The 1,025,817-nt window shown below is 38.6% G+C and overlaps 7 protein-coding genes and 1 long non-coding RNA gene across 14 annotated transcripts in view; 4 read left to right on the forward strand and 4 right to left on the reverse strand.

Moving 5' to 3' along the window:
• Nucleotides 1-207,290: 207,290 nt before the first annotated feature.
• LOC131679370 (uncharacterized) lies at nt 207,291-209,417 on the forward strand. Its single transcript, XM_058960081.1, has one exon. It carries the CDS (start codon nt 207,291-207,293, stop codon nt 209,415-209,417), a length of 2,127 nt encoding a protein of 708 aa, XP_058816064.1.
• Nucleotides 209,418-210,201: 784 nt separating this feature from the next.
• On the forward strand, nt 210,202-210,687 carry LOC131679371 (uncharacterized). The gene has a single exon (XM_058960082.1). The coding sequence runs from the start codon at nt 210,202-210,204 to the stop codon at nt 210,685-210,687; it is 486 nt and encodes a 161-aa protein (XP_058816065.1).
• Nucleotides 210,688-210,741: 54 nt separating this feature from the next.
• On the forward strand, nt 210,742-211,443 carry LOC131679372 (uncharacterized). Its single transcript, XM_058960084.1, has one exon. The coding sequence runs from the start codon at nt 210,742-210,744 to the stop codon at nt 211,441-211,443; it is 702 nt and encodes a 233-aa protein (XP_058816067.1).
• A 48,225-nt stretch (nt 211,444-259,668) lies between these two features.
• LOC131679373 (uncharacterized) lies at nt 259,669-266,040 on the reverse strand. Its single transcript, XM_058960085.1, has one exon. It carries the CDS (start codon nt 266,038-266,040, stop codon nt 259,669-259,671), a length of 6,372 nt encoding a protein of 2,123 aa, XP_058816068.1.
• A 35,155-nt stretch (nt 266,041-301,195) lies between these two features.
• LOC131678982 (probable G-protein coupled receptor Mth-like 1) lies at nt 301,196-815,263 on the reverse strand. 7 transcript variants are annotated; one of them, XR_009303781.1, is made up of 10 exons: nt 814,794-815,263; nt 786,434-787,854; nt 770,009-770,225; nt 493,454-493,532; nt 368,516-368,691; nt 347,726-347,864; nt 347,212-347,226; nt 337,536-337,737; nt 324,007-325,864; nt 301,196-301,758 (listed from the first exon to the last, which is right to left on the reverse strand). XR_009303781.1 is itself a non-coding variant. In XM_058959486.1 (9 exons), the coding sequence occupies exons 2-9, from the start codon at nt 787,250-787,252 to the stop codon at nt 325,667-325,669; spliced, it is 1,815 nt and encodes a 604-aa protein (XP_058815469.1). In that variant the 5' UTR covers nt 787,253-787,854; nt 814,794-815,263; the 3' UTR covers nt 323,835-325,666. The 7 variants fall into 7 exon arrangements, 6 of the variants coding, with proteins under 6 accessions (XP_058815469.1, XP_058815465.1, XP_058815466.1 ...); XM_058959486.1 differs by lacking the exon at nt 301,196-301,758 and having other exon boundaries at nt 323,835-325,864; nt 337,536-337,707; XM_058959482.1 differs by lacking the exon at nt 301,196-301,758 and having other exon boundaries at nt 323,835-325,864.
• A 68,287-nt stretch (nt 815,264-883,550) lies between these two features.
• On the reverse strand, nt 883,551-884,196 carry LOC131679011 (uncharacterized). Its single transcript, XR_009303785.1, has 2 exons — nt 884,107-884,196; nt 883,551-884,014 (listed from the first exon to the last, which is right to left on the reverse strand). It is a non-coding gene; the product is annotated as an uncharacterized LOC131679011 (long non-coding RNA).
• On the forward strand, nt 884,014-913,303 carry LOC131679002 (rhomboid-related protein 2). Its single transcript, XM_058959511.1, has 5 exons — nt 884,014-884,925; nt 911,789-911,860; nt 911,945-912,016; nt 912,086-912,262; nt 912,826-913,303. The coding sequence occupies exons 1-5, from the start codon at nt 884,416-884,418 to the stop codon at nt 913,111-913,113; spliced, it is 1,119 nt and encodes a 372-aa protein (XP_058815494.1). The 5' UTR covers nt 884,014-884,415; the 3' UTR covers nt 913,114-913,303.
• A 9-nt stretch (nt 913,304-913,312) lies between these two features.
• LOC131678994 (uncharacterized) overlaps nt 913,313-1,025,817 on the reverse strand; it is a 114,822-nt gene continuing 2,317 nt past the window's right edge. Inside the window, exons 2-7 of the mRNA XM_058959500.1 lie at nt 941,944-942,066; nt 928,816-929,037; nt 928,279-928,758; nt 925,815-928,214; nt 915,089-915,226; nt 913,313-915,029 (exon numbers count right to left, since the gene is read on the reverse strand). Of these exons, the coding sequence (XP_058815483.1) occupies nt 913,978-915,029; nt 915,089-915,226; nt 925,815-928,214; nt 928,279-928,758; nt 928,816-929,037; nt 941,944-942,066 (4,415 nt within the window). The 3' untranslated portion in view covers nt 913,313-913,977. The remainder of the gene's footprint in view (nt 915,030-915,088; nt 915,227-925,814; nt 928,215-928,278; nt 928,759-928,815; nt 929,038-941,943; nt 942,067-1,025,817) is intronic.

Here is a 1,025,817-nt window from a genome sequence, read left to right on the forward strand (position 1 = left end):
ATGGAATCTAGTTGAACGCGATGAAGTACAGGGAAGAGTAGATATTTCGAACCACATTTTTTTTTGCTAAGAATGACTGAAGGTAAAAATTTATTCAAGCTTTGAGCTGAGTTTTCTTGATATCAATGTTCAGTATCAAACCAATAATAATCTGTTGTATACACACTTCAGTAAAACTATTTCTATATAACAACATGTAAATAACTACATCTAACATTTGTACAACAAATTTCAACGTAAAGGGCATTCAAAAGATTGCATTGAAAAATTTATTGTTTCAGTACGTTGTACTCAAAACTAGCAAAATATTTGTTACTTTAATTGCTATAACTTTGGCTGAATGTGAATGCTTATTTTAAAGCGTGATGTAATGTAAAACAAATAACTTGTAACGTGACGGACCGAAAATTCGAAAATGGTTTCGGTATCACACCAACAGCTTGCATAGAATATCTAACCTATATATTTTTTTTAACTATTTTCAGTTTTCTTTTGAAACAGTATAGTGAAAACCTTAAACATTCAAAGGTTTTTAGGAACATGTCCAATGAAAAACAGAGAATGAAAGAATGACCCATATATATAAAATTTTTAATTAATTTTTTATAAAACACATTTAAACTTATGTAACGTGACAGAATTTTTCTGCTTTAGAGCAATTCCATCAAGATTGATCCAACTACGTCAAAAACGGTGATAATCTTCGATTCTGATGAAGCTTTTTACGTTTCATCTGTATGCGCGACTAAGTAGTTTCCACAGGCAAACAAACCATTTTTAATCAAGAGTGATATTTTAAAAGATCGTATGATATCTTGAATGCACTACTTTCAAAAAATATTGTTTAAAAGGCGCCATTTATACAGTAAATTTCAAATAATTTGTTTTTTGAAATTTGGTGCATTTTTTCAAAAAACAAATGAAAGTTTTGTTAAAAAATAAATTTGCGAAGAACTGTTTTATAAATTTTTTTGTATACACACAGAAAAAAATATTGGTAAAAGTAAGAGTGTTCCGCTCTTAGCAAAAAACAACCAACGCCAACTATTAGGTTGAAAGTAAAACTTTTAAATTAATCAAGAATAATAATCAAAGTAAAAGTTTTCCTTTTAAGCAAACGAAGAATAGTACTCAAAATAAAAGTTTTATTTTTAATCTAAGACTATACGTTGGTTGTTTTTTGCTAAGAGTGAAAAACTCTTATTTTTACCAACATTTTTTTTCTGTGGTAAAAAAGTATTTTTAACAATAACTTCAAGTATGCTTTTTAATTTCATAGTACTTGCCAGACAAACATATTTTGTTCTTATACAATATGATACTAAATGTCATTTCAAAGCAAAACAACTTTAAAATATATAATTGCCAAATTTGTTTAATTTGAAACATCTTTTACTTATTTGACTTATAGAATGTTATTTCAATTCGAAATGCTCGTGAAAAATGGTCCTTCAAAATGCAGCCGTTTTCAAATTATTTTAGATTTTCTTTTGACATAATGTGGTACTTCGTGGAATTAAGGCCTTTTCACAAACTATTCACTGTTCTTTATAAAGGACAATAACCAAATAAATATTTTTCCTATAAATACTATGTTCTCAGATCAAGAATGTTTTGTGTACGACTGTGCTGATATCATTCCTTCAATAAAAATACACAACTGTATCGTGACAGATTGTGGTTGTAACGTAACTGATCGTTAAGAATACTCCATAAAATGGAAAAAAAATTCAAGAAAACTATATTTTAAATGCTTGTTAGTTTTCCAGACTTCAACCAAGAACCTCGTTCACGCAAAATTAGGAGCCAACGGATCAGCCTCAAAAGTCACTGCGAAAATTGCGTAATGTGGCAGACCTAATAAAATGTCAGTAAAGCGATAATCGTTCATGATAGGAAAAAACTCTGTAGATAAAAATCAATCAATGAACATTTGTAGTTCGAATTTGTTGAATTCGACGAGCTATATGTTGACAAATCTAACAGACATATCACAGATATGTCTTAGATTTGTCAACATAATGATAATAAGAGTGTGCTTGCTGAATTCCTAGAATCGCGTGAAACACTCACATGAACAGGAACATCACGATTCAAGCGACGTAGTCCTGTTGTTTTAACATTGCGCCGAACAGTTGAATACCACAAGGCGAATACTGAAGAAAAAAGGAAAGTAAAGGAAGAGAAACAAAGAAAAACTGAGCTTAGAAAGAATAACAAGAAACCACCTCGTAACAAAAGAATTAAAAATTAATATTTAATACAAGAAGATTCCTGACGAACTTTGAACCTTGATTTATTATCCACTTGAGGATGTTACTCCATAATACTGCTACAGATGATTTGTTACACGAAATATATTATTGTTAACTTTATTGCATAACATTTAATGCTGCTTTGTTAAGTCTGCAGTAACCTAATTGTACCGAATGTTTTTCTATTTCTCAAAATGATTGAACAAAAAAACTAATACTTCATGCAGTCAGCCTTCTATATAAAATTAATGTACCATTTTTGATTGACAGTCACTGATTTGCTTATGTTCTTCTTTCATGCATTAAATATACTGCAAAGAGAACGAGTCAGTAGGTCAGTTTAGTAGAAAAAACTTCACTGCTTCCAAAATATATTCAGTCGCATTCAGTGTGTCCAAAATATGCTTGGAACACTGTCCAAATTAGTGTGGAAGGGTTCGAAATGTAAAAAATTCATAATGTGTAGAAATGTCATTTTCGAGTTTATGTCAATGTATAAAACATCCATTGGCAGTTTTCTTTCGAGAACAGTAATTTTGGAGCAGACTCGTGCATGTATTGCATTAAAAAACATAGGCAAACAACATTTCACTTCTTCTAGTTGTCCAAAATTGGTTGGTTACCCTAGTATGTTCTTATTTAAAACCAAAAGCGATGCGTAAAAAACAAAACGATTTTCACTCAGTGCTTCATAACATCAACAGCTTTCATCAGATTTCCGTGATCTTAGGCTTAAAATTCACGTGAGTAGTTTGTCTGTCACATACGATTTCAACCCTCAAAAAGGTAAGGGGTCTCAGAGGCCCGGCTAGTTACAGTTCTCTAGTTTGAATGAACATGTAATTTGAAATACAAATGATAGAGCATTTTCGATCTTTGGATTATCTCCCTAATAAAACGACAAAAAAGGCTTATGATTTCATTGAGTCTTGGGGGCGATGCTTCTTGAAGTCACAATTTTAGCTTGCCTTCTTTTAAGATTTTTTAATTCTAGAGATTTTTAAAAAAAAATTGAATAAAACGACGTATCTACAATGAGTGACTCTCTTTGCTTACTGTCTCCTCTGATAATAATTCTGTCGATTTAACATTTATCCCTTAACGTTTTCCATAATATGCTAGTCGAAACCACCGTCTTTCAATCTATACTGTAAAATAGGGTGACCATACGTCCTGGTTTCCCAGGACATGTCCTGGTTTTTCACTGACTGTCCTGGTGTCCTGGGAAGTCAAGGAAAACGCTTGATTTGTCCTGGTTTTTGCCCTGTAAGCCTAAAATATTTTTCTTTACTGAGTCTTCGCTTTATTTTCTCTGGTTCAGATCGCTGTTATGACCGATCGCAACCATATTTGCCACGTAAATTCACCCTCAAGCAAAACACGACAAACAAAATTTTAAATACTCGAATCCCTCAATTGTACAATCCGATGTCTTTTTTAATCTCTCAACTTTCTTCTCTCACGTGGAAAATGAAAAGAAAAACATGAGGCGTTCGTACATAACATGTGAATGACCTGTACTGCCGTGATAAGCATAACAGTCCCATATGTATAGAAAATCGATAGTAAATGGGACTCTTATGCGTATCACGGCAGTGTGATCCGTTTTCAAGAAAATTTGGCAGCCGAACAAATCGAAATGGTTCCAGTTGTGGACCAATTTCTGGCCGATGAAACAATGATAACTAGAGTTTCTTCCCGGCTTAAATTGCCTTTCAATCCAGGATCTCAAACTGATATTATTTACACCAACCAATCCGCTATTTTCATATAACAATTGATAAACTGGAGGAATTTCTAATCAATGGTAGTTCTTGCAGCTGTTTCGATCATAGTTCTCAGATCGAGAGATAATGATTGTCATTGGAGATTGATAGCTACTTAACTTAAAATCAAGAATGAAGTAGGGAAGTTACTTTGGACCGTTGATGTTTCTACTTTACTTCAATGACCCCTCGCCGGTGCTGCACAGATGATTTCAGAATATTTCGTATCATCCGTTAAATTGATGATAGCCGATGTATCCAACAACATCATGTTACATTTGCTGATGGTAATGTAACAAGAACTGCGTGTGTGTAAATCCGAAAAAAGAGCTCGGTGATCGAATTCTCATGCAAGACTTTTTGGCTGAGCTTTGCCTGTAAGACCCCAGAACTGTTTTACTGCCGAATAGAACGTTTTAAGCTGCCGAACACATGGGGAGAAGGCACAATCGATTAAGAGGTGATGGAGGGTGGTAGTCCTTTTTGGACTGTCCTGGTTTTTCCCTCGCTTGATATGGTCACCCTACTGTAAAATAAGTGAAAATCGAAAGAAAAAGTAAACAAAGAGAGTCACTCCTTGTAGATATGTCGTTTTGAATAAAAGCTCTAGAATTATTATTTTTTATGAAAGATCAACTAAAAATGAATAATTTTTCCAAAAAATACTTTTTGACTTTGGATCCTAAATTGTTGATATTTTATTTAAACATGCTATACATTTTTAGATGCGCAATACCTTTCGAATGGTAAGCCGATTATATTGACCGGATTATTTATTCTTGAGATATTGACCAATAACTGCAAAAAGTGCTCAAAACACGTTTTTAGAAAATTCTCAAAAAAATATTCTTTGATAAGGAAAATGGATATGATTTTCGTGTTCAGCGAACCCAAATTGACTTAGAAAATACCTTTTTTCTTAACTTCATGCATTCACCCGAAAATTTGTAAACTAATAACTATTACTTAAAGATTTTGAAAGCCTAAAATTTGAATTCATCCGGAAATCCTAGTCATGCCCCATTGTTGGGATCGGGTTATGATAATGATCGAATCCACCATATAATTTCAAAACATCACGAAAATGTTCAAATCCTGCTGATTCATTCAAAAGTCATGCAAATGAACACTGCTCGAATGAGCTCTTGAATGAACCCCTCCGCACGGGGTGAATTTTGTGCAAAATCTCGTTTACTCAAAGTTGTTGCTACAGCACTTCGTCTCTCTCACCCACACAACTCACCATCTCTCCCACGTCGTTCTAATCTATGCTCGCGATCCTCCCCGCCCAACCAGTGCCTAATGCATGCTTCTCTTGCCGCTCTCACTGCAATTATGCTGTCGGGCGGTTGTGTGGGTTACCGATGGATGTGCAAAAAAAAACTGCATCTCATGTTGTTTTGTGATTCTTCTTTCGCCGAAATGTGGTGGCGTAGAGCGCACAGCTGCTGCTGGAACAGCTACGTGTCTGGATCCTCTTTGCGTGATCTATTCCAAGCTTCCACCAGGAGGATCAAGGTTATTTATGCAGTTTTGTTAGCAAAAAGGGGAAAAACTGCACAATGTTCACCGACCGCCGTCTGCCGAAGGATGAGTGTAAGCGCCTTTATGTTTTTATGGTTGTGTTTCCTTTATTGCTCTCTACATTCCGAGGAAGATCGAGAAGCGTTCGTAGAGACATATAGGTACATAAGCAGAGATAGAGAAAGCGGTTTAGGAGTTTTTCTTTCCTATGCGGATTGTTTGTTGGTTGTCGCTAAGTGCGGATGAGAAACGGATTGCAGTCTAGGTTTTTTTTCGTCGAGGTCGTTTTAAAGACGGCTTACTCTTTTTTTTAACAGCGCATGGAACATAGCGGATTTCGTTGTTTAGGGTTCGAGGGTGGATCAGGTAAAGCAGTATTTCATTGTATTTTTTTTTGCTAAGGCCTGTCGGTACTGCTGAACAGAAAAACTGAGGTTTCTAATGTAAGATAAATCTGTTCCTGTAATCCTTTTTGCCACTTGAGCTGCTGGTGATTTGTGCAAATTTGGGCTGAAATCTCTTCCCGGAACTTGGAAAAAATGAATAGAAATTAATGAGGTTTTTCAAGAACTCTGAATTGTCTTAAATTAGTAAAATATAAATAACGTCTAATGATTGATTGGGCAGTAAGCAGCTTATCCATCATCAACTATCCCTTGCTTCATTTCATCAGCCCTCTGACATATATGGACAAAATTGACATTGATAGCCGTGTAGTCACCACGGATATGACGAATGCTTCACAACTTTACGCAAAGATGAAGCATGAATGTCAAACCCCAATGAGGATGTGCTATCATAACGAAGACGGAGAATAAGTGGGCGAAGGCCCATTAGGTACGGTTTGTTTACAGTTCGGTTTAATTCAGATGGATTTTACCTTGTGCTGTCGATGGCATTGGCCGTAATGGACCGAACCAATAAATTGCCTCAATAGAGCAAATATCCGGCTGAAACGTCTAATCAAACTTATCAACGCAGATGAACGGAATTAGTGACGAATGTTATTCGAGCTGAGCGAAGGCATGGGGGATGCGATATATAAACAGGGTCTGTGTGGATCTGTGCATAAAATATCTGCGGGTTAAAATTATTAAAGGTGGTTTCAATATTGAAACTATAAGTTGATCCTTTAGTATTCAGGTTTGTTAACTACTCCATGCGACAATTGGAATATGTAGCTTCCAAAAATTCTAAATATCTCTATTCCGAAATGAAAATTGTAAGTTTAAAATAATTATCCTTCTGGTCAATGAAATTTGCAAACCATTACCATTATATCTCCAACCATGTGATCACTCTTTCTCGGGCGATGTCTATCTGTCTCCATGCAGCGTCCATTACCTTGGCGTTGTACCACTACTGCTCACACACATAGGTGCATATTATGCAACGCGTGCCGGCATTCCACGACGTTGCCAATTCCGCTCTCAGTGCAAGTGTACTATAAACCCAGCGACAGCGTTTGACTGGCACGGTGCGCTAGATTCGATAGCATATAACTTTTCAAACATAAATCAACCAAACGTGATCTGAATACTGCCAAGGCAGGGGCGATGCTAGCCGTGGGACGAGGAATATTTGATGGACAAAATGCTTCAATTGTTCAAGAACCCGATAATGATCTTATTGGTAATAATCTAATTACGTAGTTGTCTCTTTCACGTTCATAGTCTTTCAGGACAGTGAAAATTTTAAAACTTATTTCTTATGAAGCAAGGCCGTTCTCACGTAGGGTTTTTGAAAATCGACGAATCTTAAAAACCCAGTAGTTTCGGTATTGGAGATGAAAAATCGAGTTGATAATGGTATTTAATAAAAAATAAATATTTAAAAATGCGTGGTATTAAATCTCTTCTTGTCTATTATAAAAAAACAGTGTTTTTGCACAGTTATCTCTTCTTATTAAGGAAAGATTTTTTTCACAACAAAAAGTATAGCTGGGAATATTACCTTTCATTTAAGCACTAACAGTTACTAATAGTATCAGTAGAACTGAAGTTATTGCTGTTAGTCTGGTTGGATTCCGCAGAGGCAGTGTTGCCAGGCACAGTATCATCGAACTGTGAAAAATGATATTTTGGTTTATCTTTGTCGTTCTAAAATATTTTCGAAAATCAATAAAATCAATCAATTTAGACTGCCTTCGACTACCTTTTGTGTGGAATTGAACTGCTCTAAATATTCTAGGATAATTGTACTGTGGGATTCCGTTTTTGGCAACAATTTTATTTTTTTCAGTTGCCAAAACCGGAACCGTGCTAAAAATGGGAGCTTATTATTAAAGTTTAGATGTTCAATTTACGATTTAAAAAATGTTTCAAGGGTTTTTAATCATATGTGAAATGGAATGAAATGAAAGAAAAATATAAGCAAATTCAATTTTATTCATGTTTTTATAAAATTCAGGCGTCGCACAGAGGAGTAACTAGAACAAATTCTTGGCCAAAAACCAAAATATTTTTTTTCGATTTTTTTGTTTCGTTATATTTTTTTACATACTTAAGAACCTACTGTATAACGTGGCAAAATTAGGAGTATATCAAAAATTGTTAAAGAATTTTTGCATGTATGTCCAATGGTGATATTTTAAGGGATGTTTTAATCGTTTTCGTTATATATTCAGCAAAATCGCTTTCTAGTGATGATGACTGTATTAAATAAGACAATATTATTACAAACGTAGTTCAACACAACCGTTTGTTTAACTTGCTAGACTTGCTGAGTATTGCACCAACTTTAAAAAATACCTTTTTTAAACATTTTATTCCAAATTTGAATGATAAAAAGTTACATTATACGGCTAGATCCGGTAAAGTTGCTGAAACAGTATTACAAAACAAGATTTCAGATATACAAAAAACATTGGAACTCTTCCGATCTTGTCCGACGCACCAATCCCAAGCGATTTGAAAATATTGAATTTTTTACTAATTTGAGGTACACCGAAATGCTGTAGGGCCAAATGTCATGTTTGCCAAAATGTATCTCTATGAAAATAGGCACAGGCGTCCCTTTTCTTCTCCCTTTCCCAGTGATCAAACGTTTATGCAACTAGAAAAACAAATGTATTCACAAAGATTACCTAGAAATTACTAGTATTCGAAAGGATATAGAAAATTGACCTCTGCACTGGTAGGTGGGTAGAAATTCTTCCAAAAACTAGTAATTGTCTATTTTTAGTTAATATTAAGGCATAATAACAACAATTGCAGCAGCAAATAATTTTGGCCAGGATTCGACCCCAATTACTCCTCTGTGCGTCGTACGGTGGGGTAGAATGCTACTTTCGAAGCTCAAAACCTCTAGCGTCCTGAGTATATCTCGTGGAGGATTAGTGTCTTTAGCACAGTATCTTAAATGGAAATGATAATTATTTTGCCAACTTTGGTTTTGATCTAGATAGGTAAAAACTGGTCTAGATTAGTTCTATCTTTTGACAGAGGTGTTCTATCAAAAAACTTTCTTCGGAAAATTTGTTTGTTTGATATTTTTAACGCATGTACGCATGACATTTATACTTTCTAACTTATGTAGATGGCGCTAGATGACATTTAACAAAAATACTCGAGAAAATTAATTTTAACATTTTTTTATGAAAAATATATCTAGAAATATTTTTTTTACTCCTAAATCTTCGAAAAAAGTTTCGAAGTGTGATAAATGTTATCATGATATTCGCTCCTGGGATTGTTATCTTTTCTTTCGTGAATATTAATGAACAATTTTGTTTGAAAACCATAGCTTTTTAAAAAATAAATGAGTTTTGTCCTCTATAACTAACCAATCGTTGATCTTCCAGATTGAAAATCAAATTGCAATGTTTGAAGATAGTTAAGTTAGAAGTAAACCTGTGAAAATCACTTGCAACTGTCCAAACATAAGGAATTAAAAGTTCCCAAAATCTCTAGAACAATGCATTTGCTAGAAATTAACACATAGAAAGATAATATAAGCAACTCTATTTGTTAAGAGCCACCCTACCTTAAATCTTAAAAAAATCATAGCAAATTAACCATTATAGATAGCCGTGTTTATTAAGCGAACTTGCTTCAACTCATTTGTGTTATTATATTGCAGGGCATTGCACAGGAAAACTTCACACATATAAACAGTCGATACTCAACTACAAGGACCACCCTAATTTCATTCATTTGAAAAAAATCGCAAAAAAAACTAACAAATTTGTCAAAGACATAATAAAGCTAAACCAAACCATTTGGGGGCTATCAGTTTAGTATTCCTAAATACGGCTTTGGGACGCACCATGGTCAGCAGGGTGTCCCAAAATGACATCATGTTAAAAAAGTCATCGGGCTCACTTCTTAAATGAAAGGTTAGGGTATCAGGACCACTTTCTTCTTCGGAGTGAATTTGCTAAAACATTCCCTACTGGTGGCGAATTTTGATTTTTTGAAAAATGGACCGATTTTGGGTAAAATTTCAAATTCATACCTGTGGAAGTGCTTCTGAACTGTCTTAGATTTTTATCAGCATTTTTTAATTTTTCTGGGGATTAAAATGGAGAAGTTTGGTTAGTTAGTTTATACAAATTTTGAAGTATAGGGGCGGCAGAGCCATTAAAACATAGTAAAAAGTGTAATTTTTGGTGTTTTTCATATTTTTTCTTCAAAACTGGGTATCTACAAATTTTTAAAAGTATAGAGAACGCTTCAAATAGTTTAGCCGAATAAAGGGGCATAATTTTGTTAAAAAATGTGTATAGCCACGGTAAAAGGGGTATGAGTTATATAAGTTTTTGTTATATAATCTTCGACATTTTTAGTAATTCATCAAAAATAATATTGTTCCAAAAAATAAAACAATTCAAATGTACTTAGACCACATATTGTTTTTTGGAAAATAGAAGGAAATGATTTAAAACGGCGTTTTATGTTTGTCTTTAGTGTGTCAAGATCGGGTTTAATGAGAATTTGATGATTTTTATACCATCAGCTATAAAAATAATGAGAACTTTATTAATGATGCCAAGTCTCTAATTATTTTTAGAAAAGTCAATTCTTCATAATTACTACTTGGAGGCTTTTTCACCAAAATTATTGTACTAGAAGATACGCTGTATTCTGTTGTAAAACATTTTTGAAAATACAAAGCCTTCAAAATTGACTATTTCGGAATTTTGTGATCTAAAACGTAAAGATAAGTTTTTCAACATTCACCTCACCTTTCTGCATTTTTCTTCACTCTAATGTACCTAACATGGGAATGAGACTTCATATACAAAATCTGAATACGTTCATCAATTTGGCATACAAATATACGCCATAACTTACCACCAACTCGACATATTTGTTTAATTTTTATGATTTTCAACCCCACTAGGTGGTTATTAATATACTAAATAATTTTTAAAAAATCGTCAAATGCTCAGAAAAACCGATTCTGATGTAGTGGAGACAAGAAAAAAACGCAATTTTTCATTATTTTCCTCCTATTTCATGAAAAACAAAATGCGGACTAAGCACATTGAAATTGTTTTATTTTGTAGAACACTGTAATTTTTTATGAATAAAATGTCAAAAGGTTATCTAGCAAAAACTTAAATAACTCGTACCTCACTAGCCGTAGCTATACACTTTCTTCAGCAAAAATAGGCCCCTATATTTGGATCAACTACTTGAAGTGTTTCCTATACTTTTAAAATTTTGTAGTTTTCAAGGCTCTGTCGCTCTTATAATCCACAATTGGTACTTACTAACTATCCAAACTTCCCTTTTTGGATCTCCAGAAAAATAAAAAAATGCTGAAAAAAATTTAAGACAGTTCAGGAGCACTTCAACAACCATGAATTTGACATTTTACCCAAAATCGGCCTATTTTTCGAAGAATCAAAACTCGCCACCAGTAGGGAGCGTTTTAACGAATTCACTCCGAAGAAGAAAGTGGTCCTGATACCCTAACCTTTCATTTAAGTGAGTCCGATGACTTTTTTTTGACATGGTGTCATTTTGGGACACCCTAATGGTCAGCTTTTGATATGTGCTGAAAATTTAGTGCCAAGTTTTGTATTGACGTCGTAATAATCCAAAGATAAAGAGGCTCGCAATGTTACTAAGGTTCTATTGCAAATTTTCTCCAAAACTAGTCTTATTATGCAGTGTAGAGCATTCCTCTGTTCTTGACTCTTAAAGTGCATAGGCTCTGGGTTTTACTATAAAAATTGATTCCATCAGACACTAGTTACACAGTTACCAGTTATAATATACATAAATAATACATTTCTATACTTATTATGATCATTAAATACAAGTTAAGACAATAGTTGACCCTCAAATGCATACCGCTGTTTTAAAACAACATTGCGAAAAACATCTCAAAATTATCACAGTAATGTATTGAAATTATGAGACAATTTTAACAAAATTTAAAAAAAAAATAATTTACCCCTTTGAGGGTAAATAGGACTCCCATGTTTGGAAATAAAGTCAAATGTGATGTTTCCTGCAATATTAGTTTTGGTAACAATCTGTCTTTGCTCAACATTTTCGTTCATTAAAGTATCTTTCTGGAATTGCAGATACGCACTCTTCAAAGCACAGGGCAAATTTTTTTTTTCGGTTTTATTTAAATTTGTTCGATGTCTTGTCATCATCAACTGAGTTATAGCATTTCATGTTGTTCGCAGGAGCGGATACAGAAGAAAAATTTGGAGGGGGTCCAAAATTTCGATTTTGAAATGTTCATTGTACAATACGTAATATGTAATACTCTCATTCAATTAAAATCAGTTTTGGTGGTCGTATAAGGCTTAGAATGATTTTGAATTAAACATGAATATAAAATTGAAATTATTTTAAATTTTCTCAAGAAGTTAAAGAATTTCGTGGGGAGGGTCCGGACCGCCAGCACCCCCCCCCCCCTGAATCCGCCACTGGTTGTTCGTTTCTAAGGTAGGCTAGTTGATTTTGAGCGTAAACATATTCCAGAAAGTCTAGAGTATTTTTAACAACAATTATAATTTGCAGTAGAAGTCCTTCGTATTTTTTGGTTTAACAATATTCATATTCCGTGTTTTTGAAACCATATTTTTTTGACTCAGTGTATTTTCACCGATGAGTTGTTTACATTGATCGCTCCAGTTATTTTTTTAATATTTGACGTAATTTGTGCCGTTTAATAGTCGTTTAACGCATCCAGCCTGGGGACAACTTGACAGCTCCCATATATTGAACTCATAAGCAAATTTTATGGTGATTTGGTGATGTCATGGCGGCTCGAATGGAGCAAAATTTGAAAAAGGCGCATCCCATTTATTATTTTCCATATCTGTAAAAAATAAACAATTCAAGCATTTCTATCATCAAATTTATTTCACTGTTCTCATTCCGCCATACCTAAACAGAAACATAGATTCCATTTTAAATTTAAAAAATACAAAATAAAATAAATTCAATTCGGAAATTCAAGATCACTTTCAAAATCGAGCCACTTCCACTTGTACAGTCGTGATTCGCTGGTTAGACACATTTTAACTGGACCGCTTTTTAGTTGGACCGTTTAGTCAAAATCTTATGTCAAATATACTTTGACAATCAACCTGGTAATTAATAGAGATGTGAAAAGATGCAATTACACTACTAACGTCTCCTTTGGTGTGTTTTGTTTATTTTTATGCATTTCGAAGTACTAACGTAAATCCAATTTGTCTTCAAATGCTCTACCTAATCATACTAATAATAAAGTGTCAAGATTAAATGAATAAAAATCTGATTTCTAGGGAAAGTTGTGAGGTGTCGGTTTTACTCATAATTCCCCTACTGATACCGGATGTGTTATTGCTGGTAGCGGAATTACCCAACCCACCCAAGCACGTTAAGTCATTCTGTCGCAGACGGGCTTTTGATGATATGCTTACTTGTCGGTAGCGCCGAAGGCGATGTTTTTGCACGCATAAAATCAAGCCAACTTCACACCTTTGCGTAAACCTACGGAAAAGAAAGTGGTTTGCGCAAGCACTGACGTCAATGTGAGGTAGCTCCGTACTTGAAGGTTAAATTATGATGATTATTATGCCGAAATTTTTAATGTAAGAACTTAAACTAGAATTTTGAAAAGCTAACACTGTGGCTAAAATTGTATTGTGTGAGCCGTATAGACAGTACACATTGGTGAAATGCCTATGGTATTCATGCAATAGAGAAACTACGCAAAATTCGCTAATGCAGAGTGGTCCGGAATGTTCATTTAGTATAAATTTTCATTTTCTGATAAACCCCTAACAAATTAGCCTTAGTGTGCCTTTGGGGAAGCTATTGTAATTTGAAAAAGCTAGGGTGGTTTTAGTTTTACGTCGTAAAATCTGAAACTGATTTTTTTCAAGATAGAGCTATGCTACCTTCAATGAAGTTGTAGAACAACTAATTTTAGAGCAAATGCAGAAAAATATATTAAATGCCATAACTAGTAGCACTCATAAAATTACAATGTATGCCTTTTCTTGAAAAACAAATTCTTAGTATTTTAATGTAAGTATTTTTCTTTCCCAAAAAATGCGGAAGTGGGAGTTTTGGGGAATTTTGTTAAAAAAATCACCATTCTTCATAACCATTCTGCTTTAAATATTAGAAATCGAACGGTACCTTTGCGAACTTTGTTATAATACTAGAAGTGGGCGTTTTCTTGTGCCTATATGTGTTTTTATTATTCTTCAAATTTTTTTTTATAATAAGTACCTTGTTGAACGTAGAAAATACTCAGAAACAAAATGGAAATTGATTCGTCGCCAATAAATTTTTTTTTCATCAAATTCCCCAATATCCCAATTTCCCGTATTTTTTGTGACATGAAATATTTACCATGTAATTCCTATACATTTTTCGCACTGAATGTAGTAAAATAAATAGTAATTTATTTTTAAATGGAGTTGATATGTGCTATTTAATGATTAAATGTGGAATCGAGACTAAATGTCAAAAAATCTAACGCATTTGAATTTTATCGATGGCAAATTTTGTCCTTAGGATTTTTCACGTACAACAAGGTACATTTAATAAAATATAATTTACGAATATTAGAGATATATGCAGAAGAAAATATTAAAACTTATGAGTGACAAAATCCCTAGAACCCCAACTTCTCGTATTCTGACAAAGGTCGCCAAAGTTTGCAGCATTGAGCAGAATAATTACACGGTACTACAAAATAAAAAAAATTGAATGTACTTTTAAAGTGGTCTATTAAAGGTTCTAGATCTTGGCAAATACAACACAAAACCACGTTTGATCAATTTAACATACCCTCAAAATCTTGATTTATAGCAAAAAAAACATTTTTCAGGATTTTCAGCACGAAATTTTTTTTTACGCTGTCATTTTAAATTTAAATTTTTTTAAGTGTTTTGGAAATTTGAAGAAATGACCTTTCCAACGGTATGCTATGTTATGTTCTTTTGTTAAAAGTACTATGCTGTTTAGGGACAACAATATGAAAGAAACCAAAATGTTTCGATTTTTTCATTAAAAATATGAAAATTACTCTCCACTACGTGTCTTTGATCAAATGGAAATTTAGAGAGAACATTTAATTCCGCATCCAACGACCTATTTATGATCAATATCGGTCGAAAAATGGCAGAGTTATTAATTTTTTCTTGCTTGCATAAACTTTTAAGTCTCATATAAAATTTTCAAAAAATTGTTTTTTTGCTCGATTATATATACTCAAAAGTTAGTGTGTGAACTTTGAGCTTGAAATTGAAAAAAAATAACGGAAGATACAATTTTAGCATCTTATAGTGCGAGACAATACCTTACTAACCCCTTAAGAGTTCATGCGAGCAAATTTCTAATTTGGAAAAAAATTAATAACTCTGCCATTTTTCAACCTATTTTGATGATAAATAGGTCGTTGGATGCAAAATTGAATTCTCTCTGTAAAATTTAATTAAAACGAAGACGCTTCTTTAGAATAATGTTGAGCAATTTTCATAATTTTCATGGAAAAATCGCAAAATTATGGTTGTTGGCATATTGTCGACCCAAAACCGCAACGCATTTTTGACAAAAGAACATGACATAGCACACCGTTGGAAAGGTCTTTCTTCTTCTTTTCAGAACACTCAAGAAATTTAAAATTGGTTGAAAAATGAGCGCGTAAAAAAATAGTACTACCGAAACTTCCGAAAAATTTATTTTTACCATAAATCAAGATTTTGAGGGTATACATTTTTCAAACATTGTCTTGTGTTGCATTTGGCGAGATCTACAACCTTTACTAGGTCACAAAAGTATAAAATCAGTATAGCACCGTGTAATAAGGAATAGGAGATTTTTGGGATAAATGTCTCAAAACTTGTGAAACAAGAATATTTTTATTGAAATACTAAGAATGTTTCCTTTATAAAAGGTATAAACTGTAATTTTCCGAGAACTACTTCAAAAGTACCAACATTTATTATATTTTTCGCTCATATTTTTCAATGGTAGCAATGTCAAAAACTTCGAGCGAAGTGGGCGGGGGGTTTAAAATTGTCCAAATGATGTTAAATTTGGCATCTGCGGAAAAAAATGTTCCCAAAATCGTTAATAAAGTGCCATAAAGTCTGGAATAATCACGTTTTTACTTTACGAAAACTGGACCAATTTTCCTTCAGTAACGCCCGCGTAACGCTTTTATTAGGTGGAAATATTTGTTTTTGTTTTGTGATAAGTTGATTTCCTCAATGTCATTACCAAATCGATTTTCTGTACGTGAACTAGTACACAACTTGAAAAACATTATTCATAAAACCAAAGGTTGATTTATGATGTTATTCATAGGTTTAGGAACATTAGTTCACAAAATCAAAACAGTTTGGTTACTTTCTCGTGAACTATTTTACGAACTCGGAATATGATTCATGAATCCCTACAATCCTCGTGAACTAATTCATGATTCTTAATATATTAGTCACGATCCATCACGATATCCGTACTCGAGAAATAGTCCACAAAATCACCATATATTATTCAAGCATTCGTCAATTCGTTATGATTATGATTCTTAGTATAATAGCCCATTCGTGGTCGGGAAATAGTTCACGAAATCATAGAATATTATTCATGTATTCATGAACAGAAAGTAACGACTTACTATTCGTGCTCGTGAAATAGTTCGCGAAATCATAAAACATAATTCATGTATTCGTGAACTGGCTCATGATTCCTAGTACTCGACCTAGGATCTATCTTGATTGCTTGTGATATTTAGAAGATATCTCTAATCATTTTCAATTTCATGCAGCATGATCACGAAATTTTCACGGGCACTATTTCACAAAATCATTGGAATCATTTTTGTTCCATGCACTATTCCATGAAATGTAATGTATAATCAGCTGCTAGTGACTAGCTAGAGGCACGAGCAGTAGATACAAGAAAACTATTAAGACATAGAACATAGTTATTCATTTGATAAGGTTCAGTGTGATGTCTCGACAGAAAAAGAAAACTGCACTGAGCACCAAAAACACATTATAAAACCACAAACTGTGTTCATGATATAGTTTATGCAACAAGATCCCGCTTATTAGTCACACATTTATTGTGATTGTTTATGTTGTCGCGATATTCCGAGTACAAAAGCCGATAATAATCAAAAAATAACAGATCTGGATGAGGCGAAGAGAAATTACGAATATCATAATAAAAGTGCTGATGTCATGAACACCAGTCACACTATTCCACGTGTCCAATTCGAAAGTATGCCCTAGAATAGAATATCATGATACCGTGCTAATATATTAAAGACCCTAAAAGCAAGAGCATAAATCATACTATTCGTGACAAAAATATCAAAAATCGTGACAAATTCCTGCAATCATGAATATAAATCACTTTACTCGTGACTAAAATCTTGACTAAAATCCTGAATATAAAACACATTACTCGAGATTTAAATATCAAAAATCGTGACTAAGATTCTGAATTTATGAACATAAATGACTTTATTCGTGAATAAAATATTACGATAACATGAATAGAAATTATGAAAATCGTGACAAAGATCGTGAAATCATGAATATAAATCACATCACTCACACAAAAATCGTGAAATCATGAGCATAAATCACTTTACTAATGACTGCGGTACCATGAAAAAGAAATAGAATCGTGACTAACATCCTGCAATCATAAATATAAATCACGCTACTCTGATGGAAAAAATCCGATAGCAAACTCATGAATAAAATATCACGGTAACTTGATGAGAAATCACGAAAATCGCGAATAGGTTGCTGCAATCATGCACATCGTTTAACTGTCGTCTATGTATTTCCAAAATGTGAACAAGGACCACAACACAAACTAAACATGTCCAGGGATCAATCACAGTAACTCTACCAAACATTCGAATGTAACACCATGCATATATTCGACGCGAACTAGTTTTTTGGCAACACAAATAGTTTCATGAATACGAGGTTTATTATTTATAATTTCAGAAACTTGGTCACAGTTTTCGTAAATCCTTCAGTTCAGGCATGGGTGCCAAACACTGTTGATACAAAGTCGGAACGCTAATCGATGATTTACTCATGTGGAATGTTGTACGCTACACGCACAAAATGGTTTTTCACAATCAAATATGTTTTTCTTGTGGAGTATCTTGTTTCAATTTCGCTATTATCTCATAAGCAATCAGAACATCTATGCTGGTGAGTGTTTCCATTTTGGATTTAGCGTCTATCCGTTGACTAAGTCGGCCTGCCATATACTGATGAGATGAAATCGAAGCGCAAATTCTTCACTGGACAAAACATACTTATTTTATGACATATCACAAAAACCTGTTTTAATCCACCTAGTGGTGCAATTGTGCATTTCTCGTTTGTCCAAACTGCGATTCCATGGCTCATCATGTTCAATACAATGGTGGAAATGTATATTACATATTCAGTACGATTTGCACATAGTACATATAATGGATCGACAGCCAGGATTTTGAGATACTATGTGTCGAAACTGAAACATCGCTTGAAACCTGCGGCGAATCAAGGAGGAATATCCGTTAAGAAATTTTAAACTAGTTATAATTTTAAAGTAACAACCCCTTACCGTACACTCCTACCTATGCTTATAGAAGCCAAAAAATTAGGTTGACGATTTTTAGAGCGATGGCATAACCTTTCTATATTAGAAAGGCAAAAATTTACCAAAGTCAATCATCGTCAAAAAATTTTTTACGAGGTTACATCAAATCTCAACGTTTCATGCATTTTAAAGTCATTTGGCATCCAAAATACAAATTTGATTTTCAAATTTTCCCTTACTCCCCGCTTTGAGAATTTTTCATTTCAGTTTATATGGGAATTTGCTGTGTGGTCGCACTCTTCAACCCGTAACTTCGGAACCAGAAGTCCAATCAACAAAAAAATCAAAAGCAGCCGATGGGAATGTTGTACCTTTCATTTGTTTTTTGAAAATCGGTCCAGCCATCTCTGAGAAACAGATGTGACATTTTTTCCACATACACATATCCACGCACACATACATACATAAACACAGACATTATCCGATCTCGACGAACTGAGTCGAATGGCATATGACATTAGGCCCTCCGGGCCGGGATTAGGTTGCCGATTTTTAGAGCGATTGCACAACCTTTCTATATGACAAAGGCAAAAATATTTTCTTGTAAAATATATTACATCGCATATTCATTATGTGAAAAAAAAGTTACTTTGAATTCAAAACTCTATCGAATTAATTAAAGAATTTGGAGCCAAACGTATTCTTACATATTGCTAAATGAAAAATAGTGCGATCTGCTAGGCAACATTCAAATTCAGAACTTATGAATTCAGCAAATTGCTTAAACAACGAAAAGTAATAACAATGTAATGAATTCGTGTTTATAAACTATCGATTGTTTTATTATCAACTATAGCAAAGAAAATATAGTCAAATATTGTTTTTGTCATCTATTATTTCATAACAATCGTAATTACATCCATCCGTATCAGAGCCGTCGATGAATCGGCAAAATTTTCACCCGAATGGCAATAAAAAAGATGTTTAATTAGTTGTAATTGTAATTGCTTCGCAATGTTCAGCTGTCACTTGATAAATAATTGCAATTGAATCAAGTGGAAAAACGCAAGAATGAAGCAAAACCGATGTTCTACAACGGAGACCTCGCTGGGTGGAAAATTCACCCACTGCATCCCATCACGGAACTGCTCAAGCGAGAAAAGCACCTTCCAATACTCAACTACGGTACAAGTCGATGTACAAGGATCCTGCCGGCGACAGAGAACACCCGAGAACCGGAAGGAGAAAATTAAGTGGGAAATAAATTTTCGACTCTGTTTCCTGTTTCGACAATCTCCCGTACCCCCTGCATTCGGCACGTCGAACGAACCGTCGAACCGTTCAATTCTGGGAGTTGTCGGTTTCGTTTCTCAATCCCGGGAAAACCTTCAGCGGTGTATTTATACCGGCCACGGAGCAGTTGGTTTCTTTCCCTTCATTTTCCACTATTTTCCAATTAATTTCAAGATGCCTCTCAACTGTTCGTCACTTCAGTGAAAACATTCATTATTCCTCGGAGCCGTTTAGGTGCGCTCGGTGTGGAAAATCGCCCGGCCATCGTCGTAGTGCAACAAGAAATGGCACGACGCCTCTTGAAGTATAACTACATTCAGTTGATAGAAGACAAATCGAACGGATTGAAGCGAAAACTTTGCTGGGACAAATTGGGTTTGGATGTATATTGGTATTTGTTTGAGTTCAGTTTGCTGCACTTCATCCTAAATAGGAAGTTTAATTAGTTTCTGGGTGGTATGCTTTGTGGTTGCTGGTGACTGATGGAAGAACTGGGTTCGAATTTCATACGACCAGACATATTTTCATAATTTGTTTGATCAAACTGAATTGAAACTATAATAATAATAATATCTAATGAAATATTTGTTCATATGATGGTTCAGTTTTTTTGGAAATGTTAATCTGTGGAAGAAGAAGAAATATCACTTGAAGATTGTAGACTATTGCTGCTGTCCCAAGTGACATCGAATCCGTTTATATTTATGCTTAATCAATTTTAAATCAATTATGATACGATAGTTCGATTGGACGAGGGGAGATTGTCAAGATTGCAAAATTACATTCAACCAATTAGTCGTTTCCTTTGATTTACGTAAGGAAAAGAACATAAGTATAGAGTGAGAACATTTGAAGACGTAGAAATACTTCAGTTTCTTCATCGTGCTTTACTGGCTTACGGTCTACGGTTTCTACGGTTGGAAATTAAAAAAAAAAAAAACGAAAATCCCGATTTTCAAAAGATTGCTTAACTGTCTTTTAATTCATGTCAATTCTAGCCGCCAATCTTGAGCTGTAGATATGTGAAATCAGGAGAGGCTAGGTGTTTCAAGGCAACGGATAAAGCATATTCTCAGTAGACTTCATATCAAGACCAGTATACTCATGCTTTAAGATAAGATAGATGACAACATTTTTGCATAGGTGTCACACAGTTTTCTATTATAATTCTGACTACACAGAAACAAATTTTTATGTCTTCCTTCCAGATTTGTACAGATTTTTACATAGGCTGCGTACAGATTGCACAAAATATTCTCTGCAGGAAGATGACACCAAGGTGCTTGGAGTTCTAAGATGATTCGTATTCGGCAGTAACTTGGTGAGGAGTGAGGCAAGCATGTTGCAGACTGCGAGGAAGAAAAATGACAGCGAACAACTTTGTTTACCCACTGAAATCAAAGCAAACATATGGAGAGAACTAGTAAACAATGTTGTTAGCTGTCGTTTCTAAAACCAACATGGCTGATCAGCGTTTTTGAGGATCTAATCACCTCAGAATAAAATCTCCTTGGATGACAATGCTGAGGATAAGTATTTTATAAAAATTTTTGTATTTACATTCCCGCCCACAAAGTAGAGATCGACGGCGTGATCGACGACTAGATTTAAATTCTATTAAAAGTAATTTTAGATAATGCAGCTGCAGAAATTTTTTACACAAAAAATTCAGTGATGTGATCGATCCGATAAGAAATTAATTTAATTAGCTTAATCGATCTGATCGAATTGTTGAATTCGGCGGAGGAATCGCAATAGCGGTTAATCGCAGAATCAAACGTCACGTTTGCGAAGAGATGCTTGCGGACAAACTGGGTGCAGTTGGATTTTCAGAAAATTTCACTGTCACGAGTGCAATTTCGCCCGAGGTTATTGGCGGTAGCGCTTTTTGGTTCGACAAGTGATTATAGACTGAAAGTAAGGCAACGTGCGGTTTTTTTTTTATTTCGATTATAGAGGTTTTAATCTTAAGCTCATTCGTCTCTTCGGGTTAGAAAAATCTCTTATGAAAAATTTCGAACCCTATGTGCGGGGTCGGGACTCGAACCCAGGTGCGCTGCGTACAAGGCAATCGATTTACCAATTACGCTACGCCCACCCCCTGAGGTACGAGCTAAAATGGTAGTGAAAAAGTGGTCCAATCAATTAGTCATTAAAAGTGTCCACAGGAACGTGTAAACACTTGCGCTTTAAACCGGGGCTACGCCATTCGGCCGTTCAAGATTTGAATGCAACATTGGGTGCAAGTCAAATTGGCGTCGCTAGACACTTACATTACCTAGTGGATAATAGTGAAAACAAGTGCAATTTTCTACTTTGGTAGAGATGCATATTAAATAGTTGACATGGAAAATCATTCAATTCAGTTTTTCATTCAATTCAAATTTTCATACAAGTATATCGCCATTATTGAGCAATAGTAGTAACACTCGTTGCGATCTCAAGGAGGAAGGAAAGCAACATTTCAAAAAAGGACTGAATAGTGTAAAAACTACACACGGCAAGTTCGCTTATTTTTTTTATTTTTAGTTGCTCAAATTTACCCTAATATTTAGATTTTACTAAATACGTGCCAGAATTAAAAATGTAAAGTTTTATTCTAGAAGTGTGAATGCATTGTATGTATCCAATTGACACGGCAAGAAACATCTGAAATGCAAATAATATACTACTTTACAGTAAATACTAATGCTTGGTGGTTACCCTGGTTAGGAATGCTGAAAAACGTGCCTTGTGGGAAACGTCCACATGATCTTTTACCATGCTTCGCGCACAAACAGTGCCCGGAGAATCCGAAGCGTTTTGAAGACGTTCTATGCACTTTATATATATTGATCTCTTGGTTCAGGAAGGAGGCGACTCTGACATCCCCTTGATACTACTTCTAAAAACTATAGGTATATAAGATTCCTTGGAAAGGTACATAGGATTCCTTGAAAAGGTTAATTTTTTTCTATTGAAGGACCACCAAATACAACAGCTTGAAGAAGTGCTGATACACACCCTAAGCAAACCCGATCAGAAACACATAACAAAAATATTTCAAAATTAAATCTCGAGTTGTTACTTGTTATAAATTTCTAACGAGACCTAATTTATAACACAATATATTTTGAAAATTGCACTCTGTTATAATCTTGTTATTTCATTCTGATCGGTTAACCGCCCCTGATCTTAGTAATTCGAGATCAAATGAGAAGTTTTTGGGGCTTCCAGGAGCACCAAAAATCTCAAGTGGCTCAACATTTCAACTAGAGATTCTACTTAGCGCAGGACTGGATGGGCTTAGGTTGAACACTGGCTACTTTGTGTTACTGCGGAACTCCTATTTTATTCGGCGTGACAGCCAGTGCCGTTATGTACCACGGTGTTCAACAAAACAAATACACGGGCTGCTATGATAGTTATTTAACTGCACTTTGTTGACTGTTGTTGAGTTGACAGAAGTGTGCCTCAGTGTTTCACACATTGTGTTAACGAATTAAATGATTGTGTATTTCCGTGACTCGTATTTATATATTTGTCATCGTAGCTGATATAGTGTGTATAGCAAATTGTTCTAAGCGATTCACTCATTGGATCATTCACCTTTTTGTTCGGGTTAAAAAAAATCTCTGTAGAAAAATCTTCAACACTCCACGATGCATTTTTTTATCCTGATAAGGAAAAAAGCTATCCGACCTAACTTAAAGTTGATTTTTTGTGTTTTGTGTTCTACTAGTCAGTAACTGACACCAACTTGCTGTCAGTTACACGTTTTGTGTCTAACTGGTGCCAATTTGGTGTCGGTTTGGATTTCTGGTCTAACTGACAGCAAATTGGTGTCAGTTAGAGACGAGTAGAATACGAAACACATAAAAAATATCTTTTTCATCCAACGCTCTTTGCTAACTGGTCTGTCCCATTTATGTTTCTAGGATATTGAGAAAACGTGTGTTAAAGTTTGCAATACTTTTCGCTATTTTTCAATTTTCAGACTTTACATTTGAAATTTTCATGCCACACAACTCAAACTCGTACATTATTTATTTTTGTATACGCTTTACATTTGAAAATAACACCATTTATTGTAGCGTGGTTTTCTGGAGCCATTGGTGGAGTCTTAGTTTTACACCCCTTAGTGTTTACATTGGCTTCCCATTTCAGTTCGATTTGCGAACAATAACTTAGTGTGTACCTGGAAGTGACACACTGATTTTGACTTATTTTATGACTTATTCAATGATTTTATAAAATAGGTAAAGATTTCAGCACCTCTTGTGTCACCATGTGAAGCGGCTCCCCTGTATATGAAGTTCATAACGAACTGCTTCTGAATTAGTTTTCGTTCATTTATACAAAAAGATTTAACATCAAACTGAATAAACGAGAGGATAATGCCACAAACTAATTCTGTCAGAACACAGCGTCGCACTCGAACATACTTGTGTAAACATTGGAACGAATATCTGGAAAAACACTAGCACCGTCATACTGTCCTATTCCAACTAGAGGCATAGCTATGTCGGCCATTTCGAAATCGATTTTTATATATCCTAGGAGTTCCGAATCCCGGGAAATCACGCTTTCTCATTTTTTAAAAAAATTTCCAAAACATTTCTGTTCTGCCAAATAAACAGTAGGATGTAGCTCCACCGTCAAAGAATTGGAGTGGGTAGTAATTGCTAATACTTTTTCAACTGGCTTCTAGATCAATGGGTTAAATATCTTTAAACTCGGTAAAATACTGATTTTTTTCATTTTTTAGGTATATAGTCCAAGTCTTATTCAAGTGACTACTGAAGAGCATCCATGTTTCATGCCAGCATGATTAAAATAGCCGAGTGTTGCCTCCAAATATTTTTGATATCTCCTCAACCGATGAACTGATTAACCTGATTTTGTCGTGGCTTACGACTTACATTCCAATATAGGGGCTCCTTTTCAAAATTCACGAAGAAAAGTTGTGTAAGGTTTGAAAGGTTTATATCTTTTGTTGTGCTGCATAGAATCAATCAATTTCTTCGCCACTTTGTCGAAAATATGCTCAGCAATGTTTTATTAAAATTTGGAGTCATCGTGGTCAGAGCCGTCAATATGGTGCACCTACCGAACAGTTAAAAGATGAAAAGTTCCGGGTCCGCTACAGATTTGTTTCTATTACCATTCGCATTTGGTTGCCTGGGAGCTGTACAATACCGAGATGGAAATATTTGTAAGCTGAAAACGGCTGGTGGATGAATCAGTTTGTGTCGTTACGTGCTACTAGCAGGGGCCATCATATTAATTTCCGATAGGCAAAAGGTAGCATACACACGGAAAACCCGATTTTAAATCATCTGCCCGAAGTCCGCTCGTTATTGCTTCCCGCCAATGTTATGCACCGATCCGCAAATCTTGAATAGAAAGCATTGTGATTTCAGTCAGTTTCAGCAAGTTAAGCAATATTTCAGATGATCGGAGACTGAATGTCAACACCGGGAGAGAAGGTGATTATTTTGCTTCGTCTCCGTGGATTAGTTTGTGCACCCTCTCACCCAGAGAATATTTTATTTGGCAAACAAATTAGCCTATATCAGCGGTATCAAACCACTCTAAAGATTTAAATTTGAAAATCTTCTTCCATTCCGAATGAAATCATTTTACCTCCATCGTCAAAGAGGTGGAACTTCGACCGTAAATTGTTTAAGATTGTATATGCATGTATGTGCTCAAGGTGCATGAAAAAACCAATCAGCAATGTGCTTCAGTCAGATTATTTCAAATCGGTTTTTTTCTGTGTGTGTATGCTGTTTTCGTACCTTCTGAAATAAAAATTGGTGAAGGAAAAGATGTTCAAATTTAATTCTTGGTTAATTGTTTGAAAGTGCTGATAAGGGCTAATTTAATTTCACAGTGACATTTTTGTTCCAATTGGCCCCCGTTAGTAGCACGGAGCTGTACAAACTAATTATTACAGTTAGGCCGCGGAAACTATTGAATCCATCTATCCGGATATTGAAATGTGTTGTGTCATGCCATCCAATTAGTTTGACTAGTAGAAATCGACTAAAATCACAAATCTTTCTGTTTAAGATTTGCGGCTCGGTGCATGAAATACATATATTAACAGCTAATTCATGAACTGATTTCATGCAGGTGTTTTATTAAAATCCGGGTTTTCGTTGTTTTGTTACTTTATAACCATCAGAAATGAGAATAATTGCCTCTGATAGTAGCAAGTAACGACACACACTGATTCATCCATCAGCCGTGTACACTAGTTCACAAATATTTTCTTCTCGGTATTGTACAGCAATTTGAAGAGACGCTCCGTTCGCTCTAAACAACTCAATGCGAATGATATTGAAACAAATCTGTAGCGGACTTACATTTAAATTTTTTTGTCATTTAAGGTTCAACTGAGAAAGCCTCAATAAGCGGCCATCTTGGAAAGCGAAAAAAGCAGTTTTTTCTCAAACCGTTGCAAAAATCTTCATGAAACTAAATCAGTAATACTCTACCAATGCCCCGAACACATAGATTCATTTTCATGAAGATTTTTCCAACGGCTCACAGTGGCGTAACTATATCAAATCCATGGCCAAAATTATTTCACATGTTTTTTAGCTTTTTTATACGATAACAAGAGATGAAAAATGGTTTTTCATGGTTTTAGACAATTTATGACCAAAATATGAAAATATTAAACCTCCTTGCAGTGTGATGCAAAGCCGAAAATAAACGAATTCAACGAGCATTATTATTTTTCAATGTAAACGTGTTTTTAGTGTAATCTATCAGTTTGAGGAAACCTCGCTTGAGATTTAGTCTGTTTCAACTGTTTTCATAAATTAAAACATTTTGTTTCAAGTTCATATGTTTATTTTGCTTTTCTGGTTTTCTTATAGTAGAGAAAAATATTCAAGTTTTTGTAAATTCGGCAAGAGAAATCTATCCAAGTGATTATCGTATTCAATCAGGATTATTCACGTTAACACTTGCAATCGGCAGACAAGGAACTGGAATGAGAAGATTGCATAACTTGTGTGATGCTTCGCTTACGTTTCCAAGGCAACTTGTGTACGTTACCTTTCATATAGCAAGGTTAGTGGAAGTTATATTTCTTTTATATGGCTATCGTGGTCATAATAGCTCAATTTGGTTAATGGACGCAATCTAACAAAAAAAATATATGGGGGACTCAATCCAATCATTCTTGTCATATAAGCTTGAGCTTGAGCTTCTGCGACCACCCCTGGCCGCTACTCCGTTGTCGATCTGGACTAGCTGAAGTTGCACAGGGAATAAGTAGATAATTAGTAAGTATAGAAGTTGGATACTACTTCTTCTTTACCGACGCCAGAGAGGTGACTTCATTTCTGGACTAGATATCGATCCATCAACTCATGGACCGGGGACCAACGGCTTTACTACCCTTCCGAGGGAAGACGTCACCACAATTTTTTTATCTCAGGAAAATCTCAATGACCTCGGCTGGAATTGAACCCAGGCCAGCTGGAATCAGTGGCGGTCACGCTTACCACTCAACCACCGGCGCCGTCTGAAATTATTCTTTTCCTATAAGATCTTTTAAATAGCCCCAATACTGATTTTTTAATTATATTCTCTTAAATTTGAGCAAAAAACACGACATTTTCAAACAGCTGTAAAAAATCGAATGGGATCAATTGGGAATGTTTTCTTCACGGAACAGTGAGAGGAGACTCCAAATAATCTTGTCCTTTTAACAGATTTACCCGACATTGACCGACAAGGTACTTTTTTTACTAACGAATATGTGGAAAAAAAACTAAAATTGACCCCAATTGATTGTAGTTGCTGGAGTTTGCTATGAAAAGCACGATTTTGATTTATATATTGACATTGGGTAATTAGTTTTTGGGCAATCTGAAAAATTGAGGGATAATGGCTTTCAACCTAATAAAATGTGTAAAAAAATCACTGATTTCAAATAACTGCATACAAAAATTATCAAACGAAAACGCTTTTCTTTTTAAGCGAATCGATAGAGTAGATAGAGTAAACGAAGAACAGTTTAAGCTGAAAATATGGACAAATAAACAAAAACAATATTTTTTTCTATTGTGGCCAGGATTTGAAGTTAGTTACGCCTCTGTGCGGCTTGAGAAAAAAACTGCTTTATTCGTTTTCCAAGATGGCCGCTTTTTTAGGCTTTCTCAGTTGAACCTTAACCTTCCGGCAGTCGCGCTAGTGCACTGAGTGCACGCTGCTCTGAAAATCTAGCGTAGTCATCTTAGGGCACCAGCGGCTGCTTGTTCAGCGGGCCATAAACGCGACTTCCGGAGGGTTAACTGTTCGGTTGGTGACGGCTCTGACCGAGATGAGCAGAAAATTTTCACCATTTTCGAGTAGTTTTCGTTTCAGTTTTTTCAAAATCGCTTTTCATTATTAATGCATGCCATACATACTCTAAAATCTAATATTTTGTTCAGGGTAGATTTCCATAATCGTTGTTTGCGGGCGAGTTCTGAGACCCTAGTCGATTGCAATGAAAATAGAGCAGTATTTGTTCAGTATCGACGGCGAAAAAGAGTTATACCTATGGTGAACTATGGCTTCCAAAACTCTCGGCGAATGTTTATAAACCTAAATCGGATTAAACCGAATTTGAACGACAATATCTCTTCGGGGGTGTTGTTGTTCTGTTATCTCAATAGCCCCTCGGGGGTGTTGATATATCCGGTCATCGAGAAGTGTCTTTATTCCCTTGGGAGTGAAGAATATTTGCGTATTGCCCATGTTCTCTGTGTCGTTATTTTCCTTATTCTTAACCTTACCATTTCCCCAGTCCTTCCCATCAGGGGAATGATGAAAAGACAAATCATGGTAAGGCACAAATTTCCGATCAACATGGGGAACGTGCAATTTGAGCCAATCGGTACTGATGCCGGATCCCTATAGACCCCATTGATCCACCTTGATTATGTCACAATTTTTACGTTCTTATTTTATTGCAAATAAGTAGTAGTCTTCATTTTAATATTTTCAAAATTGCCCGCATGTAATTTTAAATGTTCGTTGATTTGATGGCGTTGTAAGGTAACAGTTATCCGCCGGGTGATACCAATCGAGCTGACATTTCGTTGGACTGAGCAAACTAATTTCTGCTTGTTTAGTATTTATTTAACCAACTCAGGAACTAATCCACTGAGTATTAAATATGCATGGGGAAAACGCATGGTCTTGGCTAAGTGGAACGATGACATCAATCCGACAGGTGCAGCTCGCGTTAAGAGATTCGTCACGCCCAAATTCGTTTTCCGCCAAATGTAAGGATTTGTGAAGCCAGAACCGAACCACTTCCAATTTTAAATTATTTACGGCTAATGAGAAAAAAGCTCCGAATATTTTTTTTACATATTTTTACACCAAGAATATTGTTTGCAACCGATAGCGATGTTGACCGGCATTAAATAATGCAATCGATGAATGAATTATATAATTTAATAAATAATCCGCCCCGAGCGAGCGACAGCTAACAGCCAACTGTGAGACTGGCTACAATCCTACCGACAAATACTGGAAGCTGGCGCAGCAATAAGCTAACATTATAAATTTTTAATTTGAAAAATAACAATTATTTCGTGACCGTGAGGCGTTACCGCCCGTCGTCGGTCTACTGGTAGCACTTGATCAGCGGCATCATCATCTTCCGCATATGAAACCAGCCAACTGCAGTGGCGGTAAGTTGCTTCACTGCGTTTTCCTTTCGATCGAAAGCAGGAAGAAAACTCGGCAATGCTTAGGATTTTTTTTTGTTAGGAGGCGGAACCGCAGAATGATTGAAGTTGACGACGACAAAGAAGTTTTGGGTGTGAAGGTTGAAGGTTCAATGTAAAGTGTGCTATTGATAAAAATGTGACACTTAACTTCCAGCCATGCTTGAAAGTAGGGAATGAACATTTGAGTGAAAGTTTGCATGCAATGTTTATATTTGCTGCATATTGTTACAATTCAGCAAGTACTTAATACTAACACATCGAAGTTAGAAGAGCGCGTGATATTTTTTTGTAATAGAACCAAAAATGCTAGTTTAATAGCTGTATCATATTGTGTTGCTTGCGGATTGCGTTTCGATTTGCTGCCAAATCAGTGTTAGATATTGATGAGACGGTATCGAAATGCAATGCGTGGCCTACTACATTGAATCTTATATAGAATGAAAAGATATGCGAATTACAATCTAGAGTTAAAAAACAACTACAACAGCTCACCGATCGCATTCTAAGTTGTTGTTTAATTTTATTCGCACAAAAATGACGATATCTAACAAGCTCCACCTGCATCGATGGACACTGTACTAGTTCACCAGTGTGCTCGCAGAATCGGAATAGTGACCAACTTGAAAAGTATACATTATATGGAAAGCACCGGCAAACTAGCCGGAGAAAGCCGACACCGGAAGATGGGCGGGTTTCGAAACACGAGTTGTCATAAATTTTTATTTATTTCTTTATAATATGTTAAAAGCGATTGCTGCACCGTATCCGATCCATTAATATATGTATGTTTCGATGATCGCTATCATGATCCCCATGCTGTCGCCACTTTGCTGGGCGGCTAATCGCGGCTATTCCACCAGCAAGAGGCACTCCTGGCAAGACAAGCGGAGAACCGATCTTCGCGGGAAATAAATTTTGCCTGTTGTGATCGGTTGATTTAGTTTGGATATTCATAATAAATCCAATTAATATGATACTGTTGATATATTGTGCGTTTCGTGAGCCGCCCAACTCGTTCAATGAGGGCCCCTTTCTGTGGATTCCCCTGTGAGTGCCAGGGTGAAGCTCCGCTGTAGGTCTCACAGTAGGGATGCGCCGTAAATTCCAAAGAAAAACACTAATTTGTTTGTTCATATTCGTGCTTTCATTTTTTATGTTTAGGCTTTTAGCAATGTTGTAGATCTTTCTAATAATTTGTTTTATGATACGGTTTACCTCGTGATGCTGGACGATGGTGTAACCCGAAGCATGTTTTAAAATACTCAAATTTAAATTAAATCCCACTGATTATTTGCCAAAAATTATAGATTACCCTATGTTGCAGCAATTCTATCTTAAGTCAGCCAATAGTGGAGAAAGTAGATTTTCCAACTTGCGGAGTAAAAAGGCATTGACAAAAAAGTGATTGGTAAAATCGCAGATCTATCAATCTACAAAAATAATAACACTTCTTAAAATAAAAAAAAATAATGCGTCAATTTTTCAACAAAGCAAAATGTGTAGTCCTTTTGGAAGCTTTCACAAAAAGTACAGGTGATTCTACACTCGAAAATGTTTCATTTGCAAAGTTTACTATACTTTCTGTCAATCTTGAGCTACGCTAAATGTTTAAACGCTATCGTTGAAATAATCTCTTCCTGATAACGAATATTTGCAAACTAATTTAACTCGATTTTAGTATGCCTTAAAAATTGTTCGTAGCCAAGCTTCCTGTGTTATGATATCAAACAATTAACATATCAATGATTTCAGCTCCACTATCTTCTATTCTTTCAAAAGACAGAACGTCGAAAACCTGTTTCCTTCCCACGATACAAGAGTGAAAACGCGACCAGGCATAAGCGAGCCTCATTTTGCGACGCCACTCACGTTATGTTTACCTTCCACGATTCTCCCAATTCGTCTGATGGAACCCCCTTCGATTGCAGGGTGCAAAATAGGAAGCATGACACGTGCACGAATTTCAGGTTATTCATGGGAAAATGGCTCTTGAGTGTGGATTGTTTGTTTCTACTTCAAATTTAAGTGTCGGAGAATGAGCGTCCTTCAAAGTTCGTATAAGTACTTTTAAATATTTTACATTGTCGAGTCTAAAGCCACCCTTTTAGCTGAGCGCGCAAAATCGGAATGGATACAGTACAACTTTCTCAAATTCTTGAGGTACTAAAAATCGACAACGATCAAACCTCGGACAAAATATCGCAAACGTGCTTTCTCAAAATCTATCAATCATTGGCTCATGATTTGCTTTTCTATAATTGATAGTGGGTAAGAAGAATAAAATGTCTCGGTTTTCAGCTAACCTTACAACAAGATCACTGATTACCTTTCCGTGATTTGGGTTGTAGAAATTAGCAATCTGTCGAGCGTTTGTTGTCGTGTTCCAAAACATGGAAGGATCCATGTGTATCATTTTGGAAATTTAGAAATATTTATTATTAAACAAAAAATTTGATATGAACCAACTATCATCAAGTGCAAATGGATCGAGCTAGAACACGAACGGCAAACTGTGTCCACACAAATGCGTGCGAAATGAAATCGTTCGATCACGCCAACGGCGATATGCGAAGATGAATAGCAGCAAATAGATTTATTTAGCAGTTTGCTGCTGAGTAACCCACCTAAACGATTCAAAAAGTTTGAATTTCATTGCTCCGATCACCTTTTCGTCAGTAAATATAACTAAGCAGCAAAAAGAATTCAGACCCAGTGACTCCAGTTCGAGCTCGTCGCTTCCCAAGAAGCAAAATTTGTTTCCGCAACTAGTTCATAACCAGTTAACAACAAAAATGTATATCGGCGACTTGTATTCCGTTTAGTTTGAACAAATTGATGAGAAATTGTTGAAGAAGATTGCTATTTCCAACCACCAAACACAATGGTCAAGATACTCAGTGTGCTTTCTGCTTTTGCTCGAGTCAGCGCGAAGCGAACGACAAAAACAGTTGCTTTTATATTGTTTATGGTTTACGTTAATAAAGTTCAATCCACAGTCTCCAATACAAGGATGCCAGGTACTTTTGTGTCATATCAGAAGTGAAATTTTAAAATGACGGAAAATATTTTCAAATTTCAAAAAAAAATGTGAATGGAGAAAATGGTACTCCAATAAAGTTTGATTCAATATACGGTATTACTTTGTCAATAGATTTATGTTTTGTAACGAACTTATGTTGTAACAAGAACAATATACAAGAAAGAGATTATGCGAAATAGAAAAATCATAATTATTTAATGATTGCTTGAGCTGCTCAAAAACTTCTGTTGTTACTCTCCTGCTGCAAACCACGGTCCAAGCTACTGATCGCATGCCGAACCCAAATCGAAGAACTAAGCATTGTCAACACTATCTACCTTGTCCGCGTGCCCGAACATTCCGGTATTACTGAAACTGAATAGGCTGACGAATTGGCCAGGGCAGATTCAGCAATTGACTTCGTTGGTCCTGAGCTCGCCCTGCCAATTCCAACAAGTTGGATAAGAGATAAAATACGGTCCAGGGCTTCGTCCGAGCACCGCAATTATTGGAGAAATCTACAAAAGTGTCGCCAAACAAAGGCGTTCCCAGAACAACCGTGCCCAGTGATATCGAAAAATATTCTACATTTTTCGAAGTTGCACTGCGGCATACTGACCAGAACTATAACAGGCCACTGCAAACTCAATTATAACATAACAACTATTCAGCGCGTAGAGTCTTTTTCATGTGATCTTTGTGAATCCGACTACGGAACCTCATAACAGCTGATAAGTAACTGACCAGCAGTAGGGCAAGTGCGATTTCGAGTTTTCGGCCGTCCTTACATGGGCGACACCATGTTTGGACGACTGAAACTCGGAGACATACTAAAGTTTTTTATGGTAAAGAGCTTTAGGCTTATTCGCAGGCGAGTTGAACTACTTGTAAGTTTGTTATTGTTTTTGTGCTGTTATTTTTCCCACCCTTCCAATTCTACTTCCTCCCGCATCCTTTTCCTTTCCTTGCGCTCAGGCAAGGCACACATTCCCGGCATACGGGGAACGTGCCATTTGAGACAATATATTCTGATTCCTGATTACTGAAGATGGCACTAGTATTCGATCAGCCTCTAAACAAATCAAAGTCCCGCTCTAAATATTACGTGCGCGTGTGAAAGGAAAGTGCTCGTCATAAATGAAAGTGCGTCAGATATTTCGCGTGAGTTAACAATATAATAATGTGAGGTGTTGTTGAAGTAAAAAAACATGATTGAAATACAGAAGGAAAAAGAATACAAAAAAATGCTCCGAATTGCAAACTTGATCGTCGCACAGCTAACCAACCATGTTAGCCGGAATGCACAACTTCAATTCCACACTCTGGCGACGACGAGGAAATCGAAGAAGTCATTTGCAAGTACAAAACCAGACTCAGCTGCTGAAAAAAAACATGTTTTTTCAACATTTCTTTCCGTGGTTTCATGATTTTCTATCTCATTAGCCACTTCCTCATTTTCTTATCTGAATGAAGTCACTGGATTGCATTTATTATTTGCGTTATTAATTTTTAAATGATCTGCAGTATTACAGTCTTTAAATGAAAGTTGAACCGCCGGTTCTGTAGGTGTGTACATTGTTTTATTTATCCTCGAATATCATACCCCCACGATTTTAAAAACCTCGAAAAAAGAACCTTCGCCTTACTGTATTTAGCTTGAAAAATATTTAGCCATGCATAAAATCATTATTGCCGAAACGTTGCCAGATGTATTTTCAACGAGGGCTTGTTTGACAAAATCAGTGCAAAAATTCCATCGTACGAGCTCGCCAAAAAAACTGACCTACTTGAGCCCAGTCTATTTTTTTATTCGGTTCGTTTATTTAATAGGCAGAAATGCGTTAGCTTGGCAGTGCCAAAGGACCCCAGTCTACTCTATAGATGGGGATAGTACGTTGAATATTGCATGCACGTGCGAAATTGTACTATACCAGGTCCGTAGTCTAAAGAGGACTGTTTCTTCCAGTCCTATCGGTCTACCCATTTGACGGGGAGTCCCACAATCTTCTGCAGGTGATCCCGGGATGATGTTTGCGGCTGGTACTACATTGGTGAGGGCTCTTCTGGCTCCCTGGCCGCGCGCTGCCAGGGAGTCTGCTTCAGCGTTCCCCTGTATGCCACAGTGTCCGGGAATCCAATAATGTGTGGTGAGGAAATTAGTTTCGATCTCTATTGCCTTGATGAAGGGGTATCGGAACTGGCCAACTTCGAGCGCGCGAAGTACCGAGAGGGAATCTGTGAATATTGTGGTTTGCAGCTTTTTCTGGCTTCTGAGACAGGGCCGGAGCGATGTCTGCGGTTTCGGCGAAAAATACCGAGCACTCTGGAGCTGACTCCGACTCATACTGCACCGTCCTTCCTCGAGCTTTGCTGCACCGTGCAATTTCGGGGGCTCCTTCGGCCCGGAGGATCTGGGACAGGGATATGTCAATGTGGGGATGTTGGGCGTTCCAAGGACGGGACCATATCCGGTGTGAGTGGAGATATCCGGATCCTGCAAATTCTGCGTATAATTCTCGAGCTGTTTTCATCGTTACAGAATCGTGATCTCCGTGCGTTCGAGGATGTTCAGTGCGAGCCTGAGGGTGATTTTCCAGCGGAATGGTAGGATGCCGGCCCCTACACAGGCGCTTTCTGCTGGTGTGCTGGGCAGTATCTTCGATGCGGTTCAGATGGACCAGTGGTAGAGTGGGGCCAGGATGTGGTTAATCCCTTCTACGTTTTTTATCCGGTGATCTCGATTCCATAATATATCCAGCTAAGGATAAGTGCTTCATTTATTTGGAGTGCGGTGTTCCTATTGCACTTTGGGTGCCGGGAACATATAGTTTGTACCAGTCTTGTGCGCTTGGTGCATTCGGTCTTCACCCTCCGAAAGTTGGGGCGTAAAAGAAGTTTTCTGGTCCAGTGTGACTCAAAGGATGATCGGGTCCTTTTTGAAAGTTATTGGAGAATCGGCTATTTGGATCGGCCGGTTGCTCGATGGAATATGGAGCAAAGGTGCTTTTAGAGGTGGAAAGCCGGAAGCCGACTGAGGTTGCCTACTTGAAGATGGCGTGGATTGCGGTTTGTAGCTTGATGCGACTTCGGTCCTTGGTCCTGCCCGTCATTACCACTACTATGTCGTCGGCGTAGACGCAGATGACTATACCCTTGGTGAGGGTTGAAAATATGGAGTTCATGCAGATGAGGAAAAGGGTGAATGTCAGGAATCGACGGTTTTGTTGCGCTGTATTTAGAGGCTAAGGTTTCCTCGGATTCCCCAAAGGTCGAGCTACCGAAGTATGCTCTCTCGCCATACGGTGTTGTATGCCTTGTCAATATCAAGGGCGGCAATATCGATGTTTAGGTCATCCCTTTTGGTCTGGTCAAGATTTCCTCCAGGGATGCCAGGTACGATCCGGTACCCTTCCCTTTCCGGAAGGCTTGTTGCCGGCTGTCCAGCAGCTGGCGTTGTTTGAGTATGGTGGCTAACTTTCAATTGACCATTCGCTCAAAGGTTTTATCAATGCAAGGAAGAAAACTGATGGGCCGGAAGTCTTTGGCCGTGCAAGTACCCTGAACCTCTGTGGGTTTCGGGTTTGCCACGAATCCGGGAAGAGCCCGCCTTCCCAGATTTGGATGTAGCAATGAAGGAGACCTCTTATTCCTGGGATGGCAGGTTCCTGACCAGCGGGTATCCGATGTTGTCAATCCCAGTAGCTTTTCTTGCCGCTGGCTGAGCGCGTCGGTGAGTTCTGATCCGGAGAAGGGCAGATTCCACTCTGCCGACGAGTGGGGGAGAATGTCACAGGGGCAGCCTGCAGTAGGCTGTTTTTGGCCTGGAATTTGGTGGGGGGGAGGTAATCGGTCGCAGAGAGCGAGAAGAAGTATCGTCCCAATTCGCATTCTTGCGCCATCAATTACGCTAACAAAACTGTCTTCGTTCTTATAACTTTTCACGTAGTTTTTTGCTGAAAGAATACCGTGCATAGTGGTTGTAAGAAGTTTGCTGCGTCTTAGCCAGATTGTATGTGGAAAATTTTAGCTCTACTACAGCTGATGAAGTGACGTTGAAATAGATGCTGGTGAGCGGTAGGCTATTGAAACGTAGATTACTCGCGCTGAACTTGCCGTCTATTCTAAATATAGTGTAAGTGGACGAAGATCCATCGGGGGATCTAACATCCGGAGGTACGAGAACGAGTAGATAGCAACTCACCCGTACTCAGTCTTCGAAACCTGTTCTAGTATCCCAATTTAAACATATTACTTCCCAAAATTCATCATCTATATCATGAAGTCTACAAAAATCTGCAAAGACATATCTGCAAACCTGATCTATCCCTGCTCAAAAACCACAAACGGTTGCCAGTTGTTCAGATGATATTTACATCTGCAAAAGTTGTGTCAAGTACCTCAAAATCAACCGCAAGTACCGTCATTAAGGAAGTTCACACTCGTGACCCGTAAGGGCAAGAAGGAACGCCTGATCGCGAACACGGTGCCGATACGGAAGAGTACAATAGCGACATAGTAATGGACGAATCTTAAACCGCAGCTAATGAGGCAAAAAATATATCCCAGCCTCGTAAATAGGTCTCCACGCGTAATGGCTCGTCGCTCCCATGAGATCTGCTATGTAGGTAACCTATGTCTGTCGAAAATCGACACAGCAGCGATCGATTTCGAAAGCCTTCCTTTAGATAGATTGAGAAGTTGGTAATGTTGACACTTCAGGTTTGTTCCAGTACCAGGAGAAACTGGAAGTACTCCGGAGAAAATCGTTTCTGTACTCTCTTCTTCTCTTTTTTCTTGTTCTGGTAGCAAACCGAAGTAAACAGGAGCAAGTATTTTTTGCTTCTTTTTGCTCCGAAGAAACTTCCGTGTACTGGAACAAACCTTTTATTTGTCATTTGTCAATCATATGGTCGGTGTTAAGTCAGACCGGACTAAGTCGCAAAATATCAAAAAATGAGATAATGATAACACTGGATAAAGAATTTCGTCAGTTACATTCGACTTTTGCCAGATTTGAAAATATGTAACAATAAACAAGAATTATGGCAAAAATTAATTTCCAATCATAATGTAACGGATGCTGCGATTCAAACTTTAAACTCGTTTTTCTCGAAATCAATATTTTGTCACTTAGTCCGGTCTGACTTAACACCGACCATATATCGTATCGTGTAATTAATATTTAAGGGACTTCAATTCCTCACATTCAATTAAGACTTCAATACCTCACCGACCGATCCAAACGTAGGGAAAGACACTCATCATTTATCACTGCTTTGTGCTATCTTATTTCCATTCAACCTTTTACTTTCTGCGAACAAACTAACGGGCATCGACGCAAAACCAGAAACAAAGATCACGGCCTTGAAAGCAATTTTTCAGCATTTTTCTCCAAACTGTGGACTAGGTCTGTCTGTCTCCTCCGAGCAGTTTAGCACGTTTGATTTCAGTTTCGCGTCCACCGGGACAAAGTAGGAACAGAGAAACCGGTTCGACTTAGCCGCAATGAGTCGATTCCTCTGCGGCAGATTGGTTGATTGTTCACATTCCAAGAATCGGTGAGGTGAAATTGACTGATACTATTGAAATGGTCCATTTGAACTGAAGCTCGTCGCCAAAAGGGTAGCGGCGGCGATTGGTATGTGGAGTGAGTGTACCGTTATTTTAAAATTATTCGATTTGTCTTTGTATTCAAATATGATAACGTTTAGACTAGAACTAAATTTATTTAAAAATCTTTAAATCACGTTGGAAAGCAGTGGCTCATAACTGTTGACGATACGTAGTTTGACAATTGCGCTTCAGCTGCTCTACATCGATCATTGCGCCACCTTGAACGTTTGTGTGATATGTTCTAGTCGTTCGCTATATTTGCAACGGCATTTACAGCTGTTTACGCACATTTCGAATACGTCTATTTACATCTATTATCTGTGGTAACAGCAAATTAGTTGGACTGAACTTTATCAACTTTATTTAGATTTTGTATTTCACATGAAACATCATCTTGGTGTTATTATTTGATGACCGACCCTGCACATAAAAATGGAGAAAACAATTCGGCAGAAAAATGTTTTTATTGAAGCAGATGAAGCGATGAAATATAGCTCCCAGCCTGCCTGTAGGTTCAAATGCCTCCAGTGGCTCTTTTACTCTCTGTGAAAGTAAATGTCATAAATCTATGTTTTTGTGTGCCTTTCAACTCGCTCGAGTCGATCGTCAATATAACAATATGGTGAAATGTCATCCAGAACTAGTAGGCCGGTTATTTAGTTGGATGTAATTTTTTCATAGTGAATGGACCACGTCGATATAGAGCTGCTGCTTTTCCTTGCTAGTTTCGGAAAAAAAGAATAGTTTTCGATTAATTCTATGATTATTTGAATTTTAAAGTAAAATCTTTATACATCGTCATTGGAATGTTCCCAAACAGTAATTGTTTCCGAGTGTTTATTGTGTAAAAGTTACTGATTTATTCTGATGTAGAGTTGTATTTTTCATCTGCTGCACAACTGAATTTTACCGCTGGAATAGAGATAGAAATAGACAATTTGAAATGGAATACTCAGGTAAAAAGTACAGTAAATTTTGGAAGGATATCGTATATTTTAGCCATTGGAAGATCGCATGCAAATTGTATGGAATGGCATTATTTTTTTAAAATCAGTTTATTATGATAAGTTGAATTTGAATGTTTCGTGTTTCACTCGTCAGTAACGGACTCCAAACCGTTCACACAACATATGTGAACGCCTAAAGAAACTGGCTGGTATCGATTGATGTCTCGGTTAGCCAAACACAAGGGACCATTCATAAATTACGTAACGCTTTTAGGGGGCGGAGGGGGTGCGACAAGTTGTGACATAGGGGGGAGGGGGTGTTAACTAGATCGTTACGTAACATGTTTTCATCGAAGAAAAAAAATTTTTTTCTTGGAATTTGTTACGTAACAGGGGAGGGGGGGATGGAAAAATTTGTGACAATTTGTTTCATAGGGGGAGGGGGGGGGGTCAATTTTGGGAAATTTTTGCGTTACGTAATTTATGAATGGTCCCCAAGCTCTGGGTCGCTGACGAGTATAATTGCAGTTAACTATGATTCAATTTTCCATAAAGCATCTTTTATTTTCGGGATGTACTGGCAAGCCGCGATCTCCACTATTTATCCCTTCCTAAAAACTATCAATATTGGACCATTCATAAATTACGCAACGCTTTCAGGGGGAGGGGGACGACAAATTGTGACATGTTGTGACATATCGGGGAGGAGGAACAATCAGAACGTTAAGTAAGATGTTTTTACTGAAAAAAAATCCTTAAGAATGTTACGTAATAGATGAGGGGGGATAGATAAATTTGTGATAATTTGTTACTTAGGGGGAGCGGAGTCAATTTTGCGTTACGTAATTTATGAATGATACCTATACAGATTTAACTGCCCCTTTTATTTTTCTCATCATTCTCAGTAGTACTCTTCACCATCTGTACTGCACACCAGCGATGGTTTGATCCGACACGAAACCTATCTCTCGGGGTGGGGTGGTGGCCTGAGGAGGGTGTATTAAGGGGTGATCTAAGGGGTTTAAAGGGAGGCGGAGTGTTCACCTCTAGTTACGCCTCTTTTAGAAGCCAGAAACTGTATGTCAGTTAGGGCATTGACAAATTGTGACAAATGTCAAAGTAAGCTCAGATGCCAACTTTCACATCATTTGGACAATTCTAGCCTCCCGCCCACTCCGCTGGAAATTTTTTAAATTGGTCCTATGGGAAAATATGGAAGAAAAATATATTAAATACTATAACTTTTGAAGGAGCAATCAGAAAATTATAATTTATACCTCTTTTAAAAGGAAATAACCTTGAATGGAATTATTTTTGTTTCAAGAAAAATACGGGAAAGTGGAGTACTGGGTAATTTTGTCCCTAAAATCCCCTATTTTTAATAATTTTTCCATTTTTATATCACAGAGGTACACCTTTATGTATAAAATTGCTGAGTGGCTCATAAACTCGTAACACCGGAACCGGAATTCCGATCCACACAAAATTTTATAGCAGCCGATGGGAAGGTTGTACCTTTCATTTGAGACTAAGTTTGTGCAAATCGATATGGCCATCTCTGAGAAAAATGAGTGACATTTTTGACAGATACACACATATATGCACACACATACAGACTTTTTCTGATCTCGACGAACTGAGTCGAATGGGACACAACACCCGGCCGGGATTAGTTTAGCAGCTTTCATAACGAACTAAGCCGAATGGTATAAGAATTTCAGCCCACCGAGCCTCTGTTAAAAATAGATTTTCAGAATGATTGCATAACCTTTCTTTGGGAGAAAGGCAAAAAGGTTTATATGGGGAAAATTGACATGTGATCGGATTCTTTTACTTATAACTCAGGCACCAATACTTTAATTGAAATTCGGTGGGTATATCATACATTCCACCTGAGACCTAAATTGTGATAATCGGCTCAGCAATCTCTGACAAACAGGTGTGAATTTAATTTCGGAACTTGGACACCTCCTCAGATCTTTCGAAACCCTCTATAATGGTCAATTCAGTCAAAGAGACTGTGGTGTGCAATTAATGATCTGGACCAACAATTTCAAGCAATTTAGAACATATTTCAACTGGTTTTTTATCATTTAAATATAATGGTTATTTCGTTTATTTGGGAATTTCGTATGTGACCGCATACTTCAACTTATAACACAGGAACCAAAGCTTCAATTAACATGCATTTTTATAACAGTTAATAGGAATGCTCAGGCTTTCATTTGAGACTCAAGTTGTGGAAATCGAATTGGTCATTTCAAATGCTTCCAAAGTGAGTTTGGTTGGGCATCAATGAGCTGAAGTTATAACTTCAAGTAATTTAGAACATATTCCATTAAGTTTTGCGTCGTTTAGATAACATGCTGATTCTGAATAATATGGGAATTTCAAGTGTGAAGGTATTCTTCAACCCGTAACCCCGGAACCAGAACTCCAATCCAAATAAAATTCTATAGCAGCCCATGCCAACATTGCACCTTCTATTTGAGTCTATCATTGTACATATCACACCAGACATCTCTGAGAAAGTTGAGTGAGTTAATTTGACACATACATACATACACATACGGAACAGGGGCAGCGAATCTGTTTGCGAGAGAAAGAAGTATGACACGGCAACGCTGAGGGCTGATGTAGCTGAGCGAGCATTGGTTTCGGCTAAAGCTATTCCCTTCTGACCGGTTAAGCAGGGTAAGGAGAAGCTGATCGGAGTGGAGAATATGACAGTTGCCGTGACATCAAAGCGAGCCAAAAACCTCACTAGGAATCGGAAGATCAGGCGGGCGAGGACGCTCTTACTACCGAAGGCACGGACGTCACTCATCCGGGAGAAACTTGAAGAACCGTCGTAGATTGGAAGGAGAAACACGAGAAACAGCAAAAGTGGAAGGAAGATAGAAAAGTGGAGCAGAAGGGGAAAAGAAAACCTTCGGTTCGTCAAAAGGCACCAAAGGAAGAAATCGTACTCATCAAAACCAATAACACGACGTCGTATGCAGTGCTCCTCAAGAAGATCAGAGAGGATACGGAGCTCTGGCATCTGAGAGGAAACATGATAAGAACTAGGCGTACACAAAAAGATGCTCCTTCAGTTGAAGGTGGATCCCATGATAAACTGCTCGAATATGCAGGAGATTATTGCCAAATTACTGGGTGAAAGGCAGAAGTTAAAGTCATAAACCCGGAGACGTTGTACAAGGACCTGGATGAGAGCGCGACGGAAGACGAGCTGAGAGGTGCACTGACGATCCGGCTAAAGAAGGGGTACGGAGGAGCACAGACAGCAATGATTCGTTTATCGGTAACCGTTGTTGGCAATACGCTGGAGGTAGGCAAAGTAACGCTTGGATGGTCGAGATGCCCATTGAGAACCGCCCCTCGAACGAATAAACAAGCGGAGAAATGCTTCATGTGTTAGGGCTTTGAATATTTGGCAGGAGTTTGCAAAGATCCGGATAGATTCAGGATTTCCTGGTAATTCGGGGAGACGGATTATCTTTTGAGAGATTGAACTCAAAGACCGAAGTGCATGCTTTGCACTCCAGCGGACAAAAACGGACTCAGACCAAGACCAAGAGGGCGACTGCAGGCCACCATTAATGGATATAACCCAGGTAAATCTGAATCACTGTGACATCGCACATCAACTTTTGTGGCAGTCTAAGACAGAAATAATGTGTAACGTCGCTTTGATTACAGAGTCGCATCAAGTCCCCCTTGATAACAGTAACTAGGTGGTGGATAGATCGGGAACGGCTGTGATACAAGTTATGTTCAGATTTTCTATTGAAGAAATGGTAGAACACTCATATGAAGGCTTCGTAATCGCCAAAATCAATGGTGTCTTCGTGTGCAGCTGTTACGCTCCTCCAAGGTCAGTGGGGTAGTTCCGTCTAATGCTGGAGCAGTTAACCGAGCAGTTGATCGGTCGGAAGCTGGCGCTGTGGAGTGGGGTAGTAGAGTACACAACACAAGAGGGTGTATCCTACAGGAAGCTCTTGCGAAGTTAGACGTACGATTTTGCAATCAAGGTTCAGTTAGCACACAGGAGTCTACCGTCGACGTCACGTTCTTCAGTCCTTCATTGGCGGTGAACGTGGACTAGAAGGTATGCGAAAAGTATGCGCATGGCGAGCACCAGGTGATACGCTACCTTATCGGCCAACGGAACCCTGTTGCAGCAGGGAGAAGGATGACAGGCGAGCGAAAGTAGAAGACGAAAGCTGCTAACAAAGAACTCTTCGTCGAGGCATTTCAGCCGGACGGCGGGACCGAGAGCGTAGATGCGACTGACCTAACAAGAAGGATTGTGACGGTTTGTAACGCCACGCGAAAACTGAAGCCGCGCAGTAGACGGCGTCCAGAAAACTGATGGAGCGAAACACTCAGTACGCTATGCGTTGTGGTATCGAAGCCAGATAGAGAAGAGCGCAAAGCAGCGTTTCGGAAAGCTAGGGCCGATTTAAAACGGGAGATCAGACTTAGAAAGTCAGATTGCCACAGAGAGCTGTGCAGAGAAGTAGACGCCAATCTCTGGGGCGACGCATACCGAGTCGTGATAGCGAAAATGAAGGGCCCGATGACGCCAGCCGAAATGTGGCCGAGCAAGCTAAAGATAATCGTCGAGGGTCTTTTCCCAAGGCACGATCCAACTATATGGTCACCGACACCGTACGGCGAAGATGAAGGAGCAAACACGGATGAGCGGCAAGTGACCAACGATTAAGTTCACCGAAGCATCAAAGCACCTGAAATCAAAGAGAGCCCCCGATCCGGATGGAATACCAAACGTGGTGCTGAAATCTGCGATCTGGGCATACCCGGACATGTTCAGGATGGTGCTGTGGAAATGTTTAGATAAAGGCAATTTCACCGAACTGTGGAAGGTACAGAAGCTGGTGTTACTGCCAAGGCCAGGGAAGCCACCTGGCGGCGATCCGGTGAGCAGGACAGTCCGGCTGATGGCCATACGAGTCGCGAGTGCTTACAGAACAATATCGTCGGAGGCAGTATGCGTTATCGCTGGGATGAACCCCATCTGCATTACTCTGGCTGAGGACGTAGAATGCTACCAGCGGAGAAAAGTACGTAATGCAAGGAGACTGGCCCGAGTGGACTCGTTGGCTACGTGGCAGCAGGAGCGGAACAACGCGGAGAAATTAAGGTGGACCCACCGACTCATCCCAAACGTGTCGGTTTGGGTGCATAGGCAGCATGGAGAGGTCAGTAACCGCCAAAACAGTGGTCAATTACCCGGTGACCATCGACTGGAACAGATGTGAAAGTTGAAGTTATAAAAAGTTTAAAAGTTTTAAAGAAGGAGAAACAAAGATAAAGTGGATTGCTGAGAGAAGAATCTAGACTTCCAGGTAATTGACCGTAGTCCTTCAACACAATTTAAGCCTCGACCGTTCCCCAAGCCAAATCGCCATTTTGACATCCCCCATTGTGTTCGCTGGACCCTGTGGTTTATACCTTGAAGCCGTGGTTTGTAATTCGAAGCCGTCGTTTGATAATACCTTTGAGGCCTAGTGAAGCCCTACCGTGTCCGCTCGTCGATTAACTACGCATAACCGACGAAACGAATCCATCGTCGAAGCTCGAGTCCGTCAAAATACTCGAGGGCCGCGTAGAGGACCGGTAGCGAGAAACATAGCCGTACCAAAGCCGTGTGGAGTTGCGGAGTCGGAGGACGAAAACCAGCGGTATTGGTGGTGGAGTGGAAGAACAGCGATCGAGAGTGAAGCCCCGAAGAAGAGAAGAAAGAGAAGTGCTAAGGTAGGAGGTAGCCAGTAAGAAAGTGGGAAAGGAAGGAATAAAAGTGTCGACAGAATCGAATAAAAGGAATAAAAGAGGTGTTTGCTTGAAGATACGTACCAGGTGTTTTCTTGACCGCGATTAGCCACGAGCGTATGCCGACCCTGAGGCATTGGGAAAGGGAGTCTCACAGGCCACTGGTGCTCTAACGACCCACTGCTAGCTATTCGACGCAGTTTACCCGGTCTAATCCCCGGCAGTGTATATTGCATGCTGACGAGCTATCCGGTAGGGTGTCAAGGTAGGTCCGGCGATTCCGATGAAGCCTGACGTCCGGTTCACTGACGCCCTAACGATTCGAACCCGGTGCTACGTTGCATACTACTCAACTGGTCAACGGCGGTGGACCTAATCTACGCCGACGGAGAGTTCTACTGTGGCTGAATTTCTCTCGAATCCCGATTTGTGGTTTCACGGCGACTTTCTAGGAAATGCCGCTACTTTGTTGGTGTCTTGACCACTTCCTATGCAACTCGGATAGTGTACTCGTAACCACTCCATAGATAGCCGGAAGAAATCCAACCAAAAACGTATTAAATTGGAAGTCGCTGAAAAAGTATAACACCAAAAGTTGTGGAATTTTTTGTGAAACAAAATGCAATTACATATGTTCACCGCACGCAACTATGTTCATAGATATAAAGCTTTGAAAATCCAGAACATTACCGTTTTTTATCAAATCGGACTGCTTCTGGATCACGCCTCTGATTTGATGAAAACCGGTAATCATCTTCAAAGCCCCATATATCCGGCGACAGTTGCATGCGGTGAACATATGTGATGTACATTTTGTTTCCCAACAAATTCCGCAACTTTTGGTGTATATATACTATTTCAGCGGCTACCAATGCCTTTTTGGTCGGATTCCTTCCACTGTGCACTCATTGGCAGCGCCCAGATATACTCGTCGTAGCCCATCTTTTCCACGGTATTGTCAATTATCACACCAGGCATACCCCTTCGTACTTCTTCGGACCTAGGGCATTCGAAGACCACGTGTTCTGGTGTCACTAGCATGTTCACACACTCCGGGCAAAGGGGTGACGAAGCATGTCCAAACCGATGCAGGTACTTCCGGAAGCACCCGTGCCCGGAAAAAAACTGCGTCAAATGGAAGTTCAAGTTTTGGCGGTTACTGACCTCTTGCCTTCGACCGTTGACCTTTTAAGTCGTCTCAGAAACCCGCTACCATTAAAATCGTTATCGCCACCCCCAATGGCCGTCCGTTTGTCGATCTTGGCTCCTGGTGGTGGGTTCATAGGCCTTCTGACGGTGTTCCACTTTTAGACAAATCACAGACACTTTCTTGACATATTCACACTCGATAAACTAATCGCGACAATCTCACAAATCTTGGACAGAAACAAATACACTGGTTACAGAAGCGAACATCGATATCGGGAGAAATCTACCGCTCGGTTTCGGGAGAACTTCTCTCGCCGGAAAATTCTTCATCGGAGTAGGCCAGGTCCATCGTCGGGGACTAGACCGAGTAGTTCGCGAACAAGTCGGGAGCTCAACGAGTAAGTGGCGCTGAATGGTTCGAGAATGGAGTTGCGGTGCTGAATGGCACAACGTAATCATAACCTAATCAACCGAGCACAGCACTTTTTTGGTTCCATTTGAGGTCCCAAACAACTGTGCACAATTTGGGGTCGATTGGATTTGACCCGGCGTAGCGGATTGCGTTTGAAATTTGTATGGAAATTAGCATGGGAAACCCTACTTTTTTGCATTTTCAATTTTACGGATAAAAATGTAGTCCAGGATATGCTGAACAACTTTGCCGAAGGATGCACGGTGCTATAATGTCTCTACAACAAGTTATAGCTGTTCAAAGTTCGATAGATCGAATTAATTGCCAAAAATCATTTTTTTTGCCAACACTGCGGGTGTACCAATGATATTTCATATAGCATACCAAAACAACATCATATACTTTAGATTTACAACATTGGTATGTTTGGATGAATTATTCAAAATTTATATTTAACAATTTACGTCCATCTGACAATGAGTCTTAATGAACTAAATTACAAATAATTAACCTAAAGTGATAACAAACGATTTCTAAACTGTGCAGAACTAATGACGAAGTCGAAGTTGTTGGTAAAATCGTTGAAGCGACGGACCATTGCTAGTATCGGGCTGTTGGCAGCGTAGTTAGTGTTACGCATTTCAGTCTGCAGCAGTGTTCGAGGACGAAGGACACGGGTTGGTGCGTAGAGGTTAATTTGTGATAGGAGATCGGGAACATCATATTCGGCGAGAAGAAGGTTAGATACGAAGGTAGCTTGCGACGCGTGTCTACGATCTTCTAAAGTGTGCAGTCCTAGTAATCGACAACGGTCTTCGTATGGCGGCAAGTTCAGCGGATCATTTCAAGGCAATTGACGTAACGCATATCTTATGAATCTGCGCTGGACGGCTTCAATTCTTTGGCTGCAAGTTGCATGGTAGGGGCACCAGACGACGTTTGCGAATTCCCACTGTGAGCGCACCAGCGAACAATACAACGCTTTGAAGCACAAAGGGTCCCGGAATTCGTTGGATATTTTGAACATAAAACCTAGTAGACGATTAGCTTTGTCAATGATCGTTGAGAAGTGATGGGTGTACGTTAGCCTTTCATCAAGGATGACGCCCAAACCTTTTACATGATCAACGCGTTGCAGCTGAGTTCCAGCGATGTTGTAGTTGAAAGTAAACATGTTCCTCGTTCGATGAAAGCTGATAACAAAGCATTTAGCAACACTAAGAACCATCATGTTTCTTTTACACCAACTATAAAAGGTATCAACGAGATACTGTAGCTCACGGCAATCGGCTTCTTTCCTTATATTTAGAAATATTTTCAAGTCATCGGCAAAGAACAGTTTCCCTCCACGCATTAAGACGAAAGCCACATCATTCACGAACAGTGGAAACCGTAGCGGACCAAGTGTGCTACCTTGAGGAATTCCAGAATGGTTGGAAAAGGACTCAGATTCATTGTCACCAATTTGAACAACGATTTTACGGTGAACAAGGTATGATCGAAGCCAACGGCAGAATCGGGCAGTGCATCCAAGTTTATCAAGCTTCGTTAGCAGTATCTCATGGTTAACAGTGTCGAAAGCAGCCTTAAGATCTGTGTTGATCGTGTCCACCTGCAGTTGTTTGGACATTTGTTCTGTACAAAAGGATGTGAAGGAGACCAGGTTCGTCTCCACCGATCGACCGGGAAAGAATCCGTGCTGACAAGTGCTTATGTAATGTTTACTAGCAGAGAACAGCACCTCGTTGACAAGTGATTCGAAAATTTTTGACTCGACTCTCAGCGAAGTGATTCCCCGGTAGTTCTCGATGTTGCCTTTGTCACCTTTCTTGTGTACCGGAAACATGACTGAACACTTCCAATCATCGGGGAATTTTTGCTGCTGAAATGACACATTGAAAAGGTGCGTCAGTGGAATCGCTAAAATATCCGAACATTTTTTCAGAACAGCTGAGGGCATTGCACTTAGTCCTGGAGCATACGACGATTTCGTTTTTTGTATTGCAGAGAGAACCGATTGTTCTGAAATGGTGAATACATCCATATCCACCGCACCAACGGGAACATCACGGGACTAATATAAAAAGAAAAGAAAAAGAAGAAATATAAAAATATCTCACGAATGTTGCACCGATATACTCTTCTAAATGTTTATTCGACTGTAATCTGCCTCGAGTAGTAGACACAAGTCTTTTTAAAAAGGTATGCTCGAAATGATATATGGCGAGTGAATTTTGAAATTGGTCAAGGTTGCCTTGAAAAATCTAATTGATGGATGTGTGGCTAATATTTATAAACTGTTGAAATCCTTTCTTGATACAACTCCGTCTTTGCTACACCGGATTTGAATAGAAATCCATCATTTGTATAGATATAGTTTGAGAATGATCCATCAACATTTCTGCAATGCGATAACAGCCCCGCGCATGAATGAATCATAATTGAACTGCATTAGCAGTTTGAAATGAAAACAACTTTATTCTTCGAACCACATGCGATCATATATATATTTTTTTATTCACGAAAGTGATTACTTTGTTATTATTTTTAGATCGCAGTTTCGTTTGTGACTATCAAAAACTATTTGTTTGAGGGAGCGGCCTTTCTGACGGAAATGATAGATTTACGTTCTTTATATCTGTTATCACTGATTTGGAAGACGTGGGGAAAAAGGCATTCGATTAAAAAACGATTTAAAACGCTAGAGATTATGCATTGATTTCAGCAGTCGGTACCAATTCCCACCCGGATCTGGACGTAACTGAAAGTGTTCGCCGTAAAACCCGCCAAACGAAACATGAAGCTTGTTGTCAGCCTATTCGGATTACTGCTGTTGGTTGCTTGCACCGTTGCAAATCCAATCGTTGCTACTCAAGGATTGCTACCGGTAACCGATTTGCCCCCGGAGGTGATTAACAACCCGAAAGCCGAAATCAATGTTAACGCGGAAACCATTAACACAATGTGGGTGATAGTAGCCGATGTGGTCAACATTAACGGTAACGGAACGATCGACGAGGAGAATCCCGTAACTACGGAACCACCAATAATCGAAACAACGACGCCCACCACCGAATTGACGGTGCCACCGACCGACTTGACGACGACCACATCGATTCTTTCAACAACGGTTGCGAGCACAACTGACGGGCCTATCATCACACCACCTACCACACGTGGAGTAATGTGGTAATACTGAAAAATATATGTTAAAGTGATGTGAAAGAAAATATAGTGTTTCGGACCCTCTATTCAATGATAATTCCTGCATAAGTCGTGTTCCATTTATTAACAATGGCATCGTATGATTTGTTAAGAAATTCAAATTTAGTTTTCCTTTTACCGATGTAATAAGGCTGACTACTACATTTCCGGCATTGCCTTCTTTAGTCACACAGCCAGTCAAGCCTCGAAATCGAAAGAAAATACCTGAAGACCATGTCCCGATGGGAATGTGCATGCTACAGAAAAAAAAGAAAACTGGAACTTTTCCTTTAAAGTGGAAGCTATCACCAGCAAGTGGAAAATTGACTATTTTCCAGTTCCAGAGCATGCCTTATTCTATCAAGTCTAGACTACCTTCAACGGTTGAACTAGTTCTGAGTTCGGCAAATGCGAAAAAAAACTTTGTCTTTCACGGGAGCGATTCGTTCAAGTGTTGATTTCTTTCTATCGCCTTACGTGTAGGTATGTAGAATCTGCAGCAGCAGGAAGCAGGCGTTTTACCTCTCCTTCCATTGGGCGTCAAGTAGGAGGCGGCGAAATACCTACATGTGAACGAGTGAAAATTTTTAGAAAATGCAGTTTTCACTGCATACTACACGTGAGTGGTTCTGGTTGTCGGTGTGGTACTTGGCGGAAGTTGTGGGTGGTCTGTATTAACGTCGGTGTTCTTTCGGGGTGGTGCACAGTGGTACTTAAAAAGTTGACCAAAACTTGAATACGATTTCTGATTTCGATAACCGAATTTTTAAGAACGAAAAAGATTTTTTTTGTAATTTACCACAAACGTGTGCTAAAACTTTTAGTGACAGTTGTTAAAAACTGTTAAAACATGTTTGTGGTAAATTATAAAAAAATCTTCGTTTTTAAAAATTCGGATATGTGTGGTTAACTGATATTTTATCTGTACAAAAAAATATTTGATAAACCAGTTTACAAAAAATATTTTCTATGCGAATTTTGGACCGGGAAAACGGACACTTTTTTCGTGTTTATTGACGGTAAATTGATTTAGAAAACGTCTTTTTCTAAGCTCAACGAGATTACCCCAAAATTTGTAATCTAGCGATAATCATCCATATAGATAAAGATAAACACTGTGATTAACTTTTGGCCAAGTTTTTAGAGAAATCCACCACTGTGCGGTAGCATGCGAGTGTGATGAGAACTTTACTCCAACATGGGCTTGGAATGGAGCTCTGGGAAAATCAAGAACGTCGTCGGCTGGTGACAAATATAGGACGGAGGTGAAATTTCTTAATTTGAAATTCCCGTCGCTGATAAAATGTAAATATTTGGGATAGTAGCTTGCTTTCCAAAAGGTGTTAAAACATGAGAAAATGTAAAAAAATGATCAAAGCAAAGAGCAAAAATTTTGCGATTCCTATTGGAATTAAACAGGTAAATGTGTTGATCGAAGCGGAGTATTTTTGCAGTTGGAAAAAATGGACAGCTGGTATAGAAAGAAGAAAAACCCATTCAGGTAAAGATTGGCACACGGTAGGGGTTTGGTATTAATAAGTTTTGTTTTCTTTGAATCACAATGTTGGTACAATGGAAAATCAGATTATGTAATTTTGATGGTATTCTACTTATTGTTATTAAAAATCTATCGGTACTTACTTTGCTCTACTGTGTCGATATGACTCAATAAGATACCAACCAAATTTATAAAGTATTCATATCTACATAGTTTTTAAATATAGTTTCAGGTTTAGTCAAGTGTTATACTACGTTCACACTACGAGTTAAAACGTGTTTTAACGCTATCTTGATGACATTTTTCTTGTTGCTAATTATTATAACGTGTTTTAACTCTGTAGTGTAAACGTAGTATTAAATGAGCTTATCACAACGGTACTTCTCAGAAGTATTTTAAATCTGGCAGAAAAGTTAAGACATCATTCATTTTTATACTGATTGTTGCAGTTTTTGAGATACTAAAATTGTTTATCTTTCCTATAATATCCAATAGCAACGCACTTGCTTTTATAAAGTACTGTGATGATTCCATCGTATCATGGAAACTTGCAAAACCAGGTTAGTCCGAAGCATAATCTAACAAATACACATTTTCATACAGAAGGTAATGTTTGACTTCCCTTTATCGAATGGTTACCCCCGAATGCTTCTTAAATCATCCTAAGTTTTGCTGATTATCATATATATGAATGGCCAAGTACTGGTTTTATTTTCAGTCCGCGCAGTGTAGCGCTATAAAACAAAACTGGCTAATCCGCATTCAAGGTTATCTTGAGCACTCTCCGCTTCTTCGAGGTTTTAGAATTTTTCTTGCTTATGTTAACCGTTATTCGACCAGCTGAGTCATAGATTCTTTTGGTATGAGTTGACTGGATTCCGTTATACAAATTTGGTTATACAGGCCCGTGCAAAAATGACTTCCCCTGATAATGATTTGCCTCAAGGCGATATGGATGTCGTAATAAAATCGACTGCTCGACCAAAATTATACCCATCCTCCTCAACCGGGCCCGTCGTGAACTTCTTTCGGGTCAAAGACAGAAAAGTTTTTGAATTTATTGCAGATTTCTCGAGTTCTGATGGAACGATAGATGGCCGTGACAAATTCGACCTGATAAGCTTCGGCTGGTGGTAAATAGTGCTAAACAGGCAACTGATATTGCTGGGTACGTGCTTTTCACGAAGGAGTGCAAAGTATATGCACCAGCTAATCGGGTTGAAATTGACGGGGTCGTTTCCATTTCGAGTTTGGCTGCTTTAAAGAGCCCATGCTTCAACCACTGAAGATACTGGAGTGCAAACGTTTGCATTCAGTAGGGTGACCATACGTCCTGGTTTCCCAGGACATGTCCTGGCTTTTCATTGACTGTCCTGGTGTCCTGGGAAGTCGAGGCAAAAGCTTGATTTGTCCTGGTTTTTCTCCTGTAAGCCTAATAACAGGTTTTTCAGTCATGTATAGTGGAAAAACAAAAAAAAATCTTCAACCAATTAAGATTTTTTTATTAAAAACAATGTTTATTCTTCAAAAAAACGTCAATTAATATTAAAGAAGGGGCCATGGTCAACCGTACGACGCAACTAAGTCGCGATGCTCTCACAAGAGCACTGGACGGCACTGACGTTCTTCTTCCGGATACAATTCCGGATCCTGGTGGTAAACTGCTTCGTATCCTTGACTCGCCAATTATTTTTATACACTAAAGCATTGAGGGAGCCGAAAAAAACTCCAATGGGACGGCACTGGGGCAAGTTAGTCGGGTTTCTTTCTTTCGGCACGTACGGAATTTTTTTCTGCTCAGTGTCTTCTTGGCGTAATGGGAAGACGTCTTGTCCGGCTAGAAGACGTACTTCCCAACCGCATGATGCCCTTTTAAGAACGGCAGAAGAATTTTCTCAAGATACTCCTCCTGGTACACTTGTTGATTGATGGCCAGACCGCGCGGCTTGAACCACGGTTTTGAAATCCCTCGGTCCGATATGGCGATGTACAGCATGACATTTCTTTTAAATTTATGCTTAAGGCTCAAGTTACCAAGTTAGAATTGAACGCTTGGTAGTATTCGTAGGAAAAAATGTGTTCAGTTTTGCCGCCGATTTATCCTTATAAAGCATTTATTAAACGCTAAAAGAAGGATATCATTCGATTTATTAGATTATCCCGATTCAAATCATGCAAAATAGTTGGTGGAAAAATAATTGACCGGGCGGGATGGTGCTCGACTGATATTCTTCTTTTAGCGTTTAATAAATGCTTTATAAAGATAAATCAGTGACAAAGTTGAACGCATTTTTTCCAACACATACTATCAAGCGTTCAATTCGTGTAGACGATCACCGAAAGTTATTTGAACCTTAAAGTTATATTTTACTTACGGGTGTGTGGCCGACTTGTCGCTGGAATAGTAGCTGTCATTTCCTGGAATGTGGGTGTTCGAGAACAGCACGAACGACGTCTCGCGGTAGTTGTTCGTCATCCACCGGCACTGCGATTTCACGATCGTTATCTGCTCGTCCGGGGGGCTCGGTGAATCAAGGCCGGCATCACGCAAACTCGTTTCGTCCTTGTTGTGGAACAGCGTTTTCAACGCGTCCTTCTTCTTCTTCGTCATTATCTTCGCCGGCGGCCGCTACCGGCCTTCCGCGCCACGCTCAGGGATGCCAGGATCTGGTAAACTGTACTCACGGGCACGTTTTCGTCTCGAAAGTGGTCTACCGTAAACTTTTTTCCACGATGGCCAAGTGTTTCGTAAAACCGCACAACACGCTCACGGAGTACTTATTGATTCGACGCCATCTTCGATTGAACTGACAGCACCCGAGCGAAAAGAAACATGTCTCCCATTTATAGGGAGTCCAGAAAGCAATTCTCTTGGAGAGAAAAGAATTTACGCTCTTTTCTAGAAAGGTATTGAACTCATTCCCATTTTTTATTGAACACCCGTTAAATTTCTAATTATTAAGTTTTCGCTAAATTCTCTCTGCTCCAAAGTACGACAAACAAAACTTAACACACTCGAATCTCTCAATTGTACTATCCGATGCCTTTCTTAATCTCTCGATAGTATCTCATTATTTCTTTTTCCAACCTACTTTTTTACATGCAAACTGAAAAGAGAAAGAGGCGTTCGTATGTACGTACCATATGAATGAGCTGTAGTCTGTTTGCAACGACATTTGGCAATCGAACAAATCGAACTGATTCCAGTTGTGGACCAAACTCTGGCCGCTATCAATGTCGATGAAACAAAGATTCCGGGATCCGAAAAATTTCCTTTAGTACCTACCTCTAAGAAGACACTATGAAGCTTTGGCGATTCTGCTTCTTCTAGAGTTTTCTTGCAAGTGGCAGTTCTTCGTTTTATTGGAAATCCATTTCATAAAAAGGAAAATAGCAAAACAACAATAACTGTCGTGAAATAACCTTATTGAGCGCTCTCTCGAGCTGGTAGTTATGGAACCTCTTAAGGATCAATACCAGTTCTTAATCAGTCTACTTTTCCATCTCAATCGGATCGGAAGCTATAATCGCGCTGCTTGTTAACAGTGCAGTGAATCAAACGAACATTTATACATACAGTCTGCTGTCTATATGTAACGCGCCAGCAAAGCAATCGAAAAATAACAGTTGTCCCAAGCCAGTGTGGAAAATAATGCACCGTTATTTTCATTGATGCGGTATCGATCGTTTATTTAAAAATGATTGAAACTCAGCAGCAAAATTTGAACAATCTTCGATACAATACAGTGGTCGTTTGTCCAATCAAGATAACCGTTTAGATTGACGATGATAAGACTGGTGTGCGTCTGCACGATCTATCCCCACGTACAACCAATACATTCACTATTGATGTCGAAGTACGTTTCGTTGAAAGTTTGAAACCTGGAGAAACTTTTTTCCAGGTATATCCAATGGTGTTCGTATCGTGAGAATGCGAGTTACGTAACCTATTCCGTCATACCAGAACATTCAATACGAAATAGAAGATGTAAGCAAATCTCAAATCACGCTCTGCACATATGAATGACAGATCCCTACGTGCTAAGCCATGTGCGAAAGCCTCTAATGAAACAACATCAACTGCGAGCAAACCCAACAACATTAACTAAATCACCAACAACCAGAGTTGCAACTCAGCCACCAACGAATGCTTGAACAGCAGAATCTACACACAGCGTGTCCGATCATTGTGATGCTACTTACCAATCAACTGCAAGCACCCCCGACAATAAAGTAAATGACAAAAAATACGGATACACGATCGTTACCCGTTGGTCCCACAAACGATTCAAACCTGGTAATCGTGAAAACCCATACAACATCAAGAGGACAGCATGGACGAAAACGATAAACCAAGTGAAAGCGGACTAAGTGATTTACATGGCTTCGCGCATGTACATGGCTACTTGGGACCGTTGATGTTTCTGCTTTGCTTCAAAGACGTGTATTTAGTGCTGAAAACTTCTCGCCTGTTCCTGCACAGACAATCTCGTAATAATTCGTCTCATTTGCTCAATTCAGGATTTCCGATTTCTCCAACAACAGCATGAAACTTTCGCTTGTTTCTTTTTTGCCGCAGAGCATGAACAGTTCTAAATGCAAACAACAGTTGCCCATTGTAGCAATAAGTTTCGATGTGGGAATTGCGGTGGGCTTCATGTGGATGGCTCCTGCGATGACTGAACTCCATATCATCTCCCGACATGTCCCGCGTGCAAACAGTGCAAGAAGAAAATTGAGTGTTCCCCATAGGGACGCTCCAAGCTATCTTTTTCAGAAAATGGGTAGAAGTAAATGGTTTACTGTCAGATACACAATTTGGTTTCCGCAAAGGTAAAGGGACGAACGATTCTGTTGCGTTGCTCTTAACAGAAATTCAATTGGTGCCAGCAACGAGTAGATGCCATAAACTTTCTTAGATGTTAGGGGACTTTTGAATCGGTTTCGACTAAAATTCTTTCTGAGAAGCTGCATCAGCATGGTCGTTCGCCGATTTTAAACACTTGTTTTCTGAATAACATTAAACACATACATACATTTGAGCTACCGAAAATAAAAGTCGCAAGGGCCGAACCGTATAACCCGTTTCAAATATATTAGAATATAAAAATCGGAAATAAACTTCAAGCTTAAAAATCGGACAGAGGTCCTGCAGCATAAGAATCGCCTTAAAAAATGTTCACCCATAAAACTCGGAAAGGATGATCCTCCAGTATAAAAACGGGTTAAAAATTAAAAAAAATCGTTCACAAAAGCATCCGTATATCGTGATATTCGAAATAAAAAAATTCGGCTAAAAAAAATACTTTGTAAAAATCGGATAAATTTTTTCGGGTTTTTATACTGAAGGTTTTTTTATCCGACTCTTACAAAGGAAAATCTCACTCCGATTTTTATATCTGAAGTTTATATCCGGTTTTTTATATTCTAACATATTTGAAGCTGGTTTTACCAACCATGTTGTGTCCTTGCGATTTTTATTTTCGGTCGCTCATTTCATCAAACTACCGGGTGTTCAATAAGAAATGAGAATTATTTCAATACCTTTCTGTAATTAAATTAAAGAGCGTATTTTTTTCTCTCCAAGAGAATTGCACTCTGGATTCTCATGGCTGGGGGGCATGTTTCTTTTCGCTCGGGTGCTGTCAGTTCAATCGAAGATGGCGTCGAAACAGCAAGCACTCCGTGAGCGTGTTGTACGGTTTTACGAAACGCATGGTCATCGCGGAAAAAGTTTTCGGTAGACCACTTTCGAGAAGAAATCGTACCCGTGATTACAGGTTACCGGATCCTGGCATCCCTGATCCTGCCCCAGTGTCGTCCCATTGGGAATATTTTCGGCTCCCTCAGTGCCCTAGTGTACAAAAGTAGTTGGCGGGCCAAGGATACGAAGCAGTTGACCACCAGGATCCGGAATTGTATCCGGAAGATAGACGTCAGTGCCGTCCAGCGCTCTTGTGAGAGCATCGCCACTAAGTTGTGTCGTACGGCTGACCAGGGCTCGTTCTCCCATATTCATTGACGTTTTATTGAAGTTTGTGAGAAAACTAACGACTGTTGGTGGAGTTCTTTTTGTAGGGGTTATGTTCGGCTTCCAGTCTTTGAAATATTTAACAAACGGAATATTTACTAATCATCCATAATATAAGTAAATATTCCGTTTGTTAAATATATCAAAGACTGGAAGCTGAACATAACCCCTATAAAAAGTTTTATTGAAGAATAAACATTATGTTTTCAATAACAAATACTGAATTTGCTGATTTTTTTTTTGTTTTTAAACTACACGACTGAAAAAATTCCCCTTTTTGTATTGAACACCCGTTAGAGCGAATCCAGTATTGTTGTTTGCGTATTGCTTTGGGTTGCATGCATTCGGCTCATACGATGAGCCTAGAAGTGCTGGCGGGCGTCCTTCCGTTGAAAAATCGATTTTAGGACCTCTCATATCGTTTGCTCATCCGATGCGATATCTTGAATCCATTAGTGACTGCAAATTTCGAGAGGCTTGTCGAGCTCAATTCTAAAACACGATTTATGTCCTTGTACTTCGATTACATGGCACAAAATATCAACTCTTTTTCATACTAGCCCAACCTGTCAATCTCCGTCATGCTTCTGATTCAACTGTATTCTTTGATATATCCATAAAAGATGAGATTCGTGGAATCGCGGATCACATTCGTCCGCAAGTGATCCCAAGCACCTTTTATAGTAAATTTCGAGAAGTCAATTCATGTTTTAAACATTTGGCACCAAAAATGAAAATTTTGAAATTTTCCTTTACCCCTTTCTTTGAGCATTTTCCAGTTCCTTCTTACATGGAATCAAGAGCTCTCGTAGGTGACCAATGTTGTTAGTCATTATTAATCAAGGCAAGTCAAAGCAATTTTGCACCCATTTTAATAAGTTTTGCATTATTTTGATATCATGGTGGTATCCGTTATATGGGAATTTGCTGCAACCCGTAACTCCGAAACCGGAAGTCCAGTAAATAAAAAAAATCAATGGATCGGATCGGGAAGCTTGTACCTTTCATTTGGGATTAAGTTTATACAACTCGGTCCAGCCGTCTTTGTGAAACAAAGGTGACATTTTTTGCTACATACACACGTACACACATTCACACCTGCACACATACACACAGAGACATGTTCCGATCTCGACGAACTGAGTTGAATGGTATATGACACTCGGCCATCCAATTTTTTTGACTTATATAGGTTTTCTGTATTTCAACAGGGGCGTAGCTAAGGGTATGCGGTACCACCCCATTAAAACACTCCCCCCATTAACCCATCTCCCCTCATAGCTCCTAAACAGATACTCCTCAAACGACCGTTTCATGCACCCTCTTCAGACCCACCCATCTCTCATCCCAATCACCTTCACCCAGTAGGCATACTAGGATAGGTTGGGGTTGGGACGTGGGTTATTCATCCCCTTCACTTACACATTAGGGTGGGACAAAAATTATATTCCAGCTCCGAGCAACATTTTAGGTACCATTTTGGTCCTAGAATAACTGTGCAAATTCTTCGATCGGTGAAACTATATTTTTGCGCCCACTGTTTAAAGTTTACATGGGATTTTGCATGGGAAAATTAACTTTTACAAAATAATTTCTTCCTACAAATAAATCATTACATGGCTTTTATAGGAAATTTAACAAAGAAACAAAGTCTCGAAAACCACGAAACGATCTGATGCTTGAGTAAAAAGTTATTAAGCTGAAACCGATTGATGATCTCACGATTGATAAAATATTCAATCATTTATCTATACTGTTTGGCCTCTTTGCAAGGATTTTATTAAAAGAAAGTTAAAAATTTCATATATAATTCGACCGTCAGCAGCAGCAGAGCTATGAAAAGTGAAATTTTCATCAATCTTCAGGGCATCAAACGGTTTTAGCTTAATAACTTTTTTCACAAGTATCAGATCGTTTTGCAGTCTTCTAGACTTTGTTTCCTTGACAAATTTCCTATAAAAATCAAGCATCTATTTATTTTTAGGAAGTAACGGGCGACTCTTGGAAGAATTAATTTGCAAAAGACAATTGAGGGATTCCATGAGAAACCGACAGATCGCAAAATATGACCATCGTCGATTCGAACGAAACTTTACATTTGTGTTCGGTTTATGAATCTTCATGATTTTCTCTGGTAATTGCAGTATTCTAATACAAGGGCAATTTTTCAAAAGGGCGTAGACGTTTCTACGAGCAATAATTTCAATTTTTTTGTTCGATTACACTATTTTATTCAGTAACACTATCTGAGAACGAGTTACAAGGAATGAATACTTCGGCACGAAAAAATATGCACTGAAAAAAATTGTGTCATCTATATCATATTTAATCATCAGATCCTATGGTTCAATTATATTTTGGTTGTTTTCATGAAGATTTCAAATGGTTAACAACATCGCCTTGATGTCAATGGGAAAGTTACAGGAAATGTTATGGGCCTTACGAAAAACTAATTGTCGTAGATGGAGAAACGCGAATAACTTCTGAAAAGGTCGCAGCAAAACAAAACAATGGGGTTGTTTAAACAACATTTAAAATATCTCGAGAACTACTACATTTCAGAAAATTTTTGTTATAAGAATTTCGATTTAAAATGGCGTTAGGGATCATATTTAAAAATAAAGCTCTACTTTTGACTGCAAATAGTAGGGGAGCCCGGGGCTAGTTGGCGGTTGGGGTAAGTTGGCGGAATCCCTTTTTCTCTGTTTCTATTAGACATATTGCGCTGCCTCTTCTGGTGTAGCTCAAGTTATGTGAAACCCATTATGCAATGTGTTTTTGTTGCAAAATGATTTGTTTGGTGGAAGTTGTGGGTGATATTGTGTTTTCGAGCATACCAAGTTTTTTTTTTTAAATTTTAAATACTTTGCGTACTTAGGGTGATTTTTAATCTATTTCCCGAATGATTATATTTTTTGATAGCGCGTGAAAAGAGCTTTCAGAATCCGTATAGATATTACATCTATCCACAAACAAAAGTCATTTTTTAAATAGTTTTTAATAAAATATGCGGTTGGGGTAAGTTGGCGGTGCTGCACGCGGGGCAAGTTGGCGGTACTATTTACAATGCAAAAGAGTCATCAAAAAATTCACGAAGTAAGAAAATCTTTTTCTTGTGTATCTCGTCAATGCAGGAGACATATTTTCCGGCCAATCGCATAAAGAATTTCGAAAAAGTCAAGTCAAAATACCAGGGTATTGAAACTGAAATATAATAACAAATGTCGGTTAATATACAGATTTCTTGAAAAGACATTGAGCACGTTCCAATACGACCCTTGAGGTAATTGAATCTCCATTTAATTGCTTAGTTTTTGGCGTATCCACACATTCCGCCAACTTACCCCGGGGCCGGGGTAAGTTGGCGGGTTTTCCGCATCACATATTTTTGTCTCTAAAAATGGAGACAATGCATAAAACACTTCATAAAAATCAGAGATGTTGCCAACGGTCTGCTCTTTCATGCCGCGTGTTCTATTTTGCAAGATCTACCTACATCAAAGCGGTAAAAATTTAAAGCTGAAAACATCGCCAACTAGCCCCGGTCTCCCCTATAAATTAAGAAAATTCATCAAAAGTTGTTAGGAAAACTTTTTTATTTAAAGCTTCTCCATGATCCAAATACACTGAAAAAGCTTCTTTTATGTCTGTATAACGATAAACATTAGACTTTTGACAATTTATGATAGGTTAACGCGAATAATTTTTAAAATGGACTTAATTACATAAATTAATTGTTCTTGTTGGAGAAAAATTCCAAATATCTCGAAAACTATTGCATTCTGCAAGATATTTGTTAAATGCATTTTGATTTAAAATGATATTTAGAATTATATTCTGTAATAAAATTACAGTTTTGTATGTCAATTAGTATGAAATTTAAAAACATGTATAAAGTTATTGTTAGAAAAACTTTTTGGTGATATTTTTTCCATCATGAAATCACATTCAAAATGTTTCTTTTCTCTTTAGGTTTTTGTTGTTAACAAAATATAAAATATAAAAAATTAGAAAAAATGGGTTTTATTGCAATTTAAAATTTTATCATGAATTTTTGTTTTTGTGAAAAATGACACACAGAACAGAAGTATTCATTCCCTGTAACTCGTTCTCAGATAGTTTTACTGTATAAAATAGTGTAAACGAACAAAAACATTTGAAATTATTGTACGTAGAAACGTCTACGCCCTTTTAAAAATTACGCTTGAGTCAAAATAATCTAATTGACTGTGGAAAATGTTTAGTCTTCCATGCCGGTTTAACCTGTAAAGTTTTATCGGAATCTAAGATGGTCGGTCACGATTTCAGAGATTTTCGGACGGATCTTTGTGGAATTCCTCAATTTTCCCATACGAAATCCCATGTAAACTGTGGGCGCAAAAATATAGTTTCACCAATCGAGTTTAAAATTTGCAGAGTTGTTCTGGGAGCTAAATGGGACCCAAAAAGTTACTCGGAGCCAAATTTTGTTTTTTTCTTATAATCATGTGTCACTCTAATACACATATGATAAAATAATTTAGCCGAAAGACAACATTAAGCTAATGCTGATTAAGCTAATTAAATATTATATATTTTTGTTTCAAACAGGGATGGATTCAGAATAAAATTTCCTAGTGGGTCTGAAATTTTGAAATAAACAAATTATGTAATATGCAATATCTGAATACACCGAAGACTCGTTTTTATCAGCCCCATTGGTGTATCTTTGATTGACAAAATGGGAACAATAACAAAACATATTTATTTATTTTCTTTTATAAACCGAAGTTGTTAAAATATTCAACATTAGTCCGTATATATTTCCTCATAATCCTAGCTGGTTAACGAAATCGGGGCGAAAAGCTGCCAAAATAGGGGGCTGATAAAAAAGGGTATAACAAAAACCAGTGAAAAATTTGGTTTGAAATGATTTTGAGTTTGAAACAACTTTAAAAATAAAACTAATTTAAAATTTTATAACAAGTTGAAACGGACCTGATCGCGCCAGCGATTAGTCCCTACGTTGTGTTTTGTACGGCAGTTGGGAGAAGTGACACCAGACATATATTCACCATTTCACATATCGATGAACACGTAAGTACACGGCGAATTTGCGGTTCACATTCAAATATGGATGCAAAGCCGATTGTCGGGAAATTAATAAAAAAAACTTCGCGATTGCCGAACCAACGGTCCGTGGCGATGGTCTTTCTTGCACTGAATATTGATTTTATTCTGAGAACCATTTACATTACATCCACCAATTTTCTTACTTCTACACATACATTACAACCAGCTGTCTATGCCTGAAAATCCAATATACGTTCAATAGGAATTGTAGTTGAAGGGGAGAGGAGCGTACAATAAAAACGTTGCGCCGCAACAGGACCCTCTGGACCCTTCTCCTGGATTCGCCGCTGGTTTGAAGTGTTTCAGTGTCGACACATAGCATCTCAAGTTCGAGGCTGTCGATGCATTGTATGTATGTGAAAGTCGTACTGAATATGTAATATACATTTTCACCATTATCTACCTTCATACCTTGATACCTTGTTGGCTACAGCATCATGTCGCCAATGCCGGGCGTATCGTAGAGCTCCATCTTTGTCAGTCTTGGGCGGCATCCTTCAAGTTCCCCCGCACGTTCAGAGATCTCAGTATAGCCAACGTGTTCCTGGCTTACCACGAAGTAAGCGTCCTCTTCCTGGTTCCCTGCTGAATATTGTTTTTGCAATTCTTTCTACCGACATTCCTACCACATGACCATGTTTTGTATACTTGATACAACTCATGATTCATGTGTCTGTGCCACACTCCATTTTCGCATATCCCACCGAGTATTGTCTGCAGCACTTTACGTTCGAAAACTCTGAATGCTCTCCTATCTGCCTCTCTCAACGTCCACCCTTCGTGGCCACAAAGAGCGACAGGGAGGATCAGTGTCTTGTATAAGGCGAATTTTAGTGACGTTTGCAGGTTGCGGGACCTAAACTCATTACGTCGAGCGTAAAAGGCCCTGTTGGAAGCTGTACAGGAAACATCGTTGTCGCAAGTCACGAGTGTACCAAGATAAACGAATTTTTCGACCACTTCAAACGCGTCACCATCAAGCACTACCTCGAAACCAACACCACTAGACCTGCCTCTCTCCGTTATATTGAACATAACCAGCCATGAAATCGTAGTTTGGACAAATGAGAAAGGCACAAATGCACTACTAGGAGGACTAAAACAGGTTTTGAAGCGCCGTGTTACATTGGAGTGAATGGAACACTTGTTGAAGGACAAATGAACACAAACAGAATTATGGATTAACATGCTAGAGGAAGTATAACATGATATTCGGGAGCTACTCGTGATTATAGATGAAAAAATCGCATAATTGGTTCCGAAAAGACGAACGACGAGCCATTACCCTACGACAATACTATCTGTCGTTATGTTGTCGACGTTTGCTTCTTTGTTGGTGTTGCTGGTTGTTGCTTTGGAGGTGTTGGGTGCAATCGTGGTTTCTGCTCAACTCACAATACATACAAAATGTTTCAGTTATTGGGCGGCCTTTTGATTGCGTTTTCGCAGCGTATGTCGGAGGCTGTTTGTTGGTGTTGATTGTAGTAGATTGATTTTTGTTCTCCGTTTCGGTGCATGGCTTTCCGTAATGTGCCATCTGGTTACAGAGCTTGCACGTAGGAATCTGACCAGAGTAGGGGCCCAGCGTTATTTGCTTATAGTTAATGTTAGTCATGGCTAATAAAGACAGTTAGAAAGAGATAGTTTTGGTCAGGCTAATACCAATCACATAGACGGCGTTGTGAATGCTAGTGGAAAGGTTTCTCCAAGTATCGTTCGTAACGGGCGCCATTTCTTCATATTCCATACTGAATTTTTAATGTAGTTTGATTTGGTACGCATTTTGATTTCAATGTCATCGATGTACGCAAGAATTTGGATTTTAACGATGTCATTGTTCACTTTCGAGTTCTCAACATTACCAATACGCGATTACGGACGTGGTGTAGCTGTATGTATGCTTGAAATTTAATTCCAGTAACTATTTCGCTTCGATTTTTGTAATTGTTCCTCCTCGTAGGCTGCTGGTCTAACAAGAGTAAATCTAAATTATATTAAAAATATTAATTAGTCAAATTTCGCTAAAAGGAAGGGTCAAACACTAGATAATTTAATAGGCTTTTAAAAAAGTGATAGGGTAAAGCTAATACGGTTCTTGAGATATTCATGGTACCAAAGAAATGGTTCCGAGAAAGACGTTTGTAAAGTTTTCTATACGATTGCTTACAGATTGAAATCGGTTCAGTTCAATGCTTTTAGCTACATGAATAATATCCCAATCTGTTTGAAATTTTCAGAATAACAGTTTGAAAAATTTCATAGTTAGAAAATGTAGAATAATCGATTTTTTCAAATTCGACGACGGTTTGCACACTCCGTCCTACTTGTCTACGCGGAGCTTGATAACTGAGCTGAAACTTTGTCGATCGTTCAAACTTTGTCGACGCCGGTGATTCAGCGCTAAGCGTGGCCGCTTTTTATTCCAGTGGGTCTTGGTTCAATCCTAACCAAGATCGTTGACATTTTTTGGGGTGAAAAATCTGTGTTCACGTCTTCCTCCGGTTAGGGAAGTAAAGCCGTTGGTCCCGGTCTATGTATTGATAGGTCGATATCTAGGGTCCACATAGTGAAGTCACCTCTCTGGCGTCCGTGATAGGCACTCAGAACGGACAGAGACCGACGGAAAATAAAATAGAAAAAAAAAGTAATATAACTGTTTTGGTGTCGAAGCCGCGACCAAAAATCTAACTGATAATGGACTGGCTTGACAAAACTGAAAGTATTTGAGTTGTTAGCCCTCCTCCCTAATGGGAAAAGCTGTGTGCCCATGGGTACAGCATATTGAGCTTATAATGATACTCACCAAAAAACTCCGTAGCTTGACATATGCTACCCACTCGTAGCCAGAGCCGTAGCGTGTGTTAGCCAGGTTAAGACAGAAAATAAGTCAAGATAGGAGTATCATTCCCAGGTACACACAAAATTATTGTTTGAAACTGATAAAGAAAGCCAAAGCAGACAGCAAAAAGGCGCATAACCGAGACTCTATTAAAGGCACCAGAAGACTACGCTATGGTCCTGTTAGTCCAGAATAAACAATAAACAAGACAAAGACTTCAAATTTCAACAAAAATAACAAAAATTATTGTAAACTTGCTCGTTTTCTCAGTTTCATAGGAACAAGGGGAACGGACATGTGGTCGTGGGCAGTAAAGCAGGCCGCCTTTATAAAGCTGTAGCAGACAATCCCGTTCTTCAGTAGATCCACGCATGCCAAGTTCGAATCGATAACTACACCATCGATCTCAACTTAGTGAGCGGGCATGTAAACGCGTTAGTTCTTCATGAAAATCTTATCACCAGTAACGTAATTTGTTTGCTTTACAGAAAATATATTCCCAGGTACACACAAAGCAGACAGTAAAAAGATGTTCTGAACTTATCTAGGAGAATTTTCGAGATATCTGGCACAGCTGAATATTTCTGCGCCTTGCGAAATGTTAAACTACTTCGCGGATTATATTTGATCCGAAAGAAGATCGGATTCGGAAGCTCGGAGTCTTATTCGACATCCATTTTCGGATCATTTGGGTAAATTCAGGAGAGTTTCTTTCCTAAATTCTCTCCTCAGTATACTTGACATACGGTCGAGTGCCAACATTTATGGTCTTCGCAAAATTTCAAATCAGACACGCCCCAAAAGTATTAGTGCCTCGAAAAACAGTCCCCATGCAAAAATTGAGCACAATCGTAAAACAATGTCATGAAGCATCGAGAGCTGGTGTAATGTTGAAAAAAGTGTCTTTGTGGTACAAGGATAATTCTTGAATTAAGATGGGACTTGGCAAATGTTTTAAAATTCAATGAAATGTCGAAATTTGGTGTCAATTCGAAAACAAAAACAATATTTTTGATTTTTATTTAAAAATTTCAGTTTAAAAATTGAAAATACCAGAGAGGAAACTTAGCCAAAACAATTTTTATGAAAAGAAAGAAGTCATTTTGTAGACATTTGGCATAGAAAATAAATTACAAGCAGCCTTTTCAAACTCCAGTATCAACTCAAATCCAGAATTTTCCAAGTTTCATGAAGGCTATCTTCAAAAAAAATCAGGGTGGCAGTAGATCTCGACGTTTCATTACATCCTAAGCCATTTAGCATCAAAAATTCGAATTCAATTTTTGAATTTTCTATGGGTCCTTTTGTGTTTTTTTTTCACGTATGAAAATTTTTGCACTTTGGCCGTTTTTCACAATCCCTTAATCGTTTCCGATTGAGTTAAACTTTGGCAACGCGACTTTTTTCGAAGTGCTAAAGCTGTTGAGGTGCGTCTGATTATTAAATTCTATGATCACCTGTGTTCCATACAGTTTAATGTACAGTCTTCTGAATATAGGCTCCCTCCGTCGCCTTCAAGTACCTAGTGTTAACTGATTTCATAAATATACAGTAAAAGATTTGTGACTAGAGTTTACATGAAATGAACGACAGTCAAACATAAATTATTATTTGAAGTTCGAACTGAAAAAGAAAGCCAAAGTAAACACCAAACCCACAACTGAGACTCCGCCAAGGGCACCAGAAGACCACGCTACGGCTCTGCTCCTACCCACTACCTTCAAAAATTATCAGTTATAGGTTCGTATTCATGTATAACGTTGGCTGCGAGTGGTCGGAACTAATCTGATTGGCAAAGCTTGTTGCAATGACAAGCCAAACAGCTATTGAATGAGTATTTCTGGACAATGCTGACATGACATAGATTGTAACGGGAAACATACCAACTAAACAGAGCTTGGTACTGTTGATCCCACACTATCCATATTATCCACATCAATACAGAAAGGAGGAAACACAATCACACTGCTGTAGGGGAACAGTGTCTGAGGCGGACACTTTAACGTTTGCAATCTTTTTCTTTGTGTTTCAAAGTGTTTTAATAATGATGAAGTTATAGATCTTTTTGGGTTCCTTAAAAATAAGTTAGGTTCCTTAGCAGTGTCCACAAAGAGAGTACCATGGTGCGCCTTTCGATTACAGAGCTGGCACTGAGAAACCTGGATGCATAGCATGGTTTTTGAAATTTTACATTTCCCACGTATTTTAAATTATGTAGTCAGACAGGAAGAAATAAGCCTTTAAAGGAACATCCCAACCATAAGAGCACCGATAGGAATACCCGAGAAGGAGTTTCTCCAAGTATCAATTTTAACGAAGTCCACATCTCCGTATTGCGCCATGTATTCTTTTAATGAATTTTTGACAAGTACGCGCTGTTAGATCGTACCGCCGTACCTCTATTTTTTCATCTTTCATATACATGTCAACCCACATATTCTAGATTGCTCTGCTGAACGCAACTTTCTATTTGGGCAAATGCATTTCATCATATCAGCAGTGATTGCTGTAGATGACTTCGTAAAGCCCATGTTCCATTTTCACCATCGGTAAATTTCCTTCCTCGCGAATAACCGGTCGAATAGCGCAACGTTTGAAATCCACTACCGTGATCGCGGTTCGCAGCAGCGCTTGTGCGTAAAATCACTCACAGTGTCAAAATTGGATCGCGGTCCCGAGCGACTGATTGTTGATCTTTTTGCTTACTTGCAGTAGTAGGAAGTAGGATGTGATGTAAACTGTGTCAGCCAAATTTTTTAGAAAATATGTCTTATACCAAAACCCTTTCTCGGAGTATCCGTCTTCGACGCAATTCCCCTACGTTATGTTGTCTAAATATCGTCAGCGTGGACAAATGTTGAGGTTACACTGTATTTGGTTTTCAGAACCATCATCGGCTAGGTTAGTGCTCGAATTTTCATTGACGAGGATAACACAACCGATGAAAATTTTATACGGTATTATTGTTTTAGCTTGTTGCAGGATTGAGCCCTGCCGGATACACGAGAAAATGCATTCACAGCCCAAATCCACTGCATCACGATTCAGCACAAAAATGATAATTGAAGCAATGACAGGCACATTCCCAAACAGGATGTGCAGTTGATAAATTTAATTATCTCGCTGAGTTTGCTCGAGTGGGGCTAAATGGATTTGACAGAAAATCAATATGTTCGACTAAATCGATGCTACATTGAGAGTAGATTGCATAATTTCCGTGTATCGAGTACATGCAAGTATCGATCACGGTTGCAAACCATTTGCAAAATAGCATTATCGTTCAATTCGATTTATGAATTATTTGCGCAATCGGATTGGTGTTTCGGATGGTTTGGTTTATGATTTGTTATTCTGTTATGATTTAGTTCGAGAATGCACAGCACATAATCCCAGCATCTCAGTAAAAAATCTATAAAAATAATCCGCTGCATTGAACACACCTACATATCTCATCAAAATCAAGTTAATCCAATATCGCTCTTTGCAAATTGATTTTAACTTGACGCTAACGTCAAAGCTTTGAAAGCTGTAAAATAGCACCAACAGACGACGACAAAGCTTTTCGAAGTAAAGCAGTCGATACTGGGATCCTTTTGAAGTGCTGCAAACTGCATTGAGCTCTCACTCCCAGCACTTGGCTTCACTTTTCACATCGCAAAACCCATTTGATGTCAGTAATCAACTCTTATTACGTTAGTTCATTTTATGCTGCTGCTGCTGGGTCCGTCCGTCAACGGTAAGACATGGATGATGATGATGATGGCATCAAACAAAGTGCCATCCATGGTCCCATCCTGCCTTCAGAGAGAGAGAGAGAGAGAGAGTGTGTGGCTCAAAGTTTGATCTTCTCTTGCTTCCTTTGGTGGCTGACGGTTGACGGGGCGATGATGATAGCGATGGTCCTACCCTCTGTCGCTCGGTTGCACTTTTCATCGTACCTACCGAAAGAAATGAGTCGGAAATGGTAGCGTATACGGAATCGCTAAAATATTTACATAAACGTTTTCTCGGCTTTAGCGTCACATTACGGAGAGCATCAGTGGTACCAAAATCAAGTCCGGGAGGTCTTCTGTGTTATGTTGGGTAGATTGTATCCACTGATTATAAATCGTTGAGACAGCCGACGGGAACGTGTTTGGACAAATGATGCGTGTAATGTGAGAAGATATTTTTACTGGTTGACACATAGATGGTGTGAAGAGAAGGTGAAGGGTGCTCATGAGTGTTATTTTAACGAATAATCATTTCAATATTAATTCGTCAAAAGGGCGAAACTGTTTTTTGTAAACAAACTTGTTTCGCTCATTAGTCTGCTGCAGAGTGGAATTTCATGAAAAATATGCGTTAATGTAAATTTTTACCCTTCGTAGAAGTAATTTCGATTGTTTTCTGCTTTGAAATTATAGTAAATTAAGAGAAACCATCAAAATAAAAGTTTGTTTACAAATCTTATTCGCCCTTTTGCAAATTTAATATGGATTTGTGTAATAGTAGGGTAAGTGGGCAAATCTTGTACTAAGTAGTGATTGTTCACTCTAGCGAAACATGCGTGAATATAAAACAAAATATAAGGAATGCAAGGTTGTTCGAGATCGAATATAGAATTTGTCATTTTTAGCAACGGTATACCTAACATTTCACAATATATACTTTCCCAAATTAGTAATTTTTCTAACCGTGCGAAATACTATCCTTTACATGTTATAATTTGACAGCTTTCCAACCCATTAAATATATAGGAGAGTTGAAATATGAAAATCTGTTGTCGGACTAAATTACTCCCACAGTCGAATGTTTGAAGTGCGAATTTCATTTGTTTAGAAAACATAGGTTACTTTCGATAGCCCAGAGATAAAAAAAACTCGAAAACTTTTTCGAGCAACGGTATGCTCGAAGACTAACTAAATAACCAGAATCAGCAATTTTCAACTTGGGGTCCGAGGACTGTTAAAGAGCCGTGAAGTAGTTTCTGGGGGTCTGTGAAGTAGAACATCACTTCCATCAAGCTATTTATCATAACCGACTGAAAATAATATATTGATAGCATACAGTATCGATGTTGAACCGTGAAGCGGATTTCGAAGGTGTCCTTAGTACGAAAAAGATGACGAGCTGCTGAGCTAGATAACAAACTATGCTTTACTGGTCGCCTTGCTTGTTTTGGAGAGAATCTCTTAGACCTAGTGCCATTATAATTTTCCAAGGCCGCGACACCTATGTATTAGACTGTTGAATCGTTATCCTTCGTTAAGTAACTGAAGCATCTCCATTTTTGACCTATCATGTCTTTATCCTTCCCCGTGTACGGTTGTCGATGATGGCTATCATGCTTAACTTTTCTCTAGCGCATATAGGATTCCCAAATTATTTCAAAACTGTTCCACCCAGACAAGATTAGGGTCGTTTTATCTAACTCAAAGCAGGGAAATAATATTGCTTGCTGCGAGCACTTCACTTTTATAATGTGTATATTCCATCTGTTAGGGTAGTAATTGAAGGCGTCGTCAACGAAGGGAGTTTGACATGCGACGATTTGCTGCAATACGATGTTGGCTGTCTTAGAGACCACTTACGGGAGATAGGAGTGCTTTATCTGACAAATCGTTATGGCAAGCCAAGATCTTCTCTATATGTCCCTCATCTTTCTCTTACTAAAGAAATCCAATATATGAATTTAGCTATTCTTCTTCTCTTATTCTTATTCTCCAGAGTTCAACTACCACCAGAGTTCAACTACCTGATCGTATTCACAGTGGTAATCTGTGCTTGCAGAAACCAAAACTGAAGCCGAAAATTACCTCAAGTTTTGACCCATCTTGGCGGATTTCCTATTGATCCGACGAGGAGCGCCCGACATCCCGCTGCATGCTATCTTGGCAGTCCAAGGCTGACATAACTGTCCACAATCTAAATACTGCGAATTTAATGTCATCCTTGTCCACTCTCTCTTTCCTGTACCTGATATTGCTGCCCCGATGTTGAAATCAACTCCCCACCTGGAAAATGTCTTTCTCGAGTAAATAGGCCATTTCTTTAAAAAAGAGAATTTTAATCTCTTTCCTTGTCTTGAAATTACAATCTCTAAAAACCTGTTTTAATCCACCTAGCGGTGTAATTGTGCCTTTCTCAATTCTTCAAACTATGACTCCATGACCGATTATGTTCAATATAATTGTGGAAATGTCTATTACAATCTTTAGATTTTTAAATTTTTATATTCAGTTCCTACTTCTATGAACTCAGGAACCGTCGTAGGTGCACACCAAAAAATATGAATTTTATTGTTGACGTAATTGCAAGCATGACAGAATTTAACAAACCGTAATTCACGAAATGTGGAAATATAACCATACTCCGTTTAATTTTACATGAAACATATACATTACATTACAAACATATAGGGGACCGCGGGGCAAGTCCGACACCTTAAGTGCAATAATTTTTCTAAAACTCCACAAAGCTCCTAAAATTTTATATTCTGTGCTTAATCCTTGTTTAGGTGGTTCCTAACAAAATATAATTTTTTCAGCATTTCAAAAAAATTTTCATTACAGATTATTGGTTGCCAAAAAATGGAGAAAAATGACATTTTAAAAACGCTGCGGGTAAGACCGACCCCCCAAAGGGGCAAGAGCGACCCCCTTTTGAATTTTCTTTTTGTCCATTTTTTCCATTAAAAATGTATTGTGTATGTGTGATAAAGTGTAATTATGCGTATATGAGTATGTGTGATGCAAACGCAAGCTTTCTGTAGTTTTATCGCGTAGCAAGAGGAAGAGCATTCGAATGCGTGGTGTTGTAAATAATGTTTAACGCATGGTTTATATTATGGTACGGGTTTTCTCAAGTAATTCTTTCGGCCTTTATAGCCATTCTAACGAGGAAGAGCTGTTCTGCAAGCAGATTAAAAACGCTGTTACTAGGGCTCATTCACTTAGAAGTGACGCACGTTTCGTAGTGATTCATAGTTATATTACTAACAGAAACGAAAAGTATAATCTAATATGAGATTTTGAAATGATATTGATGAAAAATTTTCATTGACCGCCGGATTATTGATCAACAGTGTTCCGAAAAATCACAACACGAACCGGATAGCTTCGGTTCGTGTTGTGATTTTTCGGAACACTGTTGATCAATAATCCGGCGGTCAATGAAAATTTTTCATCAATATCATTTCAAAATCTCATATTAGATTATACTTTTCGTTTCTGTTAGTAATATAACTATGAATCACGTTCAATTTAATTCTTAATTTTTTTGGTCGGCTTTTGGACACTACTGATAAATAAAGACAAAAAAAACATAGTTTCCGTGTATTTCAATTATTAACATGACGTAATTATAGTATAATTGAACACAACAAACATACCCAGTCGTTTGTATCGATTCAAAAACGAACCCAATCAACTAAACACCGTGTCGGTCTTACCCCAACAGCGCTCATTTTTGTTAAATGCTCATTTAACAGTATTGAAATACTCAAACTTATCTTCAATTCACACAAATAACGAGATGGAGAGTAGAATAGAATGTGTGACACAAAAGCTGGTCATTTTCAAAGCTTTTGTGTTATTGAAACCTTAAAATGTATCAACTAAATATAACATCCAAACGCGCATCAACTTTGCTTTCGCTTGTTTTGTTTATTTCGTTGGCGTTTAATGAACCCATATGGCATCGATGTGTATCGAAATGCCTAAAATAATCGTACTAATAATATCCTGTCATTATTGTATGATTCAAAAATTTTATATCTGGGAAAAGTCGTGTGGTGTCGGGATTACCCCCAGTTCCCCTACATTACATGCGCATTGACATAAAATTACACTTACTGCCATTCAGAACAAACGATATATGTGGAGTAAAATTACGTGATTTACGAAATTCAACGTCATATAAAATTAAAATCAAACTTAAAAGTCACTCATTTTTGATGCTCGTATATGTCAGAGTCAGGAGACGTAAATTTACACGATTTTTTCAAGGTGTGTGGCCAATGTCAAAGCGACTTTGGGGTGTCATTAGTGATCTAGACCTAAGACAAAACGTGACATTCAGCTTCTTATTTTTCCTTCGGCATTGTTATTTTTGCACATTTTCACCCTGCCGAAATCTTCCGAACAGTGTTGCTATTTTTATTAATGAAAATGGAATTTTGTTTATTTTACACCGGCAATATTTTGTGTCTTGAATTCACTATATTCATGAAGGGCGCCGTTTTTTCATGTCATGGATGTTTAGTAAGGTTTGATGAAGCCATTTTCTGAATAATTTTAGATCATAGTGTATTTTTTATTCATTTCGTTTATTTGATAGGCACAAATGCGTTAGCTTGGCGGTGCCAAATTCTTTTGTTTTTACATTTTGGATATCTTAAAACTAGGAGGTTACAATGTTGAAATATTTTTTTTTATAAAAGAGAAAAAAAATTACAGCTATCTTAAGACTAGAAATAAGATTCTATATACAAGATGATAAATACTTGTTTCACTTTGCCGCACAATTTCAGTTCAATTTAGTCATTTTTACTTTTTTAGCGATAATAATTTTATTTGTCAAAAGTAATGACAATCTTTTCCGATAAATAGCTGGACCATTCTGACGTAAAATTGGAACAAAAAACGGCCCCTATATTGTCACAGCTTGTCTTAGATCTAGACTGTTATAGTGGTATCAGTTTATATGTGTGGTCGCACTCTTAACCCTCAAAAAGGCAAGCTATAAGAAGCATCACTCCTAACCCAACTAAATCGTAAACCTCTTTTTTGTCGTTTTATCAGTGAGAGAATCGTAGCCCCGAAAACATTCAATCATTTGTATTTCAAATTACAAGTTAATTGAAACTAGAGAACAGTAACTAGCCGGGTCTCTGAGATTCCTTGTCTTTTTGAGAGTTAAAGCCGTAACTCCGGAATCGGATTCAGATCAATATAAAATTTAAGAGCAGCCAAAAACTTTTTTGACATAGGATAAAATCTAGTCGTTTCATGTATTTTGGAGATATTTGGCATCGAAAGTACGAATTCTATTTGGGATCATCTATAAATGACGTAGCATTTTTTAGTGATTTTAACACCCTCCTCCCCCATTGTAGCATTTCGTCACAAAACTCTAAATACCCCTCTGGCAATCATTTAGCTTGACGGTAAACTTAAAAAATTTATAAAAAATAAAAAACGATGTTAGTTAGATGAAACGGGTAAGATTGTCGTGACATCAGGTCAACCCCTATTCCCCTTTAAAAAAGCTACGTAGCATGACATGACTCCCTACCCACTGTCGTCACACATCATCACAAAATATAAAACTCCCCCGCCCCCATATAATGCTACGTCATTTAAGGATGGTCCCTTTCTGAAATTACATGTGGTCCCCTTAAGAAAAAAAATGTTCCGGCTTATGTGGGAATTTCATATGTGACCGGAAGGTTCGGCCTATATTTCCGGAACCATATAACCGAACCGTACGAAATTTTATAGTCATTTATGGTCATGCTTCATCTGAACATTCCTACTCGACAACATTTCAGTTCGAATTTCTACATATTAAAGTCTCCCCCCACCCCTCACTACGCCCTATTGCTCGACTACCTCATAAAATTGAGCTAAGGCTTTTGAATAATTAATCCAAACATACCAATGTGGAAAATCTAAAATATATAATGTTATTTTGGAATTTTATATGAAATTCCATTGGTACACCCGCAGTGTTGGCAACAAAAATGATTTTTGGCATTTAATTCGATGTATTGAACTTTGAACAGCTATAACTTGGCTTAGAGACATTCTAAAACCATACATCCTTCGGCAAAGTTGTTTAGCATATCCTGGACTATACTTCTATCTATTTGTTGGCATACTACAGGAAGAATTGTAGTCTGTAGAATTAAAAATGCAAAAATGTAGGTTTTCCCATACTAATCTCCATACAAATTTCAAACGCAATGCGCCACGCCGGGTCAACACCAATCGACCCCAAATTTTGCACAGTTGTTTGGGACCCCAAAAGGTACCAAAAAGTACTGTGCTCGGTTGGTGTGTACATACACACATACATACACACAGACATTTTCCGATCTCGACGAACTGAGTCGAATTGTATATGACACTCGGCCTTCCGGGCCTCGGTTAGAAAGTCAGTTTTTGGAGCAATTGCATAACCTTTCTATATGAGAAAGGCAAAAACAAAAAGTAAAGGGTATTTTTAGTATTTATTTTCAATTACCAACCCTCCAATACATTAAACTGTATTCCTAATTTAAGGTGGTCCAAAATTGACTTTTCAAATGTAGTTTTAAAATATTGTTGGAATGTTATGGATGAAAATCTGAAAATGCAAGTGTGGCAGCACTTGTCGCTGGATGGAGGGGAAAGATGCATATTCGTTTTGGTTATACTAGTGATAGTACCAGAAATGAATGGAAAGGCAAATGACACGAAAACGAGCGAGATTCGTGTGAGCAGGCCATACAACGGGCGGTTTTTGTCATCATTCATTTGACCGTCATTGTGCTACCGGCCAGCATCGGCAGTGGCAGAGCAGAATTGTTCATGCTATGGGCCGTACCAAACAGACAGTCTGCAAGTTCATCGGATGGAAAGTTCTTCGAAAGCAGTTTTAAACAAAGACCGTCTGCAAAAGTATACTCGGTACCGGACAGGATATGTCATCCTGTGAGAAATTCGCCGCTATCAGAAGTCAACAGAGCTACCAATTCGAAAGCTGCCGTTCCAGCGTCTGGTTCGTGAGATTGCACAGGACTTCAAAATCGATCTACGCTTCCAGAGCTCACGAGTCAAGCTAGTAACCATCATGCCGAAAGACATCAAAATGGTTCGCCAGATCCGCCGTTAGCGGACATAAATTGTGTCTCCCACAATTAACAAACCAATGGTTTTTTTCACGACCAATGATTTGTATTGTAGTCAGAGCCTTAAAAATTGACATCCCTGCGTGAACTTGAAAGAGAAACGAAATTCAATTCTTGCCCGTCACGATGAATGAAATGTTTGGCTCGTTTCCCTCATCATTCGTTCTCCCGTCACAGCGCATTCTGGTTCACACAAGTTCGGTTTCAGAAGCAAATTGAATTTTGTTTCTATGCTAGCTCAGCGAGAGATTAATGAGCAAAAGCGCACTAGATATTAGGTTTTTTGCTGACACAGTTAACCTCACTTTTCTTAACATTTCACTAGTACTGTTTAAATGGACTTTGAAAACTTTTGGGGACGACTAGATACGCTTGAAGCAAGCCGTAAAGAATTTTTCTAAGTCCATGTAAACAGTACAAAAATGAATACTCGAGTTCATGATGTAAGTGACAAGTATTCAATTGCTTCGAAAGCTAGTGAATGAGGGAGGCGTTGAATGTGAATGCCGGGTTAGGTAAATACAAGCAGAAATAAGTAACTGATTTTGAAATTTCATAGCACTTTATAGTTATAGTTTTACATTGCATTACAAAACAAACTCCACCCGCCATTCTCTTCTGCCGACTTGGATTTTTTTTTCAATCTTGATACAATAATAACACGTTGAAAAATGTAAAAGCGTGCGCGTTTTCCGCTTCTTAGGTGTGTATGGTTTTAAAGGAAGTTTAATTTAAATATTATTCGCCAACGAAGGTGTGAGAAGGAATATCAAATCAAAACTCTTCATGCAAATACAATATTCACCCCGGAAAAGGACAGGCTCGGTCTTTTTTTGGCATCGTTTCATCTGCCAACAAAGAAAAACTTAATTCTTTTCGGTTTGCTTTGGCAGCAGAATAGTGCGGATGTTAGGCAACACACTATCCTGGGAATTGGTCATGCCGTAGAGCAATTTGTTCAGTTCTTCATCATTTTGAATGGTTGGGCTGCGTTTCCCGACAGTTCCAATATTTTGGCGGTGAGATATTCCATTACGGCCGCCAACTAGACGGATGCTTCGGCACAGAAACGCTCGGCGTAGTAGCCATATCTCAGCAAACGGTTGATTCGGCCGGCAGGAAACTGAAGACCGGCACGGATCGAGCGAGACGAGTGGTGCAGCCAGCACGAATGTATCACACGAATGATGCCGCACGTCCCCCGGTTTTGTATTTGGTTCAGTTTGCGTTCGAAGCCAAATGGGCTGGACATTGAATGAAATCTGTTTACATCCATCGTCAAAGAGGAGGAGCTTCGAACAAAACCTATTCAAGATCTGCGGCTCGGTGCGGAGATTAGGAAATGCTCATTCCTATCAGATGATTTAAAGTTGGATTTTAATGTGTGTATGCTGATTTCGACCGAACGGAAATAAAAATAATAGTTGATGAAGGAAAGGCATTTCAAATTTAATTTTATGGTTGATAGTTGATAGCGCAGATAAGGGCTAATTTGTTTTCCAAAGTAACTGTTTTATGGGTGGTGTTGCCAGCGCTGGTCGATCCCTAACAATCGTGCAGTTTATGCGCCACTTCTCTTAGGAAGACTGCACACCAAGATGAGACTCTCCTTAGGGCGAGTCCCCGAAGAAGATCCGCATATATATATATATATATATATATATATATATATATATATATATATATATATATATATATATATATATATATATATATATATATATATATATATATATATATATATATGTATATATATATATATATATATATATATATATATATATATATATATATATATATATATATATATATATATATATATATATATATATATATATATATATATATATATATATATATATATATATATATATATATATATATATATATATACAAGAATCTTGAATTTTATATATGGACTTAGATGCGCTTTTGCAACGGTTTTTCGAGTGGCAGTGTATTCATCCATAAATAGCTATTAGCAGAATCAAAATAGGCTACAAATTAGATATACCTACCTAATAGAGTAATGCAAAAAATATTTTTTTTTGAATTCTCAAAGGCCCCCTCTCTCATATTGCGACAAATGTCAAAGTAAGCTCAGATGCCAAATTTCACATCATTTGGACAATTTTAGACTCCCGCCCATTTCGCTTGAAATTTTTGAAATTGGTAATATAGGAAAATATATTAAATGATATAACTTTTGAAGTAGCAATCAGAAAATTATAATTTATACCTCTTTTTAAAGTAAATACCCTTAATATTTGAAAAAAGACATTCCTGTTTCTAGACAAATAAGGAAAAGTGGGGTACTGGGCCATTTTGGCCCCAAAATCTCCTATTTTTCATAATTTTTCTGCTTTCTGATGCAAATCATACATATTTTGGAGTTTTTCTTATGTGAAAAAATCTCTGAAATCGAACGGAATCTTTTTGATCTTTGTTCGAATACGGGAACTTGGGGTTATAGGGCCTTTTGTCATGAATCTTAAATTTTATCATTTTCTCGTGCATACATCGCTATTATTCTTCAATCAATTCTCATAAAATGTACTTTGTTAAACGTGAAAAATCCTTAGGAACACAATGAAAATAGATTCGTTATCGGTAAAATTCAGAAGCATCAAATTATCTGATATATAGTCTCGATTTCACATTTTTATCATAAAATTGCACATATTAACTCCATTTAACAACAAAATTCTTATTAAATTTACTACTTTTAGTGTAAAATACGCTTGAGTATCGCATGAGAAAAGTTTCCTTCCTGGAAGTTGAGGTATTAGGACATTTAACGAAAAAAATGTGATTTGTAGAGTTAATGTCCAAAATTTTTATGTTTTTGAATTTTACCGCTAACGATTTCTTTTTTGTTGTATTCATAAGAATTCTGCGTTCAACAAGCTACATTCCATGAAAATTGATTGAAGAAACATAGAGATATATGCACGAGAAAATTAAAAAATTTAATAATAATAACAACAGGACCTATAACCCCAACTTCCCGTATTTGAACAAAAGTAAAAAAGGTTCCGTTCGATTTCTGAGATTTGTTCACATTAGAAAAACTCCAAAATATGTATTATTTGCATCACAAAGCAGAAAAATTAATAAAAATAGGGGATTTTGGGGCCAAAATGACCCAGTACCCCAATTTCCCCTATTTTTCTAGATAGAGGAATATCTCTTTTCAAAGACTTAGGTCATTTCCTTTAAAAAGAGGTATAAATTGTAATTTTCTGATTGCTACTTCAAAAATTATAGCATTTAGTATATTTTTCCTCTATTTTTCCCATAGTACCAATTTCAAAAATTTCAAGCGAAGTGGGCGGAAGTCTAAAATTGTCCAAATGATTTGAAATTTGACATCTAAGCTTACTTTGACATTTGTCACAATATGGGAGGGGGAGCCTTTGAGAATTAAAAAAAAGTTTTTTTGCAATGCCCTACAACCTACACATTCGCCTTAAACATTGAACCCAGCCCCAAGCGCACAACGTAAAATGAGTGAACGCTGATGATGGTGGGTAGAGCGAAAGAGTACTAGTACCACGACACTATGTTAACCGTGTTTGCAAATGGAGCTCGAATGTACAAGCGATTTTGTGTAGGAATAGTTGTGTTCGAGATTGAACATAAAAGTGTGCTGGAAACGAGCTCACCACAAAAGAAAGTATAGTGTTTGAACGGACAAGCTCAGTCGCGTCTTTGGCGACACTGGGTAGCGTACCTCCACAGCCAGTGTAACGGACTTCTAACTCAGCTACACTGGCTATGAAAACACACAGCACAGTGATTTGCTCCGCCTGCCGTTCAACAGGCAACTGAGCTTGTCTGGCCAAATCCGTTCTTTAAATAGTCGATGATGACGTCATTCATAGAAGCGTAGCGCGCTGCGTACACAAATCTGTCGTGCCGGACTTGGATATCTTCTGTGTGTAAATGCGCGATATTTTGACTAGGTTGTACATTATTTAAAATTTTAATGCCATGATAATGAAAATCTTTGTGTTTATCTATTGGAATCAATTCTTAGGAATCTTTCGGGGCGATATGCGCAAAAAAATTGAAAATTTATCGTGAGATGATTGAATTATATTCGTTTAAAATTGGACCACTTTTCGTTACATACTATTTTTGTAGATTTGCAAAGTGCACCCCTATATCGAAAACAAAGACGTAGTACTACGTCAAAACTTCAAGCAAAGTGGGCGGAGGTCTAAAATTGTCCAAATGATATGAAATTTGGCCTCTAAGTTTACTTTGCTATTTGTCACAATAGGAGGCCCTTGAGAATGAGTGTTTTTTTTTGCAATGCTCTAATGCGGGTGAGAGGGTGGCCAAGGGGGGGGGGGGGCTGATGAAAGGTGGAGGTGTTAGGGCAAGTGGGGGCGATAATAGACCAAATTGCATATTATACCTTCCATTTGAGACCTGTTTTGAGAAAATCGGTTCGATCATCTCCTAGTAACCGATGCGCAATTGACATCAGACAAACACACATACGAATACACACGTTTTTCTAACTCAACGAAGTGAGTCGAATGGTATAGGAGTATCGGCCAACAATTTCAAGCAATTTGTAACTCATTTTAATTATTTTTGCATGATTCATACATATATTGATTACCAGTTTATGTGAAAATTTCGCATGTGGCCGCATACTTCAACCCGTAACGCAGAAACCAGAACTCCGATTCAATGAAAATTTAATTGCATTCAATAGGATTATTCTAGCTGTCTTTTGAGACTGACTTTGTGAAAATCGAGTCAGACATTTCTGAGAAGCAGATGTGAATTTAACTCAGGAACCACGTTCCTGAAGCTTCCAGTTCCGCCGAAGTTGTCCAATGTGGTCAACGTGAGTTTGATTGGGCATCAGTGAGCTGAAACTATAAATCCAAACATCGAACACATTTTATGAAGTTTTGCATATTTTATATACAATGCTGGTTCCGATTTATATGAATATTTCATGCGTGATAACACTCTTCAACCTGTAACACAGGAACCGGAAGTCTGAATTGAATGAAATTCTATAGCAGCCTATGGGAACGTAGTATCATTCATTTGAGACTGATCGAAAACTAATGAAAAAATCGGTTCAGCGGTGCTTATTTTTTGTCACATACATACATACACACATACGCATACACGCACAGACATTTGCCTAACTCGACGAACTGAGTCGAATGGTATCAGAGATTCAGCCCTCCGGGCCTCGGTTAAAACGTCGGTTTTCAGAGTGATTGCATAGCCTTTCTACCTTTGTTAATTGGGCAAGATATATGAATCGACAGTTTCTTTTAGTACTGTCATCCACGGAAGTACGATGGGCAAAGTGTTAAAAATAAATGTTACACCAGACGATAATAAAAACTCCGACCTTGGAATCTAACGGAAAAATTAAATAGATCAAATGTGTGTTAGTTAGCCAGCGGCAGTATTGTTGCTTTTGGGACTCAGCAACAGGTGGAACGTCATCAGCCCAGGGATCGCATAAAGGCTAGTGTATTGATCCGGAGTCCCAGCAGGTTCGAATCCAGGCCGAGGGGTGATTTTTCTTCTTATATTGTTTCCGTTTATCTCACCATTTCGATCTGTTTTCCCCGTTAGATACCACCAAAAATGCCTTAAATTCGTGGAAGCGTGAGTTTTTTCTTTATTCTGATTTTCGACAGATAGCAAATATATGCAAAACATTTGTAAAATGAAATTTAGTCCACCAGCTACTTTTTTGTGTAAAATTCATGCTCTTAAATCTGTGCCATATGCACAAACAGATCGTCGCTTTGGGAATTAAGCTGTTAATTTTTCAAAACGCCAATTTCCTTTTTTGCAGACAAACTTCAGACAGCACACCCCCACACCGTTTCCCGTTCGCCTGCATAGGGAATGCTGATTTATGATCAGCTTACGGTGTGCCATAAATTTCCCTTCGTCCGGGACAGACAAAACCCAGGGGGCTTTTCCATGCACACGCACGGCAGCACATTCTCACTCACTTTCACGGGGTGGAGCAGCACTCCACTCAGGCAGACACCAAGCAGACCGTTTTGTAGGAAGGTTGACCCGAGATTGCAACATTTGCATTGGTTGCATTTTTCTGAACTTCTTCATCCCTCATGGAAGCAACATGATATGGGAAATCAGATTCAACACCCACGAATGAAATATAGTCGATGAAATTGCGCTAATATTGACATTCAGGATCAACAGTTTTTTCAGGAAGAGACGAAATAAAAGGTTTGTGGACGGATGACAAATTCACCAGGTGATGGCAAGCCGTGTGGTGTCCGGCGGGCTGAAATCTTTTTGCACTATTTCAACCAAGAATAGAACCTTTTTTTTTTTTTTTTTTTTATTTCAATTATAGAGGTTTTAACCTTAAGGTCATTCGCCTCTTCGGGTTAGAAAAATCTCTTAGGAAAAATTTCTAACCCTATGTGCGGGGTCGGGACCCGAACCCAGGTGCGCTGCGTACAAGGCAATCGATTTACCAATACGCTACGCCCACTCCCCAAGAATAGAACCTCTGGGAACTGCTCCCATGTCGTAAGAGGCGACTAACAACATGCTAGGAGTTCCTAGGCCGAGGTTTTGTTCCGTACCGAAGACTTAATCTGGGCGGACCTTAAGGTTTTCCATATTACCCTCTTTCCAGTCTGTATTTAGTGAATCACTGACATATACCTTTTCTGATTCGCCTTTCTTGATTGTGTACCAACGTTTTAAGTTTCTTCTGGCGGTTGTATATTAGCCGTAAATGACGAAATCTAATTCTACACTAAGTAACAGAATATATTAATATACCGGCACTTCCACGCCAAGGTTTAACTTCCAAAGCTTTGGCTTAAAAACCGTTTTTAAAAAATGGAAACTTTCATGCAGGAAATTTATTGAATTGGCCTAAGATGGAGCTGTCGAATTTCACAAAAAGCTTTTTATGTTGCAAGTGATCTGTAGTTGTGTTAAATTAGGTATTTTTCTATTATATTTGGAACCGTCTACCGACAAATCTACATTTACGAATACCTCCAAAAGTGACTTCTTGAGGTCTCATGAAGGCCTGACACTAGCTTTATGATACTTTTGCTTTTCTAAACAGTAATAAAAATCTCAACATTCAAGAACTTCACTTTGTCAGAAAATGTAGGGCCATCGGAAGCTAAAACTTCGTAAAATCGCACTCCTGGTCCTTTTTTCAGTGCAGTACTCTACGTCACTCGTTCAAATTTGCACCGCTCTTATGGTAGTCGGTATTTGCTAGTATTACTGTTCTCCCATCCATTCTGGTAGTCAAACGGTGGGATAGCAAAATTCTTACAAGTTTCCTATCTCATGCCTCCACGCGATTCTAAGTCTATTGATGACATTTGGTCCTTAGACCGCAGAATGAGAGGGTGCGAACAGAATGAGAGGGTGCGAACAGATCTAGTCGAGAAAACATTGCCGTAAAAATGAATAGTTGATCGGAAATTAGCCCCAATACGACTAATCTGACTAGTATCTATGAACACGGCTCAATACGTATTGCAAATTCGCCGCGTCTGTTTTTATGAACCTAATTTAAAGCTCCGTTATTGCTAACAAGCCCGTGCATCAGATTAACAATCCTTTATATTTCCCTTCAGTGTTCGGTATTATCGCTCGTATACTTGTATTCCACAAACAATCCGATATGGAAAATAAGAAATACTTTCCTTGATTTATAACATCTCGCGCTATTTTTGCCAGTATAATATGCTGTCACTTGGTAGTTTTCAAGCCAATAAATATATCGTAGAGAAGAAGTAGCGAGTTCTGTCCAAATACTGTTGCAATAAATAGTGATCCGGCCCATTACGCAGATAAGATTAGCTTTTCCAGGCAATACTCCCACGATCGGCTGTGTGGAGTTCAAATTGTTTTTGTTTAGGGAACATAGTATACTCTCGGTAGCCGGCTGCCCAGAGTTTAAAAATAACCAAAAACTAAACAAGATCATCTCTTTTTCGAGTGATCGTGCACTCGAAGACTAACTAAACAACTACCTAATAAAATATGCTTTACAGGTCGCATCGTTTGCTTGGAGCGAATCCTAGACCTGATACCCTTCCAAACCACCAACTCCGCGACACCTATGGAAGAGTCTGATGAATCGTCGTCCTTCCGTTAAGTAGGTGGAGCATCAACACTTCCTGTCTACCTTATCCTTTATCCTTCCCCGTGAACGATGGAGATGGGGGCGGCCGGCAATGATGGCTATCATGCTGTTGAGGTTTTAATATGGGTCGGATTGGTATGAATTCCTACTTACCACTTCCTAAGCAACTCTTATTAGATAATCAGCAGTCAAACATGATGAAGTCAGTGTGCAATCCGCCAAAATCATCGTCACAACGCAACGCAACGCAACGCAACGGATGACAAATTCACCAGGTGATGGCCAACCAAACACCTCCACAATGAATTTCACTTGTTGTTGTTGTTGTCCTTGCCTCGTAAATCATCGTTGATTACAGTGATTTCGAAACATGAAGTGAATATTAATCCGATAATGTTGAAGCCCTCGGAAAGCGATCCGCGTGTGCGGTGCTATAAATCTTCTTCATTTCCATCTCATTTGTTTCCTCTTCAAACCGATATGGATTGTATTAAATGATTAATTAGTGTCCCTAGCGCCTATACATTCGGGAAAATTGATGATAAATGTGGCGTTAATAGAAGAATCCCTCCCACACTTTCGCTGTTTGAAAGCTGTTGAGTCCCACTGGCAGCTGCAGCAGCAATATACATATATCAATATTGCAATTCAATTCAATTAAAATTATAATTAATTGTCCATTCCAGGTTTTCATGTTGAATGTAGCGAACACCGTTCACCAGAGATATGCAGCTGGGGGGACGCGAACCACTTGAAAACTACAACTACGTTCATGTATCAGCTAAATAGATAAACTACCACACTATTTAGTCACTCCTCCTTCGCTTCCCGTGGTCCTCGAGAGCTTCAACGTCGATAACTGCGGCGGCTTATCTTTCCAGCTACGCGCCAGGCTCTCTCCGCAGCTTGCCACATTTGAGCAATTTATCCGATATCGCCCCCCCCCCCCCCCCTGGCACGTGTGATGCATGAACGCATAAAAACTTGAAACAACGTAGCCGTTCAATTGAAAGAGAATATCACAAATTATAAATTGTATTTTATAACCATTTCGTATCGACTGTGTCGTCGTTTATCCTATACCCGTCAGACCACCGCCGACGGTGGTTTTTGGTTTCTATCTCTAGTAAATGTTAATCCTCGGAACGATTTACAACGACTCCGTCTTGTCTACGGTTTAACTAGCTTTCCGACAAGGTGTACTGGAGGGATTATTTTTTTACAACTTTACTTTCGAACGAAGATTCAAAGTGTAACCTTAAATGCCGTTAGAGAGCAATCGATTGAATGGGCTGTTGATAACTAATAACTGTCATAAAGTTTTTTCAACGCTGCTTATTTGTATTTCGGAAATCCAAACTTAAATTGTACACCAAACTTGCCGAAAGAAACATTAAAATTATATCGGAACAAATACACACCGGCTGCGATGAATCCACCTACTCTTTAAGTGTTTATCGATCATAATTTTGATTATTACTTATAGTTGACTGGTCATGAGTGTGTATTGTGAAACCGCATATCAAGAATACACTGCCCGAGTCAATATTGGCTGATGCACGCATCGAGGAACTTGATAATGATCCGGTCCGGGGAGTGGGCCATTAACTCGATTGACCTGCAAACCGCAGCCTATTGATCCGGGGAAGTGGGTGGACAATTTGTTTACGGTGAAAGGTGATAATAGATGGAAGTGCATCCATCTGTGAGTATTACCTTTCAATAATGCTATCGTAGTAGTCCAAATAATATGATAATTGAACAGGAATCTGACATATGCTGGAGGGTTCAAAAAGTTGGATTTGAATATTTTGTGTTCTACTCGTCAGTAACTGACACCAACTTGCTGCTAGTTAGACAAGTATTAGGAGTATTAGGGCTACTTTTTTCTTCGGAGTGAATTTGCTAAAACGTTTCCTACTAGTGGCGACTTATGATTTTTTGAAAAAATGGACAGATTTTGTATACAATTTCAAATTTGAGCCTGTTGAAGTGCTCCTAAACTGATTTTTTTCGACATTTCTTTTAAATTTTTCTGGAGATGGATCCATTCTGCAAATGGAAAAGTTTGGTCAGGTAGTTTTAGATAATAAGAGCTGAAGTCAGTACGGTTTCTCATCTAGCTCAGTTCAGACGCTAGCAATCGCTCCGCTGCTGTAGCAGGGCAAGTAATCAAATTTACGCACGCGCAGCTTGTTCTATTTGCAAAAGAAAAAATTGATTCCTTCTACCTAGTGTGTGAAACGTGAACAAACAATGAGTGAAAATACAAACCAAGAGTATATCCCATTGCGGGCAAACTGTGTTGCTGTTGACTTCTCGAAATGTCCGGTAAGACCATCGATTCGTGAAGTGGAGCAATTGTTGAAGGTGAACATGAAGCTCAACGTAGCAGAAGTTAATGCGGTGCAATTCCATCATTTATGTCATGTGGTACTGATTATGTTCAAAAACATTAGTCAAGCAGAATCATTCGCTTCGCAGAACAACATGAAACACGTCGTCAAATGTAATGACATTTTATACAATATCCCAACGTATATAGATGTTGACAGTATTGAAATAAAGATACATGACCTGGCACCACGTACTAGTTCCTCCGTTATCAAAAAATCATGTCAAAATACGGAGAAGTGAGTAGTATTACAAAAGATACTTGGAGGAACTTCTTCCCAGGACTGCGCAATGGCATTCATGTGGTGAGAATGCGTCCGACAAAACATATTCCTTCTTACTTGAGCTTCTCAGGCAAATGCCCTCATGGTATTACACATTCTCAGCGAACACTAGTCACGTATCCAGAGCAGATTCCTACGTGCCAATATTACGATCAGCCGTTACACCGCGGAAAACCTTGCGCAGAGACTTCTAAGGAAATTCCACGTGATACGACCAAACCCGGTATACATGATATAGTCTTCGTATGGTAAACCACAACCGGTTGGTAAAACAACGACTGCGGACCGGGCATGCACAAACACCAGCTCTCAACAACGATCGAGCTCAGTACCACTAAACCAACTGCCATTACCAACATCGAAGTAACAACAATTACAGCAAATGTTTTCAAACCAACACCACCAATAAGGAATCAAATACCGATGAAGAAGAATTTACAATAGCGACCCGTAAGCACAAACAACAAATAAGAACATCCGACCGCGAGCAATATGAATGTAGTACCGATGACGACATGGACATAAACGAAAACGAGAAAGAAGACGGACCGAATGACCCCCAAGGTGCGGAAAAAACGCACCTAATATTTCACCACCAAGGAAGAGGATCTCAACACGCAGCAGTAAGATGCGTCAACAAGACCCGACGAACAGGCTGTAACGATAATTTCTTTTTATTTTTACAAATTGTAAAAGCACGAAAGATCCACGGCTCAGTTGTGCTAACGCATTGAGCCATGTCAAATAAATTTAAAGTTAAAAAAATAAGAGCCGAACAGCCGTTCGAAGTTAATAAACAGTATTTGGTGTTTTTCCTTAATTTATCTTCAAAATTTGGTATCCACAAAATTTTAAAAGTATGCATATAGTTGAGCCAAACTTAGGAGCGTAATTTTGTTGAAGAAAGTTCTGCAAAATACAACAATTTTAGTGTTCTTTGTCCGCATTTGGTTCTTCAGAAAATAGAAGGAAAATTATGAAAAATTGCAGCCATAAATTTGAAATTTTACTTAAAATCCATCCTTTTTAAATCAAAGGACGCCACCAGTAAGAAGTGTGTTAACAAATTCAGTCCGAAGAAGAAAGTGGTCCTATTACAATAGGATTCCGTTTTTGGCAACAATTTTATTTTTTTCAGTTGCCAAAATCGGAACCGCGCCAAAAATGGAACCTTATTTTTAAAGTTTGGATTTTCAATTTTCGATTTCAAAAATATTTCAGATTTTTAAACATATGTGAAATAGAATGAGATGAAAGAAAAAAATAAGCAAATTCAATTTTATTCATGTTTTTATCAAATTCAGACGTCGCACGGTGGGGCAGAATGCTACTATCGACGCTCAAAACCTTAAGCGCCTTTGGTATATATCCTGGAGGATTAGTGTCTTTAGCAAAGTATCTTAGATGGAAATGATAATTATTTTGACAACTTTGGTTTTGATCTAGATAAGATGAAAGTGATTTAGATCAGTTCTATCTTTTGACAGAGGTGTTCTATCAAAAAACTTTCTTCGGCAAAGTTGTTTGTGTGATATTTTCAACACATGTACTGAAGACATTTATACTTTGTAACTTATGTAGATAACGCTACATGACATTTAACAAAATACTCGAGAAAATGAATTTTAAAGCTTTTTATGAAAATACATCTAGAAATAAATGTTTTATTCCTAAATCTTCGAAAATATGCAATAATAAAAAAAAGCTTCAAAATGTGATAAATGTTATCATGACATTCGCTGCTGGGATTTTTATCTTTTCTTTCGTGAATATTAATGAACAATTTTGTTTAAAAAACATAGCTCTTTTAAAAAATAAATAAATTTTGTTCTCTATAGCTAACCAATCGTCGATCTTCGAGATGGAATTGATAGATTGAAAATCAAATTGCAATGTTTGAAGATAGTTTGGTTTGAAGAAAACCTGTATAAATCACTTGCAACTATCCAAACAAAAGGAATTGAAACATCAGTCCTACGGTGAAAATATGCTCCAATAAATTTCCAAAAATCTCTAGAACAATGCATTTGCGAGAAATTATCACATCAAAAGATAATATAAGCAACCCTACTTTCCAGAGTCACCCTACCTTAAATCAATCATAAATCATAACGAATTAACCATTATAGATACACACCAAAAAATTATGAATTTTATCATTGACGTAATTGCAAACATGACACAATTTAGCAACCCGTAATTCTCGAAATGACGAAACATTACCGTGTTCCATTTAATTTTACATGAAACATATACTTTACATGCACAATGACATAAAATTACACTTACTGCCACTGAAAACAAACGCAATATGTGGAGTAAAATTACACGATTTACGAAAATCAACGTCAAGTAAAATTAAAACCAAACGTAAAACTAAGTCATTTTTGATGCTTGTATATGTCAGGGTCAGGAGACGTAAATTTACACGATTTTTTCTAGGTGTGTAGCCTTGTTTATTCAGCAAACTTGTTTCAATTCATTTGTGTTATTATATTGTAGGGCATTGCGCAGGTAAAATTCACACTTCTAAACAGTCGATACTTTGAATACTTTGTGGAGTTTCGCCATTATGCCACATCAATTGTCTGGCAAAACGGGGAAAGGGCACGGAGCTTTGCACCAAACACAACTTACCTATTCGACGGCACGTAGACGAAAGAGGCAGATTCTCTCCCTAGTTTTATTACGATAGCAGAAGCAGTGTTGGCAAACCTTCCAAACCCTTTTTGTATTGTCAACGTCAGTTGATGGCTCGCCGAGGGGTGTACTACAGCCCATGTATACCGAAACCATAGTGTGTATCCCACATCAACCACAAGGACGGACCACCCTAATTCCATTCATTTGAAGAAAAAAATCACCAAAAAAAACTAACAAATTTGCCAAAGACATCATAAACCAAACTATTTGGGAGCCATCAGTTTTGTATTCCTAAATACGGCTTTGGGACGCACCATGGTCAGCTTTCGATATGTATGGAAAATAGGGCATTGCAAAAATTTTTTTTTTTTGAATTCTCAAAGGCCCCCCCTCTCATATTGTGACAAATGTCAAAGTAACCTCAGATGCCAAATTTCACATCATTTGGACAATTTTAGACCCCCGCCCACCTCGCTTGAAATTTTTTGAAATTGGTACTATGGGAAAATATGGAGGAAATATACATTAAATGCAATAACTTTTGAAGTAGCAATCAGAAAATTAAAATTTATACCTCTTTTGGAAGGAAATAATCTTAGTATTTGAATGGAGATATATTTGTTTCTAGAAAAATACGGGAAAGTGGGGTACTGGGTCATTTTGGCCCCAAAATCCCCTATTTTTAATGATTTTTCTGCTCCGTGATGCAATTCATACATATTTTGTAGTTTTTCTAATGTGAAAAAATCTCAGAAATCGAACGGAACCCTTTTGACCTTAGTCCGAATACGAGAAGTTGGGGTTATAGGGCTTTTCGTCAGTCATATTAAATTTTATCATTTTCTCATGCATATATCTCTATTATTCTTCAATCAATTTTCATAAAATGTATCTTATTGAACGTGTAAAATTCAGAGGAATAAAACAAAAACAAAAACGTTAAAGGTAAAATTCAGAAACATTAAACTTTTTGATATTTACTCTACAAATCTCATTTTTTTCATTATTTGTCCTAATACCTCAACTTCCCCTATTTTTCCAGGAGTGAAACTTTTCTCATGTGATCCCTAAGCATATTTTACACTAAAAGTAGTAAATTAAATAAGAATTTTGTTGTTAAATGGAGTTAATATGTGCGATTTTATGATAAAAATGTGAAATTGACACTCTATGTCAGATAATTTGATGTTCCTGAATTTTACCGGTAACGAATCTATTTTTGTTATAATCCTAAGGATTCGTCCACGTTCAACAAGGTATAGTTTATGAAAATTGAGCGAAGAATAATAGAGATATATTCACGAGAAAATGATGAAGTTTAATATGAATGACAAAAGGCCATTTAACCCCAACTTCTCGTATTCGGACTAAAGTCAAAAGGGTTCCGTTCGATTTCTGAGATTTTTTCACATTAAAAAAACTACAAAATATGTATGAATTGCATCACGGTGCAGAAAAATCATTAAAAATAGGGGATTTTGGGGCCAAAATGACCCAGTACCCCACTTTCCCGTATTTTTCTAGAAAAGATATATCTCCATTCAAATACTAAGATTATTTCCTTCCAAAAGAGGTATAAATTTTAATTTTCTGATTGCTACTTCAAAAGTTATTGCATTTAATGTATATTTCCTCCATATTTTCCCATAGTACCAATTTCAAAAAATTTCAAGCGAGGTGGGCGGGGGTCTAAAATTGTCCAAATGATGTGAAATTTGGCATCTGAGCTTACTTTGACATTTGTCACAATATGAGAGGGGGTGCCATTGAGAATTCAAAAAAAAATTTTTTTGCAATGCCCTAATGGAAAATTTAGTGCCAAGTTTTGTATTGACGTCGTAATAATCCAAAGCGAAAGAGGCTCGCAATGTTTATTTCTTATTATACAGTGTAGCGCATTCCTCTGTACTTGACTCTTAAAGTGCACATGCTCTGGGTCTTACTACAAAAAAAGATTCCGTCGGACACTAGTTCCACTGTTACCAGTTATATTATACATAAATCATACATTTCTATACTTTTTGTGATCATTAAATGCAACACGTATAGTGTAAAATATAGTTAATCCTTAAATGCGTAACATTGTTTTAAAACAATACTGCGAAAAACATCTCAAAATTATCACAGTAATGTATGTATTGAAACTATGAGACAATTTTAACAAAATTTGAAAAAAAAAAAAAAAAGATTTACCCCTTTGAAGGTTAATATGACTCCCATGTGTGAAAATAAAGTCAAATGTGATGTAAATTGATCCAAAAAAGATCTTCTGCACAGTTTTAAAAGACTTATTATGTACAACAAGAATATTGCCAAAAACGGAACCCATTTGTTGCCAAAATCGGAGTGTGCCAAAATGGGAGCATGCCAAAAACGGAACGTGCCAAAAACGGATTCTTACTGTACCTCAAACTTTTATTTAAGAAGTGAGCCCGATGACTTTTTTGGCATGATGCCATTTCGGGACGTCCTAGTGCCAATATCTTTTTAAGGACTTTTTAGTGGTATCCAACGTTAAAAACAGATCGAAATGGTGAGTTAAACGAAAGCAATTATGTGTAAAAAAATCCCCACAAAGAAAAAATTTGAACCGGCAACCATTGGGAATCCGGTGCAATGCACGAGCTTTGTGCAATGCGTCTAGAGAGAGACCACACACAACCGCAGCTGGCACCCAACACATTTTATCTATTTGATTTTCTCGCTAGATACCAATGCCGGGGTTTTTATTATCGTCTGATGTCTAAATTTAGTTCATCATCCATCGTACTTCGGTGGGTGTCAGAGCTAATGAAAACAGTCGATTTATGGTCCCTTGTCCAGTGTTTGTGCATTGGGCCGGAGTCCCAAGGGCTGCAGGTTCGAATCCTGCCTCTGGGGGGAATATTTTTACATAATTTGTTTCATTTAACTCACCATTTGGATCTGTTTTCACCGTTGGATACCACTAAAACGTCTTAAGGGGGCGTCTGGTGTAGAGGCCAAAAATAATCAACGTCGTTTTTATCCGCTTAATTGTTAGTATTGAACGTCTGGAAAGGTCTCCCGCTGTCTCGGTGGCCACGCTGAACTTCTTTTGGTTTAAACAGCCATGCATTCCACGTGCGTATTTGCTATAACACACGCAGATTTCAATCTATCGGCAACAATTTTCGAAAAACTGACAGCGATACAAATACAGTGTATACAATACACTCTAAACTACTTCTACCCAAATTTTCAAGAGAAAATACCCAATACGTCATTTTCTACGGCGATTTTCCCGTGAGGCAATTTGATGTGGGACTCCCTTTAATAGCGTTTTTCGCAAAACCGCGTTTTTCAAATTGGCGACCACAATAGCTCAAAAACTAATCAGCGAATTGACTTTTTTATGAGGATGCCCAATATGCGTAGCCTGTCGATGAACCAAAGAAAATAGAATAAAAATTTTTTCTCCCTATTATTTTGAAGAAAAATGAGCGAATTTTACAATAAAATATGAGATTTTTCAGTTTTCATGAAGCCATTTTGCGGACTTCGAACTTTTTTTGTGGGTCATCGACTAACTACTAAGTCTAAGCTTTACACCACTTATTGAATTTCCTGTGTCAGACAATTTTAACGTTAGTTATCGTGTTCGCCGCGGCGCTCCGCGGCTTGGAAATGGTTGGACGTCTACTCTTGGAACGCTCGTATGTGTGGCTCTGTGTGACTGAAAATATTTTTTGCCTTTCTCATATAAAAAAGATATGAAATCACTATAAAAATCGTCAACCTAATATTTTTTCGATTGACATAAGGTTTCTGGGTTTTAACAGGGAAGGGTTACGTCCCCCTCCCCCTCTCTGGTCACCATCAGTTTAAATTCCCCTTAGATCACTCCTCATTGCACCCCCCCTCACACCTACACTCCATCCATCTCTCATACCACTCCCCCTCTCAACCCCATCATCTTTATACCACTGCTATAACACTAGGCATCTCAAATTAAGCTGGGGAGTGGTTCGTTCGTAGGTTTATTACCCTCCTCACACACCCACCCTGGCATGACAAAATTAGCAGGAAGACAACATTGAACTAATGCTGATTAGGCTAATAAAGTATGATATTTTTTTATTTCAAGTGTGTCACCGTCGACACCTAGCTCATCAGGTTCGTGGTTGGCGAACTATTGTGTGTAGGTGTAAAGTGAACTAAGAATGTATTAGATATTTCCATATTTGAAACGAACATAACCAGCCATAGACTCATAGTTTAAAGAAATGAGAAAGTCACAATTGCACCACTAGGTGGATTAAAACAGGTTTTTTCATACACAATGAATGTATAAAGCATTCCTAACATTACACAAAAGATCTATTGTTGCCTTGCTTTAAAAATCGTCAATCAAAATAACTTTCGTTTTGAGCAGTGGCGTAGCCAAAAATTTGGTTTTGGTTTTGACTAAAATCGTTAATTTCACAAAAATACCTCAATATTATGTAAATTTGATAAAATATTGAAAGTTCAGAAGCAAAAACTGTTGATCAACTTTTCAAAAAAGTAGTAAGAGACTTGGTGTCTTCAGCAAAGTTGTTGGGAATTTCATTTAAAACAACTTTATTGAAGATATGAAAGCTCTATGTATGTAGCATATCGAGATATAAAACGATATTTAAGAAATTATTTTTAATTTTTTCTTCAATATTATTGTAAGGTTCAGAGACACATGGCTTGGATAAAATGTTATTTTAATGTTTATTAACAGCAGAATAGACTGATTATATAGGGATTATCCATAAATGACGTAGCATTATATGGGGGAGGGGGGAGTTTTGTATTTTGTGATGATGTGTGACGACGGAGGGGTAGGGGGTCATGTCATGCTATATAGCTTTTTAAGGGTGAATAACTAACATAGCTTTAATTTTACGATAACAAGGGGGAGAGTTACCGTCAAGCTACGCAATTACCAGGGGGTATTTGGAGGTTTGTGACGAAATACTACGAAGGGGGAGGGGGTGTTAAAAATCACTCAAAAAATGCTACGTCATTTATGGATGGTCCCCAGTAATATCAGAATAACTTGTTTTGAAGGTTCACTTTCGCAAATAGTCTAATATATCTCGATACCCTGAATATATGGAGCATTCATGTCTGCAGCCTTGTTATTCATAATACAATTCTCGAAAACTTTACTGAAGACACCAAGTTCTTCGAGACTAAATTTGTTTGAAGAATGGATGCATCTATCTGGGAGGATTATTCACCAAAATTATTTTACCAGAAGATATTCTACGTTGCCAAATTTTTCCAAAATACCAAACCTCCAAAGCTGACGGTTTCGAAGCTATGTGATATTGACCGCAAAAACTGTTTTCGAGCTAATAATTCATTTTTTTAATCTTTTGACTTAAGTGCCAATACCTTATTTAGGACTGGTGGTATCCAACGGGGAAAACGATCGGAAATGGTGAGTGAAGCTAAGCAATCATGTGAAAAAAATTCCCCCAGAGGCGAGACTCGAAGTCGCAACCTTTGAGACTCCGGCCCAATGCACTAACCCTTATGCTATCCCTGGGTATGGTGACATCCCAGAAATAACATATGGTTATCCCACTGGCAACAGTGATCGTACCCTGCCTGCAAAGCGAGAATCACACACAACGGCAGCTGATCACCACAACACATTTGATCTATTTAATTTCCCCGCTAGATACCAAGGCCCGGGTTTTTATTATCGTGTGATGTCTAATTTTTAGTTCATTACATATCGTACTTCGGTGGGTGACAGAGCTAATGAGACTGTCGATTTCTGGTCCCTTGCCCAGTGAACAGAGGTATGACGGGAGCGAACCCGCCCGTTCGAATTAAACTAATAATTCAATTTTTTGGTCTTTTGACTTAAGTGCCAATACCTTATTTAGGACTGGTGGTATCCATATGTTATTTCTGGGATGTCACCATACCCAGGGATAGCATAAGGGTTAGTGCATTGGGCCGGAGTCTCAAAGGTTGCGAGTTCGAGTCTCGCCTCTGGGGTGAATTTTTTTCACATGATTGCTTAGCTTCACTCACCATTTCCGATCGTTTTTCCCCGTTGGATACCACCAGTCCTGTTTTCGAGCATTTATTTTATTTTTTTCGCTACTTCGCTACTAAAGCTCACTTAAGAACGAGTCCTTGTATACGAAATTGTATTACGACATTTGGATTAACTTGACAATTTAAAAAAAAAATATTTCCAATCTTACTTAGTGGCTATTCAAATAATTGATAATACAAAAGAAAATCAAATGCTCATAAAAACTGATCTTGATCTACTAGAGGCCAACGAAAAACACGATTTTTCATCAGTTTCTATGTGGATGTTTCCGTGCACATATTTTATTTATTTTAGTTGATATTGACATGATTTGTCAACTATAAGATCCTCACTAAGAGATCAGTTCCAAGATCACATTCCCACAATTTACCAAAAGTTTCCATGGCGTTTAAAACATTATGTTCTCAATGTAATGATCGGATAATCATCTTCCAAAATTATTATTAAAATATTAAGTATTATTTTTTTTAATTCAATTAAATTTGGTTTGGAGGGGTTTAACCCTCTCCCCCCTTCCTGGCTACGCCACTGGTTTTGAGCACTTTACACCAGACGCTACCTTCAAGTCAGACCGGACTTAGTGACAATATATTGATTCCGAGAAAAACAAGTTTAAAGTTAAAATCGCAGCGTACTCATTATAATTGGAAATTAATTTTTGCAATAACTTGTTTATTGCTACATTTATCATATCTGGTAAAAGTCGAATGTAGCTGAAGAAATTCTTTATCCAATCTCATTATCTCATTTTTTTGATATTTTGCTGCTTAGTCCGGTCAGACTTAATACTGACCATATATTCTATAGTAACAGCTTGGTATGAATTTCTACCCTTCAGTACAACCAAAAATAAGATCCTAAGATTCTTAGCTACAACAACAAATTAATTTATTACTCTGACAATTGATGCATCCCAGTATGACATTAGGTATCAAAGTGCTGCACAATTTTATCCATTAAAATTCAAAGCGTTTTATATGTTTGTGCTACTCTGGACGACAACCAAATACAGCATTGTGCGAAACAACTGACAAAATGCTAGAGGAAAGGAAAATCACAAATCCATGCAAAAGCACCAGACCACACAGCTCATCAATTTGGGATCTATATTCTGCTTACAGTACTGAATAATGTGAGGACTCGGTTTCGTTCATATCACTGCAGGATCCAATGACTGAAGTGTAAAGGAATCCTTCTGAATGCACTCGACAGTTAGTCATTATTTAAATATGAATTCATCCGGAAGACAAACTGAGCTCTAATGGCTTCCGATATCACTTGAAAAGCCTTCCGGTATCGTCCACAACATCAGTCCTTTGGCAGCACACTGAGTCGAAGAAAAGGCATCAAAGAGATTTGTGTTGGTATATCTTGGGGTTGAAATCAATTTTCGATCCATCATTTATGCTTAGGTAATGTTGTTAACTATGCACATCAGCTCAACTCTAAGCTCCAATACATCTGAACAAATTGCATGGATTAACGTGCATCCTTTTCAATCAGGGAGTGTGCATTTTCTAAAATGCAAGCCTTATTCAATTGTTTATATTGGAAGCATAAACTCATGTGTGCTGACAAGCGGTAGATGCATTTCATTTACGCCTCAAGTATACATTTGCTTCGTTTTACTAATTGCTAATCGTTGCACAACTTGAGCCACCTGGTTCCTGCTCCAATAGAGGCTATAGTCAGCATACACCACCTACTCTAGTCATCGCATGCAATCTATCATCAACTATTTAATTGTCGTTCAATATTTGCCATCAAAGTTTACTTGCTTGCTTACGGTACACTTCCGGAAGGTGCCATTATCTATCCGGGCACTAATTTGCATATCACTTCGAGTGTACTGTAAATTATAGCCATATGGAAATTTTCCTTCGAAATTGTAAACGTTTAATCGTTGTGCATAGTTTTCTATCAAAATAGAAGCAGCGTCTGATTATCAGAGTTAGATTAAATTGCATGCACATTTATATGCAGCTTTTGTAGACAGGATTTAGCAACGATCCCAATTCAATTTAGTGTGTAATTCAAGGAAGAAGATAATCGCACCATATAGTGTCTATTCAAAGCAAATAGAAAACAGCGTACCATAATCTTCCTTCAGAAGCATCGTTTGAGCTAATGCGTGCATGGCATATCTGAAAAGGTGTTAGTTATCCCGTACGATCCAATCGCGTCTCGCAGCCACCAAACGTGAATATACCAAACAGGAATGAATAGATGGATGAGGTTCTCAACCCTTCAACCGATATGATTTATTTTGTCGCATCAACTGGGAAGATGGTACCGACCGAGTACCAATAACGACAGATGATTTTCCTCGCCCCCGTCGAAACATAATCCCAAGATAAACATTGTAGATGTAGAAAATTAGTATTCCATCGGTAGTATGTTATTTCCGGCCCCAGGATTTTGGGGGTACCGTATGGAGAATGGAAATAAATTCATACTAAAGCCTGCATTCAAAAACCGGACACGCTCAATTGTTTCTAAATTTTTAGAACGTGAGTAAAAATGGCAGAAATTTGAATTAAAAGTAATTTATACTGCACTGTCAATATAGGCAGGGTTTAATTAATATTCGAACGCCACTTATCGATGGATCACAAGTAGAGCAGCTCGGGATCGCACATTGATCCGTGTCCTATGTGAGCAAGACATTCAAAAAGCAGCTGACAACCAAGCAGAACGATGTTAGTGGCATTTATTTTAAACACTTTCGCAGTCAACCGTCAAAATAGATCCCACATGTTTCTTGGCCTTCGCGAACAACATCGACATAATTGGCGTTGATCGCGGAGCAGTGGAAGAGGCATCCATTTCTTTCAAGAGGGAGAACGTGAGAATCGGACCGACTATAAACGTTGACAAAACCAAGTACATGGTAGCTGGTAGAGAACGAGGCTGCACGATCGGTGTTGGCTTCGAGGAAAAAAATTTATAGGATACGGTACGAAATTATCGAAGAAATAAATTTTCTCGGAACACTCATGATGTGTAATTAAAATGTTAACCGCGTGGCAAAAACGCATTTTGTGGCTGTAAATAGGATTTTATGAGGTTTACGTAGTCAGATAAAGTACGGTAGCCAGACAGACTTACTGTACAGAAATCGTTGATACTCCCTGTTTCTCTATACTGCCATGAGGCATGGGCATTAGAGTGGGACATGGTTATATGAAAAAAATAAAATTTCGCTCCGAGTAACTTTTTGGGTCCTATTTGGCTCCCAAAACAACTCTGCAAATTTTTAGTTCGATCGATGAAACTATATTTTTGCGCCCACGGTTTAAAGTTTACATGGGATTTCATATGGGGAAAACGTGTTTTACAAATTAATTCTTCCACAAGTCGCCCATTACCTTCTAAAAATAAATAGATGTCTGATTTGTATAGGAAATTTGTCAAGGGAACAAAGTCTAGAAGACCATGAAACGATCTGATACTTGTGGAAAAAGTTATTAAGCAAAAACCGATTGATGCCCTGAAGATTAATGAAAATTTCACTTTTCATAGCACCACTGCTGCTGACGGTCGAATTATATACAAAATCTTTAATTTTGTCTTATTATGTACAAAAGAAGACTCAATTTATCCCTCAAAACACTTGCGAAGTGGCTAAAGAGTATAGATAAATGATTTAGACACATTAAGAGAAGATCAAAACAAGATTGCATATAAATGGATAACCAACAGCAGTGGTGCTAGAAAAAATGAATATTTTATCAATCGTCAGAGCATCAATTGGTTTCAGCTTAATAACTTTTTTCTCAAGCATCAGATCGTTTCGTAGTTTTCGAGACTTTGTTTCTTTGTTAAATTTGCTACAGAAGCCATATAACGGTTTATTTTTAGGAAGCAATGGGCGACTCCTGGAGGAATTATTTTGTGAAAGTTAGTTTTCCCATATATAATCCCATGTTAATTTTAAACAGTGGGCGCGAAAATATAGTTTCAGGGATCGAGCTAAAAATTTGCACACATTTTCTAGGACCCAAATAGTACCCAAAAAGTTGCTCGGAGCTGGAATCTATTTTTTGTCCCACCCTAATGGGCATTGAAGGAAGCAGATTATTGATTTCTCGGTGTGTTTGAGAATATAATTCAGTGCCAAATATTTAAACATGTTGACATTGAAAGGCTGACAAAATACAGCAGACTGCTGTGGACTGGACATGTAGCCCGAATGCCGGAAGAGAGGCCAGCCAAAGTTATGCTCAGCAGAGAACCTGCAAGAGGTCGTCGATATCGGGACAAACCCCGCACTCGCTGCAATTACTGGAGACTGGCGCTCCAAGATCGAGTAATTCGAAAATCTAAAATATATTCGGTCATGATTCGAAGTACCCGTATTGTTCGGTTACTGTGATGATGATTATTTGCGCAAACTCAGGCAAAGGAAATCCATCGTAGTAGTAGTAGTAGTAGTAGTAGTAGTAGTAGTAGTAGTAGTAGTAGTAGTAGTAGTAGTAGTAGTAGTAGTAGTAGTAGTAGTAGTAGTAGTAGTAGTAGTAGTAGTAGTAGTAGTAGTAGTAGTAGTAGTAGTAGTAGTAGTAGTAGTAGTAGTAGTAGTAGTAGTAGTAGTAGTAGTAGTAGTAGTAGTAGTAGTAGTAGTAGTAGTAGTAGTAGTAGTAGTAGTAGTAGTAGTAGTAGTAGTAGTAGTAGTAGTAGTAGTAGTAGTAGTAGTAGTAGTAGTAGTAGTAGTAGTAGTAGTAGTAGTAGTAGTAGTAGTAGTAGTAGTAGTAGTAGTAGTAGTAGTAGTAGTAGTAGTAGTAGTAGTAGTAGTAGTAGTAGTAGTAGTAGTAGTAGTAGTAGTAGTAGTAGTAGTAGTAGTAGTAGTAGTAGTAGTAGTAGTAGTAGTAGTAGTAGTAGTAGTAGTAGTAGTAGTAGTAGTAGTAGTAGTAGTAGTAGTAGTAGTAGTAGTAGTAGTAGTAGTAGTAGTAGTAGTAGTAGTAGTAGTAGTAGTAGTAGTAGTAGTAGTAGTAGTAGTAGTAGTAGTAGTAGTAGTAGTAGTAGTAGTAGTAGTAGTAGTAGTAGTAGTAGTAGTAGTAGTAGTAGTAGTAGTAGTAGTAGTAGTAGTAGTAGTAGTAGTAGTAGTAGTAGTAGTAGTAGTAGTAGTAGTAGTAGTAGTAGTAGTAGTAGTAGTAGTAGTAGTAGTAGTAGTAGTAGTAGTAGTAGTAGTAGTAGTAGTAGTAGTAGTAGTAGTAGTAGTAGTAGTAGTAGTAGTAGTAGTAGTAGTAGTAGTAGTAGTAGTAGTAGTAGTAGTAGTAGTAGTAGTAGTAGTAGTAGTAGTAGTAGTAGTAGTAGTAGTAGTAGTAGTAGTAGTAGTAGTAGTAGTAGTAGTAGTAGTAGTAGTAGTAGTAGTAGTAGTAGTAGTAGTAGTAGTAGTAGTAGTAGTAGTAGTAGTAGTAGTAGTAGTAGTAGTAGTAGTAGTAGTAGTAGTAGTAGTAGTAGTAGTAGTAGTAGTAGTAGTAGTAGTAGTAGTAGTAGTAGTAGTAGTAGTAGTAGTAGTAGTAGTAGTAGTAGTAGTAGTAGTAGTAGTAGTAGTAGTAGTAGTAGTAGTAGTAGTAGTAGTAGTAGTAGTAGTAGTAGTAGTAGTAGTAGTAGTAGTAGTAGTAGTAGTAGTAGTAGTAGTAGTAGTAGTAGTAGTAGTAGTAGTAGTAGTAGTAGTAGTAGTAGTAGTAGTAGTAGTAGTAGTAGTAGTAGTAGTAGTAGTAGTAGTAGTAGTAGTAGTAGTAGTAGTAGTAGTAGTAGTAGTAGTAGTAGTAGTAGTAGTAGTAGTAGTAGTAGTAGTAGTAGTAGTAGTAGTAGTAGTAGTAGTAGTAGTAGTAGTAGTAGTAGTAGTAGTAGTAGTAGTAGTAGTAGTAGTAGTAGTAGTAGTAGTAGTAGTAGTAGTAGTAGTAGTAGTAGTAGTAGTAGTAGTAGTAGTAGTAGTAGTAGTAGTAGTAGTAGTAGTAGTAGTAGTAGTAGTAGTAGTAGTAGTAGTAGTAGTAGTAGTAGTAGTAGTAGTAGTAGTAGTAGTAGTAGTAGTAGTAGTAGTAGTAGTAGTAGTAGTAGTAGTAGTAGTAGTAGTAGTAGTAGTAGTAGTAGTAGTAGTAGTAGTAGTAGTAGTAGTAGTAGTAGTAGTAGTAGTAGTAGTAGTAGTAGTAGTAGTAGTAGTAGTAGTAGTAGTAGTAGTAGTAGTAGTAGTAGTAGTAGTAGTAGTAGTAGTAGTAGTAGTAGTAGTAGTAGTAGTAGTAGTAGTAGTAGTAGTAGTAGTAGTAGTAGTAGTAGTAGTAGTAGTAGTAGTAGTAGTAGTAGTAGTAGTAGTAGTAGTAGTAGTAGTAGTAGTAGTAGTAGTAGTAGTAGTAGTAGTAGTAGTAGTAGTAGTAGTAGTAGTAGTAGTAGTAGTAGTAGTAGTAGTAGTAGTAGTAGTAGTAGTAGTAGTAGTAGTAGTAGTAGTAGTAGTAGTAGTAGTAGTAGTAGTAGTAGTAGTAGTAGTAGTAGTAGTAGTAGTAGTAGTAGTAGTAGTAGTAGTAGTAGTAGTAGTAGTAGTAGTAGTAGTAGTAGTAGTAGTAGTAGTAGTAGTAGTAGTAGTAGTAGTAGTAGTAGTAGTAGTAGTAGTAGTAGTAGTAGTAGTAGTAGTAGTAGTAGTAGTAGTAGTAGTAGTAGTAGTAGTAGTAGTAGTAGTAGTAGTAGTAGTAGTAGTAGTAGTAGTAGTAGTAGTAGTAGTAGTAGTAGTAGTAGTAGTAGTAGTAGTAGTAGTAGTAGTAGTAGTAGTAGTAGTAGTAGTAGTAGTAGTAGTAGTAGTAGTAGTAGTAGTAGTAGTAGTAGTAGTAGTAGTAGTAGTAGTAGTAGTAGTAGTAGTAGTAGTAGTAGTAGTAGTAGTAGTAGTAGTAGTAGTAGTAGTAGTAGTAGTAGTAGTAGTAGTAGTAGTAGTAGTAGTAGTAGTAGTAGTAGTAGTAGTAGTAGTAGTAGTAGTAGTAGTAGTAGTAGTAGTAGTAGTAGTAGTAGTAGTAGTAGTAGTAGTAGTAGTAGTAGTAGTAGTAGTAGTAGTAGTAGTAGTAGTAGTAGTAGTAGTAGTAGTAGTAGTAGTAGTAGTAGTAGTAGTAGTAGTAGTAGTAGTAGTAGTAGTAGTAGTAGTAGTAGTAGTAGTAGTAGTAGTAGTAGTAGTAGTAGTAGTAGTAGTAGTAGTAGTAGTAGTAGTAGTAGTAGTAGTAGTAGTAGTAGTAGTAGTAGTAGTAGTAGTAGTAGTAGTAGTAGTAGTAGTAGTAGTAGTAGTAGTAGTAGTAGTAGTAGTAGTAGTAGTAGTAGTAGTAGTAGTAGTAGTAGTAGTAGTAGTAGTAGTAGTAGTAGTAGTAGTAGTAGTAGTAGTAGTAGTAGTAGTAGTAGTAGTAGTAGTAGTAGTAGTAGTAGTAGTAGTAGTAGTAGTAGTAGTAGTAGTAGTAGTAGTAGTAGTAGTAGTAGTAGTAGTAGTAGTAGTAGTAGTAGTAGTAGTAGTAGTAGTAGTAGTAGTAGTAGTAGTAGTAGTAGTAGTAGTAGTAGTAGTAGTAGTAGTAGTAGTAGTAGTAGTAGTAGTAGTAGTAGTAGTAGTAGTAGTAGTAGTAGTAGTAGTAGTAGTAGTAGTAGTAGTAGTAGTAGTAGTAGTAGTAGTAGTAGTAGTAGTAGTAGTAGTAGTAGTAGTAGTAGTAGTAGTAGTAGTAGTAGTAGTAGTAGTAGTAGTAGTAGTAGTAGTAGTAGTAGTAGTAGTAGTAGTAGTAGTAGTAGTAGTAGTAGTAGTAGTAGTAGTAGTAGTAGTAGTAGTAGTAGTAGTAGTAGTAGTAGTAGTAGTAGTAGTAGTAGTAGTAGTAGTAGTAGTAGTAGTAGTAGTAGTAGTAGTAGTAGTAGTAGTAGTAGTAGTAGTAGTAGTAGTAGTAGTAGTAGTAGTAGTAGTAGTAGTAGTAGTAGTAGTAGTAGTAGTAGTAGTAGTAGTAGTAGTAGTAGTAGTAGTAGTAGTAGTAGTAGTAGTAGTAGTAGTAGTAGTAGTAGTAGTAGTAGTAGTAGTAGTAGTAGTAGTAGTAGTAGTAGTAGTAGTAGTAGTAGTAGTAGTAGTAGTAGTAGTAGTAGTAGTAGTAGTAGTAGTAGTAGTAGTAGTAGTAGTAGTAGTAGTAGTAGTAGTAGTAGTAGTAGTAGTAGTAGTAGTAGTAGTAGTAGTAGTAGTAGTAGTAGTAGTAGTAGTAGTAGTAGTAGTAGTAGTAGTAGTAGTAGTAGTAGTAGTAGTAGTAGTAGTAGTAGTAGTAGTAGTAGTAGTAGTAGTAGTAGTAGTAGTAGTAGTAGTAGTAGTAGTAGTAGTAGTAGTAGTAGTAGTAGTAGTAGTAGTAGTAGTAGTAGTAGTAGTAGTAGTAGTAGTAGTAGTAGTAGAAAAAGCTATTGATCATAAAATCTGTATCTGGCAAGCGATTTGCGAATGTGACAAAATTATTCACATCTTGGACCAACACATTGATTTATCTGCAAGAATAAATCTCTCGAAAATAACTTTGGTATTATTGAGGTTTCATGAAGCCCTGATAATGCCGGCTGGATGGTAAATCTTCAACTTTGCCCGGGCCGTTTTGGATTGCTACAGATCCAATAATGTTCGCGGAATTTTGGTAGTTCGCTTTGAAAGCAATGTTAAGCAAACTTTACGTATCCGGAGAAGAATGGCCCTTAGGGTTAAATTCTCTATAATAAAAAAAATCAACATCCAAATTTGCGTGGGTCAGAATGCAAATTTAGCAAAAATTTTAAGTTTTTGCTAGAACTAATCAACTTTGCCTTAGTTTTCGTAGTTTGTGAACCCGTTTTATGTTAAAATAATGGTAAGAATGGTTCTAATTTGATCAAAATCAAGAATTAACTAACATTCTATACAGGTGGTTTAAAACAATTTTCTCCTTAGTCTAGTCTAGTCTAGTCTACACATACACAGCCAATACATGTAGCGATCTTGGAAAATTGAAGACGTTCGCCTACAATTTTCTTATGATTTTTAATGTTTGTGGCACATATGGTATGTGACACAATTATTAAAGCAGCCAGGATAACTGTGCAGCGTACAAAATAAAGATGATCCAAAATTATACGGCAGTCAAATTATTCATTTAATGAAGAATTTAATCAACGAATTATTTTGAACCTTGAATAAGGAAGAAACCTGGACAACCGTACCGACCGTTTCGATTGGATAGGGGTTTGATGAATCGTTGGGAATGATTTGGCTAAGAGTGTTAATCTCACTCCTTTGGTCCTCCTGGCATGGGACAGAGGTATTTAAAATTCTTACTCACGACGTCAACAATGAATCTAGCTAGAGCTTAAATAATTTACCGGCTTCTGCGTCCGCCTACGGCTATCTGATTTGGCACTTGTTGCAAAGTTAGTGAACCATTCGTAACCAAAGGCACCATAAGCATGCCGTTCTTTTAAACAGTGCGATCGAAAGTGTCGTGTTTGCCCGATTTAGCTTTACGACACTATTCAAAAACGTACAAGGTGATGTGTGGCTAATTTTGTAGATTTTGTGCTGAAAGACATGAACCCAGTAAACTGCTTTGAACTCCATCCGATCGAAACCTATTGAACCATGGTAAAGCACGAACTTCGGAAAACCAAAAAAGAGGCTAAGGAAGAGAAAGAATAGCATCAATTGCAAATATTGAGTGTTTTACACAAACTCATCATTAACATTTATCCGACATATATAAGCTGAAATAAATGCAGATACAGAATTACTATAAAACTTTGATTTCATTCCGATAGCTATAACCGATTTACCAATCAATCTAAAGTGTCGCCATCGACTAACTCTATAAGGCCTGTTCGAACTGTTGTTGAAAATTGAATATCACATATACCAAAATAAAGACCCCGCCCGACCCCCTCTCCATTCAATTTCGGAATCCGACACTGAGTCCATTCCACATCATTTCGCTTTAATGTTCTCGTTAATTTTCTGTCAAACCGAATAGAACAATTTCATTTATGTATGTGTCATCAAGCAGAATTAAACATCTGCTTATAATCCAACCATCTTTTGTCAAAATTTTCAACAAAAGAATCCATTGAATCATTACGAGCCATGCAACAGTCACTAGCCGAAGTCGTCATTGAGGGACGTACGAATAAATCTCGAAATCTTGTCTCAGATTTCAATTCTGCTTTCACTCTACATCATCCCATTCATCACTGGCTGAAGTAATTCTTAACAAACGCAGTAACAGTACCTCTCAAATGACAAATGAATCCGTCCGGCTTTCAGCCAGAGCATCACGATTTTGGCTGTAACTTCTAGCTAGGCGGTCTGTATCGAAACAGGAGAAAAAAGGTGTAAACCCCCTCCCGAAAAGCGCTAGCAAGTTATGGTGCGCACAAATGACACCTTTCGGTTCCCGCCTTGCTTTTCAGTAAAACGTGTCGTTCACGCCTCAAACCGGATTATGAAAACCGACGGTGGGTACTTCCGGTAGGAAAGCAACTGAAATTAATTCGTTGTTAAAAGTGGTTCAGTAGCATTCGAAAGGAAAACAAAAAAACTCATCCCGTCTGATTTAACTAAAGTTTGCTGAAATTGATGGAACGACAGTATACTTAAAGTGATCGCGATTTCGCCATGTTTCTATTATGAAATTTCCAATTAAAAGCTGTGAGTGATGCTTGGAATTTTGTTTCGAACAATTTAACCAACAATTAACTCGGTCAAATTCATTGGTTGTATTTAAACTGAGTGATTCAACAGTGTGGCACCCGTTCCAATGAATCCAAAATAAGTAATTAAAATCTGTGTTTAGCCAAATAGTAAACCGGAGATGGGCAATAAAATGTTCTGAACGAGCATAATTAATTTAATGTTGTTTTAGTTCACATTAGCCACGCTTTTATTCCACATTCGTATAATTTAACATCGCGACAAAACGTCCTGATCAACTTTCAACACTTCGTGTAGGCGTCAAGTGGTTGAATGAATCTTCACATCACATCAATCTTCAAGATTCAACTTACTTAATCAAACGAGCGAAACCCCTTTCTCTATAAACTAATGAACGGACGTGGTCAATTTGCTGGTGTGCGCACTACTCACTCAGTCGTGTATAATAATCCCGGAGGCTTAATTTCATTGTCTCGAAGCAAAAGGCTGGAAATAATTTAATTGTCAGTTCCTGTGTCTCTCTTTCTTTATTTCTGTTCTGTTCGGATGGTGAATTAATTTCTGCCTCTTTGTGTGTTCTTAAATTGGGACCAATTCTCCGTGCTCCGTGCGAACCTGAGACGGGAGGATGTGAACAACCCACTCGGTTTCTGGCAGCCGGTCATCGAATCGGCTTAATTTCTCCGGTCGGTGGTCGACCCTTCTGCAGCGAACAGCCGGTACAAGATCCGTGCCAGTCCCCGGGAATGAAATAATCACTTGTCTGAGTCGGAGTGAAATGCCAGTGGGATTAGGACTGGATTTAAAACCAACTTGTTGCATACCATAACTAGCGAGGTGCAGGATATTACACATCCATTGGAGCCCGGATTGCAAACCTTAAGACGGGGGTGGACCACTTTACTGCCAGCGTTAGCTTTGCCAAATTTATTACTAACCGATATGGGTTTCTGATCGAAAAATAATTTGCATAAGACCAGAATCTCCCACAGTGGAACTAGAAGCAGCACCAAAAGACGTGACGATGACGCCAAACTGTGGTTCAATGAATTTTTAATGCGGCTAGATTCCATACATGGTTTGGTGGTCATTCTGACTACTATTCCCCGTTGTGACTGTCCAAGCCAATTGGATCGATACTACACTGTAAAAGAAATATTTATTGTTGCTCTTGTGAATCGAAGCTATCGAATAAGTCCAGATAAAACCTGTTGTATAACACAGATAAAGCTTAACTCGAATAAGGGGCTCACCTAACTAATTGTCTCAGTACAGTACAAATATGGCTACCAAGGAAAAATAGTTCACGAAATATTTCTTCGACAATAAACAAATTATGCATACTTGTAAACTTTTATCGAAATTTATCAAGCATTTAGTGCAACATGAACAGTGACCGTTCTTTCGAAATTCGCCAACAAAGAATTCCGCCAATTGAGGCTGTCTGCTAAACAGAACACGGGAGAGTATGTTCTATGCATTATTGACGATCATAGGTCATTCCTGTATAGAGAAACCTGTTCTAGTCCACCTAGTGGTTCAATTGTGCCTTTCTAATTTCTCCAAACTATGACTAATAATTAATATACACTACCGGTCAAAAGTTTCTACTATTTTCAATATAAAAATTTTTCTACTTACTTCTTAATAAAGAAAAATATAAAAAACAATTTGGAATATAATTTTTGGAGTGAACTCTCGCAGCACTAAGATGTTACATGTATTATGTACTCGCCGCATCGAAAGAATACAACCTGTCATAACAAGTTGGTTTGTGATCTACGCATCACCCAAAGGCGTCAAACCCCCTCCTACACTCTGCCCAAGAGCGTGTAGCAACATGATATAGTCAAGACGCACGTGCTTGACAAAGTCTACTGAGCAACCTACTCAATTATGTACAATTCAAAATAAAAGCATGTGAACTTAAATTTTTGACCTGTAGTATATCATACTTAGTTAGCCTAATCAGCATCAGTTCAATGTTGTCTTCCTGCTAACTAATTTTGTCATGCGGTGGTGGGTGTGTAAGGAGAGTGAAACCCCCGCGAACGAACCACTCTCCAGCTTAATTTGGTATGCCTTGTGAGATAGTAGTGGTATAAAGATGATGTGGTTGAGGGGGGGGGGGGGGTGTTGTGAGGGATGGATGGGGTGGTGGGCCGAGGGGGCGGGGGTGATGAGTAGTGATATAAGTGGGGTTTAAGTGGGGGGAGATTATCAGCGAAAAGAGGGGACTCCTCTCCGTAACCCGAGACAGTTGGAGCTGGAGCGTAAATCAATATTTAGCGGATGGCTTCAGCGCCACTCCCGAAGGAGACCATTCGCCTTGTTCGGTTTGCCCAGCTATTGAGACCCCTCCTACGGGCGGGTACCATTTGTTTCTGAGTTCTGGCTCCAGAATGGTCCAACGGGACTCAGGTACCTTGATTGCCAGTCTGAAAACATTCGCTAGAAATCAACAACAGTATACAAAGAAGGCCTCAGACCGGTATAATTAATTAGCTCTAACGCTTTTTATCATCACGGGCAAAGATCTACTCAAACACAAGGTCCCCAATCGTGGCCGATTTAGAAAAGGTTGAGTCGAAGGAAAAAGGAGTCAACTCTGCTCGCTAAAAACGGAACGATCGAAAATCGTGAAACTGCCTACACCAGAAAATACCAAAAAAATAGTTTACTGCAAAAAAAACTGTTTAATCACTTCAACTCATAATTCGCTTACAAAAAAATATTTATTTCACATTTCGGGTCTCGAACCCAGGCCTTCCAACTTGCTAACTAATTTCCTCGCAGCGCGCTAACCAACATGGTCACTGCCTATCCTGCCTCTCTCTCTCCCTTCCCAAAGCATATCAAAAATCTAACTACCTAACGTGGTGTTCATCCGAAAATGAGTGGCTCAACTTACGGTGCGTGCATATACAGTCGGCGTGTTTGCGTGTAATACATTTTATCGCTGACATAGGATTTTCACGGGGTGGGAAAAATATAACCGCCGAACAAAAAAACTGATAATCGGGTTTCGAACCCGGGCTTTTTGAGCTTGTCACAAAAACGCTGTCACTTAGCTCACTGAACCGGCATTTGCGGTTTTAAACAAAATTGATCATGCGCATGTCAAAAAAAGGAAATGACCATGGTTTTACGTGGGTCGCTCGAAAATCCAGTCCGCTGGAGATGCTGATCCGGTTGCCACAAACGATTTGCCCGGACGTTTACTGGCAGAGTCTGACCTGATGGAGGTCACTGCATTACATGTTTCCCACGTGGGTTGTTCGATAGTCGGTGCCCAGCAACTGGACGTATGCTGGCAACGACGCTGCTCCCTAGCTAGCGCGAATTTGACGGTCGTCGCTCTTCCGGATGGTTCACCGGGAACTTTGTAGCTAGATGGCGGGGTCAGAAGCCGTTGATGACGGATGATGATCGGTGTGACTGGATGCTGCAGCTTCAAACCTGCACGAAAAACACGCATCCAACGATAAGTTGGAATTAGGGCACGCACTGCACTGGCCACCATTTGCACCTTACCTTAATTCGGGAATACCGACTCTAAACTACTGCTTCGATATGCGGGAAGCCACTTAACTTGTACGAGTTAGAACTGGGAAGGGAAAACTAATTACTGGCAAAACTGATATAGAGAATCTCACGATTTTTATCTTTACCTATAAAACCACACCGAGGTGCGAGAAAAAAAACTAAACCACTCCTGCCGCTTCCACGATCCAGAACAAAGTGAAAAATCAGATCTTTGGAGTCCTCAGTTTAAAGCATGAGTCATATCTTCGTGACCGGAACTACGCAATCGTTCACGAAATTACGCAAGTTTCCCCGAAGCCTTTTTTGTATACGGCTTCAATTTCTTTTGAATATCCCCAGACCTCGATCCTCTACCACCAAATCCCAGGTGCTGCCGAATGGCTTTCAAAACCCAGAGACAAATAGTTTCCCCTCCACTATAGCTTATTCTGCGGTTAAAGGTCGCAGAAAGGGTTATCTCAAAGCGGGGCGACGCCTGCGTCGCGACCACCCGCCAAAAGTAACTCGGCTCCAACCACGACTGGATCCGGTGGGTGCTCAACCACTCATCTGACAGTTCATTCGAAGGAACTCCAACCAACCACTCACTCTCATTCACATTTCGGGAGAAATTACAGAAGCTTTTACCCATGCTGAGCGGACCAGTTATCTGAGGGGCCGCTCGATATTATTTACATTCATATCGTAGTACTACAGTGATGAGTAGTGATATAAGTGGGGGGAGATTATCAGCGAAAAGAGGGGACTCCTCTCCGTACAACTCCCCTGTTAAACTCCAAAAACCCTATACCAACAGAGAAAAATTTTGGCCGGGATTAGGTTGACGATTTTCAGAGTGATTGCATAACCTTTCTATATGAGAAAGGCAAAAATGTGCCAAAATCCAAAAAAGTCAATCTTTATCAATTTTTTTTTTAATTTTGCATCCATTTTGCAAAGTTTTGCATCACTTTGATATCAAAATGGTACCAGTTTATATGGGAAATTTCTGTGTGAACGCACTCTTAAACCCGTTACTCCAGAACGGGAACTCAGATCGACACAAAGTTCAATAGCAGCCGTTAGGAAGGTTATACCTTTCATTGGAGACGTGACATTTTGGACACATACACACAGACATACACACATACACAGACACAAATGGGGGCAGAATATCGTCGAATGGATGTGTCATGACGAGCATATCTGGGACGCTGTTAATAGAGTAGTTGCGAGTATACTCTTCGAGCTTCAGAGGAAGTGGCGAAGGGACCAACAAAGTAACTAATGGCGCATTAGCTAGAACGCCACCGGGAAACCACAAATCGGGTTTCGGGAGAAATTCCGCCGCCGGGGAACTCTCCGACGGTGTAGACTAGATCTATCACCGGGGACAAGTTAAATATTACGCGACATAGCATCGGGCTTGGATCGTCGGAACGCCAGTGAACCGGACGTCAGGTTTCACCGGAATCGTCGGACCGACCTCGATACCCTACCGGGTAGCTCGAGAGTAGGCTGGGTCCACCGCCGGGGACTAGACCGAGTAGACGGAGCGGGGAGCTAAATGGCTCACAGAAAGGTACAACGGTATCGGGAGCAATCTACCACCTGGGAATTCACGGTAGGGTAGATTCGCCGCCGTGGACTACCCGACAGTATGGTGACGAAAAGGGGAGCTAATTGGCTCACGAAGCAAACACCTGTTCCGAGAGAAATTCCGTTGGCGGAGAACTCTCAGTCGGAGTAGGATAATATCCGAGTTGATCTCGATAAGCGTGGGAGCTAAATGGCTCAAGGAAACGGGTGTCGGTCGGGTAATTCCTCCGAGAACTATCGGTCGGAGTAGGGAGAGTTCACCTTTGGGCACTATCCAGCCGGGAGCTGAGTGACTCACGGAAACACGAGCTAAATGTCTCAAGGAATCAGCACCTAAACGGCTTAGGGGGACGAGCGCTAAACGGGGACGTAATAGATGGAGACAAAAAATAAGCGAAGAATCGAGAGTTAAATAATAGCTAATAGCCATTCCATAAACCGGGTCCAAGATAAAGCAGAAGAAAGAGGTGCGACGAAAGCACAACGATCCCCCTCACCAGAGTTCAAAATAATCGAAGCTCTTTGTTGACGGCTGCAAATGAACCTGTTGCGACTCGCGGTGAATAGAAGAAATATTCATTCAACTATCCATCTTATTCAATCAGTTGAATATCGTACAATATATTCATTACACTAATTATCTAGGAAAATGTTTTCAAATGTCGATGAAGCATATGAAGCAACAATCATCATCGCTTACATTGTGCCAGGGTCTAGTTTGATGCGTTTGATTCGTTGCTGCACGGTCGCTTCGTGTAATAATCGGAGCCGAATGAAAATCTGCATGGATGAATGGGCGGTTTGTTCGTTTGACATTTTCAGCTGCGTCACTGAATATTGAAAATGAATGCAGCTGAATATGATCAATTTTCATTCAATGAATTTGAATATTTTTAGCTCTGCCCCCCACGAAGTAGTTGACGTAGTTCCATGGGGAAGAAGGGTGTGAAAAATAAAAATTGTTTTCGGCGGTTAGGGACGAACGTGAGTCGTGAGTCCCACACCACAGCCCAGGCTTTTGAAGCTTTTTAAACCTTACTATAAAAATACACACATACGCACACACAGACATTTGCCGAGTTCGACGAACTGAGTCGAATGGCATATGACACTCGGCCTTCCGAGCCGGGATTAGGTTGACAATGTTCAGAGTGATTGCATAACCTTTCTATATGAGAAAGGTAAAAAGCGTGCATAACCTTCGGGTAGCGCAGACTAACTTTTGGAAAGACCTGGGGTCGCGAACCCAAATACATATCTCGACAAACATATGATTACGGCTTAAAAGCCAACTGTTAAAATTCTCTTTGAAAGGAAATTCCGGACAAACCGTTACTGGCTAAACACAGTTCAAAGCAGTTAATGAAAGAGAAAACTTCTGGCAAGAAAAAATACTACATGAAGAATAACTTGGAAGAAAACCACCTGAGTAATATAAGAGAACGACACATTACTGCGTGCCTACTTGATCGTTGAGATTTCTTTAAATCCCATACATTGGCTTCAGAGGAGCGATATGAAGCCTGCTGGTGTGTACTGTCGTAACATGAGATAGGAACAGTCTCACTCGCTAGATAGATACTGTGTACTGTATTCCAAGTAGAACTCTTCCCGATTATGGGCGGGGTAAAATCAGCCCTTCAACATAGCTTGCCCGGGTAACTCCTGCTCCAATAGTCGAGCTGCAATCAAGGCCCTTAGCTCGGACAAATCACGGTCCAAACTGATGAATAGCAGAGCTTAGTATTGATATTACCATCAACCTCGTTTAGGTGCCCGGACATTCCAATTTTTTTCAACCCGAACCCGACCCGAACCCGAGAACTTGAAAAACCCGAACCCAACCCGAGCCCGAAATTTTAAAATTTTAAAAACCCCAACTCGATTTGAGACCGTACATTTCAAAATTGCAAAACCCGAACCCGAGAATGAAAATTTTATAAAGCCCGAACCCGATAATTTCAAAATTTAAATATCGACCTGAACCAGAAAATTTATAATTTGAGAAACCCGATCTTAACGAGACTTGTTAATACGGAGAATCAACAAAAGATCCCGAAGATTTTTAATTTTAGGCATCCGAGCTGGATCCAAGGCTTATCTAAAAGAATTATAGAATCACTCGAACTTGAAGTAGCACTATATGCGAATTTATTATGTTTTGAGAAATTCATAAATCGTTGATATCTTAACCGGAAAGTAGGATAAATCGGTGGATAACGCATGGGTAAAGAAGAGGCATAATAATTACAAATCAAAATTTCTATTTTTTTACCGAAAACCATTCCTGCAAGAGTAATTTTATATAATTTATTACATGTATCAAATTAAGCTATGCCAATTGGCAATTCGTATTCGACAGTTCACACGACGTTACCCGCGTTACTGGTTGGTACGGTCAAACTTGTGTCGAAGGGTGCCAATCAAGATTCCCTGACGCGCTCTTGATGTCACATCATTAGCTAGTACAGTATGCGTGCCAGTGGAGATGCTTCGACATCTCCAATGGTGTTCTCGAAACGACTCCAAACTTCCACAAATCCACTAATGGTTTGAACAGAACACACCATATTTTTACGATCAATTCCTTAAAATCGTGGAAATTCAAGTATTTTCATGAAGGAATTCGGATCATGCAATGGCCCAGCCTGATGACAACCTGACAGAAAGTGCTTGTTTCATACATGTACGACTGATTTGATGATGTCGCTAGTATACCATTACCATACGAGTGCCATCGTTAATAGATTGTCTCTACTTCCCGTAAATTTCTACTCGCTTGAAGTAATATTTTCCCATAAATTTACTTTGACTTGGTTTATTGACGAATATGTTGAAAAATAAATCGCAAAGAGATTTGAGACGTGAAACACTAGTTTAAAAAATAAAATAATTCGAGCAGTTTGCGTATCTGAAGAGAAGAAATACATGAATAAAAATAAATACAATACTTGAGAATCAGAAAATATAACAAATTCTAGCTATTCAAAGGTGGTTAAATTTAGTACGGTTACATGTGTCCTCCATTTGGATCACGAAGTAGACTTAAATACTACAAAAAGAGACTGGGTGTTGTATATAGACGTAAACAGCGTTCAGAAATGGTTGGGTATGATCTGTTCAAAATTCAAATCCGACCCGAATCCGAAAATTCCAAATTCGGAAAACCCGAACCCGACCCGAACCCAAAAGTTTGAAATTTCAAAAGCTCGGACCTGACTCGAACCCGAGAAGTTTAAATTTACAGAACCCGAACACGACCCGAAACCAGAGGGGTGGGCGTAGCGTAGTTGGTAAATCGATTGCCTTGTACGCAGCGCACCTGGGTTCGAGTCCCGAGCCCCGCACATAGGGTTAGAAATTTTTCATAAGAGATTTTTCTAACCCGAAGAGGCGAATGACCTTAAGGTTAAAACCTCTATAATCGAAATAAAAAAAAAACGACCCGAAACCCGTCGAGTCCGGGTTTAGGGGCCAAAAACCCGAACCCGACCATCTCTAATTCCAATATTGCTGTTCAGAAATGGGCCAACGACTTGGCCAAAGCAAGCGCAGAATTTAACTTTATTGGTCCCGAGTGCTTTGCCAATTTCAGCAAGTTGGATAAACGAAATGATCCGGGTTTGGGCCTCAACTGAGCACTGCAGCTATCTACAAACACCAAATACTACGCGTGGTTTTCCAATTAGGTTCTACGGAACACTAGGTGTGAAATATGCACATTCTCATTTCAACAGTTCCTTTTTACGATCAGTTTCCATACCACCTGAAAACGGTGTGAATGCTATCAGGAGAACAGTAGATGTAGAATGCTTCGACGTGAAATTTAGTGAGTTGATAATTGATAAGAAAACTATTTACCAACGTGCTTCACGTCGTGTGTTAGTCATTAGAAGTTTAATGTAAAGGTCAACGAACGAATCTAAGTCTAGCCGTCCCCGGCAGGCAATCAGTTCTACCTCTCGCTGTTTTATTGCGCTCCGAAGTTGATTTCATAAAATGGTCCGATAATTATTGACCCTAAACAAAACCGAGGGATATTAATTTCCCTGATGTCGTCTGTCCAAGAATAACAACACTTTTATGAATCATAAAACCCACTTAAAGCGGAATGAACGCGCGCACACAAATCCGCGGTTCTACGGCGACCGACGGACGGTGTTTTCGATTCCGCGTCAACACATTGATCGGTTCGGGTATCTGACAATCGTAGTCTCCGCATCGACGCGACGACACCGTTGTTGACCGTTCGAAAGTGGGAAGATTCGATCGGTTCACTTTCCTTCAAGCTCACACGTGTCCCCCGGTCGTTCACTTTGGGAAAGCAGTTCACTTATCGGAAGACAAACAAAACCAATTCGATGCGTTTGCTCCTAATTCCGTTGCTTGGATGGGCGACGAAGGTAGCGACAGCAGCCACCATGGTCGGGAGCAGTCGGTAGTGGCTAAAGCGACATTCTTTGTTTGGTTTACAACCGTCACCTACTTTCGAGCAGCAAAATGCAGTTAGGTACCTATTTACTGATGATGCGCACCGGTTTTGAGTGGGACCAAAGAGAAAGGATTTTATTTAACCGTGCTATTTCACAATATGTACAATGATTATAGGGATTTTAACGGTTGTTCAACTGCGACAGGGAATATTTCGCTTTAAAATGTATAAAAAATGACATTAATCATAATAGTTGACAATGAGAGCAGTTGAACCGAACAAAGCATGTTTCTAATCTCACACTATAAAACATGATTATCATAATTCAACTCGCTTGCATTCTGCATTGACCAGACTAGACTGAACTAACCACATAATCCCAAGGAAAAGGCAACAGTTTCCTGGAGACGGTGTGGTTCGTACCACACAGTTTCTTGTATCTGACACCCTTCGGAAACACGGGATAAGAATAGCAATGGGGACTGTCTGCCTACACAACTCCCGTCAACGGAAACGGAAGACCTACCCCGGAGGGTTCAAATGCCGTGTGTACGTGTCATGGCAAAGATTCACGCACTGGCCATAAATCAGAGCGCTTTCGATATACGTTAACACATGATATTCAGTGTTTGGCTGCAAAATGGATTAAATCTGTTCCGCTCCGAGCTAAACTCCATCGGTTCCGTGGGTCTGTGATGTATCGAAAAGGGTTGTAATGCGGCTGCATGCAATGGAATTCAACTTCTAATAGAGAGTGCATCTCAAATAAAATTCTTCATGGCTGGTGCTAAAAGATTCAACCCTTTATAAGACGCTCCTGCACACGAAGGATGTTCTGGTAGGTGTAACCCGCAATTCGTCTTTTTGGCACAGCATACATTACGGCTATGTGGCCCAGCTGTGATTACTACCCATCAGATACGACCCGGTCGGCATACCGTCAGACAGAGCAAATACAACATTCTAGACCTTATGGCTGAACCCGATGATCCTTAGAGACGACCACCGACCGGTTCCAAAGGAAAATACTAGCGTTCTGAATAAATAATGTTGTGAGCATGCATTACTTTTACTTGCCCCAACATCCGCATCATCAAATCAAAGTAAAACTGCGGTAACGGTGTCAGTTTTTGGTTTCGCTAGATTCACTGAAGCTTTCACCGCTCACTACAGACATTTGAAAAATGGTGCAGTCAATGTGGGTTCCAACATCCGGCCAAATTGATGTTCCGGAAAGCAGTTTTCCAGTTGGGCATAGTCGGAAGCGGAACATCATGTTAGAACAAAAATAGCTTATCAGAGGAGCAACATTATGTTTGCGAATATTTGTTTTAGAGTTTCTGAAGATGTGATATAGCCCCTTATCTCTCACTAATGTTCATGAAAAGAAAAATGTATTGGAGAACAGTAACAATCAGGAGTTTCCTTGGAGAGTACTTACAAATATAAAGTATAATTTGATTAGTTCATTAGATTTTAGGATGACCGACCAAAAAGGCATTGTAAATTGAATTAAATACTGACAGCTTCCAAATCCGACTAAATAGAATTGAAACCAATAATTCTTAGTTTGGCCTGATCTAAACTATGCTAGAAACGTGTTGGAATGATAGTTTTATCGGAGCCTCGCCGAGTCGAAAATTGTTGGAACACAACAACTGGTCCCGGGTGAAGTCCAGCAAGCTAAGAAGTTCTGATAGCTAATAAAAGAGTGAAATCCCGAAATTGCTCAAGAGAACATTGCGAAAGCATTCTGATTGATTATGCGTACATAACTGTAACACTAAATAGTTTTTGTGCTTGTGAACTAGTTCAGTACACTAGGAATACTAATCATGAACAAAATGTTGACTAGTGAGTTTATCCATAAATTCAGGAACATTGTTTACGTAAACTTTCATGATTTATTTATTTATTTACTTATTTAATTAATTAAATAATTTATTTCGCCAAACAGATGCAGGCTATAAAAATGCTTTTAAAATGGTTATTTACATGCTTTCTACGGTTCAGAGATAATTTTAATATATTGGTGAACATGGTAAGGTATTCTTTCTTATAATTTTAATTGTAATGGTGCATCATTCGATTGCCCGGGCCGTTTTTTTTTGCATCATTAGTTTTATAAGGTTTTATGAAAATAGTTGATTTTTTCGAAATTGCTAAAATTTAATTTACGTTTGGTAAATCATTGGAAGTTTAGAAACACAACCATCAACTGGTTTAACAACTTCGAAGAAATTTTCCAATATCAATATGGCACATCTTTTGATATAATAATTTTAGTAATTAATTCTCCAAAGAGTAAATATGGAGAATTGATCTTAAAGATTGTAGAGACTTTATGTCTTCAGCAAAATTATTGATACTGTCTGTTTAAACAACTTTGTTGAAATATGAACGCTACAAGAATGCCACATATCGAGATATAAAACGATAATTTCCTTTCTTAAAGTCAGTTCTCTTCAATATATAAAAGGACCCGGGGCAATTAAGACAGTGGGGGTATTTAGGACTCCCAGTTTCTCAGAAAACCGTAAACGGTTGCACATATTCGTGGCACCGCTATTCTAAAACATTAATTTTGACAGCTGAATCGAGTTCTTTGGTTTTTTTAGAAAAGAGATACGTGTTGCATTTTTTCCATTCTCATTATAATGGTAAAACTGTTTAAGTTTGTATGGAAAAATAAATATGAATAAATCGGCAATGGAAACAATAAATGCAGTAAGAAATGTCAGTATCATCTTATTTGGCCTAAAATCCTCAGGTGTATAACTGAAGATGAAAGGATGAACATTGCAGAAGGCTGAACATTCATTGTGGTAAAAAGATTTTGTAATATAATGTTAAATGCTGCCTCTCTTTTTCGCACGTGCTAGGAATAGGACATTTGCAAACATTCTTCTTATCTTCGAAGTTAAATAACTTTGTCCGGTAACCTCAAATCATTATGCAACTTTCAACAAAGTTGTTCGTTATTAAAAAAGCTACACCACCTGAAGTTTTGAGGTATGCAGAGTAACTGTGAGAATTTTTATTGAATTTTGATTTCTTGTTTTCGATTTTCCATATGTCAACATAAAACTTCAAAACTTTTGTGAGTGAACTAGATCTATAGGAAAAAGGTCATAAGTGACATATGGTTTGTAGAGCTTATTAACACTTGATTTAGCAGTGTTCCAAAAAAGAAATTACGGTAATTATTTTTCGGTAAACATGGTTTATTTGACAGAATATATATCAAACTTTACTGAACGTTCTGTTGTATATAAATGGTTTTGCCAAAATCTGTAATTAAAAGCACAATTCGTATCCGGTAAAAAATACCTAATGAATGGTAAAAATTACTATTCATTACTGAATTTCTTTATTGGCCGCCGTTAAAAAAACTTTCAGATGCTTTCCCCTTTCATTTTTTCACTACCGGATAACTGCGCTACTTTTTTAATGCAATGAAAGCGCCAAAGATTATAGCCACAACAAAAGTTATCCATTAGTTTTTTTATAATCCGAAATATTTTTATATAATTGATTTGCATTAAAAAAAACTGATAGCCGTAAGCTCAAACGCGTACTATTTTTAAACTAGACTAAACCGGCCTAAACTATTTGGTAAGCTTTAACCAAACGATGCTGTCATTTATATGGCTGCGTTCTGATCTGCGATACACGACAATGTTAAAAAACAACAAATTCAAGTTAAAGAAAATGAGTAAATTAGACAACATGGAGAATTGTTTTCATTTCGATATTTTCTTGCAGTAAAATAGCTTTTCTTCGTCATATGTCTCGTTCCACAGCGTGTGAGAACTATTTTGTTAACTTGTAGCCGATATGTTTCTGAACTTAGAACTTTAACATGGTGGGTAGTTTATAGTTGGCCGATGATGTATTGATTGATCACCGTTGCGTTCGCAATCAATTTTAAAATATTTCTGTTTGGATTTTTTATGTGTGTTTATTTATATAGGAAAAATGCGTATATTTAAAATCTTTTATTCAATCTTTGCTTAGGGTATTTATGGAGTTACTTTGTAAGCAGATAACATTCTAATTCTATTTGTGAACTGGGAGTGAAGATAAGAAAATTTATAAAATAGTGCATTTTACGATCTACATCCGATTGTCATTTATTTGGATTTATCCAATGAAAAAAACTATTTTTTTCATTATTCACTTTCTTTGATGCGATATACGACAGATATATGGGCGATGATTCGTGATAACATGTTATTGATTTATATTAAGGAATTAAATGATCCAACTTATTCTCATAGTAATAGCCCAAATCCCTCTCCTCCCGTTATCCTTCCTTCCTTCTGCGGCTGTTCGCCCATCTAAATATGGAAGCTGTTCTTCAATGTCAGCTTCTTTCACCGAACAGCCGTGTAGTGTCGGTAGTGGTTGTTTCAACCGGCTAAGAATTACACTACGGACTACCTGTTTCAGTGGTAAAAATCTACCAAACAGGGAACCCCAATTCCACAGTGTCATGCGACCCGTGCTATGGGTAAAATTGTTGAGGGGGTTTAAAACATTCTCAATGGCGAACGGAGCCTGGGAAGAGTCGGGCGAACTCCCCAGTATGCTGCATTACGCAGCGGAACGTTCACTCTACACAACGATTTTTTTCACCAATGATCCACTTAATTTTGCCGAATTTTTGTTGGCTGGGGGTTTGCTTGAGCCACTGGAGTCTTGCTGCCATATCGTAGGAGGCGACTGAAAGTAGGAGACCCTAAGTCAAGGTGTAGTTCCGTGCCGAGGACTTAATGACTGGAGGGTCTAAAATATGCCAGTCGCGCACGGAGCATTTTGGGTTTTGCCCTTGCTATGTTATGCGAATCTCTGACACAGTGGACCATTATTTTCTTCGCAAATCGTGGGAATCAAATGATCATGTCCCATTTAAACCTGATATGGCTCGCTAAATGCGTTAACATCCCAACTCGCTTGGTGTCCTCTAGTTGTTGTGCAATTTGTGTTGGAGATGAAATGTACAGTTCTCTAATCAACAATGGTTAGAATAGCACAGGTCAATCTCCAACATAAACGTACAGCAGCTATGAATTTATCTCGACTCATGCAGGAAGGTAAAGCTTCCATAGCATTGGTTCAAGAACCGTATTTCCATAAAGGAAACTTCTATTTTGGAAAGTTACTTAACGCTGCCTTCATTGCTTACAACAAGACAGGCATGACTAACCCACGTGAAATGCCTCGTGCTTGCATTCTTGCAAATAAGGCTATTGACGCGTGTCTCATATCGGAGCTCACAACTCGCGATATCTGTGTTGTCACAGTTACATTGACTGTCGGAAACGTAGAAAAAAAATATATATATTGTTCAGCATACCTACCGCATAACGAATCATCTCCTTCTGATGATTTCAAAAGCGTTGTATCATATTGTAGCAGAAATGGGCTTCCGCTCATTATCGGCTGTGATGCGAATGCTCATCACATCATTTGGGGCAGCTCAGACATCAATCTGAGAGGCTCTGAACTGATGGAGTACATAAGTAGTACAAATCTTCATATTCTGAATGTGGGAAACCGACCAACTTTTGCGAGGTCTGGGAGGGAGGAGGTGTTAGACATAACACTTTGCTGTGATAGAATTGTTCATGAACTGGGAAATTGGCAGGTTCCAAATGAAACTGAACCGTCTCTATCCGATCATAAATATATATTTTTCGATCATTTTGATGTCACCTTCAATGTGGTGACATATCGTAATCCTAAATCTACAAACTGGGACCTCTTTTTGGAAAACTTGGCGACTAAATTTCATGGATATTTTCCAACAATTAGTCAACTAGACGACTTAGATGACGTCGTGGATACGACAAACTCATTCATATTAGCATCCTACGAAGAAGCTTGTCCACTTCGTACTGTTAAATCGACTAGGGGAACCCCTTGGTGGAGGGCTGAGCTTGAAAGAATGAAGAAAGTTATGAGAAGAGCTTGGAACCGGCGTCAGCGTGATGACTCCAGGGCTTTCAGGTCAGCTCGTAGTGCATATAAGAAATGTCTTAGATCTGCAGAACGGGCTGGCTGGCAAAGCCTATGCACTAATGTCTTTAGTCTGAACGAGGCAAACAGATTAAATAAAATTCTCTCCAAATCGAATGATTTTCAGATGAACTCCTTGAAAACCAGAGATGGTGTTTATGTGACGGACGAAAAAGATGTTCTTAATTGTCTCTTCGACACACACTTTCCAGGTTGTATCGATCCGGAGTTGAACAATGTTCACAGATCTCATTCTGGTGATTCGGACTCGTGGGCGTTAGCACGCACATTGATTTCCACTGAATCGGTCAAGTGGGCAGTTGACAGCTTTGCTCCATACAAATCACCCGGAAAAGATGGAATACTTCCCGTGCTACTGCAAAAGGGATTTGATATTCTTAAACATGTCTTGAAAAAGATTTTGCTTTCCAGTCTTGCTACCGGGTATATCCCGAAAGCATGGCGAGAAATAACTGTTAGATTTATTCCCAAAGGGGGGCGCTCAAGCTATGAAGAAGCCAAGAGTTTTAGGCCTATCAGCTTAAGTTCTTTTCTTCTGAAAGCTTTGGAACGGATAATCGATCATCACATCAGGAACGTTAGTTTAGTTGAATATCCACTGCACAAAATGCAACATGCATATCAGTGTGGGAAATCCACGATCACTCTGCTTCACGATGTTGTTTACAACATTGAGAAAGCCTTCTCGCTCAAGCAATCTAGCTTGGGTGTATTCCTAGATATTGAGGGTGCTTTTGACAATGTGTCCTTCCAGTCTATTCTGGAAGCGACGCGCGGTCATGGGATACCTGCATGTATCTCAGGTTGGATAAACGCAATGCTTAGTAACCGCATGCTTTGCTCGTCACTGCGACAGGCTGAGATACGGAAGTTGAGTATTTGCGGTTGTCCTCAGGGCGGCGTTCTGTCACCTTTGTTATGGAACTTAGTAGCTGACGGCTTGTTGAAGAAACTCAATGAGCTTGGATTTCCAACCTACGGGTTTGCTGACGATTACCAAATACTAATTACTGGATTTTGCATCGGAACAATCTTTGACTTAATGCAACAGGCATTAAGAGCTGTCGAACAGTGGTGTCGACAAGTTAAACTATCAGTTAACCCAAGCAAAACTTCAATGGTTCTTTTCATGAAGAAGCGAATAACAACCGGGTTTCGTCCCTTGCAGTTCTTTGATTCTGAGCTACTGTGTGCAGATCAAGTCAAATACGTTGGAGTCATATTGGATTCCAAACTAAATTGGTCTGCTCACATTGAGTTCAGAGTCAAGAAAGCGTGCATGGCCTTCGGGCAGTGCAGACGAACTTTTGGAAAGACCTGGGGTCTCAAACCTAAATACATCTATTGGATTTACACGACAATTGTACGTCCAATACTGTCTACGGATGCCTTGTGTGGTGGCAGAGGGGAGAGGTGGTGACAGTCCAGTCAAAGCTAAACCATCTGCAAAGAATGGCGCTCATGGCGTTGACTGGTGCTTTCGCCACGACTCCGACTGCTGCTCTTGAGGCACTTCTAAATATCAAACCATTACACATACACTTAAAACAAAAAGCACTATCATGTGCATACAGACTGCAGGTTACTGGGCTTTGGAACAGTAATCATGTTGATCTTGCTACCAGTCATACACGATTGTGGTCACAAATGGTTACATGGGGTGAAGATATTCTTGCTCCCAGTGATATTACACTCACATGTAGTTTTCCTTACAGGACATTCCATGTGAAGATTCCCTCTCGAGAGGAGTGGTTGTCTGGCTTTATGGAAAGACAACAACAAACGCAAGTGGTTTATTATACTGACGGTTCTCTGATGGAGGGACGTGCCGGTGCTGGTGTCTACTGTCGTGAAATGAGATTGGAACAATCTCACTCACTAGGTAGATACTGTACTGTATTCCAAGCAGAAATCTTTGCGATTATGTGCGGGGTGCAATCGGCCCTTCAACTGAGTTTGTCCGGCAGAGTTATAAACTTCTGCTCCGATAGTCAGGCTGCAATCAAGGCCCTTAGCTCAGACAAATCCCGGTCCAAGCTAGTGATCGCGTGCCGAACCCAAATCGAAGAACTAAGCATTGTCAATACTATCTACCTTGTCTGGGTGCCCGGACATTGCGGTATTACTGGAAATGAATGGGCTGACGAACTGGCCAGGGCAGGTTCAGCGATTGACTTCGTTGGTCCTGAGCCCGCGCTGCCAATTTCGACAAGTTGGATAAGGGAAAAAATACGGTCCTGGGCTTCGTCCGAGCACCGAAATTATTGGAGAAATCTACAAACGTGTCGCCAAACAAAGGCGTTTCTAGAACAACCATGCCCAGTGGTTTCGAAAAATCTCTTACATTTTTCGAAGCTCCACTGCGGCATGCTGACCAGGGCTTTAACCGGCACTGCAAACTCAATTATCACATGGCAACTATTCAGCGCGCTGAGTCTTTTTCATGTGATCTTTGTGAATCCGACTACGGAACCTCATATCATCTGATATGCAACTGTCCAGCGGTAGCGCAATTGCGATTTCGAGTCTTCAGCCGTCCTTATATAGACGAAACCATGTTTGGTCGACTGAAACTCAGAGACATACTAAAGTTTCTTATCCAATGTGGTAAAGAGCTTTAGGCTTATTCGCAGGCAAGTTGAACTACTTGTGAGTTTAACTTACCTGTTGTTTATTTTTGTTTTGTGCTGTTATTTTTCCCTCCCTTCCAATTCTACTTCCCCACACCTCCTTGTCCTTTCCTTCCGCTCAGGAAATGATGAAAACACACGGCAAGGCACAAATCCCCGACTACGTCCGGGGAACGTGCCATTTGAGCCAATATATTCTGATTCCTGATTCCTGATTATTTATATAGGAAAAATGCGTATATTTAAAATCTTTTATTCAATCTTTGCTTAGGGTATTTATGGAGTTACTTTGTAAGCAGATAACATTCTAATTCTATTTGTGAACTGGGAGTGAAGATAAGAAAATTTATATAATAGTGCATTTTACGATCTACATCCGATTGTCATTTATTTGGATTTATCCAATGAAAAAAACTATTTTTTTCATTATTCACTTTCTTTGATGCGATATACGACAGATATATGGGCGATGATTCGTGATAACATGTTATTGATTTATATTAAGGAATTAAATGATCCAACTTATTCTCATAGTAATATGTAAAAGAAAATAATCAAAACAATTCTTATTGCAGTTTTGATACTAATTCGCAAAACAACTTTGATCTGAATATGCGACAATCGATTCGATTTATCCAAATGTATATAATATAATATATAATCCAACTCTTCGATGAGCAATTGGAATCAAGCGTGTAGAGAGAAGGAAAGAACAGAGAAATCAAAAATACAGGTAAATATAGTTCGACGGTGCTTGTCTTTCCTACCTGATAAACTGGCTTATTTATTGCCATCTTTATTGCGAGCAAAGAGAGCCATATTTATCCAGAAGAAAGCCGAAGAGAGGATTGAAGAGAGTATGCGCAAGAGGAGCATGACATATTTTTGTCTTCATCCGGTAACATGATGCTGGCATTTGCATTACTGCGTTCCGATCGGCAATACACGGCAATTTTAAAATTCCTACAATGAGGTTAATTGAAAATTCACTGTTTATGCCATTTATTAGTCTGATGTATTTATATTTTTAAAACAATTTTGGAATCCTCGATTTAGCTTAAACAAAGTAACATTAGAATTATTTAAGATCCAAGTGGTTAATACTACGTTCACGCAACGAGCTAAAACGTTTTTAACGCTATCTTGGTGACATTTTTCTTGTTGCTAATTATTATTGAATGCAACATGAAGGACAATCCAAAGCAGTTTTGGTCTTACCTGCGGAGCAAAACGTGCTCCAGTGGAATTCCGGAATGCGTCAACTATCATCAACTATCATCGACATCAACGTCACCAGCGGAGTCAGCAAATCTATTCTCGTCATTCTTTCAAAACGTGCTAAGTAATAACTCACCACCTTTGTCTGAATTGTACTTGACTAGTTTGCCAATGTTCACTCTGAATTTGTCTGCAACATCATTCACCGAACATCAGGTACATATTGATCTTCGGGGGATTGACAGTTCCAAGGGCTCGGGGTCCGACGGGCTACAACCATCGTTCATCAAGAATTGCTCTTCATCTTTGGCGCTACCAGCATCTCTATTATTCAATCGCTCTCTTGCTGAAAATGTTTTCGCCACGAAGTGGAAGAAAGCTTTGATAACTCCAATGCACAAAACAGGCAACGTTCATGATGTCACCAATTATAGAGGAATTTCAATCTTAAGCTGCATCCCTAAAATCTTCTAGAGTATGTTGTTAGATGTTATCTACCCCGCGTTAAAACACATCATTACTTTGGACCAGCATGGTTTTGTAAAAAAGCGCTCGACAACTACAAATCTGATGAGCTACGTGTCGTCGCTAATTGATAAATTGGAAAAATGACAGCAGATCGATGCATCGACTTCTCGAAAGCTTTCGACCGTGTTCCTCATCAGCTTGCTGTGGAAAAGCTAAGACGGACTGGACTGCCGGACTGGCTGACTAATTGGATCTCCTCGTATCTTGCGAACCGTAGCGCCTCGGTGCGACTTGGAACTACACTCTCGGATCCTTTCCACATTTCATCGGGCGTTCCTCAAGGGAGTCAGCTCGGACCTCTTCTATTTGTACTCTTTGTGAACGACCTCTGCAGTGAATTATCGTCTTCTGAAGTCATGTATACTGATGATCTGAAAATTTACCGTGTCATAACAACTATGGTAGACTGTTGTGCATTGCAAATGGACGTCGATAGGATCATTGACTGGAGCGACAAAAACGGAATGAGTGTGAATATTCAAAAATGCAGTGCAATCACTTTTACACGAGTACATACTCCAATTAAGTTAATACTCAATGTGTTCTGCTCCCGTAGAACGAGTTGTATCCGTCAAGGACCTTGCTGTCATTCTCGACTGTAAGCTACGCTTTACCGCACATTACTCTTGCGTTATAGCAAAGGCCTACGCTGTACTTGGACTCATCAACCACAACACTCGTGATTTCAATGATGTGTATTGTCTAAAAACACTATACATTACACTGGTACGCAGTATTCTAGAATATGGCGTCACTATTTGGGGTCCGTATCACACCATACACATTGATCGTATCGAACGGGTACAGAAGAACTTTATCAGGTTTGCACATCGTCGGTTACCCTGGCAAAACCGTTTCCAGCTTCCTCCATGTGAAGATCGCTGTATCCTCATCAATCTCCCTACACTGCGAAACAGACGGATCTTTCTGCAATGACTTTTCATTTTCGACCTTCTGACGGACAACATTTCGATTTCAAGTTAGTCTCTATCTGCTTGGCACGCGCGTGGCTCAGACTTTTGTAGACATCTCATTATTTTTTAATAACTTTAATAAACAAGTAACAAAAATCCATCATCATCATCATAGCGAATATTATTAGAAGTGAAAAAAATACAATCTTCGTGGTATTACATAGTTATTCAAATAACTCCAAAATATAAAAATCCAAAAAATCTGTCTACAAAGCAGATTTTACGTGTGAAATACATAGTGTTTTGAACTCCGCCAATGTTGCTGCACGTTTAATATTGAAAAAACTTATTCCTTTGTATAACAAGGAGTTCTGTGATCTACTAAATAAAAAGTTTGGTGTTCTTGCATCCGACGCGTTTCTAGTGTTGTACATATGCACATCACTTCCTCTTTCAATTCGATCACACAAATATCGAGGCAGCATTCCATTAATAATTTTAAAAATGAAAATATCGTGTTCTGATCGTCGGTGGACACTAATATCGTTTGAGAATTCAGATAAAAAAAACGTCGCAGTCAGGGTCAGTTTCGATAATATTGTGAAAATTTCACTACTAGTATTTCCCATATGCCCATCAAGCTGCATTTGTGGAATAGAATTTTGTAAGTTCAAGCGATTGTATAACTTTCCTCCAGCAAAAGAGATGAATAAATTAAAATCATTACACGAACACTTACTCCCCTCCCTGCTCCAGCGACAGCAAGTCTGCGCCTCAAGTGTTGTTTTCCGAACAAACAGAAAGTCTCAAGCATTTTACCAATTAAAATTTCTTCCAGCGCGAAGGTAAACAGTAGGCGAAACTTTTAATTAATGATAAAAACTATTCGTTTGAGTTTGTTGCAATCCGAGAAACACGACACAGACACTGTTTTAGAAAAGCAATCACCGTTCGTTTTCGTTGTGATGGCTGCGCCACTTCCCCTGTTCAAACAAGATCCATTTCACTGCAGATCTGCTCTGAATTGGATCAACTTCTCGTTCACACTAATTTAATCGCAGTCGGGCTTCAATCAATCATCATTAGCAACCATTCGACAGTATAGCTTAATTCGATTAAAATTTTGGAATTTCAAATGTCTACACCATAACACATAAAAGCCATCAGCCTACAGCCAGAAACCAGTTCGATTTCCCAGTACGTTGATCTTGACCTAACGGAATCACTCGTAAAGGTATAAATCGACTTCTCTTTTCTCTGACTGTGATTGCATACTTCGAAAAGTATCTTCGACTATATCTCATCTTTCCTTCTCGAAGGGAAAAAAACTTGATACGGAGGTTATTCAAATTTCTCTCTGCCTGTCTGTATCTTTAAATCCCTTCCTTTCCACATTCGAAATGCCCTTCTTTATGCTTCCTGATTACTATAATCAGCGTCATCAAGAAACACTTTCGTTCTTTCTTATACGCGTGTTTTTTTATGGTTTATGTTTTTATTACACCCTTATTCCGATCCGGTTCTGCTGAATACATAACGGAACTTATAGAATTTGAACGAGAAATAAAGTCGGAAAGTGAAGAAAACTTTCTCTTTCTGTGGGCTTTGGTAAAGTTCTTTATTCATTTTTTCTTCTTCGGGTCAAAAACTGAGCTACAACGAGATATAGTTTTGCCACTTTAAAAAACAAAAGTTGGCCGAAATCTTTAAAGCTATCGATATTAGGATAGGTACTAGGTAATTCTAGTACTTTGAACTCAATTCTGGCATGTGGAATTCAACCATAGGGTCTTATGATTAAACTACTTAGTTCGATCATATTTTGGTTGTTTTCGTATACATAGCTTTTAAATGGTTTACAATTCGTATGGGCCTTTTGAAAAACTTATTATTGTTGATGGAGAAACGCGAATAATTTCTGAAAAGGTCGTAAACAAAAGAATTATGTTGTTAAAACGAAATTTGAAATATCTCGAGAACTACCACTTTTCGGAAAAGTTTTGTTATTAGCATTTTGATTTAAAATAGCGTTTAGAATCATATTCAAAAAGAAAATTGTATTTTTGACTGCAAATAGTATGAATTATAAAAATAAGTCAGAAGTTATTGTTAGAAAACCTTTTTTATTGAATGCTTCTCTATGATCCAAATACACTGAAAAAGTTTCTTTTACGGCTTTAAAACGATAAACATTAGATTTTTGACATTTTATGATGGGGTGACTCGAATAACTTTTAAAAAGAGCATATTCACACGAAATAACTGTTTTTGTTGAAAGAAAATTCCAAATATCTCGAAAACTATCGCATTTTGGAAGATTTTTGTTAAATACATTTTGATTTAAAATAAGACTAAGAATTATATTCTGTAATAAAATTACAGTATTGTATGTCAATCAGTATGAAATTTAAAAACATGTATAAAGTTATTGTTAGAAAAACTTTTTTACCGATAAGTTCTCCATCATACAATCACATTCAAAATGTTTCTTTTCTTTTGAGGTTTTTATTGACAAAGTTAAAAAAAATAGAAAATATGTTTTTTTTTTGCAATTTAAATTTTAATTTTTTTTTGTTTTTATTAAAAATATTTTTTTAGAGTATGTATATTTTCGTACATAAATATTCATTACCTGAAACTCGTTCTCAGAAAGTTTTGCTGTAAAAAATACAGTAATCGAACATAAAAATTTGAAATCAATGCACGTAGAAATGTTTACGCCCTTTTGCAAAATTGCTCTTGTATCAAAATATTGCAATTGTCAGAGAAAATAATGGAGATTCATAAACCGAGCCCAACTTCAATGTTCGAATCGACGATGGTCATATTTTGTGGTCGGCCGGTTTCTCATGAAATCCCTCTTTTGTATGCTATTTGTAAACCATGGTGTTTTAGGATGGTTTGAACGGGGTTAGTAATTTTGGGTAAAACAGCTAGCAGATTCTCGATTTCTGTTTTTTATTCGGCTCTAACGTTGTCGCGTTTTGTCTGTGCGTTTTCCTTGGATTTTGTAACAAATTTCTCTTTATACTCTTTCAATTCAGCGGCTTTGTATATTTTATCGCGCTCGGCCTTAGAGTCTTCATTTTCCGGTCTACAAAAAAGTTATTAAAAATAAAAAAAAAAATTTATAGTCAGTAAATGTCCTGTCTCGCGTCGCGTTTAGGAGAGTGAGAATCGAGTCCTTACGATGGCACAGCCCCAAAATCAAGTGTAATGAAGGTTACAACCTCAAAGTGCTTCCAACAATGGTTTAATGCGACTGCAAGCTGACAAGAAACATCTCTGTCGACTGAGCTAACAAACACGGGACCTACAGCACAAACATCACACACGCTACGCGGTGTGTTGCCGATTCGCATCCTAGCCGAACTACGAAATCGTCTGGACTTCTGACTCGAGGAAGACCGTCCGGCGTCCCAGTACATGATGCTTCCTGATGAAAACCGTCCGAGTCTGTAATCCTTACTGCTGATCTCCCGATGCCGGTCTTTTCTAGTTTTAGTTGTCCAATATATACTCTCGTTAAGAAATGCAAAACAGTACTACTAGTCACATAAACGCCCTAATTAACCCCCCCCCCACTAATCTTAACAAAATTGAATCACTCCCTCTAGTTAGTCCTAGTTTTAATACGGTTTTAAAATGTTCCGCTTAGTTAATAATTAATTCTCCAATAATCTCTCTGTTAATAATCTTAAAGTGCATTACTATACAAACGACACACAAAATGATTCCTCCTAATCTTACGAATATTATATTATCCCCTCTTGTATATTTATAAGTCAGCTGTAAAATTTCTTTAGTTTCATTATATAAAAACAAAATAATATTTAAACCCCCTAGTTTTAAGAAATTCAAAATGTAAAACAATGAAAAAATGGCTGGACTGTATGTCGACATGGCCCAGTTAGCAAAGAAACGCGCTTGCCGGTTGGAGTTCCATGTATTGTCAGTAATTTTCTTCTAATGACGCTTTGGTCATGTAATTATAATATCGCACGTAACATCGCTTTATATTTGATGGATGATGATGCAGCCAACTGAATGGAATTTTACAGGCTTCTTTCATATTGTGCCCTCAGAATCTCAGAAAACTATGTTGTTACTTGTCTGTGGAAATAAAATCTAGCACGCAGTCTATCACATGATTATTTGAATCACAAACTGTAGCCAAATTTATGATAACTGCAAAATACGCTACCAGTATCTCCAAATCAACAGCCAGCCCCATCCGCGAGTAAGCTAATATCAAAAACGATGGATTTATATTTGTGAACCGTATGTTGCAGAACCAAGGAAGATTTGCAATAACGATGACGACAACGGCAACGAGGTACAGTAAGCGAAAATGTACATATTTCTCCTCGATGGTGAAAGAGCGTGTAGGGAGACTTGCCCAAGCGCGAGATTCTAGTGTTGAGTATGATGTGTTCTATTAGGTTCTTATTTTTTTTTCAAAAATATTTTTATACTTGTTTTGATCCGATAAAGTAACTTTAATAGTTTGGAATGAAAAATCTTTTCGATATAGAAAATTTCCGTAATTAATCAATTTGCTTTAAGTGATAAAATTTTTTATCAAGGTTTGTATGAACATATCTAATCGACTAATAATTACTTTTAAAGCACTCACACATTATTTTATTCTTTATGAACCAGTAAAATGATCAAAATTCTCTTGGTGACGTCTCCCCAGGCCTCGGTCAAGTCTCCCCGCGGTGGGGAGACTAGGCAAAAAAAATGATCACAGAAAAATTTGTATAACTTTGGAAAAAGTAAATTAAAAATTCTGCAAAAAATCATGGACACGCACAATACCTTTGCACATTATATCTCAATGACTTTGGAAGTACTGAAAACTTTTTTCGAGATTTATGCTGGTTTAGCTAAAAACCTGGTCAAGTGACCCCATGTTCCCCTATAAGCGCAATAGCCAGTTGTGTCTGCGTGATGTGTCAGACACCCGCTAATATTTACTTTTAGGTCATGTCAAATAAACGAATAACAAAAAAGAAACTAAAAATTAGTTCTAGTTGGAGATATGATGCAGGCAGACGTACATGATCGGACTCAGTTCAACTAATGAGATGTAACAACTAATGTTGTTGTTGATCTTAAGATTAGTACGAGCTGCAAATTAAAACCAATATGATTGTTTCAATTAGTTGTGTTTTTAATTTTATTTCCAATCAATTGCAATAGCTAAAAAGTTCGTTAGTTCAAAATGGATTATTTAGTAAAATTATAATTAAACTTGCTTATTACTCGATGAATATAATGCATGATGATGATCAATGAAAATATCAATTAGGGTTCGGCACGGTTTCGGTAATTTCCCTAACCGCGCGGTATTTACTGCACCCTCACCGCAAAAAACTGCGGTGCGGTGAGATACTTTTTCCCGCGGAAGCGATGCGAAAAATGTGCTATTACCGCGCGGTATTACGGCAACCGCACTTCAAAAAATAATTGACAAAGTCTGTAGTCTGCATTAAAAAGTGAATTAAAACTATGACTTTTACCATTTGAGAAGGACATAACTAGATTTATTTTCTCAACGAATGATTAGCAATGTTATTATTAGGAAAATCCCTCTGTCAGAACGTTCGAGTTTTACTTATTACCCTACAATAGGGAAACATAATAAACATTTAATTTCTCTAATTTCCATAGACTTGACAATGATTTGGAAAGAAATCCGAATATAATCTGTATTCGACCTATCGCTACTTGATTTTTTACATTTTGGTTATCCCAATATGATAAAACATACTGTTACTAAGAAATAAAACCTATAAGCTGTGTCCAATATAATTTAGCACTATTATTTTTAAGACAAATTTTGATCACTATTTAATTTATACTTCAAAGTAAAAAATAACAAACGAACCTTTTTAAATACATAAAACGTACAATCCAATTATTTTAAAACAATTAAAAAACAATCCCATTTAAAAATACATCATTTCTCCCGATTCCTCTTGGTAATCGTGGAATTATGAATCGTTTTCGATAACATTTTCTCAACTATGAATTTTGATTAATTTGGAGAACTTAAAGATAAACTAATAATATTGAGACTTAAAAACAACGCAAAGAATGTAATTATCATCATCAAACCAAACGAATTTGGAGGAATTGGTGGTAAAGGAGACAGATTTATAAAAGCTTCCAAAACCTTAGGGGTCCAAATTAGGCTGATTACCTTGTCATTCGTTCTACATCATTTCATTAAACATATCTATCTCTTTTGATTTCTGTGTAAATTCGCAATGAATTTTTCTGAAGTTCATTTTATAAGACTCCTCCTCAAAAAGTATTCTACATAACTTTTTTTCGCGTACGTTCATTGTTCGTCCAACTTGGAATATTTTCTACTAAATTAACAACTAACATTTTTCAGTTAGGAGTATTTTGTAACTTTTTGCAAGTAAAACTTTCGAAGTTAGTGTAGCATATTGCGATTTTTTATGTGTTTCTCAAAGCCTTCCTTCATATTGTGACAAGTGCCAAAGTTAGCCCAGATGCCAAATTTTGCACAATTTTTGACCCCTGCCAACATCAATTGAAGGTTTTGCCATTGGTATTATAGAAAATATTAGAAAAAACTACAAGGGGCAGCCTTATGGGGTTACACGAACTGTAGACGTAGGACTATACTACTTAATGTAAAATATTTATTTTCTTATTACATTTAGAGCAATAATAAATCAAATATCTTTCTTACGTATAGTTTAAGCACATCCAATCAACATCGAATACTACATATTGAACCAAACCTTCTTGGTTATCAGGTCATTTCATTTATAGTAGGTGATCAAATCCGATTAAATTTACTTGAGAAGATCTGCTGAAGAAAGAAGACAGAAAACCGTGGCCAGGCAAATATCTGGAAATACATATTTATAGCACAAGATCAGCTTTTAAAAATTGTAAAAGCTTTTGAGTTCGAGATTGTAAATAAAAATGTGCTGGAAACGAGCACAACACAAAAGAAAGCATAGTGTTTGAACGGACAAGCTCAGTCGTGTCTTTGAGGACACTGGGTAGCATACCTCCACAGCCAGTGTAACGGACTTCTAACTCAGCTACACTGGCTGTGAAAACAGACAGCGCAGTGATCTGCTCCGCCTGCCGTTCAACAGGCAACTGAGCTTGTCCGGCCAAATCCGTTCTTTAAATAGTCGATGATGACGTCATTCATAGAAGCGTAGCGCGCTAGGTACACAAATCTGTTGTGCCGGATTTGGGAAGCGCTATCTTCTGTGTGTAAATGCGCGATATTTTGACTAGGTTGCACATTATTCAAATTTTTAATGCCATGATATTAAGAATCTTTGGAGTTATCTATTGGAATCAATTCTTAGAAGTATTTCGGGGCGATATGCGCAAAAAATTTGAAAATTTGTCGTGAGATTGATGAATTATAAAAAAAATTAAAATTGGACCACTTTTCGTTACATACCATTTTTGAAGAATTTGCAAAGTGCACCCCCATATCAAAAACAAAGACGTAGTCCTACGTCAAAAATACATAAAATGCTAAAACTTTCGAACTAGCCATTAGAAAACTACTCATACATTTTTAAGAGAGCAATCTTAGTATTTGAATAAGCATACATCCGTTCCTTGAAAAATACGAAGTTAGAGTTTTGGGGTATTTTGTTCCTAAAATCCCCTATTTGTAATAAAATTTCTGCTGTATGCTGTAAATCATACATCTTTTGCAGTTTTTCAAATGTATATACTGGTGTTTTTCCTTTAATTTTTTTTGTGAATTTCCTTTAAGGATTAAAGGTGATTTTAACTATGTAAATGCGAAAAACGTCCAATTCAAAGTCAAAGTCATTGCAAATATGAAAATTGAATGAAAAAAATATACAATTTCATTATTCAATTTTTTCAATTAACGAAAGTATAATTAAATTAAAAGTGTTCCTATCATTTGCTGTGGAAGAACTTTTTTGTATGTATAATGATGAAATACAGCTACATTTCATAGGACTTCAGTGCTCTGCTAATATTTAGAGGAATGACAATATTTTACTTTTTGATTTTTTTCATTCTGAGGAGTCCGTCAAAGTCAATTTTCATGTTAATGAGAATAACATTTTATTATATATGGTTATACAAAGTAAATGAATAATTTTTAATACGATTTTTAAAAATTCATGAATTTTACCCCATTACCGCGAGGTGCGGTGCGGTAAAGACAGTGCGGATGCGGGAAGCGGTGCGGTTATATTATTTTTTTGAAGTTGCGGTGCGGACTATCCATTTACCGCCCACATCCGCACCGCGACGAACCCTAATATCAATCATGGGCAGGGCCAACGCAAATTTTTGTATTATTGGATAAAGACATTACGAACACGTAACCTTGGAATACGCGTGCATCTATGGGTAAATTCAAATAATCACATCACAGCCAGAGATGCAGGAACCCAATTCTAGAATATTGCTCTGAAGTTTGAAGTCCAAACTACAATAATGAGATAATAGAGTCCGTTCAGCGTCGCTTTTTGCGTTTCGCGCTTCGTAGATTGCCGCTGAGAGATCCTTCCCGACTACCTCGCTATGAAAACCGGTGTCAGCTAATTCAACTAGAGCCCCTATATGTTCGAAGGAATACTGCAAGAGCCTTGTTCATCGCTGACACTCTGCAAGGTCGTATAGATGCCACAGCTATTTTGGAACAAATCAACATAAACGTCGCACCTCGAACTACGCAATAACATTATGTTCAGATTACCATTCCGACGCACTAACTATAGTATGTATGGAGCCATCACTGGTCTGTAACAAATTTTTAACCAGGCAGCTTCGGCATTCGATTTCAACGTTTCTCGACAAACTCTGCGTATATGTTTTTCCAGACTATTTAATCAAATAGCTAACAACACTTGACCTTTTTATTCTTTGTTTTTAATTATTATATGACTATTGTTTTTGTGTACTTGATTGTTAGAAATTAGATTAGTAGTAAGACCAACATCATTGGGGCTTTGATATGCATTAACAGGTATTGAATAAATAAACCCAAAGATCCAAGCATCCGAACATCATTAATTCAAACTTACATTTATATTTTACCACCCACACTCGAATGTTGCATGATATTCGATCCTCATTATCTGGATTCCAAGTCACAGATAGCCAAATTGGAGCTAAGTAGCACCCGAAAGCCATGTCCGCGGGGCAGTGATAATAAATCTTTTTTTTTCATTTCATTTCCCACTGACCGATCTTTCAATCCGGATATACGAATAAAGCAGTTCGCTTCATTAACTCACTCAAAGAAAGATGCAAATATAATTCGATCTGACTTTCGAATAGTCAATGTCGAGCAATTTATAAACCGAAATTGTTGCTACATTATTCAAAACTGTGATCTTATGATCTTTCTAAAACATGGTGCGTAATTAAATTGCATTCAGTTTGTCAACCTAATCGTTCAGGATCATGCTATTTGGAAAATATTTTAGTTGAACGAAATACAACGTTAAATCCAGAGTAACAGATGTTACAGACGATGATGGCGTGAGCCAGCCTGGTTGTATTCTAATTGAGAATCCTATGTCATACTGGTATAGGTAAACAACTCAGGGGGAAAGTGCAAGTGCAAATCAGTGGCACACTTCCTTCATTCGTTTAAAGTGCGCAAATTTGATTGTACAACACTTACATACATTTGCCAGCCATCTGTCGGCGTCGGCGCAGTTTTGATGGATAAATTGAAGCCGTCTACTTGACATAATTTAATTCAATTTAGTGTTATTACAGCTGGCTCGCTTTGTTGTCAGTCAGCAATTGTTGCGAGAGAGTCTTTTCGCCAGCGCTTGTATTTAGTAGAAAATGTTTTATGATTTTTTTTTCTTATCAAGTGAATTATTATAAATTTTTTTCGACTGATTTGTCAAAATACCGAAACATCGTTCTTGAGTTCAAAAATTAATACTGAAAGCGGTATAGTTTTGTAATTTTCGTATCGAGTCTACACACGTTAAACTGCGAACGAAGAAGTTTTCATTTTCATAATTTCTTGATTCGAAGTGGTAGCCCAGAATGAGATACCTATGCGCAACTCAGATTAGCAAATTGGTTTTATTTTATTTTATTCATCAGAATATATACGAATCGGAATAGTAAAGGTAAACAACTTTATATCTTTCGATCGGTGCAATTAATTGAATAATTATTTAATTATCTATAAAAACAGAATTTTCCCAGCGATATTAATTCCAAGGACGAGTTTTTTACGCAAATGCTCAACTTTAGCTATCGTAAGCCAAAATCAACCGTGACGAAAGGTTCGCCGAGATAGTTGCAACCAATTTGTTCGCGCTAATCGGTCCCAGCCATTGATGCTTGGCTACCAGCTGAGATCGCAAACCTTTGTCCGAGTACCGCCAACCGGCAGAACTTCTTTTTGCGCTCGATTAGCCGCTGCCGCCACCATAATTACTTCCTGTCGGGGTAGAGCGGGATCGGCCTCGCAGAAACCGTGCGTGCGAGGTAGTTTTAAGTCACCGTCATTCATACAGAGAATCGCAGAACTTCGTCGGTGTTCTAAATCCGCTTACGACAAGCCGTCGCCGTCGACGTTGTCGTCGGTGCTGCTGCTGAGGTTCTTATCATGGCCGTGCAATCTTCACATCGCCTAGCAGCAATTAAACGGCCAAGCGAGAAGTCGTCTCCAGTTTCGTCGTCATACGTATCATGTTCTTAGTGGCGAAAACGACGGCTGATCTGATTCTCTCCGGTCTTGTTTTTGTTTTGAATTTTGTATAAAACACAATTGAGTTGAGTTGAGTTTGGGTTTTTTGCTGATACGCTGCGATTGTGAGACGTCTGGCTCATGTCCGTAAAATCATAAAACAGTGGCATAACTGACGTGACAGTGACGGCCAAAATGTTGAGACTTAATGAGAAACTGTTGAGAATACACATACCAGAACCACACCTAATATAGTCTAAAATCCTAAATGTGATTATTCAAAACGGTTTATATATGAATGTTGATTTATTTGATAAGACGATTGTATACCCTATTTGTGATGGACTGTCTGATAACATGTTAAACATGTTAAAAATGTTTAAAAGAATTTCCTGGAAGAAGGTGTGCAATTAAACATAGTGTTATTGATGAATCGATTAGCTTGTACGCAGATCTCTTAGGTTCGGTTCCCAACATAAAGTTAAAACCTTCATATTTGAAATTCGAAAAAATCTTAAAATTACATATCGTTTTATTCATCACTGTATTTCTTCATCTGAGCTGCGTTCTGGGAAGTTTGTCGTCACTAGCTGGAACGTGCCATACACCATGACAATGCTTTTTGAATAAGTGAAAGGGAGAAGAATTATAAGAAGAAATTCGTCACATCTTGTCTCCAAATTTAATGGTTATTTTACTGGGTATTTGGTCCAAGTGATTGAAGCAAGAAAAAACGAAGACCTCCTAAGCAAAACAACGAATTTTAACGTAGAACTACGTCTTTGTTTTCAAAAAGGGTTAGGCTTGGAACACTAATTGTTCCACCTTTTAATACTAAGTTTGCGAAATTTTTACGCATTTCGCTCAGAAATAAGTAACATAGAAATAATTTAAGACAAATAAAAAATCCTCCAATGTTGAACTTTACATTACATTGCATTGGATTTATTTATACATCTTGATGCCGTGTGATAACCGCTAAATCTCTCGCAGTATTTCAGCAAAGAATCGACCCATTGGGTTCCTACTACCATGCCCTATGAGGCGACTGAAAACAGGAATCCTCCTTTTCTGCACATACTAGATGTAAGAAGTCGCCCAACATTTGCATGAGCTAGCAGAGAAGAGGTGTTAGATGTAATTCTCTCAGTCAAGGTGTGCCGAGGACTGAATGGCTGGCAGGAATAAAATATGCCACGCACCCACTGAGTGTCGTGGGTCTTACTCTTTCCGTGTTACACGAATCTCTGACACAGTGAACGTTGGTTTCTTCGCAAGTCGTGCTGCTGTTCGAGTCGCAAGACAAGAATAGGAAGGATACGTCAAGAGGGTAGAGAAGGCCGACAGAGGAACCCAGACAGGGGTCTTCCCCTTCCCTTTCTAAGGAGCAGCCAAGTCGGCCAAAGCGGCGGCTGATTTCACCTCGAAGGTCAGGGGCAAGGGCAAGACGGCGCCGAACCCGAAGCGACCTAGGCAGTCACCAGGCGAGGGTACAAAAAGCAACGCCAAACGGCGTGCAACCGCGACGGCCAAACGCCGTTTGGGCGATGTAAAACAAGAAGATTTTAGTAAGTGCAAATGACCCCGCCGGGCAGTAAAAAGATACCAGCAATCCGGCACAACCGGGACAGGGGGCGAAAACGTCTGGAAGTTGGTCAGTAGGAAGCGGACGCCGAACACACCTCGACCCGCAAAGAAGGTCAAGGACAGAGGCGAGGTCTTGTGGGTAAAGACCGAGGAGGACAAATATGCTGACGTCCTTAAGTCAATGCGGGCGGCCGGAAGCCTCTTGGCCCTCGGGCAGGACGTGCGCAGCGTGAGACGCACCAAGACCGGCGAAATGCTCTTGGTGCTGAAGCGAGGCGCACAATCCAGTGCGGCGTATAAGACCTTGGCCCAAGAGGTCCTGGGTAAAGGCGCCCAGGTGAGATCATTAGGTGCGGAAGTGACTCTCCAGTGCAAGCAACTGGACGCGTTCACGACCGCAGACGATGTCGTCGCTGCCGTCACAGAGCAATGTGGCGCAGTAATCGAGCGGGCCTCTGTGCGCTTGAGAGCGTGATTCTCTGGCACACCTACTTCAGGCTACTGACTGCGGAAGCTAAAAAGGTTACCGAGAAAGGAAAACTGAAGAACAGTATGTCCAGTTAGCATACCCAAGCCGCCTTCAGTGAATAGGTGCTATCGGTGCCTTGAGTCCGGCCACAAGTCGAACGAATGCAAGGGAATAGACAGGAGCAAATTATGTCGTCGCTGCGGCGAGGAGGGTCATAAAGAGCGAGACTGCAGTACGGCGCTTAAATCCTTTTCTGCACCGGCAAGAAGCAAGCCCGTAACCATGCTATGGGTGGACCTTCGTGACCCAATAAGGCCAACAAGAGGAAGCCGTGAACGTCACACAGCTAAATCTTAACCATTGTGCAGCTGCCCAACAGCTGTTGTGGCAGTCGGTCTCGGAGTCGAGGACAAATGTCGCCCTCCTATCGGATCCGTACAACATCCCTGCCGGCAACGGCAATTGGGTGTCGTACGGGTCTGGGATGGCGGCAATCTGTACAACGGGACGGTTTCCGGTTCAAGAGGTAATACCGTGCCGAGGGTGTTGCTAGCACATTCCGTAGAAACGAGGTGGAGGCATGAATTCACGTAACGTTTGCCAGCATGAGTCTGATTCCAGGCATGGAATGGAGGGTAGACGAGGGCTACACCCATAGCGATCACTTAGCAATTCGCTTTAGGATCAACTATGGTGTGCAGCATCCGAGGGCGGGTGATCCCTGTCAGGTACGCGGGTTGAATTTCAATTCACTTCGACATCGAAGTTTTCACTGTTTTCATGTATGACGGGGTTCTGAGACTAAAGTCCCCTCCGGGGTAAAGATCGACGACGTAACCTTGGAGGTATATGGGGAATCACTCCCCAAGGCAGAACTAACCGCAGAACACGCGATCAACACGGTGGCGAAATGGATGAGCGCGAGAGGCCTGGAGCTCGCTCAGCATAAGACGGAGGTGGTTATCGTCAACAACCGCAAGTCGGCACAACATGCAGTTATCCATGTGGGAGAAGTTGCGATCACTTCACAGCGGAGTCTGAAGTCTCTCGGAGTCATCATACAAGCTGACCTTCGGCAGCCAATGTCGACTATACCTGCAAGAGAGCTTCGACTGCTTTTACGGCATTATCGAGGACGATGTCCAACAACTCAAAGGTGTGCGCCAGTAGACGCAGGCTACTGGCAGGCGTTGCCGTATCTATCCTCAGGTACGGCGGCCCGTCATGGTCAAGAGCACTGAGGGTAAACAGTTACCTGCAGAAACTGGAGATCACCTACCGCGTGATGTGCCTCAGAGTGATATCTGCTTACCGCACGGTATCACACGATGCATCCTGCGTGATAGCGAGCATGATGCCAGTCGGGCTGGGCATCCGGGAAGATGAGGAGTGCTTCGAGCTACGTGGAAATAGAGGAGCCCGCGAGTGCACCAGGGTGGCTTCGGTCGCCAGATGGCAGCGTGAGTGGGATAACTCCTCGAAAGGTAGGTGGACCCGCCGGCTGATACCTAACATATCGAGCTGGGTGGGTAGACCCCATGGGGAAGTTCACTTCCATCTGACACAATTCCTGTCAGGCCATCGCTGCTTTCGACAGTACCCCCACAGGTTCGGACACGCGGAGGTCCCCGTCTGCCCTGACTGCCCAGGTGTCGACAAAGCTGCCGAGCACATACTGTTCGTATGTCCTCGCTTCGACGTCGAAAGAAGAGCAATGCTTGACGTCTTTGGCTGGGACACAACCCCTCATACCCTTATTCAGCGGATGTGTCAAGCGGTGGAGAAGTGGAACGCAGTCTCGACTGCAACCACCCAGATTGCCTGCAGGCTACAGGGAATCTGGCGCACCGAGCAGAATCAGAATCAGTAAGCCTCATACAGGATGTATGAACGTGTACACTCCATGTGGTAGCTTGGCATCTACTAATGCACGTGTTACTGGGTCAGTGCGTAAATTGCATTCTCCATTGTAAAAATCGTGGGATTCAAATAATGGCCATGTCCCAAATACTTATTTCGGAGTTCGCTATAGGCGATTATAGACCAACGTGTTTGGTTTATTCTGGTTGCTGATGATGAAATGTGTAGTGCTGTGATCGAGTATGGTTAGAGTAGCACAAATTTTTCTTCAGCATAAACATACGGCAAATGTGAATCTATCCCGCCTTGTGCAGGAAGGATTAACTTTCATTGCTTTGGTTCAAGAACCGTATTTCCATGAAGGAAACTTCTATGTTGGAAAGCTACTTAACCCCATCTTCGTAGTTCTCAATAAAAATATTATGACAAATCCACGTGAAATGCTTCGTGCGAATAGTGATATTGACGTATGTCTTACATCCAAACTCAAAACTCGCGATATTTGTGCTATCACGGTCAATTTGACGCCTGATAACATAAAAAAGAAATACGTCTACTGTTCGTCATATTTGCCGCGCTATGAACCACCGTTTTCTTATGGTTTCAAAAGAGTTGTATCATACTGTGACAGAAATGGGTTTCCCCTCATGATCGGCAGTGATGCGAATACCTTCCACATAATTTAGGGCGAATTGCGGGAATACGTAAGTAGTACAAATCTGCACATTCTTGATGTAGGAAGTCGCCCAACATTTGCATGAGCTAGCAGAGAAGAGGTGTTAGATGCTACTCTTTGCTCTGACGGTACGTCACTTATGAGTAGGTAAACTGGCTCGTACCAAACGAGTTTGAACCGTCGTTATCTGATCATATGAACATCGTCTTTGATCATTTAAACGTCTCGCTAGATATCGTCACGTATCGTAATTCCAAATCTACGAACTGGGAACTCTACGGAGAGGGCTTGGCGACTAGGTTTTATGTATATCTTCGTACGATTGAATCTCTTAGTGATTTGGATGAGGTCAGGGATAAAACAAACTCATTCATAGTAGCAACATACTAAGAGACTTGTCCGCTTGGCGTTATGCGGGCTTCTAGAGGAACCCCTTGGTAGAATACCGAACTTGTTCGACTCAAAAAGTTATGTAGAAGAGCTTAGAATCACAGACGCAGGAACGGGTCGGTTTTATGTTGTCCCGCAAAGCTTACAGAAATTTCCTTCGAATCTTCTGAGCGGAATGGTTGGAAAAGCATATGCACAAATGTCTCAAGTCTCAACGAGACTAGAAGATTAAATAAGTTACTTTCGAAATCGAAAGACTCATGTAAGTTCGATTAGAGCTGCTGCTGTCTTGCGACGATGTAGTAATCAACTGCCTTTTTGACATACAGTTTTCAGGCTGTACGGAACCATTACCAACGACTGCTCCTGAGTTCTTTTCAGGTAATTCTGATTCTTGGGCGTTTGCTCGTAGAATTGTGACAAACGAATCAATCAAATGGGCGATTGAAAATTGTGCTCCGCATAAGTCCCTGGGAAAAGATAGAATCATTCCAGTTCTACTACAAAGAGATAATTTTGTCGCCGATGGCTTGTTGAGAAAACTTGATGAGCTTGAATTTCCGACATATGGTTTCGTCGATGATTATCATATAATGATCATCGGTATTTGAATTAACAAAATTTGAAATTTGATGCAACAAGCCTAATGTGTTGTTGAGCAATGGTGTCTTCATGCTGGACTATCAGTTAATCCAATTAAACATCAATTGTGCTTTTCACGCAACGAATGATTACAACCAGAACTCGTCCATTGCAGTTCTTTGACTGTGAAATTATTACCGCAGATCAAGTAAAGTACGGCCTTCGGCCAATATAGAAGCACTTTCGGCGAATATTGGGGACTCAAACCCAAGTACATTCAGTGGATCTACAAAAACAATTGTTGGACCAATACTCGTTTTCGAGCACTCGTTCGAGATAGAAGTGTTTATTGCCAGTCCGAGTGGTGTACAGCGATAAAGAATAGTGCTAATCCGCGTTCAAGGTTATCTTGCGCACTCTCCGCCTCGACGAGGTTTCAGTATTTTTTCCTTTCTTTTGTGTATCTGGGTCTGAGTACCCTTACCCGGCCAGTGACCAGTGAAGCAGTGTTCTTCTAGTAAACCGTCTGGATACCGTTATACACACAGTTAAGTATAGTTATTTTATACGTTTCCCCTTCATGGTTCTCATACTAACTTGCAAAAATGACTTCCCCTGACGGCGGTTCATCTCAAGGTGAGATGGATGTCGAAACAAAATCGGCTCCCCGGCTCAAAGTATAACCGAGCTCGGCCACCGAGCGATTTGTGATCTTCTTTCGAACTAAAGAAAAAAAAGTGTTTGAATCTGTTGCAGATTTCTCGGGTTCTGGTGGATCGGTATTCGGCCGTGACAGAAATATCGAAAATTCGCCCGGATAAGCTTCGGGTGGTTGTAAACAGTTTAACTCAGGCAAACGATATTGCTGGCTACGGGCCCTTTACGAAGGAGTACAGGGTGCATATTCCAGCTAGCAGGGTTGAAGTCAGTGGGGTCGTTTCCGATTCGAGTCTGAATTGCGAGGACCTGCTAAAATATGGGACTGGCTGTTTCAAAGACCCCATGCTTAAGCCAGGGAAGATACTTGAGTGCAAACATTTGCATTCAGCATCAGTCGCAGCTGGATGGAAAAAATATACGTCAACTCCGACTCTTATCTTCGCTGGTTCTGCTCTACCCAACTACTTCCTCTTTGACAATATTCGTCTACCTGTTCGCCTCTTTGCGCCTCGGGTAATGAACTGTATTAATTGTAACACACAGCTTCCCATTGTAGCAATAAAGCCCGCTGTGGGAAATGCGGTGGGAATCATGTGGATGATTACTGTGCAAGGGATGTCGAAAAGAGTCTCTACCAGAGGTTAAAATATTCGCTCATTCTCACGACAAGTAGTTTATTGCACAGCTTTTTCATCCTTAGTAGGCACGGACCCAACTTTTCACCTTTCAAGAAATTGCGAGAATTTGCAGAGAACGCAGTATGGAAGCGTGATAATTTCGCAGCTTCGAACCTCGTGATAAATTAAGTTCAAGAAAAACAATTAATATATTGCATTATAGAATTTATTTCCCCACATTATTGCAGTATTTTCATTCTAAAGATCTGTATCTACTCATTTTTGTGATTTTTTGCGAAACCATTAGTTATTCGGCAGTTTTACATTAGGCGCAAAAATATCATCTCATATTATACCGCGAAAAGATGAGATCCAATGCTGTCTTGTCGAGAAAAGTTGGAGAGCAAACAATGTTACATCGTATGTTTGCTATTTTATTGCTGGTCAAAGTAGGTGAAATATCGCCTTATTCTGTTCACGAATGCGAAAATTGCAAACTCTGGTCTCTACTGTGGGGAAACCCACATGTTCTCCCTTCATGTCCCGCGTACAAACAGCGCGAGGAGAATCTTAAGCGTTCCCTTAAGGGACGCTCTAAGCGATCTTTTGCAGAAAAACTTAAGATAGCTACGCCACCTGTCTCTACGAACATCTATACCAACTTGTATACTGACGAAGGCGACTGTGATGAACCCCAGGAGGGAACATCTTCTGCTGTGCCTAGAAGCAATAGAAAAAGGAGGAACATTTCTTCTCCCAAGCTTCGTCGTAAAGGTCAGAAGGTGTCTCTTCATGGCCCCCTAAAATAACTATACAAGGAAGTACTGGTGCGAAACCGAAGCAAGTCGCTCCCGGTCTCAGAAACCTGATCTTAGAAAAGGAGTTCCCAGCACTTCCAGGAACATCAAAAACTCTAAGTGTTCCCATATTTCAACCAGAGAAACAAAGCAGCGCTGGTTTAATAAATTTCTATTAAATTGTGGACCACATCTTTACAGCACTAAATATTTCTGACCCTTTCAAAAGCATCTTGATAAGCTTTCTCCCCGCAGTTAAAAATTTTCTGGTGCAGTTCACTGCGAAATGGCCCCTTCTTTCAGCGATTGTATCCTTCGATGGCTAATTCATCGAGCGAGACCATGGATTTAATCACTGTTCTACAGTGGAATTGCAGAAGCATTATCCCGAAAATCGATTCCTTTAAAATCTTACTAAATAATTTGAAATGCAATTCATTTGCACTATGCGAGACATGGCTTGCTTTAGAAATAGACCTACAATCAATGTCTCGTATGACCTCACACGAAATATTGACTGGAAAAGCTACGCGTCCGCGATAGCCAAAAAAGTAGAATCGACACAAGAGCTTCCAGCGGAGGAGGAGTACGGGTTCCTGGCTGACTTGATTCTCGATACCGCGTTTCAAGCTCAGATTAAACGCATACCAGACGCGAACTCTCGCGAGCGTCTTCCTAATCCATGGTGAGACAAAGAGTCCTCAGACGTGTACGCGGAGAAGGCCGCCGCGTATAGGACCCGCTGGTTATCGACAATTGGTGACGTTGGACAGGCGAATAAAGAGTTTGATTGAAGCCAAGGAACGGCCAAGCGTGGCCAGGCGTATGCGAAACCAAAACAGTACTAACAAGAGTTCGGAATATTCAAACCGTTGGATATTCGATTTTGTCAGGAAGGTTTGTCCGGATTCCGCCCCGGAACAGAAGATCGACCGCATCACGTCCCATCACGATAGTGCGAGCGAAACACCTTTTTGGTAGAGTTCTCATTTGCTTTCTTTTCATGTATCCCCATCCCCAGGGCCAGACAGAATCAAATTTCACTTGATAAAGAATCTGCCAAAAGACTCTTGTTGAATTTATTTAATAAGTTTATTGAGGGTAACATTTTTAACTGGATGCAAGTGAAGGTCATCGCCATCCAAAAATCAGGAAAATCAGCCTCCGACCACAACTCGTATCGACCGATTGCAATGCTGTCCTGTATCCGAAAGTTGTTCGAGAAAATGATCTTGTTTCGCCTCGACAATTGGGTTGAAGCAAATAGCTTACTGTCAGATACACAATTTGGTTTCCGCAAAGGCAAAGGCACGAACGACTGTCTTGCGTTGCGCTCAACAGAAATTCAAATGGCTTATGCTAGCAAAGAGCAGATGGCGTCAGTTTTCCTAGATATAAAGAGGACTTTTGATTCAGTTTCAATCACAATTCTTTCTGAGAAGCTGCACCAGCATGGTCTTTCACCGACTCTAAACAACTTTTTGCTAAACTAGCTGTCTGAAAAACACATGCATTTTTCGCATGGTTATTTATCGACATCACGATCCCCAGGGCTCATGTGTAAGCCTCCTTTTCTATAACTTTTACGTAATTGACATTGACAAAGGGATTCGAGTGTGTATCTTCGTCGCGAGCGGTTGACTCTCGTAGCGCTCCCTTCGCGTCGGTTAATTTTAATTATTTACGGCACAGTTTACTGCCTTTTGGTTATCGAAAATGTGAATTACGGTGCAATTTAACGATAAAACAAAGTGAAGTGGCTTATAAAAGCATTTTTCGACTGACGCGAGGTGTGACAGTCTGTGAAAATCTAATTTCGGCAAATGAAAAAAATCTTTTCCTCGCATTACGGGCCGTCGATTCCCGATGCAAGGACAGTAAAAGTGCACAGAAAACATCTAAAAACACAGTGTACTTTCTAAAAATAGTGAAAAATGGTTTTTCAGAAAATAAAATTCGATCCGAAAAGTGAAAAAATACGGCGATAAGGAAATTTGACATATTCAAATAATTGGTGTTTCACCAGCGACTAGCGACTACCAGGTGTCGCCCCAAAATTCTTCACCTGAAAAATAGGTGGCAAACCAGCCGATCGGTGCTCATTTAATTTCGTCCGCGTCCCTTGTCACCTATTTTTATTGTGTGTTTCATGGGCGGTGCTATCTTTGAAAGCCGCCTTGGATATTCAACTGTTTTTATTGCTTTCTTATTTTATTGCAAATGAGTAGAGGTTTTGATTCTTTTATATTCCGGATTGCAGATATTTTGTCGCATGCAGGCATTGTAATTCTCTCTCACTCACGCGAGAAGAAGCTTATCCGAGGTCCAACTTTTCCGAGATAAGATGAGTCGCAAAATTCTCCGTCTCCACAAATAGCGTGAGAATGATTTTCCGGATAAAATTTATTTGACTTTTTCCTTCTCACCGGAGAAGGTGATAAAATTTTAATTTTGTGGAAATCAATTAAAACTTCAAAAAAATACACTTAATTACAAAGAAAAGCGGCGAAGAAATATGATAGACTTGTTTTTTCGTGTTTTGGAATAACGACAGGAAAGCAGCGAGCGAATGAAGAATACCGTGACAAACTCATTCTCTCATTCTCCGGCTGTTTTATTTATCCGGAGAAATAATACGTTGTATTTATCCGGAGAAGTTGTGTGAGTGCCAATAACTTTTCGTGTGAAAATGTGAGTTTTTATTGTCGCAGTAGCAAGCTATCCGGGCGCATTTACTCATATGAGCGATAAATGCAATGCCTGGTCGCATGTAAATTTTGGGCGTTCGTTGATGTGATGGCACTGTAAAAATCCGCCGGTCGGCTAACTTTTCTTTGGACTGAGCAAACTAATTTCTATGTTTGTTTGGGGTTAGTTTTACCAACGGGGGAACAGATCCACAGAACATTCAATGTGCTTAGGGAAAACACATGGCCTTATTTGAGTGGAATGATGACTTCAATCATGTATAATGTTTGAGAATTGATAATTCGCGAGAGGGAACGGGGACCGGTTGGCAATTACCTTCAGTTATGTCCGCACGAAGAATAAGTGTTTTTCTGTCATGTTCATTGGTTAGCGTTCAATTCTATCTCATGCCTCCACGCGAGTCTGGGTCTATTGATGACATTTGGTCCTTGGACAGGCGACGACTGGGTGCTGTTGGCCTTCTGCCGGTGATGGCAGAGTGAGGGGGTGCGAGCGGATCTGGCCGGGAAGACAATACCGTAAAGACGAATTTTTGCTCGGGGGTTGGCTCCAATGGGACTTTTATTTGACTGGTGTAGATGATCGCGGGTCGATGCGTACTGAAGGTTCGCCGCATCTGTTTTGGTGATCTTGCAAGTCTAATTTCAAGTTCCGTTATTGGTAACAGGCCCGTGCATTCGATATAATCGTTCGTATACGTGTTCACAAACAATCCAATAAGGAAAATAGGAAATACTTTCGTTGATTTATAACATCTCGAACTATCATAACTCTTTGTCTGTATAACGTGTTATCACTCGGTAGTTTGCAACCCAAAAATATATCGTAGAGACGGAATAGCAAAATTAGTCCAAATAATGTCGCAATAAATAGTGATTTGGCCCATTACGCAGATAAGATTAGCTTTTCTAGGCAATACTCCCACGGTCGGCTGTGTGGGGTAGGAAGCGAATCCTAGACCCTATTCCCTTCCAAACCACTAATTCCGCGACACCTATGGAAGAGTCTGATGAACCTTCTGTATAAGATTCCGCATTTTATTCAAACGATCGCCGGTTAAAATCAGCACCGACACGATAGAAACCACGAACAAATTCGTCGCGTGATTTAGTATTATTAAAAAAAATATAAGCAGTGCTCCTTATAGACGGCTATCCGGAGTTCAAGGTGCTCATTTTGCTAATCGTATTAATACAACAAATGATAAATTTCCCAAATTCTCGGCAGCCGGCTGCCCAGAGCAATTATTACATGATAACGCTACTGACACATTTACTAACAACTCTCCCCTTCCCGTGATACATGTGGAGATGCAGAGGATTCCTCGGTCTCTAGTAGCAACATGTATCGGACTAACATTCCTTCCTTTCCCAGAAGATCTGCATTCGGACGTAGCCGGCGTCGGTATTGATCAGCATGCAGGGATCAGAATAGATTGTACAATGTGGCTCATCATGTTATTCCCAAGCATGTTGTTCCAATGAACATTTTGCAACCTAATTTGGTTCTGGTCAATAACGGAGTAGCAACTACGGGCGATCTCTTATGCTTATGCTTATGCTTTTACGTAATTGACATTGACAAATTTCTTGTCAATTCCTGCACGCTAAGACAGCTTGCAGATGACGATGTGGTCTCTATTACAGGACCCAAAGCCGTTGATCTGCAAGGGCCATTGCAAGATACCTTGGACAATTTGTCTGCTTGGGCCCTCCAGCTAGGTATCGAGTTCTCCACGAAGAAAACTTTTCAAAGAAGTGTGAACCAGCACAACTACAGCTTCAACTAGTGGGTCAAACTATTGCTCAGATTTCAACTTTCAAATATCTCCGGGTCTGGTTCGACTCTAAATGTACCAGGGGATGTCAAATTGGGTATCTGAAACAGAAGTGCCAACAAACGATCTACTTTCTCCGTACAATAATACGTATTGCTCCATTCCAGGTAATGTAGAAGCGGACTCTTTAGCTAAGGCGGGCGCTTCAGAAAGTGAAATCTACGAAAGAATTCAATGAATTTTTTCCATATCTCTCATCAGAGGACGCTAGAAAGTTGATAGACATCATGGAGTTAAGGCGGTGGCTACTTTCTATTACCCCAAAAGTATCAACGAAACCTTAGTTCAGATGAATGGATGTGGGTAAGGCTTTCATTCATGTGATGTCTCGTCTCATGTCTAATCACTACCCGTTAGACGCTCATCTCTGACCTATTGGGCTCGCGAATGGCGGTATCTGCGTATGTGGCAACGGTTATCACGATATCGAACATATTGTCTAGACATTCGCTGAGTATTGTTCCGCCAGATCTTAGCTATTGAATTCCTTTAGAGGCCGAGGAATATCACTCAATACCCTGGTTCGGGATGTACTGGTAAGCCTCGATCTCCTCTACATGCCCTCATATACACCTTCTTAAAAACTATCAATATATAGATTTGATTGCTCTTTTTATTTCTCTTATCATTCTCAGATATTCCGCCTGTGCCGTACACCATCGATGGTTTGTTGCGTCTTCAAGGTGTAGCGAAATATCTCTGTCGTATGAGTTAACAAATGCGGGATCTAAAATCCATGTCGCTGATCTTCCATTGTTTTAAACTAAAAGTTAACATTTTTCCCCCTCTTGCTATCACTGTTCACACTCTCTCCCCTGTCGTTGAAACCCAGATGAAGGAATTCATCTTCTCGCCTGAACATCTCCCCGAAGCATAATTGCCGTGCCTGTCTTTTTCTAGCTTTGATTGTTAAACTACAAAAATTTCGTTAAGCACTGCTCAACTGTGCTACTACTCATACAATAGCTCCAATTGACCCCCTAATCTGAATAAAATTCAATCTTTCTTTCTAGTTATTCCTAATTATAAGATGGTTGTAAAATTGTTCGTTTTAATTTAATAAATAATTGGTGCAATAATCTGCTTGCTAAAATATCCCAAAATGTATCATTGATCATAAAAATGACTTGTCATTGACCCTTAAAAAATATATTGCTCTCTCTTTAATATCGAAATTTAGCCCTATATAAATCACTGCAAAATTTGCTTAATTTTATTATCAATAAAATATTTCTCTGTGTAACTTTCTAGTTTTAAGAAATTTAAAATGTAAAACATAGAAATTGGCACCTTTAAGCTAACGCAAACGAATTGAATAAAGAAAAGTATAGTCTGTACGTAAGCCTTCAACAAGAGCAGTTAAATCATCCCACCAGAATAAAAACTATTCTTTCCTATGCCGTATACCATCGAAGCTAGCAATTGCTGAGGCAAGTAAATATTTCTACCAATCTACTTACCGAATAAATTTTTATAAACCCTTCTTCAAAGTTTAAGGTGCACCAACTACTAAACACCGCACAACCACTGACGGCGCTTCTGCTGGGCTAGGGAGACGAAAGTGCCACTCACCGACGACTTCCGAAGCGTGGCAAGTGCCTGTCTAGCAGCATGCAACCAGCCAAGCGTCCATCAACATCAATCTACCTCGAAAATTAACTTTTAGTTTCTTGCGCCTTCCACGCCTGCCGAGGAAAGCAACGGGAACAAAATATTCGTAGATAGGTATAGTCTTCCATTGCGCCTAGGAAAGATAGTTGAATAACAGAACGATGGTTTCTATGGACGACTTTTTCCATGGAATGTCTGGCAAAAGTCGAGTGAAACTTTGCGTCTTCAACCTGCATAATCAAATTGCCATTTACAAGATTTTACCAGGCTGATAGGTCCGATTTCGAAACTGTTAGTACTCTGCCTACGAATGAAACTTTACCCTTTCACTGGGGAAAAATATCAGACCGGACGAACTGACACTTGTTTAGTGATGGTATCGGCGAGGGTGGTACGAACGAAAAACGTGACAAGTTTGCGATGGTCTCGTGATGATTGCGAAAAAACTGTCTCGCGGAAAGCTATTCCGGCTCGTGATTTCTGCGGATTTGTTGTCTGTTTCGCACTGACGATGGCTTGTTGATGTTATCAACTCGAAAGAGAACCAGGCAAAGTTACCCTTCCAGCAGCGGTGGGAGAAAGCTTTCAGCGTGCATGTGTAAGCTGTGGGTGAAGTTCGGTGTAGCCTGGAATGGTAATGAGTTGACACTATCGTGGGGGATGGTTGGGTGGGTCTTCACAGTTTAGAATACAATTTACTGCATTAGTAAAGTTTACAATATGGTTTTATCGTGCAAATTTATTTATCACTGTGCACAATTAGTAAACCAGATAAAATCAGGATAAAATAAACTTTTCCTTTCAAGTAACAAATTATTATTCACACGTATAGCAGCTTACCGGCAATTACTGAACCTCTGTTGGGAATGCATTTTGATTTTCACTTTTCACAAAGGCACCCTCTCAGCATGAACCATTGCTAACCGTCGTCGATATGCGTATATGAGTGGCACGCACGCTTCAAGCAGCGATTAAATATTGCATGGAGATTTATGATCACCCAAGATCTGTGCAAGATCGAACGACAAGCAGGCGAAAGCCAGCAGCATCCATCATTCGTATGTATTTGCAAACCTGGGAATGAAAAATTATCGTCCGGCGCCAGACAGGCTTTCGGTTGGAATCGGCGGGCAATGAGCAGCACGGATTGCGTGTAGTACCTAAACTACAGACACACACGACTACGGCCGGCGTTGTCAGCCGCGGAAATCGAAAGTGCATCCCGGTCCGCAGGGCAGCGATTCAACTGGAAGCTTATGGTGCAAAGATTTATCTGCTACTAAATGAGCCATTTAGATGGTCATAAATCTGCGGCTCGGGTGATTGCCAATAGCAGGATTTGGTACATGACTTATTTAATTGTTACATGGCAGTCACGGAAATACATTTTTTCGCATTTACCTAGTGGAATGATAATGTATCTCTTATTTTATCATCTTGAAACTTTGTCATTATCGGCACACGGAAGCATTATTCACCTAGAAATCAACTAGAAAAATGTGTTTGATCTTGCATTTTGGTTTGAAACTTTCTTTTTATACGTTGTTGAAGTTAACATTCTCAATTTTCTGTTCTCTACAGGGAAAAACTTATTGCTTAAACTTTTATCATAGTAAGCCATGCTGATCTTTAAAAGATCTTTAATTATATAGGGTTACAACCTCTAGTTTGGCTTTGGTGCGGAGATTTTTTTCATTCAAAAGACTATATTTTAAACAATAGTCTAACTCAATTATTAGTTACCTTTTAAGCGTGTGGGTAACATAAGATCAGTAGCAGCTCGGAATCGCACATTGCACCGCATTCAATGTTATCAAGATGTATCAGAGCGGCAACAACGAGGCATTACATGACTATTGAACCAATTCAAACGACGTTTGGCACACCACGTATTTAATGTTTCGAACGAACCGGACCTCAGCCAATCAAGCGAACTGCGAATGTGGCGAAATATTTATTTCTTAATCGCATCTTGATTTTTCAACGGACAAATCCACATGGAAGCGTTCAAAAGTAACTTCTTGAGTCTTACGAGGACTCGACACTTTTTGGCTGTATTTCACATGTTTCACTCTGCCCGGTCTATTTTAGACGGGTGTACCCCATTAGGCATACGGACGTTTAGCATACATACGTTAGGCATAAAGACGTTAGGCATAATGGACGATTGGCATAATGGACATTAGGCATAAATTATTATGTATCACTTAGAGGGATTTATTTTTCGGCGGTGATGGCATCGAGTGGTACGAGCCTGTATGTATGATTTTTAGTAGAATTACACTCCATAAATAAATCACTCTGATTTTAAGTGATTATTCACGTAAATGAATAAATTTCCACTTTCGAAACATCACGTGGTTCCTGTAAACTACATCTGACATACTGTAGAACCTATGTGATTTATACATATCCTTTAAGTGATGCGACAGTGAATCATGAAGAAATGAAATCAATTCCAATCTGATGAATTTTCCAACGTAAGTTTTTTTATTTCGATTATAGAGGTTTTAACGTTAAGGTCATTCGCCTCTTCAGGTTAGAAAAATCTCTTAAGAAAAATCTCTAACCTTATGTGCGGGTTGGGATACGAACCAAGGTGCGCTGTGTACAAGGCAATCGATTTACCAACTACGAACGTAAGTTTTGCTTTTTGTTCAATTACACGGTGGAAATTAATATTTTTTAATATTTCAAGGCCTTTTACTAGTGTGGACTTGGTGAAGTAGACAACATCAGGGGCAGCAGCAATACTATAAATTTTAATGTGTAAAGTTCCATATAAGTTAATATCTTTACAGAGCACCTTGAGCGTTAAATTTAGCATATTAATAAATTGAAAAAATCAGAATAACCCGTTTTATATTTGGAACGTAAAATATTTGAAAATAATTAAATTAACCTAAAATCTATATGGGGTATCATGTGGTTGTTACGTTTAGGTTAACATATTTGTCATATTCTGCTTCATATAATTTTTACGTGAATTTATGATAGTAGCTATGTTAAAAACACATAACTTTTACCGGGAGAGTCACTACGTATATTTTACGGGGCCGGTATTAATTAATTGAAAAGTGGGGTGGATTAAATCTATGTATGTTTTCACGTAGAAATAACATGATTTATGTTGTGCGTGTACTGTGGAAGCTGATCAAACTCAATCAACATTTTATCCTGCTGCATTGCTTGAAGAAATCTTTGCTCCAATAAAAGAAGCAGCCTGAATGCTTAGTATGCGAAAACTCAGCACGCGTTGATTTCTCGACATACAACCAATAAAATGCAGATGACTAAAATAGGCTCAACACTCTTGTTTAAGGTCGATCTTATTTTTAATAGGGTATGAATAACTTAGATTAGTTCTTGTAATGTGTAATTGTCTAATAAAAAAATATATGCTCCGAAGAACAGCTCATGAAAGAATGATGCATTTTATCATTCATTCAACGAATATACGAATCTTGCTGCTTCTATATCGATTATCTCCCAGATTATTCAGTTCAATGATTATATTCTTGAGGCCATCAAAGATAGAACTACGAAAACTGTCTGATACGAGGGAGAGCTTTTTCGTACACCGTGACGAGTTACCGAAACAAATAAACATTCCTAGCCTAATGGTGATACTGTCCACAAACTTGCAGTAAGTTTCCATAGGTAATTTTTGTTCATTATTTTGCTTTAGTTTTCAATATTTGGATGCATTTGTATTGGTAATACATCTAATAGTCTTGATATGAGCTTGAACCAAAACTGTTCACTTAAATGAAGATAGCATCCAGCACGGAAAAGGTAAAACAATATTTTTATTCTCAAAAAATTTGCGAAATCTCAAAAAATAAAGAAGTTTAAACGAGTTCTTGTGAAAGTGTCTCCACGTATCTAATCAAGCTTCACCTTAGATTTGATAAAATTAGTCATGAGAAATGGTTGTGCATTTTAAGGATATTTATAGAGACTCGGCCATTTTGTAGAGGAAATAATTTTAAATTCTTTGCTAAATTTAAAACCTCAATTTATGAACCAACGATGAAATCTAAGGCACATAATGCGTCGCAGATAAGTGCAAACGACATCTCTTATATTCCGACTGTTTCACATTACTGGTATAAAAACGAATGAGACCAACCAGACCAATATTGATAGATTCGAGTAATTGTTATGACTCGATTTGAAAGTAATATTAAACGAACTTTACCCGACAATTAAGGTATTGACCTTTTCTAATATCGAATAGTGAACAAGTTAATGGCTGTTGTCTACACAACAATTTGTTGAATAGGGATACAGTTATATTAATAATTAAAATGCACCAGAACAAAGTGAACAAATTTCAAGGTGACTCACGCGCTTGGGCGTTGAAATTTTTGCTACTTTGGACAACCCACTAACATTTCTAACATTTTCTTTTTTTATTCTTACATTTCTTCTTCTTGATGAGGCACTCTCAATCCTTAAGAAACTTATAACTATGTAGGTCAGATTACACCGTCTGGGAAGACCATAGCGAAGTTAATAAGTCAGCTACACTGTACGCAGCTCACCTGAGTTCGAATTCCCAACGTCGCATATAGTGTGTTAGGCCGTTTATCACTACCGGTCAAATCGGTCAGGAAAACAAATAATTTTTTAAGATGTACTCAGATCATCTTGCGATTTTCGACGATATTTGAACATCAGTAACGACACCTGGTTGTGGAAAACAGGAGTCGTCTTTGTTCTCCACATATTTTGAATCCCACTTTATCTGTTAAAATAATTTCGACACAGTTGGCTGATTTGGCCCAAATATGAATGAGTCTCAGCATCGCATGGAGTAGAAATGGTTCCGTAATGCTGGAATTCATTTTTTTGATAATACTCATTCTCGACAGCTATTTATACCTGTTCAGCCCCAGCTTAATAGTGCCCAGGGGCCCCGAAGTAGTCTTCAGAAATTTGATAAGAATGAGCTCATTCGCTCCTTCTGTAACTCGGCAAGATATCAATTTGGCACTGGTTTGAAAATTACCATAACTGACTTACATTTACCGAAGAGTGCTTTGTTCTGATAAAGCCTAATATGCATTACTGCTTACATTTAGCTATAAACTATTCGCGTTTGTGAACAGTTTTGTTGGTTTTGGTAGTATAGAACTTTACTTCTTTGGTTAATCGCAAATAAACTTAAGGCACCAGCTCGCTGTGGAGCATAACCCGAGCGAGCGTTTCTCTCCTCCACAGCTAACAGGAGAAGGCTAGTGCAGCCAACGCGCAGCAGGCAAGATAGTGGCATCGTATGGGAAGCACATTACGATATTGTCGTCGCCGCTGTTGAACACAGGAGCAGTGTTGGAATAGCAAGGAATGCAGACGCTCGAGGAGTGATCGCCCGTCTAGCGGTGGAGAGTGAAGGATAGTACGAGTGAATGGATGATGTGTGATATAAGTTGATGCGTCCGACGATGGCTGAAGGACGGTAAGTCGAAACGTTACATGTAATAATGGGAAAATTTGTTGTTTCATTTTCACCGAGAAAAGTCAACAAGTCCACGAAATATAAAGTAAAGCGCCTTTCCATAGCCAACCATTAAGGACTGATACAAGAACAGCAAACCTTAACACCAGACAAACTCGTTTGATGTTGACACGACTGGTTGGATTAGACTAAAGCAGCTGCTGCAGATAAGCACAAGCAATAGTGAGATGACTGGGGAGATTGATGGAAGTTAAGTTTTTAATCGACTTAGTGGAATGTAAAATTGAATTGAATAATAGGTGTATATTGAAAATTCGTCAAAAACACTTCTAACACTTCTAATAGGGACCATACATAAATTACGTAACGCAAACTTCGTGCTGATATAACTGCTGCAAATTGGTAACTGGCTTCTGATTCTTCTCGCAAACTGTCAATTCTCAACCCTCATATATGATTCAGCAGTCATTATTTCACTCAGACAAGATCATGCGTATTCCTTACACACAATGCCCCGTCGAATTAATTTCCTGGTTGGACAAATAAACACTAAACAAACAAATAAATTAGTTTGTTCAGTCCAAAGAAATGTTAGCTCGATTGGGATTGATGAAAATTGTTCATTGTTAGTTTCATCGGTTATTGAAAATTCAGAAACTTAAGTAGTCTAACAGATGCCATTCCAGTCTACCAACAAGGTGAACCAATATGGAACATTATTCAAACCTCTACAGATTACCCAAGTTAGCACTAGTTAGACACAAAAACGTTTCAAGCAGTTCACACGACATATGTGAACGTCTATGCAACTGGCATATTCTGAGTGATGTCCCGTGAAGCAAAAACAGAAGCTCTGGTTTGCTGACGTGAAAGGGAAAACGAACTCTTGTCTTATAGATAGGGAGTCAAATGGTTTAATACAATTTTCTCTCTGTAGATTATTTTCTTGTACAATATGTCAATGAAGTCAATGGATATAAACTTCTAAAGTGGGACAAATTTTTGAAAACTTTTTTTTTTTATTTTGATTATAGAGGTTTTAACCTTAAGGTCATTCGCCTCTTCGGGTTAGAAATATCTCTTATGAAAAATTTCTAACCCTATGTGCGGGGTCGGGACTCGAACCCAAGTGCGCTGCGTACTAGGCAATCGATTTACCAATACGCTACGCCCACCCCCATTTTTTTTTTGAAAACTTTCTTAACAGTCAAGATTACATAATTTTGAAATAATTAATTTTGAAGGTTTAAAAACTTCCAAGAAGTTTTCCAACATAAAACAGCGCATCTTTTGACTTACAAATTCTAGTGATTAATTCTCCTAGAAGTAATTGCGGAAAATGACTTCTTCAAAAATGGTAGGTAACTTTGTGCCTTCAGCAAAGTTGTTGATAATATCATCTTAAACAATTTTGTCGAAAATATGAAGGCTGCCTGAATGCAGCATATGGAGATATAAAACAATATTTAGGAAAAAAATTAAGGCCAGCTCTCTTCAATATAACTTTTTTTGAAAACTTCAGAGACTCCTTGAATGCAATGTGAATTTTATTGTTTGTAAACCGCAGAAAAGATTGATCAAATACAGTATTATCAGACTAACTTGTTTAAAAGGGTTTCTTTTACATATAGTCTACTATATTTTGATACTCTGAATATACAGGGTGTTTGGTTCATGGTTAAGAACCTCTCGAGGGGTGATTGACTGCCATATTTGGAGAAAAAAATCGTTCTACACATACCATCAAATCTCAACCATTACAAAGTTATTGAGGTTTTTGTGTTAAAAACTCATTTGTCTTAAAATACCTCTAACTCAAAAAGTATACTTTGTATTTCAAATATTTTAGGTCCATTGGGAAGGTGAGAAAATTTTCCATTGAGTGACGCCCTCACATGTTTCAGTTAATGGGTTTAAGTAACCTTTTCAAAGTAATTTATTGAAAATTGAACAATTTTAATCGATTTTTCGTTCGTTTCGTGAAAATCTTAATAGTTAACCTCATCATTTTAATAATCCAGATTGTTAGTCTTGAAGAGCTGTATAATTCGTTCTTTGACATGATACACTGACCTGTTCTTATTTTCATGAGTTTGGGTTATTTAACTTTGATATTTTTATCTCATATTCACTAATACCAGCTCTAATTGAAAAAGTATGGAACTTATTGTACTTTTTTTTCTTTTTGTTCGAAAGCCAGGAAAATTTTACAGAGAAAAAAGTATTAATAACTTGCAGTTAAGTGAATTTAGTATTCTCTTAGAAGTAAATTAGTTTAAAGTTAGTGCTATTATTAGCATTTTCGTTAGCTTTCTTAAAATAGTAAATAATAAACATAACTATTATTATCATGGAAATAATGCATCTCAGCAAGTTCTACAGTTCTTTCTTTGACTCCATTCAATTATTTCTTTTGGTTTCGACGCAAAATCGTTTTATCACATTTTTTCATATGCAAAAATAATGATTTCGAACCCACTACAATTGTGGCGAGGTCATGCTGTGTTAACTATTAAATAGCTGCAAAATGAAAAGAGATATAGACAAAGTGTCAAATAAAAAGTTATAGAGAACATTAAGGGGTGTCAAATGAACAGTAGTAACGATAAATTTTGTTGAATAATAATTAGAATAATTACAAAACTCTCTAAAAAACGCAAAATTTGAGTTATTTCGTTAGTAAAAAATCATTTAGTACCCTTAACTAAAGGATATTTGTACATACACTGATAGGACATTTTCTCAGCTTTCCAATGAAATCTTGTAAATAACGATATAAAGTATATTTTTTAGAGTAGAGTCTTTTAAGCACTTGCAAGTCGGTTACAGGAAAAGTATAGTAATGAAATTACGAAGAAATGAGAAGAGATAGGAATATGATGTCCAAGAACAAATTATGAATTGTCCTAAAAACTAACTTTCGGATAATGTATATTGCTATAATCATACTGCATTATTTCGAGAAAATTAGCAAAAACCTCCTCAAAAACACTAACTTTTAACGACTTTGCAGCTAAACGGCAATTATAACTAATTAAAAAAAAGATATGAAAACACCATTCAATAGGAAATGTTCTCACCTTTCGAATGGAACAAAAAGATTTAAAATACAAAGTATACTTTTAAAGTTAGAGGTATTTTAAGACAAATAAGTTTTTTACACAAAAAGTTCAATAACTCGGTAACGGTTGAGATTTGATGGTATGTGTGAAATAATTTTTTTCTCCAAATATGACAGTCGATCACCCCACGAGAGGTTCTTAACCATGAACCAAGCACCCTGTATAAGGTATTCATGTCTTCAACAAAATTGTTGGAAATAGCATTTTCTAAAACTTTACTGAGGACATTAAGTCTCGAGCTAAATTTTCTTGAAAATTAAATTCGCTATAATTGCTTCTTGAAGGATTAATCACTTAAATTATTATATCAGAAGAGGTGCTGTTTTACCTAGTAAAATTCTTCAATGATACACCATTAATAGCTTGAAATATTGAGACATTCTACTAAAGACCACTCTAAGGTAGCCAGTAAGTTTTTGGTGTAACTAGTACTTGTATTTGCTAATAATGGTAGTATTAAGCCTCCCATTTTGATTAAAACGCAAGGAGAATTTTAAAGCAGAATTTAATTGATAAGTGTAGCTCATTAAACCAATTTTATCAATTCTGTGATCCGAAAAGAATTTTTGAATTTCACTGAATGTTGTGAATTTGGCACCACTTGCATCTGATATAATCAACCTGCACAAAACGTTGCATAACACGCAGTTCTGATTTTTTGTGTTTTCATTCAGCCCTTCGTTATGCAAATTTGCGATATTATGACAAATCGACTAAGCGCTATATTTCATGAAGCGCGGACGTTCCTTTCGAACGGAGAAGTCCGCGTGGAATTTTTTAGTAAATGCGCAAATATATTGAACTTTGAATCTTGCTTAGCGGCTATACATATAATTGATAACTTTTTTTATCGTAACTAACGACTTACCTTTCAATATATATTTCAATTTCGGAAGAAAAATGATGTAAGATTTTGAACGCTTATATCATTTGTTGTACTGAATGGATTTAATCCATTTCTTCAGCATTTTGTCGAAAATATTTGTACCAATGTTGTATTAAATTTTGGAATATGTAGAACATTCATTATCAACAGAAAATAGTGTTTTGAAAAATCTTTCGAAAATGACTCGGAAAAGTGAAAATTTTCAGCCCATCCCGCACAGAGCCGTCAATATGGTGCACCAACCGAACAATAAAATAATGAAAAGTTTATATATAGGTTTGTTCCTATGATTATTCGTATTGGGTTGCTTGACGAGAGCAGTTGGTGGGGGAAAGCCAGCATATTAGTTTTGGTTATGCCATCGCACGAGAACGAGCGAGAAAGCGATAGTAGTGCAAATTTGCGAAAGCGTTACGTGCATTTTGAACCTTAATAACTTTCCTTCTACTAAACGGATTGCTAATCTTGTTTCATAAATCGGAAGGAAAACGTTCAACGCTTGCTACCGATGTTTGCTATATAAAATTTGTTTAAATTGTTCAAAAACTACTTTAAATGAGAATCAACATTAATGATAAAACCTATAAATAGGGGTGTCGCAGCTTTTCTCAGAGCCAGACGTGTGTAAGACGCAGTGCATAACGGACGTGCGTGCTAGGTGTTATGTCGTCCATTGAAAAGAAGAAAAACGTTGGTGGAGGTGGTGGCGATGAGAAGGCCAAAAAGCCAAAGGCTAAGAAACGCAGTCACTGAAAAGGCGGTAGCAACTGCCACTAAAAATGCCACCAAAATATCGAAGGCTGCAACGAACAAGCCGAAGACCGCAAAGCCAAAGAAGGCCGCCAAACCTGCCAAGAAAGCTGTCCGAAGAAGATAAGTAAATTCACGCGTCTCTAATGTTGCGAACAGTCCTTTTCAGGACTAACAAAATACTTGTAAAGAATTAGTGGTGCTTATTTTCCGTTAGCGCTGTTAATTGTAGGTGGATTTGTGTCATAGTTATATGCAAACCGTCCTTAGGATGAATATATAATGGAAAAAGAATTTTATCAGGAAGTTCCTTTTATTAATTTGTATAATTAAAAATAATTATTTAAGAAAATATTTTTCAAATTAATCTACAAACCCGAAGATTTTTGCAATTCATTCCAAGAAAATCAGTGAATGTGACAATTCTGCCACTAAGCGAAAGCTACATCAAAACGAATGATGAAAATATTTTCATTTATCGCACAAAGGATGGCCTTCCTTCTGCAACGAAAAATTAATAAATAAGAACGCCTTGATGCAAAGCGTACTCATTCGGTGTGAGCTGCGAAAAGGGGAATGTTCCTATGTATGTACGCAGTAGAAACAAATCGTCGGCAAGGTTTGAATCGTTTCAAAAGATTCTCGTCTTGTATCACCATAGTTATCTACAAACCGTCCTTATTAGGACGAATGGAAAAAGATGGGTTGGTAATGTATATGACATAACAGGGGTGTCGTGACCACAACAAGTTATTTCAAATCTTGCAAAGCATAAATTGATATAATTTCAATGATTGTTCCTATATGAATGAAATGACCAATTTTCAGGTTAACACGGCTATAACTTTGCAATTTATAGAACAATTTTATATTTTTTGTTATCATATAATAACTGTCATCTCTTCCAAACAACTTAACCCTCTGCAGCCAACCCCGTGGTTTTGCGGGGTTAAGTAGAATCATTGAAAATTGTCCAATACACGATTTTATGTTGTTACCTCCACTAAAACCACTTCTAAACACTCCCACCTGTCATAAAATACATTGTGTGCTTGTTGAAATCATATGAAATTATTGACGAGTATTCAATGCGTAGAACTCGGTAATAAAATTGTTTTACTGAATAGATTAACGAACGGGATCCTCAGGAAAATTTCGCTCAGCCCGGTGCATCGAACTTAATGCGTAAAATTTAGCCATTTGAAAAAGATACAAGCAGAGTTTTAAGAATGTGATCATCGCGGTTATGGCCCGGACATTACCCGCCCCTAGTTTTTCGCTAAGCGTGATTCATTTCTGTACGCTAGGAAAAAGATTCCGATGGGTGTTTCGAGAGATTTTAACACTGATATTTTAAAGCAAGAAAATATGAAATTTGTCATTTCATGAATGAATGTCTCAACGAGCTTAGAATCCAGTGCATCCCGTATCAACGCAGACGCCAACAACAAAGGTTCTTTTCAGAACCACCATAATTATTATAAAAAATAACTTGAAACATTCCCACATATTTCATTGAGTATCATTCGATTTGAATTACAAGTCAAACGAGTAGTCACGACACTCCGATTATGTCCTAGACATTACCCACCCATCTTTTTGTTTCGATTATAGAGGTTTTAACCTTAAGATCATTCGCTTCTTCGAGTTAGAAAAATCTCTTATGAAATTTTTTTAACCCTATGTGCGGGGTCGGGACTCGAACCCAGGTGTGCTGCATATAAAGCAATCGATTTACCAACTACGCTACGCCCACCCCTAATTGATAATACAATAACAATCAAATGCTCATAAAACTGATCCTGATCTGCTAGAGACAAACTGTAAACGTCATTTTTCATCATCTTCCATCTACTTTCCGAAACGTTATTCTTGTTCTTAATCATACTGAGTTTTTGTCTCAACTCTACGTAATAAAAAAATACATTTTCAGCAAATGTTGAAATGTATGCACGTTTTTGGTGAGCAAGTTTATGTTTTATAGACAATCAATCTATTCAAACTTGTTCCTTATTGTCCCTTATCATTTGGAACGTCTTTTTATAGAACGCTCATAATAATTCGGGTAATTATTTTATTTTATATTGATGTAATTTGACAATTTTGGAATCTCGGCTAAGAGATATGTTACAAGATTACCTTCCCACAATTTTCCAAAAGTCGTCGTGATGCTTAAAACAATAGGTTCTCAATGTAGTAATCAGACAATATTCTTCCAAAAATATTTTATACAATGCTTAATTAAATTAGTCAGCATCATTTTTTTCAATCCGATTACTTTTGGTTTGGGGGGGGGGTTAGCTTCAGACATAGATTTTCGTCATGCATTCGTCATCCCCATCCCAAAAATACCCATATTGTTGAGGTTATAGAGAATTTTCCTAAACCGGAAGACGCCATCTTGGATTGCAAAATGTCTCAAGGTATCGATTTCCGTCATGCAATCGTCAACCCCATTCCGAAATTACCCACCTTTTATTAGTAACAGTCAGTTAAGAATATGTTAAATTGTATACAACTTCATACTGTGCTGTACGAACTCAAACTTGGTTCGTTATGTCGAATTTAGTTCTTAAAAAAAAATAACATAAATCGAATATTACGTAAAAAAGAAAGTTAGTAAATGGATGTTTCAGTGTATCCCCTTTTACAGGATCCCGATTCATCTCTTATTCGCATCAAGAAAAATATCCGAAATATGCCTATTTTCTTGCTCTACTCTCCCTTTAAGAAAACCTCACATAACAAAGAAATGGCTGTAGTCAAAAATTTGGTATCTCCATCTGAATTGCTTAACATTTCATTTTCTACTACTTGCTGAAGACTCAAACTGTCTATCTACTCCCACTAAAAAGTTATATTACAGAAATATCTTTACACTTTATCTTGGAACATGGCTGTATACTTTTGATAACCCTCGAACAACTTTTCTGGACTCATTAAAATTGAAAGCTTTATGGATTAGCCAGTAAATAATAAAAGAAATTAATTAGCGTATTTGAACACTGTGCACTAGGGTGGGACAAAAAATAGATTCCAGCTCCGAGCAACTTTTTGGGTACCATTTGGGTCCTAGAACATCTGTGCAAATTCCTAGCTTAATCCCTGAAACTATATTTTTGCGCCCACTATTTAAAGTTTACATGGGATTTTATATGGGAAAATTAACTTTCACACAATAATTCCTCCAGGAGTCGCCCATTGCTTCCTAAAAATAAACCGTTATGTGGCTTTTGTAGGAAATTTAACACAGAAACAAAGTCTCGAAAACTACGAAACGATCTGACGTCTGAGAAAAACGTTATTAAGCTGAAACCAATTGATGCTCTGACGATTGATAAAATATTCATTGTTTCTAGCACCACTGTTGTTGGTTGTCCAATTATATGCAATTTTGTTTTGATCTTCTCTTAATGTCTCCAAATCATTTTTCTATACTATCTGGCCACTTCGCAAGAGTTTTCAGGGATAAATTGAGTCTTCTTTTGTACATAATAAGAGAAAATTAAAGATTTTGTATATAATTCGACCGTCAGCAGCAGTGATGCTATGAAAAGTAAAATTTTCATTAATCTTCAGGGCATCGATCGGTTTTTGCTTAATAACTTTTTCCACAAGCATCAGATCGTTTCGTGGTCTTCTAGACTTTGTTTCCTTGACAAATTTCCTATAAAAATTATACATCTATTTATTTTTAGGAGGTAACGGGTGACTCTTGGAAGAATTAATTTGCAAAAGACGTTTTCCCCATACGAAATCCCATGTAAACTTTAAACAGTGAGCGCAAAAATATAGTTTCACTGATCGAACTAAAAATTTGCAGAGTTGTTCTGGGAGCTAAATGGGACCCAAAAAGTTACTCGGAGCGAAATTTTATTTTTTTCATATAACCATGTCCCACTCTACTGTGCACCCTAATGATTACTATTCTTTATTTTTCACAGCATATTTTTTCCAAAATAAACTAATAGTCCCAAAATTACCAGTAAACGACTGGTAGATACTAATGTAACATATTGCGCACCACATTGACATGTTAAACCAAACCAAATTTCGATTTCGCCAGACTTATCAGAAAATCCGAGCTTCTGTTCTTGCGGGACATCAATTTTGCCAATCATTTGCTTTAGAATACAAGTAGTGTTTTCGTTTTGCATCTAGCGTCGATATAGTTGTAAGTCAGTGCCAGATTCTGATGAGACGAAGTCGAAAAGCAATCCATAATTTACGGACTCATTTGATTTATACCCAACGCATTTATACCGATTGAAAGTTATCAAGTAGCATTACTATAGCGGGGAGCTAACAAAATCTTTCTGCCCGAAAGTAGAGTCATTCGAATGACAGTTGAGTTGATAAATGGCATGAAAGAAAGGTGTTATCTAAAAGTTCATCTAGAATGAAGTGAAACAATGGTTTTCTCTTTTTTTTACTATGCAGAGAAGCACAAATTTGCGTTTGACGTTACAAATTGCAATTTTGAATCAACCGCTAATAAGCTTTTCCCAAATTTGAAAGTAGAGCGTCGCGTCAGTGATAAAACTACCAGCCTTACCCCTACCCTACATTTGAAATATTCTTCCAACTAAACCAAACACACAGTACCATCTCTCGGCAGCAGGCAGCAAACGGAAACAGAACAAATCGATCTAATTTCCCTGCAAATAAAATTTACTTTCCTTTCCCGATTGGACCTTTTGATGGCCGAGATTTCCGCTTGAAGTACGATTGCCATCGAAGGCACCAAAGGATAATGGTTTTCATCCGGTTCATGGCACTGACCATTGGGAGGGCGGGACGCCATGGCAATTGAAATCGAATAGAGACGTTGGTGCAGTGTGGATGTGGGGACATAGTCCTGCAAGATTGTCCAACTAAGCTGATTATTATTCAGCTGTGTTTGCAGAATGACTGTGGAATCAATTTAATAGTTCAAGAGGCAGGAGGTACATTTTTCTACGTACTGTTGAGCTTTTCAAGGAGTGATTAGATGGGATGAAGGAGATGTCGGAAAATAATTGTCATCATAAATGCATCGAACGGTGCAGCGGTAATTGATAAATCGATAAGCAGATTAGCTTGTACATATATTGTATGAACGAATGGTATATTTAAGATCGTAGAAATTAATACCTGGCAACTAATTGATTAGCAATACTTGGAAGGATTAGTGGCAAACGGGAAAGGAAAAAAAACACATTAAGTCTAATTGCAGTTGGTGAGCTGGATGAATCATCATGACAGAATATATGTATGGACTGCAATCAAACATTAATTTTCTGGCTGAGTTAAACTAGAACACTCACCTACTAACCAATTTAATAGACTTCATACTCTGATGAATTTTTGGTTGATTAAAGCTGTCTGCAGACGAGGACACACGCCACAAAAATTATTCACGATGGATTTTGTTCTAGGTTTTATAATACGGCAACAGCAACAGGGTGTGAATTCTTTAAAAAAAATCCTGTGTCCTGTTGCTTCGTCGGTGGACAGCTTAAATTGTACCTCCATTGAAGTGCAACTGTCCACCCTCACATAAGCTAGACAGCAAACGGAAAAAAGCGAATGAATTCCAATTTTCTTGTCGACCGACGGATGTTTCAGCTAGGGGCCAAACAAAACACATCACAAACGACAGAATCGAAGAATATCACTGTCACTGTCATTGTGTTTCCGTTTCAGTGGGTTTCGATATCGGAAATGCGAGTTCAATAGAGCAAATCCTCTCCAGTTCGAAACAGCTCTGACAGGTGTCGAGTGCCAATTTGTCGCAGAAAAAGAATAATTTCACCCCAGTTGAACAACGATCCGTGGGCAGTGGTGGAAGAATGAAAAAAAAGATGGCAACAGTAGCGTTTCGCCTGTATCGATACGTTTATGGAGCAAGAAAAAGTATTTAAAAAAAGCTTGAAATTCAGGTGAAAATTAACAAAAATATGTAAAGATTGAATATCTTCCGAAAAATGAACCAGACATTAACTTCGTTACGATTCTTGTTCCTATGATATTAAAAACATAATTAAACCAGCGTTTTTTTTAAACTATTTAAATAATTTATCAATTATAATTGGCTTCACTGTATTGCAATATAACCCATCACTAACTGACAGCTCGCTTTTGTTCTTGTAAATTGACACGCACAATGTATAAAAATGTGATGTCTTTCCCCTTTTCGGCGTAAATTTCACATTTTTCCTCGTCTGATTCAACTTTTTCTTTTTTATGCAGCAACGATAGAAAACCTTCCCATCAATGAAACAAACAACAGCCCCTCTTTCGACCTCGCACAGCAGGTATGTTGTGTATGCGAGATTATCAGGCGTAGATCACAGCAGGCGTCCTTGAAAAAAATAAAACGCACTCAACCGCGAGCATCGAACTCTTTCCGTATATTCGAACGAATGCACCGGAGACGGCAGCAACGCAACATAGTCACCCCCATCGGACTGTAGGTAGCTAGCCACAGATGGCAGTAAATTACTGTTTTACCATAATCTTCGCTCCCAAACAAGTTTCCTTCCATTCGCCTTCTTGGATCGCGCGATCAAGGCAGTCTGCGCGACCTTGAATCGAAATAAAAATAACCTCTTATTTGCTCATCTTCTTTGGTTTCCCCTCGCCCACGCCATCCACCTTCAACCGGGATGCTATTGAGGCGGAATCCGAAAAAGAACCGATCTGGTTTCCGTCTCTCGACGGAGTGCGCGCGGGTAGAAACCGTTGAACCCCAGCACGGAAGAAATTGAAACTTGCGATGGACTCTACCGGTGCGCTGTGCGTGCGTGTGTGTATGTGGTGAGCGGCGAGGGAGTGAATGGGTTATTTGCTTACAAACACGCTGCTATTTACATCTCAAGTCAGAGGTCGTTGATTTATTTCCTTGTTTGTACTTTGAAACTTCCAGTCGTAGCGAAGAAAGTGATAGGAAAATAAACAAGATGCTTTGCAGATTGAAAACAAAATTGAATCCTGACGAACTACGCGTTGGTTGTTTTATCAATTTCTATTTTTTGTAGTTGTTCGTTCTTCTTTGTTCTCTCTACGATGTTCTTTCTTTTCCTTAAATTCTTTCCCTTTCAATGATAATCTTTGGTTTACATTTTCCCTCTCTTTATTCGGATAATGTTTTCATGTTTGATTTCGTTACTGATGTTGCTATGTGGTTATGCTTTCGCCCTCATGTTTGGCATTCGTTTTCAGTTTAAGTTATTTTTTATAACGTTTGCGTTTAAATTTTGAAACATGGATTTTAATTTGGGTTCCCTACATTTTGTATTTTAATTTTTCTTTTTTATTCTTTGATTTGCTTATTCGTTTTGAAGCTTTTGAAGTACTTTTGTATTTCGTTTTCATTTTATCGGCTTGGGTTTTCATTATAGGTCTTTCTTATTTATTTACGGTAAACTTTTGGTTTTCAATTTTCGTTTTAATTTAGGGGTTTCGTTTTATTTTCATTTTTTATCTAAGCATTCATTAATCCTTTTAAGAAAATGTCTTCCGTTTAATTCACTTCCTTGAGCTGATTCAAAGTCTGTACTAACAGATTATCGTGCGCAATAAAATTACAAAATCACTATAATAATTATGAAAAACAGTTGTTATTTACCATCAAACAATAGACAGTAGTATTTCGACTACGACGTATAACAACTGTTTGTTCATTATTATTATAGTAGAATTAAACGGAAGACATCCATCTTAAGAGGATTAATTGTAACATTTCACTAAGTCGCTCGAAAAGTTTCGATATAAAGAAAAATGTAATAAACATGTTATGTTTTCATTTTTAAATTTTGTTTCTACTGATTTCTGTGTGCATTTTTTGTGTTCTTATTAATTTTTTTGTTTTTGTCCTGTTTCTTTTGGTATTCGTTTTCATTCTTATTTATAGTTTGTCTGTTCACTCTGTCAGGTTTTCATTTTTGCTTTTAATTTTCTGTTTCTGATAAATACGCTATTTTCATAATTACTTCTAGGCTTCTGTTTTTGTTTCAATCTTTGTTTTTTTGTTTCATTGCGTTTCGTTCTTGGACTCCGTTTCGGTTTTAATTTTTGCTTTTCGTATCCGATTTTATTTTTGATTTTCGTTTTTGGGTTTAGTTTTAGATTAAGTATCTATGTACTTCGTATTCGATTGTATTGTAGGTACCCCTCTTATTTTTGTTTATGAATCTCGTTTTCTAATGTACTCCTCATTTCAATTTTCTTCTCTTACATCTTTTGGTTTAAGATTTTTTTTTCTGATTTTCATTTCCATGATTTTCTGATTTTCATTTCCATGTTTAGATGTTTCGTTTTCATAAGAAATTTTTATTTCTTGTTTACTGTTTTCAAATTGAAAGTTTTTGAATCTGCTCTCCTTGCATGTCTTTTCACTTTCTGTTTTTATTTCCCTTTCTTTTCTTATTCTTTTTCCTTTTTTCTATTTTCCCCGATGTTTGACTTACCGATTTTCGATTTACCGATTATTGATTTACCAATTTTCAATTTACCGATTTTCTACTTATCGCTTTACGGATTTTTGATTTATCAATTTTCAATTAACCGATTTCCAATTCGCCAATTTTCGATTTACTAATTTCCGATTTACTGATTTTCGATTTACCGATTCTTGATTTACCGATTTTCGATTCACCGATTCCCAATTAACCGATTTTCGATTTACTAATTCAAGATTTACCGATTTTTAATTTACCGATTTACGATTTACCGGTTTTCGTTAACTGAATTCCTAATTTTCGATTTATCGATTCTCGGTTTACCGATTCTTGATTTTCGATTTACCGATTCTCGACTTACCGAATTACCTATTTTGACTTTATCGATATTCAGCTTAACGATTTTCATTTCTCCATTTTTAATTATCGATTTTTGGATTCAGGATTCTCGATTCTCGATTCTCGATTCTCGATTCTCGATTCTCGATTCTCGATTCTCGATTTTCGATTCTCGATTTTCGATTCTCGATTTTCGATTCTCGATTCTCGATTCTCGATTCTCGATTCTCGATTCTCGATTCTCGATTCTCGATTCTTGATTCTCGATTCTCGATTCTCGATTCTCGATTCTCGATTCTCGATTCTCGATTCTCGATTCTCGATTCTCGATTCTCGATTCTCGATTCTCGATTCTCGATTCTCGATTCTCGATTCTCGATTCTCGATTCTCGATTCTCGATTCTCGATTCTCGATTCTCGATTCTCGATTCTCGATTCTCGATTCTCGATTCTCGATTCTCGATTCTCGATTCTCGATTCTCGATTCTCGATTCTCGATTCTCGATTCTCGATTCTCGATTCTCGATTCTCGATTCTCGATTCTCGATTCTCGATTCTCGATTCTCGATTCTCGATTCTCGATTCTCGATTCTCGATTCTCGATTCTCGATTCTCGATTCTCGATTCTCGATTCTCGATTCTCGATTCTCGATTCTCGATTCTCGATTCTCGATTCTCGATTCTCGATTCTCGATTCTCGATTCTCGATTCTCGATTCTCGATTCTCGATTCTCGATTCTCGATTCTCGATTCTCGATTCTCGATTCTCGATTCTCGATTCTCGATTCTCGATTCTCGATTCTCGATTCTCGATTCTCGATTCTCGATTCTCGATTCTCGATTCTCGATTCTCGATTCTCGATTCTCGATTCTCGATTCTCGATTCTCGATTCTCGATTCTCGATTCTCGATTCTCGATTCTCGATTCTCGATTCTCGATTCTCGATTCTCGATTCTCGATTCTCGATTCTCGATTCTCGATTCTCGATTCTCGATTCTCGATTCTCGATTCTCGATTCTCGATTCTCGATTCTCGATTCTCGATTCTCGATTCTCGATTCTCGATTCTCGATTCTCGATTCTCGATTCTCGATTCTCGATTCTCGATTCTCGATTCTCGATTCTCGATTCTCGATTCTCGATTCTCGATTCTCGATTCTCGATTCTCGATTCTCGATTCTCGATTCTCGATTCTCGATTCTCGATTCTCGATTCTCGATTCTCGATTCTCGATTCTCGATTCTCGATTCTCGATTCTCGATTCTCGATTCTCGATTCTCGATTCTCGATTCTCGATTCTCGATTCTCGATTCTCGATTCTCGATTCTCGATTCTCGATTCTCGATTCTCGATTCTCGATTCTCGATTCTCGATTCTCGATTCTCGATTCTCGATTCTCGATTCTCGATTCTCGATTCTCGATTCTCGATTCTCGATTCTCGATTCTCGATTCTCGATTCTCGATTCTCGATTCTCGATTCTCGATTCTCGATTCTCGATTCTCGATTCTCGATTCTCGATTCTCGATTCTCGATTCTCGATTCTCGATTCTCGATTCTCGATTCTCGATTCTCGATTCTCGATTCTCGATTCTCGATTCTCGATTCTCGATTCTCGATTCTCGATTCTCGATTCTCGATTCTCGATTCTCGATTCTCGATTCTCGATTCTCGATTCTCGATTCTCGATTCTCGATTCTCGATTCTCGATTCTCGATTCTCGATTCTCGATTCTCGATTCTCGATTCTCGATTCTCGATTCTCGATTCTCGATTCTCGATTCTCGATTCTCGATTCTCGATTCTCGATTCTCGATTCTCGATTCTCGATTCTCGATTCTCGATTCTCGATTCTCGATTCTCGATTCTCGATTCTCGATTCTCGATTCTCGATTCTCGATTCTCGATTCTCGATTCTCGATTCTCGATTCTCGATTCTCGATTCTCGATTCTCGATTCTCGATTCTCGATTCTCGATTCTCGATTCTCGATTCTCGATTCTCGATTCTCGATTCTCGATTCTCGATTCTCGATTCTCGATTCTCGATTCTCGATTCTCGATTCTCGATTCTCGATTCTCGATTCTCGATTCTCGATTCTCGATTCTCGATTCTCGATTCTCGATTCTCGATTCTCGATTCTCGATTCTCGATTCTCGATTCTCGATTCTCGATTCTCGATTCTCGATTCTCGATTCTCGATTCTCGATTCTCGATTCTCGATTCTCGATTCTCGATTCTCGATTCTCGATTCTCGATTCTCGATTCTCGATTCTCGATTCTCGATTCTCGATTCTCGATTCTCGATTCTCGATTCTCGATTCTCGATTCTCGATTCTCGATTCTCGATTCTCGATTCTCGATTCTCGATTCTCGATTCTCGATTCTCGATTCTCGATTCTCGATTCTCGATTCTCGATTCTCGATTCTCGATTCTCGATTCTCGATTCTCGATTCTCGATTCTCGATTCTCGATTCTCGATTCTCGATTCTCGATTCTCGATTCTCGATTCTCGATTCTCGATTCTCGATTCTCGATTCTCGATTCTCGATTCTCGATTCTCGATTCTCGATTCTCGATTCTCGATTCTCGATTCTCGATTCTCGATTCTCGATTCTCGATTCTCGATTCTCGATTCTCGATTCTCGATTCTCGATTCTCGATTCTCGATTCTCGATTCTCGATTCTCGATTCTCGATTCTCGATTCTCGATTCTCGATTCTCGATTCTCGATTCTCGATTCTCGATTCTCGATTCTCGATTCTCGATTCTCGATTCTCGATTCTCGATTCTCGATTCTCGATTCTCGATTCTCGATTCTCGATTCTCGATTCTCGATTCTCGATTCTCGATTCTCGATTCTCGATTCTCGATTCTCGATTCTCGATTCTCGATTCTCGATTCTCGATTCTCGATTCTCGATTCTCGATTCTCGATTCTCGATTCTCGATTCTCGATTCTCGATTCTCGATTCTCGATTCTCGATTCTCGATTCTCGATTCTCGATTCTCGATTCTCGATTCTCGATTCTCGATTCTCGATTCTCGATTCTCGATTCTCGATTCTCGATTCTCGATTCTCGATTCTCGATTCTCGATTCTCGATTCTCGATTCTCGATTCTCGATTCTCGATTCTCGATTCTCGATTCTCGATTCTCGATTCTCGATTCTCGATTCTCGATTCTCGATTCTCGATTCTCGATTCTCGATTCTCGATTCTCGATTCTCGATTCTCGATTCTCGATTCTCGATTCTCGATTCTCGATTCTCGATTCTCGATTCTCGATTCTCGATTCTCGATTCTCGATTCTCGATTCTCGATTCTCGATTCTCGATTCTCGATTCTCGATTCTCGATTCTCGATTCTCGATTCTCGATTCTCGATTCTCGATTCTCGATTCTCGATTCTCGATTCTCGATTCTCGATTCTCGATTCTCGATTCTCGATTCTCGATTCTCGATTCTCGATTCTCGATTCTCGATTCTCGATTCTCGATTCTCGATTCTCGATTCTCGATTCTCGATTCTCGATTCTCGATTCTCGATTCTCGATTCTCGATTCTCGATTCTCGATTCTCGATTCTCGATTCTCGATTCTCGATTCTCGATTCTCGATTCTCGATTCTCGATTCTCGATTCTCGATTCTCGATTCTCGATTCTCGATTCTCGATTCTCGATTCTCGATTCTCGATTCTCGATTCTCGATTCTCGATTCTCGATTCTCGATTCTCGATTCTCGATTCTCGATTCTCGATTCTCGATTCTCGATTCTCGATTCTCGATTCTCGATTCTCGATTCTCGATTCTCGATTCTCGATTCTCGATTCTCGATTCTCGATTCTCGATTCTCGATTCTCGATTCTCGATTCTCGATTCTCGATTCTCGATTCTCGATTCTCGATTCTCGATTCTCGATTCTCGATTCTCGATTCTCGATTCTCGATTCTCGATTCTCGATTCTCGATTCTCGATTCTCGATTCTCGATTCTCGATTCTCGATTCTCGATTCTCGATTCTCGATTCTCGATTCTCGATTCTCGATTCTCGATTCTCGATTCTCGATTCTCGATTCTCGATTCTCGATTCTCGATTCTCGATTCTCGATTCTCGATTCTCGATTCTCGATTCTCGATTCTCGATTCTCGATTCTCGATTCTCGATTCTCGATTCTCGATTCTCGATTCTCGATTCTCGATTCTCGATTCTCGATTCTCGATTCTCGATTCTCGATTCTCGATTCTCGATTCTCGATTCTCGATTCTCGATTCTCGATTCTCGATTCTCGATTCTCGATTCTCGATTCTCGATTCTCGATTCTCGATTCTCGATTCTCGATTCTCGATTCTCGATTCTCGATTCTCGATTCTCGATTCTCGATTCTCGATTCTCGATTCTCGATTCTCGATTCTCGATTCTCGATTCTCGATTCTCGATTCTCGATTCTCGATTCTCGATTCTCGATTCTCGATTCTCGATTCTCGATTCTCGATTCTCGATTCTCGATTCTCGATTCTCGATTCTCGATTCTCGATTCTCGATTCTCGATTCTCGATTCTCGATTCTCGATTCTCGATTCTCGATTCTCGATTCTCGATTCTCGATTCTCGATTCTCGATTCTCGATTCTCGATTCTCGATTCTCGATTCTCGATTCTCGATTCTCGATTCTCGATTCTCGATTCTCGATTCTCGATTCTCGATTCTCGATTCTCGATTCTCGATTCTCGATTCTCGATTCTCGATTCTCGATTCTCGATTCTCGATTCTCGATTCTCGATTCTCGATTCTCGATTCTCGATTCTCGATTCTCGATTCTCGATTCTCGATTCTCGATTCTCGATTCTCGATTCTCGATTCTCGATTCTCGATTCTCGATTCTCGATTCTCGATTCTCGATTCTCGATTCTCGATTCTCGATTCTCGATTCTCGATTCTCGATTCTCGATTCTCGATTCTCGATTCTCGATTCTCGATTCTCGATTCTCGATTCTCGATTCTCGATTCTCGATTCTCGATTCTCGATTCTCGATTCTCGATTCTCGATTCTCGATTCTCGATTCTCGATTCTCGATTCTCGATTCTCGATTCTCGATTCTCGATTCTCGATTCTCGATTCTCGATTCTCGATTCTCGATTCTCGATTCTCGATTCTCGATTCTCGATTCTCGATTCTCGATTCTCGATTCTCGATTCTCGATTCTCGATTCTCGATTCTCGATTCTCGATTCTCGATTCTCGATTCTCGATTCTCGATTCTCGATTCTCGATTCTCGATTCTCGATTCTCGATTCTCGATTCTCGATTCTCGATTCTCGATTCTCGATTCTCGATTCTCGATTCTCGATTCTCGATTCTCGATTCTCGATTCTCGATTCTCGATTCTCGATTCTCGATTCTCGATTCTCGATTCTCGATTCTCGATTCTCGATTCTCGATTCTCGATTCTCGATTCTCGATTCTCGATTCTCGATTCTCGATTCTCGATTCTCGATTCTCGATTCTCGATTCTCGATTCTCGATTCTCGATTCTCGATTCTCGATTCTCGATTCTCGATTCTCGATTCTCGATTCTCGATTCTCGATTCTCGATTCTCGATTCTCAATTCTCGATTCTCGATTCTCGATTCTCGATTCTCGATTCTCGATTCTCGATTCTCGATTCTCAATTCTCGATTCTCGATTCTCAATTCTCAATTCTCAATTCTCGATTCTCGATTCTCGATTCTCGATTCTCGATTCTCGATTCTCGATTCTCGATTCTCGATTCTCGATTCTCGATTCTCGATTCTCGATTCTCGATTCTCGATTCTCGATTCTCGATTCTCGATTCTCAATTCTCGATTCTCGATTCTCGATTCTCGATTCTCGATTCTCGATTCTCGATTCTCGATTCTCGATTCTCGATTCTCAATTCTCGATTCTCGATTCTCGATTTTCAAATCTCGATTTTCAAATCTCGAATCTCGAATCTCGAATCTCGATTTTCGATTTTCGATTTTCGATTTTCGATTTTCGATATTCGATATTCGATATTCGATATTCGATATTGGATATTCGATATTCGATATTCGATATTCGATATTCGATATTCGATATTCGATATTCGATATTCGACATTCGATATTCGATATTCGATATTCGATATTCGATATTCGATATTCGATTTTCGATTTTCGATTTTCGATATTCGATTTTCGATTTTCGATTTTCGATTTTCGATTTTCGATTTTCGATTTTCGATTTTCGTTTCTCGATTTTCGATTCTCGATTCTCGATTCTCGATTCTCGATTCTCGATTCTCGATTCTCGATTCTCGATTCTCGATTCTCGATTCTCGATTCTCGATTCTCGATTCTCGATTCTCGATTCTCGATTCTCGATTCTCGATTCTCGATTCTCGATTCTCGATTCTCGATTCTCGATTCTCGATTCTCGATTCTCGATTCTCGATTCTCGATTCTCGATTCTCGATTCTCGATTCTCGATTCTCGATTCTCGATTCTCGATTCTCGATTCTCGATTCTCGATTCTCGATTCTCGATTCTCGATTCTCGATTCTCGATTCTCGATTCTCGATTCTCGATTCTCGATTCTCGATTCTCGATTCTCGATTCTCGATTCTCGATTCTCGATTCTCGATTATCGATTCTCGATTATCGATTCTCGATTATCGATTCTCGATTATCGATTCTCGATTCTCGATTATCGATTATCGATTATCGATTATCGATTCTCGATTCTCGATTCTCGATTATCGATTATCGATTATCGATTATCGATTCTCGATTCTCGATTCTCGATTCTCGATTCTCGATTATCGATTATCGATTATCGATTATCGATTATCGATTATCGATTATCGATTATCGATTATCGTTTCTCGTTTCTCGATTCTCGATTCTCGATTCTCGATTCTCGATTCTCGATTCTCGATTCTCGATTCTCGATTCTCGATTCTCGATTCTCGATTCTCGATTCTCGATTCTCGATTCTCGATTCTCGATTCTCGATTCTCGATTCTCGATTCTCGATTCTCGATTCTCGATTCTCGATTCTCGATTCTCGATTCTCGATTCTCGATTCTCGATTCTCGATTCTCGATTCTCGATTCTCGATTCTCGATTCTCGATTCTCGATTCTCGATTCTCGATTCTCGATTCTCGATTCTCGATTCTCGATTCTCGATTCTCGATTCTCGATTCTCGATTCTCGATTCTCGATTCTCGATTCTCGATTCTCGATTCTCGATTCTCGATTCTCGATTCTCGATTCTCGATTCTCGATTCTCGATTCTCGATTCTCGATTCTCGATTCTCGATTCTCGATTCTCGATTCTCGATTCTCGATTCTCGATTCTCGATTCTCGATTCTCGATTCTCGATTCTCGATTCTCGATTCTCGATTCTCGATTCTCGATTCTCGATTCTCGATTCTCGATTCTCGATTCTCGATTCTCGATTCTCGATTCTCGATTCTCGATTCTCGATTCTCGATTCTCGATTCTCGATTCTCGATTCTCGATTCTCGATTCTCGATTCTCGATTCTCGATTCTCGATTCTCGATTCTCGATTCTCGATTCTCGATTCTCGATTCTCGATTCTCGATTCTCGATTCTCGATTCTCGATTCTCGATTCTCGATTCTCGATTCTCGATTCTCGATTCTCGATTCTCGATTCTCGATTCTCGATTCTCGATTCTCGATTCTCGATTCTCGATTCTCGATTCTCGATTCTCGATTCTCGATTCTCGATTCTCGATTCTCGATTCTCGATTCTCGATTCTCGATTCTCGATTCTCGATTCTCGATTCTCGATTCTCGATTCTCGATTCTCGATTCTCGATTCTCGATTCTCGATTCTCGATTCTCGATTCTCGATTCTCGATTCTCGATTCTCGATTCTCGATTCTCGATTCTCGATTCTCGATTCTCGATTCTCGATTCTCGATTCTCGATTCTCGATTCTCGATTCTCGATTCTCGATTCTCGATTCTCGATTCTCGATTCTCGATTCTCGATTCTCGATTCTCGATTCTCGATTCTCGATTCTCGATTCTCGATTCTCGATTCTCGATTCTCGATTCTCGATTCTCGATTCTCGATTCTCGATTCTCGATTCTCGATTCTCGATTCTCGATTCTCGATTCTCGATTCTCGATTCTCGATTCTCGATTCTCGATTCTCGATTCTCGATTCTCGATTCTCGATTCTCGATTCTCGATTCTCGATTCTCGATTCTCGATTCTCGATTCTCGATTCTCGATTCTCGATTCTCGATTCTCGATTCTCGATTCTCGATTCTCGATTCTCGATTCTCGATTCTCGATTCTCGATTCTCGATTCTCGATTCTCGATTCTCGTTTCTCGATTCTCGATTCTGGATTCTCGATTCTGGATTCTCGATTCTCGATTCTCGATTCTCGATTCTCGATTTTCGATTCTTGATTCTTGATTCTTGATTCTTGATTCTTGATTCTTGATTCTTGATTCTCGATTCTCGATTCTCGATTCTCGATTCTCGTTTCTCGATTCTCGACTCTCGATTCTCGATTCTCGATTCTCGATTCTCGATTCTCGATTCTCGATTCTCGATTCTCGATTCTCGATTCTCGATTCTCGATTCTCGATTCTCGATTCTCGATTCTCGATTCTCGATTCTCGATTCTCGATTCTCGATTCTCGATTCTCGATTCTCGATTCTCGATTCTCGATTCTCGATTCTCGATTCTCGATTCTCGATTCTCGATTCTCGATTCTCGATTCTCGATTCTCGATTCTCGATTCTCGATTCTCGATTCTCGATTCTCGATTCTCGATTCTCGATTCTCGATTCTCGATTCTCGATTCTCGATTCTCGATTCTCGATTCTCGATTCTCGATTCTCGATTCTCGATTCTCGATTCTCGATTCTCGATTCTCGATTCTCGATTCTCGATTCTCGATTCTCGATTCTCGATTCTCGATTCTCGATTCTCGATTCTCGATTCTCGATTCTCGATTCTCGATTCTCGATTCTCGATTCTCGATTCTCGATTCTCGATTCTCGATTCTCGATTCTCGATTCTCGATTCTCGATTCTCGATTCTCGATTCTCGATTCTCGATTCTCGATTCTCGATTCTCGATTCTCGATTCTCGATTCTCGATTCTCGATTCTCGATTCTCGATTCTCGATTCTCGATTCTCGATTCTCGATTCTCGATTCTCGATTCTCGATTCTCGATTCTCGATTCTCGATTCTCGATTCTCGATTCTCGATTCTCGATTCTCAATTCTCGATTCTCGATTCTCGATTCTCGATTCTCGATTCTCGATTCTCGATTCTCGATTCTCGATTCTCGATTCTCGATTCTCGATTCTCGATTCTCGATTTTCGATTTTCGATTTTCAATGTTCGATTTTTGATTTTCGATTTTCGATTTTCGATTTTCGTTTCTTCGTTTTTCGTTTTTCGTTTTTCGTTTTTCGTTTTTCGTTTTTCGTTTTTCGTTTTTCGTTTTTCGTTTTTCGTTTTTCGTTTTTCGTTTTTCGTTTTTCGTTTTTCGTTTTTCGTTTTTCGTTTTTCGTTTTTCGTTTTTCGTTTTTCGTTTTTCGTTTTTCGTTTTTCGTTTTTCGTTTTTCGTTTTTCGTTTTTCGTTTTTCGTTTTTCGTTTTTCGTTTTTCGTTTTTCGTTTTTCGTTTTTCGTTTTTCGTTTTTCGTTTTTCGTTTTTCGTTTTTCGTTTTTCGTTTTTCGTTTTTCGTTTTTCGTTTTTCGTTTTTCGTTTTTCGTTTTTCGTTTTTCGTTTTTCGTTTTTCGTTTTTCGTTTTTCGTTTTTCGTTTTTCGTTTTTCGTTTTTCGTTTTTCGTTTTTCGTTTTTCGTTTTTCGTTTTTCGTTTTTCGTTTTTCGTTTTTCGTTTTTCGTTTTTCGATTTTTGTTTGTCGTTTTTTTTGGTTTCTTGTTTTTCGTTCTTTTGTTTTTGGGTTTTCGCTTATTCACCTTTTTTCTTTGATTTTTTTTACATGTTTAATTTTTTCCTTTTTCGGTTTGTTGTTTTTTGATTTTTCGTTGTTCATCGTTCTTTGTCCGTTTTCGTCAGTTATAAACTAAACTAAACAGTCATCAATAAAAACGATACAAACGATAGTTTGTATAAATACGATATAAATTCAAATACCAATAATTTATTATTATACAATGTACTCGCCGGGTTGAGGAAAGGAACTTCAACCGCAAACTATGTCTTTCGAATACATCGAAACAAACCGAACGACTATTGTGTGTTTATTGCACTGGCAGCTTGACTACCAGTTTACTGCAGGTTTCGCGAATTTCCGATTTCCCTTATCTTAGCTATTGTGGGGGGAAGTGGAGAGGGTTTCTTTGTTGGCTCGCTTCTGTTTATTGCTTAGTCCACAGTACCGATCGGCACTTGTTCGTTGGTCGTGTTTAGGATCCGCGCGTTACGTCGTCTCTATCTGGCGAGATGCGAGTTTAGAGATGCATGCGTCCTTCTTGCCGAACTGCGGTTGGGATGGGAACTTATTCAATACCGGACCGGGTCTATTCGGCCTCTTTTGTAATCGAGTATCCTATCGCAAACGACGACGCACGGATGAAACTTTGCGCCAGTGTCATAAAACAGTGATATTTCAAAAGAACGCGATTTCAATGGCTTTGTTGGCTGATGTTTGACATTCATAAATTTAAATTGGGTGTGCGTATGGAAGCCAATAGGAAAACACACTTGGGCGGCCCATGTCGGAGAGTGTGTTTCTTTTGAATTCCTCATATTCGATGGTAGCACCGCTGCCGTCAGAGTGTTCCGACCGGATGGTGACGCTTTTGTGGACTACCTGCCGGTTTCCTACATCTACAACTACAAGAACGGCTTGCATTGTTGGTGGATTTTGCAAACGAGATAACCGATTCGTTGCTTGTTTCGACCGAACTCGAGTCTGCAATATTTTGTACATCAGCAAACTCATTGACAGGCAAGCTTTCCGATAGTGTAAAGTGAATGAGAGAAGCCTTTTTTGAATTATTTTCTGGCTTTTCATGATGGAGAGAAGGTGACTGGAATGGCATAATTTCATCGAATCTTTTCGTCACTCCTCTGTATCTTGATTCACCAGTGCTTCAATCATTCATGAAATTCGTAATAATATAACGAATTTTGTTGTTAGAGTTTACTGTACTTTAAATTATATTTACCTTCTATTAGAAAATTCTCAGTATATTTATTATTAATGTTGTAGCAAATTTCTAAACTCTATTATAATCATATCATTGGAATATTCTGCTTATCTGAGATTTATTTAAATTTTCCCGAGAAGTGAGACTATTCAATTTCACCGCTAAAAGGTATCGCTACAAACTCAAATGAATGTTCGTTACTCGCGAAAGCTACATTTCCTACGTTCACCACCTGCGGTGCAATTTTATAGCTCTTTAAAGCCCACATCGGCTGCTTTACAACCCACGCACCAGCTTTCAAAGTTCGAATAGAATAGCTTAATGCACCTGAATGCACTCAGGGCGATGATGTTTTTACGTCTGTTTCAAAGAGCCTATAATAGAGGCTCAAAATCCCCCGGAGGTTACAGCTTCTTGGTTATAATACTTTCCTTTGCTGCGCGGTGTTTCCTAAGTAGGTGGGTGGTACTGGGAATGGTGCTCATACCGGCTTGTAGCAACCTTTGTGTGGAGGCACTAATGAGAAAGTATCCCATGAAAATTAATGCTAATGCTACGATTCACACATTAAACACGCATTTTACATGTTGGAGCGCTGCAGGAGTGTTTATTGGATATAGGGAAAGAAGACAACAGGTCACTAGTTGACCTCTATCCGCAGGGCGATTGTCGAGTTATGATTCGTGTGGGGTTGAGACTACGTGGAGAGTGAAAAGTGCTATTAGTTTTGTTTATCATTCGATGTATATCAAATCTAGAAAAAATCCACCAATAGAATAAAAACAAGCTATTAAATGAAACGAAAACAGCATGAGCATGAGCATGTCTTAACATAGTTAAAATTTATATTTTATTTATATTATTGACGTACAATTCGTAGTCCTCGAGATAAATTTGTGATATAAAATGATGCCGTCACTCCAAAGTTGGATTTTAAACCAAAGATGATTCAGTTTGCCGTTTGGTTGACAATATCTGTATGTCTGAGAATGTGTACGTCAACATGTACGTCCTGAATAATGACACTTTTTTCTCATTCACGGCTGAGCCGACCGTAATCATTTTAAGCTAACATAACGGGTTTATGAAATCGCTATAAGCAGCTATTGAATACCATCTCGAATCGTAGCAGGGCCGGCGGAAAGCATGGGTAGTATGGGTAGTACTACCCACTCGAAAATTACCGAGGGGGGTATTACCCACTCGCAAGTTTGGAACAAACCCAAAACTTGAGATTAACCATGTATGTATGTAAGTGTTTCGCGCATAAAATGCATGCGTCTGCAATTCACGATGTACAACAATTTCATAGTTTTATTTAGATACAAATTGCATTGCTTTATAATTCTTGAAAATACGGGATAATTAATAGGACTTTTTGTAATTTGAAGTTTTTTTATATCAATACTAAAGGGAAAACATTTTTATACATCCTAAAATAAGAAATTCAAATCGATATGCCAAAAACTGTTGATGCAATTTTATTCAGACTAAGGGATGCAGATTGAAATACAATTTCTATTTTTTTCACAAGAACTATTTGATTTGATTAAAAATTGAAACAAAGAGAAACACTCTTAAACTTTTTATAAGGAAGATAAAAATCACACACAAGAGGGATTGATTCCAACATAAGAGTAGCAGATATCGTATCAGAAAAAGTGAATAGAGAGCGGACAACAATGCCAGGGAAAAGAAATTAAACTTGCAGCTTTTTGGTAAACAGAAGATCACTGTCAGGATATCATGAACCGGATCGCAAACAGGCCTCCTTGAATCCGCTGGGAACTCTTTTGGGATCAGATTTACAGGTAGCTATTAGCATGTTAACCAAAAGAGAAGAGATAACTAAATTTGGATATTTATCGTGTTTAAAAATATGTACATGAGAGATATATAGGGGAGATCGACGATAGTCAGCACCAGAGATGGAGAATCCGATTCAGTTTAGTGGGTGAATCGTGTCCGATTCATTTACAAAAAAGAATCAACTCTTGATCGATTCAATAATTCATTTGGGAAGATTAAAGGAATGTCTGTTTGATTTTGATCTGGAGTATATTTTTGATTATATATCTATATATATATATATATACAAATAAGTGCTCGTATGTTGATCGCGCTTATTTATTTTTATGTGTTTCATGCCCACAGCAAGTTGCCCAACTAACTCATTCCATTTGGTACCATCTTGTTAGGATTTTCGTCCTTCATTAGTTCGGTGGAGCGCATTCATTCAGTTATTCTCAGTTTAAATTCAATTTCAGTTTCAAACTGAATTTTGTTTCTATGTTTGCTCTGAGTAGGATTATCGAGCAAAAATTCACCATACAGCTCAGTTATGCTCTAAAATGTAAAATATGGACCTTTCTACCTTCAATTTGTTCATATATAACAAATAAATGCTTTTTTGGTAAATGAACTTCTATTTAATCTGAACTGAAGGCATTCAATTCTGCGTTGAACTTTAGTCAGCTTGGAAGTGAATGAATGAGGGAGACGTGGCAATGCTGGTTTCGTTAAATTCACTTTCTCAGAAATAGGCAACTTTTACAATAAAGTATTCCCTTCTAAATGCTAGAATTAAACATTCCACTAAGTCGTTCAACCGCAGATTTTTTTAAAGAATCGTGACTAATTCACTATTTTTCAAGAGTCCATTCTTTTGATTGTTTCGCGATTCACTCGCCCATCTCTAGTCAGCACATCTCGGTCTGGAACGAGGTCGAGCGATTTGTTTAATGGATATTTGGCGCTAGAACACTACGCGCACGACCAGACAACATGTTTAATGTCGCGATATTCGTCACCACATACGCAGAGACCACTCTCTACGACCCAAATACGGCGGAGATACATATTCAACGTATAAAAATTAGACATGATCCGAAATATCACAGGGAAGAAGTCACGATTTTCATCCATCACCTTTAACCAAGGTTTGTTGATACCTTTGGGATTCTTAAATTTCCATTGTCTCACGAAATTTACCAATTTTTAAGCGTCCTCTTACAAGCAATAATGAAAAATTCACTGAAGCCTCGCGATCTTTCATAATGCCTAAGTTTCTGCCATTTTATTACCATCCTAATCTAAATATCTCCTTTCTCATTACCCGGAATGGAGCAATGCGAAACAACTCAATCTAATATATTTATCTGGAAATCCGGTACGCTTTTTCAGATAAAGCACTTAGAAACTCCCATATTGTCCCTAGAAAACACAAGGAGTGCTTTTATTGCTTCATTGAAAAGAGAGCCTCCATGAAACTGTAACGATGTGGGCATGGTCGTCGATAGATAAATATAAAACCATAAGTTTTGTGAGGAGAATTTTTGCAGCACGGTCTCTTTTATAATACCTCTCGGAGAATACACCATTAATCTCTACTTCCCAGGCGGGTAAGTAGACAAAATACTTCTTTGTACATGGCCGAGTCTTGATTAGTGAAACGTTTGTAGTGTCGGTAATCAACAAACACATTTTCGCTGAGCCGTCGGTCGTACAGCCCATTAACAAAGGGCGTTTCCAAATGGCCACCAGCTATTATCAGGGAATTTTCATTTTGACTTACACACGACATGTCGAATTATTCGCCAGTACGGGTATAAATCACTACGAATTTTACTACCCACTTGGGAAACACTTTTTTCCCGAGTGGGTAGTAAGATTTGGACCCGTGCTGACGAAAGTGCAGACATGACGTGTGTAAGTGAAAATGAAAATTCCCTCATAGCAGCTGGTGACCATTTGGAAACACCCTTCATTAACGGGCTGTATGAGCGACGGCTATTCTTTTGAATTTCATTAGTTATTAGTTTCATTCGTTCCCAGCGATAAAACCTACCTTTCGTGGGTACTGAAGCCCGCATGATAGTGTTTACTAATGGGAAGGTATCTCCGACGACCGGGTCGATTCTTCGATGGCAAAAAATAATGTCGATAAGTCTCCTTTTCCATAAGAATTATATCCATCTAATACAACCGGCCCCTTGATGAACTACTTCCGAACCAAAGACACGCCATTTAACATCGTCCATCGATATATCGCGTGATCTAACTAAACAACACCCGGGCGTGTGCGAAGAAGAATTTTGCCTACTTACCCGCCCAGGAAGTAGAGATTGATGGTGTAGTCTCCGATAGGGGCCTTTTTGCGAAATATGTCAGTGGAAATTCTAGTATGCAAGCAATTGCGTTCAGCAAAAATCGAGGAGTATAAGAAAACAACTTATTTTCCATCAACCTCATTTCGAGCCTTTCGCCAGTTCTGTCCATTCAAAAATTCCACCGGTGGAAGCGTGCGATTAAAGGTCACACGAAACGAGTACCCAGCGCGAACAAGCATGGACGATCTCCCACTCCGTAGTAGGCAAAGAATGCTCAGAATTGTACGCGAAACGGTCTTATTAGGACTTCTTCAACGTCTGATCGCCCGAGTTAGTAATGAAAAGGCGGAAGCTTTGGCTTTTGAAGGTGATATTTATGAAAAATTAGCTTCAACGAGTAATTCAGTATTTCTTGTCAGAGGACGCTCGCAATTGGCAAATTTCGAGGTAATGGAAGTTTAGGAATCCCAAAGATATCAAAAAAAAACTTGGTTAAAGGGGATTGATGAAGGTCGTTAATTACTAGTGATGTCTTGGGTCATGTCCAATTATTATACGTTGAATCTCCAGCGTATTGGGGTCGTGGAGAGCGCTCTTTGCGCTTGTTGTGACGGTTATCGCCACATTAAGCCTACTGTCTGGTCATGCGCCTAGTCCCTCGTGTGCTGGCTATCCTCGATCTCCCCTATATGTCTCATATACACATTTTTAAACACTATAGATATCCAAATTTAGGAATCTCTTTTTGTGGACATGCGGACAGGAAATCTGATCCCAAGAGCTCGCCGCATATCCAAGGAGTCCAGTCGGCGAACCGGTTCATGGTGTCTTGACAGTGAACTTCCATTTGCCAAAAAGCTGCAAGTTTGATTTCTTTTGTTTTCATGTCATCATTGTACGCCCTCTCCTCACTTTCCCTGATGCGGTCTCTGCTACTGATGTTGGGTTTAATCTCTACTGTGTATGTTTTTTGTCTTTCTTATAAAAAGCCTACTAGTGTTTCTCCTTGTTTCAAGTTTTAATCAAATAATACCAACAAACATTTGTCTACCACGGAACTTGAGGGACATGAAAGCGACCTTTTCCGGTCAGTTAACAACGCTCTAAACAATTCAGACAAATTCGAAGAACATGAAACTCCTGTATCCGTTTGCTCAAGTAAATACAACACAGATGCTGCCTCCGTTGAAAATTCACCGCAATTACAGGCGTTTGCTTTTATCACCACTCCATCTACCACCGTTCAACCGTCAGGAGGCAACTTGCAGGGACATCTTAAAATCTACTATCAGAACGTGACGGACTACGCACAAAAATTGATGAGCAGTTCGTCGCTGCGTCAGATGTTGACCATGATGTTATTGTTCTGATCGAAACGTGGTTGAACGATTGCGATCCTGATAGTGCAGGGAAGAATCGTTGTGGTGGTTTGCTCATTGCAGTCCTCAACTGGCTCTCATCCAAACAAAAAAAAATGGTACTCACAATGTCAAACAACTCTGAATACATATTCGTTGCCACTATACTAATTTCTGTGTGGGTGTAGTATATATTCCCTCCGATTGCTATGATGTAGAAATTATTCAGAAGCACATAGGCTCCGCACTTGATATCGAAACTTCCATTGAACCCAACACGACACTTATACTATTTGGTTATTATAACCAACCTGGACCTCTTTGGAAGAGTACCCCCTCCGGGTATGCCTTCCCAGACACTACTGAATCAATCTTTTGGAGGCCGAGTGATATCTTACTGGACAGAATGTCTGTACTGAACATGCGACAGATGTCTACAGTGAATAATAGGCGAAATCGAATCCTGGACCTGCTGTTTATAAATGAAGAAGCTTCAATGAACTGCACCATTTCAAAAGCACTTAAGCCGTTAGTTGCTGTAGACGTACATCATCCTCCGCTTCTAGGAACGCAGATTTGTCCGCAGCTGACGAGACGAAGGATGTCTGGGAATTCAAATTTTCGAAGACATCATAATTCACTACAGGCAATCGACTGGAAAACTTTCTTGAGTTTCGCGATCGATGTGGGTGTAGCAGTGGAAAACTTTCACAGTTGCTGAAACAGCTTTTCAAAATACATGTGCCCGGCATGTAACATGTTACCAAAAACTGAATCGAGTTCAAATTCAACATCATTATTGACTCAAATGGCCGTTGTTTCGATTGGAATATACCAAACTAAGACCTGAACGTAAAAAGCCTCATAGCGATGCGCAGGGATTCTGGAGTAATGGTATTCGGTGTTATACGTCCATTGGAAATTTCGGTTTCATTGATGAAATGATGAATTATTTCAATACGAGAATCCTAAAATAAATTGTAAAACAAGGTGCCGATATAACGGTACTTTTGCTTGAACATAGGTGATATGAGAAATTCATTCAGAAACATGGTTCGCTTATTATAATTGCTTATAAGCTATTGACAATTCAAGTGCCTGTTAATAACCTATTAGAAAATTTATGGGAGTATTCCAATTTCACCTAGGTGATTAATCTCACTTAAGACAACTTCGTCTATAAATGTAAACATTATTTTAAATTAATTAGCACAAATGATGAAAAGATATCTGTATACTGGGTCACTAAAAAAATAACATTTTAGCCATCGACAATTTCCCCAAAATAAGGATCATTTTCATCATCATCATATGGGAGTATTTTGATAAAAAAGTTCGAAACCATTCGATTTCTAGCGATTGCATGCTTTTTGCAATTTCAAACGTTTCGTATAAGTAGCTCGTATCATTTCATAGATATTTTGTACTTCTGCAATTACCATTACACATATATCGAGGCTTCTAGTGCAACCTGAAGATGGCTAACAGATCGCAAGGAGATAGAATAGTTTTTAATATCCATATTTTCAACTTTTTAACGGAACACATAGCAAAATCATAATCTAATTTAAATTTGAAATTATCCCTCGAAAATTTGAAATGCTATTAGATTAATATATATTTTTAATTGTGAAGTAATTGAAATCAAATAACTTGTAACATAACAGATCGAAAATTCGTAAAAGTTTCCTGAACCACACCTATCGCTTTCATAAAATGTATGACCTAAATCTCTCTGCATCTACTTTGCGAAACGATATGTTGAAAACAAAAAAACTTTGATTAATTGTCGAGAGAAAACATAATTAAACATATTCAACGTAACAAATATATTTGTGCTGCAGTCCTTGATACATTTCACTGATGAAGTAAATTCGTAAATAGAACGAAAATTAATAAGCAATGCACAAATTCATTCGTCGTTTTTGCAACGAAGCATTTTCGTGCACTTAAAATAGTTGGTTTCGTTCATTTCACGAACGGTAACATAGCGACTTGGTGAACGAAAATATTGGTAATTTTAAACATTCAGTCTACACTGCATTGCAGAAAACGAAACTAGTTTTCGTGATTGAAACGAAATGTTTCGTTATTTTACTAAATGTTTTTTATATATTACGACTATTTCGTTAGTCGCACGATTTCATGTCATTGATTTTATTATAGTCCACCAAACAAAATTTTCGCACATTTTTTCCGATCTTTTAAGATGTTTGACAACTTCGATTTTTTTATTTGAAGAAGATCGATCTGGAAAAATCGATTTCTTGAGTACTCGAATGATTGTTATGCACCATTTTTCCAAAAGGAAAAACATTGGATAAACCAATTTGCGCATGAAGGCATAAGACCTAACTTAGAAAAGTCGGATCTGAATGTTCACACATGTTGTGTGAACTGTTTGGATTTAGTGTCTAACTGGTGCCAATTTTGGTGTTAGTTTGGATTTATTGTCTAACTGTCAGCAAGTTGGTGTTAGTTACTGACGAGCGGAACATGAAATGTTCAAATGATTGTGATTTAACCTTTTAACCTGAGGGCATTGCGGGTTAAAGAAATCTCTTTTTGAAAAATCTCTAACCCTTACGTCGTCATTACAACACTTTGTACTAATTTTCCAGTACATATCGAAAGCCGACGGTATTTACTACAATATTATGCAAAGAGTAGAGTAGTAAATGTTTAAAAAGGCCGAGTAATGAACAGAAGAGAAAGATCTCAAAGAGAATCTCTCATTGTTACTTACGTCCTATTGAAAATTTTCTCTAGAAATTATCGCTGACGTTGGCAAGTTGGTTTCTTCCTACATTTTAATATTACTGCTCTTCCTGGTCATTGGATATTTTTGTTATCTATTTAAGCTACTTATTAAAGTTTGAAACTCCGTATTTCGCTTATCAGACTCTTCTTTTGTTGCTATTCATTATTGAAGTTCTTCAGAATATGCAGATTTTTGAATAGCAGCTTTAGAATATCTGCCTGGAAAATAGTAAGCTCATGATTATTTCGATTGTTAGAAATATTCTAAAGCGTTTCTAGAGTAGAAAATTGGTCTTCAAAGAAGATCATCTCATTTTGGGATTTTAAGCTAAAATAAATAAAACAAATAATGCTCGCACGGATGGTAAAATACACGTCTACATAGAATTAATTCCTACCCATGCTCGTTTTAAAAGCAAATCACAACGGACACACTCATAAATTAGCATACCTAAATTGATTTGTTTCCACTATGGCACACCCGTCCATGTGCTAACAAACACAAAGACCTTGAGATCTCGCACGACCCCGTCGTCAATGTTGCAGCAGCGATGCAGCCGGGAAGGGCCCACTTAATGCACGTGATGGTCTGTTAGATTGTTTGTCCCTAGGCAAACAATTTCTTCGACCTTCTCCTATGTGCGTCCTGCTTATAAGTAGTGATGAAGTATCTTCCTATTCGACATTCGATCGCTTTGGTCCGGCCGCATACCGCCGCTCCACATTCACTCAGAAATCGAGACGAACGATTAATTTATGCTAATGGACTGAAGCAAGATTTTGTTTGAGTTTGGTGAGAAAAATAAACAACAAGTAATTACCCACACCCACAATGCTTCCTGGCTTCGTTTGGCATGGGAAATACTGACGGTCGGTCGGATGTATTATCAATTTCGCTGAACGGTTGGTAGATAAAAATTGATGGCAATACATAAAAGATATAATTTCAACTCGTTTTAAAATTTTAGTTGATTTTGGCATGTACCCAAGGCTATTAGAAAATTACAAAAAAAAATCGATTGTAACATACAAAGACCGCTTAAGAGTTAAGAACTTTCTTCGTTTCAGCTACCACTGATTCGTATAATGATTGGCCGTCGTCTATATCGCTTCCTGAATTGGCCGTAAAAGATTTTTTTCCGACTCGACTACGATATGCAACAAACTAAAGGAATAAGTTTCCGAAAGCAAGGAAGACGACAACGACGACACTGACGTGGGGTTACAATAATGATGCCTGAGTAATGTTTATGGAGAAAGATGGCCACGACTCGTTTGCTGGCATCGTTTGTTTCATTATTTATTGTAGCTTTATAGTTTCTACTTGATCCACTGCAATTTTGCCCCGTTGACCAGCAGTGCTATTCATAAAGTTCAGCAAAAGCAAGGTTAGCCAAACACGTGTCTTGAACAGAGTTCGAAATGACTTGTATTAAAAATAAACGTTTTAAAAGCGGGAAAACATCCTCTTCCGTTCAACGAGAATTTGTTTGCTCCATAATCCATCTTCGGACAGGCAGACGAAAAACGAAGAAACATCATCGTTGGAATTGGAATACGAGAAAAAATATTGATCTCATTTCACGAAAGATTTACTTCCCTAATGTGTTGTGATCTTGTGCGTTTTTCTCCGAGTTCAGTTTGCTTCGAGTAAATATTCTGTAGAGTAAATGGAACTATCTCAAACATCCAATGTGCTAATGAATGAGCTAATCAATTTGCGTAGAGGGGCAATGCATGATTTCACCAGTGAAATTGTCTTTTTGGTAACAAGATTTAACCTTAGTATTTTCGATTTACATACATGGAACGATTACGATATATTTCACCTGGCGCAATATTTATATTTTTTTAAATAGGAATGGTGTTTAGAAATTATAATGCTTTATCATCGAAAATTGTGCCGTATGAGTCACATTTACAGCGACCCTCGCAACGGTTTATTCTTTGGTTTAGAGTTGTTACCGTAAAACGGGATATCTTTGATCACCGGGGTAAGTTTGATCAAATGAGACTTTTTTAGTAACGTAAGATAGGATGATTCCCTCTAACAAAATCATCAAAACAAAATATAAACCATATTCTACACACGTTCAGCATCTACCAGCAACGATTATTTCGTCATTTAGTGTATCTTTTATGAATAAAAATTCAAATTGAAAATGATACAACTTTCATTCATCGTTTCAATCTATTCAAACAATTCTTTGTATATAAATGAAATCAACAAACTTCAACTGAACTGATCACTTTTTTAGAAACCGTAAATATTTTTATCCAATAATTTATTTAACAAATCCGAGATTTTTAATGCTAACTATTTTATTTAGACTATTTTCCTGAAAAAGTGCGGTAAAAGTTGGCCGTATCCTTCCAGGTAATTTTGGTTTCTTATGAGACGACACAATAACGGGTCGAAAAATCGTCTGCCGATATGCAATCTACACAGCATTTGGAGCATTATTTCTTTTTTCGATACACATATTTTGCTGATCAAAGTTACCCTGAAAACAACGAATGAAAATTTAGAACAAATTTATTTTATTTTAATAGTAAAACGAAATAAATTACCAAACAATTTGGACGTTTTCAATCTATGGGTACCAGTACTTGTTTTAAAAATGCGATCAGTTACATCATACAATGTTCCTCCGTTTTACGGTACTAGCTTGTTGTTCACGATCTTCAGAGTTACTGTATTTATCCAGCGACGGATTTTCTACTGAAATCGATATCCTCTGTTGGGAGACATTCTGGTCTTAGCATCGGATCAGGACGGTGCGCAGAAAATTCTCAGGGGGGGGGGGCTTTGATTTTTTAGCGTTAATTTTAAAAGAAACGTATAGAAACCCTCAAACTTTTAAGAATTTTTCAGAGGCCTAGTCTAGTGAACCAAACGACTCTGCTCAACAAGTTGGGTAAATGTTTGTTATCGAGAAGGAGTCATCAAAAGACACCGCTGCATAGTGGTCGGCAACCCCAAAAACGTGAACTTAATTCACTAGAGACCAAACCATCGAATATATTCACAGGGTATCTTTGGACGAATTGTTCGTAAGAATATTCCCCACAACCTTTTTAAAAATTAAAATTAGGCATGGCTTACTACGATCAAATTAAAAAAAAAAAAAACTTTTTATGCTGACGTGGTAGAAAGTTGGTGTCTTCGACAAAGTTTTAGAAATCCTCATAATAAAGAATTTTGTTGAACTAATTGAACTTGTAGGATTTAATGTTATCGATTTGTAAAGCGTTTTCTATGGCAACACCCTCAAATTTAGTTTTTTTAAAATAAATATTTCCACTGTGACTTTTCATGCAAACCGTGCTCCAGACAAATGTGGAGGCATTAAAATCACATTATATTGTTGAAGATTGTAAGTAAAAATACCCAAGTAAAAAAACATTCTTACCTTTATTATGCGTATTCCGAACAATGAAAATAGTGCCTGCACGTCCATTTTGGTTTGCACCTTTCTCTCTTATACGCAGTTAAACTTGGTGTAAAAATATTTAAAATTATTCAATAACTCTAAAACGAATGAGTATTTTTACAAAAGATGTGCGCCGCGCCGCCGACTTCAGGTATAATTTTTATATGCAGTGTTCAATAATATTTTTACATGCAGTCTTCAACAATAATTTAATTTTCAGAGAATCGACAATCGTACCATCTTCAAGGCTAGATTGAAACAGTACTTTAAACATAGGCTTAACGTAATATTTTATTAATAATATTGTTTTGTAATCTAATGTAAACATGCGTCAGCAGTATTTAACTTTAATTTAATTTATAATGTGGATCCCTTAACAGGAAATCTATTTCCACTGGGATTCCACCTTAGTTAATTATCTTAACTAATTGCACATCAATAAATGTCTGTCTCAGCTCAGTTTGTTTTATTTGTTTTGTTTGTTTTTGTTGCCATTGTTCATGGGCTGAGACAAGTTTCGTCCACTACCACGGGGCTCTTGTATGAGTTCTTTGGTGTGGGGGAGTGTGGTGGGCAATAAAAAAAATTACATGTAGTCTTCAACAATATAATGTGGTTTTAATACCTCAACGTTTGTCTGGAATATTTTTTTCACGAAAAGTCACAGCGAAAAAAAGCTATATTTAAAGGCTAAATTTAAGCGGTTCGCCTTTGAAAACGTTTTATAAATCGATAACATTAAGTCCTACAAGCTCAAGTTGTTCAACAAAATTCTTCATTATGAGCATTCCTAAAACTTTGTCGAAGCCATGGTGTCTTGCTGTCTTTCTACCTCGTCAGTATAAACAATTCTAGTTCAATCATAGTAAGCCATGCCTCAATTTATTTTTTATCAGATTGTGGGGAATATTCTTACGAACAATTCCTCCAAAGATACCCTATGAATATATTGAATTGTATGGCCTCTAGTGACGTTTTTGGCATTTCCGACCACTGTACGTTGCCTGCTGGCTCGTGGTGGATTCGGATTGGTTTGTATTAGTTGTTAAGTCAACCGGCTAAACTTAAACGTCTTGTATCTCGTAATCCTCATCCATCCGGGGCAAACGTTAAGTACTGCTTTAGTAAGGATTGTGTTCTTGCTTATTTTGTTTTGTGTTAATCGTCATGTTTTTATCCATAGCTACTTTTCCTTACTTGCTGTCAAACCTTCACGATACATCTCACCTGCTCAGATCTGCTGCAAATATCGTACCCTGTTGAGACATGAACCGGTCCGGGGGTGTCGACCATAAGGATTTACATCTGTTTACAACCACCTTCGCTGGATTTTTTATCCTTCTTGATGCTAGTCGTTCCTATTTATCTGCTAGCTGGTGCTGAGAACTTCTTGGCGGCAGTATTTCACCCTATACCGATGCCCATTTTCGCGATCCATTTCGCTGCCACTCTAACGGAATAATCATCGGCGGTAAAATTTCTCTAGACAACGATATCCCGATTTTCTCCAACTTAGTGTTTGTCCTCCTTAACTGCCGTTGCTAGCCCACTGACCGACATCTGCTGTATACTCACTACTTTTGCTAATATAGAAGCTTGTCGAAACGTTAACCGATACTTCAGAGTAGCCGTCCAACTTGACATACATTCCTTTCCAGGCACCCTCGCAAAGTTTCGTACTTGGTTTCTTCATTGACTTGTTTCTAGAGAGACCAAACTCAAATGACATTTTATGTGTCCAAACGGTTTGCAGTATATTTTTTCCTGGAAAGGAAGTTAATAAATTTTTAAAAGTAATTCAAAACGCTCATGGGGGGGGGGGTTGAACCCCCAAAACCCCCCCGTGCGCACGGGCCTGCATCGGATAGTCCCCTGTGACGAATTTATACAAACTTCTTTCATACTAAGACGGAGAGTTGGCAGATATTCTGCAGATACCGAGGTGTCATTTCTCTTCGACTTTGTGTAGCTCGTTGTCTATTTTTTTAACCTGACCAACTAAGCCAATTTAATACTACCCATCTATAGTTTTTCGTTAATTAGCAATGTTATCTGTTGATTACGCTTGCGTTCCGACAGTATACGTGTATCTCATTCGCGTTGCTGCGAATCTAAGGCAGAAAAGGGCCTTGTGATCTGCTCTTTTTCGACATTTCCCTGAAGTAATATTCGGGAAATTACAGTTTAACCTATTTTCAACGAAACATTCTTAGCATTTCAAAGGAAATATATTCGTTTCTCGAAAATGCAAGAAGTTGGGCTTTTTTGTATATTATTTTCTATTTGATTACATTGTTTTGTTTGCATTACATTTCAAATTTAGGATATTGCGTGTTCAGTCACAAGTGGTGACTTTTCATCCCTGTTGTTTACGTGATTCAGTTAATTATTATTTAGATATAATATGCTTTCGCAGTTAAGTATTTTTTTCAGTAGGATGTTTTAAACCTACTTGTCTTCTGAATAACGAGCTAAACAAATCTTATAAACTAACTTATAAACTATAAAGAGAGCAAATCGTTGCAATTGAAAATTGCAACGTTTTTTTTGTCAGAAGTTGCTTATAATACTGTTCGTCATAATTTCTAATGTTTCTATGTTTGCGAGTCTGTGCAACTCATTTGTGCTAAACCGGGGAGGACGCTTCAAAATCATTTCCAGAATTTTATTCTGAATCCTTTGAAGCGTTTTCTTCCTAGTAGCACAACAACTTGCCCAGATTGGAACTGCATATAGCATTGCCGGTCTAAATATTTGTTTATAAATTAATAGTTTGTTCTTTAGGCAGAGCCTAGAATTCCTATTTATAAGAGGGTATAAACATTTTATATATTTGTTGCATTTTGTTTGGATTACTTCAATGTGATCCTTAAAAGTGAGTTTTTTATCGTAAATCAAACCCAACTATTTAACTTTATCTGACCACGTTAAATTCAAACCATTAAATTTAATAATATGGTTATTATTTGGTTTAAGAGAAGAAGCTCTTGGCTTATTCGGAAACACAATCAATTGTGTTTTTGCCGCATTAGTGGAAATTTTCCATTTTTTCAGGTAATCATTGAAAATATTCAAGCTTCGTTGCAGTCGACTGCAGATAATACGAAGACTCCTCCCAGTGGCTGAGATGCTAGTATCATCACAGAAAAGTGACTTTTTACAGCCTGTAGGTAGATTTGGAAGATCAGAGGTAAAAATATTGTATAGGATTGGTGCGACGCTTGATCCTTGAGGGACGCCTGCTTTAACGGGTAGCTTATTAGATTTACAATTCTGATAAGATGCCTGTAGGGTACGGTTAGTAAGATAATTTTTAATTATCTTTATTATGTAAATTGGAAAATTGAAATCCCACATCATTCTAGTTAGGATAATTTTTTCAAATAATTTACTAATAGAAGAGAGTAAACTAATCGGTCGATAGCTAGATGCTTCTGCTGGGTTTTTATCTGGCTTCAAAATAGGAATAATCTTGGCATTTTTCCATCTTTTAGGGAAAAATGCTAATTCAAAACATTTGTTGAATATTTTGACCAAGTATCTCATGGTGATTTCGGGAAGGTTTTTAAGAAGAATGTTGAAAATTCCATCATAACCTGGAACTTTCATATTTTTCACCTTTTTTGTGATGGATTTGATCTCATAATTTTTTTTATAATTTATAATTTATTTATAATTTATAATTAATTAATATCAACAGACATTGTGTGGTCCTAATGATAATTTCTTAATCTATTCAAAAAGTCAAATTGTAATCTGCTACGTGGAATGTGAAGATCGAACTCGGATGACACTCTGTTGAAGGTCCGCTGCAAACCAATGATGGCACCGTTTACTCCATAGTTAGTCCGGCGAAGAGGTAATCGGAGGAATAAATTATTGCGAAGAGCGCGAGGGCGAATGTTCATGTTTATCGCACTGAGAAGCTCGGGGCAGTCAATTCGATCTTGCAAAATATCCGAAATCGTCATAGCACGGAATAGATCCCGTCGCACTTGCAATGTATCGGTCCAATAAGCAAACCCCGGCTTTCATAACTTGGCAGCTGGTGAGGGTTGCTCCAAGGCAATCGACGAAGGGCAAACAGAACAAAACTGCGCTGTACTGTCTCAATTCGATGGACACCGTTGAGATAATGAGGGTTCCACACAACTGAACAATATTCCAGAGTTGATCGAACGAGTGAGCAGTAGAGAGATTTCAAGCAGTAAATATCTGAAAAGTGCTTAGATATTCTCATTATGAACCCCAAACAGCGTGATGCCTTTGCGACAATATAGCTGATATGCTGTTTAAACGTCAGTTGCTCATCGAGAAAAACTCCCAGGATCTTTGACGCAATTCGCTCTGTCAATTGTTGATTCAGCTAGACAGTAATCGAATCAAATTGGCGTTTTTTTCCTCGAGAACGTAATGACCGTACATTTCTTGGGATTTAGGGTCATTCGGTTGATCTCGCACCATTCCGCAAAGGTTTCCAGTTGGCGTTGAAGGAAAGCTGCATCATCAGTATTCCGGATTCTATGGTATAACTTGAGGTCGTCGGCGAAAGACAACCGTGGTCCTTCTAAACAAAAGTTGACGTCGTTGAAATACAGAAGAAAAATCAATGACCGAGATGGCTGCCTTGTGGAATACCAGATGAAGCAAAGAACTCTTCGGATACACAATCACCTATCTTGACTGCTAGACGACGATCACTGAGATACGATTGCATCCAACGGAGAATATTAGTACCAAAGCCAAGTCTATCCAATTTACCCCCGCAACTTCGATATCGTGGCGCTGCAGGAACTTTGCTGGACGGGACAGAAGGTGTGGAAAAGCGGGCATCGAGCGGATACCTTCTACCAGAGCTGTGGTACAACTAACGAGCTGGGAACCGGCTTCATAGTGCTGGGCAAGATGCGCCAACGTGTGATCGGGTGGCAGCCGATCAACGCAAGGATGTGCAAGTTGAGGATCAAAGGCCGTTTCTTCAACTACAGCATCATCAACGTGCACTGCCCACACGAAGGGAGACCCGACGACGAGAAAGAAGCGTTCTACATGCAGCTGGAGCAGACATACGACGGTTGCCCTCTGCGAGACGTGAAAATTGTCATCGGCGACATGAACGCACAGATAGGAAGGGAGGCAATGTACAGACCGATGATCGGGCCTAACAGCCTGCATCCCGTATCAAATGACAACGGCCAACGATGTGTGAACTTCGCAACCTCCCGTGGAATGGTAATCCGAAGCACCTTCTTCCCTTGCAAAGATATCCACAAAGTCACCTGGAGATCACCGGACCAAGTAACAAAAAATCAAATCGACCACGTTCTAATCGACGGTAGATTCTTCTCGGACATCACAAACGTCCGCACTTATCGCAGTGCGAATATAGATTCGGACTACCACCTGGTTGCAGTATGCTTACGCACAAAACTTTCGACAGTGCATAGCTCTCGTCGAAGCCGAACGCCGCGGCTAAACATCGAGCGGCTACAAGATGGCAGAGTGGCTCAAGAATACGCGCAACAGCTGGAAGTGGCACTACCAACGGAAGAGCAGCTAGGCGCAGTTGCCCTTGAAGATGGCTGGAGAGATATCCGATCCGCCATAGGTAGCACCGCAGCCACTGCACTAGGTACGGTGGGCCCCGACCGAAGAAGCGACTGGTACGACGGCGAATGCGAGCAGTTAGTCGAAGAGAAGAATGCAGCATAGGCGAGAATGCTGCAACACCGCACGAGGGCGAAAGAGGCGCGATATAAACAGGCACGGAACAGGCAGAACTCGGTTTTCCGGACCAAAAAGCGCCAGCAGGAAGACCGAGATCGCGAAGCGATGGAGCAGCTAGCGGAAATTCTACGAGAAGTTGAACCGCTCGCGCAGGGGCCTCGTACCACAGGCCGACATGTGCAGAGATACAAACGGGAATCTTCTCATGGACCAGTGTGAGGTGATCCAGAGGTGGCGGCAGCACTACGAAGAACACCTGAACGGCGATGCAGCAGACGACGAGGATGGCACGGTAACGCACCTGGGACCACGCGCGGAAGACATTACACTACCGGCTCCGGATCTCCAAGAAATACAGGAGGAGATCAGCCGGCTCAAAAATAATAAAGCCGCTGGGGTTGACCAAATACCAAGCGAGTTACTAAAACACGGTGGCGAGCCACTGGCTAAAGCGCTGCACTGGGTGATTACCAAGATTTGGGAGGAGGAGATTTTACCGGAGGAGTGGATGGAAGGTGTCGTGTGTCCTATCTACAAAAAGGCTAATTACCGAGCAATCACCCTGCTGAACGCCGCCTACAAGGTACTCTCCCAAATACTATGCCGTCGACTATCACCAATTGCAAGAGAGTTCGTGGTGCAGTACCAGGCGGGTTTCATGAGCGAACGATCTACCACGGACCAGGTGTTCGCTCTTCGTCAAGTACTGCAGAAATGCCGCGAGTACAATGTGCCCACACATCATTTGTTCATCGACTTCAAAGCCGCATACGACACTATCGATCGAGATCAGCTATGGCAGATTATGCACGAGTACGGATTCCCGGACAAACTGACGCGATTAGTGAAGGCGACGATGGATCGGGTGATGTGCGTAGTACGTGTCTCAGGAACACTCTCGAGTCCCTTCGAATCACGCAGAGGGTTACGGCAAGGTGATGGCCTCTCGTGTCTGTTATTCAACATCGCGCTGGAAGGTGTAATAAGAAGAGCAGGGATCGACACGAGTGGTACGATTTTCACAAAGTCCGTTCAGCTACTTGGCTTCGCCGATGACGTTGATATTATTGCACGAAACTTTGAGAAGATGGAGGAAGCCTACATCAGCCTGAAAAGAGAAGCCAAGCGCGTCGGACTTGCCATCAACACTTCGAAGACAAAGTACATGATAGGAAGAGGTTCACGAGAAGAGAATGAGAACCGCCCGCTTCGAGTTTGCATCGGTGGCGACGAAATCGAGGTGGTTGAAGAGTTCGTGTACTTGGGCTCACTGGTGACCGGCGACAATGATACCAGCAGAGAGATTCGTAGACGCATCGTGGCAGGAAATCGTGCTTACTTTGGCCTCCGCAAGACACTTTGGTCGAACAGAGTTCGCCGTCGTACGAAGTTGACCATCTACAAGACGCTGATTAGACCGGTAGTTCTCTACGAGCACGAGACCTGGACCATGCTCGTGGAGGACCAACGCGCACTTGGTGTCTTCGAACGGAAAGTGCTTGCGTACCATCTACGGTGGAGTGCAGATGGAAGACGGCACATGGAGACGGAAAATGAACCATGAGTTGCATCAGCTGTTGGGGGAGCCGCCCATCTGTCATACCGCGAAAATCGGACGACTACGGTGGGCCGGGCACGTAGCCAGAATGTCGGACAATAGCCCGGTGAAAACGGTTCTCAATTGCAATCCGACCGGTACAAGAAGACGTGGCGCGCAGCGAGCACGATGGATCGACCAGGTGGAAGACGATTTGCGGACCCTTCGCAGACTGTGTGGCTGGCGACGCGCGGCCATGGACCGAGTGGAATGGAGGAATCTTTTGTATACGGCACAGGCCACTTCGGCCGTAATCTGTTAATAAATAAATAAAAAAGTCTATCCAATTTTGCCACTGCAATAGCGTGATTTATCTTGTCAAAAGCAGCTGAAAGGTCCGTGTAGATAACGTCAGTTTGAAGGCCGTCCGACATAGCATCTGTAACATATGTTGTGAACGACAGAAGATTCGTAGATGTTGAACGTTTCGGCATAAATCCATGCTGAGTCTCGGAGATATACTGTTTGCAGTGGCTGGAGATGGCTTCCAACACAGCCATTTCAAACAGCTTAGGAACTGCGCTTAGCGTTGTAAAAACACGGTAATTGTCAACTACCTTTTTATCATCTTTTTTGTGAACTGTAAACATGAAGGAGGATTTCCAGAGTTCGGGAAATACTCCGGTTGTTAGCGACAATTGAAACAGATGACAAAGAGGTTCAATTAGACCGGCAGAGCATTTTTTTAGAATAATAGTTGGTATATCATCTGGGCCTGCCGAGGATGAAGCCTTCATTTTGATAATCGCCAGTTGTACCATATTATTGTCGATATTGATAGAGTTCAAAGACTGGTATGATTGAGGTACATTGAGAGCCGTGCGTGAAGCCTGGGTCGGTGTCAGTTTCTCGTTGGAGAAAACACTCGCGAACTTTTCAGAGAATAGTTGGCAGATCTCCTGTAAACTAGAGCTCATACGTCCTCCATAGCTCATCGTTGAAGGCAACCCGGATTCCTTTCTTTGCTCGTTTACATGCTTCCAGAATGTTTTAGGTTCGGACTTCAACTTACGTTGCACGTTTCGCAAGTAATCGGCATGGCAACGCTTCGATGTCTTTTTATAGACTTGGTTAACATGAACGTAGTGTTGTCGCAGCACGTAGCCCCCAAACTTGGTGTACTTCTTCAGAGCGGCTCTTTTAGTCGCTTTCAACCGTCTCAGCTCGGCAGTGTGCCACGCTGGGTGCTTAGATTGAAGGCCACTTCTTTTGGGTACATAGCGATCGATAGCATAGCTCATAACATTGGAGAAGGTCTGCACTGCAACGTTGACATCATCATTGTCGAGAATTTCAGTCCAGTGGATATTCGACAGGAAGTCAATAATGCCATTATAGTTGGCTTTTCTAAAATTATAGCTGACGGTGTCAGAAGCATTGCAGTCATGCTTCACTCGAATCGCTTCAAGCAATATATGCTGGGGAGGGTGGTGTCTAACAGTCTTTACCAGGGGGAACGGTGCTGCGGTAACTTTTGGCGCGTAGTCAGATTTGCTCGAAAAACAGAGATCAAGGATTCTGTTGTTCTCGTTCACCACATTATTCGTTTGGCGCAGCAGATTTAGACTGTAGCAGTCAAGCAAACTGGTGATACCAGCATGAAAAGATGACAGTTCGGGATCAGCGAACATAAATCCGTCAGAAGCAGAGCGCCATATTAATCCGGAGAAATTGAAATCACCAACAATCAGGATCTCATCAACCGGGCTTGCTTGAGCGGAAATCCGTTCCAGTGACTCAGTATGTGAATCAATCAATGACGAATCGCGAGTGCGGACCGGTGGAAGATAAACCACGCAAAGAAAAAGTGCGTAGCCATAGCTTGTTTCAACAATATCGTCTAGAGACAATAGTTGATTTGAAACGTTTTCATATTTTTGTAAGACTTCTGAGGTGAGGTTTCTTAAGAACATTAGAAAGTTTCCAGAAAGGTTTATTTGGCTTGATTTGTTCTTAAGAGTGTGAATCTATACTTAATTTCTTTTTACTGTATCGATTTTGTTGGCTATTTTCGGCAAATTTGAGACTAAGAGAAACGAAAGCAATGAAATTGAAAGACGAAAGCAATGAAATTGAAAGACGGATAGGTATTCTAGAGTGAATCAGTTATAAACTTAGAACGGAAAACTAGAACCGGCCGGCGTCGGCGGTAAAACATGATGATGAGTTATGTTCTACCATAGACCATGCGGTAGACTTGGGTGCAACGCCCAACTCCTACTCTGCATAAGGCAAAGAATTCTTCACATTTCCTTTCGATCATGCCCATATGAGCCTGCCTAGTTCTAGTTTTCCGTTCTAAGTTTATAACTGATTCACTCTAGAATACCTATCCGTCTTTCAATTTCATTGCTTTCGTCTTTCAATTTCATTGCTTCCGGTTCGAACGAAGGTTCAAGCCGGTATGAAACTTACCAATCATTTTACAGTATATATTGGAATACGCGATTTTTAAAATACTGCATTCGATCTATAGACAAAATATTTATCATGTTGCTTGAAATTGTGGAACTTGCTGCCAACCAGTTCAAGTATTCTCCAAGACTAGGCATAATTAATCTCCAACAACTAACGGCTCGTTAAGTGACCGTCGTCACTGATCAATCATCGGTCACAGATATGTAGGTAAAGTGGATGTTTTTTATGGTTCATACCAAGAACACAAGTATCGGTAGCCTGCAGCACCTGTTTCCCAGAATGTGACTTCGAAATGGTATGAACCGACAGCTATCAGCTTCTAACGCTAATGCACAATTTATTTCCACCGGCATATATGTAGTTACCGGTTTCACCATAGATGAGTGCTGTTTTTTAGCCGCAACTGCACACTGTACACTGCACAGATATAGTATACATACATAGTCTCCGGTACGAACAGAACGGGAGGTATTATTTGCAATAAATTTCCGAGCAAGCTTTTTGCAGTTTGAATTTGCATACAGATTCGATTTTGCTATTCTGCACTGCACTGGTATAGTAGCATTGCACGACCAAAGTATACTAGGCAGTACGGTAGCGTAGTAAGGGATCGTCTATGGTAGCTTCGAATGGGTAAATAAAACAAGCTATAAGAAATAGCATATCTTGCTACCTCCCTGTAATACACACATAGCTGCTACATAGGCTGAACCGTTCCTCTCCGATGCATCCCATAAATATTCAAGCTGGTCTTAAAATTGCAATCTACAAGTTTGAGCTAAACGTTGTGTAAGGTTTTGTCGCACCGAAGCCCCTTTCGAAGTGCACTTTAACCACGTTCCTTGTGTGGATGCCAGCCTACGTACTTCTGCACGCGTTTATAGAGTTACATCTCCTTCAGTCAACACATTTTCAGGGTCTCTATGGATGCAAAGCAGGAAATGAAGAGAATTTCTTGTAACCCTTTCCCGCATTCACTGTTCACGCAAAACGAAATTTATGAACATGAAGACATCATCCATCCCGGAGCCAAGGTTGACATTCAATACATTTCACCCCCGGCATTTCTTTCCATTGCTACGTTGGGTTAGGTTAGCAGCTCCAGTCGGTACGGGAGATTTATTTGCGTAGAAATCTTTATTGAATTTCATCGGTGCGTTGCGTACTGACTGCCAGGAAATGTTATTTCCAGTCGAAGAATGAACAATTGTTTAGCATGATACTGCCCGTAAACCTACTGGATATCTGAAAAGAAAGGTTTAAATCTACACTAGACAGTATTCGGTTTGTCTAGCAAAGCAACTCCTAGCTAATTAAGTGTGTACGTAATCTCATATCACAGTATTCCAGCTGGAGCTAAGGTTTCCAGTGAAATAGACAGTAGTGACGAATCTAAATTAGGACAGGCTGACAGCTGAGAATTTTAATCACATTAGAGAAGTGATTTAATTCTATGAATAAAAATCACTCAAAATTTACCTTGTTTAGGTGTTAACTTTTTTTTAAAGAATAAGGTGTTGGCGGGTCATATTTACCCGAATTTCTAACGCAGTTTAAAAACACATTTTCAGCCAAATCTTTATGAACTTGTACTCAAATCGTTTGTTAGAGTTTCAATATAACCGTTTTTGATCTAGTTGTCCAGTGGAGATCGGTGCCGAATGGGGTCATGTTTGGCATACATAGCTGTATGCAGAACCATCATCCTAAATCACAGGTTTATTGGCAGAATACTTATAATAAACACAAACAAAACACATCAGTTTTGTACACGATTCGACCGATCTCGGAAATTGCAGATTACGATTCCGCGGTATGATAGTATTTCTTTTAATAGTGATCAAGCGACAATGTGATCAATCAATGAAACTGATTCCAAAGTTTTGTTAATAGATTATATAAAATCCCATCCAAAACGATATTGATACTCTGATTCAAATACTGACCCTGGATTCTACGTTAAAATCATCCAGAAGATCCGGAACACCCGTAAAACTGGCTGTTTGAATTCGTTTATTTTATAGCATGGGTGCCGAACCCTCAAAGGGAAAATTATAATTTTCGCATACATGCATACAAACTAATAAGACGGTAGCCAACGAATGCTGTACTGAAAGGGAAGTTAGTAGTTTGAAATATATCGCCATCGTGAACGGATCGTTTGATTGAAATATAACCAGTTATTCGAGCTAGAATTGTTTCAATAAAGTATAGTAGTGCGGATTCCCCGACTTATTTGAATTGATTTCCGGATCCTTGTACACCTGATCTTTTCGTGCAATTATTCCGGCAATCTCTGGTAGCCGCTATTTAGATTCGTTCGATTGACTTTTACTTACCGACTCGTCGCACGACGAACCTGGAAATCGTCAGACCTAAGAAACCAACACAACAGGGTCCAACAAAAATTTGGTGCCGTGACCAGGATTGTGCAGCCGAATTGTACCGGAAACATAGCCATTGTGCCGTCATAGTAGACGCTACGAACCCAAGCCGCGAAAGCTGCCATCCCCGCCCTAGGAAACCAAGCCACGCTTGGGCGCCATTGCTGATTATTGAAAGAGCACAATACAATACAAGGCCTATTTGAGGTAGGCGTCAGGTAATTGCGACTCCAACGCCTTCCGTATTACCACCAGGTGCCCTCTAGATTCCTGTCATTTCTTTTCGAGATCCTCTGCCGCTAACTTGCCGTTGCGATACCTCCAGTACCGTGAAGTTGTACTACATTAACTAAAGCAGGAAAGCTTACCCATCTGTTTCCGCACCAAACCTGAAGTTCATCTAGCCGCACTTAACAACGTGTTATACAAGGCATAATTTGCCTTGGTAAAGACTACGATGGATGCCAATGCGAGGAAGCATCGTGCTACGGTACGCCGTAATATACTGTTAACATCCTTGGATCGAGCATTGGAGTTTCTGGATGAATACAACGAGGAGCGAGATAAATTTTGAGGTAGCCCTGCGTTTGGAGGATCTGACTGAAATACGACGTGCACTTGAGGAAGTTCAATCTACGCTGGAGGAACTGGAAACTAGCGAAGAAGGTATGGGCACGAATCAAGAGCACAGGTCCTCGTTCGAGAGGCAATTCTATAGAATAAAGGCTGGCCTTATTTCCAAATTACCTGTTCCTGTTATTCCTAACGATCAGATACCTCAACCTATCCTCCCTCGGGGTCCTTCTGCTATTAGGGGTCTAAAATTGCCGTCGATTTCTCTGCCAGAATTCTCAGGAGACTACCAGGACTGGCGTGTGTTTTTTGACACATTCCATGCGCTCATTCACACAAACCCTGACCTTCCCGACATTCAAAAGTTTCACTATCTGAGGGCATCGGTGAAGGGTGAAGCAGCTCAGCTAATCGAGTCGGTTGATATTAGTGCTGCAGACTATGCATCCACTTGGGATATGCTAGTAAACCGATATTCAAACGAATATCTAATGAAAAAAGACGTTTACAAGCGTTATTCGATATTCCTCGAATGGAATGTGAAACCGCAACTTCGCTCCACAAGATCGTCGACGTTTTCGAAAGGCATGTGAAAGGGCTGAATCAAATGGGGGAGCCAACTGATCAATGGAGCACCATTTTGGAACATTTGCTGTGTACACGTTTACATGATGACACGCTTAAGGCTTGGGAGGATCACGCATCTATTCTGAGGCAACCTACTTATAAAAATCTCGTCGAGTTTCTGCATCGAAGAAATCGTGTATTGGAATCCATCTCAGTAAACCACCAGTTTATCGCATCGCAACCAGTTGTATGTTCACATGTGTCCACTTCAAAATTCGCCGCTCGAAATAATCAGCCAAGCTACGCTTCAAACAATGTTCTGAAATGTCATGCCTGCGAGCAGCGACACCCGCTGTTGAAATGTTTCAAGTTTTCTAAAATGTCCCCTGTCGACCGGTTGAACGTTATCAACTCGAAACGTTTATGCTTGAACTGCTTTCGTGCAACCCATATCGTCCGTGATTGTCCGTCCCAAGACAGCTGCAGAGTATATGGTAAACGACACCACACTATGATTCATCCTGGTTATGATGAGAGTCAACCTCGATCCACGTACACTGATTCAAGATCAGCCAGAACACCAACACATGCTTCTGTGAACGTAACCCAGTATGAAGAAGACCAGGCTGAAACTGTTATATCCGCTACGACCGCTGTCAGTCAACCCGACGCGTTATGCTGTGTGTCTTTAAGAGCGAGAGAGAAGAACGTATGTATGCCTACCGCAGTGGTATCGGTGGTCGATTGTTATGGAAAGGAACACTTTGCACGCGCAATTTTGGACAGCGCATCACAGGCTAATCTGATGACGGAAAGAATGGCTCAACTACTCAGGTTAAGACGGAGCAAAGTAAACCTGCTCGTGAATGGAGTTGGGGGACATCCAAAACTGGCAACAGAGTCTGTCACAACACAGATCCGTTCCAGAAGGAAACAATTCACAACCAACATTGACTTTATTATTCTCGAGAAAATTACCCCGAAACTGCCGGCGCAAACCTTTTCCATTGAAAATTGGAAGATTCCCGACGACGTCCTTTTGGCTGACCCTGAATTCAACCGTAGCAGTGAGGTTGATTTGCTGATCAGCAATGAGCACTTCTTCACATTTTTCACATCCTCCGCCAGAATTGAGTTGTCCAAATCATTACCATTTCTTGTTGACAGTGTTTTTGGGTGGCTCGTGTCCGGTGCCCTAAACGCCGAGCCAGCAGTGAGCAATGCCATCTCTTGCAATATTACGACGGTCTCATTGAATTCGCTTCACGAAAACCTGGAAAAATTCTGGAAAATAGAAGAGTTACCTATCAGATCGGATCGATCGCCCCATGAGAAAAAATGTGAGGAGTTTTATATCAAAACTGTTTCGAGAATGCCCGATGGACGATACATAGTCCGCCTTCCACGTCACACAAACTTTGAGACTATGACAGGCGAGACAGAGGCGATTGCTAGAAGACGATTCGAACTGCTGGAAAGACGACTAGAAAAATCTCCGGAGCTAAAGGGCGAATACCATCGTTTTATGTCGGAATATCTTGCTTTGGGCTATATGCGACCTGTTCAAAACAAAGATTCTGCTCCAATAGCATGTTACCTCCCACATCACCCTGTCGTCAAGCACTCGAGTACAACCACCAAGGTCCGCGTTGTGTTTGATGCATCAGTGAAGACAAACTCGGGGTTTAGCTTAAATGATGCACTGCTTGTAGGCCCTGTCGTACAAGATGACCTTCTCTCGATTATATTGCGCTTTCGAACCTACCCTGTCGCCCTCGTCGCGGATATAGAGAAAATGTACCGCCAGGTTATGATGCACCCCGAAGATACCCCTACGCAACGAATTCTTTGGCGTTTCAGTCCTGATCAGCCTGTGCAGATTTATGAGCTATTAACCGTTACGTACGGAATGGCCCCCTCTTCATTTTTAGCCACACGTACACTTCAACAGCTTTCCAGTGATGAAGGTAACGCTTACCCCAGGGGCGGGCCGGCATTGCGAAAAGGTTTTTATGTTGATGATTTTATTGGAGGCGCATCAACCATACAAGAAGCGATACACATGCGAGACGAGCTCATTGAGTTACTGGCGAAAGGAGGATTCCCCCTGCGAAAATGGTCATCAAATAAGCTACAAGTACTAGAAGATTTAGCCACCGATCAGACTGCCGTGCGAGATTCACATCGTTTTGATGCTGACGAAACAGTGAAAACTTTAGGAGTATGTTGGGAACCAGAAAAGGATACGCTGCGCTTTGATACTGAAATGCAATTGGGAAGTGGAAAGCCAACAAAACGGTCGATACTTTCCACCATTTCTCGATTGTTTGATCCACTCGGCTTAGTTTCACCTGTTGTTATCCGTGGTAAAATGATTATTCAACAATTATGGTCACTTCCTTGCGGATGGGATGATAAAATTCCTGAAACTGTAGAGAAAAATTGGATGAAATATGTTCAGCAGCTCCAAGAGTTGTTTCAGTTTCGCATAGACCGCTATGCCTTACTACCAGACGCCAGTATACAGTTGCATATATTTTCCGATGCCTCAGAGAAGGCCTACGGTTGCTGCATTTACGCACGGTCCATCAATGCAACTGGCAACATTCGTGTGGAGCTACTCGCGTTGCCCCTTTGAGAAGGGTGACGCTTCCTCGCCTTGAGTTATGCGCAGCAGATTTAGCTGCCAAGCTTTACAGTTGTGTACGTCAAGCCCTCAACATCGATGTGTTTGGAACACACTTCTGGTCCGATTCCATGGTTACCCTTCAGTGGCTTAGAGCACCGCCAAACACATGGAAAACTTTCGTCGCCAATCGAGTTTCGGAAATACAGACAACGACGCAGGGAGCACAATGGAACCACGTAGCTGGCAAAGAAAATCCTGCAGATTTGATTTCGAGGGGAATGGATGTGAGAGAGTTCATAACCAGTATACTGTGGAAACACGGATCAGATTGGCTATCTGTACCAGAGGATCGATGGCCAAAATCTCAAATTCCAGATTATCCCGAACATGGATCCGAGCGCAGAAGGCATCATATGGTAGCAGTTGTCAGGTCACACCCAGCGCACCATCCCTTTTTTGAACTGTGTTCCAGCTACAGTCGTTTGGTTCACATTATCGCATATTGCCTCAAGTTCGTGCACAATGTCAGATCTAAAGCACGCACACAACCAGGTCCCATAGTTAGTCTCCCACCCAGCCACATACTAACCGTAAAGCAAACAGCAGCCGCGAAATGCTCTCCTCGTACGACTGGCCCAGGCAGATGCCTTTAAAGAAGAGATTCGCGATTTAAAATCCGGCAAACCCCTTTCCAGAAGGTACCATCCGAGTGGGAGGGAGGCTACGTTTATCGGAACAGCCATACATTTCCAAGCATCCAGCCCTCCTACCGAACTTCCATCCCTATGCTCTCATGATTGCCAAGGCCTATCACCTAATGTTAATTCACGGTGGGGGTCGGGCCACGCTTGCTACGATAAGGCAAACCTACTGGCCCGTCAACGGAAGGAGATTAGTCCGGAGTGTGCTGCGAAACTGCTTACGTTGTGTTCGAGCCAGTCCTGTTCCAGCAGCTCAACAGATGGGGCAACTACCAGCTCATCGTGTCACCGCTAGCAGACCATTTACCATTACCGGCGTCGACTTTGCGGGTCCAGTGTACCTGAAACCTCCATACAAACGTGCAGCCGCGATTAAGGCGTACATCTGCATATTTATTTGTTTTTGTACAAAGGCCGTCCATATCGAGCTGGTCGGCGATCTATCGACTCAAATGTTTCTTTGTGCACTTCGTCGGTTCATCGCCCGTCGCGGTCGGCCAAGTGACATGTACTCCGACAACGGTAAAAACTTTGAAGGAGCAAAAAATGAACTCGATGAGATACGACGAATGCTTTAGGACAAGCGAAGTGTAATCGAACAAACCTGTACGAGGGAATCCATTACCTTGCACATGAATCCACCAAAAGCTCCCCACTTCGGTGGTCTGTGGGAGGCGGCGGTAAAGGTGGCCAAGAAGCAGATGTATCGACAACTGGGAAATACTCGACTCAATTTCGAGGATATGACGACGCTACTGTCACAAATTGAAACCAGCATGAATTCACGTCCGCTGGTCCCTATGACGGAAGATTCAAGCGATCTATCATGCTTAACGCCTGCGCATTTCCTAATAGGAGCAAGTCTTCAAGTTCTACCAGAGCCCGATATACGGCATATAGCTCTAAGGAGATTAGATCACTACCAGCACCTGCAACAATTGAATCAACAGTTTTGGCATCATTGGAGAACGGAATACTTACAAGAACTACAGCGCACCACGAAAATGTGTAACCCGAACACCGATTTTCTACCCGGAAAGATGGTTGTAATTGTCGACGAACATCAAATTCCAGTTAAGTGGCCGCTTGCAAGAATCGTCGCGTTGCATCCAGGTGAAGATTCCCTCAGCCGTGTTGTGTCGCTCAGAACCAGCAGAGGTATCGTTAGGCGTCCAATAACAAAAATATGCCTGCTTCCAGTCGAAAATGCCGAGCAGTCGACGAAGGAAGGACAGTCAACCCACAACCAGTCCATCGAAGAAGAGGAGACAGCAAGAACCATGGAGGAACCAACCTCAGAAGATAATTTTATTGTAGCACGTGGAATGATGTAAACACAACTTTGTAGTTTTAGAATGATTTTTTATATGAACTGTCATTGAATTGTAAATCATAGTGTTAGTGATAGTGCGGTGGTAGCAGTCATAGCAAAAGGGAAATTATTATTATAGCAATCAGTGCATAGTTCACTTATGGAATAAGGTAGCCTGTAGAAATAATTTTGAAATATTGTATTTCAAGGTGGGGTGGATGTTTGAATTCGTTTATTTTATAGCATGGGTGCCGAACGCTCAAAGCGAAAATTATAATTTTCGCATACATGCATACAAACTAATAAGACGGTAGCCAACGAATGCTGTACTGAAAGGGAAGTTAGTAGTTTGAAATATATCGCCATCGTGAACGAATCGTTTGATTGAAATATAACCAGTTATTCGAGCTAGAATTGTTTCAATAAAGTATAGTAGTGCGGATTCCCCGACTTATTTGAATTGATTTCCGGATCCTTGTACACCTGATCATTTCGTGCAATTATTCCGGCAATCTCTGGTAGCTGCTATTTAGATTCGTTCGATTGACTTTTACTTACCGACTCGTCGCACGACGAACCTGGAAATCGTCAGACCTAAGAAACCAACACAACAGGGTCCAATATATAGGGTAGACGAGCTTTTATTCGTCTCATTAGTCAGGATGTCAACAGCCTTGCTTCGTTTCTAAGTAACAGTGACATAAAAAATCTGGTTTGAAAAATGTAAAATACTCGCTTTTAAGCTTAATAAAAACTTAAGTACAACGCACCCTCATTCATCCTACCATTTGACCTAATGTGTTGAATAGAGATAGCAGACACTGCTCTAACTAATGTACTTAAATGAGTGGAATTAATACAGGAGCTAAAATATATACATATACAGTAACGCTCAAAAGTATTGTGTAGGTACTTCATTTTCTGTATTTTCTTAGAAATGACGTACAAAAGTATTTTTTCCTTAACATTCGTTTTCGTTTTATGGTGCCTTTGGCAAAGTTGTTACATGGCATCTAGCGCTTTTATTTCATCATTTCATATTATTTCGGAATTCAGTCGCTAGGGCGGCGCTGTTATCAACTTTTTAATGGAACGAGATAGAAAGCTGGTGTCTTCGACAAAGACGTATGCCAGGTAATTATAAATATATTTTCTAAAGATACTAACTTTGTAGGTCCTACGAGTTTTGAAATATGGTGCATTTTTGAAAACATGATCTGTAAGTAAAATTTTTAATTAAATTATAGGGGAGACCGGGGCTACTTGGCGGTGTTTTCAGTTTCCATTTTTTACCGCTTGGATGTAGGTAGATCTTGCAAAATAGAACATGTGGCATGAAAGGGTAGACTGTTGGCAACACCTCCGAATTTTATCAAAGTGTTTGTTGCATTGTCTTTGTTTTTACAGAGAAAAATGTATCACGCTGAAAACCTGCCAACTTACCCCGCCTCCGGGGTAAGTTGGCGGTATGCATGGATACGCCAGCAAATAAGCAATCAAATGGAGATTCAATTACATCAAGAGTCTTTAGGAAAGGTGCTGAATGTCTTTTCAAAAAAACTGTGTATTACCCTACAATTGCCAATATATTTCACTATCAGTACCCCAGCATTTTGACTTTGACGCGTATTCTACATTCAAATGCCATATTTTCGAAATAGTTCAGGCGATTGGCAGAAGTAAATATACCCTGCATTGACGAGATATATAAGAAAACGATTTGCTGACTTTGCAGTGTTTTAAAACGTCGTTTTGGTGCTCAAGATTAATAGCGTCTAAACCGTTAACTTTAGAAGTATAGTTTGTTCGGAGAAGTTGTTGTTCTTATGATTGCGCATCCACAGAAGTTCAGTGATTAATTCACCTATAAATGATATACGAAATTTATTTTTCGAGCTAATTAAAATAAAGACTTAGTGTCTTCGGAAAAGTTGTAGCAAATGTTACTACAAAAGAAATTTCTCAAGCCACCATGTATCTAGCTTTAATAGTTTACAAGTTATGGAACATATTATATGGAAGACCCCTTAAAATTAGTTTTTTCCTGATAACTTTTTTGGACATTCTTCTATCATTTTGGAATCTTCCACAAAGTTGTTTGCGGTATCGAAACACATATTTTTGCCGAACATAGTTACTTTCTATCTGTTGAATTTAAAAAGATATTCCAAATTTTACGATATTTTTGGGGTAACTTCCACCCTACATAACTCGTTAAGGAACAAAAAGGAGCAAACAACATTATAACATACTGAAAGTACTAGTTTTTTACTTTTATATAGTCGCCCGATTGTTAGTCAACGCGATTCTCCCCGCGTGTTATGTTAAAAAAAAATTTCCCATTGCAGTGGTTTAAAATGAAATGTTCAAGCGCACTGCGATAAGCATTTTCATGGTAAATTGCATAAAACATATTCATCGATGTCCAACAAAACGGAAAAGGGAACTTTGACCACAATCAAGATCAAAGTACGAAACGTAGCACATCGTGCGATCGAGAAGTGTGTCAAGTGAAATTTAAACAATCAGTGGATACTGGTCAGCTTGAACAAATGATGGAAATCCCACGAGAAGGTTTGTTGATGTCTTTCGTGACATTTATAATGGAGCTTGATAAATGTCACCTGTTCACAATGTGGATCCTGTCGTGACTGAAGCTCAGGGATGGCTAAAAAAAGTATAAAACGATTTTTAGAAGACGCCAATACTCTTCTAGCGGAAGAAGAAAGCTTTGAAGATGAGGATTATTTAAAATAAACTTCTTTATTTAATTTATAATGAAAATATCGACATTATTAAACACATCCAAATCTACACTTCGATTTTTGAAAGGCAAACCATATGCATTGCATGTTATAGGCGAACGTGTTCTATGCATTTTACCATAAAAGCATAAAGCTGTGTGTTGCAGTGCGCTTGAATGTGGGTCATTCCACGCGCAGTGATAAAAAATCAAACTTGAAATCGACCTTCTCGGATTTGAACCAAATTTGGTGAAATTGTTCATCTAGGGCCAATATATAAAAATCCAAATTTTTGTGTCAATTGAACCACCCCTCGGGTCGTGGGAGCACCCCCGTTTTGACAAATTGCCAGAACCCTTGATTTTCTTTTGATCATATCTTCGGTTCTTTTGACTCTAGAATCAAACCGCTAGATGGTTTTTGAAGAAAATTATTCAAGGAGTCTAAAACAATAATAATTTTTGGCGGCAGTGCTACCAACTATGCGATTTTTCCAGTTAAATATTAAAAATTATTTTTAATTTTTTCCCTTCAAAACGGTGTATCTCAGGATCCGCTCAAATTATATTGTAATTATAAGTGTTTCTTTTGTAAAAATGTCTGAGGAATACAAAGGCATTAGAATTTTCAAAATTAAAATATATGTATGTATTGAGAGAAAAATTAATTTTTAATATTTAACTGAAAAAATCGCATAGTTGGCAGCACTGCCGCCAAAAATTAATATAGACTCCTTGAATAATTTTCTTCCAAAGCCATCTAGCGGTTTGATTCTAGAGTAAATAGAACCAGAGATATGATCATAAGAAAATCAAGGGTTTTTGGCAATTTGTCAAAACGGGTAGTGCTCCCATGATCCGAAGGGTGGTTCAATTGACACAAAAAATTGGGTTTTTATATATTGGTCCTAGATGAACAATTCCTCCAAATTTAGTTCAAATCCGTGAAGGTCGATTACACATGCCTTGATCACTTCGCGTGGAATGATCCATATTTCATTTTATACCACTGCGATGGCATATTGTATTAAACATAACACTCGGGGAGAATCGCGTCGACTAACAAACGGGCGACTATATAAAAGTAAAAAAGCTAGAACTTTCATAGCGGTAAGCTTGAAGCTAGTTGGTACCGCCGCACGGTACTATCTTTGATTTTAGGCCTCAGTTTAGTCCGGTCTAAGACGTTAGTACCTGTCATCGCAGAAATGGCTGCATCCTGAAGCCAAATGAAAACAGTGTAAAGGGGCGCCATATTCCTCTTGCATACATCTCAATAATTTGAATCAACTTTTCGACTTTTATGTGCAATATTATGGCCTATGTTGTACACAAACCATATGAGGGCAAGTAAGCAAGTTTTATCCCGTACGAAAAACAGGTATAATCGAGTTTTAAATGTCATTTTTTGATATTCTTTATCGTCCTATCCATAAGGTGCTGCACGCTCATTTGCAAATGCCATGTCGAAGAGTTATATTGCAAGTTAGCAGAAGTCGAATAATTTTGAAACAAACCGTAGAACGAAAATTTAAAATTGGATGCAAAGCTGCATTAAAAAAATTGTTTTCGTTTGTTAGTTTACTTATGGCTATCGAAATGAGTGAAGCAGTTTAATATACCCACAATTTTTAAGTTAGTTTAACTAGAGGAAAAGAAAAGAATATATAATCACACTGTGTACTCTTTTCTACTTATATCTTCTCACAAAGAACACAATAAGCAAGTGGAAGTTTTCTTATAATTTACTGCTTTCGAAAGAATCCAAACTAAGATTAAATAAAAGATTGTAAATAAAGCCATGTCATACAACCTAAGTAACACTATGACGGCAAACAATCTGCTACAAATATTCTCATTTTGATCGTTATTTAAATAACATCGATGATTGCTTATATTGTTTCACTATTTATAATTTTCCATCAGATCTTGGACGATTAGCATTTCCACTGTAGACCAATGATGTGAAGAATAAAAACTGCAACATTCAGTACGATTGGTCCAGGAAATATTGAGTTACGGTTAACATGCATTTTGTCGAGGTGCCTTCTGAAGATTCACTGTCTGCATCAAGTGTCAGGTTCAATTTGTTAAGTTATATCTGTCAATTGATTATCAGACAGATTGCAGACTATAGGAAGTAATTAATTGTAATTTATTATTTTGTAACCGGGACTTGAAGCTTTCTCAATTTTTGCACGACGTCGCAAAATTTCGTTGAACTCATCGTTTTAGCAATACAAGATGTTGAAAGCTCAGCAATTTGTATTTAACCCATTTGACAGATTTACGTCGTTGAAAATCAGCTTTTGAAGTTGTCAGATATATAGAATGCTCTATATTTACCTGTATTTTTGATTTTTCTATTCTTTCCTTCTCTCTACACGCTTGATTCCAATTGCTCATCGAAGAGTTACAGGAGAGCATTTGTATAAATCGAATCGATTATCGCATATTCAGATCAAAGCTGTTTTTTGCGAATTAGAATCAAAACAGCAATAAGAATTGTTTTGATTATTTTCTTTTACATATCGCTGTGAGATTAAGTGGGATCATTTTATTCCGTAATATAAATCAATAACATGTAATCACGAATTATTGCCCATATATCTGTCGTTCACACATCAAAGAAAGTGAATAACGAAAAAAAATAGTTTTTCTTTATTGGATAGATCCAAATAAATGACAATCGGATGTAGATCGAAGAATGCACTATTTTATAAATTTTCTTATTTTCACTACCAGTTCTCAAATTGAATCAGAATGTCAACTGCTTACAAAGTAACTCCATTAATACCCTAAGCAAAGATTAAATAAAAGATTTTAAATATACGCATTTTTCCTATATGAATAAACTCACATAAAACATCCAAATAAAAATATTTTAAAATTGATTGCGAACGCAACGGCGATCAATATATTTGTTCGTAAAAATATATTGCTAGGATGCTCAAAACATTCATTCCTGTTTATTTATAAAATCGTAGAAATTTTCTTAGCAAATAAAATCGTTCCAATCTACATTGGTGCATTGCAGAAATAGGCAATCAACAATATGAAATATAACACTTGTGAATTTAAAATGATCATTCTGTCAATTTTTTGTTTGGCCTTTGTTTACTTTTTATTTAAGCTTCGCTGAAAAAAACGTGCACAATTTTAATTCGCAGAGTGTGATCTAACCTTTATTTATAATTGATATTTATTCCAACCTTGTGAAAATTAGCCTGAAATGAATATAAATATTCTCCCCCCCCCCCCGTGTCGACAGGTATCGTGTTCAATTAGAATTATATTCACAGTTCATTTTGAATTCAATTTGAAATATTTCAACCAATTTTTTAATCAAAGTTTAAAATAACTATCATGGCACGATGGTTCAACCACTTCAAACTTATTTTCTTTTGTGCATTAAATATGATGTCACTACAAAATGCTGTACATCATCGGCCAACTATAAACTATCCACCAAGTTAAAGTTCTAAGGTCAGAAACACATCAGTTACATGTTGACCAAATTGTTCTCACACGCTATGGAACGAGACATATGACGAAGAAAAGCTATTTTACTGCAAGAAAATATCGGCATGAAAAACAATTCTCCGTGTTGTCTAATTTACTTATTTTTTTTAACATGAATTTGTTGTTTTTTAACATTGTCGTGTATCGCCGATCAGAACGCAGCCATATAAATGACAGCATCGTTGGGTTAAAGCTTACCAAATAGTTTAGGCCGGTTTAAAAGTTAGTCCGGTTTAAAAATAGTTAGTACGCGTTTGAGCTTACGGCTATCAGTAAGTTATGATGTTGTTTGCTCCTTTTTGCTCCTTAACGAATTAGTGCTTTCAACCTTTTTGAGGTTCTTAAGGCGTTTGCCACCAATACAACCATGCATACACCTTATACAGATTATTTTGAATCTGTTTTGCGTCTGTCAAATCTGCGACTCTTCGTTTTCTTATGCGGATACATTTACCCTTCTTTCCATTGAGGCAGACCCTCGGTAAATAGTACCGCCAACTTACCCCGCGTGTGTCACCGACAACTTACCCCAACCGCATATTTAAAAAAAAACTATTCAAAAAATAACTTTAATTCATGGATAGATGTAATATCTATACTGATACTGAAAGTTCTTCTCACGCACTATCGAAAAATATAATCAATCGGAAAATAGATTGAAAATCACCATAAATAACACAAAGTGTTTAAAATTTAGAAAATTTACTAGCTATGCTCGAAAACACAATATCGCCCACAACTTCTACAAAACAAAATGTTTTTCAACAAAAACACATTGGACAATGGGTTTCACATAACTTGAGGTATACTACGAGAGGCAGCGCTATATGTCTAATAGAATCGGAGAAAAAGGGATTCCGCCAACTTACCCCTACCACCAACTAGCCCCGGACTCCTCCACTCTATCACGAAACATGCAAAAGGGCTGTCTTCAAGTCTAGTGAGTATTCTTTGCGTGTAGACATGATAAAATATCTGCAAATGAACTTAATTTTGATTGTGAACAACGATTTTAGTAAAAACAAACATAACCTGAATTGTAAATAACGCTGTTGCCATTAAATATGAGCAAGTGACAACTAGAAAGAACCTACAAAACACTTATGAGCCACCTGTTTTAGGACGGATTTTTTATTTTTTTATTCAATTCGTTTATTTGATAAGGTACGTTTGCGATAGTTTAAAGGTGCTATTTTTTTCTTTGTTTTACATTATGAATTTCTTAAAACTAGAGGGTTTAAATATTATTTTACGTTTATGTAATGAAATTAAAGAAATTTTACAGCTATCTCAAGCATACTAAAACTAGAAGGGAGTGCTTCCATTTTATTAACATAAGGGGGGATTAATTAGGTCTATTTTTAAGTAGTGGTACTGTTGGGAATTTATTAAAGAGATTATACATTGATCAACTAAAACTAGAAAACAGGGGCACATAAGTTTTGGGAAGATATTCAAGAGAGGGGGGGGGGGGGCTGAAGTCCGAAATCTGTGTATCAGAGACAGTGGAGAAAGGGTGGACAAGGCTGACAGGGGGGGGAGGGGTCAAAATATTAACTTTCAGTTTCCGGCATCGGGAATCAACGGTAAGGATTACAGATTCGGACGGATGCATCATGTATTGGAATTGTCTTCCTCGAGCCGGCAGGGGTTCCTCCAGATGATTTCGTAGTACGGTTCAGATGCGGGTCGGCAACACACCGCATTGCGCGTGTGATGTTATACTGTGCGGCTCGTGCTTGTTGGGTCATTCGACAGAGATGTTTTGTGTCGTCTTGGAGTTGCATCAAACCATAGTTGGGGTACGGTAGGGCCCGAAGGGAATCCAATAGTTGAGATCTGACAGAACAGAGCTCCCAATACGTCGGAGATGAGCGTCCAACGTGTAGTAATTGGACATGAGCCGAGACATCACGCGAATGAAATCCCGACCCACATCCATCCCTCTGAACCAAGGTTTCGTCGATACCTTAGGGATTATCGAAAGTAGCCACCTTCCTAGTTCACCATTGCTCCATGAAGTTTGCCAACTTTCGAGGGTTCTCTGATGAGTAATACTGAAAAATTCGCTGAAGCAAATTGGTCTTTCATATATGTCTAAAGTGCCCACCTTAGCTAAATAGTTCGCTTCTTCATTACTTGGAATGGAGCAATGCGAGGGAACTCAAACTAAGGTAATCTTGTACGATCTTACAGACAAAGTACGCAGGCGCTCCCTGATTTTCCCCAGAAAATATGGAATGTGCTTTTTAGGTTTCATTGAACGGAGAGCCTCGATTGAGCTGAGGCTATCCGAGACAATAAAGTAATGATCGGTGTGCAAAGTATCAATGATTCCAAGGGTATACTGAATAGCAGCAAGTTCTGCCACGTAAACTAAAGCAGGATCATTGAGTTTGAATGAGGCGGTGAGGTTTTGATTGAATATACCGAAACCAGTGGAGCCGTCGAGGCTTGACCCGTCGGTGTAAAACATCTTGTTGCAGTCGACTTCTCGAAATTTACTATGCTTGGGATCACTTGCGGACGTATGTGATCTGGGATTCCACGAATCTCGTCTTTCATGGATGTGTCGAAGAATACAGTTGAATCAGAAGCATGAAGGAGATTGACACGGTTGGGATACTATGAAGAAGGATTGATATTTTGTGCCATGTAATGAAGTACAAGGGCATAAATCGGGTTTGAGAATTCAGCTCGACAAGCCTTTCGAAATTTGCAATTACAAGATATCGTATCGGATGAGTAATCGATATGAGAAGTCCCAAAATCGATTTTTTAGCGGAAGGACGCCCGCCAGCACTTCTAAACTCATCGTATGTGTCGAGTGCATGCAACCCAAAGCAATACGCAAACAACAATATTGGATTCGCTCTAGTTCGATGAAATGTATGTTCGCAGCGGAGCGGAAACAGAAACTCCCGTACTCCATCACCGACAATATCGTTGTTTGGTACAGCCTGATTAGGTCTCCTGGGTGGGCACCCCACTATGTTCCGGTTAGTGTACTGAAACAGTTGATCCTTTGTTGGCACTTCTGTTTCAGATACCTAATGTGACATCCCCAGGTTCCTTTAGAGTCGAACCAGATTTCGAGATATTTGAAAGTTGAAACCTCGGCAATAGTTTGACCCATTGATTGAAGCTGTAGTTGCGCTGGTTCAGGCTTCCTTGAAAATACAACTAGCTCAGTGTTCTCCGTGGAGAACTCGATACCAAGCTGAAGGGCCCAAGCAGACAAATTGTCCAAGGTATCTTGCAATGGTCCTTGCAGATCGACGGCTTTGGGTCCTGTAATAGAGACCACACCGTCATCTTCAAGCTGCCTTAGCGTGCAGGAATTGACAAGATATTCGTCAATGTCATTCACGTAAAAGTTATAGAGAAGGGGGCTTAGACATGAGCCCTGGGGAAGACCCATGTAGCTAATTCGTGATGTCGATAAATCACCATGCGAAAAATGCATATGTTTTTCAGACAGCAAGTTTAGCCAAAAGTTGTTTAGAGTCGGTGAAAGATCATGCTGGTGCAGTTTCTCAGAAAGAATTTTGATAGAAACTGAATCAAAAGCCCCCTTTACATATAGGAAAACTGATGCCATCTGCTTTTTGCTAGCATAAGTTATTTGAATTTCGGTTGATAGCAACGCAAAACAGTCGTTCGTGCCTTTGCGGAAACCAAATTGTGTATCTGACAGTAGGCCATTTGCTTCAACCCACACACCTAGAAAAAATAGTGTAAATTTGCGTCTCCTGACCATGACATATACGAGCATCAAAAATGATTTAGTTTTACGTTTGATTTTAATTTTACATGACGTTTAATTTCGTAAATCATGTAATTTTACTCCACATACAGCGTTTGTTCTGAATGGTAGGAAGTGTAATTTTAAGTCATTGCGCATGTAAAGTATATGTTTCATGTAAAATTAAATGGAACACGGTAATGTTCTGTCATTTCGTAAATTACGGTTTGTTGAATTGTGTCATGTTTGCAATTACGTCAACGATAAAATTCAGATTTTTTTGGTGTGCAATTGTCGAGACGAAACAAGATCATTTTCTCGAACAACTTTCGGATACAGGACAGCATCGTAATCGGTCAATACGAGTTGTGGTCGAAAGCTGGTTTTCCTGGTTTTTGAATGGCCTTGCCTCCAGTCATGAGGGACAATATTACCCTCAAGAAACTTATTAAATAAATTCAACAAGCGTCTCTTGGCAGTGTCTGGCAGATTTTTTAACAAGTTAAATTTGATTCTGTCTGCCGCTGGGGCTTCATAGTTACATGATAAGAGAGCAAGTGAGAACTCCACCATCGAAAACGGTGTTTCGTTCGCGTTATTGTGAGGGGACGCGGCGCGGTAGATCTTCTGCGCAAGGGCGGAATCCGGACAAACCTTCTTGGCAGTGGCGTAGCAAGGGGGGGCGGGGTTAAAACCCCCCCAAATCAAAATTAATTGGATTGAAAAAAAATTGATACTAACGAATTTAATTTAATATTCCACAAAATATGTTTGGAAAAATATTCTCTGATCACTACATTGAGAGCTGTGTTTAAAGCGTCATGAGAACTTTTGGAAAATTGTGGGAAGGGGATCTTGTAACTTATCTCTTAGCCAAAATCCCATAGTTATCAAATTACTTCAATGTAAAATAAAATAACTGTCTGAATTATTATGAGCTTTTTTTATTTTTGGAAAGATGCTTCAAAATATGGATTAGAGACAATTTTTCGAATGGGAATCTAAATTTGAATAGGTTGATTGCATATAAAACATAAGCTTGTTTACCGAAAACTTACATACATTTCAACATTTGCTGAAAATGTATTTTTTAGATTGTGTAGAGTTTAGACAACAATTCAATATGGTTAACAACAAGAATAACATTTCAGACTCTTGTTGAAAGCTGATGTAATTTTGTCTCTAGCAGGTCAGGATCGGTTTTATGAGCATTGGATTTTTGTTGTATTATCAACTATATGAATAGCCTCTTTGCAGGATGCAATAAATGGCGTACTAGAATTTTGTGTGCTACGTACTAGTACTGCAAGTTGTGAGGTTGACTAATGAAGAAAAGTAAAATTAATGCTCGATAAATTTTTAACGGTCACGATCACATTCATTCGAAACTGCCAAATTTCGATGTTAAGTAACATTGAAGAATTTCAAAACGTAAAACTGTTCATCTGCTGATAGAATAATTTTGTCGGTTAATCCTCCTAGAAGTAATTATAGAGAAGAATTACTCTTCAAACAAATTTGGGTCTAGACTTAATGTCTCCAGCAAAGTTTTCGAAAGTGCTATTTCAAACAACTTTGTCAAAGACATAAATATCCCACATATTCAGAGTATCGAAATATAGTAGTAGAAAATCTTTACAACAAGCTATTCTGAAATTACTGTATTTGATAAATCTCTTCTGCGGTAATTAAATAATAAATTCATATTGAGTTCAAGGTGCCTTTGAAGCTTACAAAAAAAAATAAGGGAACTGGATTTAAAACAAATAATTCCCAGATATTAAAAGGACTCAAAAACACAAAGAGTGATTCCATTTTCAGAAGCTAGCATCAATCCGGCGCTAGCTTAGTCCGCCCACCAAGTTAGTGTCGAATTCTGATGAGATGAAGTCGAAACGCAAGTTTCAGTTCCATCCATCCATAATTTAGTTATAGGTTTTGTGTTCTCACCTCGCAATGATTGTTTCAAACAATTTTATCCGTAGCGCAGAAAAAAATAGTTTTCACCAAAATTTTTCTTCACTAAGAAGAAATATAGCAGGCCCAGTCCATTTAAATCCCTATATGTTGAATTCATGTAGCCTTCATATTTTCAACAAAATTGTTTGAAATGACATTATCAAAAACTTTGCTGAAGGCATCATGTCTCTTAATATTTTTGAAAAATTAATTCACCATAATTACCTATATGAGAGTTAATCACTAAAATTTCTATATCAAAGCAGGCGCTGTTTTATGTTGATAACTTCCCGAAGTTGTCAAACCTTCAAAGTCAAGGATTATTATATTAGGTGATCTTGAACGTTGAAATTTTTTTAGATCATTTATCCCACTTTAAAAGATCGCAATTTTTGACTTCATTGATATATTATACAAGAAAATAATCTATAGAGGTTTGAAAACTGTTCCATGTTGATCCTTCTTGTTTGTAGACTGGAATGACATCTGTTAGACTACTTATGTTTTTGAGTTTTCAATAATTTATCAAACTCATATTAAATTTTAGCATTTTTCAAAAAAATTGCGATTTTCATCAAAAACCCCTCCAAAACAAATTTCTGGCTACGCCACTGCTTCTTGGCAAAATCGAATATTCAACGGTTTGAATATTCCATACTCTCGTTAGTACTATTTCGGTTTCGCAGGCGCTGGGCCGTACCCCAAAGAGTGCTCATCGATGTTTCTCTCGTTAGCCCGTCGATAAACCGGCGCCAGTAGCTATGTATTTTGGTGATGAATCTTGAACTCTTCATGCGCGTTTCTGCCATTGCGTACTGTCGGTTGCTAGCTGGCAGCCCGTCGTCCCGGAAAGTCTTATACGTGGCGGCCTTCTTCGCATACATGTCTGAGCACTCTATGTCCCACCATGGGTTGGGAGGACGCGCGCGAGAGTTCGCGTCTGGTACGCGTTTAATCTGAGCTTGAATCGCGGTATCGAAAATCAAGACAGCCAGAAACCCGTACTCTTCCTCCGGAGGAAGCTCTTGAATGGACTCGGTTTTGTCGGATATCGCGGACGCGTAGCTCTGCCAATCAATTTTTCGTGTGAGGTCATACGAAACATTGATTGTATTCGGTGGTCCTGAACCGTTAGCAATATTAATTACGATTGGTAGATGGTCGCTGCCGTGGAGATCAGAGAGTACCTTCCACATGCAATCTAACCACAGCGTCCGAGCGTCTTAGACCTGTCCCTCTGCTGTGCCATTTCACCCGTATTCAAAGTGGTCATATTGAAGTTGTCGCAAAGCGGAGTGGGGTAAATCGATTATCGTCATGAAGGCAACCCCATGTCGTACTGTCACCTAAAACTAGCCTCGGTGCGGTGAGGAGCTCCGCAATATCGCAAAGCCGTCGGTGGCTATCTGTGGCTCTAGGAGGGATGTAGGTGGAAGCAATGCAAGACCTTTGATTATGGTTTGGCAAGTGACAGCTCCAATGCCTGGTGTCGAGGAGAGGTCGATTCGATTGAAAGAATAGCACTTTTTGATCCCCAAAAGTACTCCTCCGTAAGAGTCTTCTCGATCCAAGCGAATAATATTAAAATCGTGGAAGTGTAGGATTATTGCTGAAGTGAGCCATGTCTCGCATAGGGCAAATGCATCGCATTTCAAATTATTTAGTAACATTTTAAACGAATCGATTTTCGGGATAATGCTTCTGCAATTCCACTGTAGAACAGTGATTAAATCCGTGACCTCGTTCGATGAATTAGCCGTCGAAGAATACAACCGCTGAAAGGAGGGACCATTTCACAGTGAACTGCATCAAGAATGTTTTTACTGCGGGGAGAAAACTTATCAAGATGCTTTTAAGAAGGTCAGAAATATTTAGTGCAAAGCCGCGAAGGTCACGCGATAAGAGTCCAAGAAGGGGAAACGTATAAAATAACTGTATTTAACTGTGTGTATAACGGTATTCAGACGGCTTACTAGAAGAACACTGCTTCACTGGTCACTGGCCGGCTAACGGTACTCAGAAACAAAAACACAAAAGTAGGGAAAAATACTGAAACCTCGACGAGGCGGAGAGTACGCAAGATAACCTTGAACGTGGATTAGCACTATTCTTTATCGCTATACACTGCATGGACTATGCAACAAAACACTTGTGTCTCGAAAACGAATGACTGAACACATTTTGTGAATCCACCGTTTGTTAAATTGTGTCACGCTTGGAATTACGTGAACGATACAATTAATATTTTTTGGTGTGTAGAATTTGTCGCGGCTTCCTGAAGGTTGACCACTAGCACAAGTAAATCTAAAACACTTGTTTGAAAATTTCCATTGACAGGGTTGGATCCAGAAAAATGGTCTGAAATTTCGATTTTAAAATGAATATTGCACTATTTGAAATATGTAATAACCTTATTTAATGAATATCAGTTATGTTGGACGAATTTGGTTTGGAATGATTTTAAAACAGAAATTTATAGGGTAAGGTGGGGCAAATCCGACCTAGTAAATGGTTTTGGCTGTAAAATGCTCATTTTACATCGGATCAAGTCGTTAGAACTTTTATATACCAAATTAAAGGTTAGACTCCTGGGCAACTTTCTGTATATAGAATATTATTTGGATCTTGGGAATATCTTGTGATATAAGCGTTTTACAAAAATGTTCATTTTTGCTGTTTTCGAAAATGGTGGGGTAAACCCGACCCCCTATATTTTTGGTTGATTTAGTGCAGATATTTTCCAAATTTTATGGTTTTTCAATGATAAATCAATGAATGTTGTGTTATTGAATTGTAACATGCAGAAAATGGAGTTCAATGTCAATCTTGGAATGCTAAAATCACGAGCAGTAGTACGTTATGACATTCCCATTTGTATCGGAGCAATACTATAATCATCACGTTTTTGTGTCTTTCGTTTGTAATTATGAGCCATTTTGCATAAAAATAATAAATAATAACAATAAAAATATGTTTCACGTGAAAAATAAAAATTTTCTTAGCAAAAAAGCGGTCGGACTTACCCCAATATTTAGTGGTCGGATTTGCCCCACCGCGTCATTTTTCATTACGATGCAATTAAAAAAAATATGAAAAAGGTTGAATTGAATTCTTCTATGAACTTTGTAGTACTTTAATCAAAGAATTTAAATCCATTTACATTTATTATGCAATCGCTTTAACAATCAGAAGTATCCTGTAGTCAATGATGCATAAAAGTCAAATCAAAAGTTGTAAAAACACACTTTTTGACGTATGAGCATCTCAATGTAGAGTAATAAAATGCTGTTATACCACCATTATGATTATTTTCGATGCTTTACACGACAACATTAACATTAGTTCGCGTAGTGCTTCTGATTTTCGGTAACAGAGGGGGGTCGGGTTTACCCAACAATCGGATTTGCCCCACCTTACCCTATAGAATTGAAACTAATTTGAAAATTGTCAACAAGTAAAAATATTTCGGAGGGGTCCGGATTCCCAAGACCCTCTCCCTGGATCCGCCACTGTCCATTGACTATGGTATATTTCGATGTTTGTTTGAGATGTTTGAGCGAACACGAAATTATTGCGACACCGAAAATGTCATGCCAATTTTCTTATAATGTTTGAAATCAAACCAAAATTTTAGGGTAGTTTTATACATATATTTACTTCAAAAATCAAAAGAAAAGTTAATCGATGGAGCCTTGAGTGTAAAATTGAACGCATTTTCGATTGATGCCCTCCATCAAAGTCTTTACAGTGTCATCCGGTACCAGTTTCTCAGTTTTTTCCATTTTCTTAACATATCCTTCTCGTCTTTGACTGTCTTCTTGCTCTTCCGAAGCTCCCGCTTCATCATTGCCCAGTACTGCTCCACCGGGCGCAGCTCCGGACAGTTTGGCGGATACATGTCCTTTGGAACAAAATGGACAGAATTGGCCTCATACCACTCCAGGACACTTTTAGAATAGTGGCATAATGCCAAATCTGGCCAAAATAGCGGAGCTTCGTCGTGCTGCTGCAAGAACGGCAAGAGGCGCTTCTCGAGGCACTCAGATTTGTAGATCTCGTCATTTACTGTGCCCTTTGTCATGAAAGGCTCACTCCTCAGTCCGCAAGATCAGATGGCCTGCCAAATAAGATATTTGGAGGCGAACTTCGACTTTTTCTTTTTCTTTAATTTGTCGTCCACATAGAACTTGCTCTTGCCGGTGAAAAACTCCAACCCCGGAATTTGCTTAAAATCGGCTTTTATATACGTTTCGTCGTCCATCACACAGCAGCCATATTTTGTCAGCATCTTCTCGTAGAGCTTCCGTGCCCGAGTTTTAGCCGTCGATTGTTGCCGCTCATCGCAGTTTTGGAAGTTGTATGTATGTAGTCCAGCTCTCTTCTTTGCATTCTGGACGTAGCTCTGCCATATGCCGATCTTTTTAGCCAAATCACGGTTTGAGACGTTGGGATTTGCTTTAATCATCGGCTTCACCCTTCCCTCCGTCTTTTTGTTCTCCGGTCCCGGTTTTCTTCTAGCGCCTTTGCCGTGGTCCAACGTCAACCGCTCCTGGAACCGCTTCAACACTCTGGAGACGGTTGAATGGTGAATGTTCTACAGCATGTAAACAATACACATCAATGAGAAAATGTGCAAAATTTGGTTGATTTTTACCCAATGGTAAAAAAGTTATGCCCTGTTGAATGTGTCGCAATAATTTCGTGTTTGCCCTTTAGATCATACAGTTTTGCAGTGAAAATTGTCGCAAATGCTATCATCGCAAGCAAATCTATGCGAAAGCCCCCCATAAATCAATCCAAAGTAAAACTCTGGAGTTTCTATGGAAAATATTCATCATCGGGCAGGGTAAGGTTGCTAAGGAAAATGCACCAAGGTGGACGCAATATGTGCAAATGCATTCACTTTAGCGCAAGCGATCTATTCCGTTGTCATCGCAAAGCATTAGAAGTGCGCATATAAATATCAGATTTATCTCCCCTGCTGTCGCCGTTCGTCCTCGCGTCTGTCGGTTGGGATCGGTTGGTCACCACCGCCCGTACCGCTTCAATCACAACGGGGTCGGTTGCAATCGAACGGACAGCCACCCGGTTGCTCGGTCGATCTGTCGGTCGGTCGGTCGGTCGGTGATAGTGATTGATGGCAGCTGGCTTGCCCCATCGGTTGTGGCGGTTGATATTAGGTTCCGTCCGTAGTGGTTGTTGAAAACAGGTTGATTTCCTTCGTCTTGACTTATCTGATGAAATCGAGTAGATACGGTATGAGAAAATGAAAGTGAAAATAGTGTTTGCAGTTTAGCTAAGGTATAATTAATATTCAATATAGGTATCCGGCAGGAAAAAAAATTGAATGGATTTGGAAACAATTGATCGAGAAAAGAGATTAGATACAAGCTATTTTAGCATCCATGCTTCTTTTTATTTACAGATTTATACATTCAGACGACCGCCTAGTGCTCTTAGACAAGTTCACTAGAATTTTAGACCGTGATGCACTCAGTGCACTATGCGACTACCGGGATGTTTCGCTATCCCACTCGTAATGCACAGTATGAGACAAACACAAAACAACACAAGGAACTGATCTAAAAGACAATTGCAAGTAGCGGAAACATGTCGATTTAAATTCTTCCACGGTTAACCATTGTTAATGTGTTGCATCCTAATTGGATTTTAGCACCCCTCGCGAAAGTGGCAATCACCAAATAGGGAAAACAATAAGACGCGCGAACTCTGTCCGTGTAACTGGTCGGCTGGGACCTGTTTTGGTAGGATTGAATTTAATTAAACGGACATCAGCCGGATCCGGCGGGCCATTACGCGACGAGTTAGTACAGACGTCAGGTTACACGCCGAGATGAACGTGCCAATCTCACACGGACACCGAACAATCCTTTCTCCGTGTACCACGACGATACGCACGCTGAAAATCGTGATTCAATTTCAATTTAGTTGAAATTATGCTGTCATTAGGCACTGCACGCACGTATCTATCAGCTTAATTAGAATTCCCGACAGTCGCTCGCTACCCTGTCTGGATGGCAGCCTGGGGCAATCGGCAATGGACCAGGCGAGAAAATGCGTTTGCATCCTTGCATCGCCTCGTATTGGCCAAGAATGACCGAGAAGGACCAACGCAAAAATATTTATCTGCCAGCAGCAGAATGCTTTATCAAATCACTTTTAAAACGTAGAATAAAACTTTAATTGGATTTACCGTCTGCTGGCAGCAATAATAATTAGTGATATCTTCGTCAACACAACGTCCTGATCAACTGGCTGGTTGGCCGGTTGCAAGTATCTCGTGGGATGCATTAATGAGCGTACGGAAGACTATCACAATTAACGTGGAACGAAGGAGGCTGGTAATCATTTTAGCAAGTTCAAACGTTCCATTTGAATGAAGCACTAATGGACAATTCGTGTATAATGCTCACCCACAATTTTTATCCTATATTTGAAGATGAATCAATCGCAGCCATAGTTCGATAAAGTCGCATCGATATAGATATTATAAAGTTTGTCTAAGATTTTTTTTTCGTGTTAGGAAGATTACATGCTAGCGAACAGATTGCTCAAACAAGGTTTCCCTGAATTGGTCCGTATATATCCAAGTAAAAGAATTCCTAATAATTTAGAATGAACAGGCGAGAAAACAATAATCACGGAGCGAGTCAAGTACAGCATTCCGCCCAGATAAAGCCCTCTGATCCCCTGGTTCAGTATGTAATTATAAATATTGATTCCATGTTCGTGGTCGGCTGCTGGACACACCTTCTAGACTCCGGTGGGAAACAAACCATCATCGGAACCAGACGGGAAAATCACATCCACAAAAAGCGACCAGCCAACCGAACCGTTGTTGGTGCCGGCTACCGGCGGCATACTGATGAGTGATAGCGCTTCTAGATGCTTTCAATTAATCCACCATCTGATTGCGAGTTTGTTTGTCTCTTCGATGCGGTTACAGCACCGGACCGATCCGGTTCCAGAGGTGAGAAAAAAAAATAATTGGAAGCTTTTCCGCTCATCCCGGAGGAAAATCCGGGTTCGATAGCATGCGACAGTGCCCTGCGGAAGATTCTCTATCCAGTCTGCAGTCGGTCACGTTTCCAAATCGTTATGAGAAAAATTAATTAAAGCTTTGTCCAGAGGTAATCACTCTTTCCACCAGCTTGAGGCACGTGACGAATGGAAATGCTGCAGATTGGAACGGCTTTTGCCATGAGTACAAAAATTTGCAAATTCAACAATACTTCGTTGTTTCGGTGAGACCTACTTCCCACAGTTAGTAGATTCCGAAAAACTTGTATATATTCGTCTGCACAATATTTAAATCCTCTCTTAACGATCAAGTGTTAATCTTATTTTTGTTATTCATTAGATAAGTGCTGTCTTTCAGATTTTTGTTGCCTGTGGCACAAGCAACATCGTTGAATAGAAAAAACAACTACCCGTAAATAGGGGTGGTCGATTTCTTCAATTAAGCGATTAGTTTCAAACCGATTATTTTTTACTTCGCTAGTAATCGTATTGGATTAATTAAAACAATCGATTGGTTTAAAAATTTTGAACGAGTAAAGGCGCTATAACCTCGGCATTAGCCAGGACAGGACGAAATAACTCTGTCACATCCCAGGAACATAGGACCAAAGGTGTATCATCAACCCATTTATCAAACCCCTATCAAATTGAAACGGTTGGTACGGTTGTCCACTTTTCTTCCTTATTCAAGGTTCAAAATAATTCGTTTATTAAACTCTTCATTAAATGAATAATTTTATTGCCGTATAATTTTGAATAATCTTCATTTTGTATACTGCACAGTTCACCTGGCCACTTTAATGATTGTGTCACGTACGCAAACACTAATATTGACAAGAAAAATTGTAAGCGAACGTCTGCATCCCTATATGTGTGGGCTGTGTATGTGTAGACTAGACTGGATTAGACTAAATAATAGATTGGTTTAAAATTTTGTTAAGCGTAGTTTTTGCTTAGGTTGTTGAATTACATCAATGTGCATTTCGATATACAGAATACTTATTGTGACAATGATTCGTATGTCAAAAAAAATCCAAACCTACACCACCTGCGCCGTTGCAAATCATGAAAAAATGACACTGTCCAAGTTTGGGCGAAATCGGTTAAGGTAGGAGGGGCGACTTAGTCCGGTCTGATTTAACATCGACCAAATTCAGGTGAAGTGAATCAATCCAAAGTTTTGTATCATTTCAATAACATTCTGTATCTTTTTCATGCAAAAAAATATCGATTAATTTCAAACTTTGCATACACATTCTATGTAAAATATACCTAACCCCTACGTCGAGTTTTCGAGATAATTTTTCGATTAGGGGTTTTATTTTACTCATAAAATGGCGGAATTTTTCGTGAAAGATAGCAATTTTAATTTCAAATGAGTTAAAAGTACCCTTAATTGAAATATTACCTAAAAAAGTCGACTTAGGGTTAGATATTTTTACATAGAATAAGTATGCAAAATGAATGGCAATTAACACCGTAAATCGTGTTTTATTCAGAGACGTTCTATAAAAAGATTCGCCACCGAGTCGCTTGTCGATATTTTCGTATGAAAAAATTACATAATGTTATTGAGATGATAAAGTTTTAATCAGTTGTAAAAAAGTTCTAAAAAATCGCAAAAAAGTGTTTTTTTCTTGCTGAAACCCTTACCCCCTTTCCTTAACCCTGACCACGCCCCTTAAAAGCTTAAAGTTAGTATGGGATTTTATCGTTGTAAACATCCGGACGCGGACCTAGGAAGAAGTTAAACTTTCGAAGATATGCCGAATAAGTTTGTCGAAGACTGTATGACGATCCAATAAACCGTTACAGAGTTATTAACGTTTGAAGTTGGATACTACTGCTTGATATTCGCAAAGGGCGTACTTCGCTTTTCTCGAGTATGTGAACCACGTGCAAGAGTGGGGCAAAGTTAGGGAAATATCTCTGAATCGACGAGAGATAGAGAGTTAGGATGTCCCAAAAAGTTGTAGCGGAATAAATGGAGTAGGAAATCGAGGAAATGATAGAGTGCTAAAAATTACTTTCTTTTCCCATTTCAAAAATGCACAATTTGGCTACTTGGTGACGCCAGTGAGCAAAGTAAGGTACGCCTATGTGTACAATGCACAGTGGTTTTTTTTGCCAAAAACACGCGATTAATTATTCACACAATAGATCAATAATGTCTTCTGAAAGTTTTATCAGTATTTCAAGACCTTTCTTCTGGTTTAGTACATTGAGTGATTAATCTCCCTAAAAGTGAGATATTTTTCTTATTTTTTTTAAATGTATAGATAATGAGATCATATGTTCTGCAATGTTGTAGAGCTACTTTTTGCGAACAACTTTGCTTAAGAGTCCAAAACTGTATATTCAATACTTGTGAAGTTATAGTGCCCTGTTTGTGGATGACCCCTTAAAATCAGTTTTTTTTAATATAACTTTTTTGGTATCGTACCTATGAATTTAGAATGTTCTACAAAGTTATGCCACCCGCAACTATTTAGAAGAACGTTTTGTTCTAGCTCTTCTATCTTCGAAGTTATTTAGCAATTTTTGAAAAAAATAGTGCTATTTCCAATAGCAATAATTTTTGAACGGGCAAAAACGGGCAACCAGCTATAGTTATAAATATTAGTACAGCAAATGAACTACAAAATCCAATTTATTTCATTTGTCTACTGTTGTCTCCGGTGCTGTTATGGATGGTTTAGAAAGTGCTTTCCGCTGCTTAGTATGCATTTTCCAGTAAGTCGAATTGTTCATCTGTTCCTCGCTGGATTATCTTTTTACGTATGCGTGTGCAGGAAAGAAATTGAGAGAGAGAAAGAGAAATAGAGAGAGAACAAGAGAGAGAGAGAGAAAGAAAGAGAGAGAAAAAGAGAGATTGGAGAGGACCGCTAAGCGCATAAGTTCTACGAAATCGTTTTTAAGAAAATCAGTGTTACACAGCTCCGAGATGTAGCAATCCTTGACTGTTACTAAGGGTAACGCTCAAAATTGGAAGATTCCCGAACTTCGACGCGGTCACGTGTGCGGGAGAGTGTCTGTTTTTTCGTACATTCAATGATACGAAACGTTTTAGGCAATACTAATTTAAAGGGATTTTCATCAAAATGTGTACAATTGGAATGCAAGGTAATTGATTGAAGCATATTTTTTTATATACTTAGTATTCTTGTTTATTGAAAAGTACACTCGGTATACTATTTAGGTTCCCTTGATAAACGTCACTTGTTTTCCCTTTGGGTTTCCGCGACAGAAGGTATGAAAATAGGTTCTGCAGCTCAACAAGTCTTTCAATATTATAACGTTGACGAACATAATATGCCCGATGTTGCCGCTGGAATAATGCAAATAGTCAAGAAGTCTTGTATTAATTTCAAAAGACTGTGGATCAAGCATAATCGCACATTAACTAATGTTTTTAGTATGAATGCTGAGTATTTCAACTCCCCGTTCAGTGTGCCGGAACATATTATGACCAACGTTCAATCTGCGCGTGTTGAAGTAGGGGAATTGTGGGAAAAACCGACACTGTGGGTAAAACCGACACCCCACAACTTTTCCTAGAAATCAAATTTTTATTCATTTCATAATGATACATTATTATTAGTACGTTTATGTAGAGCATTTGAAGAAAAATTGGATTTACGTTAGTACGCCGAATGTCATAAAAATAAACAAAACATACGACAGCAGCGTTCATACTCGACTGGATGTAAAATTTCGTTGGTAGATCTTAAGGTTTTAACCGAACAAAAGCTTTTCAAATCACCCCATTTTTCAGTACCTATTATTATCGGCCTTTCCTATGATCAACTAGGTGCATTGAAGACGAGTTTGAGAAATTCAATATTTTTAATTGCTTTTATAAAAAAATGTACGCTGTTGGGGTAAAACCGACACCATTTGGTTAGGGTAAAACCGACACACTGTTAAGATGGTTGTGTTTACTTGCGATTCATTACAAAAGGCTGGGGATCTTTGTGACACTTCAGTTACACTATTAGCACACTATAGTAATAGCTGAAATACACAGAAATACTTTTATTGTGTTTATTTCTTATAAGTCTCCTTAAAAATAAAAAATTGGAATTTTTGTTTATCTGATTTTATCGAAGCTTTTGCTATTTCTGCAAAAAGCTCATCAAACCGAATTTCTAGTGTTCTCTTGGTTTGTCATAGACGAACTTTATCACAATGAGACAATGATATTATGTATGATCGTTGATAATCAGAGTCCGAAAAATCAAATCTGAAAAAGATAGTTTTACTAAAAAGTGTGTGTGTGTCACTTATAAGTGAATGAATCCAATTAGCAGAACGTAGAACGCTTGCAAATCTTCTCTTACGAAATAAAATGACACTGGAGGTTGCAATGATGTGCGCAAGGATTATTTGGAAATACTCATATCAATAAATAATCCTATAGCATAAAATACTCTTATTTATAGTACTACGCTTTCGAACTTTCTTCCCCTCACTACATGATGAAGCAATAAAAAGCACATATTTTGCATCATACATACTCACACTTTATTAATCACGCATATATCTAATTTTTCATAACGATAAAGATTTTAATAAAGTGTAGAGAAAATAAATTAAAGGGGGTGTCGATCTTACCCCTATAGGGTGTCGGTTTTACCCGCAGTGCCTACAAAAAGTCACTTTGTTTTCCAAGTTTTACAACCAATAATTTTTAATGAAATTAATTTTTCTAAGAGCTGAAAAAATAAAATCTTGTTAAGAATTTTTTGAAGAAGAATTGTGCATTAAAAATATAATTTTATTGGTTTTGTGGCAACTTACAAAAAGTGTTAAGCTTAAGGTGTCGGTTTTAACCATAATTCCCCTACGTAGAGGAAGAAAATCGTTGAATTTTGCGGAAAGTGGGGAAACTTCAAAGAGAAAGAAAACCGTTGGCCTGCGTTGCGATCACGATGCCGATGAATTAAGTTTTGCCGCACAGATGAAGTATCGTAAAGTAGGTAGGAAAGAAGAAGCTGACGTCATAAAAGAAGCAACTCAAACTACTCCTTCCAGAGCTAAACGCATGCTTTCCACGTGGAAAGTGTCAACAAAATCTAAAATGATTCCTTATAGTGATGATGAAGCTCTTGCAATGATACTAGATTCAAATTTAACGAAATCACAATATTTGAAAATGCAGAGTGGGGCAAAGAAACGAAATGCTAATATTTATCCGACCTTCACAAGAATCTTAGATGCAAAAAAGGAATGCTATCCGGAAAGTACGTCCATAATCATAACTGAAACTTTCGTCGAGGTGAAACTACAAGCGCTTCTTGATCACACAGCGACTCGGCTGATCAAAGCATGTTCAGCGTCTTTAGTTAACTTTTCGGATGAAGAATTGTTGGATGTTTCACTGACGGTTAAATGGGGATTTGATGGAAGCTCGGGACATAACGAATTCAAGCAAAAATTTATCGCTGATGGTGATGAAATAAAGTCGGATTCTAATATGTTCATCACTTCAATAGTTCCGATCGTGGCATCTACAAATGGAAGGAAGCTCTTTGAAAACCCAAGACCATCTTCAACGCGGTTTTGTCGTCCTTTGAGAATCCAATACTTGGCCGAAAACACGGAAGTTTCCCTGATGGAGAAGGATTATGTGGAAACCAATATCAAGGGGCTTAGACCAACTCGGATTAATTTCAGTGGTCGTACAGTTAGAGTTAGATACGAGTTGTTGCTCACGATGGTAGACGGAAAAGTGTGTGACGCCATTACGTCTACCACATCATCACAACGTTGCTATATCTGCGGAGCCGTTCCTTCTCAAATGAACGATGTTGCTCGGGTTAAAGAACGTGTTACAATGAAGGATACGTACCAATTTGGCTTATCAACACTTCACGCTCGAATTCGGTGCATGGAATATATTCTCCATATAGCATATCGTCTGGACTTCAAGAAATGGCAAGCACGAGGAGGAGACAATAAACAGCTCTCTGCGAGGAAGAAAATGATTCAGCGTAAGTTTAAGACAGAGATGGGACTTTTAATCGCCGAAATTACCGGAGTTGACGCACAAGTGGTATATCGGTTGAAAATATTAACCGAAGTGCTATCGTCAGGCTGCAAAATAAATCCACAAAAATTTGATGAATTTGGAATACAGACTGCACACATGTTGGTCCAATGTTATCCATGGTATTATATGCCTGCATCAGTCCACAAAATATTAATCCATGGATCTGATGTAATTTCATATTGTCTGGTTCCAATCGGCCAGTTGTCCGAGGAAGCCCAAGAATCCAGAACCAAAGATGTGAAAAGATACAGGATGGAACACACCAGAAAAATCTCGAGAATTTCAACCAACATTGATCTACTTCATCGGCTCTTAGAGTCGTCTGATCCATACATATCAAGTATAAGAGCCTGGCCGCGGAAAAAGAAGACTCCATTATCAGATGAAGCTGTGCAGCTTATGGTTTTTGATGATGACACTAGCAGTGATGACGATGACGATGGCGATGACACTAGCAGCGATGAGATGTTTAAATAAACTGCAATAAATATATTTAACTTAAATGTGGTTTTTTATTTTTCTATAAGAAATATAAAAAATGCATAAAATATTTCATTCTGCTAACTTATAATAAAACTTTGGGTGCTCATAACTCAAGTACACAGAATATTCTTAAAGGTGATTTTGCGCGATTTCGTAGAAGTTATGCGCTTAGCGGTCCTCTCCAATCTCTCTTTTTTCTCTCTTTCTTTCTCTCTTTCTTTCTCTCTCTCCTTTTCTCTCTCTCTCAATTTCTTTCCTGCACACGCATACGTAAAAAGAGAATCCAGCGAGGAACAGATGAAACACTTAATGAAAAATGCATACTAAGCAGCGGAAAGCACTTTCTAAACCGTCCATAACAGCACCGGAGACAACAGTAGACAAATGAAATAAATTGGATTTTGTAGTTCATTTGCTGTACTAATACTTATAACTATAGCTGGTTGCCCGTTTTTGCCCCTTCAAAAGTTATTGCTATTGGAAATAGCACTATTTTTTTTTCAAAAAATGCTAAATAGCTTCGAAGATAGAAGGGCTAGAACAAAACGTTCTTCTAAAGAGTTGCGGGTGGCATTGACGCAAATAACTTTGTAGAACATTCTAAATTCATAGGTACGATACCAAAAGAGTTATATTAAAAAAAATGATTTAAGGGGTCATCCACAAACAAGGCACGATAACTTCACAAGTATTGAATATACAGTTTTGGACTCTTAAGTAAAGTTGTTCGCAAAAAGTAGCTCTACAACATTGCAGAACATATGATCTCATTATCTATACATTTTAAAAAAATAAGAAAAATATCTCACTTTTAGGGAGATTAATCACTCAATGTACTAAACCAGAAGAAAGGTTTTGAAATACTGATAAAACTTTCAGAAGACATTATTGATCTAAACTTGACCGTTTTTGTGTGAATAATTAATCGCGTGTTTTTGGTAAAAAAAACCACTGTGCAATGGTAAGAGATAGCGCAATCTCATGTTCTACAAAGTTGTTGATTATATAAAGTTATAAAAATAAGAATTCTGTCACATAGTGGTGCTATTAGCATAGTATTAATATATGAACACGTCAGTCAGGCCCATAGCCAGGATTTTGTTTCAGGAGGGGCTTTAAAAATGATTACATAAACCTTTGAATTCTGATGACTTGATATAGTCAATAGAAACTAAATGAAATTTTGAAAAGTTCTTAATGAAAACAGTTCCAAATCTAAGACAATCCCAAAAACGCTTTTAATCCACCTAACAGTGTGATGATACATTTCTTATAACTTTTATCGCTTTCTTCGGGTATTATATCGATTGAGAAAAATTTTAACTTGATGCTTTGTGATGTTTGTGATAACACATCTTACATGGGATAGTGGCTGGCTCAGAGAATCGCTCAAATTAGTGTAGGACAATATCAGTGCCAGAAATCTCAAAGGTTAAGCCAATTTAATGGAAAAGCGGAAAATGGCCCATAAACTAGAAATACAAACGAATTATTGCTAATGCTCCGTTAATAGCATATATAAATTCTTCAATTAATGCATTGTGTAGGGAAAACTGATTTTTCCTAAAGGGTTTATATATGGCGTACTGAGTCAAAAAAATCGAAAAACAAATTTTCGAATGGATTTGTTACTCAATAGCGTTTACTCAAATTCCCAACACGGCTGAGAACTAAGCACTGAAATTTCAGCTCTTGATATCACGCTACCTCTGAAGTGCATGCGTGCATAGTTCAAACTTTACTTCGATATCGACTTTTTCTAAAAATGACTTCCCAGTAGTATCTTTGATCTGAATTATTATCCCTAATCCTGATGTCAAAGAACAAATGAAAAACTCTCGAAACCCGTAAGAGAATATCATTATCATTACTGGAATTTTCTTTTTCACGAAACTTTTCGATAACCTTCCGTCACTTATATTAAAAAATTTCAAATACTTTATAATTTACATAATTTTATTAGGAACAGTTGTTTAAGAAGCTTTTGTAATATTGTGTAGGAACAGCTGAACATATATTTTTCTCTATCTGCAACATATAAACCGTTAAGTATACCAATTAACCCTTTTAACATAAACTATCGCACGAATGAGAATAAGGGCGCCGAATTTTGGAAGAAGTCGATAAAATAACCCCTTGAAAACTGCCTGGTGTAGTTCGATGCAATTGAAAGAAAATATTCTCAGAAAATGGTGTATTTTAGGCTGACAAAATGGGGGCATTGACTAAACCGCGACATTTTTTTTTTCTTCATTGTAAACTGAAGCTGTTGTTCCCTTGATGTAGTCTAATAACTATTTCTGATTATTTAATATAGTCTTCTAGTGCAAAAATTTAAAAAATGATTTTTTTTTATTTTTGCATATTTGCATCTTTAAGATAAGATGGTCAAGAATTTTTTTTTCTCAAATTCAGCCTTGTTTGTCTGCTAGAGCCCATCAAACATATTTTCATATGAGGCTGATAAAATTGGGGGCTGATCAAATCGGGTCTTCAATGTATTATAATATATAGGCAGTATTCGAAGAAGTTTCTTGTGGACGAGTGTAGAACGACTTTGTCCCTACTTACTTGGAGTCAGCGGCGTAGTCAGAAATTCGGTTTGGTGGGGATTTGGTGAAAATCTAACTTACTGTTCAAATTGCATAATTACGAAACCGCCATCTTTGAAGTTTTAAAATAATGGAGAAACAGTTTTTCAAAAAATTGTAACAGAGTTCCTGTCTTTAGCGAATTTGTTGTGACTTTCATTTAAAACAACTTTATTGTAGGCATGAATACTACGTATATGAAGTATATTGAGTTATAAAATGATATTTACGAAGTGTTCCTTAATCTAGTTTTTTCTTTCTATTGATAGCATCACAAATTCAAGCTTTGGATCAAAAGTAAATTTTATCGTTTATAAACAATAGAAGAGATTTATCATAAACAGTAAAATCATAATAATTTAATTTAAAATTAAATAGAAATAGCCTATAATATGTTAATACCTTAAACACATGGAGCATTCATGTCTTCAACAAAGTGGTTTGTAATAGCATTCCCCAAAATTTTACTGAAGTCATTATGACTGGAACTAAATTTGTTTGAAGAGTAAATTTGCCATAAATACTTCTTGGAGAACTTTTCCGAGATATGTTTGAGTTCGATCCGATGGTTATAAGCCAGAAGGTTTGCGCAAATGAAAATATTTGCACCGATAAGTGATCAAGTTCCATCTAGACAACTTGGAATTGTTCGGTGGTTATTCTAGCGGTTGTAGATACCAAAACGAAATTCGTTTTATCGAAATAATATTTGGCTCATTTAAATGGATTATTACTATATTGAACAATAAATAGGCGACAAAGGGTAAACCATAAACAACAAGGCATAACTTTTAAAGTATTCGAAATATGTATTTGATGTCTTCAGTAAAGTTATTTGCAAAAGTTACAGAGAGCTACAAATTTGCTGAAGGCATTATTTCAATACAATCACTTCCAAGAAAATTTATGAAAATATCTTTCTTTTATGGGGATTAATCAGTAAAATCACAATACCAAAGAAAGGGCATATTTTATCCTTTAAATTCTCCGAAGATACTATTGACCTAAAATTATCCGTTTTGGCGCTAATAATACATTGAATGTTTTTGGTCTTATTTCTGGCTATAAGAAATGATAAAAATCTTTCGTCAGTATTTTATGTTAAATATCACTTTTGAGAGTAGTCCGATTTCAACAATCTATAGTTCGTTCGTTATTCGTATAAGCTTTCTAAAAATATATGAATTGTTTAATTACGTCGTCAATTTTCGCAGCAAATTTAAAAAAAAATCGGCGAAAAACTCGATTTTTGCACCTTTAAACATTCATATCTTGGAAACTAAACCTCAGAATCAAAAACCATTTAATAGCCTTTTATTTAAATCTGGTTTGGATAAGATCGGTTCAGCCATTGTTGAGAAACACGAATGAGAGTTTGTCCGTTACATACACACAGACACACCACAGACCTTGTCCCAAATCGTCGATTGGTATATAAGACTCGGCCCTCCGGGCCTTGGAAAAATCTTGAAAGTTTGAGCGAATTCTATACATTTCTTTCCTAAGAAATGTAAAACATGTTCTTTGGCACAAGATAGGCTATAGAACATCAACGAATTATTGATGCTGAATTTACTCTCGTTACAACAATTGATACAATTCATTGTATTTATGCGCTAACCGAATATGACAATCCTTGACGGTACTGAACGGTACAAGGTGTTCTAAGCTACATGTTTAAAAGGTGTAGAAGACGCTAAGTCGAATTCATTACAAAGAATCGAAATTTTTTGGATGAAAATGGAACCGTTCAAGTACACGAGAATGTAAATACAAACAAATCAAAAAAAGTTTTTGAAAATCGGATGACTAGGTTTTGTTACAGTAGAACCTTGCGGCAATTAAAACATACTAACATAAAAATACTTTTGTACGCCATTTTTCAGTTTTGGACCACGGTATGGTATCTCTCCCGTATTGACCTTTGTTTTTAAAATGTTCGTGAAAATTTTATGAATTTTTTATCATGACAAAAACCATTTCAGTGTATTTTAGACACTTGCCGAAATTTATAAAAACGATTTCATCAAATATTGAATAGCTTACTTTGATGCAGGATTCATTTTTTGAAATGTGTGGCTGCTCTCCCAAAATTACCCTATTATTGGATTATTATTAAGAACTTGAACGCATACAACGATGGTGTTACAGCAAGTGTTACACTTTTTCACAATTATTTTTGAACACTATGACGGTAAACTTTGAATGATCGTTACATTGCACAACAGACCATCTATTTGCTAATACACTGAAGTTTTTTATGCGGTTTTGTTTAGCTTTTTGAAGCGAAGTTCCTAAGTTTTTTTAGATTTTCTAATTTAAGCGTTTACCATGTAAAGTTTCGCGGTTTGGGCATGGACAATTTCTAAATGTTTTAGATGAATTGGTCGGAACATTTGTTGGTAAGGAGTTTGACTCCAAGTATACTTTTATGGATAAAAAGTGTTGGAATCATGAAGTTATCGAATAGCTTTTCTGAAAATTATTACTTTCCTAAAACATTTTTTTCGAGGAAGATGTAGGAAGTACTAAGCAGTTAAGATGTAATTACAAATAAACAACAAATAAGCAAGATGTAATAAAGAAACGTGAATTTAAATCAAAAAGCATTTTTCGAACTATATTTTCCGATTTTGTCAAATAAATAAATTGTTGCGCTATGCGAAATTAGTTTATGCTACATTACAGTTGAAAGAAAATATTCGAGATAGTTTATTTTCTGTAGATTGTACAATTACTGAAATTAATAGAGATAATGGATTTCGTGAAAGCAGTTATTATCTTCGCCATGATTGGTTCGTACCATTCAATTACAAGCGAGCCAGACTAGCTTTCATTCAAAACTCCGCCTCTTTGACAATGGAAGAAACTATGTTTGTTCGATGGCCGGCCCCTTTGGCTTTGAACGTAAACTGAACCAAGTACAAAACCGGGAATCGTATGCAAGTGCAGTGTCATTCGTGTGTTACGTGCTGGTGTAACCTGTCGACCGAATCCTTCGTTTGCTGAGAAAGGATTACTACGCCGAGCGTGTCGATACCGGAGCACCCATATACCTGGAGGCAGTGAATATTTTGCCGCCAAAGTATTGGAGCTCGCAGTAGGGGAACATGGGGAGACTTGACCAGGTTTTCAGCTAAAACTGCATAAATCTCTAAAAAAGCCTTCAATCCCCCAAAAATCATTCAGATATAATGCACAAAGTTATTGCGCGTCTTCATGATTTTTTGCAGAATTTTTAATTTAATTTTTGAAAAGTTACAAAAGTTTTTCTGTGATCGTTTTTTCTGGTCAAGTCTCCCCATTGCGGGGAGACTTGACCAAGGCGTTGGGAGACTTGACCAAGAGAATTTTGAAAAATCATAACAAAAAATAATGACATATAACATACTGTAATTATTTTTTCCCTATTGTCAAGATCCTTAGGTAGCAGTAAAAAATATAAAAGGGTTGCATTTGATAAATTTTGATTTTTTTAAATGCATTTCTTTTTAAGGATTAACTGTACTGCTTGCATTGCATGTTCACACGTCACGAAATCAGTCCTACTATTGCTAACTTTGTTTACTAATACTAAAATATAACGACTTATGTTTTAGGTGGGATTTTTTTATGGCGTGATTAACATTAACAGTAGATACCAAAGCATAATAAATATTGAAAATTTTGTATCTTTCTTCAGCTGATCGCCACTTGGTCAAGTCTCCCCATAAAATCTTGGTCAAGTCTCCCCAACATTAGTTATTGCGTTCAATTTCATGCGAATTCTAGTAATAACTATTCCAATGTTCCAGTTTATGTAAAATCATTTCACTGCTTCACAAGGATTAAGATGGTATATTAGTCCTTTAATAGTAATTAGTAGTCGAGTAGATATGTCCATACAAAGTTTGATAAAAAATTACATCATTTAATGCAAATTTATTAATCACGTAATATTTTCTGCAAGGAAAGGATTTTTTACTCCAAGCTTTCAAAATTACCTTAAGGGATCGAAACAAGCATAAAAATATTTTTGAAAAAAAATTAGGAATCGAATAGAAGACACCATAGCCGAAATTAGAATTTTGCGGTTGGTCAAGTCTCCCCATGTTCCCCTAAACACTGGCCATTAGGGCATTGCAAAAAAAAATTTTTTTTGAGTTCTCAAAGGCCCCTCCCCTCTCATATTGTGACAAATATCAAAGTAAGCTCAGATGCCAAATTTCACATCATTTGGACAATTTTAGACTCCCTCCCACCTAGGTTGAAATTTTTGAAATTGGTAATATGGAAAAATATGGAGGAAAAATATATTAAATGCTATGAGTTTTGAAGTAGCAATCAGAAAATTACAATTCATGCCCCTTTTTTAAAGTAAATAACCTTAGTATTTGAAGGAAGACATTTCTGTTTTTAGACAAATAAGGGAAAGTGGGGTACTGGGTCATTTTGGCCCCAAAATCCCCTATTTTTAATAATTTTTCTGCTCCGTGATGCAAATCATACATATTTTGGAGTTTTTATAATGTTAAAAAAATCTCAGAAATCAAACGGAACCTTTTTGACCCTTGTCAGAATACGGGAAGTTGGGGTTATAGGGTCTTTTGTCATTAATATTAAATTTTGTCATTTTCTTGTGCATATATCTCTATTATTCTTCAATCAATTCTCATAAAATGTACCTTGTTAAACGTAAAAAATCCTTAGGAACACAATAAAAATAGATTCGTTATCTGTAAAATTCAGAAACATCAAATTATCTAATATATAGTCTCGATTTCACATTTTTATCATAAAATTGCACATATTAACTCCATTGAACAACAAAATTCTTATTAAATTTACTACTTTTAGTGTAAAATTCGCTTGAGGATCGCATGAGAAAAGTTTCCATGCTGGAAAAATAGGGGAAGTTGAGATATTAGGACATTTAACGAAAAAAATGTGATTTGTAGAGTTAATGTCTAAAAATTTGATGTTTCTGAATTTTACCGATAACAAATTCATTTTTGTTGTATTCATAAGAATTTTCCGCGTTCAACAAGCTACATTTCATGAAAATTGATTGAAGAAACATATACCGAAGAGATATACGCACGAGAAAATGATAAAATTTAATATTAATGACAAAAGGCCTTATAACCCCAACTTCCAGTATTCGCACAAAGGTCAAAAAGGTTCCGTTCGATTTCTGAAATTTTTTCACATTAGAAAAATTCCAAAATATGTATGATTTGCATCACAAAGCAGAAAAATTATGAAAAATAGGGGATTTTGGGGCAAATGAGGAATGTCTCCCTTCAAAGACTTAGGTCATTTTATTTAAAAGGAGGTAGAAATTGTAATTTTCTGATTGCTACTTCAAAAATTATAGCATTTAGTATATTTTTCCTCCATATTTTCCCACAGTACCAATTTCAAAAATTTCAAGCGAAGTGGGTGGGAGTCTAAAATTGGCCAAATGATCTGAAATTTGGCATCTAAGCTTCTGTCACAATATGGGAGGGGGTGGGTGGTTCTTTGAGAATTAAAAAAAAAGTTTTTTTTGCAATGCCCTACTGGCCATTCGAAATGATGGTGTGACTATTTACCAGGGTGGTGTGTTGCCTAATATCCAGACCATTTTGCTGCCAAAGGAGACCAAAAAGAGGACAGCGAATTAAAGCTTTCATAGTTGGCAGGTGAAACGATGCAGAGAAAAAAAGATGAGTGGGTAATGTCAGAAACATAACCGATGTAAACACTTTTGGATGTTAATACGAATGCTGCAAGCGGCTATCGTAGAAAACAAAAAAAAGCAGATTTTTCTCACACTGTTGCAAAAATTTGATAAAAATTAATCGGTAGTACACTACCAATTCCCCTTCTATGAAGATACCTTTTCCGTTTTCAAATATGGCCACATTTTGAGGCGTTCTCAGTTGAACCTTAATGAACTACAGATTTGAAGAAGTATTTACGACTTAATCATGCTGTCTAGTTTTTTGATCGAAAATTATAACCCGTCCTAAATTCCACCGATAAATTTCTGAGGGTCGAAATAACGATTGAATTGTGCGACGCAAGCAATTTTGCTAATGAATACAGTGCTAAGATTGTTACACATTCTTTTCGAAACCAAGCATATATTTTTCAAAAAAGTTACTTGGCATACCTGACCTTTTTCCCTAAACCGACGAAATCGTCGCAATTAGAAGTCAATCAAAATACATATTGTCATTTCCTGTCCGACTGTGATGCACACCACCGGGGAGAATGCCGAATGCATATTCAGCATTCAATTAAAAATGCACTACTGGATGCGTACGAGAAAGATGCAATTAAAGTTTCAGTTTAATTGCGCAGTGGCTCTTCGGGTGGGCAATACTTTTCATTAGGCAACTTTGAAAACTCTTTGAAGCTCCCTCTCGGCAATTGGTCAATCACCGCAAGTGCCAATTAAAAGTGGTGCTCGGTTGGGGTAAGTTTTGCACGTTAAGGTTAAACTGAGAACATGTCAATCACTATCATTCATCTTAGAAATTCGAAAATTCATGGAAATCAATGGGGTTATTCAGACTACCCGATGGAGTGTTGCTGGTTGAGTTGAATGAAGAAGACTTTTTTTTACCATTTTCAAAGATGGTCGATTTCCAAGCAATCCTCAGTAGAACCTTAAGCCGATACTTTAGCTTACGAGGGAAGTGAAAAGAAAGAAAGAAAGCAAGAGGATGAGCGATTAAGTGGCGGATCGCTAATGAATGATAATCGTGGGATAAAAAGACCCTGCCGACAAGGTATGTGCATTTACTGACCACCACTTACAATTTCACTTGCAGTAATGATCACAATTATGTGACAATGTAAATGACGGGGCGTAGGGCAACTCTTGTGACTGTATCTGCTATCGGCGAGTACGAAGAAAATTCACATCAACATTGGAAGTACAATTGAAAGTTTAATGTTGTGTTAACAGAAGGGTGCTCTGACGAGTTACGTGCTCAACCACTTTTATCTAAGAAACAATTAATAACAAGACATTCAAAAGCTAATAAATGCTAAAACCCTGCAAATTTCTTCCTGATTTTGATCCTACACATTTATTTCTGAAAACTATACGCAAACGTAATAAATTTCAGAACGTCAAAGTTACGAGAAGCAATTTGAAAAGATTCTGAACATTCTGCAATAGCCAAACCAATAAAATCGTGGCCTGGAATCAATTCCTAGAAGACGGTAGCCATCATTAAAATGTACTTGTCAGCAGAGTGATTCACAACCAGTTTGCTGGAATTTAATGTTCACGGATTATCGCAATTCACTGGGTCGTTCTCGATTGAAAAAAAAAAAAAGCATTTTAAACTTGATCCATTTCGATTACGCTAGCTCCCCTCCCATCAATACCACGAAGAGGTAGCACAACCTGTTGACGCAATTGCTGATGCATTCTCTTCTGAACCGAAAACTCATAAATCATTACCGAAGTGATTGGCCGGTGCGGCACTCGGCGCAGTCGCGGCAGCAGAAAAATGCATCCGCATGCTTACCGAACAGTTCAAGCTGTCGCCGGTCCGACAATGGTCCACGGGGTAGAGTTCTGAGAATAAATCGCGCAAAAGCAATTGCTACTGTTACAAAAAATCTTTTAATTGAATCAACATCGTTGAAATGTTACATGCAGCCTGGGGTATAGACGTTAGTTCTAAGCCAGGTATTGGTACTAACCATACAATGTAGTGCTTCTAGGTTAAATAAATAAAATAAATATAAATTTATTCGATATCATTAAGGACCCTCCGAGAATCGAACGTTAACGCTTACCGTTATTTGGTGGCATGAATGATTCGTGCAAGACTGTTCAGCATTGCCGTCGGAGAAACGTTGCCGAAAATGCAACGCAATATGTTCAGAAGCTAGACGAACGAATTGAAGAATGGTCAACCAGCTGGACCATCAGTCGGTCAGTAAAATGGTCATTGGTTAAGTGACAAAGACGGGACGTCGTACCTGGGTATACGTCAAGCAATATCCCAGTCGTATCTCAGTTGATTGAAAGTATATATCTTGCTGGAAGAATGAATTTATTAGCTTGGCTCAATCTTACTTGATATACCCGTTGGTTTGACTGAAGGAATTCACCTACTACTACTGATCTTCAGTTAATACATCAACGATCTCTCTAAACGCATCATGTCGGCAGAATTGCTCCAGGATAATAGCATGAGAGTGTTTAGTTTACTTTGTATCATTTCGATTCTGCAGATGTTCACGTTGATATCGTCAATAGTATTAGTACGATTTGAATTTTTTAAAAGGCATGCATCATTTTTTCAATTGAAATAAAATGCACAAACAAATGTTGACAATCATTGTTGTTTGGTTATTTTGGCAGCATATTTAATGTTTTGAAATAATTTGAGATGAATGTCCACCGTGACTACGCTTTAAAGAATTCCATTAAATCGGTCAACTTTGGTAATTTTTCCAGAACAACTGGATAAATTTTGTGAATTCAATGTTGGTCTCTAGCTTATCAGTTGCTTGTGGTATATGGGTGTAGGCGAAGCTGACGTAGCACAATGAAAAAATCAGGCATGTCAAATCGCGAGAACAAGGCAGCTATTCGACAGTACCGTTTTTCACTAGAATTCTCCTATCGAACATCATCTTCAATAAATCGATGGTGACGACGCTCGTATAATTTGCTGCCCTATCTTATTTGGACAAAAGTTCTTCTAAATTAATTATTCAAAACATAGAAGCAACCAGTCCTCAATCATGTCTCGATATTGCTTCGCAAGTGATGTTGACGTTGGCTCCTGCATCATTTTTGAAAAAATGGACCCAGCATATAATTCGTGTACAAACTGCACCACACAGTCGCTTTATTCAGATAAAACGGGGTTTCTAGGCTCTTCTCTAATTCAAAATCAGAAAACAGTAGCGAGTTGTTCAAATGGCACATTCTTCATGTTGATCGAAGATTTGTGCTTTGCTGTGATTTGTCTTTGCATCATTTTCCAGATGTAAAAGATTGGAGAAATGACATGGTTGGGGATAAGGAAAATAACGACACAGAGAATATAGACAATACGCAAGTATTCTTCACTCACAAGCGAATAAAAGACACTTCTCGATGATGGGATATATCAAATCCCTCGAGGTGATATTGAGATAACAGAACGACAACACCCCCAAAAAGATATTGTCATTCAAATTAGGCTTAAACTATAGCTCTTTACCACACTGGATTAGGAACAATGCTAAATCCTTGAGTTTTAGTTCTCTTTACATAGGTTCATCTATGTATTGAGAACCAAAAATCCGGATACGCAATAGCATTACTGCATTATTGCAGTTACATATCAAATTATTCGAAGTTCCGTAATTGGATTCACAAAGATCACACGAATAATACTCATCGCGCTGAATAGTAGCCATGTGATAATTTAGTTTGCAATGTCCAGTCGGTGCTTTGACTAGAATACTGCAATTGTGCTTGGAGCAGTGCAACAAATTCTTTTCGGACTCACAACCGGCAGAAAAGTTTGAGTTTGAACGTAAGTTTGCAAGCAACGCCAACGCCAAGTGCGAATCTTGTGCTTTATCCAACTTATCTACAGTGATAGAACTGGTTCTGGACCAACGAAATCAGTCGCAGTTTTCGCTCTAGCCAATGTGTCCAGTAATTTCCAGTAATACCGGAATGACCGAAATTTTCTAAACATACTATTCAGCTAAACCTGATCATTTTTATCATAAAAATGTGTAGTTGGTGAGAATCGAATACTGCTACACAACCATGCGCTATTAGGCCCCATGCAAAACTGACTCAGCCATTTACCATTTAAAAGTTTAATAACTTCTTCCAACAAAACCGAATTGACTAGCTGTCGTCGACAATGTTGTAGATAATTAAATTATCTTTCTTATTTTCACTTATAGTGATATTCTGTTGTATATTGTTGTATTCAATTAGCTAGAGATTACTGGGTAGGGAAAGTTATGAAACTTAGAGCCATAGTACTCAAGTGAGAGCAAGATCGGAAAACCTGAAGTGGCAGGGTCATTAAAACAGGCTTAATATCGTACGGGCTTAAGAAAATGTGACTAACATAGTCGAAATAAAAAAGGAAAAAAGTTCCACCTTGCGGTAAAAATTCAACCTAGTGGGTTTTGCTAGAAAAACTCTAGAAAGAGAACTGCGGAGACTCCATTTTGGATCGATTGGATTCGCGTTTAGCTGTCAAAAAACGAATCCAATCGAACATTGCCTATCCTTATACCATTGGACGTGTTGCCATACAATGCCGGGGCATCCGTTGCCAAAAATGCTGTTTTTCTCTCCGCTGTTCTCTTTCTAGAGTTTTTCTAGGTTTTGCCCAAGTAAATAGTCGAAAAATGTCGCACAAACACGTTCAGACACGTTGGTCTGGTAGCTAGATGTTGCGATATGGATTGACGCGTTGACATCTTTCATGATGACATCTCTGTCACCTGATGAGCCCAGTGGTTGAATCGGTTAGCGGAGGTACTCCCAACACTAGACTTGTCCGATTTGCGTCAAATTTTGAGCAAGCACTTCTGGTGGGACAAGGAATCAACTCAGGGCTGAGCTGATTGAGTTTTCATAAATTTCTTATTTTTCTGAGCCTAGTGCTCATATCCTCTTCGAAGTAGAATTGGAATGATTTCATCTGTTCCCGGAGACTGATACGGAGCAAAACTTTCAATCGTCCTTATGATTGGTTGTCACAATTCTTCGTGCAAATATCAAAGAATCTGAACTACCTGAAAAGAGCAGTCCTAATCGAGCTGACATGAAAGTTTTTCGATTTCGAAAGTACCTTCTTTAATTTACTAGTCTCGTTGAGACTGGAGGCTTTTCCAACCCCTTCGAAGAACATTTCTGTATGCTTTGCGAGCCAACTTAAATGCCTCCGAACCGTCCCTGCGTCTGCGATTTCAAGCTCTTCTACATAACTTTTTGAGCCGAACAAGTTCGGTACTTCACCAAAGTGTTCCTCCTAAAGCACGCGTAACTCGAAGCGGACAAGCCTCTTGGTATGCTGCTACTATAAGTGAGCTTGTTTTATCCACGACCTCATCCAAGTCACTTGGAAATTAAATCGTGGGAAGATAACTAAGAAACCTAGTCGCCAAGCTCTCTTCGTAGAGGACCCAGCTCGTAGATTTGGGATTACGAAATGTGACGATAACTAGCGAGACGTTTAAATGATCAAGGACGATGTACTTATGATCAAATAACAATGGTGCGTGCTTGTTAGGTACGAGTTAGTTAGCCAACTCATGCTTAATACCATCAGAGCAGAGAGTTACATCTAACACCTCTTCCCTGCCAGATCGTGCAAATATTGGGTGATTTCCTACATAAAATATGTGCAGATACTTAAATACTTAAATAATCCAAGGTTAGTTTCGGCAGTACAGTTGCGTCGATTATTTCGCCATCTTCTCCAACGTTTTGACCCGTGGTATGGGCCTTCTTCAGGGCCTATTTATTAAGGGAACAATATAAACATAAAACATAAATAACATAAAAACATTAAACCGAAAATCCTAATGGAAATTATTGTTGAGGTGGTTTGAACTTACGGAGCTTACTCATCGAGATTTTAATTTTTTTTAACCATTTACTATGGGTGTGTAAGTGGTGTCTGGTTTTGAAGAGCGGTGGAAGTTGAGTCTTTTCTTATTCTCAATTCATGGTGGACGCAAGAATATAAGAGTAGGCACTATTTAGATTGTCCGGGAGTTCAACATGTGAGAAGCGGTGGTGATATGGCACATTTCCAAGATGGGAAGATCACTGGATTTGTAGCTATAGTCGACAATCTGTGGAGCTTTTAGAGCGAATCGGTGTTGATGTGAGAAACTATGTGCAATTGGAGCTGTCTTCTCTTCGAGATCTTGTATCACACTACCATCATAATCGTGACCCTCTGCTAGTCTCTGATCCAAACAAACTACAAGTGATTGATGTCCATACATGCGAGTTTTTAGTTGTGTAGTAGTCATTCCTAAATAGTAATAGCCATATCTCGAACAGGCCACCTTGTAGGTGAGTTGTTTTTCTGCATATTATGTAGAGGGTCTTTGAATGTATGTGGATCTGACGTATTTATTGCTCGGTCCTGTTTTTAGGTTTGGGATATGGGGATTATTTTTTTTTTTATAATTAATAAATTTATTTAGTCCCAAATGCGGTAGATCGACGAGGCCGATTGTTCGTTTTTTACAATAAATAAAAAAAACAACTAAGTTACATTTTTTGTCTCGTTCGGACGCAGCTTTCTGCTGCGTGTTGAGATCCTTTTTCTAGGGGGCGAAATATCGCCAGTGTTGTCCACTGCAATTTGAGGTTCGATCCGTTTGTCTTCTTTCGCGTTGTCGTTCATGTCCATGTCCTCATCCGTACTACTTTCCTGCTGCTCGCGGTCAGATGTTCCAGTTTGTGTCTTACTCTTATCGGTCGTTATTGTTTGTTCGTATTTTTCGGCATTCGTTTCGTTGTTGTTGTTGCTGGTTGTTGGTGCTTGATCCGGAGATGTTGGTTTTGCAGCTGTTAGTGGTTTAGCATAAGATGGTTCTGGGCTGATTTCAGTTGGATTGGTTAAGTTTCCCTTAACAGTTTCTACGCAAGGTTTTCCGAGGTGCAGCTTCTTCGTGCTGAACTGGCACGTAGGAATTTGCCCTGGGTACGTGACTAGTGATGTCTGTTGAATGAGAGCATCGTCCCTTCCTAACACTGTGAAGCTTATGTATGAGGGAATTGGCTTGGTCACACGCATTCTCACCACACGAACACCGTTAGGGATGCCCGGGAAAAAAATCCTCCATGTATCATGTGTAACGGAGTTTACTTCTCCGTATTTTTGCAAGCATTCGTTAATCACGCTGTCAGGGGTACGCGTAGCCAAATCATGGACACGAACTTCTACTGCGCCGTTCTCGATGTATATGGGAATGCTATATTTAACGCTGCCGAATTCGGCGGTGTGCTGCATGTTGTTTCGCGAGGCGAATGACTCAGCTTGGTTAATGTTCTTGAACGAAATCAGCACGCAATGTTTGATATGATGCATTTGTAGGGTTTTCACTTCATTCAGATTGAGTTCCATCTGCACTTTTAATAACTGTTCCACTTCTCGAATGGCTGGTCTTACGGGGCATTTCGAAAAATCAACAGCAACACAGTTCGGCCGCATCTGGGTTGCTTTTTGCTGGGCACCGACACTCATCACTAAATCGCACAGTAGGTATAGGATATTGTTATATGGACTGCTTGTGCGATAGGCACCGATTGATTTTTAGGTAGAATTGACTGTTTCACTTGCGCGGGACGATTTTTGCTTCTGCTCAGGGCGAGATGTGAAGACAAACTGATGGTGATTAATGATTTCGTTGATCGATTAAATGCACCGTCAAATCCAAGCTGCAAACAACTCATTTGACGACCTCGATGAGTAAGCTCCGTAAGTACAAACCACCTCAACAATAGTTTGAACTATCGCACCACCCAGTTCATCACCTACCTATCTATATCTTCCAATGTGATATCAGATGTTAACCCCATCGAAACTGACTGTTATCTGTATACCAAACGTTTTGTCAATTTGTCGATTAATGTCGAGTAAGTAGGATTTTCGGTTTTATGTTTTTATGTTATTTATGTATTATGTTTATATTGTTCCTTTAATAAATAGGCCCTGAGAAATACCCTTCTTCTCTCTTCTATAAAAATTTAGTGTTGGTTCCCTCTATGCGGTCACAGGTGGAACTAAAATTTTCATATTGGGCTTACGATTATTGGTATCTGCGCTTTTCACTATACCAAACATATTGTCTGGGCATACGCCTAGTATTATTCTACCAGATCTCCACTATTGGATCCCTCCGGGCCCGAGGAAAATCACCCATGTCCCGGTTCGGGATGTACTGGCAAGCCATGATCTCCCTTATATGTCCCTCGTATACATATTCTTGATAACCTTGAATATTCAGATTTAATTACCCGTTTTCCTTTTTCTCATTCTCAGAAGTGCTCTCCTGCATGTACCGTAAACCATCCATGGTTTAATGCGGCTTCAAGGCGAAACAAAACATCTCTGTCATTAACAAACACTAGACCTACAGCACAACTCAGTGTGTTGCCGCTCCGCATCGGAGCCGTACCACAAGATCGCCTGAAGGATCGCCTGCCGTCTGGAGAAGGACCACCTGGCATCCTAGTTCATGATGTCTCCTGATAATGGTTGCCCGAGTCTGTAATCAATGCCGTTGATCTCCCGCTTGCCTAAAACTGAGTGTAATTATTTTTCTCATTGTCAGCTCTCTTTTCCCCGTCTCTGATACCCGAGTGTAGGAATTCCCTCTCCTGAATATCTTTCCTGAGCATATTTGCTTCCCCAACCCTTCTTCTGTGTTTTTCTGGTTTCGGCGGCTGAATTCAATAATGCCGTTGCGACAAAAAATCCCAACTATACAACTCAAAAAACAGTTCTAATTGACCCCCTAATCTTAATAAAATAAATCATCCCCTCTAGTATATTAAACGGTACTACTAGTTTTAAAAATATTACAATATTGGTCCCCTTCGTTTAATATAATTAATTGCCTCAAAATTGCCTTGCTTAAAAAAAATTCATCATCTTAAATTAATTCAGCAATGTTTGAATTATATCTAACGAACAAAGAATGCAATTTTGTTGGTCAAACAGGACACTGATCTCACGAAACTCAACTTCGTTTCTTTCCGAGTTGAGCTCCCGAGCGAACTAAAGACACTGCTCTCAAAGCGTCTGCTTGACCCACTAGAGTACTTGTTCGTGAATTAAATTTCGACCAGCCAAAGTAGGTTAGATTTCGTTAATGGGATACCGGGATGCACCGCTGCTTGTATTATGGAAGCCCTCGACCCCCCGCCAATGTCTAGCTACTAAAGCCAACGTTCACCAGTCATCCCGGTCCTGTGTGCGGGACTGGAGAAAGGGTCTTCCAAACTTCCTACTGCGGCAAGTATCCATCCTTTCTGAATAATTCATTCCCCGATTTCAGTTCATCGTTAGTTACTTCATATCAGCATCAGTTGCCGTATTTCCTGCTAGCGACCCACAGTTGTTTACAGGAGGCACATAGTCCAGCTGTATTCCACGAAATATCGTCTCTTCGGTCACCGGAACGCACCTTTGCCACAAGTCATGAGAAAGTCCTTAGTCTTCCCATCACAGTCGAACCCTTTTCTGTCAGCGATCAGCAGCCGTCCCGGTCCTGTGGTGGAGTTGGGACAAGGGGTCTTCCGGAAATCTACCTCAGGCAAGTACAATGCATATGTGAGCTCTTCTTTGCCTCAAAGCTCTTCGATTTCCAGCCTCGGTCAACAACGGGATAAGCTGCTGCTATACTACCAATATATTGATGATATCAACTCGATCGTTCAGCAACACCGCTTTGCAGGCTCCGATAAGAGTTTGGATATTGTCTTCGTCGAAACATGGTTGAACGATGACACGAGGTGTTTCGTTGCGACCGGAGCCCTAGCAGTAGCCGAAAATCCACTGGAGGTGGCGTATTAATAGCAGTTAATACCAATTTAAAGGGAAGAATTGTCAAGAATCTCTTGACAATTCCTAAACGTTTCTGGAAATATGTAAACGAGCAGCGCAAGGTATGTGGACTGCTGTCATCTATGACTTTCAATGGGAACGCATCCACCACATCTCGAGACACATGTGCACTTTTTCGAAAAAATCACGAATGTATTCACAGATGAGGCACTATTAAGCAAATCGAGCTCGCTGCTAGCAAAGCTCCACTTGTAGGTCAAGCTTTGGGTGCTATCGATGTTAATGCAACGATGAAGCCATCTTTCAATCCGGGACTCGACGTGACAATCAACACGGCATCACGTCCAGATAGTCAATGGCGTCTAACCTGCTGTGTATAACATCCTACATACTAGAGAGTATGTAACATCACGCTCAAACCGACGTTGTTTACACCGACTTGTTTACACCGCTTTCGATAAGATAAATCACGATATCGCAATCGCAAAAATGAAGAGATTTGGAATAAATAGTAGTGTTTTACAGTGGTTTAAATTCTACCTCACAGACCGCGAGGTTGCGGTTGTCATAGGAGATCGCCAGGCCCCCACCTTCACTTCTACGTCAGAAATAACTCAAGGAATCCACTTGGGACCGTTGATGTTGCTACACTTCAATAACGAACATCTAGTACTGAAGACTCCACGATTGTCCTGCGCGGATGATCTCAAGATTTTTTGTCTCATTCGTTCAATTGAAGATTGCAGATTTATCCAACAACAGCTTCATGTCTTTGCTGATTGGTGCAACATGAAGCGCATGTGTGTAAACCCGAAGAAGTGTTCGGAAATATCATTTTCACGGAAGAAGGAACCGATTTGTTTTAACTACCGTCTACTAGAAAAAAACATTGAACGCTTCAGTCATGTTAAAGATCTTGAAGTGATTCTGGATTCTCAACTTACGACTCCTATGCAGTTAGTAAAGCGTCTGGAGCACTGGGACGCATCTTCAGAATAGCCAAAAATTTTACGGATATCTACGGTCTCAAATCGCTCTACTGCTCTTCATTGTGATCAATCCTAGAATATTGCTCTGAAGTGTGGAGCCCAAACTACAACAACGGCGTTGAGGGAATAGAGTCCGTTCAGCGTCGCTTTTTACGTTTCGCGTAGATTGCCGTCGAGAGATCCCACCTGACTAACTAGTTATGAAAACCGATGTCAGCCGATTCAACTGGAGCCCCTATATGTTTGAAGGAATACCGCACGAGCTGTGTTCATCGCTGACACTTTGCAAGGTTGTAAAGATGCCCCAGCTATGTTGGAATAAATCAGCATAAGCGTCGTACCTCGAGCATTACGCAATAACATTATCCAGACTTTTTCATCAATTCGTTAACAGCACCTTTTTATTTTTTGTTTTTAATTATTGTTTGACTATTGTTTTGTGTACGATTTGATTGTTAGAAATAAGATTAGATTAGTATTAAGGTCAACATAATATGCCCGTTGATGTATAAAACAAATAAACAAATTTCATGCGCCTTGTTTGACCACACACAGGCAACATGACGAATGACTTCAATGCTATTCTGTCAGATCGCAGATGTCACTCATCAGGCATAAGCAATCAGCAGCTCTGCCACAAAAATATTAAGATATTGTTAGGTATAACTGTCTTCATTTTTTCTTCCAATGTGTACAGCGTACATGTGCATGTCATCAAAAATCCTATCCCATTTCATATATCGTATCGGTTTCACACCCTCGTACGCGACGATGTGAGTAAATACAGATTTTCGGCTAGTGTCGGACACGCGTTGATTCTTCCTGTCAAGTTGTCATCGGTTTACGCCGCAAAGAAATGTTGTTTGAAATAGATATGACAAAATGATCTGGCACAAACCTACCGATCATTTGTAGCCGTTGCTTTGGGTTACAATATTAAAATATTTATTTATATAGCATTTTTGGCGCAGTTTTCGTGAATTATTTCGATGTTTTTAGGAGGTTTTTTAAACTAAAAGGAGATTTTTAAAGTAACGCATATAAACAATAAAATTACGATATAGAGCGTTAATTCGATGATCATCGACTTTTCAAACACCTAAAATACCCTCCTGGCAACCCGTAGGACCCGTAGCTAAATCAGCGATTCTCAACACGATACGAGATGCAACGTTGAAATGAATTAATATTTCCCTGTAGTTCACTGTATCATACATATACGTCTCCGGTTATTGGTGAAAACATATGTACATAACGAATGCACAAAAAATCGATTACGAATTATTCCACAAATATGGCTATTAAAGCGCACTACAGTGAATCGATACAGCAATGTTTGAACGTTAAATTTTAAATTACAGTAATTTATTACTTTTCGGTGAAGTTATCTTCCCATTCGAAAACAGAGGTAGAAGATGTGGTGGACCATATTGGCATTAGGTGGTTCGAATACTGTCCAAAAGTAAGACAAGATAATGGCTATAAAAATGATTATATATTTTTTGATCGTTCGATTTTTGTTCCCATAGCACCTAACCTTGAAGATAGAATTGAAAATTTAATTGATTATCAAGCTTCTTACGAAAATTTTGTTTGTGTTCTTCAGAAATTCCATTGTTTGAGCAGCATCATTCAGTGTTCGAGAAAGAAAACTTTGCAATCAATTCGATGCACATACGAAAACGAATATTGCCACAATTAACCACGTAGCTTTCGAAACCGATGGCCACGTCCGTGTACATCGCATAAAAACAGACACTAATGGATCCAGAATGGTGACATGAGGGATCATCGTTAACTACATCTGTTCCCAAATTTGTGACGCGATGCTGCACTTGGAACATTTTAACATTTAATTATTATCATCATAATTGCGGGATCCCACACCATAAATCAGTTGCTACACACTCTCAACTGTTTCCGGAGATGTTCCCGATTGTCGTTTTGATTATTTTTTTTCTATTTGTATCAGGGCATCCTTTTACAAAAAGGAAATCAGTAGTTCTTTACAAACATTAAAATTAAATTTGATATGCATGAACGCTACTAGGGATCTTAGTACCGAACCTTTTCAGAGAGTCCTTTCAGCGCCTCTATTTAGTACCGGTAAAAACTGGTTGTTTAAATTTTTTTTTAAAAAAAAGGGGCTAGAAAAACTGTAAAATCAAATGGAAAGTTCAATGTTATATTTTTGTTAGATAATTTTGATCAATGCATCTTCTGCAGACATTACAGACACATGTTAGTAACTTTTTCGTGTTTATAGGTGTACGGACTTCTTTCTATATTTTTTAAAATTCACATGTGACATACGTAATTCGGTGTTGCTCTTCACACCAAACTGAACCAATTGACCATTAGATAAGGCCAAATTTGCAATACTTTCTAGTCCCGTCGTGCGTAGTTTGATTGCTAGAATATCGCACGTTCGAAAACCCGACACAACCATTGTCATTCACATGTCATTTTCGTTTGATTGCATCTGTAATTAAAATGCATCATGGGAAAAAGCAGATTCCGATGGCGGCATTCATTGCTCAAACCCGGTCCCAGCTGCTGTTGATCACCATCCATCGGTGGCGAGCGGAGTGGCACGTGCTTTTTTCCTCCTACATCATTCACTCTTTCTCCGGATTTGTTAGACGCCGGCGACGTGCGACGCCCAATGAAGCATTGGCGACGAGATGAATGCCGATGATGCTTTTTGAAGGTTTTCCGGGCTTTCATCGCATCCGTCGTCGTCGTCAGCGCTGTCCGTCATAACAAATGTGGCGCACGGTGGCGACTATTATTTCAAGAGTGCCGGTCGAGGATAACCGGCTGTCGCCTGGCTGAATGGATTTTCGCGTTGTGATATGAACGATGCGATGGCTGGGTTAACTGACGGGATGATGGAATTGACGGCTAACCAGAGCAGGGTGGACAAACGGTTGGAAATCCTGTTTGCATAAATTCTTGAGTGGATTGGTCCATTATTAACTGGAGAAAGGGTTTAATTATTCATATTGGGAAAACTTCGCTGCCAATAAATTTGGCTTAGTTTAATGATTGATTCTAATACCGAAGACAAACACATATCGCATATTTAGAACAATTTCTCTAGTTTATAGTGTCCATAAGGAGCAGTTCTTGTACCACGTAGACAAAAATTTGATACTTTTGGCGCTCTCTCTTCCGTCAAAGACTATTACTCGCAAGAAGCTTGTTGGTTAAATTCAACAAACGCAGACTCTTTCCCCAAAAAGAGTTGTTATAAAACTTTCCGAAGTTCGGTTTTCCGCAACTCGAAAATTAGTTTCCTAACTTTTAAATAAATCCAACGAGGTTACAATTTAGGCAGGTTAGGTTTCCCTACTCAGTAGATAGTAGACAACCGTTTAATTAGGCTTAAATATAATAATTCCTTTCCGATGATATTATCGCCTATAAAATGTGGCTCTATTAGATCCAAGCTGATTATCTATATAGCATATAGCACAGTCACTGAGTGTCATTTATATGCCAGTGTGAAGTTAACTAACGCGCCGCGTCAATAGTCTTCGGCGCCGACTCAAGAAGAGCCGATCGAAAGGGCCTAATACCCGCATTTCGCAACACCCCGACCCGTAATACCTTCATCTTGAATGGTCTTACTCTCAATGATGTCCAGCAAGGCTACTTTGATCGTTGGTGTTTGAAGCACTCCAGACGACGTTTGGACGTCAACCTTCCTCACCTGACCGTCCTTCGCGAGGTAGATTTTAGTGATTCGACCTCGTAACCATCCGTTACGGACCGTCTCGTCTACAATGACCACTGGATCTCCATTTTGAAGCGGACGAACGTCGCTAAACCACTTGGTCCTGCGAGCTATGGTTGGAAGGTAAGCTTGAATCCACCGCTTCCAAAATTGGTTTAAAAGCTGTTGCATCATCTTCCAATTGACTCTCAATGGAAAGTCCTCATTCACCGATATTCTTGAAGTGGTGTTAGCGCCGCTCGAACTCATGAGAATGAAATTGTTCGGTGTTATGGCCTCGTCAGATGAATGCTCCAAGGGTATGAATGTCAGAGGATGGGAATTGACAATTATCTCCGCTTCTGCCATAAAGGTCATCAATTCCTCATCGTTCAGGTGACGAGCATGGTGAAGGGATTTAAATGCATCTTTGATTGAACGCACCTTTCGCTCCCACACACCGCCCATGTGTGGAGCAGAAGGAGGATTAAAAACCCACTCAGTTTCTGCATTGGTGAACGTGGACGCTAATTTTCGATTGATAGTCTTGATTTCGACTGCAAGTTCGCGAGCTGCCCCTCGAAAATTGGTCCCGTTATCGCTGTATATTTGCTGAGGAGCGCCTCTCCGCGCAACGAATCGGCGAATTGCCATTTTACAGGAATCTGCCGACAGTGAGTGGACTACCTCTACATGCACAGCGCGTATAGTTAAGCATGTGAAAAGTGCCACCCAGCGTTTTTCAATAGTTCGTCCTCGCTTCACGGTCAATGGTCCAAAATAATCTAGACCCGTAAATGTGAATGGTCTTACGTACGGCCTAACTCTTGGGTGCGGTAACATAGCCATCCTGGGCGCGATTGGTTTAGCTCGGTAGACTTTACACCACACGCATTGCTTCACTACATTCTTCACCATGCAACGATTTTTGGGTATGTAGTATCGTTGACGCAACTCGTTGACGACGGTTTCTACATTGGCATGTCCGTAACGTTGATGGTATTTGTGTATCAGCAGATTGGTGACGTGTGTTTTTCTAGGAACTATCACTGGACTCACGAAATCGAAAGAGTAATAGGCCACACCGGTGTTGATTCGACTTTGCATTCGCAGTACCCCTTTATCGTCCAAATATGCCGACAATTTTCCGATTTCACTGCTTCTTTTCAAGGACTTCTTGTTCTCCTCTGATAACTCGGAGTTCTTGCGAATGACATCGATTTCGTAGGCAAACGCCTGTCTTTGAACTAATCGCCACACACTTGCTTCAGCGGCTTCGAAGTCTCGTTGTTCTAATATAACAATTCTACATCCCGTTGACTTTCTTCTTCGCTTTTGACAACAATGAACGAAGTGATACACATAGGCTAACCTTTTCAGTAGATCTTCCCAGCGAGAAAAATTCGTGAAATCTATTGTCGAGTCACAAACTACTGCGTGATGATGAATCGCTTTGACTTCCTGCTGCGGATCGGTAAATGTAGTAGGTTGACGTGGCCACTCATGCTTCAGCCGATGTAGGAATGTTGATCCAGTGAACCATGAATTTTCCGGATCAAAGCAAGGGCCGTTTCCCCACTTGGTACCCTTATCGGCGGGATTTAGATTAGACGGAACATGAGCCCACTCGTCAATGCTTGTTTCCGACTGAATTTCTGCAACTCGGAAGGCAACAAATTGCTGATACTTTCGTGGATCTGATCGCAACCAAGCCAGAACGGTTGTTGAGTCTGTCCACATGTAGCGCTTCTGGATTGGAATTGAATGATTCTCCTGAATGCTTTTAAGAAGCCTCACTCCGATCACACCCGCGCACAGCTCGCTACGTGGAATCGATTGAGGTTTCAAGGGAGTCACCTTCGTTTTGGCAGCTACTAGAGCACAGCGAGGTGTACCGTTGTCAATGATTCGGAAGTAAGCTACAGCACAATAGGCCATCAAGCTAGCATCGACAAAAACATGGAGCTCGAGAGTGTCGTAGCTTCCTAGGTTGTACTTCGGGAAGTAGCATCTCGGCATTTGAATTTCCATCAGATTAGGAATCAATTTCACCCAACGTTGCCAACTCTCAAAATTTTGTACTGTTATCGGATCGTCCCATTTTATGCCGGATCTCCACACGTCTTGGATTAATATTTTTCCGTGAACTGTATAGAAAGCTACGATCCCGAGTGGATCAAAATGACTCATTACCACACGAAGAACTTGTCTCTTGGTTGGAACGATGTTCCCCGTTAATAATGGTTGAAGATCTTCACGGAACTGCGTAGAAAATACGAAAGAATCAACCTTGGGAATCCATACCATCCCAAGCACTCGTTCTGCCACCGTCGATTTCTCCGCCGCAAAACGTTTCGTTGTTTCCATAAAGTCGACCCCGACCCGTCGAAGAACTTCCTCAGAATTGGACTGCCAGTTGCGAATCTCGAACCCAGCTTTGTCGAAAATCAGTCGCACCTCTTCTACTATCCGCACTGTTTCATCTACCGTATCCTTGCTATCCAGAAAATCATCAACGTAAGTGTTATTAATAATCGCCAATGTAGCTTCTGGATACAATTCCTCGAATTCCCTTGCGTTCGTGTTTTTTACATATTGCGCAAGACACGGTGAGCATGATGCGCCAAAGATTACGACATCCATGACGTATACAGTCGGCGCTTGTTCCGGTTCCGATCGAAACAAGAATCTTTGAACTTGTCGGTCTGTTTGCCTAACCAGCAACTGGTGAAACATTTGACGTACATCTCCTACTGCAACGTACTGCCGTTGTCGAAATTGGAACATAACCTTCAGGAGCGGAGTCAACAGATCTGGCCCCGACAGCAACATAGAGTTAAGGGATACGTCTCCCACACGTGCTGCTGCATCCCACACAATGCGCACTTTCTCAGGTTTGCGAGGATTCCGAACAATACCCAAGGGAAGGTACCAGACGCGAAGTTGATCAGAATTACGAAGCTCCTCTTCAGTTGCTTTGTGTGCATAGCCGCGCTCAAGATACTCTTCAATCTGCTCTACGACTTTCCTTTTCAGCTCTTGATCCTTGCCTAGTTTCTTTTCCAAGCAAACTAGGCGACGCTCGGCCATTGCGTAGCTTTCAGGAAACTCGATTGTGTCGCTCTTCCACAACAGCCCACATTCGAACCTCCCTGACTCAGTTCGCCGGGTAGTTTGCATTAAAATTTGCCTGGCGCGTTGATCTTCGGGAGATTCTAAAGATGTGACCGGTTTTGTTCCCATGTTTTCAACATCGAAATAGTTGTTAACGAGACGGTGCAGCGTGTCATCTGCAGTGCAATCGCACATATGAAACATTACGCGATCGGATTGTTTTACTCCCCTCTGTCCGCCGCCAAAAATCGTCCACCCAAGGCGCGTTTTGGCTGCAACCGGTTCGCTACTGCGTCTCTCGCGTTTGTCTAAGGTCAACTTCAGTGTTGCGTTATCCAATCCAATGAGAATCCGTGGCACAGCATTGGAAAAGCTGCTCACAGGAAGTCCTTTCAAGTGGGGGAACTGTTTGGAAAGTTCCGCATAGTCCAGGTTCTGTTGCGGTAGGTCAAGACGAGGAACCGTTTGGACTTCTGAGATAGTGTACTCCCGCCCACCATGCGCGTTAGAAATGCGCAATTCTACCTGCCGTGATGTAGATTCATTCCTGGTTACACTTCCTGTCCACTGAATGCATAACGGACTGATATTCCCATTCAATCCAAGTTCTTCAGCGACTTCCTCTTCCATTAACGTGAGGTTGGATCCGTCGTCTAAAAATGCGTAAGTTGAAACAGACTTGCCATGATTTGACAGAACGACTGGAAGCACCTTGAATAAAACACCAGCTTGGCGAGAACAATGAGCAGAAATAACTCCCGACGAGCCTGTTGGCAGAACTGGGCTTGCCTGCTTCGGATTTGGTGAATGGAGAAGGCTATGATGAAACTCATTGCAACCATCGACTTCACAGGATTGTTTCGTTCGGCAAGGCCATTTACCGTGACTTCCCAAGCAACGTTGACATAGTTTCGACTGTTCAACAATACGCTTTCGTTGGTCCATATTGAAACCTTTGAATTTACCGCAGTTCCGCAGTTTGTGATCATTCCTGTTACACGCGGGGCATGGTTTGGGAGCGATGTTCTCGAATTTGGCTTGATACTCTTTTTTTGAGCTCGAAGCGATCGTAGACTTCTCCTCAACAGAATGTGCATTCACGAAACCACCTTTCTCCTTCCTACCTCGTCGATTTTCTTCCTGAAAACAGTCTGAAGGTAACGAGACTTTGCAAGCAGCACTTTTGATGGCTGTGACGTAATCACTAAATGCTTTTAGCGTTATTTGAGGAACTTTCTGCGTATGAAGCCCCCATTCTAACCGTAGGCTTGGGGGTAGCTTTCCAACCAGCTCTGACAGCAACATCGGATTCGATAAATGGTCTTGTAGTCTGGCGCCTTCGATAAAAATCACTAAATTTTTGACCTCCCTACCGAAATTTATAAGAGTGTCAAGTTTGTTTACGTTTGGCGGAGCAGCATGACGAATCTTTTCCAGTAAACAATGAACTAGCTGTTCAGGTCGTCCGCATTCATCCCGCAGAGTTTGAATGATCTCGGGAATCGCTGCAGGAAGAGTTAATATGCTCTGAACTTTCTCCCGGGCGCCCCCTACCAAGCTTTTTTGCAACCTAGCCAAATTTTCATCTGGCTGTATACCGCACATCGCCGTAGTGGACTCAAACGCGTTGATAAACATTGGCAACTCGAGAGGATCACCTGAAAACTTAGGCAATTCGCGTGATACAACTTGACGTGCTGCCAGTTGCTGTGCACTCAAGACTCCTTCAGTAGCTGGTGTAAAGTAGATACCCGAAGCTTGGCCAGGAAGTGGCTGCTGGATATTTTGCTGGATATTTTGCTGCATATTTTGCTGGCGATCATGCTGCGCTGTCGCCGCATATACTTGAGGCACAGCTTCATTAGCTTCAGTCGCACCCGACAGCTGGTTCGCGGTGTGTTGGTGCATCCAAGCTGGCGACACACCTGTACTCATTCCGGTGTAATACTGCGGTGGGTAGAAATTCATCGGATAGAAGGTATTGATCGATGGTGCAATGGGGTTCTGATTAATTTTATGGAACTGCTGCTGACTATGCATGGAACTTATATTAGCGCTTGAGTGCCACTGGGCAGGGGGCAATGGAGCATTCAGCGACGTGGCATTGTGGTTCCCTGCTGGCTGCAAAGAATAGCTTTTTAATTGACCGTCGCGCTGATTATACAGATGGGTTTGTTGATGCCTATCTAACGCTTTCTCTTGTTTTCGATCTTCTAAATGAGATGCGGCAGGAACTGACTTTCCCACCGTAAGATTCATGCCTGGTAGCGCTACCTCTAATTGACCTGACTGGCTTGTCGGTGGAAGTGCTTGCTTAGGCGGACCTGGAGGATGTTGTTTCTGCTGATCTCGGCGTAAAGTATCGTGATGCGGTGCCGGAATTGGCTGCTTAGGCGGGTAAATAGCGTTGGTTATAATAGGAGCAACACTTGTTTTCAATTCAGTTCCTAGTGGAACAGCTATAGTGGTATGTACGATATTCGTGTTGGTAGGCGGAGGTGGGACGACGATTTTCTGAACAACCTCCTGATGATTCCCCTGGGGGATTGACTGAACTGGCTGGGTCAATCGCATGTCTTTTACTGCTTGAATGACGTTCCCGGAGGACCCAACGGGAGTTGATGTTGACGCACCAGCTTGTTGTGTTACGACCGTCGGTGGAGTTTCCATCGATTGATTGATCCAGGTTCTAATCTCGCTCCGATGACTGCGACGACTGAGCCGGCTTCTAAAACTCGATGTGCTTCCTTTCAGTTGCCGTTCGCACTGAATTTCAGTCTCCAACCGGTGCTTTTCAGCTAAAAAAGCTCGCTCTTTTTCTGCTTGTTGTAGTAGCAAACGATCATCCAGTGCTTTGGACTCTTCTAGCTGCCTCAAACGTAAACGAGCACTAGAGCTACCTGAGCCGACAGATATCGCTGAGCTGCTTTGATTGTCGCCTTGAGTCGAACAATAGCCGCAGTACCATGGCTTGTTGCAGATGGAAGCCTGCACTCCCGCACAAGTGAAATGAAACCAGGTTCCACAGCCGTCGCACGCGACCATATCTTCGGCTTGATCCGACCGATTGCATGTCTTGCAGCTACCTGCCGATGGTATTCCGGAAGCATTCATGCTGCTGTACCTCCTCGGATTATAATTTTCGAGAATGTTATAAAACTTTCCGAAGTTCGGTTTTCCGCAACTCGAAAATTAGTTTCCTAACTTTTAAATAAATCCAACGAGGTTACAATTTAGGCAGGTTAGGTTTCCCTACTCAGTAGATAGTAGACAACCGTTTAATTAGGCTTAAATATAATAATTCCTTTCCGATGATATTATCGCCTATAAAATGTGGCTCTATTAGATCCAAGCTGATTATCTATATAGCATATAGCACAGTCACTGAGTGTCATTTATATGCCAGTGTGAAGTTAACTAACGCGCCGCGTCAATAGTCTTCGGCGCCGACTCAAGAAGAGCCGATCGAAAGGGCCTAATACCCGCATTTCGCAACAAGAGTTTATCGATGTTCCTCTCGTTAACCCGTGGAAGAACCGATTCCAATAGCCACGTTTTTAACTTCCATCAAACTCTTAGTTCACGTTTCCAATGTAGCGACCTTCCCGAAATTGTCTGAAGTTCCACTTCTTGTTACTTCAGTTACTCGGTAACCGTTACTGAATTTAAGACGAAATTCTCACGAAAAACCATCCGAATTCAAATACGGCCTGATTTGACAACAAGCTGTGCTGAAACTCGATTTCACATCGCCACTTCAATTGTAGAGCCAGCTCCCACAGTCATCTTTAAAAAGATAATTGGATGAGTTAACGAACAAAACACAATGCAAGGTGACACTACCTATAATTGCCAACGACAACGTGGTTTTTCCAATGACATTTTTCCCTGTCAGCAGACACCTTTACCTATATCTTCCTACCATTACTAAACCGAACACGGCAATAACTCATGGAGGTTTTGTTCGCGTTAATAGGAACCAAGGCCACCTTCGATGCTCTTTTCTCCATCCTTGTAAAACATCAAAGCCAGTCAAAGGTTACTCATGAAAGATAGCAAGGTATCGCTTTTATCTGCTCCATGATGGACTTGACGCCTTGCTTTTATGACCATAATTTGAATATCAATCTCCGGCAATGGTCTGGCAGGGCTCTACACTGTCACACAGTGAAACTTCGATTCTTGACTTTATGCGCTTTTTGAAAGCTGATACCATGGTCTGTGCTTATTGACATTTACCTTCGTATGCGATGGATAATATGTAAAGAAACGCTCGAACAAATTAAACTAAGATGAAAGGTTTTTCTGTGATCGTCACCCTTTTCTGCTACGGGCAGTAACTTGCTATATGGGTTGTGGAATTCTATACCACCTCCATGGAGAAACAGTGCCGCGTGACCTGTGGTCCGACCGTTCAGCTGTTGAAGTTGTCCGATGCAGCAATCTCAAGGGCCACCGAAGAAAGTCGTGAGCAAAATGCGTTTCATCATTGTTTTGTTGCGGCGGCGGCGGCGCGGCATTGCTTTGGCTGACAGGCGTGCGCAGACTGAAAAAGTTTATTTGGTTTGAACCGTTCCCGGGGCGGTGTGCGGGATGCGGCAAGGCAGTAAAGGGCAAAAGATCGAAAGTGTTTATTTGTGCCGTAAATTGGCGCGATGCGAATGCATGCGTACGAGGAAAGTGACGTATTCAGGTCAGCTAGTGGGGGAAGAGAACACACGTACTTTCTCCAGCTGGACGCGAAGTAATTGAATCCATTCTCTTTGTAGAAAGGGTGACTTAGGATGAAAAGGAAAAAGATATTGAGTTCAATAAGGCGACTTTAATTAAAAATGTCTTTGGAAAAGTTCTCAAGGTTTTGGAAAAAATGTTTTCGAATCCGCTGTAGGGTAGGTACAATTTTTGTCTTAAGGGGGAGTAAGGTTAATTCGGTAAAAATTACACATTTAAAAAAAAGTTGTGGCGATACAGAGAGTGTTAGTATTTCCATGCAATTTTCTCATAATAATGCTAAATTTGAATAATATTTGCTCAAATTATGACAACATATTGAAAATTGAGCAAGTCGCAGTGAATTTCCGGAGGCGCTTTGTTTAAAATTTTATTTTGCGGTGTACATCATAACTCAAAATCTACTGGAACAATTGTTTTGATATTTTCCACAGCTCTTCTTCACATCATTCCCCGGTAATGATGAGCTTTTGTTTTTTCTCGTTTTTTTTTTTTGGATTTTTCGTAGCACTCTAAAACCAAAAATTTGATTTTCACCAAAAAATCGGTTAACATATTATTGTAAGAATAAAAGTATTAAAAATTTTATAAAACGCCCCTGTGAGTATGTAGTCAGGCCGGTTTATTTTTTCGCCAAATTATGCACATTCTCCGCACACCCGGCGAGCCAGATGAATGTATTTCGGCATAATGGTCACTCGTTTGGCATGAATGGTGTACAGATTTGCGTTTTCGAACTAACCAACCAGGTAGGTCTCGCTGGCTTCTTGGAAGAGCATTACCGCTGAACTCTGGAAGCGCAGATCCGTTTTGAAATCCTGGCATCTATTTTACGTGTTTTGAACATCCATTGACAGAAAATAGGCGTGTCTAACAATGTAATAATATTTTCGCTCATTGTTTGTTCAGTAAACAATGAATTAGGGAACACATAATAAATGCTTTCTTAAAATCATTTTTGGTGTTACTAATACACTACTAAAATATATTCGTAAATCGCTAGGCATTAGTTTCGCACAGAAAATTTTCATAAAATATACGAATTTTTCGTACATATCATGAATCGTTCGTAGTTCTATTGAAACACATTTATTTTTTGTTGCTAATTTTTCGTGAAAACCACGAAACGACTTTTATTGGCTTATTACGAAACAGCTTTGTTCGGCAAACGAATTGTTCGCTGTTATATACGAATATCTTTATAAATTTAAAAATATTCAAAAAGCTTCAATATGGAGTTATTGTTGCTATACGTCAGATAATTGTTGATCATAACGACGGTCTCGGTTTGACTATTTAGTAGCCGTATCCGTGTTCGTCGGTTTCAGGAAAATTTCCTGAACCTCTTTCGCTTCCAGTTGTTCCAGGATCCGGAGCAGTACGGATTCAGTCGAGCCATCGCGAACTGCTCGTTTGTTTTGTATGAATTAGTTTGAGCTTTCTCTGTCGGAGCAAAGCCAAAATAATATGCTACTTAATACTGAAATTTCTTTTAGATGAACGAAATAAATTCGTGCGACCAACGAGATTGTTCGTAATATACACGTTTATTAAAATAAACAAAACATTTCGTTTCATTCACGAAAAATAATGTCGTTTTCAACGACAACATTCGTGCGATGTACACTAAATAAGTAAAATTTATGAAAACTTTCGTTTATCAACCGGCCATTTCTCCATACCACAATAAAATCGATTTTGCCAGATCTGTTTTTTAAATATAAAAAATCGGTGTAGTCAAACATCGATCCCAAAAGATCGAATGCAAAATGAGAGGATAATAAATACGAAACCTTTTCTAAGATGAACGAAATGAGTTCGTGCGACTAACGAAGTCGTCGTAATATACGCAAACATTTATTGAAATAAACGAATCATTTCGTTTTATTCACGAAAAATAATGTCGTTATCAACGATAACATTCGTGCCTTGTACACTAGATAAGTAAAATTTACTAAAACATTTGTTCATCAAGCGTCCATTTCTTCACACCATAATCTTTCTAGTCCTCAATAATGATGAACAGGTTGAAATAGAATCGAATTTACCAGATCGATCCTTTTAATTAGTTAAAAAAATCGTCGTTGTCAAACATTGATCCTAAAAGATCGAATGCGACCAACGAAATCGTTTGTAATATACATAAACGTTTATTAAAATAAACGAAACATTTCGTTTCATTCACCAAAAATAATGCCGCTATCAACGATTACATTTGTGCAATGTACACTGAATAAATAAAACTTACGAAAACTTTCGTTCATCAAGCGGTCATTTCTTCATACCACAGAAAAAGCTATTTGGCCACATCGATTTTTTTAAATAAAAAAAATCAATGTTGTCAAACATCAATCCCAAATGATCGACTGAAAACAATAAAAGGCTAATAAATACGAAAACTTTTCTAAGTTAAATTAAATGAATTCGTGCGACCAACGAAATCGTTCATCATATACATAAACATTTAATGAAATAAACGAATCATTTTGTTTCATTCACAAAAAATAAAGTCGTTATCAGCGTCGTACTGCAATGTACATCAAATATGTAAAATTTACGAAAACTTTCATTCATCAAGCGGCCATATCTTCAAAACACAATCTTTCTAGTCGTCAATGGAGGTGAGTAGGCTAAAATAAAATCGATTTTGCCAGATCGATCCTTTTAATTAGTTAAAAAAATCGTTGTTGTCAAACATCGATCCAAAAATATCGATTGAAAAAATAATATGCTAATGAATACGAAAAGTTTCCTAAGATGAACGAAATAAATTCGTGAGAGCAATGAAATAATTCGATATACATAAACGTTTATTAGAATAAACGAAACATTTCGTTTCATTCACGAAAAATAATGTCGTTATCAACGATAACATTCGCGCAAATTAAACTAAATAAGTAAAATTTACGAAAACTTTCGTTCATCAAGCGGCCATTTCTTCGTACACAATCAAATCGATTTGGCCTCATAGATTTTTTTAAATTAAAAAAATCGATGTTGTCAAAGATCGATCCCAAAAGATCGACTGAAAACAATAAGAGGATAACAAATACGAAAACTAGATAAACGAAATGAATTCGTGCGACCAACGAAATCGTTCGTAATATACAGACACGTTTATTAAAATAAACGAAAAAATCGTTTCATTCAAGAAAAATAATGTCGTTATCAACGATAACACTAGTTTACAAAACAAAAATAAAAAGCTGAACATCAATATTCGAACACTATTTCTGATGTAAAATTGCGTGCTGAATCCGAAAATGAGGTCCAAAAAAATTACAGTAGAACAGTTTTCGAGTTACAGTGAATAAATGACTTTCACCTTTATAATTAAAAGTACGTACAGTAAAATCCAAATATCTTCGGTTATAGTGCATCGATATGAAATATTATTATATTGAATTAAAAGTAATTGAATCCACTTTCGATCGTTAGAACATTTTGTTTTAAAGCGACGACTGGTTCTGACGTCATTTACGAATCTATTGAACTTTTTCTTAATTTTTCGTCATTTTTTGTAGAAAAATGAGCGTGTGGTCAATATTTTCGGCAAGATAAAGCATTCCTAAAAATTGTATTTTTATGGGGAATTAAAGCCTGCTAATAACCAATGAAAATAAGTGCTTGTTAGTTTGAATCCGATGAAAATTGCGAAAGTTAATAAATTTTTTGTAAAATGGCAATTTTTGTGTTTCTCTGGGTCAACTGATTGAACACTCTCGATTCCAATTTTTTCTAGGGCTTGTTTAATAATATATAAGAGACTCTGTCGGAATTCTATTAGACAAGTAAATGGAAGAATTTTGAAAAAAATTCAATGTGGGGTAATATTCGAACTTGGTTATCCAAATGATTAAAGACTTCTGATAACAATAATTTCAGGCTCAATGAAATTATAAGTCATCGAATGATTGGTATGCAAAACTGCGTGTAATATTTAAAAGTGTATTACATAAAATAACACTCTAATGATACAAAATTCGTTGTAAACTAAACCCACACACGTTATAAAATTCGTATTTTGAAACGCTAGCTGCTCAATTGGGTTTTGTACAATGTTAATATAAACTACATATACGAATTCGAATTCATAAAACTAATAATTTGTAAAACTTTTAATTTGTGTTCCTTCATAGAACATCTAGCAGTTCGTGTTTTGAAATTATGTAGGACATCGAACAAGTCTTATTTTAGGTGTAAAATCTCAAAATCTGAACTTAAGAATGAAGAACGTAGAATATTTTGTAACTGCACTTGGATGTTTTACGCAATATATTGCGTAAAACATCCAAGTGCAGTTATTTTTTTTTGTGAACCAGTACAGCAAAATCGGTACATCGTAGAAGCCAATGTGAATCCAATATAATTTCAAATTATACACTTCTAGACGTTCTAATAACGTAAAATAAATTGTTAGTACAATAAAACGTGACGAAATAGGTGAACATATCATCATTCGTGAAGCTAGTGCCGCAATTTAGCATTTTGCACAGTCATAAGCTTCCGATGTGTGTATCAAGGCATTGTGGAGCGTGCAGTTTTCAACGTATTTTGTACATATACGATTCTGTATGACACATGTAAATATTATGCGTATTTTTAATGCCAAATTTTTTAGGACATTACTCCACTGAACCTGAAATTATTGTTATCAGAAGTCTTTAATCATTTGGATAAACGAGTTCGAATATTACCCCACATAAAACTCTTTCAAAATTCTTCCATTTACTTGTTTAACATAATTCGGACAGAGAGTCCTTCATATATTTTTAAACAAGCCCCAGAAAAAATTGGAATCGAGAGGGTTCAATAAGTTGATCCAGAGAAACACAAAAATTGCCATTTTACAATACAAACAAAATTGAATAACTTTCGCAATTTTCATCGGCTTTAAACTAACAAGTGCTTATTTTCATTGGTTATTATCAGGCTTCAATTTCCTATAAAAATATATTTTTTAGGATTGCTTTAAGCCGAAAACATTGACCACACGCTCATTTTTCTTCAAAAAGCGACGAAAAATTAAGAAAAAGTTCAATAGATTCGTAAATAACGTCAGAACCAACAGTCACACTGAAACAACATGTTCTAACGATCGAAAGTGCATTTAGTTACCTTTAATTCAACATAATGATATTTCATATCTATGCACTACAACCGAAGATATTTGGATTTTACTAAACGTATTTTTAATTTTAAAGATTAAAATCCTTTTTCACCGTAACTCGAAAACTGTTCTACTGTAAATTTTTTGGACCTCATTTTCGGATTCAACACACGATTTTACATTCAAAATGACCACTAGCTTATTTATTTCAGAAATGCTGTAAACTAGTGTAACATTCGTACAGTGTACATTAAATGTGTAAAATTTACGCAAGCTTTCGTTCACCAAGCGACCCTTCTTGTTTATGAAATGAACGAAACCTACTATTTAGAAAGCACGAAAATACTTCGTTGCAGAAAACGACGAATGAATTCGTGCATTGCATGATCGATTTTATTATATTTACGAATATATATTATCAGTGTAGTAATTGCACATTTGAGTGGCCATTTTTGCAACATCACACGATCTCGAAGAGCGCCGGGCTGTAAAAGTTTCCTTTTGACCTAACTAAAACACCTGTAAAATTTGAAGCCGATCCAAGAAATATCAATGGACCCGAAAATGGTTTGAAGAAAATGCATTTTTATTGAAAATTTACAGTTTTTCGTTATTTTCCTCATATAACCTATTTTAAAAATATTAAAATTGATATGAAATTGCATATATAATGTTTTTATTGATGCGAAAAACAAATCGCAAAATTCAAATTTCGCGTGGGGTCGATCATTTCTAACCTATGTTGATGTACGCGGGCTTGAAGATCCAGACGTCCGAGGATTGTAAGACAATTCACCCTGGCAAACAGTAAGTCCGAGACGAACAGGACTCGAGAGCAGTTCCTCCGGATGCCTAGAGTGAGCTGTAAACGGTTTTTGTAGCTCTGCAGATAAAATCTGCGTTGGACGGCCTCGATTCTGTCAACAGCATTCTGGTAGTACGGATTCCAAACAGCAGAACATTACTCTAGTGTTGAGCAAACCAGCGCGCAATAGAGTGATTTTAAACTTATCCACAATGTAAGAAGTGTGTGGTGCTGAATCCATGATGACTCAACCACCCTTGACGTGGGAGTGTCTTGGAATGCTCGAGTCGAATAAATGGTAGGTAAACTGAATATCACACCACGTACTAAAGCTCTCCAGTTCACCTGGAGAATTTCGGCATTGGCATTTTCATGTCGTCGGCGAAAGAAAGGCAGGATCCTTGTAATTTGATATTGATGGCATTAAAGTAGAGAAAGAGTATTACTGGACTGAGATGACTTCCTTGTGGGATGCCGGGTGTAGTGAAGAATGGTGCAGATAGACAGTCCTTAATGCTGATTTGGAATTGCCCTCCATCGAGCTAGGAACGAAACCAGTACAGGAGTTGTCCATGAATACCGAGTTTGACCAGCTTCGCTATTACGATATCATGGTTGATTTTGTCGAAGGCCGCAGATAGATCCAGGTAAATAGCATCGGTTTGCAATCCGTCAGCGAGTACGTATGATGTGAACGAAAGCAAGTTGGTCGTAGTCGATCGTTTAGGCATAAAACCGTGTTGTTGCAATGTAGTGTTTTCAGTTAAAGAAAATAGGATCTAAAACAACCAGCTCGAATAGTTTTGATACGGTACTTAAGCACGAGATTCCCAGATAATTATCAATTTGTGTCGATTTGTTTCACTTTTTGTGAGCAAAAATGCAAAATTTCAATAAAATTGCCTTGAATTTTCTTCTAACAAATCGCGGCCAGGCTATTGCACATTCTACGAAATCAGTTTCAAAATTGTTGTGTATATTCCCATTCAGATAGCGCCAACATCTAGTTATTTCATTCCGCACAAAGTACAGTATAAAATACAAATCAGTGGAAGTTATGGAACACGGTCTCTATATTGGAGCGTTAGGTTCGTATTCTACTTCAAAAGATCTTGCCCGGTCGTGGGAGTCTCGCATAGGAAAGCTAATCTGATCTAAGTAGTTGACCAGATCTGTATTTATTGCATTAGTAATTTGACGATAAATTTATTGGGTGAGAAGTCACCGAATGATAACATGCAGCATGGACAAATAGTTATTATATCTCGAATTATTCTATATCAAAGAAAGTATTTCCTATTCTTAACCCTTTCATGCCCAACTTTTTTCTAATGCAGGTGGCGTTTCAAAACTATTTTTTTTTGAAAACGGTGCGATCTAGAAACACGAAAAGCTTTTTTTCATAAAGATAGGTGCTATCCTCGCAGTGCTAGAAGTTGCTCAATTTTTACCTTCCAATGCTCAATACAATTCTCCTACAATATTTACAATAGTCACCTTGCGTGGATAACGTAGCCAAATACAGCCTAAATTGATAAGTTTTATCAGTTTTCAATAATATTGCAACATAACGAAGATATATAAAAAAATCATTTTCCGTTATCAATGTAAACTGTCCCTGGCAGCACTGCTCCATCGGAATCCAATCAGACAAATTGCAATAACTTTAGTTCTAGAGCTGATCCTTGTAACTGTTAATACTCAAATGGAAGGTAATAGTCACATTTATTAGCCTTACTTGTTTTTGTGAGCAAATCTTGGTTCAATCAAAAGTAATTGCCCTTTAAAAACGTTGTTGTCCACAAACAACATGGGCATGAATGGGTTAATATCGGGTTGTTAGTATATATAACATATACGAGCGATAATAACGACCATCGAATGGCATTACAAAGTATTGATAACCTAAAGCATGGATTTATTATTTGAATTTAGATTCACAAATGCAGACGCGGTTGATTTTCAGAGCCTTTTGACTCGTGATCATCAACACTAATCCGATTAAAATCGCATTGAGACTGATCCTCGATCAACCAATCGCACAAATCAAAGTAATGATCTGCCAGGCCCGTAGCCAGGATTTTGTTTCGGCAGCGGCTTAAAAATATTGCATAAATGTATTAACTCATGACAAAAGACACGAAATATCGTAAAATTAAGTTATCTGTCTCTAGAAAGGTTATAGTACATCGACAAATTTTTGATCTTGAACGTGATTTTTATTATGACATTAGTTACAATTTCCTCTAATTACAAAAATTTAAAATTCAAGAGTTCACATTACTTGAAAAGTAAACGAATGAGTAATCCCTGATGCGCAAACACTTTATCATTGCACGTAGATACCTGTTTACGAGGCGGGGAAATATGTTTCTTTACCAATTGTGTCTAGGGAGTCTTTCATTTCTATTCAAGTATTGTCCAATTCTGTGTCATCATCATAATTACTGCCCTTATGTTCGCAAACATTTCTTCCTTACTTCTTACCCTTACGAGTGTAAACTTCCCAACGATGGCACTGGCTGTAGATTTCGAGGTACTTGACGCAGTTTTTGACGTTATAAAGAAAAGGCCACGTATTCTAGATTACACGTCTACGAGGTGTAGAAGATGCTAAATTGGAATGTGTAGAAAAATATTATCCAAAAAACCCATCACGCGAAACTTTACACGCATTCGCTATTCAAATCGGGTTCGGCCGTAATGGAGGACGAATCCTACGTCAAGGTTGTTATCTCTATGGATAGGAATATTTCGTTCAATCCAAATTCCCTGCTGCATAGAATTTTCGAATAAAAAGAACGAAAAAATTTGCCCTAAATCTTCTGATCTGGTAGACAATTTGTTGAAGCGGAGAAATGGTTTAGTTCCTATTTTCTTGATGAGGCATGTTGACTCGCCGGTCAACGAGATGGAGTGAAGGAAGACACAGGTTTCCGACTTAACAACATGTATTGCAAGACGTTAAAAATCCTAAATGTTCACCATTCTTTAGTTTTCTTCCTTATTTTTATAATTAATTTACTTAGGTTTAATCTATTCCTGTATTTCTTCTTGCTCCTTTGCTGTCTTACTTCTTCTGCTTTTGCACACTGGACTTATTTATAATTGCCCTGAACCCAACTTCTACTGACACAGCAAATTATCTATTTATCGAAGAATTTAGGTCAGGCATAAATACGATGAGTGATCGCTATAGCTATAGTCGAAGACTGCTAGTCGATCCGGCTTTGATGAAAGAAGTTATTGATTATTAGTCAGTTTTGCATGGGGCCTAGCAGTGCATGGTTATGTATCAGTTCTCGATTTCCACGAATTAGGGGAAGATGGGGTAAAACGCACCCCCGGGGTAAAATGCACTCCTTGTTTATATCGAAAACTGCTGAAAATTTCTAGAAAATGGTAACACCAGTCGGAAGTCCGCCAGAGTAAACATACACTGCCAAAGTTTGATAACCGTACATCATTAACAGCTAGAGAAATAAACAATAAACAATAACGTGGTCGTCTCATGTAATTGTTGTGGCTCGTGCAGTAAGGATTTTCAGCTCTTATAATTGCTGTTTTACTATTATATCAGTGCAATTCAGTTCTATTTATACCGTAGCTCATTATTCTGTAGCACTAAAAAATCTACCTACTCTTTGATTTTGCTGATTTTTTAATCGAAAATAGAAAAATCATTCTGAAAACCTACTAATTGCATAACCTAAGGCTATTTAATGATACACTTTTGTGAAAGCCCGTCGGAAAACAAAACTATTTGCTTGTTCACCGAGCATTATGCCGCATTGTTGTGGTGAATTTAACCCCCGCACAGGTGCATTTTGCTCCGCTTATTTTTGAAAAGATAATTTTGAATGATTTTAAAGAAATTAATATTTTTCATGTTTTTTTTTTTATTATTTTGCAAAATGATTATGATATAATGATATAATTGTGATTACAGAGGAAAATGTTGGCTAAACGGTATCATTAATTCAATTCTACCAATTGATGTTCTATAGCTGAGTTATGAGTCCTTAGGGGGTGCGTTTTACCCCATCCCCTAAACATTTTTGTGAAATAACGGCTAGGTTTAGCTCAATAGCATGTTCAGAAGAATAATAGTAAATAATACGAGACATGTTTCGGTTTGAACATTTTAGTTCCACATGTGACCACATAGAGGGCGCCAACACTAACATTTCAAAGGAGTGAGATAGAAATTAGGTGTTTTCTACAAAGTTGTAGAACAGTCATTTTTCAGTAATTCTTCCGAACATTCCGACATTCTATCACTCTTCTATGCAAAGTTAGTTTTGGCGCCCTCTATGCGGCCACAGGTGGAACTAAAATTTTCTAACCAAAACATAACTCGTATCATGTGCTACAATTATTCAGAACATAATATTCAGCTAAATCTAACCATTATTTCACAAAAATGAATAGTTCGTGGGAATCGAGTACTAATACATAACCATGCAATGCTAGGCCCCATGCAAACAAAACTGGCTCAGACATCACTTCATTAAAAGTTTTATAACTTCTTTCAACAAAGCCGAATTGATTAGCAGTCTTGGACAAAGTTGAAGACAATTAAATTATCTTTCTTATTTTCACTTACAGTGACGATACGATGCATACAATACCACCTAGCGGCGAAAATGCGGGCTAATGGGTTATCTTCATGTAAATTGTCGAAAAATCCCATATAAACTTCAGGCACGTTGGTCCGGTAGCTAGACTTGTCCGATTTGCTTCAAATTTGGTACAAATACTCCTGGTGGGACTAGGAATAGACTCAGGGATGGGTTGATTGAGTTTTCAAAAATTCCTACTTTTTCTGGGCAGTCTAAATTGCTGAATTCCAGCAATGTGTACAGTAATGTTCCACAATTGATTCATTGCATGAGTGCTGATTTGTTGCCAAACTGAGAAGATACGCAAATAGCAGCTACCATTTGTCCGAACAAATGCTTTTCATTAAAATTTTCGGATGGTCTACTAGACCACCTTTAAATTGATATTCTTTGGCTTTCACTAAATAAGGTAAATTCCTCGTTTCATTAAATGCAGCTCACCCCTGTAGACCATCTCAGCTTCCCCGTTGGAATCGGTATTTTCAGCAAAAAATCATCACAAAAAGAATTAAGAGGAAAACTAGCATAAGTCCAAGTAGACGTTAACATTGAAGATCAACCTGTTGATATGCGACAACATGATGTGTTTCCCAGTCGTTGGTCAGTTGGTTGAGATCCGATATTTTACGATATAGCGTTGACTCAATCTGGATATTATATCTACCGGTTTCACTCAGGGAAGTCACATAGGACAATTGATCTTTGATGCATTCGAAATATGCCGTTACGTTTGTAAAATTGCTGTATGGTGCCATCGTAATGACCCTCAAATATTTAGTTCTGAAGACTAGATCATTAAAAAAAAGAAACTTAAATTAGGCGATAGCAGCATTCCCAGTGGTCGAATATGAAAGCATTTTAAAGCATTTTATTGTTTATAAACAATTCCGCTCGGTGTATTAATTTTACAATAGTTTCGTAACGTAGTTTCGAGATATTTTTCACGTGAAAAGAGAAAAGAAAAATAATGCACAGTTACTCAAAAATGCATCAGCATAAACTCGGGAGCTTATTTGAACCAATATATTCTGATTCCTGATTCCCTATATGGATCATAGTCAGTAATTGATAAATCTTTGGATAAGTTATTGGTAGAATAATTAGAATAATGAGTGATTCCATGAGAAAACGGCCGACCACAAAATATGACCATCGTCGATTCGAACGAAACTTTGCAGCTGTGTTCGGAATCTCCATGATTTTCTCTGATGATTGCAATTTTTTTACTCAAGAGCAATTTTTTAAAATGGCGTGCACATTTCTACGTACCACAATTTAAATTTTTTTGTACGATTACTATATTTTACACAGCAAAACTTTCTGAGAATGAGTTGCAGGGAATGAACATTTCTGTATGAAAAAATATGCACTGAAAAAAATGTTGTGTCATTTTTCACAAAGACAAAAAATTGTGTTAACAATTTAAATTGCGAAAAAACCCATTTTTTCTAGTTTTTTTATATTTTGTCAACAAAAGCTTAAAGAGAAAAGAAACATTTTGAATGTGATTGTATGATGAAGAACTTATCGATATAAAAGTTTTTTATTACGAAATATAATTCTAAGAAATGTTAAATCAAAATGCATTTAACAAAAAAAATCCAAAATGCGACAGTATTCGAGTTATTTGGAACTTTGTTCCAACAAAAAAGTTAATTCGACTGATTATGCCCTTTTTAAAAGTTATTCGCGTTACCTCATCATAAAATGTCAAAAAACTAATGTTTATCAATGATTTGGATCATGGAGAAGCTTACAATAAAAAAGTTTTTCTAACCACAACTGCTGACAAATTTTCATAATTCATACCATTTGCAGTCAAAAATACAATCTTCTTTTTGAATATGATTCTAAACGTAATTTTAAATCAAAATGCTCATAACAAAATGTACAGCTCTCCAGATATTTTAAATTTTATTACAATATAGCTGATTGATGTCAAAGGAGAAGTTATAGGAAATGTTATGGGTCTTTTGAAAAACCTATTGTTGTTGATGGAGAAACGTGAAAAACTTATGTAAATGTCGTAATCAAATAAAATAATTGTGTTGTTAAAACAAAATTTAAAATATCTCAAGAAAGTTTTTGTTAGGAGCATTTTGATTTTAAATGGCGTTTAGAATCATATTCGAAAAGAAAATTGTAGTTTTGACTGCAGTATTAACATTTTTCCACTTTACAAAAATATATTCCAAGCAAAATTTGGCTCAATTTTTTTTTTGCCCGGATCTATTTTTTTCTCGGTTTAGTAGTCAAAAATATTCGCCACGTATTTTTTTATTTCAACATAGTAGGCGAGACTTTCGAGATTTTTTGTGTTGAATTTCACCATTTGAAAAAAAAACTACTTTTTCAATCGCACGTACTGTCAAAAGTAAAGAAGATACCAAAAAGTGCCCAAGACACGAAATGTCCGCCTTTTTCACCGCTTTCGGATTATGTATATTAAGACTTACTCACCATATTGGTTTCATGGAAAATATTGAAAAGTTTAAAACAAATCGGTTTTTTCAAACTTGGACATGACGCCACGCGCTGCCCTCGTACTCAGACTTGGCTGTATGAAGTTTTACACACCAGCGCGTTGTGTAAAACACACTTGCGATTAACTTTACTATTTATTGCATTTAGATGTATGTTTAATTTTAGATTTATATTGACTTAATCATTTAAAAGTGTCACTGGAAGAAAAGATCTTCAGTTTTAATTTGAAGTCCACGTTCGTCTTAACATAGTGAAATGATTGTGTTCCAGGTATAGTTTGGATTTTTCCCTGCTCTTGCATCAGAATAAATTGGTTCGATTGACACGTTTCCTATGTTATTCTGAGATTTGAACTTGAAACATTGCGTAACAAAGAAGCTTTCCTTGCCACCTCGTACGACTCAGTTGCGGTCGAAATTTGATCATCATTGATCATTTGTAAACTTGCTCGACAAATAATGGCTTCGTCGTAAGCATCTTTTCCATGGGCTGTTGCGCGGAAATGCTACTGTGTGGGGTGAATGCAGTCAGATTTGTAGTGAAAAAATTAGTACAACGTTTGACATTTTTAAAATGTTGATGAGCACCATCAGAAAAATAAATGCAAACATTCAAGGTTTTCAAAAAGAATGGAGTTAAGAGTACGACGTACAAACGATACGTAACTAAGCTGAAAACAAGATTTAAAAAGCGTCGGAAACTTAAAAAGCATGTCCAACATTTTTGCGGAACTGCAAGAATCTCTCTTCAGCAATCATTTACCGCCAGAATACAAATATCACAAATTAATCATTTTTAAAATTATCTCATACAACGACCCAACAACAATATTCTCAATCGTTTTTTTATTACAAAATCAACTACATAATTGAGTATAAAACAATAATAATCTTGAACAAACATAACGCATAAGCTGTGCATGTTTTCCTTCGGGGGGACGTCAGGTGTAAATTGCTTTAACCGAAAGTGATTTTGGTTTACGATTTTGAAGGTAAGGCAACAATGGACCTCTTGTGTAATGTTAAGGTTTATTTATACATTCATTATGTACGAGAAAAAATTGCAGTCACACAGAACCACACGAGCGTTCCAAGAGTAGACGTCCAACCATTTCCACGACGAGGAGCGCCATGGCGGATATGATAGCTCTTGATAAAATTGTCTGAAACAGGAAATTCAATTAGATTTTAAAATTTGGACTAGTAGTTACTCGATGAACCAAAAAAAATATAAAATGGTTTGAATTTTGGGAAATAGCCTTATAAAATCCGAAAAATCTGATATTTTTAAGCAAAATTCTCTCATTTTTCTTAAAAATAATGAGAGAAAAATTTTTTATCCTGTTTTCCGTGGTTCATCGACTGGCTACACATATTATGTATCATCATAAAAAAATCAAGTCAATCCGTTGAATAATAATTATTAATTATTTTTATTTATTTCTAATAAAGAATGAAGTTAGTGCAAGTGTGTTTTACACAACGTGGTAATGTGTAAAATCTTATACAGTCAAGCCTGAGTACGAACGAAGGGCGTGGCGGTATGCTTTTCGCGCGCAAGGCGCGATTGAAAAATTCATATCTCCGTAAGTATTAAATTGCCCACTCCCAAATTTTTATGGCATCAATAGAAATGATTTTACTACTTTATACTATAAAAAAAGAAAAAAAAATCATGTCCAAGTTTAAAAAAATCCTATTTGTTCTAAACTTATCAATATTTTCCATGAAACTAATTTGTTGATTAAGTCTTAAGATACATCATCCGAAAGCTGTAAAAAAGGCGCACATTTCATGTCATGAATCTTCTTTAGTTTTGACAGGACGAGCGATTGAAAAAAGTAGGTTTTTTTCAAATGGTGAAATTCAACACAAAAAATCTTGAAAGTCTCACCTACTATGTTGAAATAAAAAAATACGTGGCGAATATTTTTGACTACTAAACCGAGAAAAAAATTGATCTGGGCAAAAAAATTGTGGCAAATTTTGCGTGGAATGCCCCGTATATTTTAGTTCAGTGATAAAAAGTATTTTTTTTTTGTCAAAATCAATTCTCGTCAAATAGACACACTGATTGCCCTACGTGTGAACTCTTCCGATTTGGTCTCTCTACGATATACAAAATTGCAACCCACGCCAATAAAACAATGTTTACATAGTCCCCCATAACTCCCGTACATCTTTTGCCGAAAGTGCATAGTTGGGACGTATATCCACGGAGGCACATTTTCCCCTCGATTAGCCTTCCACGAATGATTGTTTCCACCATGCAGTGTAACGCGACGAGTTTCACGGGGAAAAAATATCCACGAGCAAAACTAGCAAACAGTGGACAATGTTACTAAAAATTTGACTAAACTGGCAATTGCACCATGCAAATAATCGTGCTTGAACAACGCCTCAAAACTTTAATTGAATCATTTTCCGAAATAATTTCTTCAAAATTTTTTTTGAAATGTTCATTGTACAATTCGTAATAAGTAATGACCTTAGTTTAAAAAAATCAGTTTTGGTGGTTGAATCTGGTCTGGAATGATTTTGAGTTTAGAACGAATTAAAATAGAAACTATTTTAAAAGTTCTCAACAAGTTGAAAAATTTCGGAGGGGGTCCGAACCCCCAAGACCCTTCCTCTAGTCTATTGAACATTTGATTCAACGGAATTTATCTAAAACTTTTATACTAGAACAATAACGTTCTAGCTTTCTTATAAAACATAGGTACAGAAACCACTATAAACGATGATGTAGCTAAATAGCCTTTTCTGGACCGATTGAACATTGCAATTTCACAGTTTTTGCCACAGCGAAACTCCACTGTGTGGTGCCGGTGCCGCTTCCCCCAAACGAGCAACTTTTCCTTTTCACTATAGAATAAATCGAAACAAAGTGTATACCAACTAAATGCGATACAATTTCGCCGTTCCCACTGAAAGCATGCCGGGACAAAAAGGGTAGTTTTATGTTCTTTTTGGAAAAGCACACGAAGAAACGCTTTCGAAAACTATTGTTTTCGGTGCCCGTGCCTGGCAGTCGCGGCGGTTGTGTTTATATATGAGGTCGGAATAGAACCGAAGCGAGCGGCACTTTGAAGCTAACAATGGATTTTCCTCCGGATAGGAAGCAATAAACGTTAAAATACTGTGCACTTACTAACTTTCTGTGAATGGAGCAGCAGCCAATTCGCGAGTGATAAGCATTTTCGCTGATGCAAGCGTTTACAGCGTAAGAGAAAATAATATCGATCTTCCTGTGTTCTGATGGAAATGAAATGAATAGGAATGGGGTGAGATATGCATCATTTTTGGCAACAGCCAGCCAACAATATTCAGTCCTACTCAGCTTTCGGTTGATATTAACGGGGAAAAGGTACCGATGCATAAACCATAAAGATAAACAACAACAAAAGTTTGTTGGCGGAACGTGTTTTGCAGCATGCCTCAAGGAATACGGAATCAAATTTGCTTCACATCTATCATATCGAACATCATCGTCTACTCTAGAAGGTAAAATGGACTTGAGACTAGACCCTGTGCGTTGCACACCACACCACTGGTAATTTACTTTTCACACACACAGAAATAATCATATAAGACTAAGTATTTTTCGCTGCGCTGCAAAAATCTATTATCCTAAATGTTCAACCCCACAGCATCGTACCACATTAGCATGATTTCGTTTGATGTGGTAAACTGTTATTTTAATAAAGCGCACAATTTCCACCACTCGCGCACACTGCTTTGTCTGTATCGAGAACAGAAGCCAACCTTTTAATAGTTAATGAGAATTTATGTTTTAGTCATGTTGCAGGATCAACAAGCGGGAAGGTATATAGTACAAAACAGGTCCCTTCCTGCACCTCGTAGTGCCGTTTTGTATCTGAGTGTTAAATATTTAATCGAAAATCTCGATCAATGGTTTTTCCCCTCTCCGAACTGTTGCCAAAATTAGAACGAAACAGGGCAGCATCACAATTGAAAATTAATGGTAAAAGTGACCACTTTGCAGACTAACTGGTAAATTGGTCTGTTGCTTCATGGCTCGCACGTGCAATTTCTCTGTTTCAATTATGTAGGTATCACTATAAATATTCACTGGGAGATTTCGTTTTTGTTTCTAAATATTAATCCTACCCAAAAGATTACTTTAGTACAAAGATGCAGATATCAAAATATTGAATATTTTAGGTTCAGAAATACCGAGATTTCTTAACTTTTTCACAAAATCTTACGGTATAAACATTTTAACAATTCAAGTGAATAAAAGTGTTGGTCGGAATGAGATTAATACACCGGTTATTAAGTTTAGTTATAGGTTATACAATTTCTCTTACGTATCATTAGCTTACACTTTCGGTGTTTTCGCCGGATGTGATCTTTCTAGTTTAATTCAACACCCCACACGATCAGTTTATTTCTGTGATAGCAAACGTGATAATTATCTATAGGCATATTAGATTATAGTAATATATTCTTACTTTAGGCTAGGTTAATCAATTTCACACTTTTTATGTTATACCGCAGGATATATCCAATCTTATAGTTCCGAAACTCTAATAAATATTTGTGTTTAATTAGGACAAACCAATTCAGTCAACTACTCACGATTTTAATTAGGATAACCAATTCAGTTATTAATTATCATTAACCTTTCCGTAGGCTTAATCAATTATGTTCAGCACTAACCACGTTTAGATTTCCGTCGAAATATTGCGTCTTTTTTCTTGCTGACGTTTGACATTTCTCCGCAGGTCTACACGCTAAACGCGCATACCCCAGATTTTAGGCAGTGCACCTAGCAGCAACATGCTCCCCCGTAACACTGGTCACCGGTCTCAGTTTTACCATCACCCTTTATCTCTAGGACTGCAAGTTTAGCGACAGATCTATGCAGCAAACCCCCCGCAGTTCTCACAATGGCTTACCGGATCTGTCCATCGCTCCAGGTACGCATTCCAACACACGCCCCCTGATTCAACTATTACTCTTTCCATCATCCACGACTAGTACCAGGTCTCCAACTGCTACCACCTTCACCTCATCGAACCACTTCGTCCTTTTCGTCAATATCGGCCACATTTCCCTGATCCACCGCTTCCAGAAACAATCCAGCTCGTGCTTGGTCATGTGCCAAGAACTTCTCACAGCTTGCACAGTACCAGTATTCTCAACAGCAGAGTTATGTATACCGCTTGAGCACCCCAACAGAAAGTGGTTCGCGGTCGGCTGTTGACGATACTTTCGGCTTCTGTGACGAACGTAAGAAGTGATTCGTCGTCTATGCGTTCCCACGCTCCGTCCATGTGGGGCGACGCAGGGCCGTCGAGAGCCGCGTCGGGCCCCAAGGCTTGTATTACTGCCGGGCCCTTTTAAACCTAAGTCGTCTAGTGCAGTATGATTTAGTATCTCTTCAGCCATGGGAAACTCGTGAGTCCGTGGTTTCTATTAGACTCCGGTTGACTCATATTGCCACATCTACAGACAGGCGAATTTCGACAGCTTCTTATTCCGCGGTATTCAAATAGGGTAAAATTGCCGCATAGTTACAAGTTTATAAATTTGTGGGTATTCAGGAATCAGTAGCGTCTGGCTCAAATGGCACATTCCCCATGTAGATCGGAGATCTGTACCTTGCTATGAATCGTTTTTTCATCATTTAGCTGATGGGAAGGATTGGGGAAGTGGTAATGTTAGGGGTAAGGAAAATAGGATCTGCAGGTGCTACAATAGCAGGAATAATACTTCCAACCCACGGTGTCGCGGCTCACCCTCAAAATCCCTATCCGAAACATACATAGAAAAAAAAACCGCGAAAACCTGCCCTGAAAGCATGCCATACTCACCCTCCGGATCAGCATCACTTCTTCTCCACGCAAAGGTCGATCATACACTAAAGGCATTCAATCCAAGCCTTCGATATTTGGCACCACAAATGAACACAAGACGGTTGCCATAAAATTCATCCAACCTAGTGCACACGAGAACGAAGGCGATAGCAATAGACAGGTAGAAGGAAAGAAAGGGCAATAGGAACGACACCAATAGCTTTGTGTGCACTGCTACGGCAAATACAACTGGACTTTGTTATCCAGTGCGCACGGCACCAATAAATTAACAATGCCCATTTTTGAGCATTGTCAGAGGATTAGGCTGTTTATCATACACAATAGGGCGACACAATTTGCACACCGCACTCAACTGCTTGCGGAGAGTATAAATAGAGAACAGTAAAGAAAGAAATTTTCAGTACGAATCAATAAATCATTTAAAGAACACACCCGCAACTTTTAATCTTCGGAACAGTAGTTCCCCGCGAAACGAAATACCCATAAACGGAACAAGTAGTTCCCCGCGAAAACACACGGAGATATTTAGAATTTGTATTTTAACAGTGAAGAAGGATATATTTCGTTTCGCGAAACAAACGCTTCTATTCCATTGATGGTCTGATACATAATCAGCACGCTATGTCTAACATGGTGAAATTGTATGGTGTAAACATTGGCCATCTTTAGCTCCATTTGTACTCTTAACAATAGGTCTCAAGGAATGCCTCGAAAAGTAAATAGGAATATATTTTGACCGCAAAAGGCCACTTTCTGCTTGTAATCGTCACTCATTTTTTTCGACACAGTAGCTCGGAACATAATAATTTGCTTCTACTGTGCAGACAAAGCGACACATGGATTGATTTATTTGCTGGTAGCGTTGGAGCAGTTTTTGGCTTTTGTTGCTAACAAAATGAGAAGGTAGCAGATGCAGCTCAAAATTCTCGTTTAAAATTATCAAATGAAAAAGATTTTCTATTTACATACATAAGCTGTGAGAATATGTGGAACGCGACAACAATTTAGACAACAGAAATAGAACACAGTAATCAGACGCAAATAAAACAACTGTGAGTACAGTATGCAATTGATTTCTTTATTTCGCACATTATAATTGGGTTCTTATAGACATCACACGCATCTTTGGTGAGACCCAAAATCACCGTTCTATCTCAACACAATGCATTTTTAGAGGGAAAATACTAGTACGTGCTATATCAATACACAAATATAAAAATTAATCATTTTATTCAACGGTTAGTTAAGCTCAGTCTATCTTCTCATCTAGCCCAGAGTAGAAACTAAAAATCGTTCCGCTATAGATACACAGTAAAAACGACTACAGACGAATTGTATTGCTATTGATTTTTGGAAATGTCCTGTAAGATCAGCTACTCGAGAAGTGAAACAATTACTAAACGTGCAGAGATACGCTTACATGAATTATCTCCACATACCCCTGACATCGTAATTAACAAATTTATGTCAAGATACGGAAAAGTGCTTTTTATAACAGCTAAAACTTCACATTTTCCCGGATGTCCCTAACGTTGTTCTTATGGTGAGTACAAACCAACTCCTTGATTCGTAACCATTTTATGCGGATCAACCGAAAAAGGGACGTTTCATCAGACAACACTGATTAATGATTATGCGCCCATGGAAGATTCCTATGCACGAATTCTGCAAAAATACACTACACCATGGAAAACTTTGTGCATAAGAACAAAAAGCCCACCTGCTATAACCGTAAACAGTACACCGTTATCTTATGCCAAACCACAAACGGCTACAAAATCAATATGTACGGCTCTGACAGGAACAAATATTCACTCAACAACAATCACGCCCAGTATCTCCACGCCAACAACCAGCACAACCAGCAAAGAAGAGAACGTAGAAGAGGACGGATGCGTTTGTCCGTGCGCTCGCATTCCTGTTTGACGCTCTATAGCTTTCTGTTCTTCGAACATACTTTGAATTGGCTTCTCAATATTTTGCAGTGTATTCCTCGATTCAAGTAATAAAACTCACTTTTTTTAACTTGTACACAAAGTAGACAATTCCCTTAAGAACGTTTGTTTTAACAACCCCCCCCCCCCCCCCCACCGAAATATTTTGGAGAAATTTGAAAAAAATGAATATGTTAAACAAAAATATGCCTAATATTTTAAATGAAATTCTCAAAGTTTCATTTGCAAAAGTTATCTTGTGCAAATATTTCCTTGCAGTGAAAATTCGCTGCAGACTCGACACCTACCTGTCGGCACGTTGTGGAGGCCAGCTCAACCTCCGAGGATTATAACAAGTAGATCGCGGCGAAGCGAGGAGCTAGGAGCTTAATGGTTCACGAAACAGATATCGGTACCGAGAAAAATTTCGCCACATTCTGTAGTCCTTGACTGACGGCGAACATGGACTGGAGAGTGTGAGAGAAGTATCCCCATAGAGACCACCAGGCGATTCGTTACCGCATCGGCCAATGGAACCCTGCTGCAGCACGAAGAAGGACGGGCGGCAAGCTAAAGTGGAAGACGAAAGCCTTTAACGAAAACCTCTTTGTTGAGTTACTTCGGCAAACAACGGAATCAAGTACGTTGATAGGCTGATCTAACAAGACAATGTTACGAAAACTAGGGCCATGCAGTAGACGGCGCGTGCGTTAACTAGGCTGAAAACCTGGACAAAATTATTTTCTGCTGTTCTATATATTATTTTGCAATTATAATTCAAGAGAAGCTTAAATATTTGATCTTGAGCACATTTTTCATAAAAATTCACTTAACAGTGTGAAATTTGTTTTCTTCTAATATTTCTTCAAAAACTCAACCTAAATGAAACCATTGTGAATGGTAGCTATAGTAACATTAGTAGGACGATTTTCTAACAAATATAATTTTCTAAATTATATTTGTACATTGGAGACAATATATACATTACCTTGATTTTATTGATGATCATTCCAAAACTTGTTATGTTATTTTGCTCAAAGCAAAAAGTAATATTTTTAAAGGAGACGATATTTAACTGATTACTACAGAAACTGCTGCTTTGTATGCATGCATTCAATAATACAGTAACAATACTGCTGTTCGTCATTGTGTATGTATGTTTTATTCTAAGATTGAGGTGTGGATGTAAATGACCGCCAAAAAAAAAAATTGTGTCGGCATAAATGAAAAATTACTAGGAGAATCTCATTCTCTTGGTAAATATTAGATTCAAGAAAAAAACACGTTCAGTTTATCAACTATGAACAAAAGTAATAAAAAACTTTTTTCGGAAGTGCTATAAAGATTAAAGAAAAGTGTGTAACGTTAACATTCCTCGATGACTCTTTGTTCCTCATCGACAAGTTCTACCGCTGGTTTGAAAAGTTGAGGAGGGAGGGAGGTGCGGGTTTTTCATCGAAAATTTATGACTATTATACAAACGGTAAACAATTTACGAAACTGATAAGAAATCTTAGCAGGCGATTTAGTTAAATAAGACTTATAGTTTCATATAATGTTTTATAAAATGCGCCAAAATTATGTAAAAACTACAATTTTCAAATTGCTCTCAAACCAACGGTCGGACACGGTCAGATAAGTATCCACCGGCGATGGACTGAAAATAGCCGATTGTTTCGAATGCTTTCAACCTTTTATCTTAATTTGACTTAATTTGATAACTTTTTCAATTGCGAAATAGTACTAAAATCATAAAACAAACAATTACCTTTATTTGTCAAAACAAAATAGTTTGATTTTTTTTATTTCGATATATCCAGCATTAGAGTAGTTAGAATAGGTCATTAGCAGGCGGGTTCAGAGCGCAAGATCGAAGAGTGAGAAAGGAGCGCAAGCGACGTATCTAGAACAGGTAACTGGCATCCCTATCTCTACATACAGAGTTTTTTTTTTATATTCATTTCGTTTATTTGATAGGCACAAATGCGTTAGCTTGGCGGTGCCAAATTCTTTTGTTTTTACATTTTGTATATTTTAAAACTAGGAGGTTACAATGTTGAAATATTTTTTTAAAAAAGAAAAATTTTACAGCTATCTTAAGACTAGAAATAAGATTCTATATACAAGAGAGGGGGCGAAAGATTTTTTTTATGAAAAAATTTTAAAACAAGGAATTCAATAGTAATAATTTTTAGGAAATATTTACAGTTATCTTAAAACTAACAATATAGTTTGGTACACAAAAGGGGGAACAAATATTTTTGAGAAAATTCGCAGGTTTTAAGACTAGGGATACAATTCTATTTACAAGAGGGGGGACAATAGTTTTAACAAAGAGGTAAAATTACAACTATCTTAAAACTAGGAATACAGAATACAAATTTGAACTTTTTTAGCGGAGACTTATGCTTGGTCAAGATATTCAGAGGGGGGCTGTAGAAGCAGTTGTATCAAGGACAGGGGAGAGAAAGCGTAGATGGTGACCGGGAGAGAAGAGCAAAACTTGCAACTTTCGCTCAAACGGGAGATCAGCGAAAGATTACCGCCTCAGTCTAGTAGGTAGGATTGGCGGATGGTATTCTTCGGACCCGCGGGGAATCCTTCAAAAGTCATCGGACCTTGAGTCGCTCTCGCTTCAGTTTCCGTAGTGGTAAGTGCGACGGCGGTTACATAGTTGCAGTCTGGAGCTGATCGGTCCCACAAGGCAAGAGAAAGCTTCTAAAACGAGAAATAAAAAGAGAGGGGCTAAATTGGGATATTTGTCGTTTTTATGAAAGTATAAATAAGGGACATATAGGGGAAATCACGATTTGCCAGTATATCTCGGACTGGGACATTGGGTGGTCTACCTCGGGCCCGAAGGGAATCCTTTAACTGAGACCTGGCGTCCAAGTACCCGGCGCATACCCAGACAACGTGCTCGATGTCGTGATAGCCCTCGTCACAAGCGCACAGACTACTCTCCGCAAGCCCAATACGCCGCAGATGCGCATCCAAGGTGTAGTGGTTGGACATAAGTCGGGACATTACACGAATAAAATCCCGACCCACATCCATCCCCCTGAACCAAGGCTTCGTTGATACCTTTGGGATAATGGAATGTAGCCATCGTCCAAGTTCACCATTGCTCCACGAGGTTTGCCAACTGTTGAGTGTCCTCTGACGACAAATACTAAAAAATTCGTTGAAGCAGATTGGTCTTTCGTATATGTCACCATTTAATGCGCCCACCTTTGCTAATGAGTCGGCCTTTTCATTGCCCGGGATAGAGCAATGAGAGGGGACCCAAACAAAGGTAATTTGATAAGATTTTTCAGATAACGTACACAAGGACTCCCGTATCTTCCCCAGGAAATATGGGAATTGCTTTTTGGGCTTCATCGCACGAAGAGCCTCGATGGAGCTGAGGCTGTCCGAAATGATGAAGTAGTGATCTGTGGGCAGAGTGTCGATGATCCCAAGGGTGTACTGAATTGCAGCTAACTCTGCGACGTAAACTGAAGCGGGATCATTGAGCTTGAATGAAGCGGTGATAGTATTGTTGAAGATACCGAAGCCAGTGGACCCATCGAGATTTGATCCGTCAGTGTAGAACATTTTGTCACAGTCGACTTCTCGGAATTTATTATAAAATATATTGGGGATCACTTGCGGGCGTATATGGTCCGGGATTCCACGAATCTCTTCCTTCATGGATGTGTCGAAGAATACAGTAGAATCAGAAGTATCTAGGAAACGAACACGGCTGGGAGTATATGAAGAAGGATTAATGCTCTGTGCCATGTAGTCGAAGTACAAGGCCATAAATCGGGTTTGAGAATTAAGCTCGACGAGCCTCTCGAAGTTTTCAATCACCAACGGGTTCAGAATGTCGCATCGGATGATCAATCGATATGAGAGTTCCCAAAATCGATTTTTTAGCGGAAGAACGCCCGCCAGCACTTCGAGACTCATCGTATGGGTCGAGTGCATGCAACCCAAGGCAATGCGCAAGCAACGATACTGGATTCTCTCCAGTTTGATGAAGTGTATGTTCGCAGCGGAGCGGAAACAGAAACACCCGTACTCCATCACCGACAATATCGTTGTTTGGTACAACCTGATCAGGTCTCCTGGGTGAGCACCCCACCATGTTCCAGTTATTGTTCGGAGAAAATTGATCCTTTGTTGGCATTTCTGTTTCAGATACCTAATGTGACATCCCCAGGTACCTTTAGAGTCGAACCAGACCCCGAGATATTTAAATGTGAAAACCTGGTTGATCGTTGCACCCATTAATAGAAGCTGGAGTTGCGCCGGCTCACGCTTCCTAGAAAAAACAACCAACTCAGTTTTCTCCGTGGAGAACTCAATACCCAGCTGAAGAGCCCAAGCAGACAAATTGTCCAAGGTATTTTGTAATGGTCCTTGCAAGTCGGCAGCTTTGGGCCCTGTAACAGAGACCACCCCGTCGTCTGCAAGTTGCCTTAGCGTGCATGAATTGGCAAGACAATCGTCAATGTCATTCACGTAGAAATTGTAGAGCAGGGGACTTAGACATGAGCCCTGGGGAAGACCCATGTAGCTAAATCGCGATGTTGTTAAATCGCCATGCGAAAAGTGCATGTGCTTTTCAGACAACAGGTTTAGCAAAAAGTTATTTAAAATTGGCGAAAGACCATGCTGGTGCAGCTTCTCTGACAGAATGTTGATAGAAACTGAGTCAAAAGCCCCCTTAATATCCAAGAAGACTGATGCCATCTGCTCTTTGTTAGCATAGGCCATTTGGATTTCTGTAGAAAGCAACGCAAGGCAATCGTTCGTCCCTTTGCCTTTGCGGAAGCCAAATTGTGTATCTGACAGTAAGCCATTTGCTTCAACCCAATTGTCGAGGCGAAACAAGATCATTTTCTCGAACAACTTCCGAATACAGGACAGCATTGCAATCGGCCGATATGAGTTGTGGTCGGAGGCTGGTTTTCCTGGTTTTTGGATGGCGATGACCTTCACTTGCCTCCAGTCATGAGGGACAATGTTACCCTCAAGAAACTTGTTAAATAAATTCAACAAGCGCCTTTTTGCAGTGTCAGGTAGATTCTTCAGCAAGTTGAATTTGATTCTGTCTAACCCTGGGGCGTTATTGTTGCATGATAAGAGAGCAAGTGAGAACTCCACCATCGAAAACGGTGTTTCGTTCGCGGTATCGTGAGGAGACGCGGCGCGGTACGTTTTCTGTACCGGGACAGAGTCCGGACAGATCTTCTTGGCGAAAGCAAATATCCAACGGTTTGAATATTCCACGTTCTCGTTGGTACTATTACGGTTACGCATACGTCGAGCCGTACCCCAAAGAGTGCTCATCGCTGTTTCTCTCGTTAATCCGTCGACGAACCGGCGCCAATAACTACGTTTTTTGGCTTTCATTAGACTCTTCATTCGCCTTTCTAACGACGCGTACTGTAGATAGCTAGCGGGTAACCCGTCTTCCCGGAAGGCCTTATATGCAGTGGACTTTTCCGCGTACAGCTCTGAGCACTCTTTATCCCACCACAGGGTGGGAGACCGTCCATGGGTATTCGCGCTGGGTACTGGTTTAGTCTGAGCTTGATTCGCACTGTCGAGAATCAAGCCAGCCAAAAACCTGTACTCTTCCTCCGGAGGAAGTTCTTGAGTGGATTCGATTTTAACGGATATCGCGGTCGCGTAACTCTTCCAATCAATGTTCCGTGTGAGGTCATACGATACATTGATTGTTTCCGATGGTCTTGAACCGTTAGCAATTGAAATCACGATAGGCAAATGGTCGCTACCGTGGGGATCAGGGATCACCTTCCACATGCAATCTAACTGTAGCGAAGTCGAGCATAGAGATAAATCCAACGCGCTTGCGCGTGCTGGTGGTGTAGGAATCCGCGTCATTTCTCCCGTGTTTAAGATGGTCATGTTGAAATTGTCGCAAAGATCTTGGATTAATGTTGATCTATTATCATCATGAAGACAACCCCATACCGTACCGTGCGAGTTAAAGTCTCCCAGAACTAGCCGCGGTGCCGGTAAGGATTCCGTGATATTACAAAGCGTTCGGTGCCCTACCGAGGCTCTAGGAGGAATGTAGATGGAAGCAATGCAAAGGTCTTTACCTTTGATTAAAACTTGACAAGCGACAATTTCAATGCCTGGTGTTGAAGGGAGGTTAATTCGGTTGAAAGAATAGCACTTTTTGATCCCCAAAAGTACTCCTCCATAGGGGTTTTCTCGATCCAGACGAATTATATTAAAGTCGTGGAAGTTGAGATTTATATCGGAAGTTAACCAAGTTTCACATAATGCGAAAGCATCACATTTTAAACTATTTAGTAAAAATTTAAAGGAATCGATTTTCGGGAGGATACTTCTGCTGTTCCACTGTAGAACAGTGATCGAATCGGTGACCTCGTTCGATGACTTAGCCATCGAAGGATACGATCGCTGCAAGGAGGGGCCATTTAGTAGTCAACTGCTTCAAAAATGTTTGCACTATAGGGAGAAAACGTATCAGAAGACTTTTAAGAGGATCAGTAACATTGAAAGCTGTGAAAATTAAGTCCACTATGTCAGAAAATTTCATTAGTCCGCTACTGGACTGAGTATCTGTTTGAAAAAAGGGGACACTTGGGGTTTTTGGATGTCCCTGGAAGTGGTGGGTACTCCTTGTTAGAATTAATATTTCCAAGTCCTGGAGCAAATTGCTTCGGCTTTTGTGCATCACTTCCGTTGGATTTATTGATTGCGGTTGGCGCACTCTGAGTGGACGACACCTTGGCACCCTTACGAGGCAATGTAGGGGAGGCTAGATTTCTCCTCTTCCTGGATTCCCCTGGGTTAACCAATGATGTTCCCTCTTGTGGGTCGTCAGATTCTTGCTCAACGCCAGCCAAAAGAGCAAAGGAATTTTCGGAAGGGACAGATGGCGAAGCATTCTTTAGCATTTCTGCATAAGAGTGCCTCGAGCGATCCTTAAGGGAGCGCTTAATTTTATCCCCGCGCTGCTTGTACGCCGGGCATGACTTAAGAGCATGCGGAGGGCCCCCGCAGTAAATACACTTCTCAGTTTCTCCACCGCAAGCGTCATCCTCATGCTCTCCCTCGCATTTGCCGCACCGTTTTTTATTGCCACAATAAGTGGCTGTGTGGCCCAGTTGCTTGCAATTGCTGCAGTTCATTACCCGCGGTACAAATAGGCGAACAGGTAGGCGAACCTTATCCAGGAGGACATAGTTGGGAAGAGCAGATCCGGAGAAAGTCACCCGAATCGAGTCTGACGGAGAATAAGTTGTCTTATCATCTTCAGTTTTTGCGGAATACAATTGCTTGCATTCCAGAATTTTCACCTTTTGAAGTGAAGGGTCCTTAAAGCAGCCAACCCCGTACTTCAACAGGTCTTCGCACTTTAGACCCGGTTCGGCGACGACCCCATCGATCTCCACAACTCTACAAGGCACATACACTTTGAATTGCTTCGTAAAACGCTCGCTGCGAGCAATCTGGTTTGCCTGGTCGAGGTCATTTACTATAACGCGTATCTTATTAGCTCGAACACGTGTTATCTGAGCCACGGACGGGTAGTTGGCAGTCAGCTCCCGTGAGATTTCTAGAATATTGGGCGATTTCGTGTTGGGCCGGAAATACACCACCCAGGGTCCAGTCGAACTGGCTGGGTATGTTTTGATACGGGGAGGACTGGGGGAATCAGGGGAGGGAGTAATTTCGGGTTTATCCGGTATATCCATGGGAATATCATTCCCATCCAATGTTACTTCGCCCTCGGCCATTTAGGCACGAGGATAACACGTGGTGTAAACGAGAGATGAAACTTATATTCAGGGGAAAGGGCAGAAGTAGAGACCGATCGGGGAAAGGGAAATGAAAGAAAAAAAAATACTTAGCTTATATAGCGGCGATTCCGGCTATTCTGGTATTCACTTCACCAGCCTGGGCACCGGCGAACAAAGACTGCCTCGAACAATGGTTGACCTTCACTGACAATTTATTCTTGTTCACTTTATGCACAGCACCAGAAAACGAACTGCTTCGATCGAGAGCTCGGAGAGTTATGACATACAGAGTTTGACAATAGGCATCATCGTTTTTCCACCGATCGATGGGGGTCAGTTTGACAACGTCAAAATCGCTTAAAATGTCATCAACAAACAATAGTAGCAGTAAACAATAGAAAACAATGAGCACTTTAACTGATTTGATGTAAACTAAAGTGCTTCTCGTTCGTATTTAGAATTAATTTCGTTCATTTTGTTACAAGCAAAGTTCTTATGTTGGCTACGAAAATATGACGTCACGTCACCCTCTTGATCTAGAAGGTAGGGACTCTTTAAAACGGGAGATCAAGCTTAGCAAGCCAATTGCCATAAGTAGCTGTGCTGAGAAACAAACGCCAATCCCTGGGGGACGCGTACTGAGTCGTCATGACGAAGACGAGGGTCCGTCGACACCAGCTGAAATATGTCCGGGTAAGCTAAAGATACTCGTTGAGGGTCTCTTCCCGAATCACGATTCAACTACCTGGTCACCGACACCGTACGGCGAAGACGAAGGAGGCAACACAGTCAAGTGGCAAGTGACTAACGACGAGCTTAAAGACGCGTCGATCCTGAAGAGCTTCTTCCAGAGTAGAGCACTGCTGTACCAGACGAGCAAAAGGGCAGAAGGCAATACGAGTCGCAGCGGGCGTTACTCAGGGCTCCATTCTCTGTCCAACACTTTGGAATGGGATGTACGATGCACTGATAATATCAATTCATAAATATAATGAAATCGATCATGCAATGCACGAATTCATTCGTCGTTTTCTGCAACGAAGTATTTTCGTGCATTGTAAATAGTAAGGTTCGTTCATTTCATGAACAAGAATGGCCGAATGGTGAACGAAAGCTTTCGTAAATTTTACACATTTAATGTACACTGCACGAATGTTATCGTTGATAACTACATTATTTTTCGTGAATGAAATGAAATGTTTTGTTTATTTTAATAATCGTATATACAAACGATTACGAACGATTTCGTTGGTCGCACGAAATCTTTTCGTTTATCTTAGAAAAGTTATCGTATTTATTAGCCTCTTATTGTTTTCAGTCGATCTTTTGGGATCGAAGTTTGACAATATCGTTTTTTTATTTAAAAAAATCGATGTGGTCAAATCGATTTTATTGTGGTACGAAGAAATGGCCGCTTGATGAACGAAAGTTTTCGTAAATTTTACTTATTTAGTTTACATTACACGAAAGTTATCGACATTATTTTTCGTGAAAGAAACGAAATGTTTCGTTTATTTTAATAAACGTTTATGTATATTACAAACGATTTCGTTGGTCGCATTCGATCTTTTAGGATCGATGTTTGACAGCACCGATATTGCTCTGGCAGAGAAAAATTCAAAATTATTCATACAAAATCAACGAGCAGTTCGCGACGGCTCAACTGATTCTGTACTGCTCCAGATTCTGAATCAACTGGAAGCGAAAGATGTTCAGGAAATCTTCCTGCAACCGGCGGACACGGATACGACTACTAAATAGTCAGACAATAACAATTATCTGACGTATAGCAACAATTGCTCCATATTGCTCTTTTGACGTGGACGGTTTGATGAATGGTGCTCGTAAATATTATAAAGATATTCGTATATAACAGCGAACGACTCGTTTGCTGAATGAAGCTGTTTCGTAATAAGCCAACGAAAGTCATTTCGTGGTTTTCACGAAAAACTCGCAATAAAAAATAAAAGTGTTTCGATAGAACTACGAACGATTCATCATATGTAGGAAAAATTCGTATATTTTATGAAAGTTGTTTGTACGAAATTAATTCCTAGCGATTTACGAATATATTCTATCAGTGTGGGGTCTTAATACTGTGGCCGCCCAAGAAAGTGAAAATCGTTGGTTTCCTGGACGATGTGTCACTAACGGCGAGACACTTGAAGAAATGGAGGTGTCGGTGACGGGGACACTAGATGCAATCGAGAGCTGGATGAACGGGTCAAGCTGCAAATAGCTCACTACAAGACGGATTTGTTGTTGGACAGCAACTGCAAAGCGGTTCAGCGGAAACAGATCACCATCGAAGGGGATGTCAATGAATCGAATCGTGCACTGAAGCAATTGGGAGTGATAATCGACGACTGATTGAGCTTAAACAACCACGTTGATTACACATGCGAAATGTCGGGTCTTTATCTAGTGTTTCGTCATCCAAGTGAAACCGCGAAAAGCTGAACAGGACGCTTCGACTGCTGGTCGTACGAGTTGCGATTGCGTACCGGAGGCAGTATACCTTGACGCCGAGATGATCTCCATCTGCATTACTCTGACGGTATCAAGTGCTACAATCAATGAAACGTCATAAACGTGAGGAAGATGATGAGAATCGATTCGATGGTGACGTAGCAGCAGGAATGGGATAATACCGAGAAAGGAAAGTGGACCTACCGGCTCATCCAAACCTGTCGACGTGAAACAGCTCCTACCGAGCCACGGCTGCTTAAGGAGTATCTTCATTGGTATGGGTACGCAACGTCAACACTGTGCCTGGAGTGTGAGAACGTCGAGGAGACACCGGAGCGTCTTTGAATGTCCGAGGTTTGAAGTCTTTGAATGTCCGAGGAGAGTCTTTGTATGTCCGAGGTTTGAAGTGACGTGCAGGGAGCTACTTAAAACGGGAGGATCGGACATAAACCCGGATAATGTAGCCTACAGAATGACAAGCGACGTAAAGACGTGGAACGCAGTAAACAGAGATATGATGTAGATCAGTGATTCTCAACCTGGGGTCCGAGGGCCCCTAGGGGGCCGCGAAGTCATTGCTGGGAGTTCGCGAAGAAAAATATGTTTTACGAGTGCATGTTGAAATTTCAAATCTTGTTTCCTAACAAATTGAAAATAACATATTGATAGCATACAAAATTGATGTTGATCTGTGGGGGTCCACAGCAACCCAGTGTGATATCTAAGGGGTCCGTGGTACGAAAAAGGTTGAGAACCGCTGAGGTAGATCATGACCGTCTTACAACGGAATGGACATCGAACAACGGTTTCGGGAGAGCAATCACCGCCAGGGAACTCTCCGCAGGTATAAGCTAGATACACCGCCGAGGCTAGTCGAGTAGACTGCAACAGAGCAACGAGTATGAGTCGTCGAAACGCCAGCGAACCGGACGTCATGCTCCATTCGGAATGAATCGCCAGAACGACCACGGCACCCTACCAGTTGTTCCGATAGAAAAATAGCGAAAACCAAAGAAGAATCGATATTGGGAAAACTTTTTTCGCCAGGAAACTCTCCGTTAGCGTAGATTCACCGCTGGGGACTAGACTGAGTAGACAGCGACGAAACACCACTAGTCGCGAGTCATCGGCGCACCAGTGCACCGAACACCCTGCTTCACCAAAATCGCTGAACTGACCTCGGCACCTAGCTGATTGGCTCGATCTCGGGAGAACTTCTCTCGCCGGGGAATTCTCTGTCGGAGTAGGTCAGGTCCATCGTCGGGGACTAAACCGAGTTGTTCGCGAACAAATCGAGGACTGAATGGACCATCAAGGAAGTAGTGCTAAATGGCCCAAGAAGAGAACTAAATGGCTTTAAGGAGTTGCGGTGCTAAATGGCACCGGTTACGGAGTCAAAGGGCTCAAGAAGTTGTGGTACTGAAACCAAATAAGAATCGGTATCGGGAGAACATTTTTCGTCTGGGACCTCTCCGTCAGCTTACAGTCAGATTCACCGCCGGGAACGAGACCGCGTAGACCGCGACGATACACCACCAGTCGCGCCGGGGCTCCAGCAAACCGGATACCCTACTCTACCGGAATCGCCGAACTGACCGCATCACTTGGCTGGTTGGCTCGAACTTCTCTCCGCCATTTTAAAACCGCCATTTTGAACATTCGAAAAAAAAAATTATGATTATCGATGAATAACGAATAAAAGATCAAAAGCAGATGTTCGTATTTCTTCTCATTTTTCTGCAAAAAATTCACAAATATTGCTTGATTTTCCACCAAATCTAGGAGAAGGTCTGCTCAAGAGTGGTAACATGTTTAGTTTGTGTAAATCTCGTCTCATATAGGGTGATGTGCCTATTATGGCAGTAGAGCCTATTGTGACCCTATTTCGTACCCCTTTGGTTTCGAACCAAGCATATGAGATAATGACACTATCGATTTGGCTAAAACAGGTGAGAAAAAATAAGCTCAAGTTATATTCTTTATTTGTTGTGCACATATGTATTTAGAACTATCCTCTAAATCCAACTTTTAATTAAAACAAAATCACCTTATTGAAATATCTACTAATCCGCCTCACTCACGTAGTGAACCGAAACTGGATGCAACGGCGCTTAGCAAAATAAACACTTACGAGCCAGCATTTACCGCCTCATATCTCGTTATTCCAGCACAAATATACTAAACATTGCACTGATACATACCTTTATTTTAGCTGGAGAACCTTTTTGCGATAATTTCACTTTAAAATCACTCGTCAAACACTAGAATAGGCCTAGTGTTATAATAGGATAAAACTAAATACGGGGGTTCCTATTATTGGCATGTTTTGCTGATACACTACCACAAACAAAACCAACTTTTTGTATCCATCATACAGAAAAGAATTACCAGTGCGGCCAAACCAAAACATGAACTTGTAAATATAATGTAATGCTATTTCAGGTATAAGTAATCAATTACTTCAAGTTATTCAACTAATTGTTGATTGCAGATATTTTATTTTCATCTGCACATACAATTCGGATTGGGAGAAAGCAATTCTTGTCATTCCAGTTGCTAACCTTCGAATGATTTTTTTCTGCGTGCGCAATTCTGGGCGCTCTTCTACTAACAGCTGATGAGTTTCATTGATGTGCGTGATGTTTACGTTTGTTTTGATCGGTTGAAAAAAGCAGAATGATTCGTTTTACAAATCACACGTTAGCGTCCATGATCTGGATACCCAGTTAGAATCGACGCAAATGGAATATGAGGCATTGCGTTTCAACTAGATTGTTTTTCGATGAGGTGGAAATTGGCACACCCATGAGGCGATAATTGGATCGTTGAGGTGGGAATAGATGCACAGAATGGAACATTTATTTTCATTTATGCTGAAAATTGAGGCAATTCTGCTAAATAAGCATTATATAGATGTTTAAGTAACAGTACACTGATACTTTATTCTGAGAAAGGTTATAGATAATATGGCTTCTTTTAAAGTTGTTCAAAAAATAGTGCGACCCTCTCCCTAATGGTACCAAAATAGGCTCATCACCCTATCTCTGTCCCCTGAAATAATTATCTCGAAGCAACCAACTGAATAACTGTCTCAAGAGGTAATTCCCAAGAAGCATTACCCCTAACAACACGAATTCGCTTACTTGGATTCAACTGATATCTATCCCTTTACGTATCAAATGCCGACTGCCAGCATGTTTTGGCTTTCATTGCACCGGATAAAGTACAGAAACGTGATTTTTATTAGACTTTCCCCCTCCCCGACTGCTCGTTGTTTTTGCCGGCTGCCGGAGATGACTCACGGAAAGCGTTACACTTTGTGTTCCTCTGATTGCTAATGAGATTCTAAATGGAATGTTTGTTCGCACGAGTGGCTTCCCGTTAGTCTGTCTGGAGTCTGCTGCCTATACGAAAAAAACACGAAAAAAATGCGGATATGAGACTCTAACTGCAGGGCCATAAAGCACGTTCTGCCAGTCAGCTGTCGTGTGGCTGTAGACCGGCTTTTGGCATAGGTTAAGTGGGGAAGGGGCGGCTGATGGGCGATCAGAATTGAGCTTTCTTTTATTCTCTTTAATCCTACGATGTGGTAGCGGAAGGGGAACGGACGTAGAAAAATGTCAGATGCAGCCTTTGCTGTACGAGGAAAGGTTGTTTCATCTAGAATAACAAAGACTGATTGTAAGTGCTGTAAAAGGTAGAGGAAGGCTTGAACAAGTCAGTGCCTTAACAACAATGGAGAAGATGGCTGAAGTGATGTAAACTAGTTACTTTCTTGAAAATCATGTTGCAATTTCTAGAGTCTGTATTTTATATTGTTGAAAATCGTAGAACATTCAACATAATTGGACCAATATTGATTCACATACTTGACATTAATCATATGTTCTTAATATGGATTCATATTCCGAATCCGTGGATTTTAACATAGTCTAACATTCAAAATGTAATTACTGTAACCTAGGCCAGGATTCCCAAAGCAAAATTATTCCCTGTCAAACATTTTCGAACAAATTAAATATCTGCAGTCTACCGGTATGCACTGACGTTTAACCGTATCACATGGCTAGGCCATTCCACATACGACATTTCAACCTACGAGACCTTTTTTATGCACTAGACAAACACCTTCGGGCGGTAGCAACTCTGTTTTTTGTTCTGCATCACGCGCCCCATTGCTTTTGATATTGCCCCGTTGTGATGTTTATATTATGTTTATTATGCATTTAATGAAAATAAAAAGCTTGGGCGTAAAATTCCATAAACTATTCGGGGGCCATATGCGAAAACATTCGAAATTGAAAATGAGTGGAAAAAAGTAGCACCCAGCAAGCGGCGAACAAACGCGCTCCGACCAACCGACACGTGGATATTCGCGAAATGAGTTGCCATAGTGCAGTGCAGACACACGATCAGCGCCACAGCAGTCGACTGGGAGCGCGGGACACGAATTTTAATAAATTTCTCGTCACCGGAATTTAATTTTTTTTAAATACTGTGCGGTATTTTCAGCATTTGGACCAAGGCCTACACGATACCGTATGTGTGTGTGGTTTTTTTCATCCTCTACTTTTCACCGCATGTACTGGCGGATGTACTACGGATTGTCACTATGAGGTATATTGAATGAAAATATGTTAACGTCGCTTTAAACTTTGGGGTATAACGTTTCAAAAGGATATTGAAATCTAAATGAAGTATATTTTAACAATCGCAAAAATTTGTGGAACCATAACTGTTTGCCGTTTTGTCCACTGACTAGATCGACTTTCTCATAGTGAAAATTGCATTTCATGGCATGCTACTGCATATGTCACCGCTCTTCTGTTTTGCCAATGCTCATGTTTATGAATGTTTAATTTACTTCATCTTGTCGGATACGAGCTTTAAAAATCCAAACAACTTGTAATCCCTCTCAAAAAAATAATTCAGAATTTCGTCAAACATTCCATAAAATATCTTCTAACTTTAGTGGTTCAATGCACAGCAATGCAAGGTTCAACATCCAAAAAAACCACATCGTCTCCCATCCCCCGAAAAGAGCCTGTGGTAATGTCTGCCGATGATGGACGGTCCTGCCGAGGTAATTGCGCTAGCCAGGCCAGGCTGTTTGCTGAACACTCCACCCCAGCAAATTGACGAAGCTGATGTGTGCCGGGCACAGCCGAACGCGGTCGGACCACTCTTTCGGATGGCTAATATCCTATCTCCCACAGAGAACCGTTTGCTTCCGATGTCATCTCAACAAACAACGAACACGGATGTGTACCCATTCTTCGATTCTCTGATTGTGCTCGGACATTCTCGGAACAAATCGTTCGGACATAAATAACCTATTATTACCTCAAACTCTATTTTCGAAGGAATTTTCCCTCGAATACGTTTCTATTTTTTAGAATTGGTTGCCCGTAGATAGCAAGTTCTATCTCAATGGCGATTTCGTACCAATCGAACGCAAAAACCACGGGATAAATAAATTGATTCTCGGAAACGGGAACGGTGCAGCAGAATGTGTGAATGTGTATCTTTTGTCCACATAACATCAAGACCCGAATGGAACCGCAGCGCTGCAATTGACAGTTATTCTATTAACTTTTAAATCCAGAGATGGGGTACGGTTTTTCTGTCGCCGCATTCGTGTTTTTGACGGGAATGCGCTGAATTTAAACAAACCGCCGCTCTAGGAACATGGAGAATATGGCAGAATTTTAGAATGTTTTTTACGATACATGATTGCTTTTTTAAGCCTGAAATTTCAGTGATATGAGAATTACGTTCTTTAGAAAAAAACCGATTTATTCCACCTAACAATGAAATTAAATCAGACTCCTTAATAAAAACTAATAAAAAAATTAAAATTTATAATATGTAAAAATAAACTATATAAAATTAAAAAAAATTGCGTGTATCCGTCTACCTTTTTATCTAGCACAGAGCGAACAATTTATCTATCGCTTTGTTCTTTATCCAGTGCACAGACAGTATTGTGTCGTCGCCTTCGTCTGCGCAGATCAACCATTGTTGTAATATAGAAAGTTGTCCATTTTGAACATTCGAACCATTTTACGGAACATACCAAGTTGTCAGGAAGATATTTAAAAAGTTATATTATTGAATTGGCTTTTGAGAGGTCATCCACAAACAGCAAGCAATAATGTTGAAAATAATAAAGGCGAAGACTTTGTGTCTTCAGCAAAGTTATTGACAAAAAGTTGCTCAACAATTTTGCTAAAGACACATTCTTAATATATGCACTTGCAAGAAAGTTAATAAATATATCTCCATAAATTCCGCGGAGACATCATTGACCCAAATTTAACGATTTTGGCACCAAAAAAAACACTGTGCAATTAGTTGCGGAAATTCGCGATTAAAGAAATGAAAAAGACACGCTGGGGAGCAAGAAAATAAACAAAAAACCAAAAAGCGACGGACTTAGGCAAAAAAGCAACATTGGTTGGCTCACTCTTCTAATCCACAAGTCAAAGTCGAAATGCAGAGGGAGATGCCGAAGCCTAATTGGGAGAAGATAAAGGGCGATACACAAAGGAGTAACTAGAACAAAATCCTGGCTAATAACCAAAATATTTTTAGTCGATATTTTATTTTGTTATATTTTTTACATACTGCATAATGTGACAGAATAAGGAGTATGTCAAAAATTGCTAAAGAAATTTTGCCAGGATGCAAAATGGTGATATTTTAAGGCGTTTTCAATCGTTTTTCATAACACATCCAGCAATATAGCTTGCTAGTAATGATAACTGTATTAAATAATACGCTATTATAACAAACGTAGTTGAACACAACTGTTTGTATAACCTCACCTTAAAAATAACTAAAAATAGTAATGTTGCTGTGTATTGCACCAGCTTTAAAATACCTTTTTTTAAACATTTTATACCTAATTTGTATCATAAAAAATAACATTATACGGCGAGATCCAGCAAAGCTACTGAAGCAGTATCACAAAACAAGCTTTCGACTATCCAAAAATCTTCCCATCTTATCAGGGCCGTAGATTGAAAATACGGGCCCGGGTGGTCCAACGTACGGGCCCCCACCACTGTATATTGCCCGTGCATCACAAAGTTAAAGTTTGAAATCCATTTTGAATACGTCTTCGTACGTTTTGGTGACTTTGAAGAGGAATTTTTCGTCAATAGTATTAGTAAAAGTAAAGAAATGGAAAGATTAAAAATGTAGTACATAATTGCAAAAATTATAAACATTATCTAAACAAAAAAACCTATTTTAATCCACCTAGCGGTGCAATTGTGCCTTTCTCAATCATGAATCACGAGAATGTGTCCGTTGTTTATATTCATTAAAAACTTTTAAATGCATATATTACATTTTATTATTATACATCACATGACAACTATATACAGGAAAATAAATCATTATTCGAGTTCTAAATTTTTGAAAAAGAAAAAACAGCCACGGTAATATTGAACTGAAAAACCTGTTTTAATCCACCTAGAGGTGCAATTGTGCCTTTCTCATTTCTCCAAACTATGATTTAATAGCTGGTTCGTACAATATAACATTACGGAAATATCTTTCATTCTTATTACACTTGGTAAGTATATATAAGAGCACCTTTTTGCATTCATCGCGGTATCGGTTTGAATCGGAGTTTTCTATGTGATCGCACTTCACAACCCGTAACTCCGGAGCCGGAAGTCGGATGGAGATGGAATTTAATATCAGTTTCCGGGGACGCAACACCTTTAATTTGAGACTAAGTTGATCAAATCGGTCTAGCTATTTTCGAGAAACCAATATAACCGTTATTCTGAATTTGGATGCTTCCGGATCCGTCGATGGTGGACAGGGTGGCCAAAGAGACTTTGAATGACTGTTGGTGACCTAGATCTACAAATTCAACAGTTCTGTTTACATTTTGGAAAAAACTTCACCTTTTTACATTCATCGCAGAATTCGTTAGAATCGGGATTTGCTGCGTGATCGTACGTATCACCCTGTAATTCAGGAACCAGAACTCGGATCCACATAAAATTCAACAGCAGCTGATCGACCTTTCATTTAAAATCAAGTTTGTCAAAATCGGTTCAGAAAATTCCGAGAAACCAATGTGGACAAATCAACAAATTTTGTTTTGTAACCATACTCTTCAACTCGTAATCCGGAACAAGATGTCGGTTGAAAATGAAATTCAATAGCAACCTATGGGAATATTATATCTTTTATTTTAATCTTAGTTTGTAAAAATCGGTTCAGCCATCTCCGAGAAACCGATGTGGACATTTTGTTAACAAATCCGCACATACACACACATACATACATACATACATACATACATACATACATACATACATACATACACACATACATACATACATACATACATACACACATACATACACACAGATATTTTGCGATCTCGGCAAACTCGACTAATGTTATATGAGACTCGGCCCTCCGGGCCTCGGTTAGAAAATCGGTTTTTGAAGCAATTGCATAACCTTTCTATATGAGAAAGGCAAAAGAATAATATTTAATTAGCTTAATAAGCATGAGTTCAATGTTATCTTCATGTGATTATAATTTGGAAAGGTTGGTGGAATGGGTTTGAACGTGTAGGGAATGGGGGGTTAGTAGAGTGGGAGTGGAGGATGCGTCAGAAATCCTTCATCTTATTTCGGTATACGGGATGGATGAAGGAAATGCGGGCGTGAGGGTGGTCAAAGAGGAGGGGAGTGATGAAGGAGGGAGGTGTAAGGGCAAGACGGGGGGGCAGCGACGCAATACTCAACTGCATATTTTGCCTTCCATTTGAGACTTGGTTTGAGAAAATCGGTTCAGTCATCACCGAAGAACCGATTTGACTTTAATTGTGGAATATGCCCGGAATTCCGGACTTCCGGAATCGTCGATAGTGGACAATATATTCAAAGAATGTTTGATTGGCAATCAGTGATCTAGATCTGCGATTAGAAGTTATTTGGTGACCATTTCAATAGTTTTTAGCCTCTGAGGTATTACGATTGTACCGATTTATATGGGAAATTCCAGTGTATCCTTACTAACACCCCTGTAACTCCGGAAGCAAGAGTCAGAACCGAATGAAATTCAGCAGCAGTCAATGGCATTACTGTATCTTTCATTTGAAATCAAGTTTGTAAAAATCGGTAGAGAATTCGTTGGGGAATGGGTGTGATATTAGTTTAGGAACTTGGCGGGTTCCCCGGGGGCGTCATGAACCGTCATAGGTGGCCAATGTGGTCAAAGCTACTTTGATTGATCATTAGTGATCCAGACCCGCAAACTAGAGTAATGTTACATCAATTTTAATATGTTTTACATCATTTGAACATCATGGTGGTACCAGTTTATATGGGAATTTGCTGTGTGACCGCACTCTTCAACCCGTAACTCCGGAACCGGAAGTCGGATCAACTAAAAATTCAATAGCAGCTTATGGGAGCGTTATACCTTTCAGATGAAACTAAGTTTGCGAAAATCGGTTCAGCCATCTCTGAGAAAATTGTGTGAGTTTAAATGACACACTCACACACATACACACACATACATACACACACACATACATACACACAGACATTTGCCGATCTCGACGAACTGAATCGAATGGTGTATGACACTCGGCCCTCCGGGCCTCGGTTAAAAAGTCGATTTTTACAGTGATTGCATAGCCTTTCTTTATATGAGAAAGGCAAAAAGGTGCGAAATCGGCAGTCCCAAAAAGTGGATTTTCATAAAAAAAAAAATTTTCGAGATAACATAAAATCTCGACGTTTCATGCATTTTAAAGATGTTTGGCATCAAAAACGAATTTGATTTCTGAAATTTCATGGGGTCCCCCTTTGAAAAAAAAAAATTTGAGTTCCGGCTTATATGGGAATTTCATATGTGACCGGATGGATTAGTCTATATTTCCGGACGCATCCAAGCGATCCGTACGAAATTTTATAGACATCTGTGGGGATACTATAGCTATCATTTGGGACAGTGTTTGTGAAAGTCTGCCCAACCATTTCCGGGAAACTGATGTGAGTACGTCAATTTTGAAAGATGGCCGCTTTTACCGGGCACTTCCGGAACCGTCTATGGTGGTCAATGTAGTCAACGAAAGTTTGGTTGGCCGTCGATGACCTAGAACAGCAAATTTAAGTTGTTTGAGAGACATTTTAGCGAAATTTTTACCTTTTTTGCTTTCATCGGAGTATCGGTTTGAATCGCAATTTGCTATGTGATCGCACGCCACAACCTGTAACTCCGGAACCGGAAGTCAGATCGGGATGAAATTAAATAACCATTTACGAAGGCGCAACACCTTTCATTTGAGACTAAGTTTGGTTGAATCGGTCTAGCCATCTCCGGGAAACCGATGTGACTGTTATTCTGAATTTGGATACTTCCGCCGGGGCTTCCAGAACCGATGATGGTGGCCAATGGGGCCAAAAAGACTTTGAATGGATGTTAGTGACCTAATACTACAAATCGAAGCAGTTGTGGTCATATTTTGGAAAAATTTTCACCTTTATACATTCATTGCAGAATTTATTAAAATCGACATTTTCTGCGTGCTCGTGCTCACCACCCTGTAATTCCGGAACCGGAAGTCGGATTCGTCAGAAATTCAATAGCAGCCTATGGGAACGTTGCATCTTTCATTTGAGACTAAGTTTGTCAAAATCGGTTCAGCCAGCTCTGAGAAAAATGAGTGACATTTTTGGTCACATACACACACAGACGCACATACACACATACATACATACACACATACATACACACGCTCAGACATTTGCCGAACTCGACGAACTGAATCGAATGGTATATGCCACTCGGCCCTCCGGGCCTCCGTTAAAAAGTCGGTTTTCAGAGCAATTGCAATACCTTTCTATTGAGAAAGGCAAAAATTTTACCTTTTTACATTCATCGCAGAATTCGTTAGAATCGAGATTTGCTGCGTGATCGTACGTATCACCCTGTAATTCAGGAACCAGAACTCGGATCCACACAAAATTCAACAGCAGCTGATGGACCTTCCATTTAAAATCAAGTTTGTCAAAATCGGTTCAGAAAATTCCGAGAAACCGATGTGGACAAATCAACAAATTTTGTTTTGTAACCATACTCTTCAACTCGTAATCCGGAACAAGATGTCGGTTGAAAATGAAATTCAATAGCAACCTATGAGAATAGTATACCTTTCATTTGAATCTTAGTTTCTAAAAATCGGTTCAACCATCTCCGAGAAACCGATGTGGACATTTTGTTAACAAATCCGCACATACACACACATACATACATACATACATACATACATACATACATACATACATACACACATACATACATACATACATACATACACACATACATACACACAGATATTTTGCGATCTCGGCGAACTGAGTCGAATGTTATATGAGACTCGGCCCTCCGGTTCTCGGTTAGAAAGTCGGTTTTTGGAGCAATTGCATAACCTTTCTATATGAGAAAGGCAAAAGAATAGTATTTAATTACCTTAATCAGCATGAGTTCAATGTTATCTTCATGTAATTATATTTTGAAATGTTGGTGGAATGGGTTTGAAAGTGGAGGGAATGGGGGGTTAGTAGAGTGAGAGTGGAGGATGCGTCAGAAATCCTTCATCTTATTTCGGTATACGGGGTGGATGAAGGAAATGCGGGCGTGAGGGTGGTCCAAGGGGAGGGGAGTGATGAAGGAGGGAGGTGTAAGGGCAAGGCGGGGGTAGGAGGGGCGGCGATGTAATACTCAACTGCATATTTTGCCTTCCATTTGAGACTTGGTTTGAGAAAATCGGTTCAGTCATCACCGAAGAACCGATTTGACTTTAATTGTGGAATATGCCCGGAATTCCGGACTTCCGGAATCGTCGATAGTGGACAATATATTCAAAGAATGTTTGATTGGCAATCAGTGATCTAGATCTGCGATTAGAAGTTATTTGGTGACCATTTCAATAGTTTCTAGCCTCTGAGGTATTACGATTGTACCGATTTATATGGGAAATTCCAGTGTATCCTTACTAAAACCCCTGTAACTCCGGAAGCAAGAGTCAGAACAGAATGAAATTCAGCAGCAGTCAATGGCATTACTGTATCTTTCATTTGAAATCAAGTTTGTAAAAATCGGTAGAGAATTCGTTGGGGAATGGGTGTGATATTAGCTTAGGAACTTGGCGGGTTCCCCGGGGGCGTCATGAACCGTCATAGGTGGCCAATGTGGTCAAAGCTGCTTTGATTGATCATTAGTGATCCAGACCCGCAAACTAGAGTAATGTTACATCAATTTTAATATGTTTTACATCATTTGAACATTATGGTGGTACCAGTTTATATGGGAATTTGCTGTGTGACCGCACTCTTCAACCCGTAACTCCGGAACCGGAAGTCGGATCAACTAAAAATTCAATAGCAGCTTATGGGAGCGTTATACCTTTCAGATGAAACTAAGTTTGCGAAAATCGGTTCAGCCACCTCTGAGAAAATTGTGTGAGTTTAAATGACACACACACACATACACACACACATACACACACACATACATACACACACACAGACATTTGCCGATCTCGACGAACTGAATCGAATGGTGTATGACACTCGGCCCTCCGGGCCTCGGTTAAAAAGTCGATTTTTACAGTGATTGCATAGCCTTTCTTTATATGAGAAAGGCAAAAAGTCAAAAATTCCCTTTGTTCAATTGTACAAAAACAAAATAAAGGGAAAACTTTACATTGAATGTGTGTTGCGTTGCGTTGTGACGATGAATTTGGCGGATTGCACACTGACTTCATCATGTATGACTGCTGATTATCTAATAAGAGTTGCTTGGGAAGTGGTAAGTAGGAATTCATACCAATCCAAGCCAAATTAAAACCTCAACACATGATAGCCATCATTGCCGGCCGCCCCCAGCTGCATCGTTCACGGGGAAGGATAAAGGATAAGGTAGACGGGAAGTGTTGATGCTTCACCTACTTAACGGAAACACGACGATGCATCAGACTCTTCTATAGGTATCGTGGAGTTGGTGGTTTGGAAGGGTATAAGGTCTAGGATTCACTCCAAGCAAGCGATGTGACTTGTAAAGAATATTTTATTACGTAGTTGTTTAGTTAGTCTTCGAGTACACGATGACTCGAAAAAGAAAAGATCTTGTTCAGTTTTTGATTCTCTTTAAACTCTGGGCAACCGGTTACCGAGAGTATCCTATGTTTCCTAAACACAAGCAATTTGAACTCCACACAGCCGACCGTGGGAGTATTGCCTAGAAAAGCTAATCTTATCGGATGCGCCACGTTCGGCATAAATACGTTAGGCATAATGGACGTTGGGCATACATACGTTAGGCATAAGTATGTTAGGCATAATGAACGTTAGGCATAATGGACGAATGGCATAATGGACGTTAGGCATAATGGACGATAGGCATAATTCATAAAAACATAAAATTAATCGCAAGCCTTTATTTATTGTAGATATTTCAACCTTACCCCCGTTTTTCGGGTTAGAAAAAAACTACACTTTGCAATACCATACCATCGTATGACTTTATCGAGACACCGTGATATGAAAAATATAATGCGAGATATTTGTCCCTTACTAGTGTCGATTTTTTTCTATTTTTTTACGTAGATTAGCTGGATGCTTTCCTCATTTAAGTCAACAGTTTTGGTTGAAATACATTTCAAGTTTATTGGATGTATTACCAATATAACTGTAATAAAGTATTGCAAAATAAGTCAGAATAATTACCAAAAATTACGCTTTGGAGCTATGGAACCTTGCAGTATTATGGACGCATTAGGCTAAGGTTGTTACGTTTGTGACGATACCTTTTTTATTTCGGTGACTTTTCACAGCACACGAAAAAAATCTCTCGTATCAGACAGTTTCTGTAGTTCTACCTTTGATGACCTGATGAATATAGTCATTGAACTGTATCCCTGATTATACAGTTCAATGAATATATGAATATGGCTGCTTCTATATTATCTCCCATATTGGATAATATAAAAACAGCAATATGAATATGTTCGTTGAATGAATAATAAAATGTATCATTCTTTCTTTCATGAGCTTTTCTTATATACGAAGACTTTTTTCCCAATAGGTCCAATTTGCAAATGAGAGCCCTTTTTTCGCTTTCTCTTTCGCTTATTACTGCAAAACCATTAAAACTTTTTAAACATTTATCGGTATGTTTCGAAAGATCAAGGTTTTCACGCAAATAGTTGAAGGGAAATCAGAAAGGTGACCGAGTAATTCGCGGAAGAGAAAGAAAACAAAGAGAGGCTCTCTTTTGTAGATTGAACCTATTGAAAAAGAAGTCTTCATATTTTCTTCTTGAATAATTGCACCATGCATGAATAGGAACTTAAGAATTAATCTAAGTTATTATGCATTATTCATGCCTTAATGCAAATGAGATTGTTTTTAAACAAGCGTGTTGAGACTATTTTAGTCATATGCTGTTAATCGGTTGTATGTCGAGAAATTAATGCAATCTGAGGTAGTTTCAACTTTTAGTATACCGCAATACCGCTTTTGCCGCAACGCACTCATTATGGGATGCCAAATGTATTCCCATGCACTGTAAATTTTCACAAGCCGCTATGCCGCTGTCATTGTATATGGGCCTTATCAATGGAATCTTTGCAATTCTATTTTACTTTCCGTATGCCAAGCATTCGATCTGCTTCCTTTATTTGAGCAAGTATTTCTTCAAGCATATACAGCAGAATAAAATATTGATAAAGTTGGATCAGTTTCCAGAGTATTTCTATAACATCAAAAAAGTTCAAATATTCACGCAATCACCCGAGGCCAACACTTTAAAAAATAAGTTTCTTGAAGTGATACTTCGACTAGATAATTTATGCCTAACGTCCATTATGCCTAACGTATTTATGCCTAATGGGGTACACCCTAATCTTGCGTAATGGGCCGGATCACTATCTATTGTAACGGTATTTAGACAGTATTCGCTACTTCTTCTCTACGATATATTTATTTGGTTGAAAACTACCGAGTAATAACACGTTATACAGACAAAGAGTTATGATAGCGCAAGATGTTTTAAATCAAGGTATGCATTTCCTATTTTGGATGATTTGTAAAATACACGTGTACGAGCGATAATAACGACCATTGAAGAGAAATACAAAGTATTGTTAACCTGATACACGGGATGGTTAGCAATAACGGAACTTGAAATTAGATTTATAAAAACAGACGCGGCGAATTTTCAGTACGTATTCACCCGCGATCATCGATTCTAGTCAGTTTAAAATCTTGTTGCGGCTGATTTCCGATCAGATGCACATTTTTACGGTAGTGTTTCCTTGATTATATCTGTTCGCACACTCTCATTCTTCTACTATCGGCAGAAGGTTGATAGCACCCAGTCGTCGCCGGTCTATGGACCAAATGTCATCAATAGACTTAGACTCGCGTGGAGGCATGAGATAGGAAACTTGTGAGAATTTTGTTATCCAACCGTTTGACGACCCATTTTTGTTATTAAATTGGTTCTTATGAACAAAGCAAGAATACTGATGTCAATTTATGCGCATTTCATCGATTGTAGACTGCGTAATTAAAAGAATAGTGCGGCACCCTCCCTAATGGGGCCAAAATTAGGTCTTTATCCTATACCGTGACATGCCCCAATACCGTGAGGTTAAGAACGTCTCAAGTGAAAAATGAGTCTAAAAATTCAAATTGTCGACTATCGCGTTAGCTGATCTTCACATTAAATATATCTGATATGAAAAATAAACGTTATACTGTTCATTGCTCTAAACTGTTGGGAAAAATGATTGACGAACGACATACACCTAAATACTGCTCACCTCAGGGGGATAATTCCAAATTCCGCGCAAAATAATTCCTAATACCGAGTACCATAAAATGAGCTAAATACTGGTGTAAATAATGAAATTTCAGTGAACACTTATAGAATCCAGCTTGAAGTTTTCCCTTGATTTATGGTTCAGGTTTCTTTCCTTTTCCTTGAACTCAGTCATTTTAAGAACTTCTTTATCCAGTGCTATCATTATCTTATTTTTTGATGTTTTGCGACTTAGTCCGGTCCGACTTAACACCGACCATATGCAAAGTTTGGAGTCGATCCGTTCAGTGTTTAACCCATTCATGACCATGTTGTTTGTGGACAACAATGTTTTTAAACAGCCATAACTTTTGATTGAGGCAAGCTTTGCTCACAAAAACAAGTAAGACTAATACATAATAGACTTTCATTTGAGTATTAACAGTTACAAGAATCATCTCTAGAACTGAAGTTATTTTAATTAGTCTGATTGGATTCCGATGGAGCAGTGCTGCCGGGGGCAGTTTACGTTGATGACGGAAAATTAATTTTTCATATATCTTCGTTATGTTGCAATATTATCGAATACTGATAAAACCCATCAATTTAGACTGTTTTTGGCTACATTTTCCACGCAAGTGGACCCTTGTAAATATTCTAGAAAAATTGTATTGAGCATTGGAGGTAAAATTGAATAGATTCTAGCACTGCTAGGGTAGCACCTCCCAAGCAACATATTTTGTAGTAAAAGAATATTAACAACTAATAATGAAACCAAATCACGTGTAATAATCTAGCCGGGGTGAACATGATCTCAACTGTTTCACCACCAAAAAAGTCCCAAGGCGGAGTCTATTTGTAACATGTCATGGAAACGTACGCTGTATTGCAAATCAATTTTGCCACCTAGTTTCAAATCGAGTTCAATTATGTTTGGAAAATTTTCGGTGTTGGAATAATGCGATGTTATTTTGGCAAGATAATTTGGAATATTTGAAAGCAAATATTTGGCTCTTCTATACTTAAATTTCACCGGTGCTTCTAGATTTACTGTCAATTACGCAGTTTTACGTTTATATTTTCAATGCGCCTTCAAATAAAATCAGGAATGGATGAAAATATAACAATAAGATATAGCGCTCCAGGCAAATGACGCAGTTTGCGATTGCGCCTAACAATATGCAATTCGAATATGGTGCAAAAATTTATAAAAGCATCATGGCCGCCTTCTCGTTGTGGCTGATTCTTTGACAGAAGAAAATCAACGGATTCAGATGCATCGATGACGCCCTCTCTCTGTTGCAAATTTGTTTTGTTAAAGTATCGGCAAGTATTTCACAAGTTTGCAAGTATTTTGTTCTTTATATGATACTTATTGCAAATAAACACTGACAGCTGCTATCCACTATAGCATTCAGTTACTTTTAACAAACAGTTATCAAACATTATAGGCTCCACCTACTGAATATCGTTTAGAATCGGAGCGGTAAGATGGAAAATAATTCTTTTAGTCAACAAATTCACTTTTTACGGTTTGATTAGTAGCAACAAACTTGTTTGTGGTCTATTAGCAACAAACCACTATCTGAAAAAATGCTTTTATACTTTTTTACAACTGATATTCAACCAAATAGGCTAAATTTTTTGTAGACTTGTTACATATGTTGCTAGGGTTTTCTTTATGAAAAAAGGCTTTTCGAGTTTCTTAACCTTACCGTTTTCAAGGAAAAATAGTTTTGAAACCCTATCTGGACTAGAAAAAAGTTGGCCTGAAAGAATTAGGGCGTGATGCTCGTTCATCGCAAAAACACTTTCATTTTTATATATTGTTTATTTTTTTATAGTTTTACATTTATTACTAAAGAATGTACAAAATTCACTCAAACTTTGAAAACTTTTTCCGAGGCCCGGAGGGCCGAGTCTCATATACCAATCGACTCAGCTCGACAAATTGAGACAATGTCGGTATGTGTGTGTATGTATGTATGTACAAAATGTCATGTAATTATCTCTGCAATGGCTGAACCTGCAACCGTTTTTGTCAAAAAACAGCCAGCTTTTAGCAAATAATTTTCGATCAATGCAATGTTGGCCTGCAACATATACATAAATAGAAAGCTTGTATAAATACCTTTCTAACAAGCTATAGATTGTCAAAATTCGTTCACGAGCAGCGGAGATATTAAACATTTTGTAATTGCATTTCCCGCCTAGCAATTTTCACTAATTAAAAAGGAGCCCTTTTCATACAGAGTATTGCTTTACTAGTATTTTAAGGGTAAAACTAAACCGATTTTGAATGTCAGGGTATGAAAACACATCTACGTGCTGCGAGGAACTCGATTTTGAAAATATTTTGATAATTACCTCTATAATGAATGAACTATTTCTCAAAAACCAATATGCTCACTTCAAAGACAAAATAATGTTGAAATTTTTTCTAGAGTTCTTGTATTTATTCCTTGGATTAGGCGTTGCGTTCAATCGTGAGATAAATGTTGGATGGTATATTAATACACAGATCATGAAGTAATTCACCTAGTAGTGAGATAAAAGATTGCTCATATAATTATACTCGTGGCATCACCGAAAACAACCGTATTTTTTAATCCCAAAACTGTAGCGAAATTTTTGCTCTTTTTGTCATCCTGATAGTTTGAACCATTTCTTTTTCACAGTATGTGTTCGTATAGGACTTATTTATATCTATTTCCTGAACGAAAATTACGAACGAAACAATATGCAAGTTATAAGAATGACTGGAAAGAGAGTGCATAATAATCAACGGAATGCACGCCTTTATGCTATCAACATAGCCTAGACACATTACACTATTTATTTTAATGGAAATGAAAACTTTGAAATATCTACCTGTCTTTTTCATCGCATTCTCCCTCTGTCGCTCTCTGTTCAAGGGGCTTGAAAGCCTTAGAAAGTCCATTGTATATTAATTAGCCTATTCTCAGAAGCTGGGATTTTCAAAAACATTTCATAACTTTCTGATGCAATGGTTCTAAAATTCGTACAATTCGGTTTATTCATTTTCATTATACAAAAAAGTTTTTTAACTTCAAATATATGATCATTGCATTTCATTCAGCATCATTACATTCTTTGGATTCACTCTGATCAGTTTATTCTTTTCGCGCATTTTACTCATATAATTCATTTAACTTATTTTATTCACTGTTTTCATTCTATGCATTCTATTCATTTTTTACAGTTCATACATTTTGTTCAGTTTCTTCATTTTAATAATCTGAGTATTTTTTTCAGTTTTATTCCTTTCATCCAAATAATTTATTGGACACAATTTTTTTTTCTATTAGTTCATAACCTTTTAACATCTTTAATTTTTCATTTTAATCAATGTATTTTATTCTGCTCATTTTCTTTTTTTATTCATTTTATCAATTCAGTTCAGTTTGTTTATTTGATTCGTTTGTTTTATTTATTCATTTCATTTATTTTTTATTTTGTTCATTTGATCCATTTCATTATATTCACTGGATTCATTAAATTATTCCTTGGTTTGTATAGGACTTAATCAAATTGATTCATTTGATTTATTTGAATCATTTGATTCATTTAATTCGTTTTGTTTTTATCTTTAATTTTATTCGTTTCATGTTCAGCCATTCTTTTATTTATTTCATTCAATTTGTTAGTTTGAGTCAATTTATTCTACAGTTTCGACTCGTTTTTATGCACCCCCGATTTTATGAACTTTTTGTACCCGATTTTATCAACCTTCCGTTAATTCATTCTTTTATGCCAGCAATTCAGGCCCACAGTCTTACATTTATATTCAATCAAGGTAGTTGGTCCTGCACTGTTAGATAGTAGTCAAAATGTAGGGTAGTTTACCCAATTTTGATGCTATTTAAGGTAATTGATGAACTAGTATCGCATGTTCCTCAAATTTTCCAAAAAAGCAAAATTTTTATAATAAACTAACAAATTGTCTCATATTATCCATGGAAAACATAACAATTGAAAGTGACGTTGTATGCAATACGAATTGAATACTTAATAATATTGTTTTTATGTTGTGAGCATGCCAAACTGCAAACAAAATTTATTTTTGCGAACTGTCTATAAACACCGGTCCGGAAGATACAATTTAGCGCATATTAGTTTTTAAGATTGTGATATCTGTTCTCTACTTTATCTACCCCTTTAAAACGATCTCCTGCCAACGCGCTTGAATCTTCACTAAACAAACTTCGAATTGAATCAGCTAATAAGATTCCTGTTCTCGTTTGTTATCTTCTATGTCATCGAAGCGTATTAATCTATTCACTTGTAAGTAGGAACACACCAACCTGTCCGAACCAATGAGAACGAGCGAAGCCTGTCGAAAGCCACAGAACCAGGCTTAAACCGCCTATCTCTATAAAAATACGTGTGCCTGTTTCAAACTCTTTGAAATCTGATACGGAATATTGTTTCATGACGAAAAACCCTAAAAAATAGAGAACCTGTATATCCCATTGTTGAAATTCTTCGTATAACTTTCCAACTAATAAAATAACTAAAAAAGTAAATAGTAAGTTTGTGGAAAGAGAAAGTTTCATTGACTTAGACATGGATATGATATTAATAACTAGAATAGTGAGATCGATCCTGTAAAACTATTCATCACTGTCGTTGCTTACAAAACCTTAAAACATGGCAAATACATCCATTTCCAATTTTAGTAAAACTAAAAGTCGCCCGCTCAACAAGAAAACTATCAGCCTACACGTTCGTAAACAAAATGAATAGACAGCATCGTGAACCGTGGCTAGACCAACAGGCTCAGAATTTTCTGATTTTTAGCAGATTTTATCAGTGAAAATTTTTCGTCGAATATTTTGTAAATTAAATTTTTCCGAAGGAGGAACTGGACTAATTACATTAGAAACGTTGGATATGAACGTAATTTTAGAATGTTAAGCTTTAATTGATGTAGCGTTTCTCTCCAGATCGCTTATTTAATTTTCAACTTCAATCGCGTTTTTCTTAATTGTCATTTTTGGAACATGGGCGTAGAATAGTTGCGAACTACCAACGCCCTGTGTCTAGTTAATTAAAGAATAAATTCTGCATTGCACTTTTAAGGAGATTAACTATTAAATTTCGTTGGCAGATTACATTGTCATTCATAATGAGTCTATCTGCAAAATTTCCGATCGATCTTATGCTTGGAAGTTGGATTAGACAACTGTCGGACGGTTCAGTTAAATACAACTTGTTGCACGGATAGGACATTAGGTTTGATTTTTCTGCTAACTAACAACTTGAGATAGTTCTCTGGTTGCTTCTAATTATGTAGGATGATAAAATGAAGATAAAAAAAATTCCCGATTTTATCAACTTCCACGTTTTATCAACCAAAATTTTTCGGCTGGTTGATAAAAACGGGTCATTACTGTATTAGTCTTATAACGGGTGCGCGACGTTAGGTATAAGTACGTTAGGCATAACTACTATAGGCATAATGGACGATTGGCATAACATATAAAAATAATCGCTAGGTTTTCTTTATTGCAGAGATTTCAACCTTATGCTCATTTTGTGGGTTAGAAGCTTTGGTGTATAAAATTGCATACCTTCGAGAGACAGCAAAATGAAAAACACCAAGCGAGATATTTATATCTTACAAGTGTAGAATTTGTTTTATATTTTTTCCATAGATGAACTGAAAGCTTTCTTCATTTGAGTGAACAGCTTAGATTCAAGCCCATTTCAAGTTTGTTGGATGTATTATCAATATTATTATATCCAAATATTAAACAATAGAGAGTAATAATGAACAGCCATGATGTTATGTAAACCTGCAGTGTTATGGACAGCTTCAGCATTAGCGTACGGATGTTACGTTTATACCGAAACCTTTATTGTTTCGTTATCTCTGCACAGTACACGGAAAAGATCTGCTTCGTATCTGACAATTTCCGTAGTTTTATCTTTGATGGTCTCAAGAATATAACCAATGGACTGAATAATATGGGAAATAATCAATATAAAAGCAACAAATTCATCATTCTTTCTTTCATGAACTGTTCTTCAAGATATATATTTTCTTCTTGGACAATTGCACCATGCATGTATGTAAGAACTAATCAAAGTTAAGGTTCAAGTTACCTTTTTTGAGCATGTGTTAGATTTGAACGCTGGGTAGTATGGGTAAGAAAAATTGTGTTCAGCTTTGCCACCGTATTATCCATTTAAACCTTTTCAAAACTCTAAAAGAAGAATATCAGCCGATTTATTAGATCACAACGATTCAAATCATACAAAATAGCTGCTGGAAAAACTATCGGTTTCGCTAAATGGTGCTTTTGAAAAAGTGGCTGTGATTTTTTGTCACACTACCACACCGTGCTGGGGTACGCAACACAACTGCGCAATGAAAAAACCACAGCCACTTTTTCAAAAGCACCATTTAGCTAAGCCGATGGTTTTTCCAGCAGGTATTTTGCATGAATTGAATCGTGATGATCTAATAAATCGACTGATATTCTTCTTTTAGAGTTTTGAAAAGATTTAAATGAATAAGCTGGTGGCAAAACTGAACACAATTTTTCTTACGCACACTACCAAGCCTTGAGGTAACTTGAGCCTTAATGTGCGTTAATCATACCTTAACACAAATGAGATTGATTTTATTATTTTGTTTTATACATTTATTTGAAGCAGGTAAAAGCCTCCTGGAGCTAGGTTTCATTCAAAATCTTTCTCCAACAGGCATAAAACCTCCTTATCTTTACAAACAGATTGAATCTAATTTAGTTAGGCGCATTTTATCGGTTGTGCGTCGAGTAATACACACAGGCTGTACATCCGTATGCCAAGCATTCGGTTTGCTTCCATAATTTGAGCAAAGATTTCTTCAAGTATTATGATCGAGTTGGTTCAGCTTCTGTTAAATTCTGTTCAGTCATACTTCAATATGGTAATTTATGCCTAACGACCATTATGCCAATCGTCCATTATGCCTAACGTCCATTATGCCTAACGTACGTATGCCAAACGTACTTATGCCTAATGGGGTACACCCTCTTATAACTATTTCTAAATGTAGTTTAAATTTTCATTTAATGAGCTAATCTAATTTGATTCGTGTATTTTATAATTATGATTTACATTAATCATTCTACTCATTTTATGAATTTGAACACATTTTATTTCATGTTTTGCTTTATTTTTTATTTCGTTCGTTCTATTGATTTTCTATAAATTATTCATTTATTCGAGATTTTATTCGTTCAGGACTAGAAACTGTTTTCATTCCACCTCTAGTTGAGTGCCTATTTCGCATGAGTTCTGCAAACTAACGAATGGTCCAACAGTGATATGTGTAATAAATGTCTCATCTCACAGCTAGGTCGATTAAATAAGTTTTTTCAAAACAATGACTCGCAACTATAATTTGCGCACAGTAACTGATGTAACAATAACGTTGCGTATTACCAATGTATTACAGGTCAGAAATATTTTTTTCATTATAATTTCCACCCCATTTCGTGGAATTTTCCAAAACTTGATTTTTAATCTTTCGCTCTTCCAAATAATTGTACTTTTTCAAAAATATCGAAATTTCATTTGAGCCATTTCTAGACCATTTCTTTGAAATCGGTTGAAAATTCGCAAAGTTATAGTATTTTTTGTGAAAAAAGTCAAAGCCGCGATTTTTTCACTTTTTTTGATCAAACAAATTTATGTATCGTTGATTTAATAAATTCCGTATTTTCACTTACTCAGCTGTTTTCGCAATTAAAAATCGAAGAAAATGATGTATCATACATTTCTTTTGTTTGCATCTTTACCTGCGGAAAGTTGCTATCAAACGCGTGGGGTACGTTTGTACCCAGGAACGTTCTAGGATTAATCCAAATCGTATAAGAGTTGGGATCTCCTATTTCCAGGTTCCTTTTTCATGTCCCAGTCAATCGTGCAATAAGAAATCCGATCTTTATCTATTGGAATCTTTGTTTATATGTACCTCTGAGCGACATACGCAAAAATTTCGAAAATTTATCGCGGAATTGCTGAATTATTTGTAAGCATTCTACACCTAGCCTAACAAATCGTATTATATCATTTTTGCTACATTTGAAAACTCCCACATCGAAAACAAAGACGTCAAAAATACGGTGAGCAGGTTTTCACATATACTTTTAACATAGATTTTGCAAAAAGTGATCTGGCATTCCTGATTTAGATATAAAACTTTAGGCTATCCACTGGTCTAACCATATTGCGTTACCTTAAATTAATAGAAACTGAGATTTTTATTCTAAAGATCTCTGAAGTTTGAATAACTCAAACTAGTATTACTTCTTTTGTTACAAAAAACAGTCTTCCTCTTTCCTTCAGTTTCTCTGTATTCGGTAAACATTCCATCAACATAACCATCAGAACAAATTCCATAAACCCTTAGTATTTACTGTCTGCTGTTTTGCGGCGGACTGCATAACCTCAAACATTTAACTTACACTCGGTAAATATACACCTTTCGGTTCACTACACGTTGTACAGCCCAGTTTGTCTCTTACTACTACTGCAGCCGCTGCTGGGGAGTTTCTTTCATCGAATTCCGACCCGAGAACGCCCCGATACAACACACAAAGCCACCCAACTAGCATCATTCGTATGTAGGTACCTCCTACACCGCACACCTTTGGCTCAGAGCTCAGAGCAAACCACAACTCATCAGTCAGAACCGAAGGTGTCTGCTTCCGGAAACCACAACCACAGCGCCTACTCATCTCATTTACTTGCTGCTCCGTTCGGAATGCATTGCACACCGTAATTTGAGGTTAGGGTTTAGAAGTCATACACGCTGAAAACGTTCTTTTGATTGGTCAGCAAATAAAATCTGGACGCGGTGAGATTTTTTATTGGACCATTTTATGGTTAGAGTTAACTATTAAAAGTGGGAAAAAGTTATGGAATACATAGTTGAAAAGCTTGTCTGCAGGGCCCTTGAATTGCACCTGGGCGAGAGTTTTCACCTAAGCATCAACGTCATCGGCATTATGTTTCAGCCAGCAGACGGCGGCCATTAGCGTTTATGACTTACTAATGATGGAGCCCATCAACGTCCATCAGCTTAGAATCGGTCCGAAGCTTTGAAAGGAGGGTGCTAAATGAATTTAAATCGGAGATGAACTTTGCACCTTTCGCTTCTTGGCTGGGGTTCGCGGAGATGCAGTAGGCGGGTTGTGACTTGTGACGGTCGTTGGACTTTCGGATGCGACGTGAAACGAAATTGAAACCAGTTTACTTGCATTTTTTTTTATTACACAGTCAAGTTACTCGGTTATTATTGTTCACTTGTTGTCGCTTTTCCAAGACTTGCTTCGTTTTGGTCTACTGCTTGCTATCTTAATCTTACTGTTATTATCCGTTTTGTGCTATAGACTAAGAATTATATGCAAAAACTTCTGATACTTGTTTTCTGCGGTCATGCAGCTGCACTTCAGCGGTTGTATAGATGTTAATCATAGCGCGTTTTACGAATTACGAATTAATCAGTATACATTTTTTACACAAGTAGTCACAAAAGTGTTATTTTTGTTTCGTTTATTTATCAGCTATTTCTGGTTCGTGAAGATTCTCTATGCATCAGTTTTATATCTAATTTGTAGTAGTTTAGAAGAAATTACATTTTACTAAATATGTAAAACGCTTTAAACTGCAAATACTGATTGCCGACTTAGCGTTTATCCTTAGTACGGCTGGTTGCTAACTCCTAAGAATCGGATACTACAAACATTTGAATGTGAATTGATGATGGTTCCTATGAATGGATTCGTTAGAGCATTGATTAACTGGAAGCGAAAGTTATAGATTTGTAACTAGTAATGAAGTTAACAGGATGAAGATGAATGTTAGTAAAGTTGAATATCTAACGGGAAAGTATCCCTAAAGCTGCGATTCGTGATACATTTTATACTGATAGAAAGTTGCTTTTCGACTAGCAATTCCGAGTGGTGTTCTGTTACAGTTCAGAGTAGAATTTTTTTCCAGGTTGGATTGGACAGAAATGTGTGATTATGTTTCTTTTTATCTATACTTCAATGTTAAACATGGTTGTTATTTTTTTCGCTCACGTCACCGGTGGGACTTTTTCAATGCCTACTACGGTTATTGGTTATTAATCGATTAATTCTACCGGAAATTTTGACAGTAAACATTCTAAAACATCTTAAAAACTCGAAATAACTGCTGTTTAAAATGTCTCCAAAACACGTCAAAATGTTTATTGTTATCTACGGTTTGTGCTTACTGCGATCTATGTATGTTTAGCGTACAAAGTTGTGAACCAGCTCGAGTTGGTGGGCAATTTTGTGCTTGTTCTCAGTTGCCGTCAAAAGGGTAATACTTAAATTAAAATACAGTTCAATAAATATTACAGTATTTACACGAAGTAAACAATGTGGTTATTAAAATCTGACACAAAATCTTGCTCGGTTAGTCGGTGCATCTAAAACAAAATACCACAAATCTGTATGAATGGTGGGTGCACTTACTTATTAAAGCTCAACATCTTACCGAAAGAAAGAAAAACGAGAAAGAATACATTTTTCAACTTGCCGATTTCTTGAAGTAATTGCACAAGATAAGGCAGTTTCGTTACAAAAATATACAGAAATAAAGCAGAAAATGTCGCGGGAGCAAACCAATATTTACATGAAACCAAAAAAAAATCAACTAACTTTAGCCTTCTATTTTGTTCAGCAGCGGCAACAATTCAACTGTAATTTGACGCAAAATTCTTCTCTATTTGAATTACACTGTAGTTTGTTAGCCTTTTGGTTCTCTCACTTACGGTCTAACCATTCTCAAATTGGCAGTATTGCTGTAAATGCGGTTTAAATTTTTCGAAAAAACGACGAAAAGTATGAAACCCTACAGCCTAAACAGTCAGCGGTCTCTTCCCTCCTGTTGCTAATGAACAACAAAAAAACCAAACGCCTACTAGATATACTGTCCAGTCTCTAGTTCGGGCGACGAAGGAAGAGCCGACACACGCAACGAAAGGGAGAGGAGAACAAAAAATATCTTAGGTATCCTTCGTAGATTTGTTAGTGGTGTGCGGTTTAAAATTCTAGCAGACCGTTTCCATGGGCACCCGGTTCTGGGAGTTGGTCGTCGTGGTCGTATTGTTGGTGCAGGTGTTGTTCGTAACGGACTCACCCATCGAGGGTAGACCGTGGGAGGAACTCGAGTGCTGCGGACCGTGCGTCGTGTTGGTGAAGGTGCGGCCCGTTTTCGAGTTCCACAGGCGTTTCATCGCGGACCAGACCTGCAGGAGAGGGAGAAGAAAAACAAAAAAATTCAAGGATGAGATTTTGGGGTAATACATTTTAATCTTGTTGCTCCGGCGTCGACTTACGCGGGAGCAACACTGGCTTGTTATTGTATGTATTATGAACCTGGAAATAGCTTATTCGTGTGGGCAGAAATTAGTGTAATTGAAACGGATTGTACTTTGGTTGACGGTTAGGTGGACCAGCACCGAACTTTGCGAGGCAAAGGATTAAGTTCCGTGTCGTGAGTATCACATGAATTATTAATCCGTGAGAATGCGTTGAATGCATGTTGCAGCCCGTAGAGTAATAGTTTTTTGATGTAGATTTTTCGGGATTCGAAAAAATAGCTGTTGAGCGATATCAAACAATTAAATTGGTGCATTACGTAGCTCCAACCAAGGAGTTTTTATTCTATGGTGATATGATCCTCAACAACGCCGATCAGCCATGTTGGTTTTAGAAACGACAGCTAACAACATTGTTTACTAGTTCTCTTCATATGTTATATGTTATAGTTACTGCTGAAGACGAATCACCTTAGAACTCTAAGCACCTTGGCTCCAACAGTCGGCAAAATTTAATAAATTTGTGGTATTTTGACCCAACGGAGTCAGTTTCTATTACTTGTAGATGTGCTACTATGACCATTTCGACAATACCGAAAAAGCCATAAACTTGTTATACATAGTATGTAGGGCAAGTCAGTCAATGCCGTCAAAGCGATCGAAGAAAAATCGGCCTAGGAGCTGGAAGCTTGCAGCGGTTACACGTCTGAACAGGGTAAGAGGTAGTAAGTGAAGATAGGACGAGAAAAAACATCACTGGTGTAAAAGATGTGCGACTACAGTATTAAATAACAGATATCGGTATTTCAACTATTACTATTGTAGTCTTAACACAGAGTACAGACATATAGGCTAGAACAAACTTCCGAAAAACCTGTGTAAGCATTTAAATGAAAATACGTTGAAAATCACCATCGCATACAGGTTCGCATGCATGAATCACTATAGTATCCAAGTTTGCACGCAACGTCCGTATGGCGTTTGCTGGCCTCGTGGCGAGTATTCATGCATGAGCACACTGGGCTAATGCAAGGGGCCCGGATATCAAATCGTACTAGTAATCTGCAATGGTGGAGCAAACAAAGCTATAAAAAATGAGCGACCCTTTTTTTCTGCTATTGGGAATAGTCGAATATATTAGTGCAAATGTTCAAGAATGCTTATTTCTGGAAAAATTTTAGTATTAAAGCTGCTTTATACATCGGATTTTTAATACAGTTTATGACAATCAAAAATGTCCAACCATATTCTTTAGATTCTCGTTTGCTGGTCATGGAAGAACCTTTTCTTGTATGGGATGGAATTGGCTTTCTTTGATTGTAGAAATAGCAGTTTGTTTGGCTATCCCCATATCGTTTTAACGGGTGTTCAATAAAAAATGAGAATGATTTCAATACCGTTCAGTAATTAAAGTAAAGAGCGTAATTTTTTTTCTCCAAGAGAATTGCTGTGGCTGGGTGGCATGTTTATTTTCGCTCGGGTGCTGTTAGTTCAATTCAGCGATGCCAATCTTCCAGTTTAAGCTGGATTCTTCCAGTTTTTTTGTACAACATCCAGTCAAACAGACAATCGGATAAATCTTCCAGTTTTGACGTAGGACTACGTCTTTGTTTTCGATATAGGGGTGCACGTTGCAAATTCTACAAAAATGGTATTTAACGAAAAGTGGTCCAATTTTAAACGCATATAATTCAGCCATCTCACTATAAATTTTCAATTTTTTTGCGCTTGTCGCCCCGAAATACTTCTAAGAATAGATTCCAATAGATAAACCCAAAGATTTTTGATATCATGGCATTAAAAATTTAAATAATGAATAACCTAGTCAAAATATCGCGCATTTACACACAGAAGATAGCGCTTCCCTAGGCCAGCACGACAGATTTGTGTACCTAGCGCACTACGCTTCTATGAATGACGTCATCATCGACTATTTAAACGGACGGATTTCGCCGAAGCAGCTCAGTCGCCTGTTGAGCGGCAGGCGAAGCAGATAACTGCGCTGTGTGCTTTTACAGCCAGTGTAGCTGAGTTAGAAGTCCGTATGCTATCTTTTGTGTTGTGCTCGTTTCCAGCACACTTATGTATAATTCGTACACAAAATAGTTTGTACATGCGAGCTCCATTTGCAAACACGGTTTGCAGTGCAGTGTCGTGATATTAGTTGTCTCTTTCACTCTACCCATCATCATCAGCGTTGATTCATTTTGCTTTGTGCGCTTGGGTTTAATGTTTGAGGCGAATGTGTAGGTAGATAGATCTAATTTGTTACTAAATTGCACAACGAAAGTTTATTATTTACGTTCGATCAATTCATTTCCACTCAGCCTATAGTACTTTGATTCTAGTAATAGGTACATACTACAAAGCCTATTTATGAATGAATACACTGCCACTTGAAAAACCGTTGCAAAAACGCATCTTGTGCATATATAAAATTGTTTTCGATTCTTATATATTTATAGTTTCGATATATGATTAAGACCACTGCATTCGCTATATTTGTATACGTACTTTAGGAAAGTTATAATAATGGCAAAATATAACTAGAATGCTTGGTCTATACATGAAATGTAATTATATTGTCTAAAATATGATTTTTATCACTGGTCCGGGTTTTTTACCACACACAATCGAAAAGGTTTTACAAGCTAATCTTATTCTATAAAGATTTAGTTTCAGATATTAGCTCATTCGCAGTTTTCTGTCTTCTTTCTTCAGATCTTCTTAAATAAGTTTAATCGGATTCGATCACCTGCTACAAATGAAATGACCTGATAACCAAGAAGGTTTGGTTCAATATGTAATATTCGATGTTGATTGGTTGTGATTAAACCATACGTAAGAAAAATGTTTGATTTATTATTACTAAAAATGTGCTAAGAAAATAAATATTTTACATTAAGTAGTATAGTCCTACGTCTACAGCTCGTGCAACCCCATAGGGCTGCCCCTTGTAGTTTTTTTTAAATTTTAGCCAGTTTTATTCAGTTTTTTTTTGTTCAGGTGGCAGTACATTGCGTCAAATAGTTTGGTAAATTCTCAGCTAGTTGCTATAGAGGTATCGTAAGAAAAGTTTAAGCGCATCCTCAAGTTTAGCAAATAGTCTTAATTTAGCATTTTATGGATGTGTAGATTGAAACCTTCAAACAGGAAAATTCGAATGTATTGATATTTCTTTTTAAATTGGACAACAATATCAAAAAACCGACTCAAATTATCAGTAGAAGGTATAGAACATACGTGTTTACGTGATTGCAACGATTTTTGTCGGAAGTTGCCTATAATACTGTTCGTCATAATTTCTAATGTTTCTATGTTTGCGAGTCTGTGCAACTCGTTTGTGCTAAACCAGGGAGAACGTTTCAAAATCATTTTCAGAATTTTATTCTGAATCGTTTGAAGCGTTTTCTTCCTAATAGCACAACAACTTGCCCAGATTGGCACTGCATATAGCATTGCTGGTCTAAATATTTGTTTATAAATTAATAGTTTGTTCTTTAGGCAGAGCCTAGAATTCCTATTTATAAGAGGGTATAAACATTTTGTATATTTGTTGCATTTTGTTTGGATTACTTCAATGTGATCCTTAAAAGTGAGTTTTTTTTATCGTAAATCAAACCCAAGTATTTAACTTTATCTGACCACGTTAAATTCAAACCATTAAATTTAATAATATGGTTATTATTTGGTTTAAGAGAAGAAGCTCTTGGCTTATTCGGAAACACAATCAATTGTGTTTTTGCCGCATTAGTGGAAATTTTCCATTTTTTCAGGTAATCATTGAAAATATTCAAGCTTCGTTGCAGTCGACTGCAGATAATACGAAGACTCCTACCAGTGGCTGACATGCTAGTATCATCACATAAAAGTGACTTTTTACAGACTGTAGGTAGATTTGGAAGATCAGAGGTAAACATATTGTATAGGATTGGTGCGACGCTTGATCCTTGAGGGACGCCTGCTTTAACGGGTAGCTTATTAGATTTACAATTCTGATAAGAAACCTGTAGGGTACGGTTAGCAAGATAATTTTTAATTATCTTTATTATGTAAATTGGAAAATTAAAATCCCACATTTTGGCAATTAATCCTTTGTGCCAAACACTGTCGAAAGCTTTTTCGATGTCTAGAAGAGCAACTCCAGTGGAATAGCCCTCTGAGATATTTGCCTTTATCATGTTAGTTACTCTCACAAGTTGATGAGTAGTTTAATGTCCAATACGAAATCCAAACTGCTCAGGAAGAAAAATAGAATTCTCATTTCAAATAATTTACTAATAGAAGAGAGTAAGCTAACTGGACGATAGCTAGATGCTTCTGCTGGATTTTTATCTGGCTTCAAATAGAAATAACCTTGGCATTTTTCCATTTTTCAGGGAAGTATGCTAATTCAAAACATTTGTTGAATATTTTGACTAAGTATCTCATGGTGATTTCGGGAAGGTTTTTAAGAAGAATGTTGAAAATTCCATCATAACCTGGAGCTTTCATATTTTTTAACTTTTTCATGATGGATTTGATCTCATCATCTCATTTGTTTCAATAATATCGTCTAGAAAAAATACTTGATTTGAAATGTTTTCAAATTTTTGTAAGACTTCCTTTTCAATAGCACTCACAACATTGAGAATAAAATTATGGATGATTTCAAACTGCTGAGCAAGTTTTTGAACTTTTTTTCGCTTGTAAGAAGTATGTGGTCACCTTCCTTCAAAGCTGAAATTGGTTTCTGAGGTTTCTTAAGAACCTTAGAAAGTTTCCAGAAAGGTTTAGAATTTGGCATGATTTGTTCAACCTCTTTCGCGAAATTTTCATTTCTTAAGAGTGTGAATCTATGCTTAATTTCTTTTTGTAGATCCTGATAGATACATTTCATAGCAGGATCACGAGAACGTTGATATTGACGTCTTCGAACATTCTTCAGGCGAATCAGAAGTTGAAGATCGTCGTCAATAATAGGAGTATTAAATTTTTTCTGTGTTGTTGGTACTGATAAATTTCTAGCATCAACTATAGAATTACTTAAATTTTGTAATGCCGTATCAATGTCAGCTTTATTTTGTAAATCAAGGTCATGATTAAAATTATTCTCAATATAAGTTTTGTACCTTTCCTAATTCGCTTTGTGATAATTGAACACTGAGCTAATGGGATTGGAAACAGCTTCTTGATAAAGTGAAAAAGTTACTGGAAGATGATCAGAATCAAAGTTAGCGTGTGTAATCATTTCGCTACAAATGTAACTTTGATCTGTCAAAACCAAATCAATTGTTGATGGATTCCTTACAGACGAATAGCACGTAGGACCATTCGGGAACAAAATTGAATTATAACCAGCAGAGCAATCATTAAAAAGTGGTTTACCGTTGGAATTGCTTTGAGCATTATTCCAGGCTCGGTATTTGGCGTTAAAATCACCGATTATGAAGAATTTCGACCGATTTCTTGTAAGTTTTTGTAAGTCTCCTTTCAAGAAATTCATTTGCTCGCCAGTGCACTGAAAAGGCAAATAGGCTGCAGCAATAAAAATGATACCAAGATCAGTTTCAACTTCGATACCCAAACTCTCGATCACCTTGGTGTCAAGAGACGGCGTAACGGAATGTTTGATCCTGCGATTAACCGCTATTGCGATTTCTCCGCCGAATCCAACAATTCGATCAAATCGATGAATAACAAAATTAGAGTCACTCTTCAATTTAATATTTGGTTTTAAAAAAGTTTCGGTCACAACGGCTATATGCACATTATGTCTCCTCAAGAAGTTGAAAAATTCGTCTTCGCACGTTTATAATGAGCGAGCATTCCAATTTAATAAATTTGAATGATTATTTAAAGTCATTGTTAAACTTTATCGTCATTGCAGTTTTGTTAGCAAATTCCCACTCAGCTTGAAAGCTTCAAACATGGAGGTAGAATTTAACATAGCAATCATCATATGTAACATAGATTCTTGCAAGAATTTAATTTTTTTCTGCCGTTACACTACATAGATCCATTGGACTAAAGGAAGCGTTGGTTGCAAACGAGTTATTAATCTATTTTGAAGCGGATTAACACGTTTAGACTTGTTTTGAATTATACCTGAAGAAGTAGGTAAATTGTTTATTTGTTGTTTTTGTTGCCTAGAACGAGAATTTATATTTTTTCTCGAACAAAGTCTTGTCAGCCCAGAAATTCGATATATGGTTATCGCTACAATTGGCGCATTTGAAACTTTTTTTGGTTGTTTGAACCGAACAAGGCTAGAGCATTTGTTCATTACATCGTATCTAATAGAAACGTGGAACGGAGAAAATCGTGTGCAAAAATTTTCTTGTACCTTTTAAATTTATTTAACAATTAAATCACGCAGAAGGCTATTAATTCTTCTATCGCCTCTGCATTTACTCATTGCAGGATCGTATAAGCACATGTTTTTCGCGAAGATAATAGGGAGATAATTTACAACTATTATTTTATTGCATTTTGCCGATCACTTTTGCTATTATGCTCTTTTACATATGAGGTCTTGGCAACACCGTTTGTAGATGGCACATTTTACTGTGACGTTTTGTAGTTGTGATATATTTCATGTGCTGTATTACAACCGAGAGTGTAGATATGCGGTTTGGCATTGGAAAAAGATGCTAACCGCAGTCGACTTGGAAAAACATCACAGCGCAAAACATCACATCTACAAAATATTAGCAAAACTTTGGTATACTATATGTGACATTTTGACTTAAGATTAAATTAACATGTAAAGAGTTATTATTTTTGTCTTGTATTTGTGGACGGTAAAGTGGCAATGCTTAGCTTTTATTTGACAATTCCCAAAGCCTTGGCATCTACGACACTGGGTCAGATTTTGAATTCTGCCCCCATATCGTCTATAATGTTCCCACTTTACTCGCACGTGTAACAAAAAACGTGCTTTTTCTAATATTTTCAAATATTAACCTCAGTACGGTTAAAATGAATTAAATAAAGCTCCTGGATAATTTCAGAGCGTACTGGCGTATTATCGCCGCTAGCCTTTCTCTTCATAAGAATAACTTGTGAAAGAGAAAGGCCAAGTAAATTTTTCAATTCGTTGGATATTTCATCTAAACTTTGACCTTACAACAATAATATTTATTATTAAATTTATCCCCATATTAGTGATAATCCGTTCTGGGTATTTAATTTTAGAAAAATGGTTTCTTACAACCGGAATGGTTGGAAATGGCATGTAAAAGCATTCGTATAAAATATTTCGAATTTGTAATAAAAACCGAAATCAATAAGACGCCCCTGAATATTGCAGGATCTCCAAAAGTTTCTGATAAATTCGTCGGATTTGGTAGCATTTCCTTGCGTGCGATGTCATTAACAGTTCTTCTCCGACCAGGATTACATTTTTTTCTATTCCTTATATTTTTGGTCGATAAACGAATATTTAAATATATTTACAAAGACGATTTGATTTCAAACATAAATTACGACAACATATGAGCTTATATAAACCATTGTTCCGTGTCACACCTTAATCCTTGAACCACGTCAATGTGTTGAATGCCTTTTTCAATCACTAGCACAATATTCACAAAAGAGGTGTGGAGAAAAAACGCTGCGATTGTCTATATCTGTATGTCATACGAGCCTCCATCGAAGCCGCTAGACGTGCTTGATCTGAATCTCATCCATTCCATTCAAAATATTGTGTCTCTTAGAATGTACTTTATCCAACTTATCGACAATACCATTGCAATGGCAGAACCGGTTCTGTACCAACGAAGTCAGCCGCGGTGCCAGCTCAACCCAATTTATTTCCAGTAATACCGGAATAACCGGGTACCCATAGAAGGTAGAAAGCATTTGAAAGACTAAGTTCTTCGATTTGAGTTCGACATGCGATTGCTAATTTCTATCTCGAATCTACCGAACTAAGTACATTTAGGGTAGCCTGACTGTCCGAGCAAAAATAGTTTCTTTTACCACAAAATTCCCTGTTGAAGTGCCGATTGTGCGCCACACAGAATCGCGAAGATTTCTGCTTGGAATCCGGTACAGTATCTACCAAGCGAATGAGTCTGGTTTAATCTGATTTCACGACAATAGACTCCAGCACCGGCCCTCCAACAAAGAATCGTCAGTATAACAAACTACATATTCTTCAAATTGTCGCTCCATCCATCCAGACAGCCATTCCTCGCGAAGAGGTATTCACACATTGAAAGTTTTAAAAGAAATACTACGTGTGAGTGTAAGATCACTGGGAGCAAGTGTATACTCATCCCAAGTATCTATTTGGGACCACAGTGTACAGTGTATGGCTATCGGGTTAATGTCCCAGAGCCCAGAAAACTTTAGACGGGATGCACAAGAAAGTGCGATATGATCTTATGATCAGATAGCGACAGCTCGAGCTCGTTTGGTACGAGTCAGTTTGCCAAATTATGCGTAATACTGTCAAAGCAGCGAGTTACATCTAACACCTCTTCTCTGCCAGCTCGTGCAAATGTTGGGCGACTTCCTTGATTTGTACTGCTTAAGTATTCCATCAATTCGGTGCCTCTCAAGTTGATATCTGAGCTGCTCCAAATTATGTGGTGAGCATTTGTAATACTACCGATTATACGGTGGTACAAAAAGACAAAAATTGATTGAACTTCTTTTCATCTTCGAAAAATTCGGTCGAAAAATGGCGGAGTTATTCAATTTTTCCCAAATTAAGATTTGTTTCCCACGACTCTTAAGGGATGTAGGCGGCATTGCTGCTAGGATCAGCATTACACCACAGCGGTTATTTCTTCATAAGTGCATTTATTGCTTTAACAGTTCATAAACAAGATTACCTTATTTCGGAAAAACTGAATAAATCCGGCATTTTTCAAACGATTTTTTTTATCAAAATGTCGTTGGACGCGGAATTGAATGCTCTTTTGATTTATTATTAGAACGTCCATTATATCAGAGATTCTCTTAATACAGTAAGGGTAAGCCTCACGACACTCCGTGCGCGACTGGCTTATTTTAGTCTCGCCAGTCATTTAGTCCTTGGCACGGAGAAACACCTTGACTATTTGGAGAGACAACCACAAAGCAAGTGGCCTGTTGCACTAACGGCTCTCTGAGGGAGGGCCTTGCTGGTGCTGGTGTTTACTGTCGTGAAATGAGATTTGAACAGTCTCACTCGCTAGGTAGATACTGTACTGTATTCCAAGCAAAAATCTTCGCGATTATGTACCGGGTACAATTGGCCCTTGAACGGAGCTTGTCCGGCAAAGCTATAAACTTCTGCTTTGATAGTCAGGCTGCAATCAGCGTCCACGCTAGTAATTGCGCGCCGAATTCAAATCGAAGAACTTAGCATTGACAATACTTCGTTTTGGTGCAAGAACATTCCGTTATTACTGACAATGCATGTGCCGAACAATTGACCAGAACAGGCGCAGAGATTGACTGTGTGTGTGTCTTTAGCCTGCTTTGCCTATTTCAACAAATTGGATAAAAGCAAAGATCCGGTCTTGAGCTTCGACTGAGCACTGCAAATATTGAGGCAATCTACAAGCTTGTGTCGTCAAACAGTGATTTCGAAATATCTCTTACACTTTTCGAAACTATACTGTGACATGCTGATCAGGGGTTCAACCGGCCTCTGCAAACTTAATTATCACATCGCTACTATTCAGTGCGCTGAGTCATTTTCATGTAATCTTTGTAAATCCGACTACGCAACCTCATATCATCTGCTATGCAGCTACCCAACGGCAGCAACGAAATTGCGCTTTCGGAGTTTTCTATGTAAGAACATATTCGAAAATGTATTTGAGCGACTGAAATTTAGCAACATACTAAAGCTTTAGGCTTTCTCGCAGGCGATTTGGATTGCTTGTGAGTTATCTTACCACCTACGACAATATACAAATCTTCGACTACATACGGGAGACTTGCAATTTGAGCCAATATATTCTGATTCATGATATTTTGAAGGTAATCTTACTTTGAGTTGTTTGACTTTCGATCGAGTTTTCTTGATATTTTTCTCTGCGCGCGCATCAAAAAAAGAGTCCACCAATCTTTTGTAAAATTTTGCACAAATCACTTTTTTCGTGATATATGTAAGTACTCTACAATAGATGCAAATTGATGAACAGTTTTTCGAACACTTAAAATTCTGCACATTTTTTTCTGTTGAGTCCACTAAATATTGAACCGTTAGAAAAAGTATTGAAATATGGAAAAGCAGCAAGGATAAATGTTCTTAGCAAACGTTTTATTATATAACTATTTTTTCTACTTTTCGGATTTTCAAATCAGTACGGTTTTGTATACTCCCATACGTTTCAGCCACTGGTTTGGCCTTTTGCAAAAGAAATATATTAGCGTTCTACTCTATAAGTTCTTTATCAACGTTGGGAAGGTCTTCATATTTTGCTTCATATGCAACTGTTTGGTCTTAAACTGATTGGTGTCGGTAGTGCACAGTGGTAAAAAAGTGGATAGGTAAATTAACCAGTTTCACTTCCCAAACCGTTGCATATGAAGCAAAATATGAAAACCCAACGTTGACAAATGACGCATAGACGCTAATATATATTTCCCTTGAAGAAGGTCTAACCCAGTTGCCGAAACGTCGGACAGTATACAATAGCCGTTCTAATTTCAATGATTTAAAACCCGAAAAATTTGTTATACAATAGGAATAATATGGTCGTATTTACATGCCTCAAACGTTTTATTTAAATATTATTCACATGTGTAGCATTCCTTTTTCAGGGAGCACTGGTAGACTGGACTCACGACAATTAACGATACATTGTTTCGTGGTAGATTATGTGACATAGTTAATTTATGCTTTTCTCGTTACTGAATCACTTTATACCAACAACGATGAGTATTTCAGTGCTGCACCCAAAAAAAAAAAAAATACTCAGAATGTGGTCCATCATTCCAACGTGGTTAAATATGATTCTGCGGTTATGGTTATAATAAAAGAAACTGTTTTTACACCAAACCCCGCAGAGGAAGGCTCGAGGTAGGAAAATAAATTTCCACAGTAGCTTGTTTGCGAGCGATAAGAGTTCTCCATGCATATTTGAGCAATTCCCCATGCGGAGTGCTGATGAGGGGAGGATGTGCCAAAAAGGTACACACATAGCACACTCGGCACATAAAATCAGACAGACTTTGCGGAGTTAATTATAATATGTCCTCGGGGAACCATTTGGCAATTCGAGTCCTGCTCTCGTTGGTAGCATATTTTGCAGTGAATTGTCATCACTATTTGGGGAATAAGTCTTCCCGTACGGTAATTTGCTAGTTGTTGTTGTTACTGATAACTGGATGATAGCAGAAATTAGTGCTCTTACGACTTGTTTTGCGGTTAAACTTTAGTGGCAATTTAAACTGTGTTGCGAAATTTTGGAGAACATTCTTGTTTAAATTAATAAGTTCAACAAAATTAATTTGTTAGCACTGATTGCTTTACTTGATTACATAGTACAGCTTCTGGAGGCTAATCTTCGCCATCTGACGTCCCTCGAAACGAAGCAACTGAATCTTGGACTACAATAACGAAAATCGGTAACTTAACAATTGTTTATTGACTAACTATTATTTGAGAACTCACCTGCGGTTGACAGCCGACGACGATGAAGATGAACACTCCCTGCAGCGCGTTGATCAGATCCGTCACCAGCCAGATGTAGTCGGGGCCACCAAATACCCAGGAGGCCACGTCGGCGACCCAGGTGACGCCCATCACCACCACCAGCTTCATGCAGACTCGGCCCAGGGCGGCACTGTAAGAGGGAGAAGAAACCAGACCGCGGCTAGAGTTGAGGTGCGATGCGAGAAGTTGTTGTTGTTGTTTGTGGTTTCGGGTTCAGGGTTGTGTCGTATTGTGGTTCACACACACCACAGGGTTGCAGGAAGAAAAACAGAACGAGACAGAGAAAGAAAGAAAGAACGCAACAGAACAGAACAGCATTAGTAGCAAAGCACATGCACAGCATCATGCGGAATGGGTTGGGAGGGGTAAGAGATAGGAATAGCGGGTAGGTGGTGGAATTACGGGATGGGTTAAGGGGTTGATTTTGATCATTCATAAATCAGCGTTAATGGTGTGAAAATTGCATGCAAATCGCGGTTATTATTTAGGTGCATGTTAACTGAAGTTTTACTTATCGCAATTTTAGCTACATAAACACAAAAAATGATGGTTTTCATTCAGTCCAGATTGAACAACTTCGAATCAAAATCATCAAAATATGATAAATCGGTATAAAGCCACAGTGCTTTTGTCTTGTTAACGGTATCTTTTATGTACTGTACTGACAAAAATGTTATAGCTAGCTAAAACAATGATGGCGAACGTGAGTCCACAGTCAAGGTAACAGTCGCTTGTTTCTTCGCTGTAGGTTCAGGTTGCTACGAAACTTCGACTGGTTTTACCGCAACTGCAAATGGCTTGCCGCACTAAATATTTTTTTCGTAAAGTTCGACTTTCTTCTCGTACCGAAATACTCAGCTGCCTTCTTTTTGAATGATAGTGTAAACGCTTGGGCCCGATAGCTGTTTGATGTTTTCAACATCATAGGTTTCATCATCAATTACATATTATTACAATTACATTCATATTTTGGCATAAAATCATGATACGGTTCAACAACTCGTGCTTTGGTCATTGTGTATTGCTTGTTTGTGTTGTATAGGGCTGTACTTCTTGTCTAGCTTTGATGTATACGAGAATGGGATATCAAATTGCAAGCGTCGGTGCAAACAGAAAGGTTTTAAATTTCAGTAAATATGCGCGCTTTAACCGGTACCAATACCGGTAAAAATGTCTTTGAGTGTCATTCGTAATAGATTCCGCTTCTTCGTATTTCGTCTGAATTTTTATGTAGTTTACTTCAGTGCGCGGTGCTAAATCATGACTACGAACATCATCCTTGTCATCTTCCATGTACTTGATCTTGGTTCCAATATTGTTGTATTTGTTATCATGTTGCATGTTGTTCTTCGCGATAAAGTTTTTTGCCTGGACCAAATTTCTAAAAGTTATCAAACGTTTCACGAGGTGAAACTAAATGTAGGTCATTTCCGCGACATTAAGCTCCATAATAACTTTTACTAGTTGTTCCACCTCCTGAACTGTAGGTCTAACGCAAGTTTTCTTAAAGTCAATCGAAATTATGTTATCCCACAGTACGGGAACTTTCATTTCTTGTGGCTGTCTCATATCACTGAAGAAAGATTCAGTACTGTTTGTGAACTGGATAAAATCCAAAGCGATAGGCAAAATTTAGTGTTTTCATCACTAATATCTATAGCGAAGAGGTTTCTTTGCTTCTGTTCTGTGTGAGATAAGAAGGTAAACCGTAGTCCTTATTCTTGATTATTCGTCTTAGTTCCTTTTATAAAGATTGTCCCAGATTGTTTGGAGGTAATCAGATATCGCAACAATTTCACAATTAATTTGTTAATTTTGTTGGCTACATTCAGTTATTTACCTTTATCTACTAGTACTTATACAACAGATTGTTTCAAAACGCGTGGACTTTCAGCAGAACTGCATCGAAATATTGAGCAAAATTGCGAACAGAACCCGGAAGGTCGCTGAGAAAGTTGACAAAAATGCGAACAACGATAACGAAATTCTGTGAGGATATCACGCCTGAAGACAATCCAAAAACAGGTGGTCGAGAAAAGTTCTTAGTAAACCTCGTTAGATCAACGAACACTTCAGGTGTTCGAAGGAGGTGTCAGCTCGAAATACGACTAAAAATATTAGTACTCCTAAGTCAAATATTTAACGTGCTAAATACGCTGGAATATTCGATCATATAAGATTCAGAAGCAGCCGAAACACAGCCCGAAACAAGAAGCATCGATTAGACTCAGAGTGCGAAAGCTGTACGATACGATGATTGCTGGGAACTCGAACTATGAACGACGAGACCTACGTGAAATTCGATTATGAATCGAGACCACAATATTAACCGGTGCGAGAAGGGTAAGTATTAAATCAGACGGAGACATTTATTCAAATCGAAAAAAAATGGTAAGAAAGCAATGACCCGGCAAGCTATTTGTAGCTGCGGTAAGATTTTGCAACCCTTTATTACAACAGCTTTGATGAACAGTGAAACATACGTCAAGAAATGTGTACAAAAACGAATTCTTCCCATGATTCGAAACCACAAAGACCCTTAGGGGGAATTATAGTACAGTGCATCTAGCATTGGCTTGTTAAACCGAACCAAGTTTCGATTTTTTTGGTTCTCATCAGCGTAACAAAACTCCTTTTCTTGCGGGACATCACTCTTAATTGGGGATTTTCTCTAGAACACAAATCCGAGCATAGTCCTGGTTAGTGTTGGATTCTGATAAGACGAAGTCGAAACGCAAATTCCGTAACCTTTTTTGAAACTTTCTGCACATTTTACTTAATTTCTTTCTTCTGTAAATAGTTCTCATATTATAACATCATAAAATTCCTTGTTTTACTTATGTCTTCTCCTTTTTGCTATTCTTGTGAATCTTTCAAAAATATTCCATTCCATAAAAGAATTAATTATATTTCGCTTTTTTGATCTCGCTCTTTATATTTGTTACTTAGCTTTGGTTTCCGCATTTCGTTTTCAGTTTCCAACCAAGCAGAATAATTAGAACGCATAGGACAAACAAAACATATATACATATGTTTATTACAAATATTACAACACACAACTAATAAAACAAGTATAGCAAATGGAACACAAATAGAACGAATATGAAACATTGAAAATATAATTTAGTCAAGTATCAGCGATTCTTCTTCTTCATTTTTTTTTTGGATTTTTAACATTTTTTGTGTAATTAATCCTTCGCGTCATTTCTTCTGTTTTTTAATGCATTTTCTCACTTTTACTCCAGAACTCTCTTCCATTCTACCTACTAGCTTGTGTTTTTTTTTATCACACTTCAATCTTCTGTTTTTATCTCATATCAACTGTCTTCCATCTTTCGTCTTCTGTCCTTCTCTTTGTGTTTTTACAGTCCTTATTCAGAATTCTATCATCTGTCTTCTGTCTACTGCCTTCTGTCTTTTATATTTAATTTTCCTGCATCTGTTTTATGACCATTTTTATTTGTCTTGTTTTCTTTGTGCTGTTTTCTATTTTCTAGCATATTTTATCAATTTCCTTTTTACTGTCTACTGTTTTCAGCCGTCTGTTTTCGGTCTCCTATAGTCATTCTTTAGTCATATATCTACTACTTCCAATTTTCTGTCTTCATTTTTCTGACTTGTTTTCCGTCTATTATCTATGTTCAGTGCCTGCTGCCTTTGGTCTTCAGTGTTCTGTCTTCCGCCTTTTTTATACTATATTTCGTCTTAGGTATATCGTCTTCTTTCTTTTTTATTGTGTTCTAATTTTTTTCTTTTTGTATATCGTTTGGCGTTCATCGTTTCGCTTCTGTATTTTTCTTTTCTTTGTTCTGTGTATCGGTATTTCATTTTCGGTTCTAAGTTTTGTCATTTTTTCTATTTCATGTTTCTTAATTTTTTGTGTTTTTCTGTTTTATATTTTCATATTTTTATATTTTTATACTTTTATATTATTATATTTTTATATTTTTATATTTTTATATTTTTATATTTTTATATTTTTATATTTTTATATTTTTATATTTTTATATTTTTATATTTTTATATTTTTATATTTTTATATTTTTATATTTTTATATTTTTATATTTTTATATTTTTATATTTTTATATTTTTATATTCTTATATTTTTATATTTTTATATCTTAATTTTTTTTATATTTTTATATATTTATATTTTCATATTCTCATATTCTTATATTCTTATATTTTTATACCATTATATTTTTATGATTTTATATTTTTCAGTTTTTTTGTTTTTCTGTTTTAATTTTTATTATATATCTGCTTTTCTATTTTTGTGTTGATCTGTTTTTTTCTGATTCAGTTTTTCTGCTTCTCTATTTTTTTGTTTTTCTGTATTCCTGTTTTTCAGTTTTTCTATTTTTCAGTTCTTCAGTTTTTCAGTTTTCAGTTTTTCAGTTTTTCAGTTTTGCAGTTTTTCAGATTTTCAATTTTTCTGTTCTTCTGTTCCTCTGTTCCTCTGTTCTCTTCTGTTCTCTTCTGTTCTCTTCTGTTCTCTTCTGTTCTCTTCTGTTCTCTTCTGTTCTCTTCTGTTCTCTTCTGTTCTCTTCTGTTCTCTTCTGTTCTCTTCTGTTCTCTTCTGTTCTCTTCTGTTCTCTTCTGTTCTCTTCTGTTCTCTTCTGTTCTCTTCTGTTCTCTTCTGTTCTCTTCTGTTCTCTTCTGTTCTCTTCTGTTCTCTTCTGTTCTCTTCTGTTCTCTTCTGTTCTCTTCTGTTCTCTTCTGTTCTCTTCTGTTCTCTTCTGTTCTCTTCTGTTCTCTTCTGTTCTCTTCTGTTCTCTTCTGTTCTCTTCTGTTCTCTTCTGTTCTCTTCTGTTCTCTTCTGTTCTCTTCTGTTCTCTTCTGTTCTCTTCTGTTCTCTTCTGTTCTCTTCTGTTCTCTTCTGTTCTCTTCTGTTCTCTTCTGTTCTCTTCTGTTCTCTTCTGTTCTCTTCTGTTCTCTTCTGTTCTCTTCTGTTCTCTTCTGTTCTCTTCTGTTCTCTTCTGTTCTCTTCTGTTCTCTTCTGTTCTCTTCTGTTCTCTTCTGTTCTCTTCTGTTCTCTTCTGTTCTCTTCTGTTCTCTTCTGTTCTCTTCTGTTGTTCTCTTCTGTTCTCTTCTGTTCTTCTGTCCTTCCGTTCTTCCGTTCTTCCGTTCTTCCGTTCTTCCGTTCTTCCGTTCTTCCGTTCTTCCGTTCTTCCGTTCTTCCGTTCTTCTGTTCTTCTGTTCTTCTGTTCTTCTGTTCTTCTGTTCTTCTGTTCTTCTGTTCTTCTGTTCTTCTGTCCTTCCGTTCTTCCGTTCTTCCGTTCTTCTGTTCTTCTGTTCTTCTGTTCTTCTGTTCTTCTGTTCTTCTGTTCTTCTGTTCTTCTGTTCTTCTGTTCTTCTGTTCTTCTGTTCTTCTGTTCTTCTGTTCTTCTGTTCTTCTGTTCTTCTGTTCTTCTGTTCTTCTGTTCTTCTGTTCTTCTGTTCTTCTGTTCTTCTGTTCTTCTGTTCTTCTGTTCTTCTGTTCTTCTGTTCTTCTGTTCTTCTGTTCTTCTGTCCTTCTGTCCTTCCGTTCTTCCGTTCTTCCGTTCTTCTGTTCTTCTGTTCTTCTGTTCTTCTGTTCCTCTGTTCTTCCGTTCTTCTGTTCTTCTGTTCTTCTGTTCTTCTGTTCTTCTGTTCTTCTGTTCTTCTGTTCTTCTGTTCTTCTGTTCTTCTGTTCTTCTGTTCTTCTGTTCTTCTGTTCTTCTGTTCTTCTGTTCTTCTGTTCTTCTGTTCTTCTGTTCTTCTGTTCTTCTGTTCTTCTGTTCTTCTGTTCTTCTGTTCTTCTGTTCTTCTGTTCTTCTGTTCTTCTGTTCTTCTGTTCTTCTGTTCTTCTGTTCTTCTGTTCTTCTGTTCTTCTGTTCTTCTGTTCTTCTGTTCTTCTGTTCTTCTGTTCTTCTGTTCTTCTGTTCTTCTGTTCTTCTGTTCTTCTGTTCTTCTGTTCTTCTGTTCTTCTGTTCTTCTGTTCTTCTGTTCTTCTGTTCTTCTGTTCTTCTGTTCTTCTGTTCTTCTGTTCTTCTGTTCTTCTGTTCTTCTGTTCTTCTGTTCTTCTGTTCTTCTGTTCTTCTGTTCTTCTGTTCTTCTGTTCTTCTGTTCTTCTGTTCTTCTGTTCTTCTGTTCTTCTGTTCTTCTGTTCTTCTGTTCTTCTGTTCTTCTGTTCTTCTGTTCTTCTGTTCTTCTGTTCTTCTGTTCTTCTGTTCTTCTGTTCTTCTGTTCTTCTGTTCTTCTGTTCTTCTGTTCTTCTGTTCTTCTGTTCTTCTGTTCTTCTGTTCTTCTGTTCTTCTGTTCTTCTGTTCTTCTGTTCTTCTGTTCTTCTGTTCTTCTGTTCTTCTGTTCTTCTGTTCTTCTGTTCTTCTGTTCTTCTGTTCTTCTGTTCTTCTGTTCTTCTGTTCTTCTGTTTTTCTGTTCTTCTGTTCTTCTGTTCTTCTGTTCTTCTGTTCTTCTGTTCTTCTGTTCTTCTGTTCTTCTGTTCTTCTGTTCTTCTGTTCTTCTGTTCTTCTGTTCTTCTGTTCTTCTGTTCTTCTGTTCTTCTGTTCTTCTGTTCTTCTGTTCTTCTGTTCTTCTGTTCTTCTGTTCTTCTGTTCTTCTGTTCTTCTGTTCTTCTGTCCTTCCGTTCTTCCGTTCTTCCGTTCTTCTGTTTTTCTGTTCTTCTGTTCTTCTGTTCTTCTGTTCTTCTGTTCTTCTGTTCTTCTGTTCTTCTGTTCTTCTGTTCTTCTGTTCTTCTGTTCTTCTGTTCTTCTGTTCTTCTGTTCTTCTGTTCTTCTGTTCTTCTGTTCTTCTGTTCTTCTGTTCTTCTGTTCTTCTGTTCTTCTGTTCTTCTGTTCTTCTGTTCTTCTGTTCTTCTGTTCTTCTGTTCTTCTGTTCTTCTGTTCTTCTGTTCTTCTGTTCTTCTGTTCTTCTGTTCTTCTGTTCTTCTGTTCTTCTGTTCTTCTGTTCTTCTGTTCTTCTGTTCTTCTGTTCTTCTGTTCTTCTGTTCTTCTGTTCTTCTGTTCTTCTGTTCTTCTGTTCTTCTGTTCTTCTGTTCTTCTGTTCTTCTGTTCTTCTGTTCTTCTGTTCTTCTGTTCTTCTGTTCTTCTGTTCTTCTGTTCTTCTGTTCTTCTGTTCTTCTGTTCTTCTGTTCTTCTGTTCTTCTGTTCTTCTGTTCTTCTGTTCTTCTGTTCTTCTGTTCTTCTGTTCTTCTGTTCTTCTGTTCTTCTGTTCTTCTGTTCTTCTGTTCTTCTGTTCTTCTGTTCTTCTGTTCTTCTGTTCTTCTGTTCTTCTGTTCTTCTGTTCTTCTGTTCTTCTGTTCTTCTGTTCTTCTGTTCTTCTGTTCTTCTGTTTTTCTGTTCTTCTGTTCTTCTGTTCTTCTGTTCTTCTGTTCTTCTGTTCTTCTGTTCTTCTGTTCTTCTGTTCTTCTGTTCTTCTGTTCTTCTGTTCTTCTGTTCTTCTGTTCTTCTGTTCTTCTGTTCTTCTGTTCTTCTGTTCTTCTGTTCTTCTGTTCTTCTGTTCTTCTGTTCTTCTGTTCTTCTGTTCTTCTGTTCTTCTGTTCTTCTGTCCTTCCGTTCTTCCGTTCTTCCGTTCTTCTGTTTTTCTGTTCTTCTGTTCTTCTGTTCTTCTGTTCTTCTGTTCTTCTGTTCTTCTGTTCTTCTGTTCTTCTGTTCTTCTGTTCTTCTGTTCTTCTGTTCTTCTGTTCTTCTGTTCTTCTGTTCTTCTGTTCTTCTGTTCTTCTGTTCTTCTGTTCTTCTGTTCTTCTGTTCTTCTGTTCTTCTGTTCTTCTGTTCTTCTGTTCTTCTGTTCTTCTGTTCTTCTGTTCTTCTGTTCTTCTGTTCTTCTGTTCTTCTGTTCTTCTGTTCTTCTGTTCTTCTGTTCTTCTGTTCTTCTGTTCTTCTGTTCTTCTGTTCTTCTGTTCTTCTGTTCTTCTGTTCTTCTGTTCTTCTGTTCTTCTGTTCTTCTGTTCTTCTGTTCTTCTGTTCTTCTGTTCTCTTCTGTTCTCTTCTGTTCTCTTCTGTTCCTCTGTTCTTCTGTTCTTCTGTTCTTCTGTTCTTCTGTTCTTCTGTTCTTCTGTTCTTCTGTTCTTCTGTTCTTCTGTTCTTCTGTTCTTCTGTTCTTCTGTTCTTCATTCTTCATTCTTCATTCTTCATTCTTCATTCTTCATTCTTCATTCTTCATTCTTCATTCTTCATTCTTCATTCTTCATTCTTCATTCCTGTGATGTTTAATTTGCAATTCGTAATTTGTAATTGGTAATTGGTAATTGGTAATTGGTAATTGGTAATTGGTAATTGGTAATTGGTAATTGGTAATTGGTAATTGGTAATTGGTAATTGGTAATTGGTAATTGGTAATTGGTAATTGGTAATTGGTAATTGGTAATTGGTAATTGGTAATTGGTAATTGGTAATTGGTAATTGTTAATTGGTAATTGGTAATTGGTAATTGGTAATTGGTAATTGGTAATTGGTAATTGGTAATTTGTAATTTGTAATTTGTAATTTGTAATTTGTAATTTGTAATTTGTAATTTGTAATTTGTAATTTGTAATTTGTAATTTGTAATTTGTAATTTGTAATTTGTAATTTGTAATTTGTAATTTGTAATTTGTAATTTGTAATTTGTAATTTGTAATTTGTAATTTGTAATTTGTAATTTGCAATTTGTAATTTGTAATTTGTAATTTGTAATTTTTAATAATGATTGTTCGGGTTTTTATTTGAATTTGGTTTTTGATTTTTGTTTCCTGATTTCTGATTTTTCTTTACTGATTTTTACTTTCTGCCTTCTGTTTTCTGTTCTCTGATTCATGATTCCTGATTTTTGACGTTTGATTTATGATTTTGATTTTTAGAAATTTGAATTTTGTTTCTTGTATTTTAAGTTTTGAAGTTTGGATTTTTGATCTCTGATTTTGGTTTCTGGATTTTTGATTCTTGATTTCTGATATCTGATTTCAGATTTCAGCTTTCTGATTTCTAATTTCTGATTTATGATTCCTTATTTTTGATTTTAATTATTGATTCTTGATGTATTTGGGTATGTTGCATTTTGAATTTAGAGTTTTAAAGTTTGTATGTTTGATTCTGATCCTTGATTCTTAATTCTTGATTTTTAATTCTTGATTCTTGATTTTTGGTTTTCAATTTTTGATTTTTAATTTTTGATTTTCGATTTTTGATTGTTCATTGTTGATTGTAGATGGCAGATTTTTAATTTTTGTTTTTCGATTTTTGATGTTTGATTTTGTAGCTTCAATTATTATTCTTAAATTTTTTGTGATCTTCTATAGTTGAGTTTTTATTTTCTTTATTCATGTTACATCTTCTGACTTTGATTTTTCAGCTTTTACCTAATATTTTACTTTCTTTTTTCATTTTTTGTTTCTTCTTCATTCAAATTATAATGTTTGTTCTTCATTTAAATTATAATTTAAAAGTTGCACTGATGATGTACAATGAGATGAAAAAGCATTTAAATAATCGGCTATCGAACTTGATGGTTCGAGACTGAGCAAGCGTAGAAACAGAGTGTCAAATGTGGATGAAAATTTGCGTTTATGTACATTCGCGCTTATATTTGACAGGAATTTTTGACATTCTTTATTCTTAATCTATTTAAGTGTATTATTATGTACAATACAATCATCAAAATAAATTTCCACTCACTATTTTTTGGTCGTGCTTTAAACCGTACAGAAAGCGTTTTAATGTATCCAGGGAATTTCATTTGGCAAAAAACGAAAATTTGTTCGCACATACATGGAAACAGAAAAAATAAAAAATACAATCAATGGCCAGCATTTAACTAGCAAACAAACTGATAATCTAAACTAAATAAATCAACACTGTGGTGCAAATTACAAAAAAAAACTATTTTAGTGCATACAAGCAACATTATTCGGAATATTGAAATATCATTATGAAACGTTATTAAACGTTAAACGTTATAAAATTATTATTGAATTATACTATTTTTAAGTTTGATAGAATCATGCAAGTAATTCAACTAGAAAGCATTATACGTTGGTTCAAATCCGAGCCGTATCAAATAAACGAATTCAATGGGAAAACTAGGAAAAATAGGCCGGTTGACAGTTTGGTACAGGAAGGATAAAATTTAATTATTAAGAAACAATATTGCTATGGAAACGAATAAAACCCCAACGCATGCGTCACTTACCGTTCCGTGGTAGATTTAACGTCGTCTCGCTTCCAGAGGCCACAGGTCAGCTGCCGGGCTGTTGACGCGAACAGCAGCAAGTTGATGCACAGCAAAATGCCAACCGGACCGAAGAAGTAGGTCAGTATCTCCATATCACCTGCAAGTGCGATGGGACCAAAACGACAACAATAAGTGTGATAAGTAAAACGGAAGAAATTCAAATGAACGGTAAATATTATCATTAAATTGAAAATGTCATCTATTTGTTCATTTCTCAGGTAGGTTTACTGAAAGATTCATTAATTAAACATCAAATTTATACGAAAGGTTGGGTGGTTTTGCTTTGTTTCACCACCTACGTTGGGCATTACTCAACAATTTCAGCAGTGACATTTAAAAGAATCAGTGGCGTTGCTAGGGTTACTGTGTGACGCAAGATTACATAAATTATTCAAAATGCAAACCACCTGGGCTATTTCTATAATTTAATTCCAATGCTCAAAATATGTATTCCATCTTTTAATTGGAATCCCTCGACCCTCACTGTTCACCTGAGCATAACACAATAGTCAGTGGGTTTGTCCCAGCTCGTAAACCAAAGCTAAACAATAGGTAGTTATTAGACAGCGCCGCGGCGACCTTTTCAAAGCACTCCAAACGATGACCAAACTGAGCGTCCCACAAATTAACGAAATTGAGTTGATTACCTACATCACCGTCTTAAAACGCTGCTGCTGCCAGAGTGCACAGAGAAAAACCGACGCAAAAGTATGATGGAAACATTTTTTTTCTTCGACCGACAAAAAGTTCAAAACAAACAATCAGTACTCAACCCAACCCACTGCGCGGCAGTCAGCTGAACAATTAACTGTCCCGTACCGCCGCGCGTTGTGTACCTACTTTTTTATGACAGCAGAGCTCTGATGGTCAAAAGCATCTTCATAGCAGGCTGGTGCAGGTTTTTTTGTTGGCGTTCGACAGATTCATCCGTCCGAGGAGAAACCTTGGGGTGTCTTACCAACCTACTAACGGACCGTTGGCGTTGGCTGACCGGTAATTGGTGTTTGTTTGCTACACCACCGGCCGCTCGGTCGTTTAGAGCTTTTAATAAATCACTGGGTTTTTGGGTCAGTTAGAGTTGGGAGAATGTTTTTGCGATTAGTACCTGTCAGGGGGGAAAATAAAGTGGAGAAAGCGGTAGTTGTAACTGCTTCCGCTGTTGAAGGGTAGGCTTTGGGGCAATTTTTTAATGACGTTATTTTACGTGTGTGGGTTTATGGGTACGATCCACGTGGGATAGGCATCAAGTAGGTTTCATGGGTGTTTCTTGGCGCTCAAATACTACTACGTACAATGAGTAGGAGACAAAAAGAGCTATGAAACAGTAGGCATGTGCTCCAATGGATTTTTGAAAGGTGACGGTACACAACGATTCCACCCTAGGAAGAAAGTGTCCATTTTTACTAAAATGTCATCACATAACAAAATATTTTTAGTGGATTTAGAGTAATTGAGCTCAAATTTGATATTGAAAAGACCTATTAATCCATCTTGTAGTGATAAATTGATTTTTTACCCATGTTATGATAAAAGTTGTGCCAATAATTGATGATGAAAAAAAATCTCCGTTTGTTTTAAATAACCCAAAAACTTATTGTGTGTCATAAACGAGTTGAAAAATTTATTTTCGCACTGTTTTAGACAACAAGAAAGATAGCACTGAAAGTAGAAGCGTCATGTTAAGCAATAGTTTTATATTAGAGATGATCACGTTCGGGCTCTTATAATTTAAACTTCTCGGGTTCGGGTCGGTTTCCGGTTGCTTATATTTTAATTTGTCGGACTCGACTAAACTTTCGAATTTTAATATAGAGGCACCTTTTCAAAATCAAGGATCAAACTGGCGTGCAAGCTTTTGAACGTTAGTAACTCTCATTATACTGAACGGAATTACACCATGTTTGCACTAATCAATTGGAAAAATGTTCACCAATTTTGCATTAAATTTCTAAGAATATATGATTTCTATGAACAACACAAAATCTTATTTGCAGAAAATCATTCGGAACGAAATCCAGAATTTCTCACTTTATTCCAGGTAAAGCCGTGAAACACATAAGAGACCTAATATTGGGAAGTTAAAGAAGTCCTGCATGTAGTTTGTGATTCATTCATCGTTCGCTAGTCGAACGAGAAGCATGTTGATGCGTGGTCAATAACGACAGCAAAATCAAATTGATGTCCAATTCGAGAGAACTTCTTTCGTTCGTAAAAGCAATCCTCCGTAATGCAAAGTAATGTATATTATGATGATCAAATCCCAACATTTAATGTTTTGTGGAAAGTTCGGTAACACAATTGTTATACTAGGAAGATTGGTTTGCTGTTCATAACCTTACCAATGTTCGTATACCGTTGATTTAGATGCACAGTTCAGTATAAGTTTCAACTCAGGCTCAGCCAGTAATGCTAAAGTTCCGGGTTAAACTGGATTCATTCAGGTTTTTGTATAGAATCGAATCAAACAGACGAACGAATGAATCTTCGAGTTTTTTAAGCTATCGTCCAGTTTTATTTTGTTCTTCTCTAGAATTTTTTTTATTCGCCACCCAATAATGATAATATCTAGTCTGTAACTAGTCAGAAAAAGGACGCCTAATAATGCAACTCCAACACGATTATCCGGACTTTCGATTACATGCGGGTTCCGCAAAAAGTCTCTAAAACAACACTTTAAGGAGGCTTGCTCTTCTCTCTTTAAAACTTTTGGCTCTTCTAAAAACGAGCGCGTGAATTGAAGAACAGAATTCCATAAACTCATTATATTTCAAAGAAATTCTTGCAAATATCACTATATAATAAAGAGGCTCCTGGGACACTATAAGCTCAAGATACACTATTCACGTACGAAAACGTGATCGACACGTGCCAGTACTACACGAAGGTTACTAACAAGGCATCAACTGCAAAAGAGAAAATCTTCTATTTACATTCTCATTGAAAGTTTTTTGTATTCATATTTGTGTTTTGATTTGGAGCAATCCAACCAACGAGCCTTTGAACCATTGACTACAAGAATGATATGATCCTGTTCCTTCTTTAAACCACGCTTATTTCCACGATTTTCAGGAATTGACAAAAAAAATTGTATGATGGCCCTGATGCATTTATGGAGGATTGGAGTCGATCTGAGAGTTCCATTGGAGATGTCGAAGAGTCAGTATAAGAAATCGAAGCAGTTTGCCGATTCTTAGTCGAAACGCTAATAATGGGACCATCAAAAACACGTCAACCAACCTTGATTGACACTCTTTGACTTCAGTTTGGCCGTACCAAACCGTAACGCGGGTGGCGTCGTGAAAACTTCTACTTAAAAGTAGACAACAACCATGCAGATTAATGACAATTGCAGTGCAATAAACTATAACAATCTGCTCTTGCAGGAATGGTTTTCGAGAAAAAATAAGAAAATTGGTTCAGTGCGACGGAAACATTTGTTTGTACCTGAATTCGGGTTGAGTTAGAATATTTCAATTTTTATAATCGGGATTTGGTCTGGTCCGGTGTTCTTTAGTTTTAAAATTCTCGGGTTGGAGTCGGGATTGTGCTCACAAAATATGAAACATCTACTATAGATCATTGACGAGATTGCGGAATTACTTGAAATATATATATGTTGTATTTCCGAAACTCTGTTTCCCACAAAGGTCTGCCATGTGTTCGGAGGGGATCGCAGCCACTGGAGAACGATGGCGGAATCCGACCAGAAAATAGAGGCAGAGACGTCAATGTCGATGGCGTGCTTAACTCGATCGTGGAGATGGGCAGCCAAAACTGCAGCGCAGAGTTCTAGACGTGCGATAGTTAGTCGTTTTAGTGGAGCGACACGTGACTTGGCTGCTAGAAGCTCGACTTTGACGTTTCCCTGTTCGTCTTCGCAACGAGCGTAGATGCATGCACCGTAGGCCAATTCAGAAGCGTCGGCGAAAGTATGCAACTGTATGGTGGAGCATGGGAGAAAAGCATATCGATTTACCCGGTTGGCGGTGATTTTCGACAACTCATCGTGATAGTTCTCCCAGTTGGTTCGAACAGTCTCAGGAACTGGATCATCCCATTCGACAGGTAGCAGCCACAACTGCTGCATGATGATTTTGGCTCTCACAACAACGGGCGCAATAAGACCGATGGGGTCGAATAGTTTGGCGATAGACGATAAAATTGAGCGCTTGGTGGGTGGTAATTTGCCGTCGTGTTGCACTTGCGAGTCGAAGCGAAGAAAATCTCCCTCTAGTTCCCAAATAACTCCTAGGGTTTTCACTGTCTCGTGGGGGGTGAACTCCAGAGGGGATTGGGTACCGATTTTGTTGGCGTCTAGGCCGTGTAGCACTTCGAGCCGATTTGAAGTCCACTTGCGAAGAACGAATCCTCCCTTCTCGAGCAATTTGCTGAGTTCTATGCGTAAGCGTATGGCGCGTTCAACAGATTGCTCCCCGCCAATGAAGTCGTCGACATAGAAACCTTTCCGGAGAGCCCTGCTGCCGATGGAATACGAGCGGCCTTCGTCGTCAGCCAGTTGTAGCAGCGTGCGAGTTGCCAAAAACGACGATGGAGCTAAACCATAAGTAACGGTAAGTAGATCAAAGGATTGTACTGGCATGTCGGAGGAAAATCGCCAGAAAATGCGTTGCAGTGGAACATCATCCGGATGCACGAGAACCTGTCGGTACATTTTCGCTATGTCACCTACTAGAGCGATGGGATACGTCCGAAACCGTAAGATTGTAGTGAGTAGCTCGTCCTGGACGACCGGGCCGACACAGAGGGCATCGTTGAGGGAAAAACCGGTAGACGGTTTTGCCGAACCATCAAATACAACACGAACCTTTGTCGTAGTACTAGCCTCCTTGATAACAGGATGGTGTGGTAGGTAGAATGATTTTGCGCCTTTGGCCTCAGTTAGTTTACTTGGCTGCATATGCCCGAGGTCGATGTATTCCTGCATGAATCTGTGATACTCAACCTTCAGCTCGGAGTTTCGCTCCAAACGTCGCTCCATATACTCAAACCGTCGCAGCGCGTTTGCCTTCGACTCACCTAGCATGTCGTCAAAGTCAGGCTTCCGAGGCAGGCGAACTATGTACCGTCCGTCAGGGTTTCTAGAGACTGTCGATTGGTAAAGTGTTTCACAGCGCCTTTCTTCGACGGAGTAGTTGTCCTTGGTCGTTAGTTCTTCCATTTTACAGAAACGTTCCAGAGTTTCTTCCAAGGAAACCATAGATACACACACGAGACTGCTAGAATTGGACGATGGATTGAGCTTGAGGGACACTAGATCGGCAGAGCCCGCAACGATCCATCCGAAAACGCTATCAACCAGGAGCGGGAGATTGCCATGCAATTGTATTCGTGCGGCATTCGGGAAGAATGAATAAAAGTGCTTGGCCCCCAGCACTACATCGATTGGTTGGCTTTTGTTGAATGTTGGATCTGCTAGAAATAGATCCTTTGGAATTCTCCAGTCGGCTATGGAGACATTTTGCGCTGGAAGATTGGCAGTTAGTTTGTCCATTACGAGGAAATTAACTCCGCAAGAAAAATGCTCCTTTCTGGATGAAACTTGGGCGTAGATGGACTCGTGTATGACTTTGGATAACTGTCCGGCCCCTTAGACGGTAACGTTGACGGGATGCTTCTTCAGGCGGAGGATACGAGCCATGCGGTCGGTTATCAAATTCGGTTGCGATGCGCTATCCAATAAAGCACGAGCGGGGTGATGTTGTCCATAAGCATCGACGATATTTACGATGACGGTTAGCAAGGAGACATTTTCACGAGGATGCTGGAGAGAAACACTCGTCTCGACAATCGAATCATCTTCAACAGCTGCTACCATGGTTTGTTCGGAAACTACAGGAGAAGACGACGACGTAGCCCTGTCAGCAGAATCGACGAAAGACGTTGAACGAGAAACAGCGTCGTTGCTGACCTTCTTAGGACCGGCGGATTGGCTCGTGTGTAATAAAGTGTGGTGACGCTGATTGCACTTCTTGCAATTCAGGTCACATGGGCATTGGCGGACTATGTGATCCCCCCGTAGACAGTTGTGACACAATCGTTTCGTGTTCACAAGCTGTTGTCGGTCGTTCACTGACATGCTGTTGAACTTGCCGCATCTCGCCAACGAATGCTGTTGACTACATATGGGACATCTGAAAGAATAGTTAGCGGTTGATGCGCATGACGAGAGACGAAACTGTGATTGTCTCCGGAAATGACTAGCAGACGCACCATCGTTTGTGTTTGTCGTGCTAGTAGATTGATGATGGTTGACCGAGATCGATTCCAGTACTCCTCTGAAGGAAATCGATCAAACATGCGAAGTTTGGGTTCTCAGTTACGGATGCGTGGTCCTCCCAGGCCTTCATCGTGCAGTCGCGTGCATAATAAGTGTTCTAGAATCGTGCTCCAGGCGTCCGTCGGCTCACCCAAATGATGAATAATCTTCGTATGACGTTCGAATTCGTCCACCAATCCGTGAAGTGTTTCTGCAGACTCCTTCTTCATGCGTGGGATGTCGAAGAGTGCTTGCAAGTGTCGCTTCTTTAGCAGATATTCGTTGGAGTACCGTCCTTCGAGAGCTTGCCAAGCCAGAGAGTAATTAGCAGAACAAATAGCGATGGATTCGATCAGTTGAGCAGCCTCCCCCTTGACGGCTGCCCTTAAGTAGTGAAATTTTTGAATAGGTGGAACATCAGCGTTGTCGTGGATTAAAGCCAAAAAACGTGTCGTGGAAAGTTAGCCATTGCTTATAATCTCCATCGAACTCAGGAAGCGAAATTGTCGGCAGTTTGATGCCAGAGAGAGTGGAAGTAGCATGCAGGGGTTGAGGGTTGCCAGCGTTAACAGAAAGAGGAGGTGAATAGGAAATGAATGCAGCTTTTATTGAGAAAAGACGTGGCTCAAAATCCGCACGTATAGCAGCATGCTCTGCCCTACCTTCCACATCACCGTCCTCCAGTTGAGCCTGCACCTCTTCAAGTGACGTCCACATGCGGTTGAGGTATTCCAGCCTCAATGGCGTCCGTCGCGTTGAGCGTTGAAGTCTCGAAGATGCCTCTGCCCGACCCAGAGCTTCCAGCATCGTTGTTCTCCGCGAGACTAGTAGGTTGATTTGTTGTTCTTCGGCCATCTTGAATGGCTATTGGTGGCAGCAGCAGCAGAAAATCGCCAGAAATCCGAAGCACACTCGATGAAATTAGGCAACTGTCCTCCAAAGGTTGCGAACTAGTCTAGGCAGCAATGGCCGGCGACGGAGTATAAAATGGCGCGGGGTGGCCTGATGATCAATGCTGAAGCGTTTCTATCAATAACAATAGCCGTACGATGAATGCCGGAACGTAGGTCCAGTGATAAATCTGGGTGACCGTAGGCTGACTCCAAAGCTTCCTGTAAACCGTTGCACTCCACAGACTCCGTGAAACCGTGCTTAGAGCGGTAAGAAGTCGGTCGAATCGTCCGCGTTGAGCAGAAGGTCCAAGAATCCACGAATATGGAAAAGAAAAGGCGAATCTAGAGCGCACCAGTAAGGAATTAAATTCACGTTGGACAGAAACTAACCTTCTGCCTGAAAATATCAGGCCTTGTATTATAATTAAAGCGGCTTCTCCAGTCCAAAATTCCCGATGGCGGCGCTCAATTGTTCAGGAGCGTGCAGCGTCAGCAATGGCGAAATTAGCCGCTATCAGCTTTCCTGAACTACAATGGCGTGCTGGATGAAATAAGCGATGATGATGGTACGCAGTGGGCGCAAAATGTTGGCGTGATCGTGTACAGCTGGATCCTGGTCACGGCACCAGCTATGTTGTGACCGATAGAAAGTCGTGGTAGTAAACCTTCCACTCGCGAAGGAACTGGAAAACGGGTGCTAATTCTAGCAGGCAACGGCGACAAGAAGAAAAAGGTATGGTGGAACTTCAATTTTATTTGCAGCGATGTGCACTCTTCAACGGTTCAATTCAACTGTCAGGTCCTTGCGTGTCTGACGTATCGCAGAAGCTGATCACTATCCTAGTGTGGGTGACGAAAACGAATAGAAGACGAAAGTGATACACGGCTAGCGTGCGCGAGTTGGGTTACATAGTAAACCCTACACTCTCATCGGATTTTCTGGGTAACTTTACTCATTCTGTACGGTAATCCTAAACAATATATTATTTCTGAAAAAGATGAATGGCCCTTGTGGTTATCAGATATCAAATCTACACACCTAGAAAAAATCGTGTAAATTCACGTCCCCTTACCATGACATATACGAGCATCAAAAATGACATAGTTTTACGTATGATTTTAATTTTACATGTCGTTGAATTTTGCGAGTCACGTAATTTTACTCCACCTATGGCGTTTGTTTAAAATGTTGAAGAGTTGTAATGTATTTATGACGCTTAGAGCAGAATTGTTTTCTTTCCGGACATCACGTTGAACCTTGTCAAATGAATAACGATGTGCGAGCTCCTAATAGTTTTCTTATATCTGCTGCCCGAACTTGCGACTGGCCGCTAGCAGCTGGGTAAAACAAAATTGAGACTTGGCATTCTAATTATATAGGATGGCGCTAAAGCTGAGTACTTTGGTTGAAGACTATTAGGCGTTTTAATGTGTTAGGTACCTGTTGTGTTGTTATTGTGTTTTTGAGTGGGAAATAAATTATAAATTAAATTGACCCCCACCGGAGCACGTTGCAGAGTGTAATTGTATGACACTGCGCATGGAAAGTACTTCTTTCATGAAAAATTAAACAGAACACGGTTATATTTCCTCAATTACGGCTTATAAGATTGTGGCAAGTTTAGAATTACGTAAACGGTAAAATTCAGATTTTTTTGGTGTGTATCTCGAAATAACGGAAGTCAAATGTGAGACTCACCACTAAATGGCTTAGAATAAGCATACGGAAAATCACTGCAGTGAGAATGTTATTTGTCTCGAATCCACATTGGACACTCAGTTGCAGCATGCAGACATAAAATAATGTTGTGGTCAAACCCATGCCTGTATTCGGTTTGCGGAGTAATCCTTATCTATAAAAGAACGAACACCGATTTAGTACCAAATCATGCTGGGTTTGGTAGAAAAATTAATTTTTATCATCGCGCGAAATGTGATTGGCTGACGAACGAAATGGGCACTAGCTAGGATAAAGAGCTGGTGTACATAAGAAGAAGCAGCAATGATTTCCAAAGGAGAGGAGAGGGGGAGATCATATTGTTGCATTAGGCCACCTTCCAGCGTAGTACTGAATCAAGGCCAAAAGTTGCTAGAAAAAGGAATTCTTCTTAGCGTCTGCACAAAATGTCGTACCAGACCCTGGAATCACAGAGGGCATCAGAAAAACATTTGCTTATATGTGAAATACTTGTCCAAAATAAGTCACACTTTAAACATGGTCGGTTGATCAGAAAATTTGTTAAGCAAGTTGAATATACTGATATATAATTTTCAAATCTGGAATGTTTCTCGCTTAAAAAATATTCGAGTACCGATATTTCACCGGTTCTGCCAGTACTGAGGCCTTCAGTACAGTGGCACCAATTATCGCCAAAAAGCGTCGGTACAATGAATTCTAATGAACATATATTATAGCGTAATGTGCCTATTTTCACCCTACCTATTTGAAGCCGTTGGTTTTAGCAGCGTCTGCCACTTTCGTTTAAGGGGGATAAGGGTTTCAGCGTGAAAAAAGAGAGCTGCTCTGCGGAGGTTTACTAAGTACCGCACAATCCCACTTAGAAATTATTACGCCAGTCTCAACCATGCTCATAAAAGAGCCAGTCAAGATTTTTTCTTTCGATATCAGCAAAACGTTCAGCGCAATCTCAAGTCACACCCTAATAGTTTCTGGGAATATGTGAATGAAAAGCGCAAGGAATCTGGATTGCCGTCGTCTATGACTTTCAATGGCTGCACAGCTCCACCCCATCCCAAGATATATGCAGAATATTTTCGGAGAAATTCGCGTGCTTTCAATGAGTACTTTCAATGTCAACGAAACGATAATTACCAGAGCTTGTTCTCGGCTTAAATCGTCCTTCAATCCGGGACCCGACGGTTTCCGTTCAGTACTTTTGAAAGGGCACACCGACGTTTTAGTGGCTCAGCTTGTTCACATCTTTAGAGCATATATTACCAGTGGCATTTTTCCATCTTGCTGGAAGTCCGCGAACATGTTCCCAGTCCATAGCAAATATCGCGGAATCACTCCATTGAGTGCCGTCTCGAAGTTGTTCGAGTTGGTGATTATGGAACCTCTTCAGGCTCACTGCCATGGAGTCTTTATTCTCAGGTGATTCGATCCTCAAAAATGACGATCAGCCAGTTGGTTTTAGAAACGACAGCTAACAACATTGTTTACTAGTTCTCTCCATATGTTTGCTTGGATTTCAGTTGGTAAACAAAGTTGTTCATTGTCATTTTTCTTCCCGGAGCCTGCTGTACGCTTACCTCACTCCTCACCTACTTACTGCCAAAGACGAATTACCTTAGAACTCTAAGCACCTTGCTCACTGCAAGCAGTACCAAAGTGACGATCAATATGGCTTCACGTCTGGGCGTTCGACTGCGACTAACCTGCTATGCCTAACATCTTACATAACAGCGAGCATGGAACGTCGCGCTCAAACTGATGTTATTTACACAGACCCGTCTACCGCTTTTGACAAAGTGAGCCATGATATAACAATAGCTAAAATGAAACATTATGACATCAACGCTAGTTTGCCGCAGCTGTTTCGATCCTATCTTACAGATCAAGAAATTGTGATTGTCGTTGGAGATTGTCAGGCATCCACATTTATTTCATGATCAGGAATACCTCAGAGAAGTCAATTGGGACCGTTGACGTTACTTCAAAGACGTTCATCTAGTTCTGAAAACTACGCACCTGTCCTTCGCAGACGATCTCAAGATCTTTCTACTCATCCGCTCTACTGAAAATTGCAGATTACTCCAACAAAAGTTTGAAACATTCTCTGATTGGTGTAGCACGAACCGTATGTATGTAAATCCTAAGAAGTGTTCGGTGACCTCATTCTCACGAAAAAAAGACCCGATTTGTTTTAACTACCGTCTACTAGATACAGAAATTGAACGCGTTAGTCACATGAAGGCTTTAGGAATGATATCAGATTCGCAACTTACGTGCAAACAGCACGTCTGCTATACAGTTAGTAAAGCATCCCGAATGCTGGGTTGCATCTTCAAGATAGCCAAAAATTTTACGAATGTTTATTTATTTATACGTTTTGCGCTTCGTAGGCTGCCGTGGAGAGACCTACCCAGTTACGAAAGCCAGTGCCAGCTGATTCATTTGGAACCCCTGCTTGGTCGAAGGAATACGTTAAGGGCTTTGTTCGTTGCTGATGCGAGGTCACCTGGATTGCCCAGCCATTTTGGAACATCTTAACATAAATGTCGCACCTCGAACAACGGGTAACAACCTTATGCTCCGATTACCAAAGGATCTTCAACCGGGTCGCTTCAGACTTCGACTATAATATGTCTCGCCAAAATCTGCGTCTTCGATTTTCCAGAACCTTCAATGGACCCGATAACTTCGACGGATTCCTTCATTATCTGTGATTTCTTTGTTTTTTAGTTCATTCTTATTATTATTATTAAACACTTTTTGTAACTATATGACTTTCAGTAATAAGTTTAGAATTAAGACACCATTGAGGCTTGGAAACGCCTGTTGCCGTAAATAAGACAAATACAAATACAAATTATCAGAAAATTCGTTTGCTTTTCTGAATGCAATTTCGAGTTCCGTAAATGATAAAAAGCTCATGTGCTAGGATATCAAAGACTTGTAATGCCGTTCGATAGCCGCCATAATCGCTCGTGTACGCGTATTCTACTAAAAATTCGATATGAACAAAAAAAACTACCCTTAATTTCTAAAATGTGTCGTCATCAGTTTTCCTACATACTACATATTATCATTTGGTGACTTCCAACCCAATAAATATAAAGTAGAATTGATATAACGAAATCTGCCTAAATACTGCTACAATAAATAGTGACCCGGTTAATTCCGCAGATAAGACTAGCTTTTCTAAACAATACATCCACGGCCGGTTATTTGGAGTTCAAATTGCTTTTGTTTAGAAAAAAAACCTGTTTTAATCCACCTAGCGGTGCAATTGTGCCTTTCTCATTTCTCTAAACTATGGCACGGAGACTTTTTATGTTCAACATAATCGTGGAAATGTCCATTACATTCTTAGTACACTTTGCACTTATACACAATGGCATGCCAGCCACGAACTTGATGAGCTACGTGTCGACGGTGAAACACTTGAAACAAAAAAATATCATACTTCATTAGCCTAATCAGCATTAGATCAATGTTATCTGCTTGCTAACTCATTTTGTCATGCGGGGGTGGGTATGTGAGGAGGGCGAAAGTCCCATGAACGAACGACTCCCCAGCTTAAATTGGTATGCTTTGTAATGTAGTGGTGGTTTAAAGATGATGGGGTTGAAAGGGAGGGGTATGAGGGCTGGTTGGGGTGGTGGTCTGAGGGGTGATTTAAGGAGATTTTTAAAGGAGGGGCGCGAACAGTAGAGGGGGGGTATAACCCCTCTCCGTAAACCATCAACTACGCCCCTGTTAAACTCCAGAAACCCTAAACGAGTCGAAAAAAAAATTTGGCCGGGATTAGGTTGACGTTATTCAGAGTGATTGCATAACCTTTCTATATGAGAAAGGCAAAAACCTGTTTTAATCCACCTAGTCGTGCAATTGTGCCTTTTTCATTTGTCCAAACTACGATTCCATGGCTGATTATATTCAATACAATGATGGAAATGTATATTACATATTCAGTACGATTTGCACATACATACAATGGAACGAACTTGAGATGCTATGTGTCGACGCTGAAACACTTGAAACCAGTGACGGATCCAGGAGGAGAGTTCGAGGGGTTTGGACCCCGCCAAAAATATTCATCTTGTTAAGAAATTTTAAATTAGTTTCAATTTTGAAATAGTTTCAACTCAAAATCATTTCAATCTAATTTTTTTACTGGTTTTTATTAAATCCGGTTATTGCCTATTACGTAATGTGTTCATTTCGAAATTCAAGTTTATTGTAGAGGCACAAGCAAATTTTAACGGGGGCGGCTTGATGAGAGGTGACTTGATGGGGAAAGAGAGGTTTAGGGAAGAGTGGTATGTGATTTGCGGGGGGGGGGGGTGCTAACCCCTCACCGCATACCCCTAGCCACAACTCCGCTAGCGAATGACGGATCTCAATAGTGGCATGTCTGTAATAATATACGTACATGGAACCAGTGGTGCAAATTTTCATTTTCAAATGCAAACTTTCAGTTCAATCAAACCCAACCATGATTCAAATTCAAAGCCTCCCTCAATCATTCACTTTCCATTTGGCGGGATTTTGATAACTGAATCGTACGTCTTCATTTCAAATCGATGCTTTTTCATTCACCAACCAAAGCTGTCATCTGCTCTGTAGAGGCCAGTAGGGGAATTGTGGGAAAAACCGACACCCCACAACTTTTCCTAGAAATCAAATTTTTATTCATTTCATAATGATACATTATTATTAGTACGTTTATTTAGAGCATTTTAAGAAAAATTGGATTAACGTTAGTGCGCCGAATGTCATAAAAATAAACAAAACATACGACAGCAGCGTTCATACTCGTCTGAATGTTAAATTTTGTTGGTAGATTTTAAGGTTTTAACCGAACAAAAGCTTTTCAAATCACCACATTTTTCAGTTCCTATTATTATCGGCCTGTCCTATGATCAACTAGGTGCATTGAAGACGAGTTTGAGAAATTCAATATTTTTAATAGCTTTTATAAAAAAATGTGCGCTGTTGGGGTAAAACCGACACCCTATGGTTAGGGTAAAACCGACACGCTGTTAAGATGGTTGTGTATACTTGCGATTCATTTCAAAATATTGGGGATCTTTGTGACACTTCAATTAGCTTATTAGAACACTATAGTATTAGCAGAAATACACAGAAATACTTTTATTGTGTTTATTTCTTGTAAGTCTCTTTAAAAATCAAAAATTGGAATTTTTGCTTATCTGATTCTATCGAAGCTTTTGATATTTCTGCAAAAAGCTCATCAAACCGAATTTCTAGTGTTCTCTTGGTTTGTCATAGACGAACTTTATCACAATGATCTTTTATATACCCCAAAAGATCGTTGATGATCAGAGTCCGAAAAATCAAATCTGAAAAAGGTAGCTTTACTAAGAAGTGTATGTGTCACTTATAAGTGAATGAATCCAATTAGCAGAACGTAGAACGCTTGCAAATCTTCTCTTACGAAATAAAATGACACTGGAGGTTGCAATATGCGCAAGGATTATTTTGAAATACTCATATCAATAAATAATCCTATAGCATAAAATACTCCTATTTATAGTACTACGTTTTCGAACTTTCTTCCCCTCACTACATGATGAAGCAATAAAAAGCACATAATTGCATCATACATACTCACACTTTATTAATCACCCATATATCTTATTTTTAATAAAGATAAAGATTTTAATAAAGTGGAGAGAAAATAAATTAAAGGGAGTGTCGATCTTACCCCTATGGGGTGTCGCAGTGCCTACAGAAAGTCACTTTGTTCTCCAAGTTTTACAACCAATAATTTTTAATGATATTAATTTTTTGATGTGCTGAAAAAATTAAGTCTTGTTAGGAATTTTCTGAAGAAGAATTCTGCATAAAAATTATAATTTTATTGATTTTGTGGCAACTTAGAAAAAGTGTTAAGCTTAAGGTGTCGGTTTTAACCATAATTCCCCTATAGGTTAAATGTCAACATGTTTTGCGTTTTCAAGCTTACATGGACAGTAAGAACTATGTTCAGAGTAGTTTTGTTGGACAAACCTAGTCAATACCCCAGTAAAGAGATATTCACAGGGTCAATGAAATTGAAAATGAATGGAAAATGATTGAGCCGGTCGCCTGTTTGAATGAATAAATGAAACGAACAACTGCGAGTTGAACATAGTAGGGCATGATTTGAGATTTTTTCCTCCTTCAAGTTCAAAACAAACTGTTGAAAATTTGCAGCTCTGCATGGAACTATTAAGAACCAGAGCTACAGGTCCAAAGCCCTGGTAAAAGAGGATGGTTGTGATGATCTGGGCCGAGGTCTCCACGTAAAGCAAGGTAGGTCATAACCCCAATTCCAAGGCGTGAAGCGACCCGTGCCGAGGGATGAGTGATCGAGGGGGTGAAAAAGATGCTCGATCGTTAACGGAGCCTGTGGGGTACCTGGGCAACCCCCACAGTAAGCGTCCCTTACCACGCTAATGCGGAGCTCTGGCGTGGCGGACATTTATTCTCGCGCTACTCGTGGGATTTGATATGGAGAGCAAAAATAAAAACAACAAACAATCGGAGGTGCCAAACCCCCCCGTGGGGAGAGTGGACCAACGCACCGGACGGGCCACTATCTGCGATGCGCAAAGTGGTGGAGCAGCTCGATTCAATAATCGAGTACACTAGCGCAAAGCAAAATATAAGCAAGAAGTTAAAACAGTCTCCTGGAACTCCGAAAAACTGTTCGTGTCGCAAGACAGAAACAGCAGGCTTATGCCAAGAGGGTGGAATGTCGGGAGAAGTCCGACAGAGAAACCCAGACAGTGGCCTCCAAGAGGGAGGGAAAAGAGAAGGTCGGTACGGGCACTCAGACAGTGGCCTTCACCTTCTATGGAGCAGTCACGTCGCTCGAAGCGGCGGCCGAGTTCCCCTCGAAGGGAAAAGGCAAGGGCAAGGGCAATCGCAAGACGGCGTCGAACGCGAAGCGCCCTAGGAAGTCGCCAGGCGAGGGTGTAAAAAGCGACACCACACGGCGTGCAACCGTTAAGGTCAAACGCCGTCTGGGCGAGGTAAGCGAGGGCGAAAGTGACCTCGCTGAGCAGAGCGTTGGTACCAGCAACCCGGGGCAACCGGGGCAGGGGGGCTCAAACCCCTGGACGCTGGTCACCAAGAAGAAGCCGGCACCGACACCGGAGGTACCGCGGCCCGCGAAGAAGGCCAAGGACAGAGGCGAGGCCTTGTGGTTGAAAACCGACAAGGACAAATATGCCGATGTCCTAAAGTCGATGAAGGCGGCCGAAAGCCTTTCGGCCCTTGGGCAAGATGTGCGTAGCGTGAGATGCACCAACACGGGAGAAATGCTTCTGGTGCTGAAGCGAGGCGCACGCACAATCTAGTGCGGTATACAAGGCCTTGGCGCAAGAGGTCCTTGGTGAGGGCGCCCAAGTCAAGTCGCTAGGGGCGGAAATGACTCTCCAGTGCCCAGTATCTGGACGAGTTCACGACCGCAGAAGACGTCGTCGCAGCCGTTAAGGAACATTGCGACGTCACAATCGAGCGGGCCTCTGTGCGATTGAGAGATAGACCCTCTGGCACCCAAGTAGCCTACCTCAGGCTACTGAAGGCGGATGCCAAAAAGGTAACCGAGAAAGGGAAGCTGAAGATCGGCTGGTCGGTATGCCCTATTAGCATACCCCAGCCGCCTTCAGTGGATAGGTGCTATCGGTGCCTTGTGTCCGGCCACAAATCCTACGAGTGCAAGGGCATAGACAGGAGCAAGCTATGTCGTCGCTGCGGCGAGGAGGGACATAAAGAGCGGGGTTGCACTAAGGCACACAAGTGCCTTATCTGCACCGCTAAGAAGCAAGCCCATAAACATGCTATGGGCGGACCTTCGTGTCCCTTCGGTGAGTTAAATAAGAAGAAGCCGTGAACGTCACACAGCTAAATCTTAACCATTGTGCAGCAGCCCAACAGCTGCTGTGGCAGTCGGTCTCGGAGTCGAGGACAGATGTCGCCCTCTTATCAGACCCGTACCGCATCCCTGCCGGCAACGGCAATTGGGTGTCGGACGGCTCTGGAATGGTGGCAATCTGTACAAAGGGACGGTTCCCGGTTCAAGAGGTAATACACTCCTCCGCCGAGGGTGTGGCGATTGCATAGATCAATAGTGTGTTCTATTGCAGCTGCTACGCCCCACCAAGGTGGCCAATAGAACAGTTCAACCAGATGATCGACAGGCTCTCGTCGGACCTAGTGGGCCGGAAACCGGTAGTCATAGCGGGAGACTTTAACGCTTGGGCAGTGGAGTGGGGCAGCCGCTGTACAAATAGCAGGGGTCAAGCGCTACTGGAGGCGCTTGCGAAACTCGATACTGTGCTAGCTAATAATGGCTCCGCTAGTACATTCCGTAGAAACGGAGTGGAGGCGTGGATTGACCTAACATTTGCCAGCCCGAGTCTAGCTCCAGGCATGGAATGGAGGGTAGACGAAGGCTACACCCATAGCGATCATTTAGCAATCCGCTTTAAGATCAACTATGGTGTGCAGCATCCGAGGGCGGGAGATCCCTGTCAGGTACGCGGGTGGAAGTCCAATCACTTCGACAGCGAAGCTTTCACCGCGGCCCTGGGACTGGAGGCCAACACCGACAGTCTAAGCGGGGATGCGCTGGTAGCTGTTCTATCACGCGCGTGCGACGCCACTATGCCGAGAAAAACACTGCCAAGAAACGGTAGATGCCCGGTATACTGGTGGAGTGCCGAGATCGCAGCTCTACGGTCAGTCTGCCTCAGAGCTAGACGTAGAATGCAAAGAGCTCGCACCGAGGATGCTAGAGAGAACCGCCGTGAAGTGTTTCGAGCTGCGAAATTAGCCCTTAACAAGGCTATTAAAAGCAGCAAGAGAGCGTGTTTCGACAACCTGTGTGAGAGTGCCAACGCGAATCCGTGGGGTGACGCCTACCGGATTGTGATGGCCAAGACCAAAGGGGGCTCCTCACCCCCAGAACGGTCTCCGGACCGGTTGGCAACGATTATCGAAGTACTCTTCCCGTCTCGAGCCACAAGCCCCTGGCCACCTGCACTACGAGACAGTGCGGGCACGGTCGAAATGGTGGCTCCAGTGACGAACGAAGAACTACTCGCAGTGGCTAAATCCCTAGCAATGAACAAAGCTCCAGGGCCGGATGGAGTCCCGAACAACGCTCTCAAGGCAGCGATCATAGCGAACCCGAACATGTTCAGGCTAGCTATGCAGAGATGCCTTGACGAGTGCCGTTTCCCCGATAGATGGAAAAGGCAGAAACTGGTGCTGTTGCCGAAGCCCGGGAAGCCGCCAGGCGACCCATCGGCGTACAGACCAATCTGTCTGATAGACACGACTGGTAAACTGCTTGAGAGGATCATCCTCAACAGGCTCACCCCGTACGCGGAAGGTACGGACGGTCTGTCAAGCAACCAGTTTGGCTTTCGGAAGGGTAAGTCCACAGTGGACGCTCTCAACTCAGTGATAAATACTGCCGAGATAGCGATCCAACGAAAAAGGCGAGGTATTCGATACTGTGCGTTAGTGACTCTCGACGTGAAGAACGCATTCAACAGCGCAAGCTGGGATGCCATCGCGCTCTCGTTACACCGGCTTAGCCTACCGGTGGGTCTGTACCGGATCTTGGAAAGTTACTTCCAGAACCGCGTACTGCTATACGAGACCGATGCCGGTCAGAAAAGGGTTCCGATTACCGCCGGAGTCCCGCAGGGCTTGATCCTAGGCCCGGTGCTATGGAACCTTATGTATGACGGGGTTCTGAGACTGAAGTTCCCTCCTGGAGTCAAGATCGTCGGCTTTGCTGACGACGTAACCTTGGAGGTCTACGGGGAGTCAATTCCTGAGGTAGAACTAATCGCAGAACACGCGATCAGCACGGTGGAGGAATGGATGAGCGCGAGAGGCCTGGAGCTCGCTCATCATAAGACGGAGGTAGTTATCGTCAACAACCGCAAGTCGGCACAACATGCAGTTATCCATGTGGGAGAAGTCGCGATCACTTCACAGCGAAGTCTGAAGTCTCTCGGAGTCATTATAGACGACAAGCTGACCTTCGGCAGCCATGTCGACTATACATGCAAGAGAGCGTCGACTGCTGTTGCGGCTCTATCGAGAATGATGTCCAACAGCTCAAAGGTGTGCGCCAGTAGACGTAGGTTACTGGCAGGCGTTGCCGTATCTATCCTCAGGTACGGCGGTCCGTCATGGTCAAGAGCACTGAGGGTAACCAGTTACCTATAGAAACTGGAGAGCACCTACCGCGTGATGTGCCTCAGAGTGATATCTGCCTACCGCACGGTATCACACGATGTATCCTGCGTGATAGCGAGCATGATGCCAGTCGGGCTGGTCATTCGGGAAGATGAGGAGTGCTTTGAGCTACGTGGAAATAGGGGAGCCCGCGAGCGCACCAGTGAGAGTGAATCAAAGTGCGATTGAGAGAGCACCCAAGTAAGCCTCATACAGGACGTATGAACGCGTGAGTGAGAGTGAATGAGTACATTTAGTACAGCCATCTCCCCAGAAGTAATACCGAGAGGTAGTTCCTGGGAGGAATGATGGCGGAGCCCAATGGAGTTTAGTCGGTATTAATGGCTGGTCACCATTCGAGCCCGACACGCCCCCAGTGCACCCCATGTGGTAGATTGGACCCTACCAATAGCACGTGTACTGGGCTAGGACGTAAAGGTCTTCTCCATTGTAAAAAAATACCCCTAGCCACGCCCCTGTCAAAATACAGAAAACCTATATAAGTAAAAAAATTAAGTTGACGATGTTCAGAATGATTGCATAACCTTTCTATAGGAGAAACGCAAAAATGTGAATTTGCTGTGCGGCTACACTCTTCAACCCATAACTCCGGAACCGGAAGTTGGAAATAAATTAAATTGAATAGCAGCATATGGGAGCATTGTATCTTTCATTTAGGACTACGTTTGAGAAAATCAGTTCGGCCATCTCCGAGTAACCGATGTGCATTTTTTTGGTTACATACATACATACATACATACACACATACACACATACGCACACACGCACGGACATTTGCCGTATTCGACGAACTGAGTCAAATGATATATGACACACGGCCCTCCGGGTCGGGATTAAGTTGACGATGTTCAGAGTGCTTGCATAACCTTTCTATAAGAGAAGGACAAAAAAGGGTAACTCTCGGTAGCCGGCTGCCAAGATTAAAAAAATACTAAAAAATTAAACAGTTGCTTGCTTTACAGGTCGCATCTCAGCAAAGTGACATTTGTTTACTGATTTTTGACGAAAAGTTTTCCGAGGCTCCGCTATCAAATGTTACTTTTACGGAGATCTCAGCAGAAAAAGATGTTTGCTGATATCTGTTGAGGTTTCGACAAAATATGCAAAAAAGCTGAGATTCAATAGAACAAATTAAGTGTGTATGCAAGAGTCTAATGAATTGCCGGCCGTCCATTAAATAGGTGAAGCACCAACAATTCACCTCTATTCTATCCTTTATCCTTCCCCTAAACTATCACGCTCATAAGGTTTTAATATGGGTCGGATTGACATTAATTCTTACGTATATTTTCCTTAGCGCCCTTTTTGAATAAGTTAGGATTTTTCAAATAAAAGATACAAGGACAACATGTAGAACTTCAATCGATTTGAAGTACGTGTTAATATTATCCAATTTCACTTAAATTTTGCACAATTATGGCTTGATTGATTTTATGACCGGTGGCATCGCAAAACAGCTCACAAATTTAATATTTTTTCCAGATCCATACAGAATGAATTCCTATAGAAACAAAGACATTTTTTTGTTTTCTCAGAAAAAAATCAATAACGACAAATGAAAGCGATTTTGAAAAAATCTTTTTCAATTCTAAACCGGTACTCACCATAGAACCAGCACGTCCTTTCACCGAACCTCGGCCGCAGATAAACGGTATCCGGCAGATTGTCCAGAATCGCTGCAACGCCGGCAATCACCAGCGGCACGCCCCAGGCGTACACCTCGTAAATTCGCAGACGACAAATCTCCTGGCTTTTCTCCAGCGACGTCGGGCGTAAATCACTGCAATGGGGAGAAATGAAAATCAGAAAAAAAAAAAAAAAAAAAAAAAAGACACTGTAGTAGGCTTTGGTGGATGAATGATGCCAGCCAGCCAGCCAAAACAGCTTGCTTGCTTGTTTGGCTAAGCGGCGACAGAATCTGAAAAATAAAGATAAGCAACCGGAGGAACAGGACAACATCACATGCATGACTAAATAAATAGTTAAATGGTTGCAGTTTGCAGCATAACTGCCCTTCAGCAGTCGGTAGAATTGTGAAATGTCATTCGAGAATCCCGTCGCAATAGAAAAAGAAAAGGCCCAGTCTAGACAGCTGCTATTTACTGTTTGTTTCGTGCTTCAAGGCTTTAAACTATTGAAACACAGATTAAAAACGAATCATCAAAAACTATTCAATTCACCCCCAAAGAAATATTCTAAGAACGTGCTCACTTGACAGAAGCAGCTGCAATCTGCTTGTTCCGGGTGGACGAACTGAGAAGGACAAGTTTAATTAGTTACAATTTACACGAAGTTGTACCAATCTCATGCTGGCAATTATTTAAACAACCAAGCCGAAGCACGACAATGGTAGCAATCAATCAAACACAAAATTCACTGCAAATTAAGATTGACTTCACAGCTACAAAGAAAAAAATCCTAACAGTGTAGCCAGTTTATTCGATTTACAGCTAAACGCTTTTGAACTTTTAAATAGCTATTGTTCATAAATGTTGGCACCCATTACCACCCGAAAGATTCTAATTACCCATCGTCATCTTCAATCGGGACAACCTTCGCCTGCTTGGTTCGTTGGGAACGACGACAGACAGCACTTCTTCGGCATGTCACTCTGTCTGTCACGAGAGCATAAAATGTAATTTCACTTTCACTTTCATTCCATCATTCCCACACCCGTCTGCTGCCGGCCGACCTTCGGGTCTTACTTCCGCCAGTGTGCCGTGTCATCCCCCCCCCCCATCCGTCCAACCAGACCAGAAGAAATGCAACACTCTTCACTTTTCCTGCCGCTTTGCCACACAAAACAGCTGCTTGAATAAACGAATTAATTAATTTAACTTTTCCCTCAGCCTGCCACTGCCGGTACGCCTCCGGTTGCATCAAACATTGCATCAGGCCGTACGCTTGCTGCTATCTATTTGTTGGTGTAATTGCTTCCATAATCCCACACACCAGTCTGCGCGCTGAGGAGCCTCCTGGGCATGACGACGACATCGCTTGCTGCTAAAAACGGCCCAGCGGAATGATGTTTGTTTCGAAGAGCAAAAGTTTATGCGCTAAAATTACACGCGAATTGAGTGGAATGAAATACATAATATAAAAAAAAAAAAAGACATCGCGAAACGTTGCTCTGCTTCAAGTGCACGCGCGTACGCTTGGGTGGGTGGCTGAGTACCGACTAGCAGCTCTACGAGAGGATGTTTCAAGTTTTCTTCGGAAGATACACCTTTTTGGGGAACCAACGAAGCATGTATAGGCGAAAGTGGAAGTTAAGGAATTTTATCAATTAAAACATTTGAAGAACCGGAGAAGTTTTTAATTAAAAGGAAGAAGAAGATAAAAAACTATTCGCTCGCGATAAAGTAGTAAAAGTTTAAATAGCAATGAGCAAGCGAAAAAGGTCAAAAGCTCTAAGGTCAGAAAGTATATGCTGTGATTGGTAGTAGCTAGAAGTTGAGAGTTGAAAAGTCATACACTTGCTTGGCAGCTATATAAAAATTTTATTCACTACTGGTTGACCTAATAATTTGAAGTGCAGTTGACATACGCTCTTTATTTAATTGAAACTAAATTCGAGAGTATTCTACACTATACACTACATTTGGTAGCTGTTTGAGCAAATAAAACATGGTACTCTTGGTAAAGAGAAATGGTGCCTAATTTATGGGTCTTCTGTTAAAGAATCAAATTACCGTTCGTAGAAACGTTTACACGATACATTAAGATCTGGCAAGCTATTAGCAGCTGCGGTTAATAAAATTAGATCGTAATTTTTCAAAAAGTATGTCCTTTGGCATGCATGTTGGCCCACCGAGGTGACAACAAGTATTAAGATAAAATTCCACTCAATATAGATCAATTTCGCCCATGTGATGAATGTTTGGCAACTACAAGCAAACATTATAGAAGGTTGGAATTATTTATTGTTGCAGTGATGGTTAAGTGGAGCGTCTGGTGTAAAGTGCTCAAACCGAAAGTTATTTTGTTTTACGATTTTGGAGGCAAGGCAACTTTTGTGCAATGTTAAAATCTATTTATACATTCATTGCATAGGAAAAAAATTATTTTCAGTCACGCAGAGCCACACATACGAGCCTTCCAAGAGTAGACGTCCAACCATTTCCACGTCGAGGAGTGCCGCGGCGAACACGATAACTCTTGATAAAATTGTGTGACACATGAAATTCAATAAGATTTGTTAAGCTTAGACTTGTAGTTACTCGATGAATCAAAAAAAAAAAGAAAAAAGTTCAAGTTTCGGAAAATTGCTTCATGAAAACCGAAAAATCTCATATTTGACAGTAAAATTCGCTAATTTTTCGTCAAAATAATAGAGAGAAAAACATGTTATTCAGTTTTCTGTGGTTCATCGACAGGCTACACATATTGTGCATTCCCATAAAAAAATCTAGTCAATTCGATGATTAGTTTTTGAGTTATCGTTTTCGCCAACTTGAAAAACGCAATTTCGAGAAAAATGCTATTAAAGGGAGACCCACATCAAATGGCATCACGGAAAAAAGACTGTAGAAAATAACTCATTGGGCAATTTCTCTTGAAAATTTGGGTAGAAGTAGTTTGGAGTGTATTGTTTACACTGTATTTTTACCAGTTTTTCGAAAATTGTTGCCGATGGTTTAGAATTTGTGCGTGTGTTACAGCCAATACGTGCGAGAAATGCATGGCTGTTCAAAAAAAAAAAGAATTCCAGCGTGACCACCGAGATTGCGGGAGACTATTCTAGAAGCTCAATACTAACAATTAAGCGGATAAAAAGAAGTCGATTTTTTGCCCAATACACCAGACGCCCCCGTTAACGGCTTGAGCTCAATGAACGCTTCTCAATCAGAAGATCACAACAAAAAACTATCAAAACTATATCTCACGTTAAAGCTTGTTTTGACTTTGGTCATTGTAACTACCAACGAGACCTAACTTATAACACAATTTGTTATAAAAATTGCATGGTTATACCAGATAAACCCCATGACTTGCAGTGAACGTTTTACGCGGGGCTCTCGCGTCTACATACCAGCGCGAATAGTGGAGATCGACGGTGTGGTTGTCGAACCGAGCCTGAAGTGCGATGTAAGGGATCGGCTTTGAAAACAATTACATTCAGCAGAAATCGCAGAGAATAAAACTACAACTTACTCGCTTCAAATGACTTTCGCCATTTCTCGTCCCAACTAGGTTCGACTACCTGTTACATGGCTTGTACTGTGGACCAGGCGCTGCATCAATAACAAACAGCTGGGTCACATAGCCGTATTTTGAGGCAATATGAAACTGTGCGGTAAAAACAGGCGCAATTCTTGCCCACATCACTAACATTGTGTTCTGCATACAAGTAGTGCGGAAATAAACTTAAGCACTCCCTTAATAATCACCTTTGCGATAATCCCGTGACTTACAAGAGGAAACATCTCTGGTTAATTGGAGGGCGCCAAGAAAGAGGGGGAATCTTTCATCCACTAGACCGTCTCGTGAGAGTCCCAAGGTGTGCCCCTCTATAGTTACGTTAACTATACCAGATAAAATTAACGGAAAAGCTTCTTTAAAGTCTAAGCAAATTACTCCTGTACTAGAAAATATGAGTACCAACAAGGAAAACCTAGCACTTCCGCGGATATCAAAAACCCAAAATGTCCCCTTTTTGCAAACAAATGCTCAGTCCGGTACTGGACTTTGTATGTTTCCGCTTGAAACCACGTCTATAAAGTCGTTAGTAGTACGACGTAAATTAAATCACCACGGGAGTGTTTTCGTGTTTACGAGATCGCGAACGTAGGTGTGTGTGGTCAATTGCGAATGTATGTTGATGTTTGTGACCAGGTTTGTATTATCGCGAAGGACTCAAGCATTTGTATGACAGCGTATTCTATCGCATGGGAGTTTGAAAGTCGTGTGTACAAGCGTGTATGTAACTTCACATGTATGAATTCGTTGTACAGGCCTGGATTCTAATGTTTGATTTTAATGGTACATTTAAAATGCTATAATAAAGTGAGTTACCTAATATCAGTAGCGCTTAATGTATATGAATTGTTTTTATTGTCATTTTTGAAAATGTTACATCTGAAGACTTAGACCGAGACCATTGGGCAAAAAAGTATAGGCTTTCGGGCTTCTTTTAGGTATAGCTTGCAGTCAGCCTGAAGAAGTTCCATAATCACCAAAGTGAACAACTTCGACGTCATCGGGGTCCTGAATATTTTCCTAACCGAGAACGGGAAAAAGATTTGCAATAGTGCGATGATCAGATTGATGGGAATCGTAGGAAACGGAGACCGACGAAACATTGGAATCGTGCCCCAACGTTCGATTAATTAATGATGTTTTGCTACTGACAAACACAACTGTTCAGTGAGAAAATTATTTTGTTTCAGTTTGAAGTAAAAGCTTTAAGTAAAAATTACTGAGGAGATTTCTTTTGCCACAAATAAAAATATTCCCCTTTTATGAGTCGCCTTGGAAAATTGGCTCCACATTTTCGAGCAAAATTGATAAGCTTTGATATGTTTCAGTCCACCTTCTAGTATTGCTCAGGGCAGAAACAAAAAATTGTTCTGTTATAGCTGTCACTAAAGCAAGCAATCAATTTTTTGCTTCCTTGATTATCCACTTATCATTTTCCGGCTCCGTACTGAAAAAATAAAAGATCCACAGAAATACTACAAGAATTACCATTGCGACAGACTTTAAATGAACTCGTATTAGTCCAAACGAGCGCTAGGTGAAATAGTTACTAAATATGAAAACGGAGTTTATCATCACATAATTGAGTAAATCCTGAGCGAATTGTGGCAATGAAAATATTCAGAAGTATAGCCGGAAGCTAGGAAAATGATTGTGAAGAATGTCATACAACACAACTTCATATACAACAACGCTTGAGCCAAGATGTCCGTTTATATGGATGATAATGAGCTCGAGTTAAGTCGCTGTGTACCACACACTAACTCGAAGTTCCTAAAAAGAATCATGTTGAAATGCGGAAAAGTGTAATTTGTTATTTGAAGAAACTGTTGCCTATGGAATTCCGACAGTTCGTGTTATAAGAATTCAGATGATAAAACATCACTTTGAATGCAAATCACATATAAGCAAACAACGCTGATTACAAACGCAGGTCAGATCCCTACGTGCTCTATTTGGATCGAGGTTACGAATTGAGTCGTCGGTCGTTCGTTTGTATATGCCAGTAAAATTAATTAGACCATAAACTTATTATGTTGGTATATAGTGATTAATGGAAACCAATCCAAATACCGCTTATGGGCGATTTTAACATCTTTGTTTAATCTTCTAAATTTCTTGAAACTATGAGCTAACAATTTGAAATTATTTTTCTATTGTAACGAAGGGGACAAACTTTGCATAGCACCGAAGATACCGGTATTTTTATCTATTCAGTACCGGTATTTCGGTACCAAAATTCCCGGGATTTTCGGTACCGGAACTACCGATCAGTAGTGCAAATTTTCATTTTCAAATGCCAACTTTCAACTCGATCAAACCCAACCAAGATTCAAATTCAAAGCCTCCCTTAATCATTCACTTTCAAGTTGGCGTGATTTTCATAACCAAACCGTACGTCTTCATTTCAAATTGATGCTTTTTCATTCACCAACCAAATTTGTCATCTGCTCTGTAGAGGCCGGTTTAGGCTCCATGATGACATATTTTGCGTTTTCAAGCTTACATGAACAGTAAGAAGTATGCTCAGAGAAGTTTTGCTTGAAAAACCTAGTCAATATCCCAGTACAGAGATATTCACAGGGTCAATGAAATCGAAAATGAGTGGCAAATGATTGAGCAGCTCGGCTGTTTGAATGAATGATGCAAACGAAAAACTGCGAACTGAACATAGTAGGGCATGATTTGAGATTTGTTGTTCCTTCAAGTTCAAGACAACCTGGTGAAAATTTGCAGCTCTGCTACCGATACCACAACCCTAGCGGTAACGCTGTGCCAGGAAGGATATCCAAAGCCAGCAAATAACTGTTGAAGTCAGTTTATTTCCCATTTTGCACAGAACAAAAGCAATAGCGATCAGTAAATTAAGTAAATAATACTTCTTACCACTTTGTTGCTTATTCAGTGCACAAACAATATTCAGTAAATACCCCATTTTATCAAACCCTTGGTTTAGTTTAGGCTCACAAAATGGGGACATACATTTTTTTTTCTTTTTTATAAACCGAAGCTGTTGAAACATTCTTGATTAGTCCCAAAAATAGTTTTATAACCTTTTCTGATTATTTGGTATTAATTTCGCTGAAGTGAATATATCAATGCAAAAAATAGATAATTTTTGCATAAGAAATAAAATTATAATGTGTATTGGTTTCATCCCGAAATACCTGAAACGACTAACTTTCTAAGTCGAATATACAACCGATGCCATGCTCGTTGGATTTTTTTTGCTAATTTCTAGAAGAAAAAGAAATTAATTTGATTTAACACAACAATGTGCCCATTGGATAGAGCAAATGTAAGAAATAAAGAAGAGACTTCTGGTTTGTTATGACAAAATAGGGAATGTACTATCCGAAAGTATATGAAAGTACTCAAGGCAATGAGATTCTCTTTGGGTTCTTTCTCTTTAATTCATTAGTCGGTCGTTTCAACATTTAGGGCCGATTTCTTCACCCTCGCTTAGCGCGTAAGCCAGATTTAAACGTACGTGAATCTAGTTTAAAAGTCAGCGAGAGTGAAGAAATCAGCCCTATTACTCAACTTTTTGCTTAATATTCTAGTAAAAACTATCGGCTTTTGATATATACTGGAAAATTAGCGCAAAGTTTTGTGGAGACGTCATGATAGTCGAAAGAGAAAGTAAACCAAGAGAAGCTCTTAGTGTTACTTACGTCCTATTCTAAACTTTTTTCAAATTTGTTCTCTTCGTGCTGATATGACTGCCGCAAATTGGTAACCGGTTTTCGAGTCATCATTCCCCTCAGACAAGACCATGCGTATTCCCTACGTGCACTAAATACCCAGTGGATTAGTCTTCTAGTTGGCCAAATAAACACTAAGCAAACAAAGAAATTAGTTTGCTCAGTCCAAAGAAATGTCAGCTCGATTAGAAAAAAACATTTAAAAGAATATTTAAAATTACATGCGACAAAATATGTGCTCTTATGAATAAAATTAAATGAAGACTACTTAGTTGTTTGCAATAAAATGTGATGAATCACCCAATAAAAATAGTTGAGAAGGGACGCGGACGAAAATAGCTGACCACCGCTAATTCTAAAACTTTTCTTTATATATGATCTGAAGTTCGAAGTGTGAGTAAATTAGTTGGTTCCTGTACTGAATAATTCATGTTTCGTTGAAGTAATTTTATTTTCTATTTTTTTAAATACCTTTCCATTAATCCTAATTACACTGGAAAATTCTTGAACGATACACCCTCAGCTTAATGGGGGTTGTCGTGAAGATACGTCATTACCGAGGAGGGGGCGATGTACTTTGTGGTTTGTGACGAAATCATGGGGGAAGGAAGCGATTAAATTTATTTTGAACGTGATCTATTTTTTTGTTGGGTGCATATTCCACTGCGGCCAGTGTTTTGATCTATTGTGGCAGGCCCCTTTTTGTTCTATGCCACATCAGGATCTTGTATCACTATTAATTTGAGTGATTCCCACCTGCTGAACGTGATCGATGGAGCTGTAGATTTTGGTTCTTGGAAGATCTCCCCGTCAGAATCACTCACTACAGTTGCATACGAGACAGAAAATGCTACCCACTAGACTGCCTAGAAAAATAATGATTTTTTGAAAACTCAATCTGCCCACCCGTGAGTCCTAGTCCCACCACGAGTGCTTGTACCAAATTTGAAGCAAAGCGGACAAGTCTAGCTACCGAACCAACGTGCCTGAAGTTTGCATGAGATTTTTCGACATTTTGTATGGAGAAAACCCACTAGCTCGCATTTTCGCCGCTAGGTGGCACTGTATGCATCGTATTATCATTGAAAGTGAAAATAAGAAAGATAATTTAATTGTTTACATTTTTGTGAAACAATGGTTAGGTTTAGCTCACTACCATGTTCAGAAGAACTATAGCTCATCATACGAGTTGTTTTAGTTAGAAAATTTTAGTCCCACCTGTGACCGCATAGAGGGAGCCAACACTAACTTTTCATAGAAGAGAGATAGAATATCGAGATGTTCGGAAGAACTATTGCAAAATGCCTGTTCAACAACTTTGTGGAAGACACCTACTTTATATCTCTTTCCGTTGAAAAGTTTGGGTTGGCGCCCTCTATACAGTGAAATGTGGAACTAAAATGTTTAGTGGATAATGCCCACTAAAACACTGCTTAAAGTCTAAAAATTGCAGCGGTCCGTGATTCTGATTATGATATTGAATGAGTGAGGTTCAGACGTGGTGACATGGAGATTTCATGATCGCGTGGAAACGAACGTTTATATGTTCGCGCTGCTTTTATTTATTTGTAAGTGCTAAAACGTTCAGATAATCAACCGGGCGTTGTCGAGATCGAGGGCGTGGACGTGCATGGTGCGTTTGATCGCATGGGCGTGTGTATGTCGTATATGTTTGCGTGTACATAACCTAGCGTGCACAAATTCGATTGTACAGGGTGTTTGGTTCATGGTTAAGAACCTCCCGAAGGATGATTGACTGTCATATTTGGATTAAAAAAATCGTTCTACACATACTATCAAATCTCAACCGTTACTAAGTTATTGAACTTTTTGTGTTAAAACAACAGGGGGTAGGTCCTTCCGGCATGGGAACACACAATTGAATAATCGCACTTGAGATCGCTTTTATAAATTCGTACGTGTTAAAAGTTCATCTGATTACAGAGGAGTTTTTTTTTTATTTTTCCGATATCACGAACGTCGATTTGCGTAGATGATCGCATTCGTTTGTATAACCGTGTAACCTCTTGCATATTTGTGTGAACTTTTGAATGCTCTCGCGATCTGCGATTTTGATTGTATAGTTCATCTGAACTATAGAAGGGTGTAGGTTTCTCAACCTCACCAGAGTATCCAGTCATGATGCCCTAAGACTTATAGTGCAAATGAGTTTGATTTTTTATTTCTGAGATGAAAATAAAGGCTTCCGAACGTGACCGATTCATGATCGCATGTATGTTCGCTTTAGTGATCAGATTTGTATTATCGAGAAGGATACAACCGTTTTTATGTTTAAGTGTGTCGCGTATTTGATTTCGTTTAATTAAACGTGTAGTCACGGGCCGTCATTTTGATGTTTAATTTTGAGTGCACGGTTGAGATGAAGGGAGTAAGTACACTCCTTGTTCTCACTGGTGTCCCCAGTTATGGCGCCCTGAAACTTGTTGTCTAGCGCACACAAGTTCCGTCTAAATTCACTCAAAAATACTACGGAATTTATAGATGTACCCTACAATGTGTAGTATTTTTAACAGAGTTTATGGATATTTTGACTACGTATAATGCAATGTTTTTAGTATTAGGTTTATGCGGAGTTTTTATTATTTTTTAGTTCTTTAGTATATAATTATGTTCGATGAAATGTGATCTATCAACGAAATATTGTGACAAAAGGCTTTTGCACGCATTTGAAGGTGCTCTAAACAGCTGAAAATGGGCTTTTCCTCATTCAACACTTCAAAGCTTTGGTGAAAAAAAATAAACAAAGAAATTACATACTTTCGAATGCAATTGCATAGTTCATCTTTTGTTCGTTGAAAATCACCCCTTTCGTAGACAGACAGTTGATAGCTATTCCAAGCAACAACTTGTTGCAACATGATGTATTAGTTTTCAGTTATAAACTTTTGATAAATTTTTCAACTAGCGAAACATCCAAACTCCGAGCAGTGATGGATGAGACTTTCGCAGTCAACGGGCAGCAAGTATACTTTTTCAACTACGAAACGGTTTGCAGTAGATCATTGTGTATTCTGAAGCTTAGCACCATCTGGAATTGGAAGATAGTTCCCAGGAAAACACTTTGCTTGTATTAAGGAACCTCCATCTAACACTAGGGAAGTTTTTCACCTGGGTAAGTTAGCAACAAATGATGAAACTAATATCAATTTGTTGGGGCTTGTATCATCCTAAATGATATCTCGTCTTCACAAATGAGCACCACACAAACCAGAATGAAAAAAAAAATTGTATCTTCTCGATTACTCAGTGGAATCCATTTGATGACTCAGCGTTAGAACCGAAATGATTCCAACCGAAAGAACACACTCTCACTCGCAGTAAGCGTAGAAAATTCGGTTCGATGATACAAGGGGATTACACAGAACTTTCCCCCACTCATTTCCACCGACCGATAACGATAATGATTCATTTGATGCTAAGCCATACTCAGTTTGTATCTCCGTGCCGCGGTGAGCTTCGACAGACCAGATCCTGAAACAATTTTGATATCTATCGCGAGGTGGTCAGATCCAGGTGTGCATCGCTTTTCAACGAAAAATAGATTCTGATCCGAACTGACCAAACCACCTAACTTTTCCGCCCAGTATGCGGAGCTTCAAAGTGCACAAAGATAAAAGGAAAATCGTGGCGCGTCACTGAATGTGATTAAATTTGCACTCGAATGAATCCGGCGCAACAGGCGGACGACGCTGCCGCAGCTGGTCTATTCCAGAGCGTTTGCCAATAATGAAATTCAAATACAATGATAAGCGAGAGTGCACATTTCGGGGGTGTCATCAGCCAGGCAGAAGTTCCCACTTTTTCAGTTTAATTTAATGTGAGAGCTATCGATTGCAGATTCGTTTCGTTCCGAAGTCTGTGTCGGGTTTTAGAAAATTGCACTTTCAAATTCAAAAGCGATCTTTAATTCATATCAAATTTTAGACACGAAATATTTTCCATCGAGTCATGCAATTGTTTGCATAATTCGATGAAATGGACGACCGCAAAAAAAAATTATTTTTCGATAACTATTCTCAAAGCGATTATACAATTTCGTATTAAAATGGCCAATTCTTCGTAACCACATCTCGATGAATAATCATATTATTCCTGGTACCGCGGGGAAAAAGAATGGCTGGAAACAGAAACCGAGCAGCAATACGTTTGAAATAATTTCCGGCATGCAGCCGTTTGCATTCCCGCGGCACGATGCGCTCGAAATGATAACGATGAAAAACAACACTTAACTCAATTGCGGTACTACGTACATATACAGCAGCTTCACTGACTGGCTTGGCTTGGCTAGGCTGGAAAGCCCACATCAGGAGCACACGTGTTTATTGCCGAAATTGCGAGCGAATTAATTTGTGGCGGCGGTCCGAGTGGACGCGCAAGTGTATTGTAAAAATAATCCAAACAAATCAACCACCGAACCGGACCGGAGCAGTGTACAAGTTGCAACCCGCCCAGAGAACAGGCCACCGATCCCACGGATTTGAGCAGTTTATTTTTGGATTTGAAATATTTGCGGAATGTCAATTGGACTACTAAGGTGGCGACGGAAGCGCTTTCGGCGGGGAGGAATTTTCCGATCAGGTCGGAATTATTGGCGCCACGCTCCGTTGATGATGAGCAGCTGTTTGGCAGTGGGTCAACAGGTTTTTTTTCTTGGTGCTGGTATGGGTAACTGGGACAAAACAACACTCGAACCGAATCGCGTATTTGTTCAAATGTTTCTTGAAATCCACTTCAACGTAATATTTAATTAATCACTAATTGCAAAGTAACTAGACTACGATAGCGAGTTTGACAGAGATGTGCTTATAGCGATCTACTGTTTGCCAACGACCGCCCGGCAATGTCTATAGAACTAATGTTTTGATTGAAGAGTGTTTGTCCAAGTGATGGAGATGAGACGATTGATTATTGTTTCGTGCCATGCTCGACAATTTCTTTGCTAATTTGGATGTCGATGAGACTTGTTAAAATTGGATGGAATCCATATTTATTCAGTTTTTTTATTCGATACTGAGCACGACGTGTGGGCTAGAAGGTGGAAATATATATCCACCAAAACCGCAGTGCCATAACAAAGAAAATTGTGCTGTCAAGTGCCAAAAATAAAGTTGAAAAATTAACAAGCAAATTGACATGAAAATTTGGAAATTTTAATTCAACTACTCTCTGTATTTAAAAAAAACAGCGTAACCGAGCCCCGAAATATACAGCGATACAATCTAAAAAACCACCAATTTGCTACAGTACACTTCACCGTAAACACTGTGAGAATGCAAAATTCATGATTTAGATGATGTATCGTATTTTTCATTTGATGTTAGCAGAAGGAGAAAAAGAATGATCGCATGGTCGTTCTAGGCGAGGATGTGTGAAGAATTTTTTGCCGGCGTCGGTGATAAAACATGATGATGAGTTATGTTCTACCATAGACCATGCGGTAGACTTGGGTGCAACGCCCAACTCCTACTTAGCAGAAGGCAAAGGACTCTTCACATTTCCTTTCGAGCATGTCCATATGAGCCTGCCTAGTCCTAGTTTTCCGTTCTAACTGATTCGCTCTAGAATACCTATCCGTCTTTCAATTTCATTGCTTTTGTTTCTCTCAGTCTTAAATTTGCCGAAAATAGCCATCAAAATCGATACAGTATTTTTCATTTTCGCACCACAAATTAAGTGGAAATGAGAGCTATCAGACTGACGGATGATGCTAAAGACATACTTAGTTGAGCTCGGCATTTTTCCGCACAGCTGATATCTCGGAAAACTGTCAATTGTTTGATGTTTTTCAGCGAAATATTTCCCGAATGTTAGCAAACAATTGGAGCTTTTACTAAGACCTTGGCGAAAACGAATGTACCTAATGCTCGGCGGCAAAAATTACAAAAAAATGCTGAAATTCGGCAGAAAAAATTAAGTGTGTATGCCGTCAAATCGAAATTTGAACCGAAGGCGGTGATGTGGGCAGCCATTTCTGAGAAGAGTGTTTCAGTGCCGTTAACTCATCCTAGCAAAGCTAAAACAGTCGTAGAAGATGGTTCAATCGGTAAATGCTTGTCGAAATTCAAACAATTAAGGTTGTCTAATTTTTTTAGTTATTCAATTAATCAATAATCGAATATTTTTCTCGTATCGGTCACTATTAATCGATTAACCGATCATCGTGATATTTTTGCAACAGTAGAACAGATTGTTAAATAATTAGTAATAGCAACAGGAAAGGGCGCTTTAAAAAATTTCTTTTGATCCTAGAATTCAAATTAGTTCTGCTATATGTATGATACTCATTTGCATACGATTAGTGGAGTAGGATTGCAACGTACTTCTATAAGTGGACTTCAAGTAAAAAACTTCGTTCAAGTTTAGTCCCAAAAACGATTTCTTGTTTTGGGAATTAATTGACTAGTTTTTGATGCGGAGAAAGTCGGATTAGACCATTTTCTGCATGTACGGCATAATGGCTAACATTATCTAATGCTAAACTAGCGCCAGATACTGATGAGACGAAGATGGAAAGTTATTTCCTCCACTTACTAAAGTAAGGTATTGTAATCTTCAAACCAAAATTGTTCACTTTTACTTGTTGCTGGTGAACTATCAAGTTGAGTGGGTCGCAGAAGCAAGAAGTGCAACTCAGGCCAAATAAGGTCTTATCGTAGAAGATCGAATATTCGCGATGTGTCATATATATCCAATTTCATCATATCAGGCACTTAGTATTGATAACCTTCAACAAACTAGTACAATTAAAATGAATCGTTTATGGTTCAAGCTAAACGTATGACATTTGGGATTCAGCCTCTAACTAGTGCCAGTTTTGATGAAATTAAATCCACTACACAACCAGTTGGCTGAATCAGAAAGGCTTGCTAAATTGTGGCTGCTACACAGATAGCAATGACAATGGTGAAAGCTATGACAAAATCAGTCAATACCATTAGCGAGAAAATTAATACCAATGAAGGTAAGTTCACAACCGTTACCCGTTCATTCAAGAAGCAAGGAATAACATCTTGTAAGAAGATCTCGTCGCGCAATGGAAAGTCGAACAGACGAGATCGGACAGGCAGCCTCTAATACTTGTTTTTTTGTTATTTTTTACATCTCGTGAATACGTACGTTGAACTAGTGCATTGAGCTAAATAAAAATTGAGATAATTTAAATAACAATCGTTTTTACAAATCGGCCAGTCACAATTTTTATACAATCAGAAATATAAGAATTTTAAAAATGAATAATAGAGCAATTAAAAAAATTAAATTGGCAAATTGAGAAATGGGCGACTCAAAAAAAAACAAATGTCTGAAAACTGAAACATTGCTGAGTATAAAATTGCAAACTGATAAATTGGAAGATGCAAAATTGAAAAACGGAAAATTGAGAAATGGAGATAGAATAGACATAGACACTAAAAAATGGAAAATAGAATTTCTAAAAATGCAAAAAGAGCTAATAAATGGTAAATCGACAACTGTACAATTGAAAAACGGAAATTAACAGAATGGAGGGAGGTTAAGATTCAACTGAGAAAGCTTGGAAAAGTTGCCATCTTGGAAAACGAAAAAAGCAGCTTTTCTCACAGTATTGGATAGAATCTCCAAGAAAATGAATCAGTAATACTCTACCAGTGCCTCGAATACATTAATTCATTTTCATGAAGATTTTCCCAACCATGTGAGAAAAAACTGCTTTTTTCATTACGCATGATGGCTGCTTATTGAAGCGTTCTCAGTTGAACCATACATTTGATTTTCGAAAATGGGAATTCCATGGGAAAATACAAAATTAAAAATTGTAAATTGAAAACTACAAAATGGGGATTGGAAAAATGAAAAATAGAAAAATGGCAAATTAAAAATAGAAAAAATGGAAATTTGATAAACGAATAATTGAAGCAAATTTCTGTTTGCTGTCATTCAGTTTTTATCTCTTATGCATTCATTAAATTTCAATTCTTTTATTTCTTAAATGGAAAAAATAAGTTCAAAAAAGATAAATTGAGAACTGAAAAACAAGATATGATAAAAAATAATTTTAAAGAATGCAAAATTGAAAAAAATAATCTCGAAAAATGAAAAATTGAAAATTAAAAAAATATAAATAGGCAAATGGGAAAATGGACAATCAATATAAATAACAGATACTTGCAAAATAAAAGATGAACGAAAATTGCAAAATATTAAACTGAAAGATGTAAAATTGAAAAACGGAGAATTGAGAAATAGAGCCCTTGAAAAATTAAAAAAAAATCAAAAATTTAATAATGCTAAGTGAAAAGTTATATAAACCGAACATTATATGAACCGAAAATTGAAAAGTGGAAATTTGAGAAACGATAACTGAAAAATCGGGAATTAAAAACTGGAAATTTGAAAAATGGAAACATGAAACTAAAAAATGATGCATTGGAAAATTGAGAAATGGCAAATGACAACGACAAATTGAAAAATTAGAAATGAAAAACTTAAAACGGAGAATTGTAAAATGCAATATAAAAAATAAAAAACGACAAATGCAAAATGCAGGATTAAAAACTTTAAACACGGCAAATTGAATAATGAAAATTGGTAAATAGAATTTTGAAAATGGGAAATTAAGAGATTGTAAATTGAAAACTTAAAAAATGGAAACTGGAAAAATTAAAAGGAGATGAAAATTTGAACAACGGAAAAATGGAAAAAAAACTGAATGATAGCAAATTGAAAAATGAAAAAAAAGGTTCGAAAAAAGGTATGTTGAAAACAGAAAAATTGGAAATAGCAAAACTGAAACATGAAAATTTAAAACTGGAAAACTGGCAAAAGGAATTAAATTTAAGAACACAATTGAAAAAATGAATTTAGAAAAACGTGAATGTGGAAATTTAAAAATGGAAGATTGAAAAATATAAATCGGCAAAATTGACAATGGGAAATCCAAAAACGAAACAAATACTCAGGATTTTTTTACGCCGGTGATACAGGCCGCGTAAATGAACACCGCGTAAATTTCAAAATCCGCGTAAATGAAGACCACATAAATTTAGGAATCCGCGTTAATGGAAACGTAAATGCACGAAAAAATCCTGAGTGTACCTAAAATATGGAACATGCACGAATATACAATAGCAAAATGTTAAATTAGCAGATACAAAATAGAAAAACGGAGAAGTGAGAAATAGAGCCTTAAAAAATTGAAGAATTGAATAATAATGCAAAGTGAAAAATTGAAAAAAAATATGTATCGCAAATTGAACAGCACGAATTTCAAAAAAAAAAACAAAATGAAAAATGCGGAGCTGAAAGATGGAAATTGAAACTAAAAAATGGTATATTGAAAACTGGAAAATTGAAAAATCAGACATGAAAAGCTAAAAACGAAATATAAAAATAAAAAATTTAAAAATGACAATTAACAAAATGAAAAAAAAATTTGAAAATAAAAAAATTAAAAATGGAAAAATGAAAACTGAAAAATAGAAAATCGGCGAACTGAAAATATTAAATTGAATAATGAAAAAATAAGAAATTGGAAAACAAATACTTGGGAATTAAAAAATTGGAAAATCGTAAAAGTCAAATTGAAGAACAAAAAAAGAGAAAACTTGTATTTTGAAAACTAAAAATTGAGAAATAAAAAAATATGAAAATGGCAAATTGGAAAATGTAAGAGACCTATACTTGAAGATTGCAAAATGAAAAATTGAAAAATTAAAATGGAAAATTGTAAGGCCAAAATTTGAAAACGAGATAATAGAGAAAAAAATGAAATATGAAACTCAAAAACAGCAAATTGAAACATGCAAAATTGAGAAGTGGGAAATCGAAAAACGGAAAATTACAACATGAAATACATAATAAAATACAAAAAATACGGGAAACAGAAAAATGGAAAATTAGAAAAGGCGAATATGAAAATTTCAAAATGATAAATTGAAAACTGGTAAATAGAAAACAAAAAAACAAAAGTTTGAAAAATGAACAACAGAAAAACGGTAAATTGGAAAATGGAAAACCGAAGAAAGATCGCTAGAAAAACAATGAATAGACCACTGTAATAGCGAATAATGAAAAATCGAAAAATTAAGAAATAGAACAATGACACCAAAATTAAAAATTGAATTTTGCAAGTTGATAATGAATGAAGAATTGCAAAAAATAAATAAACTTAAGTGAGAGCAAGTATGTGAAGTATACAGATCGGAAAACTAGAAAAGGCAGGGCCATTGAAACAGGCTTAATACCTTACGGGTTTAACTTTTTTTCTGCTGATGGGGGTCGACCTTAGGCAGCATAACTATGAATCAGTGATTGAAGACCCTATTAGGCCTCGATTTTGTCTACCCTCGATTATATAAGCTTTTGACCAGATTTTTTCAGCTTCTCATGAAAATCCTCCAAGTGGAATACTTGTAGATCCTCTCTTGAGCATATTTTTCCTACTTCAAAGATGGAAAATACTCAAAAATAAAAATTTCAATAGTTTTAAAAATTTTGCACTAGAAGACCCCCATAAGACAAATGTGTGCTAAATAATAAGAAAGGGCTATGAGGCTATGTCTAAGGATCAAAGAAAAGCTTTGGTTTAACAAAAAGAAATAGAAAAATATGTTCCAATTTTTTCAATGCCCCCATTTTGTCAACCTAAAATACACTTAGGGGTACTCGTTAACCATAGATATTTTTTTAAACCGTTTAGAAATCCAAGATGGCGACTTCGGGTTAGGCAAAATTCTTAATAACAATAAGGGGTATTTTTGGAACGGATTTCACGAGTACATGATGGAAATGGTAGCTTGATGCCATTTTAAAATGCAAAGTAGCGACTTCCAGTTGAGCGAAATTCTGTTAAACCGTAACTATAACTATAGGGTGGGTGCGACAATAAAACTGTTATCCTTGAAATTTGCTCAAATAACTATTGAAAAAAATGATTTTCTTAGAATTTTGAGCTCCCTTGCACCTATAGTTGATGTAGTGTACCTATAGTTGCAAGTCCCATAAGAAAGCAATGGGATTTGCAACAATAGGAACCGAAATTGCACCGCGATTGGTACATGTGTTCCTATAGTGGTACAAGCGGTTTTGAATACATAAATTGGTTATTAAGCCATCTTTATATTTTTCCTATGAAGTAGGGACTGAAAGCTTTCGTTTAATGTATTAACATTGCCCATAGGTCTATTAACCGATTTTTTATCAAAAGTTTTCCTTAAGCATGCAACTATTGGTACATCCACCCTATTTTTGAAATGGGCTGAAGGAGTAGATGACGGAAATCGATGAATGTCGTCATTTTAAAAGCCAATGCAGCAACTTCCGGATGAGGAAGATTTTCTATGGCCATATCATCACTAATCACTACATCTATATCCACTCAATAATTGTCCCATTCCGAAAATGCCCAAAATATTGATGATACAGAGAACTTATCTATATCGGAAGTCGCCATCTTGGATTTCTATATGGCTTCAGACACCGATTTCCGGTATGTACTCGTTAACCCCACTCCGAAAATGTCCAATTTTTATTAGTAACACCTTCATACGGTACAGTACGTATTCAAACTTTAACTACATTTCGTTAAAAAAGTTACGTAAATCGAATATTGCGTAAAAAGAGTACGTAACTGGAGGTATCAGTGTACATCGTAGTAAATATAATTGTCCTGAAATTTGGATTGACTCCCTTAAGTTTACTATGCTCTTTCCTAAAGTTCGAGCAACTTTGCTCAGATACATAGTTCATCAGCAAGGTTTGAAAAACTCCGACGAATTTTTCAGAATTTAATAAAGTTTTCCAGATGTTCCAAGAACTTTCCATAATTACGTTGAGAGAGCTACTGAGGTATAGAACTTTCCTAAAATATGCAAATCTTCTCTACAGTTTATAGAGTTTTCTCTAAGGTTGCAGATCATCCATTCATATGTTGTATTACGGCGGATTACTAGTTAGAACGAATGAGATTGGTATTCCCAAAAACGACAATCAAATCAAATAGATAGAATTGAACCACAAAAGCAGTACCAGTTACCGACCAAGTAAACAAACCAACCTAAGCAACAAACAACAAACTGTGGTCAAAAGTCAGGTTCGTGAACTGTATTGACCGAACTCGATAGATGCGTCAACGACGAAATCCTACATATCGAATACGAGAGCTTGAACGTCTGTTATCTGTGCCATTCCTCTACCTTTAATCAAATAGTGAAATCGAAGGCCGGATCGAATGCCCCTCTCTCTCACACGGAAAAAACCGTCGCAACGCTCCCCCGAAGGCTCGAATCATTAACATGGGAACTCCCCAATGGCAAGAATGGCTCATAATAATTTGATTGCACATTTACTGTAGTAATGATACATAATGGGTCGCATTATTATCCCGCCAAAGTAAGCGCAGAAAAAAATCGCCAAACCGTCGCACGACGGCGGGCGGCGTGAGAAAGAAAAAAAAAACTCGAAATGTTGATTGGGGCGCACCTTCCAACCAACCACTTTGTGGATATGTACTAAAGCCAGAACAAAGAATAAAGCACACGCGAATCGCTTTTGATCAGGTTGATCGTTTCGCAACGAATCAAATCGCCGCACATATCTGCGGTCGATACATTACGAGAGATGAATTTACGATTAGCCGTGTAGCATTTAGTTTTCCGTTTATGATGATGCGGCGTTAGGTTCAGGTGGGTTGGGTTAGGTTGGATCGGAACACGTGAGTAAACTTGCCGTCGCCAATTCTTTGCGCGGTTGATCTTTGCATAGTTTTCGAATCTGTGTCAAGCGCGCTGAGCTATAATTTTCCAAATTGCTATAAATTTAATGGCACAATTCCATTGATTACTTTGGGTGTTCGGGAGCATAGGTCACATAAGCGGGGTATCTCGAGCAAACGAAAAAAAAACCGTAATAGCCCCATGGTTAACACCATTACTATGACCCGGTAAAACCCATATAAATACGAGATTTTGGGGTATTTACGGGTTATTGAGACCATTTGATAGTGTTTCGATAGATGTGAAATTTTGCACGGACAATATTTGTATTTTGTATGGAACCCATGAAAAATTGTTCGGGATGGCTGTTGTTCCATGCAGAACAATAGAATTAGTTTCTGATAAGTAACGAAATTCGCTTTTGTAGCAATACATGTGAAAGGGATGCTATTAATCTAATAATTCAATTCTTCTTTTTTTTTTGTCTTTGGACTTAAGTGCCAATATCTTATTTAGGACTGGTGGTATCCAACGGGGAAAAACGATCGGAAATGGTGAGTGAAGCTAAGCAATCATGTGAAAAAATTCCCCCAGAGCACAGTGGCTCAAAACAGCGTTTTGAGGTACTTAATTCATTGGAGTCAAAACTGTTCATATAAGCGATTTTACATATTCTACAATGTTTGTGTGTGTAAAAAGCGCCATCTTTTGGCAACATTGTTGTTTTAAAAAAATGATCATAGTAGGCTATAAAAATTTAACTTTTGAACCGGAAGAGATAGCGCTTGGCCGTCTTCAACAAAGTTGTAGAGGAGAGTATTTTCATAAATTTTGCAGAAGACATGTTGTCTCTGTCACTCACAGTTATTGAGTTATAAGATATTTTCTATGATGAAGTCCTACAATTCTTATTTTTACTTATAACTTTTTGACATTAAAAATGTCTTACTCCACTATCTGGGGCTAGGTGTCATTCTAAAATCTAAACTATCTCCCATGTAACGAAACTATGTAAGGTTTGCACGCTTATAACTCCGATATTACTAGATGGATTTTAATCATTCATACACCAACCGATTCAGAAACACCTAACTTAAATATTGGTAATAATTTAATATCTCCCCAATAAAAGTAGAATTTTGGAAATTGGTAAAATTAAAAAGTTCACAAAAAACGGGAAAAATAGCATTCGTGAGGCAGATTTCTCAAACACAGCCGTCAAAAGAGGGCAGCTTAGTTGCTTAATGAAACACGAAAAGTCATAAATAGAAGCAACGCATGTCCGTTTAAATCAGTTGTTGCTCTTATCCCACACGAGCAACGTCGTCTCCGGGCGATGCAATAAGCGCGATCGATTTTCGGTAACGTTGGCATTTGCACACACTCGCACCTAAGTGACTAAACCATATACCATATTAGTTTATAAATAGAGGTGACGCGTACCCGTTTGAATCAGTTTTTGTTCTTATGTCGAACGGGTAAGATCATGGCTGCAGCGTCTGGGCACTACAATAAGCGGTGGACGCTATGCATTTTCGGCAGCGGTGGCCGTGTTCGGATTTGTCGGGTACCAGCATGGTGTCACAGAATGTTTTGCAAAGTGGGTGGGCGGGGTGGTTTGGATTTAATTCAATACGGTGTGTGCTGCTTAAGAGTGTTGCGTTTGAAAAAAATATATTTATTTATATGCATGCGTGTGCGTTGTAACTTGTTAATCCATGTTTACGGCGCTTTGTAGCTGCGTAGGGTAAAGAGCCAATTGGTTTTCATGTTTCATATTTCGGTTATATGTTTTTTATCAGTAAGGCATCTGACAACGTGCTTCTGTAGTTATTGCACTGTTCAGCAGCGTAGTATTTTATATAGGAGAGCACACTCAGGTTTTTTACGCGGATTTTGAAATTTACGCGGTTTTCATTAACGCGTTTTTTTTTAAATTTACGCGGTTTTCATTTACACGGCCTGTATCCCCTGCGTGAAAAATCTGAGTGTAATTGCATCGGAAACAATCACATTCCCAGCAGAACTTTTTGTTTTCTAATTTCAAACACTTTTGTTTCGTACTGCACACAACGGAAAATTTTAAAACAGAACTTACCGTCCCAGCAGCAGTTTAGGCGGGTGTTCTTTTTCGATTCAAATTCAAGCCATGTCTTAAGCGTTACTGGACTTAAAATTGTTTTCCCAGTTTAACCAGTCAGAATATCTGTCCTACCCTATGTATTTAAAACAGTTCTAATTGCGTTTTAAGGTATACAACAAATACGGTTGGGTATACTAATTTAAATTTTAAAATAAATTTGTTTTAAATTATGAAACAAACCGCTGTACTGAAGATATAATTATGTCAGTCCTATTACCACATAAAACACCTATATAACATAAAACGCTGCAGAATTGGTTTAATAATACAATGTTTACACTACAGAGTTATAACACGTTTTAATAATTAGCAACAAGAAAAATGTCACCAAGATAGCATAAAAACCCGTTTTAACTGGTAGTGCGAACGTTGCATAACAATGTAATTTATCAAATAATTTCATTTTTCCACCACTAATCGATCAAGAAATACTTACACTTAAGATTGTTTACTTAAGTTCATTAGTACATTATTGAAAATTTAAATGGAAAATGAAATTTCATATTTTATGGAGAATCTGTATATTTCCGTTGGCGGGCGTGGGTTTCCTCATCACAGCTCTCAATATGGAACTTTTCTTTTGAATATATTTTCTGGACAGACCAGCCTATTTTTACTAGATGGATCAGCCAAATAATGCCAATCACCTAGTGAGATACTTGATTAATTAATAGATTACCGTTAAAAGACCTTCAATAAATTATGTTTTAATGGGGAGGGTATATAGCAAATTGTAACATATGAAAACAGGCGAGTGAACAAGAACGTGTGTCGATATGTGTGATAGATAAAAAAGCTATATTTTTAATGTCACCGTGGTCGTGTCCTGTACACAACCCTTTAATTTTTGTTTCTGATTTTTCGCGTTAACAATGTTCGAAGGTATTTTTTATCATTAGAAAACACACAACTTTTTCGTAGAAACAAAATAGCTGTGAATGCTGTGTAAAGACTTATGGCTGATTTTGATTTTATTTTAACCTGTTTTCGAACCCGTGTAGCTTTCCTATCGGCAAAAACTGTAATTATGCTATCAATTATTCTAATAGAACTGGGATTCCCCTACAAAACGAAGGCAAAACCGTTTGTCCATAATCATCCGTTCAGAAGTTATACCCTGTTGAAAGCTGTATGTTTGGACCTCTTGAAGTCGCGCGTATGGCTCGCTGAACGAGTAGGCGCTGGTGTTCAAAGACGCTTTCGCTTGTTTTTTCTGAGTGGCGCGCACTATGTGTACTAGCGCGTCCCAGTCCTAGCGCGTCCCAGTCCTATTAGAATAATTGATAGCATAATTACAGTTTTTGCCGATAGGAAAGCTACACGGGTTCGAAAACAGGTTAAAATAAAATCAAAATCAGCCATAAATCTTTACACAGCATTCACAGCTATTTTGTTTCTTCGAAAAAGTTGTGTGTTTTCTAATGATAAAAAATACCTTCGAACATTGTTAACGCGAAAAATCAGAAACAAAAAAGTTATAAGTAAAAATAAGAATTGTAGGACTTCATCATAGAAAATATCTTATAACTCAATAACTGTGAGTGACAGAGACAACATGTCTTCTGCAAAATTTATGAAAATACTCTCCTCTACAACTTTGTTGAAGACGGCCAAGCGCTATCTCTTTTGGTTCAAAAGTTAAATTTTTATAGCCTACTATGATCATTTTTTTAAAACAACAATGTTGCCAAAAGATAGCGCTTTTTACACACACAAACATCGTAGAATATATAAAATCGCTAATATGAACAGTTTTGACTCCAATGAATTAAGTACCTCTAAACGCTGTTTTGAGCCACTGTGCAGAGGCGAGACTCGAACTCGCAACCTTTGAGACTCCGGCCCAATGCACTAACCCTTATGCTATCCCTGGGTATGGCGACATCGCAGAAAGAACATATGATTATCTCACTGGCGACGGTGATCGTACCCAGGGATAGCATAAGGGTTAGTGCATTGGGCCGGAGTCTCAAAGGTTGCGAGTTCGAGTCTCGCCTCTGGGGGGAATTTTTTCACATGATTGCTTAGCTTCACTCACCATTTCCTCGCTCGTTCTCGTGCCGTGTATGAGCTTTTCCTTTCCGTCCGGTTTCTAATGGCATAACCAAAACGAATATGCCGGCTTTCCCCCACCAACTACTCTCGTCAAGCAACCCAATACGAATAATCATAGGAACAAACATGTAGTGGACCTACATTTAAAACTTTTCTTCATTTTATTGTTCGGTTGGTGCACCACGGCTCTGTGCAGGATGGGCTGCAAATTTTCACTTTTTTGTGTCGTTTTCGAAAGATTTTTCAAAACACTATTTTTCCGTTGATAATGAATGTCCTACATATTCCAAAATTTAATACAACATTGGTACAAATATTTTCGACAAAATGCCGAAGAAATTGATTAAATCCATTCAGTACAAGAAAAGATATAAGCGTTCAAAATCTTACATCATTTTTCTTCCGAAATTTTGAAACCGGGCCCCTATATTGAAAGGTAAGTTGTTAGTCACTACAAAAAAGCTGAAGAAAATAACCCATTGGGTATTTTCTCTTGAAAATTTAAGTAAAAGTAGTTTAGAGTGTATTTTGTTACACTGTATATTTAGCGCAATCAATTTTTCGAAAATTTGAAAAAAAAAAAGTGGCGTCACCCCAACAGGCAACGTCGCGAATTTATTTTGTGCAAGCACCTGGAAAATCCTAAACTTTCTCATTGGGACATCGGAAAATAACTAGGAATCGTGCAGTCAGCAGTGAGTAGTGTGATTAAACGTTACTACCAAACTCTGAGCATCGAATTGAAGGAGAAATGCGGTCAGAATGGATGTTCTACTAGTAATCAGACTCCAAATCGGGACGAACGGTGAAATACGGTGGAAAAGTCACGGACTCGGAAACTGTACACCCCGATGCAGACGAAGCCTCATTGTCTAATCAAGGGTGATGAGACCTGCGTGAACCGGACTTCCGGCAGCTTCCGGGACTGCTGTTCTTCACCATCTCTCAGAAGTTTGATGATCCGAAGGAAGTAAGGAAGGAGAAACTTTCAAAGTTTACCAATAAATACATGATTTGGCAAGCGATCTGTTCATGAGGCAAACAGAGTGCGCCGTTCGTGACTACCGGGACTATAAACGGGGAGATCTTTCTGAATGAGTGTCAACAGAAGCGTCTGCTTGCTCTGTTGAAGCAATACGAGGGCCCCAAATTTTTCTGGCTGAATCTACCTTCGTGCCACTATTCAAGTGGTGTCCTGGAGTGGTACGAAGTCAACAGGGTAACTTTCGTACCCAAGAACATGAACCCACCCAACGCACTGGAACTAAGGCCCATCGAAAAATAGTGGGCAATTATGAAGCGGGTACTAAGGAGTTTAAATATAAGGAAGAAATGAAGAAAAAGTGGGCTTACGTACAGAAAAAGCTGCAGCCAGATGTTGTACAAAACCTAATGAGTGGAGTTTAGCGAAAAGTGCGGTCGTACGGTTAAGGCATTGATTTTCAATGAAATAAGTATGCCAAAAGCTTACTAATGGGTTATATTATATTGTCTGAAAGTTTGAAAAGGATTGGTCCCCTAGATAATTTTCAACGGCGTTTTTTCAGTGATGCAATTTCATGTGGGACACCCTTTATAGTTGTACTAAATGCGGCTAGTTAACTATATATTTTATCCAGTTTGCTTGGTCGATACTTGGTTCAATGGTTCTTGAATCAGTCTCCATTGTCTACCGTGCCGCCAAGTATTGAGGGCAGAAATCTGCTCTTCAACAAACTATGCTTCATGGCCGAATAGAGCAGCAGGGAGTATCAGTGATTCGCATAGAGTAAGTTTAGTGCTCGTCTGTAGGCCACAGGAGTTAAGTTGACTACGAAAACTATAGCAAATCTTATTCGTAGCCGCAAAACGTCTTTGTACCTCGCGGCTAACATAGATGCCACATGTTACTAATGATCTAAGATATATGAATTCGTAGATAACTGTGTACCGTAGCTCATCGATCTCCAACTCGGAACCAACACCGTACAGACTGCATCGCCCTCTACTAGCTATCATATACTGTGTCTTGTTGGAGTGTAAAGTCAACCCGATTCTCGTAGTCTCCCTTTTAACACTTCTCCAACCATGCCAGTTTTACTTACACGAACAACCATGCCTCAAAAAAAGTCGGTACGGTATTTTCAAATCGCTATATCTCAGCAGTCGCTTGACCAATTTGGACAATTTTGGTATCAATGGATTTTTTGGACTCTTTAGATTAATTTGAAATAGTTTGAATTTAAATTTGAGCACAATTGACAAAAAAAGTCGGAGCAAGTACTACAAAAAATTGGAAATTTCCAATATTTGTGAAGAACTTAAAATCTAGCGCGTAGGACTCATTTCCTGCCATCCAACTTTCGACACACAAAACTCAAACGTATACGAAAAAGCAGCACAAAAACGGACTGTGATAGAAGTGGAAAGGAAACAATGAACTACAATCAAGCGACCGCCGCCGGCGGTGGCTGGCTTACACTGAACTAATTTTATTTGGTACTTTTGTCGCTGGTAATAATACAGTGGCGAGGGTATCTGCACAGATTGCGCTCTGTCGCAACAATAGGTTTTAATTCAATGAATTACAATATCTTCACAAAATCACGTATTTTACGGAACTATGAATATCGCATTTCATTATATCAAAATGTTCGCATGTATGTGTTAGACGTGTTTTCAGAACATTATTCATAGTTTTAAAATCACTGAACTACAATATCTTCACAAAATCACGTATTCCGTAGAACATTTCTTTATTTTCCATTGTAGCTTGAAATGTTCACAATGAATATTGCATTTTATAATGCTAAAATATTCTTATTTACGAAACAGACAAGTTTCCAAAACATTGTTTATAGTTTTAAATTCAATGAACTACAATATCTTCACAAAATCACGTATTTTACAAAACATTTCTTTATTTTCCATCGTAACTTAAAATTTTCACAATAATTATCTCAATTTATGATGCTGAAATATTCGCATTTACGAAATAGACAAGTTTTTAGAACATTGTTTATAGTTTTTAATTCAATGAACTACAATATCTTCACAAAATCACGTATTTTACAGAACATTTTATTATTTTGAAGACATTGTAGTTCAAATTAAATTAAATTCAATCAACAATGTTCTACAAACTTGGCTATCATATATATACAAACATTTTGGTGTCGTAGCATTATTGATTGTAAAAATTTCAAGCTATTCATGAAAAAAATGTTTTGTAAAATACGTGATGTTGTGCAGATTGTGTATTTCATTGAATTCAAGTATACGGACAATGTTCCACAAACTTGTCTATCACATTCGAACATTTTGATACAAACATGTTGCGATATTCATTGAACAAATTTCAAGTTACAAAGGAAAACAAAAAAAATGTTCTGTGAAATACGTGATTTTGTGAAGATTTTGTAGTTCATTGAATTAAAAACTATAAACAATGTTCTGGAAACTTGTCTAACACAGAAATGCGAACATTCCGGTATCATAAAATGCGATATTCATCGTGAAAATTTTAAGTTACAATAGCAAATAAAGAAATGTTCTCTAAGACACGTGATTTTGTAAAGATATTTAAGTTTATTGAATCAAGCCCTAGGAACAATGTTCCACAAATTAATCTATTAGATAAATGTGAACATTTTGTATTAGAGTTTGCAATATTCCCTGTGAAAATTTAAAGTTGCGATGAAAAATAAAGGAAAATTCAGTATAATTCGCAAATTTGTGAAGATATTGTAGTTAATTGAATTAAGAACTGAACAATATTCTAGGAACTTGTCCATCACATAAATTCGAACATTTTGATATCATATTCATGGCGTAAATTTCAAGTTTCAATGAAAAATAAAGAAATGTTCTGTGAAATACTCGATTTTCTGAAGATAATGTAGTTAATTGAAATAAAAACTATTAACAATGTCCTAGAAACTTGTCTGCTTCATAAATGCGAATATTTTAGCATCATAAAATTGTAACAATTTCAAGTTACAATGGAAAATAAAGAAATGTTCTGTAAAATACGTGATTTTGTGAAGATATTGTAGTTCATTGAATTTAAAACTATAAACAATGTTCCAAAAACTTGTCTATTTCGTAAATGAAAATATTTTAGCATCATAAAATGCGATATTCATCGTAAAAATTTCAAATTACAATGGAAAATAAAGAAATGTTCTGTAAAATACGTGATTTTGTAAAGATATTGTAGTTCATTGAATCAAAACCTATGAACAATGTTCTCGAAACTTGTCTACTTAATAAATGAGACTATTTTGGCATTATAAAATTCGCTATTCATTGTGAAAATTTAAAATTACAATGGAAAATAAAGAAATGTTCTGTAAAATACGTGATTTTGTGAAGATATTGTAGTTCATTGAATTAAAAACTATAATTAATGTTCTTGAAACTTGTCTACTTCGTAAATGCGAATATTTAAGCGCTATAATATGCGATATTCATTGTGAAAATTTCGAGTTACAATGGAAAATAAAGAAATGTTCTGTAAAAGACGTGATTCTGTGAAGATATTGTAGTTCATTGAATTAAAACCTATGAACAATGTTCTTGAAACTTGTCTTCTTAATACATGAGAATGTTTTAGGATCATAAAATGCGATATCCATTGTGAAAATTTCAAGTTACAATGGAAAATAAAGCAATGTTCTGTAAAACACGTGATTCTGTGAAGATATTGTAGTTCATTGAGTTTAAAACTATGAACAATGTTCCAAAAACTTGTCTATTTCGTTAATGTAAATATTTTAGCATCATAAAATGCGATATTCATCGTAAAAATTTCAAGTTGAAATGGAAAATAAAAGAAATGTTCTGTAAAATACGTGATTTTGTGAAGATATTGTAGTTCATTGAATCAAAACCTATGAACAATGTTCTCGAAACTTGTCTACTTAATAAATGAGACTATTTTGGCACTATAAAATTCGCTATTCATTGTGAAAATTTAAAATTACAATGGAAAATAAAGAAATGTTCTGTAAAATACGTGATTTTGTGAAGATATTGTAGTTCATTGAATTAAAAACTATAATTAATGTTCTTGAAACTTGTCTACTTCGTAACTGCAAATATTTAAGCGTTATAATATGCGATATTCATTGTGAAAATTTAAAGTTACAAAGGAAAATATGAAAGGTCCCTTTAAATACGTGATTTTGTGAAGATTTTGTAGTTCATTGAATTAAAAACTGTAAACAATGTTCTAAAAGCTTGCCTATTTCGTAAATGCGAATATTTTAGCATCATAAAATGAGATAATTATTGTGAAAATTTCAAGTTACAATGGAAAATAAACAAATGTTCTGTAAAAAACGTTTTTAATCCACCTAACAGTGTGATGAGACATTTCTTACAACTCTTATCACTCTTCGGATATTATATCGTTTGAGAACATTTAGAACTTGATGCTTCGCGATGCTTTTGATAACACATAGGGTGGATGTACCAATAGTCGCATGCTTAAGGAAAATTTTTGATAAAAAATCGATTAATAGACCTATGGGCAATGTTAATACATTAAACGAAAGCTTTCAGTCCCTACTTCATAGGAAAAATATAAAGATGGCTTAATAACCAAATTTATGTATTCAAAACCGCTTGTACCACTATAGGAACACTTGTACCAATAGTGGTGCCATCGCTAATTTCGGTTCCTATTGTTGCAAATCCCATTGCTTTCTTATGGGACTTGCAACTATAGGTACACTACATCAACTATAGGTGCAAGGGAGCTCAAAATTCTAAGAAAATCATTTTTTTTCAATAGTTATTTGAGCAAATTTCAAGGATAACAGTTTTATTGTCGCATAATTTTAGTGCGATGAATCGATAAAAAAATATTTGTTGATGGTTGGTACCTTAGTTAGGCGTATAACCCACTACTGCAACTATTGGTACACCTCAACTATAGGAGCACCCACCCACCCTACTACATGGGATAGTGGCAAGACTCAGAGAATCACTCAAATCAGCATAGGACAACATCAGTGCTAGAAATCTCAAACCAAATCAATGGGAAAGCGAAAAAATGGCCCATAAAATAGACATACCAACGAATTATTGTTAATGCTCTGTTAATAAAATATCTATATTGTGGTGGGAAAACTGAATTTTCCTAAAGGGGTTATATATTGTACTGTGCCAAAAAAATCGAAATTTTTTTTGAATCGATTTGAAGTTTATACTTTACTCAAATTTCCAACGCGACTGAGAACTATGAAATCAACGCTTTTTCTTGAAAAGGGTGATACTAGCAGTGATACCATTCAAAGAAAATCAACAGTGAATATTTCCAGACTTGGTTTTATTTCTTATTTAAGAACTGTTGTGTTTTTTTACATCCTAGATTCCACGATTCAGTGATCGAAACCCAAAACTTCATAAGGTATTTGAAATTATTAAATTAAAATTTGTTTTTGCTATTGAAATTGACAAAATGATAGTATCGCCCCTTTGGCGATTGTTTACTTTTTCGGTGCCACCTATCAGCATTGAAGTATCGCCCTTACGTTTTTTTACAATTACTACCGTTCTTCACCACCGATTTCGTCCGTGTTTTTTCAATAGCGACATTGATACTATTTACAGCTGGTATCAGCTTGATAATCCTAAAAAACATACGAAAATAACAGTTTCGCCTCTAAACTGCTAGCAAAAAAAGTATCGCCCTGTTTGTTTGCGTGGAGCGTGGAGGGCGAAACTTTGAATAAACCAACAAAAATACAGTTTCGCCCGTTGTATTTTTTGCTGCAGTTTAAGAAAGCAATATCGTAGAATCCAAATTTTTAGGTTAATTTGTTGCGTTTCAAAGCCCTCATTCGCATGTATGAAAAAAGCCCGATGTTTACATTTGTAAGTATCGCCCTTTTCACAAAAAAAGCGTTGAAATGAAATCGCAGCCCCTGATATCACGCTATCTCTGAAGTGCATGCGTGCATAGTTTCAAATTTTTAATTCGACATCGACTTCTTCTAAAGGTGACTTCCCAGTAGTATCCTTGATTTGAATTATTATCGCTAATCCTAATGCCAAAGAACAAATAAAAGCCTCTCAAAAACGAACCGTTTGGGAAAATCATCATCATTACTGGAATTTTCATTTTCACGAAACTTTTCGATAACCTTCCGTCACTTGCGTTAATGCACTGGGCACCAGCGGGTCTAATTCAGAGCTATCTGCGCGGCGAGTTATATCTGTAAAGAACAGTACAAATTAATTTCTATTCCATAATTTTCAGTTCAGCAATTCGAGAAATCGTGCTCACCGCAAGCCATGAAAAATAGACTACGTTGTGAAGCGATGGTCACTATTTATTAAAAAATCACGGTTAAATAAAAAATTAAACTATTAAAAAATTTCAAATAGTTTATAATTTTCACAAACTTATTAGGAAAAATTGTTTAATAAGCTTTCGTAATATTGTGTAGGAAAAAGCTGAAAATTTCAGTATTTTCTCTATCTGCAACATATAAACCCTTAAGTATACCAATTAATTGGTATACGAATTGGAATAGGTTCGCCAAATTTTGGAAGAAGTCTATAAACTACTTAAAAATTGTTGTAGTTCGATGCAATAAAAAAATCTCCAAAAATGAAATGTACGTATTAATGTGAAACACAGTGAATAATACATACCATAAAGACCCATTTTTATCAGTCTCATGGCGTATTTTAGGCTGACAAAATGGGGACATTGACTAAATCGGGAAATTTTTTTTCTTTATAATAAACTGAAGCTGTTAAAATATTCTTCTCGTCCCTTGATGTAGTCTGATAACTATTTCTGATTATGACGAACTTTTTATTTTCGCATATTTCGCATATCTTCATGATAAGGAAAACATGCTCAAGAAAGGATTTACCCGAATTCAGTCTTGTTCGTCTGCTAGAGCCCATCAAACATATGTTCATATTTGGCTGATAAAATCGGGGTTTCAATGTGTTATAATAGATATTCAGCATTCGAAGAAGTTTCTTTTGAACGAGTGTAGAACGACTTTGTTTCTACTTACTTGAAATCAGCGGTGTAACCAGAAATTCGGTTTGGTGAAAATCGATCATACTGTCCAAACGACATAATTCCGAAACCGTGATTTTTGAAGTTTTAAAATTATGCAGAATGAATTTTTCAGAAAATAGTAACAGAGTTCATGAATAAAATTCACCATAAATACTTCTTGGACGATATACCGTCAAAATTATTTTATCAAATGATGCGCTGTTTAACGTTTGTAAAACTCATCGAAGATACTAAACCTCCGAAATTGGCGGTTTCAAAATGATGTTATCTTGACCTTAAATTACTGTTTTTGAACATTTGACCTATATATATAATTGGTCATACAACAAAAATCAAATGCTCATCAAAATCGATCAGAACCTGCTAGAGTCGAATGGAAATCGTCATTTTTCATGAATTTCTCGCTACATTCGGAAAGTGTTATCCTCGTTATTAATCATATTACGTTTTCGTCTCAACTCGACGCATTCCCAAAATATAAACCTGTTTTAATCCACCTAGTAGTGCAATTGTGCTTGTCTCATTTGTCCAGACTACGATTCCATGGCTGGTTATGTTCAATACAATGGTGGAAATTAATATTACATGTTCAGTACGATATGCACATACATACAATTGATCGACAGCCACGATCTTGAGATACTATGTGATACTGAAACATCGCTTGAAACCAGTGGTGGAGGTCCAGGTCCTGCCGAAAATTTTCAACTTGTTAAGATATTTTAAACTAGTTTTAATTTTAAAGTAGCAACCCCTCACTGCATACTCCCTCCGGGCCGGTATGATTGACGATTTTTGGAGTGATTGCATAACCTTTCTATATGAGAAAGGCAAAAATGTACCAAAGTCCAAAGAAGTCAATTTTTGTCAAACATCTCAATGTTTCATGCATTTTAAAGTCATTTGGCATCAAAAATACAAATTTGATTTTGAAAATTTTTCATTTCAGTTTATATGGGAATTTGCTGTGTGATTGCACTCTTCAACTCGTAACTCCGGAACCGGAAGTCCAATCAATAAAATATTCAATTGCAGCCGATGGGAAGGTTGTACCTTTCATTTGAGACCAACTTTGTGCAAATCGATCCAGCCATCTCTGATTAACAGAGGTCATATTTTTTTCCACATACACACATTCACACACATACATACACACACAGACATTTTCCGATCTCGACGAACTGAGTCGATTGGCATATGACACTCGGCCCTCCGGGTCGGGATTAGATTGACGAATTTTAGAGTGAATGAGAAAGGCAAAAACATTTTTAGCAAATTAAATCAATTTTAACTTCGCTTCCTATTAAATAAAGACCTTTATTACAGTACATCTCTACAAAAGCGAGCTCAATTTGAAAAGAAATCTGAGGATTATGATTGATTACAGAACTCTGGAATTTTCTATTGAAATGTTTTTAGGCAGGAATTTGATATTGATGCTATTAGACAACTGTGAAATCAAGACCAATAGATCAGTTACATATCAGGACCTCATTCCGACAATTTATTAAAAGTCCTCATGATGTTTACAACAACAGGTTATCAATCTACGGATCAGATAATTGTTATTGTAATATTGAATTAAATCAGTCTGCATCAATAAATTTTCAACTTCAATCAATTTTTTTTTGGTTGTGGTGGGGGGAGAGGGGGGTTGCATGGTGTTAATCCACAAACAACAAGCCATAACTTTTAAAGTATTCAAAATAGATATTTGAAGTCTTCAGTAAAGTTATTCGCAAAAGTAAGAGCTACAAATTCGCTGAAGTCATCATTTCGGTATAATCACTTCCAAAAAAAATTATAAATATATCTCACTCATAGGGGGATTAATCAGCAAAAGCACAATACCAAAAGAAAGGGCATATTGCCTCCATTAAAGAAGAAGATACTATTGACCTAAAATAAGCCGTTTTGGCGTTAATAATAGATTACATATTTTTGGTCATATTTCTGGCAATGGGAAATGATAAAAATCTTTCGTCCGCATTTAATGTTAAATATCTCTTTTGATAATAGTCCGATTTCAACAATCTATAGCTTGTTCGAAAGGTATTCGTTAAAGCTGTCTAAAAACATATAAATTGTTAATCTACATTGTCAATTTCGGCAGATAATTCAAAAAAAATAACAAAAAGCACCATTTTTACGCATTCAAACATTCATATCTTGGAAACTAAACATCAGAATCAAAAACAAATTAATAGCGTTCTGTCTGTTTTTTAGTTCTTTCATTTAAAATTGGTTTGGATAAGATCGGTTCAGCCATTGCTGAGAAACACGAATGAGAATTTGTCCGTTACATACACACACACACACACACACAGACACACACACACACAGACATTGTCCCAAATCGTCGAGCTGAGTCGATTGGTATATAAGACTCGGCCCTCCGGGCCTCGGCAAAAATCTTGAAAGTTTGAGCGAATTCTATACATTTCTTTTATAAGAAATGTAAAACGTGATTTTGTGAAGATATTGTAGTTCAGTGATTTTAAAACTATGAATAATGTTCTGAAAACACGTCTAACACTTAAATGCGAACATTTTGATATAATGAAATACGATATTCATTGTAAAAATTTCAAGTTACAATGGAAAATAAAGATATGTTCTGTAAAATACGTGATTTTGTGAAGATTTTGTAGTTCATTGAATTTAAAACTATAAACAATTCTCTTGAAAATTGTCACTCACATATATACGAACATTTTGACAGTATAATATATGCGTGTCATCGCTATGAAATTTGAAATATTTCCGAAAATTGTCATTTCCTGTATTGTATGCAATTTTGTGAAGATATTGTAGTTCCTCTCATAAGAAATTGTGAACAATCTGCTAGAAATTGGTTGCCTATATCAATCCAAAGAATTTAACATAATAATATGCGTAGGTCATCGCGCTAGATTTTAAGTTCTTCACAAATATTGGAAATTTCCAATTTTTTGTAGTACTTGCTCCGGATCAATCAATTTAAATTCAAACCATTTCAAAGTAATCTAAAGAGTCCATTGATACCAAAATTGTCCGAATTGGTCAAGCGACTGCTGAGATATAGCGATTTGAAAATACCGTACCGACTTTTTTTGAGGCATGGTGGTGGGAGTGTTAAATGACACAAATGGCTCTTTCACTACTCCTCGATCGACGGTACCATCCGCGAAGTCAAGAAGCATGGTTCCACAGCTTTGCGAATCGGATCTTGGTTCCAAAATATCCATAAAATCAAAATATCAGAAAGAAAAAACCGGCAATTGATCAATAGGAAATTCAGTTACGAAACCAGTGTGAAAATTTGAGATTAGTCGGAGGAACCGTTTCCAACAAATCGTGCCATCCACATTTATTACCACAATTTTGAGCAAAATGCGTTCAAAATGTTCTCGCTTGCAAACAATCGGAGACAACTTTAAGAATATACGTGAAATTTAAAAAAAAAATTGACGGATCCTCTGTGTTTTCTAAACACAAAATCCTCAGTCGAGTTTCCAATTGACGTTCCCTGAACCGCTAGACTCCATCACTGTACCCACGAAGGAGATCTCTACGATACGTTCATTCATCTTTTTGCAAACACACATCTGGCTCGGATCGTAACTCATTCCCGCGTACAAGCCAAGTGAAAATAGATTGAAAACATGCTCGCGGCAGCCAGCAGCGATCGGTTCGAGCGTTTACTCTAACTCAATTAGGTTTGATTAATCAAACTGAAGTTATAGGCGAGCGAGTGAGCGAGCACACGCCCGTTTGCGGGGAATTTCGCAGCTGCAGCTACTATCCCTCCACTCTTCTGCATTTTCCAGCACTCCGGCAGCGATGAAAGCTGAACCCGTTTGCTATCAGTTTAATCACTTTCTACACCCGAGATGGGGTGATGTGTTAAGTGTATGGGGGGATTAAACATACGGGGGTCTTGAGAAGATAGCAGACTTATTGGCGGGAAATTTACACACTCGGAGATGGTAAGAAGTGTGATAACCAGCTTCATAATGTGCTGGCAGATTGTAAAACAATCGGATGGGTTCTACAATGAAGCCTTTGTGATGCTAATGATGGCTGTCTGACACGGATAATTCCGCCCGAGTGCAGCTGCAGTCAATTTTCAGTAACAGCTGATGACAGAGTTAAATCGTGTTTGCGGTTTGGCGTACGGTTTTCTGGAACTGTGCAGAGATATGGTTGATAATTGAACAAGTTCACACAAGCATAAAATAGAATCAAGTAATGCGTTTATAACGGTTTGCTTCAAGTCATTGTTCAGTTCAGATTCAATAACGTTAGCGTAAATAAGGGTGCCGGGTTCGAGCCCCGCGTCCGTATACCGCACATAATAATTTGTGTTAAATTTTATCTGCGAAATTCCCTGGATACAATGTAGCCACATCATTTATCTGATCGAACGGAGAAGCAAGGCAGTTCGTGGCAGACGAGTGCACTTGAACTACAAGTACCCCCAAGACTCTGCCTCGACTAATTGCTTTTATATTTAACCAACTGCCGCCGTTTTCGAACAAATACACAAACTCGAAATATAACTCCATAGATCCGACCAAAAGTATAAATATAACTGTGTAGTAGCTTCGTCATCCGTTCGCGGAACGACCGACCGACCGACCAACCGGCACATCGCTGGATAGATGTGATACACGTCCGGATGCTGCGGGTTATGATGGATGATCTTGAGCCAGTTTTTCGAGTGCAATTGAGCCGTTTTTCCGCCCGTCGTCGTCGTCGTCATCGTTGTCGAAGTTTTGTTTGTTGTTTGCTCTGGAATTGAGTTTTCCTCGAATCGGACATTCAAATTGTTCAACCAGTTGGTGAGCGCGAGCACGCGGCTGTCATTCTCGTGCACAGCAACAGTGTTTGCCAGGATTTCAATTAAGTTGCAGTTTGAGTAAAAAGAAGAGAAAAATCTTAGGTCTATAAAATTTGCTGGGTCGTAAAAACGGACGGCCGGGAACTGAACTTTTGATCTAAGTGTATCGAATGAATGGGCGGGTGAAGGTCGTAAAGCGGAATCGTCTTTTATAGAGATTTGATTCCTTGACAGTGTCAACGGGAAGTGCAAACGAAAGAAGCCATTAATCGCGTCTGCGAGGTAAGCAATAAAGTTGCCGGTTGGTGCTCCGTAATTGACACTTTGTAGTGATACTGTGTTGTATCGTTCTTTTGTGCTGGGATAGGTCGCCGGAAAGAAACTGGTTTCTGGAGGATATCAGTGCAATTGTATCATTACAGTCGTTGACAGTTGTCGGCTGTGTTCATATGATTCTTTTTTCTTTACTGATGATTTCACACTCAAAATGATGACTGCAAAAGATTAATAAATAAACTGCACTTCCTTTTGTAAGATTACTACAGATCTTTCAATATGTTTTAGATTTTGCTTTGTTTATTCTGTACGAAAAATCCGTTCGTAAATTCACGAAGAAAATGATCACGATTTCGAAAACTGAACGATTTACGAAAACCGTGACCAAATTCCTGAAACTATGAATAATAAATCTCGTATTCATAAAATGATTTGTGTATCTTGTTTTTGTTCTACCTTTTTATTTTGATTTATGTTCATAATTTTTAAATTTCATACCCTCAACTATCAGGATATTACGTGCAGGAACATTTTAGTATCTACTACCAGAACGTGAGAGGACTACGCACAAAAATTGACGAGTTGTTCGTCGTTGTTTTAGAGGTCGAATGTGATGTATTGATGATTTGATGACAACCGGCTCAAGGTACACAGTTTACCGTAACGATCGCGATTCAGACAGTACAGGGAAAAAACGTGGTGGTGGTGTGCTTATTGCAGTGTTCAACCGGCTCTCGTCCAAACATGAAACGGATAGTAACGATCTCGAACAACTATGGGTAGATATTCGCGGTCGCGATACTAATATTTGTGTGGGTATAGTGTACATTCCCCCGATTCCGCAAGTGATATATATTATTCAAATTCACATATACTCAGCACTTGACATCGCGACTTCCACTCAACCCAACACGGCTCATCTACTGTTTGGTGATTGTAATGAACCTGGTTTTCTTTGGAAGAGTACTCCCTCCGGCTATGCCTTCCCAGATCCTTCTGAATCTATCCTATCGAGAGTGAATATTGCCTGACTGGACGGGATGTCTATATTGAAAATGCTGCAAACGTGTACTGTAAATAACAGATGAAATCGAATCCTGGACTTCCTGTTGGTAAATGAAGAAACTTCTATTAACTGCGTCGTTTCAGAAGCCTTTGAGCCATTAGTTGCCTGTGACGCATGGATGATGTGCGTCACAGGCAACTGTTCTAGTAACGCAGATTTATCCCCAGTTGGTTGTTTATGACGAAATGCTGGATGTTAGGGAGCTCAATTTTTCGAAGACCTGTTGTTCCAAAGTTCACTGCAGGCAATTGATTGGGAGACTTTGTTGAATTTCACGATCGATGTAGATGTTGCCGTAGAAAAACTTTCACTGGTCCTGAGACAGCTTTTAAGAATAACTGTTCCCGCACCCCGTTACCGACAAAAACCAGCAATGTCCAGTCCAATCGTCAGTTACGTAAACTGAAAAGATTGTGAGCAACTGCGCTTTGGCGTTGCACCAGCCGACGAAACCCCATTGCAAAACGAAAGTTTATTATTTAAAACTATTTTTTAATCAATCACTGTCGCAATCAGCGTTTCCTGTGTGTCTAGTTTAGTCTAGTCTACACATACACAGCCAATACATGTAGGGATCCTGGAAAATTGCAAACGTTCGTCCACAATTTTTCTTGTCATTATTAATGTTTGTGGCACATATTGAATATGACACAAGCATTAAAGCGGACAGGCCAACTGTGCAGCGTACAAAATAAAGATGATTCAAAATTATACGGCCATCAAATTATTCATTCAATGAATAATTTAATCAACGGATTATTTTGAACCTTGAATAAGGAAGAAACGTGGACAACCGTACACAACCGTTTCAATTTTATGGGGGCTTGATAAATCGTTGGGAGTGACTTTGCTAAGAGGGTTAATGTCACTCCTTTGGTCTTAGGTTCCTGGGATGGGACAGAAGTGTGTTGGAAATAATCAGTTATGTTGCCCGTTTTTAAATAGGTGATCAGCAAAATGTTGCCGAACTATCTCGACATAACCAACATCAAAGTTATTTGAGATATTGATAGGAAACGTGCTGTTTCGTGAGACCAAAGCTTACATATATCGAAAGATCAACATGGCTTTTTTCAGGCAGATCAACAACTCCTAATCTAGCCCAATTCACTTCGCTCTGTATTAAAAATATTGATGTTGGATCTCATCGCTGTGTACACGAATTTCAAGGCTGCATTCGATCGTGTAGATCACTGGGCACTTCGGCAAAATTTGTAGGATCGCTTAAATCATATATCGTAAATCGTTCACTATCTGTAAAATTAGGAAATAACAAGTTATACAGCTGCATCAACTTGTTGGGAGTGCCTTAAGGGAGCAATCTAGGACCGATGCTTTTTTCGTTGTTCTTCAATGACGATTGTTATGTTATACCTCCAGGGTGTGCGCTGATGATGTCAAACTATTTCACAATGTGCGGTCAATAGAAGATTGCATAGAACTACAGCGTCACATGCTTTTTGTAATTTGTGTAATCGCAACTTGCTGGCTTTCAGCGGGTCAAAGTTTTCCATAATATCATTTACACGCAGAAAAAATCCAATACTCAGGAGCTACGCCATCTCAGGTGATTCGCTAGAGAGAATGACTCACAAATGACGTTCAGACATCATTACTCTCATGTTATAGCACAGGCAAATAGAAATCTCTGTTTGATTATAAGAATCGCCAAAGAGGTCACAGATCCATATTGTTTACGGGCACGCTATTTTTCACTTGTTCGATCTATCCTGGAAGCTTCAGTATCCTTGTGGTGTCTACGGTGTTCTACGAGAATTTGGATCAACCGAATAGAAGCAGTGCAGGCAAGATTGCTCCGTTTTGCTCTTAGAACTTTCCCGTGGCGTAACCCAGCAGAGCTACCAGCGTATGTTGATCGCTGTCGTCTGCTCGATATGGAAACCCTAGCGAAAAGGAGGAACATATTTAGAGCACTATTTGTTGAGAAGATATAAATAAATAAATAAATACAAAAAGTAAAGTGCGACAAATCGCATACGCAAAGACTACCGTGACAACACAAATTCGACGTGTTTTTCACTCTGTCTCGACTGGCGCTTGAATGAGTTGTACCGCCTATATGTATAGGTTCGAGTAATTTCTATGGTTTTCTCTAATAGAAATTATAAACAAGGTATACTAAGCAAAGAAGACATTCGATTAGAGCAAATGTTGAATATAGATATTATAACTGAAGTTCAAGTACTCATTACAACGATGGGGAGAATTTTGATATAAATAACGTTGGCTATGGTATAAATGATCATAAATTGATTTTTTCATTGAGTTTAACTTATTTTTCAAACAATAGGCGAAAGAGAAGCTGCAAGCCGTCCGAGAAATCTGTTGCGAAGAAGACCTGAAAAAAGTAAGGGCAATTGTGAAACGTTCCAAAGCTATAATATTCCGCCCCATATTCAATATTCACTCTGTTCCTGTTCTTGACTGTGAAACAAGGTGGGGTACAACTCCAGTGATGGTAGAGTCTTGCGGTCTCTTAGAACAACTGGAAAAGAAATTAAAAACAGTGGACCCTACTTTCATAATAGAGAGTCGCTTCTGGAAATTCGCGGAACAGTTTTGCGCGGCATTCAATCCAATGGTAAAGCTACTCAAAAATTTGCAAAAGGAGCAACTTATTATAGGAGATCTTTACCGGTACTATTGGATTGAAACCAGATCCAGTCTTGCAAAAATTTAAGAAACTTATATTTATGCTGCCGCTCTGTTGAAAGCCTTAGAAGCTAGAAAAGATATGTTTTTCAAAAACAAGGATTTTCTGGAAGGATTATTTCTTGATCCACGGTTTTAAAGATACTCTTTATTTGAACAACAAGCAAAAACAATCAGCAGCTGTAAGTATATAAAAATAAGAAAATTAACAAATAAATAAATAAACAACGTCTCCATAGCATCATCTGATAAACACATGGCAGATTATGGACCTTAAAGCAGCAATACGGGGTATTAATGGAGAACCTTTATCGAAAACCTCAAACTTGTCCGAGTTGGATATGTTTATCGAGAACGCAAGGATTTAAAAGAAAAGTGTTTTTGGATTTAAAAGAAAATTGATAAGTATGATTATAATGTTGAAGACATATGAGAAATATAAGAAACTTACTGCAAATCTCATTTTCTTTAAGCAAGTTATGTAATCTTAGAACGCTTCGATAAAAGCAAAATTTGGCGCAAGTTCGTTGAAATCAGGAATCTCTATCGATAACAAGATAAGGTTGCTGAGAGGAAGCGGTAACTCCAGCAAAGATTCGGTTACCGACTTAAAAATACAAATGTGCTGGTGATCAATTTCATTTTTTGCTTTTACTAAAATTTATATACTTTTTATTGCAAATGATTAATGCTGTCGGTAAAGGCAAATATGGCGATTTCTGGAGGCATTACATGGAAAGCGATAACAAGTGAATCTTTCAACTTTCTTCTAAAAGTAATATTATCATAGAAACACTTTTGGAATTATATAGATGTTATTTGTTTGGATAACAACCTATTCTAGCTCTAACTTTTTTATTTTAACTACATTAAATAAGGTAGAGATTACTAAGTAGGAAAAGTTATAAAAATTTTAGTCATGAAAGGATTTGGAATGTACAGATAGCAAAGCTGTCGGTTCTCATGGAAAAGAGGGGCGACTCTGCTGTTTCCGTGAGACATGTTGGTAGATTTGAGCAATTCATAGTAACTCTGTCTAGCTCGACTCCTATCAGCAGAAGATAAATGATTAGTCCGGAAGATTTTAAGCCTATTCCTAATGTCCGTATCACTTCTGAATTTTCCTATCTGTATATTGTAAATCGTTGCTTTCACTTTAGTACTATGGCTCTAAATTTTCATAATTTTCCCTACTAAGTAATCCTCTAATTGGGTCATTAAGCGATATATAGTTTTCCGTTCCATTCGATAAATTTTTGGTCCAATATACATAATGTAACATTATCTAAAAAAAAAAAAAATTCGTTGTAATACGTAAAAACGATTTCTTTGTTTTTTTAAATAAATCTTATGTAAACTAGCCAACCGTACATAGGAAAACTGCGGTTGTTTACATCTGGCCCATCAAGACAACACCCAGAATGAAAAAAAAAACTATATGCATATGCGGGAAAACCGGGAAAACATATTATTTTTTTCTGACAGGGCATCATTTGTCGTGAAATTCGATATGTTAAATGCTTCTGATAGTGTTAAATTCAGACTGTCAACATATTTCCTTATTTTAAATTTTAATATTATTTTCACGTTTGCTGAGTTGGAAAAAAACATTATTGCAATCACGAAAATCAGCTTTATCGATGTATGTAATAAAAAAAGATTTTTTTCTCATTCAACTACCCAATTTAATGTCGTTAAAAGGAAAACAGAAAATATATTTTTATTTGTATTTCATTTACAGAAAAAATATTGCTTCTGAAACTTCTGAAAAGATTTCGGTGAATACTTTAGGAAACTGATTTTTTTTTATTTAATGAACATGGTTTAATATTAAATACCAAAAAATATATATTTAAATTTCTTATTTCATGGAAAGCATATGATATATAATTCCGTCTTTAGGACAAAAAGTTTCGAGCAGCGACCAACAAGAGATTGCCTGATCACAACGTAACAGCAAGTTCATAAGACGATCAGTGCACCAGTCACATGACTATCGGATAACAGACGGATAACTGGTTCGATGTGGAGTGCCAACGAGCAATATATGAGAAAAATCAGATTAGGAACTTACTGCTCGCACTGGTTATGTGTTGGAACAATGCAGTGAGCTGAGAGCCGATGAAGAAGATAATCATGACAGGTGTGTATAAGGCTTGAGAATTATGAACTAGCATGTTAGAGTCAGGGAAAAATGATAATGATCTGGAGTTGAAAAACGGCACGAATGATTGGATGGCCTCATATGGTTTATCTACAGGCTCGACTGTGATAATTATCGTGACATCATGCGCCTCAATATAGCTCTTCTAAGCTACTCTTCCATGTTCTGTTTAGCAAACAACGCCCATTGACTGAATATTTTGTCAGTGATTACCACAGCGTGCTGCGAGAAGACAAACGACGGACCATTGCCTTATGACAATACAACTTGCGGGCTTTTCAGATTAAAAGATAAATTGAAGCATGGAGATGTACTCGAAAATACGATACGATACAGAGTACTAAGAAACGAAACCATAATCACATGCTTCTTGGCTTCATGGAAGACTTCGGAATTGGCATCGATCATAGATCAGTCTAAGATGACTAAATATAAATTCTTCAAAACTACTACTAAATATTTACCACCCAATACTAAGATGGAAAATGGCTCTGAAGCATGAACAATAAGTTGTATGGATTATACACGCATGCTATTATTTTTTTTCCTACAGAAAGACGATTTTAAATTTTCTACTTGATTCTCGGAGTTTCTCAGAAGTTTTTCTGAAGTTTTTGTTTGTCTTCATTTTGCTTATAAATCCATTAGAGATTCTCCCAATACTATGTATAGAGAATCTTTTATAAATTGAAAAAAATATTTTTTATTGGTGAAGGTCTAGGTCTTCAATGGAAAAAATATATATTACAAATAATAGAAATCCATCGACCGATAGCAAAGGTCATCCAGGTTTTTTAATGCACTATAAATTACGTCATCAGTGGCCGTAAGCCATTACCAAATCTTGGCGAAATAGAAAGAGAAATAATATATTTCGTAAATATTTTGATCTGATTACGCAAATTCAGAAGAAAAACTAATTTTTGTTTTTACAATGAATTTTTATGGATTTTTCCACCTTTCGAGTTCAGTTCATAGTATTTTTTTTATTGATTTTATTTATTTTCATTGAAACATTCTTGAAATTTGGAAAAACTTTATTGGTCTTATAACAACTGAAGCAAGGTAACTTTATAACAGACGGCCGGTTAAAATTGAAATAGTTCGCATGTTGAGATCCAAGCAGATTTTTTTTACCAAATTTTCTCAACACAATTCTAAAATTTTACAAAAAAAAGTCCAAGTTAGAAACATTTGAAGCTCTGCGAATATAGACTCGTAATGCTTCCTCTTTTTGGTACAGTGCTCTTTGTGGTCTAGAATAAATTCTGCACAGAAGAAATGAAAATCCTAGAATTATGATCACAATGGCCAAATCTCCATCTGTGCAGCTCAGATTTTATGTAATGTTTGTCTGCTGTCAAGAAGGTACCATTGTGTCGTCGAAGCGGTGCCAGAAACTACGTCTGGACTTCATGAAGGCTTTGAAATCTAATCCAGGACTTTCGGGCATGGATGTGGAAAGTTTTCTTCAAGTATCAAGCAATCAAATTGGACCGTAAAAGAAAACATTGCCGCTAAAATCTGAACAAATTCAATGAATGCATCCAAAAAGGGTGATGAAAAGTGTGTCAAATTTGAATTGAAACAGCTTCCGGAATAGAAGCTTTATGTTGCCAAAGATCACAGAGATGTTCCCAAGAAGCACAAAATTATTGTTGCAGACAAGTTTGCCGGAAAAAGTGTATGATCTGGCAGTAAATTTGCAGTTATGACCGTAAGACTCCGATTTTCACCACAACCAACAATATGAACCAAGTTATACATCAACAATTGCTTGAAAAGCGTCCAGTGGTTAATTCGGTCTCACTAGGGCTCTCTCAAGTTTTGCCAGCTTTGGCGAAAAACCATTGTATTAAGAATGGGACGGTAGGTTGATAAAATCGGGGATGCATAACATCGGGAGTTTATAAAAACGTGTCAAAACTGCATTCGTAAAAAAATACAAGTTCACGAATTATCTGAGATTAAAAATTAATCAATTTTTCATAAATTTCAAAAAAAATCATATTGCTAAAAACGTAAGGATTAAATAATCACGAGAAATATTTTTCGAGGATGTTGAAAATGTTTAATGTTAATTTTAAGGTCTTATTAAAATGGGATGATAATAAGATACAGAAATACTTTGGTTGCCTTTTTACATTTCTTATAAAATAAATGTATAGAATTCGCTCAAACTTTCAAGATTTTTTCCGAGGGCCGAGTCTTATATACCAATCGACTTAGCTTGACGATTTAGAACAATGTCTGTGTGTGTATGTAACGGACAAACTCTCATTCGTTTTTCTCAGCAATGGCTGAACCGATCTTATCCAAACCAATTTTAAATGAAAGGCCTATCACCCAGACAGGTGGACTGACGGCTATGAAATGGTTTTTGATTCTTATGTTTAGTTTCCAAGATATGAATGTTTGAAGGTGCAAAAATGGCGTTTCTCGCAGTTTCTTTAAGTTAACTGCCGAAATTGACGACGTAACTAAACAATTTATATATTTTTAGAAAGCTTATATGAATACATATATAACCCCTTTAGGAAAATTCAGTTTTCCATACAGAATGCATTGATTGAAGAAATTAGATATTTTATTAACGGATCATTAGCAACAATTCGTTTCTATGTCTATTTTATGGGCCATTTTTCCGTTTTTCTATTAAATTGGTTTAGCCTTTAAGATTTCTTGCACTGATATTGTCCTATGCTAATTTGAGCGATTCTCTGAGTTCTACCACTATCCCATGTAGTAGGTGTTATCAAAAACATCGCGAAGCATCAAGTTCGAAATCGATATAAATTCAAAATTTCAATAGCAAAATAAAATAACTGTTTTACAATCAAACCTATACCATAAATCAAACTGATAATGAAAGCTTAACATAACTGAAAGTTTTCGAGCTGTTAGCCCCCCCCCCCCCCCTAATGGAAAAGGCTGCGCACACCTATGATCGAGAATGAAGTTGGTGTTTCGGTATCATCGCCAACTGTAGGAGAAGACGAACTGAGATTGAAATTACATAGTCTTTCATCTATGCCACGCGCTTTAATTGACACGAATACTCTTTTGTACTGGAGTAAACAAGAATATATCGTGTCGATGTTGTATGACCTTTCAAAAGTAGCGTTATCTGCAGCTCCAACTTCAGTATCTGTAGAGAGATTAGTGCACGAGATAACAGCTTTTCGAAATAAGCTAAGCGGAATTAACCTCGATAATATTATGATTATACGTATAAATCGTGATTTTCTAGAAAATGTGTTCAAACGATAGATTTAAAAATCCTGTTATACCCCATAAGATATATACCAATAAATAAATGCTAGATAAAACATACGTTTTAATGAATAAATTTGTTGCATGCAGTTTTTTTTCTAATATTTCCTTATGGTCTTTATATGAAAAACACGAACCATATTTTTTCAAGAAACGTTTTTAAACGGCATTTGCAAAAGGTTTTTTTTGACGGAGTTTCCTTTTTTACATAATATGTTACGAAAAGAACACAAAGCGTATTGGTAAATTTGATGTGTTTCACATAATTATGCGTGTTTAAACATTTGGAAAATATCGAATAGAATTGTTATAGCTAAACCAAAATTTTAAAACGCGCATGTTCATAGACATTCAAATGTTGAAATGAAGTTTCGGGCACAAGTTTTCCCTTCCATTTTTTAGCAAGATCCTTGGACACCAAAAATAAGATAAGCCTTGAGCAACGCGGAGTTTTGACCAGGTGATTCAACAGAAATCGCTGCCGCCAATGCTAATAGTATAACTGCACTGTTTTAGAATAAATTAAAGCATGCTGGTTACTCGCGAGCGCTCTTCTGCCCAATGTTTCTTCTGCGAGCGCGAGTGATGGTGAACGCTTGGCATGCTATTCGCGCACACTCGCGAACGAACGGACGTACTGTGTTTCTCGCTCGAATCGCAACACTGATGCCTCATTGTAACGAGACATTGATGCCAAAAATTTCAAATAGAAAAAGGGCCAAAGCTTCAGAAAAAATTCTTGTTCGGCAGGTAATGTGTGATTACGGTCTCAGAAGCGATATGTTCATCACAACCGGAATACTAAACACGCAAATAAACTTGGCAGACTGTTTGAATAAACGATTGTTACACTTAATCCGGAAGCATGAGGGTTCGGTTCTTTTCTGATCTGACTTAGTGTCTAGCCATTACGAAAAAAAATAGCTCAAGAGTGATACGCAACGCATAATGTCAATAACGTCCCAAAGAATACCAACCTGTCAAATTTACCAGAGCTTCGTCTGATTGAAAGTTACTGACCATGGTTTAAAGGAATCTTCCAAAAACGGACGGTACAGTGCATAATGAGAATAATTTAGAGTGAAAGTGGCACGAAGCAAGAAAACTAGTTTCAGAAGATACTGTCCAAAAGCTGATAGAAGATATGGGCATTTTGATGCAACACATCTGAATAATACAGCTGATGTCGTACATTCTGTTTTGGATACACTACAAAATAAAGTACTATCATAAATTAATGACCACTTTTTACGATGTACATTATTTAGACTATATTTCAAAAATTTAGTGAAAAGCTCCCCACTATTTGAATTATACTCATCAATTGCAGGACTAAATATGCCTCACACTGTACAAATCTCGCTGCACCAAAGCTAACTTGTTTACCACCTTCAACGAAGCTATTCGCCCCCTATTCGAATGTGTCGACGCCGGACAGCTTCTCAGTGCAATAAGGATGAAACCTATTAGCATGTTACCATAATTGGAAATTTAAATGGCCAGCACAAGCAGTGCAAGCGCCTTCAAGAGGTCGCCATGCCGCCCGGGATCGCTCGTGTTGACAACATATACCAGGCAGGATTTATGATACCGCAATTATTGAAATATAAATTTCTTCGACTGCATCCCAGGGGCGATGAAATCATTTTGCAAGTCTAGTTGAAAAAAAATGTGCATCTTGTTGTAGGATTGAATTAATGAAACGTACGGCTGAAGTCGTTTGATGAAAGATTGCCGGCAATTACACGTTCGCACGTTGTAGGACTTGATTGCCTTGTGCGAGAGAGAGTAACGAGGATCTATACCATCAACAACGGTAGCAGAGCTGTATGAACCAATTGATTCACATGTTTAACCAATCGCGTTCGAATCACCCGCAACAATTTCAATACTTCAGACGTCAATCACGGTACGGTGATGGGTTGTTCTTATAATTGGAACAACATTTCAAGCTATCTATCAATCCCGTCCCTTGAACCCCTATCCATCCCATTATGACAGCCATCGCCAATTTGCACACACTTCCATCCTTGTCACCTCGAATTATTCACTCCACTTCATAACACGAACCAAAATCTAGGGGAACAACTCGACACCACCGACCACCGAAGCGAGGAGCAGCTCAAAACAGATTTTGCTGATGAAATATAGCCCTTCTCACCACGAGCGCTGTAGTATTCGCGACGTTGGAAGGGAAGTGTGTGGGGTTAGCACATGATTTGTAATATTATATCAACTCGAAATGCTCGACTTCCTGGGGAGGTAATAGGCATTCGGTTCGGTCGAGGTGTATGTACCTTCAGGTTGGTTCAACCAGCTGAGTTCCACTGTAATAATAAATCAAAGCGCAAAATGTCGGATGAAGTTTCGTCTTGCCTGATTTTCCACACGTGTCAGTGTGAAGTGTAGCTTTCATGCCGTGCTTAAATTGAAATTTACTGGTAGAAAAATAGCGAGGCCAGTGCAGTGACCGAACCGACGGCTATTTGTTCCAAGGCTTGTTGCGGTTTATTCAAGAAAGACTTATAACTTGTAATAAAAAGTTAGTTTTCTAACTTTCTGTTAGATTTACTTCCCCGTTTCGAATAAAAGCAGATGGTATCAACATTCCTTGCGAAAGATACTGTGTCTTTTCGGTCGAGGAAATAATGAACTATGAACTTCGTACAAGGTACGGTAATTAAATACACACTATCACCATCTCCATATTACAGGTCTCTCAGACTCTATGAATTAAGCAAAGTGATCTTCTTGAACATGACAATGCATTGATAAACCGAGTTCAGGAATGTTAAAAATAGAGTAAAACACCGAATTTATGCAATTGGTGCACAAACCAACTGAAAGTTAGGTTTAATATTTTATGTTTCGGATTCTCCTCGTCAGTAGCTAACAGCTGACTTGGCAAAAATCCTAAAAATGATGCGCTACTTATGTGTACAATGAAACAACTAAGTGGGACTGATATCCCGGTGGTACAGAAGTTCGTTTTTTTACTGAAGAGGACTAAAGTGAACCGAAACGTCAGTCCCGATCAGTTATTTCATTGTACAAGTAAATTGCGAGTCATTTTTTTGGATTTAGTGTCTAGCTAACCGTTAAGTCAGCTGTTAGCTACTGACGAGGAGAGTCCGAAATACAAAACATATATGATTTTTTCCGTTGATTTATGGACTGCCGTCTTTCCTACCTATGAGACTTACGACCTGAACTCTTGAAATCTCCTGGATGTTCACTATTATTTCGATTATCTGCGGAAATTAGGTAAACATAGTTTAAACTCGATTTTCCGTATAAAATTTCCATCGCACACGATCAGTGTACACGGAAAAAAATCCGTTCATAAATTCATGAAAAAAGATCACGATTTCGTGAGCTGAACGATTTACGAAAATCGTGAACAAGTTCTTGAATTTATGAATAATAAACCTCGCATTCATGAAACGATTTGTATTCCCAAAAAACTAGCTCGCCCCGAATTCATACATGGCGTTACAGTCGAACAGGGCCGCCGAGAGGGGGTGGGGACGGGGTGTTTCCCCCGGGCCCGAAGTTTTGAAGGGGGCCTTGATTTTTTACGGAAATTAAAATTTTGGTCAATACTTTAAAAAAACCTGTTTTAATCCACCTAGAGGTGCAATTGTGCCTTTCTCATTTCTCCAAACTATGATTTAATAGCTGGTTCGTACAATATAACTTTATGGAAGTGTCTTTCATTCTTATTACACTTGGTAAGTATATATAAGAGCACCTTTTTGCATTCATCGCGGTATCGGTTTGAATCGGAGTTTTCTATGTGATCGACCTCCACAACCCGTAACTCCGGTGCTGGAAGTCGGATGGAGATGGAATTTAATATCAGTTTCTGGGACGCAACACCTTTCATTTGAGACTAAGTTGAGCAAATCTAGCCATTTTCGAGAAACCAATATAACCGTTATTCTGACTTTGGATGCTTCCGGATTCGTCGATGGTGGCCAGTATGGCCAAAGAGACTTTGAATGACTGTTGGTGACCTACAAATTCAACAAATGTGTTTACACTTTGGAAAAAAATTCACCTTTTTACATTCATCGCAGAATTCGTTAGAATCGGGATTTGCTGCGTGATCGTACGTATCACCCTGTAATTCAGGAACCAGAACTCGGATCCACACAAAATTCAACAGCAGCTGATGGACCTTTCATTTAAAATTAAGTTTGTCAAAATCGGTTCAGAAAATTCCGAGAAACCGATTTGGAAAAATCAACAAATTTTGTTTTGTAACCATACTCTTCAACTCGTAATTCGGAACAAGATGTCGGTTGAAAATGAAATTCAATAGCAACCTATGGGAATATTATACCTTTCATTTGAATCTTAGTTTGTAAAAATCGGTTCAGCCATCTCCGAGTAACCGATGTGCACATTTTGTTAACAAATCCGCACATACACACACATACATACACACATACACATACACACATACATACACACAGATATTTTGCGATCTCGGCGAACTGAGTCGAATGTTATATGAGACTCGGCCCTCCGGGCCTCGGTTAGAAAGTCGGTTTTTGGAGCAATTGCATAACCTTTCTATATAAGAAAGGCAAAAGAATAATATTTAATTAGCTTAATAAGCATGAGTTCAATGTTATCTTCATGTGATTATAATTTGCAAAGGTTGGTGGAATGCGTTTGAACGTGTAGGGAATGGGGGTTTAGTAGAGTGGGTGTGGAGGATGCGTCAGAAATCCTTCATCTTATTTCGGTATACGGGGTGGATGAAGGAAATCTGGGCGTGAGGGTGATCCAAGAAGAGAGGAGTGATGAAGGAGGGAGGTGTAAGGGCAAGGTAGGGAGGGGAGGGGGGGGGGGGGAAGGTGCGGCTACGCAATACTCAACTGCATATTTTGCCTTCCATTTGAGACTTGGTTTGAGAAAATCGGTTCAGTCATCACCGATGAACCGATGTGACTTTAATTGTGGAATATGCCCGGAATTCCGGACTTCCGGAATCCTCGATAGTGGACAATATATTCAAAGAATGTTTGATTGGCAATCAGTGATCTAGATCTACGATTAGAAGTAATTTGGTGACCATTTCAATAGTTTTTAGCCTCTGAGGTATTACGATTGTACCGATTTATATGGGAAATTCCAGTGTATCCTTACTAACACCCCTGTAACTCCGGAAGCAAGAGTCAGAACCGAATGAAATTCAGCAGCAGTCAATGGCATTACTGTATCTTTCATTTGAAATTAAGTTCGTAAAAATCGGTAAAGAATTCGTTGTGGAATGGGTGTGATATTAGCTTAGGAACTTGGCGGGTTCCCCGAGGGCGTCATGAACCGTCATAGGTGGCCAATGTGGTCAAAGCTGCTTTGATTGATCATTAGTGATCCAGACCCGCAAACTAGAGTAATGTTACATCAATTTTAATATGTTTTACATCATTTGAACATTATGGTGGTACCAGTTTATATGGGAATTTGCTGTGTGACCGCACTCTTCAACCCGTAACTCCGGAACCGGAAGTCGGATCAACTAAAAATTCAATAGCAGCTTATGGGAGCGTTATACCTTTCAGATGAAACTAAGTTTGCGAAAATCGGTTCAGCCATCTCTGAGAAAATTGTGAGTTTAAATGACACACACACACATACACACACACATACACACACACATACATACACACACACAGACATTTGCCGATCTCGACGAACTGAATCGAATGGTGTATGATACTCGGCCCTCCGGGCCTCGGTTAAAAAGTCGATTTTTACAGTGATTGCATAGCCTTTCTTTATATGAGAAAGGCAAAAAACCAATATCTTGTGTATGATTTTAAAAACTACTGCATATTGGATATCAAATATATGTATTTGTACCCAATTAGAAGATTAGACCAGGGCGGGCATAGCATAGTTAGTACATCGACTGTCATGTACGCAGCTCATCTGGGTTCGATTCCTAACCTCGCACATAGGAATGGAGAATATTTTAAAGAAAATTTTCTAACTTGAATGAAGAAGTGAATGGCCCTAAGATTAAAATTTCTATAATCGAAAAAAAATTAAATCAGGTTTGCTAGGGGTTAAAAATTAATGATTTGATTAGAAGTCATGAGATTGTCTTTAAATTTCGTCAATATGAAATCGATTTTTTTGATTTATTGTCATGTCTTGGCAACTGCTGGGTAATTATCAAAAGTAATTAGAAATAATAAGAAAACTTCTCAATCTTCTATTTGCCACATCGGTTTTTTGAGGCAAATTCCGGGTCTTTGTTCATGTTATTCGGATTTCGCCCGGATGAATCCAGTGCATTATTTTGCAATTTTTTCTTCATCAGCAACTCTCAGCATCATTTTATAAATCGTCTAGTACACAGTCATCATAAACATCATTGTCGGGTTGGAGACCCTAATCGATAAGTAGGGCCCCTCTCGGTGTTGGCCAATATATTTAAAAAGTGCTCACCACCATTTGGGTTCAGATTCATTTTACCCCACACGACCTTCACTTCAATGGATCAACGGATTATATGCTCCTCACAAAGATTCTTGAAAGACACTGAAGTGTGATTTTACGCCCTGCGTTTGTTTACTGTAGAGCAGAGCACAGTTCGCTTGGGTTATCCTTCACAGCGAGAGTGGGTGGTGCTTTTTGATTTTTTGCAGATATTCAAGGATGTGAAGTACTGCCCCCACTAAATCAACAAAACTCTTTACAAATGCGAAAAAATACACCTAAATGCTCTACCACAACATTACACTCTGCGGTGAATGTGAAGAATATATGATATATTTTGTGCTACGAACTGCATAAGAAATAAAGCAGAGCCTATTTAGCTTTTATGAATGTTTTCGAAACCAGCATAGCGTAAAATCCAACCACAACCCTTTTTTGTAATTTGATCCATGTTTCGCTATTTTCTCCATTTTTCCATGAATTTTTTAAAATTTTGTTAAAATTTCGTTGATCAATTTATTCAGCACTTTCAAAAGCACTGTTTTTGGGCTACTTATTGGAATGTTATATTAAACATTTTTCTTTTTTGATGTCTTTTTCATATTGATACAAACACTGATGAAGGCTGCAAGTCGTGGTATATCTGCAATTTCAACATTCTGCTTATTTTTATCTATTTCCATTGATACCATATTTTTATTTTATCATGCTTTAACGCTGTTTATTTTTGCATTTTTATTCATATTAATTTATAGTCATTGCTGAGTTTTTCCATTTTTATTTGCAATTTTTCCATTCTACTTTATTTTTTCTGTTGTTTCATATTTTAATACCCTGCTTTTTCATTTGTTTCTTTTGTCATTCCATCAAACTTTTTAAATTAGTCTATTAGTTCCATTCAATCTTATCATTCCCTTTTTCTATTTTCTTTTTTCTTTGTATATTTTTGCATTTTTCCTTTTTTAAATTCATTCCAAAACGTCTTATTGTCCCTTTATCAACATTTCTCGTATTTTGGTATATGTTTTCTAGTTTTTAGCTTTCCGTTTTCCGTAGTTTTATTTTTTTCATTGCTAATTTATTATAATGTTTTTTTTTTATATTTTACACATGTTCCTTAATCTTTCATTTTGTTCATTTTTGTTATTCTTCATTTTTCCATATAACCTATTTTGAAAGTGCTTTTTTCTGTTGGTCATTTTCCAATAGGTTTGTTTTTTCATTTTATTTATTTTTCTAGAAAACATTAGATTTATTTTTTTGTCATTATGCGCATTTTTTCTTCGTTTTACATTTAGACTGTTGTTTGAATTTCTGTCAAGTTTCATTTCTAATGTTGTTTTCCATTCTTTGAATAATCTATTTTTTTATTTTCTTCTTGTTATTTTTTCAATTTTGTGTGTTTCTATGATATACCATTTTAGTTTTATACTATTTTTTGTTTTCCATTTTGTCCGTTTTTTGCTCAATTCATTTTTTTTATTTCTTCATGTTGATTTTATTTATGTCTTTTATATCTATTCCTCTACTTTTATGCATTATTAACGCTTTATTCACTTTTTCTATTGCTTGGAATATTTCTTGTTTTTCATGTTGAATATATTTTATTATTTTCGAGCTTTTAAGTTTTATGACACCTGCCGATTTTTTTTATAATTTTCACCATTCGTTCAACAATGTTCGACTTCTTTTATCTTTGCAATTTGATTTTCTAGTTTCCTGTTTTCTTTTATCTATTCTTACAGGTTTTGTTTTGGTTTTTGTTTTCGATTATACATTTTTTTGACAATTGACTTTAATTTGTTTATGTGGTTGGTTTTGCGATTTTTAGTTTTTCTATTTACACTTTCAATATAAAGTTTTCCCTTTATTTTGTTTTTTGTACAATTGAAAAAAGGGAATTTTTGAATTTTTTTTTGTTTAGATAATGTTTATAATTTTTGCAATTATGTACTACATTTTTAATCTTTTCCTTTCTTTACTTTTACTAATACTATTGACGAAAAATTCATCTTCAAAGTCACCAAAACGTACGAAGACGTATTCAAAATACTATAGAGTATTAACAGCCCTCCGTTTTTACCGTCATTGTCACTACAAAAAACTAGAGCAAAAAACTGGTACATAATATAATTTCAGTGTAATATAGGTGCATAATATCAGTAAGTACAATGGATTTCAAACTTTAACTTTGTGATGCACGGGCAATATACAGTGGTGGAGGCCCGTACGTTGGACCCTCCGGCCCGTATTTTCTATCTACGGCCCTGCAGTCGAATGTTTGGCTGCGTCACTGTTGTTGTTTACTTTTTGTTATGATTCTTATTCATAATTTGGAACTACACAGATGACAGTCAAAAAATGTTTATGATTTCAGCAGCTTGTTCGCGATTTTTATCGTTTCTCATCATGTTACCGTGCTATTTTGGTCATAAGTTTACTATCGCATTTATGTTCATGATTTCAGGATCTTAGTCGCGATCTTCTTATTTTCTATTCACGTTATCGTAATATTTTAGTCATGAGGAGAGTAGCTCATGTATGACTTCAGGATCATAGTCTCGATTTTTGATATTTGAATCACGAATAATGTGATTTGTGTTCATCATTTCAGGAACTTTGTCATGATAGTCATAATTTCTATTCACGTTGTCGTGATATTTTAGCCATGGGTAAAGATTTATGTTTTATTTTTGTTCATGATTCCAGGATCTTAGTCATGATTTTCATAATTTCTATTCACGTTATAGTGATAATTTATTCTAGAGTTCAGAGTAACGTGACAATATGTACTAGATCATACAGGTGTGACTGATTCGCGGTACCTTGTGCAGTGAATTATATTACGAACACGATTCGTGGTGCTCAGCGGAGTTTTCATTTTTTGTCCTGACATCACATTGAACTTTATCAAATGAATAACGATGTTCGAGGTCCTACTAGTTTTCTTACTGGTTGCTAGCAGCTGGATATTTCATGAATATTTCTTCAAATTCTGTGAAATAGTTCAGATGAAAATTTCATTACCTTGTTGAATGAAATTGAAAATGAGAAGAGATATCTTCTATATGTATATGATATACAAGTACGCAAAATAGATCGTAAATTATGTACTAGAAAGCATGAACCAGACCCACGAACAGTATTTCATGATTTTGTGAACTACTTCACGAGAACGAATCGTGTGTATTGTACTAGGAATCATGAATTAGTTCACGAATGCATGAACAATATTTCATGATTCCGTGAAATATTTCACGAGCACGAATGGTTAAGTCGTGACTAGTAGACCAGATATCATGAACCAGTTCTCGAACACATGAATAATATATCAAGATTTTGTGAACTGTTTCACGAGCACGGATATTGGATCGTGACTAATGTATTAGGAATCATGAACCAGCTCACGAATACGTGAACAATATTTAATCTGATGTCGGTGACGGATCGGAGGTCTTCCAGAACATTCTCTCAGGCAAGAACCATCCAGCTAAGGGAGCCACATGCGTTGATCGATTTTCGACTCACAGGATTAATCTACAAAACACCTTTGTTGATTAAGTACACGCTCGCGGCAATGAGGCTCAGGCTCAGTACAATAGCTATAATATACAATATCAATTTACTACTTACTTGGATCACCGGGGACAATCTAGAGCTAATACATGCAATATGCGGGGACCGCGCGGAGCTTTGTATTTAAACTGTCAGGTTCCGTTCCATTTTTTTTTCCAAATTTTTTTCACAAAGAATTATTTGGAAGCCTAAATCCTTGCCATCATTTGGAATTATCTGCTCTAAACCCAAATCGTTCGGAAATTTTGAGGCTCGAACATGTTCATGTTAACACACAAAGCAGATTACAAACATTCTTCGATCTAAATTAGTTATAGAATTTGCGTTTCAACTTCATCTCATCAGAATCCGAAACCAACTTAATGATAGGATTGACGCTAGCTCGAAACAACATAAGCTCTTTTTAAGCTTAAAGATATGGTGATAGGTGATGTCGATTGTACTAGGGGTATTGCGCGGATTGGATTTTGGCCTAGTTAAGTATTTTTGTCTCGTTTCATATGTTCCGGTGGAATGTATCACTTAAATTCTCTAATCCTTTTTTATAGCTGGAACGTCCCAAAAAAAAAAATTCACGCTTTTTCCCACTTCTTTACTTTTGTTTTTCATTTTCAGATCTTACTTTTTTGCTTTGACATCAGATCTCGTTTGCTTAGTGGATATGAGCATTACTTTGGTCCAATGGAATGCATGATTGCTAGGAGTGAGGGGAAGAGTTCCAGACGTGGCCGAATGACGATCGCGCGAGCGTTTGTAGGTTCACGTTTGAGACCGTGTTTGTAAATTTATAAGTGCTAAAATGTTTACTTTATCACGGAGGTATTATCATGTTCGCGAAATCGTGGGCGTTTGGGGTGCGTGGATGATCGCGAATGGCTTAAGCGTTTGTATGTTAACGTGTTTGTCGTGTTATTTTATTAAAACTTGTTAAGGTCTATTTTTTGGCGATTTGGTCCTCGTGCATTGAGAAAGTCTTTAAACATTATTTTTTAGGACATTGCTATAGTGGTTTCAAAATTACCACTAATAGTTTAAGTCCAGGTTAGTAAAAGAGTTTCTGTTCATAGAAGATTTGTTCAAGCAATGAACAAAAGTGATAATAAATTAGGGACCATTCATAAATTACGCAACGCTTTTAGGTGGGGTACAACAAAATGTGACATGTTAAGACATATAGGAAAGGAGGTGAAAGCTAGAACGTTACGTAACATGTTTTCATTGAAGATTTTTTTAACAAATTTATTACGTAATAGGGGAGAGAGGAATAATGAAATTTGTAACAATTCGTTACATGGTGAGGAGGAAAGTAATCTCCTTCACATATTGCGATAACTTTATGTGCTTAGAATGTGATGTGGAGTGGAAATCTCGTATCCCCAAGGATCAAGTGCCCTCTCCTCTATATTAGTTTCTCTAAATTCTGTTAACTGTTACTTAACTCTGCGTTTATCAATCAGTGTTTGACAACATGTTTTATAACCTACCCACTAGAGTAACAGGAAAAAAATGACCCCTATCGGCCCACCTGTGTCGATTCCTAGTCCCACCAGGAGTAATTGCACCAAATTTGAAGCAAATCGAACAAGACCAACGTGCCTGAAGTTTGTATGGGATTTTTCAACAATTTACATGGAGAAAACCCACTAGCGCGCATTTTCGCCGCTAGGTGGCACTGTATGCATCTTATTATCACTGTTAGTGGAAATAAGAAAGATAATTTAATTGCCTACAACTTTGTCGAAGATTGCTAGTAAATCCGGCATTGATAAAAGAAGTTATTAAACTTTTAACGAAGTGATGTCTGAGTCAGTTTTGCATGGGGCCTAACGGTGCATGGTTGTGTATCAGTACTCGATTCACACGAACTAAACATTTTTGTGAAATAATCGTTAGGTTTAGCTCAATGGTATGTTCAGAAGAATTAAAGTAAATAATACGAGTCATGCTTTGATTAGAAAATTTTAGTTCCACATGTTACCTCATAGAGGGCGCCAACGCTACCTTTTCAACGAAGAGAGATAGAAACTTGATGTCTTCTATAAAGTTGTAGGACAGGCATTTTTGAGTATTTCTTCCGAACATCTTGATACTCTATCTCTCTTCTATGAAAAGTTAGTGGTGGCGCCATCTATGCGGTCACAGGTGGAACTAAATTTTTTAACCAAAGCATAACTCGTATTATTTACTACAATACTTAAAAGCATACTATTCAGCTAAATCTAACCCTTGTTTCACAAAAATGTATAGTTCGCAGGACTCGATTACTGATACACAACCATGCACTGCTAGGCCCCATGCAAAACTGACTCAGACAACACTTCGTTAAAAGTTTAATAACTTCTTTTACGAAGCCGGATTTACTAGCAGTCTTCGACAAAGTTGTAGACAATTAAATTATCTTTCATATTTTCACTTACAGTGATAATACGATGCATATAGTCCCACCAAATGACGAAAATACGAACTAGTGAGTTTTCTCCATGTAAATTGTTGAAAAATCCCATACAAACTTCAGGCACGTCGGTCCGGTAGTTAGACTTGTCCGATTTGCTTCAAATTTGGTGCAATTACTCCTGGTGGGACTAGGAATCGACTCAGGGGTGGGCCGATTGAGTTTTCAGTCATTTTTCTGGGCAGTCTACTACCCACACTCTTACTTATTAAGAGCAGGCAAAAAAATTTCGGCAGGAAACGAAACAAAATACCAATTTTCGCAAACTTTGCGGAATGTCTCGGTCTAGTATATATGTATCAAACGACTTAATTTTTGATTATCCGACGTTTCGGCCGTTTTTTGGCGACCTTTTACAAGAAAAAATATCTGTCTGTCGCTATTGTCATGTTGACAGACAGATAATTTTCCTTGAAAAAGGTCGCCAAAAACGGCCGAAACGTCGGATAATCATAAATTAAGTCGTTTGATACATATACACTAGACTGAGAAAGCCAATAACCAAACATAAAACACCCCCAGTCGTTCAAAAAAGTTTGCGGAATGAATTGTTAAAAAATGCGTCAACATACGCATAATTTACCAATAGTTCGCGAAATTTTTTTCATCCGTTTCGCAAAATTGGTAATAATTCTTAATTGCCAAGTGAACTGATTCATCCGGAGATATTTTCAATTTTCAAAGTCTTCTAGGATGACTAAAATGTACCGGTTTTTTAGCAGCTTAGATGCCTAGCTTTCCGTAACATGCCGTTTGGTTACAGAATTGGCACGTAAGCAACTGACCAGGATAGGGACACAGTGTGATTTGATTAAATTTAGTACCTTCCGTTTCTCTGGTTGTAAAACGTGCCAATCGAGCCAATTTATTTTGATTCTTGATTCAAATATAGGAAAATAAATGTTTGATCAACTGCATTTCAACAGCACGATTATCGTTCGGAATGCCAGTTAAAACGTTTTGCATGTATCGTTTGGAACGCATTCCACTTCGTGTTTCGACATGACACTTTTAAGGTGACCTGAACCAATACGCAGTACTAGTTCATGGAAACGCGCTTCGACCTTATCATTATTCATATGTATAAATATTTTAGATTGGATGTTGATATATCTGGTTTTAACTTCAAAGCCGTTATCAGTACACAATTACGGACATGATGAAGCTGTACGTATGGTACTTTCTCGAGATTAAACGCCTTTTTAACGGGTCTACCTCGTGGACTGTAGATCTAATACGAGTTTGTTTAAAGTCAATTTTTCAAATCAATTTTTTTTAGTGGTTTAGTGTTGCATTTGAGTAGACCTACAACCTATACTAGATCACTTGAAAAGTTCGATCAATGGTTGGTCTTTTGTAAAAGCGTGTTTTTTACAAATACTGATAAGTTCAATTTACAGAAGTTTAAAGTGTGTAATTAGAATTTATGTTCGATTCATCCAGTTGTGCTAAAAATACTTATTCCGAATCGTTGCAAGTTAAATATAAAATTGTATTGTCTAACGAGAAAGATATAGTCATTTTTCAAAAAACCAGCCGCAAAAACTAGTGGAACTAAAATTTTGAAGTCAAAATGTGAGGCGATTTCACGCAGTCCCAAAGCACATTTCATAATCAGTTCCTAGAAGTGAAATGCTCGGTTCATTTGAAGCACTGTCATCAGAAACATTCCAAGATTCTTAAGTACAGAAAAAAACTATGAATAGGTGATTTGAAACCATTAAGAGTTAAAACTAAACATGTCTCCAAAGGGCGACCTAACGTACACGCGAGAGGGAAATAAAAAATGTTAACTGTCAGCAATGATAGATGCCTGTCGCGCAGCATCCGAGACCGTCGTCGATTTCGTCGCAGCACTACACAAGAAGACAAACGGGCACACAACTTGCAGGTAGGTGTACCCATCATTTATGCTTATCCACAACTCCGACTGAAGAGCAGAGTCCAATGACTTCGTCGTTCATGTTGTTATTTTTTCATCGTTTTCATTTTCGATTACCCGTTTAAGAGTTGAATAGAACTCGTCATCTCGGGGCTGTATGAAAGGGTTCAAATAAATTTAAATTTTACATTGTTCCAGCACGATTAAATTTTTCGATCTCACGAAGAGCGAAAAAAACACATTCATAATAAAGGCTCCAATTTCGAACTGATATGCCATACCACGAGGTTTACAAACAACACTTGAAATGCCAATCCGAGCAGCGCCGCACGGGGAACAGAAAGTGAAACTTAATACCTCCTGTGTGTGTGAACTGTGATCCTCATCACCGTTTTGGGCCCCCATTTGCATTATTCATTCATAATTTGTACGAGCAGCATTTGGCCTTTAGTTATTTGCCAGGTCACGAACTGGGTAAAGCAAAAAAAAAACTACAGACGACTCCACAAAAAGGAGAAAGGTGCGATTATTCAGAGCATTTTGCATTGTTCGTCATTTACTTCTTTGTAGAGGACGGAAAAACTTTCCCACAAGCACAACAACAGCGCACGGTTGAAGTGGTAGCCGCCATCAGGCAACCAACTACTTCTTCGCGGTAATGGTCCATTCCAAAGAGATAGAGCCGAAGTACGTCGTCGAAGGTGCTGCTGCTGAGGTCTCTTGAACTGTTCGCATGTTGACGATGATGATGCAGCTCGGTGTAGGTACTTACGGTAATGTTGACAAACAACAGCAAACTTAGCGCGTTCGTTGGCTGTGAAGTGAAATTTGTCACTTCAGTGTACTCACCTGGAAAGAAAGAAGAGAAAAGCGATAGCAGTGTTAGTTATTGCGCTGAGGTTTTGATGGGTGTAATTTAATTTTATGGAAATTGAAATGACGAAATATTTAAAGAAAAAGTAGTGATAATTTCACACATTTGATTGGAGAAATTCCATACTTTATGTAGATGCAGTCGAAGCTCAATCAATGACTCGCTAAGTTATAAGCCCTTCAAGCAAAAAAAAATGCTATTCAATCAATTTTCTCCCTATGGAGTAATACAGCATGATTCAAATATAAAAAACTAGGACTGAAAAAAGTTCTAGAAATGCTCATTTATAACTTTACAATATGTCATAGTTTCATATACCTAAACGTTTTATATTGAAAATCAAGAATATTTACTCAACCCAGAAACAAAACAAATATCTTCATTAAAAAATTTTGAAAATTCTAATCCCATCGTATTACTCTGACATTTTTACGTAAAAACCACTTATAATCTCAATATAATTTTAGCGCCTCCTGAGATACACAGTTTTGAAGGGAAAAACTCGCATTTTCTCTTATAAAATTCAATTTTTAATGGCCAAAATTGAAAAAATCTTCAAACGATCATAAAAATCGACCCTGATCTTTTAGAAGCAAACCAAAAACGTAGTTTTCATCATTTCTCGTCTACTTCACGATAAATTATGTGTGAACTCAAAATACTCAAGTTGGTTTTTATTGTTGTGCGCTTACGATTTCAAATGGGAAATTGCGTTTTTTTTTGCTTCAAAACAGAGTATCTCAGGATAGGCTCAAATTATGTTGAGGTTATAAGGGTTTTTTATGTAAAAATGTCTGAAGAACACGATGGAATCAAAACTTTTAAAATTTAAATATATGTGTTGAAAGAAATATTTACTTTTAATATATTTTTTTGTAACTGAAAAAATCACATAGTTGGTAGCACTGCCGCCAAAAGTTAATATTTTTTTCTGGGTTCCTTGAACCATTTTTTTTCAAATCCATATTGCGGTTTGATTCTAGAGTAAATAGAACCGGAGATATGATCAAAAGAAAATCATGGGTTTCGGCAATTTGTCAAAACGGGGGATACTCCAATGGCCCGAGGAGTGATTGAATTGACGCAAAAAATTGAGTTTTTATATATTGGTCCTAGATGAACAATTCCTCTAAATTTGGTGCAAATCCGTGAAGGTTAACTACACGTGCTTTGATCACTTCGCGTGGCACCCATAATAAAATATATAAAATAATACATAAAATAGCGATACATAGTAAGTATGTGAGCGGCACTCATCTTCAGGAACGACTATTTGGGCCGAAACGTCAAAGTACAGCGCAATCCAACTAAAATCAGTATTATATCGGGTTCACCGATATGTGAGCTAAAACATAACATTTACAGATGGTGAATCGATTGACTATTTTTATTTTAAGCTCGGAAAACGGACGAGAAAACTCGAATTTCGATAAGACACAACGTAGGATTGCCTCCTTTTTGACGCCAGCCAGTACTGGAGTACCTCCATGGTCAACTTTGACTGCTAATCGAAAAAAAAAATCAAATAAATATTTTCAAATTTCTTAAATTACTTAGAACTGTTGAAAATGCAAATAAGTCAATTTCGGAAAACATGTGAGTTACCCCCTTTTGGACTCCAGTCATTAAATTCGTGAACGGAATCCAAAAGATCAACCATTTTTTACATTTCTTACAAAAGAAATGTATAGAATTCGCTCAAACTTTGAAAAAAAATTCCGAGACCCGGAGGGCCGAGTCACATATACCAATCGACTCAGCTCGACAAATGGAGACAATGTCTGTATGTGTGTGTGTGTGTGTGGGCATGTATGTATGTGCACTAATGTCATGTAATTATCTCAGCAACCGCTGTACCGAAAATTAGTTTCAAATGAACGGCCTAACGTTGTCATTTGACACTATTATTTTTGTTTTTCGATATGTTGTTTACTTTCTGAGATATGGATAATTTTATCAAAACACAAATGATTTTAAGCAAATAACTTTCAAACAAACCATATATTATAATTAGAAAACCTGTAAAAATATCTTTTGAACAAGCTATAGATTGTCCAAATCGGTTCACGAGCGGCGGAGATATTAATCATTTTGTATTTTTATTCCTGGCTAACCAATTTCCATTAACTAAAAATGAGATCGTTACATACAGAGTATTGCTTTACGGGTGTTTTAGGAGCAAAACTAAACCGATTTTGAATATCGAACTATGAAAACACATCTGCGTGATTCAAGGAATTCGATTCCGAAAACATTTTGTGAATTAACTTAATAATTAATTATTACGCAAGTTCACTTCAAAGCCAAAACAATATGTAAATTCACTTCAAAGTGAAAATTTGTCCAGAGTTGATGTATTTATCCGTTGGATTAAGCATTGCGTTCAGTTGTGAGATAGACGTTGGATAGTATATGAATGCACAGATCACTAAGCAATCCACCTAAAAGTGAGAAAATAGATTTCTAACATAATTCATATTCATATTAAACTCGTAGCATCACCGAGAGCAACTGTGTTAGTGAATAACAAAATTCTAGTAATGCAACTGATAATTGTTGCATTATGCATAATAAAGATGTAAGGAATCAAAATGTCGCCCTATATACAAAAATAATGTCACATGGCATTGTAATTCTCTCTCACTTACGCGGGAAGAAGCTTATCCGATGTCCAACTCCACAAATAGCGTGAGAATAATTTTCCGGATAAAATTTATTTGATTTTTTCCTTCTCACCGGAGAAGATGATAATATTTTAATTTCGTGGAAATCAACAAAAGCGTCAAAATATACACTTAATTTCAAAGAAAAGCAAAGGCAAAGAAATATGATAGACTTGTTTTTTCGTGTTTTGGAATAGCGGCAGCAAGACAGCGAGCGCAAAAAGGATACCGTGATAAACTCATTCGCTCATTCTCCGGCGGTTTTATTTATCTGAAGGAATAACACGTTGTGTTTATCCGGAGAAGTTGTGTGAGTGCAGTGTTATTGTCATGTGAAAATGTGAGTTTTATTGTGGCAGTAGCAAATTATCCGCAAAACTATCATTTATCATTCCTCACTTGTCGCCCCTCTCCACCCCCGATCTCTCCCAATCGTGTTCGTGGCAACTGTCACGACTCAGATCTACCCTGATATTTCCAAATCCATTTCTAAGATGTGTCATAAGATCTTCAACTAATCTGAAATATTTGTTAGTATCCAAGCTAATTTAATCTTGCGTTGAATTTGTTCAGGTTAAAGAAAACAAACCTATATTTGTCCTCTGTTTCCCTATAAATAGTTTTCCATTTTAGTGTAGAACAAAGCCACTTGCGAAAATAAACTAAGTATTACATTCTACTTGAAAAAGAAAATATTTGTGGTCCTGGAAAAATTTGCAAAATATTTTTTTTTATAATTCGTTTATTTGACACGACTCACAGCGGTAGCTTAACGGAGCCGTGGGTCTTTTATATGTTTACAAATGTAAAAATAAAAGCATAAACAAATATTATTATAATATTGAATCTCGTGCGTGCAACTTTTTATTGCGAGCGGAGACCTTCTTTCGCAGGGTTTGCTGGCAATCTGCATCTGGGGGGTCATTTAATTCTTTTTTGTTTTTCACGTCCAGGTCGAAGCCGGCTTGGTGTTCGCGATCAGATGTTTTTCCCTGTTTCTTGCACTTATTGTTGACCAGCGTAAATCCGTCACTGTTATTGTTATCCTTGCCAATGTTGCTTACAGTTGATTTTGCGGTACTGGATGCTTCTTTTGTGGTTGTCATTATGGTCTGTGCAACTGCTGCCACAAATTTGGCCATTGTTTGTGGTTCAGGTATTGGTATTGAAAACTCTGTTTTGGATTGGTTTGCCGTAGATGAGTTGGCAATCGGTTGAGATGCGTCTTCCTCTGCATCTTCCGCGCAAGATTGTCCATGATGAGCTGTCTGATTACAATACTTGCACGTAGGAGTTTGCCCCTCATGGGTGCATAGTGTAGTTTGCATAATTGTAGTTCCGTGAGTTTTGAGTTTTATTGTCAAGTAGGAGGGTATAGGCCTTTCAACCCGCATCCTCACTACAAAAACGCCGTTAGAAATACCCGGGAAGAAGTTTCTCCATGTATCAGGTGTAACGGATTCTACTTCTCCGTATTGCGACATGCATTTTGCAATTAGCTCAGGAGGGGTACGAGATGATAGGTCATATAACCTTACATCTATATAATCATTCTCAATATATACGGGAATCTTAATTCCAACGTTGTCACTTTCAACCACGTGTTTTAAGTTGTTCTTCGAAACGAAACGCTCGGCTTGTGCTAACGTGTTGAATGATATTAACACTGCACTGCGAAGATGATGATACTGAAGGTACAACACTTCCGTAAGTCTAAGTTGCATTTTTACCTTCAGAAGGTATTCCACTTCACTAAAACTCGGTCGTTTTAAACAAAATTTAAAGTCAACGACCGCAGCGTTGCGTCGGAGTAGAACTTTTTCGTCAACTTTACTCATGATGACAAGAATAATCCAATGTTTCCTTTGTTCTCAAGACAATGCACACTAGATCAAGAGGCCTGTTGTTCACTTGGCTCGATTGTACGTCTGACTGCGGCAGAAGTAGAAAGTAGACTGTTGCAAAATATTTGCATTAGTAGAAAACTATAACTAATTTATGTTCAAACCCTGCTTTTCTCTGAAGATGAGAGATTATTCCTTCGAAACGTTGCACTAAGGAGAGTCATATGACCAAAAACCGAAAACTACATCAACTCCAATTTAATTCAATTCTATATTGAGCATTTGTATTACAAATTATTGCAATTACGGAAATCCTTGGGTATTTCAAATTGGGTAATATGGTTGTTTTAAGACAAAAATGTTCAAAAGAGACATCCCACGAGCACTTTTTTCGTATCTCTACTGAATTTTTAATGAAACATATGCTCAAATGTTTCATTTGAAAATAGACAACACCTGTTTCGGGTTGATATTATTGAAAAGGCAGATTCATTGTATTGGAATGCACTTTTATGAAAAATTCCTATCAAAACCAAAAATATCCACGAGTTAGATTATTTGACCTCATTTTATCTATTGTATTTATTTCATTCATTGTATGTATTCCAATCGGTTTATTATCTCATGCATCTTCTTCGTATCATTCATTTAATTTATTTTATTTATTTTTTTGTGTTGTGCAATTTTAAATTATTTTTCGGGTTCCCACATTTTATTCATTTTAATAATCTGACTAATTTTGTTTAGTCAATGATTTCATTCAGTTCATCTATAGCATTAATTAGACACAATTCCATTTATTCTATAAATTAGTATTATTTTTTAATACCGCTGATTTTTTTCATTTTATTGTTAAAAGAAGACAAAATGAAAAAAAATATAAATGATAGAAAGAAAACATTTTTATTCATTTTATCACTTTATTCATTTTGTTTATTTTATTCATTCTATTCATTTTATTGAATAGAATGTTATTTATGAACAACCACGTTTTCAAACAGCTGAAACTTTGGGGTTAGACAAGATTTCCTCCCAAAAAAGTAAAACTAATAATTGTGACTATCACCGATTATTTGAGCGCTAATAGTTACAAGAAATATCCATAAAACTGAAGTTATTGTAATTGTTCTGATTGGATTTCACTGGAGCAGTGCTGCCAGAGACATTTTCAGTTATCGGTGAAAAATTATATTTTGATACATCTTTGTTATCTTCAAATATTGTTGAAAACTGATAAATTGTATCAATGTAGACTGCTTTCGGCTATCTTTTCTGCCGAATTGAAAACTTTGCAGGACGGTCGGTATGTAAAAATTGAGCAGCTACTCACACTGCGAGATAAACATCTATCTTAATCAAAACAGGTTTTTCGTGTTTCTTTACTCTAACGCTTTTAAGAAAAACGGTTTTGGAACCATGTGCTAAAAAAATATTAGTGCAGGACTCGAAACTGTGCTTATCTCACATCTAGTTACTTGCCAACTTTGCGTGTGTTCGGCAAACTAATGAATAATACAACAGTGATACGTGTAAGAAATGTTTAATCTCACTGATAAGTGGATTAAATCGGTTTTATTACTTTAAGTCGCACGGCTCCGTTAAGATTACTTCTAGCGCTGTGTGGAATAAAAGAATAAAAAAACACAACTGAACGATTCCACGAGAAAGTAGTGGATCATAAAACTTGGTTATCCCTGATTTGAACGAAGCAAGTTGTGTTTGGTAAATGAAATGGTAAGTGACAATTAGACTTGATAAAAAATAATGTTCAAGAACCATCAGAGAATAAGGGAATAAATTTTTCTCCACGAACAATTATATACTGACATTTTTTGATAGTTTTTGAAACATGAAAAATTTATGTTGAAAAATAACATTACGAAATAACACACTTTTTAAATGAATACCTTCTCATGGACGATGACACAAGATGACTTTCAGGTAAGTTTCCGAACACAAGTTTTATCAGACCACAGCATGGGCCAAGTTTGTTCTAGCCGAAAAATTTGACCGGAAGCGTATGATCTGGCAAAGAATTCGCAGCTGTGGAGTCAAAACCAAGCTTTTTACATTTCTTAGAAAAGAAATGTATAGAATTCGCTCAAACTTGTAAGATTTTTTCCGGGGCCCAGAGGGCCGAGACTTATATACCAATCGGCTCAGCTCGACGATTTGGGACAATGCCTGTGTGTGTGTATGTAGCGGACAAACTCTCATTCGTGTTTCTCAGCAATGGCTGTACCGATCTTATCCAAACCAATTTTAAATGAGAAGCCCATCACCCAGACAGAACGCTATTAAATGGTTTTAGATTATGATGTTTAGTTTCCAAGATATGAATGTTTGAAGGAGCAAAAATTGTGTTTTTGCAGCTTTTTGAAATTTGCTGCCAAAATTGACGATGTAACTAAACAATTTATATATTTTTAGGAAGCTTATACGAATACCTTTCGAACGAACCATAGATTGTTGACGGACTATCATCAAAAGAGATATTTAACATTTAATGCGGACGAAAGATTTTTATTATTTCTCATTGCCAGAAATAAGACCAAAAACATTCAATGTATTATTAGCGCCAAAACGAATAATTTTAGGTCAATTTTCGAAGAATTTAAAGCATACAATATGCCTTTTCTTTTGGTATTGTGATTTTATTGATTAATCCCTCCAAGAGTGAGATATTTTCATAATTTGTTTTGGAAGTGTTTGTATTGAAATAATGCCTTCAGCAAATTTGTAGCTCTTACTTTTGCGAACAACCTTACTGAAGACATCAAGACATATTTCGAATACTTTAAAAGTTATGGCTTGTTGTTTATGGATTACCCTTTGTCGTCTATTTATTGTTCAATGTAATAATAATCCATTTAAATGAGCCAAATATTATTTCGGTAAAACGAATTTCGTATTTAATTTTTCTATCTACAACCGCTAGAATAACCACCGAACAATTCCAAGTTGTTTAGATGGAACTTGATCACTTATCGGTGCAAAAATTTTCATTTGCGCGAACCTTCTAACTTATAACCATCGGATCGATCTGAAACATATCTCGGAAAATGAATAACTCCAAGCAGTGGTGTAGCCAAGAGGATGCTTTGGGGTTTAACACCCCCCCCCCCACCTCACCTAAAAAAAGTAATTGGATTGAAGTTAAAAATTTATTGAGGCTGACTGATTTAATTCAATATTACAATGATGTTTATCTGGTCAGTACATTGATAACCATTGGCGGTACATTGGCGGTTTCGTAATTATGCCATTTGGAGAGTAAGTTAGATTTTCACCGAAGTCCAACCAAACTCCAAGTAAGTAGAAAGTAGAAACAAAGTCATTCTACACTCGTCCACAAGAAACTTCTTCGAATACTGCCTATCTATTAAAATGCATTGAAGACCCGATTTGATCAGCCCCCAATTTTATTAGCTTCATATGAGAATATGTTTGATGGATCTTTTCTTGACCATGTTTTCCTTATCTTAAAGATGCAAATATGCAAAAAAATCAATTTTTTAAAATAATAGCGCTAGAAGACTATTTTAAATAATCAGAAATAGTTATTAGAGTACATCAAGGGAAGGGAAGAATATTTTAACAGCTTCAGTTTATTATGAAGAAAAAACTGTAGCGATTTAGTTAATGTCTCCATTTTGTCAGCCTAAAATACAATATGGAGATGATAAAAACGGGTCTTTACTGTATTTATTATTCACAGTAATAGGTACATCCTATTTTCTGAGGATATTTTTTTCAATTGCATTGAACTACACCAATTTTTATGTAGTTTTCAAGGGGTTATTTTATCAACTCCTTCCAATATTCGACGAAGCTATTCCCATTCGTGCGATAGTTTATGTTAAAAGGGTATCCTAAATGAATTGGTATACTTAAGGGTTTATCCCAAGTAACAATTGAAGTTTTATAGCACGCTACAAGTGCAATCTAAGATTTATCAGTGGCTATAAAACTATCATAAAACTACAATTGTTACTAGGGATATGTTGCAAATAGAGAAAATTCATAAATGTTCAGCTTTTCCTACACAATATTATAAAAGCTTCTTAAACAACTGTTCCTAATAAGATTATGTAAATAATAAAGAATTTGAAAATTTTTAATAGAAGTGACGGAAGGTTATCGAAAAGTTTCGCGAAAAAGAAAATTCCAGTAATGATAATGATTTTCCCTAACGGGTTTCGAGGGTTTCTTATTTATTCTTTGGCATTGGGATTAGGGATAATTATTCAGATCAAAGATACTACTGGGAACTCATTTTTAGAAAAAGTCGATATCGAAGTAAAGTTTGAACTATGCACGCATGCACTTCAGAGGTAGCGAGATATCAAGAGCTGAAATTTCAGTGCTTAGTTCTCAGCCGCGTTGGGAATTTGAGTAAAAGCTATTGAGTATGAACTTCAAATCCATTCGAAAGTTAGTTCTTCGAATTTTTTTTTTGACTCAGCACAACATACATAACCCCTTTAGGAAAATTCAGTTTTCCTACACAATGAATTTATATATGTTATTAACGGAACATTAGCAATCATTCGTTTTTATTACTATTTTATGGACCATTTTTCCGCTTTTCCACTAAATTGATTTAACCTTTGAGATTTCTTGCATTGATATTGTCCTATGCTAATTTGAGCGATTCTCTGAGTCCCGCCACTATCCCATGTGGCGGGACTCATCATCATGTTCTAAATGTTCTCAATCGATATAATACCCGAAGAAAGCGATAAGAGTTATAACTTATAAGAAATGTATCAGCACACTGTTAGGTGAATTAATAGCTTTTTATTACCAACAAAACGATAAACTTGAAGCAACAGAACCTGCAGTGTAATTCCGGTTATCATTGACAAGCTGCCACTACAGCTGGTAGATGCTACAAGGATATAAATCCACTCAACTTCTCGTAACTCTGCCCAAGTGAAAAATATTGGGTATCTATCAAGCAGAAATTAGAGAAGGCAGAAAAGTCGGCTCGAAGGGCAGCACAGCGCTCGATATTGGAAACATGGCGGGAATTTTAAAGGAAGTCTGCGGCATCATCCGAACACCGTCGAGGTAATTTTGCTTTATGAGTTGTTATGAATGTTTCCCTAAATCAAGGTAAATCTTATGGGTTCGCATTTTAAGTGGACCAGACTTTCTTGAAGCTCAAAAAACTTTGCTACAGTTCATATAACGGCTCAAAGTAGCCAAAAACTTCTGTAAAATTTATAGTAATTCCATAGAAATACGAAGAGCTTCTCTTAAATTGAAATTATTAGAATTTTCGTGAAACCAATCAAACCAATTAAAAAACAAAATATTTGTATTATTGCTTTGTTATTGGCGGGAATCGGTATCACGGTACTGAAGCCTACCGGTAGTATCGGGACTTTTTTTCGAAAAAAAGCAAGAGTCTCCCCCAAGTGAAATACGAAATTCATAATCTTATTTGTCAACTTTTCCAAGATAACAAGTATTCTGAACCACAACAATCGTATGTTTTAAAAATAGCGCAATAAATATTTTCGCTTTTGGAATTTTCAACTGGTAAGGATTTTGGTGAAAATATATTTTGCCGTAGTAAATACATAAGCTAAATTCCTTGTACGAATATTGTTGGGTAACTCGCTACAACACTCAACCAATAAAACTTTTGGACACCCCCAGACGTTGCCAAACGTTACTACAAAAACTTCCCACCTATAAATGTACCCATACTATACGAATTACACACTTGAACTTGAACAACCAATCGAAGTAGGGGAGAGAGGGTAACAATGAAACACATTTTTTCTACAATTTAATTTTGATGATAATACATGTTATTTGTGTAATCAAAAGTGATACATAGTGCCACTATGTTGTTAACTAATACATATATTTTTTCCAGCTGGTAAAATTCACGGGAAATAACATTTTTTGGATAATAAACAGTTGGTGGTAAAATGTATCAGTGTGCCCCATGGGTAGGAACTATGAAACACGATGTCATCTATAGTGAAATATTCTACTTATAAATTTTACTCTTTTGTTTTGACGAAGAATAATCCTAACGCTTTGAATTAAAGTTATATTGAGGCGAAAATCGTTTGTTTACGAAAGAATCCACTATATCATCGCGTAACATCGAACCTCCATATATGCATATTAGCTGCAATCCTGAAATAAGAGACAATTTCTACAAAATTTGGCCAAATTTACTAATTTTGCACTAGATGAGTAGTATTTAGTGTGGAAAATCGGAACCCATTGACATTTTGAGACAGACCACAAAAACAAACAAAAATCACTGTTCCCCATACGCCATCGTTTCACAGTTACCCAATGGGTCTATTCATGAAAATTGTGAAATCACACAGAACCATGAGTAGTTACCAAAAAACTTTGTTCGCGGCAAATGTTGAGCATAAAATTTGCTATAAATAGCAATAGACTAAACATTTATTCAATGAATGGTAATTCATAAAGATGGAATAATGTTTATCATTGCAAATTTACTCTGCCTATCACAAAACAAACAAATATCCATTAAAAGAGATAGAGTTATCAGATCTCTTCCAAAATATAGCAACACGTGTAAAGAATTAGAAATTGTGAAATATGAGGGAATTAGACGATTCCGATCATGCATTGTGATTTTATTGCGAATGTTTCATAGTTCCTGCTGATCCACTGTTACCCTCTCTCCCCTACACGCGTTTCATTTATTATCCCTGTGTGGTGATACCCTTTACGTTCGCTCGTTTCCTCGACTGAAATTACTTTTCGGACGTCGTTGCTCCCGCCAGCTCTACCGACATCGTCGCTGACAAGATTCGTCATCCGTCCCATCGTGAAGCTGCCAGGATCGCCTTCAAATATCGAAGTGGAACTATTTATTAAAGTTGTTGAAAGTTAAAATAATAAACGAGAAAGGCACAATTGCACTGCTAGGTGTAATAAAACAGAAAACATAAAAAACGAAGTGAATGGTACCAGGCCCGTGCACAAGGGGAGGGTTTTAGGGGTTCAAACCCCTCCCATGAGGGTTTTAATTTACTTTTAAAAAGTGATTTACTTCCTGTTCAGAGGAAAAAAAATATACTACGAGTCGTTTTGACACATAAAATGACATTTAAGTTCGTTCACTCTAGAAAATAGTCGTTTAGGAAACCAATCAAGCAAAGTGGCGAGGGTAGCTGGAAAGGGATGTAAATCAAATTGGTCGGCTTCTCTGGATATAGTCACGTTTCGACAAGTTTCGATCTTGGCAACAGTTGTTAGTAGATCAGTTACACAGCAAAGGTCGGTCAGTGGAAGGTAAGAAGGAAATACACGAAATCGAAGAATATCATAGTCTGGAGAAATTATACCGGCGATGACCTCATCGTCGGAGTGGCTAACAGCTGAATGGCTCGCGGAAATGGGCATCGGTATCGGAAGAAATACCGCCTCCAAAGAACTCTCAGCACCAGCTAACAGATAAATAGGAACGTGTAGCGTCAATTGTTTGCAAAATTGCAAAATTCGCCATCTTGTAGTCAATTCGAATTGTAAGAGATATGAATAATGTGTAAATCCGAATAATATGTCTTGTTAGTAATATGAACAGTTTTGAAAATCATGCCAAAACGAGGTAAAAACGTGAGGTAACTTGATCCCCCGCCTACTAGGGCTAAAGAAACAAAGCACCGATAGATACGAAAGTTCAGCTAACCACCTATCCAGACAAGTTAATTAATAAGACTCCCTTTTTAGATGCACGACAAACTTTAACTACAGTAGAAAGTCGAGACACATATTTGCGTTAAATCAATGCTGTTTAACCGGCTTTTTCAACCTTCACTAACTTATACCATCATTTGTTCACGGAAAACACATTTTAGATCAATGAATAGTGCCAGGGACGTTATGAAAATAATGTTTTACTATTTCTATACATTCCGAAAGTGTTTGAGAGAACTAATGATAGGGATCAAGAATACTCAGTGTTACGGGGATCAAAGATACCTGTTGTAAGAGGTGAACAAAATTTAATTTGTGTGTATGTGTAGTGAAATTTTTTATTCGAAAAATATGTTTTTCTAGGCAAAAGCCTGTAGAAAGTAATCGTACTTGAAAATATTCATAAATAATTAGTTCGACGATCCCATACAATAGTTCAAAAAAAATTGTGAAAAGATCTTCGAGATGGATTTAAACACATATTTTCTAAAATAGTATACAACTTTTCCAACCCAATTGTAATACATCAGATTTGTTTTATAAACATCATAAACGACAAAATTGTTTTATAAACATCATAAACGACCAAATAATTCATTTTCTTTTTATATTGTGATAACTTTATACGTATAGATTAGGAGATATGACCAGGGATCACAAATATCCCCAAGGATCAAGTGTCCTCACTCTCCCCTACCCAATTATTGCCCCGTATGGATGAGGACTGAGAGATACAAGAGGTTTAGGTTTAAAGGGTGTCAAATTGCATCACGGAACTTGACCTCCATGGAATGCTTCCGTAGGGCCTGATTCATAATTGTCCAGCATTTTTCGATGAGCCTTAGTACCGGTGCGTTGGGGGCGTCAGAAAATCGTAGGGCGCTCGTGTTGCTTCAACAGAGAAAGCTGACGCTTCTGTAGACACACTTTGAGGTAGATCGCCCCGTTTACAGTCCCAGTAGTCACGAACGGTGCACTCCGTTTGCGACATGAGAAGATAGCTTGCCAAATCATGTATTTATCGGCATACTTTGAAAGTTTCTGCTTCCTTACTTCCCCCAGAAGATTAAACTTGTGCTGGACGGTGAAAAACACTAGCCTTGGAAGCTGTCGGAAGTCATATTTGACGTAAGTCTCATCATGCATGATGAGACAATAAGACTTCGTCAGCATTCGTTATGATTAAGAGCCTTTTGCACTTTGTACGGATGTAGTTCCTCCCGGTCCTTGGCTCTCTGAACGACAGACTTGGATAGATTCAAGATATTTACTCAGTGTGTTGAGCGGAATCGATTGGTACACAAGACTTGGCCTTTGAGGCCTCAGCAAAAATCTTCAAAGTTTGTGGGTTTCTATGCCTTTCTTTTCTGAGATGTGAAAAAATTAATACCCTCCCCTTGACATTTTTCTGCGCACGGGCCTGAATGGTACAGTAGGCAGTACTACTTCGGAATGACACAACGACTTTTCACTGGACTTTCTTACATCATCACAAGAGACAGCTGATTATAGCGTTCCGTAGCTTTTTTTAGATTTCTTTTTTGTCACTTCCGCCTTTGTGTTGGGTGGGACATTATTTGATTTCGCTTCAAACGATAGACCCACGCCCCGCGATTACTACTGGCAGGAATGCTCATTAGGGTGTCCCAAAATGACATCATGTTAAAAAAGTCATCGGGCTCACTTCTTAAATGAAAGGTTAGGGTATTAGGACCACTTGCTTCTTCGGAGTGAGTTTGCTAAAACGCTTCCTACTGGTGGCGAATTTTGATTTTTTGAAAAATGGGCCTATTTTGGATGAAATTTCAAATTTATGCCTGTTTAAGTGGTCCTGAACTGTCTTAGATTTTTTTTTTCAGCATTTTTTATTTTTCTGGAGATCCAAACGGAGAAGTTTGGTTAGTTAGTTTGAACAAATTTTGAATTATAAGAGCGGCAGAGCCATTAAAACTTAGTCAAAAGTGAAATTTTTGGTATTTTTCAGTATTTTTTCTTCAAAACTGGGTATAGAAAACACTTTATATAGTTGAGCCGAATACAGGGGCGTAAGTTTGCTGCAGAAATTGTATAGCTACGACTAATGCGGTATGAGTTGTTTAAGTTTTTGTTAGATAACCTTTGACATTTTTAGCAATTTATCAAAAATAATGCTGTTCCAAAAAGTAAATCAGTTCAAATGTGCTTTGACCACACACTGTTTTTCGAAAAATAGAAGAAACATGATGAAAAATGACGTTTTCTGTACGTCTTTAGTATGTCAGGACGAGGTTTAATGAGCATCTGATGATTTTTTTGTAACTTAAATTATAAAAATAATGATAACTTTGCTAATGACGCCAAGTCTCTAATTATTTTTTGAAGAGTTAATTCTCCATAATTACTTCTAGGAGGCATCTTCAACAAAATAATTGTGTCAGAAGATGCGCTGTATTCTGTTGTAAAACTTTTTCGAGGATATTTGCCCCAAATTTGACTATTTTGGAATTATGTGATCTAAACAGTAAATATCAGTTTTTTAACACTCACCTCACTCTTCTGAATTTTTCTCCGCTTTAAAGTTCCTATCATGAAAATAAGACTTTATATACAAAATGTAAATACGCCAATCAATTCAGCCTTCAAATATACGCCATAACTTGCCATTAGATCGACATATTTGTTTAATTGTAGTGATTTTCGAACCTGCTAGGTGGCTATTAGTATACAAAATAATTTTTCAAAAAATCGTCGAATGCTCATAAAAAATCTAAGGTCGTTCAGGAGCACTTCAAGGGGCATGCATTTGAAATTTTACCCAAAATCAGCCCATTTTTCAAAAAATCAAGATTCGCCACCAGTAGGGAGCCTTTTAGCAAATTCACTCCGAAGAAGAAAGTGGTCCTAATACCCTAACCTTTCATTTAAGAAGTGAGCCCGATGACTTTTTTAACATGATGTCATTTTGGGACACCCTAATGCTCATATGCTAATAGATTTGTTTCCATTTTTTTGTACAGCAAGCCTTTATAAATCATTTTAATGACGGACCAACGAAAACACGGAAATTTGTTTATGCATTCTAATGGCCGATTACAATAGAACACTACCAGTCTGGTCCGGTAAATTTATTAACCTACGAAGCCGGTTCCACCTGTTGGGCGGCACCGAAAACGGCAATCAATTAAAAGATCTAGCCCCTTAGCGAAACCATAAGTCACACGAGAATCCTCTATGGGACACTATGGGCCTTTCCCTTTTTGTGTTTATTTTTTGTTGTTGAATCCGGGAAAGAATCCGGGATCACTAAACGGACACACGTCTCTGAATAGCCGCTAGACACAAGATTTCACCACGCTTCATTTATCATGGGTTGAATGTGGCCATTTTTCTTCGCGCTAATTACATTCATTAATTTTCCTGCTGCTGGCTGTTCGTTTCAATCTACGGGATAAACAGTCGGAACGAGCTAAATTACTTTTACTTTCCCGTATCCCATCTTACTGTCAGGGGACTTTTTTCTTACTATTTTCATGGTGATGATGATTGAACAATCAGGAGGATAGTTACTTTCTGGATTCGGAATGTGTTTGCGAATGGTTTCAGTTCATTAACTCGTCGAATAAAAGAAATTGAACTTTCTAGTTTGCACCGATGAAATGTTGACCTCTTCGGGAAATGTCTCTCAAAAAGCTCAACGACATGGCGCCTACTGTGTAAACCTGTACCGAACTCGCCTGATGTTACGCGTTTCGCTTGAATAAACAGCAAACATTTTCCGTAATCCGCCGACTACGATGCAGGTTCACGGTTGGAAGTTCCTCGCCTAGAGCCCCGGGCGGAACAGACGCACAACTTCGCAGTCAGTTTTACAGCAATCATGTCTCTCACCGACTGCCAACCGAATGTGTGTTCTCCGTCTGCTTGAGCGTTGCCATTCTGTATTGTTTGCTGACACCGACAACTTTGTTTGCTGATTCGCTTCTACGCCTTCTGTCACAATCCGGGCCAGCAGCGACTGGCAGTTTTCAAAACTATGAATTGGTACCTCCTACGCGCTGCCTTCCGATGGATCCAGGCTATTTGGCAGTGTCACTTTCATGTTGCAATGTTTTCCAACTTTCGCTTCCATCTCTCTTGATTCAGTTTGCTGCTCTTGTTTGTCAACTCCCTGTTGTTGCAGAAGGGGGCCGGAATGTTTCCCCGATTTCGATTCGTTTTTTTTTTTTTATTTTCAACTGTTCGGTTCGATATTGCAATTTTACTGACAAGAGATTATTGCTGTTTGATCTTTCTCCCCTGCTGCTGGAAGCTCGGATGTGGCGTTTGCCTGCCGGGAACGGGAATTATTTGAACTGACTGTGGGTGGCAACTCATGCGGAGAACCGTTCCGACTGAACGCTTCTGGTCGATACACAGATCAGTCAGGATGAACAGAGGTGGGAAGGTTTACCTATTTGTGAATTTACAATTTTCAGGATCACTGCCGGAAATTATAATTATCTACGTCCACTGCCGGGAAGCTCCTCTTTGGACATCCAACCATCAGCAGCCAATCAAAGTGGCATTTACTGTCCGGCTGATGTACTCGTCTGGCATGCACCGAAAAAGTCATTAATTATCGTGGCAACGCCGGCCAGAAGTGAACTGCGAAAACCATCCATTGCACGTGTCTAACCATTCCCATCCATCCGCAAAGCTGGATGGATGCTTGTGTTCGGTAGCTCTTTTTTCCGGTACCTACCGATTCAGAGGATAATTAATAGCTTTCAACACCGGTTCGCGAGCTCTCCACTCTTCTAACCGTCACGCAGAGGGTATCGTTTGCTGAATTTTGACCAGAGCGCGACGAGTACGATAAATTACAGACCATCAAAATCAAACAAATACTCCCTCAACTGTCGAGTCAACGGAACGAATTTTTGGGAATGTCCTCGTCCTTTTTCACTTGTTATCCGGGAAACAAATAGACAAGAGCCACAACACCACAAAGCGGGAAGCCACGCACGGTCCCCCACGATGACTGTGAAAAAGTACCTGTCATAGATTTCGCGTTTAGTGACGTGAGAATATGCAAAATAAATCATTGCGTGACTGCCGGGTGTTTGGGGGACATATTTTATGGGATTAAATATTTACTAGGGTTTATAAATTGAACAGAAATAGAGTCCAATAGATTCGCAACGTACTTTGTGTGGGATAAGCTATGTAGCATTTTCGATTCCTCTCCCGTAGGCTGATTGGATTGACCGTACTACAAACATCTTCAAGCAATATTACATGTATCAGTTTGAATAATAAGCTTACTGCACTAATTATTAACAATTAATACAAGTTGGTTAATAAATCTCCATTTAAAGTGTCAACTAGGAGAATAGCTATCTATATTCTATTGAACATAATTGTAGCGTTTCATATTGACAGAAAGTTGCTTTAAGATGTTGCATGCTACTTCCTACTCTAACCGGCCCAAACCAAATCCAGCCATTAGTTAGTCTCACCATGAAGTTCAACTATTTACATGTAACCTTTATTGAATTAATCTCATATTTCTATCTCGGCAACACTCGAAAGCACGCAGGAATATGCAAACAACCACGCGGTTACAGACACGCAGTAGTTTTAGCGAAATTTCGAACGTCTGCGCGATAAATTGAACACGCGCAATAACATACAAACGCCCGAGACTTTCGCGATAATATAAACCCTCTCGCAAACGCGATTGTTCATATTGCTACGTCCACAATCTCCCAAACATATTAACATCCCGGCGATTGATTCAATGTGGAAGCACGTACACTGAGAAACGAAAATGTGCATAGTTAGCATACTTTCTATTCCGGGCTCTTTCGTTCTGCTGTGATTTTTATGCATTTTCATGCATATACTTCTAGCAAGCATTCAATGAGTGGATATACCGAATATATCCAACGCATAAAATTTACAGCAGAAGAAACGAGAGGCAGATAGAAAAGTATGCTATCGATGCATAAATAAAATTCTGCGTGTACGAATTGATAAATGCGGTGTCATGTGCTAACATACAAACGCCAGTTTTAGCGCGATCATGAGTAATACTCGTCCGGGAGCTTTCACTCTAAAATACGGAACTTATATATACTGGACAACAAGTCTCAGGGCGCCATAATGGTAGACCCCAGTGAAATGGGGAAGCAGCTTCTTTTTCCTTAATTTCAACCGTACGCTCAAAATCGAACATCAGAATGACGGTTCGCGCGAACATCCAAGAGCCCACACGAACATGCAAATGGCTCAGGGCTATAAACCAATTCAAACCCGCGAAGTTATAAACATGCTAGCATACGCGACACAAAGCGCCGATGCGATCAAACATGTTTACATTGAAACGCTCGTGTCCTTCACGATAACACAAATCACGCATACGATCATATAATCGCGATCATATGTGCACATCTTCGCCCGCCATCTCGCATACATAGCAAAACCTCTGTGATCAAGTCAATATGTTAGCATTAACGAATATATAAACGTCGTCTCAATTGTGTATACACGAACATGAAACGGGAACGTCTGAAAGCCCCTACCCTAATTCCTTGCACCATAGGTCCATGCCTTCAGTTCTAACATCTGAGCCATACATTCAAAATTAAACATCAGATTTGCGGTTCGTGCGAATATTCCAATGACAATACAGTTATACAATCGAATTTACACACACTATAGCACACAGGGCATACGAAAACGCCCACACGATCAAACACGTTAACATACAATCGCTCGAATCCTTCGCGATCATCGACAGATCGACCGCTAGGGAATCCGTGGAATGTCGGCTATTACATACAACGTTTCCTCGGAAACCACCAATTCCGAGTCGGAGTCGGCGGCAACGAATCCGGATAATTTTCAAAACGGAGTACCGCAGGAATCTGTCCTACCGGTCATCCATTACCATGGAGACGATATACGTCATCCTCCCCAAGGAGATGTAGATCCTAATACTCATTTATGCGGAGGACAACGTGTTGGTCGTGGCCGGGAGGGCCAAAGGCTCTATCCGCCTAAAGTTGCAACCTTCAAGGGCTGCTACACCCACGTATGTCCAACCTACCATCGAGCCACTGACCGGCCGATCTATATAGCGGACACCCAATCTCCTACAAAAACAAGCCGAAGATACTGTAGGTCACAGTGGACAGGAAAGCCTCCTTCGCCCTCCCCCACTTCCAGACACTGAAGGCCGACTGCGTCAACTGTAAAAGTCTGGTGCGCCCGGCACCCGAAGTGCAACCGATATATGACACTCATCATCATCCAAACGCTAATTCATAGTCGGATTGATTGCAGTATCGAGATTTCCGTACGGAACATCGCAGGATCGAACAGCATGTTGGCCCCTATGTACGACGGGTCCATGCGGACTGCATCGGCCAGTATACCAGCCAAAAGCGCCTGCGTCGAGGCCGGCGTCCTTCCATTTCTGTGAAAGATCGCCCTGGTGGCCCTCCGGCGGGCGCTAGAGATCCTCGAGCGCACGTCAGGAGATGACTACTCAGCGATGATGAGAATAGCCAGAGAAGTGTGCGTCGAATTCGTAGGATCCCCTCTGCCACCCCTAGCCCAACTGTACCGGGTATGGCCTCGACCATGGAACACCAGATCTGCCCAGATCGACACAAGACTGTCGCAGACGATCCAGGTCGGAAGAGCCCCTGAAGTCGCCCGTTCAGCCTACAATCAATTGTTGGACCGCGGATCGAATTATACACGAATGTACACCGACGAATTCAGAAAGGATGACGAGGTTAGAGTTGGAGTCTGCGACTGCGGTACAGGCTCATCCCTCTGCCTCCCGACAGAGTGCTCGGTCTTTTCCACCGAAGCCACAGCCATCGCCCTGGTCCTGTCTCGAAAGCCTGAAGACACAGACACCACGATCTTCACCGACTCCCTCTCGGTACTCTGCGCGCTCAAGATGAACGCCGATCCACTCACCACACTATGCTGAATCCCCGGGCACTGCAGTATACAGGGGAACTTCGAAGCAAACCACCACCTGGCAGCACTACTGGGTCAGAGAATCAGAAGGACCCTAACTAAGGAAGTGCCAGTCGCGCACATCAATCGGCAATTTGCCGAAGACCTTAACAATAATCTCGTCGACCACTGGCAAGCGCGTCCCAGGGTCATCTGTAGTAAATTAAAGGGATAATAGTAAATGTACCACCCCCTATCTGCACCACATGTGGGACCAGAACAACAGTGGAACACATCCTCTCCAACTGCCTCGAGCTCTAGGATATACCCGGAGGCGACACGACATCCCGCCCACGAAGCCCTGAACAATGACTCCGTACGGAAAGAAGTCGTCCTAAACTTCATTAAAGGCATACCTGTCCCAAACGGATCCTCAGCTACATTAATAATTCAGAAGAACTCGCAAGTTAGTCAAAAGTGTAACAGTGAAATCCCGAAACAGCTTCGTAAAAATGACCCCGTTATTTTAGTGAGCCCTAAAGAATTGAATAAAGGTGCTAAGAATGAATTGCATATCCAAATTGACCGTGCATCGAAAAAAAAAATCAACAGTTCGAGAAGGTAATGGTGGCTCAATAATCCTCGGTATGAAAAGTTGCCTCCGCACAGAGGAATTCCACGAAGATCCGTGCGAAAATAATTAAAATCCTGACCGACCATCTTATATTCCTATGAAACTTTATACATTTCATCGGCATAGAAGACTAAACATTTTCCACAATCAGTAAGATTATTTTGACTCAAGAGCAATTTTTCAACAGTGCGTAAACATTTCTATGTGCATTAATTTCTAATTTTTTTGTTCGATTACTGTAATTTATACAGAATAACTTTCTGAGAACGAGTTTCAGAGAATGAATATTTTTGTACGAAAAAAATATACACTGAAAAAATGTTGTCATTTTTCACAAAAACAAAAATTTGTGTTAAAAATTTAAATTACAAAAAAAAAACATTTTTTCTAATTTTTTATATTTTGGAAACAAAAATCTAAAGAGAAAAGAAATATTTTGAATGTGATTGCATGATGGAGAACTTATCGGTAAAAAAGTTTTTCTAACAACAACTTTATACATGTTTTTAAATTTCATACAAATAGACATACAAAACTGTAATTTTATTACAGAATATAATTCTAAGTCTCGTTTTAAATCAAAATGTATTTAACAAAAATCTTCCAAAATGCGACAGTTTTCGAGATATTTGGAACAAAAACAGATATTTGGAACAAAAACAGTTAATTCGTGTGATTATGCCCTTTTTAAAAGTTATTCGCGTTACCCCATCATAAAATATCAAAAATCTAATGTTTATCGTTGTAAACACGTAAAAGAAATTTTTTTCAGTGTATTTGGATGATGGAGAAGCTTTCAATAAAAATGTTTTCCTAACAACAACTTTTGACATATTTTTATGATTCATACTATTTGCAGTCAAAAATACATTTTTTTGAATATGATTCTAAACGCTATTTTAAATAAAAATGCTTATAGCAAGAATTTTCTGATATCTTTCGAGATATTTCAAGTTTCGTTTTAACAGCGCAATTCTTTTGTTTTCTTGCGACCTTTCCAGAAGTTATTCGCGTTTCTCCATCCACAATATTGAGTTTTTCAAAAGGCCCATAACATTTCCTGTAACTTTCTCTTTAACATCAAGGTGATTATGTATACCATTTGAAAGCTATACGAAAACAATCAAAATACTAAATAAAATAAATAAAAAAAATAATCAAAATACTAAATAAAATAAATAAGAAATATTATTAACGTCAATTGCTTTCAATTTGTAGTTGATTAGCTTTCAATCAGAGGTATTTCAGATTTTTTTGGTTTTGAATGTAACGTTATTACAAAAAATGATACGTATTGATTGTAGTTTTTTCTTTCTCTTCGAGAGTTGTCCTTCTGGAGCTGTAGAGCTAGGTTCTCGCAAGGGCTCCCCGTCAAAATTACACACTACAATTTGCAGACGAGACAGGCAATGGCGCCCAATAAAATACTGCTTAAGGCCAATTGTAGCGGGCCGTGATTCTGAATGTGATATTCATTGTACTGTTATGATATGGGCGGGTGCAGAGACTTCGCGATCGCGTGTATCATAGCGAATGGCTCGAGCAGTTGTACGTACGTCGCATGTGCTAACGTGTATGTAACTTCGCGTGTATAAATTCTATTTAATAACCGCGTGACTTTCGCATATTCGCTTGTTTTCTTGGATGATCGCACACGGACCGTGAATCTAATACTTAATTTTTGGTGTACGGCTCAGATGCTATAAAAAATGAGATCTTCCATAACACTAGAGTTCCCGGTTATGTCGCCATGGCACGTGTTGTCTAGTGGATTAGTCCTACCAAATGTATGAACCTAAGTTGCTAGGATGGAGGGTAATGGTTTCCGGACGTGATCGATTCATGATCGCGCGAACACGGACGTTTGTAGGTTCGCGCTTGAGACAGCGTTTGAAACTTTGTAAGTGCTAAAACGTTCGCCTTATTACCGGAATGTTATCAAGTTTGCGCAATCGCAGACGTAGATGTGCGTTTTTGATCGCGAAGGGCTTAAGCGTTCGTATGTTAGTGTGTTTGTCACTTGCATGTGACTTCGCGTGTACACAACTGGATTCATATATTCGCGTGCGTTTTTGGATGGTCACGCGGACCTTCATTCTGATATTTAGTTTTCGGTGTACGGTTCACATTCTGACAGGGAGTGAGTTACCCCACATCACTAGAGTTCCCGGTGTTGTCGCCATGGAACGTGTCGTCCAGTGTATATGAGCGTCACTTTTTCGATTGGTTCAACTGAAGGCATTAGGCTAGACTACTAGGACCGATATTAGACTTCCGGACGTGACCGTTTCATGATCGCGCAAGTGGTGGGTTAATGTTTGAGGTCGCGTTTGAAAGTTTATAGGTGCTACGTTTACTTATATGCCGGGGTGTTTTCATATTAGCGAAATCGCGGGCGTAAGTATGTGTAGATGATTGCAATTGCATGGTTGCATTTATGACCAGATTTGTGTTATCGCGAAGGCAACGAGCGTATATAGTATAGATAGGGTAAAGTAGAGATACACTAATAAAAGAAATCGTAATATGCCGAATAAAGAAAAAAAAGTTCCCAAGAGCTTGACTAGAAGTGTGTAAATTGACCGATACTATTTTGGTATACATGAGTATTGTAAAAGTTAACTAATAGATGTACAAAAGAAACAGAATAATGCAGTAGAATGAAAAATCACATATAACATGCAATCAAACTACTTCAACTAGTCTAAATGTAGCAAATACTAAAGTGTTCGGAAAACGTTTGTCGATAGCAGGGAATCAGGAATCAACATATGGCTTAAATGGCACGTTCCCCGTTTGAAGTCGGGGATTTGTACCTTAGCACAGGGAGCAGGAAGGACAGCCCCAAAAATGACGAAAAGAGTGGCCAGCTGTTTCAAGCGGAATCCCAACTTCTCCGTCCTAGATATCGCAAGCAAGCTAGAAGTGTCATCTATAACTGCGCATTGAGTTACAAAACGAGTCCGGCTCACTTACAAGAAATTAGTGACTCCAAATCGTCACGATAAGTAAAACAAGTTGGCCAGTGAACGAGAGAACGATCGCGAAGCTGACGAAGTTTGATTGCGTGGTACAGAATGACGAAACCTACGCCAAGGCAGACTTTAAAGAACTTCCTGGACCGAAATATTCTACGTCGACTGGAAGAGGAAAGGTGGCAGAGATTTTCAAAAACGTTAAACTGTCGAAGTTCGTAAAGAAATATTTTGTGCGGCAGGCCATCTGTTCCTGTGGATTGAAGAGCGACATTTACATCGCATCCGGCCCCAGAAAATATATGTGAAGAAGTGCCTGGAAAAACGTTTGTTGCCTTTCCTCAAGTAACACAATTATTCCGTTCTGTTTTTGGCCGGATTTGGCCTCCTGCGATTACGGAAACAGTCTATTGAGTGGTATGCCACGAACATTTCTCATGGACATGAAGCCTCCCAATACGCCAGAGCTTCACTAATAGAAAAATATTGGGCAACCGTCGAGCGGAATCTCAAGAAGACGCAAAAGACAGATGTCAACGAGATGCAGTTCAAGGCAAAATGGTTTTATGCGGCAAGGAAAGTGACAAAGAAGGCTGTGAAAAACTTGATGAGAGGAGTCAAACGAAAGGCCCGGTTGTTCGCCTTCGCTAATAATGAAACTTGAGTAACACATTCTTGATTGAAGCAATTTTTGATCGTAGCACCCTTTACTAAACAAAATATACTCATGAAAAAAGCATTACTAGTTATTTTGGAAACATCGGCCATGATAGGGTCAGTTTCATATACCCTCGGGGGAACACTAATGCTGGTCATTTACAGACTAATCTATGTATCCCACTTAATCTTTTTTAAAGTCTTGTCCATGAAAGCTTATTCTAGATGGACTTACCGAAAAGGCTCTGAAAATTTGCCAAAGCCCATCTGACCCATCATCCCCCTTAAAATGTTAACACATTTCAAATTGAACTACCCCCAACAAAACTAGCAACTATTCCATCGAAAAGTAGGCGTGAGCCCCACAATCTCCGAACGCGTATGCCTTCGCGCGATCTTTGCTACCGTCCGTCCCTACGATCTTATCGCTCGCTCTGTACCAGCCTTTAAACACGTGTACGGCTTCTTAGCAGTCCAACCGCATAATCAAAGCCGGTCAAGCGAATGCTTGTTACGTAACATCGATCTAAGGCTGGAAAAAGCACGCAAGCACGGACCGATTCTAGAAGACCCGTTTGAAGCAGTTTGAAGGGTCAGCTCGATTGCCGGTGTGGAGTGGATCGGTGGTGTTCAAATGGAAGAAGAGGAGAAAAAAAACACAGCTCTCAATCAATAGCTCCGATAAGTGGGAAGCCACACATAGCCACCGGAGGTCAATAACCGGGTGATGATTGATAGGGATTCTCGCGGGATTTGTGGATAAGTCCGTCTCGAGCTAAAGTAAACAAAAGTAGTTTCGATTTAGCCGAACTGATAGGCCGAAGCTTTGCCTTCGAAATGTAACACACGCTCTCCCGGGCTCGGAATGGGGACAAAATGGACTGAGAAATTCCCGTTAAAACCGATATCGTTTACTCAAGGCCCGGTATTTGTACAAACATTAGCTTCGGTTGGTTTGAACTCTTCCCAATTTTGATATATTTACTACCTGTCTGTGTATGATTTTTGGTCGACCATATAAATATTGATATTCAGGGAACTTATCAACAGTTATTCTCGTTTCTCGTCTCTTTTTCTCATGCCCTGGTCTGTTGTTGAAGGCAGAGAACGCGAAAGATAAATATTTACCAATCAACCGTACAGCACTTGCTAACAAAATTGTAGGTTACGTAAACCTGCATCAGTTTATTACGGTCCAACACGGTTATTTGCCCTGCCCAACCGTATAATTTAGCGAGTGCATGTAATGAACTGAACATCGCTTAGGTCACGACTTTCTTCATGGATGACCAACTTCCGCATTGCACCATGGGCCACAGAACGATTTTTTTGGTCGAAAATCCAGTACTCATAAACCGTAAGTACTAGACATTCAGTGTCTTCAGAGCAATTTCTCCAGAATAGATGCGCTTCATTTTAGTGGCAATATAATTAGGGTGGCCCTTTTAATTTTAGAAATAAAAAAAATATCTCCTGAACCAGAAAAGATAAAGGAAGATGATGTATTAGAAAAATGTAGAGCAGACATTGCTGAGAAACTTTGCTGAAAATATCAAAACTCTATCGTTAACGGTTTTTAAATTACAGCGATTTCCCCTAGTTGGTTTAGGGTGACCCTTAAAAAATCAGTTTTTTCAGTATAGCATCTTCGGTGTTCATTTCTCATAAATTTTGTCTTCAGACAAAATTTAGCTTTTACAAATGCGCATATTTCTTCTTCTGAGTCCAACTTATTATCTTCTATATATTCGGAGATATTGATGATTTTATGTGAAAAAATCAACATTTTCAATAGTAAATACCTCCGAAGGTGGCAAAAAGTGGCAATCAACCTTATTTCTATTCGATAGTACATCAAAAACACTACAAAATGAGGGGTAAACAGTTTGTCTCCTAATGATTCTTCACGATAAATTTCGGCTTGTAAACTCTCACAGCTATGGAAAATACTGGAGTCTCGAATTGAGAGGAGAGTTTAAACACAACCCATTGCTAGCGGAACTATACTGATAGGATGTTGCAATTTTTTTCGCATGTACATACTTCAATGGCATAATAGTTTAATTCAATTCTTTTATTACTAACTCGAATGGCTACATTATTGTATCCTACAGTTAACAGTTTATTTAATTATATTCTCTACCGGTCCAGTTACGATTCTTTGTCATAGACAGAGAAATCAATTTCCAAATCTCGCAATCTTGTGAATAAATCTCGCTGCATAACATGTTTTGATTTTTGACTATTTATAACAGGGTCAGAGGAATCCATAGCTCTATAGAATACATCTTCCATATTTGCTAATCTAGAGCACTTTCGTCCATGGAATAAGCGGTCATACCGATAATATTTGTTCCGTGCTTCGGCTCCTTGTTCACTCATAAATCCAGTTGAAGTGGAAGGGTTGACATTATGGAAGATGAGTGAACTAATATTTTGTGCAAAGTGGCTGACATTGGAAACCATTTGTAAATACTTACGTACAGATTATAGGTATATGCACACAAATTATCAAATTGATTTAAATCGACCTGCTCCAAGCTATTTACAATAAAAATGATAGCGGCCAAATTTTTTACTAGGGTTCTATCCAGGCCCAATGCATCTGCTAATTTGATTGGATTTTCCAGTAATCTTCTACACAACGAGCCAGTTGTTGTCGAGCCCGCCCCACCGTCTTTTGGGAAATCAACTCGCGCATTGAATTCATCAAGCAATATTTTTTGAACTTCCAGTTTCCGATCTGCTAATTGCGATTTGTGCTCTACTGTCCTGGCTTGCCAAACTTTAATATTAATTCTATAGGAAATATGCGAAAGACAATTAAAAATATTAATGGTGGCATGGAGTGGTTGACAACCGTACACCAACAATGAGTGGTTTGCATTAAAATCTTCTCTCTTGAGATTATTAAAAGTCGATGGCCTAGCGTGGCAAATTGGACAAGTTTGTGATGACTTCGTGCCTGTTATGATATTTAACACTTTGCCATCTATAACCGTTTCATGGAACTCGCAAACAACTTCAAGTTTGTTACAATTTTCAGTAAATATAATGGAATTCAATTTTCTTATCTGTTCGTTAAAGTTTCGATGAACATCAAGTACGTAGTGTGGTTCCTCTTTGGCATGTTCCAACATCAGGGGGCGAACGGATTTCACGGATTGAGGTGCCTCGTTCTGCCATAGAATTTCACCACTTTTTGTTTTAAATTGCAACGGCGTCATCGTGACTGCAAACAGTGAATGATCATCTACCACGATCCCTTCGGAACATGCCTGATTGTACCGAGATTGCCCTGTGGAGCCGTGCATTCCCCATGAAAAAATCATTGTTGCTACATAAATAAATTATAGTTATATCAAACCAGTATATAATGTAATGGACAAATATAATATCACCTTCTTCTGCTTTATCGATTAACGAATAATGATCAACAATTCGGCTAACTGTATGCTTAGCAAGCGCAGCAATTGTAGTTATTGCTTTCGTCGATGAAACAGAAATTGATTTTTCATCTGGTCGACACTCTTTTTTAGCATCCCTCACCTAAAATACAATTTCCTGATATATATCCTTAATATCTCATAACGATATGTTACAAAAGCTGATCAACTCTGAATAAAAATAAGTTTGTGAAAATCGGTTCTCTGAGAAAAGTGAGTGAGATTGTGTTCGCGTACACACACAGACGCACATACACACACACATACGTACACACACAGACATTTGTCGAACTCGACGAGCTGAATCGAATGGTATATGTCACTCCGCCCTCCGGGCCTCCGTTAAAAAGTCGGTTTTCAGAGCAATTGAAATACCTTTCTATTGAGAAAGGCAAAACCGTTCACCATTCAACAAGCAAGCGTACTTGTTCACTACGCTCAGACTCACAATTCGCATAGTGTACGAATGTTTTCGTCTGATTTGGCCAGCAAAATCATACCTGATTATAAGATGGAAATATATCTGCGTTTCTCGCTTTTGCCTCTAACCTTACTCTGTTATATGTGGCTTTACTGAGTGATTCATCCAATAACAATCCCAATGCTTCGTTTGGCGTTAATGTATCCGGAGGCACCTGTTCTAACAGTTCCAATATACGACTAAGATTTTCAAAGTTGCCAATAATAATTTTAATTACTTTCCATAACTTGGTATTGCCCTTATTGCTTGCTGCATTTTTCACCGATTTCAGAAGTACCAACTCATGATAATCGGTTTTGATTGCCTGGCGGCTAGAGAACTTATTCTTTCTATTAACGCTTAGCTCTTCTACGCGCTTTTTCGGACGACCTGTATAAAATGTAGTAGTAAGTATTGTTCAGAATGATTGTAACATCGAATTCTACATTCACATTAATTATAGTTACCTCTAGGCAAACTTTTTGGTCGACGTGGAAATTCAGATGTTAATACAAGACGTTCTTTAATATCTTTAGATAGATGAAATGGTTTATCAAAATACTTTGAATTATTTTGAAAAACTTTGGTTTCCGTTCTGTTATGTTTTTTCCACATTTTACCAAAATATTTGCAAATCAAGTTAATGCTCTTGGAAAGCTTTGTGATAACATATGGATCAGTGTTTTCATTTATGTTGTATTTAGTGCAAACTTTGTGATATACACAGTACGATTTCTCATATTGGCTTCCTTTTGCATTTTTCCATGCGGTAAATAATTCACGTTCATCTATAACAAAAACTTAAATGTGGTGAAAGGAAAATTTTTCACACAAATTTGTTTCCAAAACACTCCGGATTATTTGTTGCACTAGGCTGTAACTAACGATAGAAAATCAAAAACTTGTCACCGCATGCTACGATCTACATTACATAAAGGACATCCTAATCAATGAGTAAAAGCTATCAATAGACAAAGACTAGTTACACACACAGAAAAAATCGTGTAAATTTACATCTCCTGATCATGACATATACGAGCATCAAAAATGACGCAGTTTTACGTTTGATTTTAATTTTACATGTCGTTGAATTTTGCGAGTCACGTAATTTTACTCCACATATATCATTGAATTGAATTGTTGAAGGGTTTAATTTTATGGCACTGCGCATGGAAAGTACATCTCCCATGTAAAATTAAATAGCACGGTTATATTTCGTCGTTTCGTCAATTATGGTTTGTTAGATTGTGGCATGTTTGGATTTACGTCAACGATAAAATTCAGATTTTTTTGGTGTGTGCTGAACCATAAATATTGTGTCGACATAGGAAAAATGCAAACAAACCTATACTGGATATATTTTAATAAAATTGACAGATCAAATTTTTTAGCTTTTCTGATAAAATAGACTTCGTGTACACTCCATAAATTAATAGAGGGTACTATTAAATATGATTAGCATTGGAGTCCCGGAGAGTATGAATAACATATATACGACTCTAGTAGAATACCGCATATATTCCCTATAACAGAGGAACTTATAAGCTAAAATTTCTGATGAAGAATCATTAGGAGACAAACTGTTTACCCCTCATTTTGTAGTGTTTTTGGTGTACTATCGAAAGGAAATAAGGTTGATTGCCACTTTTTGCCACCTTCGGAGTTATTTACTATTGAAAATGTTGATTTTTTCACATAAAATCATCAATATCTCCGAATATATAGAAGATAATAAGTTGGACTCAGAAGAAGAAATATGCGCATTTGTAAAAGCTAAATTTTGTCTGAAGACAAAATTTATGAGAAATGAACACCGAAGATGCTATACTGAAAAAACTGTTTTTTTAAGGGTCACCCTAAACCAACTAGGGGAAATCGCTGTAATTTAAAAACCGTTAACGATAGAGTTTTGATATTTTCAGCAAAGTTTCTCAACAATGTCTGCTCTACATTTTTCTAATATATCATGTTCCTTTATCTTTTCTGGTTCAAGAGATAATTTTTTTATTTCTAAAATTAAAAGGGCCACCCTAATTATATTGCCACTAAAATGAAGCGCATCTATTCTGGAGAAATTGATCTGAAGACACTGAATGTCTAGTACTTACGGTTTATGAGTACTGGATTTTCGACCAAAAAAATCGTTCTGTGGCCCATGGTGCATTGGCGAAAATACATCACAGCTTGGTGACCATGCGCCAGAGGAACTCCGCTTGAAAGTCTTGCATAACTTCTTTACGGCTTCCAATTTATAGTAACCCGAAGAAAGTATGTACTATTGTATTTTCTTTCTCCCTGCTGATGCTGGGCGGAAACCGGATTCCCGACGATCCTAAAGTAGTCGGCCGCATAAACGGTTTATCATACATATACGATTAATAACAGAGCAGCAGGGTGAAATTTTGATGGATTGCTGCGATGTCCATTTCGGTGGCAGATTTCGCTCGAATATAGATATAGATGATGCTGTCAGCCTCTTGACGGCTTCGACAGGCGATGTTATTAAAAATAGCCACCCGGCGTGGTCCGGTATGGCGTCCCATTAACTTTGGTTCGGTTAGCGGAAAGTGAATGACCTTCGCTCGGATTGCGGTGCGGTACGCTCACCACAGCTGCCCCAGAGGAACAATAAATAGATTTATGTTTTGATAATCGGCATCTGTTTCTGGTTTTACTTCGTTGGGTTACACGGGTTATGTCGCATTCCGGATCGAACGAGATTATTAAATGAAACCAATAATCATCGGAATTGCGAATGAGCCTAAGCTGGTTGATGCTCGTCTCTAGTAACATTTAGAGCTTTGATATAAGCTATAGGAAGTTCTCATACAATTAACAGGAGAGCCTACGCGAGAAGTAGGCCCATAACATACAGTTGTCCAAGCTTAAGGAGTCGTTGAAATCGTGACTATGTGAGGATAAATCATAAAAAAGTCATGATAGGAGTGCCCTCCATTAAGTTGAATTTCTGGTTGAAACGACACATGAGACTTTTGGAGTTCCTAGAAGCGTTGGCAATTCGTTGTTTCATCTCAAATTACTAGCTTCTCCAAGCTATTTGGCGATCTCTCAAAATTTAAGCCTATGCAAGTAATCTTATCTGCCTATAGTATTGAGAGCAGTAAAAGATGTCCCCACAGGGAGATAATCAAAGTAACACTCCTGAGTCAAGTGAGCATTATGATTGGTCGTCGTGAGTGGTGAAGCTCTGTTTTGTATTTCTGTAAAAGAGTACTAAAAGCGATTTTTAAGTGAATGCTTTACATTCCTTCGACGCATTTATGAAGGACTACCACGTCTACTTTCCCGCTCACAAAGTTGAGATCGACGGTGTACTCACCGATTTGAGTTTGCCATGTAAGGTTGGTTGTTTTAAGGACCACTTGCTCCAGTGAGCTAAGATTTTGATTGGGAATCGCACTGGACGGGACACAAATCCTTTGGCAGAAGATTCCACTTAACCATGGTTAGGTGGAAACTCCTTGCCAAAGGTTATCTGACACGAATTTTGAGAAAACACACCATTTTGTCCGGTCCAGTGCGATTGCCAATCAAAATCCTAGCTCACAGAAGCAAGGAGTCCTTGAAACAACCAAACCTTGTGATTCAGTATATCCATAAATGACAAACACAGATCGGTGACTACACCGTCGATCTCAACTTTGTGAGCGGGCATGTAGATGTGATAGTCCTTCATAAAAGGCTTGTCGCATGTCGTTGTGTTTTTTGAAAAAGCTGGATGAGGTTTACCAGGAAAGGTGTTTTTTTATATGTAAAATGGAACGAAAACTTGATTGCTGCTATTTAGAATGACCGCACGGTACGCTATCATGCCCGTTTTGCCCCAATTCAGCCTTTCGTTTGAGTTTATGTTCAAGACTAAAATATAACTTGGAAGAAAGTTGAATATGACTGACCAAAATTAGTATTTCTTATGCTAAAAAGCCAAGAGAATCGATTGAAGATAATTAGATTAATCTCACGAAACGTATACACCCGTTTTACCCCAATTCTGCCCACAACTAAAATTTGAAGTTACTTCTCGCTTTATATTTCGGTAAAAGGTTCAATGCGGCTGATCATATGTAGGAGTTCTTATGTATTAAAATTCAGGTTATAGTTTGAAAATAGTTGGACTGACCACCCGAAACGTGTGTACTCGTTTTACCCCGATTCCTCCCATAACTCAAGTGGAAAGTTAAACCTGGCTGTGCTTCTCGGAAAGAGACAGAAGCCGGCTTTTCAAAAGTAGCAATTCTTATGCAAAAAACCCAAGAAATCGATTGAAAGATAGTAAGAATGGCCGCACGAAACGTGCATACTTGTTTTACCCTGATTCATTACATAATGTATATGTGAAGTTATACCTTACTTATCATTACAGAAAGAGACTGAAAGCGGCTTACTAAAGTAGTGTTTCTGATGTTTCAGTTCAGGGAATCGATTGAACATAGTTGGAAGGACCGCACAAAACGTTTTTACCCATCTTACCCCAATTCCTTTCCTTATAAAAGTGTGAAATTATACTTACCTCATATAACAGAAAGAGGCTTAAAACGTTTAATGAAAAGTAGCAGTTTTTATGTACAAAAAAATAGAATGGTTAAAAGTGAATTTTTTGACCTTGGTAAATTTAGAACCACCCTAACTATTGTTTGCACAAAAAGAAGGGCCTCACAAACTTTTCCGAAGACATAATAAGGCTAAATTGTTCCATTTTAGTAAAATTTCGAGATTCCCGCTAAATTTGCATTCTGGACCACTGCGCATTATTTTGTTCTACAACATGACTCACGAGTACGGGAACACCCAATTTTGCTAGTAGAAAAAAGTCATGTGAAATGGAGAACTTTTTTACGCCAAAGAGACATTTATTCTAAGGTATTCTGAACGGTGTCTGAGCGGTGAGAATACAGATAAAGTACCCAATTCTTCCTTCTTTATCCTAGAACCTGGATCTGCCTACACTCAGACCAACGTTGTGTACTTATGACAACCAGACTTTCACGTGTCAGTACTGCAAACAAAGATGTTTATTAGTAATCACGAATTTCAGTGTTCTAGCAACTATTCCTGAAAGAAACCAAGAGCACTCTCGTGGAATTATTTTTTTTTTTGCGAAAAAAGAACTATAAAAGAATTATTATGGAAACATTAAAGAAAAGTTTTTTGAGTACCAAAAGGATGTATTCAATTTTGCTTCCAACCTCTATAACATTCACTACTCTTAATAGATTTGTACGAAAACTCGATATGCTGAAAACAAATAAAATTTTGGAGCAAGTAAGTGTGAAACCAGTTGCTAGGATAGAATAAAGTGCTTCTCAGTTTCCAAATTTGGGAACAGTCGGTTCCAGTGCTTACTGGTGTCAAAAACAGACTTCCCAAATGAACATCGAACATCATGTTCGCTCTAGTTCTGTGCTTATCTTAAACCCACATTTCGTGTGCAAACTCGAACACGCTAATGCGTACCAAAACACGTACACATGTTCGTCTGCACAACCGAACCCCATGTACGTACGCGGTGTTCGTACACACATGTTCTTGACATTAGTTTTCTTTTTGTATCACTCATCATCACTAGTGTTGACTCATTCTGTTTTGTGTGTGCCTTTCTTGTGTACGCACACGGTGTACGTACACGGTGTTTAAACCTAAGTTTGCACATCGTTCGCTTGGGTTCGGTGTTCGAGGCGAACCTGTACACAAAGGCAAAGCAAGTTTGAGGTTGAACGCGTGCACGAAATTTTGTACACAGGTGCAAACTTATCGATGTTTATGGGAAGACTGGTCAAAAATTGTGATTAATGTTCGTGATGTGATTTGTAATGTGATTTATGTTCGTGATTTTAGGATCTTAAACACGATTTTCCTATTTTTTTGGACGTTATCTTGATGTTTTATTCTAGAGCTTACTATCGAATTTGATACGTGGAGTGATTCATGACATCAGCAGTTTTCTAATGAAATTCGTAATTTCTCTTCGCCTTATCGTGATCTGGAATTTATTATTCTGGATGTTGGCTATACCGGTTTTTTTTACTCGGAGTAACGTGACAATATGAACAGGAACACAAAACTGTGACTCATTGGCGGTACGTTGCTCTGTGAACTATATTACTAATACGATTTTTGATTCAATAAAGTATTTCAGTGCTCAGCGCAGTTTTCTTTTTCTGTTGAGACATCACACTGAACTTTAGCAAATGAATAGCGATGTTCTAGGCAGGGTTGCCACATTGAAATTTGTGTTTTGTTCAAACAAATCTTTTTACAATCTGTGATAACTAAAAAAGGAAAAAAAATCTGTGAAAATCTGTGATAAATTTCCAAAAAATCTGTGAAAAATCACAATATTTCCAAAAATTTGTAAAAATCGGTGAAAAATACATCAAAATGTCAAAAATCTATCATCTGTGAAAAGAAATCTGTGAATATGGTAGCCCTGATTCTAAGTCCAATTAGTTTTCTTATATTTACTGCTCGTGCCTCTTGCTGGTCGCTAGAAGCTTTGATATTTTATGGAATTGTGCATGGAACAAAAACAATTCTACGAATAATGCTCTAAATTTTGTGAAACAGTTCACAGTTTCATGACCATGTTGCATGAAATTGAAAATGACTAGGGATGTCTTCTAAATATTACAAAAACGCAAAATAGATCGTAATTCAAGTACTCATGAACTAGTTCACGAATCTATTAATAATATTTCATGTTTTGTGAACTATTTCACGTGCACGAAGTGTCAGTCGTGACTATTTTACTAGGAATGATGAACTAGTTGACGAATACATGATTAATATTTTACGATTTCGTGAACAATTTCATGAGCATAAATGGAAAGTCGTGATAATTAGCTAGGAATCATGAACCTGTTCATGAATATATGAATAATTTTTTAATGATTTCGTGAAATATTCTACGAACAAGAATGGTAAATTGTGACTATTATACTAGAGATCATGTACCAGTTTACGAATACATGAATTATATTCCATGATTACGTGAACTATTTCCCGACCACGAATGGTAAGTCGTGACTAATACACTTGGGATCATAACCTAGTTCATGGGTTTATTTGATGATTTTGTGTACTATTTCTAGAGCACGTGGACTAATATATTAGGAACCATGGATTAGTTCATGAGAATTGAATGGATTCATGAATAAAATTCCGAGTTTCGTACAATACTTCACGAGAAAGTATCCAGACTGTTTTGATTTTGTGAACTAATATTCCTAAATCTATTACTAACATCATAAGTCAACCTTTGATTTTATTAATTATGTTCATAAAGTTGTGTGCTAATTCACGTAAAGGAAATCGATTTAGTAAAGGCTTCTCTCCGTTGGTAGTCGATTTTTTCGGTTTCTTCTCGATCTTCTTTGGTTAAAAAATGGCCTGGATATTAGGTCACACCATCCAGGGAAATAGTCACACCGGAGAGCAATTTGTTCAGCTCTTCGTCATTTCGTATGACCAGCTGCAGATGACGGGGAATAATCCTGGTTTACTTGTTACCACGGGTAGCGTTTACTGCCAGTTCCAATGCTTTGGCGGTACTATTGTCAGATAGACGGCGACCGACAAGCTCGGCGTAGTGATCGTTTCTCAGCAAACGATGGATACGACCGAGAGGACGTGCTGGTGTAGGTAGCACGAGTGTGACACACACGCGAATTATGCCGCACTCGTGTACGATCCCCGGTTTTGTACTTGGTTCACTTTAAGTTCAAAGCCAAAGAAGCCGGTCAACGAACAAAAATAGTATACTTCCATCGTCAAAAAGGTGGGGCTAGTCTGGCTCGGCTGTAAGCGAATTGTACGGACCAATCATGGTGCAGAAAACAAATGTTTTCATAAAAACAATTTTATTGCCGCTATTTGAAGTAATTGTACTTCTACAGAAATAGTTACAAAATTCATCAATTTTGTAACTATTTACATATTTCCAATCAGATGGCGCAAAAATTTAATGTTATCATTCAGTACAACAGCAGATATTCACGTTCGAATAGTCGGGTAAGCTACTGGCCGAAAATTTTGAAGCGGGGCCCCTATATTGAAATGTTAGAAGTAATCTATTTCAAAATTTTCAGTTCGAATAGTCTACAACCAAACTTACTATGACCTTTTGATAATATTTCATTAAATTTTTTGATGATTTTCTAGCTTCTAAGGCGGTAATTTATTTCATGGGTATCAAGACTCCCGGAAAGTCATTTTTTCTTACAATTGTCCAACAATAAATATCTCCAATAGCAAACATTTCGACTGTATTACTTTGCTACCTAGGGAGAAAACTGAGTAAAACAATTATTGAACTTGAAGTGTCCAATACCTTTCAGTGTAACATGCGTTTCGACGTAGTCTCATCACTATCTGGCACTCACTTAGCAACTACTAATGAGACAAAAGTAATGGTTAATACGACAGCTTCGCATCTGAATTGTTTTTGATATTGTTACTAATCACTATTGTAATTACTAACATGACAAGCTTTATATCCGAAATAAGGAATTTTTTTTTTTTGGGAGTTGTCCTACTGGAGCTGTAGAGCTAGGGTCTCGACGGTGGTTCCCGACAGAATGCCTCACTACAATTGCAGACGAGACAGGAAACGCCCACTAAAACACTGTTTTAAGGCAAATTGCAGCGGGCAGTGATTCTGAATGTGATATTCATTGTACGGTTCAGATATGTGAGGGCGTAGGGACTTCGCAATTGCAAGTATTATCGATAAGAGCTCAAGCGTTTGTACGTTAACGTGTTCGATGGCGTGTGCGTTTGTATGTCACGTGTGCTAACGTGTACGTAGTTTCGCGTGTAGAAATACTATTTTATAACCGAGTGACTTTCGCATATTCCTGTGTGTTCTTGGATGAACCGTGAATATGCCACTTAATTTTCGGTGCACGGTTCAAATGCTAGAAGAAAGCGAGGTCTTCCATATCATCAGAGTTCCCGGTCATGTCACCATGGAAGATGTTGTCTATTAGATATGAGCTTTATTTTTTTTATTGGTCCAATTGATTGTATGGACCTAAGTTGCTAGTGTTTTTGGAGACCGAGCGCGTCGAATGTCCGCGAAGTTTACTACCAGAACGTTAGTTGGCGGCATGAATATATGGATCGACAGTTACCTATTACCTGCTCGGATGAATGCTACAACGTTATCGCTCTAAACAGAAGCGAAAGTGTTCTACTAAGTGCAAGCTTTCGAGGCTGACTATGAAGTTTTTCGTCCGCAATAGTCCAAAGAAAATAGGTGGCGGAGTGCTTGTTGCAGTTCAGCTTCGTTTGAAAGCGCAACCAAACGTGAGTACTTTAGGAACCAGTGTCAAACAGGCGCGAGTGCAACATCAAATGGCAGAATGTTCCATTTTTTCCTCTGTGTGGTTTATCTTCCACCGGCCCAGATTTGCGATGTAACACTGATAAATGCACACACCAATTCGTTGGATGAAATATCTTCTGCTCATGCTGTTGATGAACTCTTGATTGTCGGCGGCAACTTCACCTTCTCCAATCTAAAATGGAGCGCCAACTTTGGGAAAATTGAAGCCTTTCAAATGGTTCACAATATCGCCTTGATCTGAGAAAAAAAAGTTACAGAAAATCGAGCCACAGTGTTCTACACCAATTTATCTGTTTACATTGGAACCGATGTTTACTAACTGGTTCGAGTCATACCTCTGCAAACCGCCATATATCAGTTAAGATAGGCGATTGTGTTTCCAAAGAGTTCTTCGCCTCATCCGTAAAAACACAAGGCAGCCATCTCGGTCCAATAATTTTTCAACAGTACTTCAATGATGTCAATTTTACCCTGGAAGGTCCTCGGCTATTGTTCGCTGATGATCTTAAGAACAACGAAAAAATTTAGAGTACAGAGGAAGCTGTATTCCTTCAACGATAATTGATAATTTTGACAGAGTGGTGTTAAGTCAACCGAATGACCTTGAACCTCGCAAAATGTTCGACTGTTGCGTTCAAGCGAAAGAAAATGCTCATCAGATTTGACTAACGGCTTGGTGGAGAAGTGATTAACAGAATTACTTGCGTCAACGATCTTGGAGTTCTTATTGCCAAGCGATTGACACTTAACTACACTATCTACAGAGTTAACGGTGCCGATATTGGTCTACGGAGAACGTTCAGCAAAGTATCCTCCTTATTCGACCTTCAGTTACCACTTTTTAAAATACAGTTAAATTTTATTAATATGTTTAGGAACTATTAACAGGACCATATGTGTCGGTTGATTTTTATAATTTTTATGTTTGCCAGTGCTCAGATAAAAAAATCTCCCAAGACCATTTGTGACAGATTCCAAGACAGTTTCAAGTTGAATGAGGATTTTTGTGTTAGCCAGCTTTCTTAATGTGATCGATACCATATTCATTACATGATGAAACTGGATACAGGTATCCGCGGAACTTTACCAATCTTTTTTCTTTCGAGAAATATGCTATTGACGAATTTCGCGCCAACTCGAACAAATGTTGGCAGCACCCTCTCAGATTTCCATGAAATTTTCTGTACATGAGAACTTTGTCACAAAAGCCACTTCGCATACTTTGTTTTTCCAAAAATGATCTGACTGTCTTCTGAAATGGGTCAAACTTTTTACCATTTTTTTCAAATGGCAATAGTTTTAAAATGACAAATCCTACATAAAAAAGTTGTAGGTGTGATTTTCACAAAATTAGTGCAATTTTTGAATAAAATTCTTCATCGACTCCTACACTAAAAAAAATGATTTTAAAAATGTTAGGCCGATTTACAAAAAAACCCTATCCCTGATTTGGTTGAAATTTTGTTCCAAGATAGATAATTATGTTCCCTACCTACCGTCAAAAATTCAAGGCGCTTTCAAGGAAAAAAAAAGCTATTTAAAAAAAGGATCCTTATTCGAACTGAATTTTTTTCTCAGTGTATTTTTAGTGAAAACTAAACCAATGAAAGTTATAATCATCTCAGAATCAAATTTTCCAATTTCTAGTTGCCTGATACAACTTAAATTTCAAAAAGTTTAAAGTTCAGAATTTTAAGTTTTAAGTTTCAAGTTTTAAGTTTCAAGTTTCAAGTTTCAAGTTTCAAGTTTCAAGTTTCAAGTTTCAAGTTTCAAGTTTCAAGTTTCAAGTTTCAAGTTTCAAGTTTCAAGTTTCAAGTTTCAAGTTTCAAGTTTCAAGTTTCAAGTTTCAAGTTTCAAGTTTCAAGTTTCAAGTTTCAAGTTTCAAGTTTCAAGTTTCAAGTTTCAAGTTTCAAGTTTCAAGTTTCAAGTTTCAAGTTTCAAGTTTCAAGTTTCAAGTTTCAAGTTTCAAGTTTCAAGTTTCAAGTTTCAAGTTTCAAGTTTCAAGTTTCAAGTTTCAAGTTTCAAGTTTCAAGTTTCAAGTTTCAAGTTTCAAGTTTCAAGTTTCAAGTTTCAAGTTTCAAGTTTCAAGTTTCAAGTTTCAAGTTTCAAGTTTCAAGTTTCAAGTTTCAAGTTTCAAGTTTCAAGTTTCAAGTTTCAAGTTTCAAGTTTCAAGTTTCAAGTTTCAAGTTTCAAGTTTCAAGTTTCAAGTTTCAAGTTTCAAGTTTCAAGTTTCAAGTTTCAAGTTTCAAGTTTCAAGTTTCAAGTTTCAAGTTTCAAGTTTCAAGTTTCAAGTTTCAAGTTTCAAGTTTCAAGTTTCAAGTTTCAAGTTTCAAGTTTCAAGTTTCAAGTTTCAAGTTTCAAGTTTCAAGTTTCAAGTTTCAAGTTTCAAGTTTCAAGTTTCAAGTTTCAAGTTTCAAGTTTCAAGTTTCAAGTTTCAAGTTTCAAGTTTCAAGTTTCAAGTTTCAAGTTTCAAGTTTCAAGTTTCAAGTTTCAAGTTTCAAGTTTCAAGTTTCAAGTTTCAAGTTTCAAGTTTCAAGTTTCAAGTTTCAAGTTTCAAGTTTCAAGTTTCAAGTTTCAAGTTTCAAGTTTCAAGTTTCAAGTTTCAAGTTTCAAGTTTCAAGTTTCAAGTTTCAAGTTTCAAGTTTCAAGTTTCAAGTTTCAAGTTTCAAGTTTCAAGTTTCAAGTTTCAAGTTTCAAGTTTCAAGTTTCAAGTTTCAAGTTTCAAGTTTCAAGTTTCAAGTTTCAAGTTTCAAGTTTCAAGTTTCAAGTTTCAAGTTTCAAGTTTCAAGTTTCAAGTTTCAAGTTTCAAGTTTCAAGTTTCAAGTTTCAAGTTTCAAGTTTCAAGTTTCAAGTTTCAAGTTTCAAGTTTCAAGTTTCAAGTTTCAAGTTTCAAGTTTCAAGTTTCAAGTTTCAAGTTTCAAGTTTCAAGTTTCAAGTTTCAAGTTTCAAGTTTCAAGTTTCAAGTTTCAAGTTTCAAGTTTCAAGTTTCAAGTTTCAAGTTTCAAGTTTCAAGTTTCAAGTTTCAAGTTTCAAGTTTCAAGTTTCAAGTTTCAAGTTTCAAGTTTCAAGTTTCAAGTTTCAAGTTTCAAGTTTCAAGTTTCAAGTTTCAAGTTTCAAGTTTCAAGTTTCAAGTTTCAAGTTTCAAGTTTCAAGTTTCAAGTTTCAAGTTTCAAGTTTCAAGTTTCAAGTTTCAAGTTTCAAGTTTCAAGTTTCAAGTTTCAAGTTTCAAGTTTCAAGTTTCAAGTTTCAAGTTTCAAGTTTCAAGTTTCAAGTTTCAAGTTTCAAGTTTCAAGTTTCAAGTTTCAAGTTTCAAGTTTCAAGTTTCAAGTTTCAAGTTTCAAGTTTCAAGTTTCAAGTTTCAAGTTTCAAGTTTCAAGTTTCAAGTTTCAAGTTTCAAGTTTCAAGTTTCAAGTTTCAAGTTTCAAGTTTCAAGTTTCAAGTTTCAAGTTTCAAGTTTCAAGTTTCAAGTTTCAAGTTTCAAGTTTCAAGTTTCAAGTTTCAAGTTTCAAGTTTCAAGTTTCAAGTTTCAAGTTTCAAGTTTCAAGTTTCAAGTTTCAAGTTTCAAGTTTCAAGTTTCAAGTTTCAAGTTTCAAGTTTCAAGTTTCAAGTTTCAAGTTTCAAGTTTCAAGTTTCAAGTTTCAAGTTTCAAGTTTCAAGTTTCAAGTTTCAAGTTTCAAGTTTCAAGTTTCAAGTTTCAAGTTTCAAGTTTCAAGTTTCAAGTTTCAAGTTTCAAGTTTCAAGTTTCAAGTTTCAAGTTTCAAGTTTCAAGTTTCAAGTTTCAAGTTTCAAGTTTCAAGTTTCAAGTTTCAAGTTTCAAGTTTCAAGTTTCAAGTTTCAAGTTTCAAGTTTCAAGTTTCAAGTTTCAAGTTTCAAGTTTCAAGTTTCAAGTTTCAAGTTTCAAGTTTCAAGTTTCAAGTTTCAAGTTTCAAGTTTCAAGTTTCAAGTTTCAAGTTTCAAGTTTCAAGTTTCAAGTTTCAAGTTTCAAGTTTCAAGTTTCAAGTTTCAAGTTTCAAGTTTCAAGTTTCAAGTTTCAAGTTTCAAGTTTCAAGTTTCAAGTTTCAAGTTTCAAGTTTCAAGTTTCAAGTTTCAAGTTTCAAGTTTCAAGTTTCAAGTTTCAAGTTTCAAGTTTCAAGTTTCAAGTTTCAAGTTTCAAGTTTCAAGTTTCAAGTTTCAAGTTTCAAGTTTCAAGTTTCAAGTTTCAAGTTTCAAGTTTCAAGTTTCAAGTTTCAAGTTTCAAGTTTCAAGTTTCAAGTTTCAAGTTTCAAGTTTCAAGTTTCAAGTTTCAAGTTTCAAGTTTCAAGTTTCAAGTTTCAAGTTTCAAGTTTCAAGTTTCAAGTTTCAAGTTTCAAGTTTCAAGTTTCAAGTTTCAAGTTTCAAGTTTCAAGTTTCAAGTTTCAAGTTTCAAGTTTCAAGTTTCAAGTTTCAAGTTTCAAGTTTCAAGTTTCAAGTTTCAAGTTTCAAGTTTCAAGTTTCAAGTTTCAAGTTTCAAGTTTCAAGTTTCAAGTTTCAAGTTTCAAGTTTCAAGTTTCAAGTTTCAAGTTTCAAGTTTCAAGTTTCAAGTTTCAAGTTTCAAGTTTCAAGTTTCAAGTTTCAAGTTTCAAGTTTCAAGTTTCAAGTTTCAAGTTTCAAGTTTCAAGTTTCAAGTTTCAAGTTTCAAGTTTCAAGTTTCAAGTTTCAAGTTTCAAGTTTCAAGTTTCAAGTTTCAAGTTTCAAGTTTCAAGTTTCAAGTTTCAAGTTTCAAGTTTCAAGTTTCAAGTTTCAAGTTTCAAGTTTCAAGTTTCAAGTTTCAAGTTTCAAGTTTCAAGTTTCAAGTTTCAAGTTTCAAGTTTCAAGTTTCAAGTTTCAAGTTTCAAGTTTCAAGTTTCAAGTTTCAAGTTTCAAGTTTCAAGTTTCAAGTTTCAAGTTTCAAGTTTCAAGTTTCAAGTTTCAAGTTTCAAGTTTCAAGTTTCAAGTTTCAAGTTTCAAGTTTCAAGTTTCAAGTTTCAAGTTTCAAGTTTCAAGTTTCAAGTTTCAAGTTTCAAGTTTCAAGTTTCAAGTTTCAAGTTTCAAGTTTCAAGTTTCAAGTTTCAAGTTTCAAGTTTCAAGTTTCAAGTTTCAAGTTTCAAGTTTCAAGTTTCAAGTTTCAAGTTTCAAGTTTCAAGTTTCAAGTTTCAAGTTTCAAGTTTCAAGTTTCAAGTTTCAAGTTTCAAGTTTCAAGTTTCAAGTTTCAAGTTTCAAGTTTCAAGTTTCAAGTTTCAAGTTTCAAGTTTCAAGTTTCAAGTTTCAAGTTTCAAGTTTCAAGTTTCAAGTTTCAAGTTTCAAGTTTCAAGTTTCAAGTTTCAAGTTTCAAGTTTCAAGTTTCAAGTTTCAAGTTTCAAGTTTCAAGTTTCAAGTTTCAAGTTTCAAGTTTCAAGTTTCAAGTTTCAAGTTTCAAGTTTCAAGTTTCAAGTTTCAAGTTTCAAGTTTCAAGTTTCAAGTTTCAAGTTTCAAGTTTCAAGTTTCAAGTTTCAAGTTTCAAGTTTCAAGTTTCAAGTTTCAAGTTTCAAGTTTCAAGTTTCAAGTTTCAAGTTTCAAGTTTCAAGTTTCATGTTTCATGTTCGCAAGTTTCAAGTTTCAAGTTTCACGTTTCAAGTTTCACGTTTCAAGTTTCAAGTTTCAAGTTTCAAGTTTCGAGTTTCGAGTTTCGAGTTTCGAGTTTCGAGTTTCGAGTTTCAAGTTTCAAGTTTCAAGTTTCAAGTTTCAAGTTTCAAGTTTCAAGTTTCAAGTTTCAAGTTTCAAGTTTCAAGTTTCAAGTTTTAAGTTTCAAGTTTCAAGTTTCAAGTTTCAAGTTTCAAGTTTCAAGTTTCAAGTTTCAAGTTTCAAGTTTCAAGTTTCAAGTTTCAAGTTTCAAGTTTCAAGTTTCAAGTTTCAAGTTTCAAGTTTCAAGTTTCAAGTTTCAAGTTTCAAGTTTCAAGTTTCAAGTTTCAAGTTTCAAGTTTCAAGTTTCAAGTTTCAAGTTTCAAGTTTCAAGTTTCAAGTTTCAAGTTTCAAGTTTCAAGTTTCAAGTTTCAAGTTTCAAGTTTCAAGTTTCAAGTTTCAAGTTTCAAGTTTCAAGTTTCAAGTTTCAAGTTTCAAGTTTTATGTTCGCAAGTTTCAAGTTTCAAGTTGCAAGTTGCAAGTTGCTACTAATAAAACGGCGGAATTTCTCTTGAAAAATAGCAATTCCGCCATTTTATTAGTAAAATACCCCTTAATTGAAAAATAATCTCAAAAACTCAACGCAGGGGTTAGGTGTTTTTAACATAGAATGTGTATGCAAAGTTTGAAATGAATCGCTCAGAAATTTTTCAATGGCACATAAAAAGCTTCGTCACCGAGTCGCTTGTAGATATAGTTGCATGAAAAAATTACAGGATGTTATTGAAATGGTGTAGTTTAATGTACAAAAGTTTCGATCAATTCGTTTTACCCAACTTTCTAAAAAAATTGACAAAAAAACTGATTTTTTACGCTGAAGCGATACGAAGATCTGATATACAAAGAAACAGAACCCTCATTAGTGGACGACACCGACATCATTGGCGTTGATCGCAGAACAGCGAAAGAGGCATTTTTGTTGGCGACGAGAATCGGACCGACTGTAAACTCTGATAAAACAAAATAAATGGTAAATGATAGAAAACGAGCCTGTCCTAACAGTGGTGATTCCGAGGCTGCTCGAAGGGGAACCAGGAAGAGGTCGTCGACTTCGGGGCAAACCCTACACTCGCTAGCTGTGTGTTATCGAGGAAGATGCGCGTGCAGTGGGCGTCCAAACATATTGGAGATTGGCGGGCCATGATCGAGTAACCTGAAAATCTAAAATACATTCGGTCATGATTCGAAGTACCCGAATTGTTCGAGCACGATGATGATGATGAAGACGAGAACGGTAATAGTATCGTTCTCAAACTTTCAAAACTTTGCTACGCAGTTGACTTCAATAGATAACTCGTAAAAACGTGTCTGTTTGATCACAAATAAAATGCTTTACTCGATAGCTGAAAGATCTAAATTGAAATTCAAGGATCGAGTAAATCGTGTTGCTTGTGGAATCATTATCTGAAGGAGTGATGCCTCAGGTTCTATTCTGAATGCACGGTCACGTCGTTTGCTTCATATAGCTCTCCACCCAAGCTACGACTAACAGATAGCAATCGAACATTCAACTACTTCCAATTACCAACTCTTAAAACGTGCCACTCGAATCAGTTCACCGATCAAAACAGATTGAGTACCCACACTACAACAGGTGTAGGTATTATAATTAATCATCCCCAACAACGGTTCATTTCAGTCAAGTCATCATCGATATCCCCGGACTGCATTCAGCTCAGGCGAACGTCAAGGTCGACCAGTGCCAGTGCCCTCCTGTTTGCTATTCTATTACCACCCGACCGACCGGCCTCCTAGATTGAGGTGATCTTCCTTCGATTAAAATCGTTCAACCCCACCGCCGACCGACCGCCGACCGACCACCAACTAGATGAGAACGGATTGCTGAGACTCCACCCGTTTCCGTGCATTTACAATTTCGTTCCACTTTTTTGCGCTGTCGGAATTTTACCCCCAAGAACCAGTTTCGATTTAAAAGAGCTCGTTCTTTGTGTAGCAGATCGTTTAGTTTTTTTTTCCTCCCCCTTGATTCTATCGACGAAGGGGACCAGGGGTTGGTCTGGCACTTGTTCGGTTCACATCTCAGCTAGGTACTTGTGCACTGTAGGTAGGTATGTTGCCAAGTGGCGCAGCATCCGACGTCAATAGTCAAGAATAAAGACTACTTTTATTTGCATATCTACTTCGCAGTTTCGTGCACCCTCAATCCGACAGACAGTGGTTGCGATGACAATGGAGACAAGCCTTACGAATAGTGGTTCTCTGAGCGATGGAAGGAGTAAGAGCGTGAAAGGTCTTTTGAAAATCGCGACTATTCATAGTCGATAAGTTTTGGCATTGAGTGCGTCAGTGAGGCGTTCTACTGATTTAAATTTGTTGCCATAGAGCTTGGAATGCTATGATTTTATCGTACCGTATTGTACCACGGAAGTAAGAGATACACACTTTCTTGATTTTTCTGACGATCTTACACTTAAAAGTTTGTTTTTAAATAAAACCTTTTTGCGAGTAATCATTGCCAATCCAAGTTTCAACTTTTCCGCATCAAAAATGACTTCGTATTATTTATTTATTCATTCGTTCAAATGTCACTAATTTAAGCTCAATATTACGTCACCTGTTTATCGACAAGTCATTGAACTGGAAATTCTATCCCGCAAAAAAAAATAACAAGGTGCCACTTGATTACCTCTCCAACTTGTCATTCAACGCTCGTTAGAAACCAATTCAGCAATGACTCAATTATTTAGACGTACTTTTTGACATCCGAAGACGTCCCACGACGACGCCTTCCCGAGTAGTTTTTTTTTCTTCTCGCACCGTGAAGAGACCAAATTACCCGAAATTATCTTGTTGCCATTCTTGACTGTCGTTTAGACTGCCACCGATGGGTGTCAGCAGGAATTCCAACACGCGAGCGCGGCCGGCCGCCTACCTGTCCGCCAATTCGGGGTTTATGTGAATCTTAATTTATGACCAACCCTCATCCCGGTTTTAGGTTGCGACAGGTTCCGGAGTGACTATACAACTATTTATTGTTGTTGCCTGCCGGCTTCCTTAAAGGGGAGAGAGCATCGCCTGCCGTTTTTGGTATACGGAATTTTGCGGAAGCGACGGAGTGTCACATTGTGGAATTTCGAGGTGTAGAATTTGACTTGAAAGACTTTCGTTGACAAGTTTACTTGTCAGGGTTTGAGTAAATTTGTTTCACTTGCAATAATAATTGGATAGACACAATCCTTTTGTATAACCGATCAGAAGGAAGTACATAAATTATGCTTTGCCATATTTCTCCCTAAGGAGATAAGTGGATTCAGTCCCCCAAGGTAGTAACATGGGATCAGTGCTGTTTGTACCTTTTTTGAATGATGCTGCTTTGCAGCTTGGTATTGAATGCAAACTATGTACATTGTAGATCACGCTATTGATGGCTGCGCCCGTCTTGAAGGGTTTTTGGGTACACCCAGGTTTTTTTTACGCGGAGGATACGTACCGCGTAAAAAAAACCGCGTTGATTGGAAAATCCGCGTAAAAAAACCGCGTAAATTCGAAAATCCGCGCAAAAAAAACTCTCAGCAAAAGACTTTTTGCTTTTTGGAAGTTTTTTTTTTGCGCGGATTTCGTAATTAACACGGTTTTTGCAAAAAATATTCTAAGTCCTTCTGAATGCAAAAAACTTAGAAGATTTTCGGAAAGATGGAAGAGACGGGTCTGGAAGACTCGCACCCCAACAATATCGGTATTTTCGGAATGGTCTTGAAGAGTAGGTTCCAGAAATTGATTTTTGACGCCATTTTGAAATCAAATATGGCGACTTCCAGTTTAGCGAAATTCGCTATAACTCAATCAATATGGATATTTTTGGAATGGTCTTGACGAGTAGGTGCCAGAAATAAATAAATCTGCACCTTCCCCGCAAAGTTTTTCATGAAAATTGGTTTTTGGCGCCATTTTCAAATCCCAAATGGCGGCTTCCGGTTTCGCGAGATTCTCTACAACTCAATCAACATGAGTATTTTCGGAAACAAACAAACGTCGATGTTTGCCGTCATTTTAAAATTCTAGATGGCGACTTCCGGTTTACCAAAATTCTCGTATGAATAATTTGGGCTATCATCTAAATCACCCTCAAATATAAGATCTAATCATAAACCAGCAAAATGCAAAATATTTTAATTTGTTCATCCAGGAAAGTGTGGTGAGAATGGAAGAGAGAGAAGACAGAGACGTATGTGGTGTGAGTTGGGGGTTCGAATTTATTCAAATTAAACATATTGCTTAAATTTAAGTAAATTCAACTGTTTAATTAAAACTATTTGTACTACAACTTAAACTTCCAAAAATACCAATATTGATTTGGTTATAGCGAATTTCGCGAAATCGGAAATCACCATCTTAAATTTAAAAATGGCGCCAAAAATCAATTTTTGGAACCTGCTCGTTAAGATCATTCCAAAAACACTCATATTGACTGGTTTATAGTGAATGTGGCTAACCCGGAAGTCGCCATCATGGAATTCAAAATAGCGTCAAACATCGATCTTTGTCTACTACTCTTCAAGACCATTCCGAAAATACCCATATTGAGTGGGTTATAGCGAATTTCGCTAAATCGGAAGTCGCCATCTTTGATTTCAAAATTACGTCAAAAATCAATTTCTGGCACCTACTCTTCAAGACCATTTCAAAAATACCCATATTGTTGGGGTGCAGGCTAAAAGGAATCTTCCAGGCCCGTCTCTTCCATATTTCCGAAAATCTTTTGCATTGAAAAGGATTTATTTTTTGCAAAAGCCGTTAATGGCGAAATCCGCGTAAAATAAAAACTGCCAAAATTCTTCTAAGTTCTTTGCATTTAAAAGGACTTAGAAATTTTTTTTAGAAAAAAGTCTAAGTCTTTTGCATTCAAAAGGACTTAGAATATTTTTGCACAAACCGCGTAAAAAAACCTCGTAAAAAACCGCGCAAAAAACCGCGTGAAAAAAACTGTCAGAAGATTAAAAATTTAAAAATTTATTTTTTTTGTGATTAAATTTTTTAACATAAATTTTCGTTTTTGTGAAATATGTCCCAATAATTTGTTCAGTGAATGTTTTTTACGTGCAGAAGCATTCATTCCCTGTAGCTCTTGCTCAGATAGTTTTGCTATATAAAATACGGCAAACAATTTTTTTTGAAAATGCTAAATGCATAAAATTCTTCCATTGCTATTGAGTTAAATTGATCTCATTGACTATGGAAAATGTCTCGTCTTCCATGTCGGTGAATTCCTAATGTGACTTCCCGTGAATATATTCCTCTCCTGTGCACTGATCAAACAATTCTCGCATAAGTTTTTCCCCAGTGTTCTGATTGTTTGCAGTTTGCAGGTTTGAAGCGACATACAAAACAACCAACCCTGAGCTTCAGCAGATCCCCGCTAAACCATCGAATCGGTAATCACACCGTCGATCTTTACTTTGTGAACAGGTATGTAGATACGGTAGTTCTATATAAACGATGTGTCACCAGTAATGTAATTTGCTTGCTTTCGATAGGATATCACAATTCTAAACTTGGGTGATCTTTTGATATATTTGTAATGGCTGAATATATCCGCGTCAGTTCTTTCGAGATCGTGTAGCTGATTATATTTTATCCACAAGAAGAGCAGATATGATCCGATCGAAGTTGGAGTCTTCGATGACGAATCAGGTTCGACACCCATATTATCATCAACTGGGTCTTTTCCAGGCCAGACCAAAAGTGAACTCTGAAAGAATGCACTAAAAGAGACGGAAATTACGGGAGATTGAAAGACAAAGTAGGAAATGGTTAAGCAAACATGGTGTCCCTTCGCTGTATGGCAAACATTTTTACTCGCTGTATGGCTGAATGTTTCGATTTTCGTAACACCGGACACAAAAAATGCGTAAAAATGTTTATCAGAAACAGATCATAGAAGCATCTTTGTTCACACGCATGTGTAAAAGATGGGTGGGTAATATCCTGGGCATATTCAAAATGTCGTAATGGCACTTGGACTGGCAATTCTATTCTAATGATATGCACTGCCATTTTACGTATAACTGTCCCATATTAATTTGAAAAAATAGGACTTCTTCAAGGGCGCCAGAAGACCACGCTACGGCTCTGCTCGTACGCGTTTGACTGGGACGGCATTCTCGATAGCAATGATGTCGAACAAGCAGCGCAGACCTTCACACATGTCATGGCGTATATCATCGATAGATTCATTCCGAAGAAGGTAAACCGCAATGGGGTACATCCGCCGTGGCAATCCGCTGAGTTACGGCGACTCAAAACAGCAAAGCGAGCCGCCTTAAGAAAATTTACAAAATATCGCACTATGCCACTCAGGAACTATTATGTGAGGCTTAACATCGAGTACAAAAAAGTAAGCAAACGTTGTTACTCGCATCATAAACGCAATGTTCAACGCAAATTCAAATCGAATCCAAATTCGTTTTGGAAATATATCAACGAGCAACGCAAAGAGTCTGGTCTCCCGTCGACGATGACTTTGAACGGAGAAATGGGTACCGATAACAATGAAATCTGTCGTCTCTTCTCCATTAAGTTCGCCAGTGTTTTCAATGCTGAAGTTTTACCTCCTGAGCATATTTCCGCCGCCGCCAGAAACATCCCTTTGCAAACACAGACTTTTAGTCAAATGGATGTAGACGATGCAATGATTACCCGAGCAGCCCGCCAATTGAAGTCAACTCATAAACCGGGACCTGATGGAATACCGTCCGTTCTTTTGAAACATCATGTCGATCGTTTGCTGTCTCCACTTCGTCACATTTTCCAACTGTCTTTATCTAAGGGAATTTTCCCCTCATGCTGGAAATACGCACATATGTTTCCTGTATATAAAAAAGGTAAAAGGAATGACATCGACAACTACCGTGGCATCACATCTCTTTGCGCCGTTTCAAAGCTGTTTGAACTTATCGTCATGGAGCCTCTTTTCAGTCACTGCAAACAATACCTGAGCGATGACCAACACGGTTTCATGCCCGGACGCTCGACTACAACGAATTTGCTGTGTCTTACCTCATTCATCACTACGACTATGGCGGAACGGAATCAAACGGATGTTATTTACACTGATCTGTCGGCAGCTTTCGACAGGATTAACCACGCTATAGCCGTTGCCAAGTTGCAGAGACTAGGATAACATGGTTCACTGCTTAAATGGTTAAATTGTTATCTTACCGACCGGTGGATGAATGTCACTATAGGTGATTCACAGTCAGATAAGTTTAAAGCTACTTCCGGTATTCCACAGGGAAGTCATCTTGGACCGATAATTTTTTTATTGTATTTCAACGATGTAAACCATGTTTTGGAAGGAGCTCGTCTGTCCTTTGCGGATGACTTGAAAATGTATGCACAGATTCATTCGATTGCTGATGCCCATTTCCTACAAAAACAACTGGACAGTTTCGCAGCTTGGTGTGATTTAAATGGAATGATCGTCAACCCTAGTAAATGCTCTGTAATCTCCTTTACAAGGAAAAACCAACCTATTCGCTTCAAATACACCTTGGGGGAAGTTGAAATCGATCGCGTCACCCACGTTAAAGATCTTGGAGTTATCCTGGATACCCAACTGACTTTCAAACAGCACGTCTCGTTCATCGTCGGTAAAGCATCACAAACGCTGGGCCTCATCATGCGAATAGCTAGAGACTTCACCGATGTACATTGTTTGAAGTCATTGTACTGTGCATTGGTCCGCCCAACTATTGAGTTCAGCTCCGCAGTGTGGAGTCCTTTCTACTTGAACAGTGCGGAAAGAATAGAATCTATACAACGAAGATTTATTAGATTCGCTTTGCGCAGGCTACCGTGGCTAGATCCGCATCGGTTACCCAGCTACGAAAGTCGTTGTCTACTTATTGACCTGGACACCCTGCGAACCCGGCGGGATCTCTCCAAAGCGCTTTTAGTAGCAGACATTCTGCAGAATAGGATCGACTGCACTGCCCTTTTGCAAGATATCTCGCTCAACGTCCTCCCCAGAGCTCTAAGGAACAGACTCATGCTACGGTTGCCTTTTCGTCGAACCAACTACGGGATGAACACAGCGATCAACGGTATCCAGAGGACCTTCAATAGAGTCGCTTCGGTCTTCGACTACCATCTTCCACGCGCAACGCTCCGTCGTCGGTTTGCGAGTATGCTGTCAGAATCAGAACCATACTGACTAATAGTGTTGTCCATACTCGTTAATATGTTTAACTATGTTATTTGTATGGTATAATGTGTCTTAATTGTGTATTGTAATGATAATCTTTTAATTTGTATTTTATGTTAATTAATTAATTATTTTATCATTGGGGCATAACAACATAGCCTGTTGATATACATAAACAATAAACAATAAACAATAAACACCGCTGAGCATATCTGGGACAAATTACTACAATTCTCCTCCGTCCTTCTCGGAGAAAACTTTACCATACTGCGACATGAAATTTACTATAGCAGCATCGGGTGTTCCCGGAAACAGATCGTGTAGTTTTACTTCGGCTGCTTCATCTTCATTTAGATGGGGCTCTTGACTCTAACTTTCTCCAAAAGGCTTATATTGCCCAGTAACTAACGTATTTTATCAGTATATACAATATTTCGTACATGTTGCAGCTGAATAGTGTCAATTGATATCCCTAAAAAATGTTCCGCATCCCAAATACTCGATCTTATGCGAAAAGACCGGAAGCCAATGGCCACCGTGTTAAGCCAAAGAATCACGTTTTGTTGTATAGACTGAGTCATCTTGATGGATCACCACGCAAGAATAAAAGTGACCTAAAACGGTATAGAAATCACATCGATTAGCCTGTTGGCATTGAACTTCTAAAGAATATAATTCAACCTTCAATTTCGTTTGAACTTTGTCAAACAGCATTTTAGTGCTGATAAGATTCAACAAATCAGCCCAGCTGAAAACAATCACCTTGCAAAATAACTCTATATTTATGGACGATGGGAAGATTAAGGTTCGACTATATGAACTGGCACCACCTACTTGCACAATGGCCGAGATAACTCTATTATTTGTATCTCTTCAGTGTTAGAGATTTAAATGAAATTTCACTCAAAGGGACTTTTCCCTACTTCTAAAAAATTTTAAAAAGTAATAAGTAATAATCTCTTCAGTGCGCAACTAAAATTGGCAGAAATTTGAATTGAAAGTAGTTTGTAGTTCAAAGTTTATATTGATAATGTTTTATCCATAACCCAATGCCTCTTATCGATGATTCGATAGCAAAGCTGTTGGAAATCCCATATTGATTTGTATCCCGTTCCCCCAAGCGTCGCTCAATCCTTTCGATTAAAGCTTCAATTTTATTTAAGAAAAAAATAATATGCTTTGCTCAGTAGCGACAAACAGAAGGCGATGCACAAAAAATCTGTGTCTGGCAAGCATCCTGTAGATGTGGCGAAATGGTTCAGGTCTGCATCAACTTAGAGGACCGTCAACGGACAGATTTACAAAAGCAAACTCTTCCAAATATTGCTTTGTTGAGGTCTCGCTAAGACTTTGCACGGTTATGGCCAGATTTAGTATCTTTCACTATGATCGGAGCCTGTTAAACTGGTACGAAACAAATCATGTCATTTTTTTATCTAAAAGAGGTCAACCTTTAAACATTCTATAGCTTCGTTCTATCGCAAGAAATTGAGCCATCTTGAAGCCGTAAAATCCCAAATCCAAATGCTTAAAAGTGAAGTGGAACAAAATAAAACTGCAAAAAAGCAACGATCCCATGCTTTTTGTCACTACAGCGAAAACCCGTTTTTATCAGCCCGATTTGGTGTATTGTAGGTTGACAAAACGGAAACTATGACAAAACACATTTATTTATTTCTTTTAATAAACCGAAGTTGTAGAAATATTCTTTCAGACGGCGCCGGTGGTTGAGTGGTAAGCGTGACCGCCACTCATTCCAGTTGGCCTGGGTTCAATTCCAGCCGAGGTCGTTGAGATTTTTCCGAGCTTAAAAATCTGTGGTCATGTCTTCCTTCGGAAGGGAAGTAAAGACATTGGTCCCCGGTCCATGAGTCTCTGGATCGATAATCTAGTCCAGATAGTACAGTCATCTCTCTGGCGTCGGTAAAGAAGAAGTAGAATCCAACTTCTATACTTACTAACAAAATCCTCCTCCCGTGATACTTGTGGAGTGCGCAGTAGTATATACGGCCTCTATCAAAAGCAAGTACCGGAATAACATCCCTTCCCTTTCCTTTCGCGATCTACGTTCGGACCTGGCCGGCACCAGTATTGATCAATAAACACTTTAGGATTACCAGGAATTGCACATTGAAAGATGTTTCGCTACTCCCAGGCATAATTATATACTGATTCCCTGTGCATCTTCAGCTAGTCCAGATCGATAACGGAGTAGCAGCCAGGGGTGGTCGTACAAGCTCAAGCCCAAGCTCTTTTCATTGTATTTAGATGCGTTACATCACATTGGATTTTTGTTACTTATATATTTAAAATATAGAACAATGTAAAAAGATGACCACAGAAATCGGAACCACGCGCGCTTCTCATGTCAAAATATTTTTGTAGGTACTTAAGGTGATGTGCATATACAGATACTTACGTTTTATTGGCACACACGTTTTATGTTTCGGATACACGAGATGCGTTTTTTATCACTACGGTATCTGACAACATGCTTCTGTAGGTATTTCTAAAGAACGGGCAGACTCAACTGTGAGCCCACTGAAAGGTGGTGGTCGATTGGAGATTTTGGTGGGTTAGACGATTGAGTTATGTAAGACCAGTTGCAGTTCTGATTTGTTTTCAAAAAATTGCGAAGCTAATCTGAAACGATCCTAGGTAGTCAAACAATAAGTAATGCAATCTGGCCAAAAGAAAGTATCGATTGGTAAAAAAGTTTTATCACAGGTTTGCTAGCATTCATATTTTATATCTGCGAAACTCCTCCGGACATGTTCAGTAGCGTAGTATTTTATATAAGAGTTTCCAAGTACAAATGTTCATATGTTACAATGTTTCAATTGCCGCAAGATTCTACTGTATCGATTTTGTTGGCTATTTTAGGCAAATTTAAGACTAAGAGAAACGAAAGCAATGAAATTGAAAGACGGATAGGTATTTCAGAGCGAATCAGTTATAAACTTAGAGCGGAAAACCAGGACTAGGCAGGTTCATATGGACATGATCGAAAGGAAATGTGGGAGTAGTTGGAGTTAAGTGTAACGCCCAACTCCTACTTAGCAGAAGGCAAAGGACTCTTCACATTTCCTTTCGATCATGTCCATATGAGCCTGCCTAGTTTCTCTGAGTCTTAAATTTGCCGAAAATAGCCAACAAAATGGATACAGAAGTACAAATGTTTCATTGTTTCGAACCGTTTATTTCGAACTTAAAAACTTCTCTCTGTTGCCTCACTTAAACAGGCTTAGAACTGTGTTTTGAGTGAAGAGTACACTCTCAGATTCGCTCGACTAGCGAAAATAATTTCGAGTCAAGTAATGACCTAAGCACAAGTTCACGAGTGGTTCATTTTGACAGTTCGATAACATAAAACTGAAAATACTAGAACTTATTCTCCACAGCAGAAGTTTGAGTGCGTGTTACTGAAAGTTATTGAATGCAAATAAAAATGAGATTGGGATTATTAGGATTTCATAGGGAAATGAAAGTCGCTATGTTTGCTATTCTTAGAATCGAAAGGCTTTTTCATTTAGGTGACTTAAATTTTGTCACGTAAACTGGGGCCAGGGATGTTATGCACCTCAGAGCCAATAAAGAGAAGAATAACAAAGCTCTTTGCACTTTTCATGCGAACCACCGCTCTTCTCTTTCACAATAAACCTCTTCACTCCGAAGTGTGTTGCTCCCACACGTGTATTCTACTCCTTGGCTGCACACCACAAAGAGTAGAAATAAAGAGGCTCTTTAGTGTGCATCTTGGTCCCACGCGCATGTAAGTAGAGAAGGCAACAAAAAACATTTTTAAAACGTTCTTCCGATTAAACTTTATCTGGATTGTAGTTTGATTCGCCTTCCTACCTGCTTTCCAGTGAGGGGAGGCAACAAAAAGGGGCTCTTCAAAGTGACTCTTTGAACGAAATTGTGCAGCTCTTGGTGCACAGATCTTACTCTTTTTCGTTTTCAAGTTTCTCTTTGTGCGGTCGTTCTGCACATCGCAGTGTTTTTGTGCTGTTCTATTTGTAATCGGCGTATTTCGCTCTTTGTGGCACATTGTGTGAACAAGTAACAAGCCTGACTGGGGCTTTGGCTTTATTGTTTTGTTTTGTATGTATTTAGTAACAGTGAAAAGGCGAAGGTGACCCAATCGATTTTCATCGTACTTAAAAAATTTAAAGCCCTTGCTCAGCTGCTTCGTGCAGACAGGAATGACTAGATTCCTCCTTATCTCCACGCGAGACAAACGCAGCTGAGACTGGCGAGCGGCATTGTTAACCTCTCCTCCCACCCTCCCCATAACGAACTTTTAAAACAAAAGGGTATAACTACTTAAACTGTTAGCTTTATTATCTCGCTCTTACACATGATGATCCTATTAGTTTAGGATTTATAAAACTTTGGGTAAGCTATAGATAAGTGTCAGTAACAAAAAATGTATTCGGCTTTGTGACCGGTTTATTTTTTTTTTTTGAGTTGTCTTACTGGGTTCTCGGAAGAGCTCCCTGTCAGAAGCACTCACCACAATTGCAGACGTGATGGGAAATGTCATCAACTGAAACACTACACGGAAAAAAATTGTTCCCAAAATCGTAAATAAAGTGCCATGAATTCTCGAACAATTCGTTTTTACGTTACGAAGACAGGATCACGAACAAAAACCATGTGTTTTATTTAGTTCCCTTCAGTAACATCCGCATAAAGCTTTATTAGTGAAACTATTTGTTTTTGTTTTGTGAACTTCAGTCACGATTTCCGCTGTCGTTTCCAAATCGATTATCTGTACATGAACTAGTTCAAAACTTGATGAATAATATTCATAAAACCAATGGTTTACTCATGATGATATTCATAAAGTTGGGAACATTAGTTCACAAAATCAAAACATTCAGGATATTTTTTCGTGAACTATTTCACGAAACTCGGAATTTTATTCATAAATCCATCCAATCCTCGTGAACTAATTCATGGCTCCTAGTATATTAGTCACGATCCAATATCAGTGCTAGTGAAATAGTTCACAAAATCATGAAATATTTTTCATGTATGTGTGAACTGGTTTATAATACCTAGTACAATAGTCAAGACTCACCACTCGTGATCGTGAAATAGTTCACGAAATTATAAAATCTTACTTATGAACTGGTTTATGATTTCTAATACAATAGTCACGTCTGGCCATTCGTGTTCGTCAAATAGTTCACAGAATCATGAAACATTATTCATGGAATCGCGAACTAGCTCATGATTCCTAGTCCATGATTTACGATTTATTCTGTGCGCCTGTATTTTTTTTAATAATTCGTTTATTTGACACGGCTCATAGCGGTAGCTTAACGGAGCCGTGGATCTTTTATATGTTTACAAATGTAAAAATAAAAATATAAACCAATATAATTATAATACTGGATCTCGTGCGCGCAACTTTTTATTGCGAGCGGAGACCTTCTTTCGCGGGGTTTGCTGGCAATCTGCATCTGGGGGGTCATTTAATTCTTTTTAGTTTTCCACGTCCAGGTCGAAACCGGCTTGGTGTCCGCGATCAGATGTTTTTCCCTGTTTCCTGCACTTATTGTTGACCAGCGTGAATCCGTTACTGTTATTGTTATCCTTGCCAATGTTGCTTACAGTTGATTTTGCGGTACTGGATGCTTCTTTTGTGGTTGTCATTATGGTCTGTGCAACTGCTGCCACAAATTTGGCCATTGTTTGTGGTTCAGGCATTGGTATTGAAAACTCTGTTTTGGGTTGGTTTGCCGTAGATGAGTTGGCAATCGGTTGAGATGTCTTCCTCTGCATCTTCCGCGCAAGGTTGTCCATGATGAACTGTCTGATTACAATACTTGCACGTAGGAGTTTGCCCCTCATGGGTGCATAGCGTAGTTTGCATAATTGTAGTTCCGTGAGTTTTGAGTTTTATTGTCAAGTAGGAGGGTACAGACCTTTCAACCCGCATCCTCACTACAAAAACGCCGTTAGAAGTACCCGGGAAGAAGTTTCTCCATGTATCAGGTGTAACGGATTCTACTTCTCCGTATTGCGACATGCATTTTGCAATTGGCTCAGGAGGGGTACGAGGCGATAGGTCATATAACTTTACATCTATATAATCATTCTCAATGTAAACGGGAATCTTAATTCCAACGTTGTCACTTTCAACCATGTGTTTTAAATTGTTCTTCAAAACGAAACGCTTGGCTTGTGCTAACGTATTAAATGATATTAACACTGCACTGCGAAGATGATGATACTTAAGGTACAACACTTCCGTAAGTCTAAGTTGCATTTTTACCTTCAGAAGGTATTCCACTTCACTATAACTCGGTCGTTTTAAACAAAATTTAAAATCAACGACCGCAGCGTTGGGTCGGAGTAGAGCTTTTTCGTCAACTTTACTCATGATGACAAGAATAGTCCGATGTTTCCTTTGTTCTCGAGACAATGCACACTAGATCGAGAGGCCTGTTGTTCACTTGGCTCGATTGTACGTCTGACTGCGGCAGAAGTAGAAGATAGACTGTGTGCCTGTATTATTTGGAATATATTCCCAATCATTTTCAGTTTGATGCGACATGGTAATGACATTTTCAACTGAACTCTTTCACAAAATTTGGGGTTTTATTCGTGGAATCATTTTTGTTCCATGAACTTTTTCAATATGCTTGCTATCGACCAGTAATAGGTACGACCAGTAGATATAAGAAAACTATTCGGACCTCGAATATTGTTATTCATTTGATATGGTTCAATGTGATGTCTTGACAGAAAGCGAAAGCTGCGTTTAGGAACACAAATGGTGTTCGTGATATAGTTCACAGAATAAAATTGCTGATGATTGAACAAGAACTCCACGTGCCAATTTCTAAAGTAAGCTCTAGAATAAAATGTCATGATAACGTGAACAGGAATTGCGAAAATCGTGACTAAGATCCCGAAATCATGAACATAAATCACTCGACTCGTGACAAAAAAAGCCAAAAAACGTGACTAAGATCCTGAAATCAAGAGCATAAATGACCATAAAACTCTACTCGTGACTAAAATATCACTACAACGTGAATAGAAATTACGAAATTCATGACAAAGTTCTTGAAATTATGAACATGAATCACTCTACTCATGACTAAAATGTGACAATAATGTGAATTGAAGCTACGAAATTCGCGACTAAGATCCTGAAATCATGAACGTAAATCCCGCCATTCTGACAGAAACATCCGATAGTAAATTCATGAATAAAACAGCAAACATTTGAATGTAACGCGATGTATATATTCTACGTCGAACTAGTTTTTTTGGAAACACAAATAGTTTCATGAATACGAGGATCATTATTCACAATTTCAGGAACTTGGTCACGATTTTCGTAAATCGTGCAGTTCACGAAATCGTGGTCTGATGATCGGTATGATATAATACCGGATACTTAAGGTCAATGGTGGCGGGCCGTGATTTGTGATATTGATTGTACGGTTCAAATGTACGATCGCATGGGAAAGAGCGTTTATTTGAGCGCGCTTGAGACCACGTTAATCAGATTATAAATGCTATAGTGTTTCCAAAATCACTGGGGAGGATTTGTGTTTGTGACATCGTGGACGTAGTTGTGTGTTGATGATCACGAGGTGCTCGAGCGTTTGCATGTTAATGTATTCGATCGCGTGGGGTTTTGTGTCTCGCGTGTGTTACCGCGTGACTTCGCGTGTATAAATTCGATTTCATCATCGTGTGGCCATTCGAATATTCGCGTATGTTCTTGAATGATACCTAATTTTCAGTGTTTGGTTCTGATGTTAAAGTAGAGTGAGTTTCCCCGTATCATTAGAGTTGCTGGTCATGTCGCCGTAGAACGGGGTGTCTACCCAAGTAACAATTTATAACACGATACAAGTGCAATCTAAGTTTTATTAGTGGCTATAAAACTATCATAAAACCACAATTGTTACTAGGGTTGTGGATATGAGAGCTTTCTTTTTTTCCTTGGTCCAATTGAAGGCATAGACCTAGACTTATGGCACCGAGGATAGACTTCCGGAACTGACCGATTCATGATCATGCGGGAGTTTGTAGGTTCACGTTTGAAAATTCATAAGTGCTCAGACGTTCACTTTAACAGCGGGATGGTATCACGTTTGCGAGAAAGCGGGTGTAGGTTGCGTGAATAATCACGAAGGGCACGAGCATTTGTATGTTAACATGTATGTCGCGTGTACGTGACACTCGCGTGTGTAAATTCGGTTTTTTTTGTCGCCATGAAACATGCTGTTTAGTGGATATGAGCATCATTTTATTTGTTTGGTCCACCTGTCCTAGACCTACGCTACTAGGGCCGGAGGAACAGAATTCCGGACGTAATCGATTCATGATCGCGCGAACACTGGCGTTTGTAGGTTAACTTTTGACAACCCGTGTTTGTAAATTAATTTGGCAGAGTGTAAGATGCCAGCGTATGTAGTGTTAAATCCATTGCTTGTAGTAGAAGGAATAAATTTAAAAGCTCTTCTAGTGATACTAACACTACACTCAGAAAAGCTTCCCTCACAGACGTTTTGGGCCATGATAATCCAGCTTGAGCTTTACACATCAAATCAATATATTCCAAAACACGGACGTTAAGTAGTGTAGCAGTGACATACAAAAAAAAATAATTCCAATGCAAACTCGTTTTTGTTTTTGCATTCAGCACAAATTTATGCATCCAGAAACATACATCAGACACCGGACGGTCGGACAGCGACTTTTTGACGAAAAACAATAACTTTAGTAAGTTCACAATGTTATACCACGTAATTTTCACGTAGTCATGTTTTTATGTTAATGATTTCCTCTCTAATAAAAAATTATAGTTTCCCTTGAGAAAGGCCATCACCAAAAGGCCGAAACGTCGGGTAATAAGAAACCCTTGTTTTGATTTTTCAAAAGACTGAGACAGCCGACTGCAAAATCTCCGATAAAATGACTTTTTGTGGAAAAGCCCAGACCACCTTGATCAAACTCTAAAAGAAGCTCAGACGATTTGTAAAACAATTATGATTGAAATTATGCAAAATAATTCCTATCAACCTAACTGAATAGTGCTTTCGAAAAAGTGGTTGTGATTTTTTGTCGCACCACCACACTGAACTGGGATACGCAACGTTATTTATTTATATGATATCATGTGATCGTATGTTCAAGTCCAAATCAGAAAAGATGCTTAGTGCGAGTAAGATCATAACACTAGCCATGTAATATAATTATACTAAGGACCGCTACGTACTGACCACACTGTTTTAAATGACAGCCATATTCTCAGTATTTTGTGGTAGTCGCCATCTTGGATTTCAAAATTGCGCTAATCAACAATTCCGGTTCCTTCTTCATCATCCCTTTTCAAACGACACCGATATTGATTATGATTTTCACTATTCTGTGGTAACTGCAAGTCTACTTCTTGAACTTCATAATGGTGTCAATCTTCAATTTGCGATGTCTACCTACCACCCCTTTTCAAAATTGAAGATGGTTTTCATTTATTTGTTATGAATAATTAGTGAAACTATTCTTAGGACAGAAATGGAATATGTCACTTCTCAGGGCAAAAGTGGCATATGGAATTTATGAAAGTGTTGAGTCAGTGAAACATGTACAGTGAGAATGATTTGCTGCTCCCAAGTATATTTTTGGGTCAGGAATAATAGAAAGCTGTTGTTCGTTGAACATTGGCAAAACATTGAAAAAGGATCATTACTTTCGCCAAATTAGTTGCGTTTAAATATCTGGGCCACACCCTATCCACTATATTACGTAAGATAGTAGGTCGTCCGAAACACACAAAATTTATTCCTCGCATCAGCCAAGAATCTGTGCCAATAGGCAAAACTTTTTCCCCAGCTCACACATATCCGCTTGATTGGGGTAGTCACGTCTAGTAGCTGCACTATTTTGCAACCCCAAGACGGCATGATATAATACTGGAAGAAGGGATCCAATCTAATAGACATTCTATTCGACCGAGCACCAAAGCGTCAAACCAAGCCAAAGCAAGCAAAAGTTCAAATTCGAATTCGGATCGAAAGTCAGAGCCTGCCAGAGGAGGATGTAAGTTTTTGAGAATTTTACCAACTCTATCAAAAGTTATGCCGTACGTGACTAGATTCTCGCATTCGGTGGTCCTCGTCAGCACAATTCAGATAGAGTGCGCGATTCTGGTGCTGATGCACGTGTGCCGCGTGATGGTGAAATGTTGCGGAGGTAATTGCATTTGACATAAACATAGCAAATTAAACATTTCTGCTACTAGCTGCAGAATTTCTCGTCAGCACAGCAACTACTAACCCACCGACAAGTGTGGTTTCGTGAGGGGTTTGCCGAACGGGGGATCCTTCGTGGGGAGCCATGTTACTGTCGCTGTTGCTGCTTGTTACACTACTTGTCGCCGCCAGAACTAATGTCAACATTGCATTTGTAAAACAGTTTTGTAACGATTTCATTGCCTAAGCATGCACCAGAGTAGCTACCAGCTGTCGGACAAGGTCCCAGCAGTGCACGCACCAGTGTTGCCAGAGAATGAATTATTGAGTTTCGTTTGACAACCGAAAACATTTAATCTGCACCGGTTAAACAATGAACTGCGGCTACATAAACTGAGGCGTGGTGCTTTGTTATTTGCAAATCGTTTACCGATGCCAACGAAAGCAAATTGTCGTTTCCAACACATACATACACACGAGAGAGGCAATAAACAAGCAACAGCGGTAATAAATTGCACTATATTTGAATCTAAATTGCTGGATAAACATTTCTACCGGCCGGTCCCACTCTCGCTCGAATGGATGGGTGGGCCGAATCCTGTGAACCGATTTTGGTTGACCATCAGGTGGACCACCACACAGTGACAAAACCGCGCTGGCTGGTGCAGACGGTTCGCGGTCAGACTCTCTTTTTCTATAATGACCATGCGGCCGGCAGTGTGTACGTAATTGTTGGACACGGTGAAAAATATGACCAGCCTTCACTCACTCAACCGATGAACGAACCATCGGTTCTAACGGTGGCCACAGTGCATATTGTGCGGTTTTATATTCACCGATCGGTAAGCTGGACCCAGTAAACATAAAAGTGCATTTGTTATTATGCTCGTTCGCATACATTATGCAACGATACAGTTCGGATGGATTCTCTCGCAGGGTTCTGTCTAATGGGTTGCACATTATTATGAGCGAATAAAACGGGCACTTCAATCCTGGCGCATCTGCTACTGGGATTGGATTTCAGCGGTCGAGTGAGCGATGGGTGGGTTGGGGGAGGTATTAGACCAGGGTCCCGAGGATTTCCGTTTAATGTACCATGAAACGATTGCAATCGTTCAGCGATTGGTTTTTCATTCTGGTCAAATATGACCCCACAGTGTCCGACAGAATCACTAACCAGACGCATGTGGGAAACTGCACAAGCAATTGAGTGACCACGCGCACGCTTGTTACGGATGGGTTGTGTACGCATTCGGAACGAACGCAGTGGTAGAATTATGTGAACTGTAAATTGAGCGCGGGTCTATCATCGTATTGCCGTTGCGAGTGTGACTATAGGATAAACATTCATAGTGAATTCGCTTGGACGATCTGCGATGTAGTCAGACATTGTATTTACCCATCCGACAGGTAGGTTGTTTGTCGTATCATTCATAAGAAAAGATCATAAATAATACTTACCGGAATGTCCACCAAATGTTGAAACACATCGTATTCAGCCAGAAAAATGCCGCCAGAAAGAAGAAGTGCATCATAATAGCTGAAAATAAAAAAAGAAATAGTTGTAAATATGTGTTTATGATTAAGTGAGTAATGAATATTGCCAACTTGAATCGGAGCGAATAAGTCGGATAACGATCTTTTAATTTTTCGTGAATTTATACTTGCAACTTTCCAAGTGCTGATGATGAAATGTATAGTTCTGTTATCGAGTATGGATAGAGTAGCACAAATGAATCTTCAGCATAAACGTACAGCAACAAAAGCTTCCATAGCTGTGGTAAGAACCGTATTTTCATGAAGAAAAATTTCTATGCTGAAAACTACTACGTCTACATAGCTTTTAACAAAAATGGTATGACAAACCCACGTGAAATGCCTCGTGCATGTATATTTGCGAACAATGCTATTGACGCATGTCTATATCCGACCTCAAAAATCGAGATATTTGTACTCTCACATTCAATATGACTGTTGATAACATAAACAAGAAATACATCTATTGTTCGGCATATTTGCCGCATAATGAACCATCTGATGATTTCAAATTGATGATTAAAAAATGGTTGTATCATACTTTGACACCTATGGGTTACCCCTCATAATCGGCGGTGATGCAAAAGCCCACCACATAATTTGAGGCAGCTCAGATATCAATTGGAGAGGCATCGAATTGATGAAATGCTTAAGCAGTACAAATCCAGACATTCTTAATGTAGGAAATCGTCCAACATTTGCACGAGCTGGCAGAGAAGAGCTGTTAGATGTAGCTCTCTGCTCTGACAGTATTATGCATGAGCTGGCAAACTGGCTCGTACCAAACGAGCTCGAAGCGTCGTTATCTGATCATGAATACATCGTCACATATCGTAGTCCCAAATCTACGAACTCGAACCTCTACGAAGAGAGCTTGGTGACTAGGTTTCAGGGGTATCTTCTGACGATTGAATCACCAAGTGACTTGGACGAGGTAGGTCGTGGATAAAACAAACTCACTTATAGTAGCACTCAAAGAGGCATGGCCGATTCGAGCTATTCGTGCTTCTAGAGGAACACCTTGGTGGAATACCGAACATATTCGATTAAAAAAAAAGGCTTTTAATCCACCTAATAGTGTGATGATACATTTCTTATAACTCTTATCGCTTTCTTCGGGTATTATATCGATTGAGAACATTTAGAACTTGATGCTTCGCGATATTTTTGATAACACATACTACATGGGATAGTGGTAGGACTCAGAGAATCGCTCAAATTAGCATAGGACAATATCAGTGCAACAAATCTCAAAGGTTAAACCAATTTAATTGAAAAGCGGAAAAATGGCACATAAAATAGAAATAAAAACGAATTATTGCTAATGCTCCGTTAATAACATATATAAATTCTTCAATCAATGCATTGTATAAGTAAAACTGAATTTTCCTAAAGGGGTTAGGGGGTTGTTGTGCTGAGTCAAAAAATTCGAAAAAAAAAATTCGAATGGATTTTAAGTTCATACTCAATAGCGTTTACTCAAATTCCCAACTCGGATGAGAACTAAGCACTGAAATTTCAGCTCTGCGTGCATAGTTCAAACTTTACTTCGAAATCGACTTTTTCTATAAATGATCTTTGATCTGAGTTATTATCCCTAATCCTAATCCCAAAGAACAAATAAAAAACTGTCGAAACCCGTTAGGGAAAATCATTATCATTACTGGAATTTTCTTTTTCACGAAACTTTTCGATAACCTTCCGTCACTTCTATTAAAAAATTTCAAATATTTTATAATTTACATAATCTTATTAGGAACAGTTGTTTAAAAATGGGGACAATAACTAAATCGCGACATTTTTTTTCTTCGTAATAAACTGAAGCCGTTAAAATATTCTTCCCTTCCCTTGATGTAGTCTAATAACTATTTCTGATTATTTAATATAGTCTTCTAGCGCAATAATTATAAAAAAATTATTTTTTTGCAATATTTGCATCTTTAAGATAAGGAAAACATGATTAAGAAAGGATTTACTCAAATTCAGCCTTGTTTGTCTGATAGAGTCCATCAAACATATTTTCATATGAGGCTGATAAAATTGGGGGCTTATCAAATCGGGTCTTCAATGTATGATAAGAGATAGGCAGTATTCGAAGAAGTTTCTTGTGGACGAGTATAGAACGACTTTGTTTCTACTTACATGGAATCAGTCGCGTAGTCAGAAATTCGGCTTGGTAGGGCTTTGGTGAAAATCTAACTTACTGTCCAAATGGCATAATTACGAAAAAGCCATCTTTGAAGTTTTACAATTATGGAGAATCAGTTTTTCAAAAAATTGTAACAGAGTTTCTGTCTCTTGCGAATTTGTTGAGACTTTCATTTAAAACAACTTTATTGTAGGCATGAATACTACGTATATGGAGTACACCGAGTTATTAAATGATATTTACGAAGTGTTCCTTAATCTAGTTTTTGTCTAAAATAACTTTCGATTGTGAGCTTCACAAACTCAATCTTTGGATAAAATGTATATTTTATCGTTTATAAACAATGGAAGAGATTTATCATAAACAGTAAAATCATAATAATTTAATTTCTATTCTATTCTAACCCTTACATAGCCAGTATTGAAAAGCATCCTGGAAAACACTGCAGTTATTCTTTAGTGTCTTTCTTGTCAACATTAATATTTGAAGCATATTATAATATGTCGCAAATATTAAAACGGCCAGGCCTACTGTGCAGAGTTGGGTTTGAAGATGTTTCAATATTATCCGGCAATTGAATTATTTATTTGATGAACAATTTAACCAACGAATCGTTTTTAAACTTGAATGCGGATGAAACGAGGACTCCTTTGGTCCTTTTGGATGGGAAAGAGGTATTTACACCTTGCCTGACTAATGAGCCTAGGTTAAAGCGCCTATTCTCGCTCTCTGAAATAAGTTAAGGAATTAATGAATTTATTCCTTAAAGGCGTCTATTGTTTTTCAAACTTTGTGAAAATCATCTCAGTGTCAATACGTTACTGTGATAATTTTGAGATGGTTTTCGCAATGTTGATTTAAAACAACATTGCGCAGTTAAGGGTTAAAGAAGATACTATTTCATCAGCAAAATAAAGGAAAGATGAAATAATTTTGGTAACTGAAAATTGATGAGTTGGAATACCATTTGTTGATTATGTTATTTTCAATTCGGATCTGACAATTAAGTTTAGGAGTTTTTCTCGACATTGAATTATTCGAAAAACTAGTAAATGACAAAATATTTCAGCAATTCAAATAACAAGCAAGCAGTATGGCTTTTATAAAGGCCGCTCAACAACATCAAACCTTTTAGAATTTGTAACATTTACTGTAAATGCAATGGACAATGGCAACCATGTGGAAACACTCTACACAGACTTTAGTAAAGCATTCAACCGTATTAACATACCTTTATTACTCTTCAAACTGCAAAAATATGCCATAGAAAATAAACTATTGAAATGGCTCCAATCATATTTAACGAAACGTCAACAAACAGTTCGCTTTCAGAATATACTCTCGGAACCAATCTCTGTCATCTCTGATGTACCCCAGGGTTCCCACTTAGGCCCTCTTCTTTTTATTTTGTACGTAAATGACATTACCTTTATACTCAAACATCTTAAAGTGCTTATATATGCAGATGACATGAAACTTTTCATGGAAATTAGAAATGTCAAAGACACTGAAATATTCCAAAACGAAATCAATATATACCACACGTGGTGTAGCAAAACTCCAACTTAATGTAAAGAAATGCAACTCAATAACCCTCAGCAGAAAAATTTCAAATGTTCCCATAGACATACACTTAGGCAACCAACTTGTAGAGAAATGCAAAATTGTACGAGATTTAGGCGTAATCTTAGACTCCAAGCTCACACTTGAGGAACATTTTAATACAATAATAACTAAAGCAAATAGTACGCTGGGCTTTATTAAACGTGTCACCTACAATTCTGAAGACCCTTGCACAATAAATTCATTATACAATACATATGTCAGGCCAATTTTGGAATATTGCAGCATAGTATGGAACCCATACACTGTCCTGTACGAAGAACGCATCGAATCAGTCCAAAAACAATTTATTTTGTACGTAAACTAAACTGGACGACATTTCCTCTTCCATCGTAAAAAGCACGTTGCATGCTCATTAATATACAAACACTCAAAGAACGCCGCGAGTTTGCCATGCCTTGCTTTATCAACGACATTATTTCTCAACGTGTACAATCCGCATCATTACTTTCGCAAATAAAATTTTATGTACCTAGCCGACAACTAAGAACTCGTAATTTATTCCAAGAACAATCTTTTAGGACAAACTGTGCTAAAAATAGCCCCATCAATAGAATGATGCGTCATTATAATGAAAATTGTGTAATAATTGACCATTCCATGTCTAGAAAACAAATCAAATCTGAACTAAACCGTAGAAATAATGTATAGTATATAAGTGAATATTGTAAAACCACTCTATGTAGTCTACATATGCTTAAAGGTGATCTCGACAACGTGTCTTTCGAATCTATTTTGGAAGCAGCACGAGGTCATGGAGTACCTTCATATATTGCGAACTGGATAAACGCAATGCTTAGCAACCGACATCTGTGCGCACCATTAAGACAAGTAGAGATAAGGAAGCTGAGTGTCTGCGGATGTCCTCAAGGTAGTGTGCTGTCACCACTTCTATGAAACCTTGTCGCTGGCAGTCTGTTAAGGGGGGGGGGGGGGGGTGTGAAGGGTTACAGCGTTAAAAAATAACTTTTTTGTGAATTTTTTTCCAACTTTGCGTGGAGCGAATTGATCAGAATTTTGGCACATTATATTGTATCATTTCAATAACATGCTTTAATTTTTCTATGCAAAATTATGCAATTTTGTAGAACGTCTCGGGAAAAAAACATGATTGGCGATGTTAACTTTGCATACACATTCTATATAAAAAATACCTAACCCCTACGTTGAGTTTTCGAGAAAAAATTTCAATTAGGGTTTTCTGTCTCATTTTTAAAAAATTGTCTATTTTTCAAAAAAAAAAATTCCGCCATTTTGTGAGTAAACAACCCCTTAATTGAAAAATTATCTCTCTACTGCTGCTCTAGAGGCACTCTTGAACATAAACCCACTATACCTGTTTCTGAAATAAAAACCATTTCTTGTGCATACCGTCTTAAGGTTGCTGGGCCTGGAACAGTAACCCAATAGATCGTGCAACTAGCCAGACAAGACTATGGCCCCAAATAGTTACCTGCTGCCAGCAACATTACACTCACACGTTGTTTTCCTTTTAAAACTTTCAATGTGGGAATTCCTCTTCGCGAGGAATGGCTGTCTGGAGGAACAGCTTGAAGAATACATAGTTTACATACACTGACGGTTCTGTGTTGGAGGGCCGAGTCGGTACTTGTGTCTATTGTCGTGAAATGAGATTAAAGCAGTCTCATTCACTTGGAAGATACTGTACCGTATTTTAAGCAGAAATTTTCGCGATTCTGTGTGCCGTATAACTGGCATTTCAACAGGGTATTTGTGGTAAAATAATCTATTTTTTACCGTGACAGTCAGCTTGTCCTGAAAGCACTTAGTTCAGCAGATTCGAGATCGAAATTAGTAATCGCATGTCGATTTCAAGTCGACGAATGAATGGGCGGACGAATTGGCTAGAGCGGACGCTACGACTGGCTCCGTTGTACCAGAAACAGTTTTACCACATTCGATTAGTTGGATAAAGCACAAGATTCGCTCTTGGGCACCATCCGAACATGCCAACCAATGTCATAGCTTGCAAACTTGCATTCAAACAAAGGCTTTTCTGCCGGATATAAGTCCGAAAATGTCAAAGAATTTGTTGCATTTTCCAAGCACAACTGCAGTATTCTAATCAGGGCACTGACTGGAAATTGCAAACTCAATTATCGCATGGCTACTATTCAGCGTGCTGAGTATTATTCGTATGATCTTTGTGAATCCGACTACAGAACATCATATCATACATACACCCAAAATCCGACGGGTATGTTTCTATTACTTTTGGGTAAGATTCTTTTGTCTTTTCGGCAACAGACCACGCAATTGCACATTGCGGTATTAAACTCATATTCCCGCAAAGGTAGTAAATGATGGAATGACGAATTTCGGTTGCTGTTCATGTATGCCCATCACACAATCAAACACTTTTTCAGTATGTGTCAACCTCGGCTCTGTTCGGATGTAGGTTAATTCGGTCGATTTCTATGATAGTATTAGTACCGAGTCAAACCAACCGGAATCCTGGCGGATCTCTGACCAAATTCAGGCTGGAATCTGCCACAATGTTGGCAGAAACCAACCGGAATTACGGATTTTTTTACTAGGTAGGTTGGATAGTGGAATAAAAAGTTTAGGCGGTTTCCGGATCCGGCCTAGATCCGGACCAGTCCCCAAATCCGGACCTCCCGGATCCAGAACAGTGCACAGATCTGAACTAGTACCCGGATCCGGACCAGTACCCGGATCCGGACCAGTACCCGGATCTAGTTCATCCCCTTTTCCCCTTACCAAGTCCGGACCCGAACCAGACCTGGTGCTTAGATCCAAACAAGTGTCTGGATCCGGACCTTGGGTTCAGATACGTGCATCCAAACCATAGGTCTTACTTCCCGTACATGACGGGAAGGACTGCTCATGTTTTGTGCAGTCGCTACCTTGCTGTTAACGTCCGTGATAGAAAAGAAATTTCAATTTAACACCAGCCGAAATACCCCACCACTATTCCGAGTCGTTTTTTTTCTGACTGTGCTTTGAAGCTATCCGAGTGTGAGCCGATCTTCAAATACGGAATGTGTCGTGTAGAGAAAATCGAACCTCGTCTTTGTCCACATAGTGTTCACTTCACTTGATGCGCAATACAATGACAAACGAAGTGCTACACACTTCCAGACAATCCGACGCGATAATATTTATTGAATAAGAATTGATGAAACATGAGTGCGACGCAGAGAAGATTTGAATGTGTTGGTATTGCCGTTTGAGGATTTTTTTGTTGTGACCGTTTTAGCATGAAACGTCTTGCTATAAGAGCATTTTGTTCTTATTACCGTAAAGGTATTACGGCCGAATTTTGGGTGTAGATGAACTATTGTACAGAGAGCTGAAACTCAAGGATATGCTATTGTTCCTAACCCAGTGTGGTAAAAAAGCTATAGTTTAAGCCGTATTTGAGTGACAATATCTCTTCGGGGATGTTGAAGTTCTGTTCTGTTGACGTTCTTGTTGATGTTCTAAATCCCTCCGGGGGTTGGAAGTTTTATTCCGGCTATTGTAGAACCTGCAGATCTTTAAACGTCCTTCCGGGAGTGCAGAATGCCCTGTTTTAATTGTTATGTCTCGTTATTTTCCTTACTCCTAATATTACTACTTTCCCAATCCTTCCCATCAGGGAAATGATGAAAACTCCGATCAACATGGGGAACGTACCAATTGAGTCAATCACTACTGATTCCTGATTCAGCTCACCCGGGGAACAAGAGCTTCCGATAAGTTATATTCAAACTCAATGGGATTTTTCTAGAGAACGATATCATTGCACGTTTCGCAGGATTCATAATCATTCCTGCTGAAAGTGTCAAATTGCTGCTGCAAATAAAGTGCGTCCGTTCGGTTCGTAATGCTGTTGAAGATTTTTAGGTCACCTGCATACGACAACCATGGCGCTTTCAGCTGATAGATTACATCGTTGAAATTGAGAGTGAATATGAATGGTTCGAGATGATTTCCTTGCGGCATACCACACGTAATGCAGAACAATTTGGAGTATGCATCACCTATGCTCACACTGAGTTGTCGGCCAACGAGATAGGATTGGAACTATCGGAAGTGTGATCCACTGAAACCAAGTTTTGTCAATTTAGCGATTACGATATCGTGGTTAACTTTGTCGAAAGCTGCAGATAGGTCAGTATCTATAACATCAGCTTGTTGATTCGTGTCAAACCCTTCGAACACAAAAGAGGGATAGCAGATTTGTCGTCGTCGTTGTTGGGTTTTGGAAATATATTCCTTCCAGCGAAAAAACACTGACTCCACCACGACTAACTCTAAGAACTTGGAAACGGCACTGAGCGCAGAAAATCCAAGGTAATTGTCGATGTGTCTCTTATCACTTTTTTGTGGACAGACAACATGTGAAATCTAATATATGTCAAGGGGTGGGGAGGTAGCGTAGTTGGTAAATCAATTGCCTTGTACGCCGATCACGGTACATCAGTAGGGGGTTCAATTCCCAACCCCGCACATAGGGCTAGAGATTATTTAAAGAGATTTTTCTAACCCGACAAAGAGGCGAATAACCCTAAGGTTAAAACCTCTACAATCAAATTATATTATCAAATATATTATATCAAACGCTTCAAAAACAATCCCACCACTAAAGAAACAAATGCCGATGAAGACGGATTGGCGACAGCGAACCGTAAGAATAAGAAACTAATTCAAACTTTCGACCTTGAACAGTCTGAAAGCAGTACCGATGACGACATGGACGTGAACGATAACGCGAGAAAAAGCAGACCGACTTACCCCCCAATCGCAGAGGCTAACACAGCTAATGCATCGCCGCCAAGGAAAAGGATCTCAGCACGCAACAGCAAACTGCGTCGACAGGACCGGTCGGACAAGTTACTGTGTTATTTTCGATTTATTTATACACCTTGTAAAAACATGACAGATCCAGTAGGCAAGTTATGCTAACGCTGCGTAAAAGTGCTTATAATGCTTTCTATAATACGTTTTGGAAGAAAACGCAAATGAAATCTCCGGTTTTGTAACGGAACCACTGTAGCAAACTGGACATTAGTGAGTCTTAAAGAAAGTTAGTATTTATTTCTACAGGCTCTCGTGTTTATGCAGCTCCGAGTCCATTGTTTCGATGGCGATGAAAAGATTGGTTTTAATACGCAGCTGCAAATTCCTTGCCAAATCATCGGTTCGGGGTAATTTGTCGGTGAAACAAGCTACAGCATGGATTGGTGTCCACAGCTAATTTGTGGACACCAATCCGTGCTGTAGCCAGATAAAACTTTTCTTCGGGACCCTGTCTGAAAGCCATCTTGAAATAGATTTTGTCATCCATGAGAAGGCATCCTCTATACTTCGTCATAACCCGAACGAGCAACTTCCGTGTGCATTTTCTGGTCACTAAAATCTGCTAAGAGGCACGAAATGAACGGCTACCTGCTCGGAAACGGATTCATCAAACGGTTTTACGAATGACACCGTATTTTTGCGACATCCTGTTGCGAGAGTCCTGGGTTCCTCTTGATCAACTTCAACACCTTCCAGCTCAGCAACCGATTCAAAATTCGAGCACGACGTTTACTTTCAACCTTTTGAGTCATAGAAACCGGATGTATCAATGCTATTGAAACTCATTATATGAGTTGTTCATTTTTAATTGTAATTGAGTCGGTATTAACTGAAAATTAAATAATATATCAATTCGTTCAAAAGTGTAACAATCTGTTACATGCAGGAAAGGGACATTTAAATTCGTCACATGCTCCATACAATGTTACTGATTGGAAGACAACAATTTTCTGTCGTACCAAAAAAGCATAAAATTATGGTTATTTATATCTTGGAACAGCAGGGTTTCTTTGCGTCTTTTTAACTTATTCCCGATTGGTAGGGGAAACCGGGGCTATTCGGACCTACTTAAGCAAATCGCCCTTCTAGGTGGATAGATGTGAAAAAAATTACCGGTTAAAAGTCCTAATTGTTAGTTTGAAACCCCAGCTACATTTTAATGCCATAAAAAGTTCATTTACACCACTCAATTGCAGCGCTAGGCGATGATTTGCAAACCTCTACGTTTTTTCATCCTTCTACAATTTAGGGGTAATTCGGACCTCCCTACGGGTCAATTCATACCGTCATTTTTCTTTAATTTGTTTACAATGGAATTATGTTTACCTATGAAATATTTATGAGACACTCCTTAAGAAGCAAAAAATAAAATAAATTGCCTTACAAAACCATAATCTGGTATGTCACAGCTGTCGATTGGCGGCCCATGTATTTTCATTGCTGTAGCGTGTGTAATGGTGTGCAAGCCGCTGAACGGTGGTTGACGGAATAGGGGTCCGAATAGCCCCGTACGCTCATTTCTATTCTATTTTATTCTATTCTAACCCTTACACAGCCAGTATTGAAAAGCATCCTGGAAAACACTGCAGTTATTCTGTAGTGTTTTTCTTGTCAATATTAATATTTGAAGCATATTTTCATATGTAGCAAATATTAAAACGGCCAGGCCTACTGTGCAGAGTTGGGTTTTGAGATGTTTCAAAATTAGACGGCAATTAAATTATTCATTCAATGAATAATGTAATTAACGTATTGTTTTGAATCTTAAAGGAGGAAGAAACGAGGACAACCGTACCGACCGTTTCAGTTTAAAGATGATATAATAAATCGTTGGGAGTGACATGGCTAAGAAGGTTAATGCCACTCCTTTGGTCCTTTGGGATGGGACAGAGGTATTTACACCTTGCCCTGGCTAATAAGCCTAGGTTAAAGCGCCGTTACTCGCTAAATTAGCCCCGTACGCTCATTTCGCACAAAAGTGGAGAGCGTCTCGAAAATATCTGTGTTTTCATCTAAACAAAAATCATTCCATAAAATAGGAGCCTCAAGCTTTCCAAAACACTTACTTTTTATTTTTTCACTTTTATTTGTCGCTTTAATCACGGTTTTTCCATTATAATGATTTTTGTTTTGAGAATGGCAAAACAACGAAACACGTTGTATCTCCTTTCTACAACGAACAAAGAATCAAATTCAGCTCTCAAAAATAATGTTTCAGAATATCGGTTCCACGAATATGTACGATAGTCAGAAAGTCTTGCTATTTTCTGAGAAATCGAGGGGGTCCGAATTACCCCCACTGTCTTAATAGCCCCGGGTTCCCTTACTTCAACGTTCAGTGGAAGCGTTCCCTAAAATTCGTATCAACTGCTGCTATTTTCCAAATTATCATACAGAAAACTATACACCTTGATGCAACCAAATCGAAAATGGTCCGCCCAAAGGCTCAGATGAACCCTGATTTAAATCCGGGGAACGCAGCAATGCTGTGCTGCTTGGAAGCAAATGTCGAAAAGATTATTTATCACCCGGATTTTCTAGAGTGGCTCTACGACAACATTATTTTGGATTGGGTGCATGGATACTCGAAGGTTTCTTTCTACGCACTATATCGTCACTATAGCACACTCTGCGCGATGAACTCAAACTAAGATAGACATCCGTTCAATTAAATGAACCGGAATAGTTTTCCATTACCAAGCATGTGCGGCAGAAGAGGATGAAGACATTTTCCAAAAAATGTTTGATCTGGCAAGCAATTTGCACCTGTACTGAAATTGGTGTTTAAATTTGTAAGCTGCGTCAACAAGGCCCGACGAGTAGTTGAAAGTTAATTTTAGTTGTTATATGACCTGTGTTAAGCCAAAGAGAACCAAGCGCCATTTTGAGATCATGTATCGTAAAACGCTATCGCATCCAACGCACTAGCGACGCCGACATCTATTTATTTTAGGGAACACAAATAGTTAACGAAAGCTAATAAGTGTTCATTAATTTGCTATGTTAATGGTAAGTTATCTAAAATGCATTTTAACATGAAAAATACTAGAAAAGAATTATGGCGCTTAGTTCGGTTTGGCTTAACGTAGGCCATATATTATCCAAATCGTACAAGAGCCACGGCTCAGTTATGCTAACGCATTGAGCCGTGTATAATAAACAAGAAGGTGAAAAAACAACAATAGGTTTTATAAAATGCCCATAAAATTTCCTGTAACTTTTTCTTTGACATCAAAGCGATATTATAAACCATTTGAAAAAGCTAAACGAAAGCAACCAAAATATTATTCAACCATAGGGTCTTTTGATTAAACTATTTAGTTGAATTATATTTTGGTTGTTTTTATCTCTAGAACTACCACATTTCAGAATTTTTTTGTTTTGATCATTTTGATTTGAAATGGCATTTAGAATCATATTCAATATGATTGAATATGATGCAAATTGTATTTTTGACAGCAAATAGTATAAGTTGACAAATTTTGCGCTAAATCGTATTCAGAGTTGGCAGCACCCTCTCAGATTTTAATGAAACTTTCTGTACATGGGAACATTGTCACAAAAAGCCACTTTGCATACTTTGTTTTTCCAAAAATGATCTAGACTGTCTTTTGAAAAGGGTCAAACTTTATTTACCAATTTTTTTTTCAAATGGCTATAGTCTAAAAATGACAAAAAAATGTTGCAGGAATGATTTTCACAAAATTAGTCAAATCTTTGAATAAAAATATTGAAAAAAAATTTCATCGACTCCTACACTGAAAAAAATTGATTTTAAAAATTTAAAGTCGATTTACTAAAAAACCCCATCTTTGATTTGTATGAAATTTTGTCCAAGATAGGTAATTATGATAGATAACTTTCAAGGAAAAAAACCTGTTTTAATCCACCTAGCGGTGCAATTATGCTTTTCTCAATCATGAACACGATAATTTTTTAGTGGCTTATATTTATTTAAAGCTTTCAAATGTAGGGGAACCCGGGGCTATTCGGACCTACTTAAGCAAATCACCCTTTTAGGATGTGAAAAAAGTTACCGGTCAAAAGTCCTAATTGATAGTTTGAAACCCCAGTTACATTTTAGTGCCATAAAAGGTTCATTTATACCACTCAATGGCAGCGCTAGGCGACGATTTGCAAACCTCTACGTTTTTCCATCTATTTACAATGTAAGGGTAATTCGGACCCCCCTACGGGGTAATTCAGACCCTCATTTTTCTTTAATTTTTTACAATGGAATTATGTTTACCTATGACTTAGTTACAAGAGACACTCCTTAAGAAGCAAAAAATAAATAAATTGATTTACAAAAACTTAATCTTATATGTCACAGCTGTCGATTGGTGGCCCATGTATTTTCTTTGCTGGTGTGCGCAGCCGCAAGCCGCTGAACTGTGGTTGACGGAATAGGGGGTCAGAATTGCCCCGTACGCTCATATCGCACAAAAGTGGTGAGTGTTTCGAAAATATCTCTGTTTTCACCCAAACAAAAATCATTCCATAAAACAGGAGCCTCAAGCTTTAAAAAGTTATTTTTTTCACTTTTATTTGCTGCATTAATCACGGTTTTTCCATTATAATGATTTATGTTTTGAGAATTGCAGAACAACGAAACACGTTGTATCTCCTTTCTACAAAGAACAAAGAATCAACTTCAGCTCTCAAAATTAATGTTTTAGAATAGCGGCTCCTAGAATATGTACGATAGTCAGAAAATCTTGCTATTTTCTGAGAAATAGAGGGGGTCCGAACTACCTCTACTGTCTTAATAGCCCCGGGTTCCCCTATACATTAAAATTTTATTATACATGACTTGGCAACTATATACAAGAAAAGAAATCATTATTCGAGTTCTAAAGTTTTGCAAAAGAAAAAACAGCCACGGTAATATTGAATTGAAAAAAGGAGCGAAATAGAAAGTCCCGAAAAGTTGATCTTCATAAAAATTTTTTTAGAGATAACATAAAATCTCGACGTTTCATGCATTTTAAAGATGTTTGACATCAAAAATACGAATTCGATTTCTGAAATTTCATGGGGTCCCCCCTTTGAAAAAAAAAGTTGAGTTCCGGCCTATGTCGGAATTTTATATGTGACCAGACGGTTTAGTCTATATTTCCAGAACCATATAAGCGATCCGTACGAAATTTTAAAGACATCTGTGGAGATACTATAGCTATCATTTGGGACTAAGTTTGTGAAAATCGGCCCAACCATTTCCGAGAAACTGGTATGAGTTTGCTAGTTTTGAAAGATAGCCGCTTTTCCCGGGCGTTTCCGGAACCGTCTATGGTGGTCAATGTAGTCAACGAAAGTTTGGTTGGCCGTCGGTAACATAGAATTGCAAATTTAAGTTTTTTGAGAGACATTTTAGCGAAATTTTTACCTTTTTTTTTGCTTTCATCGGAGTATCGGTTTGAATCACAATTTGCTATGTGATCGCACGCCACAACCCGTAACTCCGGAACCGGAAGTCGGATCGGGCTAAAATTTAATAGCCATTTACGGGGACGCAACATCTTTCAATTGAGACTAAGATTGGTTGATTCGGTCTAGCCATCTCCGAGAAACCGATATGACTGTTATTCTGAATTTGAATACTTCCGCCGGGGCTTCCGGAACCGATGATGGTGGCCAATGTGACCAAAATAACTTTGAATGGCTGTTAGAGACCTAGTACTATAAATCGAAGGAGTTGTCATATTTTGGAAAAATTTTCACCATTCTACATTCATTGCAGAATTTATTCAAATCGTAATTCCGGAACCGGAAGTCGGCGGATCCATTAGAAATTCAATAAAAGCCTATGGGAACGTTGCACCTTTCATTTGGGACTAAGTTTGTGAAAATCGGTTCAGCCATCTCAGAGAAAAGTGAGTGAGATTGTGTTCGCGTACACACACAGACGCACATACACACACATTCATACATACACAGACATTTGCCGAACTCGACGAGCTGAACCGAATGGTATATGACACTCGGCCCTCCGGGCCTCCGTTAAAACGTCGGTTTTCAGAGCAATTGCAATACCTTTCTATTGAGAAAGGCAAAAAGTTGTTTGAAAAAACTTTTTCTTGTTCAAACTGAATTTTTTTTAGTGTATTTTTATCGAAAACTAAACCAATGATAGTCATAATCATCTCGGAATCCCATGGACGACAGAAAAGCCATTTTACATTATCGATATCTGGGAGATTTAAGTAAATTCCACTTGGCCGTGTACGAAGAAGTATCTTGCCTATGCACCCGCTCGGGAAGTAGAGATTGATGGTGTAGTCTACGACAGGGGCCTTAATTACGTGTGAGGTTTGCTCCTTCAAGAACCCTTTGCTTCAGCCGACTTTTTGTGCCACGAGGCATGAATTGCTGTCATTGCATACAATTGGGCCTGCAGCGACTTATTGTAGAAACAAGGCACGCTGTGGAAAATGCGGAGAGAATCATGAAAAGTTTTCTTACTGTAAAGAGACTCATGATCTCTCAACATATCCCGCATGTAAATTATGTGGGAACAAAATTAAACATTCTTTTAGGAAACGCTCCGTTAAGAAATGCAAAAGAGAACTACACCACCGACAACGACTAATTTCTACGTTTCCTTGTACAGTGAGAGTTTGACCATCCCATTGAGGGAACATCTTCTAATGTGCCTTTAAATTTTCGAAAGAGGAAAATCAATTTTCTCTCTTAAGTTTCCTCGTAAAGGCCTGAGAGTGTCCCTTGAAGGGTGCTGTTACAAAACCGAAGTAGGGGGTTCTTGGTCTCGGTAATCGCAGAAACTAGCAGGAATTTCCACATGGGAAATAAAAAAAAAACCCACGTGTCCCTATATTTCAGTCCCTACATTTTCCCCCAGGTTTTACACAATGCATTTGCACTACGATTAAAGGTCAGACGAAACGAGTACCTGACGCGAACAACCGTGAACGTGGTGGGCAGAGATTGCTTAGAATTGTACGCCGAAAGGGACTTTTGAACGTCGGATCGCCCGAATTTTTCCCAATGTACGCGACGCTACAAATGCAAATGGAAACTTGATAAAAACTGAAAAACGCGATTATTGGCACCGGTCCGTTGACGGATTAATGGACGGATCGTCAGAGAAACAATGTTTCGTCTGGTGGCTAGGGCCTACGTTGTGTATTCGATTCATCCTGTGATTGGAATAGACGGAACGTTCGTCATATGATGACAGCTATGCATCGCGTTTATGTTAAATGACCCCACAAAACTGATGGTTTTATATTTACCTATCATGCCCACATCATTACAGTTACAAGAGGATCTCCGTTTAATGGAGCATGGAAAGCATCCTTTGTATTTCCTGGAGAAAACATGGGAGTTTTTAAGCACTTTATCTGAAAAATCATAGCATTACCTTAGTTTGAGTTCTTTCACAGTGCTCCATTCCGGGTAATGAGAAGGCGGACACTTGAATTAGAATGATATTGAGATGGTGGACATTTAAGCATTAGTAGGTGATCTTTATGAAAGATCGCGTAGCTTCAACGAGTTTTTAAATATTTATTCTCACAGGACGCTGGAAAATTGGCGAATTTCGTGGAGCGATGGAAGTTCAGGAATCCCAAAGATATCAACAAACCTTGGTCCAAGAGAATGGATGAGGGTCATGGCTTCATTCGGGTGATATCTCGGGTCATGTACAATCATTATACGTAGAATGCCCATCTCCAACGTTTTGGGGTCGTGGGTCGTCTCTGCGGTTGTGGTGGTGGTTATCGCGATATTAAACATGTTGTCTGGTCGTGCGCTAAGTGTTCTAGTACCAGATTTCCGTTAAACGAATCCCTTCGGCCTCGTTTCAGTTATAGTTATTTGAAAAAAAAATGATAAAAAAAAGTTTAACCCTGTTGAACAGACAGTCTAGATCATTTTTGAAAAAATGAAGTATGCAAAGTGGCTTTTTGTGATAAAGTTCTCATGTATATAATCTGAGAAGGTACTGCCAACATTTGTTCGAGTTGGCGCAAAATTCGCCAGTTATAAAAATATATTAAAAGATATTCTTAAGAAAACTTTTTTATTAAAAGCATCTCCATGATCCAAGTACACCAAAAAAGTTTGTTTACGACTGTAAAAATGAGAAACGTTTGATTGTTGACAGTTAATGATGGAGAAACGCAAATAACTTTTAAAAGAGGTATAATTTCACGAATTAATTGTTTTTGTTGGAGCAAAATCCAAATATCTCGACAACTGGCGCACTTTGGAAGATTTTTGTTAAATGCATTTTGATTTGAACTGACACTTTGAAACCTATTCTGTAAAGACATTACAGTTTTGTATGTCAATTAGTATGAAATTTAAGAACAGATATAAAGTTATCATTAGAAAAACTTTTAACTAAACAATTTAAATTTTTAACATATATTTTTGCGAAAAATGACATTTTTTCAGTGTATATTCTTTTCATATAAAAGTATTAATTCCCTGTAATTCGTTCTCAGATAGTTTTGCTGTAGAAAATATGATAATCGAACAAAATTTTTTGAAAAAATGCACGTAAAAATGTCTGCGCCATTTTGAAAAACTGCTCTTGCGTCAAAATGTTGCAGTCAGGGATGCCAGCTACACAGATTAATTTGTGTTTCACAGATTTCTAAAACTGCCCAGATTTCCAGTTTCATTGTAGATTTGTCTGTTGACGTGCAATGATGCAACGAAGAACTGCATCATTTTGCCACACTCACGGATCGCTTGCCAAACAAAGATCGAAAATACGTCGAAAGCTTTACATTCTTTGTGTGGGGCACCCAAAACGCGTGACCAATTTCCCTAGCCCAATGTGCCCATGAGCAGAGATGGTGTACTGCTGTTACTATTTATATAAGGAAGTACCCAGGGCGAGTGACCAATCGAGGTTAAAGTCACAAGTAAACAATACTATACAAGGAAGCACGCCGCTCTAAATATTCTCTATCACCTCTCACTAAATTTGGAATGACAAGTCAAAGATGTTATATTTTCCGGCACAATCTCACACGATAAATAAGGAAGATCTAGTTGAATTTCATACATTTTGCAGATTGCAACGGACAAAACTCACCAGAATAATTTTATTCAGATGCCATTTAAACGACAAAAACTCTGGATTAACCCAAACATCTTCGAAAGTACCTAAAATGAAAATGAATCCTCCAGCAAATGTTAGGAGACATTATTTTAAACTCATCTTTTTCCAACAGAACCAAAGCGCTGCTATTTCTACACGACACTCGACATGACCCCCCCCCCCCTCAGCCCAAACTAAGCTTCATTTTCGGGGATATGTTCACCGGCTGGAAGCACAAACTGTTATTATAACAAAGTGCGCTCCATTCTCCCAGAAATTGCATTAAATCAACCTATCATCATTGACTGCTTGGTTATAAGAGGCAAGCGAAGACCTCTGGTAAAGGGGGACAATGAACGAAGACAAGGATCCAAATTAAATTCATTATTTGCCGAGGAAATATAGTTTCACCACAACTTTCATATGCTTGTCCCCTTTTTGCCCGGACCATTCCGAAGGAAATACCAGCTAACCAGTGTTCAAAGGTCTCAAACACCCACACGTTGCTCGGTCTGGTTCGAGTCACCATTAGACGATGGATGGTGGAAAGCGGAAAGTGGGAGGAAATGAAAGCGAAACTGTCTCCGGCATAAATGTCACCGGGGGGTCGGCAGATGGCAGGAGGCGGAAATACTCCAAATAGATAGCATTTTCCATCCACTGTGGCCGGAGGATATGTTGGGTTTGGGTAGCAAATGTTCAAGCTAGAAAACTTTTTCTTTCCGTTTTTTTCCCAGTTACCTACATGCGAACGACGGAGCTTAGTTCGAATGCCGTCGGAAGCTCCGGACGGTTCCGAACGGCAAACAGAGCCATAACAATACAAACAAATTATTCTCTTCCGGGGTTGGCTTCGTCTCGGTGTGACCCGGAGGCTTTCAGAGCAGAAGGACCTAACCGTGGCCATGTGTCCAGTTAAATATAGGATCCGTTCCTTTTTTTCTCTCTCGATGTGCGAAAGTGGCTGCTCCGTAGATAAGAACGACCGAAAAAGTACCCGGGAAATATCACCCGAAATTAGTCCTGTTTGTGTCTGGCAAGTGGCGGCAATGAATGGGAAATAGGAAGCTCGATCACATACGGCAACGAATGAGTGACCGTATTCGCTAGCATCGATCTTTGCCGGTGTCGTCGGTCCGCATACGGCCGAATAATGAAAGTGAGAAGTGGACAGGAAAAGCTCATAATTGAATCAATTTGCTGGCGCCTTTTGAAGTTTCCGGTTCACGCAATCCCGGTAATGGAGTGGCGGCGACCCTCGGTGACGGTACGTGATGGTGGTTCCATTATTTTCGGGCCTTTGGAATGAGGAACGGTGGAAAAAAATTCCAAGTCTGCGTTTAGGAATTAATTGAATTTCTAGAATGATGAATCGTTGTTGAAAACGGTATGGTTAGGGTCAAATCGTCAACTTTTTCCTAATCCAAAATATGCATGGATACAAACGCAAAACAAACAAGCACTATCGCCGTCTGAGTCACTTCCTGGACATTTACGACCAAACTTAACGAAAATATCGCATCGGGTTTCCCATAACCGCATTATTTATAAACATTTGCACAACGCAGCGTGCCTTGCATAAACACCAGCTTGGCCCAGCTCAGCACTGCTGTTTTGTTTCAAAACAACCCGAAAAACATAACAAAAATAAAGTATTGTTGAACGACGCTGGGTGCTCGCAACGTCGTAACGCGGCCGTTAAATCACCGTCGAAATATACACAAGTTTTGCCAGTTTAGAAAATCCCCCCTCGCCCAAGATTAAGCAACCAACCAACTGCAAACTGTCAGTGATAAAACGAAGGAGAAGTTGCAGCCGAGAAATGGTTGACCAACATCTTTTTCAACATCTTCAACCTACACAATCACACGCATACGGACAGTTTAAGATTTGTGGGCGAAGAAAATTGTTGAGAAGTTCCAAAATTTTTTCTCATAAGTCGAATCAGCCGTTTGTTCCGTTAGCCTATAATTGAAATGTCACAATTTGGTCATTTGTTAACCACGATCGTAGAAGGCGGATCCTATCTTTCGTGGATGCTTCTTTTGAGTTGGTTGTTTTCCAGGTTGCTTCGTTCCATTGTTTATCCTCTGCCTAGAGCAACTTTTCACGGTTTTTTTTTTCTTAGTTTCATCAAAAACAATACGCTAGATAAAGTTTTCATTTTCAGGGAAAAAAGCGGATGCAATTTTTGAAACTAGCCCAAACGGAAGTGAAACAAACTCCACTTCCGGGAGATGCTTTTCCGCAAAAGAACCTGGTTCAAAAATTCCATTACCGTGGTTCGCCTGATGCTAGTGGTGGGTGGAAAAGTTTTTCGGTTGCGTTTTTGTTTTATTTTGATTCTAGCCCGGCAAAGAAAATTCGTTTCAAAGAAGTCGCTTGTAGAAAATCTTCTTGCTTATTTGCCATCACGTGTCTCTTTTGTGTTTTTCGGCGGTTAGTGTGGCGCTTTCGAAAAGGATTTTCCAGCTTCCGGCATGGAAGCATTGTGATGTGTCCTTGTGCGCTTGGGAAATGCGCTTATTCAAATGCAGCCCGCCGGATACTCGTCAATGCGTTTTTTTCGGGCAGGGCTCCGGGGAGAAGGCGGCTTGAATTTTCCGAAATGTGAAGGAAAATTAAAAACGGGTGGGACATATTTTCGTGGCTAGAGGGCTACAGATAAGGAAAGCGGAAACGGGGAAGTACTAATGAAGTTTTTCAATGTAATAAATGATTTTTTTTATTTCGATTACAGAAATTTTAACCCTAGGGTCATTCGCCTCTTTGTTCGGATTAACAATATTTCTTCACGAAAAATCTCCAACCCTACAACTGACAATTGCTTGGCTTTACCCTCTGCTTCTTGCTGATCGTTTCGTCTGCCTTCTCCCTCGCTTGTGTTTGCGTCCATGTCGTCGTCGCTGGAGCTTTGATTTTCGCTGTTAAATGTTTGGTACTTTTTGAGTTTACGAGTGATTCTGGTACAGCTGTCTTCCTTTTTTGATAATTACCTAGGTGTGGGTGTGTGTGTGTGTGTGTTAGTTATTGGTTTGGGAATACTGTGGAATATCTTTGCCGGCATTTGGTTTTTGGTTGACTGTCTGGGGCGTATTGTTATCCGACTACCAGTATTTATGTGTGTTTTGTTTTAGAAAGTAAGCAATTAGATTTAAGTTTTGTTTGTTATCGGCTCCAATATGTTTTTTATTCCGTTCATTCCAATCATTATTTATTATTTGAGAGGCTGAGAGTAAGAGTGGGTTAAAATTTTGCTCAGAGCAAAAGTGGGTTATAATATTCTGTTAGATCAGAAATGGTATATTCATCACAACCTCAGGCAAAAGTGGGTCAAATATTAATTTGCGCAAAAGTGGTTCGACAAAATTTTCAGGGCAATACTGGTATAGAATATTAACCCACTTTTGCGCTAAGCAAAGAATCAGATATTTCTTATTCGGACTTGTGGATAATGAAATTTTGGTCAATGTTTCGATGCCTTAGAAATCATGAGATATAGTATCCATATAGGTTAGCAGACATCGGAAATGGACAATTTTCGCCATTTTGAAATCCAAGATTGCGACTTCCGGTAATTACAAAATAGTGAGAACCAGTATCAATATGGGTGTCATTTGAAAGGGGGTGGTCAGCAGACACCGCAAATTGACAATTACCGCCATTTTAAAATCCAAGATGGCGACTTCCGGTAACCACAAAAATAGGGAGAACAACCATCAATATGGGTGTCACTTGAAAGAGCTTGGTCACGATTACCGCCATTTTGAAATCCATGATGGCGACTTCCGGTAACCACAAAAAAGTGAGAACCAGTATCAATATGGGTGTCATTTGAAAGGGTGTGGTCAGTGGACACCGAAAATTGACGATTACCGCCATGTTGAAATCCAAGATGGCGACTTCTGGTCACCACAAAATAGCGAGAACCGCTATCAATATGGGTGTCATTTGAAAGGGGGTGGTCAGCAGACCCCGAAAATTAACAATTACCTCCATTTTGAAATCCAAGATGGCGACTTCCGGTTACCACAAAATAGTAAGAACCACCATCAATATGGGTGTCATTTGAAAGAGCTTGGTCAGCAGACACCGAAAATCTAAGATTAGCGCTATTTTGAAATCCAAGATGGCGACTTCCGGTTACCACAAAGTGGTAAGAACCACCATCAATATGGGTGTCATTTTAAAGGGGGTGGTCAGTGGACACCGAAAATTGACAATTACCGCCATTTTGAAATCCAAGATGGCGACTTCCGGTAACCACAAAATAGTGAGAACCAGTATCAATATGGGTGTCATTTGAAAGGCGGTGGTCAGCAGACACCGAAAATTGACAATTACCGCCATTTTGAAATCCATGATGGCGACTTCCGGTAACCACAAGAAAGTGAGAACCAGTATCAATATGGGTGTCATTTGAAAGGGTGTGGACACCGAAAATTGACGATTACCGCCATGTTGAAATCCAAGATGGCGACTTCTGGTCACCACAAAATAGCGAGAACCGCTATCAATATGGGTGTCATTTGGAAGGGGGTGGTCAGCAGACCCCGAAAATTAACAATTACCTCCATTTTGAAATCCAAGATGGCGACTTCCGGTTACCACAAAATAGTAAGAACCACCATCAATATGGGTGTCATTTGAAAAAGCTTGGTCAGCAGACACCGAAAATCTAAGATTAGCGCCATTTTGAAATCCAAGATGGCGACTTCCGGTTACCACAAAGTGGTAAGAACCACCATCAATATGGGTATCATTTGAAAGAGCTTGGTCAGCAGACACCGAAAATTGGCGATTAGCGCAACTTTGAAATCCAAGATGGCGACTTCCGGTTATCCCAAAATAGTGAGTATCATCAATATGGATGTCATTTGAAATGGGGTGGTCAGTAGACATCGAAAATTGATGCTAACCACCATTTCAAAATTCAAGGTGGCGTTCTGGTTGCCACAAAATAGTGAGTCATTATCAATATGGATGGATGTCATTTAAAATCCAAGATGGAAACTTCCGGTTTCCACAAAATGGTGAGTGACGTCATCAATGTGAATGTCATTTAAAAGAGGTGGTCATTGGAAAGCGGTTTTATATCTTTAGGTTATTTAAATAACTATATGATACCGTGAGAATTGTAGTTTTTTCTCTACTTTTAATTGCATTTAGGTTAACGTATTGTACTGGATTTGTGATAAATCATCAAAGTTGTTAACAAATGATTTAAATATATCCACAGAAGTTACAGCCACGTCTCCTGTCAAAATATTTTTGCATGCACCTAGGGTGATAAGCCTATATCGCTTCACCGCGTATATAAGTTACACGAACACGCTATAGTGGAACGGCGTGGGTAGTATTTTTTGTTCGCAAGCGGTGTGCTTTTTGACTTCGGTCCTGTACGAGATGAGGAAGCAGACTGAGTGAATTTTATTTTGGTGCCAAACACCATCATACAGACTAACTCCCAGAATTTTTTGAAAAATAAATTAGTGAAAAAAACAGTCGTCTAGTTTGACGATGAGGCGTGTATGGACCCTGAATATTTCGAATATTGTTAATTTTATGACTGAAAAATCGTGTGACATTTAGATGATATGAACAAAGAGATTTTTGTTTGCATCAATCTAGGCAAACGATTCCAACCGATTTAAAACGCATCTTGACGAAATTAAATGGCACTGCTGGAAACAAGATCCATACGATGGAGTTCGATGTTTATCTATCCACCCACAAGGTAGAGATACATGGCGTATTCACCGATTCGAGTTTGCCATGCATGCATCTGCTAGAGGACGGAGTCGGCTGTTTTTTAAAGATCCCTTGCTCCAGCCAGTAAATATTTTGGTTTGCCCACGTTTACACTAAAGATCAGTCACACAGAACGGGCAAAATAACTACGGCATCGGCCATGACAAACTATTGCGCATTATTGGATCAGCTTTAAGAAGTGAGACTTTGATGATTCCCAAGCTGGTACTGATGTACCCAGAAGCTATAACAAGAAGATGAATATTTCCTCATCTGAGATTCCCTGTAAAGGCCAAAAGGTTTCCTTAAGGGGCCACCACGCTTCTCAGGGGACTAAAAGGAACTCAGCACGCATTGGTAACTTGCGTGCGAAGAATTTTATAGAAGCACATTAAGATTTTTATTATTAGTCCTGGCGAAACTATTAATTTTGCACAAAAACTTAAAATATATAGTCATGTGTGACAATACTATTATCAAGATCCTCATATATACGGAAAATGGAACAATCGAGGCTCGACTACAAAATCTTGCATTAGTTACTTGCAAATTCATGTCACATTTAAGGCAAATATACACACATATTACACATTTCAGCACTACTTCGCGGTAATTCAAATGGTATTTTTGTGATGAGAATATGGGTGGACCAACCCATTGCCTTCTAACTGATGCTGCAAAACAAAACAATGCTTAACTACACAGAATTCTTTGCACATATAAACAAACAAACGTGTCAGTTCTGTGAAAAAATCGTGCTCGAGGAAAGCTCATCTAGGGAAGTAAATTCCAATCACACTCAGTTGCCAAATTGTTAAATTTGCGGCAGCTGCATCAAGTACCTCAAAATCGACAGCCAGTACCATCAGTGAGGAAGTTCACACGGATGGATTGATTGGCCACAAACTGCTTCTCCTGTATCTCACGAAGAGGTTAAAATTTATTTATATGACTTCAAGGCAGATAGACCATTCAAGGCTCTTTTGAAAGGGTTACCGCCATGTCAAAAGCGGCAACCCTTACACGTTCAATATTTTTGACAATACTAAAGAGTATTGACAAAAGTATTGTCCGTGTAACGGAAAAAGTTGTATTGACGATGTGGATTTCAAATGGGATTGAAATATTTTTTTTTTCGAGAGTTGTCCTACTGGAGCTGTAGAGCTAGGTTCTCGGAAGGGCTCCCCGTCAGAATCACATACTACAATTTGCAGACGAGACAGGCAATGTCGCCCACTAAAACACTGCATTAGGCCAATTGTAGCGGGCCGTGATTCTGAATGTGATATTCATTGTACGGTTCAGGTATGTGCGGACGTAGGGACCCGCGATCGCATGTATCATCGCGAAGGGTTCGAGCATTTTTACGTTAACGTGTTCGATCGCGTGTGCGTTTGTATGTCGCGTGTGCTAACGTGTATGTAACTTCGCGTGTATAAAATCTATTTTATAACCGTGTGCATTTCGCATATTCGCGTGTGTTCTTTGGATAATCGTGCGCGGACCGTGAATCTAATACTTTATATTTGGTGTACGGCTCAGATGCTGAATGAAAGTGAGATCTTCCATATCACGAGTTCCCGGCGATGTCACCGTAGAGCGTCTGGTCTAGTGGATATGAGCTTTATTTTTTGATTGGTCCAACTGAATGTATGGACCTAAATTACTAGAATGAAGGCTAAAGATTTCCGGACGTGACCGATTCATGATCGCGCGCGTTTGCGGGTTCGCGTTCGTAACTTCGTAAGTACTAAAACGTTCACATAATTACCGGAGTGTTATCAAGTTTGCGCGATCGCGGGCATAGGTGTGCGTAGATGATCGCGAAGGGCTTAACCGTTCGTATGTTGACGTGTTTGTCGCGTATGCTCGCGTGTATGTGACTTCGCGTGTATAAATACGATTTTGAAACCCTGCGGCCATTGATATATTCGCGGACCGTCATTCTGATATTTAGTTCGGTGTACGAATCACATTCTGACAGGGAGTGAGTTATCCCATATCACTATGCTCAAGATCAAATGAGTCCCCGAACAACCGAACCAGCATGTTCCCCCATTTAAAAGTAGAAACATCCATATCAGCCGTCCGCCAAAACACTCGATCGAATGATTATTAGTCATGAGATTCAGAGATCAATGAACCAGCACTCGCTCGGATCTCCCACTCTTATCGACCAAGCAAGAGTACGCGCCCATTAGGCTCATCACCCAAGCCCAGGGGATTTCAAATGGGATTGAAATATTGTAACAATATCGGTAATACTGTGTATTGACAAAAATATTACACGGGCCGCTAAATTTGAACGAAATATCGAACAAATAGAAAAAATTAGTGGGCTTTTCTCCTTCACAAGTTATTAATATGAAGAGAAAAGCTAACGGCCCTACCGCGCAACAACGCTTTGGTATTATCCAGAGGCTTTATTTTAACCACAATGACATGAATAATTTGGAAATATTGCAAAAATCTCGTTTATGCTCATAGACGACATGGTAGCAGAATTCAAAATGCAACCCAGTGTCGTAGATGCCAAAGCTTTGTGAACGACACAAAAAATGTCATTTGGATTCCAAATGTATGATCGGTGGTGATAAATCACACACAAAGGATGCTTGTCCGGTGAAAGAAACCAGAGAAAGTTTCAAATGCGCTAATTGTCGTGGAAACCAGAAATCCATAAATTGGGCAGAAAAAATATAAATTATCGTACAAAGCAACAAAAGCTCCAAAAAAATTATCAACTTCAATGGCTACCTTTCCGTAAAACATACTCCTCATACGTGTTAATCCGCTTCAAAATAGAAAAACAACTTATCCACCTATACAAAGAACTTATATCTCCGTCAAGATGGACCTGTAATAGTGCGTCATCGTATGCTTCAGTGGCAAGTGACGCGACCAAAAGACGCTGCCGCGTCTATAATTCCATTCCCACACCAGGATTCCTTTGCTCCAACCGATTTAAGTAGGATTACGGAAGAAAAATTGATTTTTTGCAACAATCAATGTTTCAATTGATGACTACAATGCTAAATTCTTTCCTCATGTTTGAAGCTTTTCAATCTGGTGCTTTTCTAACAAAATTGTAATGAGTTTAAAGTTCACTTCATTTAAATTTATTAAATTGGAACGTTTGTATATTAAAAACGAATTTCTCAACTTTTTGAGGGTACTAATGTGCATATAGCCATTGTGGCCGAAACTGCTTTAAAAACCAAATATTAAATTGAAGAGTAACTCTAATTTTGTTATTCATCGATTTAATCGAATTGTTGGATTCGGCAGAGGAATCGCAATAGTGGCTAATCGCAGAATCAAACGGCGTGCTTTGCCGTATTTTGGACACCAGGTGATCGAGAGTTTGGGTATCGAAGTTGAAACCTTTCTTGGTACCATGTTTCAGTGCACTGGCGAGCAAAGTAGTTTCTTGAAAGGAGACTTACAAAAACGTACAAGAAATCGATCGAAATTCTTTATAATCTGTGATTTTAACGCTTAACACTGATCCTGGAACAAGTCTAAAAATAATTCCAACGGTAAACTACTTTTTAATTATTTCTCTGCTGCTTATTATTCAGTTTTGTTTCCAAATGAACCTACGTGCAATTCGTCTGTACGGAAGCCATCAATAATTGATTTGCATTTGATAGATCAAAGTCACATTTGTTGTGAATTTGTTTCACATGATGATTTTCATTCGGATCATGAAAACATGATTTGAACCGTTTCTCCATATCTTCACATCGCCTGCCAGATCAGAAATTTTAAGGGAAAATTTCGATATTCTCTTCTCTCGTACATCCTCTGGAGTGGATTTGATGCCGATATATTCGTATCCATGGGGATAACCTTGATGTAAGGTTCGTCCTCCATCAAGGTGGAACAAGATTTGATGATCAACTGTGCGTAAAGTTTCGTGGGACGAGTTTTTCGAATGATATTTTTCTACTCATTCTAATTTGACATCTTCTATACATTATAAACGTACCCAGTCTAGTAGGGGAACTGGGGGGAAGCCCGACACCCTGGGTAAGCCCGACACCCCACGACTTTTCCCTGATATCAAATTTTAAATCGTACAATAATGACAGGATATTATTAGTACGATTATTTTTGGCATTTCGATACATATCGATGCCATATGGGTTCATAAACGTCAACAAAATAAACAAAACAAACGAAAGCAAAGTTGGTGCGCTTTTGGATGTTATTTTTAGTTGATACATTTTAAGGTTTTAATAATACAAAAGCTTTGAAAATGACCAGTTTTTTTTGTCACACATTCTATTCTACTCTCCATATCGTTATTTGTATGTATTGAAGATAAGTTTGAGTACTTCAATACTGTTAATTGAGCATTCAACAAAAATGGGCGCTGTTGGGGTAAGACCGACAGTTTTTGGGTGGGGTAAGACCGACACGGTTTTTAGATAATTGGGTTCGTTTTTGATTCGATACAAACGACTGGGTATATTTGTTGTGTTCAATTATACTATAATTACGTCATGTTAATAATTGAAATACACGGAAACTATGTTTTTTGCATTTATTTATCAGTATTGTCTCAAGTCGACCAAAAAAATTAAAAATTAATTGAACGTGATTCATAATAATATTACAAAAAGAAACGAAAAGTATAATCTAATATGAGATTTTGAAATGATATTGATGAAAAAATTTCATTGACCGTCGGATTGTTGATCAACAGTGTTCCGAAAAATCACAACACGATCCGGATAGCTTACTACGAAGCGTGCGTCACTTCTAAGTGAATGAGTCCTAGTAACAGCGTATATAATCTGCTTGCAGAACAGCTCTTCCTCGTTAGAATGGCTATACAAGTGGCAATAAAGCTCGAATGAATTACTTGAGAAAACCCGTACCATAATATAAACCATGCGTTAAACATTATTTATTCATAACACCACGCATTCGAATGCTCTTCCTCTTGCTACGCGATGAAACTACAGAAAGTATGCGTTTGCATCACACATGCTCATATACACATAATTGCACTTTATCACACATACACAATACATTTTTAATGGAAAAATTTGGACAAAAAGAAAGTTCAAAAGGGGGTCGCTCTTGCCCCTTTGGGGTGTCGGTCTTACCCGCAGCGTTTTTAAAATGACCTTTTTCTCCATTTTTTGGCAACCAATAATTTTTAATGAATTCAATTTTTTGAAACGCTGAAAAAATTATATTTTGTTAAGAAACACCTAAACCAGGATTATCCACAGAATATACAATTTTAGGAACTTTGTGGAATTTTAGAAAAATTATTGCGCTTAAGGTGTCGGACTTGCCCCGCGTTCCCCTATATCTTGCATTTTCTAGCATAATCAAGGATTGTCATTCACCTTTTATACCTTTCACAAGCCATCAGAATTTATACATTTTGTTTCCTCCCAAAATTAAATCCTTTCCTAGTAGCAATACCATTCGTAAAAGTGGAGAGATTTTTTTTTTGCGACGGACACAGTGAACTGAGTATAAATGTGTGGGGGATTGCTAAATAAAATAAGTGCATTTGCTGTGAAATTGGAAACCATTTCTCCATTGAAACAGGCAAATACAAACTCTTGACGACGGAACAATCGTGAATTGTTTTCCTTTTCGTAAGCTGCCAGGAACCGAAAAAAAACTCCTTCAAACTTTTCAGACATTTCATGAATTGGTTGCTAAACAATGCCAAACAGCTATAGTCGTTCGGATCCCGGCAAACAGCTAAAACGGGAAAGTTATCCCAACACCGTACAGAGATTCGGCATCAATGACGAATGAAAAGGAATGCTGCTCAATCGAGTAGTCGAGTTCGAAAACTTTCCGCGAAGCTCACAGCAACGAAGGTTTCTCGGAGCTGGACTGTGCTGCAAATTCCTCAGCTTCAAGATCGCGTGGAAAATTATTTACATAATCCAGCAAACGTTCAACATACTTGGCCCGGGATCCAGGGTCCTATTCCCAGTTTATTCTAATGGACTAGGAAGTTTCCATTTCAAATTGTGTTAAATGCGTAAAATTTCACAATATTAAAATCAGCCATCATGTAACGGTACTCTCACCAAAGAACCAGAATAGGACCACCAACCCTTCCGTCATTTCCTAACCTCACTTGTCCACTTGTAATTACTTGATTGCGACAACGACGATGCCGGCAGCGACATCGACTATGACATTATAGCAGTTGATCTCCGTCCACGGCCCGCCTCGATTTGATACCCGTAGACCGTGGCTACTTGCTCGCCACTTGGAAAGCCGATAGGATTGATGATTCAACGCGGATTTAATTACTATATGTATGTCATTTTGCTACGGCTTCCTACGCGCTGGAGTGTATCGCCTGTATCGAGTGGTGGATTATGAAACAGAGTAGGCTGTTGTTATTGACCCAACGATTTGTCACCAGCAGCCGATGGATTGGTGAAATATGATATATCGACTCGTGATGAAGATGAAGCATGAAGATGCAGTGACGTTTGTATTCTCTGATTGCTACGTCAGGGTCAGTTTGATCGAGCATGCCGGATATTGCCAATACAAAATCGTCGCAGGAACTATATTTGAACCAAAATGATTTTTTTTTCACTTTCGATATGAACGAAACAATGCGATAGCTTAACTGAGCCGTGGGAATATATTTACCTACAATGTGTAAAAACACGGATTTATTTAACCGAAGAAATCTTCTATCGACGGCATTGGGATAGTATTTATTTAATTATTCGTCAAACCACTGACGTGCTGGTTTTAATATGCTCATCGCAGCATGCTGTGCCTTTGATTATCACATTACGTTTGTGTTTTTTGCAAGGTTTGAATTTTACGTTTCCTAATGAAAATTAAAACTGTGGACGCACGGCTAAGTGAAAATGGAGTAAATATGAGAAAATTGACGAAACGCTTCGGAATGCATCACTCGAGTGTACACATTATTCTTTGAATGAACTGCCAAGCAAACGTAGAAAACAACCCGAAGCTGGACCAGAATGTGGTATTTCCAGTTAGGAAGAATAAATCAATATCGATCAGGGATATGGCCTATAAAACTGGAACGAATGATCGATCCAACGTATCAAGTAGCGGAACAACCTGAATATCTATAAAAAAGCAAAAAAATGCAAAACTAAAACAACGTGCTGCAACAAGGGTCCGAAAGCTTTATTTGCGAGTTCTGCAGCTTGATGTCCGACGAGACATTTGTGAAGGAGGAGTCAAAAACACCTATGAGCCCACAATATTACATTGCCGGTGAGGATGTAAGCGATGCGGACAGGTTAATTGACGTGGAGTAATTTGTTCAAAAAGTGTTCGCATAGCAAACAATATGTTCCTGCGCTTTGAAGTTTGCCTTTTTTACACTACCAGAACCATAAATGCGGAAATCTATCGGTTAAGTGACTGCATGAAAACCTGATATTAATTTCATCTGGTCTTGATAATATTCAAACTCAGTTTCGCACTATGAAAAAACATCAAACGATTGAAAGAATAACACTTTTTTATAATATTTGAATTAAAAATATGTGGATAACATTTACATTTATTAAGTAAGAAGTAGTTCTCTGGACACGGTGACTTTTGACTTCCGGGGTTTTCGCTGAACACCGACCACTCATGGTGTAGATCATTTACTGAATGCGAATATGAATCTCAGACTTCCGGACGCCGCCATTGTCCAGTCCAGTCCAGTGCATAGTGGTCCGAATCCACAATTTAGGAAGACAAAAATGTTTGTAGCTAAACCTTATATTTTAGAGCTACGATGTCTTCAGGACAAATAATCAGTATCAACTAGGCCATCTCCAGATGTAAATGGTATTAGGGTGTCTCAAAAATCATTTTCTTAATGTGGGAAGATAGAATATTACAGTCTTAAGCAATATTGTAGAGAAACTTATACCAAGCAACTTTGCCGAAGACGTCATAGGTCTCAAAAGGTTTTCATTTTATAGCTATTTTAATTGAGCAAATTAGGGTGTTCCTAACAAAAACTGTTTTTTTTGCTGCATTTTTTTATTTTTTGTTTCTCGTAAACGGTGTCTTCAGACAACTTTTAAAGCTCATTGAGACCATTTTTTTCATAATGGAATTCAGATATCACTTCCAGAACAGAAGTTATGAGCAATATTAAATAAACTATGGGTCCTTTTAAAATATTTATATCTAAAATTGGGGCAAACGAAAAATAAATTGTCGTCTTGCACTTCAAAGAGAATAGTTTCAGGCATGTTTAGAAAAAAATGGCGAAGATGATATTTCTAAAAAACATTAAATCAAGCTTGAAAATTGAGATTTTACTACTGAAAATGCCCCGTGTAGAGTCGAAATTCTTCAAACAGGCCACCCGAATTAAGTGATATCGCAATTTCGATAGAGGATCCAATTTTTTGGTAGTATGTGGCATTGTAAAACCAAATCTAGATGGCTAGGGCGAAAAAAAATTGTTGGTCATAATATCACAGATTAACAGACATAACACTATGAGGAAATTCCTTTAAAAAAGTTTCGATTCCCGAATTTTACCAGAACACTGGCGCCACCATTTATACACGGTCCCACGGTCAATAATTGTTTCCGAGCCTGATGGATAACCCTTTTACAAATAAGTGGTTGAGACCGTGTATAAATGATGGCGCTAGTGTTCTAGTAAAATTTGCGGATATTCTCGCAGTAGCCATTTAGATTTGGTTTTACAATGCCACATACTACCAAAAAATGGGATCCTCCATCGAAATTGCGACATCAATTAATTCGGGTGGCGAGTTTGAGAAATTTTGATTCTATACGGGGAATTTTCAGTAGTAAAATTACAATTTTCAAACTCGATTTAAATTTTTTGTAGAAATATCACCTTCGCCATTTTTTTTCTAAACGTGCCTGAAAGTATTCTCTTTGAAATGCAAGAAGAACATTTATTTTGCGTTTGCCCCAATTTTAGATATAAATATTTTAAAAGGACCCATATTTTATTTATTATTGCTCATAACTTCGGTTCTGGAAGTGATATCTGAATTATTCTATTATGAAAAAATTTGTCTCAATGAGCTTTAAATGTTGTCTGAAGACACCGTTTACGAGAAACAAAAATTAAAAAAAATACAGCAAAACACAGTTTTTGTTAGGAACACCCTAATTTGCTCATTATTAGCTATAAAATGAAAACTTTTTGAGATACAACTATGACGTCTTCAGCAAAGTTGCTTGGTATAAGTTTCTCTACAACATTGCTGAAGACTGTAATATTTTATCTCCCCACATTCAGAAAATAATTTTTGGGATACCCTAACAATAAGAGCCACCCTTATACCATTTACATCTGGAGATGGCCTATTTGATACTGATTATTTGTCTTGCAGACATCGTAGCTCTAAAATATAAACATTTTTGTCTTCCTAAATTGTGGATTCGAACCACTGTGCAGTGCTGATAATTGTCAATAAATTTGCCAAAGTGAAAAGATTCATTTTGCATAACATCTTAAAACACGTGACTGTGAGCGATTACGCCCAGTTTTAAAATGCCCAATCAACATATGGCAGTTATACAATATTCTATGACACTTTTTTCCTTTATGCGTTTTAGGAACTTTAAATTTATGCATTCATAAATTTTAAATATTTGCAAGAACTTTTAAAAATTTTCGGTCCGCTATATATATTTTGAATGCTAGAATTGATGCCATACAATTCGGAAGTTCTCTTCTATTTAACGTTTGGGGAGTGGTTGCAAGGGTTACGAAACTCGACAGCTTAATGAGACGTCATTACGGTAGCTGCTAAGACTGCATTTGCAGAAATTGACAAACAACGAACGAGGTCTATATTCGAATTGAAGGAGGATATATAAAAAGTAGCTTGTTATCAAAGATTAGATAAAGGCTACGCAAAAAATATTTTAAGAGCGCAGTTATAAATAAAATTTGATTAAATTTCATGATTCTTATTTTTTGCAGATTTGGCTGACTACACTGAACAACAAAGCGCGTATTAACGTTAACTAAGGCAAGTAATGACCACATCAGCATATAAATAGCTCATGTTAAAAAGAAGGAAAGATATCAATTAGAACTACTATCTGTAGCATTTATTTTTTTCCCCGATCGGCTAAGTTTCGATAGATGGTCGATATTTCTCCAAAGTCATTGATATCCGGGTCTTCCGAAAATCGAAAGTCGATTCTGTGCGCTGACAAACTGAAAATAATCGTAAAGGGGCCCTTCCCGAAGCACTACGCAACCGCCTGGCCGCCTACACCGTACGCCGATGCAAATGGTGGAAATGTTGGTGACGATCAGGTCTCACTGTAAGGGGGTTGAAAGCGAAAAAGCTCACGGAACGGACGGTATCCCCAACGTGGCACTGAAAACCGCGATTCTGGCGTTTCCGGACATGGTCATGATAATGCTACAGAAATACTTGAACGAAGGCAACTTCCGGGATAAATGGAAGATCCAGATGTTGGTGTTGCTACCAAAACCAGGGAAGCCACCAGGTGATCCAGCATCGTATCGGTCTATATGCCTGCTGGATACACTTGGTAAACTTCTGGAAACAGATTGACAAACTACGCTGGAAGCGAGAACGGAATGTCGCAGAGGCAGTTCGGGTTCCGGAAAGGGAAGCCATCCGCACAGACATCGCGAGCGCGGAGAATGCATCGAAGTAAAAGAGAAGGAGTTATCGCTACTGCACGGTGGTTACGATCGACATGAAGGACGCGATCAACAGAACCAGCTGGGTGGCGATCCAGCATAAAAAATCCAGCGCGTCGCGATCAATTCCATCGATGCGTGCGCTGAGGCACCTGGTGTCGTCTGTTTTGGGTGGAAAAAGGTTCACTGAAGTAGGTCTTGAGTTCTACGAATGACCTCGCTACCAGTGCAGCAAATCATATCACTGTTAGCAATGCGAGTATGGATTTTTTGGGCTAATTCGTACGAAGGAGAAGGAGATTCTCAGCAGTCTGACCAAGCGGAGAAGCTTACTTCAAACTACGTTTTACGGGGACCTTCCCGGAATCAGTCGAGTGTGCATCTTTCCCCGGAATTCTGGATAAATTCAGGGAATACAACTACCTGATCCAATTTCAAAGCGTCACACGATTCAGTGAAATGAAACGAGCTATGGTAGATTCAGCGTGAACATGGATTTCCTGCAATACTTATTAAGCTGTTGCGTATGAAGTGGGATGGGTTAAAATCAAACGTTTAAATAGACACAAAGCGGTGGCTTTAAACTTTCTTGTCTACTGATAGCAAGCGAAGTAACGATACCACCATCTCGAGATTTGACAGACTTCATGATTTCGCGGATGACATGGACATCATTAGCGTCGGTCGCAGAGCAGTAGAAGAGCTAGTTGTGGTTTATAAAAGAGATGCTGCGATAATCGGACTGACTATAAACTCTTAGCGAAAGCATGGACATGAGCATGATGATCGTCAATTCGTAGGTGCTACTCCGTGATTGGACAGAATAAGCGAATTTGCACAAAAAATCAACGAATGAGACCAGCGAGTAGCCGTGTGGTATCCGGCGGGATGAAATGTGTAGACGAATTTCAGCAAAGAATTGACACTCTGGGTTTCTGTTCTCATGTCGTAAGGGGCGCCCAACAACTGATGTGGCTGTGGTCCACTAGAAGGTTGATAACAGTCTATTATCTTTCTCCGGACAAACCCAGCCTAGAGGCCGCGTGGAATTCGGCGGGTTGAGGTACCTCAGTCAAGAATTTATTCGCTGGGTTCCTGATCCCAAAGGATAAGAGGTGACTAAAAATACGAATCCTCAAGTCGAGGTGTTTCTCCGTGTCAATGACTGAATGGCTAGCAGGATTAAAATATGCCAGTCGCGTACGGAGTGTTATGGGGTTTAATCTTGCTGTGTTAAGCGAATCCCTGACACAGTGGAGGCTTGTTTCTTCGCGGATCGTGGGATTCACATGATAGTCATGTCTCTAATACCCATTTCGGGGTTTGCCTTAGGCGATTATAAGCCGACGTGATCGGTATCTGTGTAATGTGTAGTACTGTGATAGATTATGGTTAGAGTAGCAAAAATTAATCTTCAGCATTTACGTGCAGCAACTATGAATCTATTCAGCTTTGTGTAGGAGGGAAACGCTAACTTTGGTTCAAGAATCGTATTTCCATAAAGAAAACTTCTATGTTGAAAAGCTACTTAATCCCGTCTTCGTAGCTTTCAACAAAAATGGCATGACAAATCCACGTGAAATGCCTCATGCATGTATACTTTTTAATAGTGCTTTTTTGTCTTATATCTGCCCAGATAACACAGTCAATATGACTGCTGATAACATAAAAAGCAAAAGGGATTGGATCATACCGTTGCAGAAATGGGTTTCCACTCATAGTCAGCATTGATGCAAATACCCACCATATAATTTGGGGCAACTCAGATATCAATTCGGGAGGCACCGAATTGATGGACTACTTAAGTAGCACAAATCTGAATATACTTAATGCAGGAAATCGCTAAACATTTGCACGATCGGGCAGAGAAGAAGTGTTAGATGTAACTCTCTGCTCTGACGATATTACGCTTGAGTTGGCAAAACTGACTCGTATCCAACGAGCTCAAACTGTTGTTAGCTGATCATAAGTACATCGTCTTTGATATTTTAAACGACTAGATGTGTCATCCTCTTGCGATTCTACTGTGTAATAATTCAATTTTTAATCAGTGGTAGTACAAAATTGGTTTTATTTGTGTGGACTTTGCTAGAGTATAAATTACCAATATTTTTTATCAAACCGTTGACGCGAGGAGATCATTAGCACTCCTATTCGAATGTTTCGTCAATCGAAAATTGAGACACTTCCCACGATATCAGGTGTCGTGCTCCTTTAATCCCTTAAAAATGGGTAAAATGTTTGATGAAAATCAAGAAAAAAGCACAATCGCAGAGGTGCTCTCTCGTCCAATGCTTCGGTTTATTGTATAGTTTTCGAATTTTCTGTTTTCTGTTAAAAGATCTTCACTGGTCTTATGAAAAGTGATTTCAATTTCTCCTAACTCTTTCATCCCCAGTTTCAGTGGGTTTGGACTGAGGTATGGCATTGTTTGGTTCTATCCGGATAACAAACAAGGATGTACCAGGGGACTTCAGTTTTATTGTCGAATCATATAGCCTTCACCAGAATAAGGTATTCTTGTATATTCCGTGGAATCCCACGCCACGGAATGTTTGAAGAATGTTTTGATGAGGGTAGACTTCTATAATCATTGTTCGCGGGCAGTTTTTCGGGAAGTTCTGTGAATCAAGTCGAGTACAGAAAAAATACCGCAGTATTTTTCCAGTATCGACGAACGATCTTTGGAGTTTCAGGCGAAAAAGGGTTATAAACTTAGTAAGGGCTTCCAAGCCTAAATCGGTTAAAACCGTACTTGAATGACAACAACTTGTCGGACGTGTTGTCGTTATGTTACCTCGATATCCTGTCGGGTGTGTCGAGAAGTGCCATTAATTGCGTTGGAGGTGAAGAATACTTTCGTATTGTAGATGTTCTCTATGTCATTATTTTCCTTATCCCTAACCTTACCAATTCCCCCATCCTTCTCATCAGGAAAATGATGGAAAGACAAACCACGGCAAGGCGCAAATCTCCGATAAGCGCCGGCTACGTTCTTGCAGACATCGAGGAAGTAAAGGAATGTTAGCGTAACAGACGTTGTTATGGAGACCGTGTAAATGGCTTCATCTCCACGTTAGCCACGGAAGGAGTTTTCATTGGTAGGATAATATAAAGAATTGCTAAGTGATATGATCTAAGTAACTCTCCGAAGTGTTATGTGTTTATTGCTCTGGGCAGCCGACTGGCGAGCATGTATGACAAAATTATCATTCATTGAATTAATTCGGAAGTTCTCGGTTTGTAAAAAGTGCTACTCCGGATAGCCAACTATCGTTTGTCAGAAAAGATATGTAAATACTTTGGCCTCGTAATACAAGGACTATTTATCGTGTATAAACTTTGATATTATTATAAGAAGTAAATTGACAATTATGTATTCGTTTCTTTCTCCATGAACGCTTGAATAAGATACCGACTCTTATGTTATCATTATTCGCGCGCTTTGTTATGCTACTTGAAGGCAATTTCAGATGGTATGAAATAAGCGCTATCCAAGTACCTGAAACGACCGACTTTGTAGGTCGAATATCCAAAGTACGAATATGGGAATTAAATATTTGTTCGTCGTGCTGATACAACTGCCGCAAATTAGTAACTGATTTTGTACCTTTCTTGCCAATTGTCAACTCTCAACGAATTGATTCAGCCGTCGTCATTCCACTCAAACATGACCATGCGTATTCCCCACGCACATAGCATGCCATGTGGATTAGTTGCTTAGTTTGTCAAATAAACTCTAAACATGGAAATTAGTTTGCTCAGTCCAAAGAAATGTCAGCTCGATTGGCGACCATCAGTCAAATCAACAAACATTTAAAATTATATACGAACAAAATATGTGCAATTTTGAAATTAATAAAATGAAGGCTACTATTTATTTGCAATGAAATAAGATCTGAATAAAATTACTTTCGTAACCAAGGTGGTTCAACATTGGACCAGACACTACTGGTGGGAATAGGGATCATTTTTCTCTTGAAACTCTAATGTAGAGTGTTTTGGTTTCATTCAAAGGGATTTAATGGCTTTGTAGTTTTTCATTCTGCTACTACTTCATAAAACTGTTCACGATTATAAATCTTCGGTGCTGTTACATCACACAAGACTTACACTAACTAAGACGGCTTCGTTTCCCATTCCAAATAGCACAGTCATAATCTACCCATCTGTCAGTGCAATTGTTTTCCGCTTTCACCATTCCGTTCATTACCGAACCCGTCCAGAACCGAACCCTTTCCACTCGTTCGCGCTTGACTGGATTGCATCACGCGACCTAACGGTGAACTGATTCGCTGATTAGCAGCTTCTTGGTCACTCAACCGACAACCGCGGTGACTGACTTCTAGTTTCTACCTAGTGGGGTAAGCCAGCAATCCAAGCAAACCAAGTCAAACACCGAACCGATGAGTGCTAAGCTGAAAGCCGGTCTAACGATTGATGCCTACTTTTTTTTTAGTTTTCCACACCTAATCCATCATCGAAGGGGCGGTGAACCGAGCAAAACACTTTCGTGGAAATTGGCAATCTTCGCGTCTCCAGACCAGAGACCTGCACCAGTGCTAAACAAACGGAACCATTATGTGGCATACAAACGGGGCATGAATCGTGCAGCGTCGATCGGTTCAATTAGAACCGCTAGTTTTGACCGTTTCACTGCCAACGGACGGTATCCCGCGGTCGGATTAGTACACAAACTATGCACGCTGGGAGTCCAACGGGTTAAAAGCCTATCTCTCTCAGCCTGTCTCTTGCTAACTGCCACTTCACAGAGTAATGATGGTCACGATAGTAATGTCCAGCGCTGGAAGAGGGAGGATCCACTGTAAGTGCCCCTTCATCCAGAATCCCAGACCAGAAGGCCCTCTGTATATCAAACCGTTGATCTAGTTGGCCGCATTTATCGTTTTTATTATTATTTACTCTGTGCTTCCTACTCGATGCATCCAATCAACTTCTCGCAACTTCAGTTAGTTAACCGTTGCCAATCCGGATAGCGATATTTCATACGATTAATGAAGCAGTACGAGGAAGAAAACGCGCAAATGAAGCATTTTTCAGGCAGTTTATTAAATCAAAACAATGATAAGCAATTAGAGCTAATTCAATTCGATGAAATTATCAGTTCTTCTTGCTTCCAACCGGCGTCGTTCGGCTTCTGATGGAAACTCGCTCTGCTGCTCCGCTCTCCTGGGATGTTTTCCTCGCTCGGAGTGCCATCCATTTATGATGATCTGAACGAATTCATTTTAATAGAGTGAAATTGAGTGCGGAAAAAAAGTATTGAAATTCATACCGTCAGTCGGTCGGTTTGGTTGGTTTGTTGGTACAAAAATGATGCCACTCTGCTGACGTTGTTGTTGCGCTTTGTAGCGCAGCTGACGACGCGACGGTGGATGACGATCATGCTGGCAACCGACAGCCACAGCCAGCGAACGTTGTGCGGAATAAATTTGCATTGTAATTTATGGTATTTAGCGTAGAATTTATTTTATAACGGTTTTGCACTTTGCCTCTGCGGCGGCGGTGTGTTGGTGGTTCGTGATCGGTTGGACGAGTTTGCTCCCCGTCGTTTGCACCCGCTCATAGCCGAATCGGTTAGGGTCCAAGGGAACAAGTTCGCCGGTGTCCGTCTCGCGCGTTGGTGGATTTAATTTAGTGAAACATTTTCATTTCACGCGTGAAAAAAATGGATCAGGAATGGTAATTCGCTTGTTTTGGTTCTCCAGCAGCCCAGTTAGTTGAGTAATGAATTATATGAATCTATTACAGCATCTAACCTAATTTTCCGAACACAAACAGCTGACATTTTCCCAGAACCAGTTGCAACATCAACATTGGCAGCGAATATTTTTCTGCGAAATCTTCATCGCTAAACAAGTGTAAGTATACAATGCCGATCAACCCGACAGACTGACCTACTTCACATACAACTGAGTCACAGCATATCGTAGAAAAAGAAACGGGAAGCGATCCAAAAAAAAGGTCAATCGTTTTTTGTTGTAATTTGCACACCCCCGCGCCACCATGCATCGAACCGATTTCGGGGAAATAAACTTCCCAAGAAGCGCCTACTCAGCACTTTTTCTGCAGTTACCGCTTTGTAGGATGGGCTGGCTGACATTGGGGATGTGGATTGGCGTTTTTCTTACTCGCAGTTTCTCATTATATCGTAGCAATCAGACAAGAACCGTGCAGATTGATCTCGAAGGTTGGCTGACCATTTGACGGAAGTGTGGATTTTTATTTGTTTATTAACGACCCGACCATCACCACGTGATCCGCAGCTGCTGGGTGCGTTCGGTCTGGGTCGTTGCTAGGGGGATAAAGGGGAAATCGGAGAAATGAGCAGTGTGAAGTGCCGATGCCGATGGACGATCATTCGTTTTTCGGTTAATGTTAGCGTGGAATGTCGATGTGCCGGATGCTAGCAGATTTGGAGCAGACTGTCTTTATGAACCAGTTAACCTAGACTCTGAGAAGGAGAAGGGTGCAATTGGGTACAAAGATTTTTAATAAAACTTTCTATGAAAGCTCACCTTGATTTCATTAACGATATTTAAAAGGCAAAGCGAATAAGAGATTGCTACAAGTAGTCGCCACTTAATGAAAATGGATCTCATTACCACTAGAAGTACCTAAAGTTCTCCCATACTAAGTTAATGATAAAACAATAATTATATTTTAATCATTAAATTTTGGAGAATGGCCGGACTAGGAAAAATTAACTAAGCCGGATAATACTGGGTAATTGTTTTGCGATGTACATCAACTGACTCAATGTAACTTAAAACATACTGGACCGATCGTTTTGAAATTCTGTACAGTACTGAAGCTTAATATGAACATTATTGTATTTTCGGACAACTTTCGACTCAAGACAAACTTTTTGGACTGGGCGTCATTGCTCATGGTCGTTAACTGGTGCATACTTCATTCGTACGGTGACTCTCGGACCGCTTAGACGCACTTCCCAGTCCGTACAATATAACGCTATATCGTATAGTGTAAAGTTTGCCAAGTCGCTTTCAAGGTTATCTTTTGAGATCCTCATCTCTTACAGATTTGGGCATTTTCGTTTGAGTTATGTCTTTTGTGAGTTTGTGTGAGTGTGAAAGCCCGTTATTCATAGCAGTAGAGCAGTAGAGCAGCAGTGCTTCTTTTCTTCGTGAACCGCCTGGATACCGTTAAACAAAGTTTCGTACCGCTTTCATATTATCTTCCTCATTCTTGTCTCTCCCTATCATCCTGTACTGGATCTAGGTCCGTGCAAAAATGACCTCCGCTGATAAAGATTCACTTCACAATGAAATGGATGTCGAAAGGATATCTACTCCCTCCGGCTGAAACTATTCCCATGATCTCTGAAGACCTGACGAAACGATATTCGATTGTGACAGAAATATCGGAAAATTTGCCCTGATAAGCCTCGGGTGGAGGTAATTGATTTAAAGTAGGCAAATTATATTGCTGGCTAGGGGCTTTTTACGAAGAAGTACAGAATCTATGTACCAGCAAATCAGGTCGAAATAGATGGTGTAGTTTCCGACTCGAGTTTGAATTACGCGTATTTGCTGAAACACGGGGTTGGCTATTTTGAAAAACCCATGCATCAGTCGCTACAGTAGCCAGTGACGATCTGGAATCAGAATATATTGGCTCAAATGGCACGTTCCCGGTATGAATTCGGGGAATTGGCTCTAGCTAGAATGATTAAAAAGTTAATCTTTTGATCTTGGTAAAATTAGAACCACAAAAAGTTTTAACATAAAGAAGGGGTTCACAAACTATGAAAACTTTTTCAAAGACTTAATAAGGCCAAGTTGTTTAGTTTTGGTAAAATCTCAAAATTCCTGCTAAATTTGCATTAGTGCTTCGATTTTGAGTTCTGCACGCGATCACTAGCTGGGATTGTGATTTGTCTAAGCTAAGGACCTTGTTTGCAGTCTGACTTTCATAAGTTTATAACTTTGCTAGACAAGCTCTGTTAAAGAGCCGATTGTCAACCGCATATAAATGTGAACATTTCTGCTTGGAATACAATAAAGGGCGAACACCAAATTATTGCGATACCGACTTAGAATCAAAAAACTGCAAGTGACGAACCCCAATTGTTATTCGCTTCTTCGTCAAAAGAACCAATAAAACGTTGTTTGGATTGACTAAAAATTTAACTTATAGATACTAATGTTCGACAGCTCGAATTATACCGCAAAAAGATGAGGTCGAATGCTATCTTGTCGCGAAAACTTGGAGAGCAAACAATGTTACATCATATGCTTGGTTTTCTATACCTGGTCGAAGTAGGCGAAATGTCGTCTATTTCTATTCACGAATGCGAAAATTTTAACCTCTGATTATTATATTAACTTCCCCATTGTTGTCTCTCCTGAATAAGACCGTGCAAGAATGACTTCCCCTGACAAAGATTCACTTCAAAGTGAGATGAATGTCGAAATAAAATCGACTCCTCGACTGAAACTACATCCATGCTTCTCAACCTGGCCCTTTGTGATCTTTTCCAGGCCAAGAACAAAAATATTTTGAATATATTGGAGATATCTAGAGTCCTAGCGGAACGATATTCAACCATGACAGAAATGTCGAAAAATTCACCCGGATAAGCTACGGGTGGTGGTAAATAGTTTGAAGCAGGCAAATGATGTTGCTGGCTAGAGACCTTTTACGAAGTAGTACAGAGTCTATGTACCAGCAAACCAGGTCGAAATAGATGGTGTAGTTTCCGATTCCGAGTTTGAATTGCGCGAATCTGCTGAGACATGGAGTTGGCTAGTTTAAAGACCTCATACATCAACCAGTGAAGATACCGGACTGTAAACGATTGCATTCAGCATCAGTTACAACTGGCGGGAAGAGGATATACGTCAACTTCGACTTTCATCGGTAGACGTTCACCCCAGAGGCAGGATTCGAAACTGCAACTCTTGGTACTCCGACCCAATGCACTAACCCTTATGTTATCCGTGGGCTATGAACACATCGCATTGGCGATAGCGATCGTACCCTGCCTCTAGAGCGAGATCACACAGAACCGCAGGTGCCACCCAACACATTTGATCTATTTAATTTCCCCGCTAGATACCACGTCCCCGGTTTTTATTATCGTCTGGTGTCAAATTTAATCAAGATGAAGATCAAGATCGTTCGGGAAAGGATTTAGTGCATTCACATCGAAAATTCTGGGTTGTCGAATCGCGCCATAAGAAAACTTATCAATATACGACATTCGACTGTCTCAAAGGTCCTCCAAAGATTCCAGAAATGGATGACAGTGAAGCAAAAGTCAGGAGCTGGACTAAAACCGGAAGCAACGCTTAAAAAATCCGATAGACCACTGAATGCTATTTTCATGTGGAATCTGAACATTTCGTCGCGGGACTTGGCCAAAAACTTGAAGTTTTGCAAAGTTTCGCCCAGCGGACCAAGAAAAGAACCGGATTGAAAACGTCCAAGGTGCAGAATTTTCCGAATGGGGACGAACATCAGCTGACAAATACCGGTGAAGCGTCATCGATTGTGAGACCTACATCAAAGCGGATATCAAGCAGTTGTCGGAACGGGCAAGGAAAAGCTTGCTATGGATGACCGTTTAAAATGGAAGAAGCTGTCGAAATTCGCTTCGAAGTACCTGATTTTGCAGGCCATATGCACTTGTGGCAAATGTAGTGAACCACTCGTGACCCAAAGGTACAATGAACGATAGACTTGGCCCGATTTGGAGTCATGCCACTATTCCGAAATATTTCGATCTCCGGCGGGTTGAAGTATCTCAGATTCACTGAGTTGCTGCTCTCATGTCGAAAGAGGCGTCCGAAAACAGGAGTCCTCAAGTCCATGTGTACCTTCGTTTGCGAATAGTGCTATTGACTCACGTCTTATATCTGACCTCACAACTCGCGATATGTGTGCTGTCGCAGTCAATATGACTTTTGAAACATAAACAAGAAATACTGCTATTTCTCGGCATATTTGCCGCATAATACACCATAACCTTCTGATGATTTCAAAAGGGTGGTATGATACTGTGGCAGAAATGGGTTTTCATTCATAATCGGCAATGATGCAAGTGCCCATCACATTACTTGGAGCACGATCTGCCAAGGAAGAGGTGTTAGAATGAACTCTCTGCTCTGACGGTATTATGTATGAGTTAGAAAACTAGCTGGTACGTAGTGGGATCGAATCGTCGTTATATGTTTTTAATTATTTGAACATTTCGCTGGATATCGTCACATATCGTAATCCCAAAGCTACGAAGAGGGATTGGCGACTAGATTGTATGGGTATCTTCCGACGATTGAATCTCCAAGTGCCTTGGATAACACAAACTCACTCAGTAGCAGCATACTAGAGGCTTGTCCGATTCGAGGTATGTGTGTTTCTAGAGGAACGTCTTTGTGGAATGCCGCTCTTGCTAGACTCAATAAGATATATACAAGAGCTTGAAATCGCAGACTTCGGATGCAATTGAGTTGGCTCGCAAAGCATGCAGAAATGCCCTTCAATCCTCTGAACGAAGCGGAAAAGTATCTGCACAAATGTCTCAAGCCTCAACGAGACTACTAGATTAAATAAGTTTCCGAATGTCTTTCTGAGACATCACTCGGAACTTGCCAGTTGCTTAGTTCATGCAAGACGTATGACTTTTTGGATTTAGGATTGAGCGTTCAACTAGTGCCAGCTTTGGTGCTAGTTTGGATTTATCATCTAACTAGCCCAAAGATTGGTGCTAGTTACTGATGAGGAGAAACCGAAACGCTAAAAACTATTTTTTTATGTTAGGTATTGTGCCCTCCTGCACGAAAAAAAAAACAATTTTTTTTTTGCATAGTGCCAGGCTTTTTGCTTCGCAAGCCAAAAAACTGTTTTGGATTCCGCATTCTCATTACATCACTCGAAACATGATGAGGAGAATCCGAAAAGATAAACACAAATTTCAAATAAGTTACTTTCGGAATCGAAAGACTTTCGTGTCAGTTCGATTAGAACTGCTAATGGTGAATACTTATCTGACGAAGATGTAGTACTCAACTGTCCATTTGAAGCACACATTCCAGGCTCTAACCTGAGTTCTTTTCGGGTAGGGTTGATTCTTGGGCATTTGCTCGTAGAATTGTGACAATCGAATCGATCAAATGGGCGATAAAAAGTTTTGCTCCGTATAAGTCTCCGGGAAAAGATGGGATCATTCCAGTTCTACTACAAACAGGATATGACCACTTCAAGCATATTTTGAAAAAATCTACAAACAACATTCGAGACGTTAGCTTGGGCGAGCAGCCGCTGCACGCGATGTAACATGTATATCAGCGGGAGAAGTCTACTATTATTCAGCAGGAGAAGTCTACTATTAAAAGAAATCAAGTTTAGGAGTTTTTCTCGATATTAAAGGTGCTTTTGACAACGTGTCTTTTGAATCCGTTTTGGAAGCAGCATGAAGTCATGGAGTGCCTTTATATATCACGAACAAGATACACGCAATGCTTAGCAACCGACATCTGTGCCAATCGTTAAGTAGAGATAACGAAACTGAGTGTCCTCAAGGTGGTGTGCTAGCACCACTTCTATGGAAGCTTGTCGTCGATTGCTTGTTGAGGAAACTGAATAAGCTTGGGAATCAAGAAAGCATGCATGACCTTCGTCCGATGGACACAGTTTAAGGTTACTGGTCTCTCGAACAGTAACCCAAAAGATCGTGCAACTAGCCACACAAGACTGTGGCACCAAATGGTTACTTTCTCCTCGCGAGGAATGGCTGTCTGGCTGTATGGAGCGAAAACTTGAAGAATACGTAGTTTGTCACATTGACGATACTTTTTCGGGGGGAATGGCAGAGCTGGAGCCTTTTGTCGTAAAATGAGAATAGACCAATCCTATTCGCTTGCTAGTTAGTGTGCCATATTGCAAGCCTAAATTTTCGCGATTCTGTGTGACGTACAATAGGCACTTCAACAGGGAATTTGCAGTAAAAGAATTTAATTGTGCCATAAATTTAGATTATTCGAGATCAAAATTAGTAATCGTATATCGAAATTAAATCGAAGAACTTAGTACTTCAAATGATATCTACCTTTCATAGGTACCCGGTTATTCCGGTATTACTGGAACGAATTGGCTAGAGCCGGCGCTGCAACTGACTTCGTTGGTCCAGAACCCATTCTACCACAGTCGGTAAATTAGATAAAGCACAAAACTCGCTCTTGGGCCGCATTCGAACATGGTAGCCTTTGGCGTAGCTTGCAAACTTGCGTTCAAACAAAAACTTTTCTGCCGGATGTGAATTCGAAAATGTCGACGAATTTATTGCATTTTTCCAAGCACAATTGCAGTATCTAGACAAGACACTGACTGGAGATTACAAACTCAATTATTGCATGGTCACTATTCAGCGTGCTGAGTATTATTCATTTGATCTTTGTGAATTTGTAGTAATGCAATTGCGTATCACGATTTGAGGTTCTCCATAAATAGATGAACCCAAGTACAGTGAACTAAAACTCATGGATATGTTATTGTTCCTACGGCCGGTGTGGTTAAAAGCTATAGGCTTTATCAGTAGGGTTCTTTATTTTTTCACGAGTGAATAATTCAGGCTATTTATTGATTCGTGTTGTGATTATATTGTGGTTTTATTTTCTATTTCTCTGTCTTCCTTTCCTATCCCATTAGAAAAATTATGAGATAATATGGTAAGGCCTAACTCTTCGAATAACATAGGGAACGTGATAATCGAGCCAAAATTTCCTGTTCCTGATATACAAGCAATGAAAACACACTTAGTCGCCACCAAGAGAAATACGATGGTTGATGCAATGCTGCAAACAAAACTCCCGTGATAAATAATCTGACAGGTGCAGTTTAAACCGAAAATCCAAAGCAAGGGAAAAGAAAGTCACGCCAAGTGAATTGATCCAAATTCTCCATTTCCACACAAGTCGAGTGGAATTACGCCACTGAATGACTATTGCGACTGTGCTTTCCAAAACACCGTATCTTCGTTCCTAAGCAGAGGTCAGTGCTGACTTGCTCACAGCGTTCGCCGAAAGAAAAATCAACTTTTCACTGGCACAGGTTTTGTAATCCCGCCCTAGAGAAAGCGGAAAAAAAACAAACTCAGATTTATGAGCCAAATCTTTCGTCAATTTCACTCCGGTTTCATTCTCACCCAACCACCCCCGCGACCACTTGTCGTTGCTGACGCAGGAAACAGGCCCATGTGACATTAAACAGACGACAGTGATTTACACCAACCTTTCCATGGGCCGAAACAGTTAGTTGCTGTGTTTCCAGTTTCCAACCGAAAATCGCTGCTATTGAGTCGAAAATTTATTGCGATTGCCTTCGACATTGACCCACTTGACGGTCGTCAGGCGGGTAATTGCCGAATGAAAAAAAAAACGTTACTCAATCCAAAACAATTAAATCTCACTCATCAACTTTCACTGCAGCTTGATTCATCGAAGCTCCGTCCAGAAATGAATTTTTTATGACCCAAGAAAAGTCACAACCGTTTATTACCTAACGAGCATCACGTTCACATGTGGCTTCTGTCGCATGACATGACTTCTTTCAGCAGCTTCCTAACTACTTTTCTGTGACAGGCTATCAAATCCCACATCATCATCATCAACCACGGTGGTGGTAACGGATGGTCTTCGTCATGATCAATTACAGCACGAATCCGGCATCGTCACCGTTACGTCGCAAGATAATATGGTGGTTAGGAATGGTGTGCAAATCGGCGTATGCTTTCCGGTTTAGGGAAACACGGACGCAGCGAAGGTGATGTAAGTCAAGGTCGAATATTGTTGCAACTGAGACTGGGATGGCGATTATTATGAATTCTGTTAAATGGATTTATCCAGTTGAAAGGATCCCGGTTTAGGGTTTGCAAGATTGCTTAAACCCCTTCCAACGTATATAGCACTTCACTTGAAAGACAAAAAAAAAAACAAAGAAACAAACTATCGCTTCGAATTGTTTATTTTTCACCAATCCAATAAAAGGAAAGAAAGTTTTCACACCCACCATCCCGTCATTCAACAGTGTCTTGTTCGTTCGCCGTTTCCTTTGGTCTAGACTAAACAATTCTCGATTGCTTTCCCACCAAGTAGGATCGCGGCCAGCGTTGCCATTATTTATTTTGGAAAATCCGCAAATTTGATATCACTGGCTGACGTAAAAATCCGCAAAAATCCGCAAGCAATAATTTTTTTCACCGTTAAGGGCTTTTCAAGTTTTTTACAATCTATTATCGATATGTATGAATAACTTTTATTTTTCAATTTTCAAATGTTTGACTGAAAACTTTTTCCACACTCGCCGCTGAATTTGGGAGAAAATCCACTTTCTCAATGAACTAAAGGAGCTACGGAAATTCGACCAGACGCATATTTAGTTCTGCGCACAAGAAATTTTCAAAAAGGAACATTTAAAAAAATCATGAATTGAAAATATAAAAATTGAAAATTAAATGATCGAAAAATCACAATTAAAACCTAATAAATTCCAAAAATAAAAAATAATGAAGATTAAAAAATAAAAGCATCGAAAAATTAAAAAAGCCTGAACTGAAAAATGACCAAAAAGCACAAAAATTTGAGGATGCGTCAATCAAATTCAAAGGGGCGGGCATAGCGTAGATAATAAATCGTTCGCAGCTCACTTGGATTCAATTATCAATCTCGCACATAGAGTTAGAGAGTTTTCTAAAGAGATTTTTCTATCCTGAAAAAGGAGGCAAATGACCCTAAGGCTAAAACGTCTATAATCGAAATAAAAACAATCTATCTCAGGAACTCACTAATTTAAAAATCAAAATGCCTCAAAATTTCAAGTTAATTGATTTAAAATTTTAGAAATTAAATTTTTTTTAAATCTAAAAACTATGAAATTAAAAAAAACGTTGTTTAAAACTTCAAAAAAAATCTTTTCAATATTCAAAAATTTAAATGTTTAAAGGAATTAAAAATTGAAAATTGAAAGATATAAAAATTTTAAAAAAATATTAAAATCTGAGGATTCAAAAATTTAAAAAGTTGAAAATTTGGAATCCAGAAATTTAAAAAATTGAAGATTTAAAAATCTAATAAGCAATTAAAATATTTTTTTTGTAGGTTCAAAATTGGAAATTTAAAAATTTACAGGCCTAAACATTTAATTTGAAATTTTGAATTTTAAAAGTTGAAATGCATAAAAATTTAAAAATATAATCGTTAAAAAAATTAAATTCAATAGTAAATATATTTAAGAATTCAAGAAGTTAAACATTTAAATATTTATAGATTTTAAAATTTGAAGATATGTTAATCGAAAATTTTGTGATATATAAATTAAATCAAAATTTGGGAATTAAAAAGTTAAAAAACATAAGGTTTAAAGGATTAAACATTAAAAACTTTAAAATTCAAAGATTTTAAAGTTCCATTTCTTCTCAAAATTTAAAAATCGGAAATATAAAAATTTGAGAATCCAAGAATTTTGAAATTTAATAAATTGAAAATCAATAAGAAAAATATTCATAAATTCAAAACAAAAAAATTAAATATTCATAAATTTGATTTTAAAGCATTATGCTTTCAAAATTATAGACTTTGAAATCTGTAAAGTTTTAAAACTTTAGCGTTTTTGAATTTTAATGCTTAAAAATTTAAAGTAATACTTAGCGAATAGTTGAAACAACGAGAAAAGCGGAATCGAAGAAACAATCTCAGTTTATAGTATTTTTTGTCGAACTTCAACACTTGTATTGCCGTCGATTAAAAAAAAGTTACATCGCACACTAACTTAAACCTATTTTTAATTTGAACGATTCTTTACTAATATTAAAATCAAACAAATGATAGACACTGTTGACGAGTTGACAGCAAACATCCAAAGGATTGTACTGCGTGCAATGTGTGGAGCGCAGGAAAAAATCAATTCTTCGGAAAGATCTTCCAGGAACGTTGAGGTCAAGTTTTACTAGAAGCGCAGGAGAGTCTACGTTGTCTGTCAGAAGGTCGAAAATGAAAAGTCGTTTTTGAAAGATCCTTCTGTCTCGTAACGTAGGGAGATTGATGAGGGTACAGCGATCTTCATATGGAGGAAGCTGGAAACGATTTTGCCAGGGTAACCGACGAAGTGCAAACCTGATAAAGTTCTTCTGTACCCGTTCGATACGATTAATATGTATGGTGTGATAAGGAGCCCAAACAGTAACGCCATATTCTGGAATACTGCGTACCAGTGTAATGCATAGTGTTGCGTTTGATGAGTCCAACTCGTGAAAAAGTGATTGTGCTGCATTTTTGAATATTCACACTCATTTCGTTTCTGTCACTCCAGTCAATGATCCTATCGACGTCCATTTGCAATGCACAACAGTCTATCATAGTTGTTATGACACGGTAAATGTTCAGATCAATAGCATACATGACTTTAAAAGACGATAATTCACTGCAGAGGTTGTTCACAATGAGCACAAATAGAAGAGTTCCTCCCTTGAGGAACGCCAGATGAAATGTGGAAAGGATCCGAGAGTATAGATCCAAGTTGCACCGAGGCGCTACGGTTCGTAAGGTACGAGAAGATCCAATTAGTCAGCCAGTCCGGCAGTCTAGTCCGCCTTACCTTTTCCACAGCAAGCTGATAAGGAACACGGTCGAAAATAATCAACACTTAATGTATTTTTATTGAGTTCTCAATGGTTGCTGAAACTATTTCGCTGAGGTTCAGCAACCAAAATTTACTTTGCCGTTTCGAAATCAATTGTTTACTCGTTCCGGAAATTTTATAGCTGAGTTAAGTGAGTAGGGAAACATGGGAGACTTGACCAAGCGCAGAATTCTATTATTGGCTATGACGAAGTCCATTAGGTTCCAAAAAATTTTCAAAAAAAATTCTATGCTTTGTAATTTTAAAAGGTAATTTTAAAAGTTTGGAATAAAAAATCCTTTCCTTATAGAAAATATTCCGTAATTAATACATTTAAGTTAAATTATGTAATTTTTTTTCAAATTTTGTATAGACATATCTACTCGACTAATAATTACATTCAAAGTACTTATATCACATCTTATTCCTTATAGTGAAACGATTTTACATTTATCAGAACATTGGAATTATTATTACTAAAATTTTCACGACATCGAACGTAAGAACCAATGTTGGGGAGACTTGACCAAGTGACAATAATCTGAAGAAGGATACCAAATTTCTGATATTTACTACGCTGTGGTATCTACTACTACTGTTAATGTTAATCACGTCACACAAAAATCCCACCTAAAATACCAGGCTATATAATTTAGTATTAGTAGTCAAGGTTAGCAGTAATATGGATAATTTGGTAACGTGTGAACATGCAATGTAAGCAGTACCGATAATCCTTAAAATGAAATACATTTAAAAATCGAAATTTATGAAACGCAACCCTTTTATATTTTTTACTGTTACCTGAGGATCTGGACAATATGGAAAAAAGGATTACAGTATGTTTTATGTCTATATTTTTTGTCCTGGTTTTTCAATTTTTGCTTGGTCAAGTTTCTCCAGGCCTTGGTCAAGTCTCCCCGCAGTTAACCGGAGAAAACGTTCACCGAAAAACTTTTATATCTTTTGCAAAAATAATTTAAAAATTCTGCAAAAAAATCATAAGCATGCACATTACCTTTCTACATCATATCTCAATGAGTTTTGAAGGATTGAAAACTTTTTAGAGAGTTATGCAGCTTTAGCTGAAAACCTGGTCAAGTCTCCCCATGTTCCCCTATATGTCAAAGTCGGCTACATCCCTGTACGCCAATGATTGCATAATTTAATTTATTAAAATAATATAATGTTCGTATTGTGATTAAACATACAATTTAAAATTGAAAAATTAAGGCCAACCATTTGATTCATTCATGAAAAATCCGCAAAAAATCCGCAAATGCAGAAAATCCGCAGAAAAATCCGCCACTCTATTTCAAATTGCGGAAAATCCGCAAGATTGCGGAAAAATCCGCAACTATGGCAACGCTGATCGCGGCACTGAACTGAACAGTTCTTCGAAACTCAACAGCACTAGTGTCGCGTCGTTCGAGGTGGTGGCATTTTAATCAAGTTGGCACTGGCGACAATCTACTGGTTTTGAATCAACTGTACTCCGTTCAGTTCATTATACTGCACACACGTGTTAAGTGGGGGTGATGCGGTGCCAATTCCCCATCCGATGGCAATAACTAATCCACTCATGTCTGAAATAGATACCGTTCCGAACCAGAATTTCGATACACGCGAATCCCCAATCAAACTGTTATCGACGACAGTTAACCTCAAATTTATTTGACACCTACATAAACATCCACTTTAGGTGATGGTGGGTGGCGTGGCGACGGTAGTAGCACATTATGGTACCGACTGGTCATTGGATGGTGGACGGTCCGATTTCTGCAAATGGTGTGGAATGAAGCCGTCATGGTCTGGATTTACTGTGTGTCATATTATATTGCAGGAGATAGGTGAGGTTAGTTTACGGTGTGCCATTCCAGATTCGGTTGATATCTGATAATGATGGCACTAACGATAGCACTTCACAGCGAGAGTAGCTGTCATAAGCTGCGATGTGTAAATAGTTTGGATTTGGAACGGTACTTGAGGTGGGATGTGCGATACTGGGTGTGTACTTGAGAGTTCAACATGCGAGTGACCGATTGCCAAACGAACTGGTCGACCTGGATACTAGTATTTTTAAAAACAGATAAATCAACATTTGCAAAAATTGCACCACGAAGCACAACCAATGCCAGGACCCAAGTAGCAATTGCAACTTGTTGAAAGTTTTAAATGTTACACAACTGCTACACAATATTTTTTATTGTTGGATATATTTGAAAAGAATTTCCACGGGTTTTTATACTGATTGTGCAACTATGTATCTATAGAGCTGGCCAATAGTGTTAAGTATGCAAACATCAATAACAGTTGTGAAACTAATCAGAAACTTTGCTAACTTTTTTTTTTCGAGAGTTGTCCTACTGGAGCTGTAGAGCTAGGTTCTCGGAAGGGCTCCCCGTCAGAATCACATACTACAATTTGCAGACGAGACAGGCAATGTCGCCCAATAAAACACTGCAATAGGCCAATTATAGCGGGCCGTGATTCTGAATGTGATATTCATTGTACGGTTCAGGCATGTGCGGGCGTAGGGACTCGGAATCGCGTCTATCATCGCGAAGGGCTCGAACATTTGTACGTTAATGTGCTCGATCGCGTGTGCGTTTGTATGTCGCGTGTGCTAACGTGTAACTTCGCGTGCATAAATTCTATTTCATAACCGTGTGCCCTTCGCATATTCGCGTGTGTTCTAGAATGATCGCGCGCGGACCGTGAATCTGATACTTAATTTTTTGTGCACGGTTCAGATTCCAGAAGGAAGTGGGTTCGCTGACGTGATTTTGTAACGTGTGTTCTTGAATGGTTGCGCGAACCGTGAGTCTGATATTAAATTTTCAGTGCGCGGTTTGAATTCTGGCAGAGAGTGGGATCGTTTATATCGATAGGGTTCCCGGTCATGTCGCCATGAGACGTGTTGTCTAATAGGTATGGGCGTATTTTCTTAATTGGTCCAGCTGAAGGCATGGACCTAGGCTTCTAGGATCAAGGATAGACTTTCGGACGTGACCGATTCGTAATCGCGTGCACGATGGCATTTTTGTAGGTTCCCGCTGAGACCGCGTTTGAGAATGTGTGAGTGTTAAGACGTTCACTATCACCATCGTTGTTGATTCAGCTGAAGGCGGGTGTAGAATGGCAGTATAGGACTCGAAAAGAAGAAATAAAAGACAATATATGAGAGACGTAATAGATTAGATAGGTACAAGATACAGCTGAAATTATGATCATCACATGAGACATACATTAGTACTTCAAACACTACTAATACTTGAATAGCCAATCACCACACATAGCACATCCTTTCTCAATTATCTATTTGTTACTGGTTGATTGTTGGTTATGAGCTGGTGAATAGAGGAAAGGTATAGAACAGACAAAAGGCTCATATCAGCCCTCCCGGCCTCCTCGACACACCACTATCGAGGCGTATTGTAATCAACATCTTGAAGCGGGCTTTTTATATAAATCAAATCCTCAGTAGTCATAATGTTTGGTGGATTATTAACATGAGAACTTATTAACCTCTAGTAGTAGAACTTGGTGCAAATAAAAACTAAAAAGAGTGAAGGTCCTTATATTTAGATAACTCTATTGAATATATTGTGGCTTGATGATGTTTACAATACCGTCAATCCCATCAACCTGCGAGAGGGAAATCAGAAACTTTGCTAACTTGCACAAATAGTCTAACAAGTTGCAAATGCCTCTTTGTTTGCCATTCCACCCTAAAACAGAACTGTCCAACTACCCGGTGCTCGATAAATGGCACAGCTATTGTTTTCATTATTTTGTTGCAATTAGGAACATGTTGCACAACATACAAACAAAGTGCGCTTTTTCCATAACATAGTTGTTACCAAGAGAGTTACAAATACTATACAGTAACAAACCGTGCTACTTGGGGAGCGTGTGAAGTGTAGCTTGTAATTGGATTGCTTTGTGCGAAGCTCCCAACCTCGCACATAGAATTAGAAATTTTTCTAATCCGAAAAAAAGCAAAGAGATCGAAGGCTGAAACCCCTATAATCGAGAGCAGGCACGTGATCAGTTGAATCTCCAAATTTTGTAGAAAAAAAAACTACTAAAAATGTATCGCAGCGACTCATTACAAATCTGTTTCATGAAATTTAAACAAGTTTAGGGGAAAAGTTCGAGAAAACATTTTATAGAAGACCGCACAGTAGAATTTTCCAAAAATCAGCACTTTCTCGCTATTGTTTTTCACTTTTAACAAAAGAAGGATAAGTAGTAATTAGATGTTCAATATTTATGGAATTTGCAATTCGACTTCGTCTCATCAGTACTTGGCACCTACATAGATCCGCGAAACAATCTCAGATTATATACGATATCCGCAACTAGTATACGATTCCGGAACTATATACGATTAACACTGATTAGTCGGTAAAGAAGATCAAACTATAAAAACCAGTAATTGGGCACAATCATCCTCAGCATAACAAAATATATAAAACGAGAGGGGCGCTCTGGAAACAATTGCTGATTATGAGCCGTTGTCAAAAACCCAACCGGAGATGAATCTTCATATTAAGATGGGATTCGAACTTGCGACGTTTGGATTGTAGGACATGACTACATGGGACTATTTTAATTATTATAATAATGACAATATTTCGTAATCATATCCTATCTTCAAGTAGAGAAACACTATTCCGATGTACATTCGCCATATATGCAGCTATCTCATTTCAAAGATATGAGATAAGTCCTAAGTAAACTCGCGAAATCAGATTTCTAATATGTTGTGATATATTAAGTCGAATCTAAATTTTTGAGTAATTGTGATGTATATCGAAGTCGTACTGTTACTTACTGACTATTCCCACACATGGGGACGACCACAATGACTTTATTAAATTGTTAATCCGACATTGACCGAAGTAAAATACGATCAAATGTGAGCAAAAATAAATTTTTAATGCATAAATTTTTTGTAGCTACATGAATATAGGTTGTCGTCAGTACTCTACGATTAACTCCGATTGAACACGATTTTATTAGAGCGTTAATGCGACTCTGAATCAAATAAAGTATATAAATCATGTTTCTAGTAATATGCGATTACAAATCAAATTCTACAGACTAAATTCGACTGTTGTAACGATTTTGACTCTTTGTAGACATCATTACGAGTCTTTGTCTACATTGTTATACGATTGATAGTTTGCAGGGTCCGAATTGATGCTAGTCCAAAAACGGAGACACTATTTGCGTTTCTGAGCAAATCCCTGGTCCAGTGAGATGTTCGGCAAAAAAGGATTTCTGATTAAGCTGACTCATCAACTTCTTTACTTGAGGAACATTAAGTTTGAATAGGGGTTTTCTCATATGATTTTCAACACAAATAGTGACTCTGTTTTTGGAGCTAACTTCAATTCGGCACTAGTTTAGTGCTGGCTCTAAATGATTGTCTGATTCTGATGAGACGAAGTCGAAATACAAATTCTATAACCAACTTAGTTTTTGGTTTTGTGTTCTTCCCAGGCTAAAAAGGTTGTGACAAGTTTTCTTCTCAGTTCAACAATGTTTTCATTTTAGCCAGAAAAAGTTTGATGAAATACACAAAATTCGTTGCTTGTATATCAGTGTCAATCAACACAAGAAACGTGCCTGGTAAAAATGAAAATTCTTTTCCGAGAAGTCAGTTTTTGTTTTTCACGATATTTTAATGCAATTCGGGCGGTGGTCAGCTATTTTCGTCCGCGTCTCTTCACCAACTAGGAGACTAATCTACTGGGTATTCAATGCGCGTGGTAAATACGCTTGGTCTTGTCTGAGTGAATGATAACTTTTGAATTTTGCATTAGTATCGAGAATTGACAATTCTCAAGAGAAATTCCGAACAAGTTACCAATTTACCTTTAACGACATATATTTATCGCCAAATGTCTCGAGACACTAAAAGTAATCGCTTTCCATTGATTGATTTTGGAATTTCGTGTTTCGCCGGAATGAAGGAGCAAGGAATAATAAAATCGTTCACCTGCCGTTTGATTCAATTAAACATATGCAGAAGTTGCTTTTTATTACAAAATTTATTCAACACACAGTCAATCCATCATAAATTTTCGGAAACCGGCTGCCCAGAGCAATGAACACATGATAACACTTCTTGGACTTGCATAGATCGTATCACTCATCAAGGTGAATCCAGATTTGTATAACTTTACCCCATCCTTCTAACGAAAACTCCTTCCCGTGCCAAACGTGGAGATGCAGAGGTATAGACGTGTATTACTAACTTTGCTGATAGAAAGTGACGTGTACAGTAGCAATATGATAAACGGTCGTGATCTTTCAATCGAATGCCGATTGCTGCTAATTTCAAATATTATCAAGCAATCACAAAGGTATCTATAATTTATGCTCTCTATTATCGCCATCGCCCATACGAGTGACTTAATTTTACAACCAGCAGCAGTACAATTTATGTCGTTGGGATTGTACACATTTCCGATGTGCGACTAAAATGCTGCAACTGGCTGCATCTTGAAGCAAGGAAGCTGGAATGCTTGAATAAGACAATAGAAATTGTCATGATTCCTTTTCCATTCGTTCAGGGATCGAGAAATATGTCTATCTTAAATTTCTTACTTCTCTGACAATATTACAAAACACATTACAGTTTCATTTTGGAGGTTTTTTCAGATTTGGTCAAAAATACATCAAAGTTCGAATTTTTTGTGGCGTTTACGTTTACGTTTACGCCCTTTTGGAACATTAGTCTTGTATCAAAATATTCCAATTGCCAGAGAATATCACGGAGATTCATACAGCGAACACACCTGCAAAGTTTCGTTCGAATCGACGATGGTCGTATTTTGCGGTCGGCCGCTTTCTCATGGAATCCCTCATATACCTTTCAACGATCTTAGGACGAGTACGAGGTGCCAGATCACGTACTCATATCTTTATGGTGTCAACTTCCAACACGGGCATATTAATTCCAACACTATTATTTTGAACCATGCGTTTTAGATAGTCCTGAAAAGCGAACCTTTCTGTTTGAGTAAACATACTGAGTGATATCAGTACTAAATGACGTAGGTGATGGAACTGAATAAAGGTAACTTTTGCAAGTCCAAGCTCCACTTTCTCCTTCAGAAAAAAATTCTGCTGGCGATCGCATAGCACAAAATTTAAAGTGAATTACCACGATATTGAATCGTAGCAAGGCTTATTTATCAACTTCACTCATGCATGAAGCCAAGAGTAAACACACGGTGTTCTTTGTTTTGAGACAATGTACATTAGATTGTTCACTTCCAGTACTGATTCGGGCAGAGGTAGAAATTAGACTGTAACCCACGATTTATTTGAAATTTTGCGCAGAGTAAAGATGTCATTTCCTGTTTTTCATACTGTTCATATTTGAATACGACTATTTCACAAAAATAGCATTAATAAACTAAACGAATATATGGCCGGAACGGTTTGCTTGATTGGTTTTGAATTTTGCAACATTTACCAGCTTTTATCTTATAGTTGTCGTTCTATGGTTACATACCTGAAAAAAAAGAAAAAAAAATTAATTAGCGAATATAAAATATTTTTTGGGGAATTTTGAACGTTGTTCACAAAGGTTTAAGGCCAATTGGCCGAAAGAATTGTTTGACCGAATACCACCATTATTTTGACATTCAATCGTCAAAATAATGGTGGCGTCACATTGAATAACAATTTGTAATGCTACTAATCTCTTGCTAGACTATTAATTTACACGCAAATAATCTTCAGGTTTGCGTGTAGTTCGTGATCGAAATACACGTATCTGTCGATATAAATGAAGTAACAGTGAAATTAAAAGTTTTTTCTCCCTTCTAATATAACAAAGTTTTATGCTATATTTCTCTTTAGTGAAGAAAAATTTAGGTGAAAACTTTTTTTTCTCTACAAAAGAGAAAATTGTTTAAAATCACATTTGCGCATGGTGGGTACGAAACATACAACTAAATTAGTTATGGAATTTGCAATTTAACTTGGTCCCATCAGAATTCGACACTAACTTAGTAATAGGACTAAGCTAGCGTCGGATTAACGCTAACTCCAAAAACGAAAACATTATTTGTGTTTTTGAATAAACCCCTAGTCCTGCGTGATGTCCCGTAAGAAAAGCAGTTCTGATTAAGCTGAAGAGAATTAATGAAACTGAAACTTGATTTGTTTTAGCAAGCCAATGCAATGTTAGCTATGTATTCGTTATTGGAGCTGTCGTCAATCCGGAGCTAGCTTAGTCCTGTCACTAAGTTAGTGTCGGATTCTGATGAGACCAAGTTGAAATGCAAATTCCATAACTAATTTATAATAGAGTTATCAAAAACCATTCAAATTTTAAAGTTCTTCCGCTTTCATACAATATTATATTTTCCAAAGGTTTTGGCAATTAGAACACACTTAATTGAAAGATATTAGTTGGCCCTATTCCCAGCAAGATTCCAAAATGGCGCTACCTTTCGAATGACTAGTGCATACGTTCATCTTGTGATCACCCGGATCTTTCCTTCCTGCTTTCACCCTATGCCAATTTATGACATTTTCCCAGCGTGCTTCAATTTAGAAAAAAAACGCCTCAAACGCCAATAATCAGAAGAAAAGCAATCTATAGTTTTGAGCCGCATTAAAACAACTTTCAAGTGGGAAACGAATTTACAATCACCGTGTCCAACTGATCTATAGGACCATAAATCATTATTCAAAACACCCATTATTTCCCTTTATTTTCCAACCTCTCACTTTTTCTTCTTCTTTCAATCTAATGACAACCAATTTCTCAGCCAGTGAAACACGGTAGCGGTCGATGGCAGTACAGCAAATTGCGCATGGAATAGTTTGCGATGCACCCCCGCGGGTTCAACCAAACATAACCTACAATGTTGAAAATCGAACCGAAGTATGTATGGGAAAAAAGAAACATCATGGCATCATCGAAAGAGAAAGGGTTTGAAATTGAATTCGCAATCGCTTGCGCCCGTGGCTTGCCGACACTTTTCTCCGTCGTCCATTTCCAATCCGAGTCAAACTCGATCTTTGACTTTTCGCGTGAGTCGTGTTTGATTAGCGCCAGGTGCTGCCCGTTGGGATGCGATCACTCTCGGTAGCTCTGCAGAAGCAACTAAGCAGCAACTGTTCGTCTGTCCGTCCGTCGTTTTGCAATCACAAGGGAATGGCTTCCTTAACTAATTCTTCGATTGATTGGTATTCTGGCGGCGGCGGCAGCGTGCCTGGCATAGTGACACCAATTGTGGGCTTTCTCTCACTCTTCTGCCTATCATCGCATAGTTATGACCTACAGCCAATAGGGGCTCAATTTCATCGATTCTTTCCCTCTGACATTACAAACAAAGCAGCATTCTTTGGCAGAGTGTGAGAATCCAAATGTGAATTGCAACGTGATGAAATGGAATTTTATTTGTGCCTGCGAAATTCTTCGACTAAAGCATTCACGCCTGGAGAGGATTTAAAACAAAATGTGTCATTTTTGCAATTACTGGAACCTTGACGGCAGCACAATAATTATTATTCGCCGTTGCAAGCAGAAAACGAGCCGTCTCCAAACGAGGGCCGGAGGGTTGCGTTGTAATTTGGAGTCTGGTTCCTACAAAGGAAAGATTTTACGACTCCACGACGGATGATGATGACGACGACAGTCGTGGTGTGGGGAAGCGCAAACAGATGAAAAGTCACGTTTCATTGGAATATATATCTTTTCGCAGGCTTGCAATTTGTAGAGGGTGGTTGTGTGCTGCACAAAAGATGTTGACTCAGACATAGCGGAAGAGACGGTCTGTTTGTTGCTATTGTATCGGTTTTTTGGGGTCTTTTTTACTCAGTGACAAATTGTGGGTTTTGGATCTTTGAGTCGAGATTACTTTTTTTTCAGTATTCAGATTACTCCAAGTATAAATATTGTGTTTAATTACAACCTGTTTTGGATCCATTTCAGAAATTTCGAACGATGCTTAAAGTTAAGCATCATCGTTGTCTGAAAGATTTGAAAAACTACGAGGGTGGATCAAATATTAAACGAGCTTTTCTCGCTATAATTAATTTAGTTTCCTGGTCCAAAAGTCATCTTGTGAAAGGTTGACTGAAAGCCTCGGAATCTTTTAAGCACTATAGACTGTTCTTACTTCTCAGTTATTTAGTCTCATTCCCGATGAGTGAATAGAAAATGCGCAACGCATTATTATCTAGTTTCTAGCGGTGGTGTCCAACAAAACAGATCTAAATGGTGAGGTAAGCGGAGGCAATAATTCCTAATGTCTAATGTCAGTCACCGATGCATATTCATGTGTTTTTCCTGGGTCGTCTTAATAGCCCAGGGATAGCAGCACCAAGGCCGACATCACAAGCGAGCGGCAGAAGTATCTGTCCTACTGCGTCTCAATGCACCTGCCCTCGGTGTTCGACATACTGGAAAAATACGCCGAACTGTGCATCACTCGAACCAGCTGCAAGAACGGCATCAGCTTGGTCCATCTACCGGCACCATTCGGTGAAGATTCCCGGCTAGAACAGGCCACTACCGATCTGTTGATCTGCGTTCAGCAAATCTTCTCCTTGGCCCCACTGGACAACATCACATCTCCGGATTTCTTTCAAAGTCTGTTCGTACTATCCCGTTGGAACGATTCCTACAATGATGTGTCGATTTCCGCACTGACCACCATTTCGGAACTGTTCTACCGGTAGAAACCGCTGCCCTACCAACGGTAATTGCCTCCGGTGTGATCGATCTTCTGCAACAGTCCAATCTGAAGCTGTCCAACGAGCTCTACCAGGACAAGCTGACGGAACTGTTGCAACTGTTCACCGGTCAGTAGTGGGCCAAGTGGAGTAAAGATCCACACTTTCCTGCTCTAAACTATCTGAATCCAGTATACTTTTTTCGGGTACGGGGCCCTAGCGTTTACCGAGCGGCTAGTTATTTGGACCCCGATCGTGCAGGGGGCGGCTGCCGGTGAGAATGGTACCGTCAACAAGTACATCGATAAGCTAGTAGCACTGGCCTCCGGAACGGTCAAACGGATGCTATTTGAGTACGATTTCGATCAGCAGTTGGAGATGTTGGATAGTAAGGAGTTGGATGAAGAGAACGAAACAGAGTTGCAAAATTTCTTCAATCAGTACATCGACACAATTGCATTGATAGCAGAGATTGATCCCGTTCGGGTGTACGATGCAGTATTCTTGGAGTTTGCGTCCAGAGCTAGTAGCCCGTATGCCGAGGTCCTGTCGACGGTTGGTTTACTGCAAAATGGGACCAGCCACAGTGTACCGCGAGCATTACTGCTGGACGAGGATGGTCGCACGGGGTTGCGCTGCAAGTTCCGTGACTGCAAGGACCGTGAGTTTCTCTGTGTCAAATCATTACCCGGATCAGTCCCGAACGAAGCGAACGGATCGGTGTTTCATTGGGACTTCTAATTCAGTCGCTGGTCAAACTAGTCGATATAGTTTCCGGTGCACCAGGTGATCCATTGGAATACTTTTTTGCCCACTCGGTTTCGCTAGTCGGCGAGCTGGTAGAGGTATTCGGTCAAACTCTCATCCCACTGCGGAGCCTAGTGCTCGTATCGCACATTCCAATCTGGGAGGAAGAGATGATGCATTTCATGGAAAGCATTCCGAGGTTCCTGTCGCCTCCGCAGAAAGTTAAACGAGACCAGCTGAAAACGTTGACCAGTGCAGCAGCTCAGCTTCTACTCAGTGTTAGTGCCAATCTGCGACCGAAATACCTCGTGCAATGTATCCACAGTGACCTACGCCATCTGGAGCGAACGACGGCTCTTACGGTACGGCGAGCTATTTGCAACTGCTTCGTTCTACCGTGGGTCCAATGCTCCGCGGAAGAGCAAAACTTCGAAAGACGGGGAGCTCTTCTACTGGAATACGTTGCATTTATTGCCGGTGATTTGATTAGGTTAGACTTGGGGCATAGTTTCGGTACTATCAATTCCACGCTGGATTACGGCCAGGAGAAAAAGATCGTTTCGAACACGATGAACACATGAGCTCTGTTTGTCGTACATGGAATAAAATATCAACTCATAACTAATTTAAATTTAATAATAGTTGTAATTTCAAAGGAGAAACCAATCTTGAAAATGACAGATTTTTTTTGTGAAAAATGGCAATTTTTTTTTTCAAATGAGTGCAAAACTGTCTAAATTGAAAAATTATCTCAAAAATTCAACATAGGGGTAAGGTATCTTATACAAAGAATGTGTATGCAAAATTTGAAATAAATCGGTTGAGTAGTTTTTGAATGTCAGTAATACCGCAAATCGTGTATTTCCAGAAACATTCTACAAAAAGTTTCGTAGCCGAGCCGCTTGTCGATATTTATGTTATTGAAATGATACAATATAATGTACCAAAGTTTTGATCTTTTCGCTACACCCAAATTTCAAAAAAAAAAATCAAAAAGCGTTTTTTACGCTGAAAAACGCCCCCCGTACCCATATCGCCTAATAAATATTTTTTTTTCCATTTTTCTCAAACATTTTTCAAAGTACTGAAATGAATCACTGAATCGATTAAAAGAGTCGATCACACGGCAACAGGTGAGATCGTACAGCCGCAGTCGACGCTGGAACACTCGGATCAATTCGGGGGCATTATGAATGGCTACTGGCAAGCGATCCGCATATCACCCGGGCCACGCTCCAGTCGCTGCAGGTACTGAACGAACGCTGGAAACTGTACCGGCGAGAGTTCATCCGCACCAATCTGCTGCAGTCATTCGAGGCGACAATCATCAAGGCGCTGATCGCACCGGAGGGTATTCTGCACTATGAACTGTTCCTGGCAGTTTTGTATAGTATGGGGGAGGTGGAGATAAAGCGACTGCATGAAACCTTTGTCGGGATCGGCTTTCCGGCCGATTCGCAGCAGGTGGAGGAGGTTTGCCTGGCGACGGACTATCCAACATTCGCGCATCGCATGAACCAACTAGTGCAGGATACCAAATGTGGCCAGTTGAATGAGATTGTCTAATAGGACCCCGGTGCAACAAAGTTGCAATGCCATCAACCAGCAGCAGGACTCAGTACTTTTCTCTATCCATCATTTACCTTCTACATTCACTCAAACAACATACACACACCCTTTCTCAAGCTTGCGTTTCGATGCTGCGCAACAGGAGTCGAAAGAAACGCGTGGGGCAGAACTGAAATTCTCGATAATTCCATATTTTACTAACACTAGAACCTAGTAAAACAGAAATTAAGAAACACCCAAAACGTTGAGGTAGGATAATCAATTTTTAAGATTTGTCTCATATCGACGGTGTAGCCCAGTGAGCCCACGAACGATAGTGTTTACTCTCCCCTAATGTAAAACCTCTACCGGTAGACGGTAGGTTAAATTCCGAACCTCGAATTCGGTAATGTTCCGCTTTCCTTTCTTTTTTTCTTCTTTTGTAAGTTTTACGTTTTCGTATTTCGTTTAATTTTGTTATATATTAAACAGGAAAATCAGGTACAACACATTTGATTTACAGCCGAGCGATGATCAACTGAATTGCTGTTACAGCTCCTAATGAATTCTAAGTCGTAACATTATCGTTTAAGGTTTTATTTTATAATCAATTATAAGGGTTTACGAATTGGGCCGGAGTCCCAAGGGTTGCAGGTTCAAATTCTTCCTCTGGGGTCATTTTCTCTCACATAATTGCCTTCGTTTAACTCACCATTTCGATCGGTTTTCCCCGATGGATATCACCAAAAAGTCTTAATAATGTATTGACACTTACGTTAAAATAAAAAATGAATAATTTGTTTTAGTGCAAGAAAAAGTCGGGTCTATCGAGATTTGGAATCGATGAAAATCTTAGTTTGGTTTGACCAGCTTGAGCTTGAGCTTGTGCGACCACCCCTGGCTGCTACTCCGTTATCGATCTGGACTAGCTGAAGTTGCACAGGGAATCAGTAGATGATAATTATGCTTGGGAGTAGCGAAACATCTTTCAATATGCAACTCCTGGTAATCCTAAAGTGTTTATTGATCAATACCGGCGCCGGCCAGGCCCGAACGTAGATCGCGGAAGGAAAGGGAAGGAATTGTTAGTCTGATACTTGCTTTTGCTAGAGGCCGTATATACTACTCCGTTCTCCACAAGTATCACGGGAGTATAGGGGTGCGATTCTTCATGTTCTATTTTTTTCCATCAGCCTATTTTCGCCACGAAGCCAAAAACCGACACCAGAGAGGTGACTCCACTATCTGGACTAAATATCGACCCATCAACTCGTGGACCGGGGACCGACGGCTTTACTTCCCTTCCGAAGAAAGACGTAATCACAGATTATTTCACCTCAGAAAAATCTCAACGACCTCGGCTGGGATTGAACCCAGACCAACTGGCATGGGTGGCGGTCACGTTTACCACTCATTTGACTATCTCAAAAACTCAAGTGAAAGTATGGCACAAAAATCCAGGAAAGCCGAAACAACGTTGAAAACAGTCCCCACCCATGCACAGTAGGACGAGCCCGGACTTAAGTCCAGATATGACGGTCACGCGATATGTCCATCAATATTTTTTTTGCATTGGCTTATGTGCCGAAAACAATTTCGTAAGATTTTAGGCTATTTAGATGAAAAATGAATTTTTCACAGCTTTCAGAAGAATGTAACTTCAGTGTTTTTGTATAATTTGCTCATCGGAACTTTATCCGGTTATTTTCGTTTTGCGAAGAAACAGTTGGTCCTATGGCATAGGTTATTTTAGCAAAATTATCCGTTTGATTAAATTTCATCGTAAAATTACCACAAATGAGTTACTAATTTGCTTATACATTGTTAAAAATAGCTGTTTGTCATGATAATTAATGCAGAACGAACTTCTAAAGCCATAACAACTACGACGCCCGCGAACGCCCGCTTTCGCTCGATACTCACTCGAAAGCTTTTAATTTTCTCTTTCACATGAGCCCATGGTAGTTTTGCGAAAACTTGCGATAAGCAACCAACATTTTAAAAAACTGCTAATGGAGACGCGTGGTATTTATTGATATAAAATTTCAATAATTATTTTATAACTAGAATAAGGACATGAAGACATGCACAGCTTTCAAATAACATTGAGAGGATGATCCGCAAAGTTTCTACAAGTGCACAAACGAGGGGAGCCGAGTGGAAATTACTTAGTAATTACTTAGATGCTGATAGTATCCATTCCATGAAGCAGAAAATATCGGACGAATCATCATCAGAATCGAATGAAGATTAAAATATTTTTTTTTAAATAAATGAATTAACATGAGAATTTTTTATCAACATAAAATCAAACTGCATCTTTTAAAACTATCATTTTCTCAACCTTTTGTAGATGAATCGATTCAGTGTCCTAAAATAACCCAAATAAAATAAAATCTGTTTCAATAAATCACATGTGATGTGCTGAGATCTGAAGCCACAATCATTTCATGGCTTTTCCAGTGAACACGAATAGACTTACGGCAGCCCCGAAATACTTTATCATAAAACATTCATTATGCGTGAACCACTGATTAGTGAAGTTATTTTTGCTTAACAATTTAGGTCAAAAATGAATTCAACGTTCCAAAGCCATTCAAAATCATCTTATTTGAATCGTTAAGACATAACAATCATTTTAAAGTACTTTTATGAGATAAAAGTTAACTCTTTTGAATATCAAACATATATGCGGCGTACCAAAATTAACAAAAAAAATTAAGAAACTTAGTGGCAAAATAATTATTTTTTAGCCTCCCTAATGAGTGTTTCTTTCTAATGTTTTAATATCAAAAAGGAATGCTAAAAAATATTAAGTTTTTCTGACATGGTTTAATATCAAAATCGAAACTAGTGCACAACAGTTAATTTTAAAATATTTTATGAACCGTTTAGGCAAAAAACGATTTTTGAGCCACCCTAATGAACAGTAAATATTTATTTTTAATGTATTTTTATATCAGAAACGAATTGAACGTACCAAAATTAACCAAATTTTGCACACTTTCTCATTGATGTGTATTGTGTACAAGGTACAGAACTTCCCAAACCGCGATGAGCGGCAACAATCGACGGCTAAAACTTGGGCACGGAAGCTCTACGAGAAGATGCTGACAAAATATGGCTGCTGTGTGATGGACGACGAAACGTATATAAAAGCCGATTTTAAGCAAATTCCGGGGTTGGAGTTTTTCACCGGCAAGAGCAAGTTCTATGTGGACGACAAATTTAAGAAGAAGAAAATGTCGAAGTTCGCCTCCAAATATCTCATTTGGCAAGCCATCTGCTCTTGCGGACTGAGGAGTGAGCCTTTCGTGACAAAGGGCACAGTAAATGGCGAGATCTACAAATCAGAGTGCCTCGAGAAGTGCCTTTTGCCGTTCTTGCAGCAGCACGACGAAGCTCCGCTATTTTGGCCAGATTTAGCATCATGCCACTATTCTAAAAGCGTCCTGGAGTGGTATGAGGCCAATTCTGTCCATTTTGTTCCAAAGGACATGAATCCGCCAAACTGTCCGGAGCTGCGCCCGGTGGAGCAGTACTGGGCAATGATGAAGCGGGAACTTCGGAAGAGCAAGAAGACAGTCAAAGACGAGAAGGACATGTTAAGGAAATGGAAAAAAACTGAGAAACTGGTACCGGATGACACTGTAAAGACTTTGATGGAGGGTATCAAGCGAAAATGCGTTCAATTTTACACTCAAGGCTCCATCGATTAACTTTTCTTTTGATTTTTGAAGTAAATATATGTATAAAACTACCCAAAAATTTTGGTTTGATTTTAAACCTTATAAGAAAATTGGCATGACATTTTCGGTGTCGCAATAATTTCGTGTTCGCCCTTTACAGTTTGAACGGAAAACAAATCGTATGATTCGATGAAAAAGCAAACTGTTTATCTTCGTTAAACAGGGTATCAACTCATTTCTGAAGAAAATTCCCCCAATTTTCCAGGTAACGACGCGTTCACAATTCTCACATTGTGTTAACGAGGCGAGAGACACAAATCGACGGTCACTAGTGCTCACCGAAATCCGATGGGTAAAGACCCAATATCGGCGGGCCATTAGACGATATTTAAAACTCGAGTCTACAGTGCCCAGTGTAAAGTTGAAATAGTTGAAATGGCGGCAGGAGACGGTTTTGTGATCTCGCTTTAGAGGTGGGCGAGCATCTCAGTCACCAATGCGATAATTATGTGGTCTTCCTGAAACACTATCATTGTCCAACATAAGCATAAGGGTTAGAGCATATGGGCTGGAGAACATTACTAAAAATACTTGTTTTGTTCCGATTTCGGAGGTTTTAAACTTGGGATAATTCGTCCTTTTTTTGGCTTAAACGAATTTCTAATCCTATGTACGAAGCAGTCTTCCCATATGCACATCGTACACAATGTTCGCTCTGGTTCTGTGCTCATATTAAACCCACACTTCGTGTACGAACTCAAACACGCTATTTCGTACCTAAACACGTGCACATGTTCGCCTGCACAACTGAACCCCATGTACGTACAAATTGGTTCGTGGTACCAGTTTTCTCTTTCTCACTCTCATCGTCACTAGCGCTGACTCTTTTTGCCATGTGCGAATCGTTCTCGTGTACGTACACGGATGTTTGAACTAGTTTGCTTTTATTGCAGAAAAGCTCAAGCTTATGGAAATCACTTTTATACAGTTCTATCATACACGAAATTTCGTGAAAATAGCAGTCAACAGTGTAGCCGACAAAGTAAGCTTTGTCATGTCTAACAACTTGAAACATGTTTTACGATTATACGGGTGAATGACCTGATGGTTAAAACCCCAATAAACAAAAAAAATACGATTATACGTACTATCACCGCGTATTTCCGGTCATTGTCTCTCCTATCTATTCTCCGTTGTACATTTCCCTAAAATCCTCGAAAAAAGGGGGAAAACGTGACTTACGGCAAGATAAGGAAATGTTTTGGGTTTCGCCGACGTCTTTGTTATTGTGGCATGTAATCTTGGGATGATGGTGGAGACATACATTCGACTAAAGGTGGAAGCAAAGCGAATTGCATTTGTCATCAATGTACCAAAGACAAAACACATGATAGCAAGAGGTTCGAAGAAAAAACATTACCGAATATATTAATCTATGGAGGGTTAACGTACTCTAAGCGATTCCGAACGGAAGACGAATGATCTACGGTTGGGCACAGATGGAAGACGGAATGTGGAGACGGCGTATGAAACACGAATTGCAACAGCTGCAGTAAAGGGAGCAGTTTGCATAACGTGTAGGAACTAGAAAGATTTTCACCAATATTTGATCACAAAAGTTTAGTTTTTAGAGTTTCGGATTCTCCGCATCAGTAACTAACACCAACGTAATGCTAGTTAGATAAGTCCAACTTAGCACCAAATTAGCACCAGCCAGTCACTAAAACCCAAAAACTCACACGTCTTGCGTGGAAGCCTAAAAAATTGGCTGGTACAGAGTGATGTCTCGGTAGTAAGCGGAGAAACTCTGGTTTACTGATGAGGAATATTGAATCGAAGCCGTCCTTTCGGTATGAGATTCAATCGTGTGCAAAAATTCCCAAACGAAATAATTTTTTTTGGAATAGACCAAATTTTGTGAACAAGAATAATATCATGTCCCTAATATTCCTTTGAAGGGTGCGCTATGAAGACTAGATCTTTTGGAAATGATGGCAATCGTGGCTTTACTAAGTGGTCGGATGTGTAAGCGATTTGAAGCAACAAATGTTTGGAAAAAGTTACATTGGGTGTATTTTTTCACGGTGGTTATGAGAAGTGTAACATGAAGGAGGTCAAAACTGCTGTATTATTATAAAAGTACTGTGGCTAAAATGCTTAAAGTCCAAATCAAGCATCAGTACGGAAGTGTATACACTCAAGTTTTTTTACGCGGTTTTTTTTTTGCGCTGTATTTTTTTACGCGGTTTTTTTTTACGCGGATTTTGAAATTTACGCGGTTTTCATTTACGCGGATTTTGAAATTTACGCGGTTTTCATTTACGCGGTTTTTGAAATTTACGCGGTTTTCATTTACGCGGTTTTTGAAATTTACGCGGTTTTCATTTACGCGGATTTTGGAATTTACGCGGTATCCATCAATGAGGTTCCCTTTATCGCGGATTCTTAAATTTAAGTGGTCTTCATTTACGCGGATTTTGAAATTTACGCGGTTTTCATTTACGCGGATTTTGAAATTTACGCGGTTTTCATTTACGCGGCTCGTATCCCCCGCGTAAAAAAAAACCTGGGTGTATTGTTGTTGAGTTAGAATCGCTGTTATACAGGTACTGGGTATTTGTAAGATTTTTCGGACAATTTACATTTTATTTATACTTGAAGTGATTGTGGGTGGTGTTGGCCGATTGAGATCATTTTTTTGCATGTCACTCTAGTGTGTATGTTACCTTCCCAATCTCCGGCAGTGGTATGTTACAGCTTTCTGCATGAATTCTGGTGACTTCATGCTAACAACTTGATCTCGGGATCTAGTGGGTGTTAGCTCTACCGATTTTCCATTAAGTCATTTCATAATCACAAAACCAGCGGTACCCATTTAACATCTGCAAGCCCCGCTCAATTATAATACGAGTATCACGTTTATGACAGTATTACAGTCGTAGTTTTATTTCATTGGGTTTTAGGCACCTTTATACTTTATTTTGTTAGGAAAAAAATACGGATAAAAAATGAAGGATGTCTTAATGACTTGTATTACAATATGAATAAACATTTATTTAAAACATTATGCTTATAAATCCGGAATGAATACATACCAACTACACTACTGGTCAAAAGTTTAAGTTCAATCTACAATGTTAATCTAATATTCAAAAAGATATCGTTTTCTTCATTTATTGATATTTATAATTATTTTTCGACCCATTTCTCTACGATAGACACATAATATATGCAGTTTTTTTCACTTTTCAATAATGAGATGATAATCTTCGAATTAGGTAAATTTGAATAGATATTTTTCTTCGGCAGTTATGATTTTCAATATAAAAATCTTTCACTTACCTTTTAGTAAAGAAAAATATAAAAAGCGATTCTAAATATAATTTTTGGAGTAAGCTCTCGCAGCACTAAGATGTTACGCATATTATGTAAAAGCGTCAAACCTCCTCCTACACTCCGACCAGTAGCGTGTAGCAACATGATAAAGCCAAAGTCTGCTGAGAAACCCACTCAATTATGTAAAATTAAAAAAAAAGCAAGTGAGCTTAAACTTTTGACCGGTAGTTTATCAATACTTCTCTCTCTTTCTTTCTTTCTTTGAAAACTGCAGACCTTATTCAGCTCTATGTAGTCTATGGAAAATATTGCCCATATTTCCTGTAGACCAATAAAAACGAAATGTATTGAAAATACAACTCATGTTAAAAAGAAGGAAAATATCCACAGAACGTTCAGATACATAACAATATATAATATAAATACAGGTAGTAAACCCTACAGCGTGATTCTCGTCTTGTCGCAACCGTGCTCGTCTACCTGTGCAGCAGTGCGACTCGTTATCCCAGTTGATCACACTCTCCTCCATCTGGCAGCTGATATACCCGTAGCGAGTATAGAGATCGCAATTGTTTTGGATTTACCCCATTCGATGCTTACTAAGAAAGTTATTGCAAACATTTAGAATTTTTCTACGAATAAACGGTAATGAATGTGGATTTAGCGCAGCTCAGTTTATAATCCGAGATTCGGTGAAACGACAAGAATAAATAAACAGTATTAGTAGTAAATTAACAGTAAATAAACAGTATTAGGTTGAATCTATGTATCTATTATAATTGTTCAGTTAAAAAATACATGATTTTTGTAAATATTTCTTCAGGCACAATAACTCTTGAACCAAAATCAGTAGCACCAATGGCCTTCGTCCAAACAGCAAACATTTGACCAAACGGCATTCTGCCAAACGGGCTTTCGGCCAAACGGGCTTTGGACCAAACTGGCTTTCGGTCAGCCAAACTGGCTTTCAGTCGGCCAAATTGGCTGTCGGTTGGCCAAACTGGCTTTCGGTCGACGAAACTGACTTACGGTCGGCCAAACTGGTTTACGGTCGGCCAAACTGGCTTACGGTCGGCCAAACTGGCTTTCGGTCGGCCAAATTGGCTTTCGGTCGGCCAAACTGTTTTTTTTTTCGACCAAACTGGCTTTCGACCAAACCAGTTTTCGGCCAAACTGGTTTTCGGCCAAACGGGCTGTCGGCCAAACTGGCTTTCGGCCATATCGGCTTTCGAAAAAACTAGCTTTCGGCCAAACTGGCTTTCGGTCGGCCAAACTGGATAACGGTCGTCCAAATTGGCTTTCGGTCGGCCAAACTGGCTTCCGGTCGGCCAAATTGGCGTTCGGTCGGCCAAATTGGCTTTCGGTCGGCAAAACTGGCTTTCGGTCGGTCAAACTGGCTTTCGGTCGGCCAAACTGGCTTTCGGTCGGCCAAACTGGCTTTCGATCAGCCAAACGGGCGTTCTATCGGTCAAACTGGCTTTCGGCCAAACGGGCTTTCGGCCAAACGGGCTTTCGGCCAAACGGGCTTTCGGCCAAACGGGCTTTCGGCCAAACGGGCTTTCGGCCAAACGGACTTTCGCCCAAACGGGTTTTCGGCCAAACGGGCTTTCGGCCAAACGGGCTTTCGGCCAAACTGGCTTTCGGCCAAACTGGCTTTCGGCCAAACGGGCTTTCGGCCAAACGGGCTTTCGGCCAAACGGGCTTTCGGCCAAACGGGCTTTCGGCCAAACGGGCTTTCGGCCAAACGGGCTTTCGGCCAAACGGGCTTTCGGCCAAACGGGCTTTCGGCCAAACGGGCTTTCGGCCAAACGGGCTTTCGGCCAAACGGGCTTTCGGCCAAACGGGCTTTCGGCCAAACGGGCTTTCGGCCAAACGGGCTTTCGGCCAAACGGGCTTTCAGCCAAACGGGCTTTCGGCCTAACGGGCTTTCGGCCAAACGGGCTTTCGGCCAAACGGGCTTTCGGCCAAACGGGCTTTCGGCCAAACGGGCTTTCGGCCAAACGGGCTTTCGGCCAAACGGGCTTTCGGCCAAACGGGCTTTCGGCCAAACGGGCTTTCGGCCAAACGGGCTTTCGGCCAAACGGGCTTTCGGCCAAACGGGCTTTCGGCCAAACGGGCTTTCGGCCAAACGGGCATTCTGCCAAACGGGCTTTCGGCCAAACGGGCTTTCGGTCAAACGGGCTTTCGGTCAAACGGGCTTTCGGTCAAACGGGCTTTCGGCCAAACGGGCTTTCGCCCAAACGGGCTTTCGCCCAAACGGGCTTTCGGCCAAACGGGCTTTCGGCCAAACGGGCTTTCGGCCAAACGGGCTTTCGGCCAAACGGGCTTTCGGCCAAACGGGCTTTCGGCCAAACGGGCTTTCGGCCAAACGGGCTTTCGGCCAAACGGGCTTTCGGCCAAACGGGCTTTCGGCCAAACGGGCTTTCGGCCAAACGGGCTTTCGGCCAAACGGGCTTTCGGCCAAACGGGCTTTCGGCCAAACGGGTTTTCGGCCAAACGGGCTTTCGGCCAAACGGGCTTTCGGCCAAACGGGCTTTCGGCCAAACGGGCTTTCGGCCAAACGGGCTTTCGGCCAAACGGGCTTTCGGCCAAACGGGCTTTCGGCCAAACGGGCTTTCGGCCAAACGGGCTTTCGGCCAAACGGGCTTTCGGCCAAACGGGCTTTCGGCCAAACGGGCTTTCGGCCAAACGGGCTTTCGGCCAAACGGGCTTTCGGCCAAACGGACTTTCGGCCAAACGGGCTTTCGGCCAAACGGGCTTTCGGCCAAACGGGCTTTCGGCCAAACGGGCTTTCGGCCAAACGGGCTTTCGGCCAAACGGGCTTTCGGCCAAACGGGCTTTCGGCCAAACGGGCTTTCGGCCAAACGGGCTTTCGGCCAAACGGGCTTTCGGCCAAACGGGCTTTCGGCCAAACGGGCTTTCGGCCAAACGGGCTTTCGGCCAAACGGGCTTTCGGCCAAACGGGCTTTCGGCCAAACGGGCTTTCGGCCAAACGGGCTTTCGGCCAAACGGGCTTTCGGCCAAACGGGCTTTCGGCCAAACGGGCTTTCGGCCAAACGGGCTTTCGGCCAAACGGGCTTTCGGCCAAACGGGCTTTCGGCCAAACGGGCTTTCGGCCAAACGGGCTTTCGGCCAAACGGGCTTTCGGCCAAACGGGCTTTCGGCCAAACGGGCTTTCGGCCAAACGGGCTTTCGGCCAAACGGGCTTTCGGCCAAACGGGCTTTCGGCCAAACGGGCTTTCGGCCAAACGGGCTTTCGGCCAAACGGGCTTTCGGCCAAACGGGCTTTCGGCCAAACGGGCTTTCGGCCAAACGGGCTTTCGGCCAAACGGGCTTTCGGCCAAACGGGCTTTCGGCCAAACGGGCTTTCGGCCAAACGGGCTTTCGGCCAAACTGGCTTTCGGCCAAACTGGCTTTCGGCCAAACTGGCTTTCGGCCAAACTGGCTTTCGGCCAAACTGGCTTTCGGCCAAACTGGCTTTCGGCCAAACTGGCTTTCGGCCAAATTGGCTTTCGGCCAAACTGGCTTTCGGCCAAACTGGCTTTCGGCCAAACTGGCTTTCGGCCAAACTGGCTTTCGGCCAAACTGGCTTTCGGCCAAACTGGCTTTCGGCCAAACTGGCTTTCGGCCAAACTGGCTTTCGGCCAAACTGGCTTTCGGCCAAACTGGCTTTCGGCCAAACTGGCTTTCGGCCAAACTGGCTTTCGGCCAAACTGGTTTTCGGCCAAACTGGCTTTCGGCCAAACTGGCTTTCGGCCAAACTGGCTTTCGGCCAAACTGGCTTTCGGCCAAACTGGCTTTCGGCCAAACTGGCTTTCGGCCAAACTGGCTTTCGGCCAAACTGGCTTTCGGCCAAACTGGCTTTCGGCCAAACTGGCTTTCGGCCAAACTGGCTTTCGGCCAAACTGGTTTTCGGCCAAACTGGTTTTCGGCCAAACTGGCTTTCGGCCAAACTGGCTTTCGGCCAAACTGGCTTTCGGCCAAACTGGCTTTCGGCCAAACTGGCTTTCGGCCAAACTGGCTTTCGGCCAAACTGGCTTTCGGCCAAACTGGCTTTCGGCCAAACTGGCTTTCGGCCAAACTGGCTTTCGGCCAAACTGGCTTTCGGCCAAACTGGCTTTCGGCCAAACTGGCTTTCGGCCAAACTGGCTTTCGGCCAAACTGGCTTTCGGCCAAACTGGCTTTCGGCCAAACTGGCTTTCGGCCAAACTGGCTTTCGGCCAAACTGGCTTTCGGCCAAACTGGCTTTCGGCCAAACTGGCTTTCGGCCAAACTGGCTTTCGGCCAAACTGGCATTCGGCCAAACTGGCTTGCGGCCAAACTGGCTTGCGGCCAAACTGGCTTTCGGCCAAGCTGGCTTTCGGTCGACCAAACTGGCTTTCGGTCGACCAATCTGGCTTTTGGCCAGACTGAACTGGAATGGTCTTGAAAAGCAGGTGCCAGAAATTGATTTTTGTGGCCATTTTTAAATCCAAGATGGCGATTTCCGATTTAGCGAAATTCGCTATAACTCAAACCGCTAATCCGGAAGTCGCCATCTTTAATTTCAAAATGGCGTCAAAAATCAATTTCTGGCTCCTACTTTTCAAGACCATTCCGAAAATACCCATATTGTTGGGGTGTGGGCCATAAGGAGTCTTGCAGACCCGTCTCTTCCATCTTTCCGAAAATCTTCCAAGTCTTTTGCATTCAAAAGGACTAATATTTTTTGCAAAAACCGTGTTGATTGTGAAATCCGTTCAAAATAAAAACTGCCAAAATTCTACTAAGTTCTTTGCATTTAAAAGGACTTAGAAAAATTTTTCAGAACGAAATCAATTTTTTTTTGCATTCAAAAGGACTTAGAATATTTTTGCAAAAACCGCATTAATTGCGAAATTCGTGCAAAAAAACTTCCAAAAATATTCTAAGTCTTTGCTGAGAGTTGTGTTTACGCGGATTTTCGAATTAACGCTTTTTTGCGCGGTTTTTTTACGTGGTGCGTATCCCCCGCACAAAAAACTGGGTGTATAGCAATAATATGGGTATTTTCGGAACGTTATTTACAAGTAGATGATGAAAATGGATATTAGGAACCGTTTTTAAATCCAAGATGGCAACTTCCGATCGAGCAAGATTATCGATAACCCTATCTATGAGTATTTTTGGAGTGAGCTTGACGAGTAGATGATAGAAAGAGATGTTTGACGCCATTTTTAAAACCATGCTGGCGACTCACGGTTGAGCGAAATTCTCTAACCATAAGTTTTTTTTAAATTGACTTGACGAATAGATGGTAGAAATTTATGAGTGACATCATTTTGAAGGCCAAGCTAGCGACTTCCGGTCAAGCAAAATTTCTTTCAACCATAATATCACTATATCTATATCTATACTCATGCTGGAAATACTCATACTCATCTACTCGTTAATCCAATTCTAAAAATACGGTCGTTGTTGAGGTTATAGCGAATTCATCTAAACCGAAAGTCGCCATTTTGATTTCGAAATGGTTTCCGACATCGCTTTCCGTCATGTACTCGTCAACCCAATTCCGAAAATACTGAACTTTTATTAGCAATAGTTAGTTAAGAATATATTAAATTGTATACAATTTCATATGGTACAGAAACTTTTTACGAACTTGCACAGTAGAAGACCCAACTGTAGTTCTTTAGCTGATGGAAACTGCAACACATCATCATTATTATCCAATGGAGGAATGCATTATTTTATTTTATTTGACATCTATTTATGAAAATCTAGGGGATTTGGTAAAAGTTGATCGTTGGTCACATTTCGGTAGGTAGAACTTTTCAATTTTCAGCTAAACTTGTTTCAAAAAGCCTAGAAAGCCTGCGAAACAAGGTAAGCAAAATTTGACAAACATCACAAAATTTCATTCTGAACGGCTGCTACCAACCGTTGCTAGAGTTGGCACGCGAAATCCGTTCCATAGACCATCAAACCACGGCACAGACAACGCTCGTATTCGCACTCTAACCACCTTTCACTAGTCTACTCTTCCAGTTACAGGTCGAAAGATTCAGGTTGCCATAGTAGCCGAAACTCCATTTCTCAGCCCCGCTTCGCCACATTGCATAGCTTCTAGCTCGGAATCGCTATCTAGTTACCGACGTTTTGCTGCTGCTTCCATATTGCTGTTCATCAAGAGGAGAAATCTTCCGCTTTTCAGTTGTTGAAGTAATTTCGACGAAAGAATTTCCACTCCGACGGAACCAACCTTTGCGGAAAATTGCTTGCATTTTCTGTTAGCTTCTTGCCATCGTCGTCTGCCGCGCCGCCCCGTCCCGGTGGAACACTCGAATTCAAGTGCGCCCTCGATTACTTCTGGTGGATGAAAACTTGGAATTATATTTATTTATATCTATGATGGCGAATTAATGGACGGTGGAATTTCTAAAATTGAGGTTTGTCTAATTGTTCAGAATCAGTTGCTAATATTCCTATATGGTTTTTATTCAAGTTCGTAATAGTATCTACTAAGAAACAATTACACAAACCGGTAGACAATTACGACGGAATCATCGATTGGCAGCAAGCAAACCTCAGGCAACAGAGTAAATACGATCGGAGGTGGACAGCCCACGCCCGCCGCTGCACGACCATGTAAGTTCCGAGCAATATGATTTGATTTATCGCCCTCGACCCAACTTTGCACGATTAAACAGTAATTAATTAGTCCATTATTGTTTCAAATGCCGACGGATTACAGACTCCAGAGCTGGGTAATTATTTACCGAGGTTGTGTGTGCGTGTGCGTGCGTATTTGTGCGTCATTGAGCGTTGGGATGTGATTTTGTCTGGTAAAACGCGTTAATCGTGCTGTTTGACATCGCTCGGTGATGCAGCCCATTGTCGAAAAAGAGTGATTAACGGTTTTACAGTTCGGTGATTGTGCACAATACCCGTGAGTTCAAATTGAATGCAAATAAAATGTCAACCACTCATTATTCTTCTGAACTTTCGATTTTTCATGGGAAAAAAATGGAAAATATTTGTTCCCATGTGTCGTTTTGTTATTATTTCAACGCAATTAATTCGTTCATTTTTCAATTTATTTGTCCACCCGACCACGATGAATTTCTACTTTTTCTGACAACCCATTTTCCACCACCAACTGGACCGGGAACGGAGGCGTGGGCCAAATTTGACAGGTATCGTCGAGATTTTTCATGTTTGTCAAGCAAATAGAGATGAATTATTACCGTACCAATAAATAAAGGCAAACGAAAATAACCGAACGTTTTTTTTCCCACCGACGAGGGGGCGTAAATGGCAGAGAAAAATAATGACCGCTGGATGGAATCGACGAAAATTGGCCAATCGTTTCCTGTGCTGCCAAGCTGCCGGACTGCCCGGTCCATTGCCAGCCAGCTGAGCACTGGCTGGCTGGTTATGCCGCGCTGGTGGGACCCATAAATCAACACCCGACCCTTACATACTACACCAGCGGGCAACGACGACGGTGCGGCAGAACCAGAAGTAAGAATCGGACGTGATTTTTAAAATTTTGGTCAATTTCTGGAACCGGGCACAGAACCAGTCGGTGAGATTTTCCCGGTAAAAAGGCGGGCATATCAAATCCAGGCGCAATGGAGCAGAACTGCTACGGCGCCATCTCTGTCCCCGGTCCCGTACACGGATCCGAATGGCGCGATGAAGGATTCATGCTATTGAAAAATTAAACACACGTGTGTAATATTTTTTTGCCGCATTTGTTATTTGTTTTCCATTATCAAACATGAATAAATCAAACGAGAGCAGACCGAACTGACAGGCCGGAAGCTTCGCGAATCGATGGCCAAAGGCAGATGTAGTGACATTTGTAAACCAGGATTCCACCAATTTTCTCACTTGTATTGTTTGTTTGGAAAGTTGCAATATAGATGTGCATATTGTGTTGAAAAGGATCAAGATGTCGCTTCAATCGCATTTATCTGCGTTGTAACGAAATTAGCAGAGCCACATTGTAGCGAATTTAATCTTTTTCGCATCCAATCAAGTAGGCAATGAATTACACTGAGATAAGTTCAAAGCAACTTTTCCAAACCGACCGTAGAAAAAACATGGACGATTAAAACCCAAAGTTTATAGAGAACGATACCATGAATCTGTGTCCACATCCTCCGAAGCATGTATGTAATTTAATTTTATACCAAGCATAAACAACTATCTCGCATCGCAGCAAAAAAACCCAAGAGAACTAACATTCTGCGAATCGTAACTTCAAACCAAAGATTTAATTAACCTTTTTTCGTTCAATTCCCTCCCGACGCAACACTCTAAATCAGGGCGGACTGTGGCGCGGCCGGTGTTGGTAGAGATAAAGTTCCTCCACACCTTCGAGCAACATAAATTGCACCTCACATCCCGCAAAAAAACAAATCCGTTACCGGGGAGTGCGAGATGTAGAATTCGCATTTTAAAACATGTAACATAAACATACACACACACACGCGAAGAATTGCAAACCGAACCACCTCCCGACTCAAAGAGAATAATAAATGGCGGGAAATCTCGCGGGAGTATCCCAGAGTATTCCGCCCACCATTTACCCATTAGGAATAGGTCCTCCATGGACTGAGATGGAGAAAACCACACGAGCATTCTTTCAAGTTGCGGAGAAAAATCTTTGCTCACTTCCTCAAGTGGGTGCCGGGGTCGGTCGGTTTCTGTCGGGCTGTTGGTTTGGTCGTAAAAAGTGTAAAGTTGTTTATACGCGATTATCGCGTACGCCTAATAACTCTTGCAGGTCGTAAAATTTATATCGAAAACTGCTAGCACTGCCGATAGAATGGTAACAAGCTCCGCTCTGTCTTTTCCTTTGCGCGAGGTGGGTTCGGGTTGGAAGGGAAAGGAACCTAGAGACAAACCAACTTGTGTGCTTATGTCTAGTTTCTTGTGTTTTAACTGTTTTTTTTCTTTTCAGGGAGATCTTTGGCACTTCAAAGGAATCAGTTTTGGGTGAATTTGTGCACTGTGAGAAATAGTCAAATGGGAAATGGTTTGTACAATAAAGATCACAATTTGTGGTGTGAACAACGTACGATTTGTTTAGATTAGCCGATAGAAGTGAACCGAAACTTATCTGATAGATGTAACGCGAAGAGCATATTTTATTTGAGAGGTTCGATAACTGAATCAGTTATAGAATACGTGTTTCGATCTCGTCTCGCCAGTGTGCGACTCTAGCTTAAAGTCAGGAATACGCTAGTTCCAGATTAACCCCCTAGTCAAGTGTGATGACCCGCAACAAAAGGATTTTTAATTAGGCCGTGCGACTTCCTTTCACGCGCAAAAGTAAATTTAGCTAAGATGTAAAAAAAAAAATGGATTTCACCCAATTTTTTTTTTCAAAAAACCTGTTTTAATCCATCTATCAGTGAGATGAGACATTTCTTACACATAACACTGTTGTATTAGTTATTAGATAAGCACAGTTTCGAATCCTGCACGATTGACGTTTCAAATAAACTGAATAAATTAAAGAAAAATAATAAAACAAATAAAAATTTAAAATAATTATGAAGCAAAAAATAAAAAAAGTGATTCATAAAATGGATAAAATGATTAACATAAATCAAATTAATAAAATAAATAAATCAAATTAACTCAAATGAAAATTACACAATATTAAAAAAGTTATGAAATTAAGAGAGTAAATTAAATTGTTTCAAGATAACAAACTGTTATACAACTGAGAACTGACTAAACGGTTTAGGTTATTTGACGGCGGAGTTAGGATTATCTGGATGAGCTTTAATTATTCATCAGGAAATCTAGAAATCAGGAATTTGTTTTGGAATGAAAAGATATCTTTTTGGTCACAAATATCTGAAAAATTATTTTTGTACAGTGTAGAATTTTCAGGTGCATTATTTTAATGCGTAATTCGAAATAGTAAACTGAGATAAGGCAACCTGTAAATAGTATTCATTTGCATTGAAATATCTAGAAAAGTGTGTCAAGTGTCCAGGATAAGTTGACAACTATATTATTGTCGATGGCACAAAAGCCGTTCATTCAGTCGACTACAATGCAGTCTTTTTACTCGCGAATTATTTCGTTCGGAATTCTCGTTCTGGAGATATGGGTGAATAAGTCCTATACAAAACAATACCATTACAAAAAAATGGTTCAAACTACCAGAAGAAGTATTTATTTGAATTCATCGAGAAGCCAGTTAGTAATGAAAGTGCCCCTAGCCTGCTTTGAGACACGAACATTCTTGAAATTACATGTTGTATTTTTTCGCAAATAAATATGCTTTTAGTCACATTGAATATGAAAAATATATATTGGGGTTTTCAGTACAACTCAGTGTTACTGTGTAACTACAGTAATATGTGTGACATAAATTCAGTGAGATCAACTATCTGTCCAATGCATAAACTCTGATTGTAATCCTCGCTAATTTACGTGTAGAATTAGGAGCACTCAAACGAAACGTCCATTGAATTATCCAATACCTCTACTAATTCTGGCATTGAAGCTTCAAGTGAAGCGTTGTCAGCATAAGGCAAATTTGGGCAATTGAAGCCATCGCTATAAGTTAAAAGCATCATTTTACTTGCACTTTGGTCGCCATTTTTTCCCGGATCTAACTTATTTTTTGGGAATTTGATCAGTTAGTTTTCTTAACCCTCCGGCACTCGCGCCGTTGTATTTAGTGCAATACCTTCAGAAACTCTAGCGAAATCTTCTTTCAGCACCAGCGGCTGCTCATTTCGATTCCTTACATCTTTATTATCAATAATGCAACTGGTATTTTTTTAAATAATATTAACCCAAAACCGGCATTCTAAATTTTCAAATGACTTATTTGAACATTGGTTTCATTTAATATTCAGTAGAGAAACAAAAAATTTAAAGAAGTGCTCGTGAGATATCTCTTTTCAAAATTTTTGTCTTCAAACATCCCAAATTTTTGTCTTCCAATATCCAATTTGAAATACCCACGGATTATAGTATATACAAATGCTCGGTATAGAATTGAATTAAATTGGAGTTGATGTAGTTTTCGGTTTTTGGTCACATGACTCTCCTTGGAGCAACGTTTCGAAAGAAATAGCCCTTCATCTTCAGAGCAAAGCAGGGTTTGAACATAAATTAGTTATAGTTTTCTCGTAATACAAATATTTTACAATTTTTGCCAGGACCCCAAATATTTTCTTTTTCATGTAGAATGTAATATTTAGTTTGTTTCCGCAAGTGGCTCTGTTCTACACTGAAATAGAAAACTATTTATAGGGAAACAGAATACAAAAATAGGTTTGTTTTCTTTAACCTGCACAAATACATCGCAAGATATTACCTTGGATACTAATAAATACTTCAAAGTAGTTGAATATCGTATGCACATCTTAGAAATGGATTTGGAGATATCAGGACAGATCTGAGTCGTGACAGTTTTGCCACGAACACGATTGGTGAGAGATCGGCGACAAGTGAGGAATGGTAAATGATGGTTAGAGCTATGACCTTATTTTTGTATATAGGGCGCAATTTCGATTCCTTACATCTTTATTATCAATAATGCAACTGGTAGTTTTCACGCCATAATTAGTATAAATCTTGCAAAGGAAGATAAATTTTCACTAGAATTTTGTTATAAAAAACACAGTTGCTCTCAGTGATACTACGAGTATAATATGAATATGAATTATATTAGAAATGTATTTTCTCACTACTAGGAGAATTACTTGGTGATTTGTGTATTCATATAGCATCCAACGTTTATCTCACGAGATAACAATTATGGGTTCGTTCTGTCCATAATCAGTACCGTAAACCGGGGTGACATTGATCAATTTTCGAAGTAATCATTACGTAATTTTAGGCGCAACACATTTTTTTCAAGGTTCATATTTTAAAACCATGTACTGATGTATGGAGAACATGATTGGATGGTTTAACCTAAAATTGTCCGCTTATAGCTATTTTTTCAAAAATGATTTCAAGTTGAAGTCCGTTTTCGTATTCCGGGGTGACTTTGATAACTTACATTAAGTTATTGATGTCAATGTTTTTCATTCAAATGTTTGTTTAAACTAATTCTGGAAAGATTCTCATTGTTAAATAGATGTTAATTGGTATTATACAAAGTATTTCAATGTACTGTAAAATTCGAGTAACCAAAATTCGTATAATTTGTGTCCAACTAGAATAAAAGATTCTGGAAACCTTTAAATCTGATAAAATTGTTTTATTTCAGTGCTTTATCAATGTTAACACGTTGGAATAATTTGAATAATTTGAAATAATTGCCAACTAGGTTCACAAAAAAAATGTGTTTAAAATAAACAAAGTCCTAAAACTAAATTTGGCACATCCCAATCTAAAGTAAAATAAAAACTGGCTTGTAATTTATTACTCTTGCTCAAATCGGAGATTTGTTTGTTTTATGAAAAATAGACACTTTACGAAGCTTCGTAAAAATAAGGTAAAGGCAAATTTCGGTTTTTCGTAGTTTTTGTACCCAAAAACCGAACAATATACTCAAAAAGTATAACAAATCAGTATTTTATAAGTTTAGAGTAAAAATCATTTCAAATTAAAATGATTCGGTAGACTATTCTGATTTAATAAACGATCTACGAAAAATGTTTCGAGTGCTCAAAGTCACCCCAGTCATCAAAGTCACCCCGGTTTACGGTACTTTGATAGTCAAGTCTTAAAAAATCCCACAATCTTAAACCTAAACCGTTTCTTCGCTTGAATGTGTTATCGCTGGGAAAACGTATGACGTCTGTGCTGAACTAGAGGCCGGTTTATCCAAAAATAACCAACAAATTTCGCGCCTCGCTAGAAAGGTTTCAACAGCTACTCCAGTCCGGCCAAACTCCGGTACCTCTCGTCCACCTCAGAAACGTCGTCGCGAGGATGGCCCTGATCCGTGCAATATTCTTGTTGGTGGTCGAAAGCTAGTCGATAATAGCAACATTGTTACGGTTCCACCTCCCGCGCCATTGTTCTGGATGTATCTTTCCCGCTTTCATCCTAGCCTTAGCAAAGAGACTGTCGAAAAAAATGTCTAAAGAAGGACTAAATTGTAACGAGGAGATTAAGGTTATTACGCTTGTTATAAAAGGCATAGACATCAGTACTTTGAACTTTATATCCTTCAAAGTTGGAGTTCATCCAAAGTACCGTAATGCAGCTCTTAACCCTGACACATGGCCGCAAGGCACACTGTTCAGGGAATTTGAGGACAACCGTAACCAGAACATATGGAGCCCGCCGACTGATTTTCCACCGCCTTCAGAAGAAGCATGTACTTCTCTAATGCAACCTGGCCCATCAATGGTCCTGCAGAGGACTCCGCAAAGATTTGCCATGCCACTATACCAAGCTACACCGCCCTTGTGAAGGAGTATCGATGCCGATCGCATACTGGGATGCAACGCAGTTGGTACTATGGAAGCCCTCGATCCCCCCACTACAGTCGAACCCTTGCCGCCAGCGTTCAGCAGTCGTCCCGGTCCTGTATGTGTGGGTGGAGAAAGGGTCTTCCAAGCCGCCTTTCTCGGCAAATATTATACTAATTGTAACGACACAACGGTTGAACCGATTCACGCTCATCGTACGACTCTCGCCGTAAGCTGCTACCATCCCGTTCCTGCTCTCCGCATAGCGCTATCAGGTTTCAACGTATACTGGGACGCACCGCAGTTTACACTATGGAAGCCCTCAATCCCCCCGCCACCATCGAGCAATTGCAGCCAGCCTTCGTCAGTCTTCCCGGTCCTGTGTGTGTGATGGGTGAAAGGGTCTTCCAACCTGCCGCAAATGGTAAGTCTGTTCCGAACACTTCAAGCGCTCATCTATTCTTCGCTTCCAGTTTTTTGCCTTTTGCTCCGACATCTTGTTATCAGACGTCAACCATTTCTCTCGCCGACGACGATAGTCGTATTTTGGGGCCCGACGCATTTGATTCGGGATGCCTCGAATCCCTCACAACAGTCGACCAAGCGACCGTGAGCCGTTCCGATACTGTTCGTAGGATTAACGAAAGGATCTTCCTACACAGCAACATGGCTTAGCTCTCTGCTGTACCTGATCCGTCCTTCAACATCATCGAGGTTTTCTACCAGAATGTTGGTGGCTTAAATTCATCAACGGACAGCTATTTGCTCGCGACCACGGGTTGCTGTTACGACGTTATCGCCTTGACCGAGACGTGACTCGACAATCGTACTCTGTCCCGCCAGGTCTTTGGTTCAACATTCGATGTCTACCGCTGTGGCCGCAATGCCCTAAACAGCCACAAGACATCAGGCGGTGGTGTGCTTATCGCTGTTCGCGAGCTCCGAGCAAGTGTGGATATCAGTGAAACTTGCCGATCGCAATCGGCATTTGTATGTCGTTTAATGGAGTTTTAAGTTCCAACACTAAAAAAATTTGCCAACTGTTCTCCGACAAATTTTCAAGCACCATCAACCGAATTTGTGTCGATAATACTGCCATTCTTGCAGCAAATTCCAAGCTGTTGACGTTCCCTCGATTTTTGTCAAAAAGTGTATCAGTGGGCTTCTTGAACCACTTCGACGAATCTTCGTGCTATCTGGAACATTTCCTTCCTGCTGAAAAAGAGCGCACATGTTTCCAGTTCATAAAAAAGGAAACAAATCGAACATTGACAATTACCGGGGAATCTTGTGTTTAAGTGCCGTATCAAAAATATTCGAGCTGGTTCATTTAGACCCTATTGTCTTTCACTGCAAACACTACATTGCAGACGACCAACACGGTTTCATGCCTAAACGATCGACAACGACCAACCTGCTCTCGTTCACAATATATGTACTCGATGAATTCGCTGACGGCTTGCAAACCGATGCTATTTATATGGATCTATCTGCGGCCTACGACAAAATCAACCATGATATCGCAATTGCGAAGCTGGACAACCTCGATATACAAGGATAACTTCTGCGCTGGTTTCGTTCCTACCTCGATGGAAGGCAACTCCAAATCAGCATTAAGGACTGTCATTCTTCGCTACATCCGGTATCCCACAAGGAAGCCATCTCGGTCCAGTAATATTCCTCCTCTACTTTAATGACGTCAATATCAAATTACGTGGTCCTTGTTGCCTTTCATTTGCTGACGACATGAACATTTTTCGACAAATACGGGATAAAACCGATGCCGAGTCTCTTCAGAGTAAACTGGAGAGCTTTAGTACGTGGTTTGAACTAAACAGAATGGTTTTAACATAATATTTTATGGTCACCGCAACATATTTATTTCATGGAAAATGAAAACAGCAAACTTTACCATTATTACATGTAACGTTTCGGCTTACTGTTCTTCAGCCATCGTCGGACGCATAATCTTATCTAACACATCCTCCATTCACTCAAAGTCTCGTTCACTCTTCACCGCTAGGCGGGCGATCAACACTAGATTTTATCTGCCGAGCTACGAAATCCATTGTCAGTTAATACAGCTCACTCTACACTCGAGGCATCCGGAGAGACTGCTCTCGAGCCCTGTTCATCTCGGAGTTACTGTCTGCCAGGGTGGATTGCCCCACAATCCTCGGACGTCCGGATCTTTAAGCCCGTGTTCGAGCTCGCAATAACTCTCTTCTGCGAGTTCCCTTCAGGAGAACCAACTATGGTCGCCAGAACGCCGTTATCGGACTCCAACGAATTTTCAACACTGTGGCGATGGCCTTTGATTTCAACCAAACGAGGAATACGATAAAAGCGAAAATATTGACTATTTTGAAATGTAACTAATTTAAGCAATCACCATTGGGGCCAAGGGGTTTGTTGGTGAAGATAATAAACATAAATCATACGAATAGTTATTTAGCATTAACGGACAACAGAAACCATTTGCTCTTAAGAGCGTATGCCAGTTTAATTTTCGTTGAAAGCAGTACAAAACAATTATTCTCACCCTTCCCTTGCGAAAAGCAAATTGAATATTAATAACAAGCTGTTTACCTTCACCCAATTTTCTAGGTGTAGTAGAATACAATCGGCCGAGACGAATTGTGATCGAAAGCTAGTTATCTCGGTTTACGAATAACAATCAATGTTACTTGTTTCCAGTCCAGGGCAACAATGCTTTTCTGCAGAAACCAGTTATAAAAATTCACTTATCAATGAATGTCACTAGTGCACCTGGGAATTCATCGTTAAATGTAAGTGAATTTTGTAGTTTCCTGGCGACACGTCACGCACAATTTTCTGCTCAGAAACGGAGTACTGGCATACCTTTCTTGCACAAACTAAAATATATCGTGTCGAAACCTCTCATTTATAAAAAAAAATATCCGTTAGAAAAAAATCCAATCATCATTTCGTTGGTATGACGATTTCTGCCTAAGGTTTTGTTCTGATTTTGAACGAAAAACCTATTTCTCGTATCGCAAATCGCCTTTTATCTCACGGCTATCTTCGTTATCACATGTCATTAATATCACTAGTCTTGCAAGATACATAAACTCGTCGACAACCTCTTACCGCGATCATTTCCATCACGGAATCAACACCGTGCTGGTGACCTAGTTCTCTATCAACTACCATTTACTTTATTTAGCCAGTGTTTAAACTCAGTCCGATAATGGCAGTCTTTCATTTAAAAGGGCACAACAGCCTCTTCCACTGCTCTACGATCGACTTCAATGCTGTCTAAGTCACGCCTAAGTCTAATCCAAGAAGCATGTAAGCTCTTTTAATGATAGTGTCACTCCTTTACATAACAGATCTTGGCATCACACTTTCAAGAAGTGTTGTTGACTTCTTGAAGGAAGTGCATCGCTCTGCTTAAATACATCTGACGACACAATGTTTATTCTGTGACTTGTTTTGACTCAACCGATTCAGTTTATCGGGAAGCCATGTTCATGCATTATCTGGCACCACAGTTCATTCCATTTCACAGAATCGTGCACTGCCTGGATTACAAATTACAATTAAAAATTAGATGTTGAGTTCGCAAGTTGTGTTCCCAAAATCAAGGATTGGTTTTATAAGAAGCAACTATTGAAATCGAGAGCATCGCATTGGTTCGCATTTGTATAAAAAAGTGGAATATTGAAAACACATTACTGTTGAATTTGCAGTTGTCTGCATTTAGTGGCACTAAATGTTCCAGAATGTTGAACACCCGGTTTAATGTGGACCTGTACTATTCTCAAAAAAGTTGTAGATCGACTCATTCCACGAATTTAAAAAAAAAATATAATTTAACATGAACGCTAAATAAAGGGCGAACACGAAATTATTGCGACACATTCAACAGGGCATAACTTTTTAACCATTGGGTAAAAATCAACCAAATTTAGTACACCTTCTCATTGATGTATTGTTTTCATGCTGTCAAACTCGAAGTCGTGTTTTTCGATTCAACGAAAATGGAGGTGAACCAACGCGAGTCGAGAGAACAAATTCATTCCAAACACCTGGAATTTCCTGACCTGTCGCACCGGCAGTTGGGAAAAATGTTGAACATTCACCATTCAACCGTCTCCAGAGTGTTGAAGCGGTTCCAGGAGCGGTTGACATTGGACCACGGCAAAGGAGCTGGAAGAAAACCGGGACCGGGGAACAAAAAGACGGAGGGAAAGGTGAAACGGATGATTAAAGCAAATCCCAACGTCTCAAGCCGTGATTTGGCTAAAAAGATCGGCATGTCGCAGAGCTACGTCCAGAATGCGAAGAATAGAGCTGGACTACATACATACAAACTACAGAACTTCCCAAATCGCGATGAGCGGCAACAATCGACGGCTAAAACTCGGGCACGGAAGCTCTACGAGAAGATGCTGACAAAATATGGCTGCTGTATGATGGACGACGAAACGTATATAAAAGCCGATTTTAAGCAAATTCCGGGGTTAGAGTTTTTCACCGGCAAGAGCAAGTTCTATGTGGACGACAAATTTAAGAAGAAGAAAATGTCGAAGTTCGTCTCCAAATATCTCATTTGGCAGGCCATCTGCTCTTGCGGACTGAAGAGTGAGTCTTTCGTGACAAAGGGCACAGTAAATGGCGAGATCTACAAATCTAAGTGCCGCGAGAAGCGCCTTTTGCCGTTCTTGCAGCAGCACGACGAAGCTCCGCTATTTTGGCCAGATTTGGCATAATGCCACTATTCTAAAAGTGCCCTGGAGTGGTATGAGGCCAATTCTGTCCATTTTGTTCCAAAGGGCATGAATCCGCGGAGCTGCGCCCGGTGCAGCAGTACTGGGCAATGATGAAGCGGGAACTTCGGAAGAGCAAGAAGACAGTCAAAGACGAGAAGGACATGTTAAGAAAATGGAAAAAAAATTTGAGAAACTGGTACCGGATGACACTGTAAAGACTTTGATGGAAGGCATCAAGCGAAAATGCGTTCAATTTTACACTCAAGGCTCCATCGATTAACTTTTCTTTTGATTTTTGAAGAAAATATATGTATAAAACTACCCTAAAATTTTGGTTTGATTTTAAACATTATAAGGAAATTGGCATGGCATTTTCGGTGTCGCAATAATTTCGTGTTCGCCCTTTATTCACGCTGAACATCCGGAGTTCGATGCCGAAGACATCGACACCTGGTTTATGTGTCTAGAAGCGGCATTCAGTATTAATCAGGTGAAAGTAGACAAGCAAAAATTTAATGCCGTCGTCGTCGCTCTTGGTCCACGCGCTAAGTTCGTTTACAGCACAATAGCGAAGTGCAACGACACGAACAACAATGGGCGCTACGATTCTCTCAAAGCTGCGGTGATCGGCCATTTCCAACCTTCGGAAGCACAAAGGTTGTCCAGCTTGCTTTCTGGCATAACGCTCGTAGACCAAAAGCCAAGTGTCCTTTAGTCCGAAATGCGCCGGCTTGGCGGGACAGGATGCACGGATAGCGTGCTGTCGTACCTATGGTTACGAGCTCTACCTATCACAGTTCGATCCATCATCGCAGCCATACCTACTGCCTCCCCGGGACGAATGAGCAAAGGTTGCCGATAAAATCATGGAAGCCCCATTCATTCATTCATTGTTTTATTTACGTGACTTTAAATAAAATTATTCATTCATCACGTTACTATTAAAAGATATATACATTTCATTTAACAAAGGTTAGAAAAGTCTCATAAGGTTTTCTTCTTTAAGAAAATTGAGCAAGCCATCTTCGTGTTCTGGTCCGAGGATTTCTCCTAGCGTAAGGTTGCTTAAAAATATATCCCTATTCTGCTGGTAACGCTGGAAATCTCTCAGTAGGTGTTCCACCGTCAGGTATGGAAGCCCCGAGGAATGAAATTTCAACCATCCAGTTCCCCAACGTCCCGAAGCACACCGACTTGGAGCAACGCATCGAAGCTTTGTCGCACAGTCTGGAACAAGCCCTTTCTGGAAACTTCTATCACCGTCCGCGGGCCCGAAACCGCTCGCACAGCCGATCGTCTGGACGCCATCATCGACGTCATCGCAGCCGAAGAACCGTCGGTGAATATGTTCGTTCCACTATCGTCATGGCGCCCAGGCAAGGAAATGTGAAAAACAACATGGCGACAATCAAAATGCCGCCTGCATCATCTACGATGAAAAAATTCCTGTATATATGCGCCAAGAAAAAAATTAAAGTGCGTGCAGTCCCCTGATTGCACGAAAAACCACAAACCTCTGTTTGAATCAACTGTACCCGAAGATGCGAATCCCCCCGTATGCATATCCGTCGTATTCATGCCCACGACCAAACATCCACCTAGTTATTCCTCGTCAACACCGGCGCGGACATCTCCGTAATCCCACCCTCGCCTAGAAAAAAATGAAATCGGGACAGCTTCTTACCGCAAATCGAAGTCCAATCCCGACCTACGGAACGTAACGCCTCACCATCAACATTGGTCTTCGTCGCCCCTTTGAGTAGATTTTCACGATCGCTGATGTGTGAAGTTTCTCAAGCACTTTGACCCGCTTGTGGATTTGCGGAACGGCAAGCTCTTGAACAACACCACACGGCTAGAAATCAGCACCGTTGAAGCGGATTCCGAAGCCGACATCATTACCACATTCGACGTGAACGTTCCCTTTGCTGAAATATTGAAGGACTTAGGGGACATAACCGTGCTTAAAATTGGGCATCAGCCAACCGAAGCGAAAACTCTCCACCACATCATCACCACAGGTCCGTCTGGTTTTTTCCGCCCCCGACGACTCCCCATGGGTAAATTAAACGAAGCCGCGCGCTTCGGAGATCCTCTTCGAGAGAAGAATTCCAAGCTTCGTCATCCGAGGCTACCTACGGAACGACACTGGTGCCTGGTGAGTTCTTCATCGAAGCTCCCGCCAAACCACTAACACCAGAGTTGGTTATGGATCTCAAGACGATCATGGCCAAACCTCACCCGACACCCACGAGCAACCACTCCAACATCCAGAAGAAATTAGCTGTTTTTTCACACGTTTTTGTCAGAGTTGGTGCAATCAAACCGAAGTCATTAACACCGGCGTACGAAGGCTCCTACAGAGTACTACGACGGAAGAAGAAGGTGTTGTTCATGGACATCAAGGGCAGGAAACCGGCTATCTCCGTCAATCGTCTCAAAGCAGCACACATCAAAACCACCCAGTCTACAATACAGCCTATAAAGAATGCAGCGTCTCCATCACAAAGACGAGATGTCACCGAACCATCTCCATACAAGACTAGAGCTGGACGTCACGTTAAGATTCCCCGCAGATTTTTTGTAAAAGGAGGATTAGTGTGGCGGCACCCTCACAGGCTACCCTGAGTGTTCGAAACTCAGGAAGTATTATACCATACAGTAGCTACACATATGATCGTTTATTATACCGACAACACGCATTTCTTCTATCGTGAAGTTATTTGGGCAACCCCAAACCCCTTTCGACCAAATGGCCTCTTTCGGTCAAATGACACCTTTCGGCCAAATAAACCCATTCGGTCAAATGGCCCCTTTTAGATGCAAATGACCCCTTTCGGCCAAAAGACCCTTTCGGACAAAAGGCCCCTTCTCGGCCAATTAACCCTTTTCGGCCAAGTAACCCCTTTCGGCCAAAAGACCCCTTTCATCCAAAGGGCCCATTCGATTAAATAGCCCTTTCGGCCAAATAACCCCTTTCGACCAAATGACCCCTTTCTGCCAAATGGCCCCTTTCTGCCAAATGATCCCTTTTGGGCCAAATAACCCCTTTTGTGTCAAATAGCCCCTTTCGGTCAAATGGCTCCTTTCGGCCAAATGGCATTCGACCTAACGGCATTTGGCTAAATGACACATTCCTCAAAACGACATTCGACCAACTGGCCCTTTCGGCCAATTGACCTCGAACGCTCTACGACACCTTTTTATGAGCAACCCTTTACACATCGAGAGTTATTTTTACTTTTAGGAACCTAAACCTCTTGCATCAAATGTAACAGCATTTTTGCAGCATATTGTAACTGTGTAACGGCACAACCAACGTGTTCTTCTGACAAATTCAGAGAATGCAGAGCAAAATTTTTAAACATGTACGATTTTTAACGATCTTCTACCACATATCGAAACGACCTTTAGGCGGACGATGTGGAAGAGCGCGAATTAAAACCAGGATCGCATCATAATCATGGAACGACTCGGCAACGCATATCTACAAGGAATTGCAGCGGGCCGTGATTCTGAATGTGATATTGAGACATTCACCGAAACGTACACGCCGCACCAACAGCTTTGTCTAAAAGCCGCTGCTTTAAGGTTGCCAGCAAGGTTTTGGGGTAACTAGTACTTGTATTTGGCATTTGCGGTAGTAATAAGCCTCCCATTATGGTTTTAAAGCGCAGAAAATTTTTAAAACAGAATTCAATTGATAAGTATAGCTCATTAAACCAATTTTATCAATTCTGTAACTGCTATACTCAAGCTGCACAAAACGTTGCATAAGGGATCATCCATAAATGACGTAGCATTATGTGGGGGAGGGGAGAGTATTGTATTTTGTGATGATGTGTGACGACAGGGGGGTAGGGGGTCATGTCAGGCTACGTAGCTTTTTAAAAGGGGAACAACTAACATCGTTTTTTATTTTTTTATATTTTTCGTCGGCAAGGGGGGGGGGGAGAATTACCGTCAAGCTACGTAATTACCAGGGGGCTATTTAGAGGTTTGTGACGAAATGCTACGATGGGGGAGGGGGGTGTTAAAAATCACTCAAAAAATGCTACGTCATTTATGGATCGTCCCTAAAACATGGCGTATTTTTGGAACAACTTGTGTTCTCATTCAGCCGGTTGCAAAAAATGTTCTTTCATTTAACGCGTTATGCGTTAAATGAAAGAACAGAAATGCGTTATAGAACCTAAACAAAAACATCTTTTGTTTAGGTTCTATAACGCATTTCTGTCGTTTACGAATTGCACCAGAGTTTATTTGGCGACCCACATGAACTCTGGTGCAATTCATAAACTTCGTCGCGTGTGAATTGAAAAACTCTTCCGTAAATTGTTGTCATTTCGGGACGTTTTTCGAGTGTTTATTAGCTGGGAAAAAGTACCAAAGGATCGTCGGACAATATGGGATACGTCGAAGAAAATAGATTCATGACGTGGGACGGCACGAAATATTATGACTAAGCGCGGTGTTTCATGAAGCGCGACCGTTCCATTCAATCGGGAAAGACCGCGTGGGATTTTGGGTAAATACGCTAATATACATTGTACGGTTCAGATATGTGCAGGTGCAGAGACTTCGCGATCGCGTGTATCATCGCTAAGGGCTTAGGCGTTTGTATGTTAACGTTTTCGATCGCGTGGGCTCTTGTAAGTGGCGTCTGCTAACGTGCATGTGATTGCGCGTGTATAAATTCGATTTTATAACCGTGTGGCCATTCGTAAATTCGCGCTTGAGTGTTTGCGGTCCGTGAATCTGATATTTAATTTTGTCCAGATGCTAGAAGAGAAGGAAGCCCGAGGTTATGGACTTCCGGACGAAACCGATTCATGCGTTAACACGGACGTTTGTAAATGAGCTTCTGAGACTGCGTTTATGAGTTTATAAGTGCTAAAACGTTCTTTTAATCACCGAAGCTGTTTAATGTTGGCGAGGTCGCGAGTTTAGGTATGTGAGGACGATCGCGAAGGTTTCAAACGATTGCATGTTAATGATTTTGATCGCGTGGATCTTTGTATGTCGTGCGAGTGTATGTAACTTCGTTTGTATAATTCGATTGTATAATCATACGTTTGATGTTTAGTTTCGAGTGTACGACCCAGATGTTAGAACCGAAGACATTGACCTAGGGTAGGTGTTAAAATCACGTGGATTTTTTTTATACTTGTCCAATCGCGGGCGCATTTACGATGATCGCAATTATATGTTCGAGTTTGTGACCAGGGCTGTATTATCGCGGAAAATTGGAGCGTTTGTATGTCAACTGGTTTGGTCGCGAGGGCATGTGTGTCGCGTGTATGTAACTTCACATATTGCTAACATTTGCCAACAATTGCTTCACATATTGTAACCGCTCACATATTCGCGTTGAATGTTCGCGCGAACCACGCATTTAAGTGTTCGATTCAGCTTTGCAAGAGAGTAAGTTCCTCTATATCGCTGGGCTCTACAACTATGGTGCCCTGAGAGTTTTAATGTAGAATACATTTAAGGTTTCAATATAGGGGTCCCGTTTCAAAATATCGGCTGCGGCGCCGCGTCAGATTTTGAACGTTAATAACTTTTATCATACTAAACAGAATGATTTGATTTTTAGGCCAATTTGTTGCAAATATGTTCCTCTATGCTGTATTAAAATTTGAAGTATGTATAACATGCACTAATAACAAAAAAATGTGTTTTGAAAAATCTTTCGAAAACGACTCGGAAAAGTGAAATTTTTCAGCCCATTCCGCACAGAGCCGTCAAAATCGTGGACCAACCGAGCAATAAAATAATGAAAAGTTTATATATAGGTCCACTACATGTTTGTTTTATGATTATTCGCATTGGGTTGCTTGACGAGAGCAGTTGGTGGGGGAAAGACGGCATATTCCTTTGGTTAGGCCATTAGAAGCCGGACGGAAAGGAAAGGCTCATGCACGGCACGAGAACGAGCGAGAAAGCGATAGTAGTGCATATTAGCGCGATTATATAAATATCTGTCGGTCGGTTTTTCTCATCATTCGTATTCGTTCAAGCACTAGCAAGCAGCCAGTCCACCGAAGGAAAGCAGTTGGCGATGACGACGGCGGAAAAAGTGCCCCAGCTACTGGTGACTCATCGCAACCCGATCAGGAACTGTCGCCCTGCAAGAATTTCGCCCCAACTAAAGGGCAACAGAGAAACTAATCTGTGTTCTAATAAGAGTTAAACGGGCTCACCGTGTCCGCGGGGAGTGCGTCTGAATTATGCTCCCGCAATAAAACAATAAACGGTTCTTTACAGGACCAATTAATTGTGTTGTAATAAGAGTTAAACTGAAATTTACATTTTATGGTGCATAACAAATAATTTTCAGAAAGCTATATAAGAAATATGATGTGTGGAAAGAAAGAAAGAGAATTTAAATTATCCTCTCTCGCTCGTTTTCGTGCACTGCTTTTCCATTCCTTTCTGCTGCTACTACCATCATAACTAAAACGAATGTGCGTGTTCCCCCACAATCTCTTGGCCAGTGTTGCCACAATTGCATGTCGCTATTACAATTTGAATTATTTTATTGATCCTCTCTAGTATTGATAAAATATAGAACGTGCAAAGTACACTAGTCGCATGCTTTTATTCGAACTTTTTGGCAGCCTCCATTGATTAACTGCATAAATCGATTTGTTTGTGCAGCTCCTTGCTAGTAGCAAACTAAATAGCCTTTATCAGCGCTAACAAATAAGACAAAAGAATTTAAATTTGTGAAAATCTTCTCCTTCCTTCTTTTCAAATCTGCAACATTCTTTGAAAATATTGTTGGAATGTTGTTATTGAAAAACTGAACATGCAAGTTTGCTAGCACTGGCCACTGATTGAAGGCGATGGAAAGACAGAATATTCGTTTTGGTTATGCTAGTATTGGTAGCCGAACGGAAAGGAAAGACACAGGAATGGCACGAAAACGAGCGAGAGAGCGATAGTAGTGCTTTCTCGTGTGTTCATATATGAATATTGGTCGGTCGGTTTTTCTCATCATTCGTATTCGTTCAAGCACTAGCAAGCAGCCAGTCCACCGAAGGAAAGAAGTTGGCGATGACGACGGTCGGAAAAAGTGCCCCAGCTACTGGTGACTCATCGCAACCCGATCAGGAACTGTCGCCCTGCAAGAATTTCGCCCCAACTAAAGGGCAACAGAGAAACTAATCTGTGTTCTAATAAGAGTTAAACGGGCTCACCGTGTCCGCGGGGAGTGCGTCTGAATTATGCTCCCGCAATAAAACAATAAACGGTTCTTTACAGGACCAATTAATTGTGTTCTAATAAGTGTTAAACTGAAATTTACATTTTATGGTGTATAACAAATAATTTTCAGAAAGCTATATAAGAAATACGATGTGTGGAAAGAAAGAAAGAGAATTTAAATTATCCTCTCTCGCTCGTTTTCGTGCACTGCTTTTCCATTCCTTTCTGCTGCTACTACCATCATAACTAAAACGAATGTGCGTGTTCCCCCACCATCTCATGGCCAGTGTTGCCACAATTGCATGTCGCTATAACAATGTGAATTATTTTATTGTTCCTCTCTAGTATTGATAAAATATAGAACGTGCAAAGTACACTAGTCGCATGCTTTTATTCGAACTTTTTGGCAGCCTCCGTTGATTAACTGCATAAATCGATTTGTTTGTGCAGCTCCATGCTAGTAGAAAACTAAATAGCCTTTATCAGCGCTAACAAATAAGACAAAAGAATTTAAATTTGCGAAAATCTTCTCCTTCCTTCTTTTCAAATCTGCAACATTCTTTGAAAATATTGTTGGAATGTTGTTATTGAAAAACTGAACATGCAAGTTTGCTAGCACTGGCCACTAGATTGAAGGCGATGGAAAGACAGAATATTCGTTTTGGTTATGCTAGTATTGGTAGCCGAACGGAAAGGAAAGGCACAGGAATGGCACGAAAACGAGCGGGAGAGCGATAGTAGTGCTTTCTCGTGTTTTCATATATGAATATTGGTCGGTCGGTTTTTCTCATCATTCGTATTCGTTCAAGCACTAGCAAGCAGCCAGTCCACCGGAGGAAAACAGTTGGCGATGATGACGGTCCGCAAAAGTGCCCCAGCTGCTGGTGGCCCATCGCAACCAGCTACCGATCAGGAACTGTCGCCATGCTAGTATTTCGCCCCAACTAAAGGGCAACGGAGCAACTAATCCGCTGGCTAACATTCCAGCGTCTGGTTTGTAAGGTTGTGTATTACTTCAAAGTCGAGCTACGCTTACAAAACTCAGCCGTAATGAAGCCAGTGATGCCTACTTGGTCGGTTTGTGGGAGTGGGCGTAAATTACAATAAAAGCAACGGTTCTTTTCAGGACCAATCAATTGTGTTCTAGCGAGAGTTAAACTGAAACTTTCATTTTAAGGTGTGTAGCAAATTTTCAACAAGCAACATAATACGTTGTGTGGAAAGAAGTAGCTTGCACATGGAAAAAAAAATTAAATTATCCTCTCGCTCGTTTCGTGCACTGCTTTTCCATTCCTTTCTACTGTTATTATCAGTATTACCAAAACGAATGTGTTGTTGCATGTGTTTAAGAGAAACGTTGAAGTCGCATGCTTCTATTCAAGCTTTTTGGCAGCCCCCGTGAACTAACTGCATATGATTTTTTTGTGCAGCTCCGTGCTAGTAGCAAACAAAATGGCTCTACTAGTGTCTGATTCGTGAGATTGTGCAGGATTTCAAAGTCGAGCTAAGTTTATAAAGTTCAGCCGTAATGGTACCCGAAGAAGCCAGTCTTGTCGTTTTGTTCGAGGCTACAAAACAGTTCGCTAGGCACGTAACTATCATGCCAAAAATATCCAACGATCCAGCGCATCACCATCAACACCAACGCCGATACCAAAGGTTCTTTTCAGAACCACCATTATTACCATAGAGAATTATTTGAAAATTTCCCATTCAAACGTGATTCTGTTGAATATTATTAGATTTAAATTAACGTCTCGAATTGAAATCACGACGCTCTGGTTATGTGACAGACATTACCCACCCATCTTTTTTTATTGTGACCACGACTAACGGTTTAATATAGACACCCCATTTCAATATTTCTGAAGGAACAGAAGGTCGAGTTTGGAAAGTTTGTAACTTTCATTGTACTTAACCAAATTACACAATGTTCGCACTAATGATTCAGAAATATGATCAGGAATCTTCTGTTAGATTTGTAAGTATGTATAATTTACATGAATAAAGAAAAATTGATTTTCAGGAATCAATTATTATCTGTTCTTCCATTGGCCAGTACTACGCGACTTCCTCATGCTAACAATTAATTTCATCGTTAGCCATCTCCCTCACCAAGGCCAACAACGCCAACAAAACTGGTACCTTTTCAGGACCACCATCATTTTTGTAAAGAATAATTTGAAATATTCCTCGCCCAAATCACCTTTTGTCCGAAAATTCCAATGAGTATCAACATATTTGAAGAACGTGTTCCTTATGTATTCTACATCTCTCCGGTTATGTCGCAGACATTACCCACCCATGTTTTCTTCGAGACCTAGATTAAGGGCATGGTCCAAAGGTACAAGCTTCCAGACGTGACCGATTCATGTTCGCGTGGAAACGAGCGTTGATATAATCGCACTTGAGATGGTGTTTATAAATTCGTAAGTGTTAACATATTGATTTGACCGCCGAAACATTTGTATGTATGCGAGATCGTGCTTCTATGTTAAAGTGTTTATGTCACGCTAGCAGGTTTATAACTTCGTGGATTTAAATTCGTCCATATAATGTTGAGTGAAAGGTTCAAATTAAGGAAGAAAGTGAGCTCCCCATCTCACTGCAATCTATAACTATGACGCCCTGAGACTTGATGCGCAGTGCAAATGAGTACCGTATTTTAGGGTGAGAGCTCACGGATAAGTATGTTTCGTGATCGTAGGTGTTTGTATGTTGGCACATGAGATTGCGTTTATAAACTCGTAGGTGCTATCACGGTGACTTAATTGTTGAGAAGTTTAAATGATTGCGAGATCGTCGGCGTAGGTATGCGTCAATGATCGCGTTTGCTGTATTCAAGCTTGTATTATCGCGAAACGCTTGAGCATTTGTATGTTATTGTGCCTGTTCTTACAATCTCGTGTTCTTTTAAGTGTTGCCGAGAAAGGAACAACACATTATTTAGACATTCATTTTGTAAAGAGTAGATGGGCTTACAACTCGTATTCGGAAATATACGAGAGAAAGACATTAGATATTGTGATAATCATGCTCAGAATGGCAAAAAAATAATTGGAATGACAGGTGAGAAAGGCAAAAACATACAGCACATGAAATAGTAGAACATTAATATTCCGAACACCATAAAAATATTAGAAACACTATCTAAAGGCTGAGATTTGGTTCGGACAGGTGGGAGTAGGAAAAAGAATGGAATATAAAAAAAATACCCAAAAGTCCTACCAGCCTCCTCGATGCATCTTGAAGCAACTTTCTCTTAGAGGTCAATATGAAAAGCTACAATTATGTTTAATAGAATATGAATTTGACACTTTAATGGAGTTTTAGGAATAATACTTGTTGATAATTTATGCACTAAGTTTATTCAAACGGATTCATGTAATACTGCTTGAAGATGTTTGCAATACCGTCAATCCAATCAGCCGATGGCAGGGAATTTTTCGATGTAACATATTGCTTTAAAAAAGTTCAACTACCTTTCTGAACGTGAATCTTACACTGCAACCGGTCGGAAAGATAATGCTGGACAATTGAAATGCAGATATCAAACAGATTTTCCTGAAAAGTTTCTAGCTACAGGTAGGTTGAAATCTAAGATATTCGTAACAACAGGTACCATAAATAGGGAAATTAATAGGCAACAGTATCTCAAAATACAATCAAACTTTGTCATTATTTCAAATTGTGTTTTCGATTAGCTGCTGCTAGCCTGCTAGTATTACAACATATGCTGCTTGGGAAGACAGACAGGGATGGTTTGCTCCTCAGACCAAATTAAGAGAATAAAACACTCCTTGTTGTTGCAAACCGCCGCTCTTCGGTTATATGTTATTTTTCTTTCTTCTATCGCTTTTCATCCACATTTAGGAAGCTCTGGATAATACTCCTTTCGAATGGATTACTGTAATGTTGTGTTTCCGAACTGTGACCATGAGAATCAATAGAGGTTGCCCTCAAGGAGGAATGCTGTCACCTCTTCTGAGGTTCTTTGTAGTGGAAAAACTGTTTAACGAAGTGGAATGTCTGGGAATCGAAGTAACGGGTAACGCAAACGACATTCTATTTTTACCATTTTTTTTGTTAACTATTTTTGTTAACGACCTATTGAGTCAATTTGTCAACAGTTTTTACGGCATTTAATTAGCAAGGGACTGGAAGGTGAAGTATTTTTTTTTCAATATTTAGAGCCAAGGTACTCAAGGGAGAACCTTAGAGTCTGGTTGTATGACTTGTTAGAACTACCTGATAATTTCCAACTTTTTCAGGTAATAATCACCCTGAACACAAACAATTCCAAGTTTCAAAGCAGGTGCAGAAAGAAGCTAAATCAGTTCCAACCTTTGCTACCACAACCGTAACTCGAACTCGTAGTAGATTTGCTCCTGCTTCCACGGCAGCCCAAATTATCGTACCCTCGAGAAGGTAGGTCCACTCCGAGTACCATAAACCATCGGCCGCACTATTTTTCACAGTGCTTTTGTTTATGCTACATTTTATTTACTTTCGACAGCGAGCGCCCAGCCTCGAAGTTTCCCAACAGTGCACAGCAGCCTCAGCAACAGCGGTGGGACCTTGGGATCGAACAGAAAGAGAGAAAGCGAGTTGTGAAAATTATGTTCGAGCTGCCTTTCTTACTTCTGCGTTGTTTATTTGAACATTCTATAATACCACATTATTTATTAATGACGAAAAGGGGAAAGGCGATGAAAATGAATGAACCACAGATCCAAGATCAAGAGCACTGCGGTGAGGAAGGGAAAACCAGAACACCGACACCGACCGAAATCGAATGAAAATCTTCGATGGCAGGCGAAGCGAACCGAAGAAAGCAAGTCGAATTAACATAAACAAAGTGGGCAAAGTGAAGAAAGGGAAAAGTCGAGTGAAAATAAACATTAAATCTCTGAAACATTGTTGTTGGCGGGTTTTTTCTTTTCCAGTGCTCTGTGTTGGGGTTTCGCTGTGCTCTCGCTTGTGATGGGTAATAATGTTGTTTATTTTTCTATGCTGCTCGGAACGGGCCGGGAGGGTGGGGCAACTGTCAGGGGAAAGGGGTTTTGAGCTCAAGAGGTACAACGGGACAGTGCAGAATAAAGAAAATACTCAGCGCTGAAGATGTCTCTAGGCAACTAGAGCACTTCTCAGCCCTAAATGCTTGGAATAACGACAGCCAGTTGTTGTTGTTGATACACTCTAACAGTTTAATCCTCCTGTTACACATTGTGTTGCAACTACTTAGGGATCCTGTTTTTCTTTTGAACTGAAGACGTACGAGGGCTGCAACACCGCGTTTTTTTTCAAGTTCGTTAAGGTGAGTTTGATGTTATTTAAATTGGCATTCAATCACTGTTCGCTGATTAATAATTTTCTGGATTAGTTATGGAATTTGCGATTCGAATTATGAGTCTCATCAGAATCCGACAGTAACTTAGTGACCGGACTAAGCTAGTGGCAGATTGACGCTAGCTCCAAAAAACGGAGACACAATTTGTGTTCCTGAGCAAACCCCTAGTCAAGCGTGATGTCCCGCTGGAAAAGGAGCTCATTTTAAGCTGATAATAACTAAGCTAGTGTCGAATTCTGATGAGACGAAGTCGAAACGCAAATTCCATATCTAATTTAGCTATAAGTTTTGTGCTTTTCACGCGCATAGATGACTTAAACAGTTTTCTCCTTAATTGAGAATAAATAGTTTTTACCAAAATTTCTCACCACTAAAGAGAAATATAGCATAGTGTATAATTTCCTATTTGATATGACAAACGATTGGTGCATCGCTTTATAAAATATGGAAATCGGCAATTGTGGATTTTTCCCCTTTCACAGCAGTTTCGAATGCGGTCTGTCGCTTTATTAATATTTTTCATCGTTTATTTTTAAGGGAAAAGGTATTTCACTCCGTGAGAGTACTTTTCTATGGAAATTTGAAACTAAAACTAAAACCAATTATTTATGCACTCAAGTGAAATTGGCATTATAATTACGCTTTCCTGCAACCTGAGGCAATTCACCTTTTCGATTTCATTTTCATTACGTCAAAATAGCCGCCAATTTCCCTTTCATTCCGCTGCCCACTTCATTGAAGCTCAATCTTCCATCAGATTTTGTTTCTTTTTGTAAGCTTGCGGTATTCCTTTCGCAGAACACTGATATACCAATATAAATACCTACCGCCTCATTCGGCCCTCCTGCTCGGTCAGACCAATGAGTGTGCAAGTTTACGATGGCCTTTGATCGGAACGGGACGATCGGTAATGATTTCACTTTTCCTGTATTAACCCTTTGAAGGCCAGGGCGACCGATCGGATTGCAGTGATGGCTTTCCTGATTGGCACACGGGGGTTGTGCGGAATTCCACGAGTGCAATTTCAGTTGATCTTTTGCAGCATCCAATTTGTACAAACAAATGCAATTGAAACTGTGGCGCGCGCGTGTGTGTGTGTGTGTGTGTGGCGCCGCCGTACGGCAAATGCGATTGCAACATCTAGTCAATCAAAAGGCTTACGACGCGCTTGGCACGGAAGGAATTGTGCGGCTTGGCGGAGCCAGCATGAGACTCGGGAGTCATTTTTTCTCTTGGTCCGGATTAAATCTTGTAATATAGCAACAGCGAACGCTTTAATTGTACATTCATATGCCAGGCGGATGTCTGGCAAAGGGCAACACTTGTTGTCTCGGTCGAACTGGAATCAGCATGAGTAGTTTTGATCCGACTGGAGTCATGATATGTCAGTGGGGACTGGGAAATGTGAATTTCTTCGTGGTTTTAATAAAAGACGGAACAATTTTTTTTAAACGAAAGCTGTTCAAGCATGCATCTTTGGTTCGTAGACTTAACTTCGTAGTCATTGTTGTTCGAATTATTCTGGAAAGGATCATCCAGTGCTGAATCTCAGAAAAATCAAATTCATTATTTCTGCATATTTTTCATCTAGTACGATAGTAAACATGACTAGATGTTGCAATCGCATGAAAAAAGTGAATTTGACACAGTCGACGACTTCTTTAGAGTTCTATATCGAATATAAGCTTAGCTGCTTACATTTTTGGCATTCGCGCTACATGTCCAGCCCACTGTAGTCTGCCGTACGTTATTACCCTGATATCAGCATATTGGTATAGTTCGTTCACCATGAGGTTCTTGAGTCTGCGTCTGTGTTGTCTAAGCCCTATTCGAAGCCACAACATACCGTTTTACTTCGCCCCTATCATCGTTATCACACCTCACTAGTGTTCCAAGATATATTAATTCGTCGACAACCTCGTACCGTCCCTCATCAATTTCCATCTCGGAACAGACACCGTTCGGACTGCCTCACTTTCTTCCCACAAACATGTACTTTGTCTTATCAGAGTTTATATCAGATTGATTCTAGCAGCCGCTCTTTCAAAGTGCAAAAATGCCTCTTCCACTGCTCTGCGATCGACGCCAATTATGTTGATGGCGCTAAGCTTCATGCTCAGACCACTAAAGGTTCGGTTTGTCTAAAGTTGTTTTCTACCCCACATAGTAGCACAAACTAGCATTTAAATCTGTCAAAGCTAAAGTAATCTGTGCTAAACATTAAAACTGTTACAAATTTTGTTGAACTTCAAATACATGTGCAGTCTACTGGCTCCGCTTACTGAAGTAAGCTTATGGTCGATTTTCACGTGTTCAATACAAAACTTTCGGTGTGTTTTAGATTTATTTTTACGACATAGGACATGCTTAAATCCAAGGCATATCCGATGGGGTATTACTCAAACGAACAAAACATTTTTGCCTTTCTCATATAGAAAGGTTATGCAATCACTCTGAAAAACGTCAACCTAATCCCGGCCCGGAGGGCCGAGTGTCATATCCCATTCGACTCAGTTCGTCGAGATCGGAAAAAGTCTGTATGTGTGTATGTATGTGTGTGTATGTGTGTGTATGTGTGTGTGTATGTGTGTGTGTATGTATGTGCGTATGTGTCAAATAATGTCACTCATTTTTCTCAGAGATGGCTGGACCGATTTGCCCAAACTTAGTCTCAAATGAAAGGTGCAACCTTCCCATCGGCTGCTATTGAATTTTGGATCGATCGGAATTCTGGTTCCGGAATTACGGGTTTCAGAGTGCGGCCACACAGAAATTTCTCATAAAAACTATAGGAAAAATTAAAAATAGAATTTTTATTTTTGATGCTAAATGTATTCAAGGTGCATAAAACGTCGAGATTTGATGCAAACACGAAAAAAATTTGACGAAGATTCACTTTTTTGGATTTTGCACATTTTTGCCTTTCTCATATAGAAAGGTTATGCAATCACTCTGAAAAACGTCAACCTAATCCCCTAAATTTTTTTTCGACTCGCATAAGGTTTCTGGATTTTAACAGGGGCGTAGTTGATGGTTTACGGAGAGGGGTTACACCCCCCCTCTACTGTTCACTCCCCTCCTTTAAAAATCTCCTTAAATCACCCCTCAGACCACCACCTCATACCCCTCCCTTTCAACCCCATTATCTTTAAACCACCACTATATTACAAAGCATACCAATTTAAGCTGGGGAGTCGTTCGTTCATGGGACTTTCGCCCTCCTCACATACCCATCCCCGCATGACAAAATGAGTTAGCAAGCAGATAACATTGATCTAATGCTGATTAGGCTAATGGAGTATGATATTTTTTTGTTTCAAGTGTTTCACCGTCGACACGTAGCTCATCAAGTTCGTGGCTGGCATGCCATTGTGTATAAGTGCAAAGTGTACTAAGAATGTAATGGACATTTCCATAATTATGTTGAACATAAAAAGCCTCCGTACCATAGTTTAGAGAAATGAGAAAGGCACAATTGCACCGCTAGGTGGATTAAAACAGGTTTTTTTTTAATTCAATTGAATCAATCTTAGTAGATTCTTAGTGCCACAAGCAATGTCTACCGCAAATATATGTTAAATAGGTAAACTCTGGCTACAAGATAAACGAATATTATTCTGAATAATTGTTTTAATTTTTAAGGATGTTTTGAAGGTAAAGCTTCTTTAAAAAAATCCTCGATATCTGAAGACGTCCCTTAGTTCACTGAATACCATATGAAATATCTGAATTAATCTAATCTTTCACTGCCCATGATCGCATATTTGTCCCGTTTTCTATGGGATTTCCTATCCTTATGGGACTGATATGCGATCATGGGCAGTTCAGTGGTTTTAATACTTTATTTAACTTATCAAAATCTCTGACGCTCGAGTAACTACTCTGTAGAATTATTCTGAACTTCATCGAACCTACCTGAAAATTGTAGATCATATCGTAAGCTTGGAAGGTTCTATTGAATCTTTTCGGACTTTCATGATATTCTGAATAAAGAAATTCGAAATACTAATTGAAAGTTCGAAAACCATCATTACTCACCAGACTACTTTCTACTACTGCCGGTACAGAGCCACAAACGTGCAAAGTGAACGACAAATAACAGCCTTTCGATTTAGCATGCATTGTATCAAGAACTAAAAAGCGCTACTCCGACCCAAAGATCGTTGACTTCAAATTTTGTGTGATGCGACCTAGTCTTCGCGATGTGGAAAATTTTCTGAAGGTGGAAGTCGCTTCAATTCAGTTTCACCACCTGTGTCATTCGGCACTGATATCAATATCCAACACGTTACCCCAAGCAGAATGTTCCACTTTGCTGAATTCTAAGTAATTCACTTGGTCACGTGACAACATTGGAGGTAGGGTTCCCGTTCATATAAAAAAGATATAGAGGTACGCCTACACGATCTGATATTGCATACTCGCCCCAAGTTAATTAAAAATACACATCGCAATAGACGAATTTCGCGCCAACTGGAACAAATGTTAGAAATTCCATCTCAGATTTTAATGAAACTTTCTGTACATGAAGACTTTGTCACAAAAAGCCACTTTGCATACTTTGTTTTTCCAAAAATGATCTAGACTGTCGTTTGAAAGGGGTCTAACTTTTTTTATTATTTTTTTCAAATGGCAATTGTCTAAAAATTACAAATCCTACAAAAAATATTGTAGGAGTGATTTTCACAAAATTTTTGAATAAAGATATTGAAAAAATTCTTCATGGACTGCTACACTGAAAAAAATCGGTATTAAAAATTTAAAGTCGATTTACTAAAAAACTCCATTTTTGATTTGGATGAAATTTTGTTCCCAGATAGGTAATTATGTTCCCTATATACCGTCAAAAATTCAAGTTGGGGACTTTCAAGGAAAAGAAGTTATTTGAAAAAAACTTTTCCTTGTCTAAACTGATTTTTTTCAGTGAATTTTTATCGAAAACAAAACCAATGAAAGTCTGAATCACCTCGGAATCCAATTTCCCAACTGCTAGTTGACTGATACATGCACGAATTATTAGTAATGAATTCGGTATATTTTCATAAAAAACTTGAATGTAAACTTTCAAATGAACACAATAATTAATTAACACTAGCAGGCTTCTACTTTCACATTTTTTTTAAATAATTAGCACGATGATGAAGTCGACCGATAAATCGACAGTCGACCGATTGAATCTCAGCATCCTTTACGTTATGATTTGAAATGAATTTTTGTCAAAATTCTTGCTTTTTGTAACATATTCCAAATATGGAAAAAGTCAAAGGTTGCTAACGAAATTTTTTGTTCAGTCCTATCGGTAACACCGATCAATTGCAGACGAGACGTTGCCCACTAAAACACTGCGATCGCGTGTATCATCGCGAAGGGCTCGAGCATTTGTACGCTAAAGTGTTTAATCGCGTGTGCATTTGTATGTTGCATGTGCTAACGTGTGTGTAACTTCGCGTGTATAAGTTTATATCCGTGTGCTTTTCGCATATTCGCGTGTGTTCTTGGATAATCACGCGCGAACCATGAATCTGATGATTAATTTTCGGGGTACGGTTTAGATGCTAGAAGAAAGCAAGATCCTCCATATCACTGAAGTTCCCGGTCATATCACCATGCTGTCCAGTGGATATGAGAGCTTTTTTTAAATTGGCTTAATTGAAGGCATGGACCTAGTTTGCTGATACCAAAGATAGAAACTTCCGGAAGTGACCGATTCATGATCGTGCGAGCGCGAAAGTTGTTAGGTTCACGCTTGAGATCGCGTTTGACAAATTATAAGCGCTGAGGCGTTCACCTTATCACCGCGATGTTATCATGTTTGAAAGATCACGCGTGTCGGTACCGTGGATGGTCACGAAGGGCTCAAGCATTTGTACGTTAACCGGTTTGTCACGTGATCCTTCATCAGAACTAAATAAGAAAATAAAGAAGTAATAATGGAATATTTGTTTAATGACATAAACTATTTTCTACGGGATTCATGATTAATAAAAATATACTTAGTTGCAAAATTAGACAATATCTTCTCATAAACTGAGTTTTATTGGATTCTAAGATGATTATGACTTTCATTGGTTTAGTTTTCGATAAAAATACTTAAAAAAATTCAGTTTGGACAAGGAAAAGTTTGTTTCAAATAACTTTTTTTCCTTGAAAGTGCCCAATTTGAATTTCTGACGGGAGATGAGGAACACAATAACCTATCTTGGAACAAAATTTCATCCAAATCAAAGATGGGTTTTTTTTTAGTAAATCGACCTTTAAATTTTTAAAATCGATTTTTTTCAGTGTGGGAGTCTATGAAGAATGTTTTCACTTTTTTTAGTATAGTTCGTACACCTTGTGGTTCATGAATCCGGGTCTGTATTGTCTAAACCCTATTCGAAGCCACAACATACCGTCCTACTTCGCCCCTATCATCGTTAGGGAAGATCCATAAATGACGTAGCATTTTTGAGTGATTTTTAACACCCCCTCCCCCACCGTAGCATTTCGTCACAAACCTCTAAATACCCCCCTTGGTAATTACGTAGCTTGACGGTAATTCTCACCCCCCCCCCCTTAGCCCCGTAAAATTAAAAAAAAAATAAAAAACGACGTTAGTTATTCCCATTTATTCCCCAGGGGGTAGGGGGTCATGTCATGCTACGTAGCATGACATGACCCCCTACCCCCTGTCGTCACACATCATCACAAAATACAATACTCCCCCCTCCCCCATATAATACTACGTCATTTATGGGTGATCCCTTATCACACGTTACTAGTGTTTCAAGATATATGAATTCAGCGATGACCTCGTACCGTTTCTCATCAAATTCCACCTCGGAACCGACTCCGTTAGGACCGCCTCGCTTTCTACCAACATAAATGTACTTTGTCTTGTCAGTGTTTATATCGGACAGATTCTCGCAGCCGTTCTTTCGAGGGGGCAAAAATGCCTCTTCCACTGATCTGCGATCAACGCCCATTATGTCGCTTTCGTCCGTTAACCTAAGCTAAGAAAATTTACAAGTAGTTTAGAGTGCATTGTTCGCACTGTATTTTTATCGCTGTCAGTTTTTTTTTTCGAAAATTGGGTAGAAATGGCGTCATCCGAAAAGCAACGCCGCGAAATGATTTTGCACAACGTCTCGGAAAATACTCAACTGAGAGATGTAGTGACGTGAAGCGCGGTGAAAGCGTTTAAGCGGAATCCCAATGCATCGGTCAGGGATGTGGCCAAAATGTTAAGTCTGTCCAAGTCTTTCGTTCAGAGAGCCAATGACCGGGAGGGACTATATACGTGTAAAGTGCAGAAGACTCCAAATCGTGACGAACGCAAAATACGGTGGGAAAATCTCGAGCCTGGAAATTGTATACCCAGATGCTAACGAAGCCCCATTGTCTCATCATGGATGATGAAGCTTACGGACTTCCGGCAGCTTCCGAGATTACTGTCCTTCACTGCTCAGCACAAGTTTGATGTTCCGGAGGAAGTAAGGAAGCAGAAACTTTCGAATTTTGCCAATAAATACATGATTTGGCAAGCGATCTGCTCATGTGGCAAACCCGTTCCGCCGTTCGTGACGACCGGGACTGTAAACAGGGAAACTACTAGCAGAAATAGGCCGACGGAAAACAGCTCGAACATGATGGAGAAGAAGAACAATGGATTGTTGTCTCTTTGGTGGTTGAATGGAAGCTATCCATTTCAATAACTGGACGAAAGAATACATCCCTTCCGGCCTGTGCATTTGAATTTTGCTTAATCGGGTGTGTCTTTTGTAGTCGATCAATCTGTTTACAAATGATTACATAAGGCGCGGAAATTCTTGCTCGCAGCGCTATTACACTCACATGTCCTTTCCCTTACAGGACTTTTCAGGTGAAGATTCCCTCTCGAGAGGAGTGGTTGTGTGGCTATATGGAGAAACAACAACAAACGAAAGTGGCCTGTTACGCTGACGGCTTCCTGATGCTCGAACGTACTGGTGCTGGTAACTACTGTCGCGAAATGGGATTGGAGCCGTCTCACTCGTTCAGTAGATGTCATTTCGTTTTCCAAGCAGATATCTGATATGCGGAGTACAATCGGCTCGTTAACAGAGCTTGTCCCACAAAATTATGAACGTCAATATAAAATGTATCAACGACCACAGATCCGGTTCACAGCATACCATATGAACACACACAAATTCTCGTAAACAGGAATTCCCAGATCCACAGCATATTTTACCTTCGTTATTGTACTATTTTGTGAGATCTTTTGCACTACAAGCGCTCTACAATCTTATTTCTAATAACAATAGAATTGTACCTTGATTTGAGCCAAAACTCATCATCAACACATCACTTTTCTAATGCACAGACAAATCTCCATTTCCGGATTAGCACCTAGCTCACAATGGGAGCGTGAAAATAGCTTCCGAATTGATACATGCTTTAATACCTATTCACAATCAAGGCGTAAAAAGCAATCAAAAACCCGGATGCAGCCTAGAAAAATAAGTCAAAACGAAATTGCACGGTTGCCCGGCAAAATCAGGGGTTGTAAATTGCGACCTCCATCGAAACGGGGCGGATTGTCGTCGTCGTCAAATCACCACATTCATCCGGCCGCGCTGTAGGAGTTCAACTCTAACCAGCAGCCACCCAGGCAAAAAAAAACAGTTCGCATCACACCAAATAAAGAATACGTGAATCAGCGACTCACACATCGTATCGAATCGAAAGCAGGCAGGCAGGTAGGCTTTCACAATTTGCAGCTGATCGATGTCCTGCTGGGAAGTTCGATAAGTGGCTTTTCCCTTTGGCTTTGTGGAGTTCACCTTCGTGTCGTACACAGCACGGACCGCCAACGGAGGTGGCAGTGGTGGTGGTGGTACGTCTGACACTGCATGAGGTGCGAGTGCACATTGTATCCAAACAATATTTAATCGCAAAAAGTGGAAAAAATGACCTCCACAAGCAGCGTGGACAATTTTGCACTTTGCCCCGCAGCAGGATATTCGACCGTGGTTGATGGGGTGAGGGTTGGTCTGATTTAGCTCTCTGTATGTATTCGGTAATAGGTTAGGTGAAAAGAATATAAATGATTTATCTGGGAGGGATCATTTCGTTAATTTGACAACATAATTGTCTAGGAGTGTTTAGCCTAAAACTCCACAAATAAACTGAGTAAGCTTACCAATTTTAAATATTGGCTCAAACTCGTTTCAGGGCAATTAAATTAATCAAATTGATAAAAAAGATGAAACTTAAGGCTCAAGTTACCTCAAGGCTTGGTAGTGTGCGTAAGAAAAATTGTGCTCAGCTTTGCCACCAGATTATCCATTTAAACCTTTTCAAAACTCTAAAAGAAGAATATCAGTTGATTTATTAGATCATCACGATTCAATTCATGCAAAATACCTGCCGGAAAAGCCATCGGCTTAGCTGAATGGTGCTTTTGAAAATGTGGCTGTGGTTTTTTCATTGCGCTGTTGTGTTGCGTGCCCCAGCACGGTGTGGTAGTGTGACAAAAAATCACAGCCACTTTTTCAAAAGCACCATTTAGCGAAACCGATAGTTTTTCCAGCAGCTATTTTGTATGATTTGAATCGTTGTGATCTGATAAATCGGCTGATATTCTTCTTTTAGTGTTTTTAAAAGGTTTAAATGTATAATCCGGTGGCAAAGCTGAACACAATTTTTCCTACCCATACTATCCAGCGTTCAAAACTAACACATGCTCAAAAAAGGTAACTTGAACCTTAATTCAAGCTAAAACGTTAAAACAGCTTAGTTAGCTCGGGTCATTTTCCCATTGCACTGATCATCGGATGCAGTTCACATGTGGCCGCTCTAGCCTCAGTCTTGCTGTATGTAAACAAATGACGGGTTACAGAAAAAAAACCTAGACCCAGTTCTCGTGCGATGTAGGCATATATTATTTTTAGATCGATTGGCGCTTCGCAAAAGAGCACAGCTATAATCTTGTGTAAGTCAAGCAATATCCGGTAGTCATTACAAATAAATGATTATACGATTCTATTCGGTTGATTTAGTTTGCCTGTTTCTTCTTCTACTTCTATTTCATATTGGATGCCTACTTGAACTCTCCCTTCAGTGTAAGTTACATCATATTCACCGTTACTGATTCGAGATTAACTGTAAATTTCTGTTTCATATGGAGAAGGTTCTTCTCCAAACATATTTCTTCTTGAAGCGTGTGTGAATTTTACTACGTGGATTTCAAATCATTTCCAGTTGGTGCAACGTACAGAGCAGTACCAACTTTATCTGTAAGCGACATGCAGATATATCTACCGATTTAATCAGATTATCAAAAAATTACACGTTTCATCACAGACAGTTCTCATTAGATATTTGAAGTATAAGCAACCAAATAGTGCCTTGTGAATGATTCGGCAGCACAAATTTTGATCAGGTGCGGCAATTTTTTTTTTCAAGGGTTGTCCTACTGGAGCTGTAGAGCTAGGTTCTCGGAAGGGCTCCCCGTCAGAATCACATACTACACTTTGCAGAGGAGACAGGCAATGTCGCCCACTAAAATACTGCTTTAGGCCAATTGTAGCGGGCCGTGATTCTGAATGTGATATTCATTGTACGGTTCAGGTATGTACGGGCGTAGGGACTCGCGATCGCGTGTATCATCGCGAAGAGCTCGAGCATTTGTACGATAACGTGTTCGATCGCGTGTGCGTTTATATGTCGCGTATGCTAACGTGTATGTAACTTCGCCTGTATAAATTCTCTTTTATAACCGTGTACTTTTCGCATATTCGCGTGTGTTCTTGGATAATCGCGCGAGGACCGTGAGTCTAATACTTTATTTTTTGGTTCACTGCTAAGATGCAAAAAGAGTGAGATCTTCCATATCACTAGAGTGCCCGGTGATGTCGCTATAGAACGTGTTGTATAGTGGATATGCGCTTTATTTTTTGATTGGTCCTACTGAATGTATGGACCTAAGTTATTAGGACAGAGAGTAATGGTTTCCGGACGTGACCGATTCATGGGCGTGCGAAAACGGACGTTTGTAGATTCGTGTTTGAGACAGTGTTTGAAACTTCGTGAGTGCTAAAACGTTCTCCTTATTACCGGGGTGTTATTAAGTTTGCGCGATCGCGAACGTAGGTATGCATTGTTAATCGCGAAGGGCTTAAGCGTTCGTACGTTAACGTGTTTGTCATGTGTGCTCGCGTTCATGTGACTTCGCGTGTACAAGACTGGATTTTGTAACCGTGTGGCATTTCCTATATACGCGTGCGTTCTTTGATGATCACGCGGACCTTCACTCTGATAGTTAATTTTTCGTAAACAATTCACATTCTGACAGGGAGTAAGTTACCCCATATCACTAGAGTCCTTGGTCATGTCACCATGTAACATGGTGTCCAGTGGATATGAAAGCTTTCTTTTTCTTAATTGATCCAATTGAAGGCATGGACCTGGTCTGCTGATATCAAGGATGGAAACATCCGGAAGTGACCGATTCATGATCGTGCGAGTGCGGGAGTTTTTAGGTTCACGCTTGAGACCGCGTTTGAAAATTTATAGGATCTGAGATATTCACTTTATCATTGGAATGCCATCATGTTTACTAGATCGCGGGTGTAGATACCGGGGATGATCGCGAAGAGCTCAAGCATTTGTATATTAACGTGTTTGTCACGTGTATGTGACTTCGCGTGTATAATTTCGATTTTATAATGACGTAGTGTATATTTTTGTTTGATCGCGCGCGAACCGTGAATCTGATGCTTAATTTTTAGTGTATGGTACAGATGGTAGTCCGTTTGGGGAAACTTGAGTTCCAGGTCATGTCACCATGGAACGTGTTATTTACTGGATATGAGCGTCACTTTTTTGATTGGTTCAACTGAATTAGTCATTAGTCCAGACTGGTAAAACTTTCGGGCGTGACCGTTTCATGATCGCGCGAGTGGTGGGTTAATGTTTGAGACCGCGTTTGGAAGTTTAAAGATGCCACGTTTACTTAACTACCGGGGTGTTTTCATGTAGGCGAAATCGCGGGCGTGAGTATGTGTGGATTGCACATTAAGATTTGTGTTATCGCAAATGCCACGAGCGTTTGTACCTATATGAGTATAGATCGCGTATAGTAGAGATATACTAATAAAAGGAATCATAACATGCCGAATGAAGAAAAAAGATACAAAGAGCTTGACTAGAAGTGTATAAATTGAACAATACTATTTTGGTATACATAAATAATGGAAAAGCAAACTAATAGATGTACAAAAGAAACAGACTAATGAAGTAGAACAGAAAAACATATGTAACATACAATCAAACTCGTCTAAATGTAGCAAATGTTGTATATTTATCATTAACGAGAATTGCATGCTGTTAGACTTTCATCATGCTATGCTGGCCGGGAATGGAAGACTCGCGTGCGTCGGTAAATTTATTTTACCCTAATTTATCCAACCCGATTTTTCCAAATGAATAGAACCAAATGCTCAGATTGATCACCAGAAGTATTAGCCGCTATTCTATCATATACGTCAGTTCTGCATCCATTCCCTGACCCAACTGTCACAAATAGACGAATACATACATAGATAGACATACGACTAGCACATAACAGTTGTATACTAGTACGAAAAACTACGATTATCACAAAGCTATTAGTTGTAGGTTTCTACTTATTCTACTTTATTAAATTAATTTAATTATTAAATTAATTTAACTAGTATATCCATGATGACGAAGTCGACCGATAAATGGATACACAATGACGTGAGCCTCGTCCACGAATACCACAAACCATTGCACTAATAAACAAGAATTATTGATATTTTCTGCTGTTTAATGAAAACACATAACTTTACAAAAAGATTCATCATTGCCGGCAGTTTTTTTTTTGCAATATAAGACCACTCATTGGAGCTGAAGAATAGAAGAAGATTCTCGAAAGGGTTCCCTAACAGAATTACACACTACAATTGCAGACGAGACTTGCTCGACAAACATATGACTACCACAATCGTCTGAGCTCTCGATCGAAGTAGATCGTTTTCTTGTGCTGTGCATAGAGTAAATAAATATATATACATTGTGAAGGTCAACCATTGTTTGAAGCTGGCTTTGTTCGCCGGTGCCTAGGTTGGTGAAGTGAATAGTGGAAAAACCGGACAAGCCGCTATATAAGCTAAGTATCTTTTTTTTCATTTCCCTTTCCCCCGATCGGTCGCTACTTCTTAGATCCCTTTCCCCTGAATATAAGTTTCATCTCTCATTTAGACCATGTGCTATCCTCGTGCCTAAATGGCCGAGGACGAAGTAACATTGGATGGGAATGATATTCCCATGGATTTACCGGATATAAACCCGAAATTACTCCCTCCCCAGATTCCCCCAGTCCTCCTCGTAATAAAACATACCCAGCCAGTTCAAATGGACCCTGGGAGGTGTATTTCTGGCCCAACACGAAATCGCTTAATATTTTAGAGATCTCACGGGAGCTGACTGCTAACTACCCGGCCGTAGCCCATTTAACACGTGTTAGAGCTAATAAAATACGCATATTAGTGTACGACCTCGACCAGGCAAACCAGATTGATCGCAGCGAGCGTTTTACAAAGCAATTGAAGGCGTATGTACCTTGTTTAGCAGTGGAGATCGACGAGGTCGTCGTCGAACCGTGTTTGAAGTGCGAATACGTGTTGAAGTACGGAGTTGGTTGCTTTAAGGACCCCTCACTTCAACATGTGAAGATTCTGGAATGCAAGCAATTGTATTCAGCAAAAACTGAGAATAATAAGACAACTTATTCATTGTCAGACTCGCTTCGGGTGACTTTCTCCGGGTCTTCCCTCCCGAACTATGTCCTCCTGGATAGGGTTCGTCTACCTGTTCGCCTGTTTGTACGGCGGGTAATGAACTGCAGCAATTGCAAGCAACTGGGCCACACAGCCACCTATTGTGGCAATAAGAAAAGGTGCGGCAAATGCGAGGGAGAGCATGAGGATAACGCTTGCGGTAGAGAAACTGAAAAGTGTATTTACTGTGGGGGCCTTCCGCATGATCTTAAATCATTCCCCGCGTACAAACAGCGCGGGGATAAAATTAAGCACTCCATTAAGGAACGCTCGAGGCGCTCTTATGCAGAAATGCTAAAGAATGCTTCGCCTTCTGTCCCTTCCGAAAATTCCTTTGCTCTTTTGGCTCGTGGTGAGCAAGAATCTGACGATCCACAAGAGGGAAAATCTTTTGCTAACCCGGGGGGATCTAGGAAGAGGAGAAAGCTAGCCTCCCCTAGACTGCCTCGTAAGGGTGCCAAGGCGTCCTCCTCAGAGAGTGCGCCAACTACATTTAATAAATCCAGCGAAAGTGGTGCCCAAAAGCCGAAGCAAGTTGCTCCGGGACTTGAAAATTTTAATTCTAACAAGGAGTATCCCCCACTTCCAGGGACACCAAAAACCCCAAGTGTCCCCTTTTTTCAAACAGATACTCAATCCAGTAATGGAGAAATGAAATTTTCTGACATAGTGGACCTAATTTTCACAGCTTTCAATGTTACTGATCCTCTTAAATGCATTCTAATACGTTACGGCTAAGTCATCGAACGAGGTCACCGATTTGATCACTGTTCTACAGTGGAACAGCAGAAGTATCCTCCCGAAAATCGATTCCCTCAATTTTTTACTAAACAGTTTAAAATGTGATGTTTTCGCATTATGTGGAACTGGTTAACTTCCGATAGAAATCTAAACTTCCACGACATTAATATAATTCGTCTGGATCGAGGAAGCCCTTATGGAGGAGTACTTTTGGGGATTAAAAAGTGCTATTCTTTCAACCGAATTAACCTCCCGTCGACACCAGGCATTGAAATTGTCGCTTGTCAAGTTTTAATCAAAGGTAAAGACCTTGGCATTGCTTCCATCTACATTCCTCCTAGAGTTTCGCTAGGGCACCGAACGCTTTGTAATATCACGGAATCCTTACCGGCACCGCGGCTAGTTCTGGGAGACTTTAACTCGCACGGTACGGTATGGTGCTGTCTTCACGATGATAATAGATCAACATTAATCCAATATCTTTGCGACAATTCGGATTCCTTCACCACCAGCACGCGCAAGCGCGTTGGATTTATCTCTATACTCGACATCGCTACAGTTAGATTGCATGTGGAAGGTGATCCCTGATCCCCACGGTAGCGATCATTTGCCTATCGTGATTTCAATTGATAACGGTTCAAGACCATCAGAAAGAATCAATGTCTCGTATGACCTCACACGGAACATTGATTGGAAGAGTTACGCGACCGCGATATCCGTTAAAATCGAATCCACTCAAGAACTTCCTCCGGAGGAAGAGTACAGGTTTTTGGCTGGCTTGATTCTCGACAGTGCGAATCAAGCTCAGACTAAACCAGTACCCAGCACGAATACCCATGGACGGTCTTCCACCCTGTGGTGGTATAAAGAGTACTCAGAGCTGTATGCAAAGAAGTCCACTGCATATAAGGCCTTCCGGGAAGACGGGTTACCCGCTAGCTATCAACAGTACGCGTCGTTTGAAGGGCGAATGAAGAGTCTAATGAAAACCAAAAAACGCGGTTATTGACGCCGGTTCGTCGACGGGTTAACGAGAGAAACAGCGATGAGCACTCTTTGGGGTACGGCTCGACGTATGCGTAACCGAAACAATACCAACGAGAACGTGGAATATTCAAACCGTTGGATATTCGCGTTCGCCAAGAAGATCTGTCCGGACTCTGTCCCGGTACAGAAAACGTACCGCGCCGCGTCTCCTCACGATACCGCGAACGAAACACCGTTTTCGATGGTGGAGTTCTCACTTGCTCTCTTATCATGCAACAATAACGCCCCAGGGTTAGACAGAATCAAATTCAACTTGCTGAAGAATCTGCCTGACGCTGCAAAAAGGCGCTTGTTGAATTTATTTAACAAGTTTCTTGAGGGTAACATTGTCCCTCATGACTGGAGGCAAGTGAAGGTCATGGCCATCCAAAAACCAGGAAAACCAGCCTCCGACCACAACGCGTATCGGCCGATTGCAATGCTGTCCTGAATTAGGAAGTTGTTCGAGAAAATGATCTTGTTTCGCCTCGACAATTGGGTTGAAGCTTACTGTCAGATACACAATTTGGCTTCCGCAAAGGCAAAGGGACGAACGATTGCCTTGCGTTGCTTTCTACAGAAATCCAAATGGCCTATGCTAACAAAGAGCAGATGGCATCAGTCTTCTTGGATATTAAGGGCGCTTTTGACTCAGTTTCTATCAACATTCTGTCAGAGAAGCTGCACCAGCATGGTCTTTCGCCAATTTTAAATAACTTTTTGCTAAACCTGTTGTCTGAAAAGCACATGCACTTTTCGCATGGCGATTTAACAACATCGCGATTTAGCTACATGGGTCTTCCCCAGGGCTCATATCTAAGTCCCCTGGTCTACAATTTTTACGTGAATGACATTGACGATTGTCTTGCCAATTCATGCACGCTAAGGCAACTTGCAGACGACAGAGTGGTCTCTATTACAGGGCCCAAAGCTGGCAGCTTTGGGCCCTGCCTTAGCGTGCATGAATTGGCAAGACAACTTGCAAGGACCATTGCAAGATACCTTGGACAATTTGTCTCCTTGGGCTCTTCAGCTGGGTATCGAGTTCTCCACGGAGAAAACTGAGTTGGTTGTTTTTTCTAGGAAGCGTGAGCAGGCGCAACTCCAGCTTCTATTAATGGGTGTAACGATCAATCAGGTTTAAATATCTCGGGGCCTGGTTCGACTCTAAAGGTACCTGGGGATGTCACATTAGGTATCTGAAACAGAAATGCCAACAAAGGATCTGAACCCGTTGGTGATTGAAAACTTCGAGAGGCTCGTCGAGCTTAATTCTCAAACCCGATTTATGTCCTTATACTTCGACTACATGGCACAGAGCATTAATCCTTCTTCGTATACTCCCAACCGTGTTCGTTTCCTAGATACTTCTGATTTTACTGTATTCTTCGACACATCCATGAAGGAAGAGATTCGTGGAATCCCGGACCATATACGCCCGCAAGTGATCCCCAATATATTTTATAATAAATTCCGAGAAGTCGACTGTGACAAAATATTCTACACTGACGGGTCAAATCTCGCTTCATTCAAGCTCAATGATCCCGCTTCAGTTTACGTCGCAGAGTTAGGTGCAATTCAGTACACCCTTGGGATCATCGACACTCTGCCCACAGATCACTACTTCATCATTTCGGACAGCCTCAGCTCTATCGAGGCTCTTCGTGCGATGAAGCCCAAAAAGCAATTCACATATTTCCTGGGGAAGATAGGGGAGTCCTTGTGTACGTTATCTGAAAAATCTTACCAGATTACTTTTGTTTGGGTCCCCTCTCATTGCTCTATCCCGGGCAATGAAAAGGCCGACTCATTAGCAAAGGTGGGCGCATTAAATGGTGACATATACGAAAGACCAATCTGCTTCAACGATTTTTTTAGTATTTGTCGTCAGAGGACGCTCAACAGTCGGCAAACCTCGTGGAGTAATGGGGAACTTGGACGATGGCTACATTCGATTATCCCAAAGGTATCAACGAAGCCTTGGTTCAGGGGGATGGATGTGGGTCGGGATTTTATTCGTGTAATGTCCCGACTTATGTCCAACCACTACACCTTAGATGCGCATTTACGGCGTCTTGGGCTATTAGTCTATGCGCTTGTGACGAGGGCTATCACGACATCGAGCACGTTGTCTGGGTGTGCGCCGGGTATTTGGACGCCAGGTCTCAGCTAAAGAATTCCCTTCGGGCCCGCATGTGAAAATTCGATTGTTTAACCGTGTGGTCATTTACATGATTGGCGCGGGTTCCCAAATGGTCACGCATACCGTGAGTCTGATGTTTAATTTGAAGTGCACGGTTCATATGCTAGAAGATTGTTGGTACCTCCATATTATTAGAGCTCCCAGCAATGCCGCCCTGAAACTTATTGTAGTGTATAAGAGCGTCATTTTTTTTGGGATAGTCAACTGAAGACATGAAGCTATGCTGCTAGGACCGATGTCAGGGGCTTCCAGACGTGACCGATTCATAGTTTTTATGTTTGCGAGATCACGGGCGCATGATCGCGCGGATGATTGCGGTTGCATGTTCGCATGGGTCTCTAGATTTATATTTTCGCGAAGGGAACAAGCGTTTCAATGTTAACACATGATCGCGTTGGCGTTATTATCTCGCTTATACAAACTTCACGTGCTGGAATTCGTTTATATAACCGTGTACCTGTTTGAAAATTCGCTTGGGTATTGGAATGCTCCCTCAGACCGTCATTATTACGTATAAAACTTTAAGGTCTGGTTCAGATGAAAAAAGTGAGCTCACTGGTGTCTCCAACTGTAAAACCCTGAGACTTTTTGTCTAATGTAAACAAGTTCCGTTGAGTTGAGCTTTTGTATGTTATGGCTTTCTTCCTATTGTATGGGTGTTTGTAATTTCGAGTGTGCTAATGCATTCCTTTAGCAATGTGCTTTCGAGTGTCGCCGGCAATAAAACAACAAATGAAGAATCAACACTATTAATTAGACATACATTCAGTGAGTTAGATGGCCGTATGACTCGTATACTACAATATATTAGAGAAAGACTTCAATCGATGTGGTTTTTCAATTCGGAGTTAGCGAATATCCAATGGAACAAAATTTGTACTGTACTGATTCGGCTGATGATACAGTCACTGTATTTCATAACACACTTTAAGAAATTATGCGATGGATAGTTCCAACTAGAACCCGTGCACGGCGAAGGGAGAATCAGCCAGAGTTTAATGTGGAACTAAAGAATTTAAAAAACTGGGTGAGGACAGCGAGGAGATGTACCTGAAATCTAGGAACACATTGCGCAAAGCTGAACTTTGATGAAAAAGCGTACCTGAGCACTTTGTTGTAGTAACTAGATGCGTCCAAGGCAGGGGCTCTCGATCATTTACCATCATCGTTAATCCAAAAATGTGCGGACTCTCTCGCATTGACAGCTTCCATTATTTGAAATTTTGGTTGACTGACGCATCACACACCTTCACAAGAATGGTAGCGTTCGTGACTTGGAAAACTGTCGTGCGATATCGATCCACAGCTGCCTCCCGAAGGTGTTTGAACGTTTATTATAGGGGCCATACACTAATTACTTAAGGGAATATGGGGGGGAGGGGGAGTTTCAAAATATCATACGAATTCTTATCTAAGGGGGAGGGAGGGTTTGTCCTTTCTTACGTAATATCATAAAACAAGAATGAAAAATGAAATCAATAAAGAAAACATTATTTTCATAAGAAAAGGGTACTATTTCTTATTTCTGCCATGAACATGTATATTACACAAAACGAGCATATATTGTACATCATGGTCAATGAAGGGCGGACCTCGAATTAAAGTATTTTCCGGCAGGATATGATTCCTAAATTAGTTATGGAATATTATTGATTGCTGGCAGCGTGAGGAGCGACTTTATTGTCGATGGTGTTGGAGCAGTTACAGCAATTTCTTGACTCTTTATGGTACATTGTTCTGTTCAGGAACTGGAGTCACCATATGCCTTACAAGTTAGGAAGTGTTGATACCGTGTTATTAGGCTAACATCCTTATTTCAAATTTTCGCTTCCGCAAGGTAGCCGGAAAATGTTCTGTCATGCGATTGTCAAAGATATTGTAGACCGAATATTTGCAGAATGTGAACTGTATTTGACTTCAAGAAAATTTTTAGATAGCCATCTACGAATTTTCTTCGAAGCTACGCGTACGGTAAACATCACAGTTGGAACTCAGAATTAATTCCCACCAGAAGAGGTTTTACATCACAATGAACTATTTCCGAATATAGCGAAGCAGACTATAAGGACCAAATCGGAGTTTCTGAATATCTCCCAGCAGTTGTTCTGATATTTCTACTGGGCGAAATTAAGATGAAATTAAAATAACTGCTGATGATTACAGTTGAATTTTGTCATTAATTTTCTTGTAATAATTCTTTAAGTATCGTTTTCGCTATCTTTCTATTTAATGAATTAACAATATGCTTTTTGAATAACGAAAATCATGATAAGATCTTACGTAGGGGGAGGGGGAGTTCGCCAAAATCTTACGAACTCTTATCAGGGGGGGAGTGAGAGTTTGAAAGGTTCTAAAAAAGCCTTACGTAATTAGTGCATGGCCCCATACGACATTCTTTATCAGCCATCATCAAAATTCCTTCGCCAGTAAATGATCTACAACCACAAACCTTATGGCTTATGTATCCACTATCATCGACAAGGATCACAAGCCACAACAAGTTGATTGCATTTATGTAGACTTTTCATAATCCTTCGACCATGTTCCGCATCGCCTCGCTGTCAAGCAACTTAAGCGTATTAAATTTCTCACATGACGAAGGGCGTTTGTTCGATTGGGCGACACACTTTCTACGCCATTTCATATATGTTCCGGTGTGCCACAAGGCAATCTTCTTGGACCATTGCTCTTCATCTTGTTTGTAAATGATCCGTTTTAATCCACCTAGAGGTGGAATTGTGCCTTTCTCATTTATCCAAACTACGATTCCATGGCTGGTTATGCTTAATATAATGGTGGAAATATCTAATAAATATTCAGTACGATTTACACATAAGTACGATGAATCGACAGCTACGAACTTGAGTCGCTATATCGTCGCTGTTGTGCTATCTAATGACAAGCGCCATTTAGCACATTTCGAGAAAAACGATTTTTAAAGTTTGAGATTGAATATCTTGAAATTTATAAATGGTAAAAACAAATCAAAGAAGACAATTAATGCTTCAATCTATTCTGTATTAAACTCTCAAATATCACGAAGTTCGGTTGACTATGTTGCGAGTTATCACTATAAATGTAAACAAAAGTCGCACTCACACGTGTCGTAGGCGTGTATTGATGGCAAAATTTGTATGGCGTGTCATAATTGTGCATGGAAAATTTTCCATAGAAAAAAAGCATCAATTATTAACTTTTATTAATATCTTCGGCTTTATTCGGCCTAGAAACAATCGATGAGATGCATTTTGAAGGAAATTGAGCAAGCAATCTAGAAAAATAGTAATTTTTAAATACAGTGTTGCCAAACATGAAATATTGCCAATTTAAAAGTAAAACTGCATATTTCTCGCAATACATGTATTTTTATTTTAAAAATTATTATGCCATTGTGTTCCTCAGACATTTTTACATATAAAAACATCTAAAACTTCTACATTACTTAAGCGAATCCCAAGATACAGTGATTTAAAGCAAAAAACTGACAATTTCTCATCACTTTTTTCGTTATACCTCAGTAATCAAGCAAAATTTCAAAATTCTGAAAACGCCATTTTGTAGAGAATTTTCATGTTTTCATGATGTTCAGAGTGATTGCATAACCTATAGGAGAAAGGCAAAAATGTGAATTTGCTGTGTGTCCATACTCTTAAACACGTAACTCTGGAAAAGGAATTTGGAATTTAATGAAATTCATTAGCAGCCTATGGGAACGTTGTACCTTTGATTTAATTTCTGAAGGGTTTTGCTATAAATCGTTAATCGATCATGCCGAACTTTGAAAGTTCCGATAAAATTAATGAGACTAAATGGTCAATCTGGGAACAAGGCGGCCCTATTCTCCGTCCAGGCTTAGTAATATTACACAAAGATGGGTTCAAAATGAACTATTTGGCGGAATCTGGTACTACTGAACCAGGAATAAATGCTTGCATCCTCATGGAATACAGGCCGAAAGATTTTCAAACAGAAATATATGCAGTTTTAGAATGCACTTATGTAAGTCTGAAGAGAAGATACCGGTATGCAAATAGCTGCATTTTCTCAGACAGTCAGGCTGCATTAAATGCTCTACGGGCTCCTACATGCTGCTCAAAATCAGTATAGGAATGCAAATCTGTGCGGCCGTTCTAGACGTTGCTGAAGGACGGATAAGACTCAACCGATATCTTTTTTCAATAGAACACTTTGTTGATTGTGATAATGCTATTTTCAGGCTTATCGTGTATATTTCGAGGTGAGACTGCACGATTTATCTCCTAAAATATCCAACGACGCTATCCGCCAGTCCATTGCGCAATATACGGAGAATCAGAATAATCATGATAAATGGATGAAATTCTTCCCAGGTCTTCACGAAATGATTCGAACAGAGAGGATGCTGTTAAAAATTTTAATTCCTAGAACATATGAAAAGTTTATTTCGAGCCATTGTCATGAAACATTTTAAAGAAAAATTATCTAATTCAATTTCCGATAAAATAAGTTAATGATGAAAAATGAATTTCTTGGGTAACACTGTTGGAAATCTATAACCAGCTGGCATTTAAACTTCAAGGTAACGCAGAAGCTAAAAACAATGCACAAGCTAACATAGAAGAGTTTTAGGAACTGCTTAGAATTGTCCAGAATGATGTGAATAGAGTTAGCACTAACACTTACGAAAAAGTGAACCATGACACATGGATTAATTGTCTGAAATTAGTTGTGAAATTCAAAAAAATTGAAATTTGTCGCATTCGCATTTTTTTAATTTGGTATAGTAGTACTAACTTTACACTGCATTTTTCTAATGTTCAAACACTTTAATCACACATAAACATTAGTCGTAAATCAGTTGTGAAGGTAAAAAAAAATGTCGCACCTGTTTTTATTTAAATTTGGTATAGTAGAGCTAACTTTACAGTGAAGTAAGCACTACCACTCTAAAAAAATGCAACGAATCTACGACAAATTTTTAAGTGTGATTGAAGTGTTTAAACATTAGAAAAATGCAATTTTCTAGGGTGGTAGCGCTAACTTTACTGTAAAGTTAGCACTACTATACCAAACTAAAAAAAACTAATGCGAGAAATTTTTGGATTTCACAACTAATTTACGACAATTAATCCATCTGTCATAGTTCATTTTTTCATAAGTGGTAGTACTAACTTTATGCACGTCTTCTATCGACCTGAAAACAACCTCTTTTTTAGACCGCAATGTTGACACAAACCCTTACCGGGAACAAGCGTTCCAGAGAACCGACCCAACAAAACAACTGGTGGAAAGGTCACGATTTCACGACCAAGGCAGCAAGCAGTATGTACCTACTTCTGCATTTAAATCGATTCATTCACCTTAACCGCACTAACCGACTGCAAGTGTCGATGACTACCGAGAGTCGCAAGAGAACATAAAAAACCTCAAGCTTACGTAGGGGAGAGACAGACGAAGGGCAGCTCCGACCGAGTACATGGCGATAAATATCTGAAGCAGCAGCAAGTGCGGCACAAAACACTTCTTTCGGTTGGTTGGTACCTATATATATTTTTTTCTCTCGAATGGCACCAGAAACGGAGATGGAAATCGATCCTTTTAAGGGAATTAAAGACGAAGCGGGACGCTTCCCGAAAGTGCCCTTTTTCTGTTGGCACTCACTTGATTACGAATGAATTGTATCTTCGAACTAAATCGAGTTAAGTACCCGGTCCGTGCACGGATAATCTCAGTGAGTGTCGCGCCCGGTTCCTTGTTGAAAGGCATCTTTATTTATTGCAGCCGGCTTACGGTTTAAATCAGTCCGGCGAGAGAAATGAGCATTTTTTAAATAATCGGGGTCTGAAGTGTGATTAACGCGGATGAGCTCTAATGGGTTTTTGTTTCGGAGGATAATGGTATCAAATTAGGGGCCAACAAATGCTGGAACAAACCTGTTTGCTGTGAGTTATTGGCCCTACGGGGGTATGGCAGCTGTGAAGCTGGCGCTATTGATGACTCACCTGAAAGTGGAAGAAAGAAATGGGGAATCATTAGGTTTGTGGTATTCATGAGTATGGATGGTATAGATATCGCTAATTACTGTAATACTATCCGTGAATTGGTTCAGTTTAGAGCTGAATAGGCAATTAGTTAAATATTTTATCAGTAGAGATTTTACATTTCCTACAAAAGAAATGTACAGGATTCGTCAAAACTTTCAAAACTATTTCCGAGGCCCGGAAGGCCGAGTCTCACATACCAACCGACTCGGCAAATTAGGACAATGTTTTTTTATCGAGGGGGAATCTTCAAACGAGACCACTACCGACTTTGCCGTGGTACTGTCGGATTCGAACTACAGTTATTTCTCCAGCAAGCCTACCGACTAAACATCAACCTTCTGCATCTGCGTATCCTCTTTCTCCCGGGACCACCGTTGCGAGGTTTGACGCGTTTATTTTTGTTTTTGGATATGTTGCTTACTTTATGTAATATGGGTGATTTTGGCAAAATACGACTTATTTTAAGCAAACAAAGCAATATATTCACGTTAGGTGCATAGCAAGCTTTTAAAAATACCTTTCTAACAAGATTGTCGAAATTAGTTCACGAGTGGAAGAGATATTAAACAAATTAAACTCACCTATTTCCAATGACTAAAAATGAAACCGTTACATAATGAGTATTGTTTTAATGGTGGTTAGGCGTAAAATCAAACTGGTTTTGAATATCGGGGTATGCATACATAACTGCAAGATTCAAGGAATTCGATTTCGAAAACATTTTGTGAATATAATAATGTATGAACTATTTCATAAAAATACTTTGTAAGTATTTTTAAATAAAATTGAAAATATTTCCATGGTTGATGTATTTACCTCTTGTATTAAGCATTGCGTTCAGCCGTGAGCAGAGTTTTGGTCCCGGTAATCGCGGGATAAACCACCATATTGTTGGTACCGTAATACCGGTATTGAACAACGGCTAGTAGCGATATTTATGAAGAACATGTGCAACCCGCTAGGGACCATCCATAAATGACGTAGAATTTTTTGAGTAATTTTCAACACCCCCCCCCTCCCCCATCGTAGCATTTCGTCACAAACCTCTAAACCTCTTGAAGGTAACTCTCTCCCTCCCAGGCTCCGCAAATTTTTTTTTAAAAAATAAAAAACGATGTTAGTTACTCCCCTTTAAAAAAGCTACGTTGCCTAACATACCCCCACCACCCCGTCGTCACACATCATCACAAAATGCAAAACTCCCCCTCCCACATATAACGCTACGTCATTTATGGATGATCCCCTACGGACCCGTTTCAAAATACCGATCTATATTAATTATCTTCTACATAAGTCGTTCAGCTTGCACCTTTGTTGGGCAATGAGGTGGGGCCATCACCATAATCATAAGTTAGACATTACTAACTCACGTTGTATTGAACAAAATATTTTAATTTTTTTTTTCCTTTTTTATTTCGACTATGTTAGTCACATTTTCTTTTTTACATTTTAACGACATTCAATTAGCTAGAGATTACTGGGTTGGGAAAGTTATGAAACTTAGAGCAATAGTACTCAAGTGAGAGCAAGGATGTGAAGTAAACAGATCAGAAAACTAGAGGTTTCAGGATCATTAGAACAGGCTTAATATCGTACGAGCTTCCGTAGCTACCATTCTCGCTTTGATTTACTGCTGATAATAGGGTTTCTTGCATTTATCATCTGTTGAAGTCGATATACTTTATTTGATCAGAATAAATCAATCATTTGAGAGTAAGATCATTAGTTTGAGAATTTAATTATACTTTGACGCGATTCTCTAATATTTTGAGAAAAATATTCGAGAACCGGTTCCTTACCGGGTCGATACTAGGAACCCTAGCTGTGAGGAAAATGTTGGATGGTATATTAATACACAGATCACGAAGTAATTCTTCTAGTAGTGAGATAATGGATTACTCATATAATTCACTATCATACTATACCCGAAACTTTATTTTTGAATGCCGAAACTGTAGTGAAAATTTGACTTCTTTAGCAAGATACAGGTTTCACTGGTCATGGCGGAAAAAATATCAAATTAAATCCAACATCCTACTTGGCAAAGAACATATTTATGATCCAGATAAAATTGGTTAAATATTTGTAATATGAGAAAACTATAACTAATTAATTGTCCAATTCTGCTTTCCCCTTAAGATGATCCCTTCGAAACGTTGCACTATGGGAAGACATGTGACCGAAAAATGGAAAACTACATCAACTTCAATTTAATTCAATTCTATACTGAGTGTTTATATACTATGAATAAGCGGACCAACTCAGCCGAAAAAAATCCGCACACCAATCGGGATCAAAGCGTAATCGTTCATTACGCTCAGGCAAACGGTTCGCATAGTGTACGAATTTTTTCGTAAGAGTTGGTCAGCTTAACTATAAATAAGAAGGAAATTTTTGGGTATCTCAGAAAAATATACGACTTTTGATATTTGAATGAAACATATGTTCAAACATGTAATTGGAAACTAAGATTACCTGTTTTGTGATTATATTATGGAAAATTTATGAAAAATTACGAATCAAACTTGAAACAACTTGAATATTCACTAATTTTATCCAAGAAAAAAGTCTCCCAAAGACCCCCTAAACTCTAGTCGTTAGCAAGTATACACGGAAAAAATCCGTTCATAAATTCATAAAAAAATCTTGATTTCGTGAACTGAACGATTTACGAAAATCGTGATCAAGTTTATGAAATTACGAATAATAAACCACGTATTCATGAAACCAGTGCGCTCCTAATATATACATGGCGTCATATTCAAATGTTTTGTTGATTGTTACCTGGGCATATTAGTTAATAGTTATGATTCTGGTTCACAATTTGGGAATACAATTTCGTTATTTCTCTTCACATTACCGTACTGAGTTTACAGTCGGATCTTTCTGTCAGATATAGTGTGATGTATGGTCATAATTTTGGGATCTTAGTCACGATTTTCGTAATTTATATTCCCGTCATAGTGATATTTTCAGTCATGAGTAGGCTACCTATGATTTGCATAGTTGTCCCGCTTTCTATGGGATTTCCTACCTATATGGGACTGATATGCGATCATAAGCAGTAGAGTGATTTACGTTCAGGATTTTAGGATCTTAGTTACGATTTTCGTAATTTCTATTCACGTTATCGTGCTATTTTATTCTGAAGTTTACTTTGTAATTTGTTACGTGGAATGATTTGACTTATGATCATAGTATCAGCAACTTTGTCATGATATTCGTGATTTCGCCTTATTTTTGGTAACTTACGAATTTTTTACACAGAGTAGCGTGGCAACATTAGCTTTATCATAAAAGTATGACTGATTCGCGATATCTTATTCTGTTAACTATACCACGATCATTGTTTGTAGCTCTATAATATACATTTGGTTTTCAATTAAATAATGAACAAATATGATTCCACGAATAATACTCCAAATGTTGTGAATCTGTTCAAATTTCATGACCTTGTTGCGTGAAATTGAAAATGGTTAGAGATTTCTTCTAAATATCACAAGCACACAAGATAAATTATGTACTAGGAATCGTAAACTAATTCACAAGGCCATGAATAATCTTTCATGATTTCGTGAACCTTTTCACAAGCACAATGGTCTGTCGTGACAATTATATTAGGAGTCATGAACCAGTTGACGAATACGTGCAAAGTATTTGATGATTTCCTGGGCACGAATGATCAGTCGTAGCTATTTAGGAATTAGTTCACGAATACATGAAAAATATTTAGATTTTGTTAAGTATTTCACGAGCATGTATATTGAATCGTGACAAATATTATGAATCATGGTTCACGAAGATTGAATGGAGTCCAGAGGCAGGAATCGAAATTGCAACCCTTGGAACTCCGGCCCAACGCACAAACCCTTATGCTATCCCTGAGCTATGATGGCGTCCCAGGAAGAACACAGGACTATCGCATTGGCAACAGTGACCGTACCCTGCCTCTAGAGAGAGCACAACCGCCGCCACCCAACACATGTCGTCGCTGTTATGCTATCTTATGTATAAAATCTCTACAAAGTGGCGTTCTCAGAATTTTGATATTCTGGTTTGTTACTGAGATATAGCGAGAAAAATGATGAGAAATAATGAGTGTTTTGCTTCAAATCGCTGTATCTTGAGATTGACTCAAGTTATTTTGAAGTTTCAGATATTTTTATGTGTAAAACTGTCTGAGTAATTTAAAAAAAATCATGGTATTGTGTTCTTCCCGGGACGTCATCATAACCTAGAGATAACATAAGGGTTTATACATTCAACCAGAGTCCCAAGGGTTGCAGGTTCGAATCCTGCCTCTGGGGGGAATTTTTTCACAATTGTCTTCGTTTAACTCACCATTTTGGTCTTTTTCCCCAGAAAAGCCTTAAATAAGGCATTGACACGTCAAAACCCCTAAAAAATGAATTAATTACATGTCCAGAAAGTTGTGAACTAGTTCACGTACAGAAAATCGACTTGGTAATAACATGGCGGAAACCTTGACTGAAGTTCACAAAACAAAAAACAATTACGAGAGATTGATCATAATTAAAACACACGTAGTCCTGTTTTCGTAGCGTAAAAACGTAATTGTTTCAGAATTCACGATTTCGGAAACTTTTTTTTGCATAATGATTTAAAGCGAAGGTTTCAGTTGCCCATATTTACTCTATGCTGAGAACGCAAATAAAATAGAAATACACTTGAACCTCCGTTTACTAAAAAATCCAGGGGTTCGTAAATTGAATTCGTTCGTGAAAAATGTTCGTTATTTGAGATTAAGTTCTTAAAAAAATAGCTTCACATTCTTATTTCAAATCGTTTCGTCAAAACAGCTCACAAAATTAAATAAATATAACAACAATATGGATATTTTTGGAACGGGCTTGACAAGTGAATGATGAGAATGAAGTTTAGCGCCATTTCGAGATCCAAGATGGCGACTTCCAATTAAGCAATAATGGGCTTGATGAGTAGATAATGTGAATGGATGTTAGGCGTCATCCAAAATAACGACTTCCGGTTGAGCAATATTCTTGATAACTCTAGCAATATGACGGATGTGATATGGCTTTTCAGTCGATAATGCGATTGCGTCGATTACTGTGTGATCTTCGCCTACGTTTTGATCCCACTATTGGATCATCATCAGGGCCTGAGAAAATTTTATTTATTTAGCTAACTAATAATTAAGGACTTTTACACCAGTTGACATTAAACAAAACAGAAATACAAAATATTAAACATCGTTCAAAGCATATCTTACTTGACTACATCGACGAAGTGCTAATTCGTATTGCATACGAGAGAATGTCAGGTTCGAAAGCGTTGAAGAACTGCTTATAGCCTGTGGTTATTGTATATATATGTTATGATTGGGATGGATGTCGTGGAATATTAGCAATTACGAAAAATGTACATTCAGATCGTGTGAAATCGGATTTTTCTGTACCAAAAAGTGGCAGTTTTGTCGAATATATCACTAAAATTTATTTGACGGTAATGGCAGTTGTTCACCTATATGAACCCTTTGAACGATGTTTAATATTTTGTATTTCTGTTTTGTTTAATGTCAACTGGTGTAAAAGTCCTTAATTATTAGTTAGCTAAATAAATAAAATTTTCTCAGGCCCTGATGATGATCCAATAGTGGGATCGAAATGTAGGCGAAGATCACACAGTAATCGACGCAATCGCATTATCGACTGAAAAGCCATATCACATCCGTATATTTCCAACAGTCGCTACGCACCTCTACTCTAGCAATATGGGTATTTTTGGAACGAGCTTGACGAATAGATGATGGAAATGGATGTTTGACACCATTTTGAAACCCAAGAAGGAGACTTTCAATTCAGCAATTCCCTCGATATTTTTATAACGGGCTTGACGAGTAGATGATGAAAAAAGATGCTTGGAACGGACTTGATGAGTAGATGATGAAAAAGGATATCCAAGATGGCGACTTCCGGTTGAGCAATATTTTCGATAACCCTGACAATATGAGTATTTTTGGAACGAGCTTGACGAGTAGATGATGGCTAGGACATCGTAAAAATTTTTTTTTTTGGATTCTCAAATGCCCCCCCCCCCCACATATTGTGACAAATGTCAAAGTAAGCTCAGGTCAAATTTCACATCATTTAGACAATTCTAGACCCCCGCCCACTTCACTTGAAATTTTTGAAATTGGTGCTATGGGAAAATGCGGAGGAAAAATATATTAAATGCTATAACTTTTAAAGTAGCAATCAGAACATTACAATTCATACCTCTTCTTAAAAGATATAACCTTAGTATTGGAATGACGATATTCCTGTTCCTAGAAAAATGCGGGAAAGTGGGGTACTGGGTCATTTTGGCCCCAAAATCCCCCATTTTTTAAATTTTTCTGCTAAGTGGTGCAAACCATACAAATTTTGCAGTTTTTCTAATGTGAAAAATCTCAGAAATCGAACGGAACCTTTTAGACCTTTGTCCGAATACAAGAAGTTGGGGTTATAGGGCCTGTTGTCATTTATATTAAATTTTATCATTTTCTCGGTCATATATCTCTATTATTCTTCATTCAATTTTAATAAATTGTACCTTGTTGAACGTGGAAAATTCTAAGAAATACAACAAAAATAGATTCGTTTGCGCTAAAATTCAAAAACATCAGATTTTTTGACATTAACTCTACAAACCATATTTTTTTCAATTAATGTCCTAATAACTCAACTTACCCTATTTTCCCAGGTATGAAACTTTTCTCATTTGATTCCTAAGCGCATTTTTCACTATAAATAGTAAATTAAATAAGAATGTTGATGTTAAATGGAGTTAATATGTGCGATTTTTTGATAAAAATGTGTAATCGAGACTATATGTCAGATAATTTGATGTTTTTGAATTTTACCGGTAACGAATCCATTTTTTTCCTAAGGATTTTCCACGTTCAACAAGCTACAATTTATTAAAATTGAATGAAGAATAATAGAGATATATACACGAGAAAATGATAAAATTTAATATGAATGACAAAAAGCCATATAACCCCAACTTCTCGTATTTGGACAAAGGTCAAAAAGGTTTCGTTCGATTTCTGAGATTTTTTCACAATAGAAAAACTGCATATAGTTTGCACAACGGAGCAGAAAAATTCAAAAAATAGGGGATTTTAGGGTCAAAATGACCCAGTATCCCACTTTTCCGTATTTTTATAGAAACAGGAATATCTTCATTCCAATACTAAGGTTATTTCCTTTAAAAAGAGTTATATATTCTGAGTTATATTTTCTGATTGCTACTTCAAAATTTTTCCTCCACATTTTCCCATAGCACCAATTTCAAAAATTTCAAGCAAAGTGGGCGGGGGTCTAGAATTGTCCAAATGATGTGAAATTTGGCATCTGAGCTTACTTTGACATTTGTCACAATATGAGAGGGGGGGGGGGGCATTTGAGAATTCAAAAAAAAAAATTTTGCGATGCCCTAATGATGGCTAAGCAAAATTCGCTGTAACTGTTTTCTAAAAGTTCATCAGCCGTTGAGTCAATTGACGAGTAGATGATGGAAATCGATGAGTGACGTCATTTTGAAGGCCAAGATAGCGACTTGCTACTACAGCTACTAGACAATTTTCCCATTCTGGAAATATGTACTCATATTGTTGAGGTTATAAAGAATTTATCTAAACCGGCTGTAGCAGTCTTGGTTTACAAAATGGCTTCCAACATCGATTTTCGTCATCCACTCGGTAATCCAATTCTGACAATATTGTTGAGTTTCATTGTTATAGAGAATTCATTCAAACCGGAAGTCGCCACTTTAGATTTAGAAACGGCTTCAGGCATCGATTACCGTCGTCTACTCGTAATCCACATTCCAAAATTATTCGTATTGTTGAGGTTCTAAAGAATTTATCTGAACCGGAAGTTGCTATTTTGGATTTTGAAATGGCTTAAGGCATCCAGTTGTGTCATGCACTTATCTACCCCTTTCCAAAAATACTCATCTTTGATTAGTACTTGGTTCGTAAAAAGAATTATTTCGAATTTAGCTCGTAAAAAATACGTACGTCGGACTGTTCCTAAATAGAGGTTTCAGTGCACGAAAAAAATGTAAACGACACCGTCAAGAAAAGAACGAAAAGAAAAAGGTGAAGACAGAAAAGAGTGGAATCACTAAAAAGTTCATTATACAGGGTGTTTGGTTCATGGTTAAGAACCTCTCGGGGGGTGATAGACTGTCATATTTGGAGAAAAAAAATGTTCTACACATGCCATCAAATCTCAACCGATACAGAGTTATTGAACTTTTTGTGAAAAAAATTCATTTGTCTTAAAATACCTCTAACTTTAAAAGTATACTTTGTATTTTAAATCTTTTAGTTCCATTCGAAAGGTGAGAAAAGGTTGGGTTTTAGGACGATTCATAATTTGTTCTTGGACGACATATTCCTATCTCTACTCATTTCTTTGTAATTTCATTACTATACTTTTCCTCTAACCGACTTGCAAGTGCTTAAAAGGCTCTAATCTGAAAAATATGCTTTATATCGTTATTTAAAAGATTTTATTGGAAAACTGAGAAAATGTCCTATCAGTGTATGTACAAATATCTTTTAGTAAGTTGTACTAAATGATTTTTTACAAACGAAATAACTCAAAATTTGTGTTCTTTGGAGAGTTTTTTAATTATTCTAATTATTAATCAACAAAATTTATCGTTACTATTGTTCATTTGATGCCCCTTAATGTTCTCTATAACTTTTTATTTGACACTTTGTCTATATCTCCTTTCATTTCGCTGCTATTTAATAGTTAACACAGCGTGACCTCGTCACAAATGTAGTGGGTTCGAAATCGTTATTTTTGCATATGAAACGATGTGATAAAAACGATTTTGCGTCGAAACCAAAAGAGATAATTGAATGGAGTCAAAGAAAGAACTGTAGAACTTGCTGAAATACATTATTTCCATGATAATAATGGTGATGCTTATTATTTACTATTTTAAGAAAATTAACGAAAATGCTAATAATAGCACTAACTTTAAACTAATTTACTTCTAAAAGAATACTAAATTCACTTAACTGAAAGGTATTAATACATTTTTCTCTGTAAAATTTTCCTGGCTTTCGAATAAAAAGAAAAAAAGTACAATAAGTGCCATACTTTTTCAATTAGAGCTGGTATTAGTGAAAATTAGATAAAAATATCCAAGTTGAATAACCCAAACTCATGAAAATAAGAAAAGGTAAGTGTATCATGTCAAAGAACGAATTATGCAGCTCTTCAAGACTAACAATCTGGATTATTAAAATGATGAGGTTAACTATTAGGATTTTCAAGAAATGAACGAAAAAACGATTAAAATTGTTTAATTTTCACTACATTACTTTGAAAAGGCTACTTAAACTCATTAGCTAGAACATGTGAGGACATCTCAAAGCGAAATTTTCTCACCTTCCCAGTGGACCTAAAATATTTGAAATACAAAGTATCCTTTTTGAGTTAAAGGTATTTTAAGACAAATAAGTTTTTTACACATGAAGTTCAATAACTCTGTAACGGTTGAGATTTGATGGTATGTGTAGAACAATTTTTTTCTCCAAATATGACAGTCTTAACCATGAACCAAACACCCTGTATATTAATTAGCGATTTTCAAAAAAATGGGATCATGCCAAAAAAAATTCAGAACTTTCTGAAACAACGGTTCTCAAATTCGTTTTATTCATTTACTTTATTCAAATATTGTTTTTTGTTTTTTTTTTTAATTTCATTCTATACACTCATTTTTTTCAGTTTATTCATTACAACAATTTTATTCGCTTTCAATATGTTATTCCTTTTGAATATATGACTAAATTTTAATTATATGATCGTTTATTTTATTCAGTATTCATTTTGATTTTATTTTATTCGTTTCATTCTTTGGATTCATTCTGACCAGCTCATTTATTTCGTGCATTTTATTCGTACCATTAATTTAACTTATTTTATTCACTGTTTTCGATTTATGCATTTTATACATCTTTTTAATTTAATCTTATTACTTTTTTCAGCTAATTTGACACCAATTAAATTCTATTAATTTTATAACTTTCAAATTCGCTCAATTTTTCATTTCATCATTAAATTTAAGTTATTCTGTTAATTTTGTTCTTTTTTTTTATTTTGTTCTTTTTTTTTATTTTTTTCGTTTTATTTAATCTATTTCTTTCTTTTATTTCATCCATTTCATTCATCATATTTATATTTGTTCATTTTATTTCTTTTATTCATTGAGCTAAATTTATAAATTTTATTTATTTTTTCCAGATTATAGATTTCATTCAGAATCTTCGTTTCGTTGATTTTACTAATTCAGTTTCATCCAATTTAATTTATTGGATTATTTTAACTTAATTTTAAACTCAGTGAGCAGAGCTAATTTGATTTGTATATTCTACTAAATTTGAAATTTTGAGATTTCAAAATTACAAAATTTAGTATTTTTAAAATCTTAAAATTTTTATGCGTTGAATTTTGAAATTTTAAACTTTTGAAATTCTGAAATTATGAAATTTCGGAATTTTGAAGTTTTGGAAGTTTGAACTTTTGAGATACTGAATTTTTTTCAGAATTTTGAATATCTTAAATTTTAAATTTTTAAATGTAGTATACAAAATACAGTAGTGTCTGGAGGGTGATAGCCATACCAGCAATTAACCTACCCTACTTCTTCAATCAACACAATTTTCTGTTTCTATACATTCGTTATAATGACCCAAATTGGTACTTCCATTGCTGACAGTTCCGCGAAACGTAATTTCATTCCATCCCTATCGTAAAAAACCCCTATCAAAGCGTATGCAATTTAGGCAGCAGTTTATGGAAAATTGCTTCCTTTTGCTTCCTGGAATGGAAGCGCCGCCGCCGTCGCTTCGAGCCTAGCCTACCACATACATGCTAGCATATATAATCATAATCTGCAAATTGGCAGTCATAAACAGTCGTTGCGTGTTTCGAATCAATTCTGTTTGGGCGTGCGTGCAAAAAAAAAAAACAACAACGACCAGCCAGCCAGCATGAAGCTTATAATTTCGCGAAAATTGCACCCAAGAAGTTTGCCTTAACGTGGGGGGCTGTCCCTGTAATATGTTTGTGTGGGGGTCTTTCTATCGAACCTAGTATGTCAGTTGCTTGAGTTCCGGTACCCCGAGCAGCAGTGGCTATCCGGTTAGTTGCAATTTTCGATTTGTTAGTCGCATGCTTAATTAAAATCGCAAATTAACAACAAATGATTTTACCATATCTAATCTTTTAACTAGAATCCGCTTCCGCCTCACCCCGCACTTCTCGGAAATATCGAAAACAATAGTGTCTGGAGGGTTGGCGCCATAAGTCCGCTGTTGCTTTTTTTTGCCGCCAACTTTTTTTTGTTCTGTGGAAAGCAGTCAACTTTATCATTGTAATTAGATCAGAGCAGGACCCTAATTTCCGATTCCCATTCAAGACATGTGATGTCTATCCGAGCATGCCGGGATTTCCGCTATGTCGCCCTGGGTTATGCGGTATATGGAAGACACTAAACAAACCAAAAAGGAGATTGAAATCGAAAACGAAAGTGTTGCGTTGCGAGGAGCAATCGCCGCATTATAATTGGATACAAATAGGACAAACCCTTACAATACAGCATCAATATGATCTGTAAGGGTTCACATCTGCGTGTAATTATAATAATTGAAAAAATATCTTCGAAAGAAAACCTTATCCCCTGACGGAACTAACGGGAACACATCTCTTGAACTCATCGCGAGAGCGAAAGCACCCACAAAAAGTGCATGAGACGAGCGAAAAAAAATCCTACACAACTCAAAATTTATAGGACGGAACAAGAGACTCATTTCACAGATGCTTTGGTGCAGTGCTACTCGGTTTTTCCTTTGCTCATTATATTCAGACAATTCACCAACGTCGGCGATTTTGATGCATTAGCGTCCTAATTATGCAACGGGGTTGCTTTTTGTGTTGTTTTGTTCTGTGCTGCGTTCCTGCTGTTTGTCGGGGTGCGGGACAGGCTGAGCGGCTGGCGGCGGCGGCTGGTGCCTCTAGCTTTATAAATTGCAGCCAGTAGCGCGAGTCTGCTTCATGTGTTTCGTGTGATATGGGAAGCGGAGCAACAACAAAAAAAAAAGCGAAAAATAAAAATTATTTCGACAGAAATAGTCACGGGTAATGGGGCTTTTCAGACGGCGAGACGGCGGCGAAAAGTAGTTGTGGTGGTTCGTGTTAGCTTGCGCCTCGTGGCTGAAGAGGGTCTGAGAATCTTTTCACGGAATGTTGTTGAATGGGTGTTGTCTTGTGAGAAGGCTTTTGTACAGTTTTAATAACACTTTGGAGTTCTATACTCTTACTTGATGTACTACCGCTGCAAATGAGAAATAGTTACATATACGTTGACGCCTTAAAGCGCTGGATGTTGCATGTCTACATTTAGTTATAAGTTGCAAACGTTTATGGACATCACATGAATTGTTAAACCAATTGGTAATCTGGTAAATAAAAGTCCATCATATTCACCGACAATCGTCTACCATATTCAGTGATGCTACCGAAAACGTCAAACGACAATTAAACAATTAATTCATTTTTTTGGGTTTTGACGTAAGTGCCAATTTAAGATTTTTTTGTGGTATCCAAAGGGGGAAACAGATAAAAATGGCGAATTAAGCGAAAGCAATTATGCGAAAAAATCCCCCTAGAAATAGGATTCGAACCTGCAACCCTTGGGACTCCGTTCCAATGCACAAACCCTTATGCTATCCCTGGGCTACGAAGACGTCCCAGAAAGAACACATGATTATCTCGGCGGTGACACTGAACGTGCCACTACCTCTAGAGAGAGATAACACATGGCCCCCGCTGCCACCGAACAAATTTTGATCTAATTAATTGCCCCGTTAGATACCAAGCCTGGGCTTTCTATTATCGTGATGTCTAAGGTTTCTGATCCCCTATCCAGTTAACAGTGTTATGACCAGAGCAAACACGCCGTTCGTTGGGTTTGTGCATTGGACCGGAATCCCAAGGGTTACAGGTTCGAATCCTGCCTACGTGGAATTTTTTCCCCCAAAATTACTTTCGTTTAACTCATCATTTCAATCTGTTTTCCCCGTTGGATACCATAGAAAAAACGGACCGACCGCGCATTCATTTAATGCAGGTTTTCATTCGACTCCGTTTGTTGTATATAGTAAACGTGCAACAACGAATCGAAAGCATCCAAGTAGATTGGGTAAACGATGATAATTATTGTTTTATAAGCTATTTGAAAACATTTAGATATGTTTGGATATTTAGTGAAATGAATATAATTGTACAATGCTCAATTGAATGAATAACACGGATATTTGTTTTTGGTCATCACGAGTTGCATCACTCATTCTAAGACGATAAAAAAGAGTTTCGATTTTTTAACTGCAAGATTGCAAATATATAAACAGAATTGCTTTCTGTACGGAAAGTACATGAGTAAATCATTTGGAACTCCTTGACTTAAAAAACCCATTCATTAATTCGTGAAAAAAATCGCCAATTTTTGAACTGAAATTATGGATAGTAATTCTCGGTTTCATGAAACTATTTGTGTTTTCAAAAAGCTAGTTTATGCCAAGATATACCTGGCGTTATATTTCAATGCTTGAGTTGGTTGTGGTTGTACTGATTGACATTTAAACGATGTACACGATTTCAGGACCTTTCTCACCATTTTTTTAAATTATGCTCACGTTATCGTGATATTTTATCCGCGAGTTTCGTATCGGATTTTTCTGGCAAAGTGGTGTGATTTCTGTTCATGATTCCAGAATCTTAGTCGTGAGTTTAGTAAGATATATGTCGTGATAATTTATTCCTGAGCTTACTTTCGCATTTGACACGAGGAGTAACATGACTCATGATCATGTTCAATCGCTATCGGATCTTTTACTCGGAGTGACAATATGAACTGGATCATAAAAGTGTGATTGATTCGCGGTATCTTGTGGTGTGAATGACATCATGAATCCGACTTTTTGATGCTCAGCGCAGTGATGCCATTATGCCAGATTTATCTGGCTCAGCCAGAAGTGTTGGCTGCTTCCAGACAAAAAGACAAGTCTCTCATTCTGCCGCATTTTTAAGTTTTAGAAGCTGCTACATACACATTTTGGAAATTTGGTTAAAAATGTCCCAAATTTTACAAAAATCGTATGATGCACGTTCAATGAAAAATAAAATGTATGTTAAATTTCAATGAAAGCCAGATTTCGCGGCACATTTTTTGTTGAATTGCCAGATTTTCTTTAAAAAATAGTAGCAACTCCGGCTCAGCGTAGTGTTCGTTTACTGTCCGGACATCACAATGAACCTTATAAAATGAATAACGATTCTCAAGGTCCTTATAGTTTTCCTATATATGCTATGCGCACCTATTACTAGCCTCCAATAACTGGGCATAAATATAGGATATTTCATGAACAAAATTCAAATTGTGTGAAATAGTTCACACGAAAATTTCACGACTATGTGCAGAGTAGCAAAAAAAATCAAATGATTAGGAATATCTTCTAAATACCACAAACATTCAAGATAGATCGTGAATCATGTACTAGGAATTGATAACTAATTCACGAATCCATGAATAATATTTTATGATTTTGAAGACTATTTTAGAAGCGCGAACGGTGAGTTTTGACTAATATACTAGGAATCATGAACCAGTTCCCGAATACATGAATAGTTTATGATTTTGATCGCGAACACCAATGCTCAATCGTGACCAATTGGCTAGGAATCATTTGAAGCATACATGAATAATATTTTTAGATTTCGTGAACTATTTCAGCAGCACGAACTATTATACTAGGAATCATGAACTAGCTAACGAATACATGAAGATTATTTGATGATTTTGTGAACCATTTCATGAGCAGAAATATATTAGAATATATTAGAAGTCATGAACTAGTTCACGATAATTGAAATTATTCATGAACAACATTCCGAGATTCATGAAATAGTTCACGAGAAAATATGTTTTGATTTTGTGAACTAATTCACAACCACGAAAATTAGATCTTGTTTAACGTCTGATAAATCATAAATCAGTTCACATCGTATAGTAGAATTCTGAATAGTGTTCTCAAATCTATGAATGAAATCACGAGCCAAGCTAGCAAACCCGAACGTATATCGTAGCACGAAAGAGAAGGCATGTTAGTCCGACAAGTGCCACGGAAGGAGGTAAATGGTTTGTAGCAGATTTCTCAAAAATATGTTTAGGAATATCGCAACTGGTAGTAACGAGAAAATGTGTAGACATACAATTCGAATATAAAGTTTACAAAATATAAACTAGCCCCAAAAAATATGGAAAAAAATTATTAGGAGTGGTAAATAAACTGAAGCTACTACTATCAAACTAGCGGTTATTTCTCGCGACAAGAATGGGAAATAATTTTGAGAGGCCCACAATAAACATGAACTACACTGAAAACCTATGACGGACATACTAGCAATTATTATTTTATTACTAGAAAAAGCTAGAAAATCAAGAGAGTTCTGTTTTTTCACTTCTTCCGACATGGGAGCAGGAACCCAGTGGATCAATTCTTGGCTTCAACTAGACGACTTGTAGGCTGGGTTTGTCAAGAGTAAGATACGGGCCCCTCTAAATAGCACTAAAATAAATATCTAAATATCACGGTGTCTTTTTTTAACAACTTTATGCAAAAAAAAATCAGGATCTCTGAAACTTCAGGATATGAAAGAATGAGCTTTCCGTTTTCATTTGAAACCAACATCAAAATAATTCGTCGGGGGGTCCAGCGCAACTTTTTTTGAAGTTTTTTTCGTGAAAGCATAGATTTTACAATGGAACTAGTTCTTATTTCTGCCCCTAGATGGTGCTTTAGACATTCGAACAACATTAAAAGTGAGAGTCTGGTAGATAATTCAATTGTCTACAACTTTGTTAACAACTAAAAACCGATTTGAAATTATTCAGAAAATTTGTTTAATATTTTAACGAAGTCTAAGTTAGTTTCACAGGAAACCTGGTTGTTTGTAAGTTAATTCACACGCACTTTTTCATTTGCCAAATAGTTCGGTTTAGTTGAACAGTGAGTTGTTTAGTTGAATGTGAGAGCTTGGCAAGTCTCATCTTTTAGCTAAAAATTATAATTCCAGATTCCACCTGATATAGGACACCATTAATATTTGTGGGATGAAAAGTATTAGATAAGTGTTGACCAAACTAGTACAATATTAATATTCTTTTCCAAGATGGTGAGTGATTCTTCCCGATGAAACAGTTTTTTCTCGGGGATGACTGATGTAACTATTCTTGCACGAACCTCCTACTCTGTTAGCATCTTCGTATAAAATTCACTTGTCATGAACTTCAATCTTTATATTTGAAAAAAAACTCAATGAATCTTTTAACACCATTGCAATATTTCTCGGATTTCATTGCAACACTTGGTTAAAAACGCTGATTATCTTTCCAAAATTAACTCAATGTGACAGATAGGGAACTAAAAACTTTGAGTTTTTGGATCAAGATAATTTTTTTTGATATATTCGAAGACTTCTATGTATATAAGGTTTTTTTGTGCTCAAATCATATTTTGTTTTCAAAAGTAATATATTTCTCATAATCTAGGATCAATTTAGTAACGATTTCTCGCATAATTTATAGAAAATGGGCGTAAAATTCAACTGCCACAATATACTTTGCGAAAAAAATTTGAATAAATCGGTTCACACTAATCATTAATTTGAGTAGTTACTGTTGTGGTTTGCGTTCAATTAGAAACGGTGTATCCCAACATTTATCTATGAATGGAATTATAACAGCTGACTTAAACGATCATAACCTAAATTTTGCGACGTATGGTCCATTCTAAAACTTAAATGTAAGCAAACCCTTGTAACCAAGCAATACTCTCCGATGAATGGAAGTTCCTTCGAACCTATCGGGAAAGATTACAAACTTGAGCCAAAAGCACAAATAGTTTTCTGTCTCTGTCACACATCCTAATTTTCAGAACATCAATTAGAATCAAAGCACCATCTAGGGACAAAAATATGAATTAGCTGCAGTAGTAAAATCTATATTTTTTTCGAGAGTTGTCCTATTGGAGCTGTAGAGCTAGGTGCTCGGAAGGGCTCCCCGTCAGAATCACATACTACACTTTGCAGAGGAGACAGGCAATGTCGCCCACTAAAATACTTCTTTAGGCCAATTGTAGCGGGCCGTGATTCTGAATGTGATATTCATTGTACGGTTCAGGTATGTACGGGCGTAGGGATTCGCGATCGCGTGTATCATCGCGAAGAGCTCGAGCATTTGTACGTTAACATGTTCGATCGCGTGTGCGTTTGTATGTCACGTGTGCTAACGTGTATGTAACTTCGCGTGTATAAATTCCAATTTATTACCGTGTGCCTTTCGCATATTCGCGTGTGTTCTTGGATAATCGGGCGCGGACCGTGAATCTAATCCTTTATTTTTGGTGTACAAATGCTAAAAAAGAGTGAGATCTTCCATATCACGTTGTCTAGTGGACACGAGCCTTATTTTTTGATTGGTCCTACTGAATGTATGGACCTAAGTTATTAGGACCGAGAGTAATGGTTTCCGGACGTGACCGATTCATGAGCACGCGAAAACGGACGTTTGTAGGTTCGCATTTGAGACATCGTTTGAAACTTCATAAGTGCTAAAACGTTCTCCTTATTACCGGGGTGTTATTAGGTTTGCGCGACCGCGAACGTAGGTGTGCGTTGTTAATCGCGAAGGGCTTAAGCGTTCGTATGTTAACGTGTTTGTGACGTGTGCTCGCGTTCATGTAACTTCGCACGTACAAGAATGGATTTTGTCACCGTGTGGCCATTCCTATATACGCGTGCGTTCTTGGATGGTCACGCGGACCTTCATTATGATAGTTACTTTTCGGTGTACAATTCACATTCTGACAGGGAGTAAGTTACCCCATATCACTTGAGTCCTCGGTTATGTCGCCATTTAACGTGGTGTCCAGTGGATATGAGAGCTAGGGCATTGCAAAAAAAATTATTTTTTTGAATTCTCAAAGGCCCCCCCTCTCATATTGCGACATATGTCAAAGTAAGCTCACATGCCAAATTTAACATCATTTGGACAATTTTAGACCCCCGCCCACTTCGCTTGAAATTTTTTGAAATTGGTACTATGGGAAAATATGGAGGAAAAATACATTAAATGCTATAACTTTTGAAGTAGCAATCAGAAAATTACAATTTATACCTCTTTTGAAAGGAAATAATCTTATTTGAATGGAGGTAATTTGGTTTCAAGAAAAATACGGGAAAGTGGGGTACTGGGTCATTTTGGCCCCAAAATCCCATATTTTTAATGATTTTTATGCTCCGTGATGCAAATCATACATATTTTGTAGTTTTTCTGATGTGAAAAAATCTCAGAAATCGAACGGAACCCTTTTGACCTTAGTCCGAATACGAGAAGTTGGGGTTATAGGGCTTTTTGTCATTAATATTAAATTTTATCATTTTCATTTATTTCATGCATATATCTCTATTATTTTTCAATCAAATAATAAAGCAAAAATTATTGATCGAGAAGCGTCTCATTCTGTCCTTGTCTTATGTTCATCTTTATTAATACCGCATGTCCACCTTACCCATGCCAGGTGTACGTCTTTCCCTTCCTAGTTTTGAAATGACGACTTTGTGCCTCTTTTACACAACCATTTTAAACATCTTTCTGTTTGAAATTTTATTAGAATAAGTTAGGCAATATGATCTAAAATCACGGTCTGGGTACAACTTGCAAGCAATGCATCAATGGATCAGTCGAATGTGCTATTTTACCTTAAGGTGTCCGTCTTTGGCACAGCTCCAGTACAGCTCAAATATACATGAAAGTACTCAATACAATGAGAAGGTTTATTATAATGAACTTGATTTAACATGCCGCAAATTGGTCACTGGTTTTCGATCCTTCACGAAATTTGTAAATTCCTAAATCTTATACTTGATTCAACAGTCATCATTTCACTACGACAAGACCATGCGTATACCCCACACGCACATTTAACACCCTGTGAAGTGGTTCCCTAGTTAGTCAAATAAATACTAAACAAACAAAGAAATTAGATTGCTCTGCCCAAAGAAATGTCAGCTCGATTGGCGTCACCTGGCGGCCACCAGTTCCCTTGAAACATCATCAAATCAACATGCCTATTACTTATTTGCAATAAAAAAAGATTGAAAAAAAATTGTTGCGCAACCAAATTTTCAAAGATAGCACTGTTGATGAATCACTTTATAAAAGTAGGCGATAATTGAAGAAAAAGAAAATTAGGAACAAGTATCAATATCGCATTACTAAGTTTTTCTGAAAGAGATTAATGATTAACGATACGGGAGTTCAAGATTTTTATAATGTACAAACTTATGTTTTCGAGATTCAAGAAATAAGACAATCGAACAGGGGCATCGCTCAACCAAACATTGGTGAAATGTAAAAAGAGAATCCGAAAATTCTAGAATCGGGGAAAATAGGAGAATCCAAGAATCGAAGAATCCGTGAATGCGAGAATCTGAGGATTCAAAAATGCGGGAGCTTTAGTGATCAATAATCCGAATATTTCTGGAATTCGAAAACTCTAGAATCCGAAGCTTATAAGTATTAGAAAATTTCGGAAACTGAAGCGTGTATTCAAGAATCCGTCTGAGGAACGGATGATTCCAATAATAACTTTACAATCCATCTAACAAAGAGTACAAAAATCCAAGAAATCCGAGAATCAGCAATTTTTCTAATCTAAGCATCAATCTTTTTTACATTGTAACGACATTCACGGTTTTCACAGTAAAGAGAGACAAGTCTGTCTTTACCATGCCTATGTTGGTGGACTTGAATGATTCGAAGTTATGCTGCCTAAGCTCAACCCTTTTCAACAGAAGACAAAAGCTAAGCCCGTATGGTATTGTTAAGCCTGTTCTAATGACCCTGCCAATTCTAGTTTTCCACTCTGTGTATCTCACATCCCTGCTCTTACTTGAGTACTATGGCTATAAATTTTCATATTTTTCCCTATCCAATAATCTCTAATTAATTGGCTGTCGCTAAAGTGCAAAAAAAGAAAATGTGGCTATTGTCGAAATAAAAAAAGGTAAAAACTAAGCATTCAATATTTAAAGAATTTCAGAATTCGAAAACTTCGAGAGTCTGAGAATCCGAGCCGTTGGAAATTTGAAAATATTGGATTACAATAATCCGAGAATCTAAAAGTCGAAGCATCCAGGATTGCGAAAATTTGAGAAGCGACCGATCCTAAATACTGTGTATTGAAGAAACAGAGAATCAGAACACCCAATGATCCGACACTACGTGAAGCCGGAGAACACGACAACTTTAGAACCTGAGAGCCTTCTGAATCGAACAATTCGATAGTTCGTGCACCCTTGAAACCGTGAATTCGGACTCGAGGAGCTGAGAAATCGAAAAATAAGGAATCTCAGAATATGATAAAATACGGGAAACGCAAGCAATCGACTAGGATGATGAAGTAGAATCTCGTTGTCAGATTATGCGCCTGGATGTTGCACAACCAGGTTCTGACGAAATTCAGAGGATGCTTTCGTATGTACGACGAAAAACTATGTCTTAATGCATTTGAGGCAGGTAGGCGATCTGAAGTTTTATCAGGCCTTAGCACGAGGTGATGTTCTTCAGACAAATTCTAGTTTGTCTCCGCCGGCAAATTCACTCGAAAACTGATGATCAGGCAAGCAATTTGAAGCTATGGAACCAAGCTCACCAACAAGATGTGGGACTCGAAGCCGATTAAGCAAGAGTATCAGTAGAAATATAGACAAATTTAGGTCTTAACTAAATTTGTCTATATTTCTGCTGATACTCTTGCTTAATTGGCTTCGAGTCCCACATCTTGTTGGTGAGCTTGGTTCCATTACAGGTAAATTCTGGACAGATTTGACAAGCTGTAGTTCTTCGAAAAGTTTTTCAACAGCTGTTTCAGAACTTCTGGGTTGTTTCGGCGAATAGTTTGAATTCTAAATTTTAAATCTAACACGATGTAATCTAACTTAATGTAAATTTATTACGTAAATTTATTATTTATTATTTATTTATTTATTATTTATTTATTTATTATTTATTATTTATTATTTATTATTTATTATTTATTATTTATTATTTATTATTTATTATTTATTATTTATTATTTATTATTTATTATTTATTATTTATTATTTATTATTTATTATTTATTATTTATTATTGTATTACGGGTATTGAGCTTGAGCTTGTGCGACCACCCCTGGCTACTACTCCGTCATAGATCTGGACTAGCTGAAGATGCACAGGGAATCAGTAGATAATTATGCTTGGGAGTAGCGAAACATCTTTCAATGTGCAACTCCTGGTAATCCTAAAGTGTTTATTGATCAATACCGGGCCCGAACGTAAATCGCGGAAAGAATGGTTAGTCCGATACTTGCTTTTGCTAGAGGCCGTATATACTACTGCGCAATTGTCTTGGCAGAAGGATATTTGTTGTAAGTATAGAAGTTGGATTCTTCTTCTTTACCGACGCCAGAGAGGCGACTCCACTATCTGGACTAGATATCGATCCATCAACTCATGGGACCGGGGACCAACGGCTTTACTTCCCTTCCAAAGGAAGACGTGATCACAGATTTTTTCACCTCAGAAATATCTTAACGACCTCGGCTGGCATTGAACCCAGGTCAACTGGAATGAGTGGCAGTCACGCTTACCACTCAACCACCGGCGCCGTCTTGTAAATCAAATTTTATTACGGGTATTCATTCAAAAGCCGTAGTTCTAAAAATATATAATATAAAATATCATCACTTGTGGTAGAAATGGGCCTTCACTGATGATGCGAATGGTTTTCTCATAATTTGTGGCAGTTGAGATATCAATTTGAATCGCACTGATGGAATATTTAAGCAGTACAATTCTGCACATACTCGTTAGAAGAAATCGCCCAACATTTGCACGGTCTGGCAGGGAAGAGGTGTTAGATGTAACTCTCTGCTCTGACAGTATAGTGCATGAGTTGGCAAACTGGCTCGCCCGAATGAGAACGAACCGTCGTTATTTGATCATAAATAATTCTTTAAATGTCTCCCTAGACATCGTTACCTACCAAAAGCACAAATCTACGAACTGAGACCCCTTCAAAGCGGGCCTGGCGACTAGGTTTTACGGATATTTTCAACGATTGAAGTTCTGCCTTGGTTGCGGCCATGGAAAAAACCAATTCACTCCTAGTAGCAGTAAACAGGAGGCTCGTTCGCACTATCAGTTATGCGTGTTTCTGGGGGAACCCCCTTGGTGGAATGCCAAAATTGCTAGAATCAATACTTGTCTGACGAAGATTCTTTTTTTTTTTGATACACACACTCTCCAGGCTGTACACGACTGACAATGAATTCTTTTTAGGTAGTTCTAATTCTTGGGCATCGGCTCATAGATCTGTGACAACCAAATCGATTAAATAGGCGCTTGAAAGTTTTTCTCTATATGAGTCTATGGGAAATATGGATAAAGAGCAAGATTAACTCTTTTAGGCTGCATCCTAACATACCAACCATTGGCGTGTACTGAAAATTTGCTTTCAAACAAAAACTTTTCTGCTAAAAACCTCTCTTTTTCGTGGGAACCGACTACTGTTTCAGCGCCATGTTCTGTTAGACTCCATGCAAAACTGACTCGGACATCACTTCATTAAAAGTTTAATAAATTATCCTAAGGAAGTTGGACTGATTCGCAGTCTTCGACAAAGTTGTAGGCTATAAAACTATTTTTCTGATTTTCGCATACAGCGATAAACTGATGGATGTAAAAAAAATAAAAAAACCTGTTTTAATCCACCTAGCGGTGCAATTGTGCCTTTCTCATTTCTCTAAACCATTGCTCTTAGGCTGTTTATATTCAACATATTTGTGGAAATGTCCATTACATTCTTAGTACACTTTGCACTTATACACAATGGCTTGCCAATCACGAACTTGATGAGTTACGTGTCGACGGTGAAACACTTGAAACAAAAAAATATCATACTTCATTATTAGCCTAATCAGCATTAGATCAATGTTATCTGCTTGCTAATTCATTAACAAAATCCACTTATTTTGAACTTTAGTTAAAAACTTTTCGCAGCAAATTTTCACAAACTTATAATGTTCCACGAATGTGTTCAGTAGAAGAATACCTTTAGAAATATATGGTGTTCTCATGAATTGATTGATGAGGTGATTTTTTAAGAATTTATTACGCATCCGTGATGCGTAAAGGATTACCAACAAAAAACTTTGTTCCAGGTTCTTCCAGGTGAGACCAAAATCATTTAGAATTCGTGATTTTCATATTTTACCCTGTGGATTATCGTTATGCATTAGAACTGATTTACGATACCCCGGGTCATATTTTCCTGAAATCTGAGTACTCTATTTCTGCATTTATCATTGCATTATCTCAAATTTATTAATTTTCAAATAAAGATAATCCTCTAGTCACCACAGCTGCTTGTTTTGTTCAAAATTAAACATTTTAGCTATTTTGTTACAAATGATTCGTCCTTTAACCCATTCATGCCCATGTTGTTTTTGGACAACAACGTTTTTAAACAGCTATAACTTTTGATTGTGGCGAGATCTGCTCACAAAAACAAGTAAGGCTCATTAATGTGATTAATGCCTTTAATTTGAGTATTAACAGTTACAAGGATCAGCTCTAGAACTGAAGTTATTGCAATTAGTCTGATTGGATTCCGATGGAGCAGTGCTGCCAGGGACAGTTTACGTTGACGACGGAAAATGATTTTTTTATATATCTTTGTTATGGTGCAATATTATAGAAAACTGATAAAACTAATCAATCTAGACTGTCGTTGGCTACGTTTTCCACGTAATTGGACTATTGTACTTATTCTAGGAGAATTGTAGAGAGCATTAGAAGGTAAAATTTGATCAGCTTCTAGCACTGCCATGGAAGCACCTATCTTTATGAAAATAGGCTTTTCGTGTTTCTTGACCCCACCGTTTTCAAGAAAAAATAGTTTTGAAACCCTACATGCACTAGAAAAAAGTTGGGCACTAAACTGCCCAAGATCGCATATTTGCCCCATTTTCTATGGGATTTCCTATCTTTATGGGACTGGTTTACGATCCCGTGCAGTAAACCCCATCCAAAAATTTGGATCTGCATTGTTTCGAACCTTTCACTGCAATTTGCAGCCGTTAGCAAGAGTGCCCCTATTGTCTGTACCAATTTCCCCTCTCTCTCTGTTCCACGAAAAAAAGCCGCAACAAAGTATTTCCATCACCGGACTGTCACTGTTTCGGAATGCGCTGTCCAATTAACTGATGGATGAAATCAATTCTGAAAATGGGAAATCAAACTCCGCACAAATGCGCTCGTTTCTTGTCAGCTATTAATGCTACCCCCCTCCCTGTCGCTCGCTATGTGGTAAAATCAGTTTTATGACTATCAACATCAAACTCAGATCGGATGCATCGTTTCGCATTGATCCGGCATCAGACAGTGAAGGCAGCAGGCGGGCGAGTGAGATTTGCAGTTTATGTCTGCATCGTAGAAATCGCCGAGACCGGATTTGGTCCGGCCAAGGAGATCCAGTTAGCTGATACTTTTCACCGGACGATCGCCGGTTGGCCGGGTGGCCCGGCATGTGTCTGGTTTTGAACTTGGCGATCGTTTTGTACCGGATAATGTTGGCTTGATTAGGTCTTTATCGCTGATGGTCACCTGGGTTGATTTGACATGAATACCCGGATCCGAACAATAAAATACTTTTCAAATTGCTAATGTGTGGACATATTTCCGTTTCTTTCACGGGGTGAGGAATTTTCATTTTTCTATGATTAAAATGATTTTTTTTTTCATTTTGCGCCAACCGTAAGGGAAGGGTGGATTAGGTTCAAACATGTCATCACCATCAATTCAGACGAGAACGTTATGGCCCGGAGCAGGGAATTCATTCGAAAAAGTTACCGTTCCCTCTCACAAATAGATTGCATGATCGCATTGTGCAACCATCTTCAACATCACGCTTTCGACAAAAGACGAATTTACCGGCAGCGTTGATGCATCACCTCCGCTATTCCGCTCCATAGCTAGTGTGGTTATAGAAACCTGGTGAAATTTGACACGCTTCTGGAATTTTCACGGTTTAATGCTTAAATATTGCATTATAAGCGTTCCTCCGTAGCCATCTATCCATCCATCCATCCATCCGATCAAGCAACCCGCCAGCATGATGTGCATCTCTGATTTCAGCCAATGAAATTCTACACCCTCCTCTACTGGGCCACTGGAAAACGGTATCGCATCACCTTCCCTCCTCTGTTTCTGTTTATTGTCTGTAAACTATGGTAATAGTATTGGATTTTGAATTCCTATCCCTCGCGCAGCAATCCCTTATCACTGAAATGTTGTTTGATATCAAAGTCAGTTTTCAGTTTCTAAATCGGCGAGGGTGAAATTTTCAATTAAATTTAATACACAACAGCAAAAACAGGCACGGCAAAACATTTAATTTCTAATACCCTCCGGTGTATGTGGCTCGCCTATCTGCATTCCCCAAACATGTGCCCCGAGGTGAGGGAATCCTGCCTTTGTTCTTCTGCCCCGATAAATCAACCCACACGCGAACGTATCGGCTGTAGTAGTCCCTATTTCGAATTCCTGGTTTTGGCAGATACATTTTCTCCCCTGTTGCATACTTCTCGTTTCATCAAACAACTGTTTTCGGTTGTTGATTAATTGGAGTTTATCTTTTTGCCTTTCTCAATAGAAAGGTATTGCAATTGCTCTGAAAACCGACCTTTTAACGGAGGCCCGGAGGGCCGAGTGACATATACCATTCGATTCAGTTCGTCGAGCTCGGCAAATGTCTGTGTGTGTGTATGTATGTGTGTATGTGACCAAAAATGTCACTCATTTTTCTCAGAGATGGCTGAACCGATTTTGACAAACTTAGTCTCAAATGAAAGGTGCAACGTTCCCATAGGCTGCTATTGAATTTCTAATGGATCCGACTTCCGGTTCCGGAATTACAGGGTGATAAGTACGAACACGCAGAAAATGTCGATTTTAATAAATTCTGCAATGAATGTATAAAGGTGAAAATTTTTCCAAAATATGACCACAACTGCTTCGATTGGTAGTATTGGGTCACTAACATCCATTCAAAGTCTATTTGGCCACATTGGCCACCATCATCGGTTCCGGAAGCCCCGGCGGAAGTATCTAAATTCAGAATAACAGTCACATCGGTTTCTCGGAGATGGCTAGACCGATTCGACTAAACTTGGCCTCAAATGAAAGGTATTGCGTCCCCGTAAATGGCTATTTAATTTCATCCCGATCCGACTTCCGGTTTCGGAGTTACAGGTTGTGGCGTGCGATCACATAGCAAATTGTGATTCAAACCGATACTCCGATGAAAGCAAAAAAGGTAAAAATTTCGCTAAAATGTCTCTCAAACAACTTAAATTTGCTGTTCTAGGTCACCGACGGCCAACCAAACTTTCGTTGACTACATTAACCACCATAGACGGTTCCGGAAGTGCCCGGGAAAAGCGGTCATCTTTCAAAATTTACGAACTCACATCAGTTTCCCGGAAATGGTTGGGCCAATTTTCACAAACTTAGTCCCAAATGATAGCTATAATATCCCCATAGATGTCTATAAAATTTCGTACGGATCGCTTATATGGTTCCGGAAATATAGACTAAACCGTCCCTGTCACATATGAAATTCCCATATAAGCCGGAACTCAAATTTTTTTTCAAAGGGGGGACCTCATGAAATTTCAGAAATCGAATTCGTATTTTTGATGCCAAACATCTTTAAAATGCATGAAACGTCGAGATTTTATGTTATCTCGAAATTTTTTTTTTATAAAAATCGTCTTTTTGGGACTTTGCCGATTTCGCACCTTTTTTCAGTTCATTATTACCGTGGCTGTTTTTTCTTTTTCAAAATTTTAGAACTCGAATAATGATTATTTTCCTGTATATAGTTGTCATGTGATGTATAATAATAAAATGTAATATATGCATTTAAAAGCTTTTAATGAATATAAACAACGCACACATTCTCGTGATTCATGATTGAGAAAGGCACAATTGCACCGCTAGGTGGATTAAAATAGGTTTTTTTTAAATATGTCAGAAACCCGATCAGAAACACATAACATAAATATTTCAAAACTATATCTCGCATTGTTTCTTGTTATAAATTTCTGTTATTTTAACTACTAACGAGACCTAATTTATAACACAATATGTTACAAAAATTGTGTTCTGTTATAATCTTGTTATTTCATTCTGATCGGGAAGGGTACATAATCAGGTGAAAAATGGGCAAAAGTGATTCAAAATGAAGGTAAAATATAATTTTGAAAGTAATTCGCTTTGGAGCTTGATCACATCTGCAAATTGCTTGCCTGATACTATATTTTTCTTAATTTTCGAAATTTCCTTTCAACATTCTCTTGGTGATGCATGATGTTGGCGGATGTTAAATTTGATGTAAGTTTCCTCATCCATTGCGATGTAACAGGATTTGATGAATAATTGTAAGCTTCCGTGCTTGAGTTTTTGCGATGACATTTTGCTTATCATTCTGGCTTGGTATTTACTGCAGCTTGTGTTGTAGAAAACTCTTCGTGGTTTTCTGGACAAAGCCGACTAGCATCATGATTTTTTCTGAGACTCAGATTGACTTGTTCGTTTGGTGGTTTAATCCTGCCAATAAACGCGATTATTTTGGGGTACATCGGGTAACCATACTTTAATTCGACAGTCTTAAATTCCTTGGTGACTATAGTCACACGAAAACACGATAGTGTTGGCGCTTCCTATTTTTTTTTCGTGATGAGGATTGTGAAACCATACCGAAAATTCTGGAAATATCGACAGAAAATTCCGGGAATATCGGTACACAATTAAAATTGGTACCAATACTTACGGTACTATGAAAAACTTTTGGTGGAGAATATTTCTGTAGATTTTCAAAGCACCTAAGTAACATTGAGAGCTTCTTTTGTTAGCTTATTCTTTGGATTATTAGGTACAGTGACACTGTAAAACTGATTCAAAATATCGGCCAAAAAGTTGGCGCGACAAGTTTAACGTTAATAACATTTGTACTGAACAGAATGTGGATTTTATTGTCTGCAATATTTGTTTAAAATAATTAAACGATCTAGCAATAACTTGCATATAATTTGCAACTAGTGCAAAATGCAGTCTTCTTTTATCAATCGAACACATCGGTAACGAAAAATTCGCAAAACATTTTTTCTAAGTTGTCCTAATGGAACTGTGTAAGAGCTCTCCATCAGAATCACTCACTACAATTGCAGACGAGAAGGGAAAAATCACCCACTAAAACACTGCTTAATTGTACGGTTCAGATATGTGCTGACGTAGAAACTTCACGATCGCGTGTATTATCGCGAAGAGCTCGAGCGTTTGTGTGTTAACATGTTCGATTGCGGGTGCGTTTGTATGTCACGTGTGCTAGTGTGTACAAATTCGATTTTGTAACCATGTGTTCACTCGCATATTCGCGTGTGTTCTTGGATGATCGCGCGTGGACCGCGAATACTGACACTTAATTTTCGGTGTACGGTTCAGAAGTTAGAAGAGAGTGGGTTCTTCCTTATCACTAGAGTTCACGATCATGCCACCATGCAACGTGTTATCTAGTGGATATGAACATCATCTTTTTTGACAGTCCAACTTAAGGCATGGACCTAGGCTGCTAGGGCCGAATAGGGACATCCGAACGTAACCGATTCATGATCGCGCGAGCACGTGAGTTTATAGGTTCAGTCTTGAGACCGCATTTGTAAATCTGTAAGTTCTAAAACGTTCACTTAGTCATCGAGGAGTTATCCTGTTTGTGAAATCAGGGGGCGCCGTTGTGGCTCGAGCGTTTGTAGGTTAACGTGTTTGTCGCGTATGCTAGCGTGTATGTAACGTTACGTGTATAAATTTGATTTTTAACCGTGTGGCCATTCGGATATGTGCGTGTATTCTGGATTGCGTGGACCGTTAATCCTGATATTTAATTTTTAGTGCATGGCTCAGTTGCTAGAAGAGAATGAGTTTCCCCATATCACTAGAGTTCTCGGTCATGTCGCCATGGAACGTCTAGGGTCATATGAGAGACATTTTTTTTTGTTCAACTGAAGAAATGGACCTAGGCTGCTAAGACCTAAGACAGATATTTCCGGACATAACCGATGCATTATCGCGCGAATATGGGCGTTTATACGTTCTCGCTTGAGACCGCGTTCTCGCGCAAATTCTTATGGCCTCAAACACCATGCAACCCGTTACAAAGACCATGAATATGGTCCGTTACTAATTTTACAATAATCAAAACAATATAAAATGGTCTCAATAACCCATATAATGTGGGTGAATCTGGACCAGGTGCATGGAGGTATTATGGGCTTAGCGCTAGCTCGGGTTTACAAATTTATTAATGCTAAAACATACACTTAACCATCAGGATGTTTTTATGTTTGCGAGACCGCGGGCATTGATGTGCGTGGATGATCGCGAAGGTCTTAAGCGTTTGTACGTTAACGTGTCGAATGCTAGAAGAGAGTGAGATTCACCATATAACTAGAGTTCTCGGTCGTGTTGTCTAGTGTATATGAGCGTCATTTTTTATTTCATGGGTGCGTTTCGGATTCGTCTCATCAGAAACCGTCACTAACTTTTTGTCGGAATAGATTAGCGCCGGCATAGTCAATTTGTTGTTGGTCCAATTGAAGGCATGAGGCTAGATACCCGAAAAAAATCTCATGGGTTCAAACACCGTACAACTACATAAAACTACCATGAACATGGCCCGCGCCAAATTTTACAACCATCAAAACACCATGAAATGGTCTTGAGCACCTATAAATTCATCAGAATATGGTTTTGAAATGGGATCTTCCGGACCATGGTGATGGTGTTTTCATGGGTTGAGCCCATTTCGAACACTATCGAAACACCATGTAGTAGGGGTGTATTTTGACCCTGATCAATGTTGCACTATGGGCTTTCGTTTGCTCGGGTAGACTTCCGCACGTAACCGATTCATGGTCGCGCGAAGGGTTAATACTTGAGGCCGCGTTTGTGAATTTATAGGTGCTAGAACGTTCACTCAATTACTGGGGTGTTTTAGTGTTGGCTAGATCGCGGGTGTAAGCAAATGTTTGATTGCAATTGCATGTTCGCATTTGTGTCCAGATTTGTGTTATCGTGAGGGCCACGAGCGTTTGAACGTTTGGAATGGGATGGAGAGAGGGTCAATATCAGAGACATAACCGCAATGACGTAGAATATAGTTATGTTTTGCCTTATAACTTGTAAATTGTCATCGTAAACTCCAAGTAAGTCGCTTGGGTTTTTTTTATTTTGTAAATAACAATCTCAATCGTCATTTATCAAATTCGAAGAAAAAACCATCGCATTCAGTGTTCTAGAATATGCCAGTACTTTAAAATAACGAACATTTTCTCCAGGACGATGATTGCAAGGGCTATACCTACTTTAATAGTACAACTATTTACTCCAAAAAATCTAAAACTGAACCACTCTTGAACGTGTTCTGAGGTTACTATTTGACTCGAAATTATGTTCATCAGTCGATCAAAACTAAGTGTAGTGAATACTGCAGAATACTCTTTATTCGAAACACAGTTCTAAATGTGCAGAATAGAAACTTATGCCATTTTCAAAACTCGGAACAAAACTGTTTAAAATAATAAATGAAATCGCTTTGCTGGGGATGTGATCGTTTCCGTCCCAAGCCCACTTTGAAAATCCTCTATAGAATTCTGCGCTGCTGAGTATGCCATATGGAATTTAATCGGTATAAAATACTTATTCTGTGGTAAAAATCTCAGTATGTTCTCTTGGTCACTCAAGTCCTCACCCACCAAAATTTCAAACTAACCCCAGCCTACAAGTAAGCACAAACCCAGTTGAGTCCGCCCGTGCTTTGAAAATACCTACAGAAGCATGTTATCAGATACCTTGGTGATAAAAACGCATCACATATATCCGATATATGAAACTTGTGACAATTAGTTCATTACCTACAAACCACCAAAAGCATATTGACACGAGAATTACCAGTACAACACAAGCATCCAGATAAATTATTTTTACCGAACCCTAACTAACAAGCAGCACACATATGTCGCACCCTGCAGTGAAAATTGTTGAAAAATCTCATACATACTTCATGTGCGTTGGTCCGGTACCTAGACATGTCCGAATTTGCTCAAATTTGAAACAGAAGCTCCTGGTGGGACTAGAAATTACGCTAGAGGCGGCCGATTGAGTTTACAAAAAATCATGTTTTTCTGGGAAGTGTACCGGACCAGAAGAAAATAACTGACCAATAACCCGAGCATACTATTTTCTGGTATCATACCAAAAATTGGCATTAATTGATTATTCCAGTGATTTTTACAAATACCAATTCAATGCCTGTATACAGTTAATTTTCTTGTTGGAAGGTTGAAAAATGTTTTATTATTAATCAGGTATTATAATAACTCATTTCATGATCAACTAGTTATTATGTTTGGTATTTTACCTATTATGTATAGCTTGTTAACACCATAATGTGGCATCCAACCATACCATAGCATTTCTATATTTATTCGCTTCAAATTGCGCACGATAAGCTTTCCTGACAGCATTAAAATGGGTACGAATTCGAACACAGATAATGATGTTTTACCGCCGTACACAGTACATTCTAGTCATGATGTTGCTCGTTTGGCAGGCGAGCGACGAATGATTCAAACGGACACGCGGTACCTCTATTTGTAACTTCAAGTATTTGAGTGAGACTCCAAGGTGCCCCATCCCCGGCGAGATGATTGATGGCGCAGGATAACGAGCGGTCTTGACGAATTTGACGGGCAACTGCAAGCAAACTGATGATTTTTTCTTCTAACAACACTAGCTAGCTCGGTCGAATAGTACTGACCAATCATGGTGCAGATAATTGCTGCTTTCACAGAATCCAATATTTCCGTTATTTGCATTAATTGTACATTCTACGGCAAAATTGTTGTTGATATTTTTAGTCAGATAGCACAAACATCTATTTTTTCATTAAGTGCAATGGTAGGTATTCACATTTCAAAAATCGGGTGAAAGTTTGGCCGAAAATTTGGAAACGGGCCCCTGTATGGAAACATTAGAAGTATTTTACTTAAAAATGTTATAAATTTTACATTAGAATTACATTTACAATTTATATATTTTTTTAAGGAAGCAAAAATACGGGAAGTTGGAGCTTAGGGCTTTTTGTCTCAAAAATCCCCTATTTCTTATAACCAGTCTGCTCTATACTGTAAATCATACATATTTTGCAGTTCTTCTAATGTAAGAAGAATCTCAGAAATCGAACGGAACTTTTGCGAACTTTGACAAAATACGAGAAGTTCTAGGGCTTTTTATCATTCTTATCAAATTTTATCATTTTCTCGTGCATATATCTCTTTTATTCTCCAATCAGTTATTACAAAATGAACCATGTTGAACGTGGAAATTGCTCAGGAACCAAAAGGCAAAAATAGATTCATTACCGGTAAAATTCAAAATCATCAGATTTTTTGACATGTAGTCTAGAAACCACAATTTTTCCACCAAATGCCCCAATACCACAACTTCCCGTACTTTTTCTTAAATGAAACATTTACCATGTGAGTTATGAGCACTTTTCACAGTAGAAATAATAAGTTAAATAATAATTTATTGTTAAATGGAGTTGGTATGTGCTATTTAATGATAAAATGTGAAATTGAAAATAAATGTAAAAAATTCCAACATTTTTCAATTTAACCGAAGGCAAATCTACTTTTATTTTGTTGATTGGAATTTTTCACGTTCAACAAGGTGCGTTAATTTATGCACGAGAAAAAGAATAAAATTGAGTGAATGACGAAATGCCCTAGAACCCAACTTCTCGTATTTTGACAAAGGTCGAAAAAGTTCTGTTTGATTCCTGAGATTTTCTCACATTATAAAAACAACAAAATATGTCAGAATAGTTATTAGAAATAGATGATTTTTCGTAAACGTCCCAAAACTCAAACTTCCCGTATTTTTCGAGAAACAGAAATATTTTCATTGAAATACTAAGAATGCTTTTTTCTAAAAAGTATTCCAAAAATTACCATTCGTGTAAATAAATCACATTCGGTACCACTTAGAGTATATTTACGAGGGTGGCGTAACACATTCGTTTTTTTAGAACAACTTTTTTGGTTCCTTTTTAGGGCCCTAAATGAGTGAAATAAGTGAATCACAAAATAAATTTCACCCATTACAGGAGAAGACAACCGCGATTGACTTTTCGTAGACCTATTCTAGGCGTACAGTGCGTACAGGTGGAACAGATGGTCAAGGCGTGGAATGTAACATGTTCTTAAAGAAGTTTTACACATACAGCTACATCATACAAGACAAGTAGTACTAAATACGTACAACTCCTTAGCCGAAGCAGAAAGCTTCGTAGTGAAGAGCAACATGCACGACGACGTCGAATATGAAAGCATCAAAACCATGTAGATGGACCTTGATCTAACGGAAATTCGTCTACATGACTTAGTACTTCGTACTAGCACGGCTTATATTAAAAGATTCATGTCAAAGTATGCAGAAGTGGAATTCGTCTATAACGACAATTTCCTTGGCATACTCAACGGTATTCGAGTGGTGCAAATGCGCTAGATCCAACCTATACCCTATTCATATACTCTGGACAGACGGGCACGTGCCAGTTCGGTAACCAAACGGCACACTACGGTAAGCCATGTACCATAGAAATACGAAAAACAATACATCTACTACAACCAACACCATCAAACAGTCTTCGACATCTGCTGCTACATCACAAAAATAAATGCCGGACAAACAATATTCTACGGTATCCCCAAACCAATAGTTAACATACTCAGGGATGAAATAAACAAGAAAGAAGACGGCCAGATTCATTCGAAAAAGATCACCAAACATGTAACAGCGAAAATCAAAGCTCTAGCAACGATGACATGGACACAAACATAAGCGAGGCTGAAGGCAGACGAAATGATCAGCAACCGGCAGAGGGTAAACCCGACCATTAACAAAAGAAGCGAAGAGCAGCGCGCCCAGGATAGTCGACAGAAATAATATTCGATTATTTTTTATTATTTTTTTCGAATAGAAAATTAAATCATATTCTTGAAATGTATATTATTTTCAAAATGGTGAATGACCCTCGAGGTTAAAACCTTAATGAATAAACAACAACAGTAAGATAAAAAGCTGATTAGTGGTCGAAATAGTAAAGTTTTCCCAAACAGGTAAACCAAATCCGTCCCCTAGTACGTCACAAATTATTTCTTTCATTAGTGAAAACATGCTACGTTTTCTTACTCCTCCGTTTTCATGCCACAACATGTCACAATTTGTCATACCTCTCCATTCTCACTGGAAACGAGACTTAATTTATGAATGCTCACTTAAATTTGGTTGTTTCATTACAAGCGAATTAAGCCTATAACTGTACGTGAGCTACTTAGTTAGCTACAAGTTCTGAAAAGAAAAATTCTGGAAAACCTCCAATTCAACCGCCTTAGGAGACATTGGATCACAATGTCGATAAAAAGTCGCATAGAAGTGCATTATTTGGCAGGCAATCTGTACTTGTGGAAGACGAAGTGCAATTTTCATCACAACAGTCACCATTCATGGAGGAATGTACAAAACTGAATGCCTCCTAAAACGTATTTTGTCTTTTTTGCAAGATTCATGCCACTACTCTGAAAGCGTGCTGCAACGGCATAAGGATATTTTGGTACATTTTCGTACCAGGTACATTAATGCATTGAACTTTCCTAAAGCACCAAACCTATTTTATTCTCTTCTTGAGATAATTCTCCATGCAAGGGTATCTATTCGAAGTCACGTTAGTGATGATAAACTTGATTTTCCTTCTGCAACTGCAGATATGGCAAAGGCCAAATCATCAAGTTGCCATTCGGTATATTTGTAGAAATAACATTAATTATTTAATAGGACATATTTTCGGTAGTTGGAAAAAATGTAAGCATCACAATTTACGTTACAGGGTTTACGGTGACCACGATATATCCATGGCGCAAAGAATACTTTGTGATTACCAATACACGCCATAAGGTGTATTCTAGTTTAGTACTACAAATCCGCCGACCAAATAGGTGCACTTAGTAAAATTAAATCGACATTATATTTTATGCAACCTTTATTTTTTCTAAAGAAAAAAATGGGTTAACCAATTTGCGCATCAAGGGATAAGACCTTACTTTGAAAAGTTGGATTTTAAGGTTTCGTGTTCCACTCGTCAGTAACTGACACAAATTTGCTGCCAGTAAGACGACATATCCAAACTAGCACAAAATTGGCGCCAGGTAGATACTAAATCCAAACGGTTCACACAATGGGTGAACCTCAGGAAAAAAAAAAGTTTGTATACTCGCGGGCGTTTGACTCTCATGCCAAAAAACAGTTCGTTTCCCTATACTTGCCAGCGACCCAGAGCTTCGGTGCTTGACTAACCGAGACATCACTCGGTACCAGCCGGTTACTTTAGGCGTTCACGTTGTGTGAACTGGGAGCAAGTTCGTGTCAGTTATTGACGAGTGAAACACGAAACATTAAAATCCAACTTTTCAACGTTAAGTCTTGTCCCCTTATATTTTAATTTATTGCATTCGTTTTTACGTTGTATTTGTTTCTTGCCAACGATTAATAAATATGAATGACAGGACTATAACGAATGCTAGTTAACTCACACTGAACGCAAGTTCACGAAATGATCAAAAGAAAAATTAGCTAATGTAGCTATTATCAAACGACTATTATACTCCTCAATTCTCAGTCGTTCTGTAATCTGACTGAACTCACCCTCGCTTTTTATGAAGGAAAAAAAAACCTTTCATCGTAAAATATTGCTACATCATTATTGACATTGTATCTTGATTATTACCTGTGTGCAGCACGTTTTCTGTCATGCTCTCGCATAATTTTTCATTTCCGTCATCCAAGAAATATAAGCCTACTATACTGCCGTAATACGCATAACAGTCCAATGTGCATAGGGAATCCACAGTAAATGGGACTATCATGCGTATCCCGTCGGTGTAGGTAGGGAATAACTAGGCTCTTCTCATTTTTCACCCCCTCTTGTTTCCCTCCGTACCCCGTAATTTAAAACCGAAATAGGGAACGCGATCGGAATGGGGTTCAAGTATTGCATTTCACTTACCTACCGGCTTGCCACTGCGGTAGCAGCAGCAGCCGCAGCAGTGGCTTCAAGGATGCCAAACAAGAAACAAAGAGAAAGGGGATGATAAATTCGGTGTACATACGCACCCAAGCAAATGAAGTGGCGTCATATTGTCGCCGCTTTATTGCTTTTGTTTTTATTCTGGGCTTGTTATTCTCTATCTGCAGCTACATGAAATTGTTTCGGTTTGTTCTATATATTTTTTGACATCCCTTAGCCCAATAAGTCGCCTGGTCGGTCGGACGGAAGAACACCCCCTGAAGAGAAACGAAATATGTATGACAAGCTGCTGTCGAACGGAAGCAATATATGAAAGTCGTTTATATTCATAAGATTCTCCCTTTCTTTGCAGATTTTTCGTCCTGCAGGCAGGACGACTGAGCGCAGCAGCTTCGAGCGTATGCTGACTCTGTTTGTTGGTCAATTTGTTTTTATTGGGTGATAGGGTTTTTTGTGCTAGTCTTGAACCCTTGCTTTTTCTGCCCGGTATGATCGGAGCATGTGAATCAGGATGGCTTGGTGTGGTTTTACGATGAAGTCATAATAGTATCATAAACTTGTATGGCGTCATAAATCAATGCCATAAATGGATTCATTGATTTGATTCAGTTTGAATCAATGTTACGTAGGAAAAAGCAGCTGTTAGGGAAGGTACTGGATCTCCATTGGCATAATTTAAATTTTTTGTGTGAATGCTGTTATTTAACATACCAGATGAATGATTTAGACATATGATATATGTTATATGTTGATTTACATTCATTCATGTTCATTCAAATGTTGAATCATCCCCAAAACAAAATTGAAAACTGACTGTATTTTTCTACATTATGTTTGATTTTTGTGTTCCGAATTCATCTCGTCAGTAACCAGCATTAACTGGGTGTTTAGTTAGGCGATGTATCTAAACTAACACCCAAATTAGCACTAGTTAGACACAAAAAAATCCAAACATTTCATATGACACATGTGAACGCCTAAAGCAACCTACTTCTGCCGAGTGATGTCCCGGGAATCTAATACAGAAGCTCTGATTTGCTGAAATTGAACATTTTTATTTTATAATATGTATGAGTCATCTCTGATTTTCGAATTAGGATTCTGTTTAAAAAAGCACTATAATCCACTTAACCGTGGGAGGCTGATTGTCATAAGTACACAGTGTGGTCTGAGCACAGACAGAGCCAGTTCGCAGGGTAAAGAAGGAAGGAGTAGGGTGCTTCAGCCGCATTATCATCACTCGGAACATCGTTGTCTATGCCTGGAAGGAAATTTCTCCTTTTATCATCTCTAATTGAAAGAACTTCTCCGTATTACGACATGAACTGGCGAATAGTGGCATCGAGTTATGTGAAGACAGATCATGCAGTCGTACCCCGATTGCGTATCTTTATAATACACGGGCATCTTGAACCGAATATTGTCACACTAAACATAGTGGCGCATGTTGTAAAGGGAAACAAATTGATCATATACTATACTATTAGAACAACATCACGTACATGGTAAGATTGAATATAAAGATCAACAGATTGCTTGATACTCATTTTATATTTCAGCAAGGGCTCCTTTTCTCATATGGTCGGTCTGATTACGGAACTACGAAAATCCACAACGGCAGTGCAATAACGCCGCCAGGAAATCTGCTCCTTATCACTGAGGGTCATCTCGATGGATACAATCGTCACTGCCGGAACGAGAATAGCGGTACGTGACTTCTATAGCACGAAAACGAGTATAACGGCATATAATTTCTATAGCACAGTGCACATTTACCTAATGCGATTAGTTAATGATGAATTTCTTAGATTTACTATTCGGGACCGATGTCTGTGCTGAATGGAAGCGGACTGAGTCCGAGAATTGTTTCATCTATTATAAAACATAAATACCACAAGTAAAATCAACGACCAGTGTCATGAAAAATGAATCTATTCTCGTGAGTAACATGAAGATAATGATTCCACGCAGAACTGTTTACTTACAGAACTACCACATGGCAATCTGATTTTCATATGTACAATTAGTTCTAGCAAACATAAATAACTCTAGCTGACCGTATTTATACCACAGAAACTTCGTTGTCATTGACCGAAAACAAAATTCTCTAAAATTCGTTTGTAACCGAATCCATTGCTTTCTATTACAATATGATTGATGTAAGAGAATCTACAATAATAAGCGGTGACGGAACGTGTAGTCTTACCTTGCTTGTGTTATCGTTGAAGTCCGAAGATTCCTATCAGCGAAATAAGACATAGACGGTAACTAACATTTTGAATGATTCAGTACTACATTTGTAAGTTGATGATATTGGATACAGTCCTTTTTTAATTGTTAGTGAGCTTAATTTGAAGTCCGCAGCTTCAAATACCTTGCCAAATCAAACTATCGGTGAAATTAAATTTTCATATGCTGGAGACATCAACCTTCTGGGTCATACTCTTGCATTCACGGAATCACTTGAATTCGCTCACGGTAGAAACGGCAATTTTCAACTTTTTCGCGATATTTTAAATTGACTACTTCGGGTTGTTGACACGGATATGCAGGATCATTGTTTCTTTTCTAGTTTCCCTCCAAGAACAACTTGTTTAATACTGCAGGTATCGAGAATAAACGTTTTCCACTGAAACTAGTGTACTGTCAAAAAAAGCTGTTTCTTAATTATACCTTTATTTTCGCTTTTCTCGATTCTTGTAATTATTCTACACTCTTCATCCTCTCTTCGCGATTCTTGTATTTCGAATATCAGTTCTCAATATGTAAATCTCTATCTTCTTTTCTTTTCCTGTTGACTGATTCATCTTCTATCAGTCATCTTCCATCCGTCACCTGACATCTTTTATCCCTCATCTGTCATCCGCCATCTGACATCCGTCATATGGCATCTGCCATTTGTCATCCGTTCTGCCATTCGTCATCAGCCGTCATCCAACATCCGTCAGCTGTCATCCGTCATTCGTAATCTGCCACCTGCCATATGTCATTCGTCATATGTCATACGCCATCCATCACCCTTCACCCATCATCCGTCATTCGCCATCCGCCATTCGTCAGCCGTCATCAATCATCAGTCATCTCAGTCATCAGTCATCTCAATCATCAGTCATCTCAGTCACCACTCATCTCAGTCATCAGTCGTCTCAGTCATCAGTCATTTCAGTCATCAGTCGTCTCAGTCATCAGTCATCTCAGTCATCAGTCATTTCAGTCATCAGTCGTCTCAGTCATCAGTCATCTCAGTCATCAGTCATCAGTTATCGCAGTCATCAATCATCTCAGTCATCAATCATCTCAGCCATCAATCATCTCAGTCATCAGTCGTCTCAGTCATCAGTCATCTCAATCATCAGTCATCTCAGTCACCACTCATCTCAGTCATCAGTCATCTCAGTCATCAGTCATCTCAGTCATCAGTCATCTCAATCATCACTCATCTCAGTCATCAGTCATCTCAGTCATCAGTCATTTCAGTCATCAGTCGTCTCAGTCATCAGTCATCTCAGTCATCAGTCATCTCAATCATCAGTCATCTCAGTCATCACTCATCTCAGTCATCAGTCATCTCAGTCATCAGTCATCAGTCGTCTCAGTCATCAGTCATCTCAATCATCAGTCATCTCAGTCACCACTCATCTCAGTCATCAGTCATTTCAGTCATCAGTCATCTCAGTCATCAGTTATCGCAGTCATCAGTCATCTCAGTAATCAGTCGGCTCAGTTATTACAGTCATCAGTCATCTCAGTCATCAGTCATACGTCATCCATCATTCATCAACCATCATTCGTCATCCGCCATCCTTCACCCACCATCCATCATTTGTCATCTGTCATTCGTCATCTGTCATGTGTCATCTGTCATCTGTTGTCCGTCACCCGTCATTCCCCAGTCAAAAACAGCAATTTGCTGGCTAACGGGGGGCTATTTGCCAACTCGGATGCGCTACTTGCCCTTCAATTCGCCGGTAAATTGAGGGTCGATCTCAATTGCAACATTGGGCCGATTTGCAGCCGCCAATTTTTGCCGCTTTATCCGCCCTTAGATCGCCAACAATTAGCACAGGCGATGTATTTCTGTATTTCCGTATCTCTGCATTTCTGTATTTCGGTACTTCTGTATTTTTGTATTTTTGTATTTCTGTTTTTCTCTTTTTCAATTTTTCTATTTTTCTATTTTTCTATTTTTCTATTTTTCTATTCTTCTATTTTTCTATTTTTCTATTTTTCTATTTTTCTATTTTTCTATTTTTCTATTTTTCTATTTTTCTATTTTTCTATTTTTCTATTTTTCTATTTTTCTATTTTTCTATTTTTCTATTTTTCTATTTTTCTATTTTTCTATTTTTCTATTTTTCTATTTTTCTATTTTTCAATTTTACTATTTTTCTATTTTTCTATTTTTCAATTTTTCTATTTTTCAATTTTTCAATTTTTCTATTTTTCTATTTTTCTATTCTTCTATTTTTCTATTTTTCTATTTTTCTATTTTTCTATTTTTCTATTTTTCTATTTTTCTATTTTTCTATTTTTCTATTTTTCTATTTTTCTATTATTCTATTTTTCTATTTTTCTATTTTTCTATTTTTCTATTTTTCTATTTTTCTATTTTTCTATTTTTCTATTTTTCTATTTTTCTATTTTTCTATTTTTCTATTTTTCTATTTTTCTATTTTTCTATTTTTCTATTTTTCTATTTTTCTATTTTTCTATTTTTCTATTTTTCTATTTTTCTATTTTTCTATTTTTCTATTTTTCTATTTTTCTATTTTTCTATTTTTCTATTTTTCTATTTTTCTATTTTTCTATTTCTCTATTTTTCTATTTTTCTATTTTTCTATTTTTCTATTTTTCTATTTTTCATTTTTTTCTTTTTTGCCATTTTTCTGTTTCTCTATTTTTTCTATTTTTCTGTTTTTTTTTGTTTTTCTGTTTTTCTGTTTTCTGTTTTTTTGTTTTTCTGTTTTTCTGTGTTCTGTTTTTTCCTGTTTTCTGTTTCCTGTTTTCCGTTTTCCCTTTTTCGTTTTCCGGTTTCCGTTTTTTGTTTTCTGTTTTCTGTTTTCTGTTTTCTGTTTTCTGTTTTCTGTTTTCTGTTTTCTGTTTTCTGTTTTCTGTTTTCTGTTTTCTGTTTTCTGTTTTCTGTTTTCTGTTTTCTGTTTTCTGTTTTCTGTTTTCTGTTTTCTGTTTTCTGTTTTCTGTTTTCTGTTTTCTGTTTTCTGTTTTCTGTTTTCTGTTTTCTGTTTTCTGTTTTCTGTTTTCTGTTTTCTGTTTTCTGTTTTCTGTTTTCTGTTTTCTGTTTTCTGTTTTCTGTTTTCTGTTTTCTGTTTTCTGTTTTCTGTTTTCTGTTTTCTGTTTTCTGTTTTCTGTTTTCTGTTTTCTGTTTTCTGTTTTCTGTTTTCTGTTTTCTGTTTTCTGTTTTCTGTTTTCTGTTTTCTGTTTTCTGTTTTCTGTTTTCTGTTTTCTGTTTTCTGTTTTCTGTTTTCTGTTTTCTGTTTTCTGTTTTCTGTTTTCTGTTTTCTGTTTTCTGTTTTCTGTTTTCTGTTTTCTGTTTTCTGTTTTCTGTTTTCTGTTTTCTGTTTTCTGTTTTCTGTTTTCTGTTTTCTGTTTTCTGTTTTCTGTTTTCTGTTTTCTGTTTTCTGTTTTCTGTTTTCTGTTTTCTGTTTTCTGTTTTCTGTTTTCTGTTTTCTGTTTTCTGTTTTCTGTTTTCTGTTTTCTGTTTTCTGTTTTCTGTTTTCTGTTTTCTGTTTTCTGTTTTCTGTTTTCTGTTTTCTGTTTTCTGTTTTCTGTTTTCTGTTTTCTGTTTTCTGTTTTCTGTTTTCTGTTTTCTGTTTTCTGTTTTCTGTTTTCTGTTTTCTGTTTTCTGTTTTCTGTTTTCTGTTTTCTGTTTTCTGTTTTCTGTTTTCTGTTTTCTGTTTTCTGTTTTCTGTTTTCTGTTTTCTGTTTTCTGTTTTCTGTTTTCTGTTTTCTGTTTTCTGTTTTCTGTTTTCTGTTTTCTGTTTTCTGTTTTCTGTTTTCTGTTTTCTGTTTTCTGTTTTCTGTTTTCTGTTTTCTGTTTTCTGTTTTCTGTTTTCTGTTTTCTGTTTTCTGTTTTCTGTTTTCTGTTTTCTGTTTTCTGTTTTCTGTTTTCTGTTTTCTGTTTTCTGTTTTCTGTTTTCTGTTTTCTGTTTTCTGTTTTCTGTTTTCTGTTTTCTGTTTTCTGTTTTCTGTTTTCTGTTTTCTGTTTTCTGTTTTCTGTTTTCTGTTTTCTGTTTTCTGTTTTCTGTTTTCTGTTTTCTGTTTTCTGTTTTCTGTTTTCTGTTTTCTGTTTTCTGTTTTCTGTTTTCTGTTTTCTGTTTTCTGTTTTCTGTTTTCTGTTTTCTGTTTTCTGTTTTCTGTTTTCTGTTTTCTGTTTTCTGTTTTCTGTTTTCTGTTTTCTGTTTTCTGTTTTCTGTTTTCTGTTTTCTGTTTTCTGTTTTCTGTTTTCTGTTTTCTGTTTTCTGTTTTCTGTTTTCTGTTTTCTGTTTTCTGTTTTCTGTTTTCTGTTTTCTGTTTTCTGTTTTCTGTTTTCTGTTTTCTGTTTTCTGTTTTCTGTTTTCTGTTTTCTGTTTTCTGTTTTCTGTTTTCTGTTTTCTGTTTTCTGTTTTCTGTTTTCTGTTTTCTGTTTTCTGTTTTCTGTTTTCTGTTTCTGTTTTCTGTTTTCTGTTTTCTGTTTTCTGTTTCTGTTTTCTGTTTTTCGTTTTCTGTTTTCTGTTTTCTGTTTTCTGTTTTCTGTTTTCTGTTTTCTGTTTTCTGTTTTCTGTTTTCTGTTTTCTGTTTTCTGTTTTCTGTTTTCTGTTTTCTGTTTTCTGTTTTCTGTTTTCTGTTTTCTGTTTTCTGTTTTCTGTTTTCTGTTTTCTGTTTTCTGTTTTCTGTTTTCTGTTTTCTGTTTTCTGTTTTCTGTTTTCTGTTTTCTGTTTTCTGTTTTCTGTTTTCTGTTTTCTGTTTTCTGTTTTCTGTTTTCTGTTTTCTGTTTTCTGTTTTCTGTTTTCTGTTCTGTTTTCTGTTTCTGTTTTCTGTTTTCTGTTTTCTGTTTTCTGTTTTCTGTTTTCTGTTTTCTGTTTTCTGTTTTCTGTTTTCTGTTTTCTGTTTTCTGTTTTCTGTTTTCTGTTTTCTGTTTTCTGTTTTCTGTTTTCTGTTTTCTGTTTTCTGTTTTCTGTTTTCTGTTTTCTGTTTTCTGTTTTCTGTTTTCTGTTTTCTGTTTTCTGTTTTCTGTTTTCTGTTTTCTGTTTTCTGTTTTCTGTTTTCTGTTTTCTGTTTTCTGTTTTCTGTTTTCTGTTTTCTGTTTTCTGTTTTCTGTTTTCTGTTTTCTGTTTTCTGTTTTCTGTTTTCTGTTTTCTGTTTTCTGTTTTCTGTTTTCTGTTTTCTGTTTTCTGTTTTCTGTTTTCTGTTTTCTGTTTTCTGTTTTCTGTTTTCTGTTTTCTGTTTTCTGTTTTCTGTTTTCTGTTTTCTGTTTTCTGTTTTCTGTTTTCTGTTTTCTGTTTTCTGTTTTCTGTTTTCTGTTTTCTGTTTTCTGTTTTCTGTTTTCTGTTTTCTGTTTTCTGTTTTCTGTTTTCTGTTTTCTGTTTTCTGTTTTCTGTTTTCTGTTTTCTGTTTTCTGTTTTCTGTTTTCTGTTTTCTGTTTTCTGTTTTCTGTTTTCTGTTTTCTGTTTTCTGTTTTCTGTTTTCTGTTTTCTGTTTTCTGTTTTCTGTTTTCTGTTTTCTGTTTTCTGTTTTCTGTTTTCTGTTTTCTGTTTTCTGTTTTCTGTTTTCTGTTTTCTGTTTTCTGTTTTCTGTTTTCTGTATTCTGTATTCTGTATTCTGTATTCTGTATTCTGTATTCTGTATTCTGTATTCTGTATTCTGTTTTCTGTATTCTGTATTCTGTATTCTGTATTCTGTATTCTGTATTCTGTTTTCTGTTTTCTGTTTTCTGTTTTCTGTTTTCTGTTTTCTGTTTTCTGTTTCTGTTTTCTGTTTTCTGTTTTCTGTTTCTGTTTTCTGTTTTCTGTTTTCTGTTTTCTGTTTTCTGTTTTCTGTTTTCTGTTTTCTGTTTTCTGTTTTCTGTTTTCTGTTTTCTGTTTTTCTGTTTCTGTTTTCTGTTTTCTGTTTTCTGTTTTCTGTTTTCTGTTTTCTGTTTTCTGTTTTCTGTTTTCTGTTTTCTGTTTTCTGTTTTCTGTTTTCTGTTTTCTGTTTTCTGTTTTCTGTTTTCTGTTTTCTGTTTTCTGTTTTCTGTTTTCTGTTTTCTGTTTTCTGTTTTCTGTTTTCTGTTTTCTGTTTTCTGTTTTCTGTTTTCTGTTTTCTGTTTTCTGTTTTCTGTTTTCTGTTTTCTGTTTTCTGTTTTCTGTTTTCTGTTTTCTGTTTTCTGTTTTCTGTTTTCTGTTTTCTGTTTTCTGTTTTCTGTTTTCTGTTTTCTGTTTTCTGTTTTCTGTTTTCTGTTTTCTGTTTTCTGTTTTCTGTTTTCTGTTTTCTGTTTTCTGTTTTCTGTTTTCTGTTTTCTGTTTTCTGTTTTCTGTTTTCTGTTTTCTGTTTTCTGTTTTCTGTTTTCTGTTTTCTGTTTTCTGTTTTCTGTTTTCTGTTTTCTGTTTTCTGTTTTCTGTTTTCTGTTTTCTGTTTTCTGTTTTCTGTTTTCTGTTTTCTGTTTTCTGTTTTCTGTTTTCTGTTTTCTGTTTTCTGTTTTCTGTTTTCTGTTTTCTGTTTTCTGTTTTCTGTTTTCTGTTTTCTGTTTTCTGTTTTCTGTTTTCTGTTTTCTGTTTTCTGTTTTCTGTTTTCTGTTTTCTGTTTTCTGTTTTCTGTTTTCTGTTTTCTGTTTTCTGTTTTCTGTTTTCTGTTTTCTGTTTTCTGTTTTCTGTTTTCTGTTTTCTGTTTTCTGTTTTCTGTTTTCTGTTTTCTGTTTTCTGTTTTCTGTTTTCTGTTTTCTGTTTTCTGTTTTCTGTTTTCTGTTTTCTGTTTTCTGTTTTCTGTTTTCTGTTTTCTGTTTTCTGTTTTCTGTTTTCTGTTTTCTGTTTTCTGTTTTCTGTTTTCTGTTTTCTGTTTTCTGTTTTCTGTTTTCTGTTTTCTGTTTTCTGTTTTCTGTTTTCTGTTTTCTGTTTTCTGTTTTCTGTTTTCTGTTTTCTGTTTTCTGTTTTCTGTTTTCTGTTTTCTGTTTTCTGTTTTCTGTTTTCTGTTTTCTGTTTTCTGTTTCTGTTTTCTGTTTTCTGTTTTCTGTTTTCTGTTTTCTGTTTTCTGTTTTCTGTTTTCTGTTTTCTGTTTTCTGTTTTCTGTTTTCTGTTTTCTGTTTTCTGTTTTCTGTTTTCTGTTTTCTGTTTTCTGTTTTCTGTTTTCTGTTTTCTGTTTTCTGTTTTCTGTTTTCTGTTTTCTGTTTTCTGTTTTCTGTTTTCTGTATTCTGTATTCTGTATTCTGTATTCTGTATTCTGTATTCTGTATTCTGTATTCTGTATTCTGTATTCTGTATTCTGTATTCTGTATTCTGTATTCTGTATTCTGTTTCTGTATTCTGTATTCTGTATTCTGTATTCTGTATTCTGTATTCTGTTTCTGTTTTCTGTTTTCTGTTTTCTGTTTTCTGTTTTCTGTTTTCTGTTTTCTGTTTTCTGTTTTCTGTTTTCTGTTTTCTGTTTTCTGTTTTCTGTTTTCTGTTTTCTGTTTTCTGTTTTCTGTTTTCTGTTTTCTGTTTTCTGTTTTCTGTTTTCTGTTTTCTGTTTTCTGTTTTCTGTTTTCTGTTTTCTGTTTTCTGTTTTCTGTTTTCTGTTTTCTGTTTTCTGTTTTCTGTTTTCTGTTTTCTGTTTTCTGTTTTCTGTTTTCTGTTTTCTGTTTTCTGTTTTCTGTTTTCTGTTTTCTGTTTTCTGTTTTCTGTTTTCTGTTTTCTGTTTTCTGTTTTCTGTTTTCTGTTTTCTGTTTTTCTGTTTTCTGTTTTCTGTTTTCTGTTTTCTGTTTTCTGTTTTCTGTTTTCTGTTTTCTGTTTTCTGTTTTCTGTTTTCTGTTTTCTGTTTTCTGTTTTCTGTTTTCTGTTTTCTGTTTCTGTTTTCTGTTTTCTGTTTTCTGTTTTCTGTTTCTGTTTTCTGTTTTCTGTTTTCTGTTTTCTGTTTTCTGTTTTCTGTTTTCTGTTTTCTGTTTTCTGTTTTCTGTTTTCTGTTTTCTGTTTTCTGTTTTCTGTTTTCTGTTTTCTGTTTTCTGTTTTCTGTTTTCTGTTTTCTGTTTTCTTTCTGTTTTCTGTTTTCTGTTTTCTGTTTTCTGTTTTCTGTTTTCTGTTTTCTGTTTTCTGTTTTCTGTGTTTTCTGTTTTCTGTTTTCTGTTTTCTGTTTTCTGTTTTCTGTTTTCTGTTTTCTGTTTTCTGTTTTCTGTTTTCTGTTTCTGTTTTCTGTTTTCTGTTTTCTGTTTTCTGTTTTCTGTTTTCTGTTTCTGTTTTCTGTTTTCTGTTTTCTGTTTTCTGTTTTCTGTTTTCTGTTTTCTGTTTTCTGTTTTCTGTTTTCTGTTTTTCGTTTTCTGTTTTCTGTTTTCTGTTTTCTGTTTTCTGTTTTCTGTTTTCTGTTTTCTGTTTTCTGTTTTCTGTTTTCTGTTTTCTGTTTTCTGTTTTCTGTTTTCTGTTTCTGTTTTCTGTTTTCTGTTTTCTGTTTTCTGTTTTCTGTTTTCTGTTTTCTGTTTCTGTTTCTGTTTTCTGTTTTCTGTTTTCTGTTTTCTGTTTTCTGTTTCTGTTTTCTGTTTTCTGTTTTCTGTTTTCTGTTTTCTGTTTTCTGTTTTCTGTTTTCTGTTTTCTGTTTTCTGTTTCTGTTCTGTTTCTGTATTCTGTATTCTGTATTCTGTATTCTGTATTCTGTATTCTGTATTCTGTATTCTGTATTCTGTATTCTGTATTCTGTATTCTGTATTCTGTATTCTGTATTCTGTATTCTGTTCTGTGTTTCTGTATTCTGTTTTCTGTTTTCTGTTTTCTGTTTTCTGTTTTCTGTTTTCTGTTTTCTGTTTTCTGTTTTCTGTTTTCTGTTTTCTGTTTTCTGTTTTCTGTTTTCTGTTTTCTGTTTTCTGTTTTCTGTTTTCTGTTTTCTGTTTTCTGTTTTCTGTTTTCTGTTTTCTGTTTTCTGTTTTCTGTTTTCTGTTTTCTGTTTTCTGTTTTCTGTTTTCTGTTTTCTGTTTTCTGTTTTCTGTTTTCTGTTTTCTGTTTTCTGTTTTCTGTTTTCTGTTTTCTGTTTTCTGTTTTCTGTTTTCTGTTTTCTGTTTTCTGTTTTCTGTTTTCTGTTTTCTGTTTTCTGTTTTCTGTTTTCTGTTTTCTGTTTTCTGTTTTCTGTTTTCTGTTTTCTGTTTTCTGTTTTCTGTTTTCTGTTTTCTGTTTTCTGTTTTCTGTTTTCTGTTTTCTGTTTTCTGTTTTCTGTTTTCTGTTTTCTGTTTTCTGTTTTCTTGTTTTCTGTTTTCTGTTTTCTGTTTTCTGTTTTCTGTTTTCTGTTTTCTGTTTTCTGTTTTCTGTTTTCTGTTTTCTGTTTTCTGTTTTCTGTTTTCTGTTTTCTGTTTTCTGTTTTCTGTTTTCTGTTTTCTGTTTTCTGTTTTCTGTTTTCTGTTTTCTGTTTTCTGTTTTCTGTTTTCTGTTTTCTGTTTTCTGTTTTCTGTTTTCTGTTTTCTGTTTTCTGTTTTCTGTTTTCTGTTTTCTGTTTTCTGTTTTCTGTTTTCTGTTTTCTGTTTTCTGTTTTCTGTTTTCTGTTTTCTGTTTTCTGTTTTCTGTTTTCTGTTTTCTGTTTTCTGTTTTCTGTTTTCTGTTTTCTGTTTTCTGTTTTCTGTTTTCTGTTTTCTGTTTTCTGTTTTCTGTTTTCTGTTTTCTGTTTTCTGTTTTCTGTTTTCTGTTTTCTGTTTTCTGTTTTCTGTTTTCTGTTTTCTGTTTTCTGTTTTCTGTTTTCTGTTTTCTGTTTTCTGTTTTCTGTTTTCTGTTTTCTGTTTTCTGTTTTCTGTTTTCTGTTTTCTGTTTTCTGTTTTCTGTTTTCTGTTTTCTGTTTTCTGTTTTCTGTTTTCTGTTTTCTGTTTTCTGTTTTCTGTTTTCTGTTTTCTGTTTTCTGTTTTCTGTTTTCTGTTTTCTGTTTTCTGTTTTCTGTTTTCTGTTTTCTGTTTTCTGTTTTCTGTTTTCTGTTTTCTGTTTTCTGTTTTCTGTTTTCTGTTTTCTGTTTTCTGTTTTCTGTTTTCTGTTTTCTGTTTTCTGTTTTCTGTTTTCTGTTTTCTGTTTTCTGTTTTCTGTTTTCTGTTTTCTGTTTTCTGTTTTCTGTTTTCTGTTTTCTGTTTTCTGTTTTCTGTTTTCTGTTTTCTGTTTTCTGTTTTCTGTTTTCTGTTTTCTGTTTTCTGTTTTCTGTTTTCTGTTTTCTGTTTTCTGTTTTCTGTTTTCTGTTTTCTGTTTTCTGTTTTCTGTTTTCTGTTTTCTGTTTTCTGTTTTCTGTTTTCTGTTTTCTGTTTTCTGTTTTCTGTTTTCTGTTTTCTGTTTTCTGTTTTCTGTTTTCTGTTTTCTGTTTTCTGTTTTCTGTTTTCTGTTTTCTGTTTTCTGTTTTCTGTTTTCTGTTTTCTGTTTTCTGTTTTCTGTTTTCTGTTTTCTGTTTTCTGTTTTCTGTTTTCTGTTTTCTGTTTTCTGTTTTCTGTTTTCTGTTTTCTGTTTTCTGTTTTCTGTTTTCTGTTTTCTGTTTTCTATTTTCTATTTTCTATTTTCTGTTTTTTGTTTGCTGGTTTTCGTTTCTGTTTTGCTTTCTGCTTCTGAATTGTTTTATCCTGCAGCAGACCGACAGTACACCCAAGAATTCGCATAGCTAAAATTTTCGCAACTGTGGTATATTTCATTCGTTTAGGATAATTTTGGGCAGTTTTAGATACAGCAACTCATCCAATTTCAGAATTTTTTAAAATGAACGGAAAACAGCTATAAATATTGATTTTTATTCAATCACCTACGCTCCGCTTACATTCTTTGTTTTCCATTCTGTGCTTTTAATTCTCTATTTCCCATTATCTTCTTTTTTCTTGAATCTTTGGGATTTACGTTCTGATTCTTGCTTTCTCGATTTCTTGACATTAGAGCCCTTCACAATCCAGAAAAATGCCATATTTTCAATGAAGGTTCCACTATTAATTTCAGAACGGAAACGAACACACGAATCCAGCATGATGATAGTTTCTCTTTCCCACTTCCCACTCCTCTCTATTTCTCTTTTTTTCTATATGTTCTATTTTCGATTCTGTTTCCTCTATTCTCTATTTCTTATTCTCAATTCTCCATTGTTTATTCCATTTTTTGTATTCTATATCCTACATTCACTCTTCCTTCTTCGCTATTTTCTATTCTGTCTTCATTATTCTCAATTCTCATTTCTTTCTTATCTATTCTCTATTCGCCAATTTAACTATTCTATTCTCTTTCATCTATTCTCTATTCTGTATTCTAATTTACAATTTTGTATTCTGTATTCTCCATTCTTCGCTCTCCATCCTCATTCTTTATTGTGTTTTCTCTCTGTTCACTTCATTATAATTTCTGTTAAATTCTGTTTTCTATTCACAGTGGGCACTTGTAATCTGAATGCCGGCAAAGATAACAAATGAAGTGATGTTCACTAGGAAACCTAATTGAGATTGTCGGGTTTTGGGTTTGTTTGATTTCGCAGCTATTGCACTCTTCGGCTACAAAAATAGAGGTTTCATTTTTTTTTCTATTTTGCATTGTCTATTTTCAATTATTTACAGGGTGGCCAGTGAAAATAGATTTTCGATTTCCCGCTTTTTTCCCGGTTTTCCCGACAATATTTAAATGTTTTTCCCGGTGTCGATTTCCTACAGAATAAAACATAAATTATTGCTATCATGTCTTTATTTTACCTGGCATACATATAAAAACATCAAATATTTAGTTTTTGATTAGTTTCATTTTTTCATCAAGAATATTGACTTCCTTTTGAGCGTCTGCAAGAATTTTATCTTTTTGCCTTTCTCATATAAAGAAAGGCTATGCAATCACAGTAAAAATCGACTTTTTAACCGAGGCCCGGAGGGCCGAGTGTCATACACCATTCGATTCAGTTCGTCGAGATCGGCAAATGTCTGTGTGTGTATGTATGTGTGTGTGTACGTGTGTGTGTATGTGTGTGTGTCATTCAAACTCACACAATTTTCTCAGAGATGGCTGAACCGATTTTCGCAAACTTAGTTTCATCTGAAAGGTATAATGCTCCCATAAGCTGCCATTGAATTTTTAGTTGATCCGAATTCCGGTTCCGGAGTTACGGGATGAAGAGTGCGGTCACACAGCAAATTCCCATATAAACTGGTACCACCATGATGTTCAAATGATGTTAAACATATTAAAATTGATGTAACATTACTCTAGTTTGCGGGTCTGGATCACTAATGATCAATCAAAGCAGTTTTGACCACATTGGCCACCTATGATGGTTCATGACGCCCCCGGGAAACCCGCCAAGTTCCTAAGCTAATATCACACCCATTCCCCAACGAATTCTCTATCGATTTTTACAAACTTGATTTCAAATGAAAGATACAGTAATGCCATTGACTGCTGCTGAATTTCATTCGGTTCTGACTGTTGGTTCCGGAGTTACAGGATGGTTAGTAAGGTTTCACTGAAATTTCCCATATAAATCAGTACAATCGTAACACCTCAGAGGTTAAAAACGATTGAAATGGTCACCAAATTACTTCTAATCGCAGATCTAGATCACTGATTGCCAATCAAACATTCTTTGAATATATTGTCCACTATGGACGATTCCGGAAGTCCGGAATTCCGGGCATATTCCACAATTAAAGTCACATCGGTTCTTCGGTGATGACTGAAGCGATTTTCTCAAACCAAGTCTCAAATGGAAGGCAAAATATGCAGTTGCGTATTGCACGAAATGAATCGAGTGAACGGGTAAGCTAAAGAAGAACGTTCGAACATCTTCTTAAGAAACCCGACGAAATATGCTTTACAACTGGATCGGAATAGTAAAACATGCTTTTCTGATTGGTCGACCTTCAATTCGTTGAGCACCACTTTTGCGGTAAACCCGATATCAACATTCAAGACAGCAAGCAAATTATCTTCTACTAGCTAAATATTAGCTAGTGATTTTGGTTCAGTTTTAAGAATTTCTGGTTTGACGACTTTTTCCATTACCAGCAAAACTATTCCAGTGAGATCATCATACAAAAAGGCGACATAGGTTCCTCATCTTGAATTTTTTTTAGAAACGGTTCGACCGATGCGGCTGAAGACATGAAGAAAGACAACTTGGCTTTGAACAGTTTGTCACCAACAGCCTCAGCAACGATCTTGAAGTTTTTCGTACCGACGAGCCCTGGAAAACTCCTTTTGTAATCCGGATGACTTTCCTTCCATTTCTTTTCAGTCTGTTTATTGATAGCGTTGACATACATTTTCAATTTAGGTAGCATTTTATTAGCTCTTTCAGCTACACGGTGGTTTTCAACCCACCTAACTGAACAAAATTTCAACGGAAATAAAGACGACCCAGTCACCGCTGAATACTCTGCTTGGCGCAGGGAAACATCGCGAAACAAATAGTACAACGATTGCAAGAAATCATCAATGTGCCAGTTTGTTTCCTTCATTCCGTATTTAAACGAATTGTGGACAACGTGTAAGCCACAACTTCCTATATTCAATAATTCATATGTGTCTCCTCGTTGTTCACGCAATTCTTTTGCAAGATCTTTGACCAGCTTCACATTTACATTTGGTCAATCCATTGACACTTGAATAACACGACTTAATAAAGAAGGGTTTGGTTTGAGACAACTATTTCAGCCCATCTAATAAATCAACAGCACGCGTAGGCGAAAAAAAGGCAGAGCCTATGTATGATGACCGCACTTCCTTTTTGCTTTCATCGAAATATTTGACGCAGACGTCCATTTGTTGCAGTTGAGACACTTTGTTCAGTGTTTCATCAAACCCTATAACAAGCTCAGTACAACCACTCAAAGCATCGAACAACTGCCGTGTATAATATGGAGCCAACCCGTATGAAATTATATAGCCGATTTTTGTGCGGCCCAGTTCCACTTTAGCAGCTATCTCGCTATCCGGGAACATATCTTTAAATAACAACACATCCGAACCGGCACCACGCAGAGACCGATGGGTGATCACTATTTGCAATATCCACAACACTTCAGCTTTTGCAACATTGTCATTCAGTAAGAATTTTTTTATCTTGCTTTTCGCATGGCTTTCGGTAGCAAATAACTGGATATTTGAATCCTGTTGAGTATCTGTTGGTTTTTCATTCGCCATTGTACTGACCTGTGTTGATGGTCCTAAAACAAAACAGGAATAGTAAAACAATAATAAAATTTCAATTAAATATGACCTACTTACCAGTTTTTTTCAAAATGTTCCACGAATTCGGGAACCGCTAATGTACTGTGCTTCGCTTTCTTTAATCGCTGATGCAATTTTCCTTTTTCGTGGCTCGTAAAGGCAACTTTTCCCATAGTATCTATTTTAAACGACTTGTTACATAAAATACAACGAGCAGATCCAGAATCTTTAGGATCCGGGGCGCACCACGAAAACTGTTCTTGGTAACGTAACGCAAACTTCGTCATTTTTAATGCGAACCAATATGAATGATTTTTGAATGGCGTTTTACACATCAATGAGATATTGGATCTCTAGCTTCTGCATCGGTATAGTCGGTATAAAGGAAAAACGCATACAAACGATTCACGACTACCCACACTAGTTTGACCGCCGCTAACGTAAATACGCCGACAATAATGAGAGTTACCAGACCTACCGATTTATCCGTTGTTATACCGATTCGCAGATGACGAGGGTAAATTCCACCAAAATATAACTATTTTTGGGGATTTGGAAAACATCCATTAATATCTGTTAAAATTAGTCTAAAACCTCAAGAGTTTCTTTTAGGGAACGAATCAAAGTTTGTAATACTAAGTAATTTATTAGATTACAAAATGGTACTACGAAATACCATCTGACCACCCTGGAAAGATGGTAACGACATTAACGGTAAGAGTTAGAGAGGAGAAAATAAATGCGAAGCGGAGAAAAAAGTGCTCTCTTGGCTCTCATCGTTGTATCAACCAGCGTACGAATACATATGGTAGCCATGACTTGGATTGAAAACCATCAATTGAACGAGCAACGTTGCAACTCGTCTTGGCACTCATTTTAGCTAAAAAGAGGCATTCTCTATAGAGACACACGGATATCGCGAGAGTATGTGCTAATGTATGGAGAGAAGTTCTCTTGGTACCGTAAACCGGGGTGACTTAGATCATTGGGGTGACATTGATCACACGAAACTTTTTTCGTAAATCGCTTATTAAACCAGAATAGTCCACCGAATCATTTTAATTTGAATTGATTTTTACTCTAAACTTATAAAATACTGATTTGTTCTACTTTTTGAGTATATTGTTCGGTTTTTGGGTACAAAAATGGCAAAAAACCGAAATTTGACTTCACCTGATTTTTACGAAGCTTCGTAAAGTGTCTATCTATCTATCTATCTATCTATCTATCTATCTATCTATCTATCTATCTACCTATCTATCTATCTATCTATATATAGGGTAAGGTGGGGCAAATCCGACTGGTGGGTAAACCCGACCACCCTCTGTTACCGAAAATCAGAAGCACTACGCGAACTAATATCAATGTTGTCGTGTAGAACATCGAAAATAATCATAATGGTGGTATGACAGCATTTTATTAGTCTACATTAAGATGCTCATACGACAAAAAGTGTGTTTTTACAATTTTTGATTTGACTTTTGTGCATCATTGACTACAGGATATTTCTGATTCTTAAAGTGATTACATAATAAATGTAAGTGGATTTAAAATCTTTGATTTAAGTCCTACAAAGTGCATAGATGAATTTAGTTCAACCTTTTTCATATATTTTTTAATTGCATCGTAATGACCTCAAAATATTGGGGTAAATCCGACCGCTTTTTTGCTAAGAAAATTTTTATTTATCAAATTGAAATATATTTTTATTGTTATTATTTATTATTTTTATGCAAAATGGTTCATAATAATAAACGAAAGACACAAAAACGTGATGATTATAGTATTCGTCAAGCAATTGCTCTGATGCAAATGGGAATATCATTACGAGCTACTGCTCGTGATTTTAGCATTCCAAGATTAATATTGAAATCCATTTTCTTCATGTTACAATTCAATAACACAACATTCATTTGTCTATCATTGAAAAACCATAAAATTTGAGTAATATCCGCACTAAATCAACCAAAAACATAGGGGGTCGGATGTACCCCACCATTTTTGAAAACAGCAAAAATGAACATTTTTGTAAAACGCTTGTATCTCAAGATATTCCGAAGATCTAAATAAAATGCTATATACAGAAAGTTGTCCAGGAGTCTAACATTTAATTTGGTATATAAAACGACTTGATCCGATGTAAAATGTGCATTTTACAGCCAAAACCATTTACTAGGTCGGATTTGCCCCACCTTACCCTATAAAAGTCAAAGTTTGTATGTATATGATTTATAGACTCCCAAACGGCTTAACCGATTTCCGTAAAAATTTGCACACAGTAGGTATTTGGTATGGGGCGTGTTTGTGTGCTATTAGTTGAAGATTATCTGTCCGCCAGATGGCGCTTTGGAACAAATTGTGTTTTCCTCCTATTTCGCAGAGTGTCGCAGCAACGCGCGATGGGTATTAGCTAGTTTTTTACAAAACAAATAAATCTCAGATTTGAGCAAGAGTAATAAATCACAAGCGAGTTTTCATTTTCCTTTATATTGGGATATGCTAAATGTAGTTTTAAGAGTCTGTTTATTTTTAATACATTTTTTGTGAAACTAGTTGGCAATAATTTCAAGTCAGGTTCAAATTCCAACCGCTGTTAAAATGCATGAACTATAGAAAGGAAAACTCCTATTCTAGCCATTTTTGTGTGTGAACGAATGATTCACCCCCATATATCCCACACTACTTTTACAGTAAACGGCAAGTTACGGCGGGTTGCCTAGAACAAAGTTTCATTAGCCTACCGCTCATAAGCATCTATTTGAATCCGTCTAGCCGCATTGTCGTTTATGAGCATAATTATTCTCAATCAATTATTATGGGTTTTATTCAAAACGTGCTCTAAGTCTTGAAGCGAGGGCATTACGTCAGTTGTTTGATATTGGTTGCAAAATAATGTAATATAATATACTATACAACCGGTGAAATGACGGCACTCTAATATTCGTAAGATGAATCTAACAAAAGTGTTGTGAATAACATTGCAAAAATCTGTTTTCTCACTATTCTTGATATAAATTTACCCTGTGAATAGTATTAGTTCATCCTGTTGAGCTTGCATATGATTTTAAAATGGGATAGTCGCGAGTTCAGAGTATAATACTAGCAAAGAAGGTTTTCTAAGTGATGGTGATGGGCCCAGAAAAAAATTGGTGGTACATGTTAGGTGAATAAAGAACAAATTAGATCAAATACAATTTATTGTACTTTGTTGCATTTTACAATACAACTCTTTGATAGAATACACCGAAAAAAAATTCAGATCCTCACTTTCTAAAATTTCCCGGTGTTTATATGATTATCCCGCTTTTCCCGTTTTTTTCCATGTGGGTTGAAATTCCCGCCGTTTTCCCGCTTTTCCCGGTTCGCTAGCCACCCTGATTTATATGCCATCTGTAATTTTTTTCTCCATTCACTAGTTTTTATTAGTGATTCATTAAACGCCATTTGAAATTTTCTATAAAAATCGATACCTTCTTCGAAGCAAAAACCCTTCAATAATAAATAAAACGAAATAATAGTTAGATAACCAAGTAACGATTCCATCTCCGTACTTCAATTAACCGCTACTTTCGCTTTCATATCAAGATCCTAGTAGAAAAATAACCCACCCATACGACATCAGACGGTGAACTGTAATTATCTTTTTACGCCCGCTGAACCAATTTATTTCGAATGAAAAAAAAACATGAACCTCTGAAGTCTGGCACAGATTCAACCAACCGAATAAATGGAACAGTTAGCGTATGATTTACAGTTTTCCGTTGTGAAAAAGTGAGCGAAAATAAAACGTGATACCATTTCGATACGGTCCGTCGGAAAATGACAGTTTAGCGCCAGCAAAAAAAAAACAAACGTTATGATCATCGTTGACCCCCTCGAAAAACTGACCATGATGTGCATGGGCGGATAAAAAACGAGCATTTTTATTTTTACAATAATCCAATTTATTATCCATTAACTTTCCGTGCGTTATATCCGTTGATGAATCATAACAGTTTTTGCAACCGGCCGAGACGGTTGTGCCTCCAGGTGGAAGGTTTTGTTCTCGAGAGAGTGACGGAGTGCGAGACGCTGTATGCGTTTTTGTGGGAGAGAGAGAGACCAGTTTGTTAAGTGTGAGTCGACAGTTGATACGTCGGAGGCGTGGTCAACGGCATCCTCGGTGTTTTGACAGCAACCCGCGGGTAGACGAATTTGCCTACCGCGGTGGCAGAAATCGACAGTGATCGTGCCTGTACACACAGAAAAAAAATATTGTATTGGTGTCGTCGGGCAATTCTAATCGACGAGAGGGGAAGCGTCACAGGTAGACCCATACGCTCTATTTGTCTACCGCAGAAGTGGTACGACGAATAAAGAAAACAAGTGGCACCGAAAAGTGCCGCATCGACAGTGGGATTTTCGCAGCAAGCCACAGGTAGCCACATTTGTTTACCGCGGCGGTGGAAACGGAGAGAGCGCGCTTGTGGTGGTGATACCGACGAGCAGCTTAACCGGAGAGAGTTTTGAAGTGTTGCAGGTAGGCCTATTTCTCTACTGAAGAAGCAACGCGACGAAGAAGGACAGCAAGTGTCACATTGTCAAACAACGGGCACCGAGTTTACAACGTAACACATGAGGTGTGTTCTACAGATATAACAGGTATATTTTTCATTCCTTTTTGTGATAGTTTTTCTTGCTAGGTAAAATGGATGAAGAGATGGGAGAACGAGCAACAGACCCTCCCCCTAAGCCTTATGCTGAAAATGTAAATCCGACTAGAATTAAAATTTACCCAGAGTCGTCAACGGGACCATGGATTGTATTTATTAGGCGTAAAGTAAAGGCGCTAAATATTATTCAAATTTCTAAAGATTTGACTTCGCGATTCTCGGATGTAAAAGAGATCGTCAAAGTCAATAAAGATAAAATACGCATTGTCGTTGGTAGTCTCAAACAAGCCAATGCAATTGCTTCTTGCGAGCTTTTTACGCGTGAGTATAGAGCGTATATTCCTTCAAAGGAAATTGAAATTGATGGGGTCATCACAGAATCGAGTTTGACTGTTGATGACATAATTAAGCATGGGGTTGGTCGTTTCAAAGACACCATACTTAAAGACGTAAAAATACTTGAATGCAAGCAATTGCATTCAGTATCACACGAAGGAGATAAAAAAGTTTATCGACTGTCTGACTCATTTCGAGTGACTTTCGCTGGGTCTGCGCTGCCCAACTATGTCATTATCGATAAGATTCGTCTCCCTGTTCGCCTTTTTATTCCTCGTGTAATGAATTGCCTTAATTGCAAACAGCTTGGCCACACAGCCACTTACTGTTCCAATAAGGCACGGTGTGGCAAATGTGGGGGTTCTCATCAAGAGGATACATGCAATGAAAATTCAGAAAAATGTTTAATGTGCGGAGAAAACTCACATGAGCTCCCTGCATGCCCCATTTATAAATTGCGTGAGGATAAAATTAAACGATCCTTGAAGGAGAGGTCTAAGCGCTCCTATGCAGAAATGTTGAAAAATGCTACCCCTAAACCCATTTTCTTAGAAAACACTTACACATCTCTATTTTCGGAACAGTCTGACTCTGACGGAGCGTGCGAAGGTACATCATTTGTTTTACCCGGAAATTCCAGAAAAAGAAAACAGTCTTCTTTTCCCAAGCTGCCAAGCAAGGGCCTTAAAATTTCTCCACCAATAGATAAACTGCGCCCAAAACCGAAAAATTCCGATTCAAAACCGAAATCAATTCCGCCCGGTTTTGGGAACGTACAACCCAAACAGAACACCATTACTGGAAATAATAAAATTTCGACTTCCTCTGAGCCTCAGCCGGGGGTAGGATTATTGAAATTTTCTGAAATTGTTGATTGGATTTTTAAAGCATTCAATATTTCTGAACCACTAAAGAGTATACTTTCAGCTTTCCTCCCAACAATTAGAACATTTTTAGAGCAGCTGATTGCTCAATGGCCCATCCTTGCAGCGATTGTATCTTTCAATGGGTAATTCACCTCCTCCAATGAAAGATTCCATCACTGTTTTACAGTGGAATTGCAGAAGTATCATACCTAAAATTGATTCCTTAAAAATTTTACTGCATAATTTAAAATGCGATGCTTTTGCTCTATGTGAAACATGGCTTACCTCAAACATTAATTTCAACTTAAATGATTTCAACATTATTCGCCTAGACCGAGACACCCCGTATGGAGGAGTGTTTCTAGGAATTAAAAAGTGCTATTCTTTCTATAGAATTAACATCCCCTTGTTTGCGGGCATTGAGGCTGTAGCTGTCCAAACGAACATTAAAGGCAAAGACATGTCTATCGCTTCTATATATATAGCTCCCAAAGTTCAAATTGGACAACGTCAAATTTTTGAAGTAGTGGAATCCATGGCTGCTCCGCGTCTGATACTGGGAGACTTCAACTCGCACGGAGTATTGTGGGGTTCCCTCTACAATGATAATCGATCCTCTTTGATATACAATGTTTGTGACGAATTTAATATGACAGTTTTAAATACTGGCGAAACAACACGCATCCCCAGACCTCCTGCACGTCCAAGTGCATTAGATCTATCTCTGTGCTCGACATCACTTCGGTTAGATTGCACGTGGAAGGTTGTACCTGATCCTCACGGTAGCGATCATTTGCCAATCGTTGTTTCAATTAACAGTGAATTAGGCCTTACGAATTCAATCAATGTTCCTTATGACTTAACACGATATATTGATTGGAAAACATACGAAACATTAATTTCCACTTCTCTTGCTTCGACAGAAGAGCTACCCCCTACCGAAGAATATGAATTCTTAGCGGGTTTAATTATTGAAGCAGCAGAACAAGCCCAAACGAAATGCAATCCTGGAATGACAATAAATAGACGCCCCCCTAATCCTTGGTGGGACAAAGAGTGCTCTGATGCATATGAAGCTAAACAAGTTGCCTACAAAGAAATTATGAAACAGAAAGGGGGTATACGTGAGAACTTTGAAAATTATTTCATTTTGCAAAACAAATTTGACAGTATACGTCGTGCCAAAAAGTCTAGTTATTGGAGACGCTTCGTTGATGGCTTGTCAAGAGAAACATCAATGAGTACTCTTTGGAACACAGCCAGAAGAATGAGGAATCGAAACGTGACTAATGAAAGCGAAAATTTTTCGAATCGTTGGATATTTAATTTCGCCAAGAAAATTTGTCCCGATTCTGCTCCTGCGCAGAAAATCACTCGCGATGCTCCCACACGTAACGATTTCATAGATTCGCCTTTGACAATGATGGAATTCTCAATTGCACTCCTCTCATGCAACAATAATGCTCCGGGACTAGACAGAATTAAATTCAACTTGGTGAAGAATCTGCCTGACCTAGCAAAAAGACGCTTGTTGAATTTATTCAATAAGTTTCTTGAGCAGAACATTGTGCCGCACGACTGGAGACAAGTGAGAGTTATCGCTATTCCAAAACCGGGAAAACCAGCCTCCGATCATAACTCGTATCGACCGATTGCAATGCTATCCTGTATCAGGAAATTGTTGGAAAAAATTATCCTACGACGTCTCGACAATTGGGTTGAGGCGAACGGCTTGCTATCAGATACCCAGTTTGGTTTTCGGAGGGGAAAGGGAACGAATGATTGTCTGGCGCTACTTTCGTCAGAAATCCAACTCGCTTACGCAAAAAAAGAACAAATGGCGTCTGTGTTCTTAGACATAAAAGGAGCATTCGACTCAGTCTCCATTGATGTTCTCTCGGAGAAGCTACATCAATGTGGTCTTTCACCGATATTAAATAATTATTTATACAATTTATTGTCAGAAAAGCACATGCATTTTTCATATGGCGATTTGGCGACACTCAGAATAAGTTACATGGGCCTCCCACAAGGCTCTTGTCTAAGCCCCCTTCTCTATAATTTTTACGTGAATGACATTGATAATTGCATTGTCAGCCCATGCACTTTAAGACAACTTGCAGATGATGGGGTGGTTTCTGCCACAGGACCAAAAGCTATAAATTTACAACAACCATTGCAAGATAGCTTGGATAATTTATCAATTTGGGCTTTAAAGCTGGGCATCGATTTCTCTACGGAGAAAACAGAGTTGGTCGTTTTCTCAAGGAAGCGTGATCCAGCTCAGCTTCAGCTTCAGTTGGTTGGTAGAACGATAGCCCAAGTCCTGACTTTTAAATACCTTGGAATTTGGTTCGATTCTAAAGGCACATGGGGAGGCCACATTAGGTATCTAATAACGAAATGCCAACAAAGGATAAATTTCCTGCGAACAATAACTGGATCATGGTGGGGTTCTCATCCAAGTGACATGATAAGATTGTATCAAACAACAATACTTTCAGTAATGGAATATGGGTGCATCTGTTTCCGTTCAGCTGCGAACACTCACATTATTAAACTGGAACGGATACAGTATCGCTGTTTACGAATTGCCTTAGGTTGCATGCAGTCGACCCATACAATGAGTCTTGAAGTACTAGCGGGAGTTCTTCCTTTAAAAGACCGATTCTGGGATCTCTCTTCTCGTTTACTTATTCGATGTGAGGTTATGAACCCACTGGTAATTGAAAATTTTGAAAGACTTGTCGAGCTTCAACCCCAAACCAGATTCATGACAGTGTATTTCAATCACATGTCACAAGAAATAACGCCTGCTAGGTATGTTCCCACATACGTCAATATACTAGATATTCCTGAATCCACTTTATTCTTTGACACGTCCATGCAAGCAGAGATTCGTGGAATTCCGGATCATCTACGCTCGCGGGAGATCCCTAAAATATTCACAAGTAAATATCAACACATAGACTGCCTTAAAATGTTTTACACTGATGGGTCACGAATCAGTGAGGCCACTGGTTTCGGTATTTTCAACAATAATTTTTCAATTTCTCTCAAACTTGCAGAACCCGCCTCTGTTTATATAGCGGAACTAGCAGCAGTTCACTATAGTTTTCAAATAATTAATACTTTACCCCCGAACCATTACTTTATCCTCACTGATAGTCTCAGCACAATTGCAGCTCTACGCTCAAAGAGGATTGATAATCACGATCCATTCTTTTTGGGGAAGATACGAGAATCTCTGAGTAACCTGACAAGAAAATGTTATAAATTTACCCTAGTGTGGCTCCCCGCCCATTGCTCTATTGCGGGAAATGAGAAAGCTGATAATTTAGCCAAGATTGGTGCACTAGATGGTGAAATATATGAAAGACCCATCGCTTACAATGAATTTTATAGCGCTTCTCGACAGAGGACACTTGCTAGTTGGCAAAAATCTTGGGACAATGGAGATATGGGACGATGGCTACACTCAATTATCCCTAAAGTATCAACGAAGGCATGGTTCAAAGGATTGGATGTAAGTCGGGACTTCATCCGTGTGATGTCTAGGCTCATGTCCAATCATTATACTTTAGATGCGCATCTCCGTCGTATTGGGCTCGCTGAGGGTAATCATTGTGCTTGTGGAGAAGGTTACCATGACATTGAGCATGTTGTTTGGTCCTGCACTGAATATCGTGAAGCCAGATCACAATTAGTAGATTCTTTACAAGTCCGAGGAAGACCAATCCATGTTCCTGTTAGAGACATCCTGGCGTATCGCGATCCTCTATACATGGAACTTATCTATCATTTTCTAAAAACAGCGTCTATCAAAATTTAATTAAATTCATCTCCTCATACTCTCATCCAAGGCTAATCATTCACCAATTAAAGTGTCCTAGAATATTTAGTTTTTAAATTTAGACAATAACAGAAAAAAAAGTAAATAAATACACCCGAAAATACTAGATCATTATGAAGTACAACAATGTAAGGAAAAAAGCAAACAATAAAGTGATTTCAGTGTTAGTTTTAGACAAAGTACTAGTATAGTTAAAATTAGTCTTAAGGATTTTTGTAACGTGCTATGTAAAAAAAAGAAACTGGCGTAAAAAGCTTTTGCAAATGCCGTGTCAAATAAACGTATGAAAAAAAAAATATCCGTTGATGAATCCTCCATGGATAAAACTTTGACATGGTAAAAACATGATCACATCACACAGATAAAATATGACGAAATTTGCATTCAAGAATCATAAGTAATTGCTTATGAAAATTTCGTAAAGTGCAATCATTTTTTTTTTAAATTCATAAAAAAACTTTTTATTTTCCACAAAACACCTATAAAACAAAATACTCCTGAATGTCATTAAACGCCTGGAACGTTTCGAATTCCGCCACTATTAGCATTCCAGGAAAGTTTTGTTTATCGCTCCTCACTGGTGCGAAACGATGTACGTCAGCCATCCATCCATCCAGCCAGTTAACCAACCGCGCTATCGAGCTAGACGATTTAAAGCGCGCCGTTCGGTGAGGTAAAACAGTTAGACGACGACGACGTGTAATTTAAAACCACTTATACCAAGTTCTGAAGCCGTATAATTTGCTCCAGACCTCAGGTTTCCCAGTCAGTCAGTTAGCAAAGGCAGTCATTTTTTCGGGATATGTGAATATGCGCAACCCGAAACAAGGGGGGAAGATTTTTTTTTGTTTGGTCAGACCAGTTGTAAATTGTTCTGGTCTGTTTTGGGCTGGGTTGGGTATATGGTAATGTCGAAAAATTGAGTCGTAAATAAGGTGCTTCGTTGATCGGTGGAAACATGTAAGTCTGTCTCAAGTTAACCCACTGTATCATACAAATATAATAGAATGCATTAACTGTCAGTCGACCAAAATTTTTGTCATAATTCAATATTCATCCAACAATGACTGAACATTTAGGCAGAGATTTAATCCGTGTTGCTGTATTTACAGATTTCCTGGAAAGTTACAGACATTTAAAGTATTTTTCGTGAAAGTACAGATTGATTACATATAATTCGATGGCTAAATTAAAACCTTCAAACTCTTCAAGATTTACTCAATTCACAGAAAGCATATATAACGTTTATAGCAATAACAAATAAATTGTAGTTAAATTTGAGACATTTTAGTATCAAATAAGCTTAAAAACACAAATGTTAGCTTCTTCTGTGTAAATTATTATTTTTCATAGAATGTGTAAAACAAAATAACGCGGTTAAATCAACAAGTTATGGTGTTTGCATTTCGACTTCGTCTCAACAGAATCCGAACACTAACTTAGTGACTGGACTCAGCTAGCGCCGGATTAAAGCTAGCTCCAAAGACGGAGACACGATTTGTGTTCCTGAGCAAATATCTGGTCAAGAGCGCTGACCTGATGCTCTGTTTAGGCTAGTGAGAACCAGTCCTTAATGGAGAAAAATTAGTTTCTACCAAAACTTTTCGTCTTAGGAAGAAATATAGCATAACTGGAAAGTAGCTTCTGTCAATTTAATGTACACTGATATCTTCGATTAGTAGGTTTTTGTACGTAATATTGAATTTAGATGACAAAGCAGTAGGCCATAAAACAGATATTCAATGATTTTTGAAGTTTTGGACGCAAATATACGGTTCATTTTGAGAAACCTATTATCCCAAAATGATTGCTATTACTGATAATACAACGATATTTAAAACATTTCCTTTCTATTTAAGCTTCCGCCAACAAAAAATTGAAGAAAATAGAAATGGGGTTTCTTGCAATTTTATTTTTTTAACAAATTTTAGATTATTAAAAAAATGTCAGATTTTTTTCAGCGTATATTTTTTTCATATACATATTAATTCCTCGAAACTCATTCTCGAACAGTTTCGCTGAATAAAAGACAGATCTCGAACACCCTTTTTTGTTAAGTAGTGCATGCAAAAACTCATAGGCCCTTTTGAACAATTGCTCTTGAGTCAAAATGGTTTTATTGTCTGTGGAAGGACCTAGTCGCTTACAAAGGTAAAACTTAAAATGTTTCATCTGAATCGAACATGGTCGGTCATAATTTTTTAACAAAATCGGTGTATTTTTCGTGGAAATCATCCCCTTCTAATGAAAGTCGAAAATGTTATGTTTCAATTTATAAATTCGGATCTGTTAGGTCTTCCATGTCCATGAACTCCCTGCTACGGGATGTAATATCTACAAAGAATTAAAGAGGGTATAAAAAGAATGAGTATTGGGGAAGATGGACAGGCTATGGATCCACCACCGCTATACGAAGTATGCTGTTGTGGTGTTCAAGAGCTGAAAAACGCCGGGAGTGACTGGCTGTACACAGCAATCTACTGTGTGATCGAGATGAACTGGGTGGAAGAAGGAGTTCCATCTGATTTGATTAGTGGCCCTATATTCAAGAACGGTCACATAATCTAGCGGAATAACAATCGAGGCATAGCGATCCTCGATATTCTCTATGTGGTATTCTTGAGTTCTGCTTATTGGCGAGTACAAAAGCGGTTTTTGTAGAAGACTATAAACGACGGACCAGATGCATACCCAGCGAAAAAAGCTCGATAAAAGCTGCGAATACTACTTACGGGCTCACCATCTATCTGTGGATTTCAAGGCGGCGCACGATTCCGTGAAACAAAACGGAACGAAATAGCCAGGTGGGGGTGGGGATGACTTTATCACACGAACGTGGGCGTACTATAGGCTTTCCGGGATTGACATTGATCGAAGAGCAGCGGAAGAGTCATTTGTTACTTTTAAAATGTAGACTGCGAGAATAGGACTGACCATAAATGCTGACAAGACAAAGTAGCTGGCAGAGAGCGAGGCAATCCGAATGGTGTTGATTGCGAAGTGGAAATCAATGGGATACGTTACGACATTTGTTACGAATTTATATATCTTGGAACATTAATGGCATGTGATAACGATGTTGGCTGCGAGGTGAAATTTGTATGACCGATACGAATAGGACATTCCGTGATTTGCGTAGTCAGCCAAAGTTCCGTAGCCGACAGACACCCACAATATTTTTCCTGTACTAGTCGCCGATACTCCCTGTAGCTCTATACGGCCATGATGAAGCAAGCTATCGAATGTTCGGTATGTTCGAGAGAGCAATTCTGCGCTCAATACTTTCCGGCACAGTGCAAAATGGAGAATGATGCTGGCGTAAGAATGGCGAGCCTTGCTTTGTATACAAAGATGACATCGGAAGACTGATAAAACACGACCGACTACGGTGGGCTGAACATGTAGCGTGAAAACCGGAAGAGTAAAATAATGCCAGCAGCAAAGCTGGAAGAAGTCATCGACTTCGGTGCAGGCCTCGCATTCGCTGGTTGTGCGCAATCGAGGAAGATATGCGTGTTGCGGGCCTTCAAGGAAACTGCAGAATAGCGGCTCAAGATCGAGTACCATGGGAATCTAAAATACATTCGAATCATGATTCGCAGCACCCGGATTGTTCAGTGACGATGATGATGATGTTCCCAGTCCAACTATACGACGTTTTGATTAATTACATCTTGATCATGACCAGGTGGTCTTGATCTTTCATAAAGCTCAGTATATTATTAATGGATCCGTTTCTGCTTCACGAACTGATTCCTTAGAATTCATTGTTCACAGTATATTAGCCACTATTCACAATACATGCGCGTGAAATATTTCACAAAACTATAATCTAATTTCACATAACTTATTCAACTGAAAACGTATTTCTTTAAACCAATATGCGGTCCCAGCCCACTTATGTTGTTTTTTGTCGAACAATGTTACTCAGGGAGTTGAAATGTACTTCACCCAGTCGGCAGTCGAGTATTTCTCTGTTTGAACGTTCGTTCGCTTGTGTGTAGTCGTATGCTTACGTTAGAACGTTGCGCAGGCGCGTTGACTGCAGAAGTGGGGTTTTTATGGTTTGTGTTTCATTTTGATTATGTTTGAGGTTGTATGTTCACGTTTATGACCAGTTTTGTTCGCGAAAGGCTCGAGCGTTTGTATGTTAACAGGTTTGGTCGCGAGACGTTTGTTTGTTAAAAGTGTTAGCATGTATGTAAATTCGTTTGTATAGCCATGTGATTATTTGCATTTTCGTGTGATCGTTTAAATGTTTGCGTGCATCGTGATACTGATGTTTAATTTTAAGTTTACGGTTCACATACTCGATGAGAGCGAGTTTCCCTATTTTGTCAAAGTCCCCGATTATGGTACCTTGAGACCTCTTGTCTAGTGAATGAGTTTATTTCTTGTGGAAGCGCTACAACTGAAGAACTACGCTACCTAGGCGCTAGGCCAAGGGTGGATGACCGCGGTTGCATATTCGTGCTTGCAACCAGGGTTGTATTATCGCGAACGGCATAGGAATTTGTATCTCGACGTGCTCGAACGAATAAGCGTTTGCATGTCGCGTATGTTGGCATGTGTACAGTAGTTCTGAAACTTTTTGAATTTTTTTTTCGGAAAGCTGCTAAATCAAGTGGTAATTAGGCTCTACAAATCACGTGCCAAATATGAGCTTTTCCCAAAAGCTCTAGTTCACTCACAAGAGTTTAAAGCTTCTATGGTGAATGAAAAAATCGGGAAGAAATATAAATTCAATAAAAGATCCCACAGTTAATCCGCATACCTCAAAACTTCAGACGGTGTCACTTTTTAATAACGGACAACTTTGTCAAAACATACATATTGATCGGAGGTTACCGGAAAAAGTTATTTAACTTCGAAAATCAGAATTTTTTAAAATATCCTTTCCGAAGCATGTGCGAGAAAGCGAGGCAGCATTGAACATTTTATTAGAAAAACTCTCTTTAAAGTCAGATCAATTTGCAGCCTTCTGCAATGTTTATCCTTTCATCTTCAGCTATATATTTCAGGATTTTGGTATACATCGGATGATGCTGGCATTTTTTACTGAATTCATTGTTTCCATTACCGATATTTCAACTAGGAGCATCCTAACAAGTATTTATGTATTATTTATTTATTTTGTTTGAGTTGTGTTCCGAAAAAAGTCAATTTTTGAGCCGGTCTAAGTGTATAGCTTCACGTGTATAAATTTATTTATATAGCCGACGCCCGTTAATAGTGTCCGATTGGGCTCAAGTTTCGCATTGTGTCTCGGGATGCTCAAGCTTTTGCGGTGTTCCTTTTGAAAATTCAGGAGGACCATTTTATAGATACCCCACTCCTATGATATTAAGAACGTAAAAACTCCTAAGCGATCAAGTCAACGTGTTAGCATCTACAAATTCATAAACACGATCTCTACCGTGATCACGAATTGCACGCGACCGGAGATCCCAAGCATCAGTCTTGCACGACCGCGTGACCATACAAACGCCCATGCGCATATTCATACGACAACATTAAAAATGACAATATCATCTCATTTTTTTGACTGTTGTCCTACTGGAGGTAGTCAGCTGGGTTCTGCTTAAGGATATTGAGTGTGCGGTTTAGATTTGCAGGTGTAGCGACTTTACGATCGCGTGTATCATCGCGAGGGTTTCGAGCGTTTGTATGTTAGCTTATTCGGTCGCGTGGGTGTTTTTATGTCGCGTGTATGTAACTTCGCGAGTATGCATTCGAGTTCATAACCGTGTGGCCATTCGCATATTCGGGTGTGCTCTTGAATGATCGCACGGACCGTGAATCTGATACTTAATTTTCAGTGTATGGCTCAGATACTAGAAGATAGTGAGTTTATGTGAATATGAGCGACATTTTTTATTGATCCAAGCATGAATCTAGTAGGCTGCTAGAAACGAGGGTAGAGACTTTCAGACGCAACGTGTGGGTTCCTGCTTAAGTTCGCGTTTGTGAATTTATAAGTACTAAAACGTTCACTTAATTACCGGAATGCTTTATGGTGACGAAATCGCAGACGTAAGTATGTGTTGATGGCCGCAAATACATGTTGACGTTTGTGACCAAGTTTGTGCTATCGCGAGGGTCAGGAGCGTTTCACGGTCCGCGCAATCATCAAAAAATACACGCGAATATGTGAATGAACACACTTAAAAAATCTTATTCATACATGCGAAGTCACACACGCGACACACACGATAACATACAAATGCTTGTGCCTTTCACGATCATCCATGCAACCTACACCCGGGGTCGCAAACATGATAATATCCCGGTGAATGATTTAGTACTTGCGAAGCTACAAACGCTATCTTAAACGCAAACCCACAAACGCCCGTGTTCACGCGATCATGAATCGGTCACATACGGAAATATTTACCATCCGTCCTAGCAACTTCTCCATACAATCAGTTGGACCAATAAAAAATAACGCTCATATCCACTAGACAATATGTTACGTGGCGATATGACCAGGAACTCTAGTGACGTGGAAGAACGCATTTTCTTCTAGTATCTAAACCGTTCAACAAAAATTAAGCATCAAATTCACGATTCGCGCGCGATCATTCAAGACCACACGCGAATATGCGAATGAGCACAGTTATAAAATCGAATTTATACATGTGAAGTTACTACATACATGCTAGCACACGCGACATACAAACGCACACGCGATCGAGCATGTTAACGTACAAACGTTCGAGCTCTTCGCGATGATATACGCGACCGCAAAGTCCCTACGCCAGCACATATCTGTACCAAACAATGAATATCACATTCAGAATCACGGCCCGCATCAATTGACCTTTAGCAGTGTTTTAGGGGCTACATTTCCCGTCTCGTCTGCAATTGTATTGGGTGATTCTGACGGGGACCCCGCGGAGACTTTAGTTCTACAACTCCAGTAGAACAACTCTCAAAATAAATCTCGCCAACTTGAAAGTGAATGATTGATGGAGGCTTTGAATCTGCATCGTTGTTGCGGTATATTCAACTGAAAGTAGGAAAAGGTACACCGAGGCAAATTGAAACGCGGGTTAACTTGAAAAGGAAACCTAAATTTATTCCAGAAATGATCAAATGCTATGATCATTTTCCCCACAGAAAGTTCTAAACGAACCTTTTGAATGTCATACCCAAAAGATAGTCATTACCTAAACGCGATTTACGCCTTTATTTACTTTTCGTAGTTTATGAATATTAAATGCTTTGAAAAACGGTAGTTTCCAAAAAATAATGTTACTTTTTTGTACGTCTGGTAATCATCTGAAATTTAGTAATTATAAAAAACTGACAGAGAATTTTTACTTCGTTATAAGTCTTTCAACTTAGCTCTTATTCTACCACAACTTGGTGCAAACAGATATACATACAACGGGGTAAGTTAAAACGCAGATGAGATGTACTAAAGTTTAACTCTTCATTGAATATTTTTTCCCAGCATTCATCATGATCCGGAACTAGACCTGCGCCATTCGAAACACGGAGCGGTGTTAAAAGCAACCCAAGAGAAAAATTTACTGCTATACCTTTCGAGGTGGAATCCAAAATGACATCTACCAACAGGATGATGAAGAAATGAGGATATGACCTGAACAAAAATTGTAAAAATACAACATTTCAACCTACCCCGCTTGAAAGGGTAAGCTGAAAAAACGCACATAAAATTTAAATTGCTGCTAAACAATAATGTTTAAACTACCGGAACGACTTTTTATTTTTATTAATTATAAACAGAATAAGACAGTATATGCCGATAGCAGATTTGAAATTTATTCTGTTATAATGCTATTAGATAAGTTCAAATTTCAACTTTGAAAAAAACTTTTAACTTGCCCCGGCATACCCTACGTAACAACATGCCGGTAAGAAAAATAATGGCCCGCTATTTGCAATTAAGTTATTCCGTGCCGAACGTCATCGTGCACGAATTTCGAGCAATGGATTGAAGGGGTACACAGCTTGCGTTGCCGCGAACCCGCATGACTTACACTGGATGTTGCAGCTTTCGCCGCTTTATCAAACGATACTGAATGGAAGCGCGGCAAGCAAAATTCAGCCTATAACCTTAAATTCAAAGCGCTGACATATACATATTTATACACCCCCTCCCCCCTATTGTAATTAATGTAGACGACAATTTATGGACGACAATGTTTCGAAATTCATTGAAAATGTTCAAAAAAGAGCCTATAAATATGAAGAAGTTACGAGTTTTCAGCGAATATATTTTAATTCGAAGCAATAACATATTGTTCAAATACAACAAGCTATAATTTTGGCTTAATTTTTACTATTTTTACTTCCAGTATTGATGCAGGTATAGCTAAGCTTATCAGCCCTCTAGTAATATTTAGTCCGTGGGTAACGCAATGGACTTATTTGGTTTTTAGATAGTCCCATGAAAAAAGAAAATATATTTTTGCTTTCTAAAACATCTTACGAAAGGAATCAGTGAACTGAAAACACTGCTCCAGAAGCGAACAAAAAATATTATTCTAAAGTTAGAGCCGGTTTCCCTGCTGGCAGCTAGTTTGGCTATCGTTTCCCGCCAGGTGAGGTCAAGGGGTAAAACAATAGCGTAGAACCGCAAATTACCGAGCACTGTTTTAGGAGTTTCCGCTTTGGTTCTTGCGTCTATTTTAAAGTTCTCCTTCTAATGACGGCGAAGTTTGAAACTATGATTGCTGACTTGGAAAGTTATAATTACTAAACCGTAATGTCGATGGGGAAGGTTCAGTCGAACTGTTGTACCAGTGAAAAGCATACAGGATACGTTGAAATAATTATTATTATAACCAAATCGAATTTTACAATAGTTGGTATAATAGAGAAAACTTTTCTCGTGGATTGCTCAATAAAGAAGATTCGTGTACGAACTACTATGAACACAAACTTCACCATACCGGAACCTCATTGTGAAGGTCTGACGAAATAAAAGCGGCTGCCTCTATAGATCCAAATGTAACATCAAATAAACTGACATGCTAACCGCCTGCCCGTTTGCAAACAAATCGGCCTACACCTCGCAGATATTAGACTTGGAAAGTGTAAACGCATGGTTCGAATATTTTTCGCTTTAAATTACCCTCCTTCTACCGCGAACCGACCGACCCACGAACCGGACGCCCCACGGTCAATGGCAATTTGTATGTAAAGCACATGTAATCGTAGCCGGTTCTTGTTTGTTGTTTGCCGAATAGCATGTGATGTTTTATGTAAATCTACTTTGTTTTAACGTGTTCTAACACGGTAGCCGTGCAGTGCACGTTGTAAAGCTAACAGTAGAACAAATTTTCTAGAATGCAGTTTGACACGAAGAATGAATAATATTTGAATTTGCAAAAGAATGCAATTACTTAATCAAACACATTCTGGGATACGTCAGTTACGCATGGGTTATGGAATAAGGTTAAAATAGAAAATTAACAAGTGAAATAGTAGGAATAAATTCCGTGGAAAAATCCGCTCTACTTTCAAGATTTTATCCAAGCATCCTTCCTGGTCGGGGCACGAACATGTGACGATTAGCTTATGCGCTTATAAAGGTAAGACGATCTTACCTGTAAAACTCAAACTACACAATGCGCCGGAATGACATTCAGGTACAAACTGTAACAATTCTCGAGAGGCCGGCGAAATCTTGTTCTTTCGCCGGCCGCTGCGCTGCTGAAAGCAGCTACAGTCAGTGGAACGGTACTTAAATAAACACATATTTTATCTACGGTAACTATTTACTTTTCCGCTAGCTTGCTGCCCGAGAAATTTATGCATGTTCTTGAGCTCACAAATTTGCCCGGCATGCCACCAGGGTCTTGCTTTCTGTGATTTAACAAGACTTTTATTTGGCATGCAAACATATGTGAGTTCATTCCGCCAAGACCCGGGAAGAGGGTGGTGGCGGATCGCACGTATTTTCCAACATACACCGTCGTCGTCGTTGCGGTAATATGAACATGAAGGGTGCGGGGAGAGAAGGGAAATTAAATGACTTTCTTTCCAGAACGGCGACACACACTCGTGAACCGGTACTTTTGGCCCTGACTGGCAAATAAACAGCTGAATTCGGGAGAATGCAAATAGCAAAAGTTTGCTACCTTTTGTGGACAAAATAAACGCCACCGGAGATATCATGAGCAAAGGGATGGCGTTTCTAGTATTGCCGGGGAATGGAGGGTGGAATGGGCTACTCGAGCAAACCTTGCTTTTGCGTCAAAAGGATGATCAGGTTACACGACGCTTTTGAATATTGTGTGCATACTGCTACCTATTTAACCCATTCATGCTCATGTTGTTTGTGGACAACAACGTTTTTAAATAGCTGTAACTTTTGATTAAGGTAAGATTTGCTCACAAAAACAAGTAAGGCTAATAAATGTGACTGTGGCCTTTCATTTGAGTACTAACAGTTACAAGGATCCGCTCTAGAACTGAAGCTATTGCAGTTAGTCTGATTGGATTCCAATGAAGCAGTGCTGCCAGGGATAGTTTAAGTTGACGACGAAAAATGAATTTTTCATATATCTTCGTTATGTTACAATATTATTGAAAACTGATAAAACTTATCAATTTAGAGTGCTTTTGGCTACGTTTTCCACGCAAGTTGACTATTGTAAATATTCTAGAAGAATTGTATTGAGCATCGGAAGGTAAAAATTCAGCAGCTTCTAGCACTGCGAGGGAAGCACCTATCGTTATGAAAAATGGTTATTCGTGTTTCTTGGATCCACCGTTTTCAAGGAAGAATAGTTTTGAAATCCTATATGCTATAGAAAAAAGTTGGGCATGAAAGGGTCAAAGAAGACCGGATCTGGCTCCTGTTCTCATTCTAATCGATATCGAAAAAGTGATCATTAATGCGTTTCACCACATATTCCCAGATGCCAAACAAGTGCTTCTTTCACTTGTCACATTTGTGGAAATGAGTACACAAATAAAAATTGGTCCCACTGTTTGGGTCATTTAACAGCGAGTTCCATACAAAAAAACCGATTTAATCCACCTAGCAGTGAGATGAGACATTTCTTACACATTCACACACTATTGTATTAGTTTGCAGAACTCACGAGAAGTAAGCACCCAACTAGAGGTGGGATGAAAACAGTTTCTAATCTTGCACGAATACAATCTCGAATAAACTGAATAAATTATAGAAATCAACAAAACGACCGAAATAAAAAAGTAAAGCAAAAAACGAAATAAGAGGTTTTTAAATTCATAAAATGAGTAGAAAAATTAATGTAAATCAAAATTATAATATACACGAATCAAATTAGATTAGGTTATTAAATAAAAATTAAGATTATATTTAGAAATAGTTATAAGATTAATAGAATAAATTGACTCATACTAACAAATTGAATGAAATAAAACGAATGACTGAACATTAAATGCATTAAATTAAAGAAATGAATAAAATGCATCTAATGAATCAATTGAATCAAATGAATTAAATGAATCAAATGAATCAAATGAATTAAATGAATCAAATGAATCAAATGAATCAAATGAATCAAATGAATCAAATGAATCAAATGAATCAAATGAATCAAATGAATCAAATGATTTAAATGAATCAAATGATTCAAATGATTCAAATGAATCAAATGAAACAAATGAATCAAATGAATCGAATGAATAAAATGAATCAAATGAATCAAATGAATCAAATGAACCAAATGAACCAAATGAATCAAATGAATCATATGAATCAAATGAATCAAATGAATCAAATGAATCAAATGAATTAAATGAATCAAATGAATCAAATGAACCAAATGAACCAAATGAATCAAATAAATCAAATGAATCAAATGAAACAAATGAATCAATTGAATCAAATGAATTAAATGAATCAAATGAATCAAATGAATCAAATGAATCAAATGAATCAAATGAATCGAATGAATCAAATGATTCAAATGATTCAAATGATTCAAATGAATCAAATGAAACAAATGAATCAAATGAATCAAATGAATCAAATGAATCAAATGAATCAAATGAATCGAATGAATCAAATGAATCAAATGAATCAAATGAACCAAATGAATCAAATGAATCATATGAATCAAATGAATCAAATGAATCAAATGAATCAAATGAATCAAATGAATCAAATGAATCAAATGAATCAAATGAATCAAATGAATCAAATGAATCAAATGAATCAAATGAATCAAATGAACCAAATGAATCAAATAAATCAAATGAATCAAATGAAACAAATGAATCAATTGAATCAAATGAATTAAATGAATCAAATGAATCAAATGAATCAAATGAATCAAATGAATCGAATGAATCAAATGAATCAAATGAATCAAATGAATCAAATGAATCAAATGAATCAAATGAAACAAATGAAACAAATGAATCAAATGAATCAAATGATTTAAATGAATCAAATGAATCAAATGATTCAAATGATTCAAATGATTCAAATGAATCACATGAATCAAATGAATCAAATGATTCAAATGAATCTAATGAATCAAATGAATCTAATGAATCAAACGAATCAAATGAATCAAATGAATCTAATGAATCAAATGAATCAAATGAATCAAATGAATCAAATGAATCAAATGAATCAAATGAATCAAATGAATCAAATGAATCAAATGAATCAAATGAATCAAATGAATCAAATGAATCAAATGAATCAAATGAATCAAATGAATCAAATGAATCAAATAAATCAAATGAATCAAATGAATCAAATGAATCAAATGAATCACATGAATTAAATAAATCAAATAAATCAAATAAATCAAATAAATCAAATGAATTAAATGAATCAAATTGATTTAATTCATCCAGTGAATACAATGAATCAAATTAATGAAATGGATCAAATGAATAAAAAGAATGGATGAACAAAATGAATAAAGTAAAAAAATAAATGAAATGCATAAATAAAACAAACGAATCAAATAAACAAAATGAGCTGAAGTGATAAAATGAATAAAAAGAAGAAAATGAGCAGAATTTAATGCATTGATTAAGATGAAAAATTGAACAATGGTAAAAGGTTATAAATTAATATAAAGAAATAAATTGAATCAAATAAATTATTTGGATGGAATGATTAAAACTGAAAAAATAGTCAGATTATTAAAATGAAGAAACTGAACAAAATGAATAAACTGGGAAAAATGAATAAAATGCATACAATGAAAACAATGAATAAAATAAGTTAAATGAATGATATGAGTAATATGCACAAAAAGAGTAAACTGATCAGAGTGAATCCAAAGAATGAAACGAATAAAATAAGTAAAATGAACGCAGATTAACAAAACGAATAAAAAGATGCGGAATGAAATAATTAATTAAAAAGAAATGGTCATATATTTGAAGCTAAAAATATTTTTGAATAAAAAAAATGAATAAACCGGATTGTACGAATTTGAGAACCATTGCATCAGAAAGTTTTGAAATGTTTTTGAAAATCTCATCTTCTGAGAAAAGGCTAATAAATATGCAATGGACGTTCTAGAGCTTTCATCTTTTTCTGGTTTTATTCTTTTGTTTTCATGCTTTTTTACTTGACGGCTTCGTTTTAAGATTATCTGGTTTTTCTACTTTATTGTTGGACCTTAATTAGTTTTCAGGAACCTGGAACGTTCAATTTGCTTTGGAATTCGAAGTTTACTTTTTGGTCACATATTCCCGAAAAAAAGATTTATGTACAGAATAGAATTTACAGATTCAGTATTTTAACGCGCAATTGAATATAGTAAAGTGAGACAAGGTCGCATATGCTTTCAAGTCCCTTGAACAGAGAACGACAGGGAGAATGCGATTCGTGAATGGGACAGGTAGATATTTCAAAGTTTTTATTTGCATTGAAGTAAATATTGTGAAATGTCTAGGTTATGTCGATAGTACAAAAGCCGTGCATTCAGTTGAATGCAGACTGCTTTCCACTCATCCTTATAGCTTTCATATTGTTTCGTTCAAAATTCTCGTGCAGGAAATATGGATCAAAAAGTCCTATGCAGACCAATACTGTGAAAAAGAAATGGTTCAAACTACTCAGTATATCCAGATATAGACGACGATAAGTTAGAAGACACATTGTAGTTGCATCCCCCATCGAGAGTGGGTACTTTGGGAGACTTCTTTTCCTGGATCTAATTTGTGGATATTTTTGGTCTTTGATCCGTTATTTTTCATGAAAGTTCGTACCAATACAACGAATGTGCAGCTGATACAACTCATGGTTCATTCGCCTGCTCCACGTTCCGTCTTCCATCTGCACGCCACCATAGATGGTACGCAAAACCTTTCGTTCGAAAACTCCAAGGGCGCGTTGGTCCTCCACGAGCATAGTCCAGGTCTCGTGGCCGTAGAGGACTACCGATCTAATCAGCGTCTTGTAGATAATCAACTTCGTGCGCCGGCGAATTTTGTTTGACCGGAGCGTCCTCCGGAGGCCAAAGTAGGCACGATTTCCCGCCAAGATCCGTCTCTGAATTTCTCTGCTGTTATCATTGTCGTCGGTTACCAGTGAACCCAAATACATGAATTCGTCGACCATCTCGATTTCCTCACCGTCAATCCGAACTCGGGTGGGAGGTTCACATTGTCGTCTTTAGAACCTCTCATGTATTTTGTCTTCGAAACGTTGGTGGCAAGTCCAATCCTTCTGGCTTCAGCTTTCAGTCTTTGAACATATATTTCATTCAAAATTCAATAGAGATACGAATAGTTTAAATATTTCACGTGGAATGTCTCTTTTGAAAATTTTCATCGTCAAACTTTCATATTACCCAGTTAAGCCAAATATTTTTCTGATATAGCCATGAATTTCCTTAATTATAGTGTAGATACAGGCTTTGAATAGAATTGAATTAAAGTTGAGTTCATGTAGCAACAGACAAGACATAGTTTTGTTTTCTCAAACCTTCGAAATTACAATTAATAAATATTTCAGATTGGCAGAAGATCTTATCCCACAACTTAGAAATGGATACAGAAATAGTTAGATAGATGCGATAGAAGAGAGACAGAGAGCAAAAGAGAGAGAGAGAGAGAGAGAGAGAGGGTGGGAGAGAGATGGAGGAGGGGGGGCGTGTGAGGAATGGCAAATGATGGTTAATGCAGTGACATTATTTTTATAGGTATATTATTTTGATATATTGATTCTTACATTCTTATCATAAATAATGTAAGTAGTAATTTTTGCGCCATAACCAGTATAACCTAAATCTTGCAAAAGAGATAAATTTTCGCTAGATTTTTGGGCTTCAAACATACAGTTGCTTTCGGTGACGCCACAAGTATAATTATATTAGAAATCTTTTATCTCACTACTAGGTGAATTGATTGTTGATCTGTGTATTGATATATCATCCAACATTTACCTCATGATTGAACGCAATGCCTAATCCAAGGAATACATACTAGAACTCACTGTTTCTTTATCAACACATTATTTTGTCTTTGAAGTGAACTTATATATTGATTTTTGAGAAATAGTTAATTTATTATAAAGGTAATTCACAAAATGTTCTCAACATCGAATTCCTTGAATCACGTAGATGTGTTTTCATACCCCGATATTCAAAATCGGTTTAGTTTTGCCCCTAAAACACCAGTAAAGCAATACTCTGTATGAAACAATCTCATTTTTAGTTAGGGGAAATTGGTAAGCGTGGACTAAAAATACAAAATGTTCAATATCTCCGCTGCTCGTGCACGGATTTAGACAATCTATAGCTTGTTAGAAAGGTATTTCTATTTATATGCAGTTTGTGGGACGATATTGTATTGTTTGAAAGTTATTTGCGAAAAACCTGCCGTGTTTTGACAAAATCGCCCATATCTCAGAAAGTAAACAACATATCGAAAATCAAAAATAATAGTGTCAAATGGCAACCTTAGGCCTATCATTTGAAACTAATTTCATTAAGATCGGTTCAGCCATTGCTGAGATAATTACATGACATTTTGTACATACATACATACACACATACACACACACACACACATACAGACATTGTCTCAATTTGTCGAGCTGAGTCGATTGGTATATGAGACTCGGCCCTCCGGGCCTCGGAAAAAGTTTTCAAAGTTTGAGCGAATCCTATACATTTCTTTTGTAAGAAATGTAATAAAAATCACCTCAAAGGCAGGATTCGAACCTGCAACCCTTGGGACTCCGGTTCAATGCACAAGTCCAGGGAAAGACTATGGTAACTTCCCAGGAAGAACACATGATTTTCGCATTGGTCGTACCCTGCCTCTAAAGCGAGATCACAAACAACCGCATTTGATTTATTTAAATTCCCTGCTAGATACCAAGGCCACGGTTTTTACTATCGTCTGGTGTCTAATTTTAGTTCATTACCCACTGGACTTCGGTGGGTAACAGGGTTAATAAAGACTGTCGATTTCTGGTCACTGGCTCACTTAAAGAGGTAGGACACGAGCGAACCCGCTGTTCGAATTAAACAAATATTTTTTTTTTGTTTTGACGGTTGATCCGTTACTAAAAATTAATAAATACACATTGACCTCTAGAAATTTGAACGGCTTTTTTACAGTCCTTAGTGGATCAAAACGACTTGTTTGTTTTTAAATCCCAACGTTTCGACGTCTTGTTTGCGCCTTCTTCAGGGGAAACTTTATTGCGGAGTAACAGAGTAGACGAATTTTATATTTAACAATTACAATAACATATTACAAGAACTTACAAAAACTGATTATCGTTCCTCGTTAATATCACTGACATGTAAGTGGATGGTCAATATATGGGGATTTTGCTTCTGGCACAAACGCTACAAATAATGCACAATAAATTTAACGAGCTACACATAAACTTTGACTAACTATTTAAACTGAATCTGGACTTACTGCAATAACGATGAAATTACACATTTGGTTAAATATTCTTTGGCTATGATCGATCTTGTTTAGAGCATCGGCTATCTGTTGTGGTGGTCTTGTATTAAATTACCTTCATCACATGTACAATTGACTCCAACGAAAACACACTGACAAGTAGCGTACGCAAGTACACATCGTGCAGTGGTGTAGCCAGGAATTCGCTTTGATATTTCGAAAATGCTTAAATTTAATGCGAGTTCTTGAAAGTTCAGAAGCATAAGCAGTATAACAGATGCCATCCCAATCTACAAACAAGAGTAATAATTTTCAAATGCTCATAAAAATCGACCCTGACGTACTAGAGATAGACCTATTAAACTTTCTTTTGTTGCATGCTTTTTCCTACTCTTCCCGATCAGAAACACATAACAGAAACATTTCAAAACTATATCTCGCACTGTTACTTGTTATAATTTTCTGTTATTTTAACTACTAACGACACCAGATTTATGGCACAGCTTACTACGAAAATTGCATTCTGTTATAATCTTGTTATTTCATTCTGATCGGGTTACCTGCCCAAACTAAAGTTCAGCCATTAGTTAGTGTTTTTAATCATTGAACGATGTTCGGAATAATAATGTTCTTTATTCAAGTGCTTTTTGCCTTTGCCTTACTCACCTTTCAATTCAATTATTTTCTGCCGTTCTTCACATGCTTGTGACAATATCTAATGTCTTTATTTAATATATTGTGGTATACGAGTTGTACGTACCTTTACTGAATGAATGTCTAATAAATGTATTGTTTCTTCTTTTGCTATATTTTCTCGGCGACACTCAAAAGCCCACGGGAAGATGCAAACAGCCACACGGTTACAAACACGCATTAGTGTAGGCGAAATTACAAACGAACTAGCATACGCGACATAAAAAAGTCGACGCGACCAAAAGAACGCGTGCAGTAACATACAAATTCTCGAAGATTTCGCGATAACGCAAATCCAGTCACAAACGTGACCATTCACGCATACCTACGCCCACGATCTCGCAATTATATAAACGTCCCGGCGATTAAGTCTCACTTACAAATTTATGTTCGCTGTCTCATGTGCTAATAAACAAAGGCCCACTCTAGCGCGATCATGAATCATACCCGTCCGGGTGCTAACATTCTAAAATTCGGACTCTCAAAATTTAACATCAAAATGATGACTCGGGCGACAATTCAAAAGCCCACACGAATATGCAAACGGCTACTCGGTCATATACACGAACTCTAATACGCAAAGCTATATCGTTAACGTGGAAACGCTTGTGCCCTTTTCGATTATATAAATCTGGCCACTGAAGCGATCGTGTAATCGGGATCATCCGCACACACCTACGCCCGCGATCTCACATACAAAAAACGCTACGACAATCAAGTTAATATGCTAACAATTACGAATATATACGAATACTACGATCTCAAATGTGATTATAGTAATACCCGTTCCCACACTATTATGAATCGGTCATGAACGGAAGCCTCTAACTTTGCTCCTAGTAGCCCAGGTCCACGCCTTTCATCTTCGTGTAAAACACCATGGCAGGATACTCTACGAATATGGGGAAAATGCTGCGTGATGCTTGCGAAAACGACAATTCCCATATGTATATGCGAGTGGTTACACGGTTATACACACGAATTTATACTTCCTAAGCATGCATGCAACACAAACACGCCCTCGCGATCATACAATCGGTCAAACTTAGCACGATAATCCAACTCTGGTTACAAACGCGAACATGCAATTGCATTGATTAAGTGAACACCTACGAATGTATAAATGTCTCAAGTATTTACAGTAGGTTTTCAATCAATAAATAGTTTTGAGGATGGCTGAAGAATAAGTAAGCTGAAACGTTAACGACAGAAAGAGTTTTTTTTTGTAATTTTTGACTGACCAACATCAACATAAATCTACAAACAGTATCGAAAAGTGGTTAAAGCTGAAAACATGAAAGAAAAACAAGTACCGTAAAACGGGGTGACGTTGATCATCGGGGTGACTTTGATCACTCGAAACTTTTTTCGTAGATCGCTTATTAAACCAGAATAGTCTACCGAATCATTTTAGTTTGAAATTATTTTTACTCTAAACCTATTAAATACTGGTTTGTTATACTTTTTGAGTATTTTGTTCGGTTTTTGGGTACAAAAACTACAAAAAAACCGAAATTTGACTTTACCTTATTTTTACGAAGCTTCATAAAGTGTCTATTTTTTATAAAACAAATAAATCTCAGATTTGAGCAAGAGTAATAAATTACAAGCGAGATTTTATTTTCCTTTAGAGTGGGATGTACCAAATTTACTTTTAAGAGTTTGTTTATTTTAAATACATTTTTTGTGAAACTAGTTGGCAATTATTTCAATTTTTTTTAAGCTAAAACTCGCAACTTTTTTTTATTGTTCAATATTCCAACGTGTTAAAATGGATGAAACATTTTGTACATTGATAAAGCACTGAAATAAAGCAATTTTAGCAGTTTTAAAGGTTTTCAGAATCTTTTATTCTAATTATACGAATTTTGGTTACTCGAATTTTACAGTACATTGAATACTTTGTTTAATACCAATTAACATCTATTTAACAATGAGTATCTTTTCAGAATTAGTTTAAACAAACATTTGAATGAAAAACATTGACATCAATAACTTAATGTGGGTGAACATGCAGGTTATCAAAGTCACCCCGGAATACGAAAACGGACATCAACTTGAAATCATTTTTGAAAAAATATCTGTAAGCGGACAATTTTAGGTAAAACCATCCAATCTTGTTCTCCTTACATCAGTACATGGTTTAAAAATATTAAAATTGAAAAAAATGTGTAGCGTCTAAAAATATGCAATGATTACTTCGAAAAGTGATCAATGTCACCCCGGTTTACGGTATCTCAAGTGAAATTGTACAAACTCGCGTTCCCAAGCGAATCTGAATCAGTCACTTCCGAAAGCCCCTACCTGTTTGCAGCCCTAATGAGTTTGCAAAATGAAACAAAAGTGCCCGTGCTACGGGATAACACGATTTCGATCAACTTTAATAAAACTATTGTTAGACGTACAGTTCTGGAAGGGGAGCAATTAGTTAAAGTTAAAATGGAGCTTAATCTCGCTGAAGTTACGTACATTCAGCTACATCACGTTAAAAACTGTGTTTTGATCACGCTTAGAATTTTAGCACAGGCAGAAAACTGAATTGAAAAGAACAACATGCAACACGAGGTCGAGTTTAATAACACCAGAATCAAGATCCCGGTGCATATGGAAAACGACATGGTGGACGTACGTATCCATGATTTAGCCCCGCGCACTAAGAAAGATTACATCAAACAAATCATGTCGCAATATGGAGAAGTAGAATCTATTACGAATGACACCAGGAGAAATTTTTTCACCGGTATTCCCAACGGCGTTCATATTGTGAGGATGCGAGTGACTAAGCCAATACCTTCTTACATGACTATCGAATGCAAATCACCGAAGGATGGCTTAACCTATAAGCAAATAACGCTACTCACATATCCCGAGCAGACCCCAACATGCCAATTCTGTAACCACATAGCCCACTACGGAAAAACATGCGCCGAGACAACTAGTCAAAACTCATCTACTACAGCCATCTCTAACAAGCAGCCACCGACACCTTCAGATAAACCAAAAACAACGATCCAATTAACCAATAATGCAGGTACAACGACCACGACAACCGCTCTCAAACCAACAACTAGCATCGCCAATAAGTAAGAAAATACCGATGAAGACGGATTTACAACAGCGACCCGTAAGAACAAGAAACAAATAAGAACCTCTGATCGTGAACAGCAAGAAAGCAGTACCGATGATGACATGGACGGGAACGATAACGCGAGAGAAGGCAGACTGAACGACCCCCAAGCGGCTTCACCGCCAAGGACAAGGATCTCAACACGCAGCAGCAAACTGCGTCAGCAAGATCTGGTGGACCGACATTCTTATCATTTTATTGTTTTATTTTTACTTATTGTAAAAATTTAAAAGACCCACGGCTCAGTTGTGCTAACGCATTGAGCCGTTTCAAATAAATCTTTAGATAAAAAAAAGCATTTACTCCCGCGGTCTCGCACTACAACACTAGTTTACAAAAAAAAAATTGTTTTTTTTTCAAAAGAAATGGTTTAGAGATTTTAAACGAAAATTATGCTTGTTAAATTTTGCTCGCTTGAAACATAAATTAATTGATAATTGATCTACACATACTGCTCTATTACGTCGTTCAGATTTTAACATGAGATATTGACAAATAACTGCAACGAGTATCCAGAGCATGCTTTTTCAAAAGAATCTCGATAACACTTCTTTGGGGAAGAAAATTGATTTTTTTACGTGTTCAGTGACGTCAAAATGATTTTGAAAACATGTTGTTTCTTAGCTTAACGTGATTGCCCCGAAATTTATATACTAGTGTAATTTTATAAACGCAGTCCCATGTGCGAACATACAAACGCTCGTTTCCACGCGATCATATAATTTCTGCGTTTCCCACATTGAACCGTACACTCAATATCACAATCATAATCACGGCCCGCTACAATTCATCTTAAGCAGTGTTTGAGCGTGTGACGTTTTCATCCCGTTAGCAATTGTAGTGGGCGATTTTGACAGGGAGACCTTCTGAAAACAGAGCTGTACAGCTCCAGTTGAACCACTCTCAACAAATACTACGCAGTTTAAAATTATAGTGTTTACAGTTCGAATAGAAAGTGTCTTGATGATAATCTTAAGCTAATTTATAGATAAACATTTCGCCACTGCCGTAACATGAAATCCAATCTACCAATGCGTAGTTCAAGATGTGCGCAAGAAGCACAGAGATTGTAGTACCAAAGTTTTGTTTTTTTTCTACTATTAAACGCATCAAAAAACCGAGAACCTAGTGAGAGCCCCAGGAAGTATAACTTTTTAAGTTTGAAAAGCTGTAGACCAGACGCATTCGGAAAATCTGCGTTTGTTTCACCCATTCCAGCATGCATCAGAATCATGCACACCTTTGACAATCAGATTGCCAATTGTGTTATCAGTTTGCCCCCAACGGGCATTTGATCGGGGCAGAGGAATACATACCACGTCTCATCCAAACTTCAATCACATTCCCTTCAATCTGTTTCCTATCCGATAAGTTTCTCTTTAAATATCTACCCATAGAACACTGCGAATCATAATCGTAGACCTGATCCCGCAAATATCCAAAAAAAAAATCAATCAGCCTTTTTAATATCACTATCTGTTGAAGCATCCCTTACTCGCAGTTCAGTATCATTCCCCTCCGTTAAAAGTCCACTATTAAAAGCCATCCTCCACTGGACCGCTGCCAGCAGAGAGATTTGAGGTACGGGGATTATGGCATTTCAATTTCCAACTGCTTGCTAGCATCCTGCTCTGTTCCGATTCGATTCGATGTCCTACTTAACCCGTGACACTGCATTTTCTAATTAAACAAAACCTTCAAATTTAAGCCAATGTTTTTCATTAAATATGCATTAGGTGGAAAATTTTGCTTCGGATTTTCGGATACATCGAACCCGATACAATCTCATACTTCCTGTAAACTTATTCGACCACCACGGCATCACTGAGTAATCTCAATCAGTGCAATCATTTACCGTCGAATCCGAAATCGAGTGGATTTACAGCTCTCATTCCTTGCAAGGAACTGTACCGAGCAATCCGATTATTGATGCTTTTTTGGGGGGGAGCATCATCTAAATCGTGCGTCCATTCTAAACACATTTACTTCAAACCGGTCGTTACCATACCAACAAATCCGATGTTCTGTGGAATGTCCTACCCCGGTCCTAAGGCAATACGAGAAAAGACGAACCAAAACCATCCAGCTAAGTTTACTGCCTTTCCGACGTTTATTACAATCCGTCCGCCCGGCAGTGTACATTGGAAGCTAAAGTTTCGAATTCGCAAACTTTAACTCGTGGAGAGGGCCAATTGCAGGAAAAGGCAGACACTGATTTCTTTTTCAATTTACGACCTCTGCAGTGTGCGTCTATCCTCCTCCCTGTATACATTCAGGATCATGCTACACGTTCTACAGTCGTATTTCCCCCTCGCTTGTTGTGTACCGAATAACGGTCCATTGGAAAACCCCGAGCAGGCTTCCGCTATTTATTATGAGTAAGGTAATGGTAATGAAACTTTTATCTCTGGTACGGAATTGAAATTGAATGTATAGTATATCTGCGAAACTGCGAAGTGCATCCGTTTGTAGGCCCGTTCGGGGAAATCATACATCGAGATCTGTAATTTATGCCCTCTTGACATTTTGGGTTCCGGTCTGCCACATCGAACATAAGAGTTCTTTGGGCAGAAACGGCTGGCGATGATTATAAGTCATGCGAGGGTGACGAAATCGATTACGGTCAATAATTACTGTTGAACGATATGTGTGGGTGTCCCCTCAAAGTGTTATAGCATAAATTCGAATAGTTTGTGTTTCTAGATATCTCGAAGCTCTGGTTGGTTTTTGTGAAACCGCCGTTCAATGTGAATAGGTATCTAGAACGTAAAACGTAATAATCGGAGATTATTTCTAAGCTATTCTGTCTTAACATTTCATTTTATTTTCAATTCGAAGGAAAACGTTTTAAGATTAACGTTTCGAAGCACAATTTGTGACCATGAGCTTCTGCAACTATACCAATAGCTTGAGTTTATCAAGGAATTTGCGTATCGGCTTCGTCTCATCAGTACCTTGGCAGACCGACTTAGTCACCAGATAGACCAAAATCCAGTATATTTTGCATAATTTGATCATAGGAACTTTTGTATTAAACGCGAACTTCTAGTTTCATAAAACAACGATCCCGCAAATGTTTGCGATGTCCTATTCGAAAGCTGCTAATGTTATCTTTAAAATGAGCCTACGATAGTCTTGCGAAAACTTGCGATAAGCAGTCAAAAAACCAAATTCACTACAAATACTAATGAAAAATTGTTTGAACTGTAAGGGCAAAACATTTATTTGTGAGCCACTTTAATTAGTAGTAACGGTAATTATTAATATATTAAAATATGTAAAAAAAGGAATTTGGAGCGCGGACATTTAATAAAAATTATCCACCTTAACGACAAAATAATTATTTTTGAGTCACCCTAATGAAGGTTTTTCAAACTAGTTTTGATATAAAAAATGACAGCGCACAAAAATTACTGCGCAAAAATCCATACAACAGGTTCGATAAAATAAATATTTTTGAGCCACCCTAATGAACAGTATATGCTTATTTTTAATACGTTTTAATAACAAAACAAATTCAGCGTACCAAAAAACATAAAACCAATTTATTTAAACCGATACAGCAAAGCTTTGACTTTGACTTATTTGGCACCGCTCGATGCGTTAGCTTAACTGAGCCGTGGATCTTTTAATATTTAAAATGTGCAAATGTAAATAAATAAATCAAATTTGTTTACATGTCCATCGGATCTTCTGTACGCTAGAGCGGTGCAAATGCAAGTTTTTTGTGCGATAATGCACCAGGACAGGATTTTGGAAATTTAAGCAAAAATAAGAAACTTAGGTTATTTATGTCATTAAAATTCCAACCTGAACCACTGGCAGAAGTCACCTGAAGATATTGCCATTTTCAATGTTTTATTGAATTTACAAAGTTTTATTTAGATAAAATGTATCAAAAAATTGGATTTATTGTTTATTGCATTCAGTTTTGTTTATTTAAACATTTTTATGCTAAATTTGTTTAAAATAATTAGCACAATGGTCGAGAAATTCCAAAAATGATCATTTTTAGATATTTTGAGCTCTCATCACAAAAAAAATCTAAATTGAAAACACGCATTATTTTGCATAAAAATATGAATCTTAAATCAGTACCTAATTCGTCACCATCGGGTAGTCCTTGACATCTTGCGCAACTTAGCTGCAGATATCAAATTTATAAGCTGTCGTAATATATAGATATTGAAAAAAAATTTACGCTCACTAGCGCCGCCTGGTGGCTGGTAACCAACTTAATCATTACATTATCAGACAGCCCTTGCCTTCGTCAGTAATTTTGCAGAATAAATTATTTTCCTAAATTAATAAACATTCGAGCTGGAATATCACCAAACATGTATTGGAATTGTATTCTCCCTAGCGCAGCCTAGTGGCTGAACACTGAAATTATTTATTCGCCGTCGGGTAGCACTCGACCCGCTGATGAATATTGGCGAAGACACCAACCACTCTTTTAAATTATCGCATTTGAGAGACACAGAATTTGACAAATAGTACAAGCTCACTCAATTTCATAATCGTTCCATAATCGCGTAACCTTTGACCTCGTCTAGAACTTTGTCGAAAACACCATATTTCTAAGTTATTAGACTTGTAAAATGCATATTCTATAATGTACTGAAAGCTGGTACGCTCACTAGCGACTATGTGGCGAAGTATCCCAAACTAATCTGTCATAATCTGGTAGTTTTTGATTTCTTGAGCGACTGTACTGAATACAGTACTTCTATATAATATTTTAGCCAACCATGATTTAAATGATTTTAACATTGTATTTGCATTCGCACTAGCGCCGCCTGATGGAACAATTCTGAGTAATTATTACCACCATTCAGCATTGACTTCATGGACAAATTATCCTGAGAGCCAAAATCATCAAAACAATCAGTGTTTCGATACATTTCATGTTGAACCCCTCCAATGGCAGTTGCATTTACGACGAAAGTTCCTATTTATTTACTATCTTTTAGAGCCCTTGGCGGCAAAGTTTTCAACTACAGGTATACCTCGATTTAACATACATTTTTCGATTCAATCATGTATGTTAAATCGAAACACAAAAGAAATATTTGTTTTCGAATAGAATTATTTTTTTTGTTCATCATACGAAATATTTACGAGGATATTACTGATTGTATCCACCTAACAGTGACATAGAAGCCACATTCACAATCAAACAATTAGACTGTTCTTCTGAACATAATCAACATATTTATCTTAACCTTGCCAAGTATTCGCCAATTCTAACAGATATTCATACCATAAAGTTCGTCGCAAAATTTTCTCAGAATTCAGGATAACTTATAAGAATAGTGTTATTAGTAGTACAGTATTAGTTATTTTTTTTCACTAGATTCTTCCTAACATCAACAAAGTGATTAACCATTGTGTGCATGAATAGCACGATGCCTAACTTTAGTAAGTAAGAAAATTTGTGTTTCTATTTTGTCTCATCTTTATCTTGGTAAAATCCTGTGCGTTAGATAATCGCAGAATTCAAAAAGAGAACACTACTTGAGTTCACGAGCAAACGACTAGTCACGAAGTTTTGTAAGCACAGGAGTTCTACTTGCTGAAAAAAACAACCAAATCGAGCCATTGTAGCGCTGTAGTCCTTAAAGAAAAAGTTTGATTAAATCATTTTGTACACGACCGATACATTTAATTACAATACAAAAAATATTTAAAAAATTTTGTTTAAGGCTCAAGTTACCTCAAGGCTTGGTAGTGTGCGTAAGAAAAATTGTGCTCAGCTTTGCCACCAGATTATCCATTTAAACCTTTTCAAAACTCTAAAAGAAGAATATCAGATTTATTAGATCATCACGATTCAATTCATACAAAATTCCTGCTGGAAAAACCATCGGCTTAGCTGAATGGTGCTTTTGAAAAAGTGGCTGTGGTTTTTTCATTGCGCTGTTGTGTTGCGTACCCCAGCACGGTGTGTAAGTGTGACCAAAAATCACAGCCACTTTTTCAAAAGCACCATTTAGCGAAACCGATAGTTTTTCCAGCAGCTATTTTATATGATTTCAATCGTTGTGATCTAATAAATCGGCTGATATTCTTCTTTTCGAGTTTTGAAAAGGTTAAATGGATAATCCGGTGGCAAAGCTGAACACAATTTTTCCTACCCATACTATCCAGCGTTCAAAACTAACACATGCTCAAAAAAGGTAACTTGAACCTTAATCCTTATGTACGTGGAGGTGGAATTCGCTAGAATGTTGATGTCACTATTATCGATCTCCAAAATAGCCGCGTAGCATGTAATGGCTAAAGCCAAGAATTGATCCACTAGTTTCCTACTCCCACGTTGTAAAAGGCTACAAAGAAGGAAATCTTCTTTTCATTTTATTGGATCTATCTTCTTTTTCATTTATTGGATCCACCTCCTAGATTTCTATTTAAACGTGAACCTTTATTATGGTACTCCTGGGGACCATGTATCCAGAGTCTTCGATCATCTTGAAGCGTACTCAAATGCCAGTACAGTTTATTCGAATCCCAATCTCTACTATCGACCATTCTCTACCCGTTGCAGTTGTTGAGAGTAATATATACAGATATACAAAATACGCAGTAATATAAAAAGAATATAATCACAATCAATGTCGGACTAACATTGCTTTTGTGTGCTTCCTCTGTTTACATTAAGTAATGACCGGCACCGGTATTGATACAGCCCCAATGCCTATTAGTGGGACTCACCATCCGCCAATATCTCGTCACCGCCCTATACATTCCATCAACCAGGCAAGTTATCTATTTTTAGCTTACACACAAAAACCCATAAAACTATTATCAAGAAATAACTTGAACCACAAATTCGTGTATTCATTTTGTTGTGCGGTATCAAAATAAGAATGTTTTTCTATCTCAGAGTCTTAAACATAATCTAGCGAAAAACGAAAATAAATTATGTTTCTTTAAGCATTGGAAGCGGATCATAGAATAAAATTGATATTGATTCTTAACATTTCGATTTAGTAACATTGATAATGAAAAAAAATTAAAAAATTTTGCATGTATGTTAAATCGAGGCAAAAATTACGTTAAATCGAAATATGTTAAATCGAGGGTATGTTAAATCGTGAGTATGTTAAATCGAGGTATACCTGTAATTGGATGTTCAATGGCTCTATATTGTAGATCTAAGTAGGCACTACAACTTCGCCAAAGAATGTATACCGTTAAATGTTAACACAAACCGATCACAGCCCCAATTAGTCCAAAATCCTATAAGCTATGGGATTCCTACAACACGGGCACCGCGCAGTAAGAATCCACGTAGCATGAATCCGCGTAGTAGGAGACCCGACTGTTATCATTGAGGAATCATCGTAATGAGAAGTAAATTAATTCGGATTAACATTCAAAATAAATTCAGCGTACCATGAATACAATTAAAAGTTCTATTCAACCGGAAGGACGAAAGACTTATTTTTGAGCCACCCTAATTAATAATAAAGTTAATTTCATATATATAAAAAAATGCACAAAAAGAAATTCGGTGTACAGACATTTCTTCAAACAAAAATATCAACGGTAAAGACATATTTAAATAATGTTTTTGGGTCACCCTAATGAGTAACGAAGGCCTTTTTTGCAAGTTTAACAAAGAATAATTCAGCGTTTCAAGATTACATAAAATCATCTTATTTCAACCGATATGGCAAAGTTTTGATTTTTTTTATATTTCCTTTATTTGACACGGCTCGATTCGTGAGCCTTGAATCTTTTAATATTTACAATGTATAAATAAAAAATAGGAAAATTTAATTTAATTATGTGCCCATCGGAACTTGTGTACGCGTTTTATTATATCGCGAAAAGGTCTACTTTCTTGTTGGAGACCCATTAGCTATCTCTCTTGATTAATTGCTTTCCTCCATGCTGTCCTCACTATTAATATTGTATCAGTTTTCAAGATTAACTGGCTTGGATTGTTTGGTTTACCAACAAGTCAACTTCAACTTCCATCAGCCAACCAGAACTTCTGTGCACACTACCGAGCCATCACTCGGAACAAGCCAATTGTTTAGGCCGTCACACAAGTCGTTTAACTTTTTGTTTTAGTGTCCAACTGGCGCCAATTTTGTGCTGATTTGGACGAGTTGGGCTCCAAGTCGGTGTTATTGATACAAGCTGCGTGTTGGATTTTCTAGCAGTGGATATTGTTTCATTGAAGGTTTTCACATGATTTTCCACAGATTGTCTTCTTGTTGCAGGACTGGCACGTAGAGGTCCGTCCTTCATATGTGCACAGCACGATTTGAAATTCGGTAGCACCTTCTATTTCGCATTGAAATTTTGAGGTAAAAAGGAATAGGCTTCGTCACTCGCATTCTCACGACACGAACGCGCATGGAAATATATGGGAGAAAAATTCTCCCGGCTTCAAACTTAATGGATTCCACCGCTCCGTATTCCGACATGATGGTTGCTAGTGCGTGGGGATAGATCATGCGGGCGCACATCAATCTTATCGTCGTCCATATAAATTGGTATCTTGATTCTAACATTGACCAGAGTTTTGAACGTTATCTCTACAGCATCAAGCGTGTAGTGAAATTGAATGACTCCCGTAACTCTGTGCTGCATTTGCATCTATAAGGGGAGGTTCTCTCAGATTTGGTCAAAAATACATCGAACTTTGAGATTTTTTCGAGGGATAATGAAATGACATAGGAACATCCAGTTTTGATAGTCATATGTGTTAATTATTTCTGAATACGTTGAAATTTTTATCATACCGAAATTCAAGTTTGCAGCTTCTAAATAATTGCTACCATTGCTATTTCTTAAAATTTATAAAATTCTCGCCCACAATCAGTTTTGACAATCAAAACTGCATTAGTTATGGAATTGTCGTTTCGATTTTTGAGCAAACCCCCAACTGCTGTCCCTCAAGAAAAGGAGTTCATTTTTAAGCTAATATGAATTAGTGAAATAGGGACGTTAACACGCAAATGTGGTTTTAAACAATTTTCTCCCAAATTGTGCTCCACTAAGGAGAAATGTAACATAGTGGATCAAAACTGGTTGGAATGTAATTTCATTATTCTAGAAAAAATCTCATTTTTGACGGAATCTGAAAGAACCTCCCCTTAATAAATGATCCACTTCGCGAACACTAGGGCGGATTGGACAGCATTCAAAACAAGCGGTCACTGTATTGAACCGAACATTGTTCAAGTTATGCTGATGAACCACACGCATAATGATAGAAACATTTGATACAGCAACGATGAAAATAGCGATACGGTAAGTGTAGCCAGCAGATTGTAGGTAGAAACGATTTGTCCGTTAGGTACACTGCACTGCAAAACGATTTTAGCTTCCAACCTGCTCGAGGTGCGAAAGTAGACTCAAAGTTTTGACTTTAGTCCATTTATTGGTACTAAACCGAGTCACTGTGTCGTGCTTCAGCAGATCCACGCATGACCATCTCGAATCGGTAACCACGCCGTCGATCTCAACTATGTGAACGGGTTTGTAGATGCAGTATTCTTTGAGCACAAAACTAGTCGTCAGTAATGTCATTTGCTTTCTTTAGACAAAATAATACAATTCTGAGCTTATCTGGACGAACTTTCGAAATATCTGTCAAGGCTGAATATTTGAATATTTTAGAATACTTAGCGGATTAGCGGAAAGAAGATCAGTTATGGTCCGAAAAAGTTCAGTACCATTGAACCGTGCTTCAGTAGATCCACGCATGACCATCTCGAATTGATGACGACACCGTTGATCTTAGCTATGTGAGCAGGTATGTAGACACGGCAACCTTTCATTAAAAAAACTTGTCGCCAGTGATGTCACTTTCTTACTTCGAGATATCTGTCACGGCTGAATGTTTCTGTGTCAGTTTTAGATTAGAGGGCTGCAAAACGGTGAGTCGACAACCTGGAAGGAGCGTCCAACATAGCTCTGGTCCTGCAAAGTCCCTACCTCATGCTTCCTTGGATCATATGATTACAACGACCGCCAGCTAAGGGTTGTGTGCTTAGCTGGTAGTGTAGAAAGAAAAGAAAAACAAACTATACTTTTGGCAACCGACCCGGCTACGAAATAAGGACAATGATTGGAAACTCGGAACATGGAATGTCAGGACTCTGAATGAACCTGGACGAGTGAGTCTTTTGGCTCGCGAACTACAGACGGTTGGAGTGAGCGTGGCTGCGATTCAGGAGGTGCGGTGGCCTAGCACTGGAGAACGTGAATTCAGGGCGGTGAATCCCATCGCCAACACTTCCTTCAAATACAACATCTACTATAGCGGCGGCGAAAAGGCAGAACATGGAGTCGGTTTCATAGTGATCGGTAAGCAGATGAAGAAAAACCGGAAACCGGTTAGCGAGCGAATCTGTGTATTGAGGGTACGGGGCAAATTCTTCAACTACAGCTTGATCAACATCTATGCACCGACAAACGATAAACCCGATGACGTGAAGGACGCGTTTTACGAGTTGCTCGACAAAACCTACGTAGAGTGCCCAAAGCATGACGTGAAAATTGTTATCGGGGACGCCAACGCTTTTTCCGTCCAATCATTGGTAAGGAGAGCCTTCACTCTGTAACCAATGACAACGGTTTGAGACTAGTGACCTTCGCTGCAGCTAGAGGGATGGCCATCAGAAGCACTTACTTTGCACACAAAGACATCCGCGAGCACACCTGGATGCACCCGAATGGCGAAACTTGCAATCAAATAGACTATGTCCTGGTAGACGGCCGACACTTCTCGGATGTTATAGATGTGAGGACCTTCAGAGGACCAAGCATCGACTCTGATCAGTATCTCGTTGTCAGTAAGATTCGAGCACGGTTATCAACCGTAGCGAACTCAAGAACTCAGCGACCGTTGCGTTTCAATATCTAGCGCTTCTCAGCAGAAGGTGTGACGGACGAGTACCGCCAGAAGCTTGATGAGCGGGGTAAGGGAAATCAACGTAGACGACAACCTCAACAATCTGTGGGAGTCAATCCACAGAGCGGTGAGCACAGCAGCGCGAGAAGTAATAGGTATTGCTCAGAGACGACCCAGAAACGGTTGGTTCGATGAGAAGTGCCAGAGAGTGACGGATGAGAAAAATGCTGCCAGAAGCCGGATGTTAGTGTCTGGTACCCGGCAGAACAGAGAGCGGTACAAGGAAGCAAGAGAAGCCAAAAAAGAATTCACCGCAGATAGAAAAAGCAGTATGAGGAGAACGTCATTACTGAGGCGCAAAACAGTATGGAACAAAATGATGTGCGGAAATTTTATGTAACTGTCAATGGCGTACGGAGGAAACCAGCGCCGTCTGCCGTCATGTGCAATGACCGTGAAGGTAACTTGCTGACAGATAAAACCATGGTAGCAGCCAGGTGGAGGGAGCACTTCGAGACATTGTTGAATGGAGAGAATGTTAGCGCGTCAACGAACAGAATAAGGATAAGTGACGATGGACAAGCTGTGGAGCCTCGGACGCTAGAAGAGGTGAAAAAGGCCATCAAAGAGCTGAAAAACTGTAAGGCTGCTGGAAAGGACGAGCTCCCGGTCGAACTTTTCAAACACGGTAGTGAGCAGCTGCACGAAATACTTCACCGTATTCTTTTGAAGGTATGGGAAGAAGAAGAACTACCTGCTGACTGGCCTCACTTGTCCCTTATACAAAACTGGAGTTCGCCAATTATCGAGGAATATCGCTCCTCAATTCGGCGTACAAAATCATGTCACGTATTCTGTTCAACAGATTGAGGCCGTTGGAGGAGTCTTTCGTCTGCGAATACCAAGGCGGTTTTCGTAAAGGCCGATCAACAACGGATCAAATGATTACCCTGCGACAGATCCTAGATCAATTCCGGGAATACAACTTGCAGACACACCATCTGTTTATTGATTTCAAAGCGGCGTACGATTCAGTGAAACAAAAAACGAGTTATGGTAGATAATGGTAGAACATGGTTTTCCGACGAAACTGATTAGGCTGATTCGTGCAATGGGGATGAGATTTCGACGTCCTTCGTAGCCTGGCATCTGGCGGCGTCGCATGAATCACGAGTTATACCAGGTATATAAAGGAGTGAATATTGTCAAACTAATAAAAAACGGCAGGTTGTGGTGGGCTGGTCATGTGGCATGAATGTCGGAAGAACGACAGGCGAAGATAATATTCAGTAGAGAACCGGGAAGAGGCCAGCGACTCCATGGCAGGCCGCGTACACGATGGCTGTTTGCAGTGGAAGAGGATCTAAACGCACTCAATGTCCAGGGTGACTGGAAGAGATTGGCCCAGGATAGGGTCCAATGGAGGAGAATTCTTCACTCGGTGTAGATTCAACGAAGCGAATTGTTGCCCATCAAGTATCAAGTAAGTAGATTAGAAGAAAGAAGATCATACTGAATATTTCCCAGAGGAATTACCTATGCTCGAGTTTGGAGCACGCCGCAAAGATAAAACTTACAGAATACGAAAGAAGAGACAGAATTTACAGGAGACATAATAAAGTGAAAGACGAATCATGGGATAGTAAAGCAAAAAACTTCACGTGATATATGGTGATATATCGTAACCAACAATCCGATAACCAGCTTCTAAAAATGTCTTCTCAGTATACTGGTTTTGCTATTCAGTCTCCTGAATAGAATTTTTGAGTTTTTTCTATCACCTGAAGTTTTCTAGCATCAGAAATAAATATAACGGTTGTGAAGGAACAAATAGAGGCGGGCTGATTTCTCAATAAATCGTCTGCTCATCAAATTGCGTACAGTCTCTCGAAACGCTCCTCTATTAGTCGCTTTCACACATCTGACTTCGAATTAGATTGCAGACAACTCAGTAATGAATTTATTTTTAAGATTTGAATGAGTTAATTCAGCTCTATTTTTCAACGGTACATTTCGCCCTCTGCATCGCAACAATACTTTGACTGGTTGTCCTAATTCACGAATGAACATTGTCCTATCGAATTGCAGGTCTTGCCCATCCAGTTCGAGTTGTCAGTGGAATGTTGGACAGCTTTTGTTGTGTTCACATTAGTTATGAGCTTTTCGGTTCGACTTCGTCTCATCAGAATCCGATACTAACTTAGTGACAGGACTAAGGGACCATTCATAAATTACGTAACGCAAAAATTGCCCAAAATAGACCCCCCTGTCCCCCTATGTAACAAATTGTCACAGATTTTTCCATCCCCCCTCCCCTGTTACGTAACAAATTCCAAGAAAAAAAATTTTTTTCTTCGGCGGAAACATGTTACGTAACGATCTAGTTAACACCCCCTCCCCCCAATGTAACAACTTGTCACAACTTGCCGTACCCCCTCCCCCCCCTAAAATCGTTACGTAATTTATGAATGGTCCCTAAGCTAGTGCCGGATTGACGCTTACTTCAAAAAAATGAAAACACTATTTGTGTTTCTGAGCAAACCCCTAGTCCTACGTGATGTCCCGCAAGAAAGCACAGCATAGTGCATATTGCATTGGCCTACTACGCAAAACGAAGCTTCGATTTGATTAATTCTCATCAGCTTAATTAGAACTCCTTTTCTTGTGGAACATCATGCAGGACTGGGATAGTATTACTTAGAAACAAGCTGAGATGTTGATACGTATTTAAATGCAATCCAATCACTGTGACCCGAGTGATCGCCGAAGCAATATAACATCCTGACTAATGATTCCCTCATCAATCGAGAAATTCGCGTTTTTACTACGTCTCATCAGTATCGTGGCAGACTGACTTGGATAACAGAAAGATATTTAATCCAAAAATGTATTATGCATCCATAAAGCGCACAATACCTAATGTTATCTAACTCTTTCACCCTCAAAAGGGCAAAGTGTCCTGGCCGGTTTCAATTCTCAAGTTTTAATTATTTTGTAAATAGAAATAGAAATAATCGAGGTAAACAATTAATTAGTTTTTTGGGTTTTGGTGTAAGTGCCAATACCTTATTTAAGACTTTTTGGTGGTATCGAACGGAAAAAAAACAGTACGAAATGGTGAGTTAAACGAAAGCAGTTGTGAAAAAAATATTCCCGCAGAGGCAAGATTCGAACATGTAACCCTTGGGACCTCAGTCCAATGCACAAATTCGTATGCTATCTCTGAGTCTCCTTTAGCTCTGTCACCCCCGACGTCCGAAGGGCTAATGAACTAAAATCGATATTAAAAACCCAGGCCGTAGTATAGTAGAATGATAGCGGCGGTTTTGTGTGATCTCTCTCTCTCTAGAGACAGTGGTACAACCACTGTCGCCAATTCACAGTGGTCCAGAACGTAAATTTAGCAGGAATTTACACTTTTTGCTAAAACTAAATGACTTAGACTTACAATATATTTAGGAACGTTGTTATGCATTGCAAAGCCCTTCTTTTCGTTTAAATGGAAGTTAGGGTGGTTCTAATTTTAGCAAAATTTCAAATTTAACTTTTTAACGGTTTGAGATCGAGTTTAACCGTCTTTAATGAAGTTGCAAAATAATACATTTTAGACAAATTTGCTGAAGACACACAAGCTCTATCTTTTATACTTTCCATTGCACGAGAAATCCAAATGTAAGCTTTAGGGTGTTCCTTAAAAACGGTTTTATTTCTATAAATTTTCTAGTTTTTATTTGACACTAAAGTAACCTTGAGGATTATTTTAGGGCACATAATTGCCCTAGTAACAATTAAGGTTTTATGGTAGTTTTATAGCCTCTCATAAAACTTAGATTACACTTGTAGCGTGCTATATAACTTCAATTGTTACTTTAATGGCTTGAAACTGCCAACTGCTAAACTTTTTTGTTTCAAAGTTATGAGAACCTTTACATAAAAATATATATTTTCCAAATAGCACTATCTTCGAGGACATGCTTTGTAGTATACACCACAAAAAAAGGGCAAATACGATGTCTTTTCATTCCTTGCAATATTTACTCAAAAAGCAGCTTATTTTTAGAAAAATATTTATATAAGTTTCTAACGGAAGAAGGTATAGGTTCGGTATATCGAGACAAACAGTTCTCCTCCAAGATATCTAAAGGTATTTCTACAGTCACCTTAATGCATGAGCAAAATGGCAAACGTTGCATAAATAAAATCATTTTTCAAGAAATACCTTAATTTTTTGGTAAATTTCTTGTGAAGAAAAGTACAAGACACAGAGTTCCAGTGTCTTCGACAATTTTCTGATAGACTACGAAACTCTATCTCAAGCCATTAAATAGTTAATTTTTTGATTTTAATAAATTTAAAACCACCATACCTTCTATTTAAAATAATAGAGAAGTCTTGAAAAGTACAAAATTTTATCATGAAAACGAAATTCTATCTGTTATATTGACCACCGTGAAAGTAATTTAAATATACTACCAAGGGCGATTTCATGAAATACCAAATTTTTAAAATAACTTTTCCAGTTTTCATTTTTACATTTCTTATAAAAGAAATGTATAGAATTCGCTCAAACTTTCAAGATTTTTTCCGAGGCCCGGAGGGCCGAGTCTTATATACCAATCGACTCAGCTCGACGATTTGGGACAATGTCTGTGTGTGTGTGTGTGTGTCTGTGTGTGTGTATGTAACGGACAAATTCTCATTCGTGTTTCTCAGCAATGGCTGAACCGATCTTATCCAAACCAATTTTAAATGAAAGAACTAAAAAACAGTATGAACGCTATTAATTTGTTTTTGATTCTGATGTTTAGTTTCCAAGATATGAATGTTTGAATGCGTAAAAATGGCATTTTTTGCAGTTTTTTAGAATTATCTGCCGAAATTGACAATATAGATTAACAATTTATATATTTTTAGACAGCTTTAACGAATACCTTTCGAACAAGCTATAGATTGTTGAAATCGGACTATTATCAAAAGAGATATTTAACATTAAATGCGAATGAAAGATTTTTATCATTTCCCATTGCCAGAAATATGACCAAAAACATGTAATCTATTATTAACGCCAAAACGGTTTATTTTAGGTCAATAGTATCTTCGGAGAATTTAATGGAGGCAATATGCCCTTTCTTTTGGTATTGTGCTTTTGCTGATTGATCCCCCTATGAGTGAGATATTTTCACAAATTTTCTTGGAAGTGATTATATCGAAATGATGCCTTCTACAAATTTGTAGCTCTTACTTTTGCGAATAACTTTACTGAAGACTTCAAATATCTATTTTGAATACTTTAAAAGTTATGGCTTGTTGTTTGTGGATTACTCTTTGTCGCCTATTTATTGTTCAATATAGAAATAATCCATTGAAATTAGCCAAACATTATTACGACAAATCGAATTTTGTATTTCATTTTTCTGTCTACAACCGCTAGAAATAATCACCGAACACTTCCAAGTTGTCTGGAAGGAACTTGATAACTTATCAGTGCAAAAATGTTCATTTGTGCGAACCTTCTGACTGCAATTTTTCTAACTTATGACCATCGGATCGATCTGAAACATATCGGAAAATGAAAAGCGAAATAAATAACTCCAAGCAACGGCGTAGCCCAGAGAAGGTTTTGGGGTTTAACACCATACAACGCCCCCCACCCCCCCCCCCCACCCCACCACACCCAAAAAAATATTGGATTAAAGTTGAAAATTTATTGATGCAGACTGATTTAATTCAATATTACAATAACAATTATCTGATCCGTAGATTGATAACCTGTTGTTGTAAACATCATGAGGACTTTTGATAAATTGTCGAAATGGGGTCCTGATATGTAACTGATCTATTGGTCTTGATTTCACAGTTGTCTAATAGCATCAATATCAAATTCCTGCCTGAAAACATTCCAATAGGAAATTCCAGAGTTCTGTAATCAATCATAGTCCTCAGATTTATTTTCAAATTGATCTCGTTTTTGTAGAGATGTACTGTAATAAGGGTCTTTATTTAATAGGAAGAGAAGTTAAAATTGATTTAATGTCTATGAAACATAGAACTGCTTACCAACAAAATGCATAACTTTCAACATTTGCTAAAAATGTTCTTGCCTTTCTCATTCACTCTAAAATTCGTCAATCTAATCCCGACCCGGAGGGCCGAGTGTCATATGCCAATCGACTGAGTTCGTCGAGATCGGAAAATGTCTGTGTGTGTATGTATGTGTGTATGTGGAAAAAATGTGACCTCTGTTTCTCAGAGATGGCTGGACCGATTTGCACAAAGTTAGTCTCAAATGAAAGGTACAACCTTCCCATCGGCTGCTATTGAATTTTTTATTGATTGGACTTCCGGTTCCGGAGTTACGAGTTGAAGAGTGCAATCACACAGCAAATTCCCATATAAACTGAAATGAAAAATTTTCAAAATCAAATTTGTATTTTTGATGCCAAATGACTTTAAAATGCATGAAACATTGAGATGTTTGACAAAAATTGACTTTTTTTGGACTTTGGTACATTTTTGTCTTTCTCATATAGAAAGGTTATGCAATCACTCTAAAAATCGTCAATCATACCGGCCCGGAGGGAGTATGCAGTGAGGGGTTGCTACTTTAAAATTAAAACTAGTTTAAAATTTCTTAACAAGTTGAAAATTTTCGGCGGGACCTGGACCTCCCGGATCTTTCTCCATGATCCGCCGCTGGTTTCAAGCGATGTTTCAGTATCACATAGTATCTCAAGATCGTGGCTGTCGATCCATTGTATGTATGTGCAAATCGTACTGAACATGTAATATTCATTTCCACCATTGTATTGAACATAACCAGCCATGGAATCGTAGTCTGGACAAATGAGACAAGCACAATTGCACCACTAGATGGATTAAGACAGGTTTTTTTGGGAATGCGTCGAGTTGAGACGAAAACGTAATATGATTAATAACGAGGATAACACTTTCCGAATGTAGAGAGAAATTTATGAAAAATAACGATTTCCATTCGATTCTAGAAGGTTCTGATCGATTTTGATGAGCATTTGATTTTTGTTGTATGACCAATTATATGTGTAGGTCAAATGTTTAAAATCAGTAATTTAAGGTCAAGATAGCATCATTTTGAAACCGCCAACTTTGGAGGTTTAGTATCTTCGATGAGTTTTACAAACGTTAAACAGCGCATCATTTGATAAAATAATTTGGATGGTATATCGTCCAAGAAGTATTTATGGTGATTTTTCTCAGGTTAATATTCATGACTACAATAAATTCTCAACAAATTCGCTAGACACGAACTCTGTTACTATTTTCTGAAAAATTAATTCTGCATAATTTTAAAACTTCAAAAATTACGGTTTCGGAATTATGCCGTTTGGACAGTATGATCGATTTTCACCAAACCCCTACCAAACTGAATTTCTGGCTACGCCGCTGACTTCAAGTAAGTAGAAACAAAGTCCTTCTACACTCGTTCACGAGAAACTTCTTCGAATGCTGAATATCTATTATAATACATTGAAACCCTGATTTTATCAGCCAAATATGAACATATGTTTGATGGGCTCTAGCAGACGAACAAGACTGAATTCGAGTAAATCCTTTCTTGAGCATGTTTTCCTTATCATGAAGATGGAAATATGCAAAAATAAAAAGTTCATCATAATCAGAAATAGTTATCAGACTACATCAAGGGACGGGAAGAATATTTTAACAGCTTCAGTTTATTATAAAGAAAAAAAATTGCTCGATTTAGTCAATGTCCCCATTTTGTCAGCCTAAAATACACCATGAGACTGATAAAAATGGGTCTTTATTGTATGTATTATTCACTGTGTTTCACATTAATAGGTACATTTCATTTTTGGGGATTTTTTATTGTATCGAACTACAACAATTTTTAGGTAATTTTCAAGGGATTTTTTTTATAGACTTCTTCCAAAATTTGCGAACCTATTCCAATTCGTATACCAATTAATTGGTATACTTAAGGGTTAATATGTTACAGATAGAGAAAATACTGAAATTTTCAGCTTTTTTCTTACACAATATTACGAAAGATTATTAAACAATTTTTCTTAATAAGTTTGTGAAAATTATAAACTATTTGAAATTTTTTAATAGTATAATTTTTTTTTTATTTAACCGTGATTTTTTAATAAATAGTGACCATCGCTTCACAACGTAGACTATTTTTCATGGCTTGCGGTGAGCACGATCTCTCGAATGCTGAACTGAAAATTATGGAATAGAAATTAATTTTTAGTTTTCTTTAAAGATTAAACTCGCCTCGCAGATAGCTCTGAATTAGACCCGCTGGTGCCCTAAGACGATTTCGCTAGATTTTCAGAGCACTGTGCATACAGTGCATTAACGCAAGTGACGGAAGGTTATCGAAAAGTTTCGTGAAAATGAAAATTCCAGTAATGATGATGATTTTCCCAAACGGTTAGTTTTCGAGAGGTTTTTATTTGTTCTTTGGCATTAGGATTAGCGATAATAATTCAAATCAAGGATACTACTGGGAAGTCACCTTTGCAAAGAAGAAGAAAAAGTCGATGTCGAAGTAAAATTTGGAACTATGCACGCATGCACTTCAGAGATAGCGTGATATCAGGAGCTGCGATTTCATTTCAACCCTTTTTTGTGAAAATGGCGATACTTACAAATGTAAACATAAGGCTTTTTTCATACATGCGAATGAGGGCTTTGAAACGCAACCAATTAACCTAAAAATTTTGATTCTACGATATTGCTTTCTTAAACTACAGCAAAAAATACAACGGGCGAAACTGTATTTTTGTTTGTTTATTTAAAGTTTCGCCCTCCACGCTCCATGCAAAAAACAGGGCGATACTTTTTTTGCTAGCAGTTTAGAAGCGAAACTGTCATTTTCGTATTTTTTTGAGGATTATCAAGCTGATACCAGCTGTAAATAGTAACAATGATCGCTATTGAAAAAAACCCGGACGAAATCGGTGGTGTAGAACGGTAGTTATTGTAAAAAAACGTAAGAACGATACTTCAATGCTGATAGGTGGGACCGAAAAAGTAAACAATCGCTAAAGGGGCGATACTATCATTTTGTAAATTTCAATAGCAAAAACAAATTTTAATTTAATAATTTCAAATACTTTATGAAGTTTTGGGTTTCGATCACTGAATCATGCAATCTAGGATATAAAAAACACAATAGTTCTTAAATAGGAAATAAAAGTCTGGAAATATTCACTGTTGATTTTCTTTGAATGGTATCACTGCTAGTATCACCCTTTTCAAGAAAAAGCGTTGATTTCTCAGTCGTGTTGGAAATTTGAGTAAAGTATAAACTTCAAATCGATTAAAAAAAATCGATTTTTTTTGGCTCAGTACAATATATAACCCCTTTAGGAAAATTCAGTTTTCCCACCACAATATAGATATTTTATTAACAGAGCATTAACAACATTTCGTTGGTATGTCTATTTTATGGGCCATTTTTTCGCTTTCCCATTGATTTGGTTTGAGATTTCTAGCACTGATGTTGTCCTATGCTGATTTGAGCGATTCTCTGAGTCCTGCCACTATCCCATGTAGTATGTGTTATCAAAAACATCGCGAAGCATAAAGTTCTAAATGTTCTCAAACGATATAATATCCGAAGAGTGATAAGAGTTATAAGAAATGTATCATCACACTGTTAGGTGGATTAAACACGTTTTTTCTAACATATCATTTACAAGTTTTTCAGAGTTATTAAAACGAACATTTTCTTCTATTACACCAAAACTCCAGTTTCTATTATTAAAAAGATATAACACTTATAATATCAAATACTGATTTTTTGAACTCAATATTGTGAAATTTAAAAAAATATCGTATTCGCCATTATTTGATCAATTATTACTCGAATCATGAGTTTATATGTATTTGAAAACCAATAATCTTTTGATACATCAGTTTTAAGTCAATACAGCAAGAGTTATTAAAATCAACCGCTTTTCTGAGAAACACTAAAGACACATTTCACGCACTTGTATCGCTTACCTCATGAAAATAAATCTGCTAATATAAGTAAAAGTTGTTCTGAAATATGTTGGTATAGGTTTAAGGCTCCCAAATCATAGATATAAAGAAATTTTTTAAAAGAATTTTATAACAGTCGTCAGTGAAAACCATACATACAAAACCATACATTTATGACTCGTTTTTAATAATTGAATAGATTTTTCCGTACCACACCGGTATGTTCGTAATAAATTTAATTTGGAGTAATCTTAAATGCCATTTTATTGTATACATATTGTACAAAGATTTTATCTTTGGACGCAGATTTTTTGAGTGAATGGATCGCCGGATAAAAGGGGAGCAAAAATTGACCAGTTTTGCGTTGTCCCTAACGCAAAAATCATGTTTTTTTTTTCAATTTTTCACGAAAACAAAGCACGCTATCTATTCAATATTATATCAGAAGCTATTAGTACTCATCAATACCTTTATAAAAATGTGCTATTTGTATATACCAAACTTTGAAATCGTTTTTTCACAGGGGTGCACTGAAGTGTTGTCCCCTAACGCTTTCCTTTACAGTACGATAAATCCTTCTGCAGAGTTACTTTGGGAGCCTACAGAACAAGATATAGACATAAAAGATATAAGCAACCTATTTCAGAAATAGCGCAGCCATGCAGTGGTATGAGGGGCCTAAGGGGTGGAGAGAGGTAAGGGGGGGGGGGGGTTATGCCATTAACGGGGGGCCTACCTTATAATATCGCAAAATAATCGAATTTTTATTACATCTATCAATGGATAAACTATCTAAGGATAAATCAACAATTTCAGAACAGTGTTCAAAGATATAGAATGGAACGTAATAGAATGCCAAACAAGTATGGGAGCGCACGGAAGAATTTGGTCATAGGGAATAACACTCACTCGTCTTTCTTAAAAATCTTTCAAATTGGCGGGATAATTATTGACCACTTGGAACAAACAACGGTTTGTCTTTTCGGGATTGATTTTCTTCTACATGAACCAAACATCGTAAATTAACACAGCTTTTTAATGTTTTCATAGCACGTTGAAGTCAAAATTTTATCCTGAGGATGCGTTTTTCTCAGAATTCGAAAATAAAAGATACAATTTCACGAAATTCTCCAGTTTTCTATCATTTAGATAATTCAGTGACAAGCCGGCCAGCTGACCCATAAGACCGCAATTGAGTGCAGATTTTTAACGATTTTTTGTACTGTAAGATATCTAAATTTTCGAAAAGCTGCATCTTTCCCTTCTTTTCCAAAAATCACGTAAAACGGCTGCATTTTAATTAATTTCCGCAATCATCACTATTAAGTCTTCTTGCAGATCTATGAGTGGAAAAGGTTGAACAAACGCCAGTGGTTGGTGGAAGGGCAAAATTTTATTTCGAAATGTTTACTGCAACCGTATTACTGGTTTTTTCGCGACATTATATACAATACGTAAATATCATAACTGCTTGACTGTGTTTAATCGTTTGACAGTCTTATCTTTGCTGAGTTGCTTCAGTGTCACATTTGTTTATTTTTAACGCAGCAAGAAAATAAATATTGAACCACCCTAATGACGTTTTTGATCTGCCCTAATCAACAGTCAATGTTATTTTCAAGATTTTATGATGTCAAAAAATAAAGTCAGTGCATTAAAATTGCTTGAAAAAACTTATTTGGACAACAAAATAAAAATTTGTTGAGTCACCCTAATAAACAGTTAATTTTATTTCATATATTTTCCGATATCAATAATGTAATCAACTTACCAAAACTACGTGAAACCACCTTTTTCGAACCATTAGAAAGTGGCGATTGTGGTCTACAATCTCTTCTATACCGAGCCACACTGTGGTGTGCGGTGTGGCATGTTCTCAATCCATATTAATTTGATTGATCTAAATCTCATTTGTCAAACACATGAAGGTGAAACTAGAAATACATCTAGTTTGGCATTTCAAATCTTTATGTTGAGTAATTTAATAATACTTCGATTTGTTTGAGCTTCAACAAACGCTTGTCATGTTAGGGGACAACACTTCATGTTTGTGTTCATTTTGGTGTTGTCCCCTAACGCAGCGTTTGCAACGGCCGTGAAGAAAATTTCATAAAAGCTCGAAAATCTAAGTATACAGTATTGTTCTGTGACTATCGATGACCAAATTCCTAGAACAAATGGATGCTCTAAAGTTTGAGATAGAGCAGGTTTTTTGATAAATACAAGTGTAGGTTGGAAAATCAATATTTTGCTCTGTTGTTCCCTAACGCGACATTTTCACCTCTCAGAATGAAATAACAACCTGAAAAATATCGAACCCATAACATTAACGTTGAGTTAGGACTTTCAAAGTATTCAATTAAGTGTTTTGAGCGTACATCGAAGGATTTTTCAAACGACTTGATGTTAGCAGTTGCATAATGCGTGCAACCGTTGTCTCCTAACGTTGGAATGTGTCTAAACAACACCTCGGCCTTTGATTTTAAATTTGATGTGAAATGGAAAGTATGACAAATAGAGCTTACACGTCTTCAGTAAACTTTTCTAAAATTTGTTCTACAACTTTGTTGAACGTACTAGCTAGAATGATTAAAAAGCGATTTTTTTTATTTTGATAAAACCACCACGCAAACTACAAAAACTTTTCCAAAGACTTAATAAGGCTAAGTTTTGTAATTTTAGTGAAATCTTAAAATTCCTGATAAATTTGCATTCTGGACTACTGTGCAATGCGATAATCATGTGTTCATCCTGGGACGCCATCATGGTGCAGCGATAGTGTATGGGTTTGTGCAATGGGCCGAAGTCCCAAGGGTTTCGGGTTCGAACCCTACCTATGGGGGATTTTTTTTCACAATTGCTTTCGTTTAACTCACCACTTCGATCTGTTTTCTCTGTTGGGTATCATAAAAAATGATCGAACGATCACTGATAAAATGACGGAAAAGAATATTTCAATTTCACTGGTTCTTGGCGGTGATACTTCTTGGAGTCACGATTTTAGCTCGTCTTTTTGAGGGTTAAGGAGAACTATAGCGTAGTGGCATTCGCTTGCTATCCGAAACTAGCTACCGATTTCGCAATGTTTCTCATCAGCAATCAAAAATTCTGTACGTGCGGGCCGTCATTCGTGACCGGTTGTTTGGTTGGGAATACGAGTGGATTTAGCATCATCTGGCAGCCAAGTCGATACTGATGAGACAAAGTGGTAATACAAATTTCTTAATATTCTTGTTTAGGAGTTACCACAATTTGCTCTCTCATGTTACCTTATAATATTTTCCCTTAATTCATTCAAATTCAACATAAATGTGCTAAGAAATTCTTGTCAAGTAATCCATTTTTGAATCATTTCATAACAAAACTCTCCGGTTTTGGAAGTATCAAACAAAAATAGCACTGTTTTGTGAGAAAGTCCGCAACCCATGTGGATCGACGACGCCAAGAAGCAGAAGAATCATCCTCCCACTGAAAGTCAGCCCAAAATCGCGTGGTATTCGCTTCCAACAACCAGCGACGTATCGTTTGGCAGCTAACAACCAAACAAACAAACAATCGAACTCTAAACAAGGAAGTGTGTGGTACGAAACTATCATCACGACACGAATCTTCCTCCTATTCTCACAAGCAAACCCTCTGGTCTATCCAACGCCAGCAGTGTGCAGATTGTCATCTCGTTACCGGAACCGAACACTCTCAGCCCAGCTCACGTGCCCGCGATTCCCTTCGAGACAAAGCAGTAATTATTCCACCATCTGTCGTCGTCGTCGTCGTGCGCCCGCCATACAACAAACGTGTGGTTTTTGCGCGAAAGGGCCGCCCATAGCTCGGTATGCATTCTGATGCCAGCCTCCCACCTTCAGCATCTCTAGCTTGAGCACGTCGCGTCGCGAGATGAGCTTCTTAACTGAGTCCCACCGAAGAATCGTGTGCGTAGGAGGTCACCAGCTTCCCGTGCGAATGGATTTTATTATTTTGTCATAAAACTGAACCACGCAGAGCTGCTGCCGTTTCGATTTTCAAGCTGCGCAAAACCAATTATCCTATAAAATGCAAATCCGTTACTCTTGAAGGCTGCTGTGTATTTGCATCATGCACTCAGGTCGGTCGATTAAAGCGGGGGCTCCCCTTCGGAAAACAAGACTAAACAACCCGATTTAAATTTTAAATTAAACAAGCTCTTTCCAGCGAAGGGTAGGATAAATTGCCACGCATCAATTCGAAAAAGTAGTAGAATGAACTTATTTGAAGTCATGTTCGGTTCGAAATCTACTTCCCCCTACGGTTGCGAGGCGATGCGATGCGGTGCGGGTGCAGTCACCGCGCGGTGGAATTACTTTTAATTTAACGCCTTGCTGCCGTCGGAATTGGTTACGGCGGCTTGAACTACTTACCGGTTCTACCCCCTTCTCGTCGCCAGGAGCAGCATCCGAATGAGTCCCTTGTCGGAGAGATCACTTGCATTCACGGTCGCGATGGCGACATAACCCCCACCCCGGCAGGTAGAAGGAGGGAATTTATGAATGTTCAAAGCTGAAGAAGCTACAAACCTACCAACCGGCGGCGGAGCGACTGTGCCAAAAAAGGGACGCTTCTTGTACAAATGCGGATGTGTTGTGCGCCACGTTTCGAGCCGTGGCTGATGTGGGATGATGATTATCCCCGCATGGTGTTGATTTATGAACTCGAATAAAGATGACTCGCTTTTTGGCAGAAGCGAAGAAATATTATACCGGCGGTTCTGTAATTTTCGAAGTATATGAGCCGTGCAGAAGCGATTTATTGTGTGCAATTCCGAGGGGTTGCCGGTGCAGATTTAGAAATGGGGGAAGCCTCAATTGTAGACTGTGAGGGTCTTGTTTGTCTAGAGATGATGCAGAAATAGTTTGCTCGGTATGGGTAAAGTAGAGGATTCTCTTTACTTTGGGATTGTGTTTCAATGCTTTGGCATGGTGCGTACCACACCCAAGCGATTTCCACCTTGGGACCAATAATGTTCCGAATGCCTGCCACTCTACCAAGTACTTTGTCTTGTCGGAGTTCATCGTCAGTCCGATCCTCACAGCCTCACTTTCAACAAGTGCAAATGCCCCTTCCACTGCTCTGAGACCAACGCCAATAAGCATGTGAGCTAAGAAGCATGTGAGATATCGTCGTGATGGTTCAATTTTGGTGCACATCAGATCTTTGTTTCAAACTGTCGAGCGCTATATTTAATATTAGTTTGAAGAGTACATCACCCTGCTTGAAAGCACCTAACATCACAAACGAGTCCGACCACTTTTTAACACTTGGATTTTACCTATTCGACGGAATACGAATCTGCTTAACCAGTTTTGTCGAAAAGCCATGCGCTCAAACATTATCTGTCACAGTTCATTTCGTTTCACTGAATCGTACGCCTCTTTGAAATCCACAAACAGGTGGTGGTGGATACGCTTGTTGTATTTCCGGCATTCAACTAGAATACTAGAATCGCTGGGTCGGCTGTTGACTATCCTTCTCGAAACTCGCTTTGGCATTCGCCGACAAATGGCTCAGTCTGCTAAACAGAAAACGGGAGAGTACCTTATGGGCAGTATCGAGGAACGTTATACATCGATAGTTTGTGATCCTTATTTTGGGTAGGGCATATTTGTGTAAACTTGAGACAAAATATGAATTGAACAAGGCATTGAATTCAACCTTGGAACTTATTGAAGAGAGTGAGGATAGCTTGGATTTTAGAGGAAACGGGTAGTACCGTTGAAGTCTTTGAAGAATAAAATGTATAAATTAAAAGCGCGTGCGTTGATTTTATCCCTACGGTCAATTATATCACTATACTTGTGGTCAATAGTAGCGATAAGAGAAGTTGAGTCCTAAATTAGGTTGTCCAATCAATCCTAAAGTAAACGGATTCTTTTCTGCTGTGATAATACTAATCATGGAAAGTAATTTTGGCAGTGCAGTCACGTGTACATTGCTTCGATTATTTATTATCTCCGGCGTTAGGCGCATTCAAAACAAACCATGACTATCGATTATTGCAGAGCCCTGAAGGAGTTTTTATTGACTGCTCTGCCTAAATTATTTCCCTGCATCAGAAAATAATACCTTACCTGAATTGGCCCAGTAGAAATTGGAAAAGGAATATAATATGCTGTTGCCTTTTTGTGTTTCGTTTATTGCTTAGTTAAGTGTGCTGACTATAAGTTTGGAGGTACTTAACGCTGCAATTATTGGTAAACCTAACATCCCGACCAAACGAAAAACCCAAAACCATGCTCCAATTTCACCACCACAGCTTGGTATTTTGATAGCGTTATAAATGGGATCAACTCATGAAAATTCCATCACCATGGTCCCGCAGATCCCATATAAAAACTATATTTGGTGTGTTTATAGGTTATTGAGACCATTTATTGGTGTTTTGGTGGTTGTAAAATTTGACACGGACCATATTAATGGTCCTTTTATTTTAAATCCAGACGTTTATTCTACTACTTTAACAAACTTCAAATGTCAACCAATCTACTTTCACAATTAACCGTACTGCTGCTACACTGTTAACCTCAATATGAGCAGTTGCTTGCAAACTAAATGTCGTACAAGAGGGATTGACATCATAAATCTGTCGCCAACCTGTTTGGACGACTCAGTGCAAAATTCCGCAAGTATCAGCATATATCTCGGGTTGGATAAACGCAATGCTTAGTAACCGCATTCTTTGCTCGTCACTGAGACAGGCAGAGATAAAGATGCTGAGCATTGGCGACTGTCCTCAGGGTGGTCTTCTGTCACCTTTGCTATAGAACCTGGTTACCGGCGACTTGTTGAGGAAACTCAATGAGCTTGGGTTTACAGCCTGACGGTTGCAAAATACTGAATACTAGACTTTGCATCGGAACAATTTTTGATTTAATGTAACAAGCATTAAAAGCTATCAAACAGTGGCGTCGACAAGTTAAATTATCAGTTAATCGAACCAAACATTCACGAAGAGGCAAAAACAACCTGGGTTCGCACCCTGCAGCTCTTTGACTCTAAGCTACTGTGTCCGGATCAAGTCAAATACGTTGGAGTTATATGCGTGCATGGCCTTCGGGCAGTGCAGATGACCTTTTAAACTGACGGCTCTCTTATTGAGGTACGTGCTGGTATCTACTATCGTGGAATGAGATTGGAGCAGTTTTACTCGTAAGGAAGATGCTGTACTGTATTCCAAGCAGAATTCTTCGCGAATATGTACAAGCTACAATGAGCCCTTCAAAAGAGCTTGTCCGGCAAAGATATAAACTTCTGCTCTGATAGCTAGGTTGCAATAAACCAGACCAGGCGCAGAGATTTGCTTTGTTGGTCCGGAGACGGCTTCGTTCATTCCAATAAGTTGGACAAAGGAAAAGATCCAGTCTTGCTCTTCAACCGAGCACTGCAACTGTTGGCGCTATCTTAAAACGTTTAGTCAAACAAAAGCTATGCCCAGTGATTTCAAAAACCCTCTTCCTCTTTTCGAAACACCACTGTGATACGCTGATCGGGATTTTGGCCGGCCACTACAAACTCAATTATACTTTCTCCCTGCTCCTTCTTTTTCCTTCCGCTTAAGTAAATATGAAGTAGAAGTAGAAGACAAGACAAAAATCCTTTTGACCTTTTGAGCCAATACATATATTCTGATTCCTGATTTCCACCAACTGTATTTTGAAAAAAAAAAATAACGTAGCTTATCATAAACGCAAGCGGGCATTAAATTATACAAAAAAAAATTAAAAATACCCATTTGCTGCCGTACACTTCACCGTAAACACGTTGCCATTGAAAAATTCATCGTTTTTAATGAATCATACTTTATATTTTCGCATCGTGAAGTAAGTGGAACGATGGCTGTTACATTAAATGACAACATTGAAGCAATAAAAAAATCAATCAATACTTTCTCTTGGTCAGATGACATTACTTTTAAGTTAACTACCAAGAATCGCTATAAATTAGCTTCGCAACTTTTAGAAAAAAAAGTAAACATAACACAATCCCCTCACCCCCCAAATTTAAGACACTGATTTTCTCTGGTATAAAGACTCGCCACTTCTATCGTTTGTTTACCACAGCTTATGACAGTATCATTCCAATCAAAAGCACTCAATCCGAAGAAAATATCTTCGAATCTTTCTCGAACGAGGGCCATTAGCAGGTCCCGTTTTCGATTGGAATGACACTAACAGATAAATGGTAACAACCGATAAAGTCTATAACAGCAGGTCGCATCGTTTTTAAACAGAATCTCCAACTAACACCCGATTTTTAGTAGGCGTAAATCCATTTCAGTCCACCCGAGCATTAGAAATACCTATATATAAGTATGTTGTCAGATACCTTAGTTATAAAAAACGCATCACGTATATGAGGACTATGGAACGTGTATGTACCAATAGGCTCATTAACCAACGTACCTATAAAACGCTGAAAACATGCTGGCATGAGAATTTCAACCCAACGCACATACAAGCATAAAAATAATCCGACTCTGGCTCACAAGCAGCGTACGCACGTTGCATCCTGCAGTGTTGAACTCAATCCGGAACTACCCTGTCCTCCCACATTTCAGATCGTGTGTACTTGTCGCATTTCTATACTCGTTCGTGTATGTAAGATTTCGGATCAAACAGCGTGGTGAAGAGCGCACGATGGAATTTGCACACTACGAAGAGGTCGGTGCATGTGGTACTGACATTCAAAAGATTCGTAAACTATTTGGCTATGTGTGGGTTGATGCCACCACTGCCAACCGAAGGTCCACACCGCTTGTTGTACCGTCCGGACATTATAGTCATGATGTTGCTCGTTTGGCACGATAGCAAGAAATTGTTAAAAATAGACAAGCGGAATCTCTATTTATAATCTTTCATTTTACTGAGCCACCTATCAGGAATCAGAATATATTGGCTCAAATGGCACGTTCCCCGTACATAGTCGGGGATTTGTGCCACCTAGGCTTCCTATTGATGGCTCTGGCTGCAAAAGCTGCTTCATAAATGGCAACTTTCCCTTTTTCGTGAACTTTTCAATTTTTCAGATTACTTTTATCGCATAAATATTAAATCATTACCAATATTTAAGGTAGGCCTGAACCGGCTGGTGTATAAAAAATTAAAATCTATCTAGTAATAGGGAAGTTCTAAGTGTGAATACCTTACATAGTTTCGTTACGAAATATTTTAAATTTTAGAATGACACCTAGCCCCAGATAGTGGTGTAAGACATATTTAATGTCAAAAAATCAGCTAAGCTTCCACTTATTCGAATGTGAATTGTAAGGTTTTTCTTTTGACTACCATCACATTCTGTACAGGTCTACTTTGTTTGCCCCGGAACATCAGGTTGAGCTGCCTACTCGTTTACCTCAGTTGTTGGATCTTCTTCAGGTTTCGTATGGCAATGGCCCAACATTTCTCGAGTGGACGAAGCTCCGACGAACATCCGCTGCACATTGTTGGTGTCATACCACTCCATGGCCTTTCTTCCGTAATGGCTGGATGACAAATATGGTCAAAACAGCACGAAACAAGCGTTTCACTTCACTTTCACGTGAATTACGTAGTCGACGAACCCGGTTTCAATAAAAAGGTCGCTTTTCAAACCACAGGTATAAAGAGCCTACCGAAACAGATATTTTTTAGCGAACTTCGTCATTTTTACATTCTTAAAAATGTTTGCAGCCCGAGGCTCTAATTGATGCCGTTGATTTTTCGTTTGCCATAAACTCGCCATAAATTGTGTTCTTATCCTATCGTCATTATTTGTCTTCTTTCCCCGGTCCTTGACACAAATTCTGCTACCCCGATGTTGGAACTAAGCTTCTTTTCTTGTAGGACATCACGCATGACTAGGGGTTTGCTCAGGAACACAAATTTTACCTCCGTTGTTTGGAGCTAGCGTCAATCCTCCGGCGCTGGCTTAGTCCCGGCACTAAGTTAGCGTCGGATTCTGATGAGACGAAGTCGAAACGCAAATTCCATCAATTATATAATTTGGAATATATTATCCTTGTTTAATCGCTCAATTAAAAATATCTCTTGGTTTTAATGACACCCCTCCCACACTTTTTCTTAATAAAAAGCAATTATAAGAGAAGGAACAAAGGGGAGAGGAACGATCAAATAGATTGTAAGAGTAATCATTGTTTATTTAATTTAAAAAAATGTTTGTGCTAGTTTCATTCGTTTAATTGGTTGAATATATAGTGTCCCCTGAAGATGATGCAAATCCTGCATCGAAACGTCGGAATAATCTCAACTTAAGTTGTCTTAGTAATTCAAAGACTAATTAGCTGAAAAAACTTCATCTTTAAAATACATTACATTCGCATGTTTTTTTTGGCACAGCTCAATGCGTGAGCTTTTCGATGCCATGGGTCTTTTAAATATTTACAAAAAATCATTTCCGCAATGATCATCATCAGTGTCGCCTATTCATACTTTGTCTCAGCCGATTGTTTTTGTTTGCCTTTTTGGTTTACGGCTTACGATTGCGAAACTATCCTTTTTGATCCTTTATGCCGCCACTGCTAGTTTTTTTGTTTGAAAGCACCCGACGTCGTTGCTCAATTAACCCTCTAGTTCCCAACCCCGCCTCTAGTGCGAGTTACAGGATATTCGTTGTAGAATATTCAAAACACGAGTATATGGTGTCACAACTACAAAAACTTCTTCACAATATTCCATCCAATAATATAAATAAGAGATTTCTTGTTGATATAATTTTTTTTTTTTTTGGAAAAGTGGAATAAGTTAGTAAGTAGTAGTAGTCTACTGCAGCACTGGAATTATGTTGTGACCTTTTTGGAAATATTAATTATTAGCCAAAAAAATATGAGCCCCTAAAATTGCGGTGTTGGACATTTTTGAGGTAGCTTTCATGAACTGGCAACATATTTTTCGGTTTTTTCATTACAAACTCTATTTACAATAGAATTTTCAAGCAAAACAAAAATGTGGGCACTGCACAGTGGGACGTGCCCGGACTTAAGTCCAGATATGAAGGTCACGCGATATGTTCATCAATATTTTTCTTGTATTGGCCTCTGTGTCGGAGACAATTTGGCAAGATTTTGAGCTTTTTGGATGAAAAATGGATTTTTCATAGCTTTTAGAAGGGCGCAACTCCAAGGTTTTTCGCATAATTTGCCCACAGGGACTTTATCCGGTTATTTTAGAAGAAACAGTTGTTCTTATGGCATAGGTTGTTTCAGCAAAATTGATTAAATTACATCGTAAAATTACAATAAATGTGTTACTAATTTGTTTATTTAAAGCTGTTTGTCGTTATAATTAACAAAATACGAACTTTTAAAGCCAAAACAACAACGACGCCCGCGAATGCCAGCTATCGCACTATACTCATTCGAAAGCTTTTCATTTTCTCTTTCACATGAGCCCATGGTAATTCTGCGAAAACTTGCGATAAGCAATCAAAATTTGAAAAAACTGCAAATGGAGACGCGTTGTTATTATTGATATCAATTTTCAATAATTATTTTAAAGCTAGAATAATGACACAATTGCAATGCAATTTGGTAATTATTTTTGACGGCTTAGTCAGTCTTTACAGAATTAGTAGAATGCATTTTAATTTTTGTCCGACGTTTGGGTGCTGTTTAGAAACGTCGGACAAATGGTAAAATACGTTCTACTAATTCATAATAATATATGAATAAACATAAATGTTTTTATCGACATTAAGGTTGAACAGAGAAAGCGCAATAATCGAAAACGAAAAAAGCAGTTTTTTTCCACACCGTGTGTTAGATCTTCATAAAAATGAATCAGCAGTACTGTAACAACATTCTACATAAACTGATTGATTTTTAGGAAGATCTAACACACGGTGTGGAAAAAAACTGTTTTTTTCGTTTTCGATTTTTGCGCTTCCTCTGTCCAACCAAACTGTATCTGTTTAAATTATCGTTTGCTCAACCTTTTGTAAATCAATCGATTCAGCATCTCAAACTAATCCAAGTAAAATAAAATCTGTTTGAATAAATCATATGTGGTGTGATGCGATATTAAGCCATCATCATTTTAATACTTTTCTAGTGTCTGCGAGTAGACTTACACACCTAGAAAAAATAGTGTAAATTTACGTCTCCTAACCATGACATATACGAGCATCAAAAATGACTTAGTTTTACGTTTGATTTTAATTTTACATGACGTTTAATTTCGTAAATAATGTAATTTTACTCCACATACAGCGTTTGTTCTGAATGGTAGAAAGTGTAATTTTAAGTCATTGCGCATGTAAAGTATATGTTTCATGTAAAATTAAATGGAACACGGTAATGTTCTGTCATTTCGTAAATTACGGTTTGTTGAATTGTGTCATGTTTGCAATTACGTCAACGATAAAATTCAGATTTTTTTGGTGTGTATGGTAACCCCGAAATACTTTAGCATATAACATTTACTCAATTCCTGTACCCAAAAAAATCTGTTTGAAGTAGTCAGGTGTCCAAAAAATTCGAACTATGACGAAAACAACATTATACGTCAGCCAATCTACTGGTTATTTTTGCTTATCAATTTACGGCAAAAATAAATTCATCGTTCTAAAGTTATTCAAAATCATCTTATTTGAATCATGAAGATATAAGAATCATGTTAAAGCACCATTAGGGATAGAAATTAACATTTTTGATAACAGACATAAATGTGGCGTACCAAAATTAGCAAAAAAAATTAAGAACCTTAACGACAAAATAATTTTTTTAGCCTCCCTTACGAGCGTTTTTTATAATTTGTTTAAATATTAAACAGAAATGCAGTGTACAGACATAACTGCTAAAAATATTAAATGTTAGGAAAAAATAATTATTTTTTTTCTAATATGTTTTAATATTAAAAAAAACTTCCAATTCATGGAGTGATTAATCGTAGACTTGTATCAGAAGTGCAGTGACGGTACACAATAACTCAGTTTGTACGCTGAACAAATAGAAAAGGAACGAAGTAAATCTTCAAAGGACGAGGCAAATTGTCAGTAAGAAGTTGCATCGCAGTTGCAATCAGTGAAGATTTACCTCAAGATGGACAAGATAGACGTGTCAGTTAGGTGCTCCTAGCGGTCGTTCCCGATATTAACGTGGATCATATCAAGAAAAAAAAAATGGAAATTCTCCAACTCAAACTAGAGGTCATCTACCTGATGTCGAGGCACAACGAATAACTAGCCAATCGTTCACTTGACAGCGCTTAAGATCCGAAGCATTATTGTCCCAAGAAACAACAACAGGCTTTAGAATTTGTCAAGATTTCATGAGATCACCTGGCACGCAGTAAGTAGTATCTCGAATCGGTCTGAATTCACGAAGATCAAGCAACCAACAACGCACGGAAGCGGCATTAAAACAGTTAAACAGTGCAGGATATTGGACGGATTTTTCTTACTAGACGCCGGTGAGATCGTTTCACAATTTTAACTACCTAAAATGTTACCTTTAATTACCTTTAAATGTTACTTAATGCTATAACCAAATTTGAATTTTTGGTTTCACCTGCATTAGCTGAAATACTGATCATCTGGTTAGATTATTCTAATTATTTTCGTAAATATTAGCTTAGTTTATTTCGTCACGTTGTGCTACGTTATGACAAACGCCATTTAGCATTTTTGAATATTTTGAAACTTGTAAATGGGAGAAACAATTTAGAGAAGGCAATTGATGCTTCTAACTGTCCTTTATTGGTCTCTTAATCATCACGAAGATCGCTTGTCTAAATTGCGAGTTTTTGCTACACGAAAGTAGCACTCACACAAGCCATAAGCGCGTTTTGTTGACAGAATCTTTTTGACGTGTCATAATCAGGTCATAAAATAAAAATTTTTATATACAAATAAGGCTTCAATTATTAACTTTCATTCATAATTTGGTCTTGATACAATCGATGAGATGCATTATGAAGGAAATTGGACAAGGCATCAAAACTAATAATTTGTGGTTACACTATTTCCAGTTACTAAAATCGCTTTTTTACCGCCATACTTGTATTTTTATTTAGAAAATGTTTGTGCCTTTGTGTTCCACCGACCTTTTGACACAGAAAAACATCTACAATTAAAATATAACTTGAGCCAATCCCAAGATTCAGAGATTTGAATCAAAACACTCACAATTTCTCATAAAGTTTTTTACTATATCTCAGCAACCAAGCAAAATTTCAAAATTCCGGAAACGCAACTTAGTAGAGATTTTTCAGACAAATAACATGACATATATAAATCATTTTACTCTAAAATGGCGTTTATGATAAGATAGCACGACAACGACGATGTATGATTTCCGTCGGGAGTGTCCATTTTAACATTGTTCATTTCAAAATTCTAGAAAAGTTAATTTTATCGTTAATGTTTTAGTTTCAATAGAGATAAATCTGCTGCACTTGCTTTTATTTTTTCATCTAAATTGAATACTACATGTAATATAAATCAGAAACCCTGTAAGGGTTTTTTGTGACACTTTTTAGTTCCACTATCGCTTGCATGTGTGACAGACTACTTGTGTAGATCATAAGTGTTATATGGCACCAATACTCCACAGGGGTGGTGTGTAGAGGTACGCGTATATGTCGCGGATGCAAGTCGTGGTGGAGTCGAGAAGTGTTACAGGAGAGATCCTTGTGATCCTATGTGAAAATATTCCGCTAAGAGCGAGTAAAGGCGCTTTAACCTAGGCTTATTAGCCAGGGCATGGTGTAAATACCTCTGTCCCATCCCAAAGAACCAAAGGAGTGACATTAACCTTCTTAGCCAAGTCACTCCCAACGATTTATTATATCCCCTTCAAACTGAAACGGTCGGTACGGTTGTCCTCGTTTCTTCCTCCTTTAAGATTCGAAAGAATTCGTTAATCAAATTATTCATTAAATGAATATTTTAATTGCCGTCTAATTTTGAAACATCTTCAAACCCAACTCAGCACAGTAGGCCTGGCCGTTTTAATATTTGCGTCATGTGAAAATATGCTTCAAATATTAATATTGACAAGAAAAACACTACAGACTTTCTGCAGTGTTTTCCAGGATGCTTTTCAATACTGGCTGTGTAAGGGTTAGAATAGAATAGAATAGAATAATATGTTTTAATATTAAAAACAAATTCCTCGCACGATCATTACAAATCAACAATTTTATAAACAATTACATCAAAATAATAATTTTTGAGCCACCCTAATGAGTGAGAATTTCGTTTTTTGGCATGTTTTAATATAAAAAAACGAATCTAGTGCGCAACAGTTACTTTTAAAATAATTTATGAACCGGTTCCACAAAAAAATATTTCTGAGCCACCCTAAGGGACCATTCATAAATTACGTAACGCAAAAATTGCCCAAAATTGACTCCCCCTCCCCCCATGTAACAAATTGTCACAAATTTCTTCATCCCCCCCTCCCCTGTTACGTAACAAATTCCTAGAAAAATTTTTTTTTCTTCAGTGAAAACATGTTACGTAACGATCTAGCTGACTCCTCCTCCCCCCTATGTCACAACATGTCACAACTTGTTGTACCCCCTCCCCCCCTAAAAGCGTTACGTAATTTATGAATGGTCCCTTAATGAACAGCAAATGCTTATTTTTAATGTATTTTAGTATCAAAAACGAATTGTACGTGCCAAAATTCCATAAAACCGTCCTACTTGAACAAATACGACAAAATTTTGACTTTAGTGCACCTTTTGCTCTAAACCGAGCCACTGTGCACTGTAGGGTTAACTGTGCTTACTCCTCTGATGGACGCGAGGTATTTCATAATGTCAATTAGTTACAGAATATGCTCCTGAACAAACACCTAGTCAAGTTTGATGCTCTGCAAGAGAAGGAATTCTAATTAAGCTGGTGAACACCAGTGAAATCAAAACGTTTCTCAAAATCACTTTAAAGTTGTGCACAATTCTTCTTCGTATCATTCCCGAAAACCTACGTGAGCTTTTTACAAAACAATATTATTATTATTATTCTTCCAATAACTTGTTAGCCGATTTTTTTTTAGCGCGAATCGGGATTTTGGCTTCAAAGTGCCACAAAAAACTCATAAATGGATAAATAAAATAAAAAAACCTCCGTAGTTATCTCGGGAATTATGATGGGTAAACACGCTACAAAATTTCGAAACCATTGGTCCAGTAAATTTTAAGTTATGTTGGGTACCATAAATCAAGTTTTTTTTTGCGAAGTTCCTTCGGAAGTTCACTCGCTTGATTCTGCGTTTTTGTTTTCAATGAAAATTTGAAAAATATGTCTCCATTGTGGTATTATTATTTGAATTGAACGAATAAACAAATGCTCTATGTATCGGCAATATATATTTTTAATGTGTCTTTTCACCGAACTAACCTTCTCCCTCTTAATCTTCTTAGTGAAGAAAAAAGGATTTACCCTAATTTGTCTCCTTAGGCTAAGCCAATATATAGTTAATATAGCATAGTGCATAATGTGTAGTTTGCTAACAAAAATTACATGTGGTAGTCTGATTGTCATAATATGTCATATTATGTAGTGTGTGGTTTGAGCATAGGGATTACCACATTCCACAAAGAAAAGAATTGAACAGATAAGCCGCATTCTTAACATTCTAACACCGTTAGGAGTACCAGAGCGGAAAATCCTCAAAGTGTGTTTTTTTAAGGGAGATGCTCCATGAATGGATCGTGGAGGGTACACGGACCTACGTTGTGAAATATTTTAATTTCTAAAACAAGTCGCCAAATATTGTCATTGCATCATCCAAAAATCGAATAGTACTGTGCTTCGTATTACTACGATTGTGTAGCAAGATAGAATACATCCTAGTAAAAACTCAATGGAAACAAATGGATTAATCAATTTGCACATTGTCGGATTTTAATGTTTCATATTCCACTCGTCAGTAACTGACACCAACTTGCTGTCAGATAGAAGATCTATTAAAACTAACACCGAATTGGCGTCAGTTAGACACTAAATCCAAACAGTCCACACAAGATGTGTGAACGCCTAAAGCTTGTACCGAGTGATGTCAAGTTACATACTCGCATGCGTTTGGCTCTCAGGCCAAAAGACAGTTCGTTTCCGTCAGCGACCCAAAGCTTCTATGCTTGGCTAACCGAGACATCTTTCGTAACAAGCCAGTTGCTTTAGGCGTTCACACATCTTGTGTGAACTGTTTGGATGCAGTGTCTAACTGACGCCAATTTGGTGTTAGTTTTGATACATTGTCTAACTGACAGCAAGTTGGTGTCAGTTACTGACGAGTGGAATACGAAACATTAAAATCCAACTTTTCTCCGAGTATATTTATTCATCGTTGAATTTGATTCCGTAGAAGAAAGCAGCTATTACTCTTCTGAATTTCTCCCACTGTACTTACCATCTACCTTTTGCGTCATTCCAACAGTATGTACAATGAGCATGTATAATTACCAGTTTTCAATGTTCTCTATTTGAGCTAGCAGTTTGCCATTTTAGCCTCTGTCATGTTATTTTCATGTACACATTCCTCCCATCTCGCTGACTAGCAGCATCTGCCATAAAATTCAATTTAATGTCAAATACCACTGAACTGAACCACCATTGCTGCATGGAAGCCGTTCCCAATTAACGCAGCGATGTCCCCTTTATGTAAAAAAAAAGAAGAATTTCGCAATGCAACTTCACATGCATAGTAAATTGCAATTAGCAAAACTGATCCTTTCGCACCGACAGAAATGCAACCGCGCGACCTCAGCGGCGACAACGACGACATGTAATAATAAAGATACACAGACTGACTGGTGCAAGCCAACTGACCCTTGCACACCTGATGAGGGTGCAGATTTAGCTGCCCTTGGCCACACCAACTTGATATTCCCAGAAACGCCCCAAGGCATATTTTTTAAAATAATGATAATAATAATAATAATGACGATGTTAATGAGTACTGAAGGCGTCACATCTATAGGGAACGGGGGGGGCAACCCGAAATGCCAACAAGGAGCAGCATTAAAATGGCCACTGTGTGTCGTCTGTTTGCCGGTCCACCTCGGGTACAGGTCAGGGCAAATGGGCGGCAATCGTGTTAATTGATTTCTTTATTTTGCATCAGCGAGGCTGCCAGAGTGCAATCAGTTTGCCGTGAGAGCAGTGACGCGTCTAAATATAGGCATGACCGGTACGCTGCCCCGGTGAAGGTGCGTTACGTGGTGGCGGTGGTCAAATTTGGAGTGCATCTATTGCATTTAAATTTTGCTGGAAGGGCAATGAAAACAACTTGGTAATTTTGTAAAGTCAATGATCAAGAAATTTTAGGAATCTTATAAAAACCGTTTTTTTCAAAACAATCCTCAGCACTACTCACCGAGGTTGATGTACACGCAAAGTAATTATCGCTCCGATGCGGTGAGTCAAAGTCATCAACCCAGTAGCAGCCGGCATTCCTGTGAAAAGCATTATTCTACATGCCTCCACCGAAAGTCTAAATATTTATATTAGTGACCATATTTGCTTATTATATTTTCCAGTTACCTTCGGTATTGTGCGGCGGCTTTACAGCAGCCAAACTCACCAGCGTCATTAGGAACTCTGCAATGCATAGCTAGCTTGCGAGAGACGGTATTAAATTTAATTGCATTTTAGCAGCGGTAGCGGCAGCGCCGACCGATGAATCACAGGGCGTGAGCGACTTCCGGTAAAAAGTGACACAGGAACAGGTTTCCGGACGGGCGCCGATTCCCGGCCGATAGTGTATAGTTTCGATTTTCGTTGGAAATGGCCAGAATGGAAAATGCCTAACAATGCCGTCGTTGTGAGTTCGCGTTCCATTGAAAGGGGTTAATTGTTTAAAATTGTTTGAAAGCGATTTAATGGTCGGGTTCGGTCGAGGTCCCGACGGCTTTGTTGGAAGCTGTTGTGAAGTATTGTTAAAAATGAGATTGTGAATTATTGGGACATCGGTTAGATTCTTTTGCTTGGTTAGGCGTTTGAAGAAATGCGGTTAAATTAAGTGAAAATCTTTTCTGTGATCTTTTTATTATTTATGCTGCACCTAAAAATGGAACATTTTGGATTATCTGTGGACTCTTACTTTATAATGCGGTAAACTATTGCTTTCTTCGATCCGTCAATTGCCCTTTAATTCAACACTCATTTATAAAAAAGGAAGAAAATTTACAATTCTTGTTACTACTAGCGTATGAGCAAAATGATTTTGAACTTCCGTTGACATTTCATTTCATTCCCATTTTTTCAAAAGTTGTTCTACTGGAGCTGTAGAGCTAGGTTCTCGGAAGGGCTCTCCGTCAGAATCACACACTACAATTGCAGACGAAACAGGCAATGGCGCCCACTAAAACACTGCTTTAGGCCAATTGTAGCGGGGCGTGATTCTGAATGTGATATTCACTCAGGTATGTGCGGGCGTAGGGACTCGCGATAGCGTGTATCATCGCGAAGGGCTCGAGCATTTGTATGTTAACGTGTTTGATTGCGTGTGTGTTTGTATGTCGCGTGTGCTAACGTGTATGTAACTTCGCGTGTATAAATTCTATATTAAAATCATGTGCCTTTCGCACATGATTTCGAATGATCGCGCGCTGACCGTGATTAGATTCACTTCATTTTTCGTGTGCGGTTCTGTTTCTAGAAAAAAAGTGGGTTCTTCCATATCACTAGAGTCCCCAGTCATTTCGTGTTGTATAGTGGACACGAGCTTGATTTTTTGATTGATATAACTGAATGTATGGACCTAAGTTGCTAGAATAGCGGGAAAAGATTTTCGGACGTGATTGATTCATGATCGCGCGCGTTTGCGGGTTCGCGTTTAAGACCGCGTTTGTAACTTCGTAAGTACTAAAAAGCTCACATTATTACCGGAGTGTTATAAAGTTTGCGATGATCGCGAAGTGCTGCAGCCTTCGTATGTTGACATGTTTGTCGCGTGTGCTCGCGTGTATGTTAACTTGCGTGAATAAATTTGATTTTGTATTTATGTAGCCAATCAGGTGTGTTCTTGGATGGCCACGCGGACCGTCGTTCTGATATTTAGTTTTCGGTGTACGGATCACATTCTGACAGGGAGTGAGTTACCCCATATCACTAGAGCTCCCGGTCATGTTGTCCAGTGGATATAAGAGCCTTATTTTTTTTAATTGGTCCAACTGAAGACATGGACCTAGACTGAAGGTACCGAGAATAGAGACTTCTGGAAGTGACCGATTTATGAATGCGCGAACGCAGGAGTTTGTAGGTTCGCGCTTGAAACCGCGTTTGAAAATTTATAAGTGCTAACACGTTCACCTTATCACCGGGATGTTATCATGTTTGCGAGATCGCGCGTGTAGGTTGCGTGGATGATCGCGAAGGGCTTAAGCATTTGTATGTTAACGTGTATGTGACTTCGTGTGTATAAATTCTATTTCATAAACGTATGCCCATTCGCATATTCGCGTGCTTTTAGATGATTGCAAGGACCGTGAATCTGATACTTAATTTTCAGTGTACGGGTTCAGATGCTAGAAGAGAGTGAGTGCTCCCATTTAACTAGAGTTCCTGTTCATGTCGCCATGGAACGTGTTGTCTAGTTGATATGAGCGTATTTGCCCAATTGGTCCAGCTGAAGGCATGGACCCAGGCTTCTGGGATCAAGGGTAGACCTCCGGACGTGACCGATTCGTAATCGCGCCCGCGAGGGCATTTTTGTAGGTTCCCGCTTGATACCGCGTTTGAGAATGTGTGAGTGTTAAGATGTTGGCTATCACCATCTTTGCTGACCCAGCTGAAGGCGAGAGTAGAATGGCAGTATAGGATTCGAAAAGAAGAGATAAATGACAATATATGAGAGACGCAATAGATAAAACAGGTACAAGATACAGCTAAAGTTATGATCATAACATGAAAGACATACATTAGTACTTCAAACACTACTAATACTTGAATATCCAACCACCACACATAGCACATCCTTTCTCAATTATCTATTTGTTACTTGTTGATTGTTGTTTATGAGCTGGTGAATAGAGGAATGGTATAGAACAGACAAAAGGCTCATATCAGCCCTCCCGGCCTCCTCGACACACCACTATCGAGGCGTATTGTAATCAACATCTTGAAGCGGGCTTCTTATATAAATAAAATCTTGCATCATAATGATTGGTGGATTATTGACATAAGAACTAATTAACCTCTAGTAGTAGCACTTGGTGCAAATAGAAAGCAAAAAGGGCGAAGGGTCCTTATATTTAGATAATTCTATTTAGTCTATTGTGGCCTGATGATGTTTACAATACCGTCAATCCTCCTGCGAGAGGGATAAAGAAATAGATATTAATAGATAATAGAATAGATAAGATAATAGATAACACAGAAATAGATATTACATGCATCTAAACTACTTTTAGGTGTTTGGTGATGTGGTTCACGTGGATTGGATTTCTTCAAAAACTACGTGTTTCAGTTTATTAAGCTGATCTAGTTGAGCATTAACTAGTGGCTGAACAGTATGTTTAAGAGAAGGTTCCATCCATAAGAGATTGTCATTTCTGTTTCTGAAAACAGCGAATCCGATTCGTTATAAACGAGTGTTACTCGCCATCTTCACGAGCCAGAGCGACAGAGCGATTTAAGAGATAAAAACACCCACCTTCAGTCTGATCATCTCTTATAGATGACAGGTCATCGATCCGAATCGAATGACTTGATCACTATGCTCAAGATCAAATGAGTCCCCGAACAACCGAACCCCCATTTGAAAGTAGAAACATCCATATCAGCCGCCCGCCAAAACACTCGATCGAATGATTATTAGTCATGAGATTCAGAGGTCACTCGAATAATGATTTATTTTCCTGTATATAGTTGGCATGTGATGTATAATAATAAAATGTAATATATGCATTTAAAAGCTCTTAATGAATATAAACAACGCACACATTCTCGTGATTCATGATTGAGAAAGGCACAATTGCACCGCTAGGTGGATTAAAATAGGTTTTTTTAATTGGTCCAACTGAAGGCATGGACCTAGACTGCAGGTACCGAGAATAGAGATTTCCAGAATTGACCAATTTATGAATGAGCGAACGCAGGAGTTATGTAGGTTCGCGCTTGAAACCGCGTTTGAAAATTTATAAGTGCTGAGACGTTCACCTTATCACCGGGATGTTATCATGTTTGCGAGATCGCGGGTGTAGGTTGCGTGGATGATCGCGAAGGGCTCAAGCATTTGTATGTTAACGTGTTTGTCGCGTGTATGTGACTTCGTGTGTATAAATTCTATTTCATAAACGTATGCCCATTCGCATATTCGCGTGCTTTTAGATGATTGCACGGACCGTGAATCTGATACTTAATTTTCAGTGTACGGGTTCAGATGCTAGAAGAGAGCGAGTGCTCCCTCACTCCCTAATTTAACTAGAGTTCCTGGTCATGTCGCCATGGAACGTGTTGTCTAGTGGATATGAGCGACATATTTGATTGATCTAACTGAAGGCATGAGGCTAGGCTGCTAGGATCGAGGTTAGAGACTTCCGGACGGGATTGATTCATGATCGCGCGTGCGGTGGGTTAATGCTTGAGACCGTGTTTGTAAATTTATAAGTTCTAAAACATTCACTTAATTACCGGGGTGTTTTAATGTTGGCAAGATCGTGGGCGCAAGGAAATGTGGATGATTGTAATTGCATGTTCGCGTTTGTGACCAGGTTTGTGTTATCGCGAAGGTCACGAGCGTTTGTAAGTTTAGAATGGGAGAGATTGTGAGTGTATAGGAGAAAACATGCAATTTATTGTGTTAGTTGTGTTGTGTTAGTATGATAAGATATAGTAATAAAAGAAAAATAAGTCAAGCAAAGATAGATGGAGGTAGAACACAAATAGAGATTATTTTTAAAATTACTTTTTAGCGTTTCGGATTCTCCTCATCAGTAACTAGCACCAGTCTTTGGGCTAGTAAGATGATAAATCTAAACTAGCACCATAACTTATAACTAGTGCCAGCTTTGGTGCTAGCTTAGATTTATCATCTAACTAGCCCAAAGACTGATACTAGTTAGTGATGAGGGGAACCCGAAACGCTAAAAACTAATCCTGCACGAAAAAAAAACAATTATATTTTGTTGCATAGATTATTTTTAGTTTGCATGGGTAATGTTAGGGCAGATTAAATCTAAAATATGGAAGAATATAGGTATTTTCTACATTATTGATATTATTAGCTATTACATGCATCTAAACTACTTTTAGGTGTTTGGGGATGTTGTTCGCGTGGATTTGATTTCTCCAAAAACTACGTGTTTCATATGTTGGGCTAGTTGAGCGTTAACTAGTGGCTGAACAGTATGCTTAAGGAAGAGGTTCCATTGCCTGCTTCAGCGAATCCGATTTCTTATAGACGGGTGTTACTCACCATCTTCACGAGCCAGAGGGACATTTCGAGCGAGTTAAGAGATACAAACACTCACCTTCATTCTGATCATCTCTTATAGATGACAGTCCATTGATCCGAATCGAATGACTATGCCCAAGATCAAATGAGTCTTCGACCAGCTGAACCAATAAGTCGAAAGTAAAAACACCCATATCAGCTGTCCGCCAAAACACCCGATCTAATGATTATGAGTCAAGAGATTCAGAGATCAAAGAACCAGCACTCGCTCGGATCTCCCACTCTTATCCACCACCCAAGAGTACGCGCCCTTAGGCTCATCACCGAAGCCCAGAGTATTTCATGTCTTTTCCATTTGATACTAATAATATTGGATTGTCGAGTTAAATTATATCGCAATAAATCCCAATCAATAAATTTTGACCCAACTTCTCACTGTATAAAACTGTCTTGTCTGCAATTGTAGTGAGTGATTCTGACAGGGAGTCCTTTCGAGAACCAAGCTCTGCGGTTTTAAGTTTGCGGGATTTACGTTTCAACTTCGTTTCCTCAGAATCTGTCACTTAACCAAGGCTGTCGGTAGTCCAAAATTTGAAAACACCACTACTACAAATACACACCAAAACGACTTCTAACTTTCGATGTCTCGAAAGAGAAAATATTCTGTTCACTGGCGAGATATACAGAAATCGAACCTAGCAGTGTTTCCAATTTTCGACTAGTGTCAGTCTGGTGTCTTAGTCAAGTGTCACATTTGTAGTTGCTTTAGATTGTTTTTCATATCTTACAGAATAATCAAATAATGATTTTTGTGTAGTTAATAAGTATCACTATCTAGTGATTTATTTATTTATTTTTTTCATTTTTCATTTGTCCTGTGTTGATCTACATGAAATGTTTGTGTAGGGTGGTAAAAATCCATTACAAAATTCACTTCAGCAGCTGACCTCAAATCCGCGTTAAACCCGAGCAGAAGACAGTTAAATCGATCGAAAATGGTAGCTCTGCTGGCTTACGCAATGCCAAAGTTCTAAGACCATATCAGAGGAATCTTGCTAGCACTGCTACAGTTCTGTTAGTCCAAATGCTCGTACAAGGACACCAAATGGTTGCTGAAACTTCCGGGACAGATCAAAAAAATGAAAAATACAGTGCTCGCAAACAATATGGATCAGAAATCTCGTTGCCGATTCTTAGTACGAATCCAAGATTTCTATTTGCCTGTGCCCTAATGTGAGAGTAATGGTTTCGGAATATTGGTTACGAGTCCAGGAGTACACCAAGGTCTCTGATAACTGACACTCTCTCTAGCGATTGCCCGGCGATGTTGTAGCTTCAGTGAATGGAAGTTTTTCTGTGTGTGAAAGATATTATAGAGCATTTGGACGCGCTAAGAGCCATTTACGAAAGAGCTGCGATTACACCACATTACAGAAAGCATCTAGATGTCGCTGAAGTTCGATACAGTCCTCTATCGACCGCACAATACGGAATAGTTTGAGATCATCAGCGTATATAAGTTTGTTCCCTAGGGGTATAACATAGCAAACGTCATTGAAGAATAATGAAAAAAGTAACGGTCCGAAATTACTTCCTTGAGATACACCCGACAAGTTGATAAAGCTATGTGATCCGTTGCTTCCTTGTTTCACAGACAGAAAACGAGATATGATTCTGATTCCTTGCGAAATTTGATGGGCGACCCAGCCGCTCAATCTTTGCCAGTAGAAGAGAGTGCTACACGGAAAAAAATTTCTCCTAAAAACGTGAATAAAGTTCCATGACCTCAGGAACAATCACGTTTTTACGTTACGAAAACAGGACCATGAACAAAAATCATGTGTATTATAATTATGTTCCAGTTTCAGCCAGCAACGCCCAAAATAACGCTTTGTTATGATATTTGTTTTTGTTTTGTGAACTTCAGACACGGTTTCTGTTGTACCATTACAAAATCAATTTTCTGTACGTGAACTAGTTCTCAGCTTTATGAACATTGTTCATAACACCAAAAGTAGAATCGTGATTTTATTTATAGCTTTTGGAAAACATATTTACGCGTGAACTATATAACGAAGCCCGGAACATTATTCATGAATCCTTTCAATCATCGTGAACTAGTTCATGATTCCAAATATAATAGTCACGATTCAATATATGTGCTCGTGAAATAGTTCACAAAATCACACAATGTTATTCATGTATACGTGAACTGATTACCGATTTCTAGATAATTAGTCACAACTCACCATTCATGATCATGAATTATTTCACAAAACCATGAAATAATTTTTATATATTCGTGAACTAGTTAATGATTCCTAGTACAATAGTCACGACTTACCATTTGAGCTCGTGCAATGATTCACAACATCGAAAAATATTATTCATGAATACGTGAACTGATTTATGATTCCTAGCGACTGACTCATCATGAAATATCATTCATAGAAACGTGATTCCTAATATAATAGGCACACCTGACCATATGTGGCCGTGAACTAGTTCACAAAATCTGAAAATATCGTTCATGTGTTCGTGAACTAGTTCATGATTCCTAGTATAACTTTCATTCATGGATTTGCGAACTGGTTTATGACTCGTAGTACATGATTCACGATCTATCTTGAGTGCTTGTGATATTTAGAAGACATCCGTAATCATTTTCTATTTCATACAACTCTGCACATGGTCGTGGAATTTTCACGTGAACTATTTCACAATATTTGGGTTTTATCGTGAAATCGCCGTCGCCAGTGGGATAATCATATGTTCTTTCTGGGATGTCACCATACCCAGGGATAGCATAAGGGTTAGTGCATTGGGCCGAGTCTCAAAGGTTGCGAGTTCGAGTCTCGCCTCTGGGGGGAATTTTTTTCACATGATTGCTTAGCTTCACTCACCATTTCCGATCGTTTTCCCCCGTTGGATACCACCAATCCTAAATAAGGTATTGGCACTTAAGTCAAAAGACCAAAAATTGAATTATTAGCATAACTAGAAGCATTCCACGCGATTATTTATTCGCTACTACATCGGGCAAATTACGTGGTAATGTTCCTGTGATAATGGAACTGTCTATATCTCTTATATAAATAAAACAGCTTTAGACGTGTATTTCATTTGTTTCAAACCAACTCCGTTTGCCTCCTTTCGAACCACTCGCCAGCCAGCTTCATATATGTAGCTTATAAAATACTAATCTTTCCATGCTGTTGAACTTTCTTCGGAAAAGTTATTTACCGTGGAAAATGGAACGTTTGCTTGCTTATTTGTTCGCCAAAGCAACTAGCAACCGGGAAAGAGGAAAAGCATCTTCCATGGAGCAACAATCCAGGAAAAGCTTATGAATAAAATATTTCTATCCGGGCCCTTGCAGGGGTGGGCTTTCTCGTGGGTTTTACGTTAGAAAAATGGAGAACTGTGAGCAAAGTGGCATTCGTGTGGATTTAGGTTATTATTAGTGAGAGGGAGAGGCCGGCTACCCGGAAAGTGGAGGAATTGGTGTTTTTATTCATAGGGAAAATAGGTCTTTTGAGCCACCAAGAGAGATAATATCCGTGAAATGCTGAGATGTTGTCAACACATAGTCAAAATAGCACCATGCTATGGCAAAAGAGCAAAGTTTTCGCCTAACATTCCGTTGCAGAACTTGACTTTCCGTTTCGACAGATTTCGCAGCGGATTCTTAGTGCATAGGACATAGGACAGACCAGCTTATGAGACCAGCGCCTTACTCTCTTAATCGCGAAACCCAGGCGCTATTGGGAGTTATGCAAAAAAAATCGGGCGTGACATTCTTTCCTATGCGATAGGACCAAACTTAAAGTTAGTATTTGGAATTTCGGAATCTCCTAGCATCAGTAACTAGCACCATCTTGGTGCCTTCTAGATGCTAAATCTAAACTAGCACCAAAATTGGCACTAGTTAGAATAAATTAGTTATGGAATTTGCGTTTTGGCTTCGTCTCATCAGAATCCGACACTAACTTAGTGTCAGGACTAAGCTAGCTCCAAAAAACGAAAACGCTATTTATGTTTATGAGCAAACCCTTGGTCCTGCGTGATGTCTCGCGAGAAAATGAGTTCTGATGAAGCCGATGAGAATTAATGCAATTTGCACTATGCTACATTTTTTCGAGAGTTGTCCTACTGGAAATGTAGAGCTAGGTTCTCGGAAGGGCTCCCCACCAGAATCACTCACTACAATTGCAGACGAGACGGGAAATGTCACCCACTAAAACACTGCTTAAGGCAGACCATGATTCTGAATGTGATATTCATTGTACGGTTTAGAGATGTGCAGGCGTAGGGACCTCGCGATCGCGTGTATCATCATGAAGGGCTCGAGCGTTTGTACGTTAATGTGTTTGATCGCGTGTGCGTTTGTATGTCGCGTGTGCTAACTTGTATGCAACTTCGCGTGTATAAATTCTGTTTTATGACCGTGGATAATTTCTCATATTCAGGTGTGTTCTTGGATGATCGTGGACCGCAAATCTAATACCTAATTTTCGGTGTACGGTTCAGATACTAGAAGAAAGTGAGTTCCTCCATATCAGTAGATTTCCCGGTCTTGTCGCCATGGAACATGTTTTCTAGTGGATACAAGAGCTTTCTTTTTTTTTAATTTGTCGAATTGAAGGCATGTACTTAGATTTCTGGTACCGAGGATAGAGCCTTCCGGAAGTGACCGAGACGTTCACCTTATCAGCGGGATGTTATCATGTTTTCGAGATCGCGGGTGTAGGTTGCGTGGATGTCAAACAAACACTTTTATACGATTAGAATCACATGATTTCGAAACCGTAACCTTTGCAGGTTTAGTATCTTAGAAGAAGTTTTATTATATAACATAGCGCATTACAGGAAAATATTATTATGGTGATTAATCCCCCTAGAAGTAATCACGGAGAATTAATTTTTCAAACAAACTATTTCGAGTCTTGGTGTTCTCACTATTTAGAGAACAATTTTGTTGAAGACATGAATGCTATATGTAGCCGGGATCCATCACTTTGAGAAAATGTCAAAAATCAAACAAAAAAGTTATAGAAAAAACCCTCTCGAATTCGATGTGTACTCAAATTTTGCCCAACAACTTTTTTCTCTTAACAATGAGACATTTTACATCCTCGACAAAATTTCCAACTGAAAGAGTAGACCTGAATTCTCAGACGCAGCTCTGCTGCAGACGAGACGGGAAATGTCTCCCACTAGCTTACTACTTAAAACCAACTGGAGTGGGTTGTGATTCTGATGTTTGAATGTACATTTGAGACCGCGTTTCTAACTTCTAACCGAAGGTATGTTTAAGCTTGTAACTGTGTCGTCAATTCACATCATCGGCGTGTGAATGATCTCGATTGCATGTTCGCGTTTGTGACCAGGTTTGTATTATTGCGAAGGGCTAGAGCGATTGTACGTTAATGTGTTTGATCGCGTGGGCGTATTTATTTTGCGTTGGCTAGCTTGTATGAAATTTCGCGTGCATAGATTTGTGGTGGTGCTCGTTTGCAAGTTTTAGTAGTTCGACAGCTACAAACCGTGAAAGTGGAGATCGAAGCTCTTCAGGAAGTTCGACGGCGCGGTATTGAAGACCGAAGTTTTCGCACAATGAACCCTTCTGCGGGTACCTCGTTCAAGTACGACGTTTACTACAGTAGAAGGCATAATACAGAGTGGGTTTTGTAGTGCTTGGTAAGCAACTGTGATGGATCATTAGATGGCGACTGGTGGGTGATTCTAGCTGCGTGTTGAGGATAAAGGGCAAGTTCTTCAAATATAGCTTAATAAATGCCTTTTCACCTACCAACGATAAACCCGATGATGTAAATGATTAATTCTATGAGCGTCTAGACAAAACCCACGGAGAATGCCGAAAACATGAGTCATCATCAATGACTTCAATACACAGAGCGGAAAGAAAGAATTCTTTCGCCCGTTATTGGCATGGAGAGCTCTCACTCAACAATCAACGACAACGGACTAAGGTTGACTAAATTTCGCCGGAGACAGAGACATAACTATCTGAAGCACCTACTTCGCCCGGAAGAATTTTGGGATGCACACCGGAAATCGCCCAAATGGCGGAACATGTTTGCAAATCGACCATGTTTTGATGAACGGTCGACATTTCTCCGCTGTTGTGGACGTCAGGACCTTTCGAAGGCTTATCCGGTGGTGTGAAAGATTGACGTAAGACTGTCCAGCATAACTGGTTCCAGGCGTGAGAATACCACGCGTTCAAACATACAGGGACTATCGGCTGAAGGTGCTGTTGAGGATTACATCCGAAAGTTCGATGAACGCAGCGTGGCAACATGAGGGGTCACAGAAGCGTTGAATACCACACGTGGAAACCAGCGAAATGGTTGGTTGCACGCTGAGTACGAAAGATCGACGGACGAAAAAAACAAGGCCAGAAGCCGAATGCTTGCAGCGGCTACATATCAAAATTGGGAACGCTACAGTCGGGTAAGGTCGACCGAGAAAAGAACTTCATTGGCGTACGTAACGTCGGTACGACGAAATGGTGGTGCTCGCTGAGGCAGAGGAAAGCTTTGAGAGGAATGACGCGATTCTAAAACATGATCAACAACATGAGCAAGTACCCCGATGTCGGTCTTTATGCACGACCGGAACGGAAATTTATTGTCAGTTTGTACATGAGTGGCTGCCAGGTGAAAGGAGCTGTTTGGATGGCCTTATAATCTTCCGGAAAGGCTACAAATTCGAGGCTGACTACCGAGGCATAAAGATGCTCAATGGCGCTTACAAGTTACTCTCTCGTGTTCTGTTTAGCAAACTGCAATCTTTCATTGGAGAATACCAAGACGGGTTTCGAGAAGTACGATCAATGACAGACCAAGCGTATACCCTGCGACAAATTCTGGATAAATTCCGAGAATACAACTTGCGGACTGCAAGGCGGCGTACGATTCAGTAAAACAAAACGAACTGTGGCAGATGTTTGAACATGGTTTTCCGAATGAACTGATTAATCTGAACGGAACCATTATCGCGAGGTCTCGTACGCTTTTTGGCTTTGCGAACGACGTCAACATCATTAGCGTTGGTCGCAGAGCAGTGGAAGAGACAATTTTACCTTTAAACGGGAGACTGCAACAATCTAACTGTATATAAACTCTGACAAGATCAAACACATGATAACTGGTATAGGTTGAATCATTCGGACAGTGTCGATTCCGGTGTGGAAATGGAACTGGGATAAGGTTGTCGACGAATTTACATATCTTGGAACACTAGTGACATGTGATTATAGTCACGAGGTAAAATACCTTGCTGTGGCTGCTAATAGAACATTCTATGGATTACATAGTCAGCTAAAGTCCCGTAAGCTTGTTGGAATTCAATATTTCGTGTTCCACTCGTCAGTAACTGACACCAACTTGCAGCCAGTTAGATGATATATCCAAACTAATACCAAAAAGGCCCCAGTTAGACACTAAATCCAAACAGTTCACACAACATATGTGAACGCCTAGACCAACTGGCTGCTACCGAGTGATGTCTCGATTAGTCAAGCACAGAGGCTCTGGGTTGATGACGAGGATAAGCAAAGGAACTCTTGTCTTTTGGCGTGAGATCCCAGCGTCTGAGAGTAACCGAGACGTCACTCGATACTAGCCAAATGCTTTAGGCGTTCACAAATGTTATGTGAACTGTTTGGATTTAATGTCTAACTGGTGCCAATTTGGTATTAGCTTTGATATATCGAATAACTGGCAGCAAGTTGGTGTCAGTTACTGATGATTGGAACAAGAAACATTCAAATCCAACTTTTCTAAGTTAGGTTCAATCATTTCTTTTTTCGAAAAAATCGAATCTTGCATAATCACGGATAATTTTTTCTCACCGTGTATATTTTAAAATCAATATTTTGGCTTGTGGTCAAAAGTGCGGAAACGAATGATGAATGGCATTTGGAATCGTTTTGTAATTGTAATTCCATTCGTGGACATACGAGTTGACTTTGAGCTTATTGGCTGACGGTTCCGAAAGTCCCAAAGGGGTAGTTACCAACATACTGCGATTCAAACCAGATCACTATGGGTATGAAGTTTCTCAGCATTTATCGAAAATTCTGTTTATTGAGAACAACAAACAAAATGTTTCTTCAGCAATCACGAAAACTACCACTACACTCATATGAGATCTATTACAGTAAAATCAGTCTAAGCATGGTGAAAGTCACTTTGCTCACAGAACAACCGAATCCGATAGTGCACTTGCACGGAAGAGCGAAAGTTTCCTGGCTGAATGCATTTCGCCTTCGTGCGTGTAACCTGACTGACTACATATATTTTCCGCATCACACTGAGTAGTTTTCCTCGGTCGAGCGAGATGCAATTGTAAAATGCGAGGTGGATTTATGTTCCAGTAGTTTTGTAGTCCACTAAAGCTCTGCTGATGGTTGTTTTCCTTCGGTTCTATGGCCGCTGGACGTCCGATGGACGTTATTATTACCATTATGGTGTTGTTCATAAATTATAGATGCACCGCGCTGATAGGATTGTATGTTACGGATATGTTTCTCGGACTTGGCTCGCTGTAAGGAAACGGCCGCTTTTGATGCAGATTGAAAGGGAAACAGTAACGCTGTTAATTTGACTTAATAGGGCTACGGAAAACAATGGCTCGAAATGTTGCTTGCTTTCTTGCGCAAACATCGTAAGAGAAACTCGATGATGAATGGACTCAGCAATGCTTTGTTTAGGAACATCCTTTGTGCTGGCCTGGTTTGCCTAAGTATTTCAACAACAAACATTTATCCTTTCACGTTTCCATAGAATGAATTTGGGCTATTGTCTAGATTACAATATTTCATATCTTGTGACACCTGGCGACCATTTCCGTGCATAATTTCAGCAATATTGTACCGCCTATGCTCCCCTTAAAATTAATTTTATTAAGAATGTTTAATTAGAAACATTTATTGCCTACCCTGCAGGCAGCGAAAGGGGTTCGACCAACCAACGAAACGAACGTGCCACATGGTGACGATCCGCGTCGGTCGCCCAGCATCCCTGTGTATAGTCATTACACAACATGAGGGTTTGGTCATACATCACCCCACCTCAATCCAAGTGACCGTGGTCGCTGCGGGCCTGCCTGAGCCTACTGAACTGTAAAGCAGCAGCACAAGTGCCAGAGACAGTCATTCTGCGGTTCCATATGTTGAATCCCTCTGCACTCTTCGAAAGCCGGACGGACGGTCGAAAGCCGGCAAGGCCGAAAGGGAGCGCAAGCAGACGGTGGATTAATTTTATTAGTAATATTAGTTACGATGACAAATATATGTACAGCACAGGCAGTCTGAAGCGGGCATACATACATATATAACTCGAGCCCAAGTTATTATTATGAGTCTAAAACAAACACTCGACACATGTCTTGCATCAGCACTTGCATGGGAAAATCCGGAGGGGACGAACGGAAATCGTCATCGCAATCGGATCCAGATTGGGCAGTCGTGTGTGTGCATTCGGGTAATGACGATTAGCTTCGTTAATGGTATTATTCCCTGGCTGGACGGCCGGCCGGGAGGCTGCCTTCGAATCCGGATTGACTGGCCCCGGATGGGAAATGTGGGCTGATTGTTTCTGAACGGAGATTTATGGGCTAGCAATGATTTCATTCTAGTTGGTTTTGAATTTCATTGCAGTTCCTGGGGGAGGATTTAGAGTTTATTAGCTTCCTCGAAGAGGGCTTATTTTCAATTGCAATCATCCATCCGAATGTGAGTTGTCTGTAGTAATGTACCTTATGAAATGTTGGATCACGATTTCCGGATTAACGAACTGTGATGAATGAAATTTAGAATTAGATGGAATATGAGAGAAATCGCTAAAGATAGTAGGCGTTGTCCGGGCTTTGAAAACACTGAAACGCTTAAAAAAACACTCTGGTTTTGAACATTTTGAACCATTTTTAACAAGATCGGTCTAGTGCTAGCCCGAACAAATTGTAAATCACTGGGATGGGAATGGCGTGGTTGGTAAAGCGATTGCCTTGTACACAACTCACTTGGGTTCGATTCCCGACCTCCGAACAAAATCAGAAAACTTCAGCAGTTCATCCTCTGGCTGAGTCTGGCTCGGTTGTACATTGGGAATCTTTGTGGACCTCGTTTCCTTCGATAGTGCTGCTGTTTCAAATTTCCAAATCCAGAAAGCACTTGCTTTGGTTTACTACGAGCACTTTTTGATTTTATTTCAAACATCACTACCGACGATGTCTTATGTCATACATTAGGGACTCTTTCATTTCCTAGACCCGCCAAGTTTGTTTAAAGAAGGATAGGGGTCGTCCATATCACAATAACACAAAAGATTAAAGTCTAGTTAGATATTTTGGCATGATTGCATAAGATCGCCAAGGGCGTTTTTTTAAAGATCGTTTGATTTTATATTTGCGCAATTTGGACGCGAGATGTGTTGAGAGATCATCTGGAGTCTAGCCACAATAGAGACACTTTTCAGCATCTCTCGTGCAACCTTCTTCTTCGCGAGACTTTCCGCACTTACCGCACCGTGCCTTAATGTCACAGTAGGGCCGTATGACGAAATTTCTTACATTTAAGGCAATTTATGATCGATTAACCTTGTTAATATAGATGCATCTAGGCAGGGCTGACCCGGCGAAAGTCACCCTCTGCTCGTTGTAGAATATTCAGAACATGATTGTATGTTGTCACTTCTACGAAAACCTCTTCGCAACATTGCCATCAATCACACAAATGCCTTGTGTACTTTATATCATTATTTTGAATGGATCCGACGTCAGAAAAGATGGAAATTTAAGGAAAACGAGAAAAAATTATATTTGTAAGCTACTAACTGGTGGCACTCCACTATATTTCATTTTCATTTTGCAGCGTTTGGTGGGGCAATGAGAGCGCAACCCGAGCAAAGTCGAACATCAAAATTACAGCAAGTAGACATATTTTGATATCAGACATCAAATTGAAATCTTATTTTGATATCGGTTTAAATTTTTTCAGACGTGACATCATATTTTGATCTCATTTTGATGTGCTTACATGCTTTGCGTTTTGTAGAAAAAAAATGTTTGTTTCTATTTCTTTGGAAAACATCAAATTGATTACATATTTTGTTATCAATGAAATATTTCAACATCTCGATGAGTTTTCAATTTGCTTTCACTGATAGCATAAATAGTTTTCTATTTGATGTCATAGGACAATTTGTCTGCTTTCGATTTTGACCTTTTAATCGTTAAAACGACCAAAACGATAACAACCTGAGCAATCATTACCTACAACATCACAACATCATGTTTGGCTCTCAATTTGTTATCAGACTCTGCTCGGGAAGTCAGTCCAAAGCCGACGATAGGAGAGGTAATGGCAGAATGGTCATGCAGACCACAAAAACGCCATGGGAGAGGATCAGGGTGTGGGTTGGGGTAGGGTTGATGAATTGATGTATACTTGACGAATAATTGCGCTGCAGGATGTGATGAAAAAGTGCATTGAACAGTATTACTGTTGGCTATTTTGAAATAAATGTATGTTTCTCCATAAGGTTTGATATAATATAATGTATGTATTTGTGATTAAGTGATGCCAATTGATAAGTGTTAAAAAGTTCATTTTATCCCGTGCTTTTATCAAGTTTGTGAGACCGCGACGGTAGATGTGCGTGGAAGATCGCGAAAAGCTCAAACGTTTGTATGTTCACGTGTTTGTCATATGTATATTCGCGTTCTTGAATGATCGCGCGGACCGTGAATTTGATGCATAGGTTTTAATGTACGGTTTAGGTACTAGAAGAGTTCCCCCGTAACACTAGAATTCCCGTTCACGTTTCCATGAAATGTGTTGTCTAGTGGATATGAGCCTCATTTTTTATTGGTCCAACTGAAACATGAATCTAGGCTGTTACGAACGAGGGCAGGGACGTGAGCGATTCATGATCGCGCGAGCGGTGGTTTGTTGGCGAGATCGCGGGTGTAAGTATGTGTGGATGATTGGAATTGCATGTTCGCGTTTGTGACCCGGTTTGTGTTATCGAGAAGGCTATGGGCGTTTGTATGTTTTGAATGAGATATTGTGAGTGTATAAGAGAGAATATGCAATTGATTGTGTTAGTGAGTGTTACTATGAATCTTAGATAAGATATAGTAATAAAAGGAAAAAGAACATGCCGAATTAAAAGAATAAAAATGAAAAGAAATTAAGTAAAAGCGTATAGATTGACTGATATTTCTTTAGTAAACATGAGTAGTGGAAAAGCAAACTAATAGAAGTAAAAAAACAGACAGATGAAGTAAAAGAAAAAACGGGAGAGACGTATCCAAAATTGCTTATATTTAGGTACATAGTCACATTATTTGATGGTTTGGTTCGCGTGGATGATGGTTCTTCAAGATTACTAGGCAGATTTTGAACATTTGACATGATATGGTTCCAATACTTCGAATAGTGAATTGAATGATATGATTTAGATTGTATGTAATGAACTAACAACCATAGGATACTGCATCGGTCTGGATCTAGTTGAATTGACAGAAAAAATAATTCAATCTGCCAGTCGTCAGGGTATCCCTTCGCTTCTATCCACCACCTGAAGCACGCGACGTGTAGCTATTAGATTCTAGGGACCAACAGAATCCAAGGTCTTTAAGGTTCAACTGAGAACGCCTCAATAAGCGGTCATCTTGGAAAACGAGAAAAGCAGTTTTTTCTCACACCGTTGGGAACATCTTTATGAAAATGAATCAATGTATTCGGGACATTGATAGAGTATTACTGATTGATTTTCTTGAAGATGTTTCCAACGGTGAGAGAAAAAACTGCTTTTTTCGTTTCCTAAGATGGCCGCTTTTCCAAGCTTCCTCAGTAGAACCTTAAACTACAAATCCGTAAGCATAAAAATATGCAGTCTGAAGCCCACGGGTTAATCGGTGGCACTCCACTATAGCTCTGATATTCTGTTGTGAATTTACGGGAAATTAAAGTTATTAGCAAAAAATCCTAACATGTTAAATGAAGGTTTTGGCCATTTCGGATTAAGAAAAATCCCTAACCTTCGTGATCTGGTAATATTTTTCGGTTTTCAGTCCTTGAAACGGCCAATTCCATCTTTCGGCGCTCAGATTCTACTCGGTGACCACACCGTCAATTTTCCTGTCTCGTGATGGTACGTATACGCAGTACTCTGACGTAAAGAGTTTCGTCTCCTTCTGCAACCGCATTTGCTTGCTTCAGGTCAGACAAAACACCGCGAGCTTGATCTAGCCTTTCTAATTTCGGTTACCGCTGAATACCGTTCTTCGTAATTTGTATTACATTAGGTGTTAAAGTTTAAGACCGGAGTACGACAACACAATGGCCAATCGATCCTTCTTGGTAAGCCTTAAAACAAAGCTGGTTGGGTGGCTTTAAGTAGGGGAAAAGGTCGTAGTTGGTGAGTACAGATGCAGTGATGGTAATTGGTAAAGAGGATCGATATTTTATGTTACAGAAAGGGGAAACTACATTCAAAAAAGAACACACTGGAAGCTACAATTATGTATCTTTCATTCTACGATCACCGATATGAAGCGAACAGTTCATCACCAGCCAAAAGCAACAGGCCAGCCTAACGTTCCGTCCGCATTTCCCGCCAACTCTTAGAATTTTTTTTTTCTTGGTGAGAATCACAAAACCCTTAACTTTAGCGAACAGCGCAGTGATGCTAAGCTGGGAATGCTAGACCAGAAATTCACTGAATAGTCACCGGAAATTTGACGGAAATCGCCTAATCTAAAAAGTTTCCGAAATAGCATCAAACCATGGTGGAAAAAAATAATCAGAGCAGAAACGAACTGCCTCGAGCGAGAACTTGCCTAGTGATGGCAAAAGACCCCTTTCTCTCAGTCTTTATAAAATTCTACTATCTGTATTCCTCGATTAAGTTAGTCTCAAAGTTTAAAATAATAAAAAAAATGAATTAAAAATTATAGTATAATTTCAAAAAACAATCAAGTTTAGAATAATGTAAAATTGTAATAAATGAACTAAAAATTAAAGTGCATGGAGTTTGTTTTGTAAACTGTATGAATGATAAGACCAAATTTTGCGCATTAAGGCACAATGCATCTCTGGAAAGTTTAGTTTTTAGTGTTTCGGATTCTCTTCGTTAGTAACTGATACCAACTTGGAGCCTGGAAACTTGTGAGAACTATATTATCCCACCGTTTGACGACCTTGATTGACTGACTGCTTAGCGCGCCGAATTATGCTGTACTGTTTTTGTAGTGGATAAGCAACAAAGCAGCAGAAATTGGTTTCTTGATAGCTATAAGAGTTTTTTTTCTGCTCAGGACGAGATTAGAACTGAACTGGACTGAATCATATGAAAGCTTACCATTGAAAGTATATTTTCTATTAATTTATTTTGCTCTGGCGTGTTTTAGTTTTTTTTAGCAAATATTTCCCAGTCTGGGTAGTTTACCGGTACTGTGGGCTTCAGTACCGCAGAACCGGTTCTCGCTAAAAAGCTAGGAAACTAGGAACTTTAAGTTCGAATGGGGTTGGGACTGATATTATGAATATACCGGAGAATATGAATTTAACATCACACCGATTTGGGCTGACCCAAAAAAAACTTTCTCGAACTTTAAGTCAGTATATCAGCTACAAATAAGCAGTCCCACGGGGAAGTGATATAAAAACACGCTGTTCTTCTGTAAGCTACATTTATGCATGGTGCTTGGCGTAAAATGGTTTACACTGATGCTTTGAAGTAGTAATCTTATTATTTGCACTTGCCATGCTAGTTCGATAAGCAATGTCCAAATCGACTAACTGAAACAAAATGAAAACTTTCATCACGCAGTATTTGCGTTCCAGAGTAGAATCAAGACAAAATCTGGAAGTGATAAAATCCGGTCTTCGCTGTAATATATTTTGAAGCGATTTTGTTGTGTGGTCTAACTGGAGCTGCTTAAGGCCAATTGCGGTGAGCTATGATTCTGATCGTGATACTGAATGTACGGTTCAGTTGAAAAGTTCATGACCGCGTGGGAAAGAGCATTCGTATGTTCGCGTTTGAGACAGCGTTTATAAACTTATAGATGGTAAAACGTTTACCCAATAACCGGCGTAAAGGATCGCGAATGGTTCGAGCGTTTGTATGTTACCACGTTTGAATATATGGAAATTTGAATGTCGCACTTGTTAGTTTATATAAAACTTTGCATATATAAATACGATTGCATAACCGCGCCGTCATTTGCATATTCATTTAAGTGTGTTCTTGAAAGTTCCCGTGAACCGCGAGTCTGATATTTAATTTGGAGAGTACCGTTTAGATGTTAGACGATAGTAAATTCTCCCATATCACTCGAGTTCCCCTAAAGTTACCCTCTCCATATCACTAGAGTCACCCTAAAACCTGTTGTTTAGTGAATATGAGCGCATTTTTTTGATAATGGTCCAACTGAAGGTATCTTCAGTTTGTATTATCGTACTTGACTGCGTTTATAAATTCACAAGCGCTAACGCACACAATAACAGGGGCGTTTTTATGTTTGCGGCATTATGGACATGGATGACCGTAAATGCATCCATTGTTGTATTATCGCACAGAGGTCGAGCGATTGTATGTTACTTCACGTGTATAAATTCATTTATATAACCGACTCATCATTTACATATTCACGTGGGTTTTTTATTGTTCGTAAAACGCGAAGGACTACACACGTACAAAGCCTAAAAGGCACCAACTCGCAATGAACAGCAGAATACAGTGGGGAATTCACATGCGCGGCAACTCTATACTCAACTGTTGACGAAGTTACATTGTCTCGCCATGGATGACCAGCCTTACGCGAAAGCAAATATCCAGCAGCTTCCCTGGGCACTATTTTTTCATTGCTCATCATAAGTTCGACGTTCCTGATGAAGTTAGAAAATAGATGTCTAAGTTTGCTAAAAATACATGATTTGGCAAGCAATTTGCTCGTGGGGAAAGTGAAGCACCCCATTTGTGACAACCGAAACTGTCAATGGGTAAATGTACTTGAAAGAATGCCTCCGAATGCGTTTATTTCCGCTCATAATGGCCCTACAAGACTTTGTGAACAGTGTTGAAAAGAAGGTACGTATGAAATTGAGTAAAACGAACAAAGAAAAAGTTCAATAATATATTTTGTTTTATTCCCTGAGAGTTTGAAAACGATCCATTTCTTTAGACACGATTTCTTTAGATACGATTGGATCCCGTACGCACTTTATTCAGAATCCGGAATTCGGGACTTTTGAATCGGTTTCCTTCGGAACATCATAATTATCATCGTAGCCGAAAATCTGGGTGTTCCGGATCATGACCAAACGCATTTTAGAATCCTAGGTTACTAGATCTTGGGTCGCCTCCACTTTTTACGGGGCCGCCAAGTATTGAACATAGAATTCGTCTCGCAAACACATCTGCTTCCTTCAACACCCAAGTTTCATGGCCGTACAGAGCAACAGAGAGTATCTGTGATTTGAATAGAGTTTTGTGAGCATCTGTAGGCTACTATTTGCTGCCGCCACAAGCTTTTTAACTAGCGGTTTACATGTTTATCACATACCCCTAGTGTTCCAAGATTTATGAATTCATCGACAACCTTGTACCATACCCCAACTTTTTTCATCTCAGAAGTAACACCTAGTTGGTATTTTGTCTTGTCAGAGGTTATAGTCAATTCGATTTTGGCAGAATTCATTTTTATAGCCACAAATGCCTCTTCCACTGCTCTGCGATCATCGCCAGTGATGTCGCTGTCGTACGCGAAACCAAGAAGCATGTGCGATCTCGTGACAATGGTTCCGTTCTTTTTCCCATCAGATCTTCGTATCGTACCTTCGGAAAATAGATTTGAGAGTGCATCGCCCGCCTTCAATCTATCTAACGTCACAATAGTCAGACATTTGTCCGACTATTTTGATGTTTTATTTTGGCCCACCCAGCGTTAGACGAATCAGTTTATTCAGTTTTGTCGGAATCACATGTTCAAGCATTTTATGTCGGAGTCACTGAATCGTATGCCTCCTTGAAATCCACAAACAGATGATGACTACGTAAATTGCCTTCCAGGATCGTTGATCAGTTGCTGATAGGCTTTCTCGAAACTCGCTCAAGTATTCGTTAATAAAGGATTCAGCCAATGTACCCAGTCTGCGTTATGCAGCAGTGAGGATCGTTATGCCTGTCCCGATCACACAGTGGATTCTTTCGTACAACAGGTCACTCTCGACTTTTATAAATTCGGTGTGGATCCAATCTTCCCAACAACCTTATCGTTTTCAGTTCTCGGATAGTTTTTCGCGCTTCGTTTAGTGTGGGTGGATCCACAGCTTGTCCATCATCCGCAATCAACATTCTGTTTGACCATTCAACAGCAAATCAAAGTGCTCCTTCCATCTGGCCGTCAACAGATTCCCGTCCCGGTACGATTAACGAATCGTTTGTAGAACTTTTGCGCGTCATTCTTTGCAAAACTTCTCTCGGGCTTTGCGACTACCACCTCATAGTGCCCACGATTCTTACACCGATGAAGTTTTTTCTAGGTCGCCTTCAACTCACTATATCACCTATTTTGCCGTCTAGCCGCTGCAAGCATTCGGTTTTTGGCCTTAATTTTCGCGTCCGTCGCTCTGTGACACTCAGCGTCGAACCAGTTGGTTTCCACGTGTGGTACCCAACACTTCTGTGGTTGTACTGACCGCTTACTGGCTCTAGTTCGATTCGCTCATCGAGCTTTGATCCTCGATAAATCTCTCAACCAGTAGTCGCTGTATGTTTAGTCGCTTGGTTCTCTCACGCCTTGAATCGGTTATGCTGGATAGTCTTACACGAATCTTACCAACAACCACATAGTGGTCAGAGTCAACGTTCGGTCCCCAAAAGGTCCTGACATCAATGGTATCGGAGAAATGTCTACCGTCCAACGAAACGTGGTCGATTGCGAGCACTTTTCGCCATTCCGGGGTCTTTAAGTGTGCTTCCAAATAAATTGTAAAGTGTGATGCTTCAAGATACTGGGTCATTAGGCCGAATGTCATGCAGCCGAATGGCCATTAAGCCGAATGATTATGAGCTGAATGATCCAAAGAGAGAACCAAATGGAGTAGTTGAAGCGGAACACCAGATTCCAAATAATGAAGGATGAATATGCGCGATTTTTTAAAATTTGAAACTAGATATTTAGCATACTTCCGTTATATATTTAACTACATATTTAAATAAAATAAATAGTTTATTCACGATTAATATAGGTATAATTATATTTAAGAGGCAAGTAAACCAAAGCTGATTAGACAAGTTAAAATTAAACAACGTACATCAACAGTTCAAAACTCTTATCAGACGTGACATTGGCGAGAAGCCAAATACTCAAGTAAAGAACGAACCAGGGCGATTATTAAGCAGTAATTTATGAAATGTGAACAAATGACAATTTGCTTTCAAGTATGGCATAAAGATCTGTATGAGATACTAACTCTGAAACATTTGCTACTTCCTGTGGTATACCACAAGGGAGCCACCTTGGATCTTTCTTATTCTTATTTTACATCAATAGCGTACATTTCCTTTAATCTTTCCTACGCCATTGACTGGAGGTATACTTCACAATTTGTAGCCAATGTGATACACAGATCCATGATCATCTTCATCCGTAAACGAAACCAAATAACATTCTACCATTTGCAGCACTTGTTTCTTGCAGCAAATGGTAGAATGTTATTTTGTTCCACTTACGGATGAAGATGACCATGGAGCTGTGTACCACATTAGCTAAAAAGTTTGAAGTATAATTACAGTCAACGGTGTAGAAAAGATTCAAGTTAATGTACGCCATTGATGTAAAATAGGAATGTGAAAGGTCCGAGATAGCTTCCTTGTGGTACACCACAAGGAAGTGTTTCAAAGTTAGTATCTCATATTTTCAAAGACATTTAACGATCAACCATGATAAATTTGGGCCCGTTTGATGTCTGTTTCCCATTTTCTGGATAATGAAGTATAACAAACTAGATAGGTGTTTATGTGCCTAAGAATGAACCAGTGTTGGTCAACGGAAATTTAATATGAGGTACAGCGTGAAATATAATCTACAATTAACTACTTCCATTTGTTTATTTACCACTTTGTTTTCAATAATTTTGCTCGTGATTTTCATATGGCAATATCTATATCACTGTTCGACAAAAAAGCAACTTGCGTGCACGGTGACCGCATTTTGTTTTACGAAAAGTAGAAGGCGAATGAGGAAAAATTGCGTTTCCCGATTGTCTCTAGTACGTCAGAATCAGTTTGCATGAGAATTTAAAAAAAATGGCATGAGCTGTTATAAAAATGCACTAGGTGGCGTGTGATTGATAATAGAGCAAAATCAAAAAATGTAAAATAGTCGGCTATTTTTGGTACATTTGAGTGTTAAGTCGAATGGAGTAATTAGATTTTATATACAAGGTAGCCTTTTCCAGTTATGCCCTATAAGAGTCAAGAATACTGAAATAATTGTTCAAAAACATTTTTTGACGGTCAAGATCACAAAATTTCAAAACTATCTATCAAGTGTAGGGTTCCTAGTACCGACTCTTTTTGGTGAGAATATTTTTTTTCCAAAAAAAAAAAAAACAAAAAAACACCAGAGCGAAATAAAATGTTACCAAATATACTTTTATTGGTATGCTATTATATGCTTCAGTCTACCTTCTAATCCCGCCCAGAGCAGAAGTAAAAAATTACTCTCTTATAATAAACAATACAATAAACCAACCAATAAATTTTTACTACTTTGTTGCTTATCCACTGCACAAACAGTACAGTATCGTTCCTTCGGTAGAGTAATGATATCAGAAAACCACACCTCTACTACGAGAATTATAATTGCGACAAATTCGTATTAGACCGAATGTGCGCTTGGTGTAACAGTTCCCAAAGGTGAACCTGGAAGAGGCTACATAGTGGGCGTAATGTAGTACTGCCAACGTTCACATTCCCGGGATTTTCGGTACTACAACCCTAGTGAAGTAGGGGAACCCGGGGCTATTCGGACCTACTTAAGCGAATCGTCCTTCTAGGTGGATAGATATGAAAAAGTTACCGGTTAAAAGTCCTAATTATTACTTTGAAACCTCAGCTACATTTTGGTGCCATAAAATGCTCATTTACACCATTCAATAGCAGCACTGGGCGATGATTTGCAAACCTCTACGTTTTTTCATCCCTTTACAATGTAGAGGTAATTCGGACCTCCCTACGGTGCAATTTAGACCGTCATTTTTCTTTAATTTTTTTACAATGTTTGCCTATAAAATATTTATAAGAGACACTCCTTAAGAAACAAAAAAAAAATTGACTTGTAAAAACTTAGTCTGGTATGTCGATTGGTGGCCCATGTATTTTCTTTGCTGTGGCGTGTGTAATGGTGTGCGCAGCGGCAAGCCGCTGAATGGTGGTTGACAGAATAGAGGGTCCGAATAGCCCCGTAGGCTCATATCGCACAAAAGTGGTGAGCGTCTCGAAAATATCTGTGTTTTTACCCAAACAAAAATCATTCCATAAAATAGGAGCCTCTAGGTTGCCAAAACACTCACCTATTATTTTTTCACTTTTATTTGTTGATTTAATCACGGTTTTTCCATTATAATGATTTTTGTTTTGAGAATGGCAATACAACGAAACACGTTGTATCTCCTTTCTACAAAGAACAAAGAATCAAATTCAGCTCTCAAAAATAATGTTTCAGAATAGCGGTTCCACGAATATGTACGATAGTCAGAAAGTCTGGTTATTTTCTGAAAAATCGAGGAGGTCCGCATTACCCCCACTGTCTTAATGGCCCCGGGTTCCCCTATCTTCTAAGAAGTTTTAAAACATGATACAGCGATTGTTTTGAAAACAATAATTTTGGTGAGCGATCTCCCTAGAAGTAATTATGGAGAATCAGTTCGCCAAAAACAACATCATTTAGCGACCTGGTGCTTTGAGCAAAGTTATTGAAAGTGGTAGTAGATACAACTTTGTTGAAGACATATATACTCTGTATATTCAGGTTATTGGGTATACTATGTTCTTTGCGAAAAAAGCTCTTTAAAGTAAGTTGTTCTAATACTAATGTTCACGATAACTCTTATGTTTGTTTGACCTTCTAGGACAATAAAACACACATGTTTACGCTTGGTATGCGCCTCTAAAACTTAAACTAAAACTGTGCTGAACGATATGTCTTCAAGAAAGTTGTTTCAAAAATCATTCTAATTGAGTAAAGACACCGAGTCTCTAAATAATACTTTGTGGGAAAGTTGTTATAAAGTTATAAAACTTCTTGTAAGCTACCAAACCTCCAACATTGACGGGTTTGATCCATGATTTCATGTGATCCCGACCATAAGACACTGTCATTGTAAAGTCAAGAACACTGTATTTTTATTTCAATATTCTTATCATTAGAAATGGACAATTTGAGAACGTGACCTACAAAATCTAATTACACCATTCAACTCAGCATTGAAATGTACACCACAGCTAGCTGCTTACTTCACTTTTTTTCTATTTTGCCAATTTTCAAACACACATGGTGGCAATTTTTAAATTTGATAATGCGATAATATTTTCAAATGATCATAAAACGGAATACTGTTTTACGAAAATTGCTTTAAGTGTATCTTGCATTGAGGTATCTTACCTCGTCATTCACGGCAAGTGCACTCCTTTTGCTGCCTAGGCTGTATTGGGTAAGTTCAAAGGCAATGAGATATGTCGAATATAATTTTGGATATACATGCTTTAAAAATCCTTAAGGATTATATGCGTTATATTAGCGTATATAGAGTTGGCAATAATGCTACATTTTACCTGCACGATGCAGCTTGATTACATTGTAAATGCGTAAATGGATTTCTATGTAATGTTAGTGCCAATTTATGGCCAATATAGTGCAATAACTCAATACTTGTGCATAAATGGGTAACAGGGCATCATCCGTGGCCAAACGTTCGTATTGGAGGGAGGGGTGGTTGCCGGTTTGAATTTAGTTGCGTTTAGTTTAGTCGGTTGAACGATACTGATAAGACGAAGTCGCAACGTTAATTTTAACTGACCAAAGATTTAGGTATTGTGCGTTTATGCTTAAAATTGATTGAATTAATTTTCTCCTCTCGGAGAGATATAACAAACATGTAAATTGATGAATTCGGAAACAAAATAAAAAATTAGAAAATGTATGATTCATCAGTATTGCTTGTCAAATGTGCGCTTCGGCTTATTAATTCAAATCTAATGATAATCAACAAAATTATATTTGATTTTCAAATTTTTCTTTATAATTATGGTGATCTGAAAAAAGTCTTTGATGTTGACGTAAGGTATGATGGGTAATTCGATGGAAGATTGATGAATGATGTTCAGGTTCATCTGAACCAACCTTGATAATGAAACCACTAGATCGATCAAACAAAGTGTAAGTTGTTTGTACAAAGTTTAACCATTCACAGCAAGGTAAAGAGCGCCCGATAAACTTTGCACATATCTAGGAAACATGCCCAATCAATCCATATGTCGCTCGTTCAAAATCCAAGCAACGTATGGTTAAAAAAGAAAACGCGGGACCTATTTTTATAGGCTCAATGCCTTCGATTTGGTCTCCGAGGTGCCCTACATTGACGGCTCTGCTTGAGATAGACAAGAAAATTCTCCACGTGGTTTTCGAAAGATTTTCTGAAAATCAGGTTTTGCTTTATTTGTAGAAATCATACACTTCAAAATTTAATACAAAATTGATGCACATTTTTCCGACTGAATGGTGTAAGTCCGTTCAGTATGATGCAATACGATCGCATTCAAAAACTCTACCTGCTGTTTCTGTTTCTGAAATTTTAAAAAGGGGCCCCTATACCGAAACGTTAGTCGTAGCCACTCCAAAATCGTGAATATATTGTTTATTGCTTTGAAAGTTGGAGTTTTGATGGACTTCGCTATCACACTTTTTGCACAGTTGCCATATGAAATGATAGGAAATCAACAAAAAATAACTTTTTCCATCAAATATACTATAAAAACAGCGAGACTGGCAGCCATGTTAACCTTCCAGATAGTAAAAGTAGGAAGAAGTGTGTTTCTGACACTTTCCAATGTCAAAAATCTGTCAGGTCAAAGGAGGTGCACTTTTGATACATCCCACTTTCAAACTGTGCAGTTCGATTTGGTGTGAACTGTGCAACACCTTGTTTGAGACCCAAGTGGATATAATGCCTAGACGGCCACAACCCAATTGATTTACAGCATACATAAATATGTGCCCATAACAACACCATAGCAACCAGCCTAAAAGACAATTGTCTTGTTCCACCGTCACTACACTCAAAACGATGCACAGCCCAGAAAAAGCCACACATTGGTACAAGCCGGCACTCGGAAAAGCCCATTATTACCATCCAACCGGTAGTTAGAGGTATAGGGTTAGTCTAGCTCTTACCCAGGTTCCCCCTTCCAGTCACAGTTTGTGGTTCTGGTGCCCTTGTTTCCCCCGGGTGTACATAGGCACAGCACAGACGGCAGTCTATTTTTCCATCTCAGTGTTTGTGCCGCATTCGAGCCATAAATTAGCCAAACTGGTTTCCCGACGAAAGGCAGTGAATTGTTTCCCTGAGATCCGGAATAGTGACCACCACCGACCAAGGCATTCCAGCTATGCGAAATGTTTCATAATAAGATCTTAATTATAGATAATTGCCTTTCCCGGAGAGTTCTGCCCCGGCTGAATGGTTACGGTCTCGTTCCGAGCCGACTCGAGATGGAGAGCGGGAACGGGAGCAGAGTGTGGGTATAATATAAAGATAAGAACTAAAACTTACCTATCATTGTGCAGGCCGGACCGGTGATCGAGTTCCCGGACAGCTGAACGATGGCCAGGAAGAGATCGCCGATGAGAAGACACGCGACATAGTGCGTCTGACAGCGCCAATGCAGGACGTGATGCTGAGAGGTCACCAGGTAACCGGTGGCCAACGTGGCCGCCAGGAAGATAACCGAAATCAGCAGACCAGCCGAATAGAGGGCGAACCGAAGGTCCTGAAATGAGAAGGTGAATATAAATTTATTACCAAACAGTTGTCATAATTCATTACAATTTAGCAGGTCTAATCCCAAATTTGCAAACATTTACGCCGAACCGAAGCAAGGTAAAAATTCTCCACTTAAGAGAAGTGCCGAAAATTAATTCAATTTTCCCTCTCCGGCGCTTCAGCAACGCGTGTCCGCGCCGCTGGTTTTGGCAGAGCATTACAACCAAACGACGGAAAGGAGTCGTAGTCCCCCTCGAGGGATTTCTCTACCCCAGGCAGAAACAAAACCATTTTCACCATAGCGAACATCACAACATTCACAACAAACCGGAGAAGTGCAGGCAGAGAGGATAACATTATGTCGAAAAGTGTTGACTTCCACCAAAATGCCAATACGGCGACGGATGATGATGATGATGATGGTTATCAGAGATGAGTTGAGGATGATGCTCTTCGTCTCGGCCCTTTCGCTGGAGTAGTCAACAGGGGGGGTGCCATAATTGAAATTGATTTCAGTGAAATATTTAAAAGGTTCAATTTAGCGGAAACAAGAGTGGGAAGGCTTTGCGTTGTTCGCTGCTGTACGTCAGAATCGGCAGTCGAGAGGTCGGGGAGATAATTGGGAAGTGAGAAAATAGACAACAAGATAGTGAGAGCAGAAAATCTGGTAATTTGATCCCGTTTGCGTTAATAATGATCGACTTCAGGGGATTTTACGAGTGGATGGTTTCGCTTTCTTTGAATGAAAGCAAAAGTCGATGTTTGGAACAAAAGCTTTCAAGGCTTCTTTTGTGATATGATATTTTATAAATCTGCATATCTGGTTGTATTTTTAGGATTTGTTGGAACAAAAAATGTCGAAGTTCCGTAAATCGATGGAAATATGAAAATGTTGCTTTTTTTTCGTAATATTACTCGTGTTTCTAGGAATGACAAGATTCTTGTTTGTTGTTTGTTTATTTATTGAAGTTTTAACTCCAGAGGTCATTCGTCTTTTGGCGACAGGATTATTGTCCTTAATATGTTGCAAGATTTTCGTGTTTCTTGGAAAATAGTATTATTCATTGTTTATTGTATTCTATCTTAGTTCTCCTCTAATTATACAAGAAAACATTTCCCATGCAATAGTTGCTGACTAATTGTTTAAAAAAATATCAATTGAAAACTATCAGTATATTTAAAATGTACATTTGGAATTACTTCAAACCTGTTCATGAGATAAATGTTGTATCAACAGCACATATGATCACAACAACAAGCATGTTGTTTGGTCATGCGCACACTGTCATGGTTATAGATACCCTTTAGAAACATCCTGCCGGACGATTGCTATCCCTCTCTGAACTCATCTCAATTTCCCATTCAAGCCTCGGTTATACGATTTTTTTTTCAAGATGATGGGCCTTTTATTTCGAAAGTCTCTTCCTATATAAAAATTTACAAAATATTTTTTTTCGAGAACCGATGTCAACTCTGATCTTTAGCTGCTGATACGTAGTTAGAACTGTGGTACCGGTAACACCGATACAGAAAGTCGCGAAAATGCCGTCCCATTTTTGGTATCGAAATAGAGATACTGGATGCCATCGGTATGCTCGGTACTATGCAAAACATTTAATAAAGAATACATGTATTATTTTAATATATGTAACATTTCAATCGTTTCAAAATATCCCTGCTAACAAGGTGGCGTACGAAGTTTGATTCTCGTATTGTAGTAAATTTGAAAGTAGTCCCAACTAGCATAAATTGAGATCTTTTTGTAATCTTTCATAAGCGACGTTGGTTCACCTGTGTGCCGACATAATTATTTTGTTGCTTAAGTTACGTCGGTAATCAGTAGGCTGCTAAATCTATATCTATTATAGAAGGAGTACTGACTTAGCAGTTACCATTTTGGATTTAGTAGCCGCACGAATGAGACACTTCGAATGACATTTTTGGAATATGCTGACAAAGCAGAAGAGGCAGGAGCCAGCAAGAATCCATCCCTTGCATGGTGGGTACCGTTGTAGAGTTCACTACCCTGTATTGAACTCGATAGGTGGTAGAAGCGAGGAGCCAATTTACAGCAAACAAAGAATACCAAGTATAAATGCGAGCAACCCATCCAACAATTGTTCCTAGGTACTATATGTGCAGGTCTCACACAATAATGCACGGAATCACCGATCCAGTATAAGAAAACCTAAATATTCAAACACAGCATCTGTCGACTCAAAGTGTAAACGAAGGGCAACCAACTAGAAATAATCCGAATGCAGCGTGGTAGCACGACCTTGAGACTATCACTGTAATAGTCACAGAGAAAAACAGCGCGACAGCTGTTTCGAAAACGCTACAAACTAGAAAAATTAAGCTAGGAGCCTAATGCTTGCAACGGCTACACATCATCGATATAGTGCGCTTCAGGAATCAGGAAGCAGTAGCGTACATTCTCAAATAGCACGTCCCCCATGTTGATCGGAGGTTTGTGCCTTGTCCTGATTTGTCTTCTCATCATTTCCTAATGGGAAGGATTACGGAAGTGTTAAGGTTACGGATAAAGAAAATAATGACACAGAGAACATGGACAATACGGAAGTATTCTTCGCCAGTGCTGCAAAAAATTCAAAATCGAATGCCTATTTCTGCTTGTATTTACCGAAACCAACGTTCAGATTCACCGCCTCCCTCATTCATTAACTTTCCAACTGACTGAAATTTTATGCAGAATCGAATGTTTGAATGCAGAGGAAACATAAATTCTTTCATCAACCAAAGCATTTATTTGTTATTATGTGGAAAGTTTGAAGGCAGAAGTTGGCATCTTCTACATTTTCGAGCATAAGTGAACTGCGTAATCTATATCTGGTGCACTTTTGCTCAATAATCCTCCTCAGAGCTAACATAGAAACAAAATTCTGAAACCGAACATATCCGAACCTGAATGCGCTGTGTCGGGAGAACGAATGACGAGGGAAACGAACCAAACATTTCATTCATCGCGCCGGGCATGAATTGAATTTCGTTTTCTTTCAAGTTCATGCGTGGATATCAAGTTTTTGGAGCTATGTTCTTCACTCCCAAAAGAATATAAGACACTTGAGCCCCCGAGGAATATTGTCATTCAAATTCGTCTCAAACTATAGCTGTTTATCACACTTGGTTAGGAACAATATACTATCATTGAGTTTCGGCTCTCTGTGCATAAGTTCAGCTATGTATGGAGAACCAAAAATCCGGATACGCTATTACATTACTGCAGAGCAGTTACATATCAAATGATATGAAGTTCCGTAATCGGATTCACAAAGATCACACGTATAATACTCAGCACGCTGAATAGCAGCTATGGGATGAATTTGCAATGACCAGTCAGTGCCGTGGCTAGAATAATACAATTGTACTTGGAAAAATGCAGCAAATTCTTTGACATTTTCGAAGTCACACTCGGCAGTCTTTGTATGAACGCAAATTTTTAATCCACGCCTTTTTGTTTGGATGAAGCCTAAGAGAGAATCATGTGCTTAATCCAACTTATCGAGTGGTTCTGGATCTGGACCAAAGAAGTCAGTCGCAGCGCCAGCTCTAGCCAATTCGTCCACTCATTCATTTCCAGTAATAGCGGAATTACCGGGTAAACATAGAAGGTAGATAGCATTTAAAATGCTAAGTTCTTCGATTTGAGTTCGACATGCGATTACTAATTTGGATCTCGAATCTGTCGAACTGAGTCAGGACAACCTGACTGTCAGAGCAAAAATAGTTGTTTTACCGCGAATTCCCAGTTGACGTACCGATTGTACGCCACATAGAATCGCAAAGATTTCTGCTTAGAATACGGTACAGCATCTATCAAGCGAATGAGATTGGTCTAACCTCATTTCACGACAATAGACATCAGCACCGACTCGGCCCTCCAACGAAGAACCGCCTATGTAACAAACTACATATTCTTCAAGTTGTCGTTCCATCCAGCTAGACAGCCGTACCTCCCGAGGAGGAATTCTGACATTGAAAGTTTTAAAAGGAAAACTACATGTGAGTGTAAGGTCACTGGGAGCAAGTGTATACTCATCCCAAGTAACCATTTGGGGCTCCAGTTCCTCTAGAGCAGCAGTTGGTATTGTCGTGAACGTACCAGTCATCGCCATCAAGACTGTTCCTGGTTAGACGTGCAAAATATGCCAGGGATCCGATACCGAGAATATTTCAGATAAAGCTGAAAATCCCAACAACTCATTTCTTAGTCATCTACAGTTGTACTACAGCTATTTGTGGATCAAAGAGAACATCATCTGGTTTAAAATGTTCCTAAAAGAAAAGGCTTACAATTGGGTACAAAATCGAGTGATGTATTCTTCGAGTGCTCCAGGTATTGTTGCAACATGATAGATGCTTTATGGATAATCAGAAAACATCGTCAACTCATGGTTAGGGAAAATCAACGTCTTCCCTACATGGTGGGAAGGCAAACTAAAACCATCGTCGATATCTCCGCTACAATCAACGCTTTCAGTTCGCCGAGAAGACTTTCTACTACCAGGAACCATGGAAGGTGTGACAGCACTCCTCCTTAAGGGCAGTCTCTACTAGTTCTGATGGTTATGACCTCGCCTCTCATTGACGCTGTCATAGTCCAGCATCACACAATTTCAACAATCCATTCGACAGCACACCACTCTATCCTCTTCGACTCAGTCGCACGTCAAGTCGATTCGAGGACCGTTATATCGCAAATAGACTGAAGGTGCACAACGCAACAAAATGAAATCTCAAGTTGTTAGTCTGTAAGTATCAGGAATAAAAAAAATTCTAAATAGCTCAAACCCAAAATCGTACGAACCACAGAATGCCTGTTTATCTACCGCATCAAACGCTCGACATGGAGGTGTTACTGCAACTATACACACACTTTTACGTAGACTGCCTATCAAAGCACACCACGAAATTATCCAAACCATTCTGATTGGTACGAAGCAGGCAGGAGTAAGCGTTTGGTCTAAATATCAAACAACAGAAACAAGATTCGCCGATAACAGTAAAGACCCCTAGGAAGGATCTTATGTGGCGGATGGAAGACACGCGAATCCGTCACGGCTGAATAATGTTCGTTTTATGTATAGGGGAACTGGGCCAATTCGGACCTAGTTAGGGGATACTGAGCTATAGAACTGAAACGTGTCAACCGAATCACAAATAAATATTTTTTGTTCTAAAAGCCTGATCAATTGCGCACATTTTTTTCTAAGGCGCCTTTATCCGACCTTTTAGCGTATTGTGAATAAACGGTTTTGGGCAAACGGACATGGAAGGTCCGAATTACCCCAACCCTGTTCCAATTCGGACCACCCATTTCTTTTCGATTTCTTGCAATAGAAATGAATTCCTATTTTGGCCTAAGTAATAGTTGATAGTCTTGCCTTAAAGAGAATTTAATAGAAAGATATTATCCGGTAGATCCAAAATCACGATAATGTACTTGATTTAATTAATTGTTGTTGCAACAAGAATCTTGTTTTCGGCTTACACATTTAAAAAAAAAAGCGCTCCGAAGTTACATTCGCTCCTAGCGCACGGACACGAAAACTGAGAATCGCAATATTTTGTGAGACAGAACAGAGCTATAAGACATTTTCGTGGCGAAAATGATATATACGTTTTTCATAATATTACCATAGCTGAGAAACAGCTGGGGTCCGAATTGGCCAGCGGTTCGAATCGCCCCACTTCCCCCTACAATAGACTAGAGTGCTCCTATGAGAACCTGGCTGGATTTAAGTAAAGCATCTTTTGCAGTAGCGCCGTAGTCTTCAATAGGAAAATAATGTCACGAAATCCGAGTTTAATGGAAATTACGAACTAATCACCTGTTTGTGGATTTCTAAGCACACTGGCGGCGTTCACACTGGTTGTGTGAACCGTTTGTATTTAGTGTCTAACTGGCGCCAATTTTGCTGGCAGTTTGGATATATCGTCTAACTGGCAGCAAGTTGGTATCAGTTACTGACGAGTAGAATACGAAACACGGAAGTTGCAAAAACCGCCATTCTGTGCTTACTTCATACTGTGACTGGAATGTACACAAGCTTGCGAAGTTTTTCTTATTTTTGTATTATGCTGCTGCACCATTAGACATAAAATAAATTTTAGAAAAGTTTGTCAATTGTTTCAAACAATTTATCATTTTTAAGATGACCAATTGAACTGCAGTCTTACAGTCATCCAGTCTTCCAGTTTTCCAGTCATCCAATCTTCCAGTTTTCCAGTCCTCCAGTCTTCCAGTACTCCAGTCTTCATTCAAGTTTGTTACTCGTTACTGATACTTTTTGCATGTACCAGGCAACTAGCAGTTGGGAAACTGGATTTCTAAGCAGCGTACGATTCAGTGAAACGAAATAAATTGTAACTGATAATGGCTTTCGGACCAACATGATTAGCTCTTTCAAGATCGCACGGGAACATTTTCCGGCATGACAATTCCGAGAGCAAATCGAATCCGATGATCCCATAACGATAAGAAGCAGACATCTGATGTAATTCGAGATTATTGACTCTTGCTAGGAGGCCATTGAAATTCATAGCAATAGAATCCCCGAAGTGAGACAAGTTACATAAATTTTAGGTTTTTGAGAATCAGATGCACGGATGAGGTCCCATTTAATTGGGTCTAAAAATGGATAAGGTCCCCATACCAACATATTTGAAAGTGTCAAAATCATTCGGAATATGTCACAGGCATGAGTATTTCAGATTGCCCGGTTACCTACGGGCCTATCATCGGGTAAAAAATTCTGAAGTTTTTCCTCAGGGTCCTCACTATGTCGACAATTTAATACTAACAAAAACAGTGCATTGTTAAATACACTTCGGACATATCATACAAAGTCTACATAAGACAGGCGTAGTTTGGAATGGATTTGCATTACATTTACCAATTTCCACATCGGCTGAGTCTCTGAAAACTTTAGATCAAACACAGTTACCTAACCGACGTTTAGTAGCAAAATCCAACGATGCTGTTGCGACACGCTATCAGTGTCCATATTAATCTGGAATCTTCCTGATTTTGCAGAATCGGACAAACGAGATTCATTGCTAGATTTTTATTTTTTTTACTACACTGAAACCTCTATTTACAAACTCTTTTTTACGTCATATTGGATTCACGGAACTTTTTTACGAAAATACGAAAAAATGAACTCTTTCTTACGAACCAAATTCGTAAAAAATGTTTGAATACATATAGTACAGTATGAACTTGTATAAACTATACATATTGTTAGCTAACTGTGATAAAAGTAGTAAAAGGTATTTGCGGAATAAGGATGGCGAGTAGATGACGGCAATTGGTGTTTGAAGCCATTTTGAAATTCAAGTAGCCGACTTCTGTTCTAGATAAATTTTCTATAACCTCAACAATATCGGCATTTTCGGAATGGGGTTGACGAGTACGTTGACGGAAATCGATACCGGGAGTCATTTTGAATTCCAAGATGGCAAATTCCGGTTAAGATATCTCTATAACCTCAAAAATATATAAAACCTTTAGCCTATAAAATATTTTCCAAATCGGATAATTATAGAGTAGATATAGGTACAGTGATTAGTGACGCGGATCTAGAAAGTTTTTCTCAACCGGACGATACTATCGTGGCCTCAAAGTGACGTCACTCATCGATTTCCGTCATCTACTCGTCAAGCTCGTTCTAAAAAGACGAATATTATTTATTAACGAGAATATTATCCAAGCGGAAGTCGCCATTTTGGATTTCTAAAAAACGCTGAACATCAATTTTCTTCAACTGCTTCTCAAGCCCTTTTCAAAAAATCCCAAATTGGGGTTATCAAGAATAATGCTCAACCGGAAGTTGTCAACTTGGATCGAACAAATTTAATTTGCAACCCCCCGGCTAGTTTCCAGTGTATTTCTGCAGAGTGTCATCTAGAACATTTTAATTCTTTAAGGATCTTTTCTTGAAGTTATAAAATTGATTAATTTTGTATGCCTAGACCGATCAGTTTATACAGTTATTACTCTCGCACTTCCGTGTTGTCGCCATAAATTGCAACTTTTCAGTATGGCAAAAAAAACCATGCAACGTTCTGGACTACACCAAATCGAAACGAGAAGCCAAATGCCATTGCGAAAGCTTCACTCACCAAAACGTGTTGCATCGGGCAAGATGGAACTTGCATCAAGGTCGACTTCAGACAACTGGCGCAAAGTCTAAGTTTGCTGCTCCAAAAAATTGCCGAAATAAGTAAATTTCTAAATTTGCCAAGAAGTCTCTGACGTGGCAAGAGAAAAGTTATTTTTTTAAAATTAGATATTTTAGAAATACATTCGTTAAGGAAAATTCTCTCAATATTTTGTCAAGATCGGAGCACTATAACTTGAGTTACAGCTAATTATAGACCTCTACCGGTCCAAGTCGGTGCGTAGTGTTCGATACGTGGGACCGTTGGCTCGCTGCACTGACCGTTGAACTCAATTATCTCGGAATTTTCTTTTTTTTAAATTCCTTTGCGGCGTTCACGATATCTCAGGAACAAATTTACTGATCATTCTGAAATTTACACCAGTTGTTCCTTATTCTATCAGCTACTTTACAAAAAAAACTTTCATTTGAACAACCACTTAATTTTTTTCAACCCGGAAAACTCAATTTGTGCTGCGCATGAAAAATAAGTTGGGCAATAATGGATTAATTTGTTAAAACATGTAAACAGTAAAAAAATAAATAGTGATAGTCTGTCCGATCCCACAGGCGCGACTTACCGTTGCGCGCGAAGATCTTCTTTCGCATCGGGAAAATATTTGCGTCCACACGAAGCTATTTGAGACCCAAAACAAGATGATTTGTTAGTAAACCGGTGTTCGTTCTTTTATGTATAAAGATAAAATAGCGAACCGAACACAGAGGCGACTTCGGCCACAAACTAATTATGTCGGCACATAGCGAATAACGAGAACTAATCCGATTTTTTATTTTTTTATGAAGTGCTCTAAAAAATATGTTTTCCGTAATTTTTCGCTCATTGTAAATTCTCTGAAATTCAATTCAAGATCGTTGTAGTTATTCGTTTCACAATATCTCCCATATAAATTGCATATCGTTCCTGAGTACCCCTTCAATTGTGAGTGCTCAGTATGGATTGGAGAACCGGAGACAAATAACAACAATTTTACTCTAGTGATTTTTCGTGTACTTATAGTACGCCATTCTATTCATCACTCTGTTTTTAGGAATCATGTTATTACCGGATAGATTTCTAGAAACGATGACCTTTTAATTCTCGCCATGCCACTTATGAAAAAAAATTCCCAAGGAAAAACTTTAGACAAACTAATTTGCACATGAGGGCACAATACTTAACTTAGAAAAGTTGGATTTAAATGTTTCAAGTTCCACTCTTCAGTAACTGCCACAAACTTAATGTCAGTTACTGACAAGTGAAACACGAAACAATCAAATCCAACTTTTGTATGTTAGGTCCTCGTGTGCTAATTGATTTATCCATTTTTTTCCTTTGGGAAAAAATATTGCATACTCGCAGGCGTTTGGCTCTCATGCTTCCCTACAGTCGTCAGCTACCCAGAGCTTGGCTAACCGAGACATCACTCGGTATCAGTCAACTGTTTGCGGCGTTCACACTGGTTGTGTGAACCGTTTGTATTTAGTGTCTAACTGGCGCCAATTTTGCTGGTAGTTTGGATATATCGTCTAACTGGCAGCAAGTTGGTGTCAGTTACTGACGAGTGGAACACGAAACACGGATGTTGCAAACAATGCCATTCTGCGCTTAATTCATATTTTGACTGGAATCTCCACAAACTTGTGAAGTTTTTCTTATTTTTGTATTGTGCTTCAGCTCCATCAGACATAAAATAAATTACAGAAAAATTTGTCAATTGTTTCATAAAATTTATCATTTTTAAGATGACCAACTGAACTGCAGTCTTCCAGTACTCCAGTCTTCATTCAAGTTTGTTACTCGTTACTGATACTTTTTGCATGTACCAGGCAACTAGCAGTTGGGTAATTGGATTCTGAGATGATTTTTAACATTTATTGGTTTAGTTTTCGATAAAAATACATTAAAAAAATTCAGTTTGCGCAAGGAAAAGCTTATTTCAAACAACTTTTTACATTTCTTATAAAAGAAATGTATAGAATTCGCTCAAACTTTCAAGATTTTTTCCGAGGCCCGGAGGACCGAGTCTTATATACCAATCTACTCAGCTCGACGATTTGGGACAATGTCTGTGTGTGTGTGTGTCTGTGTGTGTGTATGTAACGGACAAATTCTCATTCGTGTTTCTCAGCAATGGCTGAACCGATCTTATCCAAACCAATTTTAAATGAAAGAACTAAAAAACAGTATGAACGATATTAATTTGTTTTTGATTCTGATGTTTAGTTTCCAAGATATGAATGTTTGAATGCGTAAAAATGGCGTTCTTTGCAGTTTTTTTGAATTATCTGCCGAAATTGACAATATAGATTAACAATTTATATGTTTTTAGACAGCTTTAACGAATACCTTTCGAACAAGCTATAGATTGTTGAAATCGGACTATTATCAAAAGAGATATTTAACATTAAATGCGGACGAAAGATTTTTATCATTTCCCATTGCCAGAAATATGACCAAAAACATGTAATCTATTATTAACGCCAAAACGGTTTATTTTAGGTCAATAGTATCTTCGGAGAATTTAATGGAGGCAATATGCCCTTTCTTTTGGTATTGTGCTTTTGCTGATTGATCCCCCTATGAGTGAGATATTTTCACAAATTTTCTTGGAAGTGATTATATCGAAATGATGCCTTCTACAAATTTGTAGCTCTTACTTTTGCGAATAACTTTACTGAAGACTTCAAATATCTATTTTGAATACTTTAAAAGTTATGGCTTGTTGTTTGTGGATTACTCTTTGTCGCCTATTTATTGTTCAATATAGAAATAATCCATTGAAATAAGCCAAACATTATTACGACAAATCGAACTTTGTATTTCATTTTTCTGTCTACAACCGCTAGAAATAATCACCGAACACTTCCAAGTTGTCTGGAAGGAACTTGATAACTTATCAGTGCAAAAATGTTCATTTGTGCGAACCTTCTGACTGCAATTTTTCTAACTAATGACCATCGGATCGATCTGAAACATATCGGAAAATGAAAAGCGAAATAAATAACTCCAAGCAATGGCGTAGCCCAGAGAAGGTTTTGGGGTTTAACACCATACAACGCTCCCCACCCCCCCCCCCCCCACCACCACACCCAAAAAAATATTGGATTGAAGTTGAAAATTTATTGATGCAGACTGATTTAATTCAATATTACAATAACAATTATCTGATCCGTAGATTGATAACCTGTTGTTGTAAACATCATGAGGACTTTTGATAAATTGTCGAAATGGGGTTCTGATATGTAACTGATCTTGATTTCACAGTTGTCTAATAGCATCAATATCAAATTCCTGCCTGAAAACATTCCAATAGAAAATTACAGAGTTCTGCAATCAATCATAGTCCTCAGATTTATTTTCAAATTGATCTCGTTTTTGTAGAGATGTACTGTAATAAGGGTCTTTATTTAATAGGAAGAGAAGTTAAAATTGATTTAATGTCTATGAAACATAGAACTGCTCACCAAAAAAAATGCATAACTTTCAACATTTGCTAAAAATGTTCTTGCCTTTCTCATTCACTCTAAAACTCGTCAATCTAATCCCGACCCGGAGGGCCGAGTGTCATATGCCAATCGACTGAGTTCGTCGAGATCGGAAAATGTCTGTGTGTGTATGTATGTGTGTATGTGGAAAAAATGTGACCTCTGTTTCTCAGAGATGGCTGGACCGATTTGCACAAAGTTAGTCTCAAATGAACAACCTTCCCATCGGCTGCTATTGAATTTTTCATTGGTTGGACTTCCGGTTCCGGAGTTACGAGTTGAAGAGTGCAATCACACAGCAAATTCCCATATAAACTGAAATGAAAAATTTTCAAAATCAAATTTGTATTTTTGATGCCAAATGACTTTAAAATGCATGAAACATTGAGATGTTTGACAAAAATTGACTTTTTTTGGACTTTGGTACATTTTTGTCTTTCTCATATAGAAAGGTTATGCAATCACTCTAAAAATCGTCAATCATACCGGCCCGGAGGGAGTATGCAGTGAGGGGTTGCTACTTTAAAATTAAAACTAGTTTCAAATTTCTTAACAAGTTGAAAATTTTCGGCCGGATCTGGACCTCCCGGATCTTTCTCCATGATCCACCGCTGGTTTCAAGCGGTGTTTCAGTATCACATAGTTTCTCAAGATCGTGGCTGTCGATCCATTGTATGTATGTGCAAATCGTACTGAACATGTAATATTCACTTCCACCTTTGTATTGAACATAACCAGCCATGGAATCGTAGTCTGGACAAATGAGACAAGCACAATTGCACCACTAGATGGATTAAAACAGGTTTTTATTTTGGGAATGCGTCGAGTTGAGACGAAAACGTAATATGATTAATAACGAGGATAACACTTTCCGAATGTAGAGAGAAATTTATGAAAAATGACGATTTCCATTCGACTCTCGCAGGTTCTGATCGATTTTGATGAGCATTTGATTTTTGTTGTATGACCAATTGTATGTATAGGTCAAATGTTTTAAAACAGTAACTTAAGGTCAAAATAACATCATTTTGAAACCGCCAATTCCGGAGGTTTAGTATCTTCGATGAGTTTTACAAACGTTAAACAGCGCATCATTTGATAAAATAATTTTGACGGTATATCGTCCAAGAAATATTTATGGTGAATTTTCTCAGGTTAATATTCCTGATTCCTGAAAGTCTCACCAAATTCGCTAAAGACACGAACCTTGTTACTATTTTCTGGAAAATAATTCTGCATAATTTTAAAACTTCAAAAATTACGGTTTCGGAATTATGCCGTTTGGACAGTAAGATCGATTTTCACCAAACCCCCACCAAACCGAATTTCTGGCTACACCGCTGACTTCAAGTAAGTAGAAACAAAGTCGTTCTACACTCGTTTACAAGAAACTTCTTCGAATGCTGAATATCTATTATAATACATTGACAACCCCAATTGTATCAGCCAAATATGAATTGCCAAATATGATTTTTTTATTGCATCGAACTACAAAAATTTTTAGGTAGCTTTCAAGGGGTTATTTTATAGACTTCTTCCAAAATTTGGCGAACCTATTCCAATTCGTATACTAATTAATTGGTATACTTAAGGGTTTATATGTTGCAGATAGAGAAGATACTGAAATTTTCAGCTTTTTTCCTACACAATATTACGAAAGCTTATTAAACAATTTTTCCTAATAAGTTTGTGAAAATTATAAACTATTTGAATTTTTTTAATAGTTTAATTTTTTATTTAACCGTGATTTTTTAATAAATAGTGACCATCGCTTCACAACGTAGTCTATTTTTCATGGCTTGCGGTGAACACGATCTCTCGAATTGCTGAACTGAAAATTATGGAATAGAAAATAATTTTTAGTGTTCTTTACAGATTTAACTCGCCGCGCAGATAGCTCTGAATTAGACCCGCTGGTGCCCTAAGACGATTTCGCTAGATTTTCGGAGCACTGTGCACCCAGTGCATTAACGCAAGTGACGGAAGGCTATCGAAAAGTTTCGTGAAAATGAAAATTCCAGTAATGATGATGATTTCCCCAAACGGTTCGTTTTCGAGAGGTTTTTATTTGTTCTTTGGCATTAGGATTAGCGATAATAATTCAAATCAAGGATACTACTGGGAAGTCACCTTTAGAAAAGTCGATGTCGAAGTAAAATTTGGAACTATGCACGCATGCACTTCAGAGATAGCGTGATATCAGGAGCTGCGATTTCATTTCAACGTTTTTTTTGTGAAAAGGGCGATACTCACAAATGTAAACATAAGGGTTTTTTCATACATGCGAATGATAAATAAATAACCCCTTTAGGAAAATTCAGTTTCCCACCACAATTTAGATATTTTATTAACAGAGCATTAACAATAATTCGTTGGAATGTCTATTTTATGGGCCATTTTTTCGCTTTCCCATTGATTTGGTTTGAGATTTCTAGCACTGATGTTGTCCTATGCTGATTTGAGCGATTCTCTAAGTCCTGCCACTATCCCATGTAGTATGTGTTATCAAAAACATCGCGAAACATCAAGTTCTAAATGTTCTCAAACGATATAATATCCGAAGAGAGTGATAAAAGTTATAAGAAATGTCTCATCACACTGTTAGGTGGATTAAAAGCGTTTTTTTCCTTGAAAGCGCCCAACTTGAATTTTTGACGGTAGGTAGGGAACATAATTACCTATCTTGGAACAAAATTTCCTCCCAATCAAAGATGAGTTTTTTTGTAAATCAACTTTAAATTTTTAAAATCGATTTTTTCAGTGTAGGAGTCAATGAAAAATTTCTAATATTTTTATTAAAAAATTTAACTAATTTTGTGAAAATCATTTGACAAAAAATGGTAAAAAAATATTTGACCCTTTTCAAAAGACAGACTAGATCATTTTTGGAAAAACAAAGTATTTAAAGTGGCTTTTTGTGGCATTTTTCATTAACATCTGAGGTGCTGCCAACATTTGCTCGAGTTGGCGCGAAATTCGTCTACATCGTCTAACTGGCAGCAAGTTGGTGTCAGTTACTGACGAGTGGAAAACGAAACATTCAAATCGGCACTTATTTTTATTCAGTATCAAAATGGGTCGGTATTCCCGGGATTTTCGGTAACGGTACTCACGATGCCACGACCATAGTTACTACTGATTGCAACTTTAGGTTCATCGAGGGATCGAAAGAATATAGCTGAAGGGGGAGAAATTGATAGGAATTGATGTAAATAGATTGAAATCCAAAAAAGAACACAAAATCAAGCGGCAGTTTTTCCTATTTCTAATATAAACTTGAACGGACATTGTGCTCAATATATTCGAAAACGCGTTAACTATAAGTTCAAAATATTTTATAGAAAATTTTATGGACAGTACTAACTTTAAAAATGAATCACCTTGGCTATGCAACTAATATTTTACGATCTTATTTTATTTTGTTTGCAGTAGTTTTAATTTTATTATATTCAGAATTGCACATTTGCTTTGATGGCATTGTAAGGGAACACGTACCAACCAGGAAAGTAATCCACTGGAGTATATAATGCGCGTGGGGAATACGCATGATCTTGTCTAAGTGAATGATGACTTTTGAATTATGTATGAAGGTTGAGTATTGACAAATCGCAAGAACAATTCAAAATCAATTACCGATTTTCGGTAATCATATCAGCACGAAGAATAAATGTTTTATTGTCATATTTATTGGTTTATTTAAATTTGCATTAAATCATCAATCAATTATAATATTTGTACTCTTTGTATTGAGTATTTTCATAAACTTTGGAGTAATGCATATACTATATTATTGTCATGTTCACTATATTTCCTCGTGAGTATAAAAATATTAAAGCTTGATTATTGACACAAAAGGTGACAAGTCGGTTTCTTTTCGTTTTTTATGTCTCCAATCTTGTTCTAGTAATTAGCGAAAAAAAAAGCGCTCAGTATATCTGACACATAAAGTTAATCGTTTCAGGTATGTCGGTAGTCCTTATTTCATACCGTTTGAAATGCACTTCAAATAGCATAACAACGCGCGCGAATGATGATATAAGAATCAATCGTTCGCGGAGAAAGAAATCAATACATATTTGTCATTAATATTTAATAATAATTCCCAAGTTTATACACGATAAATTATACTTGTGTTATGAAACCTTAACATAGGTATATCGACAAATTTCTAGAGACACTAAAAGAAATCGCTTCTCATTATATCGTATTGTTTTTGGAATCTCGTGTTTCGCTGTAATGAAGAAGCAAGCAATAATAAAATCGTTCACCTGCCGTTTGATTTGTTTAAACGGTTTTGTCGGCTGTTCGGAACTGAAGTTCCTTGTTTTACAAACCTAGCATTTCCAAATTAATTCGACATATGATAAATTTATCTCAAGTTCTCGGCAGCCGGCTGCTCAGAGCAATAACCACATGTTAACACTTCTGAGAGTTACATAGATCATATCACTTATCATGAATCCAGATTTGTGTAATTGTTTATGATTTGTGTGTTGACTAGCACCACCAAAAGAAACCCAAATCGCCATACAATAAACCATCCTACCTGATTCTTTATCGGCACCGAATCCGGCTGCAGGTGCTCCACGCAAGAAAACACATAAACCGTCTTCCCGTCCAGTGCCTGCTCCAGACAATACTCATGCGAGGCAAAAATCTTTCCCGAATCGATCGTAACTGAACCGGTATCCTCCTGAAGATTATCCGGATTGAAAATACCCGCAATGGCATGTTCTTTGCAGTCCGGAAAACGGAAACTCAAATCCACATGAGCTGAGGATACGATCCTGGCGCTATAGCTAACATGCGATTGATCCAGTTTGACACAGGTCTGATTTTCCTTGTCGTAGGCGAACGCTGGACCACAACAGCGCCACACGGAGCTGGTCTTTTCCGGTGCCTGCAGGGAATCCATTCCGTTATCCCGAGAGCACACCAGAGCAACTTTCTCGTCAACGCAATATTCGGGCGAGGAAACCAGGGCATGTTTTTGGCTCAGAAACAGAGATCCGTTACCCATGAGCAGGATTTGGTCCGTTGTGTAGGCGGTAACCTTACATCCCTCGGGTCGTTTGTTTTCCAGAAATTTCATGTGCACCGGAGCATTACCGACATCGGTGTAAATTTGATTTTTCGCCGGGAGAAAAACTTTCGGAACCCACTTTTTAATGCCGCCGGCCACGCACAGCTGCTGTGCATCGTCGTAGTATTCGCCAACCCGGCAGCACTTGTTGATGTACACCGGCTGTCGTTGAGCGGCACCAACGGAGACGCTGAACAGCACCAACAAAGTGCCGGCCAAAAGTAGGCCAGACATTTTTGGCAATGCACTAACCGCAAACAAGTGCAGCCTTTTCTCTTTCATCTTGCTTCGTTTTCTTTTCCTTTCTCTTCGCGATAACGTGCCGCACTTTCTCGAACTTGACCGAGTTCAAGCAACTTGAACTGAACCAGAAGGTCTCGCTTGAATTTCCACTGTTGCGTACGTTTTTTCTCCCTCTACTCTTCTCGCGTTAATTGCAACAATTCACTTCACGCACCTTTTTTTTCTTCTCTTCAACCTTTTCCGCCACTCGTTCCACTTCCTTCGCGGCGCACTTGACACTCAACATCTCAGAATTTCTACCACCATAAAGCACTTGTTGATTTTTTTCCCTACTTTCCACTAGCTACTGCACGGTTACTGCTTCTCTTCTTTTTTTTTAAATTCATACTCAATACCTAAAACGGAAAGAAGCATTTCTCCGTTTCCACCAGCTGCATAGTGTCCCGCGTCTCACCGCAAACCCGACGTCACGTACCACCTACCGCAAAAGCCACCCGCCGCCGTTGGCACTGGTTTCCTGCGCGGTAATTAAACAACATAAATCAGCCTGGTCTAGCTGACCATATACAGGGGACATGCATTCGAATCCCCTGACTTCAGCCAGTGTTCAGTTCTTTTGCGGCAAACTATAAAAAAAACCACTGGAAGATAAAGAGAATAAAAAAAAGTTTAGCATTAATTATCGGTTCGGAAAAGATTTTAACTTGCTGAAAAGTTGTGATTCTCTGCACCAATTAAAACGGCTCTAGCTAGATCTTATGACCTGACACGTCCGGCTTAGATAATCCCTCGCCGGTTACCGGCTAGTGAAGAGAGAAAAAAAAACCCTATTCAACCGAAGAGATGTTAACCGATCGACTAGTGTGCTAGGACAGAACCGACGATTGCACTGATAATTGCATTTTATATGGGCCAATGCACTGCCGAAAGAGCGAACTACTCCTGGCGTGCAAATATGCAAACATGCCATGATGGCTAATGTCGTTCGCCGTTCCGTTCCGTTCGCCGAAATTTCGCTGCAATCACAACAAGCCGACAGCAAGGCGTTCGTTCTGATCGTGGTGAGTGAACCACTACCGACGACCACCGTCCGTCCGGTGCACGCGCAGTGGCGCTTTTCCGGATCGTCCCGAACCAGGTGGCTCCGAAGGACCCAGTAGTAGTGCGGGGGCGGCAAAAAAGGCTCCGAAATGCAAACAGACGTGAACAACTAGCCAAAAGCTCTCTGTGTGAATGGAGAGGAGGAAGCTCGCTCCGAGCTCGGAGGGCCCAGGGTGTTGTTTGTTTTAATTTGGCCCGAATTTGGGTGTTGAAGCGTGGAAAGCACGATGAAGATATAAATCTACTTTGTGTGGTACGTTTCCTGGCTGTTTGAGTCCGTACAATTTGAAGCTTTGCCTCGGTTCGGTTCGTTAAAATCTCAAACTGCAATAAAATATGGGATGATTGGAAAATAGACGGGATATATACGTCATTTCAATGCTTGATGATGGTGTCATCGGCCGACCCAAACTTTGATACTGCTTCATCATCGAGTGAATGAGATAAGCGAATGATGACTAACCCTTATCAGTCAGGAATCTTATTTCACGAATTATCGTAATCGAATTATGCCTTGTCATTTTTTCTAAACGTTTTTCTAAAACGCTGAAGGACAAGACAGACTATAGAATTTGTTGAATCAATTATTTCTGATACTCATATATCAAATTGCCCGGATGGTTACATATAGGTAATAATGCACAAAACTAATATAATTCGTGATGTTTGAGTTTTATTTATATATTTATTTATTTATTCTTCAATCAATTGTAGACTACATTTTTTCCAGAGTTGTCCTACTGGAGCTGTAGAGTTAGGTTCTCGGAAGAGCTCCCCGTGAGAATCACATACTACAATTTGCAGACGAGACAGGCTATGTCGCCCACTAAAACACTGCATTAGGCCAATTGTAGCGGGCCGTGATTCTGAATGTGATATTCATTGTACGGTTCAGGTATGTGAGGGCGTAGGGACTCGCGATCGCGTGTATCATCGCGAAGAGCTCGAGCATTTGTACGTTAACGTGTTCGATCGCGTGTGCGTTTGTATGTCGCGTGTGCTAATGTGTATGTAACTTCGCGTGTATGAATTCCATTCTATAGCCGTGTGCCTTTCGCATATTCACGTGTGTTCTTGGATAATCGCGCGCGGACCGTCAATCAATTGTAGACTACATTATACACATATTAATTGCTTATATACTATCCTTTATACTATTTCTATGTACTATGATGCCGCAAAGAGTTAAAAAACTGTTTTAACTGTTTTAAACTTGTGCGGGGCATGGTAAGGTCAATACTTTCACAATGCTCGTTATACACAGCCATCATCTGGTTTAGTGGTCCGAATTTAGCATAGTCTGTACGGTGATGACCTATCGCGAACAAATTTCTATTGCGTAATTGACGAGTAGGAGCATATAAATTTAATTTTGACAATATGTAAGATGAGTCAATACGCTGCATGACTATATCGTTTAGAAACGAGATCATAGCATAGTCCCGACGTTCTTTCAATGTTTGAATATCTAACAACATACAATGTGCTTCATAAGATGGAAGAGGGAATACTGTCCATCTTAACTTGCGTAGTGCATATAAGAGAAACTGTTTTTGGATTGACTCAATTCTCACTTCGTGTTTTTTTATGAATGCTGACCAAACAATACTATAATATTCTAAAATAGACCGAACATATGCTACGTAAAGAGTTTTAATTGTGTAAGGATCTTGAAAGTGATATCCGAAGCGTTTTATAAAATTAAGCATATTACTAGCTCTATGAACAATTGTGTTGTAATGTTCCACAAATTTTAATTCTTTATCTAAGATAACTCCTAAATCTCTTATTTCATCACATTTCTGAACGGTTTGATTACCTAATGTAATTGACACGGAAGCCGTGATTAGTTTTCTGCTAAAAGTCATGAGATTACATTTTTAAAATTTAATTCCAGTATACATTTACAACACCATGTATAAAAGATTTGTGTTTCATTGTGAAAAACATTATAGTCATTATTATTTCTAATTTCTAAAAATAGCTTCATATCATCCGCATATATGAGAATTTTAATGTTTTTTTTAAAATAAGAGAGATGTCGTTGACATATAAAATGAAGAGAAGAGGTCCTAAGTGTGAACCTTGAGGAACCCCCGAAGTAACTTTAATTATATCAGATTTCATCTCATAGAATTTTATCTGTTAAATACGACTTAATCCAATTGAGGAGTCTCATCTCGATTTCCAATTTTTCAAGTTTGAATATTAACATGGGAACGTCCAGCTTATCGAATGCTTTGCTGAAGTCAGTGTAAAGAGCATCTATATGATTTCCTTTGTCCATGGCATTTAACGAGCAATCAACAAATTCTAAAAGGTTTGTACTAGTTGAACGGCCTTTAAAAAACCCATGTTGTGAATTTGTTATTTTTTGTTTGACTTGGTTGAAAATTGTTTTATTTATGATGGATTCAAAAAGTTTGGGAAAGTAAGACAGAATGGCAATTCCACGATAATTGCGAATATCAGATTTTTAACCCGATTTATAAATAGGTAATCAAAAAGATTTTTTCCAATCTTTTATTGAACAGCCAGAATAAAGGTGACGTAAGACCAGAGACCAGACAAGATATCTTGAACATTAATGTGACTGACACCAACATCCCTTGAATAATCAGGAAAATAAGAAAAATATTCAAAGTCACGATCATTGATCAGATTACAAATATCTTTTGAAGTTTCACCCTCTTTCCCATCTAAAGACATTTTTGATGGGAAGTTGCATGAATTCAACTTAGTTTCGATGTAATTAAAAAAGTTTTTTGGGCATGACTTGATCTCATTTTCAGTTTTTGCATTATATACAGTTAGTGCCGAAGAAATGGCCAAAGTTAGTTGGTCACGAATGTTAAGGTATTTTTCCAAATTATCCTGATTATTGTGTTTTCTGTAAATTTTATGAGCTTTTTGCTTCCGATTTTTCAAATTAATAATTTCCTTGTTGAACCAAACTGGATTTTTGGATGCATGATTTCGTCGTTTTTTCGTGAGTGGAACTACCTCCTGTATTATTTGCCATAAAATATTATAAAAGATCTCCACTGCACATTCAATGTTCTCTTAATTCTTTAAAAGGGACTGCCAATTAGCACTGCTTAAGATAAAACTCGGGACCTTAGCCGCGATCGGTCGACTGTTTTGGAGCTCCTCGCTAGTCGGTCCAAAATCGTAGTTTTTCGGTACGAATTATCAAACAAAAGTGTTTTTAAATACGAAGAACGACTCGGTGAACAGTTTTCGTAAATCGGAAGTGGAATTCAGTGATTTTTTAGGAGTTTTTCATCCCGGCGTAAAGTGATTCAAAGCCACACAGCATTAGTGTCAAAAGTGCTCCCCCCGCAATACGGGCCGCCTATTCCCGACGCGGAGAAGAAAAAAGTGTTTTAACAACGTAAATAATAATAGTGGAGATCAAAAACTCACAAAAAAGTGTTTTTTCCCAGTGATAAATCTTTCCCAAAAAGTGAAAATTTTTCGGCGTCACTTGGTGAAAAAAGTGGCGATTCCAAATTATCAGCGCGTCACCCGTAGCTATCGCCCGATAGGTGTCGCACCAATTTTTTAGTTCCACATCCGGAAAGCTGCAGGTCAGTTTTTCTTTTTCTTCCGACATTTTCAAACCTTTTTCGGGTCAGGCCACGTGCGTGGCCAGTGGAGTCTTCTGTATCAGCTGCATGCATACTGTTGTTGATAAATTGCGCTGTACTTGCAAACGTGAGAAAGAGAAAGGATTGCTCGGGCTGTTTGATCTGTGAGAAAGAAGATTTTGAAGATATCTGGAGAAGGTTTGGAATGGGACGAAAAATGGATAAGCAAGTATCAGTCACTCGCGTAAGTAGGAGATGAGGAAGGAAATAGAAAAACTGGTATATTTTTCTACAGACATTCTAATTTATATATACAAAAATCAAATAAATACACTAAATACGCGTCGATTTCTTACCTCATGTAAGAAATCGAAAGTCTTATTGTAATGTTATAATCCATTTGATACAAACATTACAGTAAGGCGGGGCTGGTTGATGGAACGATGACCTCGGAACATGTCTGGCGCTGTACACGAAATGGATCATCGGAAAGTCAATTGAGCTAACACCTACCTAAATCCTTGAACCAAGTTATTTGCATGGATATGTTAAAATACATGCAAACATCTTTTTTCTGTAAATCACTACCAGCTAGTGGGAGTTGGGATGGTTAACATACACACACACACTGCCAATTAGCACTGCTTAATTTATATTTAATATTTTCATAATTTGCTTTTCCATAATCGAAGACGTCCTCGAAGTCACAATCAATGGAATTATGATTCTTGTGCACAAAAATAGAGAATTCTATTGCTGTGTGAAACGTTTGATTTTTCCATAAGGGAGAATGAGATTCATCAACACAGAAATCTTCATTAATGTTTGTTAATAGCAGATCTAAATAACGATTGTGTTGATTTTTTATATGGTTTGTTTGATTTAGTCCTAGCAATGCAATTTTCTCAAACATATATTGTAATGTTTCGTTTTCACCAACGACAGGAAGAAGAATGCTCTCATTTTCAGAGTCAGGAATAAAGTCTAAGTTGCGCTGATTAAAATCACCATAAATATGAACTTTAAATTCTGGAGGAAAATTAGAGATTATTTCTTCAGCTGCTTGAAAGAAAATTTCATATGTTGATTTGCAAGCTAGATCCGGTGGAACGTACACTGAGACAAAAATGTGGATTTCATCAGTGATATGTGCTTTAACCCATACATGTTAAAATTCTGTGGCTTTCGAAGAAGTTGGTTGTGATTCGTTATGCGTAAAAATATTGTTTAAAACTATTGTACTGTTACCAGCTGCGTCATGCTTGTCCTGGTCTGCCTCTGAGAAGTGCGTTAAAATTGGCGAAAACACGAACGTTCACAGGAGCAAGATGAACAATGATGTTGATTGTTATGGTGATTGTTGTTAAGACCATTGTTGTTTCTACTGCAATTGCTGTTTCTGTTGTTGTTGTTGCTGTAACTGCTGTTTCTGTTTTCGTTGTGGTTGTAGTTATTTCTGTTGTAGTTGTTGTTGTAGTTGCTTATTCTGTAATTGTTGTTGTTATTGCTGTTACTGCTGTTAATGTTGTTGTTTCTGTTTCCGTTGTGGTCGTTATTGTTTATGTTTTGCCTGTTTCTATTGAAGTTGTTGGTGGTATTATTGGACTTGTAGCTGTTGTTTTTGTTGCTATTGTTGTTGTATCTATTTTGGTTGTAGTTGTGATTATTGTTATTGTTGTACTTATTGCGGATCCTGTTCTTTTTGCACTTGCTATTTTTGTTATTGTAGTTGTTATTGTCATTAATAACATAAAAAATCTGCGAACCGATCAAATTTTGCATATCTGAAAGCCAAGCATTTTGTCGTTTCGAATTCGTCTCTTCAGTATTTGGTACTTGACTAAGGCACCAGACTGACTGAGATTTTAAATCAATTTTTCTCCTCAGGAAGGAATTTAGTACATCTGAGTGGTATGGTAATCTTTAGTCGGCGATGAACAGTGCACGATGAAACATCCATTCATAAATTCATGAAAAAAGATCACGATTTCGTGAAATGAACGATTTACGAAAACCGCGTCCGAATTCCTGAAATTATGAATTTCGAATAGACGAATTTCGCGCCAAATCGTATTCGGAGTTGGCAGAACTCTCTCAGATTTTAATGAAACTTTCTGTACATGAAGACTTTGTCACAAAAAGCCACTTTGCATACTTTGTTTTTCCAAAAATGATCTAGACTGTCTGTTGAAAAGGGCCAAACTTTTTTTACCAATTTTTTTCAAATAGCTATAGTCTAAAAATGACAAATCCTACAAAAATATGTTGTAGGAGTGGTTTTCGCCAAATTAGTCAAATTTTCGAATAAAAATGTTGAAAAAATTCTTCATTGACCCCTACACTGAAAAAATTGATTTCAAAAATTTAAAGTCGATTTACAAAAAAAACCGATTTAATCCACCTATCAGTGAGATGAGACATTTCTTACACATATCACTGTTGTATTATTCATTAGCTTGCCGATCACACGCTAAATTTAAAAGCAACTAGATGTGAGATATGCACGAATAACGCTTCGAATAAACTGAATAAATTAAAGAAAAAATAATAAAACAAAACAAAATTTAAAATAAAAAAGTTATTCATAAAATGGATAGAATGATTAACATAAATCAAATTAATAAAATAAATAAATCAAATTAGCTCAAATTAAAATTAGACGATATTAAAACGTAATGAAATTAAGAGAGCAAATTAAATTGTTTCAGGATAACAAGCTATCATACAATAACATAAAGGACTGGCAAAACCGAATTGATAAAATTAAGAAACTGAATAAAATATGTGAACTGGGAAAAATTAACCATTTAATAAAATGATCGAAATAAATAATATGAATAAAACCATAAAAAATTGGAATAATAAAATAAATAGGGTAAGGTGGGGCAAATCCGACCTAGTAAATGGTTTGGGCTGTAAAATGCTCATTTTACATCGGATCAAGTCGTTTCTTATACCAAATTAAAGGTTAGACTTCTGGACAACCTTCAATGTATAGTATTTTATTCCTATCTTGGGAAAACTTTGAGATACCAGTGTTTTACGAAAACGTTCATTTTTGCTGTTTTCAAAAATGGTGGGGTAAACCCGACCGCCTATGTTTTTGGTTGATTTAGTATAGATACTACCCAAATTATATGGATTTATCATTGAAAATAAATCAACGAATGTTATGTTATGTCAATCTTGGAATGTTCAAATCACGAGCAGTAGTACGTAAAGATATTCCCATTTTTCTCGGAGCAATTACTAGACGAATACTATATTCATCACGTTTTTGTATCTTTCGTTTGTAATTATGAACCATTGTGAAAAAATAATAAAAAATAACAATAAAAATATATTCCAATTTCATAAATAATCATTTTCTTAGCAAAAAAGCGGTCGGATTTACCCTACTATTTAGAGATCGGATTTTCCCCACCGCGTCATTTTTCATTACGATGCAATTAAAAAAATGATGAAAAGGTTGGACTAAATTCATCTATGCACTTTGTAGGCCTTTAATCAAAAAATTTAAATCCACTTACACTTTTTATGCTTTCACTTTAACAATAGGAAATATCCTGTAGTCAAATCAAAAGTTGTGAAAACAACAATAAGGTTTGAGCATCTCAATGTAGACTAGTAAAATGCTGTCATACCACCATTATAATTATTTTCGATGCTCTACACGACAACATTGATATTAGTTCGCTTAGCGCTTTCGATTTTCGATAACAGAGGGGGTCGGGTTTACCCAACGGTCGGATTTGCCCCACCTTACCCTAATATGAATAATATGGATTAAATTAACTCTTTCATACCTAATTATTTTGTCGCATCTATAGGGTTCCAAAGCCGTTTTTATTAAAAGTGTTAGAGTAAAGAAACACGAAAAACCTGTTTTGATCAAGATAGATGCTTCTCTAGCAGTGTTAGAAGCTGCTGAATTTTTACATACTAATCCTTAATACACATCTCCTGCAAAGTTTTGAATAGTTTTGGGCAGAAAAGGTAGCCGAAAGCAGTCCAAATTAATAAGATTTATCAGTTTTCAAAAATATTTGAAGAAAACGAAGATATATCAAAATATAATTTTTCACCGATAACTGAAAATGTCTCTGGCAGCACTGCTCTAGTGAAATCCAATCAAAACAATTGCAATAACTTGAGTTCTACGGATCTTTCTTGCAACTATTAGCGCTCAAATAAACGGTGATTGTCACAATTATTAGTTTTACTTTTTTGTGAAGAAACCTTGTCCAAACCCAAAGTTATACTGCCCATGAACGCATATTTGTCCCGTTTTCTATCTTTATGGGACTGATTTGCGAGCATGGGCAGTAAAGCTATTTGAAAATGTTGTGTGTGTGTGTGTGTGTTAACCTTCCTATCTCCCACTAGCTGGTAGTGATTTACAGAAAAAAGATGTTTGCATGTATTTAAACATTCATGCAAATAACTTGGTTCACGGATTTAGGAAGGTGTTAGCTCAATTGACTTTCCGATGACCCATTTCGTGTACAGTGCCAGACATGTTCCGAGGTCATCGTTCCATCAACTAGCCCCGCCTTACTGTAATGTTTGTATCAATTGGATTGTAACATTACAGTAAAACTTTCGATTCCATTTAAGCAGGAAATCGACGCGTATTTATTATAATGGTTCAATTTGTATATATATAACATAACACATGTGTACTAGAACTTACCATTTTTTCAGTTTTCTACCTTCAAGTAAAACTATTTGAAAATGTTGTTCATAAATAACAGTATAAACAGAGAGTTAATAAAATCAATAAAATGAATGGAATGAATAATATAAACAAAATAAAGAATTTTTATCACAATAAAAATGTTTTCTGTCTATTTATCATTTTTCATTTTGTTTGGTTTTAAGCAGTTAAATTATTAAAATGAAAAAAATCAGCGATATTAAAAAGTAATATAATTAATAGAAGAAATTATATTGTATCTAATTAATGTTCTAGGTGAAATGAATAAAGTGAATGACTGAACAAAATTAGTCAGATTATTAAAATGCCAATTAGTCATCAGAAAATCTAGAAATCAGGAATTTGTTTTGGAATTAAAAGATATCTTTTTGGTTACAGACATCTGAAAAATGATTTTGTATAGAATGGAATTTTCAGGTCCAGTATTTTAACGCGTAATTAGAAATAGTAAACTGAGAAAAGGCCACCTGTAAATAGTATTCATTCGCATTGAAATATCTAGAAAAGAGTGTCAAGTGTCCAGGCTATGTTGGCAATTATATTATTGTCGATGGCATAAAACTCATACATGCAGTCTTTTTCCACCCATCCTTATTACTTGCGAATTGTTTCGTTCGGAACTCTCGTTCTGGAGATATGGGTTAATGAGTCCTATACAAAGCAATACCATTGCAAAGAAATGGTTCAAACTACCAGAATAAGTACTTAAATTCATCGAAAAGCCAGTTAGTATTGAAAGTGCCCTTGGACTGCTTTGAGACACGAACATTCTTGAAATTGCATGTCGTATTTTTTCGCAAATAAATATGCTTTTAGTCACAGTGATCATGAAAAATGTATATTGGGGTTTTCAGTACAACTCAGTGTCAGTTGTGAGGAATGGTAAATGATGGTTAGAGCTGTGACATTATTTTTGTTTATAGTGCGAAATTTTGATTCCTTAAATCTTTATTTTCAATAATGCAAGTGATAAATTTTCACTACAATTTTGTTATTCAAAAATACAGTTGCTCTTGGTGATGCTACGAGTATAATATGAATATGAATTATATTAGAAATCTATTTTCTCACTACTAGGAGGATTACTTGATGTATTCATATACCATCCAACGTTTATCTCACGAGTGAACGCATTGCTCAATCCAACGGGTAAATTCATCAACTCTGGACAATGAGGGTGGATGTAGCGTAGTTGGTAAATCGATTGCCTTGTACGCAGCGCACATGGGTTCGAGTCCCGACCCCACACATAGGGTTAGAAATTTTTATAAGAGATTTTTCTAACCCGAAGAGGCGAATGACCTTAAGGTTAAAACCTCTATAATCGAAATTAAAAAACTCTGGACAAATTTGCGCATTGAAGTGAATTTACACATTATTTTGTCTTTGAAATGAACTTGCTTATTAATTTTTGAGAAATAGGTAATTGATTATTAAGTAAATTCACAAAATGTTTTCGGAATCAAAATCCTTGAATCACGCAGATGTGTTTGCATACTCGGATATTCAACATCGGTTTAGTTTTGACCCTAAAAAACCAGCAAAGCAATACTCTGTATGGAACGGTCTTGGCTTTAGTTAGTGGAAATTGGTAAGCAAAGAATGAAAATACAAAATGTTTAATATCTCCGCCGCTCGTGAACGGATTTTGACAATCTATAGCTTGTTAGAAAGGTATTTTCATAAACTTTTTGTTTCTGTTTATTTCACACTATATAGTTGCCTTGTTCGAATGTTATTCGCTTCAAACCAGCCCTGTTTTGACAAAATTACCCATATCTCAGACAGTAAACAACATATCGAAAAACAAAAATAATAGTGTCAAATGGGAGCGTTAGGCCTTTCATTTGAAACTAGTTTCATTAAGATCGGTTCAGCCATTGCTGAGATAATTACATGACATTTTGTACATACATACATACACACATACACACATTGTCTCGATTTGTCGAGCTGAGTCGATTGGTATATGAAACTCGGCCCTCCGAGCCTAGGAAAACGTTTTCAAAGTTTGAGCGAATCCTATACATTTCTTTTGTAAGAAATGTAAAACATTTTTGATTTGGATGAAATTTTGTTCCAAGATAGAATTGAAAAATTATTTGCTAAAAATACCTAACCCCTACTCAACGTAAGGGTTAGGTATTTTTAGCATAGAATGTGAATGCAAAGTTTGAAAGAAATCGGTTAAGTAGTTTTTGAACGGCAGGTAACACCGCAAATCATGTTTTTTTTCAGAGATGTTCTGCAAAAAGCTTCGTCACCGAGTCGCTTGTCGATATTTTTGCATAGAAAAATTACTGCATGTTATTGAAATGATACACTATAATGTACAAAAGTATTGATCAATTCGTTTCATGCAAAGTTCTAAAAAATTCGCAAAAAAATGTTTTTTCTTTCACGCTGAAACCCTTACCTCCCCCTTAATGCAAACTCCTTCTGTTTCAGGGGCGGTCCAAAAACCTCACAAAACTTAAGACAATTTTGTTGCAATTCAGAAAATTTTGGTGAAAAATTTCAGAAAGCATGTTTCGCTATTTGTAGGGCAGCTGAGCGAAATAATTTAATAATATAATATTTGCGATATTCACGGAGGCTCCAAATATCTTGGAAATGCTCAACGAATTTTGATTGATTTCTGCGGATGTAAGGATATCTCCGAAAGCTTGTGGTACGTAGTTCAGGGAAGCTTTACAAGCTCTGTCAATTTCATGGTGCTGCCAACAGTTGTTCGGCGATATAATCTCCAAGAATTGTTTGTGAAGTTCAGGAAAGTTTTAGGTGCTTCTACGGTGATCTACTTACCTCGGTGAAGTTTTCCAATTTTGAAGGCATTTGAAGTGGGATGCTTTGCGAATCTTAACCAATACAGCAAACATAGCTCCCATAGCTTTTTATGAAATTTACAGAACTCGTATAAAGTTTGCTCAAGTTTTCAGAACGTTTATGCGGTTTGAAGAACTTTCCTCAAGTTAGCCGAACTTGCCCATGGTTTGCAGAACTTTTCTGAAACACACATAGTTATCCATCCATTATATAATTCGTAAAGCACTCTTAAACTGTACAGAACGTCCTTCAGTTTGCAGTTTGAAGATCATTTCTGTACTTTCCTAAATATGGTCGAATTCTCTCAAAGCTCATTAAACTTTCCTGAAGCAGGCAGATCTATTTTTTATCTTCCCTCAAGCATATAGAACTTTCGTATAGATATTCCCTGGAACATGTAGAACTGACAAATCTCCTTTCCTGTAGTTTACGGAGCTTCCACAAGGCCCTAAAGCCGCCCTAAATTTCACAAAACTTTTCAATTTATTTTTAGAAGTTCTCTGGAATTCGTAGAACTTTCCAATAGCTTACAGAGTTTAAATGCGATTCCTAAAACTTCTGTCGAATTTAAAGAGTTCCCCTGAAGATTCGAAGACTATTCTTAAGCTCACAAAACTTTCAAGGGACTTCTTTATTGTTTACAGATCTTCCTTAAATTTCGTGCAAAGGTCCCGGAAGTTCTTTGAAGTTTGTAGATCGTCCCCATTGCGCATAAAACTTGTCTGAAGTTCGCCGATGCTTGCACTGCCCTGAAATTTACAGAACATCTTCGAAATTAACAATACTTTCTCGAAGTTTGTCGATTTCTTTGAGCTTCTTCCAAGTTTTCATATTACTCTGTGTAATACTTTCCTCATATTTGCATACCTCATTTATTGGTTTTGTTCTTGCTTAATTTTAGGGTTCACTTGTTTTATTAATTAATCGCTGATCGTAATTATCATTTATGTTTTTACTTATTTTAGGTATTATTCCCTTTGATACAAGTGGGTTTTTTCTAGCGGACAACACGTCGATTGCAATCCAGGATCAATATGCAATTTTACAGATGATTGGTAGAGGAAACTCGTGAGCTGAAAATTCCATTTTGAACGGTGCGCAACGACTACTGCGATCAGCTGGTTTGTCGCGCGGATGGCCCGCTCAACTAGCGTTGCCTGGTACGAAGTTGCTGTGATTTCAGCTGCCGAGCATGGTGAGAGAACAGTTTTTTTTTTATTTCGATTGTAGATGTCTTAATCTTAGGACCATTTTTTCGGGTTAGAAAATCTCTTTTAGAAACATCTCTGGCCCTATGTGCAGGGTTGGGATTCTAACCCAAGCGATCTGCGTACAAGTCAACCGATTTACCAACTACGCTATGCCTGCCCCCAGAAAGCAGATTATTAATATTAAGATTTTTAGTAGTTTTGTTTTTGTTTTTGCTCGATCTCAGTCGGATAACTACGAGTCTGTTCATCCGCATGTGTGATCCAATGAATTCATCCATTTAAAAATCGATTGAGCTCCCTTTCCTTCCCAATGAACTTCACTCGTCTTACTCAAATTTCAAAGGCGCGTAGTGCTCACTCCTAAACCCCTGTTAAGTCTCGCATCAAAGCTGATCCAGATGTAACGAATATGGACATTTGCGGTCTTCTTCCGACTCATAGAAAAACCGTTGAAAATTATACAAATTGCGGAGACCTGACAAAACGGTATTCTGCCGAGACCGTAATAACGTAGGTGAGACAGAATAAAGTTCGCGTTGGATTGTCTAGCCTGAAGCAAGCAAACGCGCTTGCTAGAGATGAGCTGTTAACGCTAGAGTACCGCGTATATGTACCTTCACGGATTGGAAAAGTTGACGGTGTTGTCACAAAATCGAGTCTGACCGTATATGACTTGAAGAAGCACGGAACTGGTCGTTTCAAGGATTCTGCACTCCAGCCAGTAAAGATAATTGGGTGCGATTGTACTCGTTTTAGTTCGATGAGGATAAGAAGATACATCCCCCATTAGACTCCTTTCGGGAGACTTTCGCCAGATCTGCACTGCTAACTCACGTCTATATTGACAAGGTTCGTCCAGGTCACAAACTGCTTAAATGCAAACAGTTGGGTACGGTGCAGTAAGGGCGGAGAGTCCGATGAGAACAATGGTTTCAAGAAAGACACTGAAAAGTGTCTATTTTAGTTGGTCATACTCCGCATGATCTCCGGCGTACAAATTGCGAGGGGATAAAATGAAGCGATCTTCAAAAGATCGCTCTGGACGCTTCTATGTAAAAATGCTTAAAAGAGCTACCATTTATCCAGAAAAAAATTCTATTGATCGTTTCTCGTCTGGTCAGACAAACTCTGATGACCTCTACGAAGAATTTCGAAGGGGGTAGAAGACCGAAAAATTTCGAACGGTAAAAGGTTTTAAACAGCAAGTTGAAAAGCTTGCTTCGTGCGAAAAAGACAGGTTATTGGCGTCGGCTTGTTAAAGGCTTATCGAAAGAAGTATCGCTATTCGACGCGATAGACTTTCGACTTGGCACGAAAAATTTGCCCGCACTCCGTTCCCATGCAAGAAATTGTACGCGACGTGTCACAGGGACACAACACGATTGACCCACCTTTATCGATGAGGGATTTCTTAGTAGCACTTATGTCGTGTAAAAACAATGCTCCTGAACTAGACAGAATCAATTTCAGCTTGTTGAATTCTCTGCCTGATCCTGCAAAAAACGCTTGTTGATTTTTTTTTCTCGATAGCTTTCTTGAATAGAACATTGTTCCGCGTGAAAGTGATCATCATTCAAAAAACCGGGAATATCGCTTTCCGACCACAACTCCTACTGACGAATTGAAATGCTCTCCTGTATTTGGAAACAGTAAGAATTATCATTCATTGTTATCAGATACTCAATTTGGATTCCGAATAGGCAAAGGGACGAACGATTGTCTCGCACTGCTATAACCAGAAACTAGCATACGCTCGTAAAGATCAAATGACGTCTGTATTCATGTACATTAAGGGGGCTATCGATTCGATATCAATTGAAATTTTGTCAGATAAACTCCCTAAAAACGGACTTTCACCGATTCTTAGCAACTATTTGAAAACCTTGTTGACAGTAAAGCACATGAATGTTTCTCATGGCGTTTTGGCAACCTCTCCAACCAGCTACACGGATCTGACACAAGTTTTCGATCGTACCATCCTTAACAGAATACTTAAACATAACCTGGTTGCCAAAAACCGAGCAAGTAAGCTGTACGAACCAGCTCTGATCAAGTATGATGGATGTAAAATACATCCATTATATTTGATCAGAGCCTTAACTGTTACACGATGAAACTTAACTGTTAGTAAAAATTGGCTTTGGGCAAGTCCCAAGTCAAGCTTACTAAATGAATGGCAGATACTCTAAATAATTGCAAATTTGCCTTAAAATAGCGGATAAATTTACTCACAAGTTGATGATTTGGCAAGGTATCTGCAGTTGTGAGGATTGTCTTTATAAGTAAATTCGGCTTCTTCACGTGAAGTACTGATCCGACAAAGCCTGCTGCCATTACAGTCGAGGTATTAAAATGTTCTGTCGACCGGATTGAAAAAAGTATTGATCCATCTTATAGGCAAGATTTTCGTTCCATCCAAAATTGTGAAAATGTGCCAAAAAAGAAGTATTTTTTCCTGATTTGGAGAAGTTGTGGAAAAAGATGGCAAATTAAGTTTACAGCATTACTGGGCAAGAATGGCTGGGAGAAATTCAGCAGAAAACTAGGAGAATTCATCCGATAAGCTGAGAGTTATTTTTCCCTTGCAACTTTATAAAAAACTTTCAACCTAAGGACTTGAATGAACGCTTTGCGTTTAAAGGGTCCTAATAAACAACAATCTAACAACAACTTTCAACCTTAGCGTTTTAGAATGTAATTCTTTCTTGGAGAAGTGTCCCATTTTGAGTGACTAAATTTTAATTGTAGATTAATTTACTGATATTATTGAAAGACCCGATTTAATTTGAAATCTTTTCAACAGCTCTTATAATCAATCGAAATCGCTGCACCTTGATCATCAAATTCTAATCAACATTAAATATTCAAGGTCAAAGCCCCTAGTTTCCTTCTACACCAACAGTGATTTGCATGATACGTCGTCGGACAAAAACGATTTTCATCAATTTTACCATCCCATAAATTCACTGTGGTGAAATCGAAAAAAAACTGTGAGAACCATTTCGGTTCCTTCTTGACGTCACCTTCTTCTATCTTTCCCATCACCCGTGCTGGCATAACTACTTTGCATTTCTCGCTAAAGCCGGTTCTGCTTTCTTTGCCAACCGATTCTAGTTCCGCGCGCTCTATAGCAACCAGTTATTTTCATAAACACGCACACACTCGCATGGGGCAAAAAACAAAAACAAAGCTGACACAGCCGAAAAACGGAAAACGACAAACATCGCCAGCGATCCGGATCCGATTCGGTACCTATACGTCGGTTGGTCTCGGGTAAGCCAGGTGGTTGAAGTAGGGAAGTAACAGCGCATCACCACCCCGCGGAACTACTAGAACTGAGTGATCGCCTAACGATCGTACCCGCAATAAATAACTGTCGAAGCACAGTTGCGTTTGTCTCTATAAATGTGTGTATGTACAATGTAATGAATGCAGCGACTTAAGCCGGGTGGTACAGTCCGAAAAAAAGAAACAAAACGGCCACCACTCGGATGGTTTAGTATTTTGCTGACTGTGCGATCCCCTGCGAGTCCGAGCTGTCGAGCCTGCCACAACGTAGGTAGAGGAGGTACGTGTTTGTGTATGGTTGTTGTGGAAAAACGGACGGTTAGGTGTATCAGTTGCGTGGCGTGTTGATAGAAACACATGTTTATTTTCATTCCTGCAGTCTTTCGAGTCCGCACCCGTTGTTTGATTGGCTGAACCTAATCAACGGGGTGGGCAGGGGGAAGGGATTGCACCGGGAGGAGATCCGTTTTGGTGTGTGACTAATTAATTGAATTATGTGAGTGCGCGTGCTAGCGAACGATCGCCGTTATCGATACACCGATTTACAGCAATTGGGGACAGCCGGACAGGCCGATCGAATGGACGGATCTAAATGCACATACATGCGTATACACGTGTAGAGCAACAATCAATGACAATAACCTTTCGGTGTTTTGGGGCTACGAAATCGAAATGAGTGAGGTAATCGATGAGGATCGATAACTTGTTTCTAATTTGAATACTTTTGGGTTAAACAGATATTGAATTCTGATATTGGTAGGGAAATACAGCAATTGCCAAAATATGATTTCTTGGGGTCATTCAACTCAAATTCTTGTTCAAGTCAAAATAGAAGAAGTTACCTATGGTTTGTTTGTAAGCACAACTCTGCTCAAAAACTGATGTACATATTCTCAGTATTAGATCATTTAGAAATTGAATACTTTCAAATATGCGTTTTTTTCAACCTTTCTTGTAATCGATAAACTTTCTTATGATGAAACTAAGGTAATAACATTTTATTTCATTAAACTAACTGATACAACTCATTCATCGATGTTTTGAAGAAATTCTCGTATTTTTCTGTTGATGACGGTCATCCGCGGGTATACTTCCGAATTCATAGTCTTATTGGTCACGATTTTCTGTCGCCAGACACAGACCCCGAACTTATCCACAAAAACAAACTTGAATCTGACAAATTATTTTCCAAATCTGTCAGAAACCGCAGAAACATACCCAGAACATTTTGAGACTAGTCCTACTGGAACTGCAAAGCTTGATTCTCGGAAAGAGCTTCCCATCAGAATCACTCACTACAATAGCAGAATAGTCGGGAAATGTCACCAACTAAAACACTGTTTAAGGCAACGTAGAGAATCTGCACACAGATGTTTTAATGTTTGCGAAAACTGGGGCACAGATGTGCATGTGGATAATCGCAATTATATTCGTCTTTGTGTATCAACGCGAAAGTATCGAGCGTTTGTATGTTGACGTGTTCGTGTACCTTCGCGTTTATTACTTCAATCTTATAAACGTGTGGCCATTCGTATACTTGCGTACATTCTTGAATGATAGCGCGGACCGTGAATGTGATACTTAATTTTCAGTGAACGGTTCAGATGTTAGAAGAACGTGTATCAACTATATCACTAGAATTCCCGGTTATGTCGCCATGGAAAGTATTGTTTAGTGTACATGAGCTTTATTTTTTTTTCTATTTTTATAAGATTGGGCCAACTGAAGGCCTGTACCTGGGCAACTACGACCGAGGGAAGGGACTTCCGGATGCGACCGATTGTTGATCACGCGAATACTGGCATTTGCAGGTTCGCGCTTGAGACCGCGTTTTTAAGTTTTTTTTTTCTCGGGAGTTGTTCTACTGGAGCTGTAGAGCTAAGTTACCGGAAGGGATCCCCGTAAGAATCACATACTACAATTTGCAGACGAGACAGGCAATGTCGCCCACTAAAAGACTGCATTAGACCAATTGTAGCGGGCCGTGATTCTGAATGTGATATTCATTGTACGGTTCAGGTATGTGCGGGCGTAGGGACTCGCGATCGCGTATATCATCGCGAAGGGCTCGAACATATGTACGTTAACGTGTTCGATCGCGTGCTCGTTTGTATGTCGCGTGTGCTAACGTGTATGTAAGTTCGTGTGTATAAATTCTATTTTATAACCGTGTGCCTTTCGCATATTCGCGTTTGTTCTTGGATAATCGCGCGCGGACCGTGAGTCTAATACTTTATTTTTTGGTGTACTGCTAAGATGATAAAAGAGTGTGAGATCTTCCATATCTAGAGTGCCCGGTGATGTCGCCATGGAACGTGTTGTCTGGTGGATATGCGCTTTATTTTTTGATTGGTCCTACTGAATGTATGGACCTAAGTTATTAGGACAGAGAGTAATGGTTTCCGGACGTGACCGATTCATGAGCGCACGAAAACGGACGTTTGTAGGTTCGTGTTTGAGACAGCGTTTGAAACTCCGTGAGTGCTAGAACGTTATTCTTATTACCGGGGTGTTATTAAGTTTGGGCGATCGCGAACGAAGGTGTGCGTTGTTCATCGCGAAGGGCTTAAGCGTTCGCATGTTAACGCGTTTGTCACGTGTGCTCGCGTTCATGTGACTTCGCGTGTTCAAGACTGGATTTTGTAACCGCGTGGCCATTCCCTATATACGTATGCGTTCTTGGATGGTCACGTGGATCTTCATTCTGAGTTAGTTGGTGTACAATTCACATTCTGACAGGGAGTGAGCTACCCCATATCACTAGAGTCCTCGGTCATGTCGCCATGTAACGTGGTGTCCAGTTTCTTTTTTTAGTTGATCCAATTAAAGGCAAGGACCTAGTCTGCTGATGTCAAGAATAGAAACATCCGAAAGTGACCGATTCATGATCGTGCGACCGCGAGTTTTTAGGTTCACCGAGACCGCGTTTGAAAATTTATAGGAGCCGAGACATTCACTTTATTGCCGGGATGTTATCATGTTTACGAGATCGCGGGTGCAGGTGCCGTGGATGGGCTCAAGCATTTGTATATTAACATGTTTGTCACGTGTATGTGGCTTCGCGTGTATTATTTCGATTTTATAATGATGTAGTGTGTATTCCTGTTCGATCGCGTGCGAACCGTGAGTCTGATGCTTAATTTTTAGTGCATGGTACAGATGGTAGTCCGTTTCCCCATATCACTTGAGTTCCAGATCCTGTCACCATGGAACGTGTTGTTTGGTGAATATGAGCGTCACTTTTTTGATTGGTTCAACTGAAGGCATTAGTCCAGATTGGTAAAACTTTCGGACGTGACCGTTTCATGATCGCGCGAGTGGTGGGTTAATGTTTGAGACCGCGTTTGGAAGTTTAAAGATGCTACGTTTGCTTATCCACCGGGGTGATTTCATGTAGGCGAAATCGCGGGCGTAAGTATGTGTGGATTACTGCGATTGCATGGTCGCGTTTGTGGCCAGCTTTGTGTTATCGCGAAGGACACGAGCGTTTGTACCTATATGAGTATAGATAGCGTATAGTAGATATACTAATAAAATGAATCATAACATGCCGAATAAAGAAAAAAAATGCAAAGAGCTTGATTAGAAGTGTATAAATTAACCAATACTATTTTGGTATACATAGATAATGGAAAAGCAAACTAATAGATGTACAAAAGGAAAAACACATGCAACATGCAATCAAACTCGTCTAAATGCAGCAAATGTTGTATATTTAACATAAACGACAATTGCATGCTGTTAGACTTTCATCATGCTATGCTGGCCGGGAGTGGATGACTCACGTACGTTGGTAATTGTACCCTAATTTATCCAATCCGAGTTTCCCGAATGAGTAGAACCAAATGCACAAAATGATCACAAGAAATATTAGCCACTATTCTATCATATACGCCAGTTCTGCATCCATTCCCTGACCCCATTGTCAAAAATACACAGACGAACACATACATAGATAAATATACGACTAGCACATTACTATTGTACACTAGTATGAAAAACTACGATTATTACAAAGCGATAACTATTAGGTTTCTACTTCTTCTATTTTAGTAAATTAATTTAACTATTAAATTAATTTAATTAGTAAATGCACGATGACGAAGTCGACCGATACATGGACACACAATGACTCCCACTGTGAGCCCCGTCCACGAATACCGCCATCAAATTGTAAAACAATATTTGCAAACACGGCACACAGCAAAAGTCAATCCACGTTGACCCGCCAGTCGGCCACGCCACCGCACACAGACCAGTGGTTGAGCGTTGGTATGCGCAGGTGCAGAGTATGAAGAAACATAGAACATAAAAAAGGCGCACAAGCCCTCTCGATCTCCTCGATGCACCACTATCGAGGCGTAATGAAATAACCATCTTAACGCAATTGTCTGTGTCAGAGGTTCTGTAGCACTAATGCACGCAATATGCTTGATGATGTTTACAATACCGTCAAACCCCTCAAGAGGGAAAAGTCACAATGAAAAAAGTTATATTGAAAAAAAACTAGACAAGGTTGCCATGGAAAACTCTTTATAAATAGATAACCTTTAGTCATACAAGCTCAAATTCTTCAACAAAATTCTTCCCTACGAGCAATTCTAAAACTTTGTCGAAGACAACTTTCTACCTAAGTTATTTTTTTAGTTCGATCATAGTAAGCAATGCCTCATTTTAATTTTTATCAGATTGTGGGGAATATTCATACGCACAATTCCTCCAAAGACGTCTGTGAATGTATTCGATGGTTTAGTCTCTAGTGAATTAAGTTCACGTTTTTGGCGTTTCCGACCAACCTGTTTTTGTACCAGTGCTTCGATTAGATCTGAAGGCATGATGTCGTTTGCCGAGACGCCCGTTTGACTATAGTTTCGTGGACAACCATCGGTTGACTATTCGTTCACAAATCATGTATGGCTCGTTGAGATGATTGCACGGTATGCAGTTGGACCCGGGTCACTCGAGTTTGGCTTTAGAATTGGTACGATTATTGCAGTTCGCCAACAAGGTGAGAATACGCCAGTGCGTCTTCTGTTGAAGAGTTCCAACATGACAGTTTTCACCGACAATGGCAGACGCTGAAGCATTGGAAAACCGATGCAGTCCGGATCTGTTGAGTGCCCACAGCATCCCAACAGAGGAAGAAGCAACTCGGTATTGTTCGGCCTTTTCCTTCATCCTTTTAAATATTGGCGAGTAGCTTGATGTTATCGATCTTTTGCTGTAGCGTTGTACCAGTTTTTCAACTACTTCTTCTGACTTACCCGTATAGCCACTGGACTGTTTAATGACAGTTAGGCGATGCTGACGTTACCCTATCGTCGTGTTCACCGTCTGCCACATCTCCCACGTAGTTAAACTTGGAGATATATTCGCGACGAAGTCTTCCCATGATCTTTCCTTGGTGTCATGAATTGGCTTTCTTGCCCGTGATTAGATCAATCCTAGTGTGCGATCCGTCGTTGAGAATGAGCCGTTTTCTCAGCGATGAAGTGGCCTAGTGCGATAGATTTCGTAGAACTCCAGTAAATGTGGTAGGACACGCACTGGATCAGGAAATCACCCAGCTGATCTTGACACTCTTGAGTATTGGGAGGGACGTAGATGACACCACCGTTATTTGTTATGGCTTCTTAAAGAAACACACAACATTTTTCTGATGCAAGTTAATTTAGCTACATCACTGGTAAGTAGTGTCGTAGAGTTTGTTACGAGTGATTGTTATAATATGGCGCTATCCGCTGCTGAAGCTCTAAACTTTTGAGTGATAAGTAATTTGTAGGGCCAATTACACATTCCATGACAAATGTTAGAATCAAAATACCTTGTATATTTTGTTTTCAATTGTGTCTTGTAATTCTCAATCACTCACGCGAGAAGCTTATCCGATGTCTCACATTTCCGAGATAAGATGAGTCACGAAATTCTCCGGCTCCACAAATAGCGTGAGAAAAATTTTCCCGATAAAATTTATCTGATTTTGCCTTCTCACCGGAGAAGGTGATAATATTTTTATTTCGTAAAAATCAATAAACGTGTCAAAATATACACTTCATTCCCAAAAGCGGCGACAAAGAAGCACGATAGACTTGTTTTTTCGTGTTGTGGCATAGCAGCAGCAAAGCAGTGAGTGCAAAAGGATACCTTGATAAACTCATTCGCTCATTCTCCAGCGGTTTTATTTATCCGGAGAAATAACACGATGTGTGAGTAGTGCCAATAAATGTTCGTGTGAAAATGTGAGTATTTATTGTCGAACTAGCAAATTATCCGGATGCATTTACTCATATGAGTGATAAATGCAATTCATGTGCATGATGCGAAAAATTATTAAATAACGTAAAAAGTCCTTTTGAAATCCCAAGACAAAAAAATCTGACCTGTACTAGAATTTGATAACGAGAAAAGCTGTTCCACTCTACTAGTTGGGTAATATTTTCAAAACTAGCTATACGTTATCAAAATTCAACAAAAACAGGCACTATGAACAATAACAATAAAGGCACTACTAGCATCTTCCTCAATCTAATGTTTACTACCAAATATTTAATATGGGGAAACTAGTCCAATTCGGACAAAGTAATAGGGTTGGGCCTCAGTTGTATGGTAAGACGTAAATTTGGCCGCATCAAATCAGCACAAACCGTTTTTGGCTCCATTTAGGATCACAAAACACTGCACAAAATTTGTGGTCAATTAGTTAACACCCTGGGTAGCGCATTGCGTTTGAAATTTGTATGGGAGTTCGCATGGGAAAACATGTTTTTTTTTCATATTCATTTCTAGAAACTCCAGATTTACCTGAAGAAAGCAACCTATAATGTATATTAGGGTGGGACAAAAATTAGATTCCAGGTCCGAGCAACTTGTTAGGTACCATTTGGGTCCTAAAATAAGTGTGCAAAATCTTAGCTCGATCCCTGATACTATATTTTTGCGCCCACTGTTTAAAGTTTGCATGGGATTTTGTATAGGAAAATTTACTTTCACAAAAAAGAAACAAAGTCTCGAAAACCACGAAACGATCTGACGCTTGAAAAAAAGTTACTAAGCAGAAACCGATTGATGCTCTGACGATTGATAAAATATTCATTTTTTCTAGCACCACTGCTATTGGTTGTCCAATTCTACGTAATTTTGTTTCAATCTTCTCTTAATGTGTCTCAATCATTTATCTATGCTCTTTGGCCACTTTGCAAGAGTTTCGAGGGATGAATTGAGGCTTCTTTTGTACAGAATAAGAGAAAGTTAAAAATTTTGTATACAATTCGATCGTCAGAAGCAGTGATGCTATGAAAAGTGAAATTTTCATCAATCTTCGAGGCATCAACGGTTTTTGCTTATTAACTTTTTACACAAGCATCAGATCGTTTTGCGGTCTTCTAGACTTTGTTTCCTTGACAAATTCTTTATAAAAATCAGAAATCTGTTTATTTTTAGGAGGTAACGGGCGACTCTTGGAAGAATTAATCTGCAAAATGCAATTTCGCCATTCGAAACTTTAAACCGTGGGCGCAAAAATACAGTTTCACCTATCGAGCTAAAAATTTGCAGAGTTGTTCTGGGAGTTAAATGGGACCCAAAAAGTTACTCGGAGCAAAATTTTATTTTTTTCATATAACCATGTCCAACTCGAATGTATACAGGGTGTTTGGTTCATGATTAAGAACCTCTCGAGGGGTGATTGACTGTCATATTTGGAGAAAAAAATTGTTCTAAATATACCATCAGATCTCAACCGTTACTAAGATATTCAACTTTTTGTACAAAAACTTATCATTCTTAAAATACCTCTAGCTCGAAAAATATACTTCGTATTGTAAATATTTTAGTTCCATTGGAAAGGTGAGAAAATTTCCTATTGAATAATGTTCTCATATCTTTCAGTTAATTAGCTTTAATTACCTTTTAGTTGTAAAGTAGTTAAAAGTTGGCGTTTTTGATGAGGTTTTTATTAATTTTCTCAATATAATGAATTGTTATTATAAGATTATTTTTTATCCAAAGGTGAGGGTTTTAGGACGATTCATAATTTGTTCTTCAACATCATATTCCTATCTCTTCTCGTTTCTTTGAAATTTTATTACCAAACTTCTTTAATCGACTTGCAAGTGCTTAAAAGACTCTAATCTAAAAAATATGCTTTATATCGTTATTTCCAAGGCTTCATTGAAAAGGTGAGAAAATTTGCTATCGACGTATGTACAAATATCTTTTAGTTAAGTGTACTAACTTACTTTTTACTAGTAAAATAACTTAAAATTAGCGTTTTTGGTGAGTTTTGTAATTATTCTAATTATCATTCAACTAAATTTATCGTTACTATTGTTCATTTGGTGCTCCTTAATATTCTCTATAACTTGTTATTCGACACTTTATCCCTATCGCTTTTCATTTCGCTGTAATTTGATAGTTAACACAGCATGACCGCACCACAAATGTAGTAGGTTCGAAATCGTTGTTTTTGCATATGAAACGAGGTGATAAAAATGATTTTGCTTCGAAACTAAAATAGATAATTGAATGGAGTCAAAGAAAGGATTGTAGATCTTGCTGAGGTGCAATAATTCCGTGATAAAAATGGTGATGTTTATTATTTACTCTTTTCAGAAAATAACGAAAATGCTAATAATAGCACTAACTTTGAACTAATTTACTTTTAAAAGAATGCTAAATTCACTTAACTGAAAGGTATTACTTTTTACACATTACACACATTTTACACACAAATACATTTTTCTCTACAAATTTTTTCTGGCTTTTGAATAAAAATAAGAAAAGGTACAACATGTGACATACTTTTTCAATAAGAGCTAGTATTAGTCAAAATGAGATATAGATATCCAAATTAAATAACCCAAACACATGAAAACAAGAAAAGATAAATGGATCATGTCAAAGAACAAATTGTGCAGCGCTTCAAGACTAACAATCTGAATTATTAAAATGGTGCTGTTAACTATTAAGATTTCCGCGAAATGAACGAAAAATCGATCAAAATTGTTAAACTTTAAATAAATTACTGTGAAAAGGTTACTTAACCTCATTAACTAAAACATGGACATCATTTCATGGGAAATTTTCTCACCATTTCAATGGTTCTAAAAGATTTGATATACAAAGTATATTTTATTAATTATAGCTATTTTAAGACAACTAAGTTTTTAACACAAAAAGTTCAATAACTTAGTAACAGTTGAGATTTGATGGTATGTGTAGAATGATTTTTTTCTCCCAATGTGACAATCATCTCTCGAGAGGTTCTTAACCATGAACCAAACACCCTGTATACATAATCCTGGATATACTTAACAACCTTGCTGAAGAAAGTATAGTGCTAAATGGTTCCTGAAAAATGCTTTAGCTTTTCAAAATCGGATGTTTCGAGTTAAATGCAACATCTCAGTTTTTTTGACAACACCTCCAGTGTACCAATGCACAGTGGAAGAAATACGACCAAAAAGGCATTTAATTGGAAGTCGTTGGAAAAGTATAACAATATATACCAATAGTTGCGGAATTTAAGAAACAAAATGCAATCTCTTTTGTTTACCGCACGCAATTGTGGCCTGAGATATAGGGCTTTGAACAGCCGGAACATCACCTGTTTTTCATTAAATCAGACGTCCAATTCAGAAGTCGCAGCACAAGTACAATTAGGCAGCGAAAGTTGCGGAAAACTCCATACATTAAAATGCGATCACATCACATTCATCGAAAGCAACTGTGGCTGGAGATACACTCAGGTTTTTTATGCGGTTTTTTGCGCGGAATTTTACGCGGTTTTTTTTGCGCGGATTTTGAAATTTACGCGGTTTTCATTTGCGCGGCCTGTATCCCCCGCGTAAAAAAACCTGAGTGTATTGTGCTTTGAAAATCCGGGGCATTACCAATTTTCATCAGATCAGAGGCCCAATTCGGAAGCCGCAGCAAAACTACAAAGAATTATACACTTAAAGTTGCGAAAAACAATATTGTGTGGTGAATTTTGCTAAACAGCATCAGTAGATCTACCACTCGGGCGGTTTGCAGCAAAAAAAAGACACTTCTCCCTCCTCTTCCAATGTTTTCAAATTACACCGTACCGGAAGAACACCGACACGTTGAAATTCACACTGAAAGCGAATGATGCATGAATAGAAACGAAATACCACTTCTCGGCGATCGTCACAATTTGCAATGATGGAAACAGCATTTCGTCGTTCATGATCTAAACCGCAAAAATTGCTGTTTAGCGTTGTTAGTGATTGGGTTACAAAAAAATAATCCTTCCAAAAGAGTGCACTTCAGACATACCGAGTTTCAATAAACGTGTCTGATCAGTTTTCGCACGCAAACCAAAACTCCCGCAAAACCTTCATTCAATTCACTTTGCCGTCAGTCAAAAAAAAAAAACAAAGTGACATCGTTCCGAGCGGTAAATGAAAACTAAACCAACTTGACTTAAACCGCAACCGCAATCCGCTGCAGCCGAGTGAGTGGACGGTTGCTGCATTTTTTCGCCCGGCTTTTCGTATAATGATGAATGTTGATCAATTAAATACGATGTCGTCCGCCGTCGCCGTCGCCGCCGCCATCTATGATGTGGGGTCGGTCATCAAAATCGTCACCGTGTGCGGATTTTTTTCCCTCTTCTGCCTGTCACCAGACCGGGGACCGAGTCTCAAGGTTGCATCATTTGATGACAGAAGTCGAGTTGAAGGAAGGAAAAAATAAACCGACACAGATTATGGTCCCGACGAAGAAAAACAGTAAAAACTAGCAGCACGCAAGAATTGGACGGAGAATCACAACTTCTTCATGTATCTGAGTCCTGATGATGATTTTGATCCGTTTTGTATACGAACCTCTCGATTTCTCCCCGTCCCTGTCGTTCACTCGTTCGTTCCTTTGCACTACACACCGTTCGTTTTTTGCTTCACTCTTATTTCGAGGTATTTTTTTAATTTCTCCTTTACCATTCCTTCAGTTGAACTTCTCTTCTTTGTTTACAACACATTTGATCACGATTCAACCAGATTCTTACCGGTCCGCGATCGTTTCATTTACGATCCGCGCTGTCCGGAACCGCCCACCAAAGGGCACGTTTGCGAATCACACACACACACTCTGCCAGCTTGAGCTGCTATTGTTCCGGCTCAGCTCGTACGAACAACCGAAATCGGAACAGGTCACGCACCAATTTGTCAACAATATTATGATAATAAAAATACCGGCTGCGCGTGGCAGCAACTATAATCGACAGACGTAAAATATAACACTTCCAATTCCGGCAACACTCAACTACGAGCCATTCAACACGCACATCCGCGACGACGAAACGAGCGCAACTGAAGAGAAAACATTGCCGCCGCCGACGCCACGCGCTGCTTCACGGGCGAACGAACACGAAGAACACGAAGTCGGTAGCATGCCACGCACACTGTGATACACGGCAACCCGAACGAATCGTAAACAATCGTGTAGCTACAGGGCCGGCGGCCGACTATTGGACCAACACCATCGTATCGCCGGCGGCTGAAAACGAGTTCGCGTTTCGTTCGTTACTCCGGTTTTATGTTTTGTTATTTTATGTTGTTGCGAAAATCATCTGCTGCATTTATGCTGTTGTTCGGTGGATTGAAACGCAAGGCGATAGATGTGTTCACACATACCATCACGGTATGGGTTCGGTGCAGAAAGTTTGCCTGGTACGAACGGCGGCGGCGGGTTTTCATACCGGAAGTGTGTTTGCGGATGAAACGATCTTTTCTGGCTCTGGTTGATGATGCGTTACAAGCGAAGTGCATGAAAATGCACGGGTGGAGGGAGATAGAGAGCGCTAAAAGATATTGAAAAGCGATTTTCCCATTGTTTGGGTGTCTGCGAATGCCGGTACCTGGCACGGGTTGGGCCGCGTGTTATGCTATTTATGTTCGGGAAAGAATGCGCTTTCTAATAAGAAGGCAGAGCATGGGAATAAACTCTTGCGATTGTACTGTGTAGAAGCTGACGATGCACTGACGAAAGAAAGAAGATATAGAAATATAATTACAATTGGTTTTTTCTTTCATATTGGAAAACTGCAGAATTGTGGTCTTTAACTGGTAATCGTTGGACTTAACTATAAAACAACGTAATGTATACAATCGAATACGACTGGAAGAATGGATGCTTATCAAATGTGGACAGGAAACTGGAGAAACTTCAGCCACCTAAAAGTCGGGATTCCATTTTTATATAGGTCAAAAATGACAAACAATCTGTAACCGTTTGTTACAAAGTCCTCTGTTTATTCTAAGTATGTGCCTAAATGTTTAATGTACTGTCACGTTTCTAAACAATATAAGGGTTAATTGTAATAAAATAGTAAATAACATTTGATATTTACTAAAATAAGATAACGAAAGGGGGAGGAAAGCTGTTATACGGCAGGCGAAAAATAGTACCGTGACACACCCAAAATTCGCCCCCAGAAAGCCGTGGAAAACCGCCAAAATGCTTCGCTATCCAAGACTTTTTTGAACTACTTGAGGAGCCCACCAAATTTCAGCATTAATCTGTCGTTCGTGTGCTCAACATCTTGGAAGAGGAGTGAGTTTTAAATAAGGGTGAAATTAACAGTGAGGTGTGATTTAAACCGGTATTCGTTCAGGTAATATGAAGGTTGAAATAAAGCCTGATGGGAGCAGTCAAGGGTTTAACAAATACCCGTCTCCTGACCACCCTCACAGGACCTTTAGCTTTTTGGTATTCTTTACAATTTTCCATGCCTTGGGTGACACGATTATCCTCACCCGGCAGCACATGATTCGGCTTAGCTAGCCCTGGATGCTCGCTACGTCTAACCCGAAAAAGCCTTACCGCTCTCGGTACGGTCACTCCGATATCGTCCTGAGCCTGTCGATACACGTCAATGCGGGAAGACGCCAGCAGCCCCCATTAAACTCCACCTACGCCATCAAGAACCCGCCGAACCACCAGCAAAATAAAAAGAGCAGCCACCAGTGTCATCAGTTCCCGAACTCCATCATCACCAGTAACTTCCTGTAACAGTAGCGGTACGTACTGGTGTGAACCCACAACCCACATACACACTCACACACAAGCAATAGTTAAATAAAAGTAAATATTTTAAAGTTAAAGTTTTCATTAATAAATAGTTTCATTTTGTTTATATCACAACCGAGTTTAGTCAAGTGATGGTACCCTGCACAGTTGTTCGCGAAACTCCTCCGATTTAGAGGTGTGCGCCGATGCATTTTTAATCGGCGGCGGCGTAAGCGACATTTTTGGCCGGCGGCGGCGGCGTTGGCGGCGTCACGCCGTTGGACCCTATCGGCGGCGGCGCGCCGGCGTGTGTCGGCGTGACGAATATTGACGCCTAGGTAACTAAAAAAAATTCTTAACAGTACAATTCCTTTCCCAAATTTTCGGTTGCTATTGTAACAGACTTCACAGCACATACAAACAAACGTTACAGTTTGAAGAAAATCTAAAAAATCATCGTCCACGATGTACTAGCGACATCTGTTGAACACATTGCACAAAATGTAATTCTCGCAACCATATCAATTTTTTTTTCAACTGATGCTCCAATAGTGACCACCCTGCTTGCCAAATGCAAGATAATAAATGAAAGGTGGATCTATTTTTACAGTTGTAAAATTTGAAGAACGAAATAGAAAAATTGGCGATGTCGCATACTACGACCTCGCATGAAATAATGATAGCAATGGACAAATTTGAAGAATGCAGAGTAACGACTGTATTTCAATAACCCATAATAATTATTTATTGTTCTATATTTGGGAAATTAAGCAACGGTAAAACATTTTTTGTTTTGTCTGAGGAAATTAATTGTTGTTGTCGTTTCATTGTTTTTTGTTTCTATTTAATCATCTTTACCGTAAGCCCGGGGACAATTGACAGCTCCCATATATTGAATTCATAAGCAAATTTTGGGGTGATTTGGTGATGTCATGGCGGCTCGAATGGAGCGAAATTTGAAAAAGGCGCATCCCATTTATTATTTTCCATATCTGTGGAAAATAATCAATTTAAGCATTTCTACCATTTCTTTTTGCTGCTAGAATTCTAATAAAACACACATTCTATTCAAAACGAATGGTGGTGATGTACTTTCATTGGCCAAAATGTTTTTCATTTATATTTCTCGAGATAAAAAGCACCAATGATTTAACGGTTTCAAACTTCACACAACAAGAAAACCAAAACATGTTTAGGAGGGAAGAGAGCCGGTTGTTAAAAACAACGGCTTCCAGCTAAATATATAATAAGATTTATGTAACTTTGCTGACGGTTTTCAGTTAGGGATAAATTTATTCTCTAATAATAGTTTTCTTTATTAACATTTTGGAATAAGCTTTTTCTAAATGTTGTTCTAGCCGCATTGACGGCGTTCATAACATACGTAACGAAACACGCTTTTCTCTTGAAACTTTTTCGTTTCGTTGTTCGTGGTACTCATACAGAGAAGGCATACTAGCGCCACCACCAAATCGGTGGTGCATATATGAAACAAGAATTATCTGTCAAGTTGTCCCTGGGTTGTTTACCGTCGCTCTTTTAGAATCCCGCAGATATCAGGAACCCTAACACGAGGCGTTATTATTGGCATTACTGCGCAGAAATGTCACTTTTAATGATCGTGTAAGGACACCTTTCAAGGTAGACACATTACTTCATTTTCCAGGCAGGTGTTTACTTTTACTTCTTGTAAGTACAAAATCGCCAATGATAAGGAATACGATTCTCTGGCACTACATTTTCTTACAACGTACGGTCTGCTTCTATCTTGAGTGCAAAGTATGCTCGATTTGCTGGAATAATACAGATCTACACCCTGACGAAACCTAAATATACAGTTACTATCAATCATAATCATTCCACGACTTGACGTGTTAGCTCCTGTTAGGTCGAAACTGATCACTAAACAAGTCTGATAGAAAATGATCTGAGCGTTCTCTAGTTTTTGTAGCACCTGCACCCCGCCAATTTCTCCAGCAGTTCCGGGGACCAACGAATTCTAATCCATTGCATACATTCGATACACCGAATCAATTAAATTACTAACGTCCTGTTATGTGCTTACTCACCGATCGGCATCGTGTTGTAACTTAAGAAATTGTTGTGAACAACTGCCACCTTGGACACTTCGACAAGAATGAATTTCACATTTCCTGCCCATATTGTTTGTTTTGGTTTGCATGAGATTAAAAAGACTAACGTTTTCGGGTGAGTGCGGAAACTAAGTAACGCAATTAGCTCTGTGTCAAAATCTCACTAACGCCACCGATTTGTAATTGAAATCGACCGTTTTTTCTACGAGTGATGAAAAGTGATACCGGGCCGGTGCAACTGACACTGAAAATCTTTCTTGAGTGGGGCTAGATCACACGATGAATAATTTATGAGACTAGACATCTTACCCTCTGCATCTCCACATCTGTGCACCAGCGTCGCGAAAAGTCAAGATCACTTTGCTCAACTATTCTTCGGGAAAAAAAATTTAAAATAGGTGACGATTCAATCAATTATAAATAAACCTCGTATTGAAAATAAATGTTGTGTTTTCACAAAACTAGTTCACGTAAAAAAAGACATTATACTGAAATGTTTAGTAGGTGGTTGTGTCTGAATATGTTTAATATTTTTATGATTCTAATTCATAACTCGATGAAATATTGATTTGTATTAACTTTATTGACTAAAATAGTCAAGAATTGAACGACGTGCAACGATTTTCGTAAATTCTCGTCGTGTTATCGTGATATTTTAGTCTTGAGCTTACCGTTGGATTTTTTACATAGAGTCACGTGTCTTATAGTTTTCTAAATTGTTTCACGGACATGAATTGTGGCTAGGTAATGTATTTTGCTCAGTTTCATTTAATTCCGAACATTTCTCTGAATTTTAACAAAGGAATAATAGGGTTACAGGTCCTAGTAATGTCTTTGTATCTAATGCTCGTGCCTATGAGACTGGTTGCTAGCAGTTGTATACAATAGCTCACATAGAAATTTCAAAACCAAAAAGCAGAGCGAATAATCCATGAATGATAGTCTGAGTTCCTTGTAATTTTTTACGTAAGTATAATAAGATTATGTGGAAAATTAATTACTTCATGAATTACATCATGAACAGTTTCACGAGCTCGACAGGTGAATCGTGTGTAGCATATTAGGAATTAAGAATCGGTTAAAAATCAATGAATAATACACTGCGTTCCAGTGAAATTGATTACGTGCAAAGATTAGGATCAGGCACATAATCGTAAATTTCAGGCACATATATCTTGAAAGTGGAAGTTTTTTTTTAATTTGTGGACCATTTCACGCACACGAATGGTGAATTGAAACTTATATGCTCACAATCATAACCAGTTGACGAAGCAAAAATGGATCTTTGAATTATATAACGAGCGTCGTGTAATGGTTTTCGAGAAAATATCAAGATTATTTTAATTTTGTAATCCAATTGACGACCAGTAATACCAAATAATGATCAAGATGTGATAAATCATCAATCAGTTAATGTCGTATATTCGGCCCAAGGACAATGTTCTTAGATTTGTGGATAAAATTATGAGTCAACAATTTTAGAGTTCGCGAATTGTCGGCGCGCACAGGTCTACTCCGATTAAAGGGCGAACACGAAATTATCGCGACACCGAAAATGTCATGCCAATTTTCTTATAATGTTTAAAATAAAACCAAAATTTTAGGGTAGTTTTATACATATATTTACTTTAAAAATCAAGGGCCTTATTCTCACAGTCACGTCACCTAGTGACTAGAACAAAATTTACTCTAGTCACTAGGTGACGTGACTGTGAGAATAGGGCCCCAAAAGAAAAGTTAATCGATGGAGCCTTGAGTGTAAAATTGAACGCATTTTCGCTTGATGCCCTCCATCAAAGTCTTTACAGTGTCATCCGGTACCAGTTTCTCACTTTTTTTTTCCATTTTCTTAACATGTTCTTCTCGTCTTTGACTGTCTTCTTGCTCTTCCGAAGTTCCCGCTTCATCATTGCCCAGTACTGCTCCCCCGGGCGCAGCTCCGGACAGTTTGGCGGATTCATGTCCTTTGGAACAAAATGGACAGAATTGGCCTCATACCACTCCAGGACACTTTTAGAATAGTGGCATGATTCCAAATCTGGCCAAAATAGCGGAGCTTCGTCGTGCTGCTGCAAGAACGGTAAAAGGCGCTTCTCGAGGCACTCAGATTTGTAGATCTCGCCATTTACTGTGCCCTTGTCACGAAAGGCTCACTCCTCAGTCCGCAAGAGCAGATGGCCTGCCAAATGAGACATTTGGAGGCGAACTTCGACATTTTCTTCTTCTTAAATTTGTCGTCCCCATAGAACTTGCTCTTGCCGGTGAAAAACTCCAACTCCGGATTTTGCTTAAAATCGGCTTTTATATACGTTTCGTCGTTCATCACACAGCAGCCATATTTTGTCAACATCTTCGCATAGAGCTTCCGTGCCCGAGTTTTAGCCGTCGATTGTTGCCGCTCATCGCGGTTTGGGAAGTTCTGTACCTTGTATGTATGTAGTCCAGCTCTCTCATGTGCATTCTGGACGTAGCTCTGCGACATGCCGATCTTTTTAGCCAAATCACGGCTTGAAACGTTGGGGTTTGCTTTAATCATCCGCTTCACCTTTCCCTCCGTCTTTTTGTTCTCCGGTCCCGGTTTTCTTCCAGCTCCTTTGCCGTGGTTCAACGTCAACCGCTCCTGAAACCGCTTCAACACTCTGGAGACGGTTGAATGGTAAATGTTCAACATTTTTCCCAACTGCCGGTGCGATAGGTCATGAAATTCCAAGTGTTTGGAAAGAATTTGTTCTCTCGACTCGCGTTGGTTCACCTTCATTTTCGTTGAATCGAAAAACACGACTTCGAGTTTGACAGCATGTAAACAATACACATCAATGAGAAAGTGTGCAAAATTTGGTTGACTTTTACCCAATGGTAAAAAGTTATGCCCTGTTGAATGTGTCGCAATAATTTCGTGTTCGCCCTTTACCCAGTAGTAAGCCGACGCTGGGACCCAGTTCGAGGGGGTTCTTGCGAGTGATATTTACCGGGATACGCAGTAGCATAGCACGCAATGCAAAGTATTCTGGAAAGCACTTGTGAACATATTACAGCATATCATATGACACAAGTATTAAAACGACCAACTGCGTGGAGTTTGTTTTAAAGATGATTCTAAATTATACGGCAGTAAATTATTCATTTAATGAAGAATTTAAAATTTGACGTAAGAAAATATCCCAAGTAACAATTGAAGTTTTATGGCATGCTACAAGCGCAATCTAAGTTTTATGAGTGGCTATAAAGCTACCATAAAACCTCAATTGTTACTAGGGATCTAAGTCCGCCTTCGATCCCTGCCTACTTCGACGATGTGATTCGACTAATATAATTATATTTAAATACAGAACTTTACATTTTCCGCTAATGAGCAATATTTAATGGAATTCTCAGCAGCTATCATTTTGGTAAAATTATGATCTGATATCTTTCATCATTTTTTTCAAGCCATCTTAAAATTGTCACTTTTTTAATGCAAGCGTTATACGATATGATATCTGCTTAGCCCAGTAAAACATGCACAAAAGATAAAGCCGAATTTTGTGTATCGACTCCGTCTCATCCAACCAAACCACCAGCTAGACTATAAATCCACGACTTGGCGGTCCACAGGACTTGCTTGTATTCTGCCCTTCATGCACAAATTGGTTCAATCCAAATTTCATTCTCAGGGAAATAAGCACAGTGGTCTGCCCCTTATAATGTACCCCAAGTAATTTAATTTATGGTACATTTGAAGATGCATTCAAGACTCGTTTCTTAAAATTGAACAGAAAATCACTCTTTGTAGACCATAAGCTGCTCTTAAACAAATGGTGCCAATACATAAAAAGGTTCTCAAGAGTATTTTTTTACGGCTCTCTTAAAACTTTCAGGTTTTATTGAATCTTGTCTTATAATGATGTTCGAAATCTATTTAAAACTATGATAAGACTCCCAAAAGTTTTGATAGTTATGATTTTACTCCTCAAGAACACTTCCAGAGTCTTTTAAAACTGCTCATAAGTTCAGTTACTTTAATGAAAACTGGAGTTTTATAGAAGTTTCTTAAAAATGTTCGTTAAACACTCTTAAAAACTATCAATCATATACAACTACATGTCCTTGTCAAAACCAATGATAAAACAAGATTTACCTAGTCATCTTTAATTAAACTACCATTAACCACAAATAAAAGCATTTAGCATTTGGACTGTTGCTTATAACATATCATAAGTTGATTTACTCCGCAGTTCGTATATAAAAATGTGTCAGGACTTTATAACATAAAAATTGTGATTGAAAAATAAATATGGAATCAAACTGACATTCTTTTACCCATTTTTTTGTTAACGACTTTTGACTTTTTAGCTGTTGTAACGGCATTCAATTTGCAAGGGACTGGAAGGTGAAGTATACTTTTCAATATTAAGAGCCATAGTACTCAAGGGAGAGCAAGGAGTATAGAGAAGCGTGGAATAGGGCCATAGCAAGCTTATAGTTTCCCGGCGACTTAACCTTTTGTCTGCTACCTCAGTAGTCAGGATCTTTTAGCATTAGAAATGCGAATCACCTGAGTCTGCGGCATGTCCGGACGAGCGTAAAGTAACTTTGTACTTCAGCCTGTCGCAACCGGCATGTTGAAGGAAAAATATGACCAAACCGGTACGTTTTCATAGTAATTCGAATGTTTATGCATTGAACAATTCAATGTTGTAATATTAATATGTATTAGTTAATAAATTTAAGTAAGCTAAATTTTTTATCCTTTAACAACAGAAAACAGAAAGGATAAAGCATTGATGTTAGCATTAAAACCCGATCATCGCGCATTTAGGGAGAAATTGCAAGTTTCAAGAGTAAATAGTTGTCAGTTTATAATTAAAATTATTGAGGAGGTTACCCAAGTAACAATTTAGGTTTTATGGTATTTTTATAGCATCTAATAAAACTTAGATTGCACTTGTAGTGTGCTATAAAACTTCAATTGTTACTTGGATAGGATGTTTTTAAGATAAGTATGGATTTACAAATAACTTTTCAAAGATCGAGATTCAGAAAAAAAATACTGAAAAGCGCTTTTGGAGTTTTAAAACGGTCTTAATCTACCAAACAGTGTGATGAGACATTTCTTATAACTCTTATAACTCTCACATCTTACATTATATCGTTTGACGTCATTTATTTTTTGATAACTTATACTACAGGGGATAGCGATAGAGCTCAAAAAACGCTCAAATAAACATATGACAATATCAGCGCGAGAAATATCGAAATGTCGTAAATGAAATTTAAAATAGAAGAACAATCAAATGGTTACTAATGCTTTGTGTATACTATTCTCAAATTCTTCAATCAATGCCTTATGCATGAAAAAACTGAATTTCTCCTATGCTTTGTTGGGCCAAAACATTATTGCATTTATTTGAAGTACTTATCTCCATAGCGTTTTCTCAAATTTTAATGGCGTTCTGGGAACTACAACTGCAGCTCTGTATAACACGCTACCTCAACGCGATTAAATATGCGATCGTGGGCAGTATATTAGAATGTAAAAATCGGACTAAGATCTTTCCATAAGGACCATAAAAATAGCTTAAGAAGCTCTCACCCGAAAAATTCGGCAAGCAAGAACCTCCTTCATAAAAGCCGTTTAAAAACAAATAATTCATTTACGGGGAAATTCTTATATCATTACATTCGAGTTTAAAAATCGGTTATATAAAACTACTTTGTAAGAATTGAATATATCCTGTTCCGGTTTTTATATTGAACGGTTTTAAAACAACTTTTATTTCGAAGAGATAAATTTATCTAGAAATGTTTTTTTGATATTCAATATAGTGTGCAGAGCGTGCACATTTTCATGAAAAAATAACCTCTCGTTATACGACCATTTAAGAGTTAAACTTTTGTACCTTATGAGGAGCTTCTTCTAAAACATTAACAGCGCCACCAACTGTAACCACATCACAATTCAATGGAGCTTGAAGCAAGCAATTACATACAAGCGCTCCAAAAGAAGCTTTTCGATGAAAGCACCAGACACGTATGAAAAATGCTTGTAGCAAAGACACGCACCAGTATGCTTTCATCGCATTATGTGCACTAGTGAGAGCGTCTGCACCATGCATGTCTGCATGCCGCTAACTGTGAATTGTCATCGACGATGTTTTTTTTTAAATTTTGTTTGTTTTTGCGATTCCAACCAGAAACTAAAGTTATGACGCAGTGGATCCAGAATAAAATTTCGCAGGGGGTATGAAATTTCGACTTTGAATTGAACATTGTACAGTACGTTATATGCATTAACTGCATTTCATAAAAAATCATTGAAGAATTTGGTTGGAAATGATTTTCAGTTTGAAATTAATTTAAAATTGAAACTAATTTAAAATATCTTAACAACGAACTTGAATCCGACTTTGATGTAATGCATAATGAGATTGTAACGACAACTGAAAAAATTAAAAAATGACGATTATATGTCAAGTCAGTTGTTAAATAATGGAGCCGTACACTAATTACGTAAGGCTTTTTTAGAACTTTTCAACCTCCTTCTGGTTTTGGAAAATGCCACGAAATGGGTGGAAATTGAAATGAAAAAAATAGCTCTGACCAGTAATACATTGGTATCACCACAGAAAACAGACGTTCAGACTCGATTCGAAACGTATGTAAATACCCGCTACTGAAATTCCGAATAAATAAGATCCTGAAACACGCTTGGCAAACGCTTGTAGATGGCGCAATGCAGTTAGAGTGCAGTTGTTAAACACGTGTAGCAAACAGTTGCGCAGATGGCAATAGTGAATCACGAATTTCCAACGTTTTTCAATTTGAAAGTTTACACAGGTTTTTTAAAAAAAATTGTTCTAGCCTAAATGTCTGTTATCTGTGGCATCACGCAACGTTACTGTTACAGCAGTTGTTGTGTGCAAATTATACTTGCGAGCCATTATTTTGAAAAACTATAAAAAAATAAATAAAATAATAACAATAAGCAAAAATAGGAACGTGTTTTTACATTTCTTACTTTGTAAACAATTTTTTCAAGGCCCGGAGGGCCGAGTCTCATATACCAATCGACTCAGCTCGACAAATTGAGACAATGTCTGTATGTGTGTGTATGTATGTATGTACAAAATGTCATGTAATTATCTCAGCAATGGCTGAACCGATCCTAATGAAACTAGTTTCATATAAAAGGCCTAACGTTGCCATTTGACACTATTATTTTTATTTTTCGATATGTGGTTTACTTTCTGAGATATGGGTCATTTTGTCAAAACTTCACAGGTTTTCAATAAATAACTTTTGAACAAAGTTGTCGCATAATCTGCGCATAATTAGAAACCTTGTAAAATACGAACAAGCTATATATTGTCAAAATCCGTTCACGAGCGCCGGAGATATTAAACATTTTGTATTTTTATTCCTCGCTTACCAATTTTCACTAATTAAAAAAGAGACTGTTTCATACAGAGTATTGCTTTACTGGTGTTTCAGGGGCAAAACTAAACCGATTTTGAATATCAGAGTATGAAAACACATCTATGCGATTCAAGGAATTCGATTTTGAAAACATTTTGTGAATTACCCCTATAATAACTGAACTATTTCTCAAAAATCAATATGTAAGTTCACTTCAAAAACAAAATAATGTGTTCATAGTGATTTTTTTTTCTAGAGTTTATGTAATTGTCCCTTGAATAAGGCGTTCAATCGTGAAGCAAATATTGGATGGTATATTAATAAACAGATTATAAAGTAATTCACCTAGTAGTGAGATAAAAGATTTCTCATATAATTATACTCGTGCACTACCGCAAGAAACTGTATTTTTGAATCCCAAAACTCTAGCGAAAATTTGGCTCTTTGCAAGATTTAGGTTATATTGGTTATGGCGCAAAGATTACTACCTACATTATTTAATGAATCAATATATCGCATAATCTATCTATATCTATATATATAAAAATCAATGTATGTTTGTATGTATGTCCGCTAACTACTTCTAAACTACAAGTCCGATCTTGGTGAAATTTGGCATACGTATTCTTTTCCCCAAGAAGATGTTCATGGTATGGTTTTTTTGGGGGGGGGGGGGGTTGTTTTTAGGCAAAGAATTATTTATATCTCCATATTTATTAGTATTTGATATATGTATTTCTCCCACTTAACCAATAATTGATGGGAGTGGACCACGAAATGGGGGGGGGGGCGAATAATGTAGTAATCCTTATCTATTCATTCAATGTGATTATTAGCGATGAATTCAATTTTGACATAAGTGTTCCTTCCACTAAGGAGATGGTCATGGGGTGGTTTTTGTGCTCAATGGGGAGGGTGAGAAGTACCTAAGCCAAGGAAAGGGAGAGGGGGGGGGGGTGTACTGAAGAACCCTTTTTAGCTATATATATATTATATATGATTTGGCATAAGTATTTCTTCCACCAAGACGGTGGACATGATTGTTGGTTTCGGAATCTGAAGGGGAGGGAGGGTTTTTGATGCAATATTTATAAATTACGTCAAAAATTTAAAATTTTGTTGCATGTATGTTTACCAGAACATTAATGGAATGGCAAAAATTTATTTGATAGAGATCTATTACGCGAATGACAATATAATACTGATGAATTGCATGAATTTGTCGAAAATTAAATTGAAAATTAAATTGAAAATTGCACTTGCGATCGCTTCATCTGAAGTTAAATCAACATTGCTGGATGATGGACGAACAGCTCTGCCCTAAAATAACTACTAAATCTTGCGCATGCGGAAAACGTTACTTACAATATCAATCAAAATTCGGGTATAAGCAAAATTCTGGAAGAATGCAACACTGTTATATAGGACGAATTCACGATGACCCATAAAAGGAACCAATCGAATAGTTGGTGGCGTTGTCGGCGATATTCGTCAAATTTTACCCGTTAGTCGACACCTACTGATGAAATCAGTTCTTGCTTAAGGGGGTAGGATTATTGTTGAAAAAATATCGTGCTTAAAAAAAATTGGCGATACCGAGAGTCTATTCAGACAATAATGCAACATTTAAGCAATATTTTTCTTAATGTTCACCGCAAAATATTGAAAATCTTCAGGAGACACCACGAATAAATGCGATGTACAGAATAACTTTATATCTACTAAACCAAATTGTTTGAAATATTGCACAGTTCTCCTTCATATCATAACATCATTAAAGATCATAACTTTGTTCACAAAAATAAGTTTCATGATTTTTTTTAGCGAAAATTGCATTTTTAGCTGCAGAATGCTATAAAAAATTCAAATATTAGGAAAAAACCTGTTTTAATCCACCTAGCGGTGCAATTGTGCCTTTCTCATTTCTCTAAACTATGGCACGGAGGCTTTTTATGTTCAACATAATTGTGGAAATGTCCATTACATTCTTAGTACACTTTGCACTTATATACAATGGCATGCCAGCCACGAACTTGATGAGCTACGTTACGACGGTGAAACACTTGAAACAAAAAAATATCATACTCCATTAGCCTAATCAGCATTAGATCAATGTTATCTGCTTGCTAACTCATTTTGTCATGCGGGGGTGGGTATGTGAGGAGGGCGAAAGTCCCATGAACGAACGACTCCCCAGCTTAAATTGGTATGCTTTGTGATATAGTGGTGGTTTAAAGATGATGGGGTTGAAAGGGAGGGGTATGAGGGCTGGATGGGATGGTGGTCTGAGGGGTGATTTAAAGAGATTTTTAAAGGAGGGGAGTAAACAGTAGAGGGGGGGGGTGTAACCCCTCTCCGTAAACCATCAACTACGCCCCTGTTAAAATTCAGAAACCTTATGCGAGTCGAAAAAAAAATTTGGCCCTCCGGGATTAGGTTGATGTTTTTCAGAGTGATTGCATAACCTTTCTATATGAGAAAGGCAAAAATGTGCCAAAATCCAAAAAAGTGAACCGTCGTCAAATTTTTTTTCCAGTTTGCATCAAATCTCGACGTTTCATGCACCTTGAACACATTTAGCATCAAAAATAAAAATTCTATTTTCAATTTTTCCTATAGTTTATATGAGAAATTTCTGTGTGGCCGCACTCTGAAACCCGTAATTCCGGAAACCAGAATTCCGATCGATCCAAAATTCAATAACAGCCGATGGGAAGGTTGCACCTTTCATTTGAGACTAAGTTTGGGCAAATCGGTCCAGCCATCTCTGAGAAAAATGAGTGACATTATTTGACACATACGCACATACATACACACACATACACACACAAACATACACACATACAGACTTTTTCCGATCTCGACGAACTGAGTCGAATGGGATATGACACTCGGCCCTCCCGGCCGGGATTAGGTTGACGTTTTTCAGAGTGATTGCATAACCTTTCTATATGAGAAAGGCAAAAAATAAAAGCTTCGATCAATACCTGGAGATATGTAGAAGAACTGTACAAACCTTGAAAACGATTGGTTCAATATATCTTGATTTATGATTTACACCACAAAGCAAGTTTTAAACGAGATACCTCCAGAGATTTTCTGTCACTGGCTCAATTTTTAGTATTCTGCTATGATATTTGAAGAAATACTGTTCAATTGTTCAGTAAATATATGAAAAGTGAATTAATATACTAACACTCTCTGTATCGCCAAAATATTTTTTTAAATGTGCCATTTTTTATGAATTAACTTTACCCACGTCCGCCAACACTCCGTTATGTCTTCGTATCATTGGAAATATGTTTCGAAAACAGAACTTTTCACTATATGTGCATACTTTTATTGAATGATTGTTATAGTCACCTTCGTAGGTCAATTCGCCAAAAAAGTGAGACATATGGATTGGGAAAATGTTAATCGATGCAACAATAAATTGCACAACATTTCCACATGATTTTGTAACATAATACAATCTGTTGAAGAATCAATCGATTGCGTAAATTGACTTCAATTTCAAACACTACTCCATCCAAAATAAAATCGATGGTAATTCTGTTACGCATATAAATCTATGGATTACCGTATTGAATTATTTAATTCAGTCGATCCACCATGCTTTCCGGAGTAGTGGTTTTATACGTTACCAACCCAGCAGTCTCCATCAGACGAAGGTTTTTATATTTAATCGAAAAAATAAAGTTCGTTCTACGAATTTTTGCGATTAAGGAAGTTGCTTAAGGTGTAAATTGATAAAAAATATTCGAAAATTGACAATAACTTTGTTGTTTCGAGAGCTACAGATTCATCGTTGTTATAAAAATGTATATTTTATCGCTTTTAACAACTTTGTAGAAGACACTTTTAATAATAAAAAGTAATCGTAAAAGGTTATATTCGAAAACTGTTTTGAAGGGGTCTATCCCAAGCAAACCTACATATCTTGGTACTGTTACTATATAGAGCTTTAGTATCTTCAGTAAAGATTTTCACAATAATATTTTCTAGAACTTTACTGAAGACAGTGAGCTTCTAGCTAAATTATTTGGGGAAATAAATTTTCTATCTCACTTTTAGGGGATTAATCACTCAATTTATTATATCAAAACATGCATCTATTTATATCCAGAAAATTCTTTGAAAAAATCCATTATCCAAAACCAATGGATCAGGAGTTATTAAATTTTGATCGTGAAAACGTCGTTTTGCAACACTGTGCACCGCATGTGTTGCAATTGAAACTTTGTGTGCCTATTATATTAGTTACTGCGCAACATCGACCCACCACAACTGTGCTTTGGTTGAAAAATTTCATTTAAGCGACCATTGTAGCTAGAAAATATAAAGGAGCAGATGTACGTCGAATTCGAATGATATCAAGGGATTTCAAACGATTGTGTGTAGGAAAACAGAGCAATTAATTTAATTGTGCTCCAGGTGGTCAAACTAAGAACATTGTTTATCCGCGAGCAAAAATATTTGGTATTTTTAGTATTTTTAAAATATTTCGTTTAGTCCTGATGGGTGTAGCGAAGCGCACCGGGTTACAGCTAGTATACCTATAAAAATAAGGTCTCGACATGAACCATCATTTGCCATTCCTCACATGCCTCTCTCTCTCTCTCTCTCTCTCTCTCTCTTCGTGTTCGTGGCAACTGTTACGACTCACATCTATCTTGCTATTTCTCTGCCCATTTCTAAGTTGTGCGATAAGATCCTCTGCTAATCTTTATTAATATTCAAGCTAATTTCATGTGTGCGATGGAATTGTGAAGGTTTGAAAAAACAAAACTAACGCTGTGAACCTATTATTTTCTTTGCATTTTAGTGTAGAATAGACTCGTGGAAACAAGTTTAATAATACATCCTACATGGAAAATAAAATATTTGTAGTCCTGAGAAAATTTGCAAAATATTTGCATTATGGTAAAACTATAACTTTTTTCAAGGTGAAATCGGTAGTTCGAAACGTTGCACTATGGGTAGACAGATGACCATCGAAAACTACATCAACTCAAATTTAATTCAGTTGTATTCAAAGCTTGTATATCTATCTATCTATCTATCTATATATCTATATATATAAAAGTCAATGTTTGTATGTATATGATTTATGGACTCCCAAACGGCTTAACCGATTGCCGTCAAAATTTATACATAGTAAGCATTTGTTCTGGGGCGTGTTTGTGTGCTATTGGTTGGAGATTATCTGCCCGCCAGATGGCGCTTTAGAACAAATTGTGTTTTCCTCATATTTCGTTGATAGTCGCAGCAACGCGCGATGGGTATTAGCTAGTCTATCTATCTATCTATCTATCTATATATATATATATATATATATATATATATATATATATATATATATATATATATATATATATATATATATATATATATATATATATATATATATATATATATATATATATATATATATATATATATATATATATATATATATATATATATATATATATATATATATATATATATATATATATATATATATATATATATATATATATATATATATATATATATATATATATATATATATATATAAGTCAAAGTTTGTATGTATATGATTTATAGACTCCCAAACGGCTTAACAAATTTCCGTAAAAATTTGCACACAGTAGGTATTTGGTATGGGGCGTGTTTGTGTGCTATTAGTTGGAGATTATCTGCCCGCCAGATGGCGCTTTGGAACAAATTGTGTTTTCCTCCTATTACGTTGGAAGTCGCAGTAACGCGCGATGGGTATTAGCTAATAAATGAAATTCATGGCTATCTCAGAAAAATATGTGGCTTAACTGGGTGGCTGGACGGTCCACGTGCAATATTTCAACTCTTCGTATCTCTATTGAATTTTGAATGAAACATATGCTCAAATATGTCATGCGAAAACCAAGATCACCTTTTTGTGATAAAATTATTGGAAATGCACATACGTTGTATTGGTATGAACTTTCATGAAAAATAACGGATCAAAGCCCAAAAATATCCCCGAATTAGATCCGGGAAAAGAAGTCTCCCAAAGTCCCCACTCTGGATGGGGGATGCAAGTGTGTCTTTGATAAATTTGATTAATTTGATAAATCTGATTAATTTGATTCATTTTGTTCATATCTTTAATTTTATTCATTTCACTTCTTTCTAAATATAGTCTCAATTTTCATTAATTGAGCTAATATAATTTGATTCGCGTATTTTATAATTTTGATTTACATTAATCACTCTACTCAATTATGAATTTGAACACCTTTTATTTCATTATTTGCTTTTTTTATTTCGTTCGTTTTAATGATATTCTATAAATTTATTCAGTTTGTTCGAGATTTTATTCGTGCAGGACTAGAAACTGTTTTCATTACACCTCTAGTTGGGTGCCTACTTCGCATTAGTTCTGGATGATCCAGCAGTGATATGTGTAAGAAATGTCTCCTCTCACTGCTAGGTGGATTAAATCGGTTTTTAGTTAAAATTTTGATAAATCTGTTTTCAGTGTAATTATTTTGTATTAATAAAATTAAACCGAACATATGTAATCTTGAAACGTTGGTGAATACTGTTGTAAATCTAGTTCGAAAAGAAATTAATGTCAACATAATTCTGTGTACTTATATCATATCACACTTTCTCCCATATTAGAAACGTGTTTATCGCTACTTAAGAACTTCCAGAACTCCCCCTTTCCAGCAGTGCACTCCGTACGATGTTTATAAACAAATAATCCACGAGTGATGATAATGAACCCGGGCGCCTTCCACGGTCAAAAGCATAACTGTTTTCCCCTCTCCGCTATGCCAGCCTACTTAGGTACAAAATATCGTACCACCTCGCCGTCGTCGAGAAGAATGCTCTTCATCATTCAACATCCCACCGAACTCCCCCTTTTCCAAACTTTTCCAAACACAAATTGTAAACCAGAAATCCGATCTGACATTGCGCACCGTCCGAACGAGGGACCTCGCCAGCCAGAACCTCTCTCACCCTACGATACCGACCTGTTCTGTTCCGTTCTGTTCCGATCGCTAATGGCCAACTTGTCGGCGCGTAGGTACTGAAATGGAATGAAGGAGGCAAGTGGCAATTGAACGAACGAACGAATGTGTCTATACGAAAATCACCGCTTTACAGACCGGCTTCCGTGGACCGTGGGTTTGACAATTATGCCAGACCAGAGGGTCCGGAGTCTGGTGTGGGGGGACTGGAAGACTGGCAACAGCAGTAATTCATCTAACTCAATTACAGAGCAAATCGTATTTGATGGTTCTCCCTCGGAATAGAAAGGGGAATATTTGAAATTTTTCACCTAGCCCAGACTTTACTGTGAGTAAAAAACATGCTTGTCGTATATGTGCTATGAATTACGCTGATATTTGGGTTATATAGTAGGGTGGTTAACTTTATTTTTCGAAGTGAAATCTATTAATTCTTTCTATGATACCAAATGCATCCCTGTTGCTGAAATTTATCCTCAGAGTAGGGTAGTGAACTTATTTCGGACTGATTAGAGAGGGCGTCGAACTATTTTGTTAATTTCTCGATCCATAATCGACAGAAACAAAGAACAAAGTTGTAAGATGCTGCTCCAACCAACAGTTTTAAATGGGTAGAGCGAGAAAACGAATGGACAATGAAATCAATACCCTAGTACATTTTTGAAAAAGATTCAATTAATTTTTTTACTGATTATAGAGCCATTAATTTTAGGTGATGTTATTCGTTTCTTCTCTCAGAAAAGGTGCGACGGATGGTAATAAACACCCAGGACGGTTCCGTACCCTTCAAAAGGATCTATAACATAACCTCTATGATAAAAATAGAAAACAATGTTCCTTTTTCTAATTTCAGAACAACATTGGCAGACAGTACTGCTACTTCGATCTGTCGTCGGTACCTACTAAATAGAAATATTTCCGCGTTTGTACTTTGCGAGGGGAGTCCCGGACGCAGTCCTACGGTAGCAGTAGGGTCGAAATGCGATTTCATTTTCGATGCAGTAATGCAGTACAAGGTTGTATCCGGTTTCAAGCTCCAAGCGAAGATTTTTTCCCGTTATTTATCATTCGGAAAATAATTCATATAATAGAAACACCATTTCCACTTTAACATAATTTATCTGATTATGTACCAGGTAATAATATTTTTATGACGAGCAATTGCATTAAGCAGACGTTTAGTAAATGAATGACCACAATTTAAATTTTATTGATCCACAGAAACCAAAGCCAGCAGTGCCAATTTGCGTCAACATAAATAACAAGTGAGATATCTGATTTTTAAAACACGCCCACTGAGATCCCACATTTTCATACAACCTTAAGGTGAAGATATGTAAAAGCCACGTTGCTAGGCACCGACTCGCTTGTTTACATTAGCAAAAACTGAAATCTGAAGTGAAAATTCAAACGCACAAATGAGAGTTTCCGAACATTTTCCTTTGGTCATCTGCACATTGGCAGAAAATTTGAAGTTTTGTTAGTAAACGATTAAAGTTTCGCGAGTGTTTTTGCAGTGGCTTGAGAAAAAAGTGCATTTGAAAAAGTGCAATGAAAACGAGAAGAAGAGTGTTTCGAAAAGAAACCCCAAATGAAGAGGAATGATATTTTCGCACAAAATAGGAGCTACAGACGGCATTCCGTCAAAAACTCGGATTGATTGCATAGGAAAATATTCTAGCTTCCTTAAGTAGCAGTTTCGTGGCACACCAGCAAGGTTAGTGTGTTGAAAAACGTATTTTTATATTTGTTCATGTCAGATACATGGTTAGGCAGGGGAGAGGGGTGTGTGTGGCGTAGGAGCTATGTTGTGGCTCGCATGTATAATGTCCTTAAGCCCAGAAGTCATTTGTTTGCATACATATCTGCGGTGGAAACAGTTTTTCTTCTAAATTGAAATGAACCACTCAATACTAATTCGGCTGGATAAGCCTATGAAACGTTTTGAGGCTTGAAATTGGAGAAAAATAAATTGTTTCGCAATTTTAGTATCTTCCTGTGCAGCCTATACTCTAATGTCAACCCTGTCCCTGCCCGTGAAGTGAACCGTACCAAGCGAAAATATTTAAATTTAAACCCCACCAAAAGGCGAATCTGATCATCCCATGTACGAATTGTACCGAGATACAAACCGATAAAAAACATACACGCCGTATTACTACACACACCCCTCCAATCCACCCGGGAGTTTATCGGCGGGAATGGGTTCTTAACAGACGACCGGCCGACCCCGTAAAAACGTAGTTTCTATGGTAACCGCCGGAGAGTACGAGAGAAAAAAAAACCACACCGCAAACACTATACCAACGTCATCGTTGTCCTGCACCAAAGCAGAAGCACGGAAATCACTCGTTTCAGCTGATGACGGTTGATGATGTGCCCAGCAGGCGGACGCGCAGTAGTAAAAATTCATTCATCTTTTCTTTCGGTGCGCGATGGCACCTACTACAAAGTGCGTGCCACGCATGTACCCGGAAGCTGGGTGGTGGCGGCGGCGGCGATAGCCAGTCTTGGTCGTACGCCTTCGAGATAGACAATTTGCACAGCACGCGGTACCACTGATACCCGGGCGGGGACCACGGGCTAGTTTCCGTTCGCTCTTCACTCGGGAAGGGTCGAACTGCAAGATTTCGGGTTTAGTGCGGTGGGTGGTGAAGAATTCGGTGATTATTGGTGTGTAGGATTGCAGGATTTACTGCTGTGGAGATTTTAAGTAGCCTGCGGAGAATGTGAGTTTCTTTGATGTGAGGAAACGATTTTTCCGTGTGAGTGGATACAGCACGTGTCAAATTGCTTTGAACGTTTTAGACGGATAGATTTGTTTTTATTCTGATACAGCGACAAACAGAGTGCGTTTTGGTGTTTTTCTTACCTTCCACTATTTTTCTCGCACTATAATTAGGAGTAACCTAATGGAAAATCAGCAGGATGTCTGTGCCATGTATTTTGATTGAGGATGTATGTCTGACGTACGTTGTGAGTGGAGCGTAAACAAATGTCAAGCTAATTATTAGAACTTGCTGTTGCTGTTGGAGCTCAATGTAAGCAGAGTATTTTTTTCGTTCATTTCTGAATCAGTTTGCAGTTTCCGCTTTGTTTATGCCCATGTGTGGGAGATAAATTTATGAACTAAAACAGCAGGCTGTGGTTGTTTACATAAGTTGGAAGCATCTGGTTTTAAGGTAGCAGTTGTTCTGGATCGTTGAATCTGCAAATCACTTACTTTGAGATACTCAAAATTTCATTATGGAAATCTAGAACTTATTGTGGTCTAGTGACTTTTTGTAACATTTGTAGACAGCAGACAAGAAGGAGCTAATACCAATTCGACCAATATTAAAACCAAAACAGCAGACCGACCATTGTCAGTCGCCCACCCTCCATCGTTCGGGGGGAAGGTTAAAATATATGGAAGACAGTAAGTGTTAACCACCTTTAAACCTACTTTACGGAAGAACGACGATTCGCCAGACTTTTTCATAGATGTCGCGGAGTTAGAGATTTAGAAGGGTTCAAGGTCTAGGATTCGCTCCAAACAAGCGATCGTTATTTAGGATAATGTGCATGTTTTCTCCCTATTAGTCAACGGTCCGCATCATTTTGACATATAAAATGTCTTACTGCCCTATATGGTGCAGGGTATCATTTTAAAATCTAACATCAAATTATGCCACGTTTTTGCGTCACTATTTTGAACACTAATATCTGTTATTTATGAATGAATTTCCACCTTTTTACTACCAAACAATTCGGAAGTAACTGAAATTATGTTCTATTGCTCTATAGTTTATGTACTTTAATAGTACACTATTGAAAAATTCGTAAAAAATGAATAGATATCGGAAAATGTGAGAACTGCCATAAATGAGTTATTCCAGGCAGAGCCGTCAATAGGGAGCACCTAGCAACTCAATCGAATACCACAAGATTATAAATAGAGGTACCGCGTGTCCGGTTGAGTCATGCTCGCATGCCGAGAGAGCAACATCATGACTATATCGTCCGAACGGTACCACAAGGGGTAGTCGTTATGGCTTTTCTGAAACCCACACACAGTTAAACAGTGTACAACTTGCACGCACTACCTTGATGTGTGCAAAGTTTATCGTGCGCTGTGCGAGTTGGAATACCCGAAAATGGAAATGCGATGGGTTCGAGTCATGTACACTAGAGTTGGGCAAACCGATCCAGTTTGGTGTCCAATTTACTCACAAAAATAATCGATTCTTGATACAGAATAAAGATGGGAAAGATTAAAGAAATATCTGTTCGATTTTGATATGGAGTAGACTTTTTAAATCTATTTATACAAATAAGTGATTATGTCGTCTATTCTCAACCACCAAAGGCATCAGTCACAATACCAGTGTGCTCTCCGCTGCTACCCAAGCCAGCGCAAACAGTTGCTTTTTTCTTGTGTGCATTGTCTGAAGAACAAAGTGAACCGTTACTATTATTCTTGTGATATATCAAGATGACTGAGTCTCATCAACAAAATGTGAATCTTCGGCCTAACAAGGTGGCCATTGACTTCCGGTCTTTCCGTATAAGCCGAGTGTTGGTGATGTGGAACATTTGCTGAAAGTGAAAATGCAGCTTCGGTTTTCGGAAGTCAGCTTCATCCAGTTGAAGCACGTCAGGCACGCGGTGCTGATAACGTTCAACAAATTCGACAAGGCGAAAAAATTCATTTCGCAAAACAACTTGAAACACGTGCTGGATTGTGACAACGCTAAAATCAAGATCCCTGTGCAAATGGATAACGGAAACGTGGAAGTTAAATTACATGATTTGGCACCACGTACTTGCAATGTGGCCATTAAAAGATTAATGTTGTATTTCGGAGAAGTGAAATCTATTACGGAGAACACGTGGAGGAACTACTCAAATCCAGGTATCTCAAATGGTGTTTTTGTGGTGTGAATGTGGGTAGACCAACCCATTCCCTCCTACCTTACCCTGCAGTACAAAACAGAAGGGGGTGATACCATTATACAGCGAACTCTATGTACATATCAAGGACAAACTAACATGTGCCAGTTCTGTAAACAAACGGCACATTACGGACAACTCTGCCCAGAAACCGCTAAAAAAAGCTCAACAACAGAAAGAAATGCCAACACTAAGTCTTCAATATCATACCTTGAGCCACAAACGGTTGCCAAATTTGTGGCTGCTGTTCAAGCAATAATGACAACTGCGAAAGCCGCGTCAAGTACCACAAACTCAACAACTAATACCATCAATGAGGGAGCTACTAGCAATGACGGAGGGTTCACGCTCGTGACCCGAAAGGGAAATAAGTTAGGAACAATACCTGATCGCGAACATCAAGGCAGTAACCTCGATCATGACCCGGACTTGTGCGACGACAACAAAATTATGAATGACCTCCATAATACAGTTGAAGTGGATGCAAATATTTCCCCGACATGAAAACGGATCTCCGCGCGCAATGGCAAGTTGCGCGTACGGGATCGATAGACTCTTAGTATTAATTGTTTATTATTTTTATTTTTTAAATCATGTAAATATATAAAAGAATTTTGACAATAGAACAAAAGCCGTCGATTACAATGCAGTCTCTTTCTCATAGCCTACACATTGTTTCGTTCGAAATGCTCGTTCTGGAGGTATGAATTAATAGGTCCTATACAAACCAATACCACGAAAAAGAAATGATTCAAACTATCAGAATGAGTATTTAAATTTTTAGTAAAGTAAGTGGTCATTGAAAGTGTCCCTGGACATAATGGCTTCTTTTGAAAAATGCACATTCTTGAAATTTTAAGTTTTAGTTTTTTTTTCAAATAAATATTTTTAGTCACATTAATCATGAAACAGGTAACTTGAAGTTTTTAGTACAACACGTTATCATTTGTTTGCTATAAAGTAATGTGTATGGCAAAAATGTAGTCAGATCACCTGTTTGTTCAATGCATAAACTCTGATTGTAATTCTCGCTCATTTACTTGCAGAATAAGGAGTTCTCAAACGATAGTGCATTGAATTACCCAGCGCCTCTCCATGAATTGTGAATTCCATTGAAACTTCAATTGAAGCGTTCTCAGCGTATGGCAAATATGAACAACTGAAACCTGAGTTAGAAGAAACATTCTACTTGCACCCACATCGAGAGTTTAGCGAGTCTTTGGGGGACTTTCTCTCGAATCTAATTTGTGAATAATTTTGACGTTCATCCGTTATTTTTCATAAAAGTTCATACCAATACAATAAATATGCATTTTCAATAACATCAAGCCGGTATTCTTAGTTCTTTTAGCGAATTGTTAATTCTCAATCCTCATACATGATTAAACAGTCATCATTCCACTCGGACAAGACCATGCGTATTCCCTGCGCACACTAAATACCCAGTGTATTCGTTCCCTAGTTTGTCGAATAAACTCTAAACAAACAAAGAAATTAGTTTGCTCAATCCAAAGAATGTTAGCTCGATTGGCATCACCCGGTGGATACGTGTTCCCTTTCAACGCACTCAAATCAAAGAACATTTAAAATTACATACGACAAAACATGTGCGATTCTTGATATAAGAAAATGAAGACTTTTTAGGTATTTGCAATAAAATAAGATCGGAATAGCTTAGTCATTCGTGTTTTCCCTTTGCTCATTTCATGTGAATTCCAGCCGCAAATCTTTAGCTGTATATTCATGAAATCAATTGGCGCTATATGTTCGAAGGCGACGGAGGGAGCATTTATTCAAGAGACTGTGTATCAGGCTGCCAATGGAATGTATGGGGTAAAAAAGAACATCGAATTTTAAGACCAGACACACTTCGAAAAAAATCAAAAAAATTTCACATGTGGAAAAACCCTAAAGAGTCGTTGAATATTCAAAAATCGAATGCATATTTTGCAAGGTAGTCATTATAGGCGATGGAAAATGTTGGAGTTCCGTTGAGATTTGAGTTTGGAACAGCAGCTTTAAATTTTTATGATGCCAAATGTCCTCAAAATGCACGAAACATCGGATCTTGAGTCATCTATAATTTTTTTCGTTGAGAAAAGTCTCTGTTTCTTTTGATTTTTAAACCGTGATTTAAAAAAAAAGCCATGAACAATTTTTTTCGCATTAGTATCAAGTATCTACATTCCGTGCGTTTCCCTAATATACAAAAAATCAAAAACTGCATTTCCAAACTCAAGTCTCATTTTAGTCTAAATTTATCAATGTCCCAGAAAAGGCAACTTTTTCGAGATTACACTAGATTACCAGATCTCGATGTTTGATGACATTTATAAGAGTTTTTTTTTCTTCCGATTGAGCTCAAATTTTGCATAGGGACTTTTTTCGAGGTGTCAAAACTATTGAGGTGTATCCGGTTTGAAAATTCATGATGGTCAAAAATCTTGACACGCTACCGTATGTCAAGACCAGTACACTGAAACCTCCATTTACGAACCAAACCGGGGGTTCGTAAATTGAATTAGTTCGTAAAAAAAGTGTTCGTTGTTTGGGATTTAGTTCGTAAAAAAAGTTTGCTTCACATTCTTATTAATATTCGTTGGTTGAGCAATATTCTCGATAACCCTAACAATAAAGGGGTCATGCATAAATGACGTAGCATTTTGGGGTGTAGGGAGGGTATACCAAATTTGTGACGAAGTGTGACGAGGGGGAGGGTAGGGTCAGAAGTTGTGCGGCGTAGCATTAAGTTTAAAACCCATTGTTTAGAGAAAACAATTTAATGATCCTCCATTCCCAAGAGAAATAAATTTAAATTCAAACAAGTTACTTTTGATGCGGTTTTTCATGAAGTAAATTTTACGATTCGCGGAATTACAATTTCGCAAAAATAAGAAAAGATTTTGTATGCGGAATTAACTTGCTACATTAGTTAGTTAATGTTGCTAACTAGTAGACTTAGTTTGGAAGCTGAATTGAATTTTCAACTCGGATTCAACCAAACAAAATTTAGTAATTTAGATGAATCATTGGCAGTTGCAGGATTGTGAACTGAGAGAACTTCTCTTCATGCTACCCTTGACATATAAAATTCAAAACAAAACTATCAACACTATATTTGTCGTGAAATGAGCTTATTTTGTACGCAATTTGCCGTTATAATGAAAATGTTGGTAAAATTCGTCAAACATTTTGAAAGGACATGTATTTAAAATAATTGAAAAACATATGTAATTTTTTTTCATCCCATGGCCGCTTTGCATGGGACGAGGGGGAGGGGGTAGGTAAATGCTACGTTATTTACGAGGGGGAGGTTAGAATTTTGTGACGAAATGCTACGAGGGGGGAGGGAGGGGTCAAAAATCGCTGAAAAAAAGCTACGTCATTTGTGTACGGCCCCAAAGGTATTTTGGAACGGACTTGACAAGTAGAAACTGAAAATGAGCAATTGGAACACTTTCGAAATCCAAGATGGCGACTTCCGGTTGAGCAATATTCTCGATAACCCTAACAATATGGGTATTTTAGGAATGGGCTTGCCAAGTAGATGCTGAAAATGTATAATTGGAAACTTTTTCATGTTCAATATGACGATTGCCGGATGAGCGATATTCTTGATAACGAACAATAACCCATATTGTTCGTTATCAAGAATAATGCTATTTCCGTCATGCACTCGTCAACCCTATCCCGAAAATACCCATATTGTTAAGGTTATAGAGAATTAGATTCCAAAATAGTTCAATACATCGATGTCCGTCATGCACTCGTCAACCCCATTCCGAAAATACCCAACTTATATTAGTAACAATTAACTAAGAATACATAAGTATATAACTTCATGCTGTAATATACGAACTCAAACTTTCCAAAAAGAGTTTGTTATTTCGAATTTAGTTCGTAAAAAAAGTTACGTAAATCGAATATTACGTAAAAAAGAGTTCGTAAACGGAGGTTTCAGTGTATACGGTTCACAGCATTAGATTTGGATTACGAGTTCAAGTGCCATCACGAAATTCCGGTTATGTCTCAGACATTACCCACACATCTTTTTGCACATATGCGTGCTAGTGGATCGAAGATGTTTACACATTTTTCGTGCCAGTTGCTAAGAAAATCGCTAGCATCCAGTCACGCAACAATGGAGAAAGCTGACCACATTTTTGCTTTACTATCCTGTGACTTGTCTTTAAGTTTATTATATCTCCCGTAATTGCCATCTCTTCCTTTGTGTTCTTTCAGTTTTTGCTTTGCATCAAGTGCTATCCCGTGTATAAAAAACTGTCCTGAAAAAACTGTGCCATCAAAGACTCCGATTTCCCGTTTAAAACTATGTACGTTGAACTCGATCAGGCCATATCTGATCCTCTTTTGGAACTTCTCTAATGATTTCGAAAGAATTGATTCAGAAATATTCATCAGCGACAGACATCTCCCAAGTTCGCCCAGATATGCTCAGAATAGTTATATTCTATAAAAAGCAAGCAAATGGCGTTACTGGCGACAAGCCGTTTATTACTGACGACCACGTCTACATTCCCGCTCACAAAGTTGAGTTCGACGGTGTAGTCACCGATTCGAAATGGTCATGCGTGGATCTACTGAAGCGCCGAGTTGGCTTTTTCATGAGCTCATTGCTCCAGTGAGCAAAGGTTTTGATTAAGAATAGCACTGGGGACAATTTAGTGTCTCCAGGACTGCCTTGCGTATAATTATGTCTTCATCGACAAGAATCGTCTGCCTGTTCGGTTGTTTGTGCAAATGGGCCATCTCAGCAGTACAAGTGAGTGACAATTGCTCAGAGTATCGTAGGGATGACTCTTGCATTGTGAATGCTGCTATTGTGGGGACAGTCCTCAGTCATGGCCTATTACCACGCCCCATATACTTTTGCAGAAAAAAAAACTAAAAAAGAGCATCTTAATACACCACCACAAATCATTATGCTTTCTTGGCTAAAGGGGAGTGTGACTGCGTTAAACCCCATATGGGGATATCTTTTATTGCTCCTGCGATTCCTTGTAAAACAGAGCCGTCTTAGGACCACTCGGGGCCCCTGGTCACAAATGAGCTGAGGGGCCCCTATAATTGAACAGGTATAAACTGCTGTAAAGTAGGATGATCTTTAGATTTCCATCACTATAGGTGGCATTGTGAATGTTCAGGTACCGTCGAAAAATGAAAGTATATTTTGATAGATCATAAAAAGATATTATCGAAAGTGGCAAATGGCGTAACACACTATATGCGGTTGTGGGAGTTCGAACTCAGCTGAGCTGCGTACAGTGTAATGGACTTACTAGCTGCGCTATTCCCTCCCCATATGTTATAATCTGACCTTCATAGTTGTAAGACGTTGTTTGAGGCTGAAGAGTGCCACCGTCAATAATGAGGAATGATGGAGTAAAGTGGGTTAAACGTCAACACTACAATGTCGGCGATTCATTCAATAATTCAATATACCAATAAAATTCAACTTGATAATAGAGCTTGAGCTTGTGCGACCACCCCTGGCGGCTACTCCGTTATCGATCGGGACTAGCTGAAGTTGTACAGGGAATCAGTAGATAATTATGCTTGGGAGTAGCGAAACATCTTTCAGTGTGCAACTTCTGGTAATCCTAAAGTGTTTCTGATCAATCCCGGCGCCGGCCAGGCCCGAACGTAGATCGCGAAAGGAAAGGGAAGGAATGGTTAGTCCGATACTTGCTTTTGCTAGAGGCCGTATATACTACTGCGCAATCCACAAGTGTCACGGGAGGAGGATATTTTTGTTAGTAAGAGTATAGAAGTTGGATCTACTTCTTCTTTACCGATGCCAGAGAGTTGATTCCACTACCTGGACTAGATAACCAACGGCTTTACTGCCCATGATCGCAAATCAGTCCCATAAAAATAGGAAATCCCATAGAAAACGGGACATATATGCGATCATGGGCAGTTTACTTCCCTTCCGAAGGAAGACGTGACCATAGATTTTTTTCACCTCAGAAAAATCTCAACGACCTCGGCTGGAATTGAAGCCAGGCCAACTGGAATGAGTGGCGGCCACGCTTACCACTCAACCACCGGCGCGTCCAATAAAATTCAACTTGTTAATAGATTTACAAAAGTCACATTGATTCGTACAATGTTCTTCTTCTTCTTAGTGTTCCTGATATGCTGCAGCTGGAAAAAGTCAATTGCCAGCTTTAAAAAAAAGCAACATTAAACTTCATTTACAGATGACAATATTGAATATTGCAGCTATTGAAATCAATCGATATTATGTCGAATCTAAATGCGAGACTCGAGGTTCATTTTAGAAATTCGCATTTTTCGTTGCAGGAATAGAACTACAGTGAAAACCCGTTTTTATCAGCCCCTAACTTTGTCAGCTTTCGACCCGATTTCGTTAGGCAGCCAGAGTTATGAAACTATGTACACGGAATAATGTTAAATATTTTCATAGCTTCGGTTTAAAAAAGAAAATAAATAAATATGTTTTGTCATTGCCCCCATTTTGTCAACCAAAGTTACACCAAGGGGGCTGACGGGGCTTCGATGCATTCTCTTCATACACAAATTTTTGGTGAGGTAGATTTTTTCAGTTCACAGAGGTTAAGATAGCAAACAAGTATATTATAAGCAATACATATTCATATTTTCATATTCAACGAATTAGTATCTCAGACGGCGCTGGTAGTTAAGTGGCAAGTCTAGAGTTTTGATGGTAGAGTCGCTTCTCTGGTGTCGGTGAAAGAGACCGAAGGAAAAATAAATTAGATAATAAAAATTAGCCTTTTCACCTTTCGAAAATACAAATGCTCGATACCTTCATTGTTACGTAAACAAATAATCATAGCGTAACATCAAAATTACTCGAACCTGTTAATATAAGCAACATAATTCATTTCAATAATTCACTACCACAAATTTTATAAGTTCATTCATAGTCTTAAAGATAAATTTACGGAAATGCAACTACCAACGAAGCTCATCAAAGTCGAAAAGCAAATGCTATATCACTTAGACTGCAATATTATACAAACTCAAACATAAATGAATACAAATTAAAGTTAAAAAAATCACTTCAATACCAGTCACGTAAAATAGTCGAAATAGGAAACACATCAATTGCACGCTGCCCTGAGGCACAAATCCTCGACTACCTACGGGATGCGTTCCATTTGAGCCAGTATATTCTGATTCCTAACGGCCTAAAATATTTTCGATAAGGCGGAGTGCCCTACAAAAAAAACATTATTGGTACTGTAGCAGACTACGACGGCATTGTGGAAAATGCCTAATCTGGCCGCAAAAGTATCGTGATACCTCAAGAAGTCCATTTTTAGAGGTTTTAATGTAGATTTGTCGATTCACAATCCCTGATGTGATGACGAAATGAAAATTTGCCACATGCGCGGATCGCTTGCCAAACAAGGATTGTGTACCGAATTTCGACATCTTCTTCTTCCACTTTCTGTACAGTTTACTGGTGCATATTTTGCCACCTTGCTGGTTGCCGCTCCTGCTTGGTGCCTTTCGAACTTTCTATACGTGTTCGAGAAAACATTTAATTGTTTTTGTTCAAAATGAATTGAAACTTCAATCGAAATGTTAGATTGACGTTTGAATTGGTCCTATACCATCCTGGTCATACAGTGCCTCGTTTCCTACCGCTACCATAACTTCGCTTGATTGTCTGACGCTCTTAAAAAGTCACATGGGTTAAGGTGCAATGTGCGAATACGAGCAACTGATCCATTTTTACCCACACGCTAAAGAGTTATAAACAATTGAGTGCTACTGTTTTTTGTAACATAGTCTTCAGAATGATTCTATACCCATCCTAAGTTGGGGGGCCCTAAAACCCGGGGCCCCTGGCTCTGGCCCAGTCTGCCCATGCGTAAAGACGGTACTGTTGTAAAGGCTTCTATTGTTCTCTCGAGAGATCGCCAAATATACCAGCTCAAGGAAGCTCTGGCAGCTTCTGGTCTTATAAATTTGTGGTCAATCAAGGATGTTCCAGCAGTTGCAGAAACTCAAAACATCTCATGTAATATTTCAACCAGAGATTCAATTTTGTGTAGAACTGGTTGGTCTTAGGTTAAGCACCAACATCTTTGTATTGGTACGTACGATTTGCACATAGTACATACAATGGTTCGAAAGCCACGATTTTGAGATACTATGTGTCGACACTGAAACATCACTTGAAACCAGCGGCGAATCAAGGAGGAAGATCCGTTAAGAAATTTAAAACTAGTTATAATTTTATAGTAGCAACCGCTCACTGCATACTCCTACCTAAGCCTATACAGGCCAAAAAAATTTTTGGCCGGGATTAGGTTGACGATTTTTAGAGTGATTGCATAACCTTTCTATTTGAGAAAGGCAAAAATGTGCCAAAGTCAAATAAGTCAACTTTCGTCAAAAAAAATTTTTCGACCTTACATCAAGTCTCAACGTTTCATTTTAAAGTCATTTGGCATCCAAAATACAAATTCGATTTTGAAATTTTCCCTTACTACCGCCTTTGAGAATTTTTCATTTCAGTTTATATGGGAATTTGCTGTGTGGTCGCACTCTTCAACCCGTAACTCCGGAACCATAAGTCCAATCCACAAAACATTCAATAGCAGCCGATGGGAAGGTTGTACCTTTCATTTAATACACATACAGACATTTTCCGATCTCGACGAACTGAGTCGAATGGCATATGGGATTGAGTTGCCGATTTTTAGAGCTATTACATAACCTTACTATATGAGAAAGGCAATACCAGGAAACGGCACTTCTATCCTGACTTATTTCATAGAACAGATCAAGATTTCAGTGCCCTCCTAGCTTTGGCGCCTTGGCAGGATCCAATCCGGCAAACCGCAAGCTACCGCCCTGTGGGTGTCATTTTAGAGATCATGTTATAACTCTTTAAAATGGAATAAGAGCTTAAGAAAATAATATTTTAATTGAATTGTCTAGGATTCGCATAAATTTAAAATTATCTTCTGTCTGATTCTGACCCCTGATTACTGATTTCCGATACATAATCGACGGTTTCACATTCCTATTAAGGCATCAGTTACTCTTTCTGTCGCTACCGACAAACGCCACGACCAACCAGCAGAAAAACGTGCAGACATCGTGTCACCACCTGCGACCTAACAAAAGCAATTCCGTTAGTGGCGTCTCGTGCGCCAAGCCGGTACCAATTTGACAGCCCTCGGCGTAAGAGAAGATGTCTTAATAAGGCATAATTTCTATCCGTTATGAAGTCACGTGCGACGGGATGACTCCGAGTAAGATTTACGTTAATATGTTTCATTGAACATTAGACACAGACTCCGTCTGTGTGTCTGTCGCATATCCACTGCCAACTAAGCGTGCTCATGACTTGCTTTGATTTATGCTCTTTTGTAGACTATGAATCTTTTTTTCTCCCTACAGAAATTGTCATTGTTCCGACACATGATGCTAGTCTTGAATTGGAGGGACTATTATAAACCGTTTTCATCATTCAATATATTAGCTCTAGTGTGTCAATTATGTGAAGCTTGGCATTGAGCTTGGGCGATCATTCATCGAGCATAAATCAGCACACCAACACCTTGCTCGGCCATATGGGAACTGTTGGGCGTTCGCCCTTTCCTTATGAGCTGAGGTATTGTCACCTTTTCTTTGGAACCGCCACACTTCATAAGAGACACTAGAACGGAGCTATTGATGAATGATAATAACAGATATATGTGCAATCAAACAGCATAGGCCTTTGCAAAGTGTGTGTTCGAAACGTCTGAGAGGAATATTTAATTGGAGTTCCAAATTTTAGTTTATGTGGCATTGAATGGGAAGTGCTTTGAAGGAACTTTTTTATGGTTTGTCATGGGGAAGGGACCATTCCAAACTCGAATGTACCTAGCGAGTGTAAAAGCAAAAGTCGCCGCTTTGAGGTTTACATATTCAAATGCTTGAACAATGAAGTGAACAATCATGATTTATTACAGCAATTATAAGTATTGGAGACCACCAGCAAAACTGATAGCGAAAATGTACGCAATATATCAGTTATAGCTTTTGGATACGGAATGGCAACGGAACTACGTATATGAATTAAGAATTTACGACCAATCCATGTTCCGATTCATAGTTAATATTACATCACCGATACTTTTTGCTTTACGACTCTTTTTATATTAGTGATACAATCGTTTTTCGGCATTAGAATACTAATGACCCTTTGAGGAACAACGCGTTCGCCCCCTTCCCAACGATACGCCTTTTTTGTCACTTGCACAATATCGTCACTCAACGCCCTCATGCCAAGTGACGCCTGTTTTCTCCTACTTAATTGACCGGTTAGGCCAAGCTAATGGCTCCTTACGCCAAAGTTCCACTTCATAGTTAAGAGTTCATTCCTACATATGCGGAGATGCAAATACAACCAGCAGAACCAGAACCGGCGGCATCCCACGAAAAACATCCGACTAGACTGCATGCAGTACAGAGTTTTGGCTTGGCTGCGCTTTGGGACTACTACTAAGTGTAAAGTGAATTTACGATCGCCCAGTCAGACTCGTGTCGTATGATTGGATATTTTTAGCTGCACACTTGTACCATTTCGGCTAGATCTGGGAGCGACAGTTGTTCTACTCGAACGCGGCCGTAGAATGTGTTGTGCCCACTCGGAGTTAATGTTTGCAGTTTGTAAAAAAAACGCATTTGAGCATTCTTCCGTTTAGCCACTTGAAAACCAACGGTATTCGGAACACGAATTCCCTGGGGAGCGCGAATGGAATTTGGGAATGACAAATTCGATAAAATAATTCCGGTAATTGAGAGAAGATCAGCGACAAACATTCCTATTTTGAGGAAAATTTTTGTAAGCATCTGAGTTGACAAGTCAGTTGCTACACATCTGTCATGAAATCTATTGTCTGTACCAACAACTAAGACAGTATTCATACCACGATTACCTCATTAGTCATTCTAAGCAACGGCGATAGTTGCGCTGTGTAGACACCAATTTCCAGTATGTAAGCTATAAATGTACCCAAAACTTAGTACACGACTATAATTATTGTAATCACGATCGTTTCAACGTTACTTCGATCTGTTGGCGCTGTTCAATGCTATTAAAATATCCAATAATAAACATATGACTAAGACACAGGCAATCTAGCAGGCCATCGAAAATCGAAATAAGGGAACGTCACGCAGCAAACGGTTGGTACCGTCTATCCAGGGTGTCATTTATGGAATAGACGCATGATATCAGCGCCATTGTTATGATCTGCTTTTTAGGAGCTACTGAAATTAGTCGATCGTCGATCCCTAGATAGGAGATTTATTGCCGATTGTTAATCGGATTAATTAGCTGGATTAATTGGGGATTGATTATATTCCAATTTAAAAGAATTTTCGTAAAATTCAATTCATGCACTAAATCGCAACGATCTAATGAGAATTAATTTAAGATTATGGAGATCAGACCAGACTAATCTATACACTATTCTTAGTTTCACGATTATTCCAAAGCTACAACCACAAATAAAAGGGCGGTTCAGCACGAAATTGAAATGACCTACGACTGTCATTTCAGTGCACTTTTACGCTACCCAATAACGGGTGTTCAATAAAAAATGAGAATGATTTCAATACCTTTCTGTAATTAAAGTAATGGCGTCATTTTTTCTCTCCAAGAGAATCGCTCACTGGACTCCCTAGAAATGGGTGTTTCTTTTCGCTTGGGTGCTGTCAGTTCAATCAAAGATGGCGTTGAAATAGCACGCACTTCGCGAGCGTGTTGTACGGTTTTACGAAACGCATGGTCATCGTGGTAAAAAGTTTACTGTAGACTTCTTTCGAGACAAAAATGCGACCGTGAGTACAGTTTATCGAATCCTGACATCCCTGAGCGTGGAGCGAAAGGCCGGAGTGGTCGTCCAGCGAAGATAATGACGAAGAAGATAAAAGGAAGCGTTGAAAAAGCTGTTCGACAATATCTTGATTCACCGAACCCTCAAGATGGAGGACATCATCTGTCCAAAGAAGACTCGGTCCCCCGAGTAAACGGACGAGTAGATAGCGATCGTGAAATCGCAGTGCCGATGGATGACGAGGAACTACCACGGGACGTCGTTCGTCCTGGACGACGAAAGTTACTTTCCGCTCTCGAAGACCCACATTCCAGGAAATGACAGCTACTATTCCAGCAACAAGTCGGCCACACCCCCCAAAGTTAAGCATAAAGTTGAAAAAAAGTTATTCTGTACATCGCCATATCGGACAGAGGGATTTCAAAGCCGTGATTCAAACTGAGCGGTCTGGCCATCAATCAACAAGGGTACCTGGAGGAGTGTCTTGCGAAAATTCTTTCTGCCGTTCTCAAAGGAGCATCATGCGGATAGGAAGTACGTCTTCTGACTGGACAAGACGTCTTCCCATTACGCCAAGAAGACGCTGGAATATTTTGAGCAGAAAAAGATACCGTACGTGTCGAAAGAAAGGAACCCGACCAACTAGCCCCAGTGCCGTCCCATTGAGGATTTTTTCGGCTCCGTCAGTGCCCTAGAGTACAACAATAATTGGCGGGGCAGGGATACGAAACAGTTGACCACGGGGATCCGGAATTGTATCCGAAAGATGGGCGTCAGTGCCGTGCGGTGCTCTTGTGAGAGCATCCGTGCCAACCGAGTTCGACTCAACGATTCCGGTGGAGCAAGGCGTCCCATGCGCTAGTGGCATGAAGACCCGCATCTGGTGGTATCGCATCACGATCTACTCTGTCAGTTCCTGGCGAGGGATCTAGTCGACGGAGACTTCCCCGGCGAACTTCTTCTGATACCGATCCTTCTTTTGTTTTCGCCATATTTCTCTCGGGCCAATCGGTAGGGTGGCGTCGGGTTCGCTGGCGCCTCGAAGACCCATCCCTGGTGCTCTGACGCGGAATACTCGACCAGCCCTCGGTGGTGGATGTGGCCTACTCTGGCGAAGAGTTTCAGTATCTCCTGGCGTGTCGCTTCGAACCTCGGACATGCGAATACCACATGTGCTATTCGAATGTCCGAGGTTCGAAGCGACACGCAGGGAGATGCTTGTAATAGAATTGCCAGACATGAATCCGGTGATACAGATTTTTACCGCCCGTCTCCTCGATGTTTTCGCACTGGAGCTGTGTCTGGTGCAAGTTCACCTCTCCGAGCATTCTATTGACCCACGCCGACAGTTTTGAGATGAGCCGGTAGGTCCACCTTTTTTTCCTATTGTCCCATTCCTGCTGCCACGTCACCGTCGAATCGATTCTCACTATTTTCCTTACGTTTCTGGTGTTTCTCTGATTATATCACTCGATATCCTTTGTCAGCATGACGCAGATGGGGATCAACCTGGCGATAACGCATACTGCCTCCGACGATATTATTATGTACGCACTCGCGACTCATACGACCATCAGCCGGAACGTCCTGTTCAGCTTTTTGGGGTTCTGCTTAGTCTTCAGCGCCACACCCCAGGCAGGTACCCCGTATCGCAGTATCGATGACAAAACACTAGCTAGCAGACGTCTCGTGCTGTTTCTCGGAACGCCAATGTTTGGTATGATCCTCGCTATTACGTTCGCTGTCTTCGCCGACTTTTCGGAGGCGTAGTCGACGTGGTTGTTGAAGCTCAACCGGTCGTCGATTATCACCCCTAATTGCTTCAGTGCACGCTTCTATGCAATCACATGCCCTCCGATGTCGATCTGCATCCGCTGAACCGCTTTGCAGTTGCTGACCAAGAACACCTCTGTTTTGTGGTGAGCCATCTACGGTTTGACCGCCTTCATCCAGTTCTTGATCTCGTCTATTGTATCCGTTACAGGCACCTCCACTTCTTCAAGTGTCTCACCCATCACCGTTAGCGACACGTCGTACGCGAAACCCACGATTTTCACTTTCCTGAGCAGACGCAGTGTCAAAACCCCATCGTACATCCCGTTCTAAAAAGTTGGGCGGAAATGGAGCCCTGAGGAACACCAGCTGTGACTAGCATTGACTTCTGCCTTTCGCTCGTCTCGTACGGCAGCACTCTGCTCTGGAAGTTGCTTTTGAGGATCTGGCATAGACAGCCCTCATGGCTTCCAAGCTGGCGCTGTTAAATGCATTCTTCACGTCTATCGTGACCGCAGCGCAGTATCGATCTCCTCTTCGCTTCTGTTTAGATGCCTTCTCAAAACTCTCGAGAACTATTCGAATTACCTCAACGGTCGATGCTCCTCTGCGGAATCCGAACTGCATCTTGGACAGACCGCGCTTGCCCTTCGTGCATATCGTCAACCTGTTAAGGATGATTTTTCTAGGAGTTTTCCGAGTGTATCCAGCAGCTATATAGGCCTATACAAGGCCGGATCGCCCGGTGGGTTCCTCGGCTTCGGTAGCGACACCAGCTTGTGTACTTTCCACATTTCGGGGAAGTTGACTTCATTTAAACACTTCTGCAGAACCATCCTGAACATGTCCGGATACGCCAGGATCGCAGCTTTCAGCACCACGTATTCCATCAGGACCGGGGGCTCTTTTTGATTTCAGTCGCATCAAGGTCGTTAGTCACTTGTTGATCGTGTCGGTGGCCAGGTAGTTGGGTCGTGCATCGGGATGAGACTCTCGGTGATTCTCTTCAGCGTACCCTGGCACATTTCAGCTGGTGTCGCCGGGCCCTTCAAGTCGCCAGCACGACTCGGTACGCGTCACCCCAGGGATTGGAGTCTACTTCTCGGCACAGCTACATGTGGCAATCTGACTTGCTCCAGTTTTAAAGTGGCCCTAGCTTCTCGAAACGCCGCTCCTCTCTATCTGGCACCGATACAGCTCTATGATCCAGCCGGCATTGAGACAGGCAGTGCTTAGCGTACTGAGCGTTTCTTTTCACCAGTATGCTAAACGTCGTCTATTGCGTGACTCCAGTTGTCGCGGCATTGCAAAGCATTGTTGTGTAACAAGCCATCAAAATTATTTTTGTTAGATCAGCCGCATCCACGTTCTCGGTGTCGCTGTTCGGCCGAAGTGCCTCAACGAAGAAGTCTTTGTTGAAGGCTATCACCTTCCATTTTCGGTAGCGAATCGTCTAGTAGTAGTTATGTGTGTACTTTTCGCATACTCTCCCATCCAAGGTCGCCGTCAGTTAATATGACCTGAATGTGACATCGATGAGATACTCCCTCCCGTCTCTCCGAAATGCTCTAACGCAACCTTCATTGCACAGTCGGACGTCTAACTTCGCCAAAGCTTTCTGCAGGATATATCCTCTTGTGTTGGTTACTCTACTGCTCCACTCATATTACCGCCGAAGTTCCGCAGGGCTCGATCCTAGGTTCGGTATTATGGATCCTCATGTATGACGGGGTTCTGAGACTGAAGTTCCCTCCTGGGATCAAGGTTACGACGTAACCTTGGAGGTCTATGAGGAGGCAATCCCTGAGGTAGAACTAACCGCAGAACACGCAATCAACACAGTGGTGGGATGGATGAGCGCGAGAGGCCTGGAGCGCATAAGACGGAGGTAGTTATCGTCAACAACCGCAAGTCGGCACAACATGCAGTTATCCATGAGGGAGAAGTCGTGATCACTTCACAGCGGAGTCTGAAGTCTCTCGGAGTCATCATAGACGATAAGCTGACCTTCGGCAGCAATGTCGACTATACGTACAAGAGAGCTTCGACTGCTGTTGCGGCATTATCGAGGATGTTGTCCAACAGTTCAAAGGTGTGCGCCAGTAGACGTAGGTTACTGGCAGGCGTTGCCGTATCTATCCTCAGGTACGGCGGCCCGTCGTGGTCAAGAGCACTGAAGGTAACCAGTTGCCTGCAGAAACTGGAGAGCACGTACCGCGTGATCTGCCTCAGAGTGATATCTGCTTACCGCACGGTATCACACGTTGCATCCTGCGTGATAGCGAGCATGATGCCAGTCGGGCTGGTCACCCTGGAAGACGAGGAGTGCTTTGAGTTACGTGGCAATAAAAGAGCCTGCGAGCGCATCAGCGTGGCTTCGGTCGCCAGATGGCAGCGTGAGTGGGATAACTCCTTGAAAGGTAGGTGGACCCACCGGCTGATACCTAGCATATCGAGCTGGGTGGGTAGACCCCATGGGGAAGTTCACTTCCATCTGACACAATTCCTGTCAGGCTATGGCTGCTTCCGACAGTACCTCCACAGATTCGGGCACGCGGAGGTCCCCGTTTGCACTGACTGCCCAGGTGTCGACGAAACTGCCGAGCACATACTGTTCGTATGTCCTCGCTTCGACGTCGAAAGAAGAGCAATGCTTGACGTCCGCGGCTGGGACACAACCCCTGATACCTGATATTCAGCGGATGTATCAAGCGATGGAGAAGTGGAACGCAGTCTCGACTGCAACCACCCAGATTGCCTGTAGGCTACAGGGAATTTGGCGCACCGAGCAACAGACGACGGGCTGGTGATTGGTTAGTTGGAGCGGAAAGGGACGAGCGCAAAAAAAAAAGTAAGTGAATGATCTGTTCATGCTGAGACAGGTTTGGCGCAGCGACTGGCAACCGCGTAAAAGTTAAACTCAGCCACGCGTGAGCGAGAGTGAGTGAGTACATCAAGTACAGCCATCTCCTCATAAGTAATACCGAGTGGTAGTCCCTGAGGGGAACAATGGCGATGCCCAATGGAGTTTAGTTGGTATTACCTAGTCATGGTGTCAGCATGAGAGCCCGACACTCCAGTACACCCCGTGTGGTAGCTTGGCATCTAGTAATTGCACGTGTACTGGGTTAGTGCGTAAATTGCCTTCTCCATTGAAAACAAATGCAGTTTTTCGTGAGATGATCCGTCTCCTCGCATTTCCTGCACATCTTGGATCACTCCGGGCCTTTGCAAACCCCAAACACTTGAATCATTTCTCCGCTTGTTTATTCACTCTTGGGGTGACTCTAAATGGGCGTCTCGCCAATCCAATCGAAACGATTCCGGTAGAGCAGGGCTTCCGGTTCGCCGATGTCTTGACGACCCGCGACTGGTGGTGTCTCGTCGCGGTCTATTCAGTCTAGCCCCGGCGGTGAATCTAACTTCCGCCGATGGAGAGTTCCCTGGCGAAGTCATTGGTTTTAGCACCACAACCTCTTCTGCTCTTTGGCTCCCTGTCCGGGCATTCGAAGACCACGTGTTCCGGTGTCTCAGACACTCCGGGCAAAGGGGTGACGAAGCGTGTTCAAACCGATGCAGGTACTTCCAGAAGCATTCGTGTCCCGACAAAAAGTGCGTTAAATGGAAGTTCACCTCTCCATGCTTCCTATGTACAAAGCGGACACATTTGGGATGAGTCAGTGGGTCCACCTTCCTTTCTCCGTGTTGTCCAATCCTTGCTGTCACTTAGCCAACGAGTCCGCTCGGACCAGTTTCCTTGCATTACGTGCATTTAACCGCTGGTACCATCCCACGTCATCGAGTAATGCAGATGGGAATCATCCTGGCAATTACGCATACCGCCTCCGACGATATCGTTCTGTACGCACTCGAGACACGAACAGTCATTAGGCGAAACGTGCTTGTCAACTTCGTCCGGTTCCACTTTGAGTTCAGCGCAGCAGCCCAGGCCGGTACGCCATACCTCAGTATTGAGGACGAGACACCAGCCAAGAGATGTCTTGTGCTGCATCTTGCTCCTCTGATGTTCGGCATGTACCTTGCCAATATGTTAGTTGTCCTCACAGCCTTCTCACATACATAGTCGACATGGCTGTTGTAATTCAATCGATCGTCGACTATTACACTAAGGTGCTTCAGCGCACGCATCGATGAGATTGAGTGTCCGCCGATGCCGATCACAACACGCTGGATTTTTATACAGTTGCTGACCAGCACTACCTCCGTCTTGTGGTGAGCCAGTTGCAACTTGACATCAGCCATTCAGGTTTCCGTGATACCAATTGTGTCTGCCGTACATCTCCACTTCCTCGAGAGTCTCGCTGGTTATTGTCAGGACAACATCATCTGCAAAGTCGACAGTCTCCCCTGGCGGTTCCAGAGTTAAAACTCCGTTGTACATTATATTCCAGAGCGTTGGGATGAGTATGGAGCCCTGAGGTATTCCCGCCGTGACCCTAATCAACATCTGTCCCATGTTCGTCTCGTACACCAGCATGTAACTTCTCAGGACCTTGCACAAATAGTCCGGGATCCGCATTCTGTGCAGCGTTATGGCGATCACCACCCTACTGACACAGTTGAACGCGGTCTTCACGTCGATCGTAACCACGGCGCAGTAGCGATTACCCCTTTTGCTTCGATGCTTTCTCCGCGATGACTGTGCGGATGACGTCCACCGTCGATATCCCTTTCCAGAACCCGAAGTTCCTCTGCGATAGTCCATTCTTACTTGCAATGTAGTTCGTCAGCCTGTTGAGGATATCCCTTTCCAGAAGTTTACCAAAAGGGTCCACTAGGCATATAGCCCGATATGAGGCTGGGTCTCCTGGTGGCTTCCCTGGTTTTGGCAGCAAACACCAGCTTCTGGATCTTCAATCTGTCCGGGAAGTAGCCTTCGTCCAGGCATTTCTGTAGAACTATTCTGAACATGGCCGGAAACGTCAGCGATACCGTCTGGACCGGGAGCTTTCTTCACGTTCAACCCTTTTGCCACTATAATAAGCTCGTCGTTGAAGACTCGACTGCACAAACATACGGTATAGGCGGATACGGTCGGGTCGTGCTTCGGGGAAAGACCCTCCACGATAGTTTTCAATTTGTCAGCGCACATTTCAGCTGGCGTCGTTGGACTTTTCATCTTGGTCATCATGACACGGTAAGCGTTGCCTCAAGGGTTAGCGTCTGCTTCTCTGCACAGCTTCTTGTAGCAAGTGGACTTCCTAAGCACTATCTCGCGTTTAAAAGCGGCTTTAACAGCCCGGAATGTCACTTTACACTCTTCTCTGACTGCCTCAGATCTTGTTCGGAGGATGCTGAGTCTTTCGTACTACCAATAACCCGGATGCCGGTTGTTCCTCGACTCCATTTTTCTCGACATTGATACGTCAAACGCCCTTGCTAATGTTTCCGACAGCTCATTGGCATTCGAAATTGGAGCGAGGCTGTCAAGCTACCCCACTCCGTGGCCCAAGCGTTAAAGGCTCCTCCAATAACAACCAGCGTTCGTCCAACTAACAAGTCAATTAGTGCGTCCAGCATCCGATTGTACTGCTCTGGTGTCCAACGGTGGGGGAGCATAACAGCTACATACGAATACGTCGTTGATCTTGGCGATCACAAAGCCTTCGTGTGTGGAATCTCCCACCTCTTGGACAGGGAAACCGCTCATCACTTGGATTGCCGCCATCTCTGCATTATCGACCACTCAGTTATCGTTATCGGGAAGAACACGATACGGCGCTGCAATAATTGTAACGTCGCACTTCGTTTCTTGATTGCCACAACAGTTGCTGTGCACAATCGCAATGATTGAGATTAAACTAGGTTATCTCCATCATCATTGGCCTGCCGTTTTGTACTCTGGGCATTAGAAGCCTCCCGTCGTGTGGTCCTTTCCGCCTCCCTTGTCCAGAGCGTGCACTTCGGTTGATTTGTGCAGTCTCTAGCAATGCCCCCGTCCATTCTCCTCACATTTTCTTCACAGATCAGATCTACCCGGGCCTCTACAGTTTCTTGCCTGATGGTCGAAAACCAGGCACCTGAAACACCGGTTGTTTAGTGGCTCTAGGGATCAATCATAACGGGTACACCACGACTTTAATCTTACCGGTCGGCATAGGCTGGTTGTCTACTATCTGTGTGCCACTGTACGCATTTCTCAACCTGATTGACATCTGCTTTTTTTCCAGGTTACATTACTCTATTGGTGCGCCCCTCACTTAATCCTCCGTTGTAATCTCGTTCAGATTCCTGCACTCGACCACCGCTTCTTGAACTAATGCTCTAACGTTCATATCTCCTTCCAACGCTTCTGTCACGAGCTCCCGATGGGTCGAGCTCTTGATCAATGGATCCTTCTTCAACGCAACTTGAACAGCATCTCAGAGTGCGTTTGGTTCTTACTACATTTTCCCCTAGCTTCTCCAGCTTAGGGTCCTCTCTCGCCCTTTTGAAGATCGCAGCGTACGTCACGCCGTCGATTGCTTTGACGACTAGAGCGTTTTCCCTAAACCTCTCCAGGTGCGGCCGAAGGTGTTTATAAAGAATTTGATTAGAATTTCTTACCGACTTCATTTTACCATACAAAATTTAATAATTTCATAGAATCATTTGCAGCTGCGGAATTGTGAATTGAGGGAACTTCTCTTCATGCTCCACGACATACAGGGTGTTTGGTTCATGGTTAAGAACCTCTCGAGGGATGATTGACTGTCATATTTGGAGAAAAAAATCGTTCTACACATACCATGAAATCTCAACCGTTACAGAGTTAGTGAACTTTTTGTGTTAAAAACTTAGTTGTCTTAAAATAGCTCTAACTCAAAAAATATACTTTGTATTTCAAATATTTTAGATCCATTGGATAGGTGAGAAAATTTTCCACTGAAAAATGTCCTAAATGTTTCAACTAATTAGGTTAAGTAATCTTTTCACAGTAATTTATTTAAAATTTAACAATTTTGATCGATTTTTCGTTCACTTCACAAAAATCTTAATAGTTAACATCTGTATTTAAATATTTCAAATTTTTAGTCTTGAAAAGTTGTATAATTTGTTCTTTGACATGATACACTTATCTTGTCTTGTTTTCATGTATTTGGGTTATTGAACTTGGATATTTTTATCTCACATTCACTAATACTAGCTCTTATTGAAAAAGTATGGCACTTATTGTACCTTTTCTTATTTTTATTCGAAAGCCAGGAAAATATTGCAGAGAAAAATGTATTAATACCTTTCAGTTAAGTGAATTTAGTATTCTTTTAGAAGTTAATTAGTTTAAAATTAGTGTTATTATTAGCATTTTCGTTATTTTCATAAAATAGTAAATAATAAACTTCACCATTATTATCATGGAATTAATGCATCTCAGCAAGTTCTACAATTCTTCCTCTGACTTCATTCAATTATCTCTTTTAGTTTCGAAGCAAAATCATTTTTATCTTCTCGTTTCATATGCAAAAACAACGATTTCGAACCCACTGCATTTGTGATAAGGCCATGCTGTGTTAACTATTAAATTGCAGCGAAATGAAAAGCGATAGGGATAAAGTGTCAAATAACAAGTTGTAGAGAATATTAAGGGGCACCAAATGAACAATAGTGACGATAGTAGATTAATAATTAGAATAATTACAAAAATCACCAAAATAATTCACCAAATTTTGAGTTATTTTACTAGTAAAAAGTCATGTAGTACACTTAACTAAAGGATATCTGTACATACATCGAAAGGAAATTTTCTCAGCTTTGCAATGAAGGCCTGATAATAGCGATATAAAGCATATTTTTTTAAATTAGAGTTTTTTAAGAACTTTCAAGTCAATTACAGGAAAAGTTTAGAAGTCAAATTACAAGGAAACGAGAAGAGATAGGAATATTATGTTTAAGAACAAATTATGCATCGTCCTCAAACCCAACTTTTGGATAATAGATATTGCTATAATCATAATTCATCATTTTGAGAAAATTAACAAAAACCTCATCAAAAACACTAACTTTTAACTACTTTACAACTAATAGGTAATTAAAACTAATTAACTGAAAGATATGAGAACATTATTCAACAGATTTTCTCACCTTTCCAATGGGACTAAAAGATTTAAAATACGAGGTATACTTTTTGAGTTAGAGGTGTTTTAAGATAAACAAGTTTTTTACACAAAAAGTTCAATAACTCTGTAACGGTTGAGGTTTGATGGTATGTGTAGAACGATTTTTTGCTCCAAATATGACAGAAAACACCCCTCGAGATATTCTTTCTCATGAACCAAACACCCTGTATAAAATTCAAAACAAAGCTATTAACACTATATTCGTCATGAATTGGGCTTATTTTGTACGCACATATATTTGAAAGAACTGTAAAACACTCTAGGACGGTTTTGTTGAGTACATTTATATCCCAGAGGTATTTGCATTCCCTGTTATTCCGTTACGGATTATTTGAACTGCCAGCAATCTTTAACATAAATCAATTTGATTATTAAACTTCCAACCTATTTGTTTCACTTGACCAATTTGACAGTGCCCGCTTAAAGTTTATGTGGAGAACAAATGTACCTCACAAAACCGTTTACGTTAGAATTTTGTCATGGGCACACAATTAGGTAAATTTATTATTTCTTTAAAGCAAAATATCGATTCATAGTAAGCGAGATAATTGTGTAAAATTGTATAAGCTTTAACATTGCTGAATTTCTTTTTTTTCCCTTTTTTTATTAACGACTTATAGTGAGTCAATCTTTTTTCCTTTTTTATATTATAACGACATATAATTAGCAAGGGACTGGAAGGTGAAGTATTTTTCAAATATTAAGAGCCATAGTACTCAAGGGAGAGCAAGGATTTGAAGTAAGAAAGTTTAGAAAAGCGTGGAGTAGGGTCAATGAACAAGCTTAGAGTTTCCCGGTTACTTAGCTTTTTGTCTTCTGCAGCGCAGTAGTCAGGATCTTTTGGCATTAAATGCGAATCACCTGAGTCTGCGGCATGTCCGGACAAGCGTGAAGTCAATTTAATGACCTATGCTGTCGGAGCCGACAAAAAGTTAAGTCACGGAAAACTTCCACCCTAAGCATTGTGCGACGATGAAACTCATTGAATGAGTTAGTTTTTGCCCTCACTAATTGCCATGCCGGGGTGTTTTATTTCATCGACTCTTGTGTCTGCCTCAACAAGTTGTGCATATAGTCACTGTGTGTTGATTGAACACGGCGTCGGCAGCTTTCACCCAAAGCTGCTGGATGGATCCCCATCGCGGTACATTTTTTTTTCCTTTTTTTATTAACGACTTATAGTGAGTCAATCTTTTTTCCTTTTTTATATTGTAACGACATATAATTAGCAAGGAACTGGAAGGTGAAGTATTTTTCAAATATTAAGAGCCATAGTACTCAAGGGAGAGCAAGGATTTGAAGTAAGAAAGCATAGGTCATTAAATTGACTTCACGCTTGTCCGGACATGCCGCAGACTCAGGTGATTCGCATTTAATGCCAAAAGATCCTGACTACTGCGCTGCAGAAGACAAAAAGCTAAGTAACCGGGAAACTCTAAGCTTGTTCATTGACCCTACTCCACGCTTTTCTAAACTTTCTTACTTCAAATCCTTGCTCTCCCTTGAGTACTATGGCTCTTAATATTTGAAAAATACTTCACCTTCCAGTCCCTTGCTAATTATATGTCGTTACAATATAAAAAAATTGCTGAATTTGATATAATAAAGCTACTATAGCAAAGTAACTAGAACGTTGGCAGTTGGTACGTTATTTGCAAGAAGGAGGTTAGAATTTTGTGACAAAATGCTACGCGGGGGAGGAGTCGAAAATCGCTAAAAAAATACGTCATTTATATACGGCCCTCTAGTAGATGGGACGTATGAAGAAACCGAAAGAAGTCAAAGAGATTCAGAAAGTACGACTAGATTTATCGGCAGTATAAAAAACACTATAAAAGATAGGCCGGAAAATAATGGAGGAGCAGTATTAAACACATTAGTAGTAGAGGAAACTACCTTTTCATTGCAATATAGGCCTGCTTAATTTGTGTCCCAGTTTTACCTAAGCGTAGATGCTACAAAGTTTTTGTTGAGTATCTTTCAAGATGAAGGACTGGACCTTTCAAAATATCGTTCTACTTTACTGAAAACCCCAAAGCATAAATTTGTCCCGAGAAAGTAGCTGTCAATTCTCAAGCTTTATACATGATTCAACAGTCATCATTCTTCTCAGACAAGACCATGCGTATTACCCACACACATTGATGCCCTGTGGATTAGTTCCCTAGTTGAGTAAATGAATACTAAACAAACAAAAAAAAGTAAGTTTGCTCAGTCGAAAGAAATGTCGGCTCGATTGGCATCATCCGGCGGATACGTGATCTCTTACAATGCCATCAAATCAACGAACATTTAAACATGTGCAATGTCAAAAATAGTAAAACGAAAACTATTACTTCTTTGCAATCCACCTTCCGGACTTCTTCCGCCACCAATATTGTGCATAAAGAGTTTTATTATGATGCTTACCTACTCGGTTTTTACATTTCTTACAAAAGAAATGTATAGGATTCGCTCAAACTTTGAAAACTTTTTCCGAGGCCCGGAGGGCCGAGTCTCATATACCAATCGACTCAGTTCGACAAATTGAGACAATGTCTGTATGTGTTTGTGTATGTGTGTATGTATGTATGTACAAAATGTCATGTAATTATCTCAGCAATGGCTGAACCGATCTTAATGAAACTAGTTTCAAATGAAAGGCCTAACGTTGCCATTTGACACCATTATTTTTGATTTCCGATATGTTGTTTACTTTCTGAAACATGGGTCATTTTGTCAAAACATTGCAGGTTTTTAGTAAATAACTTTCGAACACAGCAATGTTGGATCGCAGTAGCCATAGGTACAAATTAGACGCGGATTTCTTTGCTCTCGTAAAAATTTTCCAATAACATCCAAAAAAATTTCCCTTTTAATTTTGTTCGAACAGTGAAACATTCTCGTAGAAATCGAAATTCTAGAAACGATATTGTGAATAAAACCGTCGCGTTGAAAAAATTTTGGTGAAAAGAGAAATCTCAGGTGAAAATTGCGTTCTGGAAGAAATGATTATTCCAGGTGGTTTATATTCAACATGTGTAGACAAGCAGCATTGGAAGGGAGGAAGGTTTTTCCGGAAACGGTTCTAAACTATTTAGAACAGCGTCAGCAATATGTTTGCTCTTGCAAACGGATTTTGTTGTAGGTGGTAGTACCAAGAGGCTGTAATGCGGAATAATTGGCTAGTCTGTATTCGGATCACCGCAATTTCGCACTCGTCAAATTTGGCCAACTATGTCAGTGAGATCGTTTTAAATTATTATTGTTCAAATATTCCCACGCAATATTTTTGTTTTTAAAAATGCTTGCAATTATTTCGGAATAAAACTAATGTGCTCCTGAAAAGTGCTTCAAATTTCGAAATTTGACAAATTTGAACAGTTTCAGCATATGTTTGAAATGTGCTTAAAAGTGTTTTAATATATCGAGGTCTTTTGTGTACGCGGTTTAATGATAAAATGCAAAGTTAGCACAGTATGGTTGTGAAAAATTTGAAATAGGTGTAGGCTAAGTTTACACTGGAAGAATAGTGGTTACATCCCGAAGGAAATCAAGTGACTATTTGAAGGCAGTTTCCAGTAAATCGACGGATGAATTGCTGTAGATCCCGTCAAGATTACAGATAAGTGCTAGTTTTCCAATTTGGCTTATCTTTCCGTAATACAAGATATGTTGTTTTTGCATAAGAGCGCTTAGAGAAAACCAGGTTATTGCTTCAAATGGACGTTTTCGGTAGAATTTCGGGTTAGAATTCTATCCGATTTTTAGTTCATTGGCGATGAACCTAGGTGCAAAACTGATTTAATTAAACAGTTTGACAGTAGTTGGGTTCAAAATCACTTTCTGCCTCAAGTAGAAGGGACATCAGGTTTAAGGGAGGGGGAAGGGCTTCAGCGTAAAAAGAACACTTTATGCGTTTTTTTTTTTTAAATTTTCAATAATATTCTAAAAACTATTTCTATGCAAAAAATTCGGCAAGCGACTCAACGACAAAGCTTTTTGTGGGCATTGCAAAAACACTCATTTTCGAAATCTCAAAGACCCCCCCCCCCCTTTTCATATTGTGAAAAATGTCAAAGTAAACTTAGATGCCAAATTTCACATCAGTTGGACAATTTTAGAACCCCGTGCATTTCGCTTGAAGTTTTTGACATTGGTGCTGTGGGAAAATATGAGGAAAATATATATTAAATGCCATAACTTTTAGAGTAGCACTCAAAACATTACAATTTATACCTTGTGTTGAAAAAAAAAACATTCTTAGCATTTCAATGAAAGAATCTCTATTTCCCAAAAAATGGAGGAAGCTGGAGTTTTGGGGCATTTTGTCCAAAGAATTCATAGCCATTCTACTCTATGCTGCAAAACATACATTTTTTGTGGTTTTTCTAGCGTGAGTAAGTCTCAGAGATATGACGGCTCTTTTGCGGCCTTTGTCGGAGTACGTAAAGTTGGGGTTCTGGGGCGTTTTGTCATTCATATCGGATTTAGTCGTTTTTTCGTGCATGTATCTCTATTATACTTCAAGCAATTTCTTTTGAGTACCTTGTTGAACGTGGAAGGTTATCAGAAACAGAGGAAAAACTGATTCGTTGCCTATAAAATTCAGAAGCATTGGATTTTTTTTGCCATTTAGTCTAGAAACCTAATTTTTTTATCAAATTCCCTAATACCACAACTTTTCGTATTGTTCCTGAAATGAAAGATTTGCCATGTGTGATTTGCCTGAAATTAGAAAATTGAATAATTTATTGTTAAATGGAGTTGATATGTGGTATTTGATGATAAAATGTGGAATCGGGACTGAATGTCAAAAGGTCTAGTGCATCTTAGTTTTAGCGATGGTAACTCTACTTTTATTTTTTTACTTATGATCTTTCACGTTCAACAGGGTACATTTAATAAAATTTGATGTACAAACAAGTAGAGATGTATGCACGAGGAACTCATATCGAAAGTGATAGGATGCCCTTGGCTTCCCGTATTCTGGCAGTGTTTGCGGGTGTTCCGTTCGGTTTCTGAGACTTTTTCACGTTGGAGGGACAGCAAAATATTTAAAACAGAGTAGGGAATGGGGGATTTTTGGGACAAAATGTCGCAAAAAGCCAACTTCATGTATTTTTCGAGAAACAAATACCTTTCCATTAAAGTGCTAAATTTCCATAAATTGTAATTTTACGAGTACTACAGAGCGAGTAAAGGTGCTTTAACCTAGGCTCATTAGCCAGGGCAAGATGTAAATACCTTTGTCCCATCCCAAAGGACCAAAGGAGTGACATTAACCTTCTTAGCAAAGTCACTCCTAACGATTTATCATATTCACTTAAAACTGAAACGGTCGGTACGGTTGTCCTCGTTTCTTCCTCCTTCAAGATTCAAAAGGATTCGTTAGTGAGATTATTCATTAAATGAATAATTTAATTTAATTTTGAAACATCTTTAAACACGAACTCTGCACCGTAGGCCTGGCCGTTTTAATATTTGCGACATATTACTCATAATATGCTTCAAATATTAATGTTGACAAGAAAAACACTAATGAATAACTGTAGTGTTTTCCAGGATGCTTTTCAATACTGGCTGTGTAAGGGTTAGAATAGAATAGAATAGAATAGAATAGAATAGAATAACTTTCGAACATAGCAATGTTGTCCAACATCCCGAGCAGAATTAGATACCTTGTGAAAATACCTTTCGAACAAGCTATATATTGTCAAAATCCGTTCACGAAGGACGGAGATATTAAACATTTTGTATTTTTATTCCTCGCTTACCAATTGACATCTTTTAGGGGCAAAGCTAAACCGATTTTGAATATCGGGTTATGAAAACACATCTATGTGCTTCGAGGAACTCGATTTTGAAAATATTTTATGAATTACCTCAATAATGAATTAACTATTTCTCAAAAAACAATATGCTCACTTCAAAAACAAAATAATGTGTTCATATTGAAATTTTTTCTAGAGTTCTTGTACTTATCCCTTGGGTTAGGCGTTGCGTTCAATCGTGAGACAAATGTTGGATGGTATATTAATACACAGATCATGAAGTAACCTAGTAGTGAGATAAAAGATTTCTCATATAATTATACTCGTGGCATAACCGAAAGCAACCGTATTTTTGAATCCCAAAACTCTAGCGAAAATTTAGGTCTTTTTGTCATCCTGATATTTTGAACCATTTCTTTTTCACAGTATGTGTTTGTATAGGACTTATTTATACCTATTTTCTGAACGAAAATTCCGAACGAAACAATATGCAAGCTATAAGGATGACTGGAAAGAGACTGCATAATAATCAACTGAATGCACGCCTTTATGCTGTCGACATAGCATAGACACTTCACACTATTTATTTTAATGCAATTGAAAACTTTGAAATATCTACCTGTCTTTTTCATCGCATTCTCCCTCTGTCGCTCTCTGTTCAAGGGGCTTGAAAGCCATAGAAAATACATTGTATATTAATTAGCCTTTTCTCATAAGCTTGGATTTTTAAAACAATTTCGTAACTTTCTGATGCCAAATTCGTATGATCCGGTTTATTCATTTGCATTATAACTTTACATATATGATCATTGCATTTTAATTAAATATTTCATTCAGCATCTTTATTCATTTTATCCATCTGCGTTCATTTTATCTATTTTATTCGTTTCATTCTTTGGATTCACTCTGATCAGTTTATTCTTTTCGTACATTTTACTCATATAATTCATTTAACTTATTTTATTCACTGTTTTCATTTTATGTATTCTATTCATTTTTTCCAGTTTATACATTTTGTTCAGTTTCTTCATTTTAATAATCTGACTATTTTTTCAGTTTTATTCGTTTCATCCAAATAATTTATTCGACACAATTTATTTTTTCCATTAATTTATAACCTTTTAACATCTTTAATTTTTCATTTTTTTCAATGCATTTTATTCTGTCCATTTTCTTCTTTTTGTTTATTTTATCAATTCAGTTCAGTTTGTTTATTTGATTCGTTTGTTTTATTTATTCATTTCATTTATTTTTTATATTATTAATCTTGTTCATTTGATCCATTTCATTCATTTAATTCATTATATTCACTGAATTCATAAAATTATTCATTGGATTGTATAGGACTTAATCAAATTGATTCATTTAATTCATTTTGTTTTTATCTTTAATTTTATTCATTTCATTTTCATTTTTTTATTTATTTCATTCAATTTGTTAGTTCGAGTCAATTTATTCTATTAGTCTTATAACGGGTGCGCGACGTTAGGCATAAGTACGATAGGTATAATGGACGTTAGACATAATGGACGATTGGCATAATATACATTAGGCATAATGGACGATAGACATAATTCACAAAAAATATAAAAATAATTGCAAGGTTTTCTTTATGTAAGAGATTTCAATATTATGCTCATTTTACGGGTTAGAAGTTTTGATAAAAAAATTACATACCTTCGAGAGACAGTAAAATGAAAAACACCAAGCGAGATATTTATTTCTTACAAGTGTAGAATTTGTTTTATATTTTTCCATGGATGAGCTGAATGTTTTCTTCATTTGAAGCAGGTAAAAGCCTCCTGGAGCTAGGTTTCATTCAAAATCTCTCTCCAACAGGCATAAAACCTCCTTATTTTTACAAACAGGTTGAATCTATTTTAGTTAGGTGCAATTTATTGGTTGTGCGTCGAGTAATACACACAGGCTGTATGCCAAGCGTTCGGTTTGCTTCGTTAATTTGAGCAAATATATCTTCAAGTATACACAGTAGAAAAAAATTATGATCGAGTTTGATAAGCTTCTGTTAAATTCTGTTGAGTGATACTTCAACATGTTAATTTAGGCTTAACGACCATTATGCCAATCGTCAATTATGCCTAACGTCCATTATGCCTAACATCTTAAGGCCTAACGTCCATTATGTCTAACGTACGTATGTCAAACGCCCGTATGCCTAACGTACTTATGCCTAATGGGGTACACCCTCTTATAACTATTTCTAAATGTAGCTTAAATTTTCATTTAATGAGCTAATCTAATTTGATTCGTGTATTTTATAATTTTGATTTACATTAATCATTCTACTTATTTTATGAATTTGAACATCTTTTATTTCATTTTTTGCTTTATTTTTTTATTTCGTTCGCTTTGTTGATTTTCTATAATTTATTCAGTTTATTCGAGATTGTATTTGTGCAGGAGTGGAAACTGTTTTCATCCCACCTCTAGTTGAGTGTCTACTTCACATGAGTTCTGCAAACTATTGAATGATCCAATAGTGATATGTGTAAGAAATGTCTCATTTCACTGCGTTTTTCTATAAGTTTTAACCTAAGGCTCGCGTGTGGGTTATAAAATTTGTGCTATGCTATGCGATCTCCTGGTATAACTTTAATGAGAAACTGAAAAATAAACAATAATATTTTCAAATATGACACTAATACTGCACATAAGTAGGATACGACATACGCGTATCTGTCACAGATACAAATAAATAGTGGAATAAAAAGGTGTTACAAGAAACCTTACGGAATATAAGTGATAAAAGGAAATTGTTCGGTGAGCGCCTACGCACTGTAGTTCATAATTAATGGGTATGGTGCAGATCGTATTTCTGATTTGAAATAAAACAAAAACAAAAGCACATTCACGCGTTACGAGATTAGCTAACTGTCTCATCAAGTTGTACACAAGCAGGAATTTATTCGGTGAGGTCATAAACATCCTCTGCATATCAAATAATACACGTCCTCCTGTTTCCACACCAGTAATTCAGACCAAAAAAATAAATACTCGACTAGATATCCTTACAAAGTTTGGTTAAAAAATACAATTCTGCGCAAAATCGTCATTTACTGGATATTTTGTATGATAGAAGGATTATTCTTTTCAAATATTTGAAATCGCATCAAGGGATCTAATCACCTACAAAAATATTTTTATAAAAGTTTTAAGAACCTCATACTACACGATTTTACGAATTTTAGAATCTTGCGCTTGGTCAAGTCTCCCCAGGTTCCCCCACATTATTTGCCACTGTCCGCTCTATCGACCAAACGTCTCCATCAAGTTAGTCTTAATTATTTTCGCAGCTGCCCGGCGGTGTGGTGCGCATGTCCCCACGCACTTGATTTAGAGTTGGTCAGAAGTTCACATAATCGTCTGCTGGCGGGGCAGAGACAGACTCCCATCGACCAGCTGATTTTAGTTTCAGCTGTTCGTTGGAAAAGCGCACGCGAGTAAGAGAGGAGAGAGTTAAATTGAGCGCCGTCTAGGGGATATTAAAATATTATGTCAATACAAATAGAGAAAATTAATTACCTATCTTATTAAATCTGGTTTTGTATTACATATGAAAATCTCCTTTTGAACATTATTGCAACGATTTAGAAATTTCGTTGAAGTTACGTATTATACATGTAGCCCCATTTCGAATTGCATGGCACTTGGAATAGGATCGAAAACGAGGGAAGTAACATAGAAAAACACAGAAGCCCCTTCCGACTTGACTTTGGTGGCGATTAAACAAATTCAGTAAACAGTAGGTATTTTATTTTAGTCTTGATTGTGCCGCGTTCTAGTCAGGACGTTCTGGTCCGTGCGGTCGTTTGCGTCGTTCGTTTCACAGGCACCATCATCATAAACTAATCGCCCGCGCAAAACCGTCGTCACCGGCACCACCGGTCTCTGTTTCGCAGACGCCGGCAGTCTATCCAACCGGGTCGCGGATCGAATCACACCGAGTTTGGGCGGTTTTTGCGGTTCCAAAGAAGAAATCCCACACGATGTTGTTGTTGAGTGTAGTGCGCGACATTTCTGCCATGAGTAGTCCTCCTATGGGATCGGTTGAAAGTCAATCTGATCGCGAAATCAGTGCACTGTGAAGTGGTGAAGGTTTTTTCAGAAACCCTCAATAATTGAATCGAAATAGGTACCACCTACCTACTTACCAATCAGGTGATTATTTTAGTTTGTTTTCATTGCTCCACTGGAGCACTTTGCGGTTATTCGGCGGACAAATTGGGTCGTTGAAATTTCAAACCAAAACAGTACCGCCCGCAGACCTTGGCGGGCCAAAGGCCACCAAAAAACGATCGAGCGACAGAATTATTGACTCTATAGACCGGACGGTCAGACTGTTGGTGTGATTAACGAGGTGTTAAATTAAATTAACCAGAAGAGTGTGCCACATGTTTTGTTTTACTTGTTGCGATTACTGTGTATACTTGGAAATGGATGTTTTCTTGGGACTGAAATTCGAGTTCGGCTATTAAAATGATGAATGTTGTCTATGCATAAACCATGAGAACTTTTTACTAGTTGAATTCGAGGAATTTTCAAAGATTTGTTGTTGGACAAAATACAATAGAAGAAGGAAATGGCTTCATTTAAATCTTCCGCTACACAAGAATATCATTCCAAATACAACGGAAGAATTTTCTTCTACTGGCATATCAAATGGAAAGCCCCCCTCCGTATTCCGAATAAAATCTTTTTGTTCTAATTTCGTTTAAGAAACACGAAATAATACGTCAACTTGACGAATCCGTAGATTTTTCCTAAATTTAGAACGTGTGAACAACAAAACAACTCGAATAATTTGTAAAGTGGGGAATTCTAGGAAGATCCGTCCGAAAATTATTAAAATCGAGACCAACAATCTTCGATTCCGATGAAACTTTACGCGTTTCACCGACATGTAAGACTAAACATTTTTCACAGTCAATGAAATCATTTTAACGCAAGAGAATTTTTTTAAAGGGTGTAGAAGTTTTTTCAATGAGCATTTTCAAAAACAAAAATCTTTCGATTGCCGTATTTTATTCAGAAAAACTATCTATGAACGATTTACAGGAAATGAATGCTTCTATGCAAAAAATATACATAGCGCACATCTAGCTATGCCCCTGTTAAAATATTTAAAACCTATATAAGTAAAACATAGGGATTATGTTAACGATTTTCAGAGTAATTGCATAACCTTTCTATACAAGAAAGGCACAAAACAAATTTATGTTAACAATTTGGTAAAGGGTATTTTTTGGCTTATCAGTCGTCAATAAGACAGCGAAAACAACAATATTATTTTTACTTCCAACGTTTCGATGGATTTATTTTTAATCCGTGATAAAGGGGGAATAAATCCATCGAAACGTTGGAAGTAAAAACAATATTGTTGTTTTCGCTGTCTAAAGTGAAAAATTTTAATTGTAAGAAACCGATTTCTTTATTTTTTTATTTTTGTCAAAAAAAACTACTAAAAGAAAAGAAACACGCGATGCAGGATGGAGAACTTATCTGTAAAAAGTTTTTCTGACGATAAATTTATACATGTATTTGGTTTTCCCCCAAAGTTTTAATCCCAGGGAAACTTATAGTATAGTGCAGCGTTGCACACCGCGTCGCTCGTTTCCTCAGTTTCATAGAAAAAGGGACTGATAGGTAGCAGTAAGAGCACACTACCTCCTTCAAAGTATAACAAAGATCGTGGAGTGAGCTAGATAGATAATCATCGAGAAGACACTTTCGCAATATCACCAAGTTGCCAGTATCCCAGCTAAGCTCAACCAATTCTGCACTAAGTTGAATCTCCGGTTTTTTTTATTTCGATTATAGAGGTTTTAAACCTTAAGGTCATTCGCCTCTTCGGGTTAGAAAAATCTCTTATGAAAAACTTCTAACCCTATGTGCGGGGTCGGGACTCGAACCCAGGTGTGCTGCGTACAAGGCAATCTATTTACCAACTACGCTACGCCCACCCCCTCTAATCTCTGGTTAAAATGTCTATTAAAGTTTTGGAGTTTCTAAAACCGCTGGAAAAACCGTATTTGATCTCGTTTTTTTTTAGGATCAGGTGCTTTTTGCTTGGACTTTGTGTCAGAGATATCTCGAGTTGTTATATTTGTCGGTCTCAAGAGAAAAATTTCAGCCTTTACAAGGAATCTCATTCGCCTATGGTTTTTAGGATCAGGAAAACATGACCCATAGTAATAATAATTTGTCGTTATGATTGGCGTAGCTCTGCTTAGCATTTCTACAAAATAGTGCTTAAAGCGTCTTTTAAAGGAACGCTGACGATTGCTTCGGTGCTATTTATACGCGGGCCATGGTAATAGATCATATTCACTTTCCCCACAGCATTTACCTTTTCCAGCATTCACAATGCAAGGGTCATCCCCATGATTCTCTGCTTAATTCTCACACCACGCGTTATTGCTTCAATTGACCATTTGCTTGTATTTAGAGCAATGAAACGCAGAAGACGTAATTGGGTCAAACAGTCATACCAAAGGTTACCCGATACGAGGTTAACGGGACACAAAATTTTGTCGCATCCAGTGTGATTACCATTCAATATCTTCACTCAATGAAACAGGGGATCTTCGAAGAAGGCAACATCGTGCTTCAGTAAATCCACGCATAACAAACTCGAATCGGTGACCACACCGTCGATCTTGACTTTGTGATTGGGTATATAGACGCGATAGTGCTTCATAAAGAACTTGTTGCCAGTAACGTCATTTGCTTGCTTTAGATAGAATATCACAATTCTTAGCTAATCTGGGTAAATTTAACGGCTGAATATCTTAGCTGGTTATCTTTGATCCGAAAGAAGATCAGATATGGCTCGACCTCGTTCAACGAGTGCTGCTGCAAACTATTCATTTAGCAAAGCTCGAAGAACAGCAGAGCTATGGCATTAGCCAACAGCTCACATACATTAACATCGATAGAAGTACAAGTGCTACTTGCCTTGAACTGCATCTCACTGACAACTGTCTCTCACGTCTTCTTAAGGTTTTACGTAACAATCAATTTTACTGTTCAGCAAAAAACTGATACAGTAAATTCACATTAAATTTTACTATTTCGAAAAAAATGTATGGTAAATAATCGATTTTTTAATGTTAAGATATATTTACATTCCCCCTTTTTCACTGTAAAAGTCTATTTTACATTTAAATTTACTGTAGAAACGTTATAGTTTATTGGTTTAGTATTGTAGCGAAGCACTAAAATTTACTGTAAATTAATGTAAAATTACTGTCACAGTAAAATCATGATTTTGTTACTGTACATTTCTATTCGGGGACTGCCTAATATTTTTTCTCTTGGGCGGAGCTCTAGTGTATTGGAAGGGTTCATGTCCTTGGGCACCATTTGTACGTTGTTCGGGCATACCACACCACATCCTTTTTTCCGTAATGACGGAATGGAACAATTATGTTGTTTAAGACGACAACAGACATTTTTACAGCACATACATTTTGTAAGTAATTGTCCCGTTTGCTATGTAACCTTCAAACCACAGGAACAGATGGCATGCCACACGAATTATTTTTTTGCGGACATCAACAGCTTAATATATTTGAAAATCTCTATCACCATGCCTCTTCCAGTCGACGTACAATATTCCTGTCTAGGAAGCTGTTCAAAGTCTTGACGTAGGTTTCGTTATGCTGTACTTTGGCAGCATCTTCATGTACAGCTTTCGCGATCGTTCTGGGTCGACTTTTTGTTTATCGTCACGATTTGGAGTCATCACCTTCTTGTCCTTCTTGTAAGTCAACCGTACAGCCCGTTTTCGTACTACGGTTGAGGACAACACTCCCAGCTAGTTTCGTGATTCACGAGCAAAATTATGCTCCATTGCTCCTCCTGCTTCAATGCAACTCACAACTGAAGAGAAAATTTCAAAATCATACAGTAGGCTTGATGCTATATATCTATAAAATCTATAAAATAAGGGGTGTCTAGGATTTTAAACACTTGATGAAAAAAGTACGTCAAGTTTAAGTTCACCAATTTTCGATTGTAACACCCTTTATTATCTTTCTCCAGACAAAACCATTCTAGAGCCCCCACTGGGTTTCTGCTCTCATGTAGTAACGCTAATTTAACCGTTGTGTATCCGACGCGGTACCCGGGTACCTTTTTAAGTTTCAATTAATTAAATTCCTATGTTTTATCCATAGCTTGAAATTTAAACTTTGTGACATCTTAGAACTTCACTAAGTTAAGCTTTTGGGTTAATTATATTGTTGATATAGTAAGGGTGGGAATGAGGAGGGGCTCCTGAATTTTTTTACTACGTAACAGGCCGACGTGGGTACCCGGGTACCCACAAAACTAAAATGCCCGTAACTAAGGTAATATCCAACCGATTTCGATGCTTTTGGCCGGTTTGGATTCAGGAACTCATCCACTTTTGGACTTTGTAAAAACGAATCGGGCTACTTCATTCGGTTCCCAGGAATCCGGGTTTCCGGAAGCAGATTCCAGTGCTGGGGTACTATTTGCGAACTTCAATGGAATACTAGTAATATGGGTATCAAAATTCATGAAATTGCATCAGTAGGCTGTATCTCGTGGTTTTGGAACCATTTGGTGATTTGACCCCGGAACGGACATTCCGGAGCATGTTCCCGTGGGGCCGTGAGTGGCCATTCCATTCCAATTCCATTTTTCAAATTGCCATAGGGTCCCGTAACAATAAAAAACAGACTTCCGAGACAATTTGAAGAGTTTTGATACTCATATTGCTAGTACATTATTAAAATTTACAAATCATATCCTAGTACTGGAACATTACTCCGGAAAACCCGGATTACCAAAAACCAGATCCATTATTTCGATTCTATTGTACAGAATCCAAAAGTGGACGAGTTCCTGAATCCAAAATATCTAAAAGTGTCCAAATCGGTTAAAGGAAGCCATAGTTATGAGCATTTCAATTTGTGGGTACCCGGGTACCCTCTTTGGCCTGTTAAAGGTGTTTTTTTGTTGGACACATAACTGTTAAATTGCTATAACTCCTTACTAAAGTTCCCTAGTTACAATTGTGGTTTTATGATAGTTTTATAGCCACTGATAAAACTTAGATTGCACTTGTGGCATGCTATAAAACTTTAATTGTTACTTGGGTTGTATCTCCGTGCCGAGGACTGAATTACTAGCAGAACTAAAATATGACAGTCACGCATGCCCCGTCTACGTAGCTTTCAACAAAAAAGTCATGGCAAAGCCACGTGAAATGTCTCGTGCATGTGTACTTGCGAATAGTGCTATTTACGCAGGTCGCGAAATATGGCCGAAAAGGGGTACCACTCCTAATCGGTAGTGACGCAAATGCCCATCTTAAAATTCAGGACAGCTTAATATAAGAAATCCCCCAATATTTGCACGATTCGGCAGGGAAGAGACGTAAGGTGTAACTCTGTGCTCTGACAATATTATATGTATTATTGTATTATGCATGAGTTGGCAATTTGGTTCGTACCGACCGAGTTCGAAACGTCAATATCTGATCATAAATACATAATTTTTGATTATTTAAACGTCTCTCTCGATAGCTTCACATATCGTAATTTCACTTTCCAGGCTGTACGGAGCCATCACCGATGACTATCCCTAAGTTCTTAGAAGGAAAATATAAATTCGTAAATAGAATGAAAATGATCGTGCAATGCACGAGTTCACTCGTCGTTTTCTGCAACGAAGTATTTTCATGCATTGCAAATAGTGCGTTTCGTTCATTTCATGAATAAATAGCCGTGAATTTTACATATTTGGTGTACATTGCACGAATGTTATCGTTGATAACGAAATTATTTTTCGTTAATGAACCGAAATGGTTCGTTATTTTAATAAATGTTTGTGTATAGTACGAACGATTTCGTTGGTCGCGCGAATTCATTTTCGTTCGTCTTTAAAAAGTTTTCGTATTTAGTTACATATTATTTTTCAGTCGATCTTTAGAATCGATGTTTGACAACACCAACTTTTGTAAAATTAAAAGGATCGATCTGACAAAATCGATTTTATTTCGAATTATTTCACGGAAAAAAATCCGTTCATAAATTCATGAAAACAAGATCACGATGTCGTGAACTGAAGGATTTACAAAAACTGTGACCAAGTTCCTGAAATTATGAATAATAAACCTCGTATTCATGAAACAATTTGTGTTTCCAAAAAACTAGTTCCCGTCGAATATATACATGGCGTTACATTCGAATATTTGGTAGGGTTACTGTGCTTGTTTCCAGCACATGTTTAGTTTTTGTTGCGATTCTTGTTCACAATTTGGGGATACACAGCCGACAGTTAAACGATGTTCATAATCGCAGAAGCTTATTCGTGATTTTTATGATTTCTCATCAAGTCACCGTGATATTTTATTCATGAGTTTGCTATAGGATTTTTCTGTCAGAGTAGCGTGATTTATGTTCATGATTGCAGGATCTTAGTTACGATTTTCGTAATTTCTTCTCCGTGGAATTTTAATCAGCAGTAGAGTGGTTCATGCTCATGATTTCAGGACATTAGTCACGATTTTTGTGTAAGTAATGTGATTCGTATTAATGATTTCAAGATCCTCGTCTCGATTTTCATAATTTCTATTCACGCTATCTTGATATTTTAGTTACGAGTAGAGTGATTTAAGTTCTTGCTTTTAGGATCTTAGCCACGATTTTCGTAATTTATTTACACGTTATCATGATATTTTATTCTAAAGCTTACTTTGACACGAAATGTAACTGATGTTTATGACATCAGCAGTTTAATCATGATATTCGTAATTTCTCTTCGCCTTATCGCGATCTGTTGTTCTTTGGTTATTATCGGTTTTCGTAGTCAGAGTATCGCGACAATATAACCAGGAACATAAATGTGTGACCAATAAGCGGGTTCTTGTTCCATGAACTATATCACGAACACGATTTTGTGCCTCTATAATGTATTTTTGCATAGTTTTCTTTTTTTGTTGAGACATCACACTGAACCTTGTCAAATGAATAACGATATTCTAGGTCCTAATAGATTTCTTATATCTACTGCTCGTGCCACTTGCTGGTCGTTAGTAGCTGGACATTTATGAAATTTCGCGGAATAGTGCATGGAACAAAATTGATTCAACGAATTATACTCTAGATTTTGTCAAATAGTTCCCGGGAAAATTTTATGGCCATGTTGCATGAAATTGAAAATGATTAGGGATATCTTCTAAATATCACATACGCGCAATATAGATCCAAGGACAAGTACTAGAAATCATGAACTAGTTCATGAAGGGGACGGGCATAGCGTAGTTGGTATAGCGATTGCCTTGTACGCAGCTCACCTGGGATCAATTTCCAACCCCGCACATAGCATTAGAGATTTTTCCAAAGGAGTTTTCCCTAACCCGAAAACAGGCGAACGACCCTAAGGTTAAAACCTCTATAATCAAAATAAAAAAAAGAACTAGTTCATGAACCTATGAATATTTCATGATTTTGTGAAATATTTTGCGTGCGCAAATGGTCAGTCGTGACTATTGTACTAGGAATCATGAATAAGTTCTCGAATACATGAATAATAGTTTATGATTTCGTGAACTATTTCACGACCACGAATGGTAAATCGTGGTTATCATACTAGGAATCATGAACCAGTTCACGAATACATGAATAATATTTGTTGATATTGTGAACTATTTCTCGAGCACGGATATTGGATCGAGACTAATATATTAGGAATCATGAATTAGTTCACGAGGATTGTTTGGATTTATGAATAAAATTCCTAATTTCGTGAAATAGTTCACAAAAAAGTAACCAGACTGTTTTGATTTTGTTAACTAATGTTCCTAAATCTATGAATAACATCATAAGTCAACCATTGGTTTTATGAATCATGTTCTTAAAGTTGTGTACTAGTTCACGTACAGAAAATCAATTTGGCAATGAAATGGTGGAAAATATCACTTAAGTTCACAAACTAAAACAAATAAAAGCGATACGCGGGCGTTACTGAAGTGAAATTGTATATAATTATAAAAGCTATTGATACTGTTTTCGTAAATTAAAATCGTGGTTGGTTGTTCCAGAATTTATGGAACTTAATTCATGATTTTGGGAACAATTTCTTTCCGTGTATTAGTAGAATTATCTCACATCTAATAAACTCTCAGAAATATAAATCTTTCGCAGTAGTTCAATCTATCAACTTCGAATATTATAACAGAGAATCAGAAAATTCGACAAATTATTGAGGATTCCTCGATATGACGAATTCTAGAATATTTCATGATTGTCTGTTACATATATTTATTTTAAATTTGATTTAATCTTAAGAAGGAAATTAATAAATATTATTACATTGAAGTTATTAGCTGTTTCAAGCGTTATATTTTAATTGTAACAGCAAATAATATCACCAGTTGGGTTATGTATATATTCAGAGATTTCTATTTGCTTATGAATTTTCTTTCAGCATACTCACAAATATTAATCTTTCAATAAATTGAACAGGTCGCCATATTACGTTTTGGAACATTCTAAAAAAATTAATCAAGTATCTTCAAATGTCTTGATTATCACGAGAATTTGCTAACTCGATCATTTTTTGAGAGGAACGAAGCACCGACGAACACAGCGAAAACATTAAAACTTTTGCGCATTCAAAGCATTTGTCAGTTCAACCGTAAAATATCAAACTTGTCTTACCTGAAATGGAAAGATACAACAATCAAGCAAACTTAAACATTTCTATGCGGGGGATTAAATAAAAAAAATTAATACTCTGGTACACAGAAAAAAATATTCTGAAATTAGTCCCAAGAGTTGCAGGCTATCCTGCTTATGAGGAGATTTTTTTTTTTCATATAATTGTTTCTGTTTAACTCTCAATTTCGCTCTGTTTTCCTCGTTGGATACTACCAAAAAGTCTTTCTTTTAGCTCGATGCACGGTTGTACACTCAAAAAAATTATCACTTACTTATCATATGCAAAAACATATAAATATTTTCCATAATACTTTTCACGTCAATATTACATGTTTCACACATAGATGATTTTATTGTCAATCTAATCAAAATCAGCGTCGACTGCATGTATATGTTAAGTGAAAATCAGCTACTTTCCATCGGAATGTCACATACTTTCTAGTTGAAATTCATATGATTTTTATGTGATTTTTTTGTGATAATTAGCTGCATTTAAATGCTTTTCTTATGTGTTTAAGAAGAGTGGAGCAAGTAGAATAAATATACAAACATTGAATTAAATTGAAATGTATCATGTATTAACTAGAAATATTTACAATAGCATAAATATTCCGAAACAGAAGGGTATTGTCCTATTGTTTCTACCATCGTTTCCAATTGTGTTGGTGAAATCAATGAACTATTGCGCTGCTTCCATTAATTCCAATAATGCTGCAATATTTTATTCATTTCCGGATTCTGAAATGTAATTTCGTTTTAATGGTATTGTGCTTAATGTATTTAGTATTTTGAACTTACAGTTAAATTCCTGCAGTAAACTATTCAAGAATCTCTGGTCGTAATTCAGGCGCCTTGTGCTGGTAATAATCTCTATTGAATCTGTTTTTTCACATCGTTCGTTCACATAATAATCACATGCTTTATATATAACAGTTTAAGTATGTGACAATCACATAGAATCTATGTATTATATATTTGAAAGTCATTGGTGTCTTGTTTGTTATTCATCATTGTAAGTATGAATGTTAATTGCTGCATATGAATCTAATGTGATTAGCTATTTTTAAAATTTATGTGCTTTTTCATGTGAAATGTATGTGAGTTTTTGGCTCAGTGTAGATAACACTCCTAGCTTGCTTGCAAGCTCTTGGACGTAGAGTTTGGAGCTCCGCTTGAAACAGCTGGCCACTATTTTCGTAATTTTTGCGGCCTCCAGCTTTCAATTTTCCCCGACCCATTCATTCTTTCTAGATATCGTCAAACGTTTTCCAAACACTTATATTACGTTAGTGACAGTAGATTTGTCCACATTCAACAATTTCGCCAACTTGGTGTGCGATTAGTTCAGATTTTCGCGAGGAGCGAGCAAAATTAAACTCGGTTCCACCACTTACTTCGATGCCATTTTCACATCCAGGGTTGCCACTATTTTTCGAAGAAAATCTGGCAGTTCAACTAAAAATGTCCGGCAAAATCTGTCACTTGACAGCGTCCTCAAAGTCATCGAAATTTGACATACATTTTGGTCTTCATAGAACGTGAATTAATCGAATATGACTCAGATTTCCAAAATTTGTGTGTAACAACTTCTATAATTTAAAAATCTGATAGAACAAGAGATTTGACTTTTTTGCTGGAAGATTTAAAAAACTCTACCTGTTCCAGATAAATCTGATATAATGGTAAAACCATTAGAGAGTAACGTAGATTTCAGAAATCTGGGAAAATTTTAAAAATCTGGCGAAATGTCTGGCTTGAACGAATATCTCTGGAGGTGGGAAAAATCAGGAAGACTCCAGATAAATCTGAAACATTGGCAACGCTGTTCACAACTAAAGAGCAAATATCAAAATCAAATAATAGGCGTGATGCTACATACATCCATCTTTGGTTTTGGACCAAGTAATTATGTATCTGAATCACAACACCTTTCCCCATTTGCTGTTTAAACGGAATTTCCTTTGCAGGATTGTACATAAAACATGCAAAAGCGCCTAACTAGTCTGGATTGTGTGCTGTTATGGAGAATTCAATTAATTTGCTCCTTCTCATGCCGATAACAAGTGACATTTGGAATGGAAAAAGAATGCAACGTCGTTTCTAGAATATGGTTGAACTTTTTTGATCGTCGAAAACAGTACCAGAAGTCGACGTTCGTAGACCTGCATCAATACCGAATAAATATTTTTAATAGAATCTTGCAGAAACACTAGTTGCATTCGAACCAACAGCCTCAATATATTCTGCTTTCCACTCCGGTAAAATATCTGACAATACCCAGCCACTTTTTCCTTATGACAGAAGGATTATGAGCGCTAATTTCTTTTTTCCTCTAATACGTCTTTATGAGCTAGTGTGATTTGGCATCAATCCAAAGATATCAATCTACTTCTTGAAATCTTTGATCTATCCTATCTTCGGGGCCTCCAAAATCCCACACTACCCATGCGTGAAAAGTGTTTATTTTGAATTACCTTCATTTTATCTGTAAATACCCTGAAAATGAAATTAATTTTGAGCGTCACGGATTCTCCTTATCAGTAACTAGCACTATCTTGGTGTCAGTTAAATGGCAAATCCTAACTGGCACTAAAATTGGCACTAGTTAGACGCTCAATCCTAAATCCAAAAAGCCATACGTCTTACATGAACATCTGGCTGGTATCTTTGGATTTAGGATTGAGCGTCTAACTAGTGCCAGTTAATATTTACCATTTAACTGACACCAAGATAATGCAAGTTACTGATGAGGTGAATCCGAAACACTATAAACAAATTTTATGTTGGGTATTTATCTTTTTTGCATACTTTAAAATAAGATATACAGAAAACCAATGAATTTTATGTTTTACCTTGAATTTTCGATCACTTTCACCCACTAAAATGTTATCAAGGAACGAACTTCGATATTTCAGAACCGTAAATAAATGAAAAACCCGCACCGCGGATTGAAATACATTTTATTTTCCCCGTTTATTTCATATAGCATAACTAAACAATTTTATTCCTTTGTTCAGCGATGGCAGTTTCAGAAAAATCACTGAAAGCTATAAGAGGCCAATCAGGATTATTTGTTTAGATTCTTCAACATCGGAATATGATTAATTTGAAAGTCTCCCCCCATGTGTGGCACATTCTCCATTAACTCAAGAATGCGCCCTTGCCGGAGATCTACCGTCACTAATTCATTTCCTCTCTTCCAGAGCTCAAAAAATATAAATTCTTGAATCAACTGTTGTATTTTTAGCATTTTTATTGCACATTCAACAGCTCGAGCAGAGACGGAAAATCACTCCTCCCTCCTGTCGGTAACAGATATCGCTATCGGCACTAATGTGTGGTACGTTCGCTAAGAGCGAAGCAAAGGTTGGGCCGTGGTCGGTTCAAGAAGGGCACACACCACTAGTCGGTGGGACGGGGTGGGTGCGTTCGAGACTGCGGTCCACTTCCACCGCACATAACGATTGTGAAAATGCGTGAAAAGTGAGTTTGACAGCTCGTATAGTGCGAGCGTGTAAGATTCCATTTCGGAATGAGTAATGGTTCTCCGGATTCACAATAATCCGAACATGCTTTGGTGGGAGGAGGGGATGCGGTGACGTCTTATAACATCCATAAACATCATCACCGTGGTTTGAGTTCACTGGCACACGACATTTATATGTATGGGAAAAAGACCTTCACCTGTCCGCGCCTCCTCTTCTGCAGCCAAAATATCATAATTCAGATTGAATCAGAGATGCCGGAAGCGGAGGTTACGGAAAGTAGCGAAACAAGACTAGATCGAACATCGAATCGGTCATCGACACTTTCCGGTATCGCGACACAGTTGCTAATCGATGGCCGACGGCTGAAGGTGTGTTTGATTTTTCGGTTTCACCTTGACTAATTGTGCGCCAATGCGTGTAAACTGGCTTTTTTTAGATGATAAACGCAACAGTTGAACATGACAAATTGGCAAGGGGTTTCACTGCTCACTGTGATTGGTGGCTATGTTCATTCGATTTTTTTTGTACGACGAATTCGCAATATCCGCGCAGATGAATAGGTGCTCGTCATTTGCGGAAGTGACTTAACAACAACACTAGTTGAGAAAGATACCAATTGATTGAATTGGGAGACTAATTTTAATCCTATAATTGAGTCTAAACGTCTGTTATCTGTGCTTGGATTAAACAGCCCAGACCCGACCTAAACTTCCATCTCACTTGGATAATTAAGTACCACAGTACACTTCAGACAGTAATGCCAATCAATTAAATGTTGCCAGTTGATATCACCCGACGAAGTCCAAGCTCTTGACGCTTGACAGAGTATTTCAACAAAATACAGATTGCTTCCCATGCTGACTACTTCGGATGACGATCGGTCCATGATACAGAGCTGCTGTGTGCGAATTAGTTCCTTCGCGTGAGGAACTGGACTGACGTAGGGTGATGAGCCTATTTTCACCATACTAAGCAAGGTGCCTCACTAATTCGGTAATTTCTTGCCTTACAATCAATGGAATGCGGAAAAATTGACATCAACCGCTTTGCTTCGTTGTTAAGAACCAGTATAATAACACAAATGCGTTGAAATCAGTAAAATTCTAGTGTTTGAGCACAATGAAAACTCGAATCGATTGCCCCTATTGTTGCGCTACCATTTGACTCAATGCGTTGAACAAAAATGGCAGACACTGCTCTAACCAACGGCTTCAAATGGGTAGGGTGATAATAGAAACATAGCGCAAATAGGCTCATCACCCTACATACCTAGATGACATTTTTGTCACACGTTACCTTTTTCGTAGGCTATTGCACGCGAACGATTGGCAAAAAACAACACGTTTTTTTTGTCCGTTCTCGTTCGTATGATCAACGCATTAATGGGCATGATCAAGTGCGGATGTCGAATTTTGTTGTGATTTGTGACATGGCAGTAAAACAGTGATGCAATACAGTGATGTTGGTCGTCCGAAAACGGACCGCAGATAATAAATATTATTATGGGCAGCTTATTGTATTTTTGCAAACCGGTGATCCTTCAATTAGCTACTTAATAGCCATGCGTCGGAGACATGAAAAAGGACTGTTTTTTACGTTAACGATGTTGAAGATTAATGATTCCTTCCGTTTTTAACTAATTGCAACATAACTTTTTCCATATTTGCAGTAAAATTCGAGCCACACCCAACGTTATCTCACGTACTCTTCGTGACGCGCCAATCATCAAAGTAGGCCCAGGCAGTCACCGCAGCCATCTCAATCTCGATTTCCGACTAATCGTTTGTTTTTGAACTGCACCACCGACTGCTGATTAATCCCGGTGGTAGATACTGCCATTCGCCAAGATTGAAAACTAGTCGAGAGCACGCGAGAGCATCGATCAGTTCAGCAAAATCTGTCGAATCATCAACTAACTGATCAAGCGGGAACAAAAGAACGAATTAGTAAGATTAATTAACGACGTAACCTCAATGTGGAAGTCATATTTTCCAGTGTGTCACCCCACCTCATCAGCCGTGGGTCGCAGGTGCAGCCTTCACTCGAATACGCTAGTAGTACAAAGAACTTCCTTCAGATGATTGGGACAGCGACAACTACTAGCAACTAAATGGTGGAATGGCAATCAAATCGATGGTTGCATTTTCGACGCGCTCCAGGGAAGACTCATCGATGATCGTTATCGAAGTTTGCACTCACAGCCTGCTGATTAGATAGCATCCGTCGGCGTCGGTTGGACTCAGCTGTCGATATTTTGTGCGCACATTTGTCAAAACAAATAACTGCTGCCTGGACATGACCTTGTTCAGCCTTTATTATGGAAGGAAAGCTGAAACCTACGCGGATCGTTCCGGCGACTGCCAACGATTTGGTGAGTGTTTTCGGTGCTGCAAGCCCTGCCAGAGGGCGTTGCGAGGCGTGGACCGAAAACGAAGTTGGCGTTCCTGCGAGGGTAGGTGAAAATGAAAACACACCGGAGGAGGACCCCACGGAACCGTTCATACGGAAGGGCAGTGCGAGTGAATCCAGTATCGAAAGTGATGGTCGGCTTTGTGTGAAGGCCAAAGGGCGTATCTATTCGATTGATGTGGAGAAGAGTGGTGCGAAGGAGGAGCGAACAAACAAGATACGTAGTGATAGTGCAAGCAATCGTAGTGCCAGTAAAGTCAGAGGAGGTCCTCATCGTGATACCAAAGTAGTGGATAAGTTTGTTAGAACGAACCGAAAGCGAAGGAAGCGGAAAGATGTCAAAAGTGTGCTGGTCAAATTGAGCCAGTGTTGTCCCTGGGCGGTTCCATGGAGTTTGCTGCTAGTTAGTGCAATACAGGTGAGTCTTTTCTGTATGAAAAGCTATATAGGCTAATTATCTTATCTAGTAATTAGATATCTTTGACGAAGTGTTTTATAAACAGCCATACTTTTGTCTAAAATCAATACTATGAAGAGCCTATTTTGGCTCTATTAGGTAGGATGCCTCACTATTTCATTAATCAATCGCCCTACAATCGATGAAATTTTGGTTGTTATGAAAATCGGAGTCTTCCGACCACAGCTGCAGATTTTCTGCCAGATTATTATATTACCGATAAACTGGTCCGCGAAAACAAATGTCATCCCTGGAAACATTTAACACGTGTCCCGGAAGCTATTTGTAGTTCAATTTGAAATTCATTTCATTGTCCATAACGACACATCTGTTGAACAGCTAGTTATATAGCTTTCAAGCCCGCGTTTTGGCTATAATGCTTTGCTTTATGGCCCTTTTCGGTATCCTTATATTCGGCGCTTGAATAAACCTTTTCAAATGCGTATGTTTTCGGTGCAATGTACAATGGGTCCAAACTGCAAAATGGGGGTTTTTTGATAGTGCTAGAATTATTGATTTTGGCAATATATATATTTGGGAATATTTTTTGAAAGAAACCACTCCTTCATTTTGTGTCACAATCGATGATTAAGAGCATCTCAAACGCTAGATCTAAATTCCAGCTACATTTTATACCAGATCAAATATTATAGATCTGAAAAAATAAATCATAAGATAGATGATTGTCACACCAATAGATCTAAACGACTAAAGGCTGTCTCATCTAGACATACATTCAAAGTGCAAATTAGTTTACATGGCTGGGGAAGTAATAATTTTAAGTAAATAAAACAATATTTTAAGCTATTGCAAATATCCACACTGTATTTTACGCGTATATGCTAAGATTCGACGAGTCTGCGACCTTTGCTGATGTTATTTAAAAGTTAATAACAAAACCTGACACTTTGCAACTAGAGGAACAATGAATAACCAAGCAGTTCTAGGATAGACACTTTGTTTAAGGACATTATACATGCGAGCCACAACATAGCTTCTACGCCGCACACATCCCTCTCCCCTGCTTAACCATGTATCTGACATGAGCAAATCTAAAAATACGTTTTACATTTCTTATAAAAGAAATGTATAGAATTCGCTCAAACTTTCAAGATTTTTTCCGAGGCCCGGAGGGCCGAGTCTTATATACCAATCGACTTAGCTCGACGATTTGGGACAATGTCTGTGTGTGTGTGTGTGTGTGTGTGTGTGTGTGTCTGTGTGTGTGTATGTAACGGACAAATTCTCATTCGTGTTTCTCAGCAATGGCTGAACCGATCTTATCCAAACCAATTTTAAATGAAAGAACTAAAAACAGTATGAACGCTATTAATTTGTTTTTGATTCTGATGTTTAGTTTCCAAGATATGAATGTTTGAATGCGTAAAAATGGCGTTTTTTGCAGTTTTTTGAAATTATCTGCCGAAATTGACAATATAGATTAACAATTTATATGTTTTTGGACAGCTTTAACGAATACCTTTCGAACAAGCTATAGATTGTAGAAATCGGACTATTATCAAAAGAGATATTTAACATTAAATGCGGACGAAAGATTTTTATCATTTCCCATAGCCAGAAATATGACCAAAAACATATAATCTATTATTAACGCCAAAACGGCTTATTTTAGGTCAATAGTATCTTCGGAGAATTTAATGGAGGTAATATGGCCTTTCTTCTGGAATTGTGCTTTTGGTGATTAATCCCCCTATGAGTGAGATATTTTCACAAATTTTCTTGGAAGTGATTATATCGAAATGATGTCTTCAGCAAATTTGTAGCTCTTACTTTTGCGAATAACTTTACTAAAGACTTTAAATATCTATTTTGAATACTTTAAAAGTTATGGCTTGTTGTTTGTTGATTACTCTTTGTCGCCCATTTATTGTTCAATATAGTAATAATCCATTGAAATAAGCTAAACATTATTTCGATAAAACGACTTTTGTATTTCATTTTACTATCTACAACCGCTACAAATAATCACCGAACACTTCCAAGTTGTCTGGAAGGAACTTGATACCTTATCAGTACAAAAATGTTCATTTGTGCGAACCTTCTCACTGCAATTTTTCTAACTTATAACCATCGGATCGATCTGAAACATATCGGAAAATGAAAAGCGAAAAAAATAACTCCAAGCAACGGCGTAGCCAAGAGAAGGTTTTGGGGTTTAACACCGTACAACACCCCCCCCCCCCCCCTCCACAACACCCAAAAAAAATATTGGATTGAAGTTGAAAATTTATTGATGCAGACTGATTTAATTCAATATTACAATAACAATTATCTGATCCGTGGATTGATAACCTGTTGTTGTTAACATCATTAGGACTTTTGATAAATTGTCGGAATGGGGTCCTGATATGTAACTGATCTATTGGTTTTGATTTCACAGTTGTCTAATTGCATCAATATCAAATTCCTGCCTGAAAACATTCCAATAGAAAATTCCAGAGTTCTGTAATCAATCATAATCCTCAGATTTATATTCAAATTGATCTCGTTTTTGTAGAAATGTATTGTAATAAGGTTCTTTATTTAATAGGAAGCGAAGTTAAAATTGATTTAATGTCTATGAAACATAGAACTGCTCACCAAAAAAATGCATAACTTTCAACATTTGCCAAAAATGTTTTTGTCTTTCTCATTCACTCTAAAATTCGTCAATCTAATCCCGACCCGGAGGACCGAGTGTCATATGCCAATCGACTGAGTTTGTCGAGATCGGAAAATGTCTGTGTGTGTATGTATGTGTGTATGTGGAAAAAAATGTGACCTCAGTTTCTCAGAGATGGCAGGACCGATTTACACAAAGTTAGTCTCAAATGAAAGGTACAACCTTCCCATCGGCTGTTATTGAATTTTTTATTGATTGGACTTCCGGTTCCGGAGTTACGAGTTGAAGAGTGCAATCACACAGCAAATTCTCATATAAACTGAAATGAAAAATTTTCAACATCAAATTTGTATTTTTGATGCCAAATGACTTTAAAATGCATGAAACATTGAGATGTTTGACAAAAATTGACTTCTTTGGACTTTGGTACATTTTTGCCTTTCTCATATAGAAAGGTTATGCAATCACTCTAAAAATCGTCATTTTCGGCTGCACCTGGACCTCTCGGATCTTTCTCCATGATCCGCCGCTGGTTTCAAGCGATGTTTCAGTATCACATAGTATCTCAAGATCGTGGCTGTCGATCCATTGTATGTATGTGCAAATCGTACTGAACATGTAATATTCATTCCCACCATTGTATTGAACATAACCAGCCATGGAATCGTAGTTTGGACAAATGAGACAAGCACAATTGCACCACTAGGTGGATTAAAACAGGTTTTTATTTTGGGAATGCGTCGAGTTGAGACGAAAACGTAATATGATTAATAACGAGGATAACACTTTCCGAATGTAGAGAGAAATTTATGAAAAATGACGATTTCCATTCGACTCTAGCAGGTTCTGATCGATTTTGATGAGCATTTGATTTTTGTTGTATGACCAATTGTATGTATAGGTCAAATGTTTAAAAACAGTAATTTAAGGTCAAGATAACATCATTTTGAAACCGCCAATTTCGGAGGTTTAGTATCTTCGATGAGTTTTACAAACGTTAAACAGCGCATCATTTGATAAAACAATTTTGACGGTATATTGTCCAAGAAGTATTTATGGTGAATTTTCTCAGGTTAATATTCAGGACTACAATAAAGTCGCAACAAATTCGCTAAAGACACGAACCTTGTTACTGTTTTCTGGAAAATAATTCTGCATAATTTTAAAACTTCAAAAATTATGGTTTCGGAATTATGCCGTTTAGACAGTAAGATCGATTTTCACCAAACCCCCGCCAAACCGAATTTCTGGCTACGCCGCTGACTTCAAGTAAGTAGAAACAAAGTCGTTCTACACTCGTTCACAAGAAACTTCTTCGAATGCTGAATATCTATTATAATACATTGACACCCCAATTGTATCAGCCAAATATGTATTGCCAAATATAATTTTTTTATTGCATCGAACTACAACAATTTTTAGGTAGCTTTCAAGAGGTTATTTTATAGACTTCTTCCAAAATTTGGCGAACCTATTCCAATTCGTATACCAATTAATTGGTATACTTAAGGGTTTATATGTTGCAGATACAGAAAATACTGAAATTTTCAGCTTTTGTCCTACACAATATTACGAAAGCTTATTAAACAATTTTTCCTAATAAGTTTGTGAAAATTATAAACTATTTGAAATTTTTTAATAGTTTAATTTTTTATTTAACCGTGATTTTTTAATAAAGAGTTACCATCGCTTCACAACGTAGTCTATTTTTCATGGCTTGCGGTGAGTACGATCTCTCGAATTGCTGAACTGAAAATTATGGAATGGAAAATAATTTTTAGTGTTCTTTACAGATTTAACTCGCCGCGCAGATAGCTCTGAATTAGACCCGCTGGTGCCCTTAGACGGTTTCGCTAGATTTTCGGAGCACTGTGCACCCAGTGCATTAACGCATGTGACGGAAGGCTATCGAAAAGTTTCGTGAAAATGAAAATTCCAGTAATGATGATGATTTCCCCAAACGGTTCGTTTTCGAGAGGTTTTTATTTGTTCTTTGGCATTAGGATTAGCGATAATAATTCAAATCAAGGATACTACTGGGAAGTCACCTTTAGAAAAGTCGATGTCGAAGTAAAATTTGGAACTATGCACGCATGCACTTCAGAGATAGCGTGATATCAGGAGCTGCGATTTCATTTCAACGTTTTTTTTTTTGTGAAAAGGGCGATACTCACAAATGTAAACATAAGGGTTTTTTCATACATGCGAATGATAAATAAATAACCCCTTTAGGAAAATTCAGTTTCCCACCACAATTTAGATATTTTATTAACAGAGCATTAACAATAATTCGTTGGAATGTCTATTTTATGGGCCATTTTTTCGCTTTCCCATTGATTTGGTTTGAGATTTCTAGCACTGATGTTGTCCTATGCTGATTTGAGCGATTCTCTAAGTCCTGCCACTATCCCATGTAGTATGTGTTATCAAAAACATCGCGAAACATCAAGTTCTAAATGTTCTCAAACGATATAATATCCGAAGAGAGTGATAAAAGTTATAAGAAATGTCTCATCACACTGTTAGGTGGATTAAAAGCGTTTTTTCAATACACTAACCTTGCCGGTGTACCACGAAACTGCTACTTGAGGAAGCTAAAACATTTTCCAATACAATCAATCCGAGTTTTAGACGGAATTCCATCTGTAGCTCTTATTTTGTGCAAAATTATCACCCCTCTTCACTTGGGGTTTCTTTTCGAAACACTCTTATTTTACTTCTTCTCATTTTCAGAACACTTTTTCAAATGCACTTTAAGCACACACCACTGAAAAAACACCCGCGAAACTTTAATCGTTTACTAACTAAACTTCAAATTTTCTGCCAATGTGCAGATGACCGAAGGAAAATGTTCGAAAACTCTCATTTGTGCGTTTGAATTTTCACTTCGAATTCCATTTTTCCCACTGTAAACAAACGCGTCGGTGCCTAGCAACAAGCGTGCGTTCCTGGCTTCCACATATCTTCACCTTAATTCATTTATTTAACACGGCTTACAGCGGTAGCTTAACAGAGCCGAGGATGTTTGATCTACGTACAATATGTAAAAATTTAAAAACAAATGCTATTGATTATCTATTGGATCTTTGATGCACGCAACTTTCTACTGCGCGCGGAGACCTTCTTTCATGGCGGGAACACGTTTGTCTGCTCGCCTACTACGTCATGGGGGTTATTGAATTCTCTCGGGTCTTTTATGTCATGTCATTTCATCGTAAAAGTTGTCTTCGAGTCTGCGCAAGGTTGATGAGCTGTCTGATTACAGTACTTGCACGTAGGAGTTTGCCTCTCATGGGTGCATAACGTAGTTTGTTTAATAGTGGTTCCGTGAGTTTTAAGTTTTATGGAAAAGTGGGATAAAATAAGTCTTTTGACCCACATCTTTACTACAAGAACACCGTTTAAAATACCCAGAAAGAAATTTGTCAAAGCATGAGGTGTAACGGATTTTACTTCTACGTATTGCGATATGCATTCTGTAATTAGCTCAGGAGGGGCACGCGACGACAAGTCATGTAGTTTTACCTCTATATAGTCATTTTCTATATACACGGTAATCTTAATTCCAACGTAGTCACTTTCAACCACGTATTTGAAATTGTTCCACAAAACGCAACGTTTGGCTTGGGCTTATTTTGTATTTATATGATGTTATATCAATTAATTTGATATATTCTGATCAACGATCCTTTTCCATAACAATCGGTTCGCGGCTGCCTCTCTTCACCCATGGTTGCGTCCGATAGCTTCTAGATCTTACTATGCTATATTTATCCTTAGTGGAGAACAATTTTGGTAAAAACTATGTTTTGTCCATTAAGGAGAAATTTTTTTAACACTATCTTTGCGCGCGAGGAGCACAAAACTTATAACTAAATTAGTTATTGAATTTGCGTTTCGACTTCGCTAGCTTAGTCCGGCGCTAGCTTAGTCCGTTAACTAAGTTAGTGTCGGATTCTGATGAGACGAAGTCGAAACGCAAATTCAATAACTAATTCTAGATCTTGCTGCACCTGGTGAGCTCACCGAGCCCGCTGTGCTCTGCGTCGTCTTTGAGCAGTACACAATTTTAGCAGGGTTCATCATTCGCCTCCACACACCGTTCTCCTGCACGCCGCCAAAGAGAGTCCTAAGCACACGGCGCCCGAAGATTCCGAGTTCTTGCAGGTCCTCCTCGAGCATAGTCCAGCTTTCGTACCCGTAGAGGACCACCGATCTTATTAGCGTTCTGTACATGGTAAATTTAGTACGCGGGGGAATTTTTTTGATCGAAATTTCTTTTGGAACCCATAGTAGGTACGACTTCCATTAATGATACGTCTTCGGACTTCTTGACTGTTATTATTATTAGCCGTTAGCAGAGATCCAAGGTATATGAATTCCTCCACTACCTCGAATACATTGCCGTCGATCGTAACACTGCTTCCTAGGCGAGATCTTTCCCGTTCCGTCCCTCCTATCAGCATGTACTTTGTTTTAGACGCGTTCAGCACCAATCCAACTTTTGCTGCTTCTCGTTTCAGTCGGGTGTAAAGCTCAAGCCGTGTTCGTTCATAATTTTCTATAGCTCTGTGCGGTTGATACTATCGTACGCCGCCTTGAAATCGACGTACAGGTGCTGCGTTGGGACCTGGTATTCAGGGCATTTCTGGAAAATTTGCCGTACGCTGAAGATGCCTATTATCGAGCGCCCGTTAATAAAACCGGTCTAATAACTTCCCACGAACTCATTAGTAATAGGTGATAGGTGTAGGAAGATAACCTGGGACTTTGTATGCGGCACTCACGATAGTGATCGCTCTATAGTTCTCCCATTCCAGCTTATCGCCCTTTTTATAGATGGGGCAAATAACTCCTTGCTTCCACTCCCCCGGTAGCTAGTTCGGATTCCCGGATTCTGACTATCAGTGTGTGCAGGCAAATAGCCAGCCTTTCCTGTCCCATTTTGATGCGTTCAGCTTCAATACCATCCGTACCAGCTAAGCTGTTGAATGTCATCTTCAACTTACCTCAGCATGGAAATAGGCTGGTTTCCATCGTCCGCCGTACTGACGTAATATTGTCTTCCGCTACCTTGGCCTTCTACATCCGATTGCCATTGGCGGGATGCGTTGAGCTTCTGATAGAATTTTCGGATTTCTTGAGAGCGGTACAACTGTTCCATTTCCTCACACTGCTTCTTCCAGGCGGCGTTTTTTTTCCTTCTGGAAGTCTATTCAGCCGCGTTCCATGCTGCAGCATCAATGCCCGCGCTGCGTATTTCTCTTCTAAAAGCCCTCTACACTCCTCGTCGAAACAGTCGTTCCGTTGACTTCGTTCCACATACCCGACGACGCTTTCAACTGTGTTGTTTATGGCTGCTTTAATCATTATCCAGCAGTCGTCAAGGGGGGACCCATCGATCGCATTCTCATTCGGCAACGCTGCCTCCGGATTCTGCGCGTATGTTGTGACGACTTCTGATTGGTTTAGTCGCCCAAGATCATACCGAGGCGGGTGTCGGTATTGTACATTGTTAATTACGGAAAGTTTTGGGCGCAGTTTTACCATTACCAGGTCCGAGTCAATGTTAGCACCACGATAGGTTCTAACGTCGATAATATCAGAGAAGTGCCGTCCATCAATCAAAACATAGTCGATTTGTGGTTCAGTCTGTTGTGGTGACCTCCAGGTCACCTTGACCGCCCATCACGATGAAGGCTGTTTCCAGCTCGTGTGTATTGCCAAAACTCTAGTAGATTGTGTGATTACCTCTAAACCTTCGCACCATTGATCTTTTCCAGTAAACCTCCTGCAACGCTACTATGCCGAACACGCGATCCTTCAATGTATGGGTAAGCATGCCGGTGCTTTCGATGAAGTTGACAGACCTACAGTTCCACGTCCCGAGTTTCCAATCGGTAGTCCTTATTCTTCACCGATTGTGCCGGTCCGTATCTGTATTGTTTATGGGTGGCTTACAAGGCCTTATGCCAACTCCCTAAAGTTTTGGGAGAGGGGGCATGGTGCATAGTTTAGCTTAGAGTTTAGATGATCAGCCGCCCCTAACATGGGAGACAGATGCTGTTGCGGGCCGCTCCTAACATGGAGAACAGACGCTCCGCTCCAGGTTTACCGAAGCAACCCCCCCCCCCCCTTCCCTGTCTACGTACGACCATGGTGTTGGTTACCCGATCTCCACTATAATTGCTCGTACTCCGACCAATACCGCGTGAAGGTAACTCCTGCATGGGCGTAAGCTAGGTCCACGCGTGGGGACTATTTTATTCATTCAGATACACAATAACCAGCCATTTACCAACCGTAGATGATGATACTGAAGATAAATAACCTCCGTAAGCCTAAGCTCCATTTTCACCTCCAGAAGGTATTCCACTTCACGTATTAAGCAAAATTTAAAATCAACGAAGCACCGGGTCGAAGTAGCGTTTCCTCTGTTCTTCAGAGACAATGCACACTAGAATGAGAGGCTGGTTGTGGTCGCTCGGATCCGGCGGCTAGTTGTCGAACCGATCACTTCGTCCTTACATAGAACTACATAGAGCAATGACCTGTCAATAGGCCAGTGGTTGATTGAGAACGGGGTGTTCGGGCGTCAAAGCGGTTACCGCTCCACTTATCCCTTGCTCCCAGTCATCGAGCTATTCCTTAATAAGGTTCAACTGAGAAAACTTAAAAAGGCACAACATACAAACGCACACGCGATCGAACGTACAAACGCTCGAGCCCTTCGCGATGATACACGCGCTCGCGAAATCCCTGCGCCCGCACATATCAGAACTGTACAGTGAATGTAACATTCAGAATATCGGCCCGCTACAATTGGCCTTAAGCAGTGTTTTAGTGTGCGACAATGCCTGTCTCGTCTGCAATTGTAGTGAGTGATTCTGACAGGGAGCCCTTCCGAGAATCTCTACAGCTCCAATAGGAAAACTCTCGAAAAAAATACAATTAAGACATTTAATTGCAAGCTGCTAGTTGTTTTGCATAAATTGCCAATGTATAATGTCCAGCAAATTGTAATACATCGCCAAATGGTGTAGTCAAGCGAGTCCTTCACACATGTGCTTCCGATTTCAAATAGCTCAGTCCGAAGCAAAACAGCAAATCTATATAAGACATTTTTTAGTTGTAGAGCTCAGAGAGGAGAATTCCAAAAAAATGAAAATTGTTTCCAAATGTTATCCGCATTATGAATCAGTGATTACAAAAGTCAACAACTCCGTCAACGGAGTTCTGCATCTACTGACCTAAAATAGTCTCTTCGGAGTGAAGGAAGATGATTTAAGAAATAATAAATAACGGTCCATTTAGGAATACAACCTTAAACAAATCATGAAGTACGAAGCATTCCTTGCTGTAATTGAGAATAAGCGCTCAACCCGCCCTGCTCGGTCATTCCTTATTCTCGGTCAGAGCACTCTTGACCCTCAAACAACGGTACGTAGCTATTAGGCCAGATTACCGCGTGCTTGTTCTGTCAGTATACTGCTAACTGCGGATACTATAAAGTGGATGCAGATTTTCCAATCCAAGAAATGATTTGTTATGATTCTATTTGTCATTACAATATGTGTAATTTTAGAAAGATTGGGTCATACATAGTATGCTGAATTATCTTTAGACAGTAATGTTTTATCACTTTAAAGATTTCAATTATTAATTACCCTAATGTATAACTCCATCTAAAATCCGTACAGATGTGGTTGAAGAATTTCTAACCCATTTTGAATGAGTACGAAATATTCAATCCAAACCCGATGATTCGAATGGTTTGAAAGATTTCATTGCACGCCTCACTCTCTGAGGTTTGACTATTGCTTTTGACCTCCGCGGTACATCTCGATGACAACGGTCGCAACATGTGTGCTGAGAATATTTTCTCTTAGATGTCAAAGCGGTCAAAGCGACCTTGTGCTGGGATCTTATTTGATCCTTTGTCTCTGCATCTTTGGCCGATTTAATTTTATTATACTTCTTGCCCATTCTCGCAAGGTTATTTTTCCACCAGAGAACTTCTCATTTTATAGTCCGTTTGGTTAGTGGACAGCTCTCTTCATACGCAGTACAGGGATGCCACATTGAAATCTGTGTTTCGATCAAAAAAATCTTTTTACCATCTGTGATGACTAAAACAGGAAAAAAATCTGTGAAAATCAGTGATAAATTTGCAAAAAATCTGTGATAAATAACAATATTTCTAAAATCTGTGAAAATCTGTGAAATTTTCAACAAAATGCCAAAAATATGTCATCTGTGAAAATGAATCTGTGATCAAAAATTGTGAAAAAAAATCTGTGACATTACAGGAAAATCTGTGAATATGGTAACCTTGGCAGTAGTCGCGCAGTCTATAAGTTTCCTGGTACCTTTTGAAGATCGTTGGAGTCTTTGACATTGATCCAGAAGTCTTCAAAACACCTCCTTAGAGACTGTATATACGTGCCCTTCGGGACCCCAACAGCTGCATGGGTTATTCTCGCGATCTTAAGGCCAAAACAAATATGTTCCGATAAACGCGGCTACTCAGACACATACCACTTACTAACCGTAGAACAAAGCAAATCGTTCAGTCCAGAACCTATTCCCTGTTCAAAACCACATATATGTACGTGGGGCTGTTCCCTTGATTCAGAATTCGCAAGTGAATATATGAAATTCAAAGAGATATTCACCACATTATCTCGTGTCACTAGTTCCCCATATCAAATAATGAACATTTGCAGTGCAGTCGATGATTGGTTAAATATTCCGCGTCTTGCAAGCATAGCTGGAAAATGTCATGGTTATGACCAGTCATCTGGTGACTGGTCGCATGTTTGCTCGTGACATGTACAAGTTGCGGATTCTTGCGACATGTGACACAAGCGCGTGTACTATGACACGATACATTTTCCCCGTGACATGTCATAAAATTTGTACATGTTTCAAAACAAAACTGGTTTGTCAAGCGGCTGTACATTTACTGATCTGTGACATGTATGTTCGTTTGCGAACGGTCGCGACAATAGAAAAACAGGTTTGCTTGTTATGTGACATAGTTTTAGACATTTTAAACGCACATTAGGAAATAAATGCGTCAAAATCGAAAAATTTTCAACTTTTCACAGATAAACATTGTTTGTTATTGCGAGTTACTAAGAGTTGAAAATCAATAGTTTTAGACATTTTAAACGCACATTAGGAAGTAAATGCGTCAAAATCGAAAAAAATTCAACTTTTCACAGATAAACATTGTTTGTTATTGCGAGTTACGAGGTGTTGAAAATCAATAGTTTTAGACATTTTGAACGCACATTGGGAAGTAAATGCATCGAAATCGAAAAATTTTCAACTTTTCGCAGATAAACATTGTTTGTTATTACGAGTTGTTTACTATTTTTGCCTGCAACCGCCGGCGCGGCCCGGCGCGGCGGCGCTGGGCACACCTCTAATTTTAAACGCATTTTTAAATTTCCATTTTGTCGAAATTACTTCCCGTTGTGCATTTGAAATGTTCAAAACTTTTGATTTTCAAGTCCTAATAACTCGGAAAAACAAGCAACATTCATCTGTAAAAAGTGAATTTTGCGATTTTGACGCATTTACTTCCCCATGTGCGTTTAAATTGTTCAAAACTAGTGATTTTCATATCCTAGTACAGTAGGATTCCGTTTTGGCAACAATTTTATTTTTTTGCTGTTGCCAAAACCGGAACCGTGCCAAAAATTGAACCTTGCTTTTAAAGTTTGGATTTTCAATTTACGACTTCAAAAATGTTTCTAGGATTTTTAACCATGTGTGAAATGGAATTAAATGAAAGGAAAAAATAAGAAAATTCAATTTTATTCATATGTTTATCAAATTCAGTCTTCGCACAGTGATCACCTTCCATAAAAAAAAGTCGGTCAAACCTCAAAAGGGATCCGAATTTGATAAAAATTTCACATTGGGGTAATTTTATGTCGCTGAATTCATGTTTGGTGTTAATTTATTATTTCTTTTTACCAGAAAATTTTGGCACCTAGGGAGGTTTGCAAATTCAACATTTACGAATATAAAGTGCACTATATCTGAAAATGCATTTTCAAAAAGACATCGTAAACTATTTGGGAGCTATCAGTTTTGTATTCCTAAATACGGGCTTTCGATATGTATTGCAAATTTAGTGCCAAGTTTTGTAGTGACGTTGTATTATGCGGTGTAGCGCATTCATCTGCATTCGACTATAAAAATTGATTCCGTCACTGCTACCACTTGTATTATAATCAATTATAATACACATAAACAATCATTTCTATGATTAATATGACTCCCATGTTTGGAAATAAAGTCAAATGTAATGTCAATTGATACAAAAAATATCTATTGCACATTTTTAAATGATTTATTATGTACAACAAGAATGTTGACAAAAACGGAACCCATTTGTTGCCAAAATCGGAGTGTGCCAAAATGGGAGCATGCCAAAAACGGAATCTTACTGTAACTCGAAAAACAAAAACAAAATTAGCGAAAAGATGAAAAAAAATCCATTTTGACGCATTTACTTACTAATGTGTGTCTAAAAAGTCCAAAACTATCGTTTTTCAACTTCACGTAACTAGCAACAACAAATAAAATTTTTGTGTGAAAGTAGATTTTTTTCCATTATGACGCATTTACTTTCATGTGTGCGTTTAAAATGTCTAAAACTATTGATTTTCAAATCCTCGTAGCTTGCAATAACGAACAATATTTATCTGTGAAGAGATAAAATTTTTCAAATTTTGACGCATTTACTTCCCAGTGTGCGTTTAAAATGTCTAAAACTATTAATTTTTAACTCCTCGTAACTCGCTACATTTATTATCAAAAAGTTGAAAAAGTTCAAAATAATTGAATTTATATAGTGTCTACCATTCCGTTTATCTGCCACTGCACGGTACTTAAACGATCAAGAATAAGATACAGGTAAAACTAGCAAACCATAACAAAATGTTCATCTTTGTACAGGTTCGTATACTTTGTGACTGGTATCGCCTTACGCGCGACAGGTAAATTATCCTCATGACCAGTCTCAAGACCGATTACGCATTTAAATTCCATGACATGTCACGAGACCAACCATCGAGGCTTGGAAGCTAACCTGTTTGAGACATGAGACATTTTCAGCAGAGCGTGAATGTACGGGTGGCTTGACATGTCGCGAAAAATGTACACAGGTTCCAACTATGCTTGCAAGAGTCAACCAAATTTGACGGATTTTCCCGTCCCTCTAATACTGTTAATACTGTGGTCGAAGTCTGCTAACACGATCTTCTGCTGTGCGTGGTTTTTGAATTAATCCAACTCTCCAGTATACTAATTTCAGCTCAGACAAGGCAATCTCAATGGAAGCTACAATTGAGGAAATATACACAATATGAGGAAAGATACCTAAAATGAAAAATATATATATTTAGGAGTCCTACTCCGTCTATAAACAAATCGTATTGGATTACTCTGAATAGATAGCAGTATCCCCGATTACTGAACCAATCAATACCTCAAATCCAGGACGCTAACATGAATCAACGGTGTATTTATACCAATTCCCTTACTACCCACAAGAGAAGACCTACGACTGAAATCGCAGCAGTTTTATTTTCATTTGCTTTGTTTCACCAATTCGTCACAATGCATGTCTATTCTAAATACTACTTACGTAAAGTCCAAAAACAGAACCAATTTCATCTAACACCGTTGCAACAGTATGACTGAACGAGGACCTTCAGTAGGTCAAGCATGAATGACAGCGATGTTTCCAATTTCCTCTACTAGCTTCGCGGGTTTGTCGCTAATACTGGTGATCATCGTCTGGCTGTTGTGGGTTTGGGATTTACTACCAGGGTACGATGGCTCGAAGGAAAGAGAATTTATGAACCTGACACCTGTTGTTATGCTACCCGTAGACTAATAGTGTATTTTTCTGGTTTACACAGGAATCTCGGTCACCCGACCAAATATGTCCCGTGTGCTACATGTTCCGTACAGTCAGTGACACACGCATCTTATTATCGTTTGCCTTATTTTCCTTCATGGTTAGTGGGCGATTGACACAGTTTGTTTTCCATTTTCCACCACTTTCCTGTGTATTGTTTTTCAACTAGTGGCAACTGATTCTACATGTGACATCAGAATGAAAATCGCTGCTACATATCGAATTTCTTTAAGCTTTTGGTTCATGAATTTCAGCAAATCGATGCTCTAGACTACAATTACTACCAAACGAAATTGAAGCATTCTACGAATTAGAAAATGCTTCTTCAAGTAACAAAAGCACTAGTCGTTTTACATGCTCCACGTACCAGTTATGATTATAGAGATTATATATTATATTAATCAGACTCATGCAAGGCCACAAATTTGCCACTACACCTCTCCCAGAGGTACAAAGCATCGACTGTACAGTACTTACACTAGAAGTGTCGCAACACCTCTGATTGTCAAAGTACGCAATGTGGAAAGAGCCGGCAAAAGTAGAAAAGCAAATTGAGTTTGGCGGGTAAATCGATACCATATGGCGGGCGCAGTTTGCCACACAGGTGGTGGTTCTTAGCTCTTATTTGCATCAAAAGCTACGCAATGCTGCAAATGTGCAATTATTTGTAAACAGAATAGAATAGAGGTGCAGTGAGTTGGTTGGATAAATACGAGCCTGTCGCCAGTTTGCGGTTCCGTTCCACCACATGCCAAACTGTCAATAGAGGGCATCGCGAGGCGAACGTCACCGCAACGGTAGTGTCGATGATAGACAAGTTACAAATGAATGGTCGCTTTTCTATCAAATATGTACCTACTCGAGGCGGCTGGTGATGGAGATTTTAAAATCTTGATTAGCTCCGTTGTTTGCTCAATTCTTTAGGGTCGGTAACGACCAATATAGAATATAATGGCAATTATATACAGAACGAGGAATTAAGATCATAAACGGAAACAATCCTCCTACTTTTCAACTGGCGGTAAATTCATTCCCTGGAGGGTGAATTATACGTAAGCCACTAGTAATAAATTGTAAAACTTGTGTATATCTTTTCAGTTGGCTGTTGTTGAATAAATACAACCCGTGATTCAGATCCGCTGCATTAATTTAAAACACACTCAATTCAGTATAGAAATTACCAAAAAATAGGGTAATCTGATAATATTAGAGCTAATTTTTCGCAACTACTTATATAGGGTAATGAATATACTTTGGGCCGGTTAGAAAGAGTTCCGCAATATTTCGTTAATAAATAATGAATCACTATAATCGCTTAAATGGATTTAAATTAACACTGCAATATCTTTGCTTCATTTTTAAGAACCAGTAAATTATCAAAAATGGCGTCAAAATTGTGAGAGGCAATGAAAACTCAAATCGAGTGCTTCGATTTGTACCCTAACACTGCTCTAATAAATTGCTGCAAATTGTTTGGCTGAAACAGGAATAGGTTTAAAATGGTTCCATCACTCTATGTAGTGAGCATATGGTACAGGCTCCGAAAGTGTGTGAGTGACAAGCTATACTTGTCATTTATTAAAACCTGTCGATGTTTTTTTGAATTTGATCTGAAGATGATTAAAAGATCGCAAAGAGATAAAAAGGCAATCAACCATCACAATCTAATTTAAAATTGACCACATTATATAACCTATATTTTGGTTTACCACTTTGAGTCCAGTTTTTGAACAGGTTAAATAGTTTATTGTTTGATATCGCACATTGCGTTAGCTTGCCTGAGTGTGAGACTTTCTTGTTTCCACAGTTTGTAAATCAAAACAACCGCCTATATTTCTTGTCCGTCGGATCCTGATACATACCTTTTTATTTTTCAAAAAATCAGAATTATTTTTATTGCTTTATCTGAAAATACAACTGCTTGAGAATATTTTCCCAAATTTTTATAGAGATCCAAGAAATAGATCGACAATTATAGCGCTTCCAAGCGCGCTTCGTCGTCGTCAGTGGTAACCTGAAATTTTAATTTTTTTCATTGATCGCAATAATTTTTTCTCGTACCTTAACAATTCTTTTTTTAAGCTTAAATTTTTGATTTACAGATGAGAATTTATTAGTACAATCTTTAGAGCTTAAAACAGCGATTTTTTAAGGAAACCGTTTCCGAATGCAGGAAAAAATTATTATTTATTCAACTAATCGATAAGGTACGAGGAATACTCGTATACAAATGAAATTTTTTGAGTTTTGGGATTTTAGTTGGTCTATTGGTCTTTAATCGCGATCACCGCAAACCTCCTAAATAAAAAAGGGTTTCGGGAAAAAGGCCATAACTCCGCCAATCATCAATATATTTTTATAAACTTATATTTGTTTATTTCACTGAAAAATGTACTACCAAAATATTATAGGTTTGATGTAATGAAATCATTGCTTTATGCCTTTATGTAAATTCAAACTTTCTTGACATTTTTCGCACAAAAAGGCAGTTTGTTACTGCGTGTTCATAATTTTTTTCTTGGTGGTGAATCATTAGTTGCGTCATTCACTACAATTTGTATCTTATTTTTATGAGTCACTATGTAAATCCGTCTTCTTCGGTGTTGGCTTCTTCGTTAGCAGTGCAAGTTGTTGGTTTGTAGGTACTAGGTGCAATCCTTTGTCAGTGAATGTTAGATACTTTCTGTTCTGTTCAATTATTGGTGTACTGTGTACTGGTGTCTGTTGCAGTAGATGAATTTTCTTTAACAGCTGCGTATGATCTACCATGATGTGACGCCCGGCTATAGAATTAGCATGTAGGGGTCTGCCATGGGTGCGTAAACAGCGTTTCTTTAGTATATGTAACTCCCTTGGCTTTTATAACTGATATTGCATAAAAGGAAAGCTATCAGTAAACAAGTATTAACAGTTGTGTGTCCAACAAAAACACCCTTAACAGGCCGACAAGGGTACCCTTGTACCAGCAAATATAAATGCTCATAGCTGTGGTTTTCTTTAATCGATTTAAACACTTTTAGATATTTTGGATGAAGGAACTCGATAAACGGATGAATGGTTCTGGTAATCCGGCTTTTTCGGAGTAATGTTCAAGTACTGCTATGATTTGTAAATTTTAACAATATCCTAGCAATATGAGTATCAAAACTTTACAAATTATCTCAGAAGTTTGTTAATTATTGATATGGGACCATATGGCAATTTGACGTCGGAATGGCCACTCACGGCCCCACGGGAAGCTGCTCCAGAATGTTCGTTCCAGGGTTAAATCACCAAATGGTTCCAAAACTACGAGATACAACCTGCTGAAGAATTCCAAGAATTTTGATACCCATATTGCCAGTATTCCATTGAAATTTACAAACAGTATCCCAGCACTGGAATATGCTTCCGGAAATCGGAATTCCCGGAAACCGAATTAATTTTACCAAATCTAAAATTGGATAAACCCAAAACATCCAAAAGTGTCGAAATCGGCCTTAGTTATTGGCATTTCAGTTTTGTGGGTACCCGGGTACCCTCGTCAGCCAATTACGTAGTAAAAAAAGTCAGGAGCCCCTCCTCACTCCCCCTTACTATATCAGCAATATGAAGATCAAATAGAGTTCATGGAGCAAGTAAATGAAGGCGGTCACTTTTTCATGGATATTCCATCAAGATAAAAGCTGATGATTAAAGGGGCTTTGAATATGAATCTCGGTTGCGCTAGATTCAACTCAAACTAGACATTTGAATTGTAATTTTGTAAAAATATTAATTTGACACGGCGCAATGCGCTTGTCATATATTCACAACATGTAAGATATAAAATAATCCGATTTATTAATATATTCTTATACGTGCTACCTATTGGGGCGCGTGGAGATCTTTTTTCGCCGCGGGATAACATTTACTACGTCATCTACCGCAGCGTGGTGGTTGTGCGTTTTGCCCTTCATGCTGTTGCCGGACTCGTCTAAATCATCATCACTGCTATTGTTTTGGTGCTTACGGTCGGATGTATCTGTCTGTTTCATGTTCTTACGTGTTTCAATCGTGTAATCGCCTGAGGCGTGAATCTTTTCATTAGTGATATTGGTTATTGGTTTTGAGTTACTAGGCGTAATCGTAGTCATTGGCTCAGTAAGAGATTGCAGATTGGCGTAAAATATCGAAGGCTGTGCGTTGATTTTTCTCGTTGTTGATGAGTTTTAGCATTGAAAATGTTTTACCCACTCGAATGGGGCTAGGTGTAGCTTAGTTTAGCTTAGTTGACCGCCCGTGAGTTTCCCGTGATTGATCATTGAAATTGCATATTGAACCAATTGTGTGATACTTGGGAGTAGTACATCACACTCAACGTGCAACCTAAAGAGACTAAGATTATAGTATAATCTATAACGTAGATGGCCACTAGGGTGGGACAAAAAATAGATTCCAGCTCCGAGCAACTTTTTGGGTACCATTTGGGTCCTAGAACATCTGTGCAAATTCTTAGCTTGATCCCTGAACCTATATTTTTGCGCCCACTGTTTTAAGTTTACATGGGATTTTATATGGGAAAATTAACTTTCACAAAATAATTCCTCCAGGAGTCGCCCGTTGCTTCCAAAAAATAAACCGTTATGTGGCTTTTGTAGGAAATTTAACAAAGAAACAAAGTCTCGAAAACCACGAAACGATCTGAAGCTAGAGAAAAAAGTTATTAAACTGAAACCAATTGAAGCTCTGACGATTGATAAAATATTCATTTTTTCTAGCACCACTGTTGTTTGTTGTCCAATCATATGCGATTTTGTTTTGATCTCCTCTTAAGGTTCAAGTTACCTTTTTTAAGCATGTGTTAGAATTGAACGCTTGGTAGTGTGCGTAGAAAAATTTGTGTTCAGCTTTGCCACCGGATTATCCATTTAAACCTTTTTAAAACTCTAAAAGAAGAATATCAGTCGATTTATTAGATCATCACGATTCAATTCATGCAAAATACCTGCTGGAAAAACCATCGGTTTAGCTAAATGGTGCTTTTGAAAAAGTGGCTGTGGTTTTTTCATTGCGCAGTTGTGTTGCGTACCCCAGCTCGGTGTGGTAGTGTGATAAAAAATCACAGCCACTTTTTCAAAAGCACCATCCAGCTAAGCCGATGGTTTTTCCAGCAGGTATTTTGCATGAATTGAATCGTGATGATCTAATAAATCGACTGATATTCTTCTTTTAGAGTTTTGAAAAGGTTTAAATGGATAATCTGGTGGCAAAGCTGAACACAATTTTTCTCACGCATACTACCAAGCCTTGAGGTAACTTGAGCCTTAATGTGTCTAAATCATTTATTTATACTGTATGGTCACCTCGCAAGAGTTTTGAGGGATAAATTGAGTCTTCTTTTGTACATAATAAGAGAAAATTAAAGATTTTGTATATAATTCGACCGTCAGCAGCAGTGATGCTATGAAAAGTACAATTTTCATTAATCTTCAGGGCATCAATCAGTTTTTGCTTAATAACTATTTCCAAAAGCATCAGATCGTTTCGTGGTCTTCTAGACTCTGTTTCCTTCACAAATTTCCTATAAAAATCAGACATCTATTTATTTTTAGGAGGTAACGGACGACTCTTGGAAGAATTAATTTGCAAAAGACGTTTTCCCCATACGAAATCCCATGTAAACTTTAGGCCGTGGGCGCAAAAATATGATTTCACCGATCGAACTAAAAATTTGCAGAGTTGTTTTGGCAGCTAAATGAGACCCAAAAAGTTACTCGGAGCGAAATTTACTTTTTTTTTCTTAATATAACCACGGCCCACTCTAATGGCCACGCCCATGCAGGTCAATTTTGGGATGGGAAGGAATGTTAGTTCAATACTTATGACCGATATGACCGAGGAATTCTCTGCATCATCCACAAGCGTCGCAGGATAGGATTGGTGTTAGTAGGTAGGAAAATGAATCAGGATATATCTTGGTAGATATTGCGATTTAGCTAAGAACTCACGCGCTTTGTCTTTTCATTTTAGATCAAAGTTTTCAGGCGTGCGACCTCCAGTAGAAATATGAATGCCGTTCGAATAGGCATTTTAACAATTACTCTTCCGAGGGGTGTTTTATAAAAGGATAAAGCCGCGTGGAATATAATAGAGGTATCTATTCATCTATAGAAAATATGATCCTTGCAATATGCATGAAAGCCGCTCGCGACTAACCACCGATATTGCTCGAATCAATTTGAACTGCGAACAGCCGGCCAATTTTTTGTTAGGGGAACCTTTGCCACTGCGACCACTATTCAGGTTATCTTTTGTGGCTGCCCCTGTTTGCTCTACATGTTAAAAATTGCCCAAATCCAATGTAGTTGGAAGCGAGTTGTTTGTTTGTCCACATGTGTCGTCCCAACCGGGTAGTACATTATAATTATTAATGTAGCTGTGGATCCGTTTGGGACAGGTATGCCATATCTCGCGAGGCGTCACAAGATGCCTTCCGAAGTATCGATCCTTTCGAAGAAATAGTACTGCACACTGGCAGAGAATATGTTCCGAGCTCTCGGCCCCGTAGTAGTTACAAAATCGACAAATGTCATCTTGACTTTTGCCAATTTTTTTCAGATGATACTTAGCCAGACAATGTCCCGTAAATAAACCTGTGATTATACGTGAGCCTTTACGTTTTAGATCCATTAGTTTTTTGGCTCTCGTTGTATTTGGATGTATCAATTTCTTAGCTTGTCGAGCGCCTTCTACGTTACGCCAGTCGTTTAGTAGTTGGTCTCTTGTCCAAGCCGAAAGTTCTAGTTTAATGGCACAGGTAGATATACCTAGAAATGGTTCTGGTCCAACAAACATGTTTGATGAACCACACCTGGCTAATTCGTCGGCCACTTCGTTACCATCGATTCCTTGGTGGCCAGGTACCCAGAATATCATTACTTTATTCCGAGTTGCCAGTTGTTGTAATGATGTGATGCACTCCCAAACCAGTTTGGACTCACATTTCGACGACCTTAATGCCAACAGTGCTGCTTGGCTGTCCGAGAAGATTGTAATTTTTGCATGTCTGTAGTTTCGTTTCCTACAGACCTCCGACCAGTGTATATTGCATATACCTCTGCCTGGAAAAATGTAGGCTACTTTCCCATTGATATCGCTTCTTTAATTCTTGGCCCATAGACTCCCGAGCCAGTCAGCTCACCCATTTTAGAACCATCCGTATAGAATGATATTGTACCTTGAGGCAGTATAGGACCCCCTACATCCCACATCTGACGATCCACTATGTGGACCTCATATGAGATATCCAAGTTCGATTTAGCCTCCATTTTATCTTGAACTGTTGTCAAGACAGGGTTCAGTTTGAGTTCCTTTATGATACTCAGGTGACCATTTAAATCCCCATCAAATAGTGGTTTACCCTTTAGCACTCTCAGAAAGCCAAGTCTCGCCTCCCTCATAACATGTTTGTGCAATGAAGGTAGATGAAGCATGGCTTCCATAGCTGTAGTGGGTGTTGATTTCATAGCGCCTGTGATAGAGAGGCAGGCTTTAGTCAGTTTAGCTTGGGCGGTTATTAGCTTAACTTTGGGCCACAACACAATGGAGGAATAAGTTAATCGTGGTCTGGCGATGGTCATGTAGAACCAGTAAGCCAACCTCGGTTTGAGACCCCAAGTTTTCCCGAAGAGTTTACTACACGCCCACAGTGCTGTTGTTGCTATATTACGGTGTATGTTGTCAGGTGCGAGTTCCAATTCAGTTTTTTTGTCTAGGATAACACCTAGGTGTTTCGCTTCTTCTGCGTAGTTGATTGTAGTTCCACTGAGAGTTGGGGGAACTAACTTCAGTTTTTTCCTATTAGAAAACGGCACAATGACCATTTTTGCAGGGTTCACGTTGAGTCCCTCTTTGACGCACACTGTCATGATGAAGTTTAAAGCTAGTTGAATCCGATCGCTTAGTACAGATTCATGTTTTCCCCTCACAATTAGGACAATGTCATCTGCATAAACAACAATCTCGAAACCCATTTCAGTCAGATCATTGAAAAGATCGTCCACCACTAGTGACCAGACCAGGGGTGATAGCACACCTCCCTGGGGACTACCTCTACTGGCTGTTGTAGTTGCTTTCGTGTCTCCCAACGTTGCTGTGATCTCTCGACTCTTGAGCATTGCAAGAATCCAGTCCTCTATCGGTTTTTCCACTCCTCTTTTTGCCAGGGCCTTGTGAATTGATATGTAGGACGTATTATCAAAAGCGCCCTCGATGTCAAGAAAAGCGAAAATTGCTATTTCCTTGAAATCGAGGGTTTTCTCAATAAGTATCACTAAGGTATGTAGGGCTATTTCCGTAGATTTGCCCTTTGGATATGCAAACTGGTACTTGTTTAGCGGAGCTTTCGATAAGTGCTCCGATCGAATATAGTGGTCCAGCAGTTTTTCCATCAGTTTTAGAAGTGTTGATGTCAAACTAATAGGTCATAACAGCCGGCCATCGAGAGTATTGCTTCTTATTAACACTTCAATGATCATTTCTAAAGTTTGCAGTACAAATTAAGCGCACAAAAAGTAATAAAGATATCCCAAATGAATTTGAGAAAATTCACTGCTAAATTTTAATGGCAAGTAGGTATCTCCGCTCTCCCTATCAGACACGTTTCCATAATTGGGTTAAATGCCAAATTGCAAACGACACGTTTATTATGCGTAATAAATATAATGAACACAACGGCAGGGGCTCTTGATCCATCGGCGGCCCAGAAGGAGAATGGATGGGAGAAGAGCAATACTGGCAAAGACCGACTACTATGAGCGGTTCAAACTCGAAAGAGTGACGCAGAGTACTGCACTGGATGACTTTGAAGAAAGGACCAGGAGTGCGATTTTACGAAGCTTTAGCTTCCGAAGGCCCTATATTTTCTGACAGAGTGAATTTCTGGAGAGATGAAATGTTTACCACTGTTTTGGAAAGCAAAAGTAGTACAAAGCTAGTGTCAGACCTTCATGAGACCTCAAGAAGTCTTTTTTGGAGGTATTCGTCAATGTAGATTTGTCGGTAGACGTTTCATGAATTAATAATAAAAAATTGGCTTATTTGGACACATCTACAGATCGCTTGCCACAAGAAAACTTTTTATGCAATTCAACAGCTTCGTCTTAGGCCAATTAAAAAAATTTCCTGCATGAAAGTTTGCATTTTTCAAATATGGTATTTGAACCAAAGATTTAAAAGTTATACCTTGGCGTGGAAGAACCGGTATATTAACATATACTGTTAATATGAATCAGTGGCCGAAACGTCGGGCAGTAGGTATACAACTGCCGTTCTTATTGCTAGACCGCAAAAGCTGAAAATCCATATCAAATTCTATCCGGTCGTTTTCCAAATTCCAAATTAAAATTATAATCAGAACGAGCTCACCGACATTCTCGTCCAATCGTCCGAATCGTCCTTGCATATGTTTACTGCCACTTTTCATCACCTCCTCCATATTACAATACCATGTGTTCTTCAGACGTTCCACGTCCTGCGAAATTTCAGCTAGCTTATCTTTAACAAAATGAGAAATCAAGCGGTTTTCCCCGAGTACCGTCCACGAAGAGCTAAAACTTTCAGAATATTCCTGAGCACAATATTTTCTTCGCCAAATCTCATTGACTCGGGAGTCAGAATTCGTTTGATTCAAACCTATTTATTTAGAAAAAAGTGGTATTGTCAATCCTAGCTTCTACCTTTTTAGGAAAATTGACAAAACGCAAAAAAGTCGCGTTCGAAGCGTACGACTACTACGATTATCGATTTTCTCTATTGTACGAGAATCGCCATTTGTGCAGCAAAACTATCCGAGAATGCGTTGTAGGGAAATAATTCTTTTTTGCTCAAAACATATTTATGGTAATTTTAAAAAAACTAAAATAAATACAATTACAAAAATCTCATTTTGAAAAGCCTAGTTGGTAGTGACATCCGATGGAAAGTAAAGATAAAATCACGACTGTTAGTCCTACGCCTACTGTGTATGAGTGTACCTATATAATTCGTGGGTATATGGACATCTCAGTAAATAATAATATCACGGTTTTTCGGATTAACGGTGTTTTTAGTGCGGAACGCATTCCCTGTATACACATGATTTTTTTTATTTTTTTTTCCCAACCCTGGTTTTCTAGGCTGTTATTGTTATCACCAAATTAAAATTTATTTTTGCATAGCACGCTTGAGTGAGAAGCCTGGTGTTTATACTAAGCATACAGTACACTAACCAATTACAGACATTCAATTTGCGTATAATTTAACTAACTTTAATCAGGTCAATATCTAGCATCTGTGTTTTGTTAAACATGGCAATCACCAGGGATAAAGAGCTCATTTTTGAAGAGTTTTTGTGCTCAGTTTTCCACAAAACTTTTTTATTATATTATTCGTTTATTCTATTCGGTTCAATGCATAAGCTAAACTGAGCTGTTGGTCTTTTATATATATTGATGTAAACAATAAAAATGATAAATAGTTGTTAATGGATATCCAGCAGAGCTCGTGCGATCGACTGGCGATTGCGGATGGATACCTGTTTACTAGGCTGCGAAATATTTTTCCTAACCAACAGCGTCTTGGTGAACCCATTTACGATTCATGGAGCCAGTTGGTCAGAATTATTGAACCACTATTAGAGCGTGAAAATTAATACTCCAGTATAAACTCAACACTAGCGCTTGAAGGCGAATTCGAAACGTTTTTTGTTGCCCGGTTAATTAAAACTAGGTTATATAAACCGTAATAAGTCATGTTTTCGGTAGCTAATTTTAATTTGTTTTCCAATTAGATTTCATGTCATACTAAATACGCATTAATTTCTTGGACACGCATTCGGGGCAAGGAATGGAAAGTTTGTTTATAGTACAGATATAATATTGGTACACGAGCGGGGCTTGCCAACGGGGAAATGTCCTCGGAATGTACCGTTAGGTCTTTGTCATTCTGAAACGGGTCATTAGAAAATCGGTAGAGCCAACACCTACTAAATCCCAAGATTAAGTTATTTGCATGGAATGATTGAAACATTTTCAATAAAACTTTTTTTAGTACCGGTGCGGTCCAGGAGGATTTAGAACGTCAACACACACAACGATGCTTGCATCCTTTCTCATCGGTCGGAACTTACTTAAAAAGCTACGGTACTATTTTTATTTCTTAGGCACATTGAAAACATTATGCGTTGATTTGTGCTCAGTGGTAATAATAGTAGGTAATAATGTTGAATAATCCTTAAAAAAAAATTTCAACCTTTCTCGGAAAGAGTCACCAGAAATTGCTATAAGTTCTTAAAAATACAGAGCTTGGATGTGTCGAGAATCTTCTGCAGATGTGAGTAACATAATTTTCCGAGTATTAAAAGACCTTCTTGTGACACTAGCAACAAATCAAATATTATCCATTCTCAACAGCAATGATATTAATTTTATCGAATATCGTTCCATGTAGCACAGAGATATCGTCCGTTTATTTATCATAATTTTTAGATTGCAATAATAAATCCACAAGTGAATCGTTTCAAATTTGCCAGTTGTGATATATTGCATTAAGAATAAAACCATTCCATTACCATATGATCACTTCCACAAACAGCACCGCAAGGTTTGGCTTCCGAACCCTAGAAATTTGATGTACGATGGAATCCAATGGAGCAGCAATGGGTGTAAAATTTTCAAAATTAGTTTAACGATGGAGAACCGTGGTTTGTTGTTGCAGTGGCCGCGCCTGGCACTGTCAGCGTTTGTACGGAGAGGCAAGGTATTTTATGGCCTCGTAAATTTGCATACACTCGTTTCGGTTCCCTTTTCTTGGTTGCCATCAAATATCCGTACATGATTTATGTATTTTCGTGCGATTCTCTGACTGAAGATTGTGAAAGTCACGGAAGAAAGCTGCTTTTTTCTCAGGGTTGTGATTTATATTCGTGCATTCTTTTGAACTGAAAAAGAACTTGTTTGTAGTTTTTACAGGTTTGTAAATAATTCATCGAAATTGTGCGTGTCTAATATACTAAATTCATTAAATTTGATTCAATTCTTTTGTAATGTTCGACAGAATAACAAAAATCGCACCAAAGCTCATGCCGTCTTCTTAGATATAGGAAACAGAACTAACGAGTGACATTTTGAAATGGAAAATGATTAATAATAAAAATCCGTTTCCATGTCAAAATTGATATTCCTATTTTTAAGAAAAATTTCTATGATAACAAATAAAATTTCCAGGGCTAATCCAGAATCTTTTCTCATTTTCTTTTACAGATATGTACATATATTTTAAACCAAGAAAATTTGTATCGGCTGTTAATTTTCTCTCCAGTTCGCCAGTTTGAGGTAGGTTAGAATTTTAACACAACCATTGACCCAATTTTGTTATTCAGTAATAACCCTAATGTTCGGTTTCATTGTTCCATCTAGCTATGGCGCTTCGTGACGTACACTTTCCTACACGCCGGCGCTGTCCATTTGATGTTAAATGTCATCATACAAGTAAGTATTATTAACAAAAGTTTAAACCACACTAATAATTGCAGATAATGTTGGTGTTCTCCTTTGCAGATAATAGTAGCTTTTCCCCTGGAGACGGAACAGGGTCATGTGACCGTGCTGTTGGTGTATTTCGGGGGCGTATTGGCCGGTGGACTGGGAGCATCCGTGTTTGAACCGACGCTGATGGTCGGTGCTTCCGCCGGAGTGTACTGTTTGCTGATGAGTCATATTCCGCACATTGTTATGGTAAGCATCAACATTCCTTGAATTTCATATCGGGCATGAAATTGATAATGATATGTTATGTTTATTTTGTTTCATGAGCAGAGTCACTCAAGATGCGCAATGTTGTTTTAAAACAACATCCTGAAAATCGTCTAAAATTATCGCATTAACATGATATAGTTTGCTATCCATAAACTGGGAAAACCAGCTTCCGACCATAACTCGTATCGGTCGATTGCATGCTTTCATGTGTTCGAAACTCTTGAACAAATTTATCCTATGATGCCGTAACAATTGGATTGATATGGACTGATTATGTTTTGTGTTAGTCTTAGATGTAATTTTTGCTGATTTTTTTTTCGTTTTTGCGCAATATCATGAATTTTTGTAATTTATTTATCAAAAGGCATAATAATATTCCAGAAGAATTATCAGCTTCTTTTGTTGCATTGAAAAAAAATTCTCTAAAAATCGCACTAATGACACAATTGAACAGTCATGTATCTTCCAATGACCAACGGTTTTTAAGCGAGATTCATAAAAACTATAATAGGCTAATCTATTTCATTTCACCTTTCTTCCAGAACTTCCAATCGCTGTCCCACCGGTACTTCCGGCTAGTAGCAGTACTGCTACTCTGTGTCAGCGACGTCATCTACTCCATCCGACACTGCCTAACCAAAGGAAATCTCGCTCCGAGGATCGGAGTCGCTGCACACGTGAGTGGTGCCATCTGTGGCCTTCTGTTCGGCTTCATCGCCTATCAGGGTGGTAAAGAACTGTGCTTCCGGGTGGCCCGATACACCGCCGCACTACTCTACCTCGGCTGGATAGTCGCAACGGTTGTTTATAATATTGAGCGGAGGTTTTGAGTGATATGGTCGCGATTTTGCATTTTGTTTAATTTAAAAAAATTGTGTTCGTCGATATTTATATTAGCTAGTTGGTAGGGTGACCGAAGGCCAAAAAATACTTACACTTATAGAACAATCAAAATTGTACCTAACTAGATAAAGGAAATAAATTATTTTATTGCAGTCATTATACAACAAGTAAACTAAATGGAAACAGTATTTTTGTGATACGTTTGTTGTTTTATTTCCAATTGTTTTAAATAATTACAACTATATACTAAGCTTCCTAAATAGAAATTATTGTCATGACAATCTCTGAGGAGAAAGAGTTCATACTCAAAAATTGGGACTGCTTGCTCTCTGTTGTTCCAATGTTTCCTTTGGATGAGAAAAGCTGACTCTAACGTGTTTAGATTATCTACTAAAACGTATCTGACTGTGAAAAGGCACTTATTTTATGCAGATCCGGAATACTAAAAACAATTTCTGATCTCGAAACGAAAAATTTCAATTCCTATCAATTAGAGCAGTAATTCAAATCTCGTCGGTTATCCTAGAGCAGTAGTCGTTCAGACGAAACACTCTACTAAAATATTCTTACTCCTCAGCGTCATTCGTTTATTTTTAGCAACGAGTAGTAATTACAAAAGCTAACGTGTAGTACCTAAGATAATTAAGTACGGTGATAATATCTCCAAACTTCCTATATTCCTAGATTAGCGTCGACATGTTAAAATAATCGCCGTAACCGTTCATTACGACCTACAAAGCCACTTAAAGTTACTAAATTAATATCACTAAAATCACAGTTACTCACACGCGCACACTCGTCGCGATCTCACCATGAACGCACACACACACACTCATCAACTCACACTCCCGTTAGCAGTTAAGTGGCGTACAATTAACCCCCACTTCGGTACACTTACACTCCAGGCACGGACCGGACAGTTCGGAAATTATTCGGCCCACCCTGTACATCCGACCGTAGATGTTACAACCGGCCAGCTTCAGTATGCCGACCGTGTCCTTCAGGCTGTACACCTTGGACTTCATCGTTATCTCCGCCGTGCCCTCGGAGTGATGCTGCTTCAGTTTGTTAATGTCGACCGGATTCACCACGTAGGTCGTCTCCGAGTGGGGAATGGTGTTGGGCGGTCCATCCGATATGACCTGATAGTGTTCCACGTCCGGATCGAATCCGTACCGGTCGATGTCGTTTTTGTACTCTACCTCGGTGTTTCCGGTGCCGGTGTGGAAGTTTGGCGGTAGGAACGGAAGATCCATCAGTGATGGCCGGTACAAGTTGTTGGGACCATTGGAGGCACTTTCCACTTTCAGTACAACCGTTCCGTCGTGTTGCTCCTCGTCGGATGATGGTTTGACGTCTCCCAGTAAACTGACTGAGGAATCGTAAACTCCACTGATTCGAGATGGGATCGTCCTGAATGGCTGGACTCCATCTATGTAGACGGGAGCTGCCGTGGTAGAGTTCTTGATCGCATTATCATGTGGTTGTTCGTCCTCTCGGAATAAATAACTCAGTACATTCTCCAAGCTAAACATACCGCTTGGTTCCGGTTCGGATGTGTTGTGAATGTTTTCGGCCGTTTCTAACTCCGTACCGGTAAACGAGTGGTTTGTTGGGCCGTATCCAGTCAGAGCCGCCGCAACTTCATTTCCTGCGGAATGATCTTCCACCGAATTTTCAATCGTTGAAAGATAGTTGGCATCCGTGGTAATGGAAATTATCTGTTTATCGTACTCGGCACTGTCGACGTTGTCGTTATCCAGCAGATCGTCCAGTGAAGAGTAGTTGTTCTTCGCTACCGAGTGATAGACAGAGAATAGTTTTTCTTTGTCTTCGATTAGACTGATGAGAGGCGGTGGCGGCTCTGTTCGAATCACGTCGATGAATGGGTTTGCTGGGGTTACTGTAAGATTAAAGTGGTTATCAGAATGAATTATTGGGGGTTATGTTGGTAAATATTACCTCGGAATTTGAGAGCTGTAGTGTTTAACGGTAGCCTTACAGAACGATCTTCGGTGGTCAGCTCTATCGGGGAGACGGTTGTCGCATAGGGTTCATAGTAAAACTCATCCTTTATGTGATCCTTTGGGAGAAATCCACCTAGAGATAGACAATTTTTCTAATAAGTATATAAGTAGAGAAAATAAAGCTAGAGATATTATTGTTCTAGATTTCTCATACCTTTTCCGAAACAAAAAGAAAAACTGAGCGATTCTATTCTATTCTATTTTATTATAACCCTTACACAGCCAGTATTGAAAAGCATCCTGGAAAACAGTGCAGTTAGTCTGTAGTGTTTTTCTTGTCAATATTAATATTTGAATCATATTTTAATATGTCGCAAATATTAAAACGGCCAGGCCTACTGTGCAGAGTTGAGTTTGAAGATGTTTCAAAATTAGACGGCAATTAAATTATTCATTTCGTAAATAATTTAATTAACGAATTGTTTTGAATCTTAAAGGAGGAAGAAACGAGGACAACCGTGCTGACCGTTTCAGTTTAAATGGAATATAATAAATCGTTGCGAGTGACTTGGCTAAGAAGGTTAATGCCACTCCTTTGATTCTTTAGGATGGGACAGAGTTATTTACACCTTGCCCTGGTTAATAAGCCTAGGTTAAAGCGCCTTTACTCGCTCAAACAAAAGGTAAAACTATGAGCGATAAAATAAAAGTAAACCTTTTGTTTGTAGAATGAAGTTTATTTATTCGGTTAGAGTAAAATTGCCTCCTCGCCTTGATTGATGCGTTTGACGATATTGTAAACATCATCAAACAAATTTGTGCATCAGTTTTAAAGAACCTCTGACAGACAATTGCTTTAAGATAGTTACGCCTCGATAGTGGTGCATCGAGGAGACCCTAGAGAACATATGAGCCTTTTTTATGTTTTGTGTTTTTTCATGCTCTGCACCAGCCCAAACTAACGATCAACCACTAGCCTGTGCACGCTGGCGTGGCTGACTGGTGGTTCAGAGTGGATTGGTTTTTTCAGAGTGTGATTAAATGTTTTTTCAACCTTTGTAGAGCGCGAATCTTAAGAATTAATAAGAAATTCTTTCCATACAAACGAATTCAATTTTCTTTAGTTCTAAAGAATTTAATTTTGAAATTTTCCCTTTACTCTGCATGAAGTACAGTCCAGCCTACTATTGGTGTCAACCAGCCGGGACTGCTGGAAAAATATATCGCTGAGTAATTTTACCGAGAGAGAAACATCTGCAGCGACAACGCCGGTTCTCCACCTGGAGGTTTTTCCCTGTATGGTCAAGTGTTCGTGAGCGAACAACCACAATAAATTGCATATTCTCTCATATACACGCACAATATCACATTCCAAACGTACAAATGCTCGTGGCCTTCGCGATAACAAAAACCTGGTCACAAATGCAAATAAGCAATTGCGAAGTTCACTCCTGATACCGCGTATGTGAATTAATAAATACTAAAACGTTCACTAGTCGTCGGGGTGTTATCTTGTTTGAAAACTTAGGTGTGCGTGGCTGATCGCGATGGACTCGACCGTTGTATGTTAACGTTTTGGTCGCGTGTGCTGGCGAGTATGAAACCCGTGTTCGTGCGATCATGAATCGGTCACGTCCGGAAATCTTCCTCCGTCTTAGCAGCTTAGGTCCATACATTCAGTTGGACCAATAAAAAATGACACTTATATACACTGAACAACACGTTTCACGGTGACATGACCGGGAACTCTAGTGATATGGAGGAACTCACTTTATTCTAGTATATGAACCGTACACCGAAAACTAAATGTCATATTCACAGTTCGCGCACGGTTACGAAACAGAATTTATACACGCGAAGTTACATACATGTTAGCACATGCGACATAACATAACATACAAACGCTTGAACTTTTCGCGATGATACGATCGTAAAGTCCCTACGCCGGCACATATCTCAACCGCACAATGCACATTCAGAATCACGGCCCACTGCAATTGGCCTTGAGCAGTGTTGTAGTGAGTGACATTTCCCATTTCGACTGCAATTGTAGTGAGTGATTCTGATGGGGAGCCCTTTCAAGAACCAGGAGGAAAACTCTCTATAAAATATTCGATTATAGTAAAAAGGCTAAGGGTTTGATTCCTGAAAGTAAACTTGAACAATCAGGGAATTTCAGATAGTTTAAATTGATCTGGAAAACCTGTAATTTTTAGTGAACTGACTGACAAATCACGGAACGATTTCAAATCGACGTTAAACTATTCTTCACAAATAAACGGAGAACGGTATATACCTAACTTTTCTGAGATAGGCATACGTTTCTTATAACATTTTTTTAAAGAATGTCCAAATTTAAGGGGGTGTCTGGTGTAAAGTGCTCAAACCGAAAGTTATTTTGTTTTACGATTTTGAAGGCAAGGCACTTTGTGTAATGTTAGATTTATTTATTCATTTATTATGAACAAAAAATATTTTCAGTCCCGCGGAGCATTCCAAGATTAGACTCCAGCCATTTCCACGTCGAGGAGCACCGCGATTTGAAAAGTTTAGACTAGAAGTTACTCGATGAACCAAAAAAATAGAAAAAAAAACGATTTTCGAAAAATGGCTTCATGAAAACCGAAAAATCCGATATTTTACTGTAAAATTCGTTCGCTTAATAGGGAAAATTGTTTTTATTCAGTTTTCTGTGTTTCATCGATAGGCTACATATATTGTGAATTCTCATAAAAAATCAAGCCAATTCGCCGTTTATTTCGCTTGGCCACCGAGATTGCGGAAGACTATTCAAGAGGTTCAATACTAATAATTTAGCGAATAAAACAGAATTCGATTTGTTGCCCACTATGGCGCCTTTAAGAAGCATCGCTGCAAAACCCAGTTAAAATAAAAGCCTCTTTTTATCGTATTATCAGTGAGAGAATTGAAAGCCATTCTCACAATGACATAAATATGGATCTTTCCGCGCGAAATAATCAAGGCAATGCATGCGATCGATCTTCATAGATATGATTTAATTTTAGGGGAATCGCTCAATATATAATTCAATTTTTTTGCCGATGGAATCGCACATCGGTCCATGAGAGCAGCCCCGTTTTTGACAAATTGTTTAAAAAACTTGATTTTCTTTTGATTATCATATTATAAATTTGTTATTTGGTCTAGAAGCAATCCGCGTTAAGGTTTTAAAGAAGATTGGTTCAGGAATCTAGAAAAAAACGCACTCGCGTTTAGCAGCAGTGCTGCAAATAAGCATTTTTTCCAATTGAAAATTAAAATTATCTCGCAACACGGATGTTGTAAAATTTAAAGTTCTAATGACGTTGTGTTACTTAGGCATTTTTACATAAAAACACGCAAAATATCAATATAATTTGAAACCATCCGGAGATACAAGGTCTTTTAAATATTGATTAATGAAAATGCAAATTCGAGTTATTTCCTTCGAAGCATTATATCTAGGGATCGGAGGCGGTGGTCAAATATTTTCGCCCGCGTCCATTACCACCTATTTTTATTGGGTGCCATTTAATATTATTTAAAAAAAGTCTTCATTTTCATTTCATTGCTTTCAAAATTGCACACTTTTTGTCATGTAATTTTAAATAATCGTTGATTTGATGACATCGTAGGGAAACACGTATTCGCCGGGCGATGTCAATTGAGTTGACAGTTCTTAGGACTTACCAAACTGATTTCTATGTTTGTTTAATGTTGATTTGACCAACTAGGGAACTAATCCACAGCGCATTAAATGTGCATAGGGAAAACGCATGGTTTTGTCTGAGTCGTATGATGAGTTCAATCATGTATGAGAATTTAGAATTGACAATTCGCGAGAATGATAAAAAACCAGTTACCAATTTGCTTCGGTAATATCAGCACGACAAACAAATGTTTTGGTATCACGTTCATTGATTTGTTTTTAGTTCATGAAATCTTGATCATTACATGTTTTTCTCATTGTATTAAATAATTTCAAATACGTTTGTGTTATTTACTATATAAACCATATTCCATAATAAGCTCGATAATATTATAGCTTAATTTTTGTGTTATAAGGCGACAAAGCCAAGAGACCCTTTATTTCTTGGGTCTTTTGCATATTCTGGTTTTGATATGTTGTTGTTTTAGATTAGTAAATTATGTTATTCCTGTTTTCATGCCATAAGATGCGACAAAAACAGTACTCTCTATATTTCATTTCTTGCTTCTTTTAAACTTCCTATTGTTTTGTAATAAATTAGTAAATTAGTTCATGATCAATTCGTGATAAACCTACTTGCCTCTCTTTCTAGCTGTTGGGATAAGTGTCGGTACTGTCCCGGCCAGGACCAGCGCGGGGGAGAAGAACATTTAGCAATTTCGGATGGGTGGTTTGAGATTTTTCCCTGACTGCTGGAGATACAGAAAGCGGAATGGCGAAGGTTTTCTAGTTCCATGATTCTTGTTCTCGCAGGTTGTGAGAATGAGAGGGGGTTTTGGTACTGAGAATGTTGTGCTGGGGCTTCCTTCGAAGGTCGCAAAACAAAACGTTTCTTTCAAATTACTTCTCTTCGAAATATATTTTTCCTCTCAAGGTTCCATGTTACCGATGTTGCATTCAAAATTCTGTTCTATGGATTCTTTGAACAATTTTATCTCAATTAAATTTGTTGTCGTTTTTAGTTTCGTTGAAAATTACGAATTTAAACACGATCGAAAGACTCTCCCTTTAGAAACATTTAAGATCAGTGATCCTCATTTTAGTAGCCACGGATCAAACTTCTTACCTTAATTATGCATAATCAGAATATTGAAAATAGTGCCTGCTCGTCCATTTTGCTTTGCACCTTTCTTTCTTTTACTTAGTTGAAGTTGGTGTAAAAAATGTAAAAATCTTCAATAACTTTGAATCGAATGCGTATTTTTACATTCAGTCTACAACAATATTATGTGGTTTTAATACCGCCATATTTGTCTGGAAATCGATTGCACGAAAAGTCACAGTGGAAAAGTTTTATTAAAAATGAAGGGGGTTGCCATAGAAAACAGTTTGTAAATCGATAACCTTTAGTGCTACAAGATCAAGTTCTTCAACAAAATTCTGCATTATAAGCATTTCTAAAACTTTGTCGAAGATACACACTTTCTACCTCGACAGTATAAAAAGCTATTTTTGGTAGTTCGATCATAGTAGGCTACGCCCAATTATATTTTTTTCAGATTGTGAGGAATATTCATACGAACAATTCCTGCAATGACACTCTGTGAATATGTTCGATGGTTTGACCCCTAGTGAACCACGATTACTGTGGGGCGCCACGACCACTTTTCTCTTAGATGGGCGGGAATCCATCTTCAAAGTCTCGCTGGTGACAAACATGTATTCTAGAGTACGCGGAGACTACGCGCATAGTGAAGTAAGCGAAAGTGAAAGTTGATTTTTTTCCTAACTTGAATATGTAGGAGTCAACAGAAACATCTACGAGCGCATGCGACGCAACCAGTTGTGCCGATACGCTGATTCCTCTCTCTGGGATGATGCCTATCATATCTACAAGACTCCAACGACGAAGCACTGGAGAAATATTCTAAAATAAGGAAAACTGCAGGACTTCTCTACAAACTACAAAGGTTAGTGCTGCTGCCAAAAACAGGTAAGTGTCCTAAGGATCCTTCATCCTACAGATATGTTATATTTACCCCAAATGAGAAAAATTAGGATGAAAACCAATTTTTCTCCATTAAGAAGAAAATTGGGTTAAACCACATTTGCGCATAAAGGGTACAAAACCTATAAGTAAATTAGCGATGGAACTAGCGAGTGACTTCGTCTCATCAGAATCCGGCACTAACTTAGTGACAAGACTAAGCTAGCACCGGATTGACGCTAGCTCCAAAGAACACAATTTGTGTTCCTGAGCAAACTCCTAGTCAAGCGTGATGTCCCGCCAGAAAGTCAATCCGGCAATCCGTCACCAAGTTAGCGTCAGATTCTGATGAGACGAAGGTGAAATGCAAATATCATAACTAATTTAAACCAATATGTTTGCTGAATTTACTCGGGAAACTATTGGAGGGGGATATTTCCGAAGAACGATTAAGATTTGTAGAAGAACCTATACAGATTCCCGAAAGCGAAGACTGAATATTAAGAAGACTGGTAACTCTGTCCAGAATCTGGAGACAATAACAGCAACGTACTTCCCATAGTGATGCACTCACACATACACTTTTACATTAAGCGTCCTACCTTCCTCCAATAGAGGCGCTGTAACTTCTGGCGCTTCTCGTTTGTATGGGGGAAGGAAAGAGATATCAGTCTTCTTAATATCTAGTCTTCGCGGAAAGGCAAGTGGATGATATTCGAACAGTGATCAAATAAAAAGAAACAAGGAAACTGCGTCGTGACAACTGTAGACATCAAGACCAGCGGGAGGGTTCCAGGGTGAGCATAATTTTGAAGAATTATTCCCAGAACCAAATGCGAGTCAATGGGACAAACAGGGAGCAGAAATCGTTTAGAATGACGGCAGGAGTCTCACAAGACTCTATCCTGGGTCGAACGCACTGAAAAGGAATATATAAAGGCATGCTGGCGCTTAAACTGTCTAGAAACGTAAAGATCTTCGAATTTGAAGACGAAATCGTAATAACGGTACCTACTGTGATAGACGCCGGAACAAGTGAAAATGTGGACGATGGAGGCGATCGAGTAGCACCTACAACATGTTCTAGAAAAACGACAAAAGTTATTGGTTGCATTACAATGACAACAGAATTGCAAAAAAGACACGACTGTTGCATGTGTGAAACACAGCTGCTGCACGTTACATCTTATTTATTTGTATTGCTAATGTTATCTGAAACAATCAAATTTAACACATATTATGGATGTTTTTTGCAACGTCTTTGTGACTCTACTGCACAGCTAAAACAATTTTGTTGCAAGCATCATCGCGAAAACTGGAAATGGCATTATTATTCAATTTGTCAACAAACTTTATTCTGGATACACTTAGAAAACTTTTACTCAACTTGAGTTTGTAACATAGTAGAAATGAAAACGACCGCCATATTTATTGATAGAATGAATTGTTCCTCGATAAAAGTTGCTGACGAACAGTTAATATGTTTACATCTTATGATCAGAACCAAAAATTATTGAATTGATTACTCTCGAAAAAAGCATATTTGAACACAAGAAGATTATAATTATAATAATAATAATTAAAATTACAATTATTAAGAATATACACACTATTGAGCTAAATGTAACCATTACATCACAAAAATGTATAGTTGGTGCGAAATGAGTACTGAAACACAACCGTTAGGGTATCCCAACATGCCATAATGTTAAAAAAAATCATCGGGCTCACTTCTGAAATGAAAGGTTAGGGTATTAGGAGCACTTTCTTCTTCGGAGTGAATTTGCTAAAATGCTCCCTACTGGTGGCGAATTTTGATTTTTTGAAAAATGGGCCGATTTTGGGTAAAATTTCAAATGCGTGCCTCTTGAAGTGTTCCTGAACGACCTAAGATTTTTTCAGCATTTTTTTATTTTCTGAATGTCCTAATGCAGAAGTTTGGTTAGTTAGTTTGTACAAATTTTGAATTATAAGAGCGGCAGAGCCATTAAAACTTTGTAAAAAGTGAAATTTTTGTTGTTTTTCAGTAGTTTTTCTTCAAAACTGGGTATCTACAAAATTTTAAAAGTAAAGAAAACACTTTATATAGTTGAGCCTAATACAGAGGCGTAATTTTGCAGAAGAAAGTGTATAGCTACGGCCAACGGGGTATGAGTGATTTAAGTTTTTGTTAAATAACCTTTTGACATTTTCTGATATTCATCAAAAATAACTCTGTTCTACAAAATAAAACAACTGAAGTGTGTTTAGTCCGCATATTATTTTTCGGAAAATAGAAGGAAAATGATGAAAAATGGCGTTTTTCGCTTGTCTCTAGCACATTAGATTCGGTTTTTATGAGCATATGACGATTTTTTTTAAATTATTTTGTATACTAATAGCAACCTAGCGGGTTTGAAAATCACTAAAATTAAACAAATATGTCTAGTTAATGGCAAGTTTGGCGTACATTTGAAGGCTGAATTGATTGGCGTATTCACATTTTGTATATAAGGTCTTATTTCCATGTTAGTAACTTTAAAGTGAAGCAAAATGCAGAAGAGTGAGGTGAGTGTTGAAAAACTGATATTTATTGTCACCGATAACATAATTCCGAAATAGTCGAATTTGGGGCAAATATCATCGAAATAGTTTTACAACAGAATACAGCGCATTTTCTGACACAATTATTATGTTGAAGATGCCTCCTAGAGGTAATTATTGAGAATTAACTCTTAAAAAAATAATTAGAGACTTGGCGTCATTAGCAAAATTATCATTATTTTTATAAGTTAAGTTACAAAAAATCATCAGATGCTCATTAAACCTCGTCCTGGCATATTAAAGACGTACAAAAAACGTCATTGTTTATCATTTTCCTTCTATTTTCCGAAAAACAATGTGTGGTCAAAGCACATTTTAACTGATTTATTTTTTGGAACAGCATTATTTTTAATGAATTGCTAAAAATGTCAAAGGTTATCTAACAAAAACTTAAATAACTCATACCACATTAGCCGTAGCTATACACTTTCTTCAGTAAAATTACTCCCCTTTATTCAACTATATAAAGTGTTTTCTGTACTTTTAAAATTTTGTAGATACCAAGTTTTGAAGAAAAAACACTGAAGAAAAATAAAAATTTCACTTTCTACAAACTTTTAATGGCTCTGCCGCTCTTATAATTCAAGATTTGTACAAACTAACTAATCTAACTTCACCTTCGAATCTCCAGAAAAATAAAAAAAAATGCTGAAAAAAATCTAAGACGAAGGGACCACTTCATCAGACATAAATTTGAAATTTTATCCAAAATCGGCCCATTTTTCAAAATTCGCCACTAGTAGGAAGCGTTTTATCAGATTCACTCCGAAGAAGAAAGTGGTCCTAATACCCTAACCTTTCATTTAAGAAGTGAGCCCGATGACTTTTTTTTAACATGATGCCATTTTGGGACACCCTAACAACCATGCTCTGCTAAGCCCCATGCATAACAGACTCAGATATCACTCCGTTAAAAGATCAATAACTTCTTTAAGCAAAGTCGGATTGACTAGCAGTTTTCGACAAAGTTTTAGGCAATTCAATTATCTTTCCTATTTTCACATACAGTGATAATTTGTTGTATACAGTGCCACCTAGCGGAGAACATTGATCGAATAGCTGGATTTGTCCGATTTGCTTGAAATTTGGAGCAAGTACTCCGGGTGGGACTCGAAATTGGCTCAGGGATGGGCCGATGGTGGTCATTTTTTTTTCTTGTGATTCTAAAGTACAGGTGTTACTAAGAAAATTAGCAAAAATGGAAGGAGTAAGTGAGAAAGCCATGCAAACAGCGATCAGGAAGTTTGGTGACAATATCACGAAAACCGGTCGAAAAAGGGTCCTGCCAATCTTCGTTTTGATCATCGTATACTTAAGTCAAATGATCAACGTACTAAAGAACGTTTGAATCGACGAACCTATACGAAGCAGAAAAAATCGCAATGCAGTACAGAACAAAAAGCATCAATCAAGCTTAGAGTACGATACGATGCTTTAACTTTGGCGAACCATCGCATAAGTTAGCACTGAAAATGTCGCAGACCTCAATTATATACTTTTGCAACATGATAATTGTTCATTAAGATATTCGTATAGACTATTTCTTGTCAGATGGATTATCTAACTAAATAAATAAAAGATGTACCAGACATTACACACCCATCATTTCTGTAAATGGCTGTGAAATAAATATAAATAAGTATCTTATAAAAGTTGCTAAGGTGTAGCATCCAACCATACATCAATTGAAGATAGATGACCATATTTTTGGTTTACAAACTCCTCTCTAGTCTTCTAATTTCTTATATTTTCCTTACTTTTGTCTCTTCTTTCGCATTCTTTAAGTTTTCACTTTGCGCTGGGCTGTAGGCCTGCACTTAAATTAGTTCAGCTGAAACATACCATGCTAATATCGTAATAGATATTGAACAAGATTTGTAATAGAACACTTCGACCATATTGACCATATCTGAACTTCAATCCGATAAAATATAATCTGCAAAGTATTGTAATGATTTCCAAATAAGCTCGAAATTGTGATAGGAGTCTAAAGCAAGAACATATCATTACAGCTACAAATATTTTCTTAAGGAATGCCGCGTCTCCATACCCGCTAACATAGTTGAGATCGACGGTGTGGTCCTCAATTCGAATTGGTCATGAGTGGAACGACTGAAGCACGGAGTTGACCGTGCTTCAGTCGTTCCACGCATGCTCCAGCGAGTGAAGATTTTGAAAATAAATCACACAAGACAAGACAAAGTTGTATGACCCTTCAGACCCGCACTGGATGACTTTTGGCGTGACTGCTTTGCCTAATTACATCTTCTTCGACAAAGTTCGTCGGCCTGTTCGGCTGTTTGGACCGTACGTCATTTTTTGCACTGAATACAAAAGTTTCGGCTCATTGTAGTCCTCATCAATGAAAAACGAACTTCTGTACGTCAGTTCAGTTGCAATTTTCATCTTTAACGGCACTTTAAAAAAATCGATTGATCTTCCGTCGATCGTGAAATTCTAATCCCATTCTAATATCAAAACAATACAAATGCCCTCCCTTACCTTCAGTCCTAGTAGGCGGCGAAAAGCCGCTACCCACCGCCGGCAGCTTCTCCTCGAGCCGGAACAGTGCATGCTCGGTGCTGATATCCTGCTTCGCACTGTAAACAACCGGTTCGTACTTTTCCTTGTGGTTCGAATAGTACACGTTCTTCTCCGGATACCCGACGCCGTACTTGTCGTACACCGGTACGTACGTACCTTCCTGCGGTGCTTCGTACTTCGCCGGAATGAACTTCTTCAGCTCGTTCTTGAACAGTTCCTGCTTCGAGTGGATATCATACTTTGCCAGTGCATCCGTGTCGTAGTCGTAGTCCGAATCGTTTATCATGTCGTGCTTGTCCCGAATGATGTGGGCATTGTACTGATTATTTTTACCTTGCAGATCATAGTTTTCCGTTAATGCAGGATAGTTCAACGACGGATCGTAACTGTACTCATACTTGGGCGGTTTGAATGGAACTCCCGGGTGCATATCATGGTCACTGAGTATTCCATATGATTCGTAACTTTCGGTAATGATTGGATAACTGGACGGGGTCGGCTTGTAGAAATCGTATGGTACAGCTAGTGGAATCGGGGCTTCGTTCTTCTTCACAGCATCAGCCGGGAGGAAAGGTATAATCTTCAAATTCGGAAGACTTGGAGGAAGCGTAGGTTCACCGTAGTCCATGTTGATATCTGATTCAAGTATCGAGGGGATGCTGCTCGGTCGATGGAATTCTCTAATAGGAATTGGTTTTCGCGTTACTGGACGAGGTTCGGTTCGGTTTTTGGTGTTCTGCTTGACAGAATCATTCCTAGTCGATTCGAAGATATTTGACAGTTCCGTCAGCAGAGCCGATAAAAGATTGTTCTCTTTGGTGATCAAAGGTTTCGTCGCGTTCTTTTGGGTAACTGGCTTGGGTTTTGGCGTTGTCGTAGTTACCGGAACCTCTGTTACAGTTTGTGTGACATTCTCGTTAAATGCGAGTTCGGTATCGTTCACAGTCTTAAATTCAAGTTTATCTTGATCTGTAACAGCAGTTGTTGCAACTGTGCTAGTCATTTCTGCATCCTCTTTTGTGGTGGATTCTGAATCATCTTCACTTTCCTCCAAGGTAGTCGTCTCTAAAGACGATTCAGTTGTTACCAATTCCGACATATCCTCACTTCTGGAATCGGTTGTTGAACTTTCTTCTGTATCAGTTTCCGAAGTTGTACTTTCTAGCTCAAATTCTTCAGTTGTCACCACATCGCTTCGATCGGTGATCGCTGCTTCCGTTACCGCTCCAACCGTGGTAGTTGCAACAGTAGTAATTCCTACTGGTCCGATGATCACTGTCGTTGGCAGTTTTTCTGTTTCATAACCAACAAATTTGTCATTGGGTCGCTTTGCGGTAACTGGTGTAATCGGCAAAGGTAACTCAGTTTTTGCTATGCTTTCGATCTTTGCATGTAATGACTGCAGGATAGATTCTACGGCTGACTTGTTAACCGTATCGTCTACCTTTACGATTACTTCGATCGGTGGTTCGGTTGTGGGTTTTTTCGTCAATGCAGGGTCAGTTGTAGTTCTGATAGGTTGTTCTGTTTTGGGTGTCATTTCAGATTCCGTCACCATGATTTTGCTAACGTATACTTCGGATGCCCTAGTAGAAGTAGATACTTCTGACGATTCCAAGTCCGTGAGTGAGTTAGAGACATCCGTAAGGTTCTCCTTCAGTAACGAATCCGATTCCAAATCTTGGAATGCTGGTTCGCCTTTGGTTAACTCGATCGCGACTGGGATTGTTGTATTTGACGGTTGAGTTGCTCGGGCGGTTGATGTTGTTGGTGCTTCCGTCGTAGTCGAGCTGGTAGTTGAAATTGTCATCATTGTTATAGATTTAGTAGGCGATGCCGTCGTAGTAGACGATGTCGTAACAGCAGGCGATGTTGTTACAGTGGACGAAGTCGTTGAAGTTGTGGTAACCGGTGTCGTTACCCTGGGCTTTGATTTTCGAACAGTACTCGCTCGTAGTATGGGTGGAATAGTAGTTCTCGACGGGAAGTTGAAGTCTGGTTTTTCAATGTAGATTGTTTGTGGTTCTTGAATAATCTCTACTCGGACGGTGTGAACCTCGGTTGTCCTCTCTGTAGTGGGAACCAGCTCCGTCGAAACAGATGTAGTTGTATTAACCGTTACAGATGAATTTGTTTCCAGCAAATCATCCGAATTGCTGTCGATGAACTCCAACCCTGCCTTCAGAAAATCGAAAAAGCTCTTTTCCGAAGTACTGCTCACCGGAGTCGCTTCAGTAACCTGTATTTCGGTAACGTTTTTACTCTCCTCCTTTGGTGCATCGGGATCTGGGCCGAACAGAATGGAGAAGAAATCGAATGACTCCTCCTCATCTTCGATTTTGCGAGCAAACGTTTGTTCTGGAATAAGATTGATGTTATCGAATGTTCTATAAAATTTTCGATAAATTATATCATAACTTACTACAATCGTATCGTACTGCACAGCACTCGCCACGAGGAACCCTTGGCGTGCAACCCTTAATAGCCGGAGCACATTTCTTCGGCGTGCACTTCCTAGCGCCCCGAATACAATAGCAAACCTCGCACGGATCTTGCGAAGTAATTCGTTCCCCTTCCGGGTAAGTCTTCCCGTTTACTTCACAACCGTTGTTTCTATAACTTTTCTGTTCTACCGTTCGCAGATAGTGGCGATTGTTGATCCTTCGCACCGGATTCGGTGACTCGGTTGAAGTAATTTCGTTCAGTGGTATCTTGCCGGTGCAGTCGTACCGAATCGGACAGCAGGCCGAGTCGATGAAGATCGGCGCACATCGTGGATTTGGCAAGGCACACTTCGGTTTGACACACTTCTGGCGCCCGTTGATGCAGTAGCAGTAGGAGCACAGCGAGGATGTAGTCATGGCCGACCCCGATTTGTAGACGGTACCATTGACGATGCAAGCTGGAAAACGTACGAGATTATAAATTGGTGCTCATTTCGAAGGCGAAAATAGCTTACCTCCACTTTCCTCTACGTCGTCGTCATCTGATCGTCTTAGCAGCGAATTTGGATTGGACAATCGATCTTCGGCAGCTTTCTCGTAATAATCCAGGAAATGAATCTTCTTACGGTCCCCGTTATTTTTGTTGGCTAAATGGAGCTTCGAGCACTGAAGATAAGGGCAGCAGGCTCCACTCTTGTGCACGAGGATGCAACCCCGTGGCGGTGGGATTGGTTGTTCTTGAAAGAAAAATAATTGAAAATCTTAGATAAAGCACTTTTAGCTAAAGGAAATAATGTTTACTTTCACATTTTGTTAGTAATTTTGATAAGATTAAGAATATTTGTCGAGAAAACTATTTTCACATTGTTTTCAACTCTTTAACCGTGGTATAATGCTTATGTAATGCACTGTATGCGTGAGTATACTCAAAAAATCTTCATTTGTTTACAAATTCACCGAACAATAATCGTTATTATTCTATCATATATTCTGAAGAACCAACAAACACCATTTAGTTCGTTCAAGTCTTAGCTTTCGCCTGGAGCGGTTGTGTTTGCTAGCAGATAATAACAACACAGGCTGTTTTTACCATTTTTTGTTAACCATTTCTTGTTAACGACCTATTGAGTCAATTTGTCAACAGTTGTTACGGCATTTAATTAGCAAGGGACTGGAAGGTGAAGTATATTTTTCAATATTAAGAGCCATAGTACTCAAGGGAGAGCAAGGAGTTGAAGGGAGAATGTTGAGAAAAGCGTGGAAGGATCATATATGCAAGCTTAGAGCTCACCGGCGTCTTAACTGTTTGTCTGCTACCGTAGGAGTCAAGATCTTTTTGCATTAGAAATGCGAATTACCTGAGTCTACAGTATGTCCGGACTAGCGTAAAGTAGCTTCTTACTTCATGCTGTCGGAACTAGGGTTCGTCGCGGTTGCGGTATTTACCGCAACCGCGCGGTATGTACCGCACCCGCACCGCAAAAACTGCGGTGCGGTAAGACACTTTTTCTTGCGGATGCGGTGCGGGAAATGAGCATTTACCGCGCGGTATTACCGCAACCGCGCTTAAAAAAATAATTGATAAGTCTGCAGTCTGCATTAAAAAGTGAATTAAAACTTTGACTTTTACCATTTAAGCACGACGAAACTTATTACCTTACAATAGGGAAACATAATAAACATTTGATTGCTCTAATTTCCATGGACTTGACAATGATTGGAAAATAAATCCGAATATAATCTGTATTCGACCTATCGCTACTTGATTTTTTACATTTTGTTTATTCTAATATGATAAAACAATCTGTTACTAAGAAATAAAATCTATAAGCTATGTCCAATATAATTTGGCATCAGTATTTTTACGACATATTTTGAACACTTTTAAAAATTTACAAGCGAACCTTTTCAAATATATAAAATGCACAATACAATCATTGAAAAACAATTGAATTGCACTGTCAAATCCAATTTAAAAATGCATCATTTCTCCCGATTCCTCTTGACAATCGTGGAATTATGAATCGTTTACGATGACATTTTCTCAACTGTGAATTTTGATTAAATTGGAGAACTTTTGATTAATTTGGAGAACTTAAAAGTTTTCCTATTGATTGCTGCGGAAGAAGGTTTTTGTATGTATAATGATGAAGTACATGTAGGGTTCGCAGTACCGACCCTTTTTGTCGAGAACCGGTACTACGGTACTGAAGCCCTTTTTTAAATTCGAAAAGAGCTTCAAAATGAAATTGAATGCTGAAACTGATGACCTTATTCTCAGATGATTGATTTGTGCTGATCAAAAAACATGTTTATTGTTTTTAATTGATTCGGAATGGCATGACTCATTTCAGCAGAAAATATTTTTCGTATGCGGCACCTTCTTTTATTTCGAAATCTAGGCCACTATGAAATCAATAACTGCTAAGCGGTGCGACTTTTATCGACTTTAACAGATGGTAAAAGTAAGAAACACTATTAATAACAGTAAATCAAAGCGAGAATGGCAGTAAATCCGAGCAGGTTGCTCGCTTTTCCTCTCTTGATTTGCTGTAAATTGGTTTCGACCTGCATACCAAGGCTCTTTGCTTTCCTGTAAACTATGGAGTTTTGCTGAATTTTCCTATCACTAATAATCACAAATCGCCCCATTTGGAGTAGCTCACCAAGTCTAAAATTGTTAGCTGCTAAATCGCTGTTCTTTATTTTATACATAAAGGTTTAAGAGCAAACCAAAGACATGATTTAGACCATAGTCTTATTACGTGCCACGCAGTAAAAAATGGAAACCAATCAGAATGTCGCTAATAAAAAAAATCATAGCAAATTTTTACGTCTCTTACGCTAGATGTGAATATTATGAAATTTAGTACAAGATCGTTAAAATTTAATAATAACAATATAAAGAATTTAAACATTCCGTTCAGTACAACGGGAGCTAGTAAGGTTTAACTTATAGAAGGTAAGTAATATGATTAAAAGTCATCTTGCAGACCGATATTTTGAAACATGTCCCCCTAGAGAATCCACATATTTTTCATAAAAAAATTGTATGGTACCGAAAATATCGGTACTGGCTTTTCTTCAGTACCGGTATTACGGTACCAAAAATGGGTCGGTATTCCCGGGATTTTCGGTACTGGTATTACCGGTACCACAACCCTAAGTACAGCTACATTTCATATGATTTCAGTGCTATGCTAAGATTTACCTTGTTTCGAAAGTATTTATCTCAAAATGTACGGAATTTTATTGATAAAACTTGCAAAGTGTCAACTTTTTTAATTTTTTAATGAATGTTACATTCTGAGGAGTCCGTCAAAGTTAATGTACGTGTAAATAAGAGTAATATTTTATTATATTTGGTTATTCAAAAAAATTAATAATTTTTCAACACACTTTTCAAAAATACAGAATTTTACCGCATTTACCGCATTACCGCGCGGTGCGGTGCGGTAAATGCAGTGCGGTTGCGGTAAGCGGTGCGGTTTTATTATTTTTTTGCGGTTGCGGTGCGGACTATCCATTTACCGCCCACATCCGCACCGCGACGAACCCTAGTCGGAACCAACAAAAAGTTAAGTTACAATAAACTTCCACACTAAGCATCAGCAGAAAAGCTATAAAAAATCATAACAAAAAATTAGCACGAGTGCTTTGCAGGTTCCATAGGTTAGAATTAAGCTATTCTTGAGGGAGAGGTCTAAGCGCTCTTATGCAGAAATAATAAAAAAATGTTACTTTTAAACACTCAGGAAAGAATTTTGCTATTATTTTGACTCTGACTCTGACAGATAATTTTTTAACCTGGAGGATCCGGGAAAAGGAAACAAATCTTCTATTCTCAAACTGCCAAGCAAGGCATTTAAAATGTCACCTCCAATAGATCAATCCCTTCCGATTTTGGAAATGTACTATAAGTCATGCTCCACCCGACCTACCTAGGAATCCAGCGGACATCGTGATGCAAGGACGAACTCGCTGGAGTTGTAGCAAGGCCTCGGCAAATAGAGCTGCTGCTTCCAAGCAGAGCAATTATTCACAAGGGATGGGTACTTGCGCAGTAGGAAGTTTGGAAGACCCTTTCTTCGAAAGCGAAAGACCAGGGTACAGAAACCGTGTCCCTCTTTACACCGAAAAGGCCAAGAGCTTCACCAGGTGATCCGAGACCAGGAAGTTCCAAGGAACACAAGCAGACTCCATAGTGGTACGCGTAGCGAACGAAGCAGCCGCTAAAGTAAGTAAAACAATGAGAAATCGGCGGCAGTACAAAATGGAAGGCGAACAACAAGGATAGGTCCGAAAAGCGAAATCTCTTCAAGGGACGAAACAAAAATGAAGCACTCATAGTCAAAGCTGATAAACAACTGGACAATGCGTAATATAGACCCGGTGGTTCGCCACAGTGGTCCTTAGCATCTTGTCCAGTAACTCCTATCCCTACCTCCCCGTGGTGCCAGCTGCGGTACGAGTAACCATAGGAAAGATCGGGTAACCAACCCCGGTGGGACCATAGTGATATGCTGATAGGGAAGCGGGCTCCTCTTTTCGGAGGGTGAGTCCATCCGAGCGTCTGTTCCCCATGTTAGGGGCGGCTCAAAACAGCGTCTGTTCTCCATGTTAGGGGCGGCTGATGTATCATCCTCGTGTCAGCGTGGGACTCTAAACAGAGCTGACACGATGGTCCTCCGGCGAGACAGGGAGTTGGGGAAGGCCCAATAAGCCTCCCTGGAAAACTAAACGTTACGAACAATGCAGAAGAAATTACGAATTGGAACAATCGGCAAAGACCGCGACGAAATACGGACTACGATTGAAAACTCGGATCATGAACGTAGCACTGCATGAACTTTGCTTGACAGGGCAAAAGGTATGGAAAAGCGGGCATCAGGTGGCTACTTTCTACCAGAGCTGTGACACCACCAACAAGCTGGGAACCGGCTTTATAGTGCTGGGCAGGATGCGTCAACGCGTGATTGGATGGACTCCGATCAACGCAAGGATGTGTAAGTTGAGGATCAAAGGCCGTTGCTTCAACTACAGCATTATCAACGTACACTGCCCACACGATGGGAGCCCCGACGACGAGAAGGAAGCATTCTATGCGAAGCTGGAGGAGGTGTATAACGGCTGTTCGCAACGGGACGTGAAAGTAGTCATCGGTGATATGAAAGCTCAGGTAGGACGGGAGTAATGTTTAGAGCGGTAATCGGGCCAAACAGCTTGCACACCGTATCGAATGACAACGGCCAAGGATGCGTGAACTTCGCAGCCTTCCGCGGCATGATAGTTCGAAGTACTTTCTTCCCCCGCAAAGATATCCACAAAGCCACCTGGAGATCACCTGACCAACGAACCGAAAACCAAATCGATCACGTTCTAATCGACGGGCGATGCTTCTAAGATATCACCAACGTTCGTACCTACCGCAATGCGAATACAGATTCGGACCATTACCTAGTTTCAGTATGCATGCGCTCAAAACTCTCGACGGTCTACAACCTCGTCGTAGTCGAACGCCAAGGCCCAACAACGCGCAACTTCGGGACGGTGGGGTTGCCCAAAACTACGCACAGTGGCTGGAAGCAGCACTACCCACGGAAGAACAGCTGGGCGCAGCTACTCTTGAAGATGACTGGAGGGAGATTCGTTCCTTCCTGCTATAGCGGCACTAGGTACAGCGATTCCGAATCGAAGAAACGACTGAGTCGATGACGAATGTAAGCAGTTAATAGAGGAGAAGAATACAGCACGGGCAAGGATGCTGCAGCACGGAACGAGACAGAATGTGGAGCAATACAAACAAACACGGAACAGGCAAACCTCGGTTATCTGGAGAAAGAATCGCCAACAGGAGGAACGAGAGTGCGAAGCGATGGAACAACTGTACCGCGTAAACGGCACACGGAAGATCTACGAGAAGCTTCTTACGAACGAGTGTGAGGTGATTGAGAGGTGGAAGCAGTACTATGACGAGCCTGCCCGTGATCTCCAAGAAGTCAAGGAGGAAATCGGTCGAACAACAAAGCTGCCGGTGTAGATCAACTACCCAGCGAGCTATTGAAATACGGTGGTGAAACACTGGCTAGAGCGCTGCACTGGGTAATCGCCAAAGTTTGGGAGATTCTTTCGAAGGAGTGGATGGAGGGTGTCGTTTGCCCAATCTACAAGTTGGATTACTGCAACTACCGCGCGATCATACTACTTAGCGCCGCCTACAAGGTCCTCTACCAAATTCTTTGCCGCCGATTGTCACTAATTGCTAGGGAGTTCGTGTGGCACTACCATGGGTTCCCGCGCCACCACGGACCAAATATTCGCGATTCGCCAGAAGTTCGGCGAATACAACGTGCACACACATCATTTGTTCATCGATTTCAAATCGGCATATGACACAATCGATCAAGATCAGCTATGGCAGATAATGCACGAGTACGGTTTTCCGGATAAGCTAACATGATTAGGCAAAGCGACGATGGATCGGGTAATGTGCGTTGTTCGAGTATCAGGGACACGGCAAGGTGATGGTCTATCGTCCCTGCTGTTCAACGTTGCGTTAGAAGGTGTAATAAGGAGAACGGAGATAGACACGAGTGGCACGATCTTCAGGAAGTCTTTCCAGCTTCTTGGCTTCGCCGACGACATTGACATAATGGCACGGAACTTTGAGGCGATGTCGGAAACGTACATCAGACTGAAAGCTGAAACCAGCAGGATTGGACTTGCTATCAACGTTTCGAAGACAAAATACATGAGAGCTTCCGAAATGTGAACCTCCCATCCCGAGTTCGGATTGACGGTGACGAAATCGAGATGGTCGACAAATTCGTGTATTTGGGCTCACTGGATACCAGCAGAGAAACTCAGAGACGGATCTTGGTGGGAAATAGTGCCTACTTTGGACTCCGGAGGACGCTCTGATCGAACATAATTCGCCGCCACACGAAGTTGATCCTCTACGGCCATGGATTATGCTCGCGGAGGACCAATGCGCCCTTGGAGTTTTCGAACGAAAGGTGTTGCGTACCATCTATGGTGGCGTGCAGATGGAAGACGGAACGTGGCGCAGGCGAATGAACCATGAGTTGCATCAGCTACTGGAAGAACTACCCATCGCGCATACCGCAAAAATAGGACTTCTGTTAGACACTCGGTTTTCAGAGCGATTGCCTAACCTTTCTTTTGAGAAAAGCAAAAGGTTTAAATGGGAAATTCACGTGTGATCGGATTCTTTTGCTTATAACTCTGGAAGCCGATTGATATTCGGTAGCAATCAACGGGGGATTTTATACCTTTAATTAAAAACGTAAAGTGTGATAATCGGCTCAGCAATTTCTGAGAAACAGATGTGAATTTAATTTCGGAAGTTGGCCACCTCCTCGGATCTTCCGGAACTCTTTTCATTGGTCAATGTGATCAGAGAGACTTTAACGTGCAATTAATGATCTGGACCAGCAATTTCAAGCAATTTAGAACCCATTTCAACTGACTTTTTCATTATTTAGATATAAAGGTTATATCGATTTATTTGGGTATTTCGCATGTGACCGCATACTTCAACCCATAACACAGGAACCAGAACTCCGATAAACATGCACTTTTATTACAGTCAATAGGAATGTTCTAGCTATCATTTGTGGAAATCGAGTCAGACACTTCCGAGAAAGTGAACCTAGCCACTTTCCCGAAGTTATCAGTTCCATCGGAAATGGCCAAAGCGGTCAAAGTGTGTTCGTTTGGGCGTCAGCCAGCTGAAGCTATATCTCAAGTAATTTGGAACATATTCTATTAAGTTTTGCGTCTTTTAGATAACATGCCGATTCTGATTTATATGGAAATTTCATTTGGAGCCGTAGTACATCTGATATAAACCACATCAATACCACGCAGTTTGATGTGTTTAACTTCGGACTGAGCTAATTGAACTCGGAAGTGTATGCGCCGAGCATTCGTTTCTCTGTTTTGGTTCAGCATCCATTAAAATAGGGCTGACATGACACAATCTCAATCTACGAAAATCAAGTAACAGTATACCAATAAACCACGTTCCTGATATGATAAAACAGGACAATTCATAAGACTTTCTGACTGTCGCATATATTAGTGGCACCACTATTCTAAAACATTAATGTTTGTTTTAGAAAGGAGATACAACGTGTTTCATTTTTGTCATCCTCAAAACAAAAATCATTATAATAGCAAAACCGTGATTAACATAACAAATAAAAGTAAAAGAAATTATAGGTAAATGTTTTGGAAAGCTTGAGGCTTCTATTTTATGGCATGATTTTTGTTTGGGTGAAAACACAGATATTTTCAAGACGCTCAACATTTTTATAAGAAATGAGCGTACGAGACTATTAAGACCGCCTATTCCATCAACCACCGTTCAGCGGCTTGCGTCAGCGCACACGATTGCACACGCTACAGCGAAGAAAATACATGATGCGTCAATCGACAGCTGTGACTAACCAGATTAATTTTTTAACACAATTTATTTTTGCTTTGCTTCCTAATGAATTTCTCCAAATTAAGATTTCATAGGTAAACATAATTCCATTGTAAAAAAGAATTTAAAAATGATTGTGCTGATCAAAAAAAAACATTTTTATTGTTTTTAATTGCTTCGGAATGCCATAACTCATTTCAGCAGAAGATATTTTTCGTATGCGACACCTTCTTTTATTTCGAAATCTGGGCCATTTTGAAATCAATAACTGCTAAGCAATGCGACTTTCGTCGACTTCAACAGATGGTAAATGTAAGAAACCCTATTAACAATAGTAAATCACAGCGAGAATGGCAGTAAATCCAAGCAGGTTGCTCGCATTTCTTCTCTTGCTTTTCTGTAAATTGTCTTCGACGTTTATGTCGTTTAACTACTATTCTCTAATGCATACCAAGGCTCTTTGCTTTCCTGTAAACGATGGAGTTTTGCTGAATTTTCCGATCCTAAATAGTTACAAATCGCCCCATTAGAAGCAGTTCACCAAGTCTAAAACTGTTAGCTACTAAATCGCTGTTCGTTCTTTTATAGATAAAGGTTTAAGAGCAAACCAAATACAGACATGACTTAGACCATAGTCTTATTACGCGTCACCCAGTGAATAATGAAAACCAATCAGAATGTCGCTAATAAAAAAATCATGGCAAATTTTTACGTCTATTACGCTAGATGCGAATATTTTGAAATTTAGTACAAGATCGTTAAAATTTAATTTGGACAAAATAGTGCAGGAATTTAATTATACCGTTCGGTAGAATAGGAGCTAGTAATGTTTAACATCTTGAATTTTTATGATGATGGCCCCACCTCATTCCCCCACAAAAGTGTAGGGTACCGGTCAGTGATGCAAATTTGCATTTTCAAATGCCAACTTTCAGTTCAATAAAAACCCAACCAGGATTCAAATTCAAAGCCTCTCTTAGTCATTCACTTTCAAGTTGGCGGGATTTTTATAACCGTACGTCTTCAAATTGATGCTTTTTCATTCACCAACCAAAGTTTTCATCTGCTCTGTAGAAGCAAGTTTAGGTTAAATATTGGCTTGTTTTGTATTTCAAGCTTACATGAACAGTAGAGTAAGGTGGGGTAAAAGTGCACGTGGGGCAAAAGTGCGGATAGGACTTTTAGAAGCACACAAGCGCTAGAACCTGGCAGCTATGTATGGATTTAGTGTATTATTAAGTCAACTAATCGCACATATAAGCATGAAAGGTTTGAATATAGTGGCTTGAAATTAAGGGGAAAGGACCATTTTTCGCTGATTTGATATTATTTTTTGAATTTTGGGTATCATAAATTAGCTGTTTGAATAAATCAGGATCTATAAAACTACAGTACCCTAAAAATCTTCAACATATGGTTCGTTGCGAGATATATTTGATTTGATGAAAAAAATTCAGTAATTTTCGTAACAATTAAATAAGTTAAAAAACTGACAGTGGGGTAAAAGTGCGCATAGCATATCCGCCCCAAATCAAAAGACGCAAGCGAAGCTTGTTATATAGAAATTGAACTAATTCTTCCATGATTACGACTGATATGAGCGGTTTAGGAACAAAAGCATCAGCAAAACTGGTTCCAAGGAAAAAATATAGTGTGCCGAAAGCTCAGAGTAATTAAAAAAGAACCAAAAAACTATGAATATGTAAATAAATATGTAGTTCCAATATAAATAAAGGGCGAACACGAAATTATTGCGACACCGAAAATGTCATGCCAATTTTCTTATAATGTTTAAATTCAAACCAAAATTTTAGGGTAGTTTTATACATATATTTACTTCAAAAATCAAAAGAAAAGTTAATCGATGGAGCCTTGAGTGTAAAATTGAACGCATTTTCGCTTGATGCCCTCCATCAAAGTCTTTACAGTGTCACCAGTTTCTCAGTTTTTTCCATTTTCTTAACATGTCCTTCTGATCTTTGACTGTCTTTTTGCTCTTCCGAAGTTCCCGATTCATCATTGCCCAGTACTGCTCCATCGGGCGCAGCTCCGGACAGTTTGGCGGATTCATGTCCTTTGGAATAAAATGGACAGAATTGGCCTCATACCACTCCAGGACACTTTTAGAATAGTGGCATGATGCCAAATCTGGCCAAAATAGCGGAGCTTCGTCGTGCTGCTGCAAGAACGGCAAAAGCCGCTTCTCGAGGCACTCAGATTTGTAGATCTCGCCATTTACTGTGCCCTTTGTCATGAAAGGCTCACTCCTCAGTCCGCAAGAGCAGATGGCCTGCCAAATGAGATATTTGGAGGCGAACTTCGACATTTTCTTCTTCTTAAATTTGTCGTCCACATAGAACTTGCTCTTGCCGGTGAAAAACTCCAACCCCGGAATTTGCTTAAAATCGACTTTTATATACGTTTCGTCGTCCATCACACAGCAGCCATATTTTGTCAGCATCTTCTCGTAGAGCTTCCGTGCCCGAGTTTAAGCCGTCGATTGTTGCCGCTCATCGCGGTTTGGGAAGTTCTGTACCTTGTATGTATGTAGTCCAGCTCTCTTCTTTGCATTCTGGACGTAGCTCTGCGACATGCCGATCTTTTTAGCCAAATCACGGCTAAAGACGTTGGGATTTGCTTTAATCATCCGCTTCACCTTTCCCTCCGTCTTTTTGTTCTCCGGTCCCGGTTTTCTTCCAGCTCCTTTGCCGTGGTCCAACGTCAACCGCTCCTGGAACCGCTTCAACACTCTGGAGACGGTTCAATGGTGAATGTTCAACATTTTTCCCAACTGCCGGTGCGACAGGTCAGAAAATTCCAGGTGTTTGGAAAGAATTTGTTCTCTCGACTCGCGTTGGTTCACCTCCATTTTCGTTGAATCGAAAAACACGACTTCGAGTTTGACAGCATGTAAACAATACACATCAATGAGAAAGTGTGCAAAATTTGGTTGATTTTTACCCAATGGTAAAGAAATTATGCCCTGTTGAATGTGTCGCAATAATTTCAAGTTCGCCCTTTAGCATATTCGCAAGAATTCTTGTTGTGATCTACCCAACTATGACAAATAATGATGTTACCAGGGGTGACAGTTTGATCATGAGCCACATTGTCTAAAAGATGAAACATCCAAGTTTGTTCAACATAATGGAAAACTGAACAACATCAACCGAGGCAGAGGGACGGGTACTTTTTAGTTATGAAGGAAGAGTAAGAGGGGATGGATATCCTAAAATTGATTAGTTTAATTGATGGGCGGAAATAAATCGGCTATTTAAGCTGTGCGCCCCGACCATGGGGCAAAAGTGCGCATTTGAGTATTCATAAGAAAATAACTATTTCTCGGATTACAAGCAAAACCAAGAGATATCCAGTATTACGTTTTGAAGATGTGTGTTGTTGTTCTAGTACCGGTATTACCGGTACCACAACCCTACTTTCGATTCCTTGCCACGAATGCATGTGCAAGGAATTGACGCGTATTTAGTGTATCATAATTTTACTTTATTATTACTTTATTTTATCGGTGCCATAGGGTTCGCTATTTCTACATGGTACAATATCAATAAAAATGTTACAGATACTTAGCAATATCAGTAGTCCATTCCGATACTAATGCGTATTTAAATCGGCTGTTTCTAGTCAGGCGACCGAGCTTCGTTTTCCGTCCATCAATAACGGGGTAATCGAACCACTGAAGTAATCCTTCCGGATATCTTGAAGTTTCTCTTCTAGCCTGAGTGAATTCTGTTACCTCTTACAGAAAGAACGATTGAACAAATAATCCTTCATCACGATGAACATCAGCACTCGACTTTTCGCAAATGAACCGTTTAAAAATTCTCCTTAAGCCACGGTTTAAAAAATCTTGGACATTTCTGACAGCAGCAAAATTTTCACGACCGCTTGAGACAAAGCCTACTTTTCGAATCAAATATGATCGTAACGAGATAGTGAATGCTTTACACTGACGTCACAAATGAACTCGATGTTCATTTTTGACAGTTCGCTTGTACTGTTTACATGGACTTATGTCGTTTTCGATTAAGACCCTGTAAACTAACCCAGGTTAGTTGCTTCAAACGAACGTTTTTAATGAAACTGAGTTGGGTTCTCGCCAAACAGCGGTGGTGTGAGCGAACCCGAAATATATTTCAGGTTGGGACCCAACTCGATTTTCAGTTCAGTGGCGCATATCCTAAGTTCGAAACTGGCTTCAAACAAGCGGTTTGACAGCAGTTAGGTCCGAAACTGAGTTAGTTTCTGCCTCAAGCGAAAACGACATTAGAAAAATTCTTTACGATTTTCTTCGAGCGAATCTAGTCGTCCACAAATTTTTCTAGGTCCATGTAAACAGTACTAGTCAACTGACAAGAAAAGTGAGGTTAACTGCGTCAGTAGAAAACCTAATATAGCCATTTTCTTCTAGAATTTGAGCTAATTATTAAACTGGGCGTGGTGACTGGGTTACTGCGACCAAAATATAAGTGCACGATACCAAAAATGGACTCCAAATCGAGCCAAAGTGCACTACACCGAAAATGTTTGTCATCGAGCTAAAATATTGGACAATAAATTGAAGAAAAGTGATGTTTTCGTCGATATGATGGATGACAACACTTTACACTATGATACATCGATAATAAAACGAATTCGAGCATTAAAAAGCCGTGTCGTATGGAATCGATTCCGTCGATTGTAGATCAACCTTAACACGACGTTTTAGATCTTGGCATGCAAAACATGGCGGCGTGGCAGATACCTAATGCGATGAACGAAATGATGCCTCGGAATGGTCGAACTTGTTTTGATGATTTCTATAAATTAGAAACTGTGAGCTCTGACAAATACTCTTTGTGCTCCGTCACTCACAATAAATCAGATATTCTCTATTGTGTAAAATCCCATCGTCTGTTGCAAAATATAGTGAGCATGAGAACTACTAAACAGCCTAATAAATATTTTTTTCTGTTCTTCATTTTGAGCTGACTACACTTACATACTTTCAAAATTATTTTAGTTGCCTACTCGACCGAATTTTATTAAACTGCCCGCTATACTCTGATGGTATGAAGCGAATTATATTTCGCATCCCTGCATCTATGGGTTTGCTAACCGTACTGAAAGCGATCTAAGATATAACGCCTACCGGTAGGCAATCGCACATACCACCGAACTACTCATACCAACTTACCCGGACACACCTTCAGCGCACAAATCAGCGTTTTACTCTGGCACTTGCACATCAGACAGGGTTCCTTCGTGGGCACGATCGAGCCCTCCATAAAGTGGGTCCCATTATAATAGCAGCTAGACTCTGTAAGAAGAGAAAAACAAAAAAAAAACAGAAAATCACAACCATGAATGAATAGGTGACAAACGAACGACCGAGTCGGAATGCAAATGGCACCGATCAATCAATGGATCGACATCGCATCGAACCATTTCAGGTGGGGGCAAAAAGCGGGTGGGTGGTAAACAACCGTTTCTTCCCGTACACATGACACTCGACGCGGAACCACATGAAAAATGCCGACGTTGTCCTTCCGCACTCCGGCCAACCCGCTCTGCAGCGGCGAGGCAATCAGCGATCACGACGATGACGATCGATCGTCATAAATATCAGCGCCGCTATTATTGGCTGTCATTTCTGACCCACTGACATAGTTGAACCGGGACCGCAGGTCTGTACGGGCACACTCCATTCCAGACCGGACGGACGGACGAGTAGTTTAGGCTGATATATACTACACATGAGCCGCCATGGGAATAAGAAGTTCACAACCCTTCCAGGTCGGTCGTTCAACGCGCCAATATCCGACCCTGGTCGGTTGTTTCCCAACCAAATTGCCCGTACAGGCTCGTAGAATGATCTTCACAAACGATTCATAAATAGAGGAAATGATGATAAACAACCATAAGTACCGGCGGTAAGACTACATGGCGTACAGTACAGCTTGCAGATCGCGCGAAAGGCCCGAGAGGGGTGTTGGAAAAATTGGTGCGAAAAGAAAATGCGAGAATGAATGAGCCGACGAAGAAAGGCCCTCCTCACGTTTAGGTCATGTGAAGAGCTCTGAGGCATAATAATCGTTTGTTGGGGCGAGGTGCCAGTCGGTACTTAGTTGTTTTTTTTTGCGGTGCGCGCAAAATAAGTGCCAAGTTTGCGCGAACATCGGGTTGAGTATGGGCAACAAATTGTCTCGGCTCTCGACAATGTAGATCAACAGCGGCTCTTCGAAATGCTAATGGTTAGGTTTCACAATGGTACAGGGAAGCTGCATGTTTCTATTTCAAATTGCAATACATGGGTAAGAGCCTCTCACTGAGAAGTCCGAGCAAAAAAATGTGAAAAATTTGATTATCAAAAGTATCTTAATATCACCCGAATTGAGACACTGGCATTAAAAAGATCATTTCCAATTGGCCGACATTGTGTTTATACGAAACATATTCCAAACTCTCCCAAAGATTTTGTTCACCAGGTCAATTTATTAGTTGTTTGGAGAAAAAAGACCTCATTAATAGTATACAGTGATTTTTCCAGGTCACCGCAAAAGATGGGCGCGGTTTTTGATCCCAATTGAAATCGAAATGCCACAGAGTACACTCAAAAAAGCAAATCGAAAAGAAATTAGACTAAGTAATTGGGAGGCGGCGAAGCTCGATACTTGATTTCAATTTTTGCAATCCGCATCTCCGGGCTGCGGAATTGCACCGACAAAAAAATCAATAATCGCAAAAGGCGCTCGATTCGCGCATACTCAAGTTCATTCACCATGGCCGTGTTCTGTTTTGGCCAGAGTGCCGCCACAGTAGAAGCAAACGAGCAAGGATAAAAGCTACGTAGAGCACTACAATAATAATTGCTGGTTTTGTATAATTTCTTCGGCGTTTGACGTGTCCGATCGATGGTTTCGTTGCTTCATCGATGGCAGGAGGAAAAGCTACGGGGTGAACAGAAGGAAATTGATTAATGTAATATAATTGATCTTCAATTTTGGATGTGTGTGATTACTTGTTCATTCTTTAGGTGTGTTTCTGTCTCACACAACTTTATTGATTCCAGTTAAGTTCGGACTGTGCAGCTGTGGAACAAAATCTTGAAATAGTGGTAACCATTGTCAGCGTTTTTTGCACTTTAGAACACCAAACGCATAATTAAATTCACCCAGGTGAGAGCAAATTACAAAAATTAAAATAACTCTATCACAGGCCAAACATATTGTTAATTAGAATTCGATGTTTAGCCCACTGTTTATCGGTAAAGCAGACCTTCCAAAGAATAAACAACATAATTCTATAGTTTGGAGATTTGGCACGGCATGCTTGGGTTGTTCTAACTGTACCAAGAATTATCTTCGATGGAGGCAATTTTCTAGACCCTTAACAAAACGCGAACAGAGCTTGGCTCGTGTATTTAAATCAATCAAAATATTTGTAGTTGAGCAAACGAATACCAGAAGAGGAAAACGAAAACTTTTAACTGATTAACGCCATAAGAAAATAATCCAATCAAACTAACGGTCGTGTTCGGTGTGGTAAAGTGTTTCGGCGATAAAAAAAACCTGGCCACAAAATTTCACTCAACTGCGCGCAAAACGTCAAAATGCATCTTTCGTTTGTAGCTGAGACGAAGATGATCGCGTGCTTTTATTTTTGGTGCCGGCTTTTGCTGGGGCGTAGCTCGCTATTCCGAAACAAATTGCTCTTTTATCTGCTACATAATGGAGATGATGCACTTTTGCCGGAATTGGTGGAACGACCGAAGAACCGGTTATTTTGCCGACTGTGGAAGAGTGGAATTTATGTGACTCCAGCATTGGACAACAGTTGGAACGAGCGCCCACGGAGTTAAGTGGTCGGATGTGTAATTTATAAGCTTTGTTGTGGCCTTTTGTGCTATGATGTGATGAGCTCGAATTGTGGTGGCAGTGTTTTGAAAAAAAGTGATTTTTTGGAAAGTTACTGAAAAATAATTCAATATCATAATGCTTTGCTTAAAATTCTTCACACATCTTTTGCCTTCTGTCTTTTGTCTTCTGTCTTCTGTCTTCTGTCTTCTGTCTTCTGTCTTCTGTCTTCTGTCTTCTATCTTCTGTCTTCTGTTTTCTATCCTCTGTCTTCTGTCTTCGGCCCTCTGTCTAAATTACTTTTGAAATTATGGACCTGGTAGCATTTGTACCAAAAATTGTAAACTTAAGCATTTAGTTTCACATAAATTAATTTACTTTGCGTTGAATACTTTGTGGGAACCAATTGCGAATCTGGTGATCATTCAGATAAGTATATTGTACTGCAGGGTACAATATTTACTGTGATTTCCAGATTTTATTTCGCTGCCACAGCATACACATTCCTTGTTTTAAGTTTTGTTTTGTCTCACTTCTCCAGCTGAAAGTTCCATTTGTCAAATTGATTTCTGACGGACTCGCTGAGTGTACAGTTTGTGGGGATAGGTACCACCAACGTTGCTCCTAGTTAACAAAGGCCATGGGAAATTGGGAGGCCAATAATGCTAGTCCTTGCTTCACATGTGCGAAGTGTTTATAAGGCCAGCCTTGTGACGTACAGGATATTTGCTCGATAGTCATTGAACTGAATAAGAAGATTGAACGACTCGATTCCGTTTTTGAATCTCTGACTGATGCTCGAAAAATCATCGAAATACAGATAAACATCGCATTAGAGAACGGGATAGCGAAACTGATCAAGTCTTCAAACGATGCTCTTGAGATTAAATTGGCTTGCTCGGAAAACAATGTTGCCAAAATTGGAAGATTTGAAACTCAATTCGGCTCGGCAATTTCCCAACAGCTGTGTAATCAGCAAAATTAATCAATCTTTGACTTAATGCAACAGGCATTAAGAGCTGTCGAACAGTGGTGTCGACAAGTTAAACTATCAGTTAACTCAAGCAAAACTTCAATGGTTCTTTTCACGAAGAAGCGAATAACAACCGGGGTTCGTCCCTTGCAGTTCTTTCCCAGCCAACATTTTGATTCACTTTAGTAAGTTGCAATTTGATTAACTATACTCTTAAACGATATAAATTGATTGTATAAAATGCACAGATCCCTTCTATGTGTACAAAAGTGGAGGCCATATACGTACAACAAATCGGTATAGTAGAACTATGTGATTTACGACGAATTTTGATCTCATCAGAAGCATTATACAATCATCTAGCTTTTCATTTTGAGTTTATATATGATCAACTTTACAATCACACATGAAGGTTTATACAGCTTAATGTCCTCAATGATTTATAAAATGAGTTGCATTCATATAGAATGTGATAACAAAGAGTATTATGCAAATAAAAAATCAGGATGAAATTTCCATAATTCTCTGTTAGACACTTGCGCCCAACCACACTGATAGATGTTTTTCATGGGTGAGGTTGGAATTAATTATTAAAATTACCTGCTACCATTTATTTCCAGTTTCGAACCTGAGAACTTCGTATTCCCAGCATAGCCGCTATGTACTAATCTATCTATACACTGTCAAGCAACGATTATTTTTAATCATTTTTATCTCTTTGTGATTACGATCTAGCAATACCATAATCCAATCTAAATATGGTACTCCAATGATACCTTCTATACCTGTCAAATCACAACCGATATTCTTTACACAAGCCATTTTTTAACATTCCGGAAGTCTCCCTAGTGCTCTGAAAATCTAGCGAAATCGTCTTAGCGCACTAGCGGCTGCTCGCTCAATGGGCCATTTACGCGACTTCCGACTTGCGTACATTTTTATTGCTCAAATATTGAACGAATTTAGCAGAGAATTTGTGAAAAGCTATAAAGAGGTGACCATTTTTTTGAACGATTTTGCAGTTTAATCAAATTGCAAATTGATTCTTATTCAATGTTTCAAAATTGTCATTAATATTCCGGATTAACAATTCTGTTTTCAGTTGTAGTGGACTAAACATAGATTTGCATTTTATGTGTACTTTTTACAACAAAGCATAATTTTTGCTTGCACTATTTGTAATCTTGATTTAGACTGTCATTATATGTAATTTATTGTAAACTTTCATATACGATTGCTGGTTTGCTGGGTTGATTCTGAGCTACTGTGTGCAGATCAAGTCAAATACGTTGGAGTCATATTGGATTCCAAACTGAATTGGTCTGCTCACATTGAGTTCAGAGGCCAGAAAGCGTGCATGGCGTTCGGGCAGTGCAGACGAACTTTTGGAAAGACCTGGGTCTCAAACCTAAATACATCTATTGGATTTACACGACAATTGTACGTCCAATACTGTCATACGGATGCCTTGTGTGGTGGCAGAGGGGAGAGGTGGTGACAGTCCAGTCAAAGCTTATCCATCTGTAAAGAATGGCGCTCATGGCGTTGACTGGTGCTTTCACCACGACTCCGACTGCTGCTCTTGAGGCACTTCTAAATATCAAACCATTGCACATACACCTCGAACAAGAAGCACTTCCATGTGCATACAGACTGCAGGTTACTGTGCTTTGGAAGAGTAACAATGTTGATCTTGCTACCAGTCATACACGATTGTGGCCATAAATGGTTACATGGGGTGAACATATTCTTGCTCCCAGCGATATTACACTCACATGTAGTTATCCTTACAGGACATTCTATGTGAAGGTTCCCTCTCGAAAGGAGTGGTTGTCTTACTATATGAAAAGATAACAACAAACGCATGTGACCTTGTAGCACTGACGATTCTCTGATAGAGGGACGTGCTGGTGCTGGTGTCTACTGTCGTGAAATTAGATTGGAACAATCTCACTCACTAGGTAGATACTGTACTGTATTCCAAGCAGAAATCTTTGCGATTATGTGCGGGGTGCAATCGGCCTTTCAACTGAGTTTGTCCGGCAGAGTTATAAACTTCTGCTCCGATAGTCAGGCTGCAATCAAGGCCCTTAGCTCAGACAAATCCCGGTCCAAGCTAGTGATCGCGTGCCGAACCCAAATCGAAGAACTAAGCATTGTCAACACTATCTACCCTGCCTGGGTGCCCGGACATTGCGGAATTACTGGAAATGAATGGGCTGACGAATTGGCCAGGGCAGGTTCAGCGATTGACTTCGTTGGTCCTGAGCCCGCGCTGCTAATTTCAACAAGTTGGATAAGGGAAAAACTACGGTCCTGGGCTTTGTCCGAGCACCGCCATTATTGGAGAAATTTAGAAATGTGTCGCCAAACAAAGGCGTTTCTAGAACAACCGTGCCCAGTGATTTCGAAAAAAGTCCTACATTTTTCGAAGCTCCACTGCGGCATGCTGGCCAGGGCTTTAACCGGCCACTGCAAACTCAATTATAACATGGCAACTACTCAGCGCGCTGAGTCTTTTTCATGTGATCTTTGTGAATCCGACTACGGAACCTCATATCATCTGATATGCAACTGTCCAGCGGTAGCACATAATAAAGTTTCTTGTCCAATGTGGTAAAGAGCTATAGGCTTATTCAAGTTGAACTACTTGTGAGTTTAACTTACCTGTTGTTTGTTGTTTTTGTACTGTTATTTTTTCCACTTTTCCAAATCTACTTCCCCACACCTTCTTGTCCTTTCCTTCCGCTCAGGAAATGATGAAAACATACGGCAAGGCACAAATCCCCAACTACATACGGGGAACGTGCCATTTAAGCCAATATATTCTGATTCTTGATTCCCTGTGGAGGTTTATCATGCAACAGTCCATCGGCCAGTGATGCCAGAACATTCCCCGGTCCGTAACCCTGTTCCAGAGCTCGGATCCAATTCAGAGTTATTAAGCGCCATCACGGCCAGTTTTGATGTTGCTCGCTTATATCGTCCACTGTTCGTGTGTTTCCAGGATTGGCGAATTCAACCATCGCCATACGCGATAACCTTCTCTAGCACTCCGTAATCTATGTTTTAAAAGGGACTTCAAGAGTACCGTAAAACCTGAATTGTTACTTGGGATGTGAGGAGCCAAGGGGAGATTGAACTTCCGCTTCGTTCTCGCACTCGCATTTCCGATTTCTCGGACATCTCCCACCAGTTCCTTACTGGCCCTAGGAAGTTCGTCCCATTGTCCGACAGAAACTCCATTGGCCAACCTCGGCGACCAACGAACCGGTTAATCGCCATCAAGCACGACTGCGTAGTCAGTCCGTGAGCCACCTTCAGGTGCACGGCGTGGGTTACCAAGCAGGTGAACAGTGCGATCCATCTCTTCTCCCTTAGGCGTCCAGTAACATCAAATGGGCCCAAATAATCCACACCCGTGTAGTTGAAAGGGAGACGATTCAGTGTTATCCGCTAGCAGAGCCATTGGTTGAACTCGAGGATGACTTTGATGAACCTTACACCATACGCAGAATGACGACAGCTGCGGAATGTAGAACAACTGCTTCAGCTCGTTCTTCGCCGCCTGTCGTTATCCGTGTCCGCTCTTCCCGTAGTAATACTGAACAATCAGCTACGTGATTCTGTGCTGATGTGGACGAATCTTTGGAAAGCGTAGATCGAATGACGGTAAGGCCGATGACAAGCTGAAGCGGAAAGCGAAGCGTTTGCGGACGCGTCTGAGCACTTTACATAGTGTTTTGCCGCGTTCGCCCCGCTTTTACTATGACAGTATTATGCGTTCTACATGCACATACCAAAGAGATAGGTCAAACGCATTCGCTTCGCTTACCGCTACCGCATCGCAAATCGCGTAAGCATGTCATCGGCCTAACTCTACCTTCTCAACTCTACTACAACTTGTTTGTAGCGGCACTGATCCGACCGAATCTGAGACAGCACCACTTCTGCTTCGATCCAGAACACTACTCTACTGATCGTGATGTTGTAATTCCCCTCAATTGTTTGTAGCCCCTAGACTTGCTCAGGGTGGTGAAATAATGCTTGGGTGGATGAATTGGTAGCAGTCGCCTATGCGCTAGAGGGAACTCATTCATTGAGCGGGGGGGGGGGATCAAGCAACACACATGCAAGCACCGATGTTGCAAACCAACATAAGGCGGGCAAAGTGGAAACGCTCACTGCAGGTTGCTCACAAGCACTACACTGAAACAAAACTCTGGTGGAATAACAATGACGAGGGCTGATAACTCCTTTTTGAGTTCGCAAGCGAATATTAAAGCTAGTGGTGTAACTTGCTAATAAGGGCCAATACTATTTGAACTAACTCACGGTGCACTTCGGTAACATTATGGATTTATTCCTTATTGCTAACATGAACTCTATAACCTACGTGACGTCACTACGTTCTACTTGCGGTTTGGGTTTTAAGTTATGCTGGTGTGCTAGGGTGATCTCGGGCTAGGTTTCCGGGACTGCTGTCGACTGCTTGTAGTAGTTGAAGTCGATACTGGATATTAGCGTGTCGTTACGGGAACCGATGTAGTTGTCGTTTCTCGGAGGCAATCACGTGGATGTGATGTGAAAGCTGCCTTGTCGTGACGGAATTGACCACGTGGTGTAGGGCCGAATTCCATCAGCAGGTGCGATATTGCTCTCGTAATAGCGTCTGAGAGCCGTGTACAATCTGTCCGCTGGTCCTTATATGCGTTGAGTCTTCTTCGCCGTGATAGATGGCTCATTCAGATACGGTCTCTGATGATAATTTCTGTGAATAGAGCGACTTACGGACGGAGATCCGAAGCCCGAGATAAAAAGGTTCACTGGGAACCTACCCAGCAATATTAGAAAATCGGCCACATTCCTTATCGACCCTAACCTCTACCAGCATTTTATAACGTTTATATAAATTACCTTTTTATCGTTATTACACTTTTTAATTAGCTTTTAACAAATTTCGTGCCTTTAGCTTTAGCCAATTTTACACTATTAGATATAAAATTTTAATATATATTAATTTTAATTACCGAAACTGTACATATTTTAGCACTTTAACTACCTCTTAAATTTTTACTTTTAACACCGTATGTATATGTCACCTCCTTTTATTCGTAACAATTTTATTCTTAGACTCAAAAATATTTTAAGCTGTAAATAGTAAGACAATTATTAACACTGTACACTACGTTTTTTTTAACAAATAACCTAACCAGAAAATTTTAGAACCGTCGCGCACTTCTAACTTCGTTGGTATTCACGGACAGAAAGAAGGTTCAGTATTTTGGCTGAGGAACTTTGACAATGATTGTGTTTCCGCTCAGCAGCCGTTATTTGGTCGCTTCACCCGTGGATTGCCCTCGGCGACTGATACCCTAACCCGCTGTAAACAAATGCCACTCTTGCTGGAATGCGACTGTGAGTACCTTCGGTGGTATGGAGAGAGGATTTGCTAGTCAAAGTGAGGGTCGGACTTAGGGAGTGGGAACTCACAAGCGAGTCTAAGGCTCATTTCATTGTGGCAGAGCCAACAATTTGGAATGGTAACCGACGGTTACATGTTCGTACTAGCCTTACCGCAAAAACTGCTGCCAGGAATTTTAGTCGCGAAATCGACAACTGCTTCGACGTTGCTGCCTTATAATTCGACTCATCACTAGTGAACACATCATTCTACCCCACACGATTGCCCGGAAATATGCCACGCATCCGTACACCGTCTCACTGGTATTAGCAAAAATGTGAAGCTGGACTTGTCCCGGTTGAAATGCACTGCGATATCGACACTCCTTTCTCCTATCTGTTCGAAAAATCTAGCAGGAATCAGTAGCGTCTAGCTCAAATGGCACGTTCCCCATGCTGATCGGAGATTTGTGCCTTGCCAAGAATCGTCTTTTCATCATTTTCCTGATGGGAAGGATTGGGGAAGTGGTAAGGTTAGGGGTAAGGAAAATTACGACACAAAACAATTAAAACAGAGCATTCTGCATTACTACAGGGCAGTTGCATATCAAATGATATGATGTTCCGTAATCGGATTCACAAAGATTACATGAATAATACTCAGCGCGCTGAATAGTAGCCATATGATAATTGAGTTTGGAATGTCCAGTCAGTGCCCTGTCTAGAATACTGCAGTTGTGCTTGGAAAAATGCAACAAATTCTTTGACATTTTCGGACTCACATCCGGCAGAAAAATCTTTGTTTGAACGCAAGTTTGCAAGCTACGCCAATGGGTAGCATGTTCGGATGCAGCCAAAGAGCGAATTTTGTAACCAACGAATTTAATCGCAGCACCAGCTCTAGCCAATTCGTCCGCCCATTCATTTCCAGTAATACCTGAATGACCAGGTACTCATAGGAGGTAGATAGCATTTAAAAGCTAAATTCTTCTAGATATCCAGGTTTGAGTTCCCAAGATTTGCCGAAAGCCCGTCTACATTGGCTGAAGGCTATGCAAGCCTCCTTTATCCTGAAATCGATGCAAGCTGTCCAATTTTGTTTTGAGTCAAATATTACCCCAACGTACTTAACTTGATGTGCGATAATAATTTCAGCGCCAAAATACTGCATTGGACGAGCTCCGGTTGTAATCCTTCGTTGCTTGAAAAGCATCATTGATGTTTTATTTGGATTAACTGATAGTCCAACATGAAGACACCGTTGCTCAACAACACATAAGGCTTGTTGCATCAAATCTAAAAGTGTGTTAATTCAAATACCGGTAATTATTATATGCTAATCATCGGCGAAACCATACGTCAAAAATCCAAGCTCCTCTAGAAGCACGCATAACTCGAAGCGTACAAGCCTCTTGGTATGCAGCTACTATGAGTGAGCTTGTTTTATCAATCGTCAGAAAATACTCATGAAAAGTAGTCGCCAAGCCCTCTTCGTAGAGGTCCCAGGTCGTAGATTTGGGATTACAATATGGGACGATATCTAGCGAGACGTTTAAATGATCAAAGACGATGTACTTATGATCAGATAATGACGATTCGAGCTCGTTTGGTACGAGCCAGTTTGTAAACTCATGCGTACTACTGTCAGAGCAGAGAGGTACATCTAACACCCCTTCTCTGCCAGCTCGTGCAAATGTCCATTAATTCGGTGCCTCTCAAATTGTTATCTGAGCTGCCCCAAATTATGTAGTGGGCATTTGCCTCACTGCCGATTATGAGAGGAAACCCATTCCTCCCACAGTATGATACAACCCTTTTGAAATCATCAGAAGGTGATGGTTCAATATGCGGCAAATATGCCGAACAATAGACGTATTTCTTGTTTATGTTGTCAACAGTCATATTTACCGTGACAGCACAAATATCGCGAGTTGTGAAGTCGGATATAAGACATGCGTCAATAGTCACTATTCGCAAGTATACATGCACGAGGCATTTCACGTGGATTTGTCATACCATTTTTGTTGAAAGCTACGAAGACAAGGTTAAGTAGCTTTCCAACATAGAAGTTTCTTTAATGGAAATACGGTTCTTCAACCAAAGCTATGGAAGCTTTTCCTTCCTGCACAAGGCGGGATAGATTCATAGATACTGCACGTTTATGCTGAAGATAAATTTGTGCTACTCTAACCATACTCGATTGCAGCACTACATATTCCATTATCAGCACTTGTACAGCAACTAGAAGATATCTAACACGTTGGCTTACAATCGCCTATAGCGAACCCCGAAATGGGTATTAGGGACATAATCATCATTTGAATCCCACGATTTGCGAAGAAACAAACGTCCACTGTGTCGGAAATTCGCTTAACACAGTGTAACAAATTGATTTGTTCCATCTCAATTAACAAAACTACCTTACTGTATACCAGTTATAAATTTGACACCCTAGCGGACGATAGCTGAACTAGAATATAGAAAGCTCGATTATGGCAACTCTTACACAAAAAAGCCTACTTGTCTGCGTAAAATTATTCTCACTTACGCTAATCGCGGGAAAAGTGGAACAAATGAAAAGTCCGAACAAATGGAAATGATCAAAAGGGAACAAAAGGGATTTATTCAAAAGCCAATCAGAACAAATTACGCGCGAACACACGATACCGCCAAAGGGTACGCATGAACAGATTCCCGATAAGCTCGTGACTTTGGTGGAGACCGTTCTGGAGATTAGTTGCGTTTGAGTAAAAGTTTAAAGTTTGCGTTGCGCGTGTAGAGTGTGAGGCAAAATTTTAGGTGCGAAAACCGTTTAATTGGTTTAGTGAATTGTGTGAACTAAGCTTTGTGCTAATCAGGTGACGCTACCCATTCAACGTGGGTGCTAGTTCTGGGTGAAGAACGCAACATCGTGGTCGAATCGCTAGTTGGCAAGCCGTTGGATCTCCACCAAAACCTACACGGGGACACATCTACCCCAAGGACTTGGCCGTCGTCATTTCTGGCCTACGGTGCGGCCTCCTAGCCTGATCGACCCGACAACAGCGAACTACGCTACTGCCACCCGAAGATTCTCGAAAACCCAAGCTCCGAGGGATTGTCATCGTCACCCTGCCGGCCGGCATCACAAGTAAGCTCGTTCCGTTACGGTTGTGCGCACTCACTAGAGAGAACAGAATAAAGTGTTAGCGATAGTAGATTGGCCAATTGTATAGCACGATTTTTCGTTCACATCCGGTAGTCTTGGTTCGTTGTGATTTACAAAATAAACGCGGTATTGGTTTGGGAAGCTATTAAGAAGCGTTTGGATTCTTGCTATTTTGTTTCTTTTTTTTTACTCAAGCTAGACTAATCTATCGTGCGCCTTCACTGTGGTTTCGAGATTTCGTCCTGATTCGCGTGATCAAAGAGTATACTGAACTACCGTAGGTTAGAGTAAGATCGGGAATACCTAACCCGCCCGAGTTAAGAGTCTTTGGCCGGACACCATCTGGTACAGTGATCCTTCTTAGGAAGGTGGCGCTTAAATCACTGTAACTTGGTAACCGTGTTACTTCAATTTCGGTAGTGAAGTCGCGAGGTTATGCGTTCAGTTGAGAGGAAGAAAGAAGCCGGTTACCAAGTTACAGTGATTTAAGCGCCAAACGATCAAAAAAAACTGTTGGAAATTGTACAAAATAATATGAAAAACGCCTATAATAAATATTCCAACAATTACAATTTACGATCTAATGCTAAACGTCAATTTCAAGAAGGGGAAATTGTCTATAAGAAAAATATTCATCAATCCGACAAAAGTAAAAATTTCGTTGGCAAATTTGCGAGCAAGTTCACTAAGGTGCGGATAAGTAAAATAATGGGATCAAATACATTCACTCTGGAAGACCTAGACGGGAAAAGAATTCCTGGTATTTACCATGCATCATTTCTAAAAAAATCTTAAAACTAAAATTAAAGCTATGTCGGTATGTGCCTAACTTAAAGCAGTACAAAAACAAAAGCAAACTAAAGCTAACTGAAATACACTTTGTGGTCATCGATACGCCTAGATCCAGTCCAACAGTACTTCCAATATGTAGAAGAAACCTAAAAAAAAAAAGAAAAGATTAGACTGGATCGAAAACAATATACTTACCCGATGTGAATGTCGATACAATAATCCATCCATCGCGGATCTAACTCAAAAAAAAACAAGAAAAAAAAACAGGATTAGTCATTGTCCCAATAAACGGTTTTGTTATAATAGATATTAGTAGGTTACGTTAGCGTCAGTTAGTAAAAAAAAAGCAACTAGAATATTAAACGAATACTTATCTCTATCATAAGTCAGCAATTATTCGACAAAAAAAGCTCCTCCAGTCATCAGATGTCCAAGAGATCACCGTCATTTTTGGCATCATCATTCCGCAACATAAGTCCATCGTGGATCTTCTAAACATCCGTTCTATAAAACAAACGAAGATATAGAACGGCACAGTTAACTTTCGCATAAATTTATCGCGAAAAATAATGATTTTACTTACCTTTTCAACAATAATTTAGCACCTGGTTAATTTTTCGACCGCTATCTCACAAAACTAAACTACAGCTGAACAAATTTTGACAGCTGCTGAATGCAGTTCAGACATGGTTTCGAGTTTCGAAAGCATTACGCCTGCCAGTATGCATTGCCGATACAATAGCCCATGTGTTTCGAATATAGGGTAGGGTGAATACAGCGAGTGTGTGCCTGAGTTTAGGATAGTGTTTATTTTTTTTCCCACAAATTGGGAAGTAAATAGTTTTGGTAAGATAATTTTCCATAAATATATGGAGTAATTCGAATAAGTTTGGAAATGATTTTTCACATATATGTGAAGTTATGTAGTAAGGGATAATGCAATTTTCTTTCATAAATGTATGAAGTTATGAAAATTTGGTAGGGGGAAATTGCCTTGAGCGTTAACGCAGGCAATGTTAATATCAGTATAAAGGGGAATGAATGTTAATTTAGTATGAATGAGAGATTCGAAATCACCAATTAAACATCAAATCGCAATAGTAGAGCAACTTGTCGAATAATTTGTACAGGTTTAGAATATTGTACATATTACAAATAAGAAACGTTAGAATCATAAAAAAATATTTCATATAAATATTTTTTTAAGTTAGCATGGGCGAATGTAACAAATTGATTTGTTCCATCTCAATTAACAAAACTACCTTACTGTATACCAGTTATAAATTTGACACCCTAGCGGACGATAGCTGAACTAGAATATAGAAAGCTCGATTATGGCAACTCTTACACAAAAAAGCCTACTTGTCTGCGTAAAATTATTCTCACTTACGCTAATCGCGGGAAAAGTGGAACAAATGAAAAGTCCGAACAAATGGAAATGATCAAAAGGGAACAAAAGGGATTTATTCAAAAGCCAATCAGAACAAATTACGCGCGAACACACGATACCGCCAAAGGGTACGCATGAACAGATTCCCGATAAGCTCGTGACTTTGGTGGAGACCGTTCTGGAGATTAGTTGCGTTTGAGTAAAAGTTTAAAGTTCGCGTTGCGCGTGTAGAGTGTGAGGCAAAATTTTAGGTGCGAAAACCGTTTAATTGGTTTAGTGAATTGTGTGAACTAAGCTTTGTGCTAATCAGGTGACGCTACCCATTCAACGTGGGTGCTAGTTCTGGGTGAAGAACGCAACATCGTGGTCGAATCGCTAGTTGGCAAGCCGTTGGATCTCCACCAAAACCTACACGGGGACACATCTACCCCAAGGACTTGGCCGTCGTCATTTCTGGCCTACGGTGCGGCCTCCTAGCCTGATCGACCCGACAACAGCGAACTACGCTACTGCCACCCGAAGATTCTCGAAAACCCAAGCTCCGAGGGATTGTCATCGTCACCCTGCCGGCCGGCATCACAAGTAAGCTCGTTCCGTTACGGTTGTGCGCACTCACTAGAGAGAACAGAATAAAGTGTTAGCGATAGTAGATTGGCCAATTGTATAGCACGATTTTTCGTTCACATCCGGTAGTCTTGGTTCGTTGTGATTTACAAAATAAACGCGGTATTGGTTTGGGAAGCTATTAAGAAGCGTTTGGATTCTTGCTATTTTGTTTCTTTTTTTTTACTCAAGCTAGACTAATCTATCGTGCGCCTTCACTGTGGTTTCGAGATTTCGTCCTGATTCGCGTGATCAAAGAGTATACTGAACTACCGTAGGTTAGAGTAAGATCGGGAATACCTAACCCGCCCGAGTTAAGAGTCTTTGGCCGGACACCATCTGGTACAGTGATCCTTCTTAGGAAGGTGGCGCTTAAATCACTGTAACTTGGTAACCGTGTTACTTCAATTTCGGTAGTGAAGTCGCGAGGTTATGCGTTCAGTTGAGAGGAAGAAAGAAGCCGGTTACAACAGCAAGGGTAAGACCCACGAAACTCCGTGCACGACTGGCATATTTTAGTCCTGCCAGCCATTCAGCCCTCGGTACGGAGAAACACCTTGACTTAAGGAGGTTTTCAGTCGCCTCTTACGACATGGGAACAGGAACCCCGTAATCAATTCTTGGTTGAGACACTTCAACCCGCCGGATGCCACACGGCCTCTAGGCTGGTTTTGTCCGGAGAAAGATAATAGACTGTTATCAACCTCCTAGTGGATTACAGCCGGTATAAGCTCCGTTCGCCATTGAGAATATTTAAACCCCCTCAATTTTAATCATAGCACGGGTCGTACGACACTATGGAATTGGGTTTCCCTGTTTGGTGGGTTTTTACTACCGTAACAGGAAGTCCGTAGTGTAATTCTTAGCCGGTTGAAACGACTACTATCGACACTACACGGCTTATCTAGGTAGGCTGTTCGGAGAAGGAAGCTGACATTAAAGGACAGCTTCCATAGATGGCCGAACAGCCGGCCCGGTTGAAATGCACTGCGGTATCGACACTCCTTTCTCCTATCTGTTCGAAAAATCTAGCAGAGTTCGACAACCAGTTTCTTTTCCGAAATCTTCCACTTGATGGCACTTCACGATGACTTCTACCGCTTCAGGGCACAACTCCGCAAAATCTGCTGCATTTACATTCTTCACGAATTGAGCTGAGCTGGGCGAACTCGTGGAACCAAAAGTAGTAACAACCATGACGTACACTTGCGGAGCATCTTCACTGTTCGCTCGGAACAAGAACCTCTGCACCTGCGTATCCTCCGATCTGATCCGGATTACATGATACATTTCTTGAAACAGCTCTTACCAAATGCTACTGGCCGTTCCCGAAAATTTCAGATTACGCGGGAAGTGGAACTAGCAAATCCTGGCGTTTGAGTAGCTCTGAGTTAAGAGTGACTGCGTTCACTGCACTGCACGTGCTGCTGCATCCCAACTCAGGTGCACCTTACCTGGTTTCTTCGGATTCATCACGACATTCAGCGTAGGTGGTTTTCCTGCAAGTCTGAATTCCTGTCCAGCCTTCATCCGGCGTACATCCATCGGATTGCTGTCAGGGAATCGTCGTGCGTCTTTACGCCACAGTAACCCTGTTTCGAAGCGATACGCAGTGTGCGCACCCGGTTTTCGGCTCTCCGAACTATACAATGCCCAACCAATCTTTGACCGCACGGCAATCGGTTCGTTTGGCTTAACGATCCGTGACTCCAACGGCGCAAATAAGTGGACGTTGCCTAGCCCGAGTAAAGTTCTCGGTTTTCTCAACGGGCAGCCTTCTACCGGAACGCCACCTAGATGGGAATACTTTTTCACCACATCTGCGAATCGTACGTTCTGCTGCGGTAGCACCAACTCAGATACCGTTCAAGTGTCGAACAGAGAAAACTTCTCCTTCGAACCCTTTACCGACAACATCAAATCCACCTTCCTCGAATCGATCTCAAAGCGCTTGATATTTCACGTCCACGTCACCATCAACGGCTCTGGAGTACCTTCTGTCTTCAGTCGCCAGATCGCCTACCAACGTAGCCGACGATCCTTCGACGAACAACGCAGTAGAATCGAGCTGTCGTTTGCCGACGTAAAGTGTCACCTGCATCATACGGAAAATCACCGCAATATTTACTTTTTAGGTTGCATTGGGCTCTTCCTTCTGCAACCACACCGATTCCTCCACTCGATGTAAAAGAGGATGGCCTCCACGACAGTTTTGCATCAAGCATGGCATCTTCGATGCGCATCGATCCGAGTAGGCTCTGGTGCGAGATGGACGTGAGTTTTCAATTGTCGCGTTTTTCACGAGCAAAAATTTCCGTCGAATAAATGCAAGATAGTTTTAAAAGTGGTGCATGGAGCTATACTAGCCAGTGAATAACCACCGGAGCACAGTGGTCAAGTCGCCTGTGTGTGAATCCTCGAGATCCTTCGATGACTTATCAGTGATAGTGGCAGGTTCTGCTGCCACCTTATTGGCAACAGAAGAGAAAAGGTTGACTGGCCCAGGGCCACCCTTAGACCCGATGCGATTACAATGTGCAACACTGATAGTGGCTTTTCGCCGGAGAGCTCCCACACAGCAACAGTAGTAGAAGTTTGCAGCTACCATATCGTCTTCAAAGTCTTCATTGGAACGGAGCATCCAGTCACAATCGACGCCGACACGACAGCAGGAGCAATGGTGATGACACTATTAAATACTATGCTGGCTTTTGTCGAGTCCAACAGATATGCCGGCTCTGGTGTTTCGTCGCCGGACATGGTCCCTTCCAAAGCATCTCAGCAGTTGCCGACAAAATGAAAGGGGTGACATACACCAAAACTGCCTTAGAAATCGAAACAAGGAGTATGTCTTTTTGAAGTAGGATTTTCTTAGTCTCCAGATTTATTATCGGTGAACTCGTTCTGATTATTTTATTATGCAAATATTACTATATATTTATTGATATTTAATCCTTCCCAAAATTTGGCGTAAACTTGATTACGTGCTTCTGTAGTATTTCTCTCAAAAGTCATACCTACCATACCTACCAATAGTAGGAGTAACACTAACCTTCTTAGCAAAGTCACTCCCAACAATTTATCAAAACCCCATCAAATTGAAACGGTTGTGTACGGTTGTCCACGTTTCTTCCTTATTCAAGGTTCAGAATAATCCGTTGATTAAATTATTCATTGAATGAATAATTTGATTGCCGTATAATTTTGAATCATCTTTATTTTGTACGCTGCACAGTTGGCCTGGCCGCTTTAATGTTTGTGTCATATTCAATATGTACCACAAACATTGATAATGACAAGAAAAATTGTGAACGAATGTCTGTAATTTTCCAGGATCCCTACATGTATTGGCTGTGTATGTGTAGACTAGACTAGACTAGAAGCATGACATCTTCGATGTGCATCTACTGCTTCCGTGCTTGTTCATGCAAAGACGACATCGGTTTTGTCGTTCAACCTATCCCAACCTGGCGGCAACGTTCACTGGCTTGAGCTCCTCACAGCACCTGATGAGATGATCCGTTCGTTTACACATCCAGCATGGCTTACTTATTGTTTCTCTTAAATCAGAATTAATCTGGTCAGCGTCATAAATATGACCGAACTCCTTCTTTCAGGAATTTCCTTGCCCCATTTACGAAGGCTCGCGCTCGCTTAGTGACAACGTCGAGAACTTCGTCACCTCCGACAAATACGAAACGATATCATTATTGAAGTTCGTTAAGATCCGCAACGGACTGTCCATCTTCCTGCGCTTAAACCGAACCCAACCCAGTTTGTAGCTCGATGGCAACTTGTCAACCGTCTCCTGTACCGGGATTGGGTGGTTTAGGTGGGCGTATAGTTCAGATGCTTCAAGGTGGTAACTGTGAAAAGATGCATATTCCGGTACGGGGGGTAAAGCAATGGAATATTCAATGCCACGGGTTCTCAACCCCCACAGTAACCTAACTGCTTCACCGTTATCCCGAAACTGATGAACGTCTCGAATCAATTAGCTCTCGGTGATGGTGCGTTTCTTACTTTCGACAGCAACGATCTGTGTAGCTTCTCCGGTTTTTCAAACAGATTCCGAAGAGCTCTGATCACATCCGGAACAGAATCCGGGAGCACTAGCCGACTCCTGGCCGCCTCAAGTGTCACTCTGCAGACAGTCCTGCAAACGCTTCAAATTCTCTAGGTTTGAGAATTCACAGGTAGCTGTCGTGTACTCGAAGTTACAGATAAACAGCGCCCAAACTTCTGCATCTCCTTCAAACTTGGGAAAGTTCTGAGAAACCGCTTTGTGAGCAGCTTACTGATCTCTTGTGATACTACCAACAATACACCCCAGCCCATTTCCTTCTCCGCACATTAGAAGACTGTTGCGACTGCATCTACTCGACGGGTCCACCGAAACCTCACCTTAACCCACATCACATAGACTTCGACACCTGAATGCCGACCTTCGTCGGATACGGGAATTTATCAGCCGTCTGCCGATATCCTTGCTTTGGATATGCTCCGCGATAATCCAGCACCGAGACTTTCGCCTTCTGTTCCTATTTGGAGGGAGAAACACCGCCGACAGCTTGGCCCTTCAACACTGCCGTCGAGCTGTTTCCGAATAGCATCCTGCTTCTTACAGAATTCACTGTCTGCGGCCAATTGGCAGTCAAGTATTTTCTGTGCATGCTCTATCTGCCGCTGCTCCATTTCTCGCTGCACTTGTAGCTACTGCTCGCGCATTTCCCACTCTAGCAACATCCGCCTATCGCTCCAAGCAAGCAACGTCTCTTCCGCAACTCCAACTGCTTTGCAAAGGCCATCTCCATTGCTAGCTGTTCCTCTTCCAACCACTGCTCCGTCTGGTCTGAGAGGTCAAACTCAACGATCAGACCCTCAATCGATATTCCGGACGGACTTCTTCCCGCGCTTCTTAGCCGTAGTCTCTGGAACTTTAAGACACCTAGCGCTTTGCGAAGAGCATCGCAGACAACACCAAGCAATGTTCGCCTGCTCTTGGTTGACACCTGCGCTTCGAACGAGAAGTTATCCTGCACACTATTCAAAAAAAATAATCCAACACTTGTAACACTTTCTTCCCAGACAGGTCCGATAAGAGAGGGAGGCAGCCAGGGCAATTGCCCTGGGACCCGGGTCGTATTTGGGGCCCGTGTTTTTATTTGGAAGATGGGCGAACACGTCCGGTCTTCATAGAAGAGCAAAAAAATAGCAATAGTAATTTCTTTGTAATCATTCGCCCTATTAAATTGTTAGATGATGAAAGCGTAAAAAAATGAAAACATTATTTGATAGTGACATTTGTTAAACCAAAGGTTCTTAAAGGAGTTGTCTACTTTGTGTACAAGTTTAAAATACGAGTTTTATTGCTTGAATCGACGGAATACACTACAAAAATTGAGAAGCCAATTTAAAGTATTTTTGAAGTAAGTAATAGAGCGTCAAACAGAAATGCGAGCCAACGGACAAACGCATCCGTCCTCTTCTACGTTCGCTTCTTTGCTGGTGATGCCGGTTGTTGGCTTGGAGTCACTGGGTGTGATTATTGTTAAGTGAATATTTGTTTCTGTCAGACTCGTAGGTACTTGTTTTGTAACCGTTTGTGGTATGGCATAAGATAACGGTATGCTGTTTAGGGTTATAGTAAGTGGGCTTTTCTTAGCTGCTTTTGCACAAAGTTTACCGTGGTGTAGTGTCTTTTTGTAGAATTGTTGCATAACCAGTACTGCCCATATATGCATGAGAGTCCCATATTGAAAAACAGCAAGCCGAGAAAAACGCTGTTCAAGATTTGCATTTTTCATTGAGCCTTATGGATGGGACAACCAAGTTGTGGTATTTTTTCGATATTTTCTGAACAAACCTGGTGATCTTATTTGTGTATTATGATTCAGTGGTGATACAGAATACAATCCAACAGATATCTCATTTTCGACAAAATTCCATATGGGACTCTTATGCGTATATGGGCAGAGTATTACTCTGTTTTAATTGTTTTGTGTTGTTACCCAAGTAACCATAAGCACTAATTTAAAACTCTAAATAAGCTATAAGTCAGCGATTCCGTTGCTTACTAGTCATATATAAGTACTTTTAATGCTTCAATGCACCTAAAATGTAAAGCATTAAATCTAGCACTATATCGACATACAAAACATAGACATAGTGCTAAAAAGCTTTTGAAGGTAAATGCTATGAAGTTTTTATAGAAAACTCTAAATGCAAATATAGTATCTTCTTATACTGCTTTGAGACATCGAACAATAACAAATATACGTATGCGTCACCTAAACTAAACTCGTGTGCCTTCGTGTAATAAATGATGATGCAATAAACTTAAAATCAAAATGCAAATACTGCGCGGTTTTTGGAAAAAAATGCAATTGCAAATATAAGCCACACTAGACGTTTGCGTAATATCAACCAAACATCTAGGTAGAGTTAGCATTAAACCAAGTATACATGCGTATCTTTTTACAGATCAGTAATCAAATGCGTACACCAAATTGAGATGAGGTTTTCGCCAGCGATCGAATCCCATTTCTAAAGGCACTAAATCGTCAATTTAGTGTCTTTCAAACAGTCGACATGTGAAACAAAAGAAGCGAGAAAGGGTGGGTACGTTATCGAAAGTTATTTTTTCTTTTGCTGTGTCGATAAAGAAGAAAAGAGTTACTTTTGAAAAACACGTAACTATGTTAACATTGTTGACTGAAGAATAATAGAATGATAAAATTTAATACGAATGACAAAAGGCCCTATAACCCCAACTTCTCGTATTCGGACAAAGGTAAAAAAGGCTCCGTTCGATTTCTGAGATTTTTTCACATTAGAAAAACTGCAAAATATGTATGATTAGCATTACGGAGCAGAAAAAATATTCAAGATAAGGGATTTTGGGCCAAAACGGCTCAGTATCCCACTTTCCCTTATTTTTCTAGAAACTTCATTCAAATACTAAGGTTATTTCCTTTAAAAAGAGGTATAAACTGTAATTTTCCGATTGCTTCTTCAAAAGTTATAGCATTTAATATATTTTTACTCCATATTTTCCCATAGCACCAATTTCAAAAATTTCCAGGGCAAGGTGGGCGGGAGTCTGGAATTGTCCAAATGATGTGAAATTTGGCATCTGAGCTTACTTTGACATTTGTCACAATATGAGAGGGGGAACCTTTGAGAATTCAAAAACAATTTTTTTTGCGGTGCCCTACTGTGGATGTGGCAATATGAGTCAATCGGTGACTAATAGAAACCAGAGACTCACGAGTTTGCCATGGCTGAAGAGGTACTAACTCATACTGAACTAGAGGACTTAGGTTTTAAAGGGCAGTAATACAAGCCTTGGGGCCCGACGCGGCTCTCGACGGCCCTGTTCCCAGATATGCCTAACGGTATTCTTGTGGTGAAGATGCGGATCGAAAGACCTGCTCCCTCTAGTTAACTGTACAACTCAATCATAGCTAAACGGCACTAAAAACTAAAACTAAAAACAAACCACGCTATGCATCCATGAAAAACAGAGTCGTATGTATGTACTGTAATACGGCCCATGGAAACCTTCGAATAAGATGAGAAGAATGCATCACAACCGACTGCCCACTCATCTACGGCAAACCAATCCAAAACACAGTCTTCAATATTATTACATGAACCACAAACTGTTGCCAAATTTGCGGCATTTGTTCAGACCATAATGTATCCACAAGAAAATACTAGACTAACCATCCAGAAGTCGCGCAAATGGCCCACTGAACGAGCAGCCGCTGGTGTGCTAAAACGATTTCGCTAGATTTTCAGAGCAGCGTACACTCAGTGCACTAGCGCGACTTCCGGAAGGCTAACAGATAACCAAAACTAAGATGCTTTCTTCTTGACTCTATCAACTTTCGATTCGTTTTCCTGATATAGTGTCCGCACGATATCACAACCCGGTTAACTGTTCAATTTTCGTCGTGTGACCATAATTATATTCACAATCGAAATATCTATGCAAATTTTATCAATCAGCAGCTGCGGCCCCTTAATCAAATCAAATCGCTTCAACCCTCCCCAAACATCTTTCTTGTCGTCAGTCGGTCAACGAACCACTTCATGGGCCTTCTCTGGATAAGCGAAAGTAAATATGAACGATCCAATGCCGGCTGGCAAGAACATATTTGTCAAGTGACGTCAGCCGATTGGCCACTTCCATCGGATTCAAATCCAAATTAAGAGGGAGAAAATTTGCGGGTTCACCTCAAACGTCCCACTTTTACGATCAGCTCGTCGACTGCGGCAAGAGGGACTACTTGATCCGAGTTATTTTTTTTTTTTCTTTGTCCAACTCCGGCCACAAGTGGTCTGAAGGGGAGGGCAACGTGAACCGTACCCTCGAACCGTTTCTTCGGAGTGAAATTTGTATACAATCAACCAACCAACCAACCAACCTACCAGGCAGCTGCCCACTTCATTCACTTTCATACGGGCAATCAGGAACCAAGACTCGGTTGGAGGACCCATTTCAGCCCACCATATCGCAGAATTTAAATGCGCGGTTTGTTTGTTTTCTTTCCCATTCACGCTGAGGGTTGTGTTTCTTTTTCAGCGAGAATTTGTTTTGAATTAGGCTCGCGTTTCATCAATCAATCGAAAATTGAAGTTTTCTGACTTCTTGCTTCTACTACTCTACACTATGTTTGCTTGCCATTACGGGATGAGGCGTGGATCGCTTTTGGAATGGCTACCTCAGCACAGAAGAATAAATACGACTTCTGTCGATTTGTTGACTGCCTCTGCCTTCACTTCTTCGCTCGGTTCCAGGAAGTACCGACTGATGACGTGTGAGAATAATGGGCCATTTGACGATCTATTAACACGCTTTAATCGATTCGTGCTGAGATGTGCTGCCTGTCTTGGAAGATCGTGTAAAGATTGATGATTCGTTTCGCCAAGAATTGAAATGCGAATGATGGATTTGAGCGTGACCTGTTTCAATGGATTACTGTAGAAACAAGGTGTTAGAATTACAGTTTTATATGTACTGTTAGAATTTCATATCTCACTGAATATTTATTGGAGAAATTTGGTCATGTGAACTGAGATTTTCCACTGGCCTTTTAAAGTACAGTTGTAAATTATTATATCCACTATTAGTCTCAATTGCAGTGTTGTCAAAGTAAAAACGCAATCAACGCTATTTGATACGACCTTTCTTATAATTATTCATTAGTCGCATTAGGCCATACATTTTCATTGATTATATTCCACCGTATAGTCGAAAGAAATTGAATTGGCAAATTAATCGATGTGAATAGCATGAAAAGAACCGCGTACACAATCATTAACGTCCCGGTCAATAGAAAGCGAATCCCGTGTCCCGGTCCGCCTAACCCGCTTTAGCTACGCGCTTAAGACTGGAACTAAACCGCTGTTCACGACGAAAGCCAAAGCTTCAAATAGGTCGTCCTAAGATGAGACGCTCGCTTGGTGGTCATGTCCAGACCGGACCGCCCGATTCTGCTAGTAATCAAGTGGTAGTTGCAGCATCGACACCGAAGCGGAAAGTTTAAACGCTAACAAGCGTTTAATTAATTTAACTACACATGTGAGCAAATGCTCCGTTTTTTTTCGCTTGTGCTGCTGGTTGTTACGTCTCCCCCTTCTACTTTTGTCGGTCCGTTCCTGCCGCGTACGCGATTACACTGTATAAATAACGGGCGTTGCTCTACGAAACTTGTTTCGATAATCAAGCTTTTCATTTCACTATCTACCCTTGGGCAAAGTACTAGTCCGCTTTACAAGCACGATTGCCCTATTTATGGCCGATCAGGTTTTTTCTGCAAGGCTTGGAAGATTTACGGAAAGGGATAGTGTGTGGAAGTAGTGATTTAGCTTCAGCATTCACGTTAATTACTGGCGATTCTTGTTAATCAGTTACGAATTTGAATTGGTTGGGTGCACTATCAAAGAGGTTTGGGAGCTTATGCGAATAATCTCGATTGGATTATTTGATTCAGATCCTATTTCATGTGAGGCTTTCCTAAAATCGTTTGTGTTTTAATAAAAATTTCCATTCTTTCTTGAATATTTTTCAACTAGGGTTAATATGCTAGTAATGGACCCCGCAGTAGATGATGTTAAGAATTTCAATGAATTTGGATAAAACTATTTGTATTTTGAGTTCAATATTTTATCATTTGATAAAACTTAAAGTCTTTTACACAACATTATGAAAAACTAAGCCTAGTTTTCACTAGGAAATATTGATAATGCAAACTGGATTCCGTATTACTATAATGGACCCTTTTTCCTATAATGGACCCTGGGTCCATTATGCGCATTATGGACCCAGGTCCAAACGTCAAGTTATGTAAAGAAAAATATGATTAGATAAAAAAAAAAAATTATGTTGAAATATTTTTTATTAATGGGGTAATAATGGAAAGAAATGAGCCATTGTTAAAATACGACGCTTTTAGACATTTCTGAACTGCCTTGCTACGCATAATTATCCCATGTCCCATGAAATCCTAAAGAACGTGAGTCCTAGAATAGTTGTTACAGTTTAAATTGTTCCAAATTATATGTAACAAAAAATACTGCCCATGATCGCATATCAGTCCCATAAAGATAGGAAATCCCATAGAAAACGGGACAAATATGCGATCATGGGCAGAATACAAACGCAGAGGAATTATTAAATCTAAAGTTTTAATATTTCATCAATGCTCAAAATCTTTGACGAAAATCATTGGGTCAAACTACTGATTAATAAGGTGCTGGATCAAATTCCTATTTTGCGGGCGAACACCACTTCAAACTAATTTCGATCGTGAGAATAACTACAGACCTGCGCCGCAGGTCTTGTATTACCACATAGGAGATAACAGTTGGATTGTAGCATTTTTAAATTAAAGACTAGACAAACATGCTGTTATTATTAATTGGAAAATCTTTAGCTTTTATTTATTAAACCATTATGAATATTAAAATTTAACATGTCTTCAAAACACCATCGACGTTGATATTCGTCTTTAAACGTGTCAATTTCTCCTCCAGTTTTGTTATAGCAGACAACTTTTTCATTTCGATTTTCTTCATGCGTCCAGCTCGTTTTTTCTCTGATTTCATTTGCTTTTCTTCACGAGTGTTCTCATTTTCTGCCTGTTTTGCTTGATGAAGCTCAAGCCGCTTTTTAGATGTTAGAACTGCAGGGCTTTTGCATGTTTGACTGAGGGCTTTTGCATGTTTGATTTTCTTTCGCTTTTTCGCCAGTGTTTGTGGTTCGTCGAAGTACGTTTTAGGGGTTTTATCAGTCAGGTTTTCCGTGATTCCTTTCTGTACTGCTTGTTGACTTACACCAGACTCCTCCTTGATTCCATTGAATGGAGTTACAGCTGATTGATGAAATTGGAAACCAGTATCTACTATATCTTTGTTAACGTGTTCGTCAGAGGATGCTGTATACAATTCCGCATTATGCAGTTGAGGAAGATCATCAGCATCCACTATTTCCGAGTGTTGAATAATCCTTAGGGACATAAAAAGAAAAATAAATCAATAATTATCTTTGCATATTAACAAACTATGATAACATACCGACAAAAATGGACGCAATCTGATTTAATCTGGAGCTCCTGACCAGAAAGAGAGTTTGGCGTATTCATAGAAACCGTACACACGTCGTTGAACGTTTGTACTTCGATAATCAACTGATCAGTTTGAGTTGTTCCATCTGTGCGATCTGCTCTTACATTTTCTGAAGTTCCATTACTCGCGTCTAATGTAATCGGGGATTTGAAAACATTCAGTTTTTCAGAATGTGCGGCAAATTCAGTGACGCAGATCGATTCCTCTTCGGGCATGTCACGTTCATCAAGCGGTGCCAGTATTGTTTTATATATAGAACATACAATTTTATCAGCTTCGTTTGTGAAATCATCCATTTCGACCTTTCGATACAACGCCGCTTTTCTGACAGGAATTAGGTTGATTGCGTTTTGAATGTCTTGACAAGATATTAGGACGCTTTCCTCGCCACCAGATTTTTCCTGTGGTATTTGATGATCGTGCTTTATAGCAATGCATTTCGAGTAATCGACTGCATCTGCATTGAATGGATAGAGACCACAGACTCTAAAACCATTAATAACCGTTTTCGATTTGAATGAGAAAATACACCCGAATTCATCCAACCTAATAGTTTTTCCGGGATGCTCAGCTTGCCAAATCCGGACCTACAAATTAAAATCAATTCTATAGTCAAAAAGGTAAGCTAGTATAATTTAATTTATCTGATTAGTCCAGCTTGCTTTGAGTGACCTAAATATTGCCACATCAGCCGGTTGCAAAATGTGTGTAGAATTGGCATAAAGTGAAATGAGGAGTATGTCCATTTTAACGCATTCTTCAGCTGTCTCAAAAGGAGTATGACTTCGATGGCCATCAACGAACAAAACTACCGGTAGTTGTACCTTCTCACGGATCAAATATGGATGAAAAACGTTGGTTATGTATCCCATGAAAGCTTCCTTTGTCATCCATCCGGTTTCGGATTTTCCGACACTTCAACTTGGAGGAAAACTCTTGGCAACTCTGAGAGGAATTCTTTGATATGGAAGCACTACACATGGTGGTATTGCCACTCCGGAAGCCCTATAAGTATTCAAAACCGTGATATTTTTTTTGGATCCTGTGTCAATCGCGTACACATTTTTTTTCGGATTTTGAACAGATGACGGCCTTTGTTTCAGGGTCCAAACTGAATCCAATTTCGTCTCCGTTAAAAACTCGGGTGGGATCACTAAGAATATCGTTTTGCCCTTCTTAGACAAGAATTTCATACACAGATTGAAACCAGTGGCGGATATTTTCCTCCGTAACATTTGCAGATGCTGCGGACACAGCTTCAGGCTTCCGTATGGTCAAATCTGGATGACGTTTCATGAAGGCTTTATACTACCTTTGTCCTAGTATCAAAATAGTTATATTGTCATTTTTTAATTGAAAAAACTTCAAGTATTTACCTGCATTCATGTTGCAACTCTTCGCACGAGGATACTTGCTGAGATGCTACTTAACGGCAAGAATCAAATGTTTCTTGGTTATCGAATAGCCTTTCCGTGCCATCCGTTTTATCCATGCCACTATTTCGTTTTCCTCCACGTCGGAAAGTGCGGTCGGTGGACCTTTCCTTGTTCTTCCGGACCAGTTTTTTCCCAGGCGATACTTCACGGTAGAGTGTGGAATATTATATTGTTTGCACACTTTCTTTACAGGAACGTGGTTCTGAATCGCTCGAATGCACTGTTGAATGGCAGCATCTGTATATTTATACGTACCGTGATTAGTTTTTCCCATTTTGTTGCTAATTTTTACATTGGTCGGGCACGAACTACAAAAAGTGTTTGTTTACAGCACTACAGGGTTGCCAAATATTCAATAAAGAGATTCCTCGGAAATTTGGTCGATTGTTTAATAGTTTTTTTTATGTTAGTAATTGCTGTTAACGAGAAACAATTATAAAAATGTGTGAGAAGTTCATAATATGCAGGCATTTAATATCGATTAATCCCTTAATAGACCCTCAGAATTTTGATAGAATATTAGAATTTTGTCAGTTGTTGATATCAAAATCGTAAACTGTAATGTTATTAGTAGGAAAGAATGAGTAGAACAATGATTTTTCATATACATATGGTTTTTTACAAGAGAGCAAAGGATTTTTCTCCAGTAACACAATTTCTTACAAGCCCTGTGCCATGCAGCAGTGAATCAATATTGATTGTAAAGACCGTGGTTTTTATAAAAAATCGTCAAAAATCTTATTTTAATCTCTGCCTAGTGTAGAGTTACTGTCACATTACCAATAGCAAAGGTTGAAAACAGTGATTAACGAGAGAAAATTTAAAAAAAAGTGTCAGGGGGTCCATTACACGCAAAGGGTCCATTATAGGCAAACAAACCCTACTTTAAACATGTTTTCATTGTTTTATTCATTTTGAAATTTTACAGACGGACTCAAACACTTCTTTCACTCCTCTACGATTAACTCCTTTATATGTGATATCAGTTCTGTTCCGTTGCACACCAGATCTTCGTGTCGCACCTTCAAGCGTATCGTCTAATTCAGCCAGGCATTACCTTTATCACTCATATGAGTAAATGAGTCCGGATAATTTACCACTCCGACAATAAAAACTCACATTTTCACACGAGAAGTTGTTGACACTTACACAACTTCTCCGGATAAATACAACGCATTATTTCTCCGGAAAAATTAAACAGCCGGAGAATGAGCGAAGGAGTTTATCATGGTATCCTTTTTGCGCTCGTTGCCACGCTGGTACTATTCCAAAACACAACAAAACAAGTCTAATGTACTTCTCCGGCGGTTTTCGGTGAAATGAAATGTATATTTTGCAGCTTTAATTCATTTCCACGGAAATAAAATTTTATCACCTTCTCCGGTGAGAAGGAAAAAATCTGAAAAATTTTATCGGAAAAAATATTCCCGCGCTATTTGTGGAGACGGAGAATTTTGCGACTCATCTTATCCTGGAAAAGTTGAACATCGGATAAGCTGCCTCTCGCGTGAGTGAGTGGGAATTACAATGCCTGGATTCAATACATCTACGTCACAAACGATTCGGATGCCTCTTCTACTATTCTGACACTCGATTTCGACCAATTCACCTTCACACGAAGCAGCCTAATCAGTGCTGTCGAACTTGTTTATATGCAAACGCTTTCTGCAACAGTTTATTTTGTTTCACTGAATCATACGCTGCCTTGAAAACCACAAACAGATGGTGAGTCCGTAAATCGGATTCTCGAAATTTATCCAGAATTTGTCGCGCGGTAGCCATCTGTTCCGTCGTTGATTCACCTTTTCGAAAGCCGCTTCTGTATACGCTGGACGCAGTCTGCTAAACATAACACGGAAGAGTACCTAATAAGCGATATTGCTGGTTGTTAAGCCTCAATAATTAGTAGACTCGATTTCGTGAATCTTCTTCTACACTTATAATATAACTTCGTAAATATAATGAAATTGATCATGAAATGCACGAATTCATTCGTTGTTTTCTGCAACGAAGTACTTTCGTGCATTGTAACTAGTAGGTTTCGTTCATTTCATGAAAAAGAATGGCCGCTTGGTGAACGAAGGCTTTCGTAAATTTTACACGTTTAATGTACACTGCACGAATGTAATCGTTGATAACGACACTAATTTTCGTGAATGAAACGAAATGTTCCGTTTATTTTAATAAACGTTTGTGTATAATACGAACGATTTCATTACTCACACGAATTTATTTCGTTCATCTTAGGAAAGTTTTCATATTTATTATTTTAGGATCGATGTTTGACGACAACGATTTTTTAACTAACTAAAAGAATCGATCTGGCAAAATCGATTTTATTTCAACCTGCTCACCTGTATTGAGGACTAGAAAGATTATGGTGTGATGAAATTGACGCTTGATGAACACAAGTTTTAGAAAAAATTTACTTATCTGGTGTACATGTCACGAATGAAACGAAATGATTCGTTTGTTTCAATAAATGTTTGCGTATATTATGAACGACATGTTCGGTTTCAGAAGCAAAGTGAATTTTGTTTCTATGCTAGCACTGAGAGGGATTATTGAGCAAAAGTGCACCAGATATAGATTAAGCATGTTCACTTAGGCTCGAAAATGTAGAAGATGCTAACTTCTGCCTTCAAACTGTCGACATAATAACAAATGAATGCTTTGGTTGGTGAATGAATTTATATTTGCTCTGCACTCAAGCATTCGATTCTGCATGAAATTTCAGTCAGTTGGAAAGTGAATGAATGAGGGAGGCGTTGAATCTGAATGTCGGTTTCGGTAAATGCAAGCAGAAATAGGTAACTGATTTTGAAATTTCGTGGCTCTGATTTGGTGTACATTGCACGAATGTTGTCGTTGAAAACGACATTATTTTTCGTGAATGAAACGAAAAGTTTTGCTTATTTTAATAAACATTTGTGTATATTACGAACAATCTCGTTGGTCGCACGAATTCATTTCGTTCATCTAAGAGAAGTTTTCGTAATCAGCTTTCATCGTTCATCTCTCGTCATTCTCAATTAGTTAAATTTTGTGAGGAGTAAAGTGCATAACGTCAAAAGTTAATTAAGTAGTTAATTTCTCCGGGTAAAATAGTGGCCCTGTAACTAGAATCTTCATCTAACCGATAGCAGCACAAGAAACCATACAGCATGGCTGTTAAAGCAAGCACCGATGAAGCTCACTTCCAAACCGAACTAGCCGCAGCAGGAGGAAAATTGGTCGTTGTGGATTTTACCGCTGCTTGGTGTGGACCGTGCCGAAACATATCGCATTTGTTCGATCAGCTTCCGGCGAAATATCCAAAGGCCGTGTTTCTCAAGCTGGACGACGACAGATGTACCGAAACGGCGCCGTCCCAGGGCATGTCGACCATGCCAATGTTTATTTTCTACCGAGCCAGAACAAACATTGACAGGATGCAGGGTGCAGACATTAATGGACTTGAAGCCAAAATACAGAAACATTACGTCGCCAGCTTGTATGAATCTGGAGAAGATTACGGTCATGGAATGTTGGACTTGAACACCTTCATCCAGAAGAACCAGTGCGAATGTTTGAACGAATCGAACGACCACCCGATGGTGAATGCGCTCAGTTCCAGCGGTGGTCATCTGGTGTCCGAACAGTTGATCATTTCGATTACCTTCAATCAGCTGGTCAAAATCAGTGCCATCAAGTTCAAAGCACCGCCCTGCCACGAACCGAAAATAGGTGAGAATCTTTATCAATCAACCAAGTTTCGGTGCAGGATCTGGTACTGGGGCAGAAGGATCTTGTGTCGAGATCGCCGATTCCGTTGCACTTCGTTAAATTTCAGAATGTGCAGAATATGCAGCTGTTCCTGAAGGATAACCATTCTGGTGACGAGACGATTAAGATGGATGACTTCCAGCGGGTGGCTGGGAAGAAGGGTGAAAGCCACTAGATTGTTTGAGCCGCCGGGAGAACGATGGTTAGAAGGCGGTGGATAGGTGCGGTGACGAATATGTTTGATCGTATATTTTAAAGGTTAACTTGTTCTTTTTATAAATTGTTCAATAAAATAATGAGCAGTAAAAAATGGCATATTATTTTGATATTGCTCCGGTAGAGAAAAACTCTATCTTATTCATAAAAAACCAACGAGCAGTTCGCGATGGCTCAGCTGAATCCGTACAGCTCCGGATTCTGGATCAACTGGAAACGAAAGAGTGAACCTCCAGAACGGAAATCTTCCTGAAACCGGCGGGCACGGATACGGCTACTAAATAGTCAGACCGAGACCGTCGTGATGAATTGTTGACGTATTCTACCTCTATTGAAGCTTTTTTGACGTTGACGGTTTGACGAATAGTACTCGTAAATATTATAAAGATGTTCGTATATAGCAGCGAACAATTCGTTTGCCGAATGAAGCTGTTTCGTAATAAGCCAACGAAAGTCGTTTCGTGGTATTCACGAAAAATTCGCAATAAAAATAAAAATGTTTCAATAGAACTACGAACGATTCATCATATGTACGAAAAAATTCGTATATTGTATGAAAATTGTCTGTACGAAACAAATTCCTGGCGATTCACGAATATATTCTATCAGTGTAAATACGGCATATAAAGTCAATCAACCAATCCATTTCTTCTTCCACCCAGATTATCGTGATCACGCAGTGAATTGCTCCGTGCAGCCGGTCACTCTCCACAGCTTCAATTCTTGTTCTGTTTTGAGCTTTCTCTACACGTTTGTTCAATAATAAATTAAAGTACTCCTTCCGCTTGGTAGTCATCCCTGTACGATCTATCAACAGATTCTTGTCCTTGTTGATGGTTGGCATCGCAGCGATTTTTTAGCTCATGCGTCTTTTCTGGCAAGGCGTCCATCTGCCCCTACGAGTACCTTTACATCGTTTCTTGCGCCGAGGAAGTTTTTCCCTTCCATTCAATTCCCTGTTCTAAAGTGTAGCCGTTGTGAACATTCGCTCCTAGCCCGGTTTGCTCGCCTGTTGCCACACTTTGGCAATTAATGTCGAACCTGCCATTCTACTGATTTCCTGACTATACCACTCCATACTCCGCCTTCTCACCGCTCGAAATATCGAAAAATCACCGTGATAGGCTCCGGGTGGTGGTAAATAATTTAAATCAGTCAAATGATATTGCAGGCTACGGACCCTTTACGAAAGAGTGCAGAGTATATGTACCAGCAAATCGGGTGCAAATCTGCGGGGTCGTTTCTGATTCGATTTTTAATTGCGCGAAATTGCTGACACATGGGATAGGCTGTTTTAAAGACCGCATGCTTCAGCCAGTGAAGATATTGGAGCACAAACGTTTGTATTCAGCATTAGTCGCAGTTAACGGGAAGAGGGCATAGGTCAACTCAGACTCCTATTGGAGACCTACGCAGGATCTGCTCTTCCCAAATACCTCCTCTTTGGTCAGGTTCGTCTCCCTGTTCGCCTTCTTGTGCCACGAGTAATGTAACTGTACTAATTGCAAACAATTGGGACACATAGCCTCTCATCATAGCAATAAGGCCCGTTGTGGGAAATGTGGTGGAATCATGATTCCTGTGGGAGGGATATTGTACTGTTTGGGATATCCACATGATTTCCCGACAGGTCCACCGCACAAACAGCGCGAGGAGAAACCTTCAGGGACATTCTAAGCGATCTTTTGCTGAAATGCTAAAGATAGGCACGCCATCGGACCCTACGAACATCTTTACTAACTTGTCGATCAGCTCAGTACGTAGAAACTGTCGCAAATGGATTGGAGTGTACTGCATGCTCAAGTGAGTGTGAATGCTGCAGTTGCCCTCTACGCGCGACTACTACTGAACTGTTTTGAGACCTCAGTGCCTAAATTTCAGTCTCCTAGCAAGCCGCCCTAGTCAAACAGCACTCTTCGAACGTAGGGGAGCCCGGGGCTAGTTGGCGGTTGGGGTAAGTTGGCGGAACCCCCTTTTCTCCGTTTCTATTAGACATAAAGCGCTGTCTCTCGTTGTGTACCTCAAGTAATGTGAAACGCATTATCCAATGTGTTTTTGTTTCGAAACATTATGTTTTGTAAAAGCTGTGGGCGATATTGCGTTTTTGAGCATACTTTGTAAATTTTCATAATTTTAAACATGTTGTGTTATTTAAGGTGGTTTTCAACCTATTCCCCGAACGATTATATTTTTCGATAGGGCGTGAAAAGAGCTTTCAGCATCCGTATAGATATTATACCTATTCATAGCCAAAAGTATTTTTTTTAAATCCTTTTTATAAAATATGGATTGCTTACCCCATACATACCGCCAACTTACCCCGAGCCTGGGGTAAGTTGGCGGCTTTTCCGCGTCACATGGTTTTGTCTCTAGAAATGAAGACAACGTATCAAACATTTTAATAAAATTCAAAGATGCCAACAGTCTACCCTGTCATGCAACGTGTTTTATTTTGCAAGATCTACCAAAATCAAAGCGGTAAAAAATGAAAACTGAAAACACCGCCAACTAGCCTCGGTCTCCCCTACTCGAGCAAAAACCCTACGTGCGTACACAAATCCACGGTGTCCTCTTTCTAAGCGCATGTTCACTTTAGCCAGTAATGAGTATCGTTGTTACAACACCCTTCTGTACAAACGCTATGTAAACCGCATCCATAATAATCTACGCCGAAACCCGAAGGGCTTTTGGTCATCTGTCAACACGAAGCGAAAAGAAACTGGACTTCCATCAAGGATGCTTTACGATGGCGAAGAAGCTACAACTGTGGCGAAATGTACGCTGTTTGCCAGATTCTTCTCGAGTGTTTTTTCAGCTGACTCGCCAACCGCAATCGAACTCGAAAATGCTTCTCGTGAGGTTCCTGCTTGTGCTGTTGATATGGATGTGTTTACTGTCTCTGCACAAATGGTTATATCTGCGGCCTCAGTGCTATACCTTCAACTGCAAATCAATTGAAAAAATGTTCGGACTTACCTGTAACACCACTTGCATATACTTTTAACCTATCGCTTCAGCAGCAAACGTTTTTTTGAGGATTGGAAATGCTCAGTAATGTTCCCGGTATTCAAGAAAGGCGACAAATGCAAAATAGAGAGCTACCGCGGAATCACTTCGCTAGGAGTCGAATCGAAAGTATTTGAATCTATCATCAACGAAGCGTTGTTTTCTGCTTGTCGACACTACATCAGTACATCCCAGCACGAATTTTTCCCCGGACGTTCGGTCGAGACGAATCTCGTCTGCTTGGCTTCGATTCTACCTTGTGCACCGTGAAGTCGTTGTTCAAATTGGCGATATTGTTTCAGAATCCTTTTTCAACACTTCCGGAGTTCCTCAAGGTAGTACGCTAGGTGCACTACTTTTTTCACTGTTCGTGAACGATGCGGTTTTCGTTCTAAGGCGTGGAGGAAAGCTGTTCTTTGCCGACGACTTACAATTTTTTTTCTTGTTATACGGAATGAAGCCGATTGCCGTGAGCTACAGCATCTTATCGACACCCTTTATAGCTGGTGTGTAAGAAACATGATGGTCCTTAGTGTTGCAAAATGTTTTGTCATCAGCTATTATCGAACGAGAAATATGTAGCTACAACGCGAAGGATCTAGGAGTCATTCTTGATGAAAAGCAAAAGTATACTCATCACGTCGCAGCGACCATCGACAAAGACAATCGATTGCTGGGATTTATTTTCAAAATTCCCAACGAATTTGGAGATCCTCTATGTTTCTAGGCTCTTTATTGCTCGTTGGTGCGCCCGCAGTTTAGTTTAGTTCATTTAGACAAATTATCACTTGGACTTTTTTATACAAATATAAATAAATAAATAAATAAATACTGCCGAAGGCGACTCTGATGAACCCCATGAGGGAACATCTTCAGCTGCGCCTAGAAGCAATAGAAAAAGGAGAAACATTTGCTCTTCTAAGCTTCGTTATAAAGGCCAGAATGTGTCTCTTCAGTGTCCTGCCAAAAAAAACTGCTCGAGGAAGTACTGGTGCAAAACCGAAACAAGTAGCTCCTGCGTCTAGAAAACGTGAGGACTTGCGGCGACATGTAAAACCCCAATTGTTCCCATATCTCCGACAAAGAAAGAAACCAGCGCTGGCTTAATAAAATTCTTTGACATTGAGGACCATATTTTTATAATTTTAAATATTTCTGTCCCTTTCAGTGATTCTATCCTTCGATTTCTAATACATCTAATACTGCAGAAATGGATCTCAACTTTCACGATTTCAATGATATTCGCTTGGATCGAGAAGACTCTTACGGAAGAGTACTTTTGGGGATCAAAAAGTGCTATTCTTTCAATCGAATCGACCTCCACTCGGCACCAGGCGGTGAAGTTGTCGCTTGCCAAACCAGAATTAAAGCCACACAAAAGCTACCTCCGGAGGAAGAGTACGTGTGCCTGGCTGGCTTGGTTTTCGACACCGCGATTCAAGCGCAGACTGAACGCGAACCAGACGTTTCGCGGACGACCTCCCAACACATGGTGGGACAAAGAGTGCTCAGACGTGTACGTGGAGAAGGCCGCCACGTATAAGGCCTTCCGGGACGACGGAATACCCGCTAGCTATCGACAATACGCGACGTTAAAGACGCGAATGAATAGTTTGATCAAAGCTAAGAAACGGAGTTAGTAGCATCGGTTCGTTGACGGACTAACGAGAGCAATATCGATGATCACTCTTTGGCACGGCCCGACGTATGCAAAACCGAAACAGTACTAACGAGAGCGTGGAGTATTCAAACCGTTGGATATTCGGTTTCGCCTAGAAGGTTTGACCGAATTCCGCCCTCCAAACAGAAGAACCACCGCGCCGCATCCCCTCACGATAACGCGAATGAAACACCGTTTTCGATGGTGGAATTCTCACTTGCTCTCGTATCATGTAACAGAACCAGGGCCAGACAGAATCAAATTTAACTTGTTAAAGAATCTGCCAGACTATGCCAAGAGACGCTTATTGAATTTATTTAATAAGTTTCTTGAGAGTAATATGACAGGAGACAAGTGAAGGTCATCAACAATCCAAAACCAGCCTCCGATCACAACTCGTATCGACCGATTGCAATACTGTTCTGCATACGAAAGTTGTTCGAGAAAATGATCCTGTTTCGCCTCAACAATTGGGTAGAACCAAATGGCTGTTAGATACACAATTTTGCTTCGCCAAAGACAAAAGGATAAACGATTGTCTTGCATTGCTCTCAAGAGAAATTCGAAAGGCCTATGCTAACAAAGAGCAGATGGCATCATTATTCTTGGATATTAAGGGGGCTTTTGATTCTGTTTCTATCAATATTCTTTCTTAGAAGCTACACCAGCATGATCTTTCGCCGATTATAAACTACTTTTCCAAAACTTGATGTATGAGAAACACATGCATTTTTGCATGGTGATCTATTGACATCACGAATTAATTACATGGGCCATCCCCATATTCTTCATATTATCCCTACCATATTTTTTTTCAATTTGTTTATTTGATAAGGCACGTATGCGTTAGCTTAAAGGTGCCATTTTTTCATTGTTTTACATTTTGAATTTGTTAAAACTAGGGGGTTACACATTTCAGTATTATTTTGTTTTATATAATGAAACTGAAAAAAGGAACTTTACAGCTAACTTATACATATAAAAGAGGGTATAATATAACATTCGTAAGATTTGGGGGACGGGTCATTTTGTGTGTTCTTTTTATAGTAATTCACTTTATGATTTTTAGAAGGGAAATTGTAGGAGAAATTAATTATTCACTAAGCGGAACATTTGACAAGCTTATTAACTAGAAATAACGAGAGAGAGTAGTTCAAGATTAAGGGGAATTAATTAGGGCTATTTTAAAGTAGTGGTACTGTTGTGCATTTCTTAACGAGATTAAATATTGATCAACTAAAACTAGAAGATAGGGGGGCACATAAGTTTTGGGAAGATATTCAAGGGGAGAGGGGGGTGAAGTCATACATCTGTGTATCAGAGACATGGGAGAGACGGTGGACAAGGCTGACAGGGGGGAGATATAAACTTTCAGTTTCCGGCATCAGGAATCAACGGCCAGGATTACTGTTTCGAATGGATGCATCAAGTATTGGGACGCCGGGCGGTTTTCCTCGATCCGACAGGGGTTCCTCCAGACGATTTCGTAGTACAGCTCAGATACGGATCGGAAACACACCGCGTTGCGCGTGTGATGTTGTACTGTAGGTCTCGTGTTGTTGGTTCATTCGACAGATGTTTTGTCTCGTCTTGGAGTCGTATCAGACCATCGTTGGGGTACGGTAGGCGGAAGAGGGTACTTCTGGGAATGATAAGAGAAAATATAGGGGCATTTAAATTTGGATATTGATGGTTTTGAGGAACGTGTATATAAGGGACATGTAGAGAATATCGCGGCTTGCTAGTACATCTCGAACCGGGACATTGGGTGATCTTCCTCGGGCCCGAAGGGAATCGAATAGTTGAGATCTGGCAGAACAGTACTCGGTGCATGCCCAGACAACATGTTCGATCTCGTGATAACCGTCGCCACAAGCGCAGATATCGCTATCCACGAGCCCAATACGCCACAGATGTGCGTCTAGCGTGTAGTAATTGGACATGAGCCGAGACATCACGCGAATGAAATCCCGACCCACATCAATCCCCCTGAACCAAGGTTTCGTCAATACCTTAGGGATTATCGAATGTAGCCACCTTCCCAGTTCACCATTGCTCCATGAAGTTTGCCAACTTTCGAGGGTTCTCTGATGAGTAATACTGAAAAATTCGCTGAAGCTAATTGGTCTTTCATATATGTCACCTTGTAAAGCGCCCGCCTTAGCTAAAGAGTCCGCTTCTTCAATGGAATGGAGCAATGCGAGGGAACCCAAACTAAGGTAATCTTGTACGATCTTACAGACAAAGCACGCAGGCGCTCCAAGATTTTCCCAGTTGGACGGGTAGGAAAGCCTTTGAAATCGATTACTGCTGTGTTGATGTTCCACAGTCACAGGTTTTGTTCCTTGAATTCGTTCATTTCTATAGAAGCACCACATACTAGCATAACAAAAACAGGAACAGATCCAACATGGTTTGATTTGAACAGTTGAATGCATACAATTTCTCTAATCAAGATTCAAATAAGTAGGTTTAGAAGGGCCCGTCAGTAATAACAGCCTTGGGGCCGATGGAGCTCTCGACGGCCCTGATTGAAACCTTTCAAATGACCAGTTCAAATGTATGACCCATAGTGGAAATCTTTTTACTGGCAAACCCCGCTAGCCTCTCATTCAAAGACTTCATCTATTTTGACCAATTTTAACACACACTGGGTACTGGTAAAGTTATTAGTAATTGCTATATGTGCATTGGCTTAGTGATGACTGGCTCGAGGAGCCGTCCGACCGGTCATCTACCTCCCTTATATCTATGGAATAGAACATAGGGTAATCATGAAAGAGCTGTTTAACCATACTCCACAATCAAAGAGCATCGACTTATTCCAGTTGGCTTCCTATTCTACATGTACAATGGTGTACGTAGACAAATAAAAAACGAAAAGCTACGAAAAATTGGTGTTTATCCTTTTCTATGTTCTTATAAACATGACGTTCCAATGAGATTGAAAGATTTCCGAGTGTACGACGCACATGCTTGCACGCAATACTACTTGAGTGAAAGTTTTCTTGGATGACTAGGAATGACTGGTTCAATTGTCAGGAAGCACCATCATTTTTAACCGGACATTTCACGTAGTGCAACCTCATTTTCTCGAATGCGAAAAGCAAAAATCCATGAGTTTTAATAACTTCTCAGAATGGCTGTTGGCGGGTATTGAACGCCTGTAAGATGCGAAAATGTCTGTATAGCTAACATCACGGAGCATTGGAAAAGATATCCCAATTGAACACAGCTTTTGCTGCCGGCTTTCAATGCAAATATTGCAGTTGTGCATTTTGCAAAAGCACTACAGAAAGTGGGTCGAACCATACCCCAGTATACTATAAATATATAGGTAGACAACATACATCCTCTGAAAAACAAAAACCACAACAAACTCGCGAACTTACACAGACATAGCGTGTGATGCTGTGCAATCATTCGATTAATATGAAACTGACCGCAGATGCCGTCGGCAAACGTAACTGTTTGAAAATTCAGCATTTTCCGGCAATGGACAGGTTTTTTCTCCTTCTTTTCATTCCCGGCTACAAACTTGCACGCACACTTCCCTGCTTCGCGAGGTGAAACGTCTATGGCAAATCGGGCGAGATGCTCCGCTTCATTAGGGCAGAGCTGGTTTTTGTTTTTGCGGGATATGCGATGATGAGTCGATACATTTTATGATTCGTTCGATGGTGTTTTTGGGCGCAGTTTAATTTTGAAGGTTACCTGCGTCCTATATTTTCTGATGATCTTCTAATGGCTTTCAACCGAAACCATGTTTTCCATGGATAATCGATTACTTCGATTCATGTGAGTGCAATCGTGCTTAGATATAAACGTATGTAAGCCCTAATTACAGGGCAGTTAGCAGATTGGAAATAAGCACACACGATGATGACTAAAGCAGATCTATTTAATTGTACAAGCGAACGATTGATTGCAATATTTTCTGATCGTGTATTTATTTAAAAATGGGTTTTTCCTGTGTGAGTTAAAGAGAAATACCGCCACACTCTAATAATGATTACACATCACAGACATGTAACTGATATCACAAGTCATTAAACTGAAAAATTATTAGTAAAATAAAATCACAAATCTTCAGAGATCTCTGCCAATGATGGACCAAACCGCTGCAAGCATCAGTATATTAGCCATGGGTAACATCCAATTCTGCCAAAGAAGCTTCTTTCGATGGTTTCCAGCAGCAGCAATGGAAGCTTTCGATTCGTTCCGTGAAGCAACCACCCGGTGAAACTGGTTTTTCTACCGGCAGCAGTTCCATTGCTAAAACTGTTTGTGCAAATATGCGAACCTTGCCCGTGACATTCGTTCGACTGGCATGGCAGCCGCGACGAAACAATTCAGTTGAATGACCCCATCCCGCATACCGTAGCGTAGGCAGCCAGCCACAGAGTTCGCTTGCTGTTTATTTTCTCTTTGCGTATCGCCCGCGAATATTACACGCCCACCGTAGTTGGCCACGTTCCCCGTTGACAGCTGATGGTGTTGTTTACATTGTGTGCCTTGTCCGTCGTGCGGTGGTGACGTGAAGAGCCCCAAACAAGTAGGTTAGTGGGAACTACACCATACCAATTCACTGTTCAATTAATCCAGTTTTCAAGTTTGCTAGCGGATAGGCAAAAGGAAAGGAAGCATGCTGACTGCGTTCCACAATTGGATTAATCAACAAGTTGGCGAGTGCAAAGAAATCGAATTTGCACCGGTTCTCAGACGCCCAGCTGAAACACAAGCTCTGATGTGCTCTGTGCAATTTGGATGCGATGCTGTGGTGTGGCTGGATGGACAGGGAATGGGATGGGGTGTCTCTGCGTTTGCTGGACCCGAGTAGAAAGTATGGATGAAGTTATTTTATACCTTGTGGCAATGAGAAGTGAATGCTGATGATGGGACCTATTGTCTCGTTGTCAATAGATATTCCAACACAGCGGAGAAGAGTGTGAGAGTCGTCATTGCAAATGAACTAATAAATAAACAACTAAGCCGCACTCTGCTTGGTCAAGTTGATTGGGTTATTAAATTTAATAACGGCCATACCTAATACGACGTTGACTGATTAGCGAATGAAGCTCTGTATTCAACTCATTTCTAAATTATCAGACCTAAGTTTTTTAAATTAATTTCAATTAACACGGTTCATTTGGGAGTTTAACAGAACGGATGGGAATTTCATATATTACACAAAATAAAATAGAATTATGAAGACTTAGAGTAGAATAAAATAACAAATTAGAATTATTAAGGAGGGCTGCTGAAAGCTTTCCCAGTTCAAAGTTTTTCTGAAACATGCGTCAGAATGATTAGTGTTGGTGAACATATACCGCTATACAGCGTGGTAATGATGATGCGATCGACTGGAAGGAACTGTCGTTTTTTTTTGTTTTGGAGTATGAACTAAACATTTGAGCATTTGAAGCATTAATACATCAGAGCAGAAAAATTTCAAACTCTAATGATTATTTTAACGATTCAATTTTGAAACCTACTTCATTCATAGTCTTCCAAGCTGACTGAAGCTTCAGGCAGGATCAAATGCAAGCAGATTATTGAAAATATAGCTTCATTCACCAACCATTTGTTATATGTTATATAGAGATTAAAGACAGAAGTTAACCACAGTTAACCGCAAGTTGCTTTTCGGAGGAAATTGTGCAAGGAGTCTAAAAAAAATAGCTTTAGCGGCAGTGCTGCCAACTATTCTATTTTAGGGTAAAAATTAAAAGTCTATTTTCTCGTAGTACATAGATTTTAATTTTGAAAATTCTAATTTCATCGTGTTCCTCAGACATGTTTATATAAAAAAAACTCTTTTAGTCTCAATATAATTTGAGCTAATCCCGAGATACACCATTGCGAGGGAAAAAACACGCATTTTACCATTCTCAAAATTCCATTTGAGTAAAGCCATGTCAAGTGATCCTCGAATTTTTCGCAAAATTACCGATTTTCATGAGATATATTTTATTGTATAGGGATTATGGTGAATAGCTTTTGGTATAAATATTTCGTTAAAACTCCTTTTTTTTATTAATCCTTAAACTTTATTGCATGATAAAATTGTAAATTTCATATCTTAAAAACTACTGAAGATAATTGAATGAATTTTTGTACACTTATAGAATGATATTTATACTATCTCATAAAAATATTTCTACTGTATAATTGTCTGAATAACGGTACTTTGCATCTATTTAAAAATTTCAATTGTGTTTTTTCTTGTGTTCTTCACGCCAAAAAACTTTAAAACTCACATCAAATTACGCGTCAATCTTTCACCTTCAGTAATCTGTATTGATAATTTATCATTTTTGTTCCTATCGAGAGTTATGGATGATTTTGTAACAATGCGCTCTTTGAACGCACGGCTCACTTTGATGCAACCCGCGAGAACTTACATATTGGCAACGCCGCACGTCTCAACGTCAGAATGCGCATCGCTTTGGAAGAGCGTATCTCTTGTTCAAAATTGCTATCTCTGATATAAGAGTAAAAAGACAAGCTTTTCTTTACGGATTATTAAAGGTGAATGTCTTCCGAGTAATTTTCATGGCTTTTAGCGTGCTTATATGTTTCCGGAGTTATTTAATTTTCTGTAATTCAATGTCTCGAACCGGCGCGCCGGATATTGACAGCCGCTGTGTCAACTTGAGCAGTGGGCATGTTTGAATCTGCATGGACACGACTTTTTTTGCAAATTGACATATTTCACCACTTTTTATCGTCAGTTGGTTCTGTCTAGGTGGTAGCACGGTATATTTGCTCGAAAAAAACATTGAATTGTTTTTATATTATCAATATGGGTCGACCAAACGAATGTTGTATTTCGTCAAAAAGTAGCGATGGTTTTGAAATAAAGATCAATGATGATTCACTGAAATTTAATGAAGTAAATATCTTACTAGAACATGGACAACCACCAATTAACAGAATTATCAGAAGCAATAGGGATAAAGAAAACATGCCTATATCAATGCGATTGGAAAACAGATTTAAAGTAAACTTTTTTCACAAGACACATCGTTGTATTTTTAGGAAGATCACTCAGTAAGCATAAAAACGAGAAGTAAAATGATGTTGTCCTAAGATGTTCCATGTTCCTGTATAATGTTGTAGACTAATATTGCATTTGGATAAAACATAGATGTACTAATAGCGTTTTAGTTTTTACCTGCTGCTACACCGGTGTAGTGCAAAAAAGAGATAGACTGATTACACTCAAGTTTGAATGAGTGTAGCACCGACCACACCGATGTCGTGCACTGTCAAAAACGAAAATGCCATAACAAAAGTGTCTTTGAAGATGGCAATGACATAAGCATATTACATAAGTTAAGTTTCGGTTATTTACAATACAGTTTAATTTCTAATAACGTTAAATTGTAATAAAAAAGTAATCATTAAACAGCTATTGTATTTGTTGTGAAAAAATATAAAAGTATCTCGAAATATCCGGAAAACATTCACCTTTGATAATCCGTATAGAAAAGTTTGTTCTTCTGCACCAATCTAGAAATGTGGTTTCATTTAGTCATGCGATGCACACTTCCAACGCGATGCGCATTCTGCCGTTGAGACGTGCGGCGTTGCCAATATGTAAGTTGTCGTGGGTTGCATCAAAGTGAGCCGTGCGTTCAAAGAGCGCATTGTTACAAAATCATCCATAACTCTCGATAGGAACAAAAATGATAAATTATCAATACAGATTACTGAAGGTGAAAGATTGACGCGTAATTTGATGTGAGTTTTGAAGAACACAAGAAAAAACACAATTGAAATTTTTAAATAGATTCAAAGTACCGTTATTCAGACAATTATACAGTAGAAATATTTTTATGAGATAGTATAAATATCATTCTATAAGTGCACAAAAATTCATTCAATTATCTTCAGTAGTTTTTAAGATATGAAATTTACAATTTTATCATGCAATAAAGTTTAAGGGTTAATAACTTAAAGAAAAAAAGGAGTTTTAACGAAATCCCTATACAATCCCTATACAATAAAATATATCTCATGAAAATCGGTGATTTTGCGAAAAATTCGAGGATCACTTCACATGGCTTTACTCATTTTTATCGACATCGATATTGAGAAAATCTTGAAAATCCCATCCGTTCTGTTAAACTCCGTTAAACGTGTTAATTGAAATTAATTTAAAAAACTCAGGTCTGATAATTTAGAAATGAGTTTAAATCTTAAACCACCCAAAGCTAAACTTGAGAGAATCTGGCACGGTAAGGTGTTGGGCAAATATCTTGACTATTAAAATCAGTAATGTGAGCACAGACCATAAAATCATATATGGCAGAATCAGCATCGTAGAAGGTGTAGCTAACAGTAAAGGTAACCATTCACAGGACCCAGCAACTATTGATTTGGAGAAATGGAAATATCGCTTCTGAAGAATGAAGAACGACGTAAATATGCAGAGTCACTATAGATACAATTTAAATCGACGTGAATGCTGGAAGTACAACAGATGTATGGGGGTCGTTCATCGAGAAGATTAAGATAATAGCTAGTAAAACGATATCAACAAATAGTAAGATACCAAACACACCCCGAAGACGGAGAGCTCTGGCAAAAATCAAGAAGTGGTCATTCAGATCAAAAAGAGATCCATTCAACATGTCGGCGATGAACAATCTTAAGGATTCAAAAAAACTATAACCGTCTCAATAAAGAACACGAGGAGAAAGAACAAGTGGACTTTTTTGAAAATCTGCAGCATTTGAAATTGGGAGAAAGAATTAATTAGACGCATGCATACATGAAAAAATATCGAAAAATCAACCGCGCGAAACAAAAACCTTATATACCAATGCAAAACTGGATGACAGCAGATACTAATGAAATATTGCTTCCCCAAAGGATGTCCGGAACTTCTTACGCGACCGAGGAATATCCTGATGTTTGCATTATTGAATCAATTATTAAAGAATCAAGTAACGGAAAAGCCCCTGGATTGGACAACGTAAACATGGAGTTGTTGAAATATGCCTCAGAAAGCACGATGGAAGAACTTAAACAGATCTTCAAGAGAATATGGAAGGAAAACGTAATTCCACTCCAGTGGAAAGAAACGCTACTAGTTCCAATCCCAAAAGTATCGCAAACAAAAACCGTCGGAGATTATCGTAGAATCTTGTCTAAGTAGTGTAGGCTATAAAATATATGCTTCGTGGATCCTGAACGAATTAACAACAAATACGACTCCAATAGGATCTCATCAAGCTGCATTTCTGCAGGAAAGGTCTACAATGGATCACGCATTCGTTACAAAACGAGTTTTGGAGGAAAGATGGAATGCCGGTGACGATACAATCATCATGGCTCTTGATATCAGCAAAGCATTTGATATGGTATCTCCTCAAAAGATCCCCGAAATACTTAGAAAATAATGCGCGCCTCCTCATTTGATTGCAAGGGTGGTGGAGTGTATAAGAGAAGAATCCTTCCCGACCTTGTGGGATGGGCAAAGATCTCGAAAAGAAAGTCGCCGTATGGGAATCAAACAGGGATGCCCGCTGTCTCCATATCTGTTTGATCTAATTATGGAAGATGCGTTGCAAGCAGCACAAGAAGAAATTGGCGATTTCTTTGTCGTCAATCAGCAACAGTCTCTAAAATTCCCAATCATTCTAGTGTATGCGGACGATATACTCATCATTGCACAAACTAGAGAACAATTAGACAAGATAATCCCAACATTAACAAAGCATCTGGCACAAATCAATCTTTATCTCAATAAAGAAAAAACCAAAATTTTGATTCGAACACCTTTAGGAACACCACCGACTCAAATTTGTGTAGGGAACATTACATACAATGTGTCTAATGAAATCATATACTTGGGGATTACCATTACCTCGACTTTGTGTAGATCAAAGACTATGCGAGCGCGCTGTAAAAAAGCGGTGAAGGCATCAAAGGCTGCGATAAATTTCGCTAGAAGAAACAAACCGTCAATTGAAGTAGGGAAGATACTTTATGGCTCAGTAGTTGCCCCCACTATGGTGTACGGCTCGCAGGTATCAATTTTGACCAAGAAGAACCGAGTCTCAATGAGAAACTATGAAAGGCAGATAGTGGAAAAATTGGCATCCTGCTGCGTGAATCGTGATAGCAGAGTAACACTTAATCAAATTATTAATAAAAAAAAATGAGATACTGGAGTCACATAATGAGAACGGATGACTCTCATATCCTGAAATTAGCTGCTAAATATAAAAGACCGTACAAAAAACGAAGTAGACCGGCATACACGTGGTTAGATCTCATCAGCCAGAACATGGATCGGTATGATGATCTGAGCCGCATGGAATGGGAACAGTTAGCCTTAGAAAAAGACAGAGTGACTCGAAAAATAGAAGAAATCTACACAGCTTGGGAGTCTACCGATTCGGACAACACCGCAAACTAATGAAATACATAGAACATTGTCATTTTTATAGTAGATGTTAATTGTTTGGTAGAACTTCCATTTGAGACTTGGTTTGAGAAAATCGGTTCAGTCGTCACCGATGAACCGATGTGACTTTAATTGTGGAATATGCCCGGAATTCCGGACTTCCGGAATCGTCGATAGTGGACAATGTATTCAAAGAATGTTTGATTGGCAATCAGTGATCTAGATCTGCGATTAGAAGTAATTTGGTGACCATTTCAATAGTTTTTAGCCTTTGAGTTATTACGATTGTACCGATTTATATGGGAAATTCCAGTGTATCCTTACTAACACCCCTGTAACTCCGGAAGCAAGAGTCAGAACCGAATTAAATTCAGCAGCAGTTAATGGCATTAATGTATCTTTCATTTGAAGTCAAGTTTGTAAAAGTCGGTAGAGAATTCGTTGTGGAATGGGTGTGACATTAGCTTAGGAACTTGGCGGGTTTCCCGTGGGCGTCATGAACCGTCATAGGTGGCCAATGTGGTCAAAACTGCTTTGATTGATCATTAGTGATCCAGACCCGCAAACTAGAGCAATGTTACATCAATTTTAATATGTTTTACATCATTTTAACATCATGGTGGTACCAGTTTATATGGGAATTTGCTGTGTGACAGCACTCTTCAACACGTAACTCCGGAACCGGAAGTCGGATCAACTAAAAATTCAATAGCAGCTTATGGGAGCGTTGTATCTTTCAGATGAAACTAGGTTTGCGAAAATCAGTTCAGCCATCTCTGAGAAAATTGTGTGAGTTTGAATGACACACACATACACACACACATACATACACACACACACAGACATTTGCCGATCTCGACGAGCTGAGTCGAGTGGTGTATGACGCTCGGCCCTCCGGGCCTCGGTTGGAGGGTCGATTTTTGCAGTGATTGCATGGCCTTTCTTTATATGAGAAAGGCAAAAAGGTCACCACATCTTGTTTTCAGCCTAAATTGTACGTTTTCTGTGACACAGATACATACAGATTTTTAAATGGGCCGCGCACAGATTTTTTAAAATATCACATGGTATCCCTGGTGACAGGCGCCGTTAGGCAAATTGCGAGAAGGGCGAGATTGAATGTCTTGAGTCTTGTGGATTGTGAGGGTAGTTTAGACACTACGGTGGACGCTTCTGACTGTTATGTGTGGATCCCTAGGGTGTTGCGGGGATCGCTTGACTGTATTGAGAGTTTTTGCTGAATGTGTGAACGGGCGTACCACTCACGCATACCATGGGTGTGCGCTGGTGGCAGGGTTTGTGTGACGGCATCGTGGTGCATGGAAAGTTTTCTGTACATAGAAGCAGGGATGCCATTATGCCAGATTTGTCTGGCACAGCCAGAGTATTTTGCAGTTTCCAGACAGGAGGACAAACCTCTCATTCTGCCGGATTTTGGAATTGTAGAGGTGGTTGCACACACATTTTGGAGGCTTGGGCATATTTTCCCAAATTTAACGAAAATGGATTGAATTTTGGTGACTTTGAGGTCGCTGCTAGGTGGCAAATTTTGCCATATTTTTAGTTGTTCTCCCGGATGTTCTTTGAAAGGTAGTGGCAGCCCTGCATAGAAAGTGTCAATTGTTGTGTTTTATTTGTATCGACTTAGTTTGGTTTGGGGGAGGTTGGTGAGATGCGTTTCAGAGGGGATTGGTCTGGGAATCTGGAGGAACGGTTTTTGGTTACGGTGTTGCCGAGTATGCAACGTGTCCAGTTTTGGGGCTAAACTGGATTTTTATCGCAATTCGTGTGTTGTTGCTTGCAGGTCATTATGTCATTGTGTTCCACCGATATTCTTATATAGAGAAACATTTCTAGTTGCAATGTAGCTTGGGCCAATCTCAGGATCAAGTGGTTTGGAGCGGGAAACTCAAAGTGTCTCTTCACGTTTCTCGCTATGTCTCAGTGGCCATGCCGAGTTACACTTATGTTTTTGCACGTACTTCCTTATCATAACTAGTAGTTCGCATAATAATAAATTATTCGCGCGGAAGCCACTGCTTAGAATCGGCATTCTATTCACACATCCATCTGCCGTGGAAGTATGTTACACATCCATCTGCCGTGGAAGTTATGCAATTAGCACATGATAACATTTGCGATAGTTGCGTAGATCATATCAATTATCAAGGTGAATCCCGATTTATGTAACTATTTATCCCATCCCACTAACAAAACCACCTTCCCGTGGCAACCGTGGAGATGCAGAGGTATACACGGTCTCCATAACAACGGTTGTTACACTAACATTCCTTCCCTTCCCCGATGACTGTAAGGACGTGGCCGGCGCCGTTCTTGACAATTCAAAATGTTGAACTCTCGAAACGTGCACATTGAGAATGGATAGCTACTCCCAGGCCCCATTCGTTGGTTCTCTGTGCAATTTCGCTTGTTCTGGTCAATCACGGAGTAGCAACTACGAATTGTGCGGTCATCATGCTCGTGCTCGTGCTCGTGCTAGATGTTAATTGTTTGGTAGAAGAAATTGTTGAATGAAGAATACACGCGAAATGTCACCCAAACCAGCATGAGAATAGTAAGTATTGGTAACATATTTATATAATCTCCAGATCACATTTTTTCGCCTTTTTGAAATCTCCGTCATCTATGAAAACTGTTTCGGTTCCGAGCGTTTTCCTTAAGTAGGTGATAGGACTATTATGAAATAAAAACGCTTGTAAGGACGTGGCCAGATGTGTGGAGTTGAGCGGGTCTACGTCATTGTAGATTGTGGCGAAGTCTGATATGACAATGGATATGCTCAATTCTGCAACTCCATCCTACGATTTGTGCAGGTGTTCATGCTATGCTATGCTATGCTATATCTTGACTATTAAAATCAGTCTATTCGAAGGGCCTACGATTTAGTTCTAGTTGTGTTAGCATCCATAGAAATAGTCCCATATCCAATCGTTGATGTTGTCCTTCCAAAAGAAAAGTATTCACATCAAGTCAAGAGAAAATGCATATCTCTGCATACCTACCGTATCTTACGTATCTTGTTTTTCTCATTATTTTGTTAGATTTTCCTGCGGATAACTAACAATTAAGCGAATAAAAAAGAAGTCTATTTTTTTATTGGTCGACAATGACTGGGCAGTGCGTAAGCCTCTTGTACCTGAAGGCATAAAATAGACCCCACTTGCGGTCCTTAGCCTCCTGCCTAGTAACTCCTAGCCCTGGACTCCTCGTGGCGTCGACGGGGATACGAGTAACCTTAGTGAAGATCGGGTAACCAACCCCGGTGGGAACTTTGGTTGTATGCTGGCAGGGAAGGGGGGTTACCCTTCTTCGGAAGGTGTAAACCTGTCCTGGTGTCCAGGTGGGACCTTAAGCAGTCCTGGCACGACGGCCCACCGGCGAGACAGGTGGTTGGCGTAGGCCCTATAAGCCGCCCCTTAAAAACCCACATAACGAACAATACAGAAGAGAATACGACCCAGAACAATCGGCAACGACCCAGGCGACGAATAAAGGATCACGATTAGAAACTCGGAACATGGAACTGCAGATCGCTCGGCTTCGCAGGATGTGACAGGATAATCTACGACGAGCTACACCCCCGCAACTTCGATATCGTGGCGCTGCAGGAACTTTGCTGGACGGGACAGAAGGAGTGAAAAAGCGGGCATCGAGCGGCTACCTTCTACCAGAGCTGTGGTACAACCAACGAGCTGGGAACCGGCTTCATAGTGCTGGGCAAGATGCGCCAACGTGTGATCGGGTGGCAGCCGATCAACGCAAGGATGTGCAAGTTGAGGATCAAAGGCCGTTTCTTCAACTACAGCATCATCAACGTGCACTGCCCACACGAAGGGAGACCCGACGACGAGAAAGAAGCGTTCTACATGCAGCTGGAGCAGACATACGACGGTTGCCCTCTGCGAGACGTGAAAATTGTCATCGGCGACATGAACGTACAGGTAGGAAGGGAGGCAATGTACAGACCGGTGATCGGGCCTAACAACCTGCATTCCGTATCAAATGACAACGGCCAACGATGTGTGAACTTCGCAGCCTCCCGTGGAATGGTAATCCGAAGCACCTTCTTCCCTCGCAAAGATATCCACAAAGTCACCTGGAGATCACCGGCCCAAGTAACAAAAAATCAAATCGACCACGTTCTAATCGACGGTAGATTCTTCTCGGACATCACAAACGTCCGCACTTATCGCAGTGCGAATATAGATTCGTACCACCACCTGGTTGCAGTATGCTTACGCTCAAAACTTTCGACAGTGCATAGCTCTCGTCGAAGCCGAACGCCGCGGCTAAACATCGAGCGGCTACAAGATGGCAGAGTGGCTCAAGAATACGCGCAGCAACTGGAAGTGGCACTACCAACGGAAGAGCAGCTAGGCGCAGTTGCCCTTGAAGATGGCTGGAGAGATATCCGATCCGCCATAGGTAGCACCGCAGCCACTGCACTAGGTACGGTGGGCCCGGACCGAAGAAGCGACTGGTACGACGGCGAATGCGAGCAGTTAGTCGAAGAGAAGAATACAGCATGGGCGAGAATGCTGCAACACCGCACGAGGGCGAACGAGCCGCGATATAAACAGGCACGGAACAGGCAGAACTCGGTTTTCCGGACCAAAAAGCGCCAGCAGGAAGACCGAGATCGCGAAGCGATGGAGCAGCTGTACCGCGCTAAAGACACACGGAAATTCTACGAGAAGTTGAACCGCTCGCGCAGGGGCCACGTACCACAGGCCGACATGTGCAGAGATACAAACGGGAATCTTCTCACGGACCAGTGTGAGGTGATCCAGAGGTGGCGGCAGCACTACGAAGAACACCTGAACGGCGATGCAGCAGACGACGAGGATGCACGGTAACGCACCTGGGAGCACGCGCGGAAGACATTACACTACCGGCTCCGGATCTCCAAGAAATCCAGGAGGAGATTAGCCGGCTCAAAAATAATAAAGCCGCTGGGGTTGACCAAATACCAAGCGAGCTACTAAAACACGGTGGCGAGCCACTGGCTAAAGCGCTGCACTGGGTGATTACCAAGATTTGGGAGGAGGAGATTTTACCGGAGGAGTGGATGGAAGGTGTCGTGTGTCCTATCTACAAAAAGGGCGACAAGCTGGATTGCTGTAATTACCGAGCAATCACCCTGCTGAACGCCGCCTACAAGGTACTCTCCCAAATACTATGCCGTCGACTATCACCAATTGCAAGAGAGTTCGTGGGGCAGTACCAGGTGGGTTTCATGAGCGAACGATCTACCACGGACCAGGTGTTCGCTCTTCGTCAAGTACTGCAGAAATGCCGCGAGTACAATGTGCCCACACATCATTTGTTCATCGACTTCAAAGCCGCATACGACACTATCGATCGAGATCAGCTATGGCAGATTATGCACGAGTATGGATTCCCGGACAAACTGACGCGATTAGTGAAGGCGACGATGGATCGGGTGATGTGCGTAGTACGTGTCTCAGGGACGCTCTCGAGTCCCTTCGAATCACGCAGAGGGTTACGGCAAGGTGATGGTCTCTCGTGTCTGTTATTCAACATCGCGTTGGAAGGTGTAATAAGAAGAGCAGGGATCCGACACGAGTGGTACGATTTTCACAAAGTCCGTTCAGCTACTTGGCTTCGCCGATGACGTTGATATTATTGCACGAAACTTTGAGAAGATGGAGGAAGCCTACATCAGACTGAAAAGAGAAGCCAAGCGCGTCGGACTTGCCATCAACACGTCGAAGACAAAGTACATGATAGGAAGAGGTTCACGAGAAGAGAATGAGAACCGCCCGCTTCGAGTTTGCATCGGTGGCGACGAAATCGAGGTGGTTGAAGAGTTCGTGTACTTGGGCTCACTGGTGACCGCCGACAATGATACCAGCAGGGAGATTCGTAGACGCATCGTGGCAGGAAATCGTGCTTACTTTGGCCTCCGCAAGACACTTCGGTCGAACAGAGTTCGCCGTCGTACGAAGTTGACCATCTACAAGACGCTGATTAGACCGGTAGTTCTCTACGAGCACGAGACCTGGACCATGCTCGTGGAGGACCAACGCGCACTTGGTGTCTTCGAACGGAAAGTGCTTGCGTACCATCTACGGTGGAGTGCAGATGGAAAACGGCACATGGACACGGCGAATGAACCATGAGTTGCATCAGCTGTTGGGGAGCCGCCCATCTGTCATACCGCGAAAATCGGGCGACTACGGTGGGCCGGGCACGTAGCCAGAATGTCGGACAATAGCCCGGTGAAAACGGTTCTCAATTGCAATCCGACCGGTACAAGAAGACGTGGCGCGCAGCGAGCACGATGGATCGACCAGGTGGAAGACGATTTGCGGACCCTTCGCAGACTGCGTGGCTGGCGACGCGCGGCCATGGACCGAGTGGAATGGAGGAATCTTTTGTATACGGCACAGGCCACTTCGGCCTTAATCTGTTAATAAATAAATAAAAAAATTTACCCGCTGCACCAGACGCCCCCTTAAGGGCACGGCAAATAAGTTAAGAAGAAATTAAAACAAAAATTGGAATCAGCCGAAAGATATTTCGGCAATCCTAGTCATTGCAACAACGTTTTTGGAAAAACAAGATTTTAAGAAGATTAAAAGATTCACGTTTAAAGCTTCGCGCCACGCCCTCCGCCCACGGTGAACAGCGCCATAACTTTGCTTCTACTGCTTAGACCTCTATAAAATTTCAGATATATTCTTAAGAACATATACTTTAAAATAAAAGAATAAAAAGTTCGACTTTTTGACCGACCTCATCATATATAAACCCTTATCGCAATAGTCCGAAACCCAATAATAGGCTCCTTACGCTACATGTAAATAAGCAAATCAATTGTAAAAATATTTTAAAAGTGCCAATACACAACATGTGGCTTAATTGGATCAAAACTTAGTGTGCCTTGTCTGTTTTTCAAAAAGTGTGATATAATGGAGATGAAACCATGATATAATCGAGGGTGATATAAACGAGTATTGATATAAACGCATAGTGATATAATCGAAACATTACTGTAATGCTATATTTCTCTGTGTTGGAGAAAATTTTTAGGTAAAGAACTATTTTTCTCCACTAAGGAGAAAATTGTTTTAATCCGTTTTGCGCGTAAAGGACACGAAACCTATAACTAAATTAGTTTTTGGAGGCGTTCCAATTCTTCTCATCAGAATCCGACACTAACTTGGTCAACGGACTAAGCTAGCGCCGGATTGACGCTAGCCAAAAAAAAATGTTTTTAGCTGCATGTAAGATATCTTACATGCAGTCAAAACCATTGCATGCAATAGTAGATCGAAGTCTAATAGTTCTCCTAATAATACCAACACTGTAACAATAAAAGCTCATTTCTCTGCTTTGGATCAAAATAGTATCGATTTTCACATCAAAATCGGTTTTCAAAAAATCGTTATAGTAGTGCAGTAGTGACATCCATATTTATCCAATGCAAACACAGCTTATCTTTTGCATACAATATCAATCCATTCATGTAAAAATAGCTTCTAGACACCGTATATAAACGCACGCAAACGTCGGACAGCGACATTCTAACAAAATAGACCTATAGTGAGTTTGCAATGTTTCCTAAAATGTATATTTTTTGTTAATGATCTCTTTTAAATAAATAGTTTCCCTTGAAAAAGGCCAACACCATAAGGCCGACACGTCGGGCAGTAAACAACCATCGTTTTGCTCTAAAAGACTGAGAGAGCCGTTTTCAAATAACTCTAAATACATGAATAATATTTTATGATTTCGTTAACTATTTCACGGGCACGGATCTTGGATCGTAACTAATATATTAGGATTCATTAACCAGTTCACGAATACATGAATATTTGATGATTTTGGGAACTATTTCACGAGCGCGGATATTGGATCGTGGCTAATATTTTAGAGATCATGAATTAGTTCACGGGAATTGAATGGATTCATGAATAAAATTTCGAATTTCGTGAAATAGTTCACAAGAAAATAACCAGAATATTTTGATTTTGTGAACAAATGTTCCTATATCTATGAAAAACATCATGAGTCAACCTTTGGTAATATGAATAATGTTCATAAAGTGGTGAACTAGTTCGCGTACTGAAAATTGAATTAGAAATAACTTGGCGGAAACCGCGACTGAAGTTTACAACAAAAACAAATATTTCCACTAATAAAAGCGTCATGCGAGCGTTACTGCAGGGAAATTGAACACAACAAGGCACTACAAAATAAAAATAATTAAATGTACTTTTAAAGTGATATAGGAAAGGTTGTATGTCTGGTCAAATACAACACAAAACCACTTTTGATCAATTTAATATACCCTCAAAATTTTGATTTATGCCAAAAAATGGATTTTTCGGAGCTTTCGCACATAATTTTTTTTCCGCGGTCATTTTTCAATGGATTTTAAATTTTTTGAGTGTTTTTAAAAGAAGAAGAAATGATCTTTCCAACGATATGCTAAGTTATGTTCTTTTGTTAAAAGTAATACGCGGTTTTGGGACAACAATATGAAAATTACCATTGTTTTGCTATTTATTCATTAAAAGTATAAAAATTACTCAACCTTTTTTATTAGAAAGCGTCTTTGTTTTAATAAAAAATTAAGGAGAGCATTTAACTCTGTATCGAACGACCTATTTATGATGAAAATCGGTTGAAAAATGGCAGAGTTATTATTTTTTCCAAATTAGTAACTTGCTCGCATGAACTTTTAAGGGGACGGTCTCATATAAAATTTACCTTTTCCTCTTTCAACTTTCGATAAGACGTTCGATAACTTATCAAGCTGAGTGATTCCTTTCGTCCTTGGAGTTTTGGACTTTCACAATGGCTATCCTGCCAGGAGGCCACTGCAAATTAAATAGAAATCTACTATTCAAAATAAAATTATGGAAAAAAACAAAAGAAAGGAATCACACAAGCAAAAAAATGAGAAACAAAGAGCAACGTAGGGAAAACCATATGGAACTAACTGAGGTTAGGTTGAAAAAAGGCACAGAAACATTTTGAGGGGATCGGGATGACCGCGTTTCAAAAACAAGCATTAACCTTCCGGCAGTCGCGCTAGTGCACGGTGTCCGGCCATTAAGCCGAAGGCCGTTAGGCCGAAGGTCATTCGGCCGAAGGACAATAGGCCGAATGCACATTAGGCCGAATGGACATTAGGCCGAATGGACATTAGGCCGAATGGACATTAGGCCGAATGGACATTAGGCCGAATGGACATTAGGCCGAATGGACATTAGGCCGAATGGACATTAGGCCGAATGGACATTAGGCCGAATGGACATTAGGCCCAATGGACAGCAGGCCGAATGGACATTCGGCCGAATGAACATTAGGTAGAATGGACATTGGGTCGGATGTTTAATAGAGGGAAAGGGAACCGAAGCTTATCCTGCACGGCTTTTGAGTTCAATTTTCGCATTTCGATTGAACGAATCTCTAATTGTTTTCATTGTTTGAATATTTTTTTTTCAAGTTAAGTTTGAACATGCGGATTGAAGCGATGTGGGGTAACCACGTTAGGTGTTATAATTTATTTTTTACATTACGTCAGCAACAACGTCTGCCCATTAGACCGAAGACCGTTAGGCAGAAGGATGCTAAACACACAAAATCTATAACCAAAATAATCTTTTCTATGTCAGTTTAATCATTCATGCATTATAAAGTTTTGTGTAATGAAACATTGGCTTTAATCCAAATTTCTGCTTAGGAAGAAATATTGTGTTACATATTGGCGACAATTCCCATTATTAGAAATAACTATTATTCTGTTATTGTTCTGGAAGTAATCTTAGATATGCAAGATCTTTCAGCTTTGTGTATATTGTTGAATAACAAATATTTAATATTAATATTGAATCAATTAAACTATCACATTCTGAACTGGATATTTGGTGGATAATAATAATAATAATAATAATAATACATTATATAAAAAGCATAATAATGTTAATTTATTATAAAAAAAATCCACAAGGTGAATTATTCAGATTTATAATAATATTTCAAAATTACAAGTTTAATTATTGCAAATATAAAATATAGTACATAATCCAATAATTGTGCTTAAATATTATCTAGCGCTATACGTGTGTTTTTTAATTCTTTCGCTGGTTTAACGTGTTTAGATTTCACCTGGCTCCAAATGCGGTGATTTTTAATGTTACGGGTTTACTTGCATTCACAAAGGTTGATTATGAAATTAAACCCAAATAGCGCATCCAAAAACACCGATTAGTAGGCCATGCGAAACTTCATAACCATGCTATTTATTCTGTCAACTAGTCGTCTTTTCGTAAGATGTGTGCAGCTGCTAATCGACCAGAATTGTTAAAAAGTTCTCGTGGAGGGGATATTTTAGCTTGGAATGGATACATTTACCATAAGAATAATCGTGTGAGTATTTGTTATAGTTCAATATCATTTATTTTTAATAAATGCGCTCGATGTTTTCTGTAGGTCGATTCTCAGTTCTATTGGGAGTGCTGCATTCGCCAGCATGCTAAAGTTGGTACGAAAAGCTGTCCAGCTCGTCTCGGTATTAAACGATGTGCAGCAGGAGATAGTGGACCTCCTTCGCGAATTATTCAGAAGGTAGCAGCCGAACACTCAGTAACCGTCCAGCATCGGATGTCCTATGACGCTCAACGGAAAATAGTCAAAAGATCAAAGCCCAAAACACATCCTGAACCAGAAACAATGGCAGATTTTATTGTTCCGGAAAAGCTACGGCTTGCACTGGATGGATTACCCTTTTACCGTGGAGATGCCGAAGTTGATGGTGAGAAATCAATAATTTTTGCCACTGATCAAGGCCTGAAGCGACTAGAAATGTCCAAATATTGGGTGGCCGATGCAACTTTTGACACTGTGCCAGGACTGTTTCGACAGCTATTCACGATACACTGTAGCATCGGTCCCGAACACAGTAACACAATACCTATTGTTTTTGTTTTGATGACAGCAAAAACGGAAAACTTGTACCGCGAAACTCTGGCACAAACTCTCACAATTTGCTTCTTTGTCGGACATTGAATTAGCTCCTCCTGTAATTTTAACGGATTTTGAGAAATCGATGCTAAATGCTTTCGAGCACGAATTTCCGGAAGCTAAAAAAGTCGGTTGCTTTTTCCATTTTTCTAAAAACGTATGGAAAAAAAATACAAACATCCGGTCTTGTTCCTTTATTTGGAAAGGACGGAAACAAAATGTATGAAGCATACAAGCGAATTCAGGCTTTGGCATTTTTGCCAGCCGCCGATATACCACGTGGATTTTCCGTTGTCGCTGAAATCACTCCAGATGAATTGCGTGTTATTTTAGATTATTTAGAGGTAATGTACGTGCTGGGGAGGAAAAAAGCTGGTAAAAGACCAAGTCGTATACAGCCTTTGTATCCACCAGCACTGTGGTCTGTGTACCAGAATGTTGTTGACGGTCTACCTAGAACCACAAACCTGGTAGAATCGTGGCATAGTAGATGGTCCAAGCTGATTGGAGCGCACCACGTGAAGACACATCGAATCATCGAAGAGATGCGGCTTGAACAAACAGCTGAAGGTCGAGCGGCAGTTTATCTCGCTGGTGGTGGAAATAATAAGCGCAAAGAATATCAGCTGAAAGACGAACGCCTTCAAAAAATTGCGCTGAACTATAAAAACTTTGAAATGGTTGATTACCTTAATTCGATTGCTTCTATCTTACATATTTAGTATTAGTGAAAGCTATCCAATATTGATATTGTATTACCCTTAATTCATTCAATAAAATTATTTTGGAAATCGTGTTCGACTATGTTATTGCGGTATTATATACCCAGATATGTTCCATTATTAGCATATGTGGATTATCTTAACATTCGATCGTTATTTTTTTTGTGATGACCAACAAGTCTTTCATCTTCTTTCTCTTCCATTTTGAAAGAAGATGAAATACTTCTTTCTCTTCTATTTTGTCTCATCATCTTCCACTATCTCTTACTTTTCTATACTTTTCTACACCCTCTCTAAAAATCTCTTATTATTAATTTAAATCATTGATTTTTATCCTTCTTTCTAACATGAGCTATTCTTTCAAATTATATCATGCGCATTTCACGATTTCAGTCCAGCCGGTCAAATTACGGAAGTTAACCCAGATGACAATTCACATACAAAGAACCAAGATGGATTTTAAAATTACAACTGTTACTAAAATTCATTCTCTTTATTTCGATTATGTTAATTAATGCGGATTACTTATTCTAAAAGTTGTCATTGTACATGCCACTAAGTCACTCAAAAAAATTGAGAAGGCAACAGAACAAAAACGCTGTCGGGTCAAATATTTCACCAGTATAGTATATTTATTTATTTACCTTTTTAATTTTCTACTGCAGGTAGCGAAGCCAGTGTAATGCGGCTTTGCCGCATAACCGAGGCCAAGGATCCGAAGCAGCGCAAAGTTGCTGAGGATCCGCCGGACGAGGTGGCCGCCGACCCGCCGTCGGAAGCGGCGGCCCCTTGCAAGCTAACCTGTGATCCACTCGTTTGCCCGGATTATTCAAACATATTTGCTATCCATTAGTTTAAGTCCGACGGAGCGGTAGCGATGTCGGTCAGCATCCAGTTTGAAGCGATGTGGCGTAGCCACATTAGGCGTCAATTTTATTATAGTAAATATACAACGAAAAATAGGGTGTAAATATGCTAAACATAATTACTTACCTGACTATAAGTTTAAAAAATCTAAAAAAAAATAACCCATCATTGAAAACTGATCATTCTTCTCAGTCCCAGCCACTTCATTTATCACTCTCTATGGTTTATTCGGCCTAATGGCCATTCAGCCTTTTGCCTTCTGATGAATAACCATTCGGCCTAATGTCCAATCGGCCTAAGGTCCATTTGGCCTAATGTCCATTCGGCCTAATGTCCATTCGGCCTCATGTCCATTCGGCCTAATGTCCATTCGGCCTAATGTCCATTCGGCCTAATGTCCTTCGGCCGAATGGCCTTCGGCCTAACGGCCTTCGGCCTAATGACCCAGCATCCCATTAGCGCGACTTCCGGAGGGTTAACGTAAAGTAGTTAAGCGGATCAGAACGGTCGCGCTAAACAAAAAAAAAGAATTTGTTTCTAAAAATATTTTTAAAAAAAATGTAACTGATTGTATGATACTCCTTTTTCGTTTTACCACTTGACCAGGTAAGCGGATCTGGATGACCGCGACGAGTATGTTGTTTTGATAGCATGCCACAAATCTACAGCGGATCGGGATAGTTGCGGCGAAACATATTGATTGTTGAATCGGAAAACTAAGTAATTAATTTGAGCGGATCGGGATGACGGCTTTAAGAACAACCGATTATTGAGACTAAAAGCTAATTCATTTATGTGGATCGACATGATAACGTAGAAAGCCACTATTGAAACGAAAAGAATTAAGAGAATTCCTGACACACTTGAACCACTGAATGTTCTTTAAAAGGTTTTTGATTGATAGCACTGATACTGTCTAGGTGTTTTGCACTGGTACTGGATCACTGGTGCAATCCAGACCAAATCGAATAAATCCTTGAAAGTATACGTGTAGCTCTCGAGCTGTCATTGAAGAGGTAATGCTTGCTTCTTTGAATTTGTACAATTCGAAGAATTAAATGAATAAATTTTTACATGTATACTTTAGATTAGTTTTTTGATAAGAGTTATATTACCATTATATAGTAAAATCTGGGATTAATGAATCTTGAGAGGTCTCAGCATTCATATGTTTGCCACCACAGTAAAGAAACTGAAGGAAAATTTGATGCTATGATGTTATTATTCTCATGGTGCCTTTGCGGTTGAATTAAGCAGTTTCAGGCAAAGATTTAACTAAGTTTATATTTCAATCCAATGTAAAGTAACAAGTACGGTATGGGAGCAATGAGAAGGACAATTTGAAGAGTTTGAAAGTTTTGGGAATAGTGGGATAAGTGGAAAATTAGTGCTTCTACAATAATGGTTTGTTGTAGGTATTTTTAGACATGTCAGTAGATTCTTATTCGCATTCAGCAGGTTAAAGACAAAATAAACGAGGTCGGCTGCAGCGATATGATAATTACAAACCGTTCCTTAGAACCGTATTCCAGAATCTCTGGAATCATTCATATTTGAATGGATTGGGGTATATTGAAATGTTTCCCGGGAAGAGGGCCCATATAGGTTATATTGTTTCGTGTTCAGATGTCATCATATGATTTTATTCCTCATAGATCATCGAGTTGATCTTTTCGGCATACTGCATAACAGTAGTTAAAAAAATATGCTCCACTTTGGGAACCAGATTCAAAAATGTTCGTAATATTCATAATCGTACACATTGTCGTACGAGAGGAATTTAAAAAAAAAATCTAATCTTGAATACAGGATTCTAGATGCCAAAATGTATAATTAAATAGATAATCGCCTTGATGTTTAAAAAATGCCAAGAATTATTTAAAAATATTCTTCGGTTCTGCGAACCGTATTCCAGAATAGCGTAGTATAACAAAAAGACCGCACTTATCATGGGTGGCTGATATAGTGAAATTTTAATAGCATAGTATAGATCACATAGAATATTACTCCATTTAACGAAATCTTTAATAAAATAACCTCCATTTAAGCGCTACTGCTGTCTTAAGATTTATGAAATTTTCTGATATTTTTTACGAACTCGCCATAAGCGGAATTGCTAGGAAATAATACAAAGTTCCATTAAAACGTGCATAAACCGTCCGATGAGAAAAATTGAAGCAATAATTTTAACTGAATGCTAATCCCACACATTCAAATATAAGTGGCATCTAACGAACTCTTTCGCTGGTATATAAAGTACAATCATTAGTGGAATCGCGCAGAATTAAACCCAATTTGCGAAAAACGGGCCAATTTTCAATGCATCGAGAGACCCACATCCTATAGCCCCAGTAGGAAAAACAGTGCGATAATAAGTGTATTCATTTTCATACTAACGAACCTTAAATAACAGTAAAGGCATAAAGTTTACGATTATGATGGTTAGATTCCAGCATGCAATAGCAGGCAAACCCAAATTTAAAATGCAACACACGCTATTACCGGATGGGATGTACCGATCGCATATGAATGGTTCAAGCGCACCAACAATAATAATTGTAGGTGCAGAAATATGTTTGTGCTAAATACCCGTATGCTGGTTTGGATGCTCGTGTGCCGGTGTAGCAGGTTCAGGAAAATGTTGGCACTGTTAGTGAGGAGATTGGCTTAACTCATTAATTCATCGAACATATGTACTCGCAACAACCTTTTTGATGAACTGATTAGTTTTGGTATTTGTAACCTCAAATTCAAACCAGACAGACATGACAGACTGTTATAGAACATGTTAAAAAAACGATCCCCAACTAAGTTGACAAGCGAAAGTCATTACGCACGTAGAAATGAAAAAGACGTTCAAGCTATCAACTACAACCAGCTTGTCCCATATTCCAGCGCACGATTCCCGCTGTCTTACCACACGTCACACACAATCCGAGCCACGATTCGAAACAGGTTCTCCGAATCATTTCAAATTCAAAAAGAGGTGGAGGGCCTGCTTGATATTTCACCCGTCAACCACCTTTCTTCACCGCCATTGGAGTATATGAATGGATAAACAGCCAACCATCAGCACGCACGGGAATGCCGCAAGTGTCCAGTTCATGTGTCCCTCGTTCCAGTGAGCGACCGTCATCCGAGATCCGTTGCTTCCGATATAAAACCGTCGCGTTATTCATAATGCTCCGGACCGAGAGATATGTAGGACTTGAGATTAGCATTGAAAATATCACCCGCGAAGGAGTGGTCGCCACCAGCACCGACTGCCCGTGTGGGATGGGCAGAAAGCAATTTGCACCACCAATCGGTCACTTAGACCTATATACATATGTATAGGGTGCCATCCAGAGATCCAGTGGTAGTAAAAGTGGGCTAATAAAACACACATCAGTATTCCAGACTAACTAGGTATAATTTTCCCGGTTTCCCATCAAGCAACAGGGCCACTTTCGGTTCGCCATCGCTTTCGATCTTGATGCGCGTGGAGATGCTGTCCGAAGCCATGAAGAACTAATATTTATGGTTATTACGGGTAGGGTTGACCCGTTTTTTACCACCTGCGCACCCTGGAAACGAATTGGTATGAAATAGATTTTTTTATTGCAAGCAAATCGCGATTTTTGGTCTAACTGGGGTAAGCATTGAGCGATGAGATGCTCTTAATATTTAGGTCCACCGCAAACGGGTTCCAGGTTTCATTTCTTATTTGCGCGTTCAAGTCGTTTGAAATTTCTTTCCGACAGAGCATTACCGATCTGTTGTGTAGCTTTAGGAAAATATTCTATTATGCAAAAATTATTTAATTTAATTTCATGTATTACATCGACATGTTTCTTCACTGAATAATATTCAAAAATCATTACGACTTCTCACACACCCACTAAAGGCATACATTTTCCGAGATTTATTTGACTTTTATTTGAACGAAAAACTTGAATGTGCTGTGGCACTTCCTCAAGAGTCGAGACTTGAGCCGTACGAAAAGAACGCACTTGAACCACGAAGCGTGGCTATCGTTTGGTTTTTCTTCATTCAAAAGATATGCCTTGCTTCCCACCCAATTTGGTTTACAGATTTTGGTATTGTAAATTCCTATGTGCTTTAGTCGAGTTGTTTGCACGGCGAAAAAGAATAACATGCGAACACTTCCCCAAGAAAACCACTCAATGGAAGCGCCAATTCCGGTCGGACGCTTGACGAACAAGGGTTTAGTGAGAGAGCAACATAAAAAAGCAGCTTGTTATTTTTCTCTGTTTGAAGAATAAATTTGTAATCCCAACCAAAACAAATGATTATGTGTGAAACAAATAATCTTCTGAAAATTTAAATCAAACTTCTTATTCATTTTTCAGAGAATTCATAACCATATTCATAATTCAGATTTCTTTATTTGCTAGAGCACATTATGGAAATTGGGAATTAAGGAATCCTCTACTCTAGAGGTTCGAAATTGAGTTGGTTTTTGGGAAATAAATTGCAAAGTAACTAATGAATATATTTTGAATTTTCATTTTTTATTTCGAAGCTACATGTTTTGACTTTTAAATCTAAATTTTTAAGATCAGAAAACAAACATTTACAATCTTGCAACGTGATTGAATACATTGATATTGGAATTGCTGCCGTGTAAGACTTTTCATAAAAATATTGATCTGACTTCAATATTTTTTAAAACTATTCAGTAAACACACCGCTATGTTTTCCTTACTTTCTTCCATAAATTGTAGCCTGCATTCATTGCAATCGATGGATGTATAAATATGTATATGTCAACACTTCGAAGCTATATGCTGAATAAATGTTTACCACGCTTGCCTGCCGCGCTTCCAATTCATTATCGTTTGATAATGCGACAAAAACTGCAACCGCCATGTTGGTCCATGCGGTTTCGCGGCAACGTAAGTTATTTACGCCTTCAAACCCTTATTCCAAATCCGCGCGTAGTGAGGAGTAGCTTAGTTATTTTTTCTCGGCGTCATGTTGTTAGGTACTATAAAAGCATAAGAGTCCCATATGGTCTTTTCGTCGCTGTTGTGCTATCTTATGACAAGCGCCATTTAGCACATTTCGAGAAAAAACGATTTTTAAAGTTTGACATTGAATATTGTGAAACTTATAAATAGTAGAAACAATGCAATGAAGACAATTGATGCTATTGATCTATTCTGTGTTAATTTCTCAAATATTAGGAAGATCGGTTGACTATGTTGCGAGTATTTTCTAAAAATGTAAACAAAAGACGAACTCACACGTGTCATGTGTGTGTATTGATGACAAAATTTGTATGGCGTGTCATAATCGTGCATGGAAAATTTTCCATAGAAAAAAATCATCAATTATTAACTTTTATTCATATCTTTGGCTTCATTTGGTCTATAAACAATCGGTGAGATGCATTTTGAAGGAAATTAGCCAAGGAATCTATCAAAAATAATTATTTTAGATTACAGTGTTGCCAAATATGCTAAATTTCCAGTTTAAAACTAAACTGCATTTTTTTCACACTTCGTGTGTTTTTCTTTTGAAAATAATTATGCCATTGTACTTCTCAGATAGTTTTACACATAAAAACATCTTATGCATCACAATAATTTGAGCCAATCCCCAAACACAGTCATTTGAAGCAAGAAATTGAAAATTTCTCAGCACGTTTCTTGCTATATCTCAGTAACCAAGCAGAATGTCAAAATTCTGAAAACGCCACTTTGTAGAGATTTTTTCGACACGTAATGTGGCATATCTAACTCAGTTTACCCCAAAATGGCGTTTGTCATAAGATAGCACAACAGCGACGTTTCATGGATTACCATGTTTGTTTAGAAAATATCGAAAAAATACCAATACATGGTTGTCCCATCCATAAGGCTCAATAAAAATGTAAATCTTGAACAGCGTTTTTTCCACTTGATGTTTTTCAATACGAGACTTTTATGCTGTAATGGGCAATATATGTGATTTTTTTTCGATCAAAGAAGGAACAAACACCTTTTTTTCAAATTGTTATAAACGATCGTTCAAAAAATATGCGCAATAATATCGTTTCGGATGGAAAAAAAACCAAGAACATTCTGTGTCTTACGACAATTTCATTGCTGTTAGTTCGTTAAAATCGGTCAAATAGTCACTCGTAGTATTTTTTAACCAAACGCACAGTGGCTCAAAATAGCGTTCTGAGGTACTTAATTCATTGGAGTCAAAACTGTCAATATTTGCGATTTCACATTTTCTACAATGTTTGTGTTTTTTTCTAAATTTAGTCAAGGTATTTTTATCATTACAAAACACACAACTTTTCCGAAGAGATCAGATAGCTGTGAATGCTGTGTAAAGACTTATATCTGATTTTGATTTAATTTAGGCCTGTTTTCGACCCCGTGTAACTTCACTTTCGACAAAAATTGTAATTATACTATGAATCGTTCTGATAGAACTGGGTTTTACCTACAAAACTAAGGTAAAATGTTTTGTCCATAAGCACCCGTTCAAAAGTTATACACTGTTGAAATCTTTATATCTGGCCCTCCTGAAGTCGCGTTAATGACTCACTGAACGAGTAGGTGTTCAAAAACGCTTTCGCTTGATTTCCTGAGTGGCGTGTACTCTGTGTACTAGCGCGTCTTCCGGGAGGTCTTTACACAGCATTCACAGCTATCTGATCTCTTCGAAAAAGTCGTGTGTTTTGTTAATGATAAAAAATACCTTAGAACAGCGTTTTTCAACCTTTTTCGTTTCATGTACCCCTTTCAGAATATTGATCGCCATGATGTACCCCTTCCTGAAAATTGTTTACCATCATTACCATGTCACAAAACAATGATTTTCAATTGTACAAAAAGCATAATTTTTCAATCAGAGACCTATTGCTGAGCACTATCAGTAAGCATCTTAATTCTAGACAAACTGAAACAAATATAACAATAAACATCCAACAGGAATGTTAGGATAACAAGATAAAATTTGCCGTACATAATTCACCCCCTACAATAATCTAATTTACCCCTGGGAGTTAAGTCACCCACGGTGCCTTATTGTTAACGCGAAAAATCAGAAACAAAAAACATAGAAAATGAAGGAGTTCATCATAGAGAACATCTCATATCTAGATTACTATGAGTGACAGAGACAACATGTATTCTGCAAAATTTATAAAAATATTCTCCTCTACAACTTTGTCGAAGAAAGTTAAGCGCTATCTCTTTCGATTCAAAAGTTAATTTTCTTTAGCCTACTACGATCAATTTAAAACAATAATAAAAAAATAATAATAATATTGCCAAAAGATGGCGCTTTTTGCATACACAAACATTATAGAATATGTGAAATCGTTTATATGGCCAGTTTTGACTCCAATGAATTAAGTACCTCAAAACGCTGTTTAGAGCCACTGTTAAAATGGGCTAAAAGTGACAATATGGCGGCAAAAAAAAAATTCACCGCACCCTTCTGGATATGATTTTGCAATAGCAAATACTTCCGAACAATTGGATCTTCCATCGAAATTATAATTTCACCAAATTTGAATGGCCAGTTTGAGAAATGTTGACTCCATTGCGAAAAAAAAACATTTTCTAAATTAGTTATAAAAATGCGTTTCCTCTCATAAGAATTTTTTCTCCAACAAGGAGGAATATAACATAATGCATATTGGCTTGCTGGGTCAAAGCAAGCTTCGGTTCAATAATTCTCATCAGTTTAATCAGAACTCCTTTTCTTGCGAGACATCACGCAGGATTGTGGGTTTGCTCAGACACACGAATAGTGTTTTCGTTTTTTGGAGCTAGCGTCAATCCAGTGCAAGCTGAATCCTGTCACTAAGTTAGAGTCGCATTCTGCTGAGAGGAACTCGAAACGCATCTCCATAACTAATTTAGTTATAGGTTTGTGCCCTTTACGCGCAAATGTTGTTTCAAGCAATTATCCTTAGTGTAGAAAAATAGTTTTTATCTAGATTTTTCTCCTTTAGGGAAAAATATACACGGAACAAAATCCATTCATAAATTCATGAAAAAAGATTACGATTTCGTGAACTGAACGATTTACGAAAACCGTGATCAAATTCCCAAAATTATGAATAATAAACCTTAAATTCATACAACTATTTGTGTTTCCAAAAAACTAGTTCGCCCCGAATATATACATGGCGTTACATTCGAATGTTTGGTTGAGTTACTTACTGTAGTTCTGTTATGAGTTTACTGTCGGATTTTTCTGTCAGAATAGCGTGTTTTGTGTTCATGATTTCAAGATCTTAGTCGCGGTTTTCGTAATTTCTATTCACGTTATCGTGATGTTTTAGTCACGAGTAGTGTGATTAATGTTTATGATTTCAGCATCTTAGTCACGATATTGGAAATTTACATGCACGGTATCGTGATATTGTATTTTTGTGCTTACTTTCGAATTTGTCACGTGGAGTGATGTGACTCATGTTCTTGCTATCAGTAGTTTTATCATAATATTCGTAATTTCACTTCGCTTTATCGCGATATGTTATTTTTTGGTTACTATCGGATTTTTTACTTGGAGTAACGTGACGATATTAACGGGACCATATAATAATATGGCCAATTCGCGTTATCTTGTTCTATGATCTATATCACGAACACGATTTGTAACTCTAATTGCTCAGCACAATTTTTGTTTTTCTGTCCAGACATCACACTGAACTAATCAAATGAATATCGATGTTTTCTTATATGTAATGCCAGTAACTATTACTGGTCGCTAAATTGATTCCAAGAATAGCACTCCAAATTTTGTGAAATAGTGAAAATTTCATGACCATGTTGCATGAAATTGAAAATGATTAGGCATATCATCACAAGCACACAAGATCGACCGTAAATCATGTACTAGGCTTCATAAACCAGTTCACGAATATTTCGAATAAATATTTTACGAATACGAATGGTAAGTTGTGACTATTGTACTAGGAATCACGAATTCATTCCCGAAAACATGAACAATATTTCATGATGTCCTGAAATATTTCTCGCATCATATGGTCAGCCGTGATTTTTATACTGGGAAGCATGAACCAGTTAACGAATGCATGAACATTATTTAGTAATTTTATAAACTATTTCACGAGCACGAGTAGTATGTCGTGATTATTATACTAGGAATCGTGAACCAGTTCACGAGCACATGAATAATATTTAATAACTATTCGTGAATTATTTTGTGAACTATTTCACGCGCATGGATGTTGAATGGTGACTAATATATTAGGAATCATGAATTATATCACGAGGATTGAATGTTTTGATTTTGTGAACTAATGTTCCTAAATCTATGAATAAAATCGGCCAACCTTTAGTTTTATGAATAATATTCATTAAGTTGTGAACTAGTTCACGAACAGAAAATCGATTTGGTAATAACATGGCGGAAGCCGTGACTGAAGTTCACAAAACAAAAATAAAAATTTCCACTAATAAAAGCGTTATGCGGGCGTCACTGAAGAGAAAGTGAACATAATTATAAAACACATGATTTATGTGCATGGTTCGTAACGTAAAAATGTGACTGCTACAAAATTCATGGCACTTTATTCACGATTTTGAGCTTATTTTTTATCAGTATCAGAATGAATTTTTCAAGTTCTCAAAGTCCTTCTTCACATTGTTTGTCAAAGTAAACTCAGATGACAAATTTCACATCATTTGGAAACGTTTTGAGCCCCGGTGGTGGCAGTTATTGGTTGACCATTTGATTGTGTTTTAGCAATGTACTTTGATGACAATTTGTTCGTGTTGGTTGAAGTAGGTTGATTTTTTTTAGCGGCTTCGAGGCATGGATTTCCGTAATGTGCCGTCTAGTTACAGTATTGGCACGCGCAGAAGTCTGACCCGGGTAGGTACACAGCGTTATTTTCTTATAGTCTTGTTGTCTTCCCCTCCTTTGGCTTCCAAAGTCAGATAGTAAGGGATAGATTTGGTCAACCGCATTTTCACTACACGAACGCCGTTGGGAATTTCAGCGAAAAACTTTTTTAAGCATTATTTGTAACGGATTTCACCTTTCCGCATTTCGAAATGAAAATTTTAATGTGCGCCCTTTACATGTGAATGTGGTTTAAAACAATTTTCTCCTTAGTGGAGAAAAAATATTTTTTAGCGAAAAACTGACTCGAAGTGGGGTGTTCGTGCTGTGTTGAGTTAAAATCGCTTTACTATCCCGAACCTCGAAAACAAGGTAGCAACTGCAAAAACGAATGAACAATCCTTCCCGTCATATAGGATCATAATCTATTTATTCATTTATTTATCCAGACACTTGTCTGTATCAAAACGCAAAGTTTGGCACTGGTGCAGGTCCAGACCTCCGCAAAGTTTGGCACTGGTCTCTAGATCTGGACTATGGGCCTGGCTGGTTTCTATCAGAATTTCGACAAACGCCAGCTTGAATTCCGTCTGGTTTGACTCAGTACTAATACAATTACAGAAATAGACCAAATTAACCGACATACGAGCAGAGCCGAAGTTGACATATACTGAAAAACTGTTTGGTTGTGTGATGCAAATACACGTGCAGTTCTTTTTAGCAGTTTGTCATTCCACCGCTTGTTACCTTTCGAGGTAGATGGTTTCATGATCCTAATGTGCATTTATATGGTTTATTATACTAAAGGTAATAGAATCTTACACGAAAGTAGCAGAATCATTCCTGTCGGATTTTTTACATCAAGAATAAAATAAATGACGAATGATGAATAAAGAATGAACTTAATTTTCAGAATAAAGAAGAAAATTTCAATATTCTTCACTGTTATATTAATCCCTCTCCTAGGTTGACGGATTTGACGGTATTGCAAACATCTTCAAGCATATTTGAGCAGACACCTGCTTTAAGATGGTTATTGCATTACGCCTCGATAGTGGTGCATCGAGGAGACCGAGAGGGCTTATGGGCCTTTTTTATGTTTTTTTTGTGATTTCATACTCTGCACCAGCCCAAACTAACAGTCAGCTAAGAGCCTGTGCACACTGGCGTGGCCGATTGGCGGGTCGCCGTGGATTGACTTTTTCTGTATGCTGTGTTTGCAGACATTGTTCAACAGCTTAACGGCTGTCTTTTTAAGCACGGCTCGCAGTGGGAGTCATTGTGTGTCGATTTATCGGTCGACCTCGTCAACGTGCACAGGTGCATTAAAAAAATAACAGTTGAACCCTATTAGTTGTGTTGTGTTGTAATAATTGTAGTTTTTAGTACTAGTGTAAAAATGTTATGTGCTAGTCGTATGTCTATCTGTGTATGTGTTCGTCTGAGTATTTGTGACATATGGGTCAGGGAATGGATGCAGAACTGGCTTATATGATAGAATAGTGGGTAATCCTTCTTTGGATCACTTTTTATCGGTGTTCAATTCGTGCATTCGATTCGACTCATTCGGATTGGATAAATGAAGGTACGATTAATTTACCGACGCGCATCAATCATCCATTCCCGGTCAATTGTCGTTAATAGTAAATATATATCCTTTTCTGGCATTTAGACGATTCCAAGAAGTTTTATTGCATGTTACATGCGTGTTGTTTAAATAATTCTCAATAACAATACTAACTCTTCTCTTTATTTCATTTTGTTTTATTTATTTTTGGTCTCATGCGTCACATTCCTATGATGACCTCTCCGAGTTCATTCATCAAAAAAGGGTAACATTGTTGCCAACAATGACTATTCGCTACCATCAGACGTCGCCAGGTTTTAGAAGAATTGAGATATACTCTCATACTCAATTGAATCAGATAAGTAGGAACGACCAAAAACTGCAAGTAGCATATTACACATGTCTTATTTTAACACATTAAATATTATTTGTATTAACTTATTATTTACAGGTAACACACATATCTCAACACACAACACTTCCCATACACACGTAAACATTCAAACTCGTAAATATACAAATGCTCGACAGGTGACTGGGCCAGGTGCATTCACTCGTAGGATCTATCATTTCGATGATCGCCTCGATTCTACGAAACCAGTGCACAATTAAGCTGACATAAGCTAGTCTCGTCTGGTGAATGCATGTAACCTGGAAGCCCCAGACACGACAGGACGAGACGGACAATGCTATGTGTGGTGGTTGGCTATTCAAGTATTGGTAGAGTTTGAAGTACTAATGTATGTCTTTCAGGTGATGATCATAAATTCAGCTGTATCTTGTACCTATCTAATCTATTACGTCTCTCATATATTGTCCTTTATTTCTTCTTTTCGAGTCCTATACTGCCATTCTACACCCGCCTTCAGCTGGGTCAGCAAAGATGGTGATAGTGAACGTCTTAACACTCACACATTCTCAAACGCGGTCTCAAGCGGGAACCTATAAAAATGCCCTCGCGCACCCGATTGCGAATCGATCACGTCCGAAAGTCTATCCTTGATCCTAGAAGCCTAGGTCCATGCCTTCAGCTGGACCAATTAAGAAAATACGCCCATACCTATTAGACAATACGTCTCATGGCGACATGACCGGGAACCCTATCGATATAAACGATCCCACTCTCTGCCAGAATTCTAACCGCGCGCCGAAAATTTAATATCAGACTCACGGTTCGCGCGACCATTCAAGAACACACGTTACAAAATCACGTCAGCGCACAAACGTTAGAGCCCCTCGCGATTTTCCAAGCAACCTACGCCCACGAACTCGCAAACATGATTACACTCCGGTGATAAGGTGAAAATCTCAGCACTCATAAACTTAGCAACACGATCTCAAGCGTCAACCTACAAACTCCCGCGCTCGCGCCATCATGAATCGGGATCGTTCGGGAGTCTCTATCCTCGGTACCAACAATCTAGGTTCTTATTAATGAATAAAAAAAATAATAAAATTGAAAAATAACTCCCATATCCACTAGACAATACGATCCATGGCGACATGACCGAAAACTCTAGTTATATGAGGTAACTCTCTCCCTGTCAGAATGTGATCCGTACACCGAAAGCTAAATATCAGAATGACGGTCCGCGAATATATGAATGGCCGCAGGGTTTCAAAATGGAATTTATACACGCGAAGTCACATACACGCGAGCACACGCGACAAACACGTCAACATACGAACGCTTAAGCCTTTCGCGATCATCTGCGCATACCTATGCCCGCGATCGCGTAAACTTGATAACACTCCGGCAATTGTGTGCACGTTTTAGTACTTACGAAATTACAAACGCGGTCTCAAACGCGAACCCGCAAACGCGCGCGATCATGAATCGGTCACGTCCGGAAATATTTAGCCTTCATTCTAGCAATTTAGGTCCATACATTTAGTTGGACCAATCAAAAAAAATAAAGCTCATATCCACTAGACCACGCGTTCTACGGCGACATGAATGAGAATTCTAATGATATGTAAGAACCCACTTTCTTCTGGAATCTGAACCGTACACAAAAATTTAAGTATCAGATTCACGGTCCGCGCGCGATCATTCTAGAACACACGCGAATATGCGAAAGGCACACGGTTATGAAATAGAATTTATACACGCGAAGTTCATACACGTTAGCACACGCGACATACAAACGCACACGCGATCGAGCACGTTAACGTACAAATGTTCGAGCCCTTCGCGATGACGATCGCGAGTCCCTACGCCCGCACATACCTGAACCGTACAATGAATATCACATTCAGAATCACGCAGTGCAGTGTTTTAGTGGGCGACATTGCCTGTCTCGTCTGCAAATTGTAGTATGTGATTCGTCCATGCTTCGGTCACTGAAGTTGCCTTGTAGCTTTTGGCTATTCTATTCATTGTTTCCTTGTTCGTTGGTGTGTGTTTTTGGAGTAGTAAAAATTCTCTTATCCAACTCCATCATATCAGGAATGTTGTGCCCATATTGTAAAGGCATATGTTTTTGCCTTTCTCATATAGAAAGGTTATGCAATCACTCTGAAAAACGTCAACCTAATCCCGGCCCGGAGGGCCGAGTGTCATATCCCATTCGACTCAGTTCGTCGAGATCGGAAAAAGTCTGTATGTGTGTGTGTGTATGTGTGTATGTATGTGTGTATGTGTGTGTGTATGTGTGTGTATGTGTATGTGCGTATGTGTCAAATAATGTCACTCATTTTTCTCAGAGATGGCTGGACCGATTTGCCCAAACTTAGTTTCAAATGAAAGGTGCGACCTTCCCATCGGCTGCTATTGAATTTTGGATCGATCGGAATTCTGGTTCCGGAATTACGGGTTTCAGAGTACGGCCACACAGAAATTTCTCATATAAACTATAGGAAAAATTAAAAATAGAATTTTTATTTTTGATGCTAAATGTGTTCAAGGTGCATGAAACGTCGAGATTTGATGCAAACTCGAAAAAAAAATTTGACTGCGATTCACTTTTTTGGATTTTGGCACATTTTTGCCTTTCTCATATAGAAAGGTTATGCAATCACTCTGAAAAACGTCAACCTAATCCCGGCCTAATTTTTTTCGACTCGTTTAGAGTTTCTGGATTTTAACAGGGGCGTAGTTGATGGTTTACGGAGAGGGGTTACACCCCCCCCCTCTACTGTTCGCGCCCCTCCTTTAAAAATCTCCTTAAATCACCCCTCAGACCACCACCCCATCCAGCCCTCATACCCCTCCCTTTCAACCCCATCATCTTTAAACCACCACTATATCACAAAGCATACCAATTTAAGCTGGGGAGTCGTTCATTCATGGGACTTTCGCCCTCCTCACATACCCACCCCCGCATGACAAAATGAGTTAGCAAGCAGATAACATTGATCTAATGCTGATTAGGCTAATGAAGTATGATATTTTTTTGTTTCAAGTGTTTCACCGTCGACACGTAGCTCATCAAGTTCGTGGCTGGCATGCCATTGTGTATAAGTGCAAAGTGTACTAAGAATGTAATGGACATTTCCACGATTTTGTTGAACATAAAAAGCCTCCGTGCCATAGTTTAGAGAAATGAGAAAGGCACAATTGCACCGCTAGGTGGATTAAAACAGGTTTTATTATATTTTTTGTATATTTTCCGAAACCCTACATCAATCGTTCACCTACACGATCTAGTGCCTAATACTCCAAGAAAAAAAATTATGGTGCACACCTCAAGACAAGTTACTTAAACCCGAACTTTTTATTCTACCAACTTGCCAAAAAACTCGCTAGAAACTCCGCTTGAGACGAAAGAGGCTCATGCTTAAGAAAGTTCTCAAAAGCGTTTTCCGAGGTTTTCTTAAAACCTAATTATTCTATCGTAGATAACAGACGATTAGGGTCTTATTGAAAATGTTAGTAAGCACTTATAACTAACATTTCAAATAAAGGGAGTTTATTTTTTCTGTCGAATTTCAAGCTTTTTATTGAAATCTGAACAGTAAAGATCTCGTCTCGACGTTTTGTTTGTTAGAACTAGAAAAATATTCCGCTTAAAATCAGTAAAAAATCATGGTTTTACTGCGATATCAGTTTCTAAATTTGCTGACTGCATAGCTGTGAGAAAATTACCCAACTAAATTGAGTGTGCATGAAGTTCCACAGTTGAGGTATCAAATAGTAGAAGTAAATATAACAACAGCAACAGTTTTGAAGCTGAGAATTCTTGAACAGATTTTAAATCACAAACTGATGGCTGAATTCCTAGGCGGATACGTAAAACTGTACATGATATAGTATTTTTGACTCTGCTGTGCGGATTAGTTCCTTAAGACGAATTTATGTAAACTCCATATAATCATGAGGATTCCATATAATCATGAGTCATGTTTTTTCGTTTTTTTTTAAGGTTTTTGGAACGTTTCAAACGGAAAATAGACAAAGAAAGAATGACCAGAACGGTGAGAATGAAGCTACGGTGAAAATTCACCCTTTTATTGTACACACTGAGAAAAGATATATCCTCAAGCAGGAATCGAACCTGCGATCTCCCAGTCTCTAGTCAAGTGCATTAATCTCTCCGCCATCGAGGAAGGGTCAACTTTTGCCGTATTGTCATTTTCACCGTTCCGGTCATTCTTTCTCAATTTTCCATTGGACAAGTTCCTAAAAACAAATCACAACTTATTGTATTGAGTTTTTATACTCAAATTTAGGTTAATAGTACTCAAATATTACTTCAAATCAACACCAAAAATCAAAACTATCTCTCGGGGTTTTTTTGACAACCATAATGAACTACCCAAAATATGTAAAATTAGCCTGTTTTTTGGTTTGTTTAATTTTTCTGTGTATCAAACGGATTTAAAGATCTAGCAATAATAACTATATTGATATAACAGACGAGAAAACTGTTTCTTGGGTTCAAAACCGTTAAAAATGTTCCAACAATAAAAAAATTGTAATCATGGAAGTAGGGTTTCTGCAAGTTATCGTACGTCAGAAGTGCAAGAATTAGATTGAAAATCTTTGGCAACGCTAATTCTAACTAACAATTTCAAATGGGTAAAAATACGATAAGAATCAGAATAAGAATAAAATGGGTAAAAATACCTACATACAAACCAAACAGTCTGGATTTATACTAAACTGCCAAATTTTTTAACCTCGGTTTTTTTTTTCTTTTTACTATATTAATATAACCCAAGACCACGCACACGGACATTTACAATGGGATGACCCCTTTAATAATCGCCAACCTTTCACAGCCAACTCGTATCAAGTTCTAAGTACACTGAAGAATAAGTTTTCGTTGCACTACTAGGTAGAACCGAAATCTGAGGGAAATCTTTTCGGCGAAAGATAAAAAGCAAAATTACTACCTTCCCAGATCTGACTCTGAGCGAACCCGAAGAATAATTTGTTGCGAGGAAAATTCTCTGAAGCGGAAGATTCTCAACAAGCGATGTGTTCGTTACATTGCAGAACATCGTCGGATGGTTCGAGTACTATTTTGCTACACACCACGGTGCCGCAAAAGCACATGGACGCACAGCAGCAAAACAATACAGCACTGGCATGTGTTTATTTTTTTTCTTCTGAAATAAATAGGTGTAAACGAATGTGAAGCTAACTCTCTGTTACAGATGGATGTTGAAATGTGGCTCGAATTAAATTGTTTAACTGTCGGCAGAACTGTGCTTTACACGAGTGTCCAATGGTGCTACAAGAAAAGCAAAACATCACCTGTTAACACCAGTGTGTAAGATATTTCTGATGGGGGCTAGCGGATTTTAATGTTAGCTAAGGGGAACATCATAAGGTAGAACCAGCCGGTATGCTATAAAGCATTTAATTAGAATAGGTTTTAATCGGCACTGCTTTACCGTTTCCTGCAATGTGCGTGAGAAAGCTCTCCGCGTTGGACAATGTAATTCCTAGCACGTTCAAGATTCATTTGAGTCCAACCTGTTGCGTTAGTTGAAATATTTCCTTGTATTTATTCTATCTAACCGATGAATATTCAATTTTTGATTACAGTAAGTTCATTACTTCATACGAAGTTGGGAGAAAAACGAAACAGTCTGATAATTACAAGGTCAGCGCACAGCAAAATGTACAACAGATGCTGTTATTGGTTCCGATTCGCGTTGAAAAGCATAAATCAATAAATAAATTCAAGCAACATTGATAACGTGTGAACTACAATCATTCGTGGAATAATTTCCGCTTTAGTCGAACGAGACAAGCTCGTGTTAAGGAGAACGAAACAGGGCGGACAAAGGACCCGACGATTATTATCCCCATCTCTAGGAATGTTTCAATCAAAGAGCCTTGCTCACCGCCCTTGTTAACTTTGTTAAGTACCGCAGCAGACTTCGAGTCCCAAAAGAACTCCGCCGTTGCTATCCCGACCGGTCGAAAGAAACCGCCAACCAATCCGCCAGTGATATCTAGCAGTGTCCAGGGTAGCAGGTGAATTGGAGAAAATAAAGGTCGGGAAAAACATATTATTTTGTTTACCTTTTTTGTTTGTTTACGAAAATCCAAAACGCTTCTATGCCGCCCTGTCATTTAGGGTCTGCTGGACAGGTAAATATATGAACCCAAGTAACCCCTACTTACAGACTGTATATAAAATTTGCCTGGTTTTTGGTTGTGTACCATCGAAGAAGATGCAGGCGGGCGAACAAGAACTGACTGAAGACCTACGACCCAAGACCGAGCCACAATGAAGCCCTAGGTACATTCAGCCATGATTCGGAGCCCCGTATTGTTCGGCCATGATGATAATGATGATACGTCCAAATATACTGCTTTCCTCGTCTATTGAGATAACTTTATGAGTTCTGTTTTTTTTTTATTCAAATCGTTTATTTGATAAGGCACGTTGCGTTAGCTTAAAGGTGCCAATTTTGTTTTGTTTTACATTTTAAATTGCTTAAAACTAGGGGATTACATATTGATTTTTTTAAAAATGAAACTAATGCGATTTTATAGCTATATCTACACAAGGGGATAATATTGTTTTCGTAAGATTAGGGGGGTCATTTAGTTTTTGTGGCAATATGGTTTGACATTTTTATCAGTGAGATTATTGGAGCAAATAATGTTTAATTAAGGGGGACAATTTTTTACGACTAACTTAAAACTAGGAATAACTAGAGGGCATGATTGAATTTTGTAAAGATTCGTAATTATAGTTATTTTTGTGGGTAGTAGAGTTGGGCAATTTCAACGAGATTATATAATATAATAGTTAAAACTATTTATGAGTTCTGTTATAGTTAGGGAATTCTGTATGTCCAAGGAACAAGCATCTCTATTCTCCTCAATCAGTATTCGTGTGAAGAGTACGGTGCTGATTTCGTTCAAGAATATTTTCTCATGCGTGTTAGAACAGTCTTCGGATGCATAGACAGTATAGTGAAACAACAAAAACGCCATAGTGGGTTAGCCCCTTTAAGCCTTTACACCTTCTAGCATTTCTGCACATTCATTTGTACCAACCGTGCTCTAAGACCATTTTGTTCTATTGTGGTCGGTCAAACCGACTAGCTCTAGAATCCTGCGATAAATTCATTTTACCCATATCTTCCTATATTACAGAATCTTTTTACTTCCTTCCTTATCAGCGCGTGGTGTTAAACTCGCGCTATGATGACAGATCCCTTAAACTAAGTTTCCCCGGCTCTTGATAGTAAAATAGATTAACAAGATGCGTTTATCTAGATTCCGCCAGACCCTGCTGATGACATGGCTAAAATGCCTCGAAGGAAGAAATATTCTAATAATACGAATGATCGTTGCATGATCTTCTTCCGGACCAAAAACGAATCATTAAACTTACTACAAATTTCCCAACAATTGAAGAACCTTTTTTCGACTGTGGCCAAAATAACTGAGACCGCCGGGGTAAGCTTAGAGTTATAGTGGTAGCCTCTAAACAGACAATTGAGATGGCTTCTTCCGAGTATTTTACGAAAGAATACCACGCATATGTGTCTGCTTACAAAGTTTGGATAGATGGTGTGGTCAACGATGAGAGCATTTATGGCTGGTTTCGAGACCAGTAAAAATACTGGATTGTACGCAATTGTATTCAGTATTAATCGCGGGGGATGGAGCGAAATCCTACCCGCAATTAAATTCTTTGCGGATGGCACTTGTTGGATCTGCCAGTTGAAGCTACATTCTCTTGCACAAGGTTAACCAGCGTATCCATCTGTTCGTATCGTGGATCTTTAACTGGTCAAACTAGAAACAATTAGGACACACAGTTACCCACTGTAACAATAAGGCCTGCTGTAAAACGTGCGCCGAGATTCATGTGGATGGGATGTACAGGAAAAAATGCTGAAAAATGTTCATACTGTGGAAAGAATCTGAATAATATCACAACATGCTCCATGTACAAACTACGCGGGAATAAACCAAAGCGGTCCCTCAAAAGCGAATTTTTACATTCGTTTTCACCATTTGTTTCATCATTCGCTTTTAAAGATCCCGAAAGGGTATGCTTATGACATTGCTAAAATTCTTCGAAGAAAGAAATAATTAAAGAATACGAATGGTTCTTGTGTAGTCTTTTTTCCGACCCAAAAACAAACCGTTAAGCGGCCCTTACACGTTCAATATTTTTGTCAATACTAGAGAGTATTGACAAAAGTATTAAACATGTAATGGAAAAAGTTGTATTGACGATGTGGATTTCAAACGGGACTGAAATATTGTAACAATATCGTCAATCCTGGTATCGACAACAATATTGAACGTGTAAGGGCCGCTTTAGACGTACAGCAAATTCCCCAACCCCCGCGGAAACATTTCATGACCGAGATCCCTGAGGTCTGCCGTGATAAACTTAGAGTTTTTATTTCGAATATAAAGGTTTTAACGATTTCACATTTTTTTCGGATTTGAAAAAAAAATCTTTAGCAAAATTTCTAACCCTATGTGCAGGATTGAGAATCGAACCCAGATTAGTTGCGTACAATGCAATCGATTTACCAATTAAGCTATGCCCGCCCCTTGACTTAGTGTTATGGTGGCAACCCCATTGGATGAATCAGATGCTTCTTCAATGCATTTTACAAAAGAATACCACGTCTATGTCTCTGCTCGTAATGTTTAGATAGATGGTGTGCTCAACGATGAAGGTTTGTTAAAACATGGGGATCACTGCTTTAAGAACTCTATATCAGCCAGTGAAAATACTGGATCGCGGAAGAGAGAAATAATGGCCGAAACGTCGGAAGAAGAGAACATAAGGAGTTCTTTATTAAAAACGGACTGAAACGACGAAGCCTAATCTAAAGAAATAAAACATAAACAGTCGAAAACACAGCAAAGGAAAAGGGAAGTTAATTCTACCCCCAACCTTCGTTGGATCCGCTTGTTCGAGCTACATCCTTCTTCACAAAGTTTGTAGGGTCGTCTGTTTGTACCGTTGGTCATCAACTGGCTTCGTTAGAAACAAGTGGTTCAAACAGTCACCAACTGCAGCAATAAGAGTGATGGTTCTTGCAGTAAGTAAATTGAAATGTATCCTGGCTGATGAAAATATGTGTTATATCTAGGTATAACCTATACGCGGGGCTAACCTACAATGTTCACTTTAGAACCGTTCCAAGCGATTTTTCACAAAAATGCTAAAAAAAGGAACGCTATCGCCCTCAACGAACCTTCTATGCTCTCCTGTTCCTGTTAAGCTTGGCGGGTCAGTGGGAGGGAGGGAACATCTACTCTCAGGAGGGAACATCTAAATCTAACAAGAAATTAGAGGAAGATGAGAAACATTTTATCTAAAAAAATTCTTTGAAAAACCATAAGGCATCCGTTGACGGAACTTCAAAACTAATATCTATTGGAAGTGCTGCAATAAAACCGAAACAAGTAGCTCCTGGCCTATGAGGATTATGATCAGACAAGAAATTGCCAGCATTTTCCAGAGCACCCAAATGTTCCTTTCCGAGATATTTTAGCCATTGTGAGTGCGATATTATAAACTATCGATATTACTAATCCTCTTAAAAGTCTGTTGTTAGCTTTCAAATTTCTGTTCAAGTTAACTGCTTCTCGAGATGCTTGGACACCCGCTAGTTCGCCAAGAAATGTGATTACTGGCGCCGGTTCGTTGACGGGTTAACAAAAGAAACATCAACTAGCACGATAGTAGGATCCCAATAAAAGTGGCCATCCTCCATTATCAAAACGGACACAACAAAAAAAGCTTAGCACCTCGAAAACGATTCCTATACAAAATTTGAGCTTAATAGAACTTAATTAAGGAGTGCCGCAAAATCGTTTAAAAAATTGCCAAATGTCTTAGAAATGCATGAAACATCGAGATCTGGTTTCACCCCTACATTTTTTTTGAAAAGCTTTTTTTAAAATTGGAATGAGACATGAGTTTAAAAATTCAGCTTTGATTTATTTCATACCAAAAGTCTTATGTGACGCTACCAAAACTTAATACGCTAGAAAGATTTGACAAATTGGAACCATTTAACCGTACGCGTACCGCATCTCATTTATCACTCGTGTTTTTCTTTTTAGCAAGAAAGTAACGTATACTTTAGCAATAGTGCAAGCTGCCGTGATTTCTTCGTTTCTTTCAATCGGATGCCGATCGCTGGTATATCATTTATTGACAATCAAACACATAAGTATCTATCAATTATTGCTCTTAGATTTTTTTCACACACGGAACTACCCAAGTAACCATAAGCATCAAAACATTGCACAATATTGGCTATACATTTGCACTAATTGCATTAACAATTAAATCAAACCATTAGCATCATAAATGCATACACGCACATCCGAAATATAGCATTATCGCTTGCTACATATAAAGCTCATATAAGGCGTACATGCTTCAAGGATCTTTAAGGCAAGTATGCGTTTCATGTGCATTTAGTGCCACTACAAAGCAAATAAAAAGCCTATACAGTGCTATAATAATGCTGTGGGCTTATTGGGTATGCAAGTCCTCTTGAAAATTGTATTCGGCATATTTCATTTCATTCGAACATATGCAATATGGCCTAGGCAGCAAAGCCTTCACACTTACCGTGAGGGACGAGTCAAGATACCTCTATTCGAGACTTACTAAAGTCAATTTTCTTAAAACATTCATATCGTGGGAAAACGAAATTCCGATAAGGATATTCATTACATTGGAAGGGAGTCAATCACAGTTCCAAACAGTACTTTTATATTTTTCCTTTTTGTTCATCATACCGAAATGGAAACAGAAAAAATCGTTGCAAAACCACATTGCGCAAAATGCCAGCCAATTAAAGCATTCTAATAGCATGACATTTGTGCACTGGTGCTATATAATAGCATTAGTACCGCAAAAACGGGCTGTTAATTACTGCAGAATAATATCATTATATTTCGCCTTTTCTGCCATAATACTAATATGAAGAGATGGCTTTTGGTTATGGTTTTCATACAACAATACCTCAATTTCGTCTAATACCAACGTTTCGAAAGTGGACGCCTTCATCTTCAGGGCAAAAAAATGGTAACAGTATTGCTCAGTCTGGTTGGGATGTGCGAAGGTTTCTTCTGTTGCGTTTTGTTTTTACTGTTTAGATTACCAAAATAACTTGACTAAGATAGTACTGTTACCGTTTTGCCCTGAAGACGAAGCGTTGGTATTAGACGAAATAAAGTTAGTTTCGTATGAAAACAATGACCAAAAAGCCATCTCTTCATATTAAAAACAAAGTGGTCGTCCTTCCTACCATGACATAATACTGGCATTATATCAGAATATATGGCTTGGCAGCTCTATAAGACTGCCCTATATGTATATCTAAAGCAGATATTAGGCTACGTTATAATGCTTATCAGTTGCTGGGGTACCAGCAGCATGTAAGCCGCTCTCTATGATTGCCAATTGATGTTCATGGAAGTATACGCAGGACCCGATGTAGCAGTAGAGAGATATCATGACATTTCAGAGAGCGACTAAAATGTTGCAACTGGTTGCATCTGGCAAGCCAATTTGTCCACACACAGCTTGGAGGTAGTCGCGTGAACGTGGCCTTGAAAAGTAACGATAAATACGTTTCGACTCTCGAATACTTGAGCTTGGCTGCTACTCCGTTACCGATCGGGACTAGCTGAAGTTGCACAGGGAATCAGTAGATAATTATGCTTGGGATTGGCGAAACATCTTTCAATGTGCAACTCCTGGTAATCCTAAAGTGTTTCTGATCAATACCGGCGCCGGCCAGGCCCGAACGTAGATCGCGGAAGGAAAGGGAAGGAATTGTTAGTCCGATACTTGCTTTTGCTAGAGGACCACGCTTACCACTCAACCACCGGCGCCGTCACGTTTCGACTCTCGAATACGTAACGAAATATTGTCTCCCGTTTTATCTGGTATTCGTTATACAGAGAGGTAGAACGAAGGAAAAGAATTCAATCAATGGAAATCGAACCAATCTTTCACATATTCCATACACTGAATACAAGTGCTTTTGAAGTTGCGATCCGATCCTCTAAATCCGGTTGAAATAAAACGACATTTTCGAAAACACCTTACGTCATCGCAGTTCGTACGGATTTGGTGTGTTAGATGTTCAAAATTCGTTTGAAACTAGTATAGTAAAATAATCAAACAAACATTGTAGCTTTCTTTAAGATGCACAACATATATTTCTTTCTTGCTGACGAGTGAATAATTTCATTTCTGCATAGCATAGTATAAGGTTGGGGTTGGTACTAACAATTCCAAAGTAAAAAGACATCGCTCCACGCGAATCTAAAGACTAAAATGCTCCAGTAATGCAATAT

This window comes from Topomyia yanbarensis, chromosome 2, assembly GCF_030247195.1.
Source record: "Topomyia yanbarensis strain Yona2022 chromosome 2, ASM3024719v1, whole genome shotgun sequence".
NCBI lineage: Eukaryota > Metazoa > Arthropoda > Insecta > Diptera > Culicidae > Topomyia > Topomyia yanbarensis.

Bases quoted from the DNA above. Each gene is read 5' to 3' on its own strand.
- LOC131679370 (XM_058960081.1), top strand. From the start codon at position 207,291: ATGATTCATCCTGGTTATGATGAGAGTCAACCTCGATCCACGTACACT.
- LOC131679371 (XM_058960082.1), top strand. From the start codon at position 210,202: ATGATTGCCAAGGCCTATCACCTAATGTTAATTCACGGTGGGGGTCGG.
- LOC131679372 (XM_058960084.1), top strand. From the start codon at position 210,742: ATGAATCCACCAAAAGCTCCCCACTTCGGTGGTCTGTGGGAGGCGGCG.
- LOC131679373 (XM_058960085.1), bottom strand. From the start codon at position 266,040: ATGAATGCTTCCGGAATACCATCGGCAGGTAGCTGCAAGACATGCAAT.
- LOC131678982 (XM_058959482.1), bottom strand. From the start codon at position 787,252: ATGAAAGAGAAAAGGCTGCACTTGTTTGCGGTTAGTGCATTGCCAAAA. The intron at 493,533-770,008 runs GTAAGTTTTAGT...TTTTATTTTCAG, and splicing joins TCCGGCCTGCACAATGATAG to CTATTATGATGCACTTCTTC. The intron at 347,865-368,515 runs GTGAGTACCGGT...TCGCACTTGCAG, and splicing joins AAGGACGTGCTGGTTCTATG to GTGATATGGAGATACTGACC.
- LOC131679002 (XM_058959511.1), top strand. From the start codon at position 884,416: ATGGAAGGAAAGCTGAAACCTACGCGGATCGTTCCGGCGACTGCCAAC. The intron at 884,926-911,788 runs GTGAGTCTTTTC...TTTCTTTTACAG, and splicing joins TGCTAGTTAGTGCAATACAG to ATATGTACATATATTTTAAA. The intron at 912,017-912,085 runs GTAAGTATTATT...TCTCCTTTGCAG, and splicing joins TGTTAAATGTCATCATACAA to ATAATAGTAGCTTTTCCCCT.